The sequence below is a fragment of the Thermobia domestica genome, chromosome 12, assembly GCF_964235325.1.
Source record: "Thermobia domestica chromosome 12, izTheDome1.hap1.1, whole genome shotgun sequence".
Taxonomy (NCBI): Eukaryota; Metazoa; Arthropoda; class Insecta; order Zygentoma; family Lepismatidae; genus Thermobia; species Thermobia domestica.
Window position 1 is genome coordinate 6,508,101 of NC_137465.1, and position 1,153,433 is coordinate 7,661,533.

The 1,153,433-nt window shown below is 35.6% G+C and overlaps 2 protein-coding genes across 7 annotated transcripts; both read right to left on the bottom strand.

Annotated features, from left to right (window-relative positions):
* Positions 1-209: 209 nt before the first annotated feature.
* Positions 210-404,491, bottom strand: Su(Tpl) (Suppressor of Triplolethal). 2 transcript variants are annotated; one of them, XM_081733410.1, is made up of 10 exons: positions 404,105-404,490; positions 153,406-153,453; positions 60,848-60,969; positions 50,220-50,336; positions 46,531-46,803; positions 44,226-44,296; positions 39,000-39,156; positions 33,960-34,742; positions 16,800-16,971; positions 210-8,408 (listed from the first exon to the last, which is right to left on the bottom strand). In XM_081733410.1, the coding sequence occupies exons 1-10, from the start codon at positions 404,234-404,236 to the stop codon at positions 8,253-8,255; spliced, it is 2,031 nt and encodes a 676-aa protein (XP_081589536.1). In that variant the 5' UTR covers positions 404,237-404,490; the 3' UTR covers positions 210-8,252. The 2 variants fall into 2 exon arrangements, with proteins under 2 accessions (XP_081589536.1, XP_081589537.1); XM_081733411.1 differs by lacking the exons at positions 210-8,408; positions 16,800-16,971 and adding an exon at positions 25,938-26,193 and having other exon boundaries at positions 404,105-404,491.
* A 30,671-nt stretch (positions 404,492-435,162) lies between these two features.
* On the bottom strand, positions 435,163-964,183 carry unc-13 (protein unc13 homolog). 5 transcript variants are annotated; one of them, XM_081733414.1, is made up of 29 exons: positions 963,175-964,183; positions 729,178-736,212; positions 641,441-641,484; positions 575,547-575,637; positions 556,946-557,020; positions 554,555-554,774; positions 545,219-545,339; positions 537,699-537,805; positions 535,821-535,962; positions 526,958-527,084; positions 525,740-525,859; positions 522,726-522,925; positions 518,843-518,993; positions 512,744-512,902; positions 508,619-508,744; positions 505,746-505,913; positions 501,865-502,049; positions 500,734-500,830; positions 495,167-495,388; positions 494,820-494,986; positions 487,977-488,134; positions 483,193-483,320; positions 480,147-480,278; positions 476,617-476,842; positions 469,778-469,900; positions 459,353-459,454; positions 452,523-452,685; positions 450,718-450,844; positions 435,163-438,706 (listed from the first exon to the last, which is right to left on the bottom strand). In XM_081733414.1, exons 2-29 carry the CDS (start codon positions 735,481-735,483, stop codon positions 438,539-438,541), a joined length of 10,155 nt encoding a protein of 3,384 aa, XP_081589540.1. In that variant the 5' UTR covers positions 735,484-736,212; positions 963,175-964,183; the 3' UTR covers positions 435,163-438,538. The 5 variants fall into 5 exon arrangements, with proteins under 5 accessions (XP_081589540.1, XP_081589539.1, XP_081589541.1 ...); XM_081733413.1 differs by lacking the exon at positions 537,699-537,805 and adding an exon at positions 538,488-538,594; XM_081733415.1 differs by lacking the exon at positions 537,699-537,805 and adding an exon at positions 538,488-538,594 and having other exon boundaries at positions 476,617-476,830; positions 963,175-964,182.
* Positions 964,184-1,153,433: the final 189,250 nt, after the last annotated feature.

Below are 1,153,433 nucleotides of genomic sequence, written 5' to 3' on the forward strand. Positions count from 1 at the left end.
AGTGAACGAAATGGTGGAACGATGAAAGTGTGAAAACTTCTAGAAAACCCACTTAGCACGAGATGGAATCGAACGAGGGAGCTCACGTAACAGAAATGAATGCTCTACCACTGAGCCACCGTGGTCATATTACAGGGTGTCTATCAGTCACAAAATCAGAAAAAACTCATTTAAGATTAAAAAAAGAGGTCACGAAATAAAAGACACACTTCGTTTTGAATGCTGCATGCGTAAGTATAGGATTTTATTTCTCAGTATTTATATTTTAAGTGTACACCATTCAACAAGAGTCCCACACATTCAACAAAAAAAATACCGTCATTATCATTACCTGCATGATGGACATCAGAATTGGGCTTTCCCAAGTGGCACTTCTACATAAAAATATAACAGTTAGCCTCTTTTTCCTTTCTTTCAAAAAGCCCTTTTAATTAACATTGATAGATATTCCGAAGAGTGCAAAACTGCATTTTTACTTATTAACAAGGACAAGGCAACAAAACTGCTAACTCAGGTTACAAATAACAAAGAACGTTTTCATTGTACATAAAAACAAATGCATATCCGCACCTATTAAGTACTTTTTTTTTTCTTTCAGAAAAAATCAAACTTAACAAGCATCTTGGAAGCGAAAAACTCTGCTTTTGATTAATCAACATTTCATACATCTGGATTTTTTAATTCTTTCATCGTTCGTACGAACAATAAATTATTTTTTTTTTTTCAATTAGAAACGTAGAGTTATTTTGAGAATATGGCTGCTTATATGATCATACAAACATACGCATCATAATATATTAACAATATAACCACCGACGAGCATCCTCCACCAATAACTTTTGTTTTATGTAATAAATTACTTTTCCCCCAGAATATTTTAGTTCTTTAAAAAAATGATTAAATAATTATTATTATTTCGAATATATATTTATATATTTATCATCTATAATGTGGTCCCAATTGGTATGCTACATATATAAATTACTGTAGTATTGATGTGTGATAGGGATCACCAACGTCCTTCAACCTGTTTTCGTGAGATACACCGGGGTTCAGTTCTTCTGAACAGCTACCATTTGCATTAACCTAGTGTCAGCATTTATCAAAACAGAACTCATTTGCTTTTTGATCGTTGTTACCACATGTAAGCACTTGACATTCGTTAGACAAGGGAAACACAGTCTTACAATTTGTATATCAAAAATTTAAAAAACGTACATAAAGAAAACATACGAATCCAAAAAATTATCATCAGCACCATATTGTACATTACATTTTTCTCAAAGCATTTACAATCCATCTACGGTTTATTCTAGTGTGTACTCCCATGCGTTGTTCATTAAGTAACTGACAATAAGTACTTTAATTTTCCTTCGTAATCATGTTAGCAACAGTACCTGCAATAATTCCATATCCCAAATAACTAAACGTCAACAATTACGAGAGGAAGTCCAAAGGTAAAGAAAAACTTGCAATTTCTCGCATTAGAGTTTGGTAACACTGCTAGTATCCACTGATGAATTAGTGTCTGTCTGCGACACTTCTAGGCAACGTGTCACTCTTATTCCCGTGTTTGTCGTTGGAATGTAGCAGACTATTAAACACGGCAGCTTCATTGTCGATCTGTACCAAGGAGGAAATGTGGGTAGTGATTCGCTTTTTGTTTCCGGAAAATGTTAAACCTGCGGAAATTATTCGTCGAGTGCAAGCGCAGTATGATGACAGCTGTTGATCGCGAAGCAAGATTATAAATGGATAGAGCGTTTCCAAACTTCTTTATGTGACAAGGAAAGATGGGGCAGGCTATCGACATCAACGACTGAGGACAGGTGACGGAAAACAGACGAATCACAGTGACGAAATCGCCAATACTTTACATATCAGTCATACCATTGAAGGAAGCGCTCAGGGGAAGATGATTCGCAATCGATGTAGAAGTCATTGAAGCGGTGCAACCGATTTTTTTTCTTTTTTTCGACGGAACCAAAAAACTTGTGAAACGTTGGGAAGAGTGCGTTGAAGCACGGAGGTATAAATTATGTAGAAAAATAATTTATGTTTCAGTTTTCTATCACTAGAATAAATGTATCTTGTCTCAAGCTCCCTTTACTTTTCGACTTCTCCTCGTACATTAATTAGGTTTTTTAAATTCCTTTTGGTTCCCAATTACAATCTTTCCAGATTCTTTTTTTCTAGTTAACAGTTTTGGACTTGCCAAACCATTATAAGTACGGCTAAGTTGTAACAAAAAAAGCTAACACTAGGCTAACGTAAACAGTATATAACACTGAATTGACCATTCGTTTTTGTTTGTTTGTTTTTGCAACTGACAAAAACCACTTGGGAAGCAGCTCTTCATCACTGGATTAAATTTAAAATGTACACTGTGCTTACAAACTTTGAAAAGAGAGATGGGGATATACGTATATATATATATATAAGTATATATATTTTACATGCCTATATACAATAAACATTTGCATGGCTCTGTTTGCATCTATAAATTGGCAACATAGCGACATTTTTCAGGCAAAAAAAAGAAGAAAAACATTTAGTATCCAACCACCATTACTGACAAATATAGAACTTTTTTTTTTGTATTTTTTTAAAACTTGCAACAAAAAATAATAATAATCTTAAGTTTTGTATGATCAACTCGGTTTTCTTTTTTCTTTTTAATTACAAGACCATATACACACACTAGTCTTTACTCTTTCATGAAAAATTACACATCAACATACATTTTTTTTCTAAAAGTGAGGTTTAATTATCTACACAGCTACTATTCCTTTCTAGTTTTCCAGCCTTAGAACAAATCCATATTATTGTGTACAGGAAATCGCTCCTTCGTATCAAGATTATGCTTCAAGCAGTATGTAATATCTCAATTTGAAAAAAATATAATATGAAAAAAAAATAATACTATTCAATACTTCGGATTTGCTTTCAATTCATTACGAAAAGGGAAAAAAAATGCGAAATAATACAGTTTATTTTACTTGACTTTTTTTCAACTTTCTCTTTTATAAATGTAATTTTTTAACGCTAGTGCGGCTTTTCACTGTTTTGCATAGCAGCAATTTTTTTTCCTTATTGTGCACACACTTTTCTTATTCCTGCACATCCACAAGAACGAAATAATTGAAAATTCAAATTATCATAATTGCATATATATCATTGACACTGGCTCTAGTAATTTACATTGTGGCATTTCTATGAAGTATGTAAGCTATAATTTACTTAAAGATATTTTTTTTTAAAAAAAGAAAATAATTAATGATTTCGCAATTTTCAGCTATTAAATTAAAAGTATACACAACACTTTTTCTATTTAACCATAATAAATAATTAGATAAATTTCATATCATGTGTATATGTGATGGATTGAACATAACATATGGATTTGATACCAACCACGCAGACACTTCTAGCCATCTCATTCGACAAAAACAAAGAAGAAAAAGAGAATTCTGCCCAGAACACAGTACAATTAATTTTAAAGAGGTACGGGGAGGAAAGGGGGATCCATTTTACCAGCTGCCTGCAATATCCTTTAACATCTCTTTTCTCACAGACTTTTAAATAAGTGCACACGAAGTTACTTTTTTGTCACTCACGCTTTTTTAAAACATTCAAACATACAATCACACCCACCCGCACATCATGCATACAGACACAACCATCTATCCTACCAAATACACACAAGACATACATAGATACACATATTATTCTCATATAATACGGCACATCCAAGCAATTTGATATGTGCTTTGCACGTCTTAGTTTCCCAAAAATTATTTCCAATGCTGGATTATCAGTAATATCGCTTAGCGTTTCGCTATCCCTACAGCATTTTAAAGTTTCTCCGTTAACCCAAATGACCACCGCCTATGTTTTGCAACTAATCACAAGTCAAGATAACAGTAACATACATAAACATACCAACACAGTTACTCGTAGTTACTTCACAGTTGATTCAACCTGCGTTAATCGAATTTCAGAAATATGAAAGCAAATGTTTTCTAGTTATGTAATATTAAATTTTTTGAATTTTACACCTCAAATTTAGAAATAATGTCTTACAGATTAATCTTACTAAAAACAATGTTTTCACCTAATATATTCACTTTAAAATAAGAACACAATTTTCGATATGATCTGAATACATTCCTATCGCATATATACTGCATTGGATTTGATCTTCCACATTTAAATGGGAAATTAGAAAAATATTTGCTTTGTAAGTAACAAAAAAGATAATCAAAAATTATTACATTTAATAGAACTGTAAAGTCGACTCAATGACCGAAAAGGACTTTATCTCAAGAAAGCATTACAAGTTTACTATCTTAAACATGAAACTGTTATAAAGATTAAAAGTTAAAAGAAAAAAGAAAAAAAAAACACGTGAATATCATGATTTATCACTTTTAACACATTTTATAAAATCAAATACGAAACCATATAAAAGATTAGGTTTGGAACTTGTAATACAGAAAGCTAAGACTTTCATGAGGCCAAAACTTCGGACTTAATCACCCTACTTTCAAAACCGTTCTTTGAAAATTAAAGACACGCTACTTTAAGATTAAAAAGCTTTGTCTGATAAACCATGAAGAAGTAATTAGTGAAATATTTTTTTTTTTTTTCGTAGAAGACTACTTTCCAACGCAGACTGTACGCCTACATCTGCTGCTCAAACACTTTCAATTCGTTAGAATAATTTGTAATTTAAAATCGACAAACATTGGAATGAGGAATAATTATAATAAATAGAACAGAAGTAATTGCATCAAAATTATAATAGGGATACTCGAAACAACCTACTCAAAACATAAGAAAGAAAATTTGTTGTTTATATTATTAAGAGCTGTATACAAAGTACGAATCAAAAAATTAGGAAAATCGTATAAAATAACTAATATTAGAACTGATAAAATAACTAAATGGAAAATTGCATAATGCCCTATTAACCTAGTTTGTACAGCCTTGAATGAGCTCCCTGCTAGTACAGCACGCAATTGTTTCAGACACACTTATCATTAAAGTTTGTTACATCATTTACCGATACTTCTGATCCTGTGAACTATCAAGCAATGTATAGAAACCATCCCGATTTATACGAACCAAAAATACATGATACTTACATGCTTATGCATTCTTGATCATTTTGTATTCACTTTCAGGTTTAATTTTTCTCTTTATTTGTATTTAGTTTTTGATTTCTACTTGAACGTTTTAGCTTCTCTAGAGCCTTTTTATTTCAAGTGTGCCGTCGGAAAATATGCGAAACGTACTTTGGCTCCATCTCCATCGCCCTCTTACGGAAGAATCTCTCTCTTTGCTTTTGAAAAAGAAGTGAATGACCGCGGATATGTTGCCAATTTGTGATTCAGTCGTTTGATGTTAGCGAAGGCAGTGCACAGCAAACCCCGTGAAATAGTTCATTGTGGCAATGCTATCTGCATCCAGCTATTGAAAGATCTCGGCTACAAAAACTTGTTCCTTCTCTTTCGAGGGAGGTACGGCAAAACACACACCGACAGCAGCGCCAGCAAGGACACACTTGAAACGGAAAGCATCTACCTCTACAGATAACTTACTCTGTTTTTTTCAGAGTAAGTTATCTGTATATTTACTCTCTGAATTTCCGGATATTTACTACTCTTTCAAAAAAATTGAAGAAAAAATAAACATATAAGTACCTTATATTTTGACTATATATATATATATATATATATATATATATATACTGTGCTTAGAGAAAATAAACTGTTCCTCTATATGTAGTTACGCCGCAAACGGTTTCTTAAAGACTCTACACTTGTATTAGGGAAATACCATTTACCAACATTGATTTTGAACCCTTTATTAGAAGTTAAAAACAATACCCGAACATGCACAGGAGGAGGTATTATGCCAATCTCAACAACAATTACTTTCAATCCACATAGATGTTATTTAAATTAAAAACTTCTCTACTGTGTTGATTGCTTTTAACATTTCAAGCGAGTGTCGATTCCTTCTTCAAGTCTTACTCTATAGGAATAATGGCATTCGAAAGGTCGGAAAGAATCATCACATGCAGTAGAAACGTACCACTGCCCTTAGCTTTTCAACGGAACTTCAGGCGAGATCTTCGACAAGACAGTACAAACACCCAGTTAGTATCAATGAATATTACAACAGCAACAACTTTGAACCTCTATATTGCGTAATTGAAGCTTAACGGAAAAGGTTCTCGAATTCATATTCCAATTTTAAATTATCAGTTGGCATAAACACATTTTTCTGTCGTTAGGACATTGCTTTTCGTGGCACGTATCGATGCAGAGAATATCCATGTGTAGGTAAGTATGTCGAAAGGAAGTAGTAGTAGTGGTAGTAGTATAGTAATACACAGAGATAAAAAAAAAAAAAAATAGGACAAAAATCATTTGTTACTTTCCAGTCGTCATCAAAGATTCAGCCATGGCTTGACTGTGGAAAAATGGACAAACACAGTTACCATTAGGTTGCCTTATACAACACGCAACCAATTTTCATAAAAGATTTTTTTAAACATGTATACATCATCACAGCCAAGCAACAACAAGGAAACTACATAGCCAACATGGCAGGGCATCGGTTAGTAGCTTTGCTTGGCTATAGTTCACAATATGACTGATGTAGAAATGAGCATATCCTTCAAAGACATCACAGTTAAATAAAAATGGCGGTTCCAACACCATTAGAATTGCATCTTTACAGTACAGAGCACAGCCCAGTATGTTACTTTTTTCCCCTTTTCTAGAATTTAAAAAAAAAATCGCACTTACAGATACACAAATTGTGCATGTGGTCTGATGTTTTTGACATGAAAGATTCCCCGTTTTGCTTTGCCTCAATTTATACCCAAATGCTGATCCCTTCCTGATCACTAGAACCCACAATTGACAAAATAAAATACATTATGCAGTTTATTGATCACAATACGTACTGAAAATAAAATTATTACATATTCAGTCTTCTACTGGAGTACCTATTTCTACAGGTAAAATCTAAATTGACACAATAAAGAAACCTTACAAGTTTCAACACTATTATGCGACGTTATCGGTTTCGTCCTATTTAATTTTGCTTCTGTAAGGAATATTTTTACAAACTTCAGTAAGATTTTTTGGTAGATTTCCTTACATTCATTAGACCAAAATCAAATTACCTGAACTTTTTTCTTTCTTTTTCGATGCACTAAAATATTAGAATATCCATAAACAAACCGAAATTGTTAGACAAGCAGCATTTAGCCCAAATGTTTCCAACATTCCAATCAATTTAACTTTACAAATATTGGGATATTATTATTATTATTACAGACATCTGTACAGTAAAACAAATAGGGAACAGCGATTGATCAGAAAATGCATAGAATCAGACTTTGTAATACAAGAATTATTGACAAGATTTCAAAAAACAATTATAACTATTGCAAACTACAGAATCATTACTCAAGAATGCGTACTCATACATTCTTTTATTATTCTAATGAAATACAGACTTTAGACATTTTATTTTTAGTGTAAAAAAAAATTAGGCTATTATTCCTGGGTACTAATTAGTAGTACTGAATCATTCTCAAAATAATTAACTCGAGTCTCTAGCTCTCACTAACCCTGCAGAGACAGGTGTAAAAAAAAATCCTATCTCCAATGAATTCACATTATGTTACTACTGTCGGCACTTACGAGGATTTATCCCCCAAACGGATTTTGATATACACACAAAATTTACCTTAAATATATATATATATTTCTCACTGGAAAACTTTAGAAGGGGAGGACATGTCATGGCAAGAACTTACTCCCAACATAAACTGTGCCTAACTGTACCATATCTACTGTAGTCCATCTAATTATCTGGAATGCTAAAAAGAAGCACCCCACAGACTGCATAGGGAAGTATCTATCTATATGTACAAAACGATATATATATGTATATATATATATATTTATATAGACAGATAATAGGAAGTGTGGAACACCACATTCATATTTGGCAAAACTATTCGAAACATTACGTGAGGCTTCGTCTCACCCAGTTTTCTATACGGATTGTAATTGTCAGCACCTGTATAAAGTATTCACACTTCCCAATCCTTACAACTAGAGATTCCTCACTTGAATTTGTTGGTAAGTCCTTGGAGAAAAGGCAGCATGGTGTTATCCCCATTTTTCACGACAATGACTGAGAGGGGTGGCAGGTGTTGGACAGGGTCAGTATCCACTAGTTTGTGCAGAATCATATTCAAGTACCAGACGTTTTATATGGGACAGCTTCTCATGCAAGTACTGAAAGCGTCGCTTGGCTTCTTGGTACCGATGGTCCTTCTTGTTCTCTTGATATTCCTTCACAATTTGGTCTTTAATCTCCTACAATGAAATATGCAATTAAACATGGAATAATAATAATAATAATAATAATAATAATAATACGAGATACCCCAGAAAAATAATTATTCCTATGTTACACGGAATTGAAGCGGTATGTAACAAATTGTACATTTCGAGTAAATTAACTTTCACAAGTATGTCTGTTAACATACCCCCTTCATCGTTTTCAAATCTCTTCAATAGGACGAGGACTCACTAAATGATGTGTTATGTACCATGACTAACATATAACACGTGCATGAACCGCTAGAATTCAACGTTCTGAAAAATGTAACATAACACCTTTATCCTTCAAGCGCTTCAATTATTTGTGACATTTTCTAAATTCATATCTTTTTCTCTCCGCACTTTTGGATAGAAGATAGTTAATCTAGTAATACAGACTCAAGTTGTTGAAAAGTTGTATAACATTAGTTTGTGCAAACAATGGAAAGTGTAAGATGAATTTTTGGTTATAGGTTCTGATTGATCAAAGCATCCAATTAGCACAAGATGTTATATCAAGTGGGATATTGTAGGTTGTTATATTGTAAATAAAATAAAGCTTTTAGTTTAAGTTCGACGTTAATGCCAGATCCTGTAGAATAAAGAATACCGTATATACCCGAGTCTAAGACGCACTTTTTCTGCCAAAATTTCAGGTATAAAATGGGAGGTCGTTTTGGAATAGCATACAAATCCGCATACATGTGATAATGAAAGTTTTCTTCAGACAGTGAAAGTGCTTAACCAGGATGTCGTCTGTTCACACTGTAAAATAGTACCTTTGTTCTCTTTTTAATCTTTATATTTAAATGTTTAGTTTGAACAAATAAACTCATATGATTTAATTCGTACTATCAAATTCTGAATTGCTTTATTGAATATCCAGATGCGTCTTACATTCAAGTATATATGGTACGATGCTGAAGTGGAAGATGGAACTGAGAATGCGGAATAGTTTGGTAATGTTCAAATGGCTTTTGGTCCAACTAGATACAACAGAGCTCGCCCATGGTGTCCCTTTCTCCGTACTATATTTAAGGCCTTTCGACAATTGAATTCTTTAAGCAGTAACTGGGTTTAAACTCAGATTGACTATAAAGTGTACAGACGAACAGTTGAAAAACAAAGAACAGAGTGGGACGCATGGATTGTGTCATGGCTAAGGACCAGTAACTGTCGCAAAATGTCATATCTAGCCATTTTCTGCTTCTTAAAAGTTTTGTTTACCTTTCTACCGGAAACACAAGTCACATTGTTTGCCGCTATCGTGAAATGCAGATCATTATTAATAAGGAAATTAACGATCCTTACCGGAGAGGATGGATCACTGTTGACGAACTGAATACAGGGAAAGTATGATACCAAGATTGAGACGTCCTTTTACATTGATAGATGTGGAAGATAGTTTTCACACTTACGGACAGATCACGTAACTTAGCTATGGATAACTTAAAGAAAATGCTTGTGATATCGTGCGATCGGAAGTGAACAGCAGTCGTTGTCAAAAGTCTGAGTACGCTTTTGTCTTTTTCTTTTCTTTATCCCAGAAGTAGGGTTTAGGTTTTATTTAGGCAGCTTCAAACTGTATTCCTTATTACACTTTATTGGTTTGCTTGGTATAAGTTATATATTCTGTCTTAATAGTCCAAAATTTAAGTTAAAATTCCTTGTCAGTGCGGTTCGTATAATCCTTGAAACCAAATTATTAGGTCTTCTCTGAAATTGTTGATCTCTGTTCCACGCAACATAATATGTATCCATAAAAACCCATGTTTGTTGGACTTGTTTTGCAAGTTCTGTCGCTTCTTCACCCGCCATCTTCGAACATTGATATGCCACCTAAGACGTACCTGGAAGATCAAAAAATAGTTAGGGGCAGGAGTTTTTCGCAAGTTGCGAAATCGCGAAAGTTTTCCTACAAAGCCGAGAGTTGGTTTTCCAACGAACTACGTCAGATTGAGAAAGGAAATAGGTATTTTGAAGTCGCGACAAAATGCGATAACTGACATTTTGAGCGAAATGTGCCGTAAAACGCGACAGATTGCGAATTTTTAAAAACGTCAATTTTAGTTGTTAAAATACAGAAATAAAAAGTACAATTTTTCAAAGGGAAGAAAAATTTAAATTTAAATAACTTGTGCCTGTCGGCAATATGGCTTCCAATAACGAATACTGACTGTGAAAGTTTTTTTTTTTTCTCGGTAATCAATGATAGAAAGCTACAAATGAAAGAAGGAAATGTTGAAACATGCAACATGCTGCACTTTTCATCAGAATAATACTTTGCAGACGAGATATACTAGAAGATACTGCACTAATGTATTGTATGTATGTGTTTTTATATGTATATACGTTTTCGATGTATAACTAATACAATGTGTGGTATTTTGTAATGGCAATCGTGATGATACTGTGCTAGTGTATTTTAAGTTTTTGGACTTGTAAAAGAAGAAAGAAGTAATTTGTTGCTAGTAACTGCATAAAGAATAACTTCATTGTCCTAAGCAGCATTACTGATTTATTGCTTATTATTTATATTGGGCTTACATTAGAATTTGTATAATTTATATTAGAGTTTGTAAAATAATTTACTTAGCGACAAAATGAGACATTTTATATCTCAAAATGCGACAAAATAAGAAATGTTTAATTTCAAATTGCGAAAAACCCCTGCCCCTAAAAATAGTCCTCAGCATCCACCTTCTGCCAATGTTCTGGAAGGCCATGGATTCCATTACGGTATAACTTGATAGGACGTAAAGCGAAGAAGGTATCAAGAAGGCACTTTGCACCTCTACTAGGGATTTGAACTGGTATCATCTAAGGTAATTGTCTAAGAAATGGAACAGGTGATAATCGGACGGTGCAATGTCCGGGGAGTATGACGGACGCAATAGTGTTCCCCATCCAAGGCGTAGAATGGTGTACCGGGTCATCCTAGTCACGTGGGACTTTGCGTAGTCCTGTAACAGGAGGACACCTTTGCGATTCAGAATTGCTGGTTTCAAAGTTTTGCGTTTTTCTTGATTGCTCTCACCAGCTGGTAGCAGTTTCCAATGCAGGATGCCGCGAGCAGTCCACCGAACACACAGAAGGATCTTATTTTGGTGCAGTGCTGGTTTCGGCTGTTTTGGAACTGGTTCATGGGATGCTAACCAATGATGACGGAGCCATGGAGTTTCGTATAGGACCCACTTCTCATTACATATCAACACCCTGTCCAGAAATGGCTCCTTACTCAGACGAGATAGCGAAGAAACACAGGTGTCTGCTCGAGTTGCCTTATGGCTCGGAATCAAATCATGTGGGACCCATCGACGCAACATGTAGTGCTTCCCAAGTTGATGGAGGTGCTGCCGAATGGTTTCTCCGCTCACATTGAATTGTAGTCCCAGTTCCTCATATGTCTGGCCAATATGTTCGCCTCAATTGTTACCTGAAGATCTTCATTTTGCACATGTGTTGGTCTTTCGATACGTGGTGCGTCTTTGAGTGTTTCGTCACCGTCTTTAAACTTGTTAAATCACCGCTGCACTGTTCGCGTAGTCATGACACCCTCACCAAAGGCCTGGCATATCTTCCGCCCCACTGCAGCGGCGTTTGCCCCAATCTGAACTCGTACAACATACACGCCCATATGACGCTCTGTGGAGGTCCCATTTTCACTCTGTCCTTGCGCAAGTTCACGGTGTAACTGAACTGCCACAGTCAGATAGTATGTTGGATATACCCACACCAACAACTGACGTTCGCCTTATTTCCATTCGCATTCAACTCACGGTGTGAGGGCCAACCTCCACAAAAAGTGACAGAACTCTCTTGATTACCTTTATATTTCCACTGAGAAAAATTTATTGAGGAAGTCTGCGTTCATCGAAATGCAGAACCTTAGCCTTGATAAGAGCATTACAAATTCCAAACATTTGTTTGACCACTTTAACTTTGTAAAGCTATGTGGCTCCAACAGCTTTGAGGAGTCTTCCAGAGATCTTCAGTATTCGTTGGTATGTGCTCACGGACTGTCATGTGAAGTTCATCCCAGAAGAGCTCGATGGGTAACAAATCAGGCGACTATTCCATTTTTATGGTGATGTAAGCCTTTTCTTTGCTTTACAGGTAATTTACTGCATAATTTAGAAGAATGTTTGGAATCATTATCCTACTGCAACACAAAGTTACTGCTTGAACTTCGCGTTCCTAATGGAACTGCATGCCTCACTTAAATGTTGTGATACAAGTTTTTTCTCTATTATTCCGTTAATTTGAACTAAATCACCAAACCGATTGCCTGTAGTACATCCCCATACAGTGACATTGCTTTTTTCCGTGTTTTACTCTAGGCATTACCCAGTCGAGATGAAAGAGTGTATCGGGAGGGTGAAGCACGAACATCTGGCGTTGGGAACCGAAAAGTTAAAATTTAGATTCGTCGGTCTAGAATATTCTCTTCAATTGTTCATTGGTGCATTCTTTGTTTTTGCCCGAGAGTACTATTTTGCAATGTTTTTTGCTCGAAGGAATGATTTCTGCACTGCAAGCGCAACCCAAGGAGAAAAAAGAAGCAGATTTCGGACCACCGTCCAATCTGATACCAATTGGGAACGGCTCTTTCGTAGTTTTGTTGCTCCTTCCGAATCGGTTGAACATCTATTCTATTTACTTATAGGCCTAATGAATTTTTCCTTACGAGAAGTTATTTCTGGATAACCAGTTCGTTTCCGTACGATATCTACACCAGCTTGTGACTACATTTTCAGCGTCTGACGCACTGCGTCGACTGATTTCTCCGGCTACTGAGCGACTTTCTGCAGATAAGCACTTGAGTACGTGACTCGACACTTAATTCACCCTTGTTCTTCCACATTTTAAGTATTTCATAACGAGGAACTACACAATTTATATGGTTTACCAAACATTGTTACGATTATCAGGTCTAGGAGGCTGAGGTGGGTAGGTCATGTAGCCAGGATGGAAGAAAGTAGGAACCCTTTCAAAGTTCTAACTGGAAGATCACTAGGAAAACGACCATTAGGAAGATCTAGGCGCAGGTGGGAGGACAATATTAAGATGGATGCCGCAGAAATAGGAATACAAAGTAGAAACTGGATCCAGTTGGATAATTACAGAAATCAGTGGAAAGCTTTTGTGAACACGGCAGTGAACCTACGGGTTCCATAGGCCATAGAGTGAGTTAGATTCGTGCACTTCAATTCCTTACAGAAAATAAATTTGATTTGGAGAAAAGACGACGATGATAACATATGAATTTAGAATATATTATATATATATATTTGTTCCAACGTACCCAATAATCTATACTCTGCGAAAAATGCTTATAAGACACTTGGGCAAAGTAATATTTTTACAATTATCATTAATATCGCAACTTAAAAGATTTGAGGGTCAATAGCAGTTTACAAAATAATTCCATGATTCAAAGGATTAACAACCTGAACAATGCAAAAGGCTCTCTCTTTGTTTGAAAACATATGAAAAGGGAAATGTGTGATGAAAAGTTCTACCAATCATTCAGTTCCACTTTTTCTTTCACGGCATAACGCTGCAACTGAACTATCAAACTATACAAAAAAAAGTAAATACCGAATTTTCGACAAAAATGCTACTTTATACTATAGCATAGGAAATATTCTACTGCATGTTGCCATCTTCCCTCGGACACACCAGCATATATGGTACTTATGGTACTATAAATTCCAACCTATTTAAATCTGGACTTGACAATACTCACTGACGTACACTACACAGTATTTCATAGCACCATTTGAAATGTTCTACGCTTACGCTTATGCATCTTGTAAGTGGCGACAGCAGACGTGAACCTACAGTGGAAAGTATATTAGACCGGATATATATATACCTATACTCCACACCAGAAGACTGAAGCAACATCACGTGTATTTAACCTTCGTATATTAATCGGACGATACAGTTGAAACTTAAGACTGTTGCTAACGGCCAATCTGAGAGAAGACTGTTTAACTAATTAAATACAGTAACCTCTCCCCTCCCAATCCCCGTCTTACGTAAGTAATACTGTCTATTTCAGCAATCTGGCATCTTCTTCGTGGAATGTAGCCCCTGAATGTTTAAATCAAATCTTCACACGATAGCTTTCTTCATTGATTGACAGGCACAACTTCTTAAGGACAATGCTGAAATCCTTCAACTCAAATTATCACACTTAAAATATACTCGAAAACTACAGCGAATAACTTTTTTTTTTTTTTTTTTTTTTTTGACATGTAGGTATGTACAATTTCATTATTCTTCATGAAGATGAGAGTTGTCAGTCACCATATTAGAAAATGTTTATGAAAAGTTGCTAAAATGTTTTTGGTAAGTATAAAATTTTTACACGTATTCTGAATACCACTAGGGGGCCGCGGTGGCTCAGTGGTAGAGCGTTCACCTCTGGTGCTTGGGGTCCCGGGTTCGATCCCAGCCCTCGCCAAGTGAACTTTGTGTTGGACAAACACCGTGTGCGTGGGTTTTCTCGGGGTTCTCCCGTTTCCTCCCACTTTCTTCTTTACTCATCATCACCGTCTGCTTTAGCCTAACCGGCATAAACGTGGGACGTAAAACTCAAAGATTTCATTGTCATTTCAAAGATTTCTGAATACCACTATAATTAGTAATTTATTGTGGTGTTGCCTACCTTAATCATAGAATTCCAACTTTTATCAAGTGATCCTACATAATTTCAGTTCTCCACGCACGTACCTAGCAATATGTCAATGTAAACGAACATTATATCGGAGTGACAAAAAGAAATGTTTCAACAAGACTTAAAGAGCATGTGAGAGACACGAAGGTTCCAGATAAGGTAGTATCAGGATTATCAAACCACTTGTATTCACCCAAGCACATCATAAATGGGGTTAAATTGCTCTACAAGACTTCCTCGCAAATCAAAACGCCATTTGTGAATCATACTACATTAAGACTAGAGAGCCAGAACTAAACTTTGATCAGGAATCGCCATTAAGTAGGCAATACCACAATAAATAGCTAACTATATTCGTATACACAAAAGTTTTTATAAAACTTAACCTAACCAGTGGCGTGATAGCCCGCTCCAATGCCATCTGTTAGCGACCGGCTGAACTATGTCCAACCTAGTGACTAAAACGTGGTCAATGCGTTGCGTCGCCGTCTATAACACGCATATCAGGAGCTTTCTAGACCAAGTGGCCGCCACGTCTTTTATTCACATGACTACCCAGTTTGCCTCACGACGCTGGGTGGATGCTAAAATTGGGAGAATATCGGCCGGGAATCGAACCTGAGACCACACGGACGTGAGTCCAACGGTCTAACCACTGGCCTACGGAGTCCCTTATAAAATTTTCATACTTATCGAAAACGTTTTAGCAATTATTTAATAACCATTGTTCTAATATAGTGATTGATACTCCTCTATGAAGATGTGAAACTGAGTGTAGATCTGCCAAAAATGTGTTTATGGTTCACCACGGTTTACGAGTGTATTTCAATTGTGATAATTTTGAGATATAGGTTTTCAGCATTGTCTTTAAGTAGTAGTGTTTGCAAACCAACAGAAAAAAATCATGTCAAGACTCGATTCAAATGCTCAAGGGTTAAAAGTTCTCAGATAATGCCAGATTGCTGAAATAGCCATGAAAATAAAGAAACATAAAAGAAACATGCGTTAGGTACGTGGAATTTATTCTCTTATTCATGGATAATGGTGTATTGTTGTATTAGCATATTGCTTCAGTGTGGGTAAGTGTGAAACTACGAAAGTTATTGTATATGTATACTATTTACACAGTATTACTTGATACATTTTATATATGAAACATCATATGGGAGCATTTAATTGGATATAAATTATAAAAAAAGTTTATATACCGAAATTCAACAATTTTTGACACAAGTAACTCCAACTGCTTCACGATGCTGGGTCAACACAGAAATTCTGTGCTTTCACTACAAATCGTTAAGTGCTAACCATGCTGCTATACAGGGATAAGATATAATAATAATAATAATAATAATAATAATAATAATAATAATAATAATAATAATAATAATAATAATAATAATAAGCAAGAAAAGAGAAGGACAAAGAAAGCAAGTAAGAAAGGATGGATGGAAGATTGATGATGATGATGATGTCTAAACTTAAACTGAATTCCACATTTCCAGGATACCGATAAAGATCAGCACACAATGATCATATCATTATGTTACCTAATTCATATGGAAGTAGAAAATATTAAATTAAAATGGTCATTAGCTGAGCTTGAGATTTCCAAATCCATTCGACTGACTTAGCTTTGTCCTACATCTATATGAAACTATTATCAAATCAGAGAGTTTGTTAAAGATTTGGTTACTTACCCTCCATCCACTGCTTCCTTGTTCTTCTTGCTTTAACCTTTCTTCCAATTCAGCAAATTTCCTGGAAACTTTTTCTACTACAGCATGCAAATTTCGATATTCGGTGTAATGTGCATTAAAATCGGCTTTATACCGACTTCTTTGTTCTGCTGTTCGGATTGTTGTATAACTTCTGTAATAAAAACAAAAATATATTTTATATAATCGTGAAACTTTAAAAAGCAATGCCATGTTTTCAAGCAACAATTGAACTATCCTATTGGCCTGAATATTATACAATTTCAAAATGTACAAGTTTTCTGATATATTTTTAATGAAAAAATAAAAATATCCTGCACGAAATCCTGGTATTAAATATCCAGTGAAACTTCTAATGGACACCTCTAAATAAAGGCCACTTTTCAATTCCCCGGCAGAAAAATCATTCGGTATAATGGAAAAGTTACTCTGAATAGCAGACATTCTCAATAACCGACAGCCAGGAATAAAACTCTCTTATTATCTGGAATTTCGAACAACGGCGGGTAATATTTCTAACGTTATCGCGCATTGTTCAGGTATTGTATTTCGTTTCTATTGAGTTTAGTTTTTTCTTTTAAAGTGCATATTGTTTAGTAGCAATTTTGAACATTGGTTGAACAATGAGATGACGTCTTGTGCATTTTACTTTGGTCTGGCTACAAGTGATCCATTTGCAAGTCGCAGGCATTGAGTACAGTACAGTCTGAAGGAATTCAGTTTGTATCTTCTGAAGTCAGTGTTGAGTGTATGTGCCAAGATGTATCAGCAACGCAAACGATTAGCAGTAAGTGAGAAAGTTCAGATCATCAATGTATGTGTGAGAGACATTGGTCGGCGGTTTGAATTTGTGCTTGTGTTAGGTAGTACAGGTATATGTATTTCAATATTCTTTTACTCCACTTAGAAAACTGCATTATTATCCATTACGTACGAAAATAAACAGCAATATAATGTTGCCCAAACTTGTGTGTACATTGCAGTAATATTTCCTGTGTTGTACCCTAAGCATTTTCCGAATAGTGGACAATTTTACGTTCCCCGTTACTGTTCACTATATAGAAGTTTCACTGCAATTTGAAAAATTATATAATGAAAAATGTATCAAGTTAAAAATCTTTTTAAGATTTAAATCTTAGTTAGGATCGTTCCCCATGTAAATTTTAGAGTTAGCTGAAATGCCCGTTATTGCTTAAGCTTGGACTTAAATGCCATCGGGATTAGTACCCAGCTCAGCAATCCCGAAAATACAGTCATCAACGATGGAAGACGGTAATCTCGGTCATCTTATACGTTTTATTTTTAATTTCTTCTCATCCTTCAATGCCTATGGCGACTGAATCTGAACTTTACTGGTATCTGAAATGTGACTATTCGTCTCAGCGACCAGAAAAAACTATAGATTTGACACCAATATTGGTTACTTTCCATTATTATATATCAGTTCCTTCACACTCTCTAAGAGTACTAATGGGGACTGAACATGAATTTACACAGCATCAAACGTGTCGCTATTCATTTAAATACTAATATCAATAATCTTTTATTATAAGTTTCCCCTTTTCCATACCCTATAAACGCTAGGTCGTCTTACCCACATTGGAAGCTGAACTTGAACGTCATTTGGATTGTTACCAATCAATTTAGCGATCCCAGAGTGTCAACAATATAAGTATTTTTCTATTCACCACCTTGGGTGCTAATTGGGGCTAAACTTGGACTTCAATGCCATTGGAGGTGCCACAATTCATCTCAGCGATCCCGAAAATTGTAGATTCGGCATTAATATCGATAGTTTTCGATTACTGTCACCCCTCCACTCCCCCTACGTGTGCTAGAAGGTCTTTTTCTCCATACTGCTTTCCAGACTGTAAGTAATGTATGTACCAAGTTTGGTTAAACTTGCTCCAGACTATATATACCTTATGATTAACTAATTATAAAAATATTATCATTTCACTAATACCATTTATATGGCACGATCTTTATGGCTAAGAAAAATGAAAACGGTAGACATGTTAGCAGATGTCTATCAGTATTATTCTGTATATGTGTATAGTAGTAATACGATAATCTCATCAACATTCTCACTAAATGTGCCGTGCTTAGCTCGAAATTAATCTATGGTAAGTCACTAACATCCCGCAGTTTTCCAATGTGGTGAATGCAAAAAATAAAAATTTCTCCAAATACATCTTATATAAAATAAAGACCTATATTTATTTCTATAATGCGTTTTCATCTTGTTTGTTCGGAAATGATACCAGTTTTTTAGCTTTTGATGTATGATTCATGCGTGGTAGTCACCAGTCGGATGTTGCAAGAGTGCCAATACATTAATAGTAAATTTTATGTATTAACCAAAAATTGACTAATAACATGACGTTTATCATTAATTTCCTACATACGTAGAACCTGTTGAAAACTCATGCAACGACACAACACGGTCGCGGGAAGTGATACAAATGGTACAATTCTCCGTGATATGAAACAAAACTTCTTTTTCAAGGGTTATGTATCAAATACATCTATCGAAGACACTTCAATTAATAAGATTCGGACTGACTAATTTACAAATCTTATATAAACTACCTTAGCTCTGATAGAAAGTTTTTTTCAATAGAAAATGGTATGATGCTAATTTGTACGTGTGATACTACGCCTCAATAGTACAAATTGGCATCTTGCAACTGAGATTTACGTCAGTTCTGGCTAATTATCCTAAATGGGGCTCTCACTCTCGTCTCGCGCTCACTAAAGAGTCCGAGCTCGCTATCCTAGAATTACCAGCTGAGGGCCTTTCTCAAATAAATTGAGCTAACATGAAAAATCAGATGTGTCTAAAATAACTTAATCAAAAACACAAAACTTGCCCTTAACTGATGATTCTCCTCGTGCACTACAAAGAATGTTGAACTTGGTTCGTTACACCTCCATTCTACACCGTACAAGAAATGATAACATTATTATTATTAAAAAGGATTGACTTCTGTCTTTTTCGAATTTTATTCCATAATTGGCAATTACTAAGCTAATAATACATATACTCTATACAATTTAACAAAATGATATTGGCATCTTCTGCTCAAAAAGAATATATTGTGAGTATATATTATAGGGAGCTAGCTTTAATGCGAGGCTGAGGAATTCAGAGTTGATTGGCAGGTTCTCCACCCCGTCGCCAAGAAACGGTCACTCGATGGTCCTGGGCAGGGTTGCCAGTGCGCTGTGAAAAAATTCAGCTAATACTCACTTAATTCAAAGAGTTTATGCAATTATGCAATCCCTATCGAAGATCTCTGTATACGTGGACACACGCAAATTAGGCTGTGATAACAAATGGTTCAGTTTTTTCTCCCTCGCTTCTTTGTCACACTGCACTATGGCCTTCCTTATTGCTTCTCTAGCTTCGCTGTGTATAGTTTTCCCTCTCTTACGCTGTGAAGCCATTGTCAAATGAATAATAAGCAACAAAACCGCAACCACAACAGCACACAACAAATAGCCAACTCACACTAACTCTTCAGAATGACATTCATGTGACAAATTTTTAACCCTGGCAACGCTGACATATAGAAGGAGGGTAAGGGAGTATTGCAAGAGTCAGGCAGAAAGATTATTGAATTTTTTCTCCCTTTACCTCAGCCCCCGCTGGTAAACAAGCTAGCTCCCTATAATACTTATAGTTTTAATATTTTATTGTAACCTGGCGTTTGAGTTTAATGTAATATTACTATCCTGTTTCTCTCTACCTTTTTATATTATTATTATTATCCACTATTATGTCATTCCTTATAAAATATTTACTGCTTATTAATTTGAAACAATTATTAATATTCGATTACATTAGCGCCTTCCAAGGTTTCCGGTAATCGTTTTTAATGCTGGGATGTATATGAAATCCACTTTTAAATACAGTAGTTTCACTAAAAATACAATGTTCATCGACGCAGCAGTTTCAATACATAGACTTTCAGAAGAACACTCCTTATTAAAACTCTTATTTTCACAACTGGCCTATAAATTTAATTGTTTATCGAATATTTACATAACTAATAGAACAGTCTCTAATATACAAAAATTGTATTTTTGGCTGCCGTGCTGAGAAACGAGCTGTTGATGGTAACCTAGATTCCCCGTTAACTGTAAACAACACATGACGCTTTGCTCGATCGCAGTCGAAACTGATCAGATGACCAAAGTAACGTCAGCACTTCTAGTGTAAGCCCAGCTCTCTAAAACAATAACAACGACGTTAAGGCAATTCTCAGCAACTAGAATTATGAAAGTAGTGTTTTAAAGGTATCAACAAATTGCGTAGTTCTGGACATCCGGTGTCTAACCAGGTTATAGAATTTTCATAACTGAAGAAAATTGTTTAACTTTTGCAGAGACTTGGAGTATACTACGTAGATTGAAATGCCAAAATTTCTTGGTTGTATTTAGTGGTCATAATCTTTAATAAGGCCTCCACACCCAATCGTGCTAGTGCTCAATAGCCTCATTAGGGTTCGCTATCCACTTCTAGGACTCGTGCACATGCTGCCTCGCGCTGATTTATTGAGCTCAAGACCGACTGAACCGTTTCGAACATCTCTGCTCATTAGGGCATTGAGTTCGTGGGATTTCAGAAGCCTACAAATGACGGTTAGCATAGTTCCGAAACCTCAAAGTGACCAACTCCACTTTCTTCCTAGCTCGAATTGGAAGATATCATAGTAATTTTTCTGCAGTGTTTTGGTGTCGTCTTGTCGCAAGCGAATGTATTAATAACACTGAGGCCCCACTACCACATTCATTTGCAGAGTAGTGTACGCGAGGCGACGAGGAAATTTAAACAAGAAGCATCTGGCCGTACATGATCATTGAGACTCGCCGGAACAAAAGTTATCTGCCACAAAGTGAAACCGTTCATTACAAACACCGGATCATATTTAACTTATAATTTACTAAATCAAGTGGCAAATATATAAACAAAACTTTACATCAGAAATATAGTTGCAAGAGAACGTTATTATTACTACCAAACACAATAGTACATAACATACAACGTTATATACACACACACATGGACATTTTATAATTGCTTCCAAATATCATTGTTTATTAAGGTGGTGGTTGTAATCTTCCAAACGGACAACAAGATTTCCTACGGTGGAAGTTCCCAAGTACGTAATACTGGATATACGTGTATTTAGAGACAATGGTAGTTAAATATAGCTGTAGGTAGAGATATTAATAGCTACATGTACTTAATGTTCACACAGAACTGTGTACTTAGATTAAAATTCCTTCCAGGTTAGTATAGTTTAGTTTGGAATAAGATAGATAGACCATTCCTCGTGGTACGGAATTGCATCTTCCTCTGTACCTTGATTTAGTTGGTATTATAGCACATTCGCACAACCATTGTAATAAGGACATCTTTTATTTCTGAGTTTGCAACACTAAAAAGGAACAAATGTTGTTTTTATGTTACCTGGTATGTGTTCTTACTTCACATGACCTTGGCCGTGTTTCTGCGCAAACTCACTAGGTGGCAAGGCTGTGCTTAGCAACACACTGTTTGGGTTTCTGTCGCATTAGTTAAGGTGACACAATGGATGCTGAATGTGAGCGAAGAGTGAATATTAAGTTCTACATTAAGCTCAGGAAAACCCCTAGTGAAACGTGGGATATAATTAAGCAAGCATATACAGGCGAAGTAATTTCAAGAAGTCGTGTTTCCGAGTGGCACAAAAGGTTTCGTGGAGGCAAAGATTCAGTGCAAGACGATCCCAGAGTTCGTCGCTCGTCTACAGTACATACCGATGCAAACGTGACGCGTGTGAGGCAGTTATTGCAAGAAGATTGTCATGTACCTGTGCGTACGATATCAGAAGAACTGAATTTGAATCGTGACGTGTGTCATAATATCTTACGCGAAGAGTTAGGGAAACTGAAATTTTATGCAAAAATCATCCCTCACTCACTAACAGACGAACAGAAAGAGGAAAGACGAAGTAGTTTTGCAGAACTCTTGGATGGAGCCAGACGTGATCCCACATTTGTGTCAAAAATGATTGCAGGAAGTTGGTGCTACACGTCCAACGACAACCTTCGAGAACAAAGACAATGTTGATCGCATTCTTTGGTAGTCAAGGATTGGTTCACTATGAGTATGTTCCTCCAAGTCAAACAGTGAACTAAACTCTTTACATGTTAGTTTTGAAACGTTTGCGACAAGCAATTCGACGTCGCCGCCCTGATTTGTGGCATTCTCAGGACTGGTTCTTACTGCATGATAATGGAAGACGCCATGCTGCTTTATCTGTTAACAAGTACCTGACCAGACATTTTGTTACTGCCATCCCACATCCGCCATATTCACCCGACCTCTCACCTTGTATTTTTTTTTCTTTCTTGTTTCAGCGAGTGAAAAGGCAACTGAAAGGAAACTTCATCAAGATATCGCAAACATCCAACGGGCTGTAACAAATTAGCTTACAAGCATCGCAGTTGAAGCTTGCTTGTAAGACCTCCAGAAACGTTGACAATTGTGTATAGATAGCCAAGGGGACTACTTTCATACTTGGTAAGTGCAATTGTCTATTTTTTACGACCTTTGTCCTGGAACTTTTCTGATGAAGGTTGTATTTATTCTTAATATAAGTATTTAATATGAAGTTTATTTAATTATCATCTTTTAATGTTTCGTAAGATTTCTAGTATCCTTTATTTTCACTCTACATTCTATTTAATATGCCATCGTGACTTAACTTAGTATATTCATAAATACGATTATTTACGTATAACTATGTATACATAATCAATCAATGCCGTATAACTATGTATAATATATATATATTTTTTTAATTATTTATTTAAGCCAACCTAATTACGACGATGAGGTAAATAGTAGAAGTAAGTTCACCAGGATGAGAATTACGAGTCCCACCTCTCAAAGCACTGGAATTTCGATGAAGTTAAAATGTACTAAACAATTCCAGTTTACGTTGGGTAAGATGTATGAAACAATGAGGGCCCTGGGCCCAGAACAGTTTCGTAAAACTGTCATTAATGAACGTTTGGTAACTACACAAAATACTTCGCTACCAAAGAGAAAGAAAACCTCTTCCTTAATTTGCCTGATAATGCAGTACAGCCAGCGAAATTAAGGAAGCTTTAAGTGCATTGTTGTTTCTATTATGTCCTTCAAACAAATCATTCTTTAATTAGGTATTTAGCAGAAAGTTATTAGTTTAGTATTCTTTGTCTTCACTGTTTGGTGTTAACTATTGGATTACTAGTTTGGAGCCTAACATCCCCTTATAAGAATGAGGTAATAGGAGAGATAAGAACCTTCCAACCGCTTACATTCCCACTATTAATCTAACCACGTTGTCTCATACCGAAAGCGGAAAAAATGACTCTTCATTAACCCTATTGAGACCGGGTGGCCAAAGAGGCACCAACGGTGGTGCCACTTCCTTAATCCTAAGATACTGGGATTACTTTTTCTATGCCAAATGTGATTGGACCACAGTTAATCCTGGCTTTTTAAAGTTTTTTCAATAAAACTTCCTTCGTTTAGAAAGATCTACGTAGATCTTATCAGGTATATACCCCATATAAAAACATTTTTTTTAACAAATTTGAACAAGTCACAAAATTTCTAAATTTTCGAAATTTATGTTTATAAATTTGTATGTATACGTACGAACGCAAGTCAACTTACGCCAATCGAACATCAGTCCTTACTGAACAACAGCAAGTACAGATTGTTACAAGTGGGTAACTAGGGACGCACACGAAAAATTTGAATTTAGGTTCTAATAATCTACTTTTTTAATTGCAAGCTTCGTTTCTTAGATATCGACATGATACTTCTAGGATATATTAGTGGTGTACCAAAGTTTATTTTAAGATAGTTTTGCGTCTATCTAGTAGCATTGTTTCCAGCCACAGAAAATTTTAATTCCCTATTTTAGGGGAAAAAATCGGAAAAGTCCTATTTTTTTTTTAAGAACTTTTGATGGCTAAATTTCCGTCTTGTTGACTACATCGAGACAAACGTACCAGCATCTGAAAGCCTCGTATTTACCCTACACAACGCACTATAAAAAGTTTCAATAGGATAATTAGGGGAAGTACAGTTGAGGTTAAAAGTAGATAATTGTGATTTTCTTTTAGGTAGAATGAGATATTCTTTAATGATATGCTTAGTTTATTAGATATAGTCATGATATTTCTAGGATATAATAGCGGTGTACCAAAGTTTATTTTAAGATAGTCTGAGCTTGTCTGGTAACAGTGCTTCCAGCCACAGAAAATTTTAATTTCTGATTTTAGGTGAAAATTCGGAAAATATCCTAGTTTTCTCCTTTACAATTTCCCTCTTGTTAGCCACATTGAAACAAACTTAGAAGTATCTGAAAGCCTCGTGTTTGGCCAACACAACGCACCACAGAAAGTTTCAATTAGGGAAACTGCAGCACCTGCATAACTGTTGATTTTTGCTTCTGAAGCGGGAAAGTGTAAAAATTTCGTGTACATTATTTTTTTTTTTTTTTGGTCTGTCTGTCTTTGTATGGCAGCCAACGATTTCCCGTTTAAGCTGTACTTTGTCGACACACAAAAGATTTTTTTTCAGGTGATTTAAACCCATAGCAACAGTGGTGCCAGCTCCAAAAATCTTAAAATTTGGTTAGGAAATTTTTCTGAATTTTCACCCCTACATTTCCCTTCATAATTCCCTCCCGTTGGCAACACTAGAATAAAATTTACGCCCTAAATTTGCCACATCCTTCTAAAAAAAATAAGGTCTTAACCATATCAATCGTCTTTGAGTCAATAGTCTTTGAGTTATAATTCATTAACTGAAAGTCTACGAAAACGCCAAAAATGACCATGTCTCGAAAAGGTTACGGAACTTTTTAAGACACAGTTGAACTTCTATTCATATCATTCATACTTCTCAAATATTAATCTTCACAATGCTACACTGTTAAACTTGATAAATAAATATAAATTCTTGCTTTCTTTACTTATGTAGAAGTAAAGCTGTGTGCTCTTGTTTGCCATTGAACAATGTATATGAAATATAAATGACGTAGAGCGACAAAATAAAAACACATAACGAAACACAGAGATTTAAGTTTATTTTAAGATAACAGAAATATACATTTCTATAATAATATTTTTTTAAAGGAAAAAATACTTAATTTTAACTCTGTGTTTGATAATTCAATAAAAGTGGACATATAAAAGCAAGGTAGAAGCAAAAATACTCTTCAGAATGTCGCCCCAGATGAGTTCCATGTATGTGAATGGTATGCCAATCGAATCAGTAAACTGTCATTAATGAAAAATTGTTAATTACCAAAGTTCTTAACTACTAAAAAGAAAGAAAGAGAAAAGTATGAATTTTATTTCTCATTTGTAACAAAATGATAACTGAAAATTAGGGCCCGGATTTTTTTAAAAGTACAAATGTATATTTGCAAGATAAGTGCCTATTTTAAAATTATTCGCATATTCCTGCATATATCTGAAGCTACGAATAATTTTAATAATCTTGACGCTCTGAATCGGTGGTTTCGTGTGTATTAAAGGGGATTGCCACGTTAGCAGAACTTGTAGCTGTCATAAAAAAAAATCTTGAAACACTACCATATTTCACCACGTACACATAGTCTTGAAAGGGTCATAAAACATTTTTTCCATCTTGCAAGGAGTCGAACAGTGTGCAACTTTCTGGGACGTCTTGCTTGCTACCTGTTATCGCCCTCCCGCTGACATAAAGGAAAAAACAGTGTTGCCGCTTTCGAAACAACGGATTCTTTTGGACAGGGAGGGGGAGTGCGCCAAAATACACGTTTTTAATGAGGTTCACTGTTTGTCCACTACAGTGCAGTGCTGCATGGGTGGAAATACCTTTCTTGATTTCAAGAAGTTGTAATATGTACACAGTAAATAAAAAGATCGGTTTTTTTTTTTTTTTTTTTTTTTTTTTTTTTTTTTTTTTTTTTTTTTTTTTTTTTTAAGCTACAAGATTCATTTAACGTGGCCTTACACATTCCTGAAGAAATACTTTTTCATACTCTCTGAGTGAGATTGCACTTTTCTAGCATACCTTTAACTCACCACGTCAAAAGTGTAAATATGCTCGCACGTATTTATATCAAAAGAATCCTCGTCACGGTTACCACTCATAGACTGAACATTCGGGGTTACGGAGAAGGGTTTAGTCACAACTTCCCTGCATTACTCAACTCTATATCAGTCAAAGAATTACTTTGTTTAGTAGTTGCACCAGTTTGTGTTGCATATAGTTTCAGAATTTGTACATTAAAAAAGTATTATTTTGTGAACTTATGTAAAGGAAAGCAGAAGAAGCTTTCTATTAAATCAGTGGATTTCAAGCAATGCAGTTAACAGTGCATTATGCAAATTTACCCAGTATACATTAAAAACGGGTGACTAGTGTTTCTTACGCGCATACTATCTTATTTCAATGTATGTTTTCTAACTTTTTAGTGTTTTTAGGTGTTTTATTTCATATAAATCCGAGCCCTATTACTATTACTACTACTAATAATATTAATTCAACATCCAGAAATCTATATCAAACATAATGTAACTTGCATTATAAACTGTCGACTTTTTACAGGTAAGAAACGTGACACTATACTTGGTCATTCGATTACTCGCGTCTGAATAATTTTCACTGTACCATCATTCTTTCACACACATTACAAAAAGTATGCGTCACTGTTAAAAGTATGAGTTACTTTTCGAGAAATCAAACAGCAATAGATACAATGCAATACTTAACAGTGGATATTTTCCCCATAAAGTCCATAAACAGATAAATAATCTACTCCAGAATGATAAAAACAATCAAATGCATGAACGACGCATTTTAACGCCATGCCTTATTTTTTCAATTTTCTAGAAAACTACGTATCGAAATTTACTGTCGACCATGCCATTTAGTTCAGCTCAATATGATCTGTCTATTGATATGTCTTTTCTTTATACAATACCGGTACTAACAGAATACCAGTTTTTTGCACGGGAGAATACGTTTCATTTTGGACATAAAAGGGTGAATTTGGATTTAAACGGCATCTGAAGTGTCACTGTTCTTCTCAGCAACCCCGAAAACTATGCATTCGACACTAATATCGGTCATTTTCGATCATTTATATATATATCCTCCCTCTCCTAAACTGCACCATCACAGTAAATAGTAAAACCCATTTCAGGCTCGACCGTCATCTATGTTGAAAATTTGATGGAGATCGGTTCGATGATTCCAGAGTTATGACATCATAAATAGTCACTTTCAATTTTATATTATTTTATATTATATATATAATAGATAGATAGAAAAATTAATCATAATTTTGGGTTTGGTTTGGTTTGTTTGAATTAAACGTCCCACGATTATGCCTGGGGGGCTAAGGGAGACGGGATCTAGTGATTATAGTGGAATCCGAACAACTTTTTTTCGTTCAACTGTACCTCCATCGGGAATCGAACCCGAGACCACGCACACCAAAGGCATGCGTGCTAGCCACTAGGCCTAGCGGGGGTCCTCCATTTTGAAATATATTATATTAATCAATTATGCATTATTATCTTGCTAGTGTCATAATGAAAACACTGATTAGTGTGTATACTTCAGCATCAATTTCATCTAATACCGCATCACTTTCACGTCAGAAAATGTATTAAGTTACAACATATCCGATATGTATGAAATATGAACGTTAGCTAATACTATGAATGATTGTAATATCTCAGTTCTGTTTGTTATTTTATTTAAACAAATTAGCTGAAATGTTCGTTCTTCGCACAGGAACAACAGGTTTATTTAAAAAATTGTAAGTTATATTTGACCCCTCTCCCCCTCCCAAACTTTTGGATACGCATTTTAATATAAGTAACATGAGAAAACCCACTCGAGTCAAGTGGTAACTACATTCCGAAATTCATTTCAAACGATTCAGCCGGTTTCCCGTGATAATAAGACAAACAACGTCGTCGAAAATATTATAGAAATTTCCCTTCTCCCGTTAGAAGGGTAATTTTCGAAAATGTTGGGATAGTTGATCACTTATTTTTAATAAGGAGTTTATATACTGAGTTTCATCTTCCTGACATGAAAAGCTTGTGACATGCTTAATTTTCGGCACAAATTTTTAACCCCTCTCTTCCCCTTAGTACACGTATTTTACTCAGACATAAAGAAATGTTCGAAGTACGAGCATGTTCAAAAATACATTTCAAACGTTCCAGTTATTTTCCTGTCATGAAGCTATAGACAACGTCGATTTTAGTTTTATGAGAGATCGTCGTCATAAGAATTTATATCTGGCAATTAGTACCGATGCGACGTACAGCACCTGGCGCTGTCGAGAAAAATAGAAAAGGGTTTTCGTGATTGTAAGAAATGTGGCTTTTTTTTCTTTCTTGTATCCCTTGTGAATTTGTGATGTGCTTCTTTCATTGCAACTTAAATCTTTCTGACTGCTTCCTGAATCAAGTGGTTTATTCTTTCTTAAGGACCTGTTATCTCCATTTGATCTTCATGTTCTGAATGAAGACGCTCATGCCTTATAAGTACTCGTAGTCATCATCATGATGGGTATTCTGCCATTATTGGTAGGTCACTTACCGAAACTGAGAAGCTTCCATGCTCCAATTCTCAGCTAACTTCTTCGTCTTCACGTACGAATTTTCTGTTTTGATATCGTCCAACTGTAGCCTTCTTCGTCCCCTTCCTCTTTTTCCTGCGACCATGCTCTCCAACACGTCCCTCATGATACAGCCAATGTCCCAGGTTTTCTTCCTTTTTTCAATTATATCTAAAATTGTTATTGGCTGCCCAACCATTTCCCACATATTGTTTGTTTTTCGTTCTACACAGCTAATTCTCTCCATTCTTCTCCGCATCCTCATTTCTAGTTTTTTTCATTACTTTTATCCAATGGCCTACGAAATACAATGCTCCACATAAAGCAATTTATGAGTTTCTTTTTCAACTCTTTATTCAAGGACTCACAAAATAGACGTTTATTCTTTCTAAATGCTTCTTTCCAGAGTCATATCCCTGATTTTATTCCACACTCACACTTCATATGATCACTAATACTACTAGTGATTTTCTATAAAATTAATTGAAAGATACAGTATTACCAATGTATCTCTTTCCGTGTGCGTCAGAAGTCTGCATTTCAATGAACCTTAAGTAAAGAAGTATGTCTTCCATTACTTTCGTTATTTGTGTCTGCATGAACTTCACTCCATTTCATGGAACGTAGAGGACTTCCAAGAGGAAAAGATTATTTTCAATGTCTCGCTTTAACCTTATTGATATTATGTAATCGGATTTACAGGAAGTGTTTACAATCGTTACTTTAATAATTATTGTCGAAATCATAACTGTCATGGAAGAAACAAGTTATACAGTAGAATTCAAATTATTCGACCTCCAATGATCCGCATCGTCAAATATTCGGATCGATATCGGAAATAAATTTTAAAAAGTACAATTAAATAATAATAAAGAAAAACTTACTTAAAGAACTTCTGAACTGCTTGTGTTCGTTCGTAAAAATTTAACTTCTCTTAATTTTCCATTTAACGAAACGTTGATATTTTATGTTTAATTGGAATTTTCGAAGTCATCTTTATTACGAGTCGATATTTCACCAGTCTCAAAAATACTGTAATTTTCTATTCCCATATTCTTTTTAAAAAAATCCCTATTTTTAACTGTTTGTAGTACTGCATTCCCAACATGCATTAGGCCTATCTTTTTATTCAACAAAAGTCAGTTTACAGAAATTTTTATTTCAGAGCACAGTGCGTGTTCAGATGAGATAACAGGTGTGGCAGATGAGTGTATAGATTAGAGAGGCAGTGGATACCGTGCCGATGTGATATTTTATATTCGCGGAACTTCTAGCACTGTTCTAATTTTTAATCTTAACTAAATTCTTACTATTGAGGATGCTTGTACAGTCAGCGACAAACGTTCTTTCCGTTTGATGGAATTAGTTTCGTAAATAACTTGAGAACGGGAGGACAATTTGAATACGGTTTTCAGTAAATTAAAAAGATTGTAATTTTCTGTACGTTCCAGTCTTGAAACTCGGTGAAACTGGTTATGTTCCACCGTTATTCGCAAAATAAATTTTACCAAACGGGAACTTTTGTTGCAGACTGTACAACAGCAGAGGAAATTTTTAATGTCTACCACACTTTTTTATTTTTTCCCAGGATTCGCATACGTTATTCATGTTACCTACATGACTGTGTATGCCTTACACTTTTATAATCATTATTTATAATAATAATAATAATAATAATAATAATAATAATAATAATAATAATAATAATAATAATAATAATAATAATAATAATAAACAGATTTCAAATCAGCTGTTTTAAAGAGCTGGGTTGGTTTTGAGTTTAGCATCCCTTTTAACAGCGAGACTATAAGACGTGGACCTACAGCTTAACGTAGGATCCGAACCACATGAGCTGCTTCCGGGAATCGAAATCGAGTCTTCAGGCCAAAGGTGCGTACACTAACAGCTTAGCCACACTAACTTACTTTCTTCCTTCAACGGCTTGTAGGCTCTCTCGCATTACAAGTAAATTAATTCAAGGTTTGTTACATATATTGGGAACGGTATGGCTGAAAATGAAATGCTGACAATTCCAAATGTTCTCCTACTAGCAATCACTAACACTGTGGTTTATGTATTGATTTTATTAGTAGTATATTTAGATTCTTTACGCAAAAATGCCGGTTCCATTATATTAAACATTATTATTTTTCAATACTTTAAGTTATGAATTGTGATATTTTTGCACATACGTTATCAAGGTCTCAATTGTTTGGTACGCACGAATTTCTTGATTCCTCCAGGTTTTCCAGGTCTATATATAATAAGGAAGCAATTATATTTTCCCCGACAAGTGAGTTCCTCATCTAACATGCAAGTACACACATACATACGAGGGAGGTTCAATAATTATTGTCCCCGGTATATTTAAAATACTTGAGCTGGGGATATTGTAGCCTAATGTCTTAGATGCCTATATGTTAAATTTCAGAATCATATCTGCTATATTAACAATCTCTTTTGTCGTTTCAGGTGTGAGAGGTGGCACCTAGCTTGAAAAATGGAGAAAACCGAACACAAGCTGTCATCAAATACCTCCAGAAAAAGGGGTTAAGCCCAAAGGAGATTCATGAGGTCATAATCAGTGTGTTGGGTGATGGGGCTCCTTCCTACCAGGTGGTAAAGAACTGGTACCGCGACTTCCGTTGCGGCAGGGAAAGCTATAAACAGGTCCCTGGTGCTGGTCCTCCAACAGCAGCATGCACCCCATAAAACCTTGATGCTGTGCATGATACGATTATAGCAGACAGATGAATCACGGTGCAACAGTTAGCAGACATCATGCACATCTCTGTAGGCTCAGTGGAAACCATTGTGAATGAATACTTGGGATTCAGAAAGGTGTCAGCGCGATGGGTACCCAAAATGTTATCTCGTGAAAATCAGAAAGACAGAGTTCGGTGTTCAAGGGCTAGTTTGGAGGTTATGGGGGCAGACCTGAAAAAGTTCTGTGATAGATTTGTGACAGTGGGTGAGACGTGGCTCCACCACTATGATCCCGAGTCCAAACGACAGAGCATGGAGTGGCGGTACAGCAGTTCGCCTCCCCCACGCGAGTTCAAGGTGCAAGCATCAGCACGCAAGGTTATGGTCACAATTTTTTGGGATGCGAAGGGTGTGCTCCTTATTGACTACCTGGAGGTTGACACACTACCACGGGGGCCTACTATGCAGCCCTAATCCCTACGTTACGCGAAGCAATCAAGGAAAAACGGCGCGGGATGTTGCAGCGAACAGTGCTGTTCCACAAAGATAATGCTACGGTCCACAAAAGCCATCTTACTGGTGCCGCAATCCATGCTGCTGGTTTTGATGTGTTGGAACATCCTCCCTACTCACCCGACCTCGCCCCTAGTGACTCATTTGTTCCCAAAGTTGAAGGAGTACCTCAAGGGGAAGAAGTTTTACTCAAATACAGTTGTTATTGAAGCTGTGGGGGAATGGTTCACGGCTCAGCCAGAGACTTTCTTTGAAGCTGGCATAGTGGCTTACAGCATAGGTGGAAGAAGTGTATTACTATGAAAGGAGACTTTTTGGAAAAATAATACTCCCTATATGTCAGGGACAATAATTACTGAACCATCCTCGTGTATGTATGTATGTATGTATATTTTATATATATATATAAAATATATATATATATATATAGAGAGAGAGAGAGAGAGAGAGAGAAATTTTTAAAAGCAATCTATTTTGTAAAATATCCCTCACTAAAGGTTTTCAAAACTACAAACAAATTGACGTTTGGAGAAGCACGTGGTACGCTGTTGCCACTTCGTGCGCATCGTGAGTCATCAGCTGGAATTGTCCTGTGAGTCTTAACGAAAAAGAAAATTTCTAAATATTGGTTTGTTTGGAATGGATGAAAGGATGTTTGTCGTCCCAGTTTATGCATGTTGGTACGGAGAAGATGCTTTTATATATATCCACGTACAAAGAAACGAAAGACGCTTCTTTCATTCTGAAAACACGTGTTTACTATTTAGTGGCAACAGTGGAATGTTGTGGTCTGTCGTCAAGGAAGTTCTCCACCCACTGTTGCTAAAATGGTGTTTATGATTCGACCCCCGCAGAGTGACCGCAATAACTATTGACGTAGATTCCCTTCTTCAAAACAAATCTGCACGTGTTTTGAGCTGTCAATTTGTTTCTAGTTTTGAAAGCACTTTAAATGGCCGGGTAAGAAAAAAAGAAAAAAAAAGTGGATTGTGAGAAACAAAAATCCGTATTTAAAATTCCCTGACTTTTCCAAAACTTTTTACGAGTAGCTGAAGTCCCCGAATTTTCCAGGCTCTCCAAGTCGGTGGGAACCCTGGTTATTAATATGGTATTTGTGATTCTTACATTATTCAACTGGACAGCAAATGGATGATCCTTACGCATTTGTCAACGTTAATGTTTACTATGTGAAGAACAACTAGTAAGTGATACCAAAATGTTTTCTTACTACAATACTTACGTGAGATATTCCGGATATTCCGACGTAGAAGTCACAGTCTTATCCTCACTGTCGATGTTCTCGGGACTTGAACCCCGCGTGTGTACTTTATTTGAAGAGGAAGAGACTTTATTACTATTAGAGCACCTGTTCCGATTGTCATGATGGCCGCCGTGTCCGTGACTCGCTGACTGACTTAGCACTCCGTTTGGTTCTGGTCTACGAGAACAGTTGATAGCACTATTTTCAGTTTTAACACTCACTAAGCCAGGCTCATACTTTTTCTTGCTTGAATAAACACTCTCTTTAAAAACATCTTTCACACTTTTTCGCTCAGACACACTATTGAAATTATTATTATTATTATTTAAACTATAACCATTGCTATAATGGTCACTGGAAGCCACAGGCGTGTTATATTCACTGGAACTTGAAAAATCAAATAATGATTGGTTCGAATGGTCTTCCTTATCCACATTTAGAGACGAAATTATATTGTTATAAGGACTGCTCGACCGGGAGTCTGGGCGCTGAAGTGGTTGACTGGAATCCGGTCGACCGGACAGCGAATTCTCCGTGGTTTTGTTGGAGAAGTGAGAGATGCGCTGCTTCTTAGTTGGGAGCCCATCACTAGTTTCAATGTAGCCAGGACGCTTCAAGTTGTTCCCTCCTCCCATTGGACTTAGTTTGGAAGCAGAGGAGGAAATGGTTGTCGGAGGACTTCCTGGATGGGTGCTTGTCGGGGACTGTCCACTGCCAGAACTCGCATCACTCCCAGGGGGTGTCAGGTTTTGAGGCTTACGGCTAAAAAAACAAAAAATATAACATTAATTACAAAAGGCATATTAAGTTATACAATCAAAAACGAAATAATACGAGCAGTAAACTAAAAAAAAATACTAACAAATATTTTTTTTCTCGTTACAGAACTGTATGAATATCTACAAAGCAAGTTCCTTCATTGTCACGTGAGCGAAAATTTTCTTAAGTGTTCTTAGAATGTATTATACTTAGAGATGAAACTTTTAAGCTAATGCGATATGTGTGAAATGTTAAAGAAAAACGTGTATATGTTTCAGAAAACCTCAAATTTTTAGTTTCAGATCCAGAAATCACGTTTATAATATCGCGAATTTTTGAGAAATTCGGCATTACTTGCAATAAATGCGAATGAAAACGAAAAAGTGGAATACTTGCCGATCATTGCTAATAATAAGTGAAAAGTGCATTTCCAATTTACTTATTATTTAACTTAAAAATCGTTACATTTTACCGAAAACGTTTACAACGCTAAATTAAGTTCTCCATAAAATCCAAGTGCAAGCATCATTTGTCAGTGAACATGGAAGTGCTGTTGCTCAGCTGATTAAAGAAGCAGAATAGGTACAATTATCCTTATGCTCACCTTATTGTCGGGAGAATTAAGAACTTGCGAAATAAATTAGAGTTAGCTCAAGCAGGAAAATTTGGGTCTGCTACCGAAGAGTTAATTAAAAAGGGTAGTGCTTCTCACCAGGCTGAGGTTGAAATAGCGTGTCAAAGGTATTGATGAAGCTGCAAAATTGCATGCAAGCAGGTGACAACAATTCTGTGTGAAGAGTTTGCGAGAAGCTCTGCGGGTTATTTAATCCAGAAACTGTTTCACTTCATAAAGATGCAGACATCAACAAATTTAAATGTTATTTAAATCACTGACTGTGTTTTGTAGTGAAAATGTTCATAATCTGTTGGTTGCTTATCGTGAATTTAAAAGTAAGGTTATTGAAGTTCTCAACAGTGAGGATACGGAAGTTAACACATTGCATCCTTGTTAAACAGTTTAAAAGTTAACCAAATATCTTTTGCTCTCAGCTCGTTACGTTCAATATGGTTGCCAGTTTCAAAGTGTTGATGTTGAGAGAGTCTTTTCCAAGTATATGACTGTTACTGACAAGAGAACAAAGTTAAAAGAAGAACTGGTAATGTCCTGCTGCAAGTTATCATTTAACTAAGGATGAGGTTAGCGGAAGTGTTTAAATTTCTGCATTAATTTCTAATCAAGGTATATCCTAATCAATGTGTGCAACTAATCAAGGCATATCCTCAATTTTTGTATTAGATACTACAATAGTACGCCTTACTACCAAAAATATACTGTTTACAAGTACTATATATAAACTTGTGCTACATTTAAAAAATAAATGCGACATAAATGCGAAAATTGTAATAATTAAAGCTACAAAATATCAAAATTGCGAAAAAGTTTCGTTTCTAATCATACTCTATCAACATCGGACATTATGCTTCTTTCATCACTTCAAAACCAGAGTCACAATTTCAAGTAAGTTGCATTTTCACGTATATGTATATGTATATATAATTTTTCATCAGGACTTTTGGCTAGCAACACAAAACTTACCTGTTTAGGGGTCTGTGAACACCCCGCGCGAAAAACTAAAATATTGAATATTTTTAAGGCTTAGGAAAAACTAAAATATTGAATAATGAAACTGAAATTATTATGCTTGTGTATTTATCCAGTGATATAACTTCAGAAACTTTACAATGTACTTAATAAGAACATATGCCAAGAACTCACATTATCCAACGAGTTAATATTAAGTGCACAGAAATTATAATGTTTTTATAATCAAACTAAAGTATTATCACTGTTTAGGAAAAACTAGCGTAATTTAAAATCTGTCCAAAACAAATACACAAAATAATTATAAATTAAAAGACGAACAACGATAAGCATTTGCTGTCGAGTATATACACCTACAGAATATAAAGTTAATAATAGTGTGTCATAATTTTTATTACTGTTATTACTAGAGATCTGACGTTAGGCAAAATGCCTATTCTTTAAAGATATGATCAAAAATGTTTTGAAGTTTATATGGGGGTTATAGTTTTAATTTAAGCCAATTTTATTTTGCCTATTTCGCCCCTTCCTGCATATATAATTGGCTTAGTGCCTAATGTTGCTTATTCTACGCATTGGAAAAATATACAGTTTAGGATTTCAAGAAAGGGGTCTGCCTCTTCGAGAAATATAAGTGCTGTTTGTAGTGATAGCAGGCGTAAAACGTCGGACTGCTATGTGTACTGATAAAGTACCGTAAAACTTTGGACTGCTGTGTGTACTGATAGCTGCATAATATGTATTTATCAAATATACACGGAACACATGTCAAGCTTCGATTTTATGCATACAGTAAAAGATGATTTTAATAAACAGGTAATGTTTCTATATTCTCTGAACATTATCTATGACTTGCATTTATCTTCTATTGTTTTGAGTATTTATCTTCATTATTTCGAGTTGCCTCAGTGCCTTTTTAAATTTTAAGTGCCTATATGCCTGCCTATTTTCCAGGTTTTAATGCCTAAACATCTGGTTTTTAGTTATTACATTAAAGTACTGAAACTTGAACTTCTCGCCAAAGTTCTCTTGATTTCTCCCCCCCCCCCCCTCCCTTCACAATTCCGTCGCTAATCACAAACAGCAATAAATTTATTGTTTTAAAGCTTCTGGAACGATATGTTATTTGGTCAATGTTTGGTGCCATTTTTAGAACTTAGCGACGGCGAAAGACCTACCTAGTAGAATAACCATTAAAGGATGTGGGATGGTTAACATTTTAAACATCTTTGCAACATCGTATATTGGAAGAAAGAAGAAATTTGACTGGTATTTACATGTACCTACACTAAAAGTCCGGGTTGTGCAACCTTTTTACATATAAGATTACGGGCTAACATCCATATGAAATTACAGCCCCTCTCCCTCTAAAGTTTTTGGTTCGAAAACCTTCTATGCTTTTATATCTATTAACCGTACGTTAATGAAACTTTCCTAATATATAGCCTAGAACATGTAGAATGTTTGAGGGTACCTTTCGTACAGGTTTTTGACCCTGGAACCCCACTAAGAGTGCCACAATTGCTGTACAACATTATTTCTCAAATTTATGGATCATAAGATATATGATGTGTGTGATATTGAAAAGTCTGATTCATTGTAAAAGCAACGACGTACGAACCCTTAATCCACGATAATTATTATTTATTAAAAAAAAAAAGAAAAAAAAAACAATGGTGTGAGTTAATTCTTGAGTTCATGGAGATACGTGAATCAAATAAGTTGCCGGAATATTTATTTTCTTAAAACTTCCCAAAATATCAGATAAAAATTTTGTATCCAGTGGTATCATTCTAGTCTTCATTCAAAGATAATGACGTACGGACCATGAATCTAAGGTTATTAAGAGTAGCAGCAACAGCTCCATAATTAAAAGTCTAAAATTTTCTTGTTAAAAAAGTCACCAATAAACTTCCATACACATTTTTAAATTTTGTAAAATATTTACAAGAATAGTACAAGAATAGTATTAAAGTAACATAATAAATAGGTCTTGCTGTGTGCTTCACTAAAATTATTTTGATGTTGGTTAATGTTTTGCAAGCCTATTTTTATTCCTTTTTACTTTCGAGCGTAAACAAGGGTGACGGAATTTCATAACTGTGCAAAAATTGAACTTGAGGTTTCAGTGAATTTATAAGTTTCAAAATCTAAAACACAAAAAAGTACGTCTATCCACCAGTATGTATTGAGGCATAGAGATTCAATTTAACGAGTATTTTATATGAGATTCCCAACAGGGAAGGGTTATATGTTCTTCCTACCCTCAAAAAAGAGTAGTTTACTGTGGGATAACAACATCAAAAAACAAATTTAAGCTTTTTCTTCTGTATTCCGATTTATATCATTATTATTATTGATTTGGGAATGCTGAATTCCGAGAAAGCATTAGAATTTGTATCACGTCATATATTTGATACATAACATATACACACAACGTATACACCTGAATATACAATAACAATTGAAAGCTCTTTCAGTGGACTTAGATAAACTAATGTGAGAGTTTTTCCGAATAAAAGCTCTTCCCCATTTGTCTAGAGCCTTAGCTATATCAAACTCTAGCTACGCCGGCTCTAGCAATATCAAATTAGTCTAATAGAAACCGAAAGGAAGATACATAGAAAATTAAGAAGTCTGAACACAACATTACAAACCGTTTTAGCGTTTGCCTGTCTTGTTCACTATAAAAAGGCCAGTCTTCTTTAACTTCATCCCATGCACTGGGAAGTAAGTGGTAGCTGTTATCTTTCATGGTAGACACCTGCCTTAGAATATACATTACACACATTCTATCCTTCTCCCGCATACCATCTGTGAAAGCAAACAACAAATAAATACCTAATAATTGTGTATAAGTAGGAGATATATATATGAAATACACATCAAATATAATTTTACACTTCCAAAGCCAAGATGTTCGTTATTATATTTTATTTCACATTTTTAAAACAGCTGCCAGCAACAGTACATATTTCTCTAGTGCTCCTTCCTCTGATGATAAGTTCCAACTGGATGAACTAATTTTGATTTCATAGGATCAGTGAGGGTAATTATGAGACACTGCCTACAGGCGGTTAATTATGAGATACCCTTCACTGATCTTCAAGCACTGTACAATAAATACAAATTAAGAGCATACGCATTTCGTAACATCCTTCACAATGCTCTGCCTACATATTTAACTTTCAGTTTACAAAAGTTTGGATGTATCATTTTTTTTTTTTAACTAACTCATTCAAAAGAAGAAGAAAAACAGTTTGAAATCCTATAATTAACTTTTATATCTACTCCTGCAGTAATATCACTATTATAAAATACTGGGTGTTAGTGGAAGCGTGGTAGTCAGCAGTTACAAGGTAAGTTGAATTTGTCCCTTGGACTTTTGTTTCAGTTTATATATATATATATATATATATATATATATATATATATATATATAATTTTGCTTATATGGTGGGTAATTCTGAGAAGCATGTTGAAATCTGTCTCTGTATCCTCATAAAGTTTCAAAAAAGCTGTACTGTATAGTTTAGGTAGTCCTATAATCTTGTTTCTTAGTAACGTTCAAAGTTGTAGACACATTATTTTGCTGAAAAAAATCCTACATTGCATATCAATATACTTATTTATTTATTGAACAAATTCCCAGATACAGCATAATTTTGCATTTTACACAGGGAAATGTTAACAAGCAGGAAAAGAATGAAAAAGAAAAACGACAAAAAATAAAAATAAATAATAATAACAATAATATCAACAAAGAGTGCACAAGTAATATTATTTATCCAGCATGCGTTTTATTGCTCTGTCAAACACCAGGTAGCTAGAGAAAGTGTTCGCCTCATTAGTTAGGTTATTATAATAGTTTGGTATTCTGTGAAAAAGTTGTATAATTGTCAACCTAGGGCGTGCAAGCTGGAATAGGTGGGTATTCCGGGTTTTGCGGGAAGGGACACGTAAGTAGGGTAGGTTTCCATTAACTATCTTATGAAGAAATTTCAGGTCAGATTTATTTCTGCGTACTCCCGGCAGCTAGATATTAAGATATTTCTCCTTAGGTAATATTCGAAGTACGGGAACACGAATACGTACTACTGCAATAAAGAAATTGAGAACAGACTCAAGTCTAGAGATGTGTAGATGCGGTCATGGCCCATATGTGAGAGCAATATTCGATCTTGGGTGCTATTCGAGTTTTATGGAATGTTGCTAATGATGCCACAATGCGTAGTTCAGTGAATCGGTAGAGTAGCCCCAGCGTACGCATTGATTTCTCAACCATTAAGGAGAACGAGAGTTTCGAATCAAAGATGACACCAAGACCATTATGACTAGCAGAATGTATTATAGGGGAATCGTTAATATGGTACTTGGAGGGAACAGGAGACTTTTTCAGAGTAACTGAAATACTGTCACATTTCTTGCTGTTAAGTTTCAATTGCCACATTTCCACCAGTCTACAAGATAATTTATGCTTTCTTATAAGGGAATCGTGTCATGGAAACACGATATTTCTCTGCATAATTTAAGGCCTTGGAGAGATCAAAATAGATGACATCTAATTGAGTATTATTATTCATACATCAACTGCATAGAAAAGAAGAGCATTTAAGTTCGTGAGACTCGGTAGAAAGCCATGCTGAGAAGTGTGGATGTAAGGTGACGTGAATTTGAGTAGTCTGTCTTTGATTATTTTTTCGCAGATAATAGTTATTACAATATAGGAAGGTACATGATCTTTCCTTCTATATATTGATCCTGATTTATATATTGGGGTCACGTGTGCTAGTTTCCAGCTGGTGAGTTAATAAACGAAGAAATACTGTACTAAAAAAAAGAAATAGAAGTAGCCTAAGTAGCTGTTTAGAAAACAGCCTAGAATTTGGTCTACATTTCTTTCATAAGCCTGTTTTGTAACCTGAAACTATCTAATATAGCATATTTAGCCTACAGCCAATATTATAGTCAACCCACAAAAACGTTAGAATAACATCAGTAGTTATTTCCGTTTTCTTTCTTAGTTATTTTGTCATAAGTCAGCCAAATATTTGTATATCTTTATGTAATAAATACAAAATAACGAAGACTTCTTTGTCTCACAATTGGATAATCCCGGAGACAACAGGTGTTTCATAATTATCCACCGGTGTTTCACAATTACCCTTTCAGAGGAAAATTACGAGATAGCAAAAATTTGACATTTACTCATCAACCTATGAGATACCAGAAAATTTCTTAGCAGCAAATTGTTACTCTATTGACACTACACTGCTGTCTACGTTAACTGCCTTCAAAACTAATGTAAGCTGAGTAACCTGGAAAAGTTGTGATACCTGTCTCATAATTACCCTCACTGACCCTACCAGCAATGCTCATTTGAGAATCAAGGAATGTATGAAGCAAAGATCAACTAACGCTCGCCTATAATGTGTCCCGGGAATCCTAAAAGTTGCTTATACGGTATTTCTAGAATAATTTCGGCAACCAATCTTGTTAACTTTGAGGGCTAGTCAATAATAAAGAGATTTGACTACACAGGTACTTTTTATTTATTTATTTATTTATTTATTTATTTATTTATTTATTTATTTATTTATTTATTCAACTGAGTAGTTTTTCCACAGAATTCATTAAGATTAGCAGTAAGTAATTATAATTTTAGTTATCAATGCACACATTAGAGCACAACCAGGAGTACCAATATAACTGCAATCTACAATGTACTCCTGGTATTTTTGACACGATTTCATACGATATGAAACTTCACTTCAATGTGTAGAAAAACGACTAAGTTGAAAAAAATGTAAAAACTGCTTGTGAAACCAAAATTTTTAATTAGTGTTTTGTAGTTGAAGGTTATAAGGACTGGTTGCCGAATTATACTACAAATAGTAAGCCAAAGCTCTTCATTAGTATCTAGTAGCTGAAGGTTACCGTCAGGTGGGGTGAAGATGAACAAACAAAACTTTTTTTGATAACTTTTTTTATTTTGCAAAGTTGAGATGCATAATTTCTGTCAGCTATAAACTGGGTGTCAGTGATGTTACCCAACTAGTTAACAAAAAATTAAATGCACTAGAAAAAGATTTAAAAAAATAAATAAATAAAAACCATGTGTTCATCTTTAACTCTGTTGAGGGGTCAACATGAACATGGCATATATCTTCATTCTAAGGCATGGCCTGTGAGGCGTACGTTCATATTGACCTCAAATTTGAAAAGTTCATAAAAAACTGAGCAAAACAATATACAAACATATATGTAAAAAATGTTTAGGGTCCAAATTTTGAAATTTAAATATTTTTAGATTCACGTTCCCTAGATCGGTCATGATGTTTTTCCACATCCCGCTCGTACAATGTGTAAAGTTAAAGCGTTAAAAAAGATTCTAGATTTAGAGGGCATGTTTAAAATATTTCTAAAGTAAAAATCGAGAAAGTTATGAGCAAAAGTTTCAAAAAAGAAGTTTCTCGAAAATCAAACCAATACGAATAAGGTACAATAAATGACAAATTACGACGGTACGTACATACTTGGATAAGCCCAAATTTTTCAGAAGAGGTTTAGAAACATTAATCGTTGTTACAGTTGACACAAAAGATAGTTCATATATGTGACAAGCTCACTACAGTACATGTAGTAATATGAAGCATGGCAGTTTGCATAAGACGACACGATAACTCACTAATAAACCTAATTTACTTATAAACTACTGGCACTCATAACAAAACTATCAAACCCGACAGGGAATATGAGGCATTCCCATCTGTCAACTGTAGGTTCAGAAAGCTTTCTCTTCACATCTCGGTATAATACTAAAGAAACATCTTCTTGGAGTGTCCAGAAAAACTTGGCTCCTTCTCCCTTTTCAGAAATTTCATAAGACCTTCTCTTCATACTTCCATGTTGTCTATTACTTGCCTAACAAAATGTTTCGTTCTGGGATACATTTTAGACTTACCGGTACCCTTTGTTTCTATATATCTGACAAAATACGACAAAAATATAACTGACATCACAGCATGTTTGTGGATATATCTTGCTCATGTCCACACCTTTTTTTTTTTTTTTTAATATACAAGGCTGAAAAAAACATTGTCAGAAAAATATTTGTCTTATGATTCCGGTACAAATGTCGAAGAAATGACGTAACAATATGTTGAGGCATCAGAAAACAAAGTATCAATCCTCTAGGTTCACTTGCCCATTGCGCTTATATGAATTTAGAGCGATTTTTTTTATTCTTTATTTTTTTCATTAAAGAAAGGGTGTCTTTATATATTTTTTAAAAAATTTTCTGCTTACTTCTTTTTCGTGCTTCTTTTGTTTTTTTCTGAAAAGCGAAGACTATCATATCGTAACTTGTTTTCGCATACCTTCCATAGTTATGTCACTTGAGGCACTTTTAACATTTTCCCAAGTTTTGTTCATCTTCACCCTCGAGTTCATCTTCACCCCACCTGAGGGTATAAGTATTGGTTGCAGAAATTATACTACGAATATAAGAATTGTTTTAGGATTCACAGGGCACATTATAGATGACTAGTAGTTAATCTTAAGAAAATGGGCCACTCACCTCTCGTTTGAAACCTCTATATCTTTGTCCATACATGAAGTTTAAATCTCAAAATGAAATGTGTTTGACCAACGAGAATTTTTTTCTAGCGAAAGAATGTATAGTATCAACACATAACTCGTTTAAGAATTTTTAACTATATATAAACACAAGAAATAAAGAAATTAATAATACTAGTTTTCAAAAGCTGAAATTAAATGTCAAAGTCATAATTAAGCGCCTCCTCTTTAACCAAAGAAAGTTTCTATATTCTAAACAATTCAGTTTTTTATTGTTTATTATTAATATTTTATTTTAAAATTACCTTTTGACAGCCGTTCATATATTTCTGGCTTCTTGTGCGGCCTTAATGCCAAAAGATGAATCAGCCTTTGCCTTTAAACAAACAAAATTAACATTATTCACACTTTTCATCTCTCAAACATTGTATATTACAATATTAATGTTATATTTTATATATAATATACACTGTAGTCCTGTTCAACCGAATTCCGATTAACATGATTTCCGGGTTAATCAAGTCGCTTTTTATATGTATATGTAACTTTACCAAATAAATGCCAAACGAGAATACTAAATATTTTCACAAGGTGAATTAAACTTCAAATTGTTTTAGACGTACGGTTTTAGTTGGCAATGTGTAGTTCTAATGTTCACTTTTGAACGCATGAAAATACATTTAAAAAATACAGTATTCTGTATACTATACTATCTTTTACTCTAACGTGTCGATGGCCAGTCTTCATCTCAAACAATAACTTCATTCACTTATGCTGTGGGTCCATGTAAATGGCAACGTTGCATTTTCATTTAACATTGGGCGCATAAAAAGTGTACAGCCCAAACAGCTCGTCCGATTTAAAAAATTCCTTCACTTTAGATTGAAAACATCATATTTAGAGACGGTTTCCCCTCTTACATTTTGTTGTAACTCTAACTCTGATAATAACAATTACCCTATTTTGACACACCCTTATATTATATATATATATATATATATATATATATATATATATATATATATATATATATATATATATATAATTCCGAATTTTTGTTTTACCGAAGTATCATCGGTTAAACGGGACTAGTGTATATAAGTAAATGTAAACTGAATGCCACCTCCATGACTTCTTTAATACATGATTTTTTTTTACGGTGTTTACTTTTCTTTAAAAAAAAAATGAGTATTAGTCGATTTCTTGCTGAAGCTCTCACATAAAGTTATTATCTAGGTTAAACTACTGATAAAGCCACATGGGCAATTTTGTCACTTCTACATCTGGGACACCTATTTTCCACTCAAATCATTTAAATAAATAAATAAATAAATAAATAAATAAATAAAGACAGTGTATAATTATTATTTTCAATGTCCAATTTCAATTCCTACTATTTCAGAATGGCCCATAATAAGCTGCTTAAAATACAATTCCAAAATATACCTAATATATTTTAAGAGCCTGACTTACTAAAAATACAAAATTTACCATTTTTTCCCTTATTTTTCATAAGTGAAAGGAGATAATGAAATGCAACTTATCACAACCGTAGATAATGTTATTCTACAACAGAAAATATGAACCGGAAGAATTTTCAATGTTGCCATTCATAGAAATTACAGTGTTGCCAGAATAACATTTCCCCAAAAATTAAGTTAAGGCAGCCACTAGAGGAACGAATTCAACTGCATTTAATTACGAATTATATTGTTTTTGGTATCGTGTAAACTACTTTTTAAATAACATTATTATTTAATTTTAATAACTGTATGTTAAAACAATTTTGTTTCTTACAAATTAAATACAACTATTATTATTCAACAGTCGTGGAAATGTTAATGGAAAGCCCATCCATCACGGCAAGGTCGTGAGAGACTCATGACAAGCTGCTCAGATGCAATATGAGGAGAACGCCACGTACCCCGCGTTTTATTAACAAATACAATGTGTCGTGCGCATAAGTGTCTTAATTTGCATAATATTCCGCTTATAGTGCCATCTATTGATACACTTTGGAACTTTGTTTTTTCTTATGCTACACCGTTTTCCCTCCTTCAAGCATATTCAGTTCAAATTTGAAGTCATTCTGGCCTTTTTTTCCCCCAGTATTTTGAAAGTGGGATTTTAATTATAATCACCCTGTACATGAAGAAAATATTATTTTACTTATATGGTTGACGTTAGAAAATATCTGTTCTCCCTATAGTTCGTGAACTGTATTACTGCCATAATCATCTTATGTCTTAGTGATTCATTTATGATTTGAAATCCTGATCCTAATAGACTTTGATGGCTTGTATTAGTTGTGAATAGTGGTGTATGGTTAAATAGTAGGTCGAATGTTTCCTTGAGTTATTCGTAACTATTGGTTATTGAGTGACTAGAAATAGAGAAGTTATATGGATAGCAGCGTAAACCTACAACTTCTATGGCCACAATCCGTACATGGCAACGCTCTTCTAGCACTGAGACTTTGAAGCACACAGTTTGGTGTCCTTGACTTCAGTGCTTGTACATCAATTACAATACCTAGATGATAGAAACAAATAATTCTGTTTGTCTTGTATTCTAGAAAAACTATTACCAAGAACTAAAAAATTACGATACCTTATAGTCCATTTTAGAATATCTGGATTCCCTGTCTTCAGGTTTGAATGCTTGCTGGATGGTTTGGAGTGGTGGTGATTTGTCGAACTGCTCCTTGATCCATTCAACACGAGGTCATTTGGCTGAGAGTTCGCTATGGACTTTGGTGGAGTAAGCTTACTAATAGAATTGTATGGCGGTGAAGGTTCCCGTTTTGGCCCCAAATTCGATAAAGGTTTCTTTACTTTTACTTTCTTTCCTATGTCACTACCTGTAGCCTTTATTACTTTTGTGCTGCAAGTAGAAAACAAATAATCGTTACTTCAAACCGTTAAATGCAGAATCAGTTTATCAAATTATTATTAAAAATCAGAACACAAATGTTTCCAAATTTGAGACAGAATTCAGAAACTTTTTTCTTGATTTAAACTACTGATAAAATATTTACTACATAGTGGGGTAGATTAGAACATAAGTGCAATAATAACAACATACGTTACAATTAAAGCAGCTATTTTGCAAAATAAACGATAAACCCAAAATCAAAAAGATCATACAATGTTATAGAATTGAAAGAAGAAAGAAAAATAAATAAATAAATAAATAGCAACTTGTATAAATCTTAAATTTTTATTTAAATACTTTACAGAATCATGTAATAATCTAGATATTTATTTGTTTTTGCAAGGAAGCATCCACAATTTCTTTTAGCAACACGTCATTTTCTTGTCAGTTATTTTCCAATTCCAAACTACCTAGCTTTAAATTTGAACAAATGATATTCCGTAAGGGGACTCTTCGAAGGATTTATTGAATCAACAGTGTAATTTGTAATATTATTCCCATTTTCGAGCTATCCGTAATACATTAATTACACCAATGCTTGCCTGAGTCGCGACTTCCTTGACTCAGAAGTCAGAACATAATCTGAACCGTCTGTTGAGGCATTTATAATCCTACTCCGAATTGAAACTAATACAAAAGATTTCCAACTGGTTAAGCTAAGCTCAAAGGACTACAGATGGATAGCTTGAGTAGGTACAGTTACATGTAAAAGAAATTCTCTCTTCATTGAGATACAAAACAAGCAGTGATCGAAGTGGATAAAAATCGCATATTTTATTACGATTTTGACTCGACACACTGACTATTAAAATGTTGAAATACAGTGAGAGTATGTTGCCTAAAAGATTGCATTTCCAGTTACATAATGACTGAAAATCATTGGAGAGTTGCCCTTTAGTTATGGGAGTGGGGGAGGGGCATGGGAAGACTGATCCACCGCCAACAACAACATTCTGGGGGGGAAAATCCCCTTATGTTGTAATATAGAGAATTAATACACGAAAATGCTCAAAAACCGAGTTTGTATCTTAATTTTCCGGGGGAAAACTTCCGGAGACCCCCACTCGTCTGAGAGATAGATTCCAACCCCCCCCCCGGAAAATTCACCGTCACGGCAGACAACCCCTAAATCAGCCCATGCTCAAAACACGACATTTATATGCATTAATGCAAGAAGACACATACATAGGAAGGAAACGGCTTAATATGGGACATCAAAACAAACTAGATGAACTGCTTTGCAGACACCTCATTTATAAACCAAAAGTTAGGAAAACGATAACAAAAATGTCAATGTTGTCAACTTAGAAATTATTTCTACATAAGAAATAAAATCTTATGCAAAGCTATTCGTTAATTACGTATAAAAATGGATTTATTAAAAGGTATTTAGAATCTACTCTCCACTGACTGTATGTTTTGAACTCTGAAAAACCATAGGCGGTATGGCATACCGTCTCACTTTGACAACTGATAACAATTCCAGATAGTAGTAACGAATTTTTCAAGCTGATTCAATACTGCCCTAAAATAAAATATTTTAATAAATACATTGAAAAACACATTCTTTCAAAATCATGAGCTCACAAGAGCCTGGGTACAAACCGAAAAAGTGAACATGTTAGCTAGTATCCCAATAACCACAGGACTTAGAAAGATGCATTTGCGAAACTGTAAGTACACAGACAACTAACAAACATTCATCGTACCTATACAATATGTTATCTTTTCTCAATTATTTCCACTAGCAAGTCAAACCCTGCGGCAGCTCGACAGTAGAGCGCTGAGTTTTGATACGTTGGGTCCCTGGCTCGATCGAAGCTTCCCGCCAAGTGGGCTTTGAGATTAGATTCTCCTCGGGACTTTCTCTTTACCTCCCACTCTCTACATTCCACCATTATCATCCATCTCGTTATCATCGTCTCCCTTAGCCAAGGTTGAACCGTTAAATAAATAAATAAATCAAGAAAGAAATAAAGAAAAAAGAAATAAAGAAAAAGAAAGAAAAACAAAGAAAAAGAAAAAAGAAAGAAAAAAAGAAAGAGAGAGAGAGAGAGAGAGAGAGAGAGAAATAAACAAAAGCAGACAATAATTGGTAAGTCAGTCAAGGCTTAGTTACACTAAATTAATTAATACAATATAAAATCATGTAATTCTTGTTAGCTCTCGTACTGCTGCAATGGCGAACAACATTTTTCTGTCTTTCATTTTATTATACGCCTCGACAAGGATGGAGTGTTTAGATTCATAGTTATTACAATCTTTTATTCCATTCAATATAAAGAACAGCATCATGAAGATTGTTCCGCATCATTTAAACATTGGCCTTATCAAATTTCCAACTGAACGAACATGTTACTTTTCTTCTTCCATTTTATATATATATACACGAGCTGTGTTCAAAAAGTATTGAACCTTATTTTCTCCTGCGTAAACCAATGGAAAAAATTAAACGAAATCTTTGTTTTACGTCCCACGATTATGCCGGCTAGGCTAAAGGAGACGGTGATGATGAGAAATTAATGAAATGGTGGAATGAGAAAAGTGGGAGGAAACTGAAGAGTCCAAGAAAACCCACACACAAGGTGTTTGTCCACTACAAAGTTCACTTGGCGCGAGCTGGGATCGAACCGAGGATTCCATGCGCCAGAGGTGAACGCTCTACCACTGAGCCTCCGTAAATCAATGAAGCGCGGGAGACTTCCTTCAGGGGACCTTCATGTGCAGTCATGAATCTTTTCCAGTCCGCAGAAAGCATCACTCGCTGGTAGTTGGCCAATCAGTGAAGACGTATAGTGACCGGTCGTCGGATTTAAGTTTTTTGTAAAATGACAGAAAAACTTGATGCAGCGATATTGCATAAAATTTTGCCAAAAGCTTGGCACAACCCATGCGGAAACCATTGAATTTTGAACGAGAATTTGGACATGAGGGAAGTCCAAAAAAAATATTCAGGCTTTCATCGATAAAGACAACATTCGTGTGTGTCGTCAGGCTCTCTACTCACCCGACATGGCCCCGTGTGACTTTCAGTTATTTCCCAAGCTGAAAATGCCACTATAAGGGACCAGATTTGAGTCAAGAGAAGACATCATGCGGAATGTTCACCATTCCAAAACCTGCGTTCCAGAAGTGTTTCCAATAATGGCGGGAGCGCTGGAGAAGTGTGTGCATTACCAAGGAGATTAGTGTTTAGGATTTTCATATCAATAAATGTATTTTTACCGACCAAAGATTCGATACTTTTTCAACACATCTCATATTATATATGACAAGATACATTGTGTCAGTACATACAGCTCTGAGTTTCTTCAGCAGATAAAAAAACACAAAGCGTGAAAAGATGTTAAAAGTTCCGCACGTACCAGTTCTTTTTCTGTTCTTCCTCAACTTTTGCTACCCGACTTCTTGTGGTCTCATATACATCATCTTTGGCTTGGATTCTCATCTTACACTGGAGCGTCCCAAGGGATTCCAGCAACCTGTAATGAACCATCAGAGAATATTACAAAACAAGTTCATGTTTAAATTATTAGAACAGTAAATATATATTTTTTAAATAGTTACGATACAATAAATGAACAGTGTACAGTAAACATTTAATTTATATTATATTATATTATATTATATTATATATATATATATATATATATATATATATATATATATATAAAATTAAATGTTTACTGTATATATATATAATGTGCTGAAGTAGTTCTTATGTGTGATGAATTAAACTGGTTGTTCGACACAACTGGTTTGTCAGCTAAACAGCAAACTCAAAAGTTCGGGCGAATGAAGAACAAATAGGAAAAGAAAAGATCTTATAGATAATATTCAGAGTCGAATGATAATTTAGAAAGGACCAGGAAATAGAAGTGAAAATTCAGTCACAGGAAAATTCTAATAGTAGGAATGAAACTTTACAAAATGGAGGAATTTCTAATCTTAGTAACTCAAATCCTATAAGAGTAATAGATGAGACCGGGGCTTGTTGTGACAAAATTCAGTTTTTATTTTTTTTAAGATCCCATTTTTATTAAATGTCAAAAAATTTTGTCTTAAAGTAAAGTTTAGACATTAGACTACTTCCATAATTTTTTCTGCATCTATATTTTTCATTACAAAAATAATACAATAGAAAAAACAAACACAAATGTTTTGTCACAACATGCCCCTTGCTGGGGTAGGTTGTGACTTTGATCGGGTAAGTTGTGACAGAAAGAAATGTGCACGATTTCGCTTATGTAATTTTAACATAAATTGTGCTAAACATAACGAAAAAGTAATGTTCCCTAACAAAAATATTTTCTATACATAAAGAAACCAGTTTCAATTTTTCATTTGAATATTCTTTCTAAATTATCGTTATCGTACACAGTTATATGAGTCCACAATACTTCCTTCCTAATACTCAGTTTTATAATAGAATCACAATTCCTTTCCGAAATGACTTATGATGCAAACCTAGACTACATAGACCCCCTATCATCATCCGAGTTGCAGTTGTGGCATACATAAATAGGATTACCTTCTGTGCACGCTTCGTGTGACCACTGGTTACAGTCAACACATTTAACCCACGCTTCTCTGGGTTTGGAATTAGAAAATGTTTCCAGACACACAAGACAAAAACAATCTCCACTATCATCGTTACTATCATTTTTATGTTTTGAAATTTTCACCCATTTTTTCATAGAGCTGTTCAAAATATTACGGCTTATACCCTTCTTAAGAGACTTTTCATGTCTTGCTCTTGCTTCTGCTTCTAATGCTTCTTTAACTGGAGTATCAGTGAGTACAGCGGACACTCGCTTCTTCCTTCCTCCTTCTAGCTTTTGGTAACAGACGAAGGGCGTTAGGACTAACATGATGAGGATTACTGTTATTTCTAGACGTTTCGTCGTGAGGCATTTTTTACATAGACGACAGTTGTGGTTTTTCTTTACTTGTAGAAGGTCTATTGTCAACAGTCGATAAGGTTTCAGATTCTTTACGGTTTGTTGCTGGATAAGGCTGCTTTGTTTCTTTCACAGGTAGAGCTGGGAGTTCTGAATTCACTTCTTGTGTAATGTTAGTTGGTCCTTGTTCTTCATTATGACCTGTAAAGTTCGTTGAGGATTCCATTCCATTTGCAACTAACTTTTTAAATGAAGAATATACTTCTCTGTCCAGGGGTTGCAGCTTATGGGACGTGTGAGGTGGGAATGATAGGAGAACAACACCATTTTTCTTGGCATAATTGATTACCTGCACTGAGATATGAGATTCATGGTTATCAAGCAACAAAAGGACACGATGTTGAAGAGAACTGCCTGTATGTTTGACAAAATGCTCCATGAATTGCACAAACAGGTCTCCTGTCATCCAACCTGATGGGCTACTTCCTGCAATACTTCCTATAGGACCTTTACCATGAAATCGAAGTCGATCGAATCTCTTTCGAGAGAAGACAAACATTGGTGGCAAAGCATTTCCGACAGCATTGACTGCTACTGTAACTGTTACTAAGCTACCCCGTTCACCTGATGTAGCAGCACCTACTATCTTGACTCCTTTCTCTGCTACTACCTTACCTGTCTTCTGTACAGTTGTAATACCAGTTTCATCCACACTATATATATATATATATATATATATATATATATATATATATATATATATATCTTGAGGCTGGAACTGGCATTTATCAAGAACAGCAGAAAGGTTATCGAAAAACATATTCACATTATGCCTATTAAAGTTTGTTGCCCTACTTAAGCTTGTAGGTTGTGTCGATCGGATTGATAAACTAGGGTGACGTTTCATAAATAAAGTGAACCAATCAACTCCAGCCATGTTCATGTCAATCCATTTTTCTGGGGTGGGAATGTGATTAGCAACTGAGTATTCATAAGCCAGTCGACGAACTTCTCTGGGTGACAATCCATAGTATAATTTACTACAAGTCATGATATATTGGACCAACTCCTCTTCCTGGGCGTCTGTAAACACCTGTCGGCTGCGTTTGTATCCAATGGTAGAAGCTGGAAGAGGATTTTCCTTCCCTGAAATGAAAAAAATACAACATACATGTAGTTTTCTAATGTGCATATAAAGATATTATAGTTACATAATCATTTAATTATTATCTGTCAATTGAAAGAAGAACCAAGGAATAGTTTCTGTGACTGTGTGGCTCAGTCAGTTCTATAGACGCTCCCAGGCCCATAGAGCCTGGTATTAGATAAGAAATCGGAAATTTCTTCCCAATGCTAATAACGGGCCACGTCCTAACAAAACATTAAAAATATCCCTTATGTAAAATTAATAAAATTAATTAGACAATAAACTTCTATTGTCTGGTTTCCTGCGGGGTCAGTTGTGACATTTGTCACAATTTACCCCTAGCAGTTTGTCACAACTAGCCCCAATGGGTATTTTCTTGCTTTTATTGGCAATTCAGTATTTCAATTTTACTTTACCAACAAACAAAACCGTTTACATGCGTATTATAGTTGCTTTAGTTTTTAGAAAAAAAGATTAATATTTCCAACTATTTTATATTGAAGAAAACAGAAATTAAACTTACCTTGAAAAATAGATCAAGACCTCCACAAAACCAACTTTCTTCTTTGCTCTGGCTTGGCGCGACTCACACTGATGGGAAACAATAGCCTGTGAACTCGTGACTTTAGACGTCAATCAGCGTCGCCAGGTGGTGTATATTGTATGCACTTTTCCCAGAAACATAGCTGTCACAACCTGCCCCTGTCACAACAAGCCCCGGTCTCCTCTAATTCAGGTGTACAAAAAACAACACAAATTACCGAAGTTCAGATCTATAACCACATGCTTTGAAGGTTTCGATGGCATTGTTAGCTTAACCAATATAGTGAGGAACATGTTAAGAATTTATTGATAACAGAGTTTACAAAGAAAGCAACGAATCAGTTGAAAACTTTTATTCAGCTTCATAGGTTATATGATAGGTCGTACAGTGAATTGAAAGAAAACAATTGTTTTAAGAAAATGGAGGAAAATGTATTTTTTTTTTCTCTCTCTCTCTAAGATTTAGTTCGAAGTACAAAAGAAAGAAAAAAAGAAATCTATTCAGAAATATGTGTACTCAATGTTAGCGTTAACTGACAAATGTGGTCCCACTCTTAGAGCAAAGTAAATTATAGACATAACAACGAATGGCCTTAGAGCTTATTTCATTGATAAGAGTCAGGAAGGTCTTTACTAGTGTAGAAACGTTTATAGATTTTCCCTACCAATTAGAAACCAATAGGTATAAAAGCAAATACAGTACACGAAGAAACGACAGGTAAATCGGTAACGTCTTTTATACTCAACAATTAAAGTGTATTACAAAATAATAATAATAATAATAATAATAATAATAATATAAATAAATAAATAAATAAATAAATAAATAAATAAATAAATAAATAAATAAATAAATAAAATAATCCATCTACTACTAGTAGTTCAGAAATTTTCAGGTTCCAAAATCAGGGAACGAACTCAAATCAGTAAATACAGAGCACGCACTATATCATGCTCAGGACTATATCATGCCAAATAATCCAAATGTGGGGGACAAATGGAACCACCAGTACATAATTTAAATAAATTCTGCCCGCCGGTCGTGGCACATGCGCAGACGTTATGGAGGAAAATCAGAAAATCTCTGTGCCACTCAACAGTTCAAATAAAGAAAAAAAATATATGCGGAAGCATCTTCTATAAATGCTAATAGAAATACCGATAACCACAGAAGGTAATATTATAAAAGTTTGTGTGGAGTTGAATAAGGAGATGAGGAGGTCTAGAATAGATTCTCTTGATAAAGCTTTGGTTCCAAAAGATTATATTTTTCTGAATGAAGAAATTCAAATCTTTGGTGAGTCAACAGCCTGTGATTCTTAGATTACATATCAATAAAAGGACATTTCATCATAAATTCAGAGTAATAAATAGTTTTAATCCAAAAATGTTGATTGGTAATGACTTCCTTATTAATCGTATGTCAACGATTGATCTAGTAATTAAAAACACAGTGAAATTCGTCAGATATGGTAAACCTCCAAACATAAATCACAGCATAATGGGTTATGTTTAATTAGTTTCTAATTATGTGTACAGTAGAGCGTAGATTATCCGGACGTCGGTCAACCGAACGACCGCTTAACCGAACTGTGTACACTCGCTCGCACCTGTTACTCTCCCACCCTACCGTCCATCATCCCCCTCACTCCCAAACCAAGTTTCCCCACAGTAGTCGCCGCACTGAGCCACCGCTGGCGGAACATTGCTTCTAATGCGGCCTTCATAAGGCGCTGCTGACCGGCCAAGCCGCCAGTCGTTGTGTTTCAACAATCAGCACACTTCTGTCGGTTTGGCACTGGCTGTAGAAGTAGCGGCAGTATCAAAGCTGTTCACAGCAACAGCTGCGCCAGCTTAGAGTTGAGGCGTGCCGCTCCGCGCATGGCAAATAAACATGTACAGTTCGATTATCCGAACAAACCAGTTTTCCGAACACCCATGTCCCCCAATTACTTCGGATAATCGACGCTCTACTGTACTTTTATTTAGAGGAAGCGTTCCAACAAAAGTTTTCCATAGAAAGGAAAATTTTTCACGCTCATAGAACCCGACAGAGGATTAGCACATAAGTTAAAACATTCTGATTCCAAGTGCAGCAGTAAATCAGAAAGTCCGATGACGGACATAATTAACCCATGCACTAAACGTGTGGCTTTATACTGGGAAATGCATATAGAAAATGCGGAAGACAATGTTTCAATGAAATCGCAACATGATTCTAAATCTGACAAATCAGAAGTGGGCCAAGTTTTATCCAGGAAGGGCAACAATTATTTGACTTAAGCAGTATACATATAGGTAAGAAAGCATACATACAATATAAAGAAAAACTCATTAACCCCTTCCACCACGATTTACTTTCTGAAGTAATCTTACGTGATCTCTCAATAGTTTAAATTTTATGACAAGTGTAGCTCGTCATTGTGCAATTTGGCACCGGGAGGCCATGACGAGCTAGACTCGTCATTTCAGTGCAAGGGGTTAAAATCTTATATGAATTTTCTGATGTGTTTGCATGGAATGAAGACAGGATTGAAAGAAAAAGAATTTTCAACATGAAATTCAACTGATAGGGGAAAAAAACTTTTTTTTTTTTTGACTCCAATATAAGATTTTTCATGCAATGCAAGATCAAATGCGAGTTTACATTAATATTCTTTTAAACAAAACAATTAAACGCTCGAATTCACTGTACAATAACCCAGTGTTACTTTTACGTAAACTTTCGGGAGATCTTCGTCTAGTAGTAGATTTACGCGAATTGGAACTCATGTGTAGTCCATCATGAAGTTGGTCGTAAACTTGAGAAAGTTATTGTATGTTGGAAACTAATATTCCCATATCTAGGTCTAGGAAGTCCAAATACCCTTTATGATATTATAAAATCTCTATAATCTTGATAAAAATTAAGAATCAAGCTTATAAAAATATAAAATTTCTCAAAGTGTTATGTTGTTTTTGTTCATACTAATAGAATGTACCCCAATTTATGTTTGATTTCGCAATGTTACGATAGAGCACTTTTTATATTCCATAGACACCAACTTTTCTTATATAATTTTAGAAATAACAATATATCGTTATTTTCAAAAAGGAACATTAAATTTTCAAAATACTTGAAATCGAAACTTGCTCTCTACTTTGTTGTAACTTTCTTATTCCTTTGTACTTATCACGAAAGAAGCCGTCTATTAGTGGTCGACGTATTTATTTTGTCCAACAAATGTTTCTAGGGGTATTGTAGAGCGTCTAGTGGCTTTGTACTGCAGTGTCACTAACATATCTGTGTTGAATTTTATGTAGTTGTTCTCTGTATCACTCTGTATCAAGAATACTCGGGATAAAAATCATATTGTAGGAAATTTGAAATTTATTTTATTATGTATTGTACACCACATTATTTATATAATTTAACAATTAAATATCGTTCTTGTACGAATATTTCACCTATACATACACGTCCCTATATCTTCTTATAGCCCAGAGATCAAAGGTAAAAGTGGATCTGAAAAGGTAGGAGGACGCATAACGTAACGTCGTCCCCCGTGCCTATCTTTGCCCATTCCAATTTTTTAGTAAGTGAGGAGTACTTTTACCCTTGCCAGAGATTACTCGGGATAAAAAATATGCCCCGTACTTTTACCCTTGCCAGAGATTACTTGGGATAAAAATATGCCCTGTACTTTTACTCTTGCCAGAGATTACTCGGGATAAAAAAAATGCCCCGTACTTTTACTCTTGCCAGAAATTACTCGGGATAAAAATATGCCCAGTACTTTTACCCTTGCTAGAGATAACTCGGGATAAAAAATATGCAAGTTTTTTTAGCTTGTTTTTTTCTACGCACTGGAAAAGATTTATGAAAAGGTATTTTTTTTATTATGTACTCTTCTATACTCAAACAAGCAATAAAAAAAATATGGATATTCTTTGCCAGAAAATCTCCTGATGATTAAGTCCTTAAGGGGTTAAAACTTAGTCAATGTGAGATAAATTAGTAGGTACAGCCATATTCCACACAGGTGAACAATAGTCAATGATCGGGAAAATAAAAGCCTTGTAAAACATCGTACATCTCTCTCTACCCTCGTTTATACAAATGGGTATTTTTTATCTTCAGAATATGTCATCAAGCAGATGTAATAATAATAATAATAATAATAATAATAATAATAATAATAATAATAATAATAATACAGAAAAACTCTCAAACGCTTCAGAATGTTTACGAAAATATTCTTTCGCTATCACCAGCAGCAGAGAGTAAGTGAAGAAACTCTGAATTAAATGCACAATACTGTTACGAATCAGTCGTGGCACAAGTCAAAGCAAGGCAGAAAAAGGTTTTCTTCTTTCATTTGCGTAACGTCAACACTGTTTTCTGTCGTTTTATTAGCAAAGCTCATTCGTGAGTACTCACTATGTATCGTAATTAAAGTCAACTTCACTATACACACTGCGCTATCTAATTACAGAACGAAAATACTAGTAATAATAGGCTTCCTTACACGTAAAAGTAAGTACGAGACGCAGGTAATCTACCTTTAAAGTTGACATGGAGCCACACGAATTGGTTGGTTGATGGTTTGTTTGTCAGTTAGCCAATTAGATTCAACTCCGTCAATATGCAAGGAAACTAGAAATGAACACGATATTACTGAGAGAGATTCCTATGTATTATTAACTATTCACAACTAAAATTAATATAAAAACTGTATATAGTCTTTCCGAGTGGTAGAATTCGAATTCGCTACAAAAACGAATATTCATCATTAAAGAGACCCTATCACGGCGAAATTAAAATACCGCTAATTTTACAGTAATTATGTGATATCTTCAAATATTAATCGATAAAAAATAATCGAAAAGTGGAACGAGTTCGTTAGACAATATTATTTTACATGAAATACCATTATCATGACTCACTTATCTGCTTTAGATTTCCAGACATTTAAAAAAATCACCATTTATTTTCGAGTTTCTAAATGGCTGCAAACGGAAAGCTACTAGGTGACTTATGATAACGATACCTCATGTAAAATAATATTACGAGCTCTTGTTCCACATTTAGATTATCTTTTATCTATTTGAAGATATTACGTAATGACTGTAAAATTAGCGGTATTTTAATTTCGCAGTGATGGGGCCTCTTAAGAGCATGCCATATTAAAAATAATACACAATTTACCATTTTTCTTTTGCTTGTTTTTCATAAGTGAAAGGAGATAATGAAATGAAACAGATAATGTTATTCTACAATAGAAAACATGAATTTGATGAATTTTCAGTGTTGCCATCCCCCCAAAATCTAAGTTAAAGTAGCGACTAGGGGAACGAACTCAACTGCATTTGATTACGTATCAGGTTGTTTTGGTATCCTGTGAACTACTTTTTAAATAAACATTATATTTAATTTTAATAACTGTATGTTAAAACTATTTTGTTTATTAAAAACCAAATACAACTATTATTTAAAAACTAGTTTATTACAGGATTCCAAGACAACATGATAATGTAATCAAATCCAGTTGAGTCCCTTCTCTAGTCGCCGCCTTAACCCTTAACTGGTCTAGTGGGGTTTGACAGACCCCAGGACATTTTTCTCTACACGTACCTCTATATGTAGGCAACAGATGGCGTTGGCAGTTTTGGTATTCTCTAGTGGTCTATAGATGAATCTGTGCGCGCCATTACTCTGAATTCATTCCAAACAGTGTGTCAGTTGGGTGCAGTCTGGGGTGTGTGAGACCCCACCGGAGCGTAAACGTTAGTGTTTTTTTTTTTTCATTAAGGTGAACATTTTCTAGGAAACTTTCTTCCATTTTTTGCATTAAACATTTGTAACATTTGTAGAAGTGCCATGCCTAGGAGGAAGACTGTGACACACGAAGAAATACAGCGTCTACTGGATGACTCAACTGTCAGCGATAGCAGTGAAAATTAGTTATCTTCGTCCTTGGAAATCTCAGATGGTGTAGTGGAACCTAGTGGCATATCATCCTCAGATGAAACTGATGTCAGCGAGGAAGAAGATTGTGTGCCCACTTGTGATGCAAACTAATGTTTAAAGTAGAGCAAGAATCCCCCTGCACTTGGACGTACACGTGCGCATAACATTGTTATCAGATTGTCATGTGTTCTTGGAGCTGCAAAGGATGTCCGTGACAATGACGTTTTAGGAACTTGGCAATTATACTTCACTGACACCATGCTACAAATTATAGTAAATCACTCAAATGACAAAATCCGTCAAATGAGAAGCAGGTATAAGCAACCTCTGCCATCATTTGTGGGTGATGTCGATATGATTAAAATCAAAGCAGCGGTAGGACTGTTATACCTGTAATAAATAGCTGTTAGTCTTATTTCGTGTACTCTTCACTTGAGTCACTGTAGATTTTTGTGAGAATTCCAAGTTGCTTCTATTGCGAGGTATATTTAATATTAACAGGTGGGTACAAAATACCCTTGGTAGTCCGCATTACAAAAAACTAGGTAGTAAGAGGGTTAAACAATGCAATAGTCTTATTATTTACACTTGGCAATGTCTGGAATGGTATGATGAAAACCAGAAACGCAAAGGGGTTAAAATGAACTGTATACAGGAAACAGAGAGATTAATACCTAATTACCTATTCGAAAACGATTTTTGGTATGGAGCGTGGCGCTTTACGGATGAGAGACGTAAACACTGGGAAAAGCTGAAATAGTCAAGCTGGAAGCATTTGAAAATGTGGTGTTGGTGAAATGCTGCACATATCATGGAGAGAAAGAAAAAGGAATAAAACGTACTAAAGGAAGCTAATGAAGAATGACAGATCATGAAGATAATACGAAAAAGAAGAAATAGCATGCTTGGTCATCTTATTTGGCACTCCGATTGGATCGCTATGTTGACAGAGGGAAAGGCAGGAGGAAAACCAGGAAGAGGAAGACTAAGAATAAAATATCTAGATGCAGTTACGAAGAAAAGTGCTTATCAAAGTATAAAACAGCTCTTCCAAGGGAGAGAAAAAGTTTTAAAATTTCCTTGTTGCCCACCAACCTATGGTTGAGGTGAGAAAGAAGAAGACCTATTTTTACTTATTTCTTGAAGCTTTTTGCTGCAGTCAGAAAACGTTATCGATAAAACGGATTGTACCCTGTAAAAACGGGTAATTTAGTGACTTTACAGGCAGATAAACTTTCCTATTCTTATATTCAATTACACATACAATTCTATAGATACTAGCAACTGCTGAAAAAAATAATATCGTCTAGCACTTTCCATTGACAGTAACAATTTTCGCTACATTTAAAAATGGGATTAAACATATTTCACTGTAATGTACGATAAAAGAATAATAATTAAGATAAATAATTACTTTTAACCTTTAACCTAATTATAACTTGGACAACTTACTTTGTTTCTTTCTGTTGTATACATTCGAAGCTCCCCTGTGGGCCTTCGATGTCTGCATTACTTGAAAGACTGAAGTTAAATGAATGGCCATGACCTGACTGAGTTGAAGGGAATGACAAATGCTGGAAAAGAAGAAAAGAAAATAATATTAAATCATTGAATCAATTTTGACATTTAACTGGTATAAAACTAAGTCTATTACTCTATTCTACCTTAAGGAACGTCGTAGACCCTGGTGTGCCTCAGGGATCGAACTTTGGACCTAAATTATTTATACTATTTGTTAACGATTTACCACGTGTAATATCCTTCCAAAAACATTTGCTGACGATCTAAAAATCTATCGCTGTATCTCCTCGGAATTGGACGCTATTTCTTTCCAAAGTGACATTCATGCAATTTCCCAATGGTGTGAATCAAACAAGTTGCTGCTAAATATTAAAAAATGCAAAGTAGTATCATACACCAGGAAAATAAACTATGTACTTAATGTGTATACTATTAATCAAACATCAATTGAGAGAGTGGATTATGTTACTGATTTTGGAGTCAAACCTATCATTTGATACTCATGTCAACATAGTTGGCGAGACCTTTAGGAAGTGATTTCTCTAACACTAATGTCCTCAAAACATACACTGCCTATATACGGTCTAAGATGGAATATGCAGAGATAATATGGGGTTCTAATAGCAAGAAATAAATAAACAAAACCGAAAACACTCGAAATAAATTTGTGCGCTTTTTGAGATATAAACAAACGGGGATATATTCAAACTACGACGGTCTTCGAAACAAATATTCATTACAATCACTTGAAGCAGGAGAACTCACTTCATTTTATCTTTCATACATAAAATAATTCATAGTGCAATAAATTCAGAATATTTGTTATCAGAAATCAAAATTCAGATCCCACATAGAGCAACGAGACCCCATAATGGCATATTTATCTCTCAGCAAACGACTAATGCATTGGATGTATCACCTGTCAGAAAAATGTGTTTATTGTATATGAAGATGTCACAAGGGACCCAGGTACAAATATTTTTATTTATTTCAAAATTTTCATTCTATATAAATTTGCTGTATTTTGTATATCGTGTTGTGTGTATTTTAATGCATAAAACTTATATTTTGCCATCATATTATTTTATTATATATGTATTTTAAAGTGTATTATACAATAATGGAAAACTGTAATTAGGCATTTGCCTGTCGTTCTTCCGAAACATTTTTTTTTCTTTTATAAGATCATAAAGAGAATACCACTTGTAGAAATATTGCAGAACAGAAGGCAGAAGCATACATGTTACTCTTGAGAGTATTGTTTCTAAAACTGACATTATATTATATATATATATATATATATATATATATATATACAGTGGCGGATCTAAGGAGGGGGCTATAGACCCCTTGAAGCTCAGGTATACACTGGATAAAACGGCGAACTATGGTTTAGCCCCTCCCTTAATCATATCCTGGATCCGCCACTATATATATATATATATATATATATATATACTGATTCGATAATATTTATGTACAATATATTCAAAAGTTCTATTGGAAATACTGCGTTTTCACTGAGAAACTTCCGACTGTGAGATATCAGCCTACTTTGATTATTTAATATGAAAGCACAATGGCTATTTTATTGTTTCATAAACACACAAAAAGAAGTGCTGTTAAATGTTATTTGTTATCTATATATATGAGAGAATAAATATTTTTACACTGTAATCTTACTATATATATATATATATATATATATATATATATATATATATATATATATATATATATATATATATATATATATATATATATATATATATATAACATTGCAAAAATTCAGAGCAACATACTGATTTTTGTATAATATAATAATAATAATAATAATAATAATAATTATTATTATTTATTGAAACAGTGTTGACAAGATGTTTCCCCAACATCCTTCAAATCAATTTCGACATCAAATGCGAACTGTGAAATAAACAGCAGCAGCTCACAGACATTGAACATTTTGTATGCACTTGAAAAGTACACAATTAGATTGTAAGATTATTCTTTTAAGTTACTGGCGGGCATGATAACTTGGATCTGTCCCTGCTTTCTAGTAAAATACCTATTATTATTATATTAAAGTACTGTTTAAAACAGAATCTAATGACAATGAAATTCCGATTCTTTTAAAAGAAATGAAGGCCCTTAGAAAAGACGAAATGTCTGCTTCTGTTTTTCCTTCCCCCAGGGCATTCAGACGTGTATAAGAAAGCAACTATAGTAACACCATTCACTTATTACAGAATGGGCTTTAGATGTCTGACGCAATAACAATTCTCAGTGTATTCAGTCTTCAACAGGATCTACCCAATCTTAGAAGTATTTCAAAATATATTTTTTTTCTTTTCAACAATACATGGAAAAATTTTCTTTTGCAAATACGTACTACATAGAACAGCACTCAAAACCTTAAAATTTACATAATTCCAAGTAATCTTCGTCAGCATGAAATGAAATTATCATTTGGGCAAGAATAATACTCTTTTGATTCCTGTGGTTCTCAACTTCTATAATGTCGGGACCTCTGAATGATCATTCTGTAATTACGGGTTCGCAACAAGAAATCAAATAATCAGTTTAGTTCCACAATGGCATTTATATATGACACGATGATATTTACTAGTAGAATTCCCGTTCTTCGACAAGAATAAGGTTTATGCTAAAAGTTTATTACCTTTTTTCTAGTACCAAATTGTTGCTGATTAAAATTCGATATCAGTAGAGTAATGTAAATACCCTCCCCTTAGGGATCATTTTGTTAAACTTCCTCTTAGAGTCAGCCACACATATATACACGGGCGTCTCTGGCGGGGGGACGCGTAAGATATTCAATATTGTATTCTAATTAAATTTATTTACTAACAATAAAATAACATACAAATAATAATATTTATTTGGAATATAATATTCAGGCAGTGTATAACAGAGTTCTTGATATGTCTCAGGGGGTCCGTGAAGGTAACCAGAAAGGTAACAAATGGAATCGAAGATAATAAATAGATTGGGCTAGGTACTACAAAATTTAAATCACTTTCTTTGATGCCCCCCAAATTTTACACGCCAGAGACGCCTGTGCATATATAGTGAATACAAGGTATGTTCGAAAAGTAACGTCATACACTTTGTGAAGCGACTGTACGTTGGAGCGCGCGCTCAATCCGTTGCGAATGGTGGTGGTATAAGTGAACTACTGAGTGAGTGCTTGTTCAGTTATCTCCGACCTCTCGATGATGGACGAACGATTTAGAAACCTCTGTTTCGTCTCTTGTACAAATCGCGATGCAGTGCTCACTGGAAAAAAGATACGCGATGAAATTGTGTGTGTAGGTTGTAGCACCGTAGCTAGGGAGGGGGTGAATTACTTGCAACCACCTTCCCCCTTTCTGAAAGTTTCAGCTGTTGCTGGAATAGCTCCTATGCATAAGAGGTGAATTCAAGTAAGTCCTTCCCTCCCCCCACCAAAAAAAAAAAAAAACTACGCTCCTCCTGTGTTGGTATTCTGGCTACGGTCCTGTGGTATATGTTTGTTTCAATGCGATTCTGTAAGTAGGTCTAAATGTCTGTTTCAAGTTAGTTTAATGTTTCGGTGGCAGCTTACAATTGGTTTCATTATTGATATTAAACAATTTATTGAATAGTAGCATAGGAATATTTGCTTTAAGTTTTGCCATGTTTCTAAAACATATTTTGTATATTCCTCATCATACCAGGTTGTTTCTATAGTATCACCGCCGCGCGATCTCACCCATATGTGCCATCTTTCCTACGTGTATAGGAAAGAGCGAAAACTACGGATTTTGAAAACTGGCCATCACTAAAAACACAATCACTTTCAATCAACAATGATTGCGTGTCTGGTATCGTATACAAAGTTCTCAACTATACACACTGTCATTCGTAACAAAACTGCTTCAATATTGGCTATTTTACATTTTAAAAAAAAATGCGCAAACTAGTCTTAACACTAAATACCCATTAAGAATAAAAGTGAGCTCCACATCAAAAGAGTATTACAAGTGGAGTATTGTTAGTTGATAAACTTATTTTCTAATCGCCTTAATATTCGATATATTAAAAAAAAAAAATGCTAACGAGTTTGATAGTCGCTGGAGTCTGGATAAACAAAAATAAACCCGAATCACGCTAAGCTTTGGAGAAAGTATTCCCTCCATCTAGGTCACTTTCCTCCTTTCCTGCACAACTATTTATGGATGTTAAAAACAGATCGACACTTTTCTGTATCAAGCAGCGCTAGCTCACAATTACGAAACCTTCATGTTACACAGTGCACAAAGCATGGATTTTCCGTCGCTCTTCAAATTGAACAAAAAAAGAAAAGAAAAAAGTGAAAGGCGTAAAAGATTACAAACAATGTAACACGAAAGAGTGAAATTATTTCTTTTACAATGAGTTTTCTTCAAAAAATAACGAAATAAGTTTTCTATTCGAGCTCCCTCTCACATAACTTCTTAAAATCTTTTCCCTTCTCCTCAAGCCACAAAAGGTATGGAAAGCTCATCCTTACACGATTGTTTCTTTTGAAACGACAGCTTCTTCAAGAATATTATCAAGCAGCTGTAAAGTACAACGGGATTTTGTCTCATAAAATAATGTGTATTTAGAAGAACTTGTGAAAATAATGTGGAGTGGACTGATCGCATTCTAAGTACATGACTCTTCATGGTACGTAATCTTTTGATGCTCTCCAAATCATCTTGAAAAGCCTGATGAATAACTCCTTTAACGATTAACCTTTAGAATTTAAATAAGGGCAAACTGTACTGTACAGCAGCGTTTCTCAAACCATGGGCCTTGAGGCCAGCCCTTATGGTGTTTTCTTAGATCGGATATTAGTTATATATATATATATATATATATATATATATATATATATATATATATATATATATATATTAAACTCGAAAAGCATTGCCAGAAAGAACTTTAAAAAATATTTTTTCTTATTAACTTCGACAGGCTTTATACCAATTGTTCTATGTACTTTATTATTATACTCATTAAACAATTCTTGTATTATATCTATCCATTTAGTATTAAATGTTTTGTTTAATTGTTCTGTTTTACTGTTCCGGACATATGACTCCTTAAATCTCCCGAATTGCGAACTGTGGTTACTATTTGGTACCAAAATGTTCACGATTCTCTTAGGTATTGATGAACACCAATATGATCTCTCTATAACTTACGGTACCCGAGATATGGCTCCTTAAATCTCTCGAAATCGTAACTTTTTTGGCCAATATCTCGGGAACGGTAAGAGTGACGCGAAAAATTCCATCACTTCTTTCAGTTTATGTTCTATCGAACTGAAGGATCAAAATTGAAAAATTCGCAAGTAACAGAAACACACACAGACATAGATAATTACGTAACGATAATTACGTAAGTTCGTTAAAAAAACTGAAAAAATTAACTAAACTTTGTATCACTCACAAAATTGAGAATTTCAGAGTTTGGAAATTACTTATAAAGGTGTCTTCTTCCACTAGCTCTCTCAGATCAGTGGCATACACAAGGGAAGTTTCAGAGTTTTACCACCCCCCTTGAGCAAGATATGAAAAATTAAGTATTTACTATATTAAAATGTGCAAACTAACATCTGAAATTACATGAACTCGGGATCTTGAACCCCTCCCTTGAACTTCTGTGTATGCCAATGACCGAAATTGACATTTTATAAAATAAATTACTTTATTCTATAAAATATTCTTCATAGACTTCAATTATTAAAATAAATTACCCTAATACGAAGATTGTACTATTAATACCAAAATAAAATTACGGAAATTTTAATTTATACTACTAAAACAAATACAGGACAGTCATGAAGTGTGGAAACACCCAAATAGAAAGCAGGATTTTAAAAGAATTGTAAGACTGTAAGTTAGTAGTATAGGTAGGGAGGGGTAGACCTTTTAGGACATGCGATGTCGATAATCGCCATCTTGAAATCTGCCATTTTGAATTCACTTTCATTTTCTTAAATGAAAACCGTATCATATGGACGGAGCGATGGCGACTATGTATCAATAAAGAGGGAGATTTGGTTGAGAAATAGACAAAGGTTAGTTCCCTGTATTTCCTTGTTGTTGGAAATTAGAACGAAACGGCACATACTTTTGGTGTGTACCTCGTATACCACGCTATAAAATATAAGGATAAAAGTATCAGTAATGGAATGGGTCACGAACAGTGTTGAATTCAGACATTTTCATCCGGGGGTAAGTGAACTCGTCGGAGGGAGGGAAGTTGCCTGTATTTTTGGAAGAAGGTAGCATATTTAACAATTCCATTCATATGTACATCTTACCTAATATTCAGACTAACTGCGGATAAATATTCAATGCAATATTATATTTAAAAAAAAAAAAGCAATCCTTTAATTTGATCTAAAACATTGAATAACCATAAAGACTGACAAAAAATATCTTAGACTAAACTTTGTTATTTAAAGTAGTTATTTTTATTATCATTTCCTATTTACAGTAGTTACTGTTTATCAATGTAGAAGTTTGGTTAAAAAAAATTAAAATAATTCCAATATTTTAATTGTCCTAAAACAATATGCATACGAATATTTTTAACAAAAAAGTTCTCGTTCTTTCTCACACTTCTGATTCTAAATCAGGCTGCTTCGCTGCATACACATCAATTACTTTGTTCAAGAAATCTTCGTCACCTTCAATAACAATCTTTCACTGATATGCTACTTGATAAAATCTATATAAATCTCAAACCCAGGGAGGACAATTGATCCCTCTAAATCTCACCCTCTCACTGACTTCAATTTAGTTAAAGAAAGGTGTGATTACTTTAACAATCGTAACACACACTTACGTCTGTTACTTCCGATATGAAAAATGAGACTTAGGTCACTATTTCAAATAATGCAAGAACTGTTCATTTTCAAGAACTGAAGTCTGCTAATATCAGAGATCATATGGAATGATCGAAGGATCTTCCCAATCTCAATTTATAATATTGAGCAAGAGTATACTATCTACCAAAAAAGTTGACAATTTCATGTTCTGCCAAACTCGCTCATAGCGTTAAGAAACACAGGTTCTATTGACTATTTGGTATTCTATCTTAGTTACATGTTTAATATTTATATAGAATGGGTTTGCGTCATTTATATGTATATTGAGATATAGGATTTCGTCTGCACGTGCACGAAAAGAAAAGCAAATAATTGGGTGAAGTAATTTCTACATTTTGTGATTGAAATTTTGAGTTTCTCCGGGGAGAATGAATTTTCTTCAGGGAGATTCCCCGGGCTACCCCTGAATTCATCCCTGGTTACGAACTTTCTGACCCGTGACGGACGACCTGGTAGTCCCTGGAGACGAAACGTCGTCATACACAAGGTAGGTAGATAGGTGTGTGTGTGTGTGTGTGAGTGAGTGAGAGAGAGAGAGAGAGAGAGGGGGGGGGCTGCAATTTAAAAAAACTTTTTCTTTCTTTCATTGCCTTTTCACCAAATATTTTCTTTTTCGCTTGTTATTTGTGCCTATGTGCGTCAAATAGAGCACTGATAAATAACTTTTATCAGAGTACGAACGTGTTAGAATCATAGAAAAGCCAAGTTACAAGTTTATCTTACGAGAAATCGTCAAAGTGTTATCGGCCTGTAAAATTTGTTGTTCCGAATATAAAAGATACGGCTAAGCCCAAACAGTGTTTTGTTAATTATCTTTCCAAGTTCAAAAACTAAAAGAATAAAGATAAAATTATATTTAGGAAAACATAGTACCTTGGTTACAAAATGTCACACCGTGAATGAAACAAATGTTTGAGGTCAAGTAGTACAAATTTTTAATCAACTATAAAATCCCCCAGTAATACAGTTACAGTATAGTACGATACAGAACAGTGCAGTATCGGTCGCAGGGTCAGAGAAGCGAAATCCAGATAAAAGTCGTGACCCATTACATCGTTGCAAGATATACAGAAATTTGTGAAAATAAATAAAGAACAGTTTTTAAAAATACACACGACTATAAAAATGCTAATTTTCTCAAAGTATCACCTGGAAATAGTGATTTAGCTACAACCCCAGTGAATATATCTTAATCTCCTTTAGTAAAATGTGTGCTTGCAACAAGATATTTTTTAGTAGTAATTATTTGCTCAGTTTCCATTACTATATCGTGAAAGTTGTTCGTATTATATTATATTGACCATTCCTTAAAGGAGTCATGCCAAACGAACTCAGAATGATCAGAAACTTAATATTTCGAAATTACTGTTTTCGATTATTCTGTTGTGTCGCTTTTTCGCACTTAAATGTGTTTCAAATTTGGTGCAAACACCACAATTTGTAGAGCTTCAGACTATTCTCATAAAGACGAAAGCTAAACTGTAATATTTTGAAGCTGCAGTGTACCGGCCAGGAGGGTTCTTACTTTAAAGTAACTGCGTAGTTAATTCACGAGACTGTAATACAGATCGCCCCATCGGTAATTGAACCTGGAATCAGCCACATAAAAACCAAGTGGACCTTGTTCCCATACTGTCATTTGGCAGACTGTATGTGCGGAGTAAACCATAAAAGTTGTAAATATACAGGGTGTTTCAAATCAACACCGACCACGTTTGGGAGGTGATCCCTGACACCAAGATAAGACAAAAAGTATAGACCAACTTAGGTGCAGAAATCCGTCATTTTGGCGTTATAGGCTGCCAAAAATATGAAAAAAATGAACTTTAATAATGGTCCATAGTTCCAATACTAATGGGACCTACCGTAGTCAAGACCTTACTGAGGAACTAGAACTAATATGTGCCCTATCCAAAAATACATATTTCAGAATCTTTCGGTAACTCAGATAATTTTTATGGATGGGGTTTGGGTACGGGCATGTGATTTGAAGTACTCACCAACTACCTATATAAAAATTGTTGCGGAAGTACCACAGGATTCTAAAACGTGGCTATTTGGATAGGACACATACCAGTTCCTAAGTGAAGTCTTGACCCGACTACGGTAATTTCATAATTTTGGAGCTACGAATCTTTCAAGTTCATTTTTTCACATTTTCGGCAGCCCATACCTCCGAAATTACTGATTTCTGTACCCAGGTTGGTCTATACTTTTTGTCTTATCTTGGTATCAGGAATCACCTCCCAAACGTTGTCGGTGTTGTTTTGAAACACCCTATATATTATTAAAGCTAAGTCCTAAGTAGACCAACAATACCCCTTCTTTCAAATTTTGACGTCAACGTTGTATCGGAATAAGGATACCGGTAATATATTATGGAAAGGATTCCGTTATAAAGTTAATGTTAAGCATGCAGTGTCAAATTCAATCCCAGAGCTGTGCGATTTCGCAGTTTGCAACTCTTATAAATATGTTTGTCTTGAAAATAGGTTGTGGCTTGTCCCAACCAGTCTTGTGTAAGACACGTCGTCGTACTAACATGCGGATCAATACACGTGTAGCCTGTTGATCCCAAAGCGCCTGCTGTTCTAACTAGCAGTTCAATGCCTCTTCTAGTCTTTTGTTTTCGGCGGGGCGTCTCGACGCTAGACAGCTGAATAGGTCTTGTCTCTTCCGCTTTTGCAAATACGATTCCAAATATAGGATCAGTACAGCGTGCAGTATCTGTTCTCTAGAGTACCACAGTCTGCTACTAAGCGAGCAAAATATTTAAAAAATATAAACGTGCTAATACAGCTACAAAACTATTTGGAGAGTTCAACCGGGAACATAAAACGAATGTTAACCACATTGTATAAAAAGGAGACTACTTTTAATCTCTCTCTTCAACGAATAATAATAATAATAATAATAATAATAATCTGGCACAATTTGAGGCGTAGTGGGGGACACGGTGGCTCAGTGGTAGAGCGCTTACTTCTAGCGCGTAGGGCCCTTGGTTCGATCCCTGACCAAGAAGTTTGATGGACAACAACGTGTCCGTGGGTTTTCTTTGGGTACTCCTGTTTCCTTCTACATTCTCATTCCACCAATTCTTCCATCATCATTTACTTGCCTTAATCGTTCGTCTACCTTACTCCAACAGGTATAGCCTAATCGTGGGACATTAAACTGAAATATTTTATTTCATTTTTCCTTTGAACGGTTTGCCTACTTCCTTATTCCGACTTTGCACCAATGATCATCGTTCAAATATACTGAATCCCATCGAGAATTAAACGCAGAGACTGTGTGCGAACGTGCTGCCAGTTATTACTCACTCACATATACATAAGAACCACTCTTTTGAACGTGAGGGAATCTATACAAATTTATTTGTTCAAGTGGACAATTAATACCTTGAATGTATTTTTCAGGGGGTTACGGTGGATCAGTGGCAGAGTGATTACCTCGGGTGCGTGGGATCCCTGGTTCGATTCCTGGACAAGACGTGTCTATGAGTTTCTCGGGGTACTCCCGTTTCCTCTCACATTTTCATTCCAACAATCACTAGACAATCATCCATAATCATGGAACCTTAAATTGAAAGATTTCATTTAATTTCATCCACTATCATTATGAATTGAGGCGTGACAAACGCTACTGACTAAATTGTGCAGTAGGCGGATTCAGCTCATTTTGCATTGCACCCCACTTAGGACAATTTAAGCATTATGCTCCGCTGTTCCACTTCACTTCGCACAAATAGAAGGGTTACAGTAATTATTGAGAAGCTATTTTTCTCACCAATAACAATACTTTCCACTGGCAAACCCAGCTTTATCACTTGAAGGACCATGTGCACATATTTTATGCACAGTTGGTCCATTACTGAGAACTACGTGTATATATGTTATGTAAATGTTTGTGTTCTTCAGTATACCAGTGGACGTTGCTAGTCCTAGAATATAACACCTGATTTTGGGGTTTGGCGCTTATTCTGTTCTTCGTCGGAAGCCTTGAATTACTGCCATTATATAGTATGAAATCATACTTAGAATATCTATTTTAGTAATAAAGCATTAAAATTAAGGGGAAAAACAGTTGCTTTTAAAATTACAAGAAAAAATAACAAAATTATAACTTTAGAAAATCAAGATTACAATTCCACAACTGTTGGATATTCCTAATGTTCTCATTGAATGAGATAATAATCAACAGCAGCACGGTGGCTTAATGGTACAGCGCTCTCCTCTAGTTCGAGAGGTTTCTGATTTGATTTCAGGATGAGTGAGTTTGTGATTCACATCGTGTCTGTAGGTTTTCTGGGAGCTCTCCCATTCTCATTTCACTAATTACCTGTCTTGTTTAGTCTAAAGGGCATGATCGTAGGACGTAGAAATTTCATTTTCATCTCTCAGGGTCTAATTCCACTACTAGTAAATAAACACCCTTGCCAATCTCTGCAACATACCAAAATGCAGAAATAAAATTTAATGCATAGAGATTACGTATGCTATAGTGACCGCGAGCACTCGCGAAGCCTGGGCTCTACACGAATCATAGAATTGCTTTCCCTCACGTGTGGCATAGGAAGAATTCGGTATGATTCGTGGAGCTGCCTTTCGCACACTTGAGAAAAAATGAAACAGTAGAATTGCATAAACAACATTCGCAAACTTACGAAGACATGGTAAACGAGCGGGAAAAAAAAAGCATGTAAAGAACTAGTAGCAAACCCGCATGTCCTCCGCAAGCGCAGGACACTATTATTGCCTAAATGATTGAATATGATACAAAATTAAACATATTTATGGCCAGTAAAGTAGTTTTAATAACACAAATCCCTCTCCCCATGTTGCGGGGCACGGCAAGATAAAAATTATCCCAGGCCCGATCGGTTCGCTGATTCAAGAGTTAATTACTATTTATTTTTATATATTATATATTATTCTTCCTTTCCCCTATCCAGGTTCTACCGTCAAACTGAATATTTATTCGAGGTGAGGTGAAGTGATTTTGAGTTTAACGTCCCGTTCAGCATCGAGGCTATATGAGACGTGGACCTACTGATTAACGTGGAGTCCGAACCACATGAGCTCCCGCCGGGAAAACACTTATTCGAATTAAACGGTAACAATAATAGCAAAATTATGAAAACAACAACAACAACAAACAAAACGAAACGAAACTGACAACATCGTATCCTCAGATGTTCTCTATATAGCGCGAGAGACAAGAATGGCAAAATTTCATGGGTGGTGGTTGATGACCAGGACACACACTCGCGTTTTATTGGGTGATGAATTTGGTAAAACTAAGTCAAGCCTCGCGACAACTCATGATCACTGTAGTACGCAGTCCGCAATTTCACTCACAGAAACGTTTAATATTTACTCCGTTAAGGTTAGTGTAAAGGGAGAAGTTTTGCCGATAGATGTCACTACAGTCTTCGTATCTCTCCCATGTATTTTTTTTACCTTTCACGAAAATTTACAATTTCTCTTACAAATTTCAACCTAGAGACTTCAAATTTTTAGAGAAGGAACTTCGTAACCTATTAGGGGGAACAATCTGTGCCGATTTTTTATTTAGAATTTTATTCATTGTTGAAATAGTTCGATTGTTAAGGGTTTGGATATCCATTTCAACAATCAAGTAATTTCAACAATGAAGAAAATTCTAAATAAAATATCGGCACGGATTATTGCCTTCGATAGATTATGAAGTTCCTTTTCTAAAAATTTGAAGTCTGTAAGTTGAAATTTGTAAGAGAAATCATGAATTTTCGTGAAAGATAAAAAATACATGGGAGATACGAAGACTGTAGTGTCATCTATCGGCAAAACTTGTCCCTTTAAACCAACCTATGAAGGTTTTCATAAGCTTTATTTTAAGTGACAGCCACCACTCGGATATCAGTGGTAATGAACTTGGTGAGGATGAATATTTCACCCAAAAGTGATAATCTAGATATTCGTTCTATACAACACACTGCTTTTCACTTGTTTTCTGAAGGCAATGTTGGATGGAAACAACATTACACAAAACTCAGTATTGTGCACATCTTTAATTTGATGGAATATATGGCAGAAAATATTTCCTCTTATGTCATGTAACTTTCGGGCACGTATGTTTAAAATGATGGCATACATGCGGATCACCGTTTGCATTGACTTAATGTGGTTTCCAACTTTATAGGCACCCTATACAATGGAGATCATTTAAACCCTAACACTCCTTTAAGCTACCACTACTGCAACGCAGGAAATACTACAACTCTTTATTTGTTCAAATCTGTGGAAGCCGCTTAGCATAAGTAAGTTTAAAAAATAATTTAAGTTGTGAATCTGTGCCCCATCTAATGATGGGTAAATTCCCGAGAAGATATTTTTCGGGAATATTCCCAAAATGGGAATTTTCCGGGAATTTATGTACAACCACAAAGAAAATTGCATTCTATCACTATATTATAATTTTGAAGTTAAATTCGTTTTTATATTACAGTATATTATTACTGTTGTTCCCAGCGGAGTCTCTAAAATGTATATTCTGAACGGTATTGTGTTATTTTAATAATATTTTATTATATTTAGAGATTACGCATAAAGGATTATATTTAGAGAACTGTACAATTTTAACAATTATGATTTGTTATTAATGCAATTACTTAATTACTTGTATTTTATAGATTTTTCTTTCTTCTTACCACTGGAAAGATGTATGTAATCTTTCAAAAATGTTCATAATGGTAGTTTCACTATTTGTTATATATATATATATATATATATATATATATATATATATATATATATATATATATATATATATATTGTATCTTTATGTTAAGTTGAAAATAAAGTTCATTTTCACGCATAAAGGTATACTTACTTGCAAGTAAATATGTGAAAAGATGGTATAGTAAATCCACATACATTTACACCGTTAAACAGTTTAAATTTATATGTAAGTGGATTTTCTAAACTTGATTCTACTACTGATATTATAAACATATTATATTTTTTAAATGTTATAAACAAATTAGGTTGAGTAACTGCCAGAAGCACATGTCTCACAATTTTTCAACATTTGCACATACATATTTATGTTCACAATATTTTCAAGACACTGATTTATCTTTATAATTCTGCACGTAACACTGCCCCATCCGACCTTTCTTCCTACCTATTTCTCGAAATTTCATGTGTTAATTCACATGTAAGAGAAGTCAGAGTATTTCTTCAGAAATTCGAAAAAATGAAATGAAATTTTTGAGTTTTACGTCCCACGGTTATGCCGGTTAGGCTAAAGGAGACGGTGATGATGAGTAATGAATGAAATGGTGGAATGAAGAAATTGGGAGGAAACGGGAGAACCCCGAGAAAACCCACGCACACGGTTCAGAAATTCGAGTCAGAGACAGAAGACACACCGACGTTTATTACGAACGGTGGTTCGGGATGTATTAATAGTATTTCATTTCTATTCCTACATAATTTCTACATTACAAACTGGTTCCTTTTCATCATTTGTAAATTAGTATTTTGCTACTTTTTAGTGCAAACGGAAATGGAACTTAAAAGATCATATTATTATTTATATAAAATACAGTCAACGAATTTTAATTTTTTTAACCTCCAAATTATTTAAAACCTAGAAGTAAATCAGAATAAATGAAGTTAAAGCAATTAGTCATATGGTTCTTATAATATCGAAGATAAAGTAAAGAAATGGAAATAAATTCCTTCCCGGGAATTTATATGCCAGGTAAAAAAACCGGGAATATTCCCATTTTTCATTTTCCTTCCTACCGGGAATATTCCCACTGCCCATCACTAGCCCCATCCCGATCGGCGTTGACGTCTCAGCAGTGTGGCCCTCTGACCCACACACCAACGCACCACAAGCATTCAAGTCATGATGTACTTGTTGGCAATCGCTCAATTCCGCAATTAACTCTTTCGCAGGAGAGAATACGTTTCAACACACTTCCACTCTTTCGCGTTTCTTTAAATCTTTCATCGTCAAGCAACTCTGCAGTCTGCACACGTTCCATCTTATTATAAACACAATGTTGCCAATAAAAAATATATTAATTATACATATTAAATTTAGATTGCAGCTTTGTATGGTGAATACACATAATAATATCGTTCTAATTACTGAACAAAGAGAGACGCTGTGATAAATTTAAGTGCATTTTACAATTAATTATAATTTATGGTAAATCGATGCATACATGTTACGTACGCTTAGTATGCAGTCAACAATTTGAGTCTTTGAAATGAATTTCAATTACAGAAACGTTTAATATTTACTCCGTTAAAAAAGTTAAGAAAACTTTTCATGAATAAGTATATTAATGGATTTTCATAAGCTTTATTTTGTTAATTGACAGCCACCACTCGGACAATCCTGTATCACTCGGGATGAATGTGATGAGAAAGAATATTTCATCCAAAAGTGATACTCTAGATATTGGTTCTATATGGCACACTTCTTTCTGGGAATTGTAATTATCAGAACTGCTTTCAAAAGTATGTTCTATATTGAAATAAAATGAAATCTTTTAAGTTTTACGTCCCATGGTTATGCCGGCTAGGCTAAAAGAGATGATGATAAATTAATGAAATGGTAGAATGAAGAAAGTGATAGGAAACGGAAGAACCCCGAGAAAACCACGCACACCGTGTTCGTCCAGCACAAAGCTCACTTGGCGCGAGCTGGGATCGAACCAAGGACCCCATGCACTAGAGGTGAACGCTCTACCACTGAACGGTCCCGTATGTTCCATATTGAATCAAAAAGAATACTTTTTGCCGAAAGTTCTAGAAGAAAATTGTTCACCCTGTACAGTTTATTCAAATCGGATAGGCCTATTCAAAAGGGAAAAACAAATACGCAAATATCGATAACTGGAGTTTAGCTGAATGTCATTATAACAGCATTTAAAGCAAACATTTTCGCTTAGCATCCTTCAAGTAAGTATTGAATAAATACAGCAGTGATTCTCAACATTTTTACACTGACGATACACTTTACTCAACGTGCGGGACTTGGCGACACAGTTGATATTTTTACTGAGTTGAGTTTTCAATGTAACGTCTCTTTCAGCAGCGAGGTCATATGAGACGAGACCTACTGATTAACGTGGAATCCTAACATGCGATCCCGCCGGAAATCGAATCCGAATCTCCCACGCCAAAGGCGCGTACACTAACAGCTTAGCCACGAAGGAGCTGGTATAATAATAATAATAATAATAATAATAATAATAATAATAATAATAATAATAATAATAATAATAGTGAAACCAATTAGTTTTTATAATGACTCTATATAGCACTGAGCATTATTGCTACCACTGGAGATGTTGACTGGTACAGTCTGCCTCCATTTTATCTAATCATTATTAAATTCTTCATGATAAAAATTCAGAAATTAAAATTATGCGACACACCTTAGGTGATTGCGTAACGTACTAGTATGTCGCGACACATCGGTTAAAAACCTCTGATATAGAGATTCAAAATATTTAAGATATTCACCGCCTAATGCCACATCGAGCCATATTAAATTTTGAAACAAAATGTCAACAACACACTTCGAAGCAGTAGAATTTTCATAATACATATTTTATATGTATATTTAACACGAACTCATTGCAGTGTGGTTTAGTTTTGATAACCTTGCACTCAAGGCTAATAGTTCACTTGATTGACAGGGGCCGTTCTACAATTGCATAATATTATCCATTATCATTACGTTATGGACTCGACAATGGGATTATTGAATCAGTATTTCCATTGGCGTTAACTCGGATATTTTGCTAGAGAGAGTATGGCCTCTTCCTTCTGTGAATTCAGATAACCTTACCTGTACTCCAACAGTATTCTAGAGGGATAGGGGCTAGCTTTTCTCTAGTTATCTATGGTATTTCTAGTACTGACTAGATCATGGATTCTCAATTACTCTGCCGGAGCACTTAGTTATCGCCAAAAATTCCTACGAACGGTACCGTAAATAATTAGAAGTGTAGATAGAATTTTACACGAGTAATCATTACAGCAATATAATTACGGCAGTAAAATACAAAAATACATATACAGGGTATCCACTAAAATTTCAAAATGAAATTTCGTGACTTTTTCTTGACCCCAAATCATAAAATTTAGTAACATTGTCAAGGGCGAATTTGAGTGCGAATTGGGCCGAATTTTCATGCACGCGATACAAGCGTGCTTTGCTTGCGATTTGATAGCTTCTAAAGCCGACTAAAGACAGTTTTGGTGGTGAATTTTGACGTTTAACGGAACAAAATTTTACAGTCTATACTTATATTTGTACAATTTTTAAAAAAAATCGTGACCCGAAAGCTAAATTTTGTGACTTTTTGTTGACTTTCATGACCGTTTTCTGATTTCGTGACTTTTTCATGACTTTCGTGACCGATAGACACCCTGATATATTAAATGTCATTAGGAAACTGCTTCATTTGATCATGAACCTTCTGGATATATACACTTCGAGTAGTCACAAATACAGAATTCAATACTTTATTTATTTATTGATCATACATAGTGTGAACATAATTTGCCACTTCACTATAAAACCACGGAAATTTTACTGAGGTATTCAATTTACAGTTAACTGTAGAGGAAACTAATATCTAGTGCAGGAAGCTAACGATTTAATTAGGTTTCGATTTCGAGAAACCTCATCAAGAGCAAATCACTAAAAATATTTCTCAGGCGGGGTTCAGGAACGTTCAGGTACCTTGTCACACCCGATCTGGCCTGCGAAGTCTTCCGATTTAAATCCAAATGAAAATGTGAGATTATTGGAAAAGGCGAATGAAATAGAGACATAAGTATCCCTGTACTTTACTGAAACCACTGATGAGCGAGTGGATTCACTTCCACGCAGAATACAGACAGTCATCCACTTCAGAGCAGAGATTGCCAGTTTGTAATCGCGGCAAAGTCGGATTCGCACTCATCAGCTTCACTGGGGTCTGCCATCTACTTACAGAACTCGTGAGCATTGTATTTCAGAGTTCGAACAAATCTGGTCTAGACGCGGTACTACTAGTAAGTTCTTCCAAGGGCCAACTTTTTTCTCTATTCTTCTCTCTATAATTCGATATCCAAGACTAATTGCTCAAATTATTTCTTTGTATGGGCCTACTTTATTCACACAACTTATTAGAAACAATGTAACTCTTACTTAACGAATTGCTTGGGATTTTCCCCTTAAATGGGGCTCCTCACTAAATAGGGATTTCACAAAAGAAGTATGCATGATAAAAAAGAGTTTGACTATTATAATATGACATTTTAATATTTAAACACATTTTGGGTTTCCAAAACAATAATTTCAATGGTTTTGATTGGTACTTTTCAAGATTACTCATTTAAAAAATGGAATTCAGTATATTAATTCTCTATTGGAAATAAACAGAACACGGCCTAGCATTTTTTTTTTTTTTTTTTTTTTTTTTTGTGGTGGGAGCAATTTTTATATAGGGAAAATTGGTTGTGGGTTGGTTTTAAAAAAATAATCGAAAACTATCGATATTAGTTGAGAAACAAATTCAGTATTATTAATTGAAAAATAAAAAATACAGTGCTTTGCTTCATATATCCATTGCTTCCTACTATAATAATTGCTGAAGCTTATGTTTATTATATGGAGCGCTTAGAGCACAGGGCAATCAACCCATAAAATTGAGAAAAATAGACATAAAATTTGTACTGTAAGCTTAATTACACGGAAATTTTAAATTTGGATTGTATGCATATGGAAAATTTCACACTTTTCCCCCTTTTCGTTCGTCTACTTACCCTGATTTGGGACTTCCAAATTTCATGCTTTTTTTCCACTGAAGAGTATCGATAACTCAACAAGGAAATACAATGATAATTTAATTGACATTCATCGTACTTTGACCCATGACAAACACTTTACCATTTTATATCGTAAAGGTCAGGCCCACCGGTATTATAACAGCCGTGCTTGAACGAATGACCGCAGAAATTCAAACTCAGATTAGTTAGAATTTCACAACCTGGATTTATTACTAGTGTAAACTCTTTAGTCGGTATAGAAGAGGCCGTGGATCATGTGTCGTTGGGTTTTGGTGGATCAGAGTGGGTCACATTGGGTGAAAGTGGTTAATGGTAGGTGATGGGTCACGATAGGTGGTGGGTCAGTGATCGTAGATCAAGTTTTCATTGACCCAAGCCATCTCTGTTCAGAGCCCGTCTTTTCTTTTTTTCTAAGATTTTGTCAATAGATACCGAAATATCTGTATACAATTGGACTTACCGATTCTAGTAAATATGGCGTCCCCTATCTATGTTTATCAATACTTTATATTTAGTAATGATGTTTCTTCCTTTTTTCTGTTTGTTAAATGTAGGAAATTTACTATTTTTTTTTCCTTAAATGCAATGTATATTTATATATAGTTATTTATCGGGAACAAATTAATCTTTCGTTAAACGCGGGAACGTAAACTGCGAATTATAATAATTTAAAAAAGAAAAATGTGTGCATTAGTTGTTTTCTAAAGCTTCTAGGATAAACTAACTCTCGAAGTCTCAATAAATAAATAAATAAATAAATAAATAAACTATCCGTGATGTATGAGCACACGCACTGCACACATGCTCAGACACCGATAAGCAAGTGCAATGAACACGCTTACCTTTCTCCCCTTACATTTATATAATTGTAATTAAGCGTAGAGAAGAGTGAGGTAAAGCTTTAATTAAACGGCCGCCGTCTGCGTGTACACAATTAACTTGGCAACACAGATATCGGAAGCACAAGGAGTGAGTGACACGGTTTCCTTCAGACTGGAATTTGAGCAGCAAACGATGCCAACTATCCAGTCCATACAGCAGAAAGTGATTAAACGCCTTTTCACATTATTATTTACTATTGCAAGGAAACATAAAGAGGCTAAGCACTATGACGTAATTCACGCATCATCCCATTTATTCGCTTTTCACCTTCTACCAAGATATTATTTGTCCGGATGTCTTTTATTTTGTAGAACAGGCTGTAAAACGGATTTAACAAAATCTATGGGATAAAGCTTATTTATCGGAATACAGGGTTTTTCATAAATCGCTTATCCAGCAATTCAAAATGTCTTCCCCTAAGAACCTTCAGAAATAACAAATATCTTATTATTTAGTTAAGTTAGTTTGTCTCGTGGGTAATCAAATTTTGAACAAAACTTCAAATATACACATGACGTGTGTTCAGAAAGTATCGAACCTTTGGTTGGCAAAAATACATTTATTGATTTGGAAATCCAAAACATTAATCTCCTTCAAAGTAGTCTCCTTGGTAATGCACACACTTTTCCCAACGCTCCCGCCATTATTGGAAACACTTCTGGAACGCAGTTTTTTGGAATGGTGAGCAACCGTACCTTCGCATTCCGCATGATGTTTTCTCTTAACACAAAACGGGTCCTTTTTTTTAAGTCGCATTTTCATCTTGGGAAATAACCAAAGGTCACACGGAGCCATGTCGGGTGAGTAGGAGGTCTGACGACACACAGGAATGTTGTCTTTAGCGATGAAAGCCTGATTTTTTTTTTTTTTTCGCGGACACTTACCTTATGTCCAAATTATCGTTCAAAAATTCAATGGTTTCCGCTTGGGTTGTGCCAAGCTTTTGGCAAAATTTGACGCAATGTCGCAACTCAAGTTTTCCTGTCATTTTACAAAAAACTGAAATCTGACAACCGCTCACTAAACATCTTCACTCATTGACCGACTGCCAGCGACCGTGAAAAAATTCACGACTGCACACACGTGTCTTCTCTACATCTACACTAAAGAATGTATCCCGCTCTTCATTGGTTTACGCGGGAAAAATATTTGGTAATTTTTGAACACATTTCGTATATACATACATATTATATATATATATATATCGAAACAGGACAGCATCGACACAAGACAGCATACGAATAATACATTTTCAAGTGTGTTTCAATATTTCTGAAATACTTACTACTTCTAATTATGAATCCTAATAATTTAAACGCATCAGGAGTAACATTTTCTAGGTTTAAGGAATGTTCATTTCGGGTCAAATGTAACACCTAAATCTTTAACTGTATTAGGTCTAATTATAAAAGTATTACTAAGCTTATAGTCATATCAAAGGGTACTTTTGTTTCTGCTGAATGTAATACTACATTACATTTGTGTATGTTTACTCCAAGTTTATTTACTGAACACGAGTTCGCAATACTCTCTAAGTCGTGTTGTAAATCAAGACAATCATGCACAGATTTTATCTTGGCGTATATTTTGATGTTCTATCTTCATTTGGTGATATTTGTATTGTAAACTGATGATACGTATTAAAAAATTTACTTTGGCAGGATGTTAATTCAAGATTACTACATATGTAGCTACAAAAAGCTGTACATTGAGTTTGTAGATACAAAAATCAAGTGTTGGTTAATATACCATTCTATTTTCATGGAATTGATGTTTAAATCTTTTGAGTGGCCGATTTTTTTTCTTTGTAATAATAAATTCTATGCACATGTAATTCACATAACACACACGCATCAGTGTGCAAGTAAATTCCTGAAAAAGAATCTGAATTACATTTATTAGTACAAGGAAACATAATAACATAGCAAGAGGTAAGAAACTTGCCATCACATCACTCAGTTGTTTGCCTTGGCCTAGAACTACATTCCTGGCTGGTCTCACAATTTCATTGATAAAAAACAATGTTTGATATTCTGTATACCAATTATATTGTTTGGTCTTACGAGAAATACTACTCTGTCGTATAATAATGCATGTATTCCAAGTTACTCTATCTAAACAAGTATTGGTTCTATATAAGTTGCGCAGCGTTACTTGACAAAATCCTTGGAGGAAAAGTTACATTTGGTTGATTTCGAATATCCGTGTTTGCAGAGGCGTAATTGCAATTGTTAGAAAGAAATTCTAAAATATTATCACTGTTTAATGTGAAGTAAAATGCTGAAAGATGAAACATACCAATCAGTAGATCACGTCACGCTTAACACAATGATACGCTTGAGAGTGAATACTGGTGCAAAATTTTCTAATAATAATTTTTGTGGCATTAAAAGTATGTCGGTCGTTTTCTATTTTATATAATATTCCCTTCCACTTTCCTAGATATGTTACGGCGTCTTACCTCTACTGGAGGCTGAACTTGAAACTTAAAAGTTATTGAAATCGCCACCAACCAACTTAGGAACCGCGAAAACTATGTACCCGACACTAATGCCAGTCATTTAAAATTATTTTTATATAACAATTTCACCACCACCCCGGGGTGCTAATGAGGGCTTAAATGGTACCAGACGCGTCACTATTTATTTTGAGGAACCTGAAAATATGGATTCGACACTAATATAGGTTGTTTTCGAACTTTCTTTGTCTCCTCTCCGTTGCCCCTAAGACTGCTAGGAAGGTCTTACTTCAACTGAGAACTAACTTTGGAATTAAACGAGTACCAAAACTGTCACCAATCAACTTAGGTACTTCGAAAACTATGTATTCGTCACTAATATCGATCGTTTCTTAACATTTTTTATGTCATCCCTCCTACTTCCCCCAGTTGTGCTAGGTTTTGTCCTCACTGGGAGGTTGAGCTTGGACTTGAAGGGCATCGAAACTTTCACCAATCAGCTTATGACATGGAAAACAATGTATTTTTATATGTCTTTTCCTTCTCACTCCCATCTAGATGTGCTAGGGTGTCTTACCCCGACAGTACTCCTCAGATTGCACGTAATATGTGTACTAAGTTTAGTTACTCCATGCGTTCTAGAGTTATGCTGGAACAAACACATTCCATCTATATTATATATCTTCGAGGCAAACTCAATAGAACTTCATACGTTGTCAGAACAAAGTACAAGTTGTTCCCATATGAACAGCAACAAAAAACTCATCCTTAAGTTGGCACATTCGTCGGTTCGTGATCATGGGAGTTGCGATATTCGCCAATTCGTGGAAATATCAATGATATATATGGTTTTAAAAACAAGGTAAATATTTTGAAAATTTGACTGAAGGTTTTGGGGAGGGTCCACACTGTCCGATAAGAAAAATAATCATCGTTGGTCATGCAACAATAGAACTTGGTTATGTATTTAACCATAACTCATTGTCCTTGAATACCGTCTCTTGTCTGCTTGTTCTTGGTGAAAGAAAGAATATGCTTCCGTGCTAATCGCTGCCAGTCGCTAACCTATCCTTAATTAAAATAATCGCTATTATTACAAACTACTTCTATACATTCATTTTGGGTAACATAAAATGTCCTTCTCTAACATGATAGCTGTTACCTGAAGTTTACAGCTAACTTTCAGTTTTTCACGACACTGTAGAAACAGAAGGAAGAGAAAATATATGAAAATGCACAACGAAATGTTTTAACTCTTACAAAATCTTATATGGTAGCCCGGGATTATATTGTAAAATTCTCTGTCTATAGGGTAGAGCAAAAATACGTACACCGGGATTTGGACTTTCCCATCACCTTTTCTTACCGAAAGTTCCTCTTGAATACAAGTATATTACAACAAGTAAAGTTTCCTCTAATTATGTAGGTAAAGAAGTGTAAAGAACACAATGACCAGACGTCTTAGAGAAGAAAAGGAGCTCTCAATGATCAGGCGTCTTAGAGAGGGGTAGGGGTAGAGGCCTTAGAAAATTGGTAGTTTGATCAACAGGGAGAGATTGATACTTCCTATGGTGTGCTCTCCTCTTTTATACCAAAATGTTGCTGACAGCTGGCCTCTGCATCACCTGTCGAATGTTGGCGATGATGGACGAGGTCTACTTCGTTGCTGTCGTCTGTAATAGCACGTGTAGTAGAAGCACATAGTTACAGCATGGTGTGAAGACTTGTGGGAACCTTACAATATGGACCACAGACTAATAACAATCGATGAGTGAATAATAATCCATCCTAGAACATTGTTGATGCTATGGTGGCAAACTACATGGCATCAGTGAAGAAAGAATCAACACGGTTGAGGCGCACACGACACTTGTTATTTGAAAATTATACATGTAACAAAAAAATGTTCTGAAACAAGGTATGCCATCTATACGTGTGCATTTTTGCATGCTTAAACAGAGCTTTAGAACTACCAACCATATTATGACGAGCAAGTGAGTATCCATGTTATGTGATAATACTAGGACACGTATAAGAGCTGTGAGTCACACACGTTCTTGTTGCCAAAGCTATATAGATTAGTGTACCCAACGAATCAAAGAAATATCGGCTTTTGGGGCTTTTCGATAAATTTTTCCGGGGCTATATCGATTAGCAGATTTCATGCTACTCCACTCAAAATTAATTATGATCTCTAATCGTTGCAGATGAGTACATCTATAAGCCGAAAGGGGTTGTAATGAAATGGTTGAATGACAATACGAATAGGTCTGTTTCAAGTGTATTGCATGAAGATGTAAGTTTGCGTGGTCCGACGGGCCTCTTCAGCATATCATATACGACATTACAGAATAGGATTTTGTGTGCTAGAAGCCAGGCTCTTCAAGAAGAAAATATCCTTTCAAAAGCAATTGGGCACCCAATCCATCCTTTCGAAAGATGAGGGGAAAAAGTTGGCGAGAAGATTGCTAGATTCAGCAAAGAGAGGCTTCGGAATCACAACTGCAATAGTTAAACAGTTTGCGTTTGTATATGTGCATACATACATCAAATCCGACACTGATGGGCTACTAAATCGACAGTTCGAGACAATTCGTATTCTTGTTTTATGAAGTGACATCTACATCCCAACCTTTCGTTTAGGAAAGGATTTCCAAGGATAGATCTGACGGAATAAATAGAAGGGTTGAACTCTATTTTTTAAAACGTACATCACATAATTACAATGGACATGGATTCTATACACCAAAATGTATCTAAACATGCGATTTTGGAAGTGTTTCATTTTTTTTCTTTCTTTTTAAGAACTATCAGAAGTTTAATTATATAAGTTTCAATTGTGTACTTTTGCAGCCAAAGGAATGGTGTTTCAAAATAAATTAATTTGGGGGGAAAATATTTTTCTATTTTCATATCCTGATCAAAGTGAATTCTTCAATATACCTACGAGCTACCCTAATCTAAATTAGTATGAATACGTACTAGGGATGGGCAATTCCGGAATTTTTACTTTCCGGAATCCGGAAAATAAATTTTACGGAATCCGGATAATTTTGGTCATCCCTAATACGCAATAACTGCATATCCTTATTGCTATGCAACCAAAACTGCTCCACAGTTGGAATGTACACTATAACACTCGGGAGCACTTCGGGAATTACCTTTCAGATTGTTAAAAGAATTCAAGAACCGATTAAGTTGGAAAACGTACAATATAAAGACACAAATAATAATAGTAATAATTAGTAAAACCTTTTGGAAATCATACTCTTATGAAGTGCAGGAACTCAGCCTATAAATGCACGGGCACGACAAGATTAATTACAATGAATTATAGAAAACCACATAGAGCGTTCGACGATTTTATAGGCTGTCCTACTTCTTCATTTCATCCAAACAAAAAATATTTTCTTGATTTTTTAGTACCTTATAAAAGCGTTGTTTTTATTATCATTTTTCTTTAGACTCAGGCATTAAATAATGATTGAAATAGTGCTGAACGAACGTACAGAGCTGAGGAATTAGCGTATACAGAGATGTCAAAACTGACGAGTGAGTGGCTGCCACTGGAGATAAAGAAAGAAGTGAAATTTAAACTAGATCAGGTTGGTAGCAGTGGATGAAAAATATACATCAAAATTTGGTTCAAAGACAGCAAACAGAGAATACAATGCTACGAAAGATATCATTCGCTGAGAAAACGACAGAGCTCAACTATGCTATAACACAGAACCACACTAAGTCGCTGGGAGACTGAAACTAATTTTGACAGCTACGAGATGGCACAGTGGCGAATAATATTGGGTATTTATATCACTGATTCTCAACCGATGTGCCGCGCACTTTTCGACGCAATATGACAATGAAGATCTGAGAAACGAAAGTAATAAATTCAATATAAATTTGAAACAAAGGGAGTCGTCCTAAGAACACGTATTTTTAAGAAATGTTTAAGAATGAACATTGGTTATCAATGATACCCCTGCAACAGTATTTCCAACACGTACATTAGTGTACCGAGGGTATACTCAACAAAGGAAATTGTGGTGTGGCAAAAAAAAAAAAAAAAAATCGAGAAACGTAGAAAAGCGCTTAAAAAAGCAGAAGATAAAAAAGCTCTTAAAATGCAGAAAATAAAGAGCGCTTAGAAGCATAAAATAAAGAAACACTTAAAAGGAGAAAATTATTCGTTTTATTATCTATAAAACGGTGAGATTTAAAAAAAAATAAAAATAAAATATAATACAAAACTAACGTGAATATTATATTCAAACCCCGATGGCAGAACTTTGTCTTTTTGCGATGTAAGTCAAAAATTTTCTGCAGGAATTCTGCAGACAAAACACTTGTAATTGTTAAAAATACGCTTTACGCGACGTAAAAAACAGTTCAAACTATATTCATGCGAGTCGTCCGTGCATTTAAGACATCTACACACAACAAGCACGTTTATACACTTTTCTGTTGGCTATTTTTTTTTTTCTCTGGCAATTTTTCTGCACAAGTCCGACAAATTTTCTGCGATTACATCGCAGATCGCGGCATGTTCTGCTATGGGGATTCAAACGAACAATGTACAACCACCAATAGCTCCTACGAAACACTTTTCCCGGTTTTAAAAAATTAAAATTCGAACGCGTGGGCCAAGTTGACCTCCCTTCGTATTTGAAGGGTTAATCACAGTATTAATGCTTTCAGCGTTGAGAAGTTTGATGGTATAGCTCCGCAGACGATCATTAGATTCTAATGAAATTCATATGAAACCATCGCGAAAGCGTACTTTCAAACAAAAGGTAAATTGACAAAGATAGTGCACCTACATCGAAGCTGTGTGAGATGATACAAACAATTATAGTATTAACACTGTCTGCTTTTAAGATGTTCCATGATCTAGCTCCGAAGGCTGTTGTTACATTCTCATTAAATTTGCACAGAACCAGCTACGAAATATATTCTTTCAAACAAAAGCAGAATTATCAACATTGGTGCACTATGTCGAAGTTATGCGCAAACATACACATGTTGATATCTGTTAATTACGGTTATCCCAGTGCACGAGGTATTTTCATGGTCTGGTTGCAAAGATTTATCACTACATTCTAATGAAATTTATACACCTACGTATATAAACATTGCAAAGGATAATATTCTCAATGGAACAACAATACTATGCTTTATTGCAATTAAATCAATCACGATTAAATGGGAATATATACTATTTAAATATAATAGAACATACCTTCTTTCTACAATGACTGATTCAACTATGAAATTAAAATAAACTTCTGCATTTACATCCTACGATTATATCCTTTATGCTCAAGGAGATGGATGATTGTGAAAAATGCTATGTGTGGAAGGAAACAACAACCTTTAGGAAACCCACGAACAAGATTTTGTCCACTCAATCTCGCGTGGCCGAGGATCTAATCAGAGATCTCTCATATCAGAGGTGAACGCTCTATCACTAAGCTACTATTCTTAGGAGCGAATGACCACAGCGAATCTGTTGACAAGACGTTATTCTTCTGTGGCATCGAATCTAAATTTTAACTTAAACTGTGGTGGTGCAGACTACGTCAGATTTCAGTTATTCACGATTATCCTCAAAGAAGATCCAGATATACCTATGGCGCTATTTGTTATTGAAAAAATTTAAAATGGGAATTAAATGGAATTTTGGAAGCGAACCATGACGTATCATTGGGATATGCAGAATATGAGATCCGTGCCACATGCCTTTAATTCTATTATCGATTAAATGGCATTAACGATCTGGCCGCGCAGTGGGTCCTCCTGTACCACCATTCAACAACTTTTTCCAAAATCGAATATTATTTTTTTAAATTTGAATTACGCAGGAGCAAATCGGCAGAGCACTCACTACTTGTCGCTTCGATCTCAGGCCATGAGAGTTTGTGATCGACATATCGTGTCCGTAGGTTCTCGAAACCTTGCAATTTCCTCACACATTTTCATTCCACCAAATCTCACAATCAGCTTTATCCATCAACACACTCCTTTCTCCGCCTCAGGGGATACGCACGGGACTTAAATTTATTTAAGATTTCTTTTATTGTAACTTTCTCAGCCTGCCTGAAGTCTTCTCCTCAGAGACCCTACGCACCTTGTCTATATATCAAGTCAAGATATATCACACAAGTACGTACTGTAGAGTTCAAGTGACCTGCCTTCCCTATACGAGCTAATACAGTTTAGATCCCACGTTAAGCTGAAGGTCCATACAACCTCGATGCTATTTTTTCATCTCTTTTCCTCAAAACTATTTCGAAAACCATCAACTTGTCCTGTGGCCACTGTCAGGCCCATAGCAAGGGGTACCCACGGGCTGAACTTCCTATCCCCTTCTGGTCCCCTTCACTCCTTCTGTCTTCGTATTTTGGCTACGGCCCTGGTCTTTGTGTGTGTGCAAATCAATAAAGATAATGGAAAGAAGAATTAACGCTAAGTCTCCACGTAATATACAGAATGGAAGGAAACTAGTGAGAACATGAACAGGGTATAGACATGCATGTTCGTGTCTAAATTCACAAGTTGCTTTTCGAAGACATCGAACTACTGACCCAATGTAGTGTCTTGAGTCCTTTTAAAAATCGTGATGAGAGTTCGTGTGGCAACGTCGCAGAAGCAAGGTCGTCAGGCTGTGGTCTCGTCCAAGGCCGGGGCGAAAACAGTCGAGACAATTCGGTTCAGCTCGGTTTAATTCGTTGCTTTTTCTGCGTGGCATACAAAACAGGAATTGAAAGAAAACACCCATTGGTACGCTCGAAGTGCGTTATGGTGAGATTTACGTTAATAAATAAACACTAAATTCCTGTTATCTTACCGCTGAGTGATCAATGTTTCTTTACAATAGTTTATCAAACACTGGAACGACACAACGCAATACAAACAGAAAATTATAAACTTATATCAACAAACAAAAATCATGACCTTCAAACATGATTAATTTTTATCCTATTATACAAATCCTATTTTACAAAATAGAATTCATTTTTATTTATTTTTAACAAGGGATTGTGATATGTTAACAGAAATTTGAAATATGGTACCAAGGGTTCTGCAAACTTAACGAAGATCCCATAATTAACTAGGTGTTATTTATTATAACTTTTAAAGTATCACACAGAAAAATGATATTGCTTATAGTAATTCTGGTGGACAAAATCATACTAATTTTGGGCAACTAATGTAACAAGAAGGGGCAAAGAATTGAAAAGCTGGATTTCACGAATCCTTCCACATCAAAAAGAGTACTTTGAACGTCTGTCTTTATCTTTAGAAAGCTATATTTGCCAAATTGTTCATTTTGTTTTGTTGTGACTTTATTTACTTTTACACTCCAGATAAGCGTAATTTAATGATGGACGAAAATAGTATTTTTTTCGTAAACCGGTTAACAGTTTGCTTAAAAGTAATGTACTAACGTTAATTACCCGCTTTGCTAAGCAAAGTAAGATGAAAAAAATAGTAATATGATCCGTTAGTTAGTCACTTTTTATTATTACTGAAGCGCTCTGATATTGGTCATCTTCGACCATTTTTATACCTCTCTCCCTCACACAAGTTGCAAGAGTGTCACTGTTCATCTCAGCGATCAGACACAAATAAGTTATTTTCGATCACTTTTATCTACTTTTATCTCCCCCTCTTCCAAATGAACCGTCAAAGTGAAATAATAAAAACCATCCCAGGCCCGAACCTCTTCTATGTGGCAAATTTGATCGAGGTCTGTCTCGTGGTTCAAGAGTAATTAAGCTTTATACCCCTCCCCTGCGCTGTACCGTCAAAGTGAAATGATAACATCCCAAGCTTCTACCTCATCTTTGTTGAAAATCTGATCATGATCGGTCGGATGGTTCAAGAGTTATTAAGTCACAGACATAGTTACTTTCATTTCTATCTATATAGATAGACAAACAAACAGATTTCGTAAATTAATACAGCATAGTTGTGAAGAAATTATCACTATAGGAGTTGGAGGGAAGAAAGTAGAACACAGGACTAGAATCTGTTATGAAGTAGCCTGGTAGTACTACTAAGAATCTGAAATATGGACCAGAATGATAAAAAATGAGAGTTTTTAGGAAGAAAAGCATATAAAGAATTGAGAAAAGATCCATCAATGTTTTGTATGAAGAATTACATTGAACGGAACAGAAATTAGAACTATGGAAGAGAAATGAAAAATAGATATGATGGTTGGAAAAACTACAGTGCCGTGTTATGGAAAATGAGAACCTAAAGTGTGAGTATCCGACGCCAGACCAGCCGCGAAGCGTCACTATAGCGCCATGCGTGAGAAAATTTTCAAAAATAAACCCTGCTTTTTCCTTGATTTTGAGCACTTTTTATTACTTTTTTCCTTCCATTTTACATATGTGCACATGCATTTTCCTAACATTAATAATATTATAGAACCACTTCCCAAAGCACGAAGAGGATTTAAGTACATACTAGTAATATTCCAAGTAATTTTTTCCTCTTTTTCTTCTTTCCTTCTTTTATTTACTTATTTTTCTCCCTTAATTTTGACGCCAGGGGCCGTCGCCCCGCTCGCTCCTCACGGCACAACACTGAAAAACTATTCGAGCTCAACACAATAAGGACGTAGTGGCAGAAGTTGGGGAGAAAAGAACAATCTTTAATTTTACGTTTACGATGTCATCCGTCTTAAAACGTACAACTATTGTGTTTTTCAGATGTAAAGCATCACGGGCAGTAGCCAATGCTGTGCGATATTCCGCGCGGTGTTGCCGGATTTCGGACTCCTTTTTCCCTTCTCGCTCTTCCTCTAGTTGAGATTATTACACATACATTGGCAACATTATTCACAATGTAAATATACTATTCCAGCAAACTCAAAGATTTTGGCTGTGTATCCTAGAAGTATATATAGCAACTGAATAACCTACCTATTAACTTATTCCAGTGGAACTGCTAAACGTTCGTCTTCAACACTACTTTCACTATCGTCTATGTCAATTAATATTTCGCCATTGTCTGAATCTGACTCTTGTAAATTTTTTATTATGAGTTCCAAAAATTGTAAACACAAAAAATAATTCTTCGAGTTTCACTTCGTAGCACTTTTTTTTTTTTTTTTTTTTTTTTTAAAGAAAATTCCGCACTTATACTCGGTTTCCTTAAAGACATTGTCAACTATGATTTTGGAGAACAAATGAACTACCACGAAAGAAAGCAACCCAGACATTGATAAATTCTGTTTATGCTAGAAGAGAAGTTGCGTTCCTACACACACAATCAGCTCCTTTGCTTTCATGTCTGTTCCTATAATAACATACTCTTATACTTGATGTAGGTCTCACAACAACAATCCATCTGATTCGTAAGCAACACGATATGGTCGAGTTTGTTTTGGGTTACAATAATTTATGACACCACTCAGACGCCTGGTGCTTTTGCATCCCTGCTAGAGGAGTAAAGAAGGAGTACGTAATTGGCCACACATACGTAAGGTATTGAAACGAAGAAAAAAAAATCATACTGCGTTTCTTCTGTCGAATAAGGAAGAATCTTGCATGAAGGCAATTTCAAAACAATATTACGAATGTCCCATACCTTCTGTTCTTCCACATGAGCTCCCGCCGGACATGAGCTCCCTACGGGGGAAAAGAGGGCCTTGACTTTCCAAACTATTTCCAGCCCCGAAATGAGGTTCATCTAGTATATGTTTAGTAAACTTATTTAATAGTTAATGCAAATTAGGAACGTTTATAATAAAATACGATTTTTGAAAAAAGAAAAAAGAAAACATCATCAATACAGTTTCTGTACCTAATTACAAGGACGCTGATTTCTCTGTAAATTTGGGGGGGGTGCATTCAGATGCAGAAAGCATATATGATGATTTTAAGACAAATTGCATTCAAATTAACGCTAATATTGCACATTTACAAATAAAATGAGGGGCCCTGGCTCCCTCAGTCCCCCCAGGATCTCTCACTACTATATTATTGCATAATAATATCTGAGTTGATATTTTTTCGAGCTTTTTCCCTTTAGTATTTTAACCTACATAAACACAAAGTCGGATAAACAGACTGCTAGAAACAGCATTTGTTTTCTTATGAATAGCTTATTGATTTATCTTTTACAATCCGCTTTTCAACTTCAGTACTGTCAAGATCCGTCTTTTGTTAAGGTAGCATCGAGAAAACATAATATGTGTATAGTATACATGGTGAGTTAAAATGCTTTCATATTCTGAAATAGGTCATCTGTTCTGTTTTTAATGTGTGAAAAGCTTTCCTCCCCCTGAAAGTAATGTTCTCCTAGAACAACCTGTTGGTTACACCCCTGATTATCCTTTAATAAAAGTTGAGTTCCATTTCCAAATCGAAGAAAAATCCACTGGAAACTAGACGGGACTCAACGCTCGTTTTACTAATTGTTTTATATGGAAACCTTTCAAAGCGTGTATCATGACAACCAGTTGTCATAAAAAGATGTAGTTTTCACGTATGTGTTCGTAATTCTTTCCTCTACTTCGTAAAGTGAGCAGTTAATGTGCTAATACAATATTTCTAATAAGCGCCTCTGCTATTGTCAAGATTCGCAGTAGCGCGAGAAGTCAGCGTGCAGAACTGCTTGTCGCGAATTGTCAACACCGCTCAAAGCCAATTGGACGCCGCGTAAAGCCAACTGAAGGCCATGCCGCTTCTCATCTGAAATCTGCTGTAGTTTAATTTTCACAGTAGCGGTGCCTCCAAACTAGGAAATAAATGGAAAATACAGTATACTCTATTGCCTCCGAAATCCGATTCGAACGAACCAGTCGTGACGGGGACATATAGCCTTGATGCTGACGTCCCCATTAACCCCCCACCCATTCCATTCCATTCGAACGAACCGTGCTCTTGTATTATTAGTTCACGGACTTGTAGCTAGTATTTTACTCTTGTTGGTTTGAGTAACACTCATCCGTACGTTAGGACTACTATCACAAGTGTACGAGTAAGTACTACGAAAATGAAAATTAAATGAAATCTTTGAGTTTTACGTCCCACGTTTATGCGGTTCGGCTCAAGGGGACGGAGATTATGAGAAATGAGTGAAATGGTGGGATGAAGGAAGCGGGAGAAAAGGAGAACCCCGAGAAAACCCATGTACACGGTCTCTTGTTTACCACAAAGCTCACTTGGCACGAGCTGGGTTCGAACCAAGGATACCACAGGTGGATGCTCTACCACTGAGCCACCGCGGCCCCGAACAAGTACTACAAGTTTAACAGCTTTGAGAAATAAAATTCCAGCAAGTTATTCGTGCGTGTTAGCGCGGTGTTTGGGCCGCCTATATATATAAAAGGGAATAGGTAGTGATAGCATTTCGAGTGATTTTCTTCTCGTAACCTTATGTTTTTGTATCTGTAGTTATTTTTTTTATACAGTAACTACTTAATGTACTTGCTATAGGTCATATAAACTTTATTATTATTATTATTATTTTTATTATTATTATTATTATTATTATTATTATTATTATTATTATTATTATTATTATTATTATTATTATTATTATTATACATTTAAGTCCAATGTACTGTATTTATTGTTAAAATCATTTTGAAAGTTGAAGTTCGTTGGAACGCAAACATGCCAATGAAGTTCAAATTCTAAGACATCACTGTACATTCGAAGTACTACGCACTGAAGAAACAATACGCAACAGCCAATTTGCTACTAAGAATTCTGTTAAATTAATCGAAAGCAAAAAAAAAAAAAAAAAAAAAATCTAAATTAGAAATTAAATTATGAGTCACTGAACTAAGAAATCTCTAACAATGAGAAGGAAAAATCTTTATTTAATGATCTTCATTGACGTCATTAGTTTAAATTCAATAGGCTCGAGTACGTTCAAAGTCTTAAATGCAAAGGACGCTCAAAAAGTTTTGCACAATGGACTGGAATTTCGTAATGATGAGCACTAGAACCTTTTTATGTGAATCTACTTGTGTCCTCTACGCTGAAGTTATATAACAAATTTCCGGTTAAAAGGGAGTTACTGTGGCCCCGTATTTTTCAACCATTTGGGTTTAACCCTTTTGGGATCTTGTGTTTTTGGGCTATTTTTTAGACTTTCAGTCAAGCAGCTACTGCATCGTCACTATTTATGCTAGGATCATGGTTCATACCTCATTCTCTTCAGAATAGAGCTGGCTTTCAAATGGTACCACTTGCATGCTCATACCATATACCAGAAGCGGGAAAAAATGTCAAGTGAAAATTTCAGAGGGAATTTTTTTTTCTCGAACTTTGGCCCCCCCCTGGACCAACCCCTGTGTGAACGTAGCCATCTAAAAAAATCTGAGAAATAGTACTTGGTATACTGAATGTGTGTGCCAAATTTCAAGTTTCTATCTTGAATACCAAGGACGAGAGAAATTTTATCAGGAATTCCCACCATGCCCCAAATTACCGTAAAACACCATGATCTCAAGTAAAAAATTTCCTGAGACATCCCTAATTAACCTAGGGTCATGTTTCGCCCATCATTCTCTTAAGCTTAGAACTGCCTTTCAGGCGGTATGACTCGCGTGTCTCCATCATGTATCTAAGGCGAGATAATGAGGAAAAACGGGATTTTTTGGGTCTAAATATCCTTTTTTCAACTTTTAGCCCCCCTGGACCCCCCTGTTTTAACGCAGAGATTGAAAAAAAATCTGGTAAATACTACTCGGTGGGCTGAATGTTTATGCACAATTTCAATTTTCCAGGTGCAAAAGTAAGCCCACCAAAAAAAAAAAATATACCGACAATGTCCCATATTCCCGTATACAGAGGGAAATTTTTAAACATTCCCTGAGACATCCCTAATTACCCTAGGGTCATGTCTCGGCCATCATTCTCTTCAGAATAGAACTGCCTTTCAGGCAATACCATTCACTTGTCCTCATCATGTATCTAAGGCGGGAAAATCCCGTGAAAGGGATTTTTGGGTAAAAATTTCCCTTTTTCAAGGTTTAGCCCCTCTGTACCCCCCTGTTTTAACGCAGAAATCTGATAAAAAAAAATCTGGTAGATACTACTCGGTGGACTGAATGTTCGTGCACAATTTCAATCTTCTACGTGCAAAAATAAGCCCACAAAAAATAATACCGAAAATGTCCAAAATTCCCCTATACAGAAGTATATTTTGGTAAAAATTCCCTGACACTTCCCTAATTACCCTAGGGCCATGTGTCGCACATCATTCTCTTCAGAATAGAATTGCCTTTAAGGCGGTACCATTCACTTGTCTCCATCATGTATCTAAGGTGGGAAAATGAGGAAAAACGGGATTTTTGGGTAAAAATATCCCTTTTTTCAACTTTTTGACCCTCTGGATCCCCCCCTGTTTTAACACGTTCACTGCCACGTGTATACTTAAGTATACACACGGCGTAGGTAAGTACAGGCCACGTGTATACTTAAGTATACACACACTAGGTTTCCTTCTTGGTCATGTGTGTTCTTAACTATTGAACATCCTACTTTGCCCTTAGGAGAGATATCACATGTGACCTGAGTGTCTTTTATTTTGCTGTCAGTTTATGGAATTTGTTTCCTGGGGAAGAGGGATCAAGTTTTGAATCCAGTACATAATTTTCTTTTATATTGAAACCTGCTTTTTGGTACAATATCTATATGCATCATATAAAAACAGAAAACAGCAAGCAAAACTAACTTATAGATATATGGGTATGCTGTTTTCTTTTTACATTTTGTTTGAACAATGTATATAATGTAATGTATTTTTCCGCTACAGAATATAAAACATTATTTTCTAAATTGTAATACATGGAGAAAACGCACATAAATCTGATAAATGTCAAACAATTAAAGCTTTCCTGAATTGTAATTAGAAAGAAATATGAATTAGTGATTTCCTTCTCACATCTAATATCTGATATGATCACTAATATCTAATATGACTTCCTTCTAATATCTAATTTCTGTTATTAGAAGGAAATATGACAAGTCTAATGAATCTCATTGAAGCAGTCTCTACACATATATGGACTCTTAGGGCGGGTGTTACAATAGGTCACAACTTGAGGTACACGCTTCAGTTTACCATTTATTAGCTGACCACTTCTTCCATACTTTTCAAACACAAAACACATCGCCTCTTTTTGGATTTTTCCAGAACTTTGTGTCAACCAAATAGTGAGAGTTCTCCTTTCTTGCCGTTGGGCTTGTTTCTTGAGGCTGGGGTTGGTTGCTTGGGGTTGCCAACGACAGGATAACTTCTTCTCTAAAAATCTTTTATAGTAAGATATTTCTCTGGAATAATAGGCGAAGGTGTGAAAATGAGCAAGTGGAAAGACATGAGGGAAGTATTGATGATTTCAACAAAGCACTGCACAACTGTCTGCATCCAAACAGGAGAGGTGAAGGTAAAGCAAAAGCTCAATACATTGTCGACTACAATATAGGGAAGTCTTCAATGGCTATATATATAATCAAATGGCCTTGCATGATACGTTTTCTGGCGCTGTAGCAAGTGACAGAAAAATCATTATTGAATTACTGTGGGAAACAAGATTAGTAATACGTATTCCTTTTCAACAATATATTATGCCAGGAATAAGAAGATAGTATAAGAAACAACCTACCCATGAAAAGTATATTATACATTGTATCATGCTAAAGACACAATAAAAACGTTGAATAAGAGTGAACGAAACAATATATTATCCGTGTATACTTTAGTATACACGTGGCTTGGAAAGGACTATGAACCGTCCCAGGCCATGTGTATACTAAAGTATACACAGCTGAAAACATCTAAAAACATCAAAAACAACACTGAAACCATTAAAAACTGAAAAATCAAGTTAAAAATGTCACAAAAGTTAAAAAGAAAAAGAATTGAACGTTTGGCCTGAGCCCACCCATAATCCAAAATTACGCTTGGCAGTCAACGTGTTAACGCAGAAATCTGAAAAAAATCTGGTAAATATTACTCGGTGGACTGCATGTTTGTGCAAAATTTCAATCTTCTACGTGCAAAAATAAGCCCGCCAAAAATACTTTACATACCCCCTCCAAAAAAAGTATTACACGAAAATATAAATTTTAGACTTATGACGTCATCATCTCCTATGTCTCGACGCAGGAAGGTGTGAACCCATACGTAATGTCTTCTACAATGCCTCTGGACTTGGAAAAAAAAAACGGACGAAAAAGCTCAAATAGGACAGTTATAACGCAATGTACCATGTAACACCCCGTATGGTACAAAATGTACCATAAGATCCCCAAGGGGTTAAAATGTAGATTTCGATAGTTGTGTCCAATGGCACCACTTCTGATTTCTGACCGCTTCAAGGTCAAATTAGGGATCTAAAACAAGAAGTGGTACCATTTGGGCAGTGCGGACCAGTGACTGGGACGAAATGAGTGTCATTCGATTCGTATTCATATGTACCAAATTTCTCAAAAGTAAATCCCCACGTTAAGCGGGTTTGCATATCTAGGCTCCTAACTATGAAAACATTTACGATCACTCTAACCCCAATCATTTCACAGATTCAACCTGTTGTATATAAGTTATTAGGACATAAAATTGAACATAATTTATACGAAAAGACTTTTATGCATTGCAAGACCTGTAACTGCCAAATATTCACCACAAACTTATAGTCGTATCGACATAAACAAAAAGAAATGTGAAGCAGGAAACTACTTTACCCAAAAGTCAAAAGAGACGCACTGAAAACATACGAACTGGTGGAGCGGTTTGGGTCATTCGTCTTTCAACTAGAAGTTTATGGGTTCAAACCCTGTAGGAAGTATTAGTTTTTTTGTCTTTTCAAACGTGTGTTCCTATTTTTATCAGAGGACTGAGAACATTTCTTTAAATAAAACTTTGGCAACTACTTTTCTCTCAAATTCCATTAGAAGGGAACATTATATGAATTGCAAATCTAAAATCCACAGCTGAGAACAAAATATTATGTTCAATATTTCATTATTATCCTTTGATTTGTAATGAGAAACTAATTATAAGCATTGACGATTTCAGAAGATTCTCCCCCGGTAATGGTCAATATATGAATGAGAGAAAACTGATAAAACATTATTAGTCCACTTTGAGCATGATCGAAGATAACTTATGGCCACGAAGGGAGAAATTTATGTCGACAGAGTCTCAAATTCTCCCACAGGTCATGCCCTGAAATCATCACTGTTTGAAAGGTTTCCTTAACAAATAGAATATTACATTTATTTCTCGTTCTACGTTTTGAAATGGAAAAATCATAATTTAAAGTGAATTATAATACGATAAACATAAAGATTTATAGAACTAATGAAGTAAATTTTCTTGTGTAAGTTATCGATTTCTAATCAGATTAAAACTCGAATATTCGTTTGCATCGCACTTTAAAGTAAATCCTTTCTCTATATAATTCTTACTGGAAAGTATGTTTAACTCCAATTACTTAATCAATATTTTTAATAATATATTTTTATTGTAATACTTTTACTATTCAATGTCGTATACACTACATTTCCCAAAGCAAAACCTCACAAATGGATAGTGGACTAGTGAATATTATCAAATAAATTATCATTTTGTTTACGTAAATACTGCATCGCCTCATTTGAAACTTCGTACTTTAAATAATAATAATAATAATAAAATCATAGCCATACCTTTATCAGAATTTCAGGCTTAGTCAATAAATGAATTCAACGTGGTCTCTATTCGAAGTTCTATTTAATCGAATCCGATAGAAACACAGAGAGAAACTTCGAGAACAAGTAAAAGAAAAATGTTACTTTGGTGGGATTGGAAGTAACTTTTAGGAGTTCTTTACAATTTACAAACAAATGCCTTAGACAGTTTTTTCTTTTCTTTAAGTTAACTGATTCACCGAACGTATCTGAGTAACTTGTCTCTATTATCTACTCGGTTATATATGTTTTACAATCATTTCCATTAATCTTGTACGACAGCAACACGAATACAAAACTATCTAAGAGAATTAAAATTCCAAACTCCACCACCGGGAATCGAACCCGGGACCCCATACACCTAAGGCACACGTGCTAGCCACTAGACCAGCGGGGAAGGCAAGTGAAATGCATTTTGCAGTATCTGAAGTTTACACCTATTTCATCCTGCTGTATTAATGTTTACCGTATTCGTTACTTTGAGGAATGATATATGTTATTCATATAGGTTCTATTACATATTCGTTCATAAATATTATATAAATTATCAGAATTATTCATGATCTTCCACTGCATGCGCAGTAGAAACAGAAGAATGCAGTTTACTGATATTAGTCAGAATGCAAATTTCTAACAGGCTATCAGAATTTCTTATTGGAAAGTAGTGGTTCCCAACCTGGGGACGCGCAGTTTCCTCCTGAGTAAGCATGAAGTGGGAGTAAAGGGGCGAAAGCTACTGGCAGAAATGAATTGTGAAATAAATTATTATTATTATTATTATTATTATTATTATTATTATTATTATTATTATATTATTATTATATTATTATTATTATTATTATTATTATTATTATTATTATTATTATTATTATTATTCATACCACTGAACCAATTTCTCACTGCTTTTCGTCGCAGCCCAAAACCCAAGCGATCTGAATGAGTGTTTGTTCCACTTTTACTCGACTATAATTTCTCGTCGCAGACTAACAGATAGTTCTCTACAGCCTTTAGAGCTAGGCATTTTGACAACTTGTAGAAATTTGCATTGTGATTCGTATTAGCAATGACAGTAAAGTGGATCTTTCTGTTTCTTCTGTGCATCATCAGCATCATTATATCAGAAGTATTCCGCCATTACCAGCGGTCACTTACCGCAGCTGAGAAGCTGCCATGCTCCACAATCTTCTGTTAACCTCTCCATCTTCACATACGATTTTTCTGTTTCGATATCGCCAATAGCCTAATTACGTTTCTATATAGTCTAATTCGTCCCCTCCCTCTCTTTCCTGCCACCATACCCGCTAGCACATCCCTCATGATACAGTTCCTTCCTTACCAATATTCCAACCAGTTTCCCTTCCTCTTCTTAATAATATTTTTCTCCTTCCATTTCCAACCATCTCATTCGTTTTCCTCTCGACCGAGCTATTTCTCTCCATTCTTCTCCACGCACATATTTCGAAAGCCTCCAATTGTTTCTCATCATTTCTGCGTAATGTCCATGTTTCTGTCCTATAAATACAGTAAAATACAGTACACGAAGCATTTTATGAGTCTTTTTTTTTCAACTCTAAGGCCCCACAAAATAGTATTTTCTTCATCCTAAAGGCTTCTTTCGCCATTTCTATCCTTGCTTTTATTTCACGTTCGCATGTCATATCACTAATAATACTATTCAGACATCAAAAACTAGTCACCTGTTTTTTTTTCCCGCTCCTTCTTCTATATTTGACACCGATCGCTTCGTTTAAATTACTATGGATTTTGTCTTTCTAACATTTATTTTCATCCCATATTCTTCAGAAGCCTTTCTCAAGTTTTCTACATCTTATTAATTTTCTTTTTAGATTCTGCAACAACTATCATATCAACCCCAAACCGTATACACCTTATCATTCTATCTCCTAACGAAATTCCACCTTCATCATGAAAACTCATTTTTTGCTATCTCTTCTACATAGCTATTAAATAATGTTGGCGAAATATATAATATCTGTTGAACTCACCTTTCAATTACACTGTCTCTCTACTGTGCATGCGCCAGTGAATTTCCATGGAAGATCATGAATAATTCTGATAATTTATATAATATTTACGGACGAATACGTAAGAGAACCTATATGAATAACATATATCATTCCTCAAAGTAACGAATACGGTAAACATTATTACAGCAGGATGAAATAGGTGTAAACTTCAGATACTACAAAATGCATTTCACTTGCTTTCCCCACTGGTCTACTAGCTAGCATGTGTGCCTTAGGTGTATAGGGTCCCGGGTTCGATTCCCGGTGGGGGAATTTGGAATTTTAATTCTCTTAGATAGTTTTGTATTCGTGTTCCTGTCGTTCAAGATTAACGGAAATGATTGTAAAACATATATAACCGAGTAGAAAATAGAGACAAGTTACTCAGATACGTTCGGTGAATCAGTTAACTTAAAGAAAAGAAAAAAACTGTCTAAGGCATTTGTTTGTAAATTGTAAAGAACTCCTAAAAGTTACTTCCAATCCCACCAAAGTAACATTTTTCTTTTACTTGTTCTCGAAGTTTCTCTCTGTATTTCTATCGGATTCGATTAAATAGAACTTCGAATAGAGACCACGTTGAATTCATTTATTGACTAAGCCTGAAATTCTGATAAAGGTATGGCTATGATTTTATTATTATTATTATTTAAAGTACGAAGTTTCAAATGAGGCGATGCAGTATTTACGTAAACAAAATGATAATTTATTTGATAATATTCACTAGTCCACTATCCATTTGCGAGGTTTTGCTTTGGGAAATGTAGTGTATACGACATTGAATAGTAAAAGTATTACAATAAAAATATATTATTAAAAATATTGATTAAGTAATTGGAGTTAAACATACTTTCCAGTAAGAATTATATAGAGAAAGGATTTACTTTAAAGTGCGATGCAAACGAATATTCGAGTTTTAATCTGATTAGAAATCGATAACTTACACAAGAATATTTACTTCATTAGTTCTATAAATCTTTATGTTTATCGTATTATAATTCACTTTAAAATTATGATTTTTCCATTTCAAAACGTAGAACGAGAAATAAATGTAATATTCTATTTGTTAAGGAAACCTTTCAAACAGTGATGATTTCAGGGCATGACCTGTGGGAGAATTTGAGACTCTGTCGACATAAATTTTCCCCTTCGTGGCCATAAGTTATCTTCGATCATGCTCAAAGTGGACTAATAATGTTTTATCAGTTTTCTCTCATTCATATATTGACCATTACCGGGGGAGAATCTTCTGAAATCATCAATGCTTATAATTAGTTTTTCATTACAAATCAAAGGATAATAATGAAATATTGAACATAATATTTTGTTCTCAGCTGTGGATTTTAGATTTGCAATTCATATAATGTTCCCTTCTAATGGAATTTGAGAGAAAAGTAGTTGCCAAAGTTTTATTTAAAGAAATGTTCTCAGTCCTCTGATAAAAATAGGAACACACGTTTGAAAAGACAAAAAAACTAATACTTCCTACAGGGTTTGAACCCATAAACTTCTAGTTGAAAGACGAATGACCCAAACCGCTCGACCAGTTCGTATGTTTTCAGTGCGTCTCTTTTGACTTTTGGGTAAAGTAGTTTCCTGCTTCACATTTCTTTTTGTTTATGTCGATACGACTATAAGTTTGTGGTGAATATTTGGCAGTTACAGGTCTTGCAATGCATAAAAGTCTTTTTCGTATAAATTATGTTCAATTTTACGTCCTAATAACTTATATACAACAGGTTGAATCTGTGAAATGATTGGGGTTAGAGTGATCGTAAATGTTTTCATAGTTAGGAGCCTAGATATGCAAACCCGCTGAACGTGGGGATTTACTTTTGAGAAATTTGGTACACTCATGTCCAAAATTATTGTCGCATGTCTATAAATATGTTATTGTAGGAATATAATTTAATAACGAATTCGCCCGGTATTTCTTATAATGTTAGTATGTGTATAATCGGCTAAGACATGTATGTGGCAAATTTCATGTCAAAAGAGTAGTAAGTAAGAACAATAAAACGAAATTAAATTCTCTTTTCCATTTATCAACATTTTGTTTTACTCATTCTAATTTTCGTATTTATAATTATTTTCCTATGAAATTTACCACAAATATACATTTCCTGATTATACACATAGTATCAGTATTAAAACTGCTTTGACAAATTATCATCAAATTATATTCTTACAAGAAGACAGTTATAGATATGCGACAATCATTTTGGACATGACTGTACATGAATAATTCATGTAATTTGAGGTAAAATTCAATTTTGATCGAAAAACTTACTAAAATCTAAGATCCAAAATTCCAGATTTTTTGTTAATTTTTGGGGTAAAAATAGATTTAGGATTTAGATTTCTGGGCTGTCGGCATCTAAGGCCATTTAGCCCTTCACGTTTTGACGGATGACGTTCCTCGGCGAGCACAATCCGGGGAAAGGGAAGGAAGGAAGGATGGGGGAAGGAAGGAAACGACCTGGGACCTATACGTTAGGTAATCACCCCCGGCATTTGCCTGGTGTGAATGAGGAAAACCCAGGAAAACATTCAGGGTGGCTGGCCTGAAAAAGCGTTTTACAATTTTTCGACCGGGTAGCCCTACCGGGAATCGAACCCGGGACGGGGTGAAAATAGAATTTTCGGGAAAATGGACTATCAGTATGTGTGAATACGAATTGAATGACATCCATTTCGTCCCAGTCGGTCACTGGTCTGCATGGCCTAAAATCGCGAATTTTCGTTAATTTTCGGGGTCAAAGTAGAATTTGAGAAATTTAGCTCATATATAGGAAAGGGTATGTAGATTCTATATTTTAAAAGCAAATTGTCCTAAATGGATGGAACATAGAGAGAGAGAGAAAAAAAAAGCACGAAGCATTGTCAATGGAAAATTAATGAAAAAAAAAAATGAAGTGGTCCACATATCTCAAAAACTATAATAAGGAGATGGCTATTGCAAAGACAACGAAGAACTTAAAAATTATGTATAGCACGTAAGGTAAATATGGATAGAACATTGTCAAAAGTCAAGTTGTTTGAGTAAAATCAATAATACAAAGTGTATGCATATTCTGTGAATTACCCAGGGTCCCCCAAAGCGAAGGGTAGTGCCTGAAATATCTCTCATCTGGATTTGGAAACACCAGACTCGATTAACATGCAACGTCTCTTGCCTTTTGACTTCATCCCCTGATACAGTCTGATCCTTATGGCAAACCGGGTAGGCCCTTTGTCTCAACTCGAGAAAAATCAGAAGCATGGGATGGGAAGTAAGTCTTTCAACTCCCCTATAGTCCAGACCTATCCAAATTCGATTTCTTTATTTAGTTGTCTGAACGCCCACCTTCGTTGTAAGCAGTTTGCCAGTGACCAAGAACTCGTTGCATGTGTGCAGCAGAGGTGACAGTGAACGTCCGGGGTTTTATCACAGTACATTTACGGCATAGAAAGAATGATGGGCTGTCACTGCAGACCAAGCACACAAGTAGATGCATACAAAATTTCATGGTCCTAGTGGTCTATTAAAAGTTATGGCCCATTGTGCATTTTTGAAAGAATTTTGTACTAACAGCGAGAGAATATCGAACATTATATGCCTCAATAAGCATCTCTAGATTATACAGCAATGAATGCGATGTTTCGCTCTAGATATACTGTGAACTTTTTCTCCTTTTAAAATACTAAATACCCAACTGGTTTAACCTACTGTCAGAAATGGGTTAGGTATAACCTATTATTGAACTTCTCAGTCAATTAAAAATAATTTGTAAAAAATTCTAAAAATGGGACACCACTAAAAAAAATATATAGACAAAAGCACTCTGTCTAGTTACGTACTTAAGTTTTAATCCTTAAAATTGTTCAACAATTCACATCTAAACAGTTTTAATCCTTAAAATTGTTCAACAATTCACATCTATACAGTTTTAATCCTTAAAATTGTTCAACAATTCACATCTATACAGTTTTAATCCTTAAAATTGTTCAACAATTCACATCTAAACAGTTTTAATCCTTAAAAAGTTGTTCAACAATTCACATCTATACAGTCACTTGGAAGCAGTGTTACAGCTATGCCGATTAAATACTTTAAGAACTAATTCAAGTACCACGTAAGTTTCTACGGAAGTAAATATGAATTCAACCCTGTTGTTACATTTATATCAGCTTACATTTACTTTTGTTACTTACATTTATATCAGTTTTGCTGACGTTTTAAGAAATAGTCGAGTGTGTTGAATTGCTTTAACAATCCTTACGGTGAAGACTATTATGTCACTTAAACAGCTGAGAAATTGATATAGAAATTAGTGGTGGGCACAAAAACCGGTTCTTCGGTTTCCGGTTTTTAGAAAACCGAACCGGTTTTAGAAAATTTTCAAAAGACCGATTTTTCGCCGAAACCGGTTTCGGTTTTCTCCAAAATCGGTTTGGTTTCCCAAAACAGATTCTATTTCTGACTAGAATAGTGCTTCGTTGCTCTCCGGAAAACGATTCCGTTTCCACACAAATAGCTTTGTGTTTTTTCCACAACACGTTTTCACCAAAATCGGTTTTGGAGAAAACCGAAACCGGTTTCGGTGAAAAAACGAACCAATTTTGGAGAAAACCAAAACCAGTTTCAGTGAAAAACCGAAACCGGTTTCAGTGAAAAGAGTCGGTTTCCGGTTTACAAAAACCGGTTTTGCCTATCTCTAATAGAAATTCTACACTATTATCAGCGTGTAAAGAGAAATATTTATATAAAAAAAAAATGAGACAATGCAATACACTGATCTCCTTTAGCTGAGCAAAATATGAGTGTAAAAGATTTTGCATAGTTTGAGAAAAAATTTTTTGTAAAGCTGAAAACTTATGCTGTATGTTAACCGCGCCATCTATTAAGTCACGAAAAAGTATTCTTGTTAAGAAGATATATAGCATAAAATTATGATAACATGACTACTAAACTTTTAGTTTTGTTCAGTTATCGTTTGTCCAAATATGACCCACACATCAGTCACATCACACTGAGTAGATTAATACGCTTGATAGTAAACCCTTAAAAATTCTGTCGTTCGTTGCGAATCTGACTGTATTCGTAGTTTTATTTATCCTGCCAATACACAGTTAAACACTTCAGTGTCTCTATTGTCGTCTCCTAACAAACCCACATAGTAATTACTCGTAAATAATAACCGAATAAAATACAACTTAATTACTTTTGTCCTCTATATTTTGACAAGAGACGCTTACTGCACCAAAGAGATTAGATCAAAAATTGCCATAGCCAAAGAAGCATTCAACAAGAAAAGATCACTCTTAACTAGCAGCCTTAATATTGGACTAAGGAAGAAGTTGGTTAAGTGCTATGTATGGAACATTGGACTTTATGGTTCAGAGACTTGAACATTATGGAAGTTAAAGAAATATTTAGAGAGCTTCGAAATGTGTTGTTGGAGAAAGATGGAGAAGATAAATGGACAAAAAGAGTAATAAACGATGTTTTAAATCAGATAGGAGAGAAGAGGACGCTTTTAACCAGCATCTTCCGTAGGAAGAACGATTTGATTGGACACATCTTGCGTAGAAATTATATTCTTCATACCGCCACAGAGGAAAAGGTGGAAAGAAAGCGAGGAATAGGACGAACAGAAGTGAACAAGAAAATATTGAGAGTTGCGAGACGAAGCTGAAAATCGAGAAACATGGGGGGAAAAATATTTCTAGGCCCAAACTGAAAATTAAAAAAAAAAAAACTCGTTAGTCCCAGGACCTGTCAAAAGGCAGAATATATAATAATAATAATAATAATAATAATAATAATAATAATAATAATAATAATAATAATAATAATAATAATAATATCAATTTTATTACAAATTTCTTTCGTTTCCAATCATATCTGTCGGTTTTCTCGAAGCCATTAATTTTCTTCCCACATTCTCATTCCCCAAATTCATTCGGGATTCATACACAAATCCCCCCCCCCACTTTTCTTCCTCCTTATCCTTCTTCAAGTTAACTTTTTTTTTCAATTTTCGCCGAATAAATTTTTTTCGGATATTATAGCACTTAAAAAAAATGTTCTTGAAATAATATTTTGTTTCTAGTTAGAAAAAAATATTTTAAAAAACAAACGAATTTGTTACTCAGAAAGAAAGTGAATTATGTATAAAATACAACGAAAACCCAGAGAGTCAAATGATTAAGTAATTTGGAAGGAGCAGAGGAAACGGAAGCATGGTCTTTGTTAAAGCAAACGAAGAATGCAGAGGCATTGGAGTGGAACCAGTGTTTTGGATCGTGACTGGAACGGAACATTTTACCAGTCACGTGATTCCATCTCCAAAGTTTCCTTTCCTAGATTTCTCCATGACAATGAGCTCTTTAGAAACTGAAACCATCCAAATGTGTCCTCTGGAACACACTTTTATTTGTACTCACTACACCACATACTAAACACTTTAATGTTACAACAACGACGATGCCACACTACATTACAACAACACAGAAAAAAAAAAAAACTTTCTTCAGTGAAGGAGATCATTACGGAAGCTCCATACGTCTTGCTTCAACTTAATAAAATACACAACCTATTCTGCTGCGATGAAACGTCCCACAAACGCAAGGAGTACTTAACAAATAAATTGTAAAGAAACACATTTTCTCTACGCTATCCACCATTTTTTTCTTTTAAAAAAATGAATCATAAGGACAATTATACAGGGTGTTCGAAAATAATACCTAATTCTGGGGAGAAAAACAATGCCCAATTAATACAATTTTGGATCATCACATGAAAATACGAAAAGTGTAGATCACCATGGGTGCATAAATGTTATTTCAGAGTTATAGCCACTGAAAATCAGTTGGAACTATTAAATAAAACGTAACTCCAAACGAAATGAAATCTGTTAAGTTAACCTAAAGGGCACAATCGTAAGATGTTAAGGGAGATGAAGGATAAAGCAAGTGAATGATGTTGGAATAATTGGTGGAATGTAAATGTAAGAGGAAACGGGAGTATCCTGAAAAAACCCACAGACACTATGTCATCCACTACCAACTTACTTGGCCGGAGATCGACGCAGGGACCCCACACAACAGACGTAAACGCTCTACCACTGATTCATCGTGTCTCCATAACGTAACTCCACAACAAAATATCGGATGCAGGTAGAATAAAGGAACATTAGTACTTTTCTGCCTAGAATCCATTAATGTACCAGTAGATATGGCTTGTGTGCCAGTTGTCAGTTCCTGATCTATAACTTTCCGTCTCTTGAAGACTTTAATAATCACCTATGCTTTGATGCTACCCCTGTTGCCGCACATTTTTAAATTTACTGGCACATATTAGTCAAATTCTGGTTCAAAATAAACACTATCTGTTGTTCCCCGACCTTGATCTGCTATTCCATTCTACAGTTACAACCTTTTATTTTAACGTTCCAACTAATTTTCAACAGGTTACACCAACAAAATTATGAATTAGTGCACCCATTTTGAGCTATGAGACTCGTTAGAAAGTAGTGAGACATTTTCTTGTAACGGATAACTTTATTTTTACAAATGAAGTTATTCCCTTCAAAATAGTCCCCATGGGCAGCTACACAGCCATGAAGAGGTGTTCTTTCCATTCTTCGTATCAGTACTGAAAGGCTTCTACTGGGAAACCTGTCAGCACGTTGGTTGCGCTCTTCCCGGTATTATCCAAAGTACCAAAATGGTGTCCTTTCAAGTGGTTTTTGAGCAAGCGGAATAAAAAGTTACAGGAATTGAAAGCCGGCATATAGGGGCTGAGGAACCACAGGACTTCCGTGTAAAATTATTTCTTTATTCTAAGTCATTCGCATCAATCTAAGATTGCTACTGTACTGTGAGTACCTTCTTGGAGATTCAAGAAGTTATAACAAGGCACTTCTACACAATTTCAAAGAAACTTCCACAATTGGCACCCTGCAATCGTACACTCATGTCACTATGTGTCTGGACTTAGTAGGGATATAAATCGCAGGCTAATTGAAGCTTATTTATTTATAATAGTCTTTTACACAGCCAAACTTCATTTACAGAGGAACATAGGTAGTCATAATTACATATGGAATACATTATATTATATATATAATGGGTGTCTCAAAAGTCCCCTGACATAGGATAACTCTGATTGTCAACAAAATGTACAAGGGGAAACAGTCTCCAAATATATTTTTAATCTAAAGTGAAGGAATTTTTTTTTTTTTAAATCGGACGAGTCGTTTGGGCTGTACACTCTTTATCCGCACAATGTTAAATGAAAATCCAACGTTGCCATTTATCTGGACCCACAACATAAATGAAGTTACTGTTTGACATGGAGGCTGACCATCGACACGTTAGCGTAAAAGATATTAACTTCATTCACTTATGTTGTGGGTCCAGATAAGTGGCAACGTTGGATTTTCATTTAACATTGTGCGGATAAAGAGTGTACAGCCCAAACGACTCGTCCGATTTAAAAAAATTCCTTCACTTTAGATTAAAAATATATTTGGAGACTGTTTCCCCTTGTACATTTTGTTGTACCTCTGATAATAACAGAGTTAACCTATGTCAAGAGACTTTTGAGACACCCTATATATTATATAGGAGAAACTGGGGTATTCGTTAACACTGAGGTAATGCCGAACACCCAAGTTTACGCCCAAGGAAGCTTGGAAGAAACTAGATAATTTTTCTGCACGCTAGCGGAGAGACCTGAAAAAGTGTAGCATAAATTTGGCGACAGTCAGTTGTGTAGATTGCCGGGAAGAAAACGTTTTGTTGTCTTTGTCAATTCACTTATAACCCGTTGATTCAACAATCTAGGTAAAGTAAGTTGGTTCTTATCTATATTGTTATAGATGTTATATATTCCCCTGTATTTGAGCATTAGTTCCTTGTAATCTTACTAACTTGTATGCAGTCAACAATTAGTTTTAACTCTAACAATAAAATGGCGTCTCATGGAGAAATGCCAGCCAGAATGTTTGCCATTCCCCCGGAGTCTTCAGGATTGCCCCATAGTGTGAAATAAATTATCGAAATTTTTAAAATAACTAACCTTTTTAGTTAATATTTCTTAAAAAGTTTAAAGTAAAGAGTGTGTTCGCGTTTACTACGACCACTGAGGCAATCCCGAACATAGGTACGTTTTTAAAACATCTGCGGTTTATTGAAAAATGTTACTTTTGACTTTCGTCTGCACTTTAGTAAATAGGAAATACTCCAAGCTTTCTATATACAAGAAATCTTAATCTTATCTCTAAAAACAAAAGAGTTATTTATAATCAAAACTTAAGTGTTCGTACCCCAGTCTCCCGTATTATATATGTAGAAGGACAAATACAAATTAAAATATGAAAAATGAAAAAAATGTCCAGTATAGATTCAAAATTTATAGAGAACACTTTTTACTTAATTGCTTTTCCATATATAATGTCTCTTCAAAATATATTTTTGAGAATACGCACATATATAGAGATAGGATAACAGAAGACCCAGAACTGATGACACCAACTGATTGAAATTTTTACAAGTTCTAACTATGAAGGGCTCCTGATGGATTGTAAAATGAGATATCGTTAATGAATACTAAATTCTTACGTAATGATCCTTTTCGTATATTGAAATTAATTACAATTATCTGTCACTGAGTTTACTCTTTTGTACAAAGATATTTGTTCAAGAAAACGTCTAATATACTTATGGTAAATCTTACATATGAAGGGTAAGGGGGGAAAAAGAAGGAATGTCACAAAATTACATTTTTGAGAAAACGGCATTTTAATATTGGAAATCACGTACAAAGAATAGGGTTATTAAATCTTTCGCCCCTTTTTACATGGATATTTCTACATCTACGCGTGCATGGCATATACAATCAAATAGTACCAAGAGTTTCCAACAGATAGGACAAAGCACCCGGTAAAACACATGCATGGACATTCCTTGTTTTTTTCCCCTTACCCTTCATATTTACATGTTTTTATTAAGCCAGTCGAGAAACTTAACAGACACACTGTGAACATAAAATCACATCCAATTCAAATTCCTGGGTAGCAGTCGTAAGTCTAAACATCATTTTCCTAAAACTTTTAAGTTATCTACAGGGGAACAAATATTTTGTCAGCTATTATTGTATCCTGATCTTCATACTTACATTATTCTAATTTTTATTTATTTATTTATTTATTATCCTTGTCAGAAGACGACTTAGCTTACAGCATTATAAAATTCTATCCAGTAATTAGTGAAAGCTTAAAAAAAAATAGATCATATTGTAGAGAGAAACATTTCTTAAAATATAACCTGACTTACTGTTGAATTTAAGAAAATCAAAACATCTTTATTGAAGGACTAGCAGCGTTCACCCCGCTTCGCTGCGGTCACCCCGGAACGCAATAAACTTTGTTACTTAGATAATTTTTACTTTTTCGCTTTCAAGTGATATGATAAAAACCATAGAAGATTGCAGTAAATGTTAACATTATATCGCCTGTCATTTATGTTAACCCGCCCCGCTTCGCTGCGGTCACCCCCGAACGCAATAAACTTTGTTACTTAGATAATTTTTACTTTTTCGCTTTCAAGTGATATGATAAAAACCATTATAACGCCTGTCATGTATGTTAACCCGCCGAGTGACACGGTCATGCGGGTTGCATATAAATACGTTTATTTTTATACCTATGATGAACTAACAAAGGATTTGTACGTAATGGACACCTGAATGGTCAATTATCTCAAGACACTGGTAATTGAAAATTAAAGTGATATGATAAAAACCATCTAGGGTCCAAATCCTAATAACCCCCCAAAAATAAAAGAAATTGGTTCAGCCGTATTAGCGTGATGAGCGGACAAAGGATTTGTACGTTCTCTTTTATATATATAGATTGTGTGACAAGAAGTTAAACCATCTTGCGTTTTATTTATTTACTAGCAGCGTTCACCCCGCTTCGCTGCGGTCACCCCGGAACGCAATAAACTTTGTTACTTAGATAATTTTTACTTTTTCGCTTTCAAGTGATATGATAAAAACCATAGAAGATTGCACTAATGTTAACATTATATCGCCTGTCATTTATGTTAACCCGCCCCGCTTCGCTGCGGTCACCCCAACTCGCCCCGCTTCGCTGCGGTCATCCCGGAACGCAATAAACTTTGTTACTTAGATAATTTTTACTTTTTCGCTTTCAAGTGATTTATAGCGCCTGTCATTTATGTTAACCCGCCGAGTCACAGGGTCATGCGGGTTGCATATAAGTACGTTTATTTTTATATGATGAACTAATAACAAAGGATTTGTACGTATGGACACCTGAATGGTCAATTATCTCAAGACACTGGTAATTGAAAATTAAAGTGATATGATAAAAACCATCTAGGGTCCAAATCCTAACAACCCCCCAAAAATGAAAGAAATCGGTTCAACCGTATTAGCGTGATGAGCGGACAAAGGATTTTTTCTACGTATGAACACCTGATTGGTCAATTATCTCAAGACACTGCTAATTGAAAATTAAAGTGATATGATAAAAACCATCTAGGGTCCAAATCCTAACAACCCCCCAAAAATGAAAGAAATCGGTTCAGCCGTATTAGCGTGATGAGCGGACAAAGGATTTTGTGCGTTCTCTTTTATATATATTTATTATATTTATTCTCTTTGAACAGTACTTACGAGCCGTTAGTGTTAGGTAACTAGTGAATCTCAGCTGCTACTTACCTAGAAGAAAAAACAACGAAAATTTAAATATCTGGTAACTTACAATTCTTATAGAATTAGCTAGTTAGATAAACTTATTATCTAAACAAAATATATATATATATATATATATATATATATATATATATATATATATATATATATTCTAATATAATGTCACATATCCGCCAGGAAGGACGAAGAAAAAGTCATTGTGTTTCAAACATTTTTTAAAGGTAGTTGATGACTAAAGACTGCATTTAAAAAAATACATGGCAATAAACGGCAATAAACTGGTAATAAACGAAAACCATAATGGAACTGAATTTAACCTGACCCTGCATGCTAACACCCAACCTTTAGATAAATAACTATTGAAGTGACTTTTAGTTACTAGATAAAAAATAAATAACAAGATAAACTTTGAAATAAAAAAAAGGTGGGTGGAAACAGCGGGGATCATAATCACTTCAACTTACGACAGTCAAGCATACTAGCTTACAGGTCTGACAATCTCTGAAGGTTGGGACTGGAGGTTGCTGAGTAAGTCATTTTTCTTTTCTTACTGGCCTATTTTTGATCTGTGGATAGGATAGTGAAAATTGGTATCCCGTGAGGGAATAATATATTCACTTGTTTCCACCATTAATTTTGTAACTGCAATCATCAATAAATCATATTTTGTTTAAATTGAATTTATCATTCAACAGCCAAAGTTAGCTGTTAGTTGTTTCTTAGAAAGACTGAAATCTAAATTTAAAGATCCAAACAATAAAAATGCCGCTCATAAGATGATTTGTACTACTAAAAGATATTGTCAAGCCTTTTTGTACTGGTTAACTCTGTACTATACGGATGAGGATGAATTGATCATGATCAGTGAGGATTTACACATGAACAACAATGGATCAAATCTACATCAGACAGAAATATTCAAGGAAGAAACTAAAAAGATGGAACGGTTAATAAACTTTTGATATAACTTCCCTTTCAAAACGGATAGTTTATCCTGTGTATCTACTGGGAAGAATCTGAATTCCGAAGAAGATCGTACACTTGATAGAATATTTGCATAGAACAAACAATATCCAGAGAAATACCTACAGAAGGCCAAGAAGTTCTACGTGTGTATGACGAAGTAAGACTTACATAGCGACAAGCTCGAGAGACCGTGTCAGTGTCTCTATTAGATTATTAGTGCTAGGCTTAAGAGAACTTAGAAGAGGTAGGCTTAAATGACTTTCTGAGGGTTGTTATATAAATGTTAAGGCTAACCAAGAAATATTAGAACTAGACATGTAATACTTTTAGGCCGTATTTACTGAATCTTCCTATGATATCATACCAAATTTGGTATTAATGTCGACTTTTATTCTGTTGCTACAGGTTCAGACAGACATAAGAGTGAACAAAGCTTGACCAAATGCAGAAATTGAAGGCGAGAGCTGTTACTGAATATCTCCATAAGAAAAAGTTAAAGCCGCAGGAGATCCAACACCGACATGGTTGCTACTTTAGGTGATAATGCCCCTTTATATCCCACAATGAAGAAATGGGCAGCCGAATTTAAGAGGAATACCTCCATTGAAGATGACACAAGATCAAGAAGCCCTGCGGAAGAAGAACATTGACCAAGAGCATGAAATCTTCATGAATGATTAGCGACTAACCATCAGGAAGTTTGCTGAGACAGTGGACTTCTACTGCAAGCGTAGACCAAATTATCACCCAGCATATGGGAATTAGCAAGGTTCCCGCGAGATGGGTGGCAAAACTTTTGACACTTGATCAAAAGCTCATCAGACAACATTTCAAGGGACAATTTCATCTCTTCCGGACAAATCCAGATGTCTTTCGCACTCGATTCTGGTTCCATCATTATAAACCAGTCCAAACGAAGTTCCAAGTAGTGCAAACATTCCTCATCCTCCTTCCCAAGAAGGCCAAGTCGGTGACTTCACCTGAAAAAGTGATGGCTACAGTTTTCTCTGATTTAAAAAGGATAGTGTTGGGGGATTATCTTCTAAAGGGGAGTAACTGGGGAGTACTATGCAGGTCTTCTACGACAGCTGCATGATAATATTCGGCAGAAGCGTCGTGGGGAACTGATAGCAGGTATGCTTTCCCATCAAAACAATGCCTTTAGCCACAAGTCAGTAATCGCAATGGCAGCAATTCACGATTGCGGCTAAGAATTGGTCTCCCCACTCACCTTATTCGCCTAATTTTGCTCCTTCTGACTTTCATCTCTTTCCAAAGCTCAAAATGAAATCGGGATGTACTCATTTTGACACTGATGATGACACCATGCATGCTGTAGATGAAATTTTACACGTCTTCGACTTAAAAAAAAAAAAAAAAAAAAAACGGCATTAACGCACTTGGACATCGTGGGCAAAATGTGTTTACTAGTCAGGGGACTATGTTGAAAAGTAACACCATTCATGAACTATCTGCTGCTCTGTTCATAGGTAAGCTTAGAATTTCTGTAACAACCCTCATACATACTTATAGTGATAAAAATGAACGAAATCAGAACCAACACACACACATAAAATGTAGTTTTTTTTTTTTTTTTTTTTTTTTTTTTTTTTTTTTTTTTTTTTTTAAAGACCAAAGGAGCCAAACCATTTTAGAACACACAATATATAAGGTCCTTTACGTCTGTGCATAATCATGGGACGTTTAAAAAAAAATACGAAAAGGTAATGGAAATGTCAAAGATTCGATTCTATACGTAAATATGAGGAAGAATACAGACAACTAACAGAATAGAGTGAATAACTAGTGCGGAAGTGTCAATCAAGGTTGGACAGAAATCAATCATCTCGAACTATGAAAGAGGAAATAAAACTGATTAAAAATTATTTTGAGAAGCAAATGTGTTATAGATTATTAATTAATAATAATCCAGATAAATGTGAGAGAATTTCAAATATTGACCTCTAGTTTCTTTATGAAAGTGTTAATTCACCATACAGTTTTGTTTAGTTTATTTTTATGGTTTTAAATTTCATGTAATATAAATGTACTTTTTATTGCTGCCTACGCAGACAACACTTTTCCCTATAAAAAACCGACAGTTCTTTCATCATCTCCAGTAGATTGCCGTTTACAACTGAAAAGTGAATAGTATTTGAAATTGCAGTGGAAAAATAGAAAGTTGTGTTTGAAGTGCTATGCATGAGTCTGGCAAGACTTCAACGACAGTGAAAGCCCTTATAGCTCTAACATATTGGCGTGAATACCTTTTGGCCACTGAAAAAACGTGATAGTGCATGAGGAGCATCTGAGGCGAAGAGGGAAGGACACAACTCGAAATGTAAATCACCAACCTTGGTGTTTGTTGTAAATGGTTTATGACGATGCAACCAACAAACACGCATACTTCATCCATCGTCATGCTCAAACTATTTATGTCCGACATTAAACGAGTTTTAAATCTAACGACGCTTTTACGTTCTCCTAATTGCTCTTCAATGTTACTATCCCAGCTTATGTAGAAATGCAGTAATAGTGAACAAATATAAACAGAATGTAATTAAGAGACTGTAGAATAGTATATCTAGGCCTGATAAATAAGGTTCCCAGCAGGCCGAGCTGCACTAGGTTTCTTACTTTCTTAACGAAACAATACCAGTTTTAAAGAAAAAAAAAAAAAGAGGGAGTACCAGCTGAGAAAGCTCCAAGATTACTGCCAGAACGAACTTAAAGAGAATGGAGAGATGGAGCGGGAAGGATAACTGTGATTGTTCCTACAAGTAAATCTTATTATCCACACCTCCTGTTTCTCGCAAAAATTCGCAAAATATCATCTCTCTATGACTTATGGTTCCCGAGATACGGATCCTTAAATCTCCGGAAATCGGTACTATTTTTTGGCCAATATGTCGGGAACGGTAAGTCATAGAGAGATGATAATGGTGTTGATCAATATGTAAGAGCATGGTAAATCTTTTGGTACCAATGTTCACTGGTGGCCACTGGCCAAAACAGCGGCCACTTGGACTGGCCAAAACAGCGGCCACTGATTACTATTTCATACCAAAATGTTCACCATCCTCTTAGGTACTGATCAACACCATCTCTCTATGACTTATGGTTCAGAGATATGGATCCTTAAATATCCGGAAATCGGTAGTGATGCGCACGAGACAAGATTTGTGGCTATCTCGTCTCGAAAATGTGCTGTAAAAGTGATGTAAAAAATGAAATGAAATCTGAGTTTTACGTCCCACAATTATGCCGGTTAGGCTAAAGGAGACGGTGATGATGAGTAATGAATGAAATGGTGGAATGAAGAAAGTGGGAGGAAACGGGAGAACTCCGAGAAAACCCACGCACACGGTGTTTGTCCACCACAAAGTTCACTTGGCGGGGGCTGGGATCGAACCCGGGACCCCAAGCACCAGAGGTGAACGCTCTACCACTGAGCCACCGCGGTCCCTGTAAAAGTGATATCTCGACTCGAAAAACGTATATTTTACTACTGGAAGAGCTGTCTCTCGACTAGAATTTTGTCAGGAAAATCCTGTCTCGACTCGTCTCGTGCACATCCCTAGAAATCAGCCATCTCTTGGCCAAAATCTCGGGAACGGTAAGAGTGACGTGAAAAATTCTATAACTTTCTCAGATAGTTTTTGGTGCTCTATCGAGTGGAAGGCTCAAAACTGAAAAAAAAAAATAGCAAATAACAGACAGACGGACAGACACACACACCTAGAGAATTTTTAAGTTCGTTGAAAATTAAGATGAACGTGAATAAAACTACAGGGTATTGTAACCCACTAATAGAATTAGACTTATACACTATAGATATGACAATCAGAACTATAGATATTACTCAGGACTATACACTAGATATGTAACAGCACAAACAAAACAATTTACTTCAGACTTGTTTTTCAAGTTTTGATAGATTCTCGATAAAGCATTAGAACATTTTGATGTTCTAGCTTAATCTTTAGAATCACGTCTCATACAGCCTTGGTACTGCAGAGGGACATTCCATTCCCCGTTCATTCATTAATACCTGGTATCAAGACCGATGCATGAAGATTCAGCACAGCAGAAACAACCATTAGTGGCAGCCGGACGATGGTGTGATCCTGTAATCCACCTTTCTCAAAGGCTGTTTTATATTAACGTAATATGATAGTGACATGTGCCTTTCATCCAACCATTCGCATTACACTATGTCGAATCCATGTTGTGGTCTTCCATCATACGTTATTTTCATTCACTCACACCTTTGTCTATTTGGTCTAATATTTTGCTCAAAATAGTTTCGAGAGCACTCAGTCCTAAAAATTAGCGCTTTCGCACTCATCGAAAGCAACATGGGGTATAGTAAAAATTAACTCTTCTTATTACACTGCACTATCATACGTCTTCATATTAATTATATCTACAAATTCCTCGGTAAATGACAATAGACCACTAATATTCGTCCAAATTACTTCCAATCTCAATAAAATGAAATGAAATCTTTAAGTTTTACGTCCCACGGTTATGCCGGTGAGGCTAAAGGATATGGTGATGATGAGTAATGAATGAAATGGTGGAATGAAGAAAGTGGGAGGAAACGGGAGAACCCCGAGAAAACCCACGAGCACGGTGTTTGTCCACCACAAAGTTCACACGGCGCGAGCTGGGATCGAACCAGGGACCCCAAGCACCGGAGGTGAACGCTCTACCACTGAGCCACCGCGCCCCCCAATCTCAATAAAGAAAGTAGCACATACTAATGTAGCTATGTATGGTTAATATTGTATAAGCATTAGCAGAATACTCGCACGAGGATAATAAGTTTCATTTTGGACATAAAGGGGTGAATCTGGATTTAAAATGCATCAGAAGTGTCATCTCAGCGATCCGGAAAACTATAGATCGACACTAATGTCGGTCATTTTCCATCATTTTTTTCAAATCTCCCCCCTCTTCTAAATTGCACCGTCAAAGTGAAATGATACAAATCATCCCAGGCCGGAACCTCATCTATGCTGAAAATTTTATCGAGATCGGTCGGATGGTTCACGAATTATTAAGTTTTATTTATATCTATTTATGTTTATATATATACTGCTTTCTTATCTAAATATTTAACAGAACAAGATAACAGCTAAATTCTACTCTTCCTGCTGGTTTAATGATTAACGCATATGCCTTTGTTGTACGTGGTTCCGGGTTATATTTCCGAACGCATTACAGGGTTTCGGATTCCCCTATAAACTGTAGGTCAACGTCTCATATAGCCTAGGTGTAGAGAAGGAACGTTAATTTAAACGAACTCCTAAATTTCACTATTCAACATTCAGGCAGGTTCTTTACTAACAATCTCCATAATGCTCTCTATATATTGCTTAACCAGAATTAGTAATTCTACCCTTAGTACGTATGATTCTTAGAGAAGAAATATTTAGACCGCTTCGAAATGTGGTTAGGAGGAAAATGGATAGAGAGAGCAACAAACGAAGATGTTTTAAAACGGATAGAGGACACTTCTAGCCAGCACCCTTCCTAGGAAGACCAATTGGATTGGACACATCTTGAGAAGAAATTGTCTCCTTCATACTGCCATAGAAGAAAAGATGAAAGTAATAGGAAAAACGCAACTGATTGATGATTTGAAAAATAGAAGAAAATATTGGAAGTTAAAAGAGGAAACCGAAGATCGAAAAACGTGGAAGAAACATTTCCAGGCCTAAATCTAAGAAAAGAAAAGAAAAGAAAAAAAAAACTCATTAGTCCCAAGACCTGCCGAAAGGCAGAATACTCAATAATATGATTCTTCTTTATCATCTGCTCGGAAGTCCATTTGATTTCCTTTACTCCATCACTGCCACATTCAACTCTCAAATTCCTCTTACTATTCGCCTTTTCTGTTGCAAATTTATCGATCTTTGCAATTGTGTTCAGTACTTAAAAGATACTACATAAGCTGTACTGTCAATACACCGCCATATGTCCAAGAACACACTCGAATTATGGTTTCGGTCACTTAGGTGCTGAACTAGGCAAGAAAGATCACCCGAAAAACACTGAGTAGTACACTCAGGGCCGTATTTAACATTTTTGCCGACCCTTCCATATCAGTAAATACCAGTGTAGAAAGTATGAGGCAGTGAAGTGAATAATCAATACTCAGAAGTGAAAAAAAAATAAATACAATAATATGTAACTTTCAGCTTTGGTTAATAAAATTACGATTGATTCGATTTGTTGAAAGAAAATTAGTTCGAGATCTGCCGCCTCGGGTCATAGCTCATGTTGGCACATGCGTATATACAGCCCTGAGTACACCAAGTGAAGTTTTGTTCTCACTAGGAAATCTCGCTAGGATATTATTATTTGGCTTCTGGACTATTTCGGGATAAAGGATGAACAGGTAACACGAAGTGTAAACAGAACTGACAAGCACTTCTTCGTTTGTTGTATAAGCTAAAGAAGACGGGAGTGGAAAAGAACAGGGGAACCACAGAATACAAGACACAGTGCTGTCCATCACATATTCACGCCTACCTGGGATCGAAAGAATGATCCTTTACTCCGGACGAAAGCAAAATTATATTCTTAATATCATCTCATCTTTAGTTTTTTAAAAATATTCTAGCATATAGCTGAGCTGATTTTAACGTCCCTTTCAGCAGCGAGGCCATATAAGACGGGACCTACTGATTTAACGTGGAATCCGAACAACATGAACTCCGCCGGGAATCGAACCCGGGTCTTCCACGCCAAAGGCGCGTACGCTAACTACTTAGCCACGAAGGAGCTCTTTTAGCATATAGCGAATCTGTTACATTTCAAAAGTATTTTCATTATTTCCCAGTTCGATTGTTCTCATGCCGAAGTATAAATTTAAACCAGAGTCCGTAACTGGAGTAAGATATTCCGAAAAATTTGAATATTTTACTGTATTTAAGTTGTCAAAATATGCAACTGGGTATATGAAACTTATCAAATTCAATTTATAGTCGTCGATGCACTACGTAGTGAAAACATAATACACTTTCTGGTTCCAAACAAAGGTAATCAAAAAATATTTGCATCTGACAGAAATGCATTGTTTAACTGTGCATTTCGTATCTAAAAGCTCGCACACTCAATATTTCTTCTTATGAAGTGTTTCGCTTCTTTTATCTTGCTATTATTTTTGACTTTGCATATAAAACAATGTGTGTTTGTATGTATGTAGTGAATGCCTAACAGGGTTGCTATTACACACACGCAACAAGAATTGAACCTTTCTCCTCTCTCGTCAGGCAGGTTTCTCAAGGTCAATGTGACACATTTCCATGCAACCTTTCCTTGCACTTAACACTTTCCACAAAAATCTTTAGTCTCCAACACATCTCAAATGTTATTGTAAGTATCGGATGCTGTATTGATGAAATTGTATTGCCTATAAAACGTCGACAGCAAGTTTGCAGATTCCGAAGAACGGAAGAAAAAAGTTTATTCTTATGTAGTTTATTAATGAAAAGCTATACATCATTGTAATCTCTGCACTCTAATCTCGGCATTCTCAATACATAAACAAACATATACCATATTCCTTTATCTACAAAATTAGTATTATTGTGTGACAAAGTTTGAAGTTTTAACACTTTTCAGCAGTCCTCAACATTGTCTTTCAGCTTTTTATGTTTTTGAACCTGTCTTGATTCCTTGAGGTATTTTTCTTATCTTCTGTAGGCAGCTGAAAAAGAGAATTCCTGACTCTTCTGTGAAATATAGCAATTATCCCGATTTTCGGCATATTTTAAAGCACTTTCCTGAGTCCTTTTAATTTCTCTAACTTCTCCAAGATCAGTGAATCCTGAATTTGTATAGAGCTTCTGTGACTCGAGACGTAAATCTACGTTTCACAGTGAAACCTTTTAAGGTGTTCACTCTTAGAACCGCAGAAATGGTGAAACTTAGGAAAGAAGACTGGTATGAAGTCTCCAATGAATAAGAAACTATTAACAGAAATGCATCATTTGTCCATCATTTTCAACATGTGATGATCGAAAGCATCTAAAAGCACTACCTCTCCTCTTATGGGGGTACTCCAGATACATCATCTTCACAACACATCTCTCTCTCTCTCTCTGATTTAGGAATTATCCATACGTCAATGCCCCTGGGATTAAAGTTGAGTAACCAAGATGCCCATTTTCCTCCACACCACCTCCTATCAACCTCCCGTTTGGGAATCTTGTTATTCGAAGAAAGACGTACAACTTCTCTTTAATGAACTGCACAATTCGTTCAAAAATTCTATAACCACCTTTTACAAAATGATCGACTTACCGAGTACTAACAGCACACACACATTTGTATGGTTCTATAAATAAACAGCCTAATTAACATTTTTACTGTAGACAACATAAATACATTTCGGATTAAATCTAAGGTGAGGCAGCAAGTCTTAAGTCTGACGAAGTTTGTTCATTGTAGTTTAAACGTCTTGGACTAGATCGATTAGAAATAAACGGAAATAGGTTCAACGACTATGGGATTTTTTTTCGCATTACTATTAAGTACAAGACTGATAACAGCCACCTACACTAGGTAGTCAAATTTAGTATCTGAAGTGGGCTGAACAATCATCAGTGTACAACAGTGTGGGTCACAAGAAAGAAAAGTCATTCTTATATTTAATGTATTTAAAAAGTAGATATACAAATTTTACCTAATAATGTATTTTTTTTAAAATAGAAATCCGGATAGGTAGAGACTTATCACCACCCCCCACCACCCTGATATCTGGCATATTTTTCTGTAACCAGCTTTCGGATGTCTGCATACATTCTGCTCGCACTAGCGATTTCCAGAAAACAGAGGTCAGATCAATGTATATTAACTTCGATCTCGCTGCGGACTCATTCCTTTCCATAAATGAGAGAAGTTGTTCACACTTTTAATATATTTATTTTTTGTTTCCTTGGGAGTAAACCGAGAATTGCAGAAAAATCAGTTGCTGGCCGGCGAGTTTGACATGTCTGACGTAAACCAATACTCCTACTAATAGGTCAAACTCCGAGAAAAGGCCCCAAGGAATGCTGTTACAAGACAACAAAGTAGGCACATAAGAGCTTCGAAAGCTCCGTTTAATTGAAAGATCAATGAACAATCAACCTGAAAAAGCAATGTCACCCCCCAATAAATACAACCGTAAGTACCGAAAGAAGAAAGCAACAAGAATTTTACGAAAATGACCCAAAAATAGACCAAAAGATTGCGATCATGGTGAATAATTAGCTTTTGGATCAGGGGCCACAAAATTTTTTGAACGGTCCCTAAATAGAATTTTCGTATTTTCTACGGAATAAGCACATCATACTGAGTTAACTAATAGTTTGGGTTTCGCAACACTGTATGCAGTTCTCTAGATATAAGGAGTACAAGAAAATTTTTGATTGAAATATATTGAATCTTTTGATCCAAAAATAATCCCTCAAGTATTGCAGTGCAAAACTCTTGTTCATATTACCAATGTAAATGCTTACCGACAAAACCTTAATTTTCATAGATCCATTTTTCGCTGTCCTTCCCATTCACCTAAAATTCTGAGAAACCATCTTCCATCCGCGCAATCGTACAAGGTCAAATGATGCTGAAGATGATATACAGCAGCTGCAAACTCTTAAAAGCAATTTTAAACCTTGTCGGTGGTGTTTAGCCGCTCACTCTCAAGACGATGTACTCTTCAGAAAGCGTATGTTTCATAATCAACAAGTCAAGATTATATTCATTTGTATTGACGTCAGACTTCTTTGCTGAAAGATGCCTTTACGAATCACTTCTTTACATCAAAACTTTTTGGATACCAAAAGAAATAAATAAAATGAAAAACATGTCTTCCAAGTTTCAAATATACAAGTCACTGGAACCAAAATCAAAATACATAACTATACTTTTGACGCAAGCATAATTGAATTTCAGAATAACATTATGCAGCTATTTTTTTTTTTCTATATGTAAATATACATATTGCCTAAGCTTTGCATTTCTTCACTATTGGAGATTTGAGAACCCTGAACCGACGAAGCCCTAAACAAACACTACCCTCCATATATATCGTTACCTTATATACCGCCACAGTTTGTATATTATATATATATATATATATATATATATATATATATATATATATATATATATATATATATATATATATATATATATATATATATATTATTACGTAAATTAAAGATAGCTTGAAGAAACATACACCATTTAAAATGCACAAAACATTAAATTTCACGATAACGTATTTAACTTAACTATTCAAAATTATGCATCTAACAACTATAGTGAAACCCACAATTATACTGTATAACCATTTCATTGACAACGGCTAACATCACCATAGCAACGCACAAAACATCTATATCAACCTATTAAATACTTCCTTTTTCTTCTTCTAGAGACAGTTCCTTAGCACGGCTGTCCCTGATTACAATCGAAATAAACAATAGCCTATACAAAGTTATCGTTGTACATACGTGTAACATTTTATTTGATTAAGTTTTAGCATCTTTTTTCAATTTTAAACGATACACTGTATAATGTCAACAAATCAGTGGCAAAATGCTAAGGCGATACAATTTTTGGATCGAAAGATCCAATATATTTCAATAAAAAAAATTCCGAACCCAAACTATCACTTAACTCAGTATGTGCTTAAACTCGATTTAGGGGCCATTCAAAAATCTTGATCCAAAAATTAACTATTGGCCAAGATTGCAATCTTTTGATGCATTTTTTTTTGGAACTTTCCTAAAATTCTTGGCCAAAATCACAACTTTTTAAAATCTTTTTTAATTACATTTACCATAATCATTTTTTATAACGATTTGAGTGTCTCATTGACAGTAAAGCCATTTTTGCAGACATATAAAGGAACTTCCTCTAACAGGCCCCATCTAATACGCCTATGCCTTTATCCGTCACTTTCAGATATAATGATGCCACTTGGAGGCGTTTGGTGATATCCGTTCGATTTACTAAAATCCAGCGTTTCATGCGCAACAACGATCGTTAATATCCAAAAGCACGTACTATATTAAACCATTAACTTTCAGTGTGAAATTTGTAAACGGTGAACGAAATAGAAAAGGAAAATACGATTTCTATGGTTCAGCAGTTCAAAATCCTAAAATATCTAAATTTGCGAACTTCCGTTCGGTGTCAGATCACAACATGAAACTGTGTATAAGCCATCAAAGAGAACAAAATATGAGTGGAAAACAAGTTAGTAAATACAACTTCTGAGAATGCGAGACTCGAAAATTTGCACTATCATTCCAATCTAATAATTATTTCCGCTAAGACGTATAATTCTTTCCTTGCTAAATAATCTCAAAAGTTACTTAACTGTCACTAATTACATGGTGATCTTTGTTGGCAACTTTTCCCCCAAATAATCTGACTTCGACATTAGTGCTTACACAGATGAAATTATAAACAACGTGGCTGTCGTTTCCTTTGTTACATATCACGCATTGCAGTTTATATGGGCTATTGGCAACGAGCTGCATTGTAAGCAATAATAGTTCGCAATCCGCGATACAATATTTAACGAATACGAAAGATGCATAATAAGTACCATTGCTTTGCTTAAATTTCATAAGTCTTTTCCCTACGTTTGCCATCACTTCCTTTGAAAAATAAAGATATTATAAAATTAGGAAGTGACTTAGATATACACAAAATGCTAGTAGAGGCCGCGTTGGCTCAGTGGTGTGTTCACTTCTGGTGCATGCGAGTCCAGGGCGCTCGCGCCAAGTGGACTTTGTAGTGGACAACACCGTGTGCGTGGCTTTTCTCGATGTTCTGCTTTCTCCCACTTTATTCATTCCAACATTGAATTTCATTTCCAATCATCGTCGTCTCCTTTAGCCTAGCCGGCATTACCGTGGGCCGTAAAACTGGAAATTTCATTTTTTCAAAATGCTAGTAATTGTTTCCAACGTTTCTTGTACGCCAAAAATCCGAAAACTCAATTTATGATATCATGGTTGAGTTGAGTTTAACGTCCCGTTCAGCAGCGAGGCTATATGAGACGTGGACCCACTGATTAATGTGGAATCCGAACCACATGAGCTCAATTTATGATATATTTGAGTCTCGTCCCGTCTCGTCAATTTTATAGGTCTCGTCAGACTTTGTAAATTTATGTTCTGATTTTCTTCGTCTAAAGTTGTCAGAATAGGCCTACTTCCTTGTCACGAGAGATCCATGGATACCATATATTTATTATTGGAGTATATTGTTTAATGACTTCTGCATCTTTAAACGTTGATAAATGGTTCTGAATGAGTTCATACAATCATTTCTATCAATTTATATTTTTTATACTATGAATCATTTAACACTAAAAGTGTTTGAGACCTAAGGTTTGAGTGAACTAGTGTTGCCCGCGAAAACTTTTTCGCCTTGTGAGTACTGTCCACTCGAATTGTTGTACTATGTCCTCTTTAGAGAATACAGAGAAAGAAAATGAAGTCAGTAAATCCTCGAAGTAAACATAGATTTAAGTGCCATCTAAGCACATTTCAAATCAGCTGATCCTTAGATTTGTCTATGTGTTTTATCCAGAAGCAGGTCCAGCTCCGAGTAAAGCGTTGTACTTGACGGCCAGTCCAGTAAAGATGAATTCATGAATCTTATTAACGAATGTGTTAATTGTGGTGAAGTCTGAAAATACAAAGAAGTGAGACCGATTGGATTCAGTGTGTTCGTTGTAAACCTTGCAGTACATTATCATGATGTTTGTTTCCCTTGTGTGAAAGTGATAAGGAAGAAAACGAAGCTTTAACAGAAGTTAAGGGAATGCTTTGCTGACACAAGTATTTATCTTTAAAAGTTATTTGTACATGATGCATTGCTGTCCATATAGTCCTAAGCTTCCTAGTTACCGTCGTTAATAATGGGGTATATTCTTTGTAACTGTTCGTAGAAGCAATACATAATGGCCCCTTGCTTAAAAAGTAAATACCTGACGCCCTCCTGAAGTACGTATATTCTTAGACATCATCGCTCGTTAAAACTGTGAATAACTTGAAAGTGGTTATTTCACATAAACTAGAGCGATTCGGAGTTCGAATTTAATAACTTTAGTTGCTTTTGAGGCATTTATAAAACTTACTTATTCCAGCTTTGGTTGAGTCGGCACATGTATTTTTTGTAGTCTACCATCGATAATACATCGTATTCGAAACAGAAAACCAAATAAGCTAGAATGAGCAATTAATTACGGCATGCATAAAATATATTTGAAAAATAAGTCGTACCAGCTTCGCTGAGTCTTGTAATCTCATAATGTCTATATATTTTGACTCTAGACGCATTATTAAATTGGAAGAGGTAGCTGAGGATGAAGCAGTGTTAGCTCGCTCTCGAAAATTACTTCTGTTGACCTTTACCGGTTTTGTTAGGTCAGTAAATTTTCCTGGCTTCAACTCTTCAGCAAATTCCGCGCACGACAGCTCGATATCAAGCGAATTACAAGCTCTGCTTTAAGCATGATTATCTACAAACGATTCCTTTCGTCACTCCAAACTAATCGGAATAGAACAGAGAATAGGGCTGGTAAGAAGAAAACTTACCGGACATTTTGAGGTCATACCGGACAACGAACAAAGTGGTCAAAACCGAACTCTCCGGTAAAATACCGGCCGTTTGTCAACCCTAATAATTCTCGGCTGTTTGTCAACCCTAATAATTCTATCTTCCAAAACACGACTATCCCGGTATCTTATAGCCATCTCTCTCGGGTACCTCGGGAGACATGGCCACTGTCATTTTTCAAAATTTGATTTTTCCTCCAATAATCATATTTTCCTCAAAAATTTATTTCATTATGAAAAGTATATTTTCTAGAACCAAATTAACCTCTTTATCACACAATTCTATAAAAATAGTTCACGTTCTAAGATTTTGAAAAAATTACGATCACCACCTAGAATTATACTACGAAACGTAGCTAAGATTACGTTGGTACCTTTATTTTTCGTTTAACATCTCACGTTATATGAAAGAGATACTGTATTTTATCCGCAACACGTTACACGTTTGCTGCATTTTCTTCACCGACAACTAACGTTACAACACTGTTGTCTATCATTTTTATGAGAGAACGGCATGCATTCGACGAAAAGAAAATGAACATTGCGATTTTTCAAGCTACACTCAAAACTTATGTTGCGTAGCTATGACAAATTGTACACAATAATAGTTATGCAATCAATGTTTGTACATAAAACTACATCTAACAACTGCTCAAGTTACAATTAGACACGTTCATCGGATTTTTTTTTTTTTTTTTTTTTTTTTTTTTTTTTTTTTTACTTTGAATCATTATACTTTTGAAATAATGACATATCTGTGTTTTTGTTTTTACACCTATCCCACCATTTTAGATTCATTTGAGTGGCCATAGACTTTGCAACGAAAATTGTGTTGATATTTTGACCCACCGCTATTTTGCACAGGCTTATCGAAGAGTATTGTAGACTCGATTTATATTATTTCATTTAACACCAACTTTCATATGATATGCAAGTTGTCCCCTCTTTTCATTTAACAATTTTGAGTTGGACTCCGTCTGGGACAATTTACTTTACTTTGATACGTTGTGCTTTCGAAATGATGAAATACATGATTTTCTCTTTTCATATCTGTCTCACCGTTTCATATTTTTCGGGGCTGCAACGGACTTTACGGACACGCTTAAAGACCTTAATAAAAATTAGTAACGTGTTCTCCAAAGCAGAATGCATGAGACCTCCCCAATTTTGGGAACCGGTTTTGATCTTACCTTGACCCAAGCTTTCAGGAAATATATACACATCATCCCCACTTTGTGGGTCCAGGTTCAAGTACATCCCTATTAAGATTAGCCGTGTATCCTTTCATCATAGGCAACCAACAATGCTTTTCTGTGTACAGGTTGCATAGTTATCCACGAGAGGAGACGCGAGATGGGATGGGACGAAGTTTTATGTTGTCTCGAAACGCTGTCATCAATTTTTTTTTTAATTTATGTTCAAAATGTATGCCCTGATTCTCATCTTAATTTTATCTAGAACTTACCAGAATCCTTCCGCGTCTCGAGAAGTCTACAAACGTTGTGATAACATTTAAACCATATTTTTTATTGGAGTCAGGGGTAAAAGTGTATCTAAAAAGGTGGGGGACAGTGGGTAGCGGCATGACGCCATACCGTTTCCCTTGTCTGTCTTCGCCCATTGTATTTTTTTAGTAACTAGGGGGACGCCGTGCATATTTTTTTGAGGTGGGGTGACGGCGTCTCCAGCGTTCCCCCTCATTTTTACCCTTGATTGGTTAGTATATTGTGTAATAACTTGCGTATCTTTAAACGTTGACACATCCTTTTAATTGTGTTCGTACCATTACTGTGTCAATTTATACAGCTTGATTTTTTTTTTAAACTCACGGATTTCATTTGGGTCTAGAATTTTTAACTGTAGTCCGATTTTCATGCGGTTTGTGGCAAATAAGCAAGGAAGTATGGGAAATATATGGGGAGTTCTCGAGTCGAGCTCAAAGATGTCGGTTTCAAGTCGAGTTTCAATGAAAATTGTACCTTTCTAAATTTATCAATGTTGCACGGAGGAAAAATGCCATTATCTATTGCAATTTTCCTTCACAGAAAAAAACATTTACTACTGAGCCACCGTATTTTGAAATTCTACTTCAAGAATGCCAATACCCCTGAATAACTCTCATGTAGAGTGGTCGTTTGCATAGGCAGTTTGCAACGGAAAAATCGTAACCACGATTATTTGTTTTCAGCTGAATACCTAAATACAAATACTTTCTGTGACGGAAAAAGAAACCATTATTTCGTCTAAGCAACAAATTTAATTACTCGTTGTTTAGAGAGCAGCACTGGGCGGTTGTCGAAGTATTGTATTGTCATTTGTACGTAAAGCAATTTCTGTTCGACATGTTTACGCAAGGCTATCATTTTGTGAGGTGGAACGAAGAGCACCATAAATCGTTAAAGCGAGATTCATGGGCAATATGCATCTGCTATTAACAACTGTATCATCATTTGCAACACAACTGTACTCTTTCTACTATGCGCACAAATAAACAGAGCATACAATCATCTATTTCCTACTGTTTGCAGAGCTTTACTGCTCTATGCAAACAATAAACTATTAAATAATCAATCGGTTTTCTTATTCTTTCCAGCAAACCCTTTGCAGGAAATAATAAATCAATTAATCAACGGATGATAGATTATTCATATTTATTGACGCTGAAATTACTTCCGGTATTACACCCACCATTTCAATATAATTGCAATCTCAAGTAAACCAGATCAGTATAGAACACATGCTATCTAAAGTCAGGAACTTTTGAGTCCAAGTGAGCTGTGGCACTGAAGAAACACAACAGACCCCTGTACTCAAGAAAGTTGCGGGGTCCAGCTCATCTCCGGAAAAGAATAATACAGCCACACATACACATACAAAAAATGAAAGTTTTGTGGTGCACAAGACTCCAGGATATGGATTCGATGTATTTTTTTTTTTTTTTTTTTTTTTTTTTTACACAGAATCCAAATTTCGAAACCCCAGGACGATTGACCATGTCAATTTTTTTATGAGTGAAAAATCGGAGCGATTTTTGGATAGGGAGGACACGTTTTTCGCCCATACAACAAAATTACACAGTAGTCATCCTAGGGTTTCGAAATTTGGATTCTGTATAATAAAATACATTGAATCCATGCCCAGGAGCCCGGTGCACACAACTTTTAATCTTCATGTTTGTGTGTGTGTGTGTGTAATCATTTCAGGGCTGATCGGGATCCTCAAATGTTGAAGACAATTCAGTCTTTACAGCAATGTCCAGTGCCATTGTTTAGACTGTCCCTTTTCAGAATCAAGGCTATCTGAAACGAACCCAGTACTTAACGTCGGATCCAAACCACTGCTCAGATTTGTTTCGAGGAAAGCAATCGCGCAATATATGTCCGGTATATTGATTGAATTCTAGTAGGAACGTTTTTCGAGAAACTTTTAGGATGATGGAAGGAAACGTAGTGCAAAATCTTACGCAATCAGGTAATATTATTTTCCACCGGGCTGACTTGTATTAGCTATTCGAATACGAAGATTGTTTTCATAATTTTAAGAAAACTAAATATCAAGTTCGATGTCCAACAAGTGAACTTTGTGGTACACAAACACCGTATGCGTGGGTTTTCTCGGGGAGAACAACTGTCGCGTCGGGGACGCGTCGGACGTAGAACTTTAAAAAAACTAAAATGTTCGGAGTTTTATTTATTTATTTAAAGTTGACCATCCCTTTTGAGCACCGAGTCTATGTAAGACGTGGACCTACAGTTTAATCCGAGCCACCCTAGTCCGTTCAACGTTCTCTCACCGGGAATAAAACCCGAAACCACGTATAACAGGGGTCCGCGCATTAGTGACTAGACCAGAGGGGAGGGATCCAACCAATGATGATTTCAGAAGGCTTTCTCCAAGGGGAGCGGGTAATTTCAATACATTGGGGGGGGGGGCGGAAAATAGTATGACTGGGAACCTACACTGAGCACGATAGAATATACAGCCCCAAGATGGAATTTCGTGCCTAAAATCACTGGTTCCAATAGTAATGTAGCCATCAAATGAAGTGAAATGATTACTTTGGGAGCTGTTATGTTTTTCGGTCATTTCGGTTTTTTTTTTCTTTTTTTTTTCTTTTTTTTTTCTTTTTTTTTTTTTTTTTTACATAACGTTCTACTGCTAATGAGGAATCATAGCTGCATTTACCTGGAATTTCTAATTCTGGCGCTGAGTTTGTTTTTGCATAACACGTTACAACTCTATGGTGTGTTTTGTTCATTCTGTGATAATGAACTCAAAATTTTCAAACCACACAGCTAATGCTTACGTCCAAATAGGTTAATCATAGTGAATAGAAACATTCCATGTTACACCAAATAATAGACATGGTACAACACGATCATAGCTAATACAACGTATGTTTTGTTTGGCAATTTAAACACACATTGATAATACTGTCCAGATTTTAAATCAACAATAACAATTGTTTCGACATAGCATAGACAAATTAGAAATTTCTCAACTGCTTATATGACATAAGAGTAACGACTTCGCACGCAACGTATCTATTTCTGCATGATGAAAATTCTCCAAATGCATCTCCGTTCAGCAGCATACTATAACAATTTTATACAGTATTCTACCTAATATTCCCCTCACTCAACACGACCTGTAAACACTAGGTTCCTCTCATTTTTTATTATTTACCCGTTGACCTTGAGAAGAAACCACCTTCAGTAACAACTTCCACGAAAATTGCTGGCCACTAGGCGATTCAATAACGATGGATGGCTACTGTATGCGTGCTAACGGAATAATCATCATATTACCAGGATAAGGATCTTTCTATTGCACATGTACGCTCCAGCATTTTAATTTTTTCTCCAGCTACGTTCATGAAAAGATGAAGTCAGCTACGACTAAGTGTTCTGGGAATCTTATCAAGATACTTTCATTAGCGTTCAGCTCCACTAGTATATACTCAGTGGCCATCACGAGGGCACAGAGAAATCGAAATTATATATATTCAATACTTTCAACATTTGCTTTTCCCATATGAAGCAACAGCCAATCTAACTAATGAATTCGTTACCTCAAGGTCATCGTAATATACACTAGCAGTGTACAGTCTTGTTCACAAAATCTTGGTCACCTACTTTCTTTAAAAAGCCTGTACCCTAATCCATCACACATGTGTCATGTATAGCCCTCCGATCACAAACGTATTTTAAGAACCTTATGCAAAGGAAGTTGCAAAAAAGGAGGGGGGAGGAATGTTTGGAAAGATAAAATCGAGTAAGGCGAAAACATACAGCAAGTTAACTAACAAATTACAAAGGGAGTGGTCCCACGTAGTACAGTCGCTAACACTCGTCTTTTATGCGAGCGGTCCCAGGTCCGATTTCTGGTGGGGACACTCGCTCAAAAAAAAAAAAAAAAAATGTAAAATCTTTTTCAGGCCAGCCATCCTGAGTAAGCTTTTCCTGGGTTTTTCCTTATTCACACCAAACAAATGCTGGGATGATACCTAACATATAGGTACGAGGCCTTCCCCAATTCTTCTTTCCTTCTTATTCCTCGGATAGTGTGATCGCCGAGGGACGTAATGGCTGATGGGCTAACACGGCCTTAGATGCCGATAGCCCAGAAATCTAATTTTTAATCCTAATTATGAAATAACACGGACAAAGTAAGGGAACAAAATGATCGGATACAAAAATCATAGAATAGGGAACTATCAGGAAATGTAAAACTACGTGAAAATCAATGAAAATAGTAGGAATAATGAGAAAATGGTGAGCGGAATAAAAGTTTTGGTTGGTTAGGATGCAATATGCACGTATACCTACAGTTTAACGTGGACTCATATATATAAATTCGGAACGCGATTTCAGTAGTAAGGATAAAAATATATTGCTACAAGTATGAGAATAGAATCGAACATGCAGTCTAGATATTGTAGAAGAAATAGTAAGAGAGGGACGGCTTGAGAAAGCGATATCTGAGACCAAGAGTTCAAAAGCAACCAAGAATAAAAGGAAGAAGAGCAAGAGAGAATTGTTTCCTCATTTGTATTGAATAATATGAAACGGGGAGTGGTCAAACGATTTCTTAAAGACACGAATGATACCGTGGATAAACAAATTTTTCCCAGAAAAATGCGAGGACTGCAGAACTATTTCTCATATGCCATCAGCAAAACTTTTCCTTCGCAGCGTGAACAAAAAGCTCTATTTAAAAATGATAAATCTTGAAGAACATTTTGATTCTAGATGGGATGGTGGTGCAAGAGATGCTATTGGATTGTTAATAGTAGTCAGTCAAGTTTACTGGGAAACACTAGAAAATGTACCTAGGTACAAAGTACGTATGTATAGATTGTTTGATCTAGAAAAGGCATCTGGCCGAGTAAACTAGAAATTTGATAAGAATTCTGAAGAAGATAGGGTTGGAGTTTTACATATAATTATAGCCTATATATCATAAAACAGATATAATGTGACTACAAAGTACAGACATTCTTATGTAAAGCTGTATTTATTTGTCTTCGGTAGAAGCCCGGTCTTGAGCACTTTTTCTTGACTAATCTATAAATTCTCTTCGAGAATACCCAAAAGTCGGTGATTTGTAACAGCTTGAATAACATGTAAATTATATTGGTTCCTATCATCAAACCATTTGTTGCTCATGTTAGAAAAATGCGATATAAACTTCTAGATTAAATCATATCGGGAAAGTTTAAAAATTGTGCCAAATATGAGAGTTGGAAACATTAGTTAAAACAGAAGTTCAAAATTGAAACTCCACAAGAATCTACAAATAAAGAGTTAAAATATTGGCACAACTGATAAGGGATTGTGTAACTGCAAGTGGAGTTCGAAAGAGAGAGTACCACTCGACAAATATTATTCAATATATCTCCGACAGTGAAGGCACAAAGATTATGGGATTTCGGTAGAACATAGAAGAATTAGGTGTATACAGTTTCGGATATAAATCTCGCTGCAAAATTTGAATGAAAAATTATGATAGGAAACCCGAGGAAAACTAAAGGACTGGCGATGGAAACACGTTAGGGGGAAAAAATGGTAGTCTGAACAAAGTATTTGATAGGTCTGTATCAAATACAAAAGAACAGTACAACGACTACTTTTCTTACCTAGATATTGGGTGCTTTCTCTGTATATGTATTTGTTCAGGTTACAATGCATGGAACGTCATTTACTTCAATTACATGACTTACTGCTCACAAAGAGAGGCTAGTAAACAGCAGTATGTTACAGATTATATAGTAACTACTAAAACGCTACGTTATATAAGTTCCAGTATTTTTATTCTACAATTTTCAGTTTTTCTATTTGGTATCAAAAGACCCTTTTTTCCTATCCAATATAGATTCTGATTCATTATCTTATATATAAGCCTACATAAAGCCGAATGTTTGTCTGCTGTACAAATCACACTGTTGACGTGGCATACTCGTAGGTTATTGTAAAGAAGATAAAGTAGGTTAGCCGAATTTCTAAAATGTGCATCCTGAAGTGTGAGGGGTTCAAAATTTATGTCAGAAATGAAGTATCTCACGAGTCAAAGTTACGGAAACGAAACTCTGTATTTAAATTTCTTAACACGTTCGCTGCTGAGAACGCCCATCGACGTCCAGTACTGAATTTGGCATATGCGCCGGACGCCTCTCGGCGCTTGTCCCTGCAGCTGATTCACTTTCCCGCCAATACCTGCACTAGCGCTGGCGGGAAAGTGAATAAGCTGCAGGGACAAGCGCCGAGAGGCGTCCGGCGCATATGCCAAATTCAGTACTGGACGCCGATAGGCGTTCTCAGCAGCGAACGTGTTAATAATAATAATAATAATAATAATAATAATAATAATAATAATAATAATAATAATAACTGGATACGTCCCATGCCTCCCAGCATTTTCGAAAATTCGGCTTCTAAGCTGCAGGCAATTTACTAGCGTCAATTACAAGCTTCACTGGGCTAAAATAAGAAAAATTAGTAATACGTTCCGTTAGGCAGTCACTTTTTATTATTACTGAAGCGCTCTCTGATATCGACCAATCATTTGTATATATATCTCCCCCTTCTCCTTCCCCCAAGTTGCGGGGCTGAATTTGGACTCAAACGGCATCGGAAGTGTCACTGTTCATCTCAGCGACCCCAAAAACTATCGATTAAGCGCTAATATCGGTCATTTTCGATCACATATATATATATATATATATATATATATATATATATATATATATATATATATATATATATATATATATATATATATATATATATATATATATATATATATAAACCCCCTCCACTAAGTTGTGCTGTCAGTAAATAATAAAAGCCATCCCAGGCCCGAACCTCACCTATGCTGAAAATTTGATCGAGATTGGTCTGGTTCAGGCGTTAAGTTAAATATAGTCACTTCATTTAGTAAGTTAAATATAGTATAAATATAGTTTATTTATATAGATAAGATTCAAATCTTCATTTTGTATTCATTTTCATGAAATGACAAAAATAAGAAAATACCTAAATCGTTTACAATGATTTTTGAATAGCCGCTTGTCGATGATATTTGCGCCGACAATAGTTTCTATAATTACACTGATTGAAATTGGTATACTAAGTAAGGGAAGGGTGTTATTTCTTTCATAAAGAATAACGGTTGGTCTGCTTGAAATTTATTTCAGAACACACAGTATTTGGTACTTGAGTAGAGTTACGATTTTATCATTTCAGTTTAAATACGCACTCTAAAGTGTGTGGGGGGAGTTCCCTTACCTCTCAAATATTCTCCATAAACCTATTCTTTCTGTGAAGCACGGGCTTTTCAGGTAGTTTCGTTTCAATACATGACAAATAAGAGTACAAAAGTCATACAACAAAAATGCCGTGGAAAAGTGAAATTGCATCAGTGTTATATAACACATGCAATTCAATTTGTCTTACATTTCACTTTATTTAGCCTTCAAGTTCCACCAGCAGCAACAGAAAGCCTCTTACGATAAGATTATATTGACAGTCTATTTACCGTTCTCGTAAGTATGCTTGGAAATCACTTAGGTTCATTAAAGGAAAAGCGCAATATAAACAAATCATTTAGTAATGATTGCTTGTTACCTGATCTACACCAACCTTTACAATTACTTTCGATTTAGAAAACGTTCACTGCTTTCACCTCAACAACTCACGTTAATTTATGTATATTTATTTATTCCTACATGTTTATATCTATGTGCTTTTTTCTCAATCGGCCAGAATCTTCACTAAACTATTTTGAGGCGTCATCCCAGCATCAGATTTTCAAGACTGAAGATAAATCCTCGAAAATCCCATCAGCATGGCCCACGTGAAAGAAATACTCGAGCTCCAGGTTCTTATAAAATAGTTTCGAACCAAAAACGTTAATTTCATCTGATTTTCATTACCTATTGTAATGTTATTCATTTGGAATAAATTTATATACATATACTAGCTGAACTTGTGCTATTTACACAGCGCACAGTTCTAATATGAGCGTGAATCTCTTTCAATATATCTGTGCAAGTCCCTTTGAACACAAGTAAAGGACAAGAAGACTCTCAAAGGGAGTGAATTGCTACAAACAAACATGTAAATGTAGTATTTTAGTATATAAAATGTTGGGGAGAGTTTGTGGCAAACTTGGATAAGTAATAGATGATACCAAATGCAAATATTTTTTTCTTATAATTCCATATTCGAGTACGCCTCATTGTGGGTCCACAAGCCTTCGAAGTTACCAGCTTGCAATAGATTTTGCCATTCAGATTACGGCAAAGCGCCTCTGAAATGTCCATCTACCCGCTACATGTAGCTCCTATACTGGTTGATTTTCACATGGGTATGAACCTAGTTGTAATATTAAACTAATAGGGCCAAAACGACGCCTAAAATGTGGAAGACAAGTAGATTTTTTTTTTAATTGAATGAGAACTGGTAAATTTACACAAAATGCGGAATCTACCAGTGAAAACGAAACGTTTCTAGCAATTGCGGTTTTCGCGATCTCATTGTCGAAAGGATTGGTCACAAACATATGAACGTTTCTAGCATTTTAATATATTCTAAAAAGTTTCGCCTAAACTTCTAGGTGTCGTCTCTACATTAAAACAAACTACGAAACACGAACTTAACAGAGTGCACACCTCTCCAGACGTTAGAAGAAAACTGTTTTAATTGAATAATATACCCAATTCCATGTTACCCTACCATTCACGAGTTTCGATAGGACGTGACAAGAATACTGGAATCCAAACTTAGTAAATTTATCCTTTTTCCAAGTGGGTCTCCCCTTTTCTTGAAGTATGTCAGTATACTTGGTTGTGGTTTGATCAAGCAATTAAAAATGCATTCACGGTGACCGAGAAACTAGACACCCAAAAGAGCAACCGTACCAACAGAGAAGTTGCTTTCCTTGAACTTTCCTTGCTAGAAATTATCTGATCAAATACTGTCCTGCCTTGTCCGGTGCAGTAGGCGTAGTCTTATTAGCCTTAGGCATGTGCTCCGCCCTGTCCGAATTTCCAAGGCCTCCCACACATACACAACACAGAATATAGCGAAATAAATTAAGTGCATGGAGACAAAACCATCATTATCCTATTAACAGTCACTCCACACCCTTAGGCGGCAAGTAACAGATTCACTATTGTTTGCAATATAGCGGAAGTACATTTTGCTTGTTTCTATTTAAACGATAACTTTAGTCTAGACATTTACTAACAACAAGGTTGTTTACTGTGAATGAGGAAAATAAAATATTGTTTGTAACTATCCAAGTTATATCTCTGTTACATTTGTTTGATATCGCCAATTATGTGACAACAGAAGTAAGCAACAAGAGATCTTTAAATGTGAGTAAATTAATATACAGGATGTTACATGAATGTGTCAACCATATTTAGGGGAGCATATTCTCCACATCAAAGTAAGAAAAAAGTTCATATAGAATTCTGCTCAAAAGTGAATACTTTCGGAGTTATAGGGTGCCGAAAACGTGAAATAAGTGAACTTTAAAAGTTCATAGTTTCACTACTATGGGACGTATAGCTTAGTTCACAAATCTCTTCCGCAATTTACGCCAACGTAGAATTTCCTCCAAGACAGATAGTATTATACTTAATTAAGTTACTTCAATAGTATCTGTCTTGGAGAAAATTCTTCGTTGGCGTGAGAGATTCGTAAGCTAAGCTCTATCATAGTGGGTCAAGATATCACTGAGGAACTGGTATGTGAACTATCCAAATATATACATCTTTCAGAACCTCCGGTACTTGCACAATCATTTTTAGAGAGGCTGTTTGGGAGTACTTAATCACTCTCCAATAGCCTCGCTGCTGAAAGGAACGTTAAAAGCAATTCAACTCAACTACTTACCTAAAAAAAAAAAAAATTGCTGTGCAAGTACTGGAGTATTCTTAAAACAAGGACATACAGTGTTGTCTTGACCCGACTACGACAGGTCCCACAGTAGTAGGGCTATGAACTTCCAAAGTTCACTTGTTTCAAGTTTTCGGCATCTTATAACTCCAAAACTATCCACTTTTGAGCACAGGTCCATATGAACTTTTTTTCTTTTTTTTTTTTTATTTCTTATTTTGATGTGAGGAATCTGTACTCAAAATGTTGTGACATTTATGTACTTTTTGTTCAAATAAGTGTTTTTTGTTTATAAAGAAGTGGTTAACTAACGGGGAAAATAAAGATATCAATTCATATCTAAAGAATTTGTCAATGGGGCAGGGATTCAACAATCCGGTTATGTACACGGGAGGTAACATTCAAGATTATGTGTGTGTGAAGGGAGGTAACATTCAAGATTAAATCAAATAGGGAGCAAGATTAAAAACTTCATTTCTATAATTAAAGTGGTTTAATTGAATCAGAGCAAGCAGAATATACATTTCTACAAATTACCAAACAATCGGTTTCAAGAGACTAATATGAATCCTGTTTGCAACATTAACGAAATAAACTGTTGAACTGTGTATTTCAAAATATGTATGCAGTTTTATCATTATTTATTACGCTGGATATAACATAGTTGCAATAAGCCTTCTGCGAATAAGCAGCTTGCAAGCGAAGAAAAGGAACATTATATGATCCCCACGTTTTACAAAGAGAAAAATCACGAATATTTCAGGACCTTTAAAAAGTGTAAAGTATGAATCTCATATATAATCCTGGTATATACAAGTAAGTGTTAAGTTTGAAGAAATGGAGTAATGTTAGTATCGTCCTCAAACATAACCGAAATCTTTATTACAATTTCCCTTTCAACTTTTGATAAGGTTTGAAAGGAAATACGAAACTTGTTGACTTCTGACACCAGTTACAAATCTTATATTTCCTTTCGGAGTAGATTCTTGCATCAGGCGATTTTGAACAACGCTGGTTCACCTCGAACGATTTATTACACTTATCTACAAATTGTTAATAGGGCTGCAAGTTATTATTTTTTTTAAAAATAATAATAATCCAACAAAAGCACTAAAGAGCACAGCACATAGTCTATGCATATATGGATGGAAATTCTATGTAAGCCGAATGGAATATTAGCTTAACTGAAGACTGAGGACACGACAGCTCAGTATAAAGCACTCAACTCTGCTGCGAGGAGTTCACGGTTAAATCTCAAAACATATAGGTTTGTGGTAAACAATATAGAGTCAAAGGATTTTCTCGGAGTTCTCCCTTTCCTCCCACATTCTCATTCCATCAATTAATTCCTTCCACAATAACTTTCATTACTCATCTGTTTCCTTTACCCTAGACGGCGTAATAGTGCAACGTAAATTTAAAAAAAAATCATTTTCATTTACAATTGAAGAAATACACGGAAAGGCCAAAAAAATCCCATCCCTCCTCCGATAGAGAACGACTAGAGAGTTGTAATTGATCCATGGATGCCTTCTCTATATATTCATCTCGTATTACCTTACATTTCTCACATCTATGATTAATTCGCTAATAGCATTTGCACATAAGTGTGCCTAGTTAGAGGTAAACCAGGTTTCCACAGCATTATAACATCATCCGCAAAAGGAAGTAATAGGAAGGGGCAGAACGGTGAATATGGTGGCTAGTACAAAGGTTCCTGTTCACATTAGTCACACAAGTATTTTACTGCTCAGTATGTTAGCGCATTGTTTATTTTTCGAGAGCAAAGTTCACGTTTTTCCTTTGATAATATCCCGTAACTTCTGCAGCAGGTTCTTGTAATATATTCCTGTGACTGTAGTCCCTTCTCGTAAATGAATAAGGGAGGATCAAAATTACACCTACAGGGCCCAAAAATACTGACAGCATGGTCTTACTGGATACTACACTTAAGCCTTTTTGGTGGTGGGAGAAGAACTGTTTCCATTTCTTACTGTTTTCTTTGGTTTCAAAATCAGAGAGAGAGACTCAGCATTCATCGATAGCAGCTAATCTGTTTACAAAACCATCAGTCTTTGCGGTATGGGTCCAAAATGCTTTGTGAATATTGTACACGTTGCTGTTTTTGAAAAGATTTTATCCTCATATACATAATGTGATTTAATATGGTATGAACGAACCTTATTAATGTCCATGCCCTTAGCTAAACAATTAATAGTCTGTCACACGTTTATTTTCAAGCACTAGTTGTTCAACTTTTGCCACGTCTATAGTCGTCGAGGAACGACATACTCTTGGTTCATCCTGTAGACTTAGTGCGACATTCCTCACTACTCACAGCTGCCATCTTTTTAATGTAATGTTTCCCGGCAGATTGAAGATGAGCTAAGATTAGGTTCACTGAAGACGGAGGAACCTAATCCTAGCTCGGTATTAGATTTTGTCCAACACGCTGCCATCGCTTCATTTTATAGCTCTAAGATCAACTTAACACAACCTACTCAAATTAGCACACACATTAGTGATGTGGAAACTATCATTGTGCAATTTTTTATATTACTAGCACATTGTACGAGTAAGAATTTTCTGACTTTTCCTTATATATAAAGTACATTTCTTTTTTTTACAATTTTTATAGGCTTAAAAGGGTTAACTACGTTATTTAGTTCATAAAAATAAGTTGTTTTTTTTTTTATTTAAAATAAACTTGTTTATTACCTTACCCTACACGAACAACTTCAATCCGAACTACTGCAAGTAAGATCTCGAACAACGCGTTTTGTGCTAGGACGTTTTCTTGGATCTAAATATGAGCGTTATGTGAGGTACTTCTGAGCAATATCTGACATCAGAAATATGTTCCGGGTAAGCATATTTAGTCACAGGAACACATTTTCACACGGCACTATTCTATAGACATTGTTTTGGTCTCCTCTGGGGGACATACTCAGAGATCCGAGGGGAAGCAGTGCTTCCCTCCAAAAACATGCCTGGCAATAAATACAGCTTTCCTTCTATTTTAATGTACTGATTTTTCATGTCTTGTGTTGTACTTCGAAAACATCTCTGGACTACAATTTTGTAAGTATGATCATATATCTACAGTGTTGCCGAATTTAGATAAAAATGAAACGTTAACATCCAGCAATTACGTCCCGACAGCAGCAGGAAACTGATCAAATGAATTATATTGAGAGGGTTGGAGGAATTAAAAGAGAGGGAAACTTTTCTAACACACACGAACACGATACTGTCCATCACAAATTTACATGTTTTACAATTATTACGTGAAAAATATATTCTCCTTTTACTGAAAATAGTTCTATACTATCATTTAGATGATTTTTATTATTCAGGCTGGAACAGTGTGTGATCGTTTTATCCGTCTCGGGGTGTCTGGCACCTTCTCGAAGGCCTTTGAGTTCTGACGTGACTAGATTTTCCTGTTCCCGCGGCAACTGGTCTTCCCATGCTCCAAGCGCTTTCTCTTCAAGTAATGCACTTTCTCGATCTGATCTAAGGGAGATGCACAACCATAACGTTGCAGTGCTGCAAACTGCTTCGTGAGTGACAATGATACAGTTCACCAGACTGCCCCACATCACAGCAGAAAATGCCAATGCTATTCATATAGTATGTCACGTGAAGTTGCTTTCAATCAACTACAAAACAAGGGTAATTTTTGTTCTGTATGAGAAAAAAATAAATGAAATCTTCGAGTTTTACGTGCCACGGTTATGCCGGTTAGGCTAAAGGAGACGGTGATGATGAGTAATGAAGGAAATAGTGGAATGAAGAAAGTGGGAGGAAACGGGAAAACCTGGAGAAAACCCACGCACGCGGTTTGTCCACAACAAAATTCACTTGGCGGGGCTGGGATCGAACCCGGAACCCCAAACACCAGAGGTGAACACTGTACCACTGAGCCACCGCGGCCCTTATTCTATATGAGAAAATGAGTAGCAGCATGCGGGAAAGAGGGATTATATATTTTTCATTACAAAAAATACTGGATTCTCCATTTACTTATAAGAGGTATACAATACTCGTTTTGGAGAAACTTCCGCTCCACGACTGGTATCAGAGGTTCCTGGTTCGATCCCAGGTCGTGGTGGTGTTTTCTCGCGTTCTCCCGTTTCCTCCAACATTCTCATTTCATCATTCATCTCTTTCAGCCTGTTGGGCATAATCAAGGAATGTAAAACTATAAATTGTATTTCATTTCAATATTCCAGTACGGCATAGTCTGAAAAATAACCCCACAATCTCTAAATTTCAATATTAAGTACACAATATTTAGTTTCACAAACAGTGCATTGTATATATAGAAAAAACACTGGAAACATGTTTAAAATATGAAGAGACTGTTATCCACTCCTCAATAGTAATTGATTTTCCGAACAAAGCAAAATCTTGGAACTTTCCTATTGAGAGATACAACACCAGGTGTAGTTTCAGAATTAATTTTGTAAAGAACCAAAACAATATGCAGGTAACGTAGCTATATGGTCAATGGTGATAAATCATGCTATTTTCTGGAATTTATTTTTGCTACAATAATGCATGTACTACTCGTAATTTCAGGACTTACTATGAACGTGCAATTGTGAAGGTACGCTATTTCACGTTAACTTACAAAATACTCCGCAACTTGAGAATATGAGTATCGAAATGAAATGATTATTAAGCTAGCTTTGTACATTGTTATTTAGCCATAATCAATCATAGTTAATTCCTAACAATAAGTCATATCACAAGCGGTATTACCACTCATTGTCCTCCTTATCTGGCACGTTCTAAGTACGCAATACGAATCATAATACAGATTCAATTTCTTAGTTTTTTTTTCTTTTTCTAGTCAAGTAAGAAAGAAAAAAAGAGTATCAAACCACTTTGAATGTTTAGCTACAAAATTACGCGTTACATAACCAATGAAAAATGATCTGATAGTAAAAATGTTTATAAATTACGGCCGGACGCTACGCAATTACACTAAGAACAATATTTTTGAATAATTTTCTTACTGTTCAGCAATTGCGTTTTTAACATGTCCATGGAGTTAACACGAAATGGGTTGAGCCCACACTGTTAAATCTTAAACTTCTTAATCTACGACCTGATACAAGTTCTGTTTAAATATCCAGGGATATTCAGACGATGTACTTGCAACGCTTATTGGAAAATAAGACCGGGTATCAAGAGATTTTAAGTTACTCCCAAATCTTGCAGAATTCGTTGCGTATGTGCGGTGAGCTTTGGAAACACCAGTGCTTAGGAAGAACTTGTACCATACTCGCAGCAAAATATACAAATTGACATTTGTCATGTCTCGAGTATTCGTCTACTCCACTTTTGGACGCCTCAGCAGAATATTCACGATGTGAAAACAAGGATAACATATCTTTGTCTAAATAGCAATTATTTTATTATTTTGCTCAGAGATTAGTATGTCGATAATTTCTCAAACCGATTGAGCCAGATACCATAGTTTTCTCGATTTAGATTATTTTTTCTTTCATTTGAAATATACAATTGCTTCTCGAAGTTTCGTAGTGGTATAAAAAACTAACCAATACTTTTTTTCTCTCTCTCGCAGCGTTCGTTGGTTGATTTAAAGTAAAACGCCCCCTTTTTAGAACTGTAGCATGGCTCTACAGCTTTAACACTGAATCCGAACCACTACTACTCCCACTGAGAATCAAACACGGAGTTTCCGTTTTTGTTCTATTGCAACCGGAAGTGGTAGAAATTATTTCTGGTTCCAATACTGGTCACCATATTAGAGCAAAAAACTATAAAATATAGTGAATACATTTTCTGATGTGGATTCTGTGTCCGAAGAGAAAGCTAGATCTCCACTTTTATCCCTCTACTGAAACCACAAGTGGTGGAAACCTTTTTATCTGCGATTTCAACGCTAATCACTATAGTAAAAAAAAAAAAACGGTCAGAAATAAGGCTTTTTATACGGATTTATTGTCACACGGTTAATTTCCATCCCCGACTTTACTCCTGGATTGCAAGCGGAACCGGTACAAATTTTCCCGTTTTAATATTGTCTCCCACGGAGCGAAAATAACAAAAGGAGGAGACAAACTATTTTTTATATATGGATTAAGTCTCCGAAGCATAATTTCACCTCTGCTGAAACCAGAAATATTAAATTAGGAAATATCAGAACTTTATGTTGCATAACTACTGTTTCCAAATGACCAAACTAAATCCACATATACAAACAATGACGTAAAAGTTTCAACACGATAACTGTGTCTTCAGACCTGAACTGCTTCTCTCCACTCTTCTACAAGTGTGTTACTGTATGTAACTTTTATGTTTCAATATTAATTTCTGTATAGTAATAATTGTGAGAAACAGCAAGCAACTGTTTTTGATATGGATAAAGCGTCAGATGAACGAGTTTCATCTTTCATAATATATCTCTATTGTATCCGAAAGTTGTATATCTGAATTTGCGTGGTTTGGAATTCTACCCTAGTTTCACAAATGTGAAATGAAACTCGCTAGCTTTTCTGTGGCGATCAACGCTGAAACCGAAATTAATTTCTACCACTTTACTTTAACAGGCTTGTAGTTACCTTTGAGTGCAATGCTTTGACAAACAAACGCTGCCGTTCGGGCCAGTGAATGAAAAGAATTTGACTATCGTCTCACGCTCAGCACTGAATGTTTGTGCCTTCTTAAATCGTAAATAACACTCAAAAGATTTTTCCTATCCTTGCTACCTCGTGCAAGTTTCTCAAACAAGTTAATGGTGGATACGAAAAGTTATTCATTCATTTAATGAAGCTATGTCTAATTCAGAATGCACGTGGATATTCAATTTCAAAAGCCATACTTTATATACGTAAACCCACACAACGAAAAAGTAACAGGGAATTTCGCCAGTTGAACTACTTAAGCTATTACCTCAGTGTATTATTATCGTCCTAAATTTCGTCACATAAGAAAAAAAAAAATCCAACATTTCACTGGAGATAATCTCATGGGCATCACGCGAACACACAGGAAAATTGCACGCACGCGTAGAATAATAAAAGCAACCGGAACATTCATTAGAGGACAATTTTCCAGGATTAAAATTTTCACGTATGTCTCACTATACATTCACACACAATTACGTATCATAGTATATTATCATTGCTCAAAAAATTATCAATTTTAACTGAATAAATGATACACCACGATCCATCAATTAATACAGAAAATTGACAGTAAGTACTACAAATCCTGTGAGGTTGAAAAGATATTTCAACGCACATGTACACGGCCTAATAAGACATGACGTTCTGCCTATAAATAGGTTCTACGTACACAAAAAAAAAAAAAAAAAAAAACCAATCAATCAATCTCCAACTTGCAATGAACATTGTATAATGGCGGAGTGTCCGAGGTTCAAATCCTCGTTAATCGACAAATTACATTTTATTGCATATTTTCCAAAGTTGATTTGTATATCCTGGTGTGAAAACTTAATTTATTATAACAAAATGTAAGTACATCGGTTCCACACTACACTGCAAGCAAACGAACCCTCTCGAAGCGAGAAAACGAAGAAAACTATACAGGAAACCAGAAAAATGAACGATTCGAATTCCTGTCTTGTAACAGGGAAGTTTCGGTGAGGAATACAACAACCGGCCATCGTAACCGGCTATTCCACAATTTTTTCCCCGATCTACCAGGAGAAATGATAGTTCTACATGTAGGTTACAATCAGGCGTATAAAGAGGGATATCGGGCTCAAGCTCCCCAAAATAAATTTGTTAGTTTTTCACATTCTACGTACAACAGCCATTCTTACTATTTCTAAGAATTTCACTGACATTCCATTTCCTTATGCTCTTTGTTCAGAAATAATAATGACGTTTGTCAAATTTCATTCCAGGTAAGAACTACGTCCATTCTACTCTTCTGTTTCTGTTTCTTTTTCTTAGTTGTTACCTTCTTTTGTTTCTCCTATCATACTTTCGACCGTTGTTGTTATTCAAGTCGGCCGTCGTCAGTAACATTAAAATTAAGAGGAGCTGATAAGTGAAACTGGTGTTCAACAACTACTTGCACGGATATCAACATAATGAGACTTTAGTTATTACAGCAAACGAATACTTACACTGTTTAGTTATAAAGAAAGGTAAATGTTTGATTTAAAGAAAACCAAGAGGGTGTAGTAAGTAGCCCGGGAAATTAAGTAGGCCAAGAAAATGCTTCCTTTTTCTTCTATGTATAGAATAAAAGGTTAGATTCACTGCTAAATTTTTATATCACGTTAAGATTCATCAGTCTAAAAACTGGAATCAGTATATTTCAGCTTTAACTTGTCTTCAACATTTCCTTTCAGGTAAAAAGGTACAGGTAAATCTGAATATTTCCATTAAAAAAAAAAAAAAAATCAGTTAAGTTGAAGTGAGATTACAAATATGCAACGTGTGTTTGTAGGAGCGTCATTTCAGATTTGCCTTTGGAGGGGGTGCGAGTGAGATCCTCCACCGACATACGAGTTTCACGTTTTGTCCTAGTATATTAATAGCCAATCGATTAAAATATACTTATCAAAGACAGACGGGCAACTGCTTCCCCGTGTTGCGCATAGCCCCCGAAACAAGATCCTCAATACGCCAAAGGTTACAATTAACCTTTTCTTCCTTTCGTTTGTTATTGCTAATGTCTTCACAGCTAGTCTGGAACTTTCTTTTTAAGTGTATAAAAAAAGACTATTATTTTCAGATCAAACCCAAAAAGTTACTTAATACTGATTTTAATACGCGTGTCTACGAATATTATATATATATACCTTACATTACGTCGAAGTATAAAACAAAAAAATGTTTTGGATGTTTAACTTCATGGCTAATGTTTATTTTAGATGTATTCTTATGCAGATGGCATCTCTGATCCACCGTGACCTATCTTAGGAATCTTCTTCACAGTGAAATAGCAGGTGAGTAATTGGTGTCCGCCATTTGCCCTGGGGAACGCAAATTCCTTCCGATGAAACGTGCATGAACGCCTGCATTTTTTGAGACGACAACGCTCTTATGGGAAAACATGATTAACATGGGAACAAAAAGATCTACTGTTACGAGCAAATACATTGTTTCTCAACAACACTGACGATCTGCCTGAAGAAAATCAAATTTTCTGAAGAGCATTTATACTAACAAATTGAGTGGACAAAACGACCAAATTACCTTTCAAAACAGTTATACTATGTAGATATTCAAGTAACACTTCTATAATGGAATTCAAGTTTTTTTTGCACAAATCACGATCGGATATTTACTTATTATTGTTCTGACAAAGAAAATATGATAACCAACGTAGACATTACATTGAACTGAGAGTAGCGCAGGTCAAAATTACCTATAATATTAATGCTACTGGAACTGGAACTCCAGTTATGCTCATATACGACAATATGGAGGGAAACAACAGAACATCACACGAAGTTGTCTACTACACATAGTTACTCAGTAATTCTGAAGTGATCATTCTGAAGGCAGTGGAGATTTAAACCGATTTCATACAAATCCAAACAAACATTTCCCCTATGAGGTACCACAGCTAACTGCAGTAAGTTGTCAAGTCGGGCCTTACAGGAGGCCAGTTGAGAGGTCCACTTAGTTCAGTTCACACTGGAAAATCTACTGCTCAACCACTAACGCACAGTGCCCACCCTCTTAGAGAACTACTTAACAGACATACCAAATACGTATACGCTAGTTCTTGCATCAGTCAGTTACGCAACATTTCGAAATACAATTCTCCAAGAACAAAGTATCGAAGAAATATCGTCCGCGGATGTACTGTAATGCTGGACATGTTAAGAGATATGAAATTTGGTATATGGGCACCTTATTCAAAACAAGTGAGCACATGGCATAGCATTTCCGGAAATTCATCTTTTAACGAGAGAAGGGGGAAAATTTCTATATTTTTTTTTCTCAATATATAGAAATGGGAATCAATCAATACATAGAAATGTGGTTGTCAATCTCATCGTCAGGGAAAGCGGGTGAACAATTTTAAATGAATTTTTAACACAGATAGCACTTGGGCCAACATTGTATTTCTTTGATTGAAACGTGTATTGGGAAGAGTGAAAGGGATTTAAATTTTTCGCAACGAAAAATGCCACAAATGTACTCTTACCGCGCGAAGAACGAAAGTAAAGGGTAAAATAATATGAGGTGTGACGCCGAGTACATGCGGAGGACTGGGGACGAAGTCCCGACTAGTTAAATATAAACGCATTTGTTACTCTTGTGAACACGAAACTATGGTATGCATATTTGAACCATAGTTTAGCTTTAAAGCATATCTGGGCTACACACACTGGCGTCTCTGGCATGTAAAATTTGGGGGGGACATCGAAGAAAGTGATTAAAATGGTGCTACCTAGCCCAACCTATTTATTATCTTCGATTCTATTTGTTACCTTTCTGCTTACCTTCACAGATACCCTAAGGTATATCAAGAACTCTGATATAATCGTTCCACAGCCTGAATAATATATTCCAAATAAATATTATTATTATTATTATTATTATTATTATTATTATTTATTATTCTGTCGTTAATAAATAAATTAAATTAGAATGAAATATTTAATATTTTGTACTTCAAAATATTGGGGGGACGCGACCCCCTCGTCCCCCCGCCAGATACATGATACACATGATATAAAGGTATATTTTTGTTTCTATTTTAGACAAGTTCTACTTACCGCTTAGAAACATATTTGCCAGTATTGACATTGAGGAAACAGTCATTCAGCTTTTCCCTTTTGGATTAGCAATGTGCTATCAGCTATGATTTAGAACTATTTATTCAAGACAAAATAATGTTGAAATGGCTTCATAAATTGATAACTCCTAGGATTTTTTTTTTCTTGTTACAAATGTAATTATTCCTCGTGAGACATTCTGTTATGTTTTGCCATTTATAGAACATAAACGTACGTATACTTTCGGTTTATAGGTTACAGAAATCCGACATTAGTCATCAGTCAGGCCACAAATAAGGAAAGCCATTTTCACTTTTTTAATAATGTATTTTAAAAGTGAGCAGATATTGTAGTATATATCTTCCTAATACTGTAGATCTTAAAACTAGAGGGAACAAAGAAATGCAAATCGTCAATTATTTCATTTCCTGGCATCTTTTTTCTGCAATCAGCTTTCAGGCGCCTGGACTCGAATCACACTAGCAACTTTCATAACAGGTAAGATGAGGGACTTTTTATAAAATGAGGAAAGTTGTTCAGATTTAAAATATAATTTATTAACTTACTTTTGCTTTCCCGGAATAAACCGAGGGCCGGAGAAAAATCAGAATAAAAGTAGCATGTGCTCCGCAAGCTTGACATATCTGATTTAATATAGTAAATTTAGACTGGGTGTGGTTTTGCGCCTACTTTTAAGATTGTTTGTTTAAAACTTTCAAGGGAGAAAATACATTGCTTAATCTCTCCCAAGAAAATTACAAACAAGAAAATAAATGTTAAAATTATTCCCAGGCTTTACTTTATTTTGTCTAGCAACTCAATTATTGGGAACCACAAGAAATACTGGAACTCTAAAACTCTGTTCACACTAAAAACAAACTTACTTGACACCATTTAAGCACGATCAGATTTAGGGGGGGGGGTCAATTTGCCAGATAATGATCGCAAAGAACGTGCATTATTTTGGAAAATAATGATAAGTTTATATGCTACTTCCTTGGTTCATCTTCACTCATTGTCAAACTAACAGCGTAGATAATCCCATCATATTCTCCAAACGAAAATGGAAAAGCTCGATAGATAAAGACGGCTGACAGCACAGTTAACAGAGTTATCGGAAATTATTCTAAAAACAAGAATACTCTTTAAGATCTTGAATATGTCAATTACCTTACGAGTTTCGATTCATAAACACCCAGTGCATCACTTCCAGAATGTGAAAATTAGATACAAAAATACCTATTTAAAAAAACCAGAGACCATGGAACAATGCTGAGTGAGTCATACGTACACACACAAGGTCACTACCCACTAAATGACATTGAAAAATTACACATCGTAACGAAATGTATTCATAACACCATACACGTCACTGTTTGGGAACAACTTTGTTTCCGCCTCTTGGTTACCAAAACAAAAATCATTTCACAAGACATGGGAACAGACAACAGAAGAAAAGAGAAGGAATTTTGTCGAACCATGCGAAATGAACGTCACGCAAAGTGTTCAATTCGGTCATGATACCAGTAGGCCAAGCGCCATGAGGTCACCATCATTATGCAAGGTTAACAAATAGTCAACCATAGTTTTCTGAACTCCGCTAACCGTTAATTAGGCATTATATATATATATATAATGTGTGTGTGTGTGTGTGTGTGTAAAACATTTCAGTTTAATTCAATACAAATTAAGAATATCGAAATAACTGTCTGGTCTAGTGGCTAGCGCACGCACGCTTTTGGTACACAGGATTCCAGGTTCGATACCCGATGGGAGAGCCTTGAAATTTGAAAGTAATATATTATGGTGATTCAGATTCAACCTTAAACTATAGGTCCACATTTTATGAAGCCTCGATGCTGAAACGATTGCTAAATTCTAACCCAGCCAACCAACCATCTGGCTAAATCATTCAGCACATCATCGTAAATATTCTGTTATGATTGGACTATTCTTCTCCATTTCGTAATTTCGAACGGTCAGTACAGTCGCAATTTCTTCAGTTAAACATGTAAGGCGGGTTTTAAGAAACAAAGCAGATGTTCTTATTGGAGTCCTCCAAATGAATGCCAAAATCCGCATATTATCGTTCCACTAGGGCTTCACATCGAAATCCCTAGTGCATTTTTACAAAAAAAAAAAAAAAAAAAAGTTTTGACCGAAGCCAGTTTCGGTTTTCTCCAAAAGCGGTTCCGGTTTCGGGTTTCTTGAAAACCCGTTCCGGTTTATTCCAAAATTGGTTCTATTCCTGACTAGACTAGTGTTTCATGGTTCTCTAGAAAACGATTCCGTTTCTACAGAAATAGTTTTGTGTTTTCTAAAAGGTTTTACCGAAACCAGCATCGGTGAAAAGCTGAACCGGTTTTGGAGAAAACTAAAATGTCGGGTTTTCAGATTACGGTTTTTCTAGAAACCGGTTTTCGTTTTTTATGAAAACTGGTTTTGTCCATCCCTAATATAAATTATACACAGTTCGTAATGATTTTATTCAAAATGAGCACATTGGGTCAGCAATAGATTATTATTTAGCTTGAAAATGTACTCTTCATGCTTTTTCATAAAATATCTTTACGTCTGAAGTGATTCAAGAACTAACCAAGAAGATATCTAATTAGGTCGATATCTTACTGCACTTGAAAAATACAAGTATTATTAATTAGCTGCATGTACAAAGTTATCTTGCTGCAGCACTTCATGTCTTGCTCATTTTCTTGCTATTACACACTTTTGTATTCAACTGGATAAAACTACCGCGTTTACCCTCACTAAATATTTCCAGTATTTTTTTCTCAGCAACCTTCACTTATGACCGAGCAGTCTACTCTACCAAAGCACTTCACGAATGTTTCGATCACGATTACTGCTCCTGATTTCCGTTTACACCTACAAGTTCAAGTCTGTAACTCACTTCTAAAGTTTGTAGTTTGCGCTCTCTTTGAGCAGTCTGAGTAAACTGAATCACTTTATGACTTGTGAATTTGCTCGGAAATAATAAACACAGAATGAAGAATTCCGATGTATTGACGAAATAAAGTTTGAAATAGTAATAGAATTTCAAAGAATGATAAAAATTACATAATATAGGGCACCGAATTGATTGTTTTACGGCGGATGCAGGTTGGCCCATGAGCAGGTGTTTCAAACAACAGGTCAAATGTTTCAAAATACATGAACAATACTCACCCCTCCATTTTCTAGGAACTGTATCGTTGGCTGCTGGTTTATCTTGTTCTGAAAAGAAAGAAGGAAATATTACTAAAAATCACCGATATTCTCAATACAAATTGTTGACTCTACTGCCATTTTAGTGTCAATTTATATTTTGGGGTTGGAGAAAACATATTATACATTATACACTTATTTCTATTGAACAGAATGGGTTTAATTTAGCGGGGAACTGAACAAAGATAACCTGATCAGGATACCACTCATCTCAGAGATTTGTCTTTTGTTACTAAACATGACAACGGATGATTATTCGTTTCTCGCTAAACACGGAGGATTAAACCTGTACTCAACGGAGCAGCTTATCTTCCACGGAAATCTCTCATTAATGAAAAAGTCTATACTGCCTCTTGTATCTCTCTCTCTCTCTCTCTCTCTCTCTCTCTATATATATATATATATATATATATATATATATATATATATATATATGGAATTATAGCCAGTGGGTGTAGAGTAGTAATTTGCGTTCTTGCTTCATAATCGGGAGGACGTAGCTTTAAGTCCATGATCACCCATTCTAACTGGAAAAATGAAATCTTTCAGTTTTATGTCGGCTTGGCTAAAGGAAACGTGATAAGACATGAAAGAAATTGTGAAATGAAGAAAGTGGGAGGAAACGGGAAAACCCCGAAAAAACCCAGGCATGGTGTTTGTCCGCCACAAAGTCCACTTGGCATAAGCTGGGATCGAACCAGGGACCCCACGCACCAGAGATGAACGCTGTACCACTCAGTCACCGCGCTCCCTTGGCAAAATAAAGTAACACACATCGGTTACTGAGATGCCAGCATAACTGTGTAGTATCATCCGTTTATAAACATTATTTTATTTATTTTGATACTGACGACACTGAACGCCCATGATAGATTAGAACTGAAACTGTTGCTGATATCACACGCCTGATTGGTACAGTCTTATCTTAAAACTTATTTTAACTTATTACGAGGGCCACTCTTTATATTTTGCAATACGCAAGTTCAGGGTGATACAGAATAAAGGGAATTTTTGAAATGCGGAAGTCAGTGAGTCAGTGAAAAACGCGAAATTTTACTTATATCAAGGGGTCTTGCCCCCCCCCCCCCCCCAACCAAATCTGAAATGACGCTACTGGGCAGCCGTGAGCAGGTGAAACAGCCAACAGCGTGCGTTAACCATAAAAATGTTTTATACAATCAATAATAGTTTGGAAGATGCGCACACGGAGTTCCTACGTTTTTACAAGTTACGACGTCATGGTGCTGTTCCATCAAAACACGCGTTAAAAAGTTGTACTGTATTAATAATTTTGACGAGACCTGATCTGCCCTAAAGAAGAAACCAACAGGACGACCAAAAAGTGCTCGTACTCAACAGAACATTATTGTACGCGAATGTCTTACGGGGCTCACGGCATTCAAAAGGACGGCATCTAAAGGACGTTATTTTAAAGAAATGATAAATTCCATGAATGTTTCTTAAATGACAAATTAAAAATATATCACTCTTGGTTTTATTGGATTGTTAAAAACTTCGTATTTTGTGTGTGTGTCACCCTGTACTATAAGAGATAAAGAAATGATTTTTCTCATTACAGGTGAGATATCTGGAGTACTGCAAACATACGGAACTGGGTTGTCTAATCTATGAGTTTTGTATAACAGTGACATCGTGATCAAAAGTGTGGTTGGGGTGGAGCTTTCAAGCGAAGCATTCCGAGCCTTGATTTACTATGATTTTCGCGTTGGCCTAAACGAGAAAGACTGTCACCAAAGACTGTCAGCGTTTGGGGATACCGCTTTATCATATACAGCAATGTTTAGATGGTACAGTCCGCAGAAAAAAAAAAAAAAAACCTGCTACATGAGCATGTAAGTTTGTAAAACGACGAAGTCTTTTGCTCCAAAACAAGTGTGCAGGGGAGGACGCCGGGCTTTCTTCTGGCGGATTCGTGCCACTTAGATGCTGTGTTGATTCTCTGCGCTGTTAGGCGTAGTTTCACAATAAACTTACATCCTCATGTTACAATTTTTTTGCTGCGGACTGTACCATCTAAACACTGCTGTATATGATGTTTGTTTAACTTTCAAACGGGTCGGAGGTCTTCCCAAGATTAAGCCGGTGAAGGAAGATCTTCGTGTTCAACAACGCCCGATTTAGTGGCTGCTGTGCAAGACATGGTCTCTAAAGATTCAAGGTGCATCCTCGTCAGTGCACACAATTTTACGTGAGCATCTGAAACTGAAAATGTGGGACGCCGTTCACACAGAAGACTAAATTGAAGGGTCGATCATGGAGTTTTTCAATAGCATTCCAAGACAAAAGTGGCGCCGGGCATTTGACTTGTGACAGAAGAGATTAAACAAGTGTATTGCTGCCGCACAGAATTACATTGAACACATGTAAGAAGGTTAGTTCATAGGATGCATAGTTCTCCTGTATTGCAAAACTTTTGGAATGACCCTCGTAGGCTTCGCGCTGAAATATGTCGTACAAAATCTGGACTTACAGGTCTTCCGCATGGAATAAAATCTAAGCTTACATTGTATATTTAGCGACCCAACAGCAGATCCTTTACAGAACGAGCGAAAAACAATAAATACAGCAGGAGATGATCACTATGAATAAACTGAAAAAGCTTAAATTTTTAAAATCTCATGTAATTTCATAATCAGAGATTTGAAGTAATAAATTGTTAAGTATATTACCATAGTCAGTGCCGGATTTAGGGGGGTGCACATGCACCCCCACACCTTCGTTGCAAGTATACACTATCCAAAATGAGAAGTTAACAGTGAAAATAACAACACTTTCCGAAAGTTTCTGCCGTCATGTTTCCGTTTGGTTTTGAAAAGTAAGCAGAGCTTTGCAAAAGTAATAGTTTAAATTGATTTTCTGGAGGTTAAAGCAAAAGGACTCACTAAGCAAAACAATATTCCTTGTTCACCACAGGTGCCTACAGTCATTAAGAAAAATCAAAAATTCAAATGTAGTAGTAGTAGTTATTGATGTACCCTCTCCTCAGAAAATCCTGGATCCGGCCTTAATTATAGTAATTTGGTCACTGTCAATCCCTGCATATTTTTAAATCTAGACTGTAGTAAGTGAAAGAAACAAATTCACAGAGAAAATAACACGAGGTAGTGTAAGATTCCGTTAAGCACCAGTTTCATTCTAATTATAATCTAAAAATAATTTCTAATTTCTTGTTGAAACAGAAAATATTAATATATTAGCGAGAAGTAGGTGGAAGGCTGCTTCCTTTGAAATTATGTGCTTGTTATTTACTGCCTAAATCTTTTACTGAAAAACAGAAAAAAAAAAATGTAATTTGTCAAAGGGTACGCATGCATCGTCAGTCCTTTATAAATATTGTTTAAAAAGAAAGTATGCTTCGTAATTTTTCCTTTACAAATATTCCACTTGGATGAACATTGTTCTCTTTACAACAGATGACGGTCGTCGTTAGGGAACAAATTAAGCAAACACCAACGGATGCACGAACCTCATTTCCTCCAAAGAGAAGAGCGATGGATCGAAAACAGTGTTTCCGACCTCAAAACTATTTTATACATACTAGGACATATTAATGAATACGAATATTAATGAATATTTCTCACACACACACACACAAAGCAAGATACCAAAACTGCAATTCATTATAAATTCCCAAAGTATTGCATTTATTCGCCTAGCTGGCGACAAAACAATCAGTAGTATGCTTTTTTACAAATGATCCCGACCCGATTTCAAACCACAATGGAAGGTCACGTGACCCGAGTTTTTCGATCAACACAGGTGAATGAAAAATGAAATCTTTCAGTTTAACGTCCCACGTTTATGCCTTTTTGGCTACGGGAGACTATGATTAAAGTAAGTGAATGAAGATGGGAGAATTGGTGAAGTGAGACAGTAGGAGCAACCCCAAGAAAAAGTATAAAGACACGATGTTGTCCACCACAAACTTAGTCGGGGAGGTGAATGAAATGTTCTTGCTTCAAAATAGCAGTCCTAGGGTTCGATTCAAAGTCGGTCATCCTTGCCGTCATTGCAAAGTTCTTTAGTCACTTCATGAATGCCGAGATGCTGACGTGTCTATAAACGGTTTCAAGGTGCAGGCTGCAATCATGATATTTTTGGGGCGAGGCGAGCAATTCTGCATTGAAAACGCAATCGAACCTTAATTATGCCATACTGATGCTTTTAAAAACACTAAATTCAATAAAATTTAATCTGCTAAGCAGTTATCGTGGTTCTCTCACAACCAGCTCCGGTCTTTGGTACTACTTTCGGGAAGGAAAAATGGTAAACTTGGGGGGACTGCGCCCCAAGCACTTAAGGAGGGATTGGGAACCGCTGCAGGGAGGTACCTTAATTAATATAAACACCTGATACACTTTCTTTTCTAAATTTCCCTTTCTCTGCCTGTTAATGAATCAGTGTAAAATGTAATTTTGGTTATACTTGTATCTAGAACTTAGTTTAAAAAGGACGCATTCCCAAATAGCAAACGTTATGTTGATATGTTTTCAGAATTGTACCCAACCATCCAAGCAGAAGCAACATTAACCCTTTTACGACAGGCGTGCAATTGGTGCTTCTTTAGAGGCCTGTAAACTCCATGTCCCTTTCTTGTTCTCGTACTAGTGTGCGTGATCAAGGGTTAGATTTCGGATAGCACTGAATAATTACTTATCATTGTCTTCAGCCGATATAGTACCACTTTTTAATAGTCTATGTTGCTTTCCTGATTTTTTGCGCATCCAGGATGGAAACTACTGATTTATAATACCTGACTGTTTACAGTTCTTACGCAACGAACTACCGAACTACTGACTTCAATACCACGTTATGTGTTATTTTATGATCGCATGGGAACAATGTGAATTATTATTATTATTATGTGGCATCACATAGAACTCACCAATCATATCATCATTCAACGGACTCCCAATACCCCTATTTCTAGCTTCTTTTTATTGACTCCATTATCTGCTTCTCTAATTCAAATGGCAGCCTAAGGGTCGGCATAATTTTTAATCCAAAATACGGACAAGCGTAAAACGCCATGACCCATCAAAGATACGGTGCCCAAACTCAGAACAAATATTTTGAAATTTCTTAGCAAAAATCACCTTTTTAGGTTATCACACAATTCTTTACTGTAATACTTAAAACATTATTGGAAACTAGCATGTTTTATATTTTTTATTAACACAAATATAATAAATCATGTCATTAAATTATGTATATTAAATCTAACTAAAAGAACCCTGGAATGGAAAAATTAGACACACATACACACACAAAATAACCTACTTTATTAATAGTAACTAAAATATAAAGTTACATGATGAAAAAACATTTCTTTTCGCCCGAAATTTTAGCGATTCCCGACTCGGAAATTTTCGTGCAGCCCTAAAAGCTGTCAAATACGGATATTTTCCTGTTTCGTGCTTTGTACGATACGAATACGGACCCAAAAAATACAAACAGTCCGTACAAAATACGGACATTTGGCAACCTTAATTATAAACAACAACAAAATGACTCATCATCGCCCAAACCATATTTGTATACGTACAAACGTGAAATGCACAGAAAATTCATTGTTTCGAAAGCAAGGGACAAGGAAGGATGTTTGGAAATACATAAACGGAGTTCATTTTTTGCCAAGACTAATCTCACGAAACCATAACGTTAGGAAGAAGATCAAATTCTGTATATAAACTTCCCATTAAAAGTAACTGACTACATGTTTTAGAGTTTTTGAAAAATTCCGCATCTAGAGGAAGAAAGAAGACTGAAATTTCCTACTATTTGAGAAAATATCCAATCTAAAATATTTGCTTAAGTTAAAAGGTGTGAAATTCGACATTTGAAATCACCTTTTAAAAATACGAATGAATGTTTCCGAGTTTGTTCTCTCCACCCCCACCACCACCCCCACCCTATCCCCGCTCCTAAGGGAAGAAGCGAGACAATTTCCATAACATTTAAACTTGTCACTATTTATTCAGGAAATACCCAATGGGATTATCTGCTTACGTTGGGAGGCATAAAGCATATAAAGTCTTAACTGATCAGTTCAAAGGGTGAAATGAAAGAAATTTCTATATTACATTTTTGAAAATCTCAAATAAGAGCAGCTTGCATGCGTTGAAAAGGATGAAATTCGGAAAATAAACTCTTAAATTAAATTAAAAATAAGGGAATACATGTTTCAGCGTTTTCGACAAGAAGGTCTGTAAAGATCTGCCTTTTTTTCGCCTAAGATAGTAAAAAACAAAAAAAGTAAAACTGTTCACTAAAGGCTAGTATATAGTATATCGTATCAAGTTCAAGCATTAAGCGTTACATCTTTGTAAGTTGTAACATACATATGTAATATGAAATACATATGTAATACATACAGAGTGGCCTAAAAGTAGGTATACAGTCCGGTATGTTTTATATTTGTAGGTCTGTATACCTACTTTTGGGCCACTCTGTATATTCAAATAAAAGGCTCCACAAACAAAGCACAGTTGTTGATATTCTGCCGATTTAGACGTTTCTTCGAATTTGCAATACTAATTTTAGTATGAGGCGCTTCACGAACCACAGTCAGGAACGTATGTAGGAGATGTGTCCTGGGGGTCCGGACTCCCTTCCCCCCGAAATTTCGACTTTTGTGAAATTTTAGCCTAATTTTGGGGTCAATTTTAGAAACTTTAATATAAAATACCTTCATACTGAGTTTGGACACCCTCCCCCCGAAATAAATTCCTGCGTACGCTTGCGACCACAGTACACGAATGTTGGTTGATAACCTTATTAATTCTAGTCTTCACGAAAACAATAAGTATAATGTAATGGTTCGTGAAGCGCTACATACTAAAATTGTTGTTGTGGAGAATTAAAAAAAAAAAAAAAAAAAAATCTAAACTGGCAGATCAACAGCCATGCTTTGCGAGGTTCTTCAATATGACTTGCTACAATGTGTTTCATATATGTTTTACAGAGATGTATAATGCTTGAACTTCATACTCCATATGTGATATACTGGCTCTTATGAACACTTTTATTTTTGATTACTATCAAGGGCGGGGAAAAGCCGATCCTTACCCACATCCTTTCTCACCTAAAGGATGACAGAAGAAAGATACTTCTATAACATTAACATTTCCGATGCTTTTTTGAGACAAAGTCAGATGTGATAATTCAATAAAGTTACAAGACTTAAAATTCAAAATATAAATTCTTCTTTAGAAGTGAGTGAATACCGTTACAGCATTTTCCATTGTCGAAAATGTCTCACTTCTAGAGGGCAAAAGCGAGTAATTTCTATAACATTCAAATTTCCGGTTTTACATTCATTAAACTGCATTCAAACTTTGCAACAGTAAAACGTACTTGTCCTCGTAGAATTGAACCCAATGTCACGTATGTCGTGACTGAAGGAATATTATATATATATATATATATATATATATATATATATATATATATATATATATATGTATATGTATGTATATATATATATATATATATATATATATATATATATGTATATGTATGTATATATATATATATATATATATATATATATATATATGTATATGTATGTATGTATATATATATATATATATATATATATATATATATATATATAGAGAGAGAGAGAGAGAGAGAGAGAGAATTTTATATATAAAAGAAATGGAAATAGAATATTTCACAACAGATAAGCAAAACGAATAAGAATTCAGTGCTGGTAAGATAACAGGAAAAACCGAGGAAACAAGCGAACAGAAATCGTCTATCATACTCATTTGACTTGAAATAGAAGACATGTTCCTCCACTAGAAGCAAGCACACTACAACTATACCCAATAGGAAACAGAAATGGGTAGTCCCATGCCAAAACAGACTAACTACATTTTTGATGAAATTGAAATAGTGCAAAATTTGTGTTGAGAACTGAAAAGCCCATCACTCGCCATAGAATCCACTCATTACAACGACTTACCCCATCCCTTGGTAAACTAAAGAAGCTACAAACTCCGTTCATGCTGGCATGATAAAACTCTCAGTTCAGGAAATGTCACTCCATCTCAATTTCATCACAAATGTAGTTTGTCCTTTTGGCAATTCAATACGCGCAAGCTGAGATCGAACCTGTGGATCTAAGCTCCACAGTATTTTGAAACTGAACCATCGGAGATTTTATTCACTTATTTTTTTCTTAATTATTATGTATTCACTAATTACTTAGTGAACAGTAAACTAATCAGAGTTAAGAGGCCTATGTTTCATACCTTGTGGCCACAATTAATAATGGCTGGAATAACGTGATATGCAAACTTAGAGCAAAACATTATGACTGGTTTCCCAATCAACTTGGAAAACCCACTTTCAACTATCAATTACAATCATAGTTTCCTGCAAGGCATAATAATCCGGTGCTTTTATAGGTATTTTTTTTTTTTTTAATAAATAAAATCCATGGTAGAGACATCAAAAATAAAACATGGACAAATACACCTGTCAACATTTACAATCCCAATACTATGTGATACTTCAAGAAGTTCATAGCAGAATTCATCAATAAAAACCCATTCAGAAATAAAAAACGCCAGTAGAATGTCAAGATACCTAACAACACTGCTTGGAAAGATAAAAGCGCCGCTTGTCGTATTTGGAAAACCCACGTCGTTGCCAAGGTAACCGTTCACCCACGCTTTGCTACGAAATTGGCTAAACCCTCTCTCTACCCATTCCCACAGCATCAGCACCAGCAGCAGGAGAACGAGAAATCTCATCGACGGACGGAACCACTCACTTGTTAACTTTCCACCCACCAACAATTTGCTACAGAATAATAGAAGGCTATTTTTACATCTGTTTTTATATTCCAAGAACAACCCACTTTTTATTTAAACTGATTAGATGACATATTCAACAAGAGTTTACACGATATAATACATTTTTAGCACCCTTTTCACAGCTGCTATTATATTATAATTATTATTATTATTAGCTGAACCTGCAGCTAATATAGCGCATCATTCACATACGAGCATAAATATCCTAGACATTCTTTAACATCTGTACATGCCCCTTTACAGATACAAGTGAAAGACGTCTTGATAAAAATCCCCAAGGGGTACTATAAAGAGAAATATTTTCAATTATTTTTTGTTCAATATCTCGCACCGTCTGCAAGAATTGAGCTTACTTCCAGTTGGAGTTTCTAATTCATGTATGACCAGTGTTTTGTTTCTTCTTGTATGCAGTTAAGTAATAGGCAAATACATTACACACACAATTAATTATAATGTCAGTGATATATAGTGTTCATTGGGCAAAACACTACGAAAAGTAAAGATTCAAATTACTATTAAAGTGAAGAAATGATTATCCTCCGTTTTTCATTATCATTTGCCCATGAAACAAATACCTGACGTATGCAACCCCTGTATACAATTAAGTTGTGTTGGAATGTATAATGTGTACGATATGATGCTTTTTTCTTCTTTTAATTTCAATACTTCCAGCGTACCCGTAAAAATGTAATAAAGAAATAGTGGCCATGCTTTTTAAATATCCAATTAGAACTAGACAATTTACACAAAATTTACAATGGACCAGTAAAAACGTCATCTTTCTAGAGATTATAGTTTCCGAGATCTCATTGTCGAAAGGATTGGCCACAAACATAAAAACGCCCACAAACGTACAGTTTAAAAGAACTCCAAAGATGGCAGCACTATTCATTTGCATTGAGTTTGGAAAAGGCTTATTAAAATACAAAGGCTTTGAACAATAATTAAAAAAATAAACTTTATATGAAAAAGGTCTACTCAAATAATTTATGTAAAGTACACATAGTTTAAAATATTTGTTTCTGTTAAACGTGAAATCACAAATAACCGTGAATCAAAGGTTTGAAATCATAGGTTATAGGTTGGAGCTCAGGCGATTTCGTTGCTACTAGCTGAATCTGCGCTCTCCACACAGCGCATCATTGACATATGAGGATGAATTCTTATTCTTCACATCTGTACATGTCCCTTTACAGACATAAGTTAAAGTAGTCTTGATAAAAATTGGCAACAGATGCCATAAAGGGGAGATTTTTTCTATTACTTTTTTTAATATCTCGCACCGTTTGCAAGATTTGATCCTACTTCCGGTTGAATTTTTTTAATTTAACCGGTTTTCTTTCTTCTTGCATGCAGTATGTAATAAGCAAATACATTACATACACAATTAATTATGTCAGTGGTATATGGTGTTCATGGGTAAAACACTCCAAACAATAAAGATTCAACTGTGGTTATCCTTCGTTTTTCATTATAATTTGACCATGAAACGAACGCCTGAGACATATGCAACCCCTGTATACAATTATGTGGTGTTGGAATGTATAATGCGTAGGATATGATTTTAAGTTTTTATTTAATTTCATCACTTCCTGTGTACTCGTAAAAATGTAATAAAAAATAATGACAATGTTTTTTTTTTAATATTCAATTAGAAGTCTAGAATCTACGCAAAATTTGCAACCGATCAGTGGAAACGTCATCTTTCTACAGCCTGTAGTTTCCGAAATCTCACTGTCGAAAGGATTGGCCACAAACATATAAACATAGTTTAAAAGAACTCGGAAGATGGAAGCACAATTCACATGCATTGATTTTAGAGAAGGCTTATTAAAATACAAAGGCTTTGAATAATATTTTTAAAAAGATAAACTTTATGAAAAACGGATCTATTTAAATTATTTATTTAAAGTACACATGCTTTAAAATATTTGTCTTTATTTAAACGTGAAATTACAAATAACCGTAAATCAAAGGTTTGAAATCCAAAGTTACAGGTTGGAGCTCAGACACCTTTGTTGCTATTGTAGCATTCTAATAGATAAATTATTATTATTATTATTAAACATTACATCAAACGAAGTTTTGAGAAAAGACTAAATACTGATGTTACGAGCCAAACTGATTCGACTTCCCGAATTCAGCAAAAATTATTCAAATATCCGAATATTTTTTCCCCAATATTTGATTGATTACTAGTGATTTCAAACAATTACTTTGTAACGAATTTTAGTAGCTCTACTTCCAATCTTACATGTAGCGTACAAGATTTAAAGCATCCGTAAACTGTCCAACATAAGTTATGACGGTTTCAACGACCTTCGTACCGTTATTCGCAAATAAGGAAGTAAAAAGTATCAAAGCGAAATACGCAAATGCATATTGTGCCAAACAAAACATTTAGTTCATAAAACTGAATACATTAAAATATATCTATGTAAATAAAAATTAAAGTAACTATGTTGGACACTTAATAACTTTTGAACCACCCGACCGATCTAGATCAAATTTTCAATATGATTTTTGGGCCTGAGAGTGTTTTTATCATTTTACTTTGACACTGCAACTTAGGGGAGGGGAAAATATTTAAAAATGATCGATAATAACCGAAATTAGTGTCGAATCCATAGTTTTCGGTATTGCCGAGATGAACAGTGACACTTCCGTTGCCGTTTAAATCAAAATTCTGCCCCGCAAATTTCAGGAGGAGGATATATAAAAATGACCGATACCAGAGAGCGCTTCAGTAATAGTAAAAAAATTAAAACTAATGAAACATATTACTAAATTTTCTTATTTTAATCCAGGGAAGCGTGTAATTGACGATATATTTTCAAATTGTCACGAGTATTTTTCCAATTCCACTTCCCTTGATATGAAAGCTGAAAAGAGAACACTTGAAAGGGGAAAAGCGAAGTATTTTACATAAAGTATTTCTAGCCATTCATACTGAAAATCCACGTTTTGTTAATATTCTACTGAGGATGAGGTAAGATAAAAATGACTGATTTAAAAGTCACTGCCTATGACCTGGGGCAACATTGTGAAAGAACCATCCTCCCCCCTATACACATACACAGACCGAAAAAAAAGAGAATGGTTATTTTAGTCGATAACAGCATACGCGTGTATCAAATGATTCTTTCAGCTCATGTGGATGCTATAAACTTTGAGTACGTCACATGCCTTTAGATAACACAAAAATTATCTAACCACTCTTAACCTTTTACTTCTGTACTGCACTTATCACACACACACACACACACACACACACTTAAATACTGACAATGGCATCTCTCTGGTAATATATTCAACTACATACATTAAAAAAAAAAAAAAAACTTACTTCAATTAAGTTACACGACTTGACATCAGTAAATTCACTACTTTTTTAATAATAAAATTTAGCAGGGACGAAGAAATGCTGCAAACATATAATAAAACATTCTCCAACAGAACAGTAAACCAATTGATACACATCAAGAAGTTTTCTTAAAACTGTAATATTTATCCTTCCATTTCTGAACTAATGTAGACTACGAATGCACTAATATTGTGTTCCCATCTAATCTACTACACATGAAATCTAGCCTCGAACACCGAACTTAAGAGGACTTCATACCTCCACAAAAACGCGCAGAACAGACCTTCCGTTTTGAACATTTTTCTCAGTTACGACTAAAGATAGAACTATGGAGTCTTTTTTATATTCTTCACAAAACATGTCGGCACAAATCCTTCAGAACAAAAATTTAAAAATTTTCATCCTTAATGAGTAAATTTGGTATAAAAATGGGGAATAAACGTCATTTTCACATGCAATTATCTCCAGAACCCCACATGCTAATAAAAATCCGTTTTGAAGGAATTGTGCATTGATCTTTGCACTTGACACTCGCACTATAACTTGTAAAGTCAGTTTTGATATATCGATACTGTACGTGGAAAACGAAACCCTTGTAACAGCGTAAAGTTTCTCTGCACTGTAGCGACATCTTGTGCTTAAAGTTCGACAGGGCCTAAGCCCCACCCACAGTAGAATTCGGAGGGATACAATAAAGTAGTTCGCGACGGAAGATCCGCATGCGACGTCTGCTGGTAAGGAAAAGCAGCATTATTGTGTGTATTGTGTGACAGGTGTAATATTTTTTGACATGTGCATTTCAAGAGTTTACTGAAGTCCCCAGCATGAAGCCAAGGAAGAAAGTAGGGATGTATCTACATGAGCGCAGAAGCAAGGCCAAAATAAGAAAGATTTTTGCTTATACATTTGCTTTTTGCTCATTGCAACAGAGATTCTACTCAAAGATTTTTGCCCTACACCAACTCTACTAGCAATTTGTCGTTGTGTATACCTTCCTTCCGCCAGAAGCGTTTTGATAACTTCCACTTTACGTGGAGAAAGATCTCTGGTTTTCACATTATGCAGCGATTACAGGACTTCACAGACTAAAATTTTAATACACAAAACACGTCACGATCACTTTAAACTGGCCCATTCTTTCCGGAATAACCTCCCGAAGTTTGTCGCATACGTTTTGGAACACCCTGTACATGTACATATAGCTTTATTAAGTTTTTTAAAGTATTATGGAGCTTACAAAACGAAATGTGAGGAAAGATAGGAACACTTTAAACTTATTAATATTGTATTACATAGTGAACGTTCCCTACGAATTTTAAAAACGTGTTTTTTTTTTTCCTTTTTCACCTAATGATTCAAATGTTTTTGTTGTTTAGTGTAATATATTTTGCCTCTTGGAACTCGCATTTCTATTGCATTTGTACTTGACGTAAGCTAAATTAGTAATAATACACAGAGTGTTACAAGATCTATACGGCAAATTTTGGGAGGTTATTCCTCTCTCTCACACAAAAAGTTCTTTTGAACTTTTGTTTAGTCACATTGACACCCGTTTAGTGACACGTTGAAAGGATTGTCACTCCGTTTGACATTTCAGTTTTGTAAACTTGACATTCCAGAAGGGTGAAATTTGACGTCATTCTGGAGTTTTCTGCAATCTGTTATTTTTTTGGTAGCTAAGCATACCTTTCCTTTTCTTTCCTCCCCCTCTTTTTTTTTTTTTTTTTTTTTTTGAATTTTCTGTCATTTGTACTTCAAGGAAACCAAATTAATAATAACACTATTATGTACTGTATATATGGAACTATTACTTACACAAGTAAAATAAATCAGTATATTCTGTACCCCGAATTATTATTAAATATTTAAAATTTGACGAATTCTGTTATTACTTTTATTCCAGATATGGAGATAATTGGTTAAAATCTTGTACCTAGAATAGTACCTTAGGTACTTTGATTAGTCAGTACATGTACAGTACCTATCTTGGGTAGTACTTTGGCTATCTATTACCTGATACCTGTTACCGATACAAATTTGAGTCAGTGCCTTGTACCTGTACTAAGTTATAAGAAATCGTGCCTAACCCAATAGTGATTATCTTCTGCAGATATTTCTGCGTCTGGGTTCTTCGGCGATTACACAACCCGCGAAAGTGGAGGTGGAAACAATATAAAAGAAGAGAGCCCTCTCGTGGCTAAGCGGTTATGGTACGCGCCTTTGGCGTGGGAGACCCGGGTTCGATTCCCGGCGGGAGCTCATGTGGTTCGGATTCCCCGTTAATCAGTAGGTCCACGTCTCATATAGCCTCGCTGCTGAACGGGACGCTAAATTAAAATCAAATCAAAAATATAAAAGAAGAGATCCGTGTCCCCCAAATGATTCCCTGGATCCAACAAATGACCGACTTCTAAAACATTATCCTAAGATTACTTCGCTTCAGTTATTAAAAAATAATAAAGTGTACATATAATTAATAATTTACGGAAGTTGCAGCTTCTTTAACCCAAATGAAAAAGAAAAAATAAAACTTGTGCTTCAATTATATCCAAATTTAAAGGAAAAGGTTTAGATAATGGAACTATATTATTGCATACCATTTATAATTTTTTGAGTGTGTAATTCTTCTTTAGATTTGTGTCAACATAAACTGCATAATAAATATATGGACTTTGAAAAATACTTTTTTTGACAGCAGATTACACAATTTATTTGACTTATTGACAGTTTGAAGACAAACGTTTTAACAAGGTACTATAAATACTGCCATAAAACAATGGTACTAAACTGCTTTATAAGTACTTTATATTTTTATATGCTATAACTAGTGTTTTAAAAAACATATTTTTTGTTGGATGGAAAATTTGATGAAAAAAGCTTTTATTCTGTTTTGCAGTTTGTTTTTTTTTTTTTTGCTACTTGGTGTAAAACGGGAAGTGAGATATAGCTGCTAATAAAAAAAAATATGGTGTTTTTTAATCACGAATAATAAATAAATATTTTTGTCAGTAAATCTTAGTCTTATGTAGATAGGTTCTGTGTACAAGGGCTTAAATTGAAATAGTTATACACAAATTTATGTTTTTTCCGGGGTAGTAGTTCTTGGTTAAGCATAATAAAAAACTACCTGGTACATAATATTTATGGAGAAAAAAAAGAAAAAAGCTAAAAAATATAGATTTTTTCGGCCGGAAACTAAAATTTTCCGTTTCTTCAGGCCTCAAATTTTTTAACCTTTGTATATTGTAGCTGCCCCTCCTAGATAAACCTGCTGGCTACACCCCTGTTCTAGTGTAATGTAATCCGATCTACATTCATCCCCCACCCATGGGCATAACTACAATGGCACAAAAATAAAGGGACCCATAGACGATCCATGGTTTGTACAAACATTAAGTTTGTGCAAACACTGTGTTTGCGCAAACTCTCTGCCATACACGATTCTACTGTTTGTACAAACTTCAGTTCAATTTTGAGTTTGATCGCGTAAATATGTCCACTGAAGCAGTTTGTTTAGCTATAATAATGGCTTGTGCATGGAAGGGGAAAAACCCGCGAAACCAAAAAGGAAGAACAGGTTGTGGATGAGAGAGTGGTTCAAGAAACGGTCTAGTTTAGTCATCAAAATTTAATTGCCGACAGGCACGTAGCCAGGATTTCGTAATGGGGGAGGGCCATGATATGAAATACGGTGGTCGATCATTCTAAACTTTTTTACTGGAACATATATTGGTTTGTTTAGCAAGGATTTCGTAACGGGGGCGTGATTTGAAGGCCCAGGAGCCCGATCAATCTAAAGTACTTTACTATCAACATATATCGGTTTGTTAGGACAATAAAATGAGGATATGTTGTCAAGTATTTAATAACAAACTATGAAGAAATCTCGAGTAAAATAATAATAATAATAATAATAATAATAATAATAATAATAATAATAATAATAATAATAATAATAATAATAATAATAATAATAAAACGTATTGAAGATTTTACAATATTTACGTCCTTCCTCAGTTTATTCAAATATAACAATTTTCCTTTCATTATGACAACTATTATAAGAAGTACATATTCACTATTATAAACAGTACATACTCAATAATGTCTTTTCGATTCCCGGCGGGAGCTCATGTGGTTCGGATTCCACGTTAATCAGTAGGTCCACGTCTCATATAGCCTCGCTGCTGAAAGGGACGCTAAACTAAAATCAACAACAACAACAACTCAATAATGTCTTGTAAAGTATTTTACAATATTTGCGTTCCTTCGTTTCCCGGCGGGAGCTCATGTGGTTCGGATTCCACGTTAATCAGTAAGTCCACGTCTCATATAGCCTTGCTGCTGAAAGGGACGATAAACTAAACTCAACTCAACTATATTTGCGTTCCTTTCTCTGTTGAATCAAATGTTAACAGAACTTTCTTTCCACATAAATTTTTGTTTTTATTATTCCGTCAACTACTGTCTGTTCCAAATAACATGTCAAAAGAGCAGTAGAAAATTGTTTTTGAAATAACATGTTTGATACTGTAAGGATGCGATGAAAAATTATGATTTAAAAAAAATGTCCACGCAATTACACAACGGCACTATGCTTTCGGAAGCTTGAAATCTCCCTGACTAGTAGCAGAAATTCTGACAATTCCGTAACTTTTATAGAAATTGCAAATTCCCTGTCTCTTCCAGGATATCTCGCTCACCTCGCCACCATGTATTGCAAGTAATACAAATTTCCTCATGAGAAAGAGTAACCAAAAGCTTCCTGTAGTTTATTTTTAACGCTGATCCTTTTTTTTTCTCATTTCATTTTGTTTAATCTTCCCTTTTTTTTCATTTCTAGACTCAAAGGAGGGATCCTGACCCCCTAAACCCCCCTTGGCTACATGGTTGTTGCCGAGCTTGAGATAAGTTCGACTGTGGTCTTATTTACGAATGGATTCAACTATATTTGGTGAAATATTGAAAATGGGTACTCCTCTTATTCGAGAACAGGATACAAATATGAAAGATGCAGTATCTCGCGAGCAGAGGTTCTTTGACACTTTGCATTATCTTGCGTGCGGAAACACGTACGAGGACTTAAATTTGAAACAGCCATTGCATCTCAGACGCTTGGACAAATTATTATAGAAACGTGTGAGGCCGCATTTTTCAGATTCCTGTTTTTATAATCTTCACTCTTTACCTTCCACAGTTCAGGTAAATTTCGATAAAGTTCAATAAATTCTTGCCAGAATTCTTGAATCCTATTCATTAACGCCACAGCGCGAGAAATAATCGTTTCTACATAAGGTCTCCTACCTATAGGGCCCATACACGGTCCACGGTTTGTGCAAACAAGGCTGTTTGTGCAAACAATTTGACCGTGTATGGTGCTGTATGAACTGTTTGCTCAAACATTTGTGCAAACTTTTTCCACATCGAACTCGTTCAAAAATTGTTTACACAAACATGATGTTTGCGCAAACACGTGGACCGTGTATGGGCATGTTTGTGCAAACACGAGCTTTATTTCCGAGTAAGAGGCCTAGTGTACAGACGCTTATTTCTTGCGTTATAGCGTCAATGAATAGGAATCAACAATTCTGGAGAGAATTTATTGAACTTTATCGAAATTTACCTGAACTGTGGAAGGTAAAGAGTGAAGATTATAAAAACAGGAATCTGAAAAATGCGGCGTATGAGGAATTGGTGGCTAAAATGAAGAAAATAGATTAGAAGGCGGATAGATAGTCAGTGAGGAATACAATCAATTTTCTAGTATTTCACCACATGTAGTTGAATCCATTCGTAAATAATTTTTATAGTCCACAGTCGAACTTATCTCAAGTTCGGATATTACCTAAGTAAATTTTGATGATTAAACTTAGACCGTTTCTTGAACCACTCTTTCATCCACATCCTCTTCTTCTGTTTTGGTTTCGCAGGTCTTTCCGCTTCCAAAGCACAAGCAATTACTATCGCTAAACGAGCTGCTTCAGTGGACATGTTTACGCGATCAAACTCAAAATTGAACTGAAGTTTGTGCAAACAGTTGAACCGTGTATGGCCGAATGTTTGCGCAAACACAGTGTTTGCACAAACATGATGTTTGCACAAACCGTGGATCATCTATGGGCCTCTTTAGAAATAAACCTCGTGTTTGCACAAACATGCCCATACACAGTCCACGTGATTGCGCAAATATCATGTTCGTGTAAACAGTTTTCGAACGAGTTCGATGTGGAAAATGTTTGCACAAACAGTTCATACAGCTCCATACACGGTTAAACTGCTTGCACAAACCGTGGACCGTGTATGAACCCTATAAGAGATGAATCCTAAGTTTTCGGAAACGCAACCATTGCATGTACTGAATAAAGTGTGTAACACAGTGGTTTCCATTTCATGAAATTTTGGTGATTGTATGCATTTACACATTATTCACAGATATAGCAGTCTTTTTTGTAATTAGAGCTCAGATATTTGCTATAATTACGACTCGCTCTTTGAGAAATACGATAAACTAAAAACGTGTAAAAAAAAATGCTTGTCATAAACGTGGAAAATGCACTGAAAGAGCCTTAAAATATATTATGACGTCAAATATTATTCTAAAATATGCTATTTTCACTACCTTAGCTGAGATTTACTACAAATATTTGAATTAAAGTACGTCAAAATAAGTTTGAATTAAAGTACGTCTCCTTGCAACGTAAAATTATACCTACGCAATACTTTTATGATATGTTTGATACAGCGAAACAAAATTATAGGTTCACACGAGAGGTCATTGTTGAACTGTAGTGCAGTTTTTATATAGTGCGAATGTTATATCGACTTGTGGAAAAACAATAGGGAAACTGGAGTCGCGTTCTTCTTCTTCTTCTTCTTCTTAATAATAATAATAATAATAATAATAATAATAATAATAATAATAATAATAATAATAATAATAATAATAATAATAATTAAACTGAAAAGCGCGAAAAATGTGCAGAAAAGTTCTAAAAAGGCAAACAGCAAGAATGCCAAAAATACTTTTACGATGAAAGTCAAGAGCGTTATTTTTCTCATTATATGGACAGCTAATGTATTTTGTTTTGTTCCCGACATATATATATATATATATATATATATATATATATATATATATATATATATATATATATATATATATATATATATATATATATATATATATATATAAAGGGGCGGATCCAGAATATGATCAAGGGAGGGGCTAAACCACATTTTGCCGTTTTATCCAGTGTAAAGCAGGATTGAAGCCCATTTTATCCAGTGTATACCTGAGCGGCAAGGGGGGGCTATAGCCCCTATAGCTCACCCCTTAGATCCGCCACTGTATATATATATATATACACTTGCCCTAGTTATAATTAAATTATCTACCATTCTGCTACGGAGAATGTTGATTATGAGTCGTCAGAAAGTCTTCGGTATTATCTTGCAGGGGGCTGCCCTCACCCTTCTTTTCTCTTCGCATACTTTGAACAATTCGAACTGGCTCTTCTATGCGCCACGGCAATCGTGTCGTATGGATGGATTTGTTGGCTAATGGGCACTTGATGCTTCTATGTTCGAGCCAAACAGGTTTTCAGCATTACCCCCTGCAAGCAAGTGTCAACTTCTCCCTCCCCTGCCCGTTGCATTTCGAAGCAGATATATGCGAGCACACAGGACAAAAGAGGTCTTCGCCGGGATTTCACGGATTCTCGTCCACACCACTCCGCAGCACTCGCCCTACACAGAATAGTTTGTTTCACCCCCAAGTCCAAGACTCGCGTCAGCTGAGCCGTTGGCTTCAACGTGTAGAATGTACGGACTATTTCCTGACTCGGATTCTGACCATTGCGGCGGTGCAAGGGATTTTGGCTTGAGAGAATCTGTCAATCTCGTGACGTATGTGCTACGTCAGTGGTAAAAGCCACGCAAATAACATCTCAAAAATCACGCCCTTTTTACCCCTGTTCCTCGGTTTTAAGTTTTCTCGCTTGTATGACGGAGCCTTAAGTTTTCTCGATGTTGCGAAACGACGAACCTACTTATTTGCTATCATTAACATGGCTCCACAACAGAGTGACCACTCTATACACGGTGTCCATAAAGCCGACGGAAAGTAAAAATCTATAACTTGGAAACTACGTAATGTATTAACAAATACTTTTTGGTATATTTACAGAAAGGTTCAAAGTTTTGTTTCAGCTAGTTAAGGTTCATCGCCAAACCTCCAATTTGCATCATTCACGTCCAAACACTCTTGCAGTCTTTTTGGGAAACCAAGAATTGCGTGTTGGCGGTGCTCGTCTGGAATGTTCAAAATCACATCAGTTATTTTGTTCTTGGGTTCGTGCAGATTAGCTGGCTTCTGCGAATACATCTTGGTCTTCACGTGTCCCCACAGCCAGTAATCACAAGGTTACAAATCTGGTGATCTTGTAGGTCAAGATGTGGGTCCTCTTCAGCCAATCCATCTCTCCTTAAATTCTTCGTTAACAAGCTGTCAAACTTGAAGGGCATAGTGCGGCGGTGCCCCATCCTGTTGCATGTGGGCCTCATCAAGGATGCCTAACCTGTAAGTTCTGGCATAGCATGTTCAGATAATTGTTACCATTTACCGTCTCTTCCTTAAAGAAAAAAGTACCGATAATGTGGTCCATTGAAACAGCACACCACACACTGACTTGAGACTAGCCCGGTTGTGCTCCTCGAATTCACGTGGATTTTCCAACTCCCCAAATTCGGCAGTTGTGCCTGTTCACTTTTCCCGACACATGAAATGTGGCTTCATCTGAAAACAGAAATCGAGACAAAAGGTCACTATCTTCTTGTAAGCGAGTAAGCACTGACTCACAGAATTCCATTCTCATGTCACAGTCTTCCAATATCAGCTCGTGCACAAATTTTAACTTATAGGGCCGGACTTTCAAATTCTTGCGTACGATCTTGTGTAACGTTGACTTCTGTATTCCCAGTTCAAATGACCTACGTTTAAATGACTTCATTGAACTCCTGGCTACGCTGTCCTGCAACATGTGAATCACATCGTCACTCGTTCCTGGCCTTCCACTGCGTGGTAAATCTGACACACTTCCCGTTTCTTTGAACTTCTCGTAGCACCTCTTGATACTTGTTTCTGCTGGGGTAACTCGTTTAGAACTTTCTCCGCACTGAAACGCAAGATTTTAATTCCGCAAACCACAAAACACATTGTGTCTTTTCTTTAATGGACGCCATCTTAAGTCACGCGATTATCAGCGCAAACGTGATCTAGCATTGTGGCCAGAACAAAACTTTAAACTTCCCTTCTTCCAACCCCAAAAATTTATACACTTAAATGTAACGGTTTCGAAGTTTTGGAGTTTTAGTTTCCTGCAGGACTATATGGACTCCCTGTATTGGAAGCCTTACAAATAATTCAAGATAAATCTGGTAGTAAAAAAACTTTTATAAATAACTATAAAACATTAAAATTTGGAGAAAATAGTATTGTACAGTCTTGTTATTTAAAAAAAATATGGCCATCGACCTCTCTAAAATGTACTCTTATGTACAAGAAATTACGTATTTAGGACTTTGTTTCGGGGGGCATTCACAATACGGGGAACAGGGGTGCAATTGCCACCTTAGTGAGAAATATATTTTAATTTATGTATAAATTGAAATTTAATGGCAAGAATTGCAGACTGGTGAATCTTATGTGATTAGGTACAAAAATTTAGCAGTGAATCTAACTTTTTATTCTATTCATAGAAGAAAGCATCCTCTTAGCCTACCTAATTTCCCGAGCTATTTATTACCCCTTTTGATTTTAATTTAAACATTTACCTTTCTTTAAATTAGTTAAACGATGTAAATATTCGTTTGTTATAATAACCAAGTCCCGTTATGTTGATATCCGTGCAAGTTGGTGTGGAACACAAGTTTCGCTTATCAGTTCCTCTTAGTTTTGGTGTTACTGACGACGGCCGACTTGAATCACAACAAACAACGGTCGAAAGTATGATAGGAGAAACTAATGAAACAACTAAGAAAAAAAACAGAAGAGTAGAATGGACGCAGTTCTTACATCAAATAAAATTTGACAAATCACATTATTATTTCTTAAAAAGCATAAGAAAACAGAAAGTCAATGAAATTCTTAGAAATGGTAAGAAGGATTATTATTGTACTTGGAATGCGAAAAACTAATACATTTATTTCGGGAGGGATTGAGCCCGATAGCCCCCTAAATACGCCACTGTGAAAAGCGATAATAAACATATGGGAAGCTGTTTAAATTCTTTACTAAACTGTTCTCCAAACGGTTTTTATACTTAGGTTTTTTAAACAAGACTGTACTAATATCGATTGAAAGAGCGTTGGAGTTTGTCGTCTCTAAGCAGTTAATACTATAGAAAACGGAACTAATTGCTGAAAGTAGGTCCGTGCTTAGGCTTGTATATAAAACAAGTACCCCATTAAGAATAAAATCCAAAAACCACATAAACAGTATAATCTACAAAGGGCACTACTGAACGTAAAGTTCAAATAAAAAATGTGACTATAATGTCCTGACATGATTACACGTACAAGGTTAGCCTAAATGGTTCATCAGGTCTCAATAGCACTGTTATACATAAGTATACGACGTACAAGGACGGGTGATACATAAAAAAAATAGATACACTCAATAAGTTTGGTACATTCTAGAAATTCAATGTGTGTTCTCGGTCACACGGCACGTATCCAAACGGTAATCCAGTTCCGTCCATATGTTCACAAGCATGTTTGCGTCAATGTCCGTCACAGCAGCAGTGATGAGTTCCTGTAATTCTTGTAGCGTTGTTGGCATTAAAGAAGAAATCACATGGCGTGAGATCTAGCGATCTAGGGGTACAAAGCTCTGTCTCATGCGCTCCACGATTTCATGAGACACGCTTTTATCTTTACACGGACAACCAACAACACGAAACTGGCGAAACCAACGTACAATTCTCTGGTACCAGGTGCAGCTTTTCCGTATTTGCGTATGAATGCAAGCTGAACGCTCGTAAGCGACGAGCACTTCGCACATTCTAACACACAAAGACTCTTCTGCATTGCTGTCATCTTGTAGAATGCCATCTAGCGTGCACGCGAGCCACGAGGCGGGCTTTTTAAACTTGTGAGTGTATCTCAAGGTTACTAGAGTGTATCTATCTTTTCATGTATCACCAATCTTTGCATGTCGTGTATTTGCAAATAAACAGTGTTTTGAAACCTGATCAATCATTTAGGCTAACCCTGTATTTCTCAGCTGTAAATTCTCATTCTGCTTTACACTACGTTCCACCTATAGGTCGTAATATTCTCCAGCTTTAAAACTCTATTTTTCGTTTTAAGGAAAACAGTGTAAATTTTATTCCAAATTATTCTTATGAATGGGAAACGGGACGCAATATTTGGAAAGAAGGCTATCTGGGAAGACGTAAAGGTGTTTACAAGATCCTCTTGAATATAACGTATTTTTACGCACGATGAACGCACTGCTATCTTTTGCAGTCCGTGTTAATTGCATCAAGACAAATAATAGATTTTTACGAAATCTTGTTTAAAGCTTAAGATATATACATGAACATAAAAGATAAATAAAAACTAACAACAATGGTATCTCTGCTAGTCTCATTACTACTGAAGAAAGGAAAAATATGTGGAGACATTCCAAACTACACTGACGCACTTAATGAATTAAAGCATTTTCTTGAGAGGCAAATACTCTTGAAACTCACTCTAAATATTAGTTCGCAAAGACGGGCAATGGCTTCTGGCCAAAACACACCAGACCTCGGCACATTCACGGGAGGTCAACTCTTTCTGAACATGTGGAAAGCTCTTCTGCTCACCTGCCAACGTCCCAATACTCAGAAGCCAATTTGTTGCGAAAAGGAAAACCACGACAAGCAGATTATACCTCAACATCTTAAGTTCAAGACCCTTACTTAATATGTGTATTGTAATTGCATTAGCAGGTACAATAGTCTCATACGTATTAAGATGTAAATCTATTCCTAACATATTATGAATATGCTGAGATGCTGGCAACAGAAGTAAATTATTAATATATGGCGAAGTGATAGTTTAGATTTAGCTACACTGTATGTAGTTCTCCAGAAGAAAATTTTTGATTGATACATATTGGATTATCAGATCCAAAAATAGAAGTATTTTTAATGTAGTCTAAACAGGAAAGCAGCGTATGGAGAGTACTTAGCTCTCTCCACACACACACACACACACACACACACACACACACACACACACACACAAAGTGCTTATGCTTTTATAGCTGTTACTCTTATTGTCTCTGATTTGATTTTTTCTTTAAAATATCAAGATCTGGGAAGTATATACGCGATCGATGGAACTTATCCGATCTTGACTAAAATTGGAATGAAGAATTTTGGTGCAGGCCTTTGGCTCCTGAGTTATTGGGCATTGAAGTTGAGATTCGACCTAGCAAAACATTATAAGTGGTATGCTATCAACTACACTAATCCGATCTTCACCGTACAGTATGGTAGTTGATCTTGTGTAGCTTATTTACTACGTTCATGAAATATGGTATACAGATAATAATTGCTTCCCGAGGTACTGATTACCAAATTGGGGTTTGGACTTTGCGAAATGAAGAAATTTCTCTAAATCACGACAAAAAAAAAAAAAATCCTATCTTGACCAAACTTGAAATGGTGCTGACGGTTTATGAGCTGTGTACACGTTTGAATCGAGTATGAAATAATATGGTGTACAGATCTTGTTTCCAAGTAATTGGAAATCAAAATTTGATCTGAACTCAGTGAAATAATAATAATAATAATAATAATAATAATAACAATAATAATAATAATAATAAATCACTTAAAAGCAATCGATGGTTGACCAAATTTGGCAGGGTGGTAGATTTTCATTAGCTTACTACCTATGTGAAATATTACGTTTTGCAGATCTTACGTTCTCAAGTTATTTGCATCCAAATAGGGATTTGGACTTTATTTCAAACTAAGTTTGATAGCCAATTACTCAAGAGCCAACTGCTCACACACCACGGCATGAAAGTTCCTACGATTAAAAATTAGATTTCTGGGCTTTCAGCATTTGTGGCCACGTTAGCCCAGTACGTACAAAGGATGACGGCCCTCGGCGACCATACTAAAGGGTAAGGAAGAAAGCGACCTGGAACCTATATTTTAGGTATTTAACTCAATCTATGGTCTATGGAACCCAAGGATTCAATGCCGCGTTCACAAAAGCCTTCCACTGACTTCTATTCTTAGTCAACTGGATCCGGTTTCTACTTTTTATTCCTATTTTTGCGAGATCCATCTTAATATTGTCCTCCATCTGCGCCAAGGTCTTCCTGATAGTCGTTTTCCAATTAGTCTTTCAGTTAAGACTTTGAAAGCATTCCTATTCTCTTCCATCCTGGCTACATGACCTGCCCATCTGAGTTTACTAGACTTAATGACCCTAACAATGTTTGGTAAACCGTATAAATTATGTAGTTCCTCGCTATGAAGTTTCCGCCATTTCCCATTCTCGTTCATCTTGGGTCCGAATATTCGTATCAGGATCTTGTTCCCAAATAATTTCAGTCTACGTTCTTCCCTCAGAGTAAGCGACCATGTTTCGTAATCATACAGAACAGGCATGATTATAGTTTTATGTATTTTAAGCTTCAAATTCCTCGACAGAATTCGAGACAACAAAAGATTTTGAATGAATAATAAGAATTCTCTGCTTTTAGTCGACATTTAATTTCTTAGTGAATATGTTTTTCGTCTGTTAATATTGATCCTAGATATTTCAAAGTATCCACTTTATCAAATGTATTATTTGATATTTTAACGAATCCATAATTTGCCGTATTACGATCCGGATGAACTTCCATGTATTTAGTTTTCTCTGCATTTACTTCTAAACCCATGTCCCTGCAAGCGTTTAATAAGACCTCTGCATTTCTTCCGGTTAGGCACCATCCCGACATTTGTCTGATGTGAATAAGGAAAACCTCATTCCAGATTGTCTGCCCTGAAAAATCTCTTACACTTTTTTCGACCGAGTGTCCCTATCGGGAACCGAATCCGAGACTTAAGTTCTACCAACATTTCTAATATAGTTAAGCGGAGACGTTTAGTTTTACAGGAAGTAAGTGCAGTAGGATTTAGGATTTATATTTCTGGGCTTTCGGTATCTATGGCCATGTTAGCCCGTCGCGTATCAAGGATGATGTCCCTTAGCGATCACACTATCCGAGGAAAGCGAAGGAAGTGGCCTGAGAACTGTGTCTTAGGAACCATCCCGGCATTTGCCTGGCGTGAATGAGGAAAACCCAGGAAAACATTACTTAAGATGTCTGGCCTGAAAGAGCTCTTACACTTTTCCGACCGAGTGTTCCCACCAGAAATCAAACCAGGGACTTAAATTCTACCAACATTTCAAATACGGTTAAGTTCATACCTTTAGTTTTACGGGAAGTAAGTGCAGTTGTATATTGTAACTAAGATTTGCTATTTAAAAAAAGGGAAAAAAAACAATAGATGATTGTTTTTTGCTATAAGGAATTTACTAGCTAGGCACATTCACTACACTGAAGAACTTGTAAGATATTTTTACTTTTTCTTCATAATAGTGAAAGCGGAAAAAAAAAAAACTTAAAAGCGAAACCTATAAATGGTATTTTACAGCACACTATAATAAATAAAGGGAGGCAAGGTTTCTCAGTGGTAGAGACTCATCTCTGGTGCTAGGGGCCTCTAGTTCGGTACCAAGCCATGGAAGGTTGTGGAGAATATTTTAGAAGTTTTACTGTTTTCTCCTAAATTATCATCCCAGCATGGGATGTAGAAGTGAAAAGTTTATATTATAGACCCTATATATTATTATATATATATATATATATATATATATATATATATAATAAACACGGAACTATGAAAAAGAAATAATTCACGAGAAAACTGAGGAAAATAATACTTGGAACTAGATCCGAATATCAAACCCTATCGATTTGTAATCCAATGCGTTATCCAACATAGCCAAATCAAATCTGGCTACCATGATTATCGTTTAGGACACAACTTTTATGAAACCACATATAAAAGGAGAAATTATTTTCTTTGAGAATCTATTAAATTTGCGACCCACATTTTCTCATCCGGCTGAAAAGTAACATGACCTGGATCCCACTTGTGTGCAATGTGAATATCGAACAGGAGAGTAACTACTCAACTCTCACTTAATTAAGCGCTTCCTCTCTTGACTCCTGCAAGCAAGCAACGCACACACAACACGCACGTGCTCACCGTCAGCTTCCCTTCCAAAGCATCCACGTTCCTTTGTCGATTTTTTCACGTTGTCACCGCCACCACTACAGTTGCTAACTTCGCACACCACATTTTTGTCACATTTCCCAAACTTTGCTGGCCTCTGGAGTTTCGCTGAATCATCATTTGTGGTAACGTACGATTAGTTGAAAATACTACAATTTTAAGTCTACTTCTGTTTTACTTCTGTCTGAAGTTTAACATCTGCAAGGTCACGTACGTGAATCCACAACTGAACTGAAGCTGCAAGTTGCATCTACGCCTACCCGTAATCGAACACTGATGTCCCACACAGGGGTCTTACGGTGTTACTTCAGTATTCATCTAAAAATTGGATTTTAGTTCTTTTCCTTGAAATACATTCAACGAAACAACTTAATTCTACGGACCATTTCTCTTTCATTTAACCCTTTTAAGTTCTAGTAACTATATATAGGCACTACAGTAGTGTCTTCATTATTCAATTAGAAAGTACCAATAAAGCTCTTTATTTTGTTTATTTTTATTTTTATTTTTTTTTTCAATCTAGAGACATTGTAGAACACGTTACGTATAGTTTCACGCATTTCTGCGTCGAGACATAAGGGTGATGACGTAATAGCTTCAGAAGAACTATTTTTAAGCCCTACTTTCATTATATTTTGGCGGGCTTACTTCTGTATCTTGAAATTTTGCACACACATTCAGTACACCCTTAATATTTTTCAGATCTTTGCGGTAAAACAGAGGGGCCCAGATGGGCAAAAAGTAAAAAATATCGCGACTTTCCCGTCTCAGATACATGGAGACATGTGAATGGTATTGTTTGAAAGCCCGTTCTATTCTGAAGAGAATGACGTATGATCCATGACCCTAGGATAATTAGGGATGTCTCCGGAAATTTTTATATTATATCCGGGTCTTTTGGAGTAATTTGGAGCATTGTGGGGCTCATTGGTAAATATTTTTCCCATCCTTACTATGCAAGATAGAACCTTGAAATTTAGTACACCCTTACCATTTTTCAATTGATTCTGAGATCTCTGCGTTAACACGGAGGGGTCCAGAAAGGCTCAAAATTTGAAAAAAAAAGAAGAAAGAAAGAAAGAAAGAAAGAAAAAGAAAAGAAAAATCCCGATTTCTCTCAAAATTTCCCGCCTTAAGGACACGATAGCGAGATGTGAATGGTACCGTTTGAAAGTCTGTTCTATTCTGAAGAGAATGAGGTACGAACTATGGTCCTAGGATAAATATAGAAAATGCTGTAGTGCTGGACTAGAAGTCTATAATTTAGGCTAACTTAAAAAAAAAAAAAAAAAAAACTTAAAAGGGTTAAACTAACTTAGCTGTTAAGGTAAGTGTAAAGATTGAACTGTTGGCAAAAGATGGCAGCAAGTTTCCTCTGTTTTTCCAATGTATTCTGTAGACAAGAGACAATCATAATAATTGAATTAAATTCAAGATATGAATATTTAGATAATCCCATATTGTCCAAAGATGATAATCCGTGCATTTTTAAAATAATTTTGTTTTATTCATTGAATTTAATTCTTCTCACTTTTCATTAACCCATTTGTGCCCATTTGTTACAGACCTATTGTTTCAAATCATTTTGTTTTACTATCCGTACGAATTCATAATCAACTTCTCTATCCTTGGAAGTCGTTACCTCCCAATACGCAAGCTTAAAATGAATGCATCCACAGAAAAGAAAAAGAAAAGGAAAATCCATATGCAATTTATTATAAAATAAAAGAAAAATGAAGGAAAAAACAGAAGAAATGTATAGTTACCAAGGATGTTATAAAATAGAGGATCTGTCCATATATATATATATATATATATATATATATATATATATATATATATATATATATATATATATATATATATATATATATATATATATATATATACAGTGGCGGATCCAAGGGGAGGGCTATAGGGGCTATAGCCCCCCCCTTGACACTCAGGTTTACACTGGATAAAATGGGCTTCAATCCTGCTTTACACTGGATAAAACGGCAAACTATGATTTAGCCCCTCCCTTGATCATATCCTGGATCCGCCACTGTATATATATATATATATATATATATATATATATATATATATATATATATATATATATATATATATATATATATATATCTTATCCTATTAACTCAACGAAGAAAGCAAAGGAAAAAAAAAAGATCGTCACGTCTGATTGGCTACTTTGGCGACTACGCTACTCGGGGCCATTAAAATAGTCTAATATTGGAACTTAAGGGCGTTGGCACTCTACTCAGAATTACTAAAAAACGCAATTTATCGAAATGATCTGAGTATATAACATTATAGCAATATATTTAAAAGTAGTAATGATTAATTTTATGTTGATATAATCAATATGCGCTTATATAATTAATTAATAATTAATTAAAATTTGTTCCAATTTAGAGCAATAATTAATAAAAATTTCGTTCCAAAACTTGAATATGTTATTCCCTGATTATTATTGATTAGAATGAAATGGTATGAAATTTTTCTTGAAGCTTGATTTGTTTTCAATTATCTTAAGAACTAGATATTGGAATGAAAAAAATGCAACTAAACTGCACACCACAGCGCAAATCCGTTTTTTGATCACTTATATTTGTCGAAAGAGGCCAGCGATCTTCAACATTTATATATCGTTCTAAACACTGAAATGTCTTCTTCTTCTCGATATTATACTTCATCATGTATTACCAACGTACTTTATGTATTTCGAGAATAAATGCACAAATGTTAACATTTTAAAAGGAACATCTGTACGCTAGCGCCACTCGCATTTTCGACGGGATGTTCTACAACTACAAGGTCCTACTATCACCTATTTCGCAGTGTAGCTAACGAGTTGAAGGTGTTACCAATCAGGCGTGAGCTGATATACTGCAAATACATAATGGCTCATAAACGACCTTTATCAAAAACCAGAAAACGAAATAAGCGCTCAAAATCTGCTCGAGCCGCAGCTAAACGTCGCAAAACTGAAATTGTTGTTTCTGTTGATGATTCTTTTCCATGTTATCAAGAACAAGGAACCGCTGAAGATTCAAGACAGCATGATGAAAGGTAAGATTATATATATATATATATATATATATATATATATATATATATATATATATATATATATATATATATATATATATATATATATATATATATATATATAAGCTTCGTGTTACTGGAGTATGTTAGTAGATAACTCTTTATATTCGTTTTACTTATTATTTAATGTATATTTACATTATTTTTGTCTCTGGTTTTTAATTATGTTTTGTTTTCGTTGTTTAGCATCTGTTCTCAGTACCTACCAGTTTCTATATACAATCTAATATATTGACTCACTATTTAGACTGGGACGGAATATTGTATTACATTTAATACTCTCTCACTGTGAACCAAATAAGGGTACCATTGTACTGTAAGTCATTTCAATAAATTAGAGTGCTAAGAACAGTGGCTCGCAAGGATACCCGTGAACCGTACGCCATACCAGGGGGGTCTATCTTCGAAATCTTGGTTTACGTAGGTATAATATTTGTCAATTAGGATCGGACAGTAAGCAAGATATAAATAATGTTGGCGATTAAATAATATAATAATATTCACATGTGAGAATCATTTTCGTTCTGAAATATTCCATGGTACGTATAAAATTTGTGCATGTCATTTTGTTCGATCTTTAGCACAATATAATAATAATTTATTGTTAATGGACTAGAGATTATGTGGAATTAATTATGATGATACATATCATGACAATGAGCGATGTATACGAATATGATGTTGATTAAAGAGAAGAAGTACGATTATAATTACATGCCACTTGGTCCTCAAACATATTTGTCAAATAAAATATTTACTTTTGCAAAACTGAGATAGGCAGCTTCAGAACTGCATAAACTGATGAGCAACTAGTTATATAATGCAGTATAACTATATGGATATTGTTCATGGGTGGACAACTTCACACTATCCCTCCTCTCTCTAAATTATTTCTAGTATAAAAGAACTTTCGAAAATAATAATTTTAGCAACTAACCTAAACTAACGATTTGAGGTGAAAAATCTGAAAATCGGACGGGTAAGTGTGAAGTTCCTTATTTCATTAGTTTGAATAATAATAATAATAATAATAATAATAATAATAATAATAATAATAATAATAATAATAATAATAATAATAATAAGTGTCATCTATCAGTTATGAGTAATCCTATCTCGTAAACGGTACGGTGGGGAAGAGATGAACGAAGAATTTCTCTGCTTTGCACATCACGTGACTGACTAGCTTCGGGTTAGAATTCCAAGAATTGAGAAGCAAGCAAGCAAACGAGGGGATCTGATAAGACTTTTTTTTCATTTGTGCTGCACAGAGGGTTTTCACATTGGAATTGGCATGTCATTTCAACTCCCCCTCCTGCCGGATTGGTTTTCCTGTCTTGTTCCGCCAAAATGTTTCTAACTTGTAAGTGTTGACTCAGCCGCGGGCATTTCAGGTGCCATAGTAGGGTATCTGTTTCGCTTTCTTTCTTTCAAGGCATGGTAAAAACGCCAGTCGGGAATCATATTCACAAGCTCCCGCATCGTAGGCTATGACTTGAATAATTTTTTTCTCTAGAATTTATTTACATGTTGTACTATAGCAAGCAATTTATGCAGCTATTTAATTCACTTGGGTACTGGCTACTATTTAATTCTACAGCGGAAAAAAGTTGTGTAGAAACCAAGGATGTAGCTAGGGGGAGCACGGGGTCCAAATCTTGACTTGCCTTCCAAATATTTAAACTAGTATATAAATACTAGTTTGCTATTTATACTACTAGTTTAGTATATATGCCCCCCCACCCAAATCAGAGCTCTGGCTACGTTCCTGGTAGAAACTAAAAAAAAATGTAATTGCTGAGAATTTTGAACGTCCGAAAACGTGATTCGCAAAAAAAAAAAAAAAAAAAAAAAATTGACGCGCAATTACCAGCTTTGATGATTATTGCATCACAAAAGTGGTATGATAGAAGAAAAAATTCATTCCTCAGTGAGATCCGACTTTTCCAACTTCTAAAATGTGGAATTTGCTATTTATTTTTCTATAGGAGTATTTTTTTTTCATTTGCTCAGAATTTTCTGGGATGGGTTGGGTAAGACCCCCGTCCATCTGCACGTCTCTATATATATCACGTAGCTATCATTGTATCACAATGATGCCTCTGAAACTTCTGGATTAATTTTAGATTTCCAAACTATGCTATGCATAAGAAATTGAAGTCCTTTAGAACGGCTGTGTCCGTCCGTCTGTCTATCTGTCAACAGGTATCACAGCAAAAACGGTAAGAGCTATTTTCATACAATTTAAGCGGTAAAAACTATCGACAAGTGGTTTCCGGGAATCGATTCAGCATCCCAGGAACAGATTCCATCTCCTTCAAAAACCTCCTACTTAAACCGAAAGTGGTCGATTTTTACCACTTCCTGTTTCAACAGTAATAGTCATAACCCAGAAACTATAATATCTAGCGTCAAACGGTTCTCAGAAATCGATTCAAGGTGTGAAGGAAACAAAACACTTCGACTTCTGTATTTCCACTAAAACCGGAAGTGGTAGAAATTCACTACTACTTCCGGTTTCAATATTGATTTTCATTGACATAAAACTGTAAGAGTTATCGACAAGCAGTTTTCAGAAATCGATTCAGCATCCTAAGAATATGCCCTATCTCCTTCACCAATCTTCAAGTTAAAACGGAAGCTATACAAATCGGTCAATTCCGGTTTCAACAGTATTTGTCATAACTCAAAAACGGTAAGAGGTATCGACAAGAGGTTTCTGAGAATCGATTCATCGTTCCAAGAATAGGTACAATCTCCTTCGACAATCTTCTATTTAAACCAAAAGTGGTAGAAATCAACTACTTCCGGTCTCTACTATTTTCAGTTTTACTATGTAATTTGTATAGTTTGGACGTCTACCGTAGTTTCACACTGTGGAACGATACTCACTTGTTTCTTCTTTCAGAGACAATCGTCAATCGCAGAATTGATATGTCATGCTCCACTAATTGAAATCAAGCGAAATTCTTTTAAAATTCTTATAATTTATGTGTGGATGGATACACATTGAGAAGTAGAGAAAATTACGAGAATTTCTGGGAGCCTATCAATTTTGTGGATTCATGTAATTATGAAATATGTTTCAACTCTACGATTCCAGGTTGTCTCGAAACTTCGTTTTTACATATTCCGCAACATATACCTCGACAAAGATAATTTTGAAGGATATGTTTAATAAACATTCCTTTTAATATTTGTAGGAAAAGTAGCTATTTGTGCTTACAATATCGCTTACAAATTTCAGTTCACCCTGTCCTGTTTCAAGAATACTTTACATTATTTTTCATATTAGGTCAGTTCAGATGAAAGTACTTTATTGTAGTATCCTCCCGCGGACAGCATGGGAATTCGATTTATGAAGAACATCGCCGCAACCGTCTAACGTCATCCACGTTCGGTAAAGTTGTGAAACGTAAAGATCACACTTCGCGCCATGTGTTGGTGAAAGACATTTTACACAAGAGAAATCTATCGACACCATCAATAGAATACGGAAGAAATCATGAAGATGTTGCTCTACGAAAGTTTGCGGAGGAGAAGAATGTGACAGTAGAGAAACGAGGATTATATATTGATTCTAAGTATAGTTTCTTAGCTATTAGTCCAGATGGTAAGAAATATTTTTCAACTTCTTTGTTGATATAATATAATAATTGCTTATCTCTAATAAGTACTGTTTGTTCAGTGTGCTATAATTAGAGGTATTAACTGAATCTGAACGAAACCAAACCACTTCCTTTTTGTTTATGGAAAAGGGACAGACAGATTATTATATTACTTAAAAAAATCTTTTCATTCTAGTCTATCAATTAATTCCCTCCTAATCATATTTCAGGATATGTAGTAGAAGATGATGCGTTAGTGGAAGTAAAGTGTGTTCCTTCACTCAGAAATAAGGATGTCTGAAGAGATAAAGAAAAAGAAAGGGGCATTTTTTCTTAGAGCCCTTCCAGACGGAACTATAGGACTAAATACTAACAGCGACTACTACTACCAAATTCAGGGCCAGTTGAATATTACAAAATTAGACAAATGCTTTTTAGTTGTATACATTGATGATAAGTCACCTTTACACATTGTGGAGGTAAGAAGAGATGAAGAATTATGGGAAAATGTTATGCTACCGAAACTTATACGGTTTTTTAAAGAGTGTATTCTTCCTGAGATAGTAGATTCTATGGTACAACGTGGGATGCCCTGCAGAGACCCGGAATATATCCTAAGTGCTCAAAGCAAGATCGCCAAGAAAAAAGACAATGATCGAGCAAAGATGAAATAGGTGTAATAATGTACATACTTACTGCAACGAATTTGTGTTCTAAATAATCGTGTTTAGCATGTGTATATAATTATTGTTACTATTATTGTATATTTGCAGTTCGTTAATTACTCTTGTAATGTTTTATAATACTGCTTGTATCGTGTTATTCGAAATGCTGGAAAATGCCATGATTTACTGGATCATGGTTAGGAAATATAACCATGTGTGTTTATTTGTTGTTTTTGTATTATAGTTAAGCTGTGTATGTATTTGAATTTGTTCATGTTGATGTACTTGTTAATATTGAAGAAACTAACTTAGGGTATTATTATGTGATATAAAGACTCAAAATAGAGAACTAAGAATGATCTAAATAGTGTAAATAATTTATAAAATGAAAATTATCATTGCAACACTTTATTTTTACTCAAATATTCTGTTACATATTTTTTATTCACATAGACTCTTATGTACTTATGTTACTCTCAAATAACCACTTAACATTATTTCCAAGTTCCAAGTTTTTAAATGTAGTTTATAATGTAGTAACTGTATTCTTGCGCTGAATAACCAAACAATCATAACATTATTTGTATTTTAGTATAAATAAAGAAATCGCTAGTCTGACTAGCCCCAGGTAACTGGGAAAGCAGCCAAGAAGACATTGTACCAGTGTTTCTCAAATTGTTTGGTAACAACTCCCAAAATCGGTAAAATATCAAGGAGTTTGTAAGTTTAAAAATATTCATTCGTAAATGACTTTGTGACATTAGTATTATACAAAGAGGAGACGTCGTAACTTTTACTGACTTCTAAAGCGGGTCTAGAGGTAAATTGTTTGAGAATCACTGTGTTACACATTCTTGGCGGTCACAAGCCCGGTGAATGCTGAGCGACAGTTGCCGATTGCTTTTCCTGTCATTTGTATTTTGTGTATATCTTTATGTAGAGAGGATAGAAGTGTGAAGGGGAGATCGACCAGTAGGGTCAGTGAGCGCGAAGTACGTCAGGGAAGAATGAACATCTCCGCTCTATAGGACGAGTTTTTTGGAGTGAGTGACAGCTTCTACACGGGGAGGGTTACTGATCGCGCGTTGAACAGAAGAAGGATGGGTATACCACCATTGAAAGAACTCCCCCGCCAGGGTTAGTGCTATAGATATAGACTGCTGCTACCAAACATGTTCTTCTAATTACTTGGTTCTCAAGACAAGTTTTTGGGCCATTCTTTTTCCTTGAAATCCCATCCTTTCAATTCGTATTTGATGCTTTTGTATTTCAAGACGACAGAAGAGGTTTCTATGGCTTTTTTTTTGTTATATTGTCGTTTCAAAATGTTATTAAATTTGATAAATAATAACAAATGATATATATAAAACCAGAGTAACCAGACGACGGTGTATGGCCCTGCACCGGCCCCAACCAGAGGTTTTCCCAGAATTTTGTCTCGGATTCTGTATTTTTGCTGGGGGAGTTTGGATATTGATGCATGGAGGAACAACATAACGTAAACGAAATTACATGTGTGATAAAATAAGGCAGAAAAAACATTTTCTAACAAGTACACCTTCTCCAAAAAATACTTTTCATGGCTTGATCGAGGGCTATTTCAGAATTGACTATCTCTACAGGGTACCCCTGGAATTTTCAATTAAAGATTCTAACATTTCTTCATACATTTATCCAGGGACGTAAGAAGAGGTTGGGTACTGGGGGCCCGGAACCCCCCCCCCGAAATTCCGACTTTTTTCTAAATTTAGTCTAACTTTAGGGGTAATTTTACACATTTTAATATAATTTAACCTTACATTGTTTTCGGACCTTCCAAAATGATTTGGACCCCTTCCACAATAAATTCCTGCGTACGTCTCTGAGGCAAATACAGATACTTTATCTTTAGGGGTGATATGAAAGGCTATGTATTTTTCTCTGTATCGATCGATGAATTATGGCAACAACCATTCAAACTATTGAAACAGATCAACGTGAAGCTTCCACCACAGCAAGTATATATAACAGGCACGTATTCAGGTGGGACCTGGGAGCTCATGTCCCCTCCGAAACTGAAGCACGTTTTTAATAAACATACTTTTACGTTTTTGAGATTCTTTTGTTTCAAATTACTTCGAGTCTGTCAAAATTTTGGTCAATGTGTTGTCGTCTTCTTTTAAGTCCAAGAACATACCGTGATACCATTGCCCCTTGGTGGAATAAAAAAGAACACTTTTAAATAGGATTAAAATTTCGTTTCTGTTCTGTTTACAACTTTAAATGTAATAGAAGTAAACACTCAGTGTTTTCTTGTTATTCTTGTTATATGCTATCGCAGACATTTTCCTTAGTTACATATCTCTCGGAAATATTTGTTTGACTTTCTTTGTGCCACAATACAGTTCGTTCAAACTAAACTGGTTCTTATAATGAAAAGTAAGGAAAAGTTTAAGCAAGAATAGAACTGTTGCATTATTATTATTATTATTTTGAAAACAAATTGATATTTTAAAACATTAGAATTACGTGCTTACGAGACTTCCCCTTGTCACCCCTCCGCGAAAAGAAAACCTGGATAAGTGCTTAATATATAGTGATTAAATTCCCATCAAATCAAATGAGTTCTCATGTATCCGAACTTGATACATGTATTCAAACTACAGACCAGGAGAGCATAACGTGTTCTACAAGATAAAATTTTGAGATGACCAATTTCACATCACATCACATCAGGATTGTGAAGACAAGGGACGTACTCAGGGAGTGGGTCCGGACCCCCCAATATCCCGACATTTTTGTAAATTTAGTCTAATTTTAGGGGCAATACAAAGTTTAATATAATATAGCCTCAAATTGTATTTGAACCCGCCCAAAAACTTTCGACCCCTCCCGACATAAATTCCTGCGTACGTCTCTGGTGAAGACTATATCTGAATTCGGTTTCTCGTAATAAATAATATAAACAAAATTTTATATAGGCATATTTAACATTACTGTACTCTTTTGAATAACAGTTTCATGATTTGTTAAGATTGTTTTCTGATTTATAAGATATTATATTAGATTCAGCTAAAAACATACCACCATATTTTAAACGTTATAACATATGTGGCAACAGTAGCGTAACTTGAAGCCTCAGAGTCCCCATAGCCCTTGGTTATGTGCCCCCTGGGCCGCAAGGCTTGTGGGGGCGCAATTTACGCCTATGTGTGGCATATACTATTGGGAAATAAACTATTCAATAAAATGATTCTGACAAGCATTCAGTGACATAAATAGAAAATATTTTGTCCAGCAGGATAAGTGGCGTAACAAGATGAAGGGCCAAGAGAGGTGCCCCTCCCTCAATTCTGATAGAGTTTGAGGGGCGTCAAAGGTACATAAGATTCATTTTGCAGCCCTCAATAAAACAAAAAGGAGGCAATATTACAAACAAAAAAGTAAGTATATTAGTTATTTCTTTTGTCGGCGCTGACTGACTACGGTCCGCCTTCGGTAGAATCTTTTTGTACATAAAGTAGTTACTATATAAATTTTCTTTGTACTGTATATGTGAAATGAACCCTCCAAACATAATGTATAAATAAACATGAATAAAAGAATAAATAATTCTATGTAATATTGCAGTCACGGGAGATGTAAACATATGCCTTACTCCCTTTATCTATCTGTTAGGGAAGCGTAATAAAATAAGTTTCCCCCGACATTTTAAACTTCCTTACTCGGCTGAGTAGTGTTTTCTTTTTTCCTCAAAATCAGCTAAACGGAACGTTTTCCTTTTTTAAAAAGTAGTATTACTGTTTTATTACAAACAGTAATAGTTTTTAGGACTATATTGAGGAATAAGAGCTCAAGATTTAAAATTATCGCACTTTTTCGTACGGTAATCGGGTTTTGATGTACATCTGCGGACAGCCAAATTACTGTACAATTTCCATCTCTAAATCGAACAAAATCTGTTTTTAAATACATTAGTATTTTATTTCGTAACAGAAGAAAAGACTTGATGGGTTGAAAATATATAAATATTGGGAACAGAAGGAAGAAGTTAAAGGGTTACTTACAAAAATAAAAATAACGTAAGTGTATTAGCGCGATATTGCACTCATTGGTACGCGTTTTCGTGCACAGAGAAATAATAATAATAATAATAATAATAATAATAATAAAACGTATCAGATACTCCATAGAAACACATTATATACCAAGCAATACAGAACAACTAATCATTTCATTTCTTCCTTTTCTTAAATGTATTTAATTTACTGGTATTTCGTATTCTGAAAATGTACAAGAATGAAGATAAAACAAGAAATTCCCATTTATCAAAAACTTTCAGTACTTTTTTTCCTTTTTCTGAGACTTCAAGGGGGTCCGAATAATGATGAGAATCTTGAAATTATTTTCATTATTTCGATCACTGGTTCTTAACAATGGCTTAACGCCCCCACAGGCGTTTTCCTTTCTAAACGAGGCTTGGAACAAAAAGGGGCGATTGGAGGGTGTTTGAGATTTCATGACATGTTATAGACTGTTTTCTTATTATTAGACGAAAACTATGACTTATTTTACCAATACACACAAACATACACGTATAAATATACAGAAGAATTGTGTATATATAAAACAATTATGTTCTTTATGTTCATTATTTGTCAACTGATTTGACTGTATTTAACACTTTTTCATTATTGAGATGGCAACATCGAATTAAACAACAAACATTTTTACACACATTTTTGCGAGCGGAGGCAAGACCGACTGCGATACTAACTCCATCTCTGGACGGAGAAATAAAACTCGTGAAAGTCCTTGGCTGTTAAATAAATCAGTTTGTATACAACAGCGTATATCAATTCTCTAATCAACCCGTTGTTGAAGGAATATGGGACACAAAAATAGCAAGTCGGCTTTAAGTCCTTCCTCAATGTAAGAAATGTTTGACATGGCATTTAAATGTTTCTGCAGGTGTCAACTTTGAGACCTTCAGTCGATGTTTACATAAACGAACACAAAAAGACTGAATTCCATGAGCAAAGAAGTTAAATGAACGTATAATGAATGCATATGAAGCTCGGTCACGGACAGACGCTCAGACACGCAAACAACTGAAACTACATCGAATCGCATCATTTCGCCTCACATGATGCACCGCTGTCAAACCATTTCATATTTTCTTCATTCAGTTAAATAAACGTCACGAGTATTATTCACAATTGTTTGTCTATTGATTATGTTTTACGGAACGCTTATTCTCCACGTTTAACTCTATTTTTATCCTTAATATGAACGTAAAACACGAAACACTCTACGGATAAATATTGGAGACTTTCTTTTTTCATTCTTTGCATGTTGTTTAGTAAACTCTTAAGTAATACTCAGCTCCTGGTTTAACTATGCAGATTCACTGCGCCTGAAATCGCAACAGCTGTCAATGTTCGTTCCAATAATTATGACAGATGCTTTAAGCATCGCATTGGACAAAATACTTTCAAATTCATCTTCAATGGATTTCTTTCGGTTAATATATAGGTATATAATCAGGTTGTCTAAAAAGTATTGAGCTTTTAGCGCACAAGATATAATTAATGTCCCACAGCTCAGAGAATATCTGTCGCAGTGGGACAGGCTTAACGCCATTTGACAACTGACAGTTCAAGCTAGTTGCCATTCTTATAATCAAATGTAAAGTATTGCGCCGTGAAGATGAGTGGAAATGAAATATTTCAGTCTAACGTTCCACGATTATGCCCGTTAGGTTAAGGAAGACTATGATTAAGGCAAGAAAATTATCGAAAAGTTGGTGGAATGAATATGTGAGAGGAAACTGGAACCAAGGACACGATGTTGTCCTCCACAAACTTAAACAACAATCGAACCAGGGACCCCACGCCCCAGAGGTAAGCAATCTACCACTAAGTCATCGTGTGACTCCGTTAAGACGAGTTAATCTTCCCCAAAACTGAGCTCCAGTTTATAATTTTATTTCGATAAAGGCATAACTGCAGTGGACGACTAATCATCGAGAAAGTAAATTATATTCTGTCAAAAGCTGCGCAAGACCGCCATGCACGAAAACATCATACCGCAATGACCTAACCATCCATCACTAAACAGTGTTAAGCCATTTGAAGCAAGCTGGCTACAGAAAGGAGCTCGGCGTTTGGATCCTATAGGATCTCACTCAAAAACATTGACTCGATCGAATTTTTATCTGCAAATTTCTACTGGAAACCACGACGAATTCGAGCCATTTCTGAAGCAGTTCATCATGAGTGTTGCAAACTGAATAGCCCAGGAAAAAGTGGATAAAAGTGAAACAATACGATCGTAGTCGAAGCAAGAAACTGCACAGTTTTTGGCAAAACTCATACTGATGCCCAGGAAGGTTTAGCTATGCGTTTGGTGTGGCTGGAAGGACGCAGTCCATCACGAGCTCCTATCGCTAGGTAGAACGACAGACTCGGACCTGTACTGTTGACAATTAAAGCGAGTGCACCTAGCAACTCAAAAGAAACAGTCGTAACTGGTCAACAGAAACGGTATCGTGTATAATGCTGACAACGTCAAACAGGATATATATTTAAAAACTCGTCAGAAATTGAGCCAACTTAGCTGGAAAGTTTTAATGTATTCACCGTATAGCCCGGATCTGGCACCGTAAGACTAATTTGTTTCGATCCCTGCAGACCTCCCTGAATGTTGTTTAAGTTCGTTTCAAAAGAGGCCTGTGAAAACCATGTCACAAATTTTTGATAAACAACGAGAATTCTATATCGACGGGATTACGGTATTGCCGGGAAAATGGCATTTCATCGAAAATAATCAATATGTAGTATCATCATGTCATTTTCAAATCGCAATAATAAATTTTCATGAAACAAAAAGCATTTTCTTCCTTACATCCTTTATGTTATTGCAAGTATCTGTGATGGACCATGGAGTAATGTCTAACTTTGCATAAGCAGGTTCAGCTGGCATGTAAGTATGAAGTATGTCAGTCTCTGATACAATTAGAGAAGGTGGCGAAGTATGAAAGGATCTCGAGCCTCGGTGGATCCAAGACCATAAGGAACTGCCATTTGAGGCAAGTTTTGTAGCAGATTTAGGAGACACAGTTAGTGATGAGCGCAAGAGTCTTGGTCTTGCAATTTTTGCAAGAGTCTTGCATGCAAGACCAAGACCAAGACCATACCTGCAAGACCAAGACCAAGACAAAGACTCTTGCGCAAGAGTCTTGCACAAGTACCGACACTACTTGATTTTTTTAAATATAGAATGTAAAAAAGAAGGAGATGGATTTCTTGACTTTAGTAAAAATGCTGCTGGAGTGAATGTGTTCCCAGAAGTTTATGCAATCCATGTGAGTCGATCTGCCCCTGTAGCATATAGCTACAGTATGTCGTTTTCTGAATTGGTTGTTCGCGTTTTCTGTAGATATTGCTCGTTTGCAAGCCACACAGGTGTCATCTTGCGCCATGTGAGCTTTTTTGGTGGACAAACACTATGTGCGTGGATTTTCTCGGGATTTTTCTGTTTCCTCCTACTTTCTTCATTCCACCATTTCAGTCATTTCTCATCATTACCGTCTCCGTTAGCCTTGATGCATAATTGTGGGACGTTAAACTAGATACTTCATTTAATTTCAAAGCAAATTAGTGGTGTTCTTCTTCCAAAACTAAATCGAAATGTAGCATTGAACATCGGTAATACCGTACACCATAGGTGTCGACTACATGGGTATGGCCTTGGCTCCGAGACTAGCATCCGTTAAAAATTTTTCATGTCTGCTCATAAAATTAATATCGAAATAACATTTTCATGACATTGACAAAAACTTAGTGCGTGTGACCGCAAGTTTGATTGGATGCTTGTACGTTGGCAAGTTTGGACGGATGCTTGTACGTTGAATAATTGTTTATTAATATAACTTTTAGTCTCCTTAGGTATATGGCACATCGAGGATTGAGCGATATAACATTATACTACAACAATAAATTTATATTATAAAATTGCAAGTGACTATATTTGTGACTACTAATCTCTTGAACCACCTGACCGATCTCGATCAAATTTTCAACATAGATGAAGTTTGGGCCTGGGAATGTTTTCATCATTTCACTTTGACGGTAAAAATAAGGGGAGGGGAGAAGGAGGAGTTATAAAATAATAAATAAAATTTAATAACTCTTGAACCAAACGACCAATCTCGATCATTTTTTTAACATAGATGAGGTTCAAGCCTGGAATACTTTCTGTCAGTTCACTTTGACGGAACAACGTAGGGGTGGAGGCGGAGGGGTAGATGTACAAAAATTCAATAAAAATAAAAATAAAAGTGACTAAGTTTGTGACTTAATAACTCTTGAACCGATCTCAATCAATTTTTTAACATGTATATGGTTCGGTATAATATATAATATATAATAAAACTTAACTTTTGAAACACCCGACCGATCTTGACCAAATGTTCAATATAGATGAAGTTCAGGTCTGGAGCGATTTTTATAATTTTACTTTGATGGTGCAACGTAGGGGAGGGGGAGGAGGGAAATATATGTAAAAAATAATAAACATATAAGTGACTGTTATTGTAAGTTCATCACTCTTGATCCAGCCGATCGATCACAATCAAATTTTCAATATAGACGAGGTTCGGACTTGTGGTGGTTTATATTAAATTACTTTGACGGTAGAAATTAGGGGAGGGAAAGGGGATGGAAAATGTATAAAAATAAATAAAATTTAATAATTCTTGAACCACCCGACCGAATTCGATCTCATTTTCAACATAGATGAGGATCGGACTTTGAGATGGTTTCTGTCATATCACTTTGACGATACATTTAGGGGAGGGGGAGGGGAAAGATATTTTAAAATGATCGAAAATGACCGATATTAAAATGGAATCTATAGTTTTGGGAGTCGCTGAGCTAAACGGTGATACTTCCGATGCTGTTTAAATTCAAATTCATTCCCGTAGCTTGGCGGAAGGAAGGGGAGATATAAAAATGATCGAAAATGACGAAGATTAGTGTCGAATCCATAGTTTTGGAGGTCGCTGAGTTGAATACTGACCTTCCGATATCGTTTACGACCAAATTCAGCCTCAACTTGTGGGAGAGGAAGATACATAACAATGATCAAAAATGAACAAATATTAGTGTCGAATCCATAGTTTTCGTCATCGCTAAGGTGAACAGTGATACTTCTTATCCCGTTTAAATGCAAATTCAGCACCTCAACTTGGGGGAGGAAGGGGATATATAAAAATTATCGAAAATGACTATCGAAAATCAATGTCGAACTCATGGTTTTCGTGGTCATTGAGATGAACAATGACACTTCCGATGCCGTACCTCGCAACATGGAGGTGAAGGAGATATATAAATTTATTGAAAATGATCGATATTAGTGCCGAATGCATAGTTTTCGGGGTCTCTGAGACGAACAGTGACACTTCTGATGCCGTTTAAATCCAATTTAGCCTCGCAACTTGGGGAGGAGGGGGAGAAAGAAATATAAAAATAATCGAAAATGATCGATATCAGAAAGCGCTTTACTAATAATAAAAAGTGACTGACTAACAAAATATATTATTATTATTATTATTATTATTTAGTTAAACCCAACGAAGTGGGTAATTGATGCTAGTAATCCATATTCACAAGTGAGACTTCAAATAACTTGGAGTTTGATGCCGTTATTTTGTATTTCTAATACAGGTCGAAAGTATTCATATAAATTGAGTTTATAGCAGAAATAGACAGTTCAGTCATTTTCACTTTTCACTCAAATTGTTCTAAAATATTAAGGTTTGATTATAATAATAATTATTTTAATTTTCTCTCTCTTTTTGGTCAATATTGCTAAACATGTCATCATCATAGTTATTCTGCCATTATTGACAGGTTACTTGCTGCAACTGAGAAGGTTCGATGTTCGGTGGTCCTCAGCTAGTCTCTTCGTCTTGACGTAGCAATCTTCTGTTTTAAGGCTGTTGCTACCTCTTCGCTGAGTCGAGTTTTCTCCTATCTAATAACATTGGAACTTTTTTCGTGTTTTTCTCAGCAAGCAATGAACAAATCCTTACAAAAATTTGCATGGAGTCAGGTTGATAATAAAGAATTCGTTATATGAGCTTATAATTTTACTAAAAGCCTCCAATTAAGTTATTCATTCCCCCCTTTTTTTTTCATGTGAAGATTTGCAACAACGCATTGACGACACTGCGTTCTCTCTTCTAGCAGGTTGCGGCGAGTAACTGAGGGTTACTTTGAAGTTTCAACATTGTCCACAGCTGTGAGGGGACCCTTTTCAACAATGACATATTTATGGCATTTCAGTGAGGAGGCGTTGGAGTACGTTTTCTTTGCTGAAAGCAGAAAAAAAATAAACACAGCGAGAACAGATCCATTCTTCTTTACATTAGCTTTTCCCCCCGTCAAGTATAGACAGTTATAAGTAATTAGAAGCGAACTGTCTCTATTGAATAAAGATACTTTTAATGTATACGAAAGCGAATGTCACTTCATCACTATTATTATTATTATTATTATTATTATTATTATTACATTTTTCAAAACATGAAGAGACATACCTTTCTTGACTCCAGTGCCCATTTTATCTATATATGAGGTATTTATAATAAACTTCTATACTGCTAAAAGAAAAGCTACTTTTATAGTGACGTATTATTTGTATTTTATTTATTATATTTCAATTTAAAATAAAGTGTATCGTTTGTAACAACGAATAGTGCTCAAAACAGCACCTATTACCAGTCAACTATAGATTTAGATCAAACATAATAATGGACAACAACACCAATATATATTGTATACATTTAGACCCTATTGGATCAAAAGATGCAATCTATTTCAGACAAAAATTTTCTTGTAGGCCTTATATCTCGAGAACTACATATAGCGTACCCAAACTATGACTTAACTTAGTATGATGTGCTTATTGCGTAAAAAATACAAAAACTCGATGTAAGGACCGTTCAAAAATTTTGTGGGCCCTGATCCACAAAATTCTATATATTACATTCAATCAAAAATTTTCTTTACGCCCCATATTTTGGCAATTACAAAGTGTGTGGCCAAACCAAAACTAACAATTTACTCAGCATGATGTGCTTATTCCGTAAAGAAAAAAAAAAGATTCAGCTGCCATTCAAAAAATTTGTGGGCCCTGATCCAAAAAAAAAAAACAATATATATTTCACCCATTCAAACTTTTTCTTGTACGTCCCATATTTTGAGAACTACATATAGTATAGCCAAACCAAAAAGTAACAATTTAGCCCGCATGATGTGCTTATTCCGTAAAAAATACGAAAACTCGATTAAGGGCCCATTCAAAAATTTTGTGAACCCTGATCCAAAAAATCCAACATATTTCATACAGTCAAACATTTTCTTGTAGCCTTATATCTGGAGAACTACAGGTAGTGTAGCCAAACCCAAACTAACAATTTACTCAGTATGATGTGCTAATTCCGTAGAAAATACGAAAACTCGATTTAGGAACCGTTGCTAACTTTTGTGGCCCCTGATCCAAAAACTAATTATTTGGCAAGATCGCAATCTTTTTATGCACTTTTTGGATCATTGATCCATTTTTTTGGATTATTCCTAAAATTCTTGTTTTTATATATTTTTTATATTTATATATAAGGTGATACAAAGAAAATTTAGGGAATCAATTGATCTGATTGAAGATTTGTTTAAATCTATTTTATAGAATCTTTTAGATTTGTTAACTATATTCCTGTTAACTGCAGATTTTTTAAAAAAGATCTCTTTTTTAATCTACATTTGTATTCTTTCTTTACTCACTCATGAAGTATATCTATAACTTTTGTCAATTTTTAAAGTTGCTTCTCAGATAAGTTTCGAGAGTTGTCCGCAAAATTTCGTTAACATCTTATTTGAACTAACGTAACACTGTAATCTCACTTTAATTTACCATAGTATATTTTCTTTCTTTCTTTCTTTTTTTTCTTTTTCTTTTTTTTTTTTTTTTTTTTTTGCGTGAAAGTAACATTTGAAACCGAATTATTTCTTTAAAATTTATACATGAAATGAAAATTGTTTTTAAAAAAGCTATGACATACTCATTGTATAAATAAATGTGAAATATTAGTGTTTGTTTGATTTATTTGTATTGATTGAAGTCAATACTTCGAGTGTAACTTTGACCACTTATCAACAAAATTAAAAAGTCGTAGACCAGTATAATTTAAGCAAGTTTACTTACTTGATTTGAGACATAATTTTGGAGGGGAAGAGTAGAAATTTTACTGATAACTTTTTTTTTTATTTAACTTTTCCTGTATTTATGTTTAGCGTGGCCTTGTGAATTTTGTTTACTTTTTTTTCAATATAGAAACTTACCAGGGATTTTGGAGTACGCTCATAGATATTTAAATTGTGAATAGTGCTTCGGTGATATTTAGCATTTTGATCATACTGCTTGTTTATTATTTTTTAATAACTTCATTTACATAATGTTGTGGCTTGATGTAACGAAGTATTCCATCACATATTTTTATACTCATACGGTAATGCTTTAGTTTAATATGTATGACAATGACAAATTGGTGAACCTCAACAAAAAAAGCCAATATTTTAAAATGAAGCATGAAAAAATAATGCATAAAATTAAAATTATTCTGTTAATATGTGTTGTACTATATATATATATATATATATATATATATATATATATATATATATATATATATATATATATATATATATATATATATATATATATATATATGTTGTAGCTATAGATGAAATTTCGCGTTCACCATCTGGAAAATAAATATTTCTTATTTACAATGCGTAAGTTACAAGGTTATTATTAGCAGGTAACACTAATAAGTCCCTATTCCCTGTTACCAAGAAATAAGTCCCTATTCATATTTCGTAAAGTACCTAATAACCAAGAAAAGACGTTACCAAGAAAATGACATTTGTATCTACATTAACACTACATATTTCATTATGTATAGATGTTTTTCTGTTTAGTAAAATAATCCCTGATATTATACTTCACTTTTCCTACAAATGTGCTCTGTTAGAAGGGTAATGTGTGGTCAGTTCTTCAGTTTCCCAGTTGCCTCACGATACTGAAACAACACCGAAAAATCTGTCATCATTAGGAATAGAATTCGACAGCATTCACGCTAAGAACACATTTGTGTAACAAAAAAGTTTATTTCTAAATTTCCTTCGTATGTGGTAAAAATGAAATTATTATTATTTAGCATAAACATTCTATACTACTATTCACAGTTTCAAATACATATACAGAGGCCTGTAGCCAGCCCAAAAATGTAGGGGGGCGGCTGAAGTTAGGGGAGCCCGATCCAACCATATCATAGTTTATCACATATTATATTTCATTTGCAAGCCTACCGTGAAAAGTTTAGGGAGGCCAGCGAAAATTTAGGGGGGCAAACCCCTAGATCCTCCTGAATACGGGTCTGCATATACATATATATAATTATTCCAAAATGCTATCTCCACTGGTTTACCTGTTTCCGTGAGGTTACAAAAGTCAAAGAGCGCTGGTGTTTTCAATGTGAAAATCCCACTGGTGTCGGCAGCGCGGCCAGTCTCTGGTCAAGGAAACACCGGCAAGGAGGAACCGATGTGGTGACCACAAATTTTAACTAAATTACTAGTGCCAAGCCGCACTGATATTCCTTGCTCGTTACAATCTCTTGTGCCAAGAATTTCCTATAATAATAATAATAATAATAATAATAATAATAATAATAATAATAATAATAATAATAATAATAATAATAATAATAATAATAATAATAATAATAATAATTATTATTATTATTATTATTATTATTATTATTATTATTATTATTATTATTATTATTATTATTATTATTATTATTATTATTTCACACAGGAAATTTGAAAATAAAATGAAATCTGTAAGTTTTACGTCCCACAGTTATGCCGGTTAGGCTAAAGGAGACAGTGATGATAAGTAATGAATGAAATGGTGGAATGAAGAAAGTGGGAGAAAACAGGGGAACCCCGAGAAAACCCATGCACACGATGTTTGTCCACCACAAAGTTCAGTTAGCGCGAACTGGGATCAAACCAAGGACCCCATGCAACTGAGATGAACGCTCTACCACTGAGCCACCGCGGCCCCCACACAGGAAATTTATCTGCTATCACAATCGTCTGCTAATTTATATTTGTATAACCAATCACCAGGTATAAGACTGAAATACATGAGACGCAAGAGGCATCTTGCTATGTTTGAAAGTAACCACAAGAACTCCGAATGAGACTAGACGAATATACTAAAAGCAATAGGTTTAGCAAAGAAAATAAAGAGCGCCCCCTCCTTCTCAGTGCCATAAATCTGTCCTCGAAAAGGACGAGAGGGCTAGAAAATTTCATTCCACAGATGTGATATGGACAGAGTTTAAAAACCTGTTTTAAATGGCTAGCCCGAATTTCCCTCACGCTGCTAATACAAACAGGGAGAAGCAGAGATCGCACTGTTGCAAATCTTCATATGAAAAAAAAAGGGGGGAATGAATAACTTAATTGGAGGCTTTTAGTAAAATTATAAGCTCATATAACAAATCCTTTATTATCGACCTGACTCTATGCAAATTTTTATAAGGATTTGTTCATTGCTTGCTGAGAAAAACACGAAAAAAGTTCCAATGTTATTAGATAGGAGAAAACTCGACTCAGCGAAGAGGTAGCAACAGCCTTAATATCTGCCTTCAACTACAGTCCCCTTCGCCTCCTCCCTCTCTTTCCTTCCATAATACTCTCTAGCACGTCCCTCATAATACAGTTCCTCCTCAGCCAATATCCTAACCAGTTCCTCTTCCTCCTCTTAACAATATCTAAAATTCCTTTTCCCCCTACTGCTAATATTTCTAACACCTTCTCATTCGTTTTACGTTCAACACAGCTAATTCTCTCCTTTTTTTCTCCATGTCCACATTTCGAAAGCCTTTAATTCTTTTATTCGCTTTTGCGTAATGTCCATGTTTATGCCTTATAGTGTACATACAGGAATCAGTAAAACAAAATCTCAATATTTAATTGGAAGTTTGTTTAATACAAGGATTAGCTAATCGTGGTTGGAAAGAAAAATCTGACGCCTTTACAGTGTAAACATTATTTTGCAATTCATGGTATTTCAATAATCTGTGCCGTCTTTATTTTCTTTCATGCGTCTCAAGAGTACCCTCCCCAGTTTGGGAACCAGTGGAGTGTTAGATATGTTAAAAAATATAAACAGATTACGAAACGCTGTGATTTAGGTATATCTTATAAGTAGTGAAGCGTGGGCACCCATTAAAAAAAATAAAGCTCATCACCTATGTTGTACACTATCATCATACTTACACGAAGTTCATTTAGAAACATACACTGTATTTCCGTTACTATTGGTGCATTGTAGAGTTTATTATCCCTTATATCCATGGTAAAATTTACCTATGAAAATCTTGAGATTTCTTGAATGCAAGACTTGCAAGACTTGCAAGACTCTTGCATGCAAGACCAAGACCAAGACCGGGTGTGCAAGACCAAGACCAAGACCAAGGATTCCTGTGCAAGACCAAGACCAAGACTGGATATGCAAGACCGAGACCAAGACCACCCCGGTCTTGGTCTTGGTCTTGCATTTGCTCATCACTAGACACAGTCGCCCCTAAACATCCACGACGCAGGAAAATTGGCAACTGGTTCAGGAAATGTTCACCCGAAATCCTCAGAACAGGCATCTCGTGAAAATGGTTTAACCCGACACATAATTCGAACTGTTTTGAAGGAAGAATTAACTTTCGTCCATGGAAACCATAATATTGCCAGGAATTACAGCCGGAAGATTGTGATAATCTGTTGAAGTATTAGGAGATGATTTTTTTCTTGGTATGAAGACTGGTCTGTCCTTTTTGCTAATATTTTATGGTCCGATGAATCAGTGTTTCATCTTGGGGTGTTCGATAACCGGCACAATTTTCCAGGACGTCGTGACTTTCTTGAATGGCCAGCAAGAAGTCCTGAAGCAACACCCTCCGACATATTCCTCTGGAAAGGGGCGAAAGAGTAAGTTTATCACACAAAACCAAAAACTTAAATTTGGATGGAGGACTTAATTCGCTTTCTTGCAAACGTACCGCTGGAGTATCTGCAGAAATCTATTGCAATCATCACTAACCGTTTACGAAGATTGGTGGATAATGTTGGTGCTTATGAGTAATTTTAGCAGTGCACAGCAACTCTACCATTGTAAGAAACAAAACGCTTTTTAAGGAAAATGGTTATTTAAAAAAAAAAAAAATGTTTTCAATAAGGACTTAATTCTCATCCACCTTATATTATATACGTATGGTTTAAGAGCCTGCCTTACTAAAAATAATACAAAGTTTACCATTTCTCTTTTGTTTGATTATTCATCAGAGAAAGGAAATAACGAAATGCAAGTTACCACAATCATAGATAATGCTATTCTACAACAGAAAATATGAATTTGAAGAATGTTCAGTGTTGTCATCTATAGAAATTATAGTGTTGCCAGAAAAACAATTTCCCTAAAATCTAAGTTAAGGCAACGAGTAGAGGAACGAACTCACGATTTGATTACGTGTCATGTTGTTTTGGTTTCTTGTGAACTACTTTTTAATTAGCATTGTTATTTAGTTTTAATAACTGTATGTTAAAACTATTTTGTTTATTACAAACTAAATACAACTATTATTTAAAAAGTAGTCACAGGAAACCAAAACAATACGATACGTAACCAATGTAGTTGAGTTTATTCCTCTACTCGCTGCCTTAACTTAGATTTTAGGGAAATTGTTTTTCTGGCCACACTAATTTCTATGGATGGCAACACTGACCATTCTTCAGGTTAATATTTTCTGTTGTAGAATAGCATTATCTACGATTGTGTTGACTTGCATTTCATTATCTCCTTTCACTGATGAATAAACAAGCAAACGAAAAATGGTAAATTTTGTATTATTTTTAGTAAGGCAGGCTCTTAAGAAGGTAGTTCAAGAATGACATACTGAATGACATTTGTCAGAAGGTTCCATACTTGAATAAAAGCGCGTTTTGGAATATATTTTATATATATATATATATATATATATATATATATATATATATATATATATATATATATATATATATATATATATATATATATATATATGCACCAGCAGTATAGTGTAGTGTCGTAGTGTCTATTCCTCGCAGTAATCCTTTATTTCTTGTTGCAGATGAGGCTTACAAACAGTGCAGGTGAAACGGGAGGAGCAGCACGCAGCGATAAAGTGCAGACAGTATATGCGCGGCAAGGAAGACCACTTACACACTATGAAGACATGTTTTTAAAATACACCAGTCAAGAGTTGGAAACTACTAAAAGGCCGGACATCTTTTCTTCTGCAACTTCTGTAGTTCCACAGCAAATATACTACATTACACAATATACCGTTCAGGTGTGTACCCACAGAGTACTTCCGGCTCTTTCTACAACAATGAAATTTGACGCATGACTTTTCCATACCTATGCCTTTTACAACACCACAATCAGAACAACCACTTTATCGTATCACAATACGCGTAACTAAAAATAATATGTTCATTTTAGAATGTGGGTAAACCGTGACACATGAATGCACTAATTTACTCGTTACGGTTTAACAATGACTCATCTAATACTGTATATCAACATAGATAATACCGTAGTGCATCACATAAAACTGCGTAACTTGGTTAAGGTAAGTGTAGAGCATCGACCATCATCAATAGATGACAGCATGTGTCTATTCAATGTACTTTGTAGGAAACGACAATATTAAAAATAGTCCAATCAAATTCCAGAGATAAATCTTTGTTTACGGACAAATTGAATCAATAAATCAGAGAATAATCTATGCAAATTTCTTTTTATATGATTTGTTTCTCTGTTGAGAGCATTTAATTTTACTTTTCAGCAATCTGCTCTCAATAATAGCAAGGGTTATTTTGATTATTGCTTCAATATGTCACTGAACAGCGATTGAATATTTTTCTATTGGATTTAATTGAATTAATTTTTTTTTTCGATTTAACCTGATATTATCGTCTCGTTCAGCAGTGAAACGGGATCCACAGCTTAAACGTGAGATCCGAACCATATGGGCTCCCGCCGGGAATCGAACCCAGGTCCACATCACCAAAGGCGAGTACGCTGTGCACGTAGCCACAAGGGGTCTCCTTGAATTATTTTGAATACTATCGCCCCACATGAAATACATGGGAAAGGTATAGAGCATTTAATGTCATTGATTACACAGCCACACAAAAATAAATAAATAAATAAATAAATAAATAAATAAATAAAAGATCTGTGCACCGGGCCCCAGGATATGGATTCGATGTATTTTGGTACACAGAATACAAATTTTGAAACCCCAGGACGATCGACCGTGTCAATTATATATATATATATATATATATATATATATATATATATATATATATATATATATATATATATATATATATATATATATATATGGGCGAAAAACTTAGGCGAATTTTGATACGTAAGACAGCACAAAAGTTTTTCGCCTATAAAACAAAACTGACGTGGACGACCGTCTCGGGGTTTCGAAATTTGGATTCTGTGTACCAAATTACATCGAATATATACGTTGGGGTATGCTCCACAGAACTTTTGTTTTTCTTTTGTATTGCTGTGTTACATGTATTCTCCTTATCTAAAATCGCTCAAATTACTCGCCAATAAGAAAAAAATGACGCGATCGATCGTCCTGAGGTTTCAAAATTTGGATTCTGTGTAACAAAGTATATCGAAACTTTTAATTCGTGTGTGTGTGTGTCTGACTGTGTTGTTAGTGCCCCATTAAACTTAGAAAAACAAAACCCATAGTGATTGGAACGAACAGGTCAGTGTCCAATATAGAGCAGGAGGGGAAAAATAGAACAGGTGACTAGTTTTCGATACCTGGATAATATTATTAGTATGATATGAAGTGTGAACATGGAATAAAAGCAAGGACCGGAATTGCGAAAGAAGCCTTTACAAGAAATTACTTTCTGGGACCTTGAACAAAGAGTTGAGAAAAAGACTCATAAAATGCTTCCTGTGGAGTATTATGCTAGATGGGTCAGAAACATGGACATAACGCAAAAATGATGAAAAACGACTGGAAGCTTTCGAAATGTGTGTGTGGAGAAGAACTGAGAGAATTAGCTGGGCCGAGCGGAAAACAAATGACAGGGTGTTAGAAATGGTGCGGGAGATTTTAAAAAGTTAGATATTATTATGGAGAGGAAGAGAAACTGGTGAGGACATTGGCTAAGAAGGAACTGTATCATGAGAGACATGCTTGGGAGTATCGTGGCAGGAAAGAGAGAGAGGCGGCGAAGGAGACTACAATTAAAGAATATCAAAACAGAAATCGTACTTGAAGACAGAGGTTAGTAGAACACCGTGAAGCATGGAAGCTTCTCAGTTGCAGCAAGTGATCTGCCAATAATGACAGAATACCTATCATGATGATTAAACTAACCCGATGTTGACTCCATTGGTACCACAAGATGTGACAGAATTATTAAAAAAGCAACTTAGGGTACAATAAATACAGTAGACTATCTATGCATAATCTACAACAACCCTTTGTCTCTTTAGTGCACGATTCCCAGTATAAAAGCACCCAAAGAATTACAGTGGCTCACATTCTACTTTACACGTAAGTCTCGTGACGAGGGACATAAATACAAAATCAATCTACATCTACAATCTGATCATCTTACTCCGGCCCGTCCAATAATCCGCTGTTTCCTTGTTGGCTCTTTGCAAGCTAAAAGGGAAGAGGGAACATGTCACTGCCAAGTCTGAGTATCGAAGCAGCGCACGGAAAGAGCAGAGATAATACTGTCTTTGCAGACCAAAACACACTATTTTATTTGTCGTTTTATAGTGAAATTACGTACTGTACAGTACACAATGATTATTATTATTATTATTATTATTATTATTATTATTATTATTATTATTATTATTATTATTATTATTATTAATGAAAATCTTCCTGCAACTAGGCGATTTTAGTAAATAGTCACAATCTGGTCGGATATCTACCGGATTAATGAGATTTTATTATAACAGGAAAGAATTTATTTATAAATTTCCACATAAATGTGTGACCGAATGATGCAACTAAACTAGACATGAAAAACTTAGGGAAGTTTTACAATACTCCTTAGGGAGCACTTCATTGGATATTTTGCTAGATAACGTTCAGTATATTCGTAAGATCATTCAATTTAAAGAAATAAAGTAAGTAGATAGCTTAGAGCGAAAAGAAAATATGAAATAGATGAAAGTCCATTCCTTCCATTTAGACCACTCCAGTGACTGAACAATAAGCAACGCTGCATTTATTTTATCAGAACAATGCAAATACTGTGAAAATCGCTGCCGTCAAAGCGTTATTTCCACGTAATAAGCTGCTTTTTGAAATGCTTAATGGATTGTTAAGGACAAATTGTTAGGAAGTCTTATGCTTGTTTGAATTTCGTTTCACACGTTACCTCAAAATGGGAAAGTATCACACGATCTTTGACTTTCTCAAGGATATACAGTACTTTTTATGATCTATAGCCCGTAAGAGTTCCTTTTTTCTTAAGTCTTTTGATATAACTATCCCTCTTTTCCTATGGGCCACAGGAAGATCATTTATTTGCTTCACGAAATGACTAAAAATTATAGTTAATTGTTGTGTCAATATCGTTAAATGTAAAAGCCAGCTTCAGAGAACAACTCGTATGTCCTACATGCTGGACGAAAACTTGGTATCTACAATGCCTTGGGATATAATGTCTAGCAGTGGTCAAACACAAGAGACGAGAAAAACAATGCGTCACAACGCAAGGAGACATTTCTAAATGTTACGAAGTGCACACTAACTTCTATTTAAAGACAGTACAATGAAACCTGTCTGAACTCACGGAGGAGCAGGACTATCCTACAAAATTCTTCCTGCGAAGAGATCAAACTAAAGGTCCTTACTACTCATGCACCACTTATTATTTTTTGAAAACAACACAATTAGAGAGCGGTCACGGGTTTGATGCCGGTGGACACACCCGGTTAAAAAGTAAAAAAAAACTTTTTTTCTGGCCAGTCATCCCGAATAACGTTTTCCTGAGTTTGTCATTCACACCAGGTAAACGCCGGGAAGGTACCTAATATATAGGTTCTAGGACGCTTCCTTCCTTCCACAATTCTTTCTTCCTTCCCTTTTCCCGGATAGTGTGATCGCCAAGAGACGTCATCCCTCAAACGTAATGGGCTAACATGGCCATAGGTTTCTGGGCTTTCGGCATCTAACTCAATTAGAAACATCACATTTTTTTAAAGTGGACTGATATAAGCGAGATGCCACTAAAACAAACTGGTATTTGCTTTCAATGTCGCTCATATAGTGAAGAGATACAGCCCACACATATGTGTCATGAACTGCGTATCTTAGTTACTAGAATAGCAGAAAACCTGGAATCAATGGTTATGTGATTCTGTAGATATTACTATCTTGTTCGAAGTTTTCATATTGCCTATTGTCCTTCAATCAAAAATGAAATGAAATTTTTGAGTTTTACGTCCCACGGTTATGTCGATTAGGCTAAAGGAGACGGTGATGAGAAATGAATGAAATGGTGGAATGAAAAAGTGGGAGGAAACGGGAGAACCCCTAGAAAACCCAAGCACACGGTGTTTGTCCACCACCACAAAGTTCACTTAACGGGGCCTGGGATCGAACCGGGGACCCCAAGCACTAGAGGTGAACGCTCTACCACTGAGCCACCGCGGCCCTCAATCAAAAATTAAATAAAATGAAAAATTCAGTTTTACGTCCTACGCTTAAGTGCACTAAGACGGATAATTAATGAGTTAAAATTAGTGGAAAGGGAATGTAGGAGGAAATTGGAGAATGCCAAAAAAAAAAAAAAAACTTGCTGTTCACCACACCCAGGTTGAGAACAACTGCTCTAAACCATAGTATTGTCTAAAAGTGAGCTAGATTTTAAACATATATTGCAGCTAATGATATATTACTACTTCGTAACATGTCATAAAGTTAGATTTTACTCCTGGAACAAAGGGGGACCAACTTTGGTTATACCTTACTGGATTCACTAAATAGTCACGGATCAACTCAGATTTACTGCGAATTCTCATTTTACTTTGTCTGGGTAAGTTTTAGCAAACAGACCACCAGTGCTTCTACTAGTCCTTGAACATTCGGCGGATAACATTTTAACAATTCTACCTCCAAAAATATACAGTTTTGGACTTTGCACCCTAAATAGTACTTGTTACTTTTTTTTATTACAATTATTTTTAACAGAAAAAAAGTCTTTACAAAACTTGAGTTAAAATAAATTTTCAAATTAAGAACTACTTTCATGCGTGTAACAACATTCACAAAATGAAGTAAAAACTTTCGGTTTCAGGTTCGACGAACGTGTAATACAGTTATCACATGTTACTAACTAATCGTTCATAGCCTGAAATGCACGAAAGAGGTAGTTTCACCATGGCGAACGCATTCTTCCTTCAATAGTACTATTTGCAATTAGTCTTGGTTTGAGCTCATGTCCCTATTATTCCATCTTCAATTCACATTTCATTCTTTTCTCTGTTCTCTATGCTTATCCATGACAATCCTAAATGCACTCAATTGGCGCAATTCGCCCTTCAGGATTTCTTAACACAGTAATCAACCTCAAAGGAATTCTTTGCAGCAAATTGGAGAACTACAATCATGAGATTATTTCATTGCATAATACGATGCACTAAATTTTATATGAAATATTTAGAGTTTATCACTTCTAGTATGTTTCAATTCTGCTATAGAATAATCTACATCGATTTTCATCATTTTGTAATCTAGTTGTGTGTGTAACTGGTACTAAAATCAAGGGTGGATAACTTAACGAAATGTGCAATATTTACAATTTGTTATTTGTTACGGTTACTATTTTGTAACCCATTTCTGCACCTACTTAATAACGTTATTAGTCAGTGTAACTTTTAAAATGGTACGCTCTGAATTATGTTACGCTGAGTAACGTTACTCAATGGAACATTCTACATTCTGGTATTGTAGTTACGGTCACCAAGGGATTAGCGTTACTCGAAATACCCACGTATGTCGTACCTGCTTGAGATTGTTAAGATAAAACTGGTTCCACTGAATACCAGTTCTCTCTCGAACCCAAAGGGTTTTGTTCCTTGATTTTAGCGATATGAAACGTATTGAAATTCTGCAGAACATTTTTGTGTAAGTAGACATATTTTTGTTATGATGAGTACCATTTCTATGTTTCTCTTTTCTTTATCGGTTACCTTTTGTACCTGTATTTCATCTTCTTCAATTCTGATGGTCTTGGAGTTACGCTTGAGTAACGTTTAAACATCCTTGGCGACAGGGAGTCTAAGGTTGGCTTTAAAAGAATCTCCATTATACTAGTAAATAAATTCCACATTTTTCAGTCTGTTTTCTTTTTCCTCATACTTAAGATTCAGTAAACACCTTAGGCCCTCAGGCACATGTCCTTTGAGAATAGCATTACTTTGATTGCTTTGTATTTAAAAAGAGGAAAAAGAGAAATGATCAAAGAGTGAAGTTTTTAATGTAAGCTTATTGATAAGATTTTTACTTCTTGTGATGACACTGCCGATAGTTGAGTTGATTTGGAGTTTAGCGTCCTTTTGGGCAGCGAGGCTTTATGAGACGGGACCTACTGATTAACATGGAATCGAAACCACATGTGCTCACGCCGGGAACCGAACCAGGGTCTTCCAGGCGAAAGGCGCGTACGCTAAGCGCTTAGGCATGAAGGAGCTCACTGCCGGTAGTCACCATATATGTTTATTTTACAACAGTCTTGCACTGACCAATGTGGTTGAAGCTCGAGCTCACTTCCCAACAAGGATCGAACCTGGAGCTACATACACCAAAGTTACACATATACTGGCCCCCAGGGAAGCAGGAAGGACATTTCATTTGCTTGCAAGCAATTTAGTTTATAAATCAAATACATATCAGACATCAGTGGCGTAGCGAGAAACTCATCAAGGGGGACCAACACACAAGATTTGGTAGAAAGGATCTTCTGAGGGGGTGCACCAATAACTACCAGTAGGCCTACAATTGAATTGAATTGGATTTTTTAAAATGCCTTTAGACACCTGTGGTGTGAATGAGGAAATGCCCTGGAAATCCTAAGTATCTGTTCTCGGTGAATCCTTTTGTTGAACGTTTAGAAAACTGACTTAAACTATCGATTTTGCAAAACTTTCCTTTGATTTAAGCCCAAATCGAAACATGACAGAGGAAAATTTCGGAAAGTGTTGCTATTTTTTCACTCCTAGCTTCTCACTTTAGGTTGTGTATATTTACAAGGAACGGGGTGCACGTGCGCCTTTGCACCTTTAAACATATTTCTATTTTATCTTATTTTTGTAAAAAAAAAAAAAAAAAAAAAATCTGCCAGAGAAAGAAAATTGTCAAAAAGTGCTACCCATTCAGAAGACTATTTTCTTCTCATGTGAATGTTTTGACTTCTCGTGGCAATGTCGTAATCTACAGTTTATTTTGTCTCTTTTTCTCCCTTTGATTTTTAATGTTCATTGTATTGTTTAAATGCTTATAGGTGAACTTGCGAGAAAGTGTCATAGTCGAAGATTGTACTACTTGTAGAACTGATATTAAAAAGTAAATAAAAGAATTATCATGGAAATAAATTTTTCATGTTGTATTCAGAAAACAAACATTAGGTTCTTGCGGTTCTAAATTGCGGTTCTGAAATTAATATATCGCAGGCATTCGTTGATATAGTAGCCTACATGTTGGTTCTCACCAGGTACATTCGCGAAGTGTCCCCTCGAGATTCGTATAAAATTGATTTAAATACAAAGTTCTCTGCTGTCTAATGTGTATTGTACTAAATTTAGCTGCCCATGCCGGTAATTGGCATATTTATGGGCCTTCATATATCCGGAATTCTATCATACACTACCATAACGCTCAGACACAAAATTTATTTTAGTTTCTTTAGATGTTACTCACTGGGCATGAATATGGGCATATGAAAAACAAATTGGATCAAGTACTGCTTCTGACACATGTTACCCATCCCGGCCGCCATCTTAGATCCGCCATATTAGATTTTACTTTTGGTTTTTCAAATGGAAATAGGTGCAAGTGTTACATCGGACATTTACGTTTACATTCACTGGTGTAATGTATTTTACCGTAGCTTGTACCATTTGGAAGGTATTACATGTTCATTCCCTCCAGCCACATTGCGAATAGACATTGCAGGTTAATATCAGTTACGCTTACGTTTTTGATGTTGACAAATCAAAACAATTCTAACTGGTAAACTCCTTACAACATAGGTGTCATAATCTTATTACATTTCCATGAGTGATTGTTATTACTTCCATGTTATACTATAATAAGGAAGTATTGTATTACCGTCAAAATGCCTAATTTAGATCCAGATACGGCCAGATTTGGGTGAAGACGTACCATTTCCGTATTGACATCTGTGTGTCTGCATGTATATAAGTTCAGAGAATATTTCATCAACGATAACACATAAAAGATTGCACATACACACGGGGCCCTGCACAACTTTCTATTTGGTTCAATATGAAGTGCTTGACATTTAATGGTATATACAAGCTACGATAAAACTCAGTACACCAATGAAATTCCGAGAAAAGTTTACATTAATTTGATGTATCATTTGAACCTATTGCCATTTGAAAAACCGAAAGTTAAATCCAAGATGGCGGCCAAGGTAAGTAACATATGTCAGAGAAGGAGTACTTGATTCAATTTGTTCTGCATATGCCCATATTCATGTCCAGTGAAATCTAAAGAAACTAAACGCAACTTTGTGTCCGAGTGTTGTAGTAGTGTATGATTGAATTCCGGATATATGAAGGTCCATAAATATGGAAATTACCGGTATGGGCCGCTTAAATTAGTACAATACACATTGGGCCACGGAGAACTTTGCATTTGAATCAATGTCACACGAATCCCGAGGGGACACTTCGCGAATGTACCTTGTCAGTCTCCGTACAACTTGGAATCGCTTAACATTAGTTTTACAGGAAGAAAAAACGACATAATTTGGAACAACTTTCCAGTTTCGATCATCTGTATTTCCTCCTTATTTATTCGGTGTAAGGACCTCAAACTTATTTTGTTGGATCTTGCTTATCGAAAGGTTTTTAAAACTGCCTTACTGCCCCCAAAGTCTGAAATTCAGGGTGAGGTGGGGGCGGATGCCCTCCTGCCCCATTGACGCCTCTATCTAGCGGCTGTCATATGAAACTATCCCACGGCCTTTAAGTGGTTTTAGTTATACTTATTGCGGACTCTTGACTGCGAAAATATTACGTTTGGAAATAGAATTCATTTGCTGAGCAAACCTGAACCTTATTGAGAATGGACTTGGATCCATAGTGCTCTGAACGCCTCAAATATTACTTTTCTTCAATGAATTATTGACTTAAAAAACAACCAATTACATAGGCTTGCAGAAAATATTCTAAAGTTAGCACAACATGAAGTGTGCTTCAAACTATCATTACTTTTCGAAAATTTATTATTTTAAGATAATTTTATTAGCATGAGTGTTCTGAAATAGTAATCAAATGTTTGCAATTAAAATTCACACCCGCCTCCATGAAACGCGATCTTAGCCCCTAAGAGCATAATTAGGAAATTTTCAGAAGCAGTAACTCCGAAATGACTTGTTTAAAGGCTAAAGTAACCGCACAAGCGTATTTCTGCTAAAGTTCTAGCCTTAAAACACGTAACATGACTCCATTTGTATTTGAAATTTTGAATTCCATCAAAGATGGCAGCCATGATGATTGATAGCACTATCTGATGTGTCAGACCACTTAAAAGTTTCATCATTCTACCTCAACCCGTTCTCAACGCACAAGGGTGGTGAGGATTTTTGTTTCACCATGCATATTGATAGATTGTGTGAAATCTCCACAGTAGGTAGATTTTAAAATCTACCTAAAAAGCTAATTACAACCAAGAAAGTACTTATGAGAATCACTCGCAAGAGGGTGTAATAAAAAGGGGTTGGAATATGAAATAAGTTGAGAATTACTAATCTATACTGAAATATTCTGTACCCAGCACAGTGTTATAAATCAGGATAAAATAAATGAAAAGGTCGGTTGCTAGTAAAGAGCAAAAAGTCCTAAGAAATAACTTATTACATGATTTTGAAATATGTTAAAAATCGTGTTTTAAACTGTTAAAAATGTTTAAAACATGTTTTTTTCGTCTGTGTTTTAAAACATGTTTAAAACGTTTTGAACGTCTTTTTTTATGTTTTAAACACATGTTTTGTTCTTTTTTTAAAAAAAATAAAACTATTTTTTCCAACCCTTGTCTGGTACCTAAGTAATATAAAACAAAACCTTGTACCAAATTGGTCGCCAGGTTGGAATTTTCGATCGCCAGATCGCCAATGATGACTGAATATTTCAGTTTGGCGATAGACATTTGCATAAATTATATCTTGCAAAAAAAGAAAGAAAAAAGAAAGAAAGAAAAAAACTATATGATCTTGTTCCTGGATTCAGACTTGAGGTTTCGTGGCGTGCCTGTAATATATAGCAAATCAATATATAGAAGTCATTACATATGCCAGCATGAAAAGGTAAGAAATATGGCGTTTGAAGCGAATAACTGACAATGTACAGGGCCAAATGAACACATTCTCACACCCAAGATTATACTTCAGCCCCTTCACCTTCCGTCAAACAAAATATATTCGTAGTTCTTTTATTGTTGTAAAGGCGAACTTGTCCTTTGCCCTGTCGCTTTGTAAAGTATAGCGATCTTTATTCTTTGGACAATGGGCTATCTGCGCACCATATTTCGATTATATTTAGCCAGTAGTTACGGAGAAATAAAATAGAACATACAAGGCAAGCCGAGCCGAGCCTATCGCCGGCCGAGCTCGGCCATCACATGTAGTGATCTTTCTTCCTTAGATAATTGAGTATTTTCGCATCAAGTTTGGTTTAAATTTAGCTGATAGTTACCGAGGAATAAAGTACTACATACACACACACATAATTACAGTACATCTGGAGTAAAAGTACAACATCCGGTCAGCTTACGCCGGGAACTAAAAAGAAAAGTCCTTAGAAAATACTGCATTTAGGAACTGGTAATTTTGTTGCCAAAGAGTAATACAATTCAGATGACTGTCACAATTTTGCACCTAATTACTTGGATTAATTGTAATGCATTCTTCCGTATTGAGTTACTGCAGGTAAAGAGTCAAAAGACCACTTGCAAATCTCATGAATTAATATGGATGACATTCTTTTAAGAACAAATGCTGAGGAGGGATGTATTATGACAATTTGAAAAGTGAAACCCGTGTCTACCCCTCCAGTTTCATAATCATTTATGCCTTGAGCAGTCTCCCTTCCCACTCCCATCTCCCACTTCCTACTGATTTCACACAACTTTACGACGCAACTATTGTATCTGAATGTGCTTTTTCGGCGTAAGTTGGTATGATTCACGTGTCAACAAAATACTTCGTAGAACAAAGATAATGATCTTTGAAATCTCAGTATGGAATGTCTTTCCAATTGGTTTTCTACATCTTTTGTTGGTTGAAACGGATGGATTCTCCTTCGAAGCAGTAGCTTTAATCTCTTCCACTCACAAATGTACAACCAAAAAAAGTCTAAATGTTTCTTATATATTTGCCTATTTCTTTTGTTTTCTGGAAGGATAGATTTCATTTTATAATATTTATTACAAAAACGCACACAGTACGATGTTTCTGTGGTTAGAACGGATTAATTGTGTGCAGGGATGGCAAAAATTAAGTTTTCATTGTTTTTTTTTTTTTTTTTGAATAACTAGAGTGGTTTATCAAAGCTCCATTATATATTTACCATATTCGCGTGTGTCAGTGTGTGACAAAAAGTAAATAAATAAAGTATTTCATGGATCATCACCAAATTTGGTAAAAATACAAAGAGTCAAGAATTAGGAAGTGAGTTTGTTATTAAAATAGTCTTCTCAAACCGAAAGTGGTTTAAATAAACCATTTCCGGTTTGATCATTGATCATCATAGATTGAAAACGTAATACGTATTAAGATCCGGGTTTCTGTTTCGTAAGAACATATTTAATCTCTATTATTAACTCTCTACTAAAACCGGAAGTGGTTCATTCAACTATAATTTCTCGTTTCAATAAATATTGGTCTACATAGAGCAAGAGCGGTAAAAGATAGCAAGAGCGGTGAAAGCAGTTTTCTCCATTCGGATAGCTCTCAAGTGCCTCGAAAGTGCAGTGGCGTAGTCAGGGGGGCTCACCCGCCTCAAGCTCTCCCCATTAGTGTTGTAATGTTGAAAGTGGATTCTGCTATGTTTCATTTGTAATGTTAGAACTTTTCTTTTTAATTTCCTTAGTAAGCATAAGGGAGCTTCTAGTTTTACTCCAGATGTAATTAAGTATATGTGTATGTAGTACTTTATTCCTCGGTAAGTACCAGCTAAATTTAAACCAAATTAGATGTACAAGTACCAAATCATCAAAGGAATAAAGATCACTACATGTGATGGCCGAGCTTGGTCGGCGATAGGCTCGGCTCGGCTTGCCTTGTATGTTCTATTTTATTTCTTCGTAACTACTGGCCAAATATAATCGAAATTTAGTGTGCAGATAGCCCATTATCCAAAGAATAAACATCTCTATACTTGGTGGCCGACTCGGCAAAGGACAGGCTCGGTTCGGCTCTGTTTGTATGTGGTACTTTATTTCTCGGTAACTATTTGTCAGATTTAAATCAAATTTGGTTTCCAATTATCGCTTAAGGAATAAAGATCATTATATATTATGTCTGGGCTCGGTCGCCGACAGTCTCGACTCAACTTGTCTTGTACGTTGTATCTTCTTTTTCAGTAACTACTGGCCGAAATATTTTAAACAGGGACGCAAGTGGAATGCAGGACAAAAATGTCCTTCTCTCCTCTTGCCTTATGTTTTCTTACTTACTTGACAAAAGTTATATTATTTTGCTTGGTGAATTCTTTTCCTTCAACCTTCAGAAAATCATGCTTTTGCAAAGCTCTGCTTTCTTTTAAGCCCCAAACAGAAACATGATGGCAAAAAGTTTCGGAATGTGTTGCTATTTTCACTGCTCGCTTCTCATTTTAGATAGTGTATATTTACAACAAAGGGGGGGAAGTGCACCTTTGCAGTCCCTAAATCCGGCCCTGCCTATAAATAGATAGATAGATAGATAGAGATAGATAGATAGATACAGTGGCGGTTCCAGGATATGAACAAGGAAGGGGCTAAACCATAGCTTGCAGCTTTATCCAGTGTAAAGCAGAATTGAAGCCCATTTTAACCAGTGTATACCTGATCGTCAAGGGGGGACTAGCTCCTATAGCCTTCCCTCGGATCCGCGCCTGTATACAAGGGCGCCGATTTCTCTGTAAAATGGGGGGCCTCATTTAGATGGAGAAAGCATATATGAGGATTTTGAAACAAATTGCATTCAAATTATTCCAAATATTATATCTTCTTAAATGCAATAAAGGGGCCCACATGTGCTTTGGGGGGTCCCGGGTCACCTTGGTCCCCACGATCGGCGCCCATGCATATATATATATATATATATATATATATATATATATATATATATATATATATATATATATGAAATGCTTGTGTGTGAACGCCCCCTTGATGAGTTTCTCGCTACGCAACTGCAAGAATACCTTTCATGTCCTCTAGTGATCTTCAATTGAAACCGGAAGTCGTAGGAATGAACCACTTCCGGTTTCAATAGTGATATCCATAGAACAGGAATTGTAACAGTAAGAAGCGGTTTTCTGCATTCTATTCAGCGTTCTAAAAATAGCTGCCATCTTCTGTCTTGGGCATCTATTCAGACCGGAAGTGGTCGAAAATCAGAAACTTCCTGTTTTAACGTTGAGAGTAATAGAATAAATCTATAATAGATAACAAGAAGCTGTTTTCTGCAATCAGTTAAGCGTCCCAAAAATATACATTTCGTCTGTATACTAATCCCTCTACTAAAATCGGAAGTGGAAGAAATCTATTACCTTTTGGGGTTTCAATATTAAATGTGAAAATATTGCACTACAGAAACCTACTTTGTTTTATGAACTTTTTTTTTTACTTTGTTGAGTAGCCCTAACCTGTATTTTCTTTTAAAACATGAAATAAGTCAAACTGGACATCATACGTAAACTAGTTTTACAAATGATTTACCAGTAGAGCACAGATTATTTACCACTCTGCTCATTCAGTACTGTCTAAGCTTGACTAAGTCAAACGGAGTAGCCCGTCTGAACAAAGGATTATGAATTAGGAAAACTAATATATAACAGTGGAGTATACTGGTTTGATGGCTTGGGCTACCACTAACCTTTATGACACCTGTACATTATTATTATTATTATTATTATTATTATTATTATTATTATTATTATTATTATTATTATCAATTTGTAATAATAATAATAATAATAATAATAATAATAATAATAATAATAATAGTAGCTCTTCTTCTTTGGAGTAACGAGCAGTTGCTAGTTGGGAGTAGTTCCTCTTTAGTAACGCCTATGCTCTTCCTGCTAGTCTAAAACCTAGAGCCAGCTCCTTTGATGGACGTGGTCCCGGGACGATTTTTGGTGGAAGAGGTTGAAGACATTACGATGGTTTAGATCCTACCTTAGACTGTTGCTCTGCATCTCCTGTAGCCTCGGTGCTACACCGGAAGGATGTCAGTGTAGCTCTGCTAACACTGCTTTCGAACAAACAAGCAAATAATAATAATAATAATAATAATAATAATAATAATAATAATAATAATAATAATAATAATAATAATAAAGAAGAAGAAGAAAAAGAAATGAAATCTTTCAGTATTACCTCCCACGGTTATACTGGCTAGGCTAAAAGAGACGGTGATGATGGTGAGAAATGAATGAAATGGTGGAATGAAGAAAGTGGGAGGAAACGGAAGAACCCCGAGAAAACCCACGTGCACGGTGTTTGTCCACCACAAAGTTCACTTAGCGTGAGCGGAAATCGAACCAGGGACCCCATGCACCAGAAGTGAACGCTCTGCAACTGAACCACCGCGGCCTCTTATAAGAGAAAGAGTACAGATGAAGTGTAAAATCAAATTTTTGTGCTATATCAATCATTTCCATGTTGAACAAATATAGTTTTATTGAGAAAGTGTATAAATATATATAGAGTTAGGATGTTTTGAGGGGGCTCCAGACCCGTTGGACCCCGTTGGTGTGTCACTGTGTGCGAGTTATAAAGAACGCTGAAATAGGCGATTAGCAACAAAGGAGCCCAGTCTACAAGAGCTAAGATGTCCGACACAGTTCCCAAATACTCCCAAAATGCGTTGCCATTCTTGTATAACTTCATGTTACCTTCGCCCACGCCCAAAAGTGAATGCTGTATCACTGAGCCACGCGGTCCTTTGTCGTTGAACAGGATCGTGTGAAAATACATAATGGAGAACGCATAAATGCGATTGGTATTTTGTTCAAGAGTTCAAGTTAAAATATTCTTCACATCTAGCCGCGAAATACAAAGTGCATTTGCTCCTGAAGTGGTGAATGAACACACTATATGGTATTGGTTTGTAAACTTTCGTGCCAGTGAAAATATTGAAAACTAAACCCCGCGTCCACCGACCAACAACATGTTCTGATGAGCTCCTTAGGATGACTGTGAAAGCAGATCTTCGGAAAAGTATTCCTAAAATTGTAAACGAATTTGATACAGATCATGACACTATTGTTTGAGGTTCCACACAATCAGCAAGTAGAAAAAGTTGGATTAATGGCTACATAAGTCACATCGGCTAATATCGCCGTTAAAACGTATGCCATTCTTTGAGTGTATGGAATAACCGAGAAGTTTTCCTGCATTAGATTGTGAAAAATAGATCTGCAATTGTAAACAATCAGGACTTTAGACAACAATCGAAAACAGTCAGGACAGTAGTTGGATTGTGATCACTTCAGGAACATATTTTCCAATACCACCACCGACCTGCAGAAGGTGCTGATATTATAATGTTTTATGGTGGAGGTGATAGATCATGTCTTTCTGTGTCGAGGAGAAATTATCACTGCGGATCGTTCAACGGCAAGAAAGTGGAAAGAAACGGGAGAATTCACGCACGCAAGGCTTGTTCACCACAAAAGCCCACTTGGCGCGAGCTTGGATTGAACTGAAGATCACACAAACCAGGGGTGAATGCTCCATCACTGAGGCACCACAACCCCCTGTCATTGAACAGAATCGTGAAGGTGCATCACGGAAGGCGCTTCGGCTAATAATTATCGAGAATCTTATACCTTTTACCATTGGTTTCTCAGTCCTCCTAAGATAATGTAAATTTTACTTCATGAACATCTAATGAAGTATGGTAGTCAACAACTAAAAAATGCTCCAAATATACACAGAAAAGCAATAGAAGTTGGATGATTGTTTCAATTTTACGCTTAATTTTAGATCAAGAGTAACGAACATTTTTTGGTAACATTGAAGGTTGTCGGCTCCAATTTGATCTTTGCGAACAGATGTGCTGCTCACAGGCAGGGATTTCCCTCCCTCCTCTCAAGACCTTTTCAATTCATTCTCGTTCTGCCTCCAGCACTTTGTAGAGAATATTTTCAATGATCTTATCTGGAACCACTATGTCATTTCTAAAAGAATTGAAAATAATTTAAAATACTGCTGCTAGACCAACATTATCTAAAAAAAAAAAAAAAAAAAAAAAAAGTGTAAAATAAATGTAATTCGTGCTCTACTTCCACTAAGCACCAATTGGTGCTTCTAGAAGTAATACATATCTTTATTGAGATTTTAAATTCTGCGGACCCAAATATTAGTTCTTGCCCTTCCAGAGAAACTTCCCAGTTACGGCGCTGTCATCTTCATAGCTATATACTGTTGGTAGCCATACACTCAGCAATTATATACAGCCTGCAGAAGAAAAATACACAAGTATGCAATGTACTTCATTATAGCAAAGGAGACAAACTTTCTAATAAACACGAGTCGTAAAACACCTTTCTTCAAAGAAAAGATGGCACCTATACTGAGACGAACAATACTGTCTCGAGATGCGACTGAGATTCGATGTGTCGAGAAGAGACAGAGATAAATTTATAATTCGAGACGATATCAACCCAGTCCAGGCCAAGAATACTATTGCAAGGAGCGTGTGTTCTGTATAAATCGATGTGTTTAGCAACCTTAGAAAATAATATAGAATTTCATTTTTCTAGAAACAACGGGCATAAAGTAAAATCTCGGAGATACCCTAGTATAATAATAGTGGCTATAAATTGGCTCCATATCTGTTAAGATTCTACTATACTGTAGATAGAGTAACAGAAATTTTACTTTTTACATTTTTGCTTCATTCGGTGTAAAATACATAAAACTGAAACCTAGATAATATAAAATTGTTACATGGTTTTCCCGGGAGAATTCTGAACTTCTGGGGTATTTTTCTTCAGCCTAACCTCTGGATTCATTCCTGTTTAGCTGTTGTACAAAGCTGCAAGTTAATGGTACATATTGATATGACGTATTCGACAATCTCTGCTTAATAATTCCAAGGGGATATTGCCACTTACGGAGTTAGCTACAAAATGTTTAGATGTGTTGTTCCTTTCGCGGGTTTGCGCAGGAAAGGAAAAAGCGTTCATATTTTATCGTTAGTATGTACACTCATGTCATGTCCAAAATTATTGTCGCATGTCTATAAATATGTTGTTTTAGGAATATAATTTGATAACAAAATCGCCCGGTATTTCTTATAATGTTTGTATGTGTATAATCGGCAAAGACATGTATGTGGCAAATTTCATGTCAAAAGAGAAGTAAATAATAATAATAAAACGAAAATAAAACTTTCTATAAATAAATCCATATGATACAATACTAACATGAATGTATAAATGTTGCATGGAATAGGTTCACCACATCCCATAAACATAGGCACATAAATCCTGCTGAAATGTGATCTGAGCCCATTTCAGTAAAATTATTAGAGTCCCCAGTAATAATACATCTTTCTTAATGCTTTAAGTTGAGTTAAATATTATCCTCTCAATTTAACTCCTAAAGAATGGAATGGCCTCACGATGCTATTTCCAAAAGAACTGAAAATAATTTAATGCTGCTGATGCCCCATCATCATCTATATATAAAAAAAAACAAAAAAAAAACCTAAGATGAAGTATAAAATAAATTTAACTCCCGCCCTACTTCCACTAAACACCAACTGGTGCTTCTAGAAGTAATACAGATCTTTATTGAGATTTTAAATTAGTGCTTGCCCATACATGATGGAAATAACAGCTTTTGCATCTGGACGAGCGGCCATTTTTGTTGAGGCTCAAGATACAAAACCTATCAAAAAGAAAGGGAGTCCGAGTCAGAAATCAGTATTATGCCTACTAAAATATTGGAGGGGATGTATTATCAACTATACATTGCACAAGATTGGCACAAATGAATATGGATACATAAATGCTACATTAATTTTGTTCTAAATTGAAAACAATGGATCCAAATGTGCAAAAAAATGAATTATCTAACCTCCTCTCCATCATCATCCACTAAATGGAAATCGTCGTCGTCCTCTGGTGCATCACCATTTTCTCGGTTTTCTATTCCTCGAAAACCTCTTTGTGAAACGTGAGCTTTGAGCTTCTTTCAATAGTCAAACCCTTCGTAACTACAACCGGAGTTAATTATACCTATCCGTATACATTTCTAAACTGAATGACTATATTTTGGAAGAGTTTGTAACCTTTTATGGACTAACATAGGGTGAATATTAATTTGCCAATTATCTCAATATATGAATTTGAAATATAGCAAAACAAAATGTGCAAATGTTGAGTTTGAGCAAAACAGTGGCAGAAAGAGAATCAGAAATGGTAAATAAGTGGCAAAAATTTTTGACATGTTGTACCAGAAGCATGTTACAATTTTGAATGATAATTGACACGAGACATTTTAAGAAAGAGGTTCTGCTGAAGCTGAAGAGACCGTTTAGAGAAGAACCTAATCCAACAATGTTCTGTTCAAAGTAAAGAGTTACCCTGAAATACAAAACAAACGACTTTTAACCATAGATAGTCCACTCACCTTGTCTTTTAGGCTACATTTCGTTTCCAGTTTTTCATGTGTCTTGTACGTTTTCTAGACAATTTTGGTGTTGTCTGATAACAAAATTATGACCATCGCTGCTTAGAGTATCGTTTTCTTTCGACTTTGCGTGCATTTTTCTTGTAATTATTAAAGAAAAGCAAATAAGCACAGAAAAGTTTCACGAACAGTTAGGTTAAGATGTATAGTGTCTCTATTTTCAGTCCAGGGTGCGCGGTGGCTCAGTAGCAGAGCGTTCACCTCCGGTGCTTGGGGTCCCTGGTTCGATCCCAGTTCACGCCATGTGGTCATGTGATGGACAAACACCGTGCTCGTGGGTTTTCTCGGGGTTCTCCCGTTTCCTCCCACTTTCTTCATTCCATCATTTCATTCATTTCTCATAATCACCGTCTCCTTTAGCCTAACCGGCATAAACGTGGGACGTAAAACTAAATATTTCATTTTCATTTTTTTAAATTTTCAGTCCAAAAATAAGAAAAATGAAAGCACACACTTCAAATTCTGCCAAATAAAATTTCGAATGATTTCGGAAGAGTTGCAATAAATATTCAGATTACTAAGCTAATCCTATACAGTACGAAACCTCAAATTGTTTGAAATATGTAATTAACCGGGTTTGATTCTGCTTTTCTCATTAGGTTATTTGCAGGTTTGGGATTTAACAGTTAATGAAACTGAATGTGGAAGAGGGATTTAACTGGTTTTGCATCTGTTGCCATGATGGATTTAACAAGTTTTGGCAATTGGTACAGGCCCGTATTCAGGGTGGGTCTAGGGGGGTCTGGCCCCCCCTAAATTTTCGCTGCCCTCCCTAAAATTTTTACGGTAGGCTTGCAAATGAACTATAATACGATGATAAACTATAGTATTGTTGGATTGGGCCCCCCTAACTTCAGCCGCCCCCCCCTTACATTTTTGGGCTGGCTACCGGCCTGAATTGGCACATATTTCAATCTCAATTTTCAACTAGTTAAAATGGCTTTTTCTACTGAATACTATTTGGAAATAATAGCTTTCCAACTAAAGTTTCCAGAGCAACCACTATCTCTCTCTCTCTCTCTCTCTTTTTTTTTTTTTAAGTGAATTTAACGGGTTTTGCGATTGGCCTACTAATATATCGTATATATATCGACACGTTCTCTAACGATCCAAACGAATATGGTATGGATTCCAAATCTTAAGAATAGATTTCATCTCAGCTTGAGTCTTCTATTAAAGTAAGAACTAGTACAACTTTCGGTTTCAACATTGATTCCTAAATATTAAAAATCGTAAGAGATGATGAGAAATCGTTTTTGATGAGAATTCAGTTTCCGATAAACAGGCTGCATGTCTCACATTATCACTCTATTGCTACCGGAAGTTATAAATATATTTCCAGTTTTAATATTGAATCTGCATAATTTGGAAATCTACAGTAATTTAACAATGTAAAAAGAAACTCACATGTAAGAGAACAAGGTATTAATGTTTTCATAACTTTGCTTACTGCACCGAACACCGGTAAACCTTAGTCAAGACGGACACCCAGCTGAACAAGGGGTTCAGCCAGATAGTTAGTAGACAACGTTCGCTTCATCGTATGGACTTCAGAAGCCGATAACTCACAAGGTTACTACTTATTATATGTCACTACGGTTAATGTTTTACACTGGTAACAGAATGCCGTGACTGGACCATAAAAACGAGTAGCATGGTACGATGCAGGGTTGGCAAAAACCATGTTTTTTTTAAAAAAAAAACAAACAATAAACCCGTTTTTTTTTGTTTAAACCCGGTATTTTTGAGTTTAAACCAGGCTTTTTGTTTAAATAATTTGCTGTATGTATTTATATCATATGGAGAGAAATAAGTTTGTTTCATCTTGGTGTTATTGTGCAACTACCGGGTTATGCTGGAAGAGGTCACATAAGCTTAAAGCGGAATCAAACCGCTTCTGGGCTTACATCCGAGAGAAATTGTCCTCCATTTGAACTCGAAACCGGGACTAATTGACCACAAATGCGATATGTCTGCCGACTCACTCATGAAGGACTACTGGTAAAAATACGTTGTGCTGATCTTTAGGTACTTGTTAATGTAACTGTCAAGAGTCATTTCAGAAGGACAAAAAGATAACCAGTTGCACAAGTGAAACCATTATACAGAATTACATATGGACAATTTCAAAATGCTGCAGAGTACAGAAGAACTAATTTAGTCCAAGATAGAGAATTACAACAACAAGAAGAAATAGACTTAATTTCCATATCTGTAAGAAAAGTGAATAAAGATACGAATTATTTGATTCCACTTCGGCTCTGACCCATTTATACATAAATAAATACCTCTGATAAATACCTCTAAAATAAGATACTTCTGATTTCAATAAATGCTTCTCGTGGAATTTGTATGAACCCTCCTCTCCCCCAAAAAACTACAGCATTTCGTTGTATTTTATCAATAGTAAACATTACTAAAAGGAAACAATATTTAGAATTTTTCTTTGAAATTGCATAACAATAATAACGAACTATAAAAAAATCACAAAAGAAGCATTCATAAACTTATAAAAAAAATACAAACGTTGCTTTTTTTTTTTTTTTTTTTTTGGTAGTATAATCTTTTTGAGTAATGAATGGAAAATTTAGGTCTGAATATAATACGAATAATATACGGGAGTGAAACGTGATAACCCATAAATGTGTGTTCATCAAGATTTTACGAACACTTACACTTTTACGAACATTTTTCGTTTTTTGCTTTAAACCAGTTTTTGTTTTTTTTAACAGCTGGTTTAAACCAGCAAATCCTGGTGAGATGAGTCTCGATTTCAATCTCATCACGCCGATAGTGATCTATAATTTGGTGCTAGCCCAACGAAATCATGTCAGGTTGGAATTGTACAAGATAACGGAGACCATGTTGATTTATAGTGTTTTGGACCTTTGGTACCTACTATTCACCCGTGTTGTATCGAAGTACGAAGATCACCAGAGTCAACTATATCTTTATTTCTGTCATACGAGTGGAAATGGAGTGTACCAGCAGGACAACCACCATCGTAACAGATCCCGGTTGGCCACCATCTGTTTGGAGGAGCATTCAACTTCTTCCTGCTGCAACAACCACCGAGAAGCCCGGATTTCAATCTCATTGTGCATCTCAGAGACTTATGCTATGGGCATTCCCTGTAGTATGTGAAACGAGTGGAAATTCAGCTCAAAAGTTGTAATTTCAAAAGTAATAATAAGAAATGAAATATATTTTTCTTCTTTCTTTGTCAGTAACACATTGAGATGTTTGAATTGTGGAATTATCCAAAGAGCAATTTGTCAGCGGAGGAATATCACAAATCACTCATTGCGATCATAATTGTCCATTGTTCAGTTATGAGCAAATTTAGGGATCTTTTGTCAGATCTAGCTCGAAATAGTTACAAATTTCATACAAATTGTAATTACAATAGAATCACAATCGGATCTCTTACATGCATTAGCAGTTTCAATAAAGCGTTGAAACTGGAATGAAATCGGCTGAAAGATCAGCAAAATCTACAATAAAAGAACTTTTGCACCTACATAAGAAGAAACACACAAACTATATTTCCTTTACCGTACCGATTAGCAGTACCATTTGACAATATCAGATATTTGGAAACAAACTGCAAACTAAAAGTTACTTTTAAACAGCACTCACCTTTAAACAAAATTAATAACAGGTGTAACTTTTTCTGTTTCTCTCATCTCAAATATAGTCACACCATGTGGGGGCATTAATATTCTCAAAATGGAACGGAAAAGTAACTGTACAATTGTCGAAACATTTTTTTCCGAAAGCAAATAGTCCTATTACAAATTAGTTATGGGAAAACTAATTTGTATTTCTCAGTTCTTCACATAGTAGGGAATATTTTTTTTCGAACAATTTCCCTCCAGTTTTATCTCCAGATTTTTTTTGTAGTCCACCATTTTAGGCAAAACGAGGATCCTTATTTCGCCTAAAATGGCGGACATAAAGCTTATCTTTTATCTGTCATAAAAGTGTCAGATAATTGGCTAGGCGAAACGAGGATTAGGCCAAACGATGCAAGATCCTTTCTTATTTCCTAACACTAAGCTTTCTTTTTCTTTTTCTTTGTTTTCTTTTATTGTTCATAAGTTGTTGTTTTGTTCTTAGTAAATAAAAAAGAGATTCATTTGATAAGTATTGGTCTGCAAGTATGATGACAGCCTTAAGATTTGAACTCTGCAACATTTTAATATTTTCTTCTGATGTCTGATAACTCCTATATGACATTAGTTATATAGCCTACTTTCTATTGAGGAACTAGGGCTACTAGTAGTCAAAGCCCACATTTAAATATCCGGGCTATTTTCTACTGACTTAGGCCCCTACTACTAGTCAAAGTCTATATTTTAATAAATCGTCATACCCAGCATACGTTTTTCTAGAGCAAAATGAGATATATCTGAGATACTTTCAGCCAGTATGGAAAAAAATAACAAGGAGATATCCTTTCACCAAAGTTTCGTTTACCGATATTTCTGTGCTGCAAAATTTCCTGCACGAAAGTATCAGCACAGGGGAGGGAGTTGGATTGCTCTCTTCAGTAAGAGGAAGTAGTATTCTTTTGTTTGTCCAGATCTGTTTTCAGTTTATATTTTAATATTAAAAATCTACTTCATATTAATATTCAAAGTCTAGTTTCATTTCTGTCATATTTTCCGTCTGTCATTTTTTCGTTGCTTATTTATTTTATTCAGGTTTATTTTCCTTTGCAATTAAATTAGTTAATCTATAAATGTAATTACTTATCATTATTGTATTCTTTATTTCGTAAATATCTTATAATACAAATATATTATTAGTGGTGAGCTTATGTCCGGGGAGCTTTTGTCCGCTTTTGCATTAACATAGGTCAGCTTAATGCCGGTGAGCTTATGTCCGCGACCCGAAAATATACACCAAGTTTTGACATATAAATATTTTACATAGTATATATTGAAATATTGTCTTTCATGAGGCCTACATGTGTAAACTTTCAACATGAGATTGATTTTACTAACTCCCTTCCCCCTTTTATACTTGATGAATTGCAACCTCAAACAACAGCATTATTCCTTAAGTAAAAGGAAGGCACATAGCACGTAACCGGACTCCGCTAGTCTACCATAAGCTTTTCCATTGTCTCAAGATACTGAATCAACGCCGGAAAAGTACTTTAGCTCCCACTGGGAATTGAAACCAAGGCCTATGTGGGGATCCACAGGATTCAGATTCCTCCCCACAAAACTTCGCAAATCGACAAACATTTGTGAACTTTCTTACTATAAGTATACTTCTTTGTCATCGAAATGATTGACATAGCCTAACAATTTTAATATCTTTAGCTCTATCATGTTTAATAAGAGGCACTAATTAACAATTACTTGTCGTCTTTTCGGGTGTTGAATAACACAGATTAAATACTACATATACGTATTAGACCTGCAAAAATCTTCGGATCCCTCCAAACAAAAAAAATTCTGGGAGCGCGCCTGGCGTGCTCTAAACATTCATTTATTTATGTAAAATATTTCAAATGCAGCTTCTAAGGCCAATTTACAACAGAATGTTTTAACATCAATAATGGAAAAAGGAAAGGAGAAAATCAGGCAGGATTTATGCTTAAAGATAACATCCCGACATTCACTTTGTGAAACAACGAAAAAAGCTGGTAAAACCGGTCACGGTAGCGGGCCACAAGCTTTGAACCCAGGATCTCCCTTTTGCAAAGGAAGAACGCTAGCCACTAGGCTATGCTCGCTAGACATAATAATAATAATAATAATAATAATAATAATAATAATAATAATAATAATAATAATAATAATAATAATAATAATAATAATAATAATAATATAGTTTGATTCAATATAGTGAACAAATTGGGGATGTGCCTGGATTAAGAATCAGCAAACAACGGTGAAATATCCAAAAATTAATGCAGATTGATAGCCAATGACGTGGCCATGCATCACACAATTTCCTAGCTATTTTGTGGGCTTTGTTTTAATAATACTAATATGATTTTCAGAGGCTTGCGCCCACCATTCATGGAACAGTTCTTACATAAATTAATCCTACTCTTGTTGTGGACAGCGAAGAGCGCTATGAAAACAAAGCAAGATGAAGAATGAAAGAGATTGTCTATTTTCCCTCCCCTTTGCTACTTTTGTCTCACTCTGTGCTTCCCCCTGACCCCGCTATCCCCTTCCACCTGCCTTTTTCCTTGTATGTGACTGACTTCCTCCTATGATATTCACAGAAATCGATGTCTTTTTTCTCCCTGTCTCTACTTCATATTTGCAATAACAACATATGAAAGTGAAATATTCATTCTGCTTCATCAACTGAAGAACGAAATTCAGTGTCACCCTCTGAAGAACAATACAATTGATACCATGTCCGAGGAACTATCCAAAGATCTGATAAGATCTGTAACTGATGAACACAATACCTTTACCAAACCTGTCTGTTCATCTGTGTTACTCGTGTGGCAAATAGTCTTTGTAACGAAATAGCTTCTGTTCCACACATTTTCGTTCCATTAGATACCCGCAGAGGAAAGAATCTCATTCAGCTGGTACCAGTTGTTGATTTTCTCCCACCAAGCGTGAAAGGAATACCCGAAACAGATTCGTTCCTTCAATTAGTTACGGTACAATAACGTTACATGCTCGAATAACGTTACCGTGTCGTAACAAAAATTGGTGTTATACCTTGTACCTACCTACATTAAATAACCAATAATTTTGTTACAGAGAACTATTTTCGTTACGTTACAGTTACGTTAAGTTATCCACCCCTGACTAAAATGTCAAAATAGTGATACCATTCTTCGGTAAAGTGGAAAAGATAGTGCTCATTTACAATGTTTAACGTTCCATATTTATGCTCTGAAAGCTATGAAAATAGTACTGAAACACAAATGAAACAAGAAAAAATAGGAAAATACTATCTATCTATCTATCTTATATATATATATATATATATATATATATATATATATATATATATATATATATATATATATATATATATATATATATATAAAGTATAGCGTCGTATGTTTTAAATCATGTCCAATCTTTAAGAATTGTTAAGTGATGTTAGTGGTAGTTTGCGGAGCTTGTTATCTTTTGCAAGAAAAAAATCAAATCAAATAAAATCTTTGAGTTGAGCTGATTTTGAGATTAACGTCCCTTTCAGCAGCAAGGCTATAAGAGACGGGACCTACTGATTAACGAGGAATCCGAACCACTTGAGCTCCGCTGGGAATCGGACCCGGGCCTCCCACGCCAAAGGCGCGTATGCCAACCGCTTAGCCACGACGGAGCTAAGTTTTACGTCCCACGGTTATGCCGTGTGCGCTAAAGGAGCCGGTAATGATGAGAAATGAATGAAATGATGGAATTAAGAAAGTGGAAGGAAACGTGAGAACTCCGAGACATACGTACACAGTCTTTGTCCACCACAAAGCCCATTTGGCGCGAGCTCGAATCGAATTAGGGACCTCAGGCACACGAGGTGAATGCTCTACCACTGAGCCACTGCGGCCCTAAATATAAGCATTAGTACATGAATCCATTACGTTACCCACTAGACCAAGAGAGAATGACCGTCCCTATTCATGCAGGAAGCAAATCTATCTAGAGGTGAACGAAAAGTTATAATATTCGAAACACTTTTCTTTAGTCACAGTACACAAAAACATACATCGAAACTTTTCCCTGACAATTCCATTACATCGTGGATCAACTGCCAGCTAGAAAACTCCTTTCTCTATTTACGCCACACTTTCTCCACGTCAATCAGCTGTACTGCTACGCTCAAATTCATTCGTCATTTTCAACTGACATGAAGGTCATGAAAAATTTCAACACTCTTATTCTATTTTTTTTTATTTTTATTTAAAAATAAAATTATTTTAGACAAATTAAGAACACGAATCTTTACTGGCGGAACCACTGAGAAAACAGGTCATTAATTATACGTCTACCAGTAGCGTGGTACCCACATTAGCAACCTCATTACGTAATAATAAATGGCCAGCATAGTAATAAGGCAAGAGTAAATGTAACATGCTAATAATGTAATTTTTATAGAAAAAAAATAAGATTACAATATACACCAGTTTCATTGTGGGTGCAAAGTTAAGTTGACAAGTTTCTGAAATGACAAGTACTGTCACGTTCTCTTGTAGGATGCTGAGTTTACATACGTTACGCAGTACTATGTCGTAACTATCAGTCGCCAGTCACGCGATTTATCATTAAAATTTACACATATGCAAAACAGCAGAAGTTGCTTTCCATACAAGGAATTAAAGTCAGATTAAGACAGCCCCAGAGACAACCGTGTTAGCGTTACTGGTGTTTATGTTACTGATCTCGTACAAAATACTATACAGTGTAAGTGAAGTTTAGTGTGGGTATCACAATTCAATTTAATTGTTAAAAATACATATATACATATTATATATATACATATATAATAGACGTTAAGAAAAACTACCGAGTATAGTATAATTTTTCGAATTTTTCTCAAAATTTGTTTTCTCTGACATCGGTCGTTTTACAAAAATGACGATTCAATTACAAATCTAGTTATTTTCGTAAAAGGGGTCCAATGCGTATCACAGGATAATATATTTTGTTACGGATCACACACGAAATGGAGTCACAAATCAAAAGAATTGTAACAAGGCTATTATTTCCGAATAGTTCAGTAAATGAGATACGAAAATTCAGTCATTCTGACACGGAATGTACTTGAACCTGAACCCACAAAGTGAGGGTGATGTATATATTTCCAGAAAGCTAGGATCAAGGTAAGATCAAAACCGGTTACCAAAATTGGGGAGGTGTCAAGCATTCCGCTTGAGGGCAGGACGTTACTCATTTTAATTAACACATTTAAGCGTGTCTTAAAGTCCGTTGCAACCCCGAAAAATCTGAAACGGTTGGACAAATATGAAAACAGAAAAACATGTCTTTCATCATTTCAAAAGTATAATGTATCGAAGTAAAATAAATTGTCTCAGGGTCCCCTACAGGGTCCCAGATTGGGTCCACCGGGGGATCAACTTGCACATTGTATGAAAGTTGGTGTTATATAAAAGAAGATAAATCAAATCGCGACTCTCTACGATAAGCATGTGCAAAATAGCGGTGGGTCAAAATATCAACACAATCTTCATTGCAAAGTCTATGGCCACTCGTATGAATCTGAAACGGTGGAATACGTGTAGAAACTAAAACACGGATATGTCATTATTTCAAAAGTATAATGATTCAAAGTAAAAAATGTTTCAAGGTCCCTCGCAGAGTCCCAGACGGGGTCAAACTCAAAATGTTGAAATGGAAAGGGGTTCAAGTTGTGTATCGTATGAAAGCTTATGTTAAGTGAAAGAAGAGAAAATAAGTCTTGACTCTTGATGAAACAGTCTATTGCCACTCCTATTAATCTGAAACGGTGAGAGAGGTGTAAAAACAAAACAGAACAAAACAAAAACTAGAATGTATCAAAGGAAAAAAGAAATATCCCAGTTTCAACTGCAGGATCCCAGACGGGGTTCAACTCCAAAGTTTCAAGTGCCAAGGGGGTAAATAATAAAAACATCATATGAAAGTTCGTGTTAAATGATACAGAATTGGACATTGGACACGTCTCGACTGTCGATAAGCATTGCAAAATGGCACGAGTCATTTCCTTTGATACATTCTAGTTTTTGTTTTGTTTTGTTTTGTTTTTGCACTTGTCTCATCGCTTCAGATTAATAGGAGTGGCAATAGACTTTTTCATAAAGAGTCGAGACTTTTTTTCTCTTCTTTCACCTAACATAAGCTTTCATACGATACTCAATTTGAACCCCTTCCTATTTTAACATTTTGAGTTTGACCCCGTCTGGGACCCTGCGAGGGACCTAGAACATTTTTTTTTTTTTAACTTTGAATCATTATACTTTTGAAATAGTGACATATCCGTGTTTTTGTCTCTACACCTATTCCACCGTTTCAGATTCATACGAATGGCCATAGACTTTGCAATAAAGATTGTGCTGACATTTTGGCCCACCACTATTTTGCACAGGCTTAACATAGAGAGTCGCGACTTGATTTATCTTCTTTTATGTAACACTAACTTTCATACGATATACAAGTTGACTCCGGTTTCCATCTAAAAATTTTGAGTTGGACCACATCTGGGACCCTGGGACAATTTATTTTACTTTGATACATTATACTTTTGAAATGATGAAAGACATGTTTTTCTGTTTTCATATTTGTCCAACCGTTTCAGATTTTTCGGGGTTGCAACGGGATTTAAGACATGCTTACAGATGTTAATAAAAATGAGTAGCGTGCTGCCCTCAAGCGGAATGCTTGAGACCTCCCCAATTTTGGTAACCTGTTTTGATCTTACCTTGACCCAAGATTTCAGGAAATATATACATCACCCTCACTTTGTGGGTTCAAGTACATTCCGTGTGAGATAAATATTTCGGACAAACATGGAGCAAGTTTAATACTCTCTTATGCGGTTTAAAATGTCATTGGTCAAATGCTGTTTGAAATTTCTTTCCACCACTGATACATCTATCTATCTTGCTTTACAAAACTTCATTTTGTTCCTGTTCCAAGTTCTTGTCAATTGTTTGTTTCTCTCTCTCACACACACCTAAAAGAAACGTTACTTTTGACACTGTGCACCCTGCATTTTACAGTTTACATCTATTACGCAATATATTGTGTATTCAAGTGACCTCATATAGCTTCTTGTTTATTCATTCAGTGGTCGAGCATTCACCTCTGGTACATGGGGTCCTTCGTTCGATCCAAGCTCGCGCTAAGCGATCTTTTGGTGGACAAACACCATGACCGTGGGTTTTCTCGGGGTTCTCCCGTTTTCTCTCGCTTTCTTCATACCACCATTTCATTCATTTCTCATCATCACCGCCTCCTTAGCCTAGCCAGCATAATCATGGGACGTAAAACCATTTCATTTTTTTTTTTTAAAATTCATTGAAGTATAGCCTCCCGTTTCAGCACTGATTTTATATAAGACATAGATCTACAGTTTAGGGTAAAACCCAAGCAACCGTAATGAGTTCAAACTGTAATGCTCTCCAACCGGGAATCGAATCCAGGACTACGTACACCAAAGTCGCACGTGCTAGCCACTTGACCAGTGAGAAGGGTCTATCGCATGTAGGCAAAAAGCGCGTGAGCCTCTGGTCTGCGGTGTCCCAGTTTCAATTTTGGGTGGTGACAAATATTTTTTTGGTGTTTTCGACTACCTGGCTTGGCAGTTAGCGAACTCTAGTCTAGAAATAGAAATCAGCAGCGGAGACAAAGTGCTCAGTGGTAGAGCGTTCACCTCTGGTGCTTGGGTCCCAGGTTCGATCCCAGCCCCCGCCAAGTGAACTTTGTGATGGACAAACACCGTGCTCGTGGATTTTCTCGGGGTTTTCCCGTTTCCACCCACTTTCTTCATTCCACTATTTCACTCATCTCTCATCATCACCGTCTCCTTTAGCCTAACCGACATAATCGTGGGACGTAAAATTCAAATATTTCATTTCATTTTCAAGGCCCTTTCAGCGCCGAATATTAGCCTATAAGACATGACCAAGTGATCATAGTCACCAGGAAGCTCTAAAATAATTTGTAAAATTACAAACCACACACAACTAGGTGTTGTGAGATGAATAACGGATGCAGATCTGAAGCTGCAGGAGTAAACAAACAAACAAACAAAACAAAAAAAGGCAAGGAAACGTGGTTGTGTTGTTCAGAGCTCAAACACATACATTAAACTTTCAGGTTTCAAGTACCCCACATACAGGAACATACACCTCATTACAAATGCATTAGAACACCTTGCAATTATTTATAATTACGCCTCTGGTGAAATGTAGTATTACAGACTAGGAATCTAATTTAAAAATCGGGTTTCAGATCCAGGTTTGACGTCCAGGAGTTCTCATTCTCGGAGGCACTTCGCTGCATCGAACAGAACTTGTGGCCGCCACTGCTTACAGCATTTCTGGATCCTCAAGAACCAGTTCTCATTAACTTTCCTGAATTTCGGAATATATTTGTCCGTGTACTTCAATGAACCCGTACTGAACATTAGTCAGTTAAGCTGAAGTCGCACCTTACGAGGTTGCTTACCTCTCATACGCAACGATCATAAAAATTGATTTTCACAGTTATTATAATGATTAAAAAGATGTTCCTCAAATTTATTTATTTTTAAATTAGAATATGCAGCATTGCTTCGGAAAATTACAAAAGAATCCTAGTTGCGGAGACTAGATTTACTACTAAATGTAAATACTTAAATGTGAGAAAAATATAACGTGTGCAGGATAATATTCCACATTTTCACACACACTGTCAGATATAAACGACCTCTTGATCTCACTGTTTCATACACGTGGAACAGAGAGAATGAACTGTCAGGACAAGAATTTGTCCTTGGATTCCTCTTACTAATGTAAGTAATTGGGTTTTTGATATAAGGAAATACAAGGAATCAAGCCTACCTGGTGGCATTCTCAATACAGGCATTTCGACGTTCGGCTTAATAAAAAGAATTTAATTTAAGCATTCCATGACCCTAGTGAGAACAAAACTGCAAATTAAACGCATAAAAGCCTTTTCCTGACATTACAACTTTTCAACGACGGTTTTTAGTCATTCAATGTATATTCATTAGACTTATTTCTAGATTTCTACATCAGAAATTGCTAATCTTAATTTAAGAGTTCCCGCTTATTTGGCGAGCACGATTTTTCTATATATAATATATCAGTGACGGAATAGGTCAACTTCGTGCCTCTGACCCGGAAGGTCCAGAGACAACCAAAACCAAACCCATGATCCACCACACCTGGTGTACAAGACAGACCCATGATCCGGAGTGACCCGGTCTCACCCGGAGACCAAACGTCATCATACATGTGAAGAATATGTGTGACGGTACTACTGCAATTGTAACATACATTATTCTCTTTTCTCTCATTACCTTTCACTAAATATTCTTTTTCTTGTCTGCGTGTTGAAGTATTGCGCAGAAAATTTTATAAGATTCTCAAAGTGGGATCGTCAAAGTTTAAGTGACGCGTAAAACTTGTCATTTAGAATATAAAAGATACCTCTGAGCCCCAAAAGTGTTTCGTTAATTCTTTTTATATAAAATATGTTCAAAAACCTTGTGTGGAAAAGACGAATAAACGTGAAATTATATTTGAAATATTAAAAACACGGTATCTTAATTAAGAAATATCGCACCAAGAATACATCAAGTGAATATTTGAACTCAAGCAGTGATCATCATTAGTCAACTACAAAATTCCACTGTAATACTGCAGCTTCTAAGTCGCTGGACCTGAGAAACGAGATCCAGACTTGAATGACCGGGACAAAAGTTGTGACCCATTCCATCACTGTAACATACGAGTAGAAAAGAAACTACGTACCTTCCTGACAGGGGTTCGTCATCTACTATGCATGTATGTGTAAATAGAAAAGTTTTGCAAAACAAACTACTTTATTTTATAAAATATCCTCTACAAAAGGGCCAGATTAGGCATAACGAGAAACGTGTTCTGAAAAGTAAAAATCCATATCTCAAATTTCCTGATTTTTCCAGATCGGTGGGAACCCTGTTATATAGCTCTCTGAGTGCCTTACAATGTGTTAGGCCAATAACAACAGAACCATGCTATATAACCATCAAAGTTGCGATAAAACTTAAATAAATTCAGGTGCGTCTTATACTCGAAATTAATATTTTAAAAAAATGTCCAGCGTTTGATTTAAAACTGAAAATTTGATGGTCATATATAAAGACCATCTTATATAAAGAGGACAGCGATGACGACGAAGAACAAAGTTCAGATGACAATTTTCAGGGATTTTAAAGGTCAATTCGGTTTTATAAACTAAGATTTTTTTAGTCTGTCTTTGTAAGCTAGAATAGAAATGGTAAAAATGTTACGGTAGTTTTTTAATTGCTTAAAAATTAAGGTGCGTCTTATAGTCCGTAAAATTCGGTATTTGGAGTAATTGTATTATTAGCGATGTGATAGAACTTATGATAAAATGTAAAACTGTTGGAGAACAATATTGGAGACAGTATAAAAGAGAAAAAGAAACTGGTCAGGACGTTATGTAAGAAGAAACTGCGTTATTAGGGATATGATAGATGTTAAAACTGTTGGAAGATAATAATATTGAAGATGAGTAAAAAGAAGAAAATAAATTGGTTAGGATGTTATTTGAGAAGAAACTGTATTATTAGCAGTGTGATAGAAGACATATCAGAAGATGAAAATGTTAGAAGAGAACAACACTGGAGATAAATAAAAAAGAGAAAAAGAAACTGGTTAGGACGTTATCTGAGAAGAAATTATGTTATTGTGGATGATGGAAGGCATAGTAGAAGATAACAGTTACTGTTGGATAAGAGATGAACAGTAATGGAGAAAGCTGAAAAGAGTAAGGTAGCCTGTGAGCCGCTCGGGAGCGCTGTAGCTCCTATCCGCTTCGGTGCAAATGAGTCGCGGCTCTGAGCTGATTTGAAGATCACTCCGCCAGTAGCTGTCTCAAACGGGCTGCTGGTGGGGAAGAAAATAACACGCAGTCTTATGAGAGCCCTTCACACGTGAGGGTGAACTCAGTTAGAATGGAGAAAAGTGTTTAAAATATTCTCATTTTGGTGTTACTCTGATGAAATGCTCTGGGACGTAAAACTCAAAGATTTCATTTTCATTTTTCTGATAAAATGGAAATTTGTTTACTATTATTCAGTTCGTCAACCGAGGATATAGACATACTGAGGTAAATGAAAAATTTTCTTTCGTCTTCTCTCAGTTTAGGAAACAGACTGTAAAATGACCATTTCTCAGGTCTTGATCGATTTATAGGATAAGTCCACATTGGTCTATACCTTTTTTTCCCTCTTTTTTCTTGCAATTTATCGCCAAGATTAAAGCTGCAGCTTCTTCTGGTTTTAGCATGGCAGACATTGTGGTATCACGATCCTTTGAGCGGCTTAGAAGTATTCAATGCCTTCACACTACATGCTCACAAGATCCTAATGTGAAGGCACTCTAAAATAAATCTGGTTAGGGCATTATTCCGAGAAGAAACTGTTATTAAGGATGTGACAGAAGATAAAGACCAATGCAGTAATATCTTTCCTATAAAAATAAAAGGGGCTTTGGGAAGCAGTGTGGACAATTCTTTGATATATATAACTGATCTGATTTATAGAACCATTATTTTAGTGCTCCTAATCAACTGAATAATTTTCTGATAAGTATGTCATTTTAAATTGATATATTATTTTCGTTTTATTATCTAACTAGATATCATGCTATCTGTAGTTAGAGATAATATTTTTAAAAAATACTTTTGGATCGTGCAAGCGTAAAAGGTATTTTTTTTATCAAGCAATATATTCAATATTTATTATCTAAAACACGCTGAATCTTCTGGAATCAGATAATTTATCAATTTAGTTCTGTGCCTTCCGCAGAAAAACAAATGATCACCAAAAAACGTACATAAATATTTCCCTCCCTTTCCAACAGGTTATGAGTTTTATAACAACGAAGATCAAGAATGAACTGTAAGGTAAAAGATGGCAATGAAAAAGTGGTCAACAGTGTTTGTGCTCAAAAATTAAAAGTCAATATACAGTTTGTGCTCAAAACTGAATATAAAACTCAATACACTTTACTATATTAATACGCAATTCTTTTAAAACAGAAATCTAAAAAATTTTCTTAATTCATACGCAATGGTGTATTTAGGGGCTCAAGCACTTCCCGAAATAGATTTGTTACTTTTTCGCATTTAACGTACAACAATAATCCTAACCATTTCTAAGAATTTCACTGACTTTCCAATTTTGTATGATTCCACTTTATTCAGAAATAATACTGTATTTTCCAAATTTCATTCCATGTAAGAACTGTGTTCTTTTCTTTTCTTTCTTTCTTTCGTCCATTCTACCCTTCTGTTTCTTTTTCTTAGCTGTTACTTCCTTTCGTTTCTCCTATCATAATTCTAACCGTTGTCTTGCTCTTCTAGATCTGAGTTCGCTTATCTTTTTAAAAATTCAAGTAGATCTCCAATTGTCTCTTCATGTAAGCTCAACATCGACACTGTCTCCATCAGTAATTGAACATGTGACCATGAGCACAACAAAGGTATGTATATGTCTAGTGGCCGCACTCAGGCCCGTAGCCAGCCCGAAAATGTACGGGGGCCCGGTGTAAGTTGGGGGGGAGCCGATCCAAAAATATTATAGTTCATCACCATATTATAGTTCATTTGCAAGCCTACCGTGAACATTTTAGAGGAGGCCAGTGCCCCCTTGACCCCCCTGGATACGGGCCTGGCCGCACTTATACGTTGTCAGTCGCTGTTCTTGGGCTTGTGTTCAATACTATCATGAAAAGGTAAAATTCAATTGTGTAAAAAGCATTGAGGAGAAAAGTATCAATTTTGGAGTTAAACATACTGTACGGAAACCTCCGAATAGAGCAGAATTTCTTCGCGAGAAAGTGAAATTTTTTTTAGGCGACGCTACTATACACGTCACCACTTATGGAATGAAAATAAATGTTCAATGGCAACAAACAATGAAAGGCAAACGACATGGTGATTGGAAGGAAGTAGTCGGTGTCAAACATCCGCTATTCCATCGTAACGGACGTTTACATCTGGACAAATAGTAATGTATTTACTGGGTCAAAATATGTCAAACTGCCTCGAAATATCACCGTTTGTCTGTATATTTTAGTCAACACTAAATTCGTTACATATACATGATACCACAAACTCAGTGATAATAAAAAATGTGGCGTAACGGGCGCTACAGCAATTGGACATGCACTTTCAGATGCATGTAAAGTTAAGCCAAACTCTGCGAATGTCCAGATCAAAAATTGTTTTCAGTTATGTATGTGCACTTTTCAGAAAGTATGATGCTGTAAATATTGCAAACAAATTTCATACGTGTAACGGCTTTTATTTTAAAAATTGTTCAATACTGTAACGGGTGTTATACAGTGCGAATGAACTTAAACCAACTTTGCTTTTAATGAACATATTATGTAAAGAACAAAATATTACAATGTTAACAGATAAAAAGATACATATGTAGTACAGTGTAGGAAATATAAACAAAATTATAAACATATAAATCAGAAAAATGTGGAAAGTTTCAGTATTAAACATGTAGGTCTGTTCGTACACTGATCAGCAACAAAAATCAATTCTTCTTATGATTCAGCGACATTAACTTTACATCGTTCTTGAATTTTCATAATCGGAGTTACAAGTTTACCAATCATGTCATGAAAATGAATTACACTTTCCAAACTTGCGCGTAGTTTGAATTCCTTTTCACCACAAGATTTTAAGAACATAACTGTAATATATTTTCGTCCACAAGTCCTTGACAGATTCCAAACTGACGACAGTCTTTGTTACTTGTTTCATCTTTCATTCCCACCAAAACAAACATTCCAACAAAACCATCTTTCCCCAACGGGCCAATCACAACTTCATTTTATCTTCGGAGTCTGTGCACACGTCATTGGAGTGTAGGGTTTTTCTGGTTTCTTGATGGTAACTCTTTGTAGATGTACTGCTGGAAATCAGGAGCGTCATTTCGGCTTTTGCTTGGGGGGGGGGGCAAGACCCCTTGATATAAGTAAAATTTCGCATTTTTCACTGATTTACTACTATTTTTGATAAAAACTATACAAATCTCAAACTAAAGGGGGGGATTTGCACCTCTCTGTCCCCCTTCCTAAATGACGCCCCTGCTGGAAATGTTTACTATTATGTCATTTTCTTCTGTTTCTGAAATGTCAGAAGTATTATTTCATCATTTATATTTTCTGGTTATTGTATCTTCAATGAGAAAGCAGTGCTCTTTTTTAATTGATTAAAGCGGACAACAAAATAAATACTCTAATTGAAATGGAACTGCTATTTTGAGCATTCCGTCTTTGGGGTTTGTAATTTTACTATGCTGTTTTGAAAAACGCAGAATATCTTATTTCGCTTGGAACTGAGCTTCATATAAACTACTCTGCTATATCTGCCATCTAAATTAAATTGTGGGCTGTTTGATTCATCCACACCGAAATGTGGCCAGTTTTGCAATTGTAATAGATAGGATGTCTACAATCTGCATGATACTGAACGAATGAGGGCTGATCCTGTTTAGTCACTAAGTTGTACTGTACTAGTATTAAATTGCACGCATATTAGCACCAGAAGAATACTATCAATTCTGAAAATCTGTCGCACTGCAGTCCCTAATGATTTACTAAACGATGCTTCCAATAGCAGCATATTGGGCTTCTGACGTATAAGTAAACTTCTAGTACGTTATGAGTACTCAATTGAAATACGGTGCTATTATGCTATTTAATCACTATCCTGAGTGTGCGATTTAATGGGGGGGGGGTGAGAGGGAGTCCCCCATTCCATGATATCTCCTAGATGTTATTTTCTCTGGAGTGCACTTCTTCACCTCTGCTACAATGTCCCTTAATTCGCACACTGCTCACCCTTGCCATAATTCGTATCTTCAGAAGAGGACCCTCTATCACTTTACTAACTTCAATCTCCCTCTTTAGAGTCTTAAAGTACTCTAAGTGCACAAAATATCACTGTCAAACCAAGCTAACAATTTACATGTAACATCCACTACACTGGCACTGTAACACCCGTTACGCAGTTTTTGCCTATTATATTAGAAATATAATATAACTTCCCTGTTTTATTGCCCATGTGCTCAATTTTACTTTTGCAAAAGATAGAATATTTCTGAATTTTAGTGTAAGTTGTATAGCAAAAAACGTATCTGTACTGTAACGGACGTTACATAATTACATTGGTACCAAAAGTAATCAAATAGTAGACTGCTTAATATGCTTATAGCTTTATAATTTCTTAGCTTCAGTTCCCACAACGTTCTGAACATTTCATTGGGCAATATATTACAACACACACTACTTTGTAAATCCTGGCTAAAGACAATACTTTCTTCCTCTCCCACTCTTTTGAAATAAGAGTTGATTGGTAACTAAATATCTATATTCAAGTTCCAGGTTTGGTAAGCTCATATCAGATTTGTTTACGGCTAAACAGGGCAACCACAACATTTATCATACGTTAATGATCTTTAACATTCTTTCGCGAACTGCTTCACGTCTTGAAATGAAATTTCTAGTTTTGCATCCCACATATCTACCCTTTAGGCCAAAAGAAGCTGACGATTAATAAAGGAAATGATTGTGAAAGAATTAGTTGAATGAGAAAGCAAATGGACATGATTATATACACTATAAACATACTTGGCCTGGGACTGAACCAGGAGTCCGTAGCATTAAAGGTCGTCCAAGTTAGCCTCAATAAAGCTCGCGCTTGCTACTCAATGGGGCTCCGAACGTTCGTGCTCAGTACCCTCATTTGCTTGAACCCGAACACTGACTCACTATCCACTTACAGCGATTGTGCTCCCATATACTCGCGCTCAAAAGTATCGAGGTCAAGAGCATATTGAGCCCGACAACTGGGCTCGCGTGTTTGGACATTCCAGTACGCACGTTTGTACTGTTCAACCCGATATTCCTCCAGTTAAACAATTCAAACACCTACAGATGTTAGTATTAACGTATTCCTCCACATGTACACGAATTGGAGAAAATTTGTTTCTTCTACTGTACAAACCTTGACAACTGCACCGAAAGTTTGAGGAGTAAATCTCATATTTCATCATCTGAATTGTAGCATTTATATTACACGTGAAAGATTAACTCATTCTATGGCGTATGGAACCCGGGGGTTTAATGTCGCGTTCACAAAAGCTCTCCATTGACTTCTGTCAGCCAACTTGATCCAGTTTCTATTTTGTATTCCCATTTCTGCGAGATGCATCTTAATATCCTCCTATCTGCGCCTAGGTCTTCCTAATGGTCGTTTCCGAATTGAACTTCCAGTTAGAACTTTGAAAGCATTTCTACTTTCTTCCACTCCGGCTATACGACCTGCTTACCTGAACCTCAAACTTGCCCTAACAATGTTTGGTAAACCGTATAAATTATGCAATTTCTCATTATGAAGTTTCCGCTATTCCCCATTTCCGTTCCTCTTGGGTCCGAATATTCGTCTCAGAATATTGTTCTCAAATACTTTCAGTTTACGTTCTTCCCTCAGAGTAAGCGAAGCGACCATGTTTTGCGACAACTGAGTTCACCAGGCATGATCGTAGTTTTATGTATTTTAAGCTTTAAATTCCTCCACAGAATTCGCAACAACAAGATACTTTGAACTGAATAACAACACAATTAATTTCTTCGTGAATATTGGATTAGGGTCTTGAATACACATTTATCTAAATTAAGAAATTACGCGAACATCAACATCTAGAGAAAGAAATCACTAGTTAGAAATATATATATATATATATATATATATATATATATATATATATATATATATATATATATATATATATATATATATATATATGAACAAAATACACACGTGGTTTTAAACTGAAATGACATGCATACCTCTCCGAATGCTCATAAAATATCCACGCCTGAAGAGAGTAGCAATCACCCGAGTGCACAATTCTCAATTCTCACTTTATACCTCCACGCACCAAAGAAAATGGGCCGAGGGGAGGGGGGAGAAAACAACACGTTTCGTGCATTTTAAAGCCGACTTTTTAATTACATGTCTCGAGTCGTGCCGTGTGTACTTGGACGGCAGATTTACTGCTGTCACACGCATTTCAACTTTTTAACCCCTCCTCCCCCTCACATCGTACGTATCATCAACAAAGTCTTATCTACTCATGTTAGCTGGAAATTCAATTACACCACACACTCGAAACATGCTTTAGTTTTACATAACTACCTCACATCCAACATGTCAAGCATTAAAATGAAAAAATCGGTGGCACTCAGCAGCTACTATACCTTCAGATCAAGTCACTAAACAGGGTCATAAGATTTCTTAATCTAAATCAATGATTCCCAAACTTTTAAGGTTCACAGCACTCACGGGTGTAGCCAGCAAGTTTATCTAGAAGGGGCCCATCGTTTTTGAGGAGGGGCCAGCTACAATGTACAAAGCCAAATATTATATATATATATATATATATATATATATATATATATATATATATATATATTACAGCTAGTGATTTTTGAGGCCTAAGAAAACCGGAAAATTTTAATTTCAGTTTGGAAAACTAAAAGCACTTTTTTTTAGCTTTTCTTTTCTTTTTCTCGGTAAATATTACGTACCAGGTAGTTTTAATTATGTTTAACCAAGTACTACTGCCCTGAACCAAACGTGATACCTTTGTGCATAACTATTTCAATTTAAGCCAAGCTGTGCATTTGGTCATTTCTTACACGGAAGAGAGGCCATATTTTTCGATCGGTAAATAATTTACCATAAAATTATTAATTATACGTAAACTTTGTCATTGTAAAATGACTGAAGCGGGGTAATCTTATGATGATTTTTTAAAAGCTGGTCACATGGGGGGCTCCAGGAAATCATTTTGGGGCCTGCTCCCGATGGGATTCCCCGTTGCTACACCCCTGATGGTACCCCTAGTGGGTCGGATTTTTAAATTGTCCTCCAAAGACGAAACACAGGGCTCAACTGTTAATAAAATTCTAAAATCAATGATAAAATGACTGAACCGACTTTAATGAAACTTATACAAAGACAGACCTCGACCTGTGGAAGGGTTGTTTCAACTCACTTTGATGAAACAATGACTATCATGAGCTAAGGTATTTGTTCATCTGGTATCCATTAGTTTCTATTGGAAAAGGAGCGGCCAGATGCGCAATACCTACATTATTGCGATGAAAATTCATCTCCTCACCGTTGATTTTGTAAGCTGTTTTCTTTATGCTATAATTGTATTATCATTTTTATTTACTTTTTAAGTTTACTTTATTGGTTTTTATTATTATTTTCAGTCAGCGTATCGCATTTTCTGTTTTTATTACCATTATCATTAATTATTCCTGGTTATCTTTATTTACCTTTTACAGTATCATATTTAAGTTAGATGTGAAAAAAATACAGTGAACATTATATACATATGTATATATAAAGTGTTTCAAAACAACACCGACAACGTTTGGGAGGTGATTCCTGACATCAAAACACAAAAAGTATAGACTAACCTGAGTACACAAATGCTTCCTATCGAAGTTATAGGCTACCGAAAACATGAAAAAATTGACTTTAAAGGTCCGTAACTTCAAAACTATAGGACCTATCGTAGTCGGGTCAAGATTTTATTTAGGAACTAGTATATACCCTATCCCAATATACAAGTTTCAGAATCCTGCGGTACTTCCGCAACAATTTTTATAGAGGTAGTTGGTGAGTACTTCAAATTATATGTCCGTAGTCAAACTCCTTTTATAAAAATTGTTGCGTGAATACCGCAGAATTCTGAAACATGTATTTTTGGATAGCGCACATATTATTTCCTAAGTGAAGTCTTGATCCGACTACGGTAGGTTCCATAGTTTTAGATCTATTGACCTATCAATTTCATTTTTTCCTGTTTTCGGCAGCCTATAACTCCGGAAGAAGGCATTTTGTGCACTCAGGTTGGTTTACACTTTTTGTCTTATGGTGTCAAGAATCACCTCCCAAACATTGTCGGTGTTGTTTTGAAACACACACACACACACTATATATATATATATATATATATATATATATATAAAAGGCGCTGGAATGATTTACAGCGGCTGTGATTACAGACAAAATGCCCGAGACCGCTGCAAATAAATACAATTCAGAAGCAATGAATTTCAATTGTTGTTGTATAGATGCTTTCTTCACAAACTAAGAAATATGCACGTGTCACATATGCAAGTGACAAAATCTCAAAATCATATTCTTTGAACCTCTCCTTCTGCCGTAAATATCGCGAGGCTGTTCAATAATGTACGCTTTGGACATAGTTCCCACGGTTTCACACTAATGCATTATTCAGTGAACTTCAAGAGATACATATCGATGTGCATCTAGCGATTTTGTACTAACCGACATCTATTTACGCCGTAGCAGATATTCGCAAGAGAGAGTTGCTTACTGAGATCATGGATGTTATGGAATCATGAACAGTCATCAAGAACTCAATGAAGTATCACATTCATATCTAGTTCATTACGTCTCTGCAGAAGCCTTCCGTATAAACAAATGATATATGGATATAACTAATTAATTACTATGAATATTCCGATGCCCTACCACCCTGATGCTTTTGGCTTTTATACTCCGAGACAGAACTCTATAGTACATAGTACTTCTATGGTGACAGGGAATCTGTGGCACAAAATCTACCATCATGTTGCCTTTGTACTATTTCCATTATTATTATTATTATTATTATTATTATTATTATTATTATTATTATTATTATTATTATTATTATTATTATTATTATTATTATTATTATTTCACGAAGGTCAGGGTGCATTATTGATGTGGGCTTCAAACACGACCGGGGTTTAAATCCGGTGCAAACTATCATGATACTCGCAAACTATAGGTAGTTTTCCATCTGGTACTACTAGGTCTCAAAACTCACGAACCTTATTTCAAAGATAAAGGCCTTTAGCTCTAGGAATTCAAATGTCGAAACAAATAAAAAGGTATGAATATAATTTAGCTCTATAAATTACGACAGGACAATTTGTTTAGTTTCCAATAATAATAATAATAATAATAATAATAATAATAATAATAATAATAATAATAATAATAATAATAATAATAATAATAATAATAGAGAAACATTATTCTTAATTCAATTATTTCACAAAATACACTTTACGTTTGTAGTTCTTAAAATATGCTTAGAAGCCTCATCATCTTAGTGACTATTTATTAATATTTTTGGTTGTAAAAAAACACTACTGCGCAGAAAGGCATATATATTTGTACTTTGTCAAATATCTGTTCATCTGAATTTGGTGTCCTTTTAAAAACTTCTCGTGAAGTTCCTTACATAAACATGGTCAAAATATACAATGCGCTTTCACCTCCTCCTGAATATACATAGATAAATGCCAATACCTTTTCACGTGAATAAAATCTTAATCTGTCATCTCAAACCACGTAATTTGATCATAATATTGTCCTACCATATCTGGCTAAAAGTATCCGGCCACTCAGTGATACGAAGTCGGAGAGTCCTAAGGCAGATATTAGTAGGGTGTTGGTAACCCTTTTGCATCTATGACAGCCCGCACACGTCTAGGGAGACTTTCCACCAGTTTTTGATATATGGTAATAGGAATGGACGTCCAGGCGTCTATCAGAGCTGAAGTGAGTTCTTGCAAGGAGATGGTAGTCTTGGCTGGCTACGTAATTTCGGTTCCAACTCGTCCCAAAGAGGCTCAGTGGGATTGAGATCGGAGCTCTGAGAGGGCCAGTCCAGTTTTTGAATGCCCATTCCGTCAAACCATGGTTGTATGTCTCGATATGTGACTGGGCCAGTTATCCTGCTGGAAAAGAAATGTGCCCTCCCCGAAATAAAGCCATAGAATTGAGAGAGCAGCATTGTCCAGAATGTCCAGATACTTCTTAGTGTCCATGTTTCTCACAACACGAACTAAGAAATCCAGTCCAGACCATGAAAAACCCCACACCCGGACTCAGATTGTATACCGGGATTCGTCACTCCACAGAACACGTTTCCACATGCCCAACGTTCAATGTTGGTGAGCTTTGCACCATTGCAATCGATGCTTCACATTTTAGGGACTGACGTTCGGCTTGTGCGCGTCTTCACGACTATGAATTCCAGGTGTTTTAACTCGCGACGAACAGCCCTGCTGCTAGCACTAACACCCAATGCACTTTGAAACTCCTGTGTGATTTCTACCAACGACGACTTGAGATTTTGTTTTACTACACGTTTGAGCGTTCTTTGGCTGCGTTCAGTATTTTCGGCCTGCCACTTTGCTTGTTGGTCATTTCATTGCCTCGACGATTCCACTTCATAATTACATCCCCCACAGTGGATTTCGGCCTCTGTAGCATGTCTGCAATTTGGCGAACAGACTTTCCACTATAACGCCACGATCAAAGTCACTGAGCTCCGTAGACTTATTCATTGTAGCATGATCGCATCACTGCGACCTCCCACACTACTCCCGATATAACTGTGGGACGTAAAATTTAAACCTGATCCACTTCATCAGAGGGGTGTCCGGATACTTCTGTCCTGATAGGGTACTATTCGTATACTGTTTAACTCTGTAATTAATTACTTTATCTTGTATACTCTAGACTGACTAGATATTAAAATAAAATCCTTAACGACCTTTTGGATAAAGGAGAAGGATAATTAATAAAAGTAAACTACTATGGAAGAACTAGTGAAATGAAATGTGGAAGGAAACGAACCGAGAGAACTTACCAAGGCCTGAAATCGAACCAGGAAGTCGTTGCACGTGAGGTGAACGCTCTACAGAATTCTAATATTCTTGAAATATTAAAAACTGATGTAATCTATATTATGCTTTCTTTGTAAGTAAACAAACAGCTATGCATTTGTTTGGATGTGCAGGACATTAGGGCTGTAAACTCGCTATCAGAATGATTAGGTAAGGGCGCTGATGCGTGGAAGCTTCTAAGTTTCTGCAAGTGTTCTACAGTGAGGATAGAATATTTATAATAATATAGGCAGTGGCGTATTTAGGGGAGCTATCGGACTCAAGACCCCACCCCACCCCACCGAAGTGTATGTTAGTTTTTCGCATTCCACGTACCACAATAACCCTTGCCATTTCTCAGAATTTCATTGACTTTCCATTTTCTTATGCTCTTTGTTCAGAAACTATCTCAGATTTCATTCCATGTAAGAACTACGATCTTTTTTAAATTTCTTTCTCCATTCTACTCTTCTGTTTCTTTCTTTCTTTTTTTTAGTTGTTACTTTATTTCGTTTCTCCTATCATACTTTCGATCGCTGTTGAGATTGAAGTCGGCCGTCGTCAGTAACAACAAAACTAAGAGGAGCTAATAAGCAAAACTGGTGTTCCAAACCAACTTGCACGCATATCAACATACCGGGACTTCGGTTATATACTAAAGGAATATTTACATAGTTTAGTTATAAAGAAAGGTAAATGTTAGAATTATAGAAAATCAAGAGGGGGGAATAAGTAGACCGAGAAATTAGGCAGGCCAAGAAGATACTTCCTTTTTCTTCCATGAATAGAACAAAAAGTTAGATTCCCTGCTAAATTTTTGTATCATTTCACATAAGATTCACTAATCTGCGATTTTTGCCATTAAATTTCAATTTATGCATAAATTAAAAAATTGTCAAACTCAGGTGGGCAATTGCCCCCTGTTTCCCCGTATTGTGCATAGGCCCCCGAAACAAAATACCAAATACGCCACTGTATATAGGAAATAGTTCATAGAATTTTTGTATGAACTATGTTAATTTATTTTCCCTGCATTTCATTCGCACAGGATGAACGTAAAAGATAAAAAGTTCTATTTTATTTTATTTATTTATTTACCGTTTAGACAGTCATTTAACGATAGTTCTAAGCTAATTAGATGGTCATTAAACCACGCTTTCGTATTGTATTACCTGAGCAAAAAGGCCACCAACCAAACAGGTAGAGTCGTTTGTTTGTGTCTCGTTCCTTGCTTCTGGCTGTGGCTATTGTTAGCTGCACTTTGTAGTAACGAGGACAGTTTGTACAACTCATGTCTGCTTGCCTATCTAATAATTTAAAGAAAATCATCCCCAGTCCAGTGTTTTATTATTTTCATTTCAAGCCTCCGAAATGAGGTACAAGCAACATCCTCACTTAACGCTTTAACTTCTTTTTTCTCAAGTACACCCGAAACTGTTTTTCACAGAACGCTTCTATTCTCGTGAACATTGAATTTTCAGTTTTAGCACGTCTTTCAAGGTTCTCAATGATCCTCATTCTTCAGATTTCATTTTTCGAAATATTGAGGGAATCTGTGGTACACGCCAGTTGTTATCGAGTTTCTCCCCTTCCTCGGAAATACTACAGGGAAAAAAAACAGGTAAAAATAATGTATGAAGATTTCTTTCAACTTCTGAAAGCATTGAAAACATTATATCATGTAAAATAGCAACATTATAATTACATGCTTTTTTTAAAAAAGTGAAAATCTATTTACGTTATTAAAAGAAATAATCTACTGGAAAATTTCTTTGCTTAATTATTTAGTGCATAGAAAATACTAGTTTCTACAACAATTTGTAATTCATACATTTCTTATTCTAAAATAATAATAAATCTTCAGGTCAGTAATGACGTTGAGGGATTACAAAATAAACCCATAAATTCCAAAGTAAAGTCCGAGTACGAAAATTCTTGTTTATGAGCTTTCACGTCAAAAACGGTTTGGAAAGAAAAAAAAATGCGTTATCGCCATCATTATTCAACTTTGTCCTGGAGTACGCTATAGAGAAAATCAAAGATGGCAACAAGGGACTAGAGTTGAATGGTATTCTCCAGGTTATGGCGTACTGTAGACCCTATGCTGATGATGTAAATATAATACGGAATGATAGAACAATAGAAAGCAAAGCAGAGGTCTTATTAAACGCTTGTAGAAATATGGGTTTGGAAGTAAATGCACAGAAATCTAAATACATGAAAGTTCGCCGGAATCATAATAATGCAAATTATGGATGCATTAAAATATCGAATAATACTTTTGGTAAAGAGGATACTTTCAAATATCTCGAATCAATATTAACAGACGAAAACCACATTCACGAACAAATTAAATGCCTACTCAAAGCAGGAAAATTCCTGTTATCATTCAGTTCAAAATCTTCTGTCGAAGAATTTGAAGTCTAAAAAAATATAAAACGATACTCATGTCCGTTGTCCTGTACGATTGCAACACATGGTTGCTTACTGAGAAGAACGCAGATTGACAGTATTTGAGAACAAGATCCCGAGACAAATACTCGAAGGCAAGAAAAAGGTGGAAACTTCATAATGAGGCACTACATAATTTATACCGTTGACCAAACATTGTTAGGGTCATCAAGTCTAGGAGGCTCAAGTGGCAGGTCATGTAATCAGAATGGAAGAAAATAGAAACTGGAAATCTAATCGGTAAACGACCACTAGGAAGACCTTGGCGCAGATAGGAGGGCAATATTAAGATGGATCTCGCAGAGATAGGAATACAGAGTAGACACTGGATATAATTGCCGAAGGAGAGAAATCAATGGGCAGATGTGAATGCGGTATTGAATTTCCGAGATAGGCTATCGATTTAGTTTTAGTTAGATGAACGCTTCTTAGCAGCACGTTCTCTAGGCAATACAGCAAGAGAGGTTTCGTCTGGTTGGTTACATTTGAATGTAGCATCCCTTTCAGCACGGAGGGTGGATGTACAGCTTACTATAGAATCGGAACCACATGAGCTTCCACCGGGAACCATTTTGTTATTGCATATAAACATCGATGTCTTTAAACATTCTGACTTTTGTCGCGCACGAGTAAAGGATCTTTTTTATTGATTAGGTTAACCCGGAAATTGGGTTAATCGCGACTGTAGTGTATATATAATACGTACTTAATGTTTTGTGCGTAAACTATTATTCTGAAATATAGGCTTTTTTAAATCAATGTAATTTAAATGTAAATGTTAATTTTTACGATGAACAGCTAATCATGAAAAAAAGAATTCTTGAAAGACTTCATATTAAATTTATATTTTCACTGACAACTGATCATTACGACATATTAGAGAGTTTTAAATTGCATAAATCAAACACAGACATAGTTCAACTTTCACTTAATACAGAGCAATCGATCATTTCAACTTTTCTCTGATATTATAACATTTAAAAAGAAGAAAACTTAGAATTTCGTTCTATTTGCTTTCTCATACTTCATACATAGGATACCTTTAGCCAAGAAAGAAAAAAAAAACAATGGCTACTTCATTCCTAATCAAATCTTATTATTCTCCCCCCCTCTTCAGTGTTTGTTGCTGGTCGTTTACATACGAGTTGAGCTATGCAAAAAGAAATTCATTCAATAATTTTCAATAATAGCTGTGCCATTGTATCAAAACCATAAAATGCCGTTATTTCCTTCATGATACTCTCCCTTCGATATTGGGGCGATAATAGCCGCCTGTTGTCAGGAAACATAACCGGTGACATTGGCAAACACGTGATATCCGCTGCATAACACCGTGGGAAACTCAGCATTTTTCATCCGCTTCCACACAACATTTTTTACTCCTATTACGGTACTATTGTATATGCTTTGTTCGTTGATCTTTATATATTTGTACTGCCTTTTTTTTTTCTTTTACAACCAGTATTTTGTTCGTAATTTTAAAAGACTAAGGAAACGTTTGTTCTCTGATTTAGATCATTTTCAAACCAAATGAAAGTCACAGTTGGTTATGTAAGATGATTCGGGAACAACTAAACGTAGCAAACAAATAGAAATAAGTACAACAGAATAGGAGTAAATAGGCACCATATTATTGCACCGCAACCGAGAAGTCTCGGTTCCAGAACTGTAGCCGGTCCTCATATAACTTTAAACAGGAAATATTCCTAAAAAGAATACTGATTTCGATAGTGGGGAAAAAATGAAATGAAATCTTTGAATTTTACGTACCACGTTATGTCGGCTAGGGTAAAGGAGACGGTAACGATGAGAAATGAATGAAATGGTGGAATAACAAACGAGGAGGAAACGGGAAACACCGCAAGGTTCACTTGGCGTGAGCTGGGATCGAACTTGGGATCTCGTGCACTAGAGGTGAAAGCTCTATCACTGAGCTACCGCGGCCCCTAGTGGGGAAAAAGTTTTAATGGTAACACAACTGGGCATGGTTTCAGTTCCGGTCTCGGGGCTATCATATGTATTCTATCATTATTAGCACGTCACTTGACGCAACTGAGAAGCTTCCATGCTCTTCGTATTTACGTACGATTTTTCTCTTTTGATGCCGTCCAGTAATTGTATTCTTTCTTCTTCGTCCCTCCCTCTCTTTCCTGCCACCATACCCTTTAACACGTCCCTCATGATACTGTTTATTCTTAGTCAGTGTCCCAAGCAGTTTCTCTTCCTCTTCTTAATAATATCTAAAACTGTTCTTTTCTCCCCACCATTTCTAAATCCTCTCATTCGTTTTCCACTAGATTCAGTTAATTCTTTCCATTCTTCTCCACATCCACATTTCGAATGCTTTCAGTCGTTTTTCATCACTTTTGCGTAATGCCCACGTTTCCGCCCCATAGAGTACAATACATCACACGATGCATTTTATGAGTTTTTCTAAACTCTTTATTCAAGTCCCACAAAATCTTTTCTTCCTCCTACAGACTTCTTTCCCCATTCCTATCCTTGCTTTTATTTCACGTTCACATTTCATATCATTACTAATAATACTACCCAATACATGGAAGTGCGTCGGGACCGTAATACAGCAAAATTATGGATACGTTAAAATATTAAATAATACTTTTGATAAAATGGATAGTTTCAAATATCTAGAATCAATACTAACAGACGAAAATCATATTCACGAAGAAATTAAATGTCGACTAAAAGCAGGGAATTCGTGTTACTATTCGATTCAAAATCTCTTGTTGTCGCGAATTCTGTCGAGGAATCTGAAGCTTAAAATATACAAAACGATAATCATGCCTGTTGTTCTGTATGGTTGCGAAACATGGTCGCTTACTCTTGAGGGAAGAACATAAGACAAAGTATTTGAGAACAAGATCCTGAGACGAATATTCGGACCTAAGAGGAACGGGAATGGGGAATGGCGTTAACTTCATAACGAGGAACTACATAATTTATACGGTTTACCCAACATTGTTAGGGTCGTCAAGTCTAGGAGGTTTAGGTGGGCGGGTCACGTAGCTAGAACGGAAGAAAGTAGAAACGCTTTCAAAAGTCTTGACTGGAAGACCAATCAGAAAACGACCATTAGGAAGACCCAAACGCAGATGGGAGGACAATAAGATGGATCTCACAGAGACTGGAATACAAAGTAGAAACTGGATGCAGTTAGCTAACGCGGCATTGAACCTCCGGGTTCCATAGGCCATAGAGTTAGTTAGTTAGTTAGGTATCGAAAACTATTCACCTTCTATAGTTGACACCGACAGCTTCGTTCCAATCTTGAACCGAAATATATTTTGATATATCGCTTCTGCTCGCATAACTGAAAACTATGGATTCGGTATGTTTCGAAAGGAGAACCGAAATACATTTCGACACAATTTGCAAAGACAGTTACCTAAACGATGTTGCGTAGCTGTGAAATAATAATTCGAAGAATCTATCTACAGCAACTTTGTATTTCCTTTTTTCTGTAAGTTTGCTTCCAGAGAAAAGGTGCCAGAGCCGATTTCTTTAAAATCAATTTCAGTTCCAAGCGCGAAATTTTGATTTTGTGGAAATTAGTTTCGATACGTAGTCCGACACTCAGTTGAACCCATTTATACCTATCGGTTGCGTTACTGTAGATGCTACAATAAAACACTTCTTTACCAACTAATCTAGATTAAATCTGTTCCACGCGGAACAGTGTGTTCAAGCTCGAGATGCGTTCATCCCAATTATTTCTTGGTAATGCCATGTATTACTCTGCATATAGTTATTTCTTTAAAAGCGAGCTTGTACTGTATCTCACAATCCAACCGACATTTGCTCTGTTTGCTCCAATAACTTCTAACTATAGCATCGATTTTAATGAAACCCTATGTATTTCTTTGAGTCTCAGAAGTAAGACTATTGCTTACGAGTAAAATCTGCAAATTAAGGATTTAAAATCCAACACACTTGAACATTTATAAATACACATAATGCAATAATTACAGAACAACTAGTATTAAAAGGATTTGATTTTGATTTACTATGGTGTATACTTGGTTAAAGACTTCTTAATCATTTTGATTTCCTGGGCAGAATCAATCATGGATAAAAGAGAGAATTCAACCAGAAATTGGAAGCTTTAGTATATGCAAATTTGTTGGGTTGATTTTCGTTTAGCGTCCCGTTCAGCAGCGAGGCTATATGAGACGCGGACCTACTGATTAACGTGGAATCCGAACCACATGAGCTCCCGCCGGGAAACGAACCCGGGTCTCCCAGGCCAAAAGCGCACACGCTAACCGCTTAGCCAAGAGAGAGCTCTATATGCAAATTTGATATCAAACCAAATTTTTCCTAACTTTCGTACAAGTTGCATATTTTTATGCAATATGATATCTCCATTGCCTCGAATTCAAAATAATCAAGACGAGAAGTGAATCTATCCATCTTAAAAGATACGTTCAAAAACTTAAAGAAAAAAATCTTCACAAAACGAAGCGTGTACTTTCTTTGATGCTTCTCATTGGAGCCTATTGCTTGGTGCTGACAGTCTGGAACAAGGCGTTAGGTTAGTGAAGTATTTCAAACAAACATTCCTAAATGTATATTATGGCTGGTTTCACCGAATAACCGGCCAAGTCGGGAAAAGTAAATTTTTACAAAAGAGCAGTTTGGAGGTATGGTTCCTGTAATACAGAATATAATTAAATCAACGAGACGAATATTCGGACTCAACAGGAACGGTAATGGAAAACAGTGGAAATCTCATAACAAAGAACTGCATACTTTTGTACCACTACAAAACATTGCATCCAGTCTAGGAGGCTCAGGTGGGCAGGTCATGTAGCGAGAATGGAAGGAAGTAGGAACGCTTTCAAAGTTTTAACTGGAAATTCAATCGGAAAGCGACCATTAGGAAGAACTAGGCACAGATGGGAGAACAATATTACGAAGGATGTCGCAGAAATAGGAATATAAAGTAGAAACTGCATCCAGTTGGCTAAGGATGGAAGTCAATGGAGAGCTTTTGTGAAAGCGGCATTTAATTTCCGTGTTCTATAGACCATCAATGAGTGAGTTCCATCAACATAATTTCTTGATGGAATATCAATATGCATTATTGTTATTATTATTATATTATTATCATTGTGCAGTAGTAAGTATAAGATTGAGATTTATTCCATGATACAAATAGATAATCACAAACTATTAATGTATTTAAAAGAAAACTATGGTAACATCTTCCTCGGGGCAGTTTACCTGCAACTTGCACCGCTTCTCTTATTCCCTTATACATTTTATTTTCTAAAGCTCTTTTTTTTTCGTTTTCTTTCCAACTATGTTCTTCCCATGCTTTTTATAGTCTACATCTTTCCTTTTGGCTTCCACCTGTTCTTTTTACATAAAAGATATTTAAATGGGGAAGTGCAAGACAATGAAACGGGCCTTGTCATCTAAAATAAGACTTGATAAAGTTTGTAAACACAGTAAAATGGGTCTACGCGAAACGTTTGTCCGGTAGATCGAAGCCAACAGGGGTGTATGCTGCCATCTAGCGGTGCGATTTGTAACTTCTAGCTAACTAACTAACTAACTCTGTGGCCTATGGAACCCGGAGGTTCAGTGCCGCGTTCACAAAAGCTCTCCACTGACTTCTATCCTTAGCTAATTGCATCCAGTTTCTACTTTGTATTCCTATCTCTGCGAGATCCATCTTAATATTATCCTCCCATCTGCGCCTAGGTCTTCCTAATGGTCGTTTTCCTATGGGTCTACCAGTCAAGACTTTGAAAGCGTTTCTACTTTCTTCCATTCTAGCTACATGACCTGCCCACCTAAGCCTCCTAGACTTGACGACCCTAACAATGTTGGGCAAACCGTATAAACTATGTAGTTCCTCGTTATGAAGCTTCCGCCATTCCCCATTCTCGTTCCTCTTGGGTCCGAATATTCTTCTCAGGATCCTGTTCTCAAATACTTTCAGTCTATGTTCTTCCCTCAGAGTAACTTCTAGCACTCTTAATATTATAAAAATTTGTTTAGTAGTAAATCGGATAAGAATTTCCATCGTTTACTCGTGGAGATGTTAATGGATTGATTCCATTAATGAACTGGGCTAAGATAATCGCTCTACCTGTCTAATGCAAGTAAAAAATAGAATTCAGAAATTCGCTTCCTTTCACAGGTAAGTCAAAAATTATCCGCAATGTAGCTGGAACTTTTTTTACATTGTTCATACTAACTTCTGTCCTCGTTTATTTTATTGCTATGCTGTTGTGATCATGCTACGAAGATCTGATCGTAATTCATCCATTTGTCTTCCTTTTGTTGCAGATAGATCGTGAATTAGTCCTAAAAGCGACCGTCCTATTAGCGACAGGAACTGTTATCTGTCCTATGAGCGACCGATTCATTACAATGAGATTATGGAAGATTTTCTCTTGTAAAATATGTTTGCCAATGGCGTTATTAGCGTCCGAACAACCTTTCTATGAAAAATGTACGTGCCAGTGATACTGTTCGCCAAATATATTTATTCTCAACTGTGAGTGCAAAAAAAAAAAACTTTTCTTAATTTTGAGTTAGGTTTGACATAAAACATATCAAATAACTTAGCGAGACAACAGAGTTATTTCCATGAAAAGTGCATTCCTATGTAATTACATATTAAAATCCAATTGTAATATCCCCTTTCCTCGGAAGCTCTGCTTTCTGTACTTAATTTAATTCAAATCTAATTACTCACTAAGCAAAGCAATATATTTCATTTTGGAAAAGTTAAACGTGTAAGAGTTTCGCAAACTATCTACTTTTTAGACTTCCTAAGACTATGAATAAAATGCGAAAAACATTTCTATAATAAAATACAGCTTTTGAGATCCCTTACATCTGATTAGCTATTCCCTACCAACGCCATTCTTAATATGAACGAATCGGTGACCCCATAGGCCAGTTAACAAATCGAATCGGTCGCTCATAGCACAGTTAACAGTTCCTGTCGCACATAAGACTGTCGCATCTAGGACGACACCTAGATCGTTGCCGTTCCATTAGAAGTTTACACCAAAGAGGAATAACGAGAAGGTCCTATTTTTGTGATTGGAAGGTGTATTAGGGGCCAGATGATGTACCACTTCATCAAATCACTCGTCTAAAAGAACCATGTCACATACACGCTCAATGTTGTTATTATTAAAGATTTATTAATGTAAATTTATAAAGACAAGTGTAAAGCTACTACAAGAGTGACTTATCAGTAACTAAAATGTTACTTCAATTGCAACCAACACTTTTTAGACTAGACATAAAAACGAGTTTCTTATGAGTAAATTTTCTGTATGTTAACAGAACTTCAGTATAATATTTTTCCAATTCAGTATTTACCAATCAGCAACATCCATAGCGTACTCCACATCATCAGAACTTACCTAAAATAAAAGAAAAATCATCATTAATTACAAATGAAGGTAAGCTGGATTATGTAATTTGTTTTTCTCAATTGTTAGCATGTAACTCAGAGTTCTAAATTTCATTATGCATACATTAAACAACTTTTTATTTTTCTTTAATTGATTACTCATTATGGATTATTAAAGATTTATAACAGACAAAAGGCAGATTTAGAAGCATTTTTGTTCCCTGGCTAAAGAGTTAAGAAGAAGGCTCACGAAATACTAGTTGTTAAGATATAAAATCATACAGTAATACTGTAGAGGGCACAAATATGGCCCTTACGAAATGTGTTTAAAAGCAACTGGAAGTTTTAAAATTGTTAATATGGAAATCTAACGAATAAGCGATGAAGAAATATTAGAAAAGGAATAATTGTGTGGAATATTGTTTCAGATGAAGCTGTATGGTGAGGAATGCCAATGAAGTTAGCATAGGCGCCCAAAGGGAAGGGCAGGGTGGGACCCGCTCCTCCCTTGGCTCACGAATATGTATACGTAATATAGCAAACTACGTATATTAAATGCCAGAAATACCAGACGTACAGTAATATACCAACCATAGAATGTCCCCTAGAAAATTTTCTTCGTGCGCCCCTGGAAGTTAGCAATGTTCGAAATCTACGCCATTCATTAATTATGTGAAGAAGTATTCTTCCCTGTCCTTAAAACTGAACAACGATTTCAATTATTTGGTTTTGCATATTTCTTCCAAGTCTAGTTACATTTTCCCAGCTTCGTCAAAACGAATTTGCAATGTAATACGCACTAGATAAACTGAAATTGATTATCTATATATTAAAATAATATGTTTATATGTTTGTGGCCGATCCTTTTCGACAATTAAATCTCGAAAATCACAACTGCAGAAACACGTTTTCACTTATCAATTCCAAATTTTATGCAGATTTACCAGTTCTTCTTGAGATTTTCAAAAAAATATGTCATTATTTTCTATTCAACGTTTCAGGAGTCGTTTTGACCTCATTAAGATTAACATTGTCGGCAAAGCGTCGTTAAGGTTTATACCTTTGTGTTCGGTAACCAGGACACGAGATACGTATAGCGGGTTTACAAACACTGCAGGCGCTTTGTTATAAGAAAATACTATTTCCTTTTGACATCACCTATCATTTCTGTAAGTTTGCCACAAACTGATTACAACATCTATACCGCACGTATTAATGTGTTTTATGTTCGCTTATAGCAACTAAGTTCCTTCGCTGCTTTCTCTCTTCCTTCACTTGTACCCGTAAAGAATAATATGGTGAGGAAGTGGGAAGCAGATTCCTGCTCATACTAGAATGACAGCGCAGGTTCACCTAGTTATAAAATGGAACAGGTTACTAGGTCTCATTTTCGATACCTGGGTAGTATTATTAGTGATCATATGAAGTGTGAACGTCGAATAACAGCAAGGATAGGAATAACGAAAGAAGACTAAAAGGATGAAAATACTATTTTGTGGTACCTTCAATAAAGAGTTGAGAAAAAGACTCATAAAATGCTTCGTTTGGAGTATTGTACTGTATGCACATTATGCGAAAAAAACTTGTGAAAAAAGACGGGAAGCTTTCCAAATGTGAGTGTGGAGAAGAATTGACAGAATTAGCTGGCTGTAGCGGAAAACGAATGAGGGTGGTAGAAATGATGTGGAAGAATAGATAATATTAAGAAGAGGAAGAGAAACTGGTCGGGATATTGGCTCAAACGGAATTGTATCATGAGGGATGTGCTAGAGGATATGGTGGCAGGAAAGAGAGGGAGGGAGCGAAGAGAACTACAACTAATGGACAATATCAAAACAGAAAAATCGTACGTGAAGATGAAGAAATTAGCGGAAGAATGTGGAGCACGGAAGCTTCTAAGCTGCGACAAGTGAGCTGCCAATAATGGCAGAAAAATTATGATAATAATAATAATAATAATAATAATAATAATAATAATAATAATAATAATAATAATAAAGAAACAACACTTCTTCATATAAGCCAATATGGCGCAGTTTGTAATATCCTTAAGGATGGAAGGACAAAGACAAGGAAGAGAACAACTGATGGGTTATATTAAAGAGAATAATCTTTACGCCAAAAAGATTAGGGCCAACCATCCGTAACGGAAAGTGAAATACTAGTTTATAATTATACTATATCAGGGCGCAAAATTTCCGGTCGCCACGTCGCCATTGGCGACTAGAAATTTAGAGCTGGCGATCAGTCTTTAGTAAGAATGGTTTCTGCCTAAACTCACAGGGCTGCGCAGTTTCTGTTTCGCATGAAAATAATTGTCACTGAGTGAGAGAAAACACAGAATGCGAAGTCTTCACAACATTGTAATTCGCCCCTCCTTTCCCTACCTCCGAAATTTAACTGTCTGGTTTTAAAAATGTTATGCCCCTAGGTAATCTCCTTCTTTGTCAAACCAAAGGCCTTTTAAGCGGAAGGACCTCTGGCGACCGTTATTTTTGGATTGGCGAGTGTGTCTGACTTCTGAAATTTTGCACCCTGTTATATCACATAATTATCATATTAGCATAATTATAACGATAAACAGCTGGATATGAATATCAATTATTTATCATACACCGTCATTTTGTAGAAAGCAGTAAAATATTGCGACTGTTATTAAGTATATTTATTTTATGCTTATACTATTAACTAGCACGCATGTTTTGAGAAGTTTTGAATTTTTTTTTACAGGACAAAAAAATGTCAAAATTTATAACTAATATTAGGCTGTATTTAAAACAAGATAACCTTCAGTTGTAACAGAACATTAAATTTCAATTTTGGAGGAACGGTGGCTCAGCAATAGAGCGTTCACCTCGGACGCGATGGTCTCTGGCTACGTGAGTTTGTGGAAGACAGTCCGTATATTTTCTAGTTCTCCCATTTCCTCCCACATTATCATTCCATTAATTCCTTTCACAATCATGTATGTTCTTTAGCCTACAGGGCATAATCATGGGACATGAAGCAAAGGTTTCACTTACTTTTTACGCAGAGATGAATGGGTCTAGGGATGCGCACGAGACGAGTCGAGACAGAATTTTCCTGAGAAAATTCGAGTCGAGACACAGCTCTTCCAATAGAAAAATATACACTTTTCGAGTCGAGACATCACTTTTACAGCACATTTTCGAGACGAGACAGCCTCAAATCTTGTCTCGTGCGCATCCCTAAATGGGTCAGTAGGTCGTGGGTCAACAGGACGTGACCCAATGCGACCCAGTCATCCATCCTGCCCAGAACATTTTAATTATGGTCATATGAACACTGGTGAATTTGTCAACGTTTTACTTTCAAGGACTCCATTTTTTTTTTCCTTTTTCATTTATTCCTACTTACTTATCTGCGATGAGTAGGCCTATATCTAAGTGAAAAAAGAACTTCAGGTATTTTTGGATATTAATATTTGTTATTGTATTAAGAACAACAGAAATTACTACAGTATTTGGCTTTCCAGACACAGTCGAATTTTGCAATTTTTTTTCCTTTACGTTGGCCTACCTTATTTTGATTTGAGACTTTCAAATTTCATCGTATTTTCCACTGAAAAGTATTTGTAATTCAATAAGGAAATAATTATGTATGATAATTAAATTAAAATTCCTCGTATTAAGAGCCATGACAAATACTTCAAGTTCAGATCCACTGGTATTGTAACAGAGTGGTGCTTAAGCAATTGACCGTAGAAATTCAAACTCCGATTAGTGATAATTCCATAGCTTTGTTTTATTACAAGTGTGAACTCTTTAGTCAGTGGAGAGGACAGCGTAGATTATTACTCAAAGTTAATTACTATGGGTTTAGATGGTTGGTGGGTCAAGGTGGGTCACTGACCCACGCCATCTCTGATTTCTTAGCACAACAGCGCTTAGTTTCCATTTTACTCCTCCCACTAATATATATATATATATATATATATATTACATGTCTACCGTATGTATTGTTTGAAACAATTTCTTACATACACTTCCAATTTACTACACGTGATCATCGATATCAAACCGAATAAAAACCATATCGTTCATGTAATAGAAAAAAAAATGAAATCTTTCAACAGAGACAGCAACTACTACTTAAAAGACAATTGGTAAATTTTACACAGTAATATTTAAAAACTAGAATTATTTCTAGCACGTGTTTACTGCTGATTGAAAACCTACAAGCGTAACTCAATGCATTATGTACGCGTTAAGAAGCTTAATGTGCCACTTTACGAGCTCTCTCTCAAGAGTTACGATACAAACATTTAACAAGCAATCATTATCAATTTGTTCAATTCACTATTTTCCTAAATTTATTACAGTTTCCAGCGGCACTCAATCAACTGCTCTTAATGATACATTTGTTTACATCATTACACTTTCTTCTCATACTATAATCGTATATCCATGGGATTTAGTTACTACACAATGCACTATTTTCCGTGAATTTTAATGTTCTTTCATTGGTAAGCAGTTTAAACTACAAATTTGTTCTAACAGGAATCCTTTCTAAACTTAAAAACTGCTTCTTTTAAAGCGGTTTTAAGTGTTTTTGTCGTTCTTCTATGGCTAACGTTATGTCATTTCCCGGTCTTTATAATCTTTAATATTTGAATTTTAATTCACGTATTTACGTGATATCTAAATTTTAACAACTTAAAACTTGCCGGATCAATTCGACAATGCAAGCTAATGCATAATTACTGGAGAATATATATATATATATATATATATATATATATATACTAGCAGCGTTCACCCCGCTTCGCTGCGGTCACCCCGGAACGCAATAAACTTTGTTACTTAGACAATTTTTACTTTTTCGCTTTCAAATTGCAGTAAATGTTAACATTATAGCGCCTGTCATTTATGTTAACCCGCCGAGTGACACGGTCATGCGGGTTGCATATAAATACGTTTATTTTCATACCTATGATGAACTAACAAAGGATTTGTACGTTATGGACACTTGAATGGTCAATTATCTCAAGACACTGGTAATTAAAAATTAAAGTGATATGATAAAAACCATCTACGGTCCAAATCCTAATAACCCCCCAAAAATAAAAGAAATTGGTTCAGCCGTATTAGCGTGATGAGCTAACAAAGGATTTGTGCGTTCTCTTTTATATAATATATATATATATATATATATATATATATATATATGTCATTTACAAAACAAAATACACACAATTTATAAGTTGTCAATAACCTAACAACAGGGCATATTTCGACTTTTCGACTTTTCCAGCTTCTCAGGGAAACGGAAAAGTCTATAATCGATGTAATAAGCTCTAACTGTCAATTACGTAAGCACTCCTTAACTACCGCTAACGACTGTTTAATAATAATAATAATAAAATGACCAGTTAACTAACTAAATTATTGGATCTCCAAACTATGATGTGTATAAATTTTGGAATTCGTTCGTCGTCAGGTATCAGAACAAAAACGGTACGATAACGAGATGCGGTCTTTTCCAATCGACTCAGCGTCCCCAAAAACAGGTCCTATTTCCTGTTAACTCTATTCAAACCGAAAGTGCTTCAAATTAGTTATTTTAGATGTCAACACTTAAGTTCTTATTGCCCTGCGATAAGCGATTCTTCGCAAACGATTTAGTGTCTCAATTCAACGTACCACGTCTATTCCGAACACACTTTCAAAACCGGAAGTGGTTGAAATTTACTACTTCCGGTTTCAATACTAATTTCCTGAGCCAAAACGATGAGAGATATCCAGATGTTTTTTTTTTTAATCGATTCAGCTTCAAGAGTAGCTTTTATCTCCTCCCTTAAACTTCTATTGAATCCGGAAATGGTTTAAATTGTTTTCCAGTTTCAACATTTATCACCATACAACAAAAATGGTATTAGATAGCAATAAATTGTTTTCTTTAACTAATTCAGTCTCAAAAGTACATACCAACAGAACTAAAAGCGGAAATGGTTGAAATGTTCTACTACTTCCGATTTCAATACTGATCTCTGTAGAACAGAATTGGTAAAAGATATCGAGATATATTGTTTTTTTTTTTTTTTTCAATCGATTCAGCTTCCCAAGAGAGGTTCTATCTCCCTTAACCATCTATTAAATTCGGAAGTGGTTTACATTATTTCCTGTTTCAATCCTTATCGCTATAGAACAAAAGCTATAGAACAGTAAAGTATAGCGAGTAATGGGTTTTTGATATGGATTCAGCGTCCAAAGAACACTTCTATTTTTGACCTTATTAACCTATTGCAACCAGTAGTTATACATGTACTACTTAAAGTTTGAGTATTGAATTCCCATAGTTTGTAAGTCTGTTGTAGTTTCACACTGTAAAACGAAACTCACTTGTTCTATTATGATTACAACCAGTGTGGAAATTGAAGCACTTCAAGATGGTGGGGAAGTTAGTATATGCCTAATATATATGTAATAAACGAAACACAGAACTAAACCTGAGAGACTGTAACACAACCTGTTCACTGTTCAGATGATGTTACTTTTCAGCATTTCGGATAACTCACTGTAGTAAAACTTTATATTTGGTTTTCTCCGAGTAGATTCCATTTCGATATAGATTCTTTAGTAGTAAACTAAAAACACTGATTCTTTTTTATTTATCTACAAATTTAATTTTTGTAATTACACATGTACGTTTGATGTCATTGCCAATTCCCCCATCAGAAAGCACAAAGGGAATTGTTCAGAGGTGTCTGGAATTTTCCCCCTTCATTACCACACTGATTACAACTCACTGGAAATATAATCAATTTATGTTAATGACACATTAAACAGCAGCCAACAATATGACGATCGTAAGAAATTCACTGATGAATTTTGTATTTCAAGATGTTTAATACGTATCTGTTTGGACCTAGATGCAACAACCACCCTGAGCAGACTACGACTTGATATCAGTAAGTAGGCAAGGCCTGTATTATGGTATAACCGAATAAGAATGCTAACAACCTGGCAAAATACAGAATACATAAAAGAAAAATTAAAAAGTCTAGTTCAACAACTTAAGTTTCCCCCCAATTATTTCATTTAAAATTTCACAATTTTCTCCGAATGTTTTCATCGCCTTGATTGCCCACTTTGTGAAGTGTCAAACGTGTTGGTTTAACTAGCTACGAATAATTTACTTTATGGCCTTGGTCTGTCAGTGATTTAATTAATACGAAAGATGTAGTGCTATAAGCCTACTTTACAGTAACTGACAGTTACATAGTGTTATACTGCGACACTGTGTGGACATTAAAAAGACAAACTTATCACGTCCTCAATCCTCAATACTGATTGATGAAGCAAAAGGAAACGAAGGTGTCTAGCTTAAATAATAAATAAATTTAAAAAAAATCTTAATACGTATTACCAGTTGATAGCATCTATAAAAGCTGTGCGTTACCAGTTAGACAATCACTTTCATGATTAACGTCATTTTTAATATGTGATCACGTCTGTCGTGATACACTTTCTCCTCCAACTGGTATTGGGAATCACTCATGTTCCAAAACCGGTATCAAGGTATGAAGATATGTGGAATGTTGATAGAGAACGCTCTCACACACACACACACCGAGATCATGCATCGCAAGAACCATTCTTAAAAATTACTCCTACGGCCACAAAAACTATTATCAATACACCAATTAGATATCAATTACGCAACGGTCTACAGACAGAAAGCTAATGAGTTAATTCTAAGTTATACGCAGTAGTCTTTGGTTCCTTTAATAATTCACTACAAGTTTTCTTTCTCAATTCACTTGACATCTTCAATTTCCATATGTTTCAGCTTGTCTGCCAACACAGGTTGAACGATATTCTTCGAAAAGAGTGTAAGACCACGTAACACCTAAGTGTAACTTTCTAGCATAACCCCATCCAACTATTTTCCCATCTTTTTTCGTGTCCAAGTCTCATTCATACTTCAAAAGTCTAACATACTTTATTTACATATTATATATATCTTTACCTATGTACATTTTCTGACATTTAACTAAAGAATAAGAAGCTACTTAGCTAGCAGTGATGCAGCTAACCTGGATGCAACGTAACTAACTCTATGGTCTATAAAGAACCCGAAGCTTCAATGCAGACTTCACAAAAGGTCTCCATTGACTTCTACCCTTAGCCAACTGGATCCAGTTTCTACTTTGCATTCCTATTTCTGCGAGATCCATCTTAATAGTGTCCTCCAATCTGCGCGTACGCCTTTCCAATGGTCCTTTTCCGATTCGATTTCCAGTTAAAACTTTGAAAGCGTTCCTACTTTCTTCCATTCTGGCTACATAACCTGTCCACCTAAGCCTATAAACGGTATATAAATTACGCAGTTCTTTGCTATGAAGTTCCTACCATTCCCCATTTCCGTTCCTCTTGGGTCCGATTTTTTTTTTTTTTTTTAATCTTTTCAAATGTTTTCAGTCTACGTTCTTCCCTTATAGTAAGCGACCATGTTCGTAACCATACAGCACAACAGGCATGATTATCGTTTTGTATACTTTAAGCTTCAAAATCATCGACAGAATATGCGACAACAAGAGATTCTGCACTGAATAATAACACGAATTCCCTGCTTTTAGTCGACATTTAATTTCTTCGTGAATGTTTTTGGTCTATTATTGATCCTAGATATTTGAAAGTATTCACTTTATCGAAAGTATTGTTTGACATTTTAACGCATCCATGCAACATAGCTCATCGCTTATTATTCATGTTCCTTTCCTCTTCCAGTTTCTAGACACAAACACCGCACTAGGTACTTTGCTCATTTCATATACTGTAATCGTGGTTAAGTGATTATGTTTTCATATTTACCGCGGAAGATTCGACTTCAATTTTCGATACAAATACAGGTTGTTTGGATTGGAAGCTGATTCATGGTCTACGTCTCCTATAGCTTGTCTGAAAAGAAACCTTACAATCCAAACTATCAAACCAGGAGAACTGTCAATTAGTTAGTTCATGATCGTTTCTGGATGATTAAACTGGAGAAGTATGAACTTGCTCTTCTCGTCCTACAGGATTTCTTCTCAAATTCAGCTTCTTGGGATACAGCTTTTAAAGAAATAAAACATCAATGTATCTATTATGTATCTAGTGAATATGAGTTCCAAAGCAGTAAAGTATGTTCCAATGATAGACAAGTTTATCGTCACCTTTAAAGTTTTATCTCGGTTTAGACAAGTTTATCGTCACCTTTAAGGTTTATCTCGGTTTCTAAGTTCCAGTAGACTTAATGCTGGGACAGAAGCCAACTCTGAGGTATTTGTGAGTTTGTTCGTCTCATTCCCAAAATAAGCCTCCACAGCGATGGCCAACTAAGCCTATGTTTTCTAGCGTAAGGAATACGAATATTATATGGAAAAATGGTTCAATGATAAATTAGGAAACTGCAGTATCCTGAGATGCCCATGCATAAAACTGGTGCCTACTTGCAATTCCAAGTGCTACGGCCTGAAATTACACCAATAATTCATGAAGCTCTCGAACACGATATACATTAATCTGTGGTGTAAAATTTATATATATAAAATATGTACTATATACTAAAATATGTCCAGTTGAAACATATAAATGGATCACCATAGTGTGTTGGGAAACAGATTTTGCAAGAAAAAAATGGATAAGATAATTTAATATGTACTAAGAACTTTTTTTTTTTAGAAAACAACCTTGCCTAAGGGATAAGAGAGACTTTTTAATGATTAAAAATATAATAATTAAAATGTGATAAACACTAGGGATATAAGGAGGATACAGGCTGGTAAAAGAAAAGGACGGAAGCAGCCAAAGACGAGAGGAGAATTCAGTCATGTGGGTGAGAGGACACCTTATACTCATGTAAGACTTTTTCCTGTTTGTAAATCTTAGTTAAAAAAGAATCTGAGCTAAGTAAGATCTCTTGTGTAAAATATTTTGTAATTTCAAAATTTACGTTATTTCAATGTAATCTTATTTTTTTCATTTCTCAATAATCTCTCTCAGTGTAAATAAAATTTGCTAACTTAAGTGATCCTTCCGGTTCTTTTACTTACTTCCACAGAGAAGAGATAAAAAACAACGTATTTGAATTGACAGCGGCGGATACTCATCACTACTAATACTATAAAATTCTTTCCATAGAGAAGAGATACAAACCAACGTATTTGAATTGACAGCGGCGGATACTCATCACTACTAATACTATAAAATTCTTTCATTTTATTAAACAATAGTAATTCGAAAATTGTGCGCCACGGCAACTTCGATTGATGGTTCACGGAGGCGTGTGATATGCCACTCAAATGTTAGAATTTAACAAAGTTTAGATCTGTTCTGCCTTTGTCAATAGTTGTAATGTGCAGACGTTTGAGAAATATATATCTTGTAAATTTCATCTCCAAAAAGGTCTTGGTACAGTGGAAGAGTCCTGCCATATTTACAGAGTTGTGATCCGAAAGGTTTAACTAGTATTGGGTATGGTATTATAGTACTCATAATACCCGAACACTATTTATAGTTATACGTAGTTGGAATCTCGAATAGAACAAATACTATACAGCTGTTAGAAGTAAATCAAAATGTATGACTTATCAAAGTTTTGTGAATTTCAAAATATTTAATTCAAAGTGATAAATAGTCGTCGTAACTACTAATAATTAAATACATATCACACAATTCTAATTCTGGTAAATAATGCTATCAATTTTTGTTGTAGCATATCATTACTAACCCAGCATATGTGATATGGTGCTCCCGTAACAATGTATCCGAAATAAAATATGTTAAAAGCCTCCATACATCCCGTAACGTAATAAGATGGCTGACGAATATAAGCAGATGCTAACGAAACAAACTAGGGGAATGAAAAAATGGGAAAACTCCGATACCCAAAAGTAGTGGACCACCACAACCTCAGATCGAACGAGAATTTTTTTGCGCTTGGCGTACGCGTTCCACCACTTAACTACTATAGCCTCGTTTCCTCATTGTCCTCACTGGCTCTAAGGTTTTTCTATTTGCATCATGAGTTTAGTGTATAATCTAATTCAGCATCGTACGGTAGTTGCAAAGCTCGGATTTGATTTAATAGGTAGAAAATTCAGTTTCAAAAGCTAGGACCACAAGGTAATAGAAATCAATATTTTGGTTACATATCTGAATTCCTTGGCATTACACACAAAGGGCTATGGCAGACCAGATGGATTTTAGCTGCGCAATGTGTGATCAGCACCAAGTGATTACAAAGAATTATTGTTTCGGGAGGTTCAAAGTCAAAAGACGCCAGAGGTCCGGACCCTCCGTGGATGCGCTCCTGGTCGCAAATATATTCAATGTAGTTCGCCAACAGAGGTGCCCTCACAAGAAACTGAATCCTAAATACCTAAATCCTAAATTGAATCCTAAACCCTTAACCAGTGGCCCCAACCGATGTCACGCAGTCTCACAAGATGTGTCGTGAAATTTTAGAATTTAAAAATTGTGAAGCATTTGTTGAAGTTAAAATAAATAATGAGATACACTGTATAAATCAATGCCTCCAGCGGTAGCAGCAATACTCAGTACTACCCAGAGTCACTACCTCATAGAAAGTAATAATAGTTACACTATTATCTATATGTACGTATAAAACAAAGTGGCTATGTTAGTGGCTTATACCACTTGAACCACCCGACTAATCTCTATCAAAATTTCCACATAGATAAAGTTCACTATTATTTCACTTCGACGGTATAAAGTAGTGAAGAGGAGGGGAAAATATATACAAAACTTAATAACTCTTCAACCGCGACACTGATATCTAACAAATTTGCCACATAAATGAGGTTCGGCTCTGGGATGCTTTTTATCATTTCACTTTGACGGTGCAACTTACAAGAGGGGGAGAAAGAGAGATATAAAAGAAAATGAAAATGACTAAGTTTGTGACTTACTAACTCTTGAGCCACCTAACCGATCTCGATAAAATTTTCAACACAGATTATATTCGGGCCTGGGATATTTATTATTTCCCTCTGACGATGCAATTTAGGGGAGGGGATATTTAAAAATGATCGAAAATGACCTATATTAGTGTCGAATACATGCGGAAGGGGGAGATATATATGAAAATGATGGAAAATGACCGGTATTAGTGCCGAATCCATAGTTTCCCGGGTTGCTGAGATAAACAGCGACACTTGCGATGCTCTTCAAATCCAAAGTCACCCCTATACGTCTAAAATGAAACATTCTCCCACTGCAGGACCGGGTATTCTGCTAGTATTGTATACTATTATTATTGTATAATATTATTATTAGTATAAAAAACCAAACACGTATGTTGCAATGTCAACACATTTAGTAAAGTGTCGTCAGTCAAAAAAAAAGGTTGTAAACCATTAGGCAACTTCTCATCTAAAATATTGCCTGGCTACGTATACCATAGACTCTAGCGTCTACTTCAACGAGTCGAACCGTCAAAACTAAAAGGAAAATTTAACAAATGTGTCACGTCTGTAATAACGGTGTATAGTCAGGGTTTCTACTAAATGTTATTTTCGAATTCAATGTTGTTCCATTTTTATTTTTTAACAATTCCGTGAAAACATACCTCAAACGTTAATGGCATTTTTTATTTTCTCTGAACAGAAGTGACATCAACTGAAGATGTTCATGTATGTGTATTATTTTTAAAATATATTTTGGTCACTGTAAACTAAGGTTAATAGTAAAAAAAATAGAACTTGCAGTACTAATTTTACAATTACCTCAAATGCATCATTCAGTATCTAAGTATACCATTTCAATATACTTTCTTACTAATGTTCAATCCAAAATAATAATAAATTGGAATTGAAAACGTCGGTGTAAGAAGGGGACAGATCCAATTTTACATTTGGTTTAGGATTGAAACAAAATATTATTACAAATCTATTTTCTGTACTTTAGCCTTTAAACTTTTTCCAAAGAAATGTGTACCCCTATATTGCATTTCTTTTCAAAATGTTTGGAAGCTAAATGAAAATAAATTGCCTTTTAATATTTTTTTTTTTTTTCAATTGTGAATCAAATCCGCAATTGGAGCTATCCTCTTCTTGCACCGAGGTCTTTAATTGAGACTTCATAATGCCATTTACTCATAAAATTCCAATTTTTTTTTCCAGGTTTACCAGTGTTAGAACTGAATTCTAAGCTGATTCCAAATTCTCCAAGTTTTCTAGGTTAGAAGACAATCTTATACATTATCTCATATTATTATTACTATTATTATTTCAAGCTTTGGTGCACTCGAACTTACAGCAGATGAACATACGTGTACGTAAATCTAACTTAAAAGACTGAACAACAGTTGAGGAGTAACATGATATACAGTGGAGCAAAAACAACTGATGGAATGAAGTAAATACAGCGTTGATGAGTGCATTGATTGAAAGATTGAAGAGGGGCTGCATTTTTTTCCTTCCAGAGTAGCTAACCTATACAATGCACTTATTCATAAGATTCTATTGTGTGATGTGAAAGGAACTTTCTCTGCAAGCATCACGAATTTGCACTCTGCTGTTAAGGACTATTTCAAAATGCTATGTTGTTAAGTGAAAGTGTCATGAACTGGTTTACGATACTGAATCTTGCAGTATATACAGTATATTTGCATAGCGAAGATTATTTTTAATCACAATTGCATAAAGGGGAGTAGACAGAATGTGGTATTGACAAAGGAATAAAATTTATAAAGGGAAAAACGGACATTTTACAATGAGCGTAGGATTTAATTTTCACAAATGTAACTGCATCATGCTGTTGGGAGTGCATTATGCAAGTACGTGATGTATGGAAGTATTCTAAAGCAATCATGACAGCACAGATTCATTATTTGCCAAGACTGTTTTCTTCCGGGTTGAGTGTGGAAAGTCATTTTTCAAATTTATCTGATTTATTGTTTTCTTCTCTTCTCTCTCTAGCTGCGTTTTCCAAAGATTCACACAGTTTCATTTGGTCACTAGGTAATGATCAGGTATACAAATTTAAGGTAATAATAACCTTTGTTTTACTCTACACCCTTGACGATTTTTTTTTATACCATAAGTCACATTGCTCTGTGTTAGGATGTAAAATGAGTATCTCTATGCGGAAGTAAAATCATCATCTCTATTTACCTTTCCTCATTATTGTTACCCACGAACAGAGGCGTATTTCGGGGTGCTATCCAGCTCAAGCCCCCCCCCCCCCCCTCGAAATAAATTTGTTAGTTTTTCGTATTCCACGTACAACAATAATCCTTCTTACCATTTCTAAGAATTTCACTGACTTTCCATTTTCTTATGCTCTTTGTTCAGAAACAATACTGTATTTGTCAAACTTCATTCCCTGTTACTTTCTTTCATTTCTCCTATCACTTTCGACCGCTGTTTCTTGGGATTCAAGTCGGCCGTCGTCAGTAACACCAAAACTAAGAGGGGGTGATAAGCGAAACTGGTGTTCAACAACAACTTCCACGATATCAACATAACGGGATTTAGTTACTGTAGCAAAGCAATATTTACATCATTTATTCATAAAAAAGGTAAATGTTTGAACTAAAGAAAATCAAGAGGGGGGAATAAGTAGCCTGGGAAATTAGGTAGGCCAAGAGGATGTTTCCCTAAATTATTGTATCATATCACATAAGATTCACCAGTCTGCAATTCTTGCCTTAAAAACTGCTATCAGTATATTTCCGCTTCAACTTGTCTCAACGTTTTCTTTCTGGTGAAAAGGTACACAGATAAAACTGAATATTTTTTCTCAAATGAAATCAGTTAAGTTGAAATGAGATTACATACAAATATTCAACGTGTGTTTGCAGAAGCGTCATTTCAGATTTGCCTTTGGAGGGGGGTGGGGGGTAAGATCCTCCACTGACATACGAGTTTCTCGTTTTTTCCTAGTATATTAGTAGACAATCGATTAAAATATATTTAATTCTCAAACTCAGGTGGGCAATTGACCCCTGTTCCGTGTGGTGCATAGCCCCCCCCCCCCCGATAAAAAAATCCTAAATACGCCATTGCCCACGAAATTAGATTTGGGGCTTTCTCGTCTCGAAACGTGTGTGTTTCTATTGGAAGAGTTCTGCCTCGTCTCGTTTCATGGGCAACATTATTTACACATACAATTGCAGGAAAAAGGAACTAGCCTGCAGACGCTGTTGTACTTTTTAGCTGTCCCGCCTACCTACGTTAAAGTAAACAAACTTTGTCTTAGGAAATTCTACAATGGCTGCTGTATGAGACTATTGAAACAAGCCTACAGAGGATTTAATACTAATTACATACAAGAACTCTAGAACACGAAAGTTCATTTTCTTAGCAGGGCTGTGAAGGTAGTGACGAAAGTTTTATTCTTTTATATGGAGACTGTTTTCAGATTAACTCCAGAGGTCCCTGATACACTACAGAAGCATTCCTTAAAGTGGGGATTAATTTTATTAGAATGATCTACGGGTCACTGTAATAATATTAATTAGTACTGTCTTAATAGTATATTGGTATTAATGAAATAAAACACTATTTTTATTTTCGAGCGACGACAGGAGAGAAGAAAGTACAGTGATCGTGATACATTCTAATACGAAATTTCAATGAATTTATACGTTTCATGGACCTTACATACCGAAAAAAAAGTGACTTTCGAATTTCCAATACGTTCGTTTGTCCCTATGTCTGTATACTCGTCTAAAGGCCAAACTATTGAACGTATCTGCAACCAGTTGTACAGAGAAGGGTCGTATTTTCTCCCCTCCCAACAAGGGAGCCGATCCTGGGGACCAAGGGGGACCGGGCCCCCAAAGCTCATGTGGGCCCCTATTGTATATTTGAATATACAATATTTGGAATAATTTGAATGCAATTTATCTTACAATCTTCATATTATATATATATATATATATATATATATATATATATATATATATATATATATATATATATATATATATATATATATATATATATATATATACCTTCTGTATCTGAATGGGCCCTCCAAATTTACAGAGAAATCGGCGCCCCCCAATAAGGGTAGTTTACTGAAGGGTGAAAATGAAATATTCTCTGAAAAACGACCCAGGCGATTTTGTCCAAGTTACATAAATATTAAACTTCATTAATAATCTGACAATATGGCACAATTCATTTGACCTGAGAAAAAATGGAATTTAAGTTTAACGTCCCACGATTATGCCCTTTCGGTAAGAAAGATGATGATTAAAGCAAGTGAATGATGGAATAATTAGTGGAATGAGAAAGTGGGAGGAAACGGTAGTACCCCGAGAAAGCACACGAACATGATGTCCACCACAAGGATATTTGGCTAAGGATCGAACCAGAGACCCCAAGCACCAGAGGTAAGCACTCTACCACTGAGGCACCGTGCCCCCTTAACCTGAAAAAAAAAATCACAAACGATAGTTTACTCTTGGAGTTGAGTTCTTTCGGACAATTTTTTTTTCCAAAATGATTCAGGTGATTTTATCCACATTTCATAAATATCACATTAATAACCCATAATGCTGCATACATTATACCTCATGAAAAATTTCACAAATTCCATCAATGACCTAATATATGACACAAGAAATTTCTCACGAAAACACCTACAGAACAGATTACTTTGGGGGGCTGGGTTTCCTTCGGACAAAGTTCCTTGAAAACGCCTCATAATTTTGTTCATATTTCACAAATGTTTCAGCAATAACTGCAGAGTAACGTTATTTGGACTAAGAAACGAATAGCTAATGCGGTGGTCCATAGCCTATTAGCTATTTATTTATAACTGCTTCTTTTCTCAGATAACTGAAGACTCTTAAGAATATTTTGGAACTTTTTTTTTTTTATATATGTTGGATTATATCTATACATATTTTCAGGGCTAGAAGGAATAACAGAGTAATGTACCGTAGGGTTTTGTAGGCACGCAAATCACATAGAGCGCGCATGGCAAACTAGATGCATATTTAGTACATGTAATATTTGTATATTGCAAAAATAATTTATTATTATGTATTATTGGGCTGGATTATTCGGAGTTTAATGTCCTCGCAGCACCTAGGCCACATGAGACGTGAACTTACACTTAACATGGAATCAGAAACATATGACGAGATCTCAGTGAGAATAGAACCCGGTTCTCTCACCACAAAACTGCTTACGCTAACCATATAGACGTAAGAGACCTCTTAAGATACAGCCTGATACACAGCTAATATGGGATTTCCATTCGAAACCAGTGTATTACGATTTACAATAATTATACCCTAAAACCATTTATTTTCTGGAAGTTAGTCACTTTTCAGTAGAACCGATGGAGGCTCTTGGGCACAAAGAGCTCACAAAGAAGGTAGTTATGAAAGAGAGCCTATGCAAACATATATATATATATATATATATATATATATATATATATATATATATATATATATATATATATATATATATATATATATATATATATATATATATATATATATATTTAAAAAAAGTGAGCAACTTACACTAAAATACAAATTGCTAAGCAAAGCAACGTTTATTTATAAAATACTAAATATGTGACAGTTTCGCCAACTAACTGAACATACTGGCTTCATCAGACACTGTCAAATGAAACTGTCACACATTTAGTATTTTATAAATAAACGTTGCTTTGCTGAGCAATTTGTATTTTTAGTGTAAGTTATTTAATATAGCAAAGCTACTATGAATGAGAAAAAAAAGTGGGACTATAGGAACAGACATTATGAAGTTATTGATGGTCGAGAAATCAAAGGATGATTACAGATTATATAATCTGATGTTGTTGTGAAAATGAAATATACGTGTTGGAAACGACTGTTAATATAACGGAGTATTTCCTGCTAGAGATTTAGAATAAAAGTTTATATAATGTTTCAAGTCTTTAGATCTGGTTTGGAATAAAATTTGTTGTTGAGTGGCGAACGGAGACAATTTTCAATGTAAAATGAACCACTCTGAAAATCCAACGACTAAAACATACGATACAATTACGGGTAGAATTCTAGCTCAAGAAAATATGTTCCTGAAGTGAGTTATCTCGACTGACCGGAATATTTTGGCTAATATTGGTCTATTACATCATCGTTCGAATTAAGTGGCATCGAGGTATTGTTCGAACTAGATTTTACCGAGGTTAATATATTTTAGAAAAACAGTCCCGTTCATACTGAAAAAATAGTTACAATTATTAAAGTAGTATGTTCTTCTTGTTGCTATTTGGAAACAAAGGTACAAATATGTTCATAATTTATGCAAGTCAAACTCGATAAGCTATATATAAGTTCGTAAGTATTTTCTGTTTGCAGCAATATTAACACGTGTGTCATAGCAAACAGCGAAGAAGTAAATCGACCTAAACGTCCATTATCTTAAGAATGTTTACGTCGTTCGATTAACAAAAGCTTGACAACGTCGCAACTCCCCACCAAAGGTCATCGGCTCCTGTGTTGATAAAAGCAGACGTTCATATGTAAAAGGAAACCTACTTGGTTGACAAATCCTATTTGTTTCTACCATTAATATATATTACATTTATAAGTATTTTAATATTTCAAGCGATTCACACACTCTACTCCTAATTCATATTTTTAACACTATTCCAGAAAAATATTACAATTTTGGAATACAATTTAAAGTATTGTAAAAATATTATTTACTAAAATTAAATAACACTTTATGCAACTAAAATCAATATTTTATTTGGGCCAAATAGCAGGACTTTACAGTCATATAAAATTTTGCTCGCTTCTCCATGTAATGTTCCAAATTACCGTATTTCCATCCAATAGAGTAAATATGAATTTCTCTGCTGATGGTGGGGTGCAGATTATACATACAACGAGCTACACCTCACTTAACTAGCGCTGTTTCTGGTTGTTGATAGCTAACTCAGGATTAATTTGTAACAATTCTGCCCAAACATTACCTTCGACGACGCAAAAGATTTTCACAGGTAACAAATAACGCGATCTTTGAACTCAGTAATCAATTGACGGGGCATTAATTTTGCAGACACTTTATTGAACTGCAGTGAATCATGGACAATAATACCATATGCTGAACCAACTCTATTACCCAAAGTGGTGGCTAATTTCTTCATAGTACTACGTCCATTTACTTTTACAAGCTCTTCCACTACGCTATGTTTTCGGTCTCACCATTCCATGTGGTGTACCAAGTTACAAGGTGTCTCCCCACGTTTTAAACTTCCAACACTATTAGTATACTTCCTATAGGAACACACAAGAATTTCCGTACTGCAGTTTTCATTCTGCGATGAATATCAATTGGTTCACCCTCACTACTTAAAAAAACATACCATAGCTTACGGTAAATAATAGTGTTGCCCTCGAGATGAGACGGGAAATAAAGTTTTCTCGTTTCATAAATTTTATAGAATTCTTCCCTCGAAGAATTCTTGTAAAAGTCTCGTCTCAATTCTCAGAAAACTTTTCTCGTTTCATTATGTAGATATCCTGATTTACTTCTTAATTTCATCAAGAAGTTATCAGAATACTTTCGTGCCACAAGAGGTCTACAAAGGGTGTAATATAAGAACATTTAAACCATATTTATTATTGGAGTACACTGTATAATGATTTGCGTATCTTTAAATGTTGATAAATTCTATTCACTACGTTTATCAATTTGTAGTTTTTAAACTATGAATCATGTAACACTAAAATAAATCTGAGAATTGAGTGAGCTACTGTTGCCCATGAGACTCAAGAAGTTTGTTCCGTTTCGAATAAATATATTTCTTGGCTCTAAAACGCGATGACACGAGAAATGCCTCGTCTCGTTAACAATAAATCGATAAAATACCTATACTTTATTTACATTCTAATTTTACATTGTTTATTATAAAAGCATATTGTACGAGGGCTATTTTTTTAAAACTAAGATTCGAATATCAAAAACAAAACTATTAAAGATAATGCAGTACATTTCTGATTATTTCCTCTGTATACATTAAGCTATTTTTCTACGTAGTTATGTTTGTTTAAACATTTTATCATTGCGTTCACGTTTTTGTATGTCCACGTCGTAGAAATCACCTGCCTGTGACCGAAGCAAACCTGCAATCGTTGTTCTCATTGCGGATATTGGTTATGTTTATTGTTTCTGTCGAAATTCGCACCCGTGCCGTATGGGTATGAGGCGACACTAGCTGCAGCGTCAGTTTGGGCAATTAAAATGCTTCGTCTGCTTAGGAGAATCAGATCTTTTGGATGGGAGCCACTAAACCACCCACCGTACAGACCGTACCTCACGCCGAGCGATTATCATCTGTTCCCCTACCTGAAGCAGTTTCTTACCGGTCAACGATATGACATCGATGAAGAAGTGAAAACCTACGTTTGAAGATTCGCTTCGGTCACAGGCGAGTGATTTCTACGATGTGAGCATACAAAAACTTGTCGAACGCTATGATAAATGTCTAAACAAACATGGTAACTATGTAGAAAAAAAAAATAGCTGAACGTGCACAGAGGAAATAACCAAAAATGTACGGTACAATCGTTACTAGTTTTGTTCTTTTATATATATATATATATATAACAGCCCTCATACTTTGAAGCAGTGGTTCCGTCATCCCTCTAGAGCGGTTTCTCAACCTTTGATACGCGTACCACTGGTGGCACGCGAGCCGCTGTTGGTGGTACGTACGACCTATGGTGGTACTCCAGTTTAAAAGGTAAGGAACCCCTGCTCAAGAGGACATGTATCCCCACAAACAGAATATGGCACAAGAAACTCAGGTTCCAGCCGAGGTCGTGTGGTGACGTTGCATATCGTCTCGCTGTTGAAAGGGATGCTAAACTCATTCTCAAATAAAAGAATATAAGTTATTTAAGCAGCAAAACTATTATATTTATTAGGGATGGGCACAAGCGAGGTTTTTTTCAAACTCGACTCGACTCGAAACAGACATCTTTGAGCTCGACTCGAATTTGGGTCGAGTTGAGCCAAAACGAACCAATTTGAGATAAGTCCTGTGTTGAAGTTTCAAGTACTCTCTTCAAATATCCTACATAGACATCAATGATATTACTACAACTTATTATTTATAATAATAATAATAATAATAATAATAATAATAATAATAATAATAATAATAATAATAATAATAGCATCAATTACCCGCTTCGCTGGGTTAAATTAAGAAAACAGTAATATGTTTTGTTAGTCACTTTTTACTATTACTAACGCGCTCCTTGATATTGGTCATTTTTCGATGATTTTTATATATCTCCTATCCTCCCAATGTTGTGCCACGGCATCGGAATTGAATTCAATTTTGATTTAAATGGCATCAGAAGTGTCACTGTTCATCTCAGCGACCTCAAAAACTATAGATTCGACACTAATATCGGTCATTTTCGATCATTTGTAAATGCCTAATTTACTTCGTCAAAGTGATGACAAAAATCATCATAGTCCCTAACCTCATCTTGAAAATTTGATCAAGATCGGTTGGGTGGTTCAACAGTTCTTAAGTTTTGTTTTTTCTGTCCCCCTCCACCCCTAAGTTGTACCGTCAAATTAAATAGCCAAAAACACTCCCAGATCAGAACCGCATCTACGTGGAAAATTTGATCGAGATCGGTTGGGCGGTTCAAGAGATTAAGAGTCACAAACAGTCACTTTCAATTTTATAATATAGATTATCATTATAACAACACCGTGTATAACCATGAAAGGAACGTGATTTGTATCTAAATACTAAAAACTAGTGGACTATTGATCTCAGTCGTCAGGAAACAATGACATCGTTCACGAGGTTCTGGGTTTGAGTTCAGGAGTAGCAAGTATTCAGGCTCGAGCCAAAAATTGTTAAAAGTTATAGAGCGCCGGCCAAATATGTTCAAAACTCTTCGGTCCGGATACAGGGTTATCAACGGCTCGAGCGGCTCGGCTCGCAGCTCATTCACTATCAAGCCGAACCGATAAGTGAGTGGAGCCAACAGCTAACTCGAGCCGAGCTCATTGCTCACCCCAACCGAGCCGGTTCGAGCCATCGGCTCAGTTTTACTGACAAACTGAGCTCATGGACTCGTTGCCGGTGGCTCATCCCAATCAAGTCGTCTCGAGTCATTGTTCAATTGCCGGCTCAAGCTATTCGCTTAGTTGAACCGAGCCGAGCCGGTTGACGTTACAACCTGGGTTGGGCTTCTGCTTGGGCTCAAAAATTCGCCCAAGGCAGGTCTCAGCCTTGATGGTAAGAACTACAATATATACTTGTATTGATGCTCACGACATTTGAGGCTGTCTCGCTATAAAAATTTATTGTCGTCTCGTTATAGAAACGAGACGAACCTCCGTCGTGAGCAACACAAAGTATTCCAAATCACTGCTTACATTTCTCATGGCTCTCGCTTTCCAGTCTAATCAGGTCATGATTTCAAAACGAGTTAAAACAAGATGAACGAGCGAGCTATTTATCAAACTCGACTCTACTCGAAACTCGACCTCAAAAGCAGGAACTGAACTCGAGAAAATTACCTTTGACTCGACTCTTGCCCATCCCTAATATTTATTCAGAAAATGAAATTTTTATATTAACACCCCACGGTTATATTCTTTAGTTAAAGGAGAGGATTAATTAATGAACTGAATGATTATAAAATCTGGTAGAATAAGAAAGTGGGAGGAAATGGGAGAATCCACGGACACCCTGCCGTCCACCAAGAACTCACTTCACCTGTGATCGAATCACGAACCTCTACTGTGCCAGTATACTACAGAATACGTGGGTATGAATTTGAAACAGGCTGCATGATTTTTACCCGTTAATTTAACCCAGACTTCATGTCTTAATTCATTTTATGTTACAAATAAACTTTCATGATCCTTCAATATGATGATTCACCAAAGAATGAGGAAAGTACTAACACCCACCGAATACTTGGCTATTATACTGTTCCGAACAGAAAGAATGTGAGATGAGACCTATCCACTTACTCCAAAGTAGCAAAAAATGTCACTGTGAATAACATTTATTGTCAATTCACCCAGCAGCTGACTTCCTAAGACGTAATCAAATAAAATCACAAAATATCAAACTTTCACAGGAGGAAAGAAATTTTTGTTGACAGTGTGAGATGTCCTCCCTATAAGGTAGCTAACTGTGTATTCTATGAAATGTCCGCAATACTTTGGCATTACCTTTACCTTCCCGTGCACGTGCTACTTTTTAAAGGTCAACTCAAGTCAGCCGATTACGATGACCAATCCTGCTTTACTTGCCGCTGCCTGTCACTTGAGAGAAATCTCTACAGCTCCATCCCAAACTATCACCCATAAGAGAAATGCTTTTTCTTCGCAAGGCTTTCCAGTTGTGAACAATAACAATAATAATGAATCCTTAATTCGCATATAACTGTCATCTAACCAATATTAAACAACAACTATTAATATTGGCAAAGTACCTTTATTCAGGTCGAGATCAGAATACTGGAAAGTAAGTTTGGTCTATTGCTAATGAAACTACTTATCAAAAAAAAAATTAAAAGTCTCACAAAATCGTATTGAAATTCAATTGAATGCAATTCAATAACAGTAGCTGTGATTTTTTTAAAAGTAATACATATTTGTAACGTCTCCAACTCTATAATATACGGATTGATTTTTATTTTTTTTATTATTATTATTATTATTATTATTATTATTATTATTTTGCTTAGCTCTGAAATATGCTGGAGATAAGAATGGGTCGAGCAAGTTTGTATCCAGAATTTTGGAACTTGTTTTCTCGCAATAATATATATATATATATATATATATATATATATATAGAGAGAGAGAGAGAGAGAGAGAGATTACATTTGTGGAAGTTACAAGTTAAAAGCTCTTTTGTGGTTGGACTTTGCGTCCATTTAGCATCGAGGCTACCTAGTCTAGCCATAAATTCTGTCAGACACTTTTTTTTGTGAATATGTGAAATATGGTTTGAGATTTTTCAATCTGCTTTTAATATGTTATAACCACATATATTCTTTACAATTGGCACCTATCAAACTTCAAAATGTCCACCATTGGCACGCGCACGGGCTTTGAGTCTCTTGGGCCAGTCATCTATTGCAGTACGGAGAGTATCAATCGGAAAATCCGCCACTGTTGCCACCAAGGAACGCTTCAAACTTTTAAGTGAAGGGTCTTTTCTTGCAGACCATGTCTTCTAACACTGCCCACAGTTTGTAGTCCAGAGGGTTTAAATCGGGGCTACCAGAAGGCCACTCAGCACTGAAGATGAAATCTGATACATTGGCTTCCAACCACTGTTGTGTCATCCTTGCCTTATGAGCTGGCGCAGAATCCTGCTGGAAGGTCCAGTGATCATTGTTAAACATGGTGTCACTCAAGTCCTTCACAATAGGCTCCAGAACAGTTTCCAAATATACCCTGGCACTTGTTTTTACACCTTGCTCACAAAAGTGAAATCTGGTGTGGCCTTCATAGCTCACCCCCCACCAAAACATGACTAAGGAGGGGTGGTGACCTCTCTGAACCTTAGGAACTCTCCCACGAGCTTCTCGAGAGCTTGCTGCATATATCCTATCATTTTGGCGGTTAAAACTCTCTTTAATGTAAATATTTTCTCGTCGGCAAAGAGGATTTGCCAATGTCCATTGTTGGCGTACCGCTGTAGGAGCTGTCTTGCTTCAGTTTCCTCTGCTGCTTCAGCTGTGGTGTCAAGAAATGCTCCGTGCTCCGCCGATAAGCTCTGACCTTCAGGTCTTCAGAAAGTAACCTGGATATTGATGTTGGGGCCATGCTGAGCTCCCGTGCCATGATCTTCTGCTTCCGGAGTGGATTTCGCCGCACACGAGCAGCCACTGCTTTAACAGCTGCCACTGTTCTCACACTGCGAGGACGACCACCCCTTCGCCGGCCACGTACACTGCCGGTCTCAGTAAACCGCTGGATTGTGCGGTAAACAAATCTTTTGCTGATTTTCAGAAGTTTCAGCAGTTTGAAAATCTCACTTAGTGAATTTCCATCCTTATGCAAGGCAAACACTGCAACTCTTTATTTTTGTACTCACTCCATTCCATGCTTAAGCGAAGCAGATCCACCCGTTCTCTTTCCCTGTTCGACACACACTGGCCAGGGCTGACCTTGAGCTAAATTGTACCTTGCCACCTGCACAACAAGTTCTACAGTCCAAGCCAAAAGTTTGTGACAATATTTATGGCTAGACTAGGTATATGAGAGGTGTACCAAATGAGCTCCCGTCGGGAATCGAGTCAGTCTCTCCCGCACCGAAAACGCAAAAGCAAATAATACGACGGAACTCTCTGAGCTAAAAGTATTTAAGGCTTGTGAATAGTTAAGATACTGGAGAATGTATTGAATGCTATACTTAAATGAAGTGTATTTTCTTGCTAAATGGATTTGCGGCGAGGGTTACTATACACACTAACATAATTAAGCGGCCAGGTATTTCAGTAGTACAGATCACTTATATTAATCCTATTATATATATAGTATACAGGGTGTTCGAAAACAACACTAACGACATTTGAGAGGTGATTCTTGACACGAAGATAAGACAAAAAGTATAGACCAACCTGGGTGCACAAGTGCTGTTTTTCGCAGTTATAGGCTGCCGATAACATTCAAAAATGAACTTTAATGGCTCATAGCTCAAAAACTATGGACCTACCGTAGTCGGGTCAAGACTTCACTTAGGAACTAATATGTGCACTATCTAAAAAAAAGTTTCAGAATCCTGCGGTACTCACGTAACAATTTTTATAGGGGTAGTTGGTGAGTGCTTTTAATTTTTGTCCGTAGCCAACCTCCCCCTCTAAGAATTGTTGCATCAGTGCCTCAGAATTCTCAACATGAATTTTTGGATCGAGTACATATTACTTCCTAAGTGAAGTCTTGACCCGACACGGTAAGTCCCATAGTTTGGGAGCTATGGACCTTTAAAGTTCATTTTTCATGTTTTCGACAGCCTATAACTCCGAAAGGAAGCCATTTGTACACTCACGTTGGTCTATACTTTGTCTTATCTTGGTGGCTGGAATCACCTCCCAAACGTTGTTGGTGTTGTATTGAAACAATTTGATTTGTTGTTTAGAGTCCCTTCCTGCAATGACGCTACATGAGACGTGGACCTACAGCTTACCATGCAATCCGAACCACATGCGCTCTCGCCAGGAATCGAACCAGTCTCCTACCCAAAATGGTTCATAAGCTAACCAGTTGGCTACGAGGGGTTGGCTACGAAAATGGCGCCCATGGACCACAGAGCACTATTTCACATGTCATAATAAAGCAACTTATATACTTTTCGGGTCTTTGTCTGGAGACACGAATTGCACTATATGGCAACGTCGCAAATAAAGAACCATAGAGTAGATCTACTGAGCTCTCAAATAGTTGCATCGATTTTTTTTTTTTTTCAGATGGCAGCCAAAGTACATATAGATTGATACTAGCATCACTTATTAGTGTAGCAGTCGATTCAACTGCTTGTTGTATTCGTAGAGTAATGGTAAGGGCTTCAAGTTAATCTGCGACGTTGCCACAGTGAAATTTTGATTCTCCATACCGGCTCCAATTTCTTAAACTGAATCATGTTATTCTGCAATTATTATTGAAACATACAAACAAAATTGTATGGCGTTTTCGGAAAACCTAGTCTGAAGAAAACTCACCTCGAAAAATAAACTCTCTTTTTTTGATTTTTTTTTCCAGAAGAAATGACTTATCCTGTATTGCAGTGTTAATAACGAACTAGTTCCTTATGCAATATAAGCAAAATCACTTAAGTCCTTTTTGAGAAAACTATCTGAAAAGAACTCCGTCCCAAAAATAAACTATCCCTTGCAGATTTTCCAGGGTAAATGAGTTATGCCATATTATCAGGTTATTTGTGAAACATTTTTATGAAATATGAACTAAATCGTATGCTTTTTTTTTTTTTTCTGAAAAATTGTTCGAAGAGAACTCATTCCCCAAGAGTAAACATTCCTTTTGGGTTTTCCCAGAGACATTACTTATACCACAACATAGGGTTGTTAATGAAATATTGATGTATGATATATATATATATATATATATATATAAGCAAAATCGTTCGAATAACTTTCCAGTAAATCGTACATTACATATACAGGGTGTATAAAAAAGGTCTTTACAACTTTGAAAACTCAGATTTATTTTTTATTTATTTAGCTTAGACATGGTTTTGGTGTCATTTTGTAACAAAATACATATATATATTTTTTTTACCTTATACCTAACAGGTGCAATGTGGCTTTAGGAGGTGATTCCTGACACCCAGATAAGGTAAATATATACGGAACTGGTATGTGCCTGGTATGGAACTTAGGAATTGGTATGTGCCCTATCCAAATATCTAAGTTTCAAAATCCTATGGTATTCCTCAACAATTTTTATAGACGTAGTTGGTGAGTATTTCAAATTATATGCCCATAGCCAAACTCCCTCTATAAAAATTGTGTATATACTTTAGGATTCTGAATCATGTATTTTTGGATAGGGCATTTGGATAGGGCACATATTCCAGTGAAGTCTTGACCCGACTACGGTAGGTCCCATCCGAAAGAAAGCATTTGTACACGCAGGTTGCTCTATACTTTTGGTCTTATCTTGGTGTTAGGAATCACCTCCCAAACGTCGGTGTTCTTTTGAAACACACTGTATGTATATATCTGAAGCACTATCGGAAAGACGCAAAGATCAGCCAAGTATTTACAAGAGACGGCTAAAATAACAGAATTTAATGCATTATATATATATCGCATTTTAATGTATGCATTAAGTATGGGCTGAGAAACATGCATGTAGAAGGAACGCAATGTATACATATACTTCTGATTAATTTGTAGATACGTACAAGAACAAAAGAAAAGTTGTAGCCTATTTACATTTCTGCGATTAATTTTCACATCAATATTACTATGAATTACAGATAGCAGGGGAAAGAGGCATGTATTCAATGAAAGCTGACGCCACTAAACTGAAACAATTCAATCTGGAAGTATCTTATATATTATAATCGGAATTTTACAGTTGGCAATCACATATCGTATACTCATTGATAGGGTAATTTCTACGCTCTCACTATGACCAGAAATTATATCAACTTATTCACTGTTAGAACAAGAAATGTAAACATACTCACAGAAAACTATTCATTTCTTTGCAATAAGTCCTTGAGTTAGAACAATGGGTTTTTAAAAAAGAAAGGAATAGTTGATTTAGGATGGAAATCAAATTGAATTAATAAATTCTGTCATAAAAAAAAAGAATGTGCTGATAATACTAGACATCAACGAACAAATATTACATCTTATGGTTCTTAAAAAACGCACTACACTTTTCCCGCATTTCCTGTTACCTCTTGTTACAAGTTGTATAGAAAATTTGTGAAAATCCGGAAAAATCGAACGTTTTCGCATATAAACAATCCATCATCACATTACCTTTAGAAGTTCCTGAGTAACTGATATATCAACTACGTTTTAGAATTTTACCTATATGTAACGTAATTCAATACTTTACAAAGTTATAATTGAAGGTGTGCATCAACTATTTAAAATCTGGTGACAATAAATATGGGGAGGAAATGAAATATTTGTACACATTTTGGTATTACTAATAATAAAACAATAGCAATATATTTCATAATCGTTAAACGCTGAAAGATCTTAACATCCAAATGTTTGTATTGGGAGTGCAATGAACCAAGTGAAAGAAGTTTGTGCCGTTGATAGTGTGTGTGAATTCACATTGGAAATAAATAAATAAATATAATAATAATAAAAAGAAGTTGGAAAGTGATGATTATATATAATGGATTTATTTAACAGCTGAAGGCTAGCTTACACTAGAATACCTAACAAATCTAAGGGATAACATAAAATAATATCTTAAGTAATAATACGAAAGGTTGACAATAGCTAACTAGAATTTATTCATTAAAATTACGTCATAGTGCAGAGTTATATGCAGCTTCAGAATTAAATAAATGTATGATGTATGTGACATTTCATTGTATAACTTAGGAAGCCTATAGAACAAAGTGTGTTGGACTATTGTCTAGGTCGTATTATACGAAAAAGATCTACATTACGTGTTTGAATGGAATTCGGAATGTTGATATTAACAAAGATTATATTGTTTGGAAACCATTTACTTGCAAACAACCTTCTGCCAACCCACATAAGTTAAATTCTCTCCGATCTATGAATTATATTTTATTACAAATAATTTTACTTAGAATTTAAACTGTCATTACATAGCTATTTATTCTTTATAGCATAGTTCGACAATCATGAGAAGTCATTCTATGTAATAAAGAATACTAAAAGCATCGGAAGGAATTCTAGGAGTTCAAGAGATCCCTCGTGGCTAAACGGTTAGCGTACACGCCTTTGGCGAGGGAAATCCGGGTTCGATTCCCGGCGGGAGCTCGTCTGGTTCGGATCCACGTTAATCAGTAGGTTCCGTCTCATATAGCTTAGCTGCTGAAAAGGACGTTAAACTCAAAATCACAACTCTAGAAGTTCAATGGAATCTTAGTTTTACGTCGTTAAGGTTAAACGAGACGGATGATTAGTAGAGAGAGAATGATTATGAAAGATTTGTTAGTGGAATGAGAATGTAAAAGGAGACCCGAACCCCAAAGAAACCCACGGAAACAATGTTAAGACCTGGAAAGAACTAGCACCTGGACCTGGTTCCGCATTTGACCTGGAAAGAACCAGGAACTCCTTGTACCAGAGGTGAGCGCTCTATTCATAAAATATAACATTCCAGCATTCGCCTGATATTAAGAAAATCGATGTAAAGACCTGGGTCAGAATGGCTACCCGCGGGATCCTTTGGACTACAAAGTAAGGATGCTAACTGTTCAGTCCCGATATCATCATTTCCACTGATTCCAATTTATTGTATTACTATGTTGTATGCAACTGAAAATATAAAATGTGATATTAGCCCGATTAACTATTTGACAGCTATTTTTATTTTTATTATTATTATTATTATTATTATTATTATTATTATTATTATTATTATTATTATTATTTAAAATTAAGAGTCTGTTCTTTGATTTTGGCTCCATGTTTGGGATGAGGGCATGAACATCCTGCAAGAATATTAAAATTCAACAATCGCTTTTCTCTCTTGTTTGATTAAAACAAATCTCCAGGACACAACGAATGTACTATCATCTAAATTCTCACTGGCCTCCTTACGAAACAACTCTAGAAGAGCTGACAGAACTTTCTTCTGTCGCGGTATTACCTTTTTCAACTTTAGTTTCAGTAACTTTCTCGTCATCTTTACCACACATGACCTACGACAATGTATGGCCCGCTTTCGACGAAGCCTTGTACACACACAAAGAACTACATTTTTTAGACCATGACAGAATTGATTTTATTGACTTGTATGTAGCCAACAATTATACATATAACTACCAACTACAAATTAATTTCGTTGCTTATTTTCTTCTTCTAAGGAAATTTGCTTGTTCTGTTTTCAACATTTTAAACGTATATTCAATCATGTGAATGGTGTTTCAAGTATCATATAATAGGGGCAAAGAGAATGTAGGATTAGGACTAGATATATATATGTAATATATATTTATTTGTCACGCAATTCCATTCAAGCTGAGTTACCAATACTGCAAATGAAGTGATATCTGGAAAGCCTACAACGAAATAATATTTTGCCTTAATTTAATTCGTTCAACCTTTTCAATTAATTTGAAGCAATGTTCTATTTGTTAATCTATTCTAAAATTATAATCTTGCAATGGCTACCTTAAAATGTTTCTATTGGTTGAGCTTCAAGAGTAAAACAGAAAATTGATTACGTCATGGATTAAATCATCAGGTCAATGGTGTGGTCCTGTAATTTCTGTGTGTGTAAAACTGATGAAAATTTGACATGAAATGAAAATGTCCGTTAGGGTAAGGGAGACGATGATAAAGCAAGTGAATGATGGAAGAATTGGTGGAATGAGAATATGGGAGGAAACGGGAGTACCCCCCCAGAAAACTCACGGACACGATGCTGTCCACCAAAAAAATACTTGGCCGGAGATCGAACCAGGGACCCTGCGATGAAAATTTGAAGACCGATGAAAGGTCACGAGAAGGTCCCGAACATACACGACATACAATATTAGCCCAATTTGGGATGACCGCTCTACGCACGAACTACTACTGTACAATATGTATGAAACGTTTATACCCTTCCTATAATGTAATTTTAATATTTTCTACAGATTTATTAACTGCTTCAGCTGATCAAATGAAAATAACTTAGCAAAAGTATGCTGAAACTTGGAAGTGTGTTGTGTCAAAAAACTTCTCTGTTGAAATGTGTTTTGACACTCGTTTTAGCTGTCGTAAACCGGACCAGAATGCAGCGATTTTCAAATGCTGAGAAACACTGAAATGTACGTGACTCGATATTTCTGTTTTTCTGCATAGGATTATATCAAGCCTAGAAGTGTTGAAAATCTCTGCCTTTTAATTTAAAATTAAGGGGATGGAGAAATTGTAACGAGAGTAGATCATGACTGATATAATACATGACAGATAATCGTTTAATGTTTTTGTTCAAGTTCTGGTCTAACCGGTAACATCAAGTAATGCATTCACAACTAAAGCCTTTCAGAAAACAACCACATAAAACGATAACGGTAAAACGCAATGTATATTGTTTAATGTGCAGGAACTAGTTTTGTAACTCTTTCAATAGATTTATACAAAAGTATAAACAGCAGAATCTTCAATTTTACTTTTCCAATATCTTCATGAATTAATTATTTATAACCATTAAATTTTGTGCTTCCATTTATACACATCTGCCCAATGTACTATAATATCTTCCATCAATGTTTCAAGGGACTGTTTCTGAGTGATACTCATACAACAGGTGTTCGCATTTAATAGTACATTTTATCCCTATCTAAGAGAGAGGCTATAAAAACATACGCTTTACAATTTAACGTTGAATTCAAATTACATACTCACTCACCGGAGGTTGAACTTGGATATATAGAAAGAATGCATGGTACGCATTAGCTTATTCCAGTGATTCTCAACCTAATTCTATCATGACCCCCATTCTATCACACACTTTTACCAACGACCTCTTCTAATTTTTGGTTTGTAATAAGCTTGTGTGGATTTTTAATATAACTATTGCGGAGATCTCACGATATCAATATATTTCTATAATAGTAAAATCCATTTCTTGTATATAGTGGATAGAGTAACTTCCGTAAAAGCGAATAGATTAAAACCAAATTGGTCAGTTCAATCATATTACAAATATCGAATCTGATTTGTCATACTGCTTCAAAATGAATATCATTGACCGGAGTGGTGTTCCATGGTAAGCATTAAAACAGACAAGAAATCGCTTATCAGTTGAAAATGACTTGATAGTTTGTGTCACGAAGATTGAACGGGACGTCGCCGCATTGCTGAATTCACATCATACTCATCTCATTAGCTTTCAACTTTAACTGCATTTCAATATGAAGGTTTCGTCTGTAGTGACCCCAGTTGAGAAACCTTGGGTTACTGGAAAGCAATTTCCTAACGGTCCACTCAACTTTTCAATTAATCAAAGTAGTCAAATCGAAAGCTGATACTTTATGTGAGCTGACATGGGAAACGTCACATTAGTAACATGAGACTATGGCTTCAAGATTTTAGTAAAAGGGCAAAGTGAGCTTATATTTCCGTCCACTATACTCTAAAATAAATAAATAAATATAGGATCTGTGTTGGTACGAGCAATTCAAGGACTTTCTGGTACAGTAGTTTATGCCCGAAAATACTATAATCACTCTCCTGTGATCCCATCGCCTGAATCAACTCTTGTTATTACCTCCAAGTCAGAGCCGGATTTAAAATTGATGAGGCCCTAAGCTTTTGTACATAATGGGGTCCTTCCCCTTTGTATGTCCAGCGGTGCAACCAGTCCACGCAGAATATAGGTACCCTATATACAGAAATGAGCGAACGATTGATACGAACACAAATTACTGTTGCTATTTGCAAGTTTTATTTACCTTATATTTCTCCTGTAGTTTTTACCTTATATTTTGGAAATGTACACCCAGTTCTTGTTTTTCCCTTAAATTTTTGGGGCCCTCAAGAAAGTGGGGCCCTAAGCCATAGCTTGTACGTAAATCCGGCACTGCTCTAAATATAAAAATCTGTTACGGCAAAAACTGGGTCAAACAAAACGGATAAATATAACGTCAAGGTAGTACTCAGTTCTCAATAAAACTTCCAAAATATAAATAAATAAATAAAATTCCACAACGGTGTTAGCGTATAATAATAATACCAAACATGACATGTCACAAAATGACATGCTTCAGGATAAATCCATAAAACTTATAAAAACTAAGTTTTATGTTGGTGGTTAAAACGAGGAGGATAAATGCATGGTCAACAATAACTGAATTAAAACCATGCCACTTACATAAAGATGGAACTGACGTTAAATTATGCTCCTACAAGTTTTCCATTACGACACAAGGAAAAGAGCTGTACACATCATCATTCATAAGATACAATACCATAAAATTATCACTAACGTTAAACGTTACATACCCAGAGATAGGACACTAAAACTAACTCTATGGCCTATGGAACCCCGAGGTTCAATGCCGCGTTTACAAAAGCTCCCCACTTTGGTTAATAAGTTAAAAGTTAATAATAATAATAATAATAATAATAATAATAATAATAATAATAATAATAATAATAATAATAATAAGTATTCTGCCTTTTGGAAGGTTCTGGGACTTTTTTCTCCTTCTTAATTTTCAGTTTGAGCCTGGAAATGTTTCTTCCATGTTTCTCGATTTTCCGCTTCCTCTTTTAACTTTTTTTTTCTATTTTTCAAATCATCGATCACTGTTCTTCTTCCTATTTCTAGCTTCCTTTCAATTTTTTCCTTCTAGAGCGGTATGAAGAATATAATCTCTTCGCAAGATGTATCCAATACAATTGGCCCTCCTACGAAGGATGGTGGCTAGAAGTGTCCTCTTCTCTCCTATTCGTCTTAAAACATCATTTGTTACTCTTCTGTCCATTTTATCTTCATCTTCCTTCACCACAACATTTCGAAGTGCTCTATATATTTCTTCTCTAACTTCCGTAAGAGTCTCTGTACCATACACTCCAATGCTCCACATATAGCACTTGATCAACTTTTAGTCCTTAATCCAACATTAAGGCTGCAAGTTAAGAGTAATCTTTTGTTGTTGAATGCTTCATTGGCTATGTCAATTCTTGACCTGATCTCTTTGGTGCAGTACGCATCTTTCGTCAAAATACTTCCCAGATATTTGAAATGATCGACTCCTCCAAGTTCTCTTTGTTCTACTCTGACCCGCAAGGGCGCATTTCCACGAGATATTGTCATAACTTTCGATTTTTCGATGTTGGTTTCCATTCCATATAGTTTCCCAGTGTCAACTGTTTTGTCAATCATCTCCTGTAGTCTTTCTTCGGTTCTAGCTATAATAACCGTATCACCTGCATACCTGAATAAGATAAAATAACCTAAAATTATCATTAACTCTATAATTACAATTTTAAGTATCTTTCAATTAATGCTTTCAAAGTTATAAGTACTTCTTATAATTATTATAGAAATACCTAAAGAGAGTACACATTATGGTTGATGAAGTGACTCAAACTTTAAATATCGTGTATTTTAATTAAAATGTTGAGAGTTATATGTATTTCTGGGAAAGAATTAAAATATAACAACGAATTTCAAATATGCTTCTTTCTCAAGAATTACGGAAACTTCACAACTATTATTTTTCTTATTTTCCTTTACTTGTGAAGCCACAAATACTATATTTATTTATTTATTGTTTTCTTCTGAACTTCTAAATGGTTGGAATTATCTTTGATTATGCCAATTTACGTGCATCATGCTTATTATCACCAGACATTGTGTAAATACGCAACACAATTAAAAGAAAAAAACATGCTCTATGAATCCAAATCAAGTTGCCAATATAATTTATAGATGTAACTAGCAAATGACTTTTCCTCTTTTATTGATTTCAGCAATTCCTTATAAATACCCGCTGCATTTATTTCACTTTTACCTTATAATAACATTAACAAACTTGTTTTACGTATTCTTATTCTAAACAACCATTAGTCAAGTCTCGAGAGATAATAAACCTAAGTCCTAACCTTAAATTTGATGACCAATAACTCGGGAACTAAACGTCTGCTCAGGAAAATTCATCTCTGGCTAGTATGGTTGTATGGTAGTTCTTGCCTCGTTGCAGTGACGTCTCACATGCAATTTGCTATATTACAAGGAACGGACATGAACGTGCATCCGAATGAAACCTAGTCCATTCGATAAACATAAACATAAGATATGTTCATGCGAAAAAAAAAAAAAAAAAGTGTCATGGATAATGGAGTAAGTCCCTGGGACTCGTTAACCGTCGTAGTATTAAAAAAAACTCGCAGTAAAATAGCTATTGCATCAACACTGTTCACTGGACAGTCATGCTTTATATTTATAGTTCATTCTCTTCAGCATGAAACAGGTTTTCCAGAGGTGCTATGTATTGGTTACCATAACGTACTTGAACAGGGAAAATTGGGAGAATGTCGGGAAAATTTCCTCCTGAAATACCTTCCATCAACTTTGGACCTCTCTGGAGTGGCACCGGGGAAAAGCACACAATCCAAATGTATCTCGAAAAATACTAGAGGGGATAAGAAATGTGTGTACCAAGTTTTGTACTGATAGATAGAATAGATATGAGGGGAAAGCGTGCATTGATATACAAGTTTTTCCATCATATTTATTCCGTCTATCAAAACAAAACTTAGTACACACATTTCTTATTCCCTATAGTATGTTTCAAGATATATTTGAATTGCGTGCTTTTACATGGGGCCAGTCCAGAGGAGTCCAAAGTTGACTGGAGGGATTTTTTTTTTCCTGTTCAAGTAGCCCTACACTATACCGGTAGTTCCCAATACATAGCACCTCTGGAAAGCTTGTTTCATGATGAAGAGAATGAACTATAAACTATTACTTTCCAATCAACAGTGTTGATGCAACAGCTATTTCACTGCGAGTCTACGATTTTCTTTACACTAATACGGTTAATGGGCACCAGGGATTTACTCCGTTGTCCACGGTACCTTTTTTTTTTTTTTTTTTCATGAGCATATCTGTTATGTTTATCGAATGGACTAGGTTTGATTTGGATGTCCGGATGACACGTTCATGTCCATTCCTTGTTAGTTAAAAAAAAAAAAAAATCATCCTTTAATGTTGCAATTTGTGTCACGGTGATACAATTCAGTCATGATCCACATTCCAGTATCAGCATCTAACAACTTCTGCAATTGTCACAAATCAGATGAGTGAAGATTCGATTAACGAAGACTGCACCATTGTAGTTTTACATTCGAATTTTTTTTTTCTTTTTCTTACTCTTCTACAGTCATGTCTACACAAAACTAACTAGTTTACTGCTACTCTATCTTGTTTTATTCTCCTATCTCCTTTCGAGATCCACTATTGAATTCATAATTCTTTCACAAAATAAATTATTTATTCTTTATTATATTTTATCTATTTTGTTAAATTAATCTTATAAACTTACTTTCTGTTCAATGATTACGTCACTATGTCTATGAATCCTCAAGAAATCTGTTAACCTTTCAATGTCCACTGACGCAACTGCTGCGTCGGAGCTTTAAACCTCAATAGCTCAGCCCATATTTAAGATAATCGCTGTATTCCTGAGGGATGAAGTTTTACGTCAGTATGCATTTTATGTATGTGGCAGATACCACGCAGAGGGAAGAAGGGTGAAATTCGTTTCTATTATATATATCCAGGGTGTTAATGAACTATACCGACAAACTGTAAGAGGTGATTCCTCACATCAAAATAAGGGGAAAAGGTTCGTATAGACCTATGACGAGAAGTGCATATTTTCAGAGCTAGGGCTGTACAAAATCACGAAAAAGCCAAATTTCAAGAGGCCCTATTTTGAATTTAAGAGGCTGTGGATGGTAGTTCTTATCAGCGTAGAGGAAGTCACGCATACGCAATCCAAAAATGCATATTTCATTAATGTTCAATGGGTGTGCAGAGCATTCCGTGCAGGGTGAAATTCCCAGACATGCCATCAACCGAATTTTGAGATATGCTCTGACTATGATTGGTCCAAAGTAGACAAACGATTAGCCTTGACAGCAATGAACATGGAATCCTTTGACGCGATGTCGGAAGTGCTAAGGATCGTTAGCAGAACTCTCTCTTCTGGAAAACGCATGCTGCGATGTTTTCTTTAAAGCTTATAAGTGAAGAAAAGGTGCAATATACCATGATGAAATACATATCATAACATTTTATTCCGAACAAGCATACATATCATAACACGTTATTCATTGCTGTCAAGGCTTATCGTTTGTCCACTTTGGACCAATCACAGTCAGAGCATATCTCAAAATTCAGTTGATCGCATGTCTGGGAATTTCACCTTGCACGGAATGCTCTGCACACCCATTGAACATTAATGAAATATGCATTTTTGGATTGCGTATGCGTGACTTCCTTTACGCTGATAAGAACTATCATGCACAGCCCCTCAAATTCAAAATAGGGTCTCCTGAAATTTGGCTTTTTCGTGATTTTGGACAGCTCTAGCTCTAATATGCACTTTTCATCATAGGTTCATATGAACTTTTTATCTTATTTTGATGTGAGAAATCACCTCTTACAGTTTGTCGGTATAGTTCATTAACACTGTATATTATATATATATATATATATATATATATATATATATATATATATATATATATATATATATACTTATTGATACACAGGACGTTTTTATAGGAAATTTGTTATGAATTTTTATCTCGCTTTGTATTACAGCAATGACTACCATCTTTTATATTATTGTCATAGGTGTTTGGCCTACACATTAGCATCATTTTGCTAGCGTAGGGTGAGCCAGGGCCCTCCAAAGTAAATTTGTTCATGCCTTTTATGATTTTTTGTTTGTTCTTCTACGAATATGGTGGGAATTCCACGAATGTTACCTCGTTGGAATCTGTGGAATATAAGCTTCCCAATGGTGTATAAATCATAACTGTGATAACCACAGCCCCAATGTAATGATCTACAATTTTGTTAAAATCCTTGACGGGCGTTTAAAGATTATTTGGGTTGATTTTAGTTTAGCGTCCTGTTCAGCAGAGAAACTATATGAGACGTGGACCTACTAATCTTTAAACGTGGAATCCGAACCACATGAGCTCCTGCCCGGAATCGAACCCAGGTCTTCCGCGTCTAAAGATTAATCCATATTGTTTACACACATTAACCTCATAGCTAATATTACAAACTAGTATATGCTTTCAACATAATACTTTCTGACCTAACTCGCCTACTCAGATTCCGAACACAATTCTCTTATATACACAAATGAAACCTCAGCTTCTGCACATCTCTTGCTGAATCGCGTATAAGAAAAAATATATAATTTGCGCGTTATTCAATTGGAATGTGCTTTCATACAAAGAAATTACTGCAAATTTTCTTATGAAAATATGGCATCCCTGGTTGGGAGATATTTCGCCGGAAAAAAAAATTCGGTATTTTTTAAAGAGTATATTTAGAACTTCCTTCAATAAAGAAAAGCAAATACCGACTGCTTTAAGCAGTGAAATGTGATCTAAACTGACCTCGTACCAATGAAAAGCAATATTTTATAAACCACACAAAGGACAAAACTAATGAGTACTTACATGTGGTGCCTACGATTTCAAAGTCAGCTTACCTAGAAAAAATAAAACACAGGTAAGTTATTTATTCCAATAATAATAATAATAATAATAATAATAATAATAATAATAATAATAATAATATCTACAACACGGTTTCGTAAAATAAAACAATATTCAACATTTAGGTAATAAATTAAAATCTGATCAAGCCAAATACTTATTACACAGCAAAAAATAAGGTGTTAAACAAGACAAAATGGCTACCACTTTAGCGTGTTACTTCTGTGTTAATTTAATACCAAGGACATTGACTTCCGACACAAATAACTAGTAACTGGCAGTGAGAATCTGCACTGGTTTGTATTGTTTGCTATAAGCAAAGTTTTACACAGTATATTTGGCATTTATAACAAATAACGTGCTATGTTTTCTGTAATCTACCACGAAAATGTTTGTAAGCTTATGAATTGTCTGACGTTACATGAGTAGCTGTGCTGCCATCTGTTGTTCTTAGGCATGTATGGTAGAACATAAAGCAGATAAGAACAACAGATGGCAGAAATGCTACTCGTGTAACTGTTGTCAGACAATTCATAAGCTTAAAAACTATTTTCGTGACAGATTATAGAAAAAAATAGTACGTTACTCGTTACTGCCAAATATAGGTTACTGCGTAAAGGTTTGCTTATAGCAATCAAATGTAAATTCTCACTGATAATTACTTGTTATTTCTGATATGCTCGGAAGGCGATGTCCGAGTTAAATTAACACAGAAGTACCACGGTAATGTAGTAGTCATTTTGTGTTATCATTGCCGAAACTGTAAACACAAGGTTATTTAACAGTTTTTGCTTTGTTTAGATTTTTTCTTTTCTATTACTAGTTTCAAAGCCACAATAAGCGATGTCAATAAATTGTAACAGTAATGCTTTCATTCACTAAAAGACGAAAAACTTAAGTTTATAGATTGTCGACTTCCTAGAACAAAGCCACATTCTTTTGTTTAGAACTAATTGACATATGCACTTCTTAATTTCAATGTAAGAAATTCCGAAATTTTATTTTATCTCAGCATTCACAGAGTTTAATTTCATGATAAAGTACGAGTGCATTTCAACAGATTTTTAATGTGTTTATTCTTTACCGGCAATTATGTTGTTCTTTCTATACTCATTTGTGTTTATTTAATAAAATTATTTTCTTAATTTTGTTTACCTCACTTACACATACATTTGTTAAATTTAATAATAATAATAATAATAATAATAATAATAATAATAATAATAATAATAATAATAATAATAAGAAGAAGAAGAAGAAGAAGAAGAAGAAGAAGAAGGAGGAGTAGGAGGAGGAGGAGGAGGAGGAGTTGAGAATGTTGCAAGAGCATTGCCAGAACGAACTTAAAATGATTTTTTCTTATTAACTTTTACAGGCTTTACATTAATTGTTCTAGAGTGGCCCAAAAGTAGGTATACAGACCAGTATTGATCAAGTATGACACTTAAATTTATTAAGATAATGAATGTATTTGCTTCGGTTTGTTCCGAGCTTAAGGTATAAGTGGAAATAAATTAAGAACAGATAAGGAAAAAACTAAGTCAATATCTGCATGGATAACAATAAATGATATGTCATGATCGATCAGTACTGGACTCTATACCTACTTTTGGGCCACTCTGTATATACTTTATTATTATACTCGTTAAAGAATTCTTGTAATATATCTATCCACTTATTATTTCTTTGAGCACTAATTTTTTTCCAAATGTTTTGTTAAAACGTTCTATGGTATGTTGTTTTATGAAGAGACATGCTCAAAATTATTTTTTTTAAAAAAATCGCGAAATACCCTCTCTCTATGACTTACGGTACTCGCGATATGTCTCCTTAAATCTCCCGAAACCCGAACATTTTTGGCCAATATCTGGAGAACGGTCGCCATTTGCCACTGGCCACTAGTTCCTATGTGGTACCAAAATGTTCACCATTCTGTTAGGTATTCATCAACATCAATATGATCTCTCTGTGACTTATGGTTCCCGAGATATGGCTCCTAAATATCCAGAAATCGGAACTTTTTTGGCCAAAATGTCGGGAACGTAAGAATGACGCGTAAAATTCCATCACTTCTCTCAGACAGTTTTTGATTATCGAATGGAGCGCTCAAAATTGAAAAATTCACAAATAACAGACACACACAGACAAAGAATTCAGTAACGAACTTTTTTAAGTTCGTTGAAAATAGTAACTCTGCCAAAGAAAAGCTGTAACTCTTTACTAGCTGAAATTGGGCAATATTTGAGTCGCAATTACAAAATTAAATAAACAGAAAGGACAGCAAAATCAAACTTTGTTCATGTTATTTAATATCTATATTTCAACAGGAAAGCAGCTTTCCTCTCTCTTACGTTTAATGTAAATATATACCAAACGATCTAAACATTTTGGAGGTCTCAACCATTATTTGCACCGAGATTTTTTTTAAAATTCATAATTTCTAGCTAAGCCTAAGACTACAGTCAACATAGATGTTCATTCATCTGCCATTGTGTAACTTTTCTCTTAGACTTGTAAATTAAAAAATATGAGTAAAGGTGTTAATATTATTCGAGTAATTATTCCAATTATCATTATTTCAATAACTGTACACAAATAATGTAATTTTATTTCCATTATTTGAACATTCATTTAACCCATAATTATTCGTTTGTTCTACTAAACTGTTCGGACAACAATTCTTCTCAGCTCAGAATATTTCGATTGGTGTGACGCAGATTTCCACACTTCCGTATCCAAAGTCAGACTTATAATTTTTTTTCTGTACTTTTCCTTCCCTGTATCTTGCATTATTGCAATCGTGGCCTTTCCCTAGGTACCTTTCCTTTTGCCATTCCCTCCATACTTCATAGCGTGATTCTTGCATGTCGTATCATTTTTTTTATTTTCAAAATATTGACAAGTATAATTTTTTTCTCTCCTATTACCAATACTCTTTCATTTGATATACAGTATTATCCTTAGATCTCAATTTTAACATCATATTTCGAAGGCTTTTATTCTTAAGTTTTTCCTCTTCTAGGGTTCATGTCTCTCACTTATACAACACCAAACTTCATATATATGTTTCATCAGCCTTTTCTACACTTGGGACGATTATTTTTAAACATTACTTGAACACTTCAATTATATTAGAAAATTAACAGCACTGATCGAGTTTTTGAAAGATGGTGTTCCATAGTTTTGAGCACGATCATACAGTAATGACAACCATGTTATATTACTCAAAACAAGAAATTTACTAAAAACTTATTGCTGTCACTCAGTGGCGGCGATTGGACGTTAAAAGTGGGATGCAAGACATGATCTGAATATTTGTATATCAATGTTAGTTTTCCTGGTTGTTTCTAACACTGACAAAAGGTTGTAGAACTAAGATAATATATTTTTTCAGATAAATACCATATAAAGTATTTCATATGTTATTAACTAAATTGGCAAGAGCAACGCAAGTGGGTACTAGCCCTTTGTACTCTTAAACAACGAAAGTGTAAGAAGAGATTTGATTCCTTGCTCATGAACATCTTAAAATTCTATTTGGAAAATTGTGTGATCAGATTGTTTAATAAGAAATTTGCAAAACAAATAAATAGGAAGGATAATATTAATCATAGTAATGAATAATAAGTCTTGTTTTGTAGAAGTTTTATTGAAACTAGGGATTAATGAACACTTATATTTTAATACCACGCATGCCATTAAATGTATGTTATTACTCTTAGACAATGAAAGACAATAAATACTACAAGCATATGCTACGACCAGTGGCGTATTTAGGCGGGCTTCCGGGGTTAAGTCCCCCTCCCCCGAAATCTTACTTACTATAGTAAAGTATATGAAATATCTTGCAGAATTTTCACATTTTCAAAGCCCTCCCCCCCCCCGAAACAAAATCGTAAATACGCCACTGGCTACGACATTTAAAGAAATACACAATTGCAATATTAACTGTATGAATTGCAATTGAAACGCAACTCCTGTAGCTTTCTTAACTCCACGGGCAAACAACCAATACATACTCACGCAACGAAAAATATTATATGGCACAATTTTTCTATGAACCAGTAATACATACAAAAACTTTACATTTCCAAATGAAACTGTATACATTCAGGTTATCACTTCAAAAAAGTGGGGGGGCAAATGCTCCCTCTTGCCCTTTCCCCCGCTAATCCCCGCCCCTGATGTCACTCATATTATATGCGATGTAAACAAGTTTTGTGACAAATGTTTCGAATTATCACAAGACAAAAGTTCGTGTAGACACACAAATAGATTTTTAAAGTAGGATAAACGAGAGAAAGAAGGAGTGCATCTCCTAATGTCCTTGCCTCAGTGAGTCTCTTCATTCTTCTTCTCACGTCGTTCGTACGGCAGCATTCTTCAGACTGTCTCGTCGGCATCGGCAACGGTTTGTAACAGTAACCGACCCACGCACACAGCCACACAGCCGAAGCTTTTACACCTGCTCAGTATTCTGTTGGCAAATTGGGACTTGCTCTGGCTCTTGTGTTTGTTGATTCTTCTGATTCACCTTGTTTCTGTACCTGATGACTTAGTCTTCCCTTCAGGGAAATCGTTCCCTCCTTCTTCTACTCAGCATCAGGGAGTGTTCGCTTCCAGGAAAATATGGGAGTTCCCTCTTTCCACGGAATAAAAGTACCAACTTGTGTACTTAATAAAGTTCCTCCAAACAAACTACAGTGAGAGCCTATTTATTGAACCTGAGAGCAGAAATGGATACAGCCATGGCCGCTCATAGAACTCCTGGGCATTTAGACAGATTTCATGGACCTCTGAGTTGTGAACTATATTTTTATAAACAGCCACGTAACAAAGAATCATTAAATTTCTACATTATTATTAATGGACATTTTATTCTTGTCACTTAAAGATCTTTAAAAACAGCTAAATTCTCATTTTTAAAATCGAGTTTTATTTGATCTATATAGGTTTTTGTCACGGAATCTCATCCCTATAGGCAACCCTACACACACCTGGTATGGATTAGTGCTTCGATTTAAGATGAGTCGTAGGGTCCCCGGTGCGATCCCCGGACAAAAGTTTGTGGTAGACAGCATCGTATCCGTGAGTTTTCTCGGGGTACTCCCGTTTTCTCCCACTTTCTCACTCCACCAATTTTACCATCATCATTCACTTGCTTTGTTCATCATCTTTAGCCTAAAAGGCATTATCGTGAGACGTAAAACTCAAGATTCCATTTTTCACTTTTTTTTAACAGTTTTCACTAGTATGTATCTCGGCTTTATTAACTTATTAAAAAAGAGAGAGAGAGAGAGAGAGAGAGAACACGTTATTCAATATGAACGACAGATACATTGCGACTTCCCTTATTGTGTTTCCAATTATTTTCTATTAAAATAATACAATTACAACTTTCATATGCTTCATGACGCTTCCATCGGCAGTTGCATTAACCGCAGGTCCATATCCAGGAAGGGTCTAGTTGGGCCGGGCCCCCCTAAATTTTTGCTGGCCCCCTAAAAGTTTTACAGTAGGCTTGCAAAGGAACTATAATATGGTTGGATCGCCCCCCCCCAACTTCAGCCCGGCCTCCCTAAGTTTTTGGGCTGGCTACGGGCCTGATTTACCATATCTGTCATTTACAAAGAAATAACTCCAAGGAACTTTATATAGAGAGAGTGTTCTAAAAAAAAGGGGCCCACGGACCACACAGCACTATCCTACAGGCCAAAATAAAGCGAAAATGTTATATGATGGTTTGCCCTCCGGGGCCTTCTTCAGCCGCTATGGGGAATCAAAATTCCACAATGTGGCAACGTCGCAGATTAACTTGGAACCAATTAGCATCACTCTACAAATATATCAAGCAGCTAAATCGATTCCTACACTAATAAATGATGCTAGTATCAATCTATATCGACTTCAGCTGCCATCTGGAAAGATTCCATGCAACTATTGATAGATTAGTACATCTACTCTCTAGTTCTTTATCTGCGACGTTGCCACATAGTGCAATTCGTGTCACCAGACAAGAACCCAAAAGGTGTATTATATATAATTTGCTTTACTGTGACTTGTAGAATAGTGCTCTGTGGTCCCTGGGCATTTTTAGAATACCCGATATATGAGGTGGACAATTTATCTTCATATGCTCCTGTAACGCTAAAATTCTGTACCGTGTAAATATCGGCAACGAGATATTGTTTGGCATACACTGCGATACTACCAGATTAACACCTTTGCCAATACAACAAATGTTTTTTTTTTTTTTTTCGGCACTACGTTACGTTACTTCTCACTTGAAAACTACATGATAAACGAAAACTTGCAATAATATATGTTATTTAGTGTGGCAAATTAAGCACACTACAATATATTAAACGTCCAAATTTTGGTGGGCCCTATAGCAGTAAGAACGTGAGTGAGAAGGATGAGACAATTCACATCCAAATCACTTTAGCATCTAATATTATGGTCATGATATCAAGTAAATACGAACAAAGATACAAACGACTGAAAATTTTATTCTTTTTTTCAGAAGCGTTTATTTAGGAAATTTCCCTAATCGAGGATCGAAACCGGGCTGTTCTGTTACTGGATAGACGCAACTATATGAAGGAAATACATGTTGCAGTTTAGCAAATAAATAAATAACATTTTAGCAGATTGTATAGAATAGTTACATATTGCGTGTTACACATCTATCTATTCTGATTAACGTGTTTCTTTTCATCCGACAGTTTATATATTAATGCATACTTAATCCTGCATTTAAAATAGCTTATATTTTTACCAGAAATAAAGAAAATATTAATATACAGATGAAGCATTGGAGAGTCAACTCCTTTACAAGTACTTCGAGGAAAGCCTATCCTTACTAGTCTATAGCTACTGTTTCCTTTTTAAAATATAACTTTTAATCTTAACAAGACATGATATGACATCATCTCAATCTCTTTTCCTTTTCTTCTAGAGCAAGCGTCAGAAAACGCTGAAACACGCGTATAACTATTTTAACTGGAACGTGCAAAATCCAAATTTCGTGTCTGTAACCTTAAGAGGTTCCGTGATATGGACATCTTATAATAACCTCATTCCACGTGGTTTCCAGAAATGCTTCCTTCCAGTAATACCTTACGTTAAATATCCTAAGCACTTTCCAAATTTCAAGTATCTAGCCAAGCAGTTTGGCCTACGCGTTCAATCAGCCAGGACTTCTTTACAAAGAAATTTCTTTCTTAGTTATAGCTTACGTCACAAATCCTGTGTACTGTCCAAATTTCAAGTTTCTACCTTAAGTACGTACACGTAGTTTGGTCTAGGCGTTCATCAATCCATAACCATACCTCAAAGCAGTGAGGAAAATTTTGTGCAGTTTGTCAAAAGTTATACCCAACTTTTGTACATATTATACATAAGTTTGATGTAAGGGAAACATCTCAAATGAAAAATATAATGGTCAGTGTGTGTGACTGTCTTACTATTTTATCGCATGACTGACCATAGCTGTCTGTTAGAAGTTATGTCTTACTGAGGAATGTTCTAAGTGGAACAACGTAATAGCAAATTTAACAAGTAAAAACAGTGTACTAGGACATTGCCCAGATCAACGGAAACAAAATTTATTTTGTTGAAAATGAGTAAAAACGCTCTTATTTAAAGGTATTTTGTGATCATAGGGGATCATAATAGTTACTCATTAGATGGTATAACTATGTAATGTACTACTGAAACACAAACGTTATGCACATATACTTTCACTACATAGTACATACTGCAATGGATCAATCATACTGTGTCGTTACCTAACAAATTACTGATCTTTCCTCAGCGAATAAGGAGGCAAATTTAAAGGTATTTGATCATAACAGTAGTCAAAATATAATAATCCTAGCTGCATAATTTTATAAATACAAAAGCCTGATCAATAATATCCTTCTCTTGTTTCCCCTATACCTTTACCAACTGGGTTATTTTCATTTGGAATTGCAAATCAAGTGAAAGTCTGCAAGAGATTGACGCTGTCTTGCGATCGTAATGTATCTAGAAATTTCACGCTCTGATGTGATCGTGACTTCGGACACGATATTGAGTTTAGTCTTTATTGTAGAGCTATTCAAGCGTTCTGAACGAGCAAGACACGAGATTCTTCCTGATTACTCTCCACTTCTTACATATGACTTCTTTCTCTGCTACAAGAATAACAAAATAATTGAGTTGAGTTGATTTTAGTTTAGCGTCCCTTTCAGCAGCGAGGCTATATGAGACGTGGACCTACTTATTAACGTGGAATCCGAACCACATGAGCTCCCGCCGGGAATCGAACCCGGGTCTCCCACGCCAAAGGCGCGTACGCTAACCGCTTAGCCACTGAGGAGCTCAATAACAAAATAAGTAGGTGCTTATAATAACATAAACCTTTCTCCTCTTCTCTTTCTGTAATGTAATTATTAATTAGCTAGGAGAAAATTCTTTTATCATCTTGAATTAAAGAATAACAAAGCTCTAATGCAGTTTTTTGCTACCTTTGACTTACATCTTTCTCTTCTGTTGTTATCTCCTCTGGTTGATAGCCACGAAACGATGTAATTGATAAAATAATGCATGTTCCACTGGGTAATGTAGATCATCGCATCAATGCTTAACATTATTATTTCCGACTTTCTAGACTGCAAGGAATCGAACCCGGAACCACGCATATACATGTTAACATTCGTCCATAACAGCATTTTTCAAACTTTTCTCAAGCAGGGGCCACTTTTATTAGTGAAAATATTCTACAGACCACCCAACTCTTGTCCCCTTCGAAAGTAAATTTACTTGTACTTTCTTTGAAAGTAATATAACTTTTTTTCTTAACATATACCAATATACTTACAATTTTTACAACACTGTTAATTAAAATTTCCTAAATTTTATATTGCTATTAACGGAAGAAAATTGAAAGAAGAAGAAGACAATCTAGCATAATTGACGTCCGGTCGTTTAGAGGGGCTGATTGTGACACTGATCACTACCTGGTAGTAGCGATAATACGGGAGAGATTATCGTTGAATAAAGGTAATATTCAATGTCCAAAAACGGAGAGATTTAATTTAAAGAAATTAGAAGAGAGCCAGGTAAGAGAGGAATACCAGACTGAAGTTTCGAATAGATTCGCGGTTTTAGAAGACTCGGAGTGCACTAGTGTTGAGGATACTTGGATTGAAATTAGAGATAGCATTAAAAGTTCAGCAATAGAAAAATTGGGACACGCGGAAATACGTAGGAACAAATCATGGTTCGACCAAGAATGCATTAAACTAGCAGAGAAGAGAAAACAGGCAAAATTACGGTGGCTACAAAATCCGAATGAAACAACTACACAAAATTTCGCAGATATCAGGCGGGAAACTTCCAAAACTTTTAGAACAAAGAAACGGGATTTTTTGAAAGCTAAAATTAAGGAACTTGAAGATAATAGTAAAAATAAAAATATTCGGGACATGTATAAGGGGATCAGCGAATTTAAGAAAGGCTATCAACCTCGTGCTTATATATTAAAAAAATCTGACGGAACAGTTCTCACCGATACGGATAGCCTCTTAAATAGATGGAAAGATTTCTTTGACGATTTGCTGAACACGCAGCCAAAAACAAATGTGCATGGAGAAAAGGAGATACACACCGCAGAACCGTATATTCCAGAACCCAATCGAATAGAAGTGGAAGCCGCTATAAAGAAATTGAAGAAACACAAATCTCCGGGTGTAGATGAAATTCCGGCTGAGTTAATTTTAGCTGGAGGCGAAAAATTGTGGAACAAGATACACAAACTCATTCTCCTTATCTGGAACAAGGAAGAATTGCCACAAGAGTGGAAAGAATCAATCATTGTTCCAATTCACAAGAAAGGCGACAAAACTGACTGTAATAATTATCGAGGCATTTCTCTTCTGTCAACATCCTATAAAATCCTTTCAAATATTCTGTTAGCAAGATTGACCCCATACGCAGATGAAATTATTGGAGATTATCAGTGCGGATTTAGACGAAATCGATCAACTATCGACCAAATATTTACCATTCGCCAAATACTCGAAAAGAAGTGGGAATACAATACCCCGGTACATCAACTATTTATTGATTTTAGAAAGGCTTACGACTCGGTTAGGAGAGAAACATTATACAACGTTCTTACAGAACTTGGAATACCGAGAAAGCTAATTAGATTAATTAAGATATGTTTAAATGAATCCCAAAGTAAAGTCCGGGTAGGAAAATTTTTGTCCACGAGCTTCCACGTCGAAAATGGCCTGAAACAAGGAGATGCGTTGTCGCCATTATTATTTAACTTTGTGCTGGAATACTCTATAAGGAAAATCAAAGATAGTAACCAGGGCCTAGAGTTGAACGGCATTCACCAGGTTATGGCATATGCTGATGATGTAAATTTAATAGGGGATGATAGGAGAACAGTAGAAATAAATGCAGAGATCTTATTAAACGCTTGCAGGGACATGGGTTTGGAAGTAAATGCAGAGAAAACTAAATACATGGAAGTGCGTCGGGACCGTAATACGGCAAATTGTGGAGGCGTTAAAATATTAAATAATGCTTTTGATAAAGTGGATAGTTTCAAATATTTAGGATCAATATTAACAGACGAAAATCATATTCACGAAGAAATTAAATGTCGACTAAAACGTTGCGTGTTACTTGCCACTATTGAAATTTCGTGTTACTTGCCACGGTTACCTTATCACATATTTATCTATCTATGACATCGTGCCCGTTGCCACGCACCTGCATCTAGATTTGGATCTTGAGGGGGTGGAAGTAATTTACCTGTGGTGTTTTTTTCTTGGCTGTAAAACTCATTCTAGTTTCTTATAACAGCGAAACACACTTCCTTCCACAATTTCTTCTTTATATATATTTTTTCTTTAATGCTGGGCGTTTCTCTATTTCCTCAATTAATTTTTCATAGTCTTTATCACTAATTAAAGACATGCTATTCACTAATCAAAGAATGGATTAGTTTCCATTGCGAACACTTCTTTTCACGCACTACACACGGAACGAACTGCTACGTGAAAAAACTTGTAGAAAACATTTATTTTCTACCTTTCTACTTGGAGATATCTCGGCAACTTTTCTGTTGCCGTCGCCTCAGTGAGCGGACTCCCATAAGATTCAATGCATTTTTAGATGTTGCGCAACTGTTCCGTCGCCGAGCTGTTGCCTTGCGTTCACCCTGCTTAGCAACACCTCGGCAACTTTTCTGTCGCCGTCGTTTCAGTGAGCGGACTCCCATAAGACTCAATGCATTTAGCCAGAGCAACAAGATAGTTGCCCGACAAAATGTTGCCAGTGAGCGGTAGGCCTAAGGCAACAGCTTGGCGATGAAACAGTTGGGCAACATCTAAAAATGCATTGAGTCTTATGGGAGTCCGCTCACTGCGGCGACAGAAAAGTTGGCGAGGTACATCCAAACAAAGAGATAAAAAAAAAGATGTTTTCTACAAGTTTTTTCACATAACAGTTCGCTCCGTGTGTAGAGTATGAAAAGAAGTGTTCGCAATGGAAGCTAATACACGTATGTCTTTAATTAGTAGTAAAGACAATGAAAAATTGAGGAAATAGACAAACACCCAGCGTTATATAAAAAAAAGTTTGCAAGAATATTCAGATATAAATTGAAAGAAGAAATTGTGGGAGAAAGTGTGTTTCGCTATTGTAAGAAACTGGAATGAGCTTCCCAGCCAAGAAAAAAATAACACAGGTATTTACACAGGAGTCTATTACATTTTGAAATGAAAATTAAATGAGACATTGGAGTTTTTTTCCACGGTTATGCCGGGTAGGCTAAAGGAGACGGCGATGATGAGAATGAATGAAATGGCAAGATGAAGAAAGTGGGAGGAAATGGGAAAACTCATCCACACGGTCCACCACAAACCCCACTTAGCGCGAGCTGTGATCGAACCAGGGATCCTATGCACCAGAAGTGAACGCTTTACCACCGAAACCTATTAGATTTTGAATCTGATATTAAGTACAACTAAATGGGCCAATGTCATTAGGCGGTCTAATTATTATTAACGCTTATACTGTATTACATGTAAATCATTCTAATACACACATAGTACATGCTTACCTTAATGTCACTATTAGCCTTTCTTCAGCTACTGGTACAGCTAGTCTGAAGTTTGTGTTTATCTTTGTTATTGCTGGTGCTACTAGAGACAACAGTTCATCAAAGGTAATCACATTCATTCTACAGTAGCTAAAGAACTTCGAGGGATAATTGCGTAAATCACAATATAGCGTGTAAACGTTTTCCTTCAGCAATCTCTCACTGTATATATAGGATGTAGCCAGTATTTCTTTCTTTCTTCTTTTCTTCCTTCCTAAATTCAACATTAGCGCACAAACAATAGCACATTCTTCGAAGTCCATCGTACTGTGTCCAATCCCACCAAATTGTGATATCAAATGACCGGCAACTTTTCTGTTGCCGTCGCCAGTGAGCGAGGGTGTAGCAACAAAAATGTTCTGTCGCCGTGAAGTTGCTGACTGTAGGTGACAGCGACAAGATAGTTGCGCAACTGTTTTGTCGCCAGTGAGCGGTAGACCTAAAAGCTAATGTTTGTGCTGAAATGTAACATTAGTTTTGTGATTACCTAGTGTGGATTAATTTCTTGTGAGCATAATGGAGTTTTCAACTACGTCAAAGGGCAAACCCCTTTTACTGCAGGAAGGATTTCAGTACGACTTGCGGAAGAACATTGAATAGACAACATGGGTATGCATATATATTATTATTTTAGTGTGTTTTTTCTTTGTACAGTTCACCGTCTTTCACTTCTTGCGTGCCGGTCTTTTTCAACTCCTGGACGTCAGTTTGTCAGGTTGTATTTTACATACATGCTCTGCGAATCGCACTTATAGTTGCCGAATACTTCGATTATTTTGGACAATTAAATTGGCTGTTTTAGTATTGTTCGCATTTTCTCGGCTATTTTAAACAAGTTCAAATTTAGTAGCAGAAGAACTTGATATTAATTGTTCGTTCTTTTAAATTATGGCAGTATCTATTGAGTTGCTTTTTGATCATTTGAACTTATTGATGGTTACTAAAGGAATTTGATACTTTGATACACTTGATTAAATCCGCCTGTAGGCTTGGCCGAAAGGTATTTTTATCATTGTCGTCATAACCATAGACTTTACAACCAGGGTCACTTCTCTTTACTTTGCGGGCGGCAGAGGGGGGCTCGCTACACCACTATAATCAGAAGTGAAATATATTATTAAATAAAAATTAGTACACAACGCATACAAAAATCTGCAAATGGATAATGTAACTCCAGTTGCGAGTTTTTTTTTTTTTTTTTTCGTGCGTTTATTATTGGTATGAAACCTCCGTAGACTCTTTCTACTGTTATTGCTTTTAAATGTTATGTTTAAATGTAAATTTAAATGTTTTTAAAGGTAAGTATTTCCGTGCTTCTTGTTGTGGTCTCATTTTTCAGCTGTGTGTAAACAGAAAAAAATCTACGTGTCCGGGTTCAGTTAGGACAGTAGGTGAAATTGCTACAGTGCAGCACGACCATACATGCATTCCGAATGTGGCGGCTTGCAAGATATGAAAGCGCCTAGCAAGAGGGCACGGGAAGAAATTCTAACGCCTGTGTGTATGATCTTCCAAGAGGAAATGGCTGTAGCGATAAATCAGGAATTGAATCTGGTCACTGCAATTCCTTTGTACAGCAATAGAAAAGATAATCTGAACAAAACGAGAAGGGAATCTTTGGGTATCAATCAGGGCACACCTACACCAAGCAATATATGTTTTCCAGATGATTTTCTCCTGTTTGAAGATGGCACTTCGATTTGCAGTATGACAAGTTGGGAGACAGGCAGCGAATTCTTTGTTTTGCATACTAGGTTCTCCGGGAAGCACTGTGGAACAGTGAACAGTGGTTTTTCGATGAAACTTTTAAGAGTTGCCCCAAACACTGCACAACTGTACACGGTACATGCATACATCGGGAGCGTACATGAGACTACGTCAGTTGTACCTGTTCTGTATGGACGCCAGATAAAATGTAGGTCACCTACAATCAACTGTTCTCTTTTCTTAAAGTTTGGATTGGTGAGAAGTACCCAAAAGTGTGCAAATTAGATTTTGAAACTGCAGCAATGAATGCACTTCACGCTCCATTCCCACACGCTGAAATATCAGGTTGTAACTTCCATTTCGCCCAGAGCATATAGAGAAAAGTGCAAAGTCTTGGCCTTGTAGAAGACTACACTAACAACGAGGAGGTGAGTCGACATATCCGGATGTGTGCTGCATTGGTCCTAATACCCCTAGAGTATATTGATGATAGCTGGCTACTTATTATGGAGGACTGCCCACCTGGGACCAAGGTTGAAGCGTTTAATGATTATTTTGTCGGACAGTGGCTAGAAAATCCTGCCATTAAAAGGAATACTTGGAACTGCAGTGCTGAGAGACACAGAACCAACAACGTAGTGCAAGGATGGAACCACAAATTGAACGCTACAATATTTAAACGTTCGCCGCACATACTTACTTTGGTAAAGGTGCTGAAAGAAGACGCTAAATTTAGTTTCCACGCCTTTACGAGACACCAAGTGCAAGGTATACCGCAAAAGAGAAGGAAAGTATCTTCCGTAAAGCTTGACGAGAGAATACAACGAATACTCGAGAATTTGAGAAGAGGCTGTGATTGAAAAAAAAATATATCAGAAGTTTGAGTTATGTACAAAAGTTGGAAAGGGGACTTGCTGTTGGATTTTGTAAATAATTAATGTTTATAATCATAATCATTATGGCGTGCGACGCGCAAGTGACAAGGTTCCTATTGGAACCACCTAGGAGTATGGATCGAATATGATGTAATATATAAATCATTGCGTTTCTTCCATACTTTCAGGCGGCAAAATGAGCGCTCGAATTACTGAAGAATTTCAATTGTTTGTGTAGATTTGCAAGAATACTCCTTTCATCAGAATCTTATTTTGTTTCTTGTATTTCAGGTGATTGCCTTGCTTTGAAAATTGCTTGGGAAATTACTCCCACCCCCTCAAGGTCAAATCTAGATGCAGGTGCGTGGCAACGGACACGCTGTCATAGATAGATAAATATGCGATAAGGTAACCGTGGCAAGTAACACGAAATTCCAATAGTGGCAAGTAACACCGTGGCAAGTAACACGCAATCGACTAAAAGCAGGGAATTCGTGTTACTATTCGGTTCAAAATCTCTTGTTGTCGCGAATTCTGTCGAGGAATTTGAAGCTTAAAATATATAAAACGATAATCATGCCTGTTGTTCTGTATGGGTGTGAAACATGGTCGCTTACTCTGAGGGAAGAACATAGACTGAAAGTATTTGAGAACAGGATCCTGAGAAGAATATTCGGACCCAAGAGGAACGAGAATGGGGAATGGCGGAAGCTTCATAACGAGGAACTACATAGTTTATACGGTTTACCCAACATTGTTAGGGTCGTCAAGTCTAGGAGGCTTAGGTGGGCAGGTCATGTAGCTAGAATGGAAGAAAGTAGAAACGCTTTCAAAGTCTTGACTGGTAGACCCATAGGAAAACGACCATTAGGAAGACCTAGGCGCAGATGGGAGGACAATATTAAGATGGATCTCGCAGAGATAGGAATACAAAGTAGAAACTGGATGCAATTAGCTAAGGATAGAAGTCAGTGGAGAGCTTTTGTGAACGCGGCACTGAACCTCCGGGTTCCATAGGCCATAGAGTTAGTTAGTTAGTTAGTTAATTAACGGAAGAAAATACAGTGTGTTTCAAAATGAATATTGGAATTTTAAGTCTTTGTAGTATTTATTACATTTAACGTACAATTATAAATAATGTATCAAATGAAAAAGTAACTCAAACAGTTTTTGGTACAAGTGTTCAATGTGAACACCATTTGTGACACAGCACATATCGAGTCGACAGGCGAGAAAGGCCCATAACTTTCTGCGGGTCTAGGTCAAAACCCCCACACTCAAGAAATGTCAAAACGCCCACACGATCGGTCATAACTCCCACACAAATGGACAAATCTCCCAAACGCACGAACGGTCAAAACCCCCACACTCAAGAAATGTCAAAACGCCCACACGATCGGTCAAAACTGCCACACAAATGGACAAAACCTCCACACAATCGGACAAATCCCCCACACTCTGAAATGATCGTGATTGCACGTCTTTGTTGGGGCTCTTTATGACGCCCACTTTAGTGTTTCTGTCATTAGAAAACAGTGCAAGAAGAATAGTTGCAACATCAGTTTAAGTGGAATAAAAAATATTAAAAAGTACAAGGGCAAGACATACAACCAGGATCATTTCAGAGTGTGGGAAATTTGTCCGATTGTGTGGGGGTTTTGTCCATTTGTGTGGCAGTTGTGACAATTTCTGCATGTGGGAGTTTTGTCCATTTGTGTGGGGGTTTTGTCCATTTATGTGGGGATTGTGACCATTGCTATGTGTGGCTGGTTTGTCCATTTGTGTGGGAGTTATGACCGTTGGAGGTTATGACCGATTACGAGTGTGGGGGTTTTGGCTGTGGGGGTTATGACCGTTCGTGTATTTGGGAGATTTGTCCATTTGTGTGGGGGTTATGACCGATCGTGTGGGCGTTTTGACATTTCTTGAGTGTGGGGGTTTTGGCTGTGGGGGTTATGACCGTTCGTGTGTTTGGGAGATTTGTCCATTTGTGTGGGGGTTATGACCGTTTGTGTGGGCGTTTTGACCTTTCTTGAGTGTGGGTGTTTTGGCTGTGGGGGTTTTGACTGTTTCCCCTTTCTGCCGGGACATAGCACAAAACACATTCAATTTAGGGGAGTCTCGTTGCAACTGTATCATCTCTTGGGGATTTGCTGGCCCCAAATGCGAACATTATGTGTGTGCACATTGCACTTAGGTGAAATGTTGATTTATCACTGAAGACGACACGATCTCGAAAATCTTTGCGTCATGCAGCAACTAGTCGCCATCTTTGCTACTAGAGCTTTCTAATGCGGGACAGAGGAATCAGTGCATACATGCGAAGTTGCTCTTTTATTTGATGTATTATTCATAATTGTAACCCGATAATCATTTTGAAACACCTGTACATTTAAAAAAGATAATTGAGCGCTATCAAGAACATTTTATAAAAATACATCTTAAAAAAGGCATTACAATTTGTGAAAATAAATGATGGATCATGAGAAAGTAGCCTGAGACCGAACCAACTGCATTATTTAATGTTGCTTCAATAAAGATTTGTAAAGATACTCACGTGCCGTAAGATGTGTTGAAAATGGTATACCGCTTACACCATGTGAACAATGCCAAATCTTTATAATAATAATAATAATTATTATTATTATTATTATTATTATTATTATTATAATACAGTTTTTTCGGCGTCGGACTTCTTTATTCGTGGCTCACGTTGTATTTACGTTAATACATTCTAATAATTATTTATACACAGTGGCTCCGAGCCGACTGACATTTCGAACTTTGAATATTCTGCAGGCGTAATAACTTATATTGTTTGGCGCGGTGGGAATGAAAGAGGAAAGAATGCCATGTTATATGGTCAGTCACAATGGAGCATTGGAGCACAGAACATAGTTTTGTAGTAACTAAGCACTGAGGTAACACGAAGTCTGTAGCAGAATTGTAATTTTTAAAACGAAACTTTAATTTTGGTCTCTCGACGTTCTCACTCTCTCCACGGCTTGAGGAGTTGTTCACACTGTTCTTGGAGCTTCATGTTTCACATCCAACACACTACCAGTCTCTTCAAACTTCTTCACCCAAGCCAATATGGTATTCCGAGACGGATCCTTACTATGTCGACCAACATCAAAGTTTTGCACCTCTGACACAGATTTAGTTTCGTAATAACTACGAACTAAGGTAACACGATGTTCTGTGCTCCAGCGATCCATTGCGACTGACCAGATAAGTCGCATTTGAAACGCAATTTATTTAATATTTTAAACTAATGTTTACTATAAGAAAACCACAGTTTGAGAAACGCATGCGTACACGGAAGCACTCTGTTTCAGATAACAAGTATGCACAAAGTTAAGTCCAAGGAAAGACGCTTATTGATAAGCATAAACGAACATTCCAAGAAGAGCTGGAAGGAAATAATCAGTTATCAAATAATAAGAAAATACAGTCGGTTTGAGCGGAGTTGGCTGATTGCAGTTTGGAATCCCTTTTCAGATTGGAGACTATTTATTGGGAACCTATTCCTTAAAGCAAGATCGGAATCAATACTCGGGTTTTTATCCTAGACTAGTGTCTACCGCATTTGAAAATTCGACTCGAAGCCAGTTACTCTGGGCAGGACTCAAGCCAACTCCTCTACACCCACTATGTCTCCTGGATCAAGATAATGAGTTATTCCAACTGGGGCTTTCATTTCTCGTGACTTTAAAGTGAAAACCCAGAGATAATTTTACAAGAAAATCTGCATGAACCTGGTAACACCTTTAGACTAACCTACTTGAGTGTCTTGAACTTTCACAAATCTCATCTGAACTATTTTTCAATTTTAAAAAATGTAGAATAGATTGGAGTGTACTTGATAGATTGAAGAAAATTTCCGTACATGAAATAAAAAAAAAAAAAAAAACGCTCTCGAGAGCATTACTCTCGCTCTAACTGATGATGGCACGAAATCTAACGTGGAGTGCTGTTTCTTTATACCAAACGATCTTCCACGAGCAACAAATGGTTAAGGATTAAAAAAAAAATAAATAAATAAAAAGGCATACTTTTGGGAGTTTCGAAATATTATGTTTAATATCTAAGGCCTACCGCTCACTGGCGACAAAACAGTTGCGCAACTATCTCGTCGCTGTCGCCTGCAGTCAGCAACTTCACGGAGACAAAACAGTTTTGTTGCCGTACCCTCGCTTACTAGCGACGGCAACAGAAAAGTTGCCGAGCATTTGATATCACAATTTACATAATCGGCAACCGGAACAGTTCACATAATTGCTGGTTTCGGGCATTTAAAAAAAAAAAAAAAAAAAAAAAAACTACAGCCCATTTCAATGGTTAAATAAATCAGTTTAAATAAATGAAATAAGACCTGCTTGGACAAATTTCAAAGTCCTCCATTTCTACTAATTTCAAGACGCTCAATCCAATAGAACTATTTTCTTAACATGTCCACCTATGGGATCTCGAGAAAAATAATCTCTAAATTGGGTGGATTGAGCATCCTCAAATTAGTACCAAAGATCTATTAGACATGTACCCTATCGTGGGCATCTTTAGCTTTTTTTAAGCCAATTCACACTCGAAATTAGCATGCACAGGGTTTTGGGCGTGTTAAAGGTCTATAAGCTCAAACAAGCCGTGAGTGGAACTAACAATGCGGAACTACGACATATATAACATTATTATAACAAGATCTTCTAAAATGTTCTTGCAATTTTTAGAAGTAAGGGGTCATGGCTCCCCAGCAAATTATCTTAATTGCGCCAATACTATGAAACTTTAGAAGTAGAAAGTAGCGTCAACAGGGGCGTCACTTCAGACTTCGCTTGAGGAGGGCAAGAGCACCACCGACATAAGACTTCCACGTTTTGTACTGGTATATTAGTAGACAATTGATTAAAGTATATATGTATTCCTCAAACTCTTGGGGGCAATTGCCCCCTCCTGCCCCCTAAATGACGTACCTGAGCGTCAATGAGTGACAAAAATAACAGCATTGCGTAAGCTGATACGAACGGAAACAATTATTCGAATCAAAAGATAACAAGAATAACGAAAATATAAAACGACTGTAAATAACTAACAGAACGAAACTAACAAAAACGGCAATCGGACAACACTGTACCGTAACTATACTTTCAGATGTTCCACGTATAGCAATAAAATAAAAATTGGCTTTCTTCGTTCTTCCCGCGTATTCTTCACATTTTAAAATCGGCCATTTTTTATACTGTACACTTTTTCCTCTTTTATATTCGAAATGGAAAGAAAACTGAGAATGATAATTTTATCTATTTTTTTCTAGTTGTGGGGAAATTAATGAAAGTAGTAGTGTGTAGTATGACAGCAATATATCATTATCGAATAATATACCTACCTGTGTTGTTTTTTCTTATCTGGAAAACTCATTCTAATTTCTTATGAGCGAAACACTTTCTTCCACTATTTCTTCTTTATATATATATTTCTTCTTTAACGCTGGGTGTTTCTCTATTTCCTCAATTTTTCATAGTCTTTATCACTAATTAAAGACATGCTAGTCACTAATCAAAGAATGGATTAGTTTCCATTGCGAACACTTCTTTTCACGCGCTATACACGGAACGAAGTGTTACGTGAAAAAACTTGTAGAAAATATTTATTTACCTTTCTACTTGGAGGTACCTCGGCAACTTTTCTGTCGCCGTCGCCTCAGTGAGCGGACTCCCATAAGAATCAATGCATTTTTAAATGTTGCGCAACTGTTCCGTCGCCGAGCTGTTGCCCTGCTTGGCGACACCTCGGCAACTTTTCTGTCGCCGTCGCCTCAGTGAGCGGACTCCCATAAGACTCGATGCATTTAGCCAGAGCAACAAGATAGTTGCCCGACAAGATGTTGCCAGTGAGCGGTAGGCCTAACAGGATCATCTATATATATCTGTGGCTTGGGTCTAAAAGGACCAATGTCACTTTTTGGCAAACATAAGACACTCTTCAATTTTAACGTCCATAATGGATTTTTTTTTTTTTTTTTGGTGCAAGAAGAACAAATATAAACACGAAACAGTTTGGAAAGAAAATATCCATTTATAGCGTTAAAATTTGCCACGGCATAATTTTCAAGAAAACAAAAATAATTAATAAAACAAATTAAATAAATATTAAAAATATATGCTCTGGGCTACACACACACACACATTTGATTTTATATATATATATATATATATATATATATATATATTTAGAGAGAGAGAGAGAGATGAGAATACACTGATCTTGGATTAATATGGCCTTATCTAGTATTGCTTGTAACACCGATGCACTTTACATGAGAGAAAAATCTCACAGATTTAAGTGAGCTGCAGTATCTCAAATTTAAAGTGGAAGAAATTGCCGCAATTTTATTGTGAGAATTCACTTTTCAGTTATGCAAGTACCCTGAATTATTCCTTCTTAAATTCAGAACGTGTGAAACGTCGATTATGATACGGTGCTTACTTCTCTTCCGCTTAAATTCTTTTATCATATACAGACAACTTTATGTATGGTAACTTCTACTTGAAATGAATTCTACTAACTGCTCTTTTAATATTCTTCATATTAACACAATTATAATATTATTAACTTGAAAAACAGAACAATATCAGTTAAGTGCAGTAGAATCGTGTCAATTTCTCTATTATAGAGAGCCGGGACCACAAATTGCCGTAACTTTAAAGTTGTTTTTCACGATAGTTTTCCAAGCTGCAAAACCTGATCACGCAATACTTCACCGTTACTTACGCTGTTTGGGCTACTGACTAACACAAGTCTGCCGGTTGGTGAACTAGGTCACAAATTATTTACACCGGTCACCATTATATGCGACACAGTAAAAGCAAAGCCCATGAGAAAAACGACCTCTCCAATCGGAATAGAATATACTCTCAAATGAAGCGGAACACTAATTAACGATTTAAGCAAGGAAAGCTCATTTAAATTACACCAATCGGAGTGCTCCGTTTACAACACTATCAAAACCCTAGCATTTCCAAATTAACGTGTTTCACGCTTGAAGTTACAAGTGTAGTGCATAATGAATCATCATTCTAACGACTTTTATTATTATTATTATTATTATTATTATTATTATTATTATTATTATTATTATTATTATTATATTACCTAACACACATTTACTTAATATCTCAATACTGAATGGAAACATTGTCTCAGATATTTAGTTATTTATTCTGAGTATAGTCGGAAGGACATTTTAAACATGAACAAAGGATATGGAAGAAATTGTTGAAAAGAATAAATATTCAAAAGCATCATCCAAGTATTTGTCTTCTATAAACAATAAAATATGCGGAACAAGGATTTTAGGGGGAAAAAAGGATCAAAAGACTGCAATCTTGACTAATAAGTAGTTTTTGGATCAGCGCCCACAATTTTTGAACGGCCCCTGAATCGAGTTTTCGTTTTTTTTCTACGGAATAAGCAATCATACTGATTTAACTGATAGTTTGAGGTGGCTACATTATATGTAGTCCTCCACATATAAGGCATACAAGAAAATTTTTGATTGAAATATATTGGATCTTTAGATCCACAACCACAACAACGAAATTCGACCTCGGCTCTAAAGTAGATGCGAGAACCCTAAAGTTTCTACCTATGCTTCTTCGGTGCTGACCAGTTTAATTTGTATTTAGTTTGTATTTATTGAGATCACGGTTGCAAAGTGCTAAGCATTTACAGTCTCGATTCACCGCTAAGATTAAACAGTGGTTGCATCATACGGATTGTGTATTCATTAATTAAAGTTTTTTCCCTTTCAACATAGCAGCTATAGGAAACGGAAGCTACTACTTCAAACTGGGATCCCAATCACTATTCAAAGTAGATGTCGAACTCAAGACTACGTGCACAGAAGAAGCACGTTTACTTTATTTACTATTTAATCACTAAGGAACATGATATAGACTGTAGTTGTAAAAGAAACTAATAATTTTATCTTTTTTATGTACGTATTTTGAAGAACAAGCTAAAGTAACTGTCATTCATTTATAATATTGTAATCTCAGCTTATTACTTTCTCCAGTTTTATGCACCTACTCCAAGCACGTACGCAGAAATTTATTTCGGGAAGGGTCTGAAGTTTTTTTCGGAGAGATCGAGATTGAACATGAGCATAAATTACATTACAATTTGTGAAATTACCCCTAAAATTAGACAATTTACAGAACAGACGGCATATCGAAGGAGGGTAAAGACCCCTAGGCCTCACCCCTTGCATACGTTCCTGAGGGCAAGAAATATCGAATGAAAAGGCAGAAAGTGCAGATACAGCAGAAACGAACACATCACAGGCTCATGCTGCATAATGAATCCCACAGACTATTTGAAAAAACAAAAATGTTGTAATAACCATTCACCAGTTTCTGGCACCATAATAGAATCAATCACCGATACCAAGCCATACTACAAATATCTTCCAAATCCAGTACTTGAAAACGATAAGGGGGCATGATGGCTGTGGCATAGCGCTTACCTCTAGTGAGGGGGGTCCCTGGTTCGATTCCCGCTCAAGTTAGTTTATGGTGGGCAACATCGTGTCTGTGGGTTTTCTCGGGGTACTCCCGTTTCCTCCCACATTCTTATTCCAACATTTTTCCATTATCACTCATTTGCTTTAATCTCCCTTAACCTAACGGACTTAATCATAGGACGTTAAACTGAAAGCTTTTATTTCATTTTGAAAATGATAAATACAAACACTATTGCGATCGAGAAATCATAATAGATGTAACGGTACTTCCAAACAGACTTGATATCATTATCATCATAAAATGAACCAAGATATAATTATCATAGATGTAGCGGTGTCATTAACTCACAATACACGTACAACATTTAGTACGAAAATAAGCAAATATAAAGACCTGACAGACGAAACCAAAAAATATATAGAAATGTCAGAAAGTACACTAAGACCAACCAAGTTACCAAAATTCAATCACACGAAATCCCTACGTCGAAAGTTGAACCTTTCTACCCAATGTTTGTTTACTTGTTGCTCCACCGAACTAATGCACAATTTATTCCGTTCGTACTGGCTTTAGGAAGTGATGTAATGAACTAGTAACTGTTAACAATTTCACGCTCTTTATAAAATCTTCATATGGTTATCTAATCGAAATAACGGACTTGATATATCATATCTAAATAACGGATTACAGCCAATGCATGGACTTACGGAGTTAATAATACTATATTATAAATGTAAAGCGAAATCTGCTTCCCTTATAAAAGGAAACTTCGGGCGCCACTTGGTTTCCTGTATCCTGAATACTTCCAATGATAAGACAGTCCAATGCCATAAATGAAGTAATGCCAGGAAATGAAACATTAAATTAGCTACTATATTATAATGTGCAAATATCTGCATTCACAAACATGAAGATCCGTTCCAGTCTATGGATATTTTCTCGCTTGTTGCAGAATTTATTCTCAAAATTTAATTTAAAAAAAAATTCTAACAATTGTTTTCTAGTTTGTCAACATCGCCACTCTTACTTTCAGACAAAATAATCGTCACCTTCTTTATATCTCTATTACTGCTTTAGTCTACCACAATTTATTAATAAGAAGCTTTGGAAAATTTAAGATAGCTAATAAAGCTTCCACTGACCAAGGCAGTATATATATTAAGTCGAGATGGCCAAAAAAATTCGGTAACACTTATATATATTCTTAAAATATATATATACTGCTTTGGTCAGAGTAACTAGATGTTAGGGTTGATGATAAAACATCAGAGGAGACTTACTCCAAGCTAAGGGTTTTATAAAAGACTTCGCCGGAGATCGAATTTGTTTCTACATTTACATCAAAGAATGAATTTGAATAACTAGTGCACCTGACTAATTGGAGTTAACGTATATTTTCTACACTGATGAGGCAATAAGAAAAATATCCTACAAACCACATTTTACACACACACACACACATACACACACACACAAAGTGTTTCAAACATTTGTTTTTAATTTCTTATGCATAATACGATTTTGATCTAAAATGGTTACTTTCCAAGTCACACTTCCAACTTAAAGAAACATTTGTATAATGTATCAAAAGTTAAAATTTATACCAATTAATACAGCATTCCCGATTTAGTTATAATATTTAATATTCAATTTTAGAAGCAATGAACATGTGACATCTTTTTTTTTTTTTTTTTTTTTTTAAATGTAATTTTAAATGCATAGGGAGCATTATTTTTTTCTAATGTTATGTTTGAGAATGAAGTTTTATTTTATTGCGTACAATACAAATCTATCAAAAAATTTTACTCCAATCCGTTTCGAAAACTGAAAACAGCAATATTAGGTAGAATATTCTTTGGTTTGGTATTTTGATAAAATCTTAGAAGTGAACGGGTGGTCTCAAAACCACATACAAATATATATATTAGGAAAGGGTATCAATATGCAAAAAATACTACCATTTTCAAAGAAAAAAATAAAAAAGTCATAATAAGTAATGGGCATGTAGTTTCCTCTAAGAGACAAGTCATGAGTATATCAAAACTGTAACTGCCACGTTACAAATACGAGGGTACGTCGAAAATTATCCTAAATTTTCATCTAATTCTTCTCATATTGTTCATACTGATCTCTGTTTTCGTTTATTTTATTTTTATGCTGTTGTAGTCATGCTATGAAAGTTTGATTCTAATTCCTACATTTGTCTTCCTTTTGTTGCAGATAGATCATGGACGCTCCATTAGAAGTTTGCACATAGGAGAAACAACGAGCAATGATCAGGGGCCGCAATTCATCAAAGACTTTCGGCACAATACGGGAACAATGTCCTGCCGCAATGGAGTGTCCGAAGGGGGGGGGTTGAAAAAATCGAAAATGGTCGCACAAGTGTCACGCATGTGACATGGTTCTGTTAGACAAATGACTATCGATGAAGTGGCACATCGTATGGAAATTAGTTCCTGATACACCTTCCGACCACAAAAACCGGATCACTGCTCACTGTTCCTCTTTGGTGCAAACTTCTAATGGAGCGGCCATGATCTATCTGCAACACAAGACAAATGAAGGAATTCGGATCAAATTTTAGCATCAGAGGACAGAGGTAACGTAAGAAGATGTAAGAAGAGTAATACTGTATCAAAATTGCGGATAATTTTTGACTTATCCTCGCATATCGGCATAATTACTCAAAAGATGTTTGTGGAGCTTCCTCGTGGCTAAGCGGTTAGCGTACGCGCCTTTGGCGTGGGAGGCCTGGGTTCGATTCCCGGCGGGAGCTCATGTGGTTCGGATTCCACGTTAATCAGTAGGTCCACGTCTCATATAGCCTCGCTGCTGAACGGGACGCTAAACTAAAATCACCTCAAAAGATGTGAGTTGAATTTCCTATAATGAAATTGTATCTAAGGCCAGCAAACTACGTATGTGTTTTTTTTATTGAATTTAAAATCTTACAAAAAATCGCTTTCACGCAAAGTTCAAAGACCGTTCCTTCTGATTACAATGGAACTGTTAATCTAATTAGGAAAATTTACATACTATAGAACTGCGGGATGAATTCAAAATGAAACTCAATTATTGTTTGCAGCTTGCTTCTCAGTGTTGTATTACTGTAATAAGTAATCGAAATGTGTGCTCTTTCAGAATAGAGCCAGACAGGAAAACGAGGTTTCAATCAAAATAGAAAAATATGCTATGACGTATCTTTTACACTTGTATCAACACGACCCAGCGTTATCCACCTGTAATCGAACGACTGGCGTCCACAATGTAGAAAGTAAAATAAACATCGTAGAATAAAAAAAGTAAGTTCGCTTAATACAGGTGCATATGCTGATTTCCTACAAACTCTTCAAGTTAACCCTCACTGAACTCTTCGTTTTACGCATCCATGAGTAGTAGTACTCAGGCTTGTAAATAATCTATTAAAAATAAGGATTAATCAATTAAAAATCGCCACTTTTTTAATTTAATCAACTATATTTTGAGGGAGTTAATTAAAAATCGAAACATTCAAAATAAATTTGTGCACTCTTTAATATAAAAAGAAACAGGAAATTTACACGTAAGAAGATCTTCGAAGCAAATATTCATTACAATAACTTAAAAGCAGAAGTCATCGTTTCATTTTATTTTTCTTGCATAAAATAATTGAGGGAATGCAACAGATTCAGGATATTTATCAGAAATCAAACTCCACATCTCACATAGAGCAACGAGATCCCATAATCACATATTAAATCTCTCAGCGCGAAGACTTAATGCATTGGATGCATCACCTATCTATAAATAAAAAAAAAAAAAAAAAAAAAATGTTTAAGATGTCAAAAGAGCATCCAGATATAGACATTTTTAGTTGTAGACGAATTTTATTCTAAATAAATGTATATCGTGCTATATGTATTTTAAAGAATAAAACATGCATTTTGCTATTGTATTATTGTGTTATTATATGTGTATTTTAAAATGTATTATCATACAACGATGGAAAACTGTAATTATGCATTTGCCTGTTCTTTTTTGAAATAAATAAAATTAAATAAAACAATTATTTAGAAAATTCGTAAGGATTAAAAAAATTGTTATTCTTCTTGAAAATCATGTGAAATGTATATTATGTGGCTAATTTCAGAAACTTCATGGCCGGTTCTACTATATACGTCGATTAATGCAGACCCCTTTTCCTACAGTGACCCTGAAATCTGGGCCATGGACTCATATAATGTATAAAAACTAAAACTTGTGTTTCTTGTGAACTAACATATATACAAAAAATAATAAATCAGAATTTTCATTGATTTTTCCTCAATATTATAATGTTTTATTTTTACTAATTATCAGTTTATTATTTGAAAACACTAACTTTCTATAATAATTTATTAATTTTTCCATATCCTTAATTTTGTCCATTAAATTTTACATTAACACTCACTTAGAAGTGAAAATTATCATTTTTAGGTTTAACTATCGCTAATTACCTTCTTTACTGGGTTGAAATAAGAAAAATTAATAATATGTTCCGTTAGTCAGTCACTTTTGTTATTACTGAAGCGCTTTCTGATATCGATCGTTTTAGATCATCTTTATATGTATCTCTCCCCTCCCCCAAGTTATGGGGCTGAATTTGGATTTAAAAGGTATCGGAAGTGTCACTGTACACCTCAGCGACCCCGGAAACTACGGATTCCACACTATCGGTCATTTTCCATTATTTTTATGTATCTCCCCCTCCCCTAAGTTGCATCGTGGAAGTGAAATTATAAAAAAACATCCCAGGCCCGAATCTCGTCTATGTTGAAAACTTGATGTACATTGGTCTCCTTCAAGAGTTACTGGGCCTTATGCAGAGTCGTTCCGACGCGTGATTAGTGCCATACTAAAGAGCAACTAACATATGTTTCTTTCAAAAGTCAGGCCTTTAGTATGACGCTAATCTTAAGTCAAAACGATTCTGCATATGGCCATTAAGCCTATATTATATATATATATATATTAGCTCCCTCTCCCCTACATTGTACCGTTAAACTGAAATGATAACAGCACTCAAAGGCCTGAACCTCATCTATGTTGAAAATTTGAGGTCGGTCGGGTGGTTTAAGAGGTTTGAAATCACAAACACAGTCGCTTTCATTTTTTTTATATATAGATTTTAATTGGTTAATTTGAAGTTTATTTTAATTTTAGCCGTCACTTTTCTCTGACGCTTATCTTCTATTTAATCGATTACTTTTTCTTCACCTTCTTTCAATTTGTTAAATTTTTCAACAGTTTTTCGAACTATGGCTAACGCTAAATTCTAATAAACGGCTACGTCTCAGTTTGTGCGCCACGTTAATGTCGCTACCTGTTTTTACTTGCCTTAAACTGCAGTGGCTCAGTGGTAGAATGTTCACCTCTGGTGGGACCCCTGGTTCGATCCCAACTCGCGCCAAGTGAACTTTGTGCTGGACAAACACCGTGTGAGAGGGTTTTATGGGATTCTCCCGTTTCCTCCCACTTTCTTCATTCCACCATTTCATTCATTTCTCATCATCACCGTCAACTTTAGCCTGGCCGGCATAAGCGTGGAACGTACAACAACTGAAATATTTCAGTTCACTTGCCTAAAATAAAGGCTCGGGTGAATATGTACTCAATAATATTAATAATAATAATAATACGTTGTTAGAAGGTGCACATTTTCTTCGGACTTGGCCTTCGTTGAAAGTACACACAGTATACGTATAAAATATAATGATTAGTTTCACACAGCTTAGTAATTCCAAACGAACACTATATTATTACATCCAAAACAAATATATATTATCACATTAACAACATAAGTAGCTTATCAAATAATTCTTATATATAATTTTCTTTATTCCCCTTTCTCTTGTTAAAGAAAAAAAGAAGTGTCTGCTATTTTTAGTCTAAACGTATCACAAACAACTTACGGAACAGCGAGTGTCATGAATGCAAGCGTCCTCAAAAAAGGAAAGGCCTATTAATAATCCAGAACCAGAATGCATTGAGAACAGCTAACACTGGACACCCATTAATATTTTGAGGACATTTACAGGAAATAATGTCTAGATTTACTTTCAACGGTTTATAAGAGAATGACCTTTGCTTGTTTTCAGTCCATGACCTTGCTCTTAATGAAACTTGTGCACAAGATATAAACTTCTAGAAGCTGCATGTTACCTGAATGCACACTTTCGACACGCACCAATCGTAAGGCGCATGATGCAGAGGAAAGGACAGAAAATCAAGGTTTTGGAAGTACCAGAAATCTTTAACAAAGTCAAAGTATGGGAGATGTAAAATCTACTACGTATTACCTGCTCAAGACAGCCACCCTTAATGACTAATGGATTGAGTTTTAATGTATCTTCTCAGTAGCAAGACTACATGAGAGGAAAATACTTCTTAACGTGGAGCCCGAACCCCACTGTATGGTTTGTATCTTATGCAAACATTCTCCCGGGATGATCTTACACGAAGCGCGATATCCACTAGGCCACCAAGTCTATATTCATCCGCACGATTTACGAGACGATAGCAACATAGAGATACAGTAAAAGCTCTAAATAACGGACATCGATGGAACATGATTCTCTGTCCACAAATGAGAGGTGTCTATTACAGAGGGGTTCCCTTTTTAGCACCATGGCTAGACAAGACATGGACCAAAAGTTTAGGGTAGAATCCGAATTACCGTAATGAATTTAAATTTCAATACGGTCCCACCAGAAATCGAAGAAGGGCGCCTACGGCTAGACTAGCAGGAAGAGCTTATTCGATCGTACAATTCTGTTTCCCACTCTTAAAATATTATTTCCCATAACTTTGACATGAAACCTACTAATTTCAGTGGTTTTTGTAAGGTACAGAAAATAATGTTTCCATTACGTTAAAAAAAACTGAATTCATAGTGGTTCAACACTTCCAAAGCTATTTAAAATGAAATATTTGAGTTTAACGTCCCAACAATTACCCCCGTTAGGCTAAGGGAGACTATTATTAAAGCAAGTGAATGATAATGGAAGAATTTATGAAATGAGAAAGTGGCAAAAAAGAAAAAAACGGGAGTACCCCAAGAAAACACACGATGTTGTCCATCACAAACTTACTTGGACCAGGATCGAACCAAATTGAGGTAAGAATTCTACCACTGAGCCACAGTGCCTCCAAAGCTATTTAAAGAAGATAAGGTACGAGCATACGTTATGTGAAATGCTGATCCATTCTATCTGCAGCAAGAAGGAGCTTAAGTTATGAATCCTATTCTAATAAGGTTAGTAAGCTAAAAGATCGAGTGAGTGAGAGGCTCATTAGGATAACGTGAACCTTACTGTGAGCCGGAGTCCAAGTAAGCATCAATCGCAAAATGTATATTTCTACGCTCGACAAATGAGCAAGAACCTACCATCTTCAAGTGAAACTCACAAAGAACGGACATGAAAGTGTCATCCGGACTTCCGAATCAAACCTAGTTTAATCGATAAAGATACTTTCATGCACAAAAAATTAGGTACTATGGACAACCAAGTACGCCTTTCGTGCCCATTAACCCTGTTAATATAAAAATCGTAGACTCACAGTGAAATAAATAGCTATTACATCCAACACTGTTCATTGGAAAGTCACGGCTTCAAGTTCATTCTCTGCAGCATGAAACAAGCTTTTCAGTAGTTATAGAAGATATCCAATTCTTCAGAGGGGGACTGGTATACAACATTTTCTCACATAGCTATGCCGTCTATCAAAACGTTCTGTGTTTTTACCCGGGCCCACTCTAGAGGGGGCCAAAACTGATGGGAGGAACTTTTGGTGGGAATTTTCCCGACATTCTCCCAATTTTCCCTGTTCAAGTATGTTATGGGCGCAAATAGATAGCAGTCCTCGAAAGCTCGTTTCATGCTGAAGAGAATGAACTATAAACCATGACTTTCCAATGAACAGTGTTGATGCAATAGTTATTCCCCTGCGACTGCGGTTTTGTTTAAAATAACAAGACTAATGAACCCCAGGGGCTTACTCGGTTGTCCATGGCACCTAATTTTTTGTGCATGAACATATTTGTTATGTTTATCGAATGGACTAGGTGTAATTCGGAAGTCCGTTCGTTGTCAGATACGACTATGATCTACACTATTTTGTTGCAGTATAAGCAGCAAAGTCTAACTCCAGGACTATCTCATCAAATGCAAAAAGAAACTGGGATGTTTCACACGTGGCTTAAAGAACAAAGTGACGATGACAATTCGCTTCATTAACAATTTTCAGGACTGGCTGCGACAAAACATAGTAAATAAGGGGAGAGTCGGTGAGTTAGTCGTCTTCCAACGTTTCGCACGCATAGCGCTTAATGGAGCTTCTAACACAAAACAGGTACTCTTAACTTCACGTGACAAACGATCATTAACTAGCAAAAGACACAAACTTTCGTATCATTAAGTGGCTGTTAACTATTGTTACGAAGCGTATAGTTACACCACCCACACTCAAAGGTTCATAAAATCTTCACGACTATCATCTTAGTTTATTCTCCAGTTAACTACTAGCCTCTGCTAATTCAATACACTTGTGTGGAAATCTATTGCAAGACATAACAAACATGAAGGCAGATGAGTTCGATTTACGACTAAGAATTTAAGAACTCGGTGCAAAAAGGGGACAACTCCAACTGTACATATGGTTCAGAACTGAAAATTGTTAAAAATCAATATTTGTACTTTAGCCTGTAAACTTTTTGTAAAGAGATATGCTATTATAGGGGTAAAACCTTTCTTTACAAAAAGTTTGCAAGTTAAAGAACAAACATTGATTTTTTAAAACACTTTTTCTTTCAATCCTGAACCAATTGAACAACTGGAGTTTTCCCCTTTCTGCACCGAGGTCTGTAATTATTCCTATGTTACAATAATAAGTAAACTTTAACTGCAACAAGATAGGTATGGGGTGAGGTGGACAGTGGCTAAGTGGTAAGTCGTCACCTGTAAGGTAAAGGTTCCTAGATTCAATCCCTGGCTATGTGCAGCGACGTAAATACGCTAGTTGTCGCCCGGGGAAAGAACTTGCCTTTGCGTCCTCCCAATCCGGCGTCCCCTAATTATGTCACACTATGTAAGCTTGTGGAGGACAACATCGCATCCGTGGGTCTTCTCTTGAGTTTTCCCTTTTCCTCCCACATTCTCATTCACCAACTCTCCCATAATCCCTCACTTTCATTAATCGATCGTCTGCGTTAGCCTTCAGCGCATATTTGTGCACTTCATTTCAAGAATGGTATCGTTTACCAGAACGATTAACATTTGGTCAGTACATCAAATATGAACACCATTAATTATAGCTTTCTTAACTGGAATTTCTCTCTCTTCTGTCCAAAAACTGTTTCATGATTATTCTGGGCTTCCACTGAGAATTGAACTTAAGATTCCAATGCACTACTTCTATCAATTTTGCTACCGAAAACATTTTGTAAATAGGACTTTAGTGAATCATGAACCATAATAAACGTCAAAAATAATAAATTTAAAAATCTATAAACAGAATTCTTTTATAAAATGCATTAAAATTTATATGGAAGAGAACTGAATAAAGAAACGGGACTAAGACTAAAGTCGCTGGGCGTTCTTCCACAATTAGAGACATATGATGGTTGTTAAATTTAAGTTGTAAGATTTGATTCAAACAAAAAGTGCCCTAATAAAAGAACTATATAGAAGAAGAAGAATATAATTAGCACTCTCCCTCACTGGAGAAAGAATTCAGCTCTCATGATCGCAAGCTCGGTCCCTGGTCTTATTACAGCGTTTAGTATTCGAGGCTATAAATTTCTTTCATTTTCTCATTTTAACAATTACTCCATTTACACATTTATTACCTCTCCCATACCGAAATATAATTCAGGGATTTTGAAGACAGATTTAACAAAACCTGTTTGGCCTCCGTGGCATCTCTCATTCTTTACACAAGCTTTACAAGCTCTCTAGATTGTATTTTGACGGTGACTCATGAGAAAAACAGCAGCTCTTCATTTCTGTGTTTTGATTAAAGACAAATTTCTGCGATTATACTTTGATAGATTTTGTAGTTTTTAATAATGCTTTTAGTTTTTAGTAATGCTTTGACACACACATACAGAGAAACTTATAGATTTAAAGATACGAAAGAGAGAGAATGATTTGTGTGTCAGAATTACGTTAACAGCCTCATACCTTCTTTCTGTTTGTCGATGTTCCGTCGTCTTTGAGTCATTATTAGTTAACACAAAACAGAGCAACAAAATCTAATACTACTACTATACGTTTCATTCTTCTAAATGAAAAACCATTCCCAAGAAATTAGAAGAATCGAAAATTTTGTGGTGAAAGATAGTTATTTGGCGGGGGGAGTCATTTACGAGAATGACTGACATTCACGTTCCTTGTGAGCAGCTAGGCTATATAAGACGTGGCCTACAGTTTAATGTGAGTTTTCAATCAATACAGTACGCCCGATGCTTTTCCACAGGGAACTGAATCCAAGGTATATAGAATAACAGGTGGCCCGAGTTCGAACATTTTCAAAAAATTAAGCCTGTTGTTCATTCATTTCCAACGGAGTCTGTTGTGTCAGTTGGCACTGCTCAGAAACTGTTTAATGACTCAAAAGTAGCGTGTGATATCGCATACATAGACAGCAATTTTGGTTGGATACCTACAAGCATTAAAAAGCTAGAGACTGTTGGGCGGCCTCTTCCAGAATCCATGGAAATCATAAGAGGATGCAAAGAGACTGCTGCAAGGTGTGTGTGGAGATGTAGGAGAAAAAGTTCGAAAGAAACTAAATGCAGTGCTGGAAAGAAACCCGGGTTACGACAGCCTATTGGCAGTGTGAGAGATTTTCAGTGGTGAACAAGAACCCCCCCCCCCCTGAAGATATTTTCCCCTGTTGAAATACGCTCCTGTTACCTCATGTGATGTGGAGAGATCATCCTCTGCATACAAGAATATTTTATCCGATCGCCGACAAAATTTTACTTCTGATCACTTGGAAATGTACCTTGTAACCCATTGTGCAACAAAACACAGTTGAACTGCAGGCACATCTTTTGGAAGTACTTTATTTCAAATTAAAAGTGTTTTGTTAGTGGAAATATTCTTCAATCTTAGTTTAGCTGGTATTGTTTAAAAGATATAGGACTGCTTTTCCCTGCATGAAATATATATATATAACAATACATCTCGTCTTAAGTTGCTTTTAGTATTTAAATTTGTATATTGCGTATAATTCATTTCAAGATTGGGCCGTGGTGACGGACGCGCATTTAGTGTAAAAGGTTCTAGATTTGAAACGGGACCATACCACATGAGATTTCTGACGTACAAATACCGTATGCATTGCTTTTCTCGGAGCTTTCCTGTTTCTCTCTAGCCGATTCACATCGTCCTTCATTCGCGTCTGATTTTTATTATACTGCAATCAGTTACGTCAGTGACGTATGGCTGTCTCAGCTGTTCAAGCATTTCACTTCATTGGGGGACTTGCATTAAGCAGGATAAAGTGTAGTAGATTTTCCTTTTTATTTTCGTAATTCGTTTAAAGATTGCATACTCATACGCGTGTTAATATTACGTTTTCATAAATATGTAACATATGTAATATTACATATTCTTATATAATATTACATATTTTACATTTTTAAGCGATTTTTGTTACATATTTATGTACATATTTAGGGGGTTGATATTACATAAAAATCCGAACTCTAGTAATAACAATTCCTCTTACAATAAATTCAATTAATGTGATTCGAGATATCATTCAGAACTCCAGTTGAAACTCCAAAAACGGGTTTCATGAATTAGGAACTTGCTGTTTCATCATATCGACGTCTGAGATTCAATACTGCGTAACATTTCACCAATTTTACAGCAGAGACAAAAAAAAAAAAAACTGTTTAAAAACTAGCTTCAACCTTAATATACGCGGTATTACTTTGAAGGAATAAAGAGCCATTTGTAATGATAAAGGTGCACTACTTAACCAGATTATGCGCCTTCCTATACCGATTCTAATGGTATCAAAAACTCAAATTCGCCAAAATTGGATATACGTGGTGTTAAATCTCAGACGATGATATATTCTTCATTAATTATGTATTGTTACCAGCAAAGAATGGGCACTTCGAGTGATATTAACCACTTTGATTTAATATGGCGAACATAAGAAAAGTCGATTGCGTCGCCTACACTTTAAACACAAGACACACAGTGACGGTGACATTTTTAAATGCTTCCTCATATCACTTGCAACACAACATAATTTATTTCAGATGAAATGTACTTGTTTACGAATGCTGTCTATATTAAATCAAGAGCCGTCTCAGACTCAAAACCCGGAACATGGCAAAGTAACGCGTTGATCTTTTTTACACATACAAAAGAAACAGAAAGAAAGTTAGATAAATCTAGCCGCCTTGTACTGCATGAAGTAAGCTACTCAAACATTTAAAACGACCTCTCTGACAAGCACGCAAGGTCTGTAACCACACCCATTCACGAATAATTAGTAGAAGCACTGTTAAGGACTGGGCTTACGTCTCAATTATTACCAGTTTGATTTCTTACAATGATAATGAAAATGAAACATGAATTATGTCTCAACAACAACAAAACTTTATTGTAATCATTAATTGCAACTGTTGTTTCGATTAAAAAACAAAAGAAGTCGATAACTCGCAACTGAATCAAACAACCAGCAGCAGAATTTTTCTAAATGCGTCATCTATACTGATATAGGATATTTTCTGAAACTTCATGGATTCCGAAAGGAGGGAGAGGTCAACGGAAAGAAACTTTACAAAGTTCCTCAAATTTGAAACTGTCTAAGTACGGCTACAGGTGTCAAAAGTCAGACCGACTGCGCTCCACTGGTGTCAAAATAATAATTAAAAAAAAAAAAGGTTTTACGTCCAACGCTTATGCCGATTAAGCTAAAGGAGACGGTGATGATGAGAAATGAATGAAAATGGTGGAATGAAGAAACTGGGAGAAAACAGCAGAACCCCGATAAAACCCACGCACTGTGTTTGGCCACCACAAAGTCACTTGGCGCAAGCTGAAGTCGAACCACTGATTCCATGGATCAGAGGTAAAATGTCTACCACTGAGCCACTGCGGCCCTCTACTGATGTCCAAAACCCACATGAAGTGGTTTTCGGAATTCAAAAAATGTATGTTCACTCTTAATTTTGAATGCCCTGAATTGTCTAAGAACTATCCCCTACGTATGGCACATTTAAAATTTTCCTTTGTTACTTTCACCTTCTTATCCTCACCAGAAATCACAGGGTACCAAACCCCACATCTTGCTGAACAAGAAACCTGAACGTTTGGATCTTAACTGAGAATACAATTCACAACCAAACGTACTACCAGCTAGTAACAATTCCACAAGTACATATGAAAGCTATAGGTTAGAACAATCATATTTTTTTGTTCTATCAGACTTCAAGGGTATATAAAAGCAGTAGAGTAGACCTAAAATTTTCACAGAGAATACGCTTTGTGAACATTAACTTAAAAGACATATATGACAATAGAGAAGGCATTTTTAAAAACGAACATGTAAAATCCATGTATTAATAATGCCTTTATACTAAACGACTGGAAGCTTTCGAAATGTGTATGTAGAGAAGAATGGAGCGAATTAGCTGGGTGGAACGGAAAACGAATGAGAGATTGTTAGAAATGGTAGGGGAGAAAAGAACAGTTTTAGATTATATTAAGACGAAGAGAAACTGGTTAGGGCATTGACTGAGAAGGAGCTGTATCATGAGAAAATATGGTGGCAGGAAAAAGAGGGAAGGGATGAAGATTACAATTAATTAATTACATCAAAACAGAAAAGTCGCAAGTGAACACGAAAACAGTGCAGCATGGAAGCTTCTCAGTTGCTTTAAGTGACCTGCCCACAATGGCAGAATACCTATTATTATTATTATTATTATTATTATTATTATTATTATTATTATTATTATTATTACAATAAAAGGCTGTGATACTCTTACAGTCTAAAAGCATTTTTTTTTTTTTTTATGATACTCTTTAGATATATCACTCCATTAATAACATGAATGGATGTATGTACGCGGAAGAAACCAATTTAATGCGAGAAGCAACAGAGAAAATCCTGTCCGATAAGAAATTAAGAAAACTAGGTGAGAAGAGTGGAAATACGAATATCATAGTTAAGCAATGTTTTCGTACTGATATTAATTGATCACAACAACATGAATTTGGACAGATAGAACTGACGTAATCTTTACATTTTTCTCTCTCTCTTGTGATCGGAGGGTAGTTAAAAAAAAAAAAGAAAAAAAAACTTTATCGCATGATCGATACATTTGAATAGCGGCTACGACAGAAAAGAAAATTATATAGTTACTGTATTACTGGGGTCATGACCCGATTACCTTGAAGCACTGGCGCAAATCCCATGGGGATGAGGGGAACATGACACCTGCAATCTTGGAACTGGGGGGACTGCCCCCCCCCAATTATCCGATCTGAAATGTGTTTTTTGGAAGAAAAATACGATTTGTGTCCAACTGCCAAAAAGGAAAGTCAGATGAAATTGATGTTTCTCGAGAATACCTCGAGATACCCTTGACTACAGTCCTGTATAAAAGTATATAAAAGTGAAGGATACTCAATATATTGAGAATAAAAAAACATCGAAACTTGTCTATAGCCTGGCAAGGAGCCTATCACGGTTCTTAATGAACAAGGAGTTCACTTCTTTCTTTTTTTTCAACAAACATGTGTCTACATCTATAAAAAGTAGACAAGATCCACAAAAATAGTACACCTACTACCGCTTCAGAACGAATAGTACGACGTACATAATTCATCTAATTTGATAATAAAGGGATGAATAATAATTTCTGGATTCTAAGTCTGCTCTCGGTAAAGTATTTGAAAAAGAAGCTACTTTCATAGGTACTCAATATTTTCTTTCACAATAATTTTAAAAAGTACCTTTTAATCCAGAATTTTCTTTTGATCCATGTTTCTAGATATTCAACTTCCTCCTTAATTAGATTTTTTTTAAATCATTTATCAGTTGTGTTCTTCCTATTCCTCGCTTTCCTTCCAACTTTCCCTCTATGGCGGTACGAAGCAGGCAATTTCTTCGCAAGATGTGTCCAATCGAATTGGTCTTCCTACGAAGTATGTTGGCTAAAAATGTCCTCTCCTATTCGTTTTAAAACATCCTTCGTCTGTTATTCTCTCCATCCATTTATCTCTTCCATCTTTCTTTAACATCACAGTTCAAAGCTCTCTAAATATTTCTTTAACTTCTGTAATGTCAAAGTCTTTAAACCAGTGATTCTCAACCTAATTTCTATCACAACCCCCATTTTATCACGCCCTCTTGCCAGTGTCCCTTACAATTTCTGGTTTGAATGGGATTTTTAATATACCTATTGCAGAGATCTCATGATATCCATGTTTCTATAAGAGTAGAATCCATTTCTTGTATATAGTGAATACAGTAACTTCGCTAAAAGCAAATGGATTTACACCAAATTTAGTCACTTCATTTACATTACAAATATGGAATGCGTAAATCATACTGTTTCAAAATTAATACCATTGACCAGAGTGGTTTTTCTTCCATGTTAAGCACTAAAACAAGGACAAGAATTCGCTTATCAGTTGAAAATGACTTGATAACGTGTGTCACGAAGACTGAACCGGACATTGCTGTACTAGTGAAATCACAGCATGCTCAAGTATCTCATTAGCTTTCAATTTTAACTGTATTTCAATATGCAGGTGTTGTTGCATTTGTATTTTTCCGGTATTTCATATGCAGTTCTCATTAATTTCATATGGTACCTCTTTCATTTAAATTGACTTTTAGACAACTTTGCACGTGCTGAAAATGTTTAGTAGACCTATTTTTTGTTGTTCCTAAAAGTAGTTGTAAAAATACAAATATACCTATCAGAACAAAATTCAAAATAATATTTAAAAATATTTCCCGAGTTAGGTATTAGATTCTAATTATATTCATCTCTTCCGCTTATCTTCGAGATCCCTATCAAACCCTTCTCGCGACCCAGTTAGGGGTCGCGACCCCCACGTTGAGAAATCCAGTTCGAACTATACAGTCCAATCCTCCCAGTTAAGACCCACTAACTAAAGTGAATGTATGACCACCAACTTAGATAGGTACATTCTTTGTAATTACAGATACGAAACTGACCTGCATAACTTTTGCCACATACAAATCGGTCCTCATCTGCTTGATTTAATAAAAACAGTAAATTATATCGCTTTTCTTTTTATTTGCACATATGTTTTCGCTGTTATGAAACAATCTTTCTACGTATGCGCTCCCAACTCTCAATTTTGAATCCTGTATTACAGAGAATATAGAAATAAAGCTGCAGCACTAAAATGTATGACAGAAACTTGTGTGTACCACAATCAGTATTTGCCGTGTTATCTGATCTGAATGAAATTAACGGCAGCAGTGGTGTTACAAAATAATACAAGAAGTCAGACGAGAATAATAATCGATTTACTTATCTGATATTCCACATAAACTACACACACAATATATTTGAAACCAAATCTCATTAATATTTCCATCTGAATAACTGAGTTTGCGTAACATGTCAATTTTATATATTTCCAGCGCAAAAATTGGCGTTCCAAACTAGATGAATTTAGGGGCTGTCTTCTCTCGTAAAGGACTCTTGGCAGTGTTACTCTCGTCTCGACAGAAAATTCTCTCTCTCTCTTGTGCAAAAATTACAAAAATCTCCAGAACAATTCGAAACTACGAATCCATTTATCAAACGTTGTGATTTATATATATATATATATATATATATATAAGTGCAGTGGTAAGTTATCTGCATGTATACAGCAACAAAAGCTCCTGTTATCAATTTGCTAATTATCTTTAAAAATTAGCTTATCGTTAAGACAGTTTTGTTCTATTGAATAAAGAAGCTGGGTAAAGATCGACCTTTCCTCGCCTATGATAATCATAAGAAGTAAGTGTTTATAAGTCAGTATCTTTCTCTACGATGCATATGAAAAATACTCCAGCAAGGTCACATAAGCATAGCTGTTGATATTCTGCCAGTTTTTTTAAATTTTCAACAATAATTTTAGTAGAGACGCTTCTTGAATTACTCCCAATGTGTTAATAAGCTTATTAACTGAGGTCTTTACGAAAACAACAAGTATAATGATTCATGGCATGCCTTATACTGAAAATGATATTTACAAGTTTGTAAAAATGTCTAAGCTGGCAGAATATCAACAATCATCCTTTTTTACGGGGTTATTTACGTGATTTGCTACAATACATTTCATATGCATCTAACGTTTAATGCTTTAACTTAATATTCTGGCTTTTATGAATACTTTTACTATTTATGACTATTGTAGGCGGGGAAAGGCCAATCTTCACCCACCTCCTTTGGGGCGAAATACGAAAAGTTTAGTGCAGAGGAATAAGATAACATGATTAGCCGAGTGTAACGTCTCTGTTCAGCACCGAGGCTACAAGAGACAAAATTACTGTTCAAAGTGGGATCCGAACTACTATTTGGACTTGTATCCGATTGAAATCGTCCCATTTGTAATCGAACCAGGGTCTACCCGCTGGCCACGAAGGAGTATTTTAAGCATTAAAGGGTCTTGCTCTTTAGACTGGAAGAAATAATAATAAACACAAGTGGAACGATAACAAAGTTAATAGAACAAAAAATAGTTCGATTTCTCGCTTCGAATTGGGGAACTTCGAATCCCCCGACCAGTAGTGAGCCAATCTCATCACGTAAATGCAGCCATGATTATCATAATCACAGGTCCTTGCTGCTTTATCTTCAAAATCTCTTCCCATGTCACACTGATGGTTTCCTGTAGACATGGCGGAACTCACGAGGTCGGCTGTTGGGGTCAATCGGCCTCGAGCTCAATACTTGAGAGCGAGCAAGCGTGACCACGAGCACGAAGTCAACAGTAAATCAGGGCCTAAGCACGGGCGAGTGTAAGCCATATTAAGAATAGGGAGCCCGCGGTCAATGATGAAAATTTGTAACGGTTAGCATGACCCTCAATGAGATTAGTGAACACGACCTCCGTGAAAGACAGCGCGTCTGAGTCCACACTAGGCCGACTGAACCCCGATTTCAAAACAGCTATCTCTGGTTTCCTGGGTAAAACGAGCTTATATAAAAACCTTTATAAACTACAATAAAAACAGTAAAGAGGAACACACGATTCCAAATATAGGATAATCGGGTTATTTTGCTGCAAGAAAAACTACATATCCTTTTATCATATGTAACCAACATTTCTTTGCTACGATGCGGGTTGCACAAGTGCTAAGGCGTTTTATAGATTGTAAACTGATTACGAATAGCAACCTTTAGTCACAGCCATGAAAATGTTAATGGACTGAAGCCAATCATAGGTGAATCCAGGGGGGGGGGAGAAAGGAAGTTCGCCCACCCCAGTGACACAGAGAAAAACATGAGAATGTTTCACCACACTCTTCCTACGACTCTGTCTTAGATCCGTCCCTGAATCAATTAGTAAATTTTCCGAGATAGTTGCAAAAGTAGAATTTAAAAATTCGCTCTGGCTCAAATTGTGTAAAGGATGGACAGATATACTAACAGTATAATCTTACAAGGGCTACTGCATGATTCTAGTAATTACTGTCTTATTTTACACGGAAAGGAAACGGGAAAATCTCCAGAAAATCTACGAGCACAATGTAGTGCACGATAAGCTCTCACAGCCTGTGAAAATAATAACCATTTCCACACAAGATAACAGGAGAGAACACGTTGGATCACCAACGCCAACTATAACTCTCAAGATCAAAATACAGTTACTGTACTCACACAATTAATCTATTGAATCCTTTTAACACTAACATAATTAAAAAAAAAAACTATCTTGGAAGAATAAAGTAACTTTCTTACAAATCATCCACCTACACAGTTCTATTGCCAGCAACGTTTCGACCTAAATCCACCTCCTCATCAGTATACAAGCATAGTTTAAAGAAACTGGACATACACTTAAAAGCCACTATTCCCTCATATGTATATATACATTTCAGAGATTAACCCGTATTTTACTCAATGATTCATTATTCACTACATTTTAAAATACATTGTTAACGTACTTAAACTACTTGGGCAGAGTTTAATGTTATCTGCCTGATCATTTTTAACAAATAGACATACACAAAAATGTTAGGAAAGAAATTGCCTTCTTCGAGCAATTGTTATCTATGAAATTATTTACTATTTCAGTATCTCATGTTTATATGAATTATAGTAAAGCACACTTAGTTTTTCTTGAGAACACGCATGTGTACCTTCGTAGCCAAGTTTACCGCGAGTGCATTCCATGAGTGCAGTCCTGGGTTCGATCTCAAACTGGAGTATTCAACCCAATGTTACCTTATATTCAGTAGCCCTACTTCCATTTTTTATTTCAGTGCTGAAAGAAGACAAAACATCATGCATGCAATCGATCAACTGAAACTCAGTTCACCATAAAGGATCGTGTACAGCTACTGAAAAGAGGTTTAAAATCAGGTAAACAATACTTCTGATATTTTTAAAATTAAACTTCCTATGAAAAAGAGCAAGAAATTATGCTCTTAGAAATTAGTAAAACTGGAATTTCTTGCTTTGAAAATTAGATTTCCCGCATAGTGAAATAACTTCATAAAGTACTTCTCCATCTGAAGTGACCTTGTAGTAATTTTCATAAAATAAATTTACAAAAATGGCCGAAACACCTTCCATAATTGACAAAATGCTACCACTGCACGCTAATGCCAACAGAATTTATGATTATTTCGACAGCCGGGAACCCACATCAAAAAAATTCCGCACTGTAGTACTAATGAAAGAAAAAAATTCAATTAATTTTCCACGCCTGTTAACATCGCACTGTGCGTTAATTAGTTCCTGCAGTAAAATTTCAAGGGTAATTTACAGACACACACAATTTCATTAATTTCTATTAAAGAGCATCTAAAAAAAGATACAGGATACAAACACCCGTATGATTACTGACAAATTAGTAATTAGTGCAACGTATTTGCACTTGAAACGCTATTATTACATGTTTAGCATTCGGTGTTAAGACATTATCTTTGAGAAAGAAGAATCTTAAGGTAGCAGCCATTGTGATTTTACGAGTTAAACAAAATCAACTTATGCCCTCCCAGTTGGTCAAGTGGGTAGCTCATGTGCCTTACGTGCACGCGGTTTTGGATTTGATTCCCGGTGGGTGGACATCGAAATTTGAACGCAATATAGAGGTTTGGATTCTACCTTAAACTATAGGCCTACATCCCATATAGTCTTGCAGCTGAAAAGTGACGCTAAACAACAAACAAACAAACAAAAACTATGTAAGCTTTTACAAAGAATCCAAGCTCTGATAAACTAACCCTATTCGATACTTTCGTTTTAATGGTGAGATTCTATGTCCAATATAGCAAAGCAAGATACCTTTGTTTATTTAACATCGAATCGAGACATAACCAAGGTAATAAAGTGTTCTATATATTGATACTTCATTATATCGATTTTCGATACCCAAATCCTGATAATCCTACAACCTTAGCGAAGGCTTTAGATCAAACAAAATGTGCATGTAATAAACTTATAAATTTGCCGCAAATGTTCTTCCAATAACATCAAAATACTTATAAGGTTGATTATGTAAGATCACCAAATACAAAAATGGTTCATTAACACTAAAAAGGACGTGACATCACTATCACATGGTAGTTGAAGTTTGTTTTATTAGTGGATACGTCATTTTAAAAAATAAAACTGATGAATTCGAAATGCACCTACCATATATTAAATAATTTGTTAAGAACAAAACATGTTGTATTTTTTCTCTACCATCATAAAATAGTTGTGATTAGACGGGAATATTTCGAAGATCAAAACTATAGTGTGATTGAAAAAAAGGAAACGATACAATTTATCAATGAAAAAATAAAGCTGCCTTTTTAATGGCTGTTACAAATAATAACTATATTAATTACATTTTAAAAAATATACTAATTTGTCTTTTACACTTTGTAAGTCTAACAACAAAGACAGCGTAATCCGTGGGAACTATGATAAAAGTCTCCTTACTAAATGATGTACAGTTGACTCATCTATTTCGGTCTAAGCTAGTTATCGCTAGCTCCAACCGAATAGCTTCCCTCACGATGCTGGAACAAAAACTTGATACTCCATTGAGGATGGAATGAAGAACTAGGAATATTACAGAAACACGTGCTAACCTATCAGTAAGAGGAACAACCACCATTTATTCACACATATTAAAAGTATTTTATTCTATTCAGAACAGCCTTTTAATACAACCCACTTTTGTATCAGCTTCAGCAATCTTATGTGCTTGCAATGAGAAACTAAGTAAAGCCCACGAATGATCGTTGTATCTTGAGAAAGTTCACAGAAGACTCTCTTCCACACCTTTTTATTCCGCTGAGATTTTGATATCCCGCGCGACACGATTCCACCTGATAACATGCAATTAATTGTTCAGTGTCAATGTTACAAGAATAACAAACTACCTGCACAGTATAAGGCCACAGCTTTGTGATGGTAGGCTAAATATTTCTGAAGCGTAGGGTCAAAAGTTCAATTCTTGGTCATCACGTGATGATGACTACGAGAGAGAGAAAGAGAGGGGGCGGGAACTCACACACGGACCTCCTTCAAATTTACGCTAACCTCAAAATTCAGTACAAAGTCAATGAAAATATGTACATCATGAACTCAGCACCATCAGTCATAAAGCTATTTGCTATACAAGGACCATGTTATCAAATCTTTCGAGTTTTTAGTGTGACTGCACATAGAAATATTGAAAGATATTCTAGGGTTTCGTGGACCGAAGAAAAAAAAGGGGAAATATTAGCAATTTTACGATATTTTGACGCTCACACTGCAGTATATTCTGGGCGTCATACATATACAATTACTTTGTAATTTGCAAAATACACACTTGTGCTGTTTCGAATATCCGCATATTTGTTTTCAGTATTCGAATAATTATCATCCAAATAATTGTTCGAGTAACTATTCGTTATCCAAATAATTGTTCAACTAACTATATTGGTTAACCAAATAATTGTTCGACTAACTATATTGGTTAGCCAAATAATTGTTCGACTAACTATACTGGTTAGCCAAATAATTGTTCGACTAACTATATTGGTTAGCCAAATAATTGTTCGACTAACTATATTGGTTAGCCAAATAATTGTTCGACTAACTATATTGGTTAGCCAAATAATTGTTCGACTAACTATATTCGTTATGCAAATAGTTGTTCGACTAACTATATTCCTTATGCAAATAACTGTTCGAGTAGCTATTCGCTATCCAAATAATTGTTCGAGTAACTACTAGTTATCCAAAAAATTGTTTAAATAACTATTTGTTATCCAAATAATTGTTCAAGTAATTATTCGTTATCCAAATAATTGTTCGAGTAACCATTCGTTATCCAATTATTCGAGTAAATATTCATTATCCAAATAATTGTTCGATTAAATATTCATTATCCAAATAATTGTTCGATTAAATATTCATTATCCAAATAAGTATTCGAGTAACTATTCATTATCCGAATAACTGCTCGAACAATTATTCGAGTAAGAAATTTCGTTCGAAAATCTGAAGAATCCATTATTCGACTTTTAAAGCACTAGCACACAGAAAATTATGTACTTCATTGGTTATCTATAGAGTACATGCTGCCACCACAAAAGGAAGCTTAAAAGAACACCGTCTGCGTCTAACAGGGAAGAAAGTTTCCTTCGTGTCAGATTGAGCAGAACAAATTGGTTATTCCAGTGACAGCCATTAGTCACAATTTCATGTTGGTAGGTCACATGACACTGTCACTTTTAGCATTGTGTAACACTCTTATCCGAATGGGCTTTTATTTTCCCTGTACCGATGTGCTGTATTCAAATGCCATTTATTATCATTATTCACCACATATATTGAAAGCCTTGACGAAATAATGACACATTTATACACAGGAAAAGTGATATAACCATAACCACTACACAATTGTTTCCATGCAACTACTGAGAATCAAAAGAGAAGCAAACTTCAAATGGGATTTATGAGGAACTTCCTTCAATTTGAAAATAAAAACTTCTACTTAGAATTTTACTCTTGCTCAAAATTGCAGTGATTAACACATATAACCAAACAAATTAAGAGCTATGTGCTAAAGTTGGGGACAGAAGAATATTGTTAAAAACAGTAAAAGAAAACTGTTACGACAATTCTTATGAATTAACTGTGCACAGGGATGCCAAAAATAAAAGATAAAAACTATTCATTGATGGACAATATTAAGAGGTATTTAATATCAAAACGAAAATATTATATTGAGATTGTGGTGCATGGAACATTTTAAATTTGTGGCAAGTTCTGAATCTTGCATCGTTTGATCTACTAGTTTCACCTAACCAATTATCTTAAACCGTTATCACAAATAAAGTATAAGTTTGGGCGGAGTTAGATCTCCATGGGTAACCTTGACGAAATAGGAATTAGGTAAAACAAATATCCTTATTTAGCCTAAAATTGCGGCCAATAAAAAAAATGACGAAAGCTGTGGAAATTACAATTTTCTCAAAATTACATTTTGCTTCTTTTCCCGAAGCTCAGCCTTTAATTGGCCTTTCAGATACTCAAAAGCGAACAGTTTTCAATCATACTCAATCCCCGATCCGAAGTAAACTTTTAACTAGATTTACAGCCAATCAATAACAATTTTTGAATCGAAAGATCAATATATTTCAGGCAAAAAATTTCTTGTAGGTCTTATCTGGAGAACTACATATAGTGTAGTTAATCCAAACTATCACTTAACTCAGTATGATGTGCCAATTCCGTAAAAAATAACTCGATTTAGGGCCTGTTCAAAAATTTTGTGGCTCCTAATCCAGAAACTAATTATTGGCCAAGATCGCAATCTTTTGCTCCATTTTTTTTTTTTTTTTTTTTTTTTTTTGATCATTCCTAAAATTCTTGTTTCTACAAGAAAGACTATTGTTGAAGTTTAGCTTGTGCTTAGACGTAACGAGAATTAGCGAAAAGAAGGATCCTTATTTTGCACCAAATGGCTGGCACAAATCTTATCATATCTACCATAAGTATGAGATACTTGTTAGGTGAAATGATGGGAAACTCAGATCACGTCAGTGAATGGTTGATTTGAAGTTTACCGTAACTTTCGGCACTGAGGCGATATGGTCCATATCCACGTGCTCTCACTGGGAATTGAACCCGGGTTTCCCGCGCCGAAGACTAGTACGTTAACCATACAGCCACGAAGAGCTCCCTCGTGTCGTGATAGCAAAATTATTAACATGGTGATGATTATTAGTGGAATCAATTACAGTGCAGTTTTACGTTCCCTTGTTTAACGGAAGATAAATTTGATCCTGAAAAATAACGTTATATATTGAAATTAAATCTGTACTTAAGGAAAACTCTATTTGTCAATTTCCCGCATTTAACGAGAAAAAAAAAATGCGGAAGATACATCATTATACTCCGAGTCATCCGAATTGGCGTAAGGCATCAGCCAATAAGCTTGCAGTGCGCTGATACTAAACCTTCAGGGAGGAATCTAATCATTGATTTTGTTCGTATTCGTGGACAATTATGAATGATTAGATTTTTGGCTCACGTCATACGCAAATTCGGGTGACGCGGAGTATAGTAAATTAAAGTATTGATAGACATCGCTCACGGTACATGGGGAAAAATATCCTTATATTTGTGTTTCTTTTAATGTTAAAATGTATTAACTGATTTACGTTCCTAGGATTCTCTGTACAAGCAATATAGCCTAGGTGAGTTTATTCATATTTGAGGAACGGGAATAGTGAATGGCAGAAAATTCATAACGAGGAACTACGTAATTTATACCGTTTACCAAACAACATTGTTAAGGTCATCAAGTCTAGGAGGCTCAGGTGGGCAGGCCATGTAACCAGGATGGAAGAAAGTAGGAACGCTTTCAAAGTCTCAACTAGAAGACCAATCGGAAAACGGCCATTAGGAAGGCCTAGGAGCAGGTAGGAGGACAATATTAAGGTGGATCTCGCAGAGATGGGAATACAAGGTAGAAACTGGATCCAGCTGGCTAAGGATAGAAGTCAGTGTAGAGTTTTTGTGAACGCGGCATTGATCCTCTGGATTCCATAGACAAGAGTTTATTTTTCAAAAACGTTAATGTTAGCAAAATTTTTCTTCTTAAGATTTCTGTTACTTTTTATTTTGAAACGTTTGACCATTTTTGCTTTAGACTTCAGTACGGTATTTTCAGTCTCAGGAATGTCAAAACACTGATAGTGTACACTGAAACACTGATTTTTTTTTTTTTTTTTTTTTTTTTTAATACAGAATCAGTAGTTTGTCACTTATCAATCAGTTTAAAGCAAGATGTTCCTATGTTTATTTGAATATGTTGATTTTCTAATCTTTTTAATGAACAGCATTTAACATTATTCATTTAGTGTCAGAGGCAAAATATGTAAAAGTATTAAAATCTCATATTATACATCTTTGTGAAACTTTATGATGCCCATTTCCTATATATCAAATAGCCTATTTAGTGAAAATCCCCATTTAAGGAAAACAAAATCATAATCATCCCCCCAAAAACTATTAAATTGGGATTATACTGTATTTAGTTTACCATTCCAAAGTTAGGCTAAAGGAAACGAGAATATCTGAAAAAGGAATAAAGTATCAAAACATCCACTATATATCGCAAATGGCCGTTCTATTCCACCACTTATTGATTCATTCAAAGGAATATAAAAATACTTAATGAAATTTTTAGCTTTAACACACGTACTAATTACCCTAATACTTCGTTTAAATAATGATGCAACGTAAAGTCTGACAAAAATTGCTATATAAAGGTAAAACTATACTCCATTCCATTATTTTAGGTTTTATTATCCTTTTCTCCCTTGGTCCTATATATATATATATATATATATATATACCAAGATAGCACAATGATATGTAACTTTTTGGTCATGTGTGATGTTTCGCTCCCGTACTTGGTCACAGCATTTATCTTACATATCAACAAGTTGAGTTGATTTTGAGTTTAACGTTCCGTTCAACAGCGAGGCTATATGAGACGTGGACCTACTGATTAACGTGGAATCCGAACCACATGAGCTCCCGACGGTAATTGAACCCGGGTCTTCCACGCCAAAGGCGCGTACGCTAGTACATATCAACAACTCACTGTGCCTAATATCTATGTAACTCAACGTTTCGCAGTATATCTCAGTGTGACCAACTCCGGGAGAGAATATTACGAAAACGGCCAAAAGGTGACATACGTTTTTACATCCTCGAACATAAATATGAACCTTATCGAAGACGTCTACAATAAAATTCAATCAATCTACGCAAATTTTTTGAGATTACGGATAAATGGAGAGCGCATTTACAATCTGAGCTCGCACGACACGCTGGCTTCGGGAACTGTAGTTGAAACTCATTTCTGAGTCTCAACACCAGTCAACCTGTTAACATATACGATATCAAAAATAATTCCATAAATAACAGTTTCAAAAATCACTGAAAAAATTCAAATAAAGCAGAATAAATAGTAGCAATTTTGAAATCTCGATAAAATACGGAACGATGTACCACACTATGACTCGAAAACCAATTAATTTCAGCTGGCAATGTCCTGGAGAAATGGGCTACAGAACGTTCAACTAAGTAAAACACCCTGCGAAATAACCAGATTTGCTTTCTGCCAACTAGAAAACACAAAGTTCATAGAGAACAGTGTGTCAAGCAGTTGGCAATGGAATCAAGATAACACTAAACACATTGGGATCACTCAACATTAAGAATCACTAAAGATGCCCCACTTATCAGCAAAATAGGACTTTTGAAGACACTGCATAATTAACCTAGTACAGGGATTCTCAAACTTAATTTAAGTGAGATCCACTTTTATTAGAATGTTCTACACGCCACCCTACTATTGTCTCCTTTGAATGTAAATATATTTTTTTTCTTCATTTATTTTTATCTTATATCAATACCCACTCATCTCGTCTCGTTTCTAGTCTCGAAAACGAGACGAGGACTATATTTTCAAATTAAAAAAAAAAAGTCTAGAAATTTCAATACTAGTTTACCCATGTCTTAGATCTCGAACAGTGTTTTAGTGTTACACGATTCATAATATAAAATTATTAACTGATAAATTGATTATACGAACACAATGAAGAACATTTATAATTATTTACAATTACGCAAGTCATTGCGCAACATACTCGGAAAATTAATATGGTTTTAATGTTGCTATCTCACACCCTTTGTGGATCTCTTGTGACGTCGAAGGTTAGAATCTCTTCTAGATGAAATTAAGAAAATCGGCATAAATTTTGTACATATATTTTCAAAACAAGACGAGAAAACCTTATTTCTCGTCCCACGGGGAACAATAGTTAATACCAGTATCCTTATATTTTAAAAATATTAATTAAAAATCCCGTAATTTTATATTGGTATTAATATTACTGAAGGCTAACAAGAATCCTTTATGTATCATCATTATAATAATAATCATCATCATAGGTATTCCGCTATTATCAGCAGGTCACTTCCCGCAACAAAAGCTTCCATGCTCCACGGTTTTCCGCTAACCTCTTCGTCTTCACGTATGACTTTTCTGTTTACATATCATCCATTAATTGTAGTCGTCTCCGTCCCCTCCCTCTCTTTCCTACCACCATACGTTCTAGCACGTTCCTCATGATACAGTTCGTTCTCACTGAATGTCCCAAAAAGTTTCACTTCCTCTTGTTAATAAAATCGAAAACTGTTCTTTTCTTCCCCACTTCTAACACTCCCTCATTCGTTTTCCGCTCGATCCAGCTAATTCTCTCCATTTTTCTTCACCTCCACATTTCAAAAGTTTCTAGTCCTTTTTGATCATTTTGCTTAATATTGTACTGACTCATACAGTACAATACTTCACACGATGCATTTTATGAGTCTTTTTCTCAACTTTTTATTCGTCCTACAAAATACATCTTTCTTCCTCTTAAAGGCTTCTTTCCATTCCTCTCCTTGCTTTTATTCCACGTTCACACTTCATATAATCACTAATAAAATCTATATATATGCTATTAGAATTTGTGTACTATTTACCCCACTAAATTTTTATAGTTTAGACTTGTTTGATTTTCTCAACCATAGTGTGTGATAGCATTTCACTTGAATTATATTTTCCTTTTCTTACACTAATTTCAATCTAAAGAGGGCCGTAGGTACACTCATGTCCAAAATGACTCGCATATCTATAACTGTCTTCTCGTAAGAATATAATTTAATAATGATTTTGCAGGGTACTTTTAATACTGATACTATGTGTATAATCAGGAAATGTATATTTGTGATAAATTTCAAAGGAAAAGGATTATAAATACGAAAATTAGAATGACTAAAACAAAATGTTGATAAACGGACAAGAAAATTTTATTTTCGTTTTATTGTTTTTTGTGATTGCTCTTTTGACATGAAATTTGCCATATACATGCCTTTGCCGATTATACATACTAACATTATAAAAAATACCGGGCGAATTCCTTATCAACTTACATTCCTACAACATATTTATAGACATGCGACAATAATTTTGGACATGAGTGTAAACATCTTGAGGACTACTTGTGGTCCGTAGACCACAGTTTCAGAAACACTGGCCTAATGTATTTTAAACTGATTATTTAAAAAAAAACATTCAATCATTTTCTGGGGGACGGGACTAGGGGAGAAGCTTGCTATGGTATACGTAACTGACCAACCAATAAAATAACGGTTTATAAACTAAATAAATAACCAGCTTGAGACTTTTTTATTATTATTATTATTTTCAAGATAGCTGTACGTCTTTATTGATGAGTATTTTTTCCCCTTCCGCTCTGAACATAAATACAAGGATGTAAAACACATTTTCGGTTCCAAACAGTACGTCTGCTAGGTAAAGAAAGCATACATTGGTGCAGGTTTCACTTTATTTTCATGTAAATACATTTTCTTCCCTTACTTGTCTTTCGAGCTATTTGCTATCGATCTTACAAGTTCCTTCTTTCAGAGTCTTAAACAAAAATTTCAATAATTCTCTCTCATTAGAATATTTAAAAGTCAATAGTTAATACAAAAACATAATTATTGTAAGTTGCATTATGTACTTCGTATCTTTGGAATCTACCCGAAACTACTGCTGGCGGAAATACATAATGCTTGACCTGTCCGTTGTATGCGATCAGTTCTACTCCTCAGTGAAGCGGAATTATCTAATTTACAGGAACTGACTTTCCCAAGTTGAAAACAATCACATACTACTTACTATTTTCACAGAAAAGAAAGAAATGCTACATATCGTAAAATGTCAGCCGGTAACTTTAAATTTTCTGAGAAGAAAAAAATGCATGGTAAATTACGATTTGCATATTCCTAAGAAAGAGAGAACAATGCGAAGTTTCAGGACTGGTGAACATCGGTAAAAGATTAATTACGATACCGTATTGATTCCCCAAAGCGTTCTGTCATTGAGATTTTTTTTTTTTTTTTTAGTTTGTCATCTCTAGTCAGTTTTAACGTTATATAATATGTGACTACAGATGAATATGGCATCCAAACCATGGATATTCCTACAGCGAATCAAACTCACGTCTCCCACATCGAAAGAGACCATGATAACCATTTTGCCAGCAGAAACACGGAACTCCAAAACAGGAATACCTGGATGAAATAAGAAGATATTCTAAATACATGGAGAAAACGTTTTGTAATAGCTAATTTTTCCATATTCTAAGCCAGACACTCAACGCCTGTTCATTCAACGGAATTCCAGAACACTTTCCGCTTGGCACCTTGTTCGTGTGAACTCAAGCATTCGAGGCATAAAGCAGTATTGTTACCTTCACTGAGCAGCTATAAGCGTAGGGAGACATTGCAGAGACAAACCATTGGGGAGAAAGTTGGTCGACCAGTTTCCCAGTCCACGAAGCCACCGTTATCACTTCTCTACCACTCTGATTTGGCCCGCATACCGGTGCAACACAGTTGCCAACTCAGCACTCAAAACAAGAAATCAATAGCATTTCACAACTACTCGCGTATTTTTTTCTTTAAAAAAAAAAAAAAAAAAAAGGAAAACTATACTACATATTTACTTCTCGCAGTTTCTACTAATGATATGCATTGTGAAATAATACAAGGTTCATTAATTTCTGGTTTACTCAAGCGCAACGTTTTGAAGACTGATTCTCTCATTATATAGCCTTAGCAAAACACGTTTAGCTTGTACTGTAGTGTTGTGTAAAATGAATAGAATTAATGGATGATATAACTCTGTGAGCAATTAAACGGAAAACGGAATGTGGCAATAGAAAATTTATTTTTATTGCTAAGGAACCATCTCAGCATTCCGCTGTACATATCGACGCAAATCTGTCTTTAACATTGGGGGGACTGGTAAGACCGTTCCCATAATCTTTTTTTGTTTTAATTTTTATTTTTAAGCAATGTTCGAAATACTTGCTGCGGAGGATCAGGGGAGCAGAGTTATCTTGAACATTGAGAGGCGGGCAGATTTGAGGCTTATTCTGGAGGAAGCAGGAATGAGACTCTTATTACGGTAGATGAATCGGATTTCTGAGGTGAACTTGTTGTGTATATATCACGTGATGTAGATGAAGCAGTGCTACATATCAGTATTACAAATCAGTGCCGTGAGCACATTCCGAAATCTGAATACATGCATATTTATAATTGGTATGTTTCTACTAAAAATTCATTTCAAATCAGATTATTGGAGAAAGTCCCCATAAGTTCCAAGATTGGGGGACATGTTCCCTTCATGCCCCGGGATTTGCGCCAGTGGCTGTACAGTACACACCGTCACCAAAAGCATCGTGAAATCTTAATTACAGATAGTCTACACAGGTTTAATCCCAACTACATCACAATCGTCTACATTTCAGGAACTACACGTAACAGACATAAAATAATGTCTCTTAAAAAAAATACACAGGAACATAAGAGGAAGATATATTTTCTGATTATAGCGTGACCTTTGACCGAAAGACTGATAGGGCTATCCGATATGCAGATTTCGCTATCAAAAATAAGATAAAGATCTTATCTAAATCAAAATATAAAAAATATCGAGTATCAAAACTACCGAAAACTTCGAATATCGAAATATAAATATATCGAAAATATCAAAATATCGATAAATTCACAAACTGAAGTTGTGTCACTTCCTCAGAAGAAAATGCTCTAACACACAAACCAGATGTGGAAAGAATTTGTTACCTTAAAAAACATAAGGCAGAGCTTCATTCAACAGACAACAAACAACAGTGGAAGTTCTAGTGAGAAAGGAAACGAAACAAGAGGTTTGTTCCCGAATTCATTATAGCACCTTTTGTGGTACCTTCTAGACCTATACCACTGCAGCTTTAACCTGTCCAAATATTGAAATATCAAAATGTCTACAAAAACTCAAAATGCAAAAAATATTAAAAAAACAAAAACAAACTCAAACATTAAAAAGTACTGAAATATCGAAAAAATACTGAAATATCACAGAGACCTAGACACTGATAAGCACATCGGATTTTAAAGCCGGATTCGTCACCGATAGTTCAAATAATCAAGTCACTTAACATAAGATAGAGGGAATATGTTGCTCATATGGAAAATACCCGAAGAGTGCATAGTTGTAATTAGGAAAAATTGTAGGAAGATTGAGATGGAAGAATATTATATATATATATATATATATATATATATATATATATATATATATATATATATATATATATAAAGGAATTTAGGAAGGCATGTTGGGCTGGATTGGCGCAGGATATAACTATATAGCGAGCATTCATTTATGCGGCATTTGTGATGGACAAACACCGTGTGTGTGGGTTTTCTCGGGGTTCTCCCGTTTCTTCCCATTTTCTTCATTCCATCGTTTCATTCGTTTTTCACCACCGTCTCCTTTAGCCTAGTCGACATATCCGTGGGACGTAGAACTTAAAAGATTTCATTTCATTTTTCTTTATGTACATGTTTCAATTCTTATGTTTTATGAATTTTATGCAATACATAATGGACCTGAAATATAAAATATACCAAAATAAAGAGGAAGCCTCAAACCTTCCAACGATGTATAATGCATAATTGTTGAAATTCGATTTATTTTTTAATGTAGCAAAAAAGGACAGCATTCTTGGGAAAGTGTGTGTTTCAAAGGCCAACAAAAATGTTAACCAAACCTGAATGATAGCTGCAACGGAAAATCGAACTTTATTTGGAGTTTACAAACGTAAAGACAGGCAAGCTAACAATTCAGATATCGTGGAAAATCTCTCTCTCTTATAGCTCACTCATCTCTGCACTGTGACCGTAAAATCAAGACACACTATTATACCATACACGATGAAATACGACCTCTCTCTAACAAATAAAAATAAATACTAAAAAGAAAAAAGAAAATATAGGGATTATCGTACACAAATGATTCCTTTGAAAATTAGTACAATACTACCAGTAGTTTAAAACGTTTATTATTAAGAGTGAAAAAAAAAACCGAAACAAAAACACCTCATCACAAATTAAAAGAATTATCTGCCTTAACTGGAGTTTTAATTCATAGTTGGCAAACCATTAAAAATAAAAGCACTCTTGATTGAGGAAAATGCGTAACAGTATTACCAACTGAATAGTTACGTAACATAACAAATATTAACTTCAATGTACCTGTGTATACGATTAGATATTAATCAATTAAACAATACACTAGCAGATAAGATATAGTCTTAAATTTAAAACTTTCCTTGAATAATCTAGAGCGACATTTAATCCCTACCATTGCAACTAAATTATAATACCTGTAATTATAATACAAAAGAGTACGCAATAAGAATGAATAAAGATATTAAATGGAATTTTGGTTTTACATTCCACGATTTATGTCCTTTAGGCTCATTAATACAAGTCGGATCATTAATACAAGTGAGTGATTATAGAGTAACTGATGGAAACGGGAGAACCTTGAGAGAACCCACGGAAACTTTACTGTCCACCATGAGCTCAAGTGACCACGCATCGCACCAGAGATCCCTCAGTCTAAAGATAAAAGCTCTACCACCATATTGCCGTGCGCCCCAGGAAGAACGAAGAAAGAATACAATACTTCACAGATGCTAAAAACACAAGGATAAGCTTATACAGGGAAAAATACAGATTTCATCTTTTTAAACAGATAAGTAAATAACACGGATTGGTGATGTGACCCTGTATTTCAGTTTTCTGAAGGTGAAATAGTGGGAGGAAATAGCCTATACTGTAAGAGAGTTGGTTTTGCATGATAGTTCACGCATCCACCGCGCGATTGCAAGGACATACGCTGGGGGGTGTCCTCGAGGTCCGAACACCCCTTCCCGAAATTCCAACTTCTCTGTAAATTTAGTCTAATTTCAGGGCTGATTTTACAAATCTAATATAATTTATACTCATAACGAATTTGAACTCTAAAAGCCTTGGACTCCTCCCGACATAAATTTCTGCGTACGTGCCTGACAGTAGGTTATATCCTCCATAACCTGGATGTTGCATAAAGACATTAAAAAAAAAAACTTACATAATTCTAGAACAAAGTATTCGATAGTGTTCCAGTATGAAGTGCTAGAAAAACCAACATGTGATTATTGAAGAGTGGAATACTATTCGGAGTAGAACGTAGAAACATAACTTTTACAAGGAAACTGAAAATATTAGAAGTTTTTGAAATGTAAAATAAATACGGAAAAATAGTTGAATAAGAAAAAAACAGATACGAAGAAAGCAATGTTGAAAATACGAGAAAAACAAGCTAGTTACGGTACTTTGAGAGAAACGTAAGCAATGGCGTCCCTTGAGGGAAGTAACATATGTAAAGATTACAATTACGTTGCTGTAAGTACTTCTTGTGTAGACAAGAAGTAAGCCAATAGATAAGTTTTACCCAGTTAATTTGTAAAGATATAATTACAAGATATGATTTCCTTTATGAGTCGCCCCTGATTGCAAAGCAGAAGAAAAATTACGGACAAGTTGATATTTTATTCTTGAAGTTTAGAATTTCTTTTTCAGTACCGAGGCTATGAGAGACGTGTACTTACGGTTTAACGTGAAACCCAAACTCAATGTTTAAAAATGTCCCCGCATATCTTTGGTGCGTGGGGTACCAGGTTCGATCCCCGATCAATAAATTTGTGGTAGGCAACCTAGTGTCCGTGGGTTTTCTCGGGGTACTCCAGTTCCCTTCCACATTCTCACTGCACCGATATTTCCATCATTCACTTGCCTTCTCCCTCAGCCTAACAGGAATAATCGTGGGACGTTAAACTGAAAGATTTCATTTCATTGTTTTGTTAAATGGAGATAATTCTACTACATCTTTAATGAGAGCCTCCGTACTTACGAATATTAAATATGCACCAAAAAAATATGTAACTTGGGCTGTTCAAAGCAGCTTTTCTGCTATTTTCTTCATTGCGCAAGAGAATTATGGGTCACAATAAGACGAAGTGCTTGCAACACTTGACCATTAATCATCCTTCATATTTAGCGCAATATACAGCTTATACTTCCTTAGTATTCAGATGCTAATAAGCTTGTTCATTAAGAATTAAAAAGTGGATGAAAAACAACTAATATTGTTTATCTCCAACTTGTTTAGCACATAATCCCTTTTCGCACTCACCACATCCTATTCTATCACAGAATCTCTGCGAGCAAAATATTTCTGTCGCCCGCAAAAACAAACACGAAAAAGAAAATATACGGTATTTAAATCAGCAACCAATATAGATGGGCTTATGTTATGCTTGCTCCAAGCCTGAGCGTTACAGTACCGTTAGCTTCATTCAAACTCAATGAAGGTTTTGTGTCACTACGCCAGCGAGCTTGGAGATCCAGTCATAGCCTACCATTACACAATTTCGCCAGAGGTATGCAAAATATTCGAAGGCTACGTGAATATTCTCCACCTTCACTAAGACGCTGAAGAAAATGACAGCAATTATGAAAGTTGCGTCGCCTTATGTTGTAACTATTATAGTGCTACCGATATGCTAGTATTTCTTATAGTTTTATCTTTATTAAAAACGGATAATTACAACTTCCCAAATTGCTAACAGTCTATACTAAGTTTAATAAATGATAGGAGCATGACCATCTATTGAATGCTGGATTTATATATATATATATATATATATATATATATATATATATATATATATATATATATATATATATATATATATATATATATATATATATATATATATATATATAATAGGCTATTAGCTGAATTGCCCGTTCTTCGAATGGAAAGAATAGGTATGTTTAAAATATTTGAAGCGTAAATTTGAACCCCCTTTGATGTGTATCTGAATCGAAATGAAGCTATCTAGATATAATATCCCAGCTCAACCTGGGTGCAGTTAAATCTTATTCCATTAGTACCACATTGAAGAGTGCTAGATAAATCCTTCGTATTAACAGCGACTCTCACTACGCATATATCCTTCCCTTCAAACATTACACTAAAACTTTCCCCAACATTATGATAAAAAGTATTCCCTTCCTCCCCCCCCCAAAGTCATATAAATTAACAACTTAAGAAAAACGTAAGCTGGTACTATTCATTCATTCTCACATGGGGATGATATGGCGATTTTTAGGATATATTAATTTACTTGTTCGCTTACTCTGAGGGAAGAACGTAGAACGAAAGTATTTGAGAACAAGATCCTAATGAGAATGGGGAATGGTGGAAACTTCATAACGAGGAACTACATAATTTATACCGTTTACCAAACATTGGTAAGGTCATCAAATCTATTAGGCTCAGGTGGGCAGGTCGTGTAGCTAGAATGGAAGAAAATTAGACAAGCTTTCAGTTTTAAATGGAAATCCAATCGGAAAACTACTATCAGGATGGCGCAGGTGAGAGGACAAAATTAAGATGGATCTCGCAGAAATAGAAACTGGATCCAGTTGGCTAAGGGTAGAAGTCAATGGAGAGTTTTTGTGAATGCGGCATTATACCTCCCAATTCCATAAGCCACAGAGTGAGTTAATCAATTTACTTGTTACTGCATCCACGAAACTTCTTGTAATTTTACGCTAAAAATTTTTATTACACTTTACGTTAAGATTTTTAATAAAATTAATGAAATTTTCTTATACCGTTAGTTTCAACATCCTTTTTTACAAATGCTATAGATAGATAATAAATACCGGTAAAGAAACGTAGGTATATAATTTGTATTATTTAAGACAGGCTGATTTTTGTCTGTACATCTTATGCAATAGAATATGAACGCTGTGACCTACTATTTCCATGGTCTTCGAAAAATCCCAGGACTTCAATCCATTGCAATTAATGGGTGACGAAAATTACTTCTTACAGAACAAGCCCTTAGCCATCAATAGGAGATAGATCTCAGAATAGCATTGTTTATGCTGTTCCTAGCAAAAATCCCTTAACCTTTAGACGCCCGCCACGGATTTTAACAAAATCGTACTCTCACGTTGCGGGCTATGTGGGCTAACACAGAGTCATGATTCATACACCGTTGGAAAACATATACCATGGATTCCAACGAGGTAACATTCGTGCAATTCCCGTCATATTAGTAGAAGGCGTAATTAGGGGCTGAGAAGTTTGTCGTAAAAATAAATGCAATTTAATGTCAAAAAACTGAAACTCCAAAAATTGGCCAACTTTGTCTCCTTCCTATTCCCCCCCCCCCCATATAAGCAAGAAATACAAATACAGGATATTATCATGTAGTGGGTTACTTCATTGACTCACATACCAGTTTTTAGAGTACCATCAAGGGGGAAATGCCCTCCAAAAAAAAACTTGAAAAAAATTATCTTGAACCTCGCGCCCCATCGTGGTACCCCCACATACATAAAATGCACACCGGCGGGAAGCTACATACTTCAGGAATATATTGGTATCAAAATCATCTTCCTACTTTAATTAGGGGCTGAGCTATTGAGGTTTAAAGCCTGGCCACAGCAGTTACGTCAATGGGCGTTTAAAGGTAAATCTTGTTAAAGAAGAGTACCTATGCCACATTTGTTTTTAGCCCATCTATATACTGTACATAAAAATGCTTGACGGTTAACTCCTACATCACTGGACCGATTTGGATTATTTTTGGTGCATGAAAAGATCCTGGTCTAACTTAAGTTTTTACATTTGTTTTCCAAGGGCTTATCATTAATTAAAGGGGTAAAAAGGTTCGAAAATTTATGCTAAACATACAGTATATCACGAGTCCGTCAAGTTAGAAAGATGAAACTTCGTATGTAAACTCTTCATTAAAAATAAGGGAACATACGTCTCAGACTTCTTGAAAATTTCCGTTTTAACGGAGGAGGCAGGGGATATTTTCCATATAAACAAAAATAAATGTTTGGTGGTCAACTTCTAGACCGCTACACTGAATTTGATTATTTTCAGTACACGAGTGAGCCATGTCCTAACTTAAGGTTTTTATTACATTATTGATATTGGAATAAAAAGGGGTTATGGATGGTGATGGGAACAAATTACATGTAAAAATAATCGAAACCTACTAATATTAAGTGTCCAATCCATAGATTTCAAGCCCATAAAGCTCTTTGATCAGCCAGTTTGTTCACTGGACAATCCCACTATCTTTGACATTCTTGGGAAAGACAATATATAAAATAAAGGAATCCAAAAACTATTGAAAAACTCATTTACAGCCAAACGAGGCAGCTATTTCGTCTTCGCATACCAAAATAATATATTGATGAGTAAAGGCACAATGTTCTGTACCGAAACCACGGGTAACAAATCTATTTACTTCCACTACTTGTGAGCATGAAAACTTCAACAGGCTAAAATATGACGAATTATAAAATAACCATTTTCTTTTTAGTATTATATTATTATTAATGTTATTACTTGGCATAGAAACTCGTTGTACATTTAGAGTACACTACACATCGCTGAACATAATCGTGCACTTGCTCTGAGCAGCGCTACAAAACGAGGCCAAGGAACTTTCCTCGTCAGACATCAAAACCAGACCTCTCACACATTTCACGAACTGTAGCTGGACATACATATCAAGGTTACACATTTAAACACCTTCCTCTCTCTATGTATAATACTTCACACCATAACACACACACACACACACAGAGAGAGAGAGAGAGAGAGAGAGAGAGAGAGAGAGAGAGAGAGAGAGAGAGAGAATTTTGACGAAGTCCAATTACACTTAACAACCAAGCTTCATTAACTCAACTTTGTCGACTCCTATATAAGGACAGATACATGTCCTATATCTAACATAGACAAATACTTCCTAATAAAACTGAAATATTAGTTGATACAATTTATATAGGGTGTCTCAAAAGCCCCTGACAGGGTAATTTTGTCATTATCAGAGTTAAAACAAAATGTAAGAGGGGAATCCTTCTTCAAATATGATGTTTTCAACCTAAAGTGACGGATTTTTTTTTTTTTTTTAATCGGACAAGCCGTTAGGGCTGTACACTCTTTATGCGCCAAATGTTAAATGAAAATGCAACGTTGCCATTTATCTAGACCCACAGCATAAGTGAATGAACTTAACTGTCTTTTACGCTAACGTGTCGATGACCAGCCCTATTTCAAATAGTAACGTCATTCACTTATTTGTGGGTCCAGGTAAATGGCAACGTTGCACTTTCATTTAACACTAGCTGAACCTGCGCTCTCTGCACAGCGCATCATTCACATATGAGCATGAATCTCCTTGTTATTCCTCACATCTGTACATGTCCCTTTGCAGACACAAGTGAAAGACGTCTTGATAAAAATCGGCAAGAGATACCGTAAAGGGGAGATTTTTTTCGATTACTTTTTCAATATATCGCACTGTTTGCAAGATTGAGCCTACTTCCGGTTGTTTTTAATTTATGTATGATCAGTGTTTTCTTTCTTCTTGCATGCAGTATGTAATAAGCAAATACATAAACTAACTAACTCTATGGCCTATGGAACCCGGAGGTTCGATGCCGCGTTCACAGAAACTCTCCATTAGCTTCTATTCTTAGATAATTAGATCCAGTTTCTACTTTGTACTCCTATTTCTGCGAGACCCATCTTAATATTGTCCTCCCATCTGCGCCAAGGTCTTCCTAATGATCGTTTTCCGGCTGGTCTTCCAGTTAAGATTTTGAGTGTTCCTTCTTTCTTCCATCCTGGCTACATGACCTGCCCACCTGAGCCTCCTAGATTTGATGACCCTAACAATGTCGGATAAACCGTATAAATTATGTAGTTTCTCGTTATGAAGTTTCCGCCATTCCCTATTCCCGTTTCTGTTGGGTCCGAATATTTGTCTCAGGATCTTGTTCTCAAATACTTCCAATCTATATTCTTCCTTTCGAGTAAGCGACCATGTTTCGCAACCATACAGAACAACAGGCATGATTATCGTTTTATATATTTTACAATAAGCCAATACATTACACATACAATCAGTTATAATGTCAGTGATATATGGTGTTCATTGGGCAAAACACTCCAAACAATAAAGATTCAACTTTGACTGGAGAAATTGTCATCCTTCGTTTTTTATCATCATTTGACCATGAAACGCCTACGAGTTATGCAACCTCTATATACAATTACGTTGTGTTGGAATGTATACTGCGTAGGATATGATGCTTTAGTTTGTAAGGTAAAAAAAAAAGTAAAAAAAATAATATACAAAAATATATTATAATATCGCCGCTCTATCGGTATCTCTTTATGTCTATATTAAACTATATTCCTAATCCATATTCTCTATCACACAACTCTTACGAGTCTGCCTTTTTTACCTTACAACAAAAGAAAAGAAAGAAATTCCAAAAGAAATAATTCGTCCGCTCGCTGTTGTCTAGGTAACAGGTTCAAAAATACGATTGAGTTAAAAATAACAAGTCAAAAAATTTACGGAGAATAACTAGATTTATTAGCTTAATGTTTCTCTAATTTAGGTAAGGTGAGTTGACTAGAAAACTGAGATTCAAAGGACGTTACTTCGCCCTTGCAAATTTAATCTTTAATATTTTGCTCGGCTTCACATAAACTCATCATGAGAGTTCAAGGAGCACAAACTCTAATTTAAATAACACTAAACATAAAGGTAAAGACTTCTCTAATAATTCTTTGGGAACTGCGGTAATATGGAAACTAGTACTCTCTCTACTCTAGGTCCATATTCCTTAATTTCAAAGACTGCTTAACTTCACTTAGTAACAGTCCGGCCTAAACCTGGTTTGGACTCTCAATACTCTGAGAAATCCAGAAAAGGAAACTAGCTAAAATCTTAAGGATAGGTAACTTAGGGAATTAGGAGTAGCAGCCGTCACTCATGGCCCAGCTATATTACGTCTTCCATTCAAGACTAACGTCTTCCATTCAAGACTCTAGGTTAAAAGGTGAACACACACTCTAATACTTTCAAACACGAAAGTCGCAGTGTGAAAACAGAAAACACCAGCCAAGCCTCACTATTGCCTGACTGTACGGGAAAAACGAAACCAAATCGCAACTTGGATTCTATTTGTATGGGAAAAACCTCCAGCACCTGGAGAGTTTCAAAACCTAAGTGCCCTGGGTTCACTCTCTCCCTAGGGTCACCCCAAGAGCAAATTACTTTTCACTCCTTCTAAGCAGCAAATAGAGCCCAGTTTAGTCATTACTCTGACGTAGAGCTCAAAAATCCTACTTCATTCTTTAATTCCTATTCCTAACTCTGGAATTCACCTAAGTTACGGCCAGAGACCACTTTCTCTAGCGGGACTGGAAGCCACGGACTAACATATCCATTGGACAGCCAGTAACTAATCTAAAGGACAAAACTCCCAGGAAAAAGCTCTCTTGCTAATTCCCTTCGGACTGAACAGCCACCAGCATAGCCCTCTACTCTACAGGCCTCCTTAGCTGAAACAGCGAAAGCCATAAAAAATTCCGCCTTTTTATATTTTTTGCCGGGGACAGAAAAAACGAAGAAAAAATTTAAGTATTAACGGTTCTAGAAGCTTCCACAGCAGTGGAAAAATACTGGAAAAGTATGAAAGAAAAGGTGAAATCTTCAAAAAAACTAGCCTCTCTACCAGGTCTGTAATCAAATGGGAGCGAGAGTAATACTCGATCTAACTAACTGAATCTTAATCTTAAAAGAAAATTTGTCTTATATAAATGATTTGGGATAATGCACTAATTGATATTTACATACATTTACATATATTAAACATAGTAATATTATATATTATGCTATACTTATTAAATAGATAAAACCAGATAAATGCATTAGATAAATACGTGTCAGGCCTGACTTATTATTAATACACACAACTTAATTATGAATAGATAGATTTAATATTAAAATATATAACCTGAATATCAAAGCAAGGTAACGAAGTGCCCCTTGCATATACCCATTCCAATAAAAAAAGAAAAAAGAAAAAGAAAAAATTTCTTGCCTCCAAACTGGGCATGTGAGTTTATAGTCTCGAAAACAGTCACTTTGAAACTCTCACTGATCAAAGAATCACAATATCACTGTAAAAATAAAATGAATTTACACATTTTAAAAACCACTTTAATTCTCTTGAGGGATAATATCCCTTCACTGTTTATTGTCTCGTACCGTTCTTAATGAAAGAAATAATTTTCAGAAAAAAAAAAAACACTAAATAATTCTCGAATACAATTTACACAAATCACTCCTCACTGTTCTCTTGAATTTCTCAGAAAATATCACTATATCACTCAGAAATTCAACTTCTTACCTGGAGTATCAGGGAGTGACTCACAGTCCAATTCTTCTCCATCAGTAATGAGATCAAGCACAAACTCATCCTCGACGTGGGCTACGCTCGAGGATCCACCACCTGACGTTTCTCCAACTTCAGCCTTGTTAGCCTTTTCCCGTAAAAGGCTTTGGTAGAATTTCCGAGCCGATTTTTGGAACTGAACAGCTCGTATTTCCTTCAAGGTATATTCCGCTTCGTTTTTCCGGAATTTTTTTGACCTGCACCTCACCAGACTTATCACTTAAAAGCAACCTTCGTTTATTGTTCTTTGGTGCATCTACGTGGAACAAAAGTTCTAATTCGAAACTTGATCCAGCTTTAGAGCGAGCTGCCACGAAAAAAAATTCTCGAAGTTTTTGGCTTCTTGAATAATCCTGCCATTTTATCTTACTTAAAAGAATCTTACGGTGTCAACACCAAAAAAGTAACTGTTCAACTGGTGGACTGTCAGGCTAAATCCCTAACCTCTAGCTAATTTCAAAAGAAAAAGAAAAAATATATATATAAAACAAACATGGGTGAAAGAACTTTAAATAACCTCATCCGTAGGATGTCTTATTTTTCCCCCTGCCCTTGCGACCTTTTCATCTGAAAAAAGTGTCCTCGCAAACTCTGGTTGTAGTTCTTTTACATGTTTACAAAATTTGGGAGCTATAAAAATCGGTTTAAGCATGTCGGCATTCGTCTTTACTATTCTCCCACTGTCCTGATTCCTTACTAAAAATGTGTTAGGAGCAATCTGCTTCTGTATTAACCAAGGTCCTCCGTACTTCGGCAATAATGAAGCACTAACTTTGTTTGTAGGCGAAGATAACCTTGTTATTCTTAACCATACTCTCTGACCCTTTTTTTTTCTTTCCCCGAGAGGTTCCAAGATGAGTTATTTAACATTCCTTCAATCATCTGTTCCGAGGATCTTTCAACAACTGCACAACCTGTATCTCCCCCTTTCCCCTTGTTTGGGTTGTCAAACTCACAAATGGACATCTTTCCGTCGTCAATACACCAGCCGTTCAAAGAAATAAACAATGCAATTCTTGTTTTCGATAGGAAATCACGACCAACCAGACGATTTTTTAGAAGGCCCCTCAAAACGTAGAACTTCTGCCTGACTATATGTCCATAATATTCTATATTTACAATGACACTTTCTTCAGCCATTGTATTACCTGACCAGCGAAGGAGTGCGGGCGGCCGATTTTGGAACTAAAATGCAAGCAGCAGTGTTTCTAACCGGATTACTTGTAATCAATCTATCACAGTTCTTTTTGTCCTGTTCGTAATAAACAACTTCATGCATATGCTCAAGTTAGGGGCAGATCCAGGGGGCGGGATGATCGGGACGATTGCCACCCCCCAGGATAGGGTATTTTTTATTTTAAAAATAAAACCTAAGAATTTTCACCTTTGTATTATAAATGTAAAATAAAACCTAAAATAGGTAGGCCTTACTTTTTTTTTGTTTTACGTTGCAGAAGTCAAATAAAGCATTAGATTGCAAGAAATTACTTACATTGGCTTTCTTGCTAAAAAAAAAAAAAAAAAAAAGTCCACCTTCGAAATCGCAGGTGGCCATTTCTGTTCTAGAAATTGCAGACAATAGCTACTTCTCCTTTTCCAAAGTTGTTTTACTTTTATTTTCATTACACTCTTACCTTGATTTGACTTCGAACGACCCCCCCCCCCCCAAAACATTCAGTCTGGATCCTCCCCTGGCTCAAGTTAAGACAATCAGTTTCAAAAGTTATTGAAGTTACTTGCAGAACATCTTAAGTAACAAGCAAACAAACTACTACAACAAGAATACACCCTCCATATTAACTCGCGAACAAGCTAGCGAGCAGCGTTTTACAGGCTGCTCCTGTTTTATAATGGCATCGAATAAAACGTAATCAATTTTTATACAATCTGCTTAATACACGGTAGAAGCTCACTGAATTGTCAATTGTGCTATGTTGTTCTTAAATTGGTAATTTCCATTCATATATCACTATTCACAATACATCTGCATTACTGCAAGAATGGTTTACTACAACCACATAACTTACGGCGTTCTTTATAAAGCGAAAAGAGATTAAGCTATGCATAACATCCAAACTGCAACTTTTAAAAACCGTTGGATACACTGCAGAGTGAAACTCTCCGCTCCCCTGTCCCACCGCGCTTGCCAAGAAACTGATGTAAACACAACAGCAGCGCCATCCTTCCAAAACCGCACTGCTATCCTGGTCAGGATATAGTTCCTTTCGCTAAACAAAGCGACAAAAATTCCTTTCTGAATCTGTCCCCTCTGTTTTTCCATATTTTCGCTTCTTCTTCGTCAATGAAAGAGAGCTGGCTTCCTGTATCGCAATAAAGAAGAACATCCCTCCCAAGAATTGAAGCTTTTATGAGATGTTCTGCGTCCCTTCCCTGAAATGCCTTTTTCCTCGCAGCGCTAAAAAAGGGTCTCTGTCTTTGTTTTTCCTTCCTTCTTCCTCTGCTTTTACAACAGCAGGTGCATTACAACCTACACCGTTAGAGTTTTGGGGACAACGTGACCCTGAAAATTTCTCAACTTGAGTATCTTCTGCCTCTGTTTCTGGTTCTATAAACCTAGTAAGACGAGAATCATTCTGAAAACACCAAGAATTCCTTGAGAGGAAAATATTAATTCCAGCCTTGGCAATGAAATCTGCACCTAGTACCAACTCGATAGTCTGGTCTTCCAAAACGTAAAACTTATGTGAAAACTTCCTTCCTTTGATAAAAAATGTGGGATACACTATCTGCCTAGTCTTTGCCTGTCCCGACGCTAATAATACAGTATCGTTTATTCGCCTTGTTTTCGCTCCTTTCAGAACCCATTGCTTACAAGTCTGTTTGTTTACAAGACATATAAACGAGCCACTATCAAGATAACAGTCCTTTATTTTCCCATAGAAACGCCCAAAAATATATGGTGGAACTTTTTTTCCCTTAGCAATTTTCCTAGGGAATTTCATTACAGACGCAGTTATCTGGTGCTTATTTTCGTGGTTTACAACCTTTTTCCTACTCGGGCATTCAAAACGTTTGTGACCAAATCCCGCACAAGCATGACATTTAATTACAGCTTTTTCTTTCTTTTCCTGCCTAATTTCGCTCTGTTCTTTTGTCCTCCTACTAAAGTACGCTGGATTTAATGCCTCGGGTTTTATCTCTGGTTCTGCTTCTACTTCTAAATGACTCTTTTTAATGGCGGCAATCTGAACGCTATCTCCCTTCCCAGCATAATGCTGTCTTGTGTAATTATAATTTTCTAACAAAAATGCCTGCACTTTCAAAGCGTACTCTTCAAGCTCCCTCACATTTCTGAATTCCTTTTCATGCAAATACTGCTTGAACTTCGGATGCGCTTTACTAACTATCTTTTGAATTTGTTCAGCTTCCGGAATTTGCCTTCTTAGACGGGAAAAAAGTAACGCCATTTCCCTTATAAATTTCGATAGGGATTCGTCAGGTTGCTGAATCCTATCTGCCAATTGACTTTCTATCTCACTCTCATAATTGAAACTAAAATATTCCTGTAAAAGACTGTTTCTAAATTCTGCAAAACTAGAGAACTTCTCCTTGAAATTAAACCATTTCTTCGCATCTGCCTGCAACAGCTTTGGAATTACCTTCTCTAACATTTCCTCTAATGAAATATTCTTACTTTTTGCATAGTCCACTACGTTTTCAAGGAAATCAAAAGGATTCTCTGATACCTCACCAGAAAATGAAGGAAGCGTTATTTTAACTTCGTCTAAACTCCTACAGTTACAACTTCGCTGACTGCTTTCTCCTTGATTTGCCCCTCTGAGATTTCTTATCTCTTGTACTATATCTTCCACACCTATCTGCGCTTCCAACCCTATTCCCAGAGCTGTCTTTAGTACATTCAAATCCACCATATTCTCCATGTTTCCCCTATGCCTTGCTCTCATATTTTAACTCAATCCTGGACGAGAACGGCCCCCACTATGTAAGGTAAAAAAAAAAGTAAAAAAAATAATATACAAAAATATATTATAATATCGCCGCTCTATCGGTATCTCTTTATGTCTATATTAAACTATATTCCTAATCCATATTCTCTATCACACAACTCTTACGAGTCTGCCTTTTTTACCTTACAACAAAAGAAAAGAAAGAAATTCCAAAAGAAATAATTCGTCCGCTCGCTGTTGTCTAGGTAACAGGTTCAAAAATACGATTGAGTTAAAAATAACAAGTCAAAAAATTTACGGAGAATAACTAGATTTATTAGCTTAATGTTTCTCTAATTTAGGTAAGGTGAGTTGACTAGAAAACTGAGATTCAAAGGACGTTACTTCGCCCTTGCAAATTTAATCTTTAATATTTTGCTCGGCTTCACATAAACTCATCATGAGAGTTCAAGGAGCACAAACTCTAATTTAAATAACACTAAACATAAAGGTAAAGACTTCTCTAATAATTCTTTGGGAACTGCGGTAATATGGAAACTAGTACTCTCTCTACTCTAGGTCTATATTCCTTAATTTCAAAGACTGCTTAACTTCACTTAGTAACAGTCCGGCCTAAACCTGGTTTGGACTCTCAATACTCTGAGAAATCCAGAAAAGGAAACTAGCTAAAATCTTAAGGATAGGTAACTTAGGGAATTAGGAGTAGCAGCCGTCACTCATGGCCCAGCTATATTACGTCTTCCATTCAAGACTAACGTCTTCCATTCAAGACTCTAGGTTAAAAGGTGAACACACACTCTAATACTTTCAAACACGAAAGTCGCAGTGTGAAAACAGAAAACACCAGCCAAGCCTCACTATTGCCTGACTGTACGGGAAAAACGAAACCAAATCGCAACTTGGATTCTATTTGTATGGGAAAAACCTCCAGCACCTGGAGAGTTTCAAAACCTAAGTGCCCTGGGTTCACTCTCTCCCTAGGGTCACCCCAAGAGCAAATTACTTTTCACTCCTTCTAAGCAGCAAATAGAGCCCAGTTTAGTCATTACTCTGACGTAGAGCTCAAAAATCCTACTTCATTCTTTAATTCCTATTCCTAACTCTGGAATTCACCTAAGTTACGGCCAGAGACCACTTTCTCTAGCGGGACTGGAAGCCACGGACTAACATATCCATTGGACAGCCAGTAACTAATCTAAAGGACAAAACTCCCAGGAAAAAGCTCTCTTGCTAATTCCCTTCGGACTGAACAGCCACCAGCATAGCCCTCTACTCTACAGGCCTCCTTAGCTGAAACAGCGAAAGCCATAAAAAATTCCGCCTTTTTATATTTTTTGCCGGGGACAGAAAAAACGAAGAAAAAATTTAAGTATTAACGGTTCTAGAAGCTTCCACAGCAGTGGAAAAATACTGGAAAAGTATGAAAGAAAAGGTGAAATCTTCAAAAAAACTAGCCTCTCTACCAGGTCTGTAATCAAATGGGAGCGAGAGTAATACTCGATCTAACTAACTGAATCTTAATCTTAAAAGAAAATTTGTCTTATATAAATGATTTGGGATAATGCACTAATTGATATTTACATACATTTACATATATTAAACATAGTAATATTATATATTATGCTATACTTATTAAATAGATAAAACCAGATAAATGCATTAGATAAATACGTGTCAGGCCTGACTTATTATTAATACACACAACTTAATTATGAATAGATAGATTTAATATTAAAATATATAACCTGAATATCAAAGCAAGGTAACGAAGTGCCCCTTGCAAGTTTTTTTTTTTTAATTTAATTTCAACACTTCCAATATACTCGTAAAAATGTAATAAATAATGGCCATGTTTTTTTTTTTTTTTAATATTCAATTAGAACTCGGCAATCTACGCAAAATTTCCAATCGATCAGGGAAAACGTCCTTTTTCTAGAGCCTGTAGTTTCCGAGATCTTGCTGTCAAAAGGATTGGACACAAACATATAGACGTCCAAGATGGCAGCACAATTCATTTGCATTTATTTTGGAGGTTTATTAAAATGCAAAGACTTTGAACAATAATTTAAAAGGATAAACTTTATGAAAAATATATCTTTAAATAACTTATTTTAAGTACACATACTTTAAAATATTTGTCTTTGTTATAAACGTCAAATCACAAATAACCGTAAATCAAAGGTGTGAAATCAAAAGTTAGAGGTTGGAGCTCAGGGGCTTTTATTGCTATTGTAGTATTTTAACTGATAGATCGGGCGCATAAAGTGTGTACATCCCAAACGGATCATCCAATTAAAAAAAAAAAAAAATCCTTCACTTTAGATTGAAAACATCATATTTGGAGACTGTTTCTCCTCTTACATTTCATTGTCACTCTGATAAGTTACCCTGTCAGGGAACTTTGCGACACCCTGTATTTCCTAATTCGCAAAACATGTTTAATATATTAATTATAATAATTTTTATTCTCCTTTAAATTTCCGAACTGAAGGGTACGTTTCAGATCACACAATCATGTGAAAGAACGCAGAAATCCTACTAGGTTTTTAATAGTGTATTGTTTATGTATCGTGTGTTATAATCAATGTTGTATAGTGCGACAAATCGAATGAAAATTTTAAGCTGTTACCTAATATTATAATATTTACAGTTGTTTTTGTCCGTGATTTTTCCTTAGTTTGAACCCGCATGAGAGCACACATAGATCTACAGCTATTATCAGGTCTTACTAAGATATGCAGCCTGCCTGCGACTTTCCACTGCAGCTTTTGTCAGCAACTCAATAACAAAATACAGTATATGAAAACTTTCCAGACTATGCCATTTGAAATAGCGGAAGGTCAAAATCCCTAGATCTCTCATAACCCATGAGGATCAGCGAAAGGTTGACTTTTTTTCAACTGGGAAATACTACTTGGATAACCTTTCATCAACGCATTTCTCAAATCCTACTTACGAACTGAGTCTTAGTTAACACGGTATGAAACGCCTTCAAAATCCGCTTTCTTCAGAAACTTACAGATATACTCAAAAAACGTACCACCACACATGGAAATTTTGTACTGACAAATGAAATTATCAAATAAGATGTTAACTTTTTTTTTGTTTATATTACAAATTTTCTTAGCTGCTATTTACAAAATGAAATGAGATTTAATGAGATCTGTAACGTCACAGTCATGCGCGCCCACAGTGGAAAGCAAAGGGAGGTAGACGGAAATGACCCTTGATTGGATTCTCCAGAGAGGTTCGGTTCCTCGAAATATATGTCAAAATATATTTCATTTGCTTACTCAACCAACAGTGTTTAATATATTTACTATACAGTTATGGAATATGTATCAATAATAACTGTTTTACAGACATATGTGCATCAGATGTTAAATATCGCGACTTCGTTTTCTGTCGATATTTTGCCCCCTTCCTTCCTTTGGAAAAAATCCTAAAGGCGTTTCTGGTTACAGTGACGGATGATTAGCAGGGTGTCTACTGGAATACCAGAAAGTAAATTCATGACTTTTCATAACCTTTTTGTTCAAATTTTCATGACCATGACGATAAAAATTTACCATTAGTAATAATAAACCCCTACCATCAGTGGTGCATCGGAACTATGCGGGTTGCTAGTCTTAAATGTCACTTATTGTGAATCTTAAAGAAAGAATCTAAAATTCTGCCGCCTTGTGCTCGAGCACAGAATAGCACTTACCTAAATACGGGCCTGCTCTTACCAGTTAATCACTCTATACTGTATTTGAAGTTTTAATTCTGAGTATAATTATCCATCTAGCAGAAATTTGTCTAAAATTAAGCACTCAGAGAACTGCCCAAAGGCAAAACAAATTATAAAAGAAATTCGTTTTAAAAAAATAGATCATCAAATTTAAAATCTGCAAACTCAAACGAATAATATTATTTGCATAAGTCTAAAGGCCCAAAAATACACAATTTACATTTCTTAGAAGTAAAGAAATAGCAGATCACAAAGTTGGACAGTAAAAAGTTGTTACTATATTACAGAGACTAGAAGATGAAATGGGGAGCAGCTAGGAAGACAGTAAAGTACCAGTTAGCCAGCACTAACTGGTGGGGGAAATTCTCACAATTACTGACCTGATACAACTGTTTCAGTACATGCAGTATGAGGTATAAAAGTATGAAGTATAAAAATATACTCTGAGATTTCAGATTTTCATGACCAGTTGGGTAAATAAAGGACTTTTTCATGACTTTCATGACCACTAAGCAAAATATATGACTTTTTCATGACTTTCATGACCAGTAGACACCCTGATTAGTAAATTAGAAAGAGTAGAATTCAATTTCATTTTTCAGTTTAGCATAGTTTTCAGCAGCAAGGCTATATAAGATGTGAACCTACTGATTAACGTAGAATCCGAACCACACGAGCTCCCGCCGGGAATCGAACCCGGGTCTCCCACGCCAAAGGTGCGTACGCTAACTGCTTAGCAACGAGGGAGCTCGTATAACAATTTTCTAATGAATATGTAGAAGGGCATGAGGAAACTCCCAATAAAATTCACGGAACGAAGTTATCCACCACACCCAAATAAGCTGGTCTTAAAAGAGAAGAGACCTTGCATCAAACGTGAGCGCTTTACCACTCAGCTACGTGCACCCCAACAGCATTTTGGAAAAGGACTAGCTGACACACCGTCTAAACTTTTCGTATTCTTTAACGTGTCAAAATTATACACATATACAACTCATAACGGTAACAAGGGACAAGAATCGTAAGTGAAAGCCCATATGGAACAGACAGTTCTAAATATTGGCTTATACATCAACAATATTACGTACTTCATGACGTCAGAGGACTCAAATCCATGAACTACATGAAATATCTTGGAAACAATCTACTTCATTGTTCATTCAACGATTTATTACAATTCAAACGTCCTGCTTACTTAGATATTTATTCACTTCTTTGTTTTGCGTCCTTATGCAACAGCAAGGTTAAGTGACGGCAACAATTATTAACGTGAGTTCCTAACCACGACCAAGGTTTAAATCGAATTCATGGACCATTCCAAAAGAAATCCCTAACAGTATTAGCCGTTCCTCACCACATTATCTTGCCTCTAAGGAGGCTTAATTATAGGACCATGCCACGGGCCACCAATCATTGTTATAAAAAAAAAATGAAGACAAAGTGGTGGGAAGACTAGCGAAGAGTCGTAAACGAAGTGAGAAATGTTATCTATTTCATGACAAGTGAATTCTGTTTCAAAGTATCAAAGTACAGTAGACTTTCAAACTATGGGAATTCAATACTCATGGTTGCAATAGAGGAACAAGAGCAACAGATGATGGTCAATCCATATACACACATTGTTCGCCTTCTCTTACCGTTTTGGCTTTCTGGAAATTAATATTGAAACCGGAAGTGTTAACTAATGTTTTCATTTATGGTTACAATCAGGGCCGGATTAAGGAGGGGTGTAAAGGTGCACTTGCACCCCCTTTCGTTGTAAATATACACTAGCTAAAATGCGAAGCTAGCAGTGAAAATAGCCACACTTTCAGAAACTTTCTGCCATCATGTTTCCCTTTGGGGCTTAAAAGAAAGCAGAGCTTTGCGAAAGCAATAGTTTAAGTCGATTTTCAAAAGGTTGAAGGAAAAGGATTCACCAAGCAAAACAATATAGCATTTGTGAAGCAAGGAAGAAAGCAGAAACCAGGAGAGAACTTCTTTTTTTGCTGCATAACACTTACGACCCTCTTTAAAATATTCCCCTTCCCTCCGTTCTATGTATCAGCGTTGTCAGGGCTAAAGGATATTGTCACATGTCACTTTGAAGAGTTTCAGTGTGGTTGGTTATTTTGGTAGTTATTGGTGCACCCCCCCTCAGACCATCCTGGATCCGGCCCTGGTTACAATCATCATCATAGGTATTCTCTCATTAGTGGCAGGTCACTAATGCCGCAGCTGAGAAGCTTCTATGTTAAACGATCTTCTAACCTCTTCGTATTTACGTGCGATAGAGGAATAAAATCAGAAGTCAAACATGTTCTTTACCTTCTCTCTCTTTCCCCTTCTGTCATATTATATATATTGCCTGTCGTTATACTTTTCCGTCTTGTCCATTACGCGATCCGACTACTATTGTAACTGAAAATGGCAGATTTTCGCCAACTCCGGCTTGAACAGGTGGACAACAGTAGAGACAAAATTCAATTCTTATGACGCTGAACCGATTTTACGATATCTCTTACCGTTTTTGCTCTATGGAAATCAATACTGCAACCGGAATAGTAAATATCAACCACTTCCGGTATCAGTAGAATATTGCATGTGCTGGGTATGTCCAGTTCAGACGCAGAATCAACAGCAGAAAGTCCCTGTCGCTGTTATCGTTTTTTTTTTTTTTTCATCGTGATAAACCATTCAAACCGGAACTGGTTGATTTCTTCCAACTTTCATTTGAATTCAGTTACCGAAGATGGAAACTACTCTAGAACGCTGAACTGATTGCAAAAAACCACTTCCCGACACATCTTACAGTTTTTGCTCTGATATGTCGACAGATGGCCAGACGGACGGACAAAGACGTCCTATAAGACTTCAGAAACTTACGCACAGCATACTTTGGAAGTTTTACAAAAAATAAATAAATAAATAAATAAAAATTTAAAAAAATGAAGCGCACCTTTTAATTTTGCTCCTGACGATCCACGTTGCACATAATAACAATTTTCATTTAGTGCTTTTTTTTTTTTAACATACTGTAATTCTTAGATTATTTCAAACTCACAGAAGTGTCTATTTTTAGCACGGAAAGAATGAGGTTTAATGAATATAAACCAGGAAATTGCCTATTGTAGGAGTTTCTCCTTTACCTTTTAGGAGCTGGATTTTCAAAACTGCAACATGTATTCGATTTAAATTAAGAACTTATACATCGAATTTTTCACACCTCCAATTTCGGTGAATCTTCACATCGGGTATTTTCCGAATTAAAAAAAGAAAAAAAATTAAATATTTCAGTTTAACATCCCATGATCATCCTCTTTAGGCTGAGGGAGACGGATGATGACGTCAAGTGAAAGACTATGGAAAAAAAACCCACTAGAATTAGAGTTTGGGAGGAAATGAGAATGCCCCGAGAAAACCCACGAACATATTGTTGTCCACTACAAACTTACTTGTCCACGGATGGAACCAGGGACCCCATGCACCAGAGGTAAGCGCTCTACCAATGTGTCACTGTGCCATAGTTTTCAACAAATTCGGAAATTTAGAAGTAGAAATTCACCCTTTCCTCCTCCTTCAGGAGTGAAATTTTCGAAACCGTTGAAATCCGTGTAACGAGCAGTTTATATGCTAAGATTAATCTTCTTGACATATGAGATAGCCTATTTTTGCAAAAGGAACTGAACCCCGTTTTACCCCTTGCTCAGGAGATGCATTTCAAGAACTCCTTTCTGATAAAAGTATCATCTAAATTTTATATTTCTAGCCATAGAAGAATGGTATGGATGTTGACAAGTCACTATTCCTGTTATAGGATAAAAGCAAGGTGACGAGACGTCCCGTTTTAGCCGGGACAGTCCCTTTTTTAAGCAAACGGTGTCCCGTAATTATTATTCAAAATATAAATGGTCAATACAAACTCTACACTCTTCCGTACCATCACTCATTGGAAAGGTTCATTGAAGTGGAACTCAAATAAAGTATATCCTGACAACTGCTGAGTAGAAGTATTTTCCCATTTCTGTTCTTATAACGTACCGTACTCAAATCTTCTAAAACTTGTGAAGTTCCTTCTCTGTTTACCCGGGACTAATGCTCCAACTGAACACATGAACGCTTTGTGGACAAGTGATAAAAACCCAACTGTTTACAGATACTTTGGAAGCTATGCTGACCAGGAGGTTTAATTTTGATCAGTCTTGTACCAATTTCTACAAATTGTTAAGTGCAAACAAAGAACTTTTAAAGAAGATCCATTCATCCTAAAAATGCCGTGAAAATTACGCTATAGATGATGTAGTAAAAGTAATGATATAGTAGAGAATAACAGATATTCAATAATGAGGTAAGTAGTTTACTAGTAGTTAAAAGTATTGTTGGGTAGTACTTAAGTTATAAACGCTGTGTTATCACTCTTACTTGTGTATTTTGTAAATTGAAAACACTGCTGAGTCCCAAAATGCAATCTGGAAATCAGATATTTACCCCCCCCCCCCCCCCCGGCGCTGATTCGTATGCGTCCCGTTTATACAAGTAAGAATTCTGGTCACCTTGGATAAAAGAACAGTTTACTTAATCTAATTTTGTCTCCATAGTGATTTGGTGGTTCGAGCATGCACCCTGGTGCATGTGGACTTCGGCTGGATTCCTCACGTAGTATGGTCATTCGTATTCCACCTTAAACTGTAGGTTCTAGTCTGATATAGCCTTGGTGTGGAAGCGTAAATCACATTATCCAACAAAAAGCAATTGTTTCTATTCGCGAACCAAACATCAGGTTCGTGAGGACCATCACCCAAACATGCGCATCTAGATATTTGACAATGCTTGGGCATCTAGAAAAGAACAAGAAATAATCCAATCACTTTTAGGCCATGTATTGGAAATACTATTATTCCTCGATATCCCCGTCGAATTTAAATTAGATCTGATACATTAACAGGAGAGAAAAATACACTATAGATTAGTATTGCAGTGTAAACAGTTTCCATCTCAATGTCAAACACTTGCAAAATTACAAAACGAGTTCATTCACAAATCTTCGAATATTCTTACGACGCATTTTACTTTCAATCCCTATAATTTCTCTCCATTCCTATCATCCACGTCGTGTTGCTTTAAAAGGCTATCCATGCAATTTGCCGATGCACGATTGCATTTACAGCCTACGGGGCCTATACGGCCTTGTACTTAATGACGTCATTTCATCAAAGATCATACTTTTTTTTTTCCTCTTGTTCCTAAGTCTGTAACTAGATCTCTGTCCTCGAAAACCGAACGCTCGTGTACTTGAACTCTTCCAACGAAAAACTGGCGAAATCTACATATAAACAAATTCTAATCATTACTGTGTCTCTTCCCTATCACTTTCCTCGTTCTTCTATCTCCTGTAGTTTATTCCTTGGAAAATCGAGTATGTACGTAACAATCCTTACTGTTACTATTACTTGGTGCTAAATCATTTAGTCTTCCAAAATTAGTTATCATGTACAGAAAATGCAACAGCTTATATCACAATAATTCACAGCAAATTCAACACACAAAATTTTACGTATGACCACTGGCGGATCTAGCCCAGGGCCGGCAGTCTAGCCCCCCCCCCCCCATATTTTTGAATAACTAAAAAAACTGAAGCTATTATTTATATATTATTGAAAGATACGCTTTGCCTTTTATGCTTTATTGGATTTTTTTTAAAGGTACGCTTTGCCTTTTATGCTTTATTGTTTTTTTTTCTTTTTTTTTTCTTTTTTTTAACATTAGGTATAGTTTCAGTTGCAATATTTATGTTATGCAATGTGTAAAACAATACTTGAGGTCCACAATGTCAACGTCAAACCTAGCCATAATATCCATCGGGACACAGTCAAGTTGGGAACTTCTACAGGACCCATGTAAAATTGTAAACTCATGACATACCTATCAATAGCCTCGCTGCCCAAAATCAAAAACTCATGGTCTGGGTTCTGGCTTTCCCTCAGTTTTTACCGGAAACAAGTTATGTTACACCCTCTAGATTTGCTACTGTGTGTGACGACGTGCATTCAAGTCAAAATTAGTATTTGAAGTTCTTGACATTGTTTTTTAGACAGGAATATATTCAACTCCTGTCCTTCCCTCAGTGTTGTGTCCAAACGAAGCAGCTAGGTGCAGACACGGCTCGAGTACGGTAGTGTCATTTCTCCCTTTGGTTCCAAGAGGTAGATTGCAATTCAGTGAGCGGACAGCATGAAAAAACAGACAACATTAGGGATCCTACATATTTTCGTAACCAAGTATGAAAAACCTTTGTTTTCTAACAAATTTATTAAAGAAAAAAAAAAGTCAAAGCAATTGATTATTGTAACTGTCACTTTGACATTATGCGCAATGTTGAGAATATTGCCTGCAATCAAGGGCGCCGATTTATCTGTAAATTTGGGGGTCCATTCAGATGCAGAAAGTATATTATATATATATATATATATATATATATATATATATATATATATATATGATGATTTTAAGACAAATTGCATTCAAATTATACCAAATATTGTATATTCATAAATACAATAGGGGGACCCACATGAGCTTTGGGGGGGAAAGGATCGGCGCCCTTGCCTGCAATCAGGGTTTAGTGAGGGGAACGCATCCCCACTTCCATTTCTACTCCACTTCATAAAACATACAGGGTATCTCAAAAGTCCCCTGACAAGATAACTCTGTTATTATCAGAATTATAATAATGTAAAAGGGGAAAACCATCTTCAAATATGTTTTCAATCTAATATGGATTTTTTTTTTTTAATCGGAGCAGCTGTTTGGGCTGTACACTCTTTATGCGCCCAATGTTAAATGAAAATGCAACGTTGCCATTTACCTGCGGGTGGGGAGGGAAGAACGGGACGGGAGGTGGACAAACTTTTAGAGTATGGTGAATGGGAGCATAACATTGGGCGCATAAAGAGTGTATAGCCCAAACGGCTCGTTCAATTTTTACAAATTCCTTCACTTTAGATTGAAAACGTAATATTTGGAGACGGTAACTCAGATAATAAGAGTAACCATATGTCAGGGGACATTTGGGACACCCTATATACGGTGCACCTTCACTTCTTAAAAAGTTACAATGGGTAAAGATAGGCATAGGGGATGGCGTGACGTCATCAGTCCCCCCTACCTTTTCAGATCCACTTTTACTCCTACATACAGTAGAAAAAACAAATTAAGTGAAGTCTAGCATTCGCAAGATAGTTACTTCCTCGCTAATATATCAACGAATCGCCAAGTTTTGAGATTATTTTTTTTTAACCAAAGAAAACTAGGAAGAAAAACTCAGCCACAAGTTAGCGATTTTACATAAGACGCTTTTATTTTATTTTATTTTTCGCTACTGCTTGTTAACAGACGTTTTCACACAGAGCGCTGCCCGCAAGACGAGAAAATTTTCATCTCGTCTCAATAACGAGTAAAGAAGAGCATTTTTATATTAGAGATGAGACGAAGAACATGACTCGTTTTAGAGACGAAAAATTTTCCTGAGTTTTATGAGCAAAATTAATTCACGCACGTCTTAACTCTCAAACAGTTTTACTGTTACCTCATTCACAGTATAAAAACTACTAACTGATCAAGTGATTATATGCGCACAATGAAGAGCATTCGTCAACTTTTAAAGATATGCAAATCCTTACAAAACAAACTAATAATAAATACGGTTTAAATGTTGCTATATTACACTTTTCGTGAACGACTCGTGATGCTGAAGGAATCCAATAACTTCTAGATTAAATTAAACAATATCAGGAGATACATGTTGTACAATTCGCGGCAAAAAACCTGCAACATAAGGATGTAAGTTTATTGTGAAACTACGCCTAACAGCACAAGAATGAACATAACGCCTAAGTGGAACGAATCATGCCAGGATAAACCTCGGCCTCCTCCCGTGCACACTTATTTTGGAGCAAAAGGCTTCGTCATTTCACAATAAACTTATATGCTCATGTTGCAGGTTTTTTGCCGCGAATTGTACATAAATTAAAGAAAAAAACGAGAGAACTTTATTTCCCGTCTTGTGGCCGATATTATATATCCAATACTACTAATATTCCTGTTGTCAGACTTGACTGGCGCGTAATGATTCTCTTCAGTACCGGGATTATTATGAAACGTAGATTTATAAGTAAACATGATATGCAAACCGCATTGCAAATCAACCCGGTCCACCATATACTTTGCTAACAAGTGAACTTTCGACATGATTGTTATCCTCCACTTTCGTAAGTATTGAAAATAAGTATCAACCTGAAATATTTCGCCTTTTTAATACAAAAACTAACAGCTCAAAAATTACCCTTATTGACAAATAATGTTAAAAATGGTCCTACAGGCTAGAAGAGTTTTGTATAAAAAAAAACAATGCACCGGAAGGAACTTCTGGCCCCTTGCAGGTAGAAATTGAGAATTTGTCCGCTCATGTTTACCTGCAATTGTGCCAGTCTTCAACTCACTCTACTGAATTTGGTTTTGTGTCATTTTTCTATTACTTGTGGCCAAATTGTCTTTCTTTCTGCCCCAAATATTTCTAACACCTTCTCATTTGTTTTCTTCGACCCAGCTAATCCTCTTCATTCTTCTCTACTCCCACATTTCGCAAGTTTCCAGTCTTTTTTTATTTTCATGGCTTCTGCATATTGTCTATGCTTCTGTCTCATACACTACAATACTCCACACGAAGTATTTTATGGGTCTTATTCTCAACTCTTTATTCAAGATCCCACAAAATAATATTTTCTTGCTCCTAAAGGCTTCTTTCGCCATTTATATTCTGACTTTCATTTCACGTTTACATTTTATATCATCACTAATAATACTATCCAGGTATAGAAAATTACCAACGTGTTCTATTTTCTCTCTTGCTACTTCTGTATTGCTCATCGCTCGCTTCGTTCCAATCACCATGGCCTTTGTCTTTCTAACATTTATTTTCATCCCATATTCCTCACAGCCTTTCATCAAAGTTTTCTAACATCTTATTGATTCTCTCTTCTGATTTCACCCTGTGTCATATCATCTGCTAACCGTATGCATCTAACCATTCTACCTCCTACCGAAATGCTGTCCTGATGCTGTAGGCTCTTTTTCACTATGTCTTCTAGATAGATAGATATTAAATAATGATGGCGAGAGACAACATCTCCCCGAATTTCACTTTCAACTGCATTTTTTCCTGGTCTAACACTTGCTTGTTGGTTCATATACAAGCTTCTTATAAGTCTTCGATCTTTTCATTCCAGCCCAACATTCTTTAGAATTGTCAACAATTCCAAATTCACCTGGTGAAAGGTATTTTCTAGATCAAAAAATACAACATATGTTCCTCCTTTTTCTATAAATGTTTCACCGACTACCCTTAATAAGTCAACTGCATTTTTTGTGCCCTTACTTCTCCTAGACCCAAACTGTCCCTCAACATCTTTTCATTTGTTCTTCCATACAACCTTCTGTTCAGCATTCGAAGCATAAATTTTGCTGTATGCGGTATGATACTAATAGTTATTCAGTTCTCATATCTGTTTGGGTTCGATTTCTTATATAACGCTGCAAAATTGCTTTTGTCTTGTGAAATATCTTAAGAGACTAAGCACCATTCTTGTACTACGAAACTCTTGATATTTGAACACATTCACAAATACAAGTGTATCGATTTCACACCTCGAAGCTTACTCCGCCTACTCCACATGACAGATGCTGGAAACACTAGGATAATCCTTCCTTATTTAAGAGTTCTTGCACTGTCTCGCCAAAGCCTTTGAAAGCCTTAAAACTCTTCCGCAAAACAAATGTCAGCCTTTAAATGTATATTTTGTGTATTCAAGGCATTGTCCTACCCAACACATGTTGCACTTTCTCCGAAAGAGATGATAACTTAATCATTCTTTTAAAGCAAGATAAATACCAATAGCTTTTCTTATATATATATATATATATATATATATATATATATATATATACTTCCTTTCGCTTTACAGGTATAACAACGTTAGAGAAAATGATACCCACTCTGGAATTTTAACAAACTATATTACTTTAATTTAGTTTCTCTTCTTTTTTCATGACAATTTCCATGTTCGACATTTTTAGACTATTTGGCAATACACAGTATGTCCAATGGAACTTATTTACCTGGTGTAATTGAAGATTTTTTAAATTCGGAATTCCCCAGATCTTAAGATCTTTCTCTCCCTTCGCAACCATCTGATGCTCTAAGAAGAGTTCACCTTCATTCGACAAATGCCTGATGTGATCGTCGCAGTTCGTAACCTTTTTCTGTTCCATAAACTCACAAATTTCATCATCATATGGATGCTGTCCGATCATTTTTTTTTCTCCAATTTTAAATCTTCACAAGTAAATCACCCCTCTGTTTCCATATTTGAATCTCTCTCCCTCTCTCTTAATGTGGTCCACTATGAACGCACATGGCTTGGGATCAAACCTTCGAATCTTGAAACCAAATGTAAGCGCTCGCTCTTGAAATGTGCTATCGTCACTCTAAGTTTGTTGTTTGCAGCGTCATTTTAGATTGTTCGGGGGTGGGAGGAATTCTCCGTTGACATAAGAATTTCATTTTTTACATCAGTGTTGTACTATACGTTTAATCAATGTAATTATCAAACTCAACGGAGGGGGAAATACACATTCCTGTCCAACTAAATGATGCCCCTGGAACATTTCCTTGCAATTACTGGGAAACAATGAAATTAATATTGAATAACACTTATTTCTATCAGTAGTATTTAAAGTTCTGCGCCCGCATTACAGACTTCGGAAAGCCCAAAACCTATTGACGTGATTGACAATTTCCATAGATTTCAAAGGAGCATCTTCCGAGCTTGATGTGATATGCAGTCTTTGAAGGGAAGAATGCAAACAATGGTGTTAATGAAGATATGGGGACGCTTTGTGACATTTGATTTTATTCAGACTTTACAAGGGCACTTCAGAACAAACGAAAATGAAATTAAATCTTTCAGTTTTACGTCCCACGGTTATGTCCGTTAGGCTAAAGGAGACTGTGATTATGATAAATGAATGAAGAGGTGGAATGAAGAAAGTGGGAAGAAACGAGAAAACCCCGAGAAAACCCACGAGCACGGTGTTTGTCCACCACATTCAGAACGAATGAAAGCGACGTTTTAGAGCTATAATGCTTGTAAACATGGTTCCTGCTGTTTCCGTCTCAACGGAATGAGTATATTACGGCACACAGACTGCTTTAGACAAGGAAAGGAGTGAATACCAGGAGCAATTAGTCGATCGAGATGTGTGTTTATGAATGCATAATAAGCACACGGCGCAAGAGTGTTAATTTTTTGTAACATGTTCATTGTTTCGGTCTGTACACCATTTATTGTTGAATGTTACAATTAAGAACGTTACAGTATCATAAACATTCATATCATGGAGGTCTCTACAACAGTAATAACGTGAGACGGATAGAACAATGCACACCTGAAGTACCCTAGTATCGAATATTATGATCATGATATGACACGTTTCGAATGAATGACATTTTTTCAAAGAGCTTTATTTCGAAACAATAAAGATAGGCATGACATCCAATCACATATATTTTTTAAGATGTAAATAAAATAAACCCATCTTAAAGCAATTTGATATCTCAATTTGTTTCGTGATTATGATAAACAGAGGTAAAATTCGCATCACTGATTAAAATTTTATATAAATGTGAGAATTTATAATTTGAACTTGAAAAGAACACTGTTACTGTAGTATTATACAAGCAAAGGAGAAAACAATCATTTTCAAAAAATTTTCACAAATACAGGATGTATCAAAAAGGATTTTACAACTTTGAAAACACATATTGATTTATTCATATATCTTACAGACATGTTTATGGGGTCATTTTGTAGCAAAATACATCAACAGTGTGTCTATTGAGTTTCATTTTCAAAATTCCAGTATGTTTCCAGCATATTCAGTATAACTGTCAGAAAAATTCCAATACCTATTACAATGATTTCTTTTTTAAGTTCTTTAGGATTAATAACATTCTTGATGATTTCAGGTTTGTAATTGTTTTACCATCAAAAGAATATTTTAAATAAATTTAGTTACCCTGGATTTTTTTAAAAATACGAATGATTTTTTTAACATTTTTTAAAGAGCTTCCCAACTCCTCTAACAGCCTTCTACTCTACCCATTGCTTTAAATGTCTACTTACAAAATTAATATAACTCTTGCTTTGGAAAAATTGAGAATCTCAATCAATACAAAATTGTTTCTACGACTATTAAAACAATTACAAAAAAGTATTGTTGACAAATTACCAGTTTCTTGATTTTTCCAATATGTGGATCAAAATTCTAGTATTTCCAGTATCAATAGACACCCTGATCAAGTTTTGACTTACGTAGTCAATTAGTTCGTAGCAAGCCACCCGAAGCGCTAGCGCCAGTTGGAGCAAAGATGGTTGCCTTTACTGGTCTCGAGCGTGCTAGGTCAATGGATCAGCCGAGATGGCAAAATAGCATGACCCCCATGTTCACCGAATCTGACACCTCTTGATTTCTTCTTTTGGGGTTCATAAAGGATACCGTGTTTATTCCACCCTTGCCAGATTCTCTACCAGAGCTCAGAGTTAGGATCTACTTCGCAATTGAACAAGTCACACCTAAAGAAATCGATTTCAGATGGTATGTTTGGCACATCACCAATGCAAGCTATATTGAACCTCTTTCGGTATACAAAATGACAAAACCACGTCTGTAAGCAGGGACCGGGGCAAGATTATACGACGGCGCCCCCATACATATATTCCAAACAATTTTTCGTATCCTTTTTCCTCCCGAATTTTTCGCCCCTCTTACTTCGGCGCCCGCGGCCGTCGTCCAGCTCGCCCCCTTCCCCGGTACGGCCTTGTCTGTAAGCTAAATAAATAAATCAATATGAACTTTCGAAGTTCTAAAGTAATTTCTGATACACCCTGTACATCATTTTAAACAGTTTAGCAATCTCTGTAACCCTTCTCGAATTTAATCAATACAGTTTTAAATGTTTTAAAAACATACTGGCATATGCTCAAAACAAAGAAAACTCTGCTTACGAAGGACACAGGAATAATTATCTGTAGAACAATCAGACTGATATAATGTCCAATACTTGGAAAAAACAGTTTTAGAAACGCCAGACTAGTGCACAACATACACAAAATTTTGCTGGAGACCGCACATGGACTTCCTGCAAAAAAAAAAAAAAAAAAAAAAAAGTTTTCCATAACCATTTCGTGACGAATAATAATGGGTGAAAATCGAAACCTCTTATGCCAAATCAAATCAATGGCAGAATAAGATAATATCTTGATGTATTGGTAGGTAATTCGCCCACGACGGAAGTAAAGTACACAACTCGTTTGAAATGTCAACATATTGGCAGGCCGCCATCGTTGCAGAATGAAATCACGTTCTCTGGACACTTGAAATTATCAGCAGACTGACAGCTTTCTCCGTTTCGAGTGAGGGAGTCAAGGTGCGACTAGAAACATACAGTCAACACTTGGCACACTATAGCAAACAGGAGTTCAAAGACCAGAAGAGAAGGGGGAGAAGTTGCCTAAGCAGGACACAAAAGAGCTACTCAGTATTCATTAAAAGAATAACAAAAAAAAAAAAAAAAAGTAAATAGGAATGGGTGTCTTTTCATTTACAGGTATTTACAATATGTTTTGTTTCTTATTTACATCCGACTTCTTTTATTAAAAGAGCTTGAGATACAATAAGGTCATTTTACACAAAGCTCTTCCCAGAGCGATGGTAAAGGCCAAACTCATTTTCAAATCTAAAATATAGTCAGCATTGAACGAAAATTTAAAATTATCCAAAGACGAGACATTGCTAATCAATACATACTGAGTTGAAGAAACTGACGTGAGTGGAAATCCTCATACATAGTTGTCCAGAAAATCCAGATTTTTCAAAAACCTAAAAATTGACATTTTGCGATATTCACTTAACATATCAAGTAGTGGCGGCGCTACAAGGGAGCAACGAGGGGTGACCGCCACCCCAATATTTTTTTCTCGCCCCCTTCCCATTTTTCCATGTACAACCAGTGAACTCATGATCACGAACTGCTGATATAGAATCTGTCACTGAAATCTTTGTTGCTCATTGACATGTTTACAGATATAGAAGCTGCCTTTGATCATTACCCCATTTTTAAATGCTGGTTCTGATCCCTAATTAACTAAGCTCTTCTGAGTATGCCTAACCACTGAGTATTTCCATGTTTTACGTTGAACATTTTTCAATCTCTTTGTACTTCCATCTATTGATAGCTATTGATAACCTGCAGCCCCATGTGTGTTATAAAGTTAAATAACAAACACAACACCGTTTATATTTCTGCAAATAACAGAATTTCGTAATTGGTTTATGAATAGCAAACAGAATCATCAAAATATTCATTACATTAAAAACGTTACAGTGGAAGTCACTTCGCATTAAGTGGTAGCTCAGAATTAAATAATAATAAAAGCAAAACAAGTGTGGTTAACTCATCTCCCCAAAATTTTTCTTGCTTCCCCTCTTGCCCCCTACTATTACGAGCCTAGCGCCGCCACTGTTATCAAGATGAAACTGATACACTAATACACTTTTCTTCTTATGACAATCGCACGACGACAGCGTATAGTATGTCTGGTCAATGAAATATAGCCCAAAATTATGATCCACCTATAAACTTCAATTTTTGTTTAGATATAGGATTTTGTTAATAGGATTATGCGTTGAAAAATATCCACTGTTACGTAGCAGAATCTGAACGCTTCTTGAAAAATTAACCAAATATAATATTAGTACGTTACATAAATACGTATTTTACATAGCCAACTTTAACTCAATATATGGATTAACACCTAAGTACAGAAAATTATGACTCTCCTTAAACTGCAACCAGGTTACAATAAAATTCCTTGTAATAGCGTAACTTCAACATATACAATCATAAGAGATTAGGATTGGGTGAGTTATTTTTCAGCCGCCAATGTCTAAAATTAGTAACGTGTCTGCCGCGGAAAGATAGATAATAGATATAGATACGTATAGATATAGAAAATACGCAACCACAGTGATGAAAGCACATAGTAACACATTGAAATATACAAATGGAATATGAAACACAACGTGAGAACGTATAAAATGTAACCAGTTATGAACATTCCAGTTTGGGATAGACAGAATCCAAACCAGGACAGATATTATACACAGCCTGTAAATTGTAGTACTAAAGTGAATCGCTAGTTGTTTCACATTTTTAAAATTTCTTTCTACTTAAAAAGTTTTGCGATCCCAAGCGAATGAACGCCTATGGATATACCGTCTTAATACAACGGCGTCAATTGGGCCTTCAGGGAGGCAATTGCCCCTCTTGAGTTCGAAATATGTACACATTAAAAAAATACATATACTGACGAAAAACATTAAAATTACATTGAAGTCCAACATTACTCCCCCCCAGGTAAAAGCCTCAAATTATGGTGCTGCCTTAATAGTACATTTTAAACAACAATGAAATACATAGGAAGCAAATCGACTTGAGATTACGATCGAAAATCCCAACATTAATAAATAAATAAATAAATAAACTGTCAACGTTTTAGGACGTTTGACTGAGGATTTCGAGTCCCAGAGGTTTCATATGATATGAAAACACTGGCTGTTCTTCTACACCTCGATAAACTAATCTGTAAAATAATCTTCTGATTTTTTAAAAAAAAAATCAATTTCAGGTTTAAAACTCTTGTAATTGAAGCTAAACAACACAACCAAGTTAAAATTTACCGACGCACTATGCAAGACAAGTTTCTGCTGCTCTCCACTGGTAATGACTCAGCATAGTTACATAAATCGAAAGTCACACCTACTTTAATAACTTACTCAATACACAATTTATGGTAATCACGACCTCAAGTGAAGAAACCAATAACTATCATCAAACCTAGAGAAAAATGCCACATTAACGCTGGAGGGAAGTATCATTCGACAGGGATATTGAATTATTTTCAGAATAATTAATATCAACAAGAGACTTATTCTACAAACATTAAATTCCTGGAAGCATAGATGTATATTCATTTTTAAAAAGTGAAAATCGCGTTTTTAGCGACAGGAAAAGTTAACAACAACAAAACACGAAATATTTTAGAGAACTTTCAACAATATAGTTTCTTCTTGCTTATCTTTTGAGAACACATTTGAAAAAAAATAAACACTGCCACAAAGTAAAAACAAAGTAGAAGTTTAATACGAAAACAAACTACAATGAAATAAAATTTCTAATTTCAGCCCCACGGTAAAGCTCGTTAGGTTAAACGGGAAAAAATCTTTGAAAGGATATGTTATCCTAACATGTTTGAAAGGATATGTTATCCTAACATGTTTGAAAGGATAAAGGAAAGTATGATTAAAGCAGGTGAAAGATGGAAAAATTGGCGGAATGGGAAAATGGAAGGAAACAGAAGTACCCCGAGAAAACCCCAAACACAGTGTTATCCACCACAAACTTACTTGGCCAGGAATCGAACAGGGGTCCCACGCACCAGACGTAAGGGCTCTACCACTGAACCATCAAGCTTCCTTAGGTGAAAGGAGACGTATGATTATTGAAAATGAAGAATTATGAAAGAATTTGTGGAATGAGAATGTGTGAGGAAAAGCGAGAACTCCAAGGAAACCTACGGATATAATGTCCATCACAAACCCCTTGGCTTGGGATCGAACTCGGGACGTTCGTACAATAGATGAGCATGCTGTCACTAAGACACAGTGCCCCCTAAAGAAAGAAAAACACACTACCGACATCTGCAATTACACCAAGAACGAACATAAAGGGTTTCCGTGATGATCATAAAATAGGAAGAAAAGGAAAGGCAAATACTTGTGGTAGTACTATATCCTTGAAGGGAAGATGCCTGAACCACGACAGCACAAAGAATTCCCCAAGGACTACATTAGACATTAATGATTTATTGGGAATTTTCTACGGACTGTAGCTCTGTAGAGGTGAAATATGAACACTGGAGCCCTAGCGTCCAAAGCAAGTGCTCTATCATGAGTGCCCTCTATAATTGATATAACACTTGCGGTATCTTAATATCCAGACTCTGGGAGTACGCAGAAATAACTGTCCTGCATATATATATATATATATATATATATATATATATATATATATATATATAATAGTTAATGGGAACTTAAGATCGGAAACATTACTTCAGGAACTATCCTTACGCGTGTCTTCCCGCATAACCCGGAATACCCACCTATTCCATCTTGCAGCTCTAGATTGACAATTATACAGGTCTCCTTTTTACAGAATACCGAGCCGTTATAATCATCTAAAAACTAATGTGGACATTTTATTTCGAGCTACCCGGTGTTTGGAAGAGCAATTAAACGAGTTTTGGCGAAATAATGGTACTTTTGCACTCTTTGTTAACATTTCCCTGTGTAAAATGGCGAAGTTCTGCTGTATCTGAGAATTTGTTCAATAAATAAATAATCAAGACCATGGAAGACGGAAGGGTTACTGAAAACATTAAAAACGTTAGAAACTGAGCATCGTCTTTGGCCTACGAAGTTAGCAAACTTTAAAGAAAACGTCCTAAATCATGAGAGACTTATCCAACTTATGCCTAGTGACGCCCGTTCTGTTAACTGGGACCGAACGAGACCACACTTTCTACACCGTAATGTCATATACTACAGATAAAAACATCTAAAGCAACTGTATCAACTAATCAGACAACTGACAGATGTCGTACACATCTGTCTCAATAAACACAAACCAACCACATTTTCCACAATTTTTATTAACATAGCATTAAGTAAGACGTAATATATCCGAAGCTATTAACTTAATGTCAGGTCAAATTTTCAATGGAAACATCTACCTTCGATAGGGTTTTGGGCTTTATTATACTTAAATACACTGTTATCTTAGTCATACTTCATTGATTTCAGTACATAATGAAAAAAAATGCCGCTATGATTAAACTTACTGGAAACAAAACACACAGATCACATCATGACGGATATTTTGTAACAATCTAAACTAATATCTCTACTCCAATCAATTATCTTACTGATTCACAAATGAATTGTGTAGTTAAAGTTTTATAGTTTGTTAAGAACTACTCACTAAACCGGTCAGCATAATTTTTCAAGATATAACTAAAACCCAGTAAGTGATTGGAACAGGAATATTAGCATATTTGAAGCTAACATATTTGTTAGAAACTATCCATCATGGTTTATGTATTTTTTTTTTTTCTGAGCTACAATATACAGTTAAACTTAACCATACCGATATCATGGTACCATGAAATGTGGTTAAAGCAGCAGTGTGCGTTTATGTAGAATTAATAATAAGCCGCTGACGAAGGTGGAGTTCTGATACAAAATTTCGACACGTTCCTAAGTTTTAATAACGCGTCAAAGTACTTCTTTCAGCAGCTCCATCCACAGCAATTACTATAGTCTCATTCCTCTCATGCAACTATGTGTGGACGGCTCCGATTCCATCTCCGCTGTGAATGAGAATTTATTTCCCAGTTCCTCTCTCGTTCCAAAGCGCTTTAGGGATTCACCCACTTCAATCTCCTCTGTAAATGGGAATTTTTCCCGTTTTTCTCTCGTTTGAAAGCTGCTCGGAAATTCTCCGCTATGAGTGGGAATTCATGTCTCTGTCCTTCGTTCCAAAGGTTCAGGAATTCCCCAATCAATGAAAAATTGATACTTGGAGAAAGGTGGGAGTAAAGATTCCCGGATTGTAGTGCTGGATCACCTCCAGGTTGCTCTGTCACATTTTTTATACGTACGTACTATGCTATATGTAACTACTATACGTACACTCATGTCCAAAATGATTGTCGCATATCTATAACTGTCTTCTTGTAAGAATATAATTTGATAATTATTTTGCAGGCTACTTTTCATACTGATACTATATGTATAATCGAGAAATGTACATTTGTAGTAAGTTTCATAGGAAAAGAATTATAAGTACGAAAATTATAGTGAGTGAAACAACATGTTGCTAAATGAACAAGAGTTTTATTTTCATTTTATTGTTCTTGTTTACTGCAATTTTTGACATCAAATTTGCTACATACACGTCTTTGTCGATTATACACATACTAACATAAGAAATACTGGGCTAATTCGTTACCAAATTATATTCATACAACAACATATTTATAGACATGCGACAATTTTGGACATGAGTATACATATTCTTTCTAAATTTCAAGCAACTCTCCTGTTAGTCTAGCGGCTAGCGTCCTGTGTTCGATTCACAGTGGGAAAGAAATGAAAGTAGATCGCAGGATGGCAAGATACGAAATGGCGAATAACTCATTTATCTACAGGGTTCAGACTTGGCATTTTGTACCCTGTATTATAATGGTTCGATTCCACGTTAAATGAGTTGATTTTGAGTTTAACGTCTCTTTCAGCAGCGAGGCTATATGAGACGGGACCTACTGATTAATGTGGAATTCGAACCACATGAGCTCCCGCGGGGAATCGAACCAGGGTCGCCCACGCAGAAGGGGCGTACGCTAACCGCTTAGCCACAAAGCAGCTCTGATTCCACGTTAAAATGTAGGTCCACGTCTCATTTAGCCTTTGGAACTAATTGGGATGCTAAACAATTTTCAAGCAGCTATCTTAGTGAAATACTTACGAATTCTTACATAATGTGATAAGCTACTTTAAAAAAATCTCCATAACGCCCTCGAATGTCAAATATTAATTCTTTAAGAGTTGAGCGAATAAATGTCGTGTGTGATCAGCGACGCACATACGCTAGTTGTCGCCGGGGCAAGAACTCGCCTTAGCCCCTCCCCCGAACAACCAAACCAAAACCTCCCCCAAAAATATATTACCAATTTTGCGCCCTCCCAATCCGACACCCGGGGCACAAGCCCTGTTTGCCCCTAATTACGTCACTGCGTGTGATGCACTTAAATCACAATTTTTAATGTAAATTACGTTCTCTTTGCGCTGCCTTTGTTAGTTTGAATAACAAATATTACTAAGTGTAACATAAGTTGGTTTGGTTCCGGCATTGCTCTTACAATGTCACTAATTATTCTATATGAACTTCCATTATCAAATAGTATATATATGGAAACTTCAATAGTAGAACTTACGAAGCCAACAAAAAGAAAACGTCAAATTCTTTAAACTACTGAATAATCAATTTTTCAACAACCTTGGTCATACACACACACGTGATTTAAAAAAAAAAAAAAAAAAAAAAAAAAACTGTGCTTGCCACTGGACTCACGCATGAGATCTAAAACTGTCTCTAAAACCACACTCGCTTCGTTCGCTACCATTATTAGGTTTTCAAATTTCAACTACCTTACCTATCAATCACATATTGCTGAGGTGAAATGCAACAGCTGAAACTCGAGGACTATGCAACAGGACCTGTCATAGAAGTAAACAAAAAAGGGGAAAATCGGAAGGAAACCAAGGAGTAGGACGAACACAACAACTGATCAAAAACGTGGAAGAAATAATTTCAGCCCCGAAAAAAAAAAAAAAAACTCATTAAGACTCAATCTGACAACAGAATATATAATTATAATGCAAGTGGTACAGAGCGTAGAAACTATGGAGGGATTTATCTTTGTTATACCTAGATATTATTAATTTCTTTCTCCACCTTTCACCTTTCTCCACTTGAACATAAAGATGCGCAGCCCTGTGAGTTTAGGCAGAAACCATTCCTACTTAACACTGGTCGCCAATGGTAACCTGGCGATGGTGAAATTTGAGCTTTGTTATAGAATCTCGTATTTTTATACAACAAGCCTACTATAAATAAATTATGTAACACACAAGTAATAAATCTAAGCTATATGTAGAGACAGCGTTTCCTGTATTCCATGTATCCAAACTCTTTACGACTTTTTTTTTTTTCTTTCTTTATTTTACGTGTTAAGATGAAGGAAAATCAACCAATGCCAAGCGTATCGTAGCATGATAAAAGTATGGATAGAATACACGTGCCATTACACAAACGGAAACTCTTAACATAAAGGTTGAACGTCCCATTCAGGAGTTTGTGATATATGTAATTCAACCAAATGCATAAGCAAAATAACGCAATGCCATCGTCAGCATAAACAGTGAAGGTAAAAATCTTTAAGAGACTCATCTATTCAAAAAGAAAGAAAAAAGTCAAGCCCGTTTTTGTGAAGCATACTGAAATCACCAGACCTTGATTTTATTAGAAAAACTCCTGTGGGACTTTCCAGTTCATAGAAAGGTTGTGCTATGCACCGATAAACCTTCTGGTACAGCTCTTATTGCAATACTTCGCATGAGAATATTTTATGGATCACACTAAACCAATGAGAAAAAAAAAAAAAGCTTTTACTTAGTTAAGTCATGGTTACTATGTAACAAGTGCTAATCCTAAGCAAACCTTATAGCAACACATTGTGTGACCAGACCAACCTAATAAAGAATAATAAATAAAAATAAAACTCTTTTCAACAATATTTAAAAATAGTTGTTTGAAAACAACTTTCATTAGCGCAAGAAGGTGTGATTTTTATATCTGGTCAAAATATTTCATTATTGTGAAGGAAATTAACCGCAAACACTACATTATTCGTACCACATAAATTTTGCTAGTTAATGGTACTGTCAGTGACAAAAGTTCTTCCGTTTGATAAAATTTATTTTGGGAATACGGTGGTATGGCTGGAATGTATAGAAAATTACATTCATTTTTATTTACTGAAAACTGTACTGAAATTGTCCTTCCATTTTGAAGTTATTTACGAAACTAATTTCATCAAATGGAAAGAAATTTTATAGCTGACAAGTAAAGCGCTAGAAATTCAAAGGTCTGGGATGTTTAATCAAGTTCTCTTCAATTTCTTGGGCCACTGAGAATATTCACCCAGCATTTCATATTTCATTGCCATAAACTACTTAATAACATCCCTCTGCCTACGAAGTTACTAGACAACTAATGACTTGTAGTCAACGCACTGACTTCAATTACCGCTACTTGTCCATATTACAGTGTTCGGAATTTAACATTTATTTCTACAACAAACAGCAACACGAGAGACGTGGATGAAAGTTACTTGAGAACCAAACGGCCCTACCGTTATTGGTCTTATTGAAGTTTAGTTTGTGATTCTTGTTTCATTATATCTTCACCAGTGGTCTATTTATACGTTCACTAGCCCGCTAGAAGAAAACAAACAATAGAAGTTGCTGACACAGACAATCCCTCCTATAGGACATAACCCCAGCCTTCTAAAAAAACGCACAGAATTGTGAAGTGAATTTACATCATTTCAGGGAATGCAACAAAATCCTTAACAACATTCAACAACGCTCGAAATACCAAGCTCTTTTCCTTAGGCGACACTGAAATGAAATTAAAAAAATGAAATCCGAGATTTACGTCCTACGGATATGCCAGCTAGGCTAAAAAAGACGATGATGAAAAAGAATGAAACGGTGGAATGAAGAGTGAGAAAAACCCGAGGAAACCCACGCATACGGTGTTTGTCCACCACAAAGTTCACGTGGCGCTATCTGGGATCGAACTAGGGACCCCATGCACGAGACGTGAACGCTCTACCACTGAGCCTCCGCGGTCCCCCGACGTTCTGATTTTTTTTTTCGTAAAGAACTCTAGTTTACTAATGGACACTTGCTTACATATAGGTTGTTATCACTATAACGTGTCATTGAATTACAAATACAAGCAATACCCGTATTTTTATATCTTGTATTCTAGGAAATGATAATAACTACTTACAGTTTACGAAAAAAACAAAAGCTGTACGTCATGAAAGCAACTAGTATCTGCATTTTTAAAGCATACTTTTTTACACTTGAATACCACCACATACAGAGAGCTACATAAGGAAATCCCGAGAAATAAGCTAATACGTTGAATGCACGATAAAAGTGTACCTTTTGAACTCATGAGTAACAAGAATGGTTAATGCTCTCGCCTTTGGTCGTCGTTCCCCCCCAAACTTCCTTTTACTTACAACACATCCAAAATTATGCTCCAAGGTTAAGGGAGACGGCGATGATAAGGAACAAAATGGTGGAATGAAAGAGGTGGAAGAAAACATGAGAACCCCGACAAAACCCCACACATGGTGTCTGCCTACCACAAAGCCCATTTGGTACGAGCTGGGATCGAACAAGAGACCCAAACACCAAAGGTGAGCGCTCTACCACCATGCCATCACATCATCATGAGCTTATTCTTTGCCTAAAAGCATGTATGACAGCCATAAATCTGCTACTTTTTAGGATACAAAAATTAGCAGAGTGTCACACAATTACGACATAACCACTATGTAACTCGGTCAATATTGGCTTGTATATTTAAAGCGTACTGTCAACTTCCCACCACCGAACAAACAAAACTAAGTGTCATCCTCGTTGTTAAGCAATGGGAATATCCCAGGCTGAAACCCTGTTGCTGATGACTCCAAACGAATTGTTTCCAATTTCAGACTTTTCTGTGAGTCTCAAGTCGAATGTGAAACAGAAAGAAAGCCTCCGACAATTCTTTACCATATTTCATTGCTATAAACTGCAAAATGAGCTTAAGTTAGTGTTTGGAAAACATCATTGTTCATGAAATAGAACAAATGAACAGTCAGCAGCGTTTTCAATACAGAGCATAGGTGTTCCTGCACCGCCTGCAGACAAGTATGCAGAATCTCAAGCTCCTATCTAGCACTTCCACATTACAAACAGTGTCCAATATACGTCATATTATGTTCGGAAATTCATACAAGCTACCCACTGCTAATGACGAAACTACTATTGTTCCAAACTCTACATCCTGACTAGGATCGTGATTTCATTCATCATAAAACAGGTAGTACTTCCTCTATGATATTGCACTAACTTTAATAATACTACACCCAATTCTTATTACCCCAAAATTTATACTCATTCTCCGTCAAGAATTTCGTCACTTAGATCAACAAATTTTGTACTGGAAACAGGTGTCATTACATAAAATCAGTTAAACTCTCAAATATTAAGCTAAACTTTCTACAAGATCGAGAAGGGGACAATGCTTTTTAGTTTAAAGCGCATCGCATCGCTCTAAAAACACATTTTTTCACTACAAGTTTTCAGAGCAAACTGAATAGGTTCAGGAGTCCTTGAGAAACACTACTTGCATCTGCAGCCACTGAAAGCCATGGTTTTACACTGAGAAGAGACATCTAGTTAACACTGATCCATCAACTGAGTGTTAACAGAAAGGCAATACCGATTTAACGTGGCTGTACAAATTGCGGGAGTATCGAGAATATAAAGTATATCCTGTATGGAACTTTTCATGATTCCACACTTTTCAAATAGTCAAGGTTCATATCACAACAACATGAGTCGGCCCTACCTGAACATTCAACCCATTTTTCCTAAAAATAAAAAAGCAGTTGAACATATCAGCACGTAAGACTGCTATTACTCCTTAAGAGGTAAAGGTCGTTCTTCGATTCTCTCAACCTATACAAGTTGATACTCTAACATGTCAGTAACCAATTTTAGCAGAACTATGTATCCATATTTTAAAACGAGCAAACAAAATATCTGAGCAATTTTTGCACAAAGTATCCATTGGACCACAAAGCTTATGAAACCCTCATCACCATCATTTTCCTTTTGTGGGTTTGGTGTCAGGAGGCTAAAGCAGACTCTATACTTAACTCTATGTTAACTGAATTATTATTACATTGAAGACCGCTCCCGCTGGCCTAGTGACTAGGGCGTACGTCTCTGGTACACACCGTCCCGGGTTCAAGATTCTTGGTTGGAGAGAACTAAAATTGGAATGAATTACACAATGGCTCAGATTCCACCTTACACTGTAGGATTTCACGGCTCATATAGCTATAGTGCTAGAAGATAAAGTTCAACAACCAAATAACTTGTTCTATTGAAAAAAAAAAAAAAAAGTATCAAGCTTTTTTTCCCAGTAAAACCAACTCAGTAGATTACAAGGAGTTTTTTCAATGCAACATCTGTTGAATTCTTGTACTGACAGACAAATTTCAGAAATTTCTATGTTTTGAAACAAAATTCGAAAATTGCATACAAAGTGTCGTTTCACACAGGAACAACGTAGATTTATATATATATATATATATATATATATATATATATATATATATATATATATATATATATATATATATACCGGTATATAAACGAGAGATGTAGATGTAGCAATGATCTATTACTTACGGTCAGAAATACAGGGATAACGCCTGAGGAGAAACATATTCTTGGAACGCTGAATAAATAGAAAAAGCAGTTTCTCGTTCATCTCCATCCTTGCTGTATGGAAATCAGTGTTCAGGCCGCAAATGGTAATTCTCACATCCGACAGATAAGAGTATAAATGAAAACTATAAATCCACTTCAGTTACCACGTCTAAACCGCTCTACACTGGTTAGTTAAAACAAATAAAAATAAAAATAAAAAAACTACACTTCTACCACTTGTGGATTGAAATACGGGTTCAGGAGCAGAGATGTTAACAGAATGTTACGTTAGCCACATTGAAAAAAAAAAAAAAAAATCACATTACTACTTATTGTTTCTGCTAAAACACCCATCGACAGGCAAACAGATGGACATAATAATACTGTAAGCCTTACCATCCGATGTGACAGAAAAAAAAAAAAAAGTGTGCCACTTAGCATATTTGAACTCCTTGCACTGACTGACTTATTTATTATAATTATTTTCGCGCAAAACCAAACGAAGAACGAAATTGTCGCATGAGAATCATTATGTAGGTTCAACTCCCTTCCCCTCCCCAACACAGACACAAAATGAAATATTTGATATTAGGGTCCCACGAGTATGCCCTATAGGCCCAGATGGAAGAATTGGTGAAATTAGGATATGGGAGGAAACGAGCGTACATTCATGTCCACAATTATTGTCGCATGTCTATAAATATGTTCCTGTATTAATATACTTTGAGAAGGAATTCGCCCGGTATTTCTTATAATGTCAGTATGTGTATAATCGGCAAAGACATGTATGTGCCAAATTTCATGTCAAAAGAGCAGTAAATAAGAACAATATAACGAAAATAGAACTTTCTTGTCCATTTGGCAACATTTTGTTTTACTCATTCTAATTTTTGTATTTATAATTCTTTTCCTATGAAATGTACCACAAATATACATTTCCCGATTATACATGTAGTATCAGTATTAAAAGTACCTGCAAAATCATTATCAAATTATATTCTTACAAGAAGACAGTTATATATATATATATATATATATATATATATATATATATATATATATATATATATATATATATATATATATATATATATATATATATATATATATATATATATATATGAGACAGTCATTTTGGACATGAGTGTACCTACAGAAAACCTACGACATGATGCTGTCCACCACAAACTTATTCGGTCGGGAATCAAACCAGGGACCCTATTACCGAAGTAAAGACTGAGCCACCATGCCCCCTTCCCCCTCCACACACACACACATACGCAATCTAATGATTAACTGTAGAAGGAAATGGTACAACTTCGAGGGAAGCTCTAAAGAAATCAGAAGTTACACCCATGCACGCAAGCCTAAAGCAGATACAAGCGAAGTGTACAGGAAATATAAGTGGATGATCATTGAATTAATAAAGTGAAATGAGATTTCTAGCCTGAGTTCTAGAAATTAACGTTAATGCTCATCAGGTTAAAGGATGCGGAACAATTAACGAATGTGGAAGGAATATAAGAGTACCTCAAGAAAACCCATGGACATAATGTCTCCCACAAACTCGGTTTTCTAGGAATCGAACTAGGGACCCTTTGCACCAGAGAATAATGTTCTATCAATAAGACACCGTGTTCCCCTGACTGATGAACTGGTGGAACACACACAGCGAAGAAAAAGCACACCTACACACGATGGTGTTTATTGCGCATTACAGGCCTCGGAATGAACCAGGGCTTTTCATATAGACAAGAAAAAGTTGTACTAACTCCTGAAACCCCAAATGCCAACTACTATTCAATTTGAACTATCGAAGAATGCTTCTGATTTCTTTTCAGATACCTTCCGGCCACTAATATAAAAACATTTTCAATATAGATATTATTACTGCTTCATAGATGTATTTTTCTTAATAAAATAATGATGATAAAACTGATCTACAGTGGCCTAAGTTGTCAAATGTGATTAGTACCTTTGCGTTAAGTAAAACTGCTTTTCAACGATATCCTCTCTATTTCCACCACTTATCACTCTTTGCTCTAGATTTACAGTAGCTTCATTTCTGTTCTGAATTTGAATGTCCCTTTTGATGTTAATTCCACAACACATTACAGTACGATGCAAGGGGTGGGCAGGTGAAAGGAATTTATCTTCCTTGTACTTAGCAGGTAACAAATAATGGAAATACAGACACATGTTAAACAATGAAAATACAATACAGCCTACGACCATGAGCCCAAACGTTATGCAGAAACAATTATGCATAAGTCATCCTGTATCTCTTGTAAAACCGTCTGAAAACCTGTGTTACTTTGAAAATGAACAGTTTTTAGACATTATCTTCGTACTTGCTATTTATCTACAATTACTGAAAATGCACAAACATATTCTCAGTTTATCAACACTCTCAGTTATCTCAATCATCAGAACAAAACATAAGATGCAAGTTTCAATTGTCAATAGTTGTTGTAATTCCACCATCTTGTAACACACATTTTAATTTTACTAAATGCCTCCATGACATTTTTCTTCCACGGCATTACATAAAATTAAGACAATCATTTACGTGATCTTTTTGGCACCAGACTATGCTGATAGCAAGGTCATATCACGAGCACCATAAATATAAATCTTGAAAAGCCCTTAACCAGTACGAATTCTGCCCTATCCCGCTATATTATAAATACCAATTTCAAATTTACTGTATACGAAGTGTTATAAAGTACCGGGTTAAACAACGAGCAATGCGGGGCTTCTAACCCCCTATGTTCGCTCACCTATATTTCGTAAAGAAACACTGGATACCTTATATGTGCAAGACTGGGGAAGAAACTAGAAGCTTCCGCCCCCTCCCAAGAATATAACTTTCATAATAACATAATATTACTCTACTAGCCATGCATCTCCCGTTTTCATGTATTTTCTTTCTCTACGTGAAGAAGTTTTCATGAGACGTTGAAACTGAAAGTGGCGTACCTAAGATTTATCTGAATAATCTAAAGACCAAATTATGAAAGTAATTTAAAAAAATACTAAATAACCAATTCAATGTAATAAAACCCGACACAGGTATTCCGGTACCTATAACAAAGGTAAGCTACTACAAAATTAGGTTAGCTTAAGTTAACACAGATACAACTCACGGAAATTTACCCTTTCTCTTCAAAAGATAACTTTACATGCGCAAACCATCCAGTTATTAGCTTCACTAAACTATACTATTACATGCGCACACAACTGTGTACACCATAATAGTTCTGACATCTCGAAGGTCTATTAGCATTTAATACCCGTGTACAAAGCAGTTAAATAATTGGGCATTCATTCCGAAATTGGTCGTTCGCCTGATTTTCTACAAAGCATAGTAACAGCTACGAAAATTTAAAAATCATCAATCTTTAGGACCGCTTTAAAAGGATACAAAAGAGAAGGATAGGGAAGAGTGAAGTAAGGTAGGAACCGGTTAGCTTAGTTAGGGAAGGTTGTACCCATTTTGTTAAAATTAATATTGTGTAATTTCTCGTCTCTGCGTGAGAATACTAACTCATTCGTATTACTTTCGTAATATTGCGCGAAATAGTTCTCTCCGCTTGCCATGGTTCCATGTTTATACTAGCCGCTCTCTTTACAAATTATCATGCACACAAACGAGCAAATTATCCAACTCTTCCCGGTAAATTTTCAAAATTTTGCTAGAAACGGCCGACCAACTTTGGAACTTAACCCAATAATTGTGCTATAAGTCTATCATCTGCCCCTAAAACTGGTGTAAATAAAGGTATAAAAGTTATCAACAATCATTCAAACTACGCTTATACAATTATGCAGTATGATTTTAACTATTATCCATGTTTCAACAGCCATTCTCATAAGAATTTAACTCTACCAACAACTAAGTCTCTCTTAAAATACATTCAGATTGTGCTACGTGGTAAGTCATTCACTAGGCCTAACCATCCGCCTGTGGTGGCTTAAACATTTATTTGCCTCTCTAGGTATCGGGAATTACACCGAACTGTAGTTATTAAAGTATACTGACAAAAAAGTTTTCTTCTTCCGGCATTTATTCTGCTAATCCCCGCCAGTTCTTCAACATGACAATAATGAAGGTTAAGTTAGCTTCAATTAAACTTTGTCTCGTTCTCTTTAACTTAGTGTACTGCTTGGGCGCAGCAGAGCAAAAGACCAAATAAATCGATCTTGTAGTTCGATATGTGAGAAACACTACACTGAATAATATAAGGGTATCGTACAGTTTAGTACATGACATTCCATTTCCAGACGGTTACACTATGAAAACAATGTCACTTCAGTTTTCTGAAAAAAATGTTCTCAAAATTAATTACGACTTCCCGTAAATAGTTCTTGGATCTCACACAACAATTCACTCATTGCAAATGGCTCCACCTCCTACTGAACCATTATTTGTACACTTCAGTTCATTTCTCGATTTAAACGATCGTCTATTACAATATATATATTTCTATTTATTAGAAGATTATAGTGCATCCTGCAGGATCAGATTACTTAGTTTTATTATTATTCATGTTCTAAAGATTACGGTAGATTTAATGTTATTACATCATAAAAATAAAAAAAACTTCACCCATGTTTTAATCTAAACCGATCAAAAAATAAATTAGAACCCTCCGAAATGTCCTATACTATTGTCCACATACTATCAAGTATTTTAAACGTTTAATATTATCAATAAAATTAAAAACCGAAAAGCTACCAAGATTCAGCTGAACTGCCACAGATGGCGGACCCGGATAAGACCCACAGGAGCTGCTTTTCTACCTTGTATTACTACTTATTTGTTCTTTCTTTAATGATAACCATTCACTTGGGTACCTTTTAGTTTCTCCCCCAATCTTGCACTTTTAAGACCTCCAATGTTATTAACTTCACAAAGTATAGCTGAGCGAGCTAAAACGATTAGAAGCCGCACAGGGCCTCTTGACAAAAACAAGGTACGGTACTTGGTTCTGGAGCCACGAAACGAGCTGGGGAATTCTAAACACCATCTTTAACTTTTTTCTTCTTCTCATGCTCACATTTCGCCTGATTGTTCATTTTCCCGTAAATTTTGTATTTCGCGGCCGCCATCTGCGGAAGTTAACCCCACGATTCTTACTATAGACACAGATACCCCATTATCTCAATAAATATACGTCTATTTACCCAGAGTAGTTTGAAGTATCTCAAAACTATGAAGGACGAAAAAAAAACACTTCTTAAAATAAAATTAAAAAAAAAAAACTAACGTGCAGTTTTACTATACGAATTTATAGTATAAGTAGTAGCAGAAACGGGTTAGAAGCCCCGCAGGGATAGTTGGGTTCTGTTCTCGACATAAAATGGGCAAATTAAAGACTTGCCCAGATTTTTCTGTTCATTTTACAATCTGTGGATCTGTATAGTAAAACTGCATCAAAACTAAAACCAGACTACTCAAAATATAAATAGCAAATTATTTCACCGCTCTAAAGAGGAAAGTAGAATTAGGTTATAGGCCTACATCTGTATTTTATACAATCCCAATTCTATATATTACGGTAACAGTAAGTTTATTTCTTTGACCACTTCATGAGATGCAGTACGTAGCCTTCTTTATCCCCAGACTATAATAGCATAAGCTCTACAATTACAGCAACGGTCAGTAGTGAACGGTAGATTCACTTTCGCAAGTAATTCAACCAATTTTGAAAGATACTGACGCAATCCATAGTCCTAATAAGCGAGTCAAGTCAAAACTACACGTGTTTATTGAGATATAAAACTTTTTTTCTTTTCCCTTCTTTCTGTTAAGTATAATCAAAATTAAAATCCATTTCTGAACATAGAAAAAGAATAATCACTAGTCACTCCATCTCAAATTCCACTGAACTGCATGTTATCGCAGAATAACTATCCCAAATTTTTCACTTGTAACATCGAGACAAAGTAAAAAATATCACAATAATTTAAATGCTAGTATTAAGTTCACATGGTGAATGAAACAATATTATCAAAGCCAAATTATCTAATCCCACTCTGTGTCGCTATAAATCGTCACGTAGCAGACGAGTGTCCACTCCAAATATGGCCGTCACCTATTTTGCTGTTGTTAACTGCAAAAGAGCAAGCATTATTACTTGCAAACTTACTAACCACACAATTAAAACTTTCCTAGTCTCCAAAATTAGTCTTCACACAAAACGTAAATACACACTGTGCTATTATTTATAATTTAAATATAAATCTTGCTTGCACTGAATGATGATACGTGCTTCTTAGCAAAACACAATTATCTAACGATGCACTTCATTCCACACTTCTTGTAGGATCACTAATAACACAGATTATCACTTCACACTATTTTTATGCATATTTTAACTTCGAAATAAGACGATTCAACAGTTTGAAAAAACCAGGACGAAGATTTTCGAGTAACCTGTTGACGTGGCGAGTCCTCTATATTTATTATAATCATAAATTTTTAACATTTCACTTGCCTTATGCTAGTTTTTAAAATAACACACGTATTAGATATAAATGCATCACAGAAATATAAAGTAAAGGATCGTAATTCGGTTAAGAAATGGAAAATATGGCGACATCGAATTTCAACTAGTGCCTTGCAGACGACGGAGACCATCACATATTACAACGTATTTCTCTCAATTCACACCATTTCTTGTAAAATTAAATCACTTACCTTGTTCCTGATATATTCCTCTATAGCTCGAAGTGCAGAATCTGTTAGCTTCACAAATATCAAGGACTTATTTTCGTGAAAATTCCCCTGCGATGACAATCCATACTGAACACCTGCCACCAGCGCCGCCATTTCTGTCTTGGAAGGTGTACTTGAGCACCAGCTGGCTCAAGTTAATCAAACTAGAAACTAAATTCCAATGACATAAGTATTAATTTGGTAAAATAAAACTAAATTCTTGATCAACTTCACCATTAATAAATGTAAATGTTTGATATCTTAATTAGTTTGAACTATATGACTCCTATTTTCAATATCACGTTTTAAAGTTAAAAATATTAACTTGTTGCAGCAGTCTCTCGTCCCGATACTCCAGGGAAAGTGTAGTGTTGCGACATCTATATTAGACATGTGAAATTGTTCTATTGAGCGCTAGTAATGCGAAGTATGACGTAGAGGTAAACTGATTAGTAAATCGAATTTAAGTGGGAAACCCGTGATTTTTTTTTTTTTTAATTAATAGTCGGATAAGAAGTATGACACCAAATATAAATGCTTCTAGACATGTTTATTAACGAAACACAACTGACAATGAAAACATATATTTAAAAAATAATAATAATAAATCGGAAATATAGTGGAGGCTTACTACCTGTTTGGTTAATAGTTATTTATGTAAAGGAAATCTTTTAGTTTTACGTCTCATGATTGTTCTGTGTAGGAGAGACGCTGATGATGAGAAATGAACGAAATTGTGGAATGAAGATACTGAACCATACGGGAAAACCTAGAGAAAATCCACGTACATAGGGTGATTATCCACCACCAGGGCTGGATTAATCCATCTGGAGGCACGGGACTAGAAAAAATATGTGGCCCCTGCTGACTTCACCTAAAGCTAAGGGAATATGTTTAATCTTTTTTGGTCATATTTTATTTTATGATGATTGTATTCTTTTTAGATAGCCAGTTGAGATTTTGATCAGAGTGGAGGACCAGAGCTATAGCCCTCCTAACCCCCCCCCCGTTAATCCATCCCTGTCCACCACAAAGCCCATCTGGCGCGAGCTGGGATCGAGCCAAGGTCCCCACGTACCAGAAGTGAACGCTCTACCAATGATCCACCGCGGCTGCGCTTTATATATACATAAAATTATGTATATAATATATAGCGATATAGCTAGCAATTTATCTTGGTGATACGACCTTTTTTTCAAATATTTATTTTTTTGCCATGGTTCATAGAGGTTGTATCCGAAGTTGTTACACTTTATTACTAGAAGGGTGCTTCAGTAAAATATCAGGATACTTTCATAGGAATCTTTTCAACCAAAGAGATGAATGCCAATCTTTAAATAGATGAAGACGTTTCCCGTTTCCTCCTTTTTAAAAGCAAAAGAAAAAATAATGCACACCAAAAATAAACACAAAAAGTTATGCTTTCTCTATGACTAGGAGATTTCTAATATTTCCGCAGGCTGGTATACAATCGCTTTGGAATGGACATGTTACAAATGAATTATACGTATGTGGATCATTAGGTGGGTTAAGTGCACGCTAATCTTCTAGAATCAAAGGTGGATTTTCTTGTTAAATTAATTTAATGAAGTTGGATATCAACGTTTTTTATTTTCTGCCATATAGGTATATTTTTAAGTTGTATATTATGAAAACTCGGCCAGTAAGGGATTACACTGTTTTTATGATAGTGCTGCAATAAATTTATTGTGCTTTACATCCTTCTGCAATAGACCCCCGAGATTACGAAGAACGGGGCCCACTCTTAATTTACGCTCCAAACCATAACCCAGAGCCAAGGGCGCCCATTAGGGGGACTAGGTGAAGCGCTCGCCCCCCCCTCCTTGAAGAAACTGTACTTCGGAATATCGAAAACTCAGTTGAATTTTTAGAATAGTTACAGCAAAATTTGAAACTATATTTGAAATGTCGCTTATACTTTCCCCCCTTGGGAACCACAACATGGGCGCCCTTGCCCAGAGCCAATAACTTCTTAGAGTCTAGAGGGAGTACTACATAAGTCTCAAGTAATAAGACGGCATGTCACGAAAGTGTTGCCACAGTCCCATAAACGGTTTTGAAGAAACGTTAAGTCTCTGTCCTGACGCCCCTCTTCCCATTCTTCTATCATATAGGCCTACAGATGTTTAATTGGGTTCAAATCTGGAGATAGAAGTTGCCATTATATACAAATCAGCTCAGGGTATTAGTTTAGCTACTCTCATGTTTGCCAAGAAATGTGAACACCACTGCTGTCATACGTAAATACATTCTCTGCCTGTCCGGGCAAGTTTCTTTCTTAGGAAGACAACAACGTATTTTCGAGGATATTAATGTAAACACTGCTTTTCATTCTTCCAGGCAGTGCAACCAAATCCACGACCAACTGCCGTCATAATTTAGTTTTTAATAAATAGTGTATATACTCTGATCAGAAGTTTTATGTATTTCCCTTTCCTCCTCCCCCAAGATGCGGGGCTGAATTTGGATTTAAACAGCATCAGAAGTGTCACTGTTCATCTCGGCGACCCCGAGAACTATGGATTCAACACTAATATCGGTCATTTTCGACCATTTATATATTTCCCCCTCCTTCATGCTGCGGCCAATGCCATCGGAAGTGTCACCGTTCATCTCAGCGACCCCCAAAAATGTGGATTCAGCACTAATATCGGTCATTTTTGATCATTTTTAAACCTCTTCCTCCCCCGCCCCCAAGTTGCGGGGTTGAATTTGAATTTAAACGGAATCGAAAGTATCACTGTTCATCTAAGCGACCCAGAAAACTATAAATTCGACACTGATAGTGGCCATTTTCCATCATTTTTATATATCTCTTTCTTCGCATCCCTCAAGTGGCGGGGTTGATTTTGGATTTAAATCGGATCGGAAATGTCACTGTTCATCTTTGTGATCTCGAAAACTATGGATCGGACACTAATATTGGTAATTTTCGATCATTATTTTATATAGCTCCCCTTCCCTTTCTCCGTGCTGCGGCACACGGCATCAGAATTGTCAATATATATCTCAGCCAGTAGCGTACCCAGGAATTTATTTCGGGGGGGGGTCCAAACTAAATATGAAGCTATTTTATATTAAAATTGCTAAAATTGCCCCTAAAATTAGGCTAAATTTTTAAAAAGTCGAAATTTCGGGGGGTCCGGACCCCCGTGTCCCCCCCCCCGTACGTCCCTGATCTCAGCTACTCCCAACATTATGGATTCGACACTAATATTAGTCATTTTCGTTTCGATCATTTTTAAATGTTTATCCCCCTTCCCTACGTTGTACCCTAGCCCTTCCCAACTATCAGGGCTGAATTTCGATTGAAACAGCATCAAAAGTGTCACTGTTTCTCTCAACGTCCCCGAAAACTATGGATTCAACACTAATATCGGTCATTTTCGATCCTTTTTAAATTTCTGTCCCCCTACCCCTACCCTACGTTGCATCGTCAAAGTGAATAGCCTAAAGTAATCCGTGTCCCCAAACTCATGTATGTTGAAAATTTGATTGAGATCGGTCGGGTGGTTCAAGAGTGATGAAGTCACAAAGGCAGTCAATTTTATTTTATTTTTTACATATATCTCCTCCCCTCCCCCTACGTTGGCTCGTCAAAGTGAAACGATAAAAAAACACCCAAGGGCCGACCCTCATATATGTTGAAAATTTGATCGAGATTGGTTCGGTGGTCTAAAAGTTATCAGGTTGTATTAGTTTTTATTTATACGTCCCCCTCCCTCTCCCCTAGGATCTACCGTTAAAGTGAAATTACAAAAATGTTTCCAGATCCGAACCTCATGTATCTTGGAAATTTGATTGAGATCGGTCGGATAGTTCAAGAGTTATTAAGTTACAAAAATAGTCACTTTCAGTCTTATATAAATTGATTTTTATTCTTCTCTTCCCCTAGGTTGCTCTGTCAAATTTAAATCATTAAAACGATCTCAGACCTGAACCTCATCTATGTTGAAAATTTGATGAAAATTGGTCGTGTGGTTCAGGAGTTATTGAGTTTTATTGATTTTTAATACCCCCTCCCCCCTCAGTTATACCATCAAAGTGAATAGCCTAAAACCATCTCAGCTTCGAACCTCATCCATTTTACAAATTTGATCAAGATCGGTTGGGCGGTTCAGGAGATTTAGAGTCACAAACATAGTGAGTTTCAATTTTATATATAAAGATAATGAAATAAATTTATCATTCAAAGTATAATCCCTCGTCCCTCGTGTTGGACTGTCTGCGGCCACCTTCTGGTATCAAGGAAGAATCTAACACCAACACCAATGAGAGTGGCATTGATGAGATTAATGGTGGTAGTTCTTCAGTAAGTAAATTCCGAAAGTTCGGCTGCGATGGCTGGTAAAAGATATGACAGTTCGGATTCTCAGGAAGAAAGAAGTTACAGACGAAATAATGGCAGTGTTCGTAGGTTTTCTTAAGAAAATTTCCCTCAACTGACTCATTTTTTCCCTTTTCTTTTAAAATTCCCCCTAGTTTGTTGAGTATCCAATTTCTATGACAGAAGTTACGTGATAAGATTAATTTAGTTATATTAAAGGACGTGCCAACCAAGAGCGCCGATTTATCTGTAAGTTTAGGGGAGTATCCAAATGCAGAAGGTATATATAGAGGAATTTAAGACAATTTGCGTTCAAATTAAGCCAAATATTTTATATTCATAAATACAATAGGGGGACCTACATGACCTTTGGGGAAGCCAGGTCCTCCCGGCTCCCCCAGGATCGGCGCCCTTGGCGCCAACCACATTTGTTTTATTTATTTGCTTTTTGCTTCAATTCTTTAACTCTTCTTTCCTTTTTTTCTTTTTCTTTTTTCTTTTTTTTCTTTTTTTCTTTTCTTTTTTTTCTTTTTTTTTTACAAAAAATACACACAAATTCACTTAGCCAACAATGAGCTCAAATTATGCTACTGAACACCCACCCACAGACATACACAAACTATTGCTATTATATTGATTTATTTTTGAAGAACAAAGAAAATTTTAAGCGTTTATAGCCTATTGGTCAATCAGTCATCGCAAGAAATTACCTTGGATTTTCACGTTATATCGAAAAAATCCCTTATTTGCTAAATTTTCCTAGGTTAAAGAAATTTCCCTCAAACTAGGAACACTGAATAGTGGCCATACACCTTGAAGCTTGAACCTTGAACCTTGATTTTGAAAGTAGCTAGCCTATATCAATACTCATGCTACTTGCTGCAGCTAACTACTACTAGAGAAAGTAAGAAAATTACTGATAATCTGATCCATATGACAGGCACGTAGCCAGGATTTCGTGAAGGGGGGGGGGGATTCCTGACATAAAATACTGTGATCATCACACCAGAGGCTCGATCATTCTAAACTATTTTACTGGAACATATATTGGTTCGTTTAGCCAGGATTTCGTAACGGGGGATCGTGATATGAAATTCTGAAGGCTCAGGAGCTTGATCAATGTAAACTACTTTACTATCAATTATTGGTTTGTTAGGACAATAAAATGAGAATATGTTGGTAAGTATTTTAATAACAAACTATGAAGAAATCTCGAGTAATAAAAGAATAAAAAAAAGTATTGAAAAAGATTTTACAATATTTACGTTCCTTTCTTTGTTCATTCAAATATAACAATTTTCCTTTTATTATGAACTCAACTATTATGAAAAGTACATATTCACTATTATAAAAAGTACATACTCAATAATGTATTGTAAAATATTTTACAATATCTGCGTTCCTTTTTCTGTTGAATCAAATGCTAATAGAACTTCTTTTCCATATAAATTTTATTTTTTATTATTCCGTCAACTACTGTCAGTTACAAATGACAGGTTAAAGGAGCAGTAGAAAATTGTTTTTGAAATAACAAGTTTGATTCTGCAAGGATACGATGACGAAAAATTATGATAAAAAAATGTCCACACTGTTACTCAACGGCACTATGCTTTCGGAAGCTTGAAATCTCCCTGACTAGTAGCAGAAATTCTGAGAATTCTGTAACTTTTCTAGAAATTTCAAATTCCCTGACTCTTCCAAATTCCCTATCTCTCTCACCTCGCCACCATGTATTGCAAGTAATACAAATCTCCTCATAAGAAAGAGTAACCAAAAGCTTCCTGTAGTTTTTTTTTTTAATTTTTATTTTTAACGCTTTTCCTTCTTTTTCTCATTTCATTTTGTTTCATACTTCCATAATTTTTTCATTTCTGGTCTCGAAGGGGGGGATCCGGACCCCCCTTGGCTACGCGCCTGCATATGCAACTTGTCATACAGACAGACAGAACACGCCCCACGAAAAGAGAAAGAAGCGTGTTATTATGTAACAACTATCTTGTTATTCCCAGTAACTATTGATGTTTAAAGATAGCGAGATTCAGATAGAAATACTGTCCAAATTAGAACATGTAAAGAAGTAGCTAATAAATGTCATTTTTTTATGTAATGTGATGAACTAAGTTTTTATATACAAGTATTTTAAATATAGGTTTTGTAGGTGTGCTTATGTTTCACGAGAAGTGCGTAGGCGTATTGAGGAGGGCTTACGTCAGATTGCATATGGGCGTCAGAAACCTTAATCCGCCCCAGGAGGTCGTCACACATCCATTCTCCTCTGAGCCTGAGCTGGGGTCAATTCATGTGGCATAATGACCCCTGACGTTTTTCCTGGGTTCATGAAGGTAATGCACTATAGTGGACTGGGACGTAGGCCTACTGAGTTAGTATGACAATCGCTATTTACTGGTGGATTGGTTTTCCTCAATGTCGTATCGTGTGACTTCAGAATCTGTTACCCTAAGGTCAAGGGTGCTGATCCCGGGGGGGGGGCGAGGGTGCCCGGCCCCCAAAGCTCATCTGAGCCCCCTTACTGTATTTGTAAATTTACAATATTTGGCTAATTTGAATGCAATTTGTTTTAATACCCTCATATATACTTTCTGCATCTGAATGCCCCCCCCCCCCATTTACAGAGAAATCGGCACCTTTACCTAAGGTGTCTAGATCAACATTTTTACAACCTGCACGAGATTTCTGAAACAAACAATTTGCTGTGCTGTGGTTCTCTGCACCTTCCACTTTCGCTTCATAAATGTTTTGGTTGACTTCCGCAGCGTTATGGCCCAAGTCGAACTCATACAGTAGGGGTTCATATACGTGACGTTGTTGAGCACTCATAGTGACTGCCAGTAAAAACTGAATGAAGATACTGGCGGAATGGCGGTCTTGAGGTTAAATAGTTAGCTTGTCACACCTACTTTTTGGGCCAGTTTGAGCTTATATTTATGGTCGATCAAGATGTATACACATTCCTGCTATTTGGATTGTGGAAATATTACAAGACTTATGACTAATCTTTGTATAATTATGTATTATTATTACAGAACTATTATTATTATTATTATTATTATTATTATTATTATTATTATTATTATTATTATTATTATTATTATTATTATTATTATTATTATTATTATTATTATTATTGTATTGTTGAAAATTTAAGAATTCAATGGCGTATCTGAAATCCCCAAAAGGAGTCTGACCAGTTGTATGAAATCAGGTAAACAGGGTTCGCAACCACTGGTCTAGTCATAATCCATTCCATCCACCGAAGCAGAGGAGAACATTTGAACAACAATATCTTCAAAATATACTGTCATTAATTGTTTTTCACAATAAAATGTCATTTTAAAATTTCGACGATCTTCTTCGTAAATCTCTATTATATTTTATTAAGCAAAGAATGGTACATCTACTACCCAGTTAGTGAATATCTAAATGACTCAAATATCTAGATCAATCTTAGCCTTTTATTCTTCTAGTTTGAGTCCATCATTCCATGCAAAATCAGTACCGCTGCTAATTACATTACAATTTAATTAAATTTCAATTTGTGAAAAAGGCGATCCACTTTCTAAATAGCCCACATGGACAGTTCTTAGTCATGTGCTCTCAGAGGTTGCAACTTCATCTGCAGCAGATTAAAACGCCGTGAAACTCTATTAATCGTTTTGTGCATGGCGTTGGGAGTCGCAGGTGTTTTATAGGATTGGTTATTAAGATAAGACAATTAAGTCTACTCCCAATCCAAAATAACTGTTCAATTTCTTTTTTCTTCAGTTTCTTGCTGTACAACCAGTGGTGCTATTCAGCCGGTTCGCTAGAACCGGTTGTTAAATATTCCGAGTTCGTAGAATCGTTTGTTATAGGCAGACACACACACACACACACACACACACATATATATATATATATACATATATATATATATATATATATATATATATATATATATATATATATATATAAACATATGACCTATCCAAGAATGAAAGAAAGAAGTCAAAGAACCTACAGTATTTTCGGAAATCGAAAATTAATCATGCATAATAATAATAATAATAATAATAATAATAATAATAATAATAATAATAATAATAATAATAATAATAATAATAATAATAATAATAAAGAATTTTATTGTCGTTAAGCTATACATAGCAATAGACAACGTCAAAATGTGATACAATATTGATACGTAAGTATAAATAAATAATGATCTATAATGATCTATAATTAAATTAATGATGAAATGACATTACAAAATAAATTACAATAACAATATGCATTTTAAATACAAGCTCAACACGAGATTACAAAATACGTTACACTTCTATTGAACAATTAAAATACTCCTGTAAAGAATAAAAGGGCGTTGCAACTAACCAAATATATAACTTACTTTTAAACCTATCTATACTCGTATGTTAATCTTTTAGTGATGCAGGCAACTTGTTATACAGTTTTATTCCAATTGTCTCATAACTATTTAATGATTTGGACAGTCGTTGATATGGGACATTTATGAATTTACTGCTTCTAGTATTATACGAATGGATGCTGAGCTGTAAATTTTGGTGATTACTTTTTATATAGAGGAGTACTGTGTAAATGTATAGATTGATTATTGTCATAATTTTAAGATTGATAAACAAAGGTCTGCAATGAGCTAATTTGTCTACGTTTGAAATAATTCTGATGGCCTTTTTCTGTATTAAAAGAATGCTATTTACATGATAATTGTTACCCCAAAATAATATACCATATAAATTTATACTCTGAGAAAAAGCCGATCTGACATAGTTATCAGGAACATAATTTTTTAGTTGTTTTAGCAGATATATTAGTCTTGAGAGTCTTCCAGAAATATAATTAATATGCTGTTCCCACGATAACTTGTTGTCAATATATATATCTAGAAACTTCACACATGTTAAGTTATTCTCAACAGGCACTTCTTTTAGACTAAAAGTCATATGTTGAGTTTTATTCCCGTTAAGTGAAAAAACATTAGCCTTAAACCAAATCACAACCTGATCCCATGTATTTTCAGTTATAGAATTAAGTACACTAAGATCAGGACTAGTGTTTAGGAAGGTCGTATTGTCAGCATATAGTATAGAGTAAGCAGATAAAAAGCAAGGTAGATCATTTATCATTAGTAAAAATAGAAGTGGCCCAAGTACTGAACCTTGGGGTACTCCGTTTTTCACTGATGCAATACCAGATTTATTGTTATTTACAAAAACAATTTGTTTAAGGTTTTCTAAGTAAGACTTGAATAATCTAAAACTTAAACCCTTGATACCGTAGTACGCTAATTTTTTAAGGAGAATTGTGTGTTCAACATAATCAAAGGCTTTGCTTAAATCACAAAATGTTGCCTGAACAAAGTCCTTGTTTTCAAAGCCTCTAATAACCTTCTTTACTAACGAATCGATCACTCCAACAGTATATCTACCCTTTACAAAACCAAACTGATTCACTAATTACGTTATACTTATCAAGATAATCACATAACTGCATATGTATCACCGTTTCAAGAATTTTTGAGAAGACTGGTACCAGAGAAATTGGTCGATAACTAGATGGAAAATTTTCGGGTTCCTTTTTATATACAGGCACAACTTGTGATAATTTTAAAACTTCGGGGAAGATTCCCTGTGTTAGATATTGGTTAATGCAATAGATAAGCGGCAGAACAATACAATCAATAACTTTTTAATTACATTACTCGATGATTCATAAGTTATTTACAATGTTGAGAACTACTTGGCGAAATATATTTCTAAATACAAAACTATCGTGTATAGGATTTACAGATTGTTCCATTAGATTGACTGCTGTTACATCAGGTTTGTCAATATTATTGTGTACTTCATCTATCGTTTGTTTACGGTTGTTCTCATAAAATTTTCATTTGTTCACGATTTACAAAGAATTTATATCTAAAACAAAATGGCTGGTGCCAACTTTACGTAGCAGAGATTGGGAAATCCGAAATAAACTATGCAGATCGTTTGTTCACGATTACTCACATAGAGTTTTCGTTTGTTCACGATTTATAAACAATTCATACCAAAAATAAAATATGAGGTGCAAACTTCGTAGCAGAACCCATTTTCGGAAATCGCAAATAAACCATACATATGAAATTTCTGTATGTTTTGTATTTCTATTAGCATAGCAAGTACATGTATTGCAAATTTCAGCTGCAAGGGAGAGCTTGTAGAATACAAATTTTTTCACAGTCAAAAACAATTTACCTATTTGAAGAACATTGCTTTGGACATACCAGAAGATTAATGGAGGTCGGGTGCAGTTTTAAATTTTAAGTGTCTTTGTTCTTAGAAATTCTTAAAGCTACATGGTTAAACATATGATCTCTCAGAACAAGGTATGGTCGTTTCTTTCTTCATCTCAAATGCTCAGATATAAAAAATGAGAACTGGTATCATATTAGTGAAGTGGTGAGCGTTATTTATACATATTTGATACACATGCAACCATTACTAACAATTGTCGATGCATTGTTGGATGAAGGTCTTTCTAATACTTTTTGAGAACTATCAACCTTGGACAATTAGTTTCCAAGATATTCAAAATGCTACATAATTTCGTCATACCATCTTATATTAGTATGCTGTGTTTATGTATCACTACGTGTCATAAGAGAATTGTGTACCTGTACTCTCTACTATATCTCTCATACAGTGGCGTAGGGAAGGGATGGGCCCAAGGAGGCCGCCCCCTCAAAGGGTTCCGATAATGTATTTTGGTACTTTCATGTTCGTAATATTTTCTCAATAAATAGATAGCAATTGCCTTTCATGTATTCTATTTGAAAACAAAATAGGTCCCTAAACAGTTAATAGACAAGCTGTGCTCGCCAACGTTGTCTTTACTTTTTTTTTTTTTTTTAAAAATGTTTGCATTTTGGGGAGTATGGAAATCGAGTTTCCCAGGAATCCCTGCTGTTCAAAGGAAAAGAGGAAAGAGAGTGAGGACCTATATGCATATGGTGACCTTGAAGTTATTGTTTTACTGATTGACATAGCAATGACCACAGTTTTCACGTGTCTTCTTTGACCCAAATCCTTTCGAGATTGAGCCAGGCAATACTGAAAAGAATCAGTTCCATTCTGATGATAAAAGAAAATTCCGGAAAAACTACCTTATTTTAATTGAAGGGTTAAGAGAGAATTGACATGTTTGAACCCAAGAAACCATTGACCTTCATAAAAATAACAAAACATGTGACCTGTCATCGTCTATTTTGAGTCATTTACCGCCATTCCCAGTAGGATTAACTACAAGAAACCTTGGTTTAATACCATTCACTTCAAGCCGCAATTGACATTAAAGAAAGCGGCAATTAATGGATTTCAGTAAATGCTCAGCAGCTAATTTAGTTTCTTTAACTTACAAGAAGGAAACCTGTGTAACTATGTCACAGCTATGTTGGATGTTTGATCAATTAAGAGCAGTTCAGAAAATTTGCTTGAGTTAGACATGTTTAGAGTGCCAAAATAAGAACTTTGCAATTGCAAAATGTCGGAAAACGTTTTACAATAGTGGTTAAAATGGAAAAAAGACAATTGTGTTAATTACGGTGAGGAAAATATACAATGAAAGAACCATCCTTAAAAAAAAGCAACAGAGAAAAATCTAAACAAGATATTAATTCAGAGAAAGACACAAAAAAACGCTGTAGAAAACTGGCTAGAACAAAAAGGAAAAGGAGACAGTAATTATGTTAATTTTGGTGAAGAAAATGTATCGAGAAGAAACAGCAATCGAGAAACAACAAAGAAATATCTAAAAAAAAGCTGGCACTTCAGAGAAAGATTAAGTATTATTATTATTATTATTATTAAAACTAAACATTCTGACTCAACAAACATATATATATATATATATATATATATATATATATATATATATATATATATATATATATATATATATATATATATATATATATATATATATATATAATTTTTAACCGGTTCTTAAAAAATTAGAATACCACCACTGTGTACAACTGTATTTGAAGGTACGTGAATTCACAGAAAAAATGTATGAAAAAAAAGTAGGCAGCTAGTGTTTCTTTTCCAACGACGATAAGAGAAAAGAGTGTATGGTAATCGTTATAAAAATCGAATTAGATGTTTCAACCTCTACATCCCTAAGGGTATTGTTATACTGAAATTTTACCTTTTAATCCTTCCCTTTTCCTCCTTCAACGGGACAGAAAACGCACACAATTGTCTCGGATTTTCACATAGTTGCAATTGTCGCAGGTCGCAATACACCCACACCTCCTAAATAACAGTTGACAATCGTAGGAATAGGAACCTCAATTCCTGTAAATTGATAAAAAAAAGAGCAGAGTGGTTGTCAAGGGTATATTGAAGTAATTCTGCTTCAAAGTGTAAAATACATTTTTCCGGTTATATTTACTTAATCGGGTCATAAGTACAATAGTAAAGTGACTATATCACTTGCTTTTCTATCCTATTCTTAACCGCTGTTCAAGTATATCTATCATCAGAAAAAATAATTGTTTCTGACTACTCTGCAATCATAAATGATAAAGGAAGAAAGAGGAGAAGAAAAAGAAAAAATAACAATGTTCTTAATTTCTTATGGTACATAGGGCGCGATTTTCTCTGTTTCTTTTCACAGTAAGTTAGTTCCTTCTGTGTACCTACACCCTTTTATGTTGTAATTTAGTACTTTGTCTAACTAGGGAAGTAATAGAATTGGTACGCAGGAATCTGTATGTGTTACAGTGAAACCTGTCTATGTTGGCCACCATCGGTTCCATCGAAAAGTGGCCAACTTAGACAGGTGGCCAACTTACAGAAAATAAGTGTGATTTGTGTATTTTTAGAATAGGATTTCTAGTATTACTTGATTGTAAAATTTTAATAAGCAGTGGCACGACAGCTAGTTATAAATAATGTATATAGAGTAATCATAAAAATATACAGTACTAGAAAATATTACTATAGTATATTTAATATATGTGCCAGTGGCGCAACGACCAAATTATTTCAAGAAAAAAATATTATTAGCAATAGTAATAAAGAACAGAAAAAAGTACTTTTTAATACTCGCATATATACACTTTAAATAGCATATTTTTTTTTTACTTCTGTAACTGTTCATTCCGTTAATCCGTTTTAAAAAGCGAAAAATAATCCGTCACAGAGTCTCTAATTTATATTTTGTTGCAGCGAGCATGCAACGACCAGATTCCTTCAGCGCGGTAGTTGGAGCAAATGTTAAGTCTCCTTTCCCCTATCTCAGAAGTTAAAGGGACTGGTCGTTGCAGTGCTTCTGCAACACAGCACGGTTTCCAGTGAACGAGAAGGTTTTTCGCGCTAAATAAGATTTCTGAATTTTATTTCACTAGCAATTAACAAATGGAATTTGTTTTTATGCATTCATATTTTTTAAATTACGGTACTTATACTGAAGCAAATCAATATAATAACAATTAAAAAAAGTGATAGCAGGATTACATAGTAAGAAAGAAAATATATAGTAGAGCAGAAATCAAATGAAAGTAGATCCGCATTTACAAGTTAATTCTTAGCTTATATAGATAATGAAGGTATCTTCTACAGTAATTTGTGAACCAAATATGAATAAGTCAATATGCAGAATCCCCCCCCCCCTCTGTGGATAGTATTTTAGTATATACATTTTTTTTTTTTTATAAAATAAGTATATTTTATACTCTTGATAAAACTGTATGGTGGGGAATGCTACATTGAATTTGGGACTAGTTAGCAATGCTCAGAGGCGTAGCCACGAGGGGGTTCCACCGGTTCCGGACCTCCCAAAAATTTCGAAACTTGACTAACATTTGTAGACTTTTCTAACGAACTATACTTGTTTAACAGAGAAATGATTGATGTACGCTAAATATTGTATTGTACACCTCACCATGTACTCTTTCTTTTTTTATAGAAATAATCGATCTATCATTTTTTTTTCTAAAAATATAGGTGACAGTAATTAAGAATTACTTATCTTTTCGGGTACAGTATAAGAGAGGTTCGTTATTACGTAGACGTATTGGACCTTCCTCAAATACTTTGGACCCCTCCCAGCTAACATGTTGTTCCAATATCTGGCGGGTTTCAAGGTTGCTTTCCAGAACGTTGATAAACATTGTTTCGCCTCTTGTGGAAGTATATTGTGTTCACCGTGCATTGCGTAACAACCAAGACGGATGATTTGGAATGTAGTTCTTTTTCTTTTACGCACATATGTGTGTGTGTGTGTGTGTGTGTGTTGATATATGAATAGGGTTGCCAACTCTGTAAAATAAAAAAATAAAAAGACACTTCCTCAAAATTCTCTATGATATAAGTCTCAGCGTGAAGTATCTCTGTTCGGGCCTATCCATGGAAAGGAAATGTACTATCGTGAACAAAAGTGCATTAACACATATATTCTGTATGTCCTTAGAACATTCACTAATAAGCTTAATAGATACATTGTGCTATAAATGAGAAACTGAAATTGATCAATCGGCATTGATCAATTTATTGTATTTACCAATAACTACCATTTCTTTAAAATTATCGAAACAGATGAACAAAAGTATAATAATCTTTACGTGACAATTTTGGATTTGGAAAATGAAATTCACTCTTTAAACATATAGTCTCTACTTCAACTATAGGAAATTGCTTTAAGAAGTCCTTTTCCACTCTTAATAAATGTAATTCCTTGAAAGTAAATTTCAAATTTTCCCTCATACAGTCCCTGTCATCTCTATAAAATTTTCTAAACAGGTGAAGAAAATATATTAATCGTTGATAGATGGTTACTTCGAACTAGATACAAATTTGAAAAAAAAAAGGTTATAAAGGGGCTGGTGAGAAATTTATACCCGTTACCGGCTTTAATCAAAATAACAGCAATTTTTCCGACCAGGCCAATGAAAAACCGGCCAGTTTACAGCCCTATGTATGAATATGTAACATACGCAATTCATATACCAGTATCTCTTTGGTATCAGCTGTTTTGGTTATTAGTTATTAGATTTAAATTTATTGTGTGTGCTTTAATTCTTTACATAACCTACAAATTCTGAATGAATTGCATACCATGACTTCTGTAAATAACTTACAAAAAAATTGCCCAGCTTTCAACCGAGGAAAAACTTATAATTAAGGCTTAGACAAAACAAGCAAAGTGCAATTCAGGAGAATGTTGAAAAAAAAAAAAAGGTTTAAATTTACAGGACATCTTATGGCAGTAATGTTGTATGCACTAGATACATTTCCACAATTTATTTTCAATTTTCCTAGATAAATTGTGAATAAAGCGTGTTCAATGTACATTTTTTTTTTATAACATTAATCTCTGCTACGAACTCTCTTCAGTCTACACTTAGGAGGAATTCGGATCACTGTCAGGGACTGAGTTTGCTAGAATGAATTGTTCACAATAATCTAGAAAAAATATTTAGTGAATCTACAAAGCTTCTGAAATTAATATTAACTGTACCTATGGCGTCAGTAAAAGAAGAAAAGTTTTTTTTCTTCACATCAAAAAGAATTGACACTTTCAAGAAATTGAATGTCCCAAGAAAGGTTATCACCATTGGTTATGCTTTCCATCGAAAAAGACCTGACAATAAGAATACTAGAGTTCAACCAGCATGTATTAGGCAGATTTGTTCCAATCAAAGACAGAAGAATGAACTTACTAATTAAATAAGGTAATTAATCGGTTCAAATGTTCTGCATTTTTCTATTTTTAAAAAACAGAATTTTATTTAATTTAACATGTTACATAGCATTTGCATCTAAATTTATGCTGATTAGTCAATGAGTCAACGTTATATCTTCTGTCTCCGATCGTTTGTACTGCAACACCCGAAACCACAATCCACCGGCCGCCACTGATATGTGCATACCTTTCTCTTCCTGAAAACTAGTCTGGTACATTGGATTATTTTCGGATTGAAAACACAATAACACAAACAACCATGAAATTCAAGCGTATGTACGCAGTTTATTGAAATTGATATTATAGCCCACTGAGTTATTCAGATTGAAAACAAGAAAAGCTAAGTTATAAATTGAGAAATTCATATGCAATTCATATGACTTCTTTTCAGTTGTTACTGAATGGTGGTTCATTCTAGACGTATTTGTTTTATTCTTTTTGGCCGATATGCACATTCTAATATTCTAGTTAACTACCTCTTGTTAATGAGCTAAAAGTGTTTCCTTCGGAGCAAAAGATGTTTTGAGAAAATCTTGAAGGAATTGATATCTCAAACACTCCGCTATCTTTTGACAAGTTGACAGGCGCCAATAGTTGACAATTGAGATGGTTAGTTTTAACGCTCCTAACTGATGAGAGGAGTTGATATAGCTAATGGTTTTACCAAAACAGACAGGGTAAAAAAATACGTACAACCATTTCCTGAATTCCTGTACGTGCTTTTTCTTATTCACACCTTCTTTCACCACCCCTCTATGAGGGTAGTGTTCTGGCCATTGACCTCCAAGAATAAATCGTGCGAATCTATGCGTCTTTGTGTCCAGTCACAAATACAGAACATCTGCCTCTCATATGGGAATAAGAAAGAGTTAAGAAAAATAACAAAACATATTTCGCGTGGCCAAGATACGCAGGTAAATTTATCATTATCATCATAGGATAAACATTGCTTCAGTGTGGCCAACTTCCATGATAGACTTATAGAGTAGTAAGTAACGAATGTCTTATGAGAAAATGCAGGTTCAAGACGAACTAGGCCAAGATAAGCAGGTGTCCAACTTAGAGAGGTGGCCAAGTTGACAGGTTTCACTGTATATATCATTGGAAAAGCCACACTGAGTACACCTCACAAGTAAAATATCTTGCTTGAATGGAGCCTGTACGAGTGTGGTGACCATTTGAAGATCAGAACAAGACACGCTCCGAAACAGTAAAAAACCTGGACAAAATAGGAAGCTATGCTGTAATTGTTTTGACACCTGGTATATATAGGTTTGAAAGGTAGCTGAACACGAATATGACATGAAATATTTACAATTTAAAATGGTGGATCCAACATGCAACATGGTGGACACAAATTACAAAAAAAAAAAAAAAAAAAAAAAAAGCTATGGATCTGAAATTTGGTATATAGAGATATTCGACGTTGCTATGTATGAATCGAATACCAAAAGTATAAAATTCAAAATGATGGATCCAAGATGGCGGATAAAATTCAAAACGCTGCTATGGAACTGAAAGCGGGTAGATAGAGGTTTCCGTAGTCACGGAGTACGTATCCAATATTAAAAGTGCAAAATGCAATATGACGGTTACAATATGGCGGACAAAAAGTGCAAAAGTACAGAATGGACATGTTTATAACAAGACGAGCCTGGGCTCCATCTCGATCTTGTCTCAACTTGAAAAAGCACATCTCTGTCTCGAATTAGACACGAGACCGAGACGAAATTGAGACTAGTCTTGGTGTCGGTACCATTCCTACTCATGAGATTGGACATCTATCATACATATGGCTCACAAGTGTATACACGGCATAACGTGGAACCGGAAAGACGGTTGTGAAAGCATAACTATGTTTTAAACTCCAACGCGCACTGTCGTTGTTCGGATCTTCAGATGATATCTGCAAATAAACGCAACGTACCTTATAGGCGCCATTCAAGCGAGATGTTACAGATGTAAAGTGTACTCGGTGAGTGCCTTTCAATGATATACAACAATGCCTATCCCGCATATCTTTTCGGGGGTGGGTGAGGAAGAAGTTGTTAGTAAAATACTTATTGTCTATGATTGCAATCTGTTCGTCTTATAAAACTTTCATGTGCTTTAGAAAATTGCCCTACATTCCATGCCTCAATTATGGCATGATTGTATAGAAAAACACGCTCCCTGTTTATGGTACCATAAAACATCACCTGTCCCTACTTGTCCCGTTATGTACTATAGGTATTTTTCTACTATACGTGTAAGAATCACATATGTTCGTTCCGTACATATCTTTTTGCACTTTTCATCCGCCACATTGGATCCGTTATATTGCATTTTGCACTTTTAATACTTTGCACTTTTGCACTTTGAATTTGTACTCCGCGACCACGAAAACCTTTACCTAAACGCTTTCAGTTCCATAGCAATGTTTTGCATTTTGTCCGCCATTTTGAATCTTACACTTGTGTCCGCCATGATGGATCTTCCACTTTGATTAGTAAACATTTGATGTCACATTCGCATTCAGCTACCTTTCAAACCTATGTATACCATGTCTCAAAATAATTACATCATAGCTTCCTATTTTGTTCACATTTTTTGCTGTTTCGGAGCGTGCCTTGTTCTGATCTTCAAATAGTCACTACACCCGTACAGACTCCATTCAAGCGAGACATGTGAGGTGTACTCGGTGTGGCTTTTCCAACGATATATAACACATGCAGATTCCTGCGTACCAAAGTATCAACAAGAGAATATCATAAAATATTGTTATTCCAGCACATTGAACAACAATAGCCTACAAACAAATGAAAATTGCCTTACTAAAATAATAATAATAATAATAATAATAATAATAATAATAATAATAATAATAATAATAATAATAATAATAATAATATCTGGTAGTCTAAAAAGTAGTGAGCAATTTGCGCACGAGTTGGCATTATTGTCCCAAATCACAGGACGTATGGGTCTCAGCGATTCCAGCCTAATAGCATTTGACAACTAACAGATCACTTTTACAATTTTATTTCGAGCAAATACTCTGCAGGTTTGTGAAGAAATGTATGCGGTTTGTGGGCAAGATAAAAAGTATGATCAAAAAGTAGGGTGAATGTAGTTGCACAGCGTCATCTATCGATGTTGTATCCATTTCAACTAGTAAGCCCGGTAGCCTAAACCTTTGATACAGTCAGTGTCGAGTTTGAACGAGTTGTGACATGTTAGTTGGTTTACAGAATCAGAAGAGTGAGAATATACTAAGAATGTGTGTCGCGCACCAACGTTAAGTTGTGTTTTAAGCTGCAAAAAAGTGCCACAGAAGCTCACAAAATGTCAAAATCAATGTATGGCGATGAAGTGGTGGTACTGAAGACTGTTTATAAATGGTACGAGTGATTTAAAAGCGGCAACGAAGCGGTTGGAAACGAGCAACGATCGAGACGTCCTTCGACGTCAAAAGCAGTTTAAAATGTGCAAAAAGTTGCACAAATAATTTCTTCAAACAGGCTAATGACTATTGAGAGCTTTCCGAAGAACTAAGCATCTCGTATGGGACGGTGAAAGTATTTTAACCGCCGATTAAATGGCCAAATGGCTTCCTGCTTCATCATAAAAACGCACGTGCCACATGTTGCTTTTGATCTGCGAGTTTTTGGCCGGAAAAAAGTGTTTCTGTCTGTCCACATCCGCCTAACTCACCATATTTAGCACCATGCAACTGCTGGCTCTTCCCCAAAATTAAAACCGTGCTTAAAGGAAAACCGTTTTGACACCATTCCTGACATTGAGAGGGCCACGACAGAGCAGCTGAATGCCATTGCAAAATAAATCTTTCAGAAATGCTTTTAGTCATGGATTCAATGTTGGGATAAGTGCATTGCTAGTCAAAGACAGTACTTTGAAGGAGATTAAATCAAATTCCATGTAAGTTTATTACTTTGTTCGTAACAATGATTCACTTTTTTTTTTTTTTTTTTTTTAAATCACACGTCGAATGTTATCAAAAGCAACAGCCTAAAAATAGTTCAGTCACTTTAGTTCTGAATCTCCAAGATGCTACTCGCAGTGGGAAACCAGCCACATGAAAAGTGAGCGATATTCTGGCAAGAGTCGAGCAAGACCTCCATGTAAGCAGTTCTGACATCGCCAAGGATCAATATCCGTCATCAAATAGTGTTAAAACCATTTGAAGTGAGCTTACTACAAACAGAAGCTCGACGTTTAAATGCCGCATAATCTGACTCAAAAATATTTACTCTATTGCATTGTTGTCTGTGAATCTCTACTGAACTGTACAGAACTCGAACCATTCCCAAAGCAGTTTAATCGTGAGTGATTAAAAGTGGATAACCTACGACAGCAATGTGTGAAAAACATCATGGCTGGAGCGAGTAGGAGCTGAACAGTCTGTAGCAAACACCACACTGACGCCTAGGAAGGTTATGTTGTGCGTTTAGAGAAACTGGAAAGATATCATGAGTCACATGCTGCTGCTGCCGGGCAGAACGATCGACTTGGACCTGTACTTTTGCCAATTAGCACGAGTACACCTAGCAAGTCAAAAGAAATGACCAGAAGTGTGCAACAAAGAGCGTTTCTGTATCAAGCTGACAACATCAGACATTAAAACACGTTTAACGACCTGTCGAAAATTGAGAGAACTTGCCCGGAAGGTTTTACTGCAGCCAGCGTATAGCTCGAACCTGCCACCATCAGACTGTCATTTCGTTTGGTCTCTGTAGAACTCTCGGAATTGAGTTAGTTGCAAAAGATGTCTGTGAAAACCCATCTGTCATATTAAAAAAAAAAAAAATCATAAAAGGTCTATTAGTGATTGAATTATGGTGTTACCGGGAAAATGGAAGATCACCGGATCAATGGAAGATCAAAATGTTCCATATGTGGTTTTATAATGTTACTTTTAAATAACAAGAAATGTATTTTTAATTTTTACCTCCAAAGTCGTAATACATTTTATACAACCTCTGTTTATGGACGATTTAGCTAGCATCTTTTCGTCCTCTTCATCAAATATATTGCATTTGGTGATGACTAGAACAACCCACATTGTGCTTTATTTTTTGTTTAATTATGCTTTTTCCAAATTATGTTTTATTATGCTTTATTGTTAATCTCAATCATTGTTTTACATTACTCGTTTACAATGTATAATATTTACTACACACTAAATATTCTAAATATCTTGATCTGTTTATTAATATTTTATGCAATCAGTTTCTTTCATATTTAATGAACTTTTTACTTATGTACTGTAAAGAGATATGCTTTACTCGAGTCAGTTTTTTCTGTCACTTGTGTGCTCCTTAGAGGTGCATATATAGAGAAAGTAAAAGTAAAAAATGGCACCAAAAAGTACAGAAAGTGCTCAAGATCAAGAGATACACATAACAATATACTGTGGAGTTCTTGGGTGCTATTCATTGTTGGTGGAAAGTTTCCTTCTTCTTTTCCTTTTTTCTTTCCTCCAGATCAAAGGATTACACCGAAAATTTACAGAAATAAAAATAAACTTTTCATTGTTGCATTCTTGTTCTCAGTGATTATGCATTGTAAATATTGATTTAAAAAAAAAAAAAAAAAAACATTAATGCAGCATGTTAAACTTGCAGTTAAACAGAATTTTCCAAGAATTGTACTATATATTTTAAATTATGCTTTATGCTTTATTTTCTAAAATTATGTTTTATTATGCTTTTAAAATTAGTTTCTTCTGGATCCTTAGACAACCACAACCATGTTCAAGGTACCAACCATATGAGTAAATTGCTGTTATGCTTTCTATGCTTTTTATGCTTTTGGGTTGCCCTAGTGATGACTGTAAACTCTTGAGTTATTAACTCTGTAGATGATGCTTCTCTACTGCAAGCTGACATAGATATGCTAAGTAACTAGTGTGTTAACTGGAGTTGACTGAAACCGAACAAACATAACAATAAAAAATAAAATAAAATAAAAGCAAACAATAAAAAATAAAAGAAATACAAACAGAGCAGGTTCATCTCTAAATTACAATGTTCTCTTTAGGTGAGTTCTAAAGTTTTGTTCAGAAGTAAAAATATTACATTCTGTTAGCAATATATTGTAATCATGCGCTAGTCTATAAAACAAGAAGCGTTTTATAATTGATAATCTAAGTGTCTCGTAAGTTGGCAAATTAAGAGAACGAGTTCGTCGGGGAGGAAATCGAAAGTTTATCTGTGATAGTAGGCTAAAAAATTCAGAATCAACTTTACCATTAATAGTCTTATATAGGTGAAGTAGGTCTACAGCTCCAAGTCTTTTCTCTGGGGTATATAAGTTAATTAAAAATGTTATTTCTTGTGTCGTGTGGTCACGTAACAAAGGAATTCTACATCTAACTATGGCTATAAAGAAATTTAAGACCGAGTCAGTGCGTGATAGGTGAGTAGGTACAGCCATATTCCATATAGATGAACAATATTAAATGATCGAGGAAATATAAGCCTTATAAAGCATTGTAAGGGCAGGGAAACTTTGCATTTCGGGAAATCTATAAAGTAGACCAAGTAATTTCATAGCTCTGAATGAGATCGAAGAGGTGTGATCCGTAAAGAAGAATTTTTCATCAAAGACAACACAATAATATTTTTGATATGATACATATTTAATAGGTATATTGTTGACATTGTAAGTCTAAAGAAGTGAATTCTTTTTTAAAAAGATAGACTGGATAGAACATTTGTTGGGGATTAAAGCTGTATTGTATTTCATTCGAGGTAAATACTTATTTACTCTATTGTGTGTTCCATTTTGTAAACACTTTCTTTTGTCGATAAATAAAGAAAAAGAAAAAGGAGAATTTTGATATATTGTAATAAGTTATTGAAAATATGTGTTATAGAGAAATGACTTAAGCACGAATTAATAGTTGGTAGTTTATGATATTAAAGGAAAAAGTACAATTAATTACAAATATCTATCATATCATATTTCAACAGCAAAGTAGCGTCTTTCCTGACCAATTTCTGTTTGTTATTTGTTTGTCACGCACTCATAGCTTTTGTGAAGAAACATTAATATGATTTATGAACTTTTTCGTTTTCGAGGGAATGTCTTATTTTCTTGTATACTACGATGAAACTATTTTTTTTAAAAAGTACGAGTTTGTTATATATGTATCGAAAACGTAAATTCACAACAGTGTTTATTTTCGACAATCACAGTCATACCCTCTATGTCCTCTTCAGAACCAAAATTGTAACTAAGGGGCTATCCAGTTGCAATGAAGTGAACCGACTTTCGGGAGATGGCTGAAATTCAACTCAAATGTAGAGACTAGGTAGATCTTATATTCCAAAAGCAAATTGTCTTAAAATGGATGGAACAAAGTCAAAAAGCACGAAATGATAACATTAATGTTAATTGAAAACCAATGAAAAATGAATAATTTCTTCACTTAGCTCAAAAACCAAAGGAGGGAAATGGCTGAAATTCAACTTAAAGACAGAATTGACAATGTAGATTCTATATTCGAAAAAGAAATTATCCTAAAATGGATGGAACATAGTAAAAAAATTATAAAACATGGATACTGAAGTCAATGAAAAATCAATGTAAAAACTTAAATCGTCCACGTATCTCAAAAACTATAATAAGGAGATGGCTAATTGTACACTTATTGCAAAGACATAATGAAGAGCATAAAAACGATGCATAACACATAATGTAAACATGAATAAAACATTGCCAAAGGTCAAGTTGTTTGAGTAATGATAAAGTATATCCATATACTTCAAATTACCCAAGGTACCCCAAGCGGAGGTTAGGCGCTCACGTGCTTGAAATATCTCACATCTGAATGTGAAATCTCCAGATTCAATTTAGCACGCAACGTGACTTTTGACCTGATCACGTGATATAGTCTGGTTATTATGTCAAACCGTATAGGCCCTTTAGAAAATCGAACCGAAAACCTGTGAAAGTTTTCGAAAAGCTTGTGTGGTTTAGTTGCTCAACTGCATTTTCATTAGCTTAAATAAAAGCAAGCTGATGCAACGGAGGAAATACACACGTAGAGTTTGGGATTTAAAAGAAGGTTAAAAGGCACAAGCACAATAAACAAACATAGACCATTGTTACGTCACTGAAGGATGGGTTAGTTCCTTACGTTACTAAAGGATGAGTTAGTTCTATCACCCACCTTATTCATTAGTATATGTACGACAAGCTATCCTTCTTTACTCGTACAGCAAGTGGTGATTATACTTACTTAATGGAGTTTCTTACTTTTTACGTATTTTGTCATTTTGCTTATCATTTGCAGTAGTCTGTAGTTCTAAAAAATTCCATAGACGGGCAAAAACTATCACTGTTAGGACTTATATTATTACACTTCACACTAATCAAAAATTTTCAACAAAGTTTCCCCAAATACTAGGAATGAAAGCTTAAAATTTCTTTTAAAAAAATCTTATATGGGATGATTAAATAGGGTGTTCCTGTTATGAGATTTTGAGGGGATTCTATTCATGAAAATAAGCCAGGGCTACGATATTTTACGTTTTTTTTTTTGTTGTTGTTTTTTTTATTTTTAAGTCACCTGATAACAGCATTTGTTTACAAAATGTGATTAAGTATAAATTCCGTTTTCTGTTTTAAATGATTTTTTCTTTATTGTTTTTCAGAACTTTCAATATATGCGCTTATTGAAAGTTCTGAAAAACAATAAAGAAAAAATCATTTAAAACAGAAAACGGATTTCGCCCATCGTTACATGCACCTTCTGATGTTATTACTTTGCAGATTATACCCAGGAACGTAATAGATGGTATACGGTGTATACCCACCTAATATTTTTATAGTTCACTTTTATATGTAATGGAGTACATAAGGCTGGGTATGCGCTATATTTTTGAAAAAGGTCTAGCGTATACCTAACAGGAAGTCTAGCTATACACCACTGAATATACCTATCTTTTCTTCGCAGTACTAGCAGACAACCGCCTTCTGAACAATGTTTGACTATTATGCACTTCTTTTGTAATCGATCAATCCATTTCAAATCACCCAGGAACTGTTGCCGACATTTTTTTATTTTTCTGATTATTTTTTATCATGAGTTCCCTATAGGTAGATAGTCACAAAATACTGTTTGAAAAAAAAAATTATATTTCATAGTTATTATCTGGCAGCCAGCCATTTTTAAAATGGCAGTTGGGCAAATTTTAATAAAAAGCGTGGTTTCCGGAAAGTTTAATTGCCAAGCTATTTTTAAAGATGTCAAAATAATTCAAAAACCAGTGTGTTCAGCATGAAATTAACTTCAGGCATACATTATCTTAATTTTTCTATTATGCAACAGAGTCAGTCAAACTCTTTATTGTAAACACTCGGAAAAATGTTTCAATCGTTAATTTTGAAGATCATTAGTTTTATGAAGGAAAAAAGACTCACTCATATGTTATTTCTGTGTTGAATACTTATATAACTACCTGCAGTATAAGTTTTAGTCCTGAGAATGCACTCCTTTTTCTTCTAGAGCTTTTCCAAAATGGCCGAAAGACTTTTAACTTCAATTTTCCAAAAGGAGACTAAATGAAAGCAACTGAAAATTTTGCAGAATGTTTTTTATACAAACAAGAATATCTCACAAAAAAAAAAAAAAAAAAAAAAAAAAAGTATGATTGAGACTCAACTACATTTAGAGTGATAGAGCAGTGAATTTCAGTAAAAACGCTACCCTTCTACGCACTCGTGCAGTGCCAAGGTAGCAAACTAGAGCTTGAAATTATATAATTGACATTGGTCGAATGATGTTTAAATCATTACAGACAATAAATGATCAAATATTTCTACTTTTAAATAACAATGGGCAGTGCTAACAATAGGAGAGAGTTCTAATTCTTAAAGGTAACTTACCAATACATTGTACTGTACTACACTTGCTTACAGTATACACACAATAATGTTTCTCTGTGTATTTATATTTAAAACTTTAACTTTTTACCAGCTGCAATTTTCATTAGGGTGTGAAAAGAACACGATATTTCATTGCATAGTTTATCAGTTATGTTGTGTGTTCTACTAGACACGGTTCTGAGTTCCAATGGAGTCGCTTTTCGTACTATTCCCTTTGCAGGCACTCAAGCAGTATTATTTTTGGAAAGTTGAAAGGCAGTTATTGGTCCAGAAGGGTGAAGGAAATGCACCAAAACATCATTGGGATAGGTGGAAACAAAATGGGAAGTTACCCGAGCTTCCCTTTAAAGACCTAACACAGAAAAGATCCTGACTCCACAAGATATGTTCAAATATTGTCCAGAGAGTATTACTGGAGTTAAATGTATATTTGTTTTTTCAACTGAAATTTAAGAAATGGAAAGAAACTGACTGAGCGATTTGAATGTTGTTTACCGATGAAAGGAAAAAGAACTACCACCCGTTCCCATATGTGACAATTATATAAGATGTTTTATTACTTCGAAAGGCTCACACTTTGATTATCTTCAATCCTCAATACTTTTCACAAACGTATCATCATTTACAAATAATGACTTTGTTACTTGTATATATGATGACAAATGATGGCTTGGAAAAATTGAAAACATAAGTGAAGATAACAATGATGTTTTGGTGCATTTATTTCGCCCATCTGGACCAAGAACTGCCTTTCAACTTTCCATAAATTATACTGCATTGGTGCCTGCAAAGGAAATAGTACGAAAAGTTGAAAAGAACTCACAACACTACATAGAGAAACATTATTGTGTGTATACTGTAAGCAAGTGTAGTACAGTACAATGTATCGGTAAGTTACCTTAAGAATTAGAACTCTTTCCTATTGTTAGCACTGCCCATTGTTATTTAAAAGAAGAAATAGTTGATCATTTATTGCCTGTAATGATTTAAACATCATTCGACTAATGTCAATTGTATAATTTCAAACCTTAGTTTGCTACCTTGACACTACACGAGAGTGTAGAAAGGTAGCGTTTTTACTGAAATTCACTGCTCTGTTACTCTAAATGTGGTTGAGTCTCAGTCATATTTTTTTTTGTGAGACATTCCTATTTGTATAAAGAACATTCTGTAAAATTTTCAGTTGCTTTCATTCAGTCCCTTTTTAGTAAATTGAAGTTAAAAGGCTTTCGGCCATTTTGGAAAAGCTCTAGAAGAAAAAGGAGTACAATCTCAGGACTAAAACTTATACTGCAGGTAGTTATATAAGTATTCAACACAGAAATAACATATCATTAGTGAGTCTCCTCTCCTTCATAAAACTAATGATCTTCAAAATTAACGATTGATACATTTTTTCCGAGTGTTTACAGTAAAGAGTTTGACTGACTCTCTTGCATAATAGAAAAATTAAAATAATATATGGCTAAAGTTCATTTCATGCTGAACACACTGGTTTTTGAATTATTATGATATCTTTAAAAATAGCTTGGCAACAAAACTTTCCGGAAACCACGTTTTTTATTAAAATTTCCCAACTGCTATTTTAAAAATGGCTGTCAGATAAAAACTATGACATATAATTTTTTTTCAAGCAGTATTTTGTGCTATCTACCTATAGGGAACTCATGATAAAGAAAATCAGAAAAATAAAAAAGGTTAAGTAATAATTTTGTTTAAAATTGGGTGATTTCTTTATTGGTCCCAGATACAAATATTTGCAAGAATCGAGACGGACCCCTGCTGCTATTCAGCCGGTTCGCACCAGTTCGCTAGAAAAGGTTGCTAAAATATTTTGAGTTCGCAAAACCGTTTGTTATAGCCAGACATAATAGTGAATTTTACCCAGTTATACCCAGGAGGAGGAAGTTTTAGTTTAACTGTCATTGTTTCAAGAAATTCCTACAATTACGGGGTTAAGCATATATCTCTCAGTATAAGGTATACGCGTTTATTTCTTAACCTCAAATGCTCAGATATTAAGAATGAGAACTGGGATGATATGAATATAATGATGATGATTATTTACATTTGAAACTCAAACATACCATTATCACCAATTGTCGATTCATTGCTGGATTAAGGTCTTTCCAATACTTTTTGACAACCATCTATATGGGATAATTCGTTTCTAAGATATTGGCAGTACTACCTAATTTCATCACACCACCCTGTATTAGGATGCTGAGTGGATCTGTTACTTATTTCTTGTGGTACCCAGAAAAAAATTTCTTCTGTCTATCTTGTATGGTTTGTTTCTTATAGATAGATCGATCGATATATATATATATAGAACCGGTTGTTAAAATTCAGTACGTACGCTAAACATAACCAGGTCATTTTACGTTTGTACGTATTATTCATTTTTTCACGTCCCGTATTGCATCTTATTTTATGAATCCCTTTCTCCCTTTGGGAAGTCCCCTTGTGCAGTTCCCTCTGCTTCTTTCTGTTTGCGCCATCATTTTGATCGGGTATGACTCTCTCTCCCTATCTTTATTTATTTATTTATTTATTTAACCAGTTGTAAAAAAATTAGAATAATACTACTGGCAGGGAACTATTTATTTATTTTAATTTTCGATTCTTTTCGAATTCATAGAAGATCCAAATAATTTAATTGTGCAAGAAAACACATCCATCTGCTTATTATGCTCTTAAAAAGGAGGACATAACCGAATAAAACAAAGAAATATGTAACCTTGAAATAAACGAAACTCTCTGTATGAACGAAGGCCCAAAAAGTTTTCGTTTCCGTTATGAGCATTGCAAACAGAGAGAAAATATATATTTGCAAGGCAGGCTCTATCATATGTGCAACACGTGCATTTGCACGGGGTGGCAGGTTTCGAGGAGCAGCAAAATCTGTCATAACTATGTTATTCAAAATAAACATTTCTTGTTGGAAACAGACTTCATGATGATGGTAGTTAAACTCACCAAGCTAACTTTCTATTTGAATACTACATTCATAAATCACGTTTAAATCGCATTAGCTTAAGATCACATGGTCAGTGCTAAAAGTAAGTAGTCAAACAAATCCCAGCATGAATTGCTTGATTATTCTCAAATGTAAGAACTCAATTCTCGAACGGTAGTGAACACCTGTTCCATTTAGTTAGTTATCACAGTTTTGTTATGAAAACTAGTCTTGTCTTTGTCACAAACAAGTCCCTTGTTATTTGAGGCGGAAATAAGTTTTTTTAAAAAGTTAATAGATGTAGAAGGATAGTTGCACTGTTATTGCAAACTCATATATTGACATTGAAGCTCTATATTGAATTCTATAAAAAATGACTACCGTATTTTACGGATTGTAAGACGCATTTTTTTCTTCGAAAAAATTCCTGCAAAGTTCAGATGTGTCTAATACTCAAAATTAATATAAGAATGTCCAGTGTTTGATTTAAAGTTCCCGACAGTCTTAAAAATGGACATATATATTCGATGCGGCGGGAAACTTATCTTTATCTGGCAACATTGGATTCAACTGGCAGCAGCAGTGTACCGATGTGATGAACATGAGTTGTGGGAATTCACAAGCTTGCTAACACTGTCTCCCTCCCGCCCCACCATCACAAACCCAGAACCATAGACTAGAATATAGAGGCTGTAAACTCTGCAAAAACTGGAAAAATGTTACGGTATTTGTTTTAAAAAATATACTCAAAAATTAATGTGCGTCTTTTAGTCCGTAGCGTCTTATAGTTTGTAAAAATTGGTACCCTCTTTCCTCTGCAGGTGTGTTTTCTCTATCTTTCACTAACATAATACATTATTATTTAAAGAAAGAAAAAAACAGACACAACGAGTTTGTATATGTTGTGTTTAGAACTTTCTGAGTGCGAGTGCACTTTCCCTCCCCTTCGTTGTTTATGATGGGGTAGTATACTTAAAATCGTAGCTTTTAAAATTTGTTCTTTGTAGAGAAAAGGGGCGGCAAATTTCCTAGGGCCGGCCTTGTCCTGGTAGGAAGAAAGCTTACGGGCAGTTGGCGCGTGCTTTCCTTTTGGCCTTCTACGCTTCCACTTGAAATGCGTTCTTTCGTATAATCTGCCTTTTGTTGTACTAGCAAGCGATGCTTTAGACCCTTCGCAGAGCGTCATAGCATCACTGGCCATTCATTGGCTATTGACTTGACTTGTAAACGCTTGTGTCAAGCTTGAATGGAACACTGAATGCAAGGTTGCCCCCATGTAACTTCGTTACTGGAATCCAGCTTGCGGCATGCTTACGCTTTTCCAATCAAGCTGGATGCAAGCTTGGCCGACTTGCAATTCAAGCTTACAGCAAGCGGTTTGTAAGTTGTCTCTGTTACGAGAGGTATATTTACCTAGCATAATGATCTAAATAACAGGTTACTGAAACACAATTACACTTAATAATAAGCAACTTGATACATGTGTTGTTTTATTTTGAAACTCATACATTTTGTACATTCTTCCATACCAAATCAAATGATTACCAACAAAGAAATGAAAAATTGTACATGAAACAGTGTAAATAGCAGGAGTACAATATTAATAGAATTTACCCTTCAAAATTTATATATATATATATATATTTATTATTTTTTTGTTAAGTCTTCGAAAGTTTTTTTTTAAGTAATTGTGTCTGACCCATTCACACATTCTTTTGTTTTTAAAAGGTGATTATATACAAAAAGAAAAAAAGAAAAACATTGTTTAAAATATTAAACATATGGTGCAAATATTATATAGAAATATTTGTGCTTATACGAAGGACAAAATAAATCAAGGTTAAGTGGTTTGTATACAGATCAGTTTAGGTGAACGTATATCATACAATAAAGCACACGTTAACTTAAAAGTTTTTTTGGGTTGTAATTTGTAAATAATCGTGATTTTTTTAAAAATATTAAAATTATTCATTTTTTAAATATATATAATAATACACTATGGTTGTACAAGACTGAGAATCAACGACACGAATATTTGATATTTTTAAGTCCACTTAGAACTATTATGAAAGTCTTGGAATAGAAAAATTATTGTTTATTTGATATATATATATATATTTATAATTAATTATTCTGTCTCTCATTTAGCAGTAAAAAAAGCATCTTAAGGAAACATTTTCTTCTTCTTCTTCTTCTTTTTAAATTAGGTTTATTTTTACTTATTTATTTTTTTTTTTTGCTCTATACTATTGTAGGGACACGTTCCATATCCTCACTAGATCACTGAACATATATACCTTTTCACGGTTGGTTTGTAAGTTCGCATTTTTTTTCAATGTTTACCACGTATTTTATTTTTTTAATCATATTTCTTCATATCCTTCGAAATAAATACGTAGAAATATTAGAAAGTTTTGTTTAAAGAATTATTGAACATTAACTGGTTGTGGTAAGCACTAACGTAATTCAAATGTTACTCAGTATTTAAAACTGCCTCCCCAGAATTATTTCTCCTTTTTCAATTATGAAGAATATTATATATGTGTGTATATATATATGTATATACATGTGTGTACAATATATATATATATATATATATATATATATATATATATCTGTATGTATATTTCTTTCTTATTTTAAAATTAAATTTTAAACTTAGAAAAAAATAAACAGTCCCTGCAGTTTTTATCTTAGTTGATTGTTTACAAGCGCACGGCAATTTCTTTTATGTATATTAATATAATTAACATTAGACAATCGCTTTTTGTTTAAAACACACAGCTAAACACAATATATATATATATTATATATTATATATTGTGCACACAATATATATGTATATATATAAATTGTGCTAGTTGTGAAAAAAGAGTCGTATTGATTTGGTTCATAGGCAAAGAAAGAAATCTTTTCTCCCTTTATCAATGCAAGTAATTTTTATTTGTTGTAACAAATATTCTTTTTCTTTTTTCTTTTTTTTTTGCGTTATGTTCTTCATTTTAAAGGGGAAATGCAAGCACACCTTCAATTAAAAAAAAAAAAAAAAAAGATATAATCAATTTTACAGCACCCCAACCAGATATGGTACAGTCCAAAATTTTATAACATGCTGATATTTTAGCTTTCTGATATCTAACAAACTTCTTCTAGACATTTGGTACTAACCTAAATATAGTTCTAGCCAACCTTCGAAAAAGAATTTGTGTTCAGGACAGGGGTAAACGTAATTCTGTAGCAAAAATACCAGCATGCAGTCACACCTATAATGTATATATATATATTTATTTATTTATTCATATGTATATATTTATTCATATACATATATATAGATAGATAGATTAACCCACGATGGAAGAACAGGAGATTTTTTATATAGTTATACATATATTCATATATATATACATATATTGTCTATCTTTCTCATATATATGTATACATATTCATATTTGTATGAAATTGCATTTACATAGGTTAACTCTACACTAATTGTCATCATCATATACATTAATATATATATATATAGAAAAAAGTTAACAACTTTCTTTTTTGTAAATTCTTTTGAGTAAAACAGAAAAACCTGAACAACAGGGTTAAGTGACAACAGGCCTTTACTTACACAATAATTACATCTGGTGACAATTCTCAACAATACGACCATTAGATATTACTTGGAAAGGGTTCTTTTTGTAGTAATAAAGTCAACTTGAAATATGTTCCAGTGTTGACTTGTGTAATATGTTTTTTTTTTTTTTTCATACTACTGACAGTGAGTAGATAGTAATTCACTCCGAGTTGGTTTAATATATAGTAGTTGTAGTAAGGTAGTAATATTAATAGTAGTAATAGTAGTAGTAGTAGTAGTAGTAGTAGTAATAGTAATAGTAATACTACAACACTAATATATATATAGATATATGTATGTGTGTGTATTTGTGTATATTGTCAGCAGTAATTGTTGTCATGTTGGTTGCTTTTTTTAAATGTAAAGATTTTTAACATTATTCACGACAAACAAACTTTAGTTTTTTGTTTTCTTTGCTATGTCAAGCAAAACTTACACTCATTCAATTCGCACGCAGAAATATTCATTCGGTTTTTTTCACACAAACACAAGTTACGTTTTTTTATGTATATTTTTATTATTTTTTTACTTAATTACATGAAAGCACTTCTTAATTGTAAATCGACAGAATTTTCCACTAGCTTAATTAAACAGCCAGCAAATGACAGTGTGTGTATATACTCGTATGTATGCATGATTTGTATGTGCTTTTTTTTAAATTTTAAATGTAATAATCATTTCGTTTTTCACAAATGTCAAGTTTTTGAAGGTTACAGAGAAACATTATGTTAAACACATTAGGTTTAGACACAACTGCTCGACAACAATCGAGAGACAGTTGAATTTATTTATTGTTGTAAGTGTGTAATAAATACTGTATTATTGACACAAGCAGACTATAGGAGGAGCTTTTTATCATAAGTGCCAGACTCAAAGAGGGCAGGCCTCAATTATATCACAGTGGAATAGCAATGCACAAAGCAAATAGATAAGGCTGTTGCGTATGAAATAAACGGATCGTTTTTTTATTCCCTAGATCTTCTTCAAAAGACACAGGAAGATGAACGAAGACAAAAAAAACACCAATGGCCGACATTTTTCTTTTATGTACTGTGCTTTTAGTTTGTAAAAATCTTTATTTTGCAACTCACTTGCTTATATATATACGTAATATATATATATATATATTTGGACGCTAATTCACTTATTGATTTTTATCATTTGGTATATGTATATATACATATATATATACATATCCCTGTCATATTCACTGAACACTCAAATACCTACATATATGCACAATAATCACAAGGAGAAAAGAAAAACGAACAAACAAACAAATAAAAAATTAAATAAATGAAACTGGATCCTTTTGTGCTGATGAGATCTTGACAAAACAAACTTTATTCACTTCAGTTTTTCACCAGAATTTCTTTCTTCCATATTCTTTTCGTAACGTTTACTACAGTATCTGTTGATTGGTAGTCAATAACTCTGTTGTACTACATTTTGGCTAAGATTTCCCAACTTCATCACTGTACAAAAGAACAAGCATATTACTGCTTTTATTTAAAATTATTATTATTATTATTATTTAATATTATTAAAATTATATGCTTTAAGCAGCATATGCTCTGCACGTCTATGTATATTTTATATACACATATGCAAGTAAGTTCACTTAAAAATTCATTTCTGTATTATTATTATTATTTTATTATTATTATTATTTTACTGCACTTCTACTGTACCGCGTAGGTGTACTTTTTGTTTTGTCCTGTTATCTTCCTTTTTGTGGCACTTGTCACTTGTCTTACTTTCTAATTCTTGATTTCACTATCCAAGGCTTCTTTTGGCGGGTATTACGTACGGGTTATCTCAAGGTACATCTCAAGTCGGGTTAGGCAATGGATCATCTTGCCTAATGTCAGACTTCAGTTTCACGAATTCTTTGGCCACTTCATCATTCGTGCGCTGCGAAAGGATCCTGAGGATAGTCCAGCCAGTCTCATCCATTTGGATTCTCTTGCCAAGTGACAACCAGCAAGCGCATGAACCCTGGAAAATGAAGGCAAAGAAGACATTAATACACACCCAGACGAAACACAGTTTTTGCATCAAAAGGTCGAATATATTTCAATCAAAAGTTTTATTGTACGCCTTATATCCGGAGAACTACTTAGCCAAATCCAAACTATCACTTAACTCAGTGTGATGTGCTTATTCCGTTATATATATAAAAAAGAAAGACTTATTGGCCGTTCAAAAATGTTGTGGCCCCTGATCCAAAAACTAATTATTGGCCAAGATCGCAATCTCTTGATCCATTTTTTGGATCATTCCTAAAGTTTTTGTAACTATCTCCTTCCTTGCAGAAAGTTTCTTTAACTATACTTCGTCAAGGACAAATGCGTTACGCAAGTATAATGGTAATTAGGAGCAGAAAGCTAAAAATTACAATAAAATTTTACGTTATTTGCGGTCCAAGAGAACTTACTTACCAGAAACTAGTAAAAAGAATGTCAGGGAAATCACAGACTTATTAGCTCTATATTCCTAATCTCTACCTACTTCTTCAGTTAACTCACCATTTAGTCAAAAGAAGATATAACTTTCGCTAAATGATTCATAAGATAAAGAAGAGAAGAAGTCGGAAGAAAAAAATCAACACACAGAAAAATAATTGTGAAACATCCAGTTTGGTGCCATATTGGAATCCAGGATAACGTGATATTTGAGTTGGGTTGGGTTGATTCTGAGTTTAACGTCCCTTTCAGCAGTGAGGCTATGTGAGATGGGACTGATTAACGTGGAATCCAAACCGCATGACCTCCCGCCGAGAATCGAACCCTGGTTTCCCACGCCAAAGGCGCGTATACTAACCGCTTAGTCATGAAGGAGCTCGAGTATGTGAATGTTGGCGCGTTGACGTAGGAGATTCCATTTAATTTACATTCTTCAGTAATTCCTTTCTCGATAGTATCAACGGTCATTGATACGCACAGCACTCGAATTCCCGATTTCCGTGTCGCGAAACATACAACAGCACATTCGATCACACTTACGTCTCGTGTATTTTTAAATATTTCCCCACAACTTTGCTCACACTTCTCAGGAAGAATACTTTTATCACCATCCTATCTGCAAACCGTTTCTCTAATCATCTATAACTACCCCTACCACTCTTACTCTGTTCCTCATTGATCTATTTTTAGGATTAGGATTAGGATTAGGAATTAGATTTCTCTTCTTTTGGCATCTATGGCCATGTTAGCTCATCACGTATGAGGGAGGATGTCCCCTCGGCGATCACACTATCCGAGGATAGGGAAGGAAGGAAACGGACTGAGACCTGTTTGTTTGGTACCGTCTCGGCATTTGCCTCGTATAAATGAGAGAAACCCAGGAAAATCTCACTCAAGATGGCTGGCCTGAAAAACCCTTTACATATTTTCGACCGAGTGTTCTAATCGGGAATCGAACCCGGGACCGCTCGCTAGACCTATTTTTATTTTTACTAATCTTTTCAATAATTTTTTATATTAAGTTGAATTTTTTTCTATACTTTTAATTTTAATTATCTGTACTCCCAACTATTATTACTCTTTTTTATTTATATTTTTTAAAATAATTTATATATTTTAAATTTTTGGTTTTATTAGTTTACACAATTATACTAAAATATTTCTCTCTTCATTTATTATCCCTTCTCCCTTCCGAACTCTTACCAACTAACGCGTCCCATTAATTCTATCTTTCTCTACTAACTCTCTGTCATAAACTAAACACAATTATCTTGTGACTATGGATTTCGACATGACTCCCAACTAAATACTTCATTTTTTTTTGCCTACTTTTTTTCTGTCTTGTCTGATGAAGTATTTAGCGAAAGTGCATAGGTAAAAATTTTCTTTTTTTAATGTTATGTGGTGATGTTCTTACTATTTTTTTCGTAAGTAGTTTTTTTCTGTGCTAGATTTCAGTTCTTTTATTCCAACTACTAACTGACTAAAAAACTAACTCAATGGCCTATGGGACCCGGAGGTTCAATGCCGCGTTCACAAAAGCTCTCTACTGACTTCTATCCTTAGGCAACTAGATCCAATTTCTACTTTGGATTCCTATTTCTACGAGACTCATCTTAATATTGTCCTCCCATCTGCGCCTAGGTCTTCCTAATGGTCGTTTTCCGATTGGATTTTCAGTTAAAACTTTGAAAGCGTTTATACTTTCTTCCATTCTGCCTACATGACCTGCCCACTTGAGCCTGCTAGACTTGATAGCCCTAACAATGTTTGGTAAACCATATAAATTACGTAGTTTCTCGTTATGAAGTTTCCGCCATTCCCTATTCCGTTTCTCTTGGGTCCGAATATTCGTTTCAGGATCTTGTTCTCAAATACTTTCAGTCTGCGTTCTTCCCTCAGGATGGCTGGCCTAAAAAGCGACCCTCAGAGTGAGCAACCATGTTTCGCAACTATACAGAACAAGAGGCATGATTATCGTTTTATATATTTTAAGCTTCATATTCCTCGACAGAATTCGCGACGACAAGAGATTTTGACTTGAATAATAACACGAATTTCCTGTTTTAGTCGACATTTAATTTCTTCGTGAATATGGTTTTGGTCTGTTAATATTGATCCTAGTAGTTTGAAAGTATCCAAGCTTACAAAATAACCTGTAACACAAATCAATTAATTTTGGAGAAATGTATATCTATTTTTAGCAAAAGGAAAACTCATGTCAATTACATACATTATGCCTTACAAGCAGGATATTTATATAAAAATAAAGATAACTAAAACTTTGTACGAACATAAAACATTGTAATTGGGATACAATACAGCCAGTCTGCCTGCAACCGATAAATTTTGAAAAAAAAATTGCTAATAGATGCTATAGGACAAGTATTTGTGAACGCATACATGTGAATCTACGCTAATTCAAAATTTTCACTAAATTTTGCAAGCACAGTTTAACCACGGTCACAAACCCAGTATAAATATTTGAAGACTATAACATATATTTCAAGACTACGTTGTGGTGCATGGTGAATGCATTACCGGTTACTTCTGGTTTTTAGCAATGTCTTCATTCCAGTCAGTTTACTGCTCAGTTTTAACAGATATTTGTTACATAATAATTTTTACAGGAGAAGTGTACTAGTTTTCATATTTTTATGGTATTTTGCGATTTTTTTTTTCAACAAGTTTCCAAGTAATGACGTTCTTCTCTTATGGGATAGTTCTTAGACAAAAGAATCTACAACGGATTTAGCGTAGGAACTCAAGAAGTTACTGATAAAATTAGCAAAGAAAGATGAAATTATATAGTGAAGATTTACTTGCTGTACGGATACAAGTACTGTTTTATTTCGAAAAAAATACGTTTAAATTTATAAAGCTTCCCGCATGGAACTGTCAATGGGTTCTAAAATCCAACTTGTGATTAGAACTACAATTATATATGAATTACGACTTGTAAATTATTCATGGTAGCTTTGGAAAATTCAGAATTGCTAATAAAACCCCAACTGACCAAAGCAGTGTATATATTTTAATAATATATATATGTGTGTTACAGTTTCGGCTATGTAACATAGCCTTCCTCAGACACATTATGAGAGAAATATCCAATTTTGACAGCTTATATACAATTTGAATGCGAGATACGCAGACTTTCTCTTTACAAAACGAAAACTTTTAATTCGTTCTAAAACGCAAATTTAGAACAGCAGGTGGACAATAGTGAACGGATAGTGTAAGTGACCAACACTTATTTAAGAGTTTAGTTCTTAGAATTTTCATAACCAGGGCCGGATTTCCTAATAGGCCCGGTAGGCCCGGGCCTATGGGCGCAAGCTCCCAGGGGGCGCACGGCCGAGAGAAAAAAATAAAAAAATATGTAGAAATAAAAATAAATAGCCATAACTTAACATTTTTTTGAATTGATTAAAAAAAATCAGGCTAATAAAGCATTCTGATTTTGAAGTTCATTGGAACAAATAATGGTAAAGTTAAACTATTTTTCAACATTATGCATCAACTTCGTTACAACATTGATCTCAAACACTGGAGAATTGGCTGTATGGATGTCGTTGAGCGGTACGCATCGTATTGCCACTGTGGAGTAGTGTTTAAGCAATTAACATATAGGCCTGATATAATTTTTTAAGAAAGGTTTTTAGGAAAGTAACTTTAACCAGACTAGGGGGCGGAAAAAATTATTGGGCCTAGGGGCGCCAAAATGCTAAATCCGGCCCTGTTCATAACAAGTGTAAAAGGTTCTAAACAGGTGCGCAAAGAGAGAAAGTGACAACATCTAATTAAAAATTTACTATTTGGGGCACAAAGATGTCCTTTAAATGACGAATTGTGTCATGAACAATATTTAAAATAGAATATGACACTTAAAATATAGCTGATAAAGATATGTAAGATATTAAACATGCGTATCATATAAGTAACAAAAATCTTCTTACAGATTAGAAAGGTGATACAAAGCACTGTGTATATGAATCACTACAATACTAAATCACATCTGTCGTCACGTAATTTGAAGTTTTGCCTAATAGCTTCCTTTTTCTCCAATTACATTTACCCGAACTACAATAATCAAATTTTGTTGTTAAATCCGAAGTCCGTTGAATTCATGGTTCATTAAGTTCGTAAAAGACTTACTAAGTTCGTACATGATTTAATTACTCCTTTTCTGTGTTATCATATATATGACACAATATAATTTTACCAGTGTTTGTACCTATTTATTCATTGCATGAAGATGAACACAGATTTGATCAAAATATATATTTCGTTATGGTAGTGTTGTTTACGGAAGTAGTACAGACAATATTTTGTTGTTACGTTATGAAGGATTTGTATAATGCTTGCGAGGCTGCGGTGGCTCAGTGGTAGGGATTCGCTGACTGGCTGTTGCCGGGAGTAGACGTTGGCAGTTAAGCTCCGGGAATAGTGATTGTATTTGCGAGCTTCGCCTTTCTTTCGACATTACTATAACTGAACAGCGTTTGCAAGTTTTGGTAGTGTTTTGTGGCTCCAGTGTTAGTGGTACCATGCAAGAACTTCGTAAGAATAGTGTAAAATTTGGTTTTGACAAAGCCACACGCACGATACGCCCTAGCCCGGCTGAATTACATGCCTGGTTATGTATACATTTTCCCAACATATTTGAGGATATCCAAGCTTTACAGCTCCATAACGAAGTATTGCATGTTTATTCAATTCAAAAATAGTGATAGTTACGAAAAGTTTATGTCTAAGGCTCCAGACAAATTATCTTTTACCCATTTTGATCAATCTGTCAGCGATGTGTATATTATGGACGCACAAGTTAATCTCACGAGAGTTAAAATTATGGACTTGCCATTCGATTTTCCTAATGAACAAGTGTCTCAGGTATTATGTAATTATGGTGAAATTAAAAGTGTGGAGTATGAAGTCTGGAAAACTGTGTTTCCTACACGCCTTTATAATGGTAACAGGATTTTTTCGATGACGTTAAAAAAACATATCCCTACTCGATTACATTTTGACACTATTAAAGGCAATGTCTCCTATCCAGGACAGTTACAAACTTGCCACGCTTGTGGATCACTCGATCACCTGATTTCCACGTGTAAACAGCGGCGACGTCCTGCCCGGTCCACGCGGCTGGAAGGGGACACCCCTGTAATGACAGATCTACGTCATGTTACAAAAACTACACGTCATGTACCCGAACGACCTGTGCTCTTGACATCCTCTGTTAGTACTACAAATTCCGACGCTATGTCCCAACAAGTGTCAACACTGCTGTCTACTTCAGAAACTGATTTCCCCCAATTGCCATCAAATGACTCATCCGCTACCATAGTACCAGCTAAGCAACCTTCAGTTCCCACTGATTTGGATGATGGGGTACCATGCCCCCCCCCCCCTTTGGATGGGCAACAGCTCACTATCAAAGACGCCTTGTACGAGCATTTTCAGGAATATTACACGTCATTGTACGCATTACCCGACGTTAACACAGTACCTCCCCTTTTCCTTACCAAGATCCCATCGAGCCTATCCGAACAAGACTGCACTTCTTTACTTGCGCCCATCACTTTCCGAAATCGAGACAACCCTCTCCCAAGTTAAACGGAGTACATCTCCGGGCAGAGATGGGATCGGGTACCGCTTTTACTCCAGCTTTTTTCCACTAGTCGGTCCAATACTCTGTGAATTATTTAATTTTCTGTTGCAAGGTGGACCGGTCTATCAACATGCAGGCGTTATCATTCTACTACCCAAAGGCGGACTATCGCCCGATCACACTTCTAAACACAGATTACAAACTTTTTACTAAGCTTTTAGCCAATCGTATTAAGCAAGTTATCCTTCCGAACATCTGCCCCGCTCAAACGGCTTTACACCCCTCCCACAATATTCATACCGCACTTGCGACCATTCGCGACTTCCTTGCTTATGCCCAATTTCAATCTCTTCCCGTAGGAGTTCTTGCATGCGATTTTCGGAAAGCCTTTGACACCCTAAAGCACTCTTATTTGTTTGAAGTCTTACAACAGTATCATTTCCCTCCTCAGATACTTACCGTTCTGCACCAGCTTTATCACAATGCTACTTCCCAGTTACAACTTAATGGCCATCTTCTTTCCCCTTTGGGATTCATAAAGGTGTCAGGCAAGGTTGCGCGCTCTCGGGAATATTGTTCTGCCTTGCACTAGATCCTCTCCTTCATCATTTCCAGCACCCCTCTACATCGGCTCTTCACAGCTTCAAGCAATTGACAGCCATTTCGTATATGGATGATCTAACGTTCCTCTGTGCTACCACTGCTCAACTTGTCTCAGCGTTACGAAAAGTCGAAGACTTTTCCCTAGCGAGCGGTTTGCAACTTAACCTACACAAAACAACTCTTCTGACGGTCAATAACTTTCAGACCTTGCTTCCCAGGGACGTCTTAACCTCTCTGACCTGCACGACAGAATCCCTCATTTTAGGCGTCCGATTTCAAGCCGTATGCCGCTCGTCTTACGACCATATTTGGCAGCCATTACTCCAGGTGCTGCGTATGAATTTATCATTGTGCCGCTCAAGAACTTTCACTCTAGCTCAACGCATTCACTATCTGAATATTTACATTAGTTCCAAACTCTGGTTCCTAGCGCGTCTTTTTCCACTGCCCGATAAATATGTGCGCCAAATTGAGTCATTATTTAGTTGGTTCATTTGGAAAGGCTACATGTTTCGCGTGCAACGACGCGTTTTATATCTTCCGACTGCGCATGGCGGTTTAAATCTCATCAGTCTGCGTCACAAATGTCGAGCTCTTTACATGCTCACCGCCCTACATCATTTGGAACATGCCTCCTCTCACACTACGCAATGGTTCCAATGCTGGGTAGTTCGCCTTTGGCCAGGGAACAATCTTGCCCATGTTCGTTTTCCTGAATCGTGTCCAACATACATCTTACAGGTCATCTTGGCCTGGTCGATGGTTCCGAGTGACAATCCTTCCCAGGCTTGGACTCCTAAATCTCTCTATATCACACTGTTGCAATCTGAATTGATAAATGTCACTCCCCTATGTGAAGTTAGAGAATCGCACCACAATTGGCCTGCTATTTGGCGTACCATTCAAGCGCCGTATCTTACATCCCCAATGAGAGAAGCCTGGTATCGTTTAGTAAATAACTTGACTGTCACAAAAACCAGACTGTTACGGATTGGTAGGAGTGCGTCCGACATATGTGACTTTTGTCCGCAGGTGGACACTTTAGAACACCGATATACACAATGCACGGCTACGCGACCTGCGTGGCAAACTCTGTGTTCCTTTCTTGGGCTGATTTGTCGCGGTTCAGGGAGATATTTCACCTTTGATCTCCTTTTATTTCCGGAATTTCAGTGGTTCCCGCCTACCAAACAACGAGCAGTTACCTGGCTCATCTGCTCTACTATTTTATTTATAGACAACTACCGACCTTTCTGTGACCGACATCTATACCTGACAAACTTGAACCGAGTTCGGAAAAAACAGTTTACTCACCTAGACGAGCAAAGATTGTTCGCTCGATTTCTCCAGGTGACTCTCGATGTTTATTCTTAAGCTGCAATGTTGTTTGTTTTTGTATATTCTCCTTGCACATATATTTTAGGTGTTCATATTAGTCTTTAGATTTAAGCCTATCCATATAAATATGTCTCTATATATGTCTCTCACGAAACTGTAGCACAGAATGTATTCTATATTGCTCTAATTAAATACAATTAAAAAAAAGTGGTAGAGCGTTCACCTCTGGTGCTTGGGGTCCTGGGTTCGATCCCATCCCCAGCCAAGTGAACTTTATGGTAGAAAAACACCGTGTGTGTGGGTTTTCTCGGGGTTCTCCCATTTTCTTCATTCCACCATTTCATTCATTACTCATCATCACCGTCTCCTTTAGCCTAACCTGCATAACCGTGGGACGTATTATTATTATTATTATTATTATTATTATTATTATTATACGTTGATATGAAATGATATTTTATTTAAATTTGTATTAATTTTGCAGAATGTGATATTTGTTTAATTTGTGTAATTATTGCAAAGTGAATCATACAGCGTTATTTAAAAACGTGCTATGGATATTACTTTACAATGTAAACAAATCTTTATATGGTGCATTCAGTGCACAAGGGAATCAATTCTACTTTTGGTTATTTTGGGCGGATTTCATCTATTCAGATCTCTGTCTGAAGCTTCTTTTAGAGCTTAGAAAGATCCGTGTTCAGATATTGTAAGTAACTCTGGTAATAAAACACCGTCTTAACTTTTCCATACACTTAAGTGTACTGTACAAAGTTTATGTCACCTTTTTCTCGTAACTTTGGTAATTGGACTTGATTTCCTTACTCTGATCGCCACATATTTAATCCTTTAAATCCCTTTCTGAAGTTCCTTTGAGAGCTTAGAAAGATCCGTGTTCAGATATCGTAAGTAACAATTATAAAACACAATCTTAACTTTCCATACACTTAAGTGTACTGCACAAAGTTTATGTCACTTTTTTCTCGTAACTTTGGCAATTGGACTTGATTTCCTTACTCTGATCGCCCCATATTTAATCTTTTAAGTCCCTGTCTGAAGCTCCTTTGAGAGCTTAGAAAGATCCGTGTTCAGATATTGTAAGTTACTCTTATAAAACACAGTCTTAACTCTCCATACACTTAAGTATACTGTACAAAGTTTATGTCACTTTTTTCTCGTAACTTTGGCAATTGGACTTGATTTCCTTACTCTGATCGCCACATATTTAATCTTTTAAGTCCCTGTCTGAAGCTCCTTTCAGAGCTTAAAAAGATTCATGTTCAGATATTGTAAATAACTCTGGTAATAAAACACAGTCTTAACTTTTCCTACATTTAAGTATACTGTACAAAGTTTATGTCAGTTTTTTCTCGTAACTTTGGCAATTGGACTTGCTTTCCTTACTCTGTACGCCCCATATTTAATCTTTTAAGTCCCTGTTTGAAGCTCCTTTCAGAGCTTAGAAAGATTCATGTTCAGATATTGTAAATAACTCTGGTAATAAAACACAGTCTTAACTTTTCCTACATTTAAGTATACTGTACAAAGTTTATGTCAGTTTTTTCTCGTAACTTTGGCAATTGGACTTGCTTTCCTTACTCTGTACGCCCCATATTTAATCTTTTAAGTCCCTGTTTGAAGCTCCTTTCAGAGCTTAGAAAGATCCGTGTTCAGATATTGTAAGTAACTCTTACAATTAAAACACAATATTAATTTTTCCATGCACTTAAACGTATCATACAAATTTTATGTTACTCTGATTGTTCGATATTAAGAAAAAAAAAAAAAGTTCCTCTGCGACGCAAAGAATGAAACGTTTCTAGATCAAAACTACTGTTGTACTTTTACTACAAAATGTTAATTTTTAGAAAACAATTGATTTAACAAGTGTGCACTTCAGAACTAAGTATTCGCTAAAGTTAATAAATACAGGGTGTTACAAAAATTTCTCACAATATTTTGGAAATAGATTCCTCACATCAAAATACGAAAAAAAAGTTAACATTAACCTGTGGTCGGAAGTGCATAGCCTCGTAGTTATAGGGTAAAAACGAACTTTAAAGGTCTATAGATCAACTACTAGAGGATCGATCGCAGTCGGGTCAAGATTTCACTTAGGAAATGGTATCTGAACTATCCAAATATCCATCTTTCAGAACCCGCGGTACTTGCACAATTATTTTTAGAGATACTGTTTGGGAGTACTTGATCACTCTCCACCGACCTCTCTAAACAGTGGTGTGTAGTACAGGAGCATTCCTAAACATTGATATTTGGATAGTTCACATACTAGTTCCTCAGTGATGTGTTTCGACTCGACTACAATAGGTCCCATAATAGTGACGCTATGAACTTTTAAAGTTTATTTGTTTCACGTTTCCGGCAGCCTATAACTCCGAAGGTATCCACTTTTGAGCAGAGATTCATGTTAACTTTTTTTTTCTCATTTTGATGTGAGGAGTCGGTTCCTAAATATTGACACACACTTTTGTAACACCGTATATTTAGTAGTATCCAGTGGCGTATTTAGGGGATGGCTATCGGGATCAAGTCCTTTCCCCGAAATGAATTTGTTATATGCAAAACTTCATTAAAATTTGTTGGCACCCAAAAGAAGTGCTTATTTTCGTGTTGTGCATAGCCCCCTCCGAAAACAAAATCCTAAAGAGGACATTGGTAGTATCTAACGTTTATTGCAAGAAATAACTGTTTTATCACATGTATTATCTTTCACCAGAACAAAATAAAGCATGGTTTCATTGAGAACCATCAAAATTGCCATCCTGTTCAGTAATATTTAATGTAATACGTTAAGAAAATTGGATCATCTCATCATACCAAAATCAACGACCATTTTCATAAAGGATCAATAACGTTAGAATGTTGTTGAAGAAAATTGACTGTTTCATCAACGTTAACTATTACTGATTGTAACACGATAACTCATTTAGTTTAATGAATATTTAAGCCTTAAGGAATATTGTTGAAACCTGCTCTAGTACGAAAGAAAATATAATTCAAAATATGTTTCTTTAATATTGAGTAATTGATAATGTATTATATATGTGTGCGTGTCATTAGAATTTATTAACTAACTGTTTTATTTTATACATATTTGCAGATTTTATCATTTTTTACATATCTTTAAAGAGTTATTAAATTAAATAAATTACTCGGTTGTGATCAGTAAAAACTGATAATATGAGGAGTGATCAGAAAGTAAGGTTACAAACCCCTAGAGTGAAACGTGTATATATTATTTCCTACAACTAATACAGCCAACAGATAGAACATACATTAGGTTATTTTTCGACATAGTCTGCATATCGGTTGAGGCACTTGGTGCATCGTGGGGTGAGTTTGAAGATTCATTCCTGGTAAAACTCCTGTCTTTGCGTGTTCAGTCACGTTGTCATGAGGCACTACAAAAAATCGTGCTGAATGTGACAAACGCTTCCGAATGACATTCCTAAATTTGCCATCAGATGTCGTAACGTGATCCTCCTGTTGTCCTGAATCAGTTCCTCCACGCAAGCTGTTCAAATCTGATGATGCAGTAATGTGTCGGCCACTAACGCTCCTCGTTGCTGACGCTTTCTCTGCCAGCCGTAAACTTTCGACACCATTCTGCAACATGTTGACGAGGCATTACAGTCTCTTCGTAAACCTTTGTCAGCTGTCGGTAAATTTCAGCCGCGGTTACATGTTTCGCCCACAAAAATCGAACAACTGAGCGGACTTCTTCGCGAGACCATTTTTCCAAACAAGTCGCTATTTGTGTTTACCTACGACTAGCGGTGTAGGTGGCAGGTGCTTGAAAGTCTGCACAATTGCCAACTCCATGTATTAAAATTACCACATACTCTTCAACTCCTCTATAACTTCAAAAATATCGGCCATGTAACCTTAGTTTCTGATCCTCCCTTGGGTATAATCGGTAAAATTATTTTCTGGTATATGAATTGTGATTTAGTACTGTTCTCTCTTACCTGTTCTACAATGTCTTTGAGTTGCATCACAGCAACTCCAACCAATCGGTCATCTCGAGCAAAACAGTAATCTTTGACACAAATATGAAGCTCGAAATAGTCCAGTTGTTCTTCGTTACCAATGATACTGAAAAGTTGAAAGTGCACTATGTTAAAATTCTATATTTTATAAGCAATCTTCACTTAATCCTATTTTGAAAGAATAAGTACAAACGTTACTGCTATTATAAGTAAGAAAGCCCAACTTAGATGTACAACCACCTCCAAAAATTTAAGCATAGTGAAATAGATAAATAAATAAATTGTGTAATATAATTGAATCAGTAGTTTTAATAAGGTCATGAGTCAGAAAATTTAGATTTTGCTTTTGAAAAGGTCATGAGTCAGAAAATTTAGGTTTTGCTTTAGTCCAACGTTTTATTTATTTATTTTGGAACACCAATTGCTCACAAGTTGTTCGTTTCGTACAATGACAAGAAAACCACTTTTTTCAAATACAGGCCGATCATTTCATGTCTATCCGGATTTTTCAAAAACATAAGTTTTTTAAAAAAATTCTCATGACTACTTTTCTAACTCATGACCTTTTCAAAACAACTGATTCAATTAGCATGTGATAGAACAAAATTCCAAAGATCAATCGATAGATTTCAGCGATGTAAACAAAAGGTATAGGTGAACCTCAACGGTATAGGTATAGGTATAGAATGGTATAGGTATGGGTATAGGTATGAAATCAACAAAAACTAGTTTCATTTGTAAAGCTAAAAGTTGATGCTGTACGATGAAACAGCACAGGTTATTAAGTTGTTCACAACTTAATGATGATGGGTCTTTCAGTTACAGTAAAAACAATACAACACTCTACTTTAAACAATAGTAATAGTGACGTTCTGATGAGTACAAAACAAGTTTGAAAGTTTAAATATAATTTGCCTGGTTTGAACAATTATCGAGAATTTAAGATTACCTCATAGGCCTATTATGCCTAATGGATAATCCGGTATTAGACAGACAGTTCTAAGATCAATCATGTGATACCAACAACATGTAAACTACTACTACTACTACTACTACTACTACTGTTACTACTACTACTACTACTACTGTTACTACTACTACTACTACTACTACTACTACTACTACTACTACTACTACTACTACTACTACTACTACTGTTACTACTATCACTACTACTACTACTACTACTACTGTTACTACTATCACTATTACTACTACTGTTACTACTATCACTACTACTATCACTACTACTACTACTATTACTACCATCACTACTACTACTGCTACCATCATTAGTACTACTACTACTACCATCACTAGTACTATTACTACCACTACTATTATTATTATTATCATCATCACTACTACTACTACTTCTACTATTACCATCACTATTACTACTACTACTATTACTATTACTACTACCATCATTACTATTACTACTAGTACTATTACTATCACTACTATTTCTAGCACCACCACTGCTACTACTACTACTACTACTACTACTACTACTACTACTACTACTACTACTACTACTACTACTACTACTACTACTACTAATAATAATAATAATAATAATATCAGGGGTTGAAAAATATTGCTTGCAAGTACTAGCCAGCCAAAAAATCTTCTAACCAGACCTTTTTGCAGTCACAGTGTCTTTACTCGCCAAATGTGAAAAAGTAGTCGCCACTGGCGAGCAGGCGAGTGAATTTTTCTAGGCCTGATTATTATTATTCAAAGAGCTACACTAAAATTATTTTTTGTACTTGATTACTTACAAGTGGAACGTCTCATTGTATTTGGGTGACCAATTGTTAGACTTGGATTTGGTGGCGTGTTTCCTTTTCTTGTCTGACAAATGAGGACCAATAAGATTAACTTCAACGAATGGTCGAAACATTCCAGTTGTGGTTGGCCATTTGAGATCGTTAGCTGCGACCACTGAAACAAGATAAACAATATTATTATTATTATTTATTTCTCTCCTAAAGAAAATTCTTCTACAAATAATATACTGTACTTACAATGATTGTTTGGTTTTATAGTTGAAAGAATATCAACAATTATGGATTCATTCATGGAGTGTAAGGTCTGTTTTCAGCACAGAGGCAAGATAAAGCGAGACCTACTAGTTAACGTTGATTACGAACCACCGGTGTTTTCACTGAGAGAAGCACTCTACCGAGATCGAACGTACAAACCACCTGACAACGAGGATTTAGTGCAGATGAATATAAGTATTAATATACAGAATATTTTAGAATACACACAGAACTGTAACGTTAATTATATTGGATGGTCATATGCCAGAGTAGTCTATCTACTTTTTTCACCAATTTTGAGTTAATGAATGCTTGTTACATTTAAAAAAATGCTCTTTTTCTTATGCCAGAATGAACCAGTGGCCCTTTTATTTTAAAATTAATGCTGATATTGCCTGGCTCATCCTGGCATAAGAAAAAGCGCATTTTTTTTAATGTAAGAAGCATTCATTAACTCAAAATTGGTGAAAAAGGTAAATAAATTACTCTGGCATATGACCATCCATATATCTTCTGTTATGTTACATTCCCTGATTCCAAATGTATATATTAAATATTTATACAATTCACGAGATTATCATGAATCACATAACATAGTTATTCATTTTTGAATATATATATAGAATAGAATAGAATATTTTATTGTCATTGAGCTTTACAAGCAATAGACAACGTCCGAATGAAATATACATAGCTATAGATACAGATATATATATATAAAATAATCATTACATACAGACAATCAGTTATTGGTTAATATTATTATGAACAACCTAATAATATTTGAAATAAAGTGATACTGCAAACTAGGACACAATGTCTTGACATTCAATAAACTCTTGAATCGAGTAAAATGGATTCGTTATTAACCAGTCATATAACTTTTTCTTAAAAACCTTAAATGGCAGCTGTTGTATGGAGGATGTTAGTTTATTAAATAGCTTTGGTCCTATAACTAAATAACTATTTTTGATCTTCGATAATCTAGTGAAGGGTATATCAATTTTCTTACACAATCTAGTATTATATGTATGTACTTCATCTCTGAGTGTCATATTTGCCAGGTTTTGCTTAGTGTAAAGTAGCACTTGATAAATATATACATTAACTACTGTCATTATCTTAAGCCTGATAAATAGTGGTTTGCAGTGTTCTTTATCATGTGTTCCAACAATAATCCTGATGGCTTTCTTTTGCAAAACTAGAACATCATATGCTTGACTACTGTTACCCCAAAGCAAAATCCCATATCCAATTATGCTGTGAAAAAATGCAAAATATGAATTCCTCAGATACTCATAAGGAACTGTATCTTTCAATTTTCTTAACAGAAAGAGCACTCGGAAGAGCTTTGTACATACATATTTGACATGTTGTACCCATGTTAGTTGGCTGTCTATACGTATACCAAGAAATTTAACCTCAGATACATCATAGTTTCCTCTATCATTGCAGTGATTGAGACTAAAGGTTACTTTTTTTGTTTTATCTTGATTTAGCACAAAACCATTTCTTTTAAACCAGGTCGCTGCCTCTCTTAATGCAGCTTGAGCTTCTATATACACTTCTTCAAAGCTTGTATTTATGTTAAGTAGCGTAGTGTCATCCGCGTATAGAATTGATGTGGTATTAGTATTTAGGGGCAAATCATTTATCATTATTAAGAATAGTACCGGACCCAGAACAGAACCCTGCGGTACCCCATATTTCACTTCTAAGATGTTTGAATGCATGTTGTTAACACTGACTATCTGTTTACGTTCCTTTAAATAGGATTTTACAAAGTTTAAACTGCTACTGTGGAATCCGTAATACGCTAACTTATCACATAGAATTTTATGATCTACACAATCAAATGCTTTACTTAAATCGCAGAATGTAACTAGAGCAAAACCTTTATTTTCAAAAACTTCATATATTTTTTTCGTTGGTGATTCTACTGCATCAATTGTGGATTTCCCAGATCTGAATCCAAATTCAGCTTCTAGAATTATGTTTTGCTCAGTCATATATTTATATAGCTGATCTTTAACAATAGTTTCCATAATTTTAGACAAACCACCACTTTTAACATATATCGTGTTTATCACATTAAAATATTATACATTCAGTCTTTACTAGATGGCTCTTCGTTCTATCTATCTATCTTTCTTAGTTACCGTAACAACGACATCAAACAGATAAACAAGTTGTCATAGCAACAAAATTAATAAATATCTCAACTTATACAAACATTTAAATTATTTTTTTTATATGTTTTTCTTCTTCTTCTTCTTAATTGCTTGTGCCTTTAAAATATCATTTCTGCCCGTAAATATAAACAATACTTAGAAAGTACACACAAAATATACATTATCGTTCTAGGACTTCCTTGTAATCTAACAGCTAACCTATTCTCGATGCAAACTCTGCTGCCACGAAAAAAATGGAAAACAACTTCGATGGCAAACTATTGTCTACCATAAGCTCATCTGCGCTGGTATCCAATTGGGAATATGTTGTGAGGTAAGTAGGAAGTGTTTGGGTTTTAGGAATATATTGGGCCTGGTATGAATTATCCGGAAACAGACTGTGAAAACAGTTCTATTTTGTTGATATGCTTGGTATACGAAGAATGTATGCCATCTCATATTTTGAAAATTTTGTATTGTGTTGTTGTAGATGGATATTTCAAGAAGTATTGTTTGTAAATAATCTTAGTGATGGGAAGATTCTTATGTGGAGTAAAAATGAAGAATTTTAATACATCTAGCCCATTTACGTTTATGCATAGTGTAGCGTCCGGTGTAAAGTAATTAGCACCAAGAACGATATTAGAATTTCGCATATGGATTTAAGTACTGAAATTAATTAATCATAATAAGCAACTATAAGGGGCAAGGTGTCTCAGTGGTAGAGCGCTTACCTCTAGTTCGATCCTCGCCCAATTAAGTTTGTGGTGGACAACATCGTGCTCGTGGGTTTTCTCGCGGTACTCCCATTTCCTCCCACTTTCTCATTCCACCAATTCTTCCATCATCATTCACTTGCTTTAGTCGTTGTCTCTCTTAGCCTAAAGAGCATAATTGTGGGGCATTAAATTCATTAAGATTTTATTTCATTTCATTTTTATAAGCAACCATTTCTAATTTCATCAAAATGTTTAGATCTTTGCACGAATAGGAAAGTTGTGCATGGTAGTCTCATATTCATTTGAACATGCTGGTTAATATGTCTTCGATATGAGACACTGATTCCTTATATCCTGAACTCACGATAATCTGGGCCCGAAGATAACGGATTTCTTCCGAGTTACGAAATGTCCATCATACAGATGTGAAATGATGCGGCTAAGGAATGAAAAGTGACATTTTATCTGTGGTAAGAATATATGCTTTAATATGAGGACATTCAGTGCATAACGTAGAAGCTTGGGAAGAAAAGATTCAAAGAACATTATACTAATCTCTAGTATTGACTTAATCTGCGAAAAAAAAATACAATAACATGAGCGCTTAAAGAAAGAAGAAAAGAAAAACGTTCAAGAATTAGACCTATACAAATCGGCAAATATCATTAAACTGAACAGAAAGAAATGTGTAATTATGAAAAATAAAATCTTTGAGTTTTACATCTCACCGTTATGCCGGTTAGGCTAAAGGAAATGGTGATGATAAGAAATAAATTAAATGGTGGAATGAATAAAGTGAGAGGAAACGGGAGAACCCCGACAAAACCCACGAACACAGTGTTTGTCCACCACAAAACCAACTTGGCGCGAATTGGGATCGAACCAGGGACCCCACGCACTAGAAGTGAACCCCTTATATTATTATAAAAGTAGTATGCATTTTTCGAGATCCAGAAAAAGCTCCTTTTTAATTAATTATTTTGGTACACTTATTAAGGTGAAAGTATACTCCACTTGTACCGCTGACAAGATTACAATGTTAACAAGACTATCATTACCAGTTAAACCTTAAATTTCTGTTCAACTATAATATCGTCCAAATATAGGACACACATTAGTCGATAGATGATGACATCGAGCTGAATAAAATGAGATATTTGAGGATAAATTCTGATGCGTAGTTTTCGAAAAAAGCTAATTTTTATGCCATTACAAATGTAGAAGTACAAGGGGAGAAAATAGAACAGGGGACTAGTTTTCGAAATAAGGGTAGAATTATTAGTGATGACATGAAGTATGAACGTGAAATAAAAGCAAGGATAGGAATGGCGAAAGAAGCCCTTAAGAGGAAGAAAATATTTTGTGGAGCCTTGGACAAAGAGTTGAGAAAAAGATTCATAAAATGTTTCATGTGGAGTATTATACTGTATGGGTCAGAAACATGGACGATACGCAAAAATGACGAAAAACGATTGAAAGGTTTTGAAATGTGAGCGTGGAGAAGAATGGAAAGAATTAACTGGGTCGAGCCGAAAACGAATGAGAAGGTCTTAGAAATTGTGAAGGACAAAAGAGCAATTTTAGATATTATTAAAAAGAGGAAGATATTCTGGTTGGAATATTGACTAATTAGGATCTGTATCATGAGGGATGTGCTAGAAGATATGGCAGAAGGAAAGAGAGGGAGGGGGCGAAGAAGACTACAATTGATGGACGATATCAAAAGAGAAAAATCGTACGTGAAGATGATGAAGTTAGCGAAAGACCATGAAGCATGAAAGCTTCTCAGTTCCGGCAAGTGACCTGCTAATAATGGCAGAATACCTATGATGATAATAATGATATATATATATATATATATATATATATATATATATATATATATATATATATATATATATATACATAAGTAGCAGACTGTATGTATTCTTGTTTTCTTCTAATGGTGACGAACGTGGCACTTGTAATATAAACATATATAAATGAAATACACACTGACAAAACAATAAACATAAGACTAGACTTATGTGACTGTTTCAGTATCTCCATCAGATATAAAAGAGCGCTTCTCACTATATATTTAGAAGAAATGACAAAGAAGGGCTCTGAATCAGAAAGACAGTTTCTTCGGCAAAGCGTAGAAGAGTTAAGCATATACTCTTTGTAAATGATGTGGCACTTATAACAGAATCTGAAACGAAAATTAACAGAATGTTAGAAAATTTAGGAAATAACTGAAAGAATCGGAATAGGAACAAATAAATAAATGAAACAATATACAGTATAACCTGTCTTCAACGGACCCTTTATTAAACGGAAAACTGTCTTAAACGGAAATATTTCACGGTCCCATGAATTTTGGAGAACATAACGTGTAAAACTCCCTTCATTAAGCGGAAACTGTGTTACGCGGACAACGGAAAGAAAAATAAATATTTAACGGAAAATTCTGAGTTCCGGACTACAGCGTTTATAAGATGTTTAGACATTTTGTGAGACATAAACATTACACTGTCTGCGATAAAATGTTCGTTCTTTTGTTAAATATTTCTGGACAGTGTTGACCTTCCCCAACCACTACTCATATTCATCCCCACAAATTGTCCTTAATCCCCGCAACTTAATCAAGAATCATACGGAATGTCGGAAAGAAGAAAACAGATAGAGGAAGAAGAGGAATATGATACCGAGTTCCAAGAAGAGTGTAGAATAAATGTATATCAAGATTCTCTCAGAAGTTTAAAGGAACTGCAAAAATCTGCCTTACGAAAAAATGATTCTGATTCACTTAGTATAATTTCTCAGGTAAAGTGTATGCGGAAAGTCAAGCAGCAATGTACACAGAAAACCCTGCTTGGCTATTAGAAAAATAAAGAAAACGTGTGCATAGCATATTTTGTATTCATTTTATTTTTTTTATTTTGTTTTAAATTTTTTTGTGTACTTATTCGTAGAAGAAAGAAGTACTGTAATCGAACAATATAGTACAGCAATATATTTTCTCAGTATACCCCTTTATAAGCATGTAATTTTTTTTTTAAAGAAACGAAAGGTCTACCTCCACTAAGCGGAAACCTGACTTGAACGGAAATTTTTGCAGGTCCCGCTCGATTCCGCTAAAGACAGGTTTCACTGTATTTAAACAAAAGAAAGCAATAGTACCAAAACATCAACACAGAACTGAAGAAAAGGCTGATGGAAACATGTATGTATGGAGTGTTAAGTAATATAAATGTAAGACAAATTCTGTTGGAAAAGATAAAACGGAGAACAGAAGCCTTGGAAGTGTACTGCTATAGAAAGCTAATTGGATATGGTATTAAATGAAAGAGTATTGAAAATGGCACGAGAAAGAAGGTGAAAAATATTTCGGAAAAAAGATATACGGTGATTGGCTACATAAGAAGACATGAAGGACTCACACTTTTAACTATAAAGAGAACGGTAGAAGGAAAAATACCGAGAGGAAGACTGCGATTAAAATATACTTACCAAGTAATATAAGATGTAAGGAAGAAAAAAACACACAGAAGTGAAAATTTTGGCTCAAAATAGTGAAGAATCAAACCAATTGGAAAATTGGTGACCGGAGAATACAGAAAGAAAAAAGATAGAAATATGATCTCTTCTTTTATAAGAGAAAAATATATCAAATTTCAGGGTACAAGCTACTAACCTTTAACCGTAACCTTATGTTCTCCAGTTCCTGGATGAGTAAACAAGTCCACTTGAATTGATACTTCACCCACGCTGCCTTCTTCCATTCCAGGAACGTCGGCTATCAAAGAAATAATATATGTATTATATCATTTCATAAAAGTAAACACAATAACATTTTAATAACTAATATATTACTTCAGGAATGCACAAAAATGCACAATTTACGAACAAAAATCTACTCCAACTTAACAACAATACAAAAATCAAACAACCAAGAAAGAGAAAATCCTTACCTGGTATCTTTTTTGTATCTATATACAAGCAAAGTATATCAGAATAAAGACAATCTGTGTACCATGCTATCAATATATTATTGACTATAATGAATTGTTTATGTCAAGTAGCATGCACATACTGAAATGCAGTGCACATTTCAATGATGCAAGTTTTAGTATGATGAGTAACAAGTTAAATAATATATGATATACAATTATTAATGCATACAATTATTATTACATATTACCATGCTTTAGATGCAGAATAGGGATATTATGTGAGCTCGGTACTTGTAAGTGTAATCACATATACAGGGGATGCCAAAATTGTATACAGTTTTTAAAATATGTTATCCATATGGAAGTCAGTGACGGTAGCAACGTGTAGTATGATGGATACTTCACAGATGGCGTTGATGTACAGAATGTTGTAGCACTAGACAGATAAAATCATTACGAGATTTGAAGATGAATATAGAAATGAAAGAATGGCGCAAACACGATTGTCGTTTGCGAAATGCTAAAACATTGTACAGTGATATTATAAGATCGAAAATGTTGTAAAAGTACAATGATGTTTGACTACAACTGACCACTGGCGTCCCTGGCATTTAAAATTTGGGGGAGACATCAAAGAAAGTGATTTAAATGGTACTACCTAGACCAACCTGTTTATTAACTACGATTCTATTTGTTACTTTTCTGCTTACCTTCACGGACCCCCTAAAGTATATCAAGAACTCGATTACAATCGTAGGGGCTGCGACGGCTCAGTGGTAGAGCGTTCACCTCTGGCGCTTGGGGTCCCGGGTTCGATCTCAGCTCACGCCAAGTGAACTTTGTGGTGGACAAACACCGTGTGCGTGGATTTCCTTGGGGTTCTCCCGTTTCCTCCCACTTTTTTCATTCCACCATTCCATTCATTACTCATCATCACCGTCTCCTTTAGCCTCACCGGAATAATCGTGGGACGTAAAACTCAAAGATTTCATTTCATTTCATTTTTCAATTACAATCGTTTCACAGCCTGAATATTATATTGCAAATAAATATAATTATTATTATTTATACGATATTCTGTCGTTAGTAAATAAATTAAATTAGAATAAAATATTGAATATTTTGTACTTCAAAATATTGGGGGGACACCTCCCCCTCGTCCCCGCGCCAGAGACTCCCGTGACAATTGAATCACCACAAACAGCTAATAATTCTCGTGTTCGCGGTAAATTAGAATCTGATGATTCAGTATGTGATATGCCCAGTAGCAGTTCGAGGTCTGGACACTCTTGGTCACCAGTTAAAGATTCTTTTATAGTTTTATAACGCAAATGTGATTTGTGTTCATTTTTCGATATTTACATGCCTTTAATATCAATGCATTTTTCTTTTCTTAAGAATGTATACAATCGTAGCACTCCCTATATACGATTAGATCAACTTCAGATAACACACACTTTCTCGAGTTGTATTTACAGGAGGATAGATGAAAATAATATATCAAAGGAAAAGAAGGCCTTTGAGTATTTAAAGTAAAAGGGAAAGAAGAAAGAGCTTATTAGGAATTTTAGTTTTGAATATTCCTTTTATATCATATGTCGGTATCACAATGCAATGTTTAGCAATGGTAGGTTAGTATGCTATTTTTCTTAAAGGCAAAATATATTTTTAATCAACAATCTGAGAAAAAAAGAAACAAAAATCGAAAATATAATTATCTAATTTTATTTCTAAAAAAATTTTAAAAAAATATTTATTCGTAATTATTCAATGTGGTTCGTGTTAAATGATCCTTATCACTATTCGTAAATAAAAGAATTTTAAACCATTCATGGTAAGAAAGAAAACATTAAACTAAATCTTTATAGCCGGACAGGGTTCGTTCCTGTTCAGAGCACAATTTATACAACCGGACAGAGTTGAGTCACTGTTCGGGCGCCATTTTTATAATTGGAAAAGTTCGGCTCAGTGAGTCCCTGTTTAATAAGGACGACATTTTTATAACCTAATTGGTTCGGTTCCTCTGAAATGTCTCAGCTACGGTTCGGTTCATTAGTTGATTTCCACCCAAAGTGAATTCGAACCCAATACAGGGTTGCTCAGTGACAGATATTTACGAAACGTCACTACGGATACTCTGTACAGACATACACATTAAGTGATTTCAAGAGTAGTGATGTTTCAGTATTTGTAACTGAGCAACCCTGTACCGGGTTCGAATCCACTTTGGACGAAAATAAATTAATGAATCGAACCGTACTTGAGACGTTTCAGAATAATCGAATCAATTAGGCTACAAAGATGTCCCCCTTATTAAACAGGACCCACTGAACCGAATTCTTCCGATTGCAAAAATGGCTGTTCAGAACAAGAACTGAACCCTATCCGGTTATATTTTTTGGGCCCATTTTAGTTTGTACCTTATTTACTTATAAATATCGTATATGAAATACTATAGATCATTAGAATATTCCATTAAATATTAAATAAATAGTAACATATTATATCTGAAGTTGAATCGTAATCAACAAATTATCTTTATTTTATTAAATACGTGTAACGGAGAGATGCACCAAAAATGAGATTAACAACATATGCAATTAATATTTAAAAAAATCATATCACTAATATTAATAATAATGTAAGAAAATATTTCAATAACTTAGTACTTTGAAACAAAAGTCTTGGAAATTATTCCACTTGTGTTATCTAACGATGAACAAACTAGACTTTCCGGATTTATTTTTAACATAAAGTAATAGACTTCCTTTGACTGGCAAATTTGTCTGTGAGTTCGGTTTGTTAGAATCAAAGCGTATTGTTTTATTATTGAAATAAACTTCGTGTTTATACGAGGTGCGTTCGGAAAGTAACCTCCGATTGGTCACTGTGCGTGAAGTAGTGGGGGTAACGCTACTATCTTTGCACAGACGTGCGCGATAGATCAGACTACATCCAGCCGTGGTAGAATAAAGGTTGTCTGATCACTAGTTCCACTTTTGTAGCGTCTCAAAATGTGTTCTGCAATAGAAAACTCCACCAAGTGCTCCGTGTATGAACCATGTATGATGGGTGAAGGAATTGTTCGTGAATGGGTTCTTTCATATAAAAGTGGACGAATAAACATTCATGACGGAGAGAGGAGTAGCAAGCCATCAATGGTCACTGATGAACTCGTTCAGAAAATTGATGGGAAAGTTCGTGAAAATCGACGTTTCACAATCTTGGAGCTTTCTGATTAATTTCCACAAATTTTGATAATATTATCATCTCTTCATGCATATGAAGAAGTAGCTTGGATCTCAGCGCTTTGGTGATGATGAGTAGCTGAAAGATGCAGTTACAGGCTGGATCAAGGCACAGGCAGGAGATTTTTTATGTTGATTGAATTTCTAAGATAGTGCAGAGACATAAGTGCTTGAATGTTTATAGAAACTGTGTTGAAAAATAAAGCAAAGAAGTAGTTTTCAGATGTATGTAATAAATTTTTCTTATTTACTTTGATATTTCTTTTTTAACCAATCGGAGGTTATTTTGCAAACGGCCCGCGTACTTAATTATAAAATAAATCAAAAATACATGCAAACATAAAAAACGCATTTTTTAATTGATTAGAAGTAAAGATAATATTGAGATACAGGTAGGTATTCGTTTCTTTTAATATACTTTATACCACTACTTCTTTTGATTAAATAAAGCTACTAATATTTTTACTGTGTTTTAACCTACTCCTTATTATTTCCCACGGGAACCTTGTTTTTATTAGCCTATACAGTATAAACGTAGCACACGTAGCTCAGTAAGCAATCAATTTGCTTCCGTGAATAAATTATTAAAGAAAAAAACATTATCTTCAATGTTGTGGATATTAGTAGCAACTAACACAATAATGAGTATAAAAAGCGAATAGAATATTGTATCGACTAGTACAGTACAAAGTTTATATGTTATTACATTTTTGTAATATTTATTGCCTTCTATTCAATATATGTACACTAACGTCAATTACTCACTTCGCTGAGTTAAAATAAGAAAAAAATATTTGTATGTTCCGTTAGTCAGTTATTTTTTACTATTACTGAAGCGCTCTCTGATAACGAACATTTTCGATAATTTTTATGTATCTTCTCCTCAAGTTGTGGGGCTAAATTTGGATTTAAACGGCTGTCAATGTTCCTTTCAGCGACCACTAAAACAATGGATTCGATACTAAAACCGGTCATTTTCGATCATTTTTAAATTCTTCCCCTTCCTTACCCTTACGTTGCACCGTCAAAATGAAATGATAAAAACCATCTTAGGCCTGAACCTCATCTATGTGGCAAATTTGATCGAGATCGGTCTCGTAGTTCAAGAGTAATTAAGCTTTATACCCCTCCCCTGCGCTCTACCGTCAAAATGAAATGATAAAAACCATCCCAGGCCCGAACCTCATCTATGTGGCAAATTTGATCGAGTTCGGTCTTGTGGTTCAAGAGTAATTAAGCTTTATACCCCTCCCCTGCGCTGTACCGTCAAAATAAAATGATAAAAACCATCCCAGACCCGAACCTCATCCATGTGGCAAATTTGAGCGAGATCGGTCCAGTGGTTCAAGAGTAATTAAGCTTTATACCCCTCCCCTGCGCTGTACCATCAAAATGAAATGATACAAAACATCCCAGGCTTGAACCTCATCTATGTGGCAAATTTGATCGAGTTCGGTCTCGTGGTTCAAGAGTAATTAAACTTTATACCCCTCCCCTGCGCTGTACCGTCAAAATGAAATGATACAAAACATCCAAGGCTTGAACCTAATCTATGTGGCAAATTTGATCGAGTTCGGTCTCGTGGTTCAAGAGTAATTAAGTTTTATACCCCTCCCCTGCGCTGTACCGTCGAAGTGAAATGATAAAAAAACATCCCAGGCTTGAACCTCATCTATGTGGAAAATTTGATCTAGATCAGTCTGATGGTTCGAGAGTTATTAAGTTACAAACACAGTGACTTTCACTTTTATATATATAGATAGATAAATATTGTTGATATAATTTTGTTTAATCGAAGTTTTCATATTGTTGTATGTCATTTACATACTATATCTCCGAATTATTGTTGTAAATTTATTCTCATATCAATATACTATATTTATGTAATGATCAATACGTCAGCTTTTTAACCTTTCAGTCCGTTATTTGTTTTAGATACGTACGCAACTTATTTGTTATTTCTTCATAGTATCTTGCTTAATCTTTGTGAACTAAATTGTCACTTATATTTTTCATGCTTCTTTAAGAAGTCAGACAATTTTTGGTAAATCATTGTACCGTATTTGTAACCTATTAGTCTTATGTTTTTAAGTTGTCACAATAAAGATGTTATTCATTTGTTCTTCTTGCATTCGTAATTATTGATAATCTGACAGTATGTCTTAGAAGCCAGAAAGTTCATTGCAACAGAAACAGAACTTCTCCATTGGATTTTATTCTGCGACAAGTTTGATTGAATTACCCACCTCTTGTAAAATCATAGTTTTTATTACGCTCCCACCTTCTTCTCGGTCCACTTAGAAATCTCTTTCCCCTAGGCTTCCCAACTAGGACTCTATATATGGGCCCTGCACGTGTTACTCATACAGCGACGTGTCTTGCTCATCTCAGATGCCTCGATTTTATTATTATCTATTTGATACTTGGTTACCAATAGCTATTTCTAAGATCTGCGTTATGTACTGTTAGCTTTCTAAGTTCTCCCATTTATTCATCTCCTTTCCGACAAATATATTATGAAAACTTCGTTTCCATAAATCTCACTTTTTGTTCTTTGCCTGTCAGCGACCAATTTTCACATCCGTACAATATGACAAACAGAATTACGCATTTCTATTTTTTTTTCTATTAGTAATAATCTTAGAATAACGTTCTTGTTAAAGCTAACACGTAATGCAGTACCTGAGTGTATATATGGTAATGCGTATGTAGATCTTATATATATATATATATATATATATATATATATATATATATATATATATATCTGACTCGATTCACATTCTGTCTAGCGTACTTTTAATTCACGCGTTATGAACTGAAATCACGGGCCGAAACATATATGAGAAGAGATAACTGGATTTTGAAAAGAACTGGTGTCTTACATATGAGTAGTGACATATTATGCCACCTATGTTTTCGTCTATTGCTAAAACATTAATTAAAAATTATACAGCTGCATTGGAATATGACAAAGAATATGATACGAGGCACGTCCACAAAATAAGTGTCCTAGGGCCCACGCGGGCAGAGAGAATTTGTTATTGCTATGTTGGTCACACTGCCGTGTAGCTTAGTTTCTACCCTTTCCAGCGAGACCAATTATGTGTCAGTACGATCAAAACTGTGGCCACAGTAACGTATCCCATGAAATATGTTGATAAAATCTTCCACCAATTGCGAGATTCGCAGCGTTATCCGTTATCTCGTTGTGAAGGAAAACTCTTCGTCTGAAGTTTTTAACGAGATCAAATCAGTTTATGATGAAGGAATTTTGAATCGTACGGATATGTTTAAGTGATGTCGTGAATTTAAAAACGCTCATGGTGATATGCACGACGAGATCCTTGATTTTGATTCATATGCGCATTCTCCTGGCCTGACGACTTCAGACTATCATCTCTTCATCTCCCTGAAGATGCACATGGTTGGAAAAAAATGTTCAACTGACGAGGAAGTGAAGGTGGAGATGAAGAATTGGGCAAAAGAGGTGGCAGCAAACTTCTTTGAGCAAGGCATAAAAAAACTAATCCCTCGTCTAACAAGGGAAGAGAGGGAGATTATACATCGAAGTGGAAGATGGTTTATACACCAATCGAAAGCACTAATGACACCTATTACGAAACTGTAATAAAAATGTTCCGAATACATATACTGTGCGAGTTATACGAATATACAGGGTGTCCAGAAAGTCCGTTGCCATCCCTAGAAATTGCAAACGGTGAGACAGATGCAAAAACAAGGAAACACGTTTGTCATAATTTCAAAAGTACAACGCATCAAAGTAAAAAGTGTTGTCCCAAGGTCACCCACAGGGTCCCAGGCGGGGTCCAAATCAAAAATTACAAATGGTAAGGGGGAGTCAAGTAGCATATCTTTGGAAAGCTGTTGGAAAGTGAAAGAAGACAAAAAAAAGTCTCAACTCTCTAAAATTACCCTGTGCAAAGTGGCGGTCAGTTAAAATGTACATCCTCATTTCGGTCCTCCAAGCGCATTCGCTTTCCATTTTCCAATCGGCACTTAATGTCACTGTGAGATACTTGCACGTATTTGCTGCTTCTGGTGCAAGAAAATATTTGTTTAGATCATTTTATACTTGATAATCCGGACAACGAGCATAAGTACCACTATAGTACATTATATGTTGACTAGTCAGTTCCATACTTAAAGATGTCAAAGGTTTTTATTTTCTTTTCTTTATTTCTTAATTTCTTTTATTTTATTATATTTTTTTATTTATTTAGACATTACTGGGCCCAAAGAGCAGAATCTCACAGTAGGGGCGTTTTCTTTCTTTGAATTGAGTACAATAATTAAAGTGAAAACATACTAAAACCTGACTATAGACAGAAGAACTTAAAAGCAAGATGTTTGCACAGTTATCGTAGAGGGTCCGAGCTTGTTCCATCTGCTTTTATGTAATAACAGCTTTCAAACGATATGCTACTTGATCCCCCTTGCCATTTGAAAATTTTGAGGAGGACCCCTTCTAGGAGCCTGCGGAGGACCCTGGGACAAATATTTTTACTTTCAATCATTGTACTGTTGAAATGATGACAACGTGTTTTCCTGTCTTGATGTCTATCTTACCGTTTCAGGTTTTTTGGGATAGTCATAGACTTTACAATAACGTTTTTGCAGAACTTTTGACCGGCCGCCTTTTTGCACAGGTTAATTTTAGAGATTCAAGACTCCTTTCGTCTAATTTCAATTCGCAACAGCTTTTCAATTCCTTGTTATGTCCGATATGTTACTTGATCCCCTTACCATTTGTAATTTTTGAGTTGGACCCCGCCTGGGACCCTGTGGGTGGCCCTGGGACAACATTTTTTTGCTTTGATACGTTGTACTTTTAAAATGATCAAACACGTGTTTTCCTGTTTTGGCATCTGTCTCACCGTTTGCGATTTCTAGGGGTGGCAACGGATTTTCTGGACACCCTGTATATTCATATAACTCGCACAGTATATGCATTCGGAACATTTTTATTACAGTTTCGTAATAGGAATCATTCATGCTTTCGATTGGTGTATAAACCATCTTCCATTTCGATATATAATCTCCCTCTCTTCCCTTGTAAGTGCATCGAGAGGTATGGCGACAACATGGAAAAATAGTTCACATATATACTGATGTAAGCATGCAAAAAGTTTTGTTTTAAATAAATTTTTTGAAACGTACAAAAATCTAGTACATTTATTTTCTGAACATGCCTCGTAGAACTTACCTCTGATCATATAAGGATAAACGCTTTTGTACACTAAAATATTATTATATTTCTTCAGAAATTCATTTTATATAATGTACTAACAAACATGTAAATAGTTCAGTAAAGTTCACTGATTAACACTACAGACTATATATATATATATATACACTGTCCGTAATGTTAATCAATCATGTCAGTTTCATTACCTTGGAAGTTTTCTTTTTCTCTACCTATGTTTGAAAATACCCCTATTCAAGTTAAGAAATAAAGGAATACTTCTATTCAAGAGAGTAAAGAAAAAAGTGGTGTCATACAGGGGAAAAAAACTACACTACTCAAAATGAAAGTAAAAAATTGATATAATACATTACGATACTAGAAAGATAGTACAAGTCCACTACAAAGTAAGATAGTACAGCAAATATTACAGTTACTTAGTTTACACCTAGCTAAGTAGTCCGTCCTAAGCAACACATTTTCTATCGTCATGCTATTGTAGCATTAATTTGCGTAAAATTCTTAACCCATTGGCATTTTAATCTTTTCGCCTATATATATATTACAATATTTGATAGATCGTTCGTTTAACTACGAAAGTTTACTGGATATGTGCACCTTCTCTTAAAAGATATATTCGCGAAGTGTCTCCTCGGCATTCGTGTAAAATTGATTCAAATGAAAATACTCCGCGGCCCAATGTGTATTGTACTAATTTTAGTGGCCTATACCGGTAATTTGCATATTTACGGGCCTCCATATATCTGGAATTCAATCGTACACCACTATAACGCACGGACATAAAATTGTTTTAGTTTCTTTAGATGTAACTGGACATGAATGTGAGGATTTGCAAAACAAATTGGATCAAGTACTGCTTCTCTGACATACGTTAACCACCTGAAAAAACGAAAGTTGAATCCAATATGGTGGATTCAAAATGGCGGCCGGGATGGGTAATGTGTGTCAGAGAAGCAGTACTTGATCCAATTTATTTTGTATATGCCCTCATTCATGTCCAGTTACATCTAAAGAAACTCTAAGCAATTTTGTGTCCGAGCGTTGTAGTAGTGTATGATTGAATTCCAAATATATGAAGATCCATAAATATATAAATTACCGGTATGGTCCGCTAAAATTAGTACAATATATATTAGGCTGTGGAGAACTTTGCATTTAAATCAACTTTAGACGAATCCCGAAGGGACACTTCGCGAATGTACTTTGTTAGTAAAACATTTAAACTAAAGATAAATATTTTAAATCGTCTGGAAAATGATGATACATTTACTGCCTTCGTATGATTGACAGGTAACACTGCATGCCAATGGATTAATTTATTACCACGATAAATGTAAGGTAATATTCGTATTCTGAGCGTGCTATATGTACAGATTACGAGGCGATATGTTATATAGATAAATAATATGTGTACGTGAAGTGCATGGCAATAGAGAAGTTTCAAACAAGTTCAAAAATGCTTTGATAAATGCCTTTTTGCTGTACTTTGCTGCTAAAATTTGTTATTACATGCTCTGCAAGTACGATAAGTATACTATTGTGTTATAACTAGCAAAATATATTGTGATGAGCAAAATTTCACAAGTGAGTGGCATTTACTACAATATGCCATGAAAAATGTAGTAGTGATTGTGTCAAGTAACTATTAGAAAATATGAGCCTCAGCTGTGGGGTAAAACTATTTTGTTTACCTGGCCGGGGCTCTTTCGGTTTCTTGGCTTTAAGGGGCTCCTCAAGCCCTTCCAATGTAGGTTCTTCCTCACGATCCGTTGAAACTGACCTCTGTCTAAGGGTCTTTTTGTTGTTAAGTGGAACTTTAGGGGATTAACGAGGAGGAAAAATTACAAAAAATATATTTCGTTACCTATATATCATAATTATTTTTCTTTCTTTTTAAGTTTTCAATCTACACTTAGATACAATTTATCATTATTAATATATTTAAGCTTAGAAGCAAATGTTAGGGAGTAATATAACTTTATTTCCTACCATTCGTGTACAGAACCGGATCTATCATGTGTATATCTGCAAAACTGCACAGTACAGGGAGAGACTGCACGGGCAAGCGTTACAACTTGGTTTTATCCAGGTATTTGATGAAATTCTGTTTATATTTCAACTTCATGATTGCTGTTTCTTCAGAGTTAAAAAAGGTATAAATTGATTTTGTAAAGTTAAGAAGTTTAACTAATGGGAATTTCTGTGTCGAAAAAACAAAAATACAATAAACTTCTTTTATTTGTTCGTTCTGTGTGATATTGCTGAAAATATACGAAATGCACTGTTGTGAGGTAATGCCTTATGGGACAATGTACTTCGCATGTCTTCAGCAATTATCTATTATGACAAAGAACTAAGACAAAAACTATTGTATTTTCTAATTTTTAAACAGGAGATCCTCAGTAGTTAAAATTTCTTACCATTACAATACCTCATTTTTATTCTTTCTTTTAGCTCTGAAGATGAAACAGCAATTGCATGTCCGAAAAATCAGCAGAATTGCAAGAAAGAACGGGATAAAAACAAGTAATTCCAATAATATTAAATAATTCAAGTTATAGAAAAATGTAAGCAAAAGTCTAATACTCACCACAGAAAACAAACACTTCTCTCGGAAGTACTTTTGGAGAACATTATCTGGATTTACAGCCTAGACACAATTCCAAAAGGATTTAAAACATGGGAAGAAATGTAGATGGGTAAAATTGGTTAAAAAGCATTTAAAATATGCGAAGCGTAATTCTTCTTGTCGGACATAAACAGATATTAATTGTAACTCACTTGTCACTGTTCACTGTTGTTAACTGTTTTTTATTACCTTCCAGACGGAGAAAATGAGTAGTAAAAAGACTGCTCCAAATCGCATTTATGTTTCCCTATGAGTGTAGGTATGAGTTTTCCTTTATCGTAATTGAGTGTAGGTTTCTCTTTATTAATGTAATAACTAACTAACTAACTCTATGGTCTATGGAACCCGGAAGTTCAATGCCGCGTTCTCAAAAGCTCTCCACTGACTTCTATCCTTAGCAAACTGCATCCAGTTTCTACTTTGTATTCCAATCTCTGCGAGATTGTCCTCCCATCTGCGCCTAGGTCTTCCTAATGGTCGTTTGCCGATTGGTCTTCCAGTCAAGACTTTGAAAGCGTTTCTACTTTCTTCCATTCTAGCTACATGACCTGCCCACCTAAGCCTCCTAGACTTGACGACCCTAACAATGTTGGGTAAACCATATAAATTATGTAGTGCCTCGTTATTAAGTTTCCGCCATTCCCCATTCCCGTTCCTTTTGGGTCCGAATATTCGTCTCAGGATCTTGTTCTCAAATACTTTCAGTCTATGTTCTTCCCTCAGAGTAAGTGACCATGTTTCGCAACCATACAAAACAACAGGTTATTAATGTAATAGGCTTCTTTAATTTTTCGTTCAGGTATTGTTTTTGCTTTCTTTACCAAACATGAGTTAGCTATGTTATGGTTATTGTCTTTGAGATGTGATACCAATTAGGATACCTGTTTTAATCTACGAGATTTCGATGTGCGAATGTACTATTCTGACACAAATATTCCTTTTTGTTTGACTATTCCTTTTCGCTAATTTGCTAGGGATCAGTAAAAATGCCTTAAAATTTGTAATATATTTTTCTATGGATTTCGGAGGAACTTATGAGGTCTTGATGTTATATATTTGCAGTATCTTCTTAACAGTATAAACAATGAACAACAGTGAACAGTGACATGTGAGTTACTATTAATGTCTGTTTATGTCCGACAAGAAGAATCACGCTTCGCATATTCTAAATTCTTTTTTTAACCAACTTTTTAACCATCCACATTTCTCCCCATGTTTTAAATTCTTTTCGAATCGTGACTAGGCTGAAGATAGAGATAAGGTTCTCTGAAAATACTTCCTAGTAGAGTGCTTTTATCTGCGGTAATTATTAGCCTTTTCCTTACATTTTTCTAAATATTATCACCGCTCGCAACACAGTGATAATTGAAGTTACATTTAGTCTGTTTTTTTTTTTAAAAAAAAAAAGCGATACATCTTATTTAATATGAAATAAATTAATATTTATGTTATCAACGGAAGTATCTTAATGTTCTTTGCGAAATTGAGGAGGGGAAACTTCAAGATCCGGAGCTGTATATATTACTTCCTTATTGGATTCTTTAGTACTTGAATAGATACTGAGTTCAATCACAATAATAATAATAATAATAATAATAATAATAATAATAATAATAATAATAATAATAATAATAAAAAGCTTGAAAGTTTGTTAATTGAACTTTTTTAATTCATAAAATAATAAAAAAAGTTTAATATTAGATTAAACAATTTTGGACAATAATACAATCACAATTATCAACACAACAAAGTTACAATACACATTTAACATTAGGTAAAAAGAAATACACAAATGTATGAAAGCATGCGACAAAAATATTGTAAACAATTAATTACTATATAATAATATCAAATACTTGTTCATATCATTAATAAATATTTGAAAGTTCCTGTTTCTACAAAGTTTTCATTATTAGAGTTTCAGAATGATTTAAATAGAGTCTCCAATTATATGATATACGGTTTGATCCCTGATATGTTATACATATGGAAGCTCTGTGCTCCTAGCTTCAAAAACAAGACATTTTAACCCCTTGAGTTCTAGTGACACCCATATGGATGTCATAAAATGCTGCGTTGCAAAATAACAGTGACATTCATGGGGATGTCTGAAAATGATATCCTTTTTAACGAACGTATTAATCCTGGAGATAATGAATTTTTTTAGTGGATGCAAGTCACGAGTTAGTTCTACTATGTCTCCTTAGATGACAGCACCTTACTGATAGAAAAAAGATAAAAAAAAATGTTTTGTTTCGTTAGGTGGCAGCACTAAGGGAGCCATGTGTTTGTTTTGACGATAAACACTTGGCAACACCTTTGTTCAATTATGCCACGTATATGTTTGTTTTGACGATAAACAATTGGCCACCTCGTATTTTGAGATCGGAAATATGAAAATAAAGAAAAAAAGAAAAATACTTTGTCTTTGATCTCCTGTCAATGTTGTCAATCTGAAGCAGCATAAAATCCCTTCAGAACATCAAAATTTCCCTTTTTGAGTCCAAATGTTTCTCAATGCAAATATATTTTTCTTATTAGTAATGTTCTATCCTCGCACTTGCACAATAACTATGCGCTATATAACTGTCTAGAAAGCCTTTTAACAGTAAATGCAAACTTGGTATTACAGCACGCACATTGGTTACAGGAAACCTGGAACGCAAAGGGTTAAAATTGGTTAAAGGAAACCTGGAACGCAAAGGGTTAAAATTGGTTAAAAGAAACCTGGAACGCAAAAGGTTAAAATATAAATAACTATATTAATTGTATGAAATAAGCGTGCATAGATGCACGTCTAAAAGGTTTGATCTGTCCTGTTTTTGTCTCTTTTAGATCAGAAATAAAGAAATTATATACTTTCTTTCAAAACAGTTCTCGTGAAAATTATGCATCAATAAATTAATATTGTGCTTCTTCACAACTAAAGAAGAATGACAACTAGTAAATCCGTTCAACCACTGGTTCAATAATTCATCATATCTGTGAAAAGGTAGTAATATAGTTTTTGGATATACGCATCGTGCATTGTCGGATATTTGTACAACTATGTCAAAAGATTTGCGAGTTAGTTCCATAGCACGCCAATAGATGGCAACACAAAGTTGCACTCACAGCTATAATGACCTTCAATATTAATAAGGCAATGTACAACATACATGGCTGTGTTAATATCGAGATTCGCTCTGGTGGTGATTTTGTGAGCACATGTTTGAAATGAAAAAAAAAAAAAAAAGAAAGAAAAGAAAAAGTAAAAGAAAGAAAGAAGTGAAATTTTGCGTTAAACTGAACAAATTGAGCAGAAAGATAATCGCAAGTTTACGGCAATGATGCAGTGGGACGTACACTATGTTTCGAGTATACAGACACGAAGTGATACAAGTACTCAAAAGAAGAAGAAAAAATTCTAAAGATTACTCGTATAAGGAAATATTTAATTGACGAAAATATTTAAAATTACTTCTTACTTGCACATTCACTTTAATAAATAAATAAATAAATTTCCGAAGAAAGAAACACTGTGAAATGACTGGAAAATTCATTTCTGTACGGGATAAAAAATAAAAAGGGAACGATCTAACTTATAAGTCACTTGAATAAAAATTTCTTTATCATTATGTTTTGTTTAAGTTTGAATTTTGCATTCTGTGAAATAATTATTTTTCTTAATATCATTAAATAGAAGAGTAAAGCTTGTATAAAATATGGAATTATTAACACTTAGCACAGATTTACGCTATTGTTGTCAACAATGATTATATCTGTAACAACGCAATTGAATGGTGAGATCGAATTAAAATATATCGTTTCCAGTGCATTTTTAGTAATCATTAATATATCTTTGTGTTGAGAATCAGTTACTTATTCACAATTTACAAAGAAGCTTATAAGATGTAAATATTTCCTTAAATTGTTCAGGAATTTTATGTTTCAGCTACATAAATATAAGGTGATAATACAATAAGAGTATGTTTAATTTAGTAACTCTTAAATTTATATACTAATTTTAAATGCAGTAAAATTTAAATTTACTTTCCACATTTTAAACATAAAGTAAAGTATTAAATACCCTGCTTCCAAATGATAGGCTCTTCCCGAAAACTAATGAATTTTTACTTCTTTTAATAGTGGAATGGAACTACTTTTTGAAATAAGTTATGGATAGTTATGAACAGAAATTGTTACGAAACTTTTTTCTTTCAATATTTTATAACAACATTCTTTGTGAATGGAAGATATATAGTGAATGTTCATTAGAGATACCGCCTTACGTACATCAAAATATTTTCACAAAGAGATAGTACAGGTCTGTTGTAGTGAAAAAGATGGATAAAGGAAGTTATGGGTTAATTCTGTATTGGGAGGGCCAAAACTAGGTAAAGAAAACAGAATGTTTACAGGAGAAACGAAATTTCGTAACGAAACGTTTTACGAAAGGGTAATAAATGCGTGGGTAATCTGTGAAGTGAATAGAATAGAAATTGCAGTGTATGTGTAATGAAGGAACACAAATTTTGGCGGGGAAGGGGGCCCAAAACTAGGTAGTAAAAGAAAAAAAAAAAGCCGTTACTAATCTATACAAACCGTGAAGGGAAGTATAACGCTAAACTTTCCGTGTAACACTTAATCTAACCTAACCTAATCAAAATCAGAGTATATTTAGCAAAAAAAGTATCAATTTTTAGAAAAAAAAAGTCTGGAAAAGCAGAATTTATCCGTAATTATTATTGTCACTAGATCGTGCGACATGATAAGGTAGAAAGTAATAGAAAAGAACTGAATGCTCCAAGTATTATAAGCGTCCAAATACCCGTAATGTTACACACAAAATTATCTAGAATCACTGTTTCAAAAGAGCAGGAAATAAAAGAGTATCATTTTCAGTTTCTTAAGGAACCAAAATTTAACTGTTGCTTACTGTATAAAAGATCATAAGATCTAATAAATGTAGGTTCTCTTTGAACAAGGGGAGACTCAAATTTCGGAGAAATATAAGCCTATTAAGTCTTTGTTATTAGAAGACGAAGATGTAGTGTAATAGCCGTAATGATATAGAGATACGATAATCAAGGTGTTACAAATTGTCCAAAATCTTTGTGATAACAGTTATGTACAAGGATTTAAGGTGTCAGTAAAATAGTAGGTTTCTAGGTTCCTTTGTGACAAATATCGGTGGTTATGGAGGCATAAGTTATTATGTATGAAACAATTGTTAAGATCATTATCATGTATCCTACATGGGGTTATGTAAAACGTATATGATGGAGGTGTGTGTAGTTGGTGAACTTCAATAAAATATGGTTCTTAGTGCATATAATAGCCTAATAAATATTAGTTTTATGTGTTAGGCTTAAAGTGCCATAAGCTAAAACTATCTCGGATTTAAGAATATTATTACAGCAGATTCCAAGTAGAATTTTGTAAATAATATGGGTACTCGACACTTGAAATTAAATGACAGATTTGACGTATGTGACGAAGTTTTATTAAAGTGGACTTGAACACCTGATATCAATACACCAACATCTAAATATCACGGAACAGATTAACATTGTTAGTGGCGAAATATATCCATATAAGTACGAGTTTTATTATATAATCGTATGATATCAGAATAGTGAAATCATCATTTTCAATAGTAATTCCATTGCGTTGCTCTCGAATTGAAGATCTACGAGATCAAGGAAACAGGAGTATATCTTCTGTATTGTTTACAAGGCGTAATTTAATTGTTGTTCAAACGATACATCGTTAGAAACCCAATGATAATAAAGTAGAAAGTTGACAAACTATGAGTACTGAAATACAAAGACAAAAAACAAATGCATGTGTTATGTCTTAATAGTTTATTACGCGGAAGTATACAGAAACAAAATGAAAAGAAAAAGTAAAATTACTTACCTTCATTTGTTTGTGAAGTGACAAAGGTTTTGATTAGAGTATCGGTCGTTTGAGTATAAAGGGAAAGAGCGTATCGAAGCGATTGCAATTCAGGACTCTTTTCGAGGAACGTTTTCTTGAGACCGTTGCCGCCAGCATGGAAGTACTGCTTGATAGTGTCCAAGGCTACGTCGAGCACAGCGCATTGTTTGGGAGACAGGTTCTTCTCTACCTCCTTTGGAATGTCCTAGAACACCAGTCAAGTACAAGTTCCATGGCCAAGAACAAAAGATTCTTATCTCTAACTAGAGGAATTTAACCTTCAATTGTCTTACAAATATTCTTATCTTTAACTAGCGGAATTTAACCTTCAACTGTCTTACAAATATTCTTATCTTTAACTAGCGGAATTTAACCTTCAACTGTCTTACAAATATTCTTATCTTTAACTAGCAGAATTTAACCTTCAGCTGTCTTACAAATATTCTTATCTTTAACTAGCGGAATTTAACCTTCAACTGTCTTACAAATATTCTTATCTTTAACTAGCAGAATTTAACCTTCAGCTGTCTTACAAATATTCTTATCTTCAACTAGCAGAATTTAACCTTCAATTGTCTTACAAATAATCTTATATTTAACTAGCGGAATTTAACCTTCAACTGTCTTACAAATATTCTTATCTTCAACTAGCAGAATTTAACCTTCAATTGTCTTACAAATAATCTTATATTTAACTAGCGGAATTTAACCTTCAACTGTCTTACAAATATTCTTATCTTTAACTAGCGGTATTTAACCTTCAACTGTCTTACAAATATTCTTATCTTTAACTAGCGATATTTAACCTTCAACTGTCTTACAAATATTCTTATATTTAACTAGCGGTATTTAACCTTCAACTGTCTTACAAATATTCTTATCTCTAACTAGAGGAATTTAACCTTCAACTGTCTTACAAATATTCTTATCTCTAACTAGAGGAATTTAACCTTTAATTTGTCTTACAAATAATCTTATATTTAACTAGCGGAATTTAAGCTTCAACTGTCTTACAAATATTCTTATCTTTAACTAGCAGAATTTAACCTTCAACTGTCTTACAAAATAATAATCGTAAATAGAGAAGGTAGCATATATTTTTCTCTCATTTGTATAGTTTTCAAAATAATAAAAATTAAAGATAAATACCAATATTTCGATAACATAAAGATATATTTTTGCCGTCGCGTAATTTAGGGGTATGTAAAAATTCAAGTGAAAAGTATTGAATTGTTGCCTCTAAACAAATAATTTTGGTATGTTAACAGGTTTGATTTACAGTGAGACAAGATCTGTTAATTCATTGCTGCGATCAAAATTTTGCATCCTTGCATTCCTCTGTGAGACTTACAAGTAAATAACAATGTCGTATTATCTGATGCCAAAATCACTCGTATAACTTTTGTGCTTTTACGCATAGCAATTCAAACGAAGCATACATATTTGAAAATCAGACTTGTGTTCAAAAACGGAATGAGTTGATACACCTTCATACAGAGGTTAATTCATTTACATTGAGCCAAATTCAACGTGAAACTATACCCCGGATGCGCAACCCATCACTGTGAGATTGTCACGAGGCAAGCAATAGTATATCGTTAGTCACGTAGTACAGTGGTATGGTCAAGTGTAGTCTGATGCCGCCGAAACTGAACAGAATCTGGGAGGGATTCATTGTGGCCGTTTCTGGCACTAAGTTCACGGCATCACGCAGCGTAGAAATGTGTAAATTGTGTGATTTTCATGTAAGGTTGTGCCATTGTGCATCGTATTATACGGAAATACACGGTATAGAGTCCTGGGCCCATCACACCGAGGCGAACAGATAGAACAGTTTCCCAAAAGGCTTCATGATTGTGGCCAGTTTCTCGTACAGGGATAAACCGCGTCTCCAGAAGGCGAAGGAAAACATCAAAATCGATGATGCATACTACCAGGCTCATGTCCTGACTGAAATGTACAACAGACTGAAATGCATGAAATGATTGTATGAAAAAAGTACATGAAATGACTGAAATGTATTTACTAGGTAAGAGGCACATTCAAATTCGGCTCAATATAACTGAATAAACCTCTGTATCATACATTCAATCTGTTATGAACGCAATCTATTAACTCAACAACGTTCAAAAAGTTTGAGTACAGTTGTAATGCTGGGAGAATATTCTTTTTCGTTTCAGAAGAACTTAAGTTGTTAAAAAGAGTAATTTGATATTACTTTTCACGTTTGAGAACTTTCACTCTTCTTGGATAACAGAAAAAAAATACTTTAAGAGAATAACAGCAGATCACAGAGGAACTGAGTTGATAAAATCAGAAGCAAAAATAAATATGGATTCCACAGTTTTCTTTTCGCTAATAACTTCTTAGTAAATTGACGAATTGTACTTTAAATTTCATTATTGCATTAAGATTCACTTTCATTCTATGTTGAAGAAAACTGACTTAAAATTGGTCAACTTCTTCTGAAGTTATTTCATTTTCGATCATTAAACTGAAAATTACGTTAATTCTACGTTAAAAAAAAAAAAAAAAAAAAAAAAGAAAAAACTAACATAAAATTGGATAACCCCTTCTAAAGTTATTCCATTATCCATTTTCCAATATTGTTTTGGAAATTACATTAACTCTACGTTAAAGAAATTGAGATGAAATTGATCAGTTCGTTTCGAAGTTATCCCACTATCTATTTTTTATATTAAGTACAAAAATTTTCAATAAGTTACCTGACTTCCTAAAGCAAAACAAATCATATTCTATGTTTAAATCTACTCTTCACAAGTTCTTAGTAGATAAGTGCTACTACACGGTAAATGAGTTTTTTTGAAGACAATGTATACAGTTAATTATGTTATGAATGTGTAAGCTTATAAAAGTCATGGTTATGTATGTATTTCTGTATTTGTAAGTTTCTTATAGGATATATATATAATTACTTTGTAATTTTGACAAGTATATGCGTACTCGAGGATACTCTCATTTGTATGCAAAACAGGCAAATAAATAAATAAATAAATAAATAAATTACATTTACTCTATGTTAGAGAAAACTCACTTAAAATTGGTCAACTCATTCCAAAGTTATTGTGGAAAAGAAACAAGCAAAGTGAATATACATTTTTGCTGGCAACTGTACATAAGATTTCTAGTAAAATAACTAAAACTTCAAACTTCAAATTTCATTAACATTAAGTAACATTAGAATTTAATATAATTCCTACTACGCCTTGTATCCTTATATATATATAAAATCAGGAAGACCCGACATTCGGCCAGAATATGAAGCCATTATGTTCTACCATTACAGCAGGAATTGCAGAGACAACGCATTTTTCAATTGACCAATTACAAAATATATATATTTATAAAAAATATCACTAGTTGTAACCTGTCACAGTTATAATCACTAAAGTTTTAACTATAGGTACTAAAGAAGAAACAAAAAAAAAAAAAAAAAAAAAAATCATGCAATAAAACATAGCTACACAAAGTCAGAAGAAAACATTCACCATTACACCGCTAAGAGCATTCTTCATGTCTTGTTTGCCAGCCATATGATTCTTGAATAATCTTGACATGTCTTCGATTTTCGCATTAGCAGCAAGATTCTTTGCATTGTCGGTAAGGTTCTTAAGAATCATCTGCAAAGAAAAAAGAAAAATAAAATAAGATTCTATCAAATACACAACAGCTCGGAAAAGAAAGTATTAATTACAAATGGATCGTTGTATTTTCTTTATATTTCATTTTCCAGCATGTCAACGTCGTAATTTATGTCAACTACTTAATGGAGTTAATGGACGCTTCGGGATTGTTATCATATGACTTATTCTTGGTAAGTTTTGTGGATTCATCGTTTTCTATGGAGAAAGAATGGGGAAGATTCTAGAACACAGGTCCCCCTATACAGGTTGGTAGCTATGTTGGTCCCTTTCTGTACCAAAATTTAATATTTAAATCACATAGTATTGCCGAACGAGCGTCAGCGAGTGAAGGGAGGTTAGAGCCCCGCAGGACACGTTGTTTTTTGTCTTTATTACAGCTAAATGGGAAAGGGAGCCTGTGTTCTAGAACCTTGCCGAAAGAATGAAAGTGAACAAATTCACCGGGACAGAATAATCATATAACTTATCTAATTAAAATATTGAAGTTCAAATATGAAGAGATTTGAGTCTTTGAAAATAGGTTGGACAGGATATAGGCCCTATGTAATCTATTCGTCAAGGAAATTACCAAGGCAATACAGGACTGCTTTCCCTGGATGTGACTATTCCATGTTGTTCTTAATGATTTTATAATTTTACCCTTGTTTTTAACCATCTGGCCAGGGCTTCACATGGAATCCAAAATTTATACAGTGCAAAGAATTGAAACCTAGAGAAAGTGATATATATTGAATAACATAGAAAGTAAGATAAATCATGTCTGCTGTATTGGAGCATAGTTACCCGTTGTAGTTTGTTTCGTTCCCAGAGTTCGGTGGCTCCCCGCATTGAATGTAGTCTTGGAGTCCCATTATTCGAATGAAACAAACAGTATTATAAAGCCCTGTTTGGGGCACTTTGTTTGGGGTCTAGTAAGAATATATTTCACCAATATGATAGATGGAGCCTCAGCATCGTACTGTCTAAATGTGTATAGGAGCCCATGAATGCCGAAATGTGACTGAAATGTGACTGACCCGAAATGTGAGGGTCCTACTGGGGCCCTCTATTAGTCGTTTGGCAAATTAGACTCTTGCCGGGGCCTTATACCCCCAGTCCAAGACTGTTTACGAGTGTCGAATGAAAACATCAATTTGTATTTGTGCATAATATATTTTACTAATCAATAACAAAACTAGTCTCTTTATGTTCGTAATTTTTTTTCGAATTTCAAAAAAGTTTCTTTTTCTGATTCAAAATGTTCTTTAAGTTTTTCTTTGATTTTTCGTGTCATAAATTAAGTTAAATATATTATTTGCCGAGTGGAAAATAATCGAGATACATCAGATAAAAAATAACAGAACAAAATTTCAGGAAGTTCTACATTGTCACATTTTTGCGTCTGTTTTCAAACTTTAGATTTTCTTCATGTTAATATCAGTAAAAGGAAACACTATAAACAATTGTCGAGTCAGAAAAATAGTTTATCCGTTAGCTTACACATATGAAGAAAAGCTTTATGTAGTATGCACAACACAATCTTTAATAACCATACATATATTAAGTATTGGTATACAAAGAGAGAAAGAAATGCACGACTGGGCCATACATCAAATCCGGGTCAATGACTTACCATGCTTTTCTTCACATTTCGTATATCACTGAATTTGCAACTACAGCGAAATTAGCACAAAATCGGTTATATGCTCCAATTGTCATATATATAGTGCATACAGTTTAAAAACGGCCCCAAGCAGAAATATAAGAACTTAATTTACATCCCTTCCTCCTGTCTTTTCCAACTTCCCTTTCACATTGCTTGAACAAGTACCGGTATAAGACTCCCCTTGTCCACTCACTCCACTCCAAATGCAAAACTAGAACAACAAAGGTACAGTTCGAACGAAACATAAGGGTACTCAAAAATAACGTTTCCAGTTCAGCAGGGTGTTCGAAGAAACCATACGGGCATACAAAAATAATGTTTCCAGTTCAGCCGTATGCAAAAATGACACGGAAATATGCACATTGTTATGTGAAGGAACCTGGGAACATATCGAACATCTAGATTGTTCGTATAGTGAGACTCCAAGGGCTCACGAGCTCAAGAGCTAACGTTGATTTGCCAATTAACATAGGACACCTTGCAAGCTTCAAGCCCAAACGACTAGTAATTGAAAAAAAATCCACAATTTCAGATTAACAACCAGTTACTTTCAACAACTTTTCTCTTTCGCCAGTATTTTTTTTTATCTTGATTCATAACGGAATTGGTTCATAATCCCAGATTTTTTAATACATTTTTTAAGACATTTGCTTATCTCTTTCTTTTACAATTCGTAATTATCTTCTATAAGCTAATACAAATTAAATCCATGTGGAAGTCAAACCTGAAACTACAAAATTTCCACTAATATACATTACATTCGACCGTAATAATGATTATCTTATATTGATTTCTTCTAATAGCTCGGAATATATTAATGAAAGGTCTCTATGGATTACCCATTTCCTGTTAATCTTCCAAGAAACAAAAGACAAAATGGAAATTTGAGTTTCATAGGGTGCGCAGAAATATCTAAACAGAGATTAATTTTTTATTTTGTTTGTTTGTGGTCAACAATTGTAATGTTCCTCTGTAGTCAAGTTAAAATAGTACGCAACAATACTGTATACTTAAAGAGTTATTTAGTAATCATTTAACACTTATTTTTAATTAAAAAGTTTTAATATTTATAAAAAATAAAAGTAACTATCAAATTAACAAAGTTATATTACAGATCCATTCAATGCATGGATTTGGCTGGTATATGTACTGTCTTTTATTACCTTGAAAATTACCAAAATGCAATAAATTCAAAAAGGCAAGTAAACGTACTTGTAGGTGAAAGCACAATTATTAAACACTTACGCTCTTATCGGTCATTGGTGGAAGCACAACGGTCTTTTCGAGTATTCTCATTACAATCTTCCATAGTTCCTTTAGCAGCCTCTTCAACACAGTTTTCTCGCAAGATTGAGCATACAAAGATAATGAACCTAAAATCACAGACAAAATAAGTATAAGAACAAACATGATTTTGGTTAAATTTATTATGCTTATGAGTCTTCATATCTTGCTAGAAGTAAAAGACTATTGACTAGAAAATTAAAACAACAATACGATCCTGGTAATTTTGTTAATGTAAGTAGAAATTATTGTAGAACATTTATTTCTTAATTTACAACAATGAAGGAGTTCTTATTTTCTACTGCCATTGCAATACCTCCTTGCTTTCTCCTAAGTTCCATAGATTTCACCTCCTTGTACATTTCCTCATATTTACCAACTCTTTCTAGTTCTTCTATGTCCTCGTATTTTCTTTTGTAAAACTCTTTCCTTACTCTGTCTGTTTCCCTTCGTAACTCGTTGTTTAACTTCCTGTACATCGTTATCTCCGTATCCGTTATCCTCTTCCGTATCAACCTGTTTCCACGCCTTCCTTTCCCTCATTTTCTGCAACATCTGTTCTGTAATCCATGCTTTCTTAGCTGTTTTGTGTTCACGGTAACCTACTACTAATTCTGGAGCATGTTGCAAGCAAAGTTCAATATGCTTCCACCATCTGTTACTACCCGCACCTATCCTTCCCTCGCTTGAGTATTTTCCTTCCCGCGTTTGAGTATTATTTCTCAACGATAAGATTTCTTACTTTCTCGTTTTTCAACTTTTCAGTATTCAACATATTGTTGCCTACTTTTCTTCTCCCTGCAGTTTGCAGTTGATATCCACTTCGGCCAACACAAGGTATAATTAGAGAAAATCGTCCCGGGAAGAGTCTTCGTGTTTTTCAAAATATTCCGATACCTGTCCTGAATCACAACATAGTCTATCTGATATCTTCGGCCATCTATTTATATCTTCTTCTCTTGTGTTGATTGAACCACATGTTCCCAATTACTAGTGAATTATGTCTACCAGTCCTTCTCTCCTTTCATTTCTTTCGCTTAAACCATATTTGTCTACGACACTACCTTCATGTTTTTTCACAAATTGCATTGAATTCTCCAATTACACATGCACCCCTCTTCTCCCTGTCTGTAATTTCAGTTTTCTCATAATTTTCCTCTATTTCTTCAATTGTATGCGAAGTCGTCAGTGCATAGGTCTGTATCACTACTAGATCCTTTTATGTTGAAATAGTGCGCATGGAATACATTTTGTAAATAAGCATTCCATACAAGAAGCAAAACTCTTATATGGGATGAGAGATTAGTTTAACTTACAGATTCAAAATTAAACTGGGATAAATGTAATCTTAATAAGTAATGGGATTACATTATACATAATTATAAAAATCAATAAAATTGTAATTATTATATAATTAAACACCAACATTTTCCGAAGAAGCCTACTTGGTTATTGTTCTACCATTCTACTGGTTTTAATAGTATTTCTACAAATAGCAAAACTGAAAATTCATATTTACAAATGGTAGTCTATTGTAGATGACTGTAATAATTCAATTTACTTCAGTATTTTTCAATATCTTACAGTTCTTTAAGTATAGTCCAAGGTGGAAAGTGGATATTTTAGTTCTTTTACGAGTCTGGAAGAAAACTATAGGATCTAAAGTAGAAGCACCAAGATGTTATTTTGAATATACTTATCCAACGGTGTTTCAAGCAAGATAAAATGGAAACGAAATATAGCAGTGGATTAATCTAATGCTGCAACAGGTAAATTATTTTAATATATTAATATAGAAGGCATTATAATAAATCCTTTGAAGTTTTTTTTTAAAGACTTACTTGTGTTTCCAAATTGAGATGAAAATTAATCTTTATCAATATTTCAAAATCAAATCGATTCTAAAATATTGACAGAATATAGTTATCATTGGTACAAAGTAAGTAACAGTCTACATTTTGTTAATTACATATATGATTATAGCTAGTCCTGACATAAATTCAGTTTAAGAGTGACACGCTAATTTTGTGACATATAATTTCAATGAAACACAACAAAGGGTTTTTCTGTTTTACAATCAAAGATCACAACTAACTTAAAACGAACTTGAAATAACTTGGAGAAAGGAACTGAATTATCAAACATGAGTTTAGAAGCACCCATAATAAAATTAGCATACCCAAGAGGCAGCCATGGAGACATAATTCTTCGGAGAGCACAAAACAAGGTTCAACCATTATTTTTCTCAACTGATGTTTCTCCTAGAGCATTCACGGTGAAGAACTCCTCTCCGCGTGAGAGGTGAAGCGAGGTTTTGTGTGGAAGATTTCACTAAGAAAGGAAATTGACAAGTCAAGTTAGCTACCAGTTAACGCAAATGTTTGCGATAGAGACGTGTAGCCTCAAAAGGGCATTATGTACTAAAATTTTTCCTGTAATTTCCCACGAATACAACTTAAATGTATCAAAAATTGACAAGAATATGGATTGCATAGTATTAAATTCCAAGTTCTCAATTTGCAAAAAACACTTTCAGATGGAAGAAAGATGTGGAAGATGAACCATAGTCAGGAGAACTTTCACATAGTGATGTCAGCTTGGCTCTGTTTAACTGAGCCTACAGCTCGAGCCAGCTCGATTGGAATGGGCCATTGGCTCGGCTCAGGTGAGCCACTGACTCGAGTCGGCTCGGTTGCGATAAGCCATCGGCTCGGTTGGGGTGAACCATCAGCTCAGTTCGACTCAGCTCATGTAAGTCATTGGCTCGAGCTGGCTGGGTTCGGCTCGGTGGTGACTGAGCCGTGAGCCGAGCTGCTCGAACCGTTGGCAACACTACTTTCAAAATAAAAATAAAAAAAAAAAAAAAAAAAAAAACAGAGGAAATATCGAGAAAAAAATATTCAGATTAGAATTTAATACTGCGAATAACCAGTCGAGAATGGAATAAAAACCAATTTATCGCCTACAAGATTTTGCCAAAGAATAGATTATGCAAAAATTGTGTACGAAGAGTGTTCCAAAAAACTTAATGATAGACCAAAAGAAGAATGTGTGCCTGGATCTTCTTCACTGGATCCTAAATAACTTTTTTTTCTTTTAATCTGTGATAGCGAAAAACGAGTTGTGGATTTTCAAATATGATTCTGAAATGAAATACCAACATGAGGAGTGGTTTACACTCTTCTCATAAATCAAATTGGTGCTAACTTGTTTCATCGATAAACAACATAAGAAATAGGAAATAAAAAAGTGTATATGTCAAGAAGAGACAATAACATTGATATTTTGAGGAAAGAATTCTGTGTGTTTGGCTCAATACTGCAGGGAACCGAACATACAATATATCTTGACATACTGGACTATCTGTCGTCGAATTTTTAACAATAAATTACAGCGTGTACTATACACTTCATTTCATTCCCATATCGAATTTCTTCCTTAGCAGTTATCATTAGAGACACGTGCACAAAATATTTTTTTAAAAAACTTGGAGACTACGTTTGATGATTTTCAACACTGCTAGAAAAAAATGAAAGACACTTCTCCACCTATGATTAGCCTTTCAAGAAATAACGCAGATTGTTAATATAGTTTCAAATACTGCATTTGCCAGCGTATAAGATGCACTCTTCTCTGTTGGGAATCCAAAACTGCAATGTGTCTTATAAGTCGATATGGAGAATTAGGTTAATTTTAATAAGGTTTCTCGAAATGAAATCTTTAAGTTTAACGCCCCACGGTTATGCCGGCTAGGCGAAATAATACGGTGGTGATAAGAAATGAATGAAGTGGTGGAATGAGAAAAATGGAAGGAAACGGGAGAACTCCGAGAAAATCCACGCACACGGTGTTTGTCCACCACAAAGTTCACTTGGCGTGAGCTGGGGTCGAACCAAGAACCCAATTCATCAGAGGTGAACCCTCTACCACTGATCCATCGCGGCCCCAGATATCTCGATTCTATATTTGATATCTTCTTTGCATCCTTACGGTGTGCAACTCCACTCCAGTCCGCCACAGTTCAGTGACTCAATAAATGTACTTTGAATCGAATCACGCTTATTTACCATTTCACATGCTCTATAGGCGCATTTACCGTTTCTCTGGACGCGCATGCGCTATAGGAACTCCCAGATGCGCATGTGATTATACATTTATACTCGCATGAAAATAAGAAACAAATTGACATTGTCCTGTTGCCACATCATTAGTATTCCGCTAAGAAATCCGTTGTCCATCTCCATCTCGGTCGACAAACACTTCTGAACATGAGTTACAATGCGGCAACATTGTAATATTGTTGTCCCTTTTTACAGTGAAACCCTACACTTGTAAGTGACACCACGACGTTTGTGATTGGCTTCTCTCTCTTTAACCTTAATAACCCTTTGATATAGCTTCCTTTCGCAACATAAATTTCCATGTGGTTTTGAATGTCAATTCGTTTCTAATTTTGACCAAGTATAGTTAAACATTGATAAGTTCATGTTTCTTGCTAAAAGAGTCATATTTAAAACGAAAACTTAACAATATGTAGTGAAAATATTTCTTCCTCAAAATTGAATACAGAAAATAGGTTGAGTCTTATATTCTGACGCGTCTTATACTCAGACAAATACAGTAAATCATTTTTTAGTGTTAATTGATTTCCTGCTATACCACTTATCTATCTATCTATCTATCTATCTATCTATATATATATATATATATATATATATATATATATCTTGGTTCAATGTAATTACCGTCTAGGAGATCCATAAGAGGTCGCAGTACTTCATCGGCTTCGGCAGTAACTGCATTCCGCTGTGAGGGTTGATTCAAGGTCACTTGGCCACCTCCCTTGATGGAGAGCAGAAGGTTACCAAGCTCTTGAACGCTAGCTGTGATACGAGGTTCAAGGCTGCAACGAAAGCAATTATCACATAAGAAATTATAGCGAAAGGAAAGTTTAGTAAAGTAATTTTATGAATAATTGTTTCCAATTGAGGTGCACAAATGTTATACTTAGTACAGGAGAAATTCCTATGTTGTAAACCTTCTTACTTTGCTAATCTGGAACTGAAGTAAATACATGGTCAATCTATACCATATTATTTCATAATGTTTCAAATAGAGAAAATTGGATGTTGTCCTACGGAGTCAGATTTTACGATGATCATTTCCTATATAAGACACAAAAGAATGATCAATTCTCTCTCCTATTTCAATTGCTTTCAATTTACAGAGATTCAAACTACTTTCAGTTAGTTCTCGAATTTCACCTTACGTGAAAGTTCTACTTACAAATAAAATACAAATTTATCAAGATCATAAGTCGTTTAATCTTTCCGAAATTGTTAGTTGTTACTAAAAAGAAGCATGATAAAAGTAATAATAATAATAATTCACGAAAATAAACATAAGACATAATTCTTATTTTCAGTAAGTGCAAAAATCTCAGTTTAATTTCATGGAGGAAAACGTGGGATACTAAGTAGTAAGTTTTCATAGCACCAGTGGCGGCGGTTGGACGTTAAAAGTGAGGGGGCAAGACATGATCTGAATATTTGTATATAAATGTTAGTTTTCCTGGTTGTTTCTAACATTTTGTTTGACGAAAGGTTGTATAACTAATAGGATACTATATTTTCAGTTAAAATACCGTATATCGTATATAATAGTTTATTAAGTAAATTGAGAAGAACAACGCAAGTAGATACTAGCCCTTTGTACTCTTAAACAACGAAAGTGTAAGAAGAGATTTGATTCCTTGCTCATGAACATTTTAAAATTCTGTCTGGAAAATTGTGTGATCAGATTATTTAATAAATTTGCAAAACAAATAAATAGAAAGGATAATATTAATCATAGTAATAATGATGCTTGTTTTGCAAAAATTATATTGAAACTGAGGATTAATGAAAAACTTAATATTTAATTCCACACATGCTATTAAATGTATGTTATTACTCTTAGAAAATGAAAGACAGTAAATACTACAAGCATATGCTACGACATTTAAAGAAATATTTGCTTTTGCAACTTCTTGAAATATGTTCGTTGCCATTAGGTGCAGATTTCACTTTCTTGGAACACATCAAAACACAACAATACTTACAATCCACACTTCAGTTATATAAAATAAACTTAAAACCTAGAATTATGTTCAATTTACTAAATTTTATTGTATATACACTCGTACATCCTTAAACACAACACTTCACTCGTATATTAAACTACAAAACAATGGAAAAGGTAGAAGTTGTTTCTTATCACGCTCTTTTTAATCGATATTCCTTCCTTTAGAAAGAAGAAAAGACATTTTAGGAACTGTCAATTTTTGTGCAATTAAAGAATAACTAGTGAAATAGGCCCTACTTTTTTGCATAATGTTCTTTCGATTAGCTTCAAAGCGGCTCACTACCATATCGAGCCCTTGTAAGAAGAAATGAAAGTATGCTGAAATTGTGCTCCAATAGGTTATTTTTTGGGGTTATTTTCTGTGGCGATTAAAACGCAATTACTGTAGCTTTCTTTACTCCACGGGAAGACAACCAATACGTATTCACGCAACAGCAAATATTATATGGCAGCATTTTTTCCTATTAATCAGTAACACATACAAAATCGTTACATTTCCAAATGAAACTATACACATTAATTGGTTACTTATAAAAAGTGCGGGGGGCAACTGCCCCCCTTTGCCCCCCCTAATCGCCGCCCATGCATAGCACAAAAGAAGTTTAATGTAAGTGAACGGATTTTTAAAATTTATCCAAACATTATTTACGTGTATACATACATACATACATACATACATACATACATACATACATACATACATACATACACACACACACACACACACACACACACACACACACACAGGGTGGGCCATTTTAATCAATACACGGAAATATCTGAAAAATGATAAAACATAGAAGAAATTTTTGAAGTACACGTTATATATTGCTAAGGGGGAAAACCAATTCCGCCAAAAGTACCCCTCTCCGCCCCCCGTAAGTGGGGGTAACGGGGGGTAACTTTGAAATATCAAATGGGAACATGGGTCGAGTAATACCTCGTTCGAAAGGTCTCGGAAAACTAAGTAACACTGTACCAAAAGATGTTTTATATTTGGCACCAGTTTCAAAATGGCCGCTATGATATAGTTCGGAAACTCCAGTACCCGTAGTATGAAAACCATGGAAGGTAAATGAATGGAACAAAATTGAAATACGTAAATATCATAAGGCATATCGAATGATGTTATCCCTCTGATCCCAGTGGCCTCCCTGAAGGGGTCTTGTGGGCTAACTTTAAAATTTCAATGTCCGACCGGACAACGGTTCGGGCGTACGCTTGACCTACCCAATGCTGTTTGGAAGGCAGACTTCATGGGTAGAGAATTGGTGCACTGAGTTAATGCGCATGGCCACAGTTACATTTTGATTAACTATTAGCACTCATGTCATATTGTGAGCTTGAGGGACGAAACGGTGTGTACGTATATCCCCGAAATGCTTTCTGAATAACCAGCACGCATTGCATAAAAGTTTCTGTGGCGACGGAGATTAGCAAATTCACACGTTTGTAAGTTCCAGCAACTGCTTGTATTCGACAACTTCTTTCGTATAACGTTCCTTCTGTTTTCGCATGAAATCATACTCAGCCATACAGATATGCGTTACCATTCAAATAAAATTTCATCTTCTTTTAGTCACTACAGCGTCATTCTTACAAACAAATGTTTCAACCACACCATACCTATTTGTAAGGTAGCCTTAATTTGCGAATTAAAGTAGAGTTCTCATTTGAACTTTCACTGTTACTTTCCACCCCACTCACATACAGATCGCAGGGAGAGATTATTTTGCAGGACTTGGATTTCTCTCTATACATTATGGCAATTTTACTCTAATATTTTTATCTCTGTTGTATTATTCTCGAGCCTTGGAACGCCTCCGTGGTTTTCCTATTTAATTTTCGTTATTTTCATTTATGTCTAACCGTATTCATACTATGGGCACTAGACGTTTTCTTAGACACAGTCACCATGTCTTGGCGATCATTTTGAAAACGGTGTCTCATGTCGAAAATTTTCTTACAGAAGCTGTTTGATATTAATTTGTCTATGTAACGTGATGTTACTCACTTCAAGTTGCTATTTGAAATTTTCAAGTTGGCCCCCGATACCTTTCAGTTGGCCCTTGGAGTCACCCCGACAACACCTCTCGATGTGCCTTACGTCAGTTAGCTACTCCAGTTTTTCTTCTGTTGATTTATCTCCAATCGCTTTCATACTACGGGTACTAAACCTTTTCTCTGACACGAATACTATGTTTCGGCGGCCTTTTGAGAACACTGCCATTTCACCTCAATCGTTTTCTCCTGCAATATGTTTGATTTTGCAAGATTTATCGAATGAGGTACCACTCGACTCATGTTACTATTTGAAATTTTGAAGTTAGCCCCCAAGACCTCTTTAGGGAGGCCACTGGGATCACAGGTATCACACCATTCGATATGCCCTATGATATTTACGTATTTCAATTTTGTTCCATTCATTTACCTTCCATGGTTTTCATACTACGGGTACTGGAGTTTCCGAACTATATCATAGCGGCCATTTTGAAATTGGTGCACAATATGAAACTTCTTTTGGTACAGCGTTAATTAGTTTTCCAAGACCTTTCGAACGAGGTATTACTCGACCCATGTTCCCATTCAACATTTCAAAGTTACCCCCCGTTACCCCCATTTACGGGGGGCGGAGAGGGGTACTTTTGGCGGAATTGGTTTTCCCCCTTAGCAATATATAACGTGTACTTCAAAAATTTCTTCTATGTTTTATCATTTTTCAGATATTTCCGTGGATTGATTAAAATGGCCCACCCTGTATATATATATATATATATATATATATATATATATATATATATATATATATATATATATATATATATATATATATATATATATATATATATATATATATATAGGGTGTTAATGAACTATACCGACGAACTGTAAGAGGTGATTCCTTACATCAAAATAAGAGAAAAAGTTCATATGGACCTATTGCGAAAACTGCCTAGTTTCAGAGCTAGCGCTGTCCAAAATCGGGAAAAAGCTAAATTCCAACAGGCTCTATTTCGAATTAGAGAAAGTGTGGATGGTGGTCCTTATATATATAGGGTGTTTCAAAGCAACACCGACAACGTTTGCCAGGTGATTCCTGACACCAAGATAAGACAAAAAGTATAGACCATCCTGGGTGCACAAATGCATCCTTTCGGAGTTATAGGTTGCCGAAAACATAAAAAAAAAAAAATAATAATAATAATAATAACTTTAGAGATCCAGAGCTTCAAAACTATGGAACCTACCGTAGTCGGGTCAAGACTTTACTTAGGAACTAGTATTTGCCCTACTCGAATATCCAAGTTTCAGAATCCTGCGGCACTTCCGTAACAGTTTTTATAGAGGTAGCTCGAGAGTACTTCAAATTATATTCCCGTAGCAAACTCCTACTATAAAAATTGCTTCTTGAGAACCTTACGATTCTGAAACATGTATTTTTGCATAGCCCACATATTAGTGCCTAAGTGAAGTCTTGACCCGACTACGGTAGGTCCCATAGTTTTGAAGCTATGGACCTATACATTTCTTTTTTTCATGTTTTCGGTAGCCTATAACTCCGAAAGGAAGTATTTCTGCACCCAGGTTGGTCTATACTTTTTGTCTTATCTTGGTGTCAGGAATCACCTCCCAGACGTTATCGGCGTTGTTTTGAAACACCATATATATATACACACTATGTTTTCCACTGCTGATATGACATACTCGTACTTTCTTATTTGAACCACGGGCTATTTTCACATATAATAGGAACTACACTAGTTACAATATGTGGGAAATAGTCAAGGTAGTAAGTAGTGTTAGGCCAATATTATTACCTGTTCATCCCTTCCTAACAACTAAATAAGATATTTTGTTTATTGAAAGTTTAAATTCCAGAGAACAAAATCGGAATAACTAAGTTGTAAGTAGCTAACGTTATCAATAAATTGTGGTAGTACCAATCTTAGATTTTATTTTCAAGTTAAATCTGATTCTCAATTTTAATTTATGAAATAAGAAAATACGGAAATAATTTCACTTGTAAACAACTGTATCTGAAGAATTTGATCACGATGTAACTTTGTTATATAATAATGTCTGTGGATTTATCTTATGTGCTTATAACATCTTTATTTACATAATTGAACTCATTACGAAAAGATGGCACACATACTTTTTGCTTGCTAAACTCCGAAAATTGTTCTAGAACTTCTGGAACCTGGACTCGAGATATTTTTATTATTGTACATGGCTTTACGTCACGTCCACGAGCTTTCAGATTATCAACCTCAGCAAAAATCCTGATATAAAATATTAGTTAATTTCAAGAAAGAGATAGATCTCGAAGTTCATGCTATTTAGGAGGTTCATGGAGTTAATTCATCATAGCGGTACTCAGACATAAGATCTCTGTCCATTGTCATCATGGACATAACGAAAAGTTTTGTATTCCTTTCAAGTTTAAGGTGGATCACCACCCGGAAGGCAGTACATATTTTAGCTCATTGCCTTAACTACTGCGCAATGAAACGTTACATATTATAAATATTTTACTATAAGATAGAGTAATGTTTCAGCTACAGCACAAGACACTGATTCATTTGGTTGTGTCTCCTGATATCGAAAGAAAATATTTAATTCGTTTTACAATGAGCACACAAGATCTAGAAGTGCTCAGTTTTACGAAATGTTTATTTGTATGTGTAAAGTATTTTAAAGTAACGATCCTATTACGAAATTGATATATCGTTTGACCGTTTTTCGTGTTATGTTTCATATTTTATTTAAATATTAATTTACATTTAAGGAAATAGATTTTGAGACGAAACTTGCGCAGGACGCCATAATGCGTTGTTGCTAAATTTGTACGTTTACTGTAATAGTCACCAATAAGAAAATTCCAGGATTCTAGGGTTGCAGTTTAAGAAGAGAAATTGCGATAAGAGTCGAAAACTAATTTCTCTAGTAAGTATCCAAGCAGAATTCCATGATTACTTCGTTTATTATCTGGTATCAGTAAACATTCGACACTATCTGGCAACGACACACTATTTAAGCAGCGTTTAACATAGCACTGGGAACACCTAGTGATCCACCTTAGTGGACACAGTGGGTGTTCGGCATAACCACTATATGACTAGTACAGGACTTCTAGTCATCAGTACCCTGTCTCCGAGCTAATAAGTCACCACCAACAAGAACTATATCAGGATCGGAGCTGAGCAGTAACCAAAAGCACATAATTGAAAGATTTATTCTCATCAGAACTTACCAGGTACGTGTCAGAGAAATCTGTTTGTGCTAGGCTTTCCAAGTGCATATGACAATTCATTATCAGACACATAAATTCACATTCAAAATTAAACTCCATTAAAACTCTTTTAAGTTTGTTTATGAGATTTAATTATTGTACCTCTCGCAATGCACTCCCAAACTAGTACTTAGAAATAGAAACAAGCAAGTTAATTAGAAATCGTAATTACCTGGTAGCAAACTGCATCGCTAAGTCATCAAGAGCAGTGTTGAGATTTTGCTGTAACTCCTTCAAGATATTGGCAGCATCTTCTTCTAGTTTATCTCCTCCCATCGACTCAAACATTTTCTCTAGTTGTACCCTGAGTTGCTGGATGTTGTTCATTAGAATACACGCCTTCAAAGTGAAATACAAATAATGAGAAATAGGCATTTATACAATTATATAAAGTAAGCTATATAGAAAGTCAAATTAGAATATCAAATGTTGAAGGCGAAAAATCTCCTAGTATTAAAAAGAAATGTGGCATGAAAATACAAAAATAAAATATCGAATATAAGTTCCTGAAACACTTACTATCCTCTCTTCCTTGAGATGACTGGGAAACTCCTTCTTAACGATGTCTGCGTACGCCACTAGAACTTTGACGATGGTCTTGGCGAACCTCTTCATATACCGTTTCCATATTTCGGGGTCAGGACATTCCAATTTGGATACAACATCAAAGCACTGTGTGAGTTGGGTGAACACATCTACCACCGAGTTAGAGAACAAAGCGTGTTCGCTGCTTCTTTGGAACTGCAACAAAACACAGAATTAACAACACAATAAAAAATAAATTATCTAATCTATTTTCTTAATTTTGTACTTAGATTAATATTTGAAGCATTTCTCTTTTGTCAAATATTCCGAAAGTTTTCGGAGTCTAAAGTTTTGTAATCGTATGCTTTCGATGTGTTTCTTGTTCAGTTTTATCACGTTCATAACTTCAACAACAAATTATACTCTTTAATATCCAATAATAATAATAATAATAATAATAATAATAATAATAATAATAATAATAATAATAATAATAATAATAATAATAATAATAATAATAATAATAATAATAATAATAATAAACTCAAATTGTTATAACGGCTTTGTAAAGACCTGGAAAATTCTGTATGAAAAACTCTGAAGCAACTTTAAGTTTACTATCAACATTTTTAATAATTCAATTAATCATTATTATATTATAATTCATAATATTATTTTTGCAATGAGTGACTTCTATTAAATTCACGTAAACAGAAAAATATTGATTTAGACTTCATTATTATCTAGAACTTTCAACTCAAGGAATATAATTAATTAAAAGCAATAATAATTGATCCAACTTCATGATTGCAAATAGATTTTTTAGATTTTCGATTATATACTAACATTATATAGGATGCAGCTTGTGATTTTATTTACAATTGTGAACTTATATAGACGACTAGCTTTTATCTAACTGATGACTCCACCCCTAGACACTTGTGTTTGCTTGACCTATGACCTCGCACCTCGTAAATCCACATTTTTACGAATTTCAAATTTCCTTTCGTATTTCAGCTACCTAAAAGATAAAATTTTGTATTCCAAGAAATCGCTCATTTAAATAACATGGGGATTTCTTCATTTCTTTAGACCCTTTAAAAACTAAAAATATTCACTTTGGGCAACTTTCCTTTGGGTTTGTCTCGGAAGGCTATAATAATGCTAAATTTCATCATTCTAATCCTGCCGGAAATGCCTAATTGGTGTAGAACATGTCCTTTATAAATAACATGGGAAAGATTTTCCAGTTCCCCATAAAACCACTCTAAAGCTAGAATCCTTTTATTTTTAGTGATTTTGCTAAATAATCCTATGGAAAACGTACAAGTATACCGAATTTCAAGTTTTTGTTCCAATTTCAAGTACATAAAACATGGCATTATAGGTAAAAAAAAAAAAAAAGACCATATAAATAATATGGGGAATTTCCTCATTCCCCCTTTAGATCCTCTAAAAATTAAAAATATTCACTTTTGGCAATGTTCCCGTAGGTTAGAACCAAAAAGCTACAATCATGCAAAATTTTAACTTTCCACATGAACCGGAAGTGTCCGTTATTTTATATCAGTGAGTGAGTTCTTGTAGTTTTATATATAGCTGGGATTTGTTGCTATTTTATCTGTACCGATGTATAATTAAGTAGGTAATCATTATTGTGATAACCGTATGCAAGTTTTACATCATATGTTACACTTTAATATAGATGACAAAATATTTTTAAAGCACATGGGAAAATAGGATTAAGTTTTACATTTTATAAATAATGATTTTTTGCATTTATTAAAATTTATATGTAAATTTTAATGTCTATTTACATTAATTAACCAATTCATTAATATTGTTTTCTGTGTTACGGTCAATAACTTAAAGGTATCAGTATAATTTTGTATGTTAATTTCCCGTCCTACAGAGCAAGAGATATTATCGTACATACTATTTAAAACGGGTAACAAATTATACAATATTAAAATCATATCATAAATGAAAATAAATATATAGAAGTATACAGCATTTAATGATAATTGTAAGTACAAACAGATCATAATGTATAAACATAATTATGGATTTTGTATATCAAAATTAACAATGAGTTATGAGTAGAATATTTAATTTTGCCTACTGACTTAACAAGAGTGCTATAATACATTATTAGCAATAATAAATTATATAAACTTGTATTTATTCAACTTTTTATTATGGACACATTAACAATTAGTTATAAACAATACAATTTTCATAGTAACACCAAAGAAATATGCAATAATGAATATTTCTTTGGTGTCACTATGAAAATTCAACAGTGCTAGAAATAAATTATTCAGTTCATAGTCAATAAATAGTAAAGTAAATTTTAATTTGTCACATTTTCAAGAAAAAATCTGAATGCATTCTAAGCAGTTCTCCATTTCTTTACTTCTAATTCTAAACAACTTGATTTTTGTAGGTTCCGTACAATGGCGCAGCAAGAATCACAACTGAAATTTTAATTTTTGCTCTCTGGTAAGATGAATATACATGTAGCAAGTATTGAGATTTTTTTAAAGAATAACCGGAAGCAGTAGATGGTTATCTTAATTTAGTTGTTGGTGTGTTACTTGTAAATTTGTTATGGTATTAATTTATTTTTTAAACTCTAACTGGACCATGGCATATTTTTGGATTTGCGGGGCCAGAATATTTTGCTTAAATTTCGTGCTTTTTTTTGCTATATTTTCTGTATTTTTTGATGGTTTAAGTTAAGTTTCGTCAGTTTAGGTTACTTTGGGTTAGTCTAGGTTAGGTTAGGTTAGGATTTTGGGATTTGGGGGTGCAGAATTCTTTGCTTAAAATTCATATTTTCTTCTTATATTGTCTGTGTTTTTGATTCTTTAGGCTAGGCTAGATTAGGTTAGAATTTTGTTAGTAATTACCCTTATGTAGCATCAACTCGTTTCTCCTGCAAATATGGTGCTTTTACCCGATTTTAGCCCCCTAGTTTTGGAACTGGGGCGGGGGGCAATACAAAGTTCACCTAACCTAGCCGAAAGTAACCTAACCTAACCTAATCTAATCTAATATGACCTAATCTAACCTGAACCAACAAAAGATACAGAAAATATACCAAGAAAGTTAGAAATCTTAACTAAAAAAATTCTGCCCCCTCCTCGAATTCAAAAATGTGCTCTGGACCATTACTTACGCTAGTACGAAAATATACTTTGATGCTTAATTTGCTATTACGCGTAGCAAAATTTAAACGTTAGTATTCATCCCACGTAACTATTTGTAGCATCGTTATTTAGAACATAAAATTCTTAAAAGGGAGCATAACAAGATTGTGCTTGTCAGTTTGTCCGAACTGCAGAAATTTATCTTTGCATAGATGAAAAAAAAAAAGAAATTCACATTATGAAGATTTAGAGGCAATTTTATTTTACACGTTCGCATTTCATATTTTATTGTTCGTTTGATGTGAATCCACTTTTAAGCTTGAGGTTATATGATACGGAACTTACTCTTTAATAGTAACTGGTTACCATAAGTAAAAATGAAACACCTATCAAAAATATATATCTAAATTATAATGAAATATATATTTCAAACGTACATAACGCTGAATTAATACAGTTTGAACTTACAATTTCAATGAAGGTATTGTATGTATTCGGGTACATGCAATGTAAAACTGGGAATACTTTTGAAGTATATAAATTAGTTATATTTATTGTCTTCTTCAAGTTAAATTTCAACATCATATATATATAAGGACTGCCTCAAAAGAATGGGCTTTTTAAAATTATCAGTTTGCAACACTGCAATGCATGTGGCGCCGCGTAACGCATGAAGCATAAACTAGACACCTGCCATTCAGTTACAGTGGAACAATAGGATGGTGTGCAGCTTGCATTCGCTGCGAAAGTATATTATAAGAATAATGACAGTGTAGAGGCTGCACGTCGCAACTTTTGGCAGCATTATGAATTTCCATGACATGCTCAAGTTCTATTCGTGCATGCAATGCGTTCTTGGGTTAGGAAATTCGAAGAAACAGGTTCGACGTTGAACATAAAACACACAGGTCGACCTCGTAATGCTTGAACATACCGTAATATAGAGACTGGCCACTGCCGTTGAGAGAAGTCCAAGGCACTCTGTTCGACGCTAAGCATAATCTCTGTAATTGTATAAATAAGTATGTACCGCATAATGAAGTTTGAAGAAATGTACTGCCCATACAAACTTTGGGTCGTCCAGCAACTGAAACTAAATGGTCACGAGTAACGCAGAAATTTGTGTGCAGGAATTTTGATGAATCTGGAAAGTGATGAGCAGTTCATTGACAAGATGTTGATATCAGAGGAGACGCATTTTCATCTCAGCTGTTCTTACAGTTAGTGAATCCTTTTTGTGGGGTCACTTAAAGACAAAAGTGTACGAACATCGATCTGTATCAGTTGAGGACCTGAATGAACGAATCATCGAGGAAATCAAACAGATTCATGTGGACATGAAACGTCATGCAATGCACGATGTTCCTGGACGACTTCAGGAATGTTTACGTGGAAACGATGGCCATCTTACTGACGTCATCTTCAAGACATGAGACCATCTTGTAAATGTATTATTAATTCATTAAGACATGAGATGAATTAATTCATGAATGGCATACCATATACTATTCATAACCACGAATAGACTTAATTTGAAATTCATCTTCTTTTACTTTCCATTTAAAAAAAAAAGCCCGTTTTTTAGAAATACCTTATATATCCCCGTAATGTGAGTTCTGGTTTATTTTATAATAGAAAGAACAAATGAGAAGTAGTGTATAGAAACAAATCCATTATAACATCTATTAATTGATCAGTTTTTAATCATTGAGTTGAGATTTGAACAATGAAAATTCAATACTTTTTTTTTTTTTTAAGAGTAACTGAAAATCTTGTCTAAGTCGGTTTCAGTGGAAGCTTCAGAAAAATTCGAATCTTTTACTGATATTGTCCAATTCCCATGAATGACATCTCTAAATATACATGAGTTCAGTTTTCCTTACTTAACATAATTTTAGCATCAGATTGAAATTTTCCAGATTTTCTTATCAATATATCTTTGCCAACTCCGGATATCCAGTGGTTCTCAACCTTTTTTTGACTGAGACACACTTTACTGAAAGTCCAGGACATCACGACACAATTGTTTGATATTTTTATTATAAATAATAATAATAGTAATAATAATACTATCTATTATAATAGCGAAACCAATTAGTTTTTATAATGACTCTATATAGCACTAAGCACTATTGCTACCACTGGAGGTGTTGACTGGTACAATCTGTCTTGATTTTAATGAATTATTATTAAATTCTTCATGACTTTTAAATTTTAAAATTTCTCGACGCACCTTAAAGGACTGCGTGACACACCAGTGTCGTGACACATCGATTGAGAACCACTAGTTGAGATTATATAAGAATGATCTGTTCTTTCTAGTAATGATATTACGAGAATTCGGTAGCCTGAACTTAATAGTATAGTTATTTTTAGATATGAATTAAAATGTAGGAATGAATAACTTACGCCATCCTTTTTGTCCCTATTAAAAGCCCCGTGTAGATATTCCAATGAGACATCGTCATTCTCATTCAGCCATTGCATTACAAATGGCTCAAACCAACTGAAATAAAAAAGTTATGCACAATTAAGTATCATACCGTAATATATTAGTACTGAAACATATAATATAAAAAATAGCAGTAAAACCCAATTAAGAAAACTGAAATTTACCAGTATGAAGGAAATTTAAGAAATAACAATTCTAGAGTCCATCTTTATGAGTCATCTTGCATCAATGATTTTTAAGTTGAGTAATTATTTATTTTTAAATTCAACACTTTTCAACACAATAAGGTTTGCTGATGACATAGCACTAATAGCGGAGAACGAAACGGACTTGCAGAAAGTACTTTCAAACTGGAATGAACAACTGGAAAAAACATGCGAAATGAAGATAAATAAGAAGAAAATCAAAGTGATAAAGTGCACAAGAGCAGGACAGGAAGAGGTAAACGTATGGCTATAGGAGAGAAAATCGAAGACGTTAAGACGTTCCCCTATTTAGGAAGTCAAATATTCTCGGACGGGAGAAGTGAAAAAGACGTAAGTTCAAGAATAGCACAGGCTAAACAAGCATTCAATAGGAAAAGAAGACTGCTAATATCAAGAAACGTGTCGTTGGACATTCGGAAACGATTTATTAAGACTCTAGTATAGAGAGTGGCGCTTTACGGATCAGAAACGTTGAAATTGAGAAAAATCTGAAATATCCAAGCTGGAAGCATTTGAAATGTGTTACGCAAAAAGCTGCGCATATCATAGACCGGGAATAAAAGGAATGAAGAGTACTAAAGGAAGCTAATGAAGGACGACAGATCATGAAGATAATAGGAAAAAGAAGAAACAGCATGCTTGTCCCTCTTATTCGCCACTCCGATTGGATCACCGTGTTGCTAGAGGGAAAGGTAGAAGGAAAACCAGGAAGAGGAAGACTAAGGATAGAATATCTAGATGCAGTTATGAAGTAGAGACCTTCTCAAAGTATAAAACAGCTCTCTCAAGGGAGAGAAAAGTTTTAAAATCGTTGAGGTAAACAAGAAGAAGAAGATATGTAACCTATATCTAGCCTACAGAGAGAAATAATGGTGTACTTACGCAGGGTACTCAGGCACTGAACCTTTGTATGGAGGCACATCTTTCACATAATTGGTGTGAAGCCATTTGACTTTGAAGTGGAGGTTCATGTAAGCAGAAGACTTACAAAGGCGATGCTGCTCGTGTTCTTCCAACGCATACTTCATGTCAACGGCAAACAAACTCCACATCGTGGCAGCAGATAACTACAAAAAATAAAATTCATCGATTATACAACAATAAATATGTTTTTGTATTGTTTATCGTACCAAAAAGAGATTGAAACGTCATTCTGTTGGAAAACATTTTTTTTTCCCGCTCGATAAACAGCATAATTATTTGGTATAGAATATGCTATTCTCGTATTACCCTTAAACCCCGACATACAAATATGTAATGTTCAAAATTTCACATAAGCAATGTAAATTTATACAGGGTTTTTCAAAATGATTGTCAAGTTTTCGTCATTGTTGTATTAGATCTGGGCGATTGACACAGTCAGTGGGAATGTATGTATAGCACAACTGAACAGTTTTCGTTCATCATTTGTTTCGATATCTGTTTCCGGATTTTGCCGCTACGTGGCAGTTTTGCAGTTGCGCAGTACAGCTGATATTGTTAGAGAAAAGGCCTTTTGTGCTCTTGAATATAACACAACAAGGTTCATTACAGTGCAAAGACATTTTCGTACGCATTATGGTAAAGATCCAACGTCTGACAATTCCATTAGAAGGCGATGCACACAGTTTCAAAATAAGGGGTTGGATTTCCAAGCGCAAAAGTAATGGTAGACCTTCAATGTCTGAAGATGTTGTGGAACGAATTCGTGCAGCCTACTTACGGGGTTTAAAAAAGTCTATTCCTGCTGGATCTAGCGAACTTAAAATTCAATTAACAACATTATAAAGTATTTTACGTAAACCTCTATCCTTGAAACCATAGAGAATAAGTCTCACACAGATAGACTACTGTGTCTATTATTTTCTCAAGTGATATTGCAGCAAAGGGAGAACTGAAAACTTCATGCACTATTTCATTAAACATTCCCTCTGCTACAGAGCTGCTCAGGTCACTCTGAATTCTACTGGAAGTTTAACATGTAGTTACTTTCAATAAAAATGAAATGAAAGGAGATATATCATTTCTACGTACCACGTTTATGCCGGGTAGGCTAAAGAAAACGGTGATGATGAGAAATGAATGAATTAGAGGAATGAATAAAGTAGGAGGAAACGGAAGAACCCCGAAAAAAACTCCACGCACACGGTATTTATCCACCACAAAGTCCACTTGTCGCGAGCTGGGATCGAACCAGGGATCCCATGCACCAGAGGTGAACGCTCTACCACTGAGTCACCTTGGCATTTTTGTTTTCAATAAGTGGTCTATAAGTTTCTAACATATTTTGTAATCAAACTTAGCAGTTTGATATAATTGCTTTTAATCATTAACTTGCTACTCTCTTCATGTCTTCACTTTCCAATCCCTGCGTTGCTAAAAAAAACCTTTGACATTCATCATACATTCTCGTTTTCTGTTCACTTTTGCGTTTTCATTATGTTTAACTATGTCATAGCGACATAATTAATTCACTTGTGTGTCAATCCTCGTGTAATCGAGCCCTCCCCTCAGGTCTAGTGGCTATCGCGTGTGCTTTTGGTGCACGTGGTCTCGAGTTTGATTCCCGATAAGAAAGCATAAAAAATTAATCAGTCTCCTTTACCCTAGAAAGCATTTTTAAACTTACAAAACCCTTAATGTTACAAAAGGCATTTAAATGTCTTTAGCGCAGTTGGATGAAGATATTTTGTGACTATTCATGATACTGAATATTTACATAAAAAAATATTTATATCATTGAATTCTGAGACTTTCCAAACTCATTTTCAGAAACAAAATAAACATGAGTAATATGGCAATTTATCTCTTAATAAATACTCAATTAACCATTTTGTAGAATTATAGTAACTACATTCGATATGCCTATTTTAAACTATTGCTTTCGTTTCAAGTTCTATAGGGTAAAGGGTAGATGTGATATTTAAAATAACCTAACATCATCATAAAATTCAGTACTAAAGGACACAGTGTCGCTTGATCAATCATTCACTGACGAGTTCATTTCCCTCTAAGAGGAAGTTTCCGAATTCGTGAACATGGAACAGCTACTTCTCAGCTGTTTCGTTGTCTTATTTGTATACATTTAACCAGGTGTATACAGGCCAAACGCACTGGTTGGAACAGGCCAAAGGCACAGCTTCCTCTCACAGGAATATACCTGCCATGTTTCCCAGGTCTTTCCCTTTGCAAGTTTCCCCCCCTCTGTGGTTACGTTAAAGATGCAGTTTACTATTCTCCATTACCCAGAACAACTGTTGAACTAAAGGCGTGTATGACCAATGCTATCCACACTATTACACGTGACACGCTAGGCCGTGTATAGCAGGAAATGGACTATCGCTTAGATATCTGCTAGGTTGCCAGAAGAGAGCACATTGAACCATACTTGGTGAGTTTTCTTACATTTTGGATGTATTTGTATGCATATTTATTATATTAAATACAGTGCTTGTTTGTAATCTCGACAATCATTTGGAAAACCCTATATACTCATAACAATAACGTTGAAAAAAGATACCCCTACTCGAGAGAGTCCGAAGGTAGACCATGGGCAATGTGAAGATAAGGCTGAACACTTTTTTCACTTCGGCATGTACAAAAGATAACATGATTAGCACTATAGTCTTTATGTTCCAGATTTTTATAGGTTGAAGTTGTGTGGACCTCTTATTTATAAAGGTACAATGTTTTAATCATATATACTTGCATTCAAATATCCTTTTTACGTAATGACATAAGATAACACTCATTTAAGTGAGTCGTTGTATTGATGGACTTTTACAAAAGAGTTTCAGAAGAAAATTACTAATCATATATTAAGAAACTGAAACTTCAAGAAATGTTTGACTGGATTAGGATAGGATCAGAATCTCTGGTTTACTGTACGTTTGCGTAAACCACTGAGCTACCAAGCCCGCTTGACTTATTAATCATTCGCTCTTGAGGATAGTATTCAGCAAATAATCCGGAGGCCTGTGTTCAATTCAGTCCAGTCGAAGATTTGTCATTTTAAATTTCATTCAATTCACTCCTATAGAGGATATGATGTTTGAAAAATAGGCTATTTCTTTAATTTGCCATATAATATATACACACACTAAAGTGCCACTAAATTAGAGACATCTGTTTACTAACGAGTTGCTGCTGCTTTTGTCTTGTAACGGTGGCCAGACGGGATTTAACAAGTCTACTGAAGTGGTCAGGAGGTATGACCTGCCAAACGTCTTCCAGAACTTCTCATAAATCAGGTAAAGACACCGATGGGAGGTTTTCTCAGTGTATTGCAGAAGTGTTAAATTCGATTTAACTCAGGGCTTCTCGGTAGTCATTTCATCAGGTAAAAATCAATGGAATGTTCCTCGAACCAGGTGGTAAGGAAGAGGGTACGAACAGGAGCAGCATTCTTACTTGTACGTGTCCATTTTCATCCGGATGAGAGAAAAACATGGAATGCTCCGAAGTCAATAATTACTCAGTTTTAGTATATGTATTATTCCTAATTCCAATTCGCAACTTGTTCCTTCACATCAGCATCCTATATATATTTTATCCTATATCGTACTCTCTGATTCCAGTTTTCTACATTCCCTTTTGAACATAAGGGATAGAAATTAGCTTATGTCCCCCTGCTATATTGGCTTAATGTCCTTGTTTAGTTACCGCTTAGACGATTCGTTTGGGGGAAACCTTACGCAAGAGTTAGAAAATAAAAGAGTCCCTGTTTCTTTTATTATAAAACCTTACTATTCCTTATTGTATAACTAGGAGAAACTAGATAATACCTGTCCAATGTTCAGCTCTTGCGGGAACTGGTTCAGGACGGGTGCATAACTGTTTCTGTCTTCCTCAATTACTGACACAATCAGAGCAATTAATTTGTGCCAGAAATCAAGACTGTCTAACCGAGGTCCATGGTCATCTGGTTCACGTTTCGCTTCATTCGGATCCACCTGGAAACAAACAAATGTTACAGTTACCTGTTCGCATTTAAAATGCCATAAAGCAATGCATGATAAGTTTAATTTTATTTAATATGTCATCTGTTCAAATCTATGCTTTTACAATCATGAGAACTACCCCTTAATATGATAAAAGGTCAAATAAGAGAATATTCTCAGTATCTAGGAAAGTACTACAGGGTGGCCCATAACTATACATATAAAAAATTATTCATTGCAGCTTTGGATAATTCGAGATTGCTAATAGAACTTCAATTGACCAAAGCAGTATATATATTTTAAGAGTATATATATACTGCTTCGGTCAGAGTTTTATTAACAATGTATATGATGATTGACTGACTGTTATAATATATGTATCCAGCAAAATGTATTCTATATGCTGATGACATCAGTATGATAATATCAGGAAAATTAATAGAAGAAGTTGAGAGGAAATCTAACATTTTTACGGACAAATTAGTAAAATGGTTAACAGCGAATAGGTTAATTATAAATCATGATAAATCGATTCTCTTAAATTTTCATTTTCCAGGAAAACCGCGTATATCACCTAGAATAAAAATTTCTTCTAACTTACTCCAATATTCTTGCATGACAAAGCTTTTAGGTGTAATTATAAGTGACGATCTTTCATGGTGTGCTCATATCTCCACTTTAAACAAGAAACTAAGTAGCGTGTGTTTTGCCTTATACAAACTTCAAGGTACTGTGTCGAGAGAAGCACTTCTTAGCTTTTACTACGCCAAGTTTAATTCATTAATTAACTTCGGCATAATACACTGGGGATCTGCTGAAAATAGTTTAAGCACTTTCCGATTGCAAAAGAAAGCGATTAGAATAATTTTTGGATTACCCACAACATCGACATGTAAAAAGTTTTTCATAGAAGCAAAAATTTTGACACTCCCCAGCTCATAGATCTATAAATCTATTCTTTTTACAGTGAAAAACAAGCATCTTTTTATCTTTAACAAAAATGTTCATTGACATAATACAAGGCAAGGTAGTGACATATTTGTAATGCATCAAAAATATGCTAGTATAAGCAAAACCGTGTACATGAATTGTGTCAGATAATAAACTTCCTCTGTACTTGAAAAATATGACCAATGTTTCCATTCTTGGTAAGACGTTATATAATCTACTCTCTGAAAAGTGCTATTACACCATTAAAGAATATTTAAATGATTCATTAAGTGAAGAGTTGGTAACAGATACTAGTGAGTACATGCCTGATGTGGTACAAACAGTTACCTAATTACGATGTAAATTGTCATGTTTTTATACTTAATATATCCAATTATGTGGTTTTGTATTTTAGAAAGATGCATGATGTATACCTCTGATACCTGACAATATTGTATGTTTTTTTTTCCTGACAACTGTAATGCTTACATGAGAATTTCTCATGCTTTGTAAGCTAATGAAGCAGGCAAATAAATGAAATGAAATGTAGTATTTGTAATTCTGACCAAAATGTTTCGATATGGCAACACTGTGTAGCCAGAGAGTACTGATAACGGTCATTGGACTCAGAAACGTTAGTATGCAAGAGTCGCGGAACGAAACATTCTCGAACCACTGGATTGGTCGATGTGGGTCTCTGGAGTGGCCAGCTAGATCTCCGGATTTCTAAGCACCTGACGTTTTTCTTGTGGAATGTTTTAAAGGACAAAGTCTGTAGACATCACATGTGTAATTAGGCCGAACTACGGGAAGCTTTTACAAAAGAGTTCTATAGACACCAGTCTGTCAAGCTACTTGTAACAACGTTGCTCTTCGTCTCCAGGTATGCATAGATTTCGATGGTGCATTGGTAGACTATACCATGGAGAATAGTGATTAAAATTCTTGTAAGGAAAGGTATAAGAGCATTCTGTTTATGTTCAAGTTATGTTGCTAGTTTCTTTACTGCAGTCTTTGAAACACCATATACATAACTATGGGCCACCTGTATTTAGTATAATAATGAAAAATGGTTAGTATAATAAAAATCAAATAAGGCAATATTTTAAGTAGCTGCAAAAGTACTATTTTCTATAATGGTTAAAACAATTTACTATGATCAAGTTCTAAGATTAGAAAAAAAATCTTACTTTCTTAAACTATTTATATCCATAAAAAATAAACACATAATATTTAATCGATATGTATGGATAGATAACATACTTATTATTGGCATATATTATTACAAATGTTAAATTTGTTTTAAAAGATTTCACTATTATTTTATTATAAAATATTCAATATCCTATTGAACATAAAGTCGATAATTTGAAAATAAATATGGAAAAAATGAGAGGTGAAACATCATGTTAAATAAGTAATTGAGTAAATTCGGCCCTCTAAAATGTATGAGGGTAAACTTTATGATACACGCTCCAGTTACGCATCGATAAGTAGGACCTCTTTCAAAGGATATAGTAGAGTAGGGTAGGGCAGAGCAAAGTAAAGTAGGGATAAGTATTATAGGGTAGGATCGGATTAGCTTAGGGTTAGGAAAGTTTGGACCCATTTTGTTAAAATTAATAAAGTGTTATTTCTCGTTCCTGCGTAAAGATACTAACTGGAGCGAGCATTGGAAGTTAACCCAACCCAATTGTAAATAAGTTAAACCAATTATTAATTACATTGAATCTTTTTTCCAATACCTGTAATTACTATAACTGAAAGTAAAATAGATTTAGTGTTACCTGAAACTCTCTACTGTACAACTCGTAGCAGTTCTCGAAAAGGAATTGGTAAGTGGATCGGAGGCACGCTTTGACACAGTCTTTCACTACAGTGCTAGCTCTGGGTGGACTAGACAATTCCTGGACCTAGGATAGAAGATAACAATGCATTATAATAATGTACAACTAGTGTTATACTTAAATATGTACCATTAACCATCGATCTACAAGAGCATTCTTCTCAGAGCCCTCTGTGAAAATACTTTCAATCGCATCTAGGGTTGCCAACTTTTGAAAATCGAAATATTGGATACTCCTTACCTTTACATTACGTATACTCTTAAGATTGTGACATCATTACTCGTACCAAATTCGAACAACCTGGCATTATCAGCATTCACATAAAATAGAGCGATTCGGAGTTCGAATTTAATAACTTAATTTGAAGCATTTTTTAAACTTACTTATTTCAGTTTTGGCTGAGTCAGCATACGTAATTTTTGTTGTCTACCATCAATAATACATCGTATTTAAAACAGAAAAGCAAATATAATTGGCAATGTGATTATGGCATTCACAAAACACACTTGAAAAATAAGTCTTACCAGCTTCGCTGGGGTTGGTAAGGTCTTATAATGCCTACATACTTTTCCTGGATCTGAATGCATTATTTATTTGGAAGAGGTAGCTGAGGGTGAAACAGTGCTAGCCGTGCTCTTGAAAATTTACTTTTGTGGACCTTTAGCAGTTTTGATAAGTTTAGTATATTTTCGTGCCTTCAACACTTCAGCAAATTCTGTGCGCGACAGTCGATATCAAAGCGAAATATAAGCTCTGCTTTAACCATGTTCATCGACAAACGATTCCTTTCGTCACTCCAAAATAACCTGAATAGAACAGATAATAGGACTAGTAAGAGGAAAAATTAGCGGACATTTAACGTCAGGTTTTGAGGTCGTACCGGTCATCGGACAAGAAGGTTAAAAACCCGAATCGTCCGGTAAAATACCGGACGTTTGCCCACATCCTATGTATGAAGCAATTTGTTTCTTCTTTTCGTGTTTCTCTAAAACGACCAAAAGCTAACCATGTATAACAGAAAGAAACTACAGTGAATATTCATCGCTACACTTAATTAGCTATAATATGAGCAAGTGAAAATATGTAATGTTGATTAAAATAATTACTTACATTTTCTTTTCTTTAATTTTCTAGCGAGCTGTAAATTTCAGGTCATTGAAGGTGGAAACAAATTCTTTTTTACACTTTTTAACAGATGCAGAAGGAAAATCAAGAAATAAAGATAAAAGAGCTAGTTACACTGAAATTGCAAATTGATATATTGAGATTGAAGCTCGATATTGAATTCTATAAAAAGGATCACCATCTTTCCTTTGCAGGCGTGTTTGCTTTATCTTTCACTAACATAATAGATTATTATTTAAAGAAAACGACAGATAACGAGACTGTATTTGTAGTGTTTAGGTCTTTCTGAGTGCGAGTGGACTTTCCATCCCATTCTTTGTTCACGATGGGGTAGCATACTTAAAATCATAGGTTTGGGGATCTGTTATTTCTGGAGAAAGTGAGGAGGAGTGATATCATTACACGGGGAGCCAAATTGCCTAGCCACCACATTACTTATTTTGTAAAACTATAAGTTTTTCAATATTTAACTCTCATTTTTTTTTGAACAAATACAATAGAAAGTTATTTCTCATTATAATAAGAAAATTCGGCTCTTCAGTATTCTGATGAGGAGTCTCTTTTCTCATGTTCCCTCCTCATAACTGTGGAGTGTTGTGGGGGGGCATTGTGTATAACTCAAATCAATTTAGAATTTTAAGACACGAATATTACATTAGACAGACAGATTCTGTTGTACACTAGAAAATCATACAATGGTTCTCAAATTTTCCGATAACGCGGGCCCCCCTGTTCATTCGGAAAGTGATCTGCGGACCCCTTTGCAATGCTATCTGAAATTTCACATGGTATTAAAAACTATACTGATTAGAATTACCACTGACAAGAAACAGATCAAGAAAAATATTACAATAAGTAATTTATTCTAAAGATTGTTTCCTAGTGAACGAAATATACTGAAAATCAATGTATTTTTTTAAAAAGGAAATTCACTTGATAAACAGTGTTCTCAAATGTGAGGTCACTAATATGAGGAATGAAATTCTTTCTGTTTTTCCATAATTGCACTGAAACCCGGAATAAATTCTGTCACCATTAATCTTAAGACCGATTCCACATTAAGACTATTTCGCATTCAGGTTTTAATACTACAAAAAGCAGAAAAGGACTGTTAACATAAGTAAGTGGTAAGGAAAGGCATCAAATGTTGCAATGCATTTTTACACAACTCTTCATACACTCACAGATCAGAAATTTAGTAAACTAGGAACACATTTAAATTTAGAAACATAAGATATAATTTCTAATTGCTTTCGTTTTAGTAACTGAAAAAATACTTCTTGTACAACAGCTGTGAGTTCCATTTTATTATTACACGTTTGAATTTTTAGGCGTCGCGGACCCCCTGACTACGTCCCACGGACCCCCAGGGGTCCGCGTACCCCACTTTGAGAACCACTATAGCATAGAATATACATTGTACTTCACTAGCTTTAATGATTAAGAGAATTATGAAGAGTTTTATATTACTTTAGTATTTAAACTGTAATAGCAAAATTTATTAAATTATACTATAATATTAAGTAACTTGTAATTACTGCGAAAAGAACTAAGTAACTACGTATTTACGAAATAGGTTTAATAAGTAATAAATTGTTGTAAGAAACGAAAGGAAAACACCCAATTCTATTTTGTTCAGCTGCAGTTCTTGTCATTGAAATTTTGGAGAAAGTAAAGTGAAACGAATTTTTTGTGTACCTAAAAACTGATTCTATTGCACGACTTGGAATATCAAACTGAACCCTCAAAAATGTTCAATTTTGAAGAAATTTTGAAGAAATACAAAATTTATCACAGATATTGTATTAATAACAATGCTATCAAAAGAGTGCGATACATAAAGATCTCGGAGTATTATTCAATGAGAAACTTACATTCGCTAATCACATATTTTTCATTTTTTTTCGTTTTGTGAAACAGAGTAGGATCATTCCCAAATTCCTCCTACGAATCAAAACCACATGAGGATGCATCGATAATCGAATCTTGGTCTCCCACGCCGAAGATGTGGTATACCTCACTCAGTTTCATGAAAGAGTTGGAGCATATGTAAGCTGCACTACGCCTAAAATATTTTGCATTAGTAAACCAGAAGTGCACTCTGTTGCAACAGGATAACACAAAACCATACTCGGCTCAAAAAACCCAGTACAAAATTCAGGAACTTGGTGGAATCGAAGTGGTGTCACAAACCAGTGTTTCTTTCAGGTATTTTTTTTTGGGGGGGGGGGACGAGGGGCTGATGGGAAAGGTGCGAAGTTAATACTGTACTTCACACTATATATACAGAAAAAAATTGTTCTGAAACTTAATATGTGCCTTAAAGACTTAGCTTCTGAAACAAATGATATCAATCAAGTAATCCAAGCGCATAGACAATTTTTAGAAGTGAGTAGTGAACGAGCTAACGAAACTGAACACAGATTAAAAGATTTTACTTGGCACCATCAATCACATGTAGGTATAATTATTGAATATCTTAAAAAACCCGGCAAAGTTATTAAATCAGAAAATGAACACGAAACTAAGAAGGTATTCGCTATGAAAAAAGGCATCGTGGATCTGTCCCTGGAGATAAGCGAGATTGTTAGTAGTGGACTGAAGAACGAATCATATTTTGCAATTTGCTCAAACGTTAATTAGACTCCAAACACCACATCAGGCGCTTATTGACGCAAGCTCTCAGTTCCATGAAAGAAGTTTTCGAGAAACTTACAAGTCTTCAAATAACACCATTTTCTCACTTCATCAGCATATTCAATACCTAATAAAACACGATTTAGATTAATACATAATTGTATGTCGAGCTATTTATTGTCTCTTGTAATCGATAAAACTCGATCACTAAGTAAAAAGAGAGGAAACAGAGGTTGATGTATTTCTTAACAAGTTATATAATCTACGTGGATTAAGAAGCTAAAATAAATAAATAAATCTTACCTTCATTCTGAAGAATGTGATACTGGTGAGGAGGTCAACAGTAGACTTCAAGTCCATGAGCTTTTCCTGACTAGAAGCTGGAAAATTATTACGATACATGGACAAGTCTATTCTTAGGGAATTGTGCAATTGATCTAGCAGCTTTACAAACTTCTCTTTCTGTAAATAAACAAAATGCATAGAAATAAACTTATTGTTTGGACAAACACATTGTTTTGAACACATGAATTTCGCAACAAAAGTAAGGAAGAAATTTTCATATATGTATATAATACATATAAAAAAAAAAAACTTCATACATCGTATTTTGGGAGAATGTGAAGATAATTATACATGAAAGACCTTCAAAATATAGTAGCAACCTTATCTCTTTCGCGAGAACAACTTCTTTTATCTGTGACAGCAAAGACTATTATTGGATGTCAAGCAGGTTAAGAAAGATTTGTAAGTTTAAATTAGGTTGTTGAGTCCAGTAAGTTTCCTCGGGCTATCAGCCACATTTCGAATGCAGGTATTGCATTTACCTTCATGGATCACAATCTCTGAAGATTAATACAATGTCAGCATTCGAAACGTCGGAAGTCAACATTTTCAGCTTGCTGATAGCTCTATAAGTTTATATATGTCCAAAAAAAAAAAAAAAAAAAAAAAAAAAAAAAAAAAAAAAAAACCTAGAATTATGTCGCTAGGAAAAATTAATTCTTTAGGTCGTAGAGTTTAAATTATAAATAGAAAATGGTCCATATTTTTAAAGATCATTATAAGAGAAAGTAAACAGAAAGTCTGCAGAAGATTCTTCGATTGTAATGGATCTATATTGACGAAGTTTTTGGGGTGAAGTTGACTATAAATACCAATCGATTCAACTTCGTTGCATCTTTGCAGCAGATGAAGACGAAGAAATGTGATCTCTTAACGAGGGATATTATCCTCCTTTACGACAACCCCTACACGTTATATTGCCAACAGTACATCTTTGGAAGTTTTGACTTATCCAGTGTATAGTCCTGATTTATCTGCATGTGTTTGGGATGTTAAAAGAAAAATTTGAACGGAAACTATTTTTGGTCACACCAAAAAGTGCAGGAAATATGCAACATTAACTTTACACTTACACGACACAAGAGACTCTGTCGTCTTGTATCGCAGTGAAAAAATGTGTTTACTAATGGTGAAGTGTATTAATATGGCAATACATTTTTTCCAGTTTCATTTAGCTGAATTTTGATGTTTCCTTTGTTAATAATTACCACATTATAGCTTAAAGGATACCATATAGTGTGAACTGTTTGATGCTGGTGAACCTTTTTGAAGTATTTGTTTCTTCGGTACTTTTATAGTACTAGTTTTATTCGATGCCATATAATTTTGTAGCGAATACCAATACTACAAAAACTAATATTTAATTGCAAACAGATCTTCTTGGGTTAGCAGCCAGATAAATACTGCTGTATCTTGCAACGTTTCGAGGGCTGACATTGTCCTCACCTAGAGGCGCGTATGATGGGGCAATAGAATGCGTGGAATATATACTTAATGTGTGTGTGTGATTGGGCTCTACTGATTGGTGGATGAAATGGCGGCATCTGATTGGTGCTTGAAATGGCGAGATGTGATTGGTGTCCATGTTTAGCTCAGTTGGAATTCTGTGTCTGTTAAGGTTAGTTTTTGCTTGCGTGATTACAACCACTTCTTTTATCTTTCTATCCCAAAATCTTGAGCATTTTGCTATTATTTTAGTATCTATGAATAAAATCTTATGTTTCTGATTGATGCTGTGCTCGGCTAGCCTGGATTGCAAGATACAACAGTATTTATCTGGCTGCTAATCCGAGAAGACCTGTTTGCAATACATCGCCAGTAAAGCTTCAATGGATATTTTAATATTTAATTTTTGTCTTTGCAAGAAAATGTATGTTGCAAAAGTTCGTTAATTTGTTTTGGAGCCATTATCAACTATTATAATTTATACTTTTGTGTTTGTCTGTAATAATAATTCCTGAATATTAGAAGGAAATGTGGCATAATTTTCAACTTCCTTCGAAATAAGCATGAAACATTTGTTATATTCACCAAAGATATTTTTTTTTATTACTACAGTATGTTTCTTTGGATTACAACAGTAGCTTACTAAGTAATGATCTTCAGAATTAGCTAACAACAACAACAACTACTACTACTACTACTACTACTAATACTACTACTAAATACTACTACTAAATAATAATTATAATAGAATATCACGAATTTCTGACCCTTGATAAGCTTTAAAAAAGCAGTACTCCTATATCATAAAGGATTTATGTAACATGTTAAAAATATGCGAGAAGGCATGTTTGAGAACTCCATGCGTTCTTATTTTATGAAATACACATTCATTCATTCATTTCATTTTGTCTCTATAATCATATACATTGCACGAATTCGTGCACGTATGAATTTAGTTGAGTTTGAGTGCACTATTTTTTTGATTATTTAACATTATATCAATACCTAGGCAATGCTTATTTTGAATGTGATGAAAATTTAGTGCTGTATATTTGTCTGTGTTTAATTTTGGTTTGTTTTGGGCAAACCAGTTTTCTAAACTACGGGTTGTCTTGTCAATTTTATCGCAGATAATATCATGACTTGTACCTATTGTAGTTAGACTCGTGTCATCAGCGTACATTGTTGTATTTGTATTTGCTAATGTTACGTCATTTGGCAAATCATTTACATATAACAGAAATAATATGGGTCCTAGTATCGATCCCTGAGGAACACCAGTAGAAATGCTTTTAAATTTAGATTTGAGTTGAAGATTCAGCTGTGGTTGACAGAAATGATAGTTCAACAACTTGAGCACGATTTTGCAAAAAAAAAAAAAAAAAAAAAATTTAATCCACTAGTTAACAACTCCTCTTAAACCGTAACTGTTAAGTTTATGGATAAGAATATTATGAGAGACAGAATCAAAAGCTTTAGATAAATCTAGAAACATTCCCACGTGTTTTTTACTTTTATCCAGGGCTTCTGTGACCTCATTGATGTAATTATATATAGCAATTTCAGTTGATTTGTGTTTTTGAAAATCAAACTGTGTACGTGAAATTACATTATGCTTAGATAAGAATGTTATAATTTGATTGAGAATAGCTTTCTCTATGATTTTTGAAAAAGAGGACAATAGGGAAATTGGTCTGTAATTTTCGATTTTTGTTTTGGCCCCCTTCTTATGTAACGGTTTGACTTTTGCGTATTTTAGCTTCTCAGGAAATACGCCTATCTGAAAGGACATATTAATGAAGTAGTACAAAGGTTCCGAGATATGAATGCTGTATTTTTTATAATGGCCATTGGTATTTCATCCAGACCAGAAGACCATTTTGGTTTCAGAGCCATTATTATATTATGTATCTCTCTCGCCGAAGTGGGGCGTAAAAACATGGTACCGATTGTTGTATTTAACTTGCAAATGTTTGAATGCAATGTATCATTAGGAATGTGCTTGTTATGTAAACCTGTGTGATAGTCATTGAAGGCATTTACAATATGGTCTGGGTTTGTGACTTTGTTCCCATTAACATCTAATTCAGTAATTTCATTTTTCGTTTTGGTGTTATGTTTTAACTCTATGTTTACTAATTTCCATATAACAGCGGGTTTGTTTTCACAAATGTCTATATAATTAGAGTAACGAGATTTCTTAGCAAATTTAAGTAGCTTTTTATAAATGCTTTTGCAGCGTTGATAATATTCTTACATGTCCCAAGATAAATTCCCTTTTTTATATGCCATAATTAGAGACCTTAGTGTCTTATTTGATGTTCTAATACCGGTTGTCACCCATGTTTTCTTATTATATATAGAAGTAGAAACGGTGTACATTTTTTTTTGAAACGCTTCGTTGAAATAATTAATAAATATATTGTGAAAGCCATCTTATGCATTATTCATGTTGTTAGCCGTATATATATATATATATATATATATATATATATATATATATATATATATATATATCGGCTTCGTTGAGTAAACGAAAATTTACATGTTGTATACCAGAATCATTAAAATATCTTTTGGCTACTAATCTACGAGTATCTAGTTTATGTACTTTACCGTTTGTAATCTCGTTACCTTTTAACATTACTGTAAAAATCTGTGCCTTATGATCTGAGAACCCATTGTTTATACTTCAACATTACAAGTAAGACGATCGATATTGAGAAAAATTTCATCTATTGCACTGTTTTTATTTTTTGAGAACCTGTTTGGCTCTTTGACTGCTGTAGTTAAATTATATGCGTGCATCAGAATCTCAAGTTGGTCATTTATTTTAGGTTCTAAAAAGTCGATATTTATGTCACCTACTATTACAACCTATTTACTCGTTTTTATATAAAAGTCAAGGAAAATTTCTAGATTTTCCAAGAAATTATTGATGTCACTGTCTGGGGTCCTATATACATCAAAATAATTAGCTTCATATACGGCACTTCTACTATACATGATTCAAAAAGGTTTTCGATGTTTAAATTGTTAAATTTTGTTACAACCTTATTCTCTAAACCTGCTTTGACATAAATACATGCCCCCCCTCTATTCTTTACAGATATACTATAACTAGCAATTAGGTTAAAACCGGGAAGGTTAGTCACACTCAGCTCATCTGCGTTCAATCAGTTCTCAGTTAAACGTATTAAATTTATATTATCCGCTATGTTACTTACTAACTTTTCCAACCTATTTCTTTTATCAATTGTGAGTCCTTAAACACTCTTGTGGTATATCACTAGCTCACCCGGCTTTTTTAATGTGGTATCTTTTTATATGTCGTTTCTTCAACAATTTCACCAGTGTGATTCAGTCTGTATGAGGGCAATAGTCATTATGACACATTTCTCTCAAGTGAGCTTAATTTAAAGAAAGTGGTTATGTGAGTGGTAATCGTACAGTCATTCGATAGCTACTAAGTTGTAATGACGTCACAAGAAGCGGTGAAAACGCGTAGAAGCCGATGATTAAAAAAAAGTGAAAAGTGTAAAAAATCGTAATTGTTGATTGCTATCTATAATTAGAAACAATTACTCTAATTAACAATATTATGTGCAATTAGCAACAATAGTCCTGTCTTAATCTTTACCAATTTTATGAAGCAATAGTACTTGAAAAATACTAGGTGGCACAACAAAATAGATGGCACGAACCACAAAATGAATAAGAGAACAGACTCTAACAAAAGAATATAACAATCTCGTACATATATTTTTCTCAAAAACTCAGAAATAAAAGCAATTTGAATTCAGTTTCCCTCAAAAGCGGAGAGAACATCAATTCTCGTTATTCTTACAATTATTTCAATAAATAATTATTCAAACAAATATTTAAATAATTATTTTATCAACTTTTTAAGAATATATTTCAATATTCGATTGATTTCTACATCTTATCAACACTGAGCAGATATGAGAGGATCTACTGCGAAAATTGGAATGTGAACTACTGCTTGGGTTTGTATCCTAGGCAAGTACCCTCTAAGGGAAATCGCTTTAGATGCATAAAAAGTACTATGTGTCCAAATTTTAAATGGATCCATTTTTACCGAATTATATTACAACAGCACAAGTATGATATCAGTATCCCGTGTTGCTAGAACCATACAAATTATGGTTAAACGACAAAAAAGTTCATTGCAGATGTTACATAAGTGTTGTTGTTACCGTATATTTATGAATACAAGATCATCTCTCATTCTTAAACAAAGAATTTAAAAACATCTACAGCAATACTGAGTATATTTTCAGATATTACAATAGAATACAGTAAAAGTCATATCAAATAAGAGACTTCTCTTAGTTTTCCTCACTGGAAGGTCCACTGAGTCTTCCGTGTCACTGTCAGTGCCAAGGGGACCTTGGGTTTCTTCCCACAGAATATCACCTTCAGTCCCACATCATACGTCGCTTAAGCAGGACGACCTCATTTTTTTTTGGGGGGGGGGGGGAGTGTGTGGCATGGAGGTGTATCAAAAACCTCGTCTTGGATTGGGAAATATACGGTATACATTTATATAGGAAAAGAGGATAAGTGAAAAAGAGAAATATTTGACCTTACCCCAAAGTTTGAAGCTGCAAATCGATCGCTGGCTGAAACAGCTGACGACGCTGTTGTGTGTGCGTAATAGGCGTTGATATTTGCGAGCAACGTACTCATCACAGCCGGAACACCAGGACAGAGGTATTTTGTGGAGAGACAATGGAAGTGCCTGAAATAAGAAACAAGCATCAGAATGTTAGAAAACAGCTAAAATGGTAATTACAACCATCCTTATGAGTGTATGTTTAACTTTATACATAATTTGCAAAAGCACCATAGTTAATTTTCCTTTTTAAACCATCAAAATAATTGAAGAACAAAGGCCGGTCTCAAAATGAGGAAAGTATTGTTGTATAGAATTTACAAAATTCTGTGAAACAAAGTAATCAAAGGACTACTTATAGAAATGAACTGATTCGTACTTAGACGTTAATAATGGACTTACGTTATAATGTGTCGTAATATTAAATTAATGAACTGTTTCGATAAGCTCTTCTATCATCTTCAGCGGTTAAATTGAAACAAAAACCGTAAATCTAATTCACATTTCATGTCACTTAGTTTGATGTCTTGAACTTTACTGATATAGTTTAAATATGTAAACTGTAGAAATTAAAGTTACTGTCGAGAAATGTAAGATGGACTAATAGTTGAGGATTTTATTTAACAGCTCAAGATGATGGGAGTGCCTATCGAAACCTTTCTATAATTTAATAATAAGTCCGATATTAATCAGCCAAGAACATTTTACTGGGAAGTAATATTTCGAAGATACTACATTTTTCTGAAATGTTGCATCGTTGTAAGCAATACATCATTTTATTTTTCAAATTTTGATAATAAAAAGTTAAAGTACTACGTTGTGCCCTTCAGGCTAAAGGAGAAATGCAATCAAGAAAATAATTGATGGAAACGTGAGAACTTATTATGATAGTTTTCTTATTTCTCGTGTAGTTGTATAAAATTTACGAAATCAAAGGACTACTTGTAGAAATCAAATGGCATATAATTAAACATTAATAAGAAATGTATATTATAATGAATCGTAATAAGAAATCACTGAATGGTTTCGATAGATTCTCTTATCGTTTTCAGCAGTTGAATTGAAGTAAACAATTGGTACGTATTTAAAACAGAAGGAGATATCAAAGCAGTAAATACGCTTTCAAAGTCATGAATAATTTAATTTTACCAATAATCTTGTAGCCAATACTTTATTAGTTGAGAATTTCACAAAAATCAACAATATTTAAATAAGATGGTATAATCAAATCGAACAATTGTTATATTAATACGAAAAAAGATACCCACATCTTTAGGAATTGTGCGGAAGAGTTGTTGTTTGCAGTATTTTAGGAAATTTTCATACATAATATACTCATTCAAGACTTCAATGCCACTGATACTGTGTTTTCAAACACTTTGGGTAGCGCTTCAACTGCTACCAAAAGAAGACAAGAATGGATAAACAAAGAAAGAAGTTAGGAATGTATTCATACATTCTACATTATTGTTGTTTTAACGAGAAAAAAGTCTAAAGACGAGACATATTCCAATCGATAAATCTTATGGAGCTGAAAAAACTGATATACGTGAGCGTAAAATCTCATGCGTAGTTTTTGAGAAAATGCGAAAAAAGCTAATATCTTTGTAATCCTAAAAACTGATATTGCATGAGAACTATGCCACTTATTAAGATGGAAAGTGACACTGAAATATACCCTGATTAAGCTCATTGTAAGGATGGTCAAAATATTTCGGAATCTGAATTCCGGAAATTTCACTTTCCGGATTTCGGAAAAATTCCTTTTTTTTCGGAAGATCACTCCAAGTTGCATTTACGTTTCCTTTGTCTAAATTAAAGGTGATCTTTTTATACATCTTTCCTCCGGCTGGAAGAAAACACAAAAAACAGCGGACAACAGTGAACAGTGATCAATGAATGGCCAGTAATATGCGTTGTCCTCTTTGTGACAAGAAGTTGTGTACTTTAAATATATATTTATTTCCTTTTAATCCACTTTTTCCATTTTTTATCATTTTCATGTTTTAATCCATTTTTTACCATTTTTTATCCATCCTCATTTCTTTTCCATGTTTTAAATTCACTTCGAATTGTTTTAAGCTGAAGATGGAAACAGAGTTTTCCGAAATCGCTACTTAAAGGAATTCTTTGGTTTATTTATTTATTTCATTTTCCTCCTTAAGAACACTGGGTTCATGGCTTCAAGATATACATTATTACAGTACTAGAATTAATAGTATAAATATTATACATTCAAAATATATACGTAACAATAATATTAAACTAAAAGTATATTTACAAAAATAATTGTACCTTGTTCTATGTGTTTCTACATTCAAGTAAATCTTATATTGATATTATACAGAAAGATCAGACTGACAGTATTTCTCTAAATTATAGAAAAGATGTTTATGTAACAACAACTAAAAGTGTCTTTTAAAGTGGAAGTTTGGCTTTGTTTGACACAATCTGGCAATTTATTAAAAAGTTTTATTCCTATATGGAATTTTGAGTTTATGTTAAACGGAAATTTTATATATGAATATTATTGGTTGTTTTAGTGTTATATTGGTGTAGGTCCGAATTGAGTTGGAAGTTTCTTTTATTCATATGTATGAATGATGTTGTTTCCAGAATGTACATACACGACAATGGTAATATTTTAAGTTTCTGAAACAGTGGTCTACTTGGTATATGAAACGGAACTGATAACATTGTTCGTAACACTTTCTTCTGCATTGTAAATACTTTTATCGCATGGCAGGTATTACTGCAGAAATTGCTTCCGTACGATAAAATTGACTGGATCAGGCCAAAATAAGTTGTTTTCAAATGTTTCCGGAGTTAGAATCTTACTAAGTTTACGTCTCGCGCTTAGTTTCCTCAACAAATCATTCACATGTTCATCCTATGTTAACTTAGAATCCAATTTTAATCCTAAAAATTTATAAGTTTCAGATATCTGCATGAGTTCCCCGTCTTTGATGTATGTGCGGTGAGTACTAGCTTTTTTTTTTTTTTTTTTTACTTATATTTCTTTCTAAATATAATCACTTTTCGTAATACACAGTGATAATTTATTGTTTACTTATATGCAGATTGTTCAATGTAAAATCATTGTAACTTTATGTGTATGTGTGTATGCGTTTTAATAATTTTTTAATGTTCCTTAATGGAAGTTGTATACGTTGTTTTGAACAAAGAAATGGAATAAAGTACGAGTAATGACAAAGTTGTCATATTATTAGGAGGTTTGCTTTAGGTATCATGGTTGATATATTGTTTGTTTTAGAATTTTTCATTGGTCGATTCAATTCTCCATTAGAAAGAATGGACTATCTGTTTATTTTGCTGGTTAATCAGTTATGGTGCCATATCACTAGCATACAAAATACCAAAACCCAAACCAGTTGGCGTAATGAACCATTTCTGAGCCTAAGTCTACTCCAGCGCCATCTGTTAGCGATCGGCTGAACTACGTCCAGATTAGTAGCGAGCATGTGGTCAACGCGCTTCGACGCTCTGTCTGTAACAGGCGCACCAGGAGCTTGGTAGACCTAATGGCCGTCACGTCTTGTTTCCACGTGACTCCCCAGTTTGCCTCACTCCGGGAATCAAACCCGGGACCACGCGGACGCTCTAACCATTAGGCAATGTTGTTTTCCAACATATAAAATATAGCAATGTTATTTCTATATCTTTGTTTTTTATCTTGACCTTATTTTTGTCTTGATCTTGTTTTACCAACTTAGCCAGATAAAGAAAGTAAATAGTAATTAAAGATATACAAATATAAGAGAAAAGTGTATGTAAAAGAATATATAAACAATAATTAGAACATACCACATAAGTAGTTGTGAATAAATTTTTACTTACGTCATTGCTTGATAAATGGATTCAATGCCGTAGCGCATGGCAAATTCGTCTACAATTTCTTCCGCCGCCTCGTCGAAGTAGACCTTCCACGCGTCGTCCCCTTTCGCTTGGGGTAGGTTCACCATTCCTCCATTGTTTTCACATAATGAATGGAACAGATTCTCGTGTAAACACGTGTATTGAACATGGTATGGAGCAACCTAATAAAGAAAGAAAGGTAAATAGAAGTGCAACTATGTATGTTCTTGTAATTTATAGACATTACCTAACCGGTAAGGATATATTTATTATTGTCTCGAAATCTGTTTGAGTTTCTTTAATTACTATTACGAGTGTTGGTAAGGACGGGTAGAATGAGTTAACTGAATCCTCTACGAATATATTTATAACCTCTTCGATGTGGAAATGAATTAAGAGGTTCAAAAACCACGGATTTCACTTTAGAAAACGGAGCTAAAACGTTATATCACAAAATATGTAAACTTGCACTCATCCTATTAGACCAACATGTGAATGTTCATTAAGAGCCTGACATACTAAAAATAATACAAAATTTATCATTTTTCTTTTGCTTGTTTTTCATAAGTGAAAAGGAAATAATGAAATGCAACTTACCACAATCATAGATAATGTTATTCTACAACAGAAAATATGAACCTCTCAGTGTTGCCATCCATAGATATTACAGTGTTGCCAGAATGACATTTCCCCTAAAATCTAAGTTAAGGCAGCGATAGAGGAACAAACTCAACTGCATTTGATTTCATATCAGGTTGTCTTGGAATCCTGTGAACTACTTTTTAAATAATAGTTGTATTTAGTTTGTAATAGCAAAAAAGTTTTAATATGCAGTTATTAAAATTAAATAATAATGTTATTTTGAAAAGTAGCTGATAGGATACCAAAACAACATTATACGTAATCAAATGCAGCTAAGTTCGTTCCTCTAGTCGCTACCTTAACTTAGATTTTGGGGGAAATGTTATTCTGGTAAGATTGTTATTTCTGTGGATAGCAACACTGAAAATTCTTCAGGTTCATATTTTGTGTTGTAGAATAACATTATCTATGATCGTGGTAAGTTGCATTTCATTATCTTTTATCACTTATTAAAAACAAGCAAAAAATGGTAAATTTTGTATTACTTTTAGTGTCAGACTCTGAAGGTAAGAAAGTGGTTAGAGAAAATGAACTCAAAAATTTAAATGGAAAGAATTTAGCGAATACCACATATTAACTTAAATTAAAATTAATATCTAACTAAAGCAAACGCTTATTACTACTAATCTGTGTTTACAGGTTCGGCAACACATCATTGCCTTCATTAGAAGCGTTATAAACATGCAATACAAGGCTACAGCTTACAAATTTTCAAGTAAAATGGGAGGTCAAATCCAACAACCAATAAGATTCTTTCTTTAATTTTTATAAGGTAATTTTTTTTACTTACCAAATTTTGAATTAAAAATTGAGGTCTTTACATGTAGGCTATAGCCTTAGATTGAATTTCTATAATGTGTCTGATGAAGGAAATATTACATTGCCGAAACTACAATGTAAATTAGTAATAAGTGTTGGCTTTGATCAGATTATTATATATATATATATATATATATATATATATATATATATATATATATATATATATATAATTATAAGTAATTCCAAAATTAGAATGAACAGCTGCTACATATTAATCCTTAGGGTCAGGTACTAAATACAATAATATTTTGATGGTCATAAGAAGGCGTATTAGTTCTCAGTAATAAGTTTAATATAGAAATTTATTAGCAAACTTTAAAATAATATTTCTACGATTGTATGTGTTCAATGCATTACTATTACTTCATAGTATGTGACCTTTGGTATGAGTGTAATTTACTTTTATATTTATACCATTTTTACCGACATTTTATTTTTATACCTATTTATACTTTCCTATCAATTTTATATTATATCTTTTTTCTTTCTTTCTTTTGTAACTTTTTCATATTTTAATTATTTTTGTGGTCTTTTGAGTCGAGTTTTGCATTTTAAAAATACGTGTAGATCATTTTAAATTTTCATTAAGAAATAATTTCTAACTATAAAATGAGTTTAAAAATGGTAAAATAGTGGATGTAGTACATCTTTTAATATACTGCCAAGTTCTACATAACATTTTCTGTATTTAAACTATATTTATTTAAAGGTCCAGATGATCTCCTAAAGATCTTTTCCAGTGGGAACATTAGCAATGATATATGGAAAGGAACTTTCGGAGAGGAATCAGCCGGAGGTATATACTAAAGACACTGAAAAGCCTTCGATACATCCCAGTCAGAATAACCTCCCTCAAGATTGGAATCCGAGATCTTCAAAATACAAAGCTAGAACGATAATCATGTTCTGTTGTGCTGTACAGTTGCGAAACATGGTCGCTTATAATGAAGGAAGAACACAGACTGAAAGTGTTTGAGAACAAGATTCTAAGACGAATATTCGGACCCAAGAGAAACGGGAATAGTGAATGGTTTAAGCTTCATAACGAGGAACTACATAATTTATGTCGTTTACCAAACATTGTTAGGGTCATCAAATCTAGGAGGTTGAGGTGAGCAGGTCATGTAGCCAGAATGGAAAAAAGTAGAAACGCTTTCAAAGTTTTAACTGGAAGTCCAATCGGAAAACGACCATTAGGAAGACCTACTCGTAGATGGGAGGACACTACTAAGTTGGATCTCTCGGAAACAGGAACACAAAATAGAAACTGGATCCAGTTGGCTAAGGGTAGAAGTCAATGGAGAGCTTTTGTGAACGCGGCATTGAACCTCCGGGTTCCATAGGCCATAGAGTTAGTTAATTAGTTATTTAAATGTGATTTATTAACCCTAATTAATAGAAGAGATCTTTAAAAAATCTTTCTTACACACAATAATTCTTGTAAAGCAATTAAATGTGAATTAAATTTTTACTAATGAAGTAGAAGTAGAACTTCTTCTGTGTTAATTGGACTAAATTTTCAACAATCTCACCTTTTCTTCTCCCTTAATCTCAACACTAATGTGAAGGCGAATAGCACCAGAAACTGCAGACTTATCGGTTCGCTTTTCGAGATTGTACCAGACGTCCATCTCACCAGACAGAGTTCGTACCTACAAAGAAACAAGTTATTAATAGAATACATATAGATTAATACAATGCATTCACAACCATAAAATGTATTTTTATTGCACGCTTGAATCTTTCAATGATATCTTACCGTGATAGATAATATCTTACAGAGAGTTCAAATATGGTGTGATAAGCATAAATTAGTACTGAATGTATCCAAATGTAAAACTGTATCTTGCACAAGGAAAGAAAATCCAATTAACTTTACCTATATATAATAAGTGGAACTTCCTTATCTACCTCAAATACTATCAAAGATTTAGGAGTTATATTTGATAGCAAATTAACATTTGCTCGACACATTGACACAAGAGCGAGTAGTGCATATAGAAACCTAGGTTTAATTTATAGGATACGACAGGATTTCTACAAAGAATCAACATTTATAAGGTTATATTTTTCGTATGTGAATAACAACTAGAATATTATTGTACTGTTTGGACACTAAATGTCACTAAATACTCTGATACAATAGAAAATATACGGTTTAAATTTTTAAAAAATGCGTGCTTACAAGAAAACCGATTTCTACCCAAAGTATTCCCCTACGAAGATTTAGTAACGAATTATAGTTTTCAAACGTTAGAAAAATAGAGATAAGTATTTGATCTATTGCTCTTACAATTATTAAACGGTAAAATTGACTGTCCAGAATTAGTTTCAGAAGTGTTATTACGTGTCCCAACAGGTAAGACTAGAACAGCAAATACTGGGACATTCTATTGTGGAAAAGCAAGTATTAACATATTATATAAGTCTCCTATATAATATGACTGAGTGATTCATATAACGAAATGATTAGATTTCATGTAGTAGATGTATTTAGTATGTCCAAAAACAAGTTCAAAACAATTTTCAGGCAATAACTTCTACATAATTAAACGACGTATATTTGCGTATGTGTACTAATGTATGTATAATAGTGTATGTTAAATAATTATGTACATGACACTATAACTGGATATTAATTCAGTTGTGTTATTCTTATGAAATAAATAAATTAATTAATTATTTAACACAATCATTGCAATTAAAATACAATAAGAAAATACGTTCGAGACTTTGTGTTATGTACTTACTTCAATGATAGTTTGGCCAAGAAAGTCATCGGATTCCCTGGTTAATTTTTGTCTTAATTTTGATTTTAAATCATTATCTTCATCCCACACTCTGACTTTGATTCTGTCTGATGAGTTGTGACATTCACTGAAGAGAATAAAAAGGAAACGTAATGATCACTTGTGGCTAAAATAAGACTATGAAAGACATAGTAGACTAATAACTTATTACATTGACCTAGGAATTGAACGGTTAATAGTAAATTCGAGTTGTTGAGTTGATTTTAGTTTAGCGTCCCTTTCAGCAGCGAGGCTATATGAGACGTGGACCTACTGATTAACGTGGAATCCGAACCACATGAGCTCCCGCCGGGAATCGAACCCGGGCCTCCCACGCCAAAGGCGCGTACGCTAACCGCTTAGCCACGGAGGAGCTCCAATAGTAAATTCGAATTATTACTTGTAATAACTAAATAACTAAATTGAATTATCCAAATAAATACTCTTCTGAAATTTTAAAAGACATAATACAACACAAGAAATGGTCCAATTGATATTATAAGACATATATAATAAACAAAATGATGTATTTTAGTATAAAATTTTTTACATACAGAGTGACCACGAAGTCCCGTTACCTTTTGATAAATGCTAATGTAAGTTTTCTCTTTACCCCTTTATGATGCTAATGTAAGGTTTTCCATTGTTTCAGATTGTGTGAATGATTATTGATACTTCCAGTTACAATATTGAAGAACGTGTTATTGCAAATTGTTGGATCATGAAAGAAACCACACAGGTAAGACACTAGCAGAAGTGCTTTCAGACTTTCGGACAAGGTTTCGACGAGATCCTCTCCCGAAACAAACACTTTTACTATGGGAACGGAAACTATTCGCCACAGGAAGTGTGAAGGATAAGGAAAGAAGTGGCACACTGTCAACACGAGCAGAAACATGTCGTTTCGTCGTGGCGTCCGTGGAGAGATCACTGTAGAAGTCGACGCGTAAGTGATCTCTGGAACTGAATATACCCGGTCGACTATGCAAAAGCACATGATACAAGACTTAGGCCTGCACTCATATCGACTTACCCCGTGCAAGAATTATTGGACACAGAAATGGATTGGAGAGTAGAGGCATGTGCGGAACTCCTTCAGACATTCGACACAATACCAAAGCGCGGCAAAGTAATTTCAACCGATAAGTGTGTAATTTACAGAAGTTCTCGCGCATGCAATGTGGTCTTTTGGTCCAAGGACAATCCACTCTTTTATGAAGAGTTGGAAAGAATTCCCTGCATGTGATGTTATTGACAGACGTGGAGAGCAGACGTGTGTTTGAGCTGTTCTTCTTCGACGGTGTTGTGAATAACCAGCGATATCTGGACATGTTGCAGAACTGGTTTGTTTCTCTCTTGGAAGAGCACAGAATTATATGCCCTCGCCGTACAGAAATACCTTACGGAAGTCTTTCCTGGGCGTTGGATTGCTTGTGATAGTTTGGATCTGCTTGAACCACTTGTCTGGCTATCACGAAGCCCAGGCCTCACCACCTGTGATAATGCGCTATGGGTGTTCATAAAGGACATCGTTGCACAAAACCATTACGATACCACTGCCGAACTGACAGACGCTGTGAAGCAAGCTTTCATTCAAGTAACCCTGCAATGCTCCGCAAAATGTCGCACAGAACCTGGCAGCGTATTATCCTTTGTCATGAGAATGACGGTCGACAGACTGATCCTTTGGACACTTAATGTTCCATTCCATTCCATTCCATTTGGCATCTGTAAAATGCCGTGTAGTTTGGCCCAAACATAGATTCAAATGGCCTGTTCCCTATAAATGTCCAAAATAGGATTGTATTAATTATATTGTAACACATTTGAATGCTAGAGGAAAAAAACTGGGAGTTTAAACGGTTTTTTTTTTGTTGTTGTTGTTGTTGTTGAAACGTGCAAGTTAGTTCTTCAAATTCTCATGATCATGCTGTTACAAATTGATTGTAGTGGCAATAGTTATTTCCCAGACTTTCCAAGTATTTGAAGTGATTTAGATATATCTATGTAACACCTTATACATCATTTCATTTTATTTATTTATTTATATTTATAGATTTAAGTTATTGTCCTGTATAAACTGTAAGAGTCTTTTAATAAGTATCCAATTTCTTGAGGTGATTATCATTTCAACTGTGATTGGGAACGTGTAGAAGCTATTCAATACATGTATTATAAACTCTTTTCTTTTGTTCTGTAATAGTTCACAGTAGAATATTAAATGATTTAGATTGCCAATTTCTTTTCCGCACCAACAAATATTTGTATCTTTTTTCCTTATACAGAACAGTTTTTTTTGGAGTTAAAGCTGTGTTGAATATTATTCGGTAAAATAGCACAATTTTCGATCTGGACCACATACTTAATACTTTCCAATTGTTAAGTTCCAAATTATCCGCTAATCTCCAGTAGTACTTGCCAGGACCTTCTCTATTTTTCTTTTTCCATTGGGTAGTTAATGTTTCTATTTTGTTTTTGATAATATTTTTGAAATTATAGTAAGGAATTTGTATGTTAGTTTTGATGCCTGAATTAGCTGCAGCTTTACTTAATTGGTCTACTGATTCATTATATTCTATGTTTACATGAGCTTTGGTGTACATTAAAATAGTATTGAATTCATTGGATTGTAATGATTGAAATAATTTTTTAATTAATAAAATATTCCAAGAAGTTTGAATATTCCATCTTGTATTATTCAGTGCAGTAATAACACTCAAAGCATCCGTACATATACATGCATGTTTAAGATTGAGTTTTTTGATAAGTAAAAATGCTTGTCTTATGGCGAAGGCTTCGCCTTCAAATACAGACATGTTACAAGGTAGTTTGTATAGTTTCTGTATACATAATTGCGGAATCAATAAGGCTGCGCCGACTTGTTTATTTTTTTGTTTTGATGCATCAGTAAATATAAGTATATATTCTTTAGGAAGAGAATCTATTTAAAATTGCCAAATATTTTTATATATATTATGTAAATTTTCAAATTTATGATATTGTATATATTGTGGAATTACAGCTGGAATTTTTATTAAGTTTATATTGTAGTTGAATAAGTATGCTGGTATACTTGGAGCTTTTGCTATGCTATTTTGTAATTCTTTTATGTTCTTAAAAACAGTATAGATCCATGGCAATGATTTTTGATAAGGAAGTTTTTTACTTTGATTTATAATATCCATGTTTCCTAGTTTTTTAATTATAATTGAAGAAGTTTTTGCCATCCGAGAAAGTAAAAAATTTGCCGTCTGTTGGAATATTTTTATTTCTATCGGTACATTCATTGTAGCTTCTAAGATAGCATTCCTTGGACAAAAAGCTGGTTGAGATAATATTGTCTTAATCACATCATAATGAATTTGTTGAATTTTTGTGTAAAACATTGTATAATTAGTGTTATAAAACATGGAACCATATAAAATTCTAGCTGTTAATGTTTGTTGATTAATCATATTCAACACATGAGGTTGTATACCCCATTTTTTGGCACTCAAACTTTTCAATATATTATGATATTTAGTTGCTTCTTTGGTTAAATATTGAAGATGCGACTTCCAGGATAAGGTAGTATCAAGATTAAGTCCTAAATATTTCCAATGTTTCATAAATTTTAGTTGTTTGCCATTAATTCTTATTTGTGGTAAAATTTTTATACGTTTCTTTGTGAAAATTGTAAATGATGATTTTTCCCAATTTATATCCAATCCATTTTTAAAACTCCATTGGTGTATATTTTGCATATTGTGTTGCATTTTTTCTACTCCAATTTTTAGATTTTCCACTATTTCGTATGTAACCAGGTCATCAGCATATAAGAAAGTATTTGTAGTTTTATTCAACACATTAATAAGATCTAACATGAAGAGATTAAAAAGAGTTGGACTTAGTTTACTACCTTGTAACAGACCAGTAGAGGTACGTCTAGATTTTGAATAAGAATTGTTCAACTTAATATGTACATGTCTATCATATAATAAATTGTAAATAAGTAATATGAACTGTTGCGGAATATGTAGTTTAGATAATTTGGAAATTAATAAATTTAGATTTATAGAGTCATAAGCTTTTTGAAAATCCACACTAATCAAAATAAGATATTTCTTTTGTTGGAAAGCTCTCCATATATCAATAATCAGAGGGCCGATAGAGTCAAAAGTTGAGCTACTTTTACGAAATCCTGTGATATTGTCTGGTAACAAGTGATTATACTCTATGTACCATTGTAAACGATTTAACATCAGTTGTTCGAAAATTTTAAGGCTGCAAGAGAGTAGAGCTATTGGTCTATAGTTTGTAGCAATATGACTTGGTTTATTAGGTTTAAGAATTGGCACGATGATCGATTTTTTCCATATTTCAGGTATGTTACCTGTTTTCCAAACTGAATTTAAAGAATTTAGGAATATTCTTTTTGCTTCTAACGGTAGGTTTATGTAATGGAAGTATTGAAATCCATCTATACCTGGAGAGGTGTTCTTCTTGGTAGTTTTAAACACCACTTCCAATTCTTCTAATTTAAAAAGCTCATCATCATTAAGTTCTTGCTTATTTTGTAAGTTAGTTATTATTAAATTATTTGAATTAACAAAATCAGGAGTTAACATAGCATGAAATTGATGTATCCAATCGTTTTTTGTTGAATTCCAAGTACTTGTTACAGATTTTATAGAGTTTTTAATAAGTTGGGAATGTAAAAATTTCCAAATTTTCATTCTAGGCGTTTGAAATGATAAATTGTCACAAAATTCTTTCCAGTGCTTTCTTTTAATTTTATTTAAGATGATTTTTGTTACTGCCTTACTATTGAGATAAAGTCTAAAGTCTTGAGGAGTTTTTGTACTAATAAATTGCAAAAAAGCCGCTTTTCTTTTATTAATTGCTTGTTGTGCTTCACGGTTCCACCAACTAGGTTTGGCTTGTGGTATAGACTTAAAGGAATTTTTCAGTTTGTGACTCTGTATCAATTCTTCATTTTTTGATCTCGCTACAGCTTGCGTTAATATTTGGTTTAACTTAGATATCGAGTAATTGTAATTATTAGATTTATTTAAGTTTTCTGAAATAAAATGTTGATACTTATTCCAATTAATTTCTTTACTAATTTTATTTATTTTGGATGTGAAATCATTGTTATTTGAATTCTGATTAGAAGATACTTTTTCTAGAAATGGGTGAGTGATCGTCAGAATAGGGCGATGGTCACTTCCTAATGGATCAAAGTAGACAGACCAGTGTGTTAAAATGTAATATTGAATTCTACAGATAGTTATGTCAGGAACACTATTACCTTCCATAGTAATACGAGTTGCAGTACCATCATTTAGACAAAGATAAGGATATTCAGTTAAGGTTTGGTTAAGTATTTTACCAGCAGTATTCCCTTTGGATGCTCCCCATACTAAGGATTGGGTGTTACAATCTCCCATCAAATAATCAATCTTGTTATTTATTAACAGTTCTTTCCAGAATTGTGGTTGCGGTGTAATATCAGGCGGTATATAAATATTAACAAATTTAGTATTATTTATCTCAAAACCAGTTATTTGTATATCACTATATGTATTACTTAAAGCTATATTGAAAGTACGAAAAGGAATATTTTTCTTGATACATGTAGCTAAACCACCATATCCATCATCCCTTAAGTGTTCAATGATAATGTAGTTATGTAATTTCAAAGAAAATTTTGGTTTTGCCCAAGTTTCCTGTAAAAGTAAGATGTCCGGAGAAAAATATTTTATTAAATGTAGAATTGCATATTTTTTATTGTAAATACTCTGACAGTTCCACTGTAGAATTTTCAAACTTTGTTTATGCTCCATAATTAAATTAAAAAAAAAAAAAACCTTTTTTTTTTTTTACCGGCACGTGAATTAGTTTGAAAGTATTGAATTGAATAGCAGATAAAATTGCTGCGATAATTGTTCCATATGTTCAGTTGTTACATTACAATTTAAGGACATTAGTATGTTACCTAGTAACTGTTTAATTGCAAATAATGTTTTTGAGTTTACCGAATCTATATCGGTTTTCTTTTCCGAATTTTCCGTAGATTTTTGAGAATTATATTTACTTGATTTTTGAATTGGAACCACTGCTGTATTCAAACATTGCTCAAAGGACGTAGGATTGCATTGATTTTGAGTTACATACAAAGGGAATTTTTCTTGGCAACGTGGGTTATTATCGTTAGTAATACATTTCAATTCACACAATTGTTGAGGATTTTGATCCATCATTGTATGTCTGTTTCTATAAGCAGTTACCACTGATTCAAATTGTCCGCTCGTACTAGCTGATGAAAAATCGTAACCCTTGCGTTCACAGTATTTCCCATTATTACCAGTAAATTTACCACTAGTTTCTTCCGTACTTTTCCTCCTTTTCCAGGGAGGAGTTTCTTGTTCAGTCAGTTTAGGTTTTTTTCTGTAGTTTGGAATGTTTACAGCATTTGTATCTTTATTTTGTATTGTTTGAGCTGAAGCTCTGTTCTGAGAGTGGATGATGACATTTTCCGATGCTTTGATAGTTATATTACTTGCATTCCATTTCCTTGAATCTGAATTTAATTTACCAACTTGCATATTTGCTTCATTGAATGAAATATGTTGTGTAGCCATTATTGACATGATTTGTTTTTGACGAGCCCTTTCCGGACACTCAACATTATCCGCTTCGTGCGGTAGACCACAGTGAAAACATTTTATTACATTAGAGCATTGTGATGATGCATGAGATTGAGCACAAGTTTTGCAAATGGAATTTTTAGCTTTACAAGTACGGGAAGTGTGACCGTATCGTAGGCACAAATGACATTGTCTTATAGCCGGTATATACGTTTCCACTTGCAATCTTAAGAAGAAAACTTTAATGTGGAGTGGTAGTTGTTGCGAATTGAAAGTTATTATTATTGTAGAAGTTGGGATTTTTTCACCTTCATGTGACCTGTATATGCGTTTAATTGAGATTATTGGAACATCAGAAACTATTTCTTGTAGTAGTTCCTCTACCGGTACTTCCGGATCAACCTCTTTTACTACCCCCGTTGTATAAATTGCAAAATTTGGTATATATGCCATCCAATTTTGTGATTTTAATATTGGGTGAGTTAGAAAAGCATTTGCTGCTTTCGCAGAATTAAAAGAGACTTTTAATAAATTTTTTCCGATTTTTTTGAAAGTAGTAATACCTTCTACTGAAGCTAAATAGAGTTTACGGCTAATTGCCATTACATGTTTCGTTCCCAGATCCTCTTGATTCGATTTTATGAAAACATAATAAGGTGCTACATGTTCTTCCGTGTAACGATTTTCTAAAGAAGTGTTTGTATTTACAAAATCACCATAAGACTTTAAATGATCCATCTCATTATATTCTTTCTTGTCTAAACTTACTTTTTTTAGCTTTGAAATGGTTTTGTTATTTGCATTATCAGTAATTTCCATTTCTGATGAATTGTCGGATATTTCTTTGTCTTTGGAGTTTGTTGGTTCTAAGTTCATAGTATCATTAAATTGGTTATCCGCCATCTTAATAATTACTTACAAGAATTACAGATTATACACTTAAAATACACAATCAATGTCACTTAAACTCTTAACCCTAAACACTAAAAGGAAATTAAACTATTGCCATCATAAATACCAAATCAACATGCACATAAGAACGTAAAAGTATTGCTGAGATCTCACCCGATTGCAAAATTCAGGATTCCTGTTAGGCTTATGCAGTCACTATTAGGAATCCTCACAGTTTTGGGTTTCACAACTTCACTTTTACACCCTCCCCACTTCCACTTCAGTTTCTGGGTATGTAGGTGAACTTCAGATCACTTAATATTGTATATTGAGATAATTAACTACACTAAATAATAAATATGGCAACATATATTCGCTACGTTATATAATAGTTTGATTTCACGTTCGCCATCTTGTCACGTCCTCCCCACTTAATGTTTCCTATCTCAATAAAACTTCTCGAAAGTATTGTTGTTCATGTCATTCAGTTCTTTCTGTGTAGTTATTTGCGTATATTTAGTAGTTTTATGTTACTTTCAGGGGAAACGGAACATTGTGGCCAACTTTTACATTAAGACATATGTTTCATTTAACATATTATTTGTACATAATCAATATTTAGTACGCGTCTGCTTCTTGCTTTGAACTCTTCGATTATACTCATTTGAGGATCTTTTATTTGCGTGCGATTATTGGTCTCTAAACAATAGAAATAGGCATGATTGTTTCACTAGACCATATTACAGTGACTACACAATATGCTATAAGTAATATTTAAAATTATACTAAAAAAAAAAAAAGTTAGGGGATTGAAATTTTAAAAAATAAAGACTAAAAAGAAACACACTTAATATGTACTTACAAAAGTTTTTGCGTTTTAGGTTTAACGTAGATAACTGCAATCATTTATTATTATTATTATTATTATTATTATTATTATTATTATTATTATTATTATTATTATTATTATTATTATTATTATTATTATTATTATTATTATTTTAATAACAATAATGTTATGTAAAATTTTCGTACTGTGCAGTTGCTACCCCTCGACTTGATTAATGGACGAAGGTATCATACACATTTAGCTTTATATATATTTTTTATTTCTTATTTTTATTTCTTCTCTAAAATCATCTGAAAAACTTGAGGTTATGTTATGTTAAAAATTTTTATATATTCAGACGAATACGATAATATCCTTTACACTTACATTTTAAAGTTTAAGTTTAATTTTAAGAACCTATTAGTTCTCAATGAAGACCATTTTATGTTTATTGTCAATACATTACGGTACTTACAAGTAAAACTTCTCGTTCCATACAGGATTCAACTCTTGAGGCATTGTACGCGTCCTTTTCTTAACCTTGCCCACCTGAACAGTTACATAAGGATCGGAAGTGCCACTTTTATCTTTAGCTATCAATCCTTGGGCACATATCACTATAATGAGAGAACACACAAAACTTAGAACATTCGAAACTAACAAGTCAGTCACAATCCTATGTGAGAGTTTTCATCACAACATAGAAAAGATTCGCATTTTTCTCTTTCAAGCTGGAAAAATACGATCAAAAATTATCATTTCACAAATTAAAAGCAAGTGCGTGATTTTAATGTGTATCTTTAATGTTGTTAATTTGTAACAAAAAATTTCACTAAGTGGATATTTGTATTCTGTTAAGTTTTCATAATGTGATTGTAAGCAAATTGTTTTTGTTTCTTTTTTTACATTAAGGAGTTAAGTAAGCTGTTCATATGCAAAAGTTTTTAAGTGATGATCTATGTTAAAAGTGTTTTGACTGGAAATGTATAAATACATTTGGTTTCAAACATTTATTGTTTGCACGTAATTGTGATTGTTGGTGCACATAGTTGAAAAAAAAGTTTTTCCTTTCCTGTATTCAATTTTTTTTGGTGAGATTTGTGTAACGTGAAGTGTGTTGAAGTATAAAGAACACACACAAAGAACAAACTTACATGCAACGAAGATAAAAGCTTAACATTTTTTTTTCTAGGTCTAGACTGAAGAAAGTCGGAAAACGTTATTTGTTTTCTTGCAGCGAATATTTCTCACGTGACTCAACGAATTCATAAATTTCCAGTCCATTAATAATATTATGGTCGTAACAAGCTAATGAATAATATTAATATTAACACTTATGATTAAGAAAATTACGTTACAAGTGTTAATACAAAATTGAAGTGGTTATATATAACAAAAACTCAAAAACTTCGTTTGATGCCATGTAAGATTTCCAAAATCTACTTAAATACGATTCAAAATAAGTCAGCAGTTCAATCGCTCAAGAAAAATGTTACAAATCAAGTAGCTCTTTACCATACATATATATTTTTTGTTTCAAAAAATACGCATCAAAAAGCAATAAAAGTTTTGTTTTAAAATAAATAAATATTGAAAAACTCTACAATACTTGTACTTTTGTAGAAAAAAGCCAAAATAGATCATAAGATGTGTTTATTATTGAAAAAGTAAGCCAATCAATTAATCTACTCAAATACTTTCAAAAATAAAATGGCATACCATTAAAAGAATACTGATAGAAGTAAGCTACATGCCTAATATATTTACTTCTATAATAAATACTAATGTCTAATTTTATTTGGTAATATTAGGTAATAATACAGCATTACAATTCAAATTTTTTGCATGCTGAATGCATTCGGTAGAGAGTTCTATTGTAGTAGCATGTAACTATTTTTTTAAAAAATAAATTTTTGTACAAAAAAAAAAAAAATTAACAAGTGAGAATTATATTTGTTATGATTATTTTCTACTTAAGAATTGCAAAAGACTCAGTGCTAGACCCAGACCGAACAAATATAGCATACAAGATAACACGATAGATTTACATATAGAAAGACAGACTACAGGATACAGTTTCTGCAATTAACCTACAAAAACAGGCATTGTTTTTAAAAGCTACGTGTAGAAGACAGAAGACGAAAAATAAGTCAAAAAAGTGAGAAAAGTGGTAATAAAAATAATTGTACAGTTCTGAGAAAAAAGAGCTGATCAAGGTTAATGTTCTTGCTATTGGAAGAAGTAACAGAGCAGTCGTCTATAGAGAAGTTTGGTGCAGGTTCATGTCAGTTTATTTCTTATTTTTTGGATTTTTTTTCATTTTTTTTATTTCGTTTTGTTGGCCATAGGGTACCTGTTATAGCGATCTTGCATGACCATTTGGACGTTCCTTCTAATACGATATCTTCTGCTTGTTCAATTGAATCAATATGAGTGTCAGGATCCACTGAAAAGGTGGTTCTGTGGAAAGACAAAAACACCAAAAACACACCACATCAATACACTTAAAAGATAGGAGCATCCATCGAACCATACAGGCAACGTATTCGAAAGAAAAAAAAAAGTTGAAGAGAGAGGGGTAGGAAAACTGAGGCGTGTCGAAAGTTGTCTTACAAAAATAGAATTCCTTCCTATTACTACGGCTTTCTTAAATCTCAGAAGACAAGTAGTGAATAGGAACAGTAATCAACAAAAGTACATGCCGACTCCTCATATGTGTCTTATTGTCAATTAATCAGCAACGAATAAATTTACAGAAATTTGAGTACAGTTTCAGCTTTATCACAGAGAGTTATGTGCCCTCTACGTCAGAAAGAAACTTCTTCAAATTTTATCTATTCGTTCTGAATTTATTTGGCAAAAAAACACGTATGAAGGTGAGCATCTATATTTGCTGGTGACTATACCAACATTTTCTAATATCTCATTATTTTCCTCCCCGTTAAAACGTCACGAAAAAAAGAAATACCACACTCCACCTAACAAAAAAATATGTTGTTGGAAAAGTGTATCCATTTTAATTTATTGTTTTGAAAATCGTATCTAAAAACCAAAAGAAAAATCACTCCAAGGAAAAACAAAATGGACACACTTGTTCCCTTGTACATCCCAAACAGGACATAGAGAGGATAACATAACAAACCTGTAATTGCTATTTTGGCAGACCACTTGCTCGTACCATCTAATACGGACTGTTTCACAGCTTTCATGTGGCCGATATGACTTTTTTCTTCCACTCCAAATACAGCCCTGTATTATTCAGGAGATAAAATAAGGAATATCGTTTAGTTTGGGGATTTTAGAACATCATACGGTAAGATAACGTTCTTGTTAGAAAAAGAAAATTGTTAGAGTACAGATGAAATGAAAAGTTATGTATTACCACAAAACAAAAATGAAGAAAAGAAAGAAAAAATGACAAAGAAAATACTAAGATAACCAAAAAAACAAAATAGTAATAAATTAAAAACAAATAAACACAAAACTAGAATCATGTTTAAGAGATCTTTTCTTTATCTTTTAGTAGTCAGATTATATATTGTTTTTCATAAGAACAAATTTAAGTAGTACATAAATAAAAAGAATAACAGGCGGTCATGCAATGCTCGTTTTTTTTTTTTAAATATTTCTTCTTGGTACAACATGCTATAGCCTTATAAGCTCCCTGTTGTTACAGCATGCATGTCATGTGGAGATTTCGTATTAGTCATGATAGCTGTGAGATACTTGAAAATAAGAATGGCCAAGTATGTTTTTAATGTTTTTTGATCTGCCAGAATGCATAATACTATCTAAAAATGCTGAATGATAAGTAAGCATTGCTTATTTTCTTTTTAAATATATATATATATTGAAGTATATATATTTAAATTCTAAAAAAAATGCTATGCTACGCTATATAAAATGGCATAAACCCAAATAAAATGCTTTTTCTGCCTGAAGCATACTAGTTTCTAAAAATTTTTTTGACTTAAAAATTATTTTTTCTATTATATTTTGCTTCTTATGTAGCAGAAAAGCAAACTTTTTTAGGATAGGGATAGCTGCAACAAATTCAAACATATATACCTAAATATAACTTATATAATAAAAGAAAAATGATTATAACATCCTGAGGAAAATCTAGCTATATATTTTCTACACAATAAGAGTTTAAATTATCTATGTTGCCAGGTAAATTTGGCAACTTTCTTGATCTATATCTGCATTTGGTAGTTGCTCTAAAACCTGAAAATGCTTATGTATACAAATGTATCTGAGGATTACGATTAACCAATACAAACCTTACATCGAAGTGAAATGTACTGTTCGGCAATGAACTATCTTGCTTCTTGAAAAATATCTTGTATAGCCATGTTCATGGAGTCTTAACATTGTGTTCCCTGACAATAAATTCTTTTCATAAGCTTTTTATTGATTTTGGTTATGTTGTTAGCCAGAGAAGAAAAGTGCTATTTACAAGTATTAGCAACAAAAGGGAAGATTCGACAAAAGGTGTAGTTTATCAGTTATTATTTTGACGATAATTATAAATATTTCGTTACGAATCCAAGCAAATGAACGTTAGATTTAAATTATTATTATTGAATGTAATATGGAAGGGAGCCTTTTCAGATCTTTAAAACATTACGTTTAATTTTCGTATGCACATATTTAAGCGTAAATGTCTCCTTGAAATTTTTAATTCCAACTGAATGCTTCATGTAATTAAAATGAAATCAAACTTCCTGGATTTTATATACTTAGGAATGTATATATTTTTTGACTTTTAACTCAATTTTAGAAAATAATGAGAATAACATATGAAATTTTTGTTAGTAAACTCAGAACGGATATGTTTCTTGGAACGTAACATACATGATCTGCTTTCCATATCATGTACAGTGAAAGCTTAAATAGATAATACCAGAAGAAGCCAAAAAGTAAAGGGACTTTCACAATTTCTCGCATTAGGATTTGGTAACACTGCTAAGTGTCCAGCGCTAAATTAGTGTCGTCTGCAACTTGCCATTCTTATTCCCGCGTTATTCGTCGGAGTGTAGCAGACCGTTGAACATGGCAGCTCCATTGTCGATCTGCACCAAGGTGGAAATGAGGGCAGTGATTCACTTTTTGTTTGCGAAAGGTGTTAAACCTGCGGAAGTTATTCACCGAATGCAAGCGCAGTATGGTGACAGCTGTTTATCGCGAAGCAAGATCCTGCAAATTTTCAAAGAACTTCTTAATGTGATGAGAAAAGATCGGGCAGACCATCGACGTGAACGACTGAGAACAATTTGAAAGTCGTTGAAGGTATGGTGATGGAAAACAGATGAATCACAGTGAACGAAATCGCCAATACTTTACACATCAGTCATGGTTCAGCGTATTTCTTTTTACACAACAGGCTACATTTTCGGAAAGTGTGTGTAAGGTGAATCCCGAAAGAATTGTTAGTGCAGCATAAGGTACAAAGATTGGACATCTCTCGTAAACATTTGGCTCGTTATCGTTGCGAGGGAGATGGTTTTTTTTTTTTTTTTTTTTTTTTTTTTTTTTTTTTTTTTTTTTTTACAGCAAATTGTTACTGTAGTTGAAACTTGGGTACATCATCACTAACCGGAAAGTAAGACTGCGAGCATGGTTTGGAAACACCCATCATCATCAGAAGAAGATTTGCAATCGATGCAGTAGTCATTGATACGGTGCAAAATTGGTTATAGGTGCAACCGCAAAACTTTTTTTTTTCCCGACGGAATAAGAAAAAAAACTTATGAAACGTTGAGAAAAGTGCGTTGAATTGCAGGGAGATTATGTAGAAAAATAATGTATGTTTCAGTTTTCTGTCATTAGAATAAATGTACCTTTTCTCAAGTGTGTTGAAGTGCAGGGAGATTATGTAGAAAAATAATGTATGTTTCAGATTTCTGTCATTAGAATAAATGTACCTTTTCTCAAGTGTGTTGAAGTGCAGGGAGATTATGTAGAAAAATAATGTATGTTTCAGATTTCTGTCATTAGAATAAAGGTACCTTTTCTCAAGTGTGTTGAAGTGCAGGGAGATTATGTAGAAAAATAATGTATGTTTCAGTTTTCTGTCATTAGAATAAATGTACCTTTTCTCAAGTGTGTTGAAGTGCAGGGAGATTATGTAGAAAAATAATGTATGTTTCAGTTTTCTGTCATTAGAATAAATGTACCTTTTCTCAAGTGTGTTGAAGTGCAGGGAGATTATGTAGAAAAATAATGTATGTTTCAGTTTTCTGTCATTAGAATAAATGTACCTTTTCTCAAGTGTGTTGAAGTGCAGGGAGATTATGTAGAAAAATAATATATGTTTCAGTTTTCTATCATTAGAATAAATGTACCTTTTCTCAAGTGTGTTGAAGTGCAGGGAGATTATGTAGAAAAATAATGTATGTTTCAGATTTCTGTCATTAGAATAAAGGTACCTTTTCTCAAGTGTGTTGAAGTGCAGGAAAATTATGTAGAAAAATAATGTATGTTTCAGTTTTCTATCATTAGAATAAATGTATCTTTTCTTAAGTCCATTCATTTTTTGACTTCTCCTCGTACATGGTTGTGAAACGCATTATACGTATTATGTAAATATTAAGTAGAGATTTGGATTTAGAAATTGCAGTATTTCAATTGAACTTTACAGCAAATATTTACAAAAATTGTCTTGTTAAATAAGATGACTTTCCTTATTAAGTTATCACTTTGAAAAAACAACTAAATTTTAATATTTTTGTAAATTTTGTTTTATCTTGCTCCAATAATGTTTCGAAAAAAAAAAATAAATAAAAAGAGATTTTCAAACGTAAATTAATAGCAAATTACAAATACTGGATAGATTGAACATAAAGGTTTAGAGATTATCTTTTTCGTTTTAGATACAAAAAGAACAAGCATATAGACACTGAAAGTAAAGAAGCCAGATTAAAATATTAACAATTTATCATATTTTATTCCAGTTATGTTTTCAGAAACTAAAATTAACATTTAGTTCATACTCAAAGGGGTGACTTATGTATTACATCAAATATGAAACAATTTTCTTAATATAAATACAAGTGCTGTAGATACTGATTGCAAATAAAAAGTAGTAAAAAAAGTTTATTTTAGACTATTATTTTGCGCACTGCAAGAAATTAAGTGGCAGAAAATTGTCATTTAAGTTTTCAACTAATAGCGTTACGTTCTACTTCGTGAAATTTAATACGAAGATCAGAAAGCAAAAACTAATTTATTTTAAAATATTACATTTATTTTTAAAAGTCAGCATCAACTCGTTAGATGAAGTTTTTAAAGAGCTTTATACATGAAAAGTACCATTACAAAAATGCAGTCTTGCGGCATACTCAAGAGGAGAGGTTCCGAAGGTGTCAGTCTGCGATTTTGCTCAAATTTTGCACATAGATAGTACCCCACCAGAAAGCAATAAATCTGAAACCGTTCACGGTACCACGTAATACAACTCGAGATATAGGGGTTTGTATCTGAAAAATAAGCTAATAAAGAAGCATGGTATCCATGTAGTCCGTCGGCATCCCTAAAGGTCTGAAACGGTGAAGCAGCTGTCAAAATCGGAAAGCACCTATTTCATCATTTCAAAAGTGCCCCGTATCGAGGCAAAAACATTTGTCCCAGGGTCCCCCGGAGGGTCCCAGGCCGGATCCAACTCAAAATTTGCAAATGGCAAGTGGAATCAAGTAGTATATCATTTTAAAGTATCGCTAAAAGAAAGAAGATGAAAAGAGTCTCGAGTCTCTATGCTAAAGACTCGTGTTCTAGATGGTAAGACATCCTTCATTGAAAACTCAGTGGTCCCCCTAGGAATCTGAAACGGTGAAACAGATATCAGAACAGGAAAATACATTTTCATCATTTTAAAATATAACGTACCGAGGTAAAAAGTTTTGCCCCAGGTCCCCGGAGTGTCCCAGACGTAGAATGTAACATTAGTGATGTAATAAGCCTACAATGTGGCACTTTTTTCCGTGGTGCATTCTACTTTTGCAACGATAAGTGTTTACCTATTCTGATATCGGTTTCATAGTTTCAGATTTCTAGAAGTGGCCACAGAGTTTTCAATGAAAGATTTATTACCATCTTGATCGATTGCTATTTTGCACAAGTTAAGCATAGAGACTCGAGACTTAAAATTTTCTTTCTTTTAGCAATACTTTTAAATGATATACTACTTGATTCCCCTTGCCATTTGCACATTTTGAGTAGGATCCCGCCTGGGACCCTCCAGGGGACCCTGGGGCAAATGTTCTTACCTTGATACGGGGTACTTTTGAAATGATGAAATACGTGTTTTCCGGTTTTGACATCTGTTTCATCATTTCAGATTTTTAGGGGTACCAGCGGACTTCATGGATACCATGCTCCTTCATTAGCTTATTTTTTCAGATACAAACCCCTATATCTCGAATTCTATTAGGTGGTACCGTGAACTGTTTCAGCTTTATTGCTTTCTGGTGGGATACTATCTATGTGCAAAATTTAAGCAAAATCGCAGACTGACACCTTCGCAGACTCTCTTTATCAGTGAAAAATTCTACAAGTTAAAAATGATAATTTACGAATTAAAGTAAAATTAAGAAGTTTATATTTCATAAGCTGAAAATAGTTAATATTCGACAAGGAACAAAAATAAAGTGTTTAAATTTCTCATATTTGTACACAACAACGTACATTATATACACATCTTTTTGTTATATATACATTTATTTACCAGTTACTACTATAATTGATCTCTATAGTTAAAACAAGGTTAAAAGTTAGCGATAGTGTATCATAAAATTTTAGAGTTGTAAACAGTTTCGCGTATGTGTGTCCTTTTTGTAAAGCTGTGTGAAATAAATATTTCATAAACTATTAACTATACAGGGTGTTTCAAAAATGTGTAACAGTATTTTGGGGACAGATTCCTCATGTCAAAATAAGAAAAAACGTTCATATGGACATGTACTCAAAAGTGAATAGTTTCGGAGTTATAGGGTGCCAAAATGTGAAACAAGTGAACTTTAAAAGTTCATAGCTCCACTACTATGGGACCTATCGTAATCGGGTCAAGATATCACTGAAGAACTGATATGTGAACTATCCAAATATCCATGTTTAAGAATGTTCCAGTACTTACACATCAACTTTTAGAGAGGTAAGTGCAGAGTGATCAAGTACTTCCAAACAGCCTTTCTAAAAATGATTGTGCAAGTACCGGAGGTTCTGAAAGATGGATATTTGGGTAGTTCACATGCTAGTTTCTCAGTGATGTCTTGATCCTACTACGATCGTTCCTATCGTAGTGGAACTATGGACCTTTAAAATTCATTTTTTCATGTTTTCGGCATCCTATAACTAAGAAACTATACACTTTCGATTACAGGTCCACATGAGCATTTTTTGTTATTTTGATGGGAATTTATTCCCAAAAGATTGTGACAAACTTTTGTAACACCCAGTATAAGTATTAAATGAACAACATTATTATTTAAACACAAATGAAAAATCGAATTGTCAGTGTAACAATGAATGAATAATAAAAATATTATTGCAGTTATATAATTGACAGAAATAACTGTTATTTTGAAACTGCTCAAAAAATTATTGAATTAATTACATTTGAAAAGTTATAAAAACATTAAATAGGTTTTGACTACATACATTAATTTATCATTTACTCACTTGTAAAAATAGCACATAATTGGATTCTTTGTATATACTTTCTCAACGAAATGTAAAATTAAACGAGATATAACATTTCACTCTGTTAATCTTTAAAATCAAATTTTATCGTTGTCCTAGCTAATATAAAGAATGCCGCACTTCCTGCTGGCATATTTCGCTATAAATAATGCTTAAGAACTCTTATTTCTTTACCTGATAAGTTCAAATATTTCCGGTTTTTCTCTTTCCCTTTGCTTCATTCTTTCCTTCATCGCTGTTATGATGCTATTAGCCTTATCTTCAGCTCCATGCTTTGAACTTTTTTCTGCCGCTCCTAGAATAGAGGACGCACGTTACTATTCATTCCCGAAGTTTTAACCACTTAACGTAAAAGGACGAGTATACTCGTCTTTTTTATTTTTTATCGAAAAACTAAAACGACGAATATACTCGTCCTAGTTTCCGTTAACCTGTTCTCCTTTTAAAAGGTTGAATATACACGTTTTCTAATGTTTCTTTATGTTTCCACCAGATAGTGCTGCTGAAGAAATCATTTACTCATCTCATTGTTGAGTCGTCAACAATGAACACTATCACCACCATTTATAATGTTCTTATGTGAATATTGTAATAAAGTAATAAAAAAATTACATTAAAAATGGAACAACTTTCGGTTGAAAATCTGTACGTTAAGAGGTTAATGCAAACTTCATTGTATAACGCTTTCTATGATGCAGTTGATAATAATTGCAGTGTTGCCAAAATAACATTTCCCCTAAAGTCTAAGTTAAGGCAGCGACTAGAGGAACGAACTCAACTGCATTTGATTATATATCATGTTGTCTTGGAAACCTGTGAACTACTTTTCGAATAATAGTTGTATTTAGTTTGTAATAAACAAAATAGTTTTAACATACTGTTATTAAAATTAAATAATAATGTTATTTAGACAAGTAGTTCACAGACTTTCAAAACAACATGATACGTAATCAAATGCAGTTGAGTTCGTTCCTCTAGTCATTGTTTTAACTTAGATTTTGGAGGAAATGTTATTCTGGCAACGCTGTAATTCCTACGGATGGCAAAACTGGAAATTCTTGAGGTTCATATTTTGTGTTGTAGAATAATATAATATCGATGATTGTGGTAAGTTGTATTTTATTATTTCCTTTCACTTATGAAAAACAAGCAAAAGAAAAATGTCAAATTTTGTATTATTTTTAGTATGTCAGACTCTTCAAGCTACAAAAGATAACCAAAAATAAGGAATTCAGGAAAGTCGCTTGAAATATATTGATAAAAGGTACATTTTACAGTACAGAGAGATACATGGCAACAAATCTAAAAAGTTGAAATTAAATTAAGTTTTTTTTTCTTCATAAAACTGTGTACTGATATATTTAATCCAAAATTGTGTAAAACATTGTAACCCTTATGCAATCATAACTGTATAAAACTTTGTACAGTATTGTAAGTTTCTGTGCAGTATTGTAACTTTGTACAGTATTGTAACACAATGATTCTTTGTGTTTATATCCTTATCATATGTGATCTTGTAAGGTTTAGTTTACATGTCCCTACCATATATGGAGTGTTTCAAAACAACACCAACAACGTTTGGGAGGTGATTCCTGACACCAAGATAAGACACAAAGTACAGACCAACCTGGATGCACAAATGCTTCCTTTCGGGGTTATAGGCTACTGAAAACATTAACAAAAAAAAAAAAAAAAAAAAAAAAAAAAAAAAAAATTAAAGGTCCATAGCTCCAAAACTATGGGACCTATCGTAGTCGGGTCAAGACTTTATTTAGGAACTAGTATGTGCCCTATCCAAATATCCAAGTGTCAGAATCCTGCAGTACTTCCGCAACAATTTTTATAGAGGTAGTTGGAGAGTACTTTAAATTATATGTCCGTAGGCAAACTCCCTCTATAAAAATTGCTTCGTGAGTACTTTAGGAATCTGAAACATGTATTTTTGGATAGCGCACATATTAATTGCTAAGTGAAGTCTTGACCCGACTACGGTAGGTCTTATACTATTGGAACTATGGATCTTCAAAGTTCCTTTTTTCATGTTTTCGGCAGCCTATAACTCCGAAAGAAAGCATTTGTACACCCAGGCTGGTCTATATTTGTGTTATCTTGGTGCCAGAAATCACCTTTCAAACGTTGTTAGTGTTGTTTTGAAACACCCTGTATTAATGCGCAATGAACGTCGATAGAACACAATAAGGTGAATAGAGATGAAAAAGCGTTTCATATTTCCTAGCTTAATACATTGCACATGATCTATCTAAGAAAGAATGACTAAATTATTTAAATACCAGCATTGAGGTAAAACAAAATAAATGCGATTTCTTCTACAAAGTTATATCCTAATGATAAGCTATCTTAGTTAAGATTTTGTTTTAAATAATAGGCCCTGCAAATAAGATTAGCACTGCTTTCAATGGCTAGTTTGAGATAAATATGTCGTCTTATACTCCACCTGATGTAATCTATTATTTTATAAATTTTCACCCACTTGCTAGATATGATTAGCGAATGTGGAAAAAATTCCATGACCCTTTAAATTATAACAACTTCAGAAGTTGTTGCTTAGAAATTATCAGCTCAAGAAGGTAAACAACGTACATAGGTAATGAGGAGGATCATACAATTTAGAATTACAATATGACAAATAACATGATTACAATTGAACACAACTTAAGAGAATATACAGGGTGATTATAATTAAAGTCCCACTTTCAAAATGAAAAAAAAAAAAAAAAAAAAAAACTGGTCAGAATGACTTCAAATTTGAACTGAATATACTTGAAGAAGGGGAAAACTGTATGGAATAAGAAAGAAAATCTTCCAAATTATATCAATAGATGATGCTGTAAGCGAAGTACTATGCAAAGTAAAAAACACTCATTCGCTCGACACATTGCATTTTTTTAAAATAAGAACACTAGGTATGTGGCGTTTTCGTCATATTGCATCTGAGGAGCTTGTCATGCGTCTCTCAATGAAGAATCGCATTCTGGTGCCGTGGTGGATGGGCTTTCCACTAACAGTGGCACAACTGTTAAATGACTTGAAAGTCATTATTTTTTTCCCGTCACAAAACCGAAATAATCATGCACATGGAACAGTACAGTTGGTTTAATGTGCAACTCATGCGAAAACCATCGTATTTCGATTCAAAATGTCACTTGTAGCCGAATCCAATTTCGTTATGCCATCTATTGATACACTTTGGAACATTTTACTCTTATGCCATACCATTTCACCCTTCTTCAAGTATATTCAGTTCAAATTTGAAGTCATTCTGACCAGTGGTTCTTGTTTTACAGCATGTTGAAAGTGAGATTTTAATTATAATCACCCTGTACATAGATATTCTAAAATTATACATATTTATTCTTATGTGTCAGTTCATCATCATAGGTATTCTGCCTTTGTTGGCAGGTCACTTGCCGCAGCTGAGAAGCTTCCATGCTCCACGGTCCTCCGCTAACTTCTTCGTCTTCGCGTATGATCTTTCTGTTTTTATATCATCCATTAATTGTAGTCTCCTTCGCCCCCTCCCTCTCTTTCCCGACACCATACCCTCTAGGACGTCCCTCATGATACAATCTCTTCTTAGGCAATGTCCCAACCAGTTTCTCTTCCTCTTCCTAATAATATCTAAAAGTGTTCTTTTCTCACCCACCATTTCTAACACTCTCTCATTCGTTTTGCGCTCGACCCAACTAATTCTTTCCATTCTTCTCCACACCCACATTTCGAAGGCTTCCAGTCGATTTTCATCACCTTTACGTAATGTCCACGTTTCCGCCCCATACAGTACAACACTCCACACCAAGCATTTTATGAGTCTTTTTCTCAACTCTTTATTCAAGGTCCCACAAAACAGACTTTTCTTCCTCCTAAAGGCTTCTTTGGCCATTCCTATCCTTGCTTTTATTTCACGTTCGCAGTTCATGTCATTACTAAGAATACTACCCAGATATCGAAAACTATTCACTTGTTCTATTTTCTCCCCTCCTACTTTTATATTTGACACAGACCCCTTCGTTCCAATCACCATGGCTTTTGTCTTTCTAACATTTATTTTCATCTCATATTCTTTAAAGCCCTTTCTCATTTTTTCTAACATTTTATTGATTTCCTTTTCAGATTCTGCAACAAGCGCTATATCGTCTGCAAATCTTATGCATCTAATCATTCTACCTCCTACCGAAATGCCAACATCATCATGTAAACTCTTTTTCACTATCTCTTCTTGATAGACATTAAATAGTGTTGGCGAGAGGCAGCATCCTTCTCGAATTCCCCTTCCAATTGCACTCTCTTCCGTCAGTTCTTCCCCTATCCTAACACTTACTTGTTGGATCATGTATAAGTTTCTTATAAGTCTTCTATCTTTCCATTCTAACCCTATCTTCCTTAGAACTCCCAACAACAATTCCCAATTCACGCGGTCAAAAGCCTTTTCTAGATCAATAAATATAACATACACCTCTTTCCCTTTTTCTATAAATCTTTCACCGATCGCCCTTAATAATCCAATTGCATCTCTTGTGCCCTTGCCTCTTCTGAACCCGAACTGCTCCTCCTCAACTTCTTTATTTGTTCTTTCATATAACCTTCTGTTCAGTATTCGGAGCAGAATTTTAGCTGCATGAGATATGAGACTAATAGTTCTATAATCCTCACATCTCTTTGGGTTCGATTTCTTAGCCATCGGTATCATGATCGTTTTCAGAAAGTCTTTTGGCCATTCTCCTGTTTCATATATTTCGTTGCATAGTCGGAACAATTCTTTCTTTCCCTTGTCTCCTATATTTTTTAATGAATTCGATTGGTATGTTATCTATTCCGGTTGCCTTCCCATTCCTAATCTCGGATATAGCCTTTTCAAACTCATCCCTAAGAATACTAAATCCTTTATCATCCTCGCCTACTTCATTTTCTACTTCAACATTTAGGCTACACGGTCTATCCCTACTCTCATATAAGTCTTCAATGTATTCTTTCCACCTTCCTATGACCTCATTTCTCTCGCTGACTACCTTCCCATTCTTATTTTCTACTGCCATCATAATACCCCCTTGTTTCCTCCGAAATTCCATAGATTTCACCTCCTTGTACATTTCCTCATATTTCCCAACTCTTTCTAATTCTTCTATGTCCTCGCATTTTCTTTTGTAAAACTCTTCCCTCGCTCTGTCTGTTTTTCTTCGTAATTCATTATTTAACTTTCTGTACATCTTTCTGCCCTCTTCTGTATCAACCTGTTTCCACATCTTCCTCTCTCTCATTTTCTGTAACATCTGCTCTGTAACCCATGGTTTCTTAGCAGTTTTGTGTTCGCGGTAACCTACTGCTTCTTCTGCGGTTTGCTGTAAGCAACGTTTAATATGTTCCCACCGTGCGTTACTACCTGCACCTATTCTTTCCTCGTTTGAACATTTTTCTTCGAATTTTTTAACGAAAAGATTTCTTATTTCCTCGTTTTTCAATTTCTCAGTATTCAACACTTTGTTACCTACTTTTCTTCTGCGTACATTTTTCAGTTGAATATCTACTTCGGCCAGCACAAGATTATGATCGGAGAAAATATCAGCCCCGGGAAGGGTCTTCGCGTTCTTTAAACTATCCCGATACCTGTCCTGAATCATAACATAGTCTATCTGATATCTTCCGCCGTCTATTGGTGATTTCCATGTATATCTTCTTCTCTTGGGCTGATTGAACCATGTGTTCCCAATTACTAGTGAATTCTGTCTACAGAAATTCACCAGTCCCTCTCCCCTTTCATTTCTTTCGCCTAAACCATATTTGCTTACGATACTACCTTCCTGTTTTTCTCCCACAACTGCATTGAAATCTCCCATTAGAATTATGCATGCACCTTTCTTCTCCCTATCTATAATTTCTTCTATTTTCTCATAATTTTCCTCTACTTCTTCATTTGCATGCGAAGTCGTCGGTGCATATGTCTGTATCACCACTAGATCCTTCGTTTTTCCTTTAAGTCTTAACATCATAACTCTATCATCAATAAATTCTACTTTCACTACTTTCTCTTTTAAGCTATTGTCAGTGTCAGTTATAGCTATTGAAATAATGAATGTAGAAAGTTTTTGTTTCTGGTATATATTGAAAAAGAAGATTTCCAATTGTGAATTAGATTACTATAATACGAAGTGTAGGAACATTCAAAGACAGTGACAAAGCTCATGAAATTAAGAAATAAAGCAGCTGATTTAACGAACGACGTGTGCAAGATGGGAATAATGATCTTCCAAATTCTTAGAAGATATGATTTTATAAGGTAAATTCAACTTGGTAATGATACTTGATAGCTGAACATGGCTCTACCTGGACTAGAACACCAGCGAATTTAGGTTTTAGTCATGCTTTCATTTAGTCGAGTACTTAGCGATCGTATTTTGATGCAAGTGGTTCCGAATTTGGTACCCAGTACAGATAGTACAGTGGATTATCGCATAATTTAGCTTAATCATTGAAAGAATTAAGTGAAAATATATAAATTTATTTAAACCAAATTATTTATTTAAATATTGACATGTAAATAGGGTAAATAAAACCTACTTTCAATGCTTGCGAGAGTATATCCATAAGCAATGGCAAAAAGCATAGTGCTAAAGTGAATTTTGAGACGAAACAAACTAACATGATTGGAAAAATCTTAACACTTCCATGTACCTCACAGAAGTTATTCACACATTCTAAGTTGACCAGCCAGCTCACACAAAAACTTTAAAAGAATCCTCGACTTTCAATCTATATTTTCGATGTAGTATGACTGCCGACAAAGAATAGCATGATTCCATTATCCAAAGTGCTGTTTACATACGTTCACTATATTGGATCAAACTGTAACCCTTAGCACAGCATAAAGGCTTAGTTCAATTTTAGCTGGTCGGCCTCTTTTAGAATAGAAAACTTCTGTTTCTCTCCACTAGTTGTGTTCTGATATTTTTTTTTTTTTTTTTTAATATAAGAGAAAAGTGCCTCTACAGGCTTTACATTTAAATGTGATTATTGCAATATAAAAGACTAGAACTTTCCCATTTTTTGAGATTAATAAATGTAATTTAATAATGAATCAGTTGAGAATGCTCCAAGAGCATTGCCAGAACGAACTTAAAAAGAATTAATTTTTCTTATTAACTTCTACAGGACTTATACCAATTGTTCTATGTGTACTTTATTATTATACTCATTAAACAATTCTTGTAATATATATATATCCATTTATAATTTTCTTGAGTACTAAATTTTTTCCACATGTTTTGTTTAAGAGAACATGTTAAAATGTTCTACGATATATTGTTTTACGAAGATACATGTTCAAAATGGAGGACCCAAAAATGAAAAATTCGCTAAATATCATCTACCTGTGACTTACAGTTCCCGAGATATGGCTCCTTAACTCTCCCGAAATACGAACATTTTTGGCCAATATCTTGGGAAGGTAAGTGACGCGGAAAATTCCATAACTTTTTTTTTCGTAGTTTTTGATACTCTATCGAATGGAGGACTCAAAATTGAAAAAAAAATCGCAAATTCATTCATTTATTCGTTCATTCTTTTATTCATCCATGTCGTACATTATTGGTCAGAGACCAGTACATAGGACTTGTCAAATAATAAGAAGACATTTCAATATAATTGATATTACATTATTTTACAAACTATCACCCAAGTATTCATTAATATCATAATACATTTTGTTACACAAAAAATTAAATAGTTCATTTTTGAAATTCCGTATGTTTTTGATATCCTTCAAAGAACTTGGGAGCTTATTAAACAACTTAGCGGACATAGGAAGAACACTTCTTTTGGTACACGCATAGTTTTGGTATGCTGTGAATATGTTATTCTTTTGTCATGTGTTGTATGAATGTACATCGTCAACATGAAGAAAACTACTTTCATTTCTCTTTACATATATAATACTTTTGTATATGTACAGACAAGGCAAAGTTAAAATTTTATTTGACTGAAAGACCCTTTTGCATGAGGACCTTGATGATAGATTAAAAATAACAGACACACATACACAGACATACAGAATTCAATAATGAACTTTTTAAGTTCGTTGAAAATTAGACTTTTCCAATTTTTGACATTAGTAAATGTAATTTAATAATGAAAAATTAGTATCATAATGAAAACCATGATGAGGGTATACTTTATTATCAATATCATCTTGTTGTGGTACCATATACCATCGATACTTAGGTTTACAAAAAAAAAAAAAGTTTTTCTTGATTTTCTCAAAAACAACGCATGAGAATTCATACACATCTGCATCATTGTTTGCAGATGACATGGCGATTGTTGCAGAATCTGAAGAGAAAATCACTAAGATGTTAGAAAACTTGAGGAAGGGCTGAGAAGAACATGGGATGAAAATAAATGTTAGAAAGACAAAAGCCATGGTGATTGGAACAAAGAGGTCTGTGTCAAATATAAAAGTAGGAGGGGAGAAAATAGAACAGATGACTAGTTTTCGATACCTGGGTAGTATTATTAGTAATGATATGAAATGTGAATGTGGAATAGAAGCAAGGATAGGAATGGTGAAAGAAGCCTTTAGGAGGACGAAAATGCTATTTTGTGGGACCTTGAATAAAGAATTGAGAAAAGGACTTATCAAAGCTTCGTGCGGAGTATTATGCTGTATGGATCAGAAATATGGACATTAACCAAAAATGATGTAAAAAGACTGGAAGCTTTTGAAATGTAGGTGTGGAGGAGAATGGAGAGAATTAGCTGGGTCGAGCAGAAAACGAATGAGAAGGTGTTAGAAGTGATAGTGGGGAAAAGAACAATTAAAGCCGTGACTTCCATAACCGCACAAGTCCAGCTGAAGAGATATTAAGAAACTGAATAAAACTGAATATTTCTTGGAAATGTGAACTTTGAAATCAGTTTTTTAATACTTACACTTTGCTGAATAACAAATGTCACTAAGGTTAGAAAGAAATCTGATTTCCAAGTTTATACTTCCAACAAATATTCAGTTTTTATTAGTTTCTCAATATCTCTTTAGCTGGACTTGTGCAGTTATGGAAGTCACGGATTCAATTTTAAATATTATTAAGAAGAGGAAGAGAAATTAGTTGGGACATTATGGCTATAAAGGAACTATATGATGAGGTACGCGTTAGAGGGTATGGTGGCAGGAAAGAGAAGGAGAGGACGAAGGAGGCAATAATTAATGAACGATATCAAAACAGAAAAATCGTTCGTGAAGACGAAGAGGTTAGTGCAAGACCACGGAGCATGGAAGCTTCTTAGTTGCAGCAAGTGACGTGCCAATAATGACAGAATACCTATGTTGATGATGATGATGATGATGATGTATCGTTGTTTTCGTCTCGATGAGATCCATTGTGTCTCATATTTGGACATGTTTTCGATAAATGGTAATAACATCGAAGATTTTAATGACAAACTAACATTAATCTAGATTAACAGTTGCAGGTAAAATATTTTTTTTTCTTTTTTACTTACTCTGTAGGCAATCAGCATTTAGAAGATCTTTACATTTTTCGTGGCACTTGACTCCGCACTCAGTACAGCGGACACCCTGTCGCGCAATGCCCCACAGAAGCCCTTCGCACTCGTAGCAATAGGTTGGCGATGTGGCCGTCCACAACACAAAATTGTGAGGCGTTGTGCTGGAGATCGGGTAGATAAGAGCTTGTAACGTCTTTTTGTACACGTGCATTTTCTGTGGGAAAAAAATTAAGACAAGATTATGATTGTTCAGAGTACTTACAAGTAATGAATTATGTTAGAGACGAGTTGTTGTCACAATATGTATCTAATGTAAATCAAGTATATTCTTTTTCTTAAAAATAAATATTCATATATACTGTTTCTTTACTTAATACAGGGTGTTTAAAAAAAAGAATCTGTTTCCTTAACGAGAAAAACGTTGCTGGATATTTTTTAATATTCAAAGTCGAACGCAAATATTTCTGAAATTTCCGAACTACCGAACTCTAAAATAATTGGGAAGTAATCCTAAAGTTGATGTAAGAATTTCTTCAAGAAAGAAAAATTAAATTTATATTGAGGAATGATATAACATAATAGAAGAAAATGTTACTTTTTCCTCCTATTTGCAGTCAAATATCTACTATAAATGGGTAGAAAATAATTTATACTTCATCTTTTAATAAGAAATTCATAATAATAATAATAATAATAATAATAATAATAATAATAATAATAATAATAATAATAATAATAATAATAAACACTAAATTTCTCTTTCTAATAAAGTGTTTTTGATATTTTTGTAGAAATGTCTCAGGATCAACACACTATATTCAGTACTTGGATGCACTCTATATTCAGTAGTGGGATGCACAGTATATATGAATATAATTATTTCACATGAGTCACTTACAGGAAATAATATTTGCTATGACTATATGAATGAAACCAAGTGTTTCGTTTTTCTAATAGTATCATAAATTTTCCTATAATGTCTATTGTCATTTCATTGATGCTTTAAAAACTTTAATCAAGTAAGTGCTAAATTTTGCACATAAAAAGAAAATATTTTTATAATTTGAATTAACTTCTTCTAACCAATTTGTAACTGTACTTTTTATTATGAAGAAATATTGCTTCTTGTTTGAATTTTCTCTACACAAATTATTAAAGAGCCAGGAAATTGCTGCACAGATTCCATAATCTTATCAACTGGTAGAACTACTGGAAATGTTGGAGCCAACTATTTTTAACACTATTAGCAACTTCGCATCTTAATTTAAAAACATCATGCATATTTGTTTCGTACGGGTATTCTTGTTAATATAGAATATTTATTCTGATCCAATTAGTATAGATACGTTGATCACGTTCATAATAAAATTACGTAAATATGACAAAATATAGAGTGTATAGCTTTGTTAGAAGCTGATATTTGATTTTCGTGGATGGCTTTATTCACTATACATCAGACAAGACATTATTGGAAATTGTAATCTTTTATAATTTGAATAAAATTACTTCTACATATTTCTGTGTTTGTACCTTGTGATATGATTTTACATAAAGATCTGTTACTTGAAATATTTAGATGTGTTTTACATTGGAAAACTGACAAGGTAAGCATATATTAAGGAAAGGAGCAAACAGCCGATATACACTTATTTTTACACTCCAAATCCTCTTTAGGTGCGAATAACATACAAAGAGTGAAAAGTGATTCACTGGACTGGGACTCGAACCCAGGATCTCCGGCATACCGTGCCGATGCGTTAACAACTACGCAACCTAGTCCGCTTCCCAGAATAGCCAAACACGTTCTCAATCCTGCAGTTAAGGGAGTTTGGCTGTTGTGAGAAGCGGACTGGGTTGCGTAGTGGTTAACTCATCGGCATGGTATGCCAAAAATCCCGGGTTCGAATCTCAGGCCAATCAATCGGTTTTTCGCTCTTTTTATGTTAATAAGGTAAACCTTTAACTTTAAGATTTCTTGTGCTAATTTCAATACTACAGTGATGTAATTCTCATTTTCACCAAGTTATAGACTGCCTCATCTAACTGATTCATCTACAGTATATTCTGAGTTATCCGACATAGACATTTCACGTTAATTTCTTAAATTTTTTAGTTCGGCAAACGACCAATGATTTGGTAATTGTAAGTATGAATATCTCTTTCTCAATAGTATAACATTAACCGTTGTACGTTTACATTATTCAAGAAAATAGGATACCATTATACAATTTTATTGTGATATGAAAGCATCACGAACACATACGAAAATTTTCTTTACCATCTACTTTTCAACAGTTCTAATATTAGTAGGCTAGTTATAAGCTGGTAATAACTATATAAGTACTCATCACACTCATAAAGTACAGTTTGAAATATGAAACTTACCAGTTCTTCGTCATTTAGGGTGGCTCTAGGTATAGCGGATGTAAGGCCTGCATTTCTTTTCGTAGCTGCCATTGTCTGAAGACGAAACAAACAAACGGTATTAGATTATCATTCATACAATACAATGATAAAAAGTAAATAATAAACATCTAATAGCAGAAAAATGGGAGTAAATTTAAAGAGTTTATCGTAACCATGTTTTCTTATAACTAAACAAAGTACATTGTTATATTAATAACAAGTAAGTTTAGTTTTACAGTGTAAAGCAATGGTAGGCTTCCAAACTATGCAAATTCAATACTCAAATTTCAGGATTAGAAATTACAGGATTAGGAGTTAGATTTCTGGGCTTTCGGCATGACGTCCCTCGGCGATCACACTATCCTAGGAAAGGAAAGAAAGAAAGGATTGGGAAAGGGATCAAGCAGCCTGGGATCTATATGTCAGGTATCATCTCCGCATTTGTCTGGTGTGAATGAGGAAAACTCAGGGAAACTTCACTCAGGATGGCTGATCTGAAAAGCTTTTACATTTTTCCGGTCGAATGTCCCCACCGGGAATCGAAAATGAAAATGAAATGAAATTTTGAGTTTTACGTCCCACGGTTATGCCGGTTAGGCTAAAGGAGACGGTGATGATGAGTAATGAATGAAATGGTGGAATGAAGAAAGTGGGAGGAAACGGGAGAACCCCGAGAAAACCCACGCACACGGTGTTTGTCCACCACAAAGTTCACTTGGCGGGAGCAGGGTTTGAACCAACCACCGGGAATCGAATTCGGTATTCAAACTTCAGTAGTACACCTATAACTACAGGTTGGAATAGCGGAATAAGATCAAACATAAAACCTGTACTTCGGACGTTGAATCCATATTTAAAAAGCTATTACTCACTATCTTTTACTATTTTGGCTCTATAAAGCTAAACATTGAAACCGGAAGTGCTAATTGATGTCTGTCACTTCCTCTTGCAATTAGGGGAGAAAATCAGAGGTGAAACATATTCTTGCGGTACTGGATCCAATAAAAAAACTATTTGTCATTATCAATTTCCGTTTCATCCATTATGAGAAAAAATGTCCAATACTTCTGGTTTCAATAAATAGATGAAAGTCGTGACAAAACTCACTCTTGAGACACTGAATTTGTGTCAAAACACTGCTTTTCGAAATCTCTTACCATCTTCGCTCTATGGAAATAAGTATTGAAACTGGAAACACTAGTAAATTTCAACTACTTTCGGTTTCCGAAGAGTGTTGCGGGTAGTGATGGTATGCTCTCTTGAGACGCTAAATCGATTGAAAAAAATGCTTGTCGATATCTATTACTGTTTCTATTTTACGAGGATCAAGTTGAAACCGGAAATGCCATATCTCTGCCATTTCCAGTTTTAATATAGGGTTAATGAAGGAGATGGAACCACAGGTTTTGCTCTGTGGAAATCAGTATTGAAACCGGAAGTATTAGTAAATTTCAACCACACTCAGTTTCCGTAGAGTGTTGCGAGTGGTGTTGGTATGTTCTCTTGATACCTGAAATGATTGCAAAAGACCGCCTCTCGCTATCTATTACCGTTTTTGTTCTGTGGCGATATACGTTGAAACTGGAAATGATTAATTTAAATCATTTTCGCCTTAAAATTGGAATCTTTCAGTTTTACTTAACACGGTTATGCCAGTTAGGTTAAAGACAATGGTGATGATGAGAAATGAAGGAAATGGTGGAATGAAGAAAGTGGAAGGAAACGGGGGAACCCCGAGGAAACCCACGCACACGGTGTTTGTCCACCACAAAGCTCACTTGGCGCGAGCTGAGATCGAACCAAGAACCCCACGCACCAGAAGTGAACGTTCTACCACTGAGCCACCGTGGTTTTTCGGTATTAGTAGAAGGTTAACGGAGGAAATGGAACCTATCTTGGGATGGTGAATCGATTGCGAAAAGCCATTTTTCGATATATCTTACCATTTTTGCTCTGATACCTGTGGACAGACAGACCGATGGACGGACTGACGGACACAGTCCTTCAATTAGACTTCTGACACTTGTACGTAGCAAAGTTTGGAAGTCTAATAATAATTATAAAAAACTAAATACTATCAATATAATTGTTACATTGTATATTACAATGTACCTTACAACAGTAAAGTTAATAGGGATTTGTAATTTTACCAGGATTAATAAGGACAACAAGCATTCCTTTGCTTTCGAAAAAGCTCATTGAATGTGGTATTGGGATTCATTAAAATTCTGCTTTTTCTACTAGGGATTCAACCCTCGAAGAAATTGTCCGAACAATCGACTACTTAATTTACATAACGTATGACTATCAAATCGCTCCTTGCCACCACTATTTTTGTCTTCTGTTTATTGACTACCTGTTAATTCAACTAGCTTCATGATTCTGAGACCACAAAAGCGCTCTGTGTCCTCACTTGCAGTGTTTCGTTTGCAAGAAAGGGGGAATTCTGCAATGCTATCAAATTTCCCAAATTTGAGCATTTTCTAGCGGAAAGGAGGGATAATGCAATTCTTTCAATGGTAAATAAGAAAAAAATATTAGTGTTGATTGATTGATTGATTTTGAGTTTTGCGTCCCGTTCAGCTGCAAGGCTATATGAGACGTGGACCTACTGATTAACGTGGAATCCGAACCACATGAGCTCCCGCCGGGAATCGAACCCGGGTCTCCCGCGCCAAAGGCGCGTACGCTAACCGCTTAGCCACGGAGGAGCTCAAAATTATTAGTGTATTACAATGTGCTACTTGTATACATAATTTTTAAACATGTTACTATTCAAATCGCAATAGTGCGGTTCGACTATATTAAACCTATTCCCGTACTCTATGGGAAAAAGAAAAGGATATTCTAATCACATTTTATGAATGAACCTAAGTCCAAGTTCAGAAACATTGGTATAATATGCAAATTAAAAACGGTTTCATGAAAAGTCTATTTAAAAAGTGACAAATTTCGTCTCGGTCTTGTTATATAAGACTAAACATAGAAGCAGGAAAAGTAAAATCTAGAAAGGTGGAATTATCTGGTTTCCCCTTTCAAATAGGCCCTTGTTTATTAACAAAAGAACTTGATATGACAGCCATTAAAAGTAGATGTGCTAGTGATTCGTCCTGGATTAATTATTCTAATACATTAGTAAGTAGTTGCAAAAATATTTAAAATTCTTGGAATGAATTTGTAAAATTGTTTGTTTTATTTTTTTAAACGTAATTTAAGCTTTCCTATGTCGTATGCATGTGCTGGTTTAACATCATAATTACGAAATTGATGTGTTGAGGTGATTGTCTGAGTATAATCTATGAAAAGACTTTATTTAGCCAAAGTTCAGTGGTACCCGTTGGCTTCTGGAAATTTGAGCTTTGAAGTTAACAGTAATTGTCTATAGCTCACAGAATTACTTTTTAGCTGTCTCACATTCCATAAAATTTAGTGAATGAAAAAATATTATGAAGTTAAAACTCAAAAACATTTACAACTAAAAAGTTAGATATTCCTATTAATTTCAATCAGAAGACGATAACTTCAAGATCTTTTATCGGAGTTCATTAGTATTTCCTACTGTTTGTTTACCATGTACGCAGTGACATACAGCCATCAGAAATATCTATGTATTTCGATCATCGATGGCTATATGCTTTTCGCTACGCTTTTTTTTTTTTTTTTAAAATACGCTTTTACTTCATTCATTTCGTGAGAAAAAGAAACAAAAAATTAGTACTACCTCTTCGTGTTCTTTACACAAAACACACTCAGAGGACAAATATGTGATGGGAAAGAGATTAGTAGGGAAGAGTGAAGTAGGGCTTATACATGACCTATTTAAGTTTGTAGATAATAGGCGAATTTTGATGTTACGCAATTCTCACAGCCCCTGAGCTGTTTTGAAATGAGGATAGAACGGAAAATAAACCCTATTCTCATTCCTCACCCCCCAAAAAAAATCTTTCAGTTTAACGTCCCGTATTTATGCCATTAGGCTAATGAAGACGGTGATTAAATCAAGTGAATGACGATGGAAGAATTAGTGGAATGAGAAAGTGAGAGGAAACAGGAGTACCTCGAGAAAACCCATGGGCATGATATTGTCCACCATAAACTCAATGGGCAGGGGATCGAACCAGGAACCCCACGCACCAGAGGTAAGCGCTCTACCACTGAGCCACTGTGAGCCCCCATCCCCACTGGAGTTCGAACTCGTCTGACATGTCGGCCAACGTCGAGGTCAAGCTGATCCGCAGCGTTTGTAAAGAGTATTCTGCACCTAGTTTAATGATTGTCGGACAACTACTACGAATATACTAGTCTGTGTTATGCATGCCAAGACGACGCTAGCGTATGTCTATTGTGCAATTAATCTCGCACGTCATATACTAAAGTTCCGAGAAGTCAAGTGGACGTACATTCTAGGTCTCTGGATTCTATCAAGCACATGTAGGACATGGTAAAACGTCAATGAGACCATCAACAGGATTTCAGCAACAAACATCGCTCACTACCCGATGATCTAAAGCAGTGGTCACCAAACTTGTGAAGCTTCCGAGCTACCGCATCGTGAGATGAGGCTCACAATGACAGTTACGTAGGAGAAACAAGCAATTTGTTGTCATCAGCGCCCCCTATCGTTAGAGTGAGCTCAAGGTTAGCCAACCGAAGCGTTAACGCTATCTACCGAAAATGTCCCAGCGACCTACTAGTAGCCCGCGATCGACGGTTTGGCGATCACTGATTTTCAGTGAGCAAGTTACACCAAATCCCACTCAGTAATTTAGCCTCTGTACGACTGGCTAGAGGTTTGAATTGCTGATTGTGCTGCCATTTGGGTTGGTACGACTAAAAGGGGTACTGTATGTTTTTAAACATTTGTGTATATAGGGTTGCCACCGTTTGGTAAGCTCAAAGCAGAACACACTTACCAAACATGTACATATCACCGGCTTCTCTTACCCTACTTTGTATACCGAACAATTTAATAAGAATAAAAGGAAGCAATACATATATTCATGAGTTAAAAAAAATGTAGCGTTACTTTGTTAGCGGTTAGTTGAATACCAGTTATTATTCATTGAACCGGTACAATAAAAACATCACTGTTGGTGATTTCATTGTTGCCAAAACGAAAAATTTTAACGGTAGAACCATATCGATACCGCAATAATTATAGGTATACACCATGGCTCGAAATTTACAAATGTCGTTCTTGGCAGTGACAAATGAATATTTTGGATGTGTTATGGATAATTTGACTCCTCATATAATGGGCTTCTCTTAGACGTAATTCGGAACTCTGAAAATTTTCCTAAAATTCGAGATTTTCCCCCTAATTAAGAGCAAATGGCAACCCTATTTGTATAACTTGTTCGGGATAGCCCATAGGTGCCATTTTGGGGCTACTGTCAGCTTCTAGTGAACCAACTTTGGGCCAGATCCATAAATTTTGACTGAGAGATTTGTGAAGTGCGTTTCCGCCAATTAATGTATTTATAATTGAAACAAACGAATTTCAAACTGAGTATGGAAAGTGAAATTCTTGCCAGAAAATAATAAACACATTATCACAAACACTAAAAGAAAATAAAAATAAAAATAAAATAAAATAAAATATAAGAGCTTTCGCTAAAGAATTCATCAGATGGGAAGAAAAGTTTTTTTTTTTTTTTTTTTAAAATAAAGAACAGACAAATAGCTGTGAGGATTTAGTCCTTCGCCATATTGGAATATAGTCACATGATAGTATTGCCAAGTTGAAAACAGAGCTCGTTTCCGCTGAGAGAATATGAAACTAATAGGACGGATTGGTTTCTAAGAGTATTGGAGAGAAAGAAGCTAATAAAAAAGGAAAACTTATGTGTGTTTACGCTGATAAAGAAAAATTATGTATGAAACTTTCTTGAATAATAAAAAAATGGTATAGTGAGAAATAATGGAGAACGAAAAAATGAACTGAAAATGAAATCTTTGAGTTTAACGTCCCACGATTACGCCTCTTAGGCTAAGGGAGACGATGATGAAAGGGAGTAAATGACGATAGAAGAATTGGTGGAATGAGAAAGTGGGAGGAAACGGGACTGCCTCCAAGTACTATGAATATTTTGGAAGTGTTATGGATAATTTGACTCCTCCTCTTATAATGTGCTCCTCTTAGACGTAATTTGGAACTGAAAATTTTCCAAAGCTTCGGGATATTCTCCCTAAGTAGGAGCAAGTGGCAACCCTATTTGTATAACTTATTCGGGATATCCAATGGATGTTATTTTGGGGCTACTATCAGCTTCTAGTGAACCAACAATACTATCACAGCATCGAGAAAACCCACGAACATAATGTTTTCCATCACAAACGTACTTGATCGGGAATCGAACCAGGGACCCCACGTACCACAATTAAGTGCTCTACCACCGAGCCCGCATTCAGCAGGAAAAAGATTTACAAAAAGTGACAAAATGAAAATATAAAACAGAAATTGGAAAGGCTAATAATAGATGTTTGGGAAACGGCTTAAAAGTAGTGAAGTATGGGTATTTTATACAGTTAAGACTAGAGGTGAGAAGGGAGATGGTTTTATGGACAGGATGTTATGTGTAAAGATATACATACAAAACTGGTTATGCACGTATATTTGTAAAGAAACAATATACGTGTCAATTAGAAACCTGTTATAAATTGGTAACTCATCACTAACCCCCCAAAAACCCTTATGAAAAAAAAATATGTATTTGAACAATTTAACTACCTATTGTGTGTATTACATTAGGAGCAGTCAAAAAGTTCCCGAAATTTTCTTGTAGCTCTTTATTACCACAATATAACCACATTTACTTCATCACTTTCAAAGTAGACACCTTCGGAACATACACATACTCGTTCCACTTCTCCTGCAATTGGTGGAAACACCGACGAAAGGCCTTTTATGGTATCTTCCAAAGTTCAGCCATTGCGTTGATCTCTTCTATGGTGCCGATACGGGCACCTTTGAGATCTATTTTTAGCTTTGAGAACAGCCAAACATCCGATGGTGTTAAACTGTCTTTAAGGCTTTCAAAGTCTCTGAAGCAGATTTCTCCAATTTGTGTATGAAGTTGATGTTTGCGCGTTGCTCCAACCGCGATGTTTTGCCAACTGATCACCACACATACCCCTCCGTTCAGCTACTCTATTCGTACACTGTCTGTTATGACCTGTTCGCACTTGTCAAATTCATAATTGGGCAATCTAAGGACTGCACTCTACACGTTTCATTGTGATCGCATTACAAATGCCCAAACTACAACAAGTTTCTGGGAACTTTTCGACTCTCCCTTCTATACTAGGATAAAGTAGTAAATATAATAGAAACGAATGAGTACCTGATAATCCTTAAATAAAAGTCTTGGAAAATAGTAATCAATCATAAATTTTCTTATACCTTTCTACAAATACCTTCAGTAATTGCTAATTAGTCTAAGTTATAAACGATAGCAATTTGAAGAGCTTGGTATTGACGAATAACGAACATAATGGGAAAGAAATCAAATCCTTTTTTATGCTATATACACGATATGTTAATATGTGTTAAGGATTATCAGGTATATATTCATTTTTCACTATAATAATAATCCTCTTCGTAACTGAAAGGAATAACATGTGAGGAACATAGATAACATTCACTTCTACAGTAGAGTCTCTAAAACTAGGCACTCGATAACTCGGTCACACCCTCGCAGGGCGGAAAAAAAAAAAAAAAAAAAAAACGCGCGCAGACCCGTTCAAGCAGGTTTATGCCTTCATAAAGTAATTTTCACAATGCATATTCATTAATTTTCATTTTCGTGTATAGTAAAGGCTCTATACCTTCATAAAGTACTTACTTTTCCATTATTTAGGGGTAATTGGTCAGTTTATTCTCTGTTGTATTCTCAAGCAACCAATAAGTACAATTACATTACTGTATATTCTGAGGAAACCCTCATACTTACAGTTTTTAACCCCATTCCCGATAACCCGGCATTTTCACAAACTCGGACACTCTTCGGTCCACGTTAGACCAAGTTTTTGTGACTCTACTATATTTATTACCACTCACCAAAATACTAATTAATATTATGAGTATGTTACTAATCTCCCATTTTTCTTAAAACTTAGCTCGTAAATTCCAACTACTAGAAACAATTGAAAGTCGTCTACTGAGGCAATTGCTATAATAGGATTAAAAAAATGCGTTAAAATACAATTTTAAGTGTGACTACCAAGGAAAAATACTTCTATATTAAAACAAGAAGAAAAAATCTTACGATTTTTGGACAAAAAAAAATTGAATATGTAATTGAAAGCAGTAAAATATGTTCCATTTCGAAGATTAATACTGAAAAAAATTAGTATTGTAGCTAACGGGAGAAACTTGTCTAACTGTCTCGTACAAGTACATAGCATTCTTATGATTTCTATGTATTGGATGGGTGCATGCACTAAAACAAATCATGCAACTAAAAAACAAAGGAACACATTCACTATTCTAAACAAATGCTTTCTAATCTACTGAGAACTAATCAGAAAATTGAAACAAATGTGTCTAATCACAATTTCTACTATTATTACGTCAGCCAGTGGGAGTAAAAAATGCAATTTGATTAAAAAACAAAATATTGTCTGTCTCTCAAGGGTCAGTTCAAGGGGTGTTAATAGAAAACATAGTACAAGTTTTCTCTGTTGACCACCGATAATTTCATCAGATTAATAAACGTAAATATACGTGGGATCAATTAGTACAAAGCCACATTTACAAATGCAATTGCATATTCAGGAAGTGAAAAGATTTTATCTCGACATATTAGTTACCATAATGTCTAGTATGGAATGTTTTTTTTTTTTTTTTTTTTAACCTTCCGGTGATGCCATATTTTCACTACAACAAGCAACAGTTGGTAAGACACAACGTCTTACTTGCATCATTGTAAAATAATGACTTTGTCTGCATTCATTGCGAAGTAAGTTTATAAAAGGAGTTACTAGGAAATAAATCGTAACTAATGAGCAAAGTTTAGTAATACAAATTCCCATATTACTCGATTGTCAACGTTGTATATTTTTTGTAATCCTAGCTTTAGTATAAAATAGAACTTCGAAATACAGAATGTATCAAAAAGGACTTCACAACTTTAAAAACTCATATTGATTTATTAATTTATCTTATACACGTAGACATGGTTTTGGTATCATTTTGTAGCAAAATACATCAAGTTTTGACTCGCGTAGTATACTAGTTCAGAAACAAGCCACCGCAAGCGCTAGCGGCAGTTGGAGCAAAGATGGCTGTGTTTACTGGTCCAGGTAAATGGCTCGGCTGAGGTGGGCTAATTGCATGGTCCCCACGTTCTCTCACACCTCTTGGTTTCTTCTTTTGGGGGTTCATCAAAGATACCGTGTTTGTTCCATTCTTACTGGCTTCTCTATCAGAGCTCGGAACTAGAATCTATTTCGCAATTGAACAAGTCACATCTGACCTGCAGTGGTGTGTTTGGCAAAAAAAAAATCGACTTAAGACGGGATGCGTGCCGGATCACCAATGAAAAACAAATTGAACCTTTTAGATATAAGGTTGAACCGTTGAACCTTTTGATAAAAAAAAATCTTGATGTATTTTGCTACAAAATGGCGCCAAAACCATGTCTGTAAGCTAAATAAATAAAGCAATATGAGTTTTCAAAGTTGTAAAATTCTTTTTGCTACACCCTGTAGTTTGTATTTGAATGGGTTTAGTTTTGATTGCTTATAGCTTCGATATATGTGAACTTTACTGTTTTATATTATCCTCATACTGCATCACAATATAAGTATATTATCTTTATTGATATTTCTTCAATGGAAGATTTGATGCCAGTTGCTGAAGTATGACATTTGAAGCGTACAATCATTTTGATTGAAGCTGACTGTGACTAGAATGTTTAAATCCCCTCAAACTTAGAAGATAAAATTCAACAAATTGTTGTTAGCTAATAAGCTATGTAATTTTGTAAAGGCATATTGATCTTATCTTTATATCAATATTATAAACATCTTTGTTAAGCTTTTAAATTAGAATGGTTACATGTACCCATTTGATTAGTGTAAGGGATGAAAGATAGGAAATTATACAGGGTGATTTTTTTTAAACTCGCGGAATTCATTTAGGTCTAGAATTTCTAACTGAAGTCATATTTTCATGCGGTTTATAGCAAATGAACAAGGAAGAATGGGAGATTTATGGAACTACATTTACTGGTTTAAATTCATCCGCGGTAATATCGGCCATGCCTCAGGAAGAACAAAAATATTCGCCAGTGTACCTTACAATTGGAATGAGGTGCAGTATGATGTGAAAGTTTGAGTTTTCTTCCTTAGATAGCAATCTTGCCAAAATCAATAAGAAACAGGAAATTGGGCCGTTGTATTGGGAATTGTGTTGTACAGTTCTATGCTACTGTGTGAGTATGGTTAGTACACAGTGAGAATAGTGTACTCTTTGGAGTATCGTTAAAAGTTTCTACAGAATGGAATCTGTTGTTGCTACACAAAGGGCATTTAGAAAAAAAAAAACGCCTCACGTTATACCCCAGGCAGCAACATAATATGGTCGCTAATGAATAAATTGGACGAAACAGGATCCAAGGGAGACCCGGGTTCGATTCCCGGCGGGAGCTCATGTGGTTCGGATTCCACGTTAATCAGTAGGTCCACGTCTCATATAGCCTCGCTGCTGAACGGGACGTAAAACTCAAAATCAATCAATCAATCTGAGTGAGACAATGAAGCACCGGACCCCGCAGGCAGGTGTTTCGAAGATGTCAGTTATCGTCTCCTTAGGTCGCCCAAGAAATCTCTCCGTCATTTGTCGCAAGCAACCGGCTATAACTATCCAACATGTCAAATGGCTAACACTTAATTTGTATTCTCACTAATGCTTAATTTATATTGTGCGATTCCACTTCAAAAATCCAAAACCTCATCCAATTGTAATGTACACTGGCAAATATTTGCCGTTTTCCTTGAGGTGTGGTCGATATTAACTGAACAAATTTAAACCGTAAATATACTTCCATAGATCTCCCATCCTTCCTTAATTATTTGGCATAAACTGCATGAAAATCAGACTTTAGTTAGAGATTCTTGATCCAAATGAAATCCGTGTTTTTTTTTTTTTTTTTTTTTTTTTTTTAAATCATCCTGCAAATTACATGACAATAATTTGGTTGGTGTAAGTGATGGATTTATATGTACTTCCCTGCAATAAATGAAATAAAAGAAATCTTGATTTATTTACTGAGAATGCTGACTGAAATGAATTACTTTCAATTATTCAAATAAGCATACTAAATTGTAAAGAGTGTATGGCCAATTTCAGCTTTTTCTAGAACACAATATCACGGAAAAGTATTTATATACAAATATGGAGATGGAATTTGGATGTGTACTACAATAACAAAACTGTCAAACATGTTAATTAGTGGTTACTTCAATATAGCTTTTAAAATGTAAGCCATTTAATTGCAACATATACAAAATATATTTACATAAATTCCCTTGTATTATTTTATAAAATAAATAAAAAAATAATGAAAATTGTAAAGTAAATGTTAATTATACATTGCAGGATGATAATTTTGAAGATAATATGGCGAATTTCGTTATTACAACAAATGACAATTGAAAGAAAACATGATTAACTTCACTAATTTATAATTAAAGTAGATGTGTAATGTCCTTTCGCAACATTAGTCTTTTGCCACAGTAGCTTAGAGAGGGTGTTTCAAAACAACACAAATAACGTTTGGGAGATGATTCTTGACATCAAGACAAGACGAAAAGTACAGACCAACCTGGGTGTACAAATGCTTTCTTTCGGAGTTATAGGCTGCCGAAAACATGAAAAAATTAACTTTAAAGGTCCATAGCTCCAATACTATGGGACCTATTGTAGTCGGGTCAGGACTTCACTAAGGAACTAATATCTTCGCTATCCAAAAATCTTCGCCATGTTTCAGAATCCTGCGGTACTTCCGCAACAATTTTTATAGAGACAGCTTGGCTACGGGCATATAATTTGAAGTAATTACCAACTACCTCTATAAAAATTGTTGTGGTAGTACCGCAGAATTCTGAAACATGGATATTTGGATAGGGCACATACTAGTTCCTAACTGAAGTCTTGTCCCGACTACGGTAGGTCCCAAAGTTTTGGAGATATGTATCTCTAAAGTTCATTTTTTCATGTTTTCGGCAGCCTATAACTCCGAAAGGAAGCATTTGTGCACCCAGGTTGGTCTATACTTTTCATCTTATCTTGGTGTCAGGAATCACCAACCAAACGTTGTCGGTGTTGGTTTGAAACACCCTCTATAAGCTACTATGACAAAAGAGACTAATGTTGTGAAAGGATATTACAAATCTACTTTAATTATAAATTAGCAAAGTTTAGTAATGTTTTCTTTCAATTGTCATTTGTTGTAATAACGAAATTTGCCATATCATCTTCAAAATTATCATCCTGCAGTGTATAATTAACATTTACTTTACAATTTTCATTTACTTTACAATGTATAATTAACATTTACTTTGCATTTAGTTACTTCTTGCTCATGAGGGCGCTAGCTAATTATTAGTACCTGTTTGCCAAATTTTCAATAGTTAACGATTTTGTGTACTAAATACTGCAAACAGCGTCGTTTAGTTTCCTTTGCAACTACCGCTCTATGGATTATTTTAATTATTGTTACGAAGATATGGTAGCAAATGTTTTCTATTTTTATGGGATTTTTTGCTGCAATCATTGTAAGTATAGTACATATTATTTGTACTGTTAGGACTGAGAGTCAGACTGTTAGGACTGAGAGTGTAGTAGAACTATATTTATTTGCGTGCAGAAAGTGTAATACATGCTGCTCTATTCTAGAAAATAGGAAGCTGGTACTAGAGGAAGAACTAAATTACGTATCAAACACCTTTGCAAGTATAAAATGACAATTTTATTGTATTAATAAATGTAATTGCAACTTGTATATTCTTCAATGGACTAACAAAAATGATACAACCGTTACGACATATTTACTTTAATACATGGTGCAATATACAAGCACATTATCTTATTTACTCAGATATGAATTATAAGTTTAGGGAGTATTTGTCAATTAGAAATATCACTCGTAATATTTTTATACTTATAATCTTATTTACGTTTTTGCGAGCTTTATAGTTTGATGAATAATGCTGTCTAAGGTAAATTCATGTTATTGTTCCTCAAGAATTATTAACTTATCTATATTAGTGTTATTGAAAATCGAAAATGACTATATTGGAATACTGGAACGTAATAATTATTAGAGTTAATTTATTAGAGTAAAAGAACTGTTAAGAATAAGGCCTGCTATACACTATGAGATAAATCCTATGAAATATCTTAGAATTTATCTTAGGAAAAATGTTAACGACATATCTTGTAAGAAATCCTACCCTTTTGTGCCATACACGTGAAGATTTTTTTTCTGTTTCACATTTCAGGTCTCACAACGCATACTCGGCCAGCAATGTTTTCCAGTACTTTTTTGTCTTCCAGTGCCTTGCATATTTGTTGTAATAGAACGTTGACTTTGTATTATATAGAAATGTATGCTCCTCGTATGCACTAAGAAGTGCGCAAATATCATCCTTGCTGGCGGGAAGAAATCAAATTTGTTTTTACTTTCTCTCACCTGATGTCGCTTAAATCGAAATATTACGAATTTTCTTTTGGAAAAAGAGCGTGCTCCAACTAAGAGAAATCTCATAGGATCGTTCAAAACATAGGAAATGACATGCAATCTGATGCTATATTCGTTTAAGATTTTGACTCTAGGAAAAATCGTAAGATTTTTTTAGGATTTATCTCATAGTACATAGCAGGGCTAACTGGTAGGACCAAGAACTGTTCGAATATTTTATTCGAATGCCGAATATTCATTCGAATAATTATTCAAATCATGAATAATAGTAGAGTAATACTCGATTAGTGGAAGGAAATTATTCGTACAATTATTGAAATAATAAATATTCGAATACTTTTAACAACAGAAATCTTACTGTTTATTATTCCTATTAAGATTGTAGCGTTATTTCGAAGAACTGATATTGCAATTTATGTTGGAGAGTTTTCATTCTTTGTTGAAATAAAGGAAAATTTTGAGGTTCTATTTTAATATTTTTTTTCTGCGTATTTAGTATTCACTTTTGTAAAGACAAATTTATTTTTATATAAATATAATGCTTATGTATATACATTTGTATCTTAAATCAATATAGTACTAAGTTCATTTTTAATATCCGAGTGATATTCAAGTAATTCAAAAGACGGAAAATAATAAAAACTTAAAAAAAAATCATTCTCAAGAAACCAAAGCTTTAAAATTAGATGTTTTTACTTTTAAAATAAACTTCAGCGATTTGTATTTTTAGTGTAAGTTATTTAAGATAGCAAAGCTAGTATTAACCAGTTATTCATAGCTCGTCTTCCAAAAATATTTGAAAAGTTAAGGAATAATATTTTATGTTTACTGTTTAGTATTTACAAAATACAATATATTAGAAATTACTCATTGTTGAGTGATATGTCTACAAATTACTTCAAAACCAGTGACATATTTCTTATGATGAAGAATATATCAGAATCGCTTAACATTTTATTAGTGTTATGATCTGAAACACTAAAATTGGTATTGGTTTTCTATATTATTAATTCATGTTTTTAGTTATTTGGAAAACCGACAAAGTCCCAAAGAGTTTGGTCAGCACTCTTAATTTCTTATCCATATAGGGTGTTTCAAAACAACATAGACAACGTTTAGGAGATGATTCCTGACACCATGATAAGACAAAAATATAGACCAATCTGGGTGCACAAATGCTTCCTTTCAGAGTTATAGGTGCTAAAAACATGAAAAAATGAACTTTAAAGGCCCATAGCTCCAATACTATGGGATCTACCGTAGACAGGCCAAGACTTCATTAAGAAACTAGTATGCGCGCTATCAAAACATACATGTTTCAGAATCTTGTGGTACTTCCGCAGCAATTTTTATGGAAGAAGTTTGGCCACGGGTAAATAATTTGAAGTACTCACCAACTACCTCTATAAAAATTGTTGCGGAAGTACCGAAATATTCTGAAACTTGGATATTTGGATAGGGCACATACTAGTTCCTAACTGAAGTCTTGACTAGTAGGTTCCATAGTTTTGGAGCTATGAACCTTTAAAGTTCATTTTTACATGGTTTCATCAGCCTGTAACTCTGAAAGAAAGCATTTGTGCACCCAGGTTGGTCTATACTCATTGTTTTATCTTGGTGTCAGAAATCATCTCCCAAACGTTGTTGGTATTGTTTTGAAACACCCTGTATATTATGATCAATAATGTTATCTGTACAAAGTAGGGACAAGACAATGATAAGAAAGTTCTTTTGACCTAGGGTAGTTGACATCTATGTTTCAAAGTCTTCGTGTATTTTGTAAATTTTATTCCTTTCCGAATATGAATTTCATATAACTCGTTTTGAAAAATAAAGGAGACTAAAGAAATACGAAATTATAATTGTTTCTTGACGGAGTCTGTAAAGGTGTTTGAAATTTTGAAACAATCTGTCTCAACATACAATTTAAGCTCTATGCTGAATGACGGGAAGATAAAAAAATAAGCAATAATAAAAACCAACGGCTGTCAACAATACCTTGAGCACCTGCAGGAGTGACGCAAGAATAAAAAGACAACATCATTATTAGTAACAACAATGACGTCACACAGGATATAGGTTAACAGGTTAATTTTAGAGAATGTACAAAGGTAACACAATAATATACACATAGAAATATATGACATGTAAACAATAAAGCACAAAGATTGCATAACGTGTACATATGTTCTAATCGAAGGATGGACTGACACACAAAGATCTACACACTTATCATAAGATCGTAAATGAACAAATGGTGTGTTTCTCTTTCACGAACGCATGTGTTTCCAAAGCTTTAAAATGCAACTATGAAAATGTTTAGCTCAAAAATTGAAAGTTTAAAAAGTCGTTTCTTTTCCACTAGTTAAAAAGTTTTTATTACGAAAATGGTAACATCGTCACAAGGGAAATTGTACACTTGCAAATATTTCGAATAGTAGCCTTTCATATGTTTAATATTAAGAACATACAAATAAATACTTGAATAAGAAAAGATTAAAGAAATTTATAATGTATCATATATGTTGTATGAAATGAATGACTATACACATTTCTCTTGTATGTCCTACATTGTAACAATAACTGCGAATAAAATATGCATGTCCTACATTTAAAACCCTCTTAGATTTAGGTTTGTAAAGCAAAATATCTCAGAAGTTGAACAGTTTAAAAAGTCGTTCCTTTCGAACCAGTTAGTATGTTTTTATTACGAAAATGGAAACTTCATGACGAGGAATTGTACTCTTGCAAACACCTGTTATATTTTTAATATTAATATAAGAACATAAAAAAATAAATACTTGAACTGGTTTTTCAATATAATCATGAGAGGAAAAGATTAGATAAATGTCTAATATATCGTATTTGTTGTATGAATTGGATAATTAGACATAATATTTTTCTTAATTATGTCCTCCAGTGTAACAATGAAGATGAAGAAAATATCAATGTTCTACATTTAAATTCCTCTTAGGTCTAGGCTCGAAAAGTAAATGTTTCGTGAGCATTATTTCCGATAATATAGAAACCCTTTTCTTACATTATTCACTATAAGCTATTATATATATACCAGACTAGTTTCAAGGAAGAAAAAGGTACATATTTTAAATATACTGTAGTATTTTTTCTAGTACTGTATATTATTATAATTACTCTATATACATTATTTAAAAGTAGCTATCATTCTATCGCTTATTAAAATTTTATAATCAAGTTACATTAGAAATTCTAGTCTAAAAATACACCGATCACACTTGTTTTATGTAAATTGACCACTTTTCAGTGGAACCAACGGTGGCCAACATAAACAGGTTTCACTGTAGTTGAATATTCTGTTAAAATATTATTTTGTGTTGCAATCGAAATATTGAAAATATTGAAAAATCTTAACTTCCTCTTAGATATTCATCTATTTGTCATCTTGCATAGTTTTACTATTTTTCTTTTAACGACATGTACTTTCGAAATTGCTTGATAACTACAAATACTACTCTCAAAGCACCGGAACAAATATTTTTAGTTTATTTCTCATCTTCTAGGATTTAATTACTTTTTACTTTGTACGTACAGAAGAAATATGTTTTATTCTTTCTGAACGCAATTTTCAATTAAATATACATACACGAAATATCTTATTGATATTACATTTAAGTTCCACAAGCAACGATAGTGGTTTAAAGATTGCTTTGTTTGACTGAAACAAATCTATTGTAACGGGAAAAAGCATGTAATTAAAGTGCATAGAATCAAGTAAAATATCGCATCTGTCATAAACGACTTAACTACTAACGAATCAAGGATAAGTGACCCTGGAAAACTCATAAATTACGATCATTAACTGTGAACGAAGTCAGAATCAATTCATACAACATCTACGAAACATAATATCATAAAAATAGTCTGGAGGTTCGAGTTGATCTTACCTGGTAATGTACCTAAGAATGACATATATATAATTTATTTTTTTTACTACTACCTAGAAATGTCACTTACAACGAAAGTTCCATTTATATGTAAATGTACTCGAAGATTATCTCAAATAAGAAAAACACAGTAAGAGACTTACTGAAACATATAAATATCTACTGATATCTGTTAAGAGTTACATTATTTTCTTCCAGTCTCTGAATATACGTGATAATATGGAATTCATAGAATATTAACTTCTACCTACACGTCTTTTTTTATTCTTTTTAACTGAAGAAGAATAAGTTTGGTTTCTGTCGCTCAATATTTCTGAAAAACATGTTTTTCATTAAAAGACCATCTTCAGAATGACAGTTGCGAGTGAATTAAGAATTAATATCCAATGAAAGGATTAGTAATTATGCTATTTAAAAGCTTTAGCAATATTTATTTGCATGCATACTTTATTATGCAGACGTAACGTTATCTGCCACTAAAATTTCTTCCTTATTTTTTGGTGTGTCTAAGTATCTAGGGCTTCTGAGTTTTTTTGGCCTTATTACTCTAATTCAATAGTTCTCAACCTAATTTCATCACGACCCCCATTTTATCACATTCTCTTGCCAGCGACCCCCTTATAATTTTTGTTTTGTAAGAAACTTGTGTGTGGTTTTAATATACCTATTGCGGAGATCTCACGATATCCATTTATTTCTATAATAGTAGAATCCTTGAGTAGATTATCTTATCAAAATATCTCTTATTATAAACAACTAATTTTCACTCAGAACTGATACAGTAAATAGAATTTCTAAATATCTCCTTAACTAAATTTTGTCTCATTTGTAAGCCTGTGAAGTTTAGGTCTCTCATTTCTGAAAGGGAAACCAGAATAAAACATTAACTTAAGTGATATCTACAGAATTGAATTTTAATAAACAGGAAAACAAAAGATGAAAGTAACTTACCAACTCGGACACCAGTGGAATGGATTTCCTCCTGATTCGTATTTCTGGCATACTGTCAATGTTACTGTAAAACGGATTGTCTCCGGAGAGTCTACAAAAGAAACAAAATGGAAAAAATGTATTACAAATGGGAACAGAGTTTTACACTTAACGATGTCAACAGATCTACTTTAATTAATTGCGTAAGTAAATATTAGGATGATTAAAAATACTGGAAATAGTTAATCAAAATAATTTCTTAAAGGTCACTCAAAGGAAACAACAAAGATTCGTGTTAAGGCCGAACTTGTTTGCACTTAGTGTGTTTCTATCACGTTAGGTGTCACTAGTAAAAGTTATTTCAGTTGCTCCCTAATGAACACGTGTAAATGTAAGCATAGTAAACGACACATATTTAACACAAATTTATATCACTGTATGATAGTTTAGCGCTAATTTTTCTTAATAGAGCTTTTACTAATTAAAAAAAAACTTTCTGAGAGTAATTCTTTCTTAAAGATTACTTAAGAGAAATATAAAAAATAGAACTCAGAAAATTTAACAAGTATATAAAACGGGTATATTCTAACAAGGGCATACGTAGGGGGGTGGGCCCTGGGAATTAGTACCTCGGATACTCTGTAAATTTTGTCTAATTTTAGGGGTGATTTTACAAATTGAAATATAATTTATCCTCAATTTGAATTTAGATCCCTGAAATCTTTGAACTCGTCCCGAAATAAGTTACTGCGTACCAAACCCGCAACTAGTGGGGGATTAGGGGAGTCTGGGCCCCTAAAGTTTCCGTGGCCCCCAGACTTCAATACAAAATGCCATCATTAATACAAAAAAACACAATTTAGATATTTGTAAGAGAATTTTTAATGACTTAGCCCCCCTAACTTACTCTGGGCCGCCCAAACCTCTGAGGCTGGTTGCGGGCCTGCTGCGTACGTGCCTATACTCTAATGATGGAGACGATTATCACAAACGCGATGTCTTGTGCTTATTGGTTTACGTAGTCTGAAGAGAAAAAGAAAACAGACACAACTCATGACACAGCATTGTTTTTTTTTTAGTTTGACGTCCCACGTTTATGCCCTTGAGGCTAAGGAAGACAATGATTAAGGCAAGTGAATGATGATGGAAAAACTGGTGAAATGAGAAAATGGGAGGAAACGGGAGTACCCTGAGAAAACCCACGAGCACGATGTTGTCCACCACAAACTTATTTGTTCAGGGATCGAACCAGGGACCGCATGAACCAGAGGTAAGCGCTCTACCACTGAGCCACCGTGCCCCTGACACAGCATTGTTATTTGCATTGTCAAATGCAGAGGGGTTCATCAACGATTAAAATGGCGGTAGTTTTTCTCGTCATATTAAATGAATGTTCGTATAATATTTTCATAGTAGAAGTAATTCATATTTTTTACCTAACTAAAAATGGGGTGCAAAGTGTTTGAGACAGAGGAATACCGAACAAATATAATGAGTGTCAAATTTAAGATTTAAAACATATGTTGACATAATAAAGAACGCAATGTTTTAAATGCCCGCCATTTCTGTTCTAGTAAGTTGGCAGCACTGAACGTTACCAGTGTTGCCACAGTCCTAGCTCTGAAGTGGGCTGAAAAATAGTATCAAATTGAAACAAACAGGGCTGAATTCATTATTTTATACCAGTGTAATACATAGCTCTCTAACACGAGAACCAAGAACAAACGTGGAAGTAGATGAAACTTTTCTCGCACATAGGAAGTATAACAGAGATCGCAAATTAAAAGGGAAAATAGTTATCATCTTCAGCATGCATTGTAAGGAAACCAAACGCGCCTCTATTTCAAAGTGACCAATAAACCAAAACAGTATTATGGCCGTACATGAAAAACTATATAAAACGAGGAACAAATCAATCATCTTCATGTTTGTGTGTAAACAGTAAGTTATGTTGATGCACCTATCTAGCATCATTCGTTTCCCGTATGGTTCGAATTACGAATTTTCTCCACAAACTTCGTAGCGTTATGCGGTACAACGTCACAGAATGAATGTTCAACAACATATTTTAAGAGTCCAACACACAGCATGAGTAACGGGAGATGTAGGAAATGTCTAGTGAGACTTTAGAAAATGTGATAGGTATTTGTTAAATGGTGCTGAATTGGGTAGAACTGTACCAACTTTTTTCACAAAAGGGGGCTGAAAATACCAGCGTGGTACCAACGGGCCGATGAATGACAAAAAGGGCTGAATTTGATACGATTGTACCAAGTGTGGCAACAGTAAACGTTACACAATTTTCACTGTTGCCTTTGTGGTTAGTAATCATGGAGCGCTGAATAGCGCATGATCATCATATGTTTTCTGTACAGATAGGAATAGAGCACTTTACTACCGAACAACGTGTTGTCATAGTGAAAACTTATTACAAAGTGGTGAGCGCTTTATTCCATCAGAACTGCCTTTATCAATTTTTTGGTGTAAATATATATGCTGGAATTTAGTGATATGTTAATGTGGACATGCCTTCCCATATATATTTCATGGGCCCTTAAACTTTTGTGATGCTCCTCCTCAACGGTCGTCAGCACTATTTGCCAGCACCGGTTATATAAAAATAGCCAAAGATTAATAGTTATAGGATTAGAAATCTATTTGTCCCTTCGATTTATTTTTCAATATTTTAAATTTAAAAGACTGAATAGTTTCTGTGGAAAAGTATCGCTAGCAAAGTTGGTCGTATTGACTGCGCACCACTGGCAGTTCGGTGGATATTTCAAACTTGAAAAGGAAATCACGATAAAAAGAAAACTTTTATAAAAAATCTCGGGTCTCGAAAGACTCAGTCCCTTGTGGGCGACCCTGGATCCGGATAAAAATATACTGAAATCATTCCGAAAAAAACATGCCAATAATAAGGGAGTTATTGTATTGTGCTAAATATCATGTAAAAAATATACCTAAGTGTAGCCTACGTATAGTCTAAAACGATAGGTGAAAAATAACTTCAGATTCGTACTTTTAGTAAAATTCTAGCCTAAAATCATGTGTCGCATGCCCCTTTCCATTTGAAATATTTTACCTGAATTCAAAACGGCGGATTTCAAGATGGCCGCCATGATGCCAAATGTCACCATCTGGTGCGCCCTTATCCCAATTACCCACATTCAAAGTTTCGTCATCTTTCCTCAAGCCGTTTCAAAAACAAAAGAGTGGTGCTGCACTTTTGCCTCACTCTGAACATTGTTAGCAACACGCGATTTGATTTCAAATTTTGCTTTAAAAATAAGAAAAAAGAAAGGAAGTCTACAACAGATTAAACCTTGTATCATAATCGTATAAAAATGATGCGTGAATAGAATTTGCCTAATAACAACAGAATTGAATTAAAAAGAAAGGATATAAAAAACTAATAGGCCTATCTTCTCTTTGTATCAAATTTAACTTTAGTAAAAGCATGTAGAAGTATATGTAATAAAGATAATAACGATAAAAAATATCCGTTTTTCAATTGTTTTATTTTTTCCTAACGTTTTATTATTTATTTTACAGCGTTATTTAGATCCTACACGATATTTGAAAAGAACGAGAAACGAAAGTGCAAAGGTTAATATACAACGTTCAGAAGGTCTTCAGAACTCCGAAAATGCAATGAACACACAATTTTACTATTCGTGTTCTGTTAGAATTAAGTAAAGGCATAATGGAACATCGTTTCAAGTCTAGTGGATGCCATTTCTTTTTTTAGTGATATTACGAGAAGACTGTGAAAATAAAAAAAATAAAATACGATAACTATTGCAAGAGTGCTTTTAGGAAGCCATAATAGCACTGAACTGATGGAATTCACGATCAAGTAAAGCTATATTGTGAGTGTGGTTAGACCAAACGAAATAGATAATATGCAAGCGAGGTATAGATCTATTGTTCAATGGCCACTTTGAAGGTGAGAAAACAGCTCCCCTCCTTGAATTTTCAAATAGGTTCTGTTCTTTGTAATACAGAGCAAAACATTAGATTTGCTTACTCACAAATTACACTATTTAGTCTATTAAATAGTGTAGTACTATAGGATATTTACTGTAGATAAAGTTATACACGTAAGTACAGAAATAATTGTTGTTTTGCGTTAAATATTATGTGCACGCATGCATCAAGCTTTTGTATACTCGCCACTGTGGTTATACGTGTTTCCTACCATTTTTGCTCCTCCTTCAAAAAAACTTAACTTAAAAACTTATTGTTCTATGAAAATAATAAAAGCATACTATCGCCCCCCACGGCACAGTACTGGCTATTATTCATGATAACATGAAGTATTTGTTAGCTCAGGTACAAGATAAAGTAAATCCGCTACTGACTTTTTAATTTATTTCTTATTTTAATCAAATTGATAATCATATTTAAATTATCAGATCAATTGTTCTATTGGAAGACCAAATATAGGTTCTATTTTCGGAAGATAGCAATGAGTTTCGGTTCCAATGTCATGAGCTAACAATAGGTGTGAACTACAACAACATGATCGAAGAGATAGAATAACAGCTTTGTGAACATTTTGCAATTTTCTTCCGTTGAAAATGTCCGCAGCTGGATTAACAAAGCCTTTTGAATTGATAATGAAATCCTGCATTTACGATCTCTCTCGGAAAACAATAATTAGCAAGGTGTTATACATGGAACGGATTTTAAGCTGAGCGGAAAATGACAGCCTTGTTGTTTCTGCATACGTATGAGCGGAAATACAATGTAATTTGTTTTGTTTCCGATAGAGTGCACTGCATAACACATTGTGCTTGATTTTGATTGTGGTTGATATCCGACAGATGGTGCTTTAATCCTCAAATCACGATTCTTCCAATTGTGAATGCAGAGTACTATGTCCCGTAAACGTAGCCTATCATCAGAAGTTAAAAATTAAGCTAAACTCACAGTCAAGTCAAGAGAGCGTTTTTAAAATTTTTTAAGGGATACTTGAGGATTTCTCCTCCCTCCCTCTGGAGCCAAGTTTTCTGTTACTGCAGCCGTGATCTCCAAACTTTAAAACACCCGTAACATTCTTGATTTTCGACGGAGAACTAATATTTTAGTATTGATTCATTTTTTGTCAATTGGAAAAACTATTGAAGCCAAACAAATTATTAGCTTTTCTCTACTAGACTGTATTTGATACGAGAAAGAAAAAATTAAATGCATTTCTTAGTTCAACGTTTCATGTTATGCTCCGTAGGTTAAGGAGACAGACGATTAACGAAAACGAATGATTATGAAAGAATTGGTGGAATGTGAATGTGGGAGGAAACGGAAGAACCTAAAGAAAATCCCGGACACGATGTTGTTCAACTACAAACTCAGTTGACCTGGGATCGAACCATGGACCCAGAGTACCAGAGGTGAGCGCTTTGTCACTGTTTCACCGTTCTCCATGATTCTTTTGGAGAGGGTGGTTCATGTTCCAGTCTTTCAGTGAAATAGCCGCGCGTCCTTTCATCTACTTAAATATTTCTTACTTCGTATATGAAAACGAAAAGCATCTCGTAAATGTGCAAGTTTTACAATAAATACGAGGGTAATCCCATAGTTAGGTCTGCAAATCTCTGAGGACACAGGGAAACTGTTCGTGCCGATGTTGGCTAACTGTTGTGCTTTGATGTTTCTCCACTCCCACACAAGCCTGAGTCCACTTTGCTGGGACTGTCAATCTTTATCCTCGCTTGGCAGCAGTTTGCATGGAAGCTCCCGCTTGGCAGAAGTTCGTATTGCAGCTTCCGCTTAGCAGTAGTTTGTATTCTAGCTCCTGCGTGGCAGCAGTTTATAATGGAGCTTCTGCTTGGCAGCAGTTTGTATTGGAGCTCTGCTTGGCAGCAGTTTGTCTTGCAGCTCCTGCTTGGCAGCAGTTTATAATGGAGCTTCTGCTTGGCAGCAGTTTGTGTTGGAGCTCTTGCTTGGCAGCAGTTTGTAATGGAGATCTCGCTTGGCAGCAGTTTGTAATGGAGATCCCGCTTGGCAGCAGTTTGTATTGAAGCCCTGCTTGGCAGCAGTTTATAATGGAGCTTCTGATTGGCAGCAGTTTGTATTGGAGCCCTGCATGAAAGCAGTTTGTATTGGAGCTCTTGCTTGGCAGCAGTTTGTAATGGAGATCTCGCTTGACAGCAGTTTGTAATGGAGATTCCGTTTGGCAGCAGTTTGTATGGAGTTCCCGCTTTGTGTTACCGGTAATGCGAAGTTCGTGCAGTTATTCGTTTATTTGTAACGCAAAATATGTTAAACCTATTGAAATTCATAATCAATTGACAGAAGTGTATGGCGAGTCGTGCGTGGATGTGGAAAACGTTTGCAAGTAGTGTAGGAAGTTTCAAGCTGGTTGTACTGAAGTTCACGACGAAGAAATGGGCGAGGGACAGTCAATTTCCGACGAGACAGTCACAAAAGTTGAGCAAACCAGTTACTGTCATCTGTTTCCTCAGTTGAAAAAAAAAAAAAAAAAAAAAAAAAATTTGGCCAGAACGCGTTTCAGCAACGAGGACGAAGTGAGAGTAAAACGAAACGCAACTCAAAACAAAATAAAGTTCTGTGATTGACCAGCAATTATATATATATATATCGTCGTTATTTCTAAGGTCCTCAGTTTGTACTTTTCATATAAACAAGGCTACGAAAATCACCATAAAACATTTTGGACATTGCATTTAAACATTACCTTTTTATTACGGCACTTAACAAATTAAGCAAATACACTTCTTAGAATTATGCATGTAGTCTTTTACAAGATGGATCCGTAATTATAACTTATTTATTCTTCGTTGTCATGACAACTATTTTTACATCGTCGAATTACTCTTTTAACAAAATAGCAACGTATATCAACTGAAAAGAAAATACATCTATATCAAGGATCTTATAAAATAGAGGATCTGCCCTTACAACCAAATCTTGATGACAGTTTCGCCACCCCTACTCTGTCCACTCCGTCCAATAGGATCGCAATGTTTTGAGCCAACAATCATGGCGGAAACGAAAGTAGCCAATCAGACGATGGCAGAAAAGAGAGTAGCCAATCAGACGATGGCAGAAACGAGAGTAGCCATCAGACGTGCCGATGCTAGGTTGGTTTTTGGCTTCATCGATTTAATAGGATGAAGATACATATGGGCAGATCCTCTATTTATAATATCCTTGGTCTATATCATTTTTTTTTTTTGCATATTCTTCTTCTTCCTTTCTTAAACAGCTTGTGCATAATTTAAAAGTAAATTCTGTCAACTAATACAAACAAAGATATAATAAAAGACATTGAAATAATTACAAGTATCGTTGTAAGAGGTGAGGTTCAATGCTTCTTCAGACACATGGTGGCAAGCTGATATGGCATGAGCATACGAAAACTGCCACAGCGCCTACAAAAATGCATCGACCGAAATGGTTGGTATGTAGAAGAACACATAAATGTACACGCATTAAAATGCAGTAAACACTATTGAAAATATGCGTTAGTTTGTTTCTAAAAAAAGTTACTTTTCGAACTACCCTCGTGTAACTATAATTTGTCTATCAAGGAATCACGCAATGAAGTCCGTATAATTAGAGGTCTGCACGGATACCTGTCGACAGACGGACGGACAGAAAGACACACGGACATAGCCATCCTGTAAGACTTCCAATACTCTTGCATAGCATAGTTTGAAAATATAAAATCAGATTGTAAGTACAACTAGAATTCGCTGGTTACTAAAAAGGAAGGCTAAACTTCATAACAAGGGAGCACATTTCAATTAAAGAGCAGCTTATTGTGAAAGTGAAGAATAATACAGCGCAAAATTGGAAATTCTATAGGTAAAGTCTATTACTTCATAAGGAAGAGGTAATAGTCTATATATTTTTTTTATGTAAACGGGGATACTTCTATGATAGGAATATAATCTAAACGTTACTGCCATATAAGCCTCCATAAGAAACGCACACATTATATGTACACTCCCAACAATACATAATATTTACTTGACTAAAACATTTTAAGGCTTAGTGGTTTCATATATTTACTACTGTTGCGCCTTCGGTGCCTGAACCTTCTGTGGTACTTGCCTGCATTCGTTCGCTCAATAATCTTTTCGATTACTAAACTAATATCCTCCTGCAAGGATCAGTGCTGATTTAAGGTTTGACCGGTAGAAAATTATCCCCGGAAGCATTTTTTTTAAAGATCATTTTGCAAGTGTAACTAGAATGCACACGGCACTAAAAAGAGATTTTCATGTTTTATATGATTATCAGTATATTTCCTCCTATTTATTTCTGGTGCATGAGGTCTCTCGTTCGATTCCATCTAGCGCCAAGTGAACCTTGTAGTATACAAACGCCGTGTGCGTTAGTTTCATTGGGGTTCTCCCGTTTCCTCCCACTTTCTTCATTCCACCATTTCATTCATTTCTCATCATCATCGTCTCCTTTAGCCTAGCCGGCGTAACCATGGGACGTAAAATTCAAAGATTTTTTCCCTCCCATTTATTGAATTTCTCCTTGGAAGAGATTTTCTGAATCATCACTGTCTAGGGAATTGGAAACCCATTAACAAAATAAGTCTATTTAAAGCTTTAAGAGATTAATTTTGCCAAAGAAACCTAATTCTCTAGTCATATTCATGTCGGTACTTTCTCAATCTCCACGTAACTTCTAAGTTCTTAAGACCCTGCTGTATACTTACCGATTCATAAAGGAAAACTATTTGACAATGTGCGTAGATATCGCGTATGACAACATTTAATTGAAAGTTCCCCAGATGGTGCAAATCAACATTCTAGAGGGAGGACACTTATGGTCCTGCTCGTAAGTGTGTGTATTATAGCCATTAAATTGTCGTATTGTTGCTAATTGGTGTAGCCATTGTGACAGTTGTTGGAAAGTATAGCACACTCGAGTCCCGTTTAACTCAAGTATAATTTGATGGGATCGATTGTACTTCGGTTAAACGAAAATTCGGTCAAAATGAAATAGGGCCTAATGATTTTTTAAATAAACATTATTGCATTTTGATACGACATATATCTTATCGTATACATCGAAATATATCGATCGTATATATTCAGCGTGAAAATATGTTGTCAGTAACACATGATATTTTCAAAACTAAACATTAGAACTGGGCACTGTTAAATTAAAGCCGCACGACTGAAACAATGTAGTTTAATCCGGAGTACACATACAAAAAATGCTAACGCAAAAGCACACGTGGAGTGCCAGAGCACATCATTTAATTAAATACCACTAAAAGAAATAACAAACGAGCTTTAACAAATCTATATCACTTTATCACATACAAGAATACACAATAGCTTTTTTTATTGTTTTATTGTATTTTGAACAAACATAATTTCTTCTTTCCGCTTGAAATGTACACTTCCATTTTGTGCTCAGCACAAACACCTGCCATACATCTGGTACAAAAGTATTTTATTTTTCTGTCTTTGTTCCTGGGGCACATTCGACATAGGGGCAGATCCAGGACGGACTTCTGGGGGTGGGCGGTGGGTTGTAATACTGCTACATAGAGCTACTTTTAAGAGTTTCAAACTCTGGGATGGGTTTTATTTATATGTAAAATAAGAAAGTTTCCTCTTCTGGGGGTGTGTGGCAATCGATCCGATCGCCCTTCCCCCTGAATCCGCCAGTCGACAAATTCGTGGTAAAATTCAACTTTAGCACTCCTTCATGTAGGCTCTTGCTAACTGCCTCCCCAGTTGTTTGAGAAACTCCGTACATACGATAGCCTTCTGGAGAACAGAACCATTGCCCTAATAGCAGCCTGGTCCAACATACCATAAAGAAAACTCTGAGGCGATTGATGCATTTTCCTGCTGGCCTATACATGTGCAGTAACTTATCGAAATAGTCAACACTTCCTTTTGTTTCGTTGTAAAAAATGTATAATTTCAGGTCTATTGTGTTTAATATAAAGTCTGTAAACTTGCTTTCACCATCAGAAAATGTTACATAAACACACGTAAAGTACTAAAACGATTTTCGACAATATTGGATTGCTCAAAACGTAAACACACACTTGGGGGACTGCAGTACCCCGCCCCTTATTTATCTTCTATTCTGAAATGAAACAAATGGCTAGACAACTGCCAATGGAAAAGTCCCTCTCTAAAATGAGAATACATACAAATACCAAATAATAGACCTAGAAACAGTGCCATAGTGGCAACTAGTATAACTACTGGGGTACTCCAGTATCCCAGTAGTTATACTAGTCGCCACTCCCTGTAGTTATACTAGTCGCCACTATTGCACTGTTTCCAGATCTATTTGTTATATTTTTGTGTATTCTCATTTTAATAATTCAGTGATTTTGTTGATCAGCGATTTTTTAAAATCGATTTGCTTAGCCCGGAAATTCGGTTAATCTGAATTCGGTTAAACGGGACTGTAGTATTGATTTCGATTTATTAATATAAGTTCTGAAGTTACTACTTGAACTTAGCTCATGTATGTATGTGTGGAACACTTAGTATTAAAAAGTGGAACAAACAACAGAGAACAATGGAGAAAAAGAACAAAGCAACAGAATGTAAACAAAGTGTGTGAAGGAAAGAAACATAATACTTGGACTGAAGCCAAAAACACGAAAGAAAGAGGGGGAAAAAGAGGAAGGACTTTCCTGTCACTCTGGACTGAAGAGCCATGCAGAAGGAAGCGGATATGACCGCGCCATAGTTTCTCAGCTTCCATTGTTCGTTGAGATGCATTAGTCTGTTCCACTGCGCATTCCTACCCGAAACTATACATTCAAGTAGGGCTTCTGTATAAGATAAAAAAAAGGAGACATTGTCTCGCAGCCAAAAAAGTAGTTCTCGTATATTTGAAATGCAAGAGAGATATATATATTATCCTCGTCCATCACTCATATATTGCTAATTGAGGACACAGTAAGAGCACTAGAATATTACACTTGTACTTCAAGATGACCCGATTTCAACGAAACCACTGCAGTCAGATTAGAAAACCTAATTACAATGATGGGTTTCAGTCCCGATACATGACAAAAAGGAAGTTTTTTTTTTTTAAAAATACAATGCTTTTATTTGCGTACTTCTTTGTTTGTTTGTTAATTTCAAATATTGCAACCTAAATTTCACTAATTTTCACACTAATTAATGCTCTCTGCAGGCGCGGATCAGGGGGGCCTCCAGAAGAGGAAACTTTCTCATTTTATATGTAAATAAAACTTATCCCAGAGTTTAGAGCTCCTAAAAGTAACTCTAAGTAACAGTATTACAACCCACTGCCCCCCAGAAGTCCGTCCTGGATACGCCCCTGGCTCTCTGGCTCCAGCACCACTCACTCACAGCTCCGAAGCAGTGTTCGTAGGTTTCTTTAAGAAAATTTTCCTCAACTGGCACAAAATTTTCCTTAGTTTTGTTGAGTGTCCAATTCCTATAAAAGAAGTTATGTGATAAGGAAGATTCATTAAAGGAACTGCCAAGTTCTATTCATTTGCTTTTTGTTTCTATTCTTTTTACTGTTTCCTTCAATTTTTTAAACAAAAAATACACACAATCACACTCAGCCAACAATGAGTTCTAATTACGCCACTTTGCACACACACATATATAAACACACACACACACACACCAAAACTATTGCTATTATGTTGATTTATTTCTGAGGAACAAAGAAATATTTAAGTATTTGGTCAATCTGTCAGCGTGAGAAATTTCCCTGAATTTTTCACGTTTTATCAAACATTTCCCTTTTTTCCTATTTTGCTACATTTACCTATTAAATTTCCCTGGATTACGGAAATTTCCCTCAAACTACGAACACTGCTTCGAAGAAGCGAGTCCGGAGCAGCGATACCAACTTGAAACGTTATAAAATTCCTTCTCGAGAGGCAGAAATTCCCATTTTTCACTTTAATTTCCCACGTTATACTAATTACAATATATATACGAAAAATGAAACCACTGTATGCTCTGTATGCACTCACTTTCTTCGACGTTGTATCAGTGAATTATCTTCTACGTTTATCAATTGTTAAGGAAAACAAATGCATTTTGTTATCAAGATTTAGTATTTGCATTATACCTCTGAGTCATCACCTTCTACTGAATGTAACGACACTATAACAACATCATTTTCTGATCATTTTGTGTGAACCATTTTCCAAGATGGTTGTGTCTCATTTCCTACTTTACTTTTTTTGTTAATTATCTTCTTGAAAAAAAAACCAGAGCACTTTTTCCATTTTTTTGGAGTCTCTTTTTTAAATCATAAGTTACTTTTGCAGTATGAGTGGGTTTTCCAGTAACAAAATTTTAGAATTAGCAATGATTTCAAGATTATTGAGAAGTCATTACTCTACTTTCCTTCCATAGAGAAATTTATTGTTGTATATGAAATACATATATGAAAAATTCCATATATGCTGTTAATGGCAACGAAATTTTGCCTTTATCCTTTTTCAATAATAATAATAATAATAATAATAATAATAATAATAATAATAATAATAATAATAATAATAATAATAATAATAATAATAATAATAATAACGTAAAAATCCAACAAAATAGGATTTTCCCCATGAGTTGGCATCACTGGTCCGGAGCATACACTACTAATGCCAATGTGGAACCTTATAAAATTCCATCTTCAAAGGTAGAAATTCTCATTTTGCTCCTCCCGTGCGCTATACTAATTACTCGTACAAAATTTTCAAAATTTATAACATTGGAAGATTGAAACTATTGTATGTTACTTACTGTTTTTGATATTGGAGTGAATCATTCGTAAATTCCGATTTTCTAAATTCCTAATATGTATTTTCCTTAATTAAATAGACTATTGAAACTGTTAATGAAAACAAGCACATTTTGTTATCAGAATTTAGTATGTCATAATCTTCTACTATATGTAATGAAACTAGACAAACCTACTTCTCCAGTTCTTTCGTGCAGGACGTTTTAGAAATTTGCTATTTATAGTTTGGTCATTTGTTTTCTTTCGTTCATGATTTTCTTTGAAAAAATTGCAGAGTACAATTTACGGTCATTAGTGATTATTTTTAGAAATTCACAAGTTCCTGTATAAATCACTTTCACATTAATTTGCACTTTCAAATAATAAAATTTGACAATTAAAACTGACTTTACATTTATTCGAATATCATTAGCCTATTTCCCTCTCATAGGGAATTTTATTGGCGTTGAGGAAATAATTATATGAAAAATCCCATAAATGCTACAAATTTTGACGAAAATTCCCTTTTTCCCTATTCGAAAAATTAATGTCAAAAATATCACAAAAAGGTGCAATTTTCTCCTAGGTCGGTATCACTGGCATGCATCTATCAGAATTTTCTGTTAAAGTAAAAAAGCAAGTGTTGCCAACGAATTGAGAGAGTTATGTCAAAGGGATTACAATACAACGATATAATATAACATCCACTGGTTCTTTATATAGATTATTAAGTTACTATTGAACCTTTAAAATGACGAACTCATGTACCATAATCCTTCCATTTTATTTTTATCTCTTGTTTATATATAGTTGTCCTGCCAACCACGTATTAACAATCTCATTATTTAAAAACACTTGAATATCTTTTTTTACATTAACATTATAATTAACATATCTTTTTTCTTCTTCTAATAGTACAAACAACCAGCCAGCCTAGTACATATTTAAAATATCTTATAACCCAGAATTAAAAGACAGTACAGATTTACAATACGAATATACAACGTACCGTTGTAACAACAAATATATTGTATCTCTACATATATTCCCAAGAGTAATTTTATGGATAAAGAAATTGTGTACTATTTTTTTCAGTTTTCAAAAGTTGGAGTGTGCTCTGACTGGTAGTGCAAGACGAATTCGCTTTTTTCGTTTGCTAGAGAAAGGGTGTTTACGAAAGAGAGATTTGGTTCGACTCAGTGTAGAACTTTATGTAGTTCAGATCCCACTTTAACTTGTAGGTCTACCTCTCATATAGTCTTTGCTCTGAACATGAGGTTTAACTTCAATTTAACAGTCAATCCATTTACCCTACAAAGCATAAACATCAGACGGGTCAAATATAGTAAAGAAATAACTAATCGAAATGTCAATAATCTTTTTCACCATCTTTTCAGTGTTAATACTGCTTTTCATCTTGTTTTTCAGGGAAATATGTTAAGGAGTGGAAGTCTGATGAAGACACGGTTATTGTATTGAAACTGTTACGTGATTGTGTTTCTTTTACATATTATCTCATAGCCTTGCTCAGTGTTTTATTGTATTTTAGTACAAGATGGAAATAAGACCTGATAGAATAGTTATAGAAATATGTTATGCGATAAGCACATTAGGCCTAACTGTAAGCTTAAACTGTAATTACATTCGTAAAATGAAAATATAATAATTCTCTGTACTTCAAAGTATTACTCTGCCAGGAATTAATTCAAAACACGCCCCTTTTGTTGAATTAAGAAAAAGTTAAACAAGAAAGGGGAAAGAAAACCGTTGAGATATTCGGAAAACTCTAGTCGCTCATTCTGGTTAAAATACTTCCTGCTTAGTTATTTCAGTTCTTAGGCTTCTAGTAAGGAGCTGTTACAGTAAAAAGATATATTATCCTATTAGGAGGGAGGCTTCAAAATTTCAGTAGTTATTGTTATGTGCTACTAAATAATTCTGATCATTAATATTTCCTCTCATAGGTCAGGAGCTGATTAAAAAGTGTATAAGTTATTTACTTATATCCAGGGCCGGATCCAGGATTGTCTGAGAGGGGTGCACCATCAACTACCAGTACATCTGAATTAAATTTGAGGTTTTTAAATTTGAGGCATCTGTGGTGTAAATGAGGAATTTCTTTGCTAAGTGTCTGCTCTCGATGAATCCTTTTCATTCAACCTTCAGAAAATTGACTTAAACTATTGATTTTGCAAAACTCACTGCTAGCTTCTCACTTTAGGAAGTGTAGAATTACAACAAAGGGGGTGGTGGTGTACGTGCACCTTTGCACCCCACCTAAATCTGGCTCTGCTTATATCTAAATCTTTGGTTCTTAGTTGAACAAAACTTTCCAACTATGGAGATCACTGATATAATTTTATCTATGGGGAACTACAAGGCTTTTAAATATGTAAAATGAATAACAACTAACCAAACTTTTGAAAACTTGATGGTCCCGAAATTTTAGAAGGTCCCGAATAACATTAATTTGTATACGAGTATAGTTAAAGCAGAAGTGTGTATGTGAAGAGTATGGAAGTTCAGATAACTGAAAGTTTACAAGTAGATATTACTTCAGTGAAGGACATTTCAGAAGAATTTAATAGCGTACTTCATTGTTCTTGGGGGAATAGCCATCCTTACGTAATAATGATACAGACGCAAGTATTCCTAAGCTATTTCCATGGTATTGTCGCCTTGGAAATTTCGGAGTTTTACCCCCAAAATTTCAAGATAAGCGAAAAGAAAATTTGTTTCATATATATATATTTTTTCTTTTTTAAGCAACCCATCGAATTACTTTGATCCATTTAATGTGTCTCAGCTACTCTGATACCATGCAGCAGTATATGGACCAGGAATTTCAAAGTCAGTTTTCAGTTCGTATTTATAATGCTCGTATTCTCACGGCTTTTAAACGAACACATACCTTACATCTGCTCATTCCCATGTACCACTGTATAGTTTGTTTTATAAGGGGATGGAAAACGAGGAAATACAGATAAAATTGGGCGGGAAAGCGCAATGAACACTTAGATTCCATGTTATAACAACTTCCTTATGGACATCAATCAGAGTTAGAGAATCATTATTATTTAAAAAACAAACAAACTAAAATTTATGTTTGGTTCTTCTGTGTTTGAATCAAGAATAAATATACATAGGTTTTTTGAGTCAGGAATTGAGAACTCATCAGCCTTTTTGAATATATGGTAGGAACTTGTTTGAAATAATTCAATAATTCACTTTGGTAGGACTATATTACGACTTTTACTAATAGTATAAAAAGCAATAATTAATATTTTAAAAAAGTGTAGAATTATTTAGCATGATTCAAGTTATACTACTACTAAATTACTTCTAATAATAATAGTAGCGTACGAAAAGAGGAGCTTTCAGAATTTTACCATCTCGTTGATCAAGCTGTTACGAAAAGATAAATATTTATTGTATTAAAAAATTTATATAAAAGTTCTGAAACTATATGATTTGCAAAAACTGGAATTCCCACGTGATGAAATTTTGTGTACGCTACTGACGAATAATATACACTAATTTTGGAAATTCACGTACAACTCCCTTATGAGATTCAAACTAAAAAGTGGGGATGATATACTTGTACGGATTAAAATGCAAATCCAGAAATACAATAATTTGACATTTTCATATGAGCAATAATCCCTTACAACACATTACCTAATGTTTGAAATGGCTGTTAAATATTATTAGAAGAAAAATATTGATGCTAAATAATAATATGTACGTTATAGGTTTTTAAACTTTTAGACAAAAAAAAAGTAAATGAAACTTAGTGCTTCGTTGGGTGAATAATATTTCAGTATTACGTTCGATAATCTTGCTGCTAAATGTTTAATTTTTCATATAATCTTTATTGTAAATTTAATGATGGAAATATATTGTAAAATATACATTCGGCTTCTTCAATAGAAAAAGGAATATCATAATTCAACATTAAATTTTGTTGCTTGTAGAAAAATAGTTTGTATAATTTTCAAACCTGTTTATCGTTTTATTGTATATATATTTGAAACGTTAGCTTTCATTTAAAAGGCAGAAAAATGTGGTTGAAATTACATGTATGTATGATCACGACTTTCAAGGTATATAAAATAACAGGTAGCCCCAGTTCGCGTTTAGCGTTCTGAATAGCTCCCTGTCCGTGACGTCATATGGAGAGACTTTTGCCCATCTTGAAACAGTATTCTAACTAGCGTAATTGCGTATGCATTGTTTTACTTGTCCTCTTGAACGATAACTCGCAATACCTAAGAATATTATAAAATAGAGGATCTTTCCATATGTATCATCATCCTATTAACTGAACGAGGCCAAAATACAACCTAGCATTGGCATATCTGATTGATTATTCTCGTTTCCGCCATACACGTTGGCGCAAAACATTGTGATCTGCATATTTAGACACGTAGTGTATCTGTCGTTTTTGATTTAAGTCGTTATTATTTATTAAGTCATTTTTATTTAAGTCAGATTTATATTATACAATGGTTACATGCTGCACGTATGGGTATACAAATAGGAGTTAGAAGAAATCACCCGGAATAACGTATCACAGGTAAGAAAATCACCAATCATAGGATACGTTATGACTTTACGATTTTGTGGTGTGGGCAAATCCTCTGTTTTATAGCATTCTCCGTTTTATAGATACCTCCACGTGACGTCACCGACCGCAAAGTATCCTGGGAAAAATGAGAGCAGAAAGGCTGAAACGAGAATCCCCAGGATGACTTTATCATTTATCAACTCAGAAAAGAAAGAAAACTGAGCCGAACTGCGTTTTTTTGTATTATTCAAGTATGTTTTCCATTTTTGAACTTAAAACTATGGTACTTGTAAACACTTTTTCTTTGAAAAAATATATAATTATTGCTTACATCAGTAGTAAGATCTTTTATTTTCTCATGTGACAAATTTCTTAACTTCATCAAGTTGACGCATAGTTTTAGCCATACACATTCAATTTTTAAAAAAAGTGAAAAACAAGAACTTTAGGTGTAGATTCGACAGTAAGCAGCAATGGGATAATCAAAAGGGAGGGCTGACCTAGTTCAAGTCCCCTTTTAACATACCGATTTTCAAAGTGCGCTCTGTTACATGCAGTATATTTCATTTGTGTTCACACGAATAGATTAGGGTTCCGCACTTGATAGAATTTTTATGATAAGTTTCGAGACGAGACAGAGTTCTTCCAATAGAAACAAATATTTTTCGAGACGAGCCATCACTTTCACAACACATTTTCGAGACGAAACAGCTCAACACTAGTCTCGTGCTCATTCCTTGAATAGGCCTCTTTGCATTTCGCACGTATGACCCATACTCACGATACGGTCCACTAGCCCCTCTCTTAGAGTATGGCTTTACGTGTATAATCCCTATCATGTTCGGTGGTTGTAGCTATTGTGAAGCTTTTTAAATTTCTCTTTTCTTCGTCTTCACGCCAAATCGTCATTACCTCCTCTCGAATATAACAGTTAATATTTTGAAATCATTCAATTTCAATTATGGACTAAATAGGATGATGCTTTATTACCCATATAATGAGTAATTATCGTCCTTTATCCAACAACTTCGGTGTTGAGTATAGGCGTAATGGAAAGATGAATAAAATTACTTTTTTTTTGATATTTACGAGAACAAGTTTGCCTGATATAAAGACTAGCCCGGCACACAGCAATGTTAATTTGGTTGCATACTATCAGCAACTCTTGAAGCTGAGCACTATGCAAGGAAACACGTATATTATTTTTCTAGTCTCTTCTTTAGTTACAATGGTTCAACCGTGCCCTCATGGTTAAACTGTACCCTCAAATCTTACAACCTTAATTTAACTACTTACAATGGTTCAAGCACGCCCTCAAACCTTACAACCTTAATTTAACTGCTTAAAATGGTTAAACTGTACCCTCAAATCTTACAACCTTAACTATTTACAATGGTTCAACCGTGCCCTCAAATCTTGCAGCCTTAATTTAACTATTTACAATGGTTCAACCGTGCCCTCAAATCTTGCAACATTAATTTAATTACTTACAATGTTCAACCATGCCCTCAAATCTTACAGCCTTAATTTAACTACTTACAACGGTTCAACTGTGCCCTTAAATTTTGCAACCTTAACTACTTACAATGGTTCAACAGTGTTTGTAAATGTTGGTTTAACTCATTTCCCGACGTCACACGAAAATGACATTTCCCACAGTGACGTGAGCCGGATGCAAACGCAATATTCCATTGTTATTGTATATATGTTTACTTAATTCTTCAAGTCATTTTGAAATTTTTTAGTTCAACGTTCTGCGATTTTGCTCTAACGTCAATGGAGACAGTGATGTATGGCAAGCAACAAGGGAAAATAAATAAACTGGGAGGAAATGGGAGAAAATCCACCACACGATATTTGTCTACTACAATGCCTATTTGGTGCGAGCTGGGATCGAACCAGAGACGTTTCCAGGGATCCAGGGAACGAGAGATGAACTCTGTAATTACTGACTCACTGCAGTTCCTCCGTTGATGCCTGGTGATACGCTAGCTCACAAGAAGTTTTATGACCCTAAGTACCTGGATGTGATGGAAGGTTAGCCATTTCTTCAATCACATGAATATTAAAGTCTATGGAGAAGATCTAAAATTTAAAGTGGAATCTACTATATTCATAGTGACAATCGATTCCGGGGTCCCTTTATAACAAGGAGAGAAATGTAACCACCCAATAATGATATATTTTATTATTGTGTTCGATAGACCGTGTTTACTTTATATTGTAAGGATTCTCACCTCTCAGTGCGAGCACACGTTATTCATGCAACACACGGTATTATTTACAAGCATCAGTACAGCAGACGATACACATAAAACCAGGAAGACACGAAGAAAACACGACGGAATCCGAAGAGGAACGAGTCTTCCAGAAATGGCCTATAAAAATGGACCCAAAGAAGACAGAAGAATCAGGTGACTACTGATCACTTAACCTACACTTGCTCATGAGGTCACCCTGGACGAAGGAATATTACCTTGCCCAAAATTCCTGGAGGTTGCCATGAGCCAAGAGGATTCCTAACTACAACCTAAACCTCTCGAGCTAAAGAGATTACCAAGATACCGTATCCGGAAGTCGCTACATATATATCCTGGAGGCTGCTATGAGCTAAAGGATTTCCGTGCAAAACATTTCTTTACTTCACCTCTGGTTATAAGGTAGATTTAAGATATTAATTTTGTTGATACAAAGACTATTTTTAAATATTTTTATAAAATAAATTAGTTGATGGGCTAAAATCCCAGACTGTCATTATCTCTACTCACATAAACATTACAATATTGAATATTTAATCCAAGCACTGAAACCCAACGAAGTCTGAAGATGAACGGTACGATTTTGCTTATTTCTTAAAGTTTAGCATTTCGTCTCAGCACCGCTGCTATATGAGACTTGAACCTGCAGTTTAACAATAGAATCAGAATCACTATAATGCATTCAACATTCTCCCACGGGAGTCAAAATGGACCATGATAAAACATCAGTTGGCAAATGTTTATATCAACAAGAAGCAAAATCAAGAGCCGAACGACCTACTAACAGAACCATGTGCCTCATCTGAAATGTTAATTAAATTTTCAAAGAGTGTGATTACAATTAAATAAATCTACTCCGTTTATGGCTAAGTGTTTTCACACATTTTTGCAGGTATTTTAAAAGGGTTTTACATGTAGTTGACTGTTTTTTTGAGGTGTCAGTGGATCAGTGGTAGAGTACTCAGCTCTGGCACGTGGTACGATTCCAGCTCGCGTCAAGTAGGCTTTAGGGTAAACAAATATTCTGTGCATGGATTTTCTTAGGGTTATTCCGTTTCCTACTACTATTTTTATTTCACTATTTTATTCAATATCATCACTGCCTCCTTTAACCTCTGGAACTTTAAACTTAAAAAGATAATCTTTTCGTTAAGAAGCCGTTATATATATATATATATATATATATATATATATATATATATATATATATATATATATATATATACGATGGACTAAAGAGAAGCAGATTTCCTGAGTACATAATTCTTAATGCTTTTATGGGTAGGTAATCTCTCAAATAGTTGCGCTGTCTGTTTGGAAGGCTATTTAATATTTTTTTGGATGACTAGGAGTACACTGATTTTTTGAAGACTAGTTGCTGTTAAACTACATAGATTCGGGACGAAAAGAGAATTCGAACAAAAACTACGAGATTAGACGAGAACACTATTTGTCGTCTCGTTTCGTGTTATAGGCAACACTGATAGCATGCCGTGAGTACAAATGGCCTACTCTCAAAAATTCTCTTATTTTTTACTCTAGTTATTTACAAAATGATAATAAATGTGGTAGAGAGTATGGTAAAGACCTTGAATAAAAAACTTTACAATCCCCTAAATATTCGTATAGAATTCCATATAATTTAAGATCTTATCCGAGGACCTTGCAACGCGGAAACAGAATGCTTTCTCTCATTGAATAACGGAAAATGGAGAGAATTGGACTGACCACACAGGAAAGGCAATAACAAAATTGAGAACTAGCACACATTATCAGTTAGTGCGATATTCACACGATCATTATATTTGCAATAAGAGTTCACACGTGTAGTCCACTTTCAAAGTTTTGTTCCCCTTTTTATCGAACAACCAATTAGAACAAGCTGTCCTTAACTTAATTAATATTAATGGCCAAGTACATTATCTCTTGGTGACATCTCGCGTTGATGAGCTTCGCTTTAGAGATTTCGAGGCCTTTCCTCGAGGGGCATTTGGTTGAATCTCTGGAGAGTCATATGTGATTCGCATTCTATCGCGGTCACAAGTAATTAGCGGCTGCGGTACAAAACATTTGACGGCCTAATTAGAAGTCATGCAATTAGTAAAATAATTAATGCTTTACATATCGCTTACCACATCCCACGAATTGGATGATTTAAGAAATAAAGTAATAATATTGCTTCTTCATCTTAAGCAGGAAATTCTGTTGCCTTCAATATTAATAGAGCAACCCAAAAGCATAAGAAACATAAAAAGCATAATAGCAATTTAGACATATAGTTGGTACCTTGAACATGGTTGTGGTTATTTAAGGGTCCAGAAGAAACTAATTTTAAAAACATAATAAAGCATAATCTTAGAAAATAAGGCATAAAGCATAATTTAAAATATATAGCACAATTCTTGTAAAATTCTGTTTAACTGCAAGTTTAACATACTATATTGATATTTTTTTAAAACCAATATTTACAAAGCAAAATCATTGAGAACATAACAATGCAACAATGAAAAGCTAATTTTTATTTCTGTAAACTTTTCGGTGTAATCCTTTGATGTGGAGAAAAAAAGGAAATGAATAAAACTTTCCAACAACAATGAATAGTACACAAGAACTCCACACTATATTGTTATGTGTACGTATTGAACTTGAGCACTTTCTGTACTTTTTGATGGTATATTCTACGTTCCCTTTCTATATATATGCCTCTAAGGTGCACACAAGTGAAACAAAAACTGACTTGAGTAAAGCATATCTCTTTACAATGCATTAAGTAGAAATTTCATTAAATATGAAAGAAACTGGTTGCATAAAATATTAATAAATAGATCTTAGAAATTTAATGTATAGTAAATATTTTACATTATACACGATTAATATAAAATAATGACTGAAATTAACAATAAAGCATAATAAAGCATAATTTGGATAAAAATAAAGCATAATTACACAAAAAATAAAGCATAATGTGGGTTGCTCTAAATATTAACAATAAAAGAAGTTCCTCAGTTTAATTGTGACATCGATTGCAAAAAGAATGGTTCGGATAAGAATAGTGAAAAAAGTCTTTAGGGGGAAGAAAGACGTTATTCAATGAAGGCTGCTGAGAAAGATTTATTAAAAATTTCGTGTGGAACGTTGCAGTGTATAGATTAAAAACAGACATTACAAATATACCACAAAAACTGATTAGAGGGTTGCAAAATATGAATATGGAGAAGAATGCATATAACAAACTATGCTGAAAGGCAAACCAGTGAGAGAGAATACGAAACATTACGGAAGAAAAGAGCACATTGGACACAATGCAGAAGAACAACAAAAAACTGGATAGGATGTTTGAAGAAAATTTATTCTGTGAGATGTGAAAGGGTATATGATGGAAGGAAAAGAAAAGATTGGATGAGCTAAAGGATTGGATGGAGGGTCCTATGTTCATTAATAATTATGTGAGTAACGAAAAATATATTTTTGATTTGCGCCGGGTTCGAACATAGGACACTTGGATCGTAAACTACGATGTTACTGTGTAGCCACGGTGCCAGTGTTGTCAAGGGCGATTTTTGTTATATATGACATGGTTTGCAAACTTTAAGACGCGTATTCTAGGACGTTTGTGGCTAGTGCGTTCTAGACCTTCCCAAATGAACACTATATGTTTACGTGTAACACTTTAAACAGATAACACAGGCACTTGCAACATTTTTAACTTACTGGCATTTCACCTGCAAAATCTGTTCCAGTGAATTGTAGGTGATTTTCATGCGAAACCACCTGAACTGTTTACAGTGTTGCACCGTCAAAGTGAAATGGTAAAAGCCATCCCAGGCTCGAATCTCATCTCTGTTAAAAATTTGGCCGAGATCGGACAGGTGGTCCAAGAATTATTAAGTCACAAACATGGTCACTTTCATTTATATATATATATATATATATATATATATATATATATATATATATATATATAGAGAGAGAGAGAGAGAGAGAGAGAGAGAGAGAGACAGAGAGGGAGAGAGAGAAAAGAGATAGATAGATAGAAGATTATATTACGAAAGAAATTACATTACTATACAGTATTTTTAATCAAATGCACTATCCGATCTAACAATGTAAAATATCTGGTGTTCTGTGAATATACACTAGAAAACAGCAAATCTACATTTTTAGTTGATAGATTAGAGTTTAGCGTTCCTACGAACAGCGAGGCTATATGAGACTTGAACCTACAGCTTAACATGAGATGCAAACCATATGAGCTCCCACTAGGAATCGAACCCTGTTGTCTCGCGCCAAAGATGTGTACGATAACCATATAGTCACAGCAAACTCTTAAATATTTTAAATTTAAAATCAGTAGTTTCAAGCTGAATCTGCTGCTCCAAATTTTGAACGTTCCTTCCGATATGTGTTAGATGGAGATCAGTAAAACCACGGAATGAGTCAACGAATCTGTAGGAGACAGTATCACAGTAGCTCACAGTGTTAATTATACACAGTAGCACTTATTTGTTATTGGAATAACTTGGTTCGCTTTGTTGGGGAATTTAGCGTCCCGTTTAACACCAAGTCTATGTAAGACGAAACGCTACAGCTTAACGTGGGATCCTAACTACATTAGCTCCCACTGGAAATCGAACCCGAAACTCCCATGCTAAACGCCAACCATGTAGACATGAGGGACATTTTATTAAGTTAATGTTACTCTCTATTCAGTTAAAAGGGAGTAGGAAGGACGGTCATTTTTCATTTACAATTCTTTTGAAGTAGCTAAGACTTACAAATATGTTTTAAGCTATAATGACAGCGACGACTCGTGAAACCTAGGTTCTACACCAATCATTGAACTGCTTTCCGTCACGTGTAATACATCGGAAGAATTCGGTACGATTCGTGGAGATGCCTTCCGAACGCACACTTGAGAAAAAGTGAAACAGAAGAAGTACACCAACAATGTTGCCAAATTTAGAAGACATGACAAAGGAGCGACAAAAAAAAAAGAAAAAAAAACACTTAAAGAACTATAGCACCGAACACTAACAATTACTGGAATTAAATGCTAAAAATCATCACAGAAAAAATTATAAAACAACTACAATAATAACAAAACGAAACTTAGCAGCAATCCGGCAACTCTGTACCCTCAAGAGATTTTTTTACGTATAGCGCGAGACGACACTGACAAAATTTCATGGGTGGGGGTTGTCGACAGGGACACACCCTCGCGTGCTATTGGCTGCTGAAATTGGTAAATGTAGGTCAAGCTTCACGACTCCTCGCGATCACTGTAGTTGCAGTTTACATTAATCCTGAATTTGGTAAAATTGTAGGTAAAAATCAAAGGAGCGGCTTATAAGCGAGAAGTCGGTCCTGATATATTTTTCTCAATGTTTTCTATAGTCTTGCAAAACACAACCGTTGTTTACTCAAGAGAGCGAACATTACACTTTTACATTTATACAGTAAACGTATACGTAAATACGTGACAAAGAAATATATAAGTAAATATAATATTTGCTGGAGAGAAGAAAAATCTTCAGACGAACTGATCTGTTGTTCAACACAATCGACTGAAAATGTAACCATGTGAACATGAAACATTTGTCAGATTTTTGCACGAAAAATATGGAAAGGGGTAGACTCAAAATATATCAACTTAGGAAAGAAAAATAGAAAAGAAAGCATAAGGTTAGAAAGATTGTTTCCCACGCTACGGCCGGTTGTTTACGTATATTGCATTTGAGATCTCACAACTTGTTGGAGCATGATGTTCCAGTTTACTAACTCTGTTCTGGAAAGCCGATTGGCCGAGCGCCAGAACGACTCGCGGGAACATAGCCAAAAGAAGCCTTAACTTCGTCATAATTTCCTTACTTACGGCTCAAAAGTGGCTACACAAGAGTTGACAAAATTCCCTTTCCCCCTTCCACAAGTACACGTAAGTATTTTGAACAGGAAACTCTGTTCCTTATCCTGAAGATCTCCAATGTTATTTATCATTTCTGTTTCTCACAGCAGGTGGCTCTAGTGTGTGAAGTTTGCTGGAATAAAACCAAATGTTACTCAGATTTTCATCTGCAAACAACTCCAATATATCTTTTGTTTTGGTGGTCTTTCTGTCTCGTTATGATCAAATAACATCTGTACATCTGGATAGTAGCTAATAAATAAAGGAAAATATTCTAGGTAACGTAGTTCCATTGTTTGGGATACTCAAATAAATTCAACTTAAATAAGTAACGTTTATTTAAGTTGAATTTACCTGAATAATTTACTTTACCTAGAATATTTTCCTTTATTTATTAGCTACTATCCAGGTTCGACGGCGGATCAATTTGTTAATGGTATCCTAACACCTAACTTGTTCTTGATACATATAAAAATGTTGTTCGTTCCGATCTTACGCATGGACACGTCACCTGGTTACCAGCCCCACAAAAGTTTTATGACAAGCTACAGGTTCTGGAACGTCATGTCTTACGCCTTGCTTCTTCATTGCCGCCACGAACTCCGACTCCCGAGATCTATCGTCCCACAACAATACTCTTCTCTCACGTCATCTGTACAGCCTCCGCTCTCGCTACATTCAACGCCGTATATCAGAGGCTCATCCGCTTCTTCATAAACCCTTAGACCAGACACAAGCTTTACCACGTTATGTGTATTCACCAATAGAATCATCTTCTTGCTGTCATGTTCGTTCTCTATAAGCCCCGTCGTCGCATTTATTGTCGCCATTTCTTCATTCATTGGATGTAACTTTATCAATGCACCCCTTTGTCGTTAACTAACAGGGCTCCAAGTGTCTAATAACCCGCTCTGAGTAGCCCCAGAGCAGAAGATTAACACAATCGTCACAACTAACAACCTACGTCATTGTGTTCTGTTTGTTACCTGCACTTCAGTGCATTATTTACATTACATGTCATGCTAAAATCTTCTTCTGTATGCTTAAAATAAAACTGTAATAAATAAATAAATAAATAAATAAATAAATAAATAAATAAATAAATAAAACTGTAATAAATAAATAAATAAATAAAATCTTGATACCATCTCCAAATAGACCTACAAGTAAATTGATGCCTATAGCCCCCGAGAAGGAGTTACCTTCTGCGGCCCGCCTATTTTCGGATGGGAATGAAAAAAATACAGAAACAAACTTGAATTATGTCGTTAAATGTCAATATTTAAATAGAATTTGATTACTTATTGGTAATAATAACACCAATCATTCTGGTAAACGTTAAGTCAGGACATTATTAGTATGCAGATAGAGATAGCGATTTCGTATCACGGGTTCGATTCCTGGCGGGAGCTCGTGTGGTTCGGATTTCACGTTACTTAGTTGGTCCCGTCTCATATAGCTTCGCTGTTGAAAGGGACATTAACCCTTTGGGGATCTTATGGTACATTTCGTACCATACGCATTTTTCATGGTACATTGCGTTATTTCTCTTCTATTTGAGCTTTCTGGCCGGTTTTTTTTGTTTTTCAAGTTCAGAGACATTGTAGAAGACATTACGTATGGTTTCAGACCGTCCTGCGTCCAGACATGGGAGATGATGACGTCATAAGTCAAAAATTTATTTTCTCATTTTTTAAGCCTATGTTCAATATTTTTTGGCGGGCTTATTTTTCTACGTAGAAGATTGAAATTTTGCACAAACATTCAGTCCACCGAGTATTATTTACCAGATTTTTTGTTCCGATGTCAGTGCTAAAACGGGGGGGAACCAGAGGGGCAAAGGGGTAAAAATAGGGATTTTTTACCCCCAAAATCCCGTATTTCGTCATTTTCCCGCCTCACATACATGATAGGACCAAGTGAGTCATACCGTCTGAAAGGCCGTTCCATTCTGAAGAGAATGACGGTCGAATTATTATCCTAGGGTAATTAGAGACGTCTCAGGGATTTTTTGAAAAATATACTTCTATATAGGGAAATATGGGGCATTGTCGGTATATATATTTTTTGGCGGGCTTATTTTTGAACGTAGAAGATTGAAATTTTGCACAAACATTCAGTCCACCGAGTACTGTTTACCAGAATTTTGTTCCGATGTCAGTGCTAAAACGGGGGGGAACCAGAGGGGCAAAGGGGTAAAAATAGGGATTTTTTACCCGAAAAATCCCGTATTTCGTCATTTTCCCGCCAAAAAAACTCGATAGGACCACGTGAGTCATACCGTCTGAAAGGCCGTTCCATTCTGAAGAGAACGACGGTCGAATTATTATTCTAGGGTAATTAGGGCCGTCTCAGTGAATTTTTATCCAAATATACTTCTGTATAGGGTAAAAGTGGGGCATGGTAGGGAAATTTTTTCTGGCGGGCCTATTTTTTCACGTAGAAGATTGAAATTTTGCACAAACATTCAGTCCACCGAGTAGTATTTACCAGAAGTTTTTTCGATTTCTGCGTAAAAACAGGGGGGTCCAGAGGGGCAAAAGTTGAAAAAAGGGAAATTTTGCCCCAAAAACTCCCTTTTTTCAGGAATTTCCCGCCTTAGATACATGATGGAGACATGTGAATGGTACCGCCTGAAAGGCAGTTCTATTCAGAAGATAATATGGGCGACACATGACCCTAGGGTAATTAGGGATGTCTCAGGATTTTTCCCCCTAAGATCATAGTGTTTGATGGTGATTTGGGGCATTGTGGGAATTTTTGATAAAAATTCTCCCGCCCTTACTATTCAAGATAGAAACTTGAAATTTGGCACACACAATACCAAGTACTATTTATCAGATTTTTTTTAGATGGCTACGATCACACAGGGGGGTCCAGGGGGGGCCAAAGTTCGAGAAAAAAAAATTCCTCGGAAATTTTCTCTTTGACATTTTTTTCCCGCTTCTGGTATATGGTATGAGCATGCAAGTGGTACCGTTTGAAAGCCAGCTCTATTCTGAAGAAAATGAGGTATAAACCATGATCCTAGGATAAATAGTGACGATGCAGTAGCTGCTTGACTGAAAGTCTCAAAAATAGCCCAAAAAGCCAAGATCTCCAAAGGGTTAAACTCAAAATCAACTCAACTCAACTCAATTTCGTAGTCAGGATGCACTCGAAGTCATAAGCAAAAGTTCGGATGGGGCAAAAAAAGTTTATATATATGAGTTTACGTCAAAATGAGTGCTCATGCAAATTTTACTTTTAACATTTCCCAAAACAGGGAAATAACAGAGGGAAATTTTGAAAATTTCCCATTGTTACCATCACTGCTGTTATTACTCTCAAAGGATGGATTACTGTTAATGGTTGTATGGGCATTTTAACCCTTTAATTAGCAAATTAGAAATTTCTAAAAAAAAGTTTTTTTTTTTTTAATGTTTGAAACGTCTTCCTGACCATGGGTTCATAATTTTTAAAGTTTTTAAATTTTATTTTGGATACAAAATACAGAATGTTTACTTCCTAGTAACAGTGTCCCAAAAATCATCATGTGTTGTTAGTGATCCACATTGTCCCTAAAGTGGTCAATGGAGATTTCCACTATTTTTTATTTTAATTTAAAAGAACAGCGTATGGAATAAATAAATAAATAAATAAATAAATATTGCTTTCTTTTCTACTTGCAATATTAACTAAACTGGACATTGGAAAGTCGTTTAAGGTACGCCCATTGAAAGCGAACCCGCGCCATGTTTCTGCGGAAATGAGGTAAGTGCGACCCCAGGGTTTATCCGAAGACTGAAAGCTTATCTGCAAATAAAGCAAAACAGAGAGAATTTGAAAGTTTTTCTTTTAATTGCGCGATCTTGTAAAACTACGCTATAACAATATATTTTCAACCATCTTCGTTAAAGCAAAGTCACTCTTTCCGTAGAAGTTTTAATTATAGCATCCATGATTGAACTGCCTGAGTTTAATAGAGTGAACTATGCTCTCCTAATTCGACAATTATAGAGATATCCTTATATTAGGTTATTACACTAGTTACAGAATCTCTTCACTGTATACAATATTAGGGAGTACGGTGGCTTAGTGGTAGAGTGCTTACCTCTGGTGTGTGGGATCCCTAATTCGATTTCCGGCCAAATAAGTCTGTGGTTGACAACATCGTGTCCGTGAATCCCGTTCCTTGCCACATTCTCATTCCACCGAATATTCCCTTATCATTCACTTGCCTGAATCATCCGTCTTCCTTAGCTTAAGAGTCTTCATCCCGGCGAAATTAAGATACCGCTAATTTTACAGTAATTATGTGATATCTTCAAGTAGATAAAAGATAATTGAAATGTGGAACAAGAGCACCCTAGACAATATTATTTTGCGTGAAGTACCGTTATCACAAGTCACCTAGTGGCTTTCCGTTTTCAGCTGTTTAGAAACGCGAAAATAAATGCCGATTTTCAAAATGGCTCGAAATCGAAAGAAGATAAGTGAGTCGTGATAACGGTTTATCATGTAAAATAATATTGTCTAGGGCGCTCTTGTCCCACTGTTCGATTATCTTTTATTTATTTGAAGATATCACATAATTACTGTAAAATTGGCGGTATTTTAATTTCGCCGGGGTGAAGACTCTTAAAGCGTATTAACGTGGGACGTTAAACTGAAAGATTTCATTTCGTTTCAAAGATCAACTCTCGCAGTATACGACATTCTCCACCGCATTTTCTCGTCCTGAATTACAAGACCATGTCACGGCTAGTCAATGCATTGAAGGCATGAGTTACTTGTATTCGTTAGAAATTGAAATTGGTCAAAAGGGTGAAGCGTGAAAACTGTCAAAATGAAAAAAAGTTTTATTTGCTTGTACAGTGGAAGGTATTATGACTTTAGTTACATATTGTATGAACAAATATCACACACACACACACAACTTTAGAGCAAAAGTGGAGCTGGAGATACAATTGAGGTCAAACAACACATAGACCTACACAATATATCTCGTGTAAAGACCTTTCACTTGGGAAAATTACTTTGGTGTGCAGGAAGCTTAGCAACATGTAGCAATTGTATACATTCGCTAATGTTGTTTACCTCGAAGCGGGCATTCGCTTAGAACAACAGAGGCCATTCGAGTGGAAAACGCTATGATAATTAGAGTCTACATTTATATGTAAATGTATTAGCTCTCGCATGCAAACTCGTATGAGCAGCATCACAAAACCAATTACGAAATTTCGCTTCAGATCCTTTTTTTTTTTTTCCGAAATGGATTCATCTAATTTTATGACACACACACACATCATTTGCATATTTGCTTGATTATGACTTCTAGCATCGTTCATAAATTTAACGAACAATATGTATATTTCTAAAAATAACAAGCAATTGCCACATATAACTATGACATAACAAAGATGATTCTTTTAGGTTAGGTTTATTATTCAACTGCAGTAGAGCACAATTTATACAATTATGTTGCATTGTTACAATAAAAAATAAAGCATCAGTTGAACAAAACTTGTACTTAAAGAGTCTCCATCACGGCGAAACTAAAATACCGCTAATTTTACAGTAATTGTGCGATATCTTCAAATAGATAAAATAGGCCTATAATCGAAACATGAGAATCAAGAGCTCGCTAGACATTATTATTTTACATGAGATACCGTTATCACGACTCAGTTATCTGCTTTCGATTTCCAGCCATTTAGAAAATCGGCATTTATTTTCGCGCTTTTAAATGGCTGCAAACTAAAAGCTACTAGGTGACTAGTGATAACGGTACCTTATGCAAAATAATATTGTCTAGCTCGCTCCTGTTCCACATTTCGATTACCTTTTATCTATTTGAAGATATCACATAATTACTGTAAAATTAGCGGTATTTTAATTTCGCAGTGATTAGGCCTCATAAGCAAATGGTTTGCTATTCTAACGTTGGTGAGCGTGGATCTGGGTTCGATTTCTGGTACGGTTACAGGCTATAGTAGAATTTTCGGTATTAATATTTCATCGTTAGGCAATAGATGAATCAAGTAATTTCGTGACTTCCGGTTTAAATAAATGTATCAATACAAGACACCGAATGTTCCATTTTCCTTTCCATAAAATACAAAATACCGATATGAAGAAAGTCGATATATAATTAACAGTTATCTTCATTAAGTAGTTTTCCTTAACTTTGATCTTTGTATTTACTTCTTAAATTTTCGTTTCGGAAATTTAGGCAAAAAAAAAAGCCTTTCTTTCAGCACGGGATCTAGCATGGGGTTGGAGGGCATAAGCCCAGAGTGTTTTGAGTGACAAAAATAATTTAAGCTATTATTTATATATTTCTGAAAGTTTATAATAAGCGTTGCCTGTTATCTTTATTGAAAAATTTTTGAAGCATTAGATGTAGTTTAACTTGTAGTTTTTCTGTTATACACTGTATAAAGCAATATTTGAGGTTCTCAATGGCTACGTGCAACCTAATCATAATATCGATCAGGAGAGGGTTCAATTTGAAACTTCTGCAGGACCCATGAAAAAATGTAAACTCATAATATTCCTTTCATAATCTGGGTTCTGGTTGCCCCCCAGTTATTACCTTTTAAATCCGCCACTGCTTTCTTTTCATTGTCATGTTTATAGATAACCATTGTTAAATTCGACGTATAGCACTTCTTATAATCCTTATATTGGATTGTACAAAGCATGGAATAGTATTTTCCAGTCATCTATATCGCTTGCAATTATATGACATAACAAGAAAACAAAGAATTAAGCATAATGACGGAAGGATTGATATCCATTTTCATATTGTCTATAGTAGTTTTAATTTCTCTAATCTTCATAAATATTTTAAATAGCTCATTTGGATTATATTCAACTACAATATTATATGATATATACTACCACTGGTAAAATATTGTAAAAAAATATGCACTGACCAGCTAAAACATTATCACCACTTGCTACTAGTAAAACGAAGTCGTCGGGCTGACGTTAAAGACACGGGACACAGTAGAACTTCTCGCCAGATGGTGACAGAGGATCTCACTCGATTACTCACTGTGATGTTTGTGCATAGAATGAGGAAGGCAGGCGATATATACAAACGTTTCATAGCGGCGGATTTTGATATCCAAACGGCAAGAAACAGTATCTCGGAAACAGCGCTACTTGTAGAGTGTTCGCGATCGGCCCTGGTTAGTGTTTTCCAAAGATGAGAAAATGACAATGAAACCAGTACCAAACCACATCACATAGAGCGGCTGCACTTCATTAAAGTGTAGTGCGTTTTAGACTATCTAGATTGGTACAGTAGAATAGGGCGCAAACTGTGGCACAATTAATATCAGAACAGACTTTAATAGTGGGTAAATCAGGAGTGTGTCTGAGTAACAGTTCAAAGTACTTTATCAGACGAGGGCCTCCGGAGCTGACATTCAACACGTGTACCAATGTTAACAGCAGGGTATCATCGACAATGATGGAGTGGGCACATGCCCATCGTCATTGGACCGCAGAACAATTGCACAACGTTGTATGGTACGAAGAATTACGCTACTCGCTTAATTGCATCGATTGGAGGTTAGAATTCGTCTTCCACAACTAGTAATGACATGCACAATATAATGATGACAGGTCAATGGCGGATCCATTATGATTTGGGGAACCTTTACATGGGCCATCCATGAGCTCCGTTGTGCTCGTAGAGGGCAATGACAACTCCTAGCTATCGGCAGGTCATTACTGATCACATACTCCTATTCATGACGTCATTTTTTTTTCAACTGAGAATGTCCTGTCAGCATGACAACGCGCGTTGACACAAGGCCAATGTTGGAGTGCAGTGGTCCAAGGAGCACAGTGGCGCCATGGCCGCAATGGCCGCCAAACCCACCCGATCTTAACCGAATTCAACACCTTTGGAATGTCATTGAACGTCAGATCTGAGTTCATCGACCCCATTCGCGGAATCTATAGGAATTAAGTGATTTGTGTGTGCAGATGTGGTGAACCATGCCTTCAGCTACCAGTCAATGCCATGACTCTTGAAATTGATGTAGAAAACGATTCACTGAAGCTGTCTCATCTCCACGATCCTTAGTGCGACCACCGACGAAAGATGAAACACTGTTCCTTTTCTCTTATTAATTTCGTCTACCGATATGTTTATTGAATTTAAACAGCCTATCACTTTCCTCTCTTATTATTACATTAACAACATATTTTTAACATAATGATAGAAGTATGTAATACGTTTTTAATAATAATATTATCACATGTATCCAATTATGATCCAATTGGAACTTTCGCAGTTCATTAATTTCATAAACTGAATTACCCGAATGTTCAGCTGACGATAATTGAAGCTCCGGTTGGTTTTACATTCACCTTCTTACACTGTTGGCAATTCACCGCATACAGCAGGGATGTTATAAAATAGAGGATCTGCCCATTTGTATGTTCATCCCATTAACTCAATGAAGCCAGAAAACAACCGAGCATCGGCACATCTGATTGGCTACTCTCGTTTCCGCCATCATCTGATTGGCTATTTTTGTTTTCGCCATGAACGTTGGCTCAAAGCATTGCGATCTTATTGGGCGGAGTGGGGAAAGTAAGAGTGGCAAAACTGTGACGTATGGCTTCAAGATTCTGTTGTGAAGACAGATCCTCTATTTTATAACATCCTTGGCATGGATGCTAAACCGTTTGTAATTTGCATTGGGGTCCTACTTTTGTGATATCGGAAACCGGAACTCCTTCTTTCATATTGTAACTAAGAAGAGGCAAAGGAGAAAGGAAGTTAGAAGTGTTTGAGACTATATATTTGTTTATTTCTGTTTTATTTCACATTCAAGCTTTTCGTTTTTCCTTAACACAAAATAAACATGGCTATCACATACACACCGAAGTCAAAATTATACAAATCTAACCATTTTTCTTTGCCCGTTCTCCGTAAGTGATAAAGAGATAATGATATGTAACTTATCACAATCATAGATAATGTTATTCTACACCCGAAAATACGAAAAAATCGGGAAAAATTTCAGTATTGCTATCCATAGAAATTACAGTGTGGCCAGAATATGAATTACCCAAAAATCTAAGTTAAGGCAGCAACTAGAAAAATAAACTGAACGGTAATTGGTGATTTATGTTGTCTTGGCTCCTTGTTAACTACTTTTTAAATAATATTTGTATTTATTGTGTAATAAACACAAAATTATTAAAATTACACTTTCTGTTATTCTGGCCACACTGTACTTTCTATGGAAGGGAACACCGATTCGTATTGTCAGGTGTAGAATAACATTATATAATATTGTGGTAAGTTACATTTCATTATCTCTTTTTCACTTACGAAAAGCGGGCAAAAGAAAAATTGTTTTGTATCATTTTAAAGGTCTGCCCTCTTTGATTCTGAAGTATTAATTACATTCACCTTGCATCAAGGGCGCCCATGTTGTGGTTTCCAAGGGGAGAAAGTATAAGCGGCGTTTCAAAAATAGTTTGAAATTCTGCAGTAACTAATGTAAAAATTCTTTTGGAATTTCGATATTCTGAAGTACAATTTCCTGTAAGGAGGCGAGTGCCCCACCTTGCTTCCCGTGATGGGCGCCCTTGCCTTGCATGTAATGGAAATCTATTATTATCGTATATTGTAAAGCTTAATGTTCATTCCACAAAGAAAACCTAGCAAAATTCTGCGCACTAAATATGTAGTTTTCTTCTTAAGGTCGATGATGAGAGACATATCTGAATAGGTAAACATATTGAGGTATGTTCAGGGTCGTTAAACTTTGTTTACGGTGTAAATAAAATATAATCATTACAAATAAGCCGTAGGTTTCAATGACGAATGAGAGAGTTTGATACATTCAGAATATATTCAGTGGCGTACAAAGAATTTTGGAATCATGACGGAAACCCTGACAAGCACGTATGCAAACCATTAGGCGAGTCTAAAAACGTACTAAACTTCAGAATAACTAGCTAACTAACTAACTAACTCTATGGCCTATGGAACCCGGAGGTTCAATGCCGCGTTCACAAAAGCTCTCCACTAACTTCTATCCTTAGCTAACTGCATCCAGTTTCTACTTTGTATTCCAATCTTTGCGAGATCCATCTTAATATTGTCCTCCCATCTGCGCCTAGGTCTTCCTAATGGTCGTTTTCTGATTGGTCTTCCAGTTACAACGAGATACTTTGTATAAATTGATAATTACTTGTATAATTGGGCAGAAAGTGCTCATACACAAGCACTATACCTGATATAGTGTTAATTTAAAAATAACAAAAGAAGAATGTTTTTAATATATGTAAGAAATATACATTATTGTATAATTCGTTGCTATGTAGTTGTTGATAGTTACCTAACAAACATGTACGATTGGAAGACAGTCTATGTGCATATTCGTTCATAGAGAAACAACGAATAAAACTGTTTAATACGTATCACCGTTTTGTAATTTTAGTATAAAAGGTGAGAATACAAGTAAATGTACTCACAGAAGATATTTTGAGGTGTGAATAATTACTACCACAAAAACTCGAAATCTACTTATATTATTAGCCGAACCAGATTGATGACTACCTTTGGTGAGTCGTTGTAAAAATTTTGGTTTACCTCACCCGGGAACTTGTAAATTCAATTCCCGAAGTTAAGTAAGGGTGAATTTACTTCTGCAAAAAAGTTAATGACTACGAACTTGACAAGACTGAGAAGTGGTAGAATAATCTCAAGAAATATGAACGGGGAAACAATGGAAAAAGAAATCAGTGATAGTGATAATGGTGAACAAAGTGCAGCACCAGGAATGACACTAGAAGACCGAATATTACTACTCTTACAACGGCAAGAACAAAGCCGAAAAGAAGATATGGAAGCCATAAAGCAGACGATGGAGCAGAAGTCAGATGAGACGAAACAATTTATTCTTCAGGCGATGAATGACATCACCTCGCAGTTTGACGAAAAGTTAAAAAGAATATCTGAGGATTGTCAAGATAGTCACAGCCATCTAATCCAAGAAGTCAGTGGTGTAAAAAGGGATTTAGAAGCAATAGAATCTTCTGTACGTCAACAAAAAATCCAGGTCACGGATAACTCCAATCAGATACGTGCGAACACGCAGTTGATAGCTATCTTACAAGAGGAAATTAGGACACTACAGATCAAGGACAACACGTACCCCAACAACACGAGTAATGATCGTGTGGAATTCCCTTGTTCGCCAGAGATGACCTCGCCTTCACCCGTATCTGATGAGGACATTATTTTGGAAGAAAATCATCCGAGGAGTTCAGATGGGCGGAAAAGAGACGGTGTAACTACACATCACGCCATAGGTAGGAATTGTCACTCAAGAAGAACACGGAATAATAAAAGGAAGGTAAAGTTAAGCGTAAAGATGAGTGAAATACGTGCCATGAGTAAGTTCAGTGGTAAGTGTAATGAGAATGCTACTTCTTTCCTAGAAAAATTTCAGGATGAGTGCAATATAATGTGTATAGATAGATCACAATATATGAAATTAATCCCTCATTTATTACTCCCACCATGTTCTTTATGGTTTAAAGCAGTACGAGATCACGTTAGTACGTATGAGGAGTTTAAAGCAGCGCTAATCGCAAATTATGAAAATGACTTTTTGCTTGCAAATAGAGATGCCACGATTAGAAACCAACATTTCAATCCTCGTTTGCACAAATCCGTTGTCGAGTTTGTTGTAAATACATACAATGAATTAAAAGTAGTAAATCCATTGCAATCAGAATCTAGAATCATAGCATCAATTCGAAATTTGTTACCGTTCAAGTTACAACAGATCCTGTTTTCTACACAGTGTATGAGTTTCAACCACTTATTAATGCTTGTTCAATGTTATGAAACTCAATACCATGCTCTGAATCAACAAGCAGGAGTGGGTAAAAGTAAAAATAATTCAGATCATTTTGTACCTGTTCGGAATTTAAATATCCGTAGTGTGAACGATACGGAGCACAACATAAACCGAGTAAATTCAAGCAACCAGAACGAGCAAAATAGGCAAAGCTATGTAGGGAATCCGCCTAACCTAATTAGTCGTGGCAATCCTTATGTAAGATCATATACTCAAAATAGGTTTAAAAATAGACGAAATACATGGCGAAATTCCAGGAATACAGCAAACTATGTGGATAGACGTAATTGGAGGTCAAGAGATGGCACTTCGTATCAAAATCAGAATCACGACGCAATACATGTACAAAATAGTACGGAACCTAATCATGATTGTGCAGTACAATGTACTTTATTAGAATCATATGCAAATACGAATTTAAGCTGAATACAGTTGATGAAGTAAGGGTTAATCCCATATTAGCTATAGATTTTCATGAACATTTATTTTATTTTTATTCAATTTAATTTTCTTTAATTCTCAGTCACTGTGCTTCATCGACGCCGCAATACAGCTCCTGGTGCCGACACTATTACATACAACCAAATTCGGCAAGCCGGAGAGGCATTCCATCATGCTCTCGCCCAGTTGTATACAACTATTCTAACAACTGGCTACTTTCCTCCTCTCTGGAAGCTCGCCAAAATTGTGGTTTTTCTGAAACCGCAAAAAGATCCTACCAATATCGGCTCATATCGCCCAATTAGTCTCACCAACGTCTTCAGTAAGACCATGGAGCGCATTTTGGTCACCCGCCTTCATCCTTTTTTAGAAACACATCACCATCTGCCTACAACGCAAGCCGGCTTCCGACCATCTTTCAGCACCACGGATCAACTGCTTAAGCTCTCGAGCCTTTTGACCAACCACTTCAACAAACGACTACCTTCTGTCCTAATCTCATTTGACATTGAGCGAGCATTTGATACGGTATGGCATCAAGGCCTTCTTTTTAAACTGCTACATCTTCTTCCTATACCGTACGTCCGCCTCATAGCCAATTTCCTTCATCAACGCCCAGCTTTTATACAAATCAACCAGGCTCAGTCTCACCATTTTGTTCTTCGTGCTGGGGTGCCACAAGGTTCCGTGCTCTCCCCCTTACTCTATATCTTATATGTTGCAGATATGCCACAACCTCGGCCACCCATCCATGCACTACAATTTGCTGACGACACAGCCTATCTCGCCTTGTGCTCTTCTGTGGATCGTATTAACACTACTCTCCAACCAGCAATCGATCAGTTGGTCACCTGGTGTCTCAAGTGGAAACTCAAACTGAACCCCGCCAAAACCCAAATGGCCCTATTCGCCCGTAACCGCAACAAATTTTGTCCGACACGAAATCCTGAGCGTCTCCATCTTACGCTTCTCGATTCACCGTTGACCTTGTCCAACAGTGTGAAATATCTCGGCGTCATTTTTGATAAACATCTTACCTGGAGAGCCCAACTTTCTCAGTTACAAACTAAAATTCGACGCCGAATAAATTTGTTGCGAAGCCTCTGCGGCACCAACTGGGGTCTCAACACCAGGCTTCTTCTCCATACGTATAAGGTCTTTGTCCGCCCAGCTCTTACCCATGGTCATATTGCTTGGTTGTCTGCTCCACAGCACTTCTACAGCAAATTGCAAGTCCTGGAACGTCATGCTCTGCGCACCGCTTATTTCTTACCGGCAAATACTCCTACTCGGGAGGTCTATCGGCACACCACCATACCCACGCTTTTACAACATCTTTATCGTCTTCGCACTCGCTATATACAGAGCCGTATAGCTGAGGCACATCCAATTCTCGGTGCTTTGCTCGATCAGACTCCTACACTCCCACGGCATGCCTATCCACCAGTCGACCATCTACTTGCACTGCATGAACTTGACCAGGCCACGGCAACTTATAACCCTCGTCGTCGCATCTATCAAAGCCATCTGCATATCTATCGTCCATAATCTCTCTTACTCTACACTTCATCTACAACATCTAACAATATAACGATGATCGTACATCACCACAATCAATAGCTTCCTGTATCCCAACTATATTCAGGCGCTTCTAACAATTCTGTTTTTTCTCCTGGCCCCGGAGAAGGCGTTACCTTCTGTGGCCCGCCCAGTTTCGACTGGGAATGAAATTGCAGTTAAAAAAAATCATTAACCAATGATAATTTTCAAATGATTTTAATTCTCTCTTGTTAATGTGAAGAATTATAATTCGATTTGTGATTGATTAAAAGCAAAGGTTATTTATATTATATGGATCTGTGTTGAGAATTTGTTGTCAAAGATTATGTTAAGAATAAGGTTCATTCTATTAAGCTATTTATCCGACGACTGTCTTTATGCGCCACTTTACATATTACTCGAATAAGATTCTTCTATATTCTGACGCTTTATCGATATAATGTATATTTTAAAACATCATCTAATGTAGTTATTATATAATGCGCTCTGGAAAGATCAAACATTTTTTCCTTAACATCACCGTTTGTAATAATGATTGAAACTGTTAATCATTGAGATTTATGTTTTAAAAAGTAATTTGCCTTTTACCGATTTTGACTTCGCACCCTTCATTGATTAGATTATTAAGCGACGACGTTTTTATAATAAAATATAAATGATAATGGAAGGAAAGATTTATTATAAATGTATCTATATATATGAATGAAAATAAATAATGTTATATATATGCGAGGGTCGATCAAAATGTAAAGGACGTAATTATGGAATATTGTTATTATAAACGGACCAGTGGTTCTTAAATATAAAAGCCAAGCTTCCTTGTAACTTTTATATTCAGTCCCATCGTCGGGCGACATTTTATACAACGAGATACTTTGTATAAATTGATAATTACTTGTATAATTGGGCAGAAAGTGCTCATACACAAGCACTATACCTGATATAGTGTTAATTTAAAAATAACAAAAGAAGAATGTTTTTAATATATGTAAGAAATATACATTATTGTATAATTCGTTGCTATGTAGTTGTTGATAGTTACCTAACAAACATGTACGATTGGAAGACAGTCTATGTGCATATTCGTTCATAGAGAAACAACGAATAAAACTGTTTAATACGTATCACCGTTTTGTAATTTTAGTATAAAAGGTGAGAATACAAGTAAATGTACTCACAGAAGATATTTTGAGGTGTGAATAATTACTACCACAAAAACTCGAAATCTACTTATATTATTAGCCGAACCAGATTGATGACTACCTTTGGTGAGTCGTTGTACAGTCAAGACTTTGAAAGCGTTTCTACTTTCTTCCATTCTAGCTACATGACCTGCCCACCTAAGCCTCCTAGACTTGACGAACCAATGTTGGGTAAACCGCATAAATTATGTAGTTCCTCGTTATGAAGTTTCCGCCATTCCCCATTCCCGTTCCTCTTGGGTCCGAATATTCTTAATACTGACAACATATTGGCTTTGGAGCAGCTGCGCAAATCTTTCTTCAACATTGAGGGGGGACGGGTAAGACCGTTCCCATAATTTTTTTAAGCGATGTTCAAAATATTTATGAAGTTGAAGGACAATGCTGTGGAGGATCAGGGGAGCAGAGTTGTCTTCAACATTGGGAGGCGGGCAGATTTGATACTTATTCTGGGGGGACATCAATTCCATCTCACTTTTCTTTGTGATAATCGGACACAAATCATCAAGTTTATCCCCTAAAACACATTTCAAATCGGATTATTGAGGGGGACAGTCTCCCCAGTTCCAAGGTTGGAGGAAACGTCCCCCTCATCCCCTGGGATTTGCGCCAGTCCTTTTGAGAAAGAAAAAGAACAGGATCAAAAATAAAATCAAAGAGGTAGCGTTAGAAATATACAAGAGAAACAACAATATTAAGGTACCGTAATTAAGAACTAATGAAAAGAAAAAATTAAACTGTTTAGGTAATAATTTAAGAAGAAAATGTGTTATTAGAGATGAGATAGATGGCAGCTGTAAGTGTTGAAGTAGAGAAGAATAACACTGGAGATAGTTGAAACGCAGGAAAGGAACTGAATAAGACATAAGTTTATAAGAAATTGTATTGCTACAGATCGCAATAGAAGGTACGGTTCAAGCTATAGAAGGATAAATAAAAAAAGACCTACCATTATTTGGTCAATATAGAAGAAGATAACTTTCAAATCAAGAAGAAAATATTAGATGAGTTAGTAATGAATTGACCCTTCAGAAGGGAAATGGTCTATAAAGGATAGTATGAAATTTCTGATGATAACAATAATAGTTTTTGAATAAGGCAAGAGTTCTATTAGGTCGGAGTATACAGAAGTAAAAGCAAAAAAAGAAAATTTGAGTTCAGTGTTCTATGCGAGTAAATCCGGCAGCAGCTGTTGATGAATTTGAGTTTGAAGGCGACAACTGCGATGCCATGTTGAATGTTCAACCAACCGGAAACAAGAATAAAAAGAAAAGAAAAACAAAGATTGACAGAGACACATGGGAAAAATGAAAAGAGAAAAGCAGTTTTCAGTTGTGCGACAGGAAAACTTGTTAATGGTTAGACAGTTTTTTTTAACATGTTACAACAAAAGACAGCTAGAAAATTATTTATGGGCCACACATAGAATGAATAATAGAGTACTGGAAAGGTCTAGGTTCGACTTTTTAAGACAACAGTCCAGACAGATGTTTCTATAAAGTTTTACTCAGTTTCTTTGTTGTTTCTTTCTTTGGAGTTAACTTCATGTTTAGGTTTTAGGGATTTAGGATTTACAAGTAGCTATCTGGGTTTTTGCATCGAGGATGACGTCCCTCGGCGAGCACACTATCCAGGAAAAGGGAAGGAAAAAATGATTGGGGAAGGAAGGAAGCGGTCTGGAACCTATAAATTAGATAACTCCCCGGCATTTGCCTGGTGTGAATGAGGAAAATACAGGAAAATCTCAATCAGGATGGCTGGCCTGGAAAAGTTTTGTACACTTTCTCGACCGAGGGCCCCCACCGAGAATCGAACCCGGGACCACTCGCACCAAAGGCGAGAGCAGTAAACTCCATGTTTCAGCATCAAAGTTCATATGAGACAGGGACTTAAAATTTAAAAAGAAAACTGAATTGCATGTGCTCCTACGATGAAAAAGTAACTCCTGTCTTTTCAAGTAGGTTATTAATAATTTTGCTAGGACCGAAGTCCGGTAATATCCACAAAAGGTAGTTACATTTTTGAAATTTGACCTTTTTCTATGAAAGAGATAAGTGGCTCATTTATAAAGGACCAAAAAAGAGATATAATGAATTAAGAACTTCGGCTTAAGATGTTCCATAAGCAGTTTTCAGTATCTACAGTATGTGATGAAAAGTAACCGGACACCCCCCAAAACATACGTTTTTCATATTAGGTGCATTGTGCTGCCACCTACTCCCATGTACTCATTATCCCCCCTTAAAAAAGTCATTAGACATCGTGAGAAAGCAGAATGGGGCGCTCCACGGAATTCACGGACTTTGAACGTGGTCAGGTGATTGGGTGTCACTTGTGTCAGAAGTCTGTACGCGAGATTTCCACACTCCTAAACATCCCTAGGTCCACTGTGTCTGATGTGATAGTGAAGTGGAAACGTGAAGGGACCTGTACAGCACAAAAGCGTACAGGCCGACCTCGTCTGTTGACTGACAGAGACCGCCGACAGTTGAAGAGGGTCGTAAAGTGTAATTGGCAGACCATCACACAGAAATTCCAAACTGCATCAGGATCCACTCCAAGTACTATGACAGTTAGGCGTGAGGTGAGAAAACTTGGATTTCATGGTCGAGCGGCTGCTCATAAGCCACACATCACGCAGGCAAATGCCAAACTACGCATCGCTTGGTATAAGGAGCGCAAATATTGGACTATTGAACAGTGGAAAAACGTGGTGTGGAGTGACGAATCACGGTACACAATGTGGCGATCCGATGGCAGGGTGTGGGTTTAGCGAATGCCCGTTGAACTTCATCTGTCAGCGTGTGTAGTGCCAACAGTAAAATTCGAAGGTGGTGGTGTTAGGGTGTTGTTGTGTTTTTCTTGGAGGGGCTTGCACCCCTTGTTGATTTGCGTGGCACTCTCACAGCGCAGGCCTACATTGATGTTTTAAGCACCTTCTTGCTTCCTACTGTTGAAGAGCAATTCGGGGATGGCGATTGCATATTTCAACAGGATCGAGCAACTGTTCATACTGCACGGCATTTGGCGGAGTTGTTACACGACAATAACATCCCTGTAATAACATCCCAGGCCTGCACAGAGTCCTGACTTGAATCCTATAGAACACCTTTGGGATGTTTTCGAATGCTGACTTCGTGCCAGGCCTCACCGACCTACATCGATACCTCTCCTCAGTTCAGCACTCCGTGAAGAATGGGCTGCCATTTCCCAAGAAACCTTCCAGCACCTGATTGAAAGTATGCCTGCGAGAGTGGAAGCTTTCATCAAGGCTAAGGGTGGGCCTACACCATATTGAATTCCAGCAGTACCGATGGAGGGCGCCACGAAATTGTAAGCCATTTTCAGTCAGATGTCCGGATACTTTTGATCACATAGTGTATATATATCGAGAACTATGAAGTCTTTTGGAAGAAATTCCACAGTAGTTCAGTGTTAACTACTAATACAGATATAAAAAGAAAATTGTACCGATGGAAGCTTCATGGGCATATCGAAGTTAGTTATTTTCAGTCGATTTTCTTATGAAGTTTCTGAATAAATAAATATAACAAATTACAAGTATATAATAAATAAGTCTTGAAGCTTCCATTGGTCAGTACAATTGGATTAAAACATCTGTCGTTTACTTTGAAATATGGTGCTACTCAAGGGCGCTGCCCCCTAGCTCACGAAAGTGTGTTAAATTTCTTAAGATTTTCTTAACACAAATAAAAAAATACCAAACGTAATATATCAACCAGGGATTTGAGCCCCCCCCCCCCTAGAAAATTTTCTTCGGGTGCCCATGGTGCCACTTCTTTCCAAAATACCTTATAGACTGGAGTTATTGAATTGTTTATGCCTCATGTCGAAGTGAAGCTCTTAATAGCTCTGGTTTGAAATAAAAAGATAGATAATGCACTAAGTAACTAACTTTGGAACCAACCCGAAGGTTCAAGGTCGCATTCACGAAATCTTTCCATTGACTTATATCCTTAGCCAACTGGATCCAGTTTCCACTTTGCATTTCTGTTTCTGCGAGATTCATCTTAATATTGTCCTCCCATTTGCACCTAGGTCTTCCTAATGGTTGTTTTCCGACTGGACTTCCAGGTAAAACTTTGAAAGAGTTCCTGATTTCTTCCATTCTGGCTACATGACCTGCCCACCTGAACCTCCTAGATTTGTTGACCCCTAACAATGTTTGGTAAACGGTATAAACTACGCAGTTCCACGTTATGAGGTTTCTACTAGAAGGATCATGCACTAGAAGTTTCAATTTCGTCTGGTAGATGTCAACCGCTGGAGACGTTTCCTGTCATCTAACGGCGAGATGAATAATTTCTACTACATTTGCACAAAAAAAGAGTTGAAAAATTCGCTTTCGTTTTCAGTTATCATGTAAAGTAACTGATATACTAACATTACAATATTGTAAATCCCACTTGTCGTGATCCATATAAAGTCCCAGATTTTGATCAAGTTCCTATCTGGAGAAATGTTTTTCGTAGATCAAAAGCACCGAGTGAATTAAAATTACGTATTGCTTTTCTTTAAGCGGGGAGGGATCAGGAGAATTTATTGGATGTGTCATGAATCATGGCGAATGTGCACATCTTCGAAGTCTATTCAGTCCTGTTGCCATTTGGATTTTTGGAAACTTCTGTTACCATGGCGTAGTATCGTCTTTGACCGTTTATTTAGATTCTAAAACAGGTATTTAAGCCGGTCTTTTAATTAGTAAAATTAACAATGGACAAAAGAACACCGCAGATGCCTTTTTGGAACCGGATGGTCAACTTGGCGTCGCCAAGTTGGGGCGGGGAAGCGTGACTTTTTTTATTTTTTCTTAAGGCAAATTTCAATAATTTTTCACGCCTTTAGTTTTAACATCAGTTGCATACAAATTGGGTGTACCTTTGGATATTTCCAAAATTTTTCTGAGATTCCTATGTGAAACCGGGGCCGGGCCCGAGGGGCGCAAGTGTTACGAGGGAGTGATTTTTTCAGAAAAATATCCGGCTTTCCCCGATTTTTCCGATTCAGGTATATGATACGGGCATGTGAGTGGTACCGTTGGAAAGGGCTTGTTATACTGAAGAATATAACGTTTGACCCATGGCTCTAGGTTAAATAGTAATGACGCAGTAAATTTTTATTATATATATATATATATATATATATATATATATATATATATATATATATATATATATATATATATATATATATATATATATGTGTGTGTGTGTGTAGTGAGAGTCTAATTTCAGACTTTCAACAATTTTCCGCCCTTTGTTTTCAAGATACAAGATTGAAATTTTGCACACGTATTATGTACATAACAAAGCATTTTTAGAAAAAAATCAGATGCCTACGTCAATCTAGGCTCGAGCTAGAGAGGCAAAGTGTTTTGGTTGGATTTTTAAAAAATCCAGGTTTTCACTAATTTTCCGGTTCAAGTGTACGATAAGGACATGTGAGTGGTACCGTTGGAAAGGGCTCGTTATACTAAAGAAAATGGCGTTTGAAGCATGATTCTAGGTTAAGCAGAAATGATTCAGTACATTTTTGAAATATTTTTATATACATATGAATATAAACATATGAAAAAAATTGGTCACCTTCAGACTTTCAAAAATTTTTCTCGACCTAAGTTTTCAAGATACAAGAATGAAATTTTGCACACGTATTACACATAACAACGCATTCTTTTACAAAAATTTAGATTCCTACGTCAGTAATCCTAAAAGGATTAAATACGTAGAGAACAAACCGTTCTTTCATCAGAAACAAGTGTAGCTTTTAAGCCTTCACGTTTCTTTTCCTTCATTGATTTATATTGGGAATTGTTTTTTCTTTTTCTCTGAAATTAACTTGAATTATAATTATCTGATTTTTACTGATTTCTTTTTTTAGTCTGATTAAATGTCCCCTGATTTTCCAAAATGAATTTGCAGGGTGGCCAGAAAGTCCCGTTACTCCTTGATAAATGCTAATGTAAGTTTTACCGTTACCCTAATATAAGGTTTTCCATTGTTTCATGTTGTTTTAACTATTACTTATTCTTCCAGTTACAGTGTTGAAGAACGTGTTATTGCAAGTTGTTGGGTGCATAAGAGAAATCACACAGGCAGAAGTGCGTGCAGACTTTCGGATAACGTTTCAAAAAGATCTTCCCCCGAAACAAACACTTTTACAATGGGAACAGAAACTATTCTCCACAGGAAGTATGAAGGATAAGGAAAGAAGTAGCAGTCCTTCCACCGACCATCCAGACTACTTGCCTGGCCAACACGAAGCCCAGACCTCACTACCTGTGATAATGCGTTATGAGAGTTCATAAAGGGCATCCTTGCACAGAACCGTTACTATTATATCACTGCCGAAGTTACGCCTGCAATGCTCTGCAAAATTGGCGGCGTATTATCCTTTGTCATGAGAATGACGGTCGACAGACTGATCCTTTGGACACTTAATGTTTTCTATCTCAATAAAACTTCTCGAAAGCATTGTTGTTCATGTCATTCAGTTCTTTCCATGTAGTTATTTACGTACGTTTAGTGGTTTATGTTACTTATTTTCAGAGGTAACGGGACTTTGTGGCCACCCTGTACAATATGACTTAAATTAAATTTTGACTATTAGGACCACGTGGTGTGCTTTATAAGATTGTAATCTTAGTATGTTTGTCTTTTCTCCAAAGCATAACTCTTGAACGAAAGCAACTTTTTAAAATTCGCAATAAGAGCTAGAGCATTATCTCAGTTGAGTTCGTTAATAAAGTAACTCTGTATGAGGCTTATATGATTCGTTATTTCGCAGGATTCTAATCTTAGTACATCCGTTACTCCGCACGATAACGCTTGATCAAAATCGAATTTATTATTATTTATTTATTTATTTTGTAATAGATAGTCAGAGCAATTATCACAGGTAACGGATAACGGTGGCTACATGCAAAAAAAAAAATAAAAAAATAAATAAATAAATAAATAAATAAAAGAAAGAAAAAAGAAAAAAAATGCTGACATTAGAAATTTTTTGAGGTTGAAAGTTTTTTCTTGAGGTTAACAGATCCAATTATAAAACCTCAAAAAATATTGGTGATTTTAAAATCTCGCATACTTAAGGGTACGAGAGGGTATATACATTCTACAGTTTTGTTTGGCATCAGTTTAATTTCAAATATAATATGTTGACAGCAAATAATTCTTTTAACCTTCCAATGTTTTACCTCAATCAATATTTGTAAAGATTGTCATTTGCGTTATACACAGTAAGTGTTCTAACTACAACATTGTCACATGATGATCAGAAATTTGTATCAAATACATTTGTTCCTACCTCAAATTTTCAGGCCTTTGAAAAATGTTATTTTTAGTAAAGTCCCTGAATTCTTTAGAACAATTAATACTGACTGCTTCAACTACCAGCCTAGATTCATTCATAAATGTACCTGTGATCGATTCCTGGCGGGAGCTCATGTGGTTCGAATTCCACGTTAATCAGTAGGTTCACGTCTCATATAGTGTTGATGATATATCACGCTGTCCAACAGGACGTTAAAATCACAATCAACGCAAGTCATTCATAAATGTATGTTTCTCGTTTATAATGTCATTTATACTGTCATTACCAGCGGCGCAAATCTGTTTTCAACATTGGGGAGAACGAGTAAGATCGTTCCCATAATCTCTTTGTCTTTTTTAAGCGAAGTTCAAAATATTTATGAAGGTTAAAAACATCCTGTAAAGGATCAGAGTAGCAGAGTTGTCTTCAACATTGGGAGGCGGGCAGATTTGAGACATTCTGGGAGGACATCAATTTCATCTTACTTTCCTTTGTGACATTCGGACAAAAATTAATCACATTTCTCCCCTAAAAAGACAATTCAAATCGGATTATTGGGGGGACAGTCCCCTCAGTTCCAAGATTGGAGGGGACATGTCCCCCTCATCCCCCGGGGATTTGCGCCATTGGTCTTTACCAAAGTTTATTAATATTGAAACGGCCACTTCTGATTTTAATAGAAGGGTAATAGTGGAGAGTAGACCTATTATTGGGACGTCGATGCTACATAAAATGAATGTAGCTACGTCATACCGCTTTTGCTCTTATATATATCGGAAGTCAAGAGATAGAGAGAACGAGACACATAAACAATAATTTATTTCGGGAGAGATTCAAAGCTTTTGGGGAAGTCAAAATTCAATCTGAGAATAAATTATATTAAAAGTTGTAAAATCACCGCTAAAATTAGATTAAATTCACAAAAAAGTAGGAATTTCGGGATGTGAGGGAGTCCGGATCTCCAGCACTCACTCCCTGCGTACATCTTTGGACATAATAATTCTTCCATGTTGACTCTGGAATTATTGTTTAAATATTTAATATTTTTCTGACCAGAGTATGTACTTTTTTTTTTATTAAACATTAAAATATTTCATAACAGTTTCCATAACCTAACTTTATCTTCCTCCGTTACATTATGGAAACTGTTACGAAATATTTTAATTTTTAATAAAGAAGTAAATACTCTGGTCAGAAAAATATTAATTATTTAAAGGGTTAAATTCCAATGTTGGGCGTCTGTTTCCAGCAAAATTTTTAAAATTTACAGGAAAGATATGGACAATTTGATTGTTTGTGTGCTTGATAATATATAAGAGTCTCGAAAAATCTGTTAATTTGTTATATATAAGCGGTTATAAACATGGGACTACACGGTGAGCGGAGGGAACTACTTGGCGCAAGGAAACCGAACAGTTGCATTGTGGGAAAGAAACGAGAATTTATGTTATCAACATGGCGAATGTACAAGGGCAATGAGCTAACAGTTTTAACATTTGTGAAGCAATACGTTGATAACGAGCAAAATATTTTAAAAGTTTGTGAAGAGCACGGATTAATGAACCTAATAACAAATTGCAGAAAGTGTGGAAAGGAGATAACAGCGAAAAAACGTGGCGAAAGCGGACGCCCAACTTCGGAATAAATGCCTATTTAAATAATAATTCTGTATTACGTTTTACACTTATTCACTTCACAGTATAGTTTGAAGTAATGAATACAATCATTAGAACAGTTTTGAAACATTTAACGTTATTGATTCCTTCGATCCTGGAAAGTATTTAATCGAACTCAGGCGCACACCCAGACATTTTTATTGGGAGTTATCCAGAGTTTTTGGGGGTCCAATGCTACAACACACTACGTCTATTTAGTATTGGACCAGTGTTATTCTTCACCCGAAAAGACGATTGTGATTGTTAAGAGCCTGACATACTAAAAATACAACATTTACTATTTTTCTTTTGTTTGTTTTTCATAATTGAAAGGAGATAATGAAACGCAACTTACCACAATCATAGATAATGTTATTCTACAACAGAAAATATGAACCGGAAGAATTTTCAGTGTTGCCATCCATAGAAATTACAGTATTGCCAGAGTAACATTTCTCCCAAAGTCTAACTTAATCAGCGACTAGAGGAACGAACTTAACTGCCTTTGGTTACTTATCACGTTGTCTTGGAATCTTGTGAACTACTTTTTAAATAATAGTTGTATTTAGTTTGTAATAAACAAAATAGTTTTAACATCCAGTTTTAAAAATTAAATAATAACGTTATTTAAAAAGTAGTTCACTAGATTCCAAGACAAGTTGATATTTAATCAAATGCAGTTTTATTCGTTCCTTTACTCACTGCCTTAGCTTAGTTTTTTTTTTTGGGGGGGGGAGGAAATGTTATTCTGGCAACACTGATAATTCTTCAAATTTATATTTTCTCTTGTAGAACAAGATTATCTATGATTGTGATTAGTTGCATTTCATTATCTCCTTTCACTTATAAAAAACAAATAAAAGAAAAATGGTAAATTTTGTATTATTTTTAGTATGTCAGGTTCTTAAGTACTGCTAGCTATATTCTCAGAAAAAAAATATATAATACGATTCTCTTTATAAGAAACGAAAGAGTAAAGATGGAAGTGTAAGATCAAACCTTAATCTTACGTCATCATTCTCTGCCAAACAAGTAAAGTTTTATTAAGAAAGTGAAATTTTATTATGTCGAGGTGTGAAGTTCTTTTGAGGGGGCGTCCGGACCCGATGAGCCTCCCGCGTAGGTGCGCCTCTAATTGAACTACACATGCATTAGAAAAAAACTATGTTCAAAATTTTCGTTTCAATTAATACCCCTCCCCCTTACATTCTCTCTTACTCCTTGTAAAGTGAATGGATAATATTGACTTAAACGAACTCCTGCCTCCACAAATAACAGTGTGTGTGACCTCCGTCTCCTTTATCTTCATAACATTGTAATGTGTCTGTACTTTACCGCATGCTTCCTTTCATAAACACGGAGACGACAACAGAAATGGAATCATAGTTGACAACTAATTAAATTACAACTCAGAAACAATTTTGCGGTCACTGAATGAAATAACTCTTCTTTTCTTAAACAAATTTTCGTTTGTTCACTTGTAGAAACGAATTTTAACATGGCGACCACTACTAAACCACGTAGGATGTTAATAATATAATATTTATGCTTAAACATGTCGTTAATTAATTTTATTTTAACATTCACCTAAAGAGAAACTTTATAAGCAACTGAGTTTCATTTCACTCTGTGAAACAATGGTAGACTTAGTAATTATATTCTAACCAGAAATTGAATATTCTCAGCCGAAGTTAAAGATTTCTCAGTTTCAGCTGCAGTAGATGGTTAACAAAGAGGAGGAGATGGAAGCAGGAGAATGCTGAATCTTTATCTAGAAACAATTTCTCATTCCAATAACGTGGAAGCTTCTGTCCTGCTGAAGGATTTCTGTACACGAGCCACCGTCCTGACGGAAGGACTTCTGCACACGAGCCACTGTCCTGTCGGAAGGACTTCTGTACACGAGCCACCGTCCTGCCGGAAGGACTTCTGTACACGAGCCACCGTCCTGACGGAAGGACTTCTGTACACGAGCCACTGTCCTGCCGGAAGGACTTCTGTACACGAGCCACCGTCCTGACGGAAGGACTTCTGTACACGAGCCACCGTCCTGCCGGAAGGACTCCTGTATACGAGCCACCGTCCTGACGAAAGGACTTCTGTACACGAGCCACCGTCCTGCCGGAAGGACTTCTGTACACGAGCCACCGTCCTGACGGCAGGACTTCTGTACACGAGCCACCGTCCTGACGGAAGGACTTCTGTACACGAGCCACTGTCCTGACGGCAGGACTTCTGCACACGAGCCACCGTCCTGCCGGAAGGACTTCTGTACACGAGCCACCGTCCTGCCGGAAGGACTCCTGTATACGAGCCACCGTCCTGACGGCAGGACTTCTGCACACGAGCCACCGTCCTGACGGAAGGACTTCTGTACACGAGCCACCGTCCTGCCGGAAGGACTCCTGTATACGAGCCACCGTCCTGACGAAAGGACTTCTGTACACGAGCCACCGTCCTGACGAAAGGACTTCTGTACACGAGCCACCGTCCTGACGGCAGGACTTCTGCACACGAGCCACCGTCCTGACGGAAGGACTTCTGCACACGAGCCACTGTCCTGTCGGAAGGACTTCTGTACACGAGCCACCGTCCTGCCGGAAGGACTTCTGTACACGAGCCACCGTCCTGACGGAAGGACTTCTGTACACGAGCCACTGTCCTGCCGGAAGGACTTCTGTACACGAGCCACCGTCCTGACGGAAGGACTTCTGTACACGAGCCACCGTCCTGCCGGAAGGACTCCTGTATACGAGCCACCGTCCTGACGAAAGGACTTCTGTACACGAGCCACCGTCCTGCCGGAAGGACTTCTGTACACGAGCCACCGTCCTGACGGCAGGACGCACCTCCTCAATAGAAAGAATATAAGTTTTTCTTTCCGGAAGGACGGAAACCTTCCAGCAGTACGCATTTTAAAATATACAATAAACAGTATAAGAGTAGATTTAGTGCTTCTCAGTTATCACCAAAATTCGTTCTACTGCACATATTATTGGTGTTTGGTGGATCAAAATAGGAAGCGTGAACGTACAAAGATCATTTTAGAAAACATCCCGCCATTACTGAACTAACACTCGTGTCAACATGATTCTTTTTTGCACTAAAACTTATGTACTCTGATTTATAGATAAACATGGTAGGACGTTTAGGACGTTACGTCCTGCCGGAAGGACGTTGTTTGTTCTAAGATTAAAACTAAGGGAGCACGGTGCTAGAACTCTTACCTATAGTGCATGGGGTCCCTCGTTCCATTCCAGATCAAAACCATTTTTGGCATACAACACCGTATTCATATATTTTCTCCATGTTCTTTTGTTTGTTCCTACCTTATCATTCCACCCATAATCATTCACTTCCATACATCATTCATCTCTTTTAGCCAGTAGGGCATAACCAAGGGATGTAAATCTAAAAGATTTCACTTCATTTTTCAAAAGATTTCACAAAAGATATTTCTCTCCTTATAAGGTTCTTTTGTAATTCTTATCGTGGCTTTTGGTCGCTTGCATTGGACTTCAGCGTCCCTTTCAGCAGCGAGGCTATATGAGACATGGACTTACAGCTTAGCGTGGAATCTGAACTACATGAGCTAGCACCGGGAATCGAGAGAGAGAGATCTTTGAGTTTTACGTCCCACGGTTATGCCGGTTAGGCTAAAGGAGACGGTGATAATGAGAGATGAGTGAAATGGTGGAATGAAGAAAATGGGAGGAAACGGGAGAACCCCGAGAAAACCCACGAGCACGGTGTTTGTCCACCACAAAGTTCACTTGGCGGGGGCTGGGATCGAACCCGGGAATCGAACCCGCTTCTCCTGCTCGGAAGGCTCATATGCTAACCAGATATCTATCCTAGCTTCTAATTCCCGTCCACAATTAAAAATGAAATGAAAATGAAATCTTTAAGTTTTACGTCCCACGCTTATGCTGGCTAGGCTAAAGGAGACGGTGACGATGAGAAATGAATGAAGATGGTAGAATGAAGAAAATGGAAATATAGGAAGAACCACGAGAAAACCCACGCGGACGTTGTTTGTCCACTACAAAGATCAATTGGCGCGAGCTGCGATCGAACCAAGAACCCCATGCAGCAGAGATGAAGGCTCTACCAGTGAGCAACCGCGGCCTCCCGTTCACAGTTAATAGCTTCACAAACAACACAGCATATATTAATAGAAGTCACGAAAAACACATTAATCAAGACGGAAAGGAAGTAATTATTCTTCAGATCAAACATCAAATCAAGCGAAAAGTTCTTCAAACGAATGACAATCAATGTTTATTATATTTATTTTCTAAATACGTTCATATTAATCTAACAATTTACGGAAGGTTTATTATATTTGCAGCGTATACCTTTGTACTCAAAGTAAAGAAAGAAAACAAGTTAAACATCAGAAGAAAGCGATTGATCTTCGTTGCTGTCTAAACCAAACGTGTTTTTCTTTCTCTCTTTTTCTTCTTGTGTGTGTGTGTGTTGTAAAGTAGCGCCTGGAGATCACCACTCAAACAGTTTGATTGATAGCTTATTGATGGATGGAGAAGACGATGTTTGTCACCGTTTCACCCTATTTTCCACCTTTCTTTCTTGCTGACACAGAAACCTAGTACACCATTTGCGTTCTGTTTATGAGCTTCTGGTCTACACGGAGATAGGAACTCATTTCTTTCCTTACACACCGTTCCCTCATTTGTTACACCACAAGTTGATTGCCTAACGTTTCTTACGGAATTTATTGCTGTTTTTCCTTTCTCTTCTTTGCGTTCTGGTAGGAGCAGAACAAATCAAGTTCTTCTTTCCGAATGGTTATAAACAGGGTGATCACAGTAGAAAGGAAAAAAATGAAATGAAATGAAATGAAGTTTTACTCCCACGATTATGCCGGCTAGGCTAAAGGAGACGGAGATGACGAGAAATGAATGAAATGGTTGAATGAAGAGAGTGGGAGGAAACGGGATAACCCCGAGGAAACCCACGCACATGGTGTTTGCCCACCACAAAGTTCATTTGGCTCGAGCTGGGATCGAACCAGGGACCTCATGCACCATGGTGAACACTCTACCACTTTTTAAGTGAACTGACTCACCGAACGTGTCACAGTAACTTACTTGAACTACTTATTACTAATTTTTACTTGCTTTACTCGTTTAACTTGCTTTTCCAATGTCCTAGGACGACAGGTAAACGAACACAGAAACATCGAGGACAGTTAAAATCACAAAGGCTCTCCCACCGGGAATCGAACCCGGGACCCCGTAGGCGCGTGTGCTATCCACTAAACCAGCAGAGAGGGCATCACTGAGCCACCGTGCCCCTCTTGTAAAAGAGAAAAGTCATGACGTACACAAAGTGCATTATTAGAATTTTAGAGAGGCTTAGTCGAAAAAAAACAATGGAAACGTTTAAATTCATAGAAAAATGCATAATTAAAGATGTCCGAGAAGCACTCGTGTTCTATTGTAGGTTTGAGTTTCACATATAGTAATTTTAGGGTAACTGCAGAGATCTTATTAAACACTTGCAAGGACACGGGTTTAGAAGTAAATGCAGAGAAAACTAAATACATGGAAGTGCGTCGGGATCGTAATACAGCAAAGTATGGATGCGTTAAAATATCAAATAATGCTTTTGATAAAGTGGATACTTTCAAATATCTGGGATCAATATTAACAGACGAAAACCATATTCATGAAGAAATTAAATGCCGACTATAAGCAGGAAATTCGTGTTATTATTTAGTTCAAAACTTTTGTCGTCGCCAATTCTATCGAGGAATTTGAAGCTTAAAATATATAAAACGGTAATCATGCCTGTTGGCTGCGAAACATGGTCGCTTACTCGGAAGGAAGAACACAGACTGAAAGTATTTGAGAACAAGATCCTGAGACGAATATTCGGACCCAAGAGAAACTTGAATGGGGAATGGCGGAAACTTCATAACAAGGAACTGCATAATTTATACGGTTTACCAAACATTGTTAGGAGTCAACAAATCTAGGAGGCTCAGATGGGCAGGTCATGTAGCCAGGATGGAAGAAAGTAGGAACACTTTCATATTTTTAACTGGAAATTCAATCGGGAAACGACCATTGGGAAGACCTATACTCAAATGGGAGGACAATATTAAGATTAATCTTGCAGAAATAGGAATACAAAGTAGAAACTGGATCCAGTTGTGTAAGGACAGAAGGCAAAGGGAGGCTTTTGAAAACACGGCGCTGAACCTCCGGGTTTTTTAGGCCATAGAGTTAGTTAGTTAGTTAGTGTAATTGTAGTTGTGATATTGGTAACACTACTTTCATGACTACTGCTAGTACTGTTTGGTATCCCTGCTTTCAAGCATTGTGTTGTATACCTGCGTCCAAGGTCATATTGGAAATAAAGAACTGTAATATCGGTACTTAGTAATCAGGGGCGGATCCACTATGAACTTCTGGGGGGGGGGGAGCGGTGGGTGGTCATACTACTACTTTTAAGAGCTCCAAAACTTGGTATGGGTTTTACTTATATATATAAAATAAGAAAGTTTCGTCTATCTGGGGGGGGGGGGAGCAATCGCCCACCCCTGGATCCGCCCCTGTGGGTCTGTGCTGCAAAATGGTTCTTTAGGAGATTAAAATAGGAAACTAATGTCGTCGTATGACTTTGTTGCTGGAAGATCTGGCCATCATATCTCTTGGTTTATTATATGTTTCTTTCCTAACCAATGGGGGAAGGGAAGGTGGCTCACTGGCAGAGCGCTAAGCTCTGGTGCGTGGGTGTAAGCTTGTAGTGGACAAGATTTTCTTGGGGTACTTCCGTTTCCTCCCACTTTCCTGTTCCACCAATTCTTCCATCATCATTCACTTGCCTTAATCATACGTCTCCCTTAGCCTAAGGGGCATAATAATGGAACATTAAACTGAAAGATCTGGAATCAAAGCACTAAGACAAAGTTAATAAAAATTTTCAAGATATGATAGCATTGCTTCTTTCCACATTTATTGTGTGAATGGCTGACAGTGTTTATACCATAATTGTGTGTATTATCACGCATATAACTTCGACGCAGGTGCATTGATTTTGATTATACTGTATTTGTTGGAAAGATATGCTTTCGCTGTGGTTTCATGTAAATTTCATTACGTTTTAATCATAATCTTTACAGCTGGACCAGGAAATTCTTCAATGGCTGATACTATTAGTATGCTGATTAAATGACTTGATTGTGTGCTTGTTCACGTCAGGGGCGGATCCAGGATAGACTTCTTGGGGGGCGGTGGGTTGGAATATTGATACTTTTAAGAGGTCCAAACCCTGGGATTGGTTTTATTTATATATATAAAATAAGAAAGTTTCCTCTTCTGGGGGGGGGGAGCGATTGCCCCGATCGCACCCCCTGGATCCGCCACTAGTTCAAGCATAACTTCAAACCTCGCTGAATCAATTTGGATTATTATTCTTTAGTTTCAAAGAGTAAACTTCTTCGCAAGTTCCATACAAATTTTATTAGTACCGTGTATATTCACATATGATTTCATAACACGTAGACCGATTTATATATGATCACACATGTTTCGTAGGCCGACCCACTTTATAGGAAGTTAGAGTCCTATCTTTAATTTAGGTATCCAACTAAACTACTGGGGATAACAAAAAAAAAACTGGAAAAATTAAATAAATTTACAAGAAAAATAACTGACTTCAAGAAGAACATACTAAAAAGCAGAAAAAAAACTTAAGAAAACAATATTAACCGACTTCAACAAAAGCGCTGAAAAGTAGAAAATAATAAAATCACTAAAAGTAGAAAATAAAAGTAATAATAATCAGTTGAAAGCTGAAAATAATTCATTACCATTATCTATAATTAATGACTCATAAATTAGTTTGAATGGTAATTTTACGAGGAGTTAACTTATTTGGTTAGGAACAGACTTAATTTTTTTATGGATAGTGATAACAAATTATTTTCAGCTTTTAACTTATTATTATTATTATTATTATTATTAGACTATTATTATCTGCTTTTGAGCTCTTTTATTATTTGGTACTTTTTAGTACTTTTATTGAAGTCGATTAATATTTTTTTTTAAAATTTTTATCAATAGTTATGCAAACCATGTCATTTATTACTTAACACTACAAAATGAAATGGTAACCTAATTTGCATAGACTATTTCCTATCATTAAGGGTAGCAATACATATCACCAATTATATGGTCCTTGAGATCCAATACTATGATGATGATGATGACTATATTCTCAGAAAAAAATGATAAAATGATATTGTTTTTATGGGAAAAAGATGAGTATACAGATGATGATGTGATATAAACTTGTAGGATACATCATTTTTATTTCTGGCAAACAAATATGGTTTTATTAAGAAACTGTACAATTGTATGTCGAGATTTGAATTTTTATTTTGGGTGGGAGGGAGTCCAGACTCACTGGATACCCCGCGTGATTACGCCATTACGCCCCTGCTTGACGGAAATTTTCATGCTAAATTTTTGAGAAAATAAAAAAAAAACTCATTTGTATGGTATTGAGAAGTATGCCTTTTATTGTTATTATTTTTTTGTGTGAAGTGCTAGCCATCCCCTTTTAGAGGGCTACACCCTCTCTTAGGTGGGAGAAGTGAGAAATTATGGTAAAGCGTAAGGCATGGATGGGCTAAGAGTAGTTTATTAATTTATTTATTTGTTTATTACTAGAACTAGGACATTATGATCTTTTCGATCATAATCATACTTGAATGGTAGGTGTAGTTTTAATAACATAAGAGATGTAACATAATAACAAGTATAATTGAACACAACATAAATATAAATATGGTAATTATAGAATATATATAAGTGAGAAAACAAAGCAAAACATGAGAACAATAGAAGTGCGAAAGTTAAGATGAGATAGATTATATAAATAGATGAAAAGAAACATTACATATATATGATTGTTATTCTTTTATTGTTAGAGAAAACTAAATTTTATGGCGTTAAATTGAGCATGTCGTATGCGAGTGATAGTTCCTATTTTGCTCGAAAGATTATTTATCTATATACATACTGTCTAGGAGAATTGTTCACTGTTATCTAGTAGAAACTCTCTATTGTTTTATTTCTTCTAACAGTCCCAGACACACACACACCAAACAGTTAAGCATATATAAATTTGTAAATAATGCTTACACGTTCAGTTTCGCACTTGTAACTGAAGGATCGGAACAGCACTTTTCTTTGTAAGTGCAAAATAGTAAAAGGTCTCAAAAGCTCCTGATGCGCCTGACCACGTGCTCGCTGCTAAAGTGGACGTTGTTCAGCCAATCACTAGCAGATGGCGCTGGAGCAGGCTTAGGCCCACAAATGAGCCTTTACACCGAATGGTTTGTTTCGGGTTTGCAAAATAGTAAAATTACGGTTAAATTTGTAAAATAGTAAAATAGTAAAATGCAAAATAGCAAAATGCAAAATAGTAAAATAGTAAAATGCAAAATAGTAAAATAGTGAAATGCAAATAGTTAAATAATAAAATGCAAAATAGTAAAATTGCAAAATAGTAAATGCAAAATAGTAAAATAGTAAAATGCAAAATAGTTAAATAGTAAAATGAAAAATAGTAAAACAGTAAAATGCAAAATAGTAAAATAGTAAGATGAAAAATAGTAAAACAGTAAAATGAAAAATAGTAAAATGCGAAATAGTAAAATAAAATTGCAAAATAGTAAAGTAGTAAAATGCAAAATAGTAAAATAAAAAATGCAAAATAGTAAAATAGCGAAATGCAAAATAGTAAAATTTGTAAAATAGTTAAATTTGCAAAATAGTAAAATACGGGTTTGCAAGATAGTAAAATGTTCGTGAGTCTTCTCGGGATTTTCCCGTTTCCTCCCACTTTCTTCATTCGACCATTTCATTTATTTCTCATCATCACCGTCTCCTTTAGCCTATCCTTCATCATCGTGGGACGTAAAACTCAAAGATTTCATTTCATTTTAAGGTGGAAATTATACTTTTATGTAGTGGTGGATCTAGCCTGGGGCCGGCAGGGGCCTAGGACCCCAGTTTTTTGAGTGACAAAAATAATTGAAGCTATTATTTATATATTTTGAAAGTTTATATAGTAAGCATTGGGTTTTGTTCTTTATTGGAAAATTTTAAAACATTATATATACTAGTTTCAATTGCAGTTTTCCACTTATGCAGTGTGTACAACGATACTTGAGGTCGACAATGTCAACTTCTAAATTAGCCCTTATATCTATCGGAAGAAAGTTAATCAGGTTGGTAGCCAGCCGAAAAATCTAGGGGGGGGGGGGTAGAAGTTAGGGGGGCCCGATCCAACTATATTACAGTTCATCACCATATTATAGTTCATTTGCAAATATACCGTGAAAATTTTAGGGGTCTGTAAAAATTTAGGGAGGGGCAGACCCTCTAGCCCCTCGTGGATATGGGCCTGAGTTAAATTGTAAACTCACGACCTATCATAGTCTGGGTTCTGCCTGGCGAGGCTCCCCGAGTTTTTACCATCTAGATTCGCTATTGCCTTTATGATAGGAGTGAAAGCGTTATAAGTTATTACAAGAGTCGCTGCCTTCTTCCTTCTTTCGAGAACTAATGAAATTCGTTTCACCTAATATTAACCGGTACTTACTTTTTCACATGTCAAAGAAATACGTGTAAAAAATTTTACGAAGCCTTTTTAGCTTTGACAAGGAACAATATCTAACTCACACCTTTATTTTCTCTGCAGCAGAGCCATCTGTTGGTCTACATTTAAACTTGTTTTTGTAGCAAAGGATCGAAAAAACTATATGATTGTAGCTTGAAAGCACGTAAAAGGTTAGAAGATTAAAAACTGTGCAGACAGGCCGACGTTAATGCGATGTCAGGGAAGGAGAGGTGGATGACAGGGAGTGGGGTGGGGGATAAGTGAGGTGCTTTGATGGAGACGTGAGCGGCATCACTAAAACGGGGAACGTTATCGAAAATTGAGCGTGAAATTTACTTTGATGGGAGCTGTTTGCGTCTCTTCACTATGAAAAAAAGAACTAATATACAGAGTGAATTTCGTTATCACTTACAAAATACTAAATATTGCTACAGAAGGAAATAGCTTAAAATTTTGATTAAAAGGACGGATCATAAAATATTATTTTAAAAGGTAAGCAAATTAGCTCTACTTTTAGATAACAAATAACGTTTGTGTTTACTTCCGGCTTCTTACAAATTATCACTAGCACTTCCTGCTGGTCTAGTAGCTAGCGCGTGTGTGTTTGTGGTGCACGTTATCCCGGGTTTGGTTCCCGATGGAAGAATAGTGTTGCCACTTATTCTGAATTAGACAGGACATCTCGAATTTAAATTTTCATCGGTCCGATTTACACCTAAGAGGGACGGGTTGTCTGGCGGGACGCCATATTATTCAAAATACTTAGCAAAATATGAGACAGATAGGGACAAATTATATGGTGGGACGCCAAATTATCCAAAACACTTACAAAATATGGGACAGATAGGGACGCATTATGTGGTGGCACGACAAATTATCCAAAACACTTACAGAATATGGGACAAATAGGGACGCATTATATGGCAGGAAGCCAAATTATCCAAGAACACTTACAAAATATAGGACACATAGGAGCCCATTATATGGTGGGATGCCAAATTATTCAAAACACTTACAAAATATGGGACAAATAGGGACGCATTACATGGCAGGGTGCCAAATTATCCAAAACACAAAATATGGAACAAATAGGTCTACGTAGTAATGCGGAACTCCGAATTATCCAAAATACTCCCAAAATATGAGACAGATTGGAAACCATTATATGGCAGAACGCTGAATTATCCAAAACATTTATCAAATATGGGACAGATAGGGACGCATTATGGCGGAATGCCATATTATTTACTACACTTATTACAAAATATGCAAGTATCATTTGTAAATTTGGATGCTCGGTGTGTATCTATGACTACAGAGACAAATACGCGACAAAACGTACCACCGACAAAACGTACCACTTACCCTGAGGGCTGCTTGTGAAGGGTATTTTAAAAACACTTTAAATAATGACAAGCGACAAAACGTACCACTTGCCTGGAGGGCTACTTGCGAAGAGTCTTCCAATCAGCCATCAAATAATGTCAGTCGACAAAACGTACCACTTGATAGGACGGTATATAAGTATATATATATCTGCCAAAATAAGGTTAAAAGTTGAACAGATTGGTGCTGAGAAAAGTACCGATGCAAGACCAAGACTAAGACTAAGGCTAAGACTAAGACCATACCTGCAAGATTCTCGCCAGACCAAGACCAGCAAGAATCTTGCATATGCAATATTTGAATATTTGCTGATTTCCATCACACTTTATCCAGGCTTTGAACCAGGGACGGATAGGCATTATTAGAGGGGCGCGGGCGCTTTCTCCCACAAGGGCCACCAGCATCTCAATGTCACAAATCAATTGCACAGTTTTCTTTCTACAGGAAGTCAATAGTATTAACAATTGACAATTAAAACCTGATATTCTTTCATCAGTATATTATTTTGAATTGTTCAAAATATTATATGAAGGTCAAGGAGAACGTATACTATATTACAAAATTAGCAGATGTTTTAGTGTACTAGTTTTTGATGCTACTGTATCTATCACTTTTGCATACGAAATATTTTTTAATAAATCTTTTTCAATAGACATCAACAAAATGTTTTCAAATGTTCCTGAGACATGGTACTCGTTAGCCTATTTTTTAATGTATTTAAGCTTATTTCAATTTTGAAAAATTTCTTTCACATGTTACCTGAGTTACGGGCAAAGTCAATAAAAATTTGTATGCTGGAAACCTGGATAAGTATTACTGCACAAATTACAATTCTGCAAAATTAAAAAGCAGCACATTGGACAATTTTGCAACACGCTTTGCATTCGCTTTCCTTGTAAACAAATGTATTTTCTCCTAATTCTGAATCACTTGCACCATCAGCACAGTCATTTTTCCTCGGTTGTGCTCGTCATCAAGACTGACTTTCAAGGATATCCACGTCCTCCAAAAGTCCAAGAGAATACATTTATAGTATCCTTGGAAACTTCTTAACTAAAGTTTTTCAGAAAATATGTAAGTTTATCGAAAGGCACGTCTGGAAGTTCTGTTACTTGGTTGAAGTGGCTAGGGTTCAAATAATCCATAAAGTACATTGCTTCTTGAATCTTGAAGAAATACTCAAAACTACCATGTCCAATATTGTGTTGAATGCTTCGATGCAGTACCTGGTCATTGGGTAGAAGCAGCTTCATCTTCATATTCACAGGAAAAATCTTTGTCCATCTCTGAAGGCGAATTGTCGACAGGTCAATAGAAAAAAGAAATCACGTTCTTAGTCTTCAAATTTGTTATTGCCCCATTCTGCAAAGCTTAATGCTATATTCTTAACAGATTCAAAATCATCTCTCTATTCTTTCAGTTGGAACAGAGTAGTCTGCACCATCCGATAGGACTACACTAGCAGCACCCTCTATTTGGAGATAGTTTGACAGAGAGGTCGTCACTTGAAATATCTTAAGGAACATTTCTGCTGTCCGAATTGTTTTGAACTTGAGAAGATCTTTTATATATCCTTTCGTTTTACACCTAGCTTTTGGTTTGATATTTTCAATAGAAGCAATTTTCTTAATTGTTATGGGCAACTCTATATACAAAGCACTTTTTGGGTTCGAAAAATAACCAAACATTTTCTGAACAACAGTGTGTTTTCTACCATCTTGTTTCCGCAATAACTGTAAGACGCCTTTGTTAACATTTGATCTTCCATATGTACATTCGCTGATAAGACTCACGCATAAATATCGCACAGTCATTCAGCAGAACAATGCCACAGAATCAATGCAATTTTTTGTCAGATCACATATGACATGATTGAGTATATGAGCGTAACACCACATGTGTAACTGAGTTTCTTAGTAGTTAAGCGGTTAGCGTATGCGCCTTTGTCGTGGGAGACCTGGGTTCGATTCCCGGCGGGAGCCCATGTGCTTCAGATTTCCCGTAAATCAGTATATCCCGTCTCATATAGCCTCGCTGCTAAAAAGGCCGTTAAACTCAAAATCAATTGAATCACACGTGTAACTGATCATAGGTGAATTGAAAAAATCCGAATATTGTCCTTGCATGTTACTTGAGCCATAGGTTGAATTTCCAATACACTTCTTAATATCAAGGTTCAATTTCTGCAGAATTTTCAGCAGTAAACCACAAGGACACTGGCCTGTGGTAGATATGCATTTTACAATGACAACAATACTTTGTTTAACAACCATTTTAACAACATACCGTAAAACAACAAAGCACTGGCCTGAAACTACTATATCTTGAGTAGTGTCTAATAGAACAGAGAATATTGAAGCTTGAGAGACTACTTTCGAAATAAGTGTGCTGATAGCATTCAAAACATAATTCACCGTGTTTAGTAAAAGTTATGCGACCACTATCCTGCTTACTTCCTCGTATATGACTTCTCGGTGATCTTATCTAAATTACTTTTTGGTAAGATCAAATTTGCTTAAGAAAGGAATAATATCCAAAAAGTTTCCATGATCTATAGCTGTGTCTTTCAGTTTATAGGCTGCAACATTTCCTCTGTAAATGAGCCCTCTTTTACCAATGAGTTTCTGCACTTTGACAACTCGATACATTACGTGTCTGTTCTTCTCAACCTTATGCTGCCGTTGTTTTACCTGCTCATGAGGAAGTAGTTTCTTAACATGAAGTAGTACCTTTTGTCGCGGATTAAAAATCCGAAATGTTTTAAGTAGTCCATGACAGGTTGTAATTTATATAAGTGGTACGTTTTGTCGAGGAATAAATATCAGAAATGCTTTAATTAATCCATGATAGGTTTCATTTATGACAGGTCGTCAAAAGTGGTACGTTTTGTCGCGAAAATTCAAGTGGTACGTTTTGTCGCTGGTACGTTTTGTCGGGACACCTACAGAGACATCGATATGGTTCTATCACTAAGATTTTTTTGTGTGTTGGAAGAAGTTAAATCACCGCAAATAAAGTCATTCCTTGTTATTCAACTAACTTTCAATGAGCTGACACTAACAGCTTTTCGTTTCGTGTGTTTTAGGTCTAAATTTTCACTACAATTTTCATTCGTGGTATCTTTATAGTATTTTTAATGAACTGTATCATGTAAAAATTTAGGAAGGTGTCGAAACCTGTGTCCCGTTTTAGGTTTACCAAAAGGTGGCAACTCTATGGGGAATACAAAAATACATAAGCATTTAATTTCAAAAGGGGCATGGTAGCTCAGTGGTAGAGTGCTCACCTAAGGTGCATGGGGTTCCTGTTTCGATCCGCAGTCAAACAAATTTGTGGTGTACAACATCTTGTTTGTGGGTTTTCTCAGGGTACTTCCCTTTTCCTTCCACGTTCTCATTCTACCGATTCTTGCATCACCATTCATTTGCCTTGATCATCCGTCTCCCTTAGCCTAAAGGAAATAATTGTGGGACGTTAAACTGAAAGATTACATTAACTTTCATTAATCATCCATCTCTTTTGTCCTAAAGGTAATACCATGGGCTATGAAACTAAAAATAGAATAATTTCCTTTCATATTATTACTGTAAATGTGATATTCTTAAAATAAACATAACCTTTATGGCTTGAGTCGTGTTTGATTAGTGACGTTAGATTCCTATATACCTTGGTGTATATATATATATATATATATATATATATATATATATATATATATATATATATATATATATATAGATAGATAGATAGATATATAGATATAGATATATAGAGATTGATATAGATATAGATATGATTGTTTGTTTATATTCGTACTAGATATGTAAAACAATGCTCTGTTAAGTAACAGACTCAGCCTATTTTTATTTGTCTTCTACTAACAGTAACATATTACTTATAAAGGAAAGCGTAAATAGCAGGTATCTCGTTTGTAACTTAACATTATAATTATTAATGATGTTCTCACTACAACGACTTTTAATAACGAAATTGAATCACCTGAATATTAAAGTCGAGGTTACTTACTTGATTTAAGAGTTACAAAATTCAGCGTATAAACTATGCACTTTATTATTTTTTTTGTTACAATTTTGAATGTACTACACAACAGTGATGATTTCAGGGTGTGGCCTGGGGAGGAAATTCATCCTTAAAGCAACAAAAATCTTCCAGAAGTAAGTCTGCGATCATGCTGATTTTGGATTACCAGTATTTTTGAAGTGCTACTTTTACCCCCAGGGAAAATCTTCTGAAATCATCACTGCTACACAAATATATATTTTATATGCAGTAAATGATTATTTAAATTGCTGTTACTTACCCATTCGCTCGGCCCCCACTTTCTCCTCCAGCGCCAGCGCCATTCTGTTGGGAAAGAAAAGAAACTATTGTGAGAAATTGATTTAAGTAATATTTATCAAACTACCTAGTTACAATATAAAGATTGGGATGAATAATTAACCTTATTCTCGTTAAAGTAAGACGCATTATTAAGTTCTAATTTTTGTCTACAATTTAAATGTTCGTGTAACTCACAATTAGCCGAAGGTGTTTTTAAGGTTCAGTCGTGTGAAGACGATGAAACTGAAAATACAGAACAAATAAAGACGAGCAACGCTTCTGTCTATTTCAGGCCAAAGGTCACATGCCCGTTCTTTCCTAAACTTGGTCTTAAGTCTCATCGGGACTTTCACCAATCAGCTTAGTACCTCCGAAACCAATGCATTTGAAACTAATATCAGTAATTTTGGACTTGTTTTTCTTACACTCGTTCTGACCACACACATTGGTGGAGGGCTGAACTTGGACTTAAACGGCATTTGGAATGTTACTATTCATCTCAACGATAAGGAAAACCGTGTATTTGATACTAATTAATATCGATCTTTTCCATTATTTGTACATGTAATCCCTTCCTACCCTAACCTCTAGGGATGCTACGGGTGTCTTACCCTCACTGGAAATTGAACTTGGATTCAAAAGGTAACAAGAATGTCACTATTCATCTCAGCAATTCTGAAAACTATAAATTCGATAGTATTCGATTATTTGTATTCTACGGATATCTTATCTCACAGCATTTTTCTAGACTGTAAGTTGTAAGTGTACCAATTTTGGTTGAAATTGCTTCAGGCGTTCCAGAGTTTTGCTGGAACATGTACACATACGTGCATAATTTTTATATATATATAGATGAATATGTAATTTGTAGAAATATTTTTAATAGTATCGTATACCAATGAGATATGAGTCATTTGTAGCTATTGGTTGTTGGTTGCTTACATTACCTTTGCCTTTTCAAAAAAAAAAAAAAAAGCAACACACACCAATTTTGTTCGCAGTTGTGTTTATGAATCTTTGCTCCATCCACCGTACTCACCCAACCTAGTTCTGATTTATATATTCTATCCTAATTCCAAGACTCCTTTCGGAGGAAGAATCTCCAGGATGAAATCAATACCACAACTAAAGTGAAGAACTGATATGTCGATAAATCTGCAATTTTTACAAAGAATTGTGCCATGGATGCGAAAAATGCATTACCATAGGAGGTAGATACATTGAAAACAAAAAGCCAGTGAAGGAAAATTTAGACCCATAGCAAATTTGGATCTTACTAAGAGTAATAACGTTTCGGTCTCTCCTCGTATGTATACAGTACTTTGACGTGGAGTTATAATTTTAAATATTGTTTCAGGAAATAGTGAAATAAACGTTGTTCCTATTACGTTTTGTTGGGAAAACTAATAAATTTGTTGGTTTATATATCCCCCCAAAAGAGAACTATTCTCTACTGGTTAGATAGTTTACCTTCACTCATTAATCTTGTATTCAGTGTCAATTTTCAGGTGGGTAAAGGGAAACGGGAAAGTATTGTTGCATTTATTTCCCTCGGGATTAGAGTTATTGGTTAGAGAGGTTGAATGCAAATTGAATACTCGTATCTCTTAATTGCCATGTGGGAAACATAAATAATATTCCAATATTTTTTTAATAAATACACGTAGCAGAGAAATATTATAAATGGAACTTATAGTGGGTAAACGAAAAGTTATCAAATCAACAGATACCTTGCCTTCTACAAAGCAAAAAAAAAAAAAAAAAAAAGAACTTTAAACACACAGAGGATAATTTATCGTTTATTCAATAATATAGTTGGTAAAAAATACCATAATTAAAGCAGGAACAAGCGAGCTTTCACCATTCGATTCAACATTTGTTTGTGAGTCCTTTTACCTTTCTCTTCCATAACGACTTTCCGTAACATTTGTAGAATGTCTTGCGTAATGCATAGGAAATAAGCATATACATTTGGAATCGAAACCCGTTAACAATAAGAATTTAAAAAGGGGTTGCATACATAATGTTGTAATGCAACTTTCCATTATTACTTTTGTAACAAGTAGCAGTTTTCCATTATTACTTTTGTAACAAGTAGCAACTTTTCAGTATTACTTTTGTTACAGGTAGCAACTTTCCATTATTACTTTTGTAACAAGTAGCAACTTTCCATTATTACTTTTGTAACAAGTAGCAACTTGCCATTATTACTTTTGTAACAAGTAGCAACTTGCCATTATTACTTTTGTAACAAGTAGTAACTTGCCATTATTACTTTTGTAACGCGTAGTAACATGGAGTAAGTGACCATGTTTAGCAACCATACAGCACAATAGGCATGATTTGTCGTTTTATGTATATTTTACGCTTCAAATTCCTCGATAGAATTCGAGACGACAAAAGATTTTGAACTAAATAATAACATTAATTTCCAGCGTTTAGTCAACATTTACTTTCTTCGTGAATATGGTTTTGGTCTATCAATTTTGATCGTAGACATTTGAAACTATCCAGTTTATCGAAAGTATTATTTGATATTTTAATATATTAATAATTTACACTATTAAGATCTCGACGAACGTCCATATATTGACAGTGTTTATTGTCTTCAATTAATCAACTAAAATTCAAAGAAAAATTGATGGGAAACGGAATGAGAATCCACAACATTAACATGGTCTTTGTACCTTCAATTTTGAAAAAGAGAAAAGAAAAAAATGTTCGCGTACAAAGGTAAACAATGGTATGCAACCAAACTAACTTACTTGCTCACCGGGCTAGTCTATACATTAGGCGAATTTTAGACTGCTTTTAATGGATGTAGGTGTGATTCGATCAATCTTTTCAAGCAGCACTAAGGCTATGAAGAATTCGTATTTACTCATTGTGTGGACTATTGACTATAAATCCAGGGTAATTTGAAGTTGCAGCGGCCATCATCTTAGATTGGTTCGTTCCTTCTTTATCTTGCTTTCAAGAAAAGACCATTCTATAGGTTCCGAGAAAACCACATAATTGGAAATACCAAGACCGTCACAGTCACAAGATTTTTATAATTACAATTACCATAGTTGGCATAGTTGCTATTATCATAAAACTGACTGCATAGCAAAATATTTGTTGATCCAGCTATATTTTTAACAATATAATATTATCCTCCAGCCACTGGCACAAATCCCGGGGGATGAAGAAGACATGTCCCCTCCAATCTTGGAACTGGGGGCAGTGTACCCCAATAATCCGATTTGAAATGTTTTTCGGGAAGAAATGTGATGATTTGCATTCGATTGCCACAAAGGACAGTGAGATGAAATTGATGTCCCCAGAATACGATTCAAATCTGCCCGTCTCCCAATGTTAGAGATAACTCTGCTCCCCTGATCCTCCACAGCATTGTTCTTAACTTCATATATATATATATATATATATATATATATATATATATATATATATATGGGGGGGGGGATGGTCTTCCCTGAATGTTGAAGACAGATTTGCGCCGATGCACCCAACCATAAGTATTGCTGAAGCCATATTGTTGCATCCAATCATGCTTCTGGTTGTTTCAACTATACCGCTTTTAAAGTGCGTTTAAAACATTTTCAATATTGCTTTCATTAGCTCTGCCCTCTAGTAACGTATTTTCAATTTGCGTGTATTTCCAGTTTATGTTTATTTACCAAATTGTTTGGAAATAAATTTTACTTAATACAAAACGAAAGGAGTTGGAAACAATTGTAAGAATTATGAAGTGCCAGGAAAAATAAAGTACATTTTAGGATTGATCCACATAACAATGGGAAATTTACTAAAAACCAAGAGAATAATTAAGAAAGAAACAATCGACTTAATTTTGAAATCAACTCATCAAAGGCCCAAAAGAAAATAAGAAAAAAATAATAATTGCAGTCGAGGAGTTAATACTAGCCGCCATCTAGGAATCTTCAGAGGAAACGAAAAGAAAAATATTCAAATGGGATTTCCATAATTGATTTTATTCACAATTTTCTCTCTTTTGCGTTTCGTTGTGTTTGTCTTTTTTTTCATTTTTCCCTCGGCAGAATATATTTGGTTAATATGAAAATGTCATTAAGTTCCCAAGATGGAACGGCGTGGATTGCATAATGCTTTCTTCCTGGCAAAAATCTAAACTTTGTAATTCTCATCTGAACTCTTCGTAGTTTACATAACAAACGTTATTTTCTCAGATTGGGTGACTTTTTTATTTTTATTTTTGGCGCTGTTGGATTTTTCATGTTGAACATAACTATGTAATGACTTTCACTGAATTTCTATTTTTTTTTAATGATGAACTGGTAAACAAACGTTCAGTTATCTCAGCAGCTTTCCTGGTATTCACTCTTCTATTCAATGTATATATAATGACTAGAGACCGGATGTTAGGCAAAATGCCTATTCTTTAATATTAAAGATATGATCAAAAATAATATTTTAAAGTTTAAAGCGCGGGTTATAGTTTCAATTTAAGCCAATTTTATTTTGCCTATTTTGCATATTTCGGCCATTCTTGCCTAAATAATTGCTTTTGTGCCTAATTTTGCCTATTCTATGTAATATATAATTTAGTACTTCAATAAAGGATTCTACCTCTTCCGAGAAATATAAATGCTGTTTGTAGTGATAAGATGTAAAATTTTAAACTTCTAAGTGTACTAACAAAGTGTACTAACAAACTTTGCACTGCTCTGTGTACTGATAAAGTGTTTAAAATTTGGACTGTTATGTGTAATGATAAAGTGCTGTAGAGAATAACCAAATAGATATGGAATACATGTCAAGTTTTATTTGTATATATAAACGCTACTCATATGTATAGTAAAATAAAACATTAACAGAGTTATGCTTCTATATTCTTTGAACAGTATTTGTGGCCTGAATTTATACTTTAACTGTATTGAGTATTTATCTTCATTATTTCATGTTACATTTCAGTGCCTATTTAATTGCCTATTTTTAATTTTAAGTACCTATTTGCCTCCCTATTTTTCAGGTTTTTAGTGCCTGAACATCCGGTCTCTAATAATGACCAAGAAATCACACCAGAATTTTAAACATTGTGCTGTATGGTTGCGAAAAATGGTCCCTGAAGGAAGAACGTAGACATAATTTATAACAACATAATTTATATTGTTCACCAAATATTGTTAGGGTCATCAAATCTAGGAGGTTTAGGGGGCATGTCATGTAGTTACTTAGGGTCAAAATCTTAATTGGAAGGTCAATCAGAAAACGACCATTAGAAAGACCTAGACGCAAATGGGAGGACAATATTAAGACAGATATCGCAGAAGAAGGAATTCAAAGTAGATACTGGATCCAGTTGGCGAAGGATAGAAGTCAGTGGAGAGCTTTCCTGAATGTGGCATTGAACCTTCCGGTTCCATAGGCCATGGAGTGAGTTAGTTCATATTTTATGTGATTAATCAGGTGAATTAAAAAAACACTTAAAAGCAAAGAAAGTACACTTGGAGATGGAAAATTGATATTTGTCCTTTTAGTGGCGGAACTATCCCGGGACAGGGAGGCCTAGACCCCCCAGTTTTTTTGAGTGCCAAGAATAATTCAAGCTATTATTTATATATTTTTGAAAGTTTATAGTAAACTCATGATATACCTATTATGGTCTGGGTTCTGCCTGACCCCCCAGGTTTTATCTTCTATACCCGCCACTGTGTGTGTTTCTTCAAAAGGCTACAATTCTACTTCCATTCATTTTGTAAATAAACAGACATTTAGTTATTATTACTGTAATATGATGTTATAACTTCTCTCAGAAAAATCTCGGAAATGTAGCTCGCTAGAAGGTTGAGCTTCATTTGTACAATTTTTTAGAAAACTTCACTAATGATCTTCGAAAAATTCAGAGGGTAGATTGTTGGTGGGTATGAGTTAACCACTAGAATATTAGTATGAGGGATTCGTACTTTTTATTCCGGAAATTATAACAGACGACGGTTGACTAAGGAGTTGATTTTAATGCGATAAGAAACAATAGTTGAACCAGAAAACTGATTGGCTGGATTTCAATTCTTATTCTCAGTAGGCGTTATATGAGTTTTTTTTTTTTTCAGTATTTGTTTTAAATAAGAATCTTGACTCTCTATACGAGACAACGGGAGAAAACCATGAAAGAAACTTCTGATGTAATATCGATTTATATTATAATAATTTTTCCTACGTTTGCAAATATCTTACATTAAGGACGACGGCTGAGCTCATAGCCATCTGGAATGTGTTAAAAAGATATTTTCCTGATTGAACTGTGGTAATATCATGGAACAAATCTCAGTCGAAATGGCCGACGATTGGACTTTAACTCGGGTCTTCCTCATTACGAACCCAGAACGATAACCACTAGTTATAATACTACCACTAATAACTATAATACTATTTACGCATATATGTAAGATTGCCCTCTGTATTTGTTGAAGATTAAAGGGTGATATTACAATCAAGGATCAACATGCGTTGGATATTGGTGGAAAATGTTATGTAAATTTGATAACAGCCGAGTACAAACTAAAACACAAAACTGACATGGTTTTAGAAAATAGAATATAAAAGCTGATGTACGAAAATCAAAGTTGACTTGGTATGTTGTTAGACAGTAAAAATCAGTTTAACATATTACAATATGTTGTAATTTATGCTTGAAAGATATAGGTGTGTAATTTAGGTGTTACGATGACATTTTGTTAACAATCCGACGTATTGTATCGGAAAATAGGAACAAAACTGTAAATCCTAGACTAGTGGTTCGCAACCTAACTCCTATCACGACTTTCATTTTATCTCATACTCTTGCCAGCGACCCCCTTATAATTTCTGCTTTGTAATAAGCTTGTGTGGGATTTTTAATATATATATATATATATATATATATATATATATATATAGGATATATATATATATATCGGAGATCTCACGATATCCATCTATTTCTATAATAGCAGAATCCATTTTTTTAAAAATATATAGTGGATATATCAACTTTTCTACAAGCGAATGAATTAAAACCAAGTTTGGTCAGTTCATTTATATTACAAGTATCGAATCTGATCCGTACAAAATTCAAAAGAATATTTACAAATATTTTCCGGTATTAGATATTAACTAAACTTATCTCTTTCGGTTATCTTCGCAATCCGCATGAAACCTTCTTGCGACCTTCAGATTGAGAAACCCTGCCTTAGTCTAATACTACTGTGTAATCCTAGGTTAGAATAGTAGCTAGTGTTATGAACATGGCATTATTTACTACCCGACTGACTCTATCCTGGGTCTGATTGAAGACTCTACTGAATAGCGAGTGGTGGATACGAAATTCATTTCTGGTAGATTCTAATATACTATATCTGCTAAATTCGGTTGAGGAAGCGCATCATTCTCATGTAATAAAAACCTCAAAATTATGTTTGACATGCATATAGGTCACTTATATGTTAAGAGGGCTAAGTCCAAAAAAGTGAGTTAATGCCATCATTCATGCACGATTCTTAAAAGATTTTTAGGTCATAAGCTACATAATTATGATTGTGGTAGCCGACATAAGAGAAAAAACATTTTTTTATGAAGTACCGGCATTGAATTTCAAAAATTCGCTCCTGGAAAATTTCAATTTTGGATTTAGGCCGCTTGGTATCCAAGCTAACTATATTTTAGAATGACGAAAAAATAACACTTGTCAGACAATTTATTAGATTTTATCTTTGGCAATAATTCCAAAATAAAATAAAATAATGCTATTTTCGAGTATATGTGTTTAATAATGATATTTTTGTGTACTTGGGAGTACTGTAGGACCACTGGCGGATCCAGAGGAGTCAGTTACGGGGAGAGATCGCCTCTTGAACGATTAAGGTGGACTTAAAATACAGAATTTAACACAAAATCAAAATAAAGTAGTACAATAATTATAGATAGGACTATAAAAAGGTGGCCTTTGGGAGGGGGAAGGTCACTCCACTCTCCTCCTCCTGGATCCGCCACTGTGTAAGACCCACGTAAATACTTGTTGCCCTATCTTACAATAGTGACACATTTCTATGAGCAACTTCCAAATTTCTCGTTTTATGTTCTTTGGCTATGTTCTTTAGGCTAAAGGAGACATATGACTAATGAAAATGAATGATTTATGAGACAGTCGATGGGGTGAGAATGATGACATTTGACCTGAGCAAAATGACATGCTCTCATGCGTAGTTCTCGAGACAAAAACTAATTTTTATCGTTTTAAAAGGTATCTCATTGCCTATAATAACTGATTCTATTAATTTTGCTGCAAAAGATTATTGATTTATTTACTTATGTATTACAAATGTAAATAATGCTGTTAAATAATAGATCGTATTTACCTTCTAACAGTGACCTAATACCCTAACAGTGACCCATATGGGGTACGCGGTAGATCAGTGCTTCGATTTCAGCTCGCGCTAAGTGAGCTTTGACGTGTACAAACACCATGTGCATAAGTTTGCTTGAGATTAAACCGTTTTCTCCCACTTTCTTCAGTCCATCATTTGAATCATTATAATTACTGTTTCCCTTAACCTCAGTGCATAATCGAAGGGCGTTAGACTACTACTTGCAAAAGTTTTGGTGATATATATTTTCGATTAGCAACACTTCTGTGTAGAAAATGTCTTAAGGAGAAAGATGGTAGTGAGGGCGTGTCAAGACAAAATCCAATATCTCCTTGCGATACACATACGTACACAGTCACATACACACGTATATATGTTTGATCTTCAGATAAACAGAGGTTAGTGAATGTCAATAAAATGCACGCTTCCTCTACAATTTGGAGCGGGGGTATTGATTTTTTGAAACTTTTTTTCATAGATGGCTCTGCAGTTAAGAAGAAAAATACATTGAACAGTATTTGAGTTCCTATTCAAAGACATCAGTGTTTTCACACACATATATTGAATTTGCTTCATTCCATCAAATTCTGACTTTCATAAAATATTGTTTTTATTAGATATGTTCTCTTTATAATCAGAGTCTTTTATTTACATTTTATAGCTATTATATTACATACTAGCTGAATATACCCATTCTTCGCATGGTGGCTGTATTTGGAAGTCAATGCTTCTGTGAGTATCACCATTCATTTCAGCGACCGCGAAAGCTATGGATTTGACACTAATATCGGTCATTTTGGGCTATTTTTTTTTTTTTTACATGTCTCGGTATCCCTCCGCTGACCTCCGACTCGCATACAATAGTTGCTGAATTTGCAAGTCATTGCTAATGGAAATGTTACCATTGACCTCAGCGACCGCGAAAACTATGGATTTGACACTAATATCGGTCATTTTGGATTATTTTTTACATGTCTCGGTATCCACCCCCGGTGATCCCCGGCCCGTAGCAGAATAAAGTGAATTTGGAAGTTAATGGAATCAAAGTTTCACCTTTGATCTCAGCAACCGCAAAAACTATGAATTCGACACTAATATCGGTCATTTTCTACTACTTTTACATGTCCAGGTAAATGCTCCCCTGAGACCCCCCTTGTTCGAATTTTGAAAAAGACGCTTCGCCTTCGTCTGGGGCCTGGACTAAGGCACCCGTGATCCAAATTTGGTACCTCTCGGTCCACTCGTCTAGTCCCCAGGCTGCACACAAACACACATACAGACAGACAAACACACACACAAACAAACTATTTTGCTTATATTAGATAGTTACGGGCAATTCGCCAGAATTTTTAGTGGGTATATACTCGACCGTTTTCGAGAATATAGTGTATACTCAGCAATTTCACTACATGGAATACCACCCAATAATCCAATAAAAATCTCCACGTGATGCAAAATCTATGCTGAACGATATGTATCAGCAGTGGCGTATTTAGGATTTTGTTTCGAGGGGGGATATGCAAAACACAGGGAAGCAGGGTAACAATTGCCCACCTGAGTTCGAGAATTAAATATATTTTAATCGATTGTCTACTAATATACTAGGAAAAAACGAGAAACTCGTATGTCGGTGGAGGATCTCACTCCCACCCCCCTCCAAAGGCAAATCTGAAATGACGCTTCTGCAAACACACGTTGAAGATTTGTAATCTCATTTCAACTTAACTGATTTTATTTTAGAAAAAAAAAAATGAAAATATTCAGTTTTATCTGTGTAGGCCTATGTTTTTGCCTGAAAAAATATTGAGACAAGTTGAAGCTGAAATACACTGATTGAAATTTTAATGACAAGAATTGCAGACTGGTGAACCTTATGCAATATGATAATTCCTTTGCTGTAATAACTAAAGTCCCATTATGTTGATATCCGTGCAAGTTGTTGTTGAACACCAGTTTCGCTTACCAGCTCCTCTTAGTTTTAATGTTACTGACGACGGCCGACTTGAATCACAACAACGGTCGAAAGTATGATAGGAGAAACAAAAGAAATTAACAACTAATAAACGTCATTATTATTTCTGAACAAAGAGCATAAAAAAATGGAATGTCAGTGAAATTCTTAAAAATTGTAAGAAGGAATATTGTCAATATTGTCAATGCGAAAAACTAACAAATTTATTTCGGAGCGTGGGTTTGAACGCGATAGCCTTCCTAAATACGCCACTGTGTATCAAAATCAGTGGAGTAGACAATGGAATCTATTCAGTTTTAACACCACCTCTACACAGGTACACAGTGAAAATAGAAAAAAGTATACACTTATTATATTAAGATAATACGGTAATAAAATGATGTAAATTTTGGTATTTGAACCCCTGCTTGATGACATTTGCTATATGCCATTGATGAAAATATAGTTTCAGGATCATAAGATGAAAAGTGTGGAAAAAATCGGTAATGTCTCTCTCTTATTTAGTCAACCCTGTAGTGACGGATTCAGAAGGTAAAACTGGGGCGGGGGGAAGCCATAATCCAGACTAAGATATGTATATCCCTTCGGCGTGGGAGACCCGGGTTCGATTCCCGGCGGGAGTTCATGTGGTTCGGATTCCACGTTAATCAGTAGGTCCACGTCTCATATAGCCTCGTTGCTGAAAGGGAAGCTAAACTAAAATCAACTCAACTCAAGATATGTATATCGTGAGTTTAACATAACTTTCAAAAATATATAAATAATAGATTAAATTATTTTTGTCACTCAAAAAACTAGGGGGCATAGGCTCTTCCAGTCCCGGGCTAGATTCGCTACTACATCCCTGAAATATGAGAAAACGTTATGGTGAAATATACTTATTATTATGTAATGAATAAGAATATTTATAACTCTTGATCTTGCTTCAGATAATTGATAAACCAAAAATACAATTTTGTGTAGTTTGTGTTTTTGCGTTAATGTTTCATCAGTTCACAACTGTGTTTCTGAAATAAAAGCAAGCAGAGTCCTTTAGAAGTGCTGCCGCAATCCAAAACGATGCAAATATTGAAGCATTATTCTTTGAGGCATGAGAAATCAATAAAAGCATTTGGCCATAAAGTTGCGAAGATAGTGAAGTTGAGTCGAACGTATAAAGACATTCTATTGCCCTAGAGTTTTCCGAAACGGTGCCCTAAACTTTATTTTTCTCTCTTTAGAAACACAAAAGACCGCCTTCTATATATGCACACGTATTCGATAAGAATGGAAGATATTGGCTGTTTTTTATTATTATTTTTACACGTGGAGAGTGAGGGGCGGGGGCGGAAAAAGAACATATGAAACCAACGCTAAGGCCGGAAAAACGCGCTATATTCTCGGCTTTTTGAACCAGAAAAGTACGGCAAAATGACATCTTGCATATTCTCCTTATTTCTGTAGTTGTGGCGCCTTTCTTGATGCGATATTTCTACTGTTATCAAAAGGCATAAACGGAGAAGGCATTATGGATGCCTGGACGAACATAAAAAAGAGCTTAAAAGCCTCTTGGATTCCAGTTCTCTTAGTTTTCTATAACAGATTCATAAATGGAGGAAACAATGCTGTGTTCGAAAGAAATATAAAAACCGCAAACACTGTGATCTAGACATATTACACGAATTGTATATATACAGGGTGAGTCAAAAATAAGACACGGCAATTTTTTTCGAAAACGATTCCAACAGAAATTAAAGTTAGTATCCTTTTTTAAGGAGTTTAGCGTCCCAAAATTTGTACATATATTTACTGTTCCGGTGTTTTCGCCCGTCAGTGCAAGAGACACAAAATATCAAGGACTACTTGATGCAACAACATCAATTTTGATGAGGATAGTAGAGTGCCAAGAGTTAGCAGTGGGATTTCTGTATGTTACCTCGTTTAGCGCCAGTAAATATATAATTAAATCATAATTTATGATGGAAATTGCTTTAAAAAAAGTTAAAAAAATATCTCGCTTCTTTCACGAAGTTCGTTTGGGTCAAGTAAACTTTGTGCTGGACAAAAGACCATATGCATGGGTTTTCTTGGGGTTTTCCCGTTTCCTCCCACTTCTTTCATTCCACCATTTTATTCATTTCTCATCATCACCGTCGTCTATAGCCTAGCCGGTGTAAAACTTAAAGATTTCATTTCACGATATTCTCTGTGCTTCGATCCAAAACAGATATTACCAGCACCGGATAAAAAGAAATCATTTAAGCATATTGCTACAGCAGGCGAGCAACCATCCTATACGTATCAACGCACGAGTCACGAAAGAGAAACAACACGTCCCTAATTGCAGGCAAGTTGACAGCTAAATATCTACGAGAACCAGTGGCGTATTTACCATTTTGTTTCGGGGAGGGGTTTGCTAACTTTCGGGGTGGGGGGCTTTGCCTGAAAATGTGAAAATTCTGCAAGATATTTCATATACTTTACTATAGTAAGATTTCGGGGGGGACTAAGCCCGGAAGCCCCCCCTAAAACGCCACTGGCGAGAACTCAATCGTACAGAGGGGTAAGCTTCATTTTCTGCAAAGGGAAAGCATTTAAGGTTCCATTCTGTAACGATTTGCTTCAATGCAACGATAAATCTCCAGTTTGGTTTGTGATTATAGGTATAGTAGTTATAATTGATTTATACACGTTTTTGCGTTGCGCAGCGTTCCGCAATTTTTGCGAAGACTGATACAGAATGGTCTTCTTGAAACTATAAAGAAACAAATGTAAGATCTATTGCTGTCATCAACACAAAATTAAGTGTATTTTGTATATTTTGTCATAATCAGTAGTTAAATTTCTTCAGTATCTACAAATGTAAAGGAAAGAATATAATATTTAAGTTACAATAATTTACGTTTTCCAGGTGTTGTTTTGATACTCTTTTGGTTCTTTTCGAATATTATCCTCCAAAATAGAACAGATAAGATACAGTGGGGCGAAACGAAATAAATCGTTGAATGATTTGTATGTGCGCCCTACATACGCAGTGGAAGTGTGTAAGAGGAAACCTACGTTTAAAATGACATCTGACCTCTAGTGTGTTCAGTAAATTACTGACAAACCAATAACATGCACTTTGACCACTAGGCTAAGAAGAAAACTAAAACTAAAGAAAATGTACAGTAAAATTTGTGATTCTAGGCTTGTGTTTATTATACATTGTGCATTATATATTTAAAGTACCAAAAAAGCCTATCTAGGAAGGGTGTTGTGAGAGTAAACGTAGAAAAATCTGAATTTAGAGTGTATAAAACTGTATTCTAAATCAGATTTAAGTTTTTAAAATTTATTTCTTTAAATATATAGATTCCGTTGGATTATATTTACCGACTTAGGATTGATAGCTTAGGTAAAATGCTTAATTTTAAACTTATAGTATTCCTAGATCGCGGAGACAGTATTTATGTATGCGTTATAAACTATCAAAATATACTGTGTAGGCTATTGAGAAATACTGTTGTCATGTAACATTTTATCCTATTGTTACGTTTTTAGTTATAGGTCATTATAGAACATTATATAAGCTGCGATATATACATGCAGATTTTCAGGATACGCCACTGAAAGTTAGATCACGAGATCATTGTGAGGCGATGTTTTATGAACCGGAAATGGTAGAATCAACATTTCCGATTTTTAACGTTGATCGCTATACAACAAAATTGGTAATAGATAGCAAGAAGCGGTTGCCTACAATCAATAAGGCATCCCAGGAATTGATTCTAGTTCCATCCTTAACCCTCTACTAAAACCGGAAGTGATAGAAATTCACTACAACTTCCGGTTTCAATATTTATCTACATACTGCAAAAACGGTAAGAGATAGAGAAAACCAATTTTTTGTTTAGCGATCTAAGAATAGATACCATCTCCTCTCTTAACCCTCTATTTAAAGTGGAAAAGGCAGAAATCAACCACTTCCGGTTTTAATTTTAGTCGCTAAACAGTAAAATGGTTATAGATAGCAAGAAGCTGTTTCGTGCAATTAGTTAAGAATCTCCGGAATATATTTAATCTTCACTCAAATCTAAAACAGGAAGTGCTGCCACTTGGTTTGAATATTATTTGAGAAAATAGAATGCCATACAAACCAAACTCCATTACGTGGTATACACGTGACACTGCTACTTCTTTTCTTGAATGACAGGCAGGAGTGTTAAGCACGGTCCCACAAAAGACCCGCTTACTACCAGGGTGGATTGATTTAAATCAGTCTGATTTAAATCACGATTTAAATCAAGATTTAAATCACTTGATTATTTTTTTAAAAATAAAAATCGTTGATTTAAATCGAATTTCGAAATAAATTAATTTAAAGTGAAAACAAGTAAAATCCTGTTTCTGTTCTGTTATTTTGATTATGGAAGTTAATAATCATAATACAATGAGACTCAAATGTACAGTATAGTATGAAAACAAGTGTCATACAGAGGATGATTAGGGAAAATCCTGTTTTGAACAGGTAACGAAGCAATTTTGCTTTCTTCTTTTCGTAACATTGGGTTTGGGTTTTAAATCGTTAACTATTCCAACGCGGAAATCACCATTGCCATTTAAGATGATTTTTTTTTTCTGTGTGTGTGTCTGTTTGTTCCCAGATAATAGGGCGTATTTAGAGGGTCCTACCCCCTCTCCATTTTTTTTGTTAATTTTATAACTTTAGACGAAATTTATGTATTTCATGCCGCAAGCTAGTTCTGAGTTTTTAAAAATAAGCCCCTGCCAAATATTAGTAACTTTTGTGAAAAAAAGTGTCATTTTGATAAACGTTGCTGTATTCTTTCCTTAATACTTAACCTTTTAAATTATATCACCTATTTTTAGGTGATAGGGTAGAATCTTCATTATTCGATTAAAAAAGTACCAATAAGGCACTTCGTTTTCTTCAATATTGGAGGCATTTTAGAACACGTTACATATGCTTTCACGCCTTTCTGCGTTAAGGCATAGTGTGTGATGACGTCATAAATTTAAAAAGATATATTTTGTTCTGCTTATTATTATTATTTTTTTGGCAGGTTACATTTTGCATTCAGAAGATTGAAATTTTGCACACTGGTTCATTGCACCCCTTTATAATTTTCAATGTTTTCAGATCTCTGCGTGGAAACAGCGGGGTCCAGAGGGGCAAAAATGTTTTAGAAAAAAGATATTTTTAACAAAAAAAATATAGCTTTTATTCCTGGTTTTCCCGCCTCAGATGGAGACATATGAATGGCACCGTTCTGTTCTGAAGAAAATTATATACGTACTATGTTCCTAGTATGAATAGGGATGTCTCAGGAAACTCTTACCTGAGATCCTGTTTTATACAGGAATCTGGGGTATTTGGGGAATATTATTTTTCGCGGACTTACTTATGCACCTACAAGATTGAAATTTTGCACATTTATTCAGTGCACCCCTCAGTATTTTTCAGATTTGTTTCAGATCTCTGCCTTAAAACAGGGGGAGGGGTCCACAGAGGTAAAAAGTAAAAAAAAAGATATTTTTATCAGAAAATTCCTTTTATCGTGATTTACCCGTCCCAAATGCACGATGGAGACGTTTGAAGGGTACCGTTTGAAAATTTGTTTTATTCTGAAGAGAATAATGTAAAGAGAGTAATGAATAATAAAGAGAATAATGTACAAATCATAATCCTAGGATAAATAGGGATGTCTGAGGAAATTTTTAAAATATATTACATCCGGGTCATCTGGAGCATTGTGGGAATGTTCTTAGCTCATTGTTAAATAGTTTCCTCACCCTTACTACTCAAGATAGAAGCTTGAAATTTTGTACACACATTTAGTACACTCCTTAGTATTTCCCACTTGATTTCGAGATCTGTGCGTTAACACAGGGGAATCCAGAGGGGGTCAAAATTAAAAAAAAAGTTTAAAAATGCCGATTACTCTCAAAATTTCCCGCTTCAGGGACATGATAAGGAAATGTGAATGTTACCGTTTCAAAAGCTGTTCTATTCTAAAGAGAGTGATGTATGTACCATGATCCTAGGATAAATAGGGATGATGCTGTAGCTGCTTGACTGAAAGTCTATAATTTACCTTTACAAAGAGCCATAATTTAAAAGGGTTAAGAAACATTGTTTGGGATAGATATAAGTTAACGATTGGGATAATTCAAAATTCAACCCCAATACTTTCACTTAAATGGCATAATTAACATTTAATACTAATCCCTAATGCTTTTTCTTCAGTTCGTGACTTGTATTATACGAGGAGAAAGATTTGATTTAAATAAAAAAATCGATTTTAATAAAAAAAATCAACAAAAATGATTTTTTAAAAATCATGATTTTTCCCTCCCTGCTTACTACAAATCTAATGATACGCACAGAGAAGCGCAAATCTGCTAACATAAGGGAAGGCACGCTGGCTCACTGGCGGAGCGTTCGCCTTTGGTGCAAGGGGTCTGTGGCTCATTCCCTGGGCATGTGGGTCTGAGTTGGAAAGCATAGTGTTGGTATTTTCCCGTTTCCTCCCACATTCTCATTCCATAATCATTCAATTCCATTATTCATCCGTTTCCTTTAATAGGAAGGGCAGTGATGCCCACAGGCATTAGGCGTCGATATGTATTTGTGAAGAGGAAAAGATTGCGAATTACTTCAATTGTTTACAAATTACATCAGAAATATGACAGTGTTGCCAGAAGTGCTGCTTTGATATGAATTTTCTTGGATGTCGATCAGTATTTCAAGAAAACAAAAAGCTACTGAACTGTGCGATCCCAGTAGGACTCAGGCACGTAGCCAGCCCGAAAATGTAGGAGGGTCGGTGAAAGTTGGGGGGGACGATCCAAAAAGTTTATCACCATATTATATTTAAATAGTTCATATCAAGCCTACTGTGAAAATTTTAGAGGGAGCCAGTAAAAATTTAGGGGGTCCCGGCCCCCCTAGACCTCCCTGGATACGGGCCTGAAGTATACAATACTATACTTCAATTTCTGATTATTTGTGCACTCAACGTACAAGTTCTTTCTGAAAATGTTTACGGCTATTCGGTTAAAATACATCTACTTTGTTCTTTTTGTGTACTTTTTTAGTTTATAACATTAAATAAGATCGGATCGGTGTGTTTAAATTGGATAATCTGTTGAATGCACTGTTGGAATCACGGGGAAGGTAATGTGGGTAACCGCTCCCCCTTCAAAGGGTACTTTTTATAGGCATATATAACTTTATGAAATATTGCACTACTTGATTGTGATTTGATGTACAACATTTTATGTCAAGCCTATATTAATCGTCCAGAAGCAATCCACCCCATGTAAACGACCCTTTTGGATCCTCTAGTAGTAGGATGTAAGTGCTATTCTGGTTACAAATACATTAGATAAAGAACAGTAATACATTCTGCCATCCATTTGCAATTTGTTAAAGAAAATGTTTCAGCAAATGTATAGAAATCGCAATTAAAATAATGTATTCTATCTTTGTCATTATAGTTACCTATTTGTCACTTAGTCAGCGAAAAAGTGTAAAGTCTTAAATGTGTAAAATATGTGTTTCAGATCATTAGCGTCATCTCAGTTCTTTTTTTTTTCCAAGGGAGAGGAACAGATTATGCACTGACATATGGATTTCATATTTTTGGCAAGTATATAGTTAACACTGAAAAACTATATGGAATGGAAATCAACATCGAAAACTCGCAAGTCATGATAATAGGCCTATCCCGTGGAAATACGCCCTTACGGGTGAAAGTAGAACAAAGAGAGTTCGAATACGGCGAATTTCAAGTATCTGGGAAGTATTTTGACGAGAGATGCATGCTTACTGCACCAAAGAGATCAAGTCAAGAATTGCCATAGTTAAAGAAGCATTCAACAAGAAAAGACCAATCTTAACTAGCAGGCTCAATATCGAACTTAGGAATGAGTTAGTCAAGTGCTATACATGGAATATTGGACTGTATGGTTCAGAGACGTGGACATTAGGAAGTTAGAGAGCTTCGAAATGTTGTATTAGAGGAAAATGGAAAAGATAAAATGGATAGAGAGAGCAACAAACGAAGATGTTTTGAAACGAATAGGAGAGAAGAGGACACTTCTAGCCAACATCCTTCGTAGGAAGGCCAATTGGATTGGACAAATCCTCCCGTTTCTCCCCTAAAGTCTTTTAAAATTCCAAAAATCTTTCTTTTTTTTTCTCTCTAAGAAAAGTGACCGCCCTTGAGTGTAGCAGTGTACTTGAACAAGCGAAACTATTGCGTATAAATTCTGACTGCAATTCTGATTACGAATGTATGAACTAAATTTCTATCTTCTCTTTCTATCATGTTCAACAAAATGGAAATCGCTTTGCTCTTTCAGCTACTTATGGTTGTCACTAGGTGGAGGGACGGAGCAGTAGCTGATGATTTGAGATACCTTTGAACAGGCGTATTTCCGGAAGTGGCATTAATATTTAGAACAAAGCTTATACAGCATAACTAAGCATACTATTACATTGAATCACCAATACAGAAAATAATCGTTGTGCGTGTTTATGGTCAATAATTCTTTCCAAAATTTTCATTCTTTTCTGAGAATAGCTCCTATTGAAGTGAAATTTGATATATTTAAACAGGATTCCTATTGGTCAGGGAAATCAAGGAAGTCAGGGAAAACTCAGGGGAAATGGTGCAGGTCAGGGAAACTCAGGGAAAAGACTGTAAATCAGGGAAAGTCAGGGAAATTTTATAAAATATATTTTTCTATCATTAATTGTACACCAGTTTCAGCTTAGCCAACCATTAGTGATCACAGTATGGAACGTTGCTCAGATTTTTATGGGTGGTAAGCAGGGCCGTATACAGGGGAGTCTAGGGGGCCGGCCCCCCTAAAATTTTCACGTTAGGCTTGCAAATGAACTATAATATGGTGATGAACTATAATATGGCTGGATTAGCCCCCCTAACTTCAGCCGGGCCCCCCTACATTTCTGAGCTGGCTACGGGCCTGGTGGTAAGTGGAATGTACGTAGGAGCAATTGAGTAGGTTGTCTCTATAGAATAAATGTTTTCATATATAAACATTCACTATTATTTATTCCTTATTTATATGTGAACGTCATCTGACACCTGTCATGAAAGTCAGGGGATTTAGTGCCAAAGATCAGGGAAAATCAGGGAGAAGTCAGGGAAATAGATTTCTCCAGATCAGTTGGAACACTGTTAAAATAACTTTCTCGTCGCTGAACGGTTAGTGTACGCGCCTTTGCGTGAAAGCCCGTTTCGATTGGCGGTGGGAGCTCACGTGGTTCGGATCCCACGTTAAGCTATAGATCCAAGTCTCATATAGCCTCGCTGCTAAAAGGGATGTTATACTCAAAATCAGTCAATGCAATATAACGTTTCAAACGTGTACAAGCGATTGGATTGAGGAAAACCGCAACCTATAACACACGCTTACTTTTGTTCTGTGTGTGTGTGGGGGGGGGGGGAGTGATCGTCACACCTCTGTGGAGGTCACAACTAGACTATACCCTACGATCCTTAAAATCTTCAGTTTTCTACGAATTGTTTCTAGGGATGCGCACGAGACAAGATTTGAGGCTGTCTTGTCTCGAAAATGTGCTGTGAAAGTGATGTCTCGACTCGAAAAATGTATTCTTCTCTATTGGAAGAGCTGGGTCTCGACTCGAATTTTGTCAGGAAAATTCTGTCTCGACTCGTCTCGTGCGCATCCCTAATTGTTTCCTAGAGAGAAGGCGTCGTTCTTTGTGGGCAGACTAATCATTTTTGACTATGATACCAGTTCTAAAAAGTGGAAATTCTAACTCTAGAGGCAGAGCTAATCCTTTTAAAAATTCTAATTTCAAACGTTGCTATTAGATGGAAAACGTAAGATTTTAACGTCGTTCGGTTTTTCTAAACAACCTCCTTTGAAGAAAAATCAGCTGCTCCCAGAAAAGAATGGAATTAAATAATTGAGTACTGAAGAATTAAAAGTAAATTGTTCTAAGTGCGTGTATATCATCATTAGGACCGAGAAAACAAAGAATTCCACTTAAACTTAACAGTGTACTTTTATATATAACGGATATAAATGAATAATAGAATGAAAACTACTCTTCAAAGTCTTTCAACAATATTGAAATTGAACTAAAATCAGAGTTGAAAAATTTTGAGCTATGTCTCATTACCCATACAATGTACTGCCATCTTCCTAAGTGTTACAATCAAAAGTTTGATGAAGTCATACTTCAGCATGTTTCATGTTAGTTAATAGGGGATGCGGTTATCGCACAGAATCAAGTATAAGATTTTCAAATAAAATCGTGTTTCTCGAAAACTACGCATGGCAATTTACATTCACCAATATCGTCTTGATTAGCTCAATTATATCTATCTATTGGTGTATGTTTTCTCTTTGAATATCTTTTTTTCTCTCGGGGTACTCTTTTTCCTTCCACATCCTCATTCCACTAATTGTTTCATAATCATTCATTTGTCTAGATCAGTGATGTACAATTATAATGAGCCTGAGGGCCATAACCGTCTTTACTAGTAAAGTGGAGGGCAGCAGGTAATTATTATTATTATTATTATTATTATTATTATTATTATTATTATTATTACGCTACAAAAGAAAAATATAAAAAAAGGTATTTGAAATATTACCTACTCAATCTGTGACAAATGAGGGTGACTAGCAGCGTTTACAAGGGCTGGGATATCTATATCCATTCCTGTTGTTGTGAGCCGCAGGAGATGTAAAAGAAAAGAATTTCCAAGGCAGTTTCTGAAGCGATTCTTCACAATTTTCATGGTGGTAAATGCACTTTCACACAAATAAGTACTATCAACCATTGACACTCTTTTCCGACCAAACTCACAGTTTTTAGGGAAAGGTGTTGTCGTGGATGTCCGCGCCTTTTTGTTGTACAGAAGCGCTAAATGGATGCGTTATTTCCAAAGAAGAGTGCAAACATTAAATGAATGAAAAAAATATAAATGAAAATGATATCAGTGTTAAAAATTGTGAATCGTGAAAGCTTTGTGGGTCGATGAAAATGGTTTGGTGGGCCCTATGCGTCCCGCGGGCCGCCATTTGGACAGCGCTGGTCTAGATCATCCGTTTCCCTTAGCCTATGGAACGTTAAACTGAAATATTTCATTTCTAATTTAAAAAGTCAGTAACCAAAAATAAATAAATAAAATAAAATAAAAATAAATAAATAAAAATTGTCCAGAATTATCATTTCTTTCATTTATTTTTTAAAAACCCTGCAGAAGCCGTTTTATTGGGAAATAAAAAACGTATAACGTAAAACACTAGAAAAATTTAAAATTTACAGGGAAAATGTAACATGTGGCAACGTAAGCTTTAGCCTTCAATTCTAACCATTTCTATTTTATAGAATCCATAAAATGTTGATTTTAGTTCAGTCCGGGAAGACTAAAAACAAGAAGACTCGAATACCAATCGTTCGTTCTTCGCTGTTTAAAAATTTCACTTTCGTGTAGAAACCACGTCTTCCTTTCTGACGCATTTCGTGACATTATTGGCTGGGTTTTGTCACTTAAAGTTGAAAGGCTGCTGCTCTTGTTGCATGCCATTGGTGGAACTTGTGGTAATATGCTACGTTCGTTGATTTGGTGTTTGACATTCCTCCTTTTCCTTCCCAACATTACTTTTGCTATGTATTTGGTGAATAGCCATTGGTATTCCTAGTTTTAAACACTGGTAACAGTTTCTCTAGGATGGGTTGTTTCTGCAAAAATTATATTTCTATTGTAGGTGTGTTATTGCAGTGGATATTTCGTGTCCGGTTGTCTTAAATTCTCATACCTTCAGATACAATCCCAGAAAGTGCTTTAAACTTTGTGGAAATAGTTCAGAAGAAGCTTAATATCGGTATTCTACTATTTGAGTTATTGCAGTGGATATTTGGTGTCCGGTTATCTTGCCCGCTGTTTAATTTTCTTGCAGTCGAGTCGGTGTGCTTATGAACGACAACAGTAAACACTGGTGCAACTACGTAATGTAGAGTAAAATAAAGATCGACTCCCATTCGGGGCAGTCTACAGGTGGCTCTGGGGTTTATGTAAGGCTGCACATTTTCGCTATTCTGCAGTTAAGAAGATGATCAAGGGCTCCACACTCCGGCCGTCTTTGGTACCCAGGTTAACATTTTAAAGACTGAGCAATCTTAGAAACGCATTAGGACGAGGATAGAAGGAGAAAAATTTCCTGGTATTATTGAGAATCGAAACACGGTCAACCGATTGATAGGTAGAAGCCTTACAACTACACCACTGCTACTCTACCTAGGCAATGGAGTGCAGGGGCGGACTGGCAACCATAGGGCCCACCCTGCTAAACTGAAATGAGGGGCCACTGTATAAAAATGTAAAAAATGTACTTGGCATTCTTCATATGTATTATTTCTTCGAACCCATAAATACCAGGTGTGTTAGTTGAAGTTTGCCGGTTTTACCGTTAGATGTGTCTAGCAATATGTATACATTTCTATGATGCGGCATGTACGTCATTTGTTTCTGTAAACATTAACCTTCAAAAATACACAAGTCACATTTGGCCAACAGAATAGCGTCAGAGTTGTTTACCTCAGTGAATATGGCGAGTTTCGTTCCAAGTAAATCGCATTTGCGGCATGCATTGCTGTTCTTATTTCATCAAAAGAAAAAAGCAGCTGAAGCTCATCGGTTGCTGGTAGAAACCTACGGTGAACATGCTCCAGTGATTAGAACATGCGAGACATGGTTTCGTTAATTTAAAAGTGGAGATTTCGATTTGACAGACAAGGAACATCCCGGTGCAGCGAAAAAGTTCAAAGACGAGGAATTGCAGGCGTTATTAGATGAAAACCCAACCCAATCGCAAGCAACATTAGCACAAACACTAAATGTGACTCGAGGAGCAATTTCCCAACGTTTAAAAACAATGGGAAAGACTCAGAAGTATGGAAAATGGGTGCCACACCAACTGACGGATAGACAAATGGAAAAGCGAAAACCCGTGTGTGAAATCCTGCTTCAACGGTTCGAAAGGAAATCATTTTTGCATCGAATTGTCACGGGGGGCGAAAAATGGATTTATTTTGAGAACCCGATGTGAAAAAAATCATGGCTTGCACCTGGTGAAGACGGCAAGGCCAAATCGCTTTGGCTGTAAGACAATGCTCTGTGTTTGGTGGGACCAGTGTGGTGTGGTATACTACGAGTTATTAAGACCTGGTGAAACAGTGAATACTGATCGCTACAGACAACAAATTATTAATTTGAATCATGCGTTGATCGAAAAACGGCCGGAATGGGCCCGAAGACATGGCAAAGTTATCATGCAACATGACAACGCGCCGTCTCATACCGCTAAACTGGTGCAGGACACATTAGAAACACTTAATTGGGAAATATTACCGCACCCGCCGTACTCTCCAGACCTCGCCCCGTCGGACTAACACCTTTTCGCCTCGATGGGACACTCACTTGCAGAGCAGCGCTTCGCTAATTTTGATGAAGTCGAAAATTGGCTCTTCGAATGGTTTGGCTCGAAAGAGAAAAAGTTTTTTTGGGGATGGTATCCATGATTTGACTAAAAGATGGGCAAAGTTTGTAGAATCCAATGGTCATTATTTTGAATAAAGAAAATGTGAGATTACCTGAATATTAAGTGCTTTCTTTCTCGAAAAAACCGGCAAATTTCAACTAACACACCTGGTAGTATCCCATATATTCATACAAAAGCAAAACATTAATTACAAAAAATCTGAAGTAGGAACATTTTAATAGTAACTCATACAGTGTGTAATTGGCATTATCATTTTTTATTGTAAACACACACAATACCGTGCTTTCAGTTATTTACATAGTGCTATTGTTTTTTATGTAATGAATTTAAACCATTTATTTAAACAAATGAGTGTCATGTTTTAGAAAACCCAAAATATATACATGTGCAATAAGTAAAAACTAATCTCAAGTCAATTTTGAAACACTAAATAATTAAAGCACTGACAGAAATAATGTAAGTTTATTTCCTCATTAATCAGTTCTAATATCAAATTGGTTGAAATTTTCTACTGAATTGCATACTGTAACCTAATATAATATAATATTAATATTAATGCCAGAAATGTATCCTAATATTAATATCTTCATTATGCCTCAGTTACACTCACAATTTCAAATATCCACCTAATTCTTTGGAGCTAGATACAAGATTGTCAGTCACTTTGTCGTAATCAAACGTATATGATCTTTCTATGTATAAAAGAATAAAGTCTTCCAACAAATCTTGTCCAAGAGATGAACGCAACCGATTTTTGATCACTTTCATAATCGAGAAACGGCGCATAAGAAAGTCGACCCGAGCCGACCCGTGGCTAGAGCAGCCCTGACCCTAGCGTGGGTGACCTGACCCGACTCGTGTCTCAAGCAGGCTTGACTCGACCCCTGGCCCATGAAAGCCTGATCTGACCCGTTTGAAAGCACTACGCGGCAGCAAACAGTTCAGTTAATTTCGTGTTCGCCTGTTAAAGTTGTGTAATTTCAAGTAAAAATAGCCATAAAAGATAAGCTACAATTGACTGAAATCATCCAAAGACGTCATGTATACATTATAATTTATAAACACCTTAGACAGAAAAAAAAATACCTGGCAACTGTCCTGCAGTACTCGAATGAGTCACATCACGCTCATTTGTTTCTTGGGGCATCACAGATTCAAATAGCCTACGTTGTTTTGGGTCAGATGCAGCTTTTTGTAAATCACATCCTCATTTGTGTTCTCGCTTTTTAGCACCTCTTTTATAGTTTTCCTTTACAGTAATCTTACAATCACTCCTACCATCCATACTGACACAACCACATCTGTCTTCCACGACAAACGACACGTAACTGGTGTTCCAAAAATTGAATTGCTGCTATCGGATTTGCTCTTCGATGTAATATACAAATAAAACACGAGCCGAGGGCAGCTACTTCATAGTAATTGCTTAAGGTTTGTATAAAACAATCGTTGAATGTGGCGACTAATTTCTTTTCGCTTTACCACACTGAAAAAAAAAAAAAAAAACAACGAGGCCTGATCCGATTTCTTTCTTCGAAGCTTGGTCTGAGGACGATGCAGTTCAAAAGCGTTCCGGCTCCACCTCCACTTTCCACAATAACAATATCTACGAAACTATTGTTTCTTTAAAACATTGCCACTCGCCGGAGCGGACTGGAGTAGGCAACGGTATCCAAATCCAATAACAGCCTGAAATCTACTGTGATTCTTATATTAAAAGTGTAGTAGTTAGCGTGCTCGTTTTTAACAGCTGCTGTATCACAAACCCCGCAATGTTTTAGGGCCTGATTGTCTCATAGACCGAACCTTTTCAAGTCGATAAACGCGAAGAAGAATAAGGTCTGTTCATGAAAGTTCAACTTTGTCTTTTTTTTTTTATGCAAAACACAAGTTTGCGGGAGTTACCCTGCAATATTTTTGATGCTGGTAGGTTTAATTGAGCACATCTTTTTAAAATTGGTGGAGAGGGCCCACCTGTCTGGGGGGCCCACCCTGCATTTGCAGGGTAGCAGGGTGGGCCAGTCCGCCCCTGATGGAGTGTCATATTAGGGCCTGGTAGGTATATTATGATGTTAAAATGTAGCACATATATTCGGAGTAAAAGGTAGAATGAGTTGACTTCCTCGTTGTGTAAGCGTTTGTCAGTGTAGGCTGAAAGTGAGGTGTTAAATGAGTGTTATTTCATGCAAGGTATTTTATTGAATAGCAAATGAAATGCCACCTTTATTGTAGATTTCCAAATAGGTAGGTAGACTTTTCAATTTGACGGCTAAGAAGGATGGCCTTATTATTCTTTGTATAGTTTGATTTACTTGCGCCATTGTTTTGTTTATTCTTTCTTTTATTTGAGTTTATTTCCGCAGACTGTTATTCTGGGCAAGGATGTACTTAGCAGCATTAGTTCAGGTTTTCTTCAAAGTGAGCAATAATCTCTACTTTATGAGTAGAGTTTCAAATTTATCAGAGGCGTAAATCTGTCTTCAACATTGAGGGGGACGGGTAAGACCGTTCCGATATATATATATAGCGATGTTCAAAATATTTATGAAGTTGAAAAACAATAATACTGTGGAGGATCAGAGAGCAGAGTTATCTTCAACGTTGGGAGGCGGGCAGACTTGAGGCTTATTCTGGGGGACATCAATTTCAACTCACGTTCCTTTGTGGCAATCGGACAAAAATCATCAAATTTCTACCCCAAAACACATTTCAAATCGCATTATTGGTGGGGGGGGGACAGTTCTCCTCAGTTCCAAGATTGGAGGGGACATGTCCCCTCATCCTCCCGGGATTTGCATCAGTGAAATTTATCATTACTAAATTAAGTAGGAATCATATTTTTTGGCTTTCGGCACCTATGGCCATTTTAGCCGTTACTTTTACCCTACTTTGGCCCGATTTTTAAATCTATGCATATATGGGAATTCTGTATGGATGCAGAATTCTGTATGGATGAATTCTGTTGCAGCATGCATAGGAAATATGCCCTGTAGAGAATCCTTTGCGCATCAATTGCGCATTACTGAAATATGCATTTCTGGGTGGCGTATGAGTGACTTCCTTTACGTCGATAGGAATCCCCACTGTATGGTTCCTCCTGTTCAAAAAAAAAAAAAAAAAAAAGCGTGCTACGATTCAATTTTTCAACGCTTTTCAACGGCTCTAGCTTTGAAACTATGCATTTTTCTCTACAGATCCATATGAACTTTTTTTTTTTTTTTTTTTTGTTATTTTGATGTGAGAAATCATTTCTAAAATTTTGTCGATATACGGTAATTCATTAACACTTTGTGTATCTACGGCTCAAATTCACAGGTGCGGACATATACAAAGATGAGTACTGTTCCATGCTTTTCGTTATCATATAACTACTACCGATTAAAATAAACGTTTCAGACTCAGTTGGACAATTTTCTCTCTTGGATTTATTTGTTATCAGGAAATGTTGTATTATTAAATATTTAACTCTAGGGCTGCGAGACAAGAGTTAAAGGCTGTCTCCTCGGACGAATTAACCCTCTTTCTATAAGATGAGTTGTGGCTCGTATCTTGTCACAAAAACATTGCCTTTTCTCGTCACGAAAACATTGCCATGTTCCAACTTTTTAAAGAGAATCCTCCATCTTCCGCGAAAATTCGTCTGGCTCCGTTCCTTCAGCGATGTGTACGTATTTTATTGTTAAGATTATCAGATAGGTGTTTACAGCATAATCTACTGTGACCTCCGAATGACCCCTTTCAATGACCTCTGTCCATCGTATTGCTGATCCATCCTTTAGCTATCCTAGTGAACAAGTACATAAAACTGCCCTTAAAATGCATTTTATGGATAATTTCAGTTGTAATGCATTAGAACTTGCATTAATATACTCGAATGCACAAGCTTTCAAGTAGAAAATCAAATAGAAAAGCACTTAAATTACTCGAAAAGGAAATACTCGCAACTACTTTCAGAAGAGACATCTAGACGTAAAAAACATCAACCTGGCGCCAAGATGCAATTTACGATCATTTTATCAAAGTCTTGTCATTTCAACCGTGAGTAATATTGTCCATTCTCCTGAACAAAATTGCAACTAAATGTTCACTCAAGCAACACTTCTCAGGGTCATTTCTTTTCATTATTCTTATTTCTCCATTTTACAATAAGAATTCCTTTCTTGGTGTTAGAAACTATGTTCATTTAGAAAATTGTTCTGTGTATATTTACAGAACTGCAAAGCTTTATAGGAAAATATCACATGTGTACTTTTAATTTGATTTTCAAATAAAATGAAAAAATAATTTTTGTACAGTTAAGAAAATGTAATTTGTGTTTGACAGATAGCACTGCTTTTCCCTGTTTTTGTTTGGTTTTCTCAGTGCAATATCTCTAACGTTTGCTTAGAAATTACCTCCGGTAAAATTTTAACAGGACATTGAATTGTGAATGTAAATTTGAAGACAATTTATAACTCTGCACTATATGGCTCAATACCTAGATTTGGAAAATCTCCCTCATTGCAGGGGGAAAAGTGAGGGGAACGCCCCCCAGTTCCAAACAATGTCTATGGCGTCCCACCACTTCCTAAAAGATTGCAATGGGTAAAGATAGGCACGGAGAACGGTGTGACGTCATCCGTCCCCCTATCTTTTCAGATCCACTTTTACCCCTGCCTCATCGCAAAATTGAATCACACTTTTTACGTAATTTTTTATTCCTCCTTCAGCCCATACTAATATTGTTAAGGTACTATAGCACGGCCAACAAGAGATGGTCTCTGACATTTCTTACCACATGCGGTGGGACATTGCAGCCCCTACTTTGATACCAGTGTTACTAACCACGATCACTCTGTCTTATACCATTAATTAAATTGCCACTACAGTTGCACCGAATAAAGCCTTCACACGCGAGTAGTGGCAATGTCACTGCGAGCTGTCAGAGACGTTCTCTTACTGGGCGCACTATATAGCACAAAGATAGTGAATTGTCCCCGATGTTCAGCGTGATTTCCGCTATTATGCTAGACTAGGGAAAAAACCCATTTTGCATGATCTTTTTAACATTAAATTTCTCTAGAGGCGCGAATTATATGCATGGAGTTATGAATAACTCTAACATGAGCGTTATTTGTTAAATTTTGACTCCAATTCTTTACTTTGTTATTGGAAATGTTCATGCTGGTACGCAAGTGTTTCTTCTAAGTGTCGCTGGTAAAGCATCATTCATCACTGGTGCATAGGGTTCTTGGTTCAGTCCCAGTTCGCGCCAAGTGTGCTTTGTGGTGGACAAACACCGTATGCGTGGGTTTTCTCGGGGTTCTCCCGTTTCCTCTCACTTTCTTCATTACACCATTTCATTCATTCATCACCGTCTCCTTTAACCTAGCCGGGAAGTAAAACAAAGATTTCATTTTTTTAAAGTGACTTAATCATGTGTGATTATCGAAACTTAAGCAACAAGGAACATAAATATAGCTCTCGTATTTAAGAAAACAAGAGAGAAAATAAAACAAATGAACGAACTAAAGAAAGAAAGAAAGAAGTAAAGTAAAATACCAAGAGAGAATCAATCAATTTCCAAAAGATTCAGCACAAAATACATAGAGGACGAAGATTTTCTAATATCGCTGCGTTCAGTAGAAGGTAAAGAAACGAAGGGGTGATGGTAACTGCATTTCTGACATATTTGTTCTCGATTTAAGAAAATAATTTCCATAAACTACTTTAAGCTCGAAATTCAAAAGCAACATGGGACTTTCTTTTTTGTCTCTCGAGATGAAATTCTGTAATGTTTCCGGTTGGTATCAGTGATGTTAGTTGGTATTTTGATATTTATTTTTGTGAATGGCACTACTTTCGTAGGCGGTGATATATCAAAACAAGAAATCAACAGCAGCTCACAAAGTGTAATAGATCTTTATTTTAATTTGGTGCAACCGTTGGAAGTTTCTGACAACTAAAATTACATTAAAATAATATGAAATCTTTCAGTCTTATGTTTCATGCCAGCTAGGCTAAAGGAGACGGTGATGATGAGAAATGAATGAAATGGTGGAATGAATAAAGTGACAGGAAACGGGAGAACCCCAAGAAAACCCATGGACACAGTGTTTGTCCACCACAAAGTACACTTTAGGGATGCGCACGAGACAAGATTTGTGGCTGTCTCGTCTCGAAAATGTGCTGTAAAAGTGATGTCTCGACTCGAAAAATGTATATATCTCTATTAGAGGAGCCGTGTCTCGACACGAATTTTGTCAGGAAAATCCTGTCTCGACTCGTCTCGTGCGCATCCCTAGTACACTTGGCGCGAGCTGGGATCGAACCAGAAATCAGAGGTGATCGCTCTATCACTGAGCTACCGCGACCTCTACAACTAAAATTAAGTGCTCTCTAGAAGGAAAGAAACAGAATGTAAAAAAAAAAGCCTATCAGATTATTCTCTGATTATTTCTTTAACTTGTTGGACGAAACTTGAATCTTATCTTAATCTCTTGAATTTCAATTTAACGTCCCACGATTATTCTCTTAAGGGTAAAGAAGACGAAAATTAAAGCAAGTGAATAATGATAGAAGAATTAGTGGAATGAGAAAGTAGGAAGAAATGGGAGTACCCCGAGAAAACCCACAGACACGATGTTTTCCACCACAAACTTACTTGGTTGGGAATTGAACCAGGGACTTCAAGCACTAGAGGTAGGCATTATACCACTGAGCCACCGTATCCCCCAATATGTTCAATTTCATTGAATCATTTGAAATATTGTCGTTCCGTACAAAATAAATTGGAAAGATAGATAGGTGAACGTATTTGGTGATTTTTTGAGTCGTTACATATACCTTAAAGCTCGTACATTTTGCCATGAAATGTCTCGTAGAAAGTATGAGACGAGCAAGTTATTCTGTCGCTGGAGGCGTCTCGTTATGTAAGAAACGGTACAAAAGTAAAAGTAAAAGTTGCAAAGCCTTCGTATAACCACGAGCAACTCCCTAACAACAGTTCTAATAGAAAACTTCTCCTTTGAAATGGATACTTCCTTCCCAACCTTTCTCCGTCCAATAAATTCGACCATTAACGAAAAAAAAGAAGAAGAAGAAGCAGACCGAGAGAGAAAAAAATGCTGGAAACTCTTGTGTTCAATTCCCGTAAGCTCCTAATAATTCCCTGAACAAAAGTGCACGAAGGCCTAGTTCGTGATCTCAGCAGCGCAGGATGCGGTGTCATGTTTCCCCAGGGCTTCGGGTTGCACACGAGACGAAACTTCCACGAACTACTTCCAACGAACAGACAGCGAGCTAGAAAACTGCACACATACACACAGAAAAATGAACCCATGTCTACACAAGACTCAGTTCCCTTTCTTTGATGCATATGGTTACGTTTTGTTATTTGCTCTCCCCATGCCTTTTAACATGTATGTGCTGCTTCTGAAATCCTGTGACTGTACTTTTACCCTTTTTAAATTTCTACATATACAACTAACTTGTGCATGTAGGTTATGTAGTCTAATGCAGAACGAACGAAACGAAAACAGAAAATATCTTTCAGGTATTTTGAAAATGGAAAATATAGGATCGACAGATTTCCATAGTACTCGGATGCTCTAGGAATATTTAAAATATATTTACTTTGTGAAGCAATGTTGAATTATTTTCTTTTCTTTTTTTAAAATCTACACAAGGTCTTGAAAACCGAACAACTATAAAGTAATTCCATGTATCGAAAATAGTGCATGACTACGTCAGCCTGAACCAAACCAGGATCAATCATACCAAAGAGCCGCGTTACTTATAGTGGAGCGCATTTGAAATTCAATTCTAAAAAAATAGAATTCTACAACATAACGAAAACGCATGTGACGAAAAAACAAAACCATAATATTCGAAAGAAGAGGCATACAGTACGCTGGTCGATAGCTCTCTTTCAGCTGGAAAAAATAATATCATCATCATCATCATAGGTATTTTGCCATTATTGGCAGGTCACTTGCTGTAACTAAGAAGTTTTTAAGCTCCACAGTCTTCTGCTAATCTCTTTGTCTTCACGTACGATTTCTCTGTTTTGATATCGTCCATTAATTGTAGTCTTCGTCCTTCCTCTCTTTCCTGCCACTATACCCTTTAGGACGTCCCTCATGATACAGTTCCTTCATACCCAATGTCCCAAACAGTTTCTCTTTCTTTTCTTAATAATATATAAAATTGTTCTTTCCTTCCCTACTATTTCTAACACCCTGTCATTCGTTTTCCGCTCGATCCAATTAATTCTCTCCATTCTTCTCCACACCCATATTTCGAAAGCTTCCAGTCGTTCTTCATCACTTTTGCTCAATGTCCATGTTTCCGCTCGTACAGTAGAATAATGCATACGAAGCACTTTATGAGTCTTTTTCTCAACTCTTTATTCAAGTCCCACAAAATATTATTTTCCTGCTCCTAAAGGCTTCTTTCGTCATTCCTATTCTTGCTTTTATTTCACCTTCACATTTCACATCATCACTAATAACGCTACCCATATAGCGAAAGCTAGCCACCTGTTCTATTTTCTCCTCTCCTACTCCTATATTTGATACCGACAGCTTTCTTTCCAATCACCATGGCTTTTGTCTTTCTAACATTTATTTTCATCCCGTATTCTTCACAGCCCTTCCTCAGTTGTTCTTTCATCTTATTGATTTTCTTTTCAGATTCCACCATAAGCGTCATATCATCTGCAAAACTGTAGATCTAATCATTCTACCTCCTACCAAAATGTTGACTTGGTTATGTAGACTCTTTTTCATTATCTCTTCTAGATAGATATTAAGAGTCTTCATCCCGGCGAAATTAAAATACCGCTAATTTTACAGTAATTATGTGATATCTTCAAATAGATAAAAGATAATTGAAATATGGAACAAGAGCGTCCTAGACAATATTATTTTGCATGAGGTACCGTTATCACAAGTCATCTAGTAGCTTTCCGTTTTCAGCCGTTTAGAAACGCGAAAATAAATACCGATTTTCAAAATGGCTCGAAATCGAAAGCAGATAAGCGAGTCGTGATAACGGTTTCTCATGTAAAATAATATTCTCCAGCGAGTTCTTGTTCCACATTTCGATTGTCTTTTATCTATTTGAAGATATCACATAATTACTGTAAAGTTAGCGATATTTTAATTTCGCCGGGATGAAGACTCTTAAATATTGTCGGCGAGAAAGAGCATCTTTGTCGAACTCTCCTTCCAATTGGACTCTCCTCTGTCATTTCCTCATCTATTCTAACACTTCTTGTTGGAAAATGATATAGACGAATGTGAGTCATCATGCGTGGAGTATTGAAAAAAATCAAAATTGTTTTTGTAAACCCAAAAATTGATGCTCCGCGATAATCACGCCACCTCTTAAGAGAAAACTGAACGTGAAGTGAAACCTCAACAAGTTATCATTTTGACTAGCAAAACGGTAGTGCATATTGTGGCTAATGAGATATAACTCAAAATTATGATTACCAATCTTTCATTTTTGTTAAACTATAATACGCACTGTGCAAAGATGGAAAATATATGAAGCGATAGATGATATTAAGCGAACAAAATGACATATGTGAGGGTAAATTATCAGAGTTTTGCGTAGTTTTCGAGAAAAACGAAATTTTTTAACGGACCAGGAAAGTAAATCGCCCCTTGCCCACAAGAACTGACAGTTTGTATCCTTCTGCTGCTGGAACAAATTCCTTATTCATTTATGTACTGCATAGGTGAAAAATAAAAATAAACATACACTGTTAACAAGCAGGAATTTGTCTCAAAGTTGGAATGTACGGTCTTCCTCCTCCCACCGAAATCCTGACATTTATGTAAATTTAGCCTAATTTTAAGGATGATTTCACAAACTTTAATTTAATTTATTGTCATATTGAATTTTGACTCATCTGAAAAACTTTGGACCTCTCCAAGAAAATAAATTCCTGCGTACGTGCCTGCCTCAAAGTCCCTTCTAAGAAATAAATAGTACATTTCCACTAGGTTAAAAAAAAGAGTAACGTTTTCCATGTGTGTACAGAGTTATTCATAATTTGAGGACAGTTTTTTTTTATTTAACTCAATAGAGAAAATTTTGAGAAACGGACATATGCTCTTTTCTGGTATGCTTTTTGTGCTACTAATCGAGCTGTGAAATCAGAATTGAGAGATATCGAAATGTGCCATGTGTATAGAACACTAAATCATGTACAATAAGAACAAAAATGCAATTGTCAAAAAAAAAAAAAAAAGTTTTATGCTCTATCGAGTTTTGAAAAAACGCTCCTTCATTTCTTAATGGATTTCCCACTTCGATAGCACAGTAACAAAGTGGGATATACCAAAAGTGAAGTTACTAACAGGGAAAGACTCTCTCCACTTGTTAATGTGGAGTAGTACACTAATATATCAGGCCTGTATCCAGGGGGTCTAGGGGGGCCGGACCCCCCTAAATTTTGACTGGCACCCCCCTAAAATTTTCACGGTAGGCTTGCAAATTAACTATATAATATGGCGATGAACTATAATATGGTTGGATCGGGCCCCCCTAACTTCAGCCGGGCCCTCCTTACATTTTGGGGCTGGCTGCAGGCCTGTAGTATATTTAGTGGCTCATATGTTCGGCCTCTCGGGATGCTCAGGGTTCCAATAACGAATATCCTGTCCTCCCACCACAAATGTATCGGCTCCCTTTTAACCCCTTTCTGCATGATTTTTTTCTTTTAGCGAAAAAAAATAAATATTGGAAATAATCATATGGGAACTTGAAAAATGAACTAAAACTTGAATTTTAGATTTTTCACTTAATTCCGATGAGAAATAAGTAAGTGCGATATATCGCACACTTACAACTTACAAAGAACATGCCAGATGACACCAAAATCTCCTATTCATACACGTCAATGTCTCACACAGCAGACAAAACAGTCATTTGATGCCTTTGATAAAACACAGAAAAGCTAAAGTGAAAAAGGGGTATGTAACATATATGACACGGTATGCGATAAGAATTTAATACTGAAGTTCTATAGAACATAAACTGTGAACGATAGACAGAATTTGCTTTTTGATATAGAATCAGAATCAGGATTCCAAGAATAAATTCCATGTATCTCTTATCTGGTTATTGAAACTGGTACTTTTAAATCTATCAGTTGTTGTAAGGATATTGGATGACTATAGTTTGCGAAGTCTATCATAGTTTCACCTCTCCACTTTTCTTAAAGGGGAGGCACGGTGGGTCAGCGGTAGAACACCTTCCTCTTGTGCAGGGGTCTCTGATTCGATTCCCAGCCTAATAAGTTTGTGGTGGACAACATTGTGCCGTGGGTTTCCTCCCGTTTCCTCCCACTTTATCATTCCTCCAATCGGGTCCCGCGTAGCGTAGTTTCTAACGCTCTCACCTTTGGTACAAGCGGTCCTGGGTTGGCTTCTCGGTGGGAGCACTCGGTCGGAAAGATTTAACAGCTTTTTAAGGCCAGGCATCCTGCATAAGGTTTTTCTTGGGGTTTTTCTCATTTACACCAGGCAAATGCCGGGATGGTACCTAACAATCTCAGGCCACTTCCTTCCTTCCCCATTTCTTTCTTCCTCTCCGATTCCCCAGGCAGTGTGATCGCCGAGAGATATCATTTCTCATGTGTCATGGGCTAACATGGCCATAGACGCCGAAAGCCCAGAAATCTAATTCCTAATCCTAATCTTAGTCATTCTACTAACTCTTCCATTATCATTCACTTGCGTTAATCATCGTCTCCCTTAGCCTAAAGGTCATAATCCTGAAACGTCAAACTGAAAGATTTAATTTTTTTTAATCCCCTTTGCTTGATGCAGAACATAATAAATTTATCAGTTGTGGTAGGAACATTGGATGACTAAAGTTTGGAACACACAATGTGAAACGAAACTCACTAGTTCTTCTAAATATTACTCACTTGTTTTATTTCATGAATTCGTTCACCCTATTTTAAGGTTTATCGGATCAGTATCCGATTTGGTGGCAGCAGGCCCGCAACTAGAGGGAGGCCTGGATCCCTTAAACTTTTCATGGCCCCTCCAGACCTCAATACAAAATGCTATTATTAATACAAAAATCAGAATTTAGATATTTGTGAGAGATTTTTTAATGACTTGGCCCCTGTATCTTATTCATGCCCCTCCCCCAAACTTCTGTGTCTGGTTGCGGGCCGGGTGGCAGACAGGTTCGTAGTCATCCCCAAAATGTAGGGGGCCCGGCTGAAGTTATGAGGGACCCGATCCAACTGTATTATAGTTCATCGCCATATTATAGTTAATTTGCAAGCCTACCGTCAAAATTTTTAGTGGACCAGTAAAAATTTATGAGTGGAGTTGACACCCTGGACCTCCGTGGATAAAACCTCATATGAGTCTGTGTCTTTATGTAACAAGAATAGTACTACCTGTTATATTTTGTTTTAAATTTTTACCGAGCATTTGTACCAAAAAATATGAAACATAAACACGTGATTTAGGTTATTTGTGATCAGAAAATAGATGGTAATACAGTATTTGTAACACAAAACAGTAAACAAACATCAGATTATATTTACACTTTGCGAAGTAATTATACAGTTAAACTTGCCCTCAAATGATTTGTGAAATTATTTAAAGTGCCACGTTATATTTAAAATATTTTCACGTATACGAAGAGAATACACTCTTTCAAACAGAAAAATCACATAATATTTCCACGATCCCTTCCTGTCTCTGAAAAAAAAATAAAAGCGAGGGATTTATTAGCTGATGGAAGCACGTATTTCGTTACAACAACGAAAAAATACGCACACAAATTTCCAGTGAAGAAGAAAATGTCGAGCGTGACGTCATATCCCATTGCGACTGATGAAAAAGAATTACTTTGAAGGTATTAAGTCCCATAATGCGTTGCGAGGCGTTTTTCTGCGCTGAAAAATGCGTTTGGTTGCGATGACATTTTGTGTACACTGCCATAACGGTCCCATCTCATCCCATCCCATCATCAGCTATTTATAAACGACTTTTTTTTTTTTTTTTGTTTCACACAAAAGATGTCATATTGAAGCATCGTAAATCCCTATTAAAATCTGGAAAAGGTTTCGTTGATGTTTCTAGGCTCACTCAATTTTTTTTCTTCTGTAATAACCAATGTTCTTACCTACAAGATGTTCTACACGTTGCCATTTTCATTCAACTTAGAGAGAAATCCGTTATATACGTTATTTGTTTCCTTTGCAATTTAAACTAAATAATAATAATAATAATAATAATAATAATAATAATAATAATAATAATAATAATAATAATAATAATAATAATAATAATAATAACAATAATAATAATAATAATAATAATAATAATAATAATAATAATTATTATTATTATTATTATAATAATAATAGTAATAATAACGTCCAAAGTAAGGACGGATCTCTCACGCCAAAGTCAGCTAGGAAGAGCCATATACCTTTAGTTTGGGAGACCAGGGTTCAATTCCAAGCGAGAGATGATGTGATAAAATTTACCCGCCCACCCCCCGGAAAAAAAAACTATCTGTTAGTGGATATCTTCCGAAGAAATATATATTTATGAAATATGAACAAACTTGTCAGAGAAGTTTTTGAGAAGATCGTTCGAAAAAAAAAAAAAAAAAAAAGAAATCCCACTGCCAAAAATAAGCTAACCCTTTTGGAAGTTTTCGGAGGAAATGGCTTTATAGGGTAAATAATGAAATATTTATTTATGAATTAGAACAAAGTCGCCTCTGTTGTTTACAAATGAAAAGTTCATTTTAAAAAACACCTCAGTAGTAAAATAACAATTGTGGATTTTCTATAAAAAAAAAAAAAGAAAAAGAAATATGCTTATACCGTGTGTCTGTTAATGAAATATTTGTTTATAAATAATGAACAAAATTGCCTGAGCTGTTTTCTGAAAAAAAAAAAACATTTAAAATTACGCCTTTTGGATGTTTTATAGAAAAATGACTTCTAATGTATTAAAGGTATATTGATCTATGAAATATAAACAGAATTGTTAGAACTGTTGTAGATAAAATTGTGAATGTTGATATTCAGCCTCTAGTGAACTACTACTATAGGGCAAATCAAAATGATGAATCCGAATTCAGAAGTTTGTTCTGTGAAATTTAATAAACATATATTACTGTGAGCCAGTGGCGAATCCTGGTGGGGAAGCGATCGAGGCGATCTCCCCCCCCCCCCAGAATCGGAAACTATCTTATTTTATATATATAAATAAAACCCATCCCAGAGTTTGGACCTTTTAAAAGTAGCTTTAAGTAGCAGTATTCCAACCCCCCGCCCCCCCGAAGTCCGTCCTGGATCCGCCCCTGCTGTGAGCAGGGATAAAAGTAGATCAGAAAAGGTAGGGGGACGGTAGGTAGCGCCGTTCCTCCTGCCTATCTTTGCCCATTGTCATTTATTAGGAACTGGGGGGACGCCGTATTTATTGTTTTCGAGGTGATGGGACGGCGTCCCCCTGCGTTCCTCCTCACTTTTACCTCTAACTGTGAGACATGAACATCGAGGGATTGACTTTCAAAGTTTAGATTCCACACAATGTTTCCACTTTCTACCGCTAAGAGGCAGCAGCGAGGATGAAATGTAATTGTTGATATTGACCACAAATTGTTACAAAGGGTTTTGACAGGAGATAAATTTTCGCGTTGATGTGCACCGCATTATGCGGAGTGCTGACACAGAACACTTGTGATATCTTTGAAGCAATGTTTCTTAGCACATGTCTCACAATAACGTATGTTTATTAGTCTATATTTCACATAATACATTTCTGAGATTGAGTCCATCTCTTTCACTTACCCTATATTTGTAGGGGGTAGAAGAAAATTCGGAAAAAAACTTTTATAACCACAGAATCTTACAAAAGACTTAAGATTAAAATTCAGTTGGGATCCGTTGAACGGTATGGCCTCCAGCCGAGTGTATACACGTTGGAAGGAACGAACAAACAGAGCGACAGACGGACGGCCATGCAAAAATAACTTTTTGGGTATAGGAATCATGAAGTTTGTAAATTCGTTGAAATCTCGAACCAGACCGGTACCCAAACCAAGGAGCCGGTAGGAGTTAGAGGGGGGGGGGGGCGATCCAGCCAAATTATACTTCATCACTATATTATAGATCATTTGCAAGCTATCGTGAAAATTTTAGGGATCCAGTAAAAATTTAACCAGGCCCGTATCCAGAGGGGTCTAGGGAACCGCCCTCCATAATTTTTGCTGGCCCCCTAAAATTTTCACGGTAGGCTTGCAAATGAACTATAACATGGTGATGAACTATAATATGGTTGGATCGGCCCCCCGAACTTCAGCCGGGCCTCCTACATTTTTGGGCTGGCTACCGGCCTGGCCCGGCCCCTAGAATCCCCTGGATATGGGCCTGTCTCGAACTTCATTATTTTAACGAATTCCATACTTTCTTCCCTCCTCTTGACGTTTGAAAGTAAAAATACCGAGAAATAAATTAACATTTAAAAGAATAGGATGTGGAAACTCCACTGGAATTGATTTTATGAATAGTAAGGACAGCAGACTTCTTAAAACTATGCATTATTGTTAGTCACATCAACCTGCAAAACTTCAATGCAATAGCATTCATTATTTATTGATAAAGTTCCTTACTTTTGGCTATTTGTGGCTGGTATTCGGCGATTAAATCAGCAACTCAGTTATATCCATTTTCCTAGCCTCTAGCAACTGAGAAATAGAATACACGAATGCTGTTTTGAAACACTCTAAAACTTCCCCGTTGCTTCTCATCGTTCTCTCCTGCTAGCTCCTAGATGTCTGCTCAGTCATTCAAATAACATTCTAATTTTAGTTAGAATTCGTAAGTTTTAAAACTTATTTTATGTCCTTTGTTATTTAGGTCTTGTCCAAATCCAAACGTGTTCCTCGTCATTCTGCCCGATATAATTACAACCATCCCAATCGCTAGATTTTATTTACGGTATCGTTGAGAAATTACTAAGGAATTTGTATAAAAACATCGCTGAAAAGCTTAGCATCTGTAAAGTTTAGGTATAGTTTATCTTTGCAAAGTTCCTTTTACAACAAATATGTTCGTAATTGAGGGAAATTTCATAAGTTAGTCCGAAAAAAGGGAATATTTCGATAAAACATGAAAATCGTGAAAATTCTTGCGCTCATCCATCATAAATGTATAATTTATTCTTCGTTCTTGAGTAAGAAACCAATACAATAACAAAAGTTTGTATGTGTGTGTCTTGGGGAGGAAGGAACTGTTCAAAGTAACATAGTTTGCACGAATAGTTTAGCTGGATGTATTCTTTTGTAAAATAATAATAATAATAATAATAATAATAATAATAATAATAATAATAATAATAATAATAATAATAATAATAATAACAACAATAAAATAAAAGTGAGGGGCAATGTAAAAAAGTAAATAACTAAAAGAAATGTGGTTGGCACCAGGCTCGCAAGCAGAGGGGGCTAGGGAGGCTGATCCCCTTAAACTTTTTGTGAAGGACCCTCTAGATCTCAGTACAAAACGCAATTATTAATACAAAAAAACACACTTTAGATATTTGTAAGATAATTTTTAATCATTTGGCCCCCTAAAATATTCATGCCCCCCCCTAAACCTCTGTGGCTGGTTTCGGGCCTGGTTGGCACTTATTTTAATATACATAAAATGATCTTATCACATAACTTCTGTCACAGGAGTTGGACACTCAACAAACTAGAGAAAATTTGATAAGAAAAGGGAAAATTTTGTGACAGCTGGGGGGAAATTTTGTTAAGGAAATCTAGGAATACTAGTTACAACACATAGTACGTATGGGCTCCGGCCCGAAATTTCGACAAAAGTTTAAAAACCTCGAAGACAAGATCTCATTTCAGATATCTTTATCATTCGTTCTTTGTAGTCATTACCTACATCTCTTAATCTTGTATTTTCTTAAAGGAATTAAAATAAATTTACAATAAACCATCTTTTACAATATATAAATTGTAATTTTTGTATGGTACATAATGACGAAGATTTTAGTCGAAGGGGGTTACGAAAATTTAGAAGGGTCTCGGCCACTATCCCCTTCCTGGTCGCGGGCCTGCCTCTCATTAAAAATAAGACAACTCATGTCTTAGCTTTTTTAAAAATTTCCGTTTTAAGGGGAGGCGGAGGGAGTGCTCTATATGAAGAAAACTGAATGTAAGGATATTTAGCAGCCTACTTCCAGACCGCTTTACGAATTTGATTATTTATAGCACATGACTGATCCAAGCCTGATGTAAACTTAGGCTTTTATCATATTACTGGGATGGGGAACAGGGTGATACGTAAAAATAATCGAAAACGACTGATATTAGCTGGATTAGATTTTCAGCTTAGCGTGTCTTTCAGCACGAGGCTATATGAGAGACAGATCTACAACTTAAAGTGGAATTCGAACCACATGAGCTCATCCCGGGAGTCCCACACCAAAGGTACGTACGCTAACCGCTTAGCCACGAATAAGCTTAAACTGATGTTTGTGTTTAATTCATAGTTCTCGGGGTCTCTGAAATGAATTACGACACACCCGATTCCGTTTAAATTCAAATTCATTCTGTATGGTCATTGAAGGTGAGAAGTGGATGGCATTTAAAAAGTAATCTCTTGATGCCGTTTAAGTCTAAGTTCGTATTCCATCGGCATGGGGGTGAAAAGGTGAAGGAGAGTCATTACGGACTTTTATCATTTCTTGAGAGGGGAAGAGGTTTCAAATTAGGCATAGCTATTTCCGGAAAAATAGTTTTTCTGTTTCCAGAAAATTTTCCGTCTACCATTTTCCGAACAATTTTCCGTTTACCGGACAATTTTCCGTCTTCCGTTTCCAATTTGCCCATTTCCGTAAAAAGATATTTTCCGGTTTTCCGGAAAATGAGGTCATTCATAGTTCAAATACTTTCCACAAACCTATGCTACACATGTAAAGAACGGGCATTCCAGCTAGTAGATAATATAAAGGTTTCTGATAAGCCGAATTTCATTTAATAAATAAACTAGTTTGGGAGATGCGAGATGAACCCGACTCTCGTTTTGATTTGAAACATCAAACACTAAGTTTCACAAGATTTATTTTGGCTCCTCCTGAAAAAAAAAAAAAAAAACATTTTTAGGTAATAGTGTAATGTGTAGTTGTCATCACTGCTGTTGGAAAGTAGTGTTGTAGCGGAAGAATTGATTTTTTTTTTAATTATGGGCGTTTTATTGCTTTCCTTCCTTTCACTTTGTATGTTTTATTGGTCAATTCCGATAATATCTGAAGAAAGGCTTGATTTCATTTCTATTTCAATTTTCTTTAAAATGCTTTCATTAAATTATGTTTTCTTTTTGTTTGTTTAATAGAGTCAAATATTACAACTTCAATTTCTCCAACTTCCATAGTTACTAGATTTCTAAAATTTTGTATAGATACCTACGTAAATCCGACAAGAATGCTATATTTTCGTATAGTTCAAGGAATTTTGTTTTTATATGTAGTATTTAGTCCGTCTACATGTCCAGGAGACATTAAACTAGGATCCCTCACCAAGAATCGAACCTGGGACCACTCGCACCGAAGGCGAGTTTTTAATAAAATACACTAAAAAGGAGAAAATAGGTGTTTCAAAGAAACGGGAAATTTTGAAAGTTGTGTTGGCAACAGTGGGAGTTTGGTAACACTGAATAACGTACTCCAGCCTGTCAACGACACCCTGCCATTTAGTTATCATGAATGCTTGGAGTGGTGTACAATATACCCTACGCTTTCGCGATCAAAGCGTTTTGCACGAACTATGACCGTGTGGAGTGGGCACATAGAGAATTCCACCGTCATTTTCATTTAGAACGTCACGGGCACAATACAATCCTATAGAACTACACTAGCGTCCATTGCTATGTCATCATATGGTGTGATGGGGCCTTATTGTCTTGAGGACGAAAATGACCATGCGATTACAGTAACATCGAATCGTTACGTCGCCATCCTTGAAACCTTTGTTGTGCAACAACTACAGAGATTTCCATACATTATTGACACAGAATGGTTTCAACAAGATGGACCTACGTCCCACACAGGACGAATATCGATCGCTGTTGTAAACGAATTGTCTGGGGAAAGTGTAATTTCGAAAAATGATGACATTCAATGGCCTCCAAAATCCCCTGATTTGTAAACTTGTTATTTATTTTTATGTATTCTAAAATGGTATTATTTTTACTATAAATTGAGAAACTTATAAAAAATCGTTTTCATGAAATTATTTAATTTACAAAATTCCCTCTCCTTTTTTTGAATCACCCTATAATAAAATGAACTATAAAGAAAACAATACTGAAGTAAAATGAATAAACTGAAACTAAAAGCATTGGGTGATATTCCTAAGGTTGAGGACTTGCACCGAATGCTTTTAACACTTTTTTCTTCATTCGGTATTGATAGCTACAGAAGACGTTGCTATTTTTTCTTTTGTTTTTTTTTAAAAAAAAGAAAAAGTGGAGGAAAAATGAGTGATAATTCTAGGAAGGAGATGCATATTATCGCCAGTTAGAAGAGAATGTTAAGTGTCCGTCCCAATTATAGGCTGTGGCGTGTTATAAAACCTCCTCTAGTTCCCACGCAACTAAGGAGTTAACATTGAAAAACCCTTAATAATGGGAACATCTGTGAGGATCCACCAACCCAAATGAGTGTAATTTTCACAAGACGATAAGAGAGGAGGCGTAGTAACATCCACGAGTAAGTAAAGTATACAGTATAAAGTATATATATGTTTTTCAACACTTTTCCCCTTTAGAATGCAGTAGCAGTGAACAAAAAAGATGCCGTTTGGAAAATTGTTTGATGCTGGGAGCACGTGGCTTACTGGTAGAGGTCTCATCTCAGGTGCATTGGGAACCATGGTTCTATCCAAGGTCATGCGAGAGTTTGCCGGACAACATTGTGAGTCTAGTTTCTCTGTTTCTCTGTTTTCTTCCACAACTCTTCCATAATCATAGGGACCGCGGTGACTCAGTGGTAGAGCGTTCACCTCTAGTGCTTGGGGTCCCGGGTTCGATCCCAGTCCCCGCCAAGTGAGCTTTATGGTGGACAAAAACCGTGCGCGTGAGTTTTCTCGGGGTTCTCCCGTTTCCTCCCACTTTCTTCATTCCACCATTTCATTCATTACTCATCATCACCGTCTCCTTTAGCCTAATAGGCATAACCGCGGGACGTAAAACTCAAAGATTTCATTTCATTTTCTTCCATAATCATTATATTTCTTGAGTCTCTTTTAGTCTAAAAGGAACGTAAAACTAATGGATTTAAAACAATAACAAATATTTGATTACTATGGGACTGGTGACGTAGTTATGTAACCTAGCCTTTCTCGAAGTTGAGATAATTAGTGGTGGGGAACGGCCTATATACTATGAAGGTTGATCTTGCATAATGGTCTGTGTAGCCCCTCTACTACATCGGAATTAACTTTTGGTTGTGGTTTGGAACTGATACTGTTAATAGGTGGCGTCCTTTATAATTTCAGTGTTGCTAAGGACAAAAAGCAGTTTAAAAAGTTTAAAATGTTATTGCAAGGAACTGAACCATTAATAAATGTTATAATTTCCTTTTTTAAAATTATTGCAACCCTGTTTGTACCCGAACGTTTAGCATACTTTAGGTCTTCATGGTACTTGGTTTAACCAAATATCGTGAGGCAATTGAAAACAATCTGATTTTAATGATAACAATGAAATCTGAGATATAAGCAATCTGTATCTCAATTTTAATGTAATTTTTCTCGTGACCCCCGGATTTTTGATGCGAGTGGTCCTGGGTTCGATTCCCGGTGTGGACACTCGGTCGAAAAAGTGTAAACACTTTTTTCAGGCCAGCCATCCTGAGTTGTTTTTCTCATTCACACCAGACAAATACCGGGACAGTACCTAGCATACACGTCCCAGGCCACTTCCTTCCCCAATCCTTTCTTCCTTTCGGAGCTCCTTCGTGACTAAGCGATTAGCGTACGTGTAGGAGACCTGGGTTCGATTCTCGGCGGGAGCTCATGTAGTTCGGATCCCACGTTAATCAGTAAGTCCCGTCTCATATAGCCTCACTGCTGATAGGGACGTTAAAATCCAAATCGACTCGACTCAACCTTTATTCCTATCCTTTCCTCCAATAGTGTGATCACTGAGGGACGTCACCACTGATACGTGACGGGATAACATGGCCATAGATGCCGAAAGCCCAGAAATCTAATTCCTAATCCTAATCCTAGTGACGAGCTAATATGGCCATAGATGCCGAAAGTCCAGAAATCGAATTCCTAATCCTAATCCTAGTGACGAGCTAATATGACCATAGATGCCGAAAGAACAGAAATCTAATTCCTAATCCTAATCCTAGTGACGAGCTAATATGGCCATAGATGCCGAAAGAACAGAAATCTAATTCCTAATCCTAATCCTAGTGACGAGCTAATATGGCCATAGATGCCGAAAGAACAGAAATCTAATTCCTAATCCTAATCCTAGTGAAGGGCTAACATGGCCATAGATGCTGAAAGCCCAGAAATCTAATTCCTAATCCTAATCCTAATCCTCATTGTGACTCCAGGGACCCTATGACCATGTTCAATAATAGTTCAGTTAGATTCCATGACTTCAAACTAGTATAAAAAGCCCAACAATGGTTCTCACTTTTACCATTGGCATAAGTGTAATTAGTTGAAAAGAAATGAGATATTGATATCATAATTTTTCCGTACTTAACATCCAACACAAAATCATTATCATTATTCATAGATTAGTTTCGTGATAGAAATTAGTACAGGAAATAGATTTGCTCTTAAATGATAGCAAGAATTTGTTTTCACCGTTTGGGTTTCAACTTGTCAGCAATTCTTTCCCTGGTTTATTACTTTGTAGTTGCTAACTATCAAATCTCAGTCCATTGGCCCCCTGACGTGCCATCAATTGCTGGCCAACTGCCAACTGCATGTCATATCGAGTCTGAGCGATGTCTAATCTTCCATTCCACGAGAGAAAAAAAGGTAGGTTCAAACACACAAAAGCTCTTCATTTCACAAGTAGTACTCCGTCCAGAACTTGAATAAAATATGTCAAAATAGTTTCTTTTAAGGAAATTTCATTTTCTAATAACATCACGCAACACTACTTTCATTAATAAGAGTTGCTACTTTTGACTTAAAATCCGCCAGGTTTTGTATTCTTTTCAGTGATTCTTATAAATAATGGTTCTCAACCTTTGTTTACTGATAACACATTTTATTCTTTCTTCATATGAAAACAGTGTAAACTAGAATAGTGTAACCGACGATACTAGTCATCTACTAATGTAGTGGTTCCCAATTTTTTTTTACTGACAGATTTTACTGTACTCAGACGACATTTTTATTAATAATAAAATAAACTGTATTACTATAAGAATATGAATTTCTGTAAGTAGTGACTGTGTAGTATTGAGCATTGTTTCCTGTCGCTGAAGCTGTTGACTAGCAGAAGCCTATCTCAATTTAGAACCAGTTCCATGATTTTCAAATTATATGTTTCGTGTCACCCTATCGGGAACACATAGGTGGGAAACTACTGCACTAATATATTTAGTATATAGAGTTCCGAATGTATTATATAGGAACTTTACATCTCCAGCTCATAAGACAGAAGGACGCCCTATCAAACCCATCAATATCAATACTATTTTCTACTATTGGCATAAGAGTTTTCGATTTTCACCCCTATCATTCGTCACAAAATAACTTTTAGAAAACTATTTTCTGGACTCCCTACTTTAATTTGGATGCTATAAGTTGTGTTGTTTTAAAACTGGGAAAGGCATATAGTGATTATTCAGAGATTTTGAAGCTCACTCACCTTGATAGGGTTGGAACTTGTTTATATCGAATGAATCATTATGGGACTATTATGGCTGAAAAAAGGCGACAGAGAATTCGCGAAAAACAATTCTATGCATAAGCATCTCTTTCTGTGTGAAAGCGGAACTGCTTTGATCTTTTAGAAGATTTGTATAGCAATATATGATTATTAACATTCTCACTGAGTCATTTATTTATTTATTTATTTATTTAACAATCACCAGATACAACTCAGAGGCTATTTTATACTGGATATCTAACAACAAAGATAACAATTGAAAGGATTTGGAAAAGTATCGGCCAGGGCCTGTTTAGTAGATACCATCCCGACATTTGCCTGATAGGACAGGAAAACCCTGGAAAACCTGTCAGGATGGTCGGCAGCGGGAATCGAACCCACGACCTCCCGAATGTGAAGCTAACGGTCCACCATTTGAGCTACTTCGCTCGTTAAAATTGTGTATAGTACTGGTTCCGTCTCCAATAGTCTAATTTTTGACTCTCATTCAGTACATTAGAAAACAATTACTGTGCAGTCTGTAATTTATGGTCCAGTCTCTGCTTTCTAAGATATAATTATTTTATATAATTAATTTACTGAAGTAAAAATGTACTACGCGACTCGCATCTTAATTTGACAAATACTATTCTTAAAAGATAAAAGTTCCTGGTTTGATCCCAGCTCGCGCCAAGTGGGGTTTGTGGTGAACAAACACCGTGTGCGTGAGTTTTCTCGGGGATCTCCCGTTTTGTCCCACTTTCCTCATTCCAGCATTTCATTAATTTCTTATCATCACCGTCTCTTTTAGCCTATCCGGCATAACCGTGGGACGCAAAACTCAAAAGTTTTTGTAAAAGATAGGAGTAGACCTATAGATTGCGCAGCCAACCCAAATGTAACGCAACTAATAGCATTTTCCAAAGGACAGACACTAAATCACTCAAAAACAAGGAGTGAAAAAAAAAAGCTCTTGAGGGGCATATACAGGAATCTTCATAATACAAAGTATGCTGCCAAGTAAGCCTATACACTTTCTCCCTCCCTTAATTCAACTATCATCATAGCACGTATATGTTAACTTTAATACAAAGCTTTCATCTTTTAAATAAATGTTTTTACGTAATTAATACACCATCAACAAATGAAATAGCAATGTGAAGTGATGAATGTGCTTTTTTATTATTATTATTAGAACAAACGTTTAAGAAATTTCGGTAAATGGGACAATACATTATTGATTCATAAAGAGAATTTAGTATCTCAAAATTTAGTAACTTAATTTAATACGTTAGTATGATTACCATAAAGCTTACACGCGTTATTTAATATTTTTAATTACTAACTAACGTACTCTGAACACAATTTATAACACATAGTGAGCCATCTTGTGACTGTTAAATCATTTCTACATGTCTATTTCTATATGTAATAACTTGATTTGATGACTACTGTTCCCAAAAGTTGTTTGTGAATTGTGTTTGAAATGTTACCCACAAGATGGATTCTCAGATGTTGTGGTCAGATGATGACCAACGAAACGGAAAATAAGGTAATCAAAACAGCCAGAGCGTTGATTAAATAGAGACTCCCATCTCAGGACTGAAAAAAATAAATGTCCTGTTGAATTCAAACAATGGAAGAGTAGCTGTCTCAAATAGTTAGCGGTAATAACATAGATGTTCAGTCTGTAAATAATGAGAAATGAACGGGTCTCGTTGCTAGTAAATTCCGATTGACCAGTTCAAAAGACAATATATGCTCGTTTTCCAGCCTCACATTACGCTCGAGTTTCGAATTTAAAGAGATCTTGTTTGTTTCGGCGCAGTGACTGTGTTGGTTACAAAGACAGGTCTTTATGCTTTGAAATATTAAAGAACTAGAATTGTGTTAAATCTCCCATAGTGTACTGGTAAACAGAGAACCATTAGACGATTGCGAATAGTAAAGGTCATTGGAAACGATGTGATAGATTCTAGTATGCCTTTTCGTCTTTCGATCTTAAGTTTCACATGAAATTGAACAATCTTTTGGCCACCACGTAATGAATGCAAAGTTTTATTGTTTCTCTACAGAAACCATTTCCTATCGTACCTTAAAAATGTTTGTTTCATTAGCGATTTTCCATTCTTAATCACATGTAACCATAGAAAAACTGAATGCGGGTACTATCCTGTATGATGACTTTCTATATTGTTTAATTACACAAATTTTCTCGTAATATTATAAAATGTCATAATATTATAAAATGTGATGGCGAATGATTGGCCAACATAAAGTATTGGATAAATGACTGGAAATAGTTGGTTAATAAAGTATTGGATAAATGATGGCTCGTGGTTGGTTGGCCAACAGGCACTTTAAACTACATTGAACTAACGGATTTTGAACTTCATTTTCACAATTCTAAATGCTCAGCTATACCGACCATTAGCCTAGTAGGGCCTACGAACTGTGCTGCTAGAGTGGGCATCGAGCCACAACCCTTACACAGAAACCATGCACGTAAGCTATTTGATCATTTTCCTCAACTGCGACCTACTTTCTCTTATTATTATGTCTTCCCACACCCCGAATCCATGATTTTACATTTCTGTGTTGAACTTTCTCTTTCATGCTTTGAGTGTATTTTATTATTTATATATTTACTTAACGAGCGATATCTTGTTTGCTTAATTCAGAAATGAACGTATTTACAGAAGCAAGCAGTGAAATGGGTTAAATCTCGTTAAAAATCACTAATACTAGTGGCAGAAAGTTCATGTAGCTTTGTAGAATACGGATTGAAATTTGAAGATGGAAGATAGAAATCCTGTTCGAACTGAATAAACCTTGCGGAACTCAAATTTCCTTTTGAAAAAAAAACCTTAACCCCGAGTTTCTATGAGAAAATCAAACTCAATCAAAGAAGATATTATACGCTCTGGAGGCAAAATGTTTTTTTTTCCTTCATTAATTTGGAAAAAGCAAAGTACTGAAGCGTAAGGAGGAGAAAGTACGTACTGAAAAGATCAGAGAAAACCAAATTTCTCAATTTCCCTTTGCAGATTAATCGCTTTGCCTCTTTACAATAATGTGGTAATTGATTTCAGTAACTTGGTGCTTTCATATCTTCAGTTTAAGTTCCTCGATTATACGAAATTCCAAAAGTTTTTGATGCAAAAAGATGAATCTTAAATAGCCTTCACAGTATGACCTTTCGTATCTTAATATTGTCCAATGCTTTATATAACTTTCTGAAGCCAAAGTTATGAACTGCGCTCTTTCTGACAATATTCCCCGACAGAATTCAAGACATATTTCTGAGAATAACAAATAATTTAATACTTTATTGATTGAGAGAATTCATAGAGGAAAAAAGATGCGAGAATAGAAGTAATCCATTTTTGAACGCATAATTATAGGATAAATTATGTATTAGCACAGTTGTCATCTGTCGTTTCAAAATCAATATTGATATTTCTTCAGAGTTAGAGTGAACTCTGAAATATTACACAACCACGCGCGCGCACACACACACAGAAATAAATAAATAAATAAATAAAAGTTCTGTATACCGAGCCTCAGGGTACACAGCAAAAAAAAAAAAAAAAAAAAAAAGAGTGTTGAAACAACACAAAATGACTACCACTTTGGCGTGTTACTTGTGTGTCAATTCAACACCAAGCTTTTTTTTTTTTTTTTTTTTTAATGTAATAGTGTAATAGGGTTAGGGATTGGTAGGTTCTACTTTATTCATCAATTTGTAGTTCCAAAAGAATAAATGCCTTTGGAGTATGTCTCCTAACCCTAGCCATTAGAGGGTTACGCCCTTTCTTTGGCACAGTATTTACGACATTGACGGATTAAATCATGTAGGATGGTCTAAGAGTAGTTTTATAAACAAACAGTGCTGAAAAATTACAATAAACAAAATATTAGATGACTGAATAAATAGAAATGTGCATACAAGAAAGTAACAAATATCTAAATGGTGCATGTATAAACAGAAGAAAACTTTGGTATATAAACAAAGTGTTGTGCTTTTATGAAATAAAGATCATGATGTAAAATGAAATGCAGTGCATACACGCCACAGTCACAAACACAGTTAGGTATACGAATGCAGGTTAGTTCTTCTGTCTCGGGGCGACTCGAGACTGATGGAAACAACGGGGCAGCCCAAGGTTAATATTGAAGTCAGACATTGTGCTACAATGGAAACAAATGAGGAAGATGATCGGGTATATGATATATATTAAAGATGTCGTGTTCTTCAGCTGTAGGATGTGTGGTTTTTAGATATAACGTGAGAAGAATGTTTAATGCTGAATGTAAATATTTATACCGTGAGTCAGTTTCCGCATCAGCTTGTAAAGTATCAAGAATTAATGGATGGGAGGCTGATAGGTAGGATAGTATGTATTTCAAATGAAGGTCGGCAACATGTTGAATAAGGTGAGGGAAATTGATATGTTCACATGTCAGGAAGTGCGGATATGGTAACTTTATACGATATGCAAGTCGGATGGCATGGCGATTCAACACCAAGCTTTTTTTTTTTTTTTTTTTTTTAAGGTAAGGGATTAGGTTTGGAAGATTTCTTTAATCATCTATTTTGTTTATTTCAGTATACTTTGTTTCATATCAAACAAACTAACCCCAGCCACTAGAGGGTTACGCCCTCTCTTTGGCATAGGTTTTCATACATGTTGATGGTGCTAGAACAGGTACAATAGATGGTCTAAGTGCAATGCAAAATAACAATAGATTGAGAAAAGAAAAAAACGACGTAAATTAGTCTTGAAAAACAAAACAATATAATGTAGTGCAAGATATCATACTAATGGTGCAAATATACAAATATAGTTAAAGGATAAATGTAACTAGGTATATGATAAATATATATAAGCAGGTATGATAATGATATGAAGTGCAATTGACGTCATAAACACATTGGGGAACATTAGTTGAGACACATGAGCGTTAGATCTTCTGTCTCGGGGCGATAGCCCAATGTTAGTGATGAGTGCGAAACATGTGCTAAAATGGAAAAATATGAGGTATATGATCTCTGATGACGTAAATATCAAATATTGCTCTCTCTGCGGCGTCCAAATTTGTTGTCTTAACATATAGTGTGGTGAGTATGTTGAGCGGTGAGTGCTGGTATCGATACGGAGCATCCGTAAGAGCATCAAGTCTTAAAGTGTCCAGATAGAGTGGATGAGCATTTGTAATGCGTGACTGAATGTATCTTGTCCGGAGTGTAGCAAGATGGTCGAAAATGGCTGGAAAGTCGATGTGTTCGTAGGTCATGTAATTTGGATATGGCAAGCGAATTCTATATGCCAGGCAAATAACATGGCGTTCCATAACTGTTAACTTCTCGTAGAGTTTAGGTGAAGCGTGACACCAGGCAATGTGACCAAAAGTGAGAAGAGGTCGGAGAAAAACTTTGTATGTCTTTAGTAAGACATCCGCACTTAGTCCCCAAGTTGTGCCCGTAAGGCGGCGTAGAAGATTTAATCTAGTAGATGCTTTTTGCGCAAGTTTTTGAAAGTGAGGTTTCCAGGTGAGTTTGGTATCGAATACCACACCCAGATACGTAGCAGAGGCGCTTGGTCGAAGAAAATGCCCGTCAACTGATATAGTAAGATTAGCAGGATTTCGGCGCACTTTAGTTCTACGCTTAGGTGGAAGAAATACAAGAGCTTGTGTTTTCTCTGAATTGACAGTTAATTTCCACTTCCTGCACCAGATGAGAAAATTATCGAGTGTTAGTTGTAGGCTTCTACTGATCTGATATATAGTTTTCCCAAGCGATAAAAATGCTGTGTCGTCAGCATATTGGAAAACATAGACATTAGGCGGTGGTCGAGGCATATCTGAGGCATATAAGATATATAATAATGGACTAAGTGCAGATCCCTGAGGTACGCCTGTGTGCGGAAAAATAGGTCTAGATAGGACATTTCCTATTGAAACATACGCTATTCGATTACTTAAAAAAGAGTAAATGAGACGAATGTAGCAAGTTGGTAAACGGAGTGATTGTAGTTTCCGCAGCAAGCCATAGTGCCATACTTTATCAAAAGCTTTTTCTAGGTCCATAAGGACTAAACATGATGGAAAGCCTTTGTTGTATTGATTGGTGAGAACAGTCGTGAGACGTAGCAGTTGATCGCTAATAGAAAAGGCAGGCCTAAAACTTGCTTGATGTATTGGTAATAGATCGTATTCTTTAAGATGAATATGTAGTCTGTTGACAAGAATCTTTTCAAATAGCTTACTGAAGACAGAAGTTAGCTGAATGGGCCTGTAAGAACTAACATCATGAACGGACTTGTGCGGTTTATGAAACATGCAGACTTTTGAGACTTTCCAATGTAACGGATAATATCCAGTGCTGAGAATGAAATTATAAATAGAAATTAATAAAGAAATAAAGAGAGGCGGGGATTCTTTTAGCATCCTATAAGAGATGCCATCTATTCCTGGAGCTGTGTTTCGTTTTCCTCGGAGAGCGCAATGTAATTCGGGAACAGTAATTGGTCTGGTAAGAGGATGATTTAAGTCGATTTGATGTGTTACAGAGGGTTGTAGAGCAGGTACACTGGAAATATCAACACGTTCGCTCTGGCATGGAGACTCAGTTGGAGTGAATACTGCTTGTAGTTGATCTGCAAAAGCATTTGCTTTGTCTGTGTCTGAAAGTAGTGGAACACTATTGAGATGGAGCGGATATGATGTAACAGTATTCTTTCCCGTTAATTGATGGAATTTCTTCCAGTAGCGGGTAGGATGTGCTTCGTCTCTCAACTTATTGCAAGCACTAATCCAATGTCTCCGTTTATATGCAATGAGATAGTTTTTCACTGCTCGTTGCCATTGTCTATAGCAATGAAGATGTGCCTCGTTTCCAGTACGATAGTATTCACGAATGTGCTGCCGTGCACGTTTTACAATGGCCAGATAGTGAGGCGGTAACTTTGGTTTAGAGGGACAGATTTTGTCCGTAGGAATAGATGCTTCAGCATTAGAGGTTAAGGTATCTGTGAGTCGTGAGATAGTGTTATGCAATTCAGATTCAGTAGTTGGTGCTGTAAGATCAGTAATATCTTTTTCAATGGTTGTCCTATACGTATTCCAATCTGCTTTATCGTAACGTTTGACGGTACGGAACACCGGAGTGTTGTTGCAGTAACGGCCTTTATTGATCGTTAGTTTTACTGGGCAGTGGTCGCTGCCTATGGTGTCAAGTACCTGGACATTACAGTCGCCGACCAGATTAAGTGACGTAATTACAACATCTGGCGTTGTTTGACTGCTTGGTCTGGTATGACTAGGTAAGTCATGGAAATGTAAATGTAGTTGTTGCGTTACGTAGTCGATAAATTGCTGTTTTTCTCGGTCGTTGCGACTGTGAATATTGATATCAGCCATAATGATAATATTCCGAAAATTCTGGGCAATGTAATTGAAAAAATCAAATGGTATTTGGTGTCTCGGCCGGATATAGATTGTAGCAACGTTGATAACAATGGATGGATAGTAAACGGACAACAGAAGATGTTCTGGATGATTGCCAAAAGCCTGTGGATGATATTGTCGGAATGGTAATTTTGGTGAAAAACCTACTGCAACTCCACCTTGAGCTCTGGCGGCTGGTCTCATGTAATCATGTCGGTGAAGGTGATAACCCTTGATGCGAGCTGTGACATTAGGTTTGAGTCAACACCAAGCACATCGCCTTCAGAGCACATCAGAAATACCTCGTTACTGACTGTGAGTATTTGCATTGTTTTTTATTGTTTGATATAAGCAAAGCTTTGCGAAATATATCTTGCTTTCGTGGCAAGTAACTAATAACATTCTATGTTTCCTGTAATCGGTCACAACAATATTGTTGTAAACCTGTGAATCATCTGACAACAGTTACACAAAGAGCTGTGCTTCCATCTAGTTTCTTTATCTGCCATTCTTGTGTCTTAGCACTTATGAAGAGAAAATGGCAGGACTGTTGCCTACGTAACTGTTGTCAGACGATTCACATGTTTACAACAATATTACTGTAACAGATTACAGAAAACATAGAACATTATTCGTTACTTGGCATAAGTGCCAAATATATTTCGCAAAGCTTTGCTCATATTAAACTATAAATACCAATATAAATTCTCTCAGGTAGTAACTAGTTATTTCTGATATGCTCGCAAGGCGATGTTGGTGCTGAATTAACATCCAAGTAACACGCTAAAGTGGTAGTCATTTTGTGTTGTTTCAACACCTCATTTTTACAGTGTATGGATTCGATGTACTTTGTTATACAGAATCCAACTACCATGTCAAGTTTTCTTTTTCTGGGTCTCTGTTCAAATTTGAGCGATTTTGGATAGGGAGACACAGGTTTTTCGCCTATTAAACAAAATTGACGGTCAATCGTCCTGGGGTTTTGAAATTTGGATTCTGTGTAACAAAATACACCGATCGAATTCATACCCTGGGGCTCGGTGCACAAAACTTTCTTTCTTTCTTTATTTATTTATTTATTTATTTTGTGCGGCTGTGATTATCGAAGTTTATCCTAAAGAAAGTGCCGATTTCGGAAAGCCTTATATTTGCTATAAAAGGTCTGTGGAGTTACTCTTGGCATTCTTATGCTTACGGAATGAATGTTGTTTCAGAAAGAAGAAAATACACTTAACATATTTCAGTGAATGCACGCTCAATGCAGCAGAGTTTTTCAAACTCAAAATACTTTTCAACTCAAAGTGACAATTCCAAATATGTATAATACAACCCAGAGGCGCAAATCTGTCTTCAACATTGGAGAGGGGGGGGGACGAGTAAGACTTTTCCCATATATATATATATATATATATTAGCAAGTTCAAAATATTGTTCAAAATATGTTAAAATATTTATATTATCATATTCATGTTCAAAATATTTATGAAGTTGCATGAAAAAGAATGCTGTGAAGGATGAGGGCAGTAGTGTTGCTTCAACATTGGGAAGCGGGCAGATTTGAGGCTTATTTTGGGGGGACATCAATTTCATCTCATTTTCCTTTGTAACAATCGGACACAAATCATCACATTTCTCCCCAAAAAAACATGTTTCAAATTGAATTATTGAGGGGAACAGTTCCCTCCAGTTCCAAGATTGGAGGGACATGTCCCTCCCCATCCTCCCGGGATTTGCGCCAGTGATACAACCACTGAACTTGATCATTTGCCTCGCTTTGAAAAGAAACCTTGTTTCCATGAAGACATAACTTCATTACTTATTACAATACTATGCATGCGCCAATACGAGTCATTCCTCGGAGAGAGAAAATTTCTCATGATAGTTTTATATTGTTAAATATTGTTTTATTTATTGCACATTTTTTTCTTCACGTCCAATTAAACATTGATTATTCGAATTCGACTGTTTTTAAATTTCCTACACCGGTATTTGTTGGTATTGAGTAGACGGCATTTTTAATGACCCGGGACAGCAAAAATGTTAAATGCGGCCCTGCACATGTACGGTAATAGGATTAACTCTTTCGGGTCCAGGTGGCCAAAGTGGCACACATGTTCCTGCGTGGACACCAATAAAGATATCGGGATATTTTTTGGCCAAATATGATTGGGCCATAGTTTATCATATTAGTTTCTTTTTCTTCTGGGTGTCGAACTTGCTTCTCCAAGTTCAGCTCAAAGTCAAAAGTTCGAGAATTTTCGAATTTCAAATTTTCTTTTTTTTTTAAATCCTTGTAGCTTCCTTCGTTGAAGAGAGATCTCCTTAACACTTGTCAGATAGATACCTCGAATGGATACCTTCTAATTGTTGACATCAATTGGACCGGCCCGCACGCAGTGTTGCCAACTAAGAAAATTAAAATTTTCTAAATTTGGGCAAAAAAATTCGAAATTTTTGTTTATAAATCCGTACCTATACGTTCGAGCTCAAGTCAACTTACGCCAGTCGAACATTGGTCCTTACTGAACAAAAGTGGGTACAGGTCGTTACAATGGGGTAATTAGGGGGCGCACAAAAAATTCGTATTTAGGTTCTAACCCTTGATTTTTCTAGTTTTTCTCTACTTTTCTGTTTACAGTAATCTAATTTTGTAATTAGAAATTTTGTTTCTTAAATATCGCCATGATACTTGTAGGATATATTAGAAGTGTACCAAAGTTTAAGATATTTGCGTCTGTCTGGTAGCAGTGATTCCAGTTACAGAAAATTTTAATTCCCGATTTTAGGTGAAAAATTCGGAAAATATCCCACTTTTGCCTCTGTATTTTCCCTCTTGTTGGCTACATTGGAACAAACGTACCAATATCTGAAAGCCTCGTCTTTGGCCTACACAGCGCACCATAAAAGTTTCAATAGGATAATTAGGGAAGCTGCCGACCCTGCATAATTTTTGATTTTTGCTTCTGAGGCGGGAAAAGTGTAAAATTTCGTGTGTATGATGAGAGATAATTTTTATTTCTGTCTTTGTATGGCAGCGAACGACTTTATGTTTTCATTGTACCTTGTCAACACATCAAAGAATTTTTAGGTGACTTGGACCCATGTGACAACAGTGGTGCCAGCCACAAAAATCTTGAAATTCTGTTAGGATTTTTTTTTTTTTTTTGTAAATTTTCACCACTACATTTCTCTCAATAATTTCCATCTGTTGACGACACTGCAATTGCAATGTAACTTACACAAAAAATTGCCACATCCATCTAAAAAAAAAAAAAAAAAAAAAAAAAAAAGGGCCTTAACCATATCAATCGGGCAAATAGTGCTTGAACAATAAGTCACTAACTGAAAATGTAGGCAAAAGCCAAAAATGACCTAGGTCCGAAAGGGTTAATGGTGTTAATTTTAAATACCTTGCTGTCTTTGAAATGAATTGATTTTACTGATCTTTTTTGGTAAATATCTCCTAAAATATTCCTTGGTTTGTGGATGTTAAATTCTGTGTTGCATAATTTAAATATTTATTAAGTTGAGAAGAGTTTAAGTACTATCAAATTTATCTATAACCATTAGTGCACGCAGAAGTTTAAGAGTAGGCTTCAAACTCCCACCTTCATATAATTTCAGATATACTAATACTGCAAATGCATATTTTTAATTTAAACTATAAATACAAATAACTGAACAAAGCAACGTTTATTTAAAAATAACCATTGTGTAACAGTTTCGCCAACTAACTGAACATATTGGCTTCATCATCAAGGTTACAATGTCTGATGAAGCCAATATGTTCAGTTAGTTGGCGAAACTGTTACACATTTGTTATTGTTAAAATAAACGTTGCTTTGTTCAGTTAGTTGGCGGAACTGTTACACAGTTATTATGTTAAAATAAACGTTGCTTTGTTCAGTTAGTTGGCGAAACTGTTACACAGTTATTATGTTAAAATAAACGTTGCTTTGTTCAGTTAGTTGGCGAAATTGTTACACAGTTATTATGTTAAAATAAACGTTGCTTTGTTCTGTTAGTTGGCGAAACTGTTAGTTGGTCAGTTAGTCGGCGAAACTGTTACACATTTGTTATTTTTAAATAAACGTTGTTTTGTTCAGTTATTTGTATTTCTAGTTTACTTATTTAAGATGACAAAGTTAGTATGAACCAGTTGCATACTTGATAAAAGATTCAGTAAAATCCTTGTTCATTTCAAAGAAAAATGGTTTCCTATATAAAGCAATGAGTTAAAAAAAAACAAACAAACAAGGATGGCGCATTGTACTTGACACTGTTAAACCAAAATGTACATCTCTCAACCAAACCGATTTTCCTTTCATAAAATTAAGAACAAAAAAAAAAAAAAAAAAAAAAAAAAACTTGTATGGTATAACTACATCTTTAACAGTTGCAACCATCACACATCCTATTAAGCCCTATATCCAAAGACGAAATAAGTGTGATATGGCTAAAAGCTGGAAATTCAATGTACCAGTAAACTGCACTGCAATTAACGGTGTTCACCGCTTTGTATTTGGGAATATTCGAAAATAAATTTCTGAATATCTATAACTAACAGTGGCGTATTTAGGGGGGGCTTCCGGGCTTAAACTCCCCCTCGAAATCTTACTTACTGTAGTAAAGTATTTGAAATATCTTGCAGAATTGTCACATTTTCAGGCAAAGCCCCCCCCCCCCGAAAGTTAGCAAGGCCCCCCGAAACAATCGTAAATACGCTACTGATGACTAGATATCATACTGGGAAAAGCTTCATTATTTGTATTTCCAATAGACGCGTCTGGAAAGGTTAATATAGTAGAGTTCCGGAAACTCGGCGTAATGTGAACCGAAGAGTGGCCGAGTTTGTGAAAATGCCGGATTATCGGGAATGGGGTTAAAATAGAATAATTACAAATGTTTCCTTAGAAAATGCAGTATTGTACTTTTATATATTAGTTGCTTGGGAATACAACAGAGAATAAGCTGTCCAATTGCCATTTAACAAAGGAAAAGTACGTACTTTATAAAGGCACAGAGCCTATACTATACATGAAAATAGGGGCCGCGATGGCTCAGTGATAGAGCATTCACCTCTGGTGCATGGGGTCCCTGGTTCGATCTCAGTTCGTGCCAAGTAAACTTTGTGATGGACAAAAACCATGTACGGGGTTTCCTCCGGGTTCTACCGTTTTCTCCCACTTTATTTATTCCACCATTTCATTATTTCTCATCACCACCATCTCCTTTAGCCTAGCCAGGTATAACTGTGAGACGTAAACTCAAAGATTTCATTTTATTTCATATACATGAAAATGAAAATTAATGAATACACTAACTAACTAACTCTATGGCCTATGGAACCCGGAGGTTCAACGCCGCGTTCACAAAAGCTCTCCACTGAGTTCACAAAAGCTTCTATCCTTAGCCAGTTGGATCCAGTTTCTACTTTATATTCCTATCTCTGCGAGATCCATCTTAATATTGTCCTCACATCTGCGCCTAGGTCTTCCTAATGGTCGTTTTCTGATTGGTCTTCCAGTCAAGACTTTGAAAGCGTTTCTACTTTCTTCCATTCTAGCTACATGACCTGCCGACCTAAGCCTCCTAGACTTGACGACCCTAACAATGTTGGGTAAACCGTATAAATTATGTAGTTCCTCGTTATGAAGTTTCCGCCATTCCCCATTCCCGTTCCTCTTGGGTCCGAATATTCTTCTCAGGATCTTGTTCTCAAATACTTTCAGTCTATGTTCTTCCCTCAGAGTAAGCGACCATGTTTCGCATCTATATAGAACAACAGGCATGATTATCGATTTATATATTTTAAGCTTCAAATTTCTCGACAGAATCCGCGACGACAAGAGATTTTGAACCGAATAGTAACACGAATTCCCTGTTTTTAGTCGACATTTAATGAATACACACTGTACAGTAATTTACTGATAAGACAGACTTCAGAAAAATACTTTATGAAGTCATAAACTCCACTTGAAGAGGTAAGCGCGCGGGTTTTTTCCCGCCCTGCCAGAGTGTGACCGAGTTATCCGGACTGCCGGGTTATGGAATACCGAGTTTTAGGGACTCTATTGTATACAGTATCGTCTTAATTAAGATACATTAACGAACATCAACTAATCTTACTTTTCAGTATTAGGTCAAGACTATCAATTAAACGGGTATCATCTTAATTAAGATACATTAACGAACCTCAATTAATCTTACTTTTCAGTATTAGATCAATAGTATCAATTAAAGGTGTATCATCTTAATTAAGATACATTAACGAACCTCAACTAATCTTACTTTTCAGTATTAGGTCAATAGTATCAATTAAAGGTGTATCATCTTAATTAAGATACATTAACGAACCTCAATTAATCTTACTTTTCAGTATTAGGTCAATAGTATCAATTAAAGGTGTATCATCTTAATTAAGATACATTAACGAACCTCAATTAATCTTACTTTTCAGTATTAGGTCAATAGTATCAATTAAAGGTGTATCATCTTAATTAAGATACATTAACGAACCTCAATTAATCTTACTTTTCAGTATTAGGTCAATAGTATCAATTAAAGGTGTATCATCTTAATTAAGATACATTAACGAACCTCAACTAATCTTACTTTTCAGTATTAGGTCAATAGTATCAATCAAAGGTGTATCATCTTAATTAAGATACATTAACGAACCTCAATTAATCTTACTTTTCAGTATTAGGTCAATAGTATCAATTAAAGGTGTATCATCTTAATTAAGATACATTAACGAACCTCAATTAATCTTACTTTTCAGTATTAGGTCAATAGTATCAATTAAAGGTGTATCATCTTAATTAAGATACATTAACGAACCTCAATTAATCTTACTTTTCAGTATTAGGTCAATAGTATCAATTAAAGGGTGAACTAACGGTATCCACGTAATCTGATGGTCTTATGTCAAAACTGTTTGGGGTCCATATTAGATTGGCGTTATTATATTTCCCCAAAATTCACAGGTTACAATTATCAATTTCCCCGTGAATGACTTCCAACATTTCCAAATACAAAGCAGCGCATATGAGCTACTGCAGAATATGCCTTATAATCATTGCATTTCAAATATTTAAAATGACGTAGGACATACAGAAAGAAGAAACGCTGTTGGATCATATGAGTGTATAGAAGGGCTTACAAAAGACAAATGAGGATTGCAACAGTTTGGTAACGAATGAAACAATGTCTCCCATCCGAAAGCAAACCATGGAAGCATCTACAAATAACATATTGAAGACTACGAATCCATGCAACCCATTTGATACTTGAAGAACTATAATAGAACGAACACTACGTCAGCATTCCTGCATGCAAAGTTTATCTGAAGATGCTGTGTGTCCAGCCTACAGTACTTACCGCTGCTGAACTAACAAGAATTCAGCAGTAATACAGAAGATGGAGACTTAGAAAGAAGATCATTTTCAACTCCGCCACCCAGCAGCTATCTCTGGAATACAGATCTCGATCAGCGAGTAATCCTTCCTCTGTTTGTAAAGATGAAGATGAGAATTTCAGTTGCGAAGAATCCAAGAAGAGATATCAGGAGTTTCTCCATCGATGACGTCGAAATGATGATGAGTTAATGGACTTTGCTATGGTGTGATGATGAGAGCGGTGTGTGTGTGTGAAGAGCAAATTGTATCTTGGAAACCAAACTAATAAACAAAAAATACTTGTCTAGGCAATTATAATTGGTTTTATACGAATGTTTTATTATTAGATTGTGAAATTTAGCAATTTGTCGTAAGTATTTTGTACTGTGACTGCATACTTTTTTAGTAACAAGTTTTTATTGAAATTAATAACGGTTTATTATTTTAAACTTTTCCAACTTTTTTGTAGTTACATTTGTTATGGTAAGGCTAATGATAATAATTTTCCTAATCTTCATATACGTAATGATTTTAGTAATTAAAATTATGGTGTGACAAGTTCAGTTAGAAATATATATGTGAAACAAGGATGTATAAGCCCCTTAAAGTGTTAAAGCATAGTTTTATTTGTAAAAGCAATGAAAGTAGTGTAATACTAGCAGTATTTGTATCTTTTTGATGGTTGAAGATAGAAGGAAGGCACTTCAGATTAATATGTTTATATTTATTCAGTATTTTGTCACTAAGCTGGTAAGAACTAATTTATTTTATTCTAATAACTTTATTTATTAGTTTGTAATTGGAATAATGAATTTGAGGTTAATTCTTTTACAATTTATTAAATATATATTAGTTATTACACAATAGTTACAATCAAAATACATTAGAAAACTCAATAGGTACACTTAGCTTTCGAGCCTGAATAAATCATCATCTAAGAGTTATACAAGAAAACTAAACAATAACAGAACTGAAACCTTATAATGTTTCAGGCATAATTATACATCTTCTTCCTCTAGTTTTATTTTATTTTTTCACTTCTTTCTACTGTCAGATGACGAACGATTCAGCCTCGAAAACTAAGTAATTACATTGAGTCTCCTAAAGGTATTTTGTTCACAACTATGATGTAATTATACAGGGTGACTCAAAACAAGACCGACAACGTTTAGGAAGTGATTATTGACACCAAGTATAGACCAACGTGCGTGCATAAATGCTTCCTTTCGGAGCTATAAGCTGCCGAAAACATGAAAAACTGAACTTTAAAGGTCCATAGATCCAAAACTATGGGATCTACCTAGTCGGGTCAAGACTTCACTTAGGAACCAATATATCCGCTATCCAAAAATACAGGTTTCAGAATCTTAATGTACTCACGCAACAATTTTTGTAGAAGCAGTTTGGATACAGGCATATAATTTGCAGTACTCACCAACTACCTCTATAAAAATTGTTGCGGAAGTACCGCAGGATTCTGAAACATGGATACTTGGATAGGGCACATACTAGTTCCTAAATAAAGTCTTTACCCGACTACAGTAGGTCTCATAGTATTGTAGCTATGGATATTTAAAGTTCATTTTTTTTCATGTTTTCGGCAGCCTATAACTCCGAAAGGAAGCATTTTTGCTCTCAATTTGGTCTATACTTTTCGTCTTATCTTGGTGTCAGGAATCACCTCCCAAACGTTGTCGGTGTTTTTTAAACACCCTGTGCATTTAGTTAATTATTGTAAAAATTGTTTATTATTTATTTTAGCATGTTCAATACACTATGCCTGCATGATATAATTGAACATGAAATTTATAAATTTAAAGTGTAAATCGAATCAAAGTATATGTCATTATTTTATGTTAAAAAGTTTGGGATGATCAGAAAGAAGGACGAAAATGATTACACCTGATTAAGTTCGATACAATAACAGTAGTTATAGTGATGTAATGAAGTTTATTGCCACTCCGAGGTTTACATTAAGAGAACTTGAAAGAACTCTGAATATCCTTTAATTAAGATATTGAGATACCACCTTCGTATACAGTGCCATGCCATGGAAAATCAGCGCCCGGGGCGAAAGTATACAACGGCTCCCCAGTGCATATGAGTGAGGTCGACAGACCACCGGCGAAGCGCCACCATGGTTGGCGCAAAGCGTAATAAAACTTTCAGAAATAAACCCTGCTTTTCCTTGATTTTGAGCACTTTTTTATTATTTTTTTCCTTCCATTTTATATATGTGCACATGCCTTTTTTTTAAAACATGAGTAACATTTCTCTCTCTGTCTTTCTTTCCTTTTCTTTTTTCCTCCCAAATTTTGCGCCCCCTTACTACGGCGCTCGGAGTCGTCGCCCCGCTCGCCCCCCGACGGCAGTACTCTTCATATAGCTATAGAGAATGTTAGATAATATGGTTTCATTTTTCTGCAAGAATGATTATTATCTTCTACTGTTTATGTATATTACTAGCTGCTGTCCAAATATTATGCTATTGAAGTACGAGGGCAGTTTAGTATTATAGGTTACAACTCACTAAGATGTATAATTTCAGCGTTATCTACTTTTGTACATAAGTAACGAGTACGTTATTTAACCAGTCTGTATGCAAGTTTCGATGACTGCACTTTACTAGTCTGTGGTTAATAAATGAGTGACATGACCTGTGTAAATGAAAATAATTTTATTACAGATTTTTGTTAGAATAGAAGCTGATAAGAAGTAGATTTATAAAATATTACTGAAGATTTCCAGTCTAAATGTTTGAGTCACTAAGTGTGCAGAGTGATAAATTTAGACATGGACAAACTTCGTTGAATGAATAAAATCGACAGCAATAGAAAAGAAAAAAAAAAAAAAAAAACAATGATCTGTTCCACTATTGAAAATATGCCGTGTAGTTCTGGTCTTCTTCCATTAGGTTTTCATATATTCGGTCCAATTAAGAACTTTTGAGGCAAGAAATTCATAAATGAACGAATTCAAAACGATAGTTTTGTGTAGGTCCAAAGAACTTCATTAGGAGTTCTTTGGCAAAGGCATATTAAAACTTGTAAGATTCTGAACTTAATATCTGAATAGTTGGGTTGATTATGTACGAAAATAAAGATTATTACCCAGGGAATCCATAGTCTACATTTATTATATATATATAATAAATTGATTTGAATAGGAAGCACAAAAAACTCCATTTTCTGCTATATTTTAAAACAGAAGTACAATAAAACCTGTCAACTTGGCCACCTCTCTAAGTTGGCCACCTGCTCATATTGACCTGATTCATCTTGAACTTGCATTTTCCTATAAGACATTCGTTACTTATTACTCTGTGAGTTGGCCATCTGTCTATCTTGGAAGTTGGCCGCTTTGAAGTGATGTTTATCCTATGATGATAATGATAAATTTACTTGCATATCTTGACCACGCAAAATACAGTTTTTTTTAAAAATTTTTCTTAACTCTTTCGTATTCCCATATGAGAGACAGATGTTCTGTATTTGTGACTGGAGACAAAGAAGCATGGAGACAAAGAAAAATACCCCAATCAGACTTTTATAAGTTGAAAACTTTTCAATTGAACCAATGGTGGCCCACATAGACAAATTTCACTGTATTCAGATATGTCAGCTGGGTATCAATTATCTATGTCAATAAAGTGTGTAAAAGGTAGCATGAATGTTGTATATATCAATATAATTAAGTATGTTGAGGTAGCGTAACTCTGTGGAATTTTCTTAAGTTCGAAAAAGAAAACTTAAATATTATTTAACATGAAAATATTCAATCAAACCGTTGATGTAACTCAAGCTCTCTATATAAATTATTTTTATTTTTAAATTAAATATCATTATTAATTTGAAAAAATTATGATATGAAAATGAAAAAAAAATCACCTGATTTTATGTTGGAATCTTTCAAAAGCACAGTAGTAGGATAGGAAGGATCTTATCTGACTAATTATATCAAAAAGTGGGACATGCTACACTGATCCAGCAACACAAAATAAGATATCTTCAACTAGTATCGTTTTATTTGTGCGTTTAGATCAGTAAATATCTATTTCTTTCTTTGTCTTAATTATATTATGTGCGTTTCTTTTTCCTAGTACTTGTAAAAATACCCACAATGAAAAGTCAATAAGATACACAAATATATATGATAAATCTGCAGAATCAAGTGAATTTTTTCATTTTCATAATTATGGATTCCGTGTTCCTAAGCGAAAACAAAAATAGAATATTTAAAATCATTGAACACATAAATATGTTTGTGTTTTATATTTGGTTTCTTTCTTTGCCTTTAATGTTTATAAATATAATATTCAGGAAAATTGTGTACCGTAGAGGACCAATTGCAGCTCCTTGTAAGTACAAGTATTGATGTATTAAGTTGGTTTGAGCCTTGCTGGGGATATCTGCCCTCAGTAATTTTTTTCTTTTATTTATTAAATTATAAAAGAATGTCAAGACGATATCCACATACATATCTTTCCCAAAACCTTCTCATTTAATAAATATAAAATATGTAAGAAAGAATATCAATAAAAATAAAAATTCTGAAAGAATAGCTCAACAATTATATATATATATAGTGGCGGATCCAAAGGAGGCTATAGGGGATATAGCCCCTTCCTTGACGCTCAGGTATACACTGGAAAAAATGGGCTTAAATCCTGCTTTACACTGAATAAAACGGCAAACTATGGTTTATAGCCCCTCCCTTGATCATATCCTGGATCCACCACTGTATATATATATATATATATATATATATATATATATATATATAGCCTGTTTATTTCGAGAGTGACGTAACTCAAAAATCGCCCTTATTGATTTATGGACAGAAAATGGAAGCCAATTTTGATATCTACCTCTAGTAAAAATTTCACAGATGTGCTTCCAAAACTAGGCGCCAGAGAGCTCTTATATCGTTCTTGCGTCAAGTTGTTTTCCTGTGTTTCGAAACTTCAAATGCTTCTCCTGAAAAGTCAGGAATTTTGAGTTATGCCACTCTTCAAACAAACAGGTGATGTATATATATAGCCTATACGTAGTTCATTCTTTATATGACTGTGTAAGAACCTAAAGACTTCGTGTGCTTTAAAAGTAACAACTATCCTGAAGAATTGTCGGGACTTGAAAAGAAAATTATTTCTACTGTCGCTTCAATTGAAATCTACTAAAAACAAACTTCGTTCTATCTAAGTTTCGTTGTGCATAGGGTTCATAATATATAGTTGGTTCAACACCTGCTAATAGTAAAAATGACAGCAAATGATACTACAAAGGCACTTTGTATCCTGAATGGGGTATGTTTAGTACAAGGGGTCCAAAAGCACGTAAAAAGCACAAAATTTACAGGAGAAATGAGTGATGCAAGTACTTAGACGTAATATAACGTAACCAAATCTAACCTAACCTAATATAAACTAACGTAAGCTAACCTGAACTAACCTAACCTCACGTAATATTAGTAGAAATAAGCGAAATTCTATCATTTTTTGGAAAATTATGCGGGACTCCTACACTAATATAACACAAACTAAACTAGGTTATAGTTAAGGAGCCGTACTTCCCATTTAGGGAAGGACGAGAAACGCCATACTTTAGGAATTATTCAATGACTATCTAGGATGTTAAAAAGTAGGTAATAGACTGAGTTCTTGCCCTTGTACTTAGGGTGTTTAGGTAGTGCAACAGTAAGATGTATCCTCGTGCACGGGAGATGAGAAGTAGCTGTTCTTAACTATTACCCTAAACTAACCTGACGTAACCTAAACTAGCCTAACCTAACTTAAACTAACCAACCCTACCCTGAACTGACCGAATGTGAACAGAAATTGCCAAAATTGTAACATTTTTTAGAGAAAAGAGCTGGACCCCTTCTGCTAAACATAGGCCTCCTGAATTTAACTAAGCAAAATCCGTTAGATTGGATTAGCGATACTTTAGTACTAAGTAACTTCAGTGCATTCTACATGACAATCTTAAATTCGGTTTCACGAATCAGGCCATCTGTATAAGGGGAAATATCTACGCGAAAAAATTATTATCGGAAATCAGCTGTAATTACTGATATTCACAAATTTGAAGATTCATACCTAAGGAATCGACTAATTGAACCTAAACTAACCTAACCGATTTCTAATTCAAAAATACAAAACGATATATTCGACAATCATTGGTTATTATTCTATTTCCAGTTTCCAGAGGAAAAATCATGACGCACTATTTATATTACAGTGTGTCACATTGCATTTTGGAAAGAGAAACAACATGACCTTTTTTTCACAAGTATTACGCCATGTTTCAAAACAATATTTATTTAAATTTGGACGTTTATTTAAACCTTTTCATTAAAGAAATAGTAATTTATCCACTGAAATAACATAATGTATTATAATAGCTTCTTTCTATAACATGAAAGAACATACTAATATATATATATATATATATATATATATATCAAATAAAGCAAGAAATTTCAAGTGGAAAGATTTTAATGGTAGTTAAATTGAAGGTTTGACATAAACTCTATTAGGTAAACATACTTCTACAGTATTTGAGAATAAAATTGCAGATATTTTGTTTTATATATATATATATATATATATATATATATGAGTTTGAAAAGTTAACCAAAAAATAAAAAAAAATGTTCAAAGTAATACTTCTTTGTATAGAAATACTTAAACTAATCTTTTCTGACTGAAATATAAGTTTCTTGTTCTTATTATATTATCAGAATAGAAAAAAAACGAAGCTATTTCGCAATGTTGTTTCGCAGACTGATAAAAAACAAGGAAAGAGTTGGGGTCATTGAATGAAGGAACGATCTGTATTCATGGTCGATGCTTTGTCACGAAAACAAAAGTCACGACAGGGAAGTAGTTTCTGTTCTTAAGCTTCAAAAGACCACTTTCAGATCCAATTGTTTTGTACTTCTTGACAGAAGATAGTCCTAATACATTTTCGTTCTTTTTATGTATGTTATCATCAAGATTTCAGTTCGTATAGTATATTTCAATTTGTTAAATGACCTTTCTCTCCTGACATGAATCTCTTCTTTTTCTTCATGTTAATTTGAAAACTCATATATACGAAATAAGTGACAAGAAATATGCACTACTCTGAAAATATTATTTGAAAGATATTTAAAATTAAAGTTTAAGAGGTTATGATAATTTTACGTTATTATACAGATTGGATCAGAGGAAACGCTTGTTTCTTTAAACCGCTAGTACTCGGCGACGAATAGGGGTATTGATTTTGAGCGACCGTTGGCAGACAGCTCAGACAATGCTGTTTCAGTGACTATGGAGCGTTGGAGCGTAGAGCATCGTGTGTTCGCGGTCGAAGTACAGTCCCAGATCGAAACAGTATACTCCGATGGGTTGCAGAGTTCAGAAATACTGGATCTATGATGAGAAAGAGAATTTGAGATCATCACGTAAGATGTGACGAAAATAACGACACGACATACCCAGCGATACAGCTTGTCGCCTAGTGGATCATTTCGGACTAGTAAGAACTATCCTTTTCACTCTGTCTACGTTTCCCGGAGTTCGAACTGAACGGGGAAGACCAGGTGGTTTCTTTCTCATCACAGATCTAATACCCTTGAATGCTGCAAGCTATCGGAGTACAGTGTTTCCATCTGGAACTGTACCTCGATGTTCGACATTGAACTTTCGACGGAAAAGACGTAAAACTGTGATCACAGAATCATTGTTTCTAAAGAACTGCTTGACCGTGAACACACGATGCTTTACACTCCAACTCTCCATAATGACTGAAACTGCATTGTGTGAGCTGTCTACCAACAGCCGCTCAAAATCAATACCGCTACTCGTCGCCGAGTACTAGCGGTTTAAAAAACAAGCGTTTCCTCTGCTCCACCCTGTATCTCATTAATTATAGTGTGCACTCTTGCTAGTTATAATGAAAGACGTGAAGGGACAAGTTTTAATATTAGTATCACTCTCAAAGGTGGTGTATAATTGAATTTGATCACGAATGACATATTTTTAGTGGCAAAATAACTCGTTTCTGTCGATTTTCTCGGAGACCATTCATCAAGAAATACAGTATTAACTAGCAGACTCTATTCGATTGCTTCTGAATTCGATTCCTAAGAGTGACGTAATACTATTTTTAAAATGTAGTTGCACGCCAGCCAAGAAAGCCTACAACAGTGGAAATGGAACTCATGATTTACTGACGACAAATTCCCTAATTTCAGAAATGAAAAGAAAATGGAATCTGTAGTTTTATTCCCCGTAGTCATACCTGGTGAGCTAACATAGGAACGGAGATCATTGAAAGCAAATTACTATGAAAAAATGGTGGAATCAGAGTGTAGGAGGAAACGGGAATATATCGAGAAAACTCACGATATTGACCCTATTTTCAAACCACCGGCTATAATGAGTTTTAACCGCTGGATGCTTCGTGCCTAAAAACTTAATTTAAGGTTAGCGTACAGAATTATGTTAAGGCTTCTCAATGTTTATTCGAGATGATTTATATTTAGTGTAAGATGATAATTTTTGTATAATGGAACTTTTAGCCTCGACACGATTTATGATTAGTATAAGATGGTAGCTTTTGTATAAAGAAACTTTTAGGCTTATTTTAGTTCTCTATTCACAGGATTTCATTTTTGAAAAATCCAAATGACTAGAATGATTTTGAGTATTATATACTTCAGTTATCCTAAATACGATTTCTCCAGTAGAAAATTCGCAGAAAGCAAAATATATTTGTACGTGGAAACTGATAGATCTACCATGTAATATTATCTGCAATTAAGAATTTAAGTTTGACGCATAAACGTTCAGATTACGAGCTTCTTTCTAGGAAAGTTAATTCGTCGTTACGGTTAATCTTTTCTTTCACTTTGATGTAAGAAATTCAACTGTTAAGGACGAAATTAACACTTCCAGTAGAATTCTGGTCTATATTACTCAAAGTAGTTATTACAATTAGTTTTGTTTATTTGTTTTTGGAATTTTCCATGTTGTGTTACGTTAAGAATTGCTAGCTTTTGAGAGTAACACTCTCCGATTACCATCTTCTTTGAATAACACAAAACTCAGAAAAAGAAGAAGACTCGAGGTTTCTGATTTCGTATGTGAAACGAAAGCGTGGCAGCGGAAATTTACAACTCAGCGAACAAACAACACTGAAAATGCAACACACTTGAACCGCTGCGCAAATAAACATTTCGTTTGATGTTCTCAATTCCCATACTTTCGTGGTTTCCGTGAAATGGCTGAGGGATATGCTGTGAGCTGCCATTACAATAATTAATGTTATGGAGTATGAGAAACTGTGACACTTAAAAAGCCTTATATCTATATATATATCCAGTACTATGTTACAGGTGGAGATATCATACAAATTAATTCAGAAGAACTTGACGCTAAAAAGGAAATGATAATAATTATAATTACTTATAATGAATTCATTACCTAATGTTTAGGTCAAAACTCTACTTTGCGTTGTACTTGTTCTCAACTTTATAAGTCAAACATGAAGTTTGCTTTCGACTATTTCGTTATTTAATGTAAACACTCAAACAACATGCTCTGTATTTTTCGTTTTTAAAAATACTGCAAATACAGGAATAATTATCACTTAGAAATTTAAGGAAAATGTATTAATGAAACAGTAACTAAATGGAAACGAGATCAGATAAGCCAAACAGTGCTGCTCTGGTCAGAAGAAAGATGGGCAGACGTTGCTACTCACCAGAGGGTGCTGATGTTGCAGCGTCGTGAGGACAATTGGGAAGCAACTCGAAAGGAAGGAGTATCTAACTCCAAAATTGAAAGCAAGCATTATCGGCAATGGGAGACGATATCCTGACCACACGTCACCCCAAAAGCTTGTTTAAGTCGACTGGTAAACCCTGGTCCCCTAAGGGCTGTTACGCCAGGAGTTTAGTCTTTCGCTGTTAGTAGTGAATTTCCTGCTGATGGAAATACCTCGTCCTCTACTGATTTTAGCCAGGGGCGTTCGGAAAGACAGAGGGAGCAATTGCTCTTTTAGTTTAAGAAATACAAACTTTTTAAAAGATCATATACTAATATCCTAATAAAAACATGAACTTCTTATGTAGGTGGACATTTTTGCCTCTCCCCCCGTCAGTAAAACCTAAAATAACGCTAATAATTTACATGTTTCACAATGTAAGCTATTTAAGTGCAACAAGTACAGAGTATTAATAAAAAAACGCAACCCAAAATTTGATCGAGTATATTTTTTGAAATAAGAATGATACAGACATGATTTTTGTGACAAAAGTTAACGTTGTCTATAGAGATATTTTGAGAATAAAATTAATGAGACAAATCGTAACGCTGAATTTTAGTAATTGCTTAAATGATCAGAAGTGTAATTTTTTAAAAAAATACAAATTCTTTATAATCAGTTGTAAGGAACAGAAAAAAAAGAGTTAATAACGGTAATTCTTAAAGTAAATGTTTAGTACGCATTAATATTTATTAGATGGGACAAAAACTGCATGTTGTTTTGCAGTGTCGACAGTTGTAAAAGCTATTTTTATACGTATTCAGGAAAAACACATTTTTAAAATACAATAGCGCATTCTGGCAACAATGTTTCAGCAAAAATACTACCGTAAGTGTAACTCATTCTCGCACATATTGGGCAATGTGATTTATCAATAAAATAATAAATTGATTTTTTTTTCAAAAAATGCGATAAAAATAATTACTCATTTACAGTTGCCAGCCGGCACTAGCTTGAAGAAAGGTAAGTGTTCAAAGTGGCTCCCAAGTTCTTTCGGACAATTTTACGCGCCTTATCGTGTTTCGTGAAACTTTCCGAAGTGTGTCCATGGTAATTGCTTCCACTTTTGTTTCAATGTTTCTTTTCAATTGTTCTATCTTTCTGGGATTGTTTTCGTACACCTTCCCTTTAAGAAATCTCACAGAAAAAGAGTCAGGCGATGTAAGTCTGGAGAGCGGGCAGGCCACAAGTTTTTGGAAACTATGCGATCACCAAAGAACTCTTGTAATATTTCTAATGTTTCATTAGAGGTATGACACGTGGCCCCATCTTCCTGAAACCAGCAGCCTCGCTCATTGTCTTTTATTAAGGAAATAAATAGTATAATTAAATCTCAACAGATAACACCATCCACAACCGTATTGAAAAAGACAGGACCTGCGATACGTCATTGCGTTATTTCACACTTCATTGTTGAACACATGTGGATTCTCGGTGGACCAATAAAGAGAGTTCTGGCTATTTACATGCCATTTAAATGAAACCACGCCTCGTCGGTATAAAAGACGTTATCCAATATATCTACACCATTATCTCTAATTAAGGAATTGGATCAATGACAGTACCTCACTCGTGCTGCATTATCAGTTTCCTTCAGTTCTTGTACGGCACGAATTCTGTATGGATGCATTTTCAACTTGGCCTGGCTCGGTGAGCGGTAGTTTTAGGTAAGCCATTGGTTTTATTCTCAAAATATCTCCGTAGACAACGCCAAGTTTTCTCAGAAAAATCATGTCTTTCCTCTATCATTCTTACTTCAAAAAATATACTCGATCGAAGTTTGGGTTGCATTTCTTTTGGGGCACTCTGTATAAGATATTTAAAAATGACATTTTTCTGTTGAACGAAACCATGACCTTAAATTATTCAATGATATCTTCCAGATTTATGCTCATAGAAAGTGACTTTTCAACACAAAGCAATATGATGAAGCAACATAGCCAAACACAGAGAATAATGGATATTCAAAACTGAATAATTGTTGTAGGAAAATTGAAGACAGGGGTTAATGTGAGTGCAACTACATCTATTGCCTATGACCTGTAGCTTCTATTAGTAATTATAACACTTAACAGGTTTGTTCCGCTTTTGCTTCTAGTTCTTTTTCTAAATAGTAATTATTGATGTTTTGTGAGAGATTTTGAACAAGAACAAACTCGAACTTGCCAACAGTGTTTCTTCCAGACATGTTTTTTTGGAGCGCACCGCCCCCCCCCCCCCCCGGGACGAGACTAAAATAATACGTCTATAATATAATAATAAATAAAATAGTACCAACAGTGCCCCCCGGAATGCTACGTGTGCCCACCCAGAACATTTGTTCTGAAAGAACGACTGCTTGCCAATAACTCAGAAATTAACGTCTACACAGAAAAAAATATTTCATATATATACTAAGGAGTTCAAGGTCTACTCTATGCCAAGTTTGATCAAAATCAGACGAATTCTGTACATTTCCTACGATATAATAAACTTCCTTTTGATTTATTCATTTAGAAACAAGAATTTTAGAAATGATTCAAAAATGGATCAAAAGATTGCGATCTTGGCAAATAATTAGTTTTTGGATCAGGGGCCACAAAATTTTTGAACGGCCCCTAATCGAGTTTTTGTATTTTCTACGGAATAATCATATCATACTGAGTTAAGTGATAGTTTGGATTTATCTACACTGTTTGTAGTTCTCCAGATATAAGGCATACAAGAAAATTTTTGATAGAAATGTGTTGGATCTTTTGATTCAAAAAATATAGAAGGAAAACGAAATGTTAAAAGTGCATTAACTATGATACTACTGATACATTGTACAATGTTCTGAGAATCGGTCTTTTGAAAACCTGTAAAATTCATGGCTTTGTTTTACGACTACCTTTTTAAGCTCCAGATGTTTGCTTCGAAGCTGAATGTATGTCCGAGTGAGCGCAAATACTTTGATGTGAAAAAAAAAATCACGGATTTCGCATCTATCTTTTTCACGAAAAAAAAAATGAAAAATTCTCATGAGTTAACTTACAAATTTGCGAACATTAATATACACGTTTCTAATTAAAAAAAACTTTAAGAGTTAAATGAGGAAACCGGAAAAATTATGAGTACATTTTGAGAAGATCTGGGGATTTCGGGTTAAAATCTTAAGCTGGGAAATGCCCTAAGAAACACGGATGTCTGCTAACTTTATCCCATTTATTACTATCAGTTGAACACAGAGAAAACTCCGTTCTTCGGACAGCGGTAAATTGTACAAATATACGGTATCCTCTTGCTTACTATAGAAATCAGCACGGAACATACGTTATCCGTATGCTACATAGGCACTGCCCTTAGATGTTACATTATGCCGTTGCAAGATCTCTGACATCTAACAGTTTTCCGTATATCACATGCGTATACTTATGTTACCTTCGTCAGCTATATGTTATACTATATACGTCCATTTGTATGTGAGATCCTGACTGCCTACATTGTTTCATACGGAAAGTACGTATAGATGGAACACTTATACAGAAAGTATTATAAAACGCATTTTCAGTTATATGTCTCCTATACGTTAAGTCCAGAAACTACAGGAATTACGCATATAATCTATCTTTTTAAGTACGCCACCTAAATTTTATCTCAGTGTAGTAGTTAACTTCACACTATATCTGCTACTTCAGTGATTGATACGTGATATTAAAAATATTTCAGTGATTTGATGACATAGTAATAGTACATAATAATGAAAGTAATAACATTTGGGTAAAGATGTTTACTTATAAAACAGTGAAAAAGGGTCTACAAAATGAAGACGACATTTCAGTAGGGGGTAGAATGATTAGATGTATACGGCGGTTTGCAGATGATATCGCGCTTGTTGCAGAATATGAGGAGAAAATCAATAAGATGTTAGAAAACGTGAGGAACAGCTGTGAAGAATATGAGATGAAAATAAATGTTAGAAAGACAAAAGCCATGGTGATTGGAACGAAGAGATCGATGTCAAATATAGAAGTAGTAAGGGAGAAAATAGAGTAGATGTCTAGTTTTTGATACCTGGGGAGTATTGTTAGTGATGATATGAAGTGTGAAAGTGAAATAAAAGCAAGAATAGGAATGGCGAAAGAAGCTTTTAGGAAGGAGAAAAGACTATTTTGTAGGACCTTGAACAAAGAGTTGAGAAAAAGACTCATAAAATGCTTCGTGTAGAGTATTGTATTGTATGGTTCAGAAACATGGACATCACCGAAAAATGATGAGAAACGACTGGAAGCTTTCGAAATGTGGATGTGGAGAAGAATTGTGAGAATTAACTGGGCCGAGCGGAAAATGAATGAAAGGGTGTTAGAAATGGTGAAGGGAAAAGAGAACGATTTTAGATATTATTAAGAGGAGGAAGAGAAACTGGTTGGGACATTGGCTAAGAAGGAATTGTATCATGAGTAACGTGCTAGAGGAAATGGAGGCAGGAAAGAGAGGGATGGGGTGAAGGAGACTACAAACGGAAAAATCGTGCGTGAAGACGAGGAGGTTAGCGAAAAACCGTGAGCGTAGAAGTTTCTCACTTGCAGTAAATGACCTGCCAATAGTGGTAGAACATCTATATTGATGATGACCAATGGAATAAGATTTTGTTGTAAGGTTCACCTTAAATTCATGGTGTTCTACATAATGGTTGAAAAACTAAGAGTAGGATATATTCTTTATTATTGTTATATTCTAAAGTTTCTATCCTTTAAGTCTAGACATGTGGTAGACAATTCTGACATAACAAATGAATAACTAATAGTGAGATATATTATTTATTGTTGTTATAAGTTTCTCTCTTTTTAAATTCAGACATGTGCTCGACAATACTGGAATATCATATAAATAACTAATATTGGGATATATTTTTTTATTGCTGTTATATTTTAAAGTTTTTTTCTTTTTAAGTCCAGTCATGCGCTAGACAATGGCTTTATGTCGAATATTCTTATCATCTTTCGTTCTTAAGTTTTTATCTGCCCTACATTGGATTAACCCAAAAGTACACATACTATATTTAGTACAGAACAGACTTCCTGATCACGTACGCGGTCTTTAAGCACGATATGTATTTTGTCTTAATGTAGCTGATTGGTGCATGCATTACCTACAATGATCTGATAATAATTATGGCATGCAATTGAATCACCTGAATGTTGTATGCTTAAATGCAACGTGTTCTTTCATAATCTACTATTCAAGCTGTCTGAATTTTAAGATGTAAGGCACACAACAAGTCTAGAACGTGAAGTGGCCCTGCGTGGCGTAGTTGCTAACGCTCTCGCCTTTTGTGGAAGCGGTCTCGGGTTCGTTTCCTGCTGGGGACACTCGGTTGAAAAAGTGTAACAGCTTTTTCAGACCACTCATCTTGAGTGACGTTTTCCTGAGTTTTCCTCAATCACACTAGGCAAATACCGGGATAATACCTAACATACAGGTCCCAGGCCGCTTCCTTCCTCCCCTTACCCCGGATAGTGTGCTCGCCGAGGGACGTTCCCTCATATACGTGATAGGCTAAATGGCCATAGATGTCGGCAGCCTAGAAATCTAATTCCTTATCCTAATCTAGAACGTGAGTACCCAATTGCAACTACAGATACTTTAATAAAATTTCGCGTAACACTCTAGCAAGTTATAAAATGGTAAAATATCATGTTTAGACTTGAAAGCGAGGTCATTGTATCATGTAAACATTCATAGCCCTTAGTGGCGGTTTGTTATCAGATAGTCATTGCTTGTGTAGCCTATGGAATTAGTTGGGAGAGGTTCTTTGTTTGAATCCACGTATTCATAGAAGTAAATCAAAGTTGAACCTTGTAAATAAAGACCAAGTGAATCCCAAAATACAAGTGAATCGTTCACTTCTAATGTCCTTCAGAGCATTTAATCCTAACATCTATTTTTTTGAAAGTGTGTGTTAGCTAATGTAGTATTCGTCTGATACTATTTAAGTTTAATAGGCAGCTGAATACAAATGCAAGCTAAATAAAATCAAGGAATCTGTTCAAATCACGTAACGAACTAACAAAATGCATAGATAATGGTAAAATTCGAGGATGACGACGCGTACCGAGGATGACAACAAGGACTTGTTGAAACGTACACGAGAAAGTGAACAATAGTGGTGCTTAAGCGAGTTCAACATTTGTTTATTTTATTATTAACAGACCTCTCGTTTTAAGATCTATTTGCTAAAGAACAAGTGGACTTTCTAGTTGGTTGGTTGGTAGGAGTGGAGTTTAGACTTCCTTTTCTGCACTGATGATACATCCCAAGTAGCAGAGACAGCTTGCAAACCACTTGCTGTAAGCTTGAATTGCAAGTTAGTCAAGCTTGCATCCAGCTTGATTGGAAAGCGTGCAAGCATGCCGCAATCTGGATTCCAGTAACCAAGTTACAAGGGCTTGCATTGAGTGTTCCATTCAAGCTTGACGCAAGCGTTTTACGTTGGCAGCAAGTCAATAGCCAATGAACGACCAGTGATGCTATGACGCTCTGCGAAGGGTCTAAAGCATTGCTTGCAAGTATAAAAAAAGACAGATTGTATGAAAGCACGCTTTAAAAGTGCAAGCGTAGAAAGTCGAAAACCAAGCACGTGCCAACTTGCCGAAAGCTTTCTTGCTACTTGGGATAAGACGCGGATCTACAGCCTAAGGCGGGATCCGAACCACATGAGCTTCCACAAGGAAACGAATCCTGGTCTTCTACATCGAAGGCATGTACCGTAACCATATAGCCACGATATAGGCAGAGCTTTCCAGTTATTTCATACTCGTTGAAAGAAGGGAAAAAAATCTCTCGTGCAGATAAAGAAAGTAATGAACACAGAAATGATTAACTATTTTATATTAATTGAAAAGCATTTGCAGAATGAAACGTATTTTTCATTTATTTAATAATCACCAGATACAACTCAGAGGCCATTTTATAGTGGATATCTATCAACAACAATAACAATGGAAAGGATTTGGGAAAGTAACGACCAGGGCCTGTTTAGTAGGTACCATCCCGGCATTTGCCTGGTAGGACTGAGGAAAACTATAGAAAACCTTAGTCAGGATGTTCGGCATCTGGAATCGAACCCACGACCTCTCGAATGCAAGCTAACCCTCTAGCACTTGAGCTACTTCGCTCCGTCATGTGAACAATCACGTCCAAAAATATAGTAGTCCTCATTTTACTGTTTGAAAACCCTACGCATGTCCTCATGCAGGCTTTATGAAATTTAGTGTAAAATAAGAAATCATTTATTTTCGAATCTCACATATTTTATATAAGTATAAATTATGTCTTGTCAAGAAACTAGGGAAAATACTATTAAAATATTAAATGGCTTACGTACACGCTTGCCGAACTGTGATCCTACGTTCAGACTTCTGTGAGGTTTCGGTTCCCTTTTAAATAATAGGTTTCAGCTCCCCTTTAAATAATAGGTTTCAGCTCATATTAGTTTACTTTAGAAAAGACACAAAGTCTACTCAATCGCACAATGTATTAAAATATAAACAAAACAGACAGCAACTGCATTTTTTTTTCGGACATGTACTATATGTGACATGGATTATCGTCATAAATAATCGGTTTAGTCTCGTTATTAGAAAAGAAATTGAATACTTAAACAGGAAAAAATAACGTCTACTCTTGATAACTTTGATATTTGCCTACCTTTTCGCATTTCGAAGTTTCTGAAATTCGGATGGACAAGATTTACATTTTTATCACATCAAATATTTTATATTAGAAGTATCTTTCAAGTAAACTGGTGCAATATAGCTTAATTGCGCTATCGAATCTCGTAGGTATTAAACGAAATTAAGCTAGAGAAAATACATACGAAAATCCACTAAATGAAAACGTATACATTATTGCGCTTCTCAGCAACTTTAGATAAAATCAGTTCTTATATGATGGCAGAGTATTGCTGATGAAGAGTATTGGTTAGAGAAGTGGAACAATGTGACACTAGTTTCTATAACCAAACAAAAGTAAGATACTGCTTTTAAGTCTCACTGTCAAATTGCTTTTATGATGTATTAGAAACCTTTTATGATGTATAAGAATATCAACCAATTGTTAAAATGAAAATTCTACACGTATAGAAAATTTGTTTACGGTTTAAATTATAATATTAATTTTACAATAAAATTATGCTATTTTAGTTGTGATTGATAAAAATAATGAGTTCTAACTAATTAACTCCATGGCCTATGGAACACGGAGGTTCAATGCCGCGTTCACAAAAGCTCTCCACTGACTTCTGTCCATGGCCAACTGGATCCAGTTTCTACTTTTTATTGCTAATTCTACGAGCTCCATCTTCATATTGTTCTTCCATCTGTGCCTAGGTCTTCCTAATGGTCGTTTTAAGACTGGATTTCCAGTTAGAACTTTGCAAGCGTTCCTACTTTCTTTCATTCTGGCTACCGAACCTGCCCACCGGAGCCTCCTGGACTTAATGACCCTAACAATGTTTGGTAAACCGTATAAATTGTGTAGTTCCTTGTTATGAAGTTTCCGCTATGTGATCTCTGTTCGTAACGAGTTCTTGATATAGTTTATAAATTATGTTTGTTTGTGTTATATACGTTGTGTTACCTAAATCTATTTTATCTATTTTAGTATCTTTAATAAAAGCGTCTGATGACTTGGAAATTTGCGATGCTTTTTAGCCTTTATCGAGTTTTTGGATAATATTTCTTTAGTTTGCATGAATATGAGATTCCTTATGTCTGTTTAGCTTTCAAATGTTAAAGTACTTGCTTTAGAAATTTTTATCCCCTTTCAGTATCTTATGTCGTACGACTATTTTCTTAATACGAGGAATACGAGGAACGTCCACAAAAAACGCGTACTAGGGCTCTAACAGGCAGAGGAAATTTGTTACTGCTATGTTGAACACACTGCCGTGTAGCTTAGCTCCTACCCTTTCCAGCGAGACCAATCACGCGTCAGTACGACCAAAATTGTGGCCACAGTAACATCTCCCGTGAAAGATGTCGATGAAATTTTCCGGTAAGTGCAAGATTCGCAGCGTTATCCGTTATCTCGTTGTGAACGGAAAATCTTCGTCTGAAGTTTTTAACGAGATCAAAATAAGTGAGAAGGGTAAGTAATTCAGAACAAGAGGAGGGGACTGCTGATGAAGGAAGTCTGCTTTCTGCACGACAATGCCAGACCACATACGGTCAATGCAACAAAGCATCTTTTGGAATTAATTCACCCCGCTCATTTCCCTGACTTGGCGCCTTCAGGCCATCCATCATCTGTTCACCTCCCGAAAGATGCACATGGGTAGGAAAAAAATTTCAACTGACAAAGAAGAACTGAAGGTGGAGATGAAGAATTGGGCAAAAGAGGTGGCGGAAGACTTCTTTGACCAAAGTATAAATAACTGATCCCTCGTCTCACTAAGTGCATCGAGAGGGATGGCGACTACGCGGAAAAATAATTCACATAAGTACTGATGTAACCATGTGAAAGTTTTGTTTTAAATATATCTTTTGAAACCTACAAAAATCTAGTACACTTATTTTCTGGATGTGCCTCGTAAATAATATGAAAGTCAATTTTCAATGTTAGAACTTTGGAAAGTGTCAATATTTACAAAATACTGTGAGTTCAACTTAAATTCAGCCTCAGAAATTTATACACGTAGAATGTGCCAATCGGCGAGCTATGAAATAACCGAACTACAAGAAGAGTACTGAAAAATATTTATCGATTTGCTTGTATGTCTATTGTTTACGTTTGATATACAAGTGTGCCGAAAGTTTTGTACCAATGGATGCATTAGGAGACTTATTCAATGTAGGCTCAACCATTGCCAAGACATAAATATGGGCAAATTGCTGAAATGATAGAACATGTTCTGTAAAAAAAATAATGAGATGGATATTTCTCATCAATTGAGAACACTTTTTGTTTCTTGCTTTTTTCCATAGCAATTAAACTACGCAACTACAAACAATCATGTACAACTCATTCACCTTTGCAGACCTGAAGACTACATCCAGGTCTGTGATTTTGCTTCTAACGCTTTCCTGCGTCTCCATCATCGAGATGAATTTAGGGATTACAGGGAAATTGTTCTCTACTGCCATGTTCTTAGACAAAGCAAATTTTTATATAAACGGTGAGGAAAACTGACAAAATATACGCTACAGGAGAGCATAGAATCTTTACTAATTTTGAAACATCGAATAATAAGTCATATGGGCTGTGGAAGGACGAAATTGTCAACCTCTTAATATTTTTGAACAAACTTTCACTGGTGAAACATATCTGTCAACCGTGGATGATTTGCTAATGCTGAATTTAGACAGCATTGTTTCACAGACATAGTGATATATTTAGGAGGGAGCAGCCATATTGTGACATGCCATTGGCCGGGTTACAATTTCCCAAAAGATTGGATTGGTTAGAATTTCCCAAAACACTGGATTGGTTGCAGGGAAGCAGAGCAATGAGTCCGATCACATGACTTAAATCCGGTAGATTTACCGTCTACCGCACTATTTTGCCGAACATTGTATTGACACTAGAATTTTTTTTTAGCAAACATTGAAGAAGAATTTTGTGTTAATTGTAGAAGAATTTAAAAAAAGGTTTTTGACTTTACTGATTTTTTCTTCAATGTTATTGGAATATTTCGTTTCGTAAAACCAACTTATTTCATATATACAGAGTGTTACATAAATGCATAAATGTGTCAAAATATTTTGAGAACAGATTTCTCACGTCAAAATAAGAAAAAAAAAGTTCAAATGGACCTGTGCTCAAGTAGCTAGTGTCGTGTCGGAGTTATAGGGTGAAGAAAAATTGAAACATGTGAACTTTAAAATTTCATAGCTCCACTACTATGGGACCTATCGTAGTCAGGTCAAGACATTACTGAGGAACTGGTATATGAACTATCCAAATATCCCATGTTTAAGAATGCTCCGGCACTTCCACACCAATTTTTAGAGAGGTAGGTGCAGAGTGATCAAGTACTCCCAAACAGCCTCTCTAAAAATGCAAGTACCGGAGATTCTGAAAGATGGATATTTGGATAGTTCACATACTAGTTCCTCAGTGATGTTAATCCGACTACGATCGGTCCTAAAGTTCATTTCTGCACCGTATAACTACGAAACTGTGCACTTCCTGAACTGTTTTTTCTTATTTTGATGTAAGGAATCAGTTCTTAAAATATTGCGACAGATTTTCGCAACATTCTGTACATATATATATATATATATATATATATATATATATATAATGAGTAAATTAATTATTAATTTATACTTAATTTACATTTACATAGAGAAGTTTTTTTTTTTTTTGTTTTGCTTTATTTTACAAAACAACAAAATATGTTCAAATTCCAATATAATCGTATCAAAATCACTAAAGTCAAAACCTTTAAAAGTTACCTCTAATTTGAAATATATATATTTAAAATGCATGAAAATTGGATTTATATTTCGTGTAAGAATATTCACTTGTTCTGTCGGCTCATTTTAAAAGCATTTTGTAATTCATCACTATCTATTGCAAAAATCGAGAAACATAATTAGTATAATACTAAAATATAGTTCTTCCTTTTCTGCATAAGTGGTTTTGAACAATTTGCAGGTTGCACTAACGTGCTCTATTGCCAATAGACTCGTCATTTTTTTTTTTTAACTAACCAAATAAGAGTAATAAAGTGTACAGCACATAGCTTCTACATGTATAGATGGAAACACACTGTAAGAGTCGAGTCGAGTATTAACTTGTGATATGACAATATTAACTATAATTGGAGAATAAAAGCACGATGGCTAAGTAGTAGGGTGCTCACATCTTGTGTAAAGGGTTCCGGGTTTGATCTCCGGCTACGTGAGTTTGAGGACGACAATATCGTGTCTGTGAGTTTCATCAGAGCTTTTCCGTTTCCTGTCACGTTTTTGCATTGCATCGTAACACATCATAATCATCCGGCCCCTTTAGCCTGCAATGCATACTCGTGGAACATAAAACTGAATCATTTTATTTTTAAAATTAGAATTATGTAGGCTCACGACAGAATGATTAACAAAAATTGGTTACTTAGCAATATATCCTCCTGTGAGATAAACTAAATATTCTCCAAATGTATTGGAACAACAAGGTACTTCTGTCTTCAGTGATCAAATAATAAGGATAAAAATGGATGAGGGAAATGAAATGAAAATGTCTTTATTGAAGCGGGCGAGGTTCAGCCATGGCTGCTCTACCACCTAACCCTTATCAAAATAATACAATATTATACATAACACATCAAAAGAAACGGAAAAAAATAAAAAAAAAAATGCAAGTAAAAGAATAAATCAGAAAATAAACAAGTCACATATGCAATAAAAAGTATCGATATTCTTGGATTTAGCTAAATTGTTACATAAAACTGTACATGTCGTAAGTGCCAGAGGCCAGTCGCTGAGATTTTATCAAATGTGATTTTAATGAATTTCGAAATGAATTAAATGACTCTATTTCCGTGAGAGCTCTTGGTATCGCATTCCATACTCTCAGACCTGCTCTAGAAAATGATCCTTGCACTATCTTCAGTTTAAGTCTTTGTACATTAAATTTCTCACTGTTACGCGTAACGTGAGAGTGAATTTGTGACCGCTTTGTAAATTTACAATATAAATATTGTGGGGATTGAGTGTTAAGGATTTTATATATCAGACAACTATAGCGCAGGTATCTTCTTCTCGACATTGTTAAAATATCGTTTCTATTTAGCACTGGTAGGGTATGTTCCGATTTCTTTAAGTTAAAGCCAAACCTAATGCACGGAAAAAGGAATACATACCACCAAATAAATATAACATGTGAAGTAGGTACTAAAAGCACGAGCAAATCACAGTGAGCGAAAAAGAGAGTTGTGTTGATGGAATGGCGGTGTCTATGTTACGTCACTATTGCCAGATCCAAAATATACGTCAAAGATAGGTAACCAGATTTTATCAATATTGTCAAAATCCAGATTTAAAGCGAGTTTTTATTTTTAAGTAAAGAATGATTCTTTAATCACCTTTTTTGTGAATCTGTTACATGATCCTGCTTTGCATTGTGTATACGTTGTTTGAAGTGAAGTGACAATCTTGATACCCGAAAAGGTGATACCCGAATCATTCTTTATTCATAAATATAAATCGACTTTAAATCTGGATTTTGACAACATTGATAAAATCTAGTTACCTACTTTTGATGTATATTTTGGATCTGGCAATAGTGACGTAACACAGACACCGCGATTCCTTCAACTCAACTCTTTGTTTCGCTCACTGAGCTCTGCTCGTGGTTTTATTACCCATCTCTCACGTTATATTTAATTGGTGGTATGGGTTTCTTTTTCCGTACCATATTTCTCTCATTAATTTTTATCTTTGTTATCTTATCACTGAAGACAGAACTAGCTTGTTGTTCCGATACGATTGGGGAATAGTTGGTTTTCTCCCCTGGACGAATTATTGGTAAGTAACTATTTTTTTGTTAATTTCATTTCATTTTTTATTTACAATTAAAGAACTATTTCTATAACTTTTGTGTTCGAAAGGATTTTCTGTATTACTTAATAAACTTTATGATGCATATTCTATATTACAAAGATTGAACTCAGCTATGTACCATTAAATAAAAAAGGTTCGTATAAGTTTCAAAGATGGCTTCTTGTCATCTTAAGTACGAATCCTTTGGAAAATTTTTAGTTTTCTTTGTGGACTCACATTACCGGTAACATTCCTGCACTGTACAAAAGTGAGTCCATAAAGCAAAGTAAAAGTTCGTTACAGAATTCATACTGAAGATGACAAGAAACCGTCGTTGAAAGGTATAAGGGCAAGATTTTTTTAATGATGCATAACTGAGTTCATCTTTTTAATTTTCTGTATTATATAATTCAGTGGCGTAGCACACTTTTGCGGAGCCCCCCGCAAAGTATAGAGAAGGGGCCCTAGTTGTAAAGCCGACAGAAGTAAGGTTGAAGTTCTACTTCTTTAAATCTTTATTCATCGCAAGACTTCGGGGCCTCCTATACCTCGGGTCTCCCCCCGCACTGCGGGGGTTGCGGGGGCAGCTGCTACGCCACTGATATAATTTGTTTTGTTTACATTTTTAAACTTGCTTATTATCCTAACTTTTCTGATAAATAAATTCAGATTCAATTAATCTGCAAGTAAAACCTCGAAGAACGCGAACATTTCTTGGGATCAATTAATCATGTTATACCAGGTATTCACATATATATTGAAAAATTGTGTTTTGTGTTCTTCAACATTGTAATTCAAAGTTACAAGAAACAAGTGAATATCCTCTATTCGTCTTTGTCTTCTTCTTATCCTTAGGCTACTGTCATGTGTGTAGAAGTCATGGAATAAAAGCACACGCCACAAGAAGCACAACTAAGAAGAAGCATTAAAAGGATAAAGAATATAGAAGTTTTCTTCTTTAGTGCAATCGCCAACAAAAGTGCACACCTACTCAGCACACGATATGTTCCTGTGTCAATGACTTAGGAAGGAATGAGCCAATATTAGCGCGGTTTCCTGTGACGAGAAGAGACAAATATTCTGTCTCTTTGAGTGAAAGTTTATACACACAATAATCAATTACTTTAACGTTTCGTCACCGTAACAATGTCATCTTCAGACCGTTCCTTCTGAAAACTCAAGGATCGCCCTTGATTTATGTACGTTTCAGAGACTTTGTAAAATTTTCCTCTCTACCTCGATTTCCTTTCTTTGTTCAGCTACTCATCCATAGGCATAGGTATCCAAAATCTTGAGGTCGGAACTTACGAGACAAGAATTCATGTTGACTTGATCTCAAATTTACGAAGTAAGCATGAAGTTAAATGTGTAACAGATCCCAATTGTGAGGTGAGTATGGTGGAGTGATGTCGAAATAATGTTGATGTAAGATTGGGTGAGCATGGTCAGTGCCGTGCTGGGAAAAATCAGCGCCCGGGGTGAGAGTATAAGACGGCGCTCACATACATATGAGTGAGGTCAACAGACCAGCCGCGAAACGCCACCATGGTTGGCGCGAAGTGTAAGAAAATTTCCAAAAATAGACCCTGCTTTTCCTTGATTTTGAGCACTTTTTATTACTTTTTTCTCCCATTTCACATATGTACACAACAATAAATTTGACCCTGGTCAAAATACATATTATATTGATAAATACTGCTGTTGATCTAAAATATTTCAAGTAATTTTACCTCTCTTTTTCTTTCCTTCCTTTCTTTTCTTTTTTCCTCCCGAATTTTGCGTCCCCTTACTTCCGCACTCGGGGCCGTCGACCCACTCGCCCTCCCCCTCACGGCACGGCACTGAGCATGGAGTCGAGATGATATTGTAAGTGTGAGATTGACTAAGCGCAATGGCGTCCGGTTGTTGTAGTGAATATGATGTTAGGTTATTTATGTGTTCATGGGTTCGAAATAATGTGAGTGTGAGGTCGAGTGAGCATATCGTCAGTTTCATGGCGTGAATGTGAGGTTGAGTGAAGTTAGGTCAAAGTGGCTAAGGTTAGGTTACACAAGGTTAGGTCGTACCACAGAAAGCAAGAAGAATAAAAGTCAACACAAAGAAATAATTTTGAAGTGGAAAGATGGGTAAAGAACAAGCAAGAAATGACATGAGATGGAGAAGAAGGAGAAGAAAGATGGAGAAGAAAGAAAAAAGAAAGAGAAATGGGAAGAAAAATGCTAAGTAAAAGAGGGAATGCAGATTAGCACACGAGTAGAAGAAAAAATAAAATAAAACGAAACACAGAAAACTAAAAATATCTCCAGAAGATATATATAGGGAAAACGCCATCATTACATCTTGAGAAGGAAGGACGGCCTGACGAAGACATTCTTACGGTGTAAAAATGTTACAATAACACTTGTTTACTATGTCTGTAAGCATTGATTGAGCGGAACTTACACAGAGACCGGAAATGAGGCAGGATATAAGTGAAAAAAGTGTCTCTGAAAGTTGTCGAGAATCATACTCAAATTTGTCAGCTCATTCCGAAGTTATTGACGATAGAACATGCATAGAGGTACGTATGAACTATTGCTGGTGAATTTACAAGAGAAAGTAAGCAAATGGGGTAGACAATAGCAACTAGATAACCTACACAAACAACACCTTAATATTTAGGGGACAGTAATATATTTATGCAATGGTATATAACATGATATGAGACATTACATGGGGACATGGGGTGGTGGTGCTGTACTTACACCGACAGTTGCAGCGGCGGCTGATGCCGCCTCCTTTTCTTCAGCCTTGCGTTCCTTCAGGGCCTTTAACAGCTTCCACTTGCTCCCCAGCGCCCCTTCTTTCGATGTGTCATCTTTGCTTTCGTTGTCTTGTTTGAATTTCGATAGAAGAGAATCACCTCGGGACATGGCGCTGCCTTCGCGGGACTCAGTTCGAGACTCGGCTCCCTGAGAGGATCGTCCGTCTTCCCCTTCGCCCATTTCACTTGGAGCAAAACTAATAGACCCTTCCCTGCTGCTACGATCCGTACCTGCCACACTTAAAGATCCCTCCCAACTCTTCTCGGTCATAGTCACAGAACCTTCCCGGCTCCAGCCAACTGCACTACCTGCTCTAGAATCATCACCACCCTGTGAAGAACCTGGTCTTTTCGGACTATCTTTAACACTATTTTGGCGATTTATGTCTGACTGGCGCATTGTGGATTCACTGGAACTTCTTCTAGATTGGGACATTTCTGTGCACAACTTTTCAGTTTCCTCATCCTCAATTTCATCCATACTTTGGTGAGGACTATCTGGTCCACTTGTTTCCCCAGATGAGTGTTCAGTTTCTACCTCCACAGGCTCTTCATATACCTCTTGTTTTATTTCTTGAGATTTCGTTGTGATTTGTGATTTCTCACTTGAACCAACAGAAGAAGATGTACTAAGAAAAATTTGATCACCAGCTCCTTCTCTGGACTTAAGCTCACTGTCAACCGATTGGAAAGCCGACTCCGAGCTTCTAACACTGCCGTCATCTGGTTCAAACGAATAAGGTGGATAGTCGTGCCGATCAAAAGTTGGATATGATTGTGGCGGCATTCCTCCCGATTGTGAAAGGATGGATTGTTGTTGGGAAACTGGCGTCTGTGGGTAATATGACATACTATCTTGAGCACCTCCTATTTCGTATTCGTCAGGAGGATAATCCTGCCAATCAGATCCTCGTAGAGATGCAGTTTGACTATCACTACCCCCAGAAAAGAACGCTGACTCAGCAGACTGTATGCTAGATGCCATTTCATCTTCTCCGTCTGTTGTACTTGTCTCTAATGGCGTTGATGACGACAGTCGTTTCTTTCCGCCTGTGCGTTCCACTACTTCCTCTTGTTGACGTTTGAGAGTTCCATCTACAGACTCTTGTGAGTCCTCCCATTTCATTTTTGATCCACTTTTAGATCGGAGTTTTTTCTCTTCTTCTCCATCTTTGTGCTTGGCTTTCAGTCGTAGTTCTTGTAAAACAAATGACATTCGTTCTTTCACTTCTTCGTCTGGCTCGAAATTAGTTTCTTGCATTTCCAAAGCCATTTCTGATTGACGTTCCATTTCTTCCAATTTACGAAGCTCATACTTATACCACTCATCTTCACTGTCTATGCTTTCTTCAGTGCTCTGTCTTCGTGAAGAAACTCTGGAAGTACTTCGATAAGAATGGGTACTTCGATTATCGTCATCTTCGGAAAAAGTTCTCTGAGTTGGTATATCAAGACTCTGCTGTCGAGATTGATATTTTCCGTATCGGAGAGTTGCAGCAGCTATATAAGCAGTAGGCTCTTTAGCTTCTTTAGGTTCAACAGATTCAATCGGTTCCATAGGTTCTATTACCAAATCCATGTCAGTTCGTCCAGCATCGTTCTCTAGATCTGCTTCTTCAGACACGAAGACAGAAGCACTCTGAGCTTCTGTTTGGTCCTTATCATCCTCCACAATGATACCATCTTCTGGTTTCGTAGTGATGACTGGAACTCCCGCTGCTATTGTGGTTATTATTGCTTCGGCCGTTGTAACCGCAGACTGCCAAATGTCTTCCTGGCCCGTCTGTTCTTCAGATACGGTGGAAGAATGGCGTTGTCTATATTTTCCTAGAGCACGTGATACAGCGAACTCTCTAGATGCACCTCCTAATGTAACAGGAGGGAACTGAAGACTCTCTGGAGTAACTCCAGCTTGTTCGTCACCTGATCCTCGTTTAATATCTCCAACTGTAGCAAACATGGATGTTAATTTACCTTCTTCGTCAGGTAAGTCAGAAAATTGGTCCATTTCAGCCTCAGTTTCTGTACCGGTTCCTGTGTCTGATTGAGGTGCCATAGGCTGTTGATACTGGATTTGCTGCTGCTGTTGATATTGCATTTGTTGTTGCTGCTGTTGATATTGCATTTGCTGCTGCTGCTGTTGTTGTTGTTGCTGCTGCTGCTGATATTGCAGTTGTTGCTGCTGCTGATATTGCAGTTGCTGCTGCTGTTGCTGTTGCTGCTGCTGTTGTGGTGGCATTTGTAATTGTTGTTGGGGAATTTGTTGTTGAGGCTGCTGCTGGCTTGCCCTTCGTGGTCTCGTTGGTTTGACCTTCTGGAATAAATTCTCCGACGGAGCGTCCGAGAACACGCTATCTTCACTGTCTTCAGACATAGCGCTTTGGCGACCAGACGGCAAAGTCCATTCAGATTCGGATTGCTCTGGATCAGATAGGGAATGCTGGCTTCGGCGTTTTGCTTTCTGTAAGATCCCTGAGACGGTGGAGACAATTGCATTTTTCTTCTTCTTGCGAGGAAGAGTGTGCGTACGAGCTCTACCTCGAGAAGCTCGACCCTGTTCTTTGGAAAGTGTTAGATCTTCTCTTCGGACTCCAGAGGGAAGAGAATGTGAACGATGTCTTTTACCACCTAAGCCACGAATATTCAAATTAAGTTCTGGCAGCCAGGAACTAACTGAGCTCATTGCAGATTTTAAGCTCCCACCACGTTTAGGTTTTTTACTTTTTTCTTCCGCATAATTTTCGTCTTTGATGTCGGCAGCAATCGATATGTATCCTGATTGGGAGACAATTACATTACTTGAATCATAATAAGGAGGAGGTGCACCATCTTGTTGTAAGTGCCGATGCTCAGCTGCTACCATAACATGCTGAGGATGGCTGATATGTGTTCCATGTGGGACATGCTTCTTCCTGAGATCTAATTCAAGATATGGTCGATCAGTTCGCTGACTCCACGCATACTCTCTAGGATAACCTTCTTCCGACAGACTAATGATCACAGGCTGAGTGTAGCGACGAGGGTCAGGATATGAACCAGGTACAAAATGAGTCGTTCCTTCTACCATGCCATGCCCAATATTTTGGGCTGAAACTAGCATGGGTTCCATTGACTTCATGGCCGCTACATTGTCGTGTTTAGATTGACCGCCGTCAATTGGGCTGGGAGAACGATGTGACTTTGAGCTTTTGTGAACATTATATTCTGCTGTTGATCTTGACGTGTTTCCTTGTTGTAGGTATAATGACGTTGCTTCGTAACGTGTACTCGTTGGATAGTATGATAAAGCGTCTGTTATATTACCTGTTGGAAACATTGTACGATACATTGCCTTCTGGTAGCTTTCAAGATTTGCTACTCCTGGATGAGAGGTTGCTGCACCCGATGAACCTCTCGCTAAAGTTTTAGTTGACTGAGGTGCAGCATAAGATGGATGAGGAGCATATGTTGTAGAGACCAAGGTAGCTGCCGGCATCATCGCGTAGCCTCTTGCTGCTGCTTCATATTCTTCTCTATATCGCGTGCTACTAATTGGATAAGAGTACACAGTGGTTTCCGGCATATTCGCACCACTTGACACGGGAATATAACTAGATGTTGTGCTCGTGTATACAGATGTGAAACCTTGTCTATGACTTCCGGCTACGGAATAAATCGTTGGTTGCTCGCTCAAGTATAGAAATTCTCCGTACGTCGTCAAAGGAATTCCACCACTGCTTGCAGACGATGGTGAAGTTGCTGGATAATCATGGAGACGATGTGAGCGCCGCTTCGGACTCACGCTTCTTTCGGAACTTGGCGCTGGCGAAGGTAAAAGACCTATACTAGATGCAACCGTGGTTTCCAGAATTGGAGACTTTAAACTTGCAAAAGCTGAAGTGTGTCCCTGAAGACTTGCTGTATTGGCATGACTTGTACTACTTGTATATCCAGTTGTAAAACTCGCAGACGTTGACGAAATATTTCCAAAGGAACCTGAGAGGGCAGGCGGTAACGGAGGAAGCCCAGATCTTGACGGACTGTATGGATAACCGGTTGCTTCTGTACGTGTAGGAGTTGGTCTCGGTGATATCGTATTATATCCATATAGAGACGGTTCTGACTTCGTTGTCATTGGTCTCGGTGAAAGACGTCCCTCAGGCGTCAAAACGGAAGACATTGCTCCATATTGCATTACAGGTGAGGTTGACATTTGGAGTCGTCCGGATCCTCCAAGAAGTGAGTCTGGGAAGTGAGACGTAGGGGTTTTATTACTAATAACACTCTTTGGAGAACCTGGAGACTTTTCGAAACTTGACCAGCCACTCATCGAAGAAAGACCAGAATCAGACTTTGCTCCTCCGCTGCCGCTCTTAGCAGCAGCTTCAGAGTTAAGGAAGCTTTTTGGAGACAGTCGAGGAGACTTGGGAGAACGAGGAGACTTGGGGCTATGCGCTTCATGCTCATTCAGAAGAGATATTGTTGACGAACTTGTTGTAATGGCTGACGTCAAATTGGCAGCATTGGATAGGATTACGGAGCCGGAGGGACTGGATAGCATACTTGAAACTGAAGCTGGTTCTAAGTTGAGAGCATAAGTATCATTGCTATCCCTTGGCGCAGGAGGGGGAGGAGGAGGAGAACTTTCAGGAGATTCAGCTTTCGAAGATTCTGCTCGAGGGCTTGCAGCCCTTGGAGATCCGATGTAGCCATCCTGACGGGTTCTGATGCTTGCTAATGACAATGATGAACCAACCTTTTCACTGGATGCTGAATATATCGTTGGGGATGTACATGAAACAGATTTGTACGGAGCAGCTACCAGACCGATATTTGACTCAGGAAAATCTGTGTACGATGCTAATTGGTCCAAATCATACTTATCTAAGTCTGTATTAGAAGTAGTAGTAATCTCCGTCTCTTCAGCTTCAAGGAGGGCAGATGCAGCATCTCTAATACTGGATGAGGCAGTAACGTCCAATCGACTCGCGATACCGATTGGTGAAGATATTCGTAAGTTTGAATCTAATCTATGCCTAGCAGTTGTTGGAGAACTTGGAGTAGGAGAAATTGACGATTTGTATCCTAATGTTGACGCTACTTCGGAATCTGTTGCTCCACTATCAGAAGACAAACGAGAACTTGGTCGTGATTTTCCAGATCCTGAACTCAGCCCAGTGCCCAGAAAGTCGTTAAGTGTTCGAGGACTAAATGTCCAGTTTTCTAGTTCAGACTCTATGTATATTTGTCGTAATTGCTCATCTATAACGCTATCAGTTGTTTTAGTACCAGACAAAAGACTGTCAAGTAAATTGTTATGCTTTTCCTCTTCAATTTCTTCAGCTGTTTTCACAGGTGTTTTCTGAGTTTGTTGTTGTTGTTGCTGCTGCTGCGAAGGTTCCAAAAGTCGATTTTGCAGCTCTTTAAGATTTTGTGAATCTTTCTGTAGTTTAGTAGTGAGACGGTCAAGCTCTTGAAGCTTCTCAAGAGCTACTTTGTCGATGACACTTAGTCGTGTCAGTTGTGCCAGATCTTGGTCACTTATACAGGGAGAATTCCCACGATAATCTTTATAATCAAGCGCACTAAATACTTCTTGTGTTTCATCATCATCTTTCTTTTCTTCTTCTTCTGCTCGAGGATCGGGTTCTTCTGTCTCCCAGATCATCCCAAGCTGCTGATCAGTACCGGTTGATGTTTGCGAAAGGTCATCTCTGTGAGCATTATTTAAGCTTCGGTAGAAAGCTTCATCAGGCACGTGAGCGCCAAGAGTAGTGTCGGGCGTTTTGCCCAGATTGTCTAAAGTTGCTTCAATGTCAACTTTTGAAGGAGCTGTTGTTGACACTGGTGGAGTGGTCTCTTGTGTGGTTTCCTCTGTGGCCCCAGGGGAAACTGAAATGGTTGGCACAGACGAGCTAGGCGTTTTCTGCTCTTGTGAGGTCGCTCCAATTACTTTAGAAGACTCCTCTGTAGCATCGGCACCAGTTTCACTAGTACCCCCGCCACTCTCCATTGAGGTATAAAATTCTAGAAGCTGTGCTATAACAGTTTGCTGCTCGTAAAGAAGAATTTCCAGTTTTTCTAATCTTTCCCACATCTTTATATATTCCTGCGATAGTAGATCTAACGCTCTCCAAGCATAACGTAATTCTGTTTCTAAGATATTTAACCTTGTACCTAATCTTTCCATGTAATCTCCTATTAAATAATCTATGCTTTGAACATAGTTCTGCTGTACAGAAGCTGAACAGCTCTTTAACGACTCCATTTTGTACAAAAAAGTTTCTTTTTACACAGTTTCTTGTATTAAGAAATATTTATACGTAAAAATGGCTATTGACTTAGGATGAAAGACGAAACGATGGGGAGCATTTGTTCATTATCTTTTTGTTTTTTAAAAAACTCTACGTACAAGAAAAAAACACTCAAAACATACACGCACGACAACAAAACACCACCACCACCATCATCATATGTTAAGAAAAGCGAACAATGTTCTTTTCATAAAACACACGAACACGAGGAAGTAGAGAGAGAACACGGGAACACGACGGCGATAATTTTGGATTCAGAACAACGGAAATTTTCACGAAGAAACTATCTTTTGTTCTTTCTTTTCAACTAATTACGGTTCTTTTTTTTTTCCTTCCCGTTGAATAAATTTAGTTCCAAAATGTTTTTTTTTTACTTGTTTTTCATTTTTTGAAAAAGAAATCACGATACGGGAAGATTTTTCTCATATTCCATTTTCTGGTACTTAAGTTTTTGTATTAAAATTTTCTTTGGAAATCTCTTATCTTGGTGTTGCAAGGAGATCACTCGTTGTCAGGCGGTCGAGGGTTGAAACCGTGGTGACGTATACTTCGCCGGTCACCACGTTCTTTGACCTCATCCTTCATGTTACGTTTCTTCCCCGTTGATTGGATTCGTCTGCAGCTTCTTATCCGCGTTTCAGCTCTCTTCCATTATCACTGACACAGATGATTGTTCTCCAATCCTGCAAAAAGGATTCAACAGCTATTCAAGAAAATTGTAACTAAAAATAACACTTAGATTGTGGAAGGATGATCTCACAACGTTATATCTAATTCATGGTTGTTTTTACTAGTATTACATTAAACTGTTGCGGTATAATATTTCATTCGGTCACAGTATACAGGAATACCTTGGAAAACAAGAGTTTTGCTCCAACGCGGTTTACATTATTATAATATTTACGAATTACAAAGTCAAATAAAAAAAATAAAAGCAATAAATATTATGTATGTATATACAGACTGAAGTACTGCATAAGTCGAGTCGAGATATTGGTTTGTATTTTGTGGTATTAACTACAATTGAAGCATGAGGGCATGTTTGTTTAGTTCTAGTGTGCTTATATCTAGCGTGTGGGTTTCCTAGTTTGATTCCAAATCATGTTAGTTTGTGGTGAAGATCATCGTATCCGTGAGCTTTCTCGAGATTCTCCCTTTTCCTCCTACCTTATCATTCCATCATTTCTCCCTCATTAATAATCCTACAAGGTATAACAGTGGGATGTAAAAGGGAAAGATTCCATTTTCTCATTCACAATTGAAGAATACTTCGCTAACGCTCTCGCCTTCGGTGAAAGCGGTCCCGGGTTCGATTCCTTGTGGAGGCACTCGGTGGAAAAAGTGTAAAAAGATTTTTCAAGCCAGCAACCCTAAATGAAGTTTTCCTGGGTTTTCCTCATTCACACCAGGCAAATGCCGAGGTGGTACATAACCTATAGGTCTCAGGCCGCTTCCTTCCTTCCTTCCCTTTCCCCGGATAGTGTGATTGACCAGAGACGTCATCCCTCAAATGTGACGATCTAACATGGCCATAGATGCCGAAAGCCCAAAAATCTAAATCCTAAATTCTAAATTGAAGAATACATTTTTAAAGAACTGTTTCGTATGATGCTTAAAAGGATTTTCGATGTTAATTATTTTATAATTTGTTTCAATTTTTAAACTTGTACCTTATTCTAAATTTTTAGATTAACAAATTCAATGAAGAGCCATTCTAAGTAGATCTCGGACAACGCTGTTTTGCAATAGCGTTAACGTTTCTTTGAACTAAATAAGCACGTTACGCAAAGGTATTTCTGTATAGGGTAATTTAAATTTATAATTGAATGAACACTATTTAGTTTCCTATTTTTCATAGCAATTTGCTTTCTTTAGTAGGTCGTAAAGCTAAGTGGCCTGAAAAGCTTGTTTTTCATGGATTGAACAATTTTTTTTTTATAACACCAACATTTTCCGCCAATTTACTTTTTACTTATTTATTTATTTATTTTAACAAAACAAATACTGATCAAAGCTTAAGAACACACTGTATTTTAAAACTATGATATGTTACACAGTTTCGGATATCAACCATATCCTTCGTCAGACACTATAACAGGCCCGCAACCAGAGGGGGGCTAGATCCCTCTGGTTTTTGGTCGCCCAACCAGACCTTAATACAAAATGCACAATTTAGATAATTGTAAGAGAATTTCTTAATGACTCCCCCCCCCCCCCACATATTCATGGCCTCCCGAACCTCTGTAGCTGGTTTCAGGGCTGCACTATCATATACACTATATATATTAGTGTCCAATGAAGGATATGGTAGATATCCGAAACTTTAACACATCATACTTTCAAAATACAGCGTGTTTTTAATCTCTGATCAGTACTTTTTATGTGTAAATAATTTAAGTGTGTGTTTTTCTGTGGTCCACAATAACCAAAGATTATCCGAGTTACATAATTTTAAAATATTTATTGAAAATATCAATTTTCTTAAAATTAATTTTTGTTCTCATACAGTAATAAATGATTGAAACCGTAAGATGTGAACAAGATTACAGAGTATAACAGGAAATACGGAATCTTATTGAAAAATATTTGACAAAATATTCTTCCGTTTAGAAAATATTTACTAAAATGTACAAGGGCAATTCAAAACTTATCAGTAAATTTGACAAAACTCTTCTTACATACTGACCTCTGTCCTCGTTTGTTTTATTATTATGCTGCTGTAGTCATGCTATGAAAGTATGAAGCTAATTCCTCCATTTGTCTTCCTTTTGCTGGAGATAGATCATGGCCGCTTCATTAGAAGTTTGTATCAAAGAGGAACAACGAGTGGTGATCCGGTTTTAGTGATAAAAACAGGAGCCGCAATCCATCAAAGACTTTCGGCACAATACGGAAACAGTGTTTTGCCGCAACGAGTGTCTATGAGTGGATCGAAAATTTCAAAAATGGTCGCACGAGGAAGCGGACGACCATCTACGATCACAAATGATGACAACATTGAGCGTGCACGTCACATGGTTCTTTTAGACAGATGAGTGACTATTGATGAAATGGCACATCGTCTGGAAATTAGTCATGATTCCTGATATACCTTCACACCACAAAAACCTCGTTGTTCCTCGTTGTTCCTCTTTGGTACAAACTTCTAATGGAGCGGCCATGATCTATCTGCAACAAAAGGAAGACAAATGGAGGAATTAGGATCAAACTTTCATAGCATGATCACAACAGCATAACAATAAAATAAACGAGGACAGAGGTCCGTATGAACAATATAAGAAGAGTTACGTTAAAATTGTTGATAAGTTTTGACTTACCCTCGTATTTTCACAAATATTTTACGAAAAATATTCTCATTTATGATGATGTTATGCGTGTTTTAATATGACGAAGTAAATAAGATTACAATAGCGTTTCTGGAAAAATGATACTAATACAGCAAAAATTTTGAACAGACAAGAAAAACAATAAAAATATATAAGCTTTTAGATTTTTTAAAAAATTATGTGAAGAAATTATTTTAAAAAAAGAATAACGAGAATACTGTCTTTTAAAATGTTTTAAAGAAAGGTAGAGGAGTACTTGTTAATGCTACTTTAACTATCATAATTCATGTTGCCTTGGTGTGAATATTTATAGTGAAAGGAGTAAAACTTTTGGTTTTCTATTTACGTTTGGTTATTTTTTATTGAAATGATAACGTTTCAAAGGCAACTTAGGCCTTCATCTACATTAGTAAACTCATATAAATTATTGTTGGATACTTTTGTCGTATCATTTTGAATATACAATATAATAATGAGAGAAGATTATTTCATCTTTAGGCCTAATTAGAAAGAAAAGGAAGATTATTAAAACAATTCAACTTTAAAATTAATGTCAAAATTATTCTTTTAACACAATATTCGCAATATCAGTCAATTTCGAGTTCTCCTTTCTATTCATATATTTTTAGTACTCAACTTGTATCGTAATTACCTGTCACACTAATCTTGTTACACACTTGACGGATTCTACTGAGAACGAACGTGTTAAAAAAAATCTATGCAAATTGTGCTAATTTACGTTTCTTATGATTGATTTAACAGTTATATCTGTGTTTTTGATTTCAATATCTAATTAACAGATTTTTAAAACAAAACACAACAAAATGCTTTACTAATAAATTAACGTATGTTTTTACTAAGAAAGAAATATGTGTATTTATAAATTACTGTCATTGTATGGGACTGTTAGGATTTAGAGCCGTATCTCTTAAAGGATCTCCGCTAAGTTTACCCGTTATGTTTCTTTAAAAAAATAATTAATGAGATTCTTAAGGACAATGAAGATCATCAAAAATTTAGAAAGTAAGCGAAATGGTACCTGCAAACAGTGCCGTACCATGGAAAATGAGCGACCGGGGCGGAGGGTATACAACGGCGCTCCCTTACATATGGGTAAGGTCGACAGACTAGCCACAAAGCCATGGTTGGCACGAAGTGTAAGAAAATTTTCAAAAATAAAACCTGCTTTCTTTGATTTTGAGTACTTTCTATTACTGTTTTCCTTGCGTTTTATTCGGGTGTAAGTAGAAGGATGGGACGCTTTTAGTAAGTGTCTAGGGAAGCAAAAAATACAAATCTGACCCTGGTAAAACTAAATATTAGATTGAAAAATACTGCTGTTGATCTAAAATATTTCAAATAATTTTTCCTCTCTTTTCCTTTTCTTCTTTTTTCCTGCTGAATCTTGCGCCCTCTTACTTTGGCTCCCGGCGTCGTCGTCTCGTTCGCCCCCTCACGGCACGGTAGTGCCTGCAAAATGCTATTAAACAAAGTAATAATTATTTTGCCACCTTATCTTATTTGGCCAAAAATCTGGATGCGTATTTTGTAACATTAAAACTGCAGTGCACTCAAATTTCTATACTATACGTAAGATCTTGAAAACAACTATTAGCTAATTTAATAGCATTCTATAAACACAATCTTGAAAATAAGTATTAGCTAATTTAATAGCATTCTATAGACACAATCTTGAAAATAGCTATTAGCTAATTTAATAGCATTCTATAGACACTATCTTGAAAACAACTATTAGCTAATTTAATAGCATTCTATAGACACTATCTTGAAAACAACTATTAGCTAATTTAATAGCATTCTATAGACACAATCTTGAAAACAACTATTAGCTAATTTAATAGCATTCTATAGACACAATCTTGAAAACAACTATTAGCTAATTTAATAACATTCTATAAACACAATCTTGAAAACAACTATTAGCCAATTTAATAGCATTCTATAGACACAATCTTGAAAACAACTATTAGCTAATTTAATAGCATTCTATAGACACAATCTTGAAAACAACTATTAGCTAATTTAATAGCATTCTATAGACACAATCTTGAAAACAACTATTAGCTAATTTAATAACATTCTATAAACACAATCTTGAAAACAACTATTAGCCAATTTAATAGCATTCTATAGACACAATCTTGCTCACTTTATAAATTTTCGATGTTCTTCAGTATCTTTAATTTATTCACACAAAAAAATGAGAGTAAACGTAGAGGAGAAACAAGCCTAAAGATTATATATGTTTACAATATACAACTGTAATATAAGCAAATAAAACCATGAATCATTAGTTGGAGATCATCCTTCATTTCATATTGGAGGAAGGTGCCACACATCATGTTCTATGTACCGTGTAATAATCCAAGCTGATTTTTCCATAAAATCTTCTCGCTTTCAATGCTGATATTTGAAGGTTTTGTTAGATAATTGGAACGTATTTGTAACATATTGAGTAATTCATCATCACAATTAATATTTACGATATTTGTTCATTTGGTATGAATGTAACAGATAAATGAGAACAAACAATGCGCATCAGAGTTGTCGCACACATACACACACACATGTTATATATATTGAAAGATAAATATTTGCTCGATTCTATTATGGAAAATATTGACTCTTTATTAATTGTAATTGATTTTACAGAGTTTGAGAAAAAAAAAATAAAAACGATTTTAAAATCCGTGCATATACACATGCACATTCTATTTTTCACACAGGTGACTCAAAGGTACAACGGTTCTCACTTCTGGTGAATGGTGGTCCGTGGTTCGATCCCAGCTCACGTCAAATGTACTTTGTGCACAAACACCGCATATGCGTAGGTTTTTTTTAGGGTTCTCCCATTTCCTCCCACTTTCTTCATTCAAACATTACATTCATTCTCATCTACCCGTCTTCTTTGGCCTACAGTCATAACGTTGGGATCTTAAACTGAAAGATTTCATATTCATTTTTATTTTTAACACATAGATCAAATTTTTAAACTGAATAAATAATAAAAGTAGAATTTTTGGTACAGATGTAGAAATGAATATAATTGTTTTCGGGCAATCAGCTAGGTGAATTCCACATCGTCCAACGTTTCGAAAACTGATAACATAGTTCTTGTCTTCAGGATAAAGTATGAGGGACTAACGACAGAATCCTTTATTAGATAGGTGCTGGTAAGGGTTTGCGGTGGCTCAATGGTAGAACCTTCACCACTGGTGCGTGGGGTCCTTGGTTTGATCCCAGCTCGCGCAAAGTGAGCTTTGTGGTAGACAAACACCGTGTGTGTGGGTTTTCTCGGGGTTCTCCCGTTTCCTCCTGCTTCATTCATTCCACCATTACATTCATCATCGTCTCCTTTAGCCTAGCCGGCATAATCGTGGGACGTAAAATGAAAGATTTAATTTACTTTTATGTAGGTGCTTGGAGGAAGGGAGCGAAGTTAGATTGGTCAATGGCGACGTCCAATCAGCGTCAGTCTGTGACTTCAATTCTGATTAGCTGGTTGACTGGATTGGTTAGCAAGCCCTGATTGGTTGTCTTATATATATGCCTCTTTCCAAGGAGGGAAAGTCATGTTTGGTTAACTTGAAGTATCCCTATTGATTTTGCTTCCTTCTACTAGTATTACTATTGCATTAGATGTTGAAATATTATTTATTTTTAAAACTTCAAATTAAAATTAGATTTATTTATTTGAAAGTGTTACAATAAACATTTTCAAACTTTTCTTGTTTTTTTTTTCTTCTAGTATTCCTCCTTCATTTGAGTTTGGTACGAGTTCAACCGAACTCATCCGATCTGGATCAAACTTGGCACGGAGTTGGATCTTCATTGCTATACAAACTTGTGAAGTATTTTGGTATACAGACATTTGGTTCCTATTTATACGTAAAATGAAAACAATTGACGGAGTATGTTTTACAATTACATGCAATCTTCAAATGTCTTCTTAAACTGATCTACTCTGAGTTTTACATCTTATCTGATAACGGTTAGATACAGTGGACTCCCGAGTATCCGGTTCGCGACTATTCGGCCTAGTTTTCTTTTTATCGCAATTAAATGAAAAAGGCAGGACGTTGCATTGGCAACATTGCCAAAGAAATGTAAGCAGGCGTCTGCTACGATCCTTCTACGTGTCGTGTGCAAAATACAAGTTGTGATAGGAAAATAGCAACGTTCAGCTCCTTGTTCATTGTTTCGTCAGTGTATAACGGACCTCAATACAGTACGCTTGCCGCTGTTCCTGATTAGAACTGTATTCGTAAATTGTTCCTGAGGTATGCTTAATGTTCATAAAGAAATGAGTTCATAGAACTCCGGCCTATCCGGCTTTTTTGTTATCCGGCCTGTCCTTCTGCCAGACTAGGCCGGATACTCGGAAGCCTACTGTAGACTCTTTTTCAATAATTGGTTTAAAAATATCATCTTGAAGGTCTTTAACTTCCTTAGTATTTCAGTACGCTCCCTTTTGTTAGAAGTTGGGGGAACGGTGATTTAGTAATAGAACGGCAACCTTTTGGTACATGAGGTCCCTGGTTTGATTCCTATTCATGCATCGTGTCAGTTGGCTTGTTGGCATTCTTTTGTTTCTTTTGGCATATTCTCATCCCACTAATTCTTCCATAACCAGTCACGTTCAATTATCACTCTCCTTCTTTAGCGTACAAGGCACAAGGAATCATAAATAAATACGAGACATTTTATCAATATTTCATTTTCCTGGGTGGCTAGTTTATATCGGTTATATTGGATTAACATATAATATAATAGGGTAGACTTCAGTATTATCGTTATTTTTGTTATCTCTATGATTTGAAAATGTTCTAATGACAATGGAAATGGTAAACTACAAAGTCCATTTTATTTGTTCATTGATTTATTGGATTTCAAATCCTTTTTCAATATGAATATTACAGGGTGTCCACCAAGTCCCCTGAAAATAAATAACATAAACCATTAAACGTACGTAAATAACTACACGGAAAGAACTGAATGACACGAACAACAAGCTTTCGAGAAGTTTTATTGAGATAGAAAACGTTAAGTATCCAAAGGATTAGTCTGTCGACCGTCATTCTCATGACAAAGAATAATACACCGCTAGGTTCTGTGCGACATTTTGCGGAGCATTGCAGGTGTAACTTGAATGATACCTTGTTTCACGGCTTCTGTCAGTTGCAGTGATATCGTAACGGTTTTGTGCAACGATGCCCTTATGAACCTCCCACAGCGCATTATCACAGGTGGCGAGGTTTGGACTTCGTGATATCCAGGCAAGTGATGTGTGAAGATCCGGACTACGACGACCAATCCAATGCCCAGGAAAGACTTCCGTAAGATATTTTCGTACGGTAAGGGCACAATGAGCAGGCGCCCCATCAGGCTGAAAACAACATGTGTTTTGATTCTCTTCTTCTCCAACAGAGAAACAAACCAGTTCTGCAACATGTGCAAGTATCGCTGATGATTCACAACATCGTCAAAAAAGAACGGCCCAAACACGCGTCTGCTGTCTACGCCTGCATATATCATCACATGTGGCATGTGGGGGATTTTGTTCCAACATATGTGGATTGTCCTTGGACCAAAAGACCACATTACGTCTGCGAGAACTCCTGTAAATTGCACAATCATCGGTAGAGATCACTTTGCTGCCTTTTGGCATTGTGACGAACAATGGAAAACCTTACTAGCATTTATCAAAGGGTAACGGGAAAGTATACATTAGCATTTATAAAGAGATAACGGGGCTTTGTGGTCACCTTGTATAAGTTAAGACAGCATAGCATTACACAGGACCCACTTTTAAAAATGGATCTGGGACACGCTCAACGTTTACCTGCAGGTCTTAGTATCCCCACTGAAGTTAGACTAAGGCCAGAGAAAGTTTCCTTCCTTGGTCTGTTTATATGTATACAGTCCAAAAAGACCTACATACAAGTAACCGGGATTGGTAGAATGATCCGTAACCCAGCTACCTTGAAGACGAAATAGTGTGGTGGGGAATGTCAAATATTGTGAGATTGATTTTGTTTGATGGTCTGGCACATGCCAACTCTGATCACAGTTCGGAGCTCTTTGCCTCAAACACAAAACTTAAAAGCTTAATTTAATTTTATACAGATTAGCTGGTTGGAGTTTAGCGTCCTTTTTCAACAACGAGGCTATATGAGAAGTGTATCTACAATTTAAAGTGGAATCCCACCGGAAACCGAACCCAAGACCCCGTTCACGAAAGGCACACGTGTCACCCATTAAACCAGCGCCGAGGAAAATATACATCGTTATTCACAGTGTTACGTAGGATTATTTATTCACACAAGAACAAAAACAGCTTTCCCTGCAATTTGTGACGTTCTCTTCTTAGTAGGTATGTGCTTTAATCTCTTTACAGTAACAGTAGGTTTCGTTAGTAAAGAAAGATATCAGAACCTGAACAAACCAAAAACTAATACTAATAACCTTTTGTTATAATTTCAGCAATTTTTACGACCTTTATCAGGCATTATCTTATAATTTTGCTTTTGTAAGTTTTTTTATGAGCCATATATAGCACCTTTTATACAAATGAAATCAGGGGCGAATCCAGGGGGGCGATCGCCCTCCCAGAAGTAGAAACTTTATTGTTATATATATGTATGTATATAAAATCCATCCCAGAGTTTGTAGCCCTTAAAAGTAGCATTATGACAACCCACCGCCCCCCAGAAGTCGTCCTGGATCCGTCCCTGAATGAAATAATAATAATAATAATAATAATAATAATAATAATAATAATAATAATAATAATAATAATAATAATAATAATAATAATAATAATAACGACACCAACAAAACATTAAATAAGATAAACTCTTTAAAAGTCTTATCTTTACAATACGAAATTCATGTCATAGGGTTAATTAGATTTTCGATTGATTTGCCAATCTTCTTCACCCACTAAGCGTCTTGTTGCAGACAGCGCCCCTGAGCTCTCTTCTAGTGTGCTTAGATCTCACACTATAATCAGCCTTGTATTAAAAGTCTTCAAGAAGACTTAAAGCTTTGTGTTACGCCAAACAACTATATTCTATACAGTTTGGCGTACTAATTAAGGCTTAGACTTGGCAAACACAAACTTTGAAACGGTTTTGTTTCGTGTAATCTCGTCTTTCCTTGACAGTAACCGTTTCTTCTATCACAATGGTGATAAATTGATATTGATTTTATAACAGTCTCATCTTAAAATTTATCAAAGGAAGAGAAATGAAGAGTAATCTTCCAGTAGAAAGGAAAAAAATGTAACAAAGAACTTCTATCGATTTTGGTAAACAAAAAAAACAAAAAAAAAAAGATAAAAAAAGTAATGTGTCCGCATCTCTTTTGCTTTTGCGAATAAGAGAAAGTAGTCTTTTGGTTTCTTAGTACTAGTAGTGGCACTAGTAGTACTAGTAGTATTGGTAAAAGTAGTAGCAGAAAATTATTTGAGCGACGGTTGGGTTATCACATGTTATCGAAAAAACTGGTTTGACGTGAAAAGAGTTAAGCATTTGAAGATGGGAGGAGTTTCAGATAATAGACATCAAGGAAATTCTTTTCGGGTTACCAAGGTAACCGTTGTGTGTGTTTGTGCGGTACATTGATTATATTAGGGTACGAAAATGGGATGGTTGGTTTTCTTGCATGTAGCCTCAAAGCATGCTATTGTAGCTTATGGTCTGGTAAAGATATACAAGAAAATTTTAACATATAGTAATCGGATGTCGATATTATATATATATATATATATATGTAAAAATGTTCGTTTCTTTGTTTGCATATATACCAGTAGCGTTATTTCAGATTTGACTTGGGGCAGGGTGTGGAGGGCAAGACCTCTTGATATAAGTAAAATTTCGCGTTTTTCACTGTCTTACTACTATTCTATTGATAAAATCTATATAAATCTCAAACTCAGGGGGAGGCAAATGCCCCTCCCTGCCTCCATAAATGACGCCCCTGTTTTTGTCCGGTATGCAAATCCCCATTTACTTCTAAGTAACTGTATCGAGAAAACCAAAATCCGGAAGAGATAGTAAGCTATTTTGACTTTTTTATACGTATACTAAGTGGCAGAAGGGAATTCAAAAGGGAAGACGTGGTTTAAAATTTGTCAAAAACAGAGTATCTCACGACCTTCTCATTTTAGGTAGAGAACTCGGTATGTAAACGGGGTATGGTGGCTCAGTGGCAGAGCGCTTACCTCTGGTGCGTGGGGTCCCTGGTTCGTTTCCCGGCCAAGTAAGCTTAGGGTTGGCAACATCATGTCCGTGGATTTCCTTGGGGGTACTCCCGTTTCCTCCCTTAGTCCACCAATTCCTCTATCATCATTTGCTTTAATCGTCGTCTCCCTTAGCCTAATGGGGATATGCGTGGGACGTTAAACTGAAATATTTCATTTCGGTATGTAAACTTATTTGTAAAACGAAATTTACCTACACACATGATTTACAATCTCAAAATAAATAAATAAATAAATAAATAAAATAAAATTTAAAAAATCTGTGGGGATAAGACATCCCTATGGGAGTAGGAAGGGTGTGACATGTAAAAATGATCGAAAACGGTCGATATTAGTGTCAAATCCATAATTTTCGGGGTCGTTAAGATGAATAGTGACACTCTCGATACCATCTAAGTCAAAGTTCAGCCATCATCAACATGGTGGGTGTGAAGAGTTGAAAAAATAAAATGTCCAATATGATCGAAATTAGTATCGAATCCATAGTTTTCAGGGTCGTTATACTGATTGTGACATTCCTGATGGAATTTAAGTTCAAGTTTAGTCAAGAATATGCATGCCAGCTGGTCTGGTCTGGAAATTGACAAGGGCTTTATTTAGAGGGGTTGCTCGCCGTTATTTATTTTACTTCATTATTCATTTTCAAATAATGTGCGTAGACATTCTTCTTCCCATGCGAAGTCGGGCACTTCTGCTAGTCTTATATATATAATTTGTCTCCATAGAAATTCAGGTATTTGAACTATTTCAAGTGGATTTTTGAAGATAATTAATACCTATCTCAAACTGTTTTATTATAATTATGTCAATTTTGTTGAAATGCGTTTCCTAAATGGGGTTATGAGTCAAAATTTATTCCAAAAATCAAGTATCAAGTTTAGGATATGAAACACAATATATAAATTGCTCATTCAAAACAATTGAACAAGTGCCTTGTTTTCTCGAAAATTTCGTTTCTAAAGGCGAAATGGAAAATAATTTAATTTTTCATTTTGTGTTCATAAAATGATAAATGAAAGGAAATGGGTCAAAACTTTAGAATGGATTTTTGAAATAGTTAGTACTTGGGTTCACATGGGTCTTTATCATTACAACTTGATTTGAAGTATAATTTTTTGACAAAGAATAATAGCTGCACCGTTTGAAACGAATTTTTCAGCATATTTAGCACTTGGATGGTGCTGGGGATTTATTATTTCATTTAGGTTTCAATATACACCTTAAGGGAAGAAAGTTGCTTCAAATATACTTTCCAAATATGGTTAATAAACGTACACAGCAAAAAATGAAGCGTTGAAACAACTCAAAATGACTACCACTTTAGTGTGTTACTTGGGTTTTAATTTAACACCAAGGCTATCACCTTGCGAGCATATCAGAAATAAGTAGTTGCTGGCTGTGAGTATTTGCATTAGTGTTTATTATTTAATATGAAGAAAGCTTTACTCAGTATATTTAGCATTTATACCAAGTACTGCCATCTGTTTTCCTTATATGTTATTCTTATGTCTTAGTGCATAAGAACAAAAATGGCAGGACTGCTACTCATGTAACTGCTGTCAGACAATTCTCAAGTTTGGAAAGCTATTATTGTGACCGATTACAGAAAAAAATAGAACATTATTTGTTGTTTGGTATAAATGCCAAATATACAGCGTAAAGCTACGCTTATACCAAATAATAAAAAACAATGCAAATTCCCATGACCAGTAGGTCTATTTACTTCTGATATGGTCGAAAAGCTATGTCCTTGGCGTTAACACACAAGTAATACGCCAAAGTGGTAGTCAACATCTCATTTTTTGCTGTGTACTTTTCCCTGCGAATAACGAATATTTAAAATGTGTGTGACCTGTAAACATTATAACGAAAGAAAGAACTGCAACTTGTGTTAAATTTCTGAAAGAACAAACGCTGAAAAATAAATTAATTTTTAACATAAGAAAGGTAAGTAATAGTGAAACATGTATCAATCTATGGTTTCTTTATCTTGTAGTCATATTATTTGGAGTCGAAATTAGCCACTGATTGGTAGATACATTTACAAAAAGAAAACTATGTAATAATACTAGCAAATGCTACTACGTGCTACTGCAGCAATATTTTGCGATTCTCCTTCAACAATTTTCAAAATACAGTTCATCTGAAGTTGAAGTCTTGCATATGGACACGGAAACTGATACGGTTAGTGCACTAGTTTTGGCACTGGAGAACCCAATTCGTTTCTCGGTGGAAAATCTCACGTGATTCAGATCCCACGTTAACCTGTAGGTCTACGTCTTACAAGGCCTCGCTGTTGAAAGCAAAACTAAAATAGCCAATGAAATTCGAACACTTCGTATGCAGAGACGCCCGCAGGATTTTTTCCAAGGGAGACAAAAGATACATTCCAAGGGAGGACAAAACTAGGCGTATAAAAATTACTCATTCAAAACAATTGAACAAGTGCCTCGTGTTCTCGAAAATTCCGTTTCTAAAGGGCGAAATGGAAAATAATGTAATTTTCGTTTTTGTGTTCATAAAGTGATAAATGAAAGGGAATGGGTCAAAAGTTTAGAATGGATTTTTGAAATAGTTAGTACCTGGGTTCACACGGGTCTTTACCATTACAACTTATTTGAAGTATTATACAAAATGGAGAGGGGTATATATTTTTTTTTTTTTTACAAAGAATAATAGCTGCACCGTTTGAAACGAATTTTTCAGCATATTTAGCACTTGAATGGGGCTGGGGATTTATCATTTCATTTAGATCTAAATATACATCTTGAGGGAAGAGTTCAAGGGAGGAGTTCAAAGGGGTCTTCCCTCCTATCGCTGCGTGCAACCATGCTCGTATGCAGGGCGGCTCTAGGAAATTTGCCTCCCCGTGCAATTGCATCATTTGCCGCCCCCTTTCTTCACAAAGAACAAATGTTAAAAGCCACGATTTTAAGTATGCTATGCTACTTCATCATGAACAATGAAAGGAAGAGAAAGGGCACTTGCACTCAGAAAGACCTAAACACTACAAATACAATCTCGTTGTGTCTGTTTTTTCTTTAAATAATAATCTATTATGTTAGTGAAAGATAAAGTAAAGACGCCTGCAGAGGAAAGATGGCCATCCTCTTATAGAATTCAATATCGAGCTGCAATCTCAATATATCAGTTTGCAATACCAGTGCAGCTCTTTTATCTTTATTCCTTGATTTTCCTTCTACATCAGTTATTTTTTAAAACTTGTTCCCACCTTCAATGATGAGGAACTTGTTTGTGACAAAGACAAGACACTTTTCATATCAAACCTGTGATAACTAACTAAATGGAACAGGTGTTCGCTACTCTTCGTGAATTGAGTTCTTGTATTTGGCAACAATCAAGAAATTCATGCTGGGATTTATTTGCCTATTTGCTTTAGCACTGTCCATGTGATCTTAAACTCATGCGATCTTAACGTGATTTATGAATGTAGTATTCAAATAGAAGGTCAGCTTAGTAAACTTAACTATCATCATCATGAAGGCTGTTTCCAACAACAAATATTTATTTTAAATAATATAGTGTTGACAGATTTTGCCCTCTCTCGAAGCTTGTCTCCCCATGCAATATGGTAGAGCCGGCCCTGTTCGTATGGACATTTTAGTGTACCTCCCGCCGTTTATCTTCCTTTCTAGGTTAAATATTTAAGAAAGCTCAAAACACATGTTAAATTATTTTAAATGAAAAATTCAAACACCAAATGCCGTTTCTCTAAACCTATAGAATTCCCCGAGATATGGGCATTTTTAGTAAACCATCCCAAACTTCTTTTTTTCCCTCTAGGTCAAATATCAGAAACGGTACAAACACGCCTTTAATTGTTTCAAATGAAAAGTCCAAATTCCAAATTTCATATATTCAATTTTAAGGATTCGCTAATATGGACATTATAATAGTAATTGAAACCCCAATCCGCCTTTCCATGTCGATTAAACAAAATCCTTCCTTAATCGCTTGATTATAACGACATACGGCCTGTGCGTAGTCGAACCTTCATTCTTCCCTACTACTACGTACGTAGTTGGTTCCAACGGTTGTTGAAGAGGAAATATTCCTGCATGACCACGTAATGACCACGAAAATGTACGACTGATTCTGGTCATGGAAGACCGAAGTCTACGTGTTGCTGTGACATCATTAGAGCACGTGATCTTTGAAAGCACTGTAATTATGCCATCTGTTACTGAGAGTACAAACCTCTGCTATTTATGAGACATGTGTTTTAGTTTTTGTGTGCTTTGTATCGCAAAAGCAGTAGGATATAGAGGAAGAGGAGGGTTATAATTCGTTAGATTATGTTCCGGAGGAAGAGGAGTATGAATTAAAGCCTGTGACAAACATCTTCGCATTTCAGATAAACGAATAAAACGCAAGCTCTGGCGCGACGTTGCCAAGTGGTAAAGGGGTGTGGCTATGGCTAAGCAGACAAACTACAGCACGATCAGGTGACAGGGGATAGACGTGGATGTGTACAAAATAAATGTGGCAATACCGCTGGCCTCTCATTTGCTAGCAGCATTTAAAGGGAACTTGGAGCGCCGCCTTCAAATGCCAAGAAGTTTGCCACCCTGTTTAGTAACCAATGTGGTTGATGACTTGTTTGCACTATTTGTTGCCTAATGCTCTCTGCTTAGCAAGGTCGTGAGGTTTTGCATTCTAATACAGGGCTGGGATTCAAAGGGTTAATGGTTTCTTGCATCAGTTAGCAAACAAACCAGACAAGGTAGACAAAAGCAAATTTTTTTTACTGGATACCTCAAGTGACAAGTAGAGACCTACCCAGCATCCTAATACAAGATGGTGTGACGAAATTATATAGTATTGCAAATATCTTGGAATTGTCCAAGGAAAAATGCTTGTCAAAAAGTATTGGAAAGACCTTCATTCAGCACTGGATGGTTATCGACAATTGTTGATAATGGTATCTATGCGTTTCTAATATAAATAATAACCCTCTCCACTACATTCATACGATCCCAGTTTTCATTCTTGATATCTGAGCATTTGAGGTTAATAAATAAACGTTAATATATTGTTTTGAGAGATCACATGTTTAACCCTGTAGCTGTAAGAACTTCTAGAAACAAAGATAGTTAAACTAAAATTTACTGTTTCTGGGTATAACTGGGTAAAATTTACTATTATATTTGGGTAGGCCTATAAAAAACGGTTTTGTGAACTAGAAATATTTTAACAACCGGTTCTAGTGAACTGGTGCGAACCGGCTGAATAGCTCCACTGAGTATGATGTGTTTATTAAGTAACTCGATTTAGGGGTCATTCAAAAAATTTTGCCCTCTGCTCCAAAAACCAATTATTGGCCAAACTCTCAATTTTTTGTTCCATTTTTGATCATTCCTAAAATTCTTGTTTGATATTTTTATTTGTCCAAAATAGAACAGCAGTAACAACATCTTCAGATGACATTTTTTTAAAAAAAATTTACTATCTTTTTATATTAGTTATTTACTAGATATGCGTAGACTCAGATGGATGATGTAACAAAAAACACAGGAGATGAAGCGAAGCGAATGTGAAAAAGTAGTTACTCAATTGTATCCGTTTTTTAAAATCTCTTTCCTGTCACAGGGGAAATTCAAAAGGGGGGGCATAAGAGAGAGAGGGGGGATGAAGGATATGCAGGAGGAGGCAGGAAATTCCAAAGGAAGGAAAGGGCTGAAGAAGAAAGAATAATCGAAGAGAGAATAAAAAAAAAACAGAAGGAGCGTTGCCGTTCTGTTCCTTTATTTCCTTCGACCTATTACCGCTTTGACAGGAAAAGGAATTAGTTCTTGGGCGAAGGAACGACACACGGTCCTCGAGAGGATAGAATCGAATCTAGCACTTTAACTACCTCCTCCCTCTCTTCCCCTAAACCCTTATTCACCCCATACTAGAGTTCCCGCAAACCCTTCTTCAACTTTCATTAGATAACAACAAGCGTCAGGCTTACTTGTTCAATAGAGCAATCTTTCTTAGCGAGTGGTCTTCTACTCTCGGTCCTAAGTTTTTTTTTTTTTTTTTTGAAAGATTAGAATCTCTCGCACGGACTTGGTTAAGGAGATTCTTCTAAAACTTTCTGCAGGGACAGATTGAGAAAGCTGAGCATGCGCTTACGTTTGGGAAAATACGAGATTACATATATCCATTCTAGAGGACTTCTTGCACCGCGGAACAAAAACAATAGCAATCAAGCGCTAAAATTAATCTTCAAAATACGTTTTGTGTCTTGCGATTTGAAATGTCGAGCTAATTTGATCATATATCAAAGAGATTAAAAAGTAAACGTTAACGAAATGGCGAATTATATTTGCCACACCATAATTGATTAATTTGAGCTACCTTGTAGTACACTAATTAATGCTCGTGCTAATGTTCGCGCTCGGGAGGCTAGGAAACTTTTTCTTTTAACTCAGAATAGTGAGGCAACTAGAGTTACCGTAAGACAGGGTACTCATACTTTGCACAAAATATGAAAAGAGTTTCATAGTCCTCTGTCGGTAAAACCATGAACTGTAAAGAGAAAGTTCCAACTGCCACCATAAGGTAGAACATCTAACTGTATTTCGGTTTCAACTATATTGTTCGGGGTTAACATCAGTTCTAATTACCCGGAGGGTTTGTTGTTATAGAGGTATGTAAAGCAGTCACTGTAAAGGCAGTCAAAATTTGAGATATTTCAAAGAATCCCGTACAAGAATTTCCGTCAAAGTTAACTCAGTTTCGTAGAATGCTACTGTGTATAATTGGACTGCGATGCAATAGTTGAAATTGAAATGTGAAACGTTTTAAAGCCATAAAAAAAGTAAAACTGGGAGAAGGCAGTTTCAGCCTCTACTCGGAGTTACTTTGCACTGGTCCAAAATATCGCTTAGATAGGAAATTATTACTACTGGATCCTCCTGCATTCTAAATTTAGGTTAATTTCCTATTTAGGTAGATGCTGGAATACAATTCTTGTTGGAAAATAAATTATGAACAGTGGCGGATCCAGTAAACCAGTTTGAGGGGTTCTTCACTCACAAAGTCAGTTTTTTTTTAAATCACTAGATTTTTAGGGGGTTTGAAGCTATTACTCATAAGAATGACTAAAATTAGATTTTTTAAAAAATAAATCTTGGAATTTGGGTGGGCTTCAGCTTGAAAGTCTCAAACCCCGTATCTTCCACTAATTATGGTTGGGATGATATTCTTGGACATAAGGAATACCGGTAATCAAGGCAAATCAGTTAACGGGGATTTGTTCTGTTCCTGAGTTGACATTTTTGTGGGGCATATGCTAAACTATTAGAATGTGGCTCCTGTGCCGGTACCAGAAGATACATAACTTTCTTTACAAATATTGGTAATTCATACTAAGTATTGATACCGGTGCCTCATTCTAATATCAATATTTGTACACTGCATGCAGTTAAAATGCAATTGAAATGTATAAATACTGAACGGGAAACATTGCACATAAACGTTGTTCGTATGTTAAACATACTTTTTCGTATGTTGTGCAAAGTAACCCCACCTATGGGGTTACTTTGCACCAAAGTTTACATTTCAATAACTATAGTCATACTGAATGTTTACTAATGAATTTGCACTAATGTTTATCTTATATATTTAGCTATTATATGTTTAAAATGCAGTGTTCTAAATCATTACGTTTGTAAGTTACATGCGATTTTCTTTAAAATTCTTTAAGTCTTGTGCAAAGTAACTCCGTCTTACGGTACTTGAATTAGGAAGTAACTAGCAACGTAGACAGAAGTAGGCCGAACTTTGGGAAGTGCTAAACTAGCCTATGTTGCCCTTTCGTTGCAATTGCCCAGTTTATCGCGCTTTTATCAACCAATCAAATTGCCAACGTTAGCTCCTATGAAAGAAGTAAAATTGTGCTTGGCAGTACAAGATTGAAACTGTTGAATAAATGACAGCATGTGATTGGTTAGCCAACATACAATTTAAGCTACGTTGAGCCGCAGTACTTTTCAGGGTTATTTTTACAATTACCAATTGGCAATCATACCTACCAATTGGCTATCTTGCTTACCAATTGGCAATTATGCCTACAAATTGGCAAGCATACCTACAATTGGCAATCATGCCTTTCAATTGGCAATCATACCTACCAATTGGCTATCTTGCTTACCAATTGGCAATTATGCCTACAAATTGGCAAGCATATCTACAATTGGCAATCATGCATTTGAATTGGCAATCATACCTACCAATTGGCTATCTTGCTTACCAATTGGCAATTATGCCTACAAATTGGCAAGCATATCTACAATTGGCAATCATGCATTTGAATTGGCAATCATACCTACCAATTGGCTATCTTGCTTACCAATTGGCAATTATGCCTACAAATTGGCAAGCATACCTACAATTGGCAATCATGCCTTTCAATTGGCAATCATACCTACCAATTGGCTATCTTGCTTACCAATTGGCAATTATGCCTACAAATTGGCAAGCATACCTGTAATTGGCAATCGTGCATTTCAATTGGCAATCATGCATTTCAATTGGCAATCATACCTACCAATTGGCTATCTTGCTCACCAGTTGGCAATTATGCCTACAAATTGGCAAGCATATCTACAATTGGCAATTATGCCTTTCACTTGGCAATCATACCTACCAATTGGCAATCAATGAGTATATGCCTTAGATATTTGTAGTATTTGACGGCCGTCTCTGGTAAGTGCTGACAGTTTAGAGAATTTTTCTCCAAAAACTTTCTGACCATATGACAGGTGTCTAGTATTACTGATTTTTAGAGATTTCTTAGGAGATGTTTTGCGTTTATTTGTTCAAGTTGTGTCACAGTACTCTTAGAGACAATTTCAGTAGTTGAAATAAAGATTGGTCTTACTGTAACTTTCTGACATTTCCATAACTTTTTGATAACGTCAGCCAAGTCTTTATATTCGATTATTTTCGTACTGATTATTTGTTATTATTATTATTCCGGGTCTAGAAGACAGTACACATGCCTTTTATTCAAGAAATCCTGAGTTTGATTTCCGCTGGGAAAGCATAAAACGAAGTATTGTGATTCAGATCCAATTTAAATTTTAGATTTCATTGTGTATATAACTTCAAAGCTTCCCCTTGGCTATAACTAGCGTATAGTTCGGAGTTAGAGATCCAGGTTCTATTCCCGCTGGGAGCTCATGTAGCTCGATTAATACTTTAAGCTATAGATCCACGTCTTTTATAGCGTTGGCACTGAAAGAGACGCTAAAATTCTATACCTTGCGAACTTACATACTCTGCTGACAAATGACGTAAATCGAAATCAACCGATTATAATAATACAATTATTATATCTAATAATAGTATTATTATAAATGCTAATAATATTACTAATAATAACACTAATAATATAATACTAATAGTACTATTATTATAAATATTCCCTACTTTAATTAAGCTTTCTCGGTCATCGTCGTTTGTTTGATATATGGCTAAAAAATGTACGAATATGGTTCTGATACTTACGCTGAGGTCACCAGCTCTGTACAAAACGCTCATTATTGTATTTTGAGAACTCATATAGACAATTTTTCATTATATATCCTTATCGAGGTGTTGAATGTCTCTCGTAATTTATTTGCTGTTTTTATTATGGCTGTTGGTGTCTTATCTATTCAGTCCATGACAGTTTTATGGCTGCGATGTTTTCCTGGTCCTTCATTTTGTGAATTAATGGAAAAGCATATTCACTCAGTTCGCAATTGCAGCAAAAAGACACAACAATTACTTTCAAATTTGTTCAACTTAATTGGGCTATGTAATATATAATATATGTAGGTAGAGTGGGCTAAATTTGGAAATTGACATTTAAGAGAGAAAAGGGGGTCATGCATTGATTTAATCGACAAATTATTAACGTGCTAACAAAATGAATGCGGAAATTTATTACTTTATAGATTCAAAAATACGTTCCAACTCTGCGTCAGTTAGTAGTAGCAATCTGAAGCCACTTATCGTCGAACATCAGTTAATAAAATATGGTCTTTGCAGTTCTTTTATGAACAATAAAATATGACAAAAAACGGTCTTTTTCATGATATAATGTCAAGGACACTTCGTCGTTTATCAAAGAAACAAATCTAAATCTAACAAAAAAGAACTTAATCTGAAAATCAATTCCACTGGCGATATTTTTTGTCTTTGTTACTACAAGTAACCAGGGATTAAATGCAATTAGTGCCTAAGTGGAAGCACGGCGAAATCTGCCTTAAAGAAACTTCCCAAGCAAGGATACTTTCCTAGCTAAAATCGTTTCTACCTCGCTATCATATAACGGTAACGAATACTATCAGATACGGACCGATAGTATTGTTCTCCCTCATACATAACGATTTAATAACCTCTTCATAACGGATAGAAATTATTTCAGTTCATACTAAGTACCGCTTCGAAAAAATATATACTAAAACACGTTTGTTCAAGCCAAATTTATTTTTACATGAAAGAGCACACCTTAAACTATTTTTCGACATAGTTTCTACCAATGTTCAAACACTTATCAGAGCGGGTGACCAACTTTTGCAAACCTTCCTCAACGAAACATCCCGCCAGTGTCCGGCAAGTACGCACCGTTTCGTTTGAACGCCACGTTCCGCGTTCCGCGTGTGCACGCAAGTTTCATTGGTTGATTGCCTCTTCACTGACGACAGTACGGTTGAGTTGTGGGTTTATCTTGTATGGAGTGGAAAAATTGCTATGGGGTTATGGTTGTCTTCAGTGGCGAGATGTTTTTACGAGGAAGGTTTGAACAAGTTGGTCACCAACTATGACAAGTGTTTGAACATTGGGGAAATTATGCCGAAAAATAGTTTAAGGTGTGTGCTTTTTCATTTAACCCTTAAATTACGGAGGTAAATCTTTAACCTTTAAACTACGGAGATAATTTACCTTTAACCTTTAAACTATATTTAAAGCGTTTTCGTAAGGGTTTATAAAGAAGTCCATTTCTTCACTCCTATTTATCGAAGACACATGAAAGAAAACGTGTTACAAAAGTTATTGTAGTACCATTTCGAAATCAAAATATCCGTAGTTAAAACAAGAAACAGGGTATTTTGAAAACAAAATATCCCGTACTTTGAAGGTTAAAAATGAATTTGGCTTGAACAAATGTGTTTTAGTAATTTTTTTAAAAAATGATACTTACTTTTCGGACACGCTTCGTACATATTTTACACAGAAAATACTTTCTATAATTTGCAAACTTGGTGAAACACCACGCAGATCATCTGCCGTTAAACTTGAAATACTTTTCTTTGTCCACAATAAATTGCATACTACTTAGGAATACTTAAAACATTCGAATGAGTTACTTTTGCTTTTTAGTACCGTCAGTACACAAACTAAGAGATTTCTAGAATGGGATGACATGTAAATACAGTTGCGAGAAAAAATACCTCAACTGCAGTATATTTTGCAGTCAGTATCGCACACAGAAACTTTTGTTGGGAAGGGATCCAATACTACTTGTCACTACGTCTATGTAGTATTGAACGGGTATTATTCTACACCCGGAAAGACGATAAGTAATTATAAAAATACTTCCTCCTATATTTTCAGAAAAAAATGAGAGAACTAGATTGTTTTATAAGAGAAACGGTACAGATGAACTGTAAGATCAAATTTTTATGCTGCATCAACCATTTCCCTGTTAAACAAGTATAGTTTTATTTAGAAAGTGAACCAATATATGTTAAAAAGTATTGGGAGGTCCGAATCCAGTGGACCCCTTCTCTTGTGGATGTGACCCTGTTTATAGTATTGGGTACACGGTGGCTCAGTGCTAGGGCGCTTACCTTTGGTGCGTGGGGTCCCTCGTTTGATCCCCGGTCAAGTAAGTTTGTGGTGTTTCCTGTCCGTGGGTTCTCTCGGGGTGCTCCCGTTTTCTTTCCACATTCTCATTCCATCATCATTCACTTACCTTAATTATCCTCTCCCTTAGTCTAAAGGACATAATCGCGGGACGTTAAACTAAAATATTTCATTTTTGATTTCCGTTTCCGGAGCATAATACGGGCGTAGCAGTCGTTTTATTGAATTCATATGAAGAAAAGGTTGCTTTTATCATACACGAATAGGATTTCTGCCAAATTTGGAAAAGTTTGGGCTCCTTTCTCCTTCAACCAAACCAGCGACGTAACTTATAGTTTTTCTGGGGGGGGGGAAGCATTAATACGCGTATTTGGGCCCCCTAGAAAAGTTGTTTTTCTAATGTTTGGGCTCCCTCTTCACATCTTTTTCTTACTCTCTATGGGACCCCCGGAGCCTGTGGGCCCTCCCCCCACGCCAAGGTCTGCGGGGCCTTAGCCTCTAGACCCGTTTCATACATGACAAATTAATTAAAGGGGCAATATTGACAAATCTCAAAGCCATACGAATAAATATTATTTCTAGGGCCCCTAATAGTAGATTTTTTTTTACTGAAATGGGCCCACTACTCATTTTTGTTTTATTTACCTCTTGTATGCTGTTTTGTTTATATAATATAGTGAACCTATTTGATGCTTCATTTATAATTTCATGTTCGTATCGTATATGGAGTAAGAAAATTTTGTCTTAAAATAGGCCCCTCTCGAGCCGCGGGGAGCTTCCTTGGAGGGGCAGTTGCCCCTTGCCCTCCACAAGTTACGTCCCTGCCCCAAACATACAACATTAAAAGATGTTGTGATAGGATTTCTAAGAAATGACATTACGTAGGTCAGTGGCGAATCTAGCTCGGGGTCGGGGGGGGGGGCAGTTTTTTGAGTAACAAAAATAATTTAAGCTATTATTTATATATATATATGTGAATGTTTATAGTAAACTCATGATATTCTTATCATAGTCTGGATTCTGGCTGCCCCACAGTTCTACCTTCTAGATACGCCACTGATCCAGGTGTACAAGATACAAAGATGAATTTATCGTTGACAGTATTGGAACAACATTACTTCAATCTGATCACGTTCTACGATACTCAGCTGACTAACTTACAAACTAATGAATAATGGATGTCATATCACGAAATAGATTCCATAAAAATGAGCCCAAGTTAACATGTTTTACAGGATTAAATTCTTACAAAGATAAAACATTATCAGTACCGTCCTTCATAAAAAAAATGTTTGAAACAAATGAACTGCCAAGAGCGACGAATACCTAGACAGTTTTTATCGAATAAAAGCAGTTAATTAAAATCACAAAATATGTTGGGATGAGTGGTAGAATAGGGATGTAATTCATAGCAGAGAAGCTGATAAATTGGTCGAAAGTTCCAACCCTGCAACGCCAGAAGGAAAGCCTCTGCTAATATTTGTCTTTGATATCGACACAAAGCCACACAGAAATGATTAATTATTACTAGACAGGGAAAGCAGGGTTTTACAACGGTCTTCCCTCCATCACCCCCGCTGCACATGAGATACAGAATTATTCACTTAAAACCATTGAAATGTGCTTCATCAATCATAGACGCTACGAATTAGAATTGGCTTTTTCAGGTGGTTGCTTCTAGACTCAGGAAATAATTGGAGCAGACTGAATACAAGTTTCTGAAAGGGAAGTTACAATACCTCTGAGTAAGCGCGGAAAATGCTTAAAATTCTGTCGATTAAAATTTCACTATGAAGTTCATTAAAATTATTAGTTTTTATTTTAAAATATTCGGAAGCAATTACTGGTAAACGAAATCAATCCAGGGAATATAAGCGAACGATTAACGGAGATTACGGATTTAAATGTCACGCTAGAAATGTTAATATTCTTTTGAAGACTGTTTCACCAGTCTAGTCAAATAAGAACCATGAGTGAACGAAGAATGAGATGGAATTAAGTAGACTATTTCAGTTAACGTCCGAAGATTAACAAATGCCATTTAGGCTAAAGGAGAGGATGATTCAGGCAAGGGGAAGAGTTGGTGGAATGAAAAACGGGAGTACTACGAGAAAACCCAGGGACACGATGTTGTCCACCACAAACTTACTTATCCAGGGATCGAACCAGGGACGTCATGCATCAGAGATAAGCACTCTACCACTGATCCATCATGTTCCCCACGGCTGAATAAAGTTTGAACACATTTTTCCTCTTGTTCCATTCTTTAAAAACAAGAAATAAATATTTCTAACAAAGAAAAAACATGAATGTGTTAAAACCCACGTCCCACGGTTATGCCGGTTAGGCTAAAGGAGACGGTGATGATGAGTAATGAATGAAATGGTGGAATGAACAAAGTGGGAGGAAACGGGAGAACCCCGAGAAAACCCACGCACACGGTGTTTGTCCACCACAAAGTTCACTTGGCGGGGGCTGGGATCGAACCCAGGACCCAAGCACCAGAGGTGAACGCTCCAGCACTGAGCCACCGCGGCCCCCTTTGAAAGAAGAAGAGAAACAGGAACAAACTTTATCCTGAGGAATGTGATAGAAGGAAAAAGAGAAAGTTGTGGAAGATGTTACAATTGATAGATGAGGCTAGGCCGGTGAATATGCTCTGTAACTCACTTATATTGGAAGCAAGATGGTGTGGTGAGGAACGGCTATACTGTAGATGACGGTATGTGCACCCACACACAACCAGATTCAAGCTGTGTACATAACTTTGCTCTTACACAGAGACCCAAAACACACAAAGTCAAACTCAAACTGATGGAGGGTTTTTAACCAGAAAATTGTTACGTCAAGAAGACGAGATTAGCTGAAGATGTAAAAAATGAAATCTTTTAGTTTTACGTCCCACGCTTATGCCGGTTAGGCTAAAGGAGACGGTGATTATGAGAAATGAATGAAATGGTGGAATGAAGAAAGTGGGAGGAAACGGGAGAACCCCGAGAAAACCCACGCACACGGTGTTTGTCCACCACAAAGTTCACTTGGCGGGAGCAGGGTTTGAACCCGAGACCCCATGCACCAGAGGTGAATGCTCTACCACTGAGCCACCGTGGCCCAGCTGAAGATGTAGTGCACGAAAGCTTCTCATTTGGCGAAAAAGCAGTAGCAGATGATATTCATATTTCTTTGAGGCAAGGGCGCCGATTTCTCTGTAATTTTTTTTGGGGGGGGGGGGCATTCAGATGCAGAAGATATGTATGTAGATTTTAAGACAAATTGCACTCACATTATGCCAAATATTTTATATTCATAGATACAATAGGGGGCCCACATGAGCTTTGGGGGAGCCCGGTCCCCCTTGGCATCCCAGGATCGGCGCCCTTGCTTTGAGGTAATATGACTACTTTTTCGTAACGACGACTCAACTACATCTTTTGACAAGAAAACAAACAACCACTGTTTTTACGAAATATTGGCAAACATATATATTCAGGCGTGATCGACATTACCCCGGATGAATTTAAACTAGTAAACATAGTCCCTTAAATCTCCCACTCTTCCTTGATCATATGCCAGAAACCGCATGAAAATTGGACGTCAGTTAGAAATTCTAGACCCAAATGAAATCCGTGAGTTTTAAAAACTCATCCTATATTTATGTATTATATAGTTTGGAAATCTAAAAAATAGTACAGTAGAGCGTCGATTATCCGAACGTCGGTCAACCGAACGACCGCTTAACCGAATTGTGTACTCCCTCGCACCTGTTACTCTCCCACCCTACCGTCCATCATCCACCTCACTCCCAAACCAAGTTTCCCACTGTAGTCGCCGCTCTGAGCCACCGCTGGATTTTTTTAAACGTTAATTCTGTGTATTGTGTATACTGTTCATGCAAAATGCGTATGTAATATGTACGTATTTTTGTTTAATAAACTGTACCACATACTATATATTCCTACTAAAGTTGCCTTTGTACGTTACTTTGTAATACTTAAAGAGATGCCTGTTTCTATGAATAAATTTACTGTACAGTCTTCTTTTTGGCAAATAAACATGTACAGTTCGATTATCCGAAGAAATCAGTTTTCCGAATACCCATGTCCCCCAATTACTTCGGATAATCGACGCTCTACTGTACTTGCTTTTGGACATTTATATACGTAAATGAAGACATTTACTATATCAATTTTGTATACGATATAATTTCTTTATTGATTTTTTTGGCAGACTGAATTCCTTCTTTTACTGAGAAAAGTTCAATCCATGGTCGACTCGCGTTAGACTTCTCTTGATCCAGATTTGTATACAGTGGCGTTAATCAACGGATTTTTTTTTAAAGAGCAACCTGCCAGAGAACCTGAAGTAACTTCTTTATTAAGAAATCGTGGAAAATAAAATACTAACGATAATTTAGTTTTCAATACCAAATGGAGGTAATTTTAAATTGCCGTATTCTTGTAGTACGTACTACTTGCAGTAACTGGAGACGGAATTGATAGAATCGTAGAGAAGTTAGTCTGGGAAAGAAAATTGAGGGAAATTGCTGCGTTCAATCTCGACAGAATTTCTTACGACTGATTTCATCAGAGGAGAAAAGGTATTCTTCCAGAAAACCAATCATCCTGAACTGGATTTCTTTTGCGATGGAGAACACGATCATCAGAACGTGACGTGAGATGAAACGAACCAAGGACTATCAACCTGATTTTTCTTTTGACTAATTGATGGTCTGCAGCGTAATTGCTATATCTGGCTTTACCTTCTTTACAGTCGAATGGACAAATCGTAAAACAGAGAATTTCTCCTTCGTTTAAGTTTAGGCTGAGACTTTTACGGCCAATATCTTTTCTGCTCGGTTAATTTAAAGAACAGCGATGCACGTATTTTTTTATTGCGAAGCACAAAATTCTCGCACATAAAATAATGCATTATGAAATAAGCTATGAGAAAAAAATTGCGGGTGGTAACTCGCAGGAACCAACACCAGATTTTCTTTTCGTATTTCCTTAAATCGAAGATTGGAGGAAAAACACTTAAAGAAACAAACTTTTGGTGATTGGTGAAAAGGAATAAACCAAAATACTGGCATCCGTTACTTTATTCCCGTACGTTCTGGCGCCAATCACTGCATCGTTTAGGGGAGCAAAGTGGTTCAATGGTAGAGCGCTTAACTCTCTTTCCGTTTCCTTCCACTTTCTCATTCCACCAATTCTTCCATCATCATTCACTTGTCTTAATCACCATCTCTCTTAGCCTAATGAACATAACCATGTGACGTTAAACTCAAAGATTTCATTTCATTTCATTTCATTGCATCGTCTAAAACAGTGCTATTCAACCGGGGGTACGCGAAGATGTTTTTGGGGGTACGTAATGCTGCTTTTGGAGGTCTGCTGGAGATATTAGTTGACAGTTCACTGCAAATGTAATTCGACAATTTTTCAATATGAGACTTTTGTATTTATGCTCGAAAAGAGTACAATGAAATTAGTGGTAGTGCTATTTCACAACTTCTTCCATTTCCATCAACATATTTGTGTGAACAGGGTTTCTCTCCATTAATATCAATAAAAATGAAGTACAAAAACTGCTTGATTCCAGAATCAGATCTGATTCTCGCACTCTCGAAGATTCGACCAAGGATCGAGGAGTTGGTGTTCGGGAAACAACCTCAGTCATCTCATTAACAGGTTAGTTCTGAACTTACTGTTAGTTTTTGAATTTTTAATACTGTCCTCGTACGAATTATCAGCGAGGATGAGGGGAAAATCCTCCTCAGTACAACAGCATGTCTCCCATATATTTTGAAATTTCCCATGTTAATTGTTTTCGGATGTGCGCTTTTCCCTTCTGCAGATAGTCTTTTGATTGGCACACTGATTGTCCTTCTATTGGGTCTCTATTTGTTCCCTTTTTAAATCAATAGAACATATGTATTAAGTTAAATAAGTTAATTTCGATTTAATTTATTTTAATCAGCTTCAGGAGTACACAATTATGTGGAGAATTGTGTCTAGGGGCACGCGAGGAAAAAAGGTTGAATAGCACTGGTCTCAAATACAAATATTGCTGACGACTGTTTATCACTACGAGTTAACATGCAATTTGACATTGCCTGACATTTAATATGCTATACCTTACAAACGGTAGAAGATAAGGTAAATTTCTCTCTATACCAGTAAATTTCCGAGAAAAAATGTACATGAATTTTATATATCACTTGCACCTATTGCCATTTGAAAAACCGAAAGTTGAATCCAATATGGTAGATCCAAGATAGCGGCCAGGGTGTGTAACACGTCTTAGAGAAGCAGTACCTGATCCAATTTGCTTTGCATATGCCCAAATTCATGTCCAGTTACATCTAAAGAAGCTAAAAGTAATTTTGTGTCCGTGCGTTATAGTAGTTTATATTTGAATTCCGTATATACCGGTATATGAAGGTTCATAAATATGGAAGTTACCGGTATGAGCCGCTAAAATTAATACAACACTCCATTGGGGCTTGCATTTGATAATTTTGTATTTGAATCAATTTTACACGTATCCCGAGGGGACACTTCAAGAATGTACCTTGTTAGTGTGGGTACCAAACTACGTGAGTTCTTACCGGGAATGGAACTTGAGTCTCCCGCCAAAGGCGTGTCTGCTTTAGCCACGAGAGAGCTATGTGTTGAACTAGAGAGCAACATTAGATTTCTTCAGTTCATAGAGCTATGTATGTTACAGTTTCAGTAACAAACGAACAAACTTTAGAAGACCTTACTAACGAAAACAGAAGCTAAAATTTTAGCAGACTGACTGAAGACAATTTGAAAGAGGATAATTATTTGGAGTTACCCTATGAATTTCATATACATTAATCAACAAGATACTATCATACTAATGAGGATAATCCCCCTCCTCTTCCCGCAGGAGCAAAATCTTAAATATCGCTACTGGTTTAAAACGTTAAAAAAACAAGTGCAGTCACTATTACAAATTAACTATTTGACTCCCCTTTGTATTTTTAAAATCATTAAGGAGAAGTTAAGCACTTATAAATACATTATGGTGTTCAGAAACTTGTAACAGATACATTCATTAAAATGAAATTACTGCAAAAACTGTGTTTTCTTTAAAGGTAGAAAAATAACTTTTTTTTATTTAAAAAATCTCTGACTGTTGAGTTTCGTTTCGAACAAGGAGTTAAAAAAGACATTTAAAATAGTGAAAAAAAAGAAAAGAAAAAGAAAAGAATTATATTCGGAGGCCAACGAGTTTTTTGGTTTGGCCCTGATCCAGAACAAAGGAAGGTAAACCACAACAAGATCAAGGAAAAGAAAGAACGAGAGAGAAAATAAATTTTCATAAAAAGAGAAACGAAATGGTTTTGTAATTTTAAACACGACGTATTTTCCTCCTTTTTTACGCTGAAATGGGGAAAAATAAGGTAATTCTGACTCAGAACGAGACGAAAAAAAAAAAAAAACCATACTTCTTTAAAACGAAATAAATAAAGATATATTGAAATGTTTAGGTGTGGTTAATTTCGCGATTAAAAATTAAATTATACTAAATCCTGCAGTAGTTTATTTAATTGTTGCCGAGTTCAGTATGGCGTGAACTAGCGAATCAAACATTTTAAATTAATTGGTGTATCAAAACAGTGGCGGATCTAGCTCGGGGCCAGGGGGCTAGGCCCTCCAATTTTTGAGTAACAAAAATTATTAAAGCTATTATTTCCATAATTTTGAAAGATTATAGTAAACTCATAATATGCAGTTTTTACCTTCTCGAATCGCCACTGGTATCCAATAAAAGAATAAATAGCTACATCATTAATAAGCGTATAGCTGAAAATTATTGTAAACCTAAAATCCGGTAGAAACTCCGACAACTTGAATCCGTGTGTTCTTCGTTCTTATGTAACAACGAGGTTAAGAAAGGCAGGTCTTACTATTAATAGTCCCCGAATCACGACCGAAGTTCGAATCAGGAACAGTTAGTGGCTGCACAGACCGTTATGTAAGATCAAATTTCACAGTATGCGTCATTCCCCACCAGAGTATATCGCCTCCGCGATAGCTTAATTACGGACCTCACGTCACTGGACTTAGCAAACTCCGTTACTTTGGCTGCTTGGTTCCAGTTTAGCGTCCCTTTCCCAGAACGTACGTTATACTCGTAGTCCGTTCAAATTTCAAAGCTTGCTCATCGGGAAACAAACCAGGGCTCCCGTACACCATATGAGTGTACACTAGTCACTAGACCAGCAGGAAGGGCGAACTCCGTTGCGTTTTAAAGTACGCGTAAAGAACTTTTGTCAGAATGATGGAGCAAGTTCAACTGGATGGTCCGTCATTGTCTTCAAAACCGCAATGTGATACCTATTAGTTTACGTAATACTTGAATTGCCAGACTAGATCTACGTCGGTTCAAACGCACGCTTCATACTAAAAACGCGCACAATAGGAGACTGGGAAATGGAGTATGATGATTTACTGATATTACCTAAAATATATGCTTACCGCTTTCATAGCATTCACATAGGATAAGAGAGTAAGTTTAAGTCTCTCTCTTATTCTTATAATACGAGATAGTACCAAAAAGTTTCGAAATTAGTTCTATAACTCGTCACCAGGTGATACCATAATCGCACATAGTCACAAGAAGCAAATGACTTCATACACTAGTGCACAAAGGCACATCGGGAACTCAGCAACTGGTGCTACTCTGACTACGTCTGCAATGCCAACAAGGATGGACTGTCAATAGCAAGTTCTACTGCATTTGCATTTGTTAGGATGTCTGAGGGAGAAGTTTTGACGATAGCGACCGGATCTATGGAGCGCTAAAACCACATTCACTACATTTGTCAAATTTGTCCTCTGCGGTCTTTGCTATGAAGATTCAGCTTATGTTGTTTTCATGTCATTATGGAAATGTAACGAGACTCACAGAAGGAGCTTGCACTGGCAGAAAAAAAAAAGTTGATTTTTGGTTTAGAAAATCCGGAGAGTGGAGTTGACTTTGAGTTTAACGTCCCGTTCAGCAGCGAGGCTATATGAGACGTGGACCTACTGATTAACGTGAAATCCGAACCACATGAGCTCCCGCCGGGAATCGAACCTGGGTCTCCCAAGCCAAAGGCGCGTGCGCTAACCGCTTAGCCACGAAGGAGCTCAAAAAATCCGGAGAGGCGAAATCTAGCAGGATCTTGTACCACACACAAGACTTTCTGTACTTGTATAAATACAGATTTTTTGCTTAGCCATAACCATCTGTACAGCCACAAATAGACGAAAATTATGCGTGTCCCTCGCCGAACATTATCTAGTTGTATACAAACACTACAGAGTACAGAAAATTTACACCCTCCATTCCAAAAGAAACCGAACGTTTTAAAAAAACAAAAAAAGCAATGTACATTTTGGAACAAATCATTTTTATTAATCAATGTATTCCCCTTCTGCATCGATACACATATTTGCACGCTCCAACAAGTTGTCAAACGACTTCTCCATGTCCTTTATTGGAATGGTCTTTAGGACGGCGGTCGTCGCCTTCTCAATGGCATCAATCGATGCGTGCCACTTTCCTTTCATCGCCAAATGCAGTTTCGGGAACAGATAGAAATCGCACGGAGCAAGATCTGGTGAATAGGGCGGATGATGCAACCGAATAATGTGATTTTTGACCAAAAATTCAGTTACAAGTAGCGAACGATGTGATGGTGCATTATCGTCCAAAAGAGTCCAACTGCCGATTTCGCGATATTCGGGCCGAATACGACGAATTCTTGCCAGCAAACGCTTCATGACGCCCAAGTAAAACTCTCCAGTGACTGTCTGGCCGGGCTGAACAAATTCTTTGTGGATAATTCCTTTTGAATCGTAAAAACAAATCAGCATCACCTTAACTTTTGACTTCACCAAACGACTTTTTTTGGGTGTTCCTTCATCCGGCGCTCTCCATTCAGCACTTTGCCGCTTTGTTTCGGGTTCATATTCAAAACACCACGTCTCGTCACCAGTTACAATCGATTTCAAGAAGTTTCAATCCTGCCGAGCACTTTTAACGATGTCTTTGCAATGCGCAATTCGATCAACTTTTTGGTCTTCGGTGAGTTTGTGTGGTACAAACCGCGAATTAACCTTCTTAAGGCCCAAAACTTCGGTCAAAATGCGGTATGCGGTTGTTTGAGGAATGCCTAATTCCATTTCAATAACTTTCACCGACGATTTTTTGTTATGTTTGATGAATTCACGCACTTTTTCGATGTTTTCTTCCGATAATCCGGTTCTGGGACGGCCTGATCTTTCGGCATCATCCAGCGTCTCTCTACCCGATTTGAATCGCCTGAACCACTCGTAAACTTGCGTACGGGATAGACACTCATCACCATATGCATTTTGTAGCATTTGGTGCGTTTCACTAAAAGTTTTTCCCAGTTGAACACAAAACTCAATTGCAGCTCGTTGTTTGAAACTCATTTTCCGACCGATGTACACAACACACTGACAGTTGAAACGCAATAACTTTGTTGCCGTGCATTCAAATGTCATGACATTTATACCAGTTGTCAATGAGGGACTACGCCATCTACCGGTAAAATATTACAACAGATGGCACTAGTGGTACTATTTGTTTTCAAAAGTTCGGTTTCTTTTGGAATGGAGGGTGTATACCACAACACAGATTGCAGTTCTCATGGGGCGACAGGAGCAGCGCTAGGAAAGCAATCTATGGCCAGAATCTACGAATTTTCTTCTAAATAGGCTCGATTTTTCTGTGTGTCACGCTTTTAGAAGAAGACATAGAGGACGCATTGCAGAAGCAGTTTTTTTTAAAACTCGACTTTAGCCATAGGAACTAAATACACGTTTCTGATTGGTGAGATTCGAAGTTGCATCACCCGAGTGTGACGTAATGTTACATAGTATTATCATGGGAGTCAAGGTGGAACAAAAGGAGCCCTGCGGGCCTTCTAACCCCCTTTGCTCGCTGACGCTCTCTCAGCTATGTTTCGTAACGTAACTAAATCATTTTTTATGTACTATATATTACGTACAAGGGCAGACAAGTATTATCTTTATCTTATTTTCGTGATAAAAGTGTTATGAAAATTTAAAAACTAATTAAAAAACTTTCCTTGGGCCAATTTTAAACCCAGGCCCAAACCGATTTTCATTACGAGCCCATTTTCTACCACACTCGGCCACAAGGACCGACATCAGCTGGAGTTTGATTTGTGCTATATGCATGGTATGTGGCGAGAAAAGTCTAGCAAACAGGTAAGCACCGAATTAGATCTGTCGAGAATGTAGCTAGGCGAAGCCAGACGATTATTACAATAGCTAACAGTGGTGTACGAACAGTAGCAAGAAAAAGGGGATATTACCAGCATCTGGAAGAACTCCACAGGGGATAAACATAAAAAAAAGTAACAAAAACGAATTTCTAAAGGAAAGATATATCCATAACTCAAGAAAAAACACAATCATCCTTTTGTATGTCAGCCAGAGAAATAACAATCCATGCAAATCATATATACATTCTACAGTGAAAAATGAAAGTAGATATTTTCATAGCTGATAACAATGAGTAAAGAGAGATTTTTTATTTAAAAAATCGTTTGAAGTTTACTTTCAATACCATTTCGATTTTCTGTTTCTTTTTTTTCCTTGTTGTTGCATTCATTAATAATGGAAACATATTCCAAGGATTTCGACCAATGCAGAGCTTGTATGCTTTGAGTGTGTATTTTTAAATTCGTTTCCATCGCTTCAGGATATGAATGGTTAATAAATGTCGGTTGGCTGAAGCAAAACACGAACACACAGAAGTAGCGGAGGTGGAAAGAAATATGGGAAGCTTCAGTGTTGCTACACTTAGTGCAATTGTACCAAATTCAGCCTTTTTTTTTTGTCATTCATCGCCCGTTGGTACCACGCTGGCATTTTCAGCCCCTTTTGTGGAAGATTAGGTACAATTCTACCCAATTCAGCACCATTTAACAAATACTTGTCATATTTTCAAAAGTGTCAGTAAGACTTTTCCTACATATTGTATGTTGGACTGTTCAAAAATGCTGTTGAACATTCCTTCTGTGACGTTGTACCGTATAACGCTACGAACTTTGTGTGGAAATTTCGTAATTCGAACTATACTGGGAAACAAATGACGCTAGATGGGCGCATAATGTCTTGTGATGTCTTTCAGGGAAGATTTTAGGACCCTGCACAGGTTTTACATTTTTTTTTTACAAATGTCAGTTTACCTACCTTATATTCTTCTTACAGTCTATTATCCTCCTTCGGTCGTGAAATAAGCGAGAATAAGGAGCAATAACTTATATTTTAATATTTTATTATAACGTACTGTTTACACACGAACCCAGATATGATTGATTTGTTTCTCGTTTTATATATTTTATCATATACGGCCATAATACCGTTTTGGTTTATTGGTCACTTTGAAATAGAGGCGCGTTTGGTTTCCTTACAGTTCATACTGAAGATGGTAACTGTTTACCCTTTTAATTTGCGGCCTCTCTTATACTTCCTACGCTCAAGAAAAGTTTCATCTACTTCCACAGTTGTTCGGGGTCCTCCTAATTGGATGTTTTTAAAATGTAATTATTATTTTTTTTAAAAAAGAGCACTTTTTCGATTTGGACTCTAGGAAGAGGAAGGGGGGTCCAGTATTCTGGAACTTTACCTCTTTTAGTTTTTGTTATAGGGCCATGTATTACACTGCTATAGAATAATGAATTCAGCCCTTTTTCTGTTTCAATTTGGTACTATTTTTCAGCTCACTCCAGAGCTAGGACTGTGGCAACACTGAGAAGCTTAATTTTTTATTTGTTTCCTTTTCAGTTGAATTTGCTTTTAATAAGAAAGAGAAAAAACGAGTAATAAACAAGAAAGAACCTTTTTTATTATTATTATTGGATGTTGTATTAGAAGAAACGTTAAGCCAATTAAGTGCCTTTGTTCGGTGCTTCCTAATAAGCTTTCTACGCTTTATACGTTTTTCTCCAAACTTTGCTTTACCATAAAAGAACTTGTTTTTGATTTTCTTCCTTTATTTCCAATTTTGTTTGTTTCCGATGTATTTCCTTTTTAAAAAATATATTTCAGAAGGGATTTTGATCATCTTACAAATAGTATGTATTTTGGTGTTACTGTTAGGTCCTTACCTCTACAAGTAGAGCTGCTATGTTCCGAAATAAAGCATTCATTCACCTTTGTTGCGAGAAATTGCTAATTGATGCCGCAGTGGCTCAATGATAGTGTGCTCACATCTGGTGTGTGAGTTCCTGGTTTGATTCCAGCTCGAGCTAAGTGGGATTGTTATGGGCACAGACTGTGAGCAGGTACCTTGTTTATACCAGCATTTCCCTTATCCTCGGAGCATAATCGGGGATGTTAGAGTAAAAACAGCAAATGCTAGTTTGAAACCAAGCCTTGTAGGATAGTAGTAGCCTAGACAACGTGCCGAACGTGAAGTTTCTCGGAGACCTCCCCTCTATTTATTTAACCTATTTTGCCATTATTTATAAATTATAAGATTGTCAGAAAATTTACAATGGATCACAGACACATGTGATAACAATAGTTTATTATTCAATCATTAACCCAATATCTTGAGACATCTGGACCATACCAGCCAGAATTAAAAACAAGTTCAATTTCTAATTATTCTTGCCCCCAAAAATAAAATTATTTAAATTTTCCGATTAATGGTTAATGAAAGAAGGAAGATCGATACGTCATATTTGGCTCAGTGGTAGAGCGTTCACCTCTGGTGCTTGCGGCCCCGGGTTCGATCCCAGCCCCAGCCAAGTGAACTTTGTGGTGGACAAACACCGTGTGCGTGGGTTTTCTCGGGGTTCTCCCGTTTCCTCCCACTTTCTTCATTCCACAATTTCATTCATTTCTCATAATCACCGTCTCCTTTAGCCTAACCGGCATAACCGTGGGACGTAAAACTCAAAAATTTCATTTTTATACGTCACATTTATTAGTTATTTCTGGATGTAAACTGAAATATCCTGGAAAATGAGCCTACACACAGAGACTCCACATATTTCGTATTTTCTGCGAAAACTGATGACAGACGTCTCTTGCTGCAAAATTTCAGGCTGCTGATCTTGGTGCACAGGCAGTATTTCTCCACCACAACATAAAACCTATTCGCACTACTCCGAAGAAGAAAGCTGTTTCTACATGTGTAATCACCAGCATATCCATCAACGTAGATACGTTAGAAATAGAACAAAAAATTGTGTACATAAGATCTACTTCACGAAAATATCCAGGATTAAAAGTGACAAAGGAAACACCAAATTGATGTAGATTGTTCTCAACAGACCCGGTCCTAATAAGCAACTTAATATCCAATGTAGTATGTATATTTAACAAAAACTATATCTCCTACCAAGCATTCCATGACTGACGTCATGTTGGAACTGCTGTGGATACGCTCACTCAATCCTCTGCCTGTATACACACAAAGGACTCCTACGCAAGAACTTCCGTGTTACCTCCAGAAAGATTGTTCATCGTTCTGTTGCCAGTAATTACCCAAAAAGACCACTTAGAAAGAAAGGAAGCATCATCTCAGTGCTACTTACCAAGAATGACCTCTACTGCGGCCTTTTGCAGGATCAATCTTCACTGCCGTGGTAGGCCTTATTAAGGGTCTTCACTACAGCGAAATTAAACTACCGCTAATTTTTAGAGTTTTCCTGTAATATCTTCAAAACAAATAAAAATATTCGAAAAGCAGAAACGTAGTGAACTAGACAATATGATCTTGCATGTGGTGCCGTTATCACAACTCATCTATCTGCTTTCGATTTGCAACTGTAGATAGATTTAGCATTTTTTGTGGGTTCTTTAAATAGCGGTATACCAAAAGCAGATAGGTGAATTGTGGTAAAGGTATCACATGCAAAACCATATTTTCTAGTTCACTACGTTTCTGCTTTTCGAATATTTTTATTTGTTTTAAAGATATTACAGAAAAACTGTAAAATTAGCGGTAGTTTAATTTCACTGTAGTGAAAACTCTTAATAATAATAATAATAATAATAATAATAATAATAATAATAATAATAATAATAATAATAATAAAAGACAAAAGCAGACGAAGGTGAAGATATATCTGAAACCAGCACTCCAATCTCACACAGGACAAATATAAAACAAGCAAGAAGGAAAAACAGCACAAGGAGCAGAACCAAAAACAGGAATGGGAGGTAGAAAACATTACCGAGTATAGTTTACATTAGTTCATCTCCGAGAAATTATAGAAAATATCACACAAATATCAAAAGCTCTGCCAACCTAATACTTCAGTGGATCACAATCATAAACATCTCAAACAAAGGTACAAATGAACTGCACACTTAGAGACAATGAGGAATAGTCATCTACTAGATAAGAATAAATTTACAACATGGAGAATATATATATCAAAACTGTACAAAATATTTTGTTGAATTCTATACATCACTTAGATTGTAAATTAAAGTTCGTTCATAAAGAGAATTTCAAATTTGCATAGTAAACGAAGAGAAACATACTGAATTATATATGTTTCCATAAGAATTGGTAGTTTCCACTGCAGCCTGTAGTTTATTGGAAAAATTTAAGACAGATACGATAGACCTCTATCAACGAACGTAATCGCTTTTTCCATGTTTAAATTAAAGGAAGATTATGCATAAAAAACGTCAATGTATTTTGCATGTGTTATATTGTATTTGGTCTAGGAATTAATTCGTGCGGTTTTTAATAAAAATTGAAGCTTTATTTCAAAAACAAAGTAAATGAATACGTTAACAAAAATATTGTCCATCGCTAGCCACTACTTTCTCCCATCTTTCAGGCAATTTACGGATTCCGTGTCGAAAGAATTCCTCATCTTTTGACGCAATCTAATCAAAGATCCATTTTTCGATATTTTCTGAAGAAGTGAACCGCTGTCCAATCAAATCGTTATTCATGCAATCGATCAAGTAGTAGTCAGACGGAGCAGTGTCTGGTGAATATCGCGGGTGGAGTAACACTTTCCATTCGACATTTTCCAAATAGGTTTTGACCGGTTTTGCGACATGTGGTCGAGCGTTATCATCTTGATAAATAAGTTTATTATGCCTGTTATTCCATTCTGGTCGTTTTCAGGCCAGAGCTTGCTTCAAACGCATTAATTTTTGTCGATAGCGGTGTCCATGGGGTCTAATAGTTTCACCAAGTTTCAGAAGTTCATAGTACACCACACGTTTCAAATCCCACCATATATACAGCATAACCTTTGCACAATGAATATCTCGTTTCGGTTGTGAAGGACCTGGTTCACCTTGCTTCACCCAGGCCTTTTTTCGTTTAGGATTCTCGTAATGAATCCACTTCTCATCACCAGTTACAATTCGATGCAAAAATCCCTTCCTTTTCTGTCTTTGAAGCAGCAATTCGCAAACGGTTTTTCTTCTTTCAACGTCTTTCTTTTCAATTCATGTGAAACCCAATAAGACATCTTTTGAATCATTCCTATGGCTTTGAGACGTTTGGAAACTGTTGTTTGCTTAACTCCAAATGCTTCTGCAAGTTCGTCCTGCGTTTGACACGAATCCTGATCAAGCAATGCTCTCAATTCTTCATCTTCAAATTCTTTTGGCTGTCCAAATTGCTTTTGGTCTTCCAAGCTGAAATCACCACCTTTAAACCGTGCAAACCACTTCTGACACGTTCGCTCAGCTAGAGCATGGTCACCAAACACTTCCACTAAAATATGATGACTTGCGGTAGCACTTTTCTTCATGTTAAAGCAATGAAGAATAACTCCCCGCAAAAACACTTTATCAGGCACAAAATGCGCCATTTTCAGTTGAAGAAAAAATGTTGTTGTTTCCGCTTCAAGCAACTGACATATACTAAACAAGATGCTCAATGACAGTAGTTTTCAACGCATGTTTGGATCAACGAAACTATGGGACAATAAGCTAGTTACGCCATCTTTTGTAAAACCGCACGAATTAATTCCTAGACCAAATATATTTCATATAAATTTCTGGACTGTTTATAACATAAAGGGTTGACATCGTCTGGATTACTCAGGCTTGTAAACATGTTATTGCATTCTACAAGTCTGTAATTATAACGGCATTGTTAGGGTGCGTATCATTGAAGTTCAAATTAAGAAAAAAAACTGGGTGTAATAAAAACAAGGTACAAAGAATCTGCCCTCAAATTTGAAGTATCAATATGCACCATACCACAAATTATTACAGGCGCTGCGGTAGCTCAGTGAAAGAGTGCTCACCTCTCGCGCATGGGTCTCTGGTTCAATCCTAGCTTCCGCCATGTGGGCTTTGTGATGGGCAAATACCATGTACGTGGATTTTCTCGGATTTACCTCGTTCCCTTCCACTTTCATCACTCCACTATTATCATCACTAATTCCCGTATCCTCGAAGTACAATTGTGGGAGTTAAACTTCAATAATAATAAGTTATCACTATAAATATATAAAAAATGTTCCATTTAACTAAAGATCACCCTTGTGGCTGCATGGTTACAGCACACGCCTGTGATACGAGTGTCCTGAGTTACATAATGGTTAGGAACTCATATAGATCTAGTTGAATGTTCAGCTGTAGATCAAGATTTTAAATAACTTTATTGCTGAAAATGAACGTTCAGTTTCAAAGCAAGAACTTCCTCGCGTACGTCCTTAAATTTTCCATTTTTATTTTGGTCTCATACCTGTAAACATGTGAATGGTTTAACAGACCTCTGTAGTCAGTTGATGCCAACTATTTATCTGCTGCAAAGTATAGTTTCTTTCTTATGTTCCCTTCCTTTCTAATTTTAAAAATTATCCCGTACGCCATCGATGAAACATCCGATTTCAACAAATCTGGGATGGTTGAAGGCGCTTATAAGCTTAGTAACCATCTGAAATATTATAGTTTACAGATTCATTGTTTTTCTGACTTTACTGAGTATCAAATTTGATGTTTGGACTTAACAAATCTGCTAAATTAAGGAAATTCAGAGTGTACACATATTATCTGAAAAAGGTTTGCTTAAAAAAATCAATCAGGGGTGATACAGTGAAACCCGTCTTTAGCGGAATCGAACGGGACTTGCAAAAATTTCCGTTAAAGTCAGGTTTCCGCTTAGTGGAGGTAGACCTTTCCTCTTAAAAAAAATACATGTTTATAAAAGGGCATACTGAGAAAATATATTGCTCTACGTACTTTGTTCGATTACAGTACTTCTTTCTTCTACGAATAAATACACAAAAAAATTAAAATGAATACAAAATATACTCTGCACACGTTTTCTTTATTTTTCTAATAGCCAAGCAGGGTTTTCTGTGTACATTGCTGCTTGGCTGCTTGACTTTCCGCATACACTTTAGCCTGAGAAATTATACTAAGTGAATCAGAATCATTTTTCCGTAAAGCAAATTTTTCAGTTCCTTTAAACTTCTGAGAGCATCTTGATATGTATTTATTCTACACTCTTCTTCGAACTCGGTATCGTATTCCTCTTCTTCCTCTATCTCGTTTTCTTCTTTCCGACATTCCGTATGATTTTTGATTAAGTTGCGGGGATTAAGGACAATTTGTGGGGGTGAATATGAGTAGTGGTTGGGGAAGGTAAACACTGTCCAGAAATATTTAACAAAAGAGCTAACATTTTATTACAGACAGTGTAATGTATATGTCTCACAAAATGTCTAAACATCTTCTACACGCTGTAGTCCGGAACTCAGAATTTTCCGTTAAATGTTTATTTTTCTTTCCGTTGTCCGCGTAACACAGTTTCCGCTTAATGAAGGGACTTTTTACACATTTTGTTCTCCAAAATTCATGGGACCGTGAAATATTTCCGTTTAAGACAGTTTTCCGTTTAATAAAGGGTCCGTTGAAGACAGGTTTTACTGTATTTATAGAAACAAGTTAATAGAGTAAAACGACTTTAATTTGGTAAAAAAAAAAAATCCCTAAAACTTTAGAACTTAAATTAACTAACTAATTCTATGGCCTATGGAACCCAGAAGTTCGATGCCGCGTTCACAACAGCTCTCCACTGACTTCTATCCCTAGCCAACTGGATCCAGTTTCTATTTTCTATTCCTATTTCTGCGAGATCCATCTTAATATTGTCCTCCCATCTGCGCCTAGGTCTTCCTAATGGTCGTTTTCCGATTGAATTTCCAGTTAAAACTTTGAAAACATTCCTACTTTCTTCCATCTTGGCTACATGACCTGCCCACCTGAGCCTCCTAGACTTGATGACGCTAACAATGTTTGGTAAACGGCATAAATTATGTAGTTTCTTGTTATAAAGTTCCCACCATTCCCCATTGTCATTCCTCTTGGGTCCGAATATTCGTCTCAGGATCTTATTCTCAAATACTTTCAGTCTACGTTCTTCAATCAGAGCAAGATACCATGTTTTGCAATCATACAGCACAACAGGCATGATTATTGTTTTATATATTTAAAGCTTCAAATTCCTTAACAGAATTCGCGACGACAAAAGATTTTGAACTGAAAATTAACACGAATTCCCTGTTTTTAGTCGACATTTAATTTCTTTACGAATATGGTTTTCGTCTGTTAATATTATTCTAATCCTAGATATTTGAAAGTGTCCTGTTTGTCGAAAGTGGGGGTCTATTACTTGATATTTTAACGCGTAGTAACGTGATATTTGCAGTACTACGATCCCGACGAACTTCCATGTACTCAGTTTTCTCTGCATTTACTTCTAATTCCATGTCCTTGCAAGCATTTAATAAGATTCTGAAAGTTTAGAATTTATATAGCAAATGCTAAACTGCAAAATGATGTCTTCGAGACGTTAAATTAAATATCCAATTGTTATATCGGTACGAAAGTAGCTAAATCAATTACAAAGAATCAAAAATTAAGTCAAAATAGAAATACATTCATTTTGTGTTAAATTATTTTCTAACCAAATTTAATATTAGTATGATTTCTAGTGTAGTGGTATTTTTAAACAAGAAACAAATGATTACATGAATTTTGAATGTGAGGAGGGTATTATTATTTATTGAAGTTTTCGAGTGGGCGTGGGCAGGAAATTGAAAGAAAGGAAAGAAAATCCACTTTTCATTTGTTTTTCTTTTAAAAAAACTGTTAAAAAGAAAGGCGAGAGTGATAAAAAAGGTTTTCCTTTTTTTCTAACATCGAAACGACAAAAAAAAAAAAAAAAACCTCCTCAACTTGAGGCGGAAAATAAATTTAAAAGCAAAGCTGCAATAAGTTACAATTGTTTTTCTTGCTTCTTTTGTTCAGTGGTTCACAGATGGCAGCACAAACAGCTTCATTTTGCTTGCTACTTTATCCCTTGCGACAGGATTAATTTATAACAAAAGAGAAGAAAAGTAAGGCAAAACAGAGATGAGATGACATATATATATAGCATTTCTTCAACACTGGCGCTACCTTGCGGGCTTTTCTCAACTGATATTCATTCTCGACGTGATGAAACTTAATAACAGCGTATTCCAACGTATTTTTCTTCAAACCATACCTCTGAGATCATATCCTCGGTCTTGAGGTACGGTAGATTTAATGCTCAGTCAGGGGTGGACTGACTGTATGAAAAGGGCTGTGATGGTAGAGGTTTTGGGAGGATGCCATACTGAGAAAAATCTGTTATCTACCCAACGCAATATTGTATAAACATACGGGATCCATATATTTACTACAAAAATCAGTACGGAGCATATGTTATCCATCTGCTACATGCGTACTGCCCTTTTCCCAGTTAGATTTTATATCATGAAGGCTGTCCGACATCTAATTGTCTTCCACGGGGGCGCGGTGACTCAGTGGTAGAGCGTTCACCTCCGGTGCTTGGGGTCTCTGGTACGATCCCAGCCGCGTGGACTTTGTGGTGTACAAACACCGTGCTCGTGGGTTTTACCGGGGTTCTCCCGTTTCCTCCCACTTTCTCCATTCCACCATTTAATTCATTTCTCATAATCACGTCTCCTTTAGCCTAAGCGGCATAACCGTGGGACGTAAAACTCAAAGATTTCATTTCATTTCAGTTACAATTCTGATTGCGGGGGTTTTGTTATGTCGATCTGTAAAATAATGTCAAAAACTGTCTGTTCACAAAAATGTGGTTAGGGTTACAGATATCTCTAAACTTCGTGCTTTGTTAGTTAAAGAAATAACATTATCTCTAAATAATTTCCCAGTATCTGAGCTTAAGAGACTGATTTAAATTGAATAACGTTCGTTTTTACCACACAGATGTTCCTCAATGAAAAATAACTATTTATAAAACTTCTTGAAAATCTATAATATACGTCATACATTTTGATTTTGTTGCGTAATTGTTCCCAGGTTTTTTTTCTGGTTTTTCTCAAATTTGTGTTCCAATTTCCTGTCTTTAAAAACATACAAATTGTGTAACTGAATGAGCACGTCATGACCATACTGGCAAGGACATGTGTCATGAATATATAATCGACAGCCGACGGGACACGCTCCAGGAGTTTAAGAATTAGATTTCTGGGCTTGCGGCATTTATGGCCATGCTAATCCGTCGTGTATGAGGCATGCCGTTCTTCGGTGATCACTTTATCCAAGGAAAGGGGAGGAAGGAAGCGGTCTGGGACCTGTATGTTAGGACCATCCCAGTATTTGCCTGGTGTGAATGAGAAAAACTCACGGAAACCTTACTCAGTGTAGATGCCTAAAAAGGCTTTTGCACTTCTTCGACCATGTCCCCACCGGGAATCAAACTCAGCACTGCTCGCACAAAAGACGTGAGCATTAACGACTACGCTAAGCGGGGTCATGGGGACATGTTCCAGTTACGTGTTTCTTGAACTTAATATAAAAGAAGGAAGTAACATTTTCTTCTCAAAACAATATAAATTCTGGATTAGAAAGAAAACTGAAAACAAATTTGGGTAAAGCAGAGATGAGTTACACCTAATATCAAGGAGAGGGAAGGGAGTCAAATCAGCTCATATTACATGACAGTGGTTCTCAACCTAATTTCTATCACGACCCCCATTTTATTATATCCTTTTGCCAGCGACTCCCTTATAATTTCTGGCTTGTAATAAGATTGTGTGCGATTTTAATATACCTCTTGCGGAGATCTCACGATATCCGTCTATTTCTATAATAGTAGAATCAATTTATTTTATATACTGAATACAGTAACTTCCCTAAAATCTAATGGATTAAAATCAAATTTGGTCACTTCATTCATATTACAAATACCGAATTCGACCCGTCATACTGTTGGAAACTGGAGATCGTTTGAAAATTTTAAAACTTCATGAATCCCTTAATTTTGGGTCTTATAAATAAAAAAAATAAAGTGAGAATATTCTGGTCTGGTATCTGCTGCTTTAAAAGTAATAATTCCATTTTCTACATCGTACCTGCACGAAAGTGGTTTTTCTTCCACGATAAACATTAAAACAAAGACAAGAAATCGCTTATCAGTTGAAAATGACTTGAAAATGTGCGTCACGAAGATTGAATTGGACACTGCCGCACTAGTGAAATCACATCATGCCCAGGTATCTCATTAGTTTTCAATTTTAATTGTATTTCAATATGCAAGTTTTGTTGCATTTGTATTTTTCTAGTATTTCAATATGCAGTTCTCATTAGTTTCATATCGTACCTATTTCATTTAAATTGATTTTGAAACAACTCCGCGCCTTTTGAAAATGTTCAGTAGACCTATTTTTTTTTTTGTTGTTCTTAACAGTATATATAAAAATAAAAATATACCTATCAGAACAAAATTCGAAATGATATTTAAAAATATTTTTCGCTATTAGATTGTAATTATACTTATCTCTTCCACTTATCTTCGCGACCCCCAAGTTGAGAAACCCTGTTACATGAATTATTTTTATACATGTAAAATAGATGGTCGTGTTATAATATAAAACAACGAAAGTGCTTGTTATATTGAAAAAAATAATAAAAAAAAACTTAAGAGTTGCGAGAAAACATTTTATGTTGTTAAAAATCAAAATTAAAATTTGAACACGCTGCAAAATGGATCCCTTGTTATTAAATTTGTACACTGAGAAAAAAAGGACTAGGATTTCCGTGTGGATACATCATATTTACGCGGGTGCGCTCCTTAAGTAATGTAATTTCATGTATAAAAGTACAGCAGGTGGGAACATCATGCCAAGTCTGGAGTTCGGCGTCGAACTAGACTCGCTGTGATTGGATAATTTTATTCACATGATGGATTTCGTGTTAAAAATTATTACTCTCGTAAGGTAGGGAGTCACAGATTTAGAAAGAACCAAGAGGGGACACTCATAGGAAGGTAGTAACAACATTAGATACCTAAGTTACCACCGTCGGAATGGGTATGGCGTTAATTCTAGATTTGAAATGGTGGTCCCACAATACAAAATTTTCGCTGGAAGGTGGTGTAGATCGTACTACTGATGAAACAACATTACTTAATGTGGTGGCGCGCGTAACCTGGTAAAAACAGCATTTACATGCCGACTGGATTATGCATTTTTCTCCGTGTAGGTTTACTTGTTTATTCAAAGAATCGCGCAATAACACGTAATCTTCCTCACTTACTATAAGTGGTATCGTAAAGATAGTGTGTGTCTGAAAACTAAAAATTGTAGAATTTAATTAATTGATAAATATATGTGTAAAAATAAATAGGTTCCTGACGGAAGCTTTTCTACTTTTGAAATCCAACAATGACGAAAAAATATCTGTGACAATATTAATATCTTGATAGCAGACTGAACTAATCTTTTGCAACAATCAGAATCAGAAATAATTTCCTATCACCTCGTTCTGTTACATTTTTCTTTCGGTCATAACGACTCTCACTTTAAATATTTGGATTTCAAATGATTGTTCTTGTCTCTTGGCAACACTGCTGACCTCTATAGAAGCAATATTTTAGTATGAAAGGCTATCAGAATGAAGCTCAAGGGAACGTGAATTGTAATTGGATCTTTTGGGGTCCTTTTTACCTAGAAGGGAGCAGCAATCGGTGTGGCGCCAAATTACATAGTGAACGACTCCAGTGCTCCAGAAAGCGTTCGATTGGAGAGCGAGAAATCGACATCGTAACTAACGTCTTAATTACATGCCTTAGCTGGAACGGGATATGCAAATCAGAGGTGCCAACTGTAACAACAATTCGTTCCTCAAACACAAAGTAACAGAAAATTATTGCGGATTTTATTCTTTTTTTTTTTTAAATTTTAAAGAAATAGGTTTCATTATATTATGAAACTCAGACTATCAAATTATAGGAATCTTGTACGCTCTAAACAGAAGTGATATAAGGTAAGGTGCGCAATTTCACCATGTTTGCAATTTCGCCATCCAACGCTATTTGCAAAAGACTGATAAATGATGCATCCAAAGTTATTTAGTTAGTCAGTGAGTGTTACTTAGAATCAGGGGCGCATCTACGGAAGGGGGGTTCACAGGGTCCGGACCCACCTTTCCAAAACTTCGTATCACAACATACATTTTTACACTTTTTCAATAGAGCTATACTTGTTAAACAGAGAGATTATTCATGTAGCATGAAAATTTGATCTTACACTTGATCTGTACTCTTTCTCTTATAGCAATAATCTAGTTTTATATATATATATATATATATATATATATATATATATATATATATATATATATATATATATATATATATATATATATATATTTGGAAAATATAGGTGGAAGTATTTTACAATTATTTATCGACTTTTCATGTATAGAATAATACCCGTTCAATACTATATAAACGTAGTGGCTTCTAGTATTAGAGCCCGTCCCTAAAGCTTTTACCTTTCCGAAGAAAAATATCTGTGCGCGCGTCTGTCTAGAATGAAACACTTGATCAGGAGACGGAAAACAGTAATGTTGTTGCTGTAACCATTGTTTGCTCTTGTGGGATGCTGATCCAATATTAAACAGTTGGACATTTGTCCAATTGTGGTGTATATTGTAAGTTTGTCTGTAATGATGCATTCTAAGCTTTCTACACACAATAATATAAATAATAGTATGGCATCATACGTGGTATGCGATTTCGCCATGGTGAAAACAAGATGGCGAAATTTTAAACTGTGGCTGTTTTATTATGTTTTTGTCCTTGGATTTTGGTTTTGAAACAATACTTTTACAACTAAAGGGTTCAGGTGGAATTATAAGAAATTATTTTATGTATTTGAACAGTCAACAGACGAAAGATACTTTGAACAATTTAAGCTGATATTTAAATCAGTGTGTTTGTATCTATCTATTTATCTGTCTATATAAATAAAAATGAAAGTGGCTTAACAATTTTTGAACCACCTGATCGATCTCGATCAAATTTTAACATAGATGAGGTTCGGATCTGGGATGGTTGTATCATTTCACTTTGATGGTGCAACTTAGGAGAGGGGAGGGGGAAATATATATATAAAAGTGATCGAAAATGACCGATATTAGTGTCGAATCCATAGTTTTCGGGGTCGCTGAGGTCAAAAGTGACACTTCCGATGTCGTTTAAATCCAAATTTAGCCCCGCAACTTGGGGGAGGAGTAGAGAAGATATATATAACAATGATCGAAAATGACCGATATCAGACAGCGTTTCAGTGTTTGCAAAAAATGACTGACTAACGAAACATTACTGATTTTTCTTATTTTAACCCAACGAAGCGGCTATAAATATACCACGTTGACTTGATCCCTAGTCTTCCGTCGCAAGCGCTGGTATCGGCTGAAGGAATTCCACTCGCTTTCTCTCGCTTAGCAACAGCTGGCGAGAGGACAGCTGGCCCTTATTGGCTGAACGCGTAGGTGTGTGAGGGTGTGAGCTTTAGTTCGCATTTTCGACACGGCTCAAGACATTTTGGCAGCACAATAATTGACGCTATAGTACTGAAGGTATAACGTCGTTGTCTTCCCGCGAAAAGTTGTAGTGACGTTTATGGGGAGTGGCCAGCTTTGTTACTTGGGGCTCGCTGAGTGCAGTAGATGGTTAGTGGTGATTGGCTATCCACTTACCACACCTCCAGTGACGAGTGGGTCCAAGCACGGACAGCCAAGGACGTTATACCTTCTGAACTTTAGTAATATCTAAACATAGGGAAAAAAATCATGGTTTGAAGATATAAGCATAAAACTGCTCACACAGAAGGTTTTAAAAGGCTTTTCCAACTTTAAAGACAGATTCGCTGATTGTAAATTTCTGATTCTTCTCGTGAACTCTTGATTTGATTCAAGTTATTTCACACTAACATTTCCTTTTTAGCTATGGGAGTTTAGAGTTTGTGGACAAGTATAATCCAAATTTGGTGAACAAGTAATCCATCTTATAAGAAATAAAGATGGTTATTTAGTGACCAAGCTTGACTCAATTCGTATGTGGTACTTTATTTCTCAGTAACTATTGGCGAGATCTGAAAGAAATTCTGTGGAGAGCCCGACATCTAAGGAATAAAGAATGCTACATTTGGTGGCCAGGCTAGGATAGAGGGTTCGGCTCGTGGTTCCAAAACTTTCCACGCCAGAAGCCTTTCAGTTCGATTAACCTCGGCATGTTTAGAATTTATGTTTGCTTTCATAAGTTATTGCAACAATAAAGATATCATACTTTCGTTGTAGAGAGTCAAGAGTAATATACAAGACGTTATACTTACTAATCTACTTGTAAACACGTGATTAAAATATGAGTTGAGGTAATTATTTATATAGTTTTATTTATAAAATTAGATGAAAACTATCAAGTTTATATGTAAATGCTATGTGAACTATAAAATAATTTTGTACGAAGATTCATTCTCTTCTGCTAATTAAATAATCCGGTCGCAGAAAATATTGTAATGAATTGGCAAAACTGCCTGTTTTCTGTCTGGCAATTTCGCCACTTGCAACGGTTTCGTTTTTCGTGTTTGACACAATTATTTATCTATGGAACAAAAATTTTTATCATAGATATCAGAAGTATCAAGGTATCTAACGCAACTATTATATTTAACATATCGATGTTGAGGATTTTATAGTGAGCCTTTAAAACTTAGTGTGGCGAAATTGCGTACACCTACCTCATTTATCAGCCCCAGTTTCAATAGATGTATAAAAGATGGAACCTATTCTTGTAGGCCTAACACTGAATTTACATAAAAATATTTCTCGCCTTCTTTTACTGTATTTGGCCTATGAAAATATAAGCGTAAAGTCATAAGTGATATATTCCTGCAGCTTCCGATTTCAATAGACGGATTAAAATCGAGACCATACCTATTCTTGGCATACTAAACCGACTTTAAAAATCTTTCATTTTCTTGCTACTACAGTTTTAGTGCTTTATGACGATTAAAATTGAAATCGGATGTGCGAGGTGTCTATTACTTTGGTTTCAATAGAGAGAATAGAGCCTAGATTGAGTCCATTCTTGCTACAATAAATTCATGTAAAGCTCCCTTATGTCTAATTGGTATCATACGCGACGTCGGCGGGAGAGAACCAGGTTCGATTCCGGCGGAAGCTCATGTTCACATCCTACCTTAAGCTGTAGGTCCACATCTTATATAGCCTTACTGCTGAACAGGACGTTTAACTCAAATCAAATCCCAGAGCTCCTTCGTGGTTAAGTGGTTAGCGTACGCACCTTTGCCACGGGAGACCCAGGTTCGATTCCCGGCGGGAGCTCATGCGGTTCAGATTTCACGTTAATCAGTAGTTCCATGTCTCATGTAGCCTCCCTATTGAAAGGGACGTTAAACTCAAAATCAACTCAACTCAAATTTCTAAAAGAACATAGTTTATTTTCTAGCATGACTCTCGTACAACGGGAGAGAGAAAACTTTCAACGTATGTGAAACAAATAAAGTTTCAAGATAATTTTTCTGTAAATAGAACTTTAACCGGTAATATTCCACTCCGGTTCTCTCCCTCTCGTGAGAGAAGACGACGTCATGACGTGCTCTATTTTAAAAGTACTGTCTTCTCACAGTCTGTGAGCAAGTAATGAAGAGGTCACATTCAAAATAAAAAGAATAAAGATAACCAACCACGGAGTAGAAACTTACTTAATTCCCTCGTTTTTTCCTTAAAGTTTGTTCTTTGTTCATGTAAAAGGCATGGCGTGACTAGGTGCAGGCAGAATGAAAGTCAAGTCCAGGCGAAGGCAATCGACCGCCGTGATTTCTTCGTAGGAATCGAATAGTTCTTTCCAACAGATCCCGTGATCTTTGGCTTTGTCATGAAAAGCCGGCTGCTCCAATCAATTATTTTTTTCATTTCTTTAAATAAGGACTACGTTGTGTTGCGTTGTTCATGTTGGAATTGTGACATTGTGATTTGCCTTATCGTAAATTTGTCATCCGAAAATTAACAAAAAAATCGCAATAAATCATTTTTAGGTCTGGAAATTGTTTCTGTATAGTATTTTTTAAAAGTCTGCCAATATATATATTTCAGTACATTATTCAAATTCTAAGTTTACAATATACTTTACGTTTGCGAAACTCCTGCATGATTATCGATAATAAGGGATAAGAAATTTAATGAAGAAATGCATTTCACTCTATTTCTATTAAGACCAGAATATATATATATATATATATATATATATATATATATATATATATATATATATATATATATATATATATATTCAAATAAAAATGAAACAAAATTTCCAATTGTATGTCCTACAATTATGACCTTTAAACTTAAAGAGACGAGTGACTATAGAAGTTAATCATTAGAAATAATTAGTAGTATGACAATGTGGGAGGAAAAACTTAATACAGCGAGAAAACCCAAGGACACGATGCTGTCGTCTAAAAAAACTCATGTGGCCAGAGATCGAACCAGGGACCTCTCACACCAGATGTTTACACCTTGCTACTTGGTGGCCACCGTACTTTCATTTTCCAATTGTAGTTAGCAGCACCGAGGCTCAGTGATAAAGCACTTACTTCTGGTGTGTGGGGTTCTTGGTTCGATCCACGGACACGTGAATTCGTGGTGGACAACATTTGTGTCCGTGGATTTTCGCGGGGCGCTTTCGTTTCCTTCCACATTCTCATTCCACCAATTCTTCCATTATCACTCACTTGTCTTAATCATCCATTTCCCTTAGCCTAAAGGGCATAACCGTGGGATGTTAAAATGAAACATTTCATTTCATTTGTTTTAAAGAGCTGCTGTGTTACATATGCAGTGTTGCCATATGTCCGTATTTTGTACGGATTGTTTGTATTTTTGGGTCCGTGTCTGTATCGTACAAAGCATGAAAAAGGAAAATGTCCGTATTTGACAGTTTTTGGAGCTGCCCGAACATGTCCGAATCGGGAATCTCTAAAATCTCGGGCGAAAAGAGTTGTGTTTTCATCACATGCGGTAACTTATATTTTAGTAATCATTAATAAAGTATGTTATGTTTTTAAAATGTGTCTCATTTATCCATTCTAGGGTTCTTTTGGTTCGATTTGACATACGTAATCTAATGGCATGATTCATCATATTCGTGGTAATGAAAAAATATAAAACATATTACTTTCCAATAGTGTTTTTAAGTAATACAGTAAACAGTTTTGTGATAACCTAAAAGAGTGATTTTTAGGTAAGAAATTTCAAAATATTTATTCTGTGTTTGGGAACCGTATCTTTGATGGGTCGTCATTTTAAGGCTTGTCCGTATTTTGGATCAAAAATTATGACAACCCTATACATATAGCATTTAATCACGTAGGTGGTTTTCTATAACCGTAAATATCATAATACCGTTTGGTGTAATTTGTATTTCAAACCGTTCCAAAGATTTCATTTCATTTTTCCAAATGTCTCAGCTTCCCTCCAAAACATAAGTTAATATAATTCGTGTGATATTAAAAAGAAAAGAATCCAGTTTTTATTAATCATCAATTCTCAAGTAACACTATTGTGCTGCCAAAATGTCTTGAGCCGTGGCAAAAATGCGAACTAAAGCTCACACCCCCAGACACCCACGCGTTGAGCCAATGAGCGTTCAGCTGTTGCCAAGCGAGAGAAAGCGAGTGGAATTCCTTCAGCCGATAGCAGCGCTTGCAACGGAAGACTAAGGATCAAGTCAATGTGGTATATCTTTAATACCCTAGTCTCTGTCACTCACGCTTGGTGAGTGTTGACCTATTACTTATTATTTTTGATATTTCAGCAAGAAGTATCTATATAATTATCTTTACAACACTTTCTGAGTCTTGTGGTTTATCACATGTCATCAGTTTTTCATTCTGCTATTTCGCGGCAAGTAAGTAATTTTCCAAGTGAAAGAAAGCTTTATGTTATATGGTCTCTGCAATATTCTGATGAATTTAGTGAACTATTGTTTGTTTCTCTCTGCTTCAGTTTCACAATTTAATCAAACAAAACGTGGGGTGATTTCTCGACTGGGATCGCCTTACCCTATGCGACTGTCCGTGCTTACTTCTTTAAGGTCACATGAGCACAGCGTAACACACATTAATTATTCATAAAACAATAAAACAAAATCTTCAAAGCCATTTTCGAGAAAATCGTTAAAACAAAAAACACTCATACCATTAAAGTGGTGTTCCTGAAATTTTGAGAGAAAAATAAACTATGATATATTGTTGTGTTGTACTAAACTATTTATTCATGAATCAGGAACAAAATCATATTTTTCATTTTTGAAACAATTTCCAGAAGAAAAGAAACTCACCCTATTTATAAACTACCTTTCTGATTTTTTTCAGAACAAACGGATACATTGTATATTTGCAAACAAGATACTCATATTGAAATATAAGCTAAATATTAGAGCCGTTTCCGAGGGAATCGCGATTATCGAGTTCACTCTCCAGTAAACTACCATTATATTTTTCGGGATAAGAAAATTCAGACCGTACCAATGGAGGGAATCATAAAACTACTTATGATTATGATTTGACTCTGATATGTTGAAGGGCGTGACCTCGAGATGTACGTATATAGATCAGAAGGAATGGACGAATAGGCGTTCAGAAATCTCTGTTTTTGCATGTAGGGTTCATGAAATGTGCAAATCCGTTGAAATGCAATTAGATCTTTTAATGATCTAAAAATTCTTTAGTTCTAATGTCTCTCCAAAATACAAACTCCCAGGATCAATGTTGTCCGAACACTGTTAAGAATACTTTCGTAGATCTGAGAAACCGTTTCTTATCTGTGCACCGAGAAGATCTTTTCTTACAAATAAGAGTTTGAAACTCTCATTAATGAGAAATGAAGAAAAGTAGTTGTATAAAGCAAAACGAGATAATATACTGTTACTTTCCTTATGAACGAGAATTGCCAAATCTCATTTCTAAGAAAATATTGTCTCGGTGCACAGATAAGAAACGGTTTCTCAAATTTGAGAAATTATTTTTAACAGTGAAAAGTGAAAACACCGTAATTAAACAAACTTGGAAAAGTGAAATGAAATGAGATCTTACAGTTTAACGTCCCCGGTTTATGTTCTTTAGGCTAAGGGAGACGATGATTAAGGCAAGTGAATGGTAATGGAATTGATAGAATGAAAATGTGGGAGAAAACAGGAGTACTCTGAGAAAACTCACGGACACGATGTTGTCCACCACAAACTTTCTAGGGCGGAGATCGAACCAGAGGTAAGCACCCTACCTCTGAGCCACCGTGCCCTCCTATCCAAAGTGGAAATGACTTAATTAATAGCCATTTCGTAGAAAATTAACTTAAGAATAACTGATAATCTGCTTTCTACGCTATTACTGCTTCCCTGAGTACAAAACTAAATGTATCCTTGAAAGCACTGCCGCGTGAATAATTCTCACTATAATACAACTTCATTACTTTCTTATTGAGAATATTACAAAGGAAGCAGATATGGATCGGTACATTTATGTATAAATACGTATATAGTCTACAGAACCAATAGAATCATTTCACACATTAGCAACTGTGATGAATCCGTTTTAAAGTTTTATTTAAAAACTTTTTTTGAAAATAGTTGTTACTTTCATGCATATTAGTATGTCACTGAAATAATTATAACATTTTTCCCTTCACCAATTTCAAAATAAATTTTACTGACTACTAAAGTATTGTATTCCTGAAAAGAGAACCTTATACGTGAGATATCAATAAAGCAATATTTCTACACGAGTGTATGTGTGTAGGCACAACAACTACGTTCAAAGTCTATTTGATGTAATTAATCTTGTGGCTTAAGACATTTGGATGAAATGTCCACTGACATGATGGCTGTCACGATTGTCTCCATTTCCTTTTGTCCGTTGGATCATTTCTCAACTGTCATCTCTCTTCATTATTTATTTGTTCTCCTCCCACTTCCTTTATCCTTCGCTACTGAAACGAAGACCAGTTGAAAATGTCAAGGAGAAGTTACGTGTGTTCACTGCTTGGCTCTGGGGTCAATAGAGAACAGCTTCGTGTACAAACGTTCGACCGAAACATAAAGGATAGCACACGATGAAGTGAGCTTAAAATAAATCAACTTTGTATCACATTCTGAAACTACTCTAGACATACAAACTATCAATTTAATACTGAAACCAGAAGTTCTAGATCTTTAAATTTTACTGGCAACAGAGGAGTAAGGTCAAAGACAGAATCTGTTCTTCAGACACTGAATCCATACCAAAAATAATTGTTAACTATCTCTTACAGTTATTATTATATAGGAATGGAATACTGAAACCAGAATTTCTAGATCTATAACTTCCATTTGCAATAGGGGGATAAGGTCAAAGACAGAACCTGTTCTTCAGACACTGAATCCATACCAAAAATAATTGTTAACTATCTCTTACAGTTATTATTATATAGGAATGGAATACTGAAACCAGAATTTCTAGATCTTTAACTTTTACTGGCAATAGGAGGATAAGGTCAAAGACAGAATCTGTTCTTCAGACACTGAATCCATACCAAAAACAATTTTTAACTATCTCTTACAGTTATTATTATATAGGAATGGAATACTGAAACCAGAAATTCTAGATCTTTAACTTTTACTGGCAATAGGAGGATAAGGTCAAAGACAGAATCTGTTCTTCAGACACTGAATCCATACCAAAAATAATTGTTAACTATCTCTTACAGTTATTATTATATAGGAATGGAATACTGAAACCAGAATTTCTAGATCTATAACTTCCATTTGCAATAGGGGGATAAGGTCAGAGAGGGATTCCGTTTTCTTATGTATAGCGGATAAATATCCAAATATTCAGCTTTATGTATCAAATGAAAACGACGGAAAGCACATTTTATTACTACATTCTAGTGTTTCATTTGTAAACCACATTTTATTTAATCAGGTTTTTAATATCAACGTGTGTGCAATATGCGTGTAACCAACCACGAATTAAATCTACAACCTCATTGAATGATTGCAATGTGCGTGTTCATAAAAAGAATTGCGTGTGAATATATCTTACGTGTTGGATTTCTCTTAAGTAGATTTTCTTAACTAATTTCTTCTATCTGTTTGTCTATCTATCTATCCGTTCTCTCTTGTGGCTTTTTACTCCTCCTTGATTGATTTCTCACAAGGAAAAAAAAGGGGCTAATACCCCTATTTCTTGGAATCGAGATTTTTCACCTCCCTCTCTCGAGGTTTTATTCTCCCTCCCCTATCTCATACCACTCTGTGCTGAAAGGGAGGAGAGAAAAGAGGGGTGTTAATTCCTCGTGTCTCGTAGGAAAGGATTTCTCGGCGTTCCATCAACTCGTGTTTACTAACTTGGCTGTTTCGCTGGTCGATCTTCGTCATCTCTTCCGATATTATTATGTTCGCCTCTCGACTGGGCTTATTATGCTGGTAAACTTTTTGTGTGCAGATTAAGGGGAAAAAAGCGTCAATCGACCTGTAAAATGTTCAGTCTCAGCTGGCGCTTTGGATTTCTTAAAGTGCCTGCGGGACTCATGTATATATGGTGATACTCAGTGGCTTATTTAGGGGGCTATCGGGCTCAAGCATCCCGAAATAAATTTGTTACTTTTTTGCATTCTATGTATACACGACTCCAAAAGTGCATTACCACTTGCAATTCTCCTTTTCCTGCAATAGCAGGCAACCCAAAAAGCTCGGCGCTTTGGTTGGTTGCGAATTCGAAAGGCGTTGGACCAAACCTCAATTTTGTAACAAATATATCAGTGTGGCAAACTGCAAATAAGAGAATAAAACAAATTATTAAGAATGACAATTTTATTATCGTAACAGATTTGGATCACATCAAAAGTTACAAAATGATCTTACTTAAGCAGTTCAAACAAGATGAATGGCAAGAAACAAATATCAGAGGAAACCATTTCTCTCCTTCACCCCCAAAAAAGAATCTCATAAAAAAGAAAAAGAGTTATATAATGCAAAATTTTAATATAAAAGCCCCGATCAAAATTTTAAAAGTTGACACCCGAAAGGCAAAAAGAAGTGAACCGAAGTAAACGATATTGTGCAATATTGTAGACGTAAAATGACAAAAAATGGGTTTCGTATTTTCCTGGAAAAAACGGTTGGGTGGGACACGAAGCCCCCAAACTTCTATTACAAAATATCAAAAGTGCTAGTAACACTATGTCAGATGTTTGTAAAGGACAAAGAGAATTGCAACATAATTTTATGTATGGACAATACGCAAAAATAAACGAACACGGGTTTTTTATGTTCTGAGGAAAAAACATTTTAAGGACAAAATCCCCCAACCAAAATTTTGAAAGTTGACACCAGAAAGTCAAAAGCAAGTGAACCAAAGTGAATAAAATTGTGCATAGATATTGTAGACGTAAAATGACAACAACAACAAAAAAAAAACGGGTTTCGTATACTCCTGCAAAAAGGGGTTGGGTGGAGCAAAGAACCCTCCAAATCTTTGATCACGAAATATCAAAAGTGCTAGTAACAGTATGTCAGATGTGTGTAAAGCACATGAAGAATTGCAACATAACTTTGTGTATGAATAATACGCCAAGAATAAACAAATACGGATTTATGTTCTGCGTATAAACAGTTTTAGGTGGAAAAAGACCCCAACTAAAATTTTGAAAGTTGATGTCCTAAAGGCAAGAAGAAGTGAACCGGACTGAATGAAATTGTGTACAGACATTGCAGACGTAAACTGAGGATGCGGGTTTTCGTATTTCCCTTCAGAAAACGGTTGGGTGGGGCACCGAATCCTTCTAACCTTTGATCACGAAAAATCAAAAGTGCTAGTAACACTGTCAGATGTGTGTTAAGGACATGAAGAATTGCAACATAATTTGCTGTTTGGACAATACTCAAAAAATAAACAAATACTGTTTTTCCCTACGGAAAAACGCTTTTAGGGGGCAAAATCCCCCAACCAAAATTTTGAAAGTTGACACCCGAAAGGCAAAAGGAATTGAACCAAAGTGAATGAAATTGTGCGCAGATATTGTAGACATAAAGGGAATACGGCTTTCGTATACTCCTGGAAAAGAGTGTTGGGTGGGTCCCAGACCCCTCCAAACCTTTGATCACGAAATATCGAAAGTGCTAGTAACAGTATGTCAGATGTGTATAAAGGACGTGAAGAATTGCAACGAAACTTTGTGTATGAACAATACGCCAAAAATAAACGAATACGAGTTTTTTATGTTCTGCGGAAAAATGGTTTTTGGAGGAAAGAGCCCAAACCCAAAATTTTGAAAGTTGACTTCCGAAAGGCAAGAAGAAGTGAACCGAAGTGAATGAAATTATGCACAGATATTGAACTCGTGTAAGGATTACACGGGTTTCGAATTTTCCTGGAGAAAAGGGTTGGGTGGGGCACAGATCACTCCAAACATTTGATCACGAATAATCAAAAGTAACAGTATTTCAGATGTGTGTAAAGGACATGAAAAATTGCAACATAACTTCGTGTATGGACAATACACAAAAACAAAAATGAATATGTTTCTATGTTCTCCGGAGAAAAGATTTTAGGCTTAAAAAGCCCCATACAAAAATTTGAGAGTTGACGCCCGGAAGGCAAGAAGAGGTAAACCGAAGTAAATGAAATTGTACACAGATGTTTCATACGTAAATGAAGATACGGGTTTCGTATTTTCCTGGGGGAAACGGTTGTGTGGGCCACGAACCCCTCCAAAAATTTGATCACGAAATATCAAAAGTGCTCGTATCAATATGTCAGATGTGTGTAAAGGACATGAAGAATTGCAACGAAACTTTTTGTATTTACAATACGCAAACAATAAAGGAATACTGTTTTTTTATTTTCTGCGGAAAAATGGTTTTAGGTTCAAAATTTTGGTAGTTGACGCCCGAAGGGCAAGAAAAAGTGAACCGCAGTGAATGAAGTTTTGCACAGATTTTGTAGACATAGAATGAAGGAATACTGTCTCGTATTTTCCTAAAAAAGATGGTGAGGTCGGGCACGGTCCCTCCAAACATTTGATGACGAAATATCAAAAGTGCTAAAAGCAGTATGACAGATGTGTGTAAAGGATATGAATAATTGCAACGTAACTTTGTGTATGGACAATACGGAAAAATAAACGAATACGGGTTTTTTATGTTTTGAGGTAAAATATTTTTAGGGTCTAAATCCTCCACCAAAAATTTTGAAAATTAAGGCCCCAAAGGCAGGAAGAAGTGAACAAAAGTGAATGAAATTTTGAACAGATATAGCACACGGAAAATGAGGATACGGTTTTTCGAATTTTTCGGGAGAAAACGGTTGGGTGGGGCACCGACCACTCCAAACCCTTGATCACGAAACATAAAAACTGCTACTAACAGTATGTCAGATGTGTGTAAAGGACATGAAGAATTGCAACGAATCTTTGTATATGGACAATACGCAAAAATTAAATATATACTGGTTTTTATTTTCTAAAAAAAAACTGTTTTAGGAGACAAAACTCTAACCAAAATTTTGAATGTTGACGCCCGAAAGGCAGGAAGAAGTGAACCAAAGTGAATGAAGTTCTGCACAGATATTAAAGACATGAAATGAGGGAATACGGGTTTAGTATATTCCTGAAAAAAGGGTTGTTTAGGGCACCGAACCCTCCAAACATTTGATCACGAAATATCGAAAGTGTTAGTAACAGTATGTCAGATGTGTGTAAAGGACATGAAGAATTGCAACATACTTTGTGTATGGACAATACACCAAATACAAACGAATAAAGTTTGTTTTTTATTTTCTGAGAAAAACGGTTTTTAGGTTGCAAAAAAAAAAAAACAAATTTTGAAAGTTGATGCTGAATGCTAAGAGGAAGTGAACTAAAGTGAACGTAATTTTGCACAGACATTGTATAGGTGAAATGATTATACGGTTTTCGTATTTTCCTAAAAAAACGGTTAGGTGGGGCACGGGTCACTCCAATTATTTGATGACGAAATATCAAAAGTGCTAGTAACAGTATGTCCGATGTGTGTAAGGACATGAAGAATTGCAACATAACTTTCTGTATGGACAATACGCAAGAAAGTAAATAAATGTTGGATTTTGATTTTCTGAAAAAAAACGGTCTTAGGGGGCAAAATCCCTACCTAAAATTTTGAATGTTGACGCCCGAAAGCAGGAAGAAGTGAACCGAACTGAATGAAATTGTGCACAGATATTGCATACGTAAACTGAGGATACGGTTGTTAGTAACAGTATGTCAGATGTGTGTTAAGGACATGAAGAATTGCAACATAACTTTGTGTATGAACAATACGCAAAACGTAAACATATACTGTTTTATGTTTTCTGCGCAAAATCGGTTTTAGAGGGCAAAATCCCCCACCAAAAATTTTGAAAGTTGACGCCCGAAAGGCAAAAAGATGTGAACCAAAGTGAATGAAGTTGTGCACAGATATTGTAGACATAAAATGAGGGAATACGGGTTAAGTATATTCCTGGAAAAAAGGGTTGTTTGGGGCACCGACCCCTCCAAACCTTTGATCACGAAATATCGAAAGTGCTAGTAACAGTATGTCAGATGTGTGTAAAGGACATGAAGAATTGCAACATAACTTTGTGTATGGACAATATGCCAAAAATAAACGAATACTCTTGTTTTTTATTTTCTGCGGAAAAACGGTTTTAGGGGGCAAAAGAACCCACCCCAAAATTTTGAAAGTTGACTCCCGAAAGGTAAGAAGAACTGAAGCAAAGTGAATGAAATTTTGCACAGATATTGCAGATATAAACTGAGGGAATACGGGTTTCGTATCTTCCTGTAAGAAACGGTTATGTGGGGCACGGGCCCCTTCAAACCTTTGATCAAGAAATATCATAAGTACTAATAACAGTATATCAGGTGTGTGTGAAGGACATGAAGAATTTGAACGTAACTTTTTGTATGAACAATACGCAAAAAATAAACGAATAAGCGTTTTTTATTTTCTGTGGATAAATGGTTTTAGAGGGCAAAAGCTCCCACTCAAAAATTTGAAAGTTGACCAAGAAAGGCAAGAAGAAGTGGACCGAAATGAATGAAATGTGCACAAGTAGAGGTAAGATGGCTTTGAGGCTTTGAGTGGCGAGAGGTGTGGACGAAAGCGAATGAAATTGTATGTAGATATTGGGTGTATGAACTATGGCCTTTCGTGTTTCACATGTGTCGTTTCTCCATCCGATTTCTTTAAATTTTTCAGATCAACTACAAGCACAAACAGTATAGCGTTTTTTAAAATAGTATTTCAGGAGGCACTTTTAACCCTTACAATGTTTTTGGGCATAAACAAAAACACGTGTCGATGTATTTCCAGTTTGCTCTTGATCTCCCAAATTTGAAGCAAAATGGATAGGGACACTTGAGAAATACGAAAGTGTTTATTTTACATAGGGTGTATATAATATCTACACACAATTTCATTTGCTTCGGTCCACTCCTTCCTGTGCTATTACGAAAATATTTCCTTTTTTTTCTGATGTGGCCTAGGCCCCAACAGTGTTTTCCACAAAAGGTGAAACACGTTTCATTTATTGTTTTGGAAATTGTCCTTATACGAAGTTTCGTTGCAATTCTAAATATTCTTTAGGAACGTCTGACGTATACTTGTTTGCAATTTTGATATTTAGTAATCAACGGTTTAGAATGTCCGTGCCTCACTCAACCGCTTTTTCCAGGATAATACGAAACCCAATTATCTCATTTTGCGTCTACAATATCTCTGTACAATGTAATTCAATTCGGTGCAGTTCTTCTTGCGTTTTGGGCCTCAAATTTCAAAATTTTGGGTGGGGCTTTTGTCACCCTAAAACCGTTTTACCACAGAATAAGAAACCGTATTCGTTTATTTATTTTTTTTTTTTTGCGTATTGTCCCTAAACAATGTGTGGTTCCAATTCTTCATGTCCTTCAAGCACTTGTGACATACTGTTATGAGCACTTTTGACATTTTACGATCACATTTTTGGAGGGGTCTGTGTATCACCTAAACTGGTGTCTTTTTTTTTTCAGGACAATAAGAAACCTGTATTCCCTAATTTTATGTCTACAGTATCTATGCACAATTTCATTCACTTCAATTCACTTCCTCTGGCCTTTCGGCCTCAATTTTCAAAATTTTCGATGGTGGCTTTTGCCTCTAAAACCTTTTTCCGCAGAAAATAGAAAACCCGTATTCGTTTATTTTTTCCATACTGTCCCTACACAATATGTTCCAATTTTTCATGTCCTTCAAGCACTTCTGACATACTGTTATTAGCACTTTTAATATTTCACGATCAAAGTTAAAAGGGGTCTGTGTCCCACCTAAACGGTTTTCATTTTTTCAAGAAAATAAGAAACCCGTTTTCCCTCATTTTATGTCTACAATATCTGTGCACAATTTCATTGACTCCGGTTGACTTCCTCTGGCCTTTCGGGCCTCAATTTAAAAAAAAAATGTGGGTGGGGATTTTTGCCCCTAATACCGGTTTTCCGCAAAAAAAAACCCGTATTCCTTAATTTTTTGCGCATTGTTCTTACACGAAGTTTCGTTGCAATTTTTCATGTCCTTTACACATATCTGACATACTGTTACTAACACTTTCAATATTTCGAGATGAAAGTTTTGGAGGGGTCCGTGCCCCACCTCTCCGTATTTTTTAGGAAAATACGAAGCACTTATTCCTTAATTTTGTCTGCAATATGTGTGTAAAATTTCGTTTACTTCTGTTCACTTTCTTTGCCTTTCGGGCGTCAACTTTCAAAATTTTGCGTGGGGGCTTTGCCCCCTAAAACTGATTTTCCGCAGAAAATAGGAAACACGTATTCGTTTATTTCATGTGTAATATCTCCCTGCCAAACTTTATCAAATTCGAAGTGTTACACATCGGAAGTTTTACTTGTTAGTAACTAATATTTCTTTAAAATTTTGGGGGCGCAGTGGCTCAGTGGTAGAGCGTTCATCTTCGGTGGTTGGGGCCCCATGTTCGATGCCAGCTAGCGCCGTGTGGACTTTGTGATAGAGAAACACCGTGCTCGTGTGTTTTCTCGGGGTTCTCCCGCTTCCTCCCACATTCTTCATTCCACCATTTCACTCATTTCTCATCCTCACCGTCTCCTTTAGCCTGACCGGCATAAACGTGGGACGTAACACTTAAAGATTTCATTTCATTTTTTTCTTTAAAATTTTATGAACAAATAGTGGGAATTAACGATTATATAAGCGAAAAATTTAGATCAATTGCAAATTTCGGCCCCTTTCAACATTGAAGGAAATGACGGCACAGGTATTTGGATTCAAGGTAGACATGAAATTTGAAACTGAGATTTCACTATATTTCTGTCATCATTTTAATGCTCATGGTCCCCTCTCTTCTACGTCTAGACTCAGAAATATTGCTTTTAATAACTGCGAAATTACGATTTTTATCAATAAAGAGAAGCTGTTCTAGAAAGAACATACGTTTAAAGAATCATTTTTGCTTCGGTGAAGCAAGGAAAGTATTTTTAACTGTGCTTTTAAAATATCAAAATGTATGTCCTTTGAATACATTTAGATTAAATTGGAGATATGTGAACAGATTTTACATTAGTATTATTAATCAGCAACTGTTAAATATCCTACAGCAGAAAGAAAATATAGTCCTCAAATCTTCTGATCATGGTGTTTAAGACCAAGTCGTAGGCTTCAAAGTATTTTCCTGAAAAAAAAAAGAAAAACGTTTAGGTGGGACACAGACCCCTCCAAAACTTTGATCGTGAAACATCAAAAGTGCTTATAACAGTATGTCAGAAGTGCTTGAAGGACATGAATTGAAACGACACATTGTGTAGGGACAATACGCAAAAAATAAAAGAATACGGTTTTTTATTCTGCGGAAAAACGGCTTTAGGATGCAAAAGCCCACACCCAAAATTTTGAAATTTGATGCCCAAAAGGCATAATATATTGTCATTCCATTGAGATAATATATTGTCACATGACGTGGGCTGATTGCAAAGCCTAGCTACCGAAATATACGTTGTTCAATCACGCTTTAAAAGCGTTGATTTTCCTGGGGGAAACGGTTGTGTGGGCCACGAACCCCTCCAAAAATTTGATCACGAAATATCAAAAGTGCTCGTATCAATATGTCAGATGTGTGTAAAGGACATGAAGAATTGCAACGAAACTTTTTGTATTTACAATACGCAAACAATAAAGGAATACTGTTTTTTTATTTTCTGCGGAAAAATGGTTTTAGGTTCAAAATTTTGGTAGTTGACGCCCGAAGGGCAAGAAAAAGTGAACCGCAGTGAATGAAGTTTTGCACAGATTTTGTAGACATAGAATGAAGGAATACTGTCTCGTATTTTCCTAAAAAAGATGGTGAGGTCGGGCACGGTCCCTCCAAACATTTGATGACGAAATATCAAAAGTGCTAAAAGCAGTATGACAGATGTGTGTAAAGGATATGAATAATTGCAACGTAACTTTGTGTATGGACAATACGGAAAAATAAACGAATACGGATTTTTTATGTTTTGAGGTAAAATATTTTTAGGGTCTAAATCCTCCACCAAAAATTTTGAAAATTGAGGCCCCAAAGGCAGGAAGAAGTGAACAAAAGTGAATGAAATTTTGAACAGATATAGCACACGGAAAATGAGGATACGGTTTTTCGAATTTTTCGGGAGAAAACGGTTGGGTGGGGCACCGACCACTCCAAACCCTTGATCACGAAACATAAAAACTGCTACTAACAGTATGTCAGATGTGTGTAAAGGACATGAAGAATTGCAACGAATCTTTGTGTATGGACAATACGCAAAAATTAAATATATACTGGTTTTTATTTTCTAAAAAAAACTGTTTTAGGAGACAAAACTCTAACCATAATTTTGAATGTTGACGCCCGAAAGGCAGGAAGAAGTGAACCAAAGTGAATGAAGTTCTGCACAGATATTAAAGACATGAAATGAGGGAATACGGGTTTAGTATATTCCTGAAAAAAGGGTTGTTTAGGGCACCGACCCCTCCAAACATTTGATCACGAAATATCGAAAGTGTTAGTAACAGTATGTCAGATGTGTGTAAAGGACATGAAGAATTGCAACATACTTTGTGTATGGACAATACACCAAATACAAACGAATAAAGTTTGTTTTTTATTTTCTGAGAAAAACGGTTTTTAGGTTGCAAAAACAAAAAAACAAATTTTGAAAGTTGATGCTGAATGCTAAGAGGAAGTGAACTAAAGTGAACGTAATTTTGCACAGACATTGTATAGGTGAAATGATTATACGGTTTTCGTATTTTCCTAAAAAAAACGGTTAGGTGGGGCACGGGTCACTCCAATTATTTGATGACGAAATATCAAAAGTGCTAGTAACAGTATGTCCGATGTGTGTAAGGACATGAAGAATTGCAACGTAACTTTCTGTATGGACAATACGCAAGAAAGTAAATAAATGTTGGATTTTGATTTTCTGAAAAAAAAAACGGTCTTAGGGGGCAAAATCCCTACCTAAAATTTTGAATGTTGACGCCCGAAAGCAGGAAGAAGTGAACCGAACTGAATGAAATTGTGCACAGATATTGCATACGTAAACTGAGGATACGGTTGTTCATATTATCCTTCAGAAAACGGTTGGGTTGGGCACCGAACCCACCAAACCTATGATCACGTAAAATCAAAAGTGCTAGTAACAGTATGTCAGATGTGTGTTAAGGACATGAAGAATTGCAACATAACTTTGTGTATGAACAATACGCAAAACGTAAACATATACTGTTTTATATTTTCTGCGCAAAATCGGTTTTAGGGGGCAAAATCCCCCACCAAAAATTTTGAAAGTTGACGCCCGAAAGGCAAAAAGATGTGAACCAAAGTGAATGAAGTTGTGCACAGATATTGTAGACATAAAATGAGGGAATACGGGTTAAGTATATTCCTGGAAAAAAGGGTTGTTTGGGGCACCGACCCCTCCAAACCTTTGATCACGAAATATCGAAAGTGCTAGTAACAGTATGTCAGATGTGTGTAAAGGACATGAAGAATTGCAACATAACTTTGTGTATGGACAATATGCCAAAAATAAACGAATACTCTTGTTTTTTATTTTCTGCGGAAAAACGGTTTTAGGGGGCAAAAGAACCCACCCCAAAATTTTGAAAGTTGACTCCCGAAAGGTAAGAAGAACTGAAGCAAAGTGAATGAAATTTTGCACAGATATTGCAGATATAAACTGAGGGAATACGGTTTCGTATCTTCCTGTAAGAAACGGTTATGTGGGGCACGGGCCCCTTCAAACCTTTGATCAAGAAATATCATAAGTACTAATAACAGTATATCAGGTGTGTGTGAAGGACATGAAGAATTTGAACGTAACTTTTTGTATGAACAATACGCAAAAAATAAACGAATAAGCGTTTTTTATTTTCTGTGGATAAATGGTTTTAGAGGGCAAAAGCTCCCACTCAAAAATTTGAAAGTTGACCAAGAAAGGCAAGAAGAAGTGGACCGAAATGAATGAAATGTGCACAAGTAGAGGTAAGATGGCTTTGAGGCTTTGAGTGGCGAGAGGTGTGGACGAAAGCGAATGAAATTGTATGTAGATATTGGGTGTATGAACTATGGCCTTTCGTGTTTTACATGTGTCGTTTCTCCATCCGATTTCTTTAAATTTTTCAGATCAACTACAAGCACAAACAGTATAGCGTTTTTTAAAATAGTATTTCAGGAGGCACTTTTAACCCTTACAATGTTTTTGGGCATAAACAAAAACACGTGTCGATGTATTTCCAGTTTGCTCTTGATCTCCCAAATTTGAAGCAAAATGGATAGGGACACTTGAGAAATACGAAAGTGTTTATTTTACATAGGGTGTATATAATATCTACACACAATTTCATTTGCTTCGGTCCACTCCTTCCTGTGCTATTACGAAAATATTTCCTTTTTTTTCTGATGTGGCCTAGGCCCCAACAGTGTTTTCCACAAAAGGTGAAACACGTTTCATTTATTGTTTTGGAAATTGTCCTTATACGAAGTTTCGTTGCAATTCTAAATATTCTTTAGGAACGTCTGACGTATACTTGTTTGCAATTTTGATATTTAGTAATCAACGGTTTAGAATGTCCGTGCCTCACTCAACCGCTTTTTCCAGGATAATACGAAACCCAATTATCTCATTTTGCGTCTACAATATCTCTGTACAATGTAATTCAATTCGGTGCAGTTCTTCTTGCGTTTTGGGCCTCAAATTTCAAAATTTTGGGTGGGGCTTTTGTCACCCTAAAACCGTTTTACCACAGAATAAGAAACCGTATTCGTTTATTTATTTTTTTTTTTGCGTATTGTCCCTAAACAATGTGTGGTTCCAATTCTTCATGTCCTTCAAGCACTTGTGACATACTGTTATGAGCACTTTTGACATTTTACGACCACATTTTTGGAGGGGTCTGTGTATCACCTAAACTGGTGTCTTTTTTTTTTCAGGACAATAAGAAACCTGTATTCCCTAATTTTATGTCTACAGTATCTATGCACAATTTCATTCACTTCAATTCACTTCCTCTGGCCTTTCGGCCTCAATTTTCAAAATTTTCGATGGTGGCTTTTGCCTCTAAAACCTTTTTCCGCAGAAAATAGAAAACCCGTATTCGTTTATTTTTTCCATACTGTCCCTACACAATATGTTCCAATTTTTCATGTCCTTCAAGCACTTCTGACATACTGTTATTAGCACTTTTAATATTTCACGATCAAAGTTAAAAGGGGTCTGTGTCCCACCTAAACGGTTTTCATTTTTTCAAGAAAATAAGAAACCCGTTTTCCCTCATTTTATGTCTACAATATCTGTGCACAATTTCATTGACTCCGGTTGACTTCCTCTGGCCTTTCGGGCCTCAATTTAAAAAAAAAATGTGGGTGGGGATTTTTGCCCCTAATACCGGTTTTCCGCAAAAAAAACCCGTATTCCTTAATTTTTTGCGCATTGTTCTTACACGAAGTTTCGTTGCAATTTTTCATGTCCTTTACACATATCTGACATACTGTTACTAACACTTTCAATATTTCGAGATGAAAGTTTTGGAGGGGTCCGTGCCCCACCTCTCCGTATTTTTTAGGAAAATACGAAGCACTTATTCCTTAATTTTGTCTGCAATATGTGTGTAAAATTTCGTTTACTTCTGTTCACTTTCTTTGCCTTTCGGGCGTCAACTTTCAAAATTTTGCGTGGGGGCTTTGCCCCCTAAAACTGATTTTCCGCAGAAAATAGGAAACACGTATTCGTTTATTTCATGTGTAATATCTCCCTGCCAAACTTTATCAAATTCGAAGTGTTACACATCGGAAGTTTTACTTGTTAGTAACTAATATTTCTTTAAAATTTTGGGGGCGCAGTGGCTCAGTGGTAGAGCGTTCATCTTCGGTGGTTGGGGCCCCATGTTCGATGCCAGCTAGCGCCGTGTGGACTTTGTGATAGAGAAACACCGTGCTCGTGTGTTTTCTCGGGGTTCTCCCGCTTCCTCCCACATTCTTCATTCCACCATTTCACTCATTTCTCATCCTCACCGTCTCCTTTAGCCTGACCGGCATAAACGTGGGACGTAACACTTAAAGATTTCATTTCATTTTTTTCTTTAAAATTTTATGAACAAATAGTGGGAATTAACGATTATATAAGCGAAAAATTTAGATCAATTGCAAATTTCGGCCCCTTTCAACATTGAAGGAAATGACGGCACAGGTATTTGGATTCAAGGTAGACATGAAATTTGAAACTGAGATTTCACTATATTTCTGTCATCATTTTAATGCTCATGGTCCCCTCTCTTCTACGTCTAGACTCAGAAATATTGCTTTTAATAACTGCGAAATTACGATTTTTATCAATAAAGAGAAGCTGTTCTAGAAAGAACATACGTTTAAAGAATCATTTTTGCTTCGGTGAAGCAAGGAAAGTATTTTTAACTGTGCTTTTAAAATATCAAAATGTATGTCCTTTGAATACATTTAGATTAAATTGGAGATATGTGAACAGATTTTACATTAGTATTATTAATCAGCAACTGTTAAATATCCTACAGCAGAAAGAAAATATAGTCCTCAAATCTTCTGATCATGGTGTTTAAGACCAAGTCGTAGGCTTCAAAGTATTTTCCTGAAAAAAAAAAGAAAAACGTTTAGGTGGGACACAGACCCCTCCAAAACTTTGATCGTGAAACATCAAAAGTGCTTATAACAGTATGTCAGAAGTGCTTGAAGGACATGAATTGAAACGACACATTGTGTAGGGACAATACGCAAAAAATAAAAGAATACGGTTTTTTATTCTGCGGAAAAACGGCTTTAGGATGCAAAAGCCCACACCCAAAATTTTGAAATTTGATGCCCAAAAGGCATAATATATTGTCATTCCATTGAGATAATATATTGTCACATGACGTGGGCTGATTGCAAAGCCTAGCTACCGAAATATACGTTGTTCAATCACGCTTTAAAAGCTAGATGCCAAACGGGACAAACGCTGTACGATGCTACTATGATAACCGTAATGGGGTTAGCCATAATGAGAGCTTTATACAGTTCTACCTGAGTTGGAGCGGCAACGCCGAAATCTAGTTACAATGAAGGATTTATGGTAGGGACAAGTAAACCCTTAGATCTTGACCTTCGATGGAAAAATTGGTTATGTTTTGTCGCGTACAATCTTAATTAGAGTTTGAGATATTGAGGTTTAAATTGAGACACATTAAGGAGTGATCAGAATGTGACTATTTCACACCATTAGGCGGCTCAAGGGCCATAACTCTGGAACGATGCATTTTCCGACATATGGTCATCTGAACTTTTTTGCTTGCCTACCCATAAGGAATCCACCCATGAAGTTTTGCCGTACCTTTTTGTTACACTCTGTATATACAAGATCCGTTTTGTAGATTTACGAAATCACTCTTTTTTTCTCAATCAATCTACAAAACGGGTCTTGAATGAGGTGGTCGCACTAGTAATGACATCCCGTAGCGTCGTTACGTAACACACACAGTATAAATAAAGCTTCGAAACCACAAATTGCAAGTTCTCCCGCAGATAATTCGGTAAGGTGTCTGCTTGTTTAGTGAGCAACCGAGTTTCATATTACGGCTGGTACGGTTTGCTTTTTTCCCTTTCAAAATACATTTCTATATGTTTATATTTCTTCTTAATAATTACTTTCTTGCATTTTTTGTAGATTATCTTAAATTAGTGGGGGTTAAGTAGTCAGAAGGTTAAAATACATGTATGACTACTTTATCCGTGTGTGTAGTCATATATGTATCTTTACATATTTGTTTCTTTCTTTCAACTAGTGTTGCCACGAGACGAGACAGAACCCTTTAATACGAGACACGAGACGAGATAGACTACTTGTCCCGTCTCGTTTCAGAGACGAGACGAGACGTCTCTTGAAATGCCTCGTCTCTTCTAATGTCTCAAAAATGCAAACACAGTTTTTGAAATTATTTAAAAATGTATTAACTCGGAATAAATTATTGCCTTCGAAAGTATACCAGTGTTTATTATTTCAAATGAGGACTATCCTTAAAGAACAAGGAATACCTAAAGTTATTTTTTTAAATGATTCTTACAAACAGCTTTTATTTCCATTTTCCAATCGATTCAAGTTTAAATATTTTGTGATAGTGTTCCAGATTCAAATAAAATGTTAAACCATGCATCGAGATCAGTGTTTCAGAAGATTTCATTCCGAGGGTTGGTGCTTATATGTATGTATAAAAATGCTTTATACAAATACAAATTCTCTTAATGCCAGTTTCATCAGTGACTAATCATTGTTCCATGAGTTTTCTCGTTCCGAACAAAGACACAAACGTGTCAGCCTTTTTCTGTTTGAGTTTCAAAGGATGCTGGTTTGACAATGAAATTTAGTTTCTTTTTATTGTTTTATGATGTTATTCGAACCAAAGCCATTTTTGGAATCATAAAGTCACATAGGTTGCATTTCTTAATAATTTATTTTATACACACTACAGATAAAACTACTCATAGCATTTTAATTACACAGCACATAGTTCTTTGACATAGAGAGAAATCTCCTTTGGTTATAGAAACATCCAGTATTACCAATGGGGATTTCCCTCATCCCCCTTGTAATTCGCACACCGTCAACAGATATAGAACATTGTTGAACATATCCTGAACCACTTCATCACACTCCTGGCCTTGTGACATGGTGCATTATCTTGTCGAAAAATGCCACTACCGTTGGGAAACATGGTCGTCATGAAGGGGTATACGTAGTCTGCAAGCAGTGTGCGATACGCCTCGGCCATCATTGTGCCTTGCTCGAGCTCCACCAGACACATGGATGGTCACGTGGATGTTCCCCAGAGCATTATTATTATTATTATTATTATTATTATTATTATTATTATTATTATTATTATTATTATTATTATTATTATTATTATTATTATTATTATTATTATTATATTTGAAGTAAAATCAAATATCACGACATTAATTGTTAGTTTTAAATAACTGAATTGAGCTGAAAATAAAATCTTGATTTCGAAAGATTAACTATTAAGTTTATCCGTTCTGTACCTTTCTAAAGTAATAAATGCTGGAATTGGTTTCAAGGCTGTTTCTGAGTAAATACTTTCTTCAAAATAATTTTAAAAATTATAGAAAGATTTTCGAGACATTCGAGTCGAGTCGAAAGTTTTACGAACAGTCCCGACTCGACCCGTGTCTCGACTCGAAAATTAGAGTCGAGAAATACGTTTGTCTCGACACGTCTCGAATTTTACAAAGTGTGTCTTGGCTCGAATTCCAGTCGAGATTCGAGACACGTCTCGACTCGTGAGCATCCCTATTATATTCGTATTTTAAATGCGCAACACTACCTCGCAAAAAATGACCCCGAAGTTAATTTACCAAAGTCTACTTTCTTCTTGTTAGATTAGTGATCGTGCAGTGATTAGTGATTTAGGATAGATTATGCAAAGTCAGATATGGTTATGTATGTTTACACTTTCGTTTCTTTATTTCAAAATGTATTCCTATCTATTCCAATTTATTATTAATAATTTATTTCTTGCATTTATTAATAACTATCTGAAAAACCCATTATTCACATGGTGGTTGTATTTGGAAGTCAACGCCTGTAGTAGTATCACCGTTGATTTCAGCGAGTGCGAAAACTATGGATTTGACATTAATATAGGTATTTTGGATTATATTTACATGTCAGGATATCCTCTACGGTACCACGACCCGCAACCAAATGGGGTGAATTTGGAAGTTAATGCAGTCGAAGTTTCACCATTGATGTCTGAGCCGCAAAAACTATGAATTCGACACTAATATCGGTCATTTTCTGCTACTTTCACATGTCACTGTAAACGTCTTTTGAGACCCCCTGGTTCGATTTTAAAAAAAAAACGCTTCATCTTGATCTGGGACCTGGACCAAGGTACCCGAGATCAAAATTTGGTAACTCTCGGGCCTCTCGTCTGGTCTCCAGGCAGCACACAGATACATACATACAGACAGACAGACACAGAAACAAACTTTTTATTTTATTTATATTACATTAGGTGTATTTCAAACAGTGTTTCTTCCAGAAGTGTTTTCAGGGGGCACTGCCCGCCCGGAGCTCTGAGAGTGTCCGCCGGAAGAGACCAAAACAATACGTCTATAATATAATAATAAACAGAATAATATCAACAATGCCCCCCGGAATACGAAATGTCCCCCCCCAGAACATAGTTTCTGAAAGAAACACTGGTTTCAAACACAACAGATAGAACCAACGGCGCCGACTTTCCAAAATGTATGTGGGTGCATATCAATGGCGGGGCGTATTATATGTTTCCAGGGGAGTCTCGATTTTTTTGGTTGATTTCTTTTCAGTTAAAATCTTTTATGAACACTGTCATCAAGGGATGTGCTGTGATAAAGTAAAATATACCGGTAATATAAGGATAAGTTGGAGCTGTCCTAGCTCAGTCGGTAACACGGCTGACTTAAACGTAAAGAAACAGGTTTAATCCCCCGGGTTCAAGTTTAATTACTGTAATGCATATTCCCAACATATATAATCGTGATATTTAGTGTATATGTTCAACAACTTACATGATGCACAATGAGTGCAAGAGGCAGTGATATTATCAACACGTTACTAAAAGAAAATACTACATTCATACAAATTAAAATGAAAAAATCATTATAAAAGAAAATAATTTTAAAGCAGAAAGAACTTGCAAGGATTTTGTTGTGGACATAAAGTATAAAGTGACTAGCTTAGTGTGTTCCTTTGTTGCCTTTGCACAAACAAACTTGAAAGAAATAATTATGCTTTCGAGGTTAGAAATTTTAACTTCAATCTCTATGTTTTAATTGTTTATTTTTTGATAGTGGCACGTGAGAAATATTTATTTTGTTATGTTTCTATGAACCTAAAAATCTTGCCTGCAGCGCCCTGACAAGATTATTTGTGTAAGTGTTGGAACCAGAGAGCACCCACGTAGTCGGCGCGCATGGACAGAACAACCCCTAGCATTTCTTACACAGCATAGAACGTTGCTACTATACTAGCGAGTTCCAGCTAGTTAAGCCTTTTATTAACAGCCGGAGGCAACATTCTGTTATATCGTTGTAGTGAGTCGCGTGTTAAAATACTCCTAGTATCAGCTTTTTCATTCTTCTATTGACCTTGAAGGACAAAACAAATGCCTTTCGAGGCATACGAGTTCCCTTTAATTCATGAAGTTGATATAGAAATGACCTTCCAACCTATGCTGTGCATAAATGCTGGAAGTCTTTCTAAAACGAGCGGAACGAGAGAGCCGTTTGATAAATGGCTCGACTCGAAACTCGACGTCAAAAACAATGATTCGGCTCGGAACTCGATTCGAGAAAATTACTTTTGATTCGACTCGAAACTCGACTTGATTTCAAGTCGAGTTTTAGCTTGACTCGTGCCCATCCCAAGGCAGAAAAAAATGGCTGCTTATTATTATTCTCCTAAACTAATTATATAATAATAACAATGTTCTTATCTAAAATTAAAAATACAGAATATAGAGAAGCGTAGGATACGCAAACTGATCTGAAAGAACTCCAATATTACATACCATCAACAAACTATTTTCTAGTAGTACAGTAGGCCTGCTCATCAGAACACAGTTTATTTATATTAACCCCTTACTGTATATAGTTAATTATGGTACCCTAGTTTTCAGGGTGCGAATTACCGGGGGGGATGAGGGGAATTTTCCCCTTCAGTCACATTTTGTCCCCCCCAAAGATATCAACTGAAGTATCCCCACCGGGGATCAGTAGCGTAGCTAGAATATTTCTCAGGGGGCGCCAACGAAGGGCCAAAGAAAATTTTGAGGGAGCCATCTCCAATGAATGAAAAACTTTATTCACATAAATTATATATATATATATATATATATATATATATATATATATATATATATATATATATATATGTGTGTGTGTGTGTGTGTGTGTGTGTGTGTGTGTGTGTGTTCAAGATGAATATTTCTGTCTTTGTTGTTCATGATTTTACTATTTTCAAAACAGCGAAAATATAAGAATTTACTACCTCAAACAACTAGGGCACATTTATAGAATTGATTTCCTTTCTAATATAAGTAGTTACTTAATCACGGCGTTTAAAATATGTGTGGCTGATTGATTTAGGTGGAACGTAGAAGCAGATAAATATATACACATACTGAAAATCAACAGGGACAAAGTGCCTTGTTGAAATTTGCACTTATATCATGGTGCTAGTTATTTTAGAAATTTGCTTGTTATATACGAAGCCGGAGCTACCAGAACTTTAGCTCTACTTTCGAATCAAGGTGATATGCATACTGCTATATTAGGTTTTCACAAACAGACTAGTGGAAACTCCATTAAAAGTAAACTGAACTTATTCTATTTATTGTAATGATTTTCCTCACTCTCACAACAAGAGAATACATTAAATATAACACTTCAAACACTTGTATATACTATACACTTTCGTTACCTTTCTAAATCTTTTAATAAACAAGTATTATTACGTGACAAGGCAAATTATTTTATGTTGTTTTAAACGGTAGAACGGACAGTATTATTTCAGAAAAGGTGGAAGATTATAAATTTCAAAAACAGCGCTTCGTTTATATTATCTTGTTAAAATAGCTAATTTCACTTGTGTGCTTGGCAGCTGTAACACACAGAAGCATTATTCAATACCAGTTTGTAACAGTTTACATTACAAAAAAGTATGTAGTTTACTTAGGTAGTTAATAAAACTGCTTGTAAATACAAAAACAAAAGTATGATCAACCATGTGCATTTGAGCTTAGCGGTATTACAATTACTTCAGATTAGGAAGATGATGTGATCGATCCCTAGTGGGCAAATATTTCAACTTAGGAGTTTACCAAGACTCTTCCTTAGTTCACTAGCGAAATGTTTATGGCCCAATTGACTCATTTCCCTCATTTATATTTTCTGAGCCTCGGGTGTTTCAAAGCCTTAAAATAAATTCAAATGTAGTTGAAGTAACTTAACGCTACTATCCTGTAGTCGATGCTAAATTAATATTGTTAGTTTTGAAATTGGATATGAAGGCACAGCATTAACTATTACCTGACCAGGATATTAGTGCGGTTTTTCGTGGAGGGCGCTAGTGTTGTGTTTACATCAGTTTCTTGGTAAGCGCGGTGGGACAGGGGAACGGAGAGCGTCACTCTGCAGTGTATCCAACGATTTTCAAAAGTTGCAGTTTATATGTTATAAGTAGCCTAATCTGTTTCGCTTAATAAAATACTCTATAAATTATATAGTTATTATTGAATGCAGTAATAGTTATTCCTGCAGTAATGCAGATGTATTGTGGGTAATGGCATATGCATGGAAATTAACAATTTAAGAACAAGATAGCACACAAGTGAATTTCTACCGTGTATTAAGCAGATTATATAAAAAAATTGATTACGTTTTATTTGATTTCATTATAAAACAGTAGAAACCTGTAAAACTCAGTAATAAGATGTTAATGACTAAAAAATTAATTATGGGTTGGTAGCTTAGATACTTGCGCAATATCTTGTAACTGTAAGTTTAAATCAAGTTAAGGCTCGCGATGCTTGTATTTGTTTTAATGTAGGTCTATCGATTGACAACTAAATTATTTTCTTGAGTTGTATGGAAGTTCTCTTCGTAGGTCTATTGACTAGCGCATGTGTCTTTGTTGTACGTGGTTCTGTGAGAGCCCAACAATTAATTTTACAATCTTTCACTTTCATTAATCATCTGTCTCCTCTAGCATAAAGAGCATAATCATGGGACGTTAAACTAAAGAAATTTCATTTCATTTTTTCGATGAATGTGAACCCTTTGGGGGAAAAGGAAGTAAAGAAGAAATTTTCCTTAACTTTTAAAGGGCTACGGGATTGGATAGCTTGTCTTTCGGGATTGCCTTGTAAAACCTGATTACAATGCATTTTTTTTTTTTTTAGGATTATTATCGTAATCCAGCCTTTTGGTAAACGTGAAATAAAAGTATCGATAAAACATCAGCGCATGGGTAATGTAAGCATAAATATCATTGGTTCAATACACAATAAATTCACAACTTTTATTTATGAGTATTCCCTTTGAACTCCCTCTGAATTTCTTTCAGACCCTAGGTCTCTTGTGGCAAAGAATTAATTCTACTATCTGTTTGAAACTTGGGAGCCTAGTGTTGTCTTTGTGTCTGTAATACATAATCATTTGTCGATTGACTTCAGAAGACTGAGTTTAGCCCGTGAGCATAAGTTGCATATAGTTCAAACATATCAGATGTACGGTCTTGTTTAACAAATCCTGTGTGCACATATGAAATTCAAAGACAAAGGCAATCAATCGTCTTTAAACAGCTGCATTTTTATTTCAAGTGTAAGTACTAAAATGTGCTACGTATAGTTCCAAGAGGTTGGGATCCTTAAAAAAAAAAAAAAAAAAAAACTGAACTTACGTAATTAACATTGGCACTCCTTCTTCTTCATGATTTGATGTAAGAAGCGGCCGCATGATTTCCGTCCAATTGTTTCATCGCCGGTATCTTTGAGCAATGAGACGGCAGTGGAAGACAAACTTCGTTCTTCTAACTTGATATTTTGGAAAACTTACGCAAGTAGTTTTGTTACTTAAATACATATCTATTCACTCTAATCAATTTCAAAAGTACCATTAACTTTATAATAACATAATGAATGTAAGAGTTACCATGAAAATGTATTTTGTATTTCTTTTTTAATATGAAATTCATTTTTTCTGAATTTCACTGGAGCTATAAGAAATCAATTGTCAGGCTCTCCACTTTAAATTTTAATCTCTCCCCTACAACCCCCATGTAACATTGGGTTAATTTCTTTTAAATAAATTTTTCAAAATATGGTAGAAATACTGGATTTTTAAATTACCAAACCATGCTAAATAATGACAGGTTAGATATCAGAGAAAGTTATCTTTATCTACCATCTTAATTAGGGGCGGATCCAAATCTCCTTCGGAGGCGGTTAGATTATCAGTTTCTCTGTCACCAGTCTTTTGCAGCACATCTGAAAATGATCTCAATGCAAATTTGTTACTGAAGATACTGTCAATCGATCGATCACATGGTCCAAATTGGTAGCAATTTCGAAGACGCCTTATATCAAAACTACCCAATAAAACTTGCTTTAAACAATGAAAGCGCAGTTGCCAAAGTATAACTTTGATTCACAAAGATGAACTTCGAAGTTTTGTTAACAGATTAAGTAGGAATTCCTTACACACTAATGCTACGAAGTTCTCAGTGTTCCTTTGTACAATATTGAGGTTAGTTTATTCGCAAGTTATTGCCAAATTAATATGGAGGGTGTATGTACTTTTTCTTTTTTGCAGTCCCTTAAAATGTTCTGAAAATAACTTATATAACTTTTGAAATTGTGTTTGTCTTAACTTGAACATATGCGTGAAGTGGTTTATTATGAACAGGGCAAAAACAACTGTGATAGATTAATTACAAGTAATCCGGTTAGAAACACTGTTGTTTGTATTTTAGTTCCAAAATCGGCCGCCCGCACTCGTTCGCTGGTCAGGATATAGTAGGCTTATATCCTGTTCAAAATTCACGTCACCACTGATTTACTGTTCTGCATAATTCCTACAATGTAATTTTCTCGGAAATGGTTAAGCATATTTTGACGAAGAACAAATATAAATCTGCGATAAAATTTGGTATTCAGTGACTGAACTCACTGAATGGAGTCTTTATAGACCAGTTCCATAAACTCCTGATATCTCTCTGATTACTAAATATCAGATAAGATAACGGGGTGACACAACTTGGTCACGGGAGTAACTATTACTTTTATACAAAATAACATTACTGCCGCGACCAACTCATATCATCTCAGCCTAACAGCCAACAAGCCTAACAGCCCAAAAACAAACATCCACACGATACGGAAAGAAAGACAAACACAGAATAAGGAACACCAGTGGCTTAGCTAACTAGCGGGCCTCTCATGCAAGATAAAGAGATGGGACTCTAGTTGTAAACCTAATTGTTATAAGAATATTATTATTATTAATAATAATAACAATTATTATTATTAGTATTATTATTATTATTATTATTATTATTATTATTAATATTATTATTATAACATCGTTTACTTTCCAAATCTCTGATCCCACCTAAGAGCATGTCTGCATATAGCGGTCATGTGTGCACCTTTTGTCAGTGAGTGGCCCTAAAGGCCAAAAGGGATGCAAATCTCTGAGAGAGAGGAATAAAAAAAAACTTATTATATGATAAATTCTACGAGAAAGTTCGAAGAATTGCTTTTGACAGGTGCTTTCTTGTTTTTCGGGGACAGAAAATTTTATCGGCTAAGAAATTACAGTATATAATATTGCAAATTTGCAAGTGCATTTATTTACAATACAATTTGAAGTCATAAAGAAACTGAAGACTTTGGGGCAAACAACCTGTCAAGTCCAAAAAGTAAAACTATAAAGGAGATAGCTTCACAAGGGTTTCTCTTCATCCGATTTTCTTCAAACTTAGCACACATATACTAGACCGAAAACAAATGAACACGTGTTTTTTTGTTTCTTTCAGAGAACAGGTTGAGGGCGCAAAGGGTCCCTTTTCAAAAAGAAGGTCCACTTGATTTAAAAGGTCCACATTAAAGAAACGAAACTCTGCCGATGCAAAGATGACTTCAAAGTACAAAATACTGGTTTTGTCGTTTTTGAGAGAGAAGTTTTGCAGAGGCAATGCTCCTTCGAAATGACAAAGGACCCCACACAATCTTTACGGGAATTGGATTTCGGTGGAATTGCTTAAAACCGTGTTATGCTGTAGATATGATGTTCCTGAGAAAAAGTCTCAATGGGCTCAACTACAAATCATTAGCCGTTTGGCCACCAAAAGACCACTTTTTAAAAGAAAGCCGAAGAAAACTACATTCGAGATTTTGGACAAAATGACAAAAATCGTGATGTTGTAGATATTGTGATTCCAAGAAAAAGTCTTAATGGGCATAATCGCCAACCACTGATTTTTTGGCCACTACAGGGCCACTTTTTTGAAAACAGCCAAGTATAGTGATATCCTGAATTCCAATAAAAATGACTGAAATTGTGATATGTTGCAGATGTAGTGATCCTGAGAAACTCTCAATAAGCACAACCACCAACCACTGGCCGTTTGGTAACTACAGAGCCACATTTTTTCAAACAACAGAACTTAACGTTATTTTGGATTTCATTGGAATTGCATGAAACCGTGATGTGTTGTAGCTATAATGATTCTGAAATAAGGTCTTAATGGGCACAACCACTAATCACTGACCGTTAGGCCACTACGAGGCCACTGTTTTGAAATTAACCAAGGATGGTGATATTCTGGATTCGGTAAAAATGACTGAAATTGTGATATGTTGTAGATATTGTGATGCTGAGAAAAGGTCTTAATAGGCCCAACCAGTAATCACTGAAAGTTTTGCCACAACGAGGCCACTTTCTTGAAAGTAACTGAAGATGATGTTCTGGATTTCGGTAAAAATGACTGAAACTGTGATATGTTGTAGATCTTGTGATTCTGAGAAAAGATCTTGAGGGGCACAGCCACTAATCACTGACCATTTGGCCAGTACCAGGCCACTTGCTTGAAAGTAACCGAAAAGGTTGATGGCCTGGATTTCGGTAAAAATGACTGAAATGTGATATGTTGTAGACATGGTGATTCTGAGAAAATGTCTTAATGGGCACAATCAATAATCATTGGCCGTTTGGACACTGCGAGGCTACTTTTTGGAAAGTAATCGAAAATGTTGGTGTTCTGGATATAGGTAAAAATGACTAAAACTGTGATATGTTGTTGATATTGTGATTCTGAGAAAAGGTTTTAATCGGCACAACAAATAATCACTGACCGTATGGCCACTACCTGGCCACTTGCTTGAAAGTAACCGGAAATGTAGATGGCCGGGATTTCGGTAAAAATGACTGAAACTGTCATACGTTGTAAACATAATGATTCTGAGAAAAGTTCTTGATGGGCATAGCCACTAATCACTGACCGAGGCCACTTTTTGAAAGTAACCGAAAATGGTGATGTTCTGGATTTAGGTAAAAATTACTGAAACTGTGATATGTTGTAGATATTGTGATTCTGAGAAAATGTCCTAATGGTCACAACCAATAATTACTGACCGTTTGACTACTGCAGGGCCACCTTTTTCAAAGTAACAGAAAATTGTGGTTCTGGATTTCTGTAAAAACGACTGAAACCGTGATATGTTATAGATATTGTGGTTCTGAGAAAAGGTCTTAGTGGGCACAGCCAATAATCACTGGTTGTTTGGACACTACGAGGTCACATTTTGAAAGCAAGCGAAAATGGAGATGTTCTGGATTTCGGTAAGAATAACTGAAACTATGATATGTTGTAGATATTGGGATTCTGAGGAAAGGTTTTTATAGGCACAACCCCTAATCACTGACCGTTTGGCCACAACGAGGCCATCTTCCTTGAAAGTATTCGAAAATGGTAATGTGGATTTCGGTAAAATGAATGAAACTGTTATATGTTGTAGATATTGTAATTCTGAGAAAAGGTCTTAACGGGCGCAACCACTAATTGCTGACCGTTTGCCACTACGAGGCCACATTTTAGAAAGTAACCGAAAATGGCGATGTTCTGGATTTAGGTAAAAATGGCTGAAACTGTGATATGTTGTAGATATTGTGATTCTGAGGAAAGGTCTTTATAGGCACAACCCCTAATCACTGACCGTTTGGCCACAACGAGGCCATCTTCCTTGAAAGTAACCGAAGATGGTGATGTTCTGGATTTCGATAAAAATAACTGAAACTGTGATATGTTGTAGACATTGTGATTCTAAGAAAAGGTGTTAATTGGCACAACCAATAATCACTGACAGTTTGGCCACTACGAGGCCACATTTCTGAAAGTAACCGAAAATGGTAATGTTCTGGATTTCGGAAAAAAGTGATTGAAGGGGTGATATGTTGTAGATCTTGTGATCCCGAGAAAAGGTATTTATGGGCTCAATCACTAATCACTGACCGTTTGGCCACTACGAGGCTACTTTTTCGAAAGTAATCTAAAATGTTAATGTTCTGGATTTAGGTAAAAATGACTGAAACTGTGATATGATGTAGATATAATGATTCTGAGAAAATGTCTTAATGGGCATAACCACTAATCACTGACCATTTGGCCACTACGCGGCCAGTTTTTGAAAGTAACCAAAAATTATGATGGCCTGGATTTCGGTAAAAATGACTGAAACTGTGACATGTTGTAGATATTGTGATTCTGAGAAAGGGTCTTAATGGGTACAACCAATTATCACTGACCGTTTGTCCACTACGCGGCCAGTTTTTGAAAGTAACCAAACATTATGATGGCCTGGATTTCGGTAAAAATGACTGAAACTGTGACATGTTGTAGATATTGTGATTCTGAGAAAAGGTCTTAATGGGCATAACCACTAATCATTGACCGTTTGGCCACTACGAGGCCACTTTTTTGAATGTAACCGAAATAGGTGATGTTTTGAATTTCGGTAAAAATGACTGAAATTGTGATATGTTGTCGATATGGTGATTCTGAGAAAAGCTCTTAATGGGCACATCTACTACTCACTGACCATTTGGTCAGTACGAAACATCTTTTTTGAAAGCAGCCGAGTCGAAGATAGCGATATTCTAGTTTCGGTCAAAGTGACAAACCGTGATGTGTTGTAGATATTGTCATCCTGAGAATAAGCATCAATGGACACATCCACAAATCATTAATCGTTTGGTCACTACAGGGCGACTTTCCTGAAAACAGCCGAGTATAACGATTTTTGAATTTCGGTAAGATTGAGTAAAACTAAGATGTGTTGATTTCATCATGAGGAAAATCTTAATGGACACAATCATCGAATTATGAGCGTTTGGTCACTACAGATACAGTTTTTTTTTTTTAAAAAAAAAAACACCTTGGCATAACGATATTTTGATTTCGGTATAAATGAATGAAACTGTGATATGTTGTAGATGTCTTTGTCCTGAGAAAAATTGTCTAGAGCTTTCCAGGGTTTTCCTTTGTCCCGCAGGATAAATATCTGAATATTGTCTATTCTTAAATGATGTTGGTCGCTACTCTCCAAATCTCTTTTCCGGGTTGTGGGATACTACTTTTCAGGGTTTCATACAATTCTACCAAAATTACAGAGTATCCTTACCTTCTGCTGTTTTAAAAAAATGTGGGCCCGTAGGTACCGAATGATTGGTGGTTGTATCCATTGAGAGTTTTTCTCAGGATCACAATATCTACAACATATCACAGTTTCAAGCAATTGCACTGAAATCCAGAATACCTTTACCTTCAGCTCTTTTTAAAAAGTGATCCTGTAGTGGCAAAACGGTCAATGATTAAAGGTTGTGCAAATTGAGTCTCTCTCTCACGATCACAATATCTACAACATGTCATGTTTCAAGCAATTCCATCGAAATCCAAAATAACGTTACCTTCTGCTGTTTGCAAAAATGTGACCCTGTAGCTGCCAAACGGTCAGTGATTTGTGGTTGTGCCCATTGAGACTTCTTCTCAGGAACACCATATCTACAACATACCACGGTTTCAAGGAGTTCCACCGAAATCCAATTTTCGTCTGGATTGTGCGGGGCCTTTGGCGTTTCGAAGGGGCATTGACTCTGCAACCCTTTTTTCGCAAACGACAAAACCCATATTTTCTACTTTGAAGTCATCTGTGCATCAGCAGAGTTTCATTTCTTTAATGTGATCCTTTTAATCAAGGGGATCTCGTTTTGAAAAGGGACCCTTTGCCCCCTTAACCTATTTTCCGAAAGAAACAAAAAATATTTGTCGATTTATTTTCGGTCTAGTATATGTGTGCCAAATTTGAAAGAAATAAAAAGAGAAGAGAACCCTTTGTTAAGATATTTCCTTTACACTTTCAATTTTTAGACTTGGCGGTTTTTTGCACCAAAATCTTGAATTGTCATTAGAAGACATTGTCGTAAAAAATAAGTTTCATTTCTTCATCCATCGCAAGTCTTATGGGCTCCCTCTACCTCGCCTCTCCGATGATCGATATCGAGAATTTAGGATTATGATATACTGATGTCGATATATTTACGATATCGAACGTTGATATGTGTTAATATCGATATCGACGATATCGATTATATCGACATATCATACAGGCCGAGATCCGATAAATTATGCTTGATATGTACTAGAATCAACAATCAAAATTAATTATGTTCTTCCATTTCCGTACTCAAGGTGGAAGTGGAAGAGGATGAATTGGACAAGCATTTTAAGGCAAAAAATTGGTTAAAATAAAACTAGTTATACTTCCCCCTTAATAGAAAGCTATTAATAGAAAACCATTACTGTAATTTACCTTTTACTTCTGTTTCTGATTGTCATCACAAACAGTCACAGTACAGGTACTTTACATCAGGCACGTAGCCAAGGGGTGAGTCCGGACCCCCCCTTCTTCAGACCAGAAACGAAAAAATATTAAGGAAGGATGAAACAAAAAGAAAAAGAAGAACCAGCATTTAAAATAAAAAGCCACAGCAAGCGTTTGGCTACTCTTTCTTATGAGGAGCTATGTGTGGAGGAAACGGGGGGATTCAAGTTAAAAATGTATATTATTGTAATGGAGCATTTCGAATTCCATCTAGTTCCACGCTAATCCTATGGACTACAAATGACGATCGATAAACTGGTTCGAACAGACACTCTCAGGTAGAACTTAAAAAATGCTCCCAATCGCCAATAATATGAGCATGGCAACATAGATTCCAGTTACACTTGTTGAAGAAATTTTCAGTTTCTCGGCAACACTAATCCATTTTATAGGATGTGTTTACTGTCGAAAGAGATTTCATTGTCATCCTTGACGACATTAAATGAAGATGAGGAAAAGAAAAAGAAAGAAGACAAGAACTGAGTTCGAATGACCTCGGAAGATGATATCTTTTACAAAACGTTTTACATATTTTTTTACTTGAGATTTCTTTATAGTTTGTTATTAAAATACCGACATATCCTCATTTTAGTGTCCTAACAAACCAATATGGGTATGTTGCCAGTAAAATAGTTTAGATGGATTGTGCCCCTGGTGTGTAACCACAGTACTTCATGTCACGCCGCCCCTATTACCAAATACAGACTAAACGGACCAACATATGTTGCCAGTAAAATAGTTTAGTATGATCGAGCCCGTGGTCTGCTAACCACAGTATTTTGTCACGCCCCCCCCCCCTATTACGAAATCCTGGCTACGTGCCTGTTTACATAGTACAGCAATATACTCTATATTTTTTCAGAACTAAGCAAACCGGAAGATGAAACTCCTGTGATATTAGAGTGGAATGTTCTACAAAATATTCATAATTCATTGTCCTTATTTCTATCAGTACTTTTGCCACAGGCTCAGAGCTACAAGACTAATAGAACTAGAAATGAAAGATTTCATTCCTTCTTTTCTCTCAGACTAAAAGACTTCTGCATTTTGCTGAGAATGTCATTCTTTTAAATATAAGCTCCCTATCTCGGAATAATTGTGGCTACTGAGTGATTCAAGGTAATCGGTACCCAAAAGTGTAAAGTTTGGCGACTCTGAAATCTCAACAGTTTGTTAAAAGAGATTTCACATTTCATGTTGTTTTTTGTTCATTACAAAAACACTCATGGTTTGATTCTATTCATGATGAATTATTGAACTTATACACATGAAAAAAAAATAGTGTGACAGCTAACACCGTGCAGCTAGACCATCCAATATACCCCTTCGTATCCCATAATCGTGTCTGGTAAAAAGACCACTCCTCTCTCTTCTCGTTTCCTTTCTCCCGTATTAAAATCAACAACAACATGAGCACAATGCTAATTTCAAAATATACATGTATTAGTATCAATAAAGTGAAAGAATAAAAATGAGACGAAACGAGATTCATAATTAATGTAGGGAGAAACTTAAACACTTCTCAATAAAAAATTGAAACGAATAGATATCTGTTAGAGGTACAGAAGTGAGACAGAGAGAAAAAGAGACAGAAGAAGAGAAAGAAAAGGGATCACAGATAAAAATATTCGACGTAGTAAAAGAACTTAGCATTATAAAGTTCCCTTTCCAGAAGTCCATCAGTAATATGAAAATAGCGTTTCTTTTTTTTAATATGTTTTCAGAAATATTGGAATATATAGAGAATGCTTGAAAGATTCATTAAGTCACTTTGAAAATGAATAGTAAACTTGGTGGTCAAATTAAATAATTTCCAGTGACACTGTAGAGTTCCGAGACACATCTAGGATCATGCCAAAAGTTTAATACACACCCTTTCTTTCCCCATGGTTCGGTTGCAAATTCGGTAGTGTTCATTAAACGTACTCATCCGAAATACATTATAATTAACCTAGTAGGACTGTTCCTTTGACAATCACCCTAGAGGAAGCCAGCTCAAATCTTTAATACAGGTGCAAAATGCACTTGATACATTCTTTGCTTCACGGCCCAACAAGTTCTAACGCGAAGGAATCCATGGCCCTCCAGAACGTTGGCAGAATATCGTCGATGCTGATGGGGACTATTTTAGATCTTCCAGGTACAACTGTGTTAAAAAGAAAAATTGCTCTTATACTGTAACATATTTTTCCCCAATAACTTTGTTTCGTTACGTATATTTTTTTCTTTGAGTGTTCTTGGGAGAAAGAAGTTAGTATCTAATATTTCTTTAAAATTTTATGCAAAAGAAATGGGAAATGAAGATTAAATAAGCGAAAAATAGAAATCAATAACAACTTTCATCTCCTACCAACATAGTAGTGCAAAGTCCTTATATGCTAATTAACTCAGGATTTTACATCCAAATTAAATGAAATGAAATCTTTAAGTTTTACGTCTCACGTTTATGCCGGCTAGGCTAAAGGAGATAGTGATGATGAGAAATGAAGAAAATGGTGGAATGAAGAATGTGGAGGAAACGGGAGTATCCCCGAGAAAACCCACGCACACGGTGTTTATCCACCACAAAGTTTACTTGGCGCAAGTTGGGATCGAACCAGAGGTCAACGCTCTACCACTGAGCTACCGCGGCCCTCTACATCCAAATTAAGTTGCAATATAACAATTCTCGTTAAAAACCCAAATCGGCAATGTAAATTGAAGATTAGCGTATACTTTAGATAGGATGAAAAAGTGTAAAGAGCATACTCTAACTATGTGGCCGAGTGGGTGTCCTCCCCACTGGTCTAGTGGTTAGCACGTGAGCCTTTGGTAAACGGGGTCCCGGGTTCGATTCCGTGTGGGAGAGCTTTCGAAATTTAACTGTCCTCGATGTTTTGTGTGCGTGTCCCAGTCGTTCTAGGTTACTGGAAAATCAAGTTAAATAAGTAAAAAGCGAATAAAAGTAATTAGAAACGTACTAATAAGTAGATAAGCAAGTTAATGAGGCACGTTCGGTGCAACAGTTAACTTTAGAAAAAAAGTGAATTGCGAGACGGGTTAATAAATTACATGTCTTCTACGCGGCAGTTCGAGACCACCGTAATCCTTTCAATCTTTTTCTTTTTAAAGAAATCCATCTTTGTAAACATTAGTACACACTACATGGGTAACAATTTATATTATGATACCCTATACCATGAGCTTTAAAAGAAAAAGTGTAATCACTCATTAATTATTACGTAGTAAGTTTTCAATAGATTCAGTGCTTGATCGTGCCGTCTGTGAATGTTATGAAATATGAATTGGTATTTTATTTTATGATAATCAAGGATGCGAATATGTGTGCTCACAACTTGCGCTTCCAGAAGCCTCAAGTTCACACGCGATAAAATAGCATTTCTGCATTACGCACCTTTTTCAACAACTTGCAATAGGTTTATTTATCATGAGAGAAATCCTCCACGAAATGTTTGCTCTATTGGATACTGTATTTCTGACGATGCTTTCATTATCAGATATGTAGTTTCATTTAACGTAGAATTTCATACGGCAAACAGTTGAAAACTTTATCATTCTTTTAACTTTACTTGAGTTGATTTTGAGTTTAACGTCCCTTTTAGCAGCGAGGCTATATGAGACGTGGACCTACAGATTAACGTGGGATCCGAATCACATGACGTCTCACTGGGAATCGAACTCGGCTCTCCCACACCTTAGCTTTACTTGAATTTGGACCCAAACGCTCTCAAGCCGATTTAAGAGTATGCATTTACTACCCCAGAGTTTTTCAATAAATGCATTTTTTTTGTAATTATATTAATTTTTCTTTTAAAAAGGTGCAATCAATACATTTGTTTATTTAATACGTAGTCATTGTTGAACAAAGTTCTCATCTTTATATCTGGCAATAAGATCCCATCTCTTCTGTCTCTAGACCCAGTCATATTACTTTTAATAAATGCCAAATTACGATTTTTATCAACAAAGAGAAGCTGTTCTACTAACTCTGGTAAATAATAATAATAATAATAATAATAATAATAATAATAATAATAATAATAATAATAATAATAATAATAATAATAATAATAATAATAATAATAATAATAAAAGCATCTGAATAATGAAGATATTTTTTCACCCTTTAAAATTTATGTGTGCTTCTCTGAATCTGGATATGTTGTTTTCTACTGTATAATGCAAAAAGGCTTCAAACAGCAATCTTAAAAATTATTTGTGTAAAAGACACAAACGTCTTATCAGTTGTACTACTAAACAACTGACCTTGTTTCTGTTTGCCTTTAAACACAATGTTACGATTTACAAGGCACAGACAAAAGTAGAGAGCCACGTGATATTTCGCCTAAGGGAGCTTCGTTGCTAAACTGAAGATTGGCATTCTGTCAATATATTGCATAGCTATCAATAAGTCACACTCACAGGTTCTTTCCAAACGTTTTGGTATAACAGGTTAATCAAACTACGTTGTTGTAGGTAAGGGATGAGACTCTGAAAGACCGATAAGTGTTGGAGCTCAGAGCCATAGCTAGAAATTTTGTTGCCCGGGGCGAAGTAGAATTCGGCCTCCCCCGACACTCACCTTACGAAGCTTTGAGTTTTCCTTTTCGTGCTTTTAACATATAAGAGAAACATCTCTTTGTTGTTATGCTACGCTGATTTTTTTTTTTTTTTTTACCAAGCTACTTGGACAGACCATTACAACAACCAAAAGCGATCGTTATGTATTCTTTAATAAATAAGAGCCGCTCTCAAGAGGCTTATTTTAGACATGCTGTTAAAATTGACAAAACTACTTTGTATACAAATCCATTTGGAGAATAATTATGAGAAAAGCATGCAGTCGATTCTCCTACGTCAGGGGGGCCATGTTACACATGGAGTTGGTGGACGCGAGTGGTAGCGTTGGAAAGGTCCGCGTCCCCTGAGTGCAGTAGTAATGTCAGAAATCAGGCCCAGGCCACGAAGGTCAAGAAACAGGGTCCTGACGTTATGTGCTAGGGTCCCTTCTATTCACCTATTAAACATGAAGTTGTTGGACGGAGTTGGTGGCATTTGAAAGGTTTTGATCCGTTGAGCACAATTGTGAGGTCAGAAGTCGATCCCTAGCATTGAACCCCAAGAAACGGGGTCCCGAAGTTTTAGACGCGAGTCCTTCCTATTCCTCTTTTAAACATGGGGTTGTTGGACGCGGATGGTAACATTAGAAAGGTCCTAGTCGTTTGAGCACAGGGTAACGTCCGAAATCGGTTCCTGGAATCAAAGCTCCAGAAATGAGGTCCCGAATTGGCTCAATCTCAATACCTGGTTGCGCAAGATAGAACAATATTTATAGCTGTATTAATGGTTTTATCTCGCGTAACCAAAAACTGAGGTTTACGTCAGTTTACATCACAACCCAAATATTTGGGACCCGGATCTGATTTCTGACATCACCGCAATGCTTAAGGAACCAAGACCTCTCCAATGATTAAAGCAAGTCAATGATAATAATAAAAGAATTGGTGAAAAATGTGGGAGGAAGCGGGAGTACCCTGAGAAAACCCACGGATACGATCTTGTCCACCACAAACTTAATACGACGGGGGACGAAACAGTAAGGTCCCCATGCACCAGAGGAAGGGCTCTACCACTGAGCTACCGCGCCCAATGATTAAAGCAAGTCAATGATAATAGAAGAATTGGTGGAATAAAAAGTGGGAAGAGGCGGGAGTACTCTGGGAAAACCCACGGATACGATCTTGTCTACCACAAACTTACTTGGCTGTCGATCGAAACAATAAGGGCCCCACGCACAAGAGGAAGCGCCGTAACACTGAACCAGCACTCCGAATGATTAAAGCACATCAATGATAATACAACAACTCGTGAAATGAAAAGTGGGAAAAAGCCAGAGTACTCTGGGAAAACCCACGGATACGATCTTGTCTACCACAAACTTACTTGGCTCTCGATCGAAACAATAAGGACCCCACGTACCAGAGGAAGCGCTCTACCACTGAGCCACCGCGCCCAATGATTAAAGCAACTCAGAGATAATAGAAGAATTGGTGGAATTAAACGTGGGAGAAAACGAAAGTACTCTGGGAAAACCCACGGATATGATCTTGTCCACCACGCAACTTACTTGGCTGGGGATCGAAACAATAAGGGCCCCACGCACCAAAAGAAGCGCTCTACTACAGAGCCACCGCGCCCCATGATTAAAGCAAGTCAACGATAATAGAGGTATTAGTGGAATGAAAACGGGAATAAGCGGGAGTACCCTGAGATAACCCACGGATACGATCGAGTCCACCACACAACTAATTTGCCGGGGATTGAAACAATAAGGACCCCATGCACCAGAAGAAGCACCCTACCACTGAAGCAACGATCCCAATGATTAAAGCAAGTCAACGTTAATAGAAGAATTAATGGAATGAAAACTAGGAAGAGGCGGGAGTACTCTGAGAAAGCCCACGGATACGGTCTTGTCCACCACAAACTTACTTGGCTGGGGATGGAAACAATAAGGACCCCACGCATCTGAGGAAGCGCTCTACCACTGACCCAGCGCTCCCAATGATTAAGGCAATTCAATGATAATAGAAGAATTGGTGGAATTAAACGTGGGGAAAAATTGGGAGTACTCTGGGAAAACCCACGGGTATCATCTTGTCCACCACACAACTTACTTGGCCGGGGATCGAAACAATAAGGGCCCCAAGCACAAGAGGAAGCGCTCTAACCCTGAGCTACCGCGCCCAATGATTAGAGCAAGTCAATGATAATAGAAGAATTGGTGGAATTAAACGTGGGAAAAAGCGGGAGTACTCTGGGAAAACCAACGGATACGATCTTGTCCACCACACAACTTACTTGGCCGGGGATCGAAACAATAAGGACCCAACGCACCAGAGGAAGCGCTCTACCACTGAGCTACCGCGCCCAGTGATTAGAGCAAGTCAATCATAATAGAAGAATTGGTGAAATTAAACGTGGGAAAAAGCGGGAGTACACTGGGATAACCCACGGATACGATCTTGTCCACCACACAACTTACTTGGCCGGGGATCGATACAATAAGAGCCCCACGCAGAAGAGGAAGCGCTCTCACCCTGAGCTACCGCGCCCAATGATTAGAGCAAGTCAATGATAATAGAAGAATTGGTGGAATTAAACGTGGGAAATAGTGGGAGTTCTCTGGGAAAACCCACGGGTGTGATCTTGTCCACCACACAACTTACTTGGCCGGGGATCTAAACAATAATTACCCCACGCACCAGAGGAGGCGCTCTACCACTGAGCCAGCGCTCCAAATGATTAAGGCAATTCAATGATAATAGAAGAATTGGCAAAATAAAAAGTGGGAAGAAGCGGGAATACTCTGGGATAACCTCTGGATACAGTGTTCTTCACAACAAACTTACTTGACTGGGGATCGAAACAATAAGGACCCAACGCACCAGAGGAAGCGCTCTACCACTGAGCTACCGCGCCCAGTGATTAGAGCAAGTCAATCATAATAGAAGAATTGGTGAAATTAAACGTGGGAAAAAGCGGGAGTACTCTGGGATAACCCACGGATACGATCTTGTCCACCACACAACTTACTTGGCCGGGGATCGAAACAATAAGGGCACCACGTACAAGAGGAAGCGCTCTAACATTGAGCTACCGCGCCCAATGATTAGAGCAAGTCAATGATAATAGAAGAATTGGTGGAATTAAACGTGGGAAATAGTGGGAGTTCTCTGGGAAAACCCACGGGTATGATCTTGTCCACCACACAACTTACTTGGCCGGGAATCTAAACAATAATTACCCCACGCAACAGAGGAGGCGCTCTACCACTGAGCCAGCGGTCCCAATGATTAAGGCAATTCAATGATAATAGAAGAATTGGCAAAATAAAAAGTGGGAACAAGCGGGAATACTCTGGGATAACCTCTGAATTCAATGTTCTTTACCACAAACTTACTTGACTGGGGATTGAAACAATAAGGACCCCACGGACCAGAGGAAGCGCCCTACCACTGAGCTACCGCGCCCAATGATTAGAGCAAGTCAATGATAATAGAAGAATTGGTGGAACTAAACGTGGGAAAAAGCGGGAGTACTCTGGGAAAACGCACGGATACGATCTTGTCCACCACAAACTTACTTGGCCGGGGATCGAAAAAATAAGGGCCCCACGCATAAGAGGAAGCGCTCTAACACTGGGCTATCGTGCCCAATGATTAGAGCAAGTCAATGATAATAGAAGAATTGGTTTAATTAAACGTGGGAAAAAGCGGGAGTACTCTGGGAAAACCCACGGATACGATCTTGTCCACCACGCAACTTACTTTGCCGGGGATCGAAACAATAAGGGCCCCACGCATAAGAGGAAGCGCTCTAACACTGGGCTATCGTGCCCAATGATTAGAGCAAGTCAATGATAATAGAAGAATTGGTGGAATTAAACGTGGGAAAAAGCGGGAGTACTCTGGGAAAACCCACGGATACGATCTTGTCCACCACGCAACTTTCTTGGCCGGGGATCGAAACAATAAGGGCACCACGCACAAGAGGAAGCGCTCTAACACTGAGCTACCGCGCCCAATGATTAGAGCAAGTCAATGATAAGAGAAGAATTGGTGGAATTTAACGTGGGAAAAAGCGGGAATACTCTGGGATAACCCACGGATACGATCTTGTCCACCACACAACTTACTTGGCCGGGGATCGAAACAATATGGGCCCCACTCACAAGAAGAATGACTCTCACCCTGAGCTACCGCGCCCAATGATTAGAGCAAGTCAATGATAATAGAAGAATTGGTGGAATTAAACGTGGGAAAAAGCGGGAGTACTCTGGGAAAACCCACGGATACGATCGTGTCCACCACACAACTTACTTGGCCGGGGATCGAAACAATAAGGGCCCACGCAGAAGAGGAAGCGCTCTAACCCTGAGCTACCGCGCCCAATGATTAGAGCAAGTCAATGATAATAGAAGAATTGGTGGAATTAAATGTGGGAAATAGTGGGAGTTCTCTGGGAAAACCCACGGGTATGATCTTGTCCAACACACAACTTACTTGGCCGGGGATCGAAACAATAAGGACCCCACGCACAAGAGGAGGCGCTCTACCACTGAGCCAGCGCTCCCAATGTTTAAGGCAATTAAATGATAATAGAAGAATTGGCAGAATAAAAAGTGGGAAGAAGCGGGAATACTCTGGAATAACCTCTGGATACAATGTTCTTCACCACAAACTTATTTGACTGGGGATCGAAACAATAAGGACCCCACGCGCCAGAGGAAGCGCTCTACCACTGAGCTACCGCGCCCAATGATTAGAGAAAGTCAATCATAATAGAAGAATTGGTGGAATTTAACGTGGGAAAAAGCGGGAGTACTCTGGGATAACTCACGGATACGATTTTGTCCACCACACAACTTACTTGGCCGGGGATCGAAACAATAAGGACCCCACGCACGAGATGAAGCGCTCTACCACTGAGCTAAAGCGCCCAATGATTAGAGCAAGTCAATGTTAATAGAAGAATTGGTGGAATTTAACGTGGGAAAAAACGAAAGTACTCTGGGAAAACCCACGGGTATGATCTTGTCCACCACGCAACTTACTTGGCTGGGGATCGAAACAATAAGGGCCCCACGCACAAGAGGAAGCGCTCTCACCCTGAGCTACTGCGCCCAATGATTAGAGCAGGTCAATGATAATAGAAGAATTGGTGGAATTTAACGTGGGAAAAAACGAAAGTACTCTGGGTAAACCCACGGATACGATCTTGTCCACCACCAACTTACTTGGCCGGGGATCGAAACAATAAGGACCCCACGCATAAGAGGAAGTGCTCTAACACTGGGTTATCGCGCCCAATGATTAGAGCAAGTCAATGATAATAGAAGAATTGGTGGAATTAAATGTGGGAAATAGTGGGAGTTCTCTGGGAAAACCCACGGGTGTGATCTTGTCCACCACACAACTTACTTGGCCGGGGATCTAAACAATAATTACCCCACGCACCAGAGGAGGCGCTCTATCACTGAGCCAGCGCTCCAAATGATTAAGGCAATTCAATGATAATAGAAGAATTGGCAAAATAAAAAGTGGGAAGAAGCGGGAATACACTGGGATAACCTCTGGATACAGTGTTCTTCACCACAAACTTACTTGACTGGGGATCGAAACAATAAGGACCCAACGCACCAGAGGAAGCGCTCTACCACTGACCTACCGCGCCCAGTGATTAGAGCAAGTCAATCATAATAGAAGAATTGGTGAAATTAAACGTGGGAAAAAGCGGGAGTACTCTGGGATAACCCACGGAAACGATCTTGTCCAACACACAACTTACTTGGCCGGGGATCGAAACAATAAGGGCACCACGTACAAGAGGAAGCGCTCTAACACTGAGCTACCGCGCCCAATGATTAGAGCAAGTCAATGATAATAGAAGAATTGGTGGAATTAAACGTGGGAAATAGTGGGAGTTCTCTGGGAAAACCCACGGGTATGATCTTGTCCACCACGCAACTTACTTGGCCGGGGATCTATACAATAATTACCCCACGCACCAGAGGAGGCGCTCTACCACTGAGCCAGCGGTCCCAATGATTAAGGCAATTCAATGATAATAGAAGAATTGGCAAAATAAAAAGTGGGAACAAGCGGGAATACTCTGGGATAACCTCTGAATACAATGTTCTTTACCACAAACTTACTTGACTGGGGATCGAAACAATAAGGACCCCACGGACCAGAGGAAGCGCCCTACCACTGAGCTACCGCGCCCAATGATTAGAGCAAGTCAATGATAATAGAAGAATTGGTGGAACTAAACGTGGGAAAAAGCGGGAGTACTCTGGGAAAACGCACGGATACGATCTTGTCCACCACAAACTTACTTGGCCGGGGATCGAAAAAATAAGGGCCCCACGCATAAGAGGAAGCGCTCTAACACTGGGCTATCGTGCCCAATGATTAGAGCAAGTCAATGATAATAGAAGAATTGGTTTAATTAAACGTGGGAAAAAGCGGGAGTACTCTGAGAAAACCCACGGATACGATCTTGTCCACCACGCAACTTACTTTGCCGGGGATCGAAACAATAAGGGCCCCACGCAAAAGAGGAAGCGCTCTAACACTGGGCTATCGTGCCCAATGATTAGAGCAAGTCAATGATAATAGAAGAATTGGTGGAATTAAACGTGGGAAAAAGCGGGAGTACTCTGGGAAAACCCACGGATACGATCTTGTCCACCACGCAACTTTCTTGGCCGGGGATCGAAACAATAAGGGCACCACGCACAAGAGGAAGCGCTCTAACACTGAGCTACCGCGCCCAATGATTAGAGCAAGTCAATGATAAGAGAAGAATTGGTGGAATTTAACGTGGGAAAAAGCGGGAATACTCTGGGATAACCCACGGATACGATCTTGTCCACCACACAACTTACTTGGCCGGGGATCGAAACAATATGGGCCCCAAGCACAAGAAGAATGACTCTCACCCTGAGCTACCGCGCCCAATGATTAGAGCAAGTCAATGATAATAGAAGAATTGGTGGAATTAAACGTGGGAAAAAGCGGGAGTACCCTGGGAAAACCCACGGATACGATCGTGTCCACCACACAACTTACTTGGCCGGGGATCGAAACAATAAGGGCCCACGCAGAAGAGGAAGCGCTCTAACCCTGAGCTACCGCGCCCAATGATTAGAGCAAGTCAATGATAATAGAAGAATTGGTGGAATTAAATGTGGGAAATAGTGGGAGTTCTCTGGGAAAACCCACGGGTATGATCTTGTCCAACACACAACTTACTTGGCCGGGGATCGAAACAATAAGGACCCCACGCACAAGAGGAGGCGCTCTACCACTGAGCCAGCGCTCCCAATGTTTAAGGCAATTAAATGATAATAGAAGAATTGGCAGAATAAAAAGTGGGAAGAAGCGGGAATACTCTGGAATAACCTCTGGATACAATGTTCTTCACCACAAACTTATTTGACTGGGGATCGAAACAATAAGGACCCCACGCGCCAGAGGAAGCGCTCTACTACTGAGCTACCGCGCCCAATGATTAGAGAAAGTCAATCATAATAGAAGAATTGGTGGAATTTAACGTGGGAAAAAGCGGGAGTACTCTGGGATAACTCACGGATACGATTTTGTCCACCACACAACTTACTTGGCCGGGGATCGAAACAATAAGGACCCCACGCACGAGATGAAACGCTCTACCACTGAGCTGAAGCGCCCAATGATTAGAGCAAGTCAATGTTAATAGAAGAATTGGTGGAATTTAACGTGGGAAAAAACGAAAGTACTCTGGGAAAACCCACGGATATGATCTTGTCCACCACGCAACTTACTTGGCTGGGGATCGAAACAATAAGGGCCCCACGCACAAGAGGAAGCGCTCTCACCCTGAGCTACTGCGCCCAATGATTAGAGCAGGTCAATGATAATAGAAGAATTGGTGGAATTTAACGTGGGAAAAAACGAAAGTACTCTGGGTAAACCCACGGATACGATCTTGTCCACCACCAACTTACTTGGCCGGGGATCGAAACAATAAGGACCCCACGCATAAGAGGAAGTGCTCTAACACTGGGCTATCGCGCCCAATGATTAGAGCAAGTCGATGATAATAGAAGAATTGGTTTAATTAAACGTGGGAAAAAGCGGGAGTACTCTGGGAAAACCCATGGATACGATCTTGTCCACCACACAACTTACTTGGCCTGGGATCGAAACAATAAGGACCCCACGCACGAGATGAAGCGCTCTACCACTGAGCTACCGCGCCCAATGATTAGAGCAAGTCAATGATAATAGAAGAATTGGTGGAATTAAACGTGGGAAAAAGCGGGAGTACTCTGGGAAAACCCACGGATACGATTTTGTCCACCACACAACCTACTTGGCCGGGGATCGAAACAATTAGGACCCCATGAACCAGAGAAAGCGCTCTAACACTGAGCCACCGCGCCCCGTGATTAAAGCAAGTCAATGATAATAGAGGAATTGGTGGAATTAAACGTGGAAAAAAGTGAGAGTACTCTGGGATAACCCAGGTATACGATCTTGTCCACCACACAACTTTCTTGGCCGGGGATCGAAACAATAAGGGCACCGCGCACAAGAGGAAGCGCTCTAACACTGAGCTACCGCGCCCAATGATTAGAGCAAGTCAATGATAATAGAAGAATTGGTGGAATTTAACGTGGGAAAAAGCGGGAGTACTCTGAGATAACCCACGGGTGTGATCTTGTCCACCACCAACTTACTTGGCCGGGGATCGAAACAATATGGGCCCCACTCACAAGAAGAATGACTCTAACCCTGAGCTACCGCGCCCAATGATTAGATCAAGTCAATGATAATAGAAGAATTGGTGGAATTAAACGTGGAAAAAAGCGGGAGTACAATGAGAAAACCCACGGATGCGATCTTGTCCACAATACAACTTACGTGACCGGGGATCGAAACAATAAGAACCCCACGCATCAGAGGAAGCGCTCTACAACTGAGCCACCGTGCCCAATGATTAAAGCAAATCAATGATAATAGAAGAATTGATGGAATGAAAAGTGGGAAGAGGTGGGAGTACCCCGAGAAAACCCATGGATACGATTTTGTCCACCACAAACTTCCTTGGCCGGGAATCGAAACAATAAGGACCCCATGAACCGGAGGAAGCGCTCTATTACTGAGCCACCGTGCCCCATGATTAAAGCAAGTCAATGATAATAGAGAAATTGGTGGAATTAAAACTGGGGAAGAAGCGGGAGTACCTTGAGAAAACCCACGGATACGATCTTGTCCACCACACAACTCATTTTGCCGTGGATCGAAAGAATAAGGACCTCACGCACCAGAGGAAGCACTCTACCATTAAGTGACCGCGCCCCACAACAAAAACAAGAAAATTTGACGTTACTAGGAAACATTTTGATAAGCAGTATCTTTCAAAGGTAAAGACCGCTGCCCGATGATCACCTTTTAATAGCGGTGAAATATCTTTTCACAAACTGTCGAGGGTTTAGAGTCGACAAACTTTACTCTTTCGTTTACCGATTACCTCCAAACCGCGGTAGCCAGAATTAGCCCATGATACGGGACTTATATGAAGACAATGAAAGTCTCAGGAATATGCAGAAGTCTTTTAGTCTGAGAAAAAAAGGAATGAAATCTCTAATTTCTAGTTCTGTTAGTCTTGTAGCTCTTAGTCAGTACCAATGCACTGATAGAAATGTGGCCAATGAATTATGACTATTTTGTAGATCATTCCACTTTAATATCACAGGAATTCATCTTTCTGCTTGCTTGGTTGTGAAAAGTTATATAGTGTATTGGTATACTATGTAAAGTATGTATACTGATTTGTTATAAAATCAGAAACAGAAGTAAAAGGTAAATTACAGTAATAGTTTTCTGTTAATAGTTTTGTATTCAAGGGGAAACGGAAAATCTACTTTTATCTTAACTTTTTTTCTTAAAATTTCTATTCGGGTTCACATCCTTCCCCCTCTACATTGAATACAGAAATGGAGAACTTATTTAGAATTTGATTGTTGACTCCAGTATATTTTAAGCATCACTTCTCAGACCTGGGCATGTGATATGTCGATATATCGCTATCGTCGATATCTATATTATCATATATCAACATTCGATATCGCAAATATATGGACATGAATATAGCATTGTAAATTTTCGATATCGATATTCGGGAGGCGGCGAGGTATAAGGGGCCTCTAAGACTTGCGATGGATGAAGAAATTAAACTTACTTTTTACAATATTGTTTTCTAATCATAATATCTTTATTACCATTAATTGCAATGTATATAAGTCCACTTGCAAATTTGCAATATTATATAGTATAATTTCTTAGGCGCCAGAACTTTTCTGTTCCCTGAAAAAAGACACAAAAAAATCACGTGCAAAAGCACTTACCATAAGAAAGTTTTTTATTTCTCTCTCTTGGAGATTTCCACCCCTTTTGGGCTTTGGGACCGCTCATTGACAAAACGTGCACACATGATCGCTATATGCATTCATGCTCTTAGGCAGAGTAAGACTTTGTAAAGGAATCGACTTTTTAATAATGATAATAATAATAATAGTATTATTATTATTATTATTATTATTATTATTATTATTATTATTATTATTATTATAACAATGGGGTTTACAACTAGGGTCCCATCTGTTTATCTTGCATGGGAGGGCCGCAAGTTGCTACGCCACTGGTGTCCTCTATTCTGTGTTTGTCTCTTTTTCCTTTCGTTTGGCTATTTCTTTTTGTGCTGTGAGGCTTTTATATGAAACCTTTATATTATATAACTTTTCTTTTTATGAGTTTCTTTTTTGGGTGGGGTGGGGGGAAAGAGAGAAATGCTTTCTTCTTATATCTGTTTCTTACCATTCATCCTGTTTAAACTGCTTAAGTAAGTCATTTTGTAACTTTTGATGTCATCCAACTCCGTCACAATAATAAAATTGTCATTCTTAATAATTTGTTTTATTCTCTTATTTGCAGTTTGGCACACTGATATATTTGTGACAAAATTGAGGTTTGGTCCAACGCCTTTCGAATTTGCAACCTACCCAACCGCTGAGCTTTTTGGGTTGCCTGCTATTGCAGGAAAACGAGAATTGCAGGTGGTAATGCACTTTTGGAGTCGTGTATACAATAATCCTTTTTACCATTTCTAAGAATTTTATTAACTTTCCATTTTCTTATGCTCTTTGTTCAGAAATAATACTGTATTGTCAAATTTCATTCCATGTAATAACTGTGTTCTTTTTTCTTCTTTCGCCCACTCTACTCTTCTGTTTCTTTTTCTTAGTTATTAGTTTCTTTCGTTTCTCCTATCATACTTTCCACCGTTGTTTCTGATTTAAGTTGGCCGTCGTCAGTAACACCAAAACTAAGAGGAGCTGATAAGAGAAAATGGTGTTCCACACCAACTTGCATGTATATCAGCATAATGGGACTTTAGTTATTATAGCAAAGGAATATTTATATCGTTTAGTTATTAAAAAAGGTAAATGTTTGAATTAAACACAAGAGGGTGAAATAAGTATCCTGGAAAATTAAATAGGCCAAGAGAATGCTTCCTTTTTCTTCTATGAATAGAATACCTGTAAAAGATTAAATTCACTGCTTAATTTATGTGTGTATATTTCAGCTTCAACTTGTCTCAAGGTGAAAGGTCTATTACTGGGCCACCGCGGCCCATAATTGAGATTAGGATTAGGAGAAAGATTTCTGGGCTTTCGGTATCTATGGCGATGTTGGCGCGTCATATATAAAGGAGGACATCCCTCGGCGAGCACACTACCCAAAGAAAGGGGGGAAGAAAGGAGCCTGGGACTTGTAGGTTAGGTACCATTCCAGCATTTGCCTGGTGTGAATGAGGAAACCCAGGAAAACCTCACTCAGTATAACTGCCCTGAAAGAGCGTTCACACCTTTTCGACCTACCGGGAATCGAACCCGGGACCGCTCACATTAAAGATGAGAACGTTAGCGACTAGGCAACGCTGGTTCATACTGCAGCTCACAATAAACATCATAGATAAATAGTACCTCTACCGGAACTAGTAGACTTATCGCTTTCAGTTGCGATAGAGAGATGAGATGGAACTTGTTTTTCCGACGTTCGCTTTATTTTACAGTTTTTGTACTATAGGAATCAATATGGAAACCGGAAGTTGTACTACCTTGTAGGACTTCCGGTTTCAATAGATGGGTAAACGCAGAGATGGAATGAATTAATGCGATTTTGAATAGACACAAAATATCCATTTGACTTCTATTGGCAATCTTGCTACAGAGAAATTCTGTAAATATCTAAGACGTAAGTAGTAATAAATTTATACTATTTTAGGTTTTAGCATAGATTTAGGAGCAGAATTTTAACCTATTCTTTAGACATTGGGTCTAGAAACAAAAGATACGCTTCTGTACATTTATTACAGATTTTTATCTATGGTGATCATTGTCTAAATTAGAAATCGTATATTTTTCACTATTTCCCGTTTGAATAGAGAACCAAGGGTTGAGATGAAACTTCCTATTCAGGCGGTGAATCCATATCGCAGAAACCTAGAAATCTTTTCTCGCTATTTCTTTCCATTTTGTTCTATAGAGAGATAAACCAGAAATGTTAAAACCAGATGTGGTAGTGGATTTCTGTCGGTTCTAATTTTGCTAGAGGGATAAGGTTGAGATTGAACCTATTCTTACGGGGATTGGAGATTTCAAAACCCCCCTTCTTGGCATATATTTCTTGTTCTTTTTCTATGGTGAACAACATTGACAACAGGTATGGTTGATTTCTACTACTTGCGGTTTGTATAGATGGTTAGGGAAGGAAGTACACTGTAAAAAATGAGGTGTTGAAACAACACAAAATGACTACCACTTTAGCGTGTTACTTGTGTGTTTAACTGTTAAACCGCAGACGATAAGGTCGTCTCTTCGAGAGTGATATATATGGTAAACATTGGTTATGATTGATACACATATATGGTCTATGAGATTCGGCTACAACAATAATAAAGAAAGTCACTTTATTCATACACAGGTGAATTATTATTGTTGTGAAACATGTGATACAAAACAAGAAACACAGATATGGATGGGGAAGGTTGAGATGTAAGTGCTGAAGACAGACAGTGGTCAGTGTTTGGTTAGACATAAGGAGTATTGAAATAATTAAAGGTATGCTTATTTGAAGGGCTGAGCGAATGATGAGATGAAGTGCATGGACGCCACAGTACACAGGGAAGTGTTAGTATTCACAAATGAGCTTATCTTCTGTGTTGGGGCTACTCAACACTGATGGTAGACATGGGGGAAGCCCTTGTTAGAAGGAAACTCACTGTGCAAACGATGGGTATATGTGCGGATTGAATTCTGATGGATGATAGGTAGCGAAGAAATGATGGTCAGGGTGCTCCGGATGCTTCTGGTCATAGATAGAGAGTAGATGGCTCAGTGGAGGATAGTAATACTTAGGCGAGGTGGAAAAGCTACTATCAAGAAATATAGTGTCCATAAGCGAATGTTGCTGAGTTCTCCATTTCTTATCTATGTAGCGGGAGCGAAGATCTTCCAGATGGCATGTAATGTGCGGATCAGCACCAACCACATCGCCTTGCAAGCATATCAGAAATAACTAGTTACTACCTGAGAGAATTTGCATTGGTGTTTATAGTTTAATATGAACAAACCTTTGCGAAATATATTTGGCACTTATGCCAAGTAACGAATAATGTTTTATGTTTTCTGTAATCTGTTACAATAATATTGTTGTAAACCTGTGAATCGTCTGACAACAGTACATAGGCAACAGTCCTGCCATCTTCTGTTTATACGTGCCGAGACACAAGAATAACAGATAAAGAAAATAGATGAAAGCACTGCTATCTGGGTCAGATGATTCACAGGTCTACAACAATTTTATTGTGACCGATTACAGAAAACATAGAATGTTATTAGTTATTTGCCACAAATGTGAAATATATTTCGCAAAGCTTTGCTCATACCAAACAACAAAAAACAATGCAAATACTCACAGCCAGTAGCGAGGTATTTCTGGTATGCTCTGAAGGCAATGTGCTTGGTGCTGAATTGACACAAGTAACATGCTAAAGTGGTAGCCATTTTGTGTTGTTTCAGCATCTCATTTATTGCTATGTAAGACCATTAATTGGGACACCAAATCCAAATCAGTTAGACGCTTCTCGCTATCGTTTACCAGTTGAGAGACAGACAAACAGATAAACGGACATAGCCACTTTATAAGACTTTATGTAAAAGGTAACCCATAAAAAATGTAACTTCCGAAATCCCCGCCATTTCTGTTCTAGTAAGTTCGAAGTACTGAACGTTACGTGATTTCAATCTATTATCTTTGTCGTTAGTAGCCACGAGCGTCGAATAGCGCACCATCGTAACATGTTTTCTGTATAGATAGGAATTCAGAACACTGACCACATTTGTGATAAGTTTTCATTATGACAACATGCTGTCCCATTGTGAAGCGCTCCATTCCTACCCGTACCGAAACAGATTACGATCATGCGCTATTCGGCGCTCCATGACCAGAGGTGACCTCTTTGACCTAACCTCACTTGACCTCACGCTCACAAACTCATTTCGACCTCACGCTCACTCGACCTCACGCTCACAAACTCATTTCGACCTCACACTCACTTGACCTCACGCTCACCTCACTGGTCTGACTTCACGCTTACTCAACCTCACGCTCACATTACCAGCCTGACCTCACGCTCACATCATCGGCCTGACCTCACGCTCACTCAACCTCACGCTCACATCACCTTCCTGACCTCACGATCACTCAACCTCACGCTCACATCACCGGCCTGACCTCACGCTCACAATATCATTCTAATCTCACGCTCACATAACCAGTCTGACCACAAGCTCCCTCAACCTCACGCTCACTTCGTGAGGTTGAGGTCGCGTGAGCGTGAGTTCCGAACTCGTGAGCGCCGACCTCATGAGTTTGGACACCTTTGTCCATGACTATTAACAACAAAGATAACAGATAGAAAACGTGTAACGTTCAGTGGTGCCAACTTCCTAGAACAGAAGTGGTAGGCATGCCAAAAGTTGCATTCTTTGTGGAACACCTTTTACATATTCACTGTATCGTTTGACATTTTATTGGTGTAGAGAATGTTTAATTTTTATTACAACTCAAAGTTTTGACTAGTTCCCATAATGAATTTTTAATAAGCCAAACTTTTAAAATCTCTTGATTAATGAACCGTACTGCTGACATGTCTTCCAACAAATTACAAGGAGTCTTCTCTACGTAGGACGTGGTTCCTAACTATTGATTAGAGGGAAACTTTTTTAATATTAAGAACAGAAGACGTCTTTTACACATGTCGATGCCTGCAATGCATCACAACACACACACATACACACATACACACACATACTGACACACACGTATGAACAACGAGTACTGTGACATAACACGAGCAAAAAGGAGTTCTTTAATTAACTCCGTCTGCATCCAACCTTTATATACTGCTCATTCGCGATACTCTGATGACAGTGTAATGTTGTTAGTTTGTTCTCAGACACAAATTAAATTCCGAATCTTTCTTTGTTCATTTACGTTCATCTATCCATCTATCGTGTTACGGTTTATGTAGAATAGAGAACTTTGTATGGCAGAGCTCGCTCACACGTTCCTTTTAACGAAAGCTACTAAATGAGGAGCCGCTTTTAGACACTCTGGAACAAAAGCAATTTAAAGTCGCGAGAAATAATGGAGCTTCGTCGGATGAAGAATTGATGTAGACGGTAACTTACTTTCGAAGTCCTAAGTTTGATTCCAAAGCATTATTAAGACGAAAGCAGTGTCAGCGATAGTTCCTAATAATATTTGTCCTTTAAGAATGAATTAAGTCAATTTGTAATTAATATCTTGGCAACGGGGTAACTCTATGCACGATAAGGGGAGAAACACAAAGAATGACTGACAAGTATACTGTAACTAAATAATTGCTAAACTACTGTAGTGTTACTCAAAACAGTTTAAAGTATTTTGAGCAATATATGTAAAGGCAGTTGAGAATGCTCGAAGAGAATTGCCATAACAAACTTAAAAAGAATTATTTTTTCTTATTAACTTCTACGAGCTTTATACCAATTGCTCTATGTACTTTATTATTATACTCATTAAACAATTCTTGTAATATATCTATCCATTTATAATTTCCTTGACTACTAAATTTTTTCCACATGTTTTGGTTAAGAGTTCTGTTAACACGTTCTACGATATATTGTTTTGTGAAGACACATGTTCAAAATGGAGGGATCAAAATTGAAAAATTCACAAAATATCATCTCTCCGTGGATTACAGTTCTCGAGATATGGCTTCTTAAATCTCCCGAAATCCGAACTTCCTTTGGCCAATATCTGGGGAAGGGTGGCCGGTTTGGCCAGTCCAGCCGTTACTATTTGGTACTAAAATGTTTACCATTCTCTTAGGTATTGATCAACACCAATACGATCTTTCTATGACTTACGGTTCCCAAGATATGGCTCCTTAAATCTCCCGAAATCGGAATTTTTTGGGGGCAATATCTCGGGAACGGTGAGAGTGACGCGAATAATTTCATCACTTTCTCAGATAGCTTTTGGTGCTCTATCGAATGGAGGGCTTAAAATTGAAAAAAAAAAATCAAATAACATACATACACTCACACAGACAAACATAGAGAATTCAGTACCGGTACAAACTTTCTACGTTCGTTGAGAAGTGATTTTTTGCCAATACGTCTAGTCTTAATGGGTTTATTTTTGTTTAACCTACGAAGGGCATTGAAGTCTTTGGTTATTGGGAAACAAAATATGTTGATGCAGTAATTAATAAAATATCCAGTTGAGAATGCTACAAAAGCGCTGCCAGAACGAACTTATACAGGGTGGTCGTGCACGAATGTCGGAAAATTCGCGAGATGAATCTACAGATAAAAACAAGCAAAAAATGTCATATGAACATTAGATGAATGCGGCTTCGTTTGGACGCTAGAGGCGTCTGAAATGTCACCTTCCGAGGCGGCAATTTGCAATATCTCAAGAACGGAGAGAAATTCGAATGTCGGGTCAAAACATATCAAAGGAAACCCCATCCGAAGAATCCAATTATGTATAAGTAATGGAGAAACAGTGGCGGCGCTAGAGAGGGGCACAAAGAAAGTGAATGAAACATGGAGAAAAGTGAACAATTTACACTGAAAAATTGTAGGAGGGGATGTTACTTGGAACATGCAACAACAAATGTTAATGAACAAAGGCAACAAAGGCTACGCTGTAGGGACACTATGAGAGGTGGAATGTTGAAATACAGTATCATTTTAACGGAGAGAAATAGAAATGTCGGGTGAAAAGTTATCAAAGGAAATTCCATCCGAAGAATCCAATTATGCACACGTACTGCGGAACAGTGGCGGCGCCTGGGAGCTGCAAAGAAACTGTTAACACTCTTAGTGATAAAACGTGCACATCGTAAAAACCACGTATGGAAGATGAGACCCAGTGTACTGTAAAAGCAAGAGGTATTGTACTTACCATGGCCAACATAATGCCATTCTATAGCAGCTGTGCAATATGTCCTCCTTGTTCTTCGAGACAGACAGTTACACGATGGCGTAAGGATTCTCTGACTGGTGCCAATATCGCTGGCGTTTGCCGTAATGTGTCAAATGCAGCACATACACGCTGGCGAAGATGTTCATCATGCAGGGGCCGTGTATACACGAGACTCTTCACGTAACCCCACAGGAAAAAATCTAGGGGATTCAGGTCGGGTGAACGTGGGGGACATGCTTGTCTTCCACCACGACCTATCCACCTGCATTGAAATGTTTTGTTCAGATATGCACGAATGGTGTGACATGAGTGGGCAGGGGCGCCATCAGGCATAAACCACATACACTGTCGTGTCCTCAGTGGCACATCTTCAAACAGAATGGGTAGGTTCTGAGTCAGAAACTGGAGATACGATATTGCGTTCAATCGCTGTGGTAAGAAGTGTGGTCCCAAAACGTTGTCGCCAATAATACCAGCCCACACATGCAATTGGAAACGCTGTTGATGCTTCGTCTCTACAATTGCATACGGGTTGTTGAGTGCCCATCGATGGTCATTGTGGAAATTTGTGATGCCATCCCGTGTGAATAATGCCTCATGCGAGAAAAATACCTGTGTTAAAAGGGCTGGTGATACACGGCAGCGGCGGTATAACCAACGACAGAAACGTCGTCGGGTTTCATAGTCACTATCGTATAACGCATGCGTTCGTTGTACGTGGTATGGTCTGAGATTATTACTATGCAAGATGCTTAGCACGATTTGATGCGAAACGTGTTCCTGCCTTGCTATTCGTCGGGTACTAATACTCGGGTTCCGGATCACATTTCGGAGTACCCTCTCCTCCAGTGGGGGTGTTCGAACGCGTCGTCGTCTCGGAATGTCTGTGTTGGGAAGAAATGACCCAGTGTCCCGCAATCGCTGATGAATGCGAATAAACATCCCCGGTGCTGGAATTTGTCGATCTGGGTAGCGTTCCGCATATAACCTACGTGCTTCTTCTGCATTACCTTCCGCTAAGCCGTACATCAAATGCATATCTGCCATTTCGGCGTTAGTGTATACTACCCTATTCATTGTGGTGCATTACGCATAGCACTTGTCCGTCCCGCGCTTGTCAACATTAACACTGTTTCACACGACACAAAGTAAACCACATTCACATACACATGGATCACTGCCCTGCCTGTAGAGGTTAGCACTAAAACGCTTGTGCTGTTACTGTTATTGCCACATTCAGTACGAATGAACTGTGCGCTGTCCTCTGCACGTTCGTTGCGAACGCTCTCGTTACCCACGCTTTCAATACTCCTATAACTAACTCTACTACGCGACGCTCTTCACACCCCGTTGTTCCACCTACTGTAGCTATGCGCCCTCTGTCATCGGACATGTATCAAACAGTACACCTAGAGTTGTATTCCTTGTTTCCTGATTGCTTTCAAATAGTTGTGTTTTCACCAATTTCAACTTTCCTCCATGTTTCATTCACTTTCTTTGTGCTCCCTGGCGCCGCCACTGTTTCGCCATCACTTATACATAATTGGATTCTTCGGATGGCATTTCCTTTGATATCTTTTGACCCGACATTCCTATTTCTCACCATTACAAAGATAGTGTATTCCTAGAATCCGCCTCCCATAAAGTCCATACAGACTAGCCGTTGTTGCCTTTGTTCATTAACATTTGTTGTTGCATGTTCCAAGTAACATCCCGTCCTACAATTTTTCAGTGTAAATTGTTCACTTTTCTCCATGTTTCATTCACTTTCTTTGTGCCCCTCTCTAGCGCCGCCACTGTTTCTCCATTACTTATACATAATTGGATTCTTCGGATGGGGTTTCCTTTGATATGTTTTGACCCGACATTCGTATTTCTCTCCGTTCCTGAGATATTGCAAATTGCCGCCTCGGAAGGTGACATTTCAGACGCCTCTAGCGTCCAAACGAAGCCGCATTCACCTAATGTTCATATGACATTTTTTGCTTGATTTTACCTGTAGATTCATCTCGCGAATTTTCCGACATTCATGCACGACCACCCTGTATAGAAAAAATCTTTTTGAAATTTACATGAAATTGTATATTATACACGTATTTATTTGATTCAATTCAATAGATAATACACTTTCATATTTGTACCGTGTTATGCAAAAATGAACTAAGCGCCAAACTTTGAAAATCCACGTAAATGCGACGATTGGCTCCTGATAAGCATTAGAACGTTTTGCACAATCGAAAAGGGAGAAATACCAACATCTTTCCAAAAAAGGAAACATAATTTCACTTTTGATTACGGCTACATTAATGCTGGACATCAACCTTTATATGTAATTTTCTTAAAAGTATGAAAGTGGCGCTTAGTTCGTTTTCGCAGGACACGGTACATTTGGAACCTGAGTATTAGGGAATTTATTGAAATAGCTATACTGAGCTGTCACTTTTTAACGTCGTATATATACTGAAAATGCATATATAATCAGTGGCCACCGGTTACTATTTGGTACCAAAATGTTCACCATTCTTTTAGGTATTGATCAACACCAATATAATCTCTCTATGACTTACGGTTCCCGAGATATGGCTTCTTAAATATCGGCAAAATCGGAACTTTTTTGGGCAATATCTCAGAACGGTAAGAGTGACGCGAAAAATCCTATCACTTCTTTAGATAGTTTTTGATGCTTTATCGAATGGGGGGCTCAAAATTGAGAAATTTACACATAACGGACAGACAAACACGCACATACACACTCCTCCCCCCACATACATACATACATACATACATACATATATACATAGAGAATTCAGTAACGAACTTTTTAAATTCGTTTTACTCCGTTGTCCATGGCACCTATTTTTTGTGCATGAACATATCTTTGTTTTGTTTATCGAATGGACTTAGGTTTGATTCGGATGTTCGGATGACATGTTCATGACCGTTTCTTGTCAGTTGTAAAGAGCCTTTATGCATATGCAACCCACTTCATAGTAAAGTAAATTGGGTTGCATATCTACTTCAAATACGCAATAGGATTGCTTGTTTTTCATGTTAAATGTGATTACGGAGATTTCAACGAACAAGTTGGTTAACCGCCATCTGTGAGGCATAGGAATTTTTACGTTTGCAGTAAGTGACTTGCCAATAATGGCAAAATATCTTTGATGACGATGTTTCTGAAGATAGAAGAATTGCAACTGATAGATAACTTACTCCCGTAATATCCAACTGAACTCTCTTACAGTGGTGAAAAGGCAAATTTGAACATCGATAGGATATTCGATGATTTTGTTGTACGCTACTCGTGGATTGATGACTTCGTATTCACTTGCTCTTTTACGTCATCCTCTCCTCTCGTTCCCTCATCAGTTATTTCCTCTATATTTGTCAGATTGAAAAACACACCCGTATGTCATATATCGAGGAATTGTAAATGGCTTCTTTCGACCGTAATAGCGTAACAACACTATTTTAATTTCTGTTGCACTTCAAGAAGGAGGCATTCTGGTTCTCAAATAATGTAGAGGGTGTCCCATAAGCCTGGAATCATAGAAAATTTATAATGGTCTTTGTTTTGCTGCAAATGACTATTATTTTAAGAAAGAAGAGGTATATCTATATCATTTTGCTCTATAATGAACGAAGTCAGCAAGAGGTGGTTCCTGAACTCAACAGAGTGCACCCCAACGCCCATCCATCTCATTTTCGTGTTTTCAAAAATTTGTAGCAAACTTAAGAAAATAGGTTTTTCTCTCAATGGTATCGCAGTGTTCACAAATCACACCAGAGACCAATCGACGTATTTCCCAGGAGTGGAAGTCCTCCAATAAGCGAAACAGAGGAGCCAACATATCGAATACATTGTGCATAGACATTCATTTTCACTGTTTCCAGACTTATGGGACACCCTGTAATTGTAATGTAAAATATGAGAAATTAGCTACAAGAGAATTACAAGTTTTACGTAACTTCCCTTTATTTTGAATCAAAATGATTCTACATGCCAAAAGGTAAATGAATCAAAAGCAATTCTGAGTGTAACTCCGTTTCTCATAGATCGTGTGAATTTGTCTCTTTTGAACAGGTGATATGGTACAGCGGCCATAAATATAGATGATAGCAATCTGTAATTTACACCCACCGACATTGTGGGTTGATCATGCAAAGCGAACAGAGAAAAAGACCTAAGTGAAATGTCGAATCTCATGAAATTATCGTACTTCCGAGCACGAAACTACTATTCTATAATAATATAGGAATTATAATCCGCCCTTTTATTGATGGATAAGTATTTCACGTTAAGCTATTAGAAACAGCATGTTGTATAGAGAAGATCCCATAAAAATCTTAGAAATAGGGAAATGAATTCATAGCATTTCTGAGGAAAATCTTATTCCCTCTGACGCTCTCAAACAATTGAGGAGTTTGATGCAATAAAGGCGTAAGTCTGAAACATGCAGTTGGAGAAAAACGATGTTGAAAATTTAAGTACTGTTTTTTTTCTTACATAAAACAATGTAATATGCAACATTTTATTCCGATATTGAATTGAAGTGTTACCAGGAGGCTAAACAAGCATGGCGAAAGCCACAAATGCGTTTGATATAAAAATGGCCCACTCCGTTATATAACTTCCTCACTGAGATACTATCTCCGTGGAAATTTTACCTCGAGATGCCACCCCATCATGTGTATTCTGTTTGTTAGTGTTATTTAAAAATGAAATGAATTTTTTAAAGTACGTCCCTCGATTATGCCTGCTGGACTAAAGGAGACGGTGATGATGAGATATGAATAAAATGGTGGAATGAAGAAAATGGGAGGAAACGGGAGAATCGCTAGAAAACCAACGCACACGGTACTTGTCCACGGTACTTGCGCTCACTTCGCGCGAACTGGAATCGAACCAAGGACCCCATGCACCACAGGTGAACGCTCTACCACTGAGCCACCCTGGCCCAGCAGTGAAATTGAGTTATTAGGTGAAAGGATTTGGGATCGAACCACAAAACAGTATGTAGGTAGCTTAATTTCGTAGATGTACATGCAGATGGCAGGAGAAGCTTGTATGGTATGTGTCCTTGCATAGCATTGCATGGGAAGGTTCAATTTCATTTTTAACTTTCATCGAAAGGTAGAAAATGTGATATACTATTATGTTCTCCCGAGTCACTCATACATTTACAGATTCTAATTTTTATTACTATAATTTAAAAGTTACCGTTTTGAAATGGTAAGAAGAATGATGGACGAAATGCTACATTTCACCTCCCAAACTTTGTGACTCGACAGACATTTGTTCACTTTCCTTTGTAATACAATACTTGCTTTAGTAGAGAATGATAAATGTAATCTAAAAATTTGATCTTGCATTCCATCTGCACTTTGCCTTTTCTTATAAAAAAAGTTTAGTTCTATCATTTGTTCTTAGAATATAGGTGGTAGCAGTTAAAAATTACTTAGCGTTTTTCGGAGATAGAATAATAACAATTCAATAATACATAGACGTAGTGGCTTATAGTAGGAACCTCCAACAGAACATCAGAGCTCTCTCCTAACAAAAATATTTTAGTGTGCTCCTGCGTACAAGTTCTACTTATCAAACTTCATTTTCGTAAACAAACTTTGTTCTTAAATAAACTTTAGTTATTGAACAAATTTTATTTCTTAAATAAACTTTAGTTATTGAACAAACTTTATTTCTTAAATAAACTTTTAGTTATTGAACAAACTTTATTTCTTAAATAAACTTTAGTTATTGAACAAACTTTATTTCTTAAATAAACTTTTAGTTATTGAACAAACGTTGTTTCTAGAATAAACTTTGGTTATTGAACAAAATTTATTTCTTAAATAAACTTTTAGTTATTGAACAAACGTTGTTTCTAGAATAAACTTTGCTTATTGAACAAAATTTATTTCTTAAATAAACTTTTAGTTATTGAACAAACATTGTTTCTAGAATAAACTTTGCTTATTGAACAAAATTTATTTCTTTTTTTTTAAAAAAAACTTTGGTTATTGAACTAACTTTACATTTTATTAAACAAACTTTAATTATTGAAACAATCTTCATTTATTGAACAAATTTACTTTCTTGAACGAACTTCATTGATGAAGCCAACTTCATTTATAGAGAAAATTTCGTTTATTGAACAAACTTTATTTAATGAACATATTTCATTTATTGAACAAGCTTCCAAATACTCTTTATAGGTCTATTAGTGCCGAAATCACTAGAAATCAGACAAAAACAAGAACAGTGGGAGAAAAGAGGAAGGAAATCATCTTCGCTTATACTTAAAGAAACCGTTCTAGCAATTCCTAATAAAACTGAAGAAAGTCTCTAGAATAATCTCAGACTGAATGGCTGGCCGAAGGATCTCCGGATTGCAAAGCAAGAACGCAAACCACTGGACTATACTAGCTGAAATAATTGCAACAGCACAACCAACTCAAGTTATCAGTTAACAAATCCTTCTGAGGGTTTCAGAAAAAGGAAAATTAAACAATGCCATGCTGTAGTGTTGTTAATATTATTTTTTTTTTATGAAATACGAACACGCTTGTAACAAGTGTTAATTTTCGATTTTTGGTTACCCGTAAACTAATCTTATTTTTCGTTTCATGAGTAAAATACGAAAAATTTCCATGACAATCTGATCAAGTTTATTTTAGTCTCTATACATTACATAATGTAGATTCTACATCTCTGGATAGAAGGACTATCGGACATGTATGAAAAGATTTCACGTATAGAGAGGGCCAGATTAAGGGTGGCTTACGGGACTATAGACCCAGGCCTCCAGGTGAATAGAGTTCTCCAATCTGATCAAAATCTCAACTGGCTATCTAAAATGAATCATGAAGATATAATCATCATCATAAAATAAAATATGACCAAAATTATGAAACATATTCCATTAACTTTCCTAATGTATTTTCACAGAAATGTATTAGGTGAAGTCAGCAGATAGCACATATTTTGCCTGGCTCCGGGCTTCCAGATGGGTTAATCCAGCCCTGCGTATTGAGGTTTAGAAACGTGTAAGTCCATTTAAATCTTGTATTCAGTTTTTTCAGGATTAATGTATTTGCTTAAAAATAAGCCGGACTTTTAAAATTTTCTAAACATAAACTACTCCTTAGAGAGAAAACAGGCAATACCCGAATATAAACCACACCTTTATGTTCAAGACAGGGAGGGACATTACATTCTACTCCCAAATACAAGCTTCTATGATCTCTACATTTTTAAGAGAGAAAAAGAAAATTAGGTTGAAGGAAAAAAATAGTGATTTTATTTTCTTATGTATCATTTAGATAGATCTAGTATTTAGAAAACAAACAAGACTCTAGCATGACGTCAGCATTCCACAAGATGTCAGTATAAACAGGATACAATATGTTGAAATGTCATAAAATCAAATTCTTGTAGCTCGCGTATTTAACTCGCATCTTTTCGTTTCAAAGTTGACATTTGGATGAGAAAGAAGTACGCGAGCGGGAATCACTAAAGTATTTCTCAGATACATTTAGTATGTACTAGCTGAACTTACGCTCTCTACACAGTACATCATTCACATATGAGCATGAATCTCCTTGTCATTCCTCACAACTTATATACATGTCCCTTTGCAGACACAAGTGAAAGATGTCCTGATAAAAATCGGCAAGGGATAACATAAAGGGGAGATTTTAGGATTAATTTTTCAATATCTCGCACCGTTTGCAAGATTTGAGCCTACTTCCGGTTAGAGTTTGTAATTCACGCATGATCAATGTTTACTTTCTTCTTGCATGCAGTATGTAATAAGCAAATACATTACATACATAATTAATTATAATGTTAGGGATATATGGTGTTCATTGGGCAAAACACTCCAAACAATAAAGATTAATCTTAGCGTAGAGAAATGGTTATCCTTCGTTTTTCATTATCAATTGGCCATGAAATAAACGCCTGAGAGATATACAATCCCTGTATACAAGTATGTTGTGTTGGAATATATAACTCACAGGATATGATGATTTACTTTTTTATAATTTCAACACTTCCAGTGTATCCCTAAAAATGTAATAAAGAAACATCAGTCATATTTTTTAAGTATTCAATTAGAACTGGCAAATCTACAAGTTTGGAAAACGGTATGTTTCTAGCACTTGTGGTTTTCGAGATCTCATTGTTGAAAGAATTGAAGACAAACATATAAACTTAGCATTTTAATATGTAGATTAAATTTTCGTACCGTTACTATAAAGAAGAAATAACTTAGTCCTGAATTTTTCCGGTGGAGTTTCTGTGTACGGTAGTAAAACACAAAATGCCTCCAGCAATGAATAAAAAAAGTGATACTGATTGAAAAAGCAACAGTTGATTACGAGAATCCTTTATCGCTTCCGGCATTATCTTCTTCCTTCTTTCTCTTCGTTTAACATTCCTACGAAGGAGGGGCTTAACAGAAGAAAAAAGAGAGAAAAAAATAATGTAGGCATGCGCGCATTCCTTTCCTAGCAGACATGAATCATTCTCTATTGTCCAATGGCACAGCGTATCAGCAGGGGGTCGCAAGCCAACATGGCTGCTTGCCAAATTTCTGCCATGGTCCGTAGAGCAACAGTTTGTAGTGTGGTCGGGCGTGGTGCCAGCTTTCTGCCAATGTACCTGTCTTTAATTAAGGTAGGGAGGGGGAGGAAGTTCCATTCTACAAATGGAGAGATCTCCCAACAATGAACACGCGTTCCCTTAAGTAAGGGTGATCAATTCTTTGTTATCTCATTGAACCTGTTCAACACCACATAAGAGACTCTTCTGGTCAGAGACGAATGTTTTTTGTCAGTAAAACATACATTAAGTACCCCAAATGGTCATCACAAAGAAAAAGCTATCGTACTGAACTCATTCCAATTTTTTAGAAAGATAAATGTTTTTAAGCTGGTTCCAGGATCTGGAATCTTTAAGAATAAGATTCAAGGAAAGCATGCCCAAAGAATGAGATAGCTTTTTAAACAGAAGTCAGGTCATTTTTGAACAAGACTATACCTTAGTGATATGAGAAATATATTGAAAATAATATACAAACATATATCTCAGGTAGGGAATGCTTACATATGGTACAAATGGACTTTGGTACAAATTCGTAATACATGATTATGTTCGTTGGTTTATCCCGAACTTCTACTTTCTAATCATTTTGGAGAGCTCCTTCAGGTAGCGTACGCACCTTTCGCGTGGGAGACCCGGGTTCGATTCCCGGTGGAAGCTCACATGGTTCGGATTTCACATTAATCAGAAGGTCCACGTTTCACATAACCTCGCTGCTGAAAGAGATGTTAAACTCAAAATTAACTCAAGTAATCATTGTAGATGCTCTTTCGTCATTGGGAAAAACTTAAAAGGATTCAACTTTTAGGTTACTCTTAATCAACCACCATTGAGGAAGTTAAAATATTAATGGTTTTTATTTTCTGTATATTAAACAATATTGTTAATATTTAACGAAAAACAGTCTAAATCGATAGATATCATTGGGCGGAGCAAAAGTACATAGTCTATTACAAAATTATTATATGTAATTACTCATGCATAGGTTTTGAGAAAAAACGAATATTTTTTTTTGTTTAAATATACCCTGATCAACACTTTCACTAAGGCACAGACAAAAGAACAGCATATAGGATGGGTAAAGTGATATAGTTAAGAATTTTGAATAAAGCTTAAAGTTGAAATCTTATTTGAGTATAAATATTATTAAAAAAAAAATCCATACACCAATCAAGCTGCACGAAATGAGATGGTTGAGAGTACGCAGAAATTTTTTTCGGAGGGAGTCGAGAGCTTTTTTGGGGGGGGGATCGAAGCAAATTAAAAAAGAAATATTTCAGTTTGACGTCCCACGATTATGTCCTTTAGGCTAAGGGAGACGATGATTAAGGCAAGTGAATGATAATGGAAGAATTGCTGGAATGAGGACGTTGGAGGAAATGGGAATACCCCGAGATAACCCACAATTACGATGTTGTCCACCACAAACTCACTTGGCCGGAAATCGAAAACCGGAATTTGTAAAAATCAACCTTAAAATTAGACTAAATTTAAATTAGAAAAGTCGGGATTTCGGGAGGGATCTGAACCCCAGGACCCATCTCTTACGTATGTCCCTACTTAAGCGTAAATTCTCATGCGAAGTGTTCGAGAAAATCAAATTTTTGTGGCGCTTAGAAGTGTGTCATTCGTTGTCAAACTGACGTACTTGGTAGCTCTTATTTCGTTTGAACATGTTATTATGGACCCGTGTAGAGTAGTCGCTAACGCTCTCGCCTTTGGTGCTAACGGTCCCGTGTTCGATTCCCGGTGGGGACACTCGATCGGAAAAGTGTAACAGCTTTTTTCAGGCCAGCCATCCTGGGAGGTTTTCTCCTGGGTTTTCTTCATTCACACCTGGCAAATGTCGGGATTGTACCTAACATAATGATCCCAAGCCACTCCCTTCCTTTCTTCCTCTTCAATTCCCCAGGCAGTGTGATCGCCGATGGACATCATCCCTCATATGTGTGACGGACAAACATGGCCATAGAAGACGAAAGCCCAGAAATCTATTTCCTAATCGTACTTTGAATATAATATTCATTTACTTACTACATACAGAAAATATGTATTGTTAAGTAGCAGAAAGTATTCATTGTTATTTGATCTCTTCTAACAGTGACACGCACACTATCTGTAAACTTTAATTTCCATCCATTAGTAAACATAATGCAAATAGTTCCTTCTCCCAACTAAGCTGTAAGTCTAACGAATACAAACCGACAAATTATCTAACCTGTTTTGCACTTTATTTCAATACCTAAGTATAAATCAGCCCTGTCTTTTTAGTTACGCAACATAAACTTATTATTACACCATGCTAAACATATTCTTCTAATATCAAATTTCTTAGAACCTCTAATTCTCTAAGGGATTCCTTGTGGTTAGCGTGAGAGAGCCAGATTCAAATCTCGGTAGGAGTTCATATGTAGTTTCTATTGCACGTTAAGCTGTAGGTCTACATCTTATTTAGACTGAGTGCTGAAACTGTTGCTAAAATTCAAAATAACCAGCTACCGTACTACTAAATTTTTACTCGACATTATTAATATTTATTATTATCATCTTACACCACCTTAATGTTTGGGATTAGTGTTTTTACGTACCTCAAACATTTTCTGACTCGTTCACCAATGGACTACGGCAACTCCTGTTAGCCAATAGCCTTCTCTCATACTTGTTACTATCATTTTTCTGCTTAGCCTAAAAGGCACAATTAGACCTCCTTGGTCGTCTAGTAACTGGTGTGCATGCCTTTGGTATATGGGGTCCCAGGCTCGATTACCGGTGGAAGCATTAAAAATTTCAACGCATTATACTGGTTTGGATACTCTTTAAGCTCCTTATCTCATATAGCCACGGTGTTGAAAAGGGGCGCTGAAATTCAACAAACAATAAAGGACATGAATAGGGGCGCACCCACGAGGGGTCCACTGGGTCAGGACCTCCCCCAAAACTTCCTAATTCAACATACATTTGTATACTTTCTGAATAAAACTATACTTGTATAACAGAGAAATGATTGATGTAGCATGAAAATTTAATCTTACACTTCATCTGTACTTTTTCTCTTATAAAAACAGTCTAGTTCTATCACTTTGTTCTGAAAATATGGGTGGAAATATTTTTCAATTATTTATTGTTTTTTCGGGTGCAGAATAGTACCCATTCAATATTACATAGACCAGTGGTTCTCAACTGATGTGTCGCGACACACTGGTGTGTCACGCAGTCCCCTAAAGTGTGTCTCGAAATTTTTGAATTTAAAAATTCTGAAGAATTTAATAATAATTAGTTAAAATCGTGGCAGACTGTACCAGTCAACACCTCCAGCGGTAGCAATAATGCTCAGTGCTATATAGCGTCATTATAAAAACTAATTGGTTTCACTATTATTATTATTATTATTATTATTATTATTGTTATTATTATTATTATTATTATTATTATTATTATTATTATTATTATTATTGATTTTATTTATAATAAAAATATCAAACAATTGCGTGGAGATGCCCTGAAGGTTCAGTAACGTGTGTCGTCAGTCAGAAAAGGTTGGAAACCAGTGAATAGACTTAGTTTTTTTTTATTATATTGACCACCAAAGCTTCGATCTCTCCCAACGATAATTTCTGGATGCTCGCCTGTGCATGACTAACATAGCTAGGTGGTTACAGGACACTACGGTACTAGATATCAGGATAGAATGGCCAGTTCCATTTATAAAAGAACGAAAATGCTAAATGGGAAACAGATAAAATATGTTGAGGATTGACACGTGCATAAGAGTTACCTAATTATAACTTCATTTTACATGTAAGTCACTTGCACGCATTAATTAATATTCCTCCGATAGATGGTGCTCTGACTTCTTGTAATATCAAGGAACCAGACTCCCTATTAAAAGCAAAGGCCTAACTAGGGTAAAATTAAATTAAACCTTACATTTGCTTTGATTTCTAATCAATGAGCAAACAGGGGATGAGTCAACAAAGCAGAGAGAGATGGAGAGAAAGTGAGAGAAAGCGGAAATACGAGAGAAAGTGAGGGAGAAAGGGAAATCCGTATTTGCAGCACAAACAGACATAGAGCTAGGAGTCCAGAGTGCCTTTCGGGGTCACAACGTTAACATTTAAATCAGGTCAAATACTTACTGTGGGCATTGAGTCAACAGAACATCTCTGCTTTCTCCTCTCCGGTATACACTCACTCTTTTGCTTATTTCGTTACCACAAAGAAAAAGAAAATACTCTCCCTGGAATACGTAGCTGTAAATATAAAAGTGGGGGCTCGCAATCAGGCCATCACAAAACGACAAAAGAGAAAGGGAAAGTGCGACAGGAAAATGATATTAGTATTAATCACACGACACTCGAGAGACACATTAAACAAACTCGGGATACTTCCAAACTTCTTCTTTCCCTCCCCCCCAAAAAAGTGTAAATCGTTTGCACGATTTACACGAGAAATTATAGTTTTATGTTGCCGTTATCCTGTTGAAACTATTATCCATAGAGAAATGTTGAGAAGATTATACCAAACTTTATAAATAGAGTTTGATATTTACATCTTTTGTGCTTTCTACACTGAGAAAAAAATGTAGGTGACGTACTTAAAAAGATAGGTTACATGAGTAATTCCTGTAGTTTTTGGACTTAACGTAAAACAGACGTATAACTGAAAACGCATGTTTTATAAAGGCTTTCTGTATAAGCGTTCCATCTATACGTACTTTCCGTATGAAACAATATAGGCAGTCAGGATATCATACAAATGGACGTATATAAAATATATAGCTGACGAAGGTAACATAAGTATATGCATATGATATACGGGAAACTGTTAGATGTCAGACATCCTGCAACGGCATGATGTAAAATCTAAAGGCAGTGCCTATGTAGCATACGGAAAACGCATGCTCCGTACTGATTTCTATAGTAAGCAAGAGGATACCGTATATTTGTACAATATACCACTGTCCGGAGAACGGATTATTCTCTGTGTATTCTAGATTTTCGTCTCCAATTTATACGAGAATACTCTAAAAATTCAATGACTTTTTCTTTGAAGATTAATGTTCTATGGTATGCTTCAAGGGAAACGTTGCTAATGATATGAACGAAATGGTGGAATAAAGAAAGATGGAGGAAAAATAGAAATCCGACACAAGCACTGACGATTGGCCCTACGTAGCGTAGTCGCTAACCCTCTCGCCTTCGTTGCGAGCAATCCCAGGTTCGATTCCCGGTGGGTACATTCGGTCGAGAAAATCTAAACGTTTTTCAGGTAGCCATCCTGAGTGAGGTTTTCCTAAGTTTTTCTCATTAACACCAGGCAAAGGCAAATGTTAGGGATAACCATTTTTCTCGGGGATAGCACCTAACATACAAGTCCCCAGGCTGCTTTCTTCCTTCCCTTTCCTCGGATAGTGTGATCGCCGAGGGACGTCATTTCTCATCCGTGACGCGATAACATGGCCATAGATTACAACAGCCCAGAAATCTAATTACTAATCCTAATCCTATTACTTGCCTGGGCTAGCTAGTAGGTTAACTTGAAACAATATCAACAAATCGAGCCGAGTCTGATCCAGGCCGAACTCTAGCATCAAATAAAGAGATCCCTATTCCTTTTACAATGTGCTACTAAGCCGACCTAATTTATCTGTATTTACAGAGAAATAAAGTATCACACACCAGGTTCGCACCCACAGGGGTACGGACCCCCTAAAATTCCTAACTTAACATACATTTGTACACTTTCTCAATAAAACTACAGTTGTGCCCACCCCCCCTCATGTCCATGACGCACCCCCCTCAATTGCCTATCCGTAGGTGTTCTTCCTTGAAAAAAAAATCTTTCCGATTAATTTTTACACCCTCTTAAACATATTTATATATATTTTTAACACCCCCCAAATATTTCAGTGACGCAGTTTGCGTCATAGCCCCCCTTGTGGGCACCCCTGAAAACTATACTTGTTTAACAGGGAAATGATTGATGTAGGATGAAAATTTCATCTTACACTTCATCTGTACTTTTTCTCTTATAAAAACAATCTAGTTCTATCACTTTATTCTGAAAATATGGGTGAAAAGTATTTTAAAATTAGTTACCGTCTTTTCGGATGCAGAGTGATACCCGTTCAATACTACTTAAACGTAGTGGCTTGTAGTATTGGAATTCCTCCCTTCAAATATTGGATCCCTCCCAACAAAAATTTCTGAGTACGCGCCTGCCACACACACACACACACACACACACACACATACGTATTTAGGGGGGAGACTTCCAGGCTTAAGCCCCCCGAAATCTTACTTACTATAGTAAAGTATATGAAATATCTTGCAGAATTTTGACATTTTCAGGCAAAGCCCCCCCCCGAAAGTTAACAAAGCCCCTCCGAAACAAAATCGTTAATACGCCACTGATTAAAACTATAATAATCTCCCGTATACTTACGCCGGGAACTAGTCTAAAGAATGAGAGGTTCTAATTAAGTACCATTTTAAGTAAAGTGTACAGTGGGCAAAGTCTCGGAGGAACAAACTGATCATATACAAAAAATACAAAAGAATAAAAAAAAAGTCCTATGTTTGATATTAATCAAACAAATTGACAATTATATTCACTCTTAAGACAAAGTGGAAGAAAACTAAAATATCTGGCATCTCTGAAGATTTCTTTTTCTTTTTCTGTAGCGGAGTCTCAGAAATCCAATTAGGGCCTTTCATTTTGCAAATTGCTTAAGTTTTCTAATCTTCAACTAATATAACAAGAAGTTAACGAAAACAACCATTTAATAACTGGTTTTAATAAGTTCTTTTAATAGTTTAAAATCAAAGTTAGATGTCAGGAGGTAGTATGAGTTTATCATACAATGTTTCTCTAGCTTTCAGCAATAGCTGGGATTGACTTGAATTCTGTACAACTGTAATGATTAATTTTTCTGTACATTAGTAAGTAAATGTAAAAGTCATCAGTAGTATTCAAATGAACTATATAAAGATTTTAAACCAATCTCAATAATATCTACGAAGGAGTGCTTTTAAATAATTTGAAGACCACATAGCATCTCAAACGCTAGAAATTTCGTTGTCCTGCTTTCAAATAGATGATATTTCAATTATCTGCTAGTGTTTTATGTCTATTTTTATCTGATTGTATTAATATTAACATTTTTAAAAGGAAACAATATCATACCAAGAAAGAAAGATATAATATCTAACTAATTGTATGGCTTATGGAACGCGGAGGTGCAATGTTCTCCATTCACTTCAATCTTTAGCCAAATGGATCCAGTTTCTACCTTGTATTCCTATTTATGCAAGAACCATCTTAATATTGTCCTCCCATCTGCAACTAGGTGTTCCTAATGGCCGTTTTCCGATTGGTCTTCCAGTTAAGACTTTGAAAGCGTTCCTACTTTCTTCCATCCTGGCTACATGACCTGCAAACCTGAACCTCCTAGACTTGATGACTCTAACAATGTTTGATAAACCGTATAAATTATGTAGTTCTATGAGTTTCCGCAGTTCCCCATTTCCGCTTCTCTTGGGTCCAAATATTTGTCTCGGAATTATATTCTCAAACACTTTTAGTCTACGTTCTTCCCTCAGAACAGAATATTTCTCAGCCGTACAGAACAACAGACATGATTATTGTTTTATATATTTTAAGCTTCAAATTACTCGACAGAATTCGCGACGACAACAGACTTTGAACGCAATAACAAGACGAATCCTCTGGTTTCAGTCGACATTTAATTTCTTCTTGGATATGGTTTCGGTCTGTTATAAGATCACACAATATAAATGAAATACGAGAACAAGAGGGATGTCAATACGATTAATATAATGACATCCTCACTGTCCTAATATATTGATATCCTCGTACATAATATAGAAAGAACTCACTGTCCAAGAGACAACGTAATTAAGATTAGAGGCATTGTGGCTCAAATGAACTGACCTTTCGCAAAAGGGATATCTGGTTCAATTCCACACCGAGAAAAAAATTGTAGGTGGCGTACTTAAAAAGATATGTTACATGCGTAATTCCTGTAGTTTTTGGACAACGTGCAGCAGACGTATAACTGAAAACGCATGTTTTATAATACTTTCTGTATAAGTTTTCCATCTATACGTACTTTCCGTATGAAACAATACAGGCGGTCAGGATCTCACATACAAATGGACGTATATAACATATAGCTGACGAAGGTAACATAAGTATACGCATGTGATATACGGAAAACTGTTAGATGTCACACATCCTGCATCGGCATGATGTACATCTAAGGGCAGTGCCTATGTAGCATAGGGATAACGTATGCTACGTACTGATTTCTATAGTAAGCAAGAGGATGCCGTATATTTGTACAATATACTGCTGTCCGGAGAACGGATTTTTCTCTGTGCAGGCTATGTGGACTTGTGGTGGTCAACATCGTGCTTGTAGGTTTTCTCAGGATTCTTCCGTTTCCTCCTAATTTTTCATTCCACTAGTTCTTCCACAGCTACTGACTTCTATTAAATATTCGGCTCTTTTATCCTATAAAGGGGACAGCGTGGGACTTAAAACTTCAAATTTCACGTTAGTCTCATTTCAGAACTCTTCCAATAGAATCTGAGATATATTCGAGACGAGACATATTTCTTCCAGTAGACAGATTGAGACAAGACATTCATGACAACTTTTCGAGACGAAACATCTTCTACTGTTGTTTCATAGGAAATCCGAGGCTAACAGACTATGAGATCCGCAAAATAAATTATTCACCAACTGATCTTCATAAAGTCTTTCAAATACCTAAATCTCACTGACTACAGAAAAGGTGATACTTTCTCTAACTAGTCAAATGGGTTTGGAAGTAAAATCTCTGTACAAAGAAGTAAATGAAATCTCCAAATACGTAACAAACTCCTGTAGAAAGACAAAAGAATTCGTGTAAATTTTTTGGAAGTCCTTTTAAAATTTTAACAATCGTACTTATTCGCTCCGAAGTCCCATCTAGCTGAAGTGTCTTCACCTTTTAACGTATTGAAATATGAAACAAGTCAGTAGATGTCATTGCGTTTGATTCAATGCAGCATAAGGGGGGGGGCACGGTGGTTCTCTGATAGACAGCTTATCTCTGGTGCGTGGGGTCCCTGTTCGACCCCTAGCGAAGTTTATAGTGAACAACATCGTGTCTGTGGGGTTTTTCGCAGTACTCCCGTTTTCTCTAAATTTCTCATTCTACCAATTCTAGAATCATCATTTGCGTTAATCATCGTCTCCCTTATTCGAAAAGGCATATCTAATAGTGGGACGTTAAGCTAAAAAATTTAATTTCATTTCCATCATGGTTTCCGTGCTGAAAAATGACGCTAAAATTACAAAGTAAATTAATCAAGCAATTCGTACCAGAAAGTTTACCACTTGGTCTATTAAGTTAAAAATAATATTAATCATTCATCTGCTCCCGTTCCAGTGCTTACACGATTTATAGAGCAACATCGAAACTAAAGTGATTTCTACATTATTAACATTTTAACGAAAGAAATTTAATGTCCGAAGACGAGATCGGTATATCTTATTAAGCTGAGCTAAATGATATGGGTTGGTGGGAAACCGCATGCGTAATTTTTGAGAAAATCCAAGTTGTTTGAAAATCTCAAAAAAAAAAAAGTGCTATACGAAAATAAGGTGAAACGGATAACCAGATCAAATTCTGTTATACCATAGCAGGATAATGGATAATGATGAGATAAGGCCAAAATTATAATTAATTTTTAAATTTTAATTTCAATTGAACAAAAATAGTGGCCAAAATTGAGATATATATGAGTTCATAGATGTGATGCTTCAGGGTAAATTCTCGTGTCGAATTTCCGAGAAAACGATAAAGGCTAATTTCTATGGCATAAAAGGTAAGGTGTTCCTTGGCAATAATACAACATGTCTATAAATTAATGGTGCGGTTTTAAAAATTAATAAGAAATCTATTTATTATCTTATATGGGCAAACTTTACAGCATAAACAGTATCAACTGTCCAAGTTTCTGATACATCAATCATAATCCTTCAATATGTGCAGCCTTGGTCACACGACACACATCTACACGGTAATGAAATTCTTCCCATACTCGAGATAGCTCGTCCGCCGTGATGGTCTACAATGCATGCGTTATCCGACCACAAACTTGCTAAAGGGACACGGGCATTGGTGGTGCACAAACTGTCTTTAACAAACCCCCAAAGAAAGAAATCGCATGGTGTTAAATCCAGCGAACGGGGTGAGCAGAGTCTACAAAAGTATCTTCCTTCATTTTCAACTGCATCTCTTCACAAAAGGCATGGTTTTTCACTTCGTCTGTTAGTGTAAGGGCCTGCACTAATAAAACTTTGTACGGTTTAAAAGATAGTCATTTACGCAACACCTTCCACACCGTATTCTTTGCCATAGCCAATTCCCTGCTTGCTTTATTAAGTGACTTACGAGAACTTCTCTGAAACGCCTCGCACACTTTTTCAACGTTTGCATCAGACACACGAGGTCGACCAGAACTCTTGCGTTTACACAAACATCGAGTTTCCACGAACTGTCGATACCACCTATTTATGTTATTCTTGTGTGGTGAGTCTTTCCTACACTGTGCATGAAACTCACATTGTGCTATAACCACAGATCTGGACACCTCAAAGCGGAGCACACAGAAAGCCTTTAGCTGTTGCAACGTCATCGCTGCGGCTTCGCAGTAAGCATGCCAAACTAACCAGCATGAGAAGTAAAATCAGGCAGCGCACGAGAAACTTGAACATTTGTCATTGCTTACGGTGTAGATTTTATCCGTGTAAGGTAATATATAGATTTATTATTAATTTTTGAAATAGCATCATCTATTTATAAACCACGCTTTTGCAATTTTAGTTCTGTTAGAAAATAGTGTTAATTTACTTATGTACCATGTACGTAAAAATACGCTGTTAATTAACAGATTGTAATGAATATTTTGCAATTTTCCTAATGATGACACACACTAACCTACTAATTACCTCACACTACTTATAATTATAAACAATACTGTAGAACTTACTACATTGGAAACTTGTTAATTTCGAAAGAAACCTCTGATGTTAAATGTCCTAGTCACGATCACAGACCAATCACGTGAATTCGTAGTGGAATAGCCAGTTCCACTCTGCTCCTTCAACTTTTTTAGGATTCCCCTGTATTTATTTCCCTACTGTCTATCTACAGATAAGCTATGCGGGAGAATTGCCTATTACTTTGTCTTGGTGTGACCACAACCATGGCGCTGGTGATAAATGAAGAATGCAACCTCCACGCTGATGGAGAGGGGGAGAGGAGAGTAGTTTCCGCAATGACACATACTCATCATGCAACCAGCACAACAGTTCTCGCCTCGCGTTCTCTTTCTCTTAGCTACCGCAAAAGATTTTTTTCCCCTTTTTTTGTGGTTTTGCGAAATATCCAAAGTGCAAATTCCTGTTTCGTCTAATGAATACTGATGCTCGCATTAAAATTAAAACTCTTTATTTGCTTTGTTTTTTTTCTTCGCTTTTTCCGCTCTTACAATGAGCTTAATATCTCACCACAGTTTATGATCATTTCTGCTACCGCGCTTAATAATTTAGCTGTATAATGCAGCTAAATATTTCCTCAATATTTCCTGAATTTGAAATATATATATATAAAAGCAATGTATGTTGTGTGATGAATATAACAGAAAGAGCCGTTTAGTTACTAATTTCCCAATTTGTGAAAATTGTTTGTCATTTCGTACATGTGGGCAGCAGAGCCTTGCACGGGCCGGGCGCGCCCATTTGGCCCGGCGGATTACCCAGCCCGGCCCTGCCCGTTTCAAGTATATATCAAACTGGACCGGACCCTGACTGGGCCCTAACCGGGCCGAATCGGGCACATTCCAGGTCGGACACAAATGCTATAGGACCGAACCGGGCACGTGCATTTCCGGGCCGAGCCCATCCCCAAACTCCGTAAATCTTGCAATGATTACGGTTGAGATTAAATTCTTGGACACAAAGAGCAACCAAGGGAAATAAGTTTACGGGATTTTTTTTTTTCGTTCCTGAGTTGATATTTTTGTGGGATATGTCTTCTTTAACATCAAATGTGTCATATTCGCTGCGAAGGCTGGGCGAACTGAAATATAGCATATACTTTCAAATTGCGAGTTTAATTTTAAACATTTAATAATTTTATGAGTATTTTAAGGCGAAGGAAGGAAATATCTATTTCGAATTGCAAGTATGAACGAAAATTCGGCAACTATGAGCAGTCTGACGGCAAATGTGAGCATTTTGACGGCTAGCGTGACATTCTGACGGCAACTGTGAGCATTTTGACGGCAACTATGAACCATTATCTCGGCAATTATGGAGCATGGAATTTTCAATTAAGTTTTTGTTTACATTTTGACCCGCCGCCATTTTGCACAGGTTTGTCATACAGAGTCATACTTGCTCCATTTTCTTTCATTTTGCAACAGCTTTCACTGGGACGTACGTCGCCACAGAAAATCGCCACAGTGTTTCATCTAGTATTACGATTGAAACTACCGTCTTGTCACGGTGTTACAAACGGAAAGCATATTATCCTAGTTTTCTCTTTAAATCTGGACTTCGTTTTGCTCAGTGTTGAACTTCACACGCTCTCTTCTCTGTTCGCCAGTAGCAAAATCAATCCGGTTCCTTTTTTAAGCCACACTTTGCACTTTAAACAAAAGCTTAACTCATCTTGCTAACAGGGTGTTACTGTATTTAAATGCCAGGAGGGTAGGGATTCAAATGATGAATTGAGAAGTTAATATGGTAAATATTTTTAGTTTTCATAAAATCTTGAATGAAACCTCGGAGAATCACCCTTTGAGAACGCCACTGCGAATAATACAGAATATGTTCCCGTCTCCAATTATCCCTCTTCTCTCAGTACCCAGTTGAGTAGTATCTACTAGAGACCTGCACGTGCAGAATTTTTCGGCCCAAGCCCAATCCAGCCCGAATGTACGTAGGCCCGGCCCAGTCCGGGCCCGAAAATTTTGGAGATTTTCGGCCCGAGCCCGGCCCGGCCCGATAAGTTTTTAAAATTCTTGGCCCAAGCCCGGCCCGATAAATTTTCAAAGTTTCATTTTGTAACATTTTTCACGGGGCACACTTATTCAACGTTTGCTTTATTCTAATTATCGTTTAACGAATGTCAATAATTATTAAAGAATTGCAACTAATCGGCCCCAGCCCGGCCCAAAGAAATAATAGAGTCGGCCTGCCCAAGTTCGGCCCGCGGGCCGGGCCGGGCTTCGGCCCTCGGGCCAGGCCCGGCCGTGCTGGTCTCTAGTATCTACCTATATAAATAAAAATGAAAGTGAAATAACTGTTGAATCACCCAAGCCATCTTGATCAAATTTTCAACATAGATGAGGTTCGGCCTTGGGATTGTTTTTATCATTTCACTTTAACCATAGAGCTCCTTCGTGGCTAAGCGGTTAGCGTACGCGCCTTTGGCGTGGGAGACCCGGGTTTGATTCCCGGCGGGAGCTCATGTGGTTCGGATTCCACGTTAATCAGTAGGTCGACGTCTCATATAGCTTCGCTGCTGAACGGGACATTAAACACATAATCAAGTCAATCAACTCAACTTCACTTTAACCGTGTAGCTTACAAGAGAAGAGAGGGAGATTACATATCGAAGTAGAAGATGGTTTATACACTAATCGAAAGCACTAATGACGCCTATTACGAAACTGTAATAAAAATTTTCCGAATGCATATACTGTGCGAGTTATATGAATATACAGAGTGTTCAGAAAGTCCGTTTCTACCCCTAGTTTTCGGGGTCGCTGATATGAACAATGACATCTCCGGTCGTTCAAATTCAAATAAATTAGTATATATATATTTAATGTTTTATTTATATATATTATTTGTTATTTTCTGATTTTTCATTATGTTGTCTTTGTTTCTATTGATTTAAGAGAGCTTTAGTAATAGTAAAAAGTGACTGACTAATGAAACACATTACTCATTTCTTTTATTTTAACGCAGCGATGCGGGTAATTGACACTAGTTCATAATAATAATAATAATAATAATAATAATAATAATAATAATAATAATAATAATAATAATAATAATAATAATAATAATAATAATAAGTAGTAGTAGTAGTAGTAAGAAAATGTACATATCCTTGTATTATAGGCAAACAACAGTTCTATGCTGCTTTGCAGGTTGCATAGAAGGTAGGGAATATTATTAGATATGGAAAGACACCGTTAAAATCACCACTACCCGTGAAAATGTTAACGGATTGACTCCATTAAGAAAATAGATAGAGATAATGGCTCTGGCTGTCTATTGCAAGAGTTATCGTGTGGAGTAACGGACGAACAATCTTACAAGGTTCACTATTAGGATCCTAATAAGAGCATTTCATTAAAATTGCTACCGTCCGTCTTGACGTAAGCAAACAGCAAAACTAATGAGGAAAGAGCAAAGTTATACAATTTTCAAATATTAACAAGAAAAAATATTATATAAGCCATATATTGAGAATGAAACATATGGTGTACTAGGTAAATGGTACTTTTGAGACTTTCTCTCATTCTTCCTTTCTCCTTTTTTCTAGAAGGTGGTGTGAAGAAGGGAAAGCGATAGACCGAGAGAGAGAGAGAGAGACAGAGAGAGAGAAAGAAAGAAAGAAAGAAAAAACTAAAAGAAAATTACAAAACCATTAGAAAAGGGGAGAAAAAGTTAGCGTGCTGGGCTCTTGTATGAGCATCGCCTACCTTGTCGGTAATTCGAAACTTTCTAATCTTGTTCCCAGACTCACTGGTCCCTAGCATTTTCACTCACACATGCTCCCCCCACCCAACTTCTCCTCACTTCCCGAAGGGTTTTTCTCTACCCGTGTGTATGTGTGTGTGTGTGTGTGTGTGTTGGTGTATGTGGAACCCCGGACGCTGGGATCAATATCTCTGTGTGTGAGACACTAGCCTGCACGGGTTCTCTTCTGTCAAAACTCACCTCTTCCACAGGAGGCTGTTCCAACAGAGTTCAACAGAGCATACAAACGGTTGCATAATCCAAAACGAAACACCGTGCACGAGCAGATATACAAAATTAATATGCGTTAAAACAATACACAGATTTTTCAACCATATTAAAATGTTTCAAACGTATTATTATTATTTTAGAGAATTATGTAAATATGCATGTTGAGTTACTTCAAGCTATTAAACTTTTAACATTCAAGAGGAATTATAAACCATAACTAACGAAAGTCCTAGTTTTACTCCCATGATTTTATTTTTTGGACTCAAGAAGACAGATGATTAAAAAGATAATAAAAGTATTGGTGGAATGAGAATGTGGAACGAAATGAGATAATCCCGAAAAACTCACGGCCAGTATTTCGTCCACCACAAGCTCTCTTGGCTTGGGCTTGAACCAAGGATCACTAGCACCAGAGTGGATATCTCTTCCATTGAACCACCGAGCCTGTTGTATAGACATGACTGACACACTTCTTTCGTATCAGTCCCCTGGTCCTGGGTTCACTTACCAATAAGCACAGCATTTTTTTTTAACTTCACAGCGTGAAGATATTGTGAAACGACTTGAATAGATTTGATTGGATTTTGATTCAGCGTTCCTTTCGTGGTTATATGAGACGACGACCTCTGAACCACATAAGCTCCCGCCAGGAATCGATTCCCGGTTTCCCATGCCACGAGTTGAATAGAGACCAAAGCTAAATCAACATATTATAAACAACTTTTTCTTTTTCTTTTTTTTTTTTTTTAGTATTTCATAAACATTTCTTGTTATTGCCACACTGTCATTAACGGATCCACCAACGCAAAACATATCTTTAAATATTACATCCAACAGATAAACAATTTTGCCTCTGAGCAAAACGATGCATGCAGTTTTGTCTGAGCTTAATAAATGTTACAGTTTTCTTTTTCTGCGGATAAGTATAGCAAACATATTGAAATTTTCTAAGCAAAGAAATAATATATGCACATTTGTCTGTAAGTAAAAGCTTCGTCTGATCTTAACGGAGCACAGTCAATTCTCAGTAGTCTCTGAGCATAGTAAAATTTATTACTTTTTTCCTGAGAAAAGTAATAAATGCACATGTGTCTCTGAACAAAGATTTTCTCTCAGTATGGCTAAAAGTACATTTTTTAAAGGGACATTATACTGAATCTTTGTTTCTAAGCATTATCGAATACCTTTTTCTCTGATTGAAGTAATATATACACTTTTATATTTGAGCAAAGTAATTCATATACTTTTCGGTTACCTTAAAAAAGATATACTCTCTTTTCAGTAAAGTTAAAGGATATATCTCTGAGTACTCTAAACCTAGTCCATAGCATTTTTTTTTTGTCCCTGAGCAAAGTAATAAAAATACTTTTGTCTCTGTGCAAGTAGACTCAATTTATATTTTCTCTGAGTATGGTGAAACTTATACTTTATTCTGATTGAAGTTAGAGTGAATCTTTGTTTTTTAAACAATATGCAAATATTGTTATAAAAAATAAATTGTAATTGAAAACACAAAAATATTTTAGACTTAATGAACAAGAATTTTAGGAATGATCAAAAATAATATATTCAAAGATTGCAATCTTGTCCAATAATTACTTTTTGGGTCAGGGGTCACAAAATTTTTGAACAGCCATAAATCGAGTGTTTGTATTTTTTTAACGGAATTAGCACATCATAGTCAACTAAATGATAGTTTAGATTAGGCTACATTAGGCCAATATGTAGTTCTCCATGCATTTTTGGATCAGGAGCCCCAACATTTTTGAACGGCTCCTAAATCGAGTTTTCGTCTTTTTTTTCTTTCTTTTTTCTTTTTTCTTTTCTTTTCTTTTCTTTTTTTTTTTTTTACAGAATAAGCATATCATACTGAGTTAAGTGATAATTTGGGTACTATATGCAGTTCTCCAGATATAAGGCCTATAATTTTTTTGCCTGAAATATATTGGATCTTTTGATCCAAAAATGCACAGTGATGTTTGATGGTTGTAGAAACAGATTTGCTAACCACACATCACGTCACAAATAAGTCAGACACAACACCGGTATTTCGTAAATAATAACGGAGTGGAGTTCTTATTATTTCATTAATACTTAATTTTCTTTTAAATTGTACTCTCTTGTGTCAAGAGAAATTAAGATCATTCTTAACTAAAGTCGTAAGTTTTCTCTTTAACTCGTCATAAGATTAATCATGAAAACGCCTATTACGTTTGAGAATTAAAGTAACTAACTATCTTTATGGGCTATGAAACTTATACGTTCAATGTCGCATTCACAAAAGGCATTCCATTGGCTTTTGTTATTAACCAACTGGATCCAGTTTCTACTTTGTATTTCTACTTCTACGGTGCATACCTGAGCCTAGGTTTTCGTAATGGTATTTTGTAATTTGGTTTATAGTTAAAATTTGAATGTGTCTCATGGAGATTATGAAGGATGAGACATACACACACGAGTCCAGACCATGAGTAAAGACTCACACGAGACCTGAATCTGGAACACTTTCTGCACGTATGATTCTTCTTATTCACAACAAGCTCTTCCTCACTATACTATGGCAAAAGAGCTGGTCTACGAGACTTAGACATAGGATTAAAGGTAATAAACTACTCAAAGACAAGTGAAGAGAATTAAGACGATTCCGTATCCTTACAGTATAGGCAACCATCATTTTCTTTGCTACTTTGCAGGTTGCATAGAAGCTAGTCATTGTTATACGGGATACAGATAGCGTCACCGTTACCCATAAACATGCAAACGTATTGAATTCATTAATACACTCATCGTGTCAAGAGTTACCGTGAGTAGTAACGGACGAATGGATGTACTAAGAGAACAATCCTTTAAGGCCTTATGCGCAATCCTAATAAATCAAGTAATGCAAAAAATTATAGCATATACTTCTGTACTGTGCGTGTATTCAATCTTTGTAAATGAAATGTCACACATGTTACTACGATTAGTACAAAAGCATTCTTAAAGCTCATTACTTACTGTATAGTCAAATATTTATATAACCTAATCATAGTTAGTGGTGTCCTTTAAAGGTCTTCCGTAACCTCACCCTTATGTTTTTGAATTTTAATGAATAACTGTGTATAAAAGACAACAAAGTACCTAGAAAAATAGAAAATAAGCCATAGAGTATCTACAAAATGCTGTTAGATAAACAAAGATCTTTAATATTCTGATACCTTACAATTATGGCGTTATAAATAGCGCACCCAGATTTATCACCTATAACGAAAGGTCTCGGCGTTTTCCAGATTGGATCAGGTTCGCTTTCTAGTGGTTTAAGTGTTCCTCATTATCGTTAAGGTTTTCTCTAAAATCCAAAATAGTGAAGTGAAATCGTTAAGTCTCACGCTTATGCTGACTACGCTAAAGATGACGGCGATGATGAGAAATAAATGAATTGGTGGAATGAAGAAAGTGGGAGGAAACGGGAGAATCCTTAAAAAACCACGCACACAGTGTTTGTCCAACACAAAGTTCACTTGGCGCAAGCTGAGATCGAACCAAGGACGCCATGCTCCAGAAGTGCACGCTCTATCACTGAGATATCGCAGCCGCCCAAAATAGTGGATATTTGTGTATCAAAGACGTTTCTATATACTTATTAAGGTCTATGAATTAAGAAGTGGTAGTGTCAAGTGTACAACACGTGAAGAAGTTTGGTTTACATGCTATGATCTTTCCTTAATTATCATTGAAACTGAAAGTGGTAGTAAATTCCTTCCACTTCGCTTTAGAAGAAGATTAGAGAGGAGATGAACAATATTCTCAAGACGCTTGACTGATTGCAGGAATCCACTTCTCGTTACCAATTATCATTTCTGCTCTATGGTGATCAAGGTGCTCCCACGTAGCCTACGTGCCTTTAGTTTGGAGATTCGTGTTTGACTCCCGGTGGAAGCTAATGTGGCTCGGATTTCACATTAATCGACAGGGCCACATTTCATATATCCTCGATGCTCAAGAGCTCCTTCCTGGCTAAGCGGATAGCGTACGCGACTTTCCTGTGGGACATCCGGGTTCGATTCCCGGCGGGAGATCCTGTGGTTCGGATCAAACGATAAACTGTAGGTCCACGCTTCATATAAACTCGCTGTTGAAAGAGACGCTAAACTCAAAATTAAATCTAATCTGTGGTGATGAACGTAAAACCCGGAAATGATCGACTTACAGTACTTGCAGTTTCAATACCACTTTCACGAATAAACTCAATCAAAATTTTTGACCCTCTAAAATTCCAGCCCAAAATTGAATATGATACATTAAATTTGTTCCTGAGATTCTTGGTGTTCTGGACGAACGAATAGACTAAATACGGAACTCTTTAAAATAGTATTTGTGATTAACAAATACAAATTATAAATTTAAAAATCCAAAATCCTTATATAAATCAAGGTTTCTCAACTGGCGGTCGTGACCCCTAGATGTGTCGCGAAGATAAGCGGAGGAGATGAATATAATTAGAACCTAATACCGGAAAATATTTTTAAGTATTATTTTGAAGTTTGTTCTGATCAATCAATTTAAATGAAAGAGGTACGATATGAAACTAATGAGAACTGCATATTGAAATACCACAAAAATATAAATGCAACAAAACCTGCATATTGAAATATAATTAAAATTGAAAGCTCAATGAGATACTTGAGCATGGTGTGATTTCACTAGTCCGGCAATTTCCGGTTCAATCTTCGTGACGCACATTATCAAGACATTTAAATATTCAATAACTTTCTTTAACAACTATCCAAGATTTTTAAAACCAAACTTAGAAATCACTTTATTTTTTTACCATATGACCCAAAATTAAGGGAGTTACAAAGTTTTAAATTTTCAAACAGCCTCCATTTTAAAACAGTATGACGGATCGGATTCGATATTTGTAATGTGAATTAACTGACCAAATTTAGTTTTATTCCATTCGCTTTTAATGAAATGACTATATCCACTTTATATACAAGAAATGGATTCTACTCTTATAGAAATAGATGGATGTAGTGAGATATCCGCAATAGGTATATTAAAAATCGCACACAAGCTTATTACGAAACCAGAAATTATAAAGGGGTCACTGACAAGAGGATGTGATAAAATGGAGGTCACGATAGAAATGCGGTTGAGAACCAATGATATGAAATTATTAAAACACACACATGATAATTCATGAATGTTTCGTTACTATATCTGTATTGAAGAGAATAATGTTGTTTGTTTGCATAAGTATACGAACATTGTTTGTAGAGCAGCGTACATTGCAATTAGAATTTATACGCTTCCGTAGTAATTTACAGGAAACAGAAATGCAATTCAGGTCTGGAAAGCACTTAGACATACCATTAAATTACTGAAACTAGTAAACTTTCTGGAGATAAACACAAGTGGTATGCCACAACAGACATGCACAGCTGTTAATGTAGAATGTAATGTGAGTACACACCGAGAGAGACATAGTGTATGTGTATGTATTTCCCTATATATAACGTGAGTATTGCACACAGATTAGTAACTGCACACTGTGGTTATATCCTCCATAATGTTTAGCTAGAGAGAACTGTAACTCTTGTACTTCAAGATTATCCGAATATTCAACACATTAAATTGTATAATTTGGACAAGAAATCTTAATTTATCCTTTTTACATTTTTGTAATGTTATCGCATAGTAGCAAATTGTGACCTGTAAAAGCAGAGGTTTTAAAATCAAATGAATATACACATACGCGAGCGAACTCCCTATTTATTACAATATCCGTATTTTAGCTTACTATGGCGGGTGTTCATTTTTAGCACTTTTTACTTTTTTTTTTACCATACACTATATCATTAAAGACAGGTGGCCTATCAATGTATCCATCTATCATTGCTCCAAGCCTAGTAATTGCAGAGTTGTTGCAGTTGTAAAAAAGGCTGGTGTATACTAACAAAGTCATAATTTGCCTTCGTTTTCTTTTCCTCCTGAGGAATTATTATTATTATTATTATTATTTTTTGTGACAACCGTTCTTAACCCCTTGCGTATCAGTGTCATCCATGTGGATGTCATGAAAATGTATCCTTTATTATGGGTGGTATTAATCCTGGGGATGATGAAATTTTATAGTGGAAGAAAAGGACGGGTTAGTTCTACTATTTCTCCTTAGGTGACAGCACCTTACTGACAGAAAAGACAAAAAAATGTGTTCTCTAAGTAGATGGCAGGTCTAAGGGAGAATTCGATTACAACACAAATATGTTTGTTTTAACGATAAACAATTAGCAATTTCGAGATATATTTTGTGATCGGAAAAGAAAAACCTTTATATTTGATCTTCGATCAGTGTTGCCAACCTGAAGCAGCATAAAATCCCTTTAGAACATCAAAATTTCCCTTTCTCAGTCCAAATGTTCCATAATGCAAATAACCGTTTTTATCAGTGATGTGAATGCTCTCTTCATGCGCGCACAATAACTATGTCCTATATAACGGTCTAGACAGTCTTTCAATAATAAATGAAACCGGTATTACAGCACGCACATAGGAGACTGACACCTGGAACGCAAGGGGTTAATAAACTAAGGTGGCGGATATTTAGAAAATACGGATGTACAAAACCTTTTAGCAGTAATATTCATTAAAGTTTTATTTACTATTGTTACTATAATATTCACTATCAAAAATAATCCACTATTAGAATTACTGGTCAATGTAAATTTACACTTATTTCTATACAAAACTTCTACTTTGAACTTACGAAACATCAATTAATTTAAAGGTAGAGTATATTGCATGGCATTAAGTTCATTTTACGAATTACACTCGTTCCGTTTCAATTACAGAATTTAAAAAAGTGAGTTTCGTTTCACAGTCTGAAATCACAACACACTTCCAAACTACTCAAAATAAATACTGAAACTTGTAATAGTATGTGTAACTCCTGGTTACAAATTGAATCTTTAACATACTAACAGATAAAAATACAGGTTTTCTTTATTCAGACAAAGTTCATTTTTACTATGTTCAGAGAGAAGAGCTTGTATTTATTACTTCTCTTAGAAACAAAAATATATCTATTACTTTTTTTAAACATAACTATACATATTACTTTCCTCAGAGACGAAAATATATCGTAAGTTTGATTAGAAGAAAATACAGTGGACTCCCGAGTATCCGGCTCATGACTATCCGGCCTCCGTACTACCTTGCCTAGTTTCCTTTAATCGTAATTGAATAGGAAGACAAGGCGTTGCATTGGTAACATTGCCAATGCATTGGAAGCGGGCGTTTGTTATGATCCTCCTAGCAAGATACAAGAGTTTCGTGTGCAAGATGCAAGTTGTGACAGGAAAAGAGCATTGTAATTGTTCATTGTTTCGTCAGTGTGTAACGGACCTGAATACAGTACGCATGCCGCTGTTCCTGTTTATAACTGTACAGTACGTACAGTACTGTATTCGTAAATTGTTTTTGAGGTATGCTTAATGTTCATAAAGAAATGAGTTCATAGAACTCCGGCCTACCCGACTTTTTTTTTTCTTACCCGGCCTGCCCTTCCGCAATATTATTCAGGATACTCGGGAGTCTACTGTATCTTTTAGTATATCGAAAATCAAAAGTTCTTGAATTACTTTGGTTAGAAGCAAAGATGCATTCAATTACTTTTAACTGAGGCAATATATTATTACTATCATTATTAATATGAAAAAAAAAAGAATCTTTAACGTAGTAATATATTCATTCACATTCTTTTCTACTATGTACTTCTTTCTTTGCGCAGAGACAAAAGTTCCTTCAGAAGTCTATTTATAAAATTTATGTTCTGATCAAGGACGAAGATAGATCCATTTTCTACTACGATAGCGTTTCTTAATATCAAGGGGGAATTGGGAGAGTTAAAATTTCAGCAGCAGAATATATAACATATCGTGGTGTTACGTGCGTCATAAGGGTTGCAAGTGAAATCCCAATGTAATTCTAGGTTTACATTGATGTTAATAACTATTTCAGATTCCGCTAATGAAGTTGTATGTGATACTGGCATTACTAATGATCAGTGAGAGAGATACAGAAATAGCATGGCCGCATTAGTAACTTTACAATAGAAGGATCGAGAAGGCTGAATTCAAAGTCCAATGAGAATTACTCGAACAACACAGAGTTCGAATACACAATAAGGAAAACGACAAATTAAAGTAATACTTTAAGATTTCTTGCAATGCGTTAGATTAAATATACGTTGGAATAGTTTTAGAATTCTGAGCCCCTTGTAATTGTAATCTGATAATGTCAAGCAAATTGGCTCTTGCTTCTGCAGCTCACACCGGTAGTGTCAATAGTTGATATTAGTAATTACATTGAAAATTAAGAATGTACGAGGGGAAGCCAAAATGTAAATGGTCTGGAGAAAAGGTACATTTATTCTAATGATAGAAAACTGAAACATATATTATTTTTCTACATAATCTCCCTGCACTTCAACGCACTTTTCCCAACGTTTCACAAGTGTTTTGATTCCGTTGGAAAAAAAGTTTTTCGGTTGCACCTGTAACCAGTTTTGCACTGCATCAATAACTTCTGCATCGTTTGTAAATCTTCTTTCCCGCTTCCTTCAATGGTCTAAACATATGAAAATCGCTTGGAGCCAGGTCTAGACTGTATGGTGGACTGTATCACCATACTCTCAACGACTTTCAAATTGTCCTCAGTCATTGACGTCGATGGCCTGCCCGATCTTTTCTCGTCACATAAAGAAGTTCTTCCCTGTTTGAAACGCCCTATCCATTCGTAGATCTTGCTTCGCGTTAAATAGCTGTCACCATACTGCGCTTACATTCGAGGAATAATTTCCACAGGTTTAAGAGTCTTCATCCCGGCGAAATTAAAATACCCCTAATTTTACAGTAATTATGTGATATCTTCAAATAGATAAAAGATAATTGAAATATGGAACAAGAGCGCCCTAGACAATATTATTTTGCGTGAGGTACCGTTATCACAAGTCACCTAGTGGCTTTCCGTTTTCAGCTGTTTAGAAACGCGAAAATAAATGACGATTTTCAAAATGGCTCGAAATCGAAAGCAGATAAGTGAGTCGTGATAACAGTTTCTCATGTAAAATGATATTGTCTAGGGCGTTCTTGTTCCACATTTCGATTATCTTTTATCTATTTGAAGATATCACATAATTAATGTAAAATTAGCGGTATTTTAATTTCGCCAGGATGAAGACTCTTAACAGTTCCCGCAAACAAAGGCCAATCGCTGCTCTCGGTACAGATCAACAATGGAGCTGCCGTGTTTAACACTCTGCTACACTCCAACGATTTATGCAGGAATAAGAGTGACACGTTCCTTATGAGTGTTGCAGAGGACACTAATTCAGCGTTGGATACTAGCAGTGTTACCAAACCCTAGTGCGAGAAATTGCGGAAGTTCCTTTACTTTTTGACTTTTCTCGTATTATACAATATCCGTCTCCTCGCTTCTTATGCTTTTCACTGCAACTTTAAAGTTTGCTGAGAACTTACGTTTGAAATGAGACCAGTAAGTGGTTCGAACCCCATTAATTAATTGACTAGGTTATTGAAAGTTAATGCGTCTGTCGTTTCTATTCAAGTTTATATCCGAGGCCGTTTCTCCTATCAGGTTTCGAAGCCGTCAACACACGCACACATAAAAGCACTCTACAAGTCGCTTGGTTAGAAAGAAGTATTCCCAATTTAATTGTACCTGTCTATCATTTATTAAATATAAATAGTAAATAATTACGTATTTATTGAAACAAACACATCGATTTATTTTATGTTCTCAATTTTCAGGAAATGAAACGAAATCTTTGAGTTTAACGTCCCACAATTATATCCTTTTAGGCTAAGGGAGACAGATGATGAAGGCAAGTGATGAATGATGATGAAAGAATCGGTGGAGTGAGAATGTGGAAGGAAACAGGAGTACTCCGAGAAAACTCAAGGACACGATGTTGTCCACCACAAAGTTATTTGTCCGTGGATTGAACCAGGAACCCCACGCACCAGAGGGTAAACTCTCTACCTCTGAGCCACCGTGCCTACTCTGAATCTTCAGATTGTGATATAAAATGTTTAGTATTGTTGTTAAGGCCTACGTTTTGGGGGCTCTAAAAAATTTCAGTTTAAAAATCACGAACTATTTAATACCATATTTTAAGGTTGTAAGAATTCGACCGTATAAGTACACCACTAAAACCAAACAGGGGCGTCATTTAAGGGGGGCAGGGAGGGACATTTGCTCCCCCTGAGTTTGAGATTTATATAGATTTTATCAATATAGTAGTACTAAATGAGTGAAAAACGCGAAATTTTACTTATATTGAGGGGTTTTGCCCCCCCAAAGCAAAATCTGAAATGACGCTCCTGAAACCAAAACAATTATTATTTCCGAAGTTGAATATATGAGCATATACAAATAGTTGTTTTATTTGAAGGTTGAGTTTCATTTTGCCGAACTGCATCTCATGTAAAGAGTTCAACCGAATTCGTATTATACAATAGTGATTATACGTTAGAAACCAGGTTTCATCATATTTTCTTAAAAAAAAAAAAAAAAGGAAAAGAATCTGAGCTCCACCGTGGCCAAGTGGCTAACGCGTCTGCATTTTGCACGTTGTCCCTATTGTAGCAAGAATAATTTTTAAAAAACATATAATTATTATATTTCTACTCGAACTTTGTTTTCCTCGTTTGTCTAATGGCTATCACGTGCGTCTTTGCTGCACGTAACCCTGGGTTCGATTCCTAGCAGATGAGCATAAAAATCTGAACGTATTACAGTGGTTTGGATTTTGCTTTAAACTGTAAGTCCACACCTCATATTCCCTCGGTGTTGAAAAGGAACGCGAAATTTCAAGAAACAAATAACCGAATGTACAAGTACTTCTTAAAATTGTTCTCAAGTATCGTAATCTCTCCCTCTCTCTCTCTCTCTCTCTATTTATTTATTTATTTATTTATTTATCTATCGTGTTTTTCTGGCGGTACTCAACACTAGGTAGTATCACCACCTTTTTAATGAGAACGGAATATTCTAAGAAGGAATTGACGAGAACCTTCAAAAATATCAAATAGTAAAAAAAAAAAAAATGTTTTATTGAAAATCAGTTTTTATTGTGTTCTGTTTTTTTTTTTGTTTTCTTTCTAGAGAAAGAGATGTAAATCTTTGTTGCTTCTTGAACTCAATTATATTCAGCGACTAGAAGTATTTGATCCTTTCTCTTTTTATTCCTTATTAGGAAGAGGATTAAGTGGAAGTATTTCCTAGATTTTCATCGCAAAGTATATCCATTAATATAATTGAGGTTTGTAGAACATTTTGGGTAGCATGACTAGTACTCTGAAGAACTTTATGTGAAGAATGTACTACATGTGTGTGTTGTTATTGAACTTAAGTACATTGAATTGTGAAACTCTTGATACTTTTTCAAAACAAATAATAGCAGCTTACTTTCGCCTGCTTACAAAAAGAGAAAAAAGCAAAAAACAAATCAGTAAGAAATATACATTATCATTACGTTTATTGTATTATAAAATTAAGATTTACGAATCAGAGATTTTTAAAGGATCTTTATGTATGTAAGAGTTTTTAGTTACAAGAATGCAGTGATATGCTAATGGACATTATTATTATTGTTATTAAAATTATTATTATTATTATTAATACCCTGAAAGTTACGCAGCATTTTAATAATTATGAACCTGAGGTCCTGCGTCCCGGCTCCTTTATTTAAAAAAAAAACTATATATATGCCAAAATACCACAAGTAGAGCTCGCCGCCTCTCTATATATATATTCTCTTTCGAGCGATGATAACTCAAAATTTCCATTTCTTTTTTGAGTTGTAATACTCTTCCACCGGGTGTGCGATATATAGTTTGGTTCCCACTTTAACCGTTAACGTACCAATCCTAAATCGTCAACGTTGTTTACCAAGCTGGGATCTTCTAGGGACTCCAAGTATTATCTTAATATCTCAACTTATTTTTTTTGGACTTTTTTTAACGTATGTATCATTGATCTAATGTAGCAGATATCCCAAAAGGATGCAGCAGAGCATATATAAAAATCGAGAATAAATTGGTTCTTATAGTTGTAGCAGTATCGCGAAATAACTCCGTCTGGGGTCCTTAGAGGACCCCGCTTGGTGTGTTAAGGGTAAACTGCATGTGTCGTTTCATGTAGACTGGGTGCTAAAACCAACAATACCAGATATATATGAACTGAAAGAGCAACTAAACTTAAAACGCGTATAAAAAGATCTAGTCTTAATCGCAGCTGTATTTATAAAAAGTACTTGGACAAATGCCTGCTAAGTCCCTTCTCAACTTGCGCTCAATTCCACTAATTCAATAGTGTAGGGAATGCCAACAACATATATATTCATATGATACGTATAAATGTAATCATATATACGTCGCAGTTAGAAATATAATGAAATGACGTTGCGGTTTTATTTATTGCTGCAACGTTGACGCAGTGGAAACACAATTCTTGATTTATTAATACATTTACGTGTTTCACTTACATTAGACATATTTCAGAGTGCTCTTGTTGTTTTAACTACGGAGGTCAAGAGATCACTACGTTTAAAATAATAAAAACAACACAGTAATTTAACAGATAATATTGTATAGTGCAGGATGAGTTAAAAATATCATTTCTCTGAGTAAATATGCAATCTAAATCTTAATCATGTTTCCTATGAAACGTAATTTCTTTTTAACATATTTACTATAATGATTAATTTCAACATATTAAATATCAGGCAACATGTGTACTTCAAGCAAAGGTAGATGATTTAAGCCTGAATTGAAGTTGATCAAACGGTTTTAGATACTGAATATTTAGGCACTAAAAACATGGAAAATAGGCAAGAAAAAGGTACTTATAATTTTAAAATAAATGGTAAAATAGGCACTAAAATCTAACTAAATAATTAAGACATACATCCAATGACACACATAACTTGAAATTACGCCATGCGTAGTGTTCAAACAACGTACAAATATACCTGATCGTTGGTTGTAAAGAATTTCGTCTCTCGAAAGAAGCAGGAATTCTATCAATGTCTGTCTCAAAAGTGGCATCGTTGAGCGATTCCTGGTTCGTTTTCCGGTGGGGACACTCGGTCAAAAAAGTTCAAAAGCTTTTTTAGGACAGGCATACTGAGTGAGGTTTTCCTGGGAGTTTTCTCGTTTACACAAGGCAAATGTCAGGATGGTACCTTACATAATGACCCCAGGCCGCTTCCTTCCTTCCCTCAATGCTCTCTTCCTTTCCTTTCCTCGGATCGTGTGATCACCGAGGGACGTCATCCCTCATACGTGATGGGCTTACATGGGCATAGCTGCCGAAAGCCCAGAAATCTAATTCCTAATACTAATCCATCTAATGCATTATTTATGGAATTTTATCACTTCAAAACCTTTAAATTTACAACACGTTACTCACAACAGTCTAACGAAAAAAATAAATTATTGGTAACCTTCGAATGAGTAGGTAAGTTATAACGTATATTCGTATTTAATGCAGTTTTGGATAGCCTTAGAATGAGTAGATAAATTACTACGTATATTATTACTTAATACAGTTTTGGTACTCCGTCAGAAGGATCCATTAATTGTGATGTCAATTTTTCTTCGAATTTTTAAATGATAATTATATTGGCAATTCTACAACACATTTTTAAAAAATATAAAACTATCTGTTTTCATTGGGTATATTTAAACAAGAAAAAATTTGGATTGGTACACGATCCTCTTTAAGCACTTGTGCAAAACTCTTTAATTCGTCCAAATTCTTATTAGCGGCAACAAATAACACACAGTTCCTTTGGCAAGGTTCTATCCATGAATGGGGTGGAATTTGACTTTAATGTTGTCCAAGTTCATTTTTTTAATTTCTTGGGTAAGACAGAAACCCTTATCGAACAAGAAAACTTTTTTTTGTTTCACTTGAGTTTAGCCTCCCTTTTAGCAGCAAGGCTATATAAAATGTGACCCTACAGCTTAACGTGGGATTCAAACAACATGATTTCCCCGGGAATCGAATGCGAGTCTCCCTCGTTAAAAGAGCGTGAACTACCATATAGCCACGAGGTAGTTCAAGAGATCTAATGTAGTTATTGTCCCAACGATGTTCTGAAATTTCAAGAAATTGGTATTTTGCCTAACACGCAGCCTCTCATGGACGTACGCAGGGGGTGGGTTCTGGGGGTCCGGACCCCCCCCCCCGAAATTTCGACTTTTGTGTAAATTTAGCCTAATTTTAGGGGCAAGTTTAGAAATTTTAATATAAAATATCCTCATATTGAGTTTGGACCCCTCCCGAAATAAATCCCTGCCTACGCTACTACGGAGCCTCTGTTATCATAATTAGTATTCTACAAGTGTTTTCGCGGGCAGCTCACTTCTTGAAAGTTGAGAAGCTTTCATGTACTATGATCCTCAGCCTCTACACCTTGACTAGGAATCACGCTGTGATATTTTCTCCTAAAATGCCTTCTATCATTTTGTCAATGTTCACAGGGCTTACCTATTGATTCTCGTGAGGTTGTTGAACACAAGCAGGGTCGTGTTTGGCCAGCTCATATAGGGAAGCGAACGACGTTGGCAACGTGGAACTTACACAGAGTGAGTCTGAGATTTTATTTTACGTCCCTGAAGGACATGGAAATTTTAAAGTGGGGTCTGAACTATGGGTGCACAGACAGATTTTTTTGTTGGGACGGTTTCAAAGTTTAAGAGGGGGATTTCAATACTTCAAGACAATACATCTATATAGTATTAAACGTGTGTCATTCAATACCTGAAAATAGAATAAGTAACTCTTAAGTGCTGCCACCTATATGCTCAGGTAAAAGAAAAATTAGATTGTTTTTATGAGAGAAAAGATATTGATGAAATGTAAGATCAAGTGTTTACGGTACATCAATTAATTCTCAGCTAAACAAATATAATCTTATTAAGAAAGTAGAAGAATTTATGTCGAGATACTAAATTTATTTGGGAGGTCCAGACCCGGTAGACCCTCGCGTGGGTGCGCCCTGTGTAATTGACGAGTGCGCAAACATTATGCTAGATCAGATTTTCTAAACGTGGGGGTCGCGAAGATAAACGGAAGAGATAAATATTTTTAAAATCTAATACCGGAAAATATTTTTAAATAATATTTTGAATTTTGTTCTGACAAGTATATTTTTTTATTTTTTTTTTACATACTGTCAGTGACGTATTTACGATTTTGTTTCTGGGGGGGGGGGCGGACTTTGCTAACTTTATTCCTGGAAATGTGAAAATTCTGCAAGATATTTCATTCACTTTAATATAGTAAATAAAATTTTCGGGGGGGAGGGGGCTTAAGCCCGGAAGACTCCTTTAAATACGCCACTGCATACTATTAAGAACAACACAAATAGGTCTATTAAACATTTCCAACAGATGGAGAGTTGTTCAAAAATCAATTTAAATAAAAGAGGTACGATATGAAGCTAATGAGAACTGCATATTGAAATATATGAAAAATACAAATCCAACAAAACCTGCATATTAAAATACAATTAATATTGAAATCTAATGAGATACGTATGTGTGTGAGCGAATAGTCTTTCTTCCAGCAAACTGGCCACAATGAAGGTAGATTTTTGGTGTAGCATTCTTTTTTGTTTCCTAAATTTTAAATGTAAACAACAACTTGCTTTGAACAGTTTTGGTGATACTGAACTTATACACAGCAATGTACCAAATTTACAACAATATTAGGTAACTCAAAGTGGCGACCACTCGAAAATTAAAATACTCAGCAACTTTTTAAACAACTGTCCAAGTTTTTTTTTTAAAAAAATAACAACATTAGAAATTACTTTTTTTAATCATATGAGCAACACTTAAGTTACGAAGTTTTAAAATTTTCGAACAGCCTGTATTTTGAAACAGTATGACGGATCGGATTCGATATTTTTAATATGAATGAACTGATCAAATTTGGTTTTAATTTATTCGCTTTTAGGGAAGTTACTGTATCCACCATGCACACCGACTACGTAAGTGTTCCGGGGCTGCAGCACCCATACAAATAATCTTGTGGGTGCGGCGCATCCACAAGATTTTTAGTTTGTTAGAAACAAAATAAATAATCTAAACACTTCTCAGTTGCCACTACCAAAAAATAACAAGCAATTGAAACATTGAGATGCAATTTAAAATTTCTAGCGTCTGAAACATGATTGTTTCAAATGTGCTTGTGAAAGGGCAACCAAGCAACACACGATCTCCTTTCTTGCCTGTCTCAGGTCTAGTCAAAGGCAATCCTCACAATCAAAAAAAAAAAAAAAAAAAAAAAAAAAAAAAAAAAAAAAAGAATTATATTGTGAATAGAACTGAGCACAGCCCTTTATGATAGTGCTCATAAATGATTTTAACTAAAAGGAAATCAATCAAAAAATATCGAGAGACCCCTGAAAGCATATAACACGATCCGCCATTGAAATGCACGCACATAAATTTTGGAAAGACGGCGCCGTTGGTATCCACAAGAAATGGATTCTGCTGTTATAGAAATAGATGGATATCGTGAGATATCCGTATTAGTTATATTAAAAATCCCATACAAGCTTATTACAAACCAGAAATTATAAAGAGTCCCTGACAGGAGAAAGTGATAAAATAAAATGAGGGTTGTGATAGAAATTATGTTGAGAACCACTGTGCTAGATAAACACTCATAGTATAGGCAGTTTCCAGTCATATAACTAAGCCTCAAACAGAGTTGGATTACCGAATCAACATTGTTTTCATTGACATCATCAGTTGGTCCGTTTAGTGTCTTCGGCAGATTTCAGTTAGTTTATTACTTTAACAGTAACCATTTTCCGCTTGTTTCAGCTTTTTAAAAAAATATATAGAAAGAAATGCAACTCCTAAAAGACCATGACGTTAACATAAAAGCTTTTTCTTAACTCGGAACTATTCCATATTATAAGATTATAAAGTTTCCCGTGGTTTTTATCCGTATATCTTTTGTGGTAGCTTTTTTCTCCATTTCTCTTCTAAAGACATCTGATCCTAAACAGATAAAGATCAGGCCACGCGGCTGGAACATCTTCCACACGCAGATACTATCACTTTCTTCTGGAGCCTCCAGAGGGAAGAGAGAGAAGGAGGAGATAGATGAAGACATTCGGGGGTTGACCCCTTCACCTGGTTCTACAACGAAACAAGTGACCCGGATGGATTCTATTTTTATCAGGCGTTTGAATCCCGTGATCGTAAACTTGGAGCGAGGCCGGCGCTGGATTCCAGAAGGAGACTTTTCCCAATAATCGATTCCGAGCCACTGCTTGGATCAGAGAAGTTGCAACTAGGGAGGAGGAACAGGAGCTGCAGTTATAAAAGGCAGGGTTATCGAATTTCCTCTTCGTTTATTCAATATCGTACAAATTGAATGTAAAAACGGACTCTCGTAGTCATCTTTAATATAGATTAACACAGCTGCGGCTCCGCAATTTTCTTTACTAAACTGCATACACACGATTTTCAAGTTGTTATCTTTGACGATCACTTTATGAAGCTCCATATCACTGCGTTAAGCTACTATAAAATGGGTTATGGAAAACGTTATCTAAAATGCATAGTTCATGAATTGCAAATATCAAGCTTTCCTCTTCTAGACTCTGTCGTCACAGGGATGGGTCTTCTACTAAAGCGAGTATATTAAATAAAAATGCCAAGACATTCTTTTACTGACCCTGGACAAACAGTGGAAAGTGCATTAATCTATACAAGAACAACTGAAATACGTGGTCTGGCGTTTGTCACAGGATCCTTATAGGTTTTGACATGAAAAAACACCTTAAACCATAAACGCATCTTGAACTAAGATACGGGGCACTGTGGTTCAGTGTTACAGCCTTTACCTCTAATGCGTGGGGTCCTTGGTTCGATTGCCAGATAAGTAAGTTTGTGGTGGACAACATTTTCTCGGGATATTCCCGTTTCCTCCCACTTTCTCATTCTACTAATTATTTCATCATCATTCACTTGCCTTAATCATCGTCTGTCTCCCTTAACCTAAAGAACATAATCGTGGGACGTTAGACTGAAATATTTCATTTCATTTCATTTAAACTAAATTATGCGGAAGCATGACAAATCCTCTTCACTTCTAGCTATTATGAAAGAATTCTAGCTACGAATTTTACGTTGTAACTACAAAAGATGAACAAATAATTACTTAGTTCCAGCATATTTGATTTCCTGATCCTAATCCATGGGCATTCTTTAATTTCAAGTTTTCAACCTTGAATAGCTTTTTGAACCATAGGGAAAAGAACAGGCCAAGGTACACCATCTCTATTGACATACTAGATTATTAGCTACTGTAGGTAAGGGGTAGGCACTGTAAGTAGGAATATGACTTTGGGAAGAGTCCTCAAGCAAGACAAAATGACTCCTAAATTGTTTTGAAAAAAGTATTAAATTAAAAGAAAGAATAATCCCATTTTTTTTCAATTTACGCATTTGCTATAAAGGCTTATTTTAAAGAAGTTAGTACGAAGTCTAGGCATAAGCTATAGATAAACCAGTTTTTTGCTATCTCTTTTAGTTTTTGTTCTAGTTGAAACCAGATTTTTGCTCTTTTAGTTTTTGTTCTAGTTAAAACCAGTTTTTCGCTATCGCTTTTAGTTTTTCTTCTAGTTGAAACCAATTTTTCGCTGTCGCTTTTAGTTTTTGTTCTAGTTGAAACCAGTTTTCTGTATTGCTTTTAGTTTTTGTTCTAGTTGAAACCAGTTTTTCGCTATCTCTTTTAGTTTTTGTTCTAGTTGAAACCATATTTTCGCTATCTCTTTTAGTTTTTGTTCTAGTTGAAACCAGTTTTTCGCTATCTTTTTAAGTTTTTGTTCTAGTTGAAACCAGATTTTCGCTATCCCTTTTAGTTTTTGTTCTAGTTGAAACCAGATTTTCGCTATCTCTTTTAGTTTTTGTTCTAGTTAATCCAATATTGAAACTGGAAGTTGTTCATTGCTACAAATATCGTTTTTAATAGAAAAATAAAAGTTCAAATACAAAAAAAAAAAAAAAACTTCTTAATATCACTTGTCATTTTTGATTCACGTTGATCAGTGTTGAAACCAAAAATATAAATTCGTGCCACTTTTGGTCTGAACTGAAAATTAATGGAGAGATAGAACGTATTTTGGGAGTGCTGAATCCATATAAAAATATACATTTCTCGCTATCCGTTACCGTTTCCTTTCTGATAGCTGTCAATAGACAGACAGATAGACAGACATAGTCGTACTGGAAGACATCTCATATTTATACATACCGTGGTTTGGGAGTATGATAATATTATGGACAGTTATATTATAAATTTTCGATTAGACGACTCACTACTACTTTATAGTCGAAGTATTAGAAGATTGCTTAGAAACTGGGTAACAAGCACGGGTGTCGCCCTGGTTTAGATGAACCAACTCAGCTTTAAATGGTGTGGTAAAGGAAACAAATGCCATATAATTAGACAAAGGAACAATGAAAACATAGAAAGGATAGGTCAGCCATTTCTTATTACTTAAAAAAAAAGTATGATAACTGGTTGTTAGTGGGATAACGCTTTGGCGTGACCAGTACAATTGTGTGAAGTTTGGCGTGTCATTGTTTGTATGAATTGTGCGCAAAGAGAGCGAGGGAACTGTATGTGAATGTTGTCAGTTATCGACCGTTTCCAGATGATTTTTTAAAGCTCCAAACCGTTAGCTGGATGAGTTAGCCCTGGGAATTCAACCATAACTCCTGATAGATGGATGGAATACTACAATCCACGCTAAATTTACGTCCCAACACTGTATTTGACTAGCCACAGCAGCAATGGAGCAAAGAAGTGAAAACACTCTCTTTTTTTTTGTAGGTAGTGGTCTGATTATTGGAGTACTCCGTAATGAAGTGTGTGTGTGCGAATAACAGAGTAAGAGAAAGAGAGAGAGAGCTCGTCAAAATGAACGATATGTCTGATGAAATCTATGCGCAAAACAAACAATCTGATACGTTGAAACGGGATGTTAATGAGAAAGTAAAATAAACGTTTTTTTAATCATATATATATTTTCCCGACCACACTGGTTATTTCTTTTTAAAAAAAAAAACTTTTAAGCACTGTTTAAAATCGAAATGTTCGAGGCAAAATTAAGTATTTTCAAATGAAATTTTAAAGTGGATCTAATTTTATTTCTTAAACCAAACCAAAATTCTCTATATACATTTGTATATATGAAACTGACATTGTATAACAAAGAGGCTGAAACATTTCAACCGGACAACTGTGCCACCGTGCCTTCCAACGTATTAACCATACACTTTCTATTCCAAGCTGTCTGGCAGTCCACAGCCTTCATTATCCACAACATCTAAATATTTGTCAAAAAATTAATTTTGCCTTTCTTTATTGGCTAATTTATCCGATAATAATTTTGAGAGGTAAGACCTCTTATGTGTAGGAAAGCAAAGGAATTTTTCAAAATTTGCTATAAGAATTCATGCTAGACTTTGATGTTTGATGCTTGATTTAAAATGTTCAAAAATTTTTTCATACAGATATGATATTAGTGGTGTAGTAGTAAGGTCCTTTATTGGCCACTGAAATTTAAACTACAATTGCCTATTAGGAACAAGTTTTGAACTATTTTCTTGATGTTCGCCTGATGATTGACTAAACCTTTGACTAACTTCATTTTTGGAATTGTTAGGATCGACTGATGGGATCTAATCCTGAATTTTTGTGAAGCTGAGAACTTCATTATTTGTAATATTATTGTAATAAAGTTTTGAATTGAAAGTGTTGTGTGTTATTTAATTGAAAATATTAAACTGAATTTATGTTTAAATTTCTCTCTTGATTTTCGAAAAACTGAATTCAGCAGTGCATAATTGGTGTGTCCGGTGTAAGCTCCTTCTGTGGTTTTTGTTGAGTTTGTTTTTTATTTTTTTTTAATTACTCCAATGTGCTGCGGATGGGGGCGTTACACACACTGGTTATTTCTTTAAAAAAAAAAAACTTTTAAGCACTGTTTAAAATCGAAATGTTCGAGGCAAAAAGTGAGTATTTTCAAATGAAATTTTAAAGTGGATCTAATTTTATTTCTTAAACCAAACCAAAATCCTCTATATACATTTGTATATATGAAACTGACATTGTATAACAAAGAGGCTGAAACATTTCAACCGGACAACTGTGCCACCGTGCCTTCCAACGTATTAACCATACACTTTCTATTCCAAGCTGTCTGGCAGTCCACAGCCTTCATTGGTTATAACACAGTTTAGTTATTCCTCCAGTACTATATAGGCATGTCCCTCCTGTACTATATACGTCTATCTCTCTAGTACTATATAGGCCTATATCTCCAGTACTATGTACGTTTATATCTTCAGTACTATATACGTCTGTCTCTCCAGTACTACATAGGTCTATCTCTCCAGTACTATATACATCTATCTCTCCAGTACTACATAGGTCTATCTCTCCAGTACTATATACATCTATCTCTCCAATACTACATAGGTCCATCTCTCCACTACTATATACATCTATCTCTCCAGTACTATATACATATATCTCTCCAGTACTATATACATATATCTCTCCAGTACTATATACATCTATCTCTCCAGTACTATATACATCTATCTCTTCAGTACTATATACATCTATCTCTCCAGTACTATATACATATATCTCTCCAGTACTATATAGATCTATCTCTCCAGTCAACACTAGATTACTTTTGGTTAGCTTAAATCTACAATTATTGTTGAAGATTGGCATATTTACGCTTAGTACCTACATATATACATTTAGCCTATTTACTTTATGCACTGGAAAATATAAGTCTTAGAGAGAAATATATATCTTTTGTGGATGTACGTAAAAAAAGAAACTACCCATCCATGTAGGTGTCAGAGTGCAATGCAGAGAACCCTTTTGTTATTTTGCTTTCGCCATGAATTTTAGAAAGCATGAATCTCGCAAAAGCGTCTCTCGCATTGCCCTGTCGAGCGTTATTTTCTCTTGCTTATAGATGCTGGTCGCATCACATACTTCTGTTTCCCAATGTGTGTTGCGCTCTGGATGTGTATACACATACGAGGCAAAATTGCTTATTCGTTGCAGAGAGCAAAGAACAACAGAAGGGGGTATTAAAAATATGCAGTGTTGCCAAACTCTAGAATGAACTTTTCGTAGAAGCACAGTTTTATGTCACATTTTTTTAAATGTTTGATAACACAACATGTCTAATCTGAATGAATAAGCATGTAAGAGATTTTCTGAATGTACACAGTATGTTGCAAAATGAAAGAACTTTTTAAATTAAACAAAACGAATTAGGTATTTTACTAAGTGTAGTTCGTTTTATTCAAAATACATCCCTTCCGCATCAATACACCTCTGAGCACGTTCAGCCAATGCTAGCATAGAGTTTTTAATGTCCCTTTTCGGAATCGCCTCAATGACCCTCGTCACGGCATAATGCACATGTGTAACATTGTCATAAAATGTTCCTTTTGTGGCCAATGTTAATTATGGAAATAGGAGATAGTCGCTGGAACACGGAATGAGGCGAATACGGATTATGTAGAAACACACAGATTTGTTTTTTTAGCCAAAAAGTCAGGACCTGAGACGGTTCTGTGTCATGGTGCATTGTCATGAAATAAAGACCAACTGTCTGGCGCTCGATACTCGGGCCTTACGCGAACGATTCACTTCCACAAACGTTCCATAACACCTAGATAATATTCACCATTAACAGTTTGACTTTGTGGAAGGAATTCCGGAAGTATAATACCTCTGAAATCGTAAAAACAAATCATTATTGTCTTCCCACGTAACTTTTGAAAACGCATTTTTTTTCGCTTTCGGAGAACCTGAAGACTTCCACGTAGCACTTTGGCGTTTTGTTTGCGGGTCGTAATTGAAGCACCAAGTCTCATCAGTCTTATAATAATCGATTCCAGAAATGTTCTGTTTCGTCTGGCTGATTTAACCAGTCCTTGCAATGTTCTAAGCGAGCAATTTTTTTGGTTGACGAGTTAAGGTGTGCGGAACAAATCGAGCACTTGACACTCCGTTAATCGGTTCTCATGATCAGTGTTTCTTCCAGTCATGTTTTTGGGAGGCACTGCCCCCCCCCCCAGAGCTCCGAGAGGCCCCCCAGAGGAGATCAAAATAATGCGTCTATAATATAATAAATAGAATATTATCAGCAGTGCACCCCCGGAAGATTTTTTTCTGAAAGAACGACTGCTCATGATTGTGATCTAGTTTTGTTGAGCAAATATCCAGGTTTCTTATGATATGTTGCTTCACTAGATGGAGCTAGTGGATATCTGTAAAGAAAAAGTTCCGTTATTTTTACGACATACTGTGTATTAATCTATTATCTCTCTCAAGGGAAGGGAGGAGTTCACTATAAGTAAGGTTACGAGATTACTCGTTTCAACTGAGTGACACCAAATTTCTCCTTTTAATTATCGATAACACAATAAAAGTCACCCGTTTTATCTGACTACAGCAAAATAAAAGTTCCCTGCAGGCGTTTCTGGCAGAATGTGCACTAAGGTGATCTGTAAACATAATATTTTACTGTCTCCTTTTCATGCATTGCAGAGATAAATAATATCCTCTGCTTTTATACATAAACAAGTTAAAGTTAAATGATTAATATCGTTAAATTTTGAAATCGTTATTGTTCATAAAAGATTTTTATTTATTATTTTTGAAAAACACGAACCGACTTCAAACAAGGCACTAAAGGGAAAAAATAAAAAAAGTGCTAAAACCCAGACGATAATAATTATAATAATAATGTGCTTGAAATTACAAAATTATTTATTACTATTATGTATAAAAAATTTTAAGTAGTGTCAAGCTAAACATAAGATTACCACCGAAATAATTTTATATTAGAAAATAATTTGCTTAGCTTGACACAACTTCAAATATTTTTAAATATGTAATAGTAATAACTTATTTTCTGTTTTCAAGCGATTATTATTATTATTATTATTATTATTATTATTATTATTATTATTATTATTATTATTATTATTATTATTATTATTATTATTATTATTATCTGTTCCTTTAGCGCTTTGCACATTCTTTAAGTCGGTTCATATTTTTTTCAAAAAAGGTTTTATTAGTTCTTTGTTTACTAACTTTCAACGAACTTTAAAAGGTTCGCCACTAAATTCTCTATATCTGTGTGTGTGTGTGTTATTTGGAACTTTTATCAATTTTGATCCCTCCATTCAATAGAACATCAAAAACTATCTAAAAGAAGTGATAGAGTTTTTCACGTCACTTTTACCGTTCCCGAGATATTGGCCGAAAAATTTCGATTTCGGAAGATTTAAGGAGCCATATCTCGGGAACTGTAGATTATACAGAGATCATATTGGTGTTAATCAGCACCTAAGAGGATGGTTAACATTTTGGTACCAAATAGTAAACGGTGACCACTGGTCAATTGGCAACCGTTCCTGAGATATTGGCCAAAACAGTTCGGATTTCGAGAGATTTAAGAAGCCATATCTTGGGAACTGTAAGTCATAGAGAGATGATCTTTTGCGATTTTTTTTTTTTTAATTTTGAGCCCTCCATTTTGAGCATCAATCTTCGTAAAACAACATATCGTAGAACGTGTTAACATAACTCTTAAACAAAACATGTGAAAAAAATTTAGTACTCAAGGAAATTATAAATGGATAGATATATTACAAGAATTGTTTAATAAGTATAACAATGAAGTACCTAGAACAATTGGTATAAAGCCTAGAAGTAAATATGAAATATTAATTCTTTATAAGTTAGTTTTGGCAATGCTCATGGAGCATTTTCAACTGGTTTTCTCTATGTTTCCTGTTCTAAGTGTTTAAATATCCGTAATCCACTAACAACAAACCTATAGGGAGTAACGATTGCGCATTGATAGATGGCTTTCATCTGGTACCAAGAGTCGGAGATCTGATTCCCGGTCATGTGAATTCGATATTGATATTGAGAGAGAGGGCAACATTGAGAGTGAGATTTAAATGTGGGAACGAAGACGAATATATTTACATATGAAAGGTTAGAATAGTATAAAGAAATTATCGGACTACATTCACGTTCTAAGGACTCTTGTAATTTTGTGAAGCATAACAATCAAACTTTGTCAGTCGAATGTATAGTACAAGTTCGGGAAATGAAAGTTTTTAGTTTTACTTCCCATAATTATCCCTTATATGCTAAACAAGATGAAACATGAAATGAAATATTTGAGTTTTACGTCCCACGCTATGCCAGTTAGGCTAAAGGAGACGGTGATGATGAGGGATGAATGAAATTGTGGAATGAAGGAAGTGGGAGGAAACGGGAGAACCCCGAGAAAACCCACGCACACGGTGTTTGTTCACCACAAAGTTCACTTGCCGGGAGCAGAGTTTAAACCCGGGACCCCAAGCGCCAGAGGGCTAAACAAGATGAATGTTTAACAGAAGCCAATGATTATGAAATTAGAATTTTATACTCTCACAGTGAGAATCTAACCCCGGGCCACGTGCATCAAAGACACACACGCTAGCCACTAGACCAACAAAGAGAGCTTGTAGAACATCGAGACGATCGTGCAAATAAGACTTTCTATAGATTGCAATGTTATCTTTAGATCCTTCTAACTCCTATACCCTTTTATCAGATTTCGTACCTCTACTAATCTAAGTTAGTACTCTACAAATATATATTATGGATTTACCGGATTTACGCGGTGCACCCCCTTCGTTGTAAATAATATACTATCTAAAGTGAGAAGTTAGCAGTGAAATAGCAACACTTTCCGAAACTTTCTGCCGTCATGTTTCCGTTTGGGGCTTAAAAGAAAGAGGAGTTTTGCAAAAGCAATATAACATTTGTCAAATAGGAAAGAAAACGGAAGCATAGAAGAGAGAAGAACAATTTTTCCTGGATATCATTTAAAACACTCCCCCCTATACTGGTTATTTTGGTAGAAAATTCTGCAAGAAAATCCTGGATCCGACCCTATATATATGATGTATACCATGTCTGAATCCCTGATTGTTGGTTGAGTACGTTTACTTGTAAGACGTTATAGCGTTATAGTACCCCGAGAGCTGAACTTTCTCGCCTACCGTGCGCCTTAAGAATCTTCATCTGCTAATTTTACAGTAATTATCTGATATCTTCAAATAGATAAAAGATAATCGAACTGTGGAACAAGAGCGCCCTAGACAATATTATTTTACATAAGAAACCGTTATAACGACTCACTTCTCTGCTTTCGATTTCGAGCCATTTTGAAAATCGGCATTTATTTTCGCGTTTCTAAACAGCTGAAAACGGAAAGCCACTAGGTGACTTGTGATAATAGTACCTCACGCAAAATAACATTGTCTAGGGCGCTCTTGTTCCACGTTTCGATTATCTTTTATCAATTTGAAGATATCACATAATTACTGTAAAATTAGCGGTATTTTAATTTCGCCGGGATGAAGACTCTTAAACATTGTGTTTTGACACATTAAAATGCATATTTAATAATAAATAACTGTTCCTAAAAATGAAATGAAATCTGTGAGTTTTACGTCCCACGGTTAATAACTGTTCCTAATGCAAGTAAAAGTTTATTTCCAAATTCCATGCTTCGACAGTCTTATTGGCATTCTTGAGATATCCTAGAAAAATATGGTTCCTCAAGTAGCCTTCTTCGTGGATGATTTTTAAATGTCGTAGCTTCACAACCGAAATGCTTTTTGGTTTAAAACCTGCGTCCGAAAGCTATGATTTTTAAAAAGTCTCTATATGTTAAGATCTTTAAAGTTTGGATCATATCTTCACAAATACTTCTTTGAATTTATGTCTCGAAAAATGTTAGCTATAAATATTTATATCGAAATCAACCCAATTAAGCGCCTTATGGTGACGTTACTAAAACTGTAAATAAAGTATTAAAGTAAATAACATTTATTTATTAAATAGATGGACATTTTCTTCTGTTCCATTTTGCTAGCTAAAGCCAGAACAATAGAAATAAAACCTTAATGAGCGTCTTTTCTTCCACACAACTAAAAATTTATTGCCTTGAAACTGAAATAAAAAGGACATTTTTTTGCGTAGTGCAACGTAATTTAAAAGGCTGTTAACTTGTAGTTCAAGTGAAACTAATTTCAAATTAAAAAGAAAGACGTCGAGAGAAAGAGAGAGAAAATAACATGAATAAAAGAATTATGGAAACTTGGGTTAAAAGAACAACTTGTTACTACATGAAAAAAAAATCCAATTCTTTTTTTTTTTTTTTCTGCAGAGCGCTTGACCCGTTCTGAGGGCAAACTTTTCCAACGCACTCGTCGGACTATTCTTCGTTTACAAGTGGTTTCTGAAGAAAACAATCGTGAAACGAAGATGGAACGCATCCCGTTGCTGGTAGACGATGAGGCTGCTTGGAAAAGCGAGGGAAAAGCAGCAAATAGGTCAATTGGCTTAACCCATCCACAAGAGAAGGGTTCCAAAGGCAAGGGGGGTGGGGGTGGAATTGCATAGCAACATGAAGCTTTGCCAACAACTTGGAAACTCCATACAACAGACGTCTGCTACGCATGTGGAACGGAGCCAAACCTAACGCTTAGAATCCCTAAAACAGCAACAAATTTCGTGGAAAAACAATGATTGTTATGTGAAGTCTAACAAATATTTCCTAAACTAACATCAAACAAGTCTGCAATGACAAAATAAAAGACAAACAGAAATCAGTTAACATGTTTTTTTCTTGTAAAGATTTAGTAGATGGAGTTTCTTTTTTTACGGTTCATGAACGCTAAACATGTATTTGTATTTCCCAAGCAGACAACTATTACTTATGAAGTATATGATGACATGTAAGTAATAAAAACTCAATGATTCATTAATCATCGAGGAAATCCAAATATAAAGTAAAATACAAACCCTTTACTTAATTGGAGTGAAGCTCATCTGTACTCGACTCAGGCGTTCGTTTGTCCGGATACTCCTCCAAGATACTTAGACATTCGTTTGTCCGGATACTCCTCCAAGATACTTAGGCGTTCGTTTGTCCGGATACTCCTCCAAGATACTTAGGCGTTCGTTTGTCCGGATACTCCTCCAAGATACTTAGGCGTTCGTTTGTCCGGATACTCCTCCAAGATACTTAGGCGTTCGTTTGTCCGGATACTCCTCCAAGATACTTAGGCGTTCGTTTGTCCGGATACTCCTCCAAGATACTTAGGCGTTCGTTTATCCGGATACTCCTCCAAGATACTTAGGCGTTCGTTTGTCCGGATACTCCTCCAAGACACTTAGGCGTTCGTTTGTCCGGATACTCCTCCAAGATACTTAGGCGTTCGTTTGTCCGGATACTCCTTCAAGATACTTAGGCGTTCGTTTGTCCGGATACTCCTCCAAGATACTTAGGCGTTCGTTTGTCCGGATACTCCTCCAAGATGCTTGAACCATTCTTAACAAAATTTAACATGGTGATTCGAGGACGCACGTTGAATGTCATAAGGAGTAGGAGAAGGCGTTGCACCTTTGAAACAATGTACCTTTGAACACCTGTGCTTTTCTCGAATTCAGATCTATCTAGTGCAGTGATTAAAATTCGTTTGAAAGAGTAAATAAAAAAAGCACTACAAACGCGTTTGGTTATTGTTTACTGAGTGCTGTGCCGAGTGATGTTCCTTTTAATTTTTTCACCCCCAAAACGAAGATTTTTGTAGTTACCTTTTGAGTTTTGTGGTTTTTGGTTTTCGCAACTTGTGATATTTATTTGTCCAAACTTGGGGCAGAATCATTGGTGAATACAGTAATATTTTTAATTTTAACTTCTGTTCAATATTTAAGCTAATGGATAACTTTTTTCGTAATGGTGACCCTCTTGTACCTATGAACATTAATGCATTGAGTACCTTTGAACGATAAATAATTCTGTTTAAAGCTACACAATGTAAGTAGTTAAAACAATTGGTATATTTTATATAGATTAGGTTAGGATATAAAGTTATTAATTATAATTTTAAGTAGTTTATAAATATTCGCTTATTGTATAACATATAAGGTTATGTTAAGAGTTGTATATGCTCAACTTTATTGTTCATAAGTTTTCGTTAGAACTTCTCTTCAATTTTTAATTTAATTAATAAAATTTCAATTCTGGGGAACCTTTTATAGCTAAACTTTTTATTGCAATTTATAACTGTTAATATTTGTAGCTTCTTTTTATAATATTGCCTCAGAAACGTTGTAATTATCAATTTGTTCAAAGGTACAAGAGGTTCTGTTCAAGAGTACGTGACCATAATGTACCTGTGAACAAAACGGATGTGTTCTTATTATATCTTATAAAAGCTACTGTAATTATGTAACACATTTAAAAATCATCCTATCTGATACCAAAGAGATGGCACTTCAAATATACGACAAAAATTGGGGAGAAAGTGCTGAATATTAGCATCAAAATTTCGAAGACTCTATAAAAGTGTTCATAGGTAGAACGCCTTCCCCTAGCACGTCCCGATCGGACATACCATTGAGGATTTTTTTTACCGAAAAACGGGATGCCCATAGACTTAACCTTGGAAAAGCATTTGGCGGGCAAAATTCTCATTGTAAAAGGTGGAAAATAGAATTTTCAGCATTAGAGAAAAGGGGCCGTCCTTTCCATTTTGTTCTGCGAACACATTTTTTTTAAAGCCATTACGCCTTTCGCTGATATGCCAAATTCAAACTATTTGCATGTCGTGTTCATTCACGAAAACAAGAGATGCACTGAACAATTCTATGAATAATCAATAAAGGACGAACGCTTCGCTCCAAATTTACAATTAATGCACACCTAGTCATGTGCTTTGGTTATGTCCATTAAGCTAGTAAAGATGGATGGTGGAAGAATGGAAGTGAATAATAAGGAAAAATTGGTCGAACAAAAATATAGGGACAAAACAGAAAAAATACAGAAAAATTTCAAGGAAAATATATTGACTATCACAAAAGCTTATTACCAGTAATCAAACCAGGGACCAACGGGGAAATCTATCGATCAGCTATAATATCTTCTGGCTACGTAACAGCGGCAAAATTTTATGCAGTATCGACATGTTCCATTAGGATAAGTCTGTCAAATAGATATCGTTGCATTATGAAAAATCTATTTCCAACTCCAATCAGATTGGTTATTGTTGGTTCGTTGGAGTTATCGCCCTTTGTTATAGGGCTTGGATTTTTGGTGATCCACCAAATCACACAGTTTGGTGACAAGTTGCTGCAGCAACGTTTTAAATGTACCACATATCTGTTGGAGATCCAAAATCAAAATTCATGTCCACTGAATTTCACCAAAAAGAAGTTTCTCCACTCAATTAAGAATTTCTCGCCAAATAAGAACCAATTTTCAAATTCTCATTAGTTATATGTATATATAGTACCGATGTACGTAACTGAATATTTTTATATATGGCATAGGTAAATTCACACTTCTATACTTGCAGTCTCGAAAACATACTCAAAACAGTATACTAAGTTTTGCATTGTACAATTTTCAAAAAAAAAAAAAAAAAAAAAAAAAATTCAAAATTGAGGGTTTGGAGACCTGAATGGTAATATGAAACAATGTTAAATTTTGAAATAAAAGCCGAGTTCTCCCACTTGTGCCTAATGTATGTACTGCAATTGATACTACTTGTCCTTTCTGACAGCTCGCTGCGCGCACGTGGTGTTCAATGCTGTGTTGCCAGCTTTTGCGTTGGGTATTGAAACACGAAATTATTCACTGCAAGTAAATCTCAGTTTTAGAGAATTAAATTACACAAAAGAGAATTAAAAAGAATGCTCTCAATAACTAGCAGGTCCACTACTCAAATTAACAACAATATGCATTTGTTTATATTCAAATTGGCAACGTGCGGAAAGGGTGGTCCTGTTTATCATTGCAAAGCGAGAGAAATGAGGCACTATAATTGGCTGAACGTGCTGTTGCCATAGAAACAGTTCTTCTTGCCTGATTGTTATGTGCAGGCCCGAATCTTGTTGACAAGTCAACTTTTTTTTCTGTTACGCATAGGACAAGGCAAGTTCAAGTAAAAACGTTATCCATCAACTCTAGGTTCTAAAAATATCTTTTTTAGGGTCAACTTTTGATCACTTTTTCCATTTTGAAGTTTCAGGTCATTTTTTAATATTTTAAGGTATCTTTTAGGTCACTTGTGGACTTTTTCTTCTACGTAAGGAAAGCTTTAAATGAATACGATTTACGGATGTGGAAAAGACGAAGTTGAATAATCTCTTTTCTTGCTTCCTGACTATTGGGATGAAAAACTGCATTCTTAACAAGCTAATGAAAACTAAACGGTAGCTGGTTAACGAAAGGTGGGGGTTGGTAGGTGGCCAAACAGATAGTTTTGGGTTGTTGACCACAAAGGATGTGATCACGTGAATAACTAAAAATGGATTAGAAGGCATAAAAAGATTTTAAACAGGGTTTCATCTATTATTCTCATGTAGTCTACACTTGCAAACTTTTATTATTTAAGAGTGCTTCCTAGTTTCAACTCGGGAGTGAATTGACGTTTTCAGTACCTACAATGATGTACAATGGACTGATCAATAGAAATAAATGATCAATGGAGTGCAACTAACTGAAACTTTTTTTTAAAAAAAATAAGTGAGAAATGTTAATTAAAAATCCAATGGATATTAAAAATGTCAATGTTTAACGAAATAAACGTTTAAGAAAACGCAAGTTCAATTTTTGTCATTTTTACGGTCATTTTCCATGAATTTTAGTTTCATTTTATAGGTCACTTTTTAGAAAATTTTAGGTCAACAAGATCCGGGCCCTGGTTATGAGCATGTGAAGGAAGTTTAAAAACAGAGGAAAGCAACTTTCAGAAAGTACAAGTTGTATCAAATGGACTGTAATACTATATGATACTGACATAGTCCTAACCTGTTTAGACAGTTTTATAGAGAACTAGCAGCGTTCACCCCGCTTCGCTGCGGTCACCCCGGAACGCAATAAACTTTGTTACTTAGATAATTTTTACTTTTTCGCTTTCAAGTGATATGATAAAAACCATAGAAGATTGCAGTAAATGTTAACATTATATCGCCTGTCATTTATGTTAACCCGCCCCGCTTCGCTGCGGTCACCCCGGAACGCAATAAACTTTGTTACTTAGATAATTTTTACTTTTTCGCTTTCAAATTGCAGTAAATGTTAACATTATAGCGCCTGTCATTTATGTTAACCCGCCGAGTGACACGGTCATGCGGGTTGCATATAAATACGTTTATTTTTATACCTATGATGAACTAACAAAGGATTTGTACGTTATGGACACTTGAATGGTCAATTATCTCAAGACACTGGTAATTAAAAATTAAAGTGATATGATAAAAACCATCTAGGGTCCAAATCCTAATAACCCCCCAAAAATGAAAGAAATTGGTTCAGCCGTATTAGCGTGATGAGCTAACAAAGGATTTGTGCGTTCTCTTTTATATAATAGATTACGTGTGAAGATAATAATAACTTATTTATACCTTAAATGTTAACGATGGAAAAACATAGATTTAAGCATTCAGAACTGAAATGTGGTAATTGTGTTAAGCTGTACGAACAAAAGGCACAAATGTAAGCGCTCTTGTCATATAAGGAACAATCAAGATGACACCAACATTAATACAATATGCACTGAACCCAGTCCAACCACTTTTAACTGCATAATAAATATTCACAGTTAATGTTGTCTGGAGCATCCTATCCAACAGCTCAGACAGATCTAAAGAGCAAGAAGAGGTAGAAACATCATTGACAGATATTGAATCGCCTTTCTTTTCTTTCAAATTTATTTTCATCATTTTGACTTGAACTCTTTTTGCAGGGACAAAAAAAGAAATGTCCAGATTATGAAGATGTCTGTGAACGAAGGTTTCACTGTAATTGAATCTTGAAGTTGAATCATTCTTCTGTACTCTAAAAGACACATATCATGATTTTCCTTTTTTTAAAAAAAAAAAAATCATCCGTACCATTTTTAAGTCCCGAAGAGAAGGATATGTCCAGATAAAAGAAGACGTGCGGTAATTCTAATGAATGGGCTAAAAAGCAAAAATGACAGGTTTCGAACACGGCTAAGGAATTCAGACTGTGCTACTAATACATTTGAAATCATTGCCATAAAAAGGGTGATATATCCTGGTTTTCCTTAAAAAAAAAATATGCTCGGACCACTTTTAGTTCCTGAGAAAAAGAATATATCTGAGATTCTCGGATAAAAGAATACATGTGGTAATTCTAATAAATGGACTGTAAAAAAAGTGAATAGGTTTGGACACCTTTAAGGAATGCAGACTATGCTACTTGTAAATTTAAAATCATTGCAGAAAAAGAAAGAAAATTATTTGCATTTTAAGACAGGAAATCATATCTTTGTTTCCTACTTCAAACTATTTTAAGATTCTTTCATTTACATTTAGCATAAAATATATTAGTGTTAATCTTCATAAGCGTTGGGAAAGAAAAGAAAAAATAAGCACCTATCTGATACAGCCTTTCATATGCAAATTTACCTCTACAACACGAATACAGCATATATAATACACACTCGTGTAGGATGAACTTAGAAATTCCTCTCTCTGCTTCTTGCTGCATACCAAGAAAAAAAAAAGTGTTTCTTAAGTAATGCAGGAACTTTATGTTAATGAACCGACCATTAATGTTTGACTCAACTGAGAAACTCGCTAGAAAGTTTTTCGTTAGACTGATGATTCTGTAGAACACCGTAATATCTGAAAACTCATGACGAAACTTTACTCCATCATGCTTTAGTTTAACTTTAAAAAAAAAAATACTGAAATTAGGATATTAGGCGTTCACAAATGTTAACAGTATCATCTTGTGTGTGATCACGGATTTACAACGAGGTTAGAAACCAGACGAAAAAGAAACTTGATCATCAAACTTAAAAAAAAAAAAAATATTTCTTCATTTGTGAATGGCATTCACTGAATATTGCGTTTCGCCAATATCGAGTCTAAAACATGAGTTTTATTTTCGATTTTTCTACATAGCCTACTATAGCACTGACGGATCTAGAACGTAAAAACGGGGGAGAGGGGAGCCACAACCCAGACTACAATAGGTAAATCATGAGTTTACTATAAACTTTAAATTATGGCTTAAATAATTTTCGTCACTGAAAAAATTGGGGGGCCTAGGCACCCCGGTCCCGGGCTAGACCCGACACTATTATAAAAAATTAACACATTATTTTCATATTTTAAACATTTCCTGATACACATCAAGGGTTCTAAAGAGCCTCCACCGATAACAAAAGCTATTCTACTGTCATTAAGATGACATACTGAATCTAAACCGAAATTTAACGTTATGTTAGATAACTTAAAGCCAAGAAATAATGAAAATAAATGTTAGGAAGACAAAAACAATGGTGATTAGATTGTAGCTGCTGGAAGCAAATACAACAGTATACGTAAAAATTCATTAAGAGGTGAGGGGGTTAAAGCCTACATACAGTTCATATCGTCTCAGGATTTCTGTATATATATATATATATATATATATATATATATATATATATATATATATATATATATATATATATATATATATATATATATATATATATTAAAATACGGGAATTGTTTATTTTTCATAATACATTAAAGCTACGATTATCCGCGATCGAAGAATGTTTTTTTTTACCCTGCAGTCGTACTCAATTATTTTTCATAAGTAGTCCAGACTGACATTCGACATTCAAATGAGTACTGTATATTCTACAACGTAAGAAGAATTTTACGAATGGTCAAAAAGTGGAACAAAAGATTCCTATGTTGGGCAGGAATTTTAGGAATGATAAAAAATGCATCAAAAGATTACGATCTTGACTAATAATTAGTTTTTCGATCAGGGGCCACAAAATATTTGAATGTCCCCTCAATCAAGTTTTCGTTTTTTTTTTTTTTAAACGGAATAAACACATCATACTGATTTAAGTGATAGTTTGCGTTTGGCTACACTATATGTAGTCCTCCAGATATAAGGCATACAAGAAAAGTTTTGATTTGAATCTTTTGATCAAAAAATAAATTCCATTGTATAAAATCAATACTTGCAACAATAGTGCACGTTTCGAAATGCATTTCTACTCTAATAAGCAGAAGCCGATTGTTGTGAGGTATGGAAAGCGGGAATTGGGAAGAGGGATTTGTGAGGTAGTGAATTACATTCATTGTTAACTGAGAAGTGAGAGTTCGCGGGCGACCACTGAAGGATAATTACGAACCTTAAAAAAAAAAAAAAAAAAAAAAAAAAACATCCAGAACAACAACAGGGAAAATTCATAGGCCAGGTCGAAAATTACTGACAGTTTTACAGTACAGTATCGTTTTTTTTATTAATCTTGATTTTTAGTGGTTTCGACGTAAAGTAAAAGTATTTTTAAATTTTTTTAATGATTTTTGTAAAATAAATGATGCTTTAGTTTTTATGCTATTTTTTTCATGTTTGCATTTCATTTTTAGTTTTTTTTGGGGGGGTTATATGCAATTTTCTCCATCCGAGGTACCTTTTGCCGCCCAATTCCACGGATGATTGTGGATTTACTGTATATTATTCACGGGGGTCAAAACCCAAACCGCCCATTTTGCGTAAGCCATTGATTAAAGATACAGTGATATAAGTGTTGACGAAAGAAAAAAATATACAGAGATGACATATGTAATAATCGATAGAGCTTACTGGCACAAAAAAAATGACATTCGTCAGTGCAAAACCTCACGCGTAGAGTTCGAGAAAATTGAAAAAAAAAAAAAAAAGACGAGTTATTTTAAGTAACTGAAAATTGATGTCGACTAAGAACCGTTTCACCTATTAAGGTGAGATTAATATTGAAGCTCTTCACTATGACGTTTGCATTACGACTAGTGCTGTCGAAGTTTTGTGACATTTGCGGTTTTCGGGTTTTTAGGAAAACCGGTTTTCTGAAAACCGAAACCACAAATGCGGTTTTGCAAACCGAAACCGCAAAAGCGGTTTTCAAAACCGAAATTTCGGTTTTATGAAATTTCACTTTTTCAAAAACCGGTTTTCGTTTTTTTCAAAAACCGATTTCGACAGCACTAATTACGACAGACTCAAAACTACGTGGTAGGCCTATGATTCATGAAGTATACATTAAGTTTATAACTAACTGTTAATTATAACTTTCTCTTTAACTAAAATATTGTCCAAAAACGATAGACGACATGAAGCTAAAACAAATAAGACGCCTGAGAGTGAATTGTGATGCATAGTTTCCCAGAAAATAGAAAGAAAGCGATATATATATATATATATATATATATATATATATATATATATATATATATATATATATATATATATATATATATATATATAAAGAGTGTTTCAAAGCAACAGCGACAACGTTTGGGAGATGATTCCTGACAAGGTAAGACAAAAAGTATAGGCCAACCTGGGTGCAAAAAAGAACTTTAAAGGTCTATAGCTTCAATATTATGGGCCTACCGTAGTCGGGCCAAGACTATTATACGCCCTAACCAAATATGTGTTTCACAATCCTACGGTACTTCCGCAACAATTTTTATTGAGGTAGTTGATGAGTACTTCAAATTATATGTTCGTAGTCAAACTCACTCTATAAAAATTGTTGCGTGAATACCGCAGGACTCTGAAACGTATTTTTGGATACCTCACATACTAGTTCTTAAGTGAGGTCTTGACCCAACTACGGTAGGCCCCATAGTTTTGGAGCTATGAAACTTTAAAGTTCATTTTTTGTTTGTTTTCGGCAGCTTATAACGCCGAAATAACGGATTTCTGCACCCAGATTGGTCTATACTTTTTGTCTTATCTTGTTATCAGGAATCACCTCCTAAACGTTGTCAGTGTTGTTTTGAAACACTATATATATATATATATATATATATATATATATATATATATATATATATATATATATATATATATATACAGAGCGTTGATGAACTATACCGACAAACTGTAAGAGGTGATTCCTCTGGAGTTTCGGAGCTAGGGCTGTCCAAAATCGCGAAAAAGCCAAATTTCAAGAGTCACTATTCAAAATTCGAGAAATCTTGTAGTGGTAGTCCTTATCAGCGTAAAGGAAGTCACGCATACACAATCCAAATCTGCGTATTCCATTAATAGGTATGTAGAGTATTCCTTGCAGGGTTAAATTCCCAGACATGCCACCAACCGAATTTCAGATATGCTCTGATTTTCCAAAGTAGGCAAACGATAAGCTTTGACAGCAGTGAACACGGAATCCTTTGGTGCGATGTCGGAAGTGTTAAGGATAGTCAACAACACGGTCTCTCGTACTCGGGTAAAAGCAAATGTTTTCTTTCACGCTTGTAAATGAAGAAAGCAGGAAATATACCGTGACTAAATACATCGCAATAACCCGTTATTCCGAACACAACAAAACACAGAGCAGCCTATTCCTAACACTTTCGACTTTCCTCCGAAGCACTGGATGTCGATTGTTGCCAAGGCTTACCTCCTGCCTACTTTGGGCCCTCCTTGAAATAAGGGTAAGTTTATATCTAAAAAATCTATTGAGAGCATATTTGGGAATTATACCCTGTACACCCATTGAAAATTGATGTAATATGCAATTTTGGATTGTATATGCGTCACTTTCTTTACCACTGATAAGGACCACCACTCCACGATTTCTCGATTTCGAAATAGGGTCTCTTATAATTTGGCTTTTTCGCGATTTTAGACCGCCCTAGCTCTCAAATATGCACTTTTCCCCACAGGTCCGTACGAACTTTTTGACTTATTTTGGTGTAAAGAATCACTTCTTACAGTTTGTCGGCATAATTCATTAACACCCTATATATATATATATATATATACAGGGTGGGAATTTTAATCAATCCACGGAAATATCTGAAAAATTATAAAACATAGAAGAAATGTTTGAAGTACACGTTATATATTGCTAAGGGGTAAAACCAATTCCGCCAAAAGTACCCCTCCCCGCCCCCCGTAAATGGGGAAACGGGGGGTAACTTTGAAATGTCAAATGGGAACATGGGTCGATTAATACGGGGGGTCGAGTAATCGAGTAAACGAAATATTTCAGTTTAACGTCCCACGATTATATCCCTTAGGCTAAGTGAGACGATGATTAAGGCAAGTTAATTATTATGAAAGTATTGGTAGAATGAGAAAGTGGGAGGAAACAAGAATACTCCGATAAAACCCACGGACACGATGTTGTCCACCACAAAGTTACTTGGTAGAGAATCGAACCAGAGACCCGATGCATTAGAAGTAAGCGCTCTATCCTTGAGGCACAGTATTCCCCGCTATTAATTATCAGCTCGTGTCTTCTTCTAGCAGTAACAGAAGTACGTCTAACCGCCGCGAACATATTAGATCTTACAAGTGAATATTGAACTTCAACCAAAAATTTAAAGAAAAATGTCCATGCATTTATTGATTACTTAAAAAAATGACCTAGTATTACTTGAGTATCAAGAGAGGCCAAAAAGATGGGGTGAGGATAGAAGTTCCACAGAGAAACAAGAGATCCTCGAACTGAGTCTGAAACTCTTGTGTAGCAACATCTGTACATAAAATTGATTCCGCTTCAAAAGTCAAACGGGTAAGGTTCATCATTCTCTTTTTAATTACGCTTTCCCTGCGGCGTTGGATGATGGGCGAAAGGCTCTTTTGATTTAAAAAAAAAAGGATTGGAAGACGAATACAGCAAGCTTCTGTATAATTTATGGGAAACTGGAAACGCAAGCGATTACCATCATCTAAGCCACTTTGATTGGAAACATTGGCAGAATATTAATTAAACCCAGATACAGAGAAGGGCCATCTCTTGAATTCATAATAATATGGATTAAACTTACTGAACCCTACACTGTGTGTGGTTGTCGGTTTCTTTTTTTAAGGAAGCGTTATTATCCAAAACCAAGGGAAGAAAATAATAATAATAATAACAATAATTAGAGATTGAAAAAGTCGGCTTTTTAAGTGGAGTTCTTTTTCATAAAAGGCTGACCTTTTTTAAAGCAAAATATCAGAAGTTTCGCTTGTTTGGCTCTAAGTGACTTATTTATTTAAGTATCACCATTATTTTCATGTAAGGGATTCTACGATTAGAAAAAGTGAACTTTGTGGTGGACAAACACCGTGTGCGTGGGTTTTCTCGGGGTTCTCCCGTTTCCTCCCACTTTCTTCATTCCACCATTTCATTCATTTCTCATAATCACCGTCTCCTTTAGCCTAACCGGCATAACCGTGGGACGTAAAACTCACAGATTTCATTTCATTTCATTTCATTTCTACGGTTAGAAACATGTCTTCCCAACATTCACTACTTGTGAGAGCTATTTTCAGTCCAGGGCTGGATATTTTTGATTGGTTTTCAAACTGGTATTTCTTTGGTTAGCACCAAGGGTTGGTTATGCAACCCAATATAACACCAGTGCCAATTTGGTTGCCCAACCACCGTGTCAAGTATCTTAAAATTATACATCTGAACAATCTTCAAAATACGTGTCTTCAGCTCCTAAAATGTTTCTATCTTAAGTTGTATGTTATGAAAAATTTTAAACGACAATGGCGTTCCAAGTAATTACTCTATTTCCAGTATAGTTATTCCTAAAACTAATAGACGTTTCACTAAAAGACTTTTTTCTTGAACATAATTCTAAAAATTCTACAAACAATTCACTGGAACCACAAAGGCCATTCCATCCAATGATTTGTCTTTTTTCTTTCTTATAAAGTGACATATTTTCCTAGATTCTTGAATTTTTGTGCTTTTATTCTTCGGAATACAGTAATTAAATGTAGGTTTTCGTGTTAAATATAGGAAAAAAGTAGAACTATTTTTACTTGTATTTCTTCATTAAAATCGAAATAAAAAAAATACAATATCCTAAGAGACAAAAAAGAATATTATTTTGCACCCAAAAAGACGATAAGTAATTGTAAATTAGCTCCATCTATATATTTTCAGAGGAAAATGATTGTTTTCGTAGGAGAAAGGGTACATATGAAGCGTAAGAGCAAATTGTCATGCTACATCAATCATTTCCTTCTTAAACAAGTATAGTATTATTGAGAAGGTATGTAGTTAGGAAGTTTTTGGGAGGCTGCGGGAGGAAAAGGAAGAATCCTGAGAAAACCTACGGACACGATGTTGTCCACCACAAACTTACGTGACCGGGGGTCGAATCAGGGACCCCACGAATCAGAAGTAAGCGCTCTACCACTGATCCACCGTGTCCCCCACCAAGGCTATAAGAGACGAGACATATTGAATAAGGAGGAATCCGAACCACTACTTAGGTTTATGTCCCAAACTGGCACTCACACCTGGAATTGAACCGAGGACCAGCAATATGGAAAATAGTGCTCGCTACTTAAGTTAATACAGTAATAATGTATATATTTAAAATACTGGAAAAAATATGACGTTTTAGTTTTATATAGAACTACTTGAAATCCCCATTATTCCTGCGAGAAGAATAATGTTTAATATTTGTAGGTTAATGGAAAGAAATAGAATTCTCCTCTCCGTAGCATAAGAATTGCAACAAAAGCATTACTCCTGTTGTGTAGGCAACCATTGTTGTTTTAAATCACGAAGTGTTGCATAATCGGTTAGGGACTGTTAAAATTATGGAAGACTAACTAACCCCTTTTCCATTCCTATCCTAAATATCTTGCCCCAAGAGTACGTTTTTCCAGATTGTAAGCCATCTATATACCAACTTTGCTTGAAATTGCTTGATGGGTTCTATAGCTATTCTGTAACATACATGCATGCATTTTTTATGTATAAATAAACACAAAGTTAATTTTAATGCATTGAAGCAGATTAACGTACTGCGATATTATTCGAGGAAAATCTGTCCAATCTTACAAAAATAAACGAAATTATCCGACAAGAAAGGTGAAATAAACATATCTAGAATGTTGAAAATAAACCCGTGCTTCTGGAGTCATTAATCACGCAAAATACATCCATTGGGAGAGAAGAACGAATTTTAGAGTACGATAGTGAAGAAAAAAGGGGCGTATTTTTCTGCTCTTGCACAATGCGTGTGTGCGAGAGAGCTTCCATATAACACAGGGATCTCGGGAGACATTGTTCCATGTAAATAGCTCTCTTCGTGGGCTGGCTTTTACGCTATTTAGCTGAGTTATTTGACTCCACTTTCTCCCCCGCTTTCTCCAGAGAGACTTGGAGAAGGTAGTTTGGATGCAGAAAGCGAATCCGAATTCTTCGACCTACGGAGAATTATTAGTGGTACCGCCAACTTTTGCTTCTTCCTTTAGTTACAACAAATGGTGGAAGATTCCGAAAAGATAAACGAAAATTTACATTCACTTCGATGTCTCGTTTCTTAGTTGAATGAACGTAAAAGAGTTGAGGAAAAGTTACTTTTCGATGTAGTCGTGTTTCTCCGTTACTGCTCTATCTGTCAATTCAAATGGGCCTATCAAAGTGCCATCTGTGATTCTTCACTGTCATACGAGAGAAGCTGTTTAGAGACTTGCTGCATTGGAAGTTGCAGGTAATATTAACGTCTTTTGATTTCTTTTTTCTCTCTTTCTCTCCCCTCTCTCTCTCTCTCTCTCTACACACACATACAGCCCCCCCTCCACATATATATATATATATATATATATATATATATATATATATATATATATATATATATATATATATATATATATATATATATATATATATATATGCGATACGAATTGAAAACTAAATCCTTTACCTCTTTCATTATTGTCACAGAAGCAAAAATATTACTTCCGTGAAAAACTGAAAAAAAATACTATTATAAAGTACCCAAAATCCTCACATGTATTTTACAAATTTATTTTATTTATTGTAAAACAAGGAAACGATATTTAAACCGTTTAAAAAAATAAAAACAGATAACGTAGGCATCACACCACAATTATTAAAAGTTTTCCTATACAAAAATAACAAAATAAAATATTTCATAAAAAAAAACCTAAACTAAGCTCTACGCTACAACCAAAAAGCACCTAAATTCCGGAAAGGGGTTATGCTGGTTAAAAACAAAAAGTAAACTGGAAAATTGTAATTAAAATCACATAGTAATAAAAAAAACATCAATTAAAAATTATCAAAGCTAAACTACCTGTAAATATTGCATCTATTTACAATGTTAAATAATCATAATAGTTAAGTTTCTATGCCATTACAATTTAATAAATTTTTATAATTAAAACCATTTCAAGTCCTAATAACTTGTAGTGTAATGTCAAAAATATCAAAAAAATAATTATTTCATTTCTTATCCTAAAATAATTTATTAAATTCATCCTTAAATTATCTAAATACACAATACGCTCTGCCCACAAGTATAAAAAATTTCCAATATACTAAATCATTCCAATTAAAAATTTGTAGCACACATTATGGTGGAGGCATCCGGTTTTATCCATTTATGGTAGCACACATTACTATTATTTCAGGAAACTTTTCCTTGAAGGGTTGGTTGCCGCAAGAAAAAAATACCTCGACTTGCGATTACAAAACAGTTTTCCGATGTGTCTTTCCTTCCCTTTGTCGATTTATTGTTAGTGGGTCATCCTCCAGACCTTTTCAGATTTCGGATCATCCTATCCTTGTTTCTGAGTGTGTAGTAAAAATGTCCCTTGAAGAAAAGATGCATTGGCAGCAGAGGAAGAAAGTTCAAACTACATATGACCTAACCGATTTATGGTGTAGCATGAATAGGGCTTGGATATAATTAGTAAAGCGCAGGAGCGCATGTGTTTGAAGTGAACGAGTGCCCATTTACACCCCTTGTAGAAACCAGCATACAGCATTTGCAGACTTCAACACACAAGACGCTACGAACCTAACTCGAAAAACATCCGAACCAAAGGGACTCTCTCTCTCTATATATATATACACACACTGCTTGACAAATGTTAAGGAACATTATCATTTTTCGGAATAATTCAGAATAGACATTGAGGGAAGAAATGAAACACAGTACATACGCAGTAGAGAAAGTGTGCAATTATCTTAATGGAAAATGACACAGAAGTCACATGGAAAAAGAAGAAAACGAAAAAAGAAAAAGTGCTCTTTGGAGCATGTCCAAACAGATACGCAAAATGGGTCTTCCTACCGAAAGAACACAGATAGGAGTACCTCAGTAAAATGTGTAATCTCCATGGACACTAATGCACATCCTGCACCTGTTATTCATACTGTCCACTAAATTAGTGAGGAGTCCTTAGGGAATATTGTCCCACTCCTCTCGCAAGGCGTGTCAGTTCTTGAACAGTTCGGGGAGGGGGATTTCGTTGAGAAACACGTCTACCAATGACATCCCAGGCATGTTCAATAGGATTAAGGTCCGGAGAGTAAGCAGGCCATTACCTACGTGTAATATCTTCATATTCAACTGTGTCCGATACTTCAGCGGTCCTGTGTGGATGTGCATTGTCGTTCATAAACAGAAAGTCCAGACCGACCGCACCGCGAAAACGACGAATATGGTTCGGAAGAACATCTCTGAAATACCGCCAGGATGTCACGCTACCTTGCTCAAAGAAGTGACGCGGGTTCTGCCATTGTTCATAATGCTTGCCAACAGCATCACGCCTTGTCCATACTGATCACGTTCATGAATATTCTGGTGTGCGTAACGTGTTCCCCTATCTCTCCACAGTGACTGGTGGTCAGAATCACTTGTCACAGTGAAATGGGATTCATCGGAGAACATCAGTCTGGACCACTGTTGCTGATCTCAACCAACATGTTCCTGGCACCAATGTAATCATTGACGATGGCGTGGTTGAAGTGGGATGCATTTTACAGGATTCCGTGCATACAAATGAAGCTGATTTAAGCGCTGCGAAATGGTTGTGGCAGATACATGTTTACCGGTAGTGGTTGCAAGGTCTGCAGCTATCCGACGCGGTGTGTGCTGTCTGTTCCGTTTTGTCACTAAGGATATATATCTATTATTTTGAGGTGTGATCTTTTTTCGACGACCACCGGCATGCTTTCGCATCGCATTTCCACCTTCCGTAGCTTTTTTTTTTTATCGCGAGATGACACTTTTCGACACTTTCATTGTTGTCGCCACAGTAGTGACATTTTGACCAGCTTTCGACCTTCCAACTGCATGTCCACGAACGTACGCACTCAAATTCTCTCTTAAAGTAATTTTGCACTTAATTATTGCCCCACCACACTGAGTTTCACATAAGTGAGTTCCACCGCCTACGACGCTATTTACATCAAACTTCTCACCCCATGCACTTTCGACTGAATACCGTGCTTTCGTGCACTGCCTTTTATACAGATAATAGAACCTGCTCAACTACGCCCTCTGCATTGCATTTGACTGTAATTGGTCAGCTGCCGGAAATGCTACCTGAAAAATCAGTTGTTCCTTATCAATTGTCAAGCAGTATATATATATATATATATATATATATATATATATATATATTGCAAATCGCGATCAAATTGAAAATGTAAAGTGTAAATCAGATTGAAAATTGTGAAATTGTATACACAAAATGTAAAATAAAAAAAAAAAAACGCGGGTATATGTTACGTATTAAGAATACATGTTCAAATTGATTCAACATTGCTTAAACTCACCGTGTTTCATGGAAATATTACCACAATGCCTTGTACATTTCTTTTGTGCTATGTGCTGACATAACCCACTTGATATAGGCAAAGTTCAGAGAAACATTTGTTTAAAAATTAGAATTCTTTCAGTACTGTTTGGCTCAAACCTCTTGGTGTGTCTTAACGTTTAAGGCGTACCCTCTTTGTTTGCAATACTCAATAAGAGTTACACGAGGTTATCTAATACTCGATGTTTGGGGAAAATATTATTTGCACTCAAAAATGTCTTTACTAATAGAATATTAGTGTATGTTTAGGAAAAAGAAAATCGTTTCTAAGAAATTAGGGAGGAAAAGCATGATTCTAAACGCAGTGGTCTACTATTTTATTGTAAGATTGTTTGTTCATATACAAGTCAATCTAAGCCAGTGCTTTTTCTTTTACCTTTCGGTTTGAAGCGTTTACTTTATTTTATCACCTGTGTTTCACAAAAGAAACGTTTACGTTATATATTTACACGAAAGGAAATGAATTCCGACAACGTCGCTCTTACACGCTATTTTCCAGGGACGGATCCAGAAGGGGGGGGGCGATCGGGGCGATCGCCCTCTCAGAAGAGGAAACTTTCTTATTTTATATATATAAATAAAACCCATCCCAAAGTTTGGAGCTCTTAAAAGTAGCAGTATTACAACCACCGCCCCCCCCCCCAGGAGTCGGTCCTAGATCCGCCCCTGCTATTTTCTTTCGCCAAACGTCAAGATATGTAAGCCAGACAGTAGTTGTATCCTAATGCCTTTCACACTTTTATTTTCTGGGCGGCTATTCCCCAGGTGCGTACAGATATATAATAGCCTGCAAATTTAAATGCCAAAAATGGACAAGTGTGAAAAATACTCACCAATCCGGGGTTAAGTGCTGTATCGCCGGACCAATTTTAGGAAATTTATCGTGTCAATTGGAGAATTTATTTAAGTTTGTGAGGAAGAATGAGTGAAAGTCAGGTAAGGTGAATAATAAAAGTTAAGAAAGTGGTTGTATTTGTTGGTTGTTTTTGATGTAAGCGGCACTGTATGTGGAGGCAGATGGACTATTTCGCGGAGAGGTACATTTGTTTTAGTACACGGATCCATAGATTGTAAAATGTACAGAAAAAATTGGGTAAGTCTTTAATTTGCCCATTTCATGTCGAGAACAGAGCCCAACCAACCCCTGCGGGGCTTCTAACCTGTTCCTACTATTACTACTACTACTTATACTATAGATCCGTATAGTAATACTGCATGCATAATGTAAAGTAATCTACCGTAAGTTAAAGTAATCAAACCAAATATATCCGAATGCAGTACATTTTCGTACTTTTTCTCGATTTTCAAATTGGTCCGACGATACAGCACTAATGTTCCAATCTGTGCTAGATGGTCACGTTAAGCTAGCTTTGATTTATTTTGTTTCAGAGTAGGAATAAGTGTAAAACTTGCTCGGGAGGAAACAGGAAAATCTGAAGAAAAAAAACACATCGTTGCCCGCCTTAAACTCATATGGGTCGAAATCAAACAAGGGATTCGTCAGAGCAAAGGTGAACTCTCCATCACTGGGTCACCGATTACTAGTTTAATATTCAAAAGCATATAGAACTGAATTATAATGAAAATCTACTGTGGGAGAGAAACTGCCCTCTTATCTTCCGATCCAGGCAGCCATGTTCAGACATGCATAGTGTATTAATAAACGTCTGAAAGTGAATTATGAAGTAGAGTCTTATAAAGTTTATTTAGAAAATAAATACAAAATACTTGTAGAAGTTACGCGAGGTAGTGGGCGGAAACAGAGGCGGTTCTAGCCCGGGGCACGAGGGGCTATGATCCCCAGACTGAGTGACAAAAATAATTTATATATATTATATATAAATATTATTTATATATTTTTGAAAGTAAACTCAAGATATACATATCATAGTCTGGGTTCTGACTTTCCCCCAGTTTTTACTATCTAGATACGCTACTAGGCGGAAAACGGCTTCATTGGAAGATTAACCTCGCATTACAGGTTGTGCATTCGCGAACTGAAAAAATGGAAGGCCCGTTTGTGGTTCAAACCCTACATTCATAGGAGGTTCTATGCTTCAAAGCCTCCGTATTGAGTTAGTATGCAAAACAGAAAACTCGAACTGAAAACCAAGCACACATTAAACTTTTCCAGTTTCAGTGGATTAAATGTCTTTCTAGCACAAATCCAGCTCCAAACTTACACAGATTAAAATGGCGCATGTAACATTTAATTGAAGCTACACTGCAATGGACAGAATTTCATTTTAACATGCTTAGCCGCCTTGATCAAGTCTAGGATTGCCAACAGGTCAGTATTTCACCTGCCTGGTCGGAAATATTGCTGTTATTTTGACTAAGGCCGGAGATCCGAACAAACTTCTTACCAGCCACTTTACAGCCGTTTTTTTAACATCTGTAATCCAGCATAAAACATCGAACATCGAATTTCTTCAACAATGCCTTTACAAATACAGAAATTTCCGTTGTATTATACATTAAGCGATATATTTTTTAAATCTATGGCAGTTTTTTCAATTTTCTATAGTTGAAGTATAGGCCTAACTTTAAACAGTGAAGGCTTGTGTATAGCCCGCTCCCCCCAGTTCTTTGTCACCGGAAGTGGAACAGTCACTACTACTACTACTACTACTACTACTACTACTACTACTACTACTACTACTACTATACTTATATCGAGAACAGAACCCAACGATCCCCTGCGGGACTTCTAACCTATTCCTACTACTACTACTACTACTAGTACTACCATACTACTACTATTGTTACTAAGTACTACTACTACTACCGCTACAACTACTACTACTACTTATACTAACGCTTCCTTACCACAAGATTTACAGCTTAAATCTTTATAACATGCGATTCCGATTCATTATGAATATGAATCGTTAGAATCACTATGATTCGTTAAAAATCACTGGGAGGAGCGGGCTATACTCAATCCACAGTGAATTTCATTTTATAAATCCAAACTTCTCACGTAAGTATTAATATACTTTTGTTTATCTGTTTCGATAATTTTAAAGAAGTAGCAGTTATTCGTAAATATAATAAAATAATTAATACTGACTTCAGTTTCTCATTCTTATCTATTAAGCTTATTAGTAACTGTATTAAGGATATGAAGAATGCAGGTGTTAATGCACTTTTGTACATGATAGTACATTTCTTTCCATGGATAGGTTCTAACAGAGATACTTCACACTTAGGGCTACTATATCATAGGGATTTTAAGGGGTGCCGGTAATTTTATCTTCCAGAGTTGGCAACCCTAATCAAATCCTCAACTTATAGACAAACTCGATCTCTCGATTTATTTTCGATTGTTAATACGAAGGTTTATTATCGCATGACGGAATATTCTAGGTTTCGCATGACGGAATCCATTCTATAACGGTGATTGCAGTTATTTTATTTATTTATTTATTTATTTATTGCTTCTCTTGACACCAAATTCAGAAACTTTTTAAGACGCCTAATCACTGCGAAATTAAAATACCGTTAATTTTACAGTAACAATGTGATATCTTCAAATAGATAAAAGATAATCGAAAAGTGGAACAAGAGCGCGCTAGACAATATTATTTTGCATGATGTACCGTTATCACGAATCGCCTAGTAGCTTTCCGTTCGTAGCATTTTGAAACACGAAAATAAATGCCGATTTTCTAAATGGCTAAAAATCGAAAGCAGATAATTCAGTCGTGACAACGATATCTCATGTAAAATAATATTGTCTAGCGAGCTCTTGTTCCACTTTCGATTATCTTTTATCTATTTGAAGATATCTCATAATTACTGTAAAATTAGCGGTATTTTAATTTCGCCTTTATGAAGCCTCTTAAAGCAGTTAAAACCTTTGTTGGAAAAACAACTTGTACAGAAAGGTTTAATTGCTTCTCGTAAAATACAATACTGTATAATCTATGTACGAAGCACATTTATTTATGACTTTTCCAATATCTCTTTAATTCAAAAATGTTTATTACTTTCTATAATTGTCATTTTGATTCGAAAATATAGCTGGTTTTGTTATATTTTCAAATACACTGTTTTCCCTAGAATGTAGCATATGATTAACTAAAAGCAACACACCAGTAATTACAGGTCACAAAGTACTGAATAATTCAACGTGGGATATTGAGTGTATCAGAGAGCCAAGGCCTTAATTATTTAAAACAGTTGGTTCGCATAGACAATACAATATTATGCTGGAATCCAAAGAGAGGGCTGAATGAATATAAATGGTGAATGCATGTAGTAAAGTAAATTTAAAACTCAATTGTCTCCAACTGGGACACAAAGACCAACAACAAAAACAACAAAAAAATCATTACAATCAGGGCTCCCTCGTAATGGGAGACATGATTAATGCTCCCTTGTTGACGGTCGCAGTGACGTCATCAGCCTTGCGATACAGGAAATACCGCATCGAACACGGACAGTTTTAATTCTACCTCAGTTGCCGCCAATGTTGTTCGTTTATATTATTACAATACAACGTGAAACATTCCTAGATTTCATGCTACATAAATAATAATAATAATAATAATAATAATAATAATAATAATAATAATAATAATAATAATAATAATAATAATAATAATAATAATAATAATAATAATAAGTGAGTTTCGTTTCACAGTGTGAAGTTACAGCATATTTCCAAACTATAGGAATTTAGTACTCAAACTTGAAGCAGTACATCTATAACTACTTGTTGCAATAGATTAATAAGATCAAAAACAGAACCCGTTTCTCGGATGCTGAATCAATATCAGAAAGCCATGTCTTACTGTTTCTCTCCTAAAGTGATATATGTTAAAACCGGAAATGGTTAATTTTAACCACTTCCGGATTCAATAGAGGGTTAACGGAAGACATAGAACTTACTCTTGTGAAGCTCAATTGACTGCAGAAAGCTGTATCAGTATATCTTTCACCATTTTTGCTGTACGGAAAACAGGATTGAAACCGGAAATAGTTTAAATTTCAACCACTTCTAATTTTTATAGAGTGTTGCAAATTGTGATGGTATGTTCCCTTGACACCCAGAATCGATTGCAAGAAACAGCTTGTCGACATATATTACCAATTTTGTTCTATGGTGACAAATGTTGAAACCGGAAATTGTTAATTTGAACTACTTCCGCTTTGAACAGATGATTAATGAAGAAGATGAAACCTATTTTTCGAAGATAAAATCGATCACAGAAAACTCTAACTCTTTCTCTTAACTCTTTTTCTTCCTTTGTGGAAATTAGTATTGAAACCGGAAGTTATATTAAATTTGAACCGTTTCCGGTTTTGGTAGAGGATTCGGGAAAGTTATGATACGTTGATTTGAGGCTCTGAATCGTTTGCAGAAAACCGCTTTCACTATCTGTTACTAATTTCGTTTTATGACGTCATAAACGTTGAAACCAGAAATACATTTTGTACACAAATTTACAAACGACACGAGGGAAGCTTTTTTTTTTTTTTTTCAAAATTGAAACGAGAAATATTTCTTCGAGAATCAATACGAGACAACATTTCTACTAAATTTACGAGACGAGACTATACAATCTTTTTTCTCGTCTTGACTCATTTCATAGGAAAAAAAAACAAACAAAAAAAAACTGCAGATACAGAGCTCCTTCAAGACTCTGTGGTTAATGTACGCTCCTTTGACGTAAGACTCGGATTCGATTACTGTCGGAAGTTATGTAGTTTAGATCCCACGTTAAATCCATGCTTCATATAGCCTCAATGCTGAAAGGGACGGTAAACTCCAACCCAACCAATCAAGTATACAAAGAGGAAAAACGTACACGGCGTACGTAATAACGTACGTTACATGCGTAAATTCTGTAAGTTTTTGGACTAACGTACAGCCCTATGTATCATCCTCCAGCAAACATATAATTGAAAACGTATGTTTTATAATACTTTCCGTATAAGTGTTTCGAATAAACGCACTTCCCGTATGAAACAAAGAAATGTAGATACGCGGTCAAAATCTCAATACCAATTTACGTATATAACATATAGCTGACGTATGAAATATACGTGTGTAATATACGGAGGACTATTAGATGTCAGGCACCTTTGCTAGACATGATGTAACATCTAAGCGGGAATTTAAAAAAAAAAAAACCCTTTGAGTTTAACGTCTCACGATTATATCTTTTAGGCTAAAGGACATGATGGTTAAAGCAAGTAAATGATGATGGAAGAATTGCTGGAATGAAAAGTGAAAGGAAACGGGAGTACCCCGAGAAAACTCGCGAGCCTGATGTTGTCCACTACAAACTTACTTGGCCGGGAATCGAACCAGGAATCCCATGCACCAGAGGTTAAGGGAAAAGACAGTACGTATGTAGCATATGGATAATGTATGGTCTGTATAGATTTTCGTAGTAAACATATGGATTCCGTACATTTGTATACAATATACCGCTGTCCGAATAACGGATTTCTCCCCCATTTCAAACAGTAACTTCATTCACTTATGCTTTTGGTCCAGGTAAATGGCAACGTTGCATTTTTATTTAATATTGGGCGCATAAAGAGTGTACAGCCCAAACGGCTGTCCGATTAAAAAAATCGTTCACTTTAGATTCTCACTCCTTCTCCAAAACATCATATTTGGAGAGTTTTCCCTCTTATATTATGTTGTAACTTTGATAATAACAGAGTTATCCTATGTCAGGGACTTTTGAGACACCCTATATAGACACTCTATGAGACACCTTATAAATATACAGGGGTTGGCCAATAAAATCTAAAAGCACTTCATACATGACACGTACGTTTGTCCTTCCGCTGTACAACACGTGTTGCAGTTGCCGATCGTTTTTTGTTTTCAATTTGTCATGTGGACCTTCCTCTTCCGTCAGCAGTAACCAGTTCACCTGTGAGTGTCGTGGTGTGAAAGTGATGCGCTAAAATGGGCGACCTGACAGACTTCCAAAGAGGCATGATCGTTGGTGCCCATCTGGTTGGAGCTTCAGTGGCAACATTGGCGGACATTGAGGGGGTATCGAAAGACACTGTGTCCAATGTCACGAAGGCATACAGAATTCATGGGCAAACGACGTCTGCAAAGCACAACAATGGTAGAAGGACAATCCTGTCAGATAGAGACCGGAGGGCATAAAACGCATTGTAACGGCTAAAAAGAAGACCACTGCAATGAAAATTACGTCTAAACTCAAATTCGGCCTACAGAACCCCGTTTCATCGAAAACACTGCGACGGGAACTTCATAAAATGAAAATTCATGGCAGGGCCGCTATCGCCAAACTCCTGGTCACTGCAGTAAATTCGAAGAGGCGTATCCAGTGGTGCAAGGACCACAAGACGTGGACTCATGAGCAGTGGAAACACGTAATGTGGCCCGATGAATCGATCTTCATCTTGTTTCCAACAACCGGTCGTGTTTACGTATGGAGAACACCGTCGCAGGCCTATGATACAGACTGTCTGCTCCCAACTGTAAAGCATGGGGGTGGTTCTGTTAGAGTATGGGCAGTGATATCGTGGTTTTCTGCAGGTCCCATCATAACTCTGTATTGAATGATGAATGCTAAGGCATATGAGGCCATTTCGGGGGATCAGGTTCTACCCATGGCCCAAATATTGTTTCCTGATGGTGATGGCATCTACCAAAATGATTTAGTACCCTATCACGCTACAAAAACGGTGAAATCATGGTTTGAGGAGCACGACCAGCAGCTATCACACCTCCCCTGGATCCCACAATCACCAGATCTGAAGATCACTGAGCCATTGTGGTCTGAGTTAGAAAGGCGTGTTCGGTCTCATTACCCTCCACCAGCATCCCTTAAGGAACTGGAGCATGTTTTGGAGGAACAATGTTTAAAATTCCACACACCACGATTCAGAAGCTGTATATGCCCATTCCACGTCGGATCCAAGCTGTTTTGGACGCAAAAGGAGGCCCCACACCGTACTAGGTATGATTTTCACATTTTTGCAAACGTTTTAGATTTTTTTGTCCACCCTTATATATATATATATATATATATATATATATATATATATATATATATTAGCTCGCTCACGTCAGAACCTAAAAAGAAGAAAATAAAAGACATACGATCTGTTAGCAGAAGCTCTTTTATCCTTAGCGTCAAGCAAACCACACAACGCCAGTTATTCTTCATTGCAAGAGATGGATTTCTAACAGCATTATCCACCATATTGATCTTATTTCGTTCCATTTTCTCCTTTTCATCTTTCATGTTTTTCTACCTTTTCTTCTCATTTTTCATTCTCCTCCCCTTTTCTCTCATCTACTGTACAACTTTCTTCCTGTTCGTTATTTTTTTCTTCTGAGGAAAGTTAAAAAGTTAAAAGGAAACAGACAAGGCTGAGAGACGCATTTCCTTTTATTTCTCAACCACATAAACAAGAGAAACCCAACTCCTTAGATAATTGCGTTATCTTCCATGGTTGTTCTGTCTTTACCAAATTCCATTTTCTTCCAATATTTTCCTTTTTACTTTTTCGTATTGAAATATCATGCGACGATCTAGTATTACTTTTCCTTTTCATTTATTTTTTCATTAGTAGTTTTTGGTTCAAAGAACTCACATTCTGAAAACAAAAACAGGAAAGAGCCTTTCTAACACTTATTAGGAGCTAAATTGTATTATTTCGCTGTCTTTCCTTAAACTGTGTGCTGTGTCAGGGAAACATTATAGATCTCAAGTAATACAGGGTGTCCCATATGGAACCAATACGCATCGTGGATGGTAAAATATGCTTCTCATGCACGGGATATAATTACAATTAGGTGTTGACCACACTGCCAATATTACTCTAGCGCGCTCTAGCGAAGGACATCCTAGATTACGCTATGTTATTCTGTATGCTATATATTAAGACGCAAGATTTATATGTTTGTGGTCAAGAAAAATTTGTATGTTTGTGGCCAATCCTTTCTCGGGAAGTGAGTTCTTGGGAACAATAGGATCTTGAAAGATGCCGTTTTCACTGATCGACTGTAAATTGTTCAGTTCTAATTGAATATTTAAAAGTGACCATCATTTCTTTATTACATTTTTAAGGGGTACACTGAAAATGTTGAAATTTTAAACATATAAAGCATCATATCCTATGAGTTATATACTTCAACACTACACAGGTGTTATACAGGGTTGATATCTCTCCGGCGTTTGTTTCATGGTCAAATAATAATGAAAAACGAAGGATAACCATTTCTCCAGGCTTAGATGAATCTTTATTATTTGAAATGTTTTGCCCAATGAATACCATATGTCACTGACATGATTAATTGTTTGTGTAGTATATCTCCTTAATACAGACTGCATGCAAGATGAAAGAAAAAACTCATACATGAATTAGAAACTCCAACCGGAAGTAGGCTGAAATCTTGCAAACTGTGCGAGATATGGAAAAAATAATGGAAAAATCTCCCCTTTGTATCCCTTGCCGACTTTTATCAACATGTTTTCATTTGTGTTTGTAAAAGGTCATGTACAGATGTTGTGAGGAATGACAAGCAGATTCATGCACATATGTGAATGATGTGCTGTATACGAAGCACAGGTTCAGCTAATGTGTCCTTAAAATTGTATATCATTCGGTGCAAACGCACCGATTTTAGGTAAAACACCCTGTACAAGAAGTCCTTTGTAGCACCCACATAGTTAAGTGCTTTTTGTCCGTAGTCCCAAGTTCGATCCTCGCTGTAAGTAAATGAGCTACGAATCCAATATTAAAGTGTAGGTCCGTATCTAATTTAAAACCTTTTCGATTCATTCATTGATTGGTTTGAAATTTAGTGTAAGAGGCGTGCACTTCCAGTTTAACGTGGGATCTGAACCACATGAGTTCCCAACAGGGATCGAACTCAAGTCTTCCACACCGAAGTAAAGCTTCCTCGAATAAGCTACAAAATTAACTATGAGATTCTAAATATTATTAGATTTAATGGAAAGAAATCTCGAAGATGAAACACCTGTCAACCAACATATCTCACTGAGCTACAAAACGATGTGAGTAAATGTATATGATCATGCGTAATTTTCGAGAAAATAAACAAACGATATTTTGTAAATCTAAAAAAAATGATACTGTATGATAGCCATGCCATCTACTAATATGAAACTGAAACTCAAACATACATTCCTCAAGCTTTTCATTATGATACGGAAAATGGGAGAACTCACAAACAGAAATTAAAAATGTCACTGATCATTTTGTATTTTGGTCAGTGAGATATGTTCAGTGAGACAATTCAAAGTATTCATTATTTCAGAAATTGAGGAAATAACAGACATTTATTATATCATGTTCTCGATAGTTACAAATTCAATGAATTTCGAAGATGAAAATGTACGACTGGACCGTGAAACAAAACCGGGTTGTCTCTGATGCACTTACCAGTCCTTCTACAGTCTACGTAGTGAAAAGCCACCCATATTCTCTTGATTTCAGTGCTGAGGCAATCAGGTAGTATTACTTGTGCCCTAAACTCTGTAAAGGTTGAAGAACCAATTCTTTATAATAATGAACACCTACAATTAGATCAGTGGATTTGTATATTATATGCGAAGTGAAGAAAACAGACAATTTTTCGTACACCATACCATCTGTAACGAAATTCAATTACATTCAAAAAGTACATGTTCATTTGAACTCAGCAATCAAACACATCTAGCCGGAGACTAGAGATCCATTCTCTGTCCAGTCACTCAATTTTTACTCTCAATTTAATCGAACTTGAATTTACAGACTAAAGCTTTCCAACGTCGGTGTCGCTAGAGATTTCTTTATATAAATTTAAAACAAAACACGTGTACAATATGAATACAGAGGTTCCGATAAAAGACAGCTGAATTTCGTTTTCAATTTGGCGCATTAACTATGTGATGGAGATGTTGATTTCTACAATTTTGTGCGTGTAGCATTCGTTGATAATACACTAGAGTTTCTGTACTTAAAATTCTTTATTTTAATTCTAGATAACACCCTTGCAAGTCTTAAGAATGAAAGATTGTCAACTGTTCTCCTTTAGTGTGTTCTTGTATTCTGTGACGTATGTAATTATTTTACAATTTGGCAGTGGAATATTATACGGAAAACTCCAGAAATTGACATTTGTTGTAAAAAGGAGACCTGTGTCATTGTGCCACATAAAGATGCAACTTTTCAATATTACCTTGAATATGTAAACTCAATTTTTTATCCCTGAAAACAAGTGTTTGCATTGCATTTCATTAGGGAAATGTCCCTATAAAAATAACCTTTCTTTAAAATAAAACATCTTTGTTACGTTAAAAATCTTTGTTTTGTATTTGAAGCGCTGAGAAAATAAAGGTGTTATGTTACATTTTTCGAAACGTCGAACTCTGGGGCTTGTGCACGTGTTATACGTTGCTCATGCTACGTAACGCATCATTTAGTGAGTCCACGTCCCAATGAAGAGATTTGGAAACGGTGAAAGGTGTATGTGGACAGACATAGTTGTGAAAGTCAATTTTACCGAAATGTACAATTTGTTACATGACACCTTTATCCTCTAAGTGCTTCAATTATTAGTGAATGGGCGTCGTATGAAATCCTTTGTACTAATAAGGTTTCACCAAAATTATAGGATTAAAATAGGATTAGGATTAGGCTCTAAAGAAGATAGTGTGCAAAAAGTCTGTATATAAGTCACTGGTTGCGTGGTTGGATTGGAGCTTGTCACTCTGAGCACCGACGCCGTATGAGACTTGTACCTACAGTTTAAGATGAAATCGGAACCGCCATATACATGAGTTCATATTTTAAGGATTGCGCACGGGAATCGAACCTGAGATTGCATGCACCAGAGAAACGCGGATTAGTAACTAGACTAGAAGGGATGATTTTCATTTATGCTATAATTAAAATTAAGTTTTCCTTTATCATGGAAATTCTGTCTCCTATAGGTGGATCTTGAAACTGGGAGGGCATCCAAAACCCAGACTATGGTAAGCAGAGACCGGATGTTAGGCAGAATGTCTATTCTTTAAAATTAAAGATATGATGAAAAATAACGTTTTAAAGTTTATATGGGGGATTGTACTTTCAATTTAAGCCAATTTTATTTTGCCTATTTTGCCTATTTCGCCCCTTTCTGCCTAAATAATTGCTTCGGTGCTTAATGTTGCCTATTCTATGCATTTTCTTCAAAATAAGACTTCAGTGGGGAAAATATATAATTTAGTATTTGAAGAAAGGATGCTGCCTCTTTCGAGAAATATAAGTGCTGTTAGTAGTGATAAGATGCCTTAAAACTTTGGTCTGCTATGTGTACTGATAAAGTGCTGTAAAACTTTGAACTGTTGTGTGTACTGATAAAATGTATAAAATTTGAACTGCCATGTGAAGTGTTAAAGTGCTGTAGAATGTATTTACCAAATATACATGGATTACATGTCAAGCTTCCTTTTTACGTATACAGTAAAATAAGATATTAAAAAACAAGTATGTTTCTGTACTCTTTGAACATAATCTATGACTTGAATTTATTTTTTAATTGTATTGAGTATTTATCTTTATTACTTTGAGTTACATTTTAGTAAGTACTTTACTGCCTATTTTTTAATTTTAAGTGTCTATTTTCTAGGTTGTTAATGCCTAAAGATCCGGTCTCTAATGATAAGTATATCATGAGCTTAGTATAAACTTTCAAAAATATATAAATAATAATACCTTAAATTATTTTCGTTATCAAAGAAACTGCAGGTCTAGACCCCCGGCCCTGGGGTAGATCCGCCACTGGTGTGACCATCTTACATTTTGTCTTAAGTTCAAGATGTTTCTTTCCATAATAATTTCTAATTAATTATAAAAAGTAACTTCCCTATCTAGCATAAAATGAACATATTAGACTGGACAGTGGCCTCAAAATCAATATCGCTAAGCAAGTCAGCAAAAATATTGCATAATAGCACGGTATGTGGTTTTATTTTTATGTGAAAGGCGAGAACTGAACAAAACAAATACCTTGAAATACTAGTTTTCCTGTGAAAATTCGTTATTTTTGTGTTTAGTAGGGCAAGTTGATGATCAGATAAAACACACGACAAACTATCGTTAGTATTTTGTTCGCTTGTGTGCAGGAGACGGAGAAAAAAAGTGTAACGACCAATAGAAAAATAAGAAAAAGGAACGTTACTTCTAATGTTGAATGTACTCGCGCATGCGTGAAGTCATAAAATTTTATGACGGTCATTTCCCGTACGGGGGTTCTCTGCTAACTGTATGCTAAATAATCCGAAACATAAGCGAAAATCACTAAACTCTGAGCTTTCGGTACTCGCTAAAACCAATAACAGCTCAAAAACCATGTTGATCAGTGGTTATAAGCTAAGATGCATTCTACAAGGTTTTAACATACTGAATCATAAGCGCGAAAACCATACACAACTAAATAAATGAGTTAAACAAACAGAAGATTCATCGACGCAGAAAGAAATTTCTTGAGAATTACCTAGCACCAATTATGCACCGAAGTTAAGGGGGTTCTGATTACATGGATTATAATGATAGAATGATGAAAAGAGGGAGAAATCCGCGAAAACCCACATACATTATGTTTTCCACAATAACATTCATTTGGTGATAGCTGGAATTGAAGTAAGGACCCCAGGCGCCAGAAGTAATCACTCTACCACTGCTTCCTTGCTGAAAGATCTGTTGACCAGGAGGTTGTATTTTCTGCTGTTTGTCTTCTGCTAACAGTTAGGATTTAGGGATTTAGAATTTAGATTTCAGGGCTTTCGGCATCTAAGGCCTTTTAGTGCGTCATGTTTAAGGAACGACGTCCTTTGGCGAGCACACTATGCGAGGAAAGACAACGAAGAAAGGATTGGGGAAGGCAGGAAGCGGCCTGGGACCTATAAGTTAGGTTCCATCTCGGCATTTGCCTAGTGTGAATGATGAAAACCCACGAAAATCTCATGCAGGATGCTAGGCTGAAAAAGAATTTTACACTCTTTCGACCGAGTGCTCCCACCGGGAATTGAATCCATTACCGCTCGCACCAAATGCGAGAGAGTTACAACTACGTTACAAGGGGCCACACTGATAACAGTAACAGACACTTCTAACAGTGGCACATATGTTGCTGATTCTTAATTACAAATTGACTGCAAGATTATTGTAGACTACGTATCTCAAGAGTTTCATATCGTGTGTTATTATCTAATAGCTGAATAATACTTTCGACAAAGTGGACACTTTCAAATATCTAGGATCAATATTAACAGACCAAAACCATATTCACGAAGAAATTAAATGTCGACTAAATCCAGAGAATTCTTGTTATTATTCAGTTCAAAATCTCTTGTTTTAGCGAATTCTGTCGAAGAATTTAAAGCTTAAAATATATAAAACGATAATCATGCTTGTTGTGCTTTATGATTGAAACACCCGGTCGCTTACTCTGAAAAAAAAAGTAAACTGAAAGTATTTGAGGATAAAATCTGAGGCGAATATTCGGACGCAAGAGGAAAGAGAATAGCGGAAACTCTATAACGAGGAATTGGATTATTTATACAGTTTACCGAACATTGTCAGGATCATCAAGTGTAGGAGCGTCAGGTGGGGAAGTCATGTAGTCAGAATGGAAGAAACACTTTCAAAGCTTGTATTCCACATCCAATCAGAAAACGACCATTAGGAAGACCTAGACGCAGATGGAAGAACAATATTTATCTGAATCTTGCAGAAAGACGCATATAAAGTAGAAAAACTGGATCCAGTTGACTAAAGGCAGAAGTCAATGGAGGCATTGAACCTCTGGGTTCCATAGGATAAAGAGTTAGTTAATTAGGCATTGAACTTCCGGGTTCTATAGGCCATATAGTTGGCTAGCCATTAATCCTCCGGGTTCCATGCGCTGTACTGTTAATTGGTTAAGCATTGAAACTCCGTGTTCCATAGGCCATACGTCAGTTAGGCATTGAACTTCCGGGTTCTATAGGCCATATAGTTGGCTAGCCATTAATCCTCCGGGTTCCATGCGCTGTACAGTTAATTGGTTAAGCATTGAAACTCCGTGTTCCATAGGCCATACGTCAGTTAGGCATTGAACTTCCGGGTTCTATAGGCCATATAGTTGGCTAGCCATTAATCCTCCGGGTTCCATGCGCTGTACAGTTAATTGGTTAAGCATTGAAACTCCGTGTTCCATAGGCCATACGTCAGTTAGGCATTGAACTTCCGGGTTCTATAGGCCATATAGTTGGCTAGCCATTAATCCTCCGGGTTCCATGCGCTGTACAGTTAATTGGTTAAGCATTGAAACTCCGTGTTCCATAGGCCATACGTCAGTTAGGCATTGAACTTCCGGGTTCTATAGGCCATATAGTTGGCTAGCCATTAATCCTCCGGGTTCCATGCGCTGTACAGTTAATTGGTTAAGCATTGAAACTCCGTGTTCCATAGGCCATACGTCAGTTAGGCATTGAACTTCCGGGTTCTATAGGCCATATAGTTGGCTAGCCATTAATCCTCCGGGTTCCATGCGCTGTACAGTTAATTGGTTAAGCATTGAAACTCCGTGTTCCATAGGCCATACGTCAGTTAGGCATTGGACCTCCAGGTTCCATAGGCCAAACAGTTAGTTAGTTAGCATTGAATCGACGGGTTTCATAGGCCATAGAGTTAGTTAGGCATTGTACCTCCGGGTTCCATTGGCCGTAGAGTTCCTTAGTTAGCTAGTTAGAACAATTGTCACCAGTTCTTCGCCTGGACGGCATGCAACCTGCAATACAGCAATGTGGGTTGTCTAATGTAAGGGTTTTGAGATATTCTATACTTTTACTACATCCAAAACGCATGACCTTCCGATCTACCCCCTTGAGTAAAAAACCGAAAAAACAGTTTCATACGGTATTATATCTATTAAAGAACTATCTGTATACAAACTTTGGTGGCTGTAGGCGACTCCTTTATATGCGAAAATATACTGACATACACACGAACTTTATATATCTTAGCAAATGGGGGAGAAATTAAGAAAAAGTTATTACAAGAAGAACAACCCAGCAGATTAACAGAGCTAATCATAAAAAAATAAGCTAGTGCTAGCAAAAATGATAGAAGTGCATTACGGGACTTGCAAACCTGGACTGTATGCAAACACATCGCCTTCAGAGCATATCAGAAATAACATTACTACCTGAGAGAATCTGCATTAGTATTTATCGTTTAATATGAGCAAAGCTTTGCGAAATATATTTGGCACTTATGCCATGTAGCGAATAATGTTCTATGTTTTCTGTAATCGGTCACAATAATACAGTAAACCCTCGTTAACACGAATTCCAAGGGACTGAAAAATCAGGAGTTCGTGTTAAAAAAATTCGTGTTAACCGGGGACCCAAATTTTATTATTCGAATACATTTTCTCCATACATACGCACTACAGTATACAGACTATACATACCACTACAGTATATTATGTATGTCATAGAAAACACTAGAGATGGTATCGAGACGAGACTGAGTAGTCTCGGTCTCCTCTCGGTTCCAAATTCGAGACGAGACCAAGATTATTCTCCGTCTTGATACCATCCACAGAATTGTATCGAGACGAGACTGAATTTCGGGCTCGTCTCGATTTCGAAAAGCACGGCTCGGTCTCAAATTCGAGTTAAGATCGAGATCGAGACTAGTCTCGGTCTCGGTACCATTCTCTGAAAAGTGAAAACACTACAGTAAGTTTATTATTCTATCTTCGAAGATTCCATGCAGAAAATCAAGGTCAAGTTATAAAATTGATAACTCCGCTAACAGGTTGGATACCGCTAGTAACGGAAAGGTATTTATGACTGTTTTCACCAGTTTGAAGTTACAGGGGAGAGAAGATGTTTTGTCTCGAGCTGTCGCCAGCTCGTCTGCCAACCACCTGCATGTTCAGCGCTTGACGGAGGACAGAATCAACGTCTCATAAGAAAGGAAAGATACCCGTTTTTGGTTTTTCTCTTATTTACAAGGCAATTTTCGTCTGTATAAATACTGTATGACAAAAACTGATCTGAAAAAAAAAACTGAAATAAAAATGGTCTAAAAAAACAACAACAAAGGATTGAAAGTTTGTGTTAAAGGAAAACCTTTACTGACTCAAGGGACTAAAAATTAGTTCGTAATTCGTGCTAACCGATAAAACTTCCTATAAGATAACGTACAGCGATGCCGGGACCAAAATTTTGTTCGTCCTAACCGAGTGTTCGGCTTAAGCGAGTTCGTGTTAACGAGGTTATACTGTATTGTTGTAAACCTGTGAATTGTCTGACAACAGTACATGGGCAACAGTCCTGCCATCTTCTGTTTATACGTGCTAAGACATAAAAATAACAAATAAAGAAATAGATGGAAGCACTGCTATCTGTGTAACTGTTGTCAGATGATTCACAGGTTTACAACAATATTATTGTGACCGTTTACTGAAAACATGGAATATTATTAGTTACTTGCTACACATGCGAAATATATTTCGCAAAGCTTTGTTCATACCAAACAATAAAAAAATATGTAAATACTCACAGTCAATAATGAAGTATTTCTGATATGCCCTGAAGGTGATGTGCTTGGCGTCCCTGTCTCAAAACATCAAGCGGCACATCTACAAGATGTCCATTAGACCGATACTACTATACGGGCACAATGCCTGGCAGCATACGTATAGAACACATCTACGTCCACTGCAGGTGTTGCAAAACAAGGTGATTAGGACCATAACCGGCCACTCCAGGGACACGCGAGTAGCACAACTGCACGAAGACCTGGACCTCCCGTTGCTTGAGGAAGTTAGACGACATCAATCCATCAAATTCTGGAGAAAGAAAGAACTCTCAACCAACCCCACAATAAGAGCAATAGGAAATGCAAACCCACGAAGAAGACTTCACAGAATGCCACGACCCCCGTGAGAGAATCGTAAACCAACAAACCAGCCACAGGGAAAAACACAGGAGGGCGCGACAGTAGCGACTCCACCACCACATATACGTCAGAAAACAAAGCCAAGGAAGACACAAAAGAAATGGAAGGCAGGGGCAATAGCCCGATACTTCAACAAATCAAAACCCGCGAAGACAAGACTGAAAGACTGGTATTGAATTGACACACAAGTAACACGCCAAAGTGGTAGTCATTTTGTGTTGTTTCAACACCCCATTGTTTGCTGTGAAGTTTATTTGTCAGTCACTTAAGCCTCCTCACCTCTTTGTTTACTCTTCACACCTTCCTAGAAACCACTGATCTAGGAGGAAATCGTAGTTTGAAGGAAATGGTACAGAGACGAAGAGGAAGAAAAGGCAGTTGATAATAATCATAAACATTTCTTCATCAAAACGCAGAGTTAGCGGAGAAGTGTGTCAACGTCTTAATTTGCGTAGTACGAGTGCGTACTTTATGTTGTAGTATACAGTGGCGTCTTTAGGAGGTCAATCGGCTCAAGCTCCATCGAAATAAATTTGTTAGTTTTTCGCATTCCACGTACAACAATAATCCTTCTTACCATTTCTAAGAATTTCATTTCTTTTTACCATTTTCATATGCTCTTTGTTCAGGAATAATACTGTATTTGTCAAATTTCATTCCATGTAAGGACTGCGTTCTTTTTTTGCTTTCTTTTGTCCATTCCACTCTTCTGTTTCTTTCTCTTAGTTGTTAGTTTCGTTTCTCCTATCATACTTTCTACCGCCATTATTTGTGATTCAAGTCGGCCGTCTTCAGTAACACCAAAACTAAGAGAAGCTGATAGGCGAAACTGGTGTTCCACACCAATTTCCACGGATATAAACTTAATGGGACTTTTGTTATGATAGTATTTGAATTAAAGGAAATCAAGAGGGTGGAATAAGTAACCTTGGAAAGTAGGTAGGACAAGAGGATACTTCCTTTTTTTTCTATGAATAGAACAAAAGGTTAGATTCACTGCTAAATTTTTGTGCGTAGCATATCACATAGGATTCACCTGTCTGCAATCCTTGCCATTAAAACTTCAATTTAGGGATAAATTAAAATATATTTAATTCTAAAACACAGGTGGGCAATTGCACCCCCCGTTGCTTCCCTGTGTTGCGCATAGCCACTGTGAGTATATACGAATATATAGTAGTAAGGTCGTATTTTATATGTATTTTGCTGTCATTACGCAACTTTTCGTTGGTAGTTTTCTTGGATCTTATTGGTAGATACAAAGAGAAATTTGATTTATTGAAAGCCTTCTGTCTTTCTTTCTCGTGACAGGCGATTTCCCCGCCATATTTTATTTATTTTGTTCTGATATATATAAGATTTAAGCTGTGAAGATATATTCCATATGGAAATCGCTATGTTTATCAGTCTACCGTCTCTTTTATGTAACAGTAAAAGTGGTTCTCTGGCAAATGTCCAAACAACTGGTCGAATGGCCAGCTCTTTCCATATGTGTGTGTGAGTGTGTGTTGTTCCAAAGAACGTATTTACCAAAAAGAAAAAAAAAGGAAAGAAAAAGGTCAACCACACACTTACATGGCGGTTGAGTTTCCGGAAATGGCTAACAGGGCCGACAGTATTTGCATGTCTCCTCTTTTCGTGCCAACAAGACAATTTCTCCCTCCGCAACTTTCTTACATAACAAACGTCAAAATTTATATTTTTGTTTATTTATAACAAGATGAATAATGTTTGACACACCTTTCCTATTGTCAGCCCAGCAAGCAGAGCAATTGAAATAAATTCATCGTACGAAAAATTGACTTGCGTGGAATGCTATTTATGTTCTCTGTCCAAAGAAAGGAATTCTGGGAAATCAAACAAACGTCTAATAGAACGAGCGTAACAGTAGTTCCGTTCTAGATCTTTCCCTACATTTTTCGATGTGTCGTGAAAGTTTAAAAAATAATACAAAAGTCCCTTTCTCTGGGTAATTACTTAGTACTAGGAAATGTCCCTATGCATTACTGCGGGTAATAATTAGCGACTTTTTGTCTGAACTCTAATTAGTCAATCTCGAAGTTTCGCAAGAAATTCGAACATTTTGTATGAAGATCTTAGTCAACCACTCTTAAGGGCGCACTCCCCGGAGGTCCATGGGGTTTTGACTCCCCCAATCCTTCGTAACTCAACATACATTTGCAAACTTTCTCAATAAAACTCTACTTGTTTAACAGGAAAATGATTAATACAGCATAAAATTTGATCTTAACACTTCATCTATATTCTTTCTCTTATATAGAAACTATCAAGTTATGTCATACTTTTTCTGAAAATATATATGGAAGTATTTTACAATTACTTATCGTGTTTTTGGCTATAGAATACCCGTTTAATATTACATAGAAGTAGTGTCTTGTGGTATTGGATTTCTCAAAGTATAGATCTCTCCTAACAAAAATTTCTGGGTGTGCGCCTGAAGATCCCGAACCATTTTTCTCCATGCTAGTTCAAACATCTAAACAACACTTAAACATACATGGTCTATCAAAAAGAACTTTACAACTTTCATTTTGATTTATTCATTTATCTTACATAGTTTTCTTGACTTTTTGTAGCAAAATACATCAAGTTTTGACTCACGTAGTACACTAGTTGAGAAACAAGCCACCCCAGGCGCTAGCGGCAGTTACAGCAAAGATGGCTGCCTTTCCTGGTCCCGAGCGTGCTAGCTGTGTGTTTTGGTTTGAAGTCTGTGACAACTGTGCAACGTAATTTTCGTACAAAATATGGTAAAGATCCTCTCAGTAGGCCTACTATTTACGAGGGGCATAGGTGGTTTATTGAAACTGGGTGTTCGGTAAGACACGACGACAAATCTTTAGGTCATCTCTGTATGTCTCAAGACGTTGTACAGCAAGTGTGACAAAAATTTGTGAACAGTCCTACAAAATTAATCCGAAGTGCTTCTCGACCGAAGGTATAATATAAAACACTTGATGTATCTATTTTCCTACAAAATGACACCAAAACCATGTCTGTAAGCTAAATAAAATAAATCAATATGAGTTTTTAAAGTTGTAAAATTCATTTTGATACACCCTGTATATTTAATTATTTTAAACTAAAAGTCTAATAATATTAAATTTTTTGTCTTTAACCTCAAGAGATTCTGACATACTGACGTTAATTTATATTATTTACAAGTGCAACCTGCACTTCCCCTTCTACATCCAACTTTCAAAAATCCTCTCTTAGTGGTCTTTGCAGTCTCACAGATTGCATTACTATTCAAATGTTCAAATTTTTAGCTTAAGGCTGCAGACTACTAAATATTTTTGAAAAACTAATAATTTTTCTTTTGCCCGTTTCTCGTAAGTGAAAAGAGGTAATAAAATGTAACTTACCACAATAATAGATAATGTTATTCTACACATGAAAATACAAATCGGAAGAATTTTCAGTGTTGCCATCCATAGAAATTACAGTGTGACCAGAATTTGAATTACTCAAAAATCTAGGTAAAGGTAGCGACTAGAAAAATGAATTCAACGGTAATTGATGACTTATCATGCTGTCTATCCTTCTTGTTTACTACTTTTTAAATAATGTTTCTATTTATTTTGTAATGACTTATTTATTTTGTAAGAATTTATGTAAGGTTTATAAAATAAATAGAAATATTATTTAAAAAGTAGTAAACAAGAAGGATAGACAGCATGATAAGTCATCAATTACCGTTGAGTTTATTTTTCTAGTCGCTGCCTTTACCTAGATTTTTGAGTAATTCAAATTCTGGTCACACTGTTACTTCTATGGATGGCAACACTGAAAATTCTTTCGATCCGTATTTTCGGGTGTAAAATAGCATTATCTATTATTGTGGTAAGTTACATTTTATTACCTCTTTCCACTTACGAAAAACGGGCAAAAGAAAAATTATTAGTTTTTCAAAAATATTCAGTAGTCTGTCCCCTTAAGCAGTTTGACCTGAGCACTGATCAGTGAGTCAGTATTTGTTCTTTTAAATATTACTTCGTGAAATGATGTTTACTGTAGCCCTCTGTTCTGAAAGGAAACATCAAATTTAAGGCTCCTCTCCTATTTTCAGAAAATATTATCATAAGCGTCTTTAAGTCGACCAATTTACAAAAAAAAAAAAAAAAAAGTCTAGTGTTTGCAAGGTGAGACATGTGTTGGGATAAGTAGAATTATCCAACTCATGTTAGTAAGTTTTTAACAGACGGAACATGTGGGTGAACCCTGAGAAATGTTGAGAAGAATAAGTAGCAGTATCACGTGTTTACTAAGTGAAGGAGTTCGGTTTGTATTGTGTGACGTTTCCTCAATTAATATTGAAACCGGAAGTGGTAGTAAATATGTACTACTTCCGGTTTTAGTAGAGAAATAAGAGTGGAAATTGAATATATTTTTGAGGCTTTTAATTGATTACAGACACCCTCATCTCGCTATCTATTATTTTGCTCTATAGCGATCAAAATTGAAACCGGAAGTGGTTGATTTTTGTAACTTCCGGTTTCAATATAGTGTTAAAGGAGAATACGGTACATATTTTGAGGAGCAAAGTCAATTCACAAAAAGCTCGTTCTCGCTATCTCTAATAGTTTTTGCTCTATGTTCATCAAAATTGAAACCGGAAGTTGTAGTGGATTTATATGACTTCCGGTTTTGGTTTCGGGTTAAAGACGGAGATGAAATGTAGTCCTGGAATGCTTAATCGATTGAAGAAAACAGTTTTTCACTATCAATGTTTATTTTTTTTACTCTATGCCGAACAACGTTAAAACCGGAAGTGGTTTATTTCCATTACTTCCGGTGTCACCAACGATCTGTCTTTTGATCCTCTTCATGTTGACTGAAATTGATTGTGATCCATCAACTTCAGATGTTTTGACTTCCTGATGGACGAACGGACTATATGGAGATGGATAGTAAACATATAAAGGACTAAACCAAATACCTAACAACTTCTGAATGGTGTCCTGTCAGGATTGTGAGAGAGACATACATGTTCATATAAACATGGAAGTTCTGATACGATATCTCAAGACACACAATTAAACTTATACTTTAGAGGAAAATTCCTTTTCTGACAAAATGAAATACATCCGCGAAAACAATGCAATTCTTGGAATTCTGCCATAATCTTTTAAAATATAACTAACTGCAGTAAATTATTATTATTTTTCAACTAATAATGTCTTTGCTTTCCTCAGTTTAGGTATTGTGTTAGTTAGGGCAGGAATTCTAGAGTATTCTTTCAGTTAGAGAGTTCGTTAAAAGTTTTACATTCGTGTAGGCGTCTTGTGGAGTCAGGTTTCCTCATTTCTCTATAAATCGATAATTGCACAGGAGAGCAACATTAAAAAAAAACTCCACTTCAATTTTTGGCAGACTAACTGCAAGTTTATAAATTTAAACTCATTTTTTTCAGTTTGAGTTGTGATCATAAAAAAAACATTACCTACGGAATTTCAACGGCCTGCGGGGCAGCGGTGGCTCAGTGATAGAGCGTTCACGTCTGATGCATGGGGTCCTTGGTTCGATTCCAACTCGAGCCAAGTGAACTTTGTGGTGGATTAGGATTAAGGATCTAGATTTCTGGGCTTTCAGCACCTAAGGCCATTTAGCCCTTCACGATTTGAGGGATGACGTTCCTCGACGAGCACACAATCCGGGGAAAGGAAAGGAAACGAAGAAAGGATTGGGGAAGGAAGGAAGCGGCCTGGGACCTATAAGTTAGGTACCTCCCCGGCATTTGCCTGGTGTGAATGAGGAAAACCCAGGAAAACCTCATTCAGAATGGCTGGCCTGAAAATGCGTTTTATACTTTTTTCGACCAAGTGTCCTCATCGGGAATCAAACCCGGGACCGCTCGCGCCAAAGGAATTTTGTGGTGAACAAACACCATGTGCATGGGTTTTCTCGGGGTTTTCCCATTTCCTCCCACTTTCTTCATTCCATATCATCACCGTCTCCTCTAGCCTGGTCGGCATAATCGTGGGACATAAAACTTAAAGAGTTCAACGGCCTGTCTATCAAATAACGAAAGTATTGCAGTTTTGAGTGGCATAACTAATACACTTTTCTATAGTATTAACTTTCTGCTGGTACACCAGTGGTTCCATCGCAGGATACTACTGTCCATGGCACACCATTTGAACATAGCTGCAGTAGAATCTTAAGAACTTAAATAATCTTCTGTATGAGTTCGAATTTGGGTATAACGTTGCGTCAGTATCCCAAAACATTTGACACTCAAAAGAGAAAGCTGCAGTGAACCATACCATGGTTACTCGGCTCTAGAAATCTCGTGCACAGTGTAAAATGATTGAAAGTCAGCCATACTCTGGCCGCCCCAGGATAAAAGACTCTCAGGTTATACGATACTGCATTGAGGAAATTCCACCAACAAACATACGATTGTCAAATGAACTCGGCACGTCCCAGCCCAGTGTAATATGTCACCTTCAAGAACTAAGAAAAACCATCAGAAGCTGCCACATTGCTTCAAATAAGTTGAACTTCAGTTTAGGTTCAGAGGAAGGGGGATGTGCGCCGACAACTGCTTCAAAATCCTTGTGATTTGCGTTTTCTGAAACGGATTTTCATATGCGGTGAAAAGTGGCTGTTTTTTTTTCCCCGAAATCCGAATGTGTAAAAAACAGTGGTTGAACAAGGGCCAACTTCCAGAGCTAGTCGTCAAATGGAGTCATTTTGTGCTTAACGTCATACGATGTATGTGGTGTAACTATGCAGTGGGGGGGGGGGAGGTAATTAACTTCGAGTTCGTTCCCAACAGCCGTACCTGCATATCAAACACATACTACAAAGATATTGAACAACAAATTGCATCAAATAAAGACAAAAAATATTACATCCACTATAGAAGAAATTAACTTTCCTAAATCAATTTAAGATCAACAATACGAGAGAGGTCCTTCTTGTTAGTAATACACTGTTACCAGATACGCATATGTATAAACATTTCGCTCTTAAATGCAAAACAAAACCGTGTACGAAGGTACAAAGTGTTAGACCGTTTTCTAAGCTGGGGTCGCTGTGGCTCAGTTGTAGAGCATTCACCTCTGATGCATAGGGATCCTTGGTTCAATCCCAGCTCGCGCCAAGTGAGCTTTGTGGTGGACAAAAACCGGTTCGTGGGTTTTCTTGGGTTTCTCGCACTTTCTTCATTCCACCATTATATTCATTTCTCATAATCACCGTCCCCTTTAGCTTAGCCGGCATAACCATGCGACGTAAAATTTAAAGATTTCATTTCATTTCAATTCATTTTATTTTCGTTTTCTAAGCTCGATTCACATGAGGTCCGACGTTATTTTGCGATGGGTGTATCGCATACACTGAAGGTTTGATAACGTTTTATACTTAATCAAAAATCTACATTCCTACTTTGAATATATTTCGGTGATTTTGAATCCACATTAAACTAAAGCTCCACGTCTCATATAGCCTAGATGCTGAAAGGGACGCCAAATTCCAATTCAACCAACAAACTTTGTCACTATGCACCAACAGAAGAATGGATGGTTTAGAAAGTTACTTTTTCTTTCTAGTCAGTAATGTGTAGATTTCAGACAGGTGCACACTCAGAATTTTTTGTTGTAAGGGATACAAGCTTTGGGTTCATCTAATACTATAAACCACTACGTCTATGTAGTATTGAACGGGTATTATTCTGCACTCAAAAAGACGATAAGAATTTAAAATATTTCCTCCTATATTTTGGGAGAAAAATGATACAACTAGATTGCTTTTGTAAGAAAAATAGTACAATGTAAGGCCAAATTTTCATGCTACATCAATCATTTTCCTATTAAACAAATAAGAGTTTTATTGAGAAACAGGAACGTATCCAGAGGGGTCTAGGGGGGGCCGGGCCCCCTAAATTTTTGCTGGCGGCCCCCTAAAAGTTTTACAGTAGGCTTGCAAAAGAACTATAATATGGTGATGAACTATCATATGGTTGGATCGGGCCCCCCTAACTTCAGCCGGGCTCCCCTACATTTTTGGGCTGCCTACGGGCCTGTTGAGAAAGTGTACAAATGTATGTTGGGTTACGAAGTTTTGAGGAATATGAAGCGGTGGTCCCCGTGGATGCGCTCCTGATATAAAAAGATACTTGAAAAATCATTAGATGATTCCCTCAAATAAATATTTGTGGTTTAATATACATTTTTGGTTTTATTTCTTATGTTTATACTTGATCAGAGACGTATGCAGCAGGTGGGTTCTGGTCAGGACCTTTCGAAATCCCAACTTTAGTCTAAATCTATGGATGATTGAACAAAGTTTAATATAATGTTATGGATGATTTAACAAAGTTTAATATAATGTTATGGATGATTTAACAAAGTTTAATATAATGTTATGGATGATTTAACAAAATTTAATATTTGGTCTAGGAATTAATTCGTGCGGTTGGACAAGAGATGGCGCAACGAACGGAGCGTCCCACAGTTCCGTGTATCCACACATGTGTTGCAAACCCCTGTCATCGCGTATCGTTCGTAGTATAGGGCAGTGGATTAAAGCGTCAACAACACCAGTTTGTAGTTAAGTGAACATGGCGCAATTTATGCCTGATAAAGTGTTTTGCGGGGTGTCCTGCTGCATTACTTTAACATTCAGAAAAGTGCGACTGAAAGTCATCGTATTTTGGTGGAAGTGTATGGTGAACATGCTCTAGCTGAGCGAACGTGTCAGAAGTGGTTTCCACGGTTTAGAAGTGGTGATTTCGGCTTGGCAGACCAAGAGCGAGCTGGACAGCCAATAAAATTTCAAGACGAAGAATTGACAGCATTGCTCGAGCAGGATTTGTGTCAAACGCAGGAACAACTTGCAGCAGCATTAGGCGTTGATCAAACAACAGTCTCCAAACGCTTGAAAGCCATGGGAATGATTCAAAAGATGTCACATTGGGTTTTACATGAATTGAAAGACAGAGACGTTGAAAGACGAAAAACCATTTGCGAATTGCTGCTTCAACGACAGAGCAGAAAGGGGTTTCTGCATCGAATTATTACGGATGATGAGAAGTGGATCCATTACGAGAACCCTAAACGAAAAAAGGCCTGGGTGAAACCAGGTGAACCAGGTCCATCACAACCAAAACGAGATATACACTGTGCAAAGGTTATGCTGTGCATATGGTGGGATATGAAAGGTGTGGTGTACTATGAGCTGCTGCAACCGGGTGAAACTATGAATGGAGAACGTTATCGACGACAATTAATGCGTTTGAAGCAAGCTCTGGCCAGAACATGACCAGAATGGGAGAACAGACATGATAAACTTATTGTTCAACATGATAACGCTCGCCCACATGTCGCAAAACCGGTCAAAACCTATTTAGAAAATGTCGGATGGGAAGTTTTACCCCACCCGCCGTATTCACCAGACGTTGCTCCTTCGGACTACTACTTGTTCGATTGCATGAACAACGATTTGATTGGACAGCGGTTTACTTCTTCAGAAGATATCGAAACATGGGTCTCTGACTGGATCCCTTCCAAGGATGAGGACTTCTTTCGCCACGGAATCCGTACATTGCCTGACAGATGGGCGAAAGTGGTGGCTAGCGATGGACAATATTTTTCTTGAGGTATTTATGTATTTTGTGTTTGTACTACAGCTTCAATGTGTGCGTACCAACCGCACGAATTAATTCCTAGACCAAATATAATGTTATGGATGATTTAACAAAGAGTTTAATATAATTTTATGGATGATTTAACAAAGTTTAATATGATTTTATGGATGATTTAACAAAGTTTAATATAATTTTATGGGTGATTTAACAAAGTTTATTATAATTTAGTCCTGTAATGAATTTGGATCCCGCTAAAAGCTTTAGACCCCTCCCGAAATAAATTCTTGGGTACGTGCCTGTACTTGATCACGAAAAATAAGCACCGTTTAAAGCAAGTATTAATATTTGCAACGATATTTGATTATATCTCTTCTTTTCGATGCTAAAATATTTGCAAAAAAGAAAGTAATAATTTATTTTTAATATATTTTGTGTCTCAGGTGAAGTTCTCTCACGTATTGGATTTTGCTCCTTTCACGGACAAACACACATTCATCAGCTGCACGCGATCCGTAAATTAATTTGGGAAACGACGAGTGCTTCGCAAAGCTATTTATTTCAAATACCTGTTTGAAAGAAGAAAAACAAAAACAAAAAAAAAAAAAAAAAAAAAAAAAAAAAAAAAAAAAAACAGTAGTTTATACAGAGAATACTAGAGGCCTACAAGAAACAAAAACAAACGGTCTGCTCCTCTTTGTGAATAACTGACAAGACTTCGATTTTCTTGGGACTTCTTAAAAGATGTAAGGTTTATTTAAACTTTATGAGAAAGGCAATTACCCTCTTTCATACAGAAGCTTCACAGATTGTTCCCATAACAAATAAAATATTTTTAATGACGAATTACCTTCATATTTAATATACACAACGAATAAAAGTGGATCTGAAAAGGAAGGGAGATGACGCCATTCTCCGTGCTTATCATTGTCTATTGTAATTTTTTCAGGAAGTGGAGGAATACCATAGATATTTTTGGAAGAGGCGGAATGACATCCCCTCACGTCTCCCCTCACTTTTACCTCTGATATACACTCGAAAAATATAAATCATTATTTAAAGAGTTTAAGGTAGTTGGCGTATGAATTTTCTATGAAGATTTATCTAAAATGGGGCTTACACCAACACCAATTGTGACTTGTTACCGTTCTTAGGCCTAAGCAGGAGCGTCATTTCAGACTTCGCTTGAGGGGGACAAGAGCACCACCGATATAAGACTTTCCTGTTTCGTACTCGTATATTTGTAGAGAATTCATTAAAGTATATGTATTCCTCAAACTCTTGGGGGGGGGGCAATTGCCCCCTCCTGCCCCATAAATGAAGCTCCTGGGCCTAAGGCTCTTCGGGAAGCCGGTAGCCAGGGAGGGGCTAGAATGGGCAATACCCGCCCTAAATTACTTCTCCCCTATGAAACGGTTTTAAAGAATTTTTGAATTAAAGCAAACTACGAGTATATATGAAATTGTTGCAAGTTTATTTACCAGCGCATTTTACTCATTTGTGCGTAAAATTATCTTGATGGATGCACCAAATATCTTCCATTGGCATTTTCTCATAAGAATTTCAACTTATGTATCCATTGGACCATGACAAGATCAAAGGTGTGGCATTGGATGCGCTTTGAAAGAATAGTTGCGTCGAGGTTAATGTACAACGTTAACTGCAAATATAAATAAATTGTAGTTACGGAGTGGCCAGAGGACATTAACATCCCCTGCGGGTACTTTTAGCCACTTTCCACTGAGCCATTCTGCTGGGTTAGAAAAGCTGTCTTGTGAAATAGCCACCAGAGTCACGTGATCACAACTCTACTCACATAGCACAGAGATATCCTGTTCTTGCTAGTTGAAATTCCGTAATCGTCATGTGGAAATCCGAATATCTACTTATGTCCCGGAAACGGGATTCCTGTTCTCTTTGAAACCTAATCATGGAAAGACGTCGGGGCTACTTAACATTGTTTTATGAGAGGCACATTATGATCGATTGGAAAGTGAATTTTAGAATATCGAATTCTAATAGTGTGGAAAAGTTATATATTCGCACACTAATAAAGGAGAAAATATTTTTTTGAAAATCCTATATTCTACCTTCGGTTTACGCAAAGCGCCTATTTTTTTTTTTTTTTTTTTTTTTTTTTTTTTTTTTTTTAAGGACCAAAATCACTATTATTGTTTTAACGTTCAAATTTTATGGATTAACTTTTCTGAGAGCATAAAATTATTTTATTTTACTTGTTTAATAACGGTAAAATAATTTTGTAAAATTACAACGCTATATTTAGAGTTCGCATATATGGCCTAAAGTTAGTAAATTTCGGAGAAAGATTGATTTTTCAAACAGTTTTACGAACAGACATATATATATATAAGGCCATTTTTGTTTCTAGAATGATTCTATATATTCAAATTTGAGAAGAAAACATTAGCTTGCATCCCTTCGCCCATCTTGCAAAATTATCGTTGCTAAAATTGTCCCAGATCTCACCATGTAACGTAATTTGAGCTCCATCAACGCCTTACTAAACAATTCATGGTTGTAGTTTAGAATCTCTTTCAGCACCGAGACTATACAAGATGTGGACTTATAGCTTAATGCAAAATCCGAACCACATGATCTCCCACCGAGAAGCGAACTCGGAAATCCCACACTGAAGGCGTATATGCTAACCATATGGGATATCTTAAATTACGTTATTTCACTATTACCAGTTAAGAGTGTCATTATGAAATAAGATTTCCGGTCGAATCTGAGAGTCAAAGAGTACAATGTTGCTCTAATACCAAGGTTATCAAAAAGTACCATGAATGTAGTGCCATGTATCAATGTTGTATCCATTTCAACCAGTAACAGGGCCGTGCCATGGGGGGGGGGCGAGCGGGGCGACTGCCCCGGACGCCGAAGTAAGGGGAGCGAAAAATTCGGTAGAAAAAAAGGAAAAAAGATAGGAGAAATTGCTTGGAATATATGTATGGGGACGCCGTCGTATACTCTCGCCCCGGGCGCTGATTTTCCACGGCACGGCCCTGACTAGTAAGCCCGGCAGCTTAAACGTTAGGTACAATCAATGTCGAGTTTGAACGAGTTGTGACATATTAGTTGGCTTCCAGAGGGAGAAGAGGCAGGACGTGTTAAGATTGTCTGTCGCGCGCCAACTTTTAGTTTTGTTCTAAGTAAAAATGGTCCCAAAGAAGCTAATGAAATGTCAAAATCCGTGTATGGCAAAGATGCAGTAGCATTGAACACTAGTTACAAGTGGTATGAGCGATTCAATAGTGGCAAGGAGTCGGTTGAAAACCAGCAACGATCGAGACATCTTCGACGTCAAAAACAGATGAGAATGTGCATAAAGTAGCACAAATGATTTGTTCAAACAGGCGAATAGCTATTCGAGAGATTTCCGAAGAACTAAATATCTCATATGGGTCCATGAAAAGTATTTTGTCCGCCGATTAAATAGCCAAATGGCTTCCTTCTTCAGCACGAAAACGCACTTCCACACCTTGATCCGCGACTTTATTTCAGGAAAAATATTGATGTCTGTTCACATTGGCTATGCTCTCCAGACATAGCACTATACGACTTCTGGCTCTTCCCAAAATTAAAATTGTGTTTAAAGGAAAACGTTTTAGCACCATTCCTGACATCAAGAGGGCCACCACAGAGGAGCTGTATATCCTTCCAAAAGAATCCTTCCAGAAATGCTTCCAGTTATGGATTCAACATTGGGATAAGTGCATTGCAAGCCAAGGAAAGTACTTTGAAGGAGACTAAATCAAATTCCATGTAAGCTCATTACTTTGTTTCTAATTAAATTATTCACCTTACGTTCTGACCACACCTCGTAGTATAGCCATCTCTATTATCTTTTACGCCTGGCGGACAGTTTTTTAATAACGATATCTTGTATTTTCTGCGAAATTTTAAATATCTTTCCTGATATTTCCGGACAATGTGCGATTTTTAAATGTGCACTAACCAGTTAGAAGAAGAAAATATGAAAAAGAAATAAGATTATTATTGACATCTTGTAAATATGATGAGTTGATCACTTTTTGTCTTTAGCTTGTCATAGCAACGTTTTGTAAATAAAATGATACGATTCTGGAACCATCTTATAAAAGGATGTATGCATAATTATAAAGTGTGTATTTATTTCAGTGATTGTGTGCCACAATAAAAAGAAGAAAAGCGAAATACAATATAAACTGTTTTAAGTATGATATTTTCCATAAGTAGAAGCTTTGCTTTGTTATAATTAAATATAAACTAATTATTTGCTGAGCAAAACTATATATTTTCATTAAATACATAGTATCGGATGAAGCCAAAGAGTTAGCTGGCGAAACTGTAACGCGTGTTGAATTTTAATGAAAATATATAGCTTTGCTCAGCAAATAATTAGTTTATGTTTTAAGTGATTTTAGTAACCTAATTCCAGATATAATTATGACTGAGGACCTGTGTATAACGAGTTACGTTATATTTTTCTTCTGTCTGTTTGCTTTTAAACCCATGGTTTAAATCGTAGTTAAACCATTTGGGTTTAAACCAAGTAACCCTGATCCCAGGGATAGGTATGATGGACTTAAGACGTCCAAAGTTCATTCTGTGGGCATATCGTGCCGTTTGGAAAATTGATTTTGCCGTGTGAGGAATTTTAGGTTAAGCGTTGCACCGAGACTATGAGACGTGGTTTTACTGTTCAAGGTAGTCTGAACCACTGTAATGCATTAAAATATCAAGGATCTTAATACCGGGAATCTAACTGTAGACCTAGTGTACCGAACACTCCAACTGTGTTATTGACAGTATAGAACATTTTATTTATTAATATAATATAATATTCTGATTAAATATTTTAGCACAACCTCGTATTTTGAAAACGGTAACAATAAGCTAGTAACAAAATTTCAAATATCGATACTTTTTCGATTTACAGGGGAAAAAAATTCAAACGAAAATCACAATGGTATATCAAATAAAAAAATAGGTAAGAATAATAATAGCCCCATACGGAATAAGAAAAAATAGATCCATTTTACATCACATATGAAAACACACAAAGTAGTAGAACAGTTATTTTGAGGAAAAACTTTTGTTCCACGGCAGACAAAATAAAAAGCGTTGGTAGTAAAATATGCAAGGAAATGGAAACCTATTCTCTTGGGAAGCGAGCGTCTGGAGTGGAAGATAAGCAGGCAGCGGCTCGAGTTGTCAAACTTGAAAGGATATGCATGAGCTCCTGAAGTCGGGTGATAAATGATTAGGCAGAACTTTCCATCCGCCAAGCGAAGCGTATAACTTATTCAAAACATTGCAACACAACCCATACAATATAAGGAGACAGTACGAACAGAGTGGAATTGCTGTAACTGAGATGATAGTTCTCTTACATTGGCCAATGAAGTTTTGACAAATTAATCACGCTTCATTGAAGTTAGTTCGTACAATCTTCTAGAAATGTTACATTGCAATGAGAAGATATAATTTCGAACAATTCATAAATTTTGCTGTGTTGTAGAAGTGAACGAAGGTGTTTTTTTAAAACTGAATATTTTGATCATTTATCCCTCACAAAAAGCAAGGCATTTATTTCTAAGTTGGCCATCGCTTGGTTTTCGGTCAAAAGCGAAATAATAGCTCGAAAATTTAAAAATAATCAATTTTTACTTTAATTTACTTTATCAAAGCTCAATACTTAATTCAGATAGTAATGCCGAGCAAGCGATAGCGAGTGCAGGCGGGTTAGTAGCTAAGTTGGTTATGGGAATTGTTATATTGAAAAGTGTAACTTCCTTCACGTTTCTTTGCAGTTATTTGCTTACCACACTTTCAGCAATATATTGTTAGGTTTATTAAGCCATGGCGTTCACATACCTACATAAGACTTTCCTGATTATAACCGCATTGTTTCATAAACTGTATTACTCTTAATCCAGATCTAGAGCAACGTTGTCTGTATACCTGCAGCCATGTTCACATTACAAATACTCATTACTTTCCCACAATTCAACCATGCGGTAACCTTGCGCCAAGTAATTCCTTCCGCTTGCCAAATAGTTCCATGTTCAGAACCGTTTATATATATATATATATATATAAAAAATTAAACACAACTTTCGCTCTTCTTTCATATTATCAAGCACAAAAATGAGCGAATTATCTATTTCCTACCGGTAAATTTTCAGAATTTTGCTAGAAACGGATGACCAACTTCGGAACTTAACCCAAAATTAACTCTAATTACCACGACTAACTCTGAGTCTTGAAAATCAATCGTTTTGAAACAAGAGAGCTATCCTAGATAATTGACTGACTTCATCCCCAAACAGTAAAGATTTGTTGCCCTCTATTATTCCGAATTTTTATGTGTTTTAATTCCAAACAATACTTCTGAAGGTTGGAGGGCAATACACATCAAAGGAGAAAATGCTGTATTTTATTCATAAATGTGTCTACTCTTTTCATCTCCACGTTTCACTCGGTGGCGATAATAAGAATTTGTGACGGGGGTAAGAGTGGGAAAAAGAATTATCAGTATTCTATTCTTAGTACATAAATAGAGACCAGCTACCTGAATTCCTCCAAGAAATATTATACGAAAGTGTTGATATTATATTATGAATATATAAAACTGTAGTATGTATGTGTATATATATTTTCTAGCATAACTCTGGAACGCCTTTGACAATTTTATTCAAGCTTTATACACATATTAGGCCTACAATCTGGAAAAGAATACTGTAGGGGTGAGACCCCTAGCATACTTAGAGGAAATAGGAAGGGTAACGTACAAAATGATCGAAAAGGACCTATATTAGTGTACAATCCATAGTATTCGTCGTCATTGAGATGAATAGTGTTATTGTCGATGCCATTGAAGTTCAAGTGTAGCCCCCATTAGCACCCCTAGGGGAGGTGGCAAATAAAAAAATCCACTGTTTTAGGATCATTTCGCCAATCCATAAGGCAATCACTTGTTATAACTGCACTCATATTAATTTCATTATGTTTCCTATAAAACGGCCTATTTCGAAAATGGATTAAGCCATTTGGGCAGGTTATTCCGCGTATCTTTCGCAAGAAATTTAGGATATATGAAGGATATTGTCAAGGGTGTCGATTTCTCTGTAACTTTGGGGGGACTATTCAGACATGTGTTTGGCAGCAGACAAGGGTCTAAGAAGGCATATATAAGGATTTTAAGACAAATTGAATTAAAATTATGCTAAATATGGTCTACTCATGAAAATACATACAAAAATGGTTATTCATAAAATTGTATGGGGCCCTTGGGTATTATTATATTATTTTGTAATTAATCATGTGGGCCGTAAAGTATATTTGGACAGTACAGAAAGTCAGGGATCTCTGGTCTGAAAGAAATGATAAACTGGACGTTTTTTAATTTTCAAATAGAATATTTTTCGGGTTAAAAGAAGACTTCTCAACGTTGAGATTCACATATGAAAGTGTCCATGGCTCGAAAACGTCACTCCGACTGGCATATAATTATCTGAAAAAAGTGTGTGTGTATGTGTCTTTGTTAAGAATATCCACATAAATTTCCTTGGTATATAGACCACCCCAAAAATATGTTGTTTTGTCCAGTGATTTATCTGAAGAAAATTACCGTATTTACCGAAACGGTTAAAACGCACACAGTTCACGAACCTATTTATTACAGAACTACAGACCATTTAAGACAAACATTTTCCGGAACGGAATTCCTGTGTGCTCTGGTCCAACCAAACCACTGATTCTGTCTATAAATCAGATGAAACGGACGAAGTTTAACACATTCTACTTGATGTGGAGAAAACTTGGCGTTCTGAAATATTCTCGAAGTCAGTAATTGTTTCCAAAAATATTGATAAAGAGAAAAGAAAAAAGAATGGATGTTACTTTTGCTAATGGTTGTACAAGTTTCTTTAAATTGGACACAATATATTCTTTAGAACAGGGAACATTTCTATGTACATGGTCATCAAAATGAATTTAATCTCTTTAGTTAAAAAAAAGTATCAGAAATAATTCATGCCTAAATTGAATTATACAGTCGGCAGCAAAAGACGTTACTAGTCTAAAATGTAAATTTGTCAATAATTTCAAATTCAAGATAGCTATTTGATTACACGTTTCAGTAATGACCTTCTAAAAGTTACATGGAAAACCATACTCCAACAAATCCCACTTTGAAGGTTTGAAAAGACAAAGTTGAAATAGGCGGATAATTACTTTTGCAGCCGACTGTGCAAATGAGAAAAGTAATATTAAATTATTCAAGACTTAATAAGACAACAAATATAAAAATCCAGATGAAAAAGAACCATAATGTGTTTTTTTCTAATGCGCATTGTTTCTTTTCAAGCGAAGATACGAAGCTTATGTGGCACCTTCCTTGCAAGAAAACAGTATTATTATATTAAAGCACATCAAGTTACAGATATAAACATATATTTTACACTGACACTAAAAAAGCATATTTAAGTAGACGAGTCAACATGAGTTTCTCAAGATATTTAACAAGATAAAACATGTTATAAGTTTTTAAACAACAGTTAACGGAAATTATGTTCGGAAATGAAACACAAGTAGGCAAAAAATAGTTTTAAGGTTGGAAATTACTCGATGAAATTGAAACATGAAAAACACGATTTTTAAAAACAGTTAAGCAACATATTTTTATTGGAATAACACAGGAAGTGATTACATATTAACGTACGTCTTTTCATGTTCTTTAAATACACAGCCACACACACACACAAGTTCTGTGAACCGAACCCCATGGTACGGATTCGATTTTGTTACATAGAATCCAAAATTTGAAACCCCAGGATGATAGATAGTGTCAATTTTTTTATAGGCGAAAAACTAGCGATTTTAGATAGGGAGGATATACGTGACACAGCCACAAAAAAATCTGTGCAATGTAATCCAGAGTATTCTTCCTATCCGAAATTCGCTAGTTTCTCACCCATAAAAAATTAACACGATCTATCATCCTGGGGTTTCGGAATTTGAATTCTGCATAAGAAAATACATCGAATCCAAACTTTGGGGTCCGATGTACAGAACGTTTATTTTTTTTTTGTGTGTGTGTGTGTATGTGGTTGTGTTATCACTCAGCAATTCTACAGTACCAGGGCCGGATAAAAACCTTTAGAGGTTCTGAGCCCTCAAATGATTTTGGTGCCCCAATATATATGTAATTCAAAATATAAGCAATATATAAAATATAAGCAATAATGTATAAAACTTTATTTTGAAATTATACAAAACTTACACTAAGATAGAGAGTAATGTTAATTCTTGTATACCTGCAGGTCATAAATATTTAACAAGTTCTCACATTATATTAATAGCAAAGTCATTAATTATATAATATATATATATATATATATATATATATATATATATATATATATATATATATATATATATATATATGCAGTGGCGGATCCTAGGGGGCTATAGGGGCTATAGCCCCCCTTGACGCTCAGATATACACAGGATAAAATGGGCTTCAATAATGCTTTACACTGGATAAAACGGCAAAATATTGTTTAGCCCCTCCCTTGATCATATCCTGGATCCGCCCCTATATATAAATGTGTGTGTGTGTGTGTGTGTGTTTGTGTTATCCACATATACGTATGTGTGGTTGTACAGAAAATACGAGGTACATGTTAAAATGTACGATAATTTCTTATGCAAGGTGTGCAACACTGCAGTACGCCCTAGTATTCTGTGCTTACAACAGACATAGAATCGTTGGGGTGGAGTTGCATACATGCGAGTAGCAGTAAGGTGAAATCGCTATCGTAATATAAAATGCCGCTAAATGTGAATTGAGGTCTATCATATCATTTCTGAACGCCAAAGGACAGAATGTAGCTGACATCCATCGGGTATTGTGGCATTTTATGGACCTACAGTAATATGTAAAGGGAATGTTACGCAATGGTGCAGAGAGTTTCGGAAAGGGCATTCAAATGTTCATGACAATGAGCGTAGCGGAAGGCCTAGTTTTTAAACGCACGATTTTGTGGAACGCATTATCCAGCAAGTGTGATCCAGTCGCTGGTTCACAATAACTAAACTCGCCAAAGAGTTTTCAGAAGTGTTTGCGGAAACAGTCCCAAAAATGCTAACTGATGCTCACAAAGAGCAAAGAATGACAGTTGCATGTGATTTTTCTTCGGCGTGCTGAAGGGAAGATGGGGATGTACTCTTCTCACATAGTGACGGAAGGTGAAATCTGGATATTATACCCCACTAGTGAGTCGAAGCAGCAGTCAATGCACTTTGGTTCTTCTGAAGCGAAGAAATTCAATCACCATCAGTTCTTATGCAGTTCTTAGAACCAGGGGAAACAATTACAGCAGACGTATATAATCAAACATTGAATAATCTGCGACATGGCATCCAAAATCGGAGGAGAGGAATGCTACGCTTTGGGAATTTTTCTCACAATATCCACCTACACACATCTGCTCGTAGTGCTGAGACATTTCAAAGATTTCGATGGAAACTATTGAATCATCCCCCATATAACCCCATCCTTCACCCCAACGATTTCTTTGTTTCTCTACACCTGAAAAAGTGGCTTGCACCGAAGGGTTTCAACGACAATGAAGCTCAAGATACCACTTCTGGAGTAGCTGCACTCTCAGGCTGCAGATTTTTATATAATGGATATACGGAAGCTTGTGCCACACAACCAGAAATTCCTAGAGATTCATGGAGATTACGTCAAAAATAGCCGAGGTCAGTCACAACAAATCGCTTGTATATCAATCACAATAAATACCTTCTGTTATTTTGTATTGTTTTTTTTAAATATCGGCCGTTTTTTTTATACATGCGCCTTCGTATATGAATTTCGCAGACTGCATACAAAGTTTCCTCTGCTTTACTTGTCCTACGTGAGAGGGGAAGATTTTCCCCTTCCGGTTCATGATCCTTGGTGTAGATCTGCATTCTCCTAGTGTTCTTGTTATTTTATATATATATATATATATATATATATATATGTAATGTTATTATTTAATGCGGAAGGCTCTTTTTCAGAAACTGGTTCAGCTGCACCGTTTACAGTATTGCACTATATGTCCCACGAACATTTCAGTTATGGAGAGTGTATTTAGTGTCTCCCTGCACTCGATGCATTCATTCACGTAATATCATTCCTTACCATGCTGTTTCAACATACCAGTAGGTCTGGTCCTTACCATACGACGCACTTTTGTACCAAAATAATTTTAAAATACTGAACAAAACTTACTCTTTAGTTTCCCTTTTAGATGCACTCATGCCATTTTAAAATTATTTATGTATGGAATTTGTTTTACATTTATTTTTAAAATTCCGATATCTCTCAATCACTATCCAGAATCCCGCCACGAAAACTATTAAAGCTCAAGTAGGCGTGACATCAAGTGCCGGAAATGTGATATTTCCATAACAAATAACAAAAATTCAATAACAAAAATTCGGGAGAACTTTAAAAATTTGTGATTCTATTTGTTATCAGAAACGCAAATTTAATATAATATACGTATATAAGGCGGAAGTTGGAATTAGTAAAAGTTCATAGATTTACCGGGGTTAAGGATGTTTACAAAGGGTAAAAGGGAGTGATCGTATTCATGTGGGTGAAGCATTGATTTCAGAGCTTGAGCGAAATGAAAAGGTAAGTTGAAATCATACAAAACATTTTGTGACATGAAATTATATGTTAATTTGTTATTCTAGAATATACAATATTTTGATATCCAGAATAAAGTTTCTACTAAGATATCGATTTAGTCTATCGGGCTATAAACGTAATGTATAAAGATTTGATATGAAGTTATGTTTTGATATTTGAAGAGTGCTTTGATATAACATTTTCCATCGCTTGCAACAACCGAACAAATAGTTCTGATATCGCAGAATTTACAAATTAAGAAAATTTTTGCGTAAAATTATTTATAAAGGAGACCGTTTATTTTATACATATATTAGTTATAATATACAGTATGTCTCACATAAAAAACACGAAAATAATATGTAGTTGAATAGAGTTATTTTAAAAAATATACTCTAATTGTTTGAGAATCTAACATAAATTTATTGTTCCTGCTGTGGATTTCTAAATTTTAAATAAATTGTTTTTTTTAAATATATTGGACAATCGATGAACCTTTTAATAAAGTAATATTGTAATTAAAGTTAAATTTACAATTAATATTAAGTTCTTCTACTTTGTATATCTTCATAGTAAAAAGGGTGGTGAAAAAGCAAACAAATAATGTAAAATAATTCATAGAATATTAGTATTCAGTTTTGAACACGTAAACTTGAGATTCTCACTCACTGCACCATTAAAATACCTGTAGCAATATTGTGAATACATTAAAAAATATTAGTATTTTTACTGCATAGAAACAACAACAGTTTTGTTGATAATAGAAAAAGAAACTGAGGACCAAAAGTAAAGCCCTGCGGAACTCCTATTTTTTAAATATACAGATGGTATATTTGTAATAGTCGAAGGGCAAAAGGGACGAATGTGTTTTTACTCCATATTTAAGTGTTCTTATTCGTTCTTGTTCTGTAGATTGAAACAAAAAAATAACATGAAATATGTATGAGAACAGAATACTAGAAAGAGAGATTTAAATCGATATTCCTCAGAGCTAGGAAAGAGGGGGAAAGAAGGAAGATAGTTTTAGAATACGAGTTCACATTCGAGAGGTCACTCTCAGGGTTTCAAGAACCACTTAAATATTTACTTGTTGACCATTAGACTTAATTTTTTCTTTTACTATTTTTTTTCGTTACACATGAAGGAAAGAAGAAAAGGTTACGAAGACGAGAAGAGAAGAAGTGTGAGAAGCATGAGACTAACTCACTTTTCCTTTGACTTGGTTCGTTGGAGTCTGATTGGAAGCTCAAACTGTCACTCATTTTGTTTGTACAAGTTTCTACGTTGAGTTCTCATCAAAGTCAGGACGTGTGATGTTGAAAAGGCTGCTTTCCCTACACGGTTTTACTCTCTCACAAGAGGGTTATAATCTTCAAACTGTACTTTCTGGCTCAGACATATGTCTTCTCGTCTCTCTTGACTTTAATCTTCTATTCATACAATTTTAATGGCATAAATGCAGTCTCATTTGTGTCAGTGTTGAAGTTGCAGAAATAGTTAGTAATAAAATATTAATTGATGTGATAAGTAATAAAATATTATACAGAAAGAATTAGTAATAAAATATTAACTGAAATGATAAGTAATAAAATGTTATACAGAAATAGTTAATAATAAAATATTAACTGATGTGATAAGTAATAAAATGTTATACAGAAATAGTTAGTAAGAAAGTATTAACTGATGTGATAAATAATAAAATGTTATACAGAAATAGTTAGTAAGAAAGTATTAACTGATGTGATAAATAACAAAATGTTATACAGAAATAGTAAGAAAATGTTAACTGATGTGATAAGTAATAAAACGTTATACAGAAATAGTTAGTAAGAAAATATTAACTGATGTGATAAGTAATAAAATGTTATACAGAAATAGTTAGTAAGAAAGTATTAACTGATGTGATAAGTAATAAAATCTTATACAGAAATAGTAAGTAATAAAATGTTACACCAATGAGGTGATAAAATGCTATATTAATGTGATTAATAACAAGCTGTTACATAGAAGTAGTAAGTTACAGAATGATATATTAAAGTACTAAGTTATAAAATGTTATAGCAAGAATAAAAACTATACTGATGTGGTAGGTAATAAAGTGTTGTACAGAAATAAGAAGTAATAAAAATGTTTTAGTGAACCAGCAAGTAATAAAATGGTACTCTGAGGCAGTAAGCAATACAATTTTATACAGAAATATTAGGTTGAAATGGTACTCTAAAATAGTAAGTATATAATAAAATATTATTCTGAAAGAAAAGTAATAAACTGTCATAATAAAACGGCAAATAATACGAGGGTTGTTCGGAAAGTAAAGTCCGATTCGTTAATAAAGAAACACCAAAGTAAATAAGAAAAATGATTATATACATCTGAAAACTACTTCTTTGCTCTAGTTTTAACATAGTTTCTATAAACATTCAATCACTTATCATATCATTGTACTAGCTTAGGAATTCCATCAGCAGAAAAATCTCTCGCTTCTGCTTTGAGCCAGCTTGTGACCGAATATTTCAGCTCCTCATCATCACCCCATGTCACTACGTCATATATCACAGTCCTGGAAATTTGTGGAAACTAATCGGAAATCTCCGAGATTGTGAAACGTCGATTTTTACGAACTTTTTTCCATCAATTTTCTGAACGAGTTTATCAGTGACCACTGATGGCCTGCCACTTCTCTCTGCGTCATGAATATTTGTTCATCCATTTTTAAATGAACGAACCCATTCACGAACAACTCCTTCACTCATCACATTTGATCCATACACAACACAAAGTTCCCGATTAATAGCTATTGCCGAATATTGGTTTGCCGTAAGAAAACGTATAACAGCTCGCACCTCGTACGTGGCGGGGGTTTCTATTGCAACACACATTTTGAGATGATACAAAAGTGGAACTAGTGATCAGATAATCTTCATTCTACCCAGGCCCGTATCCACGGGGGTCAAGGGGGCGGGTCCCCCTAAACTTTGGCTGTCCCCCATAAAATTTCACGGTAGGCTTGCAAATGAACTATAATATGGTGATGGAGTATAATATGATTGAATCGGCCCCCCCTAAATTCTACCGGGCCCCCTAAATTTTTGGTCTGGCTACGGGCTTGATTCTACCACGGTTGGATGCAGACTGCCCTACCCCGCGAACGTTTGTGCAAGATGGTAGCGATACTCCCACTATTTCATGCACAAGGACCAATCGGATGTTACTTCCCGACCGCGTCTCGTAAAATTTTATCCAGAAATAGATAAATAAAGTGTTATTCTGAAATACACATACTGAATTAATAAGTAATAAAATATTACACAGAAATACCACGTAACAAAGGTGTTATGCTGAAATTTTAATTGAAATTGCACTGAAATAGTAAGTAATGAAATGCAATACTGATGAGGTTATGTAGTATAATGTTATTCTGAGATTCACGCCATTCGCCTTATGTTCACGTCCTGTTGGCAAGACTAAATTAGATTAATTAACCATGGTAAGTGTAACATATTTTAGAGCCATACTGTTTTATGCATAAGTAAACATAATCTCCACTTAAAATAAGCTAAGGGATATCATCAAAAGTACTCGAGTACAATTTATTAAGATACTAGGAATATATTTCCTGTCAAGAATAACCTCATTTATAACTATGGCGTGTGTGGATGTATAAAGGAAACATGTTACAAATACGGACAGAATCGTAACGCATTTGCTATTTTCTACCTCAAACAGCTATGGAAATTTACTAGCATTTGGATGTTTTTATCAGATCATTGGATCGGATCCTTGATTGCTAGTATAGGATATTACCGCCACAGTGGAATTTCGTTTCTTGGTCTATTTCTTAATTTTTACAGTACCAACTTTTAACTATAAAATTGTCAACAGTAAGGTGCTCTAAAAATAAATCTGCACCAAATAAATACAAACAAAATCCAGTAGTATGTTTAAATTACAAATCGTCCCAAATTTTATGTAAAAATAATGGTACAAAACCTACCCTCACGAAAAACAAAAACGCTAATTATATGTACATTATGCACAGTGGCGTATTTAGGGGGTGACAATCTGAAATAAATCTGTTATATGTACAATTTTACTAAAATTTGTTTGCACCCAAAAGAAAATATTAACACTTATTCACGTTTTGCGCATAGTCCCCCCGAAGCAAAATCCTAAATACGCCACTCACTTTTACTTTTTTTTAGATGTTTTCTACCAGCGTTTGTAATCTTAATAAACTCCCATTTTATTAAGATTACAAATGCTGCTAGAAAACATCTAAAAAAGTAAAAGTCTACAGATATGTTGTTTGGATGATCAGGAAAAACTTTTCTGCTAACGCAATCTGAAAGATATGTAGTAAGAAATGTCGGAGATTTTTTAAAAATATACTGAAATATGTGTTCAAAGTGATAAACTCTCTTAAGTCTATCATGTAATAATATGGAAAGTGTAATTTGAATTTTCGAGTGTACATTGATGATAACAACGATAAACCGATTTTATGTTCAAATATATTTACTTAAGGATGGCAATATATCATACGGACATTTTACAGCCATGCAAATTATAACCTTAAGAATTAAATTAAAATATATATTTTTAGTTCACTGGTGAAAAGGAAATATATATTCTAACACGGGAAGGTCCCACAAGTTGTCGCTCAGATCTGAATGCCACATAGCATATCTGATAGAGCATCATGAGAAATAAAAATGAGCAAAATTTAAGGTGCTATGGACCAGAAGGATAGGAACTACGGGGCTTCAAAATTTAGTGACGGTGAGTGAGTATACACCGAATACTCCCGTATATGCTCCATTGCATCGGTGGGTACTGCCCAGCAAATCTCTCAGGATCTTCTTGACCACATACCTCTATCTATTTCTCAGATCCAACATGCATTTAATTGGTCTATAGGAACATGCAGGGGTCGAATGTGTTAGTTCCTCTACAAGTACTAATAAAAAATACTATTAATAACTACCGGTGGTCTCCTGATTCCTAGCACTCGGAAGAGTCTATTTTAACAGGATTTTGAAGAAAAAGATGAAGACACGGAAAGGACGTGTATGGATAAAACTCAGCAATTGACAAAACAATTCTTGATTCTAGCACCTGGAAAAATTTTGATTTCCAGCTGAAGACCGAACAACAAAGAGCAGAGAATCAGATGCCATATGCTGGTATTTCAAGTTGGTCGGAATTGTGTGCGCTTGAGGACAGCAGTTTTTGTTAGCTGAAGTCACAACATGCAAATTAAGTTAATTAATCACGAAAGTACAAGGCAAAGTCATATGAAAATTACATTCATAATTTTGACGGGGAGAATAGAACGAAACTATCTGCAAGTTGTTATTGGGGAACTTGTTGTTCTACATATATATTTTGATAAAAAATAAAATGTATATGTAAATCTTCCACCACGTTCTTAGTAAATATATAACGTTTTTAAAACGTTTGAAAAAATAGATGTTTTGTTATTCTGTTATAAACGAATTTGGCAAAAGTTTAATAACTAACACATGAGCCATCTACCCTTCTAAATACGTATATTACAACCGTACTATTTTAATTGGTATGTGTAAAAGAGGTTGTGATTAGGTTCCAACTAAACGGTCAAATGTCACCAAAAATTCCAAATTGAGATTTCAATCGCATATTAATACGTCATTTGTATGTTTATCGAATAAATTACACAGTTCCAACCAGAATTTTTTTTAAAAAAACGTCTGCCTATTTTACTATAGCCGTTGAGGATTTTTTAATATTACCATAAACTGTTTGAGGTAGGTAGGTATATACCTTTTTGAAACGCAGCTCTTCAGTTACGAAATTTAATTTATAAAAATTATAATTAAAAGTAATTACTTTTTCATGTTCAGAACTATCTCATAAGCCTAATTTATGTAATAAGTGCCAAGAAATTAGATGTATGAAAAGCTATCGCACAAGCAATATGAATGAATAGCACTTGTTCAGAAATTACGAAATCTTTCTTTCACGTAGCTTCAATTAAAGTCAATTCAAATGGAAGAAGTATAAACATTAAAAGATAGAGAATTTTTTTTAGTAGATTACTTTTTTTTGAGAATTTAAATCGTGTTTATTGTTTACTTTCCCGAATAATATCTCACTAAATATTCTACTAACATCCTCCGTACAGACATTTGAAACTATATATATTTCAGCAACAGCAATCGTTTATTTTTTAACTTAAGGATTTTTTAAAGTTTAATTCGAATTGCAAACATTTATAATAAAAAATATACGAAGGCTGTCCAAAAAGTACTAGTGCCTATCGCGACAGTGCGCGGAGCTAGAGTTGCTATCTTGGTGTCAGAACGTTGCCACACTCAGTACGCATTCAGCTGTGGTAGCGTGAGACGTTAACACTCTTACTGTACTTTCTGTGTCGTTTTACGATTTGCGCTGCAATACCAAATCCAGCCACTTGTAAAGTGTGTTCCGCGATTAGGTTTTTGTTGGCAAGTCAATTGAAATCTATCGTTAACTGTGTGAAGTGTACGAAAGGGAAATCTTAACGCGAAAGTGTTGTTTTTTCCCCACGAAAACCCACGTCCACACACGGCCAAGCGTACCTGAGAGCTGTTGGATGACTTTGGATGGGAGGTGTTCGATCACTCACCATACAGCCCGGATTTGGCGCCGACGAGCTACCATCTCTTCTCAGCGATGAAGACATGACTCACTACACAACGCTTTGATACTGACACCGAACTGCATACCGGTGTAAGCCAGTGGTTGAAATCGCAGATGACAGATTTCTACCGCGATAGTATTAAAAAACTTGTGCCACAGTATAATAATCGCCTTAATTGCATGGCGATTATGTGGAAAATTAGCTTAAGAGTGTACCTTTCAAATGTATATAATACAATTTGTTTTGTTCATTCTGTTACTTTTTTTATTTCAAAATGTCTTACTTTCTGCATAGCCCTTGTATTAGTTTCACTGTTACAAAATTTATTAGTGCAACACTTTACACTTGTTTATATTCTACAGCTGTATTATTATATATTTTCTCTTCCTTTAGTTACCTTTATTTCCCTCTGTATTTCTTGTCTTTTTCTATAATCTACAGAAATGAAAACAAAGTTTACATAAGAACGAAAGGTGTTTTCAGTATTAATATTATTATTGTTATTTGTTTTAATTAATATTACTGCTTGTATTGCGCTCTTAGGCAGAAGTAAAGTTTAGGGAAGGCCATACAAACAGAAATATATCAATACTGTGGCGTATTTATGATTTTGTTTCGGAGGGTCTATATACAACACGGGAAAGCAGGGGGCAATTTTCCATCTGAGTTTGAGAATTAAATATGTTTTAATCGATTGTCTACAAATATACTACGAAAAAACTCGTTATGTCGGTGGAGGATCTTAGCCTCCCAGGCAAATCTGAAACGATGATTTCATTTTAGAAAAAAATGGAAATATTCAGTTTTATCTGTGTACGTTTATACCTAGAAGAAAATGTTGAGACAAGTTGAAGCTGAAATATACTAATTGCAGTTTTAATACAAGAATAGTAGACTTGTGAATCTTACGTTATGTGATACACACAAAAATTTGGCAGTGAATCTAACCTTTTATTCTATTCATATGAGGAAGAGGAAGCATCCTTTTGACCTACCTAATTTCCCGGGCTACTTATTCTCCCGTCTTGATTTTCTTTAAATCAAACATTTACCGTTCTTTATAGCTAAACGATGTAAATACTCCTTTGCTATAATAACTGAAGTGCCGTTACATTGATATCCTTAGAAGTTGTTGTTGAACACCAGTTTCACTTATCAGCTCCTCTTAGTTTTGGTTTTACTGACGACGGCCGACTTGAATCACAACTAACAACGTTCGAAAGTATAATAGGAGAAACGAAAGAAAGTAACAACTAAAAGAAAGAAACAGAAGAGTCGAATGAACGAAAAAAAAATATGCAGTTCTTACACGGAATGAAATTTGATAAGAACAGTATTATTTCTGAACAAAGGGCATAAGAAAATTAAAAATCATTGAAATTCTTAAAAATGGTAAGAAAGATTATTGTTGTACGTGGAATGTGAAAAACTAACAAAATTTATTTCGACGGCGGGTGGGGGCTTGAGCTTGATAGCCCGTAAATACGTCACTGAATAATATTATTAGAGAAAATACGTTTACTTTTATGCAAATATTGTTCCCGTTTCTGTAGATAATCAAAAAAAAAAAAAAGATTACATAAGAAAAAGGAACTAACGTCAAGAATCAGAAATAAATAATAATAACAACAAGTAAAAGGTAATATATTAATAAGTTTGATAACAAAGAAAAACAAATTTCTAACTACTGTTAGCATAATTTCAAGCAAATAATCTAAATTAGAAGTGAAAATATGCTCAAAGCAAGAGCATTGAATTAATAACCTTGCACTACATTTTCAATGATGATCACATTAACCTGAAAAGGTAATTATATTCTGTCAAAATTGAACACATGGCTATGAATAGTTTAAGTGTTTTCTTTGGTGACATTTTGATTTCTTTTAAACTTTATTTATCCCTCATTCTGATTTTGAAACGAACTTCTATGTTTCTAATTCAAAGATCATCATCGTTAAAAAAAAGAAAGAAAATGAGAAACTTATGCGTTTATACGAGGGTCAATCAAATGGTTCCTGGAATGTTTCAATCTCAATGAATCTTGTACAGTAGGCCTTAGGTTCTCTAATTATAAATATCACAAGTGTCAACAGGTCATAATAATCAGTTTATGAGTCATAATAATCAGTTTTTGAGTCATAATTATCAGTTTATGAGTCATAATAATCAGTTTATGAGTCATAATAATCAGTTTTTGAGCCATAATTATCAGTTTATGACTCATAATAATCAGTTTATGAGTCATAATAATCAGTTAATGAGTCATAATTATCAGTTTTTGAGTCATAATTATCAGTTTATGAGTTATAATAATCAGTTTTTGAGTCATAATTATCAGTTTATGACTCATAATAATCAGTTTATGAGTCGTAATATTCAGTTTATGAGTCATAATAATCAGTTTATGAGTCATAATTATCAGTTTATGAGTACCAAAAGGGAGGAGTATGTGGTAATCAGTTGATGCATTGCCGCAGTTCGAGCAAAGCACCATCACAAAGCTTTTGTACAAATTTGGGAAATTTATTTCAGATGTCTGTGTTCCGAAGGTGCCTACTTTGAAGCCGATTAAGTAAATGGATGTTTGTGTAATAGACAGAGCTACAACAGAATTCCAGGAACGTTTTGATTTTCCCTTGTATAATATTGAGTTACTTGACTATTTTGATAGAACGATCACAAGGAACAAAACACAAGATTTTTTAAAAATGAATTGTTTTGTTAAAATTGTTACAAATGCAGCGGCAAATGTGAACCAATATTGTCCCATTTCACTGTATTTGGTTAGAAATGTGTTTAATTTACATCATCTGTTCCTTCATCTCTTTGAAGTGAGGTTATCGAAACATGACTTAAGTGAAAAAAATCACAATCTGAAAAAAAAATTAAAAATCAGTAATAATAATCTTTCCTTACAGTTTCGGCAATGTATCATTGTTTTCGTCAGATACATCAGGACTTCATCAAATCAAGGTATATCGCCAAAAGTATAATACAAGATTATTAATAACAAGTTTTCATTATTGAAAAAGCATCCTATTTAAATAAAAAATGTAATGAATTAATGTGTTTTATATTGACATTTATAAAATACAAAAAAAATATCATTAGACATAGAACAGGGAAATTTTCATACGCGCAAATTTCCAATTTAAGACAAACTAGATCATGGAAACTATGTTGACTCGTCTCTTAATATAAATGTTTAAATTTTTGAACACTCACATGCCTTTCAAGAAAATCGGTATATTCTTTTTATTAAACAAAAATACAACAATTATTTGTAAAACATGTTCAATTTACAATAACTAGAAACAGGCAAAATGCGCATTATCAAATAACAAAATTGTTATTATCGAAAGAGTATTTTTAAAAAAATATTTTTACAGAAAAAGTATGATTAAATTGTTTTCCGATAAAATTCTGTTTTTGTCCAAGTAACTATATAATAAAATGCAGTGTTCTAATTCGGAAATTCTAGCCCTTTAGTACCTAAATTGTACTAAGAAATAGAGAAATAAGATATATAGATATACTGTGTACTAGTTTTATGATACCCTTGTATTATGTATTTTTGAGTAGAAAAACCACGTAAAACATTCTATAATATTTTAAGAATTAGTATCACAGTTTGTGCTTTTTTGATGGAAATGGTCTCGAGTGACACTGCAACGGCACCTTACTGAGCAATAAACAAGGATATTGAATTTATATACAAGAAGATTGGAAAACATTTTTGTATATTTTCCAACTATTTATCAATTAAATAGCTCAAGAAGTAAAATTAATATTCAGAGAATGTTTTCGCAATACAAGTCAACAAATCTGAATTGACGTCGGAAGTAAAAATTAGGTAAGTTAATGCATAATATCATTTGTCTTATTGAGGATCCATTTGGAAAATTCTCATTTTATATTTATTCCACGGTGTTATTTCACAGCTTTGTGTTTGTTTACTCATAAAGTAGTTATCTAATTATCAAAAAGTACTGTTCAAATTATTTTTTATTATTATTCAAACATTTCTTACCTATATAATTTCATTGTTATTGGAACGACGATAAACTGTTTCCATTCTTGACAATCGATAGATAATCAAATACTTACTGAGTAAAAAGTAGTTATTTATGTAACGAATATTCGAAAAAGTATCCGAACAAATTTCATTGATTGGACAATTATTTTTGTACAAAAGTTCCTCATAATTATTCATTATTCAAATTCCATCAATTATTCCTACAACTTCGTTATGCACACGCATTATATTTCAAATAATTGTTCGAAGAACTTTTCACGTTTGAAATAAGTATTTTAACAATTTTTTATTATTTGAATATTTATTCTAACAACTTTTCATGATTTGAATAATGATTCGGACAATTTTTCATCATTCAAATAATTATTCAAACAATTCTTGATGATTTAAATTATAATTAAAATAATTTTTCATGATTCATACAATTATTCAAACAATTTTCCATCATTAAAATAATTTTTAATCATTCAAATAATTATTATAACAATTTTTCATGATTTAAATAATTACTCGAACAATTTTTCATCATTCAAATAATTATTCAAATAAATTTTCATAATTCAAATAATTATTGAAGCAAATTTTTATTATTCAAATAATTATTCAAACAACTTATGCTGATTCAAATAATTATTCAAACAATTTTTCAGGATTCAAATAATTATTTAAACATTTTTCATGATTCAAGTAATTATTCAAACAACTTTTCATGATTCAAGTAATTATTCAAATAATTTTTCATGATTCTAATAATTATTTAAACATTTTTTTGTAATTTAAATTATTATTTAAATATTTTTTATGATTCATATAATCATTCAAACACTTTTTCATAATTCAAATAATAATTCAAACAATTTTTCATTATTCAAATAATTATTCAAACAATTTTTCATGATTTAAATAATTATTCAAACAATTTTTCATTATTCAAATAATTATTCAAACAATTTTTCATTATTCAAATAATTATTCAAACAATTTTTCATTATTCAAATAATAATTCAAACAATTTTTCATGATTTAAATAATTATTCAAACAATTTTTCATGATTTAAATAATTATTCAAACAATTTTTCATTATTCAAATAATTATTCAAACAATTTTTCATGATTTAAATAATTATTCAAACAATTTTTCATGATTTAAATAATTATTCAAACAATTTTTCATTATTCAAATAATTATTCAAACAATTTTTCATTATTCAAATAATAATTCAAACAATTTTTCATTATTCAAATAATTATTCAAACAATTTTTCATGATTTAAATAATTATTCAAACAATTTTTCATGATTTAAATAATTATTCAAACAATTTTTCATCATTCATATAATTATTCAAACAATTCTTGTTGCTAGAGCAACAATTTCTTATTGAAAAAATTACCGTTGCTCTAAATCGATTAATTTTTCGTTATTGGATTGTTGAATTACTCTTTTAAGCAATTACTGTATTCAAATAATTACTTCATTAGAATATTCAACTAATAAATATTGGAAGTATGTATCAGATATTTCAATAGGAATATTCATATTTTAATAGCATTAGTAAAACCATTTCAGATACGATGTTTTTCTGTTATAGATTATTTTTTGCTAATAACTTCTAATTATTATCCAATTTGAACACTTCTTCTTGTCACATACAGAGAATTATCTCGTTTGATCTTCGTCAAGAAATTTTTATTAAATTTAATAATTTTTGTTAGAATTTATTGAGTAAATTAAAACCTAGTGACGGACAGCAATTTTGCCTACTGATTGTATCTGCAAATGATAATTTTAAAACGTAAAAAATCTGAAATACGAATTTTGCCTGCTTTCAATTGGCGAGATTAGTCAATGAAAATATCACACTAGACATTTGGAATATTTACCTTGTTATAACAAATGTGAGTGTTCAGTTTTTTAAACAGTACTGTGCATATAGCAACTACAAGAACATAAACAGAAACACAAACACAATTACAAATGAAAACAAACACGAACAATGTAAAAAAATCAATATAGAAATAATTTTTTTCTTTACTGACCTTCTTAGAAAAACAGCCTGCTTCTGGCAACAAACACACGACCACTAGAAAACTCGCGTTGTTATTGGTTTTCGGTGAATGAATTAATTTCACCAGTTCGACGTGACCTCTTCCAGGCAACAGAAGGTCATCAAAGGTCACGAACCTCTTTAGTATCACCACTGACAAAATATATATACATATATATATATATACACACTTCCAAACAACGTATTGTATTACTTTGGTAAGTTCTACGTTCAACTAACACAGAGATTCAACAACGGTTTAAGATTTGTATATATATATTATATGCAAGCTTTAACAATGATAATAACCAACATTTATATATAATTTGTTATTGGAAAACCAATAAAATTGACTTCGCCGTTTAGATCAAGATAATGAGTATTTTTTTCTTTCTTGAAAAACGTATATTTTGGTCTTCTTACAGAGAAGGCACCACACATTCACACTCACAGACACAAATAAATACAAATGTATGTTGTATTTATATATATATGTATAATACACTAAAAAAACACACTCAAAAAAATTTACAACTGTATCGCGCACTTTGTTATGAAATACAAGACGCACAGAAAAGTTTAAGACCACAATATGAATTGACTGAGATATCGTTGGATAAAGTTTTTGTTTATGTTTTCAGGTATTTTGTTTTAGTATATTACAACATGATATGTCTCGCGACCTTTTCCCCTGCTGTTCTAGTTTTGGCGTTTGCAGGTGAAACAGGCAATCGGAAGAAATATTTCAGCACTACCTTTAGTTTAAAAAAATGTTTTTCTTTTCCAATATATATATATACCACCACCAAAACGTTAAATCCACCACAAAAAACAATCAATTGTTTGTTTTCTGGTATGACTTAAGAGATTCACTTTTTGCTTTTGGTTCTTTTCTTTAAGTGGTGGATTTCTTTCTGTAGTTGCAGGGTTTTTAGTTTGTAGGTGGTAGAAACTGGGACATGGTTTTACCCCCAACTCACTGTTACACCGAACTGTAACAGCGTACAACGTGCTTCGCTGGGAGAGCTGCGCGGGATGGCAACCGCGCAACATATTGATCCAGGCCAATCCCCGCCGCCACTACCACTTTTCGGAACCAACCATTTCTGCTTTTTAGGGGAGGTCGAAAAGGGGTTACGTCTGCTGCCTGCCATATACTACAGAAATCCCTCCCCGCAATTTGACACTCGCATTCAGAGTAATTCACGCGAAACTAACTATTTCAAATAGATCACTACTGTTCCTTGTTACTGTTTGTCACCAAATTATGGGATGAAATGTCAATATATCTTGCATATTGATATATTGTAGGTTGTACTAAATACACAACCGTATGGAAGTAATGCATGTTTAAAATAGTCAGCGCGTAGTTTATGAATGTCACCGCATACACGTATATACTATAAGTACTTTTACTATCAGTATTTGTAAATTTAATTATATTCAAGACGAATTTGTGTTCATTATGATGGTAAAGAGAATATGAAAAACTATTTAAGAGTAGATACAGAACGTGAAACAATTGTAATAAGAAAGAACGAATTGTTATTAACATTAAGTGAAATAAATTTTTCTGACAATAAGACCGAGAGTTTTTTTTTTTTTCAAAATATTAGAATAGAGACGGAGTTAAGCACTTAAAACATCTTTTAGGTCATGGCACAATTAATGGAATATTCTATATTTTTGACTTGAAATTTTGCAATAAATTTCGTTTTTCACAAATCATCACAAGAATTTTGTGAAAATATCTCCAAATTTAAAAGAAAATGCAAGAAAAATCCTTCAGTTTAACGTCCCACGATTATGCCTTTTAGACTAAGGGAGATGAATGATTAATAGCCCGTGAATGATGATGGAAGGATCGGTGGAATGAGAAAGTAGGAGTACCCCGAGAAAACCCACGGATACGATTGTCCACTACAAAGTTACTTGGCCGGGGATCGAACCAGGGTCTCCACGCCCCAGAGGTAAGTGCTCTACCACTGAGCTACAGCATCTCCCTAAATTTGAAAGTAACAATGCACATTCATTAGGAGCAGCAGTGGCACACACAGAATTTCTTCAAGGGGTTTCATGCACTCAAGTTCATATTGCTGATATTTTAAACAATAACACTGACATTTATGTATTTGTGAATTGTTATGCATTATATTATTATTATTATTATTATTATTATTATTATTATTATTATTATTATTATTATTATTATTATTATTATTATTATTATTATTATTATTATTAAGCATTCTGCCTTTTGGCACGTTCCCGGTCTAATGAGGTGTTTTCTTTTTATAATTTTAGGTTTCGTCCTATTTCGATCTTCCACGGTTTTCGATCTTCAGATTCGTCTTTTAACTGCCAGGGACCGCGGTGGCTCTGTGGTAGAGAGCTCACCTCTGGTGCATGGGGGTCCTCAGTTCGACCTCATCTCGCATCAGGTGAGCTTTGTGGTAGACAAACACCTTGTGCGTGTGTCTTCTCCGGGTTCTCCCGTTTCCTCTCACTTTCTTCATTCCACCATTTTATTTTTTCTCATCATCACCGTCTCCTTTAGCCAAGACGACATAAGCGTGGGACGTAAAACTTAAGATTTCATTTCATTTCTGCCAATATTGTCTTCTATTTTGTTCAAATTTTCGATCAGTTCTTCTATTTAGGAAGTCCACTATCCGCGGGAGAAGTGAAGGAAGTGAAAAAGATTTAAGTTCAAGAATAGCGCAGACTAACAAGCGTTCAATAGGAAAAGAGGACTGTTAACATCATGATTTGTATCGTTGGACGTCGAAAACGATTTATTAAGGCCCTGGTATGGAGTATGGTGCTTTAAAGTTCAGACATGTGGATACTGTGAAAAGCTGAAATATGCAAGTTGGAATCATTTAAAATGTGGTGTTGGTGCAGAATGCTGCGCGTATCATGGACCTAAAGGAAAAGGAATGAAGGCGTACTAAAGGAGACTAATGAAAAACGACAGATCATGAATATAATAGAAAAAAGAAAGATACAGCATACTTGGCCATTTTAGTCGGCACTCCGATCGGATCACGTTGTTGATAGAGGGAAAGGCAGAAGGAAAACCAGGAAGAGGAAGACCAAGGATAGAATATCTAAATGCAACTACGAAGAAGAGACCTTATTAAAGTATAAAATAGCTCTTCCAAGCGAGAGAAGAGTTTTAAGATTTACATGTTGCCAACCAACTTATGGTTGAAGTGAGAAAGAAGATCGCTCAGTTGTGTTCTTCTTCTTCCTACTCCTCGTTTTCCTTCCATCATCTATGGCGATATGAAGGAATGTATATAGGCCTTATTTAATGTCTTTCCATGTCATATGTTTACATAATAATCGTCAGTGGTTTGGCCCGAAGATTCGGCCAGTTCTTCACTATAGGTAAAAGTACTACTTTATTAAAAGCTTTAATTGCTACATTTGACGAATTTATTTATTTGAAATTGAGCAGCAATAAACATGAGGATATGAAAATCTTAATGATCGAATGTAAATAGGTTAGGCCTTCGTCTTAATAATATACATCGAAGCGTATCCACGTATTTTACTATATTTTATTCATTTTCAAATAATTGAATTCAGTTTAATTTGCAACAATTAAATCGTCACAAGATTGTTGTAGAAATACACAATTATTAACGATGAAATCAAAATATGGTTTTGTACCTTATTCTATTCTGATCCACCTAAATTGACACAACACAGTTTTATAGTAGCAAATAAATAATTATAGAAGTTTTTAACCAACAAAATTACCCTGACGCTAGAGACACCTATTATCGTCAGACCAGTAAGCGATGACAGACAGCGACATCTATTAGCGTGACGGTTTACTAATAGAATTGGCTTTTACAGAAAAAAAAGTATGTTTTGTGGGATCTTGAATAAAGAGTTGAGAAAAAGATTTATTAGGATTAGAAAATAGGAATTAGATTTCTGGGCTTTCGACAGCAATGGTTATGTCAGCCTGTCACGTATAAGGGATGACGTCCCTCCAGCGATTACACTATCCAAGGAAAGTGAAGAAAGGAAGACGCCTGGGACCTATATGTTAGATACCATCCCAGCATTTGTCTGGTGTAAAAGAGGAAAATAAATGAAAACCTCACTAGGCTGACAGGCCTCAAAATGATTTTACACTTTTTCGACCAAGTGTCTCCATCGGGAATCAAAACCGTGAAAGACGAGAGTGTTAGCGACTACGCTACCGGGGGAGAAAAAGATTCATAAATTGGATCGTGTGGAGTGGGGCAGAAACATGAATATTAATAAAAACAAATCCATTATACATTGATAAAATTCCAGAAAGAAAATCGTAAACATTCCCGAATGTCTCCCAAACTCATGAAACGTGACATATGCTTACGGTATAGTTCGAGAAGCTGCCGCATTCAAAAGGCATTGATGTAGAAAATACAAAACTAAAATAATTAGACTATGATCAGCACCTTCCTGATTGATTTTTCTTATAATTTGGAAAAAGTGTAATATTCTTTGACGTTTATTTTATGCACGTACCAGCAACTGGAGCCCCAGCTAAGATCGCTCAAAACAAAACCAATCTTTTTCAGGCAATTTCCGGCAGTTTTGGAAATTTCCTCGAATCTCGAATTCGTGATTGGGAGTGTGTAATGTCGTTTGAAAATGTGATTTGATTCAGAGACAGTAATGTCTGAATCATTCATCTAAAATAAAGTAATTAGGATAAGATTAACAGTTTCTTAAGTGGACATCAACAATTTTCTTAAAGCGAACAGTGTTGTTAAATGGGATAACACATTTCTCTTAACTGATAAGTTCTATTGAAACAGAAGTTTTAAACAGGAATAAAAATTATGTTGTAAGGATCCATACATCCTCACGTACTATAAGCCACATGTTTTCACTATAAACACGTGTTTTTACAACTTATGAACAAACCGTGCCAGACGACGGAAAGAACACTATCAAGAAAAGCCGAAGTGAACACGAAGAACCACGAAGTACAACGACAACCCCTCCACAAGCTCTCCCTCCAGAAGGGTGGTTATAAAAGAGGAGGACGGGGCCAAGAAAGTATCAGAGCCAGTACAGATCGCTCGCCTTCAACACCTTTTCCCAAGCCTTCTATGGGCTACACAGATTTATCCTAATACCTTCTTCCGAGGCTGCTATGGGCTACGTAGATTTATCCTAATACCTTCTTCCGAGACTTCTATGGGCTACGTAGATTTATCCTAATACCTTCTTCCGAGGCTACTATGGGCTACACATATTTATCCCAATACCTTCTTCCGAGCCTTCTATGGGCTACATAGATTTATCCCAATACCTTCTTCCGAGGCTGCTATGGGCTACACATATTTATCCCAATACCTTCTTCCGAGCCTTCTATGGGCTACGTAGATTTATCCTAATACCTTCTTCCGAGGCTGCTATGGGCTACGTAGATTTATCCTAATACCTTCTTCCGAGGCTGCTATGGGCTACGTAGATTTATCCCAATACCTTCTTTCGAGGCTTCTATGGGCTACGTAGATTTATCCTAATACCTTCTTCCGAGGCTACTATGGGCTACACATATTTATCCCAATACCTTCTTCCGAGCCTTCTATGGGCTACGTAGATTTTTCCTAATACCTTCTTCCGAGGCTGCTATGGGCTACGTAGATTTATCCTAATACCTTCTTCCGAGGCTGCTTTGGGCTACGTAGATTTATCCTAATACCTTCTTCCGAGGATGCTATGGGCTACGTAGATTTATCCTAATACCTTCTTCCGAGGCTGCTATGGGCTACGTAGATTTATCCTAATACCTTCTTCCGAGGCTTCTATGGGCTACGTAGATTTATCCTAATACCTTCTTCCGAGGCTGCTTTGGGCTACGTAGATTTATCCTAATACCTTCTTCCGAGGCTGCTATGGGCTACGTAGATTTATCCTAATACCTTCTTCCGAGGCTGCTATGGGCTAGGTAGATTTATCCTGATACCTTCTTCCGAGGCTGCTATGGGCTACACATATTTATCCCAATACCTTCTTCCGAGCCTTCTATGGGCTACATAGATTTATCCCAATACCTTCTTCCGAGGCTGGTATGGGCTACACATATTTATCCCAATACCTTCTTCCGAGCCTTCTATGGGCTACGTAGATTTATCCCAATACCTTCTTCCGAGGCTGCTATGGGATACACATATTTATCCCAATACCTTCTTCCGAACATTCTATGGGATACGTAGATTTATCCCAATACCTTCTTCCGAGGCTGCTATGGGCTACGTAGATGTATCCTAATACCTTCTTCCGAGCCTTCTATGGGCTACACAGATTTATCCTAATACCAACTCCGGAAGCCGCCACGGGCTACAGAATATAAACTTCTAATACTTACTCCCGAGACCGCTTTAGTTGCGGAGTGTAAACCTCTTCCGTCTGAGGCCGCTAAGGGCTAAAAGGGTGAAGAGTAAAAAAGGATTCCGTAAACAACATTTGACTCTATCTACAGAACATTGCAATATCTTTAAGTTTAATTTGATATCTATAATATTTTCTGGCGTTTGTGCCGTAGAATATACTGAGAGAAAAACGGATGTGGCACTCGTAAAAGCATAGATTACATATATAAATCCTGTAGTTTTTGGACTTAACGTACAGTAAATGTGTAACTGAACAAGTATATTTTCTACGTATTTTCCGTATGTGTTCCGAATAAACTTACTTTTCGTACAAACGAAAGAACTGTATATAGCCAGTCAGAATCTTACATAAAGATGGACGTATGTAACATATAGCTGATGTATGTAACATGCATATACGAATGTAATACACGGAAGACTGTTAGATGTCAGGCATCATGCATGATGTAACATCTAAGCTGGAAAAGTATGTAGCATATGGATAACTTATGCTCCGTGCTGATTTCCGTAGTAAACATAAGGATTCCGTATATTTGTACAATATACCGCTGTCCGGATAACGGATTTTCTCAGTGTAAGCCCAGCATGTTAAGATTTATATTAGCTTTGCGTAGGGAAAGGTAGGTTAAATTAGTTTAGTGTAGTTTAATTTCAGTTACACTGAAAAAAATCCGTTCTCCGGACAGCGGTATATTGTACAAGTATACGGAATTCTCTTGCTTACTACAGAAATCAGTACGGACTATACGTCATCCGTATGCTACATAGGCACTGCTCTTAGATGTTACATCATGTCGCTTCAGGATGTCTGATATCTAACAGTCTTCCCTATATTACATACATATATGTATGTTACCTTCATCAACTATATGTTATATATGTCCATTTCTATGTAAGATCCTGACCGTCTATATTGTTTCATAGGGAAAGCACGTATAGATGGAACACTTAATCGGAAACTATTATAAAACATGAGTTTTCAGTTATACGTCTGCTGTACGTTAAATCCAAAAACTACAGGAATTACACATGTAACCTACCTTTTTAAGTATGCCACCTACATTTTTTCTCAGTGTAGATTTCATATGCCTGGATCCACTCTGTGGCACTTAACCCTTTTCTCTGGGTGTATATTATTAAGTGCAGTTATGGTTTCATACTCATTTATATAAAAATACAACGGGGCTGTGGTAGCTCAGTGGTGGAGTGTTCACCTCTGGTGCATGGGGTAACTGGGTCGATTCCAGCTCACGTCAAGTAGGCTTTGTGATGGACAAATACGGTGTTCATGGGTTTTCTCGGGGTTCTGCCGTTTTTTTCCCACTTTCTTCATTCCACCATTGCACTCATTTATCATCATCACTGTCTCCTAGCCGGCATAATAGTGGGACGTAAAACTGAAGAATTTCATTTCCTTTCGTATAAAAATACAGTAAAGAAAATATCTAATATAAAGATTACACTCTGACATCTAAAGTTGTTAGGGATAACAAACTTCGTGTGTTGGCAAACAAAGATTGAAGGATTAAATCAAATGGGGAAAAAAGGTCTAATAAAAGTTTTGATTGATTATTTTGTCTTTGTACCTTTAACCTTTCCTTGTTCGTACCCTTTCGCCTTTCACAATAACATCTTTGCTTTATTGTGCATGTATGTGTGTGTGTGTGTGGGGGGGGGGGAGGATAGGGATGGACGATGGGGGATTGAAAGTTGAAAGCTCGTGATGCTCGTCCTCCTAACAGATTGAGTTTCATGCATTTTCCGTGATTTTTCAATGCAAGTCACTTTGCGTGTATAAGCTTCGTTCAAATCGTTTGTCCAATACTCTCTATAAAGATTGTTTTTCCTCTCTGTCTGTCTCTCTTTTGTGTAAGTTCTAAAAAAATGCATCTGCTCAAATGTCTGTGTTCCACGTCCTCCCATTCCGTAACGCTTTGGTGCCTTCATGTTGCATGCACTGCAAATAATAGCGAGTAGATCCAACTTTTTCTTTTTTGATTTCTTTTTTATATTCATCAACCGATGGTTGACCTCTATGGAATTGTAAGGATGAGATACCACGTTTCCATATTTACCAGGTCTCTACTTTATAACAAAAGACTGCGTCACGCTTTGCCCTTTACCTTCTTTTAGTGACACCAATATCCTCAATCACTCGAACAAAGCCTAGATCCCGGCCTATCATTTTAACAATTTTTAAAATGAGTTTTTCGACAGTTTTAACTTCACTATAAAAGCTTTGAGTTTTACGTCCCACGATTATGCCGACTAGGTTAAAAGAGACAGCGATGATGAGAAATGGATGGAATAGTGGAATGAAGAAAGTGGGAGGAAACGGGAGAAACCCGAGAAAATCCACGTTCACGGTGTTTTTTCCACCATAAAGTTCACTTGGCGTGAGCTGGCATCGAACCAGGGACTCCACGCACCAGAGGTGAATGCTATACCAATGAGCCACCGCGGCTTCCACACTTCATGATTAGTTCATGAATTCAATGTGAATAAGATTAGGAAGATTAGAAAAGTGCATGTTATTCCTCTATGGAAAGATAATCATTTTCAAGAATAATATTGAAGAACGTTCTATTATATGGATGCGAAAGTTGTTCGTTAGTTAGTTTATAAAAGTTATACGCCCCTTCTTCAGCATTGAGCCTATATGAGGCGTGGATTAAGGGGAAACCTAAAACACCGCAATGCGTTCAAATTTCAATGCTCTTTTATCGGGAATTAAACCTAGGATCACATATAGTAAAAACGCACGCACTAGTGGCTACATCAGCGAGGAGGGACGCTCTGTTCATAAAAATGGAGACAGAGAACATTCGGAGATAAAATTTTAAAATCATATACAACATTTAAACAAACTATTGAATTATGAAAAAAATACGTAATGCGGAATTCTATAATAGTTATAGTCACTGAATGCCATATAAGGAATATGATGGAGGGTGACTTCAAAAACCTAATCAGGAAACCAATAGAAAAAAAAAAGAGTCTTGGCTAGATTAAAATAATTTGAGAGTGTAATATATAGTCGGATATAACAATGGTAGATGAAAATAATGCTTACTATAACGGCTCCGGAAATAATACAGGGTGGCCCAAAATTAGGTATACAGTTCCGTACTGACCGGCTCATAGTATTTTATATAATTTACTTATTGTTATCCATACAAGCAGTGACTTACAGTTTCTTTATTATTTGTTTGTAATTTTTTTTCACTCATACCTTAAAATTGGAATAAACACAAGCAAATAAACTAATTATCTTAATAAACTAAAATGTCATACTTTGTAGGACTGTATACCTACTTTTGGGACACCCTGTAGAATACCTTTAGAATACTGGCATGTAAGGACAAGAGCTTGATAATTTGTAGCTCACCGAGTAGATGCTATAGAGGTGAGTGAGCAACGAGCTCGAGGCCAGCCAAAGAAGAAATGGAGAGATTATGTTAAGAACGATATGATGCACTGTGGTATCACAGTGGATATGACACAAGATAGAAACAGAAAGAGCACAGCGATCCGAAAAGTCGACCCCAGGTAACTGGAAGAAAGGCTTAGAAGAAGAAGAAGAGGAAATGGGTGATGGATTTTGCTTGTTGGTGGGAATGGAACCCACCTGTAATAAGGATCGATCCTTTAAGATTTCACTTATTAACGACACGGTCTTCGGGCACCTTATCTGTAGGCAACCAAACTTGCAGTTTGGTAAGTGTGTGTTGCATAAGCATCAGGGGTTTTGTATTTCAATACATGTTACTCAAAAGCGAATTCATCAGAATTGTTGGGAAGTTAAGATTAAGTTGCATGAGATGAGTTGATTTTGAGTTTAACGTCCGTTTTCAGCAGTGAGGCTATTTGAGACGTGAACCTACTATTAACGCGGAATCCGAACCACTTAGCCCGCCGGGAATCGAACAGCTTAGCCACGGAGGAGCTCAGATTAAGTTGCATTTCAAATCTGAACTTAAACAGAGTGATCAGCACGAGATGAAATATCTCAGAATTATTAGAATAAACTAATATTTTTGAGTTATTACACCAATAACACACATTATCACTATTGCATATTTTCTGTAGAAACGTAATATTCAGTGGCTTTGTCTTATTTTCGAGAATACATTATTCTAGCTACAAATGCTGTTAATTCATTGAAAAAGATATATCACACAGTACTGAAAGAAACTTCGAGTATTTCGTTAATTGCCCTGAAGTTATTGTGGAGATTTTTTTTATCCGTTTGATTCTGAAAGTTGAGATAAGGTTTGTTATCCAGTGATAAACATCTTCAAACAAAGACCGTTCTCTATTGCCAGAAATCCATATTACGAGATTTAAAAAAATAGTCACTAAAAATGCATCAACTTACAAGCAAAAAAATTGATTAATGGACATGATAAAATTTGTGTCTATGTGGAAAAGTTTTCATTATAACAATGACCACTTTAAATGTTATTATCTATTATCTATTTGCCCCCTCTTTCCCTGTTTTATTAGCTGATACCAATACCTTTCCTAGTAATTACGTTGCATACATATTATTTTCAATTGATGATATATATTAAATGTGCAAAGATTACATTGTATTTTAATCGTCTTTTATGAATATGTCTTTTTATAATCTGACAATGGTTATCATTAGATCACTATTTTCAGTTCCATATTAACTACATTTCTGAAATATTTGTATAGATACGTAAATTCAAAGAAAATACAATATTCTTACATAATTTTCTCTCTCTTCTCCAATCAGTGGCGGATCTAGAAGGTGAAAACTGGGTCAGAAGCAGTCACACTCAGACTATGATAGATATATCATGAGTTTAGTATAAAGTTTCAAAAATATATGAATTATTTTTGTCACTCAAGAAAAATGGTCAGGGCTTAGGCTCCCCGGCCCCAGACTAGATTCCCCACCGATCACAGTGTTTCCAACTTGGGGATTTGAAGAACTAGCAGACTACCGATAGAAATAAACTGTGAAATTACAAATAAAGATCCACTTGTAATGTTTATTTGGCTACACCAAACTTCAGATTCTACATGTTTGACATTATATCTTTGTCATTGGACAGAGGTAAAACGAGTGAAGTAAGTGGCGTCTACGAACGGGGAGGGACGCTAGATAAGCATAACAAGGTTGGGGCTCACTGCTCTAGCATATAGTTTTTCTGTTACACTAATATTAATTGTTGTCTACTAACTACATATATATCCTGCTATGTTATGCAACCAAAAATGCGCTGAAGTTGGTTAGTACAGTATAACATACAGGCTATTATTGTAAAACTATGACAGACTTCACGAACTGATTAAATATGGAGTTATAACAATTTCCTTTTTTTTTTTTAAAAAAAAAATGATAAGACCATACTTTGTAAACAAAGCTTTTGTAAAATGCACAAAAAGGAGAAAACTTCTTTATGGGTAGGGTAAAATAAAGAAAGCATTGCACGGGATTGATTACAGTGGATTATAGCAAACCACCCACTTACAGTTGTTTGGGTCTTAAAAATGGATCGGGTAGATATTTAGAAAAATCGGGAAATGTTTCATTTTTTTTAGAGCACAGGCTACTGCTTCAACTCTCGCACAAAGTAAGTACAATTGGTAATGTTGATATTGTCGAAATGTCCAATTTCCAAGGAAATTCAACATCCAGCGGTACAAGAGAAGAAAATAAACTTGTAACATTTCTATAGTTTGTATTGTAAAAGTTTAGTTTTATATTTTCACTAAGAAAATATCGAGTAATATAGTTCTTTTTGTGACATCTAAGTCTGTTTTCAAGTCTGAATATATTAACTCTACGAAAATCTGTTATATATAAAAATGAAAATGATTATGTTTGTGGCTCTCGAAAATGACTTTCGAACCGCCCAACCAATCTCGATCAGATTTTACACATAGATGAGGTTCCGGCCCGGAATGATTGTTATTACTTCACTTTGGCGGTGCAACTTATGGGAGGGGGAAAATGAGATATTCAGAAATGATCAAAAATGACTTACATTAGTGTAAAATATATAGTTTTCGGGGTCTCTGAGACGAACAGTGACTCTTCCGATGCCTTTAAATCCAAATTCACCACTGTATGTCCGAAATGAAACGTATTCTCCCCGTGCGAAGAACGGGTATTCTGCTAGTATAATAAAAATATTAATAATAATAATAATAATAATAATAATAATAATAATAATAATATTAATAATAATAATAATAATAATAATAATAACGTAGGTATGTGTGTAATATTATGTACCATATATATGGTGACTTAATGATACTTTCAAATTCTGAGAGAAGATTTTTGGTTTGCTCTTACTGTGTAAAGAGCAGGGCCCACCAAAAAAGTCCTGCTCCCCCAATAACTTGCTGGCTACATATCTGCCATGACATATCTCTCCGAAAGATGGTGATGTTTTTCTCAGACAAATGTAATCATAAATTTTAAATAATACTTTTATAATTCCTACAAATAAAGAAGTTTTGTATCTTTTAATGGTTAAAATATAACATGGACTTATTACGGATTCATGAATAGATAATAACTTATCCCGTTATAAAAGTCAGTTATATTCTAAATACATTCTTAGTTCCTCGCTACGCCACCAGATGACTCATCTATCGTTCTCAAAACAAGCATCTGATGTTAATTTAAGTACAAAGTTACATACTTTGTGTACGTACACAACATTTTATAGCATTTTGAAAAGAGAACAAAACAAAAATGAATGCATGCATTCTCTATAACCATAAATTCGCTATATGACTATAATGCGCACTTTACTTTATAGGATATTACCTTAAAATCAGAATTGGGCTTTGGTTTTAAATGGTATTTCTGAGAAATGTACGTGGTTTTGCTGCAACACAATGAGTTCTATACTTTCCAAAGAGATATTTTTTTAAAAAATTCTTTGTGTGTGTATATGTGTTTTGTGTTATAAACAAAGTCAATTTTATTATACGCTTCAAACACATAAAAGTCTGTTTTATAGATATTACGGTAACGACAAACAATCATATTTAGAAAGGCCTGAAAAAATCTTTGAAAAAAAGCATACACACACACACACACACACACACACACACAAGACTAAAGCTCCAATTCTTTTTATATGAGGAAACAACGAATATAATCTACTATATATATTTTTTGGTATTAAAAGATTCTCATTGGAATAGGGATCGTAATAAATCTGCCAGAACAAGAAGAAAAAAAGCTCTGTTTATTGCATAACGTGACTTATGCGAAAAACACTACCCAAACGCAACGGACATCATATATAGTTACCTGAATAAATATATACGTTACATGATATAACACAGTTTTCGTTTATAAGTTTATATTAAACGAAAGCGAACACATCTTTGTTATGAGACATTCTTTGAATATTTGAAGCACGCTATTTCTTCAGTTTGAAGTTATGAAAAAAGATAGTAAATGAGTTTTTGAATAATTAAATATAGAGTTTATACGATCAGCCTTATATATGCTGTGTGTTGCCTGTTGGAATCAGGGAAGTCTCAGCTGTATGTTATACGTCAATTTCAATAAACGTATGTACTCAGGTATAAACCTTCTGAAAATACAATCATAGTATACAGAGCGAGATGTTTTGCTATTATAAACAAATTGTAAATACACACCCAAGATGGTGAACAAAAACATCCATATGACATGTGTATGAAAAAAATGAAATGAAATCTTTAAGTTTTACGTCCCACGATTATGCCGGTGAGGCTAAAGGAGACGATGATGATGAGTGAAATGATGGAACGAAGGAAGTAGGAGGAAACGGGGGAACTCCGAGAAAACCCACGAGCACGGTGTTTGCCCACCACAAAGTCCACACGGCGCGAGCTAGGATCGAACCAGGGACCGCAAGCACCGAAGATGAACGCTCTACCACTGAGCCACCGCGCCCCCTGACATGTGTATAAAGGGACAGAGCTCTTCGACTAAAATATTAGGTTTTTCAAGACGAGACAGGGTTATTTTAATAAAAAATAATGCATTTTCAGAGACAAGAGAGAGCTCTTCTACTAAAATAATACGTTTTCAAATAATAATAATTTCAAAAGGATCAGCCGATTACCCGAACCCGAAAACTATAGATTCGACACTACCTTTGGTCATTTTAGGCATTTTATTTTAGGCATTTTAGGCCTTTTTTAACTCCTCATGCCAATGGGACTGAACCTGGCCTTAAACGGTATTGGAGTGTCACTATTCACCTCAGTAATTACGAAAACTATGGATTCGACAGTAATATCAGATTTTTCGATTATTTTTATATGTCACCTCCTTCCCACCCACACCCCTAGGGGTGGTAGGGATATCTTATCACCTTGACTAAATTTGAGCTTAAATGGCATCGGAACTGTCACCAATAAGCTTAGTGACTCGAAAACCGTGGATTTGACAATAATATTGGTCGTTTTTGATTTTGTACACCTTCTTTCTACCCCAAGAGGTATTTTTACTCCGACAGTATTTTTTCCAGATTGGATTCCATAACTGTACTAAGTTTGGTTGAAATTAATTCAGGTATTCCAGAGAGTTATGCTGGAATACAGGACTATACACACATCCATGCATTCATATTCTATGTATATACTTGCGTCAATTACTCCCTCCTCTGCTTTAAAATATGTAAAATTAGAAATTTATGTTCCGTTAGTCTCTCACTTTTTACTATTACTGAAGCGCGCTCTGATATCGGCCATTTTCGATGATTTTTATATATATATCTCCCTCCAAAACGTTATGAGGCTGAATTTGGATTTAAACGACATCGAAAGTGTCGCTGTCTATCTCTCCGACCCAGAAACTTATATTCCTCTTCTCCTGAGTTACACCACCGTCAAAATAAAGAGATAAAAACCATCCCAGACCCGAACTTCATCCATGTTGAAAATTTGATCGAGATTGGTTGGCTGGTTCAAGAGTTACTAAGTCACAAACATAGACCCTTTCATTTTTATATATATACTAGCAGCGTTCACCCCGCTTCGCTGCGGTCACCCCGGAACGCAATAAACTTTGTTACTTAGATAATTTTTACTTTTTCGCTTTCAAGTGATATGATAAAAACCATAGAAGATTGCAGTAAATGTTAACATTATATCGCCTGTCATTTATGTTAACCCGCCCCGCTTCGCTGCGGTCACCCCGGAACGCAATAAACGTTGTTACTTAGATAATTTTTACTTTTTCGCTTTCAATGCAGTAAATGTTAACATTATATCGCCTGTCATTTATGTTAACCCGCCGAGTGACACGGTCATGCGGGTTGCATATAAATACGTTTATTTTTACCTATGATGAACTAACAAAGGATTTGTACGTTATGGACACTTGAATGGTCAATTATCTCAAGACACTGGTAATTAAAAATTAAAGTGATATGATAAAAACCATCTAGGGTCCAAATCCTAATAACCCCCCAAAAATGAAAGAAATTGGTTCAGCCGTATTAGCGTGATGAGGGAACAAAGGATTTGTACGTTCTCTTTTATATATAAGATAAACATATGTATATGCATGTGTATGTGTGTGTGTGTGTACTACCATTATCTGAGAAAAGTTTAATTAAAAATAGCTTTAGCTCTATATTAAGGCAGTTTGAGTCGACCATTGCCAACCTGGAAACGCTATATTTATAGTCATAATGACTAAGGTCCCCATATGGGACCTATCGTAGTCGGATCAAGACTTTACTTAGGAGCTAGTATTTGCCCTATCGCTTATAAAATACAATTTTCAAGATATCAACTGTCCATCTTGTTAAAAAAATCGGGATATATATATATATATCGGGTTATTTTGTATAGGTACGCCTATTCTTAATCTGCACCCTACAGTTATCTAGTTACAGATAAATGTGTAACGTTCCGTGAATTGAAATAATTCCTTTTGATTCTACAATTTAATTAATGAATAGCTTAAAAGCGGGTTTTGTTGAATAAACAACTGTGTGTTGCTTATATTCTGTGCTCATGTTGTTTAGTTATTAAATTATATTCGTCTTGACATGGAATAAATATTTGTGGATTTCATATATAGAATGTTTCAAAACAACACCGACAACGCTTGGGAGATCATTCCTGACACTAACACGCGTAAGATAAAATAGAAAGTATAGACCAACATGGGTGCTGAAATCCGTCATCGGAGTTATAGGCAACCGAGAACATGAAAAAATTAACTTTAAATGTCCACAGCTCCAAAACTATGGGACCTATCGTAGTGGGATCAAGACTTCACTTAGGAACTAATATGTCGGTTATCCAAAACTACACTGAGAAAAAAAATTGTAGGTGGCGTACTTAAAAAGATAGGTTACATGTGTAATTCCTGTAGTTTTTGGACTTAAAGTACAGCAGACGTATAACTGAAAACGCATGTTTTATAATACTTTCTGTATAAGTGTTCCATCTAGACGTACTTTCCATATGAAACAATGTAGGTGGTCATGATCTCACATACAAATGGACGTATATAACATATAGCTGAGGAATGTAACATAAGTATATGCATGTGATATACGGAAAACTGTTAGATGTCAGACATCCTGCAACGGTATGATGTAACACCTAAGAGCAGTGCCTATATAGCACATGGATAACGTATGCTCCGTACTGATTTCTATGGTAAGCAAGAGGATACCGTATATTTGTACAATATACCGCTGTCCGGAGAACGGATTTTTCTCTGTGTACATGTTTCAAAATCGTACTGTACTCACTCAACAATTTTTATAGAGTTATTTTGGCTATGGGCATATAATTTGAAGTACTCGCCAACTACTTTTATAAAAATTGTTGCGGAAGTATCTCAGAACTGTCAAACTTGGATATTTCGATAGGGCACTCTTATTAGTTCCTAAGTGAAGGTTTGATCCGACTACGGTAAGTCCCATAGTTTTGGAGCTATGGATCTTTCAAGTTGATTTCTTGATGTTTTCAGCAGCCTATAACTCCGAAACGACGAATTTCTGCACCCAGGTTGGCCTAGATGTCAGCAATCACCTCTCATACGTTGTCGATGTTGTTTTGAAACACCCTGTATATAATTACAACCTTAATTCCATTTAATAGAGAGTGTTCATGGAAGTACGCTTCATTGGCTGGCGGTAAAGATTGTTAAATTTTGCACTGTCCTAGCGAACGTAGCGGAGCGGTGATTATTTCCTGTTAGGAATTAGGTTATCCATACACAAAGTATTATTATTATAATAATAAGATTATTATTATAGTAAAGAGTATTTAGTGCCTGTTCTCAGACACTAAATTCTTATCGTACTCAAGTGTTATTGTAAGACCGAACCTTGCTTTTTCAATATCCTTCCTTTCACCTTTACTTTCCTGTTGAAATATGTTCTTCGCATCCGTCGGCAGTGAATATACCTTTAATCTATTGTCAGTAGTTACTCTCATTCCTTCGCGTACCCTGAGGAAACAGCGCGCTGTAAAGGAACGTAGGCCCCAGATTCAATACAAGGAATTCAACTTAGACTGCACCTCCAGAGGGATTTTCCTCCAACAGGCTTTTGCTTCTTACCATCCTCCAGCGCCCCCTACCTCACCTCTTGAGATCTTCTAGAATCGTTCAGGCGGACCGGCAACAGAGAAATGAAGAAATAAGAAAAAGTAAAAAAAAAAGAAAATCAAAAACGTGCTTTTTGAGATTTCTCTTACACAACAAACACTAATCAACGTACAGCTGAACATGGCACAAAAGCAAGATATAACAATAAACATAACAAAAAGGAATAAGAAAAAACAAATGAATATGCTACGCTCGGAGGAAGAACAGAAAGGAAACTCTGGGTTCTACAGTATCTTTATTCACCAAAGCGCGCCATCTCTGAAGAGAATTTTCTATTCTCGAATTTGACTCCCTCAACGACCTTCAAATATACAGGGCAAACTTAAGATCATCTATTCTTCAATAATACTCTGAGCTTGGAAACAGCGGTATCAACCGCGGGAAGAACTTCTTACTGGATGGTATCACAAAATCGTTCTAATTTTCATTAAATGAACAAATTTTTAAAAATTCTATATTATTAGCCCTAAGCTCTGTTTTAACCAAGTGAGTTTCGTCTCACATTTGTGAAACTACAACAGAACTTCAAACTATGTGAAGTAAATATTAAAACGGGAAGCAATAATTTATAACTTCCGGCTGCAATTGAGGGATAACGTGACAGATGCAACGTCTTCATTAGGTGTTGAATCCATATCAAAAGTAGTTTCTCGCTAACTAAGTATATGGCCTATGAAACCTGGAGGTTCAATGGTTAACTAAGTCTATGGCCTATGAAACCTGGAGGTTCAATGGTTAACTAAGTCTATGGCCTATGAAACCTGGAGGTTCAATGGTTAACTAACTAAGTCTATGGCCTATGAAACCTGGAGTTCAATGGTTAACTAACTAAGTCTATGGCCTATGAAACCTGGAGTTCAATGGTTAACTAACTAAGTCTATGGCCTATGAAACCTGGAGGTTCAATGGTTAACTAAGTCTATGGCCTATGAAACCTGAAGTTCAATGGTTAACTAAGTCTATGGCCTATGAAACCTGGAGTTCAATGGTTAACTAACTAAGTCTATGGCCTATGAAACCTGGAGTTCAATGGTTAACTAACTAAGTCTATGGCCTATGAAATCTGGAGGTTCAATGATTAACTAACTAAGTCTATGGCCTATGAAACCTGGAGTTCAATGGTTAACTAACTAAGTCTATGGCCTATGAAACCTGGAGGTTCAATGGTTAACTAAGTCTATGGCCTATGAAACCTGGAGGTTCAATGGTTAACTAACTAAGTCTATGGCTTATGAAACCTGAAGGTTCAATGGTTAACTAAGTCTATGGCCTATGAAATCTGGAGGTTCAATGATTAACTAACTAAGTCTATGGCCTATGAAACCTGGAGGTTCAATGGTTAACTAAGTCTATGGCCTATGAAACCTGGAGGTTCAATGGTTAACTAACTAAGTCTATGGCCTATGAAACCTGGAGTTCAATGGTTAACTAACTAAGTCTATGGCCTATGAAACCTGGAGTTCAATGGTTAACTAACTAAGTCTATGGCCTATGAAACCTGGAGGTTCAATGGTTAACTAAGTCTATGGCCTATGAAACCTGAAGGTTCAATGGTTAACTAAGTCTATGGCCTATGAAATCTGGAGGTTCAATGATTAACTAACTAAGTCTATGGCCTATGAAACCTGGAGTTCAATGGTTAACTAACTAAGTCTATGGCCTATGAAACCTGGAGGTTCAATGGTTAACTAACTAAGTCTATGGCTTATGAAACCTGGAGGTTCAATGGTTAACTAACTAACTCTATGGCCTATGAAACCTGGAGGTTCAATACAGCGTTCACAAAAGCTCCTCATTGACTTCTGTCCTTAGTAAACTGGATTCGCTTTTTACTTTTAATTCTATTTCTGCGTGATTCGTCTTAATATTGTCATCCTATCTGTGCCCATCTGCGCCTATCTGCGCCTAGGTCTTCCTAATGGTCGTTTTCGGATTAGATTTCCAGTCAAAACTTTAAAAGCGTTCTTAGTGTGTTTCATTCTGGCTATATGACCTGCCCACCTGAGCCTGCTAGACTTTGACGGCGAATTTCCATGTATTTAGGTTTCTCTGCGTTTACTTATAGTTTCTCGCTATATGTTACAATTATTACTAAAGAGAAATCAATACTGAACTGTAAATTTTTACTAGATCCACTTCTGGTTTCTCGTGAAGAATAAAACAAAGATGAAATCTGTTTTTCCCATAGTTTTTTAAAAACGTTTGTCGCCGCCTATGTTTTACCGTTTTCATACCATGGAAGAGAATATTAGAACTGGAAGTAATAGTAGAAGTTGCTACTATTTTCGGTTCCCATAGAGAAGTGAAGTCAGAAATTAAAACAATTCTTGCAGTACTGAATCCTTATCAGAAATCTGCTTCTCGATATCTACGAGGTGCATTCAAATTATAATAACTCCATTTTTCTCAGGACTGGTAACAGATAGAAAAGCGCTGTTTGTTTTAAAATACGGGGGGGGGGACTCGTTGTCAATGCGTGACAGAGATTACAACACCGTACGGTGAACAGGACTCTAGCGAAAGCGATGAGAGTGATGACTGTTTTGGATATTTACGATAATCGTAAAATGACGACGTTTTCGTTGCAAGTACAGCGTGTAATCATTCGTTTTCTCCATTTGTGTGTGTGATACAGGTTGAAATTCATCATCAGTTGAGTGAGACATGTGATGATAGTGTCATGAATGTGTCGAATGTGCGTTCGTGAGTGTGACAATTTAAAGAGGGCAGAACCTCATGTGATAACAAATCAAGACAATCTTACCCTCGCACAAGTCGGTCTGACGACTGACCGCAGGAAATACCAACTTTGGAGGCAGTGTATTCCACACCCATTCGACGATCCTCCAAAACAACTTTCTCCACTCGTTCGATCACGTCGTCAAACCGGCTTGTGCGAGGCTGAGATAGTGATGGTTTGTTGTCACACAACGTTATGTCTTCTTTGAACTGTCGTACCTACCAGCGTAGATTAGACACATCCATGACACCATTATCATATTTTTCACTCAACTGGCGATGAAGAATTTCAAGCCGTGTCACGCCACACAAATGGAAAAAACGACGAGTAATGTATCAAAAATAGTCATCATTCTCACTGATGCCGCTAGAGTTCTGTGTGTCGTACGGTGTTGTTATCTCTGTGGCGCAATAACGAGTCATTCCGCATTTTAAAACAAACAGCGCGTTTCTATTTGTTACCGAAATAATATAAGTATACTTGATTGCTATCATCCTTTATTATTTTCATATTAATCATAAATCTCATTATTCCTTTGATTGTAATTTAATAACGAAGTAATGACAATATAATTGCCAATAACTTCTACTAAAATTACTATTACTATCCTTGATTGCTATCATCTTTTATTATTTTAATAATAGCAACAAATATCGTCATTCCTTTGATTGTAATTTAATTGCCAATGACTTGCAGTAAAATATTATCATTACTATCATCTTTTAGTTTAACATTAACTACAAATTTCGTTAGTCCTTTATTTGTAACTTAAGAGCGACTTAATGAAAATATAATTGCCAGATGATTGTAGTAAAATTATTATTAATTTTCTTGATTATTACTATCCTTTATTATTTTTATATTAACTACAAGTATCTTCATTCCTTTTATTGTATCTTAATAACGACTAGAGATGCAAGGGCTCAGAAAAAAACCCGGCTTTTTTGGAAAAAAAACTCGTTTTTTTCTGCTTCGGTTTTTTGCTTGGGAAATTTTGGGCTTTTTTCAAAATTCTGCTTTAAATTGATAAAGCAGACTTTGTTTCGCTTCTCTATAACACAAAAAGTTATTTAATTAGTGGTTGATGGCGATAATAATATAAAACCTTGAAATAAGCCATGAATTTCGAAAAGATATTTTAAACAATTTTACTTCAACGTTTTTACATTATGAATTCCAAAGGATTAACCAATGTATATAATAAAAAAAATTAACCTCCTATATACAAAAGTAAGCAGAGTTGGCAAGAACCTTGGTCTTTTCTGAAAATGCCAAAAACCCGTTTTTGGGGGGCAGTTTAAACCAGGCTTTTTTGGGGTTTAAACCAGGTTTTTTGATTTAGATATTTTACTTTATGTATTTATATTACATATTCACAGAAATAAGTTTGTTTCGCGTTGGTGTTATTATGCAACATCTATTTAGTATGTAGATATCATTGAAAATCCAATCTAAGCTAATGTTGGAAGCTACGTAGGCAATCGATAAATTTTACCAATTTCAATCAAAATATTTAAGCAACCTTGGCTTCTTTATAAAACAACAGGCATGCAGAAATATATAATTTGGTTTCGTTTCGTATGTTTAGGCTTAACATCCTTACGTAATACCGAGGTTATCAAGGAGAAAACTATCGCTTAAAGTGACATCCGAACCGCTACTTGGTTTACACATGGAAGAAGGGCTGTGGTTCGACCGAGAATTGAACATGGGATACCTTGATTAAAAGGTGAAAAGGAAATAAGACTAATGCAGATGGTTTGACATGTGGAAACGTCACCATGAAGTTCACACGATTCGCATATTTGTTCTTTTTATTTTTTTAGTTTAAACCAGTTATTTAAAAAAACAACTGGTGTAAACGAGCCAACCCTAAAAAGTAAAAACTTCTTTTAAAAAAATATACAAATAACTAGCAAAATTGTATGTAGTATTTTTACTGCAAAATATTCCATACCCTCTTTTTGAAACAAAATAAAATTAAAATAAAACATAAGAGAAATAGGCTACTTAGATTTATAAGATACAATTAAAGGCTGCACATCTGGAACTTTTGGTTCTGTATATTCTTGAAATTCTAAAGTCAAGTTTTTTATAACCACATCAAGGGCACCCATCAGGAAGGGGGCAAGGGGGCGCTTGCCCCCCCTAGAGGAAAATGTACTTCAGAATATTGAAAATCCAATAGAATTTTTACATTAGTTACAGCAAAATTTGAAACTATTTTTGAAACGTCGCTTATAATTGCCCCCCCTGGAAACCACAACATGGGCACCCTTGACCACATCACGGTTTACACAGTCCTCAAGTTTTCTGATTTTTTAACAAGAGGGATTCAACATATCATTAGGGAACTCCCCCCCCAAAAAAGGACTACGGAATATATTTAAGTTAAGCTAAATACAATTGCACAACAAACATGACTGAGTGGTTGGCTTTTGCGCTTCTATCGGGAAGTCCGGGATTCAACCCAGCATTCGACCATTCTGACAAAACCTTCCTTCATTCCATCTGTGAATGTAGAAATAGTGCGTGTACTGGCCGACTAGGAGTGTAGGAGTTGGCCGACTTCCTTTCTTATTGTTTTTAAATCGTTATTATTACTAATTACCAGCAGTGACAGTTTTGCGAAGGTTAGGGGATCGGTCTTTCGGACTGAAGCCTGTTCACAAAGTTGCGGAATGTCTAAAACGAACGAAATATCTATTAGTTATGCCTTTACTCATAAACTTTAAGCTCCCGTCAAATAAAAATTACGAATGTTTAGAAAAACTAAACATTAGTAGTAAGAAAACCCCTCCCAAAACACTTTTTAAAATTCGCCACTGATTCTCAGTATAAAATGATCTTCAAGGTTGTATCCGGAAGATTATTGCTAAACATATAAACGAAACGAAATATTAGTTATGCCTGTACTCATAAACTTCAAGCACCTCCCAAATAAAATTAGGACTTTTTAGAAAACGAAACAATCAGAGAAACCCTTCCCAAAGTACTTTTCTAAATCCGCTACTGATTATTTGTATAAATTGGTATTCAAGGTTGTATCTGGAAAATTATTGCTAAATCATTGCACAACTACAGTATAACAGAAATGTGGAAATACGGTTTGACGGACATATTGAAAAACGTATACTTTGACGGATATATAGAAAAACGTAAGTTAACTTTTGTGCTAGAAGCTAGAATACTAAGCTCTTAGAAATGAAACACGGATGACAAACTAAAATGATCTAGAGAAGAAAAAAATGTCTATAACTCAAAAGTTAAAATAAAATTAAATAGCCTGTAAAATTGTCCTCAAATACTACATTCTTCATGTTAGCTTTAATTCGTAAAATATGTGCTTCATCCATCTTGATGGTGAATTACACAGCTAAATATGGCATTCAGGTCGTGGAATTCTTATCTAACTATAGAATATACTATAAGAAAGCTATTTGGATAGAAAAATCATGAAGTTGAAAAAAGGCAAAATTTCTAAAATTCTCGTTTTTTTTCCCAAAAAAGCCGGCTTTTTATGTGAAAAAAAAACATCGATTCAAAAAAGCCGGCTTTTTTGCATCTCTAATAACGACGTAATGACAATATAACTGCCAATAACTTGTAGTAATGTTATTATTATTATCCTTGATTGTTATCATCTTTTATTATGTTAATACTATTAATGATAAAGCTCCTTATTTCTTTGATTGTATCTTCATAGCTTCGAAATGATAATATAATTGTCAATGACTTGTAGTCAAATTACAGTGTAGTATATTTAAAAAAAGAAACATCAATTCTTACTAAATTAAAAATCAAAAGTGTGTTGACAGCTTTAAATCTTAGACGATTAATTTCGTTGTTCCTATAGAAAGGTGAAGAAACCGGAAACGAGAAAGATATTTTCTTAATCACGAACGTAAAGCGAGAGAAACTACTTCTTCTCACATGAAACAAACATTATTAAAAAGCATGGTGAAGTTTCCAAGATCGTGCAACACGAATTTTAGTATAGTGAACTTTTTGTATATAGGAGGAACCCATACTCCGTCAGGTGGGCTCCAACTAAAGTACTTTTACCTTAGCTGGATTCCTTAAATAATAATAATAATAATAATAATAATAATAATAATAATAATAATAATAATAATAATAATAATAATAATAATAATAATAAAGTAAAAATTGAGTAGTTACCTCATGATAGACAGACGAGATTAAAAATTAGTAGTGACAAAAGAGCAACGTGAAAAAAGAGCGCAAGCAATGACAAAAGGCTGGAAATCAAAAATGGCGACATAATATTATCTTCTTTTGAGTAAACTTTTTTCTTATTCTTAGATTATGGTTCATTATCTTACAGTAAAAATAGTATATTTTTGACTTACACAAGCTAGACTTTTATTCATGAATTTGACGGTGGGTGGGCATTTAGTTTAATTTCAATAAATAAACTCAGACATACGTATATCATTGAAATCAATATGGACAATGATGCACTAAAACGTAAAAATAATATCGTTAATTTCATTTAGTATGTTAAATAATTAACATAAATTATTTATGAGGAGTACCGAGTTCACATTTACATCAATTGATCGTGTTACTTGTAATTCAAGAATCTGAAATTTGGAAGATCGATTTTTGACCCCACACTTTTGTTGGATTATGTATGGGATTTGCCACTAGATGTCTAATAATCATAGTGTAAAAATGTCCAAAAACATAAATATAATTCAAATTGTTGATATCTCAATACCGAATTCAGCCTAGCAAGAAAATGTCTTCACGTTTAACGTAAGCGTTTCTTGCTCCTGCAACTTCTTCTAGATCATTGATGGGAAAACTACTGCCATCGAGGCAGACTCGGTGCCCTAGAAGATTCCATCCGGTTCTCGACATGATTTTTGATCTAATGAGATTTGCTTCAGTTCAGAGAATGATTGCATCTCATTTCGAACGAGGTTTTAAGGAACTTTTAGAAATGCAATCACAATTTTATCCATCACATACCTCTTCATAATCTTTCAATCATTAAGAAACTTTAGTAGTACAAGAATTTTTATAAAACACACCATTTTTGTTTTTAATAAATTATATTGTCCCTCCTAAAGTTTATTTTTTTCTTGGCCTCATTTAAAACAAAATTCGCCCATCACTGTCGTAGATGATCTAAAGTCATTAAAAGGAAGACACTTACACTAAGATGCTTTTTAGATTCACTGTGCTGCTGAGAAATGATGGCCAAAATACTGTTCTGTAATCAGTAGTGTCATTTTAGATTTTACAAGGGCAGGGAGCAAAATTGTAGACCAGTTTAAGAGTTTCACGTTTCTTATTAGTACATAATTTATTTTAAAAAAGCAAGTGTTTCAAATAAAACACTCATACTCTCCGCAAATAACGCTCATGTCTTATATTATGAACACAGTAATTTATCAACTTTGGTAACGTTAATAAAATCTAAAATTTATTTTGATCCGTTATGTACTATTTTTCGTTAAGGTTGGTTCTGATAACAGAAATAGTGACAACATGGCTTATTGATGCAGTTATATTGATTAGGGAGAGCTTAAATACTACTATATTCAGTGGCATAAAGACACACGTACTTTACAAATCTCTTATTGGTAATCTTAGTCTTTTCGCAGAAATGAATTGCTTAACATAGAAGTGTGTTTTATATCTGAGTTTAATAGTCTTTCGTTGAACATTTATGAAATGTAGAGTGTTTAATGTAGTGTAGATGATTTGTGTAGGCAAGAAACACATTTCTGTCTCTCTAACCTGCTGTTGATGGTGTAGATGGCTTCACTGTCATAAACTTGGAAACGGTTCGTATTTGTATATCAATGAATGAAATTAGACGGGAAGTTCACTGTATTTATTACCGGCACTTATCCAGTGCAACTTAAAATGAGGATAGATGGTAACTGAGAGTGTTACTTCTCATAGGATAAGTCGAGTTCAGAGTCAGCGTTGCGGACTTGGTTGTTTCTCTCTGAAAGGTTAAGATGTTGGTCTGCTAGTTACGAGTGACTATACTAGAGACCGAATTAAATGAAACTAGGATGTTCTCAGTTTATACAGAATTTGTCCAGAAAGTGATGAAACTGGCCTCTGCACGGTGCTCCAGTCGCCAGTAGCACGCTCCCAGGGAGATTGTGGTGGTGGTAGGGAGTGCAAGCTAAGCAACGCCCTGGTTAGTTGTCGTGTCCGAGCTCTGACGCAGTGAGGATCATACGTGACGCAAAAGCTGTTTTTGAGTCTTTGTCACGGCAGAGAACATGCACATTCTTTGGAGCAGCGCTACGCGATGAAATTTTGCTCTGGACATTCTTCAATGAGTGGTTTAGACAAAAACGTGGCCAAAGTGCCAAATCTCCTAGACTCCGACCATCATTTGCTCCATGTCTTCAACGGTCTCCCGTCCGTTCTTGAACTCACTGAACTACAGGAAAACTTGGTCCCTTGACAAGACGTCGTCTTTGTAAGCCTCCTAGACAAAGGCAAGCGTCTCGGAAGCAGTTTTGTCCAGGAGAAAGCAAAATTTAATCGCGTAGCGCTGCTCCAGCGAACGCTTCCTTTCTCACATGCTTTGCCGTGACAAAAACTCAGAAACAGCTTTTGAGCCACGCGTGATCCTCACTGTGTCAGAGCTCGGACGCGCCTACTATCCAGCCCGGTGGATCCCTCACCACTTTTGGGATAAATCCTGTATATCATGAAAGAGGTAGTACAGAAACTTGGAAAAGTATACTTGTGGTGTCTGAAATACAAAATCTCGACGTGTGAAAAAAAAGTGTTAATTTCAGAGAAACACATTCATCAGCACAAGTAACTAGGAAGTTGTTACATTTTATTACAATTTGTTGCATACGCAGTTTTAACGTGACACGGAAGTTATACAATGGAGACAAACAACACAATTCACATGTGTAGACATAACGCTATAATTTTCCGGCTTGTCTGGACAATCTAACAAGCAAATAGAAAAACGAAACCAAGGAAATAAACATAAATATATCGATAAAATTAAAATATTGATTTTCATTTTTACTTTGTAAGTCTACAATAGTATTCTCATAATCAGTTTTTCATGTAGATGTTTTAAAAACAGTAAAGTTATTTATGATGAGCAAAGGTAATATTTAAATAAGTGTTCTAGTGAAATGTCCAATCAACAAATAGCTCAGACGGTGAAGGAATTCATGAGATGGATTTGCGGTCTTATAGCGGAGGATAATGGTAAGTCCTATTAGTTTAATTAATTGATTGATGTTATTCCTTTATGCATTCGCAGTACCCTATCCGTGTGTCCATATGGCACAGGCAAAATCTTAAGAACTACTTCAAGGATCACCATAAATTTTGACCGAATTAGATCAATCAAACACATGTATCTTTGCTTCTGTCGAATTCTAACAGTATTCTTACTTGAGTGGCCCCGCGTAGCGTAGTCACTTACACTCTCGCCTTCGGTGCGAGCGTTCCCGGATTCGATTACCGGTGGGGGCACTCGGTCGAGGCCAGCCACCTGAATGAGGTTTTCCTGGGCTCATTTACACCAGCCAAATACCGGGGTGGAACTTAACTTATAGGTCCCAGGCTGTTTCCCTCCTTCCGAAACCCTTTCTTGCTTCCCTTTCCCAGGATAGTGAGATAGCCGAGGGACGTCATTCCTCATGTATGTGACGGGCTAAATGGCCTTTGATGCCGATGGCCCAGAAATCTAAAATCCTAATTCTAATCTTCTAAATTGAACGATGTGTTATTATTATTTTGTTTGTTCAAATATTGTATTTGATTGTTGTCTACTTTGCTCATTCAACTTTTGATAAAATACCCCAGGAATTCTTCAGTTTCTTTAAGGGCGATCCTTACACCACTCCTGCACCACGTTGAACTGTAAATTAACGGAAATGAAAATGAAATCTTTGTTTTAAGTCCTACAATTATGACGGCTAAGCTAAAGGAGATGGTGATGATGTGGAATGAATGAATTGGTAGAATGAAGAAACTGGAAGGAAAGGGAAAACTCCAACAAAACCCACACACAGGCTGTTTGTCCAGCACAAAGTTCACTAGGAGCGAGCTGGAATGGAACCACGGACCACATGCACCTAAGGTGAAAGCTCTACCACTGAGCCACTGCAGCCCGTAGTAAATTAACGGAATCTACGATTAAAAATAATGAGTACTTTCCTTTTCCCTGACTTCGATCTGATATTGTGTTCTCGAGTTATGGTTGTTTTTGCATTTTCCTGACAAATTTTCGGCTGGTCGTAACGCCGAAAGGAAGCATATTTATACCTAAGTTGGTTATACTTTTCGTCTTATTTTGGTGTCAGAAATCACCTCCCAAACGTTGTTAGTATTGTTTTGAAATACCTTGTATAAATAAGCTTAGATACACCAAACTTTTTAAAATATAAATAATAATTTTGAAGGAGCTTAACCAAACCCATCATTCAATCGAATGTACCGTCAATCACTTAGAAACCAGAGAAGCTCCTGAGCCAGAGAATAAAAGTGAAAGTCAATTTAATACTTTTATTAACGTGCGGTTATTACTATACTTCCAGATATTAAAGCTCAACCATGGTTATTGAGAAATAGCGGCGAGGGAGTCTCGTCGATGGATTTAACATTCAGGAATTGGAATTTGCGTAAATGTGGGCGTATGTTGCTGGTAAGCTTACTCCGTTCAATTTTGCCATTTCAAATGTCATTATTACCTAGTAATAAAGTGACAGAGGAATTCGATTCTGGGAAGAAGAACAGAAGAGTTTAAAAATGGAGGAAGAGTAAAGAAGTCCTAGAATTACCGACTGTTCCTGCGCTGGAAGTCTTACATTTGATCTCCTCTTTCCATTCGCTATTGAATTTTGCGGAGAAATGGAGAAAGTAAAGATCGGGAGATGAGATGCAGCCATCAACAGCTAGTTGCTGCTGGGAGAATTCATTCTCAGCATATTTGAACCTTAGCCTTTCTATAATGAACTTGTATCTGGTTACTTTACGAGTTGCTTCGATACCGAATGAGCTCTCTCACGTAATTAGCATGCTCTGCGGAAACCGACATCTTAAACAGACTTCTTCTTCATCTTTTTTCTTCAATGGTGTTCTGTTTCCTTACTTTGTCACTTACATTTTCTATTCAAGTTTTGTTTGCCAATTTTATGTTGTTTTCTACTTCTCCGTCTTGAGTTCACAGGGTGTTTCAAAACAACATTGACGTTTGGGAGATGATTCCTGACATCAAGATAAAGCGAAGAATATAGACCAACTTGGGTAGCTTCCTTACGGAGTTATAGGCTGCTGAAAACATGAAAATATGAACTTCAAAGGTCCATTGCTCCAAAACCCGTAGTCGGGTTAAGACATTACTTAGAAACTAATATGTGTGCTATCCAAAAATTCATGTTTCAGAATCCAATTTTTATAGAGGGAGTTTGGCTACGGGTTTATAATTTGAAGTAATCACCAACTACCTCTATAAAAATTGTTGCGGAAATATTGCAGGATTCTGAAACATGGATATTTGGATAGGGCACATAATAGTTGTTAAGTGAAGTCTTGACCCGATTGCGGTAGGTCCCATAGTTTTGGACCTATGGCCCTTTAAAGTTCACTTTTTCATGATTTTGGCAGCCTATAACTCCGAAAGGAAGCATTTGTGCACCCAAGTTGTTCTATACTTTTTGTCTCATCTTGGTGTCAGGAATCACCTCCCAAACGTTGTCCGTGTTGTTTTGAAACACCCTGTATACATGATATATAAATATTAAGCATTGCAATAGAACAAGAGTTACCAGAAAATAGAGTTGACTTCATTTGATTTTGAGTTTAACGTCCCCTTTCAGCAGCAATGCTATATGAGACGGGACCTACTGATTAACGTGGTTTCCGATCCACATGAGCTCAGCCAGGAATTGAACCCGGGTCTCCCACGCCAAAGGCGCGTACGTGCCGGCGATTAGATACGAGACCACTTCCAATAGAAAAAGATACCCGTTCCGAGATCTCTTACACTTTCTGCTTTAAGGAAAGCAACATTGTATCTAGTAGTGAATTGGAAAGAAGAAACGTGAACATCTTGAGACGCTGAATCGATTTTAAAAAATTCCCCTAGCTGTCTACTACCGTTTATGTTCCATGGCAATGAACATGGCAGTGGCGGATCTAGAAGATAAAACCTCGGGGGGAGAGCTAGAATGCAGACAATGATAGGTATATAATGAATTTACTATAAACTTCCAAAAATATATACTGGAAAAAATATGTAGTTTAAATTACCAAATATCAATGTAAAATCATTGACTCTTCATTTTGTAAGTTTATATACATTTCCTTAGATTAAATTACAAAATTTGCTGGTTTTTTTTTTTACAAATTTAGAATAAATTTATAAGAAAGTAACTTTATACGATTTGATAGTAGTATTTTTACTTTAGAGGTGCACGTTGATTTGCATAGAGGCTTGGCAAACAAATTGTCACTGTTAATTGTAAATTTGCTATGAAAAATTTTACAGTGTAAGTACCTTAAATTATTTTTGTCACTCTAAAAACTGGGTGACCTAGTCTCAGGCACACGGCACAGGGAAATAGTTTATTTCTATCACTTCCGGTTTGAATAGAGCTTTAATGAAGGAAAGTGGATCCTAGGGACGCTGAGACGATCCCAATAAAATAAAGTTCTTCGTTATCTCTAACAGTTTTTGCTCTGATACCTGACAAACAGACACACATAGCCGTTCTATAAGACGTCTTCTACTTTTGAATTTTTTGAATTTAACGTGCCACGATTATACTCTTTAGGCTAAGGGAGACGATGATTAAAGCAAGTGAATGATTACGGAAGAATTGTGGAATGAGAAAGTGGAGGAAACAGGAGTAAACAGAGATAATCCACGGACAATGTTGTTCACCAGAAACTTCCTTGGTCGTGGATCGAACCAGGGACCCCACGCAACAGAGAATAAGCGCTCTACCACTGAGTCACAGCGCCCCCTCCTCAACTCTTATATATTGCATAATTTAGAAGTTTAAAATTATAAACGAAAATAGCCCGGAATAGCCGTTAATAAATAACGAGAGCTCGCCGCCAATTTAACATGAATTTTTAAAACACCTTTTAATCTTTTAGGCAGCGGTAAAAGTCACTTAAGAAGGGATTTTTATACATACATTATAACGCATGAAAGTAAAATGGAGGAGATATTATTTATTAAAGTTTTGGTGAGAACCATCCAAAGATAGAACAGGAACAGAATAGCTCGTGATATTAACATCAAAATCAAAGATGGCGATTTCAAATAATAAAGAAATATGACTCAGAGTCAAGGACAGCTATTATCTTACCATTCAAGCATTTTTTTGGGATTAAATAAAGATAAAAATGATTGAAAGAAGATATCCACATGCGAGGGTGGCTAGGATGGAACTTGCCCAATAGAAACTTTTAGAAAAATAAACACACTGATAAACAAGACTGCACTTATTTAATATAAAAACACATTTATACGTGACGTTTCGATCTTCTAGCCAATATCCTCATCAGACGTACACTCACACATCAGAGTGTATGTCTGATGAGGATCTTGGCTAGAAGATCGAAACGTCACCTGTAAATGTGTTTTTATATTAAATAAGTGCAGTCTTGTTCAGCAGTGTGTTTATTTTTCTGATTTTATTCGCAAGACGTTGACTATGATTGTGTGTCAGTTAGAAACTTTTAGAGACGAGATTTCTCTTTCGTGGCACGGTTTCGAGACGAGACAGACTAAAAGCTATTCTCATGGGCATCGGCAACAAGTACTCGTCTCCAAATGGTTATTTCTGCTACAGGTCCGAAAAACAATATTTAAAAATCATATAGAGTTGGTGGAAGATGAATGAATGTCTAATTTATTATTTTAAAACATTTGTAGACTGCAAAGTTCAAATACACTTTTTTATATATTAACACATTGATTATCATGTTTGTGCATCTGAAATTACAGGCTTGTGTACACATTTTACAGTACGCTTAGATAGAAACATGGTTTGGTGCTGTGATATTTGTTCATTTCATATGCGGAAATTTAAATGAAGTAGCAACGTGAATATAAAATAATTCATATCAATAGAGATGGGCCTACCTCAATGGAAAATGCAATTTCCCACTGATATGGAAATGTAACATTTCTCACGCAAGGAAGAGCGGAACTGAATGTCTGTCTGATTCACGCGAGAAAAACTCTGCAACCCGAAAACATCATATACATATATACGTACAAGGAAAATGAACCATAATGCTGTGCAGTGTAATTATTTATTTTACTTTATATATGCTTTATACTGGTAAAGTACTTAAATTTGTGTAAAAATATTGTTAAATAATTCAGAATAGCAAACGGCGTGTGCGCCACTTGCTAGTTTCGAACACGAAGACTTCAGCACAGGGCACAAATCTGTATTCAACATTGGGGGGAGAAATAAGACAGTTACTTTTTTTGTTAAGAGATGCTAAAAATAATTGTAAAGTTGAAAAACAATCCTGTGGAGGATCAGGGAGCCGAGTTGTCTTCAACATTGGGAGGCGGATAGATTTGAGGCTTATTCTGGGGGACATCAATTTCATCTTACTTTCCTTTGTCGCAATCGGGCAAAAATCATCACATTTCCCCCCCCAAAAAAGCACATTTCAAATAGGATTATTGGGGGGGACAGTCCCCTCAGTTTCAAGATTAGACTGGAAATGTCTCCCTCAACCCGCGAGATTTGCGCCAGTGCTTCAGCAGTACACAATGCTCAGGACTGCTTGTATGTGAACGTAAATTCCACTCGTATCCGCGATGTATGAACCAATGACTCAGTAATTATAGATAAAAGGTCATAAAATATCCTGACATAAAGTAGAAAGTGGACCTGTAGGCCCATTTCTGGAGACCTTATATTATAACCTTGGTTTCCTAAAAGTTGCTAAATCTCAAAACAAGTAACTCTTTCAATAGCATGGAACACAAAGAAAACAGCCATTTCTCAACTCTGACCGACTGCTACATGCAGTAGTCAGAAATACATTGAATTGTAAACTGCAGAAACTAATACTTCGAAGCTTCTAAAGGAAGCTTCGCTAAGCTCACAGTGATTATGGCTTTAAGGCTTGTAGATTCGGATAGAACTGAAAGAAATAAATGTAAGATTATGCTAACTATCTTACAGCTCATACACTCAACAACATAGACAAAAGTTTAGTCATGGAAAAATAAAAACTAAAATTTATACCATTATAACAATATTGAAAAGGCAAAAATAAATAAAGTAAAGGAAAAGGTGATTTTATATGTATATTCTACTTATTAAAGCAGGAAATGATAAGAATACAAAGGCCTATACATTGTATGCGTGTCCTAGGAAACCGGGTGTATCAAATGTCCGGGACATGGCCCAACTTCACTATAACTAAATATGCGAAAAAAATATGAAAAGAAGCAATTTATTAGGGATAACTGATTTTGAATCTAAAATGGATTTTTTTCAATCGCACTAGCCGTGTGGGTTCCACGCTGGTAAGGTCCTCTAGTTAAATGAAAAATCAATGTTTCGAGTTCAGCAGGTTGTTCTAATGGAACATAGGGGACGCGGTGACTCAGTGGTAGAGCGTTCAGCTCCGGTGCTTGGGGTCCCTGGTTCGATCCCAGCTCGCGCCGTGTGGACTTTGTGGTGGACAAACACCGTGAGTTTTCTCGAGGTTCTCCCGTTTCCTCCCATTTTCTTCATTCCACCATTTCACTCATCTCTCATCATCACCGTCTCCTTTAGCCTAACCAGCATAATCGTGGGACATAAAACTTAAATATTTTATTTTTTCTAATGGAACGTAAAGGGATGTAAAAATGACAGAGGGGAGTGTGGACATAGTTATATCAGGGAACAGAGTTTCTCGAAATCGTTCCCCAATAATGCTACATTGCTGATATAGCGAGGACCCAAGGAGGCAGTGTACTGAACTGGCAACGTTGCGTTTTCATTTAATATAACGTGTGGAACCTACACGGTTTATGCGATTGGAAAAATTACACAATTATACAATAAACAGAAATTAACCTATTTCCAACACTTTCCTCCATTCCACTTTTTCGTATCTTCTTTCATAACAGAGCTTGCCTATGTCCCCGGACTTGTAATACACTCGCCCGTTTCAACATTGATCCACATAGAGCTAACATGATAATATGATCGATTTAATGTTGTAAGAATAGGTATCATATTCTCTCTTAACGTCCTATTCAAACCGGATATGGTAGAAATCAACCATTTCTGTCTTTAACGTTGAACGCTATAAAGTACAAGTAAAACAACGGTTATAGCGGGAAACAGTTTTCTGCATATTAAGCATCCCAAGAATATATTCCATCTCCACTCTAATCTCTCTACTAAAACCGGAAGTGATATCAATCTACTACCACTTCCGGTTTCGGTATTGATTGAGAAAATATCACGTAATACAAACCAAACTCCTTCACGTGGTGTACACGTGACACTGTTACTTGTTTTTGTTCTTTGTTTTAAGGAGGAAAAAAAGATCGACAATCTATAAATATATTCACAAGAATCGACTATTACAGATCAGTTAGGTATCATAATCAGAACACCTCAGGCTGCACGTAGTAGCCTCTTGCTGAATTCGTCCTTACTGCCCAGAATGCCTTATACTCTCTACAACGTTCTGAACGGTAAAGGAGCCTCTGATATAGCAGCAAGAGCGCCGATTTCCCTGTAAATTTGATGGGGGGCATTCAGATGCAGAAAGCATAGATATATTGCATTCAAATTATGCCAAATATTGTAAATTTACAAATACAATTAGGGGCCCCACATGAGCTTTGGGGGGCCCGGGCCCCCTCGGTCCCCCAGGATCGGCTCCCTTGGTCTCAGGTTTCTATTAACACCGAGACTATAGTTAGACATAAAATAGGACCTATAGCTGTAGCGTACACAGGAATTTATTTCGGGAGGAGTCCAAACTAAATATGAGGATATTTTGTATTAAAATTCCTCAAATTGACCCTAAAATTAGGCTAAATTTACACAAAAGTCGAAATTTCGGAAGGGGGATCCGGACCCCCAGGATCCACCTCCTGCGTACGTCCCTGACCTATAGTATTTGAACTAACAAGGAGACACACGGAAGTGTAACTCACCGATTTGAATGAAACCTTGCATCGAAAAATAATCGACATGTATTTTTTTATTTCGGGAATGTGTGTGTTTAAGGATAGGAACCACCCTTTTAACGTTAGGGGTGGTCTTCAAGCATAGATTGAAAACAATCATTTAATGTAGAAGAAAACATACTACCAGAGGGATGCTTTAAGTATGCATCCCGACTAGTGAGAGGTTAAAGTACGTACAGAAAGGTGTTTCAAATCGGTCACCAACCTTGTCGCAGTAATCCCTCCCAACCATGATTGTTCTTGGCCAGCTGCAGAACATTTCAAACCAGAAGACTTTTGTAATTGTAACCACCATATTGGATCCGCCATTTTGAATTTTGTACTTTTGACGTCAGATTCTGAATCAGTTGTCCTAAAACCCCCGTTACAGTATGATTTCTGCTACATTAGAAAATTGTTTTCTGTCTATGTTTTGACACTACTCCTAACTTTCAAAAGGTGGTTTCTACAATGAAACCTACGCCATTGCTGAAAGAAAAATACGTGTTGATTATTTTTTGATGTTCTACAAGTATACAAAGTTTCACTCAAATTGGAGAAAGGAGGCGCGGTGGCTCGGTGGTAGAGCGTTCACCTCTAGTGCTTGGGGTCCTGGGTTCGATCCCAGCCCCCGCCAAGTGAACTTTGTGGTGGATAAACACCGTGCTCGTGGGTTTTCTTGGGGTTCTCCCGTTTCCTCCCACTTTCTTCATTCTACCATATCACTCATCTCTCATCATCACCGTCTCCTTTAGCCTAACAGGCATAACCGTGGGACGTAAAACTCAAAGATTTCATTTTTCAAATTGGAGAGTTACACTTTCGTAGGTCTCCTTGTAAGATCTGAACCACTGCTTTGGCTTTTATCGTAGCTTTAGTTTTAGCTTTTGAGGCTAAAGCCAGCACCATGCCCACAAAAGGAATGATAAGTGATATTAATTAGGAGATAAACTGGAATTGAAAGAATACTATTAAATATTTAATTGAAGTTTCACTTCTTTTGTCCTTGACGCTAAACGACATGGATAATGAATGAAAGTGAATGATTATGATAAAATTAATGAAATGAAAATGTGAGAGAAAAGGAAAACAGTGAGAAAACCCACGGTTACGGATGCTGCCCACCACGAACTCATATGGCGTGGAATCGAACCAGGAACCCTTCGTTACACGAAATGAGTGCTCTGCCAGTGACTAACATTTCCCCCATAGATACAATAAATAGAGAAATATCCTAAGATTCCCCAACAGAATTTTCGTGCAAAATTTTTCATGATGTTCCTAAGATTCGAAGTCGCTAACTCGGTTAAGAAACCGAAGGTTCTCTACCATGTAACGACTGTGACTTGTATGCATTTAAAGAAAGCAACGTTTTATACCAAACAATATCATCATGGAATTTACAATTTAGATACAGTTAAAAACATGCGACCTGTATTATTTTAAACATCTTTTTTTCCAGGGAGGAGAGGCCAAGAGCATATATACACGATATAGTCAAGCGTCTATGATTCATGAAAAGAACTAAAAATCGAACCCAGAGCCTCGCACGCAAGCACGCGAGAGCATCTCAGTTCGTTTGGAAACTCCATGACTCATCTTAAGATCAGACAATCATCCGGAAGAGAGAAACACCGTTAGGGGGGAAATGAGGGTAGTTTTCTGGCTGTATATATATATATATATATATATATATATATATATATATATATATATATATATAGATATAGATATAGATATAGATATAGATATAGATATAGATATAGATATAGATAGATAGATATAGATATATATATAAAGGTTGTAAAATTTCCCGAAATTTTGAACTGTTGGCAAAAAAACAGTCTTTACGGAAAATTGGAAAACTTGGAAAAAGAACAAAAATATTTGCATTAGGTTAGTAACGGAACCATTTTTTTCGAACGCATGAAAAATGTAAGCTGAGAAATTTCAATAATGCGAATATTAAAAAAAAAAAGCACTCGAAAATAAAACTTGTAATTACTCTTTAAAAATTAATAGCCTGCAGCTGTATTAATTTCCTTTATGTGCTTTTTGATCGTTTATTCGTGAATGTACATTAATTGCAGAACTTTTATCAGTTACACGCTAGTCTACTATCATCAAGCGTTTCTGTTGCAACAAATATAGCTCTTGAACGAAACAGTTCTTAATATGCTCTTTGATAGGCGAGGTTTAGTTATTTTTTTAAAAAAATTACTTCTTAAAAGAAAGAGCAGTAGACAAATTTCACAAATACTCATACACTAAAACATATAGGGCCTTATGCTGAGTCGTTCTGACGTGTGATCAGTGCCATACTAAAGAGTTCGATTAATGTTTCCTGCAGTAGTCAGACCTTTAGTATAACGCTAATGATACTTCAAAACGACTCTGCAAAAGGCGGATAATACACTAATATTTAATATTCTAATATAGACTGTTACATTCTCTAGAGCGACAAATTATATGTAATAATAATGAAATATTTTGTGAAAAATGTTACGTATATTGCCATAACTCTTTTGTAGCCATAACTCCATTCTATCGCGATGCTAACTTGAAAGTGTTTGGATGAATTGTGCACATATATTTGTTGCCACAAAATGTCCCTATTCTAATACAAGAAATATAAGAACTCAATGATCTTAACTGTAAACTACAAAATATAAAATAGTTTTCACTTTAAAACCATAATATAGTAAAACATTCGAAAATATTCCAAACTTTCCATTTTTTCCAGGCTCGGGGAAAAAGCTAAAAATAGTTTTTTTACCACAAATTTCCAGGCTTTCACAACACTAGTCACTACACTATCTAACGAAGCTTTCAAAGTTCACCTTGGAGGATTTTTCCCCTGGAGAAGAAATTTTTACTGGATTGTCCTAAATTAGCCCCTGTGGTTGACAATATGGGAGTAAATGTCACCTGTAAAATCCCTACCTGTAAAAATATGTATGCATCTTTCATCAGGAAGTTTGTATTTGAAAGTGATACCTAACACATCGAAACTCCAATTATATGGATTAAGTAGTTCTGGTTATAATCTGGAGATGCAGAAGTCCGGATATTTGGGGAAATCATGAAAACAGTTCTGTTGGCTAATAAAATAAGATATTCTCTAAAAACCGCTTTTCTAAATAAAAATGTAAGCGTAACGTATGTTGAAAATAAGTTCACTTTTACTACAAGCAATTAAAAAGATCAAAATTTCAATTCAAATATGCATTTTAGTGTTGTATTAAATATGATTTTCAAGAAAATATTATTTTATGACATGTAATACGATAATGCACACGCAAACAGTTCCATTTGAATGATTTAAAAAAAATTAAATGTACGTTTGTCTCCTGATTTCAATCCAGATATCGAGCCCGATGACTGACCCCAACTCATATGTATCAAAGCTTCACTGGAAGTCAAAATCGGAGCTGCAAAAGCTGATTTTTGATCGACGAAGTATATCATATGGGTTTTCTAATTATACACACTATGTTTTTTACTTAGTAATTCTTGACAACCACAAATATCCATCCATGCATTTATCTTGACTGCGTAGAGGTTTGAGTATTGGTTCTCACTAGAGCCCTTGCCTTATATGTGAATTGAGTAGGCATATGTAGTAAAAAGCATATGATATTGAAGGCGAGGCGTAACTGTCGCAGCTTCGACTAAGTAGTTTTGTTAGAAGAACTATGGTTTTTGACGGTGGAATTTCTCTGGAGTTGGCGGTAAACTGCTTGCCTGATGTAGATTCCAGTATCAATCGAGGAGTTTGATGTATAAGGGCGTAAGCGAGTTTACGGTCTTTTTGCATCAAACGCAGTTGTGGCTTTTGCCATGCTTGTTTAACCTCTTGGTAACATTGCAATTCAATATCGTAATAAAATGTTGCATATTACTTTGTTTTATGTAAGAAATAAAAAAACACTACTTAAATTTTCAACATCGTTTCTCTCCAACTACATGTTTCAGACTTACGCCCTTATTGCATCGAAGTTCTCAATTTCCTATTGGTTGGTGTCATGACCAATCAGTGTGGAGGTACTGTGGTGGTGTGATCGAGTACTCAAGGGTAGAGCCGTTCCAATTGGCGGCGCAACGCACCTATATGACTGGACAAAAGTGATCCGCACACGGTCTTTGAATCTCGTATTACTTATTACTGTATTCTTAAATTACCCTGTTATTCCTTTTGTATATGTGAAATTTGTACATTACCGCGTTTCAGATTAGTACATTACCATGATTACATTATTGTACTATTCCTGTAAAGCACTGTTTATAGAAGATGTTTATAATAAACCTGTAGTGGAAGGCGATTCCGGTCTATAATTTACTCTAATACAGCTCTACCTACTCCTGCTCAAGCAGACCTTTACAGTATTCACCATTCGTTATTTCCAACTTCTTTTGAATGTGTCTTATGGCGTCATATCCATGTTTCTGCCCTGTAGAGTACTATCCTCAACACTCAAATTAAAATATAAACTACCTTAACTCTTTACTCAAAGATCTACAAAATAAGCATTTTTCTTCCTAAATTTTCTCTCGGCATTCCTATTCTTATTTCACTTTCACACTTAAAGTCTTCACTAATAATACTACCTATAGGTATCGAGAACTAGTTCCCTGCTCTACTTTCCCTCCCCTTCTGTTTCTATATTTAATACAAACACGATTGGTTTTGTCTTTCTAACGTTTATATTCAATCCACATTTGGCACAGCTTTTCTCAAGTCTTTTAACGTGTTATTAATTTTATTTTGAGATTCCAATAAATTAAGCACCATATTGAGAAAATAATACACAGATGATGTACACTCATGTCCAAAATGATTGTCGCATAAAGGGCACTTTTAATACTGATATTATGTGTATAATCGGGAAATATATGTTTGTGATAAATTTCATAGGAAAAGAATTATAAATACAAAAATTAGAATGCGTAAAACAAGATGTTGTTAAATGGATAAGAAAGTTTTATTGTCGTTTTCTTGTTCTTATTTACTGCTCTTTCGACATGAATTTGCCACATACATGTCTTTACCGATTATACACATACTAATATTATAAGAAATACCGGGCGAATCCATTATCAAATTATATTCCTACAACAACAACATATTTAAAGACATGCGACAATAATTTTGGACATGAGTGTACATATCTTTGATTGCTTGTAAGAAATTGTCTAGTGAATTAATAAGATTTTCTACTAACTTTGCCACTCAAATTTAATTATACAAGTAAAGCCAGTATAAAAGAAAACTATAGCATTCTATTGTATTTAAGAACATTTTATCGTACTTAGTGACGTTTCTAATACTTAATTTTGCCTTTTCAATAATTGTAATATTTTTCTTTACAGTGAATTGTCGAACACTCTGTACAAAAACCAATTATTAAAAATTTATGAAAAGAAATAGCAATTATGATAAAATGGAAATCAAGTACTTACGCTTCGAAGTTGAAATCTAACTGCAAACGAATGAGTTACTTACCTACAAAGAAAGAGATAATTATGTTAAAACATGTTTTCTAAAAACAAACAAAAAAAAACATAATATGTATATGATAAGTCATATAGATAAACCGGTATCAAACAACATCGATTTATTGATAATATTTTAATACATCTTATCTTATTCATTTGTATGCCAAAACTTTATTTATACACTTTACCTAACTGAATAATTATTACATTACTTACATGCTGAACTTAGCCTAACATACTAAAAACAATACAAAATTTACCATTTTTCCTTTGCTTGTTTCTCATAAGTGAAAGGAGATAGTGAAATGCAACTTACCACAATCATAGATAATGTTATTCTACAACAGAAAATATGAACCTGAAGAATTTTCAGTGTTCCCATCTATAGATAATAACAGTGTTGCCAGAATACCATTTCTCCCAAAATCTAAGTTCAGTCAGCGACTAGAGGACTCAACTGCATTTGATTACGTATCATATTGTTTTGGTATCCTGTGAACCATTTTTTTAAAAATAACATTATTATTTAATTTTAATAACTGTGTATTAAAGCTATTTTGTTTATTACAAACTGAACACAACTATTATTGACCAACCCAGGCAACTGTCTTGTTTCCATTAAACTGCTAAGTACAGTAATACGAGAACAATTTTAGACATCAATTCTACGCATATACAAATACTTAGCAGTTTAATGGAAACAAGTCAGTTGTCTGGGTTGGCAATGGTCAGGAAGTAACAACAGTACCGGGTTGTTGTTGCTAGTTAGAACAAACTTTGTACTACGTGAGGAGTAGTAGAACGATAATGTGTAGTGAGCTCCCCAGACGGTGATAGTGTAAAAGTGAGAAACATCAGAATGAAGTTGATCACCTCTCCTGGCTAGCCCAATCCTCAGACCTTAACATAACTGAACATTCTTGGTAGGTTTTAGAGACGCTAATCCGTGTAATTTTCGCTTCATCTTCTCTCATGGAACTGAGTGATGTATCGCGCATGTAATATTCCGCTTCCTTCTATTCAAGATCTCTATGGCTCTATTAAACGTTCCAAAAGAGCTGTTTCTTCCAGATTAACACTATATTAATCTGGTAAGTTGCAATATTTAAGATGTTTCATTAACTTGATAACTACGTTTAAAAATAGAAAATCTTATACAACGAATATCTCCATTGATCTGTTTGTCTAGCAAAAATTGTAGAGATAGAGACATACTATTCTTTTTATGATGCTACCTGTCGCTCTTGTGATATACTAGCCCTTCTGCTATCTGAAGAGTTAACAGCCGCCTATTCTGCATGGTCACGTTAAGTAAGAGGGCAATGCTTTCGTTGGTGGTAGTAGTCTGTCTCAATGATCTCGGCTCATTTTCAACACCCTTCTTGCAATGCTTGAATCGTTATACATATTTTTTTTTATGGTGACATTAGAACGAACAGATTCAGCTAAAGTAATGACCATATCCTGGTGTACAACGGATGTTGATATTCCTGTCAACTGTAAATACTTTATGACAGCCCACTACTTAAATCTTTTCTGTTTCCAACTTCTCACTCATTTCAAGACTCCTCAAAGACAAAGGAAATTCTTTAGCACCATGAAATTGGTACAGGCTATTAATGAAGATTGTACTATTGTAAAACACATAACTTTTCTATTGTAGCTTATTTGTTTCAATGTTAGGCTCAAAACTTTTCAGTCACTTCTTGTACATGTTCGCTTTAATTTAATTTGATTATGCCTACACTGTTAAAAACACTTGCTTAATACTGAGTCACTCTCCTTATCTGTGCACTGAGGCTATCTTTTTTTCAGAAATAAGAGCTTGAAACTCTCATTAATGAGAAATGAAGAAAAGTAGATGAAGTTGTTTAAAGCGAAACGATAAAATATACTGTTACTTTCCTTATGAATGAAAATTGACAAATCTCGTTTCTAAGAAAATATTGTCTCGGTGCACAGATAAGAAACAGTTTCTCAAATTTTAGAAATCATTTTTTTTTTTTACAGTGTAGCTGTTCGATGTTCTTGCTTCCACGAATTCTTCACCATTATTCGTTGTAGTTTCCTTTAGTCTTCATTACCTTATGGCACTGTTTCGTCAACCTAATTCCTATCACGACCGCCATTTTATCAAACCCTCTTGCCAGGGATCCCCTTTTAATTTCTGGTTTGTAATAAGCTTGTGTGGAATTTTTAATATACCTATTACGAAGATCTCATGATAGGAGAAGTTCTGGCTGAAGAGGAGAGAACAATATCCTGATCTGGTATCTGCTACTTTAAAAGTAATAATTCCATTTGCTACATCGTACCTGTGGAAAAGTGGTTTTTGTTCCGTGATAAACATTAAAAGAAAGACAAGAAATCGCCTATCAGTTGAAAATAATTTGAAAATGTGCGTCACGTAGACTGTACCGGACATTGCCACACTAGTGAAATCACACAATGCTCAGGTATCTCATTAGCTTTCGATTTTAATTGTATTTCAATATGGAGGTTTTGTTGCATTTGTATTTTTCTGATATCAATATGCAGTTCTTTTTATTAGTTTCGTATTGTACCTCTTTCATTTAAATTGACTTTTAAACAACTCTTTACCTGTTGAAGATGTTTAGTAGACCTATCTTTTGTTGTTCTTAACAGTATGTATAAAAATGAATATATGCGTGTAAGAACAAAATTTAAAATAATATTTGAAAATATTTTCCGGTATTAGATTCTAGTTATATTTATCTTTTCCGCTTACTTTCGCGACAACCATGAAACCCTCTCGTCACTACCTTAGGGGTTCAGGTTGAGAAACTCTGCTTTAGAATGATGAAATTGGTACATGTTACTAACAAAGATTGTACTATTACGAAACATATAACTTTTCTATTGTAACTTCTGTCTTTCTATGTTAAGCTCAAAACTTTTCAGTCATTTCTCGTACATATTCGCTTTCATTTATTTTGATTGTATCTAGCTCTTCGATGTTGTTGCTTCCATGAATTCTTCACCATTATCGTGGCCCCGCTTAGCGTAGTCGCTAACGCTCTCGCCTTCAGTGCAAGCGGTCCCGGGTTCGATTCTCGGTGAGGGCACTCGGTCGAAAAAGAGTAAGCCTGCCATTCTGAATGAGGTTTTCCTGGGTTTTTCTCATTCACACCAGGCAAATGCCGAGGTGGTACCTAACTTATAGGTCCCAGGCCGCTTCCTTCCTTCCTTCTCTTTCCTCGGATTGTGTGTTCGCCGAGGGGCGTCATCCCTCATAACGTGACAGGCTAAATGGCCATAGATGCCGAAAACCCAGAAATCTAAATCCTAAATTCTAATCTTCACCATTATTCGCCACAATTTAATCTCCATGACCTTATGGCAAGAGCCAGGAACAATAATATCCATTATTCATTCAAGGAATCTATCAGCATATTAAGGAATCCATCAGTAGATAACCCCATCTTACTGTTTCTCTAAAGGTTAACCCCTGGTCATATCTAATATGAACGTGATATGAACATGCGATTACAAGTTGGGAACATTAAATTCAATAGAGAGTTAAAGCGTGAATGCACGGATTCTGGAGCCTGGGATTTGCGGTGCCAGTCTCCATAAACTTTTTCCCCCTTTCTTTCTTTTAATTTGGAGATATAAGAAGAGATCGCTGAGCGATTATCTACAAAACACCTTCAGTAGACAAAAACATGTCTTGGTTTATCTCGGGCTATTCGGAACTAAAGCACCAGAGCCCAAGGTATCGATCTTTCACGACGTTTCGGTCTTTCATCTTTCGACGTCGGATATTATATAGAAGGTTGGTTGCGGGGAGGAAGAAGAGGGAAAGACAAGCACTTTGCAGCGGAGGATAAAGCTCGGTGTGAAAGGATCTGAAATGATTACCCCTGCAGAAATATTGCAAAACCCCTCGGTTGCGATGAAACATAACCAATGTTTGCTTGGATTCTGCTGCGTTAGAAAGAATCCCTTCACACAATAGGTCTAATCATAATTTTCCCTCTTCTTGCAAAATTTCCCCTCTTTAATTTTTCTATTCTGCTTTCATTTAATTCTGAAAATTGCTAAGGCAGAAAAATTTTTGAAACCGTATTTGACATAAAATAGGGTTAGTATTAATGATTCATTCGTTTTGAAAACGCTACATTTTCAAAAGTATTACATGTACATACATGAAAGATATACGAAAAAAAAAAAAACATAAACTCACCAAGTTTGTATTGTGTATTCCAGGTGGCAGCACGAGGGAGTCACAAGACGGGGCACCTCCTCATTTGCACGTCCCGTATCGCTGGATTGGGCGTATTGGCAAGGGCGCCGATTTCTTTGTAAATTTGGGGGGCCCATTCAGATACAGAAGGTATATATATATATGATGATTTTAAGACAAATTGCATTCAAATTATGCAAACTATTGTATATTTATAAATACAACACGGGGCCCACATGAGCTTTGGGAGGCCTGGGCCCCCTCGGCTCCCCCCAGGAGCGGCGCCCTTGCGTATTGGTAAGAAAACATACACTGTTAGAACTACTTTCTTAAATCTAAGAAACTGCTTCTTATCTGTGCAGTGAGACTATCTTTTCTTAGAAATAAGAGTTTGAAACTCTCATTAATGAGAAATGAAGAAAAGTAGATGAGGTTGTATAAAGTGAAATGAGAAAATATAATATACTGTTACTTTCCTTATGAATGAGAATTGCCAAATCTCATTTCTAAGAAAATATTGTCTCGGTGCACAGATAACAAACGGTTTCTCAAATTTAAGAAATTACTTTTAACAGTGTAGCTTTGTTCCCCTGGACTCCCAGATCTCCTGATTTAACGCCCTGCGACTTCTTCCTGTGGAGGTACGTTAAGGACCTTGTTTACGTACTCCTACTACCTCAATCCTTAGTCGAGCTCAAAGAATGCATCAGTGCTGCAGTGCAGACAATTGACAGGACTTTTCTACAAAATGTATGAAATGAGCTCGAGTATCGTCCGGACATATGTCGTGTCACCAAAGGGGAATGTATTGAACATTTATGGAGGATGTATAGACTTAATAAGTTTGTGGTTCTTTTCATATATTTTTCATGTGTGTAAGTTTAATACTTTTGACAATATAGCCTTTTCGAAACGAATAAATCATTTATGCTAACCCTGTAATGTTACTAATTTCATTGGTGAGTTCAATGTGAAATCAACAAAGTATTAAATTTTAACTGTTATAGCAGGATTGAAAAACGTTTGGAGTACATATAATTTTTCATGTTTTTCTACTATTAATTGTATTCCTAAATGAGTAATATACTCGGTAGCTTACGTAAGGGGGGATCGCTAGATTTTGACTTCCTCTTCTACATGATATATAGAAAATTATCATTTACCATATTAGGATATGAATAAAGAAAATGTGCATGTCTTTGGAGTGTGATTACTTTTCAAAAACCTTTGAATCTTTCTTAATGTTTGAGTTTTTACAGTACTTTACTAACAACCACACGAAGGACTCTATTTATTGTGTAAAAAAGCTGTTAGGTGCGAATGCCAAATACTTAAGATAAAATGTCCATTGTTTATGAATCACAAACGGCTGAAGGTAAAAGAACAAACAAAAAGTGTCAGAGGTCACATCGAACGGAGTATTCTGCTCCCCAAATAAGCCCTCCTTAATCATGAAGCTCTCGGATGCACCGGAGAATTTTAAAATAAAAGATATACCATCTAACATAATCAAAATATCATTGAAAACAAACAATCTTCGTAGGTAAAAAGTTATGGTGTTGTAAATCAATTATGAAGACCAGGAAGACGCTTTCAGCTTTGATATTGCCATAGTTAAATGGTGGCCAATCCATAAACGCTGCCCTGCGCGTAAAAATTTCTTTACAAAATTTTTGTTTTTTCATTATCTTTTCATTGATGTAGCATATAACACAGCTTTCCATTCTAAATATTCTAGCAAAAGTACTATTATTATTATTGTCATTACGGAAGTTAAAGAAAAGAAATATTTAGAGAGTTTCGAAATGTAGTGTTGGAGGAAGATGGAGAAGACAAAATGGACAGAGAGAGAGAGAGAGTGTGTGTGTAACAAACGAACATATTTTAAAATGGATAGAAGAGGCCATTTTAAATCAACATTCTTCGTAGGTAGGCCAATTGGATTGGTCAGATCTTCCCAGGAAATTGTTTTCTTCATATCGCCATAGAAGGAAAGATGGAAGGAAAATGAGAAATAGGAAGAAGAAGAACACAAAAACAACACAGCTGATAGATAATTTGAAGAATAGAAGAAAATATTGTGAGTTAAAAGAGGAAGCTGAAAATCTAGAAACGCCGAAGAAACATTTCCAGGCATAAACCTAAAATATTACTACTACTACAATTACTACTACTACTACTACTACTACTACTACTACTACTACTACTACTACTACTACTACTACTACTACTACTAATAATAATAATAATAATAATAATAATAATAATAATAATAAGTATTAGTTTCTCATTAATCAGAGGACCTGCCAAAAAGTAGAATACTTAATAATAATAATTATTATTATTTAAAGTATCAATGATATGAAGTTGGTTCCTTGAGATGATTTTAATGAAATTTTTTAAAGCCATTGCTACTGCTGCTAAAGTAAAAATAATTATTTTCTACTAACAATGTCTTGATGCTTGAGACACTGAAATAACTTCAATGTATACGCTAAGGGATCATTGCGTTTCACTAGGCATATATTTACAGCAGCTTATGTATCTACAATAAATCATCTCTATCAATTATCGTATGCGTTTCACTATGCATTTTTGTAATGCGTTCAGTATCTCAAAGTTCACTGGAATATACTATAGTATAAGTGCACAAAATGGCGCGCGCGCTAGCCACTCGACAAGCAGGTAAGGTGAAGGACTTGGGCACTTCTGTAATAAGAGATAACAATATGTTAGGTATGAAAAAATGTTTTTTGAGGGGGGAAGATAAATGAAAATTTGTTTTTTTAAAAAGTGTGTGAGAGCTCATGTGGTTCGGATCCCACGTTAAGCTGTAGGTTTACGTCTCGAGATGCTAAATTAAAAATCAACTCAAAAAGTGTGTGTTTAAGCTTGTTTAAAATATTAATTAAATCCCTTAGAATTGTTTAATTATTGAATTTATAATGTATTTTATTATGGTAAAAACTAGGTATTCAAAACTCCAGCTGGAAAATGTTTCAAAGATTGAGTACACTACTGAAAATCAATGATTTGCTGATGCTAGGGTTTTATGTAAATAGCTAATCAATGTTTTTGGTTTGCAGAAGTGAATCTGGCTAAATATGGTGTTTTATAAATTTCTCTTTTCATCTACTTTATACTTTAAGTGTTATGTCACTGTTAGGAGTATGTGTGTCACTGTTAAGAGATTGTTTCGCTGTTAGAAGTATTGTTTCTCTGTTAGAAAAACGTCTATCACTGTTAGAAGTATGTGTCCCCCTTGTTATTAGTGTGTTTCACTTATAAGTGTGTGTTTTTCTGTTAGGATTATGTGTTTCTCTGTTAGAAGTACGTGTTTCTCTGTTAAAAGTACGTGTTCCTTTGTTAGAAGTATGTGTTCCTTTGTTAGAAGTGTGTATCACTTATAGGTGTGTGTTTTCTGTTAGGAGTATGTGTTTCTCTGTTAGAAATATGTTTCTTTGTTAGAAGTATGTGTTCCTTTGTTAGAAGGGTATATTACTTATAAATGTGTGTTCTCTGTTAGGAGTATGTGTTTCTCTGTTAGAAGTATGTGTTTCTCTGTTAGAAATATGTGTATCACTGTAGAAGTATGTGTTCCTTTCTTAGAAGTGTGTATAACTTATACGTGTGTGTTTTCTATTAGGAGTATTGTTTCTCTGTTAGAAGTATGTGTTCCTTTGTTAGAAGTGTGTATCACTTATAGGTGTTTGTTTTCTGTTAGGAATATGTGCTTCTCTGTTAGAAGTATGTGTTTCTCTGTTAGAAGTATGTGTTTCTCTGTTAGAAGTACGTATTTCTCTGTTAGAAGTACGTGTTTCCCTGTTAACAATATGAATATTACTGTTAGAGCAATAGTGTTAGAAGTATGTCTATCACTGATTGGAGTATGTGTTTCTTTGTTAACATTTTGTGTTTCTAGAAATATGTATATTAGGGTTAGAAGTGGCGCGCTTGCTAATAACTGCATCAGCGGTTAGGATTACGCTTTATTTGGTGGATAGAGGTTATTGTACAGCTTAAAGATAATTTGGTTAAGCTAAATTACATCTATTCATATGCCTGATCCAAGACCTTTTTTCATTATTTGGTAAATAATTGCAGGCAACTTTAATTCTATTGTTTATGAGATTGCTAAAGGTATTTCGGATGTAAACTCTGCGTTAACTTGTAGTTCATATAATAATAATAATAATAATAATAATAATAATAATAATAATAATAATAATAATAATAATAATAATAATAATAATTTAGAGCTTTTACCCTAGGGAATTCTGAAAACTCGTGGATATACCATTAACATAAGTAAATACTACATAGAAGTAACATATTACTTCATGTTATGTACATTTTTATTAGATCTGCTGAAGCGCTTATGAAAAGCTGATTTTCTTGTTGTTTAGAACTTATAGTCTCATGAGATTTACCTTTTTCCCTCTTACAAAGAAAACAGTAAAAATTAAAACAAAAAGTCCCGCTATGATGTGGATAATTTCCCTCAACTAAACATCAACCCACAACTACCACGCAAGAAATGAAAACCGTGGTGTTAAGGTAAATTTCTTCCTAGGATGGAAGCCCAGCGAACGAACGCCTACTGACAGGGTGAACCCGTGAAACAACTTGGAGTCACAAAAAGGGCTTTTTGTTACTATGGTAATTCATGCATATTGTATTGCAAAGTGAGGTTCCCACATTAAACTTGGCCGAAGCACATGCGCTGAAGGATTCAATTCTGTGGGCAGAGGCGGAGGTTAAACAGGGGAGGGGGGCACAGGACCATCACTTATTCATCTCTCGTAACAGCAAAGCCGCGTTCATCACACAAAAAGCAAGCTTTTGCCCATTTCAAAATTTGACTACCCTTTTCTCGTGTTATCGTATTATTCTCGTCAAGAAGAATCCTCCGCTTGAACGTTGAGTGATATCAGAAGAACGTTTGCAGCTTCTATGCATGTACTTTGATTCAACATCACAATGGCAAGTCTGTAGTGTATCTCGTAGGATATGCATAATTGATTTCAGATATAAACTTCTGCAAACATTAATGGTTCTCGCCCTGGTTCTTTCTCGTATAATCTTTTAGTGAAGTTGGTGTTACATAAACAGCAAGAATCCATATTTATATATTTTTTTTACACATTTTACTTTTATCTTTGCCGGACTTACGGCAATGAACAGTTCTTTTGTAATGTGTTTCGAATCAAAAGTGCATGAACTACAGATTGTTTTTTTCTTCTTAAATCATGTTCAAAGTAGAGACAAGAACAAATAACATTTGTCAATATGTAACACAAGAAGAAAAGAAAATTAAATCTGTTTTGAGTTTGAATAGGTTACTTGGTTGGAGTTCAGAAGCGCACCCAGAAATTTTTGTTGAGAGGGGTCCAACCTTTGGGGGTGTCCAATATTACAAGCCAATACGTCTATGTACTATTAAACGGGTATTATTCTGCACCCGAAAAGACAATAAGTAATTGTAAAATACTTCCAGATAGACTATCGCAAAACAATGATAGAACTAGATTGTTTTTATAAGAGGAAGAGTACAGATGAAGTATAAAATCAAATATCCATGCTATATTAATCATTTCCTTGTTAAACAAGTATAGTTTTATTGAGAAACTGTGCAAATATATGTTGAATTACTTTTTTTCTGGGGTTCGGGCAAGACCTCGGTTGGGCGCACTCCTGTTGGAGTTTACCACTATTTTTCAACACCGAGGCAATATGAAACATGGATCTTCAGTTTAAGGCGGAATCCGAATCACCGTAATAAGTTCAAATTTCAAGGTGTTCCTTTCGGGAATCAAACCCGAGACTCCGTATTCGAATGGTACGCGTGCTAGCAGCTAGACCAGTTAGGAGTCTAGATTTGAGTTTTCGTGACTCTGTGTCCTTGTGAAACATCGAGGTTATGAACGATGGAGTATACTAGAGTTGGACCTAGATAACTCGAACCTCGATAACTCAAATTCCTTGATAACAGGGATTTTATACATTTCTTTGAACTCTACATAACACACAATCTTAAGATAGCCTCTGGAAGTCGAATGTCTAAAAATTACAACCTCGATAAGTCGAATTTTAAGGGTTTCATAATCATATTTAAAAACCTCGGTATCTCGAACTTTCGTATCTGCGAATCTCTACAAGTCGAATTTTACCTATATAAGTCGAATTTCTCTTGATGTGATTTTCTATAGCTTGAAGCCATATTTCTGTACTACCACGTATTTGTCATTGTTGCTAATGTGTACTGTAATTGTGTTTTACTCATATCTACTATTTTGTTTTTACTAATCATTTAATTTAATTTAAGGAACTTTCACAACTTCGAGTTATAGAGGTAAAAGAAATAAAACTTCGAATTAAAGAGTTTGAATCGAGATATAGAGGTTATATAGTAACTTTTCATGAGGAACGCGGAACCAAGATATCTTGAATTTCTGTTGTGGCCACCTTCATTACACTGATAACTCGAATTTTTGTCTGTTTCCTTCAACTTCGAGTTATCGAAATCAGATTGTATTAAGATGAGTTCCGATCCATTGAAGAATGCACACGGACACTGAAGATCAGCGCTCATAGTTTAAGCCGTTCTCCACCACATTGTGACGCCTATAACAAAGCTAGATTAACCTTTGGACACCCAAGCGGGGTACAAATGTACCCCATGCATATGTTTTACTGTATATTTTATGTCACACACACAGGAGGTTGACTAGCCTTCTTTACATTATGGGTCGGACTTTAAGGAAACCTATTTTCTCAATAATAATTATGTTGTAAGGTGATCTGTTATGCATGTAGCTAAAACTACACCGAGGTACGTTTGTACCTCCCTCGGGTATCAATGTTACCATATTTGTTTTAAGTACTTTATTGTTGTATTTATTACTGTAAAGAGCAAAATAAAGAACAGGTAACATTAGAGCCTACTGCAGCATATCGTTGCAATTTTGCATTCATATTTCAATATTACAACCTTTTCTGCAATAAAAAACATTACGTAATTAATACAATTCTATAGCGTATAAACAAATTTCCGTTCCGCTAACCTAACGTACCTAATCTTACCCTAAACTAACCTACACTAACAAAACCAACATAAACTAAAATACCAATATTATCGATACCAGAAATAAGGATGTTTCTAATTGAAAAAAATTGTATTCGTTACACCTGTACCCCTGTTGGGAATCCGAAGTTAAAAAATATCATGGGCGTCCGAGGGTTAAAGGAACACGCTACTGTCCTCAGATCGCATATTCTTTAGTTAGTATAATGGCTTACTGGTAATGTGCTAATAACTGTTCCTGATTTAATTCCAGGATATTCGAGTTTGTACTTAACGGTAACATAATCCTTGGATTTTGAAGAATTTTCCAGTTTCCCTATCTATTTTATCTTCCACCAATTTATTTATTAGCATCACATTAATGGACTTTATATCATTAAGGTGTTTCTACGTTCGTCCGTCATATCATACGATAGCTCTTGAAAGAAAATATTTTTTTATTTTTTACTTTGCAATTGACAGCTAAAATTATTATCTAGGTTGAATGCGTTAATTGAGTGAATTCGTTAACATTTACATGGGTAATGGGGACTTGAATACTGTCTACCCATATCCCATTCCTTTATAAATGTGCGTTTCGCGTAATGCTAATATGCTACCCTCAAAACATTGCAGAGATTCGGGTTGCATAAACGTCTAGGCAAACTATTTATATATTCTTAACCCTTATTACAAACGCAAGACCAATCGTTTCACTTAATGCTGTTGACAAAAGGACTTAGGATTAATATGGAAGAATTGAAACATTTGAATTGAACGTCCCACGATTATGGCCGTTAGGCTAACGGAGGAAATGATTAAGACAAGTGAATAATGATGAAAGAATTGGTGGAATGAGAACGTGGCAGGAGACGGGAAAACCTCAGAAAACCCACGGACACGATGTTGTTCACAACAAACTTATATTGCCCGGGGATCAAAGCAGGGACTCCATACACCAGAGATAAACTCTATACAACTAAGCCATCACGCCCTCAATGTTAATATGGAATAATTTGAAATAAATACCTCTCTACATTTAAGTTTGCCCAGCTCACACAATAAAATATCCATTTGGAGACGTTAAAATTGATGAAAACCTCAATTCCACCAAAAAGTGAAATTGGTTTTTTTAGATCCAAGCTACATCAATGCACAGGGTAAATCAAAATAATGGACCAAATTTTAGAAACCTATTCTGTGAAGTCTAATAAGCATGTTATTGTGAGACATGCCCTTTGAAAAGTTAACTTTCAGTTTCTTTTCCACACAGTGTTTCCACTTTCTAACACTAGGAGTCGGAAAAACGAGCAGGTGAGGCAAACGCGGCGTTGACTGGAGAAGACATCTTTCTGTGTGCTTAATTATCATGTAAACAAGTCTCTGATTACTGTGGAACGGTATTTCTGTACCAAATATCAGAGACATACCTTCGGGAAAAGCCATTTGTAAGTTGTATAAATATTTCTGATATTCAGGTTGCATCTCTAAATAAAAATGGACTGGATTGATATTGACCGCAACATGATGAAAAGGTTTGGCAGCAGATATAATCGATCTGATATGTGCCGTGTTACGCGAGATTCTCACGTGAAAAAACTTGTGATACGTTTGAAGGAAACTTTTCCAGTGTACCTTTCTTAGCTAATGTCTCAAAATATCATATGTTTATTAGATTTCAAGCGAAATAGCTCAAGTGGTAGAGCGTTGGCTTCGCATTCGGGAGGTCGCGGGTTCGATTCCTGCTGCCGACCATCCTGACTGAGGTTTTCCAGGGTTTCCCTCAGTCTTACCAGGCAAATGTTGAGGTGGTACCTACTAATCAGTCCCTGGCCGATACCTTCCGAAATCCTTTCCATTGTTATTATTGTTGTTGGATCTCCAGTGTAAAATGGCCTCTGAGATGTATTTGGTGATTGTTAAATAAATAAATAAATTATAAATAGATTTCGGAGAATAAATTTCTAAAATCGGGTCCATCATTATGACTTGCCCTGTATTTCGTCACTGTGGTTCTTGTATATGCGTAGTAAGCAGAGGCGTATCTAGTCCGGGACCGGGGGTTTAGGCCCCCAGTGACGAAAATAATTGAAGCTATTATTTATATATTTTGGAAAGTTTATAGTAAACTCATGATATAACTAGCATCCCCTCCCAGATTTTACTTTTTAGATCCACCTCTGATAGAACGAGACGACTGAAAACTATGCAATTTCAGATTAAATTTTTGATCATGGGTATGCATTATACAAAGATGTAGTATGCACTTATTAGGATTGTTTCAATTGTTTGTGATACCCTTAGTTACAGCTGCGTCATCAACGAACAATATAATCGCAAAATTTATCATATTATAGAAACACACAATTCCCTACGGAATGTGTGATAAAGAATCTTACATTTTCCATTTACAAAATCCTGTGTAAGACGCACAAAGATAAACGCAACATGACATGACTTTATGTGAAAGTTCAGACCCAACAGACACTTATCACGAAGAAAAATGGAAACCAAACTGTTGCCTTTGGAATTCAGATTCCTCAACGCCATCTTGTGACATCTTCCTAAAACTAGTTGCTGTGATCTTTGAATCTGAACTCATAAATTAAATCATTGGAAGAGAGAGTTTCACGCTTGGATAATATATTATGCTTTGCACGAGAGGAACCGAAAGAAAAGATCGCCTATATAAAGCTAGCTAAATCAAATTTATTCCCTAAAATTACTTACACGTTTTTAGGGAGTCGCCTGTGAATTATAGAATAAAGTTACACTTGAGTTACTGCAACAAAACAATTTGATGGAAAAAGTGTTAAATTATTGTTTGAAGAGAAAAAAAGATAAAGCTGTTTCTTTGGTTTCTTTTTAATACGTTTCGTTAGTCTATGCAGTGCCGTGCCGAGGGGGCGAGCGGGCAGAGGACCCCGGGCGCAAAATTCGAGAGAAAAAGGAAAAAGAGAGGAAAAATTACTTGGAATATATGTGTGGGGGCGCCGTCGTATACTGTCGCCCCGGGCGCTGATTTTCCACGGCACGGCAGTGAGACTATATTTCAGGAACTTCCATATTAATCTAACTTAATTTTCGTTTCAGCTTATCGTTTTCGTCCTATAATTGATCTTTCCCTGAAAATCAAGGACACTATATATATATATATATATATATATATATATATATATATATCTCAGGGGCGGATCCAGGATCCAGGACGGACTTCTAGGGGGCGGTGGGTTGTAATACCGCTACTTGGAGCTACTTTTAAGAGTTCCAAACTCTAGGATGGGTTTTATTTATGTATAAAATAAGAAAGTTTTCTCTTCTGGGGCGGAGATCGCCCCGATCGCCCCCTGGATCCGCCACTGATATATATATATATATATATATATATATATATATATATATATATATATATATATATATATATATATAATGAATGGTAATAGCACCAATGGACTACAGAGCACTGTTCTCTAAGTCAAAATAAAGTGAGAAATATATGTAATTGCATACCTTTCGGGTCCTCATCTGGAGATGCGAATTGCACTATGTGCCAACGTCGCAGATAAAGAACCTCAGAGAAGATCTACCAATCTATCAAATAGTTGCATTGATTCTTTTCATATCGCAGTTAAAGTGAACAGACGTTGGAACTAGCACCACTTATTAAGATAACAATCGACATAACTGCATGATAGATTCATAGAGCAGTTCTCTAATGATTCATGTTAATGTGCGATTTCTGAAAGTTTAGCCAGTGTAAATTTGTTATGCAAATATAAATCGTACAACAGTAAGTGTTGATAAAGAGATACTTGATAAAGCATGAAATAAAATCGCGGGTTTTCGTTCTGTGGAGATTCTTTCGGAATGTATAGATGGCCAACCCATTTTATGTGTGCTAGTAGTAGCATATTAATATTCACTAAGTGTCGTATGAAGAGTCGCGACATGTATACCGTGCATTTACTTTAGAATGAAGGTGAAACAAATGAATAGAGATTTCAGAGATTTTGCATGTTACAAGTGAAAAGTACAGTAATTTGTGAGTGTTTGTACATATGTTTATACATAGGCATTTTTAGAGATGTTCAATGTGTGAACCAAAAATTATCAAGTTCTGTACGAGAAGGTTTCTAATTTTCCTCGGGGGCCGCGGTGGCTCAGTGGTAGAGCGTTCACCTCTGGTGCTTAGGGTCCCGGGTTCAAACCCTGCTCCCGCCAAGTGAACTTTGCGGTGGACAAACACCGTATGCGTGGGTTTTCTCGGGGTTCTCCCGTTTCCTCCCACTTTCTTCATTCCACCATTTCATTCATCTCTCATCATCACCGTCTCCTTTAGCCTAACCGGCATAATTGTGGGACGTAAAACTCAAAAATTTCATTTCATTTTTTCTAATTTTCCTCCTACTACGAAAAACAAGGTAAAGAAAGAAGTGAAAATCGAAAAATACAACTTTCTCCGAAACTGATATATTGAAGAATTCATAAACCAATGTGTCATTTACTGACGAATATGTCGTAAGCCAAGTCCTTAGATAAATCCTTTAGAATCCTGAAGGAATAGTTTACTAGTTGGAGCGACTTTTGCTGGACGATTTTCTAAAAAAGAACCCAGGAGATTTTGCTTATATTTCACAACTAAGAATTTTTCTAATAACCCTACAATGCGACATGTAAAAATTTCGAATCCATTATGAATATTAATCTAAAATCGTTTTTTGAATTTCATAATCACCAGATTATAATTCGAGTAAGTCTGCCTACTATACGATAGAATATGAAAGGTATTGTTATTTCCCAGATGACTTTACTAAACCGATCAATTTAACTTTTGTGCAACCGTGCAGAGATGATCACTTTTGTATTTGTGGAAGTCTTTATGTTGGGAATAAGCAGATTTAATGTTTAGGTTCTCGGATGCTAATAAAAGTTACTAGGGTTACACTATTGTTACTACTTACTTCATATAAGCTGTGTTTATTAACCATGGGTGAAACTTTTTTTGTTTGTGTATAATCGGATCAACACCAGCGTATCTGAAAAAAACATGTAACGCCTGTGTCTATATGTTTCTGTATTAGCCAAAAATCATATATTTTTAATGATTGAAGGCAAAGAGATATACGTATCTCAAAGCAAACTTTAAGACTTTTTTCTATAATAATTTTTATAAAATAATGCATTTTAGAATACAACACATGTTCCGATTATAAATGATTACATTACGTAAAGAAATCACAGTAATTGGAGTAAAATAATCTAGTCGACACTTAAGTACTAAGTAGTAAATTTACAAAATATGCATACCATACTCCAGAAAGTAATGTCACGTTTGGAAAAAGTTAGATGGAAAACAAATGTAAGAAAATCAAAACTTAACAGTAACTTGAATATTGAAATTTTATGTTCAAAAACTAATCTAGATCCATATGATATTCCTTTATTGTAATCAATCTAATTAACTAAGGCGATAAAATAAATTTATTCCAATAAAAACAAAGCTGCAGAGTCAATCCATTCTAAGTGATCAAGCATGTTCCGCTGGACCATCTCCAAAAAATCTATTTTTTTCATGAATGTTTATTCTATATCAGGGTACTTCAAAACCACAATTAATTAATTTTTTTACATCCCACAGTGGCTGCCGCCATTTTGCGTTTTATTGATTTTAGGCGTTTACGTTGTTTTGAATATCTCAGCATGTATTTCTCCTACCAAATTGAAAATTTCTGGACGTCTCCAACAGGTGCAGAGCTAAAACTTTGATCTCTTAACATTTTTGTCTAAACCTACTTGAAGGGGGTCAAATCAGGGTCTACAGTAGCAACATTTTTGGACATTGAAGACATGTTTTGGAGAGGAAGCAACTGACGTAGAAGTCTGAATTTGGGTATGCATGTAGTCCGGGGCCATAAGTTAATACACAAAAATTTACAGACCTGTAGTTGCTCCCAAAAACCTGAAAAAAATAGTAAAGTTGTGGAATTATGCCAATTTAGCATGTTTCACTGTCCAATATCTCCAATGGGTCTGGATAAAAAAAAAAAATGGGAATAGTTAGTCCTTTAGTACATCATAACACACAACAAAACGCGTTTTGTGTTTTTGAGCAGAAGAGGGTCAAAGTATTCAGAAATAACGTCATACTCTGGGAGGAGTTTTGTTCATAAAATCTACTGGAAATTTGTTGTTGTAAAGTCAAATAAAGTAGGATGAATGGTTAATCCAGTCAAGGCTCTGAAGCTTATATCTTTCCTCTAGTTGTGACTCATTATCTTATCACACCCAAAGCAGCACTGGTGATGAATGCCGCAATTAGCAGAAGGCGAGGAAAGTCAAAATACACCCTTGACAAAAAAAAGTCTGTAAGTACTCCTTGCTCTTGCTGCTTGCTATACCAATGATATTCAATTTCCAATTATGTTAATTGTCAACTCATGCAGATCGTTGTCCTTTCGTTTGATTTACATTCTCAAGTCAGTAAACACTTACTCGTTGTAAACACTGACTGCAGAATGTAGATCAAACGAAAGGACAACAGTTTCCTGCATGAGTTGACAGTTAAAACAAGAATAAACACGATACTATATTATTGAATGTCATTGATATAGCAGGCAGCAAGAGCAAGGAGTACTTACAACCTTTTTCTTTTTTTTCTTTTTTTTTTCTTTTTTTTTTTTTTTTTTTTTTTTTTTGTCAAGTGTGCATTTAGACTTTCCTCTCCTTCTGCTGATTGCGGCCTTCTTCATGAGTGCTGCTGTGGGTGTGATAAGACAGTGTTACAACTAGAGGGGACTTTGCAACAACAAATTTCCAGTAGATTTTATGAACAAAACACCTCCTAGAGTATGACGTCATTACTTAATACTCTGACCCCCTTCTGCTCAAAAACACAAAACGCGCTTTGTTGTGTGTTATGGTATACTAAAGGACTAACTATTCCCAAAATTTCAGATTTTTAAAAAATCCAAGCCCATTGGAGATATTTGACAGTGAAACATGCTAAATTGGCATATTTCCCCAACTTTACGTTTTTGTTTCAGGTTTTTGGGAGCAGCTACAGGTCTGTAATTTTTTGTGGATTAACTTATGATCCCGGACTACATGCACACACAAATTCAGACCTCTACGTTAGTTGTTTCCTCTTCCAAAACATGTTTTCAATGTCCAAAAATGTTGCTACTGTAGACCCTGATTTCACCTCCTTCAAGTAGGTTTAGACAAAAATGTTAAGAGATCAAAGTTTTAGCTCTGCACAAGTTGGAGACGTCCAGCAATTTTAATTTGGTATAAGAAACATATGCTGAGATATTCAAAACAACGTAAACGCCTAAAATCGATAAAACTCAAAATGGCGGCAGCCGCCGTGGGATGTAAAAAATAATTAATTTTAAATTAAATTGTGAAAAAATTAGATTTTTTGAAAAAGGTGCGCAATTTTTCTTTTTTCTCGATCACTTTGCATGGATTGACCCTGTAGTAAACTTTGCTAATTAGAAACACATCAAATAGAAACTAGTTCGAAATTCGAATTTATCATTCATTTAGCTATAGTGTTTTATTTATTTACATTTAATATGACTGTCAAAGCAGAAATCCAACTGGTGCTCTATCTGTTGACAACATTAGAAAAATCCATGACTTGGATCTCGCCTGTATGTTAGGCACTGTCATCGTATCGAAAATTATTTTCTGGGACTTGGGTGTAATATTCTTAAAGAAATCTAACAAACAGAAAGTTAAAAAAAAATTATTGTCAACTTTAAGCAAACATATTAGTAATTAATTATTTTTTCTACATATTGCCATAAGAAGACAAATAAAATTTAGTCACAGATTAGGACCAAATGAACTGATTAATGAATTATAAAGGAATTTACTTGATAACTTCAATCGGAACTGTTTGAATCCAAAACAACTGTGATAGAACTATAAATTGAGGCAATCGAACCATGTTTGTCACAAATTATAATCAGTGTTGTAATACTAATGGTAGGTACAAGCTCGAGAGTTTTCAATATACCCACTCCCGTACACTTTCTGTCTTACGTAAATTTAAGGTAAGTATACTCTGTTCCACAAAAATATTAGGTGGGTATACGATCCAGTACAACTTTGATTTTAAGGGCCGAGGTGGCTCAGTGGTGGAGCGTTCACCTCTGATGCTTGGAGTCCTTGGTTCTATCCCAGCTCGTGCTAAGTGAGCTTTGTGGTGAACAAACACCGTGTGTGTGTTTTCTCGGGGTTCTCCCGTTTCCTGCCACTTTCTTCATTCCACCATTTCATTCGTTCCCCATCATCACCATCTCCTTTAGCGTAGCCGGCATAACCGTGGGACTGAAATTGAAAGTTCCTTCCTCACAACCAAGAGCGCTGATCCTGGGGAGCCAGGGGGCCCGGGACTCCTAAAGCTCATGTGGGCTCCCCTGTATTTTTATGAATATGTATTTTTATATGTACCTTTCATTTTTATATGTATTGTTATACGTATTTTTTTTAATGAATGGCCCCTCCAAAGTTACAGAGAAATCGGCGCCGTTGCTCACAATCCTAATTATAACCGAGACCACTTTATAATACTTATGTTATTGTATAAAATGAAATAAAATTATGATATTGTTAATTGTCAACTTATGGTTAAAAGATATCATTAAAGACCACTTTATAATACTTCTGTTATTGTATTTCGGTGATACTAAACTGAATGTAATTTCTGTTTCAAAGATGTCCGCGTGTTTTGAATAAATGTTCTTACAAATATCTTAAAGCTCATTAGAAAAGACACGAAACAAACACCTAAAGATATTACAGATCGTTCAAAGAAATGAAGGGTTAGAAACACGCCAAGTTTTATTAGTTGAGCATTTAAATAAAGATACCAATCTTTCTCAACTCACAATAAATGCTATTCTAAAAGTTTATATGTAACAATCACTGATAATTCTGTTTTAGAAATTTAATTAAATTTCTTAGTTGTTTTGTATATTATGAATTGTCTATATAATTAAATAACCTTAATTTTTGATAAACCAGTGGTCTGAAAACAGCAAAAAGAAAACAAAACATGTTTTATACAGTGATGCCAGACCGTAGAGGAAATCCCATTTTGTGGAATTTTTGACATTTTATCAAAAAGGGATAATGGAAATTTTCCTCGAAATTGGCAGCATGTGTGGGATTTTTCATACTTCACGAACGCCAAAAAAATTATCTGTGGTCGGTAACAAGGGCGCCCATGTTGTGGTTTCCAAGGGGGGGGGGCAAGTATAAGCAACATATCAAAAATAGTTTCAAATTTTGCAGTAACTAATGTAAAAATTCTATTGGATTTTCGATATTCTGAAGTACAATTTCCTCAAGGGAGGGCGAGCGCCCCACCTTGTCCTCCCTGATGGGCGCCCTTGGTCGGTGAGTACACTAACTAAGTCTTCAATAAACTTAAAACCAATCTTAATTGTCAAATTTTGTCACCGTAAAAATGTATGCTAGTATGGAAGTGATTTTGTACACTGATTTAATATCGACAAAAGTAAAATACCAAGGACCGTAAATTGTGTTCTCGCATTAAAAAGAAAGAGAAATGATAATAATTAACGGAAAAACCAAGCAAGAAACAACCAACTTCGGAAACGTTCCACATGAAATAACTGGAGATTTTTCTCTGGAGAATAAAATATTTCTATTATATTGACATTGAGTAGAAGATGATGGCTCAAAGATGTGATGGCAACACTAAATTCTGACAACAAAATATCTTGTTTTCCTTAACTTTCCAAATTTTTCTTTCAATTAGTGTAAGGAAACTTCTTATTTCTAAATGTAGAAGATCGAGGCTTACAGATAAATAAATCACAAATCAATGTCTAATAGTAACTTCATTTTTCATTTTACGCTTTTTATTTTTTTTGTAATTACTGTAATATCGGGAAATTCAAGAGCAAAATGAGAATTTCTGCCTCTCAAGATGAAATTTTGTAATGTTTCAGTTGGCAACACTGGTTTCATATTAATTGTACTTTATGTTCATCAGAATCAGGCTTGCCAACTATACGATAATACCCTGGTATATACGGTAATGCCCTTGCGATAATAGGAAAATATACGATAAGTTTAGAAGGCACATTTTTTTTTTTACTTTTTGAATGTGTAAATTTATAAAAGACACACACAGTTATTCACACTAAAAATTAATCAATAATGATTTGACAATTGGCAAGTGGCAAACCTGTATCCATTCTTTAAAATCAGTTACGTTTACAAGGGGATGGAAATATTGTTATCGTTCAGAGTTGTGTTAATAAGGATAGGGGAAAAAAAATTGAGAGAGCACCGACGCAAATTTAATGTTCGAAACTGAGGATTACTGGATAAGTTTATTATATGTTATTGGTATTATTAGTAGTATTATACTTTTATTTACAATTATCACGTACATAATGAATATACGACAATTTTAGAGACGAAAACCGATAATTTTGTTCTCTGAGGTTGGCAACTCTGATCAGAATTCTCATTTTTTTTAGAGTAGTTTAATAAGTAAAGAAAAATATTGTATTTGAGTCTTAATTTCTCTATTTACTGTCAAGCGAGGACAGGACTAAAGAAATTCAAGCTACAATAGGACTCAAGTTCTGATGATTAAAAATAAAATCGAATTCGAGATTTTCACTTATTTACTTTTTTGCCTACGCGCCATAAATTTCAGGTTTGGATGAACTTCCTTCTGTTTGTCCATATATCAATGTATGGGAATCAATGCTTTTGATACACATGTCATCAATAAATACTTAATTTATAACTCTACTAAATGATACTTCTTTAACTTTTACGTCCCATGGTCATGCCGGTCAGGCTAAAGGAAACGGTGATGATGAGAAATGAATGCAATAGTGGAATGAAGAAACGGAGGAAACAGGAGAACCCCGAGGAAACCCCACGCACACGGTGTTTGTCCACCACAAAGCTCACTTGGAGCGAGCTGGGATCGAACCAAGGACTCTATGCACCAGAGGTGAATGCTCTAACACTGAGCCACCGCGTACAGTCTAAGTATAATTAATTCTTATTATTTATGTCCCGGGTTTCATATTACCAAGAAAGACATTGACCAGTTGAAAATTTACACGGATTTTTCATGATCCGTATATGCCGAAAAAAAAAAAAATAGATTTCAGTTGTCCATAAGCCTTTGTCCGTTCATCGGTCAGTATAAACAGATACTTAGAATCTGAATTATTTCAGATATCGAGACCATATTTTAAACTTCCGATTTTAATGTGATTCTCTATTGAAGTAATCCGGATTTGCCTTCTGCTCAGCAAGGCCAACATGGATGGAACCTTACCAAATTCCATCTTGAAAATTAAAATTCCCATTTTGATCTTGTTTCCCACGTGATATACTAATTAGAAAAGTTTCAAAATTTATAAAATATGAAAATCGAAACTACTCCAAGCCACTTACTTTTTTACAATATTTGAGTGAATTATTTCTAAATTCTAATCTAAAACTCTTAATAAGTACCGTATTTACCTTAATTAAAATAGTGTATTGAAATTGTTGACAAAAAACAAGCACATTTTGTTGTCAGAATCTAGTATTTTCATCACACTTTTGTGCCATAATATTTTACTGAACGTAATGGAACTAAGCAAACTTTATTATCCAGTTATTTCGCTTGGGACGTCTTGAAATCGGCTGTTTCTCGTATGGTAATTTACTTTCTTCCGTTCATGATTTTTTTTTAAACTCCAGAGTGCAATTTACGTTACTTGTTGCTTGTTTTTTACGACATTCACAAGTTCCTGCATAAACCACTTTTAAATATGAAAAAATGGAATGAAATCTTTAAGTTTTACGTCCCACTATTGCCGGCTAGGCTAAAGGAGACAGTGATGATGAGAAATGAGTGAAATGGTGGAATGAAGAAAGGGGAAGAAACGGGAAAACTCCGTGAAAACCCACACACACGGTGTTTGTCCATTACAAACCTCACTTGGTGCGAGCTGGGATCGAACCAGGAATCCTAAGCGCCAGAGGTGAACGCTCTACCACTGAGCCACCGCGGCATTAAACCACTTTCACACTAAGTTGCACTTTCAAATAATAAAATTTGAAAATTAACACTAATTTTACATTTATTGAAGCGTCATTAGCCTATTTCTCTCTCATAGAGAATTTTATTGGCGTTGATGAAATAATTATATGAAAAATCCCATAAATGCTGCCAATTTTGACGAAAATTCCCTTTATCCTTATTCGAAAAATTGTCGAAAACCCCATAAAATAGGACTTTTCACACCGGTTGGCATCATTGCTTCTCCCAAAATGTAAGTGTAGTTTATTGGATAAAATTGGAAAACCATAATTTCCTATAAAGAATAAGAAAGAAATGAAAGAACCACTATGTTTACATTTCGTAAGTAAATATTTCATTAACAACCCCACAATCTAGCATAATTCATTTTCCCACAAAATTTTAAAGATAAAGACTAGTTCTCGCCTATTAGTATACTATGCGCGCAGGCGCCCACCCGGAAAATTTTTTGGGAGGGATCCAAGCTATGGAGATGGGTACAATACTACTAACCACTACGTCTATGTAGTATTGAACGGGTATTATTCTGCATCCGAAATGAGGATATCATCATAGGTATTCTGCTATTATTGGCAGATCACTTGGCGAACTAAGAAGCTTCCATGCTCCACGGTCTTCCACTAACCCCTTCGTCTTCACGTACGATTTTTCTGTTTTGATATCGTCTATTAATTGTAGTATCCTTTGCCCGCTTCGTCTCTTTCCTGCCACCATACCCTGTAGCACGTCCCTCGTAATACAGTTCCTTCTTAGCTCGTGTCCCAATAAGTTTCTCTTCCTCCTCTTAGTAATATCTAATATTGTTCTTTTCTCTCCTTCCATTTCTAACACCCTCTCATTCGTTTTCCCTCGACCCAGTTGATTTTCTCCATTCTCCTTCACACCCAGATTTCGAAAGCTTGTAGTATTGTTTCATCATATTTACGTAATTTGTATGTTTCTGACTCATACAGTACAGTACTCCACACGAAGCATTTTATGAGTCCATTTGTTAACTCTTTATCAAATTCCTACAAAATATATTTTTCTTCCTCCTAAAGGCTTCTTTCACTATTCCTATTCTTGCTTTTATTTTACGTTCACATTTCATATCATTACTAATAATACTACCCAAGTATCGAAAACTAGTCACCTATTCTATTTTCTATCCTCCTACTTCTATATTCGTTCCAATCACTATGGTTTTTGTCTTTTTAACATTTATTTTCATCTCATATTCACAGCCCTTTCTCAAGTTTTCTTAACATTTTAAAATGACGATAAGTAATTGTAAAATACTTCCACCTATATTTTCAGAAAAATGATACAACCAAATCGTTTTTATAAGAGATAGAGTACAGATGAAGTGTAAGGCTATGCTACATCAATCAATTCCCCGTTCAACAAGTATAGTATTATGGATAAAGTGTACAAATGTATGTAATACTTTAATACTTTGAGGGGAGGGAGTCCATACCAGTTGGACTATCCCATGAGTGCTCCCCTGTACGCTCATCACTTATTTCCCCGCCACTTAAACTTTTCTGTCATTTCACAAATTTTATTTAGTTTCATGCTTTTATTGTTAGTTTTAAACATGCTTATTACTGCCTGTACATTTAAAATTAAGAAGTTTGGGTAACATAAATTGTTGTTGATAGCTTGGTAGATTAGAACATTGATCAATAAATTAGGAAATTTCTCAGAATTATTTAGTTTGAGCGTCGCATAATTCTAATAAGTAACATTCTCGGAAAATAAAGACAATATGAAAAAGTATGCATTTACCATATTAAAATATGTATGTAAAAGTTCTGAAACGAAATGAACTTGGAACCTTAAATCCCTCTTGGTGAGAGAGACCGCGGTGGCTCAGTGGTAGGCTGTTCACCTATGGTGTGTGAAGTGCCTGGTTCGATCCAGCTCGAGCCAAGTGAACTTTGTGGTGGACAAACACCGTGTGTGGAGGTTTTCTTGGGGTTCTCCCGTTTCCTCCTATTTCATTCATTTCACTATTCCATTCATTTCTCATCATAATCGTCTACTTTAGCCTAGCCGGCATAATCGTGGAACGTAAAACTTAAAGATTTAATTTCCCTCTTGATGAGATTCTGTGTACGCCACTGAATACACCTATGTTCTGACTTGGAACGCCATCGAAATTCAAAGTACACGAAAAGCGTCTTGAATCGAAAAACTGTCCAAAGAGCTGTGACACAGTAAACGAACTACCATACAATTGGCCAGAAACAGACAGTATTTTTACAATAGTGGGTCTGTGGCAACACTGCATCATTATTACTACTCTAGATGTCAGCACGATATGAGACTTATTAAAGTTTAATTGCTAAATAACAATGAAGTTATTTATTCTACCAAAACGTACATGTTACGCGTGGGGTACCAGCTGTTGATTCTATACATTTATGCTTTATTTGCACCAATAAGCGCTTTTCCAAATTGTTTGTTTGCAATATGGAGAACATGGTAAACATACGCATTGATTACCATACAATAGAAAGTGTGTAGCCATGGTTATTGGTTCTGTAATATAAAGTTTTATGAATACTGCCTGTAGAGATTTGTGCGATGGATTGTAACATCATTGGCCAGTTCCTCATAAATTGATTTCTGTTCGTAATATTTAGCAGAAATGAAAACTAGTCGATGTCATGAGTCAAAATAAATTAATGGATATAAAAAATAAATGCAACGCAATTAATAACTTGTAATTTGTTGCGAGAATTTGTAGAAAAGGCTCACTACAATTAATTCCTCATATTATTATAATGTATGACCTAAAAGCGTCGGTCTTCAAGCTTTATCAAGTCATACCATTCTCTTCATAAACTAAAGATCAGACAACTTCTGGAAGAAGCTCTGAGTCTCGCCTTATTAACACATTGCTACTACTAACACATTGCTACCATTGGGAAGCAATGGCAGATCTAGCCCAGGGTCTGGGGGGGGGGGGGAACTAGCCCGCCCAGTTTTTGACAAAAATAGTTGAAGCTTTTATTTTCATATTTTTGAAAGTTTATAGTAAACTCATGATATATCTAACGTGGTCTGAGTTCTGGCCGACACCCCAGTTTTTACGTTATAGTTCCGCCACTGTTCAAACATCAAAGCCCCGACGGCGAATTTACAAGATGAAAGACCATAACTAAAATAGGAAGCGAGCTCCTTCGTGGCTAAGCGGTTAGCGTACGCGCCTTTGGCGTGGGAGACTCCCGGCGTGGCTTTCGATTCCCGGCGGGAGCTCATGTGGTTCGAATTCCAAATTAATCACTAGGGCCCGTCTCATATAGCCTCGCTGCTGAAAGGGACGTGAGCTCAAAATCAACTCAACTTAACTTTAATTTGTCCCTGAAGCAGTCGGTTCCAGGGGTCAAATGTGGCGTCATTGAATAAAAGGTCATCAAGTTCCAACTTTTACCCTTAAAAAAGTTCAAAAATATAGGGCCCAGATAAGTCCCTTTTAAGGCACATACATTTCGATGCCACAAAATTTCATTTTTCTTAACTTTTCTCAAAAACTACGTCTGAGGATTAACCGTGTCAAGTATCTCACTTCATTCAGCTCGATTGACTGTCATTTGTCACATTTATACAAAAATGATAGTTAGAGTTTGAGGGTTAATTATGAGTTTATGCCATACTTCATTCATTAACCATACTGTCTACTGTACTGTTGCTAGATCTACAGTCATAAGCATGATGAGGGTGTCATTTAGCATCAATTTCATTTTAATGGGTGGAATGGCTGTGGGGTTGGCAACTGGCCGGTTTTTTACCGGCCTGGCCGGAAATATTGTTATTTTGATTAAAGCCGGTGACCGGTACAAAGTTCTTACGAGTCCCTTTATGACTGTTTTTTTTTTTTAATTTGTAGGGCTATCTAGTTTGAAGCAATTTAAAAAATAACTTTTATTCTGTAAATCCAGAACTGTCACCTTCCACCATCTATCAACGATTAATATATTTTGTTCATCTGTTTAGTTAAGTTTAAAGAGATAACAGAGACTGTATCGGGAAAAAATTGAAATTTACTTGTAAGGAATTTTATACATTTATTGAGAGTGAAAAAGCACTTCTTAAAGCAATTTCCTGGAGTTGAAGTATAAGTTTAAAGAATAGATTTCATTTTTCAAATCCAAAATTGGCAGGTAAAGATTATTATACTTTTGTTCATCTGTTTCAATAATTTTAAAGAACTGTACTCGTAAATAGAATGAAATGATCAATGTCGATTTTAGTTTCTCATTTATAGCACAATGTATCTATTAAGCTTATTAGTGAATATACTAAGGATATACAGAATACATTTGCTAATGTACTTTTGTTCGCGATAGTACAGTTCCTTCTCATGGATGAGTCCGAACAGATACTCCCACTTAAACCTATATAATAGGGAATTTTCAGGGTGTGCCGGGTTTTTATTTTCCAGAGTTGGCAACCCTAAGTACCTGTCGCACATCACCAAGTTTCATAAAAATATTGATATTTCTAGATTTTCCCGAAAACTACTCATGAGAATTTACACTTACCCAAATCATATTGTTCAGCTCAACTAGATCCATCTATTGGTATAAAGTCTTATGAATAATTAGACATGAGCATTGTAAGAACTGATTATACGCGAGATCATATACATAATAGGTATCATATCAGGGACACACTCACGCGAGGGGCCACTCGATACGAACCCTCCAAACTTCCTAACTCAATGTACATTTGATATAGGGGTAAAAGTGAGGGAGAATGTGGAGGGACGTCGTCCTCCCACTTCCAAAAAATGTCTATGGCGTCCCGCCACTTCCTAAAGAAATTATAATGGGGAAAGATAGGGATGGGGAACGGTTTGACGTCATGCGTCCCCCTACCTTTTCAGATCCATTTTTACCAATGGACTTTCTTAATAATAAAACTATATTTGTTTAGCAGAGAAATGAGTGATGTAGCATGAGATTTGATATCAAACTTCATTTATACTTTCTCTTCTTTATAAAAACAAAATGAAGTCTTTTAGTTTAACGTCCCACGATTTTTGCTAAGCCGGACGGATGGTTTAGGCAAATAACTGACCATGGCGGAATTGATGGAATGAGAAAGTGGAAGGAAACAGGAGTAATCAGATAAACCCCACGGACACGATGTTGTCTACCAGCCGGAGATTGAACCACAGACCTCACCAGAAGTAAGCACTCTCTCACTGAGCCACCGTGTTCAATTTTATAAAAAGAACCTACGTAGTTCTGTCATTTTTCTCTGAAAATATAGGTGGAAAGACTTCATAATTTCTTATCGTCTTTTCGGGAGTAAAATAATACCTGTTCAACAATACATACACGTACTGAGTTGTATTGCCCCCTCCCCCAAACCATGACCCGTCGTAACAAAAAATTCCTTGAACGTGCCTGTGTGGTATTAAGGACACGTTCTAAGACAATGGCTCGTTCAGAAAATTATTACGACATGTTATGCACGTTCTCTTACAATAACGTTCTTCGTAGCCAGTATATGGAGCAAAATTAAACGAAATGAAACCAGCAGAATTAAATTGTGTCATTCTGTACACAGCACGTTTTATATTAAAACAAAACCTCTATATTTCGCAATTACTAGAAGCACAAGAACCTCACTTATTAATGTTAAGCTAGAATAAAATGAGGCAAGCATTTCGTAACGATTCGCCTTTTGTGAATTGAGATTCTTAGAACAAAACGTGAAGAAATAGCATTCTTTTATGTGCAAATGACCAACTGCAATGAACATGTACGTAAATGCGGGGAGCATATGAGTATATGACGTCAGCAGAATACGTCAAAATTACCATTTTTACGCATCTGCAGATGTTAAGGTAGATGTACACAAACTGGAAGATATGAGATATTTTACTCATAGTGGTACTTCAGCTGAGAACCAACCTTATATATATGTATTCCAGTCTCCATTTACGCACCAAGATATGGCGGGAAATGGGGAAAATACATATAAAAAGTCAGATGAAAATGTATGGTAGTGACTCCTACACAAAAAGATAGGATCGTATTTGTACGAAAAGAACATTGTATTCTTAGAGGTCGTAAAAGCTAAAATATCAACCAAACACGCTGAGGAAAAGATTCTTTTGTTTGTATCCATCTTCTCACGTGATTATCTTACCTTTCAGGCCCAAATAATAGAGGTACTATATTAAGGTGGATCACCACCCGGAAGTCAGTATATATTTTAGCCCATTCCCTTAATTATTGCTCAATAAAACGTTACATATTATAATTATTGTACTATAAGATAGAGTTACGTTTGAGCTGCAATACAAGACATTGATTCATTTGGTTGCGTCTTCTGATACCGAAAAAGATAATAAATAAAAGAAAATATTTGATTCGTTTTACAATGAGCACACGAGATGGCACTTGCTGTTAGATCTTACTAGAAGTGTTCAGTTTTATGAAATGTTTATTTGTATGTATAAAGTACTTTAAAATAACGATCTTATTAGGAAATAGATATATTGTTTGACCGATTTTCGTGTTATGTTTCACATTATATTTAAATATTAATTTACATTTAAGGAAATAGATTTTGAGAAGAAACTTACGTAGAACGCCATAATGCGTTGTTGTCAAATTTGTACGTTTAATTCCTGGATTCTAGCATTGCAGTTCGAGAAGCGGAACTTAGCTTGAATTGCGGTAAGGGTCGAAAACTAATTTCTCCAGTAAGTATCCAAGCAGAATTCCATGATTACTTCCTTTATTATCTGGCACCAGTAAACGCTCGACACTACCTGGCAACGTTGCACTAATCAAGCAGAGTTTAGCATAGCACTGAGGACACCTAGTGATCCACCTTAATGACGAGTAAAATGAATTTCTTTTACTTTCTTCTTTCCCTTTCTTACAGAAATTTAAAAAAAATATAATGTTCTCAATTAGGGCCACATAAAGGGTGGGGGCCAAATAAAATCTTTTGAATTTAACATCCCAGGATTATGCTCGTTAGGCTAAGGGAGCCAATGATGAGCAAGTGAAGGATAATGGAAGAATTCGTGGAATGAGACTGTGGGAGGGTACTCCGAGAAAACCCAAGAGCATGATGTTGTTCACCACAAACTTACTTGACCTGGGATCGAATCAGGGACCCCACGCCCCAGAAGTAAGCACTCTACTACTGAGTAACCGTGCCCCTTGAAATGAAGGTACATAGGAACTCCATAACTCCCATTAAATTGTACAGTATTATTAATGTTAACAAAAAAATGTTCAAAAATGTGAAACATCAATCGAGATATCTTATTAAGGTGAACAACATGAAATCTTATGTTTAGTTTTTGAGAAAATTCAGACAAATGAATTAGTGAACCTGAAAAAATATACTATACGGGACTCGCCTCATCTCTTAAGTTGAAACTGACGCTGAAGTATAACCTTACAAGGTCTTCATTATAACTCTAGCAAGATAACAGTACCTGTATGGTTAAGGGCCTAACATTATAATTAACGCAAACTTTTGTTTAACTAGGATAATGTGTAAAATTGATACACCTGTCAGTTGATAAATGACATAGAGCTGATCAAATGAGGTACTTTGAGCACAATTCCAATGAGCAGTTCTTGAAGAAGTCGATAAAAACTAGTTTTTATAGAGCTAAATTATTTGGTTATTTATTCTTCTGGAACAGTGGCTCCGCGTAGCGTAGTTGCTAACGCTCTCGTCTTTGGTGCAAGTGGATCCGATTTCGACTCTCGGTGGAGACACTTGGTCGGAAAAGTGTTAAAGCTATTTCAAGCCAGTCATCTTGAGTGAAGTTTATCCTGTATCTTCCTGATTCATACCAGGCAAATGCCAGGATGATACCTACCACAAAAGTACCCAGGTTCCTTCTTCCTTGGGATATCATCCCTCATACATGATGAGCTAAAATGGCTACAACTGCCCAAAGCCCCGAAATCTAATTCCTAATCTCTATTCTGTTGGAACAGATTATTTCTTATGACTTAATGATACAGATACAAAAATAATACAGCTAAATAATATATGTTGCAGTTATAATATGGAGTTCTCGAATTGTTATTATTATTATTATTATTATTATTATTATTATTATTATTATTATTATTATTTGAACAGTGTGACTGGACAAACATGCTTGACAATGTTCGAGGAGAAAGCAGAATCATTGTCATCAATCTTGAATCCAGAAGGGAATTTTTCAACTAGTTTCAACAGGATCATGCACAACTACACTTCTGTGAGACCATTGTAGAGCTTGTGCTAGATACATATACAAGAATGAGTTAAATAAGTGGACCCTAAAAGTCCATGCTAAGCCCATCTTCATTTTCATCTGAAACCCATTTAAAAGCCATAGTGCAGTCTTAACCACGAAGGAGCTCGCCATCGTGATCACCACTTGCTCTTCACCTGTGAAGACGATTGGAAGTACGCCCATTCTCAGCATCACCATGAAGAAACTGATAACGCGACTGACTAACATTGTTGCCAACTGACTTATGAAACTGTGCTAAAAAAAATCCGAGTTTATGTGCAAACAGTGCTAAAAAAGTTCGAGTTTATGTGCAAACAAATATTTAATTAGTCTTCCTATATTTTTACAATTAATGCTCTTCATGCATTACTTCCTGAAGAAAATTGCAATGTGCGCAGTTCAACAGTTTAACCTGAAAAAAAAAACTGCAATGCGCCCAGTTAAATAGTTTCACCCAACGTTTCCCAACCAGTGCCTTGGGAATTGGCCGCTGGTATGCCACGAGGAAATCGAAACAAAATTAATTCTATAGCAACCAAATTGCAAGACATAGGAAAAATGGATATTTGTATTTCACATTACTATGAGTCTGGCTATGTGAGGAATGACCGAAGTTTGAAGCTCCAGCACTCACACCAAGACAAGACATCATTCTGGATTTCTCTCCGGAGAGAATATCCAGCTATTTCTACAAAGGCTGTGAAAGTTCTCATTCCATTTTCTACATCCTATTTAGATGAAGTGTAAGAACAGGTCACAACTCTTAACTCCGGAACACGATATGAAGGCGTGTTTATCAACTATCCATCTACAACTGATGATTATGAAACAACATCAAGCTCAAGTTGAACATTAATTTTGAATCGTGCACCAACGGGGTTTACTTATTTTTCAAAAATTGTAACCGTGATACATTATTATTAAACACTTGTAACTTTCAATAGATATTATTGAAAAATTGTTGCATTATTAATATTATTGAAGAATTCTAATCTTTGTATTTTACTACACATTTCTTTGTTATACCGTATAAATCGTTTCTTACAAAAATATCTACAAAAGTATTGTAGTCTTGTGTTGAGATTTCTTTGGACGAAGTTATTCAAAATTGAACTATAATTCGTACTAATATATATATATTTTTTTTACTCAAACACAAACACAATTTATATTTAATACAAAGTATTAAATATTTGTATATTTAAAAATTGTAACGTATATTAACCATGTTAATTAATTATATGTTTCATACTGTGAGACTTTTCTGTACGTTTTTAGTGTTGAGAGAAAGTATCGTTGTCATTGTTATGACCATTATTGCTTCTTTATTGTTGCAGACTATTTCGTAACTTGAAATTTTAAAGTATCATTCAATCCTTTTGATGAAGGAAACATGTATACAAATTACCTACTGTGTGTTTTAAAAGTACAAGAGATTTGTTTGTTCGTTCGTTATTTAATGGTCTTCCTTCTTAGTAAAAGGTTGGATACAGTTTTCGAAAAAGAAATTGTATTTTTAATAACTTGAATTCTATATTTCATTTAAGTTACTTTCTATTTTTAAATTAGAACGGAAAATAAGCATGATTTACGACGTGGAAATCAGTGATCGAGATTTTATCTTTGTGAGAAGGAGATCACTAATCATAGAAAAAAATACCACGGTAATTTATATTTACAAATAGTAATATCAATGAGTGTGCCGCGAGAATTCAAGTTACATCCATGGGAAACGCTGGTTTAACCTGAAAAAAATTGCAATGTGCGCAGTTAAACAGTTTCACACATGGAGTGGAAAGAACAAAAAGAAAATCGTGGGTTTACCACCTATTACGCTATAGTTATACTCTTTTTCTTTAACCTTTTATTTACTAAACAAATCATAAATCTAAAAAAAAAGCTATGCAATAGCGAATACCTAATAATCAAAATGAAAATAAGTCCGAATAATTTTATTTTTGTCAAACAGATGAGTTGAAGAATAAACCAATACGGTACATAGAAAAGGCAGAACATCTGCATTATCTTCACCTATGTTACAGCTTTCCCGTTAACTTTAATTATTGATAAGTACACATCCACGCTATCTGTAAGTATGAAAATTACTTCGATACAACATCTATGGTACATTACCTTGCTGAAAAACGAAATAAAGATACACGTATCCAATATAGCTTAATTGGCCTTATGTTTCTTTAGCTTTAGTATAGCAGATATCGAGAAAAAACAAAATACATAAATCTTAATTATTCATAATTTTACGATAACCGTAGGATTGTATATTAACGTATATAGAAAGTGTCTGAAAAGCCCCCTGATATAGGATAACTCTGTTACTATCAAAGTTACAGCAAAATATAAGAGGGGAAACAGTCTCCAAATATGATGTTTTCAACCTAAGTTAAGGAATTTTTTAAAATCGGAAGAGTCGTTTGGGCTGTATACTCTTTATGTGCCCAATCTTAAATGAAAATGCCATGTTGCCATTTACCTGGACCTACAATATAAGTGAATGAAATTACTGTCTTTTGCGCTAATGTGTCGATGGCTAGGACCATTTCAAACATGTCCCATTCCCTTTATGTTGTCATCATACATATACAGGGTGTTTCAAAACAACACCGACAACGTTTAGGAGGTTATTCCTGACATCAAGATAAGACAAAAAGTATAGACTAACCTGGGTGGACAACTGCTTACTTTCGGAGTTATAGACTGCAGAAAACATGAAAAATATGATATTTAAAGGTCCATAGCTCCAAAACTACGGGACCTACCGTAATCGGGTCAAGACTTCACTTAGGAACTAATATGTGTGTTATCCAAAAATACATGTTTCAGAATCCTAAGGTACTTCTGTAACAATTTTTATAGAGGGACTTTGGCTAGGGGCATCTGAAGTACTCACCAACTACCCCTATAAAAATTGTTGTGGAAGTACCACAGGATTCTGAATCTTGGACATTTAGTTAGGATACATACTAGCTCCTAAGTGAAGTGAACCGACTACGGTAAGTCAAATAGTTTTGGAGCTATGGACCTTTAAACTTAATTTTTTTCATGTTTTCGGCTGCCTTGGAAAGGAAGCATTTGCGCACTCAGGTTGGTCTATACTTTTTGTCTTATCTTGGTATTAAGGATCACCTCATAAACGTTGTCAGTGTTGTTTTGAAACACCCTGTATATATGGTATGCATCTTCAGGCATAATTCAGAAAAGCCTGGAACAATTTCAACCAAACTTAGTACAATATGGCTGTACGACTTGTAAGTTCAAAAATAATACAGTGGAAGTAGCACACCTCTAGCTAGAGGTGGATGGGAAGGTGGTGCTACTTAAAACTTATCGAAAACGACCGATATTAGTGTCCAATCCATAGTTTTCGTGATCGCTCAGATGCATAGTGACATTTTCGATTTCGTGTTAGATACCCCTAGCACCTTTAGGGTGGGTGGGAAGGGGATGAATATAAAAATAATAATAATAATAAAAAAAACGACAGACATTAGCGGTGAACCCACAGTTTTCGAGGTCGCTGAGATGGATACTGTCAGCTCCGTCCGTATAAGATGAGATGGTGTGAGGGTAGAGATGGGAAGGATGTGACATGTAAAAATAATCGAAAACAACTTATATTAGTGTCCAATCTCAAGCTTCCGTTGAGATGAATAGTGACACTCCAGATCCCGCTTAAGTGTAACTTCATCCCTATTGGTATGGTGGTGAGAAAGGGTGAAAAATAGCATGTTCAAAATAGATATTATCTGTTGTTTGTGATGGCATCACAGTAAAAGGTTGACTACTTCCAAATGAATTTTGGGACGTAGGATTTACCTTAAGTTGGATTCTTAAGCAGGGTTCAGACTTTATGCCAAAAATAAATTTCTTAATAGAATTTTACTACTATAATTTCATTAAAACATGTATCCTAGAGGGAGGAGAGTTTAAGTACTTTCGATAAATCCACTTTCTTCCTGCGAAGAGCAAACATTTCAGGTACCAAATTCATAAATAAGCTTCAATACTTCAATTATATAGGCAGAAGCTTGGTCTGAGACGAAGTGAAGAAAATATGGACCATGGGGGTAAAACGATTAGGAAAATGATGTAATATCTTACCTTATATGAGTTTAATGCTTTAGTGATATCAATTTTGTTAAGCGATATTTCTGTTGGTATCTGATCATTTCCAAATCTTTAAGTCGAGTGTGACTGCTATGGGACATTTATAGGTTCTTTGTGGAATAATCACAGGATTACCTTCGGGCATACAAATATTCTTCCCTGACACGGAACATCTTATAACATTCAAGGGACAACTCGTGGATATTTCTATTATCCTTAAAGTTTCTACTGTGACAGGGTCATCCTATTGAAATCCAAGGGAAATCCAGTGAATATTTCCATTATCGTTAAAGTTTCTACTCTGACAGGGTCATTCGATTGAAATCTAAGGGAAATTCAATCGATATTTCCAATATCCTTAAAGTTTCTACTGTGACAGGGTCGTTCCATTGAAATCTAAGGGAAATCCGGTGAATATTTCCATTATCCTTAAAGTTTCTACTGTGACAATGTCATCCCATTGAAATCCAAGGGAAATCCGTGAATATTTCTATTATCCTTAAAGTTTCTATTGTGACAGGATCATTAAATTGAAATCCAAGGGAAATTCAGTCGATATTTCCAATATCCTTAAAGTTTCTACCGTGACAATGTCTTCCCATTGAATCAAAGGGAAATTCAGTCGATATTTTCATTATCCCTAAAGTTTCTACTGTGACAACGTCATCCTATTGAATCCAAGGGAAATCCAGTGAATATTTTCATTATCCTTAAAGTTTCTATTGTGACAACGTCATCCCATTCAATCAAAGGGAAATCCAGTGAATATTTCCATTATGCTCAAAGTTTCTACGGTGGCAGGGTCATTGCATTGAAATTCAAGGGAAATTCAGTCGATATTTCCATTATCTTGAAAGTTTAAACTGTGAGCCTCAATGTCTTGGTCGGACAGGAGGCCTAGTTGTACAGCGCTCCCATCTAATGCGAAGGATCCCTGGTTTGAGCCACGAAGCAGCAAGTTTGTGTCAAACAAATTGTGTGTGTGAGTTTTTCCAGGTTCTCCCGTTTCGTTCTAGATTCTCATTCCACCGAATATTTTATGATAATTCAGTTTCATTAATTATCCGCCTTCTTTACCTTCTAGTTTCTAGAGAAATAAATACCAAAAACATAACCATGTGACCTAACTGAATTTTGATTTCATTTATTTTCTGAATGTCCCGGAACAGATATGGGCTCTGTGTTAGGTGGGTTAAAATGAAAAATCTATTTTTTTTAACGAACACCAGTTGCTTTGGAAATAATGAATGGTGTGAACATTTTCGTATGGAACACTCTGTATATGTGAGCAGGACACTTTAGATTTTAGGGGGCTGGAACGAGGAACAGAAAAGCCTACTTCGGTGTAATAAACACAATAAAGAAATTGATAACATCTGTTAAGAAGCCAGATCTGGTTACAACGTAATAAGACTTACATATAGTATTGACGCAGTAAGATATTGTGTAGATGTTGGTTTGTGAAAGAGTGAAGTCTGGCGTTGTATGTAGAGAGCGGTTCCTCGTTTGTGTCAGCTGCCACTCAACCTCTTCGATCCGTTAAGAAGGAGGAAACAGCAATTGCGTTTGTATCGATTGAGAGCCAGCAACCCTCGAAAATCCCAACCCACTCTTAACTTAAGCCGCTCTTCGTGTTTGTCTCCCCCTCCTTCTCTTCTCTCACCTCTGGTGTTGAGGGTCAGGGGAGAGGGGAGAACGATATGATGTAACGAAATTGAGCTACCCCAGGTGACTTCCCTGTGTTTTCTGCTCATCATTGCCAACTTTCGCTTCTGTTTACATTGCACCGGGTGAGCGAGGGGAGGAAGGTAGTGCTAACACATCTTTCTTAGTTTCTCTTGGTGTAACTTCCTTCAACTCGAGATGGAACAGTTTATAGCATAAGTCTGAGTTTTCAAAGAAAGAATCGAAAATTGTACAAATTCAGTAATATTAAAGCTGACAATAAAAAAATCCACACAAAGGATACATAACAGAGATGGGCCTCCCTCACACTCACCCTCACTCAACCTCACCCTCAATCGACTCCCTCACACTCACAATCACAATAATCTACTAAAATGAGGTTGAGTGAGGGTGAGGGCGGTCCTCTTGATGGCACAAATAAGTGAGGGTGTCCATCTTTGATTCTTAAACCAATTGATAGTCCCATTGACCTGAACAGAGTGATATGAGTGTGCAGCGACGAACTAGGCTACTTGTCGCCTGGGCCTGAAACTCGCCTTAGCGCTTCCCCGACCCTGACAACCAAACCAAAACGCTCTCCGACTACACCTGACTTTGGCATCACACAGTAATTCTATTCCATTTTTTAGCGTACCGGTAGTATGCTTGACATATTTTTTTTATTGTTTTACTATAATTACTGCAAATCACAATGTTTTTGGAATTATATCGGGATGTGCATATGTGTAGAATGAACCAACAACCTGAAGCTTTACAATATAATATTTAATTATGACAAACAGTCAAGCTGTTGTCTTGAGTATTATACTCGGACATCTTACAAATCTCTTAAATCGATGTAAGTTAAATGTAAACACAAAAAGCTGGAACTAAAATTTAGTTCTGCGGACTCCTCTGGCTGTAAAGATTTTTATAATATCCTCAAAGATAGCTTTGAAGTTAACTTATACTCTATGGATGTGAACCTAAGGTTGGTGAATCGTTGTTGTTCTGTTAAGTTTCTGAGGTATTTTTTATGATGTTTAGTTTACTAAAACTCCTTTCCTTGCATTACAGTGAAAATAAATATTTATCCAGGTTTGGGCTTTCCAATCCAGCACCCGACGCACAAGTACCCTTTGCCTCCCTTAGTTACGTCACTGTTAGTGTGTAAGTTCTCATGATTGTTTTTTGAGAAAATCGGGAAAAACTAATTCCGTTGTAAATTCCTGTCTTACATCTTGCTTATTCAATGCCACCACGCCTTCCGACTCTCGAAATCTTCCGTAGTACAACAATATCAAGACAGTAGTAGGGACCCCGTTATATCTAGTCGAGTCAGCAAAATTTTTGTGACGTCATAGGTCAAAGGTCAATGACCTTGGCCCGGGGTCAATGACCTAGGGGTACCTAGGACCACCCCCTCTAAATTTTGGCAGGGGTACCTTGGCCCACCCCTTAAATTTTGGCAGGGGTACATAGGACCACCCCCCTTAAATTTTGGAAATTGCCAAATCTAAAAATTTGGTATGGTAGCCTAGGACCATAGTATGTACCTCTATCAGTATTCGGGGTCTATGTCGTTCCCTTTCATGGGTAAAAAATTGCCAAAAATTGAAATTTCGGGGGTTTTTGACCTAATTTATCCCCTTTGATGAGGTGTTATTACCTTATATAGTTATATGGGCGTATACAGGGGTTCATTCCCTTTCATAACATATGGGTACATTAATGCACCCCTTGAGAAATTTGGGAGGGGTACCTTGGCCCACCCCTTCAATTTTGGAAATTGCCCAATTTCAACATTTGGTATTATAGTACAGGACCCTAATATGTATTATGATAAATTTGGATGGTCCACCTCGTTTCCTTTTAGGGGTACCAAATTGCCAAAATATAAACGTAAGCAATACGTTGTACCACGTGTTTGGTTTTTGGCTCAATTTATCCCCTTTGATGAGATGTTATTACCTTATATGGTTATATGGTCATGTATAGGGGTCCATTACCTTTCATAAGACATGGGTATATTAATGCACCCCTTGAAAAATTTGGGAAGGGTACCTTGGCCCACCCCTTAAATTTTGGAAATTGCCCAATTTAAACATTTGGTATTATAGTACTGGACCCTAACATGTATTATGATAAATTTGGGTGGTCCATCTCGTTCCCTTCTAGGGGTACAAAATTGTCAAAATATAAACGTAAGCATTACGTTGTACCACGTGTTTGGTCTTTTGGCCCAATTTATCCTCTTGGATGAGGGCCTATTACCTTATATGGTTATATGGTTATGTATAGGGGTCTATTCCCTATTATAAGACATAGGTACATTTGTGCACCGGGAGGGATACTTTGGCCCACCCCTTAAATTTTGGAAATTGCCCAATTTAAACATTTGGTATTATAGTACTGGACCCTAACATGTATGATGATAAATTTGGGTGGTCCACCTCGTTCCCTTCTAGGGGTACAAAATTGTCAAAATATAAACGTAAGCAATACGTAGTACCACGTGTTCGGTTTTTTGTCGATTTTATTTCCTTTGATGAGGTGTTATTATCCTATATAGTTATATGGTCATATATAGGAGTCCATTACCTTTTATAAGATATGGGTATGTTTGTACACTCCTTTAAAAATTTGGGAGGGGTACTTTGGCCCACCCCTTAAATTTTGGAAATTGCCCAATTTAAACATTTGGTATTATAGTACTGGACCCTAACATGTATTATGATAAATTTGGGTGGTCCACCTCGTTCCCTTCTAGGGGTACAAAATTGCCAAAATATAAACGTAAGCATTACGTTGTACCACGTGTTTGGTTTTTGACCTAATTTATTCCTTTGGATGAGGTCCTATTACCTTATATGGTAATGTATAGGTGTTCATTCCCTATCATAAGACATAGGTACATTGATGCACCCCGGGAGGGGATTCGGTATCATAGTACATGACTCAACATGTATTATGATAAATTTGGGTGGTCCACATCGTTCTCTTTTAGGGGTACAAAATTGCTAAAATATAAACATAAGCAATATGTTGTACCATGTGTTTGGTTTTTGGCCCAATTTCTCCCCTTTGAGGAGGTTCTATTACCTTATATGGTTATATGGTCATGTATATAGGTTCATTTCCTATCATAAGATATGGGTACATTGATGCATCCTTTAAAAATTTGGGAGGGGTATCTTGGCTCATCCACTCGGTTTTAGAAATTGTTTAATATAAGCATTTGGTATCATAGTACAGGTCTCCAATATGTACCACTATAAATTTGGATGGTCCACATCGTTCCCTCTTCATAGGTAAAGAACTACCAAAAATCAAATTTCGGAGGTTATTGACCTCTATTTAGCATGTTATATGGATATGTACAGAGGTTTATTACCTTTATATGTTTATGTTCCCTTTTAAATTTGGGAATTATCAAATAACAAAATTCGGTAAACGTTTTCTAAGCCCCATTGTAGATGTTGATGTTCCTCTTATGGCCAAATATTCAAAATTTAAATGTTATTGACCGGCTTTATTATTGAATAAGTACAGGATTTATTACTTTTTCATAAGACACAGGTGTATTTGTGTACCAATCTTAAATTTTGGAAGGGGTACATTTCTTATTGTCGTATCAATAATTGGTAATTGGATAGTATTTCATTCATTGGGTAAATCATTAGAATCACGTGATCGGTTATTGACCTATGAAGGGATTAGGAGTCCAGGACATTGGTACATTGAAACTTTGTAGGATAATTTGATAATGCGTCATTGGTTTTGATTATTCCCGCCAAATATAAACGTAAGCAAGACGTTGTACCACGTGATTGTCCTTGATGAGGTAGTGTACAGGGATTCATTTCCTTTGTTGTGGTACTTCTTAAGTTTGAGTACACACACACACTTCTAGAAAACAGTTGGTTCTACTCAGGTAAACAATTGACGGACATTATTGACCTTATTGAACATATAATGATATGAATAACTCTAAGACTTAGGTATATCAAGAGAAGTATTCTTTAGATTTGGGAATGGTGATAAACAGAATTTTAACATAAGGTGTGAAATTTGAAACAATACATTGAACTTTAGTCACAGCTCATAGTCTAAGATCATTGGTGGTGATTGATTTGAAATCTGATAGCTAACCTTATTGAATCTTATGATTCATAGACGAAAGGCAATACATGCTACAACAGTTTAAAATTTAATCATAAGTTGATGTAATCTGACACTAGCAAAGTTATTGTTAATGCAACTTGATTGGATGATCACTATCTTTCCTGCAATCTGATTGGTTGATCACTATCTTTCGTGCAATCTGATTGGTTGATGATTTTCAAATCTTTGCTGTATTCAGTTTTAAGTTTTGTTTAACATTTAAAAATCTTGGTTTCGTTCAACATTTTGCACTCACTGATAAATATGATCAAAACCGTTTATTTGTTAATCGAATAGTTAAAAACCGGATAAAGTTTGACGGTTAACCGTGAAACGTAAAATTTTTTTAGTTTGAAATTTTTTTGCTTGAAATTTTTTGTTTGAAACTTTTCGTTTGAAATTTTTGTTTGAAAAAATTTTTGTTTGAAAATTTTGTTTGAAATTTTTTTGTTTGTAAATTTTTGTTTCAAAATGTTTTTTTGTTTAAAATTTTTTCGTTTGAAATTTTTCGTTTCCAAAATTTTTTTCTGTTTAAAAAATTTTTGTTTGAACAGTTTTGTTTGGAAAATTTTGTTTCAAATTTTTTTTGAAAATTTTTGTTTGAAATTTTTTTTGAAATTTTTGTTTGACATTTTAAAAGTTTGTGCACTCATTAGTAAAGAACTGGAACTGTTTAGAACTAAAACCTCTGGCAACATTGTGATGCACGTCAGAACATGATAATGCAACGTCATCAGTTTTGCATCATATATAAGTATCGTTCGAGTTAGTATTCATGATAACGTCATCATGGCTACTTGTCTGCAGTTTCTAAACACGCGTGATGTGATGAAATCATTTACCAAAATTACTGATTTACAACAGAATGTACCTTATAGAATCTTAGCTAGCCAAATGATCCCTACAAAGTTTGGATTAAGAATCGTAGTGAAGCTTGAAAATGATAAGAATATAATTTTACCAGCAAGATATTTACCCATGGAAGCATCAAAACAAGAAGAACTGCTGCGTTTCTTAAATACTGGATCTGTATCTTTATGTTACAAAGGATTCTTGGGTCGAAGTCATCAACTTGAATTTAGTACACAGCCAGATTCGTCAGCCATTGTGATGAAATCATGAATCAGCACATTTCTTTCCAATGACGTCAGCCGTAGTTGTATGAATTTGGTTGGTCGGCATGACGTCAGCAACTGTGATGAAATCATGAATTCAAACGTCAGCACATTCCTTACCAATGACGTCAGCAATAACTATAAACCAGCAAATACAGTGTCATCCCACGAAATCATTTGAGCAAGTGCTTTTCAGGAGGAAAGATGTGTACTTCTAACGATAAAGAGTTCATCTTCGCAAGCTATTATCCAATAAATATATTTCAAACAAAACATGTGATGATTGGTATCAGTGCTAAAACATTTGAACCAGTAATTCGATTGGGCAAAGCAGAACAATTTGGTGTACAACTGACCTGTGAAGAATGGCAAATATTATGTTCACGAATCGACCAAATGAACGATTATTTTCATGATGAGCTAAATGTGACCATAGTCAAATCATTAGGCTCAAATCATGAAGTGGTGCTGCGTACAGTCCTCGAAGAGAAGATGGTGCTGTTACGTAAAAAGAGTACATTTCATGTCCCTCGCAACATGGTGTATCTAACACAAACGGAATGGAACAAATTCATCAGCGTATTTCAGTGTGTGAAACATGCAGTGGAAGTGTGCAACAAAACTAGTATATTCCTGAAAAAGTACTATTTTGAAAAATGTGTTATGCATATTGTACAACATGTATCTAGATATTGTGATGGTTGTCAACATCGTTCTTGGGTGCATAACTGTATTGATAAACAGTTTATTTGTGATCAAATGGACATTGAGTTTCCACCAATTGATATTGCATTAGACCTTAAAAGACTTCAACTGGAATTAAAATTATATGCTAAAGACAAACTAGTGCAAGAAGTTCAAAATACATTGTATCGACAATATCCAGAACCACTATCTGGTATGGATGTATGTGGAGTGTAATAAAATGATCCATTTCAATGAATTGTGTTTTTTCAAGTACAACCCCAGGTTCTGACGTGTACTATTGCACCACAATGTTGTCAAAGGTTTTTGTTCTAAACAGTTCCAGTTCTTTACTAATAAGTGCACAAACTTTTAAAAATGTCAACTCAAACTTTGAAAACAAAAATTTAGAACAAAAATCTTTGAAACAAAATTTTGAAACGAAAAAAAAATTCAAACAAAAAATTTCAAACAAAAAATTGAAGCGAAAAAATTTCAAACAAAATTTTGAAACAAAAAATTTCAAACAAAAAATTTGGAAACGAAAAATTTCAAACAAAAAATTTTAAACAAAATTTTCGAACAAAAATTTTTCAAACAAAAATTTCAAACGAAAAGTTTTAAACAAAATTTTGAAACAAACAAAAATTTCGAAACAAAAAAATTTAAACAAAAAATTTGGAAACGAAAAAATGTCAAACCAAAGTTTCAAATTTTTTAAATGTTAAAACAAAACTGAATGCAGAAAAAGATTTAAAACTCATCAACCTATCAGATTGCACGAAAGATAGTGATCAACCAATCAGATTGCAGGAAAGATAGTGATCATCCAATCAAATTGCATTAACAATAACTTTGCTAGTGTCAGATTACATCACCTTATGATTAAATTTTAAACTGTTGTAGCATGTATTGCCTTTCGTCTATGAATCATAAGATTCAATAAGGTTAGCTATCAGATTTCAAATCAATCACCACCAATGATCTTAGACTATGAGCTGTGACTAAAGTTCAATGTATTGTTTCAAATTTCACACCTTATGTTAAAATTCTGTTTATCACCATTCCCAAATTTAAAGAATACTTCTCTTGATATACCTAAGTCTTAGAGTTAATCATATCATTATATGTTCAATAAGGTCAATAATGTCCGTCAATTGTTTACCTGAGTAGAACCAACTGTTTTCTAGAAGTGTGTGTGTGTACTCAAACTTAAGAAGTACCACAACAAAGGAAATGAATCCCTGTACACTACCTCATCAAGGACAATCACGTGGTACAACGTCTTGCTTACGTTTATATTTGGCGGGAATAATCAAAACCAATGACGCATTATCAAATTATCCTACAAAGTTTCAATGTACCAATGTCCTGGACTCCTAATCCCTTCATAGGTCAATAACCGATCACGTGATCCTAATGATTTACCCAATGAATGAAATACTATCCAATTACCAATTATTGATACGACAATAAGAAATGTACCCCTTCCAAAATTTAAGATTGGTACACAAATACACCTGTGTCTTATGAAAAAGTAATAAATCCTGTACTTATTCAATAATAAAGCCGGTCAATAACATTTAAATTTTGAATATTTGGCCATAAGAGGAACATCAACATCTACAATGGGGCTTAGAAAACGTTTACCGAATTTTGTTATTTGATAATTCCCAAATTTAAAAGGGAACATAAACATATAAAGGTAATAAACCTCTGTACATATCCATATAACATGCTAAATAGAGGTCAATAACCTCCGAAATTTGATTTTTGGTAGTTCTTTACCTATGAAGAGGGAACGATGTGGACCATCCAAATTTATAGTGGTACATATTGGAGACCTGTACTATGATACCAAATGCTTATATTAAACAATTTCTAAAACCGAGTGGATGAGCCAAGATACCCCTCCCAAATTTTTAAAGGATGCATCAATGTACCCATATCTTATGATAGGAAATGAACCTATATACATGACCATATAACCATATAAGGTAATAGAACCTCCTCAAAGGGGAGAAATTGGGCCAAAAACCAAACACATGGTACAACATATTGCTTATGTTTATATTTTAGCAATTTTGTACCCCTAAAAGAGAACGATGTGGACCACCCAAATTTATCATAATACATGTTGAGTCATGTACTATGATACCGAATCCCCTCCCGGGGTGCATCAATGTACCTATGTCTTATGATAGGGAATGAACACCTATACATTACCATATAAGGTAATAGGACCTCATCCAAAGGAATAAATTAGGTCAAAAACCAAACACGTGGTACAACGTAATGCTTACGTTTATATTTTGGCAATTTTGTACCCCTAGAAGGGAACGAGGTGGACCACCCAAATTTATCATAATACATGTTAGGGTCCAGTACTATAATACCAAATGTTTAAATTGGGCAATTTCCAAAATTTAAGGGGTGGGCCAAAGTACCCCTCCCAAATTTTTAAAGGAGTGTACAAACATACCCATATCTTATAAAAGGTAATGGACTCCTATATATGACCATATAACTATATAGGATAATAACACCTCATCAAAGGAAATAAAATCGACAAAAAAACCAAACACGTGGTACTACGTATTGCTTACGTTTATATTTTGACAATTTTGTACCCCTAGAAGGGAACGAGGTGGACCACCCAAATTTATCATCATACATGTTAGGGTCCAGTACTATAATACCAAATGTTTAAATTGGGCAATTTCCAAAATTTAAGGGGTGGGCCAAAGTATCCCTCCCGGTGCACAAATGTACCTATGTCTTATAATAGGGAATAGACCCCTATACATAACCATATAACCATATAAGGTAATAGGCCCTCATCCAAGAGGATAAATTGGGCCAAAAGACCAAACACGTGGTACAACGTAATGCTTACGTTTATATTTTGACAATTTTGTACCCCTAGAAGGGAACGAGATGGACCACCCAAATTTATCATAATACATGTTAGGGTCCAGTACTATAATACCAAATGTTTAAATTGGGCAATTTCCAAAATTTAAGGGGTGGGCCAAGGTACCCTTCCCAAATTTTTCAAGGGGTGCATTAATATACCCATGTCTTATGAAAGGTAATGGACCCCTATACATGACCATATAACCATATAAGGTAATAACATCTCATCAAAGGGGATAAATTGAGCCAAAAACCAAACACGTGGTACAACGTATTGCTTACGTTTATATTTTGGCAATTTGGTACCCCTAAAAGGAAACGAGGTGGACCATCCAAATTTATCATAATACATATTAGGGTCCTGTACTATAATACCAAATGTTGAAATTGGGCAATTTCCAAAATTGAAGGGGTGGGCCAAGGTACCCCTCCCAAATTTCTCAAGGGGTGCATTAATGTACCCATATGTTATGAAAGGGAATGAACCCCTGTATACGCCCATATAACTATATAAGGTAATAACACCTCATCAAAGGGGATAAATTAGGTCAAAAACCCCCGAAATTTCAATTTTTGGCAATTTTTTACCCATGAAAGGGAACGACATAGACCCCGAATACTGATAGAGGTACATACTATGGTCCTAGGCTACCATACCAAATTTTTAGATTTGGCAATTTCCAAAATTTAAGGGGGGTGGTCCTATGTACCCCTGCCAAAATTTAAGGGGTGGGCCAAGGTACCCCTGCCAAAATTTAGAGGGGGTGGTCCTAGGTACCCCTAGGTCATTGACCCCGGGCCAAGGTCATTGACCTTTGACCTATGACGTCACAAAAATTTTGCTGACTCGACTAGATATAACGGGGTCCCTACTACTAAGACTCAGAGCTGTAGTCGAGGGTACACGGCGGTACACGGCGTATACCCTCTGCTTAGTCGTAGCCATTGACTGTACCTTCTGCTTCACTTTCTACTTTTATTCGTCCCCTGACTCCAATGATAACCCGGCGTCGGAATGTGCCGCCTCCATCGCCCACTTCTCCGGATCTGCAGTCAGCTTCGTCCTCCAGGTTGGGGGTGTTTTGGGTCGACCGCCCGGCATTTAAAACCTGGGATCGAGCACAGTAGAAAGATAAGCCTCGGATGAGGACTGCTCTTTTTGGATGTCATTCTAACCTTTCTATGTCCTGTTTATGATAAATGGATTTGTCGTTTTAAGACGCATAAACCCGGAACCATAGGACGGAGGAATGAAGTGCATGGAATGGGTCAAATGGTGCCGTGAATGGTTACTGGGAGTTTTTGTAAGTGATTTAAATAAGAAGTATCATCAAGGAGATGGCATAAAATGCTTTTAGACTATAAAATAGTAATGTATACTTTATATCTTAATTGAATTAATACGCACGTTTACATTAAAAAATGCCTTCTATGTCTTTTATGACAATCATAGATGATCACAAAACAGCGTATACCTTCTGAAACTTTTAGGACTACAGCACTGCCAAGACTCTTACGTGATCTGTACAGCCTCTGCTCTCGCTACATGCGATTCTTCATAAGCCCTGAGACCAGACACCAGCCTTACCATGCTATGCTTATTAACCAATAGATCATCTTATTGCTGTCACGTTCGTTCTCTATAACCCCTGTCGTCGCATTTATTGTCGCCATCCCTTCCTCCATTGCATGTAATTACATCAATGCATTCCTTTGTCGTTAACTAACAGGGCTCCGAGTATCTAAACCCGCTCTGAGTATCTTCAGAGCAGAAGAATAACGCCATCGTCGCACCTAACATCCTACGTCCTTGTGTTCTGTTACCTGCACTTCACTTCATCATATACATTACATGTCATGCTAAAACCTTATGCATGCGTATATAAAAATGCAATAAATAAATAAATAAACAGTGTGGCTACTAAATATCAAGACTGGCATTATGTAAAATAACCGCTGGAGCCACCAAACGGTTATTGCATGTAGCTTTTAATAACGAGTTTGTTGTGTATTGTGTGAAGAATTCATGAGTTTTGTGAGTTATAGTAATTTCAGTGAACTGTGTTTTCTTTGTTCGTCATGGATAGTTTAGTGGAGAAGAACAGCCATCAAGTTTTTGTGTAAAACTTGGCAAAACCTCACTTTTTACACCTCTATTAAATTTTAATCATTCATTCATTCATACAAACAACAATTTCAATGCTCCAATCTCTAAAATTTATATAAATCGTAAGCTACCTGTTATTGTCCTGTGAAACAATTTAGTTTTCATAACAGCATGTGGGAAATCATATCTCATATCTACTCCTGTTGCAACAAATTATATATACAATCATTATCTGTTTATAACAAAATCCTAGGCCAGTTAACTGAACTTACTTGTAAGTATTATCATTTTCCTGAACAACAGGCAATCCAAATGAAATCGACCAATTTCCAGTTCAAAGGTTGCTGATAAAATTTATTTATTTTTTATTTATTTATTTATTTATTTATTTATTTATTTTTTACCTAAGATTGTATAACATTCAGGGAGCTGAAAACGGTTATTCGTTTATTTCTCATCAGCGCAGGTTTGTTTGTGGCGGCTATTCTGTATAGGCACCTGAGCGTATTTTAAACTTTTCAGAACATTCCGTTAAACGCTGTAACTTTTTAGATTTTAAAGATAATGAGTTCAAACCAAAACCATATGAAAGATAATGACATTGACAATATTCTATGTTCTAAGCACATTGACACGTGCTTCAGAACGTCAAGAAAAGAAGCTCTGAACATTGAGGTTGAAAAGCTAGAAATGGCCATTTTGGAATGTACATTTTGAAACGAAATAAATGAAACTCACCTTCAATTCTTTGTTTACATAGACTACATAATAGACGACGTCCTAAACAAGTTTCAGATCTGAGAAACATATACTTGATTTTTGGATTTTTTAAACATTCTGAATTTTCGAAAATCGTGTATTTTCACCATGAAATATCTCAGGAAGGACACAAGTGAAAAATCTCGAATTTGCACAAAATAGACGATAGTTGTGCAGTAATAAGTGAGTAAAACTACATCACTGAGACTTGAGTAGTTTCTCAGTTATAAGTTATTGTAGTGATGTGAAATTCACAATTTTAAAAACTGAACAGATGTGCAGGTTTTGTGTTGATATAGTATCTCAGGCATACAATTTATCTATGTTTCATCAGAAGTAAAGTCAAAAAGCAAGAGATTGGAGATTTGCTACTTGTAAAAGAATTATTAATACCAAATCATATCTTAGATTTGTATCTCTGACAAAAACACAAATCAGATGTTATGAATACTCACAATCAGATGAATTTACTGATTGCAGTACTTCAGTTCTTCCAGAACATAGTATGTTGTCATTTGCATCTAATGATCCCGTAGCCCGTATTTATGACAGAAATGGTGGATTGGAGAAATTGAAGACATCAGTCAGGAAAATAACGATCTTTTTTTTTTTATCACTCTTTCCATCCCCATGGCCCAAGAACTTCTATTAAACTGTTTACGAATGACAAAGTGTGGGTGCCAATCACTAAGGTTCGCCGGAAACTCAACCTACAGAGTTTACAACTCCTACAGATCATAATTTCAATTATCAGTGCCAAACTCTGTACACAAATTAATCAACTATTTACCTCACTCATGTCTTAGCAGCGCTGTAGGCAGAAAAGATATAACAGACTACTTTAGTTTTTTTTTGGTACAAGTTATGATTCATAAATTATGTGTACATTACCCATTTAACAACACTGTCGTGTTATTTTCACTTTTGCTACTAAATTTATATTCACTTCATGATATTAAGTCCCAGTGAAGAAAAACCTTATAATTCAGAAACTACTCGAGTCTGTTATATCTTTTCTGCCTACAACGCTGCTAAGACATGAGTGAGTTAAATAGTTGACTAATTTGTGTACAGAGTTTGGCACTGATAATTGAAATTATGATCTGTAGGAGTTGTAAACTCTGTAGGTTGAGTTTCCGGCGAACCTTAGTGATTGGCACCCACACTTTGTCATTCGTAAACAGTTTAATAGAAGTTCTTGGGCCATGGGGATGGAAAGAGTGATAAAAAAAAAAAAAGATCGTTATTTTCCTGACTGATGTCTTCAATTTCTCCAATCCACCATTTCTGTCATAAATACGGGCTACGGGATCATTAGATGCAAATGACAACATACTATGTTCTGGAAGAACTGAAGTACTGCAATCAGTAAATTCATCTGATTGTGAGTATTCATAACATCTGATTTGTGTTTTTGTCAGAGATACAAATCTAAGATATGATTTGGTATTAATAATTCTTTTACAAGTAGCAAATCTCCAATCTCTTGCTTTTTGACTTTACTTCTGATGAAACATAGATAAAGTGTATGCCTGAGATACTATATCAACACAAAACCTGCACATCTGTTCAGTTTTTAAAATCGTGAATTTCACATCACTTCAACAACTTATAACTGAGAAACTACTCAAGTCTCAGTGATGCAGTTTTACTCACTTATTACTGCATAACTGTCGTCTATTTTGTGCAAATTCGAGATTTTTCACTTGTGTCCTTCCTGAGATATTTCATGGTGAAAATACACGATTTTCGAAAATTCAGAATGTTTAAAAAAAAATCCAAAAATCAAGTATATGTTTCTCAGATCTGAAACTTGTTTAGGACGTTGTCTATTATGTAGTCTCTATGTAGACAAAGAATTGAAGTTGAGTCTCATTTATTTCGTTTCAAAATGTACATTTCAAAATGGCCATTTCTAGCTTTTCAACCTCAATGTTCAGAGCTTCTTTTCTCGACGTGCTTAGAACATAGAATGTTGTCAATTTCATTATTTTTCATATGGTTTTTGGGTTTGAACTCATTATCTTTAAAATCTAAAAAAGTTACAGCGATTAACGGAGTGCACCATAAAGTTCAAAATGCGCTCAAGTGTTTATACACAATGGCTGCCACAAACAAACGTGCGCGGCTAAAAAATAAACGATTGCCCGTTTTCAACTCCCTAAATGTGGTACAAACTTAGATAAAAGTTAATCAAAAACTAAATTTTGTCAGCAACCATCATTTGTCGATTTAATTTGGATTGACCCACAACAAACTACGATTGTGAAATAGCAGAGTTAAACATTGCTATCTAGCGAACATTATACTGGGCCTTAAATTTACTTTCATATTTTAAGCTCCAGTTTGCTAAGAGAGAGAGTAGCACCCTATTTTCTATCAATAATTTATGCCCTTTTTTCAAAATGTAAGGATAAAATTCTTGAATGGAGCTTTTAATTCAAATAATACGTTTCTCGACAAATTGCACAAATACCGGAAAATAATTAATGGTTCTTTATAACAGACTGTAAACAATATCAATGATTTGAGAAAATTGGTAGTGTTCAGTTCTATTGTACATTTTTAATTTTTCTGTTTATACCACTGCAGGGTTAACTGCTGTATCGCCGGACCAATTCTAGGATATTTACCGGGTCAATTGGAGAATTTATTTAAGTTTGTGAGGAAGAATGAGTGAAAGTCAGGTAAGGGGAATAGTAAAAGTTAAGAAAGTGGTGTATTTTTTGGTTATTTTTGATGTTATAAGCGGCACTGTATGTGGAGGCGGATGGACTATTTCGCGGAGAGCTACACTTGTTTTACTATACGGATCCGTAGATTGTAAAAGGGGCAAGAAAAATTTGGGCAAGTCTTTAATTTGCCCATTTCATGTCGAGAACAGAACCCAACTAACCCTGCGGGGCTTCTAACCCGTTCCTACTACTACTGCTACTACTACTTATATTATGGATCCGTATAGTAAAACTACACGCCTAGTAACGTAATCTAACGTCCCGTAATGTAATGCAACCAAATATAACCGAATGCAGTACATTTTGGTACTTTTTTCGATTTTCAGATTGGTCTGGCGATACAGCAGTAATGCTCCCATTGCACATAAGTTGAAGCATAGTATTTGTAAGGATGGAGGCAGTAGACTGCAAATACTTCCATCACGTCGCTGGATTTGGAGCCGATCATGGGACGTTGACTTCGTAGCTACGTAATTTTCATGGTGATTTTATAATATAGAGGGTGCCTGCATTTGCAAAGTAAAGTGACTATCGAAACTGATCTAAATTTTCATGGCTGATTATATTCAAAAACATATTTATTTCACTCCAATTTCATAGCAAAGAAGGAAGTCCTTGAGTCCGGACTTATTCAAGCAAAATATTAGGTGTTCGATTACTTCTGGTTTTAGCAAAGAAATAAAAGAGAAGATAAATCCTATTTGTCAGATGTTACACCATAGACACACAAAGGTACAAACGGAAGGAGTACGACATCAGTTTTCATGGGACCCAGTTGCAAACCACGGACCAAGCCAAATATCTAGGGGTGACCCTAGATAAAAGACTAACCTTCGCACAACACGTCAAGAAAACGGCAACGAAAGCAACAAGAACATTTGGAGCCCTGCTGCCAATACTACTTAGCAACAGCTTTACACACGAAGCAAGACGCCAAGTATACACACAGTGCATAAGACCCATACTGCTGTATGCCCATCCGGCGTGGCAGCATGCAGCACTGACCCACCTCCGCACTCTACAACGAGTCCAAAACCGCGCTGCCCGAGCGATCACAGGCCACGCAATGGGCACGAGAATTGACCAGTTGCACGAGGACCTAGACCTTCCAACACTGGACGAAGTCCGACGAAAACTAACAGCACGATTCTGGGATACCATCCATAACCACGACAACGCAGCAATCAACACCATCGCCACGGCTGAACCAACCCGGAGAGCATACCGCATGCCAAGACCGCAATGAGAGAAAACAACTTCATATAGAGCAAGCAAAGGGCTAGCGACAGTAGCAGCCCAACAACACCAATAATTTCACAAACACAACGCCAAAAGACAGCACAAATAGAAGGCATGGGCAAGAGCCCGACACTTCGGGAAAAAAAAAAAAAAGACACACATCCTTTTCGCTATTTATTATCTTTTCTTACTCTATAATGATCAACATTCAAATAGGAAATCATAGATTAATGCCATTCCTTGTGTGAATAAAGGGAATGGGGTGAACTGAATCCACATGAAACGCTCCTGTTTTGTCGTTTCTTATCTAAAGAGGTCATATTACACTCAGAATAATAGTAGATTTAACCACTTCTGGTTTTAATAAAGATATTATGACTGGACACGAATCTTGTTCTTGGGATGGAAAATCCATTCCAACAAACTGTTTCCCCCTATCAGTAACTGTTTTTATCCAGTGCTAATCAGGCCCGTGTCCATGGGGGTCCAGGGGGGCTAGTCCCCCGTAAATTTTTACTGCCCCCCTAAACTTTTCACGATAGGCTTGCAAATGAACTATAATATGGTTGGATCGGGCCCCCTAACTTCTACTGGCCCCACTACATTTTATGGTTGGCTACTGGCCTGGTGCTGATTATTTTGTAAACCGGAAAAAGTTTATTTTTACAACTTCCGGTTCGAAAAGAAAGGTAAAAAAGGAGAAGAAACATGTTCTTGGAACATATAATTCATATCAAAATAAAAGTATGGGCAGGCGAACAGATATAGCTGTAAGAGCCTGACATACAAAAAATAATACAAAATTTACCATTTTTCTTTTCCTTATTTTTCATAAGTGAAAGGAGATAATGAAATGCAACTTACCACAATCATAGATAATATTATTCTACAACACAAAATATGAATCTGAAGAATTTTCAGTGTTGCCATCCATATAAATTATAGTGTTGCCAGAATAACATTTCCCCCAAAATCTAAGTTAAGGTGGCGACTAGAGAAACGAACTCAACTGGATTTGATTGTGTATTATGTGGTCTTAGAATCCTGTGAACCACTTTTTAAATAACATTATTATTTAGTTTTAATAACTGTATGTTAAAGCTATTTTGTTTATTACGAACTAAATACAATTATTATTTAAAAAGTAGTTCACAGGATTCCAAGACAACATGATACGTAATCATATGCGGTTGAGTTCGTTCCCCTAGTCGCTACCTTAAGTTAAATTTTGGGGGAAATGTTACTCTGACAACACTGTAATTTATATGGATGTCAACACTGAAAATTCTTCAGGTTCATATTTTCTGTTGTAGCATAACATTATCTATGATTGTGGTAAATTGTATTTCATTATTTTGCTTCACTTATGAAAAACAAGCAAAAAAGAATGGTAAAATTTGTATTATTTTTTTAGTATGTCAGGCTCTTAAGGTTTGTATGTGATAATCCAATGGGAAAGGGGTCGAATTTTATTTCTACCCCTAAAAGTAAGGGTAGTTTCCTTAAGTGTAAAAACGAAAAAAATGCTATATTCCTAAGAATGGCTCTAACGATCTTGTTTATATTACACGAATCAATTTTCCAAAAACACCTCCATCATGTGGTATAAGTCATTTCTCTATGAAAAATCGTGAAGGAGTAGTTTATTATTCTTCAAATATCTGACAAAAAAGTAATAGCCACGTGTACAATGGTTCATTTTAAGTGTACTTTCAAGCTTTAAAACGAAGAAAGTTCTTGTTAGCAACTGTATACAATGTTTCTCTCCTACTATATTCTGAGTCTCTGTTGTTATATTTTTTCTTGGAAAGAAAGCAAAAAAAGAAAAAAAAATGTTTTTCTCTTCAGCTCTCTAGGTTTTGCTTATCACTAAAAGTTATTATACAACAGAAACCAATTACAAAACTTTCCAACTCTGCTCCTCGGAATTACCAGGCGTGAAAACCCCCATTGTCAGCGCTTTTGTTAATAGATGCTAGCGCTGCACCCAACCAAAGAAACCTTATGAGGGCAAACACACTAAGAAACTCATTATTCTACGACAGAACATACGTATTTAGAGGGTTGCTGCGACCAACACTTTGTTCTGTTTCTTAACTAAAAGAGAAGTTGAATTTAATGAAAATAGGCTATTAAATATTTTTCGTAACTAAATAGAAAACTTATGTCCAATGGTGTATTCAGTTCTTGAGTTCATGCATTTGAATCAAAAGATCCAATATATTTCAATCAAAATTTTTCTTGTAGGCCTTATATCTGGAGAACTACATACAGTGTAGCCAAATCCGAATTATCACTTAACTCAGTATCATGTGCTTATTACGTAGAAAATAAGAAAACTCGATTTACGTGACGATCAAAAATTTTGTGGCCTCTGATACAAGATTCGGCTTAAGTTTAGAGTTGCCCCTCCAGTCTGAAGATGCCCTTGTACTCTGCAACATACAAAAGTGCTTAAAGTATTAAAAATTGTTACATTTCACTTACCTTCAGTACTCCGTGAGCTCCACAAAAATTTAAAAGGTTTTCTTCATTATTTTTGCGCATCCGTTACACCTGTTCGCCATATTTTACAACTACCATGGTGCTGAAACCTTCCGCGAATGCTTCCGCATCCGGCAAATAGTACTAACTTCCACATATCTTTTCTCGTATTAAACATAACTCTCCTGCCGAACTTACATTCCTAAACATCAAATAAAAACTTCAAATTATCATTTCTTACCTCATTTCTCCTGTAAATTTTCCTAATTTTTATAAAAAGCGGAGGGGTAACTCTAAACTTAACCCCAAGATTCAATGTATATCAATCAACATTTTTCTTGCAACCCTCATATCTGGAGAACTGCATATACGAGGGTGTCTTTCGGTCACGAAAGTCACTAGTCATGAAAAAGTCACGAAATTAGAAAACAATAATGAAAGTCAAGGAAAAGTCACGAAATTTAGCTTTTGGGTCACGATTATGCAATTAAAAGTGTAGACTGGAAAATTTTGTTCCATAAAACGTCAAAATTCACAACCGAAAATCTCTATGGTCGGCTTGAGATGCTACCAAATTGCAAGTACAGCACGCTTCTATCGCATGCAAGAAAATTCGGCGCAAGTCGCACTCAAATTCGCTCTTGAGAATTTTACTAAATTTTTATGGTTTAGGAAAGAAAAGGTCACGAAAAAGGTTACGAAATTTCATTTTGGAATTTTAGTAGATACCCTGATGTAGCCAAACCCAAAGTATTACTTAACTCAGTATGATGTGTTTATTCCGTAGAAAATACGAAAACTCGATTTAGGGGTTGTTCAAACATTTTGTGGCCTCTGTCCCCCCCCCCCAAATGATCCATTATAATTCAATCAAAAATTTTCTTGTAAGCCTTATATCTGAAGATCTACATACAGTGTAGCCAAGCCAAATTATTACTTAACCTAGTGCGATGTGCTTATTCCGTAGAAAATACGAAAACTCGATTTAGGAGCCGTTCAAAAAAATTCTAGCCCCTGATACAAAAACTAATTATTGGTCAACAAAAAAAATTCTTGTAGGTTTTATATCTGGGGAACTACATACAGTGTAGCCAAACCCGAACTATCATTTAACTCAGTATGATGTGCTTATTCCGTAGAAAATACGAACACTCTATTTTAGGGGCCATTCATAAATTTTGTGGCCCCTGATCCAAGAACTAATTATTGGCCAGGATCGCAATCTTTTGATCCATTTTTGAATCATTTCTAAAATTCTTGTTAATTGAATGTTTTATTTTTATTTAGGTTTGAACTCTATGCGAAAGCGACCATGAGAAAATTTTATTCCAAAGTTTTTCGCATTTCCGAAATTTGGCAGTCATAAATGGGGTGGTTTTAATAATGAATCGGACTGTCCATTCGTAAGCGAGTTCTTATTATGTTTGTCGAAGTCATTAGATAGAGCGATGCCGACGTACCACAGAAAACTATTACACAAGCCAAAATAAATCGAAGATGTTGTGTATATACAAATGATATACCCTCCGAGGCCTCCTTGAGAAGCACTGGCGGATCCACGTGGGGGGCGGAGGGGGCGACCGCCACCCCCAAAGGTCTTCTACTTCCAGCATGTATCGTTCGGAAATACAAATATTGTCTTTTCTCGGCCGATCCAATTTGTGTAACAAGCCTTGTAGAATCTAATTAAAATGTGTGGTACTTAATGGTACTCAATACAGACATATTTGAATTGTGAATCCTTCTGTCCCTAGTTCCTTGGGACGATTACCATAAGCCGCAAACGAGAGAGAATGATTCATACGTTGAACGAACAGCTGTAGGAAGAAGGAAAGACAGCTCACGCTGTGAACTAAAAGTTATATTGTAAAATTGTGTCCTAAAAAAAAATGTGGAGATGGAATTCAAAACCTGAAACTTCAATTACCTTTACATTGAATAAAGAGAAATATAGAATATTCAGCGCTCTCTGTAAAACTGTAAAGCTCTCTGAATCTGAGATGAGACTTTTCGGTTGGTTGATTGATTGATGTGTATTTACGTCGTTCGCCAAAAGTGATGCCTTACAGAACGTGAACTAGAGTTTAAAGTTGGATCTGAACCACTGTAGTGTGTTCGATGTTCATTCACCGGGTATCAAACCACAGAACCTTATGCATCAAAGATCAAAGGCACTTTCGCTAGATACTACATCAACAAAGAATTGTGACTTTTGAGGTTCAACACAGAAACATTTATTGTGACTTTTAATGGCATTTCATCTTTTCTTGGGAAATAGTACAAGCTACAAGCTATTATTGTAATTATATAAAACAGAAGTGGTCCTGGTCTTCGCACAGGCCAAACCGCTTAAGCTAGAAATTTGAAATTCGGACAGTAGATAGGATTTGTGATCTAGGATACCACTAAGGAAGGATTTTTGGGAAATTCAAAGAAAGGAAGGGGGAAAGGGGTGGAAATTATTTTAATAAGATGGTCTTCACTCCAAATCCCTTAAGGTTAGAGACTTGAAATTTGGATTTGGATTTCTCATTTAAAGTAATTTGACACGCGTTTCAACATTTTTTGATACTTTAGTAAAATGGGGAAAATAGGTGGAAAGAAAAGGAGGCGGGGATTGTACTTATTATAATAAGATATCTAAGAATCTTTGAAGGTTAGAAACATGGCATTTGGTATATCAACTTCTCACTTAAAACAATTCAATACTTATTTAAGCGTTTTTGTATTCTTCTTCTTCTTCTTCTTCTTCTTCTTCCTCTTCTTCTTCTTCTTCTTCTTCTTCTTCTTATTATTATTATTATTATTATTATTATTATTATTATTATTATTATTATAAGATGCCTATATCTCGGGATCACTTACGACTAGACATATGAAAGTTGCTAGTTTGATTATTCATTTAAAATAATGAAACATTTAAAATAATGAAACACGGATTTGACCATTTTTTGCCACTTAACGTAGAAGGGCAAAAACAGAGGTGAGAGTTCACTAAAATGTTTGTGAGGTGTTTGAATTTCATGACAGCGTTTTAGCTCAATCCAATTCTATATGAAAGACACAGAAGGGAGAACGCGAAATATTGTGCCACAGTACCACATAGAAGCATCTGTTATATTGTGCGAAGCCGTATTTCGAACAAATTGGGGGTCTGGAAGCGAAACCCCACCTAAGCGAAGGCTACTATAATATACTTTTATTGTTGTTGTAAGCATAACTATAATTATACATATTTCTAAATGCTGCTTTTAAGAAATTACCTAATAGAGCCAATTTCCAACCCTCTGTTCCTAATCTGGTCTAGTGCGTTTTATTCTTTACATACTCAATTATACCACTGCAAAAGCGGAGTATTCGGACAAAATACCCTATACGGTGCTCATGGTCCCGGGTTCGATTCCCGGTGAGGGTACATTTTAACGAAAAAGGTTATTTGAATTACACTATAATCAGTAAGTGCACGTCTTCTTTAGCCGTCATGTCATTACCGTGGTACGTTAAACTCAAGCAACGAATCAAAATAGCCTATGTACAGAGGTTTATACTTTTGTAATAATGTCCTATATTTGTCTTCTTGCTCTCTCCTGTTAAGTGGAAAATTCCTGGATGTACCAGAAGTTGAATTCCTTACACATTCATCTTTAAATACATCAATTGAGTACAGTTGGGAGCTTTTTTTTGAGAAATGAACAATTCAATGGGTGTCAAAGTTTATCAGTCAGTGACTCCCCAACTCCTCGTGAATCCTGGGTTCTATACCAATCATAGAAATGTTTCTTCACCTTTGATTCATCAGAAGATTTTGGTACGAATTATATAGCCGCAATCTTAACGCGCACTTAAGAAAATGTCAACAATGTTGACAAACTGAAATCATGGTGAAAAACGAAACGTAACGGAAATTCAACATCTTACCCTCAGGAAATGTTATTCGCATAGCGCCAGAGATCAAAGATAATGTCCCTCTGAGAGAGGCACTGAAAAAATGTAATGGATACGGATCGACGACTGGAACATACCCTCTCATTCTATTGGATAATGAAATTGATAGATTTATGTCAAGCTTCATGTTTTCTTGCGATCACTTTAGTGAAACAAAGGAAGCTATATTTATATACACAGAGGAGAAATGGGACAGACTTCGTGGCAGATAACAGATGACAGGATAAATACCATCGTCAATATAGCACTTTCTTTTGTGTAAGTACTGTCCAATATAGCGCATCTGATAAATTGCGGTGACTAAGTGTGAAGTGAATCATGATACCGCCACGCCTCCGAAACGGAAGTGCGTATTTAACTTAAATCTAGAGAAAGAATATAATTTCATTTAAAGAAAACTTACAAATTCGGGTCATATAATATAATCTGGGAATCAAGTTTACACCTCCCCTCCAGCCCCGGATTCATATGTGTCCCATTTTTGCAAATTGAAATTCTGGTCACTTTGAGACTATGCTCTTCTTCCAGGAAGCGAACCGCCCCCTCCAAATGATTCTTCTGGATCCGCTAGTGTTGAGAAGCAACAGTCATTCAAATATTTGTCCATGTGAACAACGTAGGGGATAATCTGCGTTGTAGCCAGCAAGTTGTTGCTGGCAAAGCAGGCATTTTACGTACTAAAAACAAACCAAAAATTTCTTTTACGCGAACTCCGTTTGAAGGTTAGGAAATAGTTTGGTGACACACTCCTATTCCTACAGCGCTGTAGACAACTTTTGTGCTATAGCATTGATCTATGAATTCATTAAGTAGTTACGTTTGTTCTTTCCAGATGGCAGTTAAAGACAATTCACGTTGAAACTAGCCCCATCTATTAGCATCGGTACAAATATATAAAAATGAATGTATGCTTCTGACTTAATAACTCTTGAACCGATCTCGATCCAATTTTCAATATAGATGAAGTTCGGACTTGGAATGGTTTCTATCATTTCACTTTGATGGTGCAACTTAGGGGGAGAGGGGAGAGGAGTAGATACATAAAAAATGATAGAAAATGACCGATATCAGTGTCGAATTCATAGTTTTCGGTTTCACTGAGATGAACAGTGACTCTTTCGATACCGTTTAAATTTAAATTCTGTCACGCAAATTGGGAAGGGGAAAGAAATATAAAAATGATCGAAACTGACCGATATTAATGTTGAATCCATAGTTTTTGGGGTAACTGAAATGAACAGTAACACGATGCCGTTTAAATCCAAATTCAGCCCCCAATTAGTACGCCTAAGGGATATAGTGATTTGTAAAAATAACTGAAAACGACCGATACTAGTGTCGAATATATAGTTTATGGGATCCCTAAGTTGATTAGTGACAGTTTTGGTGCCCTTTATGTCCAAAGTGAAATGTATTCTCCCCGTGCGAAGAATGGGCATTCTGCTAGTTATATGTATGAATATATATAAAAGTCACAGAGAAGCAAACACATACAGTATACAGAAATTGCTAAAAATATACTTTTCTTGGAGCATGATGCAAGTTGAATGAATGAATGAATAATTATAGTTTAGAAATAGAGCCTTCAGCACGAGGCTATTTATTCCTGTAACAATATTATAGAACTCGTACAGATTTAACAGATGTCGTTACTATCAACGTCTAATAGTTTTAACTCCTCTTCTTCCTAGTCTAGCGGCTAACGCGTGTATCTTTGGTACATGTGTTCCTGGGTTCGACTTGCGGTAGGAAACAACAAAAACATAATTTTATAATCATTAATCTTCCGTCTCCTTTAGCCTAAAAGGCATAATCGTAAAAAAATCATTCCATTTTGGACTTTAACTCCCATCTGGCGAGAATTGATGTAACTACGTGCTTGATGCACTCGTAAGGTAATACTAATGATTCAAGTTTTTCTACAATGATGCTATAACGTGAAATTTTTGGTTGAACTCAGTACTTAAGGGAGGCCCGGAGTGTAGGGCTATATCATTATTTAGCATTTATTGTTTTATTTTGATCTATAGAATAGTTTTTCGACGCCCACGGGCGATATTCACCGCGATTATATATGTATATATACAAAGGTGATCGGAAAGTAAGGTTACTAAACCTATTTTGATTTATGTCTGACACATAAGTGGAAGATCAACACACCTAATCAACACTAATCCTTGATGTAATCTTCTTTTCTTTCTTCAAGTACTTGTCACAACGACAGACATACCAGTTCCACAGAAATCCGCAACAAGTCTCGCAGCCATCATGAGACAGCGGTTTTGATATCATCCCATGAGTTAATTCCCGCTCACCCTGTATACAGGGTTTTCATGATCCAGTGCGGAAAACTTCTTAAGGATATTCTACAAATGAAAACTAGACTAGGGTTCCCATATGTTTGGGTTGAGGCGGGAAATATCAGGATTTTCATAATATATATCCCCCAATATTGTTCAAATTTCCAAATGTTACGATTTGTCTTTAAAACGTAAGTTAATATCATCCATGATTGATTTAAGTTTAGCGACCCTTCCAGCAACAAGGTGTATGAGATGTGGACCTACATCTTGGTATGGGATCCGAACTATAGGAACTCCTAATGAGAATAATATGGTCTCTGTCATTCACTTTTGATGATTGTTGTCTTATTGTTCAATTAATTCTCATATTTCAACAAAAAGTATATGCTTTTAACTATGAATAAATTATAATTTTTCATAGTGTGTCCCAGATTTTAGTGTAAATTTTTTGTAGGTGTCCTTTCTTTTAGTTTACAAATTTGGGAGTCCTATACAAGGGCACCGATCCTGGGGGTCGGGGGCTCTGGCCCCTCAACGCTTATGTGGACCCCATGTATTTTTATGAATATGTATTTTTATATGTACGTTTTGTTATATGTATTTTTTATGAATGGGAAACTTACAGAGAAATCGCCCTTGGCCCTATAATAGAAAAAAAAGTCTTATTAATCCATGCCGATACTGAACAGCTTAGGAATGACAGATTTCCGAAATCATTCGAAAATAAATGTTCGTCTAAGACTCGTACCCTGTTATTTCCTAAAAATACACTTTCAAAATCAGTCAGTGGTTGCTCAAGAAGTTTCCTCATAAGGCGTAAGGGATTCCTGGTATTTCTTGAAAGTAAATATTGGCGTAAATGATCATCAATAACTGTTAATGAAATATTTTATATTTGATGCTTTACAGTAGACACGATATTTTATTTTATTTTGCGGTCCCGGGTTCGATTCCCGATGAGGGCACTCGGTCGAAAAGGTGTAAGAACGCTTTCTCAGGCCAGCCACCCTGAATGAGGTTTTCCTGGGTTTTCCTCATTCACACCAGGCAAATGCCGGGGTGGTACCTAACTTATAGGTCCCAGGCCGCTTCCTTCCTTCCCCAATCCTTTCTTCCTTCCCTTTCCTCAGATAGTGTGCTCGCCGAGGGACGTCATCCCTCAAAACTTGACGGGCTAAATGGCCTTAGATGCGAGAGCTTAGAAATCTAAAATTCTAATCCTAATCGTAATCCACGATATTTTATTTAAGTAGGGGATAAGAACATCTGTGTGGAAGTTTTGCGTACAAAAATAAATCTTACACTTGAATTGAGTAGTTATTGTTCATTACATATCAAATCAAAGTCAATAATAATGAAGGTATTCCTCAGTGTTACTTTTCAAATAAGCCTAAATTAAGTAACAATTGAGGGAAGAAAGCGCTCTTGCGTGTGTGTACCATATATTTTTTAGATCACGGTCGATCCTAGCCATAGGAGACAAATACGCGGTTCTAATTGGTTGAAGTTATCCGTTTCTCGCCACGTAGCATACATATAGCAGAAATCAAACACCTGCTGCTGTCGGTCGTGGTAGCCGAGCGTGCTAGTGCAATGGGCTAGTGATGATAATCGCCCAGGGAAAGATTTTTATTTTTATGTTCATAAGACTTTTATCATTAAAATAAGATACAAATAATACTAATTTGCCCTTGTACGTAATATATAATGCACAATAAGTTATTTACTTAAGTTAAAAACAACTGAGAGAGCGGGAGCATGCGATGATGGTTAGAAGTCCCACGGGCTCGTTTCATTCCACCTTGACCCCATGATAATACAACGTGACATTACGTCACACTCGGATGGTCCAACTTCGAACCTCACTCGCTTCCTTGTAACCAAAATGCATATATTTTTTAAAGGGTAGCACTTGAAAAAAAAATATGCCTCATGTTCTTACGAAAGAAACCGAAATAAAATTATCTTTTTTATTCTTATCAACACACAAAATGACCATTTTCTTGTATTACTACAATACACAACACATGCACTAGAAGGTTTGGACAACTGCAAACTGCAACCAATCAAAAACGTGTATTTAGCTCCTATGGTTAGGGTCGAACCTGAAAAAAAAATATGCTGTGTACATATCTTTCACAATGTAATTGCTTCTTGTAGGCCACCACTCGATATAGATAGATACGTCTAATAGATGGTAATATATTTAACCTGTAATTGCACATTGTTTACATCAAAATTTAAAAGCTTCTGAGTAATTTGTTTCGGGCTTTTAATAGAGCTTTTTGCAGTATTCGAGGAAAATAGTGTAAAATAATGCATTAAATGTATCTTCGTTGATATACATGTTGAATAATTGTATCTTCACTTTAACACGTTACAAATTTACTTAAAATCAAAAGTAGCTGTTTAGTTAATTAAAATTACCTTTCTATTTCCCCTGTTTTGACCAGGTACTGATTATTTTTAATAATATTATAGTAGGAGTGAAATACACTTATACATTTAAATATTAATAGCATAGGTCAAAATAATAATAAGAAATATTCAACAACACTAAAATTTCTAGTTTGCATTTCTAACATTTAATGTGAAAGTAATCATTTATGGATACAAAGTATTTTTGGCTGTAATAATGTTTTTCTGAAATTATCTGTGTGTCATTTTGAACCCAATCATTTAAATTGAAGTATATGCTGTCGCTGCAAATAAACAATAAGCAGTTTTTTTTTTTGACCAAGAAGGAGAAAACTAAAGGAGGTTACGTAATAACTTTAATATTCCACACTTCGGTTTGCTATTTGCTAATTACATTAATGGATTAAGTCATGTAATGGTAACGTTCCTACTGAAACGTTTCTTTATGAAATACTACAAGTGTCCGTTCCTCGCACAATATGCAACCTGCAACACAGTAGTTTGGGTAGTCTAAAATGAGGCCTTCTGAGATAGAGGGTAGTTTGGGTTGTCTATCTTGAGGGCTTCTGAGATAGAGGATAGTTTGGGTTGTCTAATTTGAGGGCTTCTGAGATAGAGGGTAGTTTGGTTTGTCTAACTTGAGGGCTTCTGAGATAGAGGGTAGTTTGGGTTGTTTAACTTGTGGGCTTCTGAGATAGAGGGTGGTTTGGTTGTCTAAATTGAGAGCCTCTAAGATAGAGGGTAGTTTGGGTTGTCTCACTTGAGGGCTTCTGAGGTAGAGGATAGTTTGGTTTGTCTAACTTGTGGGCTTCTGAGATAGAGGGTAGTTTGGGTTGTTTAAATTGAAGACTTCTGAGACACTACATATTTTTTGAACTTTCAGAACATGTGATTCTCAATTCCCAGTCGAGTCGAAAGTAGAAAATACAGCCTCGTATGATTAAATCTAGTTAAGATCTCTTTGTGACTTGTTTCTATACAAGAATCTCAATACATACACTTAGTCACACACACACACACACACACACACACACTCTTTTATAAGTATAAGGTCATTGCGTCGAATATGCACTCCCTAAGGATAAAATGAACTCTCAGGCACAGGTGGAAAAAAGGAACTCAAAAATCTGTATGCAGTTGCAAAGTTTAATACCTCCGTAAATAATACTATTAGCAAGCATAAAAAAATGTTTACAGAAAGGCATCATACACCAAAATATGCCAAAGGGTGGTAAGGGCGCATATTTCCCGACGCTGTGGTAATATGCGCACAGTGTGTAATCACGTTTTCAAACCAAAAGTAAAACTACTGATAGGCAATACATCAAATATCTGACACCCTAATATAGAACCATGTTATGAAATCATACGACGAAGCAATACTGTAAACTTACATTATGAAAATACCAAGAAATTATGAAGAAACTTTCACGAAAGGAAACGCAAATTTATTTTTTTCTCTTTGTAATACGAAAACAAACTTCTGCTACCACTGAATTATTTTTCCTGTATTAATAAATCATAAACCTCAAAATTCTTTCTTCAACTATTATAACTTCTAACATAAGAGTAGAGCATCAGAACTGTCTACAAACTCTTATGTTGGTATAACATGAATTGAACAGTTACAAACAGAACACTATCACAAGAAGTAATACTATCTTACTTGTTACACTGATCACAGATGATGAAAATCATGTCTTGGGCATATACGCACGAAACATGATACCACAGTGCGCATCTGATATGCTGTATCCCTTCTTGTCCGTTTTCTTCTGTGTAAAAGTGCCCATTACAGAGACCACAATAATTACTTTTTTTACGAATTGCTGCTGATGAATGGTCCTGCCCTGCAATATTTTTGCATGTTTGTGACTTTCCTATTTTCCCTTGCAGTGGCCTTAGTAGAAGCTTTTATCAGACGTAGCAAGTCATATAGTATCAGGTATAAGTACAGTGCACTTTAACGTTTTTCTTTCGTAGTAGCAGAAGATGAGAAGATGTTGAGTCACTGTGTGGCAATGGATACAATGACGCAAATGACGTGGTTGGCGATGGTCATTGAGATGTGGAGCTGTTGTCATCGGACACACATGAAACATTGCTGCGTAACACATGGAGTTCAGTTGGAGGCAATGGAGGCAATGAGTTATTCACATTTTGTACAAGGTGGCTCTCTTGATGACATTGGCGATTGTCTTCTTTTGTTGGAGATCGTAAACCCACAGATGGACTGTAAGCATATGCAGGAACAGCATCTATGTTTAACGGAAAGCACTGAGTGCCATGCCAACCGTTGCAGATTTACCCCCGTAACTATACGTACAAGAAAGTAAACAAATCCCTTTCGGCCAAGCCTACAGGCTGAGGTATATCCCGACCTTTGTATACTAAAAAAAATATATTATAGATTTGAGTGCCACTCACGTTATGCAACCCGTTTTGAGGTCCAGGTACCACGAAACGAAAAGTTGCGTAGATTTTTTTTTTCCGGAAATTGTAACATGCTAACGACTGTAATAGATATTATTTCTTTTGAAGTCTACCTAAAAAGACATTAGTGGATTTTAAAAGGTTAATTCCCCCTCCCGTACTGCTTACAAATGTAGCTGTCAAGCAGTTCCATAGATAAATATATTCATCTTATTGTTCTGCAGGTGCGCGTTTTTCCCCCAAAGTAGCAGGGCGCGTATTTCCCCAATCACAATACACACACAGATATATATATATATATATATATATATATATATATATATATATATATATATATATATATATATATATATATATATGTCGCCCTGCAGATAGATTAGCATGCTGCTCCGAAAATTGTCAACTCCCTGTGTAAGCCATGAATTGCTTTCACGACGGCTACCAGAGTCGCAAACCTCTTTGCTTTTATTTTTCTCCTAAAGCACAATACACAGACACTCAATATTATATCAAGCACTTTTTTGATGCCACACATACATTCATTGTACTAAATATGTACACATACATTCATACTAAATTGTTAATAATATACCTGTAGTTGTGAGTGAAATTGCCTTTTTTGTGCAGCAATACGTAGCAGAGGTATGAACGTCCTCCTATCTGTTGAGAACAACTCAACAAGCAGCTTCTGCCACATATTGTCCGTTTTCTTACAAAGTGCGGATTTTCCCCCGGGGTGCATATTCGACGCAATGACCTTATTAGTAAAGATAAGGGTAAGGACGAATGTATTACACTAGACGTTTTCGCAAAACTACGCCCCAGACATCTCAGATCAGGAGTAAATGTTCCATTATGGATCTTCTCATGATAAATGACATTTCATGTCCTGGGGGGGGGGGGCAGCCTAAGAAATTTATCGGCCCATACAATGCCATCATTCGCCGCCCCCTTTCTCCAGAAATAACAATCTTAAAAGAAATGTTTAGAGATATCTTACCCATCATGAACAGTGAAGGGGAAGGAAAGGCACTCTCACTCAGAAAGGCCTATACATTAGAAATACAATCTTGTTGTGTCTGTTTTTTCTTTACGAAATAATCTATTATGGTAGTAAAAGATGAAACAAACACATCTGCAGAGGAAAGATGGTAATCCTTTTTTATATATAGAATTTAATATCAAGTTTCAATCTCATTATATTAATTTGCAATTCCAGTGCAACTAGTTTTTTATCTTTATCTCTTGATTTTCCTTCTACATCTGCTATTTTTTAAAAATTGTAGAAGGTCAATATTAAGGAACTTGTTTGTGACAAATTTAAGACTAGCTTTCATATCAGAACTGTAATAACTAACTAAATGGAAGATGTATTCGAGCATTGAGTTCTTGTATTTGACAACAATCAAGCAATTTGTGCTGGGATTTATTTGACCATTTGCTTTAGCACTGTCCATGTGACCTTAAATTAATGCGACCTAAACATGATTTATGAGTGTAGTATTCAAATAAGAGGTTAGCTTAATAAATTTAACTATCATTATCATGAAGCTTGTTTCCAACAAGAAATATTTATTTTTAAATAATTGAGTTATAAGAGATTTTGCCGCCTCGTGCAAATGCATGTGTTGTACATATCGTATACTGAGAAAGTTTTTGGACTTAACGTACATCAGACGTATAACTGAAAACGCATGTTTTATAATACTTTCTGTATAAGTGTTCCATCTATACGTACTTTCTGTATGAAAATATGTAGGCGGTCAGAATCTCACATACAAATGGACGTATATAACATATAGCTGACGAAGTTAACATAAGTATATGTATGTGATATACGGAAAATTGTTAGATGTCAGACATCTTGCAACGGCATGATGTAACACCTAAAGGGAGTGCCTATGTAGCATACGGATAACGTATGCTCCGTACTGATTTCTATAGTAAGCAAGAGGATACCGTATATTTGTATACCGCTGTCCGCAGAACTGTGCCTGTGTAGAGCTGGAACTGATCCTAGAGTTGCTAATGAAATATTTAATTATGATACATAAGCAAAATGTGCTGAACAGTATTTAGCTCCTTTCCAAATAACACTTAAGTCATATTTTAAAAATTTTCAGGAAACACTAAAAACTTCAGTGACTAAGGTGGACTTTGCAAAAAAAAAAAAAAAAAATAGTTTTTGAGGCATTACACCAGTGAGACTTGAGTGAGTTTTGCAGTTTATTCAAGATTAATATATGCATCTCACCCACAATATAAAAAGTTTAAAATTGAGAAAAACTGACTTAAGTGGTATTTGGAAAGGAGCTCTTATTGTCCTAAAAAAAAAAAAAAACTCAGTCTCCATAGTAAGCTGTTGCTTCCAGAAAAAAGATTTCCAGAAAAGTTTTCCAGAAAAAATATTTATACAGTTGGACCTCGATAACTCGATTTCTTTGATAACTATTCCTTTTTTTCATTCTCTTGAACTCTCTATAACATTCAATGTTAAAATAATCTCTATTAAGTTGAATGTTTAAAAATTACAACCTCATCATCATGATAGCTATTCTGCTACTATTAGCAGGTCACTTGCCACAATTGAGAAGCTTCGATGCTCCATGGTCTTCCGCTAACTTCAAAACTTCGAATTTTAAGGTTTCCATAATGATATTTAAAAACTTCAGCAACTCGAACTTCGAATTTTAAGGGTTCCAGAAACAAATTTAAAAACTTCAGCAACTCAAACTTCGAATTTTAAGGGTCCCAGAAACACATTTAAAAACTTCAGCAACTCAAACTTTTGTATCTACGAAACTCTACAAGTCGAAGTTTACCTCTATATAAATCGAATTTCTCTCGATGTGATCTCGATAACTCGGAGCTATAACTCTATGCTTTTACGTGATTGTCATTGTTTCCAATGTGTACTGTAATTGTGTTTTACTCATGTCTAGACATGAAATCTTCCCCCCTCTTTCTGTTTCTAAATCAATAACTCTTCTTCTTCCCTGGAACTTTCACAATTTCGAATTGAGCGAATAAAATTTTGATTTATAGAGGTTATGTAGTCACTTTCAATGAGGAACGCGGAACAATGGCGGATCTGAAAGTTAGAACTGGGAAGGCCAGCCAGAACCCAGACTAGATAAATATATTATGAGTTTACTATAAACCTTTAAAAAAATATTCAAATAGTAACTTAAATTATTTTTGTTACTCAAAAAACTTGGGAGCTAGGCCTCCGACCCCGGGCTAGATACGCGGAACCTCGGTATCTTGTATTTTTGTTATGGCCACGTTGCTAACCCGACCCTTGATAACTCGAAAAATTCGATTACTCTAGTTTTTATGTATTCTCTTCAAAATAGAGTAATCGGGTCCTACTGTATCATATCATAGGTTTGTTAATAAAAATATTGATCGTTAAAATCGTTAAAATCGATTCCGAGAAATATGGACTTTTTAAATTTTCATCCTTCAATAACCTACTCTTCTTTTTGGAAATAGGAAGAAAATTCGAAAAAAAAAACTCTCCTGAAAAATCTTATGAAAACCCTTAGTTTAAAATTTGGATTCGGAGTACAAACACCGGGACAAATGGAATGGCAGACGAACTGTAATGTAATTTGGTTTGGTATTTACTCTTATTTATTACAGTAAACTTTCAGTGCTTCTCGCTTCCTACAGTGTTCCACAAGACGGCGTTATATAATGTGTTAAACACTCCAATGTATATTAAAAAAGTATAAAGTAAGGAGAGAGCAAAGTAGTAACAAACGACTTTAAGAAGCACTTGATTTATTTCTTTTTCTTACCAGAGGAGGCAGTCTAAGGTAATTTCAACTTATCAATGTATTAAAAAAAAAAAACCTGTTGAAATTGAAAATTAAAAAGAAACAGCTGAGGCTCCATAAACTTACTTTCAAGGAAGTGAAATCTAAAAATGAAAGTGAAAATAACAAAATACAAAAATAAAATAAGGAACTTATACAAGTGAAAGGCCAGAAACCAGGGGTATTTAAACTAAACAAATAGTAAACAAAGGGTCGGTCATTGGGGAGACAGTCAGTCAGTCAGAAACGGGCATAGTTAGTCAACCATTTGGAATCTTGTCAATATAGACCTCAGCTCATGTAATCAAATTATCCTTTAAGTACTTTCATTAATTATGCTAAAGAAGTGACATATAAGAAGTTCCGAGCATGGAGGTCTTCCTCCATGACAAGCTTAATTTGTTATAAATTATAATTCCTAAATTTATTATTTTGTAACCTTCTTTCAATTCTATGTACTTTGTTCCAATAATAATTAAGATGCATCTGAATTAGTATTTGTTTAATTTTACAGAGGACACTAAAACCATTCAATAGAACTACACACATCTAATTATAACAAATAATAAGCAATGTCCTATAATCATTCATTCAAATTAGTAACAAATCTCTCTATTTAATTTTAAAGTTACCAAACAGAACAAATGAACCGAAGCAGCGACGCACTAGACTAGTTGTCGCCTGGGTCAGGAACTCGCCTTAGCGCTTCCCCGACCCTGACAACCAAACCAAAACGCTCCCCGACTACACCTGATTTTGGCATCACACAGTAATTCTATTCCATTTTTTAGCGTACCGGTAGTATGCTTGACATATTTTTATTGTTTTACCATAATTACTGCAAATCACAATGTTTTTGGAATTATATCGAGATGTACGTGCTTTAGAATAGAATGTTTATATGACAAACAGTCAACCTGTTGTCTTCAGTATTATACTCGGACATTTTGCAAATCTCTTCAATCGGTGTAAGTTAAATGAAATCACGTAAAGCTGTAACTAAAATTTAACTTTGCCGTCTCTTTTCGCTGCAAAGGTTTTTACAAAGTCCTCAAAAGATAGCTTTGAAGCTAATTTACGGTCTATGGATATGATCCTAAGGTTGGTGAGTCGTTGTTATGCTGTTAAGTTTCTGACGTAATTTTTTATGATGTTTAGTTTGCTAAATATCCTTTCCTTGCCTTACACCTAAGTAGTGAAAATAAATATTTGTCCAATTTTGCGCCCCCCCCCAATCCGGCGCCCGGGGCACAAATCCGTTTACACCTCACCCCTAGTTACGTCACAAAATCCAACAAACATACCAAAATAACTTTCTCGGAATGTAGATTCAACGAGTATGTAAATCTGCTATTTTTTAATTACAAAAATGAAAAAGGATGGATTGGTACGTACTCCGATGGCTAACAGAGATTCAAATAGATTCAATAGTTAAGTTTACTTGTAATCTTTTGCCTGTTCTTCAAACAACATTCGAATCTGAGAAAGTCGGAAATTACAGCGAAAGGAGGACAAAGTTTGTGGTTAGACAATTCACTGAATACATTTGTTGCGGTCGTAGAATGAGATGTCCTGCCATCTCTCGGAGAATCATCAGCTACAACATTCTACAACACAGTTCTAATCTCACCAGAAATTAGGCATGAATATTTACGACCTCTTCTCGTCACCGCTAAAATCTATGCGTCTGATCTCCCTGATGGTTTTTCACCTCGTGCCCTACGTTTTTCTTTTGTCTTCTGTTTTAACCCAGTCGTTTCTCCCTGCCCTTTCTGCAAAATATCCAGACTGCATTGCGAAAGATATGCATTGTCTAATTTGAGAAGCTCGCACACTTTAATTACCTCCACTAGAGAACAGGGGGAAACACTGTGTGTTAAGAGGGGAGGAAAACACAACTGAATTATATTACGTAGGTAACAGCGCAGTATAATTGTGTCAGTATTCAGAAGAGACTTAAAGAAAAATAATGCAGTTGTACCAAACGAAATATTTTTCTTTTCTAGGTTTATGAAAGTTTGGAGTTACCACAGTTCCAAAAAACATATCATTGATAATTTTACCACGTGTATTTGAGGTGATCCGATGAAATCACCCAGTGGCGTACTCAACAAGGGTTTTGGACTTTAAGAGCCTGTTACACTAAAAATAATACAAAAGGAGGTGGGCTGATAAGGGCCATTTTTCGCCCATCAGGCCCGAGATGTGAAATGCATGGTTTCCAATAGTATACCTCATAAAAATAAGAAAACAAATATATTTTGATGGAAAGCGCTATAAGTGAGAGGTAAAAAATAAAATAAACAAAGACGTAAGTCGTGTGTTAATGAGGAACGTAAACACTAATGTCATGAGTTGGCATCCGAGAAAGCAACAGTAAATAGAACACTAACGGCAAGAATAAGAAGAATGAAGTCTACTACGACTATGAGATCAATATATTACATCGGAAATAATCAAGCATAGATAATAATCAGATAGCTGGAGACACTTGTAGCTAGTTTGCAGATTAGGCATCGTGCTTTCTGTTGTCATCCGAATCGCCACTGGACCATCCTGCAGCGGCATCTTGTAGTGTATGAGTATATTCTAGACTCGGTTTCTTAACTGCGGTGGAATTGTGGCGCTAGTAATCCAGAAACCATAGTACGGAAGCAACATGCCCACAACATCCGACGACCCGTGCGCCTACTTTACATTGACAGTACCATTGAACTCGGAGAACAGAAGCATCGTCATGATGTATGTACAGAGAGTACATACCTTTGTCACTTAAGTGCTCGTGAGTGTAAGGATCGGAGACATCAGGTAACGATTGTTGGTCGTTGTTTTTCATCTTTCCCTCAGTATTGCAATATAACGTATTAATGACTTCCCACCGGTACTTCATTGACGCGTGGTATGTATGATTCTTCGATATATATATATCTATTGCAGAATTTCATGCCATTCTGCGACTGGTTTTCCTGCTCGCACTTTTACTCATACCACTTTCAGAAATGACACGCCTTCTCAATACTCCATAACGTGCTGTCTCTATTTTTGCTGCCCTACACACATATCCGCGCAAACAATACATTTTCTTTATATATCTTATTGACATGCTGAGCATGTATTTTCAGTCACAATCAGTAACTTACATCAGAGCTAGAGTATCCAGTTGAACTCGTACATTACAGCGTATAAACGGTATTCATCGCTCTATACTCTCGCGCAATACATTTTGTTCTCTAATAGGTAGAAGGACACACTGAACCAAAATCAGTTAGTACTCATATCAAAGGTTACACAGTGTTATATTATGACGAGTTAGATTTATTTTGGTTCATCGACTCCTTCTTCCTATAAGCCTCCATCAAAGACAGCAAACATTACCAAAATGTCGCAAAACGCTGAAACGGACTCTCTTTGGGCACTCATTTCTATGACTTACTATTTTCTTTATCACGTATCTATTATTTTTACATATGCAACATATCTTCTAGTATACAAATACATTGCAAACTTGTCGGAATCGGACACTTCATTTTTCCGTTGTCTGATGGGCGAAAAATGGCCCTTATCCGCCCACCTCCTTTACCATTTTTCTTTTGCTTGTTTATTACAGTGTTGCCAGAATAACATTTCTCCAAAAATCTAAGCTAAGGCAGTAACTAGTGGAAGGAACTCAATTGTATTTAATTACGTATTATGTTGTCTTGGAATCCTGTGAACTACCTTTCAAATAACATTATTATTTAGTTTTAATGACCGTATGTTAAAAATATTTTGTTTGTTACAAACTAAATACAACTATTATTAAAAATTAGTTCACAGGATTCCAAGACAACACGATACGTGATAAAATGCAACTGAGTTCATTCCTCTAGTCGCTGCTTTAAACTTAAATTTTTGGGGGTAGTTGTTATTCTGGCAACACTGTAATTTCTATGGATGGCAACACTGAAAATTCTTCAGATTCATATTTTCTGTTGTAGAATAACATTATCTATGATTGAGATAAGTTGTATTTCATTATCTCCTTTCACTTATGAAAAACAAGCAAAAGAAAATGGTAAAATTTGTATTATTTTTAGTATATCAGGCTCTTAATCCACCTTCAACAAAATATTATGGAAAAACACAACATTCCGGTTTACGATAATAAGATATGTATGCAAAAAAAAAAATGGGATGTATCCTGAAGCAATTTGGATACTTGAAGCCTCATTGGTGAAATTCTGTGTACGCCACTGAAATAGCTCTTTAAAAATCTCCAGTTCCCTATAAATATCTACAGGAAAGTCATATTCTTGAGAAACTAGTTCGATTTATTTGGAAATGAAATCCTTGTACCAAAGGTGAGTGGAAGAGCATTCACTTCTGGTACGCAGGTGTTTTTTCGATCCTGAGCCATGTGAATTCGTGGTGAGGAACATCGTATCCGTGTATTTTTTCGGGGTTCTCCGGTTTCCTCCTACATGCTGATTCTATCAATTATTCTATTATCATTAATTTGCCATAATCATTATCATTAATTTGATATTTTTCTTCAAAATACAAATATACACACACAATTAAAAACGGTTTCTTAAATTCGAGAAAAAAATTCTTCGTATTTGAGAACACCCGTTTCTTACCTGTGCACCGAGCAACACATTCTTAAAAGTGAGATTTCGATTTTCTCAAATCGTTTTGAGAAATAATAACTGAAATAGGAGGAATTATGTCTCATTTCTGAGAGTGCAAATGCTTTCTCAAATTTGAGAAAAAAATGTATTCTTTCTTAAAATTTAGAAAGTAACATTTGAGGAAATAAGACGTATAACCCTAATTTTGAGAAACACATTTCTCAAAGAGATTTGAGAAATATGTTTCTCAAAAGCGAGAAACGGTGCACTGGAACGGAGTTCTCAAATAATAGAAGAAGGGAAAGGATGTAAACAAAATATAAATATGCAAAAAATTCAAACTATCAGTGCATACAGAATTTATATTAAATAAACAACTACAGTTATATTGGTTAAAACATAACACATTTAAATCTTCATTTCAACGCAAGAAAATTTCACGAATACCACGATAACTTGTATTTTAAGTAAGTTACTTATTCTTAATGCATCACACAGTTGAACATTTTCCTTTTTATCACTGTCCACTTTCTCCAGACTTGTCTTTTTCATCGACGTGGGCTTACTCAAGATTCTCCCGTTTCCTCCAACAGTATACCAACTTCTTGATAATTCAGATTCAAGAATAATTCGTCTACTTCAGAATAACGGCAACAATTTCTGCTGACGTGTAACGTCCCACGATTATGCTACGAAGCTTAGGGAGACGTTATGATGATAATGGGCCAAAATGCAATAATGAAGAAAGTGAGGGAATTCCGAGGAAACACACACACACATACGGTGTTTATTCACACTGCCCACTTGACGGAGGTGGAATCAAACTAGGGACTCCATGCATTGGAGGCGATTTGTACCATTGGGTCATCGCGGTCCAAAATGCCTGCTTCTCTACCATAAAAAAGATGCCTACTTGAGAATTCGTATTCGTGGGCTTTTCTAGGATTTTCCATTTTCCTCCTACAACAAAACGTACACAGGAATTTATTTCGGAGGGGGTCCAAGTTCAATATGAGGAAAAATTGTATTAAAATATGTAAAATTGCCCATAAAATTATATAAAATTTACATAAAAGTAGCGATTTCGGGAAGGTCCGAAGTCCCAGGATTCACCCCCTACCTTCCACCTTCTTCATTACGGCAGGGGCATGCGACAGTTTCTGCCACTCATTCATACACTAAAACTTCACTGCTAAGGACACAATTCAGATTGGAAACAAGCACACAAACCCATGCAAAAACTGCCAAGAAACACCACATTTTTATTACACTATTATTATATATCTCTATCACTGTCTCTCTTAGCCTTGGAGCACCATCGTGGGACGTTGAATTTTTTTAAAAAATAAAATGAAATCTTTGAGTTTTACGTCCCACAGTTGTGTCGGATAGGCTAAATGAGACAATGATGATGAGAATGAAAAAGTTAGTGGAATGAAGAAAGTGTGAAGAAATGGGAGAATCCCGAGAAAACCCACGCACACTGTGTTTATCCACCACAAAACCCACTTGCAGCGAGCTGGGATTAAAGCAAGGGTCTCCCGCACCAAATGTGAGCGCTCTACCACTGATCTACCGCAGCCTCTACGTTAAATTAAGAACAAATGCGTGCAGTAGTATCCACAAATAACCTGCAAACTTGTGTCATTAAAACGATTACTGGTAGTGAAAAAAGGATGAGCCAATCTATGCTAGGTGATCAGTACAAAGTACTTTTGCATTACAATTCCATACACGTTTTAACGCTGTTTCTAAACACAAATGACTTATGTGTTCTTTGTTTCCGTACATAAGCTATTTTGCATCTTATAACGAATGGCGAAGGGTGTAAAACATTGACATGCCTCCCCATTCTATTGTAATATAAAAAACGTGCCCTACGGGGCTCTAACCCGCCTTCACTTGTCTTCACTTGTTATTGCTGCACTCGTTATTATGTAAATCGAATATTTTGATACATAAAGGAGCCAACCTGACTGCTATAGCCTATATAACCTATATGAGGGGAGCCAGAGTTCTACACTCTAACAGTATCATTTAGTCTAAGGTAGCATGATTACAATTCACCTAAACTTACTTTCGAAAGCTGATATATATGCTGCTCCTCGCCGTTATCACATGATATGTATCCATACGCCGCCTCAGCCGCATCACCGCACTGCGTACTCATATCCTTTCGCACTCTGCTACAACTGAAATCTTTTGTCTCATTTCCTGTATAGTTATTAAGCCCTAGCAATATTACTCCCAAGTAAAACATAGTAATATTATTTCGGTAAGATGGTTACCGTAATTTTTTTAATCATCTTAGATAATGCAAATCACGCACTATTCCATTCTCATTTTTAAGAAATGAGAAAAATCTCATAAATGGGAACCTGAAAATTTGCCTTCAGCTCACAAATGAAAACACGTTTGGAAATAATGAGTCATTTTCCCTCAAATGTGAGTAAAAATTACTTATTTTGTTTTGAACGTGCATTTTTCTCAGTTCTGAGCAAGGAAATTTTTAAGAGTGCATACAAACTGTTAATTCTTAGAACTATCTATACATGTATGGTCTTTAAAAAAAAAAATCACCTATGAAATCTTACAGTGGCAACTACGGGAGGTTACATAATCAAATGGTGTTTCTCTTCAATAAATCCGAATACTTCGAGATTCAATCTGTACTGCCGTGTAAAGAATGGGATTCAGAAGGAAATAAATAACTTTTAATGTCTTAAAAAAATATGTGTCGAATTTTCTTACTTTTTAAACTTGTAATTAATGTTAAAAGTAACTTGTGATATATACAGTGATATATATATACAGTGTATTTGAAAAAGAACTCCCTAGAATTAATGTGTCCTAGAGTCTGTACAAAGTGACATACACTATTCTAGTTTGTGGTGTTTGATTCATCAACTCTCCAAGTTTGGCTCCCCTGCAGTTGACAGGTCTGCCTGACCTTGAGACGGCACCAGTGCTGTTTTTTCCTCTGTTTCCTCAGTTCAGTCCAGGCAGGCGTGCAATACAGAGCAACTCAGCAACAATGTGTACTTCGCCACAGAAAGCGCAGTATATTATTTGGCTTGTGAAAACTTGAGTCAGTTATAACAGTGCAACGTAATTTTAGACGTCAGTATGGTGGTGAACCACCTACAGCAAAAACTATCCGTCATTGGCTAAAGTCTTTCAAGGAAACCGGTAGTGTTTTAAAAGCAAATTCACCAGGTAGACCGATAACTTCTGAAGATGTTCTTGAACAAATCCGTGTTTCTTGTGTTCGGAGCCTGAAGAAGTCATTGGCCAGACGTAGTCTACAATTAGGAGTGCCTAAATATACTGTGTATGATGTTGTGCGTAAAAGACTTAAGTTGCACGCCTACAAATTTTAACTGTTACATGAAATTAAACCTACTGATAAAATCGAAAGGTATGAGTTTGCTGCTGACTTTCTACACAGAATTGATGATGATATCAATTTGTTTAAAAAGATTCTCTTTTCTGATGAGGCTACATTTCATGTCAGTGGAACATTTAATCGTCATAACTGCAGAATTTGGTTGGGAGGGGGAAGAGCATCCACATGAAGTTATTCAGCATCAACGTGACTCTCCCAAACTTACTGTCTGGTACGGTTTGATGGAAGATCGTGTGATTGGTTCTTTCATTTTTGTAGAAGAAAAACAATAAACGGGGACGTTTACTATGACATGCTGACAGAGTACGTCTTTCCCCAAATGGACGATATTGAGGCGGAAAAGGGGCTTGTGTTTTTCCAACAAGATGGCGCCCCACCTCATTACAGTAACCATGTGCGTGCGGCTTTTGACACTCGCTTTCCAGGAAATTGGATAGGCAGGGCTGGCCCAATACCTTGGCCACCATGAACCCCAGACTCAACCCCACTGGACGTTTACTTTTGGGGCCACATAAAAAAATATTGTGTACAGTGAAACAATCAGAGACATCAATCATTTACGAGAAAGAATCGTCGCGCTGGTTGGGACAGTTACACCTGAAATGTTGATGAATACGTGCCGAGAAATTGAATGTCATCTCGACGTGTGCAGGGCCACAAATGGATCTCACGTTGAAGTCTACCAACATTAAACAAAACAAAACTTGAAGGAATTCTCTTTCAAGATATGTAATCATTGATGTAAGTTTTCATTCATTTCCCAATTAAATCTATACTTAAAACTAGGGAGTTCTTTTTCAAACACCCTATATATATATATATATATATATATATATATATATATATATCATTTCAATGGAATGAAATCTTTCAGTTTAACGTTTATGCCCTTTTACGCGAAGAGAGATGATGATTAAAGTAAGTAAATGATGACGGAAGAATTGGTGGAATGAGAAAGTAGGAGAAAACAGCACTACCCTAAGAAAACCTACGAACAGGATGTTATCCACCAGAAACAGTTGCAGACCGAACCAGGAACCCCACGCATCACGAGGTAAGGGCTCTACCACTGAGCCCCCATACGACCCCCAAATAATTTCAAGGAGCAGCTGATATGTCATATATGGTTCAGGGGCGGATCCAGGGGTGATCGCCCCCAGAAGAGGAAACTTTCTTATTTTATATATAAATAAAACCCATCCTAGATTTTGGAGCTCTCAATAGTAGCTCTAAGTAAGAGTATTACAACCCACCGTCCCCCTCGAAGTCCGTCCTGGATCCCTCCTGATATGGATATCAAAGAATCATAATGGTTCCATTATCACAGTTTACCTACGGGTATTTCATATAATTATTTTTAGAAAGTAAGTTCTCTGTGTGCATACTAGAAAACCATATATCTTCTGAAATCTAATCTACAACATAAGGCAAGTATTGAAGTACGCGTATATTTTGTGAATTCAGAAAAATACCATTTTGATAATCCTAACTTCATAAAGGCAGAATCGTTAATTTAATAAATACTAAAATGTCCTTCTTGACATTGTGTTAGCAAAAATAAATTATTAATAAGATTGAAAGTCGTTGAAAGATTAAGTTTGGAGCAATAGTTGTAAAATACATTTCTTTGATGTATTATATTTTTTATTAAATAACAGCTTCCAATAACTAGTGAGAATTTCTAATTTTCTCCGGAACCATTAACATTCACAAGGATGTTGATATGTGATTTGTATATTCTTATAACATTACTGACCTATAAGAATTGGAGTAAAAATATTTCAGGACAGATGGCCAATCGCATAGTTGCAGCTTCAGATTTGCGTACTGCGGATCAAGAAAATTAACCGTCCACTTGAACTGCTCTGAATTAAAGAAAGAAAAAATATGTCAAGCGAAAATAAATTTTATAACTAAGTTCATTTAAGATTATACATGAGACTTTCACCTCAGTTATAATCAATCACACCGTTCGTCTTAAGCTCTCTATTCTTATAGTAAGTACACGAACACATTCTTCAAACATACATTTAAATCTAATATTTTGATGCTTTAAAATGTTGATACTTTACGAAAGTTATATTGAGAGGAACATGGTAGTATTTTCAACATATAATTATTCATATAATGCAATATCTGTTTAGTAAAATTGGATGGTTGAAGTTAGCTATGCAAATGTGCAATACAAAATGTGAGTCAAAGATACATATTACAATGTATAAAGCCTTTCTACTGAGGTCAGCAATCTTTCGTTTGATTTGACAGCTTTCTACTCTTCTCTATGCATAGCCAGACTTTTAATTTCCATGTACTTTCTCTTCCCTACTTTTTTTTATTATTGTTTAACACTGCTTTCTACTCTGTCCTATCTGGAGCCAGAGTTATGATTCCCATGCACTTTTCCTTTCTTGATTTACATTGAAAAAATTCAAGTGTATCCTTCGTAAACACATGTTGCAGGGGCGGATCCAGGACGGACTTCTGAGGGGGGGGGTCGGTAGTAATACTGCTACTTAGAGCTACTTTTAAGAGCTCCAAACATTTTATGGATGGGTTTATTTATATATAAAATAAAAGGTTTCCTCTTCTGGGGAAGGGCAATCGCCCCGATCGCCCCCCCTGGATCTACCCCTTATTCGTTGTAAGTCTACAATATATTAGGTGTTTGTCAATATAAAGCCAAGTCAGTGGTAGTAATTATGATTCATAGGTAGTTGTACGTCAGAGAACAAGCCGTTCCCACATTTATAGGGAATTTTCTCTCAAGTAAACTTCACGCTGCATACGATATTTCTTGAGTAAGTTTGCTAAACGTACTTTGCTTCTCTCCCTATCTGCCTCTATCTATCTGTCTATGCAACTATCATCTTATTGTTCATCTAGACAGTAAAAGAAGTTGCTTTTGTTAATTGAAATGAAATGAAATCTTTGAGTTTTACGTCCTACGGTTAAGCCGGTTAGGCTAAAGAAGACGATGATTATGAGAAATGAATGAAATGGTGGAATGAAGAAAGTGGGGGGAAACGGGAGAACCCCGAGAAAACCCACGAGCACGGTGTTTGTCCACCACAAAGTTCACTTGGCGGGGGCTGGGATGGAACCCGGGACCCCAAGCACCAGAAGTGAACGCTCTACCACTGAGCTACCGCGGCCCTTTTTTGTTAATTGAACTGTGTCACCTGAGATGTGTTAAATTTTGACTACTTCAACTCCATCATACTGTGAAGTAAAGTGTTAAAAATGATAGTCGTTTAATCAACTACTTCATTTGACGAGTCATTTTTCATAACAAATCATCAGTATTGATTCACATTAGTTTTACAGAAATATGTTTTCCTTATTAAACGGAAATGGCTCCTTTGGGGATAATCAAGTATGGCATAAAAATTTATAAGTGGTTACGAGAAACTAAATATAATCGGTGCCGAAGAGAAACATAGTGAAGATAGGAACAACAGATGGTATCACGTATATTAATGTAAATGTCAGAAAGTTCCTGCACTGACAAAACTATTTTCATGAAAGATTACAAGAAATATAATACGTCCTTCGTTAGTTGGTATAAATGTCAAATGTCGTGTAAAGATTTGTCTATGGCTAAAAATAAAAACTAATCAAAATTCTCAATGTCATTTACGAAATATTTATTATATTCCTGAAAGGCAATCTAATATGATAAGCAAAAGTAGTTTACATCTCAATGACTCATTCTAGCAATATCTTTTACTGAATCAAATACTTTTTAGAAAAAATACAAAGTTGTATTCAAAAATACATAATTTCATTGATTTCTATAAGAGTATCCCATACTAAAAGAAAAATAGATTTGCAAATATCCTGTACTGAAACTGTGGGACATATCAATACATGTCTTACAGTTTCAGTATAGAACATTAGACCTAATATCTTTGTTTTTAATTAAGATTTATCATGATAAAATGTTCTTGTACAATGCTTTTCTTTTGATTTAGCAAAATTTCTAACAAAGTTGAAATCTGATACAATGAGTAGCGCTCAATGCAAAGAATTAACCAAAGAATTCTCGTTAATAATTACATTCCCTCACCACTCAATGCTCCCACACAGCTAGATACTTTCGAAACTATAAAATACACAGGAAAAAATTATATACGATAGATCGCAGAAATAGGCTTACTTTATCTCATACAAAATGGCTTTTGTAGACATCAAACAAAACTTCTGTCAAAGATTTCCAATTTGCTCTGAACAAAATCGATGAGAGATTAAATAGAAGCTACAGAAGCATTGATGTGTTTATGAGGAAAATGAGATTCGGTAGTAAATTGCAATGAAACAGACATTTATTTATGAATTCATACTATTAATACGATTAATGTCAGTTTTTATATTTTACATTCTAATTGCAGTACCGAGGCTATGACGATGTGTGCTTCGAATAACCGAGATGTGAGCACAGTGGCTCAGTGTTAGAGCTTTGACCTATGTGCGTGAGGCCCTGGTTCGATCACAGCTTGCTCCAAGTGAGGTTTGTTGTGGACAAACACCATGTGTGTGTGTGTTTCCTCGGAGTTCTCCCGTTTCCCTGACTTTCTTCATTCCACCATTTCATTCATTTCTCATTGATCACCATATTTAGCCTAGCCTAGCCGGCATAACTGTTAGACGCAAAACTAAAATTTCATTTAATTTTCTAGTAAGAGCCATTCCCCACCAACTATCTCGCCTCCAAGAGAACTGAAGGCCTTCCCTGATTATCTAATGGCTAGCGCGTGTGTCTTTTTAGCCGAGATTGATTCCCAGTGGAAGAGCAATAAAATTTGGATTCACTACTTCACCGTGCTTTGACTTGTAGTTGCACGTCTCGTATAGTTTCAGTGCTAACGAATAATGTGCTTCAATAAACAAACAAACATAGCTGAATTATAAGACCATGTTATTGCCTCTGGCTCATGCTATTATTAATGCTACTAATAAAATCGGTGGTCAATAATAATAATAATAATAATAATAATAATAATAATAATAATAATAATGATAATAATAATAATAATGATAATAATAATAATGATAATAATAATAATAATAATAATAATAATGATAATAATAATAATAATAATAATAATAATGATAATAATAAATGAAATGTCTCAGTTTAACGTCCCACATTATGCCCGTTAGGCTAAGGGAGACGATGATTAAGGCAAATGAATAAAGATGGAAGAGTTGAAGGAAACGGGAGTATCCCGAGAAAACCCAAGGACAAGATGTTGTCCACCACAAGCTTACTTAGCCGGGAATCGAACCAGGGACTCTATGCGCCACAGATAAGCACTCTATCACTGAGCCACCGTGCCCCCAATATTAGTATTATCAGACTACCTAAAAATATTGAACATTTCGAGGACAAAATAGAAAATGAAAAATAATTTTTATGAAAGCACCATTTTGTTCTATGTTATTTTGTCATTTTTCCGGCAACACCATGCTACTTCAGTAGTATTTCCTGCCTTCTCATTTTGTCTTCCATCAGATTTTGACAGCGAATCGTTTCATATCGTACCCTTATACCCATTTGCAGTAATAAATTGTACTCTATGTTCATCACATCAGTGGTTCATCCATCATGCCAACTACTCTAACTAATAACAATCATGTAAAAACATGCATGGTTACGAAATTTACAGTCCTTATTTGAATATTACAACTTTATAGATTAAAACCAAAGGGAATACTATTTTAGGCTCTTGAACAATAAATTTTTAAATAAATATTGCTTATGTGCAACTCATTTACTTAATCGTATAGACACTACACTCTCTGAAATAGAGTTTTTCTCGATTAACGCTATCTTTGGGCTTTATTAAGAAAGTTAAGTAAGCATTATTCTTCCTATTACCGTGTTTCCATCAAAACAACAGCTAACTAGAATAAGAGAAAGTGGGATATGAGAGAGTATACCGTATAATACAGACCACCTTCACTAACAACATAGATTCATTCATAAATGTAAGTTTATCGTAATCTCCTTTAATATCTTGATCAGAATTTATTTTCTCTATTCTACAGATTCTGTTTCATTTTGTTTATGCAGTCATACCTAACAATAATTTGAATATTCCAATTTCGGCACTTAGTATGCCCGAAACAATATGAGAAGCGTATGGATAATTTGTTTCCTTCTTCTTTTTAATTTTTTACCATGGATAACTTTTGTGAATGGGGCATTGTACAATACGAAGCAAAAAACCTGCAACATGAAAGTTTAAGTTCGTTGTGAAACTACGCCAACAACATAGGCAACCAACCTAACGTCTTTGTGGCACTGATCACGCCAGGATAACCTTCGGCTTCGTCCCCCTGCACACTTCGTTTGGAGCAAGAAATGCATAGACCACGTGACTACAAACCACAAATTTCTCACAAGATGGAGTAATAGATTGAGGTTCTTCTCATTTCTCTTCTCATTTTACATCCTCAGTTTTAAAGAATGAGAAAGAGAAAAAGGTCAACGTGATAAAAACTAAATAAAGAGGAATATGCGAAATATAAAGGAAAAGAAAACGTGCGCATATATTGACAAATGACACATGCACTTCAAAGGAGACCACCTCAAATTTTGTTATGAACCATATATAATAACTGTGAGAATCAGCAAACCACAAAGACATAATTACACACAGTAAGTGTTAGATAACACATATTTATTTAAACAAATAAAAATGCTTGCAGAAAGCTGAAAATGTCTTTAAAATCTCAACCATAACTGAAACAAGAGATTACTTCTCTATTGTTTTTCTTCGTAGCATCCATCTACATGGAAAAATGAGAAAGAGAGAACATCTTAAGAGATTCGCACGTATACAATATCGGAAACTGCTAAATGGAAAAAATTACAGTCTTTGGATGGGATTCGAACCCAGAACCATAGTATTAGAAATCCCACACTCTACCGATGTAGCTAGTCTGACAGTAATATCCTGTTCCTCCATCATTACCTATGAAAGATGGAATGGAGTCTGCAGAAAACTACGTCTAACATGTCCACGACAGACCGCCTATAACCTATGTCTAATTGGTACTTAGAAAAGCTAGTTCTACACGTGCATAGAAAAGTAAAATCAAATGAGTAGTTAGTACACATCACTTTGTCTGTCTCACTCTATCTCTGACTATAGAAATCGAGGAAGAAGAAAAAAGTATAGAGGTGAGAACACAGGAAGAACAAGCAAAAATATAAGTTGCAGGGAACTGAATATCAAGGAGGGAGAGAGAGAGACATAGAGACAGAGAGAAAAATAGATTAACGGAGCAAATTATTTAATATACATCGGAAAAGAAGGTTCACAACTGTGCTATACATTTAATGTATTGAATACTCTGCAGGCCCGTATCCACGGGGGGGCTAGGGGGGCCGGGTCCCCCCTAAACTTTGGCTGGCCCTAATAAAGGTTTCACGATAGGCTTGCAAATGAACTATAATATGGTGATGAAGTATAATATGATTGGGTCGGGCTCCTCCAAACTTCGGCCGCCCCCCCCCCCTAAATTTTTGGGCTGGCTACGGGCCTGATACTCTGTTTCTTCTAAATTGCTTGCTAGATGGCAAATATTAATTTGTAAAAACGTAGCAAATGCCCGCGTTGTCTTGTTTTCTTACTGTTTCAGTAATAGTGGAAAACGTGGTTTATGCAACATAATAAATTACTAATTTTCCCACAACAATCATGTAGATGTTGTTGATGATTTTGAGTTTAACGTCCGTTCAGCAGCGAGACTATATGAGACGTGGACCTACTTATTAACGTGGAATCCGAACCATATGAGCTGCTGCCGGGAATCGAAGCAACCATGTACTGTTGGTAAGAAATTTCTAAGCAAAAGAAAAAACTGATCAGCAAAATACATAAAACGATAGTCCTGCAAACTATTACTTAAAGAGAATTTATTGTAAAATCAATACATCCATGTGGCGGTATCGTGTAGTCGTAAAGTGATTAGAAAACTTAATATTAAACTGTCGATCACATTGTTTTACTTATTTGAATTCAATGTCGTATAGATTCGGTTTTAGCTCTAGATTTCAGCGTTCTCACTTCGATTCTTAACTTGTTGGAAATATGCATTAATCGAAATTATAAAAGTATAGGAAATTTAACTAGCTAAAAGAAGAGAATAACATAAAAATCCGGATTAGAGTATTACAATAAACATGTGTATTTTGTTTAGGGTTTGCAAGTCATAGCTTATAGGAATTATAGAAAAAACGTTCGTTGTGAAAGCACAAGAAAAAAAGCAGAGAATAGACACAAACCTCAGGTGGGTTTGAACACGAGAAGGCGGAGATAGTAGACTACTCTACTAAAGCCGCTCGGCTATATCTTAATTCTCTAGTACGTTTTGAAAAATATTGTCTAGAGTATTTGCACTTTACTTGTTTCTGTTTTGTTGTTTGTCATATAATGTATACGAGTGGCGAATAATAGAATAGATCTGTTTTAGACGAGTATGAACAAATTTCCCAGACAAGTTGTAATCTTATATGTATCCAAATTGCACAAATAAATCAAATTAAATCTGTAAAGTGCTTCGGGGGTTTTGATGGAAGTTAACTGTTGCATAGTTACGAGTTTTTGTTTATGCCCACCACTCGATGGAAGTTATGTTCTTGAAAGATAGTAACTGCTACTATATTCTAATGTATTGGATTTTAAAAAAAATGTAAAATATTTTGTTACTAACAGTGAGTGAGTATTTTTGCGTGCAACAACAGTTGATTACAGGCACATCTACTTCTTCTGCGCATGTCTTTCATAATACGACGTCATGTATAGCAATATTGTCCATTATCCTATATTCAAAGACGTTTTTAGCACTTTTACTTTTGTGTAAGAATGGCGCAATATGATCATTCTGTACGTGAGAGTGTTATCGCTCTTATTGAACATGCGGGATTGAGTGTTCCTGAAGCAGGCGCTCGATTAGGCGTGCATCGTGCAACAGCGTTCAGATGGTGGAAAAAATATGAGGAAACTGGAAGTCTAACTCGAAAATCTGGAAGTGGTCGGCCACGAGTGTCCTCACCGACACAAGATCAACGATTAGCTGATCAATGCTGTCGACAGCCTTTCATGTGTGCCCGACAACTGCAGCAGTCTACCGCCTTTCCAGGTGATGCAACTACAGTCCGACGGCGACTTCGGGACGCCGGCTTAAGGTCCTTCCGGGCTGCTGTTAAGGAGAGATTGACAGAAGATCACAAAGACGATAGACTGGCGTTTGCTGAGCTAAATATTACTTGTCACTGGGACACTGTTGTCTTTACAGATGAGAAAATATTTTCCACTGGAAACTTTGGGCCAACACGTGTGTATCGCCCATCTGGAAGACGGTTTGATCCACAATATATGGCCCGTTCAGCGCGAATGGGTCATGTGACGATTCACTGTTGGGGATAGATATGCGAGACTGTAGGTTGAGGTGGTATCCATCGAATTATAGGCCGACTTAATGGTAAAAAAATGTTGATCTTCTCGACTTTATGCTCCCTGAAATAAAAGCACATGTTGGCGACGACGTACTCTAATCCGGATTTTTATGTTATTCTCTTCTTTTAGCTAGTTAAATTTCCTATACTTTTATAATTTCGATTAATGCATATTTCCAACAAGTTAAGAATCGAAGTGAGAACGCTGAAATCTAGAGCTAAAACCGAATCTATACGACATTGAATTCAAATAAGTAAAACAATGTGATCGACAGTTTAATATTAAGTTTTCTAATCACTTTACGACTACACGATACCGCCACATGGATGTATTGATTTTACAATAAATTCTCTTTAAGTAATAGTTTGCAGGACTATCGTTTTATGTATTTTGCTGATCAGTTTTTTCTTTTGCTTAGAAATTTCTTACCAACAGTACATGGTTGCTTCGATTCCCGGCAGCAGCTCATATGGTTCGGATTCCACGTTAATAAGTAGGTCCACGTCTCATATAGTCTCGCTGCTGAACGGACGTTAAACTCAAAATCATCAACAACATCTACATGATTGTTGTGGGAAAATTAGTAATTTATTATGTTGCATAAACCACGTTTTCCACTATTACTGAAACAGTAAGAAAACAAGACAACGCGGGCATTTGCTACGTTTTTACAAATTAATATTTGCCATCTAGCAAGCAATTTAGAAGAAACAGAGTATCAGGCCCGTAGCCAGCCCAAAAATTTAGGGGGGGGGCGGCCGAAGTTTGGGGGAGCCCGACCCAATCATATTATACTTCATCACCATATTATAGTTCATTTGCAAGCCTATCGTGAAACCTTTATTAGGGCCAGCCAAAGTTTAGGGGGGACCCGGCCCCCCTAGCCCCCCGTGGATACGGGCCTGCAGAGTATTCAATACATTAAATGTATAGCACAGTTGTGAACCTTCTTTTCCGATGTATATTAAATAATTTGCTCCGTTAATCTATTTTTCTCTCTGTCTCTATGTCTCTCTCTCTCCCTCCTTGATATTCAGTTCCCTGCAACTTATATTTTTGCTTGTTCTTCCTGTGTTCTCACCTCTATACTTTTTTCTTCTTCCTCGATTTCTATAGTCAGAGATAGAGTGAGACAGACAAAGTGATGTGTACTAACTACTCATTTGATTTTACTTTTCTATGCACGTGTAGAACTAGCTTTTCTAAGTACCAATTAGACATAGGTTATAGGCGGTCTGTCGTGGACATGTTAGACGTAGTTTTCTGCAGACTCCATTCCATCTTTCATAGGTAATGATGGAGGAACAGGATATTACTGTCAGACTAGCTACATCGGTAGAGTGTGGGATTTCTAATACTATGGTTCTGGGTTCGAATCCCGTCCAAAGACTGTAATTTTTTCCATTTAGCAGTTTCCGATATTGTATACGTGCGAATCTCTTAAGATGTTCTCTCTTTCTCATTTCTCCATGTAGATGGATGCTACGAAGAAAAACAATAGAGAAGTAATCTCTTGTTTCAGTTATGGTTGAGATTTTAAAGACATTTTCAGCTTTCTGCAAGCATTTTTATTTGTTTAAATAAATATGTGTTATCTAACACTTACTGTGTGTAATTATGTCTTTGTGGTTTGCTGATTCTCACAGTTATTATATATGGTTCATAATAAAATTTGAGGTGGTCTCCTTTGAAGTGCATGTGTCATTTGTCAATATATGCGCACGTTTTCTTTTCCTTTATATTTCGCATATTTCTCTTTATTTAGTTTTTATCACGTTGACCTTTTTCTCTTTCTCTCTCTTTAAAACTGAGGATGTAAAATGAGAAGAGAAATGAGAAGAACCTCAATCTATTACTCCATCTTGTGAGAAATTTGTGGTTTGTAGTCACGTGGTCTATGCATTTCTTGCTCCAAACGAAGTGTGCAGGGGGACGAAGCCGAAGGTTATCCTGGCGTGATCAGTGCCACAAAGACGTTAGGTTGGTTGCCTATGTTGTTGGCGTAGTTTCACAATGAACTTAAACTTTCATGTTGCAGGTTTTTTGCTTCGTATTGTACCTCCGGGTTCTATAGACGGTAGAGCAGGGCCGTAAGTTGTGGGGGGCAAGGGACAACTGCCCCCCAGGGAAGCTCACAACCGTTCGAGGAGGATTGGCATTTTGAGACATAATTTTCTTACTCCATACACGATACGAACATGAAATTATAAATGAATCATCAAACAGATTCACTACATTACATAAACAAAACAGCACACAAAAGGTCAATGAAACAAAAATGTGTCGTCGGCCAATTTCAGCAAAAAATGTATATTCTACTATTAGGAGCCCTAGAAATAATATTTATTCCTACGGCTTTGAGATTTGTCGATGTTCTCCCCTTAATTAATTAATTTTTCATGTATGGAACGGGCCCAGAAATGTAACTAACGGCCCCGCAAACCTTGCCGTACGGGAGGGCCCACAAACAGTAAGAGAAAGATGGAAAGAGGGATCCTCAAAAATTCGAAAAAGAACTTTTCTAGGGGGCCCAAATACTCGTATTAGTGCTTGCCCTTCCAGAAAAAAAATCTAATTTACGGTGCTGCATTAGAGTTAATTAGTTATTCTATAATACAATCAGTGGCGGCTTTACAAATAGATAAATGAAATATTTGTTAAAATTACAGTATTTTATTCCTGCACGCTTAGGAAAGAAAAACTGCCTGCATACAAGAATTGAAGACCTGAATTGCAGAACATCTCAAGTCCACCGGAGTACCTTTATGATTTTAGAAGAAAGACAAAAAGGTTATACTTGTCATGTTATTCTATTTAGCTGAAATTATTTTGTATTTTTTTTTAAAGGTTTTGATTTGCATTTACGTATTATGGAAGTGAATAGCCCTTAAAACATAGATGCTAACATAAACAAAAAACGCAAAATACGAACAAAAGGAGCGGACTTGGGATGTTACGCAATTCAAGTCTTCAATTATGCCATTTCTAAGATGGAGGGCTCAGTGGGCTTAACTCTGGTGCGTGGGGTCACTGGTTAGATTCCCGAAAACATGTCTCAGTGGGTTTTCTCCCGCTTCCTCCCACATCATTATTCCATAATTTATTCCATCATCATTCACTTGCCTAAAACTACCGTCTTCCTTAGCCTAAAGAGTGTAATTGTGGGACGTTAAACTGGAATATATTTATTACGTCAGTTTCTTTCACTTAACGTGAAGCAATAAAGAGGCGGCACGGTGGTTCAGTGGTAAAGTGCTTACCTCTGGTGCATGAGGTCCTTGGTTCAATCCCCGGCTAAGTAAGTGTGTGGTGGACAACATTGTGTCCGTGGGTTTTCTCGGGGTACTTCTGTTTCCTCCCACTTTCTCATTCCACCAATTCTATCATGTAAAGTTCATAATCGTGGGACGATACATTGAAATCTTTCATTTCATTTTTTGTAACGGTAAAATTATAATTATCTCAAGAGCCGCCATTGGTTACAACTTTAAAAATCGAGGCAAAACATTGAATGTCCTTTGAGAACGATTTGGAGAATGAAGATAAATTTTCATTTAACTGTTGCTGTCAAATTGTTGCCTTCTCTGGATGGATAATATAATTGAACCTTCTTGAAGGAACACGCAAGAACATCATGGTTGTTATAGAGGGCAGGGGAGCAAATGGTGGGGTGGGAGAATTGATGTTAGGGAGGGGAGGACCGATAGAGAAAGGGAGTGACACTAACAATTGCTGCAGGAGAGTGGGCAGAAGGATTACCCTGTTATTGCTTTTTCTACTGTTACAGAGTTTATAGATCGTGTTCCCCCCGACTGTTTTATTCCCCTGTTTTTCCTCTTCCTGTGCGATCATCATCATCTCAGTGAAATGGTTACATAATTGAAAGCAGCATACATGCTAACAGAATGCTTCCTGTTTTCTACAGTTCTATGTCGCGTGATATTTTTGCAAATAGCTTGTATTATTCCGAATTACATCTTCACAACATGTTCCAAGGATATCTATTCCTCGAAGCATGCAAATGTTACACGTAAGCGTACTTGTACATTACTATACAAGACATGCTCATCTTGCTCCTGTTCTGTTCTTGTAATTTCCTCTTGGTTACCAATTGGTTCACATAATGATAATTTTTTTGCTTTTAATTGTCAGATTTTTTTTTACACATTAGTTCACATAGCTTTCATTGGTATAGGTTTCTATTTTATTAACCTCTTAAGACAAGAGCCAATGTTGCCAAAACAGCGACACAAAAAGTAGTTAATTGAGAGACGAAAATACTCCAATTTTCAGCAAGAAAGGCTCGAAAAATTATTGCGAAATGTTCTGTCTATATCAGGCGCGCACCCAGAATTTTTTGTTGGGAGGGGTCTAAGATTTGAATGAGGGTCCAATACACAATCCACTACGCCTATGTAGTATTAAACGGGTATTGTTCTGCACCCGAAAATACGATAAGTAATTGTAAAACACTTCCATCTATATTTTCAGAAAAATGATAGAACTAGGCAAGGGCGCCGATTACGGGGGGCGAGGAGGCCCAGGTCCCCCCAAATCTCATGTGGGCCCCCTTATTGTATTTATAAATTTTCAATATTTGGCATAATTTGAATGTAATTTGTTTTAAAATCCTCAAATATGCTTTCTACATCTGAATGACCCCCAAATTTGCAGAGAAATCGGCGCCCTTGGAAATAGGTTGTATATATATCCTATACATATATATATGCTTGGAATATATATATATATATATATATATATATATAGACCTATATATAAGAGAAATAGTACAGATGAACTGTAAAATGTGTTTTATGCTACTTGAATCATTTCTCTGTTAAACAACTAGGGTCTATAATTTTATTGAGAAAGTGTACAAATGTATATTGAATTAGAAAGGTTTTTGGGGGAGGTCCGAATCCGGTGGACCACTTGTTGGTGCGCCCCTTGTCTATATGTACTGTTTTAAACTTTCACATGTAATTTTATATAGCTTACGTTTTAAACAAGGTCTAGGTCTATTACTACCCTTACTACACACACAAACAATGCTCTAGTTACGTCTTTGTCTAAAGGACTGAAATAATCCTTGAATTCTGGAATCACTTTCCATTGTTTTGTTTACTCTTGTTCGTATTTCGAAATAGTAGCGTCGTTTTAGGTTTTGCTAGAGCCAGGGCTGTGAGTGAGACTTCACCGATATGAATAACGTTCCACATTTTACATTACTATATTAGTATACTAACACGTGCTTCACTTTCATAGCACTTTTATAGCTACTCGGCCTGCTTTAGTTAATACTGTATTACACATGTGTCTGAAAGGTAAGACTGACCATAAAATCGGTGTTAAGTGCCAAAATGAAAATGTTGAGTAAAAAATCTCAATTTTATTTTAGAACAGGCAGGACATAGACCCACGCGCATTCTTCTGGCGATTATTTGAACTACTTCTACAGTGAATACTAAATAGGCTGATTTTTAACTGAGCAGTGTTAGGCAAAAAGTCCACATTTTGGTATTAAACTTAAATTTTCCATTTTTGGCGCTGGGCACGGTTTTCATTTTCAGTCTACAATTTAAGGACATCGAAGGTTTGAATTGTTGTCCATTAGAAAACAAAGTTTACCACAAAACAAAGTGGAATTGTGCAGGGGTGGCCATGCAGTGTACTTGTCCATCTTGTCGCCACTTGCGTTCATTAAAACAAGTAGAAAGAGAGAAAAGAAACATATAGCAAGAATGATTCGAAATCAAAGTTCTTGATAATAGAAGAACAAGCTCGTAGCACAAACGTCGCTATTAAAACCTCACCCATTTTGTGCTTAAATAACCTGAATGATTTGCATTACTGCCATTGTGAAGAGTTTCGTTTAATTCAACTCTTTTATATAATTACTCAGCCTGTCCATGTGTCCAGGACACAAAACCATGTTTATTCGTCCGGAAGACAAAAAATCTCTAAGCACTACTTGACAGATCCAATGAAACATGGGTTTCAGTTTTCTATTAAACCAATTTCGGTCAACAACCGAACCGTTTCGAAGAAAACTGAAACATCGGTTTTTTGGTTACTTAGAAACCGGTCTCCGGTTTTTATAAAAACCGTTTTTGATCATGCCCCGTAGAGACTACTAGGCGTACAATTTCCGGTTTTAGTATTGATTCCGATATGTAAAAATAATTGTAATAGATAGGGAGAAACAATTTTAGATATGGATTCTGTGGCCGCGGAGCAGATTCCAATTTTGATCTCGTCCCATAGGCGCCGACTACGCGGGTGTCCCGGCGCTCAAGCACTAATTGGAAGGGTACTGAGGACCCTTAGAATTTCTGAGCCCGAATTAACTTTGAAATTATACTTTCATGCTGAGAATAATAAAAAGAAACCATAGTGCATGTGGTCCCAGGTTAAATTTTAGATAGTGATACATATATATATTGAATAATAATTTATCAATACTTATTTTAGACTCTTCGGGTTTACAGCATATCGAGCAAGGAGCGATATAACATTAAAATGATAGTAATTTTGTAGAATTATTTCTTTAAGGTGGATCACTAGGTGTTCTCGGTGCTATGCTAAACGCTGCTTGAATAGTGCGGCGTTGCCAGACAGTGTCGAATGTTTACTGATGCCAGATAATAAAAGGAGTAATCATAGAATTCTCCTTGGGTATTTAATGGAGAAATTAGTTTTCGATCCTTACCGCAATCTCGCTTCTCGAACTGCAACGCTAGAATCCATGAATTTTCTTATTGTGACTACTACAGTAAACGTACAAATTTGACAACAACGCATTATGGCGTTCTGCGCAAGTTTCGTCTCAAAATCTATTTCCTTAAATGTAAATTAATATTTAAATAAAATGTGAAACATAACACGGGAAACGGTAAAACAATATATCTATTTCGTAATAAGATCGTTACTTTAAAATACTTTACTCTAATAAATAAACATTTCATGAAACAAAGAACTCCTCGTAAGATCTAACAGCAAGTGCCATCTTGTGTGCTCATTGTAAAACGAATCAAATATTTTCTTTTACTTGTTACATTTTTTGATATCAGGAGACATAATCAAATGAATCAGTGTCTTGATATGTAGTAGTAGTGAGAACGTGAAATAAAAGCAAGGATAGGAATGGCGAAAGAAGCCCTTAAGAGGAAGAAAATATTATTTTGTGGAGCCTTGGATAAAGAGTTGAGAAAAAGATTCATAAAATGCTTCGTGTGGAGTATTGTACTGTATGGGTCAAAAATATGGACGATACGCAAAACTGATGAAAAACGATTGAAAGGTTTTGAAATGTGAGCGTGGAGAAGAACTGAAAGAATAAACTGGGCCGAGCCGAAAACAAATGAGAGGGTCTTAGAAATTGTGAAGGACTAAAGAGCAATTTTAGATATTATTAAAAAGAGGAAAAGGAAATGGTTGGAATACTGACTAATTAGGATCTGTATCATGAGGGATGTGTTAGAAGATATGGTGGAAGGAAAGAGAAGGAGGGGCGAAGAATACTACAATTAATGGACGATATCAAATTAGAAAAATGATACGTGAGGACGAAGGGATCAGCGGAAGATCGTGGAGCATGGAAAATTCTCGGTTGCAGCAAGTGACCAGCTACTATTGGCAGAATATCTATAATGAAGATAATTAAATTGTCCTGAGAGGAAAAGGCTTTGAGATCAATAAGAATGGCTGACAACGGAATGTATATCATTTGAGAGCAGTTTAACGTTTTACAGATATAATTTCCTCTTCCTAAAAGTGGAAAAAGAGAGAAAAGAAACATAAAACCACGATATTTTTCTGAAATTTTATCTCCGTTTCTTTTCTCTTAAAATTGCGGAGATAAAAAAAAATCGAAATACTAACCGAAGCGTATAATAGCGGAGAGAGATAGATAGGACGGATGGTATTTGAATACCATAAAAATACTCTGATGAGGAAGCCGTATTTATCTAATCTTACCACAGCATAAATTACAACAGGGTTCTGTGCTCTACGTAGTACGACCTTTTCTTAGCCGAAGGATAAATGATCCTACATTGCAAGAGTTGCTGCTAATGAGATAACTTTTTAATTTTAATCAGGGAACATGTACAGAAAAAGTTAGCATTAAATACAGAGAGGACGGGCGGACTCCAGGGAAAAAAAGGAAAGTGTAACAAAAAAAAAAAATCCCTCGTTTTTTTCGCTCTCTCTCATTGGTTACGTTTTCAAAACCAGCGTAACCAATGAAATTCCTCGAGAAAAACTGCAGAGAAGACAAAAAAATGCTAATTCATTTCGGTGACTGAATTGGCGATTATCTGTTATGATTAACTGTCATAAATATTCATAAGGATATAAGCTTCTTTATATAATTTTCATAGTACATGCACTTCGATTTCCCTTTTCCTTCCGTTCGTTTCCAATAATGTTTCCCCTTTTTTGTTCTTCTGTGTGGGCCCATGGAGCTAATGCAAAATTCATAAAGCGTTCTGTATTAGAAGACGCTAAACAGTTTTTTTTTTCTTTTGGGTCAGAGCAGTACACGTCATGGTCAGCAAAAACAGTTGTAACTTCTGTAACGAAACAGATATCTAAGCAATATTTGATCTACAAAGTATTTTACAAATGGTATGTTTGTCATTATTACGAACATGATGTCATTATTACGAGTATGGTGTCATTATTAGGAATATATTTGTTATTATTAGGAGTATGGTGTCATTATTAGGGGTATAGGTCATTATTAGGAGTATGTTTGGCATTATTAGGAGTATGGTGTCATTATTAGGAATATGGTGTCATTATTAGGAGTATGTAGGTCATTATTAGGAGTATGTTTGCCATTATTAGGAGTATGGTGTCATTATTAGGAGTATGTAGGTTATTATTAGGAGTATGTTTGCCATTGTTAGGAGTGTGGATTATTATTAGGAGTATGTAGGTTATTATTATGAATATGTTTGCCATTATTAGGAGTATGGTGTCATTATTAGGTGTATGTAGGTTATTATTAGGAGTATGTTTGCCATTATTAGGAGTATGTAGGTTATTATTAGGAGTATGTTTGCCATTATTAGGAGTGTGGATTATTATTAGGAGTATGTAGGTTATTATTATGAGTATGTTTGCCATTATTAGGAGTATGGTGTCATTATTAGGTGTATGTAGGTTATTATTAGGAGTATGTTTGCCATTATTAGGAGTATGGTGTCATTATTAGGAGTAAAATGAAATCTTTAAGTTTTACGTCCCACGGTTATGCCGGTTAGGCTAAAGGAGACTGTGATGTTGAGAGATTAATGAAATGGTGGAATGAAGAAAGTGGGAGGAAACGGGAGGACCCCGAGAAAACCCACGAACACGGTGTTTGTCCACCACAAAGTTCACTTGGCGGAGGCTGGGATCGAACCCGGGACCCCAAGCACCAGAGGTGAACGCTCTACCACTGAGCCACCGCGCCCCCTTCATTATTAGGAGTATGTAGGTTATTATTAGGAGTATGTTTGCCATTATTAGGAGTATGTAGGTTATTATTAGGAGTATGTAGGTTATTATTAGGAGTATGTTTGCTATTATTAGGAGTATGGTGTCATTATTAGGAGTATGTAGGTTATTATTAGAAGTATGTAGGTTATTATTAGGAGTATGGTATCATTATTAGGAGTATGTAGGTTATTATTAGGAGTATGTTTGCCATTATTAGGAGTATGTAGGTTATTATTAGGAGTATGTTTGCCATTATTAGGAGTATGAGTCATTATTAGAAATATGGTGTCATTCTTAGGAATATGTTTGCCATTGTTAGGAGTATGGTGTAATTACTGGTATTAGGAATATTGTGTAATTATTAGGAATATGGTGTTATTATTAGGAGTATGGTGTCATTATTAGCAATATGGTGTAATTAGTAGGAACGTGGTGTTATTATTAGGAGTATGGTGTTAATATTAGCAATATGGTGTCATTATTAGGGATATGGTGTCATTAAGACTACAGTGTCATTATTTGGAGTGTGTGCGTCATCATTAAGAATATGGGGTCACTATTTGGAGTGTGTGTATCATTATGAGGAGTATGGTGTCCTTACTAGGAGTACGTGTAGGGAATCAATTCGTGTAGGTAGTGGGAATCAATTCCAAACGTTACTTTATTACCTAGCTCTACCTGTCAAGAAGTTTTAGAATATATATACATACTGTATGTATATATCAAATACATTACGAATTATGTATATAATCAAACTATCTATAACTATGAATGCAGTGGTACCAATATCACACCTAAAATTAAACTGACACTGTTCTGTGGAATTCTCAAAACTGCAGGGCAGGGATTTCTCGTATACCTTGTGTATTACATAGAAAATATGCATCCATGTTTCTTGATCTTAACGTTCCCCAGTTTAAAATTATACCCAATAGATGACACAATCCTTAATTCTTTTCAGAGACTCATTAAAACACTACTTCTAAAGGATTACTTATTTTTTTCAAACGGTTAATCACACAGCTCGGTATTCTAAAAAAAAATATCCATGTTGAATTGCTTTTAAAAAATTGAAGTTTTGTAAGATGCGGTTCTGAACTTTCCCCTAAGAGCTATTCCAACATAAAGATATTTTTATGAAATCGGAGGTATCGTGACAGATCAGTGAGTAAATAATAAGCTATATTGGAAATGCCAGTATGTAGCAATATATAAAATAATAATAACCACTTTTACACGTGGTAAATCTGAGAAATTTGAGTACATAGTAACGTAAAAATAATCTTCTAGTCGCAGAATTCAGAAATAACAAATGTTGCCAAATAAAAATGTTATTTAACACTTTCAGACGTAGCAACTTATAAAAGGAATCGGAGAACAATAATGTATATATGTGAGACAGCTTCTGTCCATAATTGTGTCCCCAAATGACAGTTTCGCACCTCAACCAGCGATACTGCTACGACAATGCGTTTACGTTTAACTATACCGTGCATGGATGAAGTTATCAAGATTATTATTATACGTGTATGAAGATGGCCCATCCCAATTGAGCACATTTTTTAAAAGTAGTACCAGAAAAATGTGCTTCATAAAATACAAAATTTTAAAAAAATGTGCTCTTCAAATTAGCGAGAAATTAAAAGATTAATTTAGGTGGGACTAACTTCACGCTAGCTCCACTCACCTAACAGGGGCCACTAAACTAGTGCCAAATAATAAGGCTAAAAATCTGCTCCTAGAAAAGCATCAAAACAAATATGTTCAATTATTTACCGTAGAAAGAGAGTTGCCAAGTTGGGGGCCAGCGTGAAGCTAGCCCCGCTTATCCAACGGAAAGCCACTAAACTAGTGCCAAATAATAGCGCTAAAAATGTTCTCCCAGGAAAGCCCCGCCCAAATTAATCTTCTAATTTAATCTTCCCCTTACAATGCTATCTGAAATTTCACATGGTATCAAAAAACATACTAATTAGAATTATCACTGACAAGAAAAATAATGCAATAAGTAATTTATTCTAAAAATACATGATTGTTTCCTAGTGAACGAAATTTCAATCGAAAATACAGTAACTTTCAAGACTGAGAATCAATGTTTTTTTATGTCATTTTTTAAAACTAAATCCACTTGATAAACAATGTTCTTAAATGTGGGGTCACTAATGTGAGGAATGGAATTCTTTGTGATTTTCCATAATTTCACTGAAATATGGAATAAATTTTGTTACCATCAATCTTAGGTCTGATTGTATATACATTAAGACGATTTCGCTTTAAGGTTTCAAAGTTTTTAATATTGCAAAGAGCAGAAAAAGGTCTGCTCACATAAGTAAGTGCTGGGAAAGGCATCAAATGTTCATACTTGCAGCGCACAAGCAACCAAAAAGCTACAAAGTTCATTTTCTTTGTAAACGTTTTTCCATGAAGTATCGTAGGATATTTCCAATAGCTGTTCTTGTTCTGTGTTAGAGAGATTCATGTCATGTATGTAATGGATTTCTACATTAGTAAAAGGATTTTCAATCCAACCATTACAAGGTTGTGAGACAAGGAAATTTTCTCTAAAACTTGCAGCTAATGCTTTCAAGTGACCTACAAGTAATTTGTGCATTTCAGCAGAGAGTTTTTCACCTGAAGAGTCAATGAAATTTTTGAGGACTGAGAATGATAAATAGTTTTTGTTTGTACTCGTACTTGCCACAGCTGCAGTTTCTTAGTCTTAAAAATACTTCTTGCATAACAGCTGTGAGTTCCATTTTATTACAACACATTTCAATTTTTACGCCTCGCGGATCTCCTGCCTCTGTCCAACGTACCTCCAGGGGTCCGCGGACCACACTTTGAGAATCACTGCTCTAGACTAAAGCAATGAGAGAAGGCATAACCTTTGGTTTTTCAACCCTTTATTATCTTCATGCAATCTTCCTTCAGATTAAAGCGTAATTTTTCAAGATGCACGGAAAACAAGACCTTCATACGGCTATATCAATAGTACATTCTCAGATACTTTTTCACACACACATGCTGATTAGATACACTAGAACAGTTGTTTCCAGTCTTTTTTGACTGAGCCACGCTTAATTGGACGTGCTGGACATCGCGATACATTTATTTGATTCAGTAGTTTAAGACTACAATAGTTTATAACTTTCAATAAAGTAATGCCTCTCTATAGTACCAAGGAGGTTCCTCTATCATAATACTAAGCATTGTTGCCACAGCAAAAGGTGTTGACATGTATAGTCTATCTCCAAGGGCGCACATGTTGTAGTTCCAAGGGGGGACAAGTATAAGCGACGTTTCAAATATAGTTTCAAATTTTGCTGTAACTAATGTAAAAATTCTATTGGGATTTCGATATTCTGAAGTACAATTTATTCTAAGGGGGGGCGAGCGCCCCACCTTGCCCCCCTTGATGGGCGCCCTTGTCTATCTCTCTAAATCAGTGCCGTTTCATGGAAAATAAGCGCCTTGTGCAAGAGTATACGACGGCGCCCCGCTGTACATTTCAATGAGGTCGACAGATCAGCCACAAAGCGTCACCATGGTTCGCGAGAAGCGTTTGAAAATTTTCAAAAGTAAACTCTGCTTTTGCTTGATTTTGAGCACTTTTTATTACTTTTTACATCCATTGTATATATATATATATATATATATATATATATATATATATATATATATATACACAAGGGCGGATCCAAGGGGGGCTAAGGGGCTATAGCCCCCCCATTGACGCTCAGGTTTACACTGGATAAAATGGGGGCTTCAATTCTGCTTTACACTGGATAAAACGGCAAGTTATGGTTTAGCCCCTCCCTTGATTATATCCTGGATCCGCCACTGTATATATATATATATATATATATATATATATATATATATATATATATATATATATATATATATATATATATGTGCTTTCTTAATTTTGCACCCCCTTACTTCGGCACCCGGGACTGTCGACCCGCTCCCTCCCCACGGCACGGTACTGGTCTAAATTGATTTTAACTAATTACGAACGCTTCATGATTTTTAAATCTTAAATTTCGCGAGACGTCCTACACTGAGAAAAAAAAATGTATGTAGCGTACGTAAAATCGTATGTTGCATTTGTGAATCCTATAGCATTTGAACTTAACGTACAGCAAACATATAACTGAAAGCGCATGTTTTATAATACTTTCTGTATATAAGTGTTCCATCGGTACGTACTTTCCGTATGAAACAATATAGGAGGTCAGGATGTTACGTACAAATGGACGTTTATAATATACAGCTGTCTGCAAGGGCATGATGTAACATCTAAGGGTAGTGTCTATGTAGCATACGGATAATGTATGTTCCGTACTGATTTCTGTAGTAAGCAAGAGGGTTCCGTATATTTGTACAATATACTGCTGTCCGGAGAGCGGATTTTTCTCAGTATATAGGATTGTGTGTCACAGTCAGGAACCACTGCACTAGAGCGACCAGTTATGAGCATCTATCGACATCTTAGAAGAAAGCTGTCAAAGGCAGAGAAAATTATTACATCTACCTGACAAATAACTTCAACATAACAGTCGACAACTTCAGAGTAAGTATTGTGTTCGTTGCTGATTCCACTTGTGCTAGACCAACATACAGGTTGTTTGTAATCCTGTTGCTAGTAGATTGGCAACAAAAGGATGATTTTGAAGTAAAAGCACGACCGCGAATAATATAATTGGCCAGAATTAAGAACTTTTCTATAGAATAAGAAAGCTCTAACTGGTTGTCTGACTGATCAGCGCCTAGACCAAACGCCTTAAGGTGGAAGCTTGATATTTCAGCAGTACATAGTATTTCTGGATGCAAAAGAAAGATACCACAAAGGAAATTTTTTTTTTTTTTTTTTTTTTTTTTTTTTTTTTTTTTTTTAGAAGTTTAACATGGAGTTTAGATCAGGGATATCCACTCCTCGGAATCTCTTAGGGTTAGTCATGTAATTTGGTATATGGACTTTTCATTTAAAATAGCTAATCTTAAAATAGTTTTTTTTAAAGGATTTTTGATATATTTATGTTATAAAAGAGAAGAAAAAGGAATGGAAGTTATAATTGATATTACAGTGATTCAAAATCTTGGAATTCCTTAAGTTTAAAGACATTAAATTTCGCATTTAGACATCTCAGAATAATTAAACACTTTTTTTTTTTTCAGATATGTGACCTAGAGCTAGAACGGAAGATAAGGTTGCAAATTCGACCTGAAAAGGATGAAACCGTAATACGAAATCATAACGATCAGAATAGCAGACACGAAATTACAGTCATGAGATCTACGCATACAGACACAAGATTTATGATTACAGACACAACATTTGATATTTGAACTTTTTTGTTTAAAATTATTAAAACAAGTGTTTTAATATTATTTTATATTTAACCTACCAGGGGAGAAAAAGGGGAGAGGTTTGTTCGTACATGATGCCCGCATGAGCTGTTAGAATTTCGTGGGAGATTTACGGTTCAGAAAAATTCTATATGAAAGATTTAGAAAGAGAAGCTAAAAGCATTTAATGCAGTAACATCTAGGGATATTTTCTAGTAATTTTAACTAACTCTATGGCCTATGGAACCCGGAGGTTCAACGCCGCGTTCACAAAAGCTCTCCACTGACTTCTGTCAGCTAACTGCATCCAGTTTCTACTTTGTATTCCTATCTCTGCGAGATCCATCTTAATATTGTCCTCTCATCCGCTCCTAGGTCTTCCTAATGTTTGTTTTCCTATTGATCTTTCAGTTAAAACTTTGAAAGCGTTCCTACTTTCTTCCATTCTGGCTACATGACCTGCCCGCCTAAGCCTCCTAGACTTGACGACCCTAACAATGTTGAGTAAACCGTATAAATAATGTAGTTCCTCGTTATGAAGTTTCCGCTATTCTCCATTCCCGTTCCTCTTGGGTAAGAATATTCGTCTCAGGATTTTGTTCTCAAAATTTTCTAGTAATTTATAATACAAAAATATTATTTTCTAATTATAACAACAGACTCGTCTCGGAAAGTGAATATATGAGGGAGAAACCAAACTAAAACCGAACTGAAAGTGCACGGCCGTACGTAAGCGTACTAGAGAGTTTTTCCGCTAAGTAGGTCTAGTACAGACTTACTCAAATCAGTTGCCCAAGGGGAGTCTGTGTAGTAAGTTGATGTTTGATTGTATTGCTGTTTTTCTCAACTGTTCTCGATTGCTGTCTGCGAAATCGTTGTGAGAGATTTAAAGGAACAGAAACCGTGTTCGAAAAGTTGGTTCTTACTTGCAACGGAACCTTATCAAATGCTTTAACAGGGTCTCAAGAAGGGTGCTGTGAGCGCACACAAGTTTTCGAGTGGTTTGAGCGGTTTAAACATGATAGATCAATGTTGAAGATCATGCTCGTTTTGGGCGTTCTTCCTCATCTCAAACGATGAAAACATTTTTAAAAATCTGCCAAAAAATCAACAAGGATTGTTGTTTTACGATCGACAAAATTACTGAGCAGACAGAAGTGAGTCGGACCTCGTGAATTTTCAATGAGGATTTGCAAAAGAGACGCATTGCCGCCAAAGTTTGTTCCTCGCCTGCTCACACAGGATCTGGATATTTGGGCTCTCACGAGTAGGCTATCGTTCCCTACCCTTCGTATTTGACAGACCTAGCCCCGTGAGATTTTTTCTATTTCAGAGAATGAAAAATCTAAAAGGGTGTAAAAAGAGCTCATAGGTTTTGATGATATGGAGTGTGTAAAAAGAGCTTAGCAGAGGGCACTGGACGATATCAAATTTGAGGAGTTCCAGAGATGCTTCAAAGAGTGAGAAAAAAGACTGGAGAACTGCATAGCATCTAATGGAGATTACTTTGAAGGAAACTGAAAGTATTTTGTAAAAAAATTAATAAATTAATTTTTTAGAATATAAGCCTGTTTTTGGCCCCCCTCGTATTTCTACTATAAGAGCTGTATCACGTCTCATGAAAATTCTCTCTGAACAGAAAATGCTCAATGAATAAAGAAAAGAAAGCAAATAAGATAATAAATGACTAATTATATGAAAATATTACCCTATCAACCCAGCCTTTGAAAGTAAGCTTTTCGTACATCAAGCACTGTAATTATAGTCACAATAAGCATTGTGTGATCATGAAAAAATACTATTTGTTCTATTACTGGTGATGCAGCAGCAAAAGTATTATTATTATTATTATTATTATTAATAATAATAATAATAATAATAATAATAATAATAATAATAATAGTTTAATTAAAAGTAAGCAGATACCTCTGTCAGCTTTTAATAACAAACAATACACCGCTGGACACCTGTTTATTTCATATGTATTCCTGGAATAGTCTTTTATTGTAAACTAGCTGAACCTATGCTCTATAGACAGCGCATAATTCACATATGAGCATGAAGCTCCTTCTCATATCTCACGACATCTGTATATGTCCCTTTAGAGACAAAAATTAAAGAGTCGTGATAAAAAATCGGGAAAGGGTATCATAAAGGGAAGATTTTTTTCGATTTTTTTTCAATATGTCGCACCGTTTGCAAAGTTTGAGCCTACTTTCGGTTGGAGATTCTAATTGATGTATGATCAGTGTTTTCTTTGATCTTGCATGCAATATGTAATAAGAAACTACATTACGCACATACTTAATTATAATATTAGTGATTACGTTGTGTTCATCGGCAAAACGCTCCAAACAATAAACAATAAATAACGACTGGAGAAATGGTTCTCCTTTGCTTTTCATCATCATTCGGCCATGAAACAAACGCCGAAGAGATATACAACCCGTATATACAAATATGTGGTGTTGTAATGTATAACTCATAGGATATGATGCTTTACTTTTAAAATTTCAACACTTCCAGTATAACCCTAAAATATGTAATAAAGAAATAACGGCCATGTTTTATAAATATACAATTAGAACTGAACAATCTACACAAAATTTGCAATCGTTCAGTGAAAACGGCATCCTTCTAGTGGTTCCCGAGAACTCACTGTAGAAAGGATTCGCCACAAACATATAAACGTAGCATTTTAATATATAGATGGCACAACTGATTATTGTTTGTGTCAGTATGCATTTTCCGAGTGCTATCTGTCCAAAATAATAATAACAACAAAAAAGCTACGGGATTATAGTTTTTGATAGCGTGTTCTCACAAAAAGCGAGGAAAGTTGCTTCAGAACTTTTGCACTGTCATCTGAGAATTTAACGTTATTAGCGAGCTTCGCCTATTCGGGGTTTTGCAAACTCGCGTAATGTTGTTATTGATAACATCAAGTAAATTGAATTACTGCAATGTTGGTGGTACTGGGACGCCAGCCAGCTTTCCGCAAAGTATTCATAATTAAATAATAATAAAAAAAGATATCCATACACATAGCTAACTCCATTCACAATATTTGTCTTTTGTTATTAAAAGTGGCATAAATTGTAAATTAAAAGAATATAAATGATGTATCTGTACGCATGGCATATACTACAAAAAATAATTTTCTCTCTCTTTATTTCTTCACTTGTTCCTCAATTTGTTACAATGTTTTCGTCTATCTTATTCTCTTCTTTCTCCCTATTTTTAAAAAAAACGATTTCTTAGACAATATAGGAAATTTAGAATCTTTAAGTTTTACGTCCGATGGTTATGCCGGTTAGGCTAAAGGAGACGGTGATTATGATAAATGAATCAAATGGTGGAATGAAGAAAGTGGGAGGAAATGGGATAACCCCGAGAAAACCCACAAGCACGGTGTTTGTTTACCACAAAGTCCACATGACGCGAACTGGGATCGAACCGGGGAACCTAAGCACCGGAGGCGAACGCTCTACCATTGAGAGCTGTGATCGAGCCAAGGACTCTATGTACCAGAGATAAACGCTCTACAACTAAGCCACTGCGGCCCCCAATAAATATTGGAAGTCTCATAGATCGGATATGCCCGTTCGTTGATAGATGTCAGAGAGAAATCTTTCAGTTTAACGTCCCACGATTATGCTCGTTAGGTTAAGGGAGACGGATGATCAGTGGCGTATTTACGATTTTGTTTCGGAGAAGGAGGGCTTTGCCTGAAAATGTCAAAATTCTGCAAGATATTTCATATACTTTACTATAGTAAGTAAGATTTCGAGGGGGCGTTAAGCCCGGAAGCCCCCCTAAATACGCCACTGCCGATGATTAAAGCAAGGGAACAATGATGGAAGATTTTGTGAAATGAGAATGTGGGAGGAAACCGGAGTACCCTGAGAAACCACACAGGCACGATGCTAACAACCACGAACGGGAATCGGAGCAGGGACTTCACGCATCAAAGGTACGCGCTCTACCATTGAACCACTGTGCCGCCGCGACCAAGAATGAAAAGCCATCTTTAAAATATTAGGATTTTAATAACAAATTCTTTCTGTTACAAGAAAATTACGTAAATAAATTTTAATATGGTTTTATTTCCCCAACAACTTAAAAAAATATATTAAAAAGTACTGGTCACTGCATTAAACTTCCTTGCTCTTATTTTTAAAATTAAATAAGTTATGTTATGCTGCACTTATTTCTGAAGCATTTATTTATGAAATCTGAACAAATTTTTAATAGGCGTTTAGAAAATGTAGTCCGAAGAAAATTCATTCCCATGAGTTAATTATACCTTGAGGATTTTTTTTTTACCTGAGAAACAAATTATTATTATTTTGGAGTTTGTAATGAAACGTGTATTTATAAAACGTGAACGATATCGTTCAAGTCGTCTTTAAGAGAATTGTCCAGAAAGAACTGGCCTCGAACAGTAAACTATCTCTTCTGGATTCTTTTTCAGAAAAGAAAAATACTCTAATTATACCGTGTCATGGGGTTTTTAATGAAGTATTTATTTATGAAATATGCTTAGGCGGACAAAATCGTTAAGAGTTGTTTTCGAGAAAGATTGCTATTTTTAGATTTTCACCTTCTAGTAAAGTACCCTTATTTTTGAGAGTAGGAAGAAAATTCGACAAAACGTCAGGAGAATCTCACACTGGTCTGGCAACTAGCGCGCGAGCCCTTGGTGCACATGGCAGAGATGGAGTGGGTTAGTGAGTAGTGGGTCAAGTGTGTTAAGATTTGTACATCAAGACTTCACAGGTGTGGTTCTGCTCATAATTAGATTTGCTAGATGTCATAATTTATGTTCCGTGCCATTTAACAAAACTTAATTTTGTGCTCAGTTGGCAACACTGCATTACATATGTTGTTATTGAGTATGTCTGCAGGCACAATATTTGCTTACTATACTGTTGTGTAAATGTGATTTTGATTACTTCAATCATTTTGAAGTTCTTTCTATGTCAGTGTATCTTTTGCATTGCTATCTTCACATCATTCTAGATTCTTCTTTCCTCTGTATCTCCTGTGTTTCTGGGTATCGGCCTGTAAAACTCTGGATTTCTCATATTTATTCATTCCTCTATCGATTGCGCATTCCTCTAGCGATTGTTTGATTGGGCAATGCTACTATCAATATAAGATGTTCCCTTGTCAGTTTTACTTTCATTTCCTCCATTTTTCTTCCCTTTTCATTTGTTTCTATTTACTTACCTGGGATGAGTAGTGTATTATCTAAGTGAAAAGAGAACTTCAAGCACTTTTGGGTATTGATATTTGTAATTGTAATAACTGCAATAGGACTTACAACGTGGCTTATATATATAACAATTAAATTGAAATTCATCGTAATATGGATCATGATAAACATTTTATCATTTCATATCGTAATGGTCAGATCCATCGGTATAGTTATAGCGGTGCTTGAGCGATTTATAGTAGAAGTTCAAACTCCGATTAGTGATAATTTCACAGTCTTGTTTTATTACAAGTTTAAACTCTTTGGTCAGTGGAGAGGAGAGCGTGGATCATGGGTCAGAGATGATGATGATGGGTCAGAGTTGATGATGATGGGTTTTGGTGGGTAGTGGGTTAGAGTAGATCTTGGATCAAAGTGAGAGGATCGTGGGTTGAGTGAATGGTGGGTAAGAGGGTCATGGGTCAAGTTTTCATTGAACCAAGCCATCTCTGGCGCGTGATCCCGAGTTCGATTTCAGGTGGGAAAGCATACAATTTGAACACATGATGAAGGTTCCGATTCTACCTTTTAAATGTAGGTCGTCGTCTCATATAGCCTCGGAGCTGAATGGCACACTAAATTACAATACAGAAACCAACAAAACGTGGAGAACCTCGTAGAAACCTTAGATTAAAATTTGGTTCAGACACGTTCAGTGCTGTGACTATTAGACGGACATACTTCGGATATACGAGGTGAGATAAGACAAACAGATACAATTTTGGACATGATATTAGCACTTTCGCGAGTATTCTTTGAGACGAGAAAGCTCCAAATCTAGTCTCGTGAGCAACATTTTTTCGGAATGAACAGATGGACAAACAGATATCCGTATAAGGGTGGAGCATAATTATGTATGATGTTTGACTGACAGTAGTATTTGTAATTCTGGAGAAAAAGTTCGATATGGGAACACGGTGTATCCTGAAAGTGGGAATAACCGGTCACTGGCTTTAGAACCGTTAGACAGAATGGCGAACCGTTTGTCTCTAGAACAGAGTGTGCGTTGTGTGCGCTGGATCAGTCAACGCAGGTCTGTGGAGTGGGCAGCTCGATCTCCCGATTTGAACACCATCTGACATTTTTCTTATGGAGGAGTGTTTTAAAGGACAAAGTGTATCAACATCACATACGCAATTTGTCGAGATTACGGGAAGCTATCACAGAAGAGTTGCACAGGATACCAGTACGGGTCTATCAAGCTGCTTGTGACAATGCTTCTCTTCGTCTCCAGCATTGACACCCGAATGGGAGGGCAGGGTGGGGCTTGGCCCCCCCTCTGGCTCACGAAAATGTATACGTAATATAGCAAACCACGTATATTAAATACCAGAAATACTAGACGTAATGTAGCAACCGCGAAGTTGAGACCCTCCCTAGAAAATTTTCTTCGGGCGCTCCTGGTCTCCACCCACATAGCACACTACGTCCCTGGGATGTCCCATTTTGATCCCAATCATCCCATTCGGTTCCCGGGATTATCGGGACAATGAGAAGACATCCCATGGACGTCCTGCATGGGACATCTGAAGGATTCTCATGTAGGATGTCCACGGGACGTCCAAGATGGGACAGGAGGTCCGAGCGAAAACCAATAGACATCCCTTCGTGGTCCCGTTGAATATCCCGTATCCCGGGATATTAGTGGACATCTGGATCTTCCGCGGAAATCCTGTGGATGTCCCAGGAGCACATTCGGATAATCCCGGGATGTCCCGTCGTCCGTTACGGGCTCGGTCTCGGACATCCCGTGGACGTACTTGTGCTATGTGGGCAGGCATGTATCGATTTGGATGGTGCATTGGTGGACCATGCCATGGAGAACAGAGATTAAAATTCTTGTAAGGAAATGTATGTTTATCTTCAACTTTATATTCAAGTTATGTTGCTACTTTCATACCGCAGTCCTTGAAACATCATATATATCTCATATATAATTATAGACCATTCTGGAAAATGGTTTCGGAATGTGGTGACTATAAAACGTGTAAATGAATGGGAATCTCGAAATCAGCATGCTTCACCATCACTATGCTTTATTCTCGCCTATCTTCACTCCAAAGTTAAAAAAGTAGAGGTGCTAGAGGTTGTTAGAGACCTGGTCATTTGGGAACAATATGCAGAGAACAGATACAATTGCTGAATATCCCTGTTTGTACTGTACATGGAATGAAGAAAGAAATATTATGAACAAACGCATCCAATTGGCTTGAAAAATAAAAGTAAATACGGTAACAGAACTGTAAACGAGCACTTTGAGAATTGTGTAAAGAAGAAAGGACCGTTATTAACAACGCGAAGAGTGTTAGAAAAACCACCCACGTACCAACACGTGCGAATTTCCTCTTCTTTGGGGAAAAATAGCTTTTCCTTGAAATTTTATCCGACACCGTTGCCGAAGAAGAAAACGCCAAAGAAATTCCTATGTGTTCTTGCAATGATACCACACATCAGTGGTACCAACCTGTGGGGAAAATGTCATTTCGTAGGATTTTTTTCTACAATTTATTCACGAAATCTTTGAGAAATGAACATTTTCTGATATCGTTACGCTTAGCAGAAGGAACGTAATGACACAACAAAATATACTTGATTTCGATCAAGGAAGATACTTATTGACAAAGTAGGGTCTATTTTATTAACGTGGAAGATCAAAATTTACGGCTTATTCACTTAGGTATTGATATTTTTTAAAAAAAGTAGATCTAACATTCATTAATTTTATTTTCATATGTTAGTTTATTTTTACTTCATTATTATTATTATATATAACTAGCGTTAATTACTCGCTTTGCTGGGTTAAAATTAGTACTGGTAATATGTTCCGTTAGTCAGTTACTTTTTACTAGTACTGAAGTGCTCTCTGATATCGAACATTTTTCGATCATATATATATATATATATATATATATATATATATATATATATATATATATATATATATATACCCTTCTCCTCCTGCCCAAAATTCTACCATCAAAGTGAAATGACAAAAGCATCCCAGGGCTGAACCTTATCTATGTTGAAAATTTGACCGAGGTCGGTCTTGTGGTTCAAGAGTTATTAAATCACAAACATAGCCACTTTCATTTTTATTTATACTAGCTGAACCTGCGCTCTCTACACAGCGCGTCATTCACATACGAGCATGAATCTCCTTGTCATTCTCACAACATCTGTACATGTTCCTTACAGTCAGACAAGTGAAACGTCTTGATAAAACTCGGCAAGGGATACCATAAAGCACGGACGTCTCTGGCGGGGGACGAGAGGACGCGTCCCCCTAATATTTTGAAGTACAAAATATTCAATATTTTGTTCTAATTTAATTTATTTACTAACGTCAGAATAACATATAAATAATAGTAATTACATTTATTTGGAATATAATATTCAGGCTGTGAAACGATTATAACAGAGTTATTGATATACCTTAGGGAGTCCGTGAAGGTAAGCAGAAAAGTAACAAATGGAATCGAACATAAAAAATAGGTTGCGATAGGTAGTACCAGTTAAGTAACTTTCTTTGATGTCCCCAAATTTTACATTACTGTATGCCATAAAGGGAGATTTTTTCCATATCTTGCACTATTTGCAAGATTGAAACTGCTTCCGGTTGGAGTTTTTAATTCATGTATGATCAGTGTTTTCTTTCTTTTTGCGTGCAGTATATAATAAGCAAATACATTACACACAGTTAATTATAAAGTCAATGATATATAGTATTCGTTGAGCAAAACACTCCAAACAATAAAGATTTATCTTAGAAACGGTTATCCTTCGTTTTTCATCATTTGACCATGAAACAAATACCCGAGACATATACAACCCCTATGTACAACTATGTTGTGTTGTGTTGTATAACTCATAGGGTATGATGCGTTACTTTTTTTAAAATTTCAACACCCAACGTACCCCTAAGAAATATAATAAAGAAATTATTATTATTATTATTATTATTATTATTATTATTATTATTATTATTATTATTATTAAGTCAAGTTTTTTAAAAAATATATTCAATTAGAACTGGATAATCTACACAACATTTGGAATCGACCAGCGAAAACGGCACTTGTGCATTTCGAGATCTCTTTGAAAGGATTTGAGACAAACATATAAACTTTTCTTTGGAGACAAACATATAAACTAGCATTTTAAGATATAGATAAATAGATTAGTTGGGTTGATTTTGAGTTTAATGTCCCTGTTAGCAGCGAAGCTGTGTGAGACGTGGATCTACTGATTAATGTGGAACCCGAACCGCATGAGCTCCCGCTGGGAATCGAACCCGGGCCTCCCACGCCAAAGGAGCGTACGCTAAGCACTTAGCCACGGAGAAGCTCATAGATAAAATAGATTAGTATAACATTGGAAATTCGAAAGTAAAATGGAGGATCTTTAACTCTAGAGATGGGATTTCATTACGTTTGTAGTTGGTATCATTGCCACACACGCATACACAATGAAATTCTTTTGTGTAAATAGAAAGAAAAAAGAAACCGAACAGTGTTCCAGAGAGGAATAAAAGAAAGAGAGGAAAAGGGGATTAACACTGCAGAAAATTTCTTTGCAACACTGACTTTATACCATCGTCCTCGTTGTCCGAGTCTTAAATGCTCTGGTACCACTGCTGAACAAAGAGACGTAGAGGATCACCATTAAAAGAATTGTAGTTGGCGCAAGATACGTGTAATCTGGGGGGAAGGGAATTGGAAGAATTTAAAGTGAAGAACATTTCTGTGTAGCTTTTCTTATTCTAACTTTACATTGTGTTTCTCTTTGCTTGATTTAACAAAAAAAAAAAAAAAGAAAAGAAAAGAAAAAGAAAAAAAGAAAAAATAGAAAAAAATACAAAGCAGAAGTCATGTATATAAAACAATAACATTACATTTCTCCGTTGTTGATTTTAAAACTAGTGTTATGTTCCTCGTAATAGAATACGATATAAAAAGAGATTAAAGACACTTAAAAGTTATTCCAGTTCCTACTAGAGACAAGAATCTAAAAACAGAAATATTTTCCAAAAATATATATCCCTCGGAACGCAAAGAAGAAACTTCCCACAAAGTGTTATAAGGGACTCTTTTTTCAATTGTATAAGTACAGCCGGGATTTACGTGCAAGATGAATATTTATAGTTACATGCAGAAATGTATGGAAAGCATCTTTTTCTTTCCCACGGACTTGTAAGAATTTGTTTAAGATGCATATGATAGCGCATATAAGTGCAAATTTTCAGTGAATTTCGATGCGCATACATATTTCGTAAACTTTGCAGGATACTGCATATTGCCGAATTTTATTGCTGCATACTAGTATTTTTGAGAGTGTATCATAAGAAAGTACGTTATATTTACAGTGAACTGGCTCAATTTATAAACGCAGATGTAGAATAAAACGTGTATAGAATAATAGAATAAAGCGTTGTATCCTAAATTAGTCCATTTGGCTTGTCTTGTACACGGTTTTCATCGCGTAGCAGAAACACTCAGATGCCAATAACCGGAAGTAGACGCGCTTCTACCAAATATATCCAAAGAAAGTATCTGTGAAAGCTTCATCGCGTGTACGTATCTTTCGCGAAGTTGCAAAAAATGTTCCACTACTAGGTTTAACGCCATGGGACTCGTGTCTAGAAGCTGTGTCGTATTATGCAAATAACTTAAATCACGTGAAGACAGTTGTAGATTAAGGGCCTTCACTACAACGAAATTAAACTACCGCGAATTTTAGAGTTTTTCTATAATATTTTCAAAACAACTAAAAATATTGGAAAAACAGAAACGTAGTGAACTAGCCAATACGATTTTGCATGTGATACCGTTATGACAAGTCATCTATCTGCTTTCGATTTGCAACTGTAGATAGATTTAGCATTTTTTGCGGTTCTTTAAATAGCGGCATACCAAAAGCAGATAGGTGAATTGTGGTAAAGGTATCACATACAAAATCGTATTGTCTAGTTCACTATGTTTCTGTTTTTCCAATATTTTTAGTTGTTTTGAAGATATAACAGAAAAACTCTAAAATTAGCGGTAGTATAGTTTCGCTGTAGTGAAGACCCTTAAGTAAATGCCGATACTGCAACCGCTATTTATACAGAGTGACCCAAAAGTAGGTATACAGACCTGCATCGATTAAATATGGGGTTTTAATTTATTAAGATAATGAATGTATTTGCTTTGGTTTGTTCCGAGCTTAAGGTATAAGTGAAAATAAATTAAGAACAAATAAGGAAGAAACTAAGTAAGTACCTGTATGGATAACAATAAGTAGGCCTAAATGATATAAAATGTCATGACCGATCAGTACGGGACGGTATACCTAGTTTTGGACCACTCTGTATGTTACAAAAATGTTTCTCTACAAGTGGCAGCACAATCAATTCTCGAGAATACCTGAAGTTATCAGACAGTTGGAATTCCGTAACATTATCGCTGACTTTGTCCAGTGAAACTCACAGTGTGCTAAAATAGCGTCAGATAAACTTTGCCAAGTATTAGGCAAAAATACCTGATAGAAAACAATCTGTGACATTGGATATGTACTTAATCTTGAAAGTAAGGAATTGGAAGAGGACCTAACATACGGAGACACTTGATGTTTTTTACATGCACCAGTGACTTCTGCTGATGCAGAAAGGAACTTTTCGATCTACAAAACGTTTCTTACTGATAATACGGAGGGTTTACAGAAGAAAACGTAAGAAATTCGTTCACACCGTTCACAATTCATTGTAACGTCATTAAAATAATATATTTTTGTAAGAAATTTATATTTTATTTTCTTAATGTATATTTCAGCGCATACGTTGATTTTTAAATGCATATTTTAGCGCATATTTTTTTTAATATTTTTCGTGCATATTTGCATTCATATTTTGGGGTTGGTTTGTGCATAAAAATCCGGGCTCTAATTATAAGTAATATATGTGTCAACGTTAGAATCTGGCAAGAAAAAACATAGACACAATCTGCTGGTTAAGAGCCTGACATACTAAAAATAATACAAAATTTACAATTTTTCTTTTGCCTGTTTAATTCATAAGTGAAAGGAGATAATGAAATGCAACTTACCACAATCATAGATGTTATTCTACAACAAAAAATATGAACCTGAAGAAGTTTCAGTGTTGCCATCTATAGAAATTACAGTGTTGCCAGAATAATATTCTCCCAAAATCTAAGCTAAGGCAGTGACTAGAGGAACGAACTCAACTGCATTTGATTACGTATAATTTTGTCTTGTATCCTGTGACCTACTTTTTAAATAATAATTGTATTTAGTTTGTAATAAACAAAATAGTTTTAACTTAGTTATTAAAATTAAATAATAATGTTATTTAAAAAGTAATTCACAGAATACTAAAACAATAATCTAATGCAGTTAAGTTCGTTCCTCTAGTCGCTGCCTAAATTTAGTTTTTAGGGGAATTGTTATCCTGGCAACACTGTAATTTCTATGGATGTCAACAGTGAAAATTCTTCAGGTTCATATTTTCTGTTCTAGAATAAGATTATTTATGATTGTGGTAAGTTGCATTTCATTATCTCCTTTCACTTATGAATAAACAGGCAAAAGAAAAATTGTAAATTTTGTATTATTTTTAGTATGCTAGATATGCAATACATAAATTACAGTTTGACGGAGTAAACTAAAAACTATCAAAATTATTATTGCGAATGAACGACATATTTTTTTTAGCTCGACAAAAGTTTAATTATTTCGATTTTCTCGTAAACTACTCATAAGAATTTACCCACAAGGAGTTATTTTGTTCAGCTTAAGGGGACAGACTACTAAACATTTTTCAAAAGCTAACCATTTTTCTTTTGCCCGTTTTTCGTAAGTGAAAAGAGATAATGAAATTTAACTTACCACAATAATAGATAATATTATTCTACACCTGACAATACGAATCGGATGAATTTTTAGTGTGACCAGAAATTATAGTGTGACCAGAATTTGAATTACCCAAAAATCTAGGTTAAGGCAGCGACAAGAAAAATAAACTCAACGGTAATTGATGACATATCATGCAGTCTTTGTTCCTTGTTAACTACTTTTTTAAAAATAATATTTGTTTTCATTTTGTAATAACTTACATATTTTGTAATAACTAACAGTTCATTTTTCTATTCGCTGCCTTAACCTAGATTATTGGGTAATTCAAATTCTGGTCACACTATAATTTCTATGGACGGCAGCACTGAAAATTCTTCCGATTCGTATTTTTAGATGTAGAATAATAGTATCAAGTATCTATTATTGTGGTAAGTTAAATTTCATTATCTCTTTTCACTTACGAAAAACGGCAAAAGAAAAATTGTTAGCTTTTGAAAAATATTTAGTAGTCTGTCCCCTTAATATATGATGTATGTGTTATTTTTGGACAAGATTTTGGTTAAATGTAAGTTAAAATGTAAGAGTTAATTATACTTTAAAATTTATATCTCATTAACCTTACACTATATATTGTCATCTTGTTAGTATCATAACGTAGAGATTGAAAGAATAAAACCTCAGGAAGTAGCATGGTTTTTGTATCGCACCAATTTTTAAGTTTACAAAGAAATTCGTTTTTCTGCATTTTCTCGTAAACTACGCATGACTTTTACGCTCAAGCATGTCATATTTTGAAGCTTAATGAGTTCTATCAATATCCTATATCCCTCATCTTCGGACTTCCTTTTCGTTAAATGATAACAAGGGCGCATCCACGGGGGGTCCACAGGGTTAGGACCCTCCCTATCTGAGCATATATTTGTACACTTTCTGAATAAAACTATACTTGTTTAACAGAGAAATCAGGGTTGTAACTTGTGGGGAGCAGGAGGGGCAACTGCCCCTCAGGGAAGCTCCCATGCGTTCGAGGGGGGCCATTTTAAGACAAAATTTTCTTGCGTGTACAATACGAACATGAAATTATAAATAAAGCATCAAACAGGTTCACTACATTACATAAACAAAACAAAATAGAACACAAAGGGTAAATAAAATGAAAATGAGTAGTGGGTCCATTTCAGTAAAAAATGTCTACTATTAGGGGCCCTAGGAATAATATTTATACATATGGCTTTGAAATTTGTCAATATTGTCCCCTTAATTAATTTGTTATATATGGAACGGGCCTAGAGACGTAACTAATGGTCCCGCAGACATTGCCATGCGGAAGGTCCCACAGGTTACGGGAGCCCATAGAGAGTAACAGAAAGATGGAAAGAGGGGGCCCAAAAATTAGAAAAACAAGTTTTCTAGGGGGCTCAAATACGCGTATTAATGCTTGCCCACCCTCCAGAAAAAATTAAGTTATAGCGCTGAGAAAAATGATTGGTGCAGCATGAAAATTTCATCTTACACTTCAACCGTATTCTTTCTCTTATAAAAACAACCTAGTTTTTATCACTTCTTTTGATAATATAGATGGAAGAACTCTACAATTACTTATCGTCTTTCTGGCTGCAGAATATTAATAGTTCAATACTACATGGACATAGTGGCCTATACAGGGGCCGATCCAGGACCGACTTCTGGGGGGGGGGGCGGTAGGTTGTCATACTGCTACTTTTAAGGGTTCCAAACTTTGGGATAGATTTTATTTATATATATAAAATATCTAAGTTTCCTCTTCTGGGGGGAAGAGATCGCCCCCTCCTGGATTTGCCCCTGAGCCTATATGCACGGATCTTTGCAAGATGTTAATAATATTGGACTTTTCTCAAAGCTTGGACCCTGTCAACAAAAATTTCTAGGTGCGAGTCTGATTAACTGTACCCAGGCCCGTAGCCAGCCCGAAAATGTACGGGGGCGGTGGAAGTTAGGGGGACCCGATCCAAAAATATTAGTCCATTCCATATTATAGTTCATTTGCAAACCTACCGTGAAAATTTTAGAGGGGGCCAGTAAAAATTTAGGGGTGCCCGGCCCCCTAGACCCCCTGGATACGGGCCTGACTGTACCTAATATGTCATTGAACTTAAAGAAAAAAAAAAACGTTATTTTTTGTTCTTTTCAAAATTAAGGATTAGTGAACAAATATCATTTAAACAAAATGTTGAAATAGAAGCGAAAAACTGTAATTTTCAATACCATTTAAGTAATGCTTAAGGAAACCCTATTAAATATCACAGTCCTTGATAATGCAATAAGGACAAATAGAATCTCATAGGCAAGGGAGGTGTTCCTTACCCAATTCGTTGTTCCACTAAAAGTGAGCATTACCTCTTTACAAAGCACAACTAATTGGATTACGTTCACCGAGATTTGCCCGTGGTTTAATTAGCTGTTAGCATCACGACTCACAAGGCACGAGCGAGCATTCCTTAATACAACGCATTTTCCTTATTACATAGTTTAACCTTAACTGGAAATTCATTTTGAGAACAGATTATATTTTTTCTTTCTCGTGAGATGTTAGGGAAAACAGTCGAACAATTTTCTACGAGAGATTCATGAAGAGCAACTTTGAGACACAAAAGACACAAAGAAATCACACAAAGTGCGATTCTTACTTAAAATGTATTCTAAATTTGCATATATCGAATCAAATATTATAAGAAATTAGCATTAGTTTTCATATCACCCAAACAACTTGAAAAGTGGATATTACATTAATTCTAAATTACATTTCTACGCTAAACTTTAACCCATTTGTGCCCAGACTTTCTTTTGGCACGAATTTTTTAAAAACCTACATAAAAAACTTTCATTTAACACTAATAAACACGAAATTGTTTATTTTTCCGATTTTCAAAATTTGAGAGGCGGGAAATCGCATGTGTCGTTAACAACCCGCTGGGCACTAGCTGCATAAAATAATTTAAATTTCTAAATAAATTAGTAGAGGTGAATATGAGGTTATTCTGTTAGTATATATAACCTTGACATTATTCACAAGCATTTATATTTTTGATACTAAAATATGGCTGTTAGTGAAATTTATATTATCTACTAAGCCAAAAGAACAATATTCTTTAACATGATAATATAAATGCTTTCATTTTAACTTTTTACTCTTCTTGTTTCTTTTATTATTCGTGATAACGGTCGAAGTACCCATCATGCAATGGAACTTCACATCTTTTGCATGCTTTCATTGTCTTGTTGCTACAAATTTTCAAATGACGGAGCTTTTGACGTGTAATGATCAGATGTACCATTTGGTGAAGTCAAGTTGGGTTTACATTTTTATCAAAACCTCTTGATGGACCTGCAGATTTTGGCGCTGTTCTATATTTCTGCAGAAGAGTCTTAATGCACGTTCACCTGAAACCCAGAGCATTTAATTGTTCGGCTGAATACCGCCGCGTTATTCATTGTAACATCGAATAGTAGAACAGAATAGGCACGTACCATTTTTCTAATTCCTGTACGAAGATTTGATATATCGTGATCCATCAAGTCTACACAGGGGCGTCATTTCAGACTTTGCTTGAGGGAGGTAAGAGCACCACCGACATAGGACTTTCACGTTTTGTACTAGTATATTAGTGGACAATCTATTAAAGTATATGTATTCCTCAAACTCTTGGGGGGGAAGCAATTGCCCCCTCCTGCCGCCCCTAAATGACGTCTCTGAGTCTACACCTCCCATGTTGCGGTTATACTCGTGAAATGCATGGGGTTGTTGAACGGTGATTCTTTGTTTACCTTGCAAAGAGTATTTACTCACCTTGTGTAAATGTTTCACGCCCGTATGATTTCACATAGTACTTATTACACCATTATTCTTTCCAAGTAACCACAATAAGCCTGGGAGATTTGTCAATCATGGATTCAAATTCACCTCTTCTAAACTTCTTCATTTCTTTTTCTGTGGGAATTGCACAGTGTCCTGTAGAGACCTGCACGGGCCGAATTTTTCGGCCCGAGCCCAATCCGGCCCGAACGTACCTAGGCCCGGCCCAGCCCGGGCCCGAAAAGTTTTGGAGATTTTCGGCCCGAGCCCGGCCCGGCCCGATAAGTTTTTTAAAAATTCTTGTCCCAAGCCCGGCCCGGGCCCGATAAATTTTAAAAGTTTTTGGCCCGACCCCGGCCCGATAATTTTTTTAAAAAAAATTAGCTCGAGCCCCAATCTTTCTCAAAATTTAGTACTAAATTTGACCTAACCCTCAGAAACATTTTCTAAACTCTGGTTCACAACCTGACGCTTGCCTTCCGAATAGTACCATTGCCTCCTAGAACTTTGCCTGTCATCGAGAGAACAAAAACTCCATTCCCTGTAAAAAGAATCTAACTTAATTGATTTTTAGCATAAAGTGAAGATGGCAATATTGTTTAGCGACAGGTAAAACATTCCCACCCCTTCTTGTTATATTTTGAGTTCACTGAAGGTCAAGGTCAGAGCTCAATTTACCACATAATGCCTGCAATCCTCTATAGTGAAAGTGGAGCCGCTAAGCAACACAAACTGTAAACAGCTATTGCATTCTTTGTAACATTTTTCACGGACACACTTCTTCAACGTTTGGCTTTATTCCAATTATCGTTTAACGAAAGTCAATAATTATTAAAGAATTGCAATTGATCGGCCCAAGCCCGGCCCGGCCCAAAGAAATAACAGTGTCGGCCAGCCCAAGCCCGGCCCGGCCCAAAGAAATAGCAGAGTCGGCCCGCCCAAGCCCGGCCCGCGGACAAGGCCCGGCCCGTGCAGGTCTCTAGTGTCCTGTACGATTGACCCTAACAGTCCCAGTTCCATTCATGTCACGATGTATGAGATCATCCAATAATTTACCACTCGTAAAAAATTATCGATAAAGAAATTAAACCTTACTCCAGGAAATTCACACTGAGGATATCCACAAACTTTAAGGGTATCTTTTGTAACAGTAATAAACATTATTTGAACGGGGAAAATGGTTAGACAACTACGCAGCAATTTATCTTTGGAAGGTTCCAAAATTTTGAAAGATTTCATATCAAGATGTTAAATTATGTATAAAACATACAAAATTCTCCCTCAAATTACATGAAAGGTACAAAACAAAAAAAGACGACAATTTTGACAGAGACCAGACCCCAGAACCATCCCTTCTTACATACTCATCGTGATTTATATCACAATTTATGGACAGAACACAAAAAGATACAAAATATGAAATCCAATATTCTCAATTCGGAATCAATGCAGGTCATGCCCAGCGGGTCGTTAGCGACCCACTGCAAAACTAATCTTCAGTTTTGAAAAAAAAAGACTTACAATGATATAATAATTGCCGTTATATCAGTATTAACTTCTCATGTTTTGTGATTATAAACGAGCCATTGAATGTAATGTATCATCTATGATGAGAATAAAACTTACTTTGAAACACTCTTACATGCATTGTAAAATGACATTTTGCAGACTCAGGCTTCCTGTGAATCAGCAAGTCACCCAACTAAAAAAAACAAAAATATCACTTATTGTTTGGTCTATTTCTAGTAGCACTTTCATGCCATTTCAATGTTGCAAACCCTGAAACATGTAATATCGTAAATAGTTATTGGGTCTGTAACGAGCGACCTGGACATAAATGGGTTAATTTTCGACTCCTAATTTTCTTACCTTACGTACTATCGTTAGCGAACCTTGCACACCAAAGTAATTTTAACTCCTTTTTGATGAGTAAATAACTATACACAGCCCGTCAGAAAAATGTATATACTATTTAGTCATCTTTTATCAGGATGATATTGGTATTGAGAATTGTTCCGAAATTTTAGTAAGTTGTAGTATGGTTTTTCGCTCAACAGGTGTCGGTACTGAGATACGAAAACGGCAGGAGCACGTTTGACGTTCGATCAGCGTGTTTTGAATAGCGTAAGTACGTTTTTAAGTGTTTTATCAGGTTTGGGAATGCCATCGAAGTGCAGCGTGAGTGAAAGGGGAGTTTGGTACTGAACCACCAACCCACCTAACAAACAAACACATTAAACACATTGTTAACAAGTTTGAGGCTCATGAAACGATTTGCGATATTCACAAACGATGATCGAGAATAAAGTCTGCAGCAACAAGTCCTGCTTCGTCGGCTCTCGTGTTGGAAAAGTTTGAAACGTCACTACAGAAGTCTGAATGGCAACTGACAATTGGCTATGCCGACATCTGTTGGGCAAAGAACCTACTTCAACATACTTAAATCTCAGAAATTCAAGTATCCTGTTACACGATGACAAAGAGTGTATACATTTTTCTAGTTTCTGCACATAAAATTCTTAATTATTTCCATCGGTTACAACTGACAACAGCCTATTAGACTACACATCAATCTACCTTAAAGCCAGGCTTTCTGCTAGTATTTTGAAAATATAGATAGCCTATTTTATATGAATTGTGGAAGATATATCCGTGGCCAGAGTTGTAGACATGCTGAAAGCACCAGCAACCTTCTACCAACTAAACGCACAGTCTGTACAACAAGAAAGTGTATGGCTCAAGTAAAGCAATATAAATTTTATAAAAATAGATCTTATGGAGCATAGTTTTCTCTCACAAAACCCTAATGATTGACGTCCCGTGGTTATGCCGGCTAGGCTAAAGGAGATAGTGATAATGAGAAATAAATAAAATACTGGAATGAAAAAGTGGGAGGAAACGGGAGAACCCCGATCAAACCCACGCACATGGTGTTTCTCCACTACACAGCTCACTTGGTGAGCTGGGATCGAATCAAGGATCCCATGCACCAGAAGTGAACACTTTACCACTGAGCCACCACTGCCCCTGTGCGTGTGATTTTGTGGGGGGAAGGAAGAACTACAAGAGGGTATAGTTGGATAAGGGAGTGAAAAGTGCCCTTACACGGATTTGTGTGATATTTATATCAAAGACACCCCATATCCAAAGATAAATTTCGCTTGAAAATCAACTTCAAATTCCTTCGAATTTCGAAGTTATTGTTGAAAATTCGAAAATCAAACATTGTTCATATCTCGGAAACGATTAAAGTTACGAGGATGAAACGAAACATGAATATATTTTGCTTGAAGGGCCTTACCGAAGACAAGAAATAATTTATTTATCTCTCGCTGGTTGCATATCTTCTAGGCGTATCAGACTTTACTTTTCTTCATTTTACAGCAAGTTGCACCGCGAGTGTCATACCATGGTCGAAATACATTATATGTTTATTGGTGCTGCTTCTATGGTGGAAAATAAAATGTGATCACTCAAACATAAAACAAAAATATTTGAATTCGAATATTTTCGACGCGCTTTTCGCTACAAATTTGAAGAATAAAATAAATTCTTTCTTGCTTTCGGTAAGGCTCTTCAAGCAAAGTATATTAAAATTTTTCACCTTCGTAACAAGTCATTTTCGAGATATGAACAATGTTTGATTTTCGAATTTTCAACAATAACTTCGAAATTCAAAGGAATTTGAAGTTGATTTTCTGGTCAACGTTGTTTCTGTATATGAGGTGCCTTTGGTTTAAATATTACAGCAATCCTTGAAAGGGTACTTTCTACTCTTTGTGTGAAAGATGTGTAATTTACAAAATAACATTTTCAGTTTATTCGCTATTAATCAAGATTGTTTCATGAGAGAGATTAAAGATCAAAATCGTTGTAGGGATTGTTTCATGAGAGATTAAAGATTGTTTCATGAGAGTTTAAAGATTGTTTCATGAGAGATTAAAGATTGTTTCATGAGAGATTAAAGATTGTTTCATGAGAGATTAAAGATTGTTTCATGAGAGATTAAAGATTGTTTTATGATGGATTACAGATTGTTTCATGAGATATTAAAGATTGTTTCATGAGAGATTAAAGATTGTTTTATGATGGATTACAGATTGTTTCATGAGATATTAAAGATTGTTTCATGAGAGATTGAAGATTGTTTCATGAGAGATTAAAGATTGTTTCGTGAGAGATTAAAGATTGTTTCGTGAGAGATTAAAGATTCTTTCATGAGAGATTAAATATAGTTTCATGATAGATTAAAGATTGTTTCATGAGAGATTAAAGATTGTTTCATGAAAGTTTAAAGATTGTTTCATGAGAGATTAAAGATTCTTTCATGAGAGATTAAAGATTGTTTCATGAGAGATTAAAGATCAAAATCGTAAGAAAATTTACGGGGGGCGAGGGAGTCGGCTGGTAAGTATCTCCTAAGAAATTTATTGTGAAACACACGACTCAGAGGCGTCTTTGGCCCGGAAGATCCCGGTGCTAAGCTGCACGTCCGCGTCTTCTATAACCTCGGTGCTGAACTGGCACATCATAGGTAAGTCAAAGGTTGTTACAAGAGGATGATGGCCCCACACATTCATATTATGCAGTTGAAGGAAGTAAATAAAATTACAAAGATATATTAGTCCACATTATTACCACATGTAAATTAAACACAAGCTTTAGAAAAAAACTACGTACAGCTTTTAGTAATAAACTAACAGATTTGAACAGGACTCAAGAGATATAACGTTCTACTGCACGTGATAGCAAGTATGGTAAATGATACCAGATAATAGTCAATAATGTAGTGGACTGGGTGTTTTATTAGGTATTTATACAATAGTTTCAGTGGAAAATATTCTTCTAATCTATTTATTTTACTACTCTTGTATACTTCTTTCGTAATAACTTGTATAAGTCATTTACACATTTCTTTATCACTTAAAGCTTCTCGAAAAACAACCAGATGCCGCCAAAGTCTTATCGCTGCTTCCAATCAACATTTACTCTGGTTAAAAAAAAAACTCTATAGAGCTACAACATACCGTCTTTACATTCACCATAGTGTTCGGTACCTTCTAATATGACGTCAAACACTGTTTCAGCTCTGATGAGCCCGTGCAAGTAGATTTTCGAAATGGTGTTGATGCAACTGCAGATGAGATAGGCACACAACTATAATATTCAGTATCTCCATGAGTTGATATCAGTCAAGAAGAATCGCCGACTAGAGACGTGTAGTCCTCTGAGCGTATGGAAACTGAGGTTTTTTTCATCGGATTGTCACTTCAGATGTTACATGGACTTGCTACGTCAAATCGTAAATTGTCAAGACAGTATGAATCGTGATAAATGTCCAGTACGGTTTCTAAAACCACATACATAAGTAGGTGGTGCTTCTGGAATCCGTCCTGGATGTTTATCACGATTGTCACACGGCTTAACTCTATGAATTGCACCGGAAACTTATCCGTAGGCATAAGGACTGGGCAAGAGACATACTGTCATTGTTGCACAATAATACGTAACCACACAGTACAATATAGATTCTCCATTAGTTGCAGTATGAAATCTTCCTCGTTCATCGTATTCTTCTTATGTGTGTCCTCCGCTATATCGACGACTGTGTCGTGGAACGTGTAGTTGTGGTCTTCTTCACACAGTCCAAGCTTCTATTGGCAAGAAATCCAATCGTTGGGTGAACGATCGAAGTGGCGTTATTTTTCCTTTGAAAGTGACAAGTGGCAGCCGAATATTTTAACCCTTTAATTGGAAAGCATTGATAGCATTACCATTAAAATATTTCGTTTGTTTTTATGGTTGAACCATGTCTTCCTGATCACAATTTCGTAATTTTTAAAGTATTTTTGTACTTTGGTTACAAAATACAGGATGTATATTTCAAAGCAACATTGCCACAAAATAGGTCGTGTGTGTTGCTACTGAGCAGCATTGCCATATTACTGTCAAATATCATAAGAATACTTTCAGTAATTAGCAGCAGTTTCGTTGAAATTTCTTCCTACAGAGCAAGAAACCACAAATAAAAAAATAAAAAAAAAAAAATAAAAAAACTTTCGCGGAATGTAGAGGATAAAGACACTACAATACTAAATTTGATTATCGAAGATTAGAAGTATCTAAATAAGCGAGACACAAATCATGTATATGATTATTGTATGAAAGCAATAATGCCAATTATATGATCACTGAAGCTATAATTTGTGTGGATAACGTAATAGAATGCGATGTTGCTTGCAAGCAACACTGCCATATAAAGAGTTAAACACATCAAAGCCAATATTAAAAGCTTCCTGGTAAAATTAAATGTATCATACAAGATTATTATACATACAAGATTTATTAAGCCTCTCGGAAGGCATAAAATTTAATTTTCAATTCTAAAAGTTTGCGACATATCTGTCAGGAGAGCTTGCCACCGTATATCTATTATGGCCACACTTTTCTTTTCTGGTTTAGTCAGGATGTATCCAGGTTTCGTTTGATAGAAGGTTGGTCCCTTATCTTTAGAAATGTTGATCTAATCCATCTTAAGGTGGATCACCACCCGGAAGTCAGTACATATGTTAGCTTATTTCCTTAACTACTGTGCAATGAAACGTTACATATTATAAATATTGTACTTTTAAGATAGAGTAATGTTTCAGCTACAGCACAAGACACTGATTCATTTGGTTGTCTCTCCTGATATCGAAAAATGTAACAAATAAAAGAAAATATTTGATTCGTTTTACAACGAGCACACAAGATGGCACTTGCTGTTAGATCTTACTAGAGCCTTGTTTTATGAAATGTTTATTTGTATGTGCAAAGTATTTTAAAGTAACGATCTTATTACGAAATAGATATATTGTTTAACCGTTTCGCGTGTTATGTTTCACATTTTATTTAAATATTAATTTACATTTAAGGAAATAGATTTTGAGACGAAACTTTCGCAGAACGCCATAATGCGTTGTTGCCAAATTTGTACGTGTATTGTAGTCACAATAAGAATATCCCTGGAATCTAGCGTTGCAGTCCGAGAAGCTATATTGCGGTAAGGGTCGAAAAATAATTTGTTCAGTAAGTATCTAAGCAGAATTCCATGATTACTCCCTTTATTATCTGGCATCAGTAAACACTCGACACTATCTGGCAATGTCGCACTATTCAAGCACGGTTTAGTATAGCACCGAAAACACCTAGTGATCCACCTTAACAATCGCGAACTATCTTTTATTAACATATACATCAATATTAACAGACGAAAACTATATTCACGAAGAAATTAAATGTCGGCTTAAAGTAGGGAATTCGTGTTGTTATTTAGTTCGAAATCTTGTGGCGTCGCGAATTCTGTCGAAGAATTCGAAGCTCAAAATATATAAAACGAATCATGCCTATTTTTCTGTATGGTTGCATGTTCTCTTGCTCTGAACGAAGAACGTAGACTGAAAGTATTTGAGATTAAGATTCTGAAACGAATATTCGAAGCCAAGAGGAACGGGAATGGGGACTGGTGGAAACTTCATAACGAGAAACTATATAATTTATACGGTTTACCAAACGTTATTAGGCTCATTAAATCTAGGAGGCTCAGGTGGGCAGGTCATGTAGCCAGGGTGGAAGAAAGTAGGAATGCTTTCAAAGTCTTAACTGTAAGACCAATCGGAAAAATACTATTAGGAAGACCTAGGAGCAGATGGGAGAACAATGTTAAGATGGATTTCACAGAAATAGGAATACAAAGTAGAAACTGGATCCAATTGGCTAAGGATAAAAGTCAATGGAAAGCTCTTGTAAACGCGGCATTAAACCTCCGGGTTCCATTGAGTTAGTTAGTTATAAGCCTACTTAATTTGATGAATTAGTTGTGTGTATCAGTATATTAATAAAAAGTTCTCGCGAAAACTTGTTAAAGAAAACTTACTTTTCAAGCACGAATTGTCCTCTAGATTTAACAGCACTTTCGGTGTGGCTATTTTTTATTTGTCGTCTGCAAGTGGGCCTAAGGATTTTCTTATATATATTTTATCACCTGACACATCATTAATCCATCTCCTTAGCTGGCAGAGTTTTCTAAAGACCGCCCGTAGGAAACTCACCATGCAGACGGTTAAGCTTTAAAGCTAACCCTCCTCCTCTTTTTAATACAAAGTCTACGGTGTTCGGGGGGAGGGGATTGAAGGGACACTCCCCCTCCTTTGAAGTGGTCTTAAGAAGCACTTAAATAAATCAAGTTTCTTTTCTTTTCTTATTCCTTTATAAAGACACACACACAGACACTTAAGAACACATGTGACATTCACAGGGCGTGCTGCGAGGTTGAAGGGAAAATTCTTAAATAAAAAAAGAAATGTCACTGTACGACAAATTGCTAACAAAAAATTCAACAATTTACGACTTTTTTACTTCTAAAATAATTTGTCACGTTTATTGAAAGGGAAAGAACTGAAACGATAGTTTTATTGAAATATATAACACAATATTGTTTGTTTTGTTGCCTCCTAAGACATACACACTGTAAAATATTTCATAGGTAAATTTACAGAAAACAGTGGCATTCTGATTGCCAAGCTTCTACGTAAATCAATTTACAACTACAAAGTAAAATTAGTAATATGAAATGGTGTAAAATTACATTTTTATCAATAAAAATATCATATTTTCTTATAAATTTACTGCAAATTTGTATACAATACAGCAAATTTTGTAATTTAATCTAAGGAAATGTATATCAACTTACAAAATGAGGGGTAAATGATTTTACATTGATATTTGGTAAGTTAAACTACAGATTTTTCTTCGTAGCGCACACTTGACGCTAATCAAATTATTGGTCCAATATGTACTTGAAACACAAATGAAGGGGTCAGTGGAAGAAGGGCCAATTCCACAATTTTGTGATTTGAAGAGAAATGCACTTTTAATGTAGAAACAAATCTAAGTATCGTAGGTATCTTACAGTTAGTTTGGAGGCGTAAATACAGAACACTACTGCATGGCCCACAATGAATTTGGTTCAATGAGTAACACTAGATGACACTAGTTTACATTTCAGCCACAAAACTCATTTTTCATAAAGGAGTTGGATTGGCCCTTCTTCCACCAAGCCCTTCAATTATATTTTAAAATGTATTGGTGTGACTTAAAACTTTATAACAACATATTCTTTTAACGAAAAACAAAGTTGAGAAACTTGATTTTCCCATCTGGACTATAGTATCTGATCATCTGACTACCAGTAATTACCCAATAGTAACCCCTGAGCTATCTGGAAACAAACAAAGATGTCGGTCCTGGCTTCCAGGATTCCATATAATTATTCTAGAAGGAATTCATGCTCATGTTGTCGGGTAAGTTACTTTTCGGCTCCTAGCGCTCGCAAGATATACAATATCTTATTGGAGCTATGCAAGCAAACAATGGAGAAACGGTGACTATTAGCGTTAGTAAGTTGGAAGGGTGTAGATCAGTGATCTCCAAACCGTCCATCGCGAGCTACTAATAGATCGCGGGAACATTTTCCGTAGATCGCGTTAACGCTCCGGTTGGCTAACCTTCATAAGTGTTGCCAATTTGGGGTAAAAGTCGCTAAATCTAGGGGATTTGACTTTCAGAAAAATCTTGTTGATGACAAAAAAAAAGTTCCATCCTTCTCATTAAAGTTTCTAAGTCTGATTTTAAAAAAAAAATGTTATTACATTTGTCATTTATCACTAACTACACTTCAATTTCTTTCTTATGTGCAATTCAACTTCAGTTTCTTTTTGTTATATACAGTTTAATTAAAATTAATTTCATACTTACTGGAAGGATTTTAGGGTTTTAGGAATTAGATTTTGGGCTTACGTCATCTATGGCCATGTTAGCCCGTCAAGTTTGAGTAATGATGTCCCTCGGTGAGCACACTGTCATTGGAAAGGAAAGGAAAGAAGCGGTCTGGGATCCATATGTTAGATACCACCTCGGCATTTGCCTGGTGTGAATGAGGAGAACCCAGAAAAACCTCATTCAGTATTGCTGGCCCGAAAAAAAACTATTAAACTTTATCGATCGAGTGCCCCCACCGGGAATCGAATCCGGGATCGCTCTCAGCGAAGGCGAGAGCGTTAGCGACTACGCTATGAGGGACCACCATATTTATTTTAAATGTAAGTTTATAGGCAATAAACAAATGCAAGATTTTTATAAAAAGAAAGATTGGTAGCTCACAGTATAATTTAAAAACGACACGGTAGCTCAGAAGCATCGTAAGTTTGGGGACCACTGGTGAAATGATGAAATCTTTAAGTTTTACGTCCCACGGTTATGTCGGTTAGGCTAAAGCAGACGGTGATGATGAGAAATGAATGAAATGGTGGAATGAAGAAAGTGGGAGGAAACGGGAGAACCCCGAGAAAACCCACGAGCACGGTATTTGTCCATCACAAAGTCCACACGGCGCGAGCTGGGACCGAACCAGGGACCCCAAGCACCGGAGGCGAACGCTCTACCACTGAGCCCCCCAGGCGACCACTGGTGTAGATGGATAAAACACTATAGCCATCCCACATATAGGTTTTACTGTATCATCTAGTAAAGTTTCGGAGCTCGACTGAAGGCCGAACAGGCCTTGTTGCTAGTAAGATAGTCGTAATTGGGTCTACTGCAGAACGGAAATATAAATTTAATTTCCCAGATCTAGAAGTAGGATAGAGACAATCCCCGGTAGTCTGAAAATTTTTCGTAGTAATCAAGGTTGCTAGGATAGACATATGTTAGTAGGTTTTGTTGTTGAAGTTGCAGCTTGTGTCCTTCAGCAAGGTTCGAATCGTTTGATCATACAGTGAGATCTTCCACTACAACCAACAACATTCTCGAAAATGCTTGGACCACGCTTCCACTCATGAAAACTTTCCAAAAGCCACAGTGTAACTCAAATAAGGTCATAGTTACACGTGGTTATATGGTGGTTTATAGTCGGAATGATAACTTAGATTCTTCAATACACAAAATGGCCGACATGTATTGTCACAAAATTGATATCATGCACAAAGACGCTGCAACATTTTTGTTACGTATTGGTCAAGAAAGAAGTTCCGATCAAATAATGACAACAATGTTGCACATACAGGGCCGTGCCGTGGAAAATCAGCGCCCGGGGCGAGAGTATACGACGGCGTCCCCACACATATATTCCAAGCAATTTTTCCTTCTTTCTCCCGAATTTCTCGCCCCCATTATTTCGGTGCCTCTCACGGCACGGCCCTGTGCACATGTGTGACAAATGGCACTGAACAAAATTGCAAAAGTAGTGTTACAGAACTCTGCTTCATCCACCATACTCACAAGTCAACTACTTTAGTACTTTAGTAGGAATGTGTTGCAGCTGCTGATTGTAATTTCAATGGGTAAATTCCATTTAGCTTCATCCAAGTTATGGCAATGTGAGCTCGTTCAAAATCCTGTATTAATTTCAAAAGAACCCAATACATGTCAGTACTCGCGTTAACGATGGAATGATGTTTTGTTCAAGCAACTAGACACATACATACTACATGATATATTTTCCACAATACAAGAAAATGTATTTATGCTAACACTCCAAATATTTAAGATAACGATTTAAACATGAGCTATACATGATTTATGCCTCTAACACTCATAGAAGCTTAATCACTTATTTCTTATAACCCGATGAATTCATCTGATTAAGCAAGTGTTAGTCTCCTGTTTTCAGTTCTCTTTTCTTAGAGAAATTTGCAGTCTGGTGGAAATCAGTGATGCTAGTTTGAAGGAAATTTAGCAAAGAATTTTTTAAGGAGGGGGAAAGAGAGATTTTACGAATATGAGATAAAATGTAGGAACATTTAGCTTTTCAACAAATGTTATGTTACTAAGTATTGTGGTAGTATGACGAAAGACGGTGGCATTTTTTTTCTTTTTCAGAATCCCATTTTTTTTTCACAAGCTTTGAGCGGCAGGACTTGATGTCATCACAAAAGATAACATTGAAGTATTAACAGAATATCAAAAGCACGAATGTATGTTGTGCAAATATGAGCACAATATAATAATTCATAGATACGCAATAATACTCTCTTTAAACAATTATTTATATACCGGTATATATAGTGAACGAAAACTAGAGAAATTTTAATCTAAAAAGGGAATTTTTGAGCATTCGTGAGGGATATTTTAACTTGAGGACCTAGCATCACTGGTGGAAATCTAGTGGATTTCTTTTATTACTGAAATGACTTCCTGATAATTATGATCCCGCAACCAGTGTTTTTGGCGGGATTATCCAAAAAGCAAATGTAAATCAATAATGGCGTACGGTATATGAAAGTTTATAAGGAGAGCGAGCATATACATCCGATTTTTATAAAAATGTGTTTGTCACTCTATTCAACTTCTGGCATCTGCTGCAACAAGTGAGTGTCCGTCAAGAAATTTGGATTTTATAAGTTATTGAAATGTATATTTGATTTTTCGCTATTTCCATCACGCCAACATATTTTACCGTGGTGTTTACACAGTGTCTAATGATGGCGATGAACCTTAAAAATTATCTGTGGAGATGTTTGTCGATAGCATTATCGGTAATTTAAAAAAAAATACCGAATCAATGGTACGAGCGGCAAATTATTTCCGATATGAAGAGATGGAAGAAAGTTATATGACCAAGTCCTATAAGACATGTCACGGGCGGATTCAGGAAGGGGTGATCGGGGCGATCGCACCCCCCCCCCCAGAAGAGGAAGCTTTCTTGTTTTATTTATAAATAAAACCCATCCCAGAGTTTGGAGCTCTTAAACGTAGCTTTAAGTAGCAGTATTAGAACCCCCCCAGAAGTCCGTCCTGGATCCGCCCTGAGTTCTGTATATACCATATATATTCCTTAAGCGAATCCTTATGCAGAAACTAGATATATCTGAAACTATCTATATTTCAAAGTCCTTGCATGAAACTGAAGCTAGCAAAGAAATTGAAATCAAGTCGCTATCACTTCTTTTCGACTTTTAGACAGTAAACCACTCTACATTACATCCAGTTATATTTACACTATTTATAATTGTGTACTAAAAATCCTAGAGGTCAGAGTTCACAGTGACGTAACTAGGGGGAGTCAAACGAGGCTTGTGCCCGGGCGCCGGATTCGGAGGGCTCAAAATTGCTCAAATATTTGGGAGAGCGTTTTGGTTTGGTTGGTAAGGGGGGGCGCTAAGGTGAGTTCTTGTCCCAGGCAGCAACTAAAGTATTTGCGTCACTGAGAGTTTATTATGAAAATTTACTTTGGGAGGGGTTCATTCCCATATCAAGTGGGATTTCTAGTGGCTTCTAAACCTTTTTGTTGGTGTTCTGGTGGTTTTCAGTCCTTCATTCCCTGAAGATTCGTGCTAAACTGTTTGCAACACTGGGTTTTACAATCTAAATTGTTCTGATCGATTTGTAGTCAGGAGAACAATGTTGTTCGAGACATCATGACTTCTTCGTAGATGTCGTTAAACATCGCATCTTAAAATCTAAATAGTAATAATAGAAGTAATTTTACAAACCTGAATGTTGATGTGGAATGAGATACAGCAATTGTACTTACCTAGAAAAAAAGAAAAGAAAGACATATTAGTTAAGAAATACTCTGTTTGAATTACTAAAAATTAGACAGAACATTGCAGTCGAAATAATTCTTTTCCCCCCGATGAGGGTATTTCCAACAGTTTCCGGACACCCACTGAAAATATCGCATCACCAGTAAGCTGTAAGGAATATGGGATGGAAATGAATGTTAGAAAGACAGAAGCAATGGTGATTGGAACAAAGCGGTCGATGTTAAATAGAACAGGTGACTAGTTTTCGATAGAGAGTAATATTATTAGTAATGATATGAAGTTTGAACTTGAAATAAAAGCAAGGATAGGAATGGCGAAAGAAACCTTTAGGAGGAAGAAAATTCTGATTTGTGGGACATTGAATAAAGACTTAAGACTCATAAATTTCTTCGTGTGAAATATTATACTATACGGGGCAGAAACATAGACATTACGCAAAAAGGAAGAAAAATGATCGGAAGTTTTCGAAATGTGAGTGTGGAGAAGAATGGAGTGATTTAGTTGAATCCGCTGGAAAATGAATGAGAGGGTGTTACAAATCAAGGAGGAGAAAAGGACAATTTTCGATATTACTGACAAGGGAAGTATCAATGAGCTCATATCGAAACCTACCGTACAATTTCACTCAGAGGAAGGAGGTTCCACAAAAAAAAAAAAAAAAAAAAAAAGCTGCGTTTTTTAATTCTAATTAACCAAAATGGCAGATTGAAATGTTGCGTTTGCACAATACAATACGTTCAGTACCACCCCTCGTAAACTGCCTGTTAATAATAAAAAGTCAATAACAACAATGTGGGTACATACTATACCTAAGGGGAAGTCGTACGGTAAGGTGAACCTTGATGGCAGCCATCTTGAAATCTGCCATCTTGAATGCAGGTCAAGTTTTGTAAATAGGAATATGGCAATATGATACATGGTTTTGGGCTAGAATTTAAGCAGAAAAACAATGGTAGCAATAGTTTTAAGATACGTGCATTTGATAAATCGTTACAGGCATATTTATTGTGTATGTTTCCATGTGCACAACTCTCAAATGAAGCAGGTGTCCAACAATAAGTTGTCGCTATTAAAATGTAACTCCTACTCGATAATTTTCGTATTATATGGTATATCTTCGCTCCTATTCAACCGATTTGAACCAAATTTTCAGAGTAGTCTTTCAAAAGTATTTAGTTGCGACCACCATTATTTCAAACAAATCATCAAAAAACATCTACATGGTATTTAAACTATTTTGTACTTTTCCAATGGAATTTTCGTTTTGTCCAGCTTGTATCTCCACCCCTATTCAACCAATTTGAACCAAATTTGCCGACTAATCTCCCACAAGTGTGTAGCTCTGCTCAACAACATTTGGGAAAAATTGGTAAAATATAGAGGGTGTTTCTTATATTTTTGTATTTTACAAATTGTTGGACACCTGCTTCATTTGAGAGTTGTGCACATGGAAACATACACAATAAATATGCCTGTAACGATTTATCAAATGCACGTATCTTAAAACTATTGCTACCATTGTTTTTCTGCTTAAATTCTAGCCCAAAACCATGTATCATATTGCCATATTCCTATTTACAAAACTTGACCTGCATTCAAGATGGCAGATTTCAAGATGGCTGCCATCAAGGTTCACCTTACCGTACGACTTCCCCTTAGGTATAGTATGTACCCACATTGTTGTTATTGACTTTTTATTATTAACAGGCAGTTTACGAGGGGTGGTACTGAACGTATTGTATTGTGCAAACGCAACATTTCAATCTGCCATTTTGGTTAATTAGAATTAAAAAACGCAGCTTTTTTTTTTTTTTTTTTTTTTTTTTTTGTGGAACCTCCTTCCTCTGAGTGAAATTGTACGGTAGGTTTCGATATGAGCTCATTGATACTTCCCTTGTGAGAAGAGGAAGAGAAACTGGTTGGAATATTGGCTAAGAAGAAATTGTATCATGAGAGATGTACTAGAAGGTATGGTGGCAGGATAGAGAGGGAGCGGGCAAAGGAGGTTACAGTTAATGGACGGTATCAAAACAGAAAAATAATACATGAAGACGAAGAGATTAGCAGAACACTGTGGAGCGTTGCAGTTTTCAGTTGCGGCAAGTGAGCAGTCAATAATGGGAGAATACCTATGATGATGATGAGTAATAAGCCGTTCATTGCATATAGTGCCATCTATGTAAGAAATAATGTATTGTTTTCAAGCTGCATCAGTTTGTTAGCGGTAGTCACTTGAAGCTGACGCTCTGCATTGAGTTCTTTATTGCATGACAATGCTCCAGTCCACACAGCTGTTGTTGCTAAGACTGAAAGAAAATCTGTGTCCTCGAGGAGATTCAGCACTGCAGCGTTGGCAACAACAGCTGTGTGCACTGGAGCATTGCCATACAATAAACGAACTCAACACATAGCCACTGATTTAAAAAAAAAAAAAAAAAAAACTGACTCCTAACGAACTGACACAGGTATACAGTTGAAATTGATACATTATTTCTTCCATAGATGGCACTATATACTATGGACAGCTTATTACTAGTAGCGTGATATTTTAGTGGCCGGCCAGAAACTTTTGGGAATACCCTCGCATATCCAAAAGAAACATCTCTGCAGATATAACACTTTTACGACTCCACTTGGCTTGATTGGAGTTTCTCTTTTCAGCATAAAGGGTATATGAGACATGATCTACATTTTAAAATGAACCACTATTCGACTTTGTACCCGAGGTAGATACTTCAGCGGGAATTGAACCCATAACATGCATACAGAAATCACAAGCATTAGCACTAGACCACGACGGGGAACTTGGAAACTTTTCGAAGTGAAAGCTATGAATTTAGGGATGTACAGCGCGGGGCTCGGATTTTGGAGTCTCAAATTCTCCCAGGAGAATATTTTACTTTTATATTAAAGAAATATAGTGTTTTTGTACAGTAACCATCAGAAATCACTTGAGGAGATGAGGTTGAAGAGGTGAGGTTAGAATCACATTTTCTTGTCTCTTTACATAAATTATGTAGAAGCTTCATCTAGTACTAATTCTCGAATTATTCTTTCTCGTCATATCAATTAAAAAAAAAAAAAAAAAGCTTTTCTTGTTTCGTCTCGTCTGTTCTGGAAAATATTTACGCTAAAGTTTATAAGAGTTTATTTTCTGACTATTATTATTATTATTATTATTATTATTATTATTATTATTATTATTATTACTATTAGTCCCCCCTCTGGTCCAGTACTAGCGCGCGTGCCATTGATATTCAAGGTCACGGGTTCAACTCCCGACAATACTTTGAATGCATTACAGTAGTTCGGATTCCACTATAATTTGTGGATTCAACTAACTACAAAATAAGCAAGCAACCAACACGTATAATTTATATTATCCATCCGTATTACTCCTGGACTTTGTGTTCTACCTCCAAGGAAGAAATGTTCCAGAAGGGAACACATATTCCAACTATTCCGCTCTATCATGAGAAAATATCTGGAAGCTCTGCCATTGTTGTACAAATTTTTCTTTGTTTGAACCTTTTAATACTTTTCACTTGGTATGTAGAAATACAATCACGAAAGAAAAAAGTCAGCCAGGCAAGAGAAGAAAATATTCCCAACTCTGTTCACGTCAGTTAACTTCTCCGAGAGACTTGCTGCTTTCACGTGAGGTCTGTAAGCAGTTCTCTCAAACAAATCCAATGTCTGCTGAAAGGCAATGTTCTTTTCGATATTAAGCTTAGCGATTTTTGACAGAAGAAAAGCAATACTTGAATTTGTTTTCGAGGAAAGCAAATAATTCATGCATAGTAGTTTACAAGTTCCAGATTATCTATTATAATTAATTTAGATACTTAACCCGAGAACTACCAAGCGGGTCCATTGGACCCGTGATTATACTTTTCAATATTTTTATTCTCTTCATGAAAGTTAATTTGTTGCGCTGTATTTGTTTTTTCATACAATAAAATATAAAACAATGTGAAAATCTCATAAAATTACTCCATATCCTCGATTCTTAATTAGGGTCCATTGGACCCGAATGGTAGAACATGTGTTTAAAAATGTATGGTAGTTGCAGGGTTAAATACTCATGATCTACTCACAGCTAATTGAGGAGTGAACAATGATAGGTGATTTTGGAAATTCAAGACTGCATTATTGGTCTAATACTATGAAATAAAATGGAAATTTTAACATAGCACGATATGTCCTGGAGGCTAAAGGTAACAGAGGATGACTAAAATAATTAATAAAACGAACTGAGAAATCAAGTGAAAAGCAATAAAGAACTCTTAGAAACCAATGGATACAATACAATTCAACACAAACTAACATAGCATAGCCTGGAATCGAGCCTATGACATTGAAACCAAAAGTGAGTGCTCTATCATTGAAAATGAAATGAAATCTCTAAGCTTTACGTCCCACGCTTATGCCGGTTAGGCTAAAGGAGACGGTGACGATGAGAGGTGAGTGAAACGGTGAAATGAAGAAAGTGGGAGGAAACGGGAGAACCCCGAGAAAACCCACGAGCACGGTGTTTGTCCACCACAAAGTTCACACGGCGCGAGCTGGGGTCGAACCAGGGAGCTTTATCATTGAGTCACCATACTCTAATTATAACAGAAAGACGCTCCCGATTCCGACGTCGAGTGGTTGGGTGGTGGATTGATTTGGAGTTTAGTATCATGTTCAACGCCGAGGCAATTTAAGACGTGAACCTATATCTTAACGTGAAATTTGAACTGCATAAGCTCATACAAGAAATCGATCCCGGATCTCCAGCGCCAAAGATGAGCACTCTAACTATTACGAGGGAATTCCCGACGGTCCAGTGGTGCTATTCAACCGGTTCGCCAGAACCGGTTGTTAAAATATTTTCAGCTCGCAGAACCGTTTGTTAAACCCAGACAACAGTAAATGTTACCCAGTTATACCCAGAAACAGTAAATTTTTGTTTAGCTACCTTTGTTTTCAGAACCTCTTATAGCTACAGGGTTAAACATAAGTATGATCTTTCAGAACGAGGTATACGCGTTTATTTCTTAATCTCAAATGCTCATATATCAAGAATGAGAACTGGAATCACATGAGTGTAGTGGTGAGGGTTATTTATGTTCGAAACGCATATATACCATTATCAACAATTTCTGATCCATTGCTGGATTAAGGTCTTTCCAATATTTTTTTACAACCATCCTATCTAGGACAATTCATTTCCAATATATATATATATATATATATATATATATATATATATATATATATATATATAACCGCTTGTTAAAAAATTAGAATAACGTCACGGTCACAACACACACACTCCTAATGATGAGACACATACTCCTGACAGTGACACACACATATTGCTAACAGTGACACATTCTTCTAACAGTGTCACATATACTTCTAAGAGTGACACAAAGTTTCTAACAGTGACACACGTACTGCTAATAGTGACACATTCTTCTAACAGTGTAACATATACTCCTAAGAGTGACAAATTTCCTAACAGTGACACATATCCTGCTAACAATGACACCAACACACCTAGCAGTGACAGACATATTGCTGACAGTGACACAGATACTCCTAACAGTGACAACATACTTCTAGCAGTGACACAAATTCTCCTAACAGTGACATTCTCCTAATAGTGACACAAATTCTCCTAACAGTGACAGACATTCTCCTAATAGGCGCATACTACTTGAAAACCATAGAAAACTATGAAAGCAATTTTAACAGTAAAGACTTAAGGCTTTGCAAAGACAAAAATGATTTTCAGATTCTTTATTTCCTCCAGTTTGTTCCAAGCAGTTTGCTGTAGACATAGAATAGCTGATGTAAAAGAAACAGACGATAACTATTATAAGGGAAAAGAACGAAGATAAGGAAACAAATGGAGCAAAGAATAAGGGGGGAAAATAAGAGGCACATAATGACGACAGACTAAACAATACGTATTAAGACGCTTCCTTGAAACATGAGAAAATGGGAGCGAATGAAAGAAAAGGAAAAATAGCCGCTTGTTTTCACCAGCCCTGAATAACGACTCCCATTGGTTGAAAGGGAGTGAACGAACGCATTGAAGCTTCAATGCATTTCTTTCCTTTTCCTGTTAAACAGAAAAACTGGAAAGAAAAAAGAAAAAAAGGAGAGTTTGCCCATTATCGATAATGATGGTAGCATTACCAGCAGAGAAAACACGAACTCCAGCTCCAAGATTATTGGTATTGGAAGAGGAACTGGAAAACGGGTTGTCAACCAGATGCAGTTTAGAACCAAAAAGAAGAACCTTCTTAGAAGGCCTAATCACTGCGAAATTAAAATACCACTAATTTTACAGTAATTATGTGATATCTTCAAATAGATAAAAGATAATCGAAATGTGGAACAAGAGCTCGCTAGACAATATTATTTTGCATTAGGTACCGTTATCACGAGTCACCTAGTAGCTTTCCGTTTGCACCCATTTAGAAACGCGAAAATAAATATCGATTTTCTAAATGGCTGGAAATCGAAAGCAGATAAGTGAGTCATGATTAAATTATCTCCTGTAAAATAATATTGTCTTGTGAGCTCTTATTCCACTTTTCGATTATCTTTTATATATTTTAAAATTTATCACCTAATTACTGTAAATTTAGCAGTATTTTAATTTCACTGTGGTGGAGTCTTTTAACCGCTTTTCCTTCTTTTCTCGTAATTAAACACTACGTAAATCAGAGTTAAAATGCAACTTTAGATACCTAAAACAGGTACGTTAGATTTAAGTTACCAAGACTATGTGAAACGTGGGGTTGCACTCTAATGGCAAATTTCCAGATTTTATGTAGAATGAAACATGGACATTTAGAGAGAACGCATACAAGTCCCTGTGTAACTACTTGAACCGCTTCCGAGAGGCCATATAGTTTTCCAGCCAGGGAGTTTTAATACATAATGTTTCGCATTCTGAAATTTGGTGTTTTCCGTTCCATGTTTGCAGTGGCTGGTCTAGAAGGTAAAAACTGAGGGGGGCAGCGAGAACTTGGACTATGATAACATGAGTTTACTATAAACTTTCAAAAATATATAAAGAATAGCTTCAATTATTTTTGTCATTCAAAAAACTGGAGGCCTAGCCCTCCCCCCGGGCTAGATCCTCCACTGCTGTTTATTAGAACTTTTTTTCTTTATTTAATACAAGGAATAACTTTCTAAATTTATTGAGTGCATTAACACCCTGTATATATTGACAATGAAGAACATACTTTTTAGCAATTTTCTCAAAAAGTACGCATGAAGATCTACACTAATACATATCATTTCCTTCTTCTCAAAGAGAGATCTATTAATTGAGTCTCAACGTTAAAATATTGTAGAATTTTATTTCCAAGCGCCCAACATAGGAAAAGCTGGAGTACACTGTAACATTTCAAACATACTATCAAGACCCTCGACGGTTATTTCAACAAGAAGTAACTGATTAAAAGAGCAAAACAACAATTATATATGTCTTCTAACGCATTTACAAATACGTAACAACTCGAAATGGAATGCTTATGGTAACTCTGGGGTTAATTAATTAGTGAAGTTGGTATTTACGAACAACACCTACACTAATTCTTGATTCCTTTAGAGTGACATTCCTCAAAGAACTGTGGTGCGTGCCAACTGCAGGTATGTCTGAAAATATTCAGTGTGGGAAATAACATAGAAACTAATATGATTCTTTCAGAGATTCCGTTTCTGCGGCTAATGGAGAAACACAGTTAAGTGGTTATAAAGTTCGTTTTCAAATAACCATTATAGGCAGTTCGTACTAAGTAATAACTGAAAGTTCCTCTTGGAATACTGAATGAAGCTATAAATGAATTGTAAAAGTATCTGCGAGGGAGACTTAAGGTTAAGTATACTGGTAATTAGAACCGGCTCTCTTCCCCATATGTGCAACACATGTAGTTGTGCGAGGCAGCACAAAACTGGCATAAAGTATATGAAATTCAAATATATGAAAATAAATTATCATTTATAATAACTACTTCTTGTTAGTAACTGAGTTCAAGATGATCTCAATTAACTGTACTAATCTACACACGCCAGTCTATTTGCATATTGCATTCCATGATTTCATTGACGCTTCTAAAATTATGATACGGTAACATACTTTTAATCGTGGGTGTGTTCTTTCTAAAAAATAATGGCTAGCAAGTGATACTGTTGCACGAGGCACCAAATTGTCTAGAGCCAGCACTGCTGGTAATGAGTTTCAATATTTACTATTCACTTCATTGATTAAAACACGTGTTTATCATACACTGACTAGTAAGTGCTAACTGAATTGCGATCACCCTTCCACACACGAAAATGTGGCCACCAGCCAAGCTAACTGTATGACAACCCCGACTGATAGTATTGCAGAGAAAAGACACACTCGAGGTTACTTGTTGGCAAACAGTACACTGTTATAATGGCAGGTAGAGGATTTATCCGCATTTAAATAGGGCATGATTGTGGGTATCCGAGGAATAGGTGTGTCAATAACCCAGACAGCAATACTTGTCGGATGCTCCCGTTCCTGTGTAGTGTAGGTGTACAAGGAGTAACGGTCTCCAAGAGATGGAACTACGGAGGCGTACGGAAGTTCAGAACGTGGAGCGAGTGTCGCGTCAAACAGCTTGTGACAGGCAAACGATCCATCAGTGTCCGGAAATTACGTGACCAGTGCAATAGTTGATGCACAACACAAAAATATCCCATGCAACTATAGCATATATTAGCACGCATGAAATTCCACAGCAGACGCCCCACTCGTCATCCACTTCTTACGACTCGCAACCGCCGATTTCGTCGTGCTTGGGCATAGGAACACGCTAATTGGACCGATTGGAAGAGCGTCTGTTGGTCCGGTAAACCACGGTTTGCGCTACTCCTTTAGGATAAAAAAGTGAAATCTTTGAGTTTTACGTCCCACAGTTATGCCGGTTAGGCTAAAGGAGACGGTGATGATGAGTAATGAATGAAATGGTGGAATGAGGAAAGTGGGAGGAAACGGGAGAACCCCGAGAATACTCACGCACACGTGTTTGTCCACCACAAAGTTTACTTGGTGGGGGCTGGGATCGAACCCGGGACCCCAAGTACCAGAGGTGAATGCTCTACCATTGAGCCACCGCGGCCCTCCCTTTAGGATAGACAAGTGCATGTGTGACGCCAACAGCACGAAACTATAGACTCCCTGTACATGGTGCGTACTGTACAGGAAGGCGGAGGTGGCTGTATGGTTTAGGGATGCTTCTGTTGGCATGGACTGGAGACATCCGTTGTGTACCTGCATCAGAGGCGGATCTAGAAAGTTAAAACTGGGGGGTCAAAACCCAGACTATGATAGGTATGTCATGTTTACTATAAATTTTCAAAAAATATATAAATAATAGCTTAAATAACTTTTGTCAATCAATAAAATGCGGGGGCTAAGTCCCCCGGTCCCGACCTAGATCCGCCATTGACCTGCATGTGTTAGAGGTACACAGTGCAATGCAACACTTCTACCCACACCAAGACAGCATTTTCCAGGACGACAATGCACTTTGCCACCAAACCAGGACTTTACTTGCTTGGCTTAAGGAACATTCCATGGAGCTCCAGCATATGAATTGGCCTCCTAACTCACCAGATCTTAATCCTATAGAACATTTATGCGATGTTGTGGAATGAGCTTTTCGCACTGTGCACCATCTATGGGCTCATTGTGGGATGCCATCAGGAGTATATGGTATCAGATCCCCTTGAAAGATATCAGCAACTACCAGAATCCATGCCACGTTCATGCCGTCCTCTGGGCAAAAGGTGGAGCAAGAAAGTATTAAGACAGGTGGTCACAAGTCAGTGAGTACTCAGTGTGAGTAGACACTGCATTTAATTAGCTTTTAAACTCAAATTAATGTTAAACAGTATTTTATTATGTATTCTCCCTAATTCCTCTGCTAAGTACCATTCTTTCGCGAAAATTTAACTAAGTTCAAAACTTAATTTTGATGGCCCATAAGGTGGAAACCAAAAATGTTAAGATAAAAATATGTGACACGCCTAATCAAGACTCCGTTTACCTCCATTCCAAGTTTGGTACAAAATCGGGTAATTTTTTGCACGGTACATTGTCTACGATATACAGGGCAGTGGTGTAACTAGTTTTACTGCGCCCTGGATCGATCGATCATCGATTTACCCATTCGGCCCTTCCCCAGGCATATCAGCTGCTGCGTTATATATAAAAAGTTTTAAAATGTCTTTGAAAAGGTAGATTCTGAGTGCATTCTCCACTCATTGCAGATAATGTATGCGTTTCCAGTTCATGGTAATCCTGGATCATCTCGTTTTGAACAATATGGCTTTCCTCAACGCCGGCTCCAGAAGGGCGGAGATAAATACGTTTTATCCAGTCCATATTTTTAGTTAGCGAACAAAATTTCGAAAAATGTCTCAAGTTTATTTTTTTAGACCTGTTCCCTCCTCAAAAATTCCTGGATCCGTCCCCGGTATCGGCTGTTGCAAATTAACTGCTTATAGTCATAGCGTACCTTTTGAAATGTTTTCAAACGTTCTTTCCATAAGGAACAGTTTTCCGTATTCTTTTTTTCTTTCGCCCTTTTACTGTGTGCCCTAAAGCAACTGCTCTACTCGTTCCAGTGTAGTTAGGCCACTGATACAGGGTAATTACAAAACTAGTCTCTCGTTTAGAAAGGGTATATATACAGTAACTTTAGTAGTAAAAATACTATTCTACTTAAACTTTCATAATAGTTACCTAAACAAATTTTTCTGGGGGTGTTGATTGGAATTACGCAATGTGCGAGTCATCTGTTGAGGTTAAACATTGCGAAGATAATTCAGCACCAAACAGGCCTTGTGAAGTGTATCCGGTATAATGAAGTTCCAGTGAAACAATGTACTATTACGTTCCGAAAGATCTGGCACACTTGGTATAAGTACCTCCACTATTTGCAATCTGAATGATCTTCAGGAAGGCATTAGGGAGGAAGCTTTCCCTGCGGTTGCGACCCTGGTTCAGAGGCAGATTCAGGGGAGGGGCGATCGGAGCGATCTCCCCCCAGAAGAGGAAACTTTCTTATTTTATATATAAATAAAACCCATTCAGAGTTTGGAGTTCTTAAAAGTAGCTCTAAGTAGCAGTATTACAACCCACTGCCCCCCTGGATCCGCCCCTGCTATGATTCAAACATACATATACAGTATGTTCAAATTTAAATGCATTTGCGAAACGATCCTTCAAAACTGAATCCTTTCGTTTTCCTTCCAAATCAACTTATAACACTCTCTTCAATACAGATGATCCAAAAACATTATATTTATAATAGATTTTCAAATCATTATAATAACTTATCTGGCACATAGAGTCCGCAGCTAGAGGGTGGCAAGGGAGATCATCTTTCTCTACAGTGAACCCCAACCCCTGAAACTTTCAGTTATTTGTTGGTATGCAACAGGCGTGCACCTAGAAATGTTAGTTAGGAGGGATCCAAACTTTGAAGGTAGTCCAATACCATAAGACAATGCAATACGTCTATGTACTTTTGAAATGTTATTCTTCATCCGAAAAAGCAGTAAGTAATTAAGTAATGCCACTTATATTTTCAGAAATAATCATAGAGATTTTTATAGGGAAAGAAAGAGCACAGATTAAATGTAAGATCTATTCTTTATCTTAGATCAGTCATTTCTACCCTAAACAAGTCTAGTTCTAGTAAGAAACTGTACAAATGTATAAGTTACGTAGTTTTTTTTTTTTTTAAGGGGGAGGTACTGACCCGGAGTATCACGTCATCCCCTATGTGACTGCGCCGCTCATATGCAAGTATACCTGTAAGGTGAACTCGTGTTAGTTCCTCAATAGTTAGCTGGAACGACTGTCTTAGACGGGCCAATTCGCTCACATTTTGCGTTATTTATTAATTTATGAAACCGTATATTAATCAGCATTACATTGCATTAATTTAATCTAAATCTTCTACCTAGATGCCTCTTACAATTGTTACAATTTTTAGTGTCGTAGGTTCAAATATTGTCGTTTTATTAATATAAGTTAAGACTACAGTTATTGTTAACGTTTCCAAGTTGCTCAACATTGACATGCAAATTTGCCTTTGATTATATTCAGAATTTTGTTAACGGATAAATAAATAAATCGTGACAGGTGATTTGAAAGATAATGGGATGAAAGAAGTCTGGAATAAGTTTCAAAACGGGTGCTATTCTTAATTCTTCATAACAGTTAGAAGATAGTGTTAAACATTTTGGCATCACCTTAGATGATCAGCCCACACTGAGAAAAATTCCGTTCCGGACAGCCGTATATTATACAAATATACGGAATCCTTTTGCTTAAAACAGAAATCAGTATGGAGCGTACGTTATCCATATGCTACATACACACTACCCTTAGATGTTACATCATGTCGTTGCAGGATGTCTGACATCTAACAGTTTTCCGTATATCACATGCATATACTTATTTACATTCCTGAACTGTATGTTATATACGTCCATTTGTATGTGAGATCCTGACCGCCATTATTGTATCATACGGAAAGTACGTATAGATGGAACACTTATACGAAAAGTGTTATAAAACATACGTTTTCAGTTATACGTCTGCTGTACGTTAAGTCCAAAAACTACAGGAATTACGCATGTAACCTACCTTTTTAAGTATGTCACCTACATTTTTTTTTGTCTCAGTGCAGTTGGGAAGCATCTCTCCAATTTAAAAACCGAAGATTCAATTTGCTGCGCGGTTAAGAAGGAACCAATTGAGTTCTCAGTCCAAAACTCATACTTTATATGTAGTACAAGGTCTTTGTTCGTCCTGCCTTAATCAGGGACATATCGCCTGGTTATTCGCTCCGCCAAAGTTCTATGATAGATTACAGGTCTTTGAACATCGTGTCTTGCGTCTTGCCTACTCACTATCTACACAAACACCAACACACAGCCTCTGGAAATTTACTACATTGTGTGTCAGTGGGTTTGAAGGCAAGACATCATCACAGACGAGCGTGCAAACCAAGCGAAGGTGAGAGCCATCGGTCAAATATTGGGGACGATTGTCCCGAATAACCGTACAACCAATGCGGCACAACTGTATGCAGCACTTAATTAACATATGGCACATTTTTCCACAAGTACAGTCTGACAAGATGTGACCGCTACATGAAGAAAGTTCGAGAGGAGAATATCATATATTTCCTCCAGGTAACTCTGAATATTTCAATAGGCGAATGCCCGGTCATATACGAAGATATACGCAAAAGTTACTAGCTTAACAATGAAATATACTGCCACTGGTAATAAATCGTTCACGTCATATAGTGCACATCTATGGACGAAATATCAGTTTCAACTGTCTAGCTGCGTTAGTTCGTTGCGCACAGATACTTGAATCGCTCGCTGCGCGTTGAGTCATTTACTGCAAGACGAAGCTCCAGTCCATACGGCTGTTGTACTGCTTCTTCTAGGAGATTCAGCACCGTCCCTACAGTTCAGATTTTGCACCACACGCAAAGTTCCTCAATAATCGAATCCGCTATAATCAGGATAAATAACGTACGTAAAACCAATGACAATTGTCAAGGATTTTTCAAATCTATTAATTACATTTTCTACAGGAAGTTACTAAAATTTTTCATAATATATTGGGAATAGTTTCGTCACATAAAAATAAGAAAAGAAGGTTTATATTGACCTGTGGTCGGAAGTGGATAGTTTCGGAGTTATAGGATGCCGAAAACGTGAAAAACTGAACTTTAAAAGGTCCATAGTTCCACTAATATAGTACCGACCGTAGTCGCTGTTAGATATATCAATTTCTTAAGTTACTGCTTCTAAATGTTTCTTACGCGTATCATCTATTTATATCAGTAGGCTTATTTATTTTTAGGCCTAACGACACCTAAATTTTATCCTATATAAATAATGAGTACCAAATAATTTAACACCAATAACAGACGTGCGCTTTAATACCATTTAGTATTACCACATAAACTGTTATAAATTATAACGTATTTATAGGATTTAGATATAAGAACGAATACATTTTATAACGCTGCAGAAGCTACAAAAATTCAATATATTCAAACACATTATTTACCAATTCACCCCCCCCCCCTACTCATTCATTCATTCTTTTTCTTCTTTTTATATGAATTTACACATTACCATAAGTAGGTACTTATTATTGCAATATTTTGCAAATCTTCCTCAGGTCACTGCAAATACAAGCAACTGTAACAGTCGGCTCATGATATCACTGAGGAACTATTATGTGAACTATCCAAATATCCATCTCTCAGAACCTCCGGTACTTGCACAATCATTTTTAGAGAGGAAGTTTGGGAGTACTTGATCACTCTCTACCTACCTCTCTAAAAAGTGGGTGTTCAACTACTGAAGCATTCTTAAACATCGATATTTGGATAGATCACATACCAGTTCCTCAGTAATGTCTTGACCCGACTACGATAGGTCCCATAGCAGTGGAACTATGAACTTTTAAATTTCATTTGTTTCACGTTTTCGGCACCCTATAATTCCGAAATATCCACTTTAGAGCACAGGTCCATATGAACGTTTTTTCTGATTTTGACGTGAGGAAACTGTTGCCATACAGTTTTGTAACACCCTGTATATGAGGTAAAAAAAAAAAAGTAAACCTCGGTAGCAATAAATGGAATTTTAAACTTCCTGACGAACTTGAAATTTCCAGTGAAACTAATAAAAGTAGAACGCTACAAAAGCGATACCTGGTGGAAAAAAGACGAACTAAACTGTATCTTATCTTTAGAAAATAGCAAAATGCAAGTGACGTCCAACCTGACGTCATGTAGCACGACCTTGCCACTAAGCGTTCTTACACTTGGAGAAAGTACTGTATCTTATGTCACGGGACATGTGAGACACCTTGTATATTATAAGAATTGTTTAATGAGTATAATAATAAAGTACATAGAAAAAATGTTATAAAACCTGTAAAAGTTAATAAGAAAGATGAATTATTTTTAAGTTCGCTTTGGCAATGTCTCGACTGGTTTTACCTTCCATCCTCTTATAGCAATTTTCTCCGTTTTTCACACTAACATTTCGAAGTATTCAACTCATTTTCACTTTTTCTGTTCATAATGTCAATGTTTCAGCACCGTGCAGTACAACAGTTTATTCTCCAATCATTTCAGAAACCTTTGTCTACGTTTCGTTGCTCAAAACCTATGAAGTACGTTTTTTCTTCTTTAAAGGACTGTTTCACAATTCCTATCTTTGGTTTTATTTAAGTTTCACAGAGAAAATTGGAGATGTTTTGCATGTAGAAGATGGCAACCTGATCTCCCAGTGGATGGGTGTCTATTTGGAACGCTGGAT

Coding starts and splice junctions, on each gene's coding strand:
- unc-13 (XM_081733414.1), bottom strand. CDS start 735,483: ATGGAGTCGTTAAAGAGCTGTTCAGCTTCTGTACAGCAGAACTATGTT. Junction 641,485..729,177: donor CCGCCGCTGCAACTGTCGGT/GTAAGTACAGCA, acceptor CTTTCCCAACAG/AATGGCGCTGGCGCTGGAGG. Junction 476,843..480,146: donor ATGCTCTTAGCGGTGTAATG/GTGAATGTTTTC, acceptor CTGGTGTTCTAG/GACATTCCAAAGGAGGTAGA.